Below are 1,153,433 nucleotides of genomic sequence, written 5' to 3'. Positions count from 1 at the left end.
ATCACCAAGAAGAGAAGAATGATGATATCCAGCTCAGGACCCTGGGTTTGCCAAGCCCATACTCACCAGATGTGAGCCCCCGGGGTTAAAATAAGTGCTCCCCGGCGGGGAATCGAACCCCGGTCTCCCGCGTGACAGGCGGGGATACTAACCACTATACTACCGAAGAATATATCTGGAGCAGTGAAGTAAACATGAGATGAGAGAGTGGGAGATTCGAGAAGTAGTAGTAAAACAGTCCATCACGAACACCCACAACTGGCGAACCCCAGGAATTGATAACATCCACAACTACTGGTACAAGAATTGATACTACTAGCTGGCTAATAGAGACCTGCACACACACAAGCACCTAGCAGAGCAGTTCACTCGAACGATAAGGCATCCGGAGACAATCCCGAAGTTTCTCACTGAAGGAGTGACATATCTGAAGCCTAAAGACAAGGCGTCTCTGTAGCCAGGTGGGCAGGACCAGCAGTGCGTAGAACACGCTTCTTGATTAGACCGGGGATCGAGGCCGTGGCCACCAAATACGGAGGATGCGGAAAGGTTAGGGAATGATCATCATATATCCATGGAGCAATATGGCCTTAGTTGCTAATGCTCCTGAAAACCAAATAACAAACAAACAAACCTAAAGACGAAGATACAAGAAACTCGGTGGAATATAGGCCAATCACCTGCCTCCCAACGATGTACAAGATCCTATCCAGCTGCATAACCAAGAAGATATCAGACCACTTAGAGAGTCAGAACATAATGGCCAAAGAGCAGAAAAGATGCAAGCGGAGGAGCAAAGGATGCAAGGAGCAATTAACCATAGATGCCGCAGTTATGGAGCAAGCCTACAAGAAGCACTGCAACCTATACACGGCCTATATTGATTACCGCAAGGCCTTTGACTCCATACCTCATAGCTGGCTAATAGAGACCCTGAAGATCTACAAGGTAAATCCGATAGTGACAAACTTCCGAAAATTAGTTGGCCAAAACTACCAGCTAATGACTGGTAAAGAGATTGAAGCTATGACAGAAGGAGAGACCTACAAATACGTAGGCATGATGCAGGCTCAGTAGTTAGAGCACAAGGAAATCAAGAAGTGGCTGACCGAAAAATATCAGTCTCAGAAGCCTGCTGAACGCAAAATTGAACGGAGGGAACACAATTAAAACCATAAACACCTATGCAGCTCCAGTACTAACATACGCCTTCGGAGTCGTAGATTGGACTAACACCGAGCTACAAGATATCGTGCGAAAGACAAGGACAATGATGACCAAGAGCCACCAACACCACAGAAGTCAGCAGTGGAGAGACTAACAATAGCTTGGAAAGAGGGAGGAAGGGGCCTGATAGAACAACAGAAAACAACGACAGTTAACCTGAAGGATTACTTCGAGAACAACACAGCACCACTCCACCAGGCCATAAGGAAGATAGATAAGTGGTATACCCCATTCAACCTAAGCGAGGAACCCCCCACCCACCCAGACGGCACAAGAAAAGAAGTTAGAAAGATGGGCAAAGAAGACACTCCATGGCAGCCACTACAATTACCTCCATCAAGATCATATTGATAATATTGTTTCCAATCGATGGCTCACAAGTGGGACACTTCCCCGAGACTGAAGGATTCATGCTGGCCATCCAATACCAGGTAATCAACACCAGAAACTATAGAAAATACATCGCAAAGGAGCCCGGAATGTCAGATTACACATGTCGACGATGCCATCTGGTTTCAGAAACGATCCAACACATCACTGCAGGTTGCAAGGTGATCACCCAGACTGAGTACACTCATAGACACAACCAGGTAGCCAGGATAATACATCAGAAGCTAGGGAGGAAATACCAGTTGACCAAAGAAAGTGTACCATACTACAAGTACGAAATCCCAGGCACTACTAGAGACCTGAACCCACAAACTGTACTGGGACCGTGCCATAAAAATAGATAAGACTACCTATCTCATTGACATAGCGGTGCCCAACACTAGCATTGTCCAGAAAACCCATTAGAAAAAAATATGGAAGTACATGACCCTGAGACATGAAGTCAAGGAGATGTGGCTTATGCAAGAAGTATTGACCATCCAGATCATTGTGTCAACCAACGGTATGGTGCCAAAGACACTACATAACAGCCTAGCAGCAATAGGTCCCCCAGCGAACACGTACAAGGAACTCCAGAAAGTCGCAATCCTGAACACCTGTACGATAGTCAGAGATTTCCTTGACCAACAGTAACACAAGACATTACAACCACCCTGTGTACTTGGTAGCAGTACGTGTCACAGAGTGGAATCCGCCCAATCAGGGAGAAATAATATAAAAGCAACAACAATAATAATAATAATATTCTTACCATGTGTATGCCATATCCAAAAATTTCATTACTGCATACAGCATGTCCCCCCCCCCAAACCTTTTCTTACTATTGAATACACCATGTATTGTCAAACTAATAGAGTAAGCTTATCTGCGAAAAGATCTAAACCTCCCAAACACGTCCTAGTTCATTTCAAAAATATACGTGGTCTCAATTCTAATCTCAACGATGTCCATTTCCACTTGCAGTCTGCCAAACCGCATGGCTTCCAGCTGGCTTCTGTTTTTTAGTCACCCCGACCCAGCTGTTCGAGATACTTAGGCTTTTGCAATTACTAATGACCTTGCACAGATTGTTCATTTACCTACAAGAATACCGGACAATCCTAACCATACAGCCAACTCGCTTCATCTTTTTCTCACAAATAACTCTTCTAAGTACACGGTTGAAGTGATTGTCCTTTAGGCACCTCAGATCACAACTTGGTGATAGTCTCTTCTCCAATGGAGCCTTTATCTCATGACTATTCCCAACCTCATATTGTTTGGCATTACAAGAATGCAAAATGGTATGACATGCGAGATTTCTTTCTTCTTTTCCTTGGTTGGATTACTGTTTCAAAATTTCTGATGTCAACGTTTGCTCAGATCGTGTCAGTGAAATTATTCTTGTAGGAATGAAATTCTTTATTCCACGCTCCAATTTAAAATCTCGTCCTTTATCTAAACCTTGGTTTTCATATCGTAATTGGCTTGTTTCCAATTCTTCAGTTTCGTTATCTGCCTACACCAAAGCTCGCAACAATTGTAAAGTTATTAATCAGTCCAAACTAGATTTTGAACAGGCTAAGAGTAGAAAACTTGCTTCTTGCCCTAATGGTAGCCGAGCATTCTGGTCTCTTGCCAATGCTATTGGCCACAACTTTTGCCCATCTCTGCTCCCACCTCTGTCAAAACCAGATTATCACTTCAGCCAAAGATAAAGCTGACTTGCTAGAATCCCATTTTTCTTCCAACTCACGTATTAATGATTTTTGCAAAACACCGCCCACCATTCCCAACATGCTCCATTCAATGCCTGCTGTGGTCTTCCGTCAAAAGGATATCAGAAGGATTTTGATGAATCTTGATGCTAAGCCAGGTCCTGATGATATTTCTCCACTTGTTCTCAAAACCTGCACACCTGAACTTACTCCTGTTCTTTGCCTCCATTTCCACTTTTTTATTCCAAAGACAGTTTTCCTTATGGTTGGAAATTTTCTCATATCCAGCCAGTTGCTAAAAAGGGTGACAAATCCCTCCCATCCAATTACTATCCCATTGTAATTAATTCTTCTCTTTCTAAAGTAATTAAGAGTAATTAAGTAACCGTCAACTCTTAAACTGTCTAGAAACCTCCTGTCTGAGCAACGATCACCAGTATGGATTCTGTTAGTGTCCATTCACTGGTGATATTTTGGCTTATGTTACCCATTTATGGACAAATTCAATGTAAAAGTTCAGTTCAATGTAAAAGCAGTGGTTCTTGACATCTCAAAGGCTTTCGATTGTGTTTGGCATAACGGTCTTCTAAAAGACCTTTATGCCTTTGACTAGTTTCCATCTTATAGTTTGCCAACTGTTTTTTGTAATTGGTTATCCAGTTTTCTCTCTGAAAGCTCACTAAGGGTGATTTGCTCATCCAGCCAGTTCCTAAAAAGGGTAACAAATCCCTCTCATCCAATTATCGTACCATTGCAATTACTTCTACTCTTTCTAAAGTAATGGAGAAATCAATTAACCGCCAACTCTTAAACTACCTAGAAACCTTCCGTCTGATCAATGATTGCCAATATGGATTCCGCCAGTGTTCATCCACTGGTGATATTCTGGCTTATGTTACCCATTTATGGACTAATTCAATGGAAAGGTTCGGTGAAACACAAGTAGTTGCTCTTGACATCTCAAAGGCTTTCAATTGTGTTTGGCATAAAGGTCTTCTAAACAAGCTACCATCTTGGTTTGCCAACTGTTTTTTGTAATTAGTTATCAGTTTTCTCTGTGATCACTCACTGAGGGTGATGATAGATGGCTCTCTGTCTTCTAACTTCTCCACTAATGCTGGTGTCCTCCAAGGTTCAGTTCTTTCCCCCACTTTTTTACTCTTGTATATTAATGACCTTCTTTCATTGACCGCAGCTCTTATCCATAGTTTTGCTGAAATTGCATTCCACTTTCTAGTTTAAGAAACCTTGCCCTGCTCAATCAGCTTTAAATACTTTCATAACCACTACCAATCTTTAAATGCCGATTTCCAGGTAATTCTCCAGTGGGGCAAAGACAACTTAGTTGAGTTCAATCGTTCCAAAACTGAGTCCTGTCTTATATCTCGAAAAAAGGATTCTTCTGCTTCTATGCTTATCTTTCGATTTCTCGGCAAGATGATATATCCTTTGGGGATTACCCTGACTTCTAATCTCTCTCTTGGCACAAGCACATTATAAATATTGCTTTCTCTGCATCTGAAAAACTTGGTTTTCTCTTTCGCTGTCGACATTACTTTTCTTCCAAACATCTGTTAACTTTGTACATATTGCAAATCTGCCCTGCCATGGAATATTGTTCTCACATCTGGCGTGGTGCTTCCAAATCCTCTCTCAGGCTTCTAGATTCCATTCAGAAGAAGGCAGTTAGGTTAATTAATGACTCCTCTCTAACAGAGTCTCTCCACTCTGTCACATTCATAGACATACTGTTTCTGCTGCATGCGTTTTCTGCAGATACTTCCATGGGTATGTTAGAGAGATAAATGGCTTAGTTATACAGTAATACCCCGACTTACGCGAACTCGGAGTTACGCGGTTCTTGATTTTTTCGTTTGGCAACGCTGCCGCCCACTATCTTCAAGGTCGTTTTTCATATGTCATCGATATACGGTGCGACGGCGGAGATTGAGAGCGAAAGATGAACAAAATTCAACTTTGCTGCTTTTATGTTTTTTATATCAGTGAAGGGGAAACACATTTCACCATAATAACGTAAAAACCAACACAATTCCAGCTATCGGTATAATCGCAAATGCAATTAGATCGAGTTTACTACCAGTTTATAACAGATTTCACTAGCAGAAACGCAACTGGATTTTTATTGTTTTATGGTAGTAACCCCTAGAAATGTGAGGTGTTAATAGTGTATCTCTGCCTTTATGGTGTTGTTTATTCAGTTGCTACATGCGCGCAGCTTTGTTTATGCGTATCAAGCGTGCCTCCTCGTTTTTTGTGCTTTATTCCCTAAAAATGAGTAAAATACTTAATTAAAAGGTGTGAAAAGGAAGCGTCCTGGTGAAGACACTGCAGATTCAGAGAGAAAAAGAAAAGCAATTATCGATAAACAGAGGCGGACTGGATCAAAAATTCTTACCTGGGAAAATTTATAGTGGCCTCACACTATGGTTTATGGCCAAAATCACACTGGCCCACCGGGGTTTCCCCGGTAAGGCTTATGTCCAGTCCGCCTCTGTTGATAGAGAAAAAATATGAAATTGTGAAACGCTTTGAGCGAAATGAAAGACCATGTGATATTGCACGTGCTACAGGCCTAAATGAAGCAACGGCGAAAAGCACATGACAATTGCAAACTTGACAGGTTGTAAATTGTAAAGGGCTCAATTGTAAAGGGCTTAAAAATTTTAGAAAACATAGACTCCAACGAAGAACGCGTTATAGCTACAAAGCAAGGAATAAAAAAATTATTAGCTTGCTACTAAGAAATTCTGCGTGAAAAAAAGAACGCGCTGTGTCATCAGACGAATTTGTTAGATTTTATGAAGCCATCGACATCGAAATAACTTTTTAACGTAAGTTATTTGTTTTTTTAATACATATTTTGTATTAATATGTATAAAGAACTGCAATTTTATTAATATTTTTCTTCTAAACTAGTGTTTTTGTTAGTCCTTGGTCCCAATTAAGCAAAATTTATATGTATTTATATGCAAAGTTGTACCCCGACTTACGCGATTTTCGTCGGACCCACCTATCGCGTAACTTCGGGGTATTACTGTATACCGAAAACTTCTGCTTTCAAGGTCTTGGAACAAATTACCAAAAAAACACAATGTGTTATTGTGTTCACATTACGATATTTTCAATGATATTCATTTTCATTTATTCCTACGGGATGCAAAATATGTTTACAAACTTAATTTTCACCAGCCCCAAAAACTTGCGTAAAGTCGAATTTCTGTAAGTAATGTTATGTAAGACAGTGAGTGGCTGTACTCTTGATCTGGTTATCAGCAGTGCTTATTTGTACCTTAGGAATTTGCAGACAGAGGAACTACTAGGTCTCAGACAGTTTTTAAATTCTATACAATGGGACCAACTAGGGATGTTACCAAGAGTAAATTCTAAATGTGAAGCATTCAAGGAATTAATCTTGAAAGATAATAGGCTTTTCATACCCATTAAGAAATGTTGTTCAAGGTTTTTGCTCAAATGGATGTCAGATGAACTAATGAGACTTGTGGCAGAGAAGAAAAATGCGTGGGATGCATATAAATTATCAGGCGACACAGAAGCTTATCGTACATATAAGCTAGTCTGTAATCAAGTCAAAAAGGTTAGCCAAGCGAAGGCAGATTACGAGAAGTCTTTGGCAAAGGATGCTAAGAAAAAGAGCAAGGATTACTATATTGATATAAACTCTAGAAGGAAGGGGTGAATCAGAGTGGTCCACTTGATATCGATGGTTTGACTGTTGATGATCCTTCTCAGATAGCTGACAAACTGAATGATTATTTTGCATCTACATTCACACAGTGAGGAATTCTGTAGGGAAAGGGAGGACAGAGCTTATTAAACTCTATAACAGGGAGCCTAATGATTTTGTAATAACTGAAAGCAAAGTAGAGGAGAAATTGTTGAAGTCAAACATAAGAAAGGCACCTGGGATGGATGGGATTTATCCAATAATATTAAAGGAGGCGGCAAAGGAAGTAAGCAAACCCTTAGCCATAATTATGATAGCATCCTTGGACTCAGAGGACATCCATATGAAATGGAGTTGTGCAAATGTATCCTCAATTCACGAAGGGGAGATGAAAGGATGACAAGAGTAATTACATACCAGCTAGTTTAACTTCTGTTCCAGGAAAAATAATGGAGTCACTGATTAAAAAAAAAAAGCACTGTAGGCTCATTTAGACAAAACTGCAGTAATAATTGCATTGGTTTATTACTGGAAAGTCTTGTCTGACAAATCTGATTGGATACTGGGATGTGGTTACAAAGGAACTGGATGCAAAAAATAATTTTGATATATACTTGGATTTTAGGAAATCTTTTGACACTGTCACGCATAGAAGACTACTGTAAAAACTGGGGCAGTGTGGTGCTCACATCTGGTGAGTATGGGCTTGGCACACCCAGGGTCCTGAGCTAGATATCACTCTTTCTTGGTGATTCCCATTTACTTCTGACACACACACACACACACACACACACACACACACACACACACACACACACACACACACTCTCCCTCCCTCCCCCCCTGGTACAGCATAAGCCTCAGGTTTCCTTGTACTATATGGCTGGCTAATAATAATAATTAAGGGCAAATTGCTACAATGGATAAAAGGGTGTTTGAGTGGGAGAAGACAATGGAGTCGGAGTGGTAATCAATGGATACTTCTCTTCATAGACTAATGTTATTATTAGAGTTCCCCAGGGTTTAGTGTTGGGCCCACTGTTGTTTTGTATATTTAGCAATGATATTGATGAAGGTATATCAGATTTAATGTTCAAGTTTCCAGATGATACAAAGGTTGGCAGGATTGTTTGACAGTAATGGCAGTGTGCTATTTCAACAGTATCTAGAAAAGTTGGGCAGAAGTGCTGAAAAGTGGCAACTGAAGTTTAACATTGGCAAATGCAAATTACTGCATATAGGTAGAAGTAATCCCAGAGAAACTCATCAACTGTGTGGTACTACTTGGTTGTGGAGAATGAATAGGACCTGGGGGTAATTGTGCAATCAGATATGAAGTTTTCTGAGCAGTTGAATGGGTTGTACAGGTATCAATTCTGATGGGATTCTTTCCCTAGCTCAGATTACGGACCTGAGGAGACATAAATTCAAATTGAGGAAAGACAATTGTAGAATAGATGTGCAGAAATTTGCCTTTAGCCAGGTAGTTGATTGCTTCAGCAGGTAGTTGATTGCTGGAACAAACTTCCATCTGTTGTTGTGGAAGTTGATTGCTTAAATAAATTCAATGAGGAACTGGAGAAACTTTTAGAGGGAATGTATGTGTGAAATTTTTTATTATTTTTTTTTTTATGATGCTACATAAGCTTGCTTTCTTGCATCACATCTACTACTACATCTGTAATATTTATTACTTTTAAGTCTTCTCTCTCTCCCTCTATATATATATATCTTTGCACAAGAAAGACCATGTTCACAAGTCTTATATAACAATACTTGTGAAACATGTATGTTATGTATGCAAGACTCATAAATGTGGATACTGTCTAAAGCTAAAAATACTGCATTAAAACTACATTTAATTTATGAATTTTTTTTCTATGCAAATTTGTATGGAAAAAAGAAATAATTGCCACATTTCTATTTGTCCGATTTTAATGAAATTTGGGATGGCCTGACAAATTTTTCTATATGAACCAAATATAAAATTCCATGGAATTCTCTCCACTAGGAGTGAAGTTGTTACATTCAGACAGATGGATGGATGGATGGACTGACAGATGAACACAGTGAAGACAGCAGGAGCTTATGCATATATGCTAGCATGCCTAAAAATGAAGTAGTGAAGTTCTTATATATTTTTTAAAATTTATTTAAGATTTTTTTAAAGATTTCATAATTTTATTTCTTTAAAAGCAGTGCTCCTCAAGTTGACTCATTATTAAGGAAGTTCATTTCATCTTGAGTATTAAATTGGCAGCATTTACTTGTAGCATTAGAAATCTGGCTGGACACCCAAATACATTGACAAGTTAGCCCTTGATTTACTGATTGATGAACTGATTTTACTCATTTCATTTTATAATTTGTTGACAAATTATAAATAATAATCTATTTTCTTCATTAATTTTATCCTAATTTTCATCAAACAAGTTATAACTGGTCTATCCTAGTCATTGTTATGATTATAAATTACGTGAACTGATTGTTATTTGAGTCATTTGACTATTTAAAGTTGTAATTTCTTCAAATTTTAATAGTATTTTCTCATAAATAGGTATTTTATTGCCTTACAAAATAGAATATTTTTTTCTCCCATAAAATAGTTTTCTTTCTGTAACAGAAATTATACAAACCCAAGTGAAGTTAATAATTCGTGTAATTTTTTTTAATGAATATTTTTAGCATTTATGTCCTGGGACAAGTGCTGCAATGGGTAAAGGAAAATGGTGGTGTAGAAGGTATGGATAAAAGGAGTGATGTTAAAGCAAAATTAGTTTATGATATGTTGGAATCAAGCAATGGTTTTTTCAAGTAAGTGAAAAATAAAAATTTTTTCTCACTTAATGAAACAGTAATAAATCAGTGCTTTTCAATCTTTCTTTGGCAAAGTAACACCTTTGCAAATCTAAATCTTTCACAAAACGCTAATATCTTCACAAACTGTAATCATAAACTAAAATGAGAAGTACATGTGTACAAATAAAATTTTTAAAAAATGCCACAAAAAAATCCAAAGATCCAAATTCCAAAAAATAAAAATAAATAAATAACAAAAAATGAATGGAACATTTGCAGAAATCTACATCTCTTTCCAGACATCCATAGCTCAATTAAACATGCACGAAAATTCTAGATGTAGTGCTCTAAACACTTCTTATCCTTTAGAGCAGTGATTCGCAATTTCATAATTCATATTAAAATATTGTTAATGTATCGTGTGGCTTTCCAACCCTCACCCAAACCATGCTGCTGCTGCTAGAATGTAGGTTTCGACTACATTAGAAAAGACAAAAATGAAATTACATTCAGCATAAAGCAAGATATGTTTAAAAAAAATTATTTTTGGAGTAAAGTTGTTACAATGTGGACACATAGTGATTTTCTCTTTATTTACTTTTTTATTGACTATTTAATTAGAGACTAGCTTATATCTGCCTGCGGTAGATATAAGCTAGTCTATAATTAAATCACAAAGGAGGTTAGGCAATTGAAGGCAGATTACAAGAAATCTTTGGCAGAGGAAGCAAAGAAAAACAATGAAGGCTTCTTTATTTATATAAACTCTAGAAGGAAGGGGATGAATCAGTTTGGTCTACTTTATATCGATGGTTCGACTGTTGATGATCCTGCTTAGACAGCTGACAAACTAAACGAGTATTTTGCATCTATATTCATACTTGAGGAATTCTGTAGGGAAGTGGAGGACAGAAGCTTATTAAACTCTGGCAGTGAGCTAGATGATTTTGTAATAACTGAGAGTAAAGTGGAGGAGAAATTGTTGCAGTTAAACATAAGAAAGGCAACTGGGGGGAGGGTGGATGGGATCTATCCAGTTAGATTAAACGGGGTGGCAAAGTAAGCAAGCAAACCCTCAGCCATAATTATGAGAGCATAATTCCTCCTATCTTCCGCTCTAACACTCTCTCATACAGCTAACTCACATGTGATGCCTTTATAATTGGAACACTTTTTCCTATTCCCCTTCTCGAACAATGGGATGATCAAACCTTCTTTCCAGTCCTTCAACACCTGGCTCTCATTCCAGATCTTATGTAACAGTCTGTATGTCCACACTATCCCTGCCTCACCTGTAGTCTTCAGCATCTCTCCATTTATTTCATCCATACCAGCAGACTTACCTGTCTTGATGTATTTCCATGCCTGCACTACATCATTCCACGTCAAGTCTGTCTGCGCTCTCTCTCTCTCTCTCTCTCTCTCTCTCTCTCTCTCTCTCTCTCTCTCTCTCTCTCTCTCTCTCTCCGTATCTTCTCTTCCATCCCCTCTTCTGTGATCAACCTCCCTTTTACTGGCTGTCCTGCACATTCAACAGATTTTCAAAATACTTCCATGTTTCTCTTATCTCTTCATTCTTGGTTATTAAGTTCTCATTCTCGTCCATCAAGTATTTGCTCAGTTCACCATCTCCTCACCATACATACAGTCTTTTTATTACCATCGATATCTTGTCGTAGAGTTTCACTCTGTTCTTTCAACCACAGTCTTCTCCCCTTGTTAACTATCCTCTTAACTTCTCTCTTCACGGTATCAAATCTCTCTCTTTATTCTCATTTCTATTCTGAAAGTAGGTCCTGAATGCATTATTCTTGATTTTCACAGCCTCTCTCATCCTATCATTCCACCATGCGGTTTCTTTCCATCCCCTTCTATTGCTTGTCCTTCCACAAACCTGCTCTGTCAGTCCTACTATACAGTCTTTGAATGCTTTCCATTCTGATTCCACGCTGTTCACCACTGTCTTGGGTACAACCTTCCTGAACACTTCTCTGAATATCGCCACCATTCCTCTTCTTTCAACAAAAATTAAACTCTTAGCCCTGTCCATCAAAAAAACACAGAAACAGCAGTCTTTAGTTTATTATCATCAGCAACGCAATTCCCAGTACTTTTTTTTTTTTTTTTTGAGGTGTCAAAACAGGAAATAGTCATTGGGGGTGGGGGGACCAAATCTGGACTAATTCATTGAAGAGGCCTTTGGAGTCAGGAACTCTATAATTCATCTATGATGCTACTAAAAGCACAGACTCAACTTTATAAGATGCCTTTATTATAATAATATAAAATAACATAAAATTATAATAAAATATATGCATACTGATCATATAAACTGTATTTTAAAATATTAAAATAATAATAAAATAAAATAAAATGATGCATAACAAGAATAAAATGCAATAAAATAAAGTTAAAACCGCTAAAATAGAAGCTTTCGGCAGCAGCAGCCGCCTTCATCAGCAATAATGGTTACAGGTTATCCGACAACTTATATATAAATATAACTGAGATATTCAACAGGTCTGAGACATGAACTATGGCATCTGAGCACTGTCCACTTTGCGTGCATTGGAACCGGAAATTGGATGGTCCACTCTAAACAGTTAGTCTCTCCTTTGGATAAGGGCTTCAAAGTGTGGATGAATGTGACAGCCCTTATCCCTATTAAGACTGTAGTATTCGGACGAACATATCCTTAAACTCTCTAGCCATTTCCGGTTCCAAAAGCCATGTGCTCTATCCACAATCACGACTTCTTTAGTTGTAATACCATGCCCAGTTTTACAGGCATGTTAGGCTATGGCTGAACCTCCGTAATTGGCAGTCTTGAGGGCTCTGTTGTGTTCCCCCCCAGGCAATATCACAGTCTGCGTTTCGTTTTCCCCACATAACACTCCCCATAATCAGGACACTCAATTTCATATATGACCCCACTAGTGTCATTACCCGCAATAGGATCTTTGGTTACGGATCATACTGTGTGCAGTCTCTGACCTGGCAGCTGCACACAGTGTATCTTAGACAAACGTAAGATTCGGAAATGGGTTCCGAAATGCCCAGACACATATCTCTTCCATACCCGTAATGAGGAGGACTAGAGCTCTACAACATCCTGTCTTCGAACTCTTCCATGGCTAAGTTGGCTATAATTGCACTAATAGGTGAAGCCATGGCCACTCAGCAGACCTGCTGGCACATTACCTTTTTGAATTAACATGGTAGTATTAGATAAACATAAGCCAATACCTTCACAAATATCCTGGTCACTTAGGGCTGTTCTACACACAGAAACAACATCGAAAGATGCCATAATCTCACCTATTCTACCTCCTGAGTATGGACTATTAGTGCAATTATAGCCAACTTAGCCATGGAAGAGTTTGAAGGCAGGCTGTTGGAGAGCTCTAGTCCGGACATGGAAGAAATATGGCTATGACACGTTCATGGTAATATGAAGAGGATACAAAACAGAAATACTCAATTGGTTAAATAACTGTTCGCCCTATATTCAGTTTACCTCAGAGGTTGAGCGGGGGGGGGAACATTTCCGTTCCTAGATGTGTGTGTATACAGAGAAGGCCGACACTTGAAAACTATGGTTTACAGAAAACCTATCTGTCGTGGCCAATACACACTTTAAAACTGCTCAGGCTGGCTGCCACAAAAATAGTGTTGCTAAGGCCTTAATGGAAAGGGTGGGGTTCCACTGCTTCTCATCTGAAGAAAGAGGCAACGAGATTAAACGGGTTACGGCTGACCTAGTAATGTGCGTTTACCCCCAGAGCATTTTTGAGAGGTGTTTAAGAAGTATGAGTAACAATCCCAGGGATGCTTTTACACCTGTTGCCACCACATACATTCCCTACTATACAGGCATTTCGGAACACATTTCCCGTATCTTACATGTAAAATTCGCTGTGTGCAGCTATCAGGTCAGAGACTGCACACAATAGTGTCCGCAACCAAAGATCCTATTGTGGGTAATGACACTAGTGGGGTCATATATGAAATTGTGTCCTGATTGTCAGGAGTGTTATGTGGGGGAAACAAAACGCAGACTGCAAGATCGCCTGGGGAGACATGACAGAGCCCTTAAGACTGCCAATTACGGAGGTTCAGCCATAGCCGAACATGCCTGGGAAACTGGTCATGGTATTACAACTAAAGAAGCCATGATCTTTGATAGAGCACATGGCTTTTGGAACCAGAAATGGCTAGAGAGTTTAAGGATATGTTCATCCGAACGTTACAGACTTAATAAGTATAAGGGCTGTTGCATTCATCTGCTCTTTGAAGCCCTTATCCTAAGGAGAGACGAACAGTTTAGAGTGGCCTGTCCAATTTCCAGCTTCAATGCACGAGAAGTGGACAGTACGCAGATACCATAGTTCGGGGGGGGGGACCCTTCCGTTCCTAGATGTGTGTATACACAGAGAAGGCAGATACTTGAAAACTAAGGTTTACAGAAAACCTATCTGTTGTGGCCAATACACACACACTTTAAAACTGCTCAGGCCAGCCACCACAAAAATAGTATGATAAGGCCGTAATGGAAAGGGTGGGTCCCACTGCTCCTCATCTGAAGAAAGAGGCAATGAGATTAAACGGATTCCAGCTAACCTAGTAATGTGCGGCTGCACCCAGAGCATTATTGAGAAGTGTTTAAGAAGTATGAGTAACAGTCGCAGTGATGCTTTTACACCTGTTGCCACCACATACATTCCCCACTATCTGGGCATTTCGGAACCCATTTCCCATATCTTACATTCATGTAAGATACACTGTGTGCAGCTGCTGGGTCGGAGACTGCACACAGTAGTGTCCACAACCAAAGATCCTATTGCGGGTAATGACAGTAGTGGGGTCATATATGAAATTGAGTGTCCTGATTGTGAGGGGGAGGGTTATCTGGGGGAAATGAAACACAGACTGTGAAATTGCCTGGGGGGAACACAACAGAACCCTCAAGACTGCCAATTATGGAGGTTCAGCAGTAGCCGAACATGCCTGGGAAACTGGGCATGGTATTACAACTAAAGAAGCCGTGATCGTGGATAGAGCACTGGGGTTATACATTCGTCCGAACCTATAGTCTTAATAGGGATAAGGGCTGTCGCATTCATCCACTCTTTGAAGCCCTTATCCTAAGGAGAGACAAACGGTTTAGAGTGGCCTGTCCAATTTCCGGCTCTAAAGCACGAGAAGTGGACAGTGCACAGATGCCATAGTCGTGTCGCAGACCTGCTGAGATGTATGTATATATATGTAGATTGTCGGATAACCTGTAACCATTATTGCTAATGAAGGCAGCTGCTGCTGCCAAAAGCTTCTATTTTACTGGTTTTTAGTGATTTTAAACATCTTTTCAGCACTTAACTTTATATTTTATTCTTGTTATACTTCATTTTATTTTATTTTAATATTTTAAAATACGATCATTTTTCCTTTATGACATCCCTTAGGTTACAGTAGGGATGCATATGACTACCCAGTGACTGTCTTCTTGTGTTATTATTATTAGCCAAGTGGTGCAAGGAAGCCTGAGGCTTATGCCGCACCAGCCAAAAGAAAATTCCTGAGTTACCCTGAGAGAGAGAGAGAGAGAGAGAGAAAGAAGAATGATGATATCCAGCTCAGGACCCTGGGTTTTTTTTGTGTGGGGAAAACCCTTGTGCTTCCATTGCGTTGATTCTGGATAATGCATTGATTCCATTGCATCATCCATAAAAATTCTGGAGATGAAAAGTTTCGGGTTCCCTTCCATAAAGCTCTAAATTCTCCTCACAACACCGTACTCTGAATTGCTTCTGCACAGGTGTCAGAAATCTGGGGACCCACCTTGCACTAACCTTGGGGCTACACAAAACTAGATGGCCTAATTCAGGCACATGTGTTTCCAAAGACACAACCTTGGATTACCCTGTAAATGACAACATAGACCAGCATGGATTGGGGATCCTAGTCACCAAGGATGTCTCCAAATGCGCCCTCAACTTTGTGCCATATTCTGAGCTCTGTTACTCTAGCTGAAGGGACAACCTTTAAATGTTAACAAAATTCAAGTATATGCTCTGTTGGCTGATAAGGGAGATTTGGAAATTTAACGTTTTCATACTATGCTGAAAGAAGTAGTCAAACTAACAAAGATATGACCTAAATATTGTTATGGAAATTTGAATTCTGAGGTTAGAAAAGGCAGATCTGACCAAACTGTAGAATTTGTTCTTGGAGCAAGGAATGAAAGAGGGGATCGGTTGTTGTTGTTATTTGGTTTTTAGGAGCATTAGCAACTAAGGCCATATTGCTCCGGGAATATGCGGTGGTCATTCCATGACCTTTCCGCATCCTCCGTATTTGGTGGTCACGGGCTCGAACCCCGGTCTAATCAAGAAGCGTGTGCTACGCACTGCTGCTCCTTCCCACCTGGCTACGGAGGCGCCTGAGGGGATCGGCTGATACAATTTTGCCAAGAGGAGAACTTGATTGCAAACTAACACCTGATTTCAACTTCTCAAGAAAAGGCTCTATACATAGAAGTCACCCCCTAGACAGCAAACTAAATTGACTATATTATGATTAATCAGCATTTCCGAAGCAGTATTAAAAGCACCAAGATATACCTCAGTGCAGATATTGATTTCAACCACAATCCATCATAACTGAGATCAAGATGATAGTGAATGCTATTAGGAGAAAGCAACCGATGAAGAAAATTGACTTAGAGAAGTTAAAAAATCAAGAAACATGAGTTAATGAAGACATGCTTAATGAAAGAATGCAACACATTCAAAGGAGAGGGAAGTGGATGATCTTTGGAAGAGTTTTAAATCTGTTCTGACTGAAACGAGCTCGGAAGTTCTAGATTATGTCTGAAGAAACTGGATGAAATTTTGACACTCATGGAAGTGAAATAGAAGCACTTCAAGAAAAGCATGATAATTTTAATCTTCACAAAAAGATTAAAGAGATTTCGGGAATTAATAGAAGGAAACAACCAACTTCAATCCAAAATGATAAAGGTGAGATTATCATGGAAGAATCAGAAAAACTGGACATGTGGACTAAATACACGAAAGACCTCTTCGCCAACAGCGAATGTGAGTTAAATGATAACAATGATGCAATGGTAGGACCATCCATCCTAAGATCTGAGGTGGAGAGGGCGATTAAATCAGTGAAGAAGAGAAAAACCAAGGGACCTGATGAAACATTTGAATTATTTAACAGAATTTATGACATGTGCAACATCCCTTGGGACTCACTGACATCAACATTCATCACTCTTCCCAAAAAACTAAACACCAGAACTTGTGGAGACTTCAGACTAATCATCTTGATGAGCCAAGTCCTCACAATGTTCCTAAAAATAATTCAAAATCAGATTTTCAGGAACTGTGAGGAGTCGATGAATGCACAGTTTGAATTTAGGGTAGGACTGGGTAGTACAAGAAAAGCACTATTTTCATGACTCAGTTCATGATATGGAACTGCAGAGAAGAACAGATCAATGCCCATTTTTGTTTTATTGACTTTGAGAAGGTCTTTGATAGACTGCCTTGATGAAAAGGACATGAATAATCGGAAGACTTTCTTCTCTCCTCAATGATTAGCCATGGAATTACATATTTGTTGTTTCCATCAAGTGCCTGAGATATAAAATTATTATTTTTTTCCCTTTACATTCTCAGCAATTCATGAGAGGACCTGCATATCATGGCTAGATAATATCAAGAATTGGACAGAACTGAATGCTGAGCGACTGTTCAGAGCTGCCAGAGACCAAGACATTTGCTGTGGTGGTTGCTGCCCTCTGTTAGGAGATGGCATGCAGATAAGAAGACATGCACCTTCTAGTCAAAAAAAAAAGGATGTAATATATATTGTTTACAAAACTTTACTTTGTAACTAATATAATGTACTTAGCATTAGTAGAGTCATTTGATGCAAGAAAGCAAGCTTATACAGCATCAGCCAAAAGAAACCAAAACACACACTTCCCATTTCACCCATCCATTTGCTCCAAAAGTTTGTCCAGTACTTGCTTGAATTTATTTAAGCTATCAACTTCCACAACAGCAGATGGAAGTTTGTTCCAGCAATCAACTACCCACTGGTTAAAAGCAAACTTCAGCCTATCTATTCTACAACTGTCTCTCCTCAATTCGAATTTGTCCCCTCAGGTTCGTAATGTGAGCAAGAGGAAGAATCCTATCAGCATTGAGCCTGATAGGATTCTTCCATTCAAGAGCTTATATGCCTCAATCAGATCACTTCGCAGGTTCTGATTGAGATGGCTCCAGATGCTGCAATTTGCAGAACTTAAGCCTGTCTCAGTAAGAGCATCCCTTTGTTCCCCTCACCAATCTTGTTGCCCTTCTCTGTACTCATTCAGACATTTACATGAGATGGAAATGTCTCATTCTACATGCTTCCTAAAATGAGGCCTCCAAACCTGTACACAGTACTCAAGGTCTGGCCCAACCATTGCCTTATGCAAAGGAAAAATCATCGCCTTATCCCTGCTAGCCAAATTCCTGTATACCATTGACAAGACCCAATGATCGGCTCTGGTTGCCTGTCTGCACTGCTCAGAAAACTTCATATCTGACTGAACAATTACTCCACAGGTCTTTTTCGTTCTCAACTACTCTTCCGTTTTCATTCTCCACAATGTGCCAACTGTGTAGCACCACACAGTTACGTTTCTCTGGAGTTACTGCTACCCATACGCAGTACAGTCAGTCCTCGTATAGCACGATAGTTATGTTCCTAGAAACCCTCGTGCAATGCAAAATTGTGCAATATAAACAACAGGCCCTATTGGAAAAATAGGGTTAGGTGCCGACCACCCAAGATTGAACACACATTTGTAAACAAAACATTACCAAACACAATAAATATTCGTAATAAAATACTTAAGTATTTTATTACGATTTTATTACGTAATAAAATATTGCTAATGCTTTTGCTTCTATAGTAAGCAAACTTGTTTTTTGTTTGATTTTTCTATCCAAACAGACAGCCGTTCCATCTCTTCCAATTCTTTGTCTTAATCTAATGGATTTTAATTACACTTTGAGTTGTTCCTGCTATGAAAGTTGTTTTTATTTTTTCTGCATTCTTTGTAATTCTCGGCATTGCCTCATTTAGGTCTGTAGCACGTGCAATACCACATGGTCTTTCATTTCGCTCAAAGCGTTTGACAATTTCATATTTTTTCTCTATCGACAGAGGTGGACTGGCCATAAGCCTTACCGGGAAAACCCCAGCTGGCCAGAAGCCGGTGTGATTTTGGCCATAAACCATAGTATGAGCCCACTATAAATTTTCTCCGGTAAGAATTTTTGATCCAGTCCGCCTCTGTTTATCAACATTTCTTTTCTTTTTCTCTCTGAATCTGTAGTGTCTTCACCAGGATGCTTCCTTTTCACACCTTTAAGTATTTTACTCATTTTTAGGGAACAAAGCACAATTACAAAACGAGGAGGCACGCTTGATACACATAAACAAAGCTGGACGCGTGTAGCAACTGAATAAACAACACCATAAAGGCAGAAATACACTATTAACACTTCACATTTTACTAAAGCACATTTCTGGGGGTTACTACCATAAAACAATAAAAACAATTTCCAGTTGCATTTCTGCTAGTGGAATCTGTTATAAACTGGTAGTAAACTCGATCTAATTGCATTTGCAATTATGCCGATAGCTGGAATTGTGTTGCTTTTTACGTTATTATGGTGAAATGTGTTTCCCCTTCACTGATATAAAACACATAAATACATTTTCAGGATCTTCTCTTCATTCCTATCGTGTTGCGTTCGGTTGGGGTGATTCCGCGTTCAACTGCCATTTCTTGTAAACACAAAGGCGAATCGTGCATAAGCGAATTCGGTTTGTGTTATATATAAGATGTCTTTCCCCTATTTATAAATCGTGTATGATCGAATTCGTGTAGTGTAAACACGTGTTATACGAGGACTGACTGTACTTTGCATTTGTCATTGTTAAACTTCAGTTGCCACTTCTCAGCCCATCTGTCCAACTTTTCTAGATCCTGTTGCAGTAGCATATTGTCACTACTGCCATTAAAAACCTTGCTAACTTTTTTAACATCTGCAAACTTCAATATGATTAATAAATATACAAAACAATGGGCCCAACACCGAACCATGGGGAACTCCACTAATAACATTAGTCCACGAAGAGCCTTGTATATTGATTACCACTCTGTCTTCTCCCACTCAACCATTCTTTTATCCATTGTAGCAACTTACCCTTAATGCCATACTGCTCCAATTTGTATAGTAGTCTTTCATGTGCAAAGGTATGAAAAGCTTTCCTGATATGCAAGTATATGATATCAAAATTATTTTTTTGCATCCAGTTCCTTTGTGACCACTTCATCTTATCCAATTAAATTGGTCAGACAAAACTTCTCTTTAACAAACCCATGCTCTATCTGAATTATTACTGCAGTCTTGTCTAGATGGTCCTTCAATGGTCCTTTAACCAGTTTCTCCATTACTTTCCCTGGAACAGAAGTTAAACTAACAGATCTGTAATTACTTGTGTCACCTTGTGATCCCCGCCTTTGTGAACTGGGAATATATTTGCATATCTCCAATCCTTGCGGACCTCCCTTGAGTCCAAGGGTCCAAACTTTTAGCCATAATTGTAGCTAAAAGTTTGCCTTTAGCCACAATTATGGCTAAAAACAAACTTTTAGCCAAAGGAAGTTTGTTTGTTTGTTTGTTATTTGGTTTTTAGGAGCATTAACAACTAAGGCCATATTGCTCCCCAAAGGAAGTGCCACCTTTCAGTATAACTGGATAGTTCCCATCCATCCCAGGTGCCTTTTTTATATTTAACTTCAACAATTTCTTCTCCACTTTGCTCTCAGTTATTAAAATTCATTTTGATCTCTGTTAGAGTTTAATAAGCTTCTGTCCTCCACTTTTTTTTTTTTTTTATGTAAACCCCAAACACAAGAGGTATTAGAACCTATAGTACTTAGTACCATGCTTAGGTTGCAGGTTCAGAAGACGAAAGAAGATATTTGTTGACATTGGACTTGAAATTCTGTAGAGTAATTTTTAGGAAATACGTATGAAGGAAGGTTGTTCCAGAAATCAGCAGTTGAATGAGTAAACAAGAAAGATGAAAAGTTGGTTCTGTGAGTTTGAAGTTGGACAGTAAATGGATGTTGGCTGGTGGTGGCACGTGTTCGGACTGTTTTGAAAGAGAGAGCGGAAATTATAGAAGTCAATTCAGAAGAACAGTGCCCATAGAAGTATCTGTAGAAGAGGCATGCAGCAGAAACAGTACGTCTATGAGACAGCGAGTGGAGAGACTCTGTTAGAGATGAATCATTAATTAACTTAACTGCCCTCTTCTGAATGGAATCAAGAAGCCTTAGAGAGGTTTTGGGGGCACTGCCCAGATGTGGGAACAATATTCCATGGTAGGGTGGATTTGTGATTTGTACAGAGTGAACAGCTGTTTGGAAGAAAAGTAACGCAGAGAGCAAAAGAGAAAACAGAGTTTTTTAGATGCAGAGGAAGCAATATTTGTAATGTGCTTGTGCCAAGAGAGAGATTAGAAGCCAGGGTAATCCCCAAAAGAGATATATCATCTTACCTAGAAATGCAAGATATAAGACAGGACTGAGTTTTAGAAGGATTGAAATCAAAAGTTGTCTTTGCCCCACTGGAGGTTGGCTTTTAAGGAATCGGTCGCAGATATTCAAGAAGTAGAAGCTGATTGAACAGGGCAAGTTTCTGAAACTGGAAAGTGGAATGCAATGTGCTATCATCGGCAAAACTATGGATAGGATTTCCAGTCAATGGAAAGGAGGTCATTAATATACAAGAGGAAAAGAGTGGGGGAAAGAACTGAACCTTAGGGGACTCAGCATTAGTGGAGAAGCATTAATGCATTTGTCATTTTTGATTTTGAAATTCTTGCTTTTTTAATCTGGGGCATTGTTTTGTCTTCCATTGCATTGACTTTCCTTTAGTTTCTGGGTTGTACAGATAATTTTCTTCATAAGTTTGTGAAATGTTTTGAAATCTTTGATCATCATTCAAAATTTTTGGCACACCATCTTGGCACACACTTTTCTCTTTGCCTAAATTTTCAATTAAATTTGTCTGTTTCTTTGTCTCCATCTGTTTCTGATTCAATCAATGTCCTTCCCTGTTCCACATTGTCATAAGTTTTCATGGATAATGGACGGCCTGATCATTCATCATCTTCTACATTCTCTCTTCTTTCTAAATTCTTTTATACCATTCAAACACAAGTTCTTGAAATAGTATCTTGCCAAACTTGATGTAACAACTCAACTTTCACTTGTTTTCTTTAGTTTTGTTACAAATTTGAATTTGTTTGTTGTTCCATTGAACTGCAAAAATACAAGGTAACGAAAACCTGTCTCACTGCAAAGCAAATGAGCGTGTTGGAATGTGACTTGCCAGACAGCTAGTTAAAGGTTAACTGCTGCCTTTGTTTCACAGGTGGTGTTTTGTGTGTATGTGGTGGCTGCATGTGCAGTCTCATTATTTAATAGCCACTCCTTGTATGACTCTGGAGGGAATCAATGAAATGAATGAGGAAAGTATATCTTCATTAGTAGAAGACTAGGCACCTCCATAGCCAGGTGGGCAGGAGCACATGCTTCTTGATTAGACCGGGGTTTGAGCCCATGACCACCAAATAGGGAGGATGCGGAAAGGTCAGGGAATGACCACCACATATCCCCGGAGCAATATGGCCTTAGTTGCTAATGCTCTTAAAAACCAAATAACAAACAAACAGTAGAAGAAAATATATCTCCTTCATTCATTTCACTGATTCCCTGCATGGTCATTTATATAACTCTATCAGCCCCCACCCCACACCAATGTGGTTGCTTTTCTATGAACCCTCTCTAGAAAGACTATATCTGTCTTCAAGTGTGGCCTGCAGACCTGAACCCAATATTCTAAATGTGGTCTTGTCATAATCTTATAAAAAAAAAAAGGACAATGATATTCTTTCCCCTACTTTTGAAGAAACTATCACAGACAAGAGACCATCATATGCCTTCCTATCCACTTGTTTATACTATACTGGAAAATTTCATGTCTCACTGAATTATAACTCTTAAGTCTTTTTCATCCTGAACCACTTTTAACTCTACTCCTTTCTCCTTAATGTATAAGCAATTCATGGATTTCTGTTCCTTAGGTGCAAGACTTGATATTTAGGATCATTAAAGTTGAGTTGCCATTTTTAAGACCATTTGTGCAACTGACCTAAATAATTTTAAAGCAAAATTACTTTCCTTTAATAAACCTTCCTACCTTGAAATTATTAGTAAATCTTTGACAACTTCCCCTGTACTCCCACATCAATATCATTTAGGAAGATAAGAAACAGAAGTGGCCTCGATACGGATCCTTGAGGACTCCACTTGTTATGCTGGTCTACTTGGAGGAATGTCCATTTATGACTACTTCCCTTCCTGTCTTTTAGTGGGTCCCTCAATCAGTGAAGGATATTACAATTTATCTCAGTTTCTTCCAGTTCATTAACAAAATGTCATGGGACACCACATAAAAAGCATTATTGAAGTCAAAAAAAATACATCAAAGCTGTTTCTTGCATCCATTGTGTGTTAGTATTAGTATATATATATATATTTAGAAAAGATATATGAAATGCACAGCTGCCAAATTTTTACATTAAAAAAGTTAGGGATCAGGCTTTTTTAAAGTCCACACTTTACTAGAAATTGAATTTCATTAGCAAAATATACATTTTATATTAAAATATAGCCACAGTATTATTTGAGTAGAGTATGAATTAAGCATTAACTTGCCTAATATTTTTCCGCCTGTGAATTTCTTTTTGGATATCTATAAGACATCAACTGTGATTTTGATTGCTTCAAAAAAAATGTTGAAAAGGGAAAAAGTCTGCTGTGTCAGACTTTTTCCCTTTTCAGAAACGTTGAGCCGAAGTTTTTTTCATAACAATGGCATTGCTATCAAGACTTTGCTGTAGGGAGCATTTCCAAAGCTTCACAAGGAAGAAAAGATATGAACCCAGTTTTTGGTTTTCTAACCTAGCTGAATATTCTCTCACACTCAACACCATTATGAGGGAATGCTCAAATGCCAAGCATGACTTGAGATAATTTGTTATATTTAAAGCTTCCTTGTACACTTGCCAGTTCCCCAACCAAGGGCCACTGTACTTTTCTTTTCTTTTTTTTTTTTTTTTCTTTTTCATAATAGCATCTCTACTGAAACAGACAGAACTGATGCTGCAAAATATCTATTGCTTCATCTGTTTCTTTATCTTTAAAAACATCAAGGAGTATTGGAAACTTAGTATATTTAGCACAAAAAATATTTAGTATATTTATATTTAATATATTAGCACAAAAATATTTCAAATTTGAAAATGATGCATTGCCAATTGATGAAATTTGTGCTACCTCAGCATTTATAAGAATGTAATTTTTAAGTGTGAGTTTGTACAACATGGTTACATTCAGCCTTAAAATACTTCCTCACTGATCAGAACAGAATCTTCTACTCTTGTTTTAGACAATCCATGACTTTAGTTTTGAAGGAATCCAATATTTTCAGGTTGTTCACAAAGCATCCAGTGTTGTACCCACTATATCACTTTCCCATGTTGGCAATTCAAATCAAAAGAGAAAGATGCTTTCACTGACTTGAAATCACTGACTGAATCAGAATCATCCTCCTGGTTTAGTCTGCTGTGGTAATCAAGTGCCAAAGTGGAAGATTTGAAATGAAGAATATACATAACATTCTTCAAGATATCTAGGAGTAATGACCTTAGTATACGGATGTGAAGTACATAGAATAGAAGAGCTATGTTTGGCATAACATTTAAAAGAAACAAGAATTGCTTTATTCAAGCCAGAAGAGAGATACATGAACAGACGTTCTGCATTAGTGAAGATATGCTAGGAATTATCTGCTTGCTTGGACTGTTTAGGATTGCATTCAGCAGAAGTTCAGAGATCCTTTTTCTTGAGTTCATCAATTTGTCTTCTTTCAAAATTTTTGAATAATGAACTAGATTTGAAAAGGAGTTAATACCACACGCTAGTGATAATTTGTTGTACTTTTCGTTTTGGTAACTCTGAAAAGTGCTCGTATTTCTTTTCTCAGCATTTCCAACTTCTTCTTTACTTTACATTCACTGTTTTACCAGTGTCGTTACATATTTAACCAAAGACAGCCAACATGTACATGTCTGCTTATCTTTACTTCAGTGGCACACATCAGTTAAAATTGTTTAAATTTATCGTATCTTTTATCACTTCTTTCTAGGTTGTAATAGATTTCTTCAAAGTATTCATCCACCTTCACAAGAAGGCATGCAGTGCTCTTTTCACACACACAAATTAACATAAGGGTGACAAGGACAGCCTACCACCAAATGCTCAATCCCTCTTTTTAATACCCTTGCTGCTTCAGATTTTAAGCCTACCATAACAGGTAACTTATCAACATTAAGTGCCAGACAGTTTTTTTTGAAGGAATCCCATATTTTCAGGATGTTCAGAAGGTGTCCATTGTTGTCCCCCCCCTCCCCGTATCACTTTCCCATACTGGTATTGAGAGCAAGCTGCTTTTGATTTGGTGATCTTTTTTATTATTACAAAAGAATACCACAATAGGATATAACTTGAAATCACTTTGCTTACTGCAATCTGTACATCTGTACCAATCAAAAATAGCCCAATTTCAGGACCATCACTAACTCTTCATTGTCAATTTCATTGACAATGCCTGTTTTTGTTCTTCCACTTTTTTTTTTTTTTTTGCTCTTTCACTATCAAGAAGCATATTTTTGAACAACATCAGGGAAAGATTATTTTCTATGATAAAAGATGCAACTGTGTTCTCCCCAGAAAATTTTGCCAGCCATGTGGCATTATGAAGTAGCCGGGTGGGGAAGTGTAATATTTCACAATATTATAAAATTTTCTGTTATTTATAAATGTGACTTAAGCGATCCAGAGCAAAAATTAATTTCTCTGGATCGCTATTAACATTATATGCTCTTGTCGCATTGATCTCGATCACATAGAATGTTTGAATTAATATTGATTGAGATTAGTGAGCAGTACCATATGGTACTGTGAGAATCGCTTGACTTTTAGCGGGTGGTCAATTAAATTCACCAGGCGGTGTGCCCATTCGATAGGTGACTTAAGTGATCCAGAGCAAAAAATTAATTGCATAATTTAACATTAATGCTCCTGTCGCTTTGAATGACAGAATGAGGTAGAGAGATTTTAAGCCAGAGAAGATCAAAAATAGGAGATTCCATATTACCAAGTCTCTGACGGGGAATATTGAAACAGACATATGCACAAGTACCACCTTTGAGGAGAAAGGAATCGTACAGCAAATAATTTGGACATCTGAGATGAGCAGTAGTTGAATCAACTGATAACTGAGATTTTGTCAGTACATGGGGTTTGGTAGACTGTAAGAAGAAATGGACATCGTTGAGATTAGAACTGAGACCACATATATTTGTGAAACGAACTAGGAAGTGTTTGGGAGGTTTAGATATTTTTGCAGATAAGCTTGCTCTGTTAGTTTGACAATTTGTGGTGTATTCAATAGGGAGGAAAAATAGGGGGGAAGGAAACATGCTGTATGAAGTAATGAAATTTTTGGATATGATGCACACATGGTAAGAATATACCCAGATCCTTGACATAACATGACCTCAACAATGCCCCCCCCCCACACATACACACTACTTGGACTCCTCCAATCACTATCTGGCAGAGTAGAGGTAGCAAGATTATACACTAGCTGCACTAGCTGATCTGGAAGCTTCCTAAAGAGTTACCAATAGGTTCAGTCCGGTGTACTAACTAGCGGCCAGCCTGCAAACACAGTTTTAGAGCTGTACCCTCGAAATGTAAGGAAGTCTGGATATAGCTATGATGTCCATCATAACCTCAAAAGTCATCAGTCATACTGCATAATTCAAGAGATGGAGGGGGAGAGGGTTGACTGGAATTTAGCTCTGGAGACTAAACAAGGGTTCCTCCACTTCAAGCCTCCAATAAGCAAAGTGGTTGTATTGCACTGGTTGATGAGAGTCATCTACCACCTAGTATTTCCTGGTAGCACAGAGGGGAGGCATTCCTCCATGTGATGGAATGCCTCCTCAACCCCTGCTTACGTTGGTTAACACCTGGGTGGTCACCCACAGTGTGCTTGCACATGGGGGTTATACCCAAGATTACTAACAGTCCCACCATCATGAAAGTGCAAGCAGAGGATTTTGCTGTCACTGCTGAAATTGGGTCCACTTGACTTGAGTGCTACCTGAATATCAGTTCTATCAGCGTTTTAGACTCCTAGGTAGCAAGCACAGCTTGTCTGACATATGTGAGAGAATGTCTGCGACAACCTCAAGGACTGACTGTGTTTCATTGTAATATAATACTGTGTCAGGCTTCTTCTTTGTACCATTACTTATTTCAGGACGACATATTTGAAGCTGTGCCAGCCAGCTGCCAACCATAACTTTATACCAAATTTGTAGCAAGTATATAGCAAGCATTACCGTTGGAAATAAATTTCCCCATATTTCTGAAGCTAAATCAAATTTATCATTTCCTAGATGCTCCTTCCTTGAAGAACTTCTGTTGAATTTTATGAACTGCTTAATTTCACAAAAGTTGTTACATGACATTGTATTGTGAAAAAGTTGAGGCCCACCATACCACAAACTATCCAGTTCTAAATTTCTAGCGCCATATGCTCCATGAGCTAAAGTACAGCAATAAAAGCATCAAGTCCTTGAATGGTTGTAGACCAATTGTCTTCCTTCAACTGTCTCCACGTTTTGATTTCAGTGCAGTTCTGTATGTGTTTTATCACTGAAGTGTCTACAAACAGACGAAACACACTTGCCACAGAATCTATATACACCTTTCATCTTTTCATAAGGAGTTGGCCCAGGGTTATCGTGAATTAAGTTCCTTTGTAGTGCACATCCAGCTGAAGGACCACCAGATTTTATAACTTCCCATATGTGCCCAGACTTTAAAGTATGTTTGCTGCCCACTGATAGACACACAATTTTTATGATTATGATGCAGTGTATTATCATCCACACTTTATGTAAAAGGACCAGAAGTATTATTTTCACTCCTACTAGATTTCTTGCCTCTCTCGTTAGGAATTCATTCATCACTTTATCATTCTTCTCTAAATTCATCTCCACTCTCCTCTCCAGACTCATTTTCAAATAGCTTTTCTAATTCCTAATTTTTGATTCTGCTTGGTGGTAAGACCACAAGATTACCAGTAAGCAATCGAACTAGAGCTGTAAAAATTACTGAAATACCTTTCCACACATAAAGTTTCACCCAGAACTAAAATAAATATGGCACAACATGGCAATATATAGTAATGACTCCTACACATGCTCAGGCCTGAAGTCACATACGCAGACATGTACAGACATATACACCTGTGCATGTACTTGCCCAAACCATAGGGTGATTCAAATTGCAAATGTTTGTCACAAGGTAAATAAATGCAAAAGCTCGATTAACTATATAAAAAATTAGCTAATTTTATTGAAATTTTACAAACAGTCAAATTGATTTCTTTGGCAGTTTTAGGTATAGAGCTAAAATTTAAAAGAAAAATGTATGCAAAATTATTTGCAATTGTGCATGCTGTAAGTTAGTGAAATTTAGGAAATATCATGGGTTCAAACTTCTGTAGTTAAAAGGTTGCAAATTTGCAACAATTTGAAGTAGGCAAACAATTCAAAGTGATTAAACCGTCATGGCAGTTCTAGTGTTAAACCTACTGTTAATAACTGCATTAGTTCGATAATAGGATATCATTGCTGTGATTCTTTTTTAATAATAGCTGTAAATACTAATGGACTTTTGTTTATTTGCAATTTGGCTGAGGCCAGAAAAGTTTACATATTCATCGTGACAGTTCACATATGGAATTAAGAGAAATCATGATTTTCTGATGTTGCAGTTTTCGTGGCAGCATATAGGTTTGAACCACAACCTTGTGGTTGTGCATGTTGTCCACTTTGTCATGGCTGTACATCTATGGTAGCAGTGGTTTCAGTTTGTTTTAGCTCTCATTTTGGCCAAATGACAATCCAAAGCAGAGTCCAAATCCAGTTGGATCTGTATTATAGTAACTGGACTGTTTTGGTAGGCGCCTCCGTAGCCAGGTGGGAAGGAGCAGCAGTGCGTAGCACACACTTCTTGATTAGACCGTTCGAGCCCGTCACCATCAAATACGGAGGATGTGGAAAGGTCAGGGAATGACCACCGCATATACCGGAGCAATATGGCCTTAGTTGCTAATGCTCCTAAAAACAACTGTTTTGGTATTTGAAATGCAATGTTCACTAAGTATGATAAAAGCATTTTTATATTCAGATTCCATATAATTTGAAACTGTGCTCTTATTATTTACTTATCTTGATAATCTTCAGTAATATTTTACAGTTCATTAATAGAAAAAAGCAGCCATAGTCGTATGAATATACCATTCCGAATAGAAGGACCAAATGGACCATCTTCTGCTCTTGAAAAGAAGTTTATAAATGAGGCTGAACAGAAAGGAATGATATCACTAAAAGGTCACAGGTGAGATGAACATTAAAGAAATTTGACATCCATTCTACAAATAAAAATAAGTTCAATCAGGCCTTACAAACACATTTCTGAATAAATTTCTTTATTGTACGTGAAACAACATATGACATATTGAGGAATGCAATGTTAATTAAACAATTTTTATAATTTTCTGTACATCAAAAATTTTTATAAACTTAGGGTATATACTGCAATTTTTTAAAACCATAGGTTTATACACTGGATTACCAGAAACATATTGAACTTTAGTGGTGATTCATACGGCATGGATTTGACTATTGTAAAGAGAAAAATAATCAGTAGCATGAGGTCACTCACTAGGCTTCCCTTTCCTTACCACTCTGTGGTATGAGTATGGAGTGGGTAAGCCTAGTGAATCACTTTGAACTGCCTATTATTTTTCTCCTTACTTTTGAGGGGATCGCCACAAATCTCCCTTGTGATGTAATTCCATTCTTGTTTAGGAATGTCCTTATCTATTCAATGGATCATTTTACATACATCATTTTATAGGATCAAACAGATTCTGTAACAGCATTCACATCTAGTAATTGTTTTACAGATGCTATGTGTCAGTGGAGTTCTCATGAAGCATATCAATCCTGTATCAACTGCAATTTTTGCTGTCTGCCTGCCACAGGAAGGGCAGGCAGACAACAATAGTTGAGAACATTAACTGCTATCCCCATACAAACCTGAGTTTGGAGTAAGGCAGCCAGAAACAAAGGGAAGGGGATAATGCCAGAAGGGATGGATGGTTAATAGCACTGAAGAGGAGGAAACATGTGAGTGAAATTCCCCTGATATATACCACTCCTCACATCAGGGGTTGAAATGGCTGAGATGGAAAAGGCAAAGATAGTGATAGAGATCAGGGGGGGAGTAGGAATCTCCCCCTTTCCCATGAAGTTCAGGGGCCACACATTTGTATAGAATGATCCCAATCTGGGCAGATGCCTCATGTCAACAAATCCCCGACCAAAGGTTAGCTATATCTCACCCCAGAAGAACCTCAGGGTCAGCAAGTTACATGTTCTCCATAGGGGAGGCGTCCATAAAGTGCATATCCTAGTATTTAGAGAAGCAGTTCTCAAACATTTTTTGTCAGCAGACCAATATTTATGAAAATATAACGATAGAAATTGTGGGTAGGGTGGGCTGTATGTCTGGTTAATGCTGTGATATCACTGATATATATATATATACACACACACACACACAATGCACAACATGCATATTAGAAAACAACACTTCTCAATAAATATAATTATAATTGGCAAAAAAAATGTACATAAAATTAGTAAATTTTCACATGAAACATGAAATGATATTTTTAAAATTAAGTAACATAAAATTTTATGTAAATTGTAAAGCAAAATGAAAAGCAATTAAATGTAATGTTGATCATAAATTTAAATTATTGAAAAAAGTATAAAATTTTAAGTTTAATGTTTTGTATCATGTGATTTATGGAATTGATTTTGGTTTGAGATTATTTCCATAAACCTGGATTCTAAAGATGTGTGGGTATGTAAAGCACACATGAGACTACTATCTGTTAATTTGGATCTTAATTTAGACATGTTTATGTTCATAGTAGAGAATGCTCTTCCACAGATATAAGTACTTCCGAATTACAAAGCCATTCGATGTCAATGCTTTCGGATTTCTGGATATTCTTCTGGGTAAGAGTTCTTTATAAAAATTCATCAAACTGTTATCATGCTAAGATACCTTTGCTTCGGCACTTTCTTGTAGATTAATTAATGAATTCCAATTGAATATTTACAGGGGCATTCTCAGAGCATATGAAAATGGATTTTGAAAAATAATTAGATCTTTTTCTTGATTTTGAAAATCTAAGAAGTGCCTGTCAAATTCTTCTAATACCTCAGCTGATTCATCCAAAAGAATCTCACATGCTGCAAAATGGAATAAATTGCTATCTACTGGTTGTTTTTTGAAGTAACCATATTTTTCAGTTTGAAGTCTTCACATAATCAAAAATGATTAGAAACAACCTTATTATTTCCCTGAAGTTTCACATTTAACTCATTGAGAACCTCCAGTGATGTCAACCAAGAATGCTAGATTGCAAAACCAGTTAATGTCACATAACTCAACAATAGTTTTTGTCCTTTTGATTTAGAAATTCGGTTATTTCTTTCACTAAGTTGAAAAATCGTTTTAATGTTGCTACCTTTACTTAGCCACCTAACAGTTGAAAAATATATCGCATCTCCAAATTCAGCTTCAGAATCTTCCAAGAAAGTCTTAAATTCACAATGATTTGCAAAGCTGTTACTTCTGATAAAATTTACAAACATCAGAACTACATTCACAATATGGTTCAACTTCAGTACATGACCAATAACAGCTTCTTGGTGAATTATACAGTGGCAATGAATTAAATTTGTCCCAGTGTGACCCACAACTTTTTGATTTAAAAGGCTTGCCAATCCAAATTTTTCTCCTAGCATGCTTGGAGCTCTAGCAATTGTGATCCCAACAAAATTATTCCAGTAACACCATGAAGAAATATAAGAATTTGAGCTGTGTCACTGATATCCATACTCAATGTTGAGTGCAAGTGAAATGCAACAAAATTTGTTAGAAATTGACATAGTTTCTTCTGAATATACACATTTTGGGACATTTCTTGTTACTTTTTTTTTTTTTTATGTGAACCCCAAACACGAGAGGTATTAGAACCTATAGTACTTGGTACCATGCTTGGGTTGGAGGTTGAGAAGACGAAAGAAGATATTTGTTTACATTGGATTTGAACTTCTGTAGATTGTAATTTTCAGGAAATACGTATGAAGGAAGGTTGTTCCAGAAAACGGCAGTTGAATGAATAAATGAGAAAGACGAAAAGTTGGTTCTGTGGGTTTGAAGTTGGACAAATGGATGTTGGCTGGTGGCGGCACGTGTTCGGACTGTTTTGAAGGAGAGAGCGGGAATTATAGAAGCCAATTCAGAAGAACAGTGCCCATCGAAATATCTGTAGAAGAGGCATGCAGCAGAAACAGTACGTCTATGAGACAGCAAGTGGAAAGACTCTGTTAGAAATTAATCATTAATTAACCTAACTGCCCTCTTCTGAATGGAATCAAGAAGCCTGAGAGAGGTTTGGGGGGTACCACCCCAGATGTGGGAACAATATTCCACGGTAGGGCAGATTTGCAATTTGTACAAAGTAAACAGCTGTTTGGAAGAAAAGTAACGCTGAGAGCGAAAGAGAAAACCAAGTTTTTTTTAGATGCAGAGGAAGCAATATTTGTAATGTGCTTGTGCCAAGAGAGATTAGAAGTCAGGTAATCCCCAAAAGAGATATATCATTTTGCCTAGAAATCTGAGTGTCACCAAAGATAAGCATAGGAGCAGAAGAATCCTTTTTGTGAGATATAAGACAAGACTGAGTTTTAGAAGGGTTGAAATCAACTAAGTTGTCTTTGCCCCACTGGAGAATTACCTGAAGATCGGCATTTAAGGAATTGGTAGCAGATTTTCGAGAAGTTGAAGCTGATTGAGCAGGACAAGGTTTCTCAAAATGGAAAGTGGAATGCAATGTGCTATCATCGGCAAAACTATGGATAGGATTTCCAGTCAATGGAAGAAGGTCATTAATATACAAGAGGAAAAGAATGGGGGAAAGAACTGAACCTTGGGGGACACCGACATTAGTGGAGAAGTTAGAAGACAGAGAGCCATCTACCATCACCCTCAGTGAGCGATCAGAGAGAAAAATGGATAACCGATTACTAAAAACAGTTGGCAAACCATAAGATGGAAGCTTGTTTAGAAGACCTTTATGCCAAACACGATCAAAAGCCTTTGAGATGTCAGGAGCAACTACTCGTGTTTCACCGAACCTTTCCATTGAATTAGTCCATAAAAGGGTAACATAAGCCAGAATATCACCAGTGGAGCGACACTGACGGAATCCATACTGGCAATTGTTGATCAGATGGAAGGTTTCTAGGTAGTTTAAGAGTTTCCGGTTAATTGATTTCTCCATTACTTTAGAAAGAGTAGAAGTAATTGCAATGGGACGATAATTGGATGGGAGGGATTTGTCACCCTTTTTAGGAACTGGCTGGATATGAGCAAATTTCCAAGCAGAAGGAAAAACGCCTCTGGAATAAGAAAGTGAAAAAAGGCGGCAAAGAATAGGAGTAAGTCCAGGAGCACAAGTTTTGAGAACAAGTGGAGAAATACCATTAGGACCTGGAGCTTTCTTAGCATCAAGATTCATCAAAATCCTTCTGATATCCTTTTGACGGAAGACCACAGGAGGCATTGAATGGAGCGTGTTGGGAACGGTGGGAGGTGTTTTACCAAGATCATTAATACACGAGCTGGAAGAAAAATGGGATGCTTGCAGGTCAGCTTTATCCTTGGCTGAAGTGATAACAGAGCCATCTGGTTTGGACAGAGGTGGGAGCAGAGATGGGCAAAAGTTGCGGCCAATAGCTTTGGCAAGAGACCAGAATGCTCGGCTACCATTAGGGCAAGAAGCAAGTTTTCTACTCTTAGCCTGTTCAAACTCTAGTTTGGACTGATTGCTTCCTTGGACTCAGGGGAGCTTCCTTGGACTCAGGGGAGGTACCCATAGACTGGAAATGTGCAAATGTGACCCCAATTCACAAAGGAGGATCAAAGGCTGACACAAGTAATTATAGACTTGTGAGCTTAACTTCTGTTCCAGGAAAATTAATGGAGGCACTGGTTAAAGAAGCACTGCAGGATCATTTAGACAAGACTTCAGTTATAGCTCAGACACAGCATGGTTTTGTTAAGGGGAAGTCTTGCCTGACCAACTTGATTGGATACTATGATGCAGTCACAAAAGAACTGGATGCAGGGAATAACTTTGATATTATATACTTGGATCTTAGAAAGGCTTTTGATACTGTTGCACATGGAAGACTGCTACACAAATTGGAGCAGTGTGACATTGGAGGCAAATTGCTGCTATGGATAAAGGGGTGGTTGAAGGGGAGAAGACAGAGAGTGGTAATCAATGGACACTGCTCATCGTGGACTGATGTTATTAGTGGAGTCCCTCAGGGCTCAGTGTTGGGTCCATTATTGTTTTCTGTATTTATAAATGATATTGATGATGGTATATCGGGCTTAATGTCCAAGTTTGCAGACGATACAAAGGTTGGCAGGGTTGTCAAGGACACTACTGACACTATGCTGCTGCAACAGGATCTGGAAAGGTTGAGCAGATGGGCTGAGAGGTGGCAAATGAAGTTTAACATTGACAAATGTAAAGTACTACACATGGGAAACAGCAACCCCAGAGCAACGTATCAACTCTGTGGTACAACACTGACAGTGGTAGAGAATGAAAGGGACTTGGGGGTGATTGTGCAGGCAGATATGAAGTTCTCTGAGCAGTGCAGACGGGCTGCAAGAGTAGCTCATGGAGTATTGTCAATGATATACAGGAATTTTTCCAGCAGGGATAAGGAGGTGATTATTCCATTGTATAAGGCGATGGTCAGGCCACACCTAGAGTACTGTATACAGGTCTGGAGGCCTCATTTCAAGAAGGATGTAGAGCTGCTGGAACGAGTACAGAAAAGGGCAACAAGATTAGTGAATGGAACAAAGGGGTGCTCTTACGAAGAAAGGCTTAAGTTTTGCAAATTACAGTGTCTGGAGACTAGGCACCAGCGAGGTGATCTGATAGAGGTGTATAAAGCCTTGAATGGTTTAAGCATGCTCAATGCTGATGGGATTCTTCCTCTAGCTCAGAAAAATCACCTGAGAGGGCATAAATTCAAATTGAGGAAAGACAGATGTAGGATAGACGTGCGGAAATTTGCCTTTAGCCAGCGGGTGGTTGGTTGGTGGAACAGACTTCCATCCCTTGTGGTGGAGGTTGATAGCCTAAATAAGTTTAAGGCTCAGCTGGACAGGTATTTTGAAAGAACAGGGGGGTGAAGTGGAAGTGGTTTTTTTTTTTTTTTTTTTTTTTTTTTTGGGCTGATGCTACATAAGCTTGCTTTCTTGCATCAAATGCCTCTACTAATGCTAATGCTAATGATTAATAACTGCTTTACAATTGTTGCGAGCTTTGGTGTAGGCAGAAAATGAAACTGAAGAATTAGAAACAAGCCAATTACGATATGCAACATTCTTCTCTTGAACAGCCTTAGCACATTTATTGGAAAACCAAGGTTTAGATAAAGGACGAGATTTTAAAGTTGAGTGTGGGATAAAGGATTCCATTCATGCAAGAATAATTTCACTGACACGATCTGAGCAAAGGTTGACAGCAGAAGTTTTGAAACAGTAATCCGACCAAGGAAAAGAAGAAAAGAAGTCTCGCAGGTAAGCCCATTTTGCATTCTTGTAATGCCAAACAACACGAGGTTGGGGAGGTTTCATGTATGTAACCCAACAAGAGGTTGGGTTACATACATGAAAGTAAGTTTACTGCTTAGATTTTGGGGTGCTGAACATGGAAATAGTGCTTAAAGTGGCAGATTGGCTCTTGTTGTCGAGAAAAAGTAGTTTTTTATATTTTTTTACAAGGTATTTTTTTTATTTATATGGCAGTAAGATGTAGCTACAAACATACCTGTAACATGGGACTTTTCACCTTGTATTTGTATTCATCACTTTTTGCCCTCCAACAATAATCGGCTAACGTAGTGGCACTCCATTTGCTTTTGTATCTTTGTTCCATCACTGCGATGTCTTGATGGAAGCGCTTACCATGTTTGTCGCTGACAGCACCACAGTTTGGTGGGAAAAATCCAGGTGTGAGTGCAAGAAATGTATCTTCAGTGACATGTTGCACCCCAGTTTTTTGTAAGTAATGAGATATTCCACAAGCTGCCTGTAGTTGCTGCTTCAACATTTCCTAGAAAAACAGTTGAAACATTTTGAAAGGCTTTCCACGCTGATTTCTCACTGTCGCTAAGGGCATATTTGAACTGTTCGTCTTTGAAAAGTTCCCTTATTTGTGGACCAATGAAAACATCTGCCTTAATCTTCTCTGTACTAAGTTTTGGGAATTTCTCTTTCAAGTATGTGAAAACCAGGACTGTTCACTCCCAAAGCCTTCATGAAATTTTTCATGAGCCCTGGTTTGATGTGGAGTGGTGGAAGCAAAACTTTATTTGGATCTACCAGGTTCAAGTGCTATGTTCTTCATTCCGGGTGTTAATGATTTTCATTGAGACCAACTCCTCTTCTCATAGTATATCCTTGGCATGACTATATTTGGGCGCCTCCATAACCAGGTGGGAAGGAGCAGCAGTGCGTTGCACACGCTTCTTGATTAGACCGGGGTTCGAGCCCGTCACCACCAAATATGGAGGATGCGGAAAGGTCAGGGAATGACCACCACATATCCCGGAGCAATATGGCCTTAGTTGCTAATGCTCCTAAAAACCAAATAACAAATAACATGACTATCCCATTTGCAGAAAAGCAACAGTACTTAGTGTAACTTTTTTGTAGTCCTAATAAAATGGCAATTACCTTTAAATCACCACATATCTGCCACTCATATTTCTGATAGCATACACCTAAGAGGATGTTCTCTATATTTGCATGTGTTTCTTTTTTGTAGACAGCATACTCAAGAAGTACTGAAGGCGGCATATTTTCATTGTGTAATAACACAGCCTTAAGGTTAACCTTAGAAGCATCTATAAATAGTTGCCATTCTTTTGGAGCATACCTCCTCATGTTCATTGCCGCCATTAGACCATCAACATCCTTACAAACAGTGAGTTCACCATCTGTTTGATAGGATTTATCACAGTCTTTATTTTGAGTACGAAATGTTGTCACTTTTGCAGAATGATCTAGAAGATTCCACTGTTGTAGCCTCAAAGCCAAAAGCTCTGCCTTATTCTTCGGCAGTTCAAGATCTCTGATGAGGTCATTAAGCTCACTTTCTGTGATCTTATGTGGTTCAGAACGATAAAATTTTGGACAAAATGATGGATCCCTTAACATAGATGGCTGCTGTACTTCTATGTGTATATCAAGTTGATGTTCATCAGTGTCTTCTTCTTCTTCTCCATTAGAGTGTACCAAAAAATGATCGGGCAGTTCAGGAATAGGTAGTACTTCAGCGTGAGGCATGGTACGAATTTCAGATGATATATTTGTGTACTTCGCTGTCCACGTTTTCTTCATTGTCATCCCTTTCTAATAGGAATCACCATACAGAAGTAACAGTCTGATGTGATTCATTGGCTCCCTTGATATCATGGACACTGTGAAAGGCATAAAACATCCCTTTCGATTCACTCACATTGAGTTTTGATGAACAGGTAGTGCAGCATGTGTGTGTGGAGACCAGTTCTTGTCCTAGTTGTCTATTTTACACCCAAAATACAAGAAGTAAGCATTTTTTATGGCTGAAGTTAAGGGATGCTTTCTAGAAGCTAGCGTGACTTCTCCACATACATAAAAGAAGTCTTCTAGACTGTTCACACAATTACAAGACATTAATCTTAAACACACAAATACTGTGCAAAAAGTAGGAATCTCATAGAGAACAACTGTTAACTGAGAACAATCACCCAGTACCTAGCCACATTCGAGGATTACTGCATTTGAGGCAAGAACTTATCACGCGATGCAGAGCGAGGCAACAGTTGCCGATCATGTGATAAGAGGGTGGTACTGAAACTGCGGTATTGCCATGCATTTTGCCGAGAGCCGTAATTGAGTTACTAACTAATGTGAGACCCCAACTGTAATTTCAAAACAAGAGCTAATCAACAAATTGTAATGTGATTTTCATGTTCTGAGCATAAAATTAGTCAAGGTCAAGTATTTTCGTTTTTGTAACATTTTTACGTGTTGACCAGTGATATCTTCACTGTTATCCTCAATCCTATGTCTCATGGTCATATTTCAAAAGCTGATATCGTTGAAAGCAGACTTTATCTGGGCAAAATTATTCACAGCTTTCATCAAACACTCTTCAAAAAAATTCACTCTCTGTGAAAGGTTTACTCTTCTTAACAACGTTATGGGCGACTACATAGCTAGCTAGGACTGAGTCTTCATTTTGTTGAAAAATTTTTTCAAACAGTGATTTTTGTGCACTGAAATGTTTCTATAGCAAATCAGATTTTTCCTTCTATTATCACCAACTGTATCATTGTATTCAGTGTGATATGTATAATAATGTTGTATTTTTGTTGTATTCCTTCATGACTGCTATATATTGTTCATAGAGGAGACACAAAATTTTATTTTGTTCAGTCTCAAAATAATGTTTTCCATTTTTCTGTGAATTTCCTTTTTTCCTCTTCAATTTGACTTTATTTTCCATAATTTTAAAATAAGGGTATATTTTGTAAATAATATCAATTTTAAACTGTTACAAATAAATTGATCTTGCAATCATAGTGAAAATGCAATCTTGCATTTTTAAAACACATAATGTATAACTCTCCTCACAGTCAGTCACTGGCTATGTGATTTTTAGACTAAACTACATACCATGCAGCTTAGTCTGTAAATCACAGACTTCATGCTTCTAGCTACATGTTTGTATGAACGTTTACAGAAAGATACAGAGATGTCCAATCTTAGCATCACCGTGTGCACTTCTGATATCATGGCAGCTCACATGCATCATGGAAAGGATTTCCTTTATTCCAGAAATCTAGGTTGCAATAAACAAATTCCCAGAATTACTATCTTTGCTGTCTATCCTGGAGTTTATTGCCGGGAGTCATTGCGGTACAAGTAAACACATGGGTTGTGTTAGGATAGCTAAGAATAGAAATAGGTGCATGGATACTTGCGTGTACACCAATGCTAGGAGTTTAGTAAATAAATTTGATGAATTTGAGGTATTGCTCAAAACATCAAAGGCAGATATTGTTGGGATATCAAAGACGTGGTGTCACACAGATATAAGGAATGCAGAACTGGAATTTGGGGAGTACAATGTCTACATAAGGGATAGACAGGATAGGAAGGGAGGAGGGGTTATGCTATTAGTTAAGAAATACATAAAATCCAAGGAAGTGAAGCCAGTGGACATCGCTGGACAGTGCAGTGTCGAGTCAGTTTGGTGTGACATAAGCATTGGGAGATCAAAATTGAGAGTAGGAGTGTGCTATAGGCCTAATGACTCTGATGAGTATAATAAGATACTGTACAGGGAAATAGTGGGCCAGTAAATCAGAGAGTCTTATAATAGGACATTTTCATTTCCCAGATATTGACTGGAATTCGGGGGCTGGTCACTCACACACTAGCAAGGCTTTTGTGGATTTATTGGATGATTGTTTTCTACATCAGCATGTTCAGGAGGCAACTAGAGGGAAGAATACTTTTGATATGATTATCACCAGTGATTCTTCATGCATTAAGAATCTGCAGATAAATGAACCACTAGGTGGCAGTGATCACAGTGTGCTGAAGTGGGATTTACTCAAAGAGGTAATTACGATTAGGGGTAAAGGGAAGGGTTATTGCTTTCGTAAAGGTGACTACGATGGACTGAGACAGTATTTAAATTCTATACAGTGGGACCAACTGATGATGTTACCAACAGCAAATGCAAAATGGGAAGCATTCAAAGAACTTATCTTGGAAGCTACTAGGCTTTACATACCAACTAAGAAATATTGTTCAGGGTTTAGGCCTAAATGGATGTCAGATGAACTGATGAGGCATATGGCAGAGAAGAAACATGCATGGGATACATACAAATTAACACATGACACAGAAGCCTATGATAGATACAAGTTGATATGCAACCAAGTTACAAAGGAGGTTAGGCAGGCGAAGGCAGATTACGAGAAATCTTTGGCAAGGGATGCAAAGAAAAACAGCATAGAGTTCTTTACTTATGAAAACTCTAGAAGGAAGGGGATCAATCAGATTGGTCCACTTGATATCGATGGGTCAACTGTTGATGATCCTGCTCAGGTAGCTAACAAACTAAATGAATATTTTGCATCAACATTCACACACAAAGAGTTATTTAGCGAGGGGAAAGCCAGAGGTGTATTCAACTCTAGCAGTAAGCTAGAGAATCTTGTAATAACTGAGAGTAAAGTGGAGGAGAAATTGATGAAGATAAATACAAGAAAGGCACCCAGAGTGAATGGGATCTATCCAGTTATATTAGAGGCAGCAAAGGAAGTAAGCAAACCCTTAGCCATAATTATGAGAGCTTCCTTGGACTCAGGGGAGGTACCCACAGACTGGAGATGTGCAAATGTCACCCCAATTCACAAAGGAGGATCAAAGGCTGACACAAGTAATTATAGACCTGTGAGTTTAACTTCTGTTCCAGGAAAATTAATGGAGGCACTAGTTAAAGAAGCACTGCAGGATCATTTAGACAAGACTTCAGTTATAGCTCGGACACAGCATGGTTTTGTTAAGGGGAAGTCTTGCCTGACCAATTTGATTGGATACTATGATGCAGTCACAAAGGAACTGGATGCAGGGAATAACTTTGATATTATATACTTGGATCTTAGAAAGGCTTTTGATACTGTTGCACATGGAAGACTTCTGCACAAATTGGAGTAGTGTGGCATTGGAGGCAAATTGCTGCTGTGGATAAAGGGGTGGCTGAGGGGGAGAAGACAGAGAATGGTAATCAATGGACACTGCTCGTCGTGGACTAATGTTATTAGTGGAGTCCCTCAGGGCTCAGTGTTGGGTCCATTATTGTTTTCTGTATTCATAAATGATATTGATGAGGGTATATCAAGCTTAATGTCGAAGTTTGCAGATGATACAAAGGTAGGCAGGGTTGTCAAGGACACTACTGACACTATGCTGCTGCAACAGGATCTGGAAAGGTTGAGCAGATGGGCTGAGAGGTGGCAAATGAAGTTTAACATTGACAAATGTAAAGTACTACACCTGGGAAACAGCAATCCCAGAGCAACGTATCAACTCTGTGGTACTACACTGACAGTGGTATAGAATGAAAGGGACCTGGGGGTGGTTGTGGCAGGCAGATATGAAGTTCTCTGAGCAGTGCAGACGGGCTGCAAGAGTAGCTCATGGTGTATTGTCAATGATATATAGGAATTTTTCTAGCAGGGACAAGGAGGTGATTATTCCGTTGTATAAGGCAATGGTTCAGGCCACACCTCGAGTACTGTATACAGGTCTGGAGGCCTCATTTCAATAAGGATGTAGAGCTGCTGGAACGATTACAGAGAAGGGCAACAAGATTAGTGAATGGAACAAAGGGGTGCTCATACAAAGAAAGGCTTAAGTTTTGCAAATTACAGTGTCTAGAGACTAGGCACCAGCGAGGTGATCTGATAGAGGTGTATAAAGCCTTGAATGGTTTGAGCATGCTCAATGCTGACGGGATTCTTCCTCTTGCTCAGAATAATCACCTGAGAGGGCATAAATTCAAATTGAGGAAAGACAGATGTAGGATAGACGTGCGGAAATTTGCCTTTAGCCAGCGGGTGGTTGGTTGGTGGAACAGACTTCCATCCCTTGTGGTGGAGGTTGATAGCCTAAATAAGTTTAAGGCTCAGCTGGACAGGTATTTTGAACGAACAGAGGGGTGAAGTGGTTTTTTTTTTTTTTTTTGGCTGATGCTGCATAAGCTTGCTTTCTTGCATCAGATGCCTCTACTAATGCTATCCCAGAATTTTTAACTAAGAAGGGAGGCATCTTCATTGCAATATACAAATTTGTGGAACTACCATCCGTGGACTAATGTTATTAGTGGAGTCCCCCAGGGTTCGGAGTTGGGCCCATTGTCGGTATTTATCAATGATATTAATGAAGGTATATCAGGGTTAATGTCTAAGTTTGCAGATGATATGACGGTTGGCTGGGTTGTTAATGACTGTAATGATAGTAACCTGCTACAATAGGATCTAATAGTAATAGAGCACATAAACGCATACACTTGCAAGAAAGCAAGTGTATGAGTTTATGTATGAGTTTGGGGTCCTTGAGGTTGTCACAGACATTCTCTCAGATATGCCAGACAAGCTGTACTTGCTACCTGGGAGTCTGAAACGCTGATGGAACTGATATTCGGGTGACACTCAAGTGAAGTGGACCCAATTTCGGCGAAGTCCGGACAGTCTGTGACAGCCAGATCCTCTGCTTGCACCTTCACGACGGTGGGACTGTTAGTAATCCTGGGTATAACCCCCATGCACAAGTACATGGTGGGAGACCACCCAGGTGTGAACCAACGTAAGCAGGGGTCGAGGTGTGGCGCCCACACCACATGGAGGAACGCCGCCCCTCTATGTTACCAGGCAGTACTAGGTGGAAGACGACTCTCATCAACCGGTGAAATACCACCACTTTGCTTATTGGAGGCTTGAAGTGGTGGAACCCATGTTTCATCTCTAGAGCTAAGTTCCGGTCAACCCTTCCCCATCTCTTCCATCATGCAGTATGATTGATGACTTTTGATGTTATGATGAACGTCGTGGCGAGATCCAATATTCCTTACCTTTCGAGGGTACAGCTCTAAAATGGTTTTCGCAGGCCGGCCACTAGTTAGTACACCGGACCGGACCTATTGGTAACTCTCTAGGAGGCTTCCGTAAATAAATAAATTTTCTGTTTATACTCCGGCACGACAACCAAGTCAGTAGAGTTTACAATAAATCGTCAATACAAATATTTATCGTATTTAGTAGTCACGGGCTTGAACCCCGGTCCAGCTAGTGTATAATCTTGCTACCTCTACTCTGCCAGATAGTGACTGGAGGGAGTCCGAGTAGTGTGTATGCGGGGAGCATTGTCGAGGCCACATTATGTCAAGGATCTGGGTATATTCTTACCACATGTACGCCATATCCAAAAATTTCATTACTTCATACAGCATGTCCCACCCACTTTTTCTTACTATTGAATACACCATGAATTGTCAAACTAATAGAGCAAGCTTATTGCGAAAAGATCTAAACCTCCCAAGGACTTCCTAATTCATTTCACAAAATATGTGGTCTCAATTCTAATCTCAGCGATGTCCATTTCCACTTGCAGTCTGCCAAACCTCACGTACTTTTTCTGACAGAATCTCAGTTATCGGGTGATTCAACTACTACTCATCTCAGATGAGTAGTAGTTGAATTATTCGCTGTATGAGACTTGTCCCTATTCCCTGTCAGAGACTTGGCAATTTGGAATCTCCTCTCTTTGATCTTCTCTGGCTTAAAATCTCTCTACCTCATTATGTCAAATTCATCTGTTGTCTCTACCGTTCTCCCAACTCGACTAATCATTTGGAGCTCTTTGACTTCCTCTCGTTGCAACGTGACTTTCTCCAGTCCAACTCTCCTAACAGTGAAGTAATTTTCCTTGGTGATTTTAATGTTCACAACCCCAGCTGGCTTCCGTTTTCTAGTCACATCGACCCAGCAAGTCGAGATGCTGAGGCTTTTGCAATTACTAATGACCTAGCACAGATTGTTCATTTATACAAGAATACCAGACAATCCTAATCATACAGCCAATACGTTTGATCTTTTTCTCACAAACAACCCTTCTAAGTACTCGGTCGAAGTAAGAGCTCCTTTAGGCACTTCAGATCACAACTTGGTGATTGTCTCTTCTCCAATGGAAACTTTATCTCATGGCTATTCCCAACCTCGTGTTGTTTGGCATTACAAGAATGCAAAATGGGATGACCTGCTGCGAGACTTCTTTTCTTCTTTTCCTTGGTCAGAGTACTGTTTCAAAAGTTCTGATGTCAACGTTTGCTCAGATCGTGTCAGTGAAATTATTCTTGCAGGAATGGAATCCTTTATCCCACACTCCACTTTAAAATCTCGTCCTTTATCTAAACCTTGGTTTTCCAATAAATGTGCTAAGGCTGTCCAAGAGAAGAATGTTGCATATCGTAATTAGCTTCTTTCTAATTCTTCATTTTCTGCCTACACCAAAGCTCGCAACAATTGTAAAGCAGTTATTAATCAGTCCAAACTAGAGTTTGAACAGGCTAAGAGTAGAAAACTTGCTTCTTGCCCTAATGGTAGCCGAGCATTCTGGTCTCTTCCCAAAGCTATTGGCCACAACTTTTGCCCATCTCTGCTCCCACCTCTGTCCAAACCAGATGGTTCTGTTGTCACTTCAGCCAAGAATAAAGCTGACCTGCTAGCATCCCATTTTTCTTCCAGCTCATGTATTAATGATCTTGGTAAAACACCTCCCACCATTCCCAACACACTCCATTTAATGCGTCCTGTGGTCTTCCGTCAAAAGGATATCAGAAGGATTTTGATGAATCTCGATGCTAAGAAAGCTCCAGGTCCTGATGGTATTTCTCCACTTGTTCTCAAAACCTTGCTCCTGAACTTACTCCTATTCTTTTCCGCCTTTTTTCACTTTCTTATTCTAAAGGTGTTTTTCCTTCTGCTTGGAAATTTGCTCATATCCAGCCAGTTCCTAAAAAGGGTGACAAATCCCTCCCATCAAATTATCGTCCCATTGCAATTACTTCTACTCTTTCTAAAGTAATGGAGAAATCAATTAACCGCCAACTCTTAAACTACCTATAAACCTTCCGTCTGATCAACGATCACCAGTATGGATTCCGTCAGTGTCGCTCCATGGGTGATATTCTGGCTTATGTTACCCATTTATGGACTAATTCAATGGAAAGGTTCGGTGAAACACAAGTAGTTGCTCGACATCTCAAAGGCTTTTGATTGTGTTTGGCATAAAGGTCTTTTAAACAAGCTTCCATCTTGTGGTTTGCCAACTGTATTTAGTAATTGGTTATCCAGTTTTCTCTCTGATCGCTCACTGAGGGTGATGATTGATGGCTCTCTGTCTTCTAACTTCTCCACTAATGCCAGTGTCCCCCAAGGTTCAGTTCTTTCCCCCACTCTTTTCCTCTTGTATATCAATGACCTTCTTCCATTGACTGGAAATCCTATCCATAGTTTTGCCGATGATAGCACATTGCATTCAACTTTCCATTTTGAGAAACCTTGTCCTGCTCAATCAGCTTCAACTTCTCGAAAATCTGCTACCAATTCCTTAAATGCCGATCTTCAGGTAATTCTCCAGTGGGGCAAAGACAACTTAGTTGATTTCAACCCTTCTAAAACTCTGTCTTGTCTTATATCTCGCAAAAAGGATTCTTCTGCTCCTATGCTTATCTTTAGTGACACTCCGATTTCTAGGCAAAATGATATATCTCTTTTGGGGATTACCCTGACTTCTAATCTCTCTTGGCACAAGCACATTACAAATATTGCTTCCTCTGCATCTAAAAAACTTGGTTTTCTCTTTCGCTGTCGGCGTCTTCCAAACAGCTGCTCACTCTGTATAAATCGCAAATCCGCCCTGCCATGGAATATTGTTCCCACATCTGGGGTGGTGCCCCCAAAACCTCTCTCAGGCTTCTTGATTCCATTCAGAAGAGGGCAGTTAGGTTAATTAATGATTCATCTCTAACAGAGTCTCTCCACTCGCTGTCTCATAGACGCACTGTTTCTGCTGCATGCCTCTTCTACAGATACTTCCATGGGCACTGTTCTTCTGAATTAGCTTCTATAATTCCCGCTCTCTCTTTCAAAACAGTCCGAACACGTGCCGCCAACAGCCAACATCCATTTACTGTCCAACTTCAAACCCACAGAACCAACTTTTCATCTTCCTCATTTATTCATTCAACTGCCGTTTTCTGGAACAACCTTCCTGCATACGTATTTCCTGAAAATTAAAGTCTACAGAAGTTAGTCCATTGTCAACAAATATCTTCTTTCGTCTTCTCAATCTCCAACCGAAGCACGATACTAGTACTATAGGTTCTAATACCTCTCGTGTTTGGGGTTCACATAAAAAAAAAAAAAAAGCATCAGCCCAAAAAAAAAAAAAAAAAAATCTGGAAAATTTGAGCAGATGGGCTGAGAGGTGGCAACTGAAATTAACATTGACAAATGTAAAGTACTGCATGTGGGTAGCAGTAATGCTGATTCTATATAAGCTTGCTTTCTTGCATCATATGCCTCTTTTTTTTTTTGCTGATTCTAGCCTCTACTAATGGTAATGCTAATCAGTTATCAACAATTTTACCACGAATTTTGGTTAACGATAAGCATTTGTAAAATTTCTGCCCATTTTCTATTAACCAGTTTCCACTGTAGTTAGTACACAAATCTTATGATTCTATAAAATGTGAACAATATTTTTGTTTACATTTATACACAATCATTTCTTTGATGAGAAATGGAGTAAACAGTTCTTGAAATGGAGTCAACACTCTGTCACACTTTCCTGTGTTACAGAGGAATTAGACATGTTGACAGTCATCAATTTATTTTCAAAAACATGAATCTTGCAAGTACCTTTTGTAGGAATCTTTCAGTATTAGCATTAGTAGAGGCATATGATGCAAGAAAGCAAGCTTATTCAACATCAGCCAAAAAAAAAAAAAAAAACCTCCCATTTCACACCCCTCCATTCTTTCCAAATGCCTGTTCAGCTCAGCCTTAAATTTATTTAAGCTATCAACTTCCACAACAAAAGATGAAAGTCTTTTCCACCAATCAACTACGCTGGCTAAAGGCAAATTTCCGCACATCTGTTCTACAATTGTCTTTCCTCAATTTGAATCTATGCCCCCTCAAGTTCTTAATCTGAGCAAGAATCCCATCAGCATACAGTTTGCTCATCCCATTCAAGGCATTATACACCTCGATCAGATCACCTCGCAGGTGCTTACTCTCCAGGCACTGCAATTTGCAGAACTTAAGTGGTAAGAGAGCACCCCTTTGTTCCCCCTCACCAAGTTGATGCAACCACACAGTTGATGCCTTTCTCTGGGATTACTTCTACCCATATACAGTACTTTGCATTTGCCAATGTTAAACTTCAGTTGCCACTTCTCAGTCCATCTACCCAACTTTTCTAGATCCTGTTGAAATAGCACACCGCCATTATTGTCATTAACAATCCTGCCAACCTTTGTACCATCTGCAAACTTGGACATTAAACCTGATATACCTTCATCAATATCATTGATAAATATACAAAACAACAATGGGCCTAACACCGAACCCTGGGGAACTCCACTAATAACATTTGACCATGAAGAGCAGTGTCCATTGTAACAACTTACCCTTAATGCCGTATCTTTCCAATTTGTACAGCAGTCTCCCATGTGCAACAGTATCAAAAGCTTTCTTGAAATCCAAGTATATGATATCAAAATTAATAACCTATCCTTTGGAAATATCCTATCTATTTTGCTAAATTTTTATTATTTCCTTGCACAATATAGCCTTTTCGTTTTTGCAATTAATGTCAGCAACGATTTCAATACCTAGGAATGTGGTAGGCTGATTCTTTTGAATGAGTTAGGATAGACTGCTGTAAATAAACTAAACCACAAGGAAACGTGCATGTGACATGTGTCAACTGTGCATGAGATGTGCTGCTGAAGGATAGAGGCAGATAGTGCTTCAAAAAAAGTGGTCTGTAAAAGCAGACACCACTGTGTTTGCTCCAATTGAAGTCTTGTCAACCTGGCAAAACCAAACATTTTTCCCATAGGTATACAGTGAAACTTCTCCTAACGGACACCTCTCGTTAACGGATTTCTCTCTACAATGGACATTTTCAAATTCCCCAACTCACCTCCATTGGTTTTAACATGTTTGCAGCTTCTGTCTAGCGGACATTCTCTGTAACAGACGTGGACAGGCAATCTGCACTGTTTCGTTTAGATTAGCACTTAATTTGATCTCCCCATAACGGACAGCGGGCGAGCTTACGGCCCTTTTTCTAGGAACTTTTCTTCCACGTATTGCCTCGATCATGTTTATTTTCTATTTCCGATTCTCTGAATTTTATCAAGGTTTACGTCGCGGTTCTAAACCCTTTTTCAAGAATTTTAAGGCACGTGTAAAACTTCTGATGAATTCGGTGTGTGCAGGGGGGGGATATGATCAGCCTTTCGTCTTTTCAGTTTCAGTTTTCAGTTTTGTTCAGTGTCGTGTGAAGTGCACAATGTCTTCTCGTAAACATTTAACTTTAAAAGATAAAGTCAAACTCATTAATGCGTATAATCGGGAAAAAAATAATGTTCGCACTCTCGCTGCCAAATTCAAAATCGGGAAGACGCAGGTAAGCGACATCCTAAAGGAAAAAAAATGGACTGCTCAAACAATTTTGGTAACACGGAAATGATCAGGTTCAAAAATCATTCCCGAAAACTGTTGGACTTCAAATTGACAATGTTACGTATGAGTGGTTTTGTTGCGTACGTGCTAAAAAAATTCCCATTAATGGGCCTATTATTAGGGAAAAGGCTTTGTAGGTTGCGAAATCTATGGGAGTGAATGAGTTCAAAGCTTCTGTGGGATGGCTAGACAAGTTCAAAACTCGGCATAAAATTTCTTGGAAAACCGTAAGTGGTGAAGGATCTGTTGATACTGGGGTTGTAACAGAGTGGACTGTCAAATTGGAAGATTTATGTCGTGATTTTGAAGCTAAGGATACTTACAACTGTGACGAAACAGGGTTGTTTTTTAAAGCTCTTCCTGAAAAAACAATGAGTCTAAAAAACGAAAAGTGCCAGGGCGGAAAAATTTCTAAGGAATGCTTGACTGTACTATTGTGTACAAATATGCTGGGAGACTTTGAACAACCTCTTGTTATAGGAAACCCCCAAAATCCTCGTTGTTTCAAGGGTTGAATCTTTTGAGTGTTGATTGGAAGTCTAATAAAAAAGCGTGGATGACATGAGATATCATGAGCGAATGGATAAGTCACTTTAACCAAAACATGATTCGTCAAAACAGAAAAATTATTCTTTTCATGGATAATGCTGCATCTCACCAGCACATTGAATTGTCCAACATTCAAATCATTTTTCTGCCACCAAACACATCTGCAGAGTGTTTGGTGGCAGAAAAATTTTTTTATTAGCCCTTGGATCAAGGGATAATAAAAAATTTTAAACTTCACTACAGAAAACGTGTTTTAAGACATCTCATTGCAAACATGTGCGAGTGACATTGCAAAGAAAATCAGCATCCTAGATGCGATTCAATGGATTTCCTCTTCAGTAAACGCAATTAGAAAACAAACTGTCGTGAACTGTTTTGTAAAGTCTGGCTTCTCAAATGCAAAAATTGAAGTTGTGAACAGCAATGTGGAGCACCAAGAAGAACAAGAACTTCAACATCTATTGATAATGTACGATACTTCAGCTACAAGTGACCCTGGCTACAAAGATATAGACTCGAACCTCACTACAGAAGATGGTGCTATAGATATCAATGACATTATCATCGATATTTCAAGAAGTTCCTCATGAGGATGAAGAAATGGAAGGAGGTCATTCTGTCGAAGAACATATTAACGACGAACCACCGATGAAAATAGAAGCGCTCATACAAATCAATCGTTTAAAAATGTTTTTCGCCGCTGAAGAAGATACTGAAGGACTTTCGATGGTTTCTTCACTCCAAACAAATTTTGGAAACAAAATTATCAGCCGGAAGAAGGTGCAGAAGAAAATAAGTGATTACTGTATGTATTTTTCATAAGATAAAGTCATAATATGCATAGCACAATTGTATGTATATTATTTACAAAAATATTGTGCAAAATCTGTATATAATTTAATGTTAGATTAAACGTTTAACGATTTTTCTTTATCTCTTGTGTATGTAATTGTATATTATTTACAAAAATATTGTTCAAAATCTGTATATATTTTAATTTAATTTTACATTAAACATTTAACGATTTTTCTTTTTTTTTTTCTCCCTCAGACTTCTTGTTAGCGGACACTTCTCTCTAACGGACACATTTTTGTTCCTTATGGCTGTTTTTTTTTTTTTTTTTTTGGTAGTTGTTGGCGCATCGGCTTCTGTGGCCATAATGCACCTCACAAGGTTTTTACAGTACTTTGATCCAAGCCCGAGGCGGGAATCGAACCTGCGGCCTTTGGGTTGCCAGGTAGGCACTTTACCCACCCGGCTAGCCCGGTCGGCTCCTTATGGCTGTCCGTTAAAGGGAAGTTTCACTGTATATGGGAAAAGATAGCTTTGTAGATCAAGGCTGTTTTTTCCCACCTCCTTGTGACCCTTGTAAGCATAGCTGTAAATTTTTTGCCCTTTTCCTTGATGTATTTTACATGTTTAGTAAAGATCATTTTCTCGTCCAGAAAAAGACCCTTAGTTTCAGTAACAAAAGGAAGGGACTGAGTTTTCCATTCCTGACAGTAATTGTTCAGGAATGACAAAGCCTGCCTTTGGGCATCATCTTGCAACTTTTTATGCCTGAAGCTTTTAATTTGTGTAGTACTATCCAACTAAAGAGATCTTGTAGCACATGTCTGCACCTCATTCCATTTGAAGCCTGGAAGAACCTTCAGTAAGTATAAGTAAGTCATCTATGCTTATTCAATTTTGTGTATCCTCCTAGAGTGAGCTGAACCACTCATCAAAGATGTTTCTTTGTCTGACCTTGTCTTGTCTTGCCTTTTTGTTTCTTGTCTGACTAATCTTGCTGCTCTTCTCTGCATTCAATCCAACTGTTATGAATGAATCATAATCTAATAAAATTGTATTAGATTAGACATGTTTCTATATCCTTCTTAAAATGAGGCTTTCCTGGACTATATGCAATACTCAAGCTCTGACCTAACGATTGCCTTATACAATATCATAATCATCTCCTTGTCCCTGCTGGAAAAATTTCTCTTTATCACTGGCAAAATCTCTGTGAGCTATGCTAGCAGATTGTCTGCACTGCTCAGAGAACTTCATGCCAAACTGTATAATTATCCCTAGATCTTTTTTATTCTCCACTACTTTGATTGCACCGCCACCCAGTTGGTATGTTATTTTTATATTACTGCTACCCAAATACTGTATAGTATCCTGCACTTATCAAAGAACTTCAACTTCTACTTTTCAGCCCATCTAGTTAATTTAATTAAGTCTTATTTGTACTGCCAATTTCACTGAAACCTAGTCATTTTTGGCAATAAATGAGGGATTTAAACTGCATAATAGTGCTTTTCAAACTTTTTTGACACTAACACACTACACATATACCAAAATTATTCAACAACCAACTTAGAATTTTGTAATTATTTTACAGCTCATCCTTTTTGTTTCTTATTTTTACATTTATAGTAAATGCAACAGCATGTAACTTCCTTTGTTTTGGCTAAAAACATGTAAACAAGAATAAGAGAGAAAGGGAAGATAGCTGGCATAAGACTATTTAAAATTGACCAGGCCAGCTATTAGCTTTCAAAGGGAAAGATTGTGCCCAGGGCTCACTGACCTCTGAGAAATTCATGAGTATTTCATAGAGTTCAGTGAAAAAAAGTCTTAAATTTTTGATGTATTAATCAATAACTCTATTTTAATCAATCAATTCTATTAATATATGCAGAAATCATCTGAAAACTGCTGACATGGTGGCAGAATTTGGTTAATGAAGTTAGTAATTCAGATCCTTGGGCGCTTGTGTATAAAATCTCTCGAAATAAGTTGCTTTGTGGAGATATATACAACACTGTATTGAACAATAATGAAGGTTTTCTAATGTGGAAATGATTGTTAGGAGGTTACTTCCTCAGGATATACTTTGGTAGAGTTGAGTGCAGCTTTCACTACTTTGGTAGAGTTGGGTGCAGCTTTAGCTAAATTGAACATTAAAAAATGTCTGGGTTTGGACCTAATTGAAAATTAAGTAATCATTAAGTTTTATGATTATTTTCCTCAAATTTTGTTAAATTTATTTAATAAATGTTTCATTGAGGTTTTTTTTCCAAGACCATGGAATCTAAAGATATTGCTAAAGATATTGCCTTGCTTAAAGATAAGGCACTGCTAAAGATATTGCATAAGCCTGGTAAATCTAAGACTGATTTGAGAGCATACAGACCAATGGCAAACATGGGTAAGGTTTATGAATGGTTACTTGCTCTCAGAATTCTAGGGATGTTGGAGGATAAACATCTGTGTTCTGCCGATCAGCATGGTTTTAAGAAGGGGCATCTACAGAGGATGCCATAACATATCTTTTAAACTACATCAAGGATTCTTCTAATAAATATGTTCTTATGGTTTTTATTGACTTTGAAGGAGCATTTAATTCAGTATGGTGAGAAAGTGCCCTTAGATCTCTTGTGCTTGCACAGTGTAATAATTATATATTTAATATTATGAGGTCTTATTTTCAGGACAGATTTATTGAGGTGCGTGCACATCTGTCATATAGTGCCAGTGTCTTGAGGGGTTCGGTTCTGGGACCACTATTTTGGAATGCAGTCTAGGATCAGTGGCTTGTTAAGAAGGGTACAGAGTTTGTTAAGATAGTCTATGCTGATGACCTTGTGATTGGTGTTTCTGGGCACACCAGACTTATATTGGAGGTAAAAATACAATTCATTTTAGATGATTTAATGCAGTGGGCCAAGTTGAACAAATCGAAGATCTCTGCAATTAAGAATGGTTTTCAAGAAACAATTTGATTATGGCAGACCTCCAAGAATTCTTTTAGATGGAGTTCAGATTCCTTTTTGGCACATGTTTCACATCTGAATGAAAAAGTAAAAAATTTACTGCCTCCATTGCTCGTATTTCTCGTAAAGAGTGGGGATTGCATAAGAACGTGTTGTCATTGTATTATAAGACTATTTTTCTCCCAATAGTGGCATATGTGGCTGTTTCATGATTTACTCTGGTAACTAAAACCAGGATTCAATTGAAACTTTTATCACTCCAGCGCTCTGTTATTAACTTTACTATCAGTACCTAGAACTGCTTCTACAGATGCCCTACCATTTGCTGGACCCATGCCATTGGATTTGTTTGTTGTGTACAGAGGTTTTTTTGTACAAATTGGAAAAGGGTATGTCCAGTGGTGAGCTATAGTGGGCTTGCAAGAGCCCACTGTTATTTTTTTTTTGAAAATTTGCGAGCCCATTGTTGAGACGATCATTTATTTTGCAAATGAAATCCTGAATGCAATTATTGAGTATCTAGAGCAGAAACTACGGTAGGGTGAGTGGGATCCCCCCCCCCATCTCCAGCATTTTAATGGCACAATCGATCAGTTATGTATTTTAAAATTGCTTAATTTTTGATTTAATTACAGTTGGACCTCTGTTTAACCAACTTCTTTATACCGATTTTTTTTTTTTTTTTTTTAAATTCCCCTTTTTAATTACATATAAAATAGTTTCCGTTGAATAAAGAAAATTTCTGTATAATGACGGATACAAAAGACAACTTTGTATGCATTGTTCTCACCTCTTGCCTTTAGGCAATTTAGGTAATTAGAAAGTGTGAATTAAAGGTGAAAGGGATTACTGTTTCACAATGTTAGTGGTGTCAATAAAACCTATACAGTCACATACCGAGAAGTCGCACTAGTCAATATGCTTTCCATGGCCAGTCAGAGGATTAAGAAGGTTCCCGACATGGATAATAGCCTCTAGTCAACCTGTGTTGTGGTTCCCCTTTACTCTGACAAACAGGCTTATGTTTTTCGGAGAAATGAGTGATCCACGTCAATCTCCAAAAAACCAGCATGAATTAAGGATGATTGCTAAAGAACTTGATGTGGAAACTATAAAGATCGGTAGTGTGTTCGGGCCATGATGAGTAGCTTGTAGCTTGCGGACGGCAATTGTGGGTTGGAAGAATTATCCCACTTTGTGCAAACATTTTGAATCAGAAGTTAAATATTCCGGATTTTTAAATCGACTTTTAAATCTGGAATTTTTTAACCATTTAGCACTAATGATCGACAATCTACAGGAGCTCTCTTACCTTTCAAATTCACTATGGTAAAAGTAGATAAATTAATTATTTGAACTATCACTGCTATTGCTAATTTGAAAAATTTCGAAGGCAATTATGAAGCTAAAATTGAGCGCATGTTGAAGTGGAAAGAATTTGAAGGAATCAAAATCGAAAGTAAGAACCCATTGAAAAAAATTACCTCATGACAAGTCATTAAATGCATTGTTTTATCCTTAAAGGATAAGTTATTAACGCAACAGAGTGATTTTAAATTAAATAAAGAAAATAATGATACCATTGATGACGAGGAATTGAAAGAAATTTTAAACTTAGTTGAAGCGACATACACAGCTGTTATGGGAAACTAACAATGTAATGTAACAAAAATGCGAGACGGAAAAAAAAGAAATTGTTGCCAAATAATTGTATCATTGCAGTCATATGATAAACACTTGTATTGTTGCAATCGTACTTACTGCAATAGTAACTTCAGGAAGTATGATTGTGACGTCATACTGTTCAAAAATTCTAAAGGGTTAGAATTCCAGACACTCCAGGTATCATCATATATTTAAGGTTTTTTTTTTTTTTTTAGATAGACCTAGGAACATTATACATACACTTATATGCATGATTAAAAGGGCAATAGGCCCCATCTGTCCACCCCCTGAATCCGCCCCTGACTCGAGGTATCATACCGGTCACAAAAAAATACATCATGCACTCTAATCGCATTAATAGTAGTGCGAGCATGGAAAGCACCTCTGGAAAGCTGCAGATGATCTTAGTTCGGTGACTGATCAAATTTACTTGGCAAAAAGTCAAAAAAACTGCAAGCCCATTGTTAAAATATTCACAGCTCACCACTGGGTAGGTCATTAACATTTTTGAACATCACAATTGATCTGGAGAATAATACTAAAGCAGAAAAAAGAATGAATATGGAATATATTAATGGAACTCTGGGAGACCAGATGGGAAAGTAGGGACGTTGGAGTTGTCACGAGGAATATTCCCCAGGTGAACTATGCATTGTCAGAATCTGTGGTATCTTGGTTAGTGCCTTCTATGTATACTACCTTTCCGATAACAGGACATGGTTCGCTTAGGGTCAAATTATATGAAAGAGGATTGGAGGTTGATCCTTTTTGTACATGTGTCGAACAAGGAGACTTGGATGCATGTAATTTTCTTAATTCGGTAGTATGAGGACCAGAGGTAGACATTGATAGAACATATTCCTGGCTAAACGTGTGATACAGTATTTACTTATTGCAAATCAGGATTGATTTAATATCTTTCAGGATTTTTCAGCTGCTGTTTTTGCCAGAAGAACTGTTCTTGGAGCCTTTCTTGGAGAAGCTTTGTGGAGTATCTTGTTGGAACCAATTCCTTGTGTTGGATCTGACATTTTGGAGAACATTGCCTTCACCTATTGGATTCTAACTCTGGCTGGCAACTGGAGTGCTGGACCTGATTCGTGGTGTTGGATCTAGTGCTCTGGCTAATTGTCTTTTGTGCTGCAATCAGGAATACTTCTAGATTTTGGGGTGCTGGACCTGATTTGTTGTGCTTTAGTAGTCTGTTTTACATGGTGAATAGTTGGACAACTGCTGGATGGTATCTTTATTGGACTTTGATGTTCCAGTGATTGTGGGACAGCAAATGAAGATATTCAGTTGAACTGTGACTTTTGGAGTTTTGTTCTAGGCTCTGGGGGATTCAACTTGAAGTTTATGGTTGTGCTCTCCAGAGAATAGACTAATAGGTTGGTTTTTTTTTTTTTTGTGCTGCCTCCCTGGTATGGGAAACCAGGTAGCAGGAGGCACCCGCCAGTATAGCGTTGAAATCCCGCACCCACTACTTCTGGTGGGTGCGGGATTTCATGCACAAATTGCACTACAGTGATAGTAGACCCGGGCAACACAATATACTTTTTAGGCCCACTCTGTAGAGATTCTGTACTATCACAGGTATCCAAGCTGGAGTTGGACTTATGCCTGTTTTGGGAGCCACCCAAATTCAAGAAGAACACATTTATACACACACACACACACACACACACACACACACACACACACACACACACACACACACACACACGTTAAAAGGTATGTACAGATCACATTTAAATATATCTTGTATATAATTTATAATTTGATGTACATAGGTCTCGAGGCTGTATTTTGTGCGTGTAAATAAAGGAAAATTGAAAATGAATGCGCTCAAGCTTTGTTAAAATATTGGAGATTAGTAGATATTTCACTCTGATAGGGTCATTATGGCAGTTTTTGAATTTTGATCAGCATGATATGAGAATGAATTAGTAGCGCCCCCCCCCCCCCGGGACTACCAAATACGGAGGATGCGGAAAGGTCAGGGAATAACCACCGCATATCCTCGGAGCAATATGGCCTTAGTTGCTAATGCTCCTAAAAACCAAATAAACAAACAAACTGCTACAAGTAGTAGCCCCCCTCCACACACACACACTTTGTTGGGTAAAAATTAGAAAGATGTTTTAACATATATTTTGAATATTCATATACAGAAATTAATTTTTACTTCTAAGTGAACAGAACATTCTTATATTTTTACAAATACTGTAAATTTTAACTTGAAACATATTCATATTGTATACAAGGAAATGCGCATATTACATGTGTAAACTGTGTATAAGATGTGCTGCTGCTGCTGAATGATCAGTGGAACCATACCCATTACCAACAATATACAACATTATATATACAGTCGATTCCGGTTATTTGGGAAACATTGGGACTAGTGCATTTTGGCCCGATTAAGTGGCTGCCCCAGTTATCCGAAGTTTCATGTAAATAGTTCAAAATACAATGGACCCCGCTTTACAATTGATTCACTGTACAATCAAATCATGGTGAATAGTTGGAATATTCCCCATTACTTTACTATGATGGACTCACCATAGTAAAGTACCGTTCACTATACGATATGTAGTAAGCGCTGGTCATTGTGATCACGTTTGTGAATTGAATTTTAATTCTATTAAACAGCAATTCTAATTAGCAAGAAATAGGAGGAATATTATTCACAGGCTATAAAAGTAAAGATATATTAAGCACAAATTTACCCTTTATTACCTTAACAATTGAAAAATTAAATGGTACGTGAAAATTGGAGAATATACATGATAATCTGAATAATTAATATGTACTGTAATATGTACATACTAACTAGTTGTTATTTCTGTTCACTGACATTTGTGGATGGGGGTTAAAATTTAAAACAGTAAAAAGATAAGCAATCAATAACAAAGAACACGGCACACACAAATTGCAAATAACATGATACGCGCAAGTGAGAACAGAGTAACAAGTTATGAAGCTTTAAAAATAGGAATGAAGAGAAGATTCTGAAAATTAATTTTTTTATATGATCGAAGATTCCATGAAAGTATAAACACATTTCACCATAATAACCCACAGAATTCCAGCTGTCGGTATTGTCGCAAATTCAGTAAGATCGAGTTTACTATCTGTTTATGATAGATTGCACTAACAGAAAAGCCCAATAAATGGGTGACTGCTAATTGTATTTATTGTTTTATGGTTGTGACCTCCAGAAATACAACTGAACCATGTGGTACTGTCACAGACAATTGTAGGGTAATCTTCAGTGCTGCAGTCTCCTGCCCTGATTAAACGGCATGTTGTCCCAATTAAGCGAAGTCAACCCTGGCTATTTTCTCAATTGGGTTCTGTTTTTTAAGATTTGCCCCAAATAAACAGCTGCCCCAATTAACCGGTGGCCCAAATAACCGGAATCCCCTGTATTTAAAATCAGAGTAGCAGGAAAATTTTCACATTAAATGTTATAAACTTGGTGTTCAACACCACAGTAGTGTTCTAATTGGTAATGTGACTTCAAAGCTAAATTTTGAAGTTTATAATTAAGTTCTTGTAATTTTTTTTTTCCACCATTAGTGATTTAGTTAAGTGATAACATTTAATTCATTTACTGTAAGCTCTTATATAAACTAAGTACATGAAGATAAAAATACAGAGCACTAAATTTATTCAATTTACACTGCACTGAACTAAAAAATTATTTTTTAGAAGTACTATGAAAGTATATCAAAGCTTGCTGAGACAATCTTGTTCCCTCTGTACCTATTCTTTCAAAGAGAACTGTTATTTTTAAATAAAATGCAAAGGTCTCCAATTCCAAGGGGATTCTGCATTTTTAAAATTATTCTCAGTGATTTATACAGTATTTTCTTTTCTTTGATATCCACTTACATTCACTTGAGCTGCACTTGACTTTTAAAACAATATAAGCAGGGGAAATCGCCTACTTTTTTATTTCCATATTCTTGTTGCTGTTAACCCCAATAACTTTAATCACTACTGGTCATCAAGGGGTGGTTAAAGTCTTCTTACCCTACCACTGGTAGGGTAAGAAACCTGGGTGATTAAAACCAGCCCCAAGCTCAAAAGGAACAAACCATGGGTTAAAACTTACCCTCCTCTTGAATTGTGGGTGGGGGTTAAACCATCAGTGATTATTCCCCACTGATTGTTAAAGCTGGCTTCCTCAATTGTTATTTGACTATATCAAATTCAATTGTGTGCTATAAATGCTAAAAATTTGATCTTGCACAAACATCATACAAAGGAATTTCATCCTATGTGTAAATCTAATGAATACAAACTGAATCTAACACACAGACATCCATATATCCAAACTGCAGAAGGATCATCCTGCATATTCTAAGACCTATGAAATCAGGAAAATGTGTATTACCATATTTCTTCAAATCTAAGATGCACTTTTTTCCCCCTCTATAAATGTCTAAAAACAGGGTGCATCTTAGAATTGGTGTCTTACAATCACAGTTTTTTTTTTTTTTTCGGATTTTCCCGCACTTTGCACACAGCACCACGCGTTTTGTTTTTATGCGGAAACCCCACCTCCAAGTGTGACCGTTATCGCATTCTCCAATTTCATGGAGAATAAGGTGGCGTGGGTGATTTCATGTGCTTTCGAAATGTGAAGCCACCGTTATTTCATTATAGTGGAGCTCACTCACCGCAAAGTAGGAAGTTTTGTTTGCATCTTCGAAAGTATGTAAGAAGTGAAGTTACTGTATTTCGTTCGTTTTGATCCCTTATTGCACATTAAAATGTTGTTAAAAAGATTGCCCTACGAAGCCGCATTGAAACAAAAAAGTTATTGTGTATGCAAAAGAATATGGAAATAGAGCTGCAGGTCGACATTTTGGCATTAGTGAAGTAAATGTTCGTTGTTGGAAAAATGATTGCAGTTCCATATTTTCGTGCAAATCAATAACCAAGTGATTTACAGGGCCTAAGAAAGGAAGATTTCTACAAGTCAATGAAGCTGTGATACATTTTGTAATGGAGACATGTGCATACACATCACTCAACAAGCCATGCAATTGAAAGCCCGAGAAATTGCCAAGTCCCTAGGAATAGAGAAAATAATTTTTAAAGGCAGTCGTAGCTGGTGCGACAGGTTCGTGTGTCATAGTGAGTTAAGGCACCGAACATCTGTCAAAAAATTCCTGCAGACTTTCAACAGAAGCTGATTAACTTTCAGCGACAGCTGTTGAAATTAAGGAAAAAAAAGAAACTACGAATTTAGTCAAATTGGAAATGCTGATGAAACCCTGGTCTTTTTCGATATATGCCTTGAAATTACACCGTCAATGCTAAAGAAATCAAGATTATAAACACAGGCTACGAAAAGCAGCGTAGCAAATATGGTGGCAACTTTCAACCATCAGCACTGATGCTATGCATCAGTGCTGATGGTCGAAATTTCCCACCATATTTAATTTTAAATTGAAAAACCATACTGAAGAATGAAATTTTCCCCAAAGATGTTATTGTGTGTGTGCGCAAAAAAATGGATGGATGGATGTCGGCAGAGCTTACAGAAGACTGGCTAAGTGTTGTGGGAATAGGCATCCTGGAAGTCTTCGTAACCCAACTAGCATGCTAGTACTTGATGCATTTCGTGGACATTTGTTCGAACGGATCAAAAATAAAATTGTGCAAAAACGTGTTGACTTGGTTGTGATTCCTGGTGGCATGACTAGACAACTGCAACCACTTGACATTTCAGTCAACAAATCATGTAACGATTACTTGAGAAAGAAATATGAATCCTGCCTGTTGACTGACAACCTTCCACTGAAACCTTCCGGAAAAATTAAGGAAGCACCGGCATCAAAATTGGCTGAATGGGTATCAACAGCTTGGAAGCTAATCCCAGAAAGAATTGTGCAGCACTCATTTAAAAAATGTTGCGTCATCAACGCTCTCGATGGCTCAGAAGATGATATATTATGGGGTAATGAAGATATAACGATGGCTCAGAAGAATTGGACTCTGATATTGATTCAGATGCAGATATCGACGGCTCAGAAAATTCAGAAGAAAGTGATGAATAACATACCTACTGATAAATACTATTGTTGTTAGTAAATTGAATTCTATTATAATAAAAAATATTTGTTAGATATATTTTAGCATTTAATTTTATTTATTTATTTTTTCTTAGAATCAAAGTTTTTTCTGTTGGTGGTACTGAAGTTAAGTTGCGTCTTAGAATCGAAGAAATACAGTATATCAAATGGAACCCAAACTGAGATATCATTCCCTACAAACATATTGATATCCCATTTTGATATGGGATATCAATATGTTTGTGCCTGCAGATCCAAAACCCTCCGATAAGTAGTCTAATTACCCAATATTCCTATAAAATAAACTTTTATTCCTTAAGAATTGGGCAAGCTGCCCAATTCTAAAGGAATAAAACTGAAAGACCTAACTCTAGAACCAGGATTAGAAATACACCCTGAATTGAATATGATATAATGCGCAGCCAAACTTAAAAAAAAAAAAAAAAAAGGTCAAATCTAAACTTGATTTGACTTAATTCATTATACATAGAGGTGTCCCTCAGGAATCTTTTGTACTATATTATATAATGATGCTATAGCATGTTTTTGCTTGTAAAAGCTACCAGCTTGGAATGTATGGGTCCCCCTTCCAGATAAGTTTTCTGGGTGTGCCACTGACAGTATATAATACAATGAAATTATAGAGCAGTGTGGGTGTGGTAATATTATTACCACACACACTGCTCAAGGTATCAAGGTTACCACACTGTGGTAACCTTGATAATATGAAGTTCTCTGAGCAGTGCAGACGGGCTGCAAGAGTAGCTCATGGTGTATTGTCAATGATATATATAGGAATTTTTCTAGCAGGGATAAGGAGGTGATTATTCCCTTGTATAAGGCAATGGTCAGGCCACACCTAGAGTACTGTATACAGGCCTGGAGGCCTCATTTCAAGAAGGATGTAGAGCTGCTGGAACGAGTACAGAGAAGAGCAACAAGATTAGTGAATGGAACAAAGGGGTGCTCTTACGAAGAAAGGCTTAAGATTTGCAAATTACAGTGTCTGGAGACTAGGCACCAGCGAGGTGATCTGATAGAGGTGTATAAAGCATTGAATGGTTTGAGCATGCTCAATGCTGATGGGATTCTTCCTCTAGCTCAGAATGAGAGGGCATAAATTCAAATTGAGGAAAGACAGATGTAGGATAGACGTGTGGAAATTTGCCTTTAGCCAGCGAGTGGTTGGTTGGTGGAACAGACTTCCATCCCTTGTCGTGGAAGTTGATAGCCTAAATAAGTTTAAGGCTCAGCTGGACAGGTATTTTGAACGAACAGAGGGGTGAAGTGGGAGTGGTTTTTTTTTTTTTTTTTTTGGCTGATGCTGCATAAGCTTGCTTTCTTGCATCAAATGCCTCTGCTAATGCTAATATTATTAAGCTAATAAAGCAGTATAGTTCTATAGGTTTTTGCTTATAAGAAACTTATTTGCCCCCACCACCAATAGTTTTCTCCTATGACTAAAAATTATATGATATGGAGAAAAGATATAAATGATGCAGTTGCTGCACAAAAAGGCAGAACTGTTCTGCTTGACAATAGTTTTAGCACTGTCAGCATAGTGCAAAGAAGCACAGCTTACACAGCATCAGCTGTGTAAGCTATTATTTTTCCATTCCTTTTAATAATTTACCCGAATCTTCTTTAGATTTATTCAGCTACCCACTTCCACAACACTAGATTGTAGTTTATCCCAACAATCACTCTCTGACTGAATGCAGTTCCACACATCTATTCTGTGACCATCTTTTTTCAATTTAAATTTGTCCCACTTTGATCTGAGAAAGTGTAAAGATGCCATTAGCAATTATTTTACTTAACCCTTTTAAAAAACCCAGGGGCTCACGTCTGGTAAGTATGGGCTTGGCACACCCTGGGTCCTGAGCTGTAATCATCATTTTTCTCTTTCTTGGTGATTCCCTTCTGCTTCTGACACTCTCTCTCTTGAGTAAATTGGTTTTTTTTTGGCTGGTGCAGGTGCAGCATAAGCCTCGAGCTTCCTTGCACTGTATGTCTAGTAATAATAATAAAAAGTCTTGTGTGCTTCAATTAGTTCACCACATTGATGCCTAGCTTCCAAAGAATGCAATTTATAGAAAGACTGAGGGTCTTTCTTAGAAAGAGTATATGGCTCTTCTTTGTACCCTTTCCAAAAGATCTGTATCTTTCCTAAAATTAGGTTCTTAACCATTACCTTATACACCCTAATTTTTTATTCTTCATACAAATTTATTCATCTGAAGAATGTAAAATATTGTTTAAAAACAGAATTAACATTTGTACAATATATAGTAATATAGTAATGACCATATTGTGCAAGGGAGCCACAGGCTTTTGCTGCACTAGCTGAAAAAAAAAAAACAAGTAGATAAGAAAATACAAATTATTTGCTCCCCTCCTCACATAGGGAACTATCCAGTTGACCTTTGAATTTATTCAAACTGCCAGCCTCAACTACCTGCGAAGGCAACCTATTCCAGCAATCAACGACTTACTGGCTAAAAGAAAACTTCCTACAATCTAGTCTGTAAACCTCTTCCCCTGTAATTTGAATTTATGCCCCTGATTTCTGGAATTCTGCCTTCATTCATTTTACTAACCCCTCTCAGAGCCTTATAAACCTCAATCAGGTCACGTCTTAGATGCCTGGTCGCCAAGCTCTGTAACTCACATAATTGGAATTTTTCCTCATATGGTTGCCCTTTTGCTCATCTCACCATGTGAGTTGCTCATCTTTGGAACCTTTCAAGAAGCTTTTTTTTTTTTCAGAAGATGTCTCCATACTTCAACCATGTGGTCGTATATATTTTATAAGTCATATATATTTTATATTTAGCAGTACTGTGATATTCATGCTATGACAGTTAATTTGTCCTCCAGTTTATCAGTAACATGTCACAGTCAGAGTGTGAAGTTGCAAAGAACATAGCGCGCCTCCGTAGCCAGGTGGGAAGGAGCAGCAGTGCGTAGCACATGCTTCTTGATTAGACCGGGGTTCGAGCCCGTCACCACCAAATACGGAGTATGCGGAAAGGTCAAGGAATGACCACCGCATATCCCGGAGCAATATGGCCTTAGTTGCTAATGCTCCTAAAAACCAAATAACAAACAAACAGCAAAGAACATACTCCAATGTTTCCACCAACACAAAAAAATTTCATGTTCAGTTACTTTCTTCAACATTTTGTGGATTCTTCTGAAACACTGTGTGTTTGAAATAATCCCAGAGATAAAAATAACATAGGTTTAAATCAGATGACACTGAAGACCACACTAGTCCTTTGCCATACATTTCAGAGTAGCAATTAGAAACTGCTGATATATGGGACCTTGCCAATCTCCAAACTTTTCTCTCCAGAGTAATGATGTTGTTGCTATCAAAAATTTGCAGCTTGCAAAACTGCAAAGAAAATAAATAGTATGATGAATAAAAAATCACCCTGTACAATGGATAATCACCTCTTTGACTCTGCTGGAATAGTTCCTGTCTATATCACTGACAAAACCCCATGAGATGTTCTAGCAGCCTGTTTGCACTGTTCAGAGAACTTGTCAGACTAAAATTATCTCTGTCCTTTGGTTAGCAATGAGCACAATTCAATGATTAATAAACAACTTTTCAATAAACAGTTATCAAAAACAATATGTTAAAAAAATGACAGTGGAGGGATTCAAACTGTTGTTATCAGAACCAAGTCTTAAATCTGATTCAATGCTGACAAATCAGACCAATTTTCGATCATAATCAAAATCGGTATTTTGATTATGATCTCTAGATTATGACCATCACTACTCTTTCCTTATCAACTACCTTAAATTTGGTAATACTCAAATGATATGTTATTCAACTTGAACTTATTTTAATAAGTTCAAGTTGAAGAAAATAAAACTCAAATAAACTTGAGGTAGTAAACTCAGTCTTATTGCATTTGCGATAATATTGTGTGGGTTTTTACATTCCCCTTCACTGAAATCTTCAATCATATAAAAAACAAATTTTAAGAAACTTCTCTCCGTTCTTCATTCCTATTTACATATTACAATGACGAAGGGAAAGCGACCAATGAAAAATGCAAGTGGTGGTAGTGCCTGGAAATGAAACAAAATTGATTTAGAAATGAAGATGGAAATGATTAAGAGGTACGAAGCAGGAAAAAGTTTGTCATCTATTGCAAGAGAATTGGGTCTCGCTGCTTCAACAATGAATACTATTTTAAAGGACAGCGCGTGTATAAAAGAACATGTCAAATGATCAATGCACTTAAGATCAACAGTGATCACAAAACAGTGTTTAGGTGCTATATTGAAGATGGAAAAGCTATCAATAATATGGATGGAAAATTAAATTCAGAAGCAAGTGGCCCTGTGTCAAATGGCCATTCAAGCAAAAGCAGAAATTATTTATCAAGATATTAAGGATAAGTACGGCGAATCCCAACCGAAGTTCGTGGCAAGCAACTGTGAGAATCGCCTGAGATGGCATAAATTCAAATTGAGGAAACACAGTTGTAGGATAGATGTGTGGAAGTTTGCCTTTAGTCAGTGTATGGTTGATTGCTGGAACAAACTTCCATCTGTCATTGTAGAAGTTGATAGTTTAAATAGATTCAAGGCAGAACTAGACAAACATTGGAGCAAGTGGATGGGTGAAATTAGGTTTTTATTTTATTTTATTTTTTTTTTTTTGGCTGATGCTATATAGCTAGCTAGCTTTCTTGCATCATGTGCCAATACTAATGCCAGTGCTAACTGGTGGTTTAATAGGTTCAAGCATCATGCCGGTTTCCACAATGTTAAAGTATGCGGTGAAGTTGGCAGTGCAGATTCTGTCTGCAGAGAAATTTTGTGGTATGTTGGAAAAAATTATTGATGAAAGCGGCTATTCAACGTAGTAAATTTTTAATGTTGACGAGACTACTCTTTATTGGGAAAAAATGCCGGATGGAACATACATTGCTAAAGAGGAAAATACAATGCCAAGTTTCAAGGCATCAAAAGATAGGGCCATGCTCTTGCTTGGGGCTAATGCAGTGGGAGATTGCAGAATAAAACCACTCCTTGTATACCATTCTGGAAATCCTCGTGCATTTAAGGCATCAATAAAGCCAACCCTATCCATGCATTTCCGATCGAACCAGAGAGCATAGATAACAATATCTCTCTCTCTTTGAGGATTGGTTTAAATGCTGCTTCATTCCTGAGGTTGAAAAATATTGTAAAGACAATGACGTTCCTTTCAAGATTTTGCTTCTATTATATAATGCTCCTGACATCCTATGCATCTAGATGATTTCAATTCGAACATGAGAGTCATATTTCTACCGCCAAATACTACTTCACTCTTCCAACCTATGGATCAGGGTGTTATTTCAAATTTAAAAGCATACTATTTATGCACAACATTTGCTCAGGCATTGTCTGCAGTAGACAATGAGAAAAATTTTACATTAAGAGACTTTTGGAAATCCTACAATATTTACCACGCCATCTTAAACATTAATAAGGCCTGGGTGGAAAGTTACTAAAAGTTGTTTAAATGGCGCATGGAAGCAACTATACTCACAGCATGTAAAAAGTTTCGAAGGATTGAAAAAGACGAATCGTATGAAGAGGTTACAGATAAGATGGTAAAGGTTGCAGAGCTACTTCAGTTGGAGGTTGATGCCAAAGACGTAGAGGAGTTAATAGAGGAAGAAGAGAAGGAATTATCTAACAAAGAACTTATTGACTTGCAAGCAGTTGATAGTGAAAGAAGAAAATGCTGACGAAGCTCGTGATGAACCAAATGAGCAGCCGAGATGCTTCATCACCAGAGAGATGACAATGGCATTTCGGGAAATTGCATTGGCAATGGCGAGGTTTGAGAAGGTGGATCCTGACAGCGAACAATTCTTAAAAGTTAAGAGGGATGAATGATATGGTTGCTTGCTACAAAGAAATCTACGATGAAAAAAAAGAAGCCACTGTCCAGTCATCCATTAATATGTTCTTTCATAAGGTTGAGCAGCCGATCCCTTCTAAATCTCCACAGCCCTCAACTTCCGCAGCGGCATACTTACAGCTGAAGACTTCAATTCTGGCAATGTGCTCGAGGGGTAAAAGTTACTGGCGTTATACCTGTCTCCTCTCTTTTTTTTTTTTTTTTTTTTTTGTAATTTTATAATTTTGAAATTTGTTAATTTGCACACTTTGTAATTTTTCCTGAGCATGAGATAAAAAATTGAATAAATACGATAAATAATTCTATTTGCATGTTCGTTGAACATTTCTTTTTTGATTCAATCAATTCAGCAAGCACAGTTGTGAGCGCTGCACAAGCATGGGGGTAATTCCAACTTACATAGCATTCCATGGAACGCAACCCTTAAGTAATTCGGGAAGTTCCTGTTATTTTGCGGTTTTTTTTTTTTTTTTTCTGGAGCATTAGCAACTAAGGCCATATTGCTCTGAGGATATGCGGTGGTCATTCCCGGACCTTTTCGCATACTCCATATTTGGTGGTCACAGGCTCGAACCGTGGTCTAATCAAGAAGCGTGTGCTTTGCACTGCTGCTCCTGCCCACCTGGCTACAAAGACACCGGAGTTCCTGTATATATAAATAAATTTTACTAGGGGACTTTGCACTTCGCCCACCCACCCCTTTTCTTTTCTACGTGAAATGTAGAGGCATATGGAGTAAGTCAAATTTTTTCTACATAAAAGACCACCTGTCGAAACGGTCAATATCTAATCAGGAAATGACCTATGTAATTATTTACCTGTGCATTTGTAGTGTGCGGTATTCTCAAGGTCGAATAAATATCATGGTAGAACTCCAGAACAGTGTACACCCTCCAACATGGTGGCAAGCAAAACAATGGGAAAGCAGTGACTGACAAGTTGACTCCCATGTTTTGACAAATGGACAGGAACAAAGCAGTGATTGGCAGATGCCACTGCTTTCCCCACATTTGCCGCTGTTTTTAAATTGGGAACTCGTTTACCCATTTTAAAACAGCGGAATAGAGGGGATAAACACCCTACCTAAGCCTCCCCCCCCTCAATGACACAAAACAATCAAAAAAGGGAGTTGCCTTCACCTCTCAATTATCACTATCTTCCATGCTTTCATCAAAGTACCTGCCGGTATATAATATACTGGACTTCAGCCAATATCACGATGTAATTATTTACCTGCGTTTACATAGGTCACTTAGGAAAAGGCCTTTTGTTTCAGGTTCCATAATGCAGAGCAATATTGTTACATCCGAAAGAGCAGGACTGAAATATTTACTAACTACAAATATTTAAAATATTTACAAAATACTAAACTACGGTATTTACAAATACAGTGAAACTTCTCCTAACAGACACCTCTCGTTAACGGACATCTCTCTACAACGGACATTTTCAAATTCCCCAACTCACCTCCAGTGGTTTTAACGTGTTTTCAGCTTCTGTCTAGCGGACATTCTCTGTAACGGACGCGGACAGGCAATCTGCACTGTTTCGTTTAGATTAGCACTTAATTTGATCTCCCCATAACGGACAGCGGGCGAGCTTACGGCCCATTTTTCTAGGAACGTTTCTTCCACGTATTGCCTCAATCGTGTGTTTATTTTCTATTTCCGATTCTCTGAATTTTATCAAGGTTTACGTCGCGGTTCTAAACCCTTTTTCAAGAATTTTAAGGCACGTGTAAAACACGAGTGATGAATGAATGTGCGTGCATGGGGGGGGATTTTGTCGGCCTTTCGTCTTTTGAGTTTGTTTTCAGTTTTGTTCAGTGTCGTGTGAAGTGCACAATGTCTTCTCGTAAACATTTAACTTTAAAAGATAAAGTCGAACTCATTAATGCGTATGATCGGCAAAAAAATAGTGTTCGCAATCTCGCTGCAAAACTCAAAATCGGGAAGACGCAGGTAAGCGACATCCTAAAGGAAAAAAAATGGACTGCTCAAACAATTTTGGTAACACGGAAATGATCAGGTTCAAAAATCATTCCCGAAAACTGTTGGACTTCAAATTGACAATGTTACGTATGAGTGGTTTTGTCGCGAATGTGCTAAAAATTGCCTAATAATAGGCCCATTAATGGGAATTAATGGGCCTACTATTAGGGAAAAGGCTTTGGAGGTTGCGAAATCTATGGGAGTAAATGAGTTCAAAGCTTCTGATGGCTAGACAAGTCCAAAACTCGGCATAAAATTTCTTGGGAAACCGTAAGTGGTGAAGGTGGATCTGTTGATACTGGGGTTGTAACAGAGTGGACCGTCAAATTGGAAGATTTATGTCGTGATTTTGAAGCTAAGGATATTTACAACTGTGACGAAACAGGGTTGTTTTTTAAAGCTCTTCCTGAAAAAACAATGAGTCTAAAAAATGAAAAGTGCCAGGGCGGAAACATTTCTAAGGAATGCTTGACTATACTATTGTGTACAAATATGCTGGGGGACTTTGAACAACCTCTTGTTATAGGAAAACCACAAAATCTTCGTTGTTTCAAGGGCATAAAGTTGAATCTTTTGAATGTTGACTGGAAGTCGAATAAAACAGCGTGGATGACACGAGATATCATGAGCGAATGGATAAGTCACTTTAAACAAAACATGATTCGTCAAAACAGAAAAATTATTCTTTTCATGGATAATGCTGCATCTCACCCGCACATTGAATTGTCCAACATTCAAATCATTTTTCTGCCACCAAACACATCTGCAGAGTGTCAGCCCTTGGATCAAGGGATAATAAAAAAATTTTAACTTCACTACAGAAAACGTGTTTTAAGACATCTCATTGCAAACATGAACAATGTAACATGTGCCGAGTGACCTTGCAAAGAAAATCAGCATCCTAGATGCGATTCAATGGATTTCCTCTTCAGTAAATGCAATTAGAAAACAAACTGTCGTGAACTGTTTTGTAAAGTCTGGCTTCTCAAATGCAAAAATTGAAGTTGTGAACAGCAATGTGGAGCACCAAGAAGAACAAGAACTTCAGCATCTATTGATAATGTACGATACTTCATCTACAAGTGACCCTGTCAAAAAGATATAGACTCGAACCTCACTACAGAAGATGGTGCTCTAGATATCAAAGACATTATCATCGATATTTTTCAAGAAGTTCCTCATGAGGATGAAGAAATGGAAGGAGGTCGTTCTGCCGAAGAACATATTAACGACGAACCACCGATGAAAATAGAAGAAGCGCCCATACAAATCAATTTTAAAAATGTTTTTTGCCGCTGAAGAAGATACTGAAGGACTTTCGATGGTTTCTTCAATCCAAACAAATGTTGAAAACAAAATTATCAGCCTGAAGAAGGTGCAGAAGAAAATAAGTGATTACTGTATGTATTTTTCTTAAGATAAAGTCATAATATGCATACCACAATTGTATGTATATTATTTACAAAAATATTGTTCAAAATCTGTATATATTTTAATTTAATTTTACATTAAACGTTTAACGATTTTTCTATCTTTTTTTCTTTTCTCCCTCAGACTTCTTGTTAGCGGACACTTCTCTCTAACGGACACATTTTCGTTCCCCATGGCTGTCCGTTAAAGGGAAGTTTCACTGTATACAATATTCATTAATATACAAAAAACTGTTACAATGGAACCTGAACCAGTGAATCACATGCACAAGATTGGTGAACGTTACGGAGGCAGTTGTCAATAATTAATTGCATTTGTAGTGACATAATTGCCTTGCTCTCTTCTCCCATTGGCTGGAATAAATATCACTAGGAGGAAATTTTTTTAATGTATAGATAGGTATATTAACTATATTACAATTTATAACATTGTAAAATAAAATAGGAGTTAAGCAGAATGGAAAAGCAAATGGACTCAATAGTATTCTGTCTTTCTTTTTATATATTCATCATTCTTCACTTATCTGTGTTTTTTTATTTTAGGTTGGACTATTGTAATTTTTCATGATATTTCACTTTTTTTTTTTTTTTTTTTTTGCCTCAGGTTGGCGCTGGTCTACATTTGTTATATATTTTCTCGTAATCTTGAATACATTTGCCTTTTATTTAAATGTTCTAAATTTTCAATACATTTTCTTTCCACAGTACTTTTTTTCTGTTTTTTTTTTTTTTTTTTTCCCTTTGGTTTAAATACTTTCTTTGTCTATCTCCATTCTCTTGTTATACCTCCTATTTTACTTTACATAAATTATGATACAGGCTACATGTGCTTGATTTTGTTTATGCAGCCTCTGATGCTTGCCAATATTTCATTATTTCTTCAACCCTTATTTTAAGGTTTATTATAATTTATACATACAGTAGAACATCGGTTATCCAGAAATCAGGAACGATAGTATCCGGAACAATTTGAAAGGCTGATTTTTCTTCTTTTTTTTTTTTATCACTGGTAGTATTTGAGATAAATGTTATTATGCTACAAGAGTATTTCTGTCTGTTTTTTTTTTACATTGTATATCTGGTGAAATGTTAGAATAGGACTAATGGGTTTTCTTCGAAACCATGAGTGATAGAGTTAAGTTATTCCCTTCCATGAATCCAATTTTCCATGACATTTTGTTCTCTTCATTTTATATTATGTTTACTTTAGGTCCAGATTCAGTAAGAATACAGTAATATCGGCCCGAAACTGTGCGATTTATTATTGTTCTCAGTCTTTTACAGTAAAACGTCAGCAAAAAGAAACAGCACTGAAATGAGCAGAAAATTAGGAAGAATGTGATATAATTAAATTGATCATCATCAGCCATTTTCAATCCACTGCAGGATGAAGGCCTCTCCAGCAACTTTCTAGTTCCTTCTGTTTTGAGCACTGGCCATCCATTTACTACTCAAAAACTCATGAATTTCATCTATCCATCTCCGCCTTTGTCTTCCAGGTTTTCTTCTAGCTCCTCTTGGGTACCATTCTGTTATTTTCTTAGTCCATCTGTCATCATGTCTTCGAGCTATGTGTCCTGCCCAAGACCATTTTAGTTCTTTAATTTTGATAAGAATGTCCTTTACTTGAGTTTGCTGCCTAATCCATGTGTTTCTCTTCTTATCTAACATTCTAATTCCCAATATAATTCGTTCCATTCTTCGCTGTGTAGTTCTTAGCTTCTCTTCCATTCTTTTGGTGAGTGCCCAAGTTTCACTTCCATAAGTCATGGTGGGGAGTATACATTGATTCATTATTTTACGTTTCAGACAAACTGGGATATTGCTCTTCAGTATGTGACTATATTTCCTGAATGCTATCCATCCAAAATTTATTCTTCTCTTGACTTCCAGCCATTTATCATTATTACAGCTAATAACTTGTCCCAGATAAGTATATGACTCCACTTTTTCAATTACTGCTCCTTCAATCATTATTTCGCTTTCCGTGGCATACTTGTTCATCATTACTTTTGTTTTAACCATATTCATCTTTAGTCCAAAATCCTTACTAACTGTGCATAACTGATTAAGATTTTCCTCTAATTCTTTGGGATCGTGGCTTATGACCACAATGTCATCTGCAAATCGTAAATGGTTTAGGTACTCTCCGTTCACATTGACTCCTTTCTGCGACCAGTCTAATCTTCTGAAAGCTTCCTCAAGGGCAGCAGTAAACAGCTTCGGAGATATTGTGTCTCCTTGTCGAACTCCTTTCTCGATTTTAAATTTGCTACTGTCTTTGTCTAGTCTAATAAAGGATGTAGCACTCTCATATATTTTCTTCAAAATCATAATATAAGGAGTATCTATGCCTTGTCTTTCCAGTGCCCGAAACATTGCCTTATGCTGTATGGAGTCAAATGCCTTTTCATAATCCACAAATGCCAGTCATAATGGTGTTTTATATTCATTTGCTTTCTCCATTAGCTGTGATATTACGTGAAGGCGATCCATAGTTGAGAATCCTGTCCTAAAGCCAGCTTGCTCTTTCGGTTGATTCTCATCAAGTATTCTTTCTAATCTGTTAGTAATGACCCTTGTGAACAACTTATAGATATGGGATAACAAGCTAATTGGTCTATAATTTCCAATTTCTGATTTATCTCCTTTCTTATGCAGCAAAACTATGATTGCATTATTCCACTGCTTAGGCATCACACCTTTTCTAATGCACTTTGTGAACAGCCTTGCCAGTTTTTGTGTTATGTCTCTTCCTCCCAATTTTAACAACTCTACAGTAACTTCATCTTCCCCCGGGGCTTTCCGATTCTTCATTTTCTTCAATGCATGTTCTACCTCATCAGGAAGAATATCGGGTATGTCGTATGTGTTGCTACTCTGCAATCCATCTTCCCCGCTGCTGGTATCATTCCCTCGCTCCTTGTATAATTCTCTATAGTAGTCTTCTGCTATTTGAATTACGCCTTCTCTGCTGTTTATAAGTACACCATTGCTATTCTTCAGTTTCAGTATCATTTGTCTTTCTGTATTACTGCTCATGGCTGCTGATTTAAATCCTTTGTTTTCCCTTAATGCTTGTTCTACTTTTCTTGTGTTAAATCTTCTTATGTCCTCTCTGAGTCTCTTTCTAATGGCTTTGCATAACTCAGTATACTCAATTTTCTCCCTGGCAGTGTTTTTCTTGCTCTTCATTTGTCGTCTTTGGTTCATCATGACAAGTGTTTCTTGACTAATTTTTTCTTCTTTGGATTTCTGTTTCCCTATAGGTTTCTTGGGCTTTATCACTTTCAGAAAGTTGTAATATTCCTCGTCAATATCTTGGTCCTGAGCAGTCTGCAGAAGCTCAAACTTGTTCTTAAGTTCCAGTACATACTGCTTTTTCTCCTCCTCTGTTATTTCAAAGACCTTTGTATTATTTACTCAAGTCAGTTTTTTCCTTTCCTTTCCTATGTCTATATCAAGTGTACATCTTACCATTCTGTGATCACTTCCAACATTTACCTTATTCAGGACGGTAACATCATTCACAATATATCTTCTGTTAGTGAGGATGAAGTCGATTTCATTAGTTGTTAATCCATTTGGACTCTTCCATGTCCACTTTCTGTTCACCCTTTTCTTGAAAAAAGTGTTCATTACTGACATTCCTTGAGATTCTGCAAATTCCACAAGTCTTTCACCTCTTATTTCTTTCACCAATTCCAAAATTTCCTATAGTTCCTCTTTCTGCACTGTTTTGCCTTTTTCCAACCTTAGCATTGAAGTCCCCCATAATAATAGTGTAGTGGGTTTTCTGCTCATCTAGAAGACTCTCAATTTCAGTGTACATGTCTTCAACCTCTTCATCATCATGGCTCGATGTTGGTGCATAAATCATTACAATCTTTAGCTTGTACCTCTTAGAAATCTTGAGTATTAGTCTTGACACCCTTGGTGATGTACTTTTGAATTCCAAAATGTTGTTTTTAAAATCTTTATGGACCAGAAACCCAACGCCACCTTCACTCTTTTCACTGTTTCCATTGGTGTACAGCAGATTTCCACTTGATAAACTTATAAGTGATTCATTTCTTCATCTTGTTTCAGCCAAACCGATGATATTCCAATTCACATTTTCTAATTCCTTTTCCAGCTCTAATATCCTGTCTTCACCGATGAGTGATCGTACGTTATAACAGACCAAGTTCAATTTCCGTGCATGGCAGCCTGGTCGTACCCAGAGATTCTTAGCACCCTCTGCTTCCACTCTGATCCTCTCGCTGCCGTAAGAGGGAGAGTGAAAGCTGCTGGGGACTGAGGGCCATTGGTATTGTTGTGCTCTCATTGCTGGAGGGATTGGTCTTTTCCTCTTCACGCTGACCAGGCGTCTTGAAGAGAACCACTCTGCATGTTCGTTGCCACCTAAGTGACGTAACAGGGCTCACCATCGAGAAGGTGTGCATGAGTGGATTTTAGGGAGGCAGGCCAACCGGACTTCTCCTAAATCTTCTGTAATAGAGAGATATTGGATCCATCAGTGTTTTAGGCTGAGTGTCTGATAACACACAGGATACCTGTTCCCCTCTAAGCCCCCATTATTAACCATCTTGAGAGGTTTAGCAGGAAAAAAAAGTCACAAATGAAACAAAAAATGATCGAACATTATTTTAAAAAATTACTTTAAATTTTTTTCCACATAAAATATTGCAGTAAAAAAAAATAAGTTATTATTATTTTTATTTTTTTTTACGTTAATACATTATAACAGATCATTCACCAAAAAGCCCCGGGGGCTCACATCTGGTGAGTATGGCTTGGCACACCCAGGGTCCTGAGCTGGATATCATCATTCTTCTCTTTCTTGGTGATTCCCTTCTATTTTTGACTTTCTTTCTCTCACAGGGTTACTTGGGAACTTTTTTTTTTCCTGGTGCAGCATAAGCCTCAGGCTTCCTTGCATCATATGGATATTAATAATAATAATAATAATAATTTTACCTTACATTTGATTATCCGGAAAATTTTGCTATCTGGAAGAGCAAATTTTCTGACATTAATTATTCCAGATAACTGATGCTCTATTGTATATATAAATTACATATAAATATATAAAAAATAAAATAAACTACCTATATGTTTCCCTCATCATTCAAGTAACCATCCAGCTCCAGTGGAGCAAATATAATCCAATAATTAACAATTTGCTGACTAATTCAATGTAGTGGGACCAACTGATGAAGTTACCAACAGCAAATTATAAATGGAAAGCATTCAGGGATGTTATTGTAGAAGAAGCTAATAGCTTTTAGCATTAGTAGTGGCTTATGATGCAAGAAGGAAGAGCTATCTGGAAGAGCAAATTTTCTGACATTAATTATTCCAGATAACTGATGCTCTATTGTATATATAAATTACATATAAATATATAAAAAATAAAATAAACTACCTATATGTTTCCCTCATCATTCAAGTAACCATCCAGCTCCAGTGGAGCAAATGTAATCCAATAATTAACAATTTGCTGACTAATTCAATGTAGTGGGACCAACTGATAAGTTACCAACAGCAAATTATAAATGGAAAGCATTCAGGGATGTTATTGTAGAAGAAGCTAATAGCTTTTAGCATTAGTAGTGGCTTATGATGCAAGAAAGCAAGCTTATACACCATCAGCCACAAAAAAAAAAAAAAAAAAACATTCCCATTTCACCTTTCCATTCCCTCCAATAGTTTGTCTACTTACTTGAATTTATTTAAGCTATCAACTTGCACAACAACAGATAGAAGTTTAATGCAGCAGTCAACCACTTACTGATAAAGTCAAACTTCTGCACATCTATTCTGCAACCATCCTTCCTCAATTCAAATTTATGCTCCTCGTGTGCATAATCTGAGCAAGAGGAAGAATCCCTCAGCATTGAGCTTCCTTGAATCATTCAAAGACTTAAACACTCAATCGGATCACCTTGCAGGTGCCTAGTCCCAGACACTGCAATCTGCAGAACCAAAGCCTTTCTTGGTAAGAGTACCCCTTTGTTACCCTCACCAATCTTTTTACCATTCTCTGTACTCATTCCAGGAGCTTTACATTCTTCCTAAATTGAGACCTCCAGATCGGAATGCAGTACTCGAGATGTGGCCTGAGCATTGCCTTATAATATGGGATAATCACCTTTCAGTGGCGGCCCGTGACTCTGATATATGGGGGTGCTGCTTCTTAAAGTTACATTAAATTGCCTTGGTTATAAGACATGTAGACATAGCGGGTAATAATAACAAGCAAGTTAAAAATACTAGAAAACATTAACTGGGTAATTACCAGACTTGGGTAATCTCGAAATTTTATTTAAAAATAAAATCTATTCTTCAGTTTTTATTTGTTGAAAATAGGTTAATAACTTTTTCATTCAAGTTTGGTTCACTGTTCAAATCAGCACTGCTGACTCTGCAGTTCCTTTGACTCGTTTTATCACCTAAAACATACGAATTGGCAACCTGCGAACTAGGCATTGACTCACCCATTGGGGCCAAAATGTGGAACTGTGTAGCGCACAGTTCCACCTACGGTTAAACTTCAAAATTGAAAACGATCTTGTGTTTTTATTTGTTTATTATTGAAATGATTATTGGAAATAGAGGATGAGTATACTATATGCGGGACCTGTTAATAAAAATATTCATTGCGTTGCATTGTTCTTCACAAAATTTCATATAACTTCGTTGACTGTATATTTAGATTTAAAAAGCTGGGGGAGCTGCAGTTCCACAGTGCCTACCAACTGGCCACTCCTGCTCCTTATCCTTGCAAGTAAAATTCCTGTATATCATTGACAAAACCCCATGAGCTATCCTGGCAGCCTGTCTGCACTGTGCAGAGAACTTCATATCTGACTGCACAATTGATGAAGGCGTATCGGGCTTAATGTCCAAGTTCATAGGTTGGCAAGGTGTTTTATAGAGTCTGATGGTATACTACTATATTAGAATCTATAAAAGTTAGGCAGATGGGCTGAGAAATGGCAACTGAAATTTAAAATTAACAAATGTAAAGCACTGCATATGGTTGGCAGTAACCCATATACAGTACTTTGTACTGTTTGATAGATGATCCCACATTACTATTTTCCCTGAAACTAACAGGTCTGTGATTACGCATGTCACCGTTTGATCCCCTTTTTGAACTTGAGGATACATGTCCAGTCCATGGGGACCTCATCTGAATCTAAGGATGCTCTCATAATTATGGCTTACTTCCTTTGCTGCCTCCCTTAATATAATTGGATAGATTCCATCCATCCCAGATGCCTTTCTTATGTTTAACTTCAACAATTTTTCTTCGGCTTTCCATTTGCTTATTGCAATTGAACTATTGATATCAAGTGGACCAATCTGAATCATCCCCTTCCTCCTAGAGTTTACATAATGACAGAAATCTTTGCTGTTTTCCTTTACATTCTTTGCCAAATATTTCTCATAATCTGCCTTCACTTACCTATTTTTATGACTTAATTGCAGACTAGCTTATTACTACCATAGGCTTCTGTGTTGCCTGATAATTTATATGTATCCAATGTATATTTCTTCTCTGCCACATTCATTTCACATCGGGCGCCTCCGTAGCCAGGTGGGAAGGAGCAGCAGTGCGTAGCACACACACTTCTTGATTAGACCCGGGGTTCGAGCCCGTTACCACCAAATATGGAGGATGCAGAAAGGTCAGGGAATGACCACCGCATATCCCGGAGCAATATAGCTTTAGTTGCTAATGCTCCTAAAAACCAAAAAAAAAAAACACAAAAACCATCATTTCACATCCATTTAGGCCTAAACCTTGAACAGTGTTTCTTCGTTGAATGACTAGTAGCTTCCATGAATGCTTCCCATTTAGAATTGGCTGATGGTAACCTCATCAGTTGGTTCCACTGTGCAGAATTTTAAAACTGTGTGAGACCACTGCAGTTGTCTTTATGAAAGCAAAAACCATTCCCTCTACTCTTGATGGCAGTTACATCTTTAAGTAAATCTTACATCAATACACTGTGGTCATTGCCACCTAGTGGTTCATTTATCTGCAGAATCTTAATGCATGAATAATCACTGCTGATAATGAGATAAAGAGCTCCTCTTGTTGCTTCTCTAACATGGTACTCTGGAAAACAGTCCTCCAATAAATCCACAAAAGTCTTGCTAGTATGCAAGTCTCTGGCAAAGAATGCAAAGAAAAGTAGTAAAGACTTCTTTTCTTTTGTAAACAGTAGAAGAAAGAGGTTGAATCATGTTGGTCCACTAGATATGAATGAATTAATCATTGATGATTCTGCTAAAGTTGCAGATAAACTGAATGGATATTTTGCATCTACATTCATGCATGAGTAATCTTTAGGGGGTGAGGATGGTAAAATTCTGGCAGAGAGCTGAATGATCTTGTGATAACTGACGAGAAAGTAAAGAAGTTTTTAAAGCTTAACATAAAAAAAAAAAAAAAAAAAAAAAGCACCTGGAATGGATGGGATCTATCTAGTTATAATAAAGGAGGCAGCAAAAGAGGTAAACAAAAGAAACATTTAGCCATGATTATGAGAGCATCCTTAGATTCAAAGAAGGGCCCCTATAGATGAGATGTGCAAATGTATCCCCAATTCATGAAAGTGGATCACAACTAAATGAGTATTTTGCATCTACATTCACACATGAGGAGTTATTCAGGGACGGGAATGCCAGAGGCAAATTAAACTCTGGCAGTGAGCTAGATGATTTTGTAATAGCTGAGAGCAAATTGGAGGAGATATTTTTGAAGATAAGCATAAGAAAGGCGCCTGGGATGGAAGGAATCTATCCAGTTATATTAAAGGAGGCGGCAAAACACGATTAGCCATAATTATGAGAGCTTCCTTGGACTCAGGGTAGAGGTACCCATGGACCGGAGATGCGCAAATATGACCCCAATTCACAAAAGAGGATCAGAGGGTGACGCAAGTAATTACAGACCTGTTAGTTTAACTTCTGTTTCAGGGAAATTAATGGAGGCACTGGTTAAAGAAGCACTGCAGGATCATCTAGACAAGACTTCAGTTATAGCTCGAACACAGCATGGGTTTGTTAAGGGGAAGTCTTGTCTGACCAATTTGATTGGATACTATGATGAAATCACAAAAGAAATGGATGCAAAGAATAATTTTTATATCATATATTTGGACCTTAGAAAGGCTTTTGATACTGTTGCACATGGAAGACTGCTGCACAAATTGGAGCAGTGTCGCTTTGGAGGCAAATTGCAGCTATGGATAAAGGGATGATTGAGGGGGGAGAAGACAAAGTGGTAATCAGTGGACACTGCTGTTCATCGACTAATGTTATTAGTGGAGTTCCAGGATTCAGTGTTGGGTCCATTGTTGTTTTCTGTATTTATTAATGATACTGATGATAGTATATCAGGCTTAATGTCCAAGTTTACAGATGATACGAAGGTCAGCAGGGTTGTTAATGACAGTATGCTGCTGCTGCAACAGGATCTAGAAAAGTTGAGCAGATGGGCTGAGAGGTGGCAACTGAAGTTTAACATTGACAAATGTAAAGAACTCTGCATATGGGAAGCAGTAATCCCAGAGTAATGTATCAACTGTGTGGCACTACACTGACAGTGGTAGAGAATGAAAAGGACCTGGGGGTAATTGTGCAGGCAGATATGAAGTTTTCTGTGCAGTGCAGAGAGTCTGCAAGAGTAGCTCATGGTGTCTTGTCAATGATATACAGGAATTTTTCTAGTAGGGACAATGAGGTGATTATCCCCTTGTATAAGGCAATGGTCAGACCACACCTTGAGTACTCTATACAATACTCAAGGTGTGGTCTGGAGGCCTCATTTTAAAAAGGATGTAGAGCTGTTGGAATGAGTACAGAGAAGGGCAACAAGATTAGTGAATGGAACAAAGGGTTGCTCTTACGAAGAAAGGCTTAAGTTTTGCAAATTACAGTGTCTGGAGATTAGGCACCTGCGAGGTGATCTGATTGAGGTGTATAAAGCCTTGAATGGTTTGAACATGCTCAATGCTGATGGGATTCTTCCTCTTGCTCAGAATAATCGCCTGAGAGGGCATAAATTCAAATTGAGGAAAGACAGTTGGACAGATGTGCAGAAGTTTGCCTGTAGCCAGTGAGTGGTTGATTGCTGGAACAAATTTCCATCTGTCATTGTAGAAGTTGATAGCTTAAATAGATTCAAGGCAGAACCAGACAAACATTTGGAGCAAGTGGATGGGTGAAATGAAAACGTTTTTTTTTTTTTTTTTTTTTTTTGGCTGATGCTAATGCTAAAAGGCAAAACGGGTAATTATACACTTGTCAGCATGATTCTGTTTCCTGGAAAATAATGGATTAATAGTTAAAGAAGTAATGCAGAAACATTTAAAAATTCGCATATTTTCACACACATGGAGAAATTTCTGCAAATTTCTTATTCCTAACTGGATCATATTTATTAAGTGTGTGCTGAAAGTATGAAGGAGCATGCATGGGATGTTGATTCTCAGTGTTCATTTAGAAAACATTGTCCCAAAAACTGTTTGAAACATTAGAAGCCATAAATAATCACTTTGTTTTCATCTCACCATTAGTTACCTTTGCTTTTTAAACAGCATGAACAACTGTTAGGTATAGCTGTGAAATTTTGCAATGTAAAACTCATATCCCAAATTTTTTGGAATTCTTTTTCTTACTGAACTGTGGGATATTTTTTCCTCACTTGAAATACTTCTCGTGGATTCTTGAGAAGTTTAAAGTTTAATCCAAAGCCTTCCTAACATTTGCTGCATTACCCTCTTCTTGAACTAAAGAGATCTTTCTCTTCTGAGAGAATTAGCCATTAGTACTTTCCACTACCTCAAAATTCTTAATGGATAATGTGTATCTGTCAGCTAATAACCTTGCACACTGCTAGTTGAAATTGAATAATTGAAAAAATGAGTGGCTACCCAAGAGACAAATAAAACTAGGGACTTCTTACAGATTAAAATATTTAATGACCTGCCAGATGATGCAAAACTTCACACTCAATTTTGGTCCCAGAACAGAGTAGTTCAATTGCATATCACTCTGGCTCTTTGGAAGGTTTAATTTTATTGAAGGATTATTGTCAAAAGAAGGAACATTTTTTAATAGGTTTCGGTGGACTAGAATCATGGGTGTGGGGCTGGGGATTTGCTGGGAAATAACAATCGAAGATGTTATCAACAGTTGTCAGATTTTTTAAGGGGTGAAGAGAGTATGTAGGGACTAGGGCTTATCATATCCCGGTAATTTTTTTCTGGTATTCAAATCCCGGTATTGATACAAAAATACCGGTTTTTCGGTATTAATTTAAAAAATAATTGTTTACGATTTATTCACATAAAGGTTATAAAATCGACAACAATAAATCATTAATACTACTGAATTTGCAAATGAGGGATTGTTATACACAGTACAAATGCAGTGGAAACCTGAAAACGCCATGAAACTGTAAGACATAAAATCTCACAAATATATTTCGCTTAGTAAGTATAAGATACTTAAGTGGGTGGAAGTAAAGCACTTAAGGAATTACAAAAACATCATTATGGAAATATTTCCATTAGTGGCAGTAGGCCTTGTAGTGCAATTAAGGAATATGGTGAACAATTGTAAGGCAGGTGCGGAAGGGTTAAAATTAAAAGCTTCTGAACAATAGTTTAATCCCTCTATTACACCGCTACTCGAGGATGCAACACTTTGCATTTCGGGGAAATGGTGTCGGTATAGAGCAGTTCAAAGGTATTGTGAACAGGTGATCTAGAGTTAAAAAATAAGTGCACTTCGTTGTGTGGGAAACATATTCTGTTTTTCCCACCAAAGGAAGAAGAGCAAGTTTAAAGAATAACACCGTGATTGTGTCAGGTTTAAATTAGATAGGTGGAGATACGTAAATGCGTGCAAACCCCAAAGGGGTTTGCATGCATTTATGCACAATCTTACATTTGCACGCAATCTTATGTGCTGGGGTTTGCACATAATCTTGCATATAAAAAAGTAGTACAAAGGACGATTGTAACTTGCAATCAATTCAATAAATAAATAAATAAAGGAGAAGGAAATAAATAAGGTGCTCACACCAAAAGAGAGGTTTGTGGTTGTTGTTCGGACCCAGAACTTCCTGTGGTATTTCTGGGTCCAGTTCTGGGAGTGTCCAGCTATATAGTGATCCACTGGGCATGTTCCTGTGCTATAAGTTAATCCAGAAGTTGAATAACAAGCAGTCAGATAGTGCCCTGGCTTCTACTGCTGCTGTGGTAATTTCCTTCAGTATTGACAGAACTCTTCTCGAAATCCTGAAATAAGACTGTACTGGAAGAGCTATACAGGCAGTGATGAAGAGTTCAACTAAGAAGAGAGAGAGAGAGACATCACCGCACTCCATGGGCACAATTTTAACGATCAGACACCTTTTAATTGACTGTCCAGATTTTAGCAGCACCCGTTTTACTGCTTTTAATCATCTGACTGAGCCTTATACACTCAGTCAGATTTTATCCGACAATGACAATGTGTCTGCTGTTTTTAGCTATTTTAAATCACTAGAGGTTTTTAATTGTATTTAAAATTTATGTTATTGGTATCTCTGATTTATTTTTTAGATATTTGTTATTATATATCTGGACATGGTGGCCCAATTAATTTGGTCACCGAGAGCTTAAATTTTTTGATATTATCTGGCCTTGGCGCATTGTAGCCTTAGTTGCTAATGCGCCAAAAAATCCAAACAAACAAACAAACCGCACTCCGTGGAAGGAACCCACACAAAGGAATCCTACCGTGAAAGAGAAGAAACGTAAGTCCTCTGAACTGTGTTGTTTTGGAAATGGTACTTAGATAAAATGGGAGATTATTTTAGAGTAAGGTTGAAGTTGAAGAAACATGAGAAATAAGGAAATTGAGTTGGTTTATTGGTTGAAGTTGTAAAGAAAATTGATATTGCTAAATTAAGAGAGATTACATGGAATTTTTAGCATTAAGTTAGCAACTTATGGATTGCTGTTGTGAAGGGAAATATGAGGAAGTGATTAAGATTGAATTAGTTTAGTGTTTGAAGCTGTTGAGATTGTTAATGGAGATTTTATGGAAATGATAGCATGTATTAACAGATTAAATGAGAAAAATGAATAGATTTGATGTAAATGAACACCAGTTATGCATTGTAAGTAGATTTGTGTGATAAATGATTTTGTTTTATATTTGTGTCATTGCTCGTAAGAAACTGACAGCTCACATATAAATATATGTGCGATATATAATATATATGTAATTACCTTATATATAATATATAAAGTACAGGGAAATAAAAATGTATAAATAAATAAAAAAAAACCCAGATTTAGTTTCCTCACCAAGCTTAACTGTCGGTGCCTTTCTTTTGTTAATACGGATATAGTGCCGTAAAAAAGGAAATATTTTTTATTTTTGATAAAATGGAAATAAGATTTTTTGAAGATGAGGGCATACAGAGGGGGAAGGGTTAAACTGCAACTCATCTAAGACTATCTCGTACAAAGCATCAACCAGCGCAGAATCCAAAAGGACGTTTTCTGCCGCTAATTAAATATGTACCAAAATTAGATCCAATTTAAACGATAACACTATTGAGTTTCTTAAGAGCTCACTTTATTCAGACAGGTAGTGTGGATGCTTATTTTTTTGCTTTTAGAATAACTGTGTTTCATAATTTTTGCTAGATTATTTATTATTGTAATGAAAGTTTGATTTAAAAAGTGAATTCAAGTAATTACTTGTTTTTTCCTTACTTTATTACACCTAATTGTCATCAATATTTATTGCAAAATATGGTTTTTTTTTTGGAATACCAGTATCCCGGTTTGATAAATTAAACTCTCGATTTACCAGGATCGAATTAATGGGACACTTCAAGACTCCAAAAAAAAAAAAAAAAAAATCAACCACAAATCATAAAATTCAAGTAATAACTAGAATAGGTATAAACAGATATTTTGCAAGTCGTAAATAAGTGACATTATAAGTCGTCATTGAGAGATTAACGTGCCTATTATCTTGTACCCCCAGGGGGCTCACATCTGGTGAGTATGGGCTTGGCACACCTAGGGTCCTGAGCTGGATATCATCATTCTTCTCTTTCCTGGTGATTCCCCTTCTACTTTTGTCTCTCTCTCTCTCTCTCAGGGTAACTAGAGAATTTTTTTTTTTTTTTGGCTGGTACAGCATAAGCCTCGGGCTTCCTTGCACCATATAGCTAATAATAATAATAATACCCCCACGGTCTTTCACACCTACCACTCAAAAGAAATGGGGAAAAAAAAAGAGAGACCAAATGTTTAGTTTGATTTAGTGCATCGTGATTGTTGTGTTCCATCGCACTGCAAAAAGACAAATTTTGTTGCATTATTTATATCAGGGAGGTCAGTTTTTTTTTATAGTAAATATATATATTTTTTTGTTGTTTATAAATCGCGAAAATGATGGTTAAACGCAAAAGAGTTACACTTTCAGTTAAACAGACTTGAAATTATTAAAAAGCTGGAAAACTGTGCATCCGTTAAATCTCTAAAGAACCATTATAATGTTAGTGATCAAACCATATGCGACATTGTAAAAAAATAAAAGGAAGCTATTCAATTTAAAATCAACCACAAAAAATAAAGGGAAGCATCATTATTGGACACGCAAGTAGTAGTATGTGGTAAGGTTTTTTTTTCGTTTTTTATCTATCGCCATATTTTTTAGGTTGCTGAACGTTTTTCGATACAATAAGTCCCTGACTTACGCAACTGCGGATTTACGTAAATTTGTTTTCACTCAGTTTTTTATTTATTTTTTTTATTTCTAGGATTAAAATTTAAAACAACAAAAAAAAAAATAAAATAATAAGCAATCAATAACGACGATCACGGCACGCACAAATGAGATCAGAGGAACAAGCAAAAAAGAGAAGATTCTTGCGATTATTTAAGGGTTTTTTTACATGACTGAAGATTTCAGTGAAGGGGGGACACATGCACTTCACCATAACGTAAAAACCCACAGAATTCCAACTCGGTATTATCGCAAATGGAATAAGATCGAGTTTACTACCCATTTATAATAGATTATGCTAACAGAAACGCCCAATAAAACGGAAAGTGCAAATTGTTTTTATTGATTTTTGTTGACCTCCAGAAATGTGGTGTTGATAATAGTGAGTTTTCGCCTTAACCCTGTGAAGTTCTTTACAGAAAATTTCATTTTGACCGTTATCATGGTGCCGATTAAGAGAATAAGTGGCAGTACTAATAAATCTATCAAAAAAAAAAGGAAAGTGATCGATTCGGATCAGAAAATTAAATTAATAATAATGTATGAAAATTGTCAAATATTAACAAGTATCGCCGCTGAATACAGATTTGTCAATAAAGTAGCAATATGTTACTAGTCATTCCCGAGTTACAAACTTGACGAAGTAAGAAGTCCTGGAATAATAATAATAATAATGTATCTCTTGCATATGTCGGGGACTTCTGTATTTTTGGATTAACCGGGAAATCGATTATCCAGGATTTGTTTTTTTTACCAAGACGTTACTGTACCAGTATTAAGATTTTGACCGATTGTTGAGCCCTAGTAGGGTCTAATAATATTAAACACACAAAATGGCAATTAGATATATATATATATATATATATATATATATATAACTAATAAATTTCCATATATATATATATATATAACTAATAAATTTCCACCCCAAAAGCCTTGTAGTGTCCCCTTAAGTATTTCCTATTAACCATTAGAAAGATGCAATATGTCTTGAGCTAATCTACAAGGCTTCCAGAATATAATCCCTCCCATCATGTCTGAGCAGAATTGCAAATGTATTCTGACCTAACTCATGCCATTTTTTTCAGCATGTTTCTACACACACACACACACACACACACACATATATATATATATTTATAATTATTGATAAAAAAGTAAAGGAAGAAAGTTAAAACAACAATAACTGTAACTAATATGTAACTAATATTTATGGGTCAATGCAGTTGCAAGCAATCATGCAATACACCCATAATGTCTATAGAATATTAAGGATAATATAAAGAATTATTAGAAAAGGTGTAAATCAATCCAATAATAATACAATCAGGATCAAAGAAAACGCAAAAAGAAAAAAAAATTATCGTTTTTTACTGACAATCTTGATGACTTCAACTGGGGCCAACCACCCAGAATGAAGGCAAAAAACGACAAGATGTTCTCTGTTTCTGTGATGATCAATATATGCAATTTAAATCTAAACCAAATATAAACCAGTATAGGCCAAATATAAATCAAATATAAATATAAATAAATTGAATGATGATAAAAGTTAAGAAAATTTAGAAATATTAGATTTAGAATTATGTTTTTTTTCTCTTTATTTTTGGATAATGCTATATAAGCTTGCTTTCTTGCATCATGTGCCTTTACTAATGCTAATGCAAAACATTTGGAGTGACCAGATAGAAGTGAAGGTTTTTTTTTTTTTTTTGGTTGAATCTAGATAAGCTTGCTTTCCTTGTATCATATGCCTTAACGAATGTTAATGATTACCCTTTGTGAATTGGGGTCACATTTGCATAACTCCAGTCCATGGGTACTGTCCCCAAATCCAAGGATGCTCCCATAATTATGGCTAAGGGTTTGCATACTTCCTTTGCCACCTCCTTTAATATAACTAGATAGATCCTATCTCCACCCCAGTTGCCTTTCTTATGATTAACTTCAACAATTTAGTCTTCAACAATTAGTCTTATAATGGGAGATTTTAATTTCCCAGATATTGACTGGAATTTGGGGGCTGGTTACTCACACACTAGCAGGGCTTTTGTGGATTTATTGGATGATTGTTTTCTACATCAGCATGTTCGGGAGGCAACTAGAGGGAGTAATACTCTTGATTTGATTATCAGCAGTGATTCTTCATGCATTAAGAATCTGCAGATAAATGAACCACTAGGTGGCAGTGATCACAGTGTGCTGAAGTGGGATTTACTGAAAGAGGTAACTACTATTAGGGGTAAAGGGAAGGGTTATTGCTTCCGTAAAGGCGACTACAATGGACTGAGACAGTATTTAAATTCTATACAGTGGGACCAACTGATGATGTTACCAACAGCAAACTTAAAATGGGAGGCATTCAAGGAACTAATCTTGGAGGCTACCAGGCTTTACATACCAACTAAGAAATATTGTTCAAGGTTTAGGCCTAAATGGTTGTCAGATGAACTAATGAGACATGTGGCAGAGAAGAAAAATGCATGGGATACTTACAAATTAACACATGACACAGAAGCCTATGATAGATACAAGTTGATATGCAACCAAGTTACAAAGGAGGTTAGGCAGGCGAAGGCAGATTACGAGAAATCCTTGGCAAGGGATGCAAAGAAAAACAGCAAAGAGTTCTTTACTTATGTAAACTCTAGAAGGAAGGGGATGAATCAGATTGGTCCACTTGATATTGATGGGTCAACTGTTGATGATCCTGCTCAGGTAGCTAACAAACTAAATGAATATTTTGCATCGACATTCACACATGAGGAGTTATTCAGCAAGGGGAATGCCAAAGGTGTATTCAACTCTAGCAGTAAGCTACAGAATCTTGAAATAACTGGGAGTAAAGTGGAGGAGAAACTGTTGAAGATAAACACAAGAAAGGCACCCGGGGTGGATGGGATCTATCCAGTTATATTAAAGGAGGCAGCAAAGGAAGTAAGCAAACCCTTAGCCATAATTATGAGAGCTTCCTTGGACTCAGGGGAGGTACCCATAGACTGGAAATGTGCAAATGTGACCCTAATTCACAAAGGAGGATCAAAGGCTGGCTAGGGCGCCTCCGTAGCCAGGTGGGAAGGAGCAGCAGTGCGTAGCACACGCTTCTTGATTAGACCGGGGTTTGAGCCCATCACCACCAAATACGGAGGATGCGGAAAGGTCAGGGAATGACCACCGCATATCCCGGAGCAATATGGCCTTAGTTGCTAATGCTCCTAAAATCCAAAATAACAATAACAACAACGATCAAAGGCTGACACAAGTAATTATAGACCTGTGAGCTTAACTTCTGTTCCAGGAAAATTAATGGAGGCACTGGTTAAAGAAGCACTGCAGGATCATTTAGACAAGACTTCAGTTATAGCTCAGACACAGCATGGTTTTGTTAAGGGGAAGTCTTGCCTGACCAACTTGATTGGATACTATGATGCAGTCACAAAAGAACTGGATGCAGGGAATAACTTTGATATTATATACTTGGATCTTAGAAAGGCTTTTGATACTGTTGCACATGGAAGACTGCTACACAAATTGGAGCAGTGTGACACTGGAGGCAAATTGCTGCTATGGATAAAGGGGTGGTTGAGGGGGAGAAGACAGAGAGTGGTAATCAATGGACACTGCTCATCGTGGACTAGTGTTATTAGTGGAGTCCCTCAGGGCTCAGTGTTGGGTCCATTATTGTTTTCTGTATTTATAAATGATATTGATGATGGTATATCAAGCTTAATGTCCAAGTTTGCAGATGATACAAAGGTTGGCAGGGTTGTCAAGGACACTACTGACACTATGCTGCTGCAACAGGATCTGGAAAGGTTGAGCAGATGGGCTGAGAGGTGGCAAATGAAGTTTAACATTGACAAATGTAAAGTACTACACATGGGAAAAAGCAACCCCAGAGCAACGTATCAACTCTGTGGTACTACACTGACAGTGGTAGAGAATGAAAGGGACTTGGGGGTGATTGTGCAGGCAGATATGAAGTTCTCTGAGCAGTGCAGACGGGCTGCAAGAGTAGCTCATGGAGTATTGTCAATGATATACAGGAATTTTTCCAGCAGGGATAAGGAGGTGATTATTCCATTGTATAAGGCAATGGTCAGGCCACACCTACAGTACTGTATACAGGTCTGGAGGCCTCATTTCAAGAAGGATGTAGAGCTGCTGGAACGAGTACAGAGAAGGGCAACAAGATTAGTGAATGGAACAAAGGGGTGCTCTTACGAAGAAAGGCTTAAGTTTTGCAAATTACAGTGTCTGGAGACTAGGCACCAGCGAGGTGATCTGATAGAGGTGTATAAAGCCTTGAATGGTTTAAGCATGCTCAATGCTGATGGGATTCTTCCTCTAGCTCAGAAAATCACCTGAGAGGGCATAAATTCAAATTGAGGAAAGACAGATGTAGGATAGACGTGCGGAAATTTGCCTTTAGCCAGCGGGTGGTTGGTTGGTGGAACAGACTGCCATCCCTTGTGGTGGAGGTTGATAGCCTAAATAAGTTTAAGGCTCAGCTGGACAGGTATTTTGAACGAACAGAGGGGTGAAGTGGAAGTGGGTTTTTTTTTTTTTTTTTTTTGTCTGATGCTGCATAAGCTTGCTTTCTTTGCATCAAATGCCTCTACTAATGCTAATGCCTGTTCCACTTTCTGCATTATTACAAAATAAGATAAACATTGACTCTCTTAGACTTTGCTAAACACCCAGCCCTCTCCTCCTTGAATAACTTCTCATGTGTGAATGTAAATACAAAATACTCATTTAGTTTGGCAGATATCTGAAAATGATCATCTGCTGTCAAACCATTGATATCAAGTGGGCCAATCTGGGTTTATATAAATGAAGAAGTCATTCTATTTTTCCTTTGCATCCTTTACCAAAGGGTGCCTCCATAGCCAGGTGGGCAGGAGCAGCAGCGCGTAGCACACGCCTGTTGATAGACCGGGGTTTGAGCCCGTGACCACCACATATCCCTGGAGCAATATGGCCTTAGTTGCTAATGCTCCTAAAAAAAAAAAAAAAAAAAACCCAAACCTTTACCAAAGATTTTTCATTATCTGCCTTTGCTTGCCTAACCTCCTTTGTAACTTGATTTCAGACTAGCTTGTATCTACCATAGTTGTCTTTTTCGTGTGACAGTTTGTGCATCCCATGCATTTTTCTTTTCTGCCACGAGTCTAAGTTCATCTCACATCCATTTAGGCCTAAACCTATAGCAGTATTTCTTAGTTGGAACAAAAAACCTTCTAGTTTCAAAAATTACTTCCTTGAATGCTTCCCATTTAGAATTTGCTATTGGTAACATCATCAGTTGGTCCCACTGTATAGAACTTAAAAAAATCTCTGAGACCACTGTATCACCTTTACTAAGGCAAAAAACCTTCCACCTTTTATCCCTGGTGGTAGTTACATCTTTAAGTAAATCCTACATCAGTACACTGTGATCACTGTCACATAGTGGTTCCTTTATCTGCAAATTCTTAATGCATGAATAATCACTGCTGATAATCAGATCAAGAGTGTTACTCGATCTTGTTGCCTCTCTAACATGCTGCTGTAGAAAACAGTCATTCAGTAAATCCACAAAAGCCTTGCTAGTGTGCGAATGACCAATCCACAAATTCCAGTCTATATCTGGGAAGTTAAAATCCCGCATAAACACTCTGATTTACTGGTCCGTTCTATTTCTCTGTATAATTCTTCATTGTACTCAACAGAGCCATTAGGCCTGTAACAAACTCCTACCCTTATTTTTGCTTTGCCAGTGCTTATATCACACCAAACTGACTCAAGATTGCACTGTCCATCTATATCAACTGGATGCACTTCCTTAGATTTTGTAATTTTTAACTACCGGCATAACCACTCCTCCCTTCCTATCCTGTCTGTCTTTTCTGTACACGTTGTACTCCCCAAATTTCAATTGTGCTTCCCTTATATTTGAATGATGCCACTTTGGGATATCTGAGTGACTCTGATATCACAACAATATCCGCCGTGGAGGTTTCAACCCGCACTTTAAATTCATCAAATTTATTTACTATATTCCTAGCATTGGTGTACATGTAAGTATATGTGCACATGTTCTTACTCTTAGTTTCTCTAACACAGCCCATGTATTTACTTGTCTCATGACTCCCAGCAGTTCCTGAAATCCCCAGCAACTTGCTTTCCGGGCTGCTGCTCATTCCAATAGAAACAGTGCAAGAATCATTTCCCCCTCCACCTGCGGCTACTGTTAATCTATTAGTCTGTGAATTCCCCCAAGCTAGCAGTTTTCTGACCCACCTAACATTGATACCATCAGAAAATATTCTTGCACCCTTTCTATTTAAATGTATCCCATCCCTGTAGTAGCCATCTCTCCTATTAACAAGAACAGACCACACTGAGAAAAATTCTACCCCATGAGTCCTGCACAATGTCTCCAGGGCCGAATTTATTGACAAGGCTCTCATCATATATTCCCTCCTATTGTGTGTCTGCAGACACTTTCAAGTTTAACCCTAACTTGTGACTTTTTTTCAACATTGACCTCCACTTGTTAAGTAAATCTACAGATCTCCTACACTTAATGTCATTAGTGCCAACATGTAAAATGATATCCCCTTTTTTGCCCTTTAAAGATGACATCTGCTCTACATTGTCATCAACTTTTGCCCCTGGCAGCCATACCGTGATCCTATTCCACCTATCCTTTTTGCACAATATATTTCCTGTTTCCCTGACAATTGAGTCACCAACAATAACTAGCTGCTGTGTTGCCTGGTGCATATGAGTGAGCTCTGGCATTGTGTTGGGCAGCCAAGAGCTTGATGGGCCCCCCATTTTAATTCCTTCTAGGGTATCTATCCGACTCTTCAAGCACTCATAGAAGCCCATCAGAACTCTGGGTTGGTGCCCAATTCCTTCACATTCTTTGCATCTAGTACACACAAAGACATCCTCCATGGCTAAATCATGTCCTGTTCGAGATAGATCTGCAAACATGTTACATTTTGCACCTGTTTTTTAGACTGATGTATTGGAGAATCGCCCTCTTTGGTTCTTCCCCGAACCACAACACTTTCACTACTCTGCGCACGTTGCTTTGCTGCTCTAGTCTGTGGCATGATTTCTGTTTAAATACAATTTAATTAACAATAAAAATTGAAAGGATTTATAAATTTAATTCATTAATTGCCAGTACTATACTTAGTTAACAGATTCCTACTACAGTGCTAAGTATTACACTATCTAGTTTTACATTATACCTTAAGCCATCAAGTTCGAGATACAGTAAACCCCCGCTATTCGCGGGGGTTACGTTCCTGAGAAATTCCGCGAATACTGAAAACGCGAATACTGAGTTATGGCGCCCATGGTAATAAAAGGGTTCCGTTCCAAAGTATGAAATATATAACAAAAATTAGTCTAAAATTTTGTCTGTACGTATTATGTGTATTTACCTACATAATATGACTATGTACATAGACAAACGTAGAGAGTAAGTACATAAAAAAAAAAAAGCATAAGGCATCGAAATGAAAATAAGAAACAATTTATTAAATGTAATACTGTACATATTTATTAGACATTTTAAAGAAACCTTTCAAAAACATATCAAGAACATGGGTTGCTGGGCGAAAAATAACCATATCGATATTTAAATCTTTCAAACCAGCCTTTGCTGGCTAAAAAACTTATCCCGCCAGTGCTATCACCAGTTTCACTAAAGTGTTGATAAAGGAGTTTTGCCTTTTCACGAATGATAAGTGAACTTAACACCTCACTAGCTCACATTTTACATTTCTGGGGGTTACTACCATAAAACAATAAAAACAATTTCCAGTTGCGTTCCTGCTAGTGGAATCTGTTATAAACTGGTTGTAAACTCTATCTAATTGCATTTGCGATAATACCGATAGCTGGAATTGTGTTGGTTTTTAAGTTATTATGGTGAAATGTGTTTTCCCTTCACTGTTATAAAAAAATAAATACATTTTCAGAATCTTCTTCATTCCTATCGTGTTGCGTTCAGTTGGGGTGATTCCGCGTTCAACTGCCATTTCTTGTAAACACAAAGGCGAATCGTGCATATGCGAATTCAGTTCGTGTTATATAAGATATCGTTCCCCTATTTATAAATCGTGTAAGATCGAATTAGTGTAGTGTAAACACGTGTTATACGACGACTGATTGTACTACTCTGTGGACTGGGCAAAATGATTTTAGCCACACCCATGTTTTTTTTCATGGCGGAAAATGTTCACGGCGCTTTAAAATTCACATTTTTTTAGGTTTAAATCAGCGACCGCGAATACGCGAAACCGCGAATACAGATACCGCGAATAGCGGGGGTTTACTGTATATGTTAATGCTATTCCATATCAATACTACACAATGACCGTAAGTTTCGAATGGTACAAGTTATACCGATACCAAGTAATAACCCACAAAATCTCTATCTAAGTCCAAAATAAACTAAGTATCATAACGAGGAATATAAAGCTACTTCTAGAAAATAAATTAATATTCCAATTAAGTCAATAAAATGGTAAAAATTTAAGAAAAACTTCTCTATTAGCTGGAGCTGTAAAAACTTCACCCACACCGAGCTAATCTCGTTCCTCAATTCGACAGCTATCTGAGAGATAGTTTTCAAAACTGCCTGATGAGGCAGTTTTCAAGATCACTGAATGTGCTTACCAACATAGTTGTGTTTATTGAGCCGTTGAGAACTCTAATATCAAAAATCCAAAAGAAATTACCTCTCCAGGTATTGTCATTTCGGCCAGAGTTTGCTCTAAGATGATTGTTGGATTTTTTTTTTTTAAATGCTAATTCAGAGAGCTATTTATTAGCATTTTATGATTTTGCTTATCTTAAAATTTAAGGAAAAGACCTCTTTTTCCATGCATAATAGTGCTTTTCTGTACACCGTTCCCTCTAAGTTAGGAAATTCCTAAATGAAAAGATTACAAAACAAATATCAGATATTGTGGCCCCTCCATCAAGTTGCATAGTTAATTTCTGTGGGGTTATGTAAAAGACCATCTAAGAACCCTTGTACTGCTAAGAACCAAAAAACAGTGATAAATGAAAAATTTGCCAAAATCTATCATGTATTATGTTAGTTTTAGTTTACAAAAATATACCAGAAAGGCTGTTTTCATGGACTGAGGTCAAAGGACAATGTTTTGAAGTCTACTATACCTTTCTGTGTATGGCCATAAAAAAATTTTTGGATATGTTAAATAAAAAAGTTTGGTTTATATTATAAATTTTTCAGTAGCTTTAAAATAAAAGTGTACTGTGACTTTAGGCAAACCCTCTACTTTCAGCATTTGTACAATGTGTCTTTCACATTGTTCAGAAAACATTTTGCAATCAGTTTTGAAATGTTCTGTTTACCAATGTGCTGCATAAGATGATCATCTTATGCAGCACATTGGTAAACTTAGTGTTAGGGATAAATTTTCATCCCTAATTGTAAATTATAATTTAAACTTCACATTACTATCTTCATTTTACTTGTTTAATTATTTTTCAGTCAAACTGCTTAATACTTCCATAAGTCCTGATAATACTGAACTTTTTTTTTTTTTTTTTTCTGTAATTATCACAAATTTTTTTTGAAAAATGTCATTTGTGTACTTGTCTTCTCTCCTGAAACACAGGTTTTAAGATTGGGTTCCTTGGTAGCTTATTGGGTTTCCATAGGAGTTTTGATGAGAGAAAGAGAGGAGAGGAGGGTGATTTTAAAATCATAAATCATGAAATCATAAAAAAAATCATAAAACATGTTATGTTTTATTATTTTTTAAAATTTTATTTATAATTTATTTTTTTCAAAATGCATTCTGCATAATTCTGGTCTCAAATGTTCCATTAAATTTTTTATCATTGACTTTTTTTTTAATTTGTGCACATGTATCACTGTGTTCAGTTTATTGTTAATTATTACTATTTTGAAAGATATTAGGGTTCCACAAAAGACTTAGATCTACTAAGGGTTCTCTGGGGAAAAAAAGTTTAAAAATCTTGCTCTAAACAATATCAATAGACTACATTTATGTCCAACCTTTGGTCCTCCAGACATGTTTAATATAAGTGATTAAACAAGTAACCAAGTTAGAATAGCATAATTACATTAAAATTGCAAATATGACACAAAAAGATTTCAAGGAACTTGCAACAGTATTCTGCATAAGCCTCAATATGATAATATTGTAATATTGAGGCTCACATAATCTATTGCTATTACTTAGAAATGCATAGCGACTACTTTTAAGTGTATACATTTTTCAAAGACCCAAAGAAAAACATTCTGTGGTTTAGAGAAGAAACCTTCATTTAATAATTCCTTTTTAAAAATGAAATATGCATTAAATATTATTATTATTAATGAACTTATTTTTATAATTTCAGATCTGTGGGAGGAATCAGGATTTCTTTATTTAATGCAATTTCAGTAGATGAAACCAGGCAACTAGTAAATTTCATGAAAGAATTTTATTCTAAATACTCTCAGTGAAGAAAACTGAATTGTATATTGCACTCTATCAATGTGGACACACAAAGAAGCATGCTTTGTTCTACCCATTAAAAAATACTAAAAATATTTACCTCTCCTTCTTTAACTGATTATACCTACATGAAGGATAATGTATTGCATTGTCCAATTCTTTAAAGATTCACTGAAGCTGTATTGTGGATCCTGTTATTTTATTTCTTTTTATTTTTATTTTAAAAAAAAATTTTTTTTACCTTTTAAAAGTTATATGCAAAGGTATTAAGTACACAAAAGTTAGTATAATAAGGACAATTTAAATGCTAAGAAACAGAATTAATTTATACTTAATTGGAATAACTCTGTGCCTTTTCATACATTTTGCTATCTATGCATCAGCTTTTAAATTTAAAACCTAGCAGACTCCCAAAGACCTTAACTTAGAACACTATCTTATATGTAAAATTTCCTTAAAACATAAAGACCTATATAGTAAAATAGTTAATGTGAAATAAAAAAACCAAATGCATAGTCTGTATGCTTGAAAAACTTTTCACTTTTCAATAAACTTGTACAAATCTTTGGTGAGGTTGTGTTTTATTTAATATCTAACTCATTTAGAAGAACCATTATCATAAATATGCAACACATTGTTGATATACACTCAATGGATACTTTATCAAAAGACCATTCCTCTACAAGAAAACTTAATATACAATTTCATGCAGGTGCTGGAGTTGTCCAGATGGCTTGTGATATACACACACACACACACACACACGGTGTCTCAAAAATATTGGTACAAATGTTTAGGGGAGGTAGGTAACATCTAAAGGAATATGAATCGCATCGGAACCCATAACCGGAAATGTCACCATAAGTTGGTAGATGGCACTGTTCATCAGTTCGCGAGAGGGAAAATTTCTGGTTTACTCATTCAAGCAGTACTCGCTACACGAAGAGCATGAATCGATATACGAACTGTGAGCTGGCAGACATGCACCTATTGTAGGGATTAGCAGAGGGCAATGGATGAGCCGCTCAACGAATTTATGGAGAACTCTTCCCAGACAGACAGACATGTACCGGACCACCATTTGTTTGCGTGTCTGCATCAAAATTTGTGCAGTTATGGGTCACTTAGACGTAACAGGAGTAGTGCGGGCAGACCACATTCAAAGCGAACGCCCGCCATTGAAGAAAGTGTGTTGAATGCCGTCCAGAATAATCCTACTACCAGCACACTTGCCGTTGCCTCTGCCTTAGGAGTGTCTCGTTGTGTACAGCGTGTCTGGCATGAAGATTCCTTACACCCCTTTCATCTCCAAAGGGTTCAGTTACTGCTCCCCCAAGATCATCCTGGCTTTTGCGCAGTGGTTTCTCCAAGAAAGTGTTCAAGACTTGAATTTTCTCGTCTATGTTTTGTTCACGGATGAGGCTTATTTCTCTCGGGAAGGCTTATTCAATCAGCACAATGCTCATGTGTGGGCTCACGACAACCCACACGGTGTGCGCCCCCATGCGGCACAACATCGCTTCGCAATAAATGTGTGGGCAGGTATGGTCGGTGACTGCTTAGTCGGCCCATACGTGTTACCATCCTGCATGAACTCCGCTAAATATGAGATCTTTCTTGAACAAGTTCTACCAGGATTACTTGAGGATGTTCCAGCAAATGTGAGACGCAACATTTGGTTTCAACATGACAGGGCGCCTTGCCCATTATGGAAGGTGTGTTCGTGACCATTTGAACAGGTGTTTTGGGCATCGATGGATTGGCCATGGTGGACCCGTTGCCTGGCCCCATGCTCACCTGATTTATCGAGCCTTGATTTCTTTCAAGGCTCGATAAATCAGGTGATTTATCGAGCCTTGATTTGAGGCCACCCCTTGTGGGGGGCCCTCAAATCTATCATGTATGAATCACCTGTGGAGACGGAAATGGATCTCGTGGCGAGACTGCGCTGCTGCTACTGTCAAAGAAACTCCAGGTGTGTTTGACCGTGTCCGCCAATCCATGCTGCATTGGTGTCACGCATGCATCACGTCTCATGGTGGAGCCTTCGAGCATCTGTTGTAACATCATGAAATGCATCCATCTCATACTCCATTGTTAATATTATGTGAAATAAATGTTTGCCACTAATTTGCCATTCCTTTAGATGTTACCTACCTCCCCTAAACTTTTGTACCAATATTTTTGAGACACCCTGTATATATATATATATATTTTTTTTATTTATTTATTTTATTTTTTTTGCCATTTCTTATTCTGTTTTCTATTTGTTTCAGCCTTCAATAATCCTTGTTTACTGAGTGATTAATTTCAGTATAATTTCATATATTATTAATGAAAAGCTTGTAGTGAGTTTATGGATTTATGAAAGATTAGAAACTAGAAAAATCTCTAAAAGATGTCCAAGAGAATTTTTGTGGAAGATTCATGAAGCAAGCACCACCAAAATGGACAGCACTATAATGGGAACGTAAGCTGATTTCCTCTGTATTAATTTCAAACAAAGTGGGGGACCTTCTAAGCAAGCAAAAAGAGTTGATCGGTTGCCAAATGAGTTCTCAACTCACTTAGAAAGTCACTAAGCAAAGCAATCATCTGAACATAGTATCACCAAAACCTGCACTGGTAAGAAACATTAAAGATGATTTTAACTTTTCAGTCTTATGTTTGCCAAGAAGCTAACTGACAATGGATTACAAAAAAGAGGTACAGCTTGTGCCTAGTTTCATTTTGTTTTCATATGCAATTTATCAGTGCATATATAACAGAAATATTTTTTTACAGTAATTCTAATCCATTTTATTATGAAGTGTTCAAAAAGATAATCCACCATGTGTATGCAATGGATTATATTATATGGTCAGCAATATTATAGGGCCTCACACCTGGTGAGTATGGGCTTGGCACACCCAGTGTCCTGAGCTGGATATCATCATTCTTCTCTTTCTTGGTGATTCCCTTCTACTTCTCTCTCTCTCTCTCTCTCTCTGGGTAATTTTTTTTTTTTTTTGGCTGGTGCAGCATAAGCCTCAGCTTCATACAGCTAACAATAATAATGTACAGTTGCATCTCTCTCTTTCCATATAGTGAAAATCTTCTATTTAGCGACCTTTTTTGATTTCCCATTGGTTATTACATTGAAAATAGTTTCTGTATAATGAAGAAAATTTTCATATAACGAACTGATTTCGAGAGACCCGACTATGCATTGTTTGCACCTCTAGCCTTTAGGCAATAGAACTGATGCTGTAGAAAGCACAAATTTAAAGCTAAAAGGATTAAAGAATTAAACCCTTCAGCTTTTAAGAGCTAATGGATTAATTCTGAAGACCGCAAATTAAGATTAAAAACATTCCACAACTTAGTGGTGCCATAAAACCTATTCAACCACCTCTACTGTACAAAGAAGTCAGGCTGGTCAACTACTATCTGTGTCCAGAGCCAGCAAAGATTAAGGTATATTCCCCATGTGGACAAAGGCTCTGGTCTGTTTTATACTCTAAGCACCCTATTAGAGAATCTGGACAGAGAGAGATTTTCCTTTATCCATCTGTTGTTTTGTAGAAATGAGTCATCCACACTTTCACTAAATTTCACCTGTCTGTTTATATGGTAGGTACAAGTGGTGCCTAAATCAGTTTTGTTTTAAATTTGAGTGACCTTACAATGTCTAAGAGGAAATCTTTGAGTGAAGTGGAAAAAGTGGAAGTGCTTAATAGTGTAGATTGGGGAGTTAAAAAAAAAAAAAAATTGCTTTAAAATTTATCTCAGCCAGTAGTGTGCCAACTATTCTGAAAAACCTTTGATTTTCACTGTTTGAGGAAACAGAACCCAGTTGGAAGCATGCAAAATTATGCCTGTATGAAGCCATTTTTAACTGGGTGAAGTTGATTCAAGACCAAATCATACTGATATCAAGGCCATTAATAAAAGAAAAGGCTAAGGAGTATGCATCTTTTCTGGGATATAAAGCCAGTTCTGATAGGTTGGACAAATTTAAAAAGTGCCATGGCTTATTTGAAAAAGCTATTTCTGGTAAAAGTGGTGGTGTAATGGAAGAAGACTGTATCCATTAGAAAGAAACAGTTTTGAAGAAAAAAAAAATTGACTACGAACCCAAAGGCATATTCAACGTTGATGAAACAGGTCTATTTTTTAAATGTTTGCTGAACAAGACATGTTTAATGTTTAGGTGGTAGAAATAGTAGAGAGAATTAGTCTTGGTTGGTGTACCAAGAATTAGTATGGCTGGTAAATGAAAAACTGCAGCTTGTGGTAATAGGCAAAAGTAAGCAACCTCGATGGAAACTTTCAAGTGTAAAGCTTGTTTTCTCCTCTCCGAATACCTCGTCTAAACTGCAGCCAATGGACCAAGGCATTATCAACAATTTGAAAATGCACTACCGAAGGCGCATAACAAAAAAAATTATGCTGAGAATAGAAACCAACCAACCTATAGATTCTCTTATAGACTTGCGGATGTGCATATCAGAGTTGGCAAAAGTGTGGAGTTAAGATGTGATGGAAACAATGATTAAGAATTGTTTTGCTGAAATGCCAATTAACAGCAATGAGAGGGATGAACTCAAGGTATTGAGCAATCTTGGGAAGAAATCCAAGCTAGAGTGGAAAAATTGTTCTTGACAAATTTTTAGAAGTTGATAACAATGACATAGTAGCTGAATATCCGAGTGACTCCAACATTTTGGAGAGTATTCAAAGAACTGGTAACAATATCAACGATGAGTTAGATGAAAATGAGGGCAATATTAAACCTTCCAAACATGAAATGTTGGCGGCAGTTGGAACTTTGCATCGAGACCTTCAGTGTGAAGAAAATGTGGCAGAAAATATATTTGAGTGTTTAAACAAATATGAACATTTTTATGAAAGATGTACAGTAAAAATCAAGTTTACAACAAAAAATAACCAAATATTTTACAAAATAATTCTTAAAAGTGTACTAATATATCGTCTGCATTCATGTAAGTAGTAATTTCTTAATACATATAAATTAATTGTTTTAAAATGTTAAAAAATTTATTCGTTCCCTCTTATTTCTGATTTATTTCCCACCTTTTACTATATTTCTGAATGTTGAATTAAGGTATTTTTCATTGTTGGAAAGGTCATATTTCTTTATGTCGAAATTTCTGTTTAACAAATTTTTTCAAGCAAACGATCAATTTTGTTATATAGAAGTCAGACTGTATTTAAAAAGGATAGGCAAGATAGAAGAGGTTGAGGGAGCCATGTTTCTTATCTATAAGCCTACGTGTGGCAGCAGCTTTCACAGATTCAGATCCTATGCATGCCAACATAAGGTAATTGGGTGCAATAATAAAAGGGTAGGGGTAAGCCCCACACAAGAAGCTTGTGAAGTATACAATGTGATACATGGATATTGAATAAGTGATCAAGTGCGAACGCCTTATGGTTGATTTTAATTTGTCCCTAATTAAATCAACTGAATGATTCTTATTTGTCAGCATGTTAGGAAAAATACTCGCATTAGGGAAGATACAAGAATATTCTAGAACCGATCATGAACTAGATGTCATCATACAGCTTGAGAGTACATGAACCTTAAGCATGGGATACTGATTCATAACACAGCAGTTAAAATATGAAGAAAGAGGTTCCAATTTTTAAAGGTAAAGGGATATTAAATCCAGGAGAGGGGGCTATGCCAGTTTCAGATGCTTCATGGCCTCTACCAATTGAGCAGTTATCACACATGGAGGATGAATACATTAGAATATGGAATATCTTGAAAGTGATAGTCACAGAACCAATGAATGAAGTATAACACTATGAAAATATAACACAAGGAAGATGAATGAATACAGAGCTGGCCAGTGTAATAGAGCAGAAAAGGATGGCATCGGAAAATTACCAAGCTATGAAAAATACTGTAGTGTATACCAGCAATAAGTGTATTTGAAATAGTTCTACAGACAACCTGACTTGGCACATTATAATCTCTCAGTTGCCAATGTGCCATTAAACATCAACTCAAATCTACGGAAAAGGTTTGGCTTGGATAGGTAGATTATGAGAAAAGTCTGGCTAAGAGAGCAAAGAATAAGAATGAGGAATTAATCACTTATCTGCATATAAAGATGAAAAGAACAAATCAGATTTGACCCTTTCATAATGAGTGCATTAACACCTTAGATTAGCCAACTGAAGTTGCTGATGAACTGAACTGGTACTTTGCATCGAACGTTACAGATGAAAACTCCTTCATAGGATAGGCTATGTGAGTGAGGCTGAACAGTGTGAAGATAACAATACTGCACTTTACAGATTATTTATCAGAAAATGTTTTGAGACTAAAGCTCTAGATGACACATACCCAGTAATTTTGAGGGAGGCGGAAAGAGAGTGCTGTGAACCATTAAGATTAAGTATGAGGGCATCACTAAACTAGAAGACATTCCTTTGGATTGAAAGAGTGGCAATACATTGCCAAATTATAAAGGTGGGTCTGGGAGCAAAGTGGGTAACTACAGACCAGTCAGTTTGCCTGCACTGGTAAGGAACATTATGGAGTCAAGAGAGCAACAGAAGTACATTTAGATGGAAATGCTATTCTGATGAAAACACAGCACGTTTTTTAAGAGAAAAAAAAATCATGTTTGGTTAACCTGGTTAATTATTTTGTCACTCACGAGTTGGATGTAGGACATAATTTTTACATTGTTTAATTGGATTTCAGAAAAGCATTAGCATGATATATAGGAATCCTCTATTTGAAATTATACCTCCTCAAGTTCGTAATCTAAGCAAGAGGAAGAATCCCATCAGCATTCAGCTCGCTCATCCCACTCGAGGCATACGATGCAAGAAAGCAAGTTTATGCAGCATCAGCCAAAAAAAACACTCCCATTTCACCCCTCCATTTGTTCCAAATGCCTCTCCAGCTCAGCCTTAAATTTATATAGGCTATCAACTTCCACAACAAAAAATGGGAAGTCTGTTCCACCGGTCAACTACCTGCTGGCTAAAGGGAAATATCCACACATCTATTCTATAACTGTCTTTCCTCTATTTGAAACTATGCCTCCTCAAGTTCTTAATCTGAGCATGAGGAAGAATCCCATCAGCATTCGGCTTTCTCATCCCATTTGAGGCTTTATACACCTCAATCAGATGAACTCACAGGTGCCTACTCTCCAGGCACTGCAATTTGCAGAACTTAGGCCTTTCTTGGTAAGAGCGCCCCATTGATCCCCTCACCAATCTTGTTGGCCTTCTTTGTACTCGTTCTAGCAACTCTACATCCTTCCTAAAATGAGGCCTCCAGACCTGTACATTGCCGTGTATAATGGGATAATCACCTCCTTGTCCCTGCTAGCAAAATTCCTATGTATCATTGACAAAACTCCATGACCTGCGGGTCATAACCTGTCAGCCCGTCTGCACTGCTCAGCAAACTTCATATTTGACTGCGCAATTACCCCAAGTCTTTTTCACTTTCCACTTTCCTGAGTGCAGTACCACACAGTTGGTACATTTCTTTTGGGTTATTCCTACCCATATGCAGTACTTTGCATTTGTCAATGTTAAACTTCAGTTGCCACTTCTCAGCCCATAAGCCCAACTTATCTAGATCCAGTTGGAGTAGCATACTGGCTTTACTGTCGTTAACAACCCTGCCAACCTTTGTAGCATCTGCAAACTTGGACATTAAACCTGATATACCTTCATCAATATCATTGATAAATATACAAACCAACAATGGGCCCAATACCGAACCCTGGGGAACTCCATTAACATTTGACTACGAAGAGCAGTGTCCATTGATTACCACTCTCTGTCATCTCTCATTCAACCATCCCTTTATCCATTACAGAAACTTATCCTTAATGCCATACCTCTCCAATTTGTACAGCAGTCTTCTATGTGCAAGATTATCAAAAGCTTTCCTGAAATCCAAGTATATGATATCAAAATTATTTTTGGCATTCAGTTCCTTGGTGACCACATCATAGTATCCAATCAAATTGGTCAGACAAGATCTCCCTTTGGAAAACCCATGCTGTGTCTTAACTATTACTGCAGTCTTGTCTAGATGATTCTGCAATGCTTCTTTAACCAGTGATTCCATTATTTTCCCCGGAACACAAGTTAAACTAACAGGTCTATAGTTGAACCTTTTGAATCCCCTTTGTGAATTGGTGATACATTTGCACACCTCCAGTCCATGGGGACCTCCCTGAGTTCAAGGAAGCTCTCATAATTATGGCTAAGGGTTTGCTTACTTCCTTTGCTCTACCTCCTTTAACATAACTGGATAGATTCCATCCACTCAGGTGCCTTTTTTATGTATAACTTTAACAGTTTCTCCTCCACTTTGCTCTCAGTTATTACTTAGCTCCCTGTTAGAGTTTGATAAACTCCTGCCACTTCCTTCATTGAATAACTGCTCATGTGAATGTAGATGCAAAATACTCATTCAGTTTATCAGCAACCTGAGCATGATCATCAATATTCAACCCATCTATGTTAAGTGGTCCAATCTGATACATCCCTTTCCTTCTAGAGTTTACATAAGTAAAACTCATTGCTGTTTTTCTTTGGCATTCACTTTTTCTGATTTTCTTAAATGACTTTGAAGGGATACAGGATAAGATATAAAAATTTGCAGATGGCCAGCACCAAGCAGCACTCCTTTGTGACAACTCAGAAATTGTCAAAAAAGCACAGATGTGTTTTCATGCTGCAAAATGCAATGTTTTACATATATGGAATAGCAACCCAAAACGTACACACTTTGAATTAAAAAGCACCAGAAGAAATTAATTTAGGGAGTGCGGGGTATTACGATATAAGTATCCATAAAGTTCTCCGTGCAGTGTAAACAAGCAGCAAACAAGGACTCAGGGTGTCTTATCAACAATTTACCAAATATTTTCTTGTGCAGTTAAGAACATAATCCCACTGTGTAAGACAATTATAAGACTGCACTTGAAATAATGTCCACGTATGGAGATCGTGCCTAAAAAAACAAAAACCGACATCAAGCTTCTTGAAAACAGTCAAAGAAGTGCAAAGAATCTGCAAAGGATGCCCACATGAAAAATAACTTTGAATACGTGGGCTGTAGAACTTGGCAACTAGGTACCTTGGTGGGGGGAGGGATCTGATTGAGGTTTATAATGAATGATTGATACATGAATTCAAAGGAAAGAGTTTAGATTTAATTGTAATCAGTTAATTACTGGAATAAAATACAGTCTGTCCTCGTATAGCACGATAGTTGTGTTCCTAGAAAACCTCGTGCAATATAAACAACAGGCCCTATGGGAAAAGTGGGGTTATGTGCTGACCACCCAAGATTGAACACACATTTGGAACCAAAACATTACCAAACACAATAAATAATCGGGTAATTTCAATCGTTATAAAATACTTACGTATTTTATAACGTGCAATGCAAAATCGTGCAATATAAACAACAGGCCCTATGGGAAAAGTGGGGTTAGGTGCCGACAACCCACGATTGAACACACATTTGGGGAACGGGGAACATGCTTTGTAAAAAGGATAGGTGGAATAGGGCCAGGGTATGTCTGCCAGAGGCAAAGGTTGATGACGTTGTAGAGCGGATATCATCTTTTAAGGGCACAAAAGGTGATATAGTTGTACACGTTGGCACTAATGATATTAAGAATAGGAGACCGGCGGAATTACTTAGCAAGTACAAGTCACTGTTGAAAAAAAGCCGTGAATTAGGGTTGAATTTGAAAGTGTCTGCAATTCTGCCCAGACACGATAGGAGGGAGTATATGATGAGAGCCTTGTCGATCAATTCGGCCCTGGAGGGATTGTGCAAGGCTCAAGGGGTAGAATTTTTTTCAGCCTGGACTGTACTTGTTAACAGGAGAAATTGCTTCTACAGGGATGGGATACACTTAAATAGAAAGGGTGCAAGAATTTTTGCTGATGCTGTCGAGGCAATGTTAGGTGGGTCGGGAAACTGCTAGTTGGGGGGGGATACAAGGACTAATAGATTAACAGTAGCCACTGGCAGAGGTGGAAGTGATTCTTGCACTGCTATTGAAATGAGCAGAAGCCTGAAAAACAAGATGCAGGATATTTCAGAGACTGCTGGGAGTCATTGCGGTACAAGTAAACACATGGGTTGTGTTAGGGTAGCTAAGAATAGAAACAGGTGCATGTATATACTGCGTGTACACCAATGCTAGGAGTTTGGTAAAAAATTTGATGAATTTGAGGTATTGCTCAAAACATCAAAGGCAGATATTGTTGGGATATCAGAGACGTGGTCTCACACAGATATAAGTAATGCGGAACTGGAATTTGGGGAGTACAATGTGTACAGGAAGGATAGACAAGATAGGAAGGGAGGAGGGGTTATACTATTAGTTAAGAAACACAAAGTCCAAGGAAGTGAAGCCAGTTGACATCGATGGACAGGGCAGTGTCGAGTCAGTTTGGTGTGACATAAGCATAGGGAAATCAAAATTAAGAGTAGGAGTGTGCTATAGGCCTAATGACTCTGATGAGTATAATAAGATATTGTACAAGGAAATAGAGTGGGCCAGTAAATCAGAGAGTCTTATAATGGGGGATTTTAATTTCCCAGATATTGACTGGAATTTGTGATTTGGTCACTCGCACACTAGCAAGGCTTTTGTGGATTTATTGGATGATTGTTTTCTACATCAGCATGTTCGTGAGGCAACAAGAGGGAGCAATACTCTTGATCTGATTATCAGTAGTGATTCTTCATGCATTAAGAATCTGCAGATAAATGAACCACTAGGTGGCAGTGATCACAGTGTGTTGAAGTGGGATTTACTCAAGGAGTTAACTACAATCAGAGGTAAAGGGAAGGGTTTTTGTTTTCGTAAAGGCGACTATGATGGTCTGAGACAGTATTTAAATTCTATACAGTGGGACCAACTGATGATGTTACCAACAGCAAACTCAAAATGGGAAGCATTCAAGGCACTAATCTTGGAGGCTACCAGACTTTACATACCAACTAAGAAATATTGTTCAAGGTTCAGGCCTAAATGGTTGTCAGATGAACTAATGAGACATGTGGCAGAGAAGAAAAATGCATGGGATACATACAAATTAATGGGTGACATGGAAGCCTATGATAGATATAAGTTGGTCTGTAACCAAGTCACAAAGGAGATTAGGCAGGCAAAGGCAGACTACGAAAAATCCTTGGCAAAGGATGCAAAGAAAAACAGAAAAGAGTTCTTTATATATTTAAACTCAAGAAGGAAAGGGATGAATCAGATCGGTCCACTGGATATTGATGGTTCAACAGTTGAGAATCCTGCTCAGGTGGCTAACAATCTAAACGAGTATTTTGCATCTACATTCACGCATATGGAGTTATTCAGGAAGGAGAATGATGTAGGTAAAGTAAACATTGGCAGTGAGCTGGATGATTTTGTAATAACTGAGAGGAAAGTGGAGGAGAGATTTTTGAGGATAAACATAAAAAAGGCACCTGGGGTGGATGGGATCTATCCAGTTATATTAAAGGAGGCAGCAAAGGAAGTAAGCAAACCCCTAGCCATAATTATGAGAGCTTCTTTGGACTCAGGGGAGGTACCCATAGACTGGAGATGTGCAAATGTAACCCCAATCCACAAAGGAGGATCAAAGGCTGACACAAGTAATTATAGACCTGTTAGTTTAACTTCTGTTCCAGGTAAATTAATGGAAGCACTGGTTAAAGAAGCACTGCAGGATCATCTAGACAAGAATTCAGTTATAGCTCAGACGCAGCATGGTTTTGTTAAGGGCAGGTCTTGCCTGACCAATTTGATTGGATACTATGATGTAGTCACAAAAGAACTGGATGCAGGGAATAACTTTGATATTATATATTTGGATCTTAGAAAGGCTTTTGATACGGTTGCACATGGAAGACTGCTGCACAAATTGGAGCAGTGTGGCATTGGAGGCAAATTGCTGCTATGGATAAGGGGATGATTGAGTGGCAGAAGACAGAGAGTGGTAATCAATGGACACTGCTCAACGTGGACTAATGTTATTAGTGGAGTTCCTCAGGGATCAGTGTTGGGTCCGTTGTTGTTTTCGGTGTTTATGAATGATATTGATGATGGGATATCAAGTTTAATGTCCAAGTTTGCAGATGATACAAAGGTTGGCAGGGTTGTTAAGGACACTACTGACGCTATGCTGCTGCAACAGATGGGCTGAGAGGTGGCAAATGAAGTTTAACATTGACAAATGTAAAGTACTACATATGGGAAACAGTAACCCCAGAGCAACGTATCAACTCTGTGGTACTACACTGACAGTGGTGGAGAATGAAAAGGACCTGGGGGTAATTGTGCAGGCAGATATGAAGTTCTCTGAGCAGTGCAGACGAGCTGCAAGAGTAGCTCATGGTGTCTTGTCAATGATATACAGGAATTTTTCTAGCAGGGATAAGGAGGTGATTATTCCCTTGTATAAGGCAATGGTTAGGCCACATCTTGAGTACTGTATACAGGTCTGGAGGCCTCATTTCAAGAAGGATGTAGAGCTGCTGGAACGGGTACAGAGAAGGGCAACAAGATTAGTGAATGGAACAAAGGGTTGCTCTTACGAAGAAAGGCTTAAGTTTTGCAAATTACAGAGTCTGGAGACTAGGCACCAGCGAGGTGATCTGATAGAGGTGTATAAGGCTTTGAATGGTTTGAGCATGCTCAACGCCAATGGGATTCTTCAACTTGCTCAGAATAATCACCTCAGAGGGCATAAATTCAAATTGAGGAAGGATGTCGGATAGATGTGTGGAAATTTGCCTTTGGCCAGCTGGTGGTTGGTTGGTGGAACCGACTTCCATCACTTGTTGTTGAAGTTGATAGCCTAAACAAATTTAAAGCTCAACTGGACAGGTATTTCGAACGAACGGAGGGGTAAAATGGGAGTGGTGTTTGTTTTTTTTTTTTTTTTTTTTGGCTGATGCTGAATAAGCTTGCTTTTTTGCATCATATGCCTCTACTAATGCTAATGTAATAATCGGGTAATTTTAATCGTTATAAAATACTTACGTATTTTATAACGTGCAATGCAAAATCGTGCAATATAAACAACAGGCCGTATGGGAAAAGTGGGGTTAGGTGCCGACCACCCAAGATTGAACACAGATTTGGAACCAAAACATTACCAAACACAATAAATAATCGGGTAATTTTAATCGTTATAAAATACTTACGTATTTTATTACGCATTTTAATCGTTATAAAATACTTACGTATTTTATAACGATTAAAATGCGTAATAAAAAATATAATACATATTTTTATTATAATATAATAAATATTTTTTATTATTTATTATATTATAATAAAGTATTTTTAGTATTTTTTAATACTAAAAAAGTATTTTTTACGAATAAAATACGTATGTTATTCGTTAAAAAAATTATATTAAATAAAATACTTACGTATTTTATAAACGTAATGACTATTACGTAATAAAATATTGCTAATGCTTTTGCTTCTATCGTAAGCAAACTTGTTTTTTGTTTGATTTTCTATCCAAACAGATAACAGCCGTTCCATCCGTCCTATTCTTGTGTCTTAATCTAATATATTTTATTACACTTTGAGTTGTTCCTGCTACGAAAGTTTTTATTTCTCCGCGTCTTTGTAATTCTCGGCGTTGCCTCATTTAGGTATGTAGCACATGCAATATCACATGGTCTTTCATTTCGCTCAAAGCGTTTCACAATTTCATATTTTTATGGCGGACTGGCCATAAGCCTTACCCGGAAAATCCCGGTGGGCCGGAGGCCGGTGTGATTTTGGCCATAAACCGTAGTATGAGGCCACTATAAATTTTCCCGGTTAAGAATTTTTGACCCAGTCCGCTCTGTTTATCGATATTGCTTTTTTTTTTCTCTCTCTCTGAATCTGCAGTGTCTTCGCCAGGACGCTTCCTTTTCACACCTTTTAAATATTTTACTAATTTTTAGGGAATAAAGCGCAATTACAAAACGAGGAGGCACGCTTGATACACATAAACAAAGCTGCTCGCGTATAGCAACTGAATAAACAACACCGTAAAGGCCGAGATACACTATTAACAACCCACATTTTACTAAAGCACATTTCTGGGGGTTACTACCATAAAACAATAAAAACAATTTCCAGTTTCGTTTCTGCTAGTGGAATCTGTTATAAACTGGTTTTAAACTCCGTCTAATTGCATTTGCGATTATATCGATAGCTGGAATTGTGTTGGTTTTTACGTTATTATGGTGAAATATGTTTCCCCTTCACTGATATAAAACACATAAATACATTTTCAGAATCTTCTTCATTCCTATCGTGTTGCGTTCGGTTGGGGTGATTCCGCGTTCGACTGCCATTTCTTGTAAACACAAAGGTGAATCGTGCATAAGCGAATTCGGTTCGTGTTATATAAGATATCGTTCCCCTATTTATAAATCGTGTATGATCGAATTCGTGTAACGTAAACACGTGTTATACGAGGACCGACTGTATTGATGCGAGTATTTCAGGCTGACAGTTGGGGAAATTCATAGGTCAGCTGGATAGTTGATCTGTGCGAGGAAAGTACATTTGTATTCAATTTATTTATTTTATTATTTTTTTTTTTTTTAGCTGATGCAGCAATAGCCTGAGACTCTTGCTCCATACAGTTTCTACTAATATTAAGCAAAAATTTGTTTGAGTTTGAATTTTTTGATAGCTCTGCTAAACAATATTTTTATCTAACCATGTTGAGGGATTGGTTCAACAGGGCAGGATACCTCCCCACTGTGCCATGTCTGTTCAAGAATTCTTAAAGCAAAGATTTCTGGACTAAGTGGATAGTAAAAGTAATAGCATTCACCAGATAGTGCAAGGAAGCCACAGGCTTTTGCCGCTTTAATAGGAGAAATTGCCCCCCCCCCCCTACCAAAGAACATTTATTTATAATAGAAAAAAAATAATTATAAAGCGTTCAGATTTTTCATATTTGACTAAACCAGATTGACTAGGGCCCCAGGATTACCCTATCCCTAGTGGGAGACCTGTGCCCCCACACCAAATATGAAAACATGTATGGGAGGGAGATGTACAGGCAGCCATGGAAGCAGCTTAGCTGAAAAATATTAGTAAGCTTGTAGCTAGGAGATACAATGTAGAATGAAAGAGTATGAAAGACTGAGGAATGGACTGGGCACTGAATGATAGAAAGAGAATGAATGAGTGTTATGGTAAATGGAAGTTTTGTGAAAGAATCTATGTAATTGACTGCAAGAACACATAGTTAACAACAATATATTTATTAGAAATACTAACACAATCCTAACTATATACTAACAACAATACACACACACATTGCATGCCCCCCCCCCCCCCCCCCAGATTGTAAGATCTGCAGTTTAACTGAAAAGTATCAATAAGTTGAAGTGCATATGGGGAGGAGTGCAGTAAGAAAGAACTTAGTAAATGAGACAAATGCCAGCAGAATAAAGGAGAGTGTGGAGGAGTGCAAACCACTTACTGATTAATTTAAATCTTTACAGAAAATGTAAGAAAAAATATAGAATGGAAGTTGAGTGTGAATGTAGATTATGAGTGAAGTAAATTGTCTCTCTCTCTCCCATTCCCCCACCCCCAGATAGGATGATGGATAGATGGCTCATTATCGTCTCTTGCCCAACCAAGCAGACACCATGCCGTGGCTACTCAGCTGGCATGGTGTGGGATGCTGACACTGATTAGGGCTTAACCCTGACCAGGTGTGGGACAGAGCATGACATAGGTGCTCCAACATAGGGACGCTATCCCTATGAGCCTTCATTCCTACCACCTGGGTTGGTTGCTCTCTCTCACTACCCCTATCCCCCTCCCCACAACCTGGGTGGCACCCTCCCCCTTTGCCTGGTGGGTAACCCCACTGCCACCTATCAACTCCCACCCACAGGGCAGGATGGTCATTCTGTCCTGAGAGTCCCTCTTCTGCCTCCCTTTCAACCAGGCAGGCACCTTTACTACTGGCCGGGCAAACCCTGTGGTTTGCCCCGCCAGTGCTTTCAAACTCCCTACTGCCAGCCCACCTCCTCATGATGCTGGACGGTAAATTAGAGATTTTTGTGTAAAAACACAGGCCCATAGGCTAAGAGGCCGGATGAACAACATAACTAACACTGCATGAACACTCACTAACCTACATAAATCTGGCCTTTACAGAGTTTGTATTCATTCATTACAGTTAACACTATACACTATGTTCTTTGCTGTATGTTTGAATCCAGTGTGAGTTATTAAGTTTAGTCCCAACTGATTCCCTGTTGAGTGTGCATTCCATTGGCGAGTTTGCTTTAAACTTTGAAGGAACTCAGCATTACTTATCTGGCGCCTATGACAATGGGTCAAGTCGCCATGCTTCCATTGACTGGCCACTAGAGAGAGTGAACCTTAGATTATTATTTGTCACATTCCTATTCTTCTTTTGACTGGAGAAGTGCCCACTTGTGTAATATCAGGTAGAGATCCTGCTCCAACCATCTATAGTGCTATTGATTTTTTTCCCTCTGGAAGATTACTGTATAAGGAAGTATTCATCGGACAAAAAAAGCAGACCATGCTCCGGACCCACAAAAAAAACCCCATTGAATTGGGGTTTCCAGGGCCATTTTACCATTGGGTGACTTCTAACAAGTCCAAACATTTGGGCTGTTAAGACTTGTCCCTTTTGGCATCAAATTATTTGATCTGCAAGTGTTATATCTCGTTTTAACCTCAATAAACCAAAGTTCCAATTTTTCTACTTCAGCGAACTCTTTAAAAACTGAACAAGTTCAACATGTTGGGTAGTGAATGAGAAGGCTGGCTCCAGTTTGCCAGAAATGCAGCAGGAAAGTCATAACTAAAATGGACAGGGATCCTATTCCACCTCTAAAGAACAGCGACTTCCAGCATGTGCCAACTATACAGTACAGTGAGCAAGGTAATAAAAACAAAGACACCACAAATCTGCACATAGGAACTGTCAGTTACCAAGGTCCTTGGCCTCAGACTTCATTTGGAACCCTCATGGCCCAGTCTAGCAATCAAATCATGTCTGCAATTTGGGACAAAATTATACAGAACCAGAGCCATGTGAAACATCCTTGACTTACATGTCAATAACAGGAGGATTAAAGTTAAACTGGAAGCCTATCACGAACAGCAGAGAATTGAAACGCTACACCCCCAGCTCTTATGCTGAAGCGTGGAGGAATCCTTCAAAGGAGACTACGGTACCAATCAAGCTTAACCAAAAAAAAAAAAAACTGCTTGGTAAGCCTCACCTTCTCCTGGAGCTGATGGAAGACAACCCCATGGATCCAGTGAGGTTGTCAAGACCATTGTGGAACAAAAGTTGGCTAATGAATACATGTAGTAAATCTATAAGGAAAATTAGAAAGGTAGGTGTCATTATTGATATAACCACTCAGAGTGAAGCTCAAACCATTTTGAATAACCCCACTGTTCCTGCCATCGAGCTCTCAGCTGAGACTGCTAAAAAGAAAGGCCAGCAATATTCATCTTTGATGTCAACAAAGACTTCACAACAGACCAATTTGCTGAAGAAATTTACAGCTACAACCTCTAAAATGAAAGCGACATCACTGATGCCATAGAGGTAGTATGACAGAAGTACCAAACAAAAACAAAATCCCGGTACAAACTGGATTGCTGAGCTATCCCTGCAAGCATGGCAGATAACAAAACAGCAAGATAGGGGTTTTCTTGGATGGACTAGCTACAGGTTTAAGGAGCACATAGCAATTCCTTAAAGTGATTCTGTTGCTGTAGGTTTGGCCAAACCATGTACACATGTATGCAGGTCAAGTTCACGTGCAAGCTTTGTGCCTTTCTGCTGCAATTTGAATTTATCCCATCCCTCAGGTTTGTAATCTGACCATGGTAAGCCTCGCCTTGTCCTCCTGGAGCTGATGGAAGACAACCCCATGGATCCAGTGAGGTTGTCAAGACCGTCAGAATTGAGCCTGCTCAACCCATTCAAGGCCTTATACACTTCAATCAGATCACCTCACAGGTGCCTAGTCTTTAGATGCTGCAATTTGTAGACCTTAAGCCTTTCTTGGTAAGAGGATCCCTTCATTCCCCTCACCAATCTTGTTGCCCTTCTCTGTACTTGCTCAAGCAATTCTTCCTAAAACGTGGCCTCCAGTCCTGTGCTGTTGCCCTATGTTGCCTATCGCAGTCTCAGAAATGATTATAATCATAGGAGCCCTGGTTACCAGGGTGTAGCTCGAAGGTGTAGCTTAGCCACTCACCTAACACGTTCCACATAGCCAGGCCGAAAATGGAGCCCTGAGAGCAATCTCTATTGGTATCCCTTGTAATCCAATGGAATGGGGCCTTGATTGTGATTTTCTTGTTTGTGAAATAGCTGTTGAAGCATTTGTAGAGCTCAGGAGAACATTTGGTGGCTCTAACCTGTCTCATGACACTAGGCCACCAGACTATAAAGGTCTCTTTGAAGTCTATAAAGATAGCTGTCATATATTTAGAATCCGATTGCTCTTTTGCATTGCAAATGCTCTGGATTGTGTCGATAGTGGTGCAACTTGATTTAAATCCATATTGGTAGGAATTGAATCATAGGTAGGTAATAGCCTGGCTAGCAACAAGCGCTCTAGGACCTTGCCCAGAACAGGTAGGAGGGCAATCGGTCGGTAGAAATTTGGGGCTCCAGTGGAAGAAGAGGAATATTTAGGTATTAAGCGAAGGTTTGCATGCTCTCAACGGGCAGGGAAGGTACCTTTGCGAAGGCAGGTATTAAACAGATCTTGGAAATAAGTTTGGAGCAAGCGACCAACGCCGTGGAATTGTTTCACCTTCGATCTGATCAAGTCCAGGATCCTTGCCACACTTGATTTTTTGGATGGCATAGGATTATGCCTATAACTGTGTTCATGAATGGGTATACGAGTATATCGATGTGTAGATGAAGGTTCGTGTCTGTGTGAGAATGAATATACGCATGAGAGTACGTATATGAAAGTTTGAGTATGTATACGAGTGGTTATGTGTCGAGGTATGTGAATTCATAAGCAGTGAGCCAATTAAATAATGAGACTGCGTGCGCTCTGTATTTAGTATTAACGTAAGAGGCCAAAATAGTATATGATTAGATCCGCTAGAATGCGTTCTTTCCAACGAGTATAAGTTGAAACTTGCCTGGTCACCAGTTCGTGATTTATGACGGAAAGAGTAATAGTGGTTTTGTGCATGTCTTCAGAAAATTGAAAATGGGGCAAAGAGCAGTTATCAAATTGTATTGTAAGTTGGGAAAAAGTGCTGCGGAAATTTTTGACAATTTAAAAAAGGTTTATGCTGATGAATATTTGCTTAAACCAAGAGTATCTGAATGGCTTTCTCGTTTTCGTAAAGGAAGTGAGCCGTTAGAGGATTATCCCTGATCTGGCCATGACAATGCACCTGCACGTTCTGCTGTAAACATTAAGCAATTTTTGGCAAAAAGTTCGATTCCAGTCATCGAAAAACCCCCATATAATCTACGGATTTGGCTCCCGCAGATTACTTTTCGTTCCCCAAAATGAAAACAGCCATGAAAGGAACGTGATATGGGATGAAAGAGGACATCCAGGCTGCAGTGACTGACCAACTGAAATCGGTTTCTGAAGTGTTTTCTAAACTTATATAAAAGATGTAAACAGTGTGTACACATCGGAGGTGATTACTTTGAAAATATATAGCCTTACTTTACCATTAGTGTTATTATTTTTATTTTTTTTTTTGTCGAAGCGTCAGTTTCGTTATTTAGTTGGCACACTGTGTATGTGTGAATGTGTATGAATGCTTGCTCGTAAACATGTGAATGAATGTTAAGGTCACCTGTGAAAATAATGCGCTGACTAAGAGGATGTTTCTGATTAGTATATACAGTATATAAAAAAGTGTGACTGTCTAAGTGGTTAAATACTTAGGTGGCACTTGCGTTCGGTTTCTGAATGATCATGAATGTAAGATGGATAATATGTGAGTGAGAGCTGTGCTATGGGTTTTTGCCAGTCTGTTCCTAAATATGTCAAAAAAGGTGTCCCTTGTGTAAGTGTAACCATGACAGGTGTGCAGTTGGATTGAGTGCATGACGAACATGCATTGTTCTAGCAGGTCTTCCCCACCCAAATTAGACTGCAGTGGGGGAACTTAGCTGAGTAACCCTGCCTTGCTGACGTCATTGCTCTCCCATTGTGGTATGATGTGGAATTAGCTGACACAGAGTGGGCTGACCGGTGTGGGATCATAAAACATAGAAGCACTCTCCACAGTGTGATTCCCCCCCACACATAGGACGCACTATCCCTAGGACTCTTCTTCCCGACAATCTCTACTTCCTTTTCGCCTGTTGGACCCTACCACCACAAGCCTCGTAATGCTTTTGACGGTGTTTCCCTGTGGAGGGAGCCTCCATAGGGGAGAGAGCCCACAGGTTCTATCCCTTTAACTTAGAATTTCCAGGCAGATAGTCTGCCTATCATCCATCTATTTTCTCCAACACTTGAACTATGAGTATCATCTCCTGCACTCCTTTTCCAATAAATATTTTCTGATTTTTTTATATAGGGCCCTCCCTGTCGAGCTCAGGAGCAGTCCACGGTTTACCCCTGCTAGAGACTATACCTGTTCCCTACAATACCCAGCTGCCTCCTCGTTGCAGTGGATGGGCAACGTGGGGTCCCATTATGGGCCATAATCGCACAAATCGGTAGACGGTGCGATAGTCGCCGCAAGAAGAGCATGCATCGATATACGAACTGTGAGCTGGCAGACATGCACCTAGTGTATGGATTAGCAGAGGGCAATGGACGAGTCGCTCAACGAATTTATGGAGACTGTTTCCCAAACAGACATGTACTGGACAACCGTTTGTTTGTGCCTGTGCCTCAAAATTTGTGCGATTATGTGCCATTTAGAGGTAACAGGAGTACTGTAGGCAGACCACGTTCGACGCGACCTCCCGCCATGGAAGAAAGTGTGTTGAATGCCGTCCAGAATAATCCTACTACCAGCACACGTGCCGTTGCCTCTGCCTTAGGAGTGTCTCGTTGCACTGTACAGCGTGTCTGGCACGACGATTCCTTACACCCCTTTTATCCCCAAAGGGTTCAGTTACTGCTCCCCCAAGATCATCCTGCACGTGTGGCTTTTGCTCAGTGGTTTCTCCAAGAAAGTGTTCAAGATTTGAATTTTCCAGCCTATGTTTTGGTCACGGATGAGGCTTATTTCACTCGGAAAGGCTTATTCAATCAGCACAATGCTCAAGTGTGGGCTCACGACAACCCACGCGGTGTGCGCACCCATGCGGCACAACATCGCTTCGCAATAAATGTGTGGGCAGGTATGGTCGGTGACTGCTTAGTCAGCCCATACCTGTTAGCATCCCGCATGAACTCCGCTAAATATCGGATCTTTCTTGAACAAGTTCTACCAGGGTTACTTGACAATGTTCTAGAAAATGTGAGATGCAACATTTGGTTTCAACATGACGGGGTGCCTGCCCATTATGGAAGGTGTGTTCGTGACCATTTGAACAGGAGTTTTGGGCATCGATGGATTGGCAGTGGTCGACCCATTGTCTGGCGCCCACGCTCACCTGATTTATCGAGCCTTGATTTCTTTCTGTGGGGGACCCTCAAATCTATCGTGTATGAATCGCCTATGGAGACGGAATGGATCTCGTGGCGAGACTAGTCTGCGCTGCTGCTACTGTCAAAGAAACTCCAAGTATGTTCGACCGTGTCCGCCAATCCATGCTGCGTCGGTGTCACGCATGCATCGTGTCTCATGGTGGAACCTTCGAGCATCTGTTGTAACATCATGAAATGCATCCATCTTGTACTCCATTGTTAATATTATGTCAAATAAATGTTTGCCACCAATGAAGCATTTCTGCTTCTTGTGCCTCTGCTACTATTTACCCGTGACGTTTCCGGTTATCGGTTCCTATGCGATTCACATTCCTTTATATGTTACCTACCTCACTTAAACGTTTGTACCAATATTTTTGAGACACCCTGTATAACTGAAGCCTTGTCTAGATGATCCTGTAGTGTTTCTTTAACAAGTGCCTCTATTCATTTTCCCAAACGGAAGTTAAACTAACAGGTCTGTAACTACTTATGTCCCTTTGATCCTCCTTTATGTATTGTGGTCATTTGTACATCTCCAGTACATAGGTACTCTCCCGAGTCCACGGAATCTGTCATAATTATGGCTACGGTTTAATTTAGGTTATACAATAAAGGTTTAATTCCAGGAGCTCACATCTGGTGAGTATGGGCTAGACACACCCAGGGTCCTGATCTGGATATCATCATTCTTCTCTTTCTTGGTGATTCCCATTCTCTCTCTCTCTCTCGTGGGAGGAAGTCCCATAATTTATAGTTTCGGCATTGACAGTAGGACAAACATTAGTTTGGTGGCTAAACTATTATTTGGGTACCAATTGTCTCCGCGCACCGGACGTGGTCGTAGAGCGGTGTGATTGTACAGTTGAGTTCTGTGATTGGGCGATTATTGTGAAGGCGTTTTCTTTCTGATTGTTTTTGTGTCGTCGAGGAGGAGAGATGCTTAGCGTAGAGAGCGTGCTTATCCCCTCCATCTTGCTGTTTTAAAATTGGAAAACGAGTTCCCGATTTAAAAACAGCGGCAAGTGGGTGGAAACACCCTAGCCATAGCATATCAACCTAGGAGGGCAGTGTGCAGGGAAAGCACTGTGTGACACTTGCCAATAACTGCTCTTTTCCTGTCCGTGTGTCGAAATATGGACTACGTAGTACCCAAGATCTGCAGTTTTACCAGTTTGATTTATAAACTTCAGGCATAATAAAAGTGTTACGTGTTACCAATCAATTCATAAAAGTACCAAAATATCAGAAAGTTTTCAACCACTTCTTATATAGGCTATACTCCAGTTTAGGGTAACCAGTCCAACATAGTGAGGAAAGCAGTGATTCACAGGTGAAGGTACCTCCCACTCAGTGCTGTGATTGTATGGTAGAGTTTTGTGATTGGGCGATTATTGTGAAGACGTTTTCTTTCTGATTGTTTTTCGTCGACAAGCTGGGTGCTTAGCTTAGATAGGGCTTTTATCCCCTTAATAATCCCCAATTCGGTTGTTTTTGAATCGGAAAATGAGATCGCGATCTAAAAACAGCGGCAAGTTGGGGAAAAACACCATAGGAATATCAAACTAGGAGGACAGTGGGCGGAGTCACAACATGTCAATCACTGCCTTCCTACTGTTTTGCTAGCCACCATGTTGGACGGATTACCCTAATTTGGGCTTTTGCCCTTGAATATTTCTTCGTAAACATCTATAAAAATAAACATAAATCGAAATTCCAAAACGAAATATTAGAATAGGTTAGATTGATCGTTGCGAGTAGCAGTGAAGGACGTGCTTTGCCCGCTATGGTTAGTCTCTGTCCTAGATAACAGAGGCAAGGTTACCTTGCCGATGTTATCTAGGACAGTTTTTAGAATAGCAAATGAGTTCCCGATTTAAAAACAGCGCCAAGTTGGGATAAACACCTTAAGGCCGATCATTGCGGGCTAGGCATGCTAACCACTGGCATGCTAATCACAATCAATCGGAAGGGATCACATCTGGTATGGGCTTCGCACACCCAGATCCTAGGCTGGATATCATCATTCTGTCCTTCTTGGTAATTCCTCTCTCTCTCTCTCTCTCTCTCTCTCTCTCTCTCTCTCAAGGTAACTCGAAAAATTTTTTTTTAGCTGGTGCAGCATAACCCTCAGGCTTCTTTGAACTATATGGCAAGTAATAATTGAAAAAAAAACCTATTATATTAGCATTAGCATTAGTAGAGGCACATGATGCAAGAAAGCAAGCTTATGCAGCATCAGCCGAAAAAAAAAAAAAAAAAAAAAAACCAGCTCCCATTTTATCCCTCCGTTTGTTCTAAATACCTGTCCAGCTCAGCCTTAAATGTGTTTGGGTTATCAACTTCCACAACAAAGGATGGAAGTCTTTTCCACCAACCAACTACCCGCTGGCTAAGAGCAAATTTCCGCACATTTATCCTATATCTGTCTTTTCTCAATTCGAATTTATGCCCTCTCAGGTGATTATTCTGAACAAGAGGAAGAATCCCATCAGCATTGAGCATGTTCAAACCATTCAAAGCTTTATACACCTCAATACACCTCGCCTTGCGAAGCCTTTCTTCGTAAGAGCAACCCTTCGTCCCATTCAATAATCTTGTTGCCCTTCTCGTTACTCGTTCTATCAGCTCTACATCCTTCTTAAAACGAGGCTTCCAGACTTCTATACAGTACTCAAGGAGTGGCCTGACCATTGCCTTATACAAGGGGATAATCACCTCCTTATCCCTGCTAGAAAAATTCTTGTATATCATTGACAAGACACTATGAACTACTGTTGCAACCCGTCTGCACTGCTCAGAAAACTTCATATCTGCCTGCACAATTACCCCCAGGTCCTTTTCATTCTCTACCTCTGTCAGTGTGGTACCAAAGAGTTGATACGTTACTCTAGGGCTACTGCTTCCCATATGTAGTACTTTACATTTGTCAAACTTCATTTGCCACCTCTCAGCCCATCTGCTCAACTTTTCTAGATCCTGTTGCAGCAACGTACTATCATTGGTATCCTTAACAACTCTGCCAACCTTCGTATCGTCTGCAAAGTTGGACTTTAAGCTTGATATACCACCATCAATATCATTTATAAATACAAAAAGCAACAATGAACCCAACACTTAACCCTGAGGGACTCCACTAATAACATTAGTCCACAATGAGCAGTGTCCATTGATTACCTCTCTGTCTTCTCCCACTCAACCATCCCTTTATCCATAGCAGCAATTTGTCTCCAATGCCACACTGCTCCAATTTGTTCAGTAGTGTTCAATGTGCAACAGTAGGAAAAGCCTTTCTAAGATTCAAATATATGATATCAAAGTTATTCCCTGCATCCAGTTCTTTTGTGACTACATCATAGTATCCAATCAAATTGGTCAGACAAGACCTGCCCTTAACAAAACCATGCTGTGTCCCATCTATAACTGAAATCTTGTTTAGATGATCCAGCAGTGATTATTTAATCAGTGCCTCCATTCATTTTCCTGGTACAGAAATTAAACTAACAGGTCTATAATAACTTTTATCGTCCTTTGATCCTCCTTTGTGAATTGCGGCCACATTTTCACATCTCCAGTCATCTCCATATTTAGGCCACCCGAATAATTAAATTCATCTGCCGTGCTGTGCCTTATGTCTGTTAATTGTATGTGTTCTATGGTCGATTTCTCTGTACGCTGGACGAAAAACCCAAGTTTTCTGGGGAATAAACCTTGCTATCTAAGCCTGAGACTGATTAACTCAGCCACGAAGTGAAAAAAGCCCATTAAAGTTCCTCATGTCATCGACGGGCTTCGAACCCGAGCCTTTTCCACCCGGTGTGGGGAGGACGGTGACGATACCACTGTGCTACCCGTGCAGACCGAGTAATAATAATAATTATAATAATAATAAGACTGGAGGATTCAATCTCGCCATGCAAGACTAATCTTGGATAGCGGGTCAAGAACTATAGAAAATAGATCGCCAAGGAGCCCGGAGTGTTCGAAGACACATGTCGACGATGCCACCTGGCCTCAGAAACGATTCAACACATCACCGCGGGATGCAAGGTGATCACCTATACTGAGTACACTTATAGACATGACCAGGTATCCAGGAGAACACATCAGAAGCTAGCAATGAAATACCAGTTGATCGAAGAATCAACTGGTATTTCCAAGAATCAACTTGGTTCGTAATTGTACCGTACTACAATTACGAACCAAGGCAGTACTACACACTCCGAATCACAAGCTGTACTGGGAGCACGCCATAATAACGTAGAGGACAATCCCGCACAACAGAGGGGGCATAATGCTGGTGGACAAGAAGGAAAAGGCTACCTATATGATTGATATTGCGGCACCCAACACTGGTAATCTGAAGAAAACCCATGGGGGAAAAAAATCAGAAAGTACACGAAACTAAGACAGGAGATAGTAGTGGTAGTGACATGTGATGCAAGAAAGCAAGTGTATGAGCTTATGCAGCATCAGCCAAAAAAAAAAAAAAAAAAATCACACCATTCCCTCCAAATGCCTCTCCAATATCTCCTTAAATTTATTTAACCTATCAACTTCCACAACGACAGATGGAAATTTGTTCTAGCAATTAACCATCCGCTGGCTAAAGGAAAATTTCCGCACATCTATTCTACATCTGTCTTTTCTTAATTTGAATTTATGCCCCCTTAGGTTCGTAATCTGAACAAGTGGAAGGATCCCATCAGAATTCAGCGTGCTCAATCCATTCAAGGCCTTATACACCTCAATCAGATCACCGCGCAGGTGCCTAGTCTCCAAGCATTGCAATTTGCAGAACTTAAGCCTCTCATGGTAAGAGGATCCCTTCATTCCCATCACCAATCTTGTTGCCCTTCTCTGTACACGCTCAAGGAAATCTACATCCTTCCTAAAATGAGGCCTCCAAACCTGTACGCAGTACTCAAGGCATGGCATGACCATTGACTTATACAGAGGGACAATCACCTCCTTTTCCCTGATAGCAAAATTCCTATATATCATTGACAAAACCCCATAACCGGCCGTGGCCGCCTGTCTGCATTGCTCAGAAAACTTCATATCTGAGTGCACAATTACTCTCAGGTCTTTTTCATTTTCTACCACCTTAAGTGTAGTACCACACAGTTGGTACGTTTCTCGGGGGTTACTTCTACCCATATGCAGTACTTTGCATTTCTCAAAGTTAAACTTCATTTGCTACTTCTTAGCCCATCTGCCCACATTATCTAGATCCTGTTGCAGTAGCACACTGCCATTACTATCATTAACAACCCTGCCAACCTATGTGTCATCTTCAAACTTCGACACTGATCCTGATATACTTTCATCAATATCATTAATAAATATACAAAACAGCAGAGAACCCAACACCGAACCCTGTGGGACTCCACTAATAACAATAGTCCACGAAGAGCAGCACCCATTAAATACCACCCTCTGTCTTCTCCCACCCAACCATCCTTTTATCTGTTGTAGCAACTTACCCTTAATACCATTCTGCTTAAATTTGTACAATAGTCTTCCATGCGCTACAGTGTCAAAAGCTTTCCTGAAATCCAAATATATGATATAAAAATTATTTTTTGCATCCAGTTCCTTTGTAACCACATCATAATATCCTATCAAATTTGTCAGACAAAACTTTCCCTTAACAAACCCATGCTGTGTCTGAATTATTGCTGCAGTCTTGTCTAGATGATCCTGCAATGCACCTTTAACCAGTGACTCCATTATTTTACCCGGAACAGAAGTTAAACTAACTGGTCTGTAATTACTCGTGTCACCCTTCGATCCCCCTTTGTGAATTGGGGATAGATACATTTGCACATCTCCAGTCCGTGGGGACCTCCCCCGAGTCCAAGGATGCTCTCATAATTATGGCTAAGGGTTTGCTTATGTGCTTTGCCGCCTTCTTTAATATAACTGGATAGATCCCATCCACCCCGGGTGCCTTTCTTATGTTTAACTTCAACAATTTCTCCTCCACTTTGCTCTGTTATTACAAAATCATTAAGTACCCTGCTACAATTTGATAACCTTCTCCATTTTCAAACCTTAATAATTCCTGACACGTGAATGTAGATGCAAAATACTCATTCAGTTTATGTTAACTGAGCAGGATTATCAATAGTCAAACCATCGATGTCAAGTGGACGAATCAGATTCATCCCCTTTCTTTTAGAGTTTATATAAGTAAAGAAATCATTGGTGTTTTTCTTAGCATCTTTTGCCATAGATTTCCCGTAATCTGCCCTCACCTGCCTAACCTCCTTTGTGACCTGATTACAGACTAGCTTATATCTACCATAGGCTTCTCAGTCGCTGGATAGTTTATATGCATCCCATGAATTTTTCTTCTCAGTTACAAGTCTCATTAGTTCATTTGATAACCATTTAGGCCTAAACCTTGAACAAAATTTTTAATAGGTATGAAACTTTTAGTAGCATCTACGATTAATTCCTTAAATGCTTCCCACTTAGAATTTACTGTTGGTAACATCGTCAGTTGATCCCACTGTACAGAATTTAAAAACTGTCTGAGACCACTGTATTCACCTTTATGGAAGCAAAAACCCTTTCCTTTACCCCTGATGGTAATTATATCTTTAAGTAAATCCCACATCAGTACACTGTGATCACTGCCACCTAGTGGTTCCTTTATTTGCAAATTCTTAATACACGAATGATCACTGCTGATAACCAGATCACGAGTATTACCCTCTCTGGTTGCCTCTCGAACATATGCTGCTGCAGAAAACAATCATCCAATAAATCCAAAAAAGGCAGAGATTCAGAAACGGGTACCCCTTTCAAAATGGCGGCGAGACGGCCGTGATTGACGCGTGTTGACTCCGCCCATTGTCACATGATCTCCTTAACACACGGAAACAGCCGGCATGGGTGGCACGCACTGCGTGCCAGCCGTGTCATCCCCGTGCCATGTACCTAACGGCATTGGAAACATGAGGCACGCTAAGGTAAACCAAATAAATTTAAAAGTTCAAGTTACAAAAATGTCACGTGACATTTGAATAAGTCGGATATAGCTGAAAAGGGGAGAAGGTCATTTAAAAGGAAATTTCGCGAAAGAAAAGGAACGGCAAATCAACAAAATTTAAAAATAAAACATTATTTCGCGAGCATTAAAAACGAACTGAGACGAAGAAAAACCACTCACCTCATCGGTCGGGTGAAATTTCAACGACTTTGAACGGTCCGATGCTTGACAATTTAATTTTAAGTTACTTAATTCTTTACTTTCATTTTATTTTGTTTCTTCTTTCGTTTTAATCTTTAAAAACATAGTGGACGTGGAAATGCCGACCATTAACAATTCCACTGCCAACTGAAAGTCACTCCTGTAGAAGGAGTGACTTTTCTTTTTTTTTTTCCTAACCTCCGTTCTGCACTGTTTCCGGGTCCTACCGTAGAACTAGGAGCAGCTTTGGCTCCCCTTTTCTTCTTTCTCACTCTGTGCAAGATAGATAACCACTCTCCCATTTTTTTTTTTTTTTTTTTTTTCATTCTCTCTCTGCTGGCACCCGACTTACATCTTCCTCTTCAATGTAGCCAGGGTGTGGCATTAAAATTATTTATTTATTCTTTAATTATTTTTATTTATTATTTATTTTTTTTCGATTTACTTAAGCTTAATATATATATTTTTTTTTCTCTAACCTGCGTTTTGCACTGTTTCCGGATCCTGCCCTGGAACTAGGAGCAGCCTTGGCTCACCTTTTCTACTTTCTCACTCTGTGCAGGATAGATAACCACTCTCCCATTTTTTTTTTTTTTTTTTTTTCTTATTCTCTCTCTGCTGGCACCCCGACTTACATCTTCCTCTTCACTGTGGGATTAAAATTATTTATTTATTCTGCGATTAGTACTATTTATTTATTATTTATTTTTTTTTCATTTACTTAGCTTCTTGTTTTTTTTTTTTTTTGGTAGAGATTCCGAAACGGGTACCCCTTTCAAAATGGCGGCGAGGAGAGGGGGGGGAAAGCAATGATTGACAGTTTATGTTATACGTTATGCTATACTGCTAAATTTGTAGCATTTTAAATTAGTTATAGCCTTACTAAAAGTAAAATTTCTTAGTTAAAAATAAAAAATATATGCCAACCTATGTGATTAGAACCTTCTAGTTACTTATCTATCAAAATTAAAACCCTATAATCTAACTACCATGCACTACATTAGTTATGTGCTACAATATTCGCACCAAATCACTGATAGATTAAGTTGAAAATTTCTAGCTAAATTTAAAAATAAGCTAACACATGTGAGTAAGACTATTAAACTATTTATTGAACAATTTAATATGTTACTTAAGTCCAAAAAAAAAAAAAAAAAAAAAAAAGATGATAAAATTTTCCAGAAAAACTTATCCATTCCGAGGAGCTTAAAATCCTTACTTTGCACAGTTCCTACCCTCAAACCAATTCCAGTTGTTTATTCTAAGTATTGATTACACTTTAGCTGAATGCAAATTTCAGCATATGTAATCTACAACCATCCTTTTCCAATTTAAATGTTTGTTCCCTTTTGTGTGTCATCTGAGAAAGTGAAAAGATGATGTTAACATTTATTTTAGTTAACTGCTTAGTGTTCAACTAGGTCACCACACAGATGACTAGTTTTCAGACTTCAATTTAAGGAAACCCAGTCTCTCTCGATAGGTGTACCTTTTTTACTTTTCTTTCGTTTCCATGCACAACAAACCTTGTTGTGCTTCTCTGCACCCTTTCTGGATCTACATCCTTCCTAAAATGAGGTTTTCAAACCTGTATGTAGTAACCTTCAATACTGTTTCTTACATTTTTATTTTGAATTTTCTTACCTTCTTACTTTGAAATTATTAGTTATCTAAGGATACTGAAGATGTTTTTACCTCATTTTGCATGTACTTGTTTACCACTTTTTCACAATTTTCTTTATTAATTATAATAATTTTCTTTTCTTTACAAATTGAAGTTGGGCATTTACACTTTTACAGCTTGCCTGAATAATTCATCTTGTTAGTATTTATTTTTATGCAGGAAACTGCATATCTTAATTTTTGTGCTTGAGTATTTCATGGTTATACACAGTATGGCAAAAATAGTAATGATTGAATTCAAATAATGCAAAATTTGAATAAGGAAATATTTTCTTACTCATCTTCCTCCCCAGGGAACTAAATACATTTGTTACAGTGGTTTAAATCATTTGTTAGCATTACTTGCTTGTTCAATGTTACTCAGCAGTCACTCGCTAATAAATTGTACACATTCCACCAATTTGGGACTCTAGGTTGTTTTTGGTCATCCATTTCAAGAGTCGTCTGCTGTATCCTCTCTGCCCTCTTTAAAATGCTTAAACCATCAAAACGTTTTTTCTCAGGATAGAGCTTCATCACCATAAGCTGTTTGTAATGTTTCATGTGTTTCAGTGGGACTCTTCTCCAGCTTTACAAAAAACTTGATGTTGATTCTTTGGTTTCTGATGATGTTAGACACAATGCACAGAGGACGTTCATACAAAAAAACAACGTAAGGCTAACTGGTCTGGATTGTGGGATTGACAAGGTCACACTTCTGTGCTTTTCCAGCACCCTCTCTGGAGCAATACGTACTCACATTAGGTATTTTTTAAAATTCAGCTTCATTACTTTTTTGCTGCTGTCCTTTTTATTCTCCAACCTTATAACATGGCATTATATATACAACCAATGTTTATTATTATTTTTTTATTTCATAACATTGTGACTACTTTCAAAACATTTGAAAATATCTGTTGAACATTAAAATGCTATATTCCAAATGAAAAGCATAACTGCAGTTCCTGCAAAGATTATATATTTTAACTTATTTTGAGACACTGGTACTAATGTTTTTGACCTGCCCAAGTTTGACTCAGATATTTGCTTGCTACAAGATTTTTTCCATCCTTATCTTTACACATTAATACTGGTATAGTGGATCTGTTTCATATTACTTTTTACACTGTATGTTTGTATTGCTTTATGCTGTTTGCTTTTATTAATTTATAATATTTTATTTCAGTTGCACTTGGTAACTGATATGAAGACACATTATACTTTTTTTCAGACTATCTTCTTTTCACTAATTTAGTTATTTATATACTATTAACAGCTGCTTTGCACTTGAAGGTCTAGTAATATATCCTTTTACAATTTTCTATCTCATACAGTTAGTGGTTTGTTACAATGATCTGAAAACACTGATTTCAGGCATTTTGATCATATTACACGGTAATCATCTTTAATGAAAAGGGGCAGTTAGGAGAGTTGGAAAATCTAATTTGGGTACTTTATACCACAAATGTATGCATTAACGTATGGTTTTAAATTCATAATGTACACTGGTAATGCACACAGTGTATGCATATTAGTGGTATTAAACACCTTGTAAACTTCCATAATGCAGAATGAGGATTTTCACTTAATCAAGACATATCTTCCTTTAATGAAAAGGGGCAGTTAGGAGAGTTGGAAAATCTAATTTGGGTACTTTATACCACTAATGCATACATTAGTGGTTTTAAATTCCTAATGTACACTGGTAATGCACACAGTGTATGCATATTAGTGGTATTAAACACCTTGTAAACTTCCATAATGCAGAATGAGGATTTTCATTTAATCAAGACATATCTTCCTTGCATAATGTTGTACCAATAGTTCAAAGTAAATGCTTCTGAGTTTATCAAGTCTTCACTTTGGCCCTGTGGAAACATGGATTTGAATACATTACATTATAAACTGTGGGAAGAGTTAGAATACATGTTCTGCTAGCTAACAGAACAGCTGCTACCACTGATGACTAGCCTGCTCATTGGGGTAGGAGGATTATGTAAGCAAAAGAACAAACCCAGGGTCCTGAGCTGGATATCATCATTCTTCCCTTTCTTGGTGATTCCCTTTTACTTTTTTCTCTCTCTCTCTCTCTCTCTCTCTCTTAGGGTAACTGGGGAATTTTTTTTTTTTTTTGGCTGGTGCAGCATAAGCCTCAGGCTTCCTTGCACCATATAGCTAATAATAATAATAATAATAATAATCTCACTTGAAAATTGCCCCCCCCCCACCACTGAGAGAAACTAATAATTTCTACTCAATTTACAAAATTGAAACTCTCAATATACATAAACAGAAGTATATTATTTAATTTCCTGCTTTTAGCGTTCAGCAAAAACTATTAATTCACTCGAAAACAGCAAAAATGTACGATCATAATATCAATTTAGGAATTATTACTTCGGCAAAACGGCGCTCGAAGCCATATTAGTAATAATAATTAGCCAATCACAATGTGATTGGCTGATTACTATTGCGCCATTTCCAGGCTCCGGCGATCATTTTTAGACAGTATTTCATTTGTGCGGGTGTCCTGTTGTTGCTGTGTAATCTCCTTTTTCACAGGTTTTTTTTTTTTTTTTGTTGTTGTTTTCTTTGTTTCTCTCCGTTCAACCTCTCATTTTCCTTTCACACCGAAAACATTTGTACTCACACGCAGTCAAAATAAATTTGATTGCGTGTGAGTACAAATGTTTTCGGTGTGAAAGGAAAATGAAATTGGTGTTTCTTGATGTAGAGCGCGCGAATTTCTTTTTACAGAGAGCTAATTTTGAACTAATGCCCTAGCGCGTTTCATCTTCAAAGTTTCGAGCGCCGTTTTACCGAAGTAATAATTCCTAAATTGATATTATGATCGTACATTTTTGCTGTTTTCGAGTGAATTAATAGTTTTTGCCGAACGCTAAAAGTAGGAAATGAAATAATATACTTATAGATATATATAATATAGATTTTCAGTTTTCAAGTGGTATTTCTTCGTCTCAGTTCGTTGTTAATGCTCGCGAAATAGTCTAGTTATGTATGGGCGAGAAGAATCAAGTGATTGCATTTCGCGTAACTTTTTGTTTTATTTTTAAATTTTGTTGATTTGCCGTTCCTTTTCTTTCGCGAAATTTCCTTTTAAATTTCCTTCTCCCCTTTTCAGCTATATGCGACTTATTTAAATATCACGTGACATTTTATTATCGCGAAAAAACGTGCATTTTGGTAACTTGAACTTTTAAATTTATTGGATTTATCATTTGTTTTCAGCCGCCATATTTGTTGCTGTGCCAAGTGCCGTCCGCGTGTCAGTTGAAATCCATCGGGCGAGGAGAGGAGGGGGAACGCAGTGAGTGGGCGGAGTCACAATCCGTCAATCATTGCTTCCCTCCCCCCTCTCCTCGCCGCCATTTTGAAAGGGGTACCCGTTTCTGAATCTCTACCCCAAAAAAGTCTTACTAGTGTTTGAGTGACCAACCCACAAGTTCCAGTCAGTATCTGGAAAGTGAAAAGCCCCCATTATAAGACATTCTGGTTTACTAGCCCACTCTATTTCGCTGTACAATTGTTCATTCTACTCATTCCAGTCATTAGGCCTATGAGAATGATCAAAGAGATGTGGCATACGCAACAAGTAACGATCATCGTGTAATCACAGGTATGGTGCCAAACAGCCTAGCAGCAATAGGTTTCCCAGCGAACACCTACAAGGAACTCCAGAAAGTCGCAAACCTGAACACCTGTAATATAGTCAGAGAGTTCTTCGACCAACAGTAACACCAGACATAACAACAACCACCCTGTGTACTTGGTAGCAATACCCGTCACGAAGTGGAACCCCCCATCAGGGAGAAATATAATAATAATAATAATAATAAGGGATACCAGTAACCTTTAAATCTATCTGCCTTCACTATTTACCTACCTACCTTAGCTTGAATTTCTAGAAACTTGATAACTTCATCTGAGAAGATAAACATGACTGATATAAAAAAAAATAATAGTAATAAATTTCATTTATACATCAGAATAACTATAAACACGATATGGCTTGCATAAAATATTCCATTGCCCTGTTTAACATCGCCAGACATTTACAAAAATCAAGAAATAACCGATTTTAATCGAATAGGTGCCTCAAGTGAACTCATGTGGCAAAAAAGTGCATTAATTTAAAACAGCAAAGGTAGAAATAAACATTAAAATTAAACTTTTTGAAATTTTATTAATAAATACATCAATATTGTCAACTTAGGATTAAATTTGACAGTGTCAGCAGTTCTGCCCAGAAATTCTAGGAGAGAGTACATGATAAGAACTTAGTCAATTTTGCCGTGCATTGATGGTGCAGAGCTCAAGGGAGAAGAATTTTTCCCAGTGTGGTTTGTGCTTGTTAAGAGTAGATACTGTTTTTACAAGAATGGGATACACTTACATAGAAGAAGCCCAAGAATATTTGCTGACGGTATTGATGCAGCGTTATAAGGGTCGGAAAACTGCTGCCTTGGGGAGGATAAACAACCTAATAGATTTACTGCAGCTACAAACATAGATGAAAATCAATCTTGCACCGCTGCTATTCGAACGTGTAGTAGTCTGGAAAGCAAGGTGTTGGCTTCCTGTTATCACTTGTAGTGCTGGGGTGGAGACTGTATCGCAAGCTTTTGTCATGGTGAGTAGCGCCGGTCTTTGAATGGTGAGAAGCTTTCTAGAATTTACCACAGTCGTGGCTTTGTTGAATCAGACACCACAGGCATAAGTTACCATAGGGATGAATACAGCTTTGTATAAGAGGGCAAGGGTGCGCCTCTTAAGCCCCCACTCTATTTATCATCGCTGCGTATGTTTTCATTTTCTTCTGTAAATTTTTTAGGGGTGGTAGGAATGTGAGGCTTCTCTCCAGGATGATGCCCAGGTATTTTAGCTCGGTCGTTAGCTTAATGGTTTTGTCCTGTTTGATTAGCAGCGGTCTCGCTGGGGTAGCTGCCCTTTTAGCAAGATGGATTGAGTTTTAGTCGGTGATATTTGTGGACGATATAACTTAATCCAGTGTTGCAGAACAGACAGGGCGTTATTGGCAGCAGTTTCAATCTGCGCCCTAGAGTTTCCAGCTATGAGCAAGGTGAGATCGCCTGCGCTCGGGTATCCCCCAGATCCATGGCCAGAAATTCATCCAGCACACAATTCCAGTGGAGAGGTCCAAGCACAGTGCCCTGTGGGCAACCCTATGTATTTGTCGTTCAAGTTTGGCAAAGGGTGTCTTAACGACAACTCTTCTATATGAGAGGTAGCTTTTGATGCAAGAATATAGGTTTTGGGGCAGGTCCGCCCTCCTCAGCCGTGCGAGGACGCTCGACCACCAATGGGTGTCGAATGGCCCAGCGAAATCAACTGACATAAGCAGCAAATATTTGCTCTGACAGTTTTGAAGTGCCAGAGCAATGTTTTCTAGTGCGTCGGTTGTGCTTCTTTGTGCCCTGAAACCATATTGGTTTGGTTTGGTGCTAGAAGTTGTACCAAGTTGTAATACTTTTCTATTCTTTTTCGGAGGAGTTGCTCAAAAACCTTGCTCAACACTGAGAGCAAGGCAATGGGTCGATATGATTCTGGTAGGTGCGGTGGCTGGTTTGCTGGGCTTTTTGATTAGAAGCTTTATAACGGCTTTCTTCCAATCTGTTAAGATTTGTCCCAAACTGTAATTATAGAGGTTTACAAAAAGGTCCGGAGCAAACTAGACTAACTTTTTTGCAATCTCAAGTTCAATCATGTCTTCTCCAGGCATTTTCCTACATCTCAGTTGGCTGATGGTTAAGTGCAAGTTGGGCATTGTGATAAGGGCCACGTGGCCGGTAATGCTATACTCATCTTTGTCGCTGCAGAGTTCCCCCTGTTCAGGGGTATTTTGGGCTTTTGGGGTAGTGAATATGGCGTCCAAAATGGTGCCAACCATATCTCTCCAGTTGGCGGTCATATGTTCTTGGGGTGTCCTCATTGAGAAAAGATGCTCCTAGGACAGATTATTCCGCTGCCAGTTCACTGCAATGTGTACATAACGGAAAGACATGACATGTTGGAGGGTTTAAGTGCTTGGTGGAAAAACACAATAAAAACTAAGTTTCACCTAGTTGAAAAGGGTGGTCTGTGTAATCTTGAACCAGTTTGGTGTAAATAATCATTGGGAATACAAAAATGACAGTAGGAGGTTGTAGGCTAAATGACCGTAATGACTACCATTAACAAATATACAGCAAATATAATTGGCAAGTAAATCAAAATGTCTTATAAATGATGATTTTAACTTTCGATATATTGACTGGAACTTATTGATTGGTCATTCTGACTCACTCACAGAGAAGCAGATCTTCTCAGGATTTATTCAATGACTACTTTCTACAATAGCCAATAAAAGAAGCAACTACGGAAACCAATATCCTTGATTTCCAACATAATCCAACAATTTGTAACAAAAGAAAGGCACTGGGTTGGATGGGATCTATCCAATTATGTTAAAGGAATCCGCAAAGCAACTAAGCAAATCCTTAGCCTTAATTATGAGAGCATCCTTGGACTCTGGGGAGGTCCTCACGGACTGAGGATGTGCAAATCTATCCCCAATTCACAAAGGGGGATCGAAGGGTGACACGAATAATTACAGACCAGTTGGTTTAACTTCTGTTCCGGGTAAAATAATGGAGTCACTCGTTAAAGGTGCATTGCAGGATCATCTAGACAAGCTTGCAACAATTATTCAGACACAGCATGGGTTTGTTAAGGAAAAGCCTTGTCTGACAAATTTGATAGGATATAATGATGTGGTTACAAAGGAACTGGATGCAAAAAATAATTTTGATATCATATATTTGGATTTCAGGAAAGCTTTTGACACTGTTGCGCATGGAAGGCTATTGTACGAATTTGAGCAGAATGGTATTAAGGGTATGTTGCTACAACAGATAAAAGGATGGTTGAGTGGGAGAAGACAGAGGGTGGTAATTAATGGGTGCTGCTCTTCGTGGACTAATGTTACTAGTGGAGTCCCACAGGGTTCGGTGTTGGGTCCTCTGTTTTTTTGTATATTTATCTATGATATTGATGAAGGTACATCAGGCTTAGTGTCGAAGTTTGCAGATGATACAAAGGTTGGCAGGGTTGTTAATAACAGTAATGGCAGTGTGCTACTGCAACAGGATCTAGATAATTTGGGCAGATGGGCTAAGAAGTGGCAACTGAAATTTAACCTTGACAAATGCAACATACTGCATATGGGTAGAAGTAACCCCAGAGAAACATACCAACTATATGGTTCTACACTTAAGGTAGTAGAAAATGAAAAAGATCTGGGGGTAATTGTGCAGTCAGATATGAAATGTTCTGAGCAATGCAGACAGGCTGCCAGGGCAGGTCATGGGGTTTTGTCAATGATTTATAGGAATTTTGCTAGCACGGAAAAGGAGGTGATTGTCCCTCTGTATAAGTCAATGGTCAGGCCATGAATTGAGTACTGCGTACAGGTTTGGAGGCCTCATTTTAGGAAGGATGTAGATTTGCTTGAGCGTGTAAAGAGAAGGGCAACAAGATTGGTGATGGGAATGAAGGGATCCTCTTACCACGAGAGGCTTAAATTCTGCAAATTGCAGTGGCTGGAGACTAGGCACCTGCGCGATGATCTGATTGAGGTGTATAAGGCCTTGAATGGATTGAGCATGCTTGAATTCTGATGGGATCCTTCCACTTGTTCAGATTACGAACCTAAGAGGGCATAAATTCAAATTAAGAAAAGACATATGTAGAATAGATGGGCGGAAAAATTGCTTTTAGCCAGCGAATTTTTTTTTTTTTTTTTTTTTTTTTTGTGAAAACCCCAAAGAGGACAGGTATCAAAACCTGTAGTACTTAGTACCGTGCATGGGTTGAAAGAGAAGTATTGGGGGAGGGGGATGCCGGAAACTTTGCTCCAGAGACTAAACATGGGTTTCACTCCTTCAAGCCTCCAATAAGCAAAGTCGTGGTATTTCACCGGTTGATGAAAGTCATCTACCACTTACTTGGAACAAACTTCCATCTGGTGTTGTGGAAGTTGATAGGTTAAATAAATTTAAGGAGGAAATGAACAGGCATATGGAGGGAATGGTGTGATTTTTTTTTTTTTTTTTTGGCCGATGCTGCATAAGCTCATACACTTTCTTTCTTGCATCACATGCCACTACTACTATTACTACTACTATTTCATTATCAGCAGTGACTCTTCAAGCATTGAGTGGGAGTGATATAATTATCGGTGCCCTGATGGGACGATAAAAGAACTCACAAATGTACTGGGAAGGGATTTTGCTTTTGTAAAGGTGACTACAACGATCTAGACAGTTTTGTATTGGGAGTTCAGGCCTCAGGAGCGTCAATGCAGTAGGAAATGCTCTTTGGAGTTATTATGTGTCAAGCCCGCATGACTGCTGAGTAGGGTTAACAATTGCATTCCTAATTTATTATAAACTCCTCTGTCCTACTGGTCGTTTCGCGTATAAAAAGAATTTTTTTAAAAATTCTTTTCAGGGTTCCGATTGATAATATTATTAACTGAAAATTCGAAATAGGAAGCATTCAAGAAAGGGAAGTAAGCGTAGAAACTACAGTATTATGCTTTTTATACCAACGGTGTTGGGTTGACAAGTGGACTCCTCAGAAAAACCGGACGGCTATCGGTTTCATATCTGGGGTACTCCAGCACGATATACTCTCCTGAGAAGACTGGGCCACCATAAGGTCTAAAAGGCACTAGCAAAATTGAGTGAAATACCCAGCATGTAATTTTCTTGAACGGTTTGCGCTGCTGTCATTAATTCATTCATTGCATTCTCAGTCGAACATTCAGGTTTGAATCGAAACTGTTTGTCTGACTGGAGCGTTACATTTAGGTTGTGTGTTTCTAAGCATTTTCTATCGATCTCTTAGTGGTCTGCGCGTGGTATCGTCACCGTCCTCCCCACACCGGGTGGAAAAGGCCCTGCGTCGAATCCCGTCGATGATGCGAGGAACTTTAGTGGATTTTTTTTTTTTTTTTCATTCCGTGGTTGAGTTAGTCGGCCTCATGCGCAGATAGAAAGGTTTTATCACTCCAGAAACTGGGTTTTTTTCGTCCAGCAAAACAAGTAAATCGACCAGATAACACAAGCAATTTACAGACACAAATATGGGTTTATGTATTAATTTACGGGTAACCTAATATAATAATTTCAATTGAATTTGATCTCTTAGTTTCGTGCGTTGTTTGTAAAACAAATTTAGACTGAAATTGTGCCTGAGAATAGAGCATCGAAGCGATCAGCTAAACGTAGCGGATAGGCTGTGGTTGGACGGAGAACTTCCGAAGGGAGCTGTCCCAAATCAGGACTGTTTTGTGTGTTATTTGTGCTCTTTATATAAAGCTAACCATATCAGCACGTGATACAGCCATTGGGGATGCCTTTTTTTGTTTCGTTGCGTAAGGTGGATAAGGGCAAACTCGGCCCACTGATGGGTTTATATGAAGAACTGAAGGATAGGATTTTTGCCCTTGAACGATTAAACGAGAGGGACCAATTAATTATCCCCCCCCGCCCAATACTTGAGTGCATGCTCCAGCATCAGACAGTACAAAGACATCGGCCAGAGCAGAGATGTTGGTGTTCCACAGGAAGTAGCTGTAGGTGATGAACGACTGTCAGAAAAATGGAAAATATATCTATTTTTCTGATAGTGAATAGGTCAAAGCTATGTCTGCCAGAGGCTAAAATAGATGATTTCGTTGAATAGATATTGTCTTTTAATGGCACAAAAGTTAATATTGTTGTACACATTGATACAACATAGAGGTGGGTTGTCTTTGAATTTAATGAATGAAGCAAACTGAATGCCGAAAGCATTCTTCTTCTTCTTGCTCAGGCTTCACATATGTGTAGTTATAAATTCAAATGGAAGAAGAATTATTGCAGGCTATATTGTGTGAAAATTTGCCCTGAGCTAGAGGGCGGTTAATTTTTGGAACAAACTTGAATAAATTCAATGTAGAATTAGATAAACTGTTAGAATGGAAAGAAAGGTGAAATGGGAAGTGGTTTTTTTTTTTTTTTTTTTTGGTTAAAGCTATAAAAACTTGCTTTCTTGCATTATTTCCCACTACTACTTCTAACAATACTAATAATAGTACTAATAGAGAAGATCACTGTACAGCATTAATTCATAAGAGAATTGCTCTCGATAGTTGTCTTTGGAGCCAAAGCATTTCCAGAACTTTTAGCTTATTGCTTTTCTGCTCGGTTTGAGTCGAATTTATTTTTAAATTGGTATTTTTACCAATCACTAAGAGATAATAAGTATATTATCTAATGCTGCACTCTTCCAGCGGTGGCAGTAGGTACCACACAGCTATTAACATGGCCGTCATTCAGTGTAGCCACGTGTTCTGGAGCTCCTGAATGTTGAGTTATTTTAATGTGTTTAAAATATTTTCCGACTCCAAATTACAACGTCTCGACTCAGGTCCACACCAAGATAATAACGAGCCCAAAATTACTCAACATTACTAAATGTCTAGAAGCAGCCACTGCAATTCCTTGGAATGCACTTGAGCAATGTGATAATCAACTTGCCTTAGACCTTTTAACTCGCTGGCTCATCACAATTTCTAATTATGCAGCCTCAAAGAAAATAAGGATCTCTGAACGTACGAGAGGATGGTGGACTCCTGAGCTGAGTAACAGTTTTAAGCTTAAACAGGAATTGTACAAACAGTGGAAAATGACAGGACTAGCTCCGGACCGAATTGCGTACTCCAAAGGACGAGCAAGCTTCAACCGCCTCAAGTCTCAAGCCATAAAACATCACATTGAAACCACACTTCATAGGGCTGTCCATCATACCGACAGAAATACTGTGAACTCCCTCCACAGTTTGATCCTGAAATGTGGATGGACTTTATTGCACGAGTTCAGCAAAACCAACTTGAGCCCAGTGATATTCCCATGTCTGATGATGATGTGCCCAGAGATGCACTTGAAACCATTCAATTAACAAGACAAGACCTTTTATCTGCGATTAATAAGTTGCCTGCAACTGGTACAGCGGGAATCGACAAAGTACCACAATTTATCATTAAATGTTTAAGCCCATTTCTAAGTGATCCCCTCCTAATAATTTTCAACAGCATATTAAAAGGAGAATTTTTCCCTCCAATATGGAATTTATATTCTGTTAGGCCACTCCCAAAAGTTTCCCAGCCAACTGAAGCCAGGCACTTTAGACCCATCTCTCGTTCCTCGTGTCTATTGAAATTACTTGAAAAAACAGTACTGAAAACACTTACCACGCACATTCTCCCGCACAGGCCCCAGCAAATTCATTATTCGTTGCAAAACAGATCAACAGTTAGTAACCTGATTATGACTACTAATGCAATCCTTGGATCATTTGAGGAGAAAGAAGAAATGGCAATCACCTATCTTGATTTACAAGCTGCGTTCGATAGTGTTCATATCCCAGCCTTGCTCAAACTCCTTCGAAATTATTATCACATCACAGGCCCAGTATTGAAGTTTCTGACATCCTTTCTTCAGAATAGAATCATCCAAATGTACATAGGAAAACAAAGGTATACTAGACAAATACAAGCAGGCGTTCCACAAGGAGGAGTCCTGTCCGGAATTCTTTTCACTGCTATCATCTACCCACTAATACACAATAGAACAGATATGATATCATATGCAGATGATTTAAAGATCTTCACAAAAATAAATTTGACCAATGAAGCCAAAAACGCTACAGTAACCATCAACAAAACCTTATCAGAAGTACAGCAGTACCTCAAGAATTTTGACCTGCAAGTGAACCCTGAGAAATCTGCCATCATGGTATTCTCTCTTAAACCCATACCAACCATAATTCAGCCTGCGATTGACGGAGTCCCGATCCCCTGCGTTGAAAAGCAAAGAGATCTGGGTGTAATCTTCGACAGAAAATTACGATTCCATCACCATATAGAAGAACTCTGTGCTAAATTCAACAAGAAACGGTGGGTTGCCAAGCAGCACTTGCTACACATTCACAACAGAAACCTGATAAAAATGTATATCAGGATGATGATTTTTGGAAGTGTACTGTATGGAGTAGAGTTGTGGGGCTCAGCTGCAGACACCACAATTAAACCATTAAAAGCCGCTGAATACTGGCTCCTGAAGTGGGCAACCTGGAAGTGTCATCTCCCACCACAGCAGCGCGCAACACCGATGGCCAACGCGTTGAATTTAACCAGGTTTTCAGCATTAATGCACGAGAGAAGACTCATCTTCACCGTAAAAATGATTGCCGGGAGAGTCTCAGCACCCAACGTTTGGGACACCGTGTGCTGGCGGATTCCCCAACCAGGTCTCCGCTCCACTCCCAAGCTTCTTGCTCTTCCTTCAAGACTACATTTGAAAGATCGGTTCCTCCCTTATCAGAAGCTCCACCTGGTTCAATCCCAGGATGCTGACTTATTTAAAATCATAGATGATAAAAAGTATAGACGGATCATCCTAGATCTGCACGTGGTCTCCAGAACTACCAACTGATCTCAGATCGTTATGGCGGGGCAAGAGACTCTCAGAAAACTGGACTTGAGGAAAAGCTTTTGTTATCACAATTTGTTATTTTTGTTATTTTGTATTAGTTTTCCTTTCAAGTCAATGTTATCTGCTATGAGTACTTTTTTTTTTTTTTTTTTATTTTTTTTTTTTTATTATATAATTTGCTTAATCTTTACAATTCCTTTATTATCTCTGCTGTTTGTTAACCCCTGGCATGGTGCCGTGAAGGGTATTGTATGGTCGTGGTACCTGCGTGTACCGGTGAACTGTACAATAAAGATCTTATTTATTTATTTATTTATTTAATACGTTTCTGTACTGTACAACGCTATTGTATTTCCGATTTCTTAGCTAAATACAAAGAAAATCTAACCTACGCGATTAGGTGTTCCACAGGTGTTTCCGTTATAGTGTGCTTGCTGGACATCGTCCTTTACATGATGATTAAGGCAATCAACTCTTACTATTATTCAACATTCAATATGTACAATAAGGTTTCTGGGAAAGTTCAATCACTGATATTGGTGTTCCAGAAAACTTCTGTGTTTTATATGATCGACTAGTGGTTTAATTTTAGTCCAACAATCTCGTGTTCTCAAGACCTATTTTGAATCGTGACAATAAGCTCGAAACAACAAGATGGCGCTGTATTATTCATTATGACCTGCTTCCAGTAGTTAGACCTCAGAGTGCCGTAAAATTATGGCTGTTTTACTATAACTTGTGCTGTGGATAGTGTGTAGCAAGACAATGGCTAAGACGCAAAGATGAATAAAAAAAACACGATTTATTGAACATATCGTACAAATGGATAAAAGTGACAAATTATTGCAACTTAATATAAAGAAAAAGTAAAACTTAATTACAACATAACTATAGGCTAAAATATTGATGGTACATGTATACCAATTGGTTTACGTTCTTCGTGTGGCCTTTGGTAGATAGCTATTGCTCGTACTCCCAGGAACCGACAGACATCTCGCTATCCAAGTATTTAGGCACCAGTGTAAAGCTGACATGTAAGTTTGACAATAACTGATAGTAATACATTTAATAGTGGGTCGTGTCGATAATTCATCGGAGGGTCTAAGGGCGATAAAATATACATTTGTCATAGTGTGTAACTAGGAGGAGGGATGTCTATTAATGACATCAGTAAATAAAGGGTAGGTCTTATTATTGGACCGTTTCATTCGGTTAACTATCAGAAAACTGGGGTGGACTTACCAGAAAACTCCTGGTTATGTTCCGGGATTGATAGTTCTAGATAGGGGCAACACATGAACTCTCAAGACGTCCTCTATTCGTCAGATGATCTCACCAGCAAAAAAAAGCAACTCTTCCGCATTCCACTCTGTCGGTTTCTTGGTCTCTCTCTCTCAGCACACCAACAACAACAACCCCAAACCCTTTTCGTCTCCCCTTTCATATTAGCATTAGCATTACCATTAGTAGAGGCATATGATGCAAGAAAGCAAGCTTATTCAGCATCAGCCAAAAAACAAACAAAAAAAAAAACACAACCACTACTCCCATTTCACCACTCCATTCGTTCGAAATACCTGTCCAGCTGAGCCTTAAATTTGTTTAGGCTATCAACTTCAACAACGAGTCATGGAAGTCTATTCCACAAACCAACTGCACGCTGGCTAAAGGCAAATTTCCGCATATCAATCCGACATCCGTCCTTCCTCAATTTGAATTTATGCCCTCTCAGGTGATTATTCTGAGCAAGAGGAAGAATCCCATCGGCATTGAGCATACTCAAGCCATTCAAAGCCTTATACACCTCAATCAGATCACCTCGCCGAAGCCTAGTCTCCAGACTCTGCAATTTGCAAAATTTAAGCCTTTCTTCGTAAGAGCAACCCTTTGTTCCATTCACTAATCTTGTTGCCCTTCTCTGTACTCGTTCCAGCAGCTCTACATCCTTCTTGAAATGAGGCCTCCAGACCTGTATACAGTACTCAAGGTGTGGCCTGACCAATGTCTTAAACAAGGGAATAATCACATCCCTGTCCCTGCTAGAAAAATTCCTGTATATCATTGACAAGACACCATGAGCTACTCTTGCAGCTCGTCTGCACTGCTCAGAGAACTTCATATCTGCCTGCACAATTTCCCCCTAGGTCCTTTTCATTCTCTACCACTGTCAGTATAGTACCACACACTTGATACGTTGCTCTGGGGTTGCTGTTTCCCATATGTAGTATTTACATTTGTCAATGATAAACTTCATTTGCCACCTCTCAGGCCATTTGCTCAGCCTTTCCAGATACTGTTGCAGCAGCATAGCGTCAGTAGTTTCCTTACCAACCCTGCCAACCTTTGTATCGTCTGCAAACTTGGACATTAAGCTTGATATACCATCATCAATATCATTTATAAATACAGAAAACAACAATGGACCCAACACTGAACCCTGAGGAACCCCATTAATAAGATTAGTCCACGTTGAGCAGTGTCCATTGATTACTACTCTCTGTCTTCTCCCACTCAACCATCCCTTTATCCATAGCAGCAATTTGCCTCCAATGCCACACTGCTCCACTTTGTGCAGCAGCCTTCATGTGCAACAGTATCAAAAGCCTTTCTAAGATCCAAATATATAATATCAAAGTTATTCCCTGCATCCAGTTCTTTTGTGACTACATCATAGTATCCAATCAAATTGGTCAGACAAGACCTGCCCTTAACAAACCCATGCTGTGTCTGAGCTATAACTGAATTCTTGTCCAGATGATCCTGCAGTGCTTCTTTAACCAGTGCCTCCATTAATTTTCCTCCAACCGAAGTTAAACTAACAGGTCTATAATTACTTGTGTCAGCCCTTGATCCTCCTTTGTGAATTGAGGTTACATTTGCACGTCTCCAGTCTATGGGTACCTCCCCTGAGTCCAAAGAAGCTCTCATAATTATGGCTAGGGGTTTGCTTACTTCCTTTGCTGCCTCCTTTAATATAACTGGATAGATCCCATTCACCCCGGGTGCCTTTTTAAGTTTATCCTCAACAATTTCTCCTCCACTTTCCTCTCAGTTATTAGAAAATCATCCAGCTCACTGCCAATGTTTACTTCACCTACGACATTCCCCTTCCTGAATAACACCTGATGTGTGAATGTAGATGCAAAATACTCGTTTAGATTGTTAGCCACCTGAGCAGGATCCTCAATTGTTGAACCATCAACATCCAGTGGACCAATCTGATTCATCCCTTCCTTCTTGGGTTTAAATAGGTAAAGAACTCTTTTCTGTTTTTCTTTGCATCCTTTGCCAACGATTTCACATAATCTGCCTTTGCCTGCCGAATCTCCATTGTGACTTGGTTACAGACGAACTTATATCTATCACAGGCTTCCATGTCACCCATTAATTTGTATGTATCCCGTGCATTTTTCTTCTCTGCCATATGTCTAATTAGTTCATCTGACAACCATTTAGGCCTGAACCTTGAACAACATTTCTTGGTTGGTATATAAAGCCTGGTAACTTCCAAGATTAGTTCCTTGAATGCTTCCCATTTTGAATTTGCTGTTGGTAACATCATCAGCTGGTCCCACTGTATAGAATTTAAATACTGTCTCAGTCCATCGTGGTCGCCTTTACGAAAGCAATAACTCTTCCCTTTACCCCTAATGGTAGTTACCTCTTTGAGTAAATCCCACTTCAGCACACTGTGATCACTGCCACCTAGTTGTTCCTTTATCTACAGATTCTTAATGCATGAAGAATTACTACTGATAATCAGATCAAGAGTATTACTCCCTCTAGTTGCCTCCCGAACATGCTGGTGTAGAAAACAATCATCCAATAAATCCACAAAAGCCTTGCTAGTGTGTGAGTGACCAACCCACAAATTCCAGTCAATATCTGGGAAATTAAAGTCCCCCATTATAAGACTCTCTGATTTACTGGCCCATTCTATTTCCCTGTACAGTATCTTATTATATTCATCAGAGTCATTAGGCCTATAGCACACTCCTACTCTCAATTTTGATTTACCTATGCTTATGTCACACCACACTGACTCGACACTGCCCTGTCCATCGATGTCGACTGGCTTCACTTCATTTGATTTTATATGTTTTTTAACTAATAGCATAACCCCTCCTCCCTTCCTATCCTGTCTATCCTTTCTATACACATTGTATTCCCCAAATTCCAGTTCCGCATTACTTATATCTGTGTGACACCACGTCTCTGATATCCCAACAATATCTGCCTTTGATGTTTTGAGCAATACGTCAAATTCATCAAATTTATTTACCAAACTCCTAGCATTGACGTACACGCAAGTGTACATGCACCGGTTTCTATTCTTAGCTACCCTAACACAACCCATGTGTTTACTTGTACCGCAATGACTTCCAGCAGTCTCTGAAATATCCTGCATCTTGTTTTTCAGGCTTCTGCTCATTCCAATAGAAGCAGTGAAAGAATCTCTTTCACCTCTGCCAATGGCTACTGTTAATCTGGTAGTCTTTGTCTCCCCCCCAAGCTAGCAGTTTTCCGAACCACCTAACACTGCCACGATAGCATCAGCAATTATTCTTGCACCCTTTCTATTTAAGTGTATCCCATCCCTGTAGAAGCAATCTCTCCATTTAACAAGTACAGTCCAGGCTGAAAAAAATTCTACACCTTGAGCCTTGCACAATCTTTCCAGGGCCGAATTGATCGACAAGGCTGTCATGATATACTCCCTCCTATCGTGTCTGGGTAGAATTGCAGACACTTTCAAATTCAACCCTACTTCACGGCTTGTTTTCAGCAGTGACCTGTACTTGTTAAGTAATTCCGCTGGTCTCCTACTCTTAATATCATTTGTGCCAACGTGTACAACTATATCACCTCTTGTGCCCTTAAAAGACGATATCCGCTCTAAAAGGTCATCAACCTTTGCCCCTGGCAGACATACCCTGGTCCTGTTCCACCTATCCTTTTAACAAAGCATGTTCCCCGTTTCCCTGACAATAGAGTCACCAACAACTACTAGTTCCTTCGGGACCAGCGTATTCTGCCTTGGGGGTTGTCTCTGTGTCACGCGATGCCCAAGTGCAAGCTCTGGCGTTGATGTGGGCAGCTGAGAGCTTGATGGGCCCTCAATTTATTTCCTTCGAGGGCCTCCACCCTGTCCTTCAAGGTCTCATATAGCCCCATAACAACGCTGAGTTTTCGCCTAATTTCCTTGCACTCCTTGCATCGTGCACACACAAAGACATCCCCCATGCCAGTATCATGTCCCGTACCCGATTGCTCCGCAAACATCAAGCAAACAGTGCACCTTAAAAGGCTGTGATTCAGATGGAAACTGCCCCCCCCCCCCCCCTCAATTCTCCCTTGAGCCACAGCACTCCCATTAGCTTGAGCCTTTTGCTTTGCTGCTCTGGTCTGAGTCATGATTTCGATTGAATGTCAATAAAATTACAATTTCAGAACAAAACTAAAACCTTAAACTTGTATCCTAACACAGTTATAACGCTATATTTATTTTTCAGTATCGAGTGTTATCTACGAGTTCCCTTTATGTAACTTCAGTATCAAGTTATGTATTAATTATTTGTTACGTTTGTATTCTAAGTCGTTATATATATATAGTTAAAAGTACAATTTAATTGACAATGAAGTTTAACAAGATTAATAGATTTACTGATTAATTGAGAATATGATATTATGCACTATACTATACCAAGCTAATGCTATCGAATTCCGGATATGCTGTATCGTGTTACAATGGCGGTAATTACGAACGGTACTTCTACGGACTCTTAAGTATTGATTAATTTCCAAATCTCGCTGTCTCAATTTAGAATAAACTAAGGATCCTGACTAGGTCTATAGCTACTTATAGATAATAATTTGATATAACAATTGGTTAATAAATCGGCTAATACGGTTAAAAACCTCTCGTTCAACGGAGCTGCAATTTGTAACACGTGGATTTGATACCGTAACCGATACTAAGTAATACCCACAAAAACTCTATCAAGTTAAACTTTAAACTAATTATCGTAACTAGGAATATAAAACTACTCTAGAAAATAAGTAAATATGCCAATTTAAGCTAATAAAACAGAAAATAAATCAGAAAAAACTTCTCTTCTCCAGGAGCTGCAAAATTGCTGCGGCCGCACAGGCTACACTCGAACCCAAACCTCAAAACAAAGGGGACCATATATATATATGTCCCCTTTATTTTGAGTTCCCCGAACTTGTATTGGTTCACAGGTCAGCTTTGCAGGAAGAAGAAAAGCCATGGACTGTCATCTAGGAGACCTGATACAGCCAAAAATGGGATTTATGAGGAGTAGGGGGAACTTCGTATCAGCACTTCGTATCTCCGAACTGCCCAGCGGAGGTTACCAGACATAAAGTTTGCCCACTCCTACACAAAGGATCTCCAAACAACAAGCACCCCGTAGTTACCTGGTTCAGATTACACATGTTCCTCACTAACGTTACTCTCTTTTCCACGACGAAAGGGCGCCTCCGTAGCCAGGTGGGAAGGAGCAGCAGTGCGTAACCCACGCTTCTTGATTAGACAGGGGTTCGAGCCCGTCACCACCAAATACGGATGATGCGGAAAGGCAGGGAATGACCACCGCATATCCTGGAGCAATATGGCCTAAGCTGCTAATGCTCCTAAAAACCAAACAACAACAACCACGACGAAAGTCACATACTTTCTCACCGTTTTTATAAATATTACGTGCACGACGTTCGTCCGATCCGATCGAGTGACGATCTCTTTCTGTGATCTAGCCAGACTCATTACGGTGGAATTCAACTGCTGCTTACCCTAGCGCGGCGTCAATGAGCGCGTGCTAGATCGAAAGAAAAACAGCCTTCACAGGAAGTGGATGTTGTTCTACAAATATAGTAGTGGCAAAAGTATAGGGTGACTTGGAGTGGTGACTGCTCTCAAAGGCGAATAAAAAGTTAAAATGAAGACATTTTTACACTTCTCTCCTTCATCATTAATTTTGGGAAAGGAAAAAGAAGAATTCTCATGACCAAAATTAAAGATATTGCACATGCATGGATTTTTTTTTTTCTCTTATGGTGGTGGAGAAAAAAAAAACATACCTCCTCTTACAATCTTGTATGACCCACAATTAACAATATTGCATCTAAAAGACATGTAGCAAAAAAATTACACTCGATTACACAAAATTAACCAGGCCAATATTTTTCAAGAGAAAAAAAAAGGAAATTACAAGGTGTACCCCTGTATACAAACCAAAGGTGGGTATAGATACTTTTTGGCTATAAGGTTCATACAACAAAAAGGTTTATCTGTTCAATGTTATAGGTGAAAATGTTCATAGTATGTTATGGTTTTACGTCGTCGTTACCACAAATCTCTGCTCCGATACGAATGAAAGATGCTGCTGATAGTACATCGCTGGCATCCTTGGGGCACAAGACTTCCTTTACATTGCACTGTAGGGGTAGATAGTCTCTCACTGAACTGGAATGGTGTATAGAGTTCATCTTCATCAATTCTGGCTTCCTTTCCACTCAGTTTATGGACATTACATGGAAGCATATACAAACACTGGGTTAATATCTGTTCTTCATTGGAATATCTATATACATTATACCATCTACACTAATATTAACATAACATTGGATACATAGACGTAATTTGATACACTTATCCATTTTTAGCAACATTTGTCTAAGATAACATTCACCAATGACATACAATGATATAATAATAACAAAGGTATATTAGGATAACGGCAGTGGTTTACAACTCTGTCTGCTTCATATATAAACAGTATTATTTCTAATAGTGGTTAAATACACGGCATTTACTTGATATTCATTGGTTATACATGCCAGATAAAAAAACATAACATTGTATATATATATAATTTGATACAATAATAATAATAAGTGCATGGACTGGTTACAGATTGTGAATATTATAACATATATGTTATATACCAGTTTAACATGGACATTTGCCAGTTATATTCAGGCGCTAATTTGGTATGGACAGTCATCTCTCTCCTTTTTTTTTCTCCCCCTTTTTTTTTTTTTTTTTTTTTTTTTGTTTATTTCTACTGGTCTGCAATTCTTACTCATCCCACCATTCTGACTGGGCAGGACTACTTCTCATCTTCACTAATCCCTTATGCTCAAGACATTGGGTGTAGAGATTAGCCGGGCTATTTTCACTCCCCGGGCGAGTTAGTCTTTTTTAGGGGTAGATACCGACGTTTTTTTTACAGATACTGCGGTTTTTTCGTTCAGAAACACAAGCAATTCGACCGGAGAATACACGCAATTTAGAGAACAAATATTGGTTTACGTAATGAATTGCCAGTGACTCTAATATAATAATGCAAAATGTTAGTTTAACTTCTGGTTCGGGGAAAATAATGGAGGCTGTGGTTAAAGAAGCGCTGATAGATCATCTAGACAAGACTGCAGTTATAGTTCAGACACAGCATGAGTTTTTTAATGGGAAGTCTCTTATCACAAAATTTGATTGTACACTGTGACGTGGACAGAAGGAAATGCATGCAAAAATAATTTTGATATCATATACTTGGATTTTAGAAAAGCTTTTAATACTAAGGCACATGGAAGACTACTGTACATACCGGAGCAATATGGCTTTTAGGGCAAGTTGCTACAATCGATAAAAGGATGGTTGTGTGAGAGGGGACAGATAGTGGTAAACAATGATATTAAGATATGATATGATATGATTAAGTGATAATGATATGATGTTACTAATGATATTAAGAGTAGGAGACCGGCGGAATTACTTAACAAGTACAGGTCACTGTTGAAAAAAAGCCGTGAAGTAGGGTTGAATTTGAAAGTGTCTGCAATTCTGCCCAGACACGATAGGAGGGAGTATATGATGAGAGCCCTGTCGATTAATTCGGCCCTGGAAAGATTGTGCAAGGCTCAAGGGGTAGAATTTTTTTCAGCCTGGTCTGTACTTGTTAACAGGATAGAATGCTTCCACAAGGATGGGATACACTTAAATAGAAAGGGTGCAAGAATGTTTGCTGATGCTATCGAGGCGGTGTTAGGTGGGTCGGAAAACTCCTAGCTTGGGGGGGGGGAGACAAAGACTAACAGATTAACAGTAGCCACTGGCAGAGGTGAAAGTGATTCTTGCACTGCTTCTATTGGAATGAGCAGCAGCCCGGAAAATAAGATGCAGGATAATTCAGAGACTGCTGGGAATCATTGGGGTACAAGTAAACACATGGGTTGTGTTAGGGTAGCTAAGAAAAAGAACAGGTGCATGTATACTTGCGGGGACACCAATGCTAAGAGTTTAGTAAATAAATTTGATGAATTTGAGTTATTGCTCAAAACATCAAGGGCAGATATTGTTGGGATTTCAGAGACGTGGTGTCACACAGAAATAAGGAATGCAGAACTGGAATTTGGGGACTACAATGTCTACAGAAAAGATAGACAGGATAGGAAGGGAGGAGGGGTTATGCTATTAGTTTATAAACTAATAGCATAACTAATTAGTTTATAAACTAATTAGTTTATAAGCTAACAAGAAATATATAAAATCCAAGGAAGTGAAGCCAGTCGACATCGCTGAACAGTGCAATGTCGAGTCAGTTTGGTGTGACATAAGCATTGGGAGATCAAAATTGAGAGTAGGAGTGTGTTATAGGCCTAATGACTCTGATGAGTATAATAAGAAACTGTACAGGGAAATAGAGTGGGCCAGTAAATCAGAGAGTCTTATAATGGGGGATTTTAATTTCCCAGATATTGACTGGAATTTGGGGGCTGGTCACTCACACACTAGCCAGGCTTTTGTGGATTTATTGGATGATTGTTTTCTACATCAGCATGTTCACGAGGTAACTAGAGAGAGTAATACTCTTGATTTGATTATCAGTAGTGGTTCTTCATGCATTAAGAATCTGCAGATAAATGAACCATTAGGTGGCAGTGATCACAGTGTGCTGAAGTGGTAACTCAAAGAGGTAACTACCATTAGGGGTAAAGGGAGGGATTATTGTTTTCGTAAAGACGACTACGATGGACTGTGAGTATTTAAATTCTATACAGTGGGACCAACTGATGATGTTACCAATAGCAAATTCCAAATGAAAAGCATTCAAAGAACTTATCTTGGAAGCTACTAGGCTTTACATACTAACTAAGAAATATTGTTCAAGGTTTAGGCCAAAATGGAAGTCAGATGAGCTAATGAGACATATGGCAGAGAAGAAACATGCATGGGATACATACAAATTAACACGTGAGACAAAAGCCTATGATAGATACAAGTTGATCTGTAACCAAGTTACAAAGGAGATGAGGCAGGCGAAGGCAGATTACGAGATATCTTTGGCAAGCTACGCAAGGAAAAACAGCAAAGAGTTCTTTACTTATGTAAACTCTAGAAGGAAGTTGATGAATCAGATTGGTCCCCTTGATATCGATGGGTCAACTGTTGATGATATTGCTCAGGTAGCTAACAAACTAAATGAATATTTTGCATCGAAATACATAAATGAGAAATTATTCAGCGAGGTGAATACCAGAGTTGTATTCAACTCTGGCAGTAAGCTAGAGAATCTTGTAATCTCTGAGAGTAAAGTGGAGGAGAAATCGTTGAAGGTAAACACAAGAAAGGCACCTGGGGTGGATGGGATCTATCCTGTTATATTAAAGGAGGCAGCAAAGGAAGTAAGCAAATCCTTAGCCATAATTATGAGAGATTCCTTGGACTCAGGAAAGGTACCCAGGGACTGGAGCTGTACAAATGTGACCCCAATTCACAAAGGAGGATCAAAGGCTGACAAAAGTAATTACAGACCTGTGAGTTTAACTTCTTCTGCTTTTGGAAAATTAATGGAGGCATTGGTTAAAGAAGCATTGCAGGATCATCTAGACAAGACTTGAGTTATAGCTCGGACACAGCATGGTTTTGTTAAGGAGAAGTCTTGCCTGACCAATTTGATTGGATACTATAATGCAGTCACAAAAGAACTGGATGCAGGGAATAACTTTGATATTATATACTTGGATCTTAGAAAGGCTTTTGATACTGTTGCACATGGAAGACTGCTGCACAAACTGGAGCAGTGTGGCATTGGAGGCAAATTGCTGCTATGGATAAAGGAGTGGTTGAGAGGGAGAAGACAGAGAGTAGTAATCAATTCTCATCGTGGAATAATGTTATTAGTGGACTGCCCTAGTGTTCAGTATTTGGTCCATTATTGTTTTCTGTATACAGGGTGTTTCAGTTAAACGTTTCAGAACTTCTAAGAGGGGTAGGGTACATCCTGACAACTCGAAATCATATAGCAATGTGGGGTCGGAAATGCTTTCCTGAAGCGGTGTTGTACACAGAAGCACCATAAAAAGAAAAGAGACCGTAAGTGAGAAATCGTTTTAATAATACATGAAAAGAATCAAAAGGTACATGGATTAAAGTAAGTGTTCGAAGTTTCTTCAACCTCGTTTTGCTTTCGCACAGTGGTACCTTGGAAAATGTGCTACAAATCCCCTTTTTCCTGCTGAAGTGTTGTTTTCCGATGAGGCATCCTTCACAAGGGAAGGAATTTTCAACATGCATAATGGCCATATCTGTGCGGTCGAGAACCCGCATGCAATACGACGTCGTGCAGCACAGATTCGATTTTCGGTCAATGTATGGGCAAGTATTATGGGAGATCACCTCATCGGACCTTACCCGTTACCGTGTCGTCTAACCGGACCTATCTACTTGATCGTTCTGCAGCAAATATTACCACAACTTTTGAGAGATGAACAGATTTCTGCATCGACGCAACAGACAATGTGGTTCCAACACGATGGAGCCCCTGCCCATTATAGCGGAGATGTTCGTAACTACCATTTGGTCACATTTGGTCAACAGTGGATCGGACGTGGTGGTCCCGTGCGTTGGCCTGCTCGGTCACCCGACCTATCATGTCTTGATTTTTATTTCTGGGGTCATATGAAATCGCTAGTTTATGACACCCCTGTTGACAATGCTGAGGAGCTGGTTGCAAGAATCGCAGTAGCTGCCGAAGAAATTCGAAATTCGCCTGGAGTATTCCAGAATGTTCGGATGTCCATGCGTCGGAGATGTGAGGCGTGCATTGTAGCCCGTGGAAGAAACTTCGAACACTTTCTTTAATCCATGTACCTTTTGCTTCTTTTCATGTATTATTAAAACGATTTCTCACTTACGGTCTCTTTTCTTTCTTTGGTGCTTCTGTGTACAACACCACTTCAGGAAAGCATTTCCGACCCCACATTGCTATATGATTTCGAGTTGTCAGGATGTACCCTACCCCTCTTAGAAGTTCTGAAACGTTTAACTGAAACACCCTGTATATAAATGATAATGATGATGGTATATCAAGCTTAATGTCCAAGTTTGCAGACGATACAAAGGTTGGCAGAGCTGTCAAGGACACTACTGATACTATGTTTCTGCAACAGGATCTGGAAAGGTTGTGCAGATAGGCTGAGAGGTGGCAAATGAAGTTTAACACTGACAAATGTAAAATACTACATATGAGAAACAGCAATCCCAGAGCACTGACTGTGGTAGAGAATGAAAAGGACCTGGGGGGGGGGGTTGTGCAGGCAGATATGAAGTTTTCTGAGCAGTGCAGACGGGCTGCAAGGGTAGTCCATGGTGTATTGTCAATGATATATAGGAATTTTTCTAGCAGGGATAAGGAGGTGATTATTCCCTTGTATAAAGCAATGGTCTGACCACACCTAGAGTACTGTATACAGGACTGGAAGCCTCATTTCAAGAAGGATGTAGAGCTGCTGGATCGAGTACAGAGAAGGGCAACAAGAGTAGCGAATGGAACAAAGGGGTGCTCTTACGAAGAAAGGCTTAAGTTTTGCAAATTACAGTGTCTGGAGACTAAGCACCAAGGAGGTGATCTGATTCAGGTGCATAAAGCCTTGAATGGTTTGAGCATGCTCAAAGCTGATGGGATTCTTCCTCTTGCTCAGAATAATCACATGAGAGGGCATAAATTCAAATTGAGGAAAGACAGATGTAGGATAGATGTGAGGAAATTTGCCTTTAGCCAGCGGGTGGTTGGTTGGTGGAACAGACTTCCATCCCTTGTCGTGGAAGTTGATAGCCTAAATAAGTTTAAGGCTCAGCTGGACAGGTATTTCGGACGAAGAGAGGGGTGAAGTGGAAGTGGTTATTTTTTATTTATTTATTATTATTTATTTATTTTTTTTTGGATAATGCTGCATAAATTAATTACTGTATTAGGGTTACCCGTAAATGAAATTACATTAACCCGTATTCGTGTCTGTAAATTGCGTGTGTTCTCTGGTCGATTTGCCTGTTTTGCTGGACGAAAAAACCTCAGTTTCTGAGGGAAAAAACCTTGCTATCTACGCCTGAGACCGACTAACTCAGCCACGGAGTGAAAAAAGCCCACTAAAGTTCCTCCCGTCATCGACGGGATTCGATCCCGGGCCTTTTCCACCCGGTGTGGGGAGGACGGTCTCGGTACCACTGTGCTACCCACGCAGACGCTAATGCTGCATAAGCTTGCTTTCTTGCATCAAATGCCTCTACTAATGCTAATGCTAATGAGTACTGCTCTTTGTGGACTAATGTTATTAGTGGTGTCCGCCATCGTTTGGTGTTCGCCTCAATCTTGTTTTCTGCATTTTTCAATGATGAAGGTATATTTGGATCTTTGTTTGTAGCCGATGCGAAGGTTGGCAGGATTGTGAATGACAGTAATGATAGTACACTAGGAACAGTATATATAAAAGTTTACAGATGTTCTGAGAGGTTTCAACGAAGTTTAACCTTATCAAGTGCAAATTACTGCACATGGGTAGCAGTAACCCCAGAATAACGTATCAACTGTGTGGTATTTCACTCACGGTAATGGATAATGAAAAGGTTCATTCAGAAATGAAGTTTTCTGAGCAGTGCAACAGGCTGCAAGAGTAGCTCCCGCTGTCTTGTCAATGATATTCAGTGATTTTTCTAGCAGGGATAAGGGGTGATTGTCCTATTGTATAAGGCAATGATCAGGCTACACTTTGGCCACAATCCTTTCTAAAATGGAGGCCTCATTTTAGGAAGGATTTTGATCTGCTGGAAAGAGTACAAGGAAGGGTAATGAGATTGGTGAGTGGAAGAAAGGGTTGCTGTTACCACGAAAGGCCTAAATCCTGCAAATTGCAGCTTCTAGAGACAAGGAACTTGTGAGGTCATTCAATTGAGGTGTATATGGCCTTGAATTGTTTGAGCAAACTCAATTCTGATGAAATTCTTCCTCTTGCTCAGATTACTCACCTAAAGCTATATTAATTCGAATTGATGAAAGATGATTGTAGAATTTAACGTGCGAAAATTTGCCTTTACCCAGCGGGTGGTTGATAGTTGGAACGAACTTCCATATTTTGTAGTGGAGGTCAAAATCTTAATAAGAAATATGCATGTTTGTTTGTTATTTGGTTTTTAGGAGCATTAGCAACTAAGGCTATATTGCTCCGGAGATATGCCATGGTCATTCCCTAACCTTTCCGCATCGTCCGTATTTGGTGATCATAGGTTCGAACCCCGGTCTGTTCAAGAGGCGTTTGCTATGCACTGCTGCTCCTGCTAACCTGGCTACGGAGGCGCCCTATGATGCAGTCACAAAAGAACTGGATGCAGGGAATAACTTTGATATTATATACTTGGATCTTAGAAAGGCTTTTGATACTGTTGCACATGGAAGACTGCTACACAAATTGGAGCAGTGTGACATTGGAGGCAAATTGCTGCTATGGATAAAGGGGTGGTTGAGGGGGAGAAGACAGAGAGTGGTAATCAATGGACACTGCTCATCGTGGACTAATGTTATTAGTGGAGTCCCTCAGGGTTCAGTATTGGGGCCTTTATTGTTTTCTGTATTTATAAATGATATTGATGATGGTATATCAGGCTTAATGTCCAAGTTTGCAGATGATACAAAGGTTGGCAGGGTTGTCAAGGACACTACTGACACTATGCTGCTGCAACAGGATTTGGAAAGGTTGAGCAGATGGGCTGAGAGGTGGCAAATGAAGTTTAACATTGACAAATGTAAAGTACTACACATGGGAAACAGCAACCCCAGAGCAACGTATCAACTCTGTGGTACTACACTTGGGGGTGATTGTGCAGGCAGATATGAAGTTCTCTGAGCAGTGCAGACGGGCTGCAAGAGTAGCTCATGGAGTATTGTCAATGATATACAGGAATTTTTCCAGCAGGGATAAGGAGATGATTATTCCATTGCATAAGGCAATGGTCAGGCCACACCTAGAGTACTGTATACAGGTCTGGAGACCTCATTTCAAGAAGGATGTAGAGCTGCTGGAACGAGTACAGAGAAGGGCTACAAGATTAGTGAATGGAACAAAGGGGTGCTCTTACGAAGAAAGGCTTAAGTTTTGCAAATTACAGTGTTTGGAGACTAGGCACCAGCGAGGTGATCTGATAGAGGTGTATAAAGCCTTGAGTGGTTTAAGCATGCTCAATGCTGATGGGATTCTTCCTCTAGCTCAGAAAAACCACCTGAGAGGGCATAAATTCAAATTGAGGAAAGACAGATGTAGGATAGACGTGCGGAAATTTGCCTTTAGCCAGCGGGTGGTTGGTTGGTGGAACAGACTGCCATCCCATGTGGTGGAGGTTGATAGTCTAAATAAGTTTAAGGCTCAGCTGGACAGGTATTTTGAACGAACAGAGGGGTGAAGTGGAAGTGGGTTTTTTTTTTTTTTTTTTGGCTGATGCTGCATAAGCTTGCTTTCTTGCATCAAATGCCTCTACTAATGCTAATGCTAATGCTAATATGCATGTAGTAATGCTAATGGTAATATTGATTTCTCTAACACAGCCCATACACTTTCTTGTTTCATGATCCCCAGCAACTTGATTTCCAGGCTGCTCCTCATTAGAACAGAAGCACTGCAAGAATCACTTCTTGCTCTGTCTGCGACTACTCTAAATGTTTCAGTCTGTGAATTCCCCAAAGCTAGCAGTTTTCTGACCCACGTAACATTACCTGCATAGAGTCAGCAAATATTCTTGTCTCCTTTGTATTTAGCTGTATCCCATCCCAGTAGAAGCAATCCGTCTAATTAACAAAGCACAGGCCATTTTGGGAAAAATTCTATCCTATGTGCCTTGCACAATCTCTACAGGGTAGAATTTAACTTTGTTTGTATATTCACTTTTAGGTGTTGAGTAAGTCCGCAGATCTGCTACCCTTAATGTAATTTGTTCCAACGTGTACTTTGCACATCACGCTTTCTGCCCTTAAAAGATGATATTTATTCTACAATTCCAACCACGTATGTCGAAGGCAGACATACCCTGGCTCAATGCGGCCTATCCTCTTTGCACAATCTATATCCCGTTTCCATGACAATTTTAGTCTATTGTAATGACCTACAATAACTAGCTCTTGTGGGACCAGCGCATTCTGCCTTGAAGATTTCCGCTGTGTGCCTTTTGCCCAAGAGTTAGCCCTGTCGTGGTGTTGGCTAGCTTTTTGCTTGGTGGGTCCCTCAATTTTACTTCTCTGGAGGGCATCTACCAGACTCTTGGAACTCTCATAGACTCCCATCAGACGTCTTAGTTGGCTCCTAATTTCTTCACAGTCTCTTTACCTACCACACACTGAGACATCCTCCTTGGTTTGATCATATCCTGTTAAAGAAAGATCAGAAACCAAAAGAACAAAGAAGTAGTAGTAATAGTACTAGTGGCATGTGATGTAAGAAAGCTTATGCAGCATCTGCCAAAAAAAAAAAAAAATTCACCCCATTCCCCCCAAATGTCTGTCCAGTTCCTCCTTAAATTTATTTAACCTATCAACTTGCACAACGACAGACGGAAATTTGTTCTAGCAATCAACCACCCGCTGGCTAAAGGAAAATTTCTGCACATCTATTCTAAATCTGTCTTTTCTTAATTTGAATTTATGCCCCCTTAGGTTCGTAATCTGAACAAGTGGAAGGATTCCATCAGAATTCAGCGTGCTCAATCCATTCAAGGCTTTATACACCTCAGTCAGATCACCGCGCAAGTGCCTAGTCTCCAGGCACTGCAATTTTCGGAACTTAAGCCTCTCTTGGTAAGAGAATCCCTTCATTCCCATCACCAGTCTTGTTGCCCTTCTCTGTACACGCTCAAGGAAATTTACATCCTTCCTAAAATTATGCCTCCAGACCTATACGCAGTTCTCAAGGCATGGCCTGACCATTACCTTATAGAGAGGGACAGTCACCTCCTTTTCCCTCCTAGCAAAATTCCTATATTTCATTGACAAAATCTCAAATGCAAACAGCCAAGCTGCCTGCCCAGGCAGCCTGGCTGTTTGCATTGCTCAGAAAACTTCATATCTGAGTGCACAATTACTCCCAGGTCTTTTTCATTTTCTACCACCTTAAGTGTAGTAACACACAGTCGGTACGTTTCACTGGGGGTTACTACTACCCATATGCAGTACTTTGCATTTGTCAAGGTTCAGTTGCATTTGTCAAGGTTCAGTTCAGTAAACTTCAGTTGACACTTCTTAGCCCATCTGCCCAAATTATCTAGATCCTGTTGCAGTAGCACACTGCCATTACTGTCATTAATAACCCTGCCAGCCTTTGTATCATCTGCAAACTTTGACACTAAGCCTGATTTAACTTCATCAATATCATTGATAAATATACAAAACAACAGAGGACCCAACACCGAACCCTGTGGGACTCCACTAATAACATTAGTCCTCATAGAGCAGCACCCATTAATTACCACCCTCTGTCTTCTCCCACTCATCCATCCTTTTATCTATTGTAGCAACTTACCCTTAATACCCTTCCGCTCCAATTTGTACAATAGTATTCCATGCGCAACAGTGTGAAAAGCTTTCCTGAAATCCAAATATATGATATCAAAATTATTTTTTGCATCCAGTTCCTTTGTAACCACATCATAATATCCTATCAAATTTGTTAGACAAAATTTTCCCCTTAACAAACCCATGCTGTGTCTGAATAATTGTTGCAGTCTTGTCTAGATGATCCTGCAATGCATCTTTAACGTGTGACTCCATTATTTTACCCGTCAGTAATTACCTGGTCTGTAATTACTCGTGTCACCTTTCGATCCCCCATTGTGAATTGGGGATACATTTGCACATCTCCAGTCTGTGGAGATCTCCCCCGAGTCCGAGGATGCTCTCATAATTGTGGCTAATGGTTTGTTTATTTGCTTTGCCGCCTCCTTTAATATAACTGGATAGATCCCATTCACCTCATGTGCCTTTCTTATGTTTATCTTCAACAATTTCTCCTCCACTTTGCTCACATTTATTAAAAATCATTAAGCACCCTGCTAGAATTTGTTAACCTTCTGCCATTTTCAAACCTTAATAACTCCTCATGTGTGAATGTAGATGCAAAACACTCATTCAGTTTGCTTGCTCTCTGAGCAGGATCATCATTAGTGGAACCATCGATATCAAGTGGACCATCAGATTCATCCCCTTCCTTTTAGAGTTTATAAAATTAAAGAAATCCTTGCTGCTTTTCTTAGCATCTTTTGCCAAAGATTTCTCTTAATCTGCCTTCGTCTGCCTAACCTCTTTTTGTGACCTGATTACAGACTAGATTATATCTGCCATAAGCTTCTAAGTTGCAAGTCGCTTGATAATTTATATGCATCCCATGCATTCGTCTTCTCTGTCACAAGTCTCATTAATTCATTTGAGAACCATTTAGGCCTAAACCTTGAACAATATTTCTTAATAGGTATGAAACTTTTTGTAGCATCCACGATTAATTCCTTGAATGCTTCCCACTTACTATTTAATGTTGGTAACATCGTCAGTTGATTCCACTGTACAGAATTTAAAAACTGTCTGAGACCACTGTACTCACCTTTACGGAAACAAAAACTCTTTCCTTTACCCCTTATGGTAATTATATCTTTAAGTAAATCCCACGTGAGTACACTGTGATCAGTGCCCCATAGTGGTTCCTTTATTTGAAAATTTTTAATACACTAATGATCACTGCTAATAACCAGATCAAGAGTATTGCCCTCTCTGGTTGCCACTCGTACATGCTGCTGCACTAAACAATCATCCAAGAAATCCAAAAATTCTTACTAGTGTCTGAGTGACCAACCCACAAGTTCCAGTCAATATCTGGGAAGTTAAAATCCCCCATTATAAGACATTTTGATTTATTAGCACACTCTATTTCTCTGTACAATTGTTCATTGTACTCAATCGAGTCATTAGGCCTTTAACACACTCCTATTCTTATTTTTGCTTTCGCAGTGATCAAGATATTGTTGGGATATCAGAGACGTGGTGTCACACAGATATAAGGGATGCAGAACTGCAATTTGGGGAGTACAACGTCTACAGAAAGGATAGACAGGATAGGAAGGGGGGAGGGGTATGCTATTAGTTAAGAAACACATAAAAACCAAGGAAGTGAAGCCAGTCGACATCGCTGGACAGTGCAGTGTGGAGTCAGTTTGGTGTGACATAAACACTGGGAGATCAAAATTGAGAGTAGGAGTGTGCTATAGGCCTAATGACTCTGATGAGTATAATAAGGAACTGTACAGGGAAATAGAGTGGGCCAGTAAATCCGAGTTTCTTATAATGGGAGATTTTAATTTCCCAGATATTGACAGGAATTTGGGGGCTGGTTACTAACACACTAGCAGGGCTTTTGTGGATTTTTTGGATGATTGTTTTCTACATCAGCATGTTCGGGAGGCAACTAGAGGGAGTAATACTCTTGATTTGATTATCAGCAGTGATTCTTCATGCATTAAGAATCTGCAGATAAATGAACCACTAGGTGGCAGTGATCACAGTGTGCTGAAGTGGGATTTACTCAAAGAGGTACCATTAGGGTTAAAGGGAAGGGTTATTGCTTCCGTAAAGGCGACTGACTACGATGGACTGAGACAGTATTTAAATTCTATACAGTGGGACCAACTGATGATGTTACCAACAGCAAATTCAAAATGGGAAGCATTCAAAGAACTTATCTTGGAAGCTAGTAGGCTTTAAGTACCAACTAAGAAATATTGTTCAAGGTTTAGGCCAAAATGGATGTCAGATGAACTAATGAGGCATATGGCAGAGATGAAAAATGCATGTGATACATACAAATTAACACATGACACAGAAGCCTATGATAGATACAAGTTGATATGCAACCAAGTTACAAAGGAGGTTAGACAGGCGAAGGCAGATTGCGAGAAATCCTTGGCAAGGGATGCAAAGAAAAACAGCAAAGAGTTCTTTACTTATGTAAACTCTAGAAGGAAGGGGATGAATCAGATTGGTCCACTTGATATTGATGGGTCAAGCGTTGATGATCCTGCTCAGGTAGCTAACAAACTAAATGAATATTTTGCATCGACATTCACACATGAGGAGTTATTCAGCGAGGGGAATGCCAGAGGTGTATTCAACTCAAGCAGTAAGCTACAGAATCTTGAAATAACTGGGAGTAAAGTTTAGGAGAAACTGTTGAAGATAAACACAAGAAAGGCACCCGGGGTGGATTGGATCTATCCAGTTATATTAAAGGAGGCAGCAAAGGAAGTAAGCAAACCCTTAGCCATAATTATGAGAGCTTCCTTGTACTCAGGGGAGGTACCCATAGACTGGAAATGTGCAAATGTGACCCCAATTCACAAAGGAGGATCAAAGGCTGACACAAGTAATTATAGACCTGTGAGCTTAACTTCTGTTCCAGGAAAATTAATGGAGGCACTGGTTAAAGAAGCACTGCAGGATCATTTAGACAAGACTTCAGTTATAGCTCAGACACAGCATGGTTTTGTTAAGGGGAAGTCTTGCCTGACCAACTTGATTGGATACTATGATGCAGTCACAAAGGAACTGGATGCAGGGAATAACTTTGATATTATATACTTGGATCTTAGAAAGGCTTTTGATACTGTTGCACATGGAAGACTGCTACACAAATTGGAGCAGTGTGACATTGGAGGCAAATTGCTGCTATGGATAAAGGGGTGGTTGATGGGGAGAAGACAGAGAGTGGTAATCAATGGACACTGCTCATCGTGGACTGATGTTATTAGTGGAGTCCCTCAGGGCTCAGTGTTGGGTCCATTATTGTTTTCTGTATTTATAAATGATATTGATGATGGTATATCGGGCTTAATGTTCAAGTTTGCAGACGATACAAAGGTTGGCAGGGTTGTCAAGGACACTACTGACACTATGCTCTTGCAACAGGATCTGGAAAGGTTGAGCAGATGGGCTGAGAGGTGGCAAATGAAGTTTAACATTGACAAATGTAAAGTACTACACATGGGAAACAGCAACCCCAGAGCAACGTATCAACTCTGTGGTACTACACTGACAGTGGTAGAGAATGAAAGGGACTTGGGGGTGGTTGTGCAGGCAGATATGAAGTTCTCTGAGCAGTGCAGACGGGCTGCAAGAGTAGCTCATTAGCATTAGCATTAGCATTAGTAGAGGCATTTGATGGAAGAAAGCAAGCTTATGCAGCATCAGCCAAAAAAAAAAAAAAAAAAGTAACATAAATAAATAAAAATAACCACTTCCACTTCACCCCTCTGTTCGTTCGAAATACCTGTCCAGCTGAGCCTTAAACTTATTTAGGCTATCAACTTCCACGACAAGGGATGGAAGTCTGTTCCACCCACCAACCACCCGCTGGCTAAAGGCAAATTTCCGCACATCTATCCTACATCTGTCTTTCCTCAATTTGAATTTATGCCCTCTCAGGTGATTTTTCTGAGCTAGAGGAAGAATCCCATCAGCATTGAGCATGCTCAAACCATTCAAGGCCTTGTACACCTCTATCAGATCACCCCGCTGGTGCCTAGTTTCCAGACACTGTAATTTGCAAAACTTAAGCCTTTCTTCGTAAGAGAACCCCTTTGTCCCATTCACCAATCTAGTTGCCCTTCTCTGTACTCGTTCCAGCAGCTCTACATCCTTCCTGAAATGAGGCCTCCAGGCCTGTATACCGTACTCTAGGTGTGGCCTGACCATTGCCTTATACAAGGGAATAATCACCTCCTTATCCCTGCTAGAAAAATTCCTATATATCATTGACAATACACCATGAGCTACTCTTGCAGCTCGTCTGCACTGCTCAGAGAACTTCATATCTGCCTGCACCACCACCCCCAGGTCCCTTTCATTCTCTACCACTGTCAGTGTAGTACCACAGAGTTGATACGTTGCTCTGGGGTTGCTGTTTCCCATATGTAGTACTTTACATTTGTCAATGTTAAACTTCATTTGCCACCTCGAAGCCCATCTGCTCAACCTTTCCAAATCCTGTTGCAGCAGCATAGTGTCAGTAGTGTCCTTGACAACCCTGCCAACCTTCGTATCGTCTGCAAACTTGGACATTAAGCCTGATATACCATCATCAATATCATTTATAAATACAGAAAACAATAAAGGCCCCAATACTGAACCCTGAGGGACTCCACTAATAACATTAGTCCATGATGAGCAGTGTCCATTGATTACCACTCTCTGTCTTCTCCCCCTCAACCACCCCTTTATCCATAGCAGTAACTTGCCTCCAATGCCACACTGCTCCAATTTGTGCAGCAGTCTTCATGTGCAACAGTATCAAAAGCCTTTCTAAGATCCAAGTATATAATATCAAAGTTATTCCCTGCATCCAGTTCTTTTGTGACTGCATCATAGTATCCAATCAAATTGGTCAGGCAAGACTTCCCTTTAACAAAACCATGCTGTGTCCTAGCTATAACTGAAGTCTTGCCTAGATGATCCTGCAGTGCTTCTTTCACCAGTGCCTCCATTAATTTTCCGGGAACAGAAGTTAAACTCACAGGTCTATAATTACTTGTGTCAGCCTTTGATCCCCCTTTGTGAATTGGGGTCACATTTGCACATCTCCAGTCAATGGGTACCTCCCCTGAGTCCAAGGAAGCTCTCATAATTATGGCTAAGGGTTTGCTTACCTCCTTTGCTGCCTCCTTTAATATAACTGGATAGATCCCATCCACCCCAGGTGCCTTTCTTGTGTTTATCTTCAACAATTTCTCCTCCACTTTGCTCTCAGTTATTACAAGATTCTCTAGCTTACTGCTAGAGTTGAATACACCTCTGGCATTCCCCTCGCTGAATAACTCCTCATGTGTGAATGTCGATGCAAAATATTCATTTAGTTTGTTAGCTACCCGAGCAGGGTCATCAACAGTTGACCCATCGATCTCAAGTGGACCAATCTGATTCATCCCCTTCCTTCTAGAGTTTACATAAGTAAAGAACTCTTTGCTGTTTTTCTTCGCATCCCTTGCCAAGGATCTCTCGTAATCTGCCTTCGCCTGCCTAACCTCCTTTGTAACTTGGTTACAGATCAACTTGTATCTATCATAGGCGTCCGTGTCACGTGTTAATTTGTATGTATCCCATGCATTTTTGTTCTCTGCCATATGCCTCATTAGTTCATCTGACAACCATTTAGGCCTAAACCTTGAACAATATTTCTTAGTTGGTATGTAGAGCCTAGTAGCTTCCACGATAAGTTCTTTGAATGCTTCCCATTTTGAATTTGCTGTTGGCAATATCATCAGTTGATCCCACTGTATAGAATTTAAATACTGTCTCAGTCCATTGTAGTCGCCTTTACGAAAGCAATACCCCTTCCCTTTACCCCTAATGGTAGTTACCTCTTTGAGTAACTCCCACTTCAGCACACTGTGATCACTGCCACCAAGTGGTTCATTTATCTGCAGATTCTTAATGCATGAAGAATCACTACTGATAATCAAATCAAGAGTATTACTCCCTCTAGTTGCCTCCCGAACATGCTGATGTAGAAAACAATCATCCAATAAATCCACAAAAGCCTTGCTACTGTGTGAGTGACCAGCCCCCAAATTCCAGTCAATATCTGGGAAATTAAAATGCCCCATTATAAGACTCTCTGATTTACTGGCCCACTCTATTTCTCCGAACAGTTTCTTATTATACTCATCAGAGTCATTAGGCCTCTCAATTTTGATCTCCCAATGCTTATGTCACACCAAACTGACTCGACACTGCACTGTCCAGCGATGTCGACTGGCTTCACTTCCTTGGATTTTATGTGTTTTTTAACTAATAGCATAACCCCTCCTCCCTTCCTATCCTGTCTATCCTTTCTGTAGACATTGTACTCCCCAAATTCCAGTTCTGCATTTCTTATATCTGTGTGACACCACGTGTCTGAAATCCCCACAATATCTGCCTTTGATGTTTTGAGCAATACCTCAAATTCATCAAATTTATTTACTAAACTCCTAGCATTGGTGTACACACAAGTATACATGCACCTGTTCTTTTTCTTAGCTACCCTAACACAACCCGTGTGTTTACTTGTACCCCAATGATTCCCAGCAGTCTCTGAAATATCCTGCATCTTATTTTCCAGGCTGCGGCTCATTCCAATAGAAGCAGTGCAAGAATCACTTTCACCTCTGCCAGTGGCTACTTTTAATCTATTAGTCCTTGTATCCCCCCAATCTAGCAGTTTTCCGACCCACCTAACATTGCCTCGATAGCATCAGCAAACATTCTTGCACCCTTTCTATTTAAGTGTATCCCATCCCTGTAGAAGCAGTCTCTCCTGTTAACAAGTACAGACCAGGCTGAAAAAAATTCTACCCCTTGAGCCCTGCACAATCTTTCCAGGGCCGAATTGATTGACAGGGCTCTCATCATATACTCCCTCCTATCGTGTCTGGGCAGAATTGCAGACACTTTCAATTTCAACCCTAATTCACGGCTTTTTTTCATCAGTGACCTGTACTTGTCAAGTAATTCCGCCGGTCTCCTACTCTTAATGTCATTAGTGCCAACGTGTACAACTATATCACCTTTTGTGCCCTTAAAAGATGATATCCGCTCTACAACGTCATCAACTTTTGCCCCTGGCAGACATACCCTGGTCCTATTCCACCTATCATGGAGTATTGTCAATGATATACAGGAATTTTTCCAGCAGGGATAAGGAGGTGATTATTCCATTGTATAAGTCGATGGTCAGGCCACACCTAGAGTACTGTATACAGGTCTGGAGGCCTCATTTCAAGAAGGATGTAGAGCTGCTGGAACGAGTACAGAGAAGGCAACAAGATTAGTGAATGGGACAAAGGGTTGCTCTTACGAAGAAAGGCTTAAGTTTTGCAAATTACAGTGTCTGGGGACTAGGCACCAGCGAGGTGAACTCATAGAGGTGTATAAAGCCTTGAATGGTTTAAGCATGCTCAATGCTGATGGGATTCTTCCTCTAACTCAGAAAAATCACCTGAGAGGGCATAAATTCAAATTGAGGAAAGACAGATGTAGGATAGACGTGCGGAAATTTGCCTTTAGCCAGCGGGTGGTTGGTTGGTGGAACAGACTTCCATCCCTTGTGGTGGAGGTTGATAGCCTAAATAAGTTTAAGTCTCAGCTGCACAGGTATTTTGAACGAACAGAGGGGTGAAGTGGAAGTGGGTGTTTTTTTTTTTTTTGGCTGATGCTGCATAAGGTTGCTTTCTTGCATCAAATGCCTCTACTAATGCTAATGCTAATGCTAAAGTCCCTCCAAACTGACTCAACAGTGCACTTTTCGTATATATCAACTGGATGCCCTTCTTTTAATTTTATGTTTTTAACTAGAAACGTTTAATTCCTTTGAGAACTAGAAAAATGGTTTTGATTGTTTGCGATATTTACAGTTCAGTTTATTGTGTTAGAGGCTTTAATTTACGAGGCACCGTGTAGATGAAAACCATGCACGATATGAACAAACACAAGGATGTGCGCAAAAAATTTTTCTCTATGAACCTCTTTCGAATCTAATTCTCTTCCACATGGTGCGGAAGAATACACTTGTCCTCGTTCGAACAGCCATTGATTAAGAATGTGCTCCACAGGATACCAATTTTGAATGTACATTGTACAGGGTGTTTCAAAAATAGAAGGCATAACTTCAAGAATGAGTTCCTCATATGTGGACAATAAAAATATTTTATATCAACATAGTTCCGGAAATGCTTGGTTCCCGAGTTATTAACCGGTCTTATTTTCCGCAGGTGATTTGCTTCATCACAAGGTACTGACAGAATTGGTGGTTTTTCATTCCGACCATGTACTCAAATCAGGAGCAAGTGGATATGCACTTTATGTACGGTTTGGTGGACGGCAATGATCTGTAGGCTCGTTGTTTGTTCCACAAAGTTTCCCAGAACGAAGATGTCCTGACAGGAAAACGTTTGAAGGTATCCATCGCCGACCTTTTGAACATGGGACGTTTACACCTAGTTCTGCCGACAAAGGACGAAAAGATCTACGACTCCTGTAGTAGAGGAGAAGATTTTGGATATTGTTCATGCCTTTCCTTTGATCCGCACACGCTGAATAGCAATGCAACTGGTTTTCAACGTTGCACTATTTGGAGAGTGGTGCGAGAACACTAACTGTATCCTTACCATTCTGCAAAAGGTACAGGCCTTGTTCACCAGCAGACTACCATACGTGAGTAATGTTCTGCCAGTGGTTCTTACAGCAGTATGGTACAACTCCTCACTTTCCTCCCTTAGTGATATTCACAGATGAAGCACAGTTCACACGAGACGGAATCCAAAACTTTCACAATCAGCATGTATGGGCTGAGGAAAATCCACATGCAATTTTTCCATCACATCACCAACTGCTGTTCAGCCTTAACATCTGGGCTGGCGTTTTTCGTGGTAATTTATTTGGGCCCCATATACTGCCCTATAACTCGCAGGGCAGGCGTACTGAAATTTTCTGGAAAACAACATGCCTCATTTCTTGGTCGACACGCCACTGATCATTCGTGAATAAGCACACTTCATGCACGATGGCGCTCCTGCACTTTTCAGCCACCTAGCCCACAATTACCTGAATCGAAGGTATCTTGGTCGGTGGATAGGTAGTGGTGGACCAACTGCCTGGTCTCCACGCTCACTCATTTAAACCCACTAGATTTCTTCTTGTGAGGAATTTAAAGTCATTGATGTATTCGACTCCGGTAGCTGATATGGAAACTCTCTGCAATTGAACTGTGGCAGGTTATGAGACAATTCGAAACATGCCAGGAATTTGCATCGTCTTCGCGAGTCAATGAGACGTCCATGTGAGACCTGTATTCAGACAGAAGGTGGGCATTTTGAACAATTAATATAAGGTGATGTGAACAGTTAAGTGTCATAGACAGATCTTCAAAACTCGGAAACCAAGAATTTCCGGAACTATGTTGATATAAAATATTTTTATTATCTGCATATGGGGAACTCATTGCTGAAGTTATGCCGTGTATTTTTGAGTCACCCTGTATATAATCATATCTGCAGCTGTTATTTAAATTTAGGGTAGGTGTCGTTGCTGTTTAGTACGCGGAATATTTGAGCGCGGTTTGTTTAGTGTGATCTGAAAAATGTTATTTTATATTTGATTCTTTTTGTAATTTTACTTTTTGTTCATTTAATATATTAATTGGTTTTCTTTATTGATTAAAAATCACTAGGTAAGAATTATATTGACTATAGTTGCCTGTTTGTGGCTGCGTCGTTAAACTGAACTTTGAACAAGTGATTTCCATATCTTTAAATTTTACTTAAAAAAATCGGTAATGGAAAAATTGAATAAAAGTATAAATGTATAAGGCATGATCAGATATGAGCGTGAATTAACTGTAAAATATCAGTGTAGATTCACCATAGTTTGCTCATAAAACTACATTCTTACTTTAAAGGCAGCGATTTAACGTAATCCTGCACGTTAGTATCGTGAGTCACGGTCTGCCCGTAAGTCACCACCAGCCCGAACCTGTCGTGAATCGTATTCTGACGAGAAGTTCCGACTTTCTGAACTTGCACGACACTCCGCATCCGCTGGTCTGTGTTGGGAATTGCCACGGAGCATGCGCGACACTGTATCTGCCGATCTGTGTACTGGCAATTTAATTCGTCAGTAATGTTACTAAATATCGCTGATTCGAATCTGTAAAACATAAAATAAAACACATAAATGAACTACTGGTAATTTACTACGTACTCGTATTTTTTTTTTTCGTTTTCAGAAAGAAAAACAATTTTCATAAGAATTTGATAATAATAAAAGTAGATAGTTATAAATAATGGAAATTGGTAATTATTATTTTCAGGTAATATATTTTGTATTGCTTGAAAATAATAGTATTTTGTTATTATTTGTAATAATTTGTGAATTATTACACTTGTGAAAAGGTGAATTAAATAAAAATACATATAGATAGTACTTAATGCTATAGATACAATATACACACACACATGTATGTCTGTATATATATGTGTGTATATATATATATATATATACATACACAGGGTGTCTCAAAAATACATGGCATAACTTCAGGAATGAGTTCCTCATATGTAGACAATAAAAATATTTTATATCAACGTAGTTCCGGAAATGCTTGGTTTCTGAGTTTTTAAGTTTTGTCTATGACACTTAACTGTTCACATCACCTTATAGTAATTGTTCAAAATGGCCACCTTCTGCTTGAATACAGGCCCCACTTCGACATCTCGCAGACTCGCGAAGACATGCAAATTCCTGGCATGTTTCGTATTGTCCACAACCTGTCACAATTCAATTGCAGAGAGTTTTCACATCAGCTACCTGAGTCGAATACACCAATGACTTTAAATGGCACCACAAGAAGAAATCTAGTGGGTTTAAATGAGTTCAGCGTGGAGACCAGGTAGTTGGTCCACCTCTACCTATTCACCGAACAGGATACCTTCGATTCAAGTAATTGTGGGCTAGGTGGCTGAAATGTGTGGGAGCGCCATCGTGCATGAAGTGTGCTTGTTGACGAATGATCAGTGGGGTTTCGTCCAAGAAATGAGGCATGTTGTTTTCCAGAAAGTTTCTGTACGCCTGCCCTGTGAGTTGTTTTGGAAGTATATGGGGGCCCAAATAACTTATCACGAAAAACACCCGCCCAGACGTTGAGGCTGAGCAGCTGTTGGTGATGTAATGGAAGAATTGCATGTGGGTTTTCCTCAGCCCATACATGCTGATTGTGAAAGTTTTGGATTCCGTCTCGTGTGAACTGTGCTTCATCTGTGAATATCACTAAGGGAGGAAAGTGAGGAGTTGTACCACACTGCTGCAAGAACCACTGGCAGAACATTACTCATGTGGATAATCTGCTGGTGACAAGGCCTGTACCCGTTGCAGATGGTAAGGATACAGTTGGTGTTCTTGCAACACTCTCCAAATAGTCGAATGTTGAACAGCCAGTTGCATTACTATTCTGTGTGTGCTGATTCCAGGAGTGGCATGCACAACTTCCAAAATCTCCTCCACCACTTCTGGAGTTTTGGTCATCCTCTTTCGGCAGCACGAGGTGTAAAGGTCCCATGTTCACAAAGGTGGTGATGGATACCTTCAAACATTTTCCTGTCTGGACATCTTTGTTCTGGGAACCTTTCGTGCTACAAACGACGAGCCTCCAGAGCATTGCCATCCGCCAAACCGTACATAAAATGCATATCCGCTTGCTTCTGATTTGAGTACATGGTCGGAATGGAAAACCACCAGTTGCTGTCTGTACATCCTGTGGTTTTTCCATTCCATTTATTTTCACTCTACTGGTTTGCCATGCTACTGGCAAGTATCCTATTTTAATTTAGCTTATATATATATATATATATACATATATATTAAACTTTTCAAAAAGTATGGTAGTACATTTGTTAAAAACCATTTCAAGTGAAAATAAACTGAACATGTGCAATGGAGATGTATTTTTTAATTGAATTTTTCTCCCTTTTGCCAATGCAAAATCATCGATAATTTTATCCTAATTTATGTTTCGTGCAATGAGTTTCAATGGATAAAATTTATATATTGGTTAGTTGTTCTTGTTCATTTGTTGATCTAAGATGATTTTTAATCAATTTGAGTTTACTCGAAGACCTTTCACAAGAAGCTACTATTACGCGCAGGGTAAGAAAATTTCATAACGCCATTTGTGTTTAGATAAGTTTTGATAACATAAAATCATTGGATCTATCTATAGCATTAAGTACTATATGTATTTTTATTTAATTCACCTTTTCACAAATGTAATAATTCACAAATTATTACAAATATATATTCAAATAATCACAAAATATTTGTATACTCATATTATTTTCAGCCAATACAAAATATAGTATCTGAAAATAAGAATTACCTATTTTCATTATCGTTTTTATAACTATCTACTTTTATTTTTATAATCAAAGTCTTATGTAGTCAGGAAATTGTTTTTTATTTTTTCTAAAAATGAAAAATAAAATTACTGCATGTACGTACAATAGTACATAGTCAGTGTCGCACATGGCTGTCAAATCTGAACCGTCTGTCAGAATACGATTCGTGCCAGGTTAGGGCTGACCGTGACTCACAATACTAAAGTGCAGGATTATCCGATTTAATTGTATCTCATATTGTGACGCGTAACCATGTATTGCACTACCTCGAATGGCGCCTCCGTAGCCAGGTGGGAAGGAGCAGCAGTGAGTAGCACACGCTTCTTGATTAGACCGGGGTTCGAGCCCGTCACCACCAAATACGGAGGATGCGGAAAGGTCAGGAATGACCACCGCACGTTCACGGAGCAATATGGCCTTAGTTGCTAATGCTCCTAAAAACCAAATAACAACAACAACAACAACAACTACCTCGAATAAGTAATGCTTCACTATTAGTGAAGCTTTACTTATTCGAGGTCATCATCAGCCATTTTGATGATGAAGGCCTCTCCAGCAACTTTCCAGTTCCTTCTGTTTTGTGCAATGACCATCCATTTACTACTCACAAATTCATGAATTTCATCTGTCCATTTCTGCCGTTGTCTTCCAGGTTTTCTATTAGCCCCTCTTGGGTAACATTCTGTTATTTTCTTAGTCCATCTGTCATCATGTCTTCGAGCTATGTATCCTGTAGAAGTCCATTTCAGTTCTTTAGTTTTGATAAGAATGTCCTTTACTTGAGTTTGCTGCCTAATCCATGTGTTTCTTTTCTTATCTAACAGTCTGATTCCCAATATAATTTGTTCCATTCTTTGCTGTGTAGTTCTCAGCTTCTCTTCCATTCTTTTGGTGAGTGCCCAAGTTTCACTTCCATAAGTCATGGTGGGGAGTATATACTGGTTCATTATTTTACGTTTCAGACAAACTGGGATATTGCTCTTCAGTATGTGACTATATTTCCTGAATGCTATCCATCCAAAATTTATTCTTCTCTTGACTTCCAGCCATTTATCATTATTACAGCTAATGACTTGTCCCAGATAAGTATATGACTCCACCTTTTCAATTACTGCTCCTTCAATCATCATGTCCCTTTCTATGGCATACTTGTTCACGTTTACTTTTGTTTTAGCCCTATTTATCTGTAGTCCAAAATCCTTACTAACTCTGCATAACTGATTAAGATTTTCCTCTAATTCTTTGGTATCGTGGCTTATGCCCACAATGTCATCTGCAAATCGTAAATGGATTAGGTAGTCTCCATTCCCATTGACTCCTTTCTGCAACCAGTCTAAGAAAATATATGAGAACGCTACTGTCTTTGTCTAGTCTAATAAAGGAGGTAGCGTTCTCATATATTTTCTTCAAAATCATAATATATGGGTTATCAATGCCTTGTCTTTCCAGTGCCCGAAACATTGCCTTATGCTGTATGGAGTCAAATGCCTTTTCATAATCCACAATGGAGAAAGCAAATGAATCATATTCATTTGCTTTCTCCATTAGCTGTGATATTATATGAAGGTGATCCATAGTTGAGAATCCTGTCCTAAAGCCAACTTGCTCTTTCAGTTGATTCTCATCAAGTATTCTTTCTAATCTGTTAGTAATGACCCTTGTGAACAACTTGTAGATGTGGGATAACAAGCTAATTGGTCTATAATTTTCAGTTTCTGATTTATCTCCTTTCTTATGCAGCAAAACTATGATTGCATTATTCCACTGCTTAGGCATCACACCTTTTCTAATGCACTTTGTGAAGAGTCTTGCCAGTTTTTGTATTATGTCTCTTCCTCCCAGTTTTAACAACTCTTCAGTAACTTTATTTTCCCCCGGGGCTTTCTGATTCTTCATTTTCGTCAATGCATGTTCTACCTCATCAGGAAGAATATCGGGTATTTCTTATGTGTTGCTAATTTGCGCTCCATCTACCCCACTGCTGGCATCATTCCCTCGCTCCTTGTATAATTCTCTATAGTAGTCTTCTGCTATTTGAATTGTGCCTTCTCTTCTATTTTTAAGTACACCATCGCTATTCTTCAGTTTCAGTATCATTTGTCTTTCTGTATTACTGCTCATGGCTTTCTGTATTAGGGGAAAACAAAGGACTTAAAACTTGTTCTACTTTTCTTGTGTTAAATCTTATGTCCTCTCTGAGTCTCTTTCTAATGGCTTTGCATAACTCAGTATACTCAATTTTCTCCTTGTCAGTGTTTATCTTGCTCTTCATTTGTTGCCTTCGATTCATCATAACAAGTGTTTCTTGATTAATTTTTTCTTCTTTGGATTTTTTTTTTCCTATAGGTTTCTTGGGCTTTATCGCTTTCAGAAAGTTGTAATATTCTTCGTCGATATCTTGGTCCTGAGCAGTCTGCCGAAGCTCAAACTTGTTCTTAAGGTCCAGTACATACTGCTTTTTCTCCTCTTCTGTTATCTCAAAGACCTTTGTATTATTTACTCGAGTCAGTTTTTTCCTTTCCTTTATCTATATCAAGTTTACATTCGAGGTAGTGCACTGAATTAATATACATTAATTCAGTGGTCAAGCGTTCATAACCCCAGGTCCGTCATGGCTGGAGGTAGTCTCGAAGATTCAGCGATGTGACAGTTCATAGTGTAAATGATGGTGTGGGTAGGGTTGCCATCTGTTTAAAAGCTCTTACTTGGAGTTTTATTGTGGAGGACAGGTAGAGTGTGTTTAGTGTCAAATGGCACCAGGGTTGCCTTGTCTCTGCATAGTATATATTGTGAGTATCAAACAGAACACTGTCAATGCCAGAGATTTAAAGGTGTACGGATTTTGTATGTGTGTATGTTGGTGTTACCACCACTTTCCGTCCCGAATTACTACCTTAACATAACCCAGTCCACAAACAAAAATCATCTCAGCTACCTGAAATCACCCTGAAGAAGTTAAACCCATTTTTCCATCTTTTACATGGTCTTATACAGGTCCAAACAACAAGGCTGCCACCAAGAAAATGATAATTTCGCTTTTACTGCTACAATCATGTACTCTCACGTGAAATCCACCTGTCAACCACAGTAGTCAAAAGTGTAAAGTGTTTAGGGTCTAAAGGTACCAGAGGTCCCCCATCTCCACGTGTACTCTGTTTTTGTGTCACAGAACTCTGTAAAGGCCAGAGATTTTTCAAAAAGTATGGGGGGTATTGTTCGGTTGTGTAATATTGTGGTATGCTGTTTCTCTGACCTTTTAGCCATTGGGCCCCTCAGAGCTGTGCCGAGGGTGAGGCGACGAGGCTCTTGCTTTAAATTAAATGTTGAAAGGGGCACCAAAAGAAAGATTAAATAATTGCCAATGTTGCCATCATTAACAATAGGGCGCAATTTTTCATTTTTGTCTCAGGTACTAAAATGGCTCTGCACAGCCCTGGGGCCCCTGTTGGAATCCCCCATTGCCCACACTTTGCCATGAGGAGCCAGGTCAGGCACCCATTAGAAGTTTATATTATTAGTACTCTGGCAGGCCCTGTTACCTAGTTTCCAAAGATTTTGGTTGCTAGGGCCTATAAAAAAAAAAGGCTAATCTTCAGATCTTACTGGCTCCTCTGTAGCCCGGTGGGCAGGAGCAGCAGTGTGTAGCACATGCTTCTTGATTAGACTGGGGTTCGAGTCCGTGCCCACCAAATACGGAGGATGCGGAAAGGTCAGGGAATAACCACAACACATCCCCGGAGCAATATGGCCTTAGTTGCTAATGCTCCTAAAAAAACAAATAACAAACAACAACACAAACCAGATCTTACTGTACAAGTTGTCTCTGTGCAGTAAGCATGGTCTTAAACAGAGATATTGTACAGTCTAGTTCTATGATTGGGTGATTATTGTGAATACCTTTGCTATTTTTAGTCTTAGCTAGGGTGTTTATCCCCCACATTACTGCTGTTTTTATAGCGGGAAAATAAATTCTCTATTTGAAAACAGTGGTAAGGGATATTTTAACCAAAGATTATGCCGAACCCTCGCTATCGTTAGTCTTAGGCTGTTTATCCCTGCCTTACCACTGTTTTAAGCGATATCTTAACAAAGATTAAGTTTTATGCGACTTAAGGAGGGATCTAAGCAAAAAACATAGTTATTTTTGAAAATTTATAATTATTTTCATATATTTTATCTGCATTGCCATTTAGACCAGTGTTATTTAACCGGGAGTACGTGAGAGATTAACAAGAAACAAAAATATTTTGGAACAATTGAAACATATTTTTTTTTTTTTTTATGTAACCATTTTCTGTAGTAATTACACTATTGCCATTATTAAGCTAAGTGATGATTCATCAGAATTGATGATTTATCCGATTTTTTTACTTAAGTGTGTTTTGTATTTTTGTATATACACTATTGCAATTTAAGTGATGATTCATCCAAAGTGCCGAGTGGGTAAAGTACCTGCCCGGCAACCCAAAGGTCGCGGGTTCGATTCCCGCCTCGGGCTTGGATCAAAGTACTGCAAAAACCTTGGGAGGTGCAATATGGCCACAGAAGCCGATGCGCCAAGAACTACCAAATCAATCATCCAAAGTGCTGCGTTGAAGTGTCAAATGTGGAAAAATCCGATTATACGCACATTTCGTTTTTGGATTAATTAAATTTGATTAAAAATTTTGACATTCTGATTGAGATGATATATATTTTCAAAAAATTTATAAAAAAATGATTTTTTAAGGCTTTACGAAGATAAATAATTAACGAAATACATGATTATCTAATAAAAAAACTAATTTATCTCTATATTTATTTATTGCTGTTAAGAAATGAGATTTTTAAGTATATATTGATGCTTTAAAATAAAATTTTCTTTTTAATTATTGTTAATTTAGAGGTTAAAAAAAATTACTGCCCCATAATTTGACTGGTATTAATACCCATAATCCAATTTTGTTCTTATTAAAATTTTTTAATCAAATTTAATTAATCCAAAAACGGAATGTGCGTATAATCGGATTATTTACGAAATCACTTGAACTGTGTTCGATGGTTGTTGGATTACCAGCCATTCACCATCCATTTTGTTTTAGTTCTTCTCTGTAAGCTCGTGGGGATGGTTCTGTGTGCATGGTTGCAGTTGTGTGGTGATTTTTCCTGTTAATTCTTCTGTGTTTTTAATATTCCGATTATTTTAATACCCCATTATGGATAAGTTTATTTTAAAGCAAAAATATGACGGTGAGAATGCAGTGTATGTAGTGAAAATAACGAATTGCAAAGATCTAATGAAGTTGCACTTGTTACTCCATCTGGACCGAGTGGTGTTGAGAATGTCGTTGGAAAATCTACTAAAACTAAACATAGTACTGCAAAATCTTTGAAAATGGAGACTAAACCCAGATATCATTATTATGATGAAAGTTATGTTAATTATGGTTTCATTTCAAACAATTGTGATCCACCTCTTCCAGTCTGTGTAATATGCAATCAAACTTTGTCTAATAATAGCATGAAGCCCTCTCTATTAGAATGACATCTTGTAACAAATCATGTCGAATTGAAAGATAAAGCTATTGATTTTTTTTTTTAAGTGCAAAGCTAACTCTATAATAAAAAATCAAAAAGTTATTCAAAGTTTTACCCAAACTTCGAATTCTAAAGATGCTTTAGAAACATCTTACGAATTAGCTTTATTAGTTGCTAAAAATAAAAAGGCATAAAAATACACAGCGGCTGAAACACTCATTGTTCCTGGTGCTTTAATTATCTCTGATAAAATGCTAGACAAAAAACATTCAAACTTAATGAAAAGCATAACAACTTCTGATACTACTGTAGGTTGCCGAATTTGTGAAATGGCACAAGATGTAATTCTTCAAACTGTTAAAAAGATCAAACTGCATAAAATATTTTCAATGCAAATTGATGAGTCTACAGACATTTCAAACAATGCCCAGCTTATTGTGTTTGTCTGCTATTTTGATGTTGAAATTGGTGCTATTAAGGACGACATATTGGGTTGTAAATGGATGCCAAAGTTTGAAAAGATATTTTTCAAACTTTGGACAATTTTGTGAGACTTGAATTAGGACTTCAGTGAGAATGGTGTATCAGTATATCCACAGATGGAGCGACCTCAGTGACTGGACAAAAAAGCGGTCTTATTGCAAGTATACGTGAAATCAATCCTGACATTGGCTGGCAGGATTGTATTATTCATAGACAAAGTTTGGCTGCAAAAAATATGACTCCAGAGTTGCATGAAGTAATGAGTGTTGCTATTAAGGTAGCCAATTTGATTAAGTCTTGAGCACTAAATTCATGGCTTTTTAAAGCAGTGTGAGAATAGATGGGTTCAGCACACACTCACGTATTGTTTCGTACTGAGGTGAGGTGACTCTTCTGGGGACGTGTTTTAACTCGCCTGTTTGAACTGAGGGAGGAAGTGAAGTGGTTCCTAGAAAAAATAAAATCTGATATATATCCAACTTCGAAAGCATTGAGTGGCTTTCACAACTCGGTTACCTTGCAGATATTCAGCAAGATAAACAAATTTAATCTCCAACTTCAAGGATTCAACAGTAATATTTTCAAGATGCATAGTAAAATAAAAGATTTCTATAATAAATTTTTGTTGTGGGCAAAATGTATCAAGGATGGAAACATTGCAGCTTTTCCGAATCTTAACGAAGTCACTGTTCAGAATGGAGTTCCCGTAAGTGTCAGTGTGACTAAAATAATTAAATGTCATTTTATGCTTCTCAGTGAAGCCTTCACACAATATTTTTTACATATCAAGAACGAAGAAAAAATAAACGATTGGGTATTAAATCCTTTCGTCACAGTCAATGCCATAACTGCTGACATGCCAGTCAATTTAGAAGCGAGTTTATTAGAAATTGCAGCGTATAACTCATTGAAAACAATTTTTGAAAGCCTGACAATATGTGATTTTTGGTCCAGAACTCGAAAACAGTTCAAAGAAATTAGCGATGAAGCTCTTTCAAAGCTTCTCGTATTTAGCCAGCTGGCAGTTGGTTGGTGGAACAGACTTTCATCCTTTGTTGTGGAAGTTGATAGCCTAAATAAATTTAAGGCTGAGCTGGACAAGTATTTGGAACGAATGGAGGGGTGAAATGGGAGCGTTTTTTTTTTTTTGGTTGATGCTGCATAAGCTTGCTTTCTTGCATCATATTCTTCTACTAATACTAATGATGTTACCCTCCTGAACAAGGTAAATGTTGGAAGTGATCACAGAATGGTATGATGCACACTTGATATAGATGCAAGCAAAGAAAGGTAAAAAACTGACTCGAGTAAGTAATACAAAGGTCTTTGAGATAACATAAGAGGAGAAAATGCAGTATGTACCGGAACTTAAGAACAAGTTTGAGCTTCTGCAGACCTTTCAGGACCAAGATATTGATGAGGAATACAACCACTTTCTGAAAGTGATAAAGCCCTAGAAAATTATAGGTAAAAAGAAATCCAAAGAAGAAAAAATTAGTCAAGAAACACTTGTCATGATGAACCGAAGATGACAAACGAAGAGCAAGATAAACACTGACAAGGAAAAAATTGAGTATACTGAGTTATGCAAAGCCATTAGAAAGAGACCCACAGAGGACATGAGCATTTAACACAAGAAAAGTAGAACAAGCATTCAGGGAAAACAAAGGACTTAAATCAGCAGCATGAGCAGTAATACAATAAGACAAATGATACTGAAACTGAAGAATAGCGATGGTGTGCTTATAAATAGCAGAAAAGGCATAATTCAAATGGCAGAAGACATCTAGATGGCGCCTCCGTAGCCAGGTGGGAAGGAGCAGCAGTGCGTAGCACACCCTTCTTGATTAGACCGGGGTTCGAGCCCGTCACCACCAAATACGGAGGATGCGGAAAGGTCAAGGAATGACCACCGCATATCCTGGAGCAATATGGCCTTAGTTGCTAATGCTCCTAAAAACCAAAAAACAACAACAACAAGTCATCTAGAGAATTATATAAGGAGTGAGGGAATAATGCCAGCCATCGAGAAGATGGATCACAAATTACCAACACATACAATATACCCAATATAATTCCTGATGAGATAGAACATCTCTTGAAGAAAATGGAGAATCAGAAAGCCCAGGGTGAAGCTGAAGTTACTGTAGAGTTGTTAAAATTGGGAAGAAGAGGCATGACACAGAAACTAGGGAGACTTCACAAACTACATTACAAAAGGCATGATGCCTAAAGAGTGGAATAATGCAGTTATAATTTTGCTGCATAAGAAAGAAGATAAATCAGAAATTGGAAATTATAGACCAATTAGCTTGTTGTCCCACATCTACAAGTTGTTCACAAGGGTCCTTACTAACAGATTAGAAAGAATACTTGATGAGAATCAACCAAAAGAGCAAGTTGGCTTTAGGACAGGATTCTCAACTATGGATGACTTTCATATAATATCACAGCTAATGGAGAAAACAAATGAATATAAAACACCATTATGCCTGGCATTTGTGGATTATAAAAAGGTATTTGACTCCATACAGCATAAGGCAACGTTTTGGGCACTGGAAATGATTTTGAAGAAAATATATGAGGGCACTACCTCCTTTATTAGACTAGACAAAAGACAGTAGCAAAATTTAAAATTCAGAAAGGAGTTCGACAAGGAGACACAATATCTCCGAAGCTGTTTACTGTTGCCCTTGAGGAAGCTTTCACAAGATTAGACTGGTTGCAGAAAGGAGTCAATGTGAATGTAGAGTATCTAAACCGTTTACAATTTGCAGATGACATTGTGATCATAAGCCACGATCTCAAAGAATTATCTTTAAATTATATTCAGTCTGCTGACGAGGCTACTAGAGACGGTCGTGTTCAAAGCCGCTAAGTGGATTTTTCTTATTTATTGATTTGAAATTATTGTTTTTCTAAAACTTTTGATTTAAATTTAGTAGTATAACATTATTTTGTGATTTTCTGATTAATTTGGTGTATTTATTCTTTACTCAGCCTTGTAATTGCATAAAAGTATCGGTAAAGGTTTCCACGTGTTTCAACTCCGCTACCGTTCGTAATTTTCCCGCCTTTGTGATACGATAGTTATATACCGTACTAGATAGCATTAGCTGAACTTCGTTAGCAGATAAATTGTACGTTTAAATAAATACATATAACGACTTAGATTACAAACGTAATATAATTAATTGTATTTAACATAATTAATAACATAACATAATTAATTATAATTAATTAATAAATTAATAGAATCATGACTCAGACCAGAGCAGCAAAGCAAAAGGCTCAAGCTAATGGAAGTGCTGTGCCTCAGAGCAGAACTGAGGGGGGCAGTTGTCCTCTGACTCACAGCCTTATAAAATGCACTGTTTGCTTGATGTTTGCAGAGCAATCGGGTACGGGACATGATACTGCCAAGGGGGATGTCTTTGTGTGTGCACGATGCAAGGAGTGTATCGATATCAGGCAACAACTCGGCGTTCTTGTGGGCCTATATGAGAGTTTGAAGGACAGGGTGGATGCCCTCGAAAGATCTAAATTGAGGGGCCCATCAGGCTCTCAGCTGCCCACATCAACGCCAGAGCTTTCACTTGGGCATCGCGTGACACAGAGACAACCCCCAAGGCAGAATGCGCTGGTCCCGAAGGAACTAGTAGTTGTTGGTGACTCTATTGTCAGGGAAACGGGGAACATGCTGTGTAAAAAAGATAGGTGGAACAGGACCAGAGTATGTCTGTCAGGGGCAAAGGTTGATGACGTTGTAGAGCGAATATCATCTTTTAAGGGCACAAAAGGTGATATAGTTGTACACTTTGGCACTAATAATATTAAGAGTAGGAGACCGGCAGAATTACTTAACAAGAAGTACAGGTCACTGTTGAACAAAAGCCGAGAATTAGGGTTGAATTTGAAAGTGTCTGCAATTCTGCCCAGGCACGATAGGAGGGAGTATATGATGAGAGCCTTCTCGATCAATTCGGCCCTGGAAAGATTGTGCAAGGCTCAAGGGGTAGAATTTTTTTCAGCCTGGACTGTACTTGTTAACAGGAGAGATTGCTTCTACAGGGATGGGATACACTTAAATAGAAAGGGTGCAAGAATATTTGCTGATGCTATCGAGGCAATGTTAGGTGGGTCGGAAAACTGCTAGCTTGGGGGGAGACAAAGACCAATAGATTGACAGTAGCCACTGGCAGAGGTGAAAGAGATTCTTGCACTGCTTCTATTAGAATGAGCAGAAGCCTGAAAAACAAGATGCAGGATATTTCAGAGACTGCTGGGAGCCATTGCGGTACAAGTAAACACATGGGTTGTGTTAGGGTAGCTAAGAATAGAAACTGGTGCAGGTATACTTGCGTGTACACCAATGCTAGGAGTTTAGTAAATAAATTTGATGAATTTGAGGTATTGCTCAAAACATCAAAGGCAGATATTGTTGGGATATCAGAGACGTGGTGTCACACAGATATAAGGGATGCAGAACTGCAATTTGGAGAGTACAATGTCTACAGAAAGGATAGACAGGATTGGAAGGGGGGAGGGGTTATGCTATTAGTTAAGAAACACATAAAAACCAAGGAAGTGAAGCCAGTCGACAGCGCCGGACAGTGCAGTGTTGAGTCAGTTTGGTGTGACATAAGCATTGGGAGATCAAAATTGAGAGTAGGAGTGTGCTATAGGCCTAATGACTCTGATGAGTATAATAAGGAACTGTACAGGGAAAAAGAGTGGGCCTGTAAATCAGAGAGTCTTATAATGGGAGATTTTAATTTCCCAGATATTGACTGAAATTTGGAGGCTGGTTACTCACACACTAGCAGGGCTTTTGTGGATTTATTGGATGATTGTTTTCTACATCAGCATGTTCGGGAGGCAACTAGAGGGAGTAATACTGTTGATTTGATTATCAGCAGTGATTCTTCATGCATTAAGAATCTGCAGATAAATGAACCACTAGGTGGAAGTGATCACAGTGTGCTGAAGTGGGATTTACTCAAAGAGGTAACTACCATTACGGGTAAAGGGAAGGGTTATTGCTTCCGTAAAGGCGACTGACTACGATGGACTGAGACAGTATTTAAATTCTATACAGTGGGACCAACTGATGATGTTACCAACAGAAAATTCAAAATGGGAAGCATTCAAAGAACTTATCTTGGAAGCTACTAGGCTTTACATACCAACTAAGAAATATTGTTCAAGGTTTAGGCCAAAATGGATGTCAGATGAACTAATGAGGCATATGGCAGAGAAGAAAAATGCATGGGATACTTACAAATTAACACATGACACAGAAGCCTATGATAGATACAAGTTGATATGCAACCAAGTTACAAAGGAGGTTAGGCAGGCGAAGGCAGATTACGAGAAATCCTTGGCAAGGGATGCAAAGAAAAACAGCAAAGAGTTCTTTACTTATGTAAACTCTAGAAGGAAGGGGATGAATCAGATTGGTCCGCTTGATATTGATGGGTCAACTGTTGATGATCCTGCTCAGGTAGCTAACAAACTAAATGAATATTTTGCATCGACATTCACACATGAGGAGTTATTCAGCAAGGGGAATGCCAGAGGTGTATTCAACTCTAGCAGTAAGCTACAGAACCTTGAAATAACTGGGAGTAAAGTGGAGGAGAAACTGTTGAAGATAAACACAAGAAAAGCACCCGGGGTGGATGGGATCTATCCAGTTATATTAAAGGAGGCAGCAAAGGAAGTATGCAAACCCTTAGCCATAATTATGAGAGCTTCCTTTGACTCAGGGGAGGTACCCAGGGACTGGAGCTGTACAAATGTGACCCCAATTCACAAAGGAGGATCAAAGGCTGACACAAGTAATTATAGACCTGTGAGCTTAACTTCTGTTCCAGGAAAATTAATGGAGGCACTGGTTAAAGAAGCACTGCAGGATCATTTAGACAAGACTTCAGTTATAGCTCAGACACAGCATGGTTTTGTTAAGGGGAATTCTTGCCTGACCAACTTGATTGGATACTATGATGCAGTCACAAAAGAACTGGATGCAGGGAATAACTTTGATATTATATACTTGGATCTTAGAAAGGCTTTTGATACTGTTGCACATGGAAGACTGCTGCACAAATTGGAGCAGTGTGACATTGGAGGCAAATTGCTGCTATGGATAAAGGGGTGGTTGAGGGGGAGAAAACTGGATGCAGGGAATAACTTTGATATTATATACTTGGATCTTAGAAAGGCTTTTGATACTGTTGCACATGGAAGACTGCTGCACAAATTGGAGCAGTGTGGCATTGGAGGCAAGTTGCTGCTATGGATAAAGGGGTGGTTGAGGGGGAGAAGACAGAGAGTGGTAATCAATGGACACTGCTCATCGTGGACTAATGTTATTAGTGGAGTCCCTCAGGGTTCAGTATTGGGGCCTTTATTGTTTTCTGTATTTATAAATGATATTGATGATGGTATATCAGGCTTAATGTCCAAGTTTGCAGACGATACGAAGGTTGGCAGGGTTGTCAAGGACACTACTGACACTATGCTGCTGCAACAGGATTTGGAAAGGTTGAGCAGATGGGCTTCGAGGTGGCAAATGAAGTTTAACATTGACAAATGTAAAGTACTACATATGGGAAACAGCAACCCCAGAGCAACGTATCAACTCTGTGGTACTACACTGACAGTGGTAGAGAATGAAAGGGACCTGGGGGTGGTGGTGCAGGCAGATATGAAGTTCTCTGAGCAGTGCAGACGAGCTGCAAGAGTAGCTCATGGTGTATTGTCAATGATATATAGGAATTTTTCTAGCAGGGATAAGGAGGTGATTATTCCCTTGTATAAGGCAATGGTCAGGCCACACCTAGAGTACTGTATACAGGCCTGGAGGCCTCATTTCAGGAAGGATGTAGAGCTGCTGGAACGAGTACAGAGAAGGGCATCTAGATTGGTGAATGGGACAAAGGGGTTCTCTTACGAAGAAAGGCTTAAGTTTTGCAAATTACAGTGTCTGGAAACTAGGCACCAGCGGGGTGATCTGATAGAGGTGTACAAAGCCTTGAATGGTTTGAGCATGCTCAATGCTGATGGGATTCTTCCTCTAGCTCAGAAAAATCACCTGAGAGGGCATAAATTCAAATTGAGGAAAGACAGATGTAGGATAGATGTGCGGAAATTTGCCTTTAGCCAGCGGGTGGTTGGTGGGTGGAACAGACTTCCATCCCTTGTCGTGGAAGTTGATAGCCTAAATAAGTTTAAGGCTCAGCTGGACAGGTATTTCGAACGAACAGAGGGGTGAAGTGGAAGTGGTTATTTTTATTTATTTATGTTTACTTTTTTTTTTTTTTTTTTTGGCTGATGCTGCATAAGCTTGCTTTCTTGCATCAAATGCCTCTACTAATGCTAATGCTAAAAAAGACAGAGAGTGGTAATCAATGGACACTGCTCATCGTGGACTAATGTTATTAGTGGAGTCCCTCAGGGCTCAGTGTTGGGTCCATTATTGTTTTCTGTATTTATAAATGATATCGATGATGGTATATCAAGCTTAATGTCCAAGTTTGCAGACGATACAAAGGTTGGCAGGGTTGTCAAGGACACTACTGACACTATGCTGCTGCAACAGGATCTTGAAAGGTTGAGCAGATGGGCTGAGAGGTGGCAAATGAAGTTTAACATTGACAAATGTAAAGTACTACACATGGGAAACAGCAACCCCAGAGCAACGTATCAACTCTGTGGTACTACATTGACAGTGGTAGAGAATGAAAGGGACTTGGGGGTGGTTGTGCAGGCAGATATGAAGTTCTCTGAGCAGTGCAGACGGGCTGCAAGAGTAGCTCATGGAGTATTGTCAATGATATACAGGAATTTTTCCAGCAGGGATAAGGAGGTGATTATTCCATTGTATAAGGCAATGGTCAGGCCACACCTAGAGTACTGTATACAGGTCTGGAGGCCTCATTTCAAGAAGGATGTAGAGCTGCTGGAACGAGTACAGAGAAGGGCAACAAGATTAGTGAATGGAACAAAGGGGTGCTCTTACGAAGAAAGGCTTAATGTTATTAATGTTTATTAATGTTATAATAAATTAAGTTTTGCAAATTACACTGTCTGGAGACTAGGCACCAGCGAGGTGATCTGATAGAGGTGTATAAACCCTTGAATGGTTTGAGCATGCTCAATGCTGATGGGATTCTTCCTCTAGCTCCGAATAATCACCTGAGAGGGCATGAATTCAAATTGAGGAAAGCCAGATGTAGGATAGACGTGCGGAAATTTGCCTTTAGCCAGCGGGTGGTTGGTTGGATGGAACAGACTTCCATCTCTTGTAGTGGAGGTTGATAGCCTAAATAAGTTTAAGGCTCAGCTGGACAGGTATTTTGAACGAACAGAGGGTTGAAGTAGAAGTGGGTTTTTTTTTTTTTTTTTTTGGCTGATGCTGCATAAGCTTGCTTTCTTGCATCAAATGCCTCTACTAATGCTAATGGCATGCTATTCTAAAACAGTCTGGGTGTTAGCCTTGACAAGCAAGACAAGGTCCAGTAAAGGTGATTCTGTCAGTTTGGTCAATATCCATCCCCAAGAATTCATTCAGTTCCAGGTTCTAGAAACAGGTACCTTGCACTGAACACTGGGGGCATCCTTTGTGACTTGTCTGGTGATGCACTGATATCTCGTTTTGAATGAGACTTGTCTATCCTTGAGACAGTCTTGTATAAGCTGGTATAGATTTTGTGGTATTTCAGTACATTGCAATCTGTGAAGTAAGCTGGTCCACCCAGTGCATTGAAAGCTCCTGCAAAATTGTTGGGATATGATCAGTACATATTTTTCTTCTGATGTATGTGCTGATTTGACTAAATAGTCCATGGCATCCTCTGTGGACCATCCTTGTTTAAATCCAAACTGTTTGTGTGATTGTAAATTGGCATTGGTATTAAATCTAATATGAATCAGCCTCTCCATTACCTTGCCCGAAACTGGCAACAAGGTAATAGGCCTGCATGTTTTTGGATCTGTTGGTGGTTTTACTTGATTCTTCAGTATTAATCTTGTGTTAGCCTGTTTCCAAGACTTGAGAAAGATGCTGCTTTGTAAACGGTTATTGTACAGTTGCAATAGGTGGTGCAGATAGCTTTAGGCCAGTTGTTTTACTAATTCTATTTCAACTGGATAATTACATTACCTGGATGTTTGTTGCTTTTGGTTTTCCCGAGTGCTATGTTAGTTTTTCCATGGAAAAAAAAAAAGAGACCTAAGTTTCCAGACAGTCAGCAGTATTCTTTATTCACTGTTTCCAGTAAATGATCATCCCTTTACATAAGACCAGTCCACTATATTCACTGAAAACAACAGTGCATGAAGAATATTTCTGACTGTTTCCTCCCAGGGGTTGATGGTCTGGCTAGCTTCAGTGTTCGTGGTGTTTACCACTTTACCTTTTGGCAGCTTGTTGGTAATAATGCGGTAAACCACACACACCATGAGTCAGCATTACCAGTGGTACCAACAAGTGTTTGCCAGAATTCCTAATTTTTCTGCTTTATGAGGCTTGTATACTGATTCCTTAAATTCCAGTAAGTTTCCCTTCTGGCATTTACCTCTGCTGGTGGTCAAGTTGTTCTGGACCTCTGGAAATATTTTCTAGCCTGGTTAACCCTTTGCTGGAGAATTTTCAGCTCAGAGTACCACCAGGGAACTGTATATGATTTTGACTATTTCTTTCTCATACAGGTATCTGCAGCTCTGATAATCGTTACTGTCTGTTTATTGACCTGTTGATTTCGATGCATTTCATTATTCCCTTCTGGGGTATCCCTGAAAAGAGGAATCCAATGGTTTCTTGGTATCTCTGCAAATTCATTTTTTTGATGTTATATCTGATAATATCTGATGTTGGAACAGGACCAGGGTATATCTGCCAGAGGTAAAAGTTGATGACGTAGAGTAGATATCTTTTAAAAGCACAAAAGGTGATATTGTTGTACACATTGGCACTAATGACCTTAAGAGTCAGAGATCTGCAGATTTTAATTAGCAAGTACAGGTCAATGTTAAAAAAAAAAGTTGCGAGCTAAGGTTGAATATGAAAGTGTCTGCAATTCTGCCCAGACATGATAGGAGGGAGTATATGATGAGAGCCTTGTCAATCACTTCGGCCCTGAAGAGATTGTGCAAAGATTATCATGGGGTAGAATTTTTTTAGTATGGTCTGTGCTTGTTAACCAGAGAGACTGCTTCTCCAGGGATGGGGTACATTTAAATAGAAAGGGTGCAAGAATATTTGCTAATGCTATTGAGGCAGTGCTAGGTGGGTCAGAAAACTACTAGCTTGTGCTGGTCAAGACATCAAAGGCAGATATTGTTGGGATATCAGAAATGTGATGTCACACAGATATAAGCAGTGCAGAATTGGAATTTGCAGAGTACAATGTGTGTAGAGAAAGTATACACAGGACAGGAAGGGAGGAGGGGTTATGCTGTTAGTTAAGAAAAACACAAAATCTAAGGAAGTGCATCCAATTGATATGGGTGGACAATGCAATGTTGAGTCAGTGTGGTGTGATATATGTACTGAGAAAGGGAAAATGAGAGTAGGTGTGTATTTTAGGCCTAATGAATCAGATGAGTACAATGAGCAATTGTGCAGAGAAATAATGGGCCAATAAATCAGATTTCTTTAATCGGAGATTTTAACTTAACAGATATTGACTGGAACTTGTGGTTTGGTCAATCGCACACTAGCATGACTTTTTTGTGGATTTATTGGATGACTGTTTTCTACAGCAACATGTTTGAGAGGCAACCAGAGGGAGTAATACCCTTCATCTGATTATCAGCAGTGATTATTCATGCATTAAGAATTTGCAGATAAAGGAACCACTGGGTGGCAGTGATCATAGTGTACTGATGTTGGATTTACCTAAAGATGTACCATTAAGGGTAAAGGGAAGAGCTTTTGTTTTCGAAAAGGTGCCTACACTGATCTCAGACAGTTTTAAATTCTGTAGAGTAGGATCAACTCATGATGTTACCAACGGTGAATTCTAAATGGGAAGCCTTCAGGGATTTAATTTTGGAGGCTACTAGGCTTTTCATACCAACTAAGAAATACTATTCAAGATTTTTTGCCTAAATTGATGTCAGATGAATTAACCCCAGGGGCTCACATCTGGTGAGTATGGGCTTGGCACACCCAGGGTCCTGAGCTGGATATCACCATTCTTCTCTTTCTTGGTAACTCCTTTATTTCTTTCTGACACTCTCTCTCTCTCTCTCTCTCTCTCTCTCTCTCTCTCTCTCTCTCTCTCTCTCTCTCTCTCTCTTTCTTTCTTTCTTTCTTTCTTTCTGTCTCTCTCTCTTTCTTTCTTTCTTTCTTTCTTTCTGTCTCTCTCTCTCTCTCTCTCTCTCTCTCTCTCTCTCTCTCTCTCTTTCTTTCTTTCTTTCTGTCTCTCTCTCTCTCTCTCTCTCTCAGGGTACTTGGGAATTTTTTTTGGCTGGTGCAGCATAAGCCTTGGGCTTCCTTGCACCGTATAGCTGATAATAATAATAATAATTGAGGTTCATGGCAGAGAAGAAAAATGCATGGGATGCATATAAATTACCAGGCAACACAGAAGCTTATGGCAGTTATAAGCTAGTCTGTAATCAACTCACGAAGGAGGGTTAGGCAGGCAAAGGCAGATTACGGGAAATCATTGGCAAAGGATGCAAAGAAAAACAGCAAAGAGTTCTTTACTTATGTAAAGTCTTGAAGGAAAGGGATGAATCAGAATGATGCCCTTAACAGATATAATATATAATATTTTGCATCTACATTCACACATGAGGAATTATTCAAGGAGGGAAATGCAGAAGCTTATCAAACTCTAATAGGGAACTAAGTAATTTTGTAATAACTGAGAGCAAAGAGCAAAGTGGAGGAGAAATTGAAGTTAAATATAAGGAAGGCACCTGGGGTGGATGGGATCTACCAGTACTATATTATATTAAAGGAGGCAGCAAAGGAAGTAAGCAAACCCTTAGCCATAATTACGAGAGCTTCCTTATACTCAAGGGAGTCCCCATGGACTGGAGGTGTGCAAATGTATCCCTAATTCAAAAAAGGGGTTCAAAGGTGACACAGGTTACTATAGAAGTGCTAGTTTAACTTGTGTTCTGCGGTAAATAATGGAGTCACTGGTTTAAGAAGCCTTGCAGTATCATCTAGACAAGTCTGCAGTAGTAGTTAAGACACAGAATGGGTTTGTTAAAGGGAGGTCTTTTCTGATCAGTTTGATTGGATACTATGATGGTCATAAAGGAACTGGATGCAAAAAATAATTTGATATTATTTACTACGGCCTCTGTAGCCGAGTGGGCAGGAGCGGGAGTGCAGTAGCACACGCTCTTTGAGTAGACCGGGGTTCAAGCCCCTGCCTGCTGAATACGGTCGATCTGCCAACCCGCACTGGACCAGCGTGGCAGATTATGGTCCATTTCCCTCAGCATGAATTGTTGAGGAGGCTTCCACCCTGCAGTGGGTTGATAATGGCTGCACTTTACTTTTTACTTTATTATTTACTTGTATTTCAGGAAAGCTTTTGATACATGGGGGACTTTAATTTCCTAGATATTGACCGGAATTTGTGGGTTGGTCACTCACAAACTAGCAAGGTTTTTGTGGATTTATTGGATGATTGTTTTCTACATCAGCATGTTTGGGAGGCAACTAGAGGGTGTAATACTCTTGATCTGATTATCAGTAGTGATTCGTCATGCATTAAGAATCTGCACTATGTGACAGTGATCACAGTGTGCTGAAGTGGGATTTACTCAAAGAGGTAACTACCATCAGGGGTAATGGGAAGGTTTTTTGCTTTCTTAAAGGTGACTATGGTGGTCTGAGACAGCATTCAAAGAATTTATCTTGGAAGCTATTAGGCTTCACATACCAACTAAGAAATATTGTTCAAAGTTTAGGCCTAAATGGATGTCAGATGAACTAAAAAGACATATTGCAGAGAAGAAAAATGCATGGGATACATATAAATTAATGGGCGACATGGACGCCTATGATAGATATAAGCAGTCTGTAATCAAGTCACAAAGGAAATTAGGCAGGCAAAGGTAGATTACCAGAAATCTTTGGCAAAGAATGCAAAGAAAAACTACAAAGAATTCTTTATCTGTGTAAAATCTAGAAGGAAAGGGATGAATCAGATTGGTCCACTGGATATTGTTGGTTCAACTGTTGATGATCCTGCTCAGGTGGCTAACAAACTAAATGAGTTTTTTGGCTCTACATTCATCCATGAGGAGTTATTCAGGGAGAGGAATGCCAGAGGTGAGTTAAACTCTGGCAGTGAGCTAGATAATTTTCTAATAACTGAGAGGAAAGTGGAGGAGAAATTGTTGAAGATAAACGTAAAAAAGGCACTCGGAGTGGATGAGATCTATCCAGTTATATTAAAGGAGGCAGCAAAGGAGTAAGCAAACCCTTAGCCATAATTATGAGAGCTTCTTTGGACTCAGGGGAGGTACCCATGGACTGGTGATGTACAAATGTGTCCCAATTCACAAAGGGCGACACAAGTAATTATAGACCTGTTAGTTTAACTTCTGTTCCAGGAAAATTAATGGAGGCACTGGTTAAAGAAGCATTGCAGGATCATCTGGACAAGACTTCAGTTATAGCTCGGACACAGCATGGTTTTGTTAAGGGAAAGTCTTGCCTGACCAATTTGATTGGATACTTTGATGTGGTCACAAAGGAACTGGATAGAGGGAATAACTTTGATATCATATATTTGGATCTTAGAAAGGCTTTTGATACTGTTGCACATTAGCATTAGCAGAGGCATATAATGCAAGAAAGCAAGCTTATTCAGCATCAACCAAAACAAAAAAAAAAAAAAAACAACCACTACTCCCATTTCACCCCTCCGTTCGTTCGAAATACCTGTTCAGCTGAGCCTTAAATTTCTTTAGGCTATCAACTTCAACAACAAGCGATGGGAGTCTATTCCACAAACCAACTGCCCTCTGGCTAAAGGCAAATTTCCGCACATCTATCCAACATCCGTCCTTCCTCAATTTGAATTTATGCCCTCTCAGGTGATTATTCTGAGCAAGAGGAAGAATCCATCGGCATTGAGCATGCTCAAGCCATTCAAAGCCTTATACACCTCTGTCAGATCACCTCGCCGATGCCTAGTCTCCAGGCTCTGTAATTTGCAAAACTTAAGCCTTTCTTCGTAAGAGCAACTCTTTGTTCCATTCACTAATCTTGTTGCCCTTCTCTGTACTCGTTCCAGCAGCTCTACATCCTTCTTGAAATGAGGCCTCCAGACCTGTATACAGTACTCAAGGTGTGGCCTGACCAATGCCTTATACAAGGGAATAATCACCTCCTTATCCCTGCTGGAAAAATTCCTGTATATCATTGACAATACTCCATGAGCTACTCTTGCAGCCCGTCTGCACTGCTCAGAGAACTTCATATCTGCCTGCACAATTACCCCCAGGTCCTTTTCATTCTCTACCACTGTCAGCGTAGTACCACAGAGTTGATACGTTGATCTAGGGTTACTGTTTCCCATATGTAGTACTTTACATTTGTCAATGTTAAACTTCATTTGCCACCTCTCAGCCTATCTGCTCAACCTTTCCAGATCCTGTTGCAGCAGCATAGTATCAGTAGTGTCCTTAACAACCCTGCCAACCTTGGTATCGTCTGCAAAATTGGACATTAAGCCTGATACACCATCATCAATATCATTTATAAATACAGAAAACAACAATGGACCCAACACTGAACCCTGAGGAACTCCACTAATAACATTAGTCCACGTTGAGCAGTGTCCATTGATTACCACTCTCTGTCTTCTGCCACTCAACCATCCCTTTATCCATAGCAGCAATTTGCCTCCAATGCCACACTTCTCCAATTTGTGCAGCAGTCTTCCATGCGCAACAGTATCAAAAGCCTTTCTAAGATCCAAATATATAATATCAAAGTTATTCCATGCATTCAGTTCTTTTGTGACTACATCATAGTATCCAATCAAATTGGTAAGACAAGACCTGCCCTTAACAAAACCATGCTGTGTCTGAGCTATAACTGAAGTCTTGTCTAAATGATCCTGCAGTGCTTCTTTAACTAGTGCCTCCATTAATTTTCCTGGAACAGAAGTTAAACTAACAGGTCTATAATTACTTGTGTCAGCATTTGATCCTCCTTTGTGAATTGGGGTTACATTTCCACATCTCCAGTCCATGGGTACCTCCCCTGAGTCCAAAGAAGCTCTCATAATTATGGCTAGGGGTTTGCTTACTTCCTTTGCTGCCTCCTTTAATATAACTGGATAGATCCCATCCACCCCAGGTGCCTTTTTTATGTTTATCCTCAAAAATCTCTCCTCCACTTTCCTCTCAGTTATTAGAAAATCATCTAGCTCACTGCCAATGTTTACTTCACCTACGACATTCCCCTTCCTGAATAACTCCTCATATGTGAATGTAGATGCAAAATACTCGTTTAGATTGTTAGCCACCTGAGCTGGATCCTCAACTGTGGAACCATCAACATTCAGTGGACCAATCTGATTCATCCCTTTCCTTCTTGAGTTTACATAGGTAAAGAACTCTTTTCTGTTTTTCTTTGCATCCTTTGCCAAGGATTTCTCATAATCTGCCTTTGCCTGCCGAATCTCCTTTGTGACTTGGTTACAGACAAACTTATATCTATCATAGGCTTCCATGTCACCCATTAATTTGTATGTATCCCATGCATTTTTCTTCTCTGCCATATGTCTCATTAGTTCATCTGACAACCATTTAGGCCTGAACCTTGAACAATATTTCTTGGTTGGTATGTAAAGCCTGGTAGCTTCCAAGATTAGTTCCTTGAATGCTTCCCATTTTGAATTTGCTGTTGGTAACATCATCAGTTGGTCCCACTGTATAGAATTTAAATACTGTCTCAGACCATCATAGTCGCCTTTACGAAAGCAAAAACCCTTCCCTTTACCTCTGATGGTAGTTACCTCCTTGAGTAAATCCCACTTCAGCACACTGTGATCACTGCCACCCAGTGGTTCCTTTATCTGCAGATTCCTAATGCATGAAGAATCACTACTGATAATCAGATCAAGAGTATTACTCCCTCTAGTTGCCTCCCAAACATGCTGGTGTAGAAAACAATCATGCAATAAATCCACAAAAGCCTTGCTAGTGTGTGAGTGACCAACCCACAAATTCCAGTCAATATCTGTGAAATTAAAATCCCCCATTATAAGACTCTCTGATTTACTGGCCCATTCTATTTCCCTGTACAGTATCTTATTATACTCATCAGAGTCATTAGGCCTCTAGCACACTCCTACTCTCAATTTTGATTTACCTATGCTTATGTCACACCAAACTGACTCGACACTGCACTGTCCATCAATGTCGACTGGCTTCACTTCCTTGGATTTTATGTGTTTTTTAACTAATAGCATAACCCCTCCTCCCCTCCTGTCCCGTCTATCCTTTCTATACACATTGTACTCCCCAAATTCCAGTTCTGCATTCCTTATATCTGTGTGACACCACATCTCTGATATTCCAACAATATCTGCCTTTGATGTTTTGAGCAATACCTCAAATTCATCAAATTTATTTACTAAACTCCTAGTATTGGTGTACACGCAAGTATACATGCACCTGTTTCTATTCTTAGCTACCCTAACACAACCCATGTGTTTACTTGTACCGCAATGACTTCCAGTAGTCTCTGAAATATCCTGCATCTTGTTTTTCAGGCTTCTGCTCATTCCAATAGAAGCAGTGCAAGAATCTCTTTCACCTCTGCCAGTGGCTACTGTTAATCCATTAGTCTTTGTCTCCCCTCAAGCTAGCAGTTTTCCGACTCACCTAACACTGCCTCGATAGCATCAGCAAATATTCTTGCACCCTTTCTATTTAAGTGTATCCCATCCCTGTAGAAGCAATCTCTCCTGTTAACAAGTACATTCCATGCTGAAAAAAATTCTACCCCTTGAGCCTTGCACAATCTTTCCAGGGCCGAATTGATCGACAAGGCTCTCATTATCAGAATTGCAGACACTTTCAAATTCAACCCTACTTCACGGCTTTTTTTCAACAGTGACCTGTACTTGTGAAGTAATTCCGCTGGTCTCCTACACTTAATATCATTAGTGCCAACGTGTACAACTATATCACCTTTTGTGCCCTTAAAAGATGATATCTGCTCTACGTCATCAACCTTTGCCCCTGGCAGACATACCCTGGTCCTGTTCCACCTATCCTTTTTACAAAGCATGTTCCCCGTTTCCCTGACAATAGAGTCACCAACAACTACTAGTTCCTGTGGGACCAGCGTATTCTGCCTTGGGGGCTGCCTCTGTGTTGCAAGATGACCAAGTGCAAGCTCTGGCGTTGATGTGGGCAGCTGAGAGCTTGATGGGCCCCTCAATTTATTTCCTTCGAGGGCATCCACCCTGTCCTTCAAGGTCTCATATAGGCCCATAACAACGCCGAGTTGTCGCCTAATTTCCTTGCACTCCTTGCATCGTGCACACACAAAGACATCCCCCATGGCAGTATCCTGTCCCGTACCCGATTGCTCCGCAAACATCAAGCAAACAGTGCATCTTAAAAGGCTGTGATTCAGAGGGCAACTGCCCCCCTCAGTTCTCCCCTGAGTCACAGCACTCCCAATAGCTTGAGCCTTTTGCTTTGCTGCTCTGGTCAGAGTCATGATTTCGATTTAAATGTTAATAAAATTACAATTTCAGAACAAAATTAAAACCTTAAACTTGTATCTTAACACAGTTGTAACGCTATATTTATTTTTCAGTATCGAGTGTTATCCACGAGTTCCCTTTATATAACTTCCGTATCAAGTATGTATTAATTATTTGTTACGTTTGTACTCTAAGTAGTTATATATATATATATAGTTAAAAGTACAATTTAATTGACAATGAAGTTTAACAAGATTAATAGATCTACTGATTAATTGACAATATTATATTATGCACTATACTATTCAAAGCTAATGCTATCGAATTCCGGATATGCTGTATCGCGTTTCAGTAACGAGTGTTATCTACGAAATTCCTTTATATAACTTCCGTATCAAGTTATGTATTAATTATTTATTTTTACTAATTATTTATGTTCCGTAACCTAAGTGGTTATATGTATAGTTAAAAGTACAATTTAATTGCCAATGAAGTTCGACAAGATTAATAGATTTTACTGATTAATTTTCACGTAACAATGGCGGCTGTTTATGAACGGTAAACACGTGGATTTGATACCCTTTCCGATACTAAGTAATACCTACAAATCTCTATCTAAGTTACTTTAACTTTAAGTACCGTAAATAGGAATATAAAGCTACTCTAGAAATAAGTTAATATGTCAATTTAAACTAATAAAGCAGAAAATAAATCAGAAAAACTTCTCTGTTCCAAGAGCGGCAGAAAGGCACGTCCGCCCATGGAAGACTGCTGAACAAATTGGAGCAGTGTGGCATTGGAGGCAAATTGCTTCTATGGATAAAGGGATGGTTGAGTGGGAGAAGACAGAGAGTAGTAATCAATGGACACTGCTCATCGTGGACTAATGTTATTAGTGGAGTCCCTCAGGGTTCATTGTTGGGTCCATTGTTGTTTTCTGTATTTATAAATAATATTGATGATGGTATATCAAGCTTATTGTCCAAGTTTGCAGACGATACAAAGGTTGGCAGGGTTGTTAAGGATGCTACGCTGCTGCAACAGGATCTAGAAAAGTTGAGCAGATTGGCTGAGAGGTGGCAAATGAAGTTTAACATTGACAAATGTAAAGTACTACATATGGGAAGCAGTAACCCCAGAGTGACATATCAACTCTGTGCTACTATACTGACAGTGGTAGAGAATGAAAAGGACCTGGGGGTAATTGTGCAGGCAGATATGAAGTTTTCTGAGCAGTGCAGACTGTCTGCAAGAGTAGCTCATAGTGTCTTGTCAATGATATACAGGAATTTTTCTAGCAGGGATAAGGAGGTGATTATCCACTTGTATAAGGTAACGGTTAGGCCATACCTTGAGTACTGCATACAGGTTTGGAAGCCTCATTTAAGAAGGATGTAGAGCTGTTGGAACGAGTACAGAGAAGGGCAACAAGATTAGTGAATGGAACAAAGGGTTGCTTTTACGAAGAAAGACTTGAGTTTTGCAAATTACAGTCTGGAGACTAGGCACCTGCGAGGTGATCTGATTGAGGTGTATAAAGCCTTGAATGGTTTGAGCATGCTCATTGCTGATGGGATTCTTCCTCTTGCTCAGAATAATCACCTGAGAGGACATAAATTCAAATTGAGGAAAGACAGATGTAGGATAGATGTGCAGATGTTCGCCTTTAGCCAGCGGGTAGTTGGTTGCTGGAGCAGACTTCCATTCTTTGTTGTGGAAGTTGACATCCTAAATAAATTTAAGGCTGAGCTGGACAGGTATTTGGAACGAATGGAGGGGTGAAATGGGAGTGGTTTTATTTTTTTCGCTGATGCTGCATAAGATTGCTTTCTTGCATCATATGCCTCTACTAATGCTAATAGTATTACACATGGAAGACTGCTATACAAATTGGTGCGGTGCAGCATTAAAGGCAAGTTGCTACAATGGATAAAGGGATGGTGGATTGGAAGATTACAGAGTGGTAATCAATGGACTAATGTTATTAGTGGACTTCATGGACTAATGTTATTAGTGGAGTTCCTCAGGATTTGGTGCTGTGCCCATTGTTGTTTTGTGTATTCATCAATGATATTGATGAGGGTATGTCAGGCTTACTGTCCAAGTTTGGAGTTGATACGAAGGTTGGCAATATTGTTAATGGCAGTAAACACAGTGATCATCATCAGCCGTTTTCAATCCACTGCAGGATGAAGGCCTGTCCAACAACTTTCTGTGTGTATGCACAATCCATCATTCTGTATGTGTATGCACAATCCATCATTCTGTATGTGCATGCACATTCCATCAGAATATCAATTTACTGCTAGCAGCAAGTCCTGTTGAATGTGATTACAAGGTTCTCATTGGTAAAACATACTGTGATTTGGAGTCAAAAGATTGCATGCTTTATTGGTGTGAAAAATGTCCAGGAATAGATGAATTAAAAAAGTTTCTAGAGAATATTTTTGAAAACAATGAACCAGAAGATATTGAATTCAAGCAATGGATACACACTGATAGAGATACACTGGACACAAAGCAGTTAACTACAGTTGATTTTATTGAATAGTTGAGTACAAAGATATTTAACCTTTCCTGTCATCATTACATTGCTAAACATAAAAGCTACCATTTGAAGTCAACAAAGGAAAGCCTAATGCAGGAGAATTTGGTCATCTTGATGAATTTCACAGAAAATTATTCATTTGTTGTGCAAGTTGCTATTCAAGGGTTCCACTGGGAGAATAGCCAGGTTACATTGCATCATTTGTCATTTATTACAAGGATGTTGAACTTTAGAATATGTTTTTGCATAATCAGTGACTGCCTCTGACATGACACAATTGCAGTGCAGTGCATGTGTTTCTAACCAACTTAATTGAATATTTGAAGAGTTTCATGACAGAAATCAGGCACATTTACTACTTCACTGATGGTTCTGCAGCACAATACAAGAATTTCAAGAATATTATTAACTTGTGACATCATCAGAAGGATTTTGGGTGAAGGTAAAGAGAGCCCACATGAGAAGCATGCAAAAGTTCGATAAATTTTACCAGTAAAATTTACCAATAAAAAAATTTACCATAGCGGCATTTGTATTGTTGCTCCCTCAGTAAACATACAGTGGGTGTTATCAGTCAGGAATAGAAATTGAATCCCATGGGAGATTGAAACCCTCCCGAAGTGGAGAGGTAACCTGACCTTTTTTCTTTAGAATCACTGGTGGACTAGTGGATAAATTGTTTATTAAGAAAAAAAAAGGCAAAGGTAAAGGAAGCCAACACAAGAAGCACGGCAAACTTCGAAAAAGTTTACCGGTGAAACTATGTTACGAACATTTTTTACGATGCCAGAACTTTCAATATGGCTCTGTTCGTGATTCAGTTAGTTAACTGAATTCTTCTTCTTCTTCTTTGGTCCTTAGCTGGCAGCTGGGGGAGGCGGTTGGCCACGCAACCAGTATGCTGCTGTAGGTGCCGCAGGGTTTCGGACTTGCTCTGTGATGTTCTTCCATACCTTACGATCCATGGCTTCAGTCCTGGCCTGGTTAAGGTCGAGACGTCGGCTCTTCAAGTCATCTTCCACTTGCTTGGCCCACGTTTTCCTAGGCGCGGTCCGTTGGATGCTCCATTGGGTGGGTCGTTGTCTCCAAAGGAGTGTGGATGGTATTCTGTTCGTGCCCATTCTACATACGTGGCCAAACCATCTGAGCCTTCGCTTCTGGATTTGGTCGGCAGTGGTTGGTTGCTGTTGGCATCTGGCGCGGATGGTATCATTAGTGATGCGGTCGCGAAGAGAGATGCCCAAGATCTGCTGCAGGCATCGCATTTGGAATACCTCAAGTTTGTTCAAATCTAACTTGAGACAAATCCATGTTTCCGATCCGTAAAGACTGAATTAGTGATTCTAAAGAAAAAAGGTCAGGTTACCCCCCTCCACTTCGGGAGGGTTTTAAGCTCCCGTAGGATTCAACTTCTACACCAGACCAATAACACCCACCATCTGTTTACCGAGCGAGCAACAATACAAATGCCATTACGGCAAAATACTTTTACTAGTAAATTTCATCAAACTTTTGCATGCTTCTCGTGTGGGCTTTCTTTACCTTAGCCGGATTTTGATATCAGTGCTGATTGGAATTTCTTGGCACTAGCCATGGCAAGTCACCATGTGATGGAATTGGTGGAACAATAAAACGTGGATTGGCAGCACGTGGAAGTCACCAATGCCCAATTGAAAACCAAATCCCGACACCAAGAAACATGTTTGCATTTTGTGACAAGCATGTGACTGGATTGTTTCTAAAGAGGAAATTGAGCAAGTAAGGCCATTTCAAGAGAAAAGATATTTCATAGATGGTCATACTGTTGCTGGAACAAGAGAAAATCATCACTTCATTCCTATTGATGGAAGACAGATTCGTGTTTGCACAGTATCAAATGACACACCGTCATCATTTGTAGCTTATGTAGATCAGACTAGTGAAACCAATATTCAGTATGTGCCAATTGTAATTTACAACCTGGCCAATACATTGCCTGTATTTATGACAATAATTGGTGGATTGGAAATATTTGTGAAATTTCATTTGAAGAACATGATGTATTCGTAAATTTCATGTATCCTCATGGAGCAGCCCGCTGATTTCACTGGCCTGCTAGATGAGATGTCTGCTGGATTCCTGAACAACATATTATTGCCAATTTTCCAGCTCCAAAAACAACAACAATGGGGCGATTTTTTTTTTTTTTTTTTTTTTTTTTGATTTGGTAGTTGTTGGCGCATCGGCTTCTGTGGCCATATTGCACCTCCCAAGGTTTTTGCAGTACTTTGATCCAAGCCCGAGGCGGGAATCGAACCCGCGACCTTTGGGTTGCCGGGCAGGTACTTTACCCACTCGGCTAGCCCGGTCGGCACAATGGGGCGACAATATAGCTTGCCTGAAATAGTAATATCAACCATTAATGAAAAATTCCCATCCATTACGAAGCAGTGATTCAATATCTTCACACTCACTTCTTATTTGAAATTGTATTGTGTTTTAAATAAATTTTGTTGCGTTATAAATTCTTTCAATTTTAGAAACCAATAGAACATCATCTTTATGCTTGGAATCCTGAATAAAGACCACTTTTCAGGCTTGGGAACTTGCACTAAAGAAACCCATACAATTATAATGGGGGGGTACCCCGCCTTTGCACCCTCATTGTAAAAAATACACAACTTTTTTTTTGTGCATTGACAATATATCCTTTCTCCTTAAACCAAAGTGCAGAGTAATTGCAGAAAATTTCATTCTTGTAAATGCAATAGTTCTGTCCTTATTGAGATGTGAAACTTCACCAAATAAGTATGCAAATGTTATGTGGAAAATATAAAATATTTATGGCCATTTTTTAGGCCTTAAAAACACAAAGCTGAAAAACCAGCTTTGATTCTTGTTGCTTAAAACCTGCTCTTTCCAATGGTGGAAAAAACAAGAGAATTGAAGGTGTTATAAGATATTCTTATTGTGATATTTTATAAGGTGTTATAAAATATCACAATATGATATTTGCCCTTAAAGATAGGTCAAATTTTGAGTCTGTGTTTGAAGGAAAATATCTCAGCCAGCAAACAAGTATAAGAGCTCATATTTAGTTAGGCCGAATTCATGCAGATGTTAAATGCAGTGCCCAAAGAAGAAAGTACCAAAGGTTTTTATTTCAAACTTATGACTTTCAAAAGTCTTGCTTAAGTTTGTTGCGACAAATTTTTGCTGCTAGTTTTAGACCGCATTGTAAAAAAATGTGAAGGATTTTGAGCCAGGACACCAAATGTTTTGGCATTCCCTGCCAAAAGCTAACTAGGTATACCAAGTTTCAGAGCACTACCTCTCAATGTTGTGCAACAGTAACACTTAAACCTTTGAAAATTTTTTGTTATTTGCTCCGCATAACACAAGTGACCTTCACAAAAAAGGTGCTGGTGCCTCAAGCATACTATTTTTTGAACTGAAATTTTGCACAGCTTTATTTGAAACCTGTTTAAATATCTACACCAAGTTTCAACAAAATTGAAGATGGTTGAGCAGGGACCATCTTCATAATTAGGCCACTTGGCAAGGAATCACCCTTTAGGTACTCTCCTTTCACATTGACTCCTCTCTGTGACCAGTTTAATCTTCTGAAAGCTTCCTCAAGGGCAACAGTAAACAACTTTGGAGATATTGTGTCTCCTTGTCGAACTCCTTTCTCAATTTTAAATTTTCTACTGTCTTTGTCTAGTCTAATAAAGGAGGTAGCATTCACATATATTTTCTTCAAAATCATAATTTATGGGGTATTTATGCCTTGTCTTTCCAGTGCCAAAAACATTGCCTTATGCAGTATGGAGGCAATGTTCATATGCCTTTTCATAATCCAACAATGCCAGGTGTAATGGTGTTTTTTATTCATATGCTTTCTCCATTAGCTGTGATGTTATGTGAAGGTGATCCATAGTTGAGAATCCTGTCCTAAAGCAAGCTTGCTCTTTCAGTTGATTTGCATCAGGTATTCTTTCTAATCTGTTAGTAATGACCCTTGTGAACAACTTGTAGATGTGGGATAACAAGCTAATTGGTCTATAATTTCCAATTTCTGATTTATCTCCTTTCTTATTCCATGCATTTTGTGAAGAGTCTTGCCAGTTTTTGGGTCATGTCTCTTCCTCCCAATTTTAACAACTTTACAGTAACTTCATCTTTCCCTCAAGCTTTCTGATTCTTCATTTTCTTCAACACATGTTCTACCTCATCAGGAAGGATATTGGGTATGTGGTATGTGTTACTAATTTGCAATCCATTTTCCCCACTGCTGGCATCATTCTCTCGCTCCTTTGTATAATTCTCTATAGTAGTCTTCTGCTATTTGAATTATGCCTTCTCTGCCATTTATAAGTACACCATCTCTATTCTTCAGTTTCCATATCATTTGTCTTTCTGTATTACTGCTCATGGCTGCTGATTTAAGTCCTTTGTTTTCCCTTAATGCTTGTTCTTTTCTTGTGTTAAATCTTCTTATGTCCCCTCTGAGTCTCTCTCTAATGGTATAACTCAGTATACTCAATTTTCTCTTTGTCAGTGTTTATCTTGCTTTTCATTTGTCGTCTCCGTTTCATCATGACAAGTGTTTCTTGACTAATATTTTCTTCTTTGGATTTCTTTTTACCTATATTTATCGATCGATATCTACCAGTCGATTGCAGCTTTAATTTCGGTCAATCAGGACGAATTTTAAATATACAGTCATCCCTCGATTTGCACGGTCAGGTATACTACCAAAATTTTATCTTGTGCAGCAGGTTTCGCTACCTGCGTGTTATTTTTTATTTATTTATTATTATTTTTTTTTTACGAGGCTTCAAAAATAGGAATGAAGAGCAGGTTTTGAAAATTTATTTTTGTTTTTTTTGCATGATTGAAGATTTCATTGAAGGAGAAACACATTTCACCATAATAACATAAAATCCAACAGAATTCCAGCTGTCGGTATTATTGAAAATGCAATAAGATTGAGTTTACTACCTGTTTATAATTAGATTGCACTTACAGGAAAGCCCAATAAACTGGAAAGTGCAAATTGTTTTTATTGTTTTATGGTTGTGACCTCCAGAAATAGCTTTAGAGAAATAGCACAAAGGCGTTCAAAACTGATTCTTATAAGGTTGTTGTTGTTGTTATTTGGTTTTTAGGTGCATTGAAGTGGTGAAACCCATGTTTAGTCTCTAGAGCAAAGTTTCCAGCATCCCCCCCACCATACTTCTCCTTCAACCCATGCACGGTACTAAGTACTATAGGTTTTGATACCTTTCGTGTTTGTGGTTTTCATTAAAAAAAAAAAAAAAATTAGCAGCTAAGGCTATATTGCTCCGGGGATATGCAGTGGTCATTCTCAGACCTTTCCGCATCTTCCATATTTCGTGGTCACGGGCTCGAGCCCTGGTCTAATCAAGAAGCATGTGCTACGCACTGCTGCTCCTGCCTACCTGGCTACGGAGGAGTCGATTCTTATAAGGATATAACCAAACAGAGCAATAAACGGTGGTGTGTTTGTCTGGTTATTTTGGAAACAACTTCCTCATTCGGGAATCCTCTTCATCAATTATCCTACATTAGCTGTTCAGACAAAATATTTTTCCGGTTCGCGCAACTTAGTGTTTTAATTGGTAAGCATTGCTTTTGCTGTTTTAATAACTGTATAGTACTTATATGTTAATTTAATACCTTTTGATTTAAAATGAATACTAGAAAAAATAGTAAAACATATCATTTTCATCAAGAGTGGGAACTAGAATACTTTTTTTGTAATGGTGAAAGAAAAATGTTGATGTTTGATTTGAAATGCTTCCGTGGCTATACCCAAAAAAGGAAATTTAGAAAGGCACTTCAACGCATTCCATGGTAAATACCAATTGCATTTTCCGCCTAATAGTGACCTTAAAAAAATAAATTAGAAGAACTTAAATCCAGATTATTCGCACACCTAAATTACAATCTAAAGCAGTAACTGTAGTATAATTTAAAGTGAGTCATTTACTTGCAAAAAAAAGAAACCATTTTCTGATGGTCAGTTCATCAAAGACGTATTTTTAGATATAACATTCTCTTTTTGAAAATTTTAAGAACAAAAAAAAAGAAATTAAAGTGCCCTTCAAGATCTGCAATTATCTCGAAATACTGTGATGCGACACATCGAAAAAATCAGTGAAAATGTGAGCGAACAATTGCGTGCTGATATTGCTAATTTTGTGTCCTTTTCTTTACAACTGGATAAATCTACAGATGTCAGTGATACAGCTCAGTTGCTCGTTGTTATTCGTATGGTTTTCGATGATTCTGCCACTAGAGGTGAACTGCTGGGTATGGTTTTGTTAAAATAAAGAACTAGAGTTCTTGATATCTTTAACTCATTCAAACATTTTATCGAAACAATTAAATTACCACTATATAAGCTCGTATCAGTAACAACAGATGGAGCTTAAGCAATCACGGGGAATCTTAGTGGATTCATCGCATTGTGCCAAAAGGATGATGAATTCCCAGATTTTTTGAGTTACCACTGTATCATCCACCAACAAGTGTTAGCCAGCAAAAGATTAAATAGTAAGTGTTTTGGACATCGCCTTCAAAATCGTGAATTCCATCAGAGGAAAATCTCTTCAAAGGAGACTTTTCAAAATGCAACTCGATGAAAAAAGAACCAGGTCTGATATTACACAGAGAAGTGAGGTGGCTGAGTCGGAGTAAGTTTCTACAGAGATTTCGAAATTTGCTGAATGAAATTAAAAAAATTGTTGATCAAAGGGGAGATGATTATCAGCAGCTACAAGATATGGAGTGGTTGTGTGATCTGGCATTTTTGGCAGATTTTACCAGTAAATTAAGTGATCTGAATTTGGAATTACAAGGAAAAAATAAAAATGTGGGTGACATTGATTAGTAGTATTTCTGCATATAAATTTCAATTTTTGGCAATGGGTAAGGATCACCAACAACTACTAGTTCCCAAAGGAACTAGTAGTTGTTGGTGACTCTATTGTCAGGGAAACGGAGAACATGCTTTGTAAAAAGGATAGGTGGAATAGGACCAGGGGCGCCTCCGTAGCCAGGTGGGAAGGAGCAGCAGTGCGTAGCACACGCTTCTTGATTAGACCGGGGTTTGAGCCCGTCACCACCAAATACAGAGGATGCGGAAAGGTTAAGGAATGACCACCGCATATCCTGGAGCAATATGGCCTTAGTTGCTAATGCTCCTAAAAACCAAACAACAACAACAACAATAGGACCAGGGTATGTCTGCCAGGGGCAAAGGTTGATGACGTTGTAGAGCGGATATCATCTTTTAAGGGCACAAAAGGTGATATAGTTGTGCACGTTGGCACTAATGATATTAAGAGTAGGAGACCGGCGGAATTACTTAGCAAGTACAGGTCACTGTTGAAAAAAAGCCGTGAATTAGGGTTGAATTTGAAAGTGTCTGCAATTCTGCCCAGACACGATAGGAGGGAGTATATGATGAGAGCCTTGTCGATCAATTCGGCCCTGGAGGGATTGTGCAAGGCTCAAGGGGTAGAATTTTTTTCAGCCTGGACTGTACTTGTTAACAGGAGAGATTGCTTCTACAGGGATGGGATACACTTAAATAGAAAGGGTGCAAGAATTTTTGCTGATGCTGTCGAGGCAGTGTTAGGTGGGTTGGAAAACTGCTAGTTGGGGGGGGATACAAGGACTAATAGATTAACAGTAGCCACTGGCAGAGGTGGAAGTGATTCTTGCACTGCTTCTATTGAAATGAGCAGAAGCCTGAAACACAAGATGCAGGATATTTCAGAGACTGCTGGGAGTCATTGCGGTACAAGTCAACACATGGGTTGTGTTAGGGTAGCTAAGAATAGAAACAGGTGCATGTATACCTGCGTGTACACCAATGCTAGGAGTTTGGTAAATAAATTTGATGAATTTGAGGTATTGCTCAAAACATCAAAGGCAGATATTGTTGGGATATCAGAGACGTGGTGTCACACAGATATAAGTAATGCGGAACTGGAATTTGGGGAATACAATGTGTATAGAAAGGATAGACAGGACAGGAGGGGAGGAGGGGGTTATGCTATTAATTAAGAAACACATCAAGTCCAAGGAAATGAAGCCAGTTGACATCGATGGACAGGGCAGTGTCGAGTCAGTTTGGTGTGACATAAGCATAGGGAAATCAAAATTGAGAGTAGTGTGCTATAGGCCTAATGACTCTGATGAGTATAATAAGATATTGTACAAGGAAATAGAGTGGGCCAGTAAATCAGAGAGTCTTATAATGGGGGATTTTAATTTCCCAGATATTGACTGGAATTTGTGGGTTGGTCACTCACACACTAGCAAGGCTTTTGTGGATTTATTGGATGATTGTTTTCTACATCAGCATGTTCGTGAGGCAACAAGAGGGAGCAATACTCTTGATCTGATTATCAGTAGTGATTCTTCATGCATTAAGAATCTGCAGGTAAATGAACCACTAGGTGGCAGTGATCACAGTGTGTTGAAGTGGTATTTACTCAAGGAGGTAACTACCATCAGAGGTAAAGGGAAGGGTTTTTGTTTTCGTAAAGGCGACTATATGGTCTGAGACAGTATTTAAATTCTATACAGTGGGACCAACTGATGATGTTACCAACAGCAAACTTAAAATGGGAGGCATTCAAGGAACTAATCTTGGAGGCTACCAGGCTTTACATACCAACTAAGAAATATTGTTCAAGGTTTAGGCCTAAATGGTTGTCAGATGAACTAATGAGACATGTGGCAGAGAAGAAAAATGCATGGGATACATACAAATTAATGGGTGACATGGAAGCCTATGATAGATATAAGTTGGTCTGTAACCAAGTCACAAAGGAGATTAGGCAGGCAAAGGCAGACTACGAAAAATCCTTGGCAAAGGATGCAAAGAAACACAGAAAAGAGTTCTTTACATATTTAAACTCAAGAAGGAAAGGGATGAATCAGATTGGTCCACTGGATATTGATGGTTCAACAGTTGAGGATCCTGCTCAGGTGGCTAACAATTTAAACGAGTATTTTGCATCTACATTCACGCATGAGGAGTTATTCAGGAAGGAGAATGATGTAGGTAAAGTAAACATTGGCAGTGAGCTGGATGATTTTGTAATAACTGAGAGGAAAGTGGAGGAGAGATTGTTGAGGATAAACATAAAAAAGGCACCTGGGGTGCATGGGATCTATCCAGTTATATTAAAGGAGGCAGCAAAGGAGGTAAGCAAGCCCCTAGCCATAATTATGAGAGCTTCTTTGGACTCAGGGGAGGTACCCATAGACTGGAGATGTGCAAATGTAACCCCAATTCACAAAGGAGGATCAAAGGCTGACACAAGTAATTATAGACCTGTTAGTTTAACTTCTGTTCCAGGTAAATTAATGGAGGCACTGGTTAAAGAAGCACTGCAGGATCATCTAGACAAGAATTCAGTTATAGCTCAGACGCAGCATGGTTTTGTTAAGGGCAGGTCTTGCCTGACCAATTTGATTGGAAACAATGACGTAGTCACAAAAGAACTGGATGCAGGGAATAACTTTGATATTATATATTTGGATCTTAGAAAGGCTTTTGATACTGTTGCACATGGAAGACTGCTGCACAAATTGGAGCAGTGTGGCATTGGAGGCAAATTGCTGCTATGGATAAGGGGATGGTTGAGTGGCAGAAGACAGAGAGTGGTAATCAATGGACACTGCTCAACGTGGACTAATGTTATTAGTGGAGTTCCTCAGGGTTCAGTGTTGGGTCCGTTGTTGTTTTCGGTGTTTATGAATGATATTGATGATGGGATATCAAGTTTAATGTCCAAGTTTGCAGATGATACAAAGGTTGGCAGGGTTGTTAAGGACACTACTGACGCTATGCTGCTGCAACAGGATCTGGAAAGGTTGAACAGATGCGCTGAGAGGTGGCAAATGAAGTTTAACATTGACAAATGTAAAGTACTACATATGGGAAACAGTAACCCCAGAGCAACGTATGAACTCTGCAGTACTACACTGACAGTGGTGGAGAATGAAAAGGACCTGGGGATAATTGTGCAGGCAGATATGAAGTTCTCTGAGCAGTGCAGACGAGCTGCAAGAGTAGCTCATGGTGTCTTGTCAATGATAAAGAGGAATTTTTCTAGCAGGGATAAGGAGGTGATTATTCCCTTGTATAAGGCAATGGTTAGGCCACATCTTGAGTACTGTATACAGGTCTGGAGGCCTCATTTCAGGAAGGATGTGGAGCTGCTGGAACGGGTACAGAGAAGGGCAACAAGATTAGTGAATGGAACAAAGGGTTGCTCTTACGAAGAAAGGCTTAAGTTTTGCAAATTACAGAGTCTGGAGACTAGGCACCGGAGAGGTGATCTGATAGAGGTGTATAAGGCTTTGAATGGTTTGAGCATGCTCAATGCCAATGGGATTCTTCATCTTGCTCAGAATAATCAGCTCAGAGGGCATAAATTCAAATTGAGGAAGGACGGATGTCGGATAGATGTGCGGAAATTTGCCTTTGGCCAGCGGGTGGTTGGTTGGTGGAACCGACTTCCATCACTTGTTGTTGAAGTTGATAGCCTAAACAAATTTAAAGCTCAACTGGACAGGTATTTCGAACGAACGGAGGTGTGAAATGGGAGTGGTGTGTGTTTTTTTTTTTTTTTTTGGCTGATGCTGAATAAGCTTGCTTTCTTGCATCATATGCCTCTGCTAATGCTATCTCAAAGAAAAAAAATTCAACCATTTTGCAAATATGCAAGATCATTTGCAAAAATATCCTATTTTTGAATTTAATAGCGAATTAAATTTAATTTGGAAAATTAAATGCAGGGCATAATCCTTATGGGTTTTGATAATTAACTATATAGTATCGGTGTAAATACACCATAGTTATCCCATATATTTGAACTACGTATGTAGCGTGGAGGGCTTTGTTTTAATTATATCTCATAATGTGGTTGCCTTCACAACGAGATAGCTGCTATTGCATTACTTCAAATAAATAACGCTTCTCTAGTAGAGAAGACTACTGTTATTTATTTTCAGCGGTACCACCACCCAGACGATCGTTTTGAAGCTGTGCGGCTTCATCATCAGTGGGTGGGCAGGTACCCAGGTAATACAACAAGCCAATCACAGTTGGATCAGAGCACAGATTCAAAATGATCGTCTGTGTGGTGGTACCGCTGAAAATAAATAACAGTAGTCTTCTCTACTAGAGAAGTGTTATTTATTTGAAGTAATGCAGTAGCAGCTAACTCATTGTGAAGGCAACCACATTATCAGATACAATTAAAACGATGCCCTCTACGCTACATACTTAGTTCAAATATATGGGTTAACTATGGTGTATTTACACCGATACTATATAGTTAATTAAATTTAATAAAATTTAATAGAAATATGTTTCTGAAATTGAGAATGTTGTGGATGATTTTGAAACCAGATTCAGTGATTTTAAAACAATTGAAGACATTGTTCAGTATATTTCTTATCCATATAATGTTGACTTAGATACGAAACAAATTGCAGAAAAAATCGCTGCGATTTTTCACATGGAGAAAATATTACTTGAAAATGAAATTATATTACATTGCGAAACGATATCTTCCTAAAAGCCAGATCATCAGAAAAAGAGTTTTAGAAAAATGTTTGCCGAGAAAAGTACCCAAATATAAAAAAATGCAATGAACTTTTAAATTCCTGTTTTGGTTCTGCATATCTATGTGAATCGGCCTTTTCGCATTTGAAACAAACAAAAATGAAGAATCGCTGTGCTCTTACGGACTTGCATACAGAAGATTCTTTACGGTTGGACTTATCACAGTATATCCCTTATTTTGAAAGCTTAGCAGATGACATGAAGACAAAAATTTCGCATAAATTAAAATATTAAATGCGTATGAATTTAAAATAAGAATTCTGAATTGTATTGAATTTTAAAATTTATAAACAACATTTTTCAATATGTGTCGATTAACTTTTTTAACCTTGTGCAATGAAATTTTTGATATGGTAGATAGCGGCACATTTTGAAGGAAAAAAGTAGATCGCATCACAAATTAAGTTGGCCATCCCTGACCTATAGGTTTCTTGGGCTTCATCACTTTCAGAAAGTTGTAATATTCCTCGTCGATATCTTGGTCTTGCTGAGCAGTCTGCAGAAGTCAAAACTTTTTCTTAAGTTCCAGTACATACTGCTTTTTCTCTTCTACTGTGATCGCTAAGACCTTCATATTATTTACTCGAGTCAGTTTTTTCCTTTCTTTTCTTACATCTATATCAAGTGTGCATCTTACCATTCTGTGATCACTTCCAACCTTGTTCAGGATGGTAACATCACGATATATCTTCTGTTAGTGAGGAAGAAGTCGATTTCATTAGTTGTTAATCCATTTTCCGTGTCCACTTTCTGTTCACCCTTTTCTTGAAAAAAATGTTCATTACTGACATTCCTTGAGATTTTGCAAATTCCACCAGTCTTTCATTTCACCTCTTTTATTCCTTTCACCAATTCCAAAATTTCCTACACTTCCCCTTTCTGCACTGTTTTGTCTCTGTCCAACCTTAGCATTGAAGTCCCCCATAATGATAGTGTAGTGAGTTTTCTGTTCATCTAGAAGGCTCTCAATTTCGGTGTACATTTCTTCAACCTCTTCATCATCATGGCTCGATGTTGGTGCATAAATCATTATAACCTTTAGCTTATACCTCTTAGAAATCCTGAGTAGTAGTTTTGACACCCTTGGTGATGTACTTTTGAATTCCAAAATGTAATTTTTTTCATCTTTATGGACCAAGAAACCAACTCCACCCTCACTCCCTTTCCTGTTTCCATTGGTGCACAATAGATTTCCACTTGATCAACTTATAAGTGATTAATTTTTTCTTATTGTTTTAGCCCAACTGATGATATTCCAATTCGCATTTTCTAATTCCTTTTCCAGCTCTAATATCCCGTCTTAACTAATGAACGATCTTATGTTGTAACAGGCCAAGTTCAGTTTCCATGCATGGCAACCTGGTTGTACCCAGAGATTCTTATCATCCTCTGCTTCCACTCTGATCCTCTTGTTGCTGTAAGAGGTGAAAGCCGCTGGGGACTGAGGGCTATTTGTTTCATTGTGCTGTCATGTGCTGGAGAGGGTTTGGTTTGGTCTTTTCCTTTTCACGCTGACCAGCCGTCTTGAAGAGTAACACTTTACATGTTCGTTGCCACCTAAGTGACGTAACATGCCTTACCATCGGGGTGTGCATGAGTTGATTTTAGGGAGGCAGGCCAATTTGACTTCTAAATCATCTGAAATAGAAAGATATTGGATACATTAGTGTTTTAGACTGAGTGTCTGATAACACACAAAATGGCTGTTCCCCTCTAAGTCCCATAAAGACAGTATGTTACTGCAGCTGGATATAGACAAGTTGGGCAAATGAGCTGAGAAGTGGTCTTAACATGTGAACAAATGAAAAGTACTGCATATGGGTAGCAGTAACCCAAGATAAATGTACCAACTGTGTGGTACACTCAGGGAAGTGGAGAATGAAAAAGATCTGGTGATAATTGCGCAGTCAGATATGAAGTTCGCTGAGCAGAGCAAGTCATGGAGTCTTGTCAATGATATATTGGAATTTTGCTAGCAGGGACAACGAGGTGATTATCCCATTGTACAAGGCCACACCTTGAATACTGTGTACAGGTCGGGTGGCCTCATTTTAGGAAGGATGTAGAGTTGCTAGAACAAGTACAAAGAAAGGGTGCTCTTACCAAGATAGGCTTAAGTTCTGCAAATTGCAGTGCCTTTAGACTAGGCACATGCAAGGTGATCTGATTTAGGTGTATAAGGCCTTGAACGAGTTGAGCGAGATCAATGCAGATGGATTCTTCCCCATGCTCAGAATCTGATGGGGCATACATTCAAACTGAGGAATGACAGTTGTAGAGTAGATGTGCAGAAATTTCCCTTTAGCCAGCAGGTAGTTGATTGCTGGAACAGACTTCCATCTCTTGTTGTGGAAGTTGATAGCTTAAATGAATTTAAGCTGGATAAGCATTTGGGGTGAATAGATGAGTGAAATGGGAGATTTTTTTTTTTTGGCTGATGCTGCATAAGCTTGCTTTCTTGCATTGTATGATTCTGCTAATGCTAATATCATATATTGTGGGAGGGGTCTAACTAGTTGGCACATAATCAAAGCTAATAGCACAATGGTCAGACATAATTTATGAATTTGTGTGCTAATAGCATTAGTAGAGGCATATGATGCAAGAAAAAAAAAAACCTTTGTCATGTTCGTCTTGTTCTGCCTTGAACTTATTTATGTTGTTTACTTCCACTACAACAGATGGAGGTTTGTTCCAACTATCAACCACCTACTGGCTAAAGGCAAACTTCTGCATATCTATTTTACAATTATTTTTCCTCAATTCAGGCAATACTCCGGGCAAGAGGGAGGAATCCCATCATCATTGAGCTTGCTCAAACTATTTAAGGCCTTATACACCACAATCAGATCACCTCGAAGGTGCCTTGGCTCTAGACACTGCAATTTACATAACTTAAGCCTTTCTTCATAAGAACAACCCTTTGTTCCATCAAACAATTACGTTTCCTTTCTCTGTACTCGTTCCAGCAGTTCTACATCCTTCCTAAAATGTGGCCTCCAGACCTGTATACAGTACTCAAGGTGTGGCCTGACCAATTGCCTTATACAAGGGGATATCACCTCCTTTTCCCTGCAAGAAAAAATTCCTGTATATCATTGGCAAGACACAATGAGCTACTCTTGCAGACTGTCTGCACTGCTCAGAAAACTTCATATCTGACTGCACAGTTACCCCCAGGTCTTTTTCATTCCCTACCACCCTGAGTGTAGTACCACTCAGTTTATACGTTATTCTGGGGTTACTGCTACCAATAGGCAGTACTTTACATTTGTGAATGTTAAACTTCATTTGCCACCTCTCAGTCCATCTGCTCAGCTTTTCTAGATCCTGTTGCAGTAGTGTACTCTCATTAATGTCATTAACAACTCTTCCAACCTTCGTATTATCTGCACACTTGGACCTTAAGCCTGATATACCTTTATCAATATCATTAATAAATACAGAAAACAGCAATTGATCCGACACCAAACCCTGGGGGACTCCACTAATAACATTAGTCCACAAAGAGCAGTGTCCATTGATTACCATTCTTTGTCTTCTCCCCCTCAACCATCCCTTTATCCATAGCAGCAATTTCCTTAATGCCATACTGTTCCAATTTGTACAGTAGTCTTCTATGTGCAACCCTCTCAAAAGCCTTCCTAAAATCCAAGTATATGATATCAAAATTATTTTTTGCATCCAGTTCCTTTGTGTGCACATCATAGTATCCAATCAAATAAAACCATCACTGCTCCAAAAGTTAACAGATATGCAATTTTCAGAAAAAACAAGGTTCTGCATAGCCCCATATGGAGGGGTGGCAGTTCTCACCAACTCACATTCCCACAAAACAATTACCACTTGACACTTATTTTTTAACAATATCCATAAGACTCACTGTATGCATGTAAAAAATGAATTAAGGAAAAGATCAAAAGTTTTTGATCTTTTGCTTAATTCATTTTTCCTTTTTCTGAAACCATTTAAGTTATTTTGAAGGCATTATCTTTCATTAGTATTGCACATTTATGAAAATTCCCAAAGTAACAACAATAAATTTCTCTTCCAGTTAATGAAAAGTAATATGCAAATGTAGAGTATATCAGTATGTGCATTTTGTAATGTTTCTAATTATTGTTTTCATAATCAAATTTTTTATCTAGTTAGTATTTTTAACTTTGTATATTTTACCTGCTTTTAAAAAAAATTACAGAAAATTTACAGAAATAGCTTTCTCAACAGTGATGGATGCATTTGAGCCAAAACCTTTGAAGGCACCAGAAGTAACAGGTAAAATATAAATTTTACATTTTAGCTATTTAAGTTAAATATCTCCTATGAATTTATTTTATGAATCACTTTAAACCATCATTCCTTTTTTTTTTGTGAGCTCAATATAAACTATTAATAGCCTTAGAAAAGTTCATTTTCTGATCCAGAAAGTTTTAATTTTGTAGACTTGTTTAAATTTGCAAATGCAATTGATCTGAATGGTTTGATTAGTTTCAGCTAAAACACTAATTACAGTAATGAAATGATTTTATTCTGAAGTTTGAAAAAATTCTGACATATTAAGTTCCTGAATCTTGTCATTTCATTACAGTTTATATTTTTAAAATGATGTTGCAATAGTGAAAACGTAGTGTCCTGTGGTTTTGCTGATTTAAAGTTACACCACATTTTCTACGCGTTCTGTTAATTTTGTCGAGCAGCGTAGTTGCAAAAACCATGGATGGGCATATGACAGGTTCTTGAATCTGGTTTCTATACAAAAATTAAGAAACCACATCAGAAACTATTACAGTAAATGTTTAACTATATTTTTTTAGGAATTTTATTCAGTTGAGTAGCGGTTACTGCAGTTAGTGATATTATTTTTTAAGGGGCACCTCTGGATGTGCTTTGACAGCACTGCCAAGTTAATTTTTCATTAATTTTAGCAGTAAATCAGCAGTTTCTGGATTCAGCTATATTCTTCTTTCTTGGATTAAAAATTGAACTGCTGTACACTCTTTCACTGGCTACCATGTTTGCAGAAATGGCAAGAATTAAATCCCTCCCATTTCCCAACAGAGGACAGAAATGTACTTGTCAAAGGCCAGATGAAACTGTTTACCTAAATTGTCATCTTGACCCTGACAAAAATGTATAAGATAGTTAATACAAATTGCTTAATTGGGTGAAATACAATCATCATTCACAACAGCTTTGAAACTATGGCAGAGGCATCTCTACCCCTTCCCCTAGTCCAAATTCTAGCTTTGATTTAACACTGTAAATAATGTTGTTTTTCTTAATTATTACTTTTTAAAAATAACGTTACCTAGGTTAATTTTGTAATGAAACACTTTTATATCACATGAATAATTCAAAGTTAGTTTATTAAGCACTTAATAAATTAACTTTGAATTATACATTTGAATTATACAAAGTATTATACAGATGAAATAATCTTTATAATACTTTGTATTATACAGCTTATTTCATCACATAATTAATCTATTGATAATCACCATATATTCATTCCCAATTATAGTTAAAACAAAAAATTCACTAATAAAAATGGTTTCTTTATGAGATATAGGCAACCCCCATATGACACGGTACTTCTACAACATGGCTTCGCTCTAACACAGTTTGAGAATTGTGGCAATCCTCGCATGACACGGTACTTACATAATATGGTTTTGCTCTAACACGGTTTGAGAATTGCGGGAAATCTTGCAAAACACGGTATTTTTGAGCTTTTGTGATGGGAAAACCCTATTATGGTAGATGTAATTTTCAATGTTTCCAGTCCTTTTTGTGAATCCCTGCTGTTGACTTGCTAGTTGTTATCACCTTCATGATATTTTTCTAAAGTACATTTCTGGAGATCACTACCATAAAACAATAAAAACAGTTTGCAGTTTCCGGTTTATTGGTCTTTTCTGTTAGTCTAATCAATTATAAATGGGTAGTAAACTTGATCTTCTTGCATTTGCTATAGAACTGACAGCAGGAATTCTGTAGGTTTTCACGTTGTTATGGTGAAATATTTCCCCTTCCACGAAATATTCAATTATATAAAAAACAAAGAAATTTTCAGAAACTTGTTACTCAGTATCTCACTTGTGCATATCATGTTTGTTGCAACTTGCATGTGCTGTGTTCATCGTTATTAAAATGAGTAAAAATGATAAGTGGGAAATGTTTCACTGTTTTAAATTTTACAACAACAAAAAAAAAAAAAAAGTCAGTGAACAGAAATATCAATTAGTTAGCATGTACATATTACAGTATGTATCAGTTAAGCTATGTATGTAAGCGCAAATTTATTTTTATTTTGCTAACTGGAAAATATTCTTCCGATTTTCATGTATCATTTAACTTTGTTAATTGGTAAGGTAATAAAGTTAAATTTGTGCATTATATTTAAGCAGGGGTCCACTGTATTTTGTTGGGAGATCCCTGGGTTAGGTTCTGTGCTATTGAACTTGTGCTTGTTTGAGACCATAAAAAATTGTGACTTTGAAGCATCCAGAAGGTACACAAAATCTAGATGCTGCAGAAGAGATTGTGCTTAGATGAAGAGGAAGATAATTAAATGAACACACATTACCTGACATATAAGTATCACAGTTTGTAAAGTAAGATGTTTGTTAATTTATTACTATTTAATTTACTACTATTATAAAAATAAAGTTAAAATATTAAGTTATTACTACTATAAATATCATACAATCTAAGAAATGAAGCCAACCTGAAGATTCCGCTTTTCAGAAAAGCCATAGGTCAGAAAAGTATAAAATACAAAGATGCTAAAACCTGGAACAAATTTACTGCAAAAATCAAAAATGTCACGTCACTAAATCAATTCAAGACACTACTAATCTTTTTATCTGTTGAACATTACCTGTACAATATTAGAACTGTATATTTTTCAATTGTATATTTGTATATTCATCGTTTTTTTAAGGGAACACCCCTTAAAAAGCCATTGGCTTATGTGTTCTCCCTCCCTTTTTGCTGTTATCTCCTAAAGAAGTGTAACATAAAATAGGGATAAATAAATTGTTTTTATTATTATTATTATAAAAATTTAGTTTCCCATAGTTACAAAACAAAAAAAAAATAGTGTATTTTTGTTAGCTTTTTGAATGTAACCCCCCCCCCCCTTTTGTACTGGTTCTTAGTCCCTTATAACACGGTTTCACATTGCATAAGATTTTATAGGAACCAAACTACTGTGTTATATGAGGGTTACCTGTATATCAATTTTTGCTATTATTGTATTAAATTATTTACTTTCATAAACTGAAACCCAACCTTTGAACTGCAAAATTAACTGAAGATCCGTCCTGCAACCTGACCTGCATTGCAGGTAATCCACAGATTCCTAACCTGTTGCAGGATTCTACTCTGAAGTTACTACAACATTCTATCCATAGTTTCTTCCAGACTCCATTTGTATAGTTTGAGGAAACTTCATCGCTGGTTTTGTGAATGATATTTATTGTTTTAATAATACTGAGTTCCTTCCAAAATTGTTTTATTTATTATACTGAGTTCCTTCCAAAATTGTTTTATTTATAATACTGAGTTCCTTCCAAAATTGTTTTATTTATAATACTGAGTTCCTTCCAAAATTGTTTTAGAGTCACAGCACCCTTCATCTTCAGTTTACTCTAGAAAATGTTTGCCTGTGGTAATAGTGCTCGAAATTTGCAATGGCACACTGATTTATAGGTTGTAAACACTTGTATTTGGTGATGTGAAAATTGATCTTCTTGCATTTGCTATAGAACTGACAGCTGGAATTCTGTGAGTTTTCACGATGTCATGTGAAATATTTCATGGAAGGGGAAATATTTTCCTTTTAGACCAATCTAAATTTTGTGGATGCTCTGGAGCATTTTCCAGAGCTAGCAAGGTTATTTTTGATGCATTGTTTATTAAAAGGTGGGCAAAAATGATTCACAAACCATTCTTGAAAAATGTCTGTGTAACCTAGGCCTTGTTATTTGCTTTCCTGAGAACAGGTAATTTTTACCTCATGCAGTTCTTTATTGCCCTGGGTTCTGGTAGTGGTAAACTATCATTGGCCAAAATTTAAGTTCATGATCTCCTCCAGCTCAGTGTTAAGATCTTTGGCATTCCCTTCAAGCAAAAGATTTCAGTGAGCTTTATGTTTCTGAAATCCTTAATGTCTTTGCAAATGAATGATCTATTGGGCATTTTTTTCCACAATGAACTGATTTCATCTACACTAAAAACTTGTTTTACTCTCTAAGCCATTTTCAAAATTTGCTTAAAAATTTGAAGATGGTCTGATGGTGCATATGCATCGGCACTGACAGGCTGATGCATATGCACCATCAAGCCATCTGGCTTAGCATTCAACATTGAATCTTGATGCTAAGAAAGCTCCAGGTCCCGATGGTATTTCTCCACTTGTTCTCAAAACCTGTACTCCTGAACTTACTCCTGTTCTTTGCTGCCTTTTTTCACTTTTTTATTCCAAAGGTGTTTTTCCTTCTGCTTGGAAATTTGCTCATATCCAGCCAGTTCCTAAAAAGGATGACAAATCCCTCCAATCCAATTATCGTTCTATTGCAATTACTTCTACTCTTTCAAAAGTAATGGAGAAATCAATTAACTGCCAAATTTTAAACTACCTAGAAACCTTCCGTCTGATCAACGATCGCCAGTATGGATTCCGTCAGTGTCGATCCACTGGTGATATTCTGGCTTATGTTACCCATTTATGGACTAATTCAATGGAAAGGTTTGGTGAAACGCAAGTAGTTGCTCTTGACATCTCAAAGGCTTTCGATCGTGTTTGGCATAAAGGTCTTCTAAACAAGCTTCCATCTTATGGTTTTCCAACTGTTTTCTCCAGTTTTCTGGAGAAAACAGTTGGAAAAACTAGATAACCAACTGTGGTTATCCAGTTTTCTCTCTGATCGCTCACTGAGGGTGATAGTAGATGGCTCTCTCTGTCTTCTAACTTCTCCACTAATGCCGGTGTCCCCCACTCTTTTCCTCTTGTATATTAATGACCTTCTTCCATTGACTGGAAATCCTATCCATAGTTTTGCTGATGATAGCACATTACATTCCACTTTCAATTTTGAGAAACCTTGTCCTGCTGAATTAGCTTCAACTTCTCGAAAATCTGCTACCAATTCCTTAAATGCCGATCTTCAGGTAATTCTCCAGTGGGGCAAAGACAACTTAGTTGATTTCAACCCTTCTAAAACTCAGTCTTGGCAAAAAAGGATTCTTCTGCTCCTATGCTTATCTTTAGTGACACTCTGATTTCTAGGCAAAATGATATATCTCTTTTGGGGATTACCCTGACTTCTAATCTCTCTTGGCACAAGCACATTACAAATATTGCTTCTTCTGCATCTAAAAAACTTGGTTTTCTCTTTCGCTCTCGGCATTGTGTTTCTTCCAAACAGCTGCTCACTCTGTACAAATCGCAAATCCGCCCTTCCATGGAATATTGTTCCCACAACTGGGGTGGTTCCCCCAAAACCTCTCTCAGGCTTCTTGATTCCATTCAGAAGAGGGCAGTTAGGTTAATTAATGACTCATCTCTAACAGAGTCTCTGCACTCACTGTCTCATAGATGTACTGTTTCTGCTGCATGCCTCGTCTACAGATACTTCCATGGGCACTGTTCTTCTGAATTAGCTTCTATAATTCCTGCTCTCTCTTTCAAAACAGTCTGAACACGTGCCGCCACCAGCCAACATCCATTTACTGTCCAACTTGAAACTCACAGAACCAACTTTTCATCTTCCTCGTTTATTCATTCAAGTGCTGTTTTCTGGAACAACCTTCCTTCATACGTATTTCCTGAAAATTACAGTCTACAGAAGTTCAAGTCCAATGTCAACAAATATCGTCTTTCGTCTTCTCAACCTCCAACCCAAGCATGGTACTAAGTTCTGTAGGTTCTAACACCTCTCGTGTTTGGGGTTTACATAAAAAAAAAAAAAAAACACTATGAATTCCACTTCTTTATTTAAAAAAATGTAGAATTAAATGATTTTTCTGAAACTCTCTCACCGAAATCGCTTTTTAAATTCTCAAGCAGTCATATTGTCTTTCTTGAATAGGTTTAGTACTCAGGCTTGTTACATTGTGTCTGATCTTTAATCAGAACATTCAATAGTCTTTTTACCTTTACCATCACATCATCTACTTTTTATGGCTCTCCTTTTTTGGCTCCAGAAAATTTCGTAGCTCTTGAAGTGTTAGGAGGCAACTCTCTAGCAATATCATCAACTTGTTTACCTTTTCCATATTGTTTCAGTATATCTGACTGTGTTTCTAAGGTATAATGCTTTCTCTCAGTTTATTTTTCAGAGTTTCAGAAAAATCATTTTTTTCTTGAAGCCATTATTATTGTTGTTGTTGTTGCTCTTATATTATTTCTCCCTGATTGGGGAGTTCCACTCCGTGACGGGTACTGCTACCAAGTACACAGGGTGGTTGTAATGTCTGGTGTTACTGTTGGTCGAGGAAATCTCTGACTATCCTATGGGTGTTCAGGATTGCCACTTTCTGGAGTTCCTTGTTGCAATAGGTCTCCGAGAAGTGTTCTCTGTTAGATCTATTGCTGCTAGGCTGCTTTAGTCTTTATTATTAGGTACCATACCAGTGGTTGACATGATGATTGGGATGGTTGATACTTCTTGCATATGCCACATCTCCTTGATCTCGTGTCTCACGTTCGTGTACTTCCTGATTTTTTCGTCATGGGTTTTCTGGACATTGTTAGTGTTCGGCACCGCTATGTCAATCAGGTAGGTAGCCTTTTCTATCTTGTCCACAAGGGTTATGTCCGGTCTGTTGTGTGGCTTGGTCTTATCCATTATTATGGCGCAATCCCAGTAAAGCTTGTGGGTTCAGGTCTCTAGTACTGCCTAGGGTTCGTACTTGTAGTAGTATGGTACACTTTCTTTTGTCAACTGTATTTCCTCGCTAGCTTTTGATGTATTATCCTGGCTACCTGGTCGTGTCTATGAGAGTACTCAGTCTGGGTGATCACCTGCACCCCATGGTTATGTGTTGTATCATTTATTATTATTATTATTATGCTAGTATTTCTCCCTGATGGTGGGGGAGGGGTCCACCCCATGATGGTACCAAATGTACAGGGCGTTGTTATATCTGGCTATTTTTGTTGGTCGAGGAATTATGACTATCCTACAGATGTTCAGAATTGTGACTTTCTGGAGTTCCTTGTGGGAGTTCTTTGTGAAGCCTATTGCTTCTTGGCTCTTGTGTAGAGTATTTAGCACCATGACTATGCCTTGGTGACATGTCATCTTTCACTCTGGAATCCTTGGCGATGTATTTTCTTTAGTTCCTGGTGTTGATTATCTGGTCTTGGATGGCGACTTCTTTAGTCTTGGGGAAGAGCATCCTGCTCGTGACCTTTGCAATGGAAGCCACTTTATCTATGTGGCCTTGATGGAGATCAATGTAATATCTGCCATGGAGTATCTTCTTTGCCCATCTTTTCTATCCTTGTTTCTTCCATCGGGGGCGGGTGTGGCCTCCTCACTTAGGTTGAGTGGGGAATGCTGCTTGCCTATCTTCCTTATGGCCTTGTAGAGTGGCACTGTGTTTTTCTGGAAGTAATACTTCAGATTCTGAAGTGCTTCTGTTGCTTGATGAGGTCTTTCAAGCCCTTCCTCCTTTCTGAGCTATGGTCAGTCTCTCCATGGACGACTTCAGGTGTGGTGTTGGCAGCTCTTGGTCATCATGTCCTTTCTTTCTCACGATCTCCTCCAGCTCAGTGTTGACCATTCTACAATCATGAAGGAGTACGTTAGCACTAGGACTGCATAGGTGTTTATGGCTTTCACTGTGTTCCTTCAATTCAACTTTGCCTTGAACAGGCTTCTAAAGCCTCTTCAATCTTATTACCAGTCTGCAGCTGGTAGTTTTGGCTGACTAATTTGTCCTGATGCAATCCATGGGTCCCACATTTGTGTTGTCCCAGTTTCATCCTGATGTCGACATATTGCTGAATCCTTCGGTGATCCTTAGTAGCTTTTGGACTTGTTTCTTCATTGGCCCATAGAGCTGGATGTTATCCATTTACATCAGATGGGTGAGGGTGTACAGGTTTTTTTCCTTCTTTGAGGGTATATTCATACTGTATTGTTGAGTGTGGCAGGTTGTGGCTGGATAGCAGGTTGAGTTCTAGACTGAACCACGATGAGCTCAGGGCATTTCCCTGAGCTCATCGTGGGGATTAGCTTTGTTGTGATGTTTTCTACCTTGATGGTGGTACTCCATTTCACCATAGTTGTTTCTAGGAAGTTTATCACTGTGGGGGTTGACTGTATTTTCAGTGCCTCTTTTAGCCAGCTATGGGGCACATAGTCTAAGGCCTTATGGTAGTCGACGTAGGCCATGTACAGATTGCAGTGCTTCTTGTAGACTTGCTATATAACTGTGGCATCAATGTTTATTTGCTCCTTGCATCCTTTGCTTGTCCGCTTGTATCCCTTCTGCTGTTCCACTATGATGTTTTGGCTCTCTGAGTGGTTTGATATATTCTTGGCTATGCATGTTGTCAGGGTCTTGTACATTGTTGGGAGACAGGTATCAGCCTGTGTTTTTCCAGATTCCTTGAGGATGGTAAAACTCCTTGGACAACTGGGTAAGAAACTTTTAGTCAAGGCATTGCCTAACCTGAAGCTAGGCGATTCCTTGACCAAGCATTTCTTACCAAATTGTCTCAAGGTTTCCCCTTACCAAAGAGTTTCTTACCCAATTTCTTCCTTTAGGTAGGTTGAGTGCTTGCCTATTTTCCTTATGGCCTTGTAGAGTGGCACTTTGTTTTTCTGGAAGTAATCCTTCAGGTTCTCAAGTGTTGCTTCAGGTTCTGTGTTGCTTGATGAGGTCTGTCAAGCTCTTCCTCCTTTCTGAGCTATGGTCAGTATCTCCATGGACGACTTCAGGTGTGGTGTTGGCAGATCTTGGTCATCATGTCCTTGTCTTTCTCATGATCTCCTCCAGCTCAGTGTTAGACCATTCTACAATCATGAAGGAGTACGTTAGCACTGGGACTGCATACCATTGACCACATTTTGTACTTCTCCCTCATGAATCTCCCGTTCTGTCAACTCTAGTATGTCCATGGTTTCTTCCATTCTAGTTCTATCTGTGGTGCTTGGCTGTTGTCTTACTTCACTGCTCCATTTATTGTCCCAGAACTCCTTGATTGGCTTCTGCTCAGGTGGTCTGCTACCTTCTTTCCCCTTTTGTCTGATACTTCTGTAGAAGGCTCTTTGGTTTTCATCAAAGATACAGTTGTTTGTTCTCCTCTGGGTGCTCTCTTTGTATTGCCATATTCTCTTGCTGAGTGTGAAAATGTGTTGCACTCAGAGTGCGAGAATGTGTGTTTCAGTGTGTCTAAGTATTCTCCTGTTCTCAGGTTTTTGGTGTGGATGTTGTTTTTTTTGAGGATACTTTTCACTTTTCCAATCAGCTTTTCACTGCTGTTACCTTGTTGGTACTGCATCAATTGGCTTATCTTGATTCTTAGTTTGTTTATCTTCTTCTGAAGCTTCCTTTCCCTTGCTGGTGGTTCCTTGTTTTTCCACAGAGGTTTCTTCTGTTGCTGTCTCTCGTTTCTCTTCACTTGATCCTGGTGGCTGCTATGGCAGCACAGTACATTGCTATGTGGATGGACTCCAGTGTTGCTTTGTTGTTTTTGTGATAATTTGGTATTATTTGATGATTGAGGTTGTCTGTGACTTGATGACAGGAATCTGCTGGGTCTCTGCATTGGTTTGCTGTCATTCATTGCGAGGTTGATTCCCTTGAATTCTGTTATTATTAGTAGTGAAAAATGATGCCAGCACAGCCAAAAAAAAAAAAAAAAAGTAAAGAAAAAAACACAATTCTCATTTCACCAATCCATTCCCTCCAGTACTTTGTCTAGTTATTCCTTGAATTTGTTTAACATATCAACTTCCATAACCACAAATGGAAGTTTGTTCCAGCAATCCACTGGCTAAAGGCAAACTTCAGTGCAAACCGTCCTTCCTCAGTTTAAATTTGTGCTCCCTCGTGTGCATAGTCTGAACAAGAGGAAGAATCTCATCAGCATTGAGCTTGCTCAATCTTCAGAGCCTTGAACAGTTAAATCACCTCGCAGATGCCTAGTCACCAGATGCCACAATTTGCAGAACTGAAGCCTTTCTTGGTAAGAGTACCCTTTTGTTCCACTCACCAATCTCATTGCCCTTATCTATACACATTCCAGTAGCTCTACATCCTAAAATGAGGCCTCCAGATCTGTATTCAGTACTCAAGATGTAGACTGACCATTACCTTAAACAATGAGATAAGCAGCTCCTTGTCCCTGCTAGCACAATTCCTGTATATCATTGACAAGACGCCATGAGCTGTGTGGACAGCCTGTCACATTGCACAGAGAACTTCATATCTGAATGCACAGTTATCCCCCAGGTCTTTAACATTTGCTCTTACCCTGAAGCAACCCAGAGTAACTACAATCTGGGTTACTACATTCCATATGCAGTAGTTTGCATTTATCAATGTTAAACTTCAATTGCCATTTCTGAGAAAGCTGCTTTGCTTTTCTAGATCCAGTAAAAAAAAAATATTTTCTCTGCAAACTTGGATATTGCACTTTATACAACTTTATCAGTATGATTAATAAATATATAAAACAACAATGGGCCCAGCACCGAACTCTGGAGGACTTCACTAATAATATTAATCCACAAAGAGGCAGTGTCCATTGATTACCATTGTCTGTCTTCTCCCACTCAACCATCCCTTTATCCATAGCAGCATCTTGCCCTTATTGCCAAACTGCTCCAATTTTTATAGCAGTCTTTTATGTGCAGTAGTATCAAAAGCTTTCCTGAAATCCAAGTCTATGAAATCAAAATTATTTTTTGCATCCAGTTCCTTTGTGACCATGTCGTAGTAGCCAAACAAATTGGAGACAAGACTTCCCCTTAACAAACCCATGCTGTGTCTGAACTATGACCATAGACTTGTCTAGATGATCCTGCAATGCTTTTTTAACCAGTGACTCCATTATTTTGCCCAGAACAGAAGTTAAGCTAACAGGTCTGTAATTACTTGTGTCACCCTTTGTTCCCCTTTTTTGAATCGAGGATATATTTGCATGTCTCCAGTTTGTGGGGACCTCTTTCTGGTCCAAGGATGCTCCATAATTATTGCTACGTGTTTGCTTAATTCCTTCACTGCCTCCCTTAATATAATTTATTAATGTAGACAAGACCCTTGAGCTTCTTAGAAACCACATCCCCACCTTTTCTCTCAGCATTCTAGTCATATTCTAGTTTATCTCATTCTAGTCATATTTCAGCAATCCAGTTGTACAGTTAATTTTAACATTCTTGAGCCTTTAATTTTAGTTGTACATGTCTCTATCATGTGACAATATTCTTTCAGTTGATCAGAAATCTCAACTCATTAATAAACATGAAAAAGGCATTAAAATGTCAAGAACATATCCCTCTTGCTGACAAGAAGGCAGACCAAGGGAAGAAATGAATTCATTTTTTTTAAAAAAAATATACATTTTCATATTAAATTTTATATCAAATCTTCTCATGTTGTTAGTATACTTTTATAAATATGGGCTACATCCCCTTGTGTAGGAAAGGACTGGTCTGCAATGCTGGTGAAGGCTCAAAGTCAGGAACAGCTGATTTCAGATTGTGGTTCACACGTGGTGATTTAGTTTATGGCCTTCTGCCAGGATGAATGGGTTGGCGTTAAGATATTCCTGATTTCGAGCGTGGAGGTAAGAAGTGCAGGTGCCGGTATTCTGACAACAGCCAGCCTGGTTAAGTGTTCCATTATGTAGTGTCGCGAGCATACAGTGACTGGCTCAACAGTTGTTGAAAAACCAGCCAAAGGTTATGCCACATTTGGGACTGCCACATGTTGTTGGCACCCTTGGTGAGCGTTGTGTGTCTCTTCTAGTAACAGAGCAGTGACATGGCACAGTGGTCCCGCTAACCATTCAATACAGTGTAGGAATTGCAAGACCAATATCCATATGGAGTATGCATTGGACATTTGCATGTATATATAGGCTATGGTAGTTGATAGCATTCTTGGGTACTCATGTTCACTGCGAGACAAGAAACTGCACCTTGGATGAGCACGTCAGCACTGACACTGGGCCATTGGTCCAGTGTCAGTGCTATGATCACTCGCCTAGTGGCCCCAAGTGCCAAGCGAGTGATCATAGCGATTTACAAAGTGATTTGAAAGCATCTTTTCTCCAAGCGACTGATTAGAGTGATTGTTAAAACCTTTTCTTTTATAAAGTTGTTTATATTTGGCTTCTTTCTAAATAAAGAAGTAAGCTTCCTGCCAAGAAAGGAAAGACACCTTTCTTATATATATATAATTAACTTCTCTAACACACACTAACCACTAATCTTTTATCACTTGGTCACTGGTGGCACCGCTCCTGCCTCCACGTGGTGGGGGCTGGTAGTCTGAGTATAAATCCAATACTCAGGGCAAAAAGGAGCAAGTATGGATCTCTTAACACCAACTGTAGGGCCTACATGCTCATGTGAACTGTCTCAAGCAAAAAAGAATCAAAAAAGATGATTCTTCACGTGAACTACCTGCTTTCTTAATTCTACATTCTTTGTTAACTAAAGCTCTTAGCAGCTCATCTCCATTTCTTGTGCAAGAATAGCATTGAGGCCGTAGCAGGTACTCCTAAAATTGTCAAACAACTTTGCTCAAAAGGTCTCCTTATAGAAACATCTAATCCTAGTCATTCTATAGGTAGGTCCTGAAGCAAACGACCTTTGGAGGCCTTCTCATTTCTGTAACCCCACACAGAACTTTAAACACCTCAAAGGGGGTCATTTTGGAATTGGACCTCCTTAATGTTCTTGAGAAAGAAATTGCTAAAAGAAATATGACCAAATAAGATGGTGTCCTTACACCTACAAGAAATGTTATCCTTATCTTCATCACTCCGAATCTTCGCATCAGTTAAAGCAGGCTACCTTTCCTGTAAGGTCCGATCATATATTCCAAATCCACTTAGACGCTTTAAATGGCAGAAGTATGGTCATTCCCAAACAGCATGTCAAGGTCATTTGTTCCCTGAGTGGCTCACCAGACCACTCCCAAACTGAATGTATAGCAGCAAGGCCAAAGTGTCCCAATTACGAGGGTGCTCACCCTACATAATCTAGAATTTACAAATCATGGAAAATGGGAAAGAAAATAATGAAGTACACGGTAGAGAAAAATGTAACATACCAAGAAGCACCTAAACAGATACTAAACATGATGCCTTCCAAATCATATTCCAATGCAGCTAAAAACACTAAAGAGTTTTCAACATAGATTTATATTAGTATTCCTCCTAAATTATCTCTTGCTTAATGGGCCAGACCCATCCTCACGGATGGTGAGACACTGACAGCATCTGATGGCTTTGTATTATTAAAATTTGATGGACCAAGGGTCCATCAAATTTTAATAATACAAAGCCATCCAAGCCACAACAAGACATCCCCAAGTCAGGAACATTAACAAAGGAGGAAGATGCTCATCGTACACAGACTAAACCAACTGATCAAACTACGGAAACTGATGAGAAGTCAGATAATGAAGATGCAGTTCTCCTGCTAAATGCTGATGATGAGATGGATATTACTTGCCCAGGCTTTCCAAAACGAGAGAAATATAAACAGGATCGAGGGAAAATAAAATGATCAGACCACTCCACCTAACTTAAATCCAAATAATGCAGAAATTCATTCAATGGAATTGAAGAGGCCTAAGAAGCAATCTTGATGAATTAAAATAATTAATGCACCAGCATGATCCTGCATGCATTTATCTACAGGAAACATATTTATCATCAAATTATACACCATACTTCTCACGATATACACTGTATAGACGTGAGAGATGTTCTGAATCTCCGGCAAGAGGAGGAGTAGCAATTTTAGTTCGTAGTAATGTACCATCCAAGCCTATCCAGCTTCACACCACTTTAGAAGCAGTTTCCATTTGTATTGTTCTTAGCATTAATCTCACTCTTGTCTCCATTTGTATTCCACCAAACGTTTCATGTTACTGTTTTTTTTTTTTTTTTTTATGTAAACCCCAAACACGAGAGGTATTAGAACCTATAATACTTAGTACTGTGCTTGGTTTGGAGGTTGAGAAGACGAAAGAAGATATTTGTTGACATTGGACTTGAACTTCTGTAGACTGTAATTTTCAGGAAATACGTATGAAGGAAGGTTGTTCCAGGAAACGGCTGTTGAATGAATAAAGGAGGAAGATGAAAAGTTCGTTCTGTGAGTTGGAAGTCGGTCGGTAAATGGATGTTGGCTGGGGGCTGCACGTGTTCGGACTGTTTTGACAGAGAGAGCTGGAATTATAGAAGCCAATTCAGAAGAACAGTGCCCATGGAAGTATCTGTAGAAGAGGCATGCAGCAGAAACAGTACGTCTATGAGACAGCGAGTGGAGAGACTCTGTTAGAGATGAATCATTAATTAACCTAACTGCCCTCTTCTGAATGGAATCAAGAAGCCTGAGAGAGGTTTTAGGGGCACCACCCCAGATGTGGGAACAATATTCCATGGTAGGGCGGATTTGTGATTTATACAGAGTGAGAATCTGTTTGGAAGAAAAGTAATGCTGAGAGCAAAAGAGAAAACCAAGTTTTTTAGATGCAGAGGAAGCAATATTTGTAATGTGCTAGTGCCAAGAGAGATTAGAAGTCAGGGTAATCCCCAAAAGAGATATATCATTTTGCCTAGAATATCAGAGTGTCACCAAAGATAGGCATAGAAGCAGAAGAATCCTTTTTGTGAGATATAAGAAAGACTGAGATTTAGAAGGGTTGAAATCAACTAAGTTGTCTTTGCCCCACTGGAGAATTACCTGAAGATCGGCATTTAAGGAATTGGTAGCAGATTTTCGAGAAGTTGAAGCTGATTCAGCAGGACAAGGTTTCTCAAAATGGAAAGTGGAATGCAATGTGCTATCATCAGCAAAACTATGGATAGGATTTCCAGTCAATGGAAGAAGGTCATTAATATACAAGAGGAAAAGAGTGGGGGAAAGAACTGAACCTTGGGGGACACCGGCATTAGTGAAGAAGTTAGAAGAGAGATCCATCTACCATCACCCTCAGTGAGCGATCAGAGAGAAAACTGGATAACCAATTACTAAAAACAGTTGGAAAACCATAAGATGGAAGCTTGTTTAGAAGACCTTTATGCCAAACCTGATCGGAAGCCTTCGAGATGTCAAGAGCAACTACTTGTGTTTCACCGAACCTTTCCATTGAATTAGTCCATAAATGGGTAACATAAGCCAGAATATCACCAGTGGATCGACACTGACGGAATCCATACTGGCGATCGTTGATCAGACGGAAGGTTTCTAGGTAGTTTAAAATTTGGCAGTTAATTGATTTCTCCATTACTTTTGAAAGAGTAGAAGTAATTGCAATGGGACGATAATTGGTTGGGAGGGATTTGTCACCCTTTTTAGTAATTGGCTAGATATGAGCAAATTTCCAAGCAGAAGGAAAAACACCTTTGGAATAAGAAAGTGAAAAAAGGGCGGCAAAGAATAGGAGTAAGTTCAGGAGCACAGGTTTTAAGAACACGTGGAGAAATACGATCGGGACCTGGAGCTTTCTTAGCATCAAGATTCATCAAAATTCTCCTGACATCCTTTTGACAGAAGACCACAGGAGGCATTGAATGGAGTGTGTTGGGAATGGTGGGAGGTGTTTTACCAAGATCATTAATACATGAGTTGGAAGAAAAATGGGATGCTAGCAGGTCAGCTTTATCCTTGGCTGAAGTGACAACAGAACCATCTGGTTTGGACAGAGGTGGGAGCAGAGCTGGGCAAAGGTTGTGGCCAATAGCTTTGGCAAGAGACCAGAATGCTCGGCTACCATTAGGGCAAGAAGCAAGTTTTCTACTCTTAGTCTGATAAAACTCTAGTTTACACTGATTGATAACTGCTTTACAATTGTTGCGAGCTTTGGTGTAGGCAGAAAATGAAATTGAAGAATCAGAAACAAGCCAATCACGATTTGCAACGTTCTTCTCTTGAACAGCCTTAGCACATTTATTGGAAAACCAAGGCTTAGATAAAGGACTAGATTTTAAAGTGGAGTGTGGGATAAAGGATTCCATTCCTGCAAGAATAATTTCACTGATATGATCTGAGCAAATGTTGACATCAGAAGTTTTGAAACAGTAATCAGACCAAGGAAAAGAAGAAAAGAAATCTCGTAGATCAACCCATTTTGCATTCTTGTAATGCAAAATGGGATGACCTACCTGTCCGGTATTCTTGTAGATAAATGAACAATCTGTGCAAGGTTATTAGTAATTGCAAAAGCCTCAGCATTTCAACCAGCTGGGTTGGTGTGACTAGAAAAGGGAAGCCAGCTGGAGTTGTGAACATTAAAATTACCAAGGAAAATTACCTCATTGTTAGGAAAGTTGGACTGTAGAAAGTCAAGTTGCAAAGAGAGGAAGTCAAAGAGCTCCAAGTGATTAGTGGAGTTGGGAGAACAGTAGAGACAACAGATGAATTTGACACAATGAGGTAGAGAGATTTTAAGCCAGAGAAGATCGAAAAGAGGAGATTCCAAATTGCCAAGTCTCTGACAGGGAATATATCAGAATGGACATATTCACAAGTACCACCTTTGAGGCGAAAGGAATCATACAACGAATAATTTGGGCATCTGAGATGAGCAGTAGTTGAATCAACCGATAACTGAGATTCTTTCAGAAAAAGTACATGGGGTTTGGCAAACTGCAAGTGGAAATGGACATTGTTGAGATTAGAATTGAGACCATGTATATTTGTGAAATGAATGAGGAAGTTTTTGGGAGGTTTAGATCTTTTTGTAGTTAAGCTTGCTCTATTAGTTTGACAATTCATGGTGTATTCAATAGTAAGAAAAAGTGGGTGGGACATGTTGTATGAAGTAATGAAATTTTTGGATATGGCATACACATGGTAAGAATATACCCAGATCCTTGATATAATGTGGCCTCGACAATGCCCCCCGCATTCCAACTACTCGGACTCCCTCCAGTCGCTATCTGGCAGAATAGAGGTAGCAAGATTATACACTAGCTGATCCGGAAGCCTCCTAGAGAGTTACCAATAGGTTCGGTCCGGTGTACTATCTAGCGGCCAGCCTGCAAACACTGTTTTCGAGCTGTACCCTTGAAATGTAAGGAATATTGGATCTCGCCACGATGTTTGTAATAACCTCAAAAGTCATCAATCATACTGCATGATGGAAGAGATGGGGAAGGGTTGACTGGAACTTAGCTGCAATAAGCAAAGTGGTGGTATTTCACCGGTTGACGAGAATCATCTACTACCTAGTACTGCCTGGTAACATAGAGGGCGGCATTCTTCCATGTAGTGTGGGCGCCACACCTCGACCCCTGCTTAAGTTGGTTCACACCTGGGTGGTCATCCATCATGTACTTGTGCATGGAGGATTTAATCCTGGGTGGTCACCCAGGATTAATTGACAATTTACTAAATCAACTGCCCCACCCTGTATGCTTTCTAAGTGATCTAAATGCTCGTCACCCTTTGTGGGGTTCCCCGAACATATCATTAATACCAGCATGTACATCAATATCACCCTTTGTGTCCTTAAAAGATGATATTTGCTCTACATCATCATCAACATTTGCTCCTGGCCGACATACCCAGGTCCTGTCGCACCTATCATTACTCACCTGAAGCGGCATAAAGTTAAACTGAGGAAAGACATTTGTAGAACTGATGTGTGGAAATTTGCCTATATCCAGCAGGTGGTTGATTGCTGGAACAAACTTCCATCTGCCATTGTGGAAATTGCTAGTTTCAATGCATTCAAGGAAGAACTGGAGAAATGTTTGGAGTGAATGGATAGGTGAAATGGGAGTTTTATGGCTGATGCTATATAAGCTTGCTTTCTGCATCATATGCCTCTACACATGATAATGATAATGAGCCTTGCATAGTCTCTCCAGGACTGAATTGATTGACAAGTTTCTTAACATGTACCCCCATCCTATCATGTCTGGGCAGAATTGCAGACACTTTCAAATTTAATCTAAACTTGTGAATTTTCCCAACATTTCTCTGTATTTATTAAATAAGTTCTCTGCTCTTCGACTCTTAATATCATTAGTGTGAATGTGAACAACAACATCAGTTTTTGTGCATTTAAAAAGGTGATATCTGCCCTAGAATTTCATCTACTTTTGATACCTGCTATGTTGTACAATGTCATCTACTTTTGCACCTTTCTGACATATCCTCGTGCTATTCCATCTGCCTTTTTTGCGCAATATATTTTCCATTTCCCTGACAATAACTACATCCTGTTTAGAGTGATATTTCATACAATTCAATAGTGGGTGCTATTTCGCTATAATTTCTAAATATAGTCAAATAGCCTATAATTTAGAAATTATAGCTTATTACAAATTGGCCATAATCTCTAAATTAATTTAGGATTTTTTTTCTCCACACCCGAATTTTTGGGACATCTCATATGTAATGATCTGTCTCTCCTGTGAGATAGTTACCCTCCTCCCCCACCTCCTGGTTCCAGTGGTTCCCTCCTTTCCCATGTTTTGTAGAATTACAAGTTTATGAATGTTTACATTTAGCCTGTAGTAGATATTACCAATATTGCTTTGTTTCTCTTTTACTATGTTGGAATATCCATTTACCCTGGTTGTTGAGAGTGGTCATATAGTGTAGAGTAGTTATACCTCAGTATCATATTAATTTACAGTTATTGATATCACCTTACAGTTATATTTTACTATAAGATACAGATATTTGTGATACTCTGTAATTTGTTTTTATGTTCGACATAAAATGTTTATCTATAAACACTGATTTAATTGTATATCCAAACTGAATTCTAAAATTGCTCAACTCATACTGAATTTAATTTTTCAAGAAACTGCATCATTGCTTTTTGCTCGTCTGCAAGAAATAAAAAAATGGCAGCAGGAAAATATTGAAAGCTTATGTTCCATTCAACAACAAGAAACAGAAGATTTGGAAAAAGAACATAAATTTTGGAGGTTGCTTGCCTGTCAGAATAGTAAGCATTGAAAGATTTACTAACTCTTTTATTTAAAAAATAGTTGTATTTTTTAAATGTTGCTTAGTGCTTGATTTAAATATAAATAATGCTTTATCTAAAATATTTCACTAACTTTAGTAGGAGGATGTACTAAAGAATGATCATAATTTAGCTGAGCTGTGGAATTTAAGACTAAACTAAGCTGCATCACATGGCAACTGCGCAGTTGACTAGTGTCCATGGTGTGACCTTGGCAGTCAGTCAAGTTGTTTTTATGGGTAACAGAAAAAAGTTCAACTATAAACTTTGATTTCACTATGCATCCAAACCATGATTCTCAAATTATCCAACTCATAATGAATTTAATTTTTCAAGAAACTGCATCATTGGTATTTGCTCGTCTGCAAGAAATAAAAAAAATGGCATCAGGAAAAGATTGATCACCTAACAGCAAGAAACAGAAGATTTTGTTTCAATGTCATCTACATAACGATGGATGTGACATGCAAGGAACAGTATTCTGCTCTCAAATTTTGTTTCAGTCTCAAAAAAACATCAGTGAAGCATATGAAATGTTAAAAGAGGCTTATGGTGAATCTATCTACACTTCCAAATAGCATAGCTCACTGTGGTTTAGAATGTTTAAGGATGCACGTGATTCAATCCCAAAAATCACGTGGTCCTGGAGCTCCAACCACTTCTGTTACCAAGGAAACCATAAACACTGCTTTTATAATCATAAGGAAAGATTGTTATTTAACAGTAAGACAACTGACAGAGGTGTTGAGAATATCATTGGGAAGCATGCTGGGTTCCAAGACTACTCACACCTGACTAACAGAAAGTTCACATGGAAGTTTGGCAGGAGCTGAACTGGATGCTTACTGAAGATGGTGATGTTCTACACAAGATGATAATGGTAGATGATATATAGCTTTATCATTTCAACTTGGAGAGTAAGTAACAAAGCTCTGTTTGGAAGTCTACATCATTGCCAACATTAAAAAGAGAAAAAAATGTGGTTAAAAGTTATGGTCATCTCTTTTTTTGTCATTTAAGGAATGGTTTACCAGCATGTTGTGCCACGTCATACGACTCTTATGTCACCTGACTACAGAACTGTACTGCACACTTTGCTGGATCACATTCATCACAAATGACCACAACTGCATGCATGTGGGTGTATGCTGCATCACAACAATGCAAGACCTCCCATTGCTCGTGCTGTCATTAGCATTAGTAGAGGCATATGATGCAAGAAGGCAAGCTTATATAGCATCAGCCATAAAAGGGGTGAAAAACTTTCTCATTTCACCCATCCATTCACTCCAAATGCTTGCCTTGAATTTATTTAAGTTTTTGACCTCAACTACAATAGATGGAAGTTTGTTCCAACTGTCAACCACCCACTGGCTGAAGGCAAATTTCTGAACATCTATTCTACAATTTTCTTTCTGCAATTTTGAATTTATGCCTCCTCAGGTGAGTAATCTGAGCAAGAGGAAGAATCCCATCAGCATTGAGTTTTCTCAAACCATTTAAGACCTTATACAGCTCAATTAGATCACCTCACAGGTGTCTAGTCTCCAGAAACTGCAATTTGCAGAACTTAAGTATTTCTTGGTAAGAGCAACCCTTCCACTCACCAATCTCATTGCCCTTCTCTGTACTCGTTCCAGCAGCTCTACATCCTTCCTAAAATGAGTCCTCCAGACCTGTATGCAGTATTCAAGGTATGGCCTGACTATTGCCTTATACAAGGGGATAATCATCTCCTTGTCCCTGCTAGCAAAATTTCTGCATATCAGTGACAAGACACCATCAGCTACTCTTGCAGCCTGTCTGCGCTGCTCAAAAAACTTTATATCTGACTACACAATTACCCCCAGGTAATTTTTCATTCTCTACTACCCTGAGTGTAGTACCACACAGTTGGGGTTACTCTGGGGTTACTGCTACCCATTTGCAATACTTTACATTTGTCAATGTTCCACTTCAGTTGCCACCTCTTAGTCCATATGCTCAACTTTTCTAGATCCGGGTTCAGTAGTATACTATTATGACTGTCATTAACAACCCTGCCAACTTTCATATCGTCTGCAAACTTAGACATTAACCCTTCATCAGTATTATTGATAAATACAGAAAACAACACAGAACCCTGGGGGATTTCACTAATAACATTCATCCATGAAGAGCAGTGTCCATTAATTACCACTCTCTGTCTTCTCCTACTTCCTTTTAACCATTGCAGCAACTTGCCCTTAATGCCATACTGCTCCAATTTGTACAGTAGTCTTCCATGTGCAACAGTATCAAAAGCTTTCCTAAAATCCAAGTATATAATATCAAAATTTTTTTGCATCCAGTTCCTTTGTGACCACATCATAGTTCCAATCAAATTTGTCAGCGAAGACTTACCCTTAACAAATCCATGCTGTGTCTGAATTATAACTATAGTCTTATCTAGATGATTTTGCAGTGCCTCTTTAACCAATGACTCCATTATTTTCCGTGGAACAGAAGTTTAACAACAGGTCTGTAATTACTCGTGTCACCCTTTGATTCCCCTTTGTGATTCGGCGAAATATTTGCACATCTTCAATCCATGGGACCTCCCACTTATTCCAAGGAAGGTTTCATAATTATGGTTAAGGCTTTGCTTATTTCCTTTGCTACTTCCTCTGATATAACTGGATAGATCCCATCCACCCCAGGTGCCTTTTTTATGTTCAATTACTACAATTTCTCCTCCACATTGCTCTCACTTATTATAAAATCATTTTGCTCCCTATTAGAGTTTGATAAGCTTTTGGCCTCTACTTCCCTACAGACTTGCTCATGTGGGAATGTAGATGCAAAATACTCATTCAGTTTGCGAGCTACCTCAGCTGGTTCATCAACAGTTGAACCATCGATATCATGTGGACCAATCTGAAAATTTCCCTTTCCTTCATTAGTGTAAATAAGTAAAGAAGTCCTTGCTGTTTTTCTTTGCATCCTTTGCCAAACATATCTCATAATCTGCCTTCGCTTGCCTAACCTCCTTTGTGACTTGATTGCAGACTAGCTTATATCTGCCATAGGCTTCTGTGTCACCTGATAATTTATTTGCATCTCTCACATTTTTCTTATCTGCCAAGCGCCTCATTAGTTCATCTCTCATACATTTAGGTCTAAATCTTGAACAGTATTTACTAGTTTGTATGAAAAGTCTAGTAGCTTCCAAGGATACTTCCTTCAGTGTTTGCCATTTAGAATTTGCTGTTGTCATCATCAGTTGGCTCCACTGTATAGAATTTAAATACTGTCTGAGACCACTGTAGTCACCTTTACGGAAGCAAAAACCCTTCCCATTACCCTTGATGGTAGTTACATCTTTAGGTAAATTCCACATCAGTACATTGTGGTCACTGCCACCTGGTGGTTCCTTTATCTGCAGATTCTTAATGCATGAAGAATCACTGCTGATAATCAGCAGTGATTCTTGAACATGCTTCTGTTGATAATCAGCATGCCTCTTGAACATGCTTCTGTAGAAAACAATTATCCAATAAATCCACAAAAGCCTTGCTAGTGGGCGAATGACCAATCCACTAGTTCCAGTCAATATCTAGGAAGTTAAAATCCCCCATTATAAGACAATCTGATTTTCTGGCCCACTTTATTTCTCTGTATAGTTGTTCATTGTACTCATCAGAGTCATTAGGCCTATAACACACTACTACTCTCAATTTTGCTTTCCCAATGTTTATGTCACACCAAACTGACTCAACATTGCACTGTCCAGCTATGTCAGCTGGATGCACTTGCTTAGATGTGTTTCTTAACTAACAACATTACTCCTCCTCCTCCCTTTCTATCCTGTCTATCCTTTCTTGAATAGACAGGATAGAAATTGGAATTTGTGGAGTACACATTGTACTCCCCAAATTCAAATTCTGCATTCTTTATCTTTTTGTGACACCAATTCTCTGATATCCCAACAATATCCACCTTCGATGTCTTCACTAGCACTTCAAATTCATCAAATTTATTTATCCTTGCATTGGTGTATAAGCAAGTATTCATGCATCTATTCTTACTCTTAGTTATCCCAACACAGCCCATGTATTTACTTGTTCCATGATAACTCTCAGCAGTCCTGAAAATCCCCAGCACCTTGTTTTCCAGGCTGCTGCTGCTCATTCCAATAGAAGCAATGCAAGAATCGCTTTCATTGATACCTGCGGCTACTGTTAGACTATTAGTCTGTGAATCCCCCCAAAGCTAACAATTTTACGACCCACCTAACACTGCCTCGATAGCATCAGCAAATATTTTTGCACCCTTTCTATTGAAGTGTATCCCATCCCTGTAGAAATCGTCTCTCCTGTTAACAAGCACAGACCAGGCTAAGAAAATTTCTACCTCATGAGCCTTGCACAGTTTCTCTAGGGCTGAATTGATTGACTAAGCTCTCATCATATACTCCCTCCTATCAAGTTTGGACAGAATTGCTGACTTTCAAATTTAACCCTAATTTGCATCTTCTATTAAATATTGACCTGTACTTGGTAAATAAGTTTGCAGCTCCCCTATTCTTAATGTCATTAGTGTCAGCGTTTACAACAATACACCCTTTGTCATTGAGTTCTTAGCCACCGTTAATGTCAAATGTGTTCCTCCTCTGCCCTCTAGCTCTGACCTTGCAATCTGCTTTTGTTTTCCTTTCCAAAGTTAAGGAAGCTGCTGCAAGGAAAACATTTCCAGTTGTTAGAAGTTGTAAAGACATTGGAGATGATTCGCACCATGTTTTTGAAGAATGGCAAAAAATTTGGAGTAAGTGCATATCATCAAATAGGGACTTCTTTGAAAAGCACCATCACAATATAGTTGATTAATTCAGGTATGTTGTGAAAAAAAAAAAAAAAATTATGATGGTTCTTTATTGAACAGCCCTTGTATATTTATATGATTAGAATTTTTTTTCCTATTTGGTAGCACATGATGCAAGAAAAATGAATGTTTTTTGAGTATATTTTAATACAGGTGTGTAAATTCTATTCCGTCCCCATACTTTCATCACTTCTTTCAATGGTTTGGTCTCTTGTGCCATAAAAGAATTAGAAGCTAATAGTTCAACTGCTAGTTATTTTCTATTGTATCCTTTCAGTTAAGGTGAATGTTCAGTCTGAAGGCATGTTCTTAACTTCGATAGTTTTATATATGCTAATGTGATGGTTTCTTGGTACCTTCCCTTCTGTGTCTAGGTCAGTAGCTTGGTACCTTCCCTTCTTTGTTTGAAGTTAGGATTAGTGTCTGATGGGAATATAAAAACCTGTGGGTGATTCCTACATTCTGTTTAAGTCTTTCTAACTCAAACTTGAGTTACAGATATTAGTAATAGTAGTGGCACATGATGCAAGAAAGCAAGCTTACAAAGCATTACCCCCTCAAAGAAAACAGCCTTTTGATATCATCTGTCCATACCCTCCAATAATTTATTTCTTCTTTGAATTTATTCCAACTACCCACTTCCACAACAACAGATAGAAGATTGTTCCAGTGATCAACCACCCGCTGGCTGAAGGCAAACATCCACACATCTATCCTGCAACCATTCTCCTCCCTCGATTTGAATTTATGTCCACACTTGCATAGTCCGATTAAGAAGAAGAATGCCACCAGCATTGAGCTTGCTCAATCCATTCAAAGCCTTACCACCTCAATCAGATCGCCTTGCAGGTGCCTAGTCTCTAGATCAGGGGTGGTGAACCTTTTAGTACCGGGGGCAAATTGCATGTGCATAAGAACCTGTGGGATGCATCTTTGCTGAGAAAAATAATGAATCTTAAATTTTACAAATTCATAGGTATGCATGTGATCACACTAAGTAATATTAATTAAAATGTTATAATGCATTAATTAACCACATAGTTATAATGCTTTAAATACTGAAACACCAGAGACGTCACAGTTATAATGTTTTATTGAAACTTCTTTCACCTTTAATGAGAAGGTTGGCCCTGCTTTGCTTTGGAAAGCTCAGAGATGTTAGATGGCACTGATAATGCAGCAATATTTAGTTGGTTTGCAAGATTATCATCTTGCAATCTAGCACGCAAGTGTTTCTTTGCTAAATTTAATGTAGAAAAACTGTTCACATCGGTAAGTGGTAGAAAACAGTGATGCAATTTTCAGTGCAAGATTCCTCAAAAGTGGATATTTTTCAGTATCTACATGTAGGATTTATAAAATTCCAAAATAGATGCACTATTAAATTTGAATTTCAATGTATTAGCCGATTGTAATTAACTAGTTGCAAGGAATCAGGAGCTTCTGGCATCACATCAAAAGGGGTTTTGCACATTCTTAGTCTGAGTTCATGATTTTGTAAATCTTAAAACTTCTTTTGAAATTGATTCAAAACATTGCAACATGCAGCATACTCCACTGTCGATTCTGGTTTCAGTTCTTTCAGTGTTGGAAAATGTACCATGCAGTTTTTTTTAGTTGAATTACGAACAGTTGCATCATACCTCACAATGGTACAATAAATCACCATATTCTGCTTCAAGGTCCTTTAACATTTCTTTAAATTCTTTGTTGTTCAGTCCCTTATTTTTTATGAAATTAATACATTTGTTACCACTTTCATCACAATGATCATTCTTAAAGAATGTGCACCTAAATTTTGTTGGTGAATAAAACAGTGGCAAACTATTAATACAGATTCCAGTTGAAGGCTCTCCAATTCTTTCTTAATTAAAGCAACAAGTCCTTTTTGAAATCCTACCATAGATGGTGCACGGTCTGTAACTACATTGCTTAGTTTTTCATTGGGTAAATTGAAATCACTTATTGCTGATTTGGCTTCAGAAAAGAGAACTACACCTGTGGTAGTCCCATGCATCAATTTTAAAGCAAACAAATCTTCTAGTATCGTAAAGTTCCCATCTACAAATATAGCCACTCCCCGATTAACATAAGAGTTGCGTTCAATGGAACTCTACATAAGTCTTGTGTAGCACTCGCAACTGTGCTCACTGAATTGATTGAATCAAAAAGAAATGTTCGACAAACGTGAATAGAATTATATATTGTATTTATTCAATTTTTTATCTCATGCGCAGGAAAAATGACAAAAACGTGCAATTTAAAAAATTAAAAAAAAAAAAAAAAAAGAGAGGAGACAGGCATAATGTCAGTAAGTTTTACCTCTTGAGCATCATTTCTAGATTCTACGTCTTCAGCTAATAAGCACACCACTTCGGAGGTTGAGGGCTGTGGAGATTTAGAAGGGGTGTTGGCCGCTCAACCTTACGAAAGAACATATTAATGGATGACTGGACAGTGGCTTTTTTTCTTTTTATCATAGATTTCTTTGTAGCAAGCAAGCATATCATTCACCCCTCTGTTAACTTTTAAGAATTGTTCGCTGTCAGGATCCATGTTCTCAAACATGCCATTGTCGATGCAATTTCATGAAATGCCATTTCCATCTCTCTCTAGTGATAAAGCGTCTCGGCTCCTCATTTGGTTCATCTTGGGCTTCGTCAGCATTTTATTCTTTCACCATCGCTGCCTGCAAGTCAATAAGTTCTTCGTTAGATAATTCCTTCTTTTCTTCCTCTATTAACTCCTCCATATCTTTGGCAACAACCTCCGACTGAAGTAGCTCTGCATCCTTTACAATCTTATCTGTAACCTCTTCGTATGATTCATCTTTTTCAAACCCTTCAACGCCTTTTACGGGCCATGGGCATATTTTCTTCCATGCACCATTTAAACAACTTTTAGTAATTTCTGCCCAGGCCTTATAATGTTTAAGGTAGCGTGGTAAATATTGTAAGATTTCCAAAAGTCTCTTAACGTGAAATTTTTCCTACCATCTGCTGCAGACAATGCCTGAGCAAACGTTGTGCGTAAATACAATGCTTTTAAATTCAAAATAACCCCCTAATCCATAGGTTGGATGAGTGAAGTCGTGTTTGACGGTAGATATATGACTCTCAGGTTCGAATCGAAATCATCTAGATGCGTAAGATGTCCAGGAGCATTATCTAATAGAAGCAAAATCTTGAAAGGAATATCGTTGTCTTTATAATATTTTTCAACCTTGGGAATGAAGCAGCATTTAAACCAATCCTCAAAGAGAGATATTGTTATCTCTCTTTGAGGTATTGTTATTGATATTGTTGTTGATATTGATATGTAGAGATATTGTTATCTCTCTCTGGTTCAATCGGAAATGCACGGGTAGGGTAGCTTTATTGATGCCCTTAAATGCACAGAGATTTCCAGAATGATACACAAGCATTGGTATTAATCTGTAATCTCCCGCTGCATTAGCCACAAGCAAGGGCTTGGCCTTATCTTTTGAAGCCTTGAAACCTGGCATTGTCTTTTCCTCTTTGGCAATGTATGTTTGATCCGGCATTTTTTTTCCAATACAGAGCAGTCTCATCAATGTTAAAAATTTGCCTCATTGAATAGCTGCCTTCATCAATTATTTTTTCCAACCCATCACAAAATTTCTCTGCGGCTGCAAAATCGGCACTAGCTACTTCACTTTATACTTTAATGTTTTGGAAACCAGCGTGATGCTTGAACCTATTAAACAACCCATTTCTTGCCACAAACTTGGCTTGGAGTTTGCTGTACTTATCAATAATATCTTCATAAAGACTTCTTGCTTTTGCTTGAATGGCCATTGGACTCAGGGGGCACCTGCTTCTGAATATGATTTTCCATCCATATTGTTAATAACTGTTCCATCTTTGACATAGCACCTGAACACTGTTTTGTGAAGACTGTTGATCTTAAGTGCATTGATCCTTTGACATGTTCTTTTATACGTGCACTGTTCTTTAAAATAGTATTCACTGTTGAAGCAGCGAGACCTAATTCCCTTGAAATAGATGATAAACTTTGTCCTGCTTCATACTTCTTCGTACATTTTCATCTTCATTTTTAAATCAATTTTGTTTCGTTTCCAGGCACTACTACCACTTGCACTTTTCTTTGGTCACTTTCCCTTCATCATTGTAATACGTAAATAGGAATGAAGAGAAGTTTCTGAAAATTTGTTTTTTTATATGATTGAAGATTTCAGTGAAGGGGAACACATTTCACCATAATAACATAAAAACCCACACAATTGTAGTTATCAGTATTATCACAAATTCAATAAGATCGAGTTCACTACCCATTTATAATTAGATGCACTAACAGAAAAGCCCAATAAGCTGGAAAATGCAAATTGTTTTTATTGTTTTATGGTCCGGACCTCCAAAAACGTGCTTTAGAAAAATATCACAAAGGTGTTCAAAATTGATTCTTTTTACAGAACATATGATAACGATGAAAAGGTACTGCATTTTCCTTTATAAATTGCTGTACCCTTTAGAGAGATAAATAGCTTAGTAATATAGTGAAATTTTCCACTTCCTAGGACTTGGAACAAATTCCAAAAAAAAAACAAAAAAAAAAAACAATTTGTTATTGGATTCATATTACAATATTTTCATAATACCTCTGTTTGTCCCTACAGATGCAAAATACATTTCCATATTTTTTTCAGTTTGCACCGGCTGGCAAAAACTTGTGTGTCAAATTTGCGTAAGTTGAGTATGACATAAGTCGGCGAGTTCCTGTATAGCCAAATGTGCCGTATTTGCTGTCTTTTGTCTCATCTACAGCTATGGAAAAAAACACAAATTCTGATGCTGCTTGTTTCAAGGATACTTGGATATTGTTAGCCCCGTCTTTTTTATGGTCAGAAACTGTCCTCTGTGATGAACTGATATTCTCAAACAATCTGACTTTTTCTGGAGTTAAAATTCTTGCAACAGCGACCATACACTCTTTAACAAACTTGCCTTCAATGTGTGGTTTCAGTTTCTTTGCAATTAGCTCACACACTTCATAACTTGTTTGCATTACTGATGTATTTTCATGAATAATATGGCTTTTGAAAATAGATTGCTGTTTGCATAAAGATTCTTTTTGAAAATGTTACCTTGTCTAACCCCAGGGGCTCACATCTGGTGAGTATGGGCTTGGCACACCCAGGGTCCTGAGCTGAGCTGGATATCATAAATCTTCTCTTTCTTGGTGATTTCCTTCTCCCCCCTCCCCCCTCTCTCTCTCTCTCTCTCTCTCTCTCTCTCTCTCAGGGTAACTCAGAAATGTTTTTTTTTTTTTTTGGCTGGTGCAGCATAAGCCTCAGGCTTCCTTGCACCATATGGCTAATAATAATAATAATAATAATAATAATAATAAAGAGACTCTCCATTTAGAAACTGCAAATGATTCTTTACAAATGAGACACACACACACACTTTCCATTTACTTCCATGAAAAAATAACACTAGTTTACACTGGGGTTTGAATTTCAATAGGTTGTACTGCTGAAATATGTTGCTGTGATTTTAAATATGACTTAGATTTTTTTTCTATCAAATCCAGATACATCACAATTTAAGAAATAAAAAAGTATTGTTTTTTACGAAAGTATATAACTTTATTGTATTTAGTAATGACAAATTGATAGGATTGCATTAGCATTAGTAGAGGCATATGATGCAAGAAAGTAAGCTTATGCAGCATCAGCCAAAAAAAAAAAAAAAAAAACCACTCCCATTTCACCCCTCCGTTCGTTCAAAATACCTGTCCAGCTGAGCCTTAAATTTATTTAGGCTATCAACTTCCACAACAAGAGATAGAAGTTTGTTCCACCAACCAACTACCCGCTGGCTAAAGGCAAAATTTTCATATATCCAAAAATACGTAAATACTAACAAGTGTTAATCAAATTCTGAAACTTTCATTAATCAGACCTTTGTTTCTTTGTTTGAAAAGAACATTTAATCATTTTTCTTTTATGTACAGTGCCAGATTTCTCTCTTTTTAACCACCAACAGTAGTCGGCCATCATGCTTGTATTCCCCCTTCCCTGGTACCTCTGCTCCATTTCCTTTATGTCCTGATGGAATTTCTCCCCTTGTTATTTGCTCATCTGTACAAGATTTTCGGGGAAAAAATCAAGATGGGCATGCAAAAAGTGAATTTTGATGCTCATATTGCAACCTAAATTGCGAAGCTTTTTCGAGCATATTTTGAACAATTTTCTCATAATCCTGTGATATATGATTTTCTAGAAAGTTTTCCATTACACTTTTAAAAACAATTCAGGCTTCCCTTTCAACGTCAGTCATAGTAGTTTCAAACTGACCATCTAAAACCAATTTTCTAATTTGGGGACCAATGAAGATACCCTCCTTAAGTTTTGCATCAGATAAACTGGGAAATTTACTGCAAAGGTACTTAAAGCAGTTGCCCTCCTTATTCAGTGCTTTAACAAATTGCTTCATTATGCCAAACTTGATATGCAGTGGAGGTAAAAGTATTTTATCTGGCTTCACCAAACTTTCGTGCACAATATTTTTTGACCCCGGTGTAAGATTATGCCTCCGAGGCCATTGCTTCTTTGTCCAATGCAGCACTTTAGCTCTGCTATCCTATCACAAATAAAGCATGTGTACCAACCCTGTTGCCCCAACAACATACATAATACTTTTAAGTCTCCACATAGTTGCCATTCGTGATCTTGATATTTAATTTTCTCCAGAAGCAACTTTAGATTGTCATAAGTTTCTTTTAAATAGACTGAATAAGCAACTGGCACAGATGTGTACTTATCTCCATTATACAAGAGAAACTAGTCTTAGAAGAGTCTATAAATAGTCTCTATTCACTAGGAACATATGATGGAGCTACTAAGGCACTTATTAAACCAGCGATATCACTGCAATACACGAGAGGACCTTCTTGTGAAAAATACTGTAGAAACCCCCTTTCACGATTTCTGTACCAGGAAAATGATCTACCTGGAGCAAGTAAGTTCTTCGCTTGAAGTCTGGATCCCAGAATTTCAGCAGCATACTTTGGAAGACCTAAGTCCCTTACTAAATCGTTCAGTTCGGCCTGCGTGAATTGCTATGGCATTAAAATATTTTCTGGTTGATAGCATTCGTCTTCACTAACCTCTTTAGCTTCTGCTTCAGTGGAAGAAGATGTGGACTCCAAAGTTTCTGGTGGAGGTTTTACAGGCAGATCAGGTCCATGCTGACGGTAGTTCTGGATATTTGATGTCCTTTTTATTTCTTGAATTGTAACCTTTAACGTCACGTACACAAAAGTAACATTCGACATGGCTTACTGGCTCGCGCCACACCATAGGAATAGCAAATGCCAAGCGCACACATTTTTTCCTTGACTCCGTTTTCTAAGATGTTCGACACGTGTGGCGTTCTTTATGCAGTGCCCACGATTTATCGCCTAGTTTTATATCGCCTAGTTTTATGCGGTGCCCACGGTCGCCTAGTTTTATGTCAAGGTGTGGATAATATGATTTTTTTACAAAATTGGTAATATTTCGCCTCTGCTTTACAGGAACAAAACAACTACATATGTAATAAAATATGGCGGGACTGTTTATACACTTTCTAGTTGCCATACTAAAAGAAAACTAACACACAATGAGAGCTCACGACGGTTTTTACAGGAGTACTGTGACCGCATAAGGGATGTGCCACTTATATAAGCTCTGTGGTTGAGTGGACTGTACAAACAAGTGAGAGCATGCTCGGACAAGTTTAACCCATAACTACACACAGGAGTCTCCCAGACTCTACTTGGAAAATAAAATTCTGGAAATCACAGATGGGCCGGAAGAGTGCAATATGACCTTGCAGTCTGTGTAGTTACGGGTTAAACATGCACAATCTGTTGTATTTGAGGCAAATATTTGATACTGATTATGAATATAGGGGTATAAAACTTGTAAACCATTGTAAAAACTATAGATATGTACACATTTGCCTACCTAGGTAATATTTTGTTAATGAATTGTGAAAAATCTTTACGTGATAGAAACAAACTGACTTCGGTTTAGTAATCTACTGATTACTAAACCGAACATGCATAAATAACATGCATAAATAACTGCCACATACCTTTACTCAAACCCCAGATACACTGTAAACCAGTGTAATCATTTGTCCATTTTTCATCAAACAAAGACCTTTCACCTGCAGCTCTTCTTCTTTTATTATTACTAGTCGTTACAGAAAGGGGTTACCTTTATGCTCTTTACAATATTGACTTAAATAGAAATAAGCAAATGAACCATAAACATTGCCTGCTTTCAAAATTATTGCACTTAATTTTCAATGATGTGTAATGATGCAATCGACAACTAACCAAGGCAAAACTTAAATCAGTACCGACTGTTCACCACCAATAACAAGACCTAATAAGACAGCCAATTCACACAAGCGTGGTTTTGGGGGAGAAAAAAATGCTAACTGGCTGTAATAATGGTGTGACTATTACATCATCAGTTCACTCGTATTCTGACTCATGATTAATGTCACAAGGCAGGCATTACAACTAACAGAAATTTGTTTATGGAGTGCTTAAAACAACTTATATTAAATGACTGTTTTGCCCTTAAGGCTATGGCGTTTTTTCCTATGGTATTTTAGAGGACTTCGTCAGTGGCCAGTTTCAGATTTTACTGTGGCAAGAGGTTCCCCACCCCTGCTCTAGATGATGCTATTTGTAGAATTGAAGACTTTCTCAGTGAACTAACCTTTGTTGCTTCCTTATCCATACTAGCAAAGTTCTTATATATCATTGACAAAACTCTGTGAGCTGTCCTGGAGGCCTGTCTGCACTGCTCAAAGAATTTCATATCTGACTACAAAATTATCCTCAAGTCTTAGATTTTCCACTACATTCGGTGAAGTACCATAAAAAGGCAAAGATAAACTGCAGCCATTATTAATCCACTTGCAGGATGAAAGCCACCTCAACAATTCATGCTAAGGAAATGGACCATAATCTGCAGGGCCATATTTACACTTCTCAGGGCCCGAGGCACTAAGCTCTTGCGGGGGCCCCCCTTTAAAGATAGTAGAGGCAAAAAAAAAACCCCTTTCATATACAAATATGACCAGAAAAAAAAATTATTTTTATTGATCTGTTTAAACACAAACATTGTAATACTGCAAAATATAAAGAGAAGTACTGAATTAAACTTGGTGTCTCAACAGCCCTTGAGGGTATAATGACCAGCCACACAGCTCGGCCAGGTCTTCACGTGGTCAGTGAATCGACTTCCATCGCCGTGTTTCGTGAGTCCACTTCCCTTTCACAAGTAGCTCCTCATTTCACATCACGATGCTGGGTGAACACCATAACTTCCAGCCTTCACCGGAATCGAACCCGGGCTGCCTGCACTGTTAGAACCGAGCTATGCAGGAGCCCAACAACAATAAAATATATTACAAATCAGTACGACAAATTAGGGTAATTACTAATTTTATTACAAAAATATTATAAAAACATTGACATCTTGTTTGCCAGCAGTAAATAATAGCAGGTACATTATAAAATAGCAATGCGATAGCTAAATTATGAGTTCATACAATTTATTTGCATAAATATTTTTTCCTTGGCTTTACCTCGGCAACAATATCATTAAATCATCGTAATTAATGCTGTTTACTAGTTCAGATTAAATAAATAACAATGACAAATTGCTCATTTTATCTTGAATTAAACTATTCCTCAAATAGTGTTTAACTCGTTTGAGAACAGAAAGTGACTGTTCCCCATTTACTAATCGGCATTGCTAAAACTATTCTTAATATTGTTTCAACACTGGGAAATGTAGGTCTTCATCCATTATTAATGATATTATACATTTCATTCATATTACTTTCTCCTTTAATAAACAGTAAAAATTGGATAACTTCATCGTTAAACTTTTCCTGAGTCAATGTCATTTAATAAGTATATATATATTATAAGTATATATATATATATATATATATATATATATATATATATATACTTATTAATTTATCAGTATTAGTGTTGAATTCAGGTTTCATCTAAATCAAGATTTATAAATATTTTAAAAGTATCTAAAATATTGGGGTTTACTTCTGTTCGTCTATTTATTTCAGCAATTAATCTATCACAAACAATGGTGAATATATTGATAATAAAGATTTCTTTCCCTTCTAAAATTACTTCATAACAACTTATATTAAATGACTGTTTAATATACATAAATATACATAATCTCTCGTTTCGTCATACAGTTTTTCTTTTTTTATCTTTATTGCCATTTGTCAGTTAATAATTTATCTTCTCTTTCAATAATATAAAAATCATTTCTAATATGCAAACTATATCCATGTAATTCTGCATGATTTACTGCATGATTCTTATTTCAAAATATCAGAATTATGCAGTAAATTTATTGCAGGATATTGTAATGATTTACTTGTTTTATTTAAGCTATTTAATATTTTATCCCAGAGGACAGTAAATAATGCAGTTTTATATTGAACTTTTGTTTTATAATTTAGTACATTCTAGATGTGCTACTGATCTTTCATGTTCACTTGATAAATTGATAAAGGCTTATTTTGTTAATTTATAACCATTTCGAAGAGCTGAGACAGTATCAGCCCTATCAGACCATCTTGCATCGCTTAAATTTTTCGGTGTTAGTGAATTTCTTCCCAAATATTGATTTTAGACATTCCATCTTCTTTGGGGCAGTAGAAAAAAAATTATATAAATTTTGTATAAAGTAGAAAAAATGCTCTGCAGTAGGAACAAGATTCAGCTGCATTAATACCAATTAAATTTAGAGAGTGACTAGTACATACATAAAATGCAATAGAGCTATGTTGCTTCAATCTGGCTCGGACTCCTGAATACTTTCCTGCCATATTTGAAGCATTACTGTAATTTTGTCCTCTGCAGTTTGTATTAGCAATTGATAAATCTCCTAATATTTTTAAAATAGTTTTTTCTATATATTCGGCATTGTGATGTTCTATATGAAGGAAACCTAAAAATTGGTCTTTCATTATATGATTTTGTGACATGTATCTTATAAGAAACACTAATTGATCGATATGGCTAATTTCAGGGGTTGAATCAACCCCTAATTTCAATTATTGAATCAACAATAATTGAAAAATATTTTGCTTCTTGAATTTCAGAAACCATCACCTTTTCAAGTTTTGCCATCAATTCTATAAATTCATCACAGGTTTTATGTGAAAGATAATTGGTTTGCCTGGTCCACAATTAGTGTACATCTCTATGTGATTTCTTAAAAAATTATCAAATTTACTCAAATATTTTAGGCAACTTAGGTAATTACACTACATTCCGTATAAATTTTGTCATTACTGCCTCTAAATCCTAAACCAAGTTTACTTAAAAGCTGAACAGTAGCAATAATTCTTTTCAAAATATCTCGCCAATAATTTTATTCAGATTGAATTTGTTTCATTAGTTCCATGTCAGTACAACCCAAAATTGAATGTCTCTTAAAATAAACGCACATAGCATTAATGTGATCTGATGAAAAAGGCCGTTCACCACTTGTGTTTGTCACAGGCATTGTGAGAAATATTTTCAGAATTGTTTAAACATTTGGAAATGTCGATCTAAGTCCATCACTAATAATATTGTACGTATATTTAAATATTTTTCCCTTGGCATAGTTGCTGCTATTAAAATTAATGCCTTTTTAAATATTAATATATCATTGTTTTAATTACTGCTTCATTTAATTTGTTGTTTATTGAAAATTTCAGATTTTTAATTCAAATGAGATTATAGTAACATAGCTTAAGAGTAATATAACTGATAATGATATTGATTCAATATATAAAATTAACACTTGAATCAATTCATATTTTAAAAGCGAGAAAACAAAATGGTTTCAATAAAGGAAACATATGCCACAGTCACAGTCGATAACGAAACATTACATAGATATGATATTTAAATTTTCTGTTACAACAGAATCAAAATTTATTAAACTACAACACTACTTTCAGAGAGCTAGATTTATTTAAGTGTGTGCACTTCTACATAATCACACTTGACAACAATTAAACTAAATGTCACAATTTTCAGTTGTCAGCTTGTATAGATTCTCAAATCCATGGGTGGTGGTCCAATTAAAATAGTTTCTGTAGAACAAATAAAATTTCTATATAACAAACTGATTTCGAGAGACCTGGGTACGCTTTGTTCATACCTCTGGCCTTTAGGCAATAGCGCTTCTGCTGCAGAAAACACTAATTAAGAGCTAGATGGATTAACATTCAACAATTCAGTGGTGTTCATAACACATTTACAACTGCCTCTCCCACAAACTGTACCGAGAAGTCGCGCTGGTCAACTACTTTCTTGTATTCATAGCTAGAGGAAACAATTAAGGAATATTCCCGAAGCGGATAATATGCTGTGGTCAACCTGTTCTACTGTTACACCCTATTAGAGAATTATGAGAGAGTGATTTTCCTTTACTCAGGAAATTAATCTGTTCTTTCGGAGAAATGAGTAATCTATACTTTCAGTAAATTTCACCCGTCTCTGTTTACATGGTAGGCACAACTGGGCCCTAGTTTAGATCAGGGCATTAAAAAAGAAACTGCTTTAAAAATTTGAGATTACAGAGGCCGCATGAGGCCCAAAGCTAGCGCCTCATGCACCTATTTATAAGTATGGCACCGATAATTTGCAATGCTGGTCCAGTGCGGGTTGGCGCCTCCATAGCCAGGTGGGAAGGAGCAGCAGTGCGTAGCACATGCTTCTTGATTAGACCGGGGTTCGAGCCCATCACCACCAAATACGGAGGATGCGGAAAGGTCAGGGAATGACCACCGCATATTTCGGAGCAATATGGCCTTAGTTGCTAATGCTCCTAAAAACTAAAATAACAACATAACCAGTGCGGGTTGGCAGATTGACTGTATTTAGCAGTCAGGGGATCGAACCCTGATCTACTCAGAGATCATGTGCTACTGCACTCCTGCTCTAGACCACTCGGCTACAGAGGCCACATATTGGTATGTTAATCTGGGATTACTACTCCCCATATGCGTGCTGCCAGGATAACTCATGAGGTTTTCTTAATGGTCTACAGAAACTTTACTAGCAAGGATAAAGAGGTGATTATCCCTTTGTACAAGGCCATGGTTAGGCCAGATCTCGAGTATTGTACACAGGCCTCAAGGCCTCACTTTTAGAAGAAGGATGTAGATCTGCTGGAACGGGTGCAGGGAAGGGCAATCAGAGTGGCAAAGGTAACAAAAGGGTGCAAGTCACCTAGAAAGGCTTCAGTCGGCAAATTGCAGCTTCTGTTGACTAGGCAGCACCTGCGAGATGATCTGATTTAGCTGTTTAAAGCTTTGAATGGAACGAGTAATCTGAATTTGAATTGCATCCTTTCTCTTGTTAAGACTACACAAGTGAGGGGGGCCTAAGTGCAAGTTAAGGAAGAATGGTTGCAGGATAGATGTGTGGAAGTTTGCTTTCAGCCAGCAGGAGGTTAATAGTTAGAACAGGCTTCCATCTGTTTTTGTCGAAGTGGATGGTTTGAATAAATTCAAGAGAGAACTAGACAAATTATACAATGATATCTGCTCTACAACAATGAACACCTGTACAGAGAAATAGAATGGGCCACTAAATCAGATTGTCTTATAATGGGGGATTTTAACTTCCCAGATATATAGACTGGAACTTGTGGGATGGTCACTCACACACTAACAAGACTTTTGTGGATTTATTGGTTGTTGATTGATTGTTTTCTACAGCAAACAATTGATTGTTTTCTACAGCAAACAATTGATTGTTTTCTACAGCAGCATGTTCGAGAGGCAACTAGAGGGAGTAATACTCTTGATTTGATTATCAGAAGTGATTCTTCATGCATTAAGAATCTACAGATAAAGGAACAACTAGGGTGGCATTGATCACAATGTAATATACCGATGTGGGATTAATTTAATGATGTAACTACCCGGTTGTTGAGAGTCATCTAGGTGGTAGATGACTCTCATCAACTGGTGCAGTACCACCACTTTGCTTATTGGAGGCTTGAAGTGGTGGAACCCATGTTTAGTCTCCAGGTATAAGTTCCGGTCAACCTTTCGCCATCTCTTCCATCATGCAGTATGACTGATGACTTTTGAGGTTATGATGAACATCATGGCGAGATCCAATCTTCCTTACATTTCGAGAGTACAGGTCTAAAACGGTGTTCGTAGGCTGGCTGTTAGTTAGTACACCAGACCGAACCTATTGGTAACTCTTTAGGAGGCTTCCGGATCAGCTAGTGTATAATCTTGCTACCTCTACTCTGCCAGATAGTGACTGGAGGGAGTCCGAGTAGTGGGTATTGGGGAGAGGGGCATTGTCGAGGCCATATTATGTCAATGATCTGGGTATATTTTTACCATGTCTATATAATATCGGTGTAGATACACCATAGATAACTCTTAAGAAACTCTGATGGTAGCGTAGGTGACATCTTTTGCTCTGTATCTCATATTGTGCTCTTCCTTCACAACGAATTGCCATGGTATTGAACTACCTCGCATAAGTAACACTTCACTAATAGAGAAGACTATTGTTACTTATTCTCAGCGAGTACCACCACCCAGACGGCACTGTTTCAAAGCTATTGGCCTATCATCGGTGGGCCTTTTGGCATCTCTCATATTGTGTGATTATCTTCACAACTGGCTTGTCATGTCTGCAGTACCAGGGTACCTGCCCACCCACTAATGATAGACCAATAGCTTTGAAATGGTGCCGTCTGGGTGGTGGTACTCACTGAGAATAAGTAACAATAGTCTTCTCTATTAGTAAAGCATTACTTATTTGAGGTAGTGCAATACCATGGCAACTTGTTTTGAAGGTAGAGCACAATATGAGATACAGAGCAAATGATGCCGCCCACACTACCATTGTAGTTTCTTAAGAGTTATCTATGGTGTATCTCATCATCAGCCATTTTAAATCCACTGCAGGATAAAGGCCTCTCCAGCAGCTTTACAGTTCCCTCTGTTTTGTGCAATGGCCATCCATTTACCACCTACAAACTCATGAATTTCATCTGTCCATCTCTGCCTTTGTCTTCCATGTTTTCTTCTAGCTCCTCTTGGGTACCATTCTGTTATTTTCTTAGTCCATCTGTCATAATGTCTTCAAGCAATGTGTTCTGCCCAAGACCATTTTAGTTCTTTAGTTTTGATAAGAATGTCCTTTACTTGAGTTTGCTGCCTAATCCATGTGTTTCTCTTCTTATCTAATAGTCTGATTCCCAACACAATTCGTTCCATTCTTCGCTGTGTAGTTCTCAGCTTCTCTTCCATTCTTTTGGCGAGTGCCCAAGTTTCACTTCCGTAAGTCATGGTGGGGAGTATACATTGGTTCATTATTTTACATTTTAGACAACTTTGGATATTGCTCCTCAGTATGTTACTCTATTTCCTGAATGCATCCAAAATTTATTCTTCTCTTGACTTCCAACCATTTATCATTATTACAGCTAATGATTTGTCCCAGATAAGTATATAACTCCACCTTTTCAAGTACTGCTCCTTCAATCATTATATCCCTTTCTGTGGCATACTTGTTCATCATTACTTTTGTTTTAGCCATATTCATCTTTAGTCCAAAATCTTTACTAACTCTGCATAACTGATTAAGGTTTTCCTCTAATTCTTTGGGATCGTGGCTTATGACCACAATGTCATCTGCAAATCGTAAATGGTTTAGGTACTCTCCGTTCACATTGACTCCTTTCTGCGACCAGTCTGATCTTCTGAAAGCTTCCTTAAGGGCAGCAGTAAACAACTTTGGAGATATTGTGTCTCCTTGTCGAACTCCTTTCTCAATTTTAAATTTAGTACTATCTTTGTCTAGCCTAATAAAGGAGGTAGCATTCTCATATATGTTCTTCAAAATCATAATGTATTTGGTATCTATGCCTTTTCTTTCCAGTGCCCGAAACATTGCCTTATGCTGTATGGAGTCAAATGACTTTTCATAATCCACAAATGCCAGGCATAATGGTGTTTTATATTCATTTGCTTTCTCCATTAGCTGTGATATTATGTGAAGATGATCCATAGTTGAGAATCCTGTCCTAAAGCCAGCTTGCTGTTTCGGTTGATTCTCATCAAGTATTCTTTCTAACCTGTTAGTAATGACCCTTGCAAACAATTTGTAGATGTGGGACAACAAGCTAATTTGTCTATAATTTCCAATTTTTTTCCTTTCTTATGCAGCAAAATTATGATTTCATTATTCCCATCTTTAGGCGTCATGCCTTTCCTAATGTATTTTGTGAAGAGTGTTGCCAGTTTCTGTGTCATGTCTCTTCCTCCCAATTTTAACAACTCTACAGTAACTTCATTCCCATGGAGCTTTGTGATTCTTCATTTTCTTCAATGCCTGTTCTTCCTCATCAGGAAGGATATCGGGTATGTCATATGTGTTACTAATTTGTGATCCATCATCCCCTCTGCTGGCATTATTACCTTGCTCCTTATATAATTCTCTATAGTATATATAATTCTCTTATATAATTCTCCTTATATAATTCTGCCATTTGAATTATGCCTTCTCTGCTATTTATAAGTACACCATCGCTATTCTTCAGTTTCAGTATCATTTGTCTTTCTGTGTTACTGTCCATGACTGCTGATTTAAGTCATTTGTTTTCCCTACAGAAGTTCTTCTTTTCTTGTGGGAAATCTTATTTGCTCTCTGAGTCTCTCTCTAATGGCTTTGCATAACTCAGCATACTCAATTTTGTCCCTTGTCAGTGTTTATCTTGCTCTTCATTTCATCATGACAAGTGTTTCTTGACTAATTATTTCTTCTTTGGATTTCTTTTTACCTATAGGTTTATTTGGCTTCATCACTTTCAGAAAATTGTAATATTTCTCATCGATGTTTTGGTACTGAGCAGTCTGCAGAAGCCAAAACTTTTTCTTAAGTTCCAGTACATATTGCTTTTTCTCCTCTTCTGTTATCTCAAAGACCTTTGTATTATTTACTCCAATCAGTTTTTTCATTTCTTTTCTTACATCTATATCAAGTGTGCATCTTTCCATTTAGTGATCCAACATTTATCTTGTTTAGGACAGTAACATTATTCACAATATATCTTCTATTAGTGAGGATGACGTTGATTTCATTAGTTGTGAATCCATTTAGGCTCTTCCATGTCTACTTTCTGTTCGCCCTTTTCTTGAAAAGAGTTCATTACTGACATTCCTTGAGGTTCCGCAAATTCCACAAGGCTGGATATCATCATTCTTTTCTTTCTTCGTGATTCCCTACTTCTGACTCTCTCTCTCTCTCTCTCTCTCTCTCTCTCTCTCTCTCTCTCTCTCTCTCTCTCTCTCTCTCTCTCTCTCTCTCTCTCCTGCAGCATAAGCCTTAGGCTTCCTTGCACCATGTAGCTAATAGTAATAATAATAATAAAATCTTTATGGACCAGAAAGCCAACTTCGCTCTTTTTACTGTTTTCATTGGTGTTCAGCAGATTTCCACTCGATAAACTTATGAGTTATTAATTTCTTCTTGTTTCAGCCAAATTGATGACATTCCAATTCACATTTTTAAATTCCTTTTCCAGCTCTAATATCCTGTCTTCACCGATGAGCGAACTTACGTTGTTAACAGATCAAGTTCAGTTTCCATGCATGGCAGCCTGGTCGTACCCAGAGATTCTTAGCACCCTCTGCTTCCACTCTCATCCTCTTGCTGCTATAAGAGGTGGGGACTGAGGGCCATTTGTTTTCTTGTGTCGTCTTTTACTCTTCATGCTGACCAGGCGTCTTGAAGAGAACCATTCTACACATTTGTTGCCACCAAAGTTACTTAACAGGGCTTACCATAGAGCAGGTGTGCATGAGTGGATTTTAGGGAGGCAGGCCATCTGGACTTCTTAATCTTTTAAATTAGAAAAATATTGGATCCCTCAGTGTTTTAGACTGTGTCTGATAAACACAGAATGCCTATTCTCCTCTAAGCCCCTGGTAGGATATAGTTTCATTAGGATATAGATAGGAAATATAGGATATAGTTTCATAATTCAAATACTAGTAAATACTAGAGGATCAAATAAAACTAATTTCCAATGGTATTATCATAATAGGTGATCGATGTAATCACTGGTTAATCCTTCAGCAAGCAGAGATTATGATATGATCATTAGAGGACATATTTTTGATGTACGTGGAGAATTACTTGAAAGAATGATGTTTCACTGTGTGGTTGGATGAATGCAAGATGTAAGTTAAAATTTACATTAATTTGATTGGAAAACCACACATTTTAAACTCTATTACAAGGCATTCTGCTATGGCAATAGTAGGATAAACTTACAAAATAAATATACACTCACATGGCAGGTATTGAACTGTCTTTACGTAGCACTCTACGTAAATCATACGATAAAACCAAAGACATAACCCTTGATATTTGGATTCAGTTGTAGCAGCATGAAATAATTTTTTGCATTGCAGCTGTCACCATTAGTGTGCTTCTTTTTCCTACCTTCTGGTGAAACTCTGATGTTCTGTGATTGGTAGGAACTTGTCTGTTTTTTGAATTGCTAACAGCTAATTGGAAGGAAGGCAGATATATTCCCCATCCCCAAATTGAATAAATAAAATCTGTCAAATTGAAGCCCGTCTGTTGAAGAAAACTTTATCTTTGTTAGTCATATTAGGCATTTGATACCTAGTGCAACGTGGAAACACTATGTGTAGTTTTCCTTGCTGTGTACAAAATGGACATGTCAAACTATGTGAAGTGTGTGGTTAATTGCACAGCAGAAGGCAAACCAGTGAATGTTTATTAATATATGAAAATCATGTTTCGAATTTGGGTATTTTTTACTACACCAAATAGATTATACTAATTTTACAATATGCGGGAATGAGTGGACTCTTTGCGTGAGGAACAGTGCACTCTACAATGGATTTGTGTACAGATCTTAGTGTGCTTTCTAGCACTGAATCTGAGTGCTCTCAACAAAAAGTTTTGGGTATTTTTTACTACACCAGACAGATTATACTAATCTTGGTATTTTTTACTACACCAGACAGATTATACTAATCTTACAATATGCAGGAATGAGTTGACTCCTTGAGTGAGGAACAGTGAATTCTACAAATGGATTTGTGTACAGATCTTAGTATGCTTTCTAGCACACATCCCTTGATATCCAGCTGCAGCAACTTGCCTGCAACACCATCCAGTGTAATAGATAAGTAGTCCTGATCTATTGCACTGCAACTGCCAGCCATAGCATTATCAGTGTTCTGAATAAGGTACTAAAAGTCATTGCTTTTGCGTGGACAGTGAAATGTAAAATGCCATCATACATTAGTTTTTACCAATAGCCACTTTGAATTCTGTGCTTTGGATGTGTCTTGCCTGATGGCACAGTGGGACTGATCAATATTAGTGATGGTGTTTATTCATAACCACATACATATCTGAACTGTTTTCTCTAAAAGTCTATGTTATCATTTGAATGCTGCTTATATGATTTGGGTTTGCTTGCTCTTGGAATGGCTGTGACTTAGTGCTGCAATACCTAACTTAAAGCCTTTAGCTGTTGCTCTGCACATCACAATGTCCGTGTTGTGATATTCAGAGCAATAGCTGAGAAATACATGTTGGAAATCTGCCTGTTGCTACTTTTGTATAGTAGTGCATTGTTAATAGTGACCTGCCATTCCTGGAAATTGTAACTGTATTGCTATACATATAGTCTTTTCTGTTCCTATATGGCAGGGGTCGGCAACCTGTGGTTCACGAGCCGCATGCGGCCCTTTGAGCATGTAACTGGGGCTCTTTAACTTTTAGCCCACATGAAGCACAATTTGAAATGGAAAAAATTAAGGACATGTGGAGTGCAAGACTAAAATGCCTTAAAACTGAAATTGAGGATTTGGAGAGGTAAAAGGCTGCCCTTGCAATTCTACACAAATGGATGGCGATTGATGAATTCAAAAAGCAAGACCAGTTGTGTTTGATGTGTGGAGTAGTTTACGGGACACATATATAATTTTGAAAATATTTGCATTTCGACTTCTCTCAGTTTTTGGTTCCACAAATTTCTGTGGACAAATATTTTCAAACATGAACTGTATTTAAAATAAATCAAGAAACCATCTGAACAATCCGATCTCTCAGCATGTTTAAAGATGAAAATTACAGCATACTCGCCTGATGTTGAGCGACTCGCTCAAGAAGTTCAGCAGCAAAAGTAACATTAATTCTTACATAATTTGATGTTTGTTAGGTTTTTTCAGGATTAATAAATAATATTTCAAAAAAAAAATATTTTTTTAATGAAACACCTTCCCACTCTATTCCATTTCTTAAAAAACACCCGCACCCCTCCCACTCCTTCCAGCTTGAACTGAGATGCGGCTCTTCGGATTCTCTTTTTTTTAAATTTTGAAAAAATGATGAAAAGTCAAAAATAGCTTTTCACTCAAAAAAGATTGCCGACCCCTGCTGTATGGTGTGTAGACTTTGGAGTACAAGCAGAAAAATTAAAATTTTATAATCCCAAACCCTGTTGCTGTAATGGATTTTTTAATCTGCTATGTAGCATTCCAGTGGCAAAGATCATTTTATAGTATTATTTTAGAATGCTCACTAATAATTTCTTAAAAAGAGTAATCATGGAAGTAGGTTATATAAATACGTTTATCTAGATTAAAGCATGTTTTTTTACTATTCATGTAGGTGATAGAAATGGCAATTGTTATGAAACAAATCATGGCATTCAAAGGGTGAGTTTCAAAAAAAAAAAAAAAAAAAAAAAATTGAATTTGCAATGTGTTAAAATCAGATCCAAGTGGATTATGTAATAATTGGTATTTGAAATTACAATTGAAACTAAAAATATTATATTACTATTCATAAATAATTTTTTTATTAATTAACTTTTTCATATTAATTTTTTGCTTAGTTTAGGTACTTCACTGTCTGCTAATTGTGATTGTTATTAGTAGAATAAAGTAGACATCCAAGCTTTATATATTATAGCAAAAGCCTTTTAAGATGGTGGATTTGGGGAGTACAATGTGTACAGAAAGGTTAGACAGGGTAAAAGGGGAAGAGGGATTATGCTGTTAGTTAAGAAGCACATAAAATCTCAGTAAGTGCATCCAGTTGATATTGGTGGACAGTGCATTGTTGAGTTAGTTTAGTGTGACATAAGCACTGGGAAAGAGAAAATGAGAGAAGGAGTGTGTTTTAGGCCTAATGACTCTGATGAGTATGACGGACAATTGTGCAGAGAAATAGTGAGCCAGTAAATCAGAATGTCTTGTAATCAGGGATTTACCTTTCCAGATGTGGGTTGGCCACTCACATCTAGTAAGACTTTTGTGGATTTGTTGGATGATTGTTTTCTACAGCAGCAGGTTAGAGAGGTAACAAGAGGGAGTAACACTCTTGATCTGATTATCAGCAGTGATTATTCATGCATTAAGAATTTGCAGATAAAGGAACCATTAAGAGGCAGTGATCACAGTGTACTGATGTGGTATTTACTTAACAATGTAACTAACATCAAGGGTAAAGGGAAGAGTTTTTGTTTTCATAAATGTAACTACAGCAGTCTGAGACAGTTTTTAAATTCTATACAGTGGGATCAACTGATGATGTTTAAAACAGCAAATTCTAAATGAGAAGCCTTCAAGGAATTAATCTTGGAAGCTACTAGACTTTTCATACAAACTAGTAAATACTGTTCAAGATTTAGACCTAAATGGATGTCAGATTAACTAATGAGGTTCGTGGCAGAAAAGAAAAATGTGTGGGATGCATATAAATTATCAGTTGACACAGAAGACTATGACAGATATAAGATAGTCTGTAATCAAGTCAGAAAATATGTTAGGCAAGCAAAGGCTGATTATGAGAAATCCTTGGCAAAGGATGCAAAGGAAAACAACAAAGATGTCTTTACTTATGTAAACTCTAGGAGGAAAGGGATGAATCATATTGGGCCACTTGATGTTGGTGGTTCAACTGGTGATGATCCCGCTCAGATATCTGACAAACTGAATGAGTATTTTGCATCTACATTCACACATGAGGAAGAGGAGTACAGAAGTTTACTAAGAGGGTGCTAAATGATTTTGTAATAATGGAGCGCAAAGTGGAGGAGAAATTTTTGAAGTTCAAATAAAAAAGGCACCTGGAGTTGATGGAATCTATCCTGTTATATTGAAAGATGCAGCGAGGGAAGTTAGCAAACCCTTAGCCATAATTATGAGGGCATCCTTAGATTCAGGGGAAGTCTCTATGGACTGGAGATGTTCAAAAGTATCCCCAATTCACAAAGAGGGTTCAAAGGGTAATACAAATAATTATAGACCTGTTAGTTTAAATTCTGTTCCTAACCAGTGACTCCAAAATAATGGAGTCACTGGTTAAAGAAGTGATGCAGGATCACCTAGACAAGACTGCAGTAATAGTTCAGACGCATCATGGGTTTGTTAAGGGGAAGTCTTGTCTGACCAATTTGATTGGATACTACGATGTGGTCGGCACCTCCATAGCCAGGTGGGCAAGAGCAGCAGCAGTGCATAGCACATGCTTTTTGATTAGACCGTGGTTCAAGCCCGTGCCCACAAAATACAGAGGATGCGGAAAGGTCAGGGAATGACCACTGCATATCCCCGGAGCAATATGGCCTTAGTTGCTAATGCTCCTAAAAACCAAATAACAACAACTAATGGTCACAAAGGAACTGGATGAAAAAAATATTTTTGATATTATATACTTGGATTTCAGGAAAGCTTTTGATACTGTTGCACATGAAAGACTGCTTTACAAATTGGAGCAATATGGCATTAAGGGGAAGTTGCTGCAATGGATAAAGGGATGGTTGAGTGGGAGATGGCAGAGAGTGGTAATAAATGGACACTGCTACTTGGACTATTGTTATCAGTGGAGTTTACCAGGGTTCGGTGCTGGCCCATTGTTGTTTTGTGTATTTATCAATGATATCAAAATATCAATGAAGGTATATCATGCTTAATGTCCAAGTTTGCAGATGATACATAGGTTGGCAGGATTGTTAATTACAGTAAAGACAGTACAGTCAGTCCTCGTATAACATGTGTTTACACTACACAAATTCCATCATACACAATTTATAAATAGGGGAATGATATCTTATATAACACGAACCGAATTCGCTTATGCATGATTCGCCTTTGTGTTTACAAGAAATGGCAGTCGAACACAGAATTCACCCCAACCGAATGCAACACGATAGGAATGAAGAGAAGATTCTGAAAATGAATTTATGTTTTTTATATCAGTGAAGGGGAAACACATTTCACCATAATAATGTAAAAACCAACACAATTCCAGCTATCGGTATAATCGCAAATGCAATTAGATCGAGTTTATAACAGATTCCACTAGCAGAAACGTAACTGGAAATTGTTTTTATTGTTTTATGGTAGTAACCCATAGAAATGTGCTTTAGTAAAATGTGAGGTGTTAATAGTGTATCTCGGCCTTTACTGTGTTGTTTATTCAATTGCTACACACGCGCAGCTTTGTTTATGTGTATCAAGCGTACCTCCTCGTTTTGTAATTTTGCTTTATTCCCTAAAAATTAGTAAAATATTTAAAAGGTGTGAAAAGGAAGCGTCCTGGTGAAGATACTGCAGATTCAGAGAGAAAAAGAAAAGCAATATCGATAAACAGAGGCGGACTGGGTCAAAAATTCTTACCCAGGGAAATTTATAGTGGCCTCATACTATGGTTTATGGCCAAAATCACACCGGCCTCTGGCCCACCGCGGTTTTCCCGGTAAGGCTTATGGCCAGTCTGCCTCTGTCAATAGAGAAAAAATATGAAATTGTGAAACGCTTTGAGCGAAATGAAAGACCATGTGATATTGCACATGCTACAGACCTAAATGAGGCAACACCGAGAATTAGAAAGAATGCAGAGAAAACAAAATCAACTTTCATAGCAGGAACAACTCAAAGTGTAATTAAAATCCATTAGATTAAGACAAAGAATTGGAAGAGATGGAACGCCTGTCATCTCTTTGGATAGAAAATCAAACAAAAAACAAGTTTGCTTACAATAGAAGTAAAAGAATTAGCAATATTTTATTACGTAATAGTCGTAATAAAATGCGTAAGTATTTTATTACGATTATTTATTGTGTTTGGTAATGTTTTGGTTACAAATGTGTGTTCAATCTTGGGTGGTCGGCACCTAACCCAATTTTTCCCACAGGGCCTGTTGTTTATATTGCACAATTTTGCATTGCACGAGGGTTTCTAGGAATGCAACTATCGTGCTATATGAAGACTGACTGTATGCTACTGCAACAGGATCTAGAAATAGCCTTTCTAGATCCTGTTGCTAGATCGAAACAACATCATCATCATCATCAGCCATTTTCAATCCACTGCAGGATGAAGGCCTCTCCAGCAACTTTCCAGTTCCTTCTGTTTTGAGCACTGGCCATCCATTTACTACTCAAAAACTCATGAATTTCATCTATCCATCTCCGCCTTTGTCTTCCAGGTTTTCTTCTAGCTCCTCTTGGGTACAATTCTGTTATTTTCTTAGTCCATCTGTCATCATGTCTTCTAGCTGTGTGTCCTGCCCAAGACCATTTTAGTTCTTTAGTTTTGATAAGAATGTCCTTTACTTGAGTTTGCTGCCTAATCCATGTGTTTCTCTTCTTATCTAACAGTCTGATTCCCAATATAATTCGTTCCATTCTTCGCTGTGTAGTTCTTAGCTTCTCTTCCATTCTTTTAGTGAGTGCCCAAGTTTCACTTCCATAAGTCATGGTGGGGAGTATACATTGATTCATTATTTTACGTTTCAGACAAACTGGGATATTGCTCTTCAGTATGTGACTATATTTCCTGAATGCTATCCATCCAAAATTTATTCTTCTCTTGACTTCCAGCCATTTATCATTATTACAGCTAATAACTTGTCCCAGATAAGTATATGACTCCACCTTTTCAGTTACTGCTCCTTCAATCATTATTTCCCTTTCCGTGGCATACTTGTTCATCATTACTTTTGTTTTAGCCATATTCATCTTTAGTCCAAAATCCTTACTAACTGTGCATAACTGATTAAGATTTTCCTCTAATTCTTTGGGATCGTGGCTTATGACCACAATGTCATCTGCAAATCGTAAATGGTTTAGGTACTCTCCGTTCACATTGACTCCTTTCTGCGACCAGTCTAATCTTCTGAAAGCTTCCTCAAGGGCAGCAGTAAACAGCTTCGGAGATATTGTGTCTCCTTGTCGGACTCCTTTCTCGATTTTAATTTTGCTACTGTCTTTGTCTAGTCTAATAAAGAATGTAGCACTCTCATATATTTTCTTCAAAATCATAATATATGGAGTATCCATGCCTTGTCTTTCCAGTGCCCCAAACATTGCCTTATGCTGTATGGAGTCAAATGCCTTTTCATAATCCACAAATGCCAGGCATAATGGTGTTTTATATTCATTTGCTTTCTCCATTAGCTGTGATATTACGTGAAGGTGATCCATAGTTGACAATCCTGTCCTAAAGCCAGTTTGCTCTTTCGGTTGATTCTCATCAAGTATTCTTTCTAATCTGTTAGTAATGACCCTTGTGAACAACTTGTAGATATGGGATAACAAGCTAATTGGTCTATAATTTCCAATTTCTGATTTATCGCCTTTCTTATGCAGCAAAACTATGATTGCATTATTCCACTGCTTAGGCATCACACCTTTTCTAATGCACTTTGTGAAGAGCCTTGCCAGTTTTTGTGTTATGTCTCTTCCTCCCAATTTTAACAACTGTACAGTAACTTCATGTTCCCCCGGGGCTTTCCGATTCTTCATTTTCTTCAATGCATGTTCTACCTCATCAGGAAGAATATCGGGTATGTCGTATGTGTTGCTACTTTGCAATCCATCTTCCACACTGCTGGTATCATTCCCTCGCTCCTTGTATAATTCTCTATAGTAGTCTTCTGCTATTTGAATTATGCCTTCTCTGCTGTTTATAAGTGCACCATCGCTATTCTTCAGTTTCAGTATCATTTGTCTTTCTGTATTACTGCTCATGGCTGCTGATTTAAATCCTTTGTTTTCCCTTAATGCTTGTTCTACTTTTCTTGTGTTAAATCTTCTTATGTCCTCTCTGAGTCTCTTTCTAATGGCTTTGCATAACTCAGTATACTCAATTTTCTCCCTGTCAGTGTTTTTCTTGCTCTTCATTTGTCATCTTTGGTTCATCATGACAAGTGTTTCTTGACTAATTTTTTCTTCTTTGGATTTCTGTTTCCCTATAGGTTTCTTGGGCTTTATCACTTTCAGAAAGTTGTAATATTCCTCGTCGATATCTTGGTCCTGAGCAGTCTGCAGAAGCTCAAACTTGTTCTTCAGTTCCAGTACATACTGCTTTTTATCCTCCTCTGTTATTTCAAAGACCTTTGTATTATTTACTCGAGTCAGTTTTTTCCTTTCCTTTCCTACATCTATATCAAGTGTACATCTTACCATTCTGTGATCACTTCCAACATTTACCTTATTCAGGACGGTAACATCATTCACAATATATATTCTGTTAGTGAGGATGAAGTCGATTTCATTAGTTGTTAATCCATTTGGACTCTTCCATGTCCACTTTCTGTTCACCTTTTTCGTGAAAAAAGTGTTCATTACTGACATTCCTTGAGATTCTGCAAATTCCACAAGTCTTTCACCTCTTTTATTTCTTTCACCAATTCGAAATTTCCTATAGTTCCTCTTTCTGCGCTGTTTTGCCTTTTTCCAACCTTAGCATTGAAGTCCCCCATAATAATAGTGTAGTGGGTTTTCTGCTCATCTAGAAGACTCTCAATTTCAGTGTACATTTCTTCAACCTCTTCATCATCATGGCTCGATGTTGGTGCATAAATCATTATAATCTTTAGCTTGTACCTCTTAGAAATCTTGAGTATTAGTCTTGTCGAAATCTGTAAAGTTACTTAAATTGAAAACACTTCGAGGAACTCCCATAGAAGTGTCACGTCATGCCACCTTAATCTACTCTAAAGGATTTATAACAGAATGGGATCTTCTACATGCATCTGAGGAAGAAATTAAACAAGAGCTCTCAGATGAAAACGTTATTCAGGTCCAGAGAATTCTAATTAAAAGGGAGGGCTCTTTGCTTCCAACCAGAACCATCATACTAACTTTCAACTCACCAAATCCACAAAATTCTGTAAAAGCTGAATATTTGAACTGTTATGTCCAACCGTATATACCCTGTCAGATGCTTCAAATGTCAGAAATTTGGGCATTCACAGGAAAAGATCTCTGTGATCCGGTAAATTATCATCCAATTTCCTTAACTAGTTGTTTAGGGAAGACACTGGAGAAATTTGTCCTCAAGCACCTCACCTGGTTTTTGGAGTCATGTAACCTCTTGCATAAAAATCAGTGCGGCTTTTGTAAAAATAGATCTGCATTGGATATGATGGCTAAAGCAGAATTGAACATCAGAATGTTTTTGTCAAAAATTGCCAGCTAATATGGTAAGTTTGGATTTAGAAAAGGCATTTGATACAATGTGCTGTTTCGGTATTTTACGGGATCTTCACATCTTTGAACTACGAGGAAGGCTTCTCTTGTTTATTCAAAACTTTATCCATTCGGAACGTTTCAGGTTAGTAATCTAAATATTCTTTCTAGAATCCATATGCAGGAGGAGGGGGGGGGTCCTTCAGTGATCTATTTTGAGTCCTACTCTATTTTTAATAAGAAAAAACAGTCTCATCCATGATATTCCAAGTACAGTAGAATTATATCATTGTGCAGATGACCTCATGCCAAGGAAAAAATATGAATTCCATTGAGAGGCAACTGCAGATCTCAATTAACAAAATAGAGCTATGGATGTCTCACAATGGCTACCGCTTATCAGCTTATAAATCGAACTGTATTCATTTCTGTAACAAACAAAAAATCCACCCTGAGCCTGAATTACAACTTAAAAATTTCACCATACCTCTTTCCAGTAGTATCAGATTTCTTGGCCTGGACAATAAATTAAACTTCATTCAACACATCACATCTGAGAACTAGTTGCTTGAAAAAATTAAATATTGTCAGGTACTATCTTCATCAACGTGGCAACTCTGCTTTAACTATAGAGGTATTAATAAGATCTTACTTGGATTACTGATCACCAATCTATGATTTGGCTTGGAAAAGTGCACTAATTTCATTAGACACTATCCACAGTACCCTAAGGAATGCCTCAGGAACATTTAGAACATCCCCTGTACACAGTCTGTATAAAGAGGCAAACGAACCTCCATTCCATCTTTGGAGGAAAATGTTACCACTCAACTATGCAGCAAAAATACAGAGCCTTCCATTTCATCCTATTTGGCTATACTTATTTGAGCCTGAGTGGACCACCTTTAACATTAGAGGCACATGATGCAAGAAAGCAAGCTTATACAGCATCAGCCAAAAAAAAAAAAAAAAACCCATCCCTTCCATTTCACTGATCCATTCATTCCAAATGTTTGTCAGGTTCTGCATTGAATTTATTTAAGCTATCATCTTTCACAACAACAGATGGAGTTTGTTCCAGCAATGAACTGGAACAAACTCCTGACTAAAGACAACTTCCGCACATCTATTCTACAACTGTCTTTCCTCAGTTTGAATCGATGCTCCCTCAGGTTCTTATTCTGAGCAAGCGGTAGTATCCCATCAGCATTGAGCCTGCTCAAACCATTCAAGGCCTTATACCTCAAACAGATCACCTTGCAGGTGCCTAGTTTCCAGGAACTGCAGTTTGCAGAACTTAAGCCTTTCCTCATAAGAGCACCCCTTTGTTCCCTTCACCAATTTTGTTGCCCTTCTCTGTACTTGTTCTTGCAACTCTACATCTTTCCTAAAATGAAGCTTCCAGACCTGTATGCAGTACTAAAGGTGTGGCCTGACCATTGCCTTATACAAGAGGATAATCACCTCCTTATCCCTGCCTGCAAAATTCATATATATCACTGACAAGACCCCATGACCTATGCTGGCAGGCTGTCTGCATTGCTCAGAAAACTTCATATCTAACTGCACAATTACTCCAGGTCTCTTTCATTCTCCACTACCCTGAGTATAACACCACCCAGTTGGTACATTTCTCTGGGGTTACTGCTACCCATTTGCAGTACTTTGCATTTGTCAATGTTAAACTTCAGTTGCCACTTCTCAGTCCATCTACCCAACTTTTCCAGATCCTGATGCAGCAGCATACTTTCATTACTGTTATTAACAATTCTGCCAACCTTTGTATCATCTGCATTCCTTGACATTAAGCTTGATATACCTTCATCAATATCAGTGATAAATATACAAAACAACAATGTGCCCAACACTGAACCCTGAGTGACACCATTAATAACATTAGTCCACATAGAACAGTATCCATTGATTACCACTCTTTGTCTTCTCCCACTCAACCATCCTTTTATCCATTGTAGCAACTTGCCCTTAATGCCATACTGCTCCAATTTGTACAGCAGTTTTTCATGTGCAACAGTATCAAAAGCTTTCCTGAAATCCAAGTATATGATATTAAAATTATTTTTTTAATCCAGTTCCTTTGTGAGCACATCATAGTATTCAATAAGATTGGTCAGACAAGACTTCCCATTGACGAACCCATACTGTCTCTGAATTATTACTATTGTCTTATCTAGATGATTCTGCAATGCTTTTTTAATCGGTGACTCCATTATTTTCCCTCTAACAGAAGTCAAACTAACAGGTCTGCAATTACTCTTGTCACCCTTTAATCCTCCTTTATGAATTGGAGATAGATATCCACATCTCCAGTCCGTGGAGACTTCCCCTGAGTCCAAGGATGCTCTCATAATTATGGCTAAGAGTTTGCTTACTTCCTTTGCCACCTCCTTTAATATAACTGGATAGATCTCATCTTAATGATTTTGTAATAACTGAGAGCAAAGTGGAAGAGAAATTGTTGAAGTTAAACGTAAGAAAAGCACCTGGGGTGGATGGGATCTATCCACTTATATTAAAGGAGGCGGCAAAGCAACTAAGCAAACCCTTAGCCATAATTATGAGAGCATCCTTGGACCCAGGGGAGGTTCCCACGGACTGGAGATGTACAAATGTATTCCCAATTCACAAAGGGGGATCGAAGGGTGACACGAGTAATTACAGACCAGTTAGTTTAACTTCTGTTCCGGGTAAAATAATGGAGTCACTGGTTAAAGATGCATTGCAGGATCATCTAGACAGGACTGCAGCAATAATTCAGACACAGCATGGGTTTGTTAAGGGAAAGTCTTGTCTGACAAATTTGATTGGTTATTATGATGTGGTTACAAAGGAACCGGATGCAAAAAATAATTTTGATATCATATATTTGGATTTCAGGAAAGCTTTTGACACTGTTGCGCATGGAAGACTATTGTACAAATTGGAGCAGAATGGTATTAAGGGTAAGTTGCTACAACAGATAAAAGGATGGTTAAGTGCGAGAAGACAGAGGGTGGTAATTAATGGGTGCTGCTCTTCTTGGACTAATGTTATTAGTGGAGTCCCACAGGGTTCGGTGTTAGGTCCACTGTTTTGTATATTTATCAATGATATTGATGAAGGTATATCAGGCTTAATGTCGAAGTTTGCAGATGATACAAAGGTTGGCAGGGTTGTTAATGATAGTGATGGCAGTGTGCTACTGCAACAGGATCTAGATAATTTGGGCAGATGGGCTAAGAAGGGGCAACTGAAGTTTAACCTTGACAAATGCAAAGTACTGCATATGGGTAGAAGTAACCCCAGAGAAACGTACCAACTGTGTGGTACTACACTTAAGGTGGTAGAAAATGAAAAAGACCTGGGAGTAATTGTGCAGGCAGATATGAAGTTTTCTGAGCAATGCAGGCAGGCTGCCAGGGCAGGTCATGGGGTTTTGTCAATGATATATAGGAATTTTGCTAGCAGGGAAAAGGAGGTGATTATCCTTCTGTATAAGGCAATGGTCAGGCCATGCCTTGAGTACTGCGTACAGGTCTGGAGGCCTCATTTTAGGAAGGATATAGATTTACTTGAGCGTGTACAGAGAAGGGCAACAAGATTGGTGAGGGGAATGAAGAGATCCTCTTATCAAGAGAGGCTTAAGTTCTGCAAATTGCAGTGGTTGGAGACTAGGCACCTGCGCGGTGATCTGATTGAGGTGTATAAGGCCTTGAATGGGTTCAGCATGCTGAATTCTGATGGGATCCTTCCACTTGTTCAGATTACGAACCTAAGGGGGCATAAATTCAAATTACGAAAGGACAGATGTAGAATAGATGTGCGGAAATTTGCCTTTAGCCAGCGGGTGGTTAATTGCTGGAACAAACTTCCATCTGTCGTTGTGGAAGTTAATAGGTTGAATAAATTTAAGGAGGAACTGGACAGGCATTTGGAGGGAATGGTGTGATTTTTTTTTTTTTTTTTTTTTTGGCTGATGCTGCATAAGCTCATACATTTGCTTTCTTGCATCACATGCCACTACTACTACTACTACCCCAGGTGCCTTTCTTATGTTTAACTTCAGCAGTTTCTCCTCCACTTTGCTCTCAATTATTACAAAATCATTTAACTCCTTGTTAGAATTTGATTAACATCTGGCCCTCTCCTCCTTGAATAACTCCTCATGTGTGAATGTAGATGCAAAATGCTCATTTAGTTTGGTAGCTGTCTGAGAATGATCATATACAGTCAAACCATTGATATCAAGTGGACCAATCTGATTCATCCCCTTCCTTTTAGAGTTTATACGAATAAAGAACTCTTTGCTGTTTTTCTTTGCATCCTTTGCTAAAGATTTTTCATAATCTGCATTCGCTTGTGACGTGATTACAGACTAGCTTACTAGCTTGTATACTCCATACGCTTCTGTGTCGCCTGACAATTTATGTGCATCCCATTTATTTGTCTTACCTACCACGAGTCTCATTAGTCATCTGACATCCATTTGGGCCTAATCCTAGAGCTTTCTTAGTGTTGGAACAAAAAGCCTAGTAGCTTCCAAAATTACTAACTTGAATGCTTCCCACTTAGAATTTGCTGTTGGTAACATTATCATTAGAATTTGCTGTTGGTAACATTATCATTAGAATTTGCTGTTGGTAACATCTCTACAGTGGGACCAACTGATGATGTTGGTCCCACTGTATAGAACCTAAAAAATCTCTGAGACCACTATAGTCGCCTTTACGAAAGCAAAAACCTTTCCCTTTACCCCTGATAGTAGTTACATCTTTAAGTAAATCTCACATCAGTACACACTATGATCAATGCCTCCTAGTAGTGCCTTTATCTGTAAATTCTTAATGCATGAATAATCACTGCTTATAATCAGATCAAGAGTGTTACTCCCTCTTGTTGCCTCTCTAACATACTGCTGTAGAAAACAATCATCCAATAAATCCACAAAAGCCTTGCTAGTGTGTGGGTGACCAACCCTCAAGTTCCAGTCTATATCTGGGAAGTTAAAATCACCCATTATAAGACACTCTGATTGTTCATTGTACTCATCATAGTTATTAGGTCTATAAGAAACTCCTACCCTCATTTTTGCTTTCCAAATGTTTATGTCGCACCAAACTGACTCAACATTGCACTGTCCATCTATGTTAACTGGATGCACTTCCTTAGATTTTGTGTGTTTCTTAACTAACAGCATAACCCTTCCTCCCTTCCTATCCTGTCTATCCTTTCTGTACACATTGTAGTCCCCAAATTCCAATTCTGCATCCCTGATATCTGAGTGGCACCATGTCTCTGATATCCCAAAAATATCTTGAATGTCTTAACCAGCACTTCAAATTCATCAAATTTATTTACTAATGACAAAAAACCTTTGAGAAAACAAATATACGTACAATTATAACCCAGTTTAATGTAAAATATACTAATAGTAACAGGCAGTAGCTTTCGAGACTAATGAGTCTCTTTATCAACTGAAATTCAAAATACAAATACAACGGATAAGTGAAATGAGCTGATTGAGGCACGTCATTCATGTGCTATTTTTGCACGGACGTGCGCTGTTTTTACTCCACTTATCATCTAGCATTAAAACGGTTGTGCAAAAAAAGGTATGCCTTTGTGGCGGTTTATTGCCTTTGGATTGTTTAATATGTTAAGTGACTCTAGCCATGGCGGTGGCGAAAGTGTCGTGAGTGGTCTACTATTTCAAAGTCATGTTTGGGATCAAGATCGTGGTTGGTGGCCTAAAAATGTTCTGCGACTGCGGACTGGTCAGTTTCGGCAAGCCGGATTGCTCTGCAATGTTCCGTAAGGCGATCTTGGAGACGCCTTGATGTTTCTCCTATGTAGCAGCTGTCACAGTCTCTACAGGTGATGCGATATACTACATTGCTGCATAAGAGAGGTGTGACAGGGGTCTTCACACCGGAGACAAGTGAACGTAGGTTCCTGCAGGGTAACTGCACGCATTTGATGTTGTCATTTCTAAGAATCTTCGAGAACCGTCCTGACACGCCTGGATAATAGGGAATGTAGGCGGACGGTATACTGTCTTGGTTCGGTGGTCTTGGGTGGGATGTGAGTTCTTGTTCCCGTAATAGGCACCTGCTTAGCACATGGGATAGATAACCACATTTGGTTAGGTCCGTCTTCACACGGGAGATCTCATTATGCCTAATTGCATCAGTGCTAAAATGGCTCCAAGCCCTGGAGAATAGGGTGCGGGCAGTGCTATTCAGATGACTTGGTGCTTGGCTAGATCTGTAATTAGTGAATTGTCCACACCACATAGGTTTGCGGTATACTGAAGTCTCTAGATGTGGGCCTACGCGATGCACTAAGACATCCAGGAATGGGAATGCATCAATGACCTCTAACTCTATAGTAAACTTGATGAAATTAGATAGGGAGTTGAGGTATTCCATTAGTGCTGTTTCAGAGCCACGTGGTATTACAATAAAAATATCGTCAACATCTCTACACCATGTTGTTAATAGGTGTAGGTGGGTTCAGATGTATCTGCTCCTCCAGATCTTCAATGGCCATGTTGGCTACTACGGAACTAACAGGGGCACCCATAGCAGTGCCATGTACCTGCTGGTAGACTGAATCCTCAAAAGTGAAGATGCTGCTTGATAAGCATAGGTTGAGGGCGGTACAGATGTCATCAGTGGATAGTGGTGTCCTGGATTGGAGGCTTAAGTCGTTCTCGAGGAGCCTTCTGGCGCAGTGCACGGCCTGTTGGACGGGAATTGAAAGAAATCACATCAAATGATGCCATGACGGTGTTGTCAGGGATTGAAAGGTCCTTAATGAGGTGGATGAATTCACTGCTATTATTAACGGTGTGTGAGGTATTTCCTACAAGAGGTGAAAGGAGTCGCGCGATATGCTCGGACAGTTCATATGTTGGGGCACTGCAGCACAACACTATTGGTCTGAGGGGAATACCCTGTTTGTGGATCTTTGGCAATCCATAGAATTGTGGTAGTTGGAAGCCAGTAGCACGTAGAAGATGTTGAGTTGTAGTTGAGATCTTCTTATCTTTAAACCATGTGTGGACGAGTTTATTGACATGTATCTCTAGACGCTTCAAGACCTTAATGGGTGGATCAGATAGAGGTTCATATACGTTTGGGTCTAGTAGTAGGACCCTTTATCAGCAGGAAGTACGACGATGAAGTTGTCTTTTCTTATAGATGATAGGGGGGCATGTTGACGATGGTTAAGGTTTGAGTAAGTTTGCCGAGTGCTGCGGAGGATTGCGGCAGTCCTGAAACACATCTCGTTGGCAGTTTCTTCGAGAAGGTTGGTAATACTGGCTTTTATGAACCTTATACATACCATCTGCCATCGGGCTAATCAGATCTCTGATACTTACCGTTTATGCCAACAGTGCGAATTCATAAACTTAGCATAGAAGCTAACTCCTTAAAGGCGAGCACACGTTCAAGTGATGCAACTTCCTTTGTCTTGAACCTAAGCAGCAAACAACTATCCATTGAACAGCTGAATGTCTTATCCAACGGCATGAAATTCACCGTCATACCATCTAATCTTCCATTCACACAGCTCGCTATGGGTATAGAAGCCAGTATTACCAACCTTCCCGAAGAAACTGCAACGAGATCCGTTTTAGGACTGCCGCAATCCACGCAGCACTCCGCAAACTTACTCAAACCTTAACCAACGTCAACATGCCGCCCTATCATCTATAAGAAAAGACAACTCCATCGTCGTACTTCCTGCTGATAAAGGGTGCCGGACCGTTGTATTAGACCGATCAGCCTACCGAGAGAAAGCCCTGGCCCTACTACTAGACCCAAACGTATATGAACCTCTATCTGATCCCCCATTAAGGTCTTGAAACGTCTAGAGACACATGTCAATAAACTCGTCCACACATGGTTTAAAGATAAGAAGATCTCGACTACAACTCAGCATCTTCTACGTGCTACTGGCTTCCAACTACCACAATTCTATGGATTGCCAAAGATCCACAAACAGGGTATTCCCCTCAGACCAATAGTGTTGTGCTGCAGTGCCCCCAACATATGAACTGTCCGAGCATATCGCGCGACTCCTTTCACCTCTTGTAGGAAATACCTCACACACTGTTAATAATGCAGTGAATTCATCCACCTCATTAAGGACCTTTCAATCCCTGACAACACCGTCATGGCATCATTTGATGTGATTTCTTTCAATTCCCGTCCAACAGGCCGTGCACTGCGCCAGAAGGCTCCTCGAGAACGACTTAAGCCTCCAATCCAGGACACCACTATCCACTGATGACATCTGTACCGCCCTCAACCTATGCTTATCAAGCAGCATCTTCACTTTTGAGGATTCAGTCTACCAGCAGGTACATGGCACTGCTATGGGTGCCCCTGTTAGTTCCGTAGTAGCCAACATGGCCATGGAAGATCTGGAGGAGCAGATACATCTGAACCCACCTACACCTATTACAACATGGTGTAGATATATTGACGATATTTTTACTGTAATACCACGTGGCTCTGAAACAGCACTACTGGAATACCTCAACTCCCTATCTAATTTCAACAAGTTTACTATAGAGTTAGAGGTCAACGATGCACTCTCGTTCCTGGATGTCTTAGTGCATCGCGTAGGTCCACATCTAGAGACTTCAGTATACCGCAAACCTATGTGGTGCGGACAATTCACTAATTACAGATCTGGCCATGCACCAAGTCATCTGAATAGCACTGCTCGCACCCTATTCTCCAGGGCTTGGAGCCATTCCAGCATTGATGCAATTAGGCATAACGAGATCTCCCGTGTGAAGATGGACCTAACCAAATGTGGTTATCCATCCCATGTGCTAAGCAGGTGCCTATTACAGGAACAAGAACTCACATCCCACCCAAGACCACCGAACCAAGACAGTATACCGTCCGTCTGCATTCCCTATTATCCAGGCGTGTCGGGATGGATCTCGAAGATTCTTAGAAATGACAACATCAAATGCATGCAGTTACCCTGCAGGAACCTACGTTCACTTGTCTCCAGTGTGAAGACCCCTGTCACACCTCTCTTATGCAGCAATGTAGTATATCGCATCACCTGTAGAGACTGTGACAGCTGCTACATAGGAGAAACATCAAGGAGTCTCCAAGATCGCCTTACGGAACATGACAGAGCAATTCAGCTTGCTGAAACTGACCAGTCTGTAGTCGCAGAACATTTTTGGGCCACCAACCACGATCTTAATCCCAAACATGACTTTGAAATAGTGGACCACTCACGACACTTTCGCCACCGCCTATGGCTAGAGTCACTTAACATATTAAACAATCCAAAGGCATATGTCTACGCCCCATCCTAGAGACAACCGTTTTAATGCTAGATGATCAGTGGAGTAAAAACAGCGCACGTCCGTGCAAAAATAGCAAATGAATGACGTGCCTCAATCAGCTCATTTCACTTATCCGTTGTATTTGTATTTTGAATTTCAGTTTATAAAGAGACTCATTAGTCTCGAAAGCTACTGCCTGTTACTATTAGTATATTTTACATTAAACTGGGTTATAATTGTACGTATATTTGTTTTCTCAACCATGGACCCCAGTACAGCAGGCCCATTCGTTATTAACAAACCTTTTATGACAACAAACCTAATGAAAGCAAGCCACTTGGAATTAGGCTACTACAGTTAATAGAATACTTGAATTTACTTATGGATAATATCTTTCAGGACACAAGTGCTTATGACCCTCTATAGTCTAGTTATACACTGGTGTGTGATCTCTCTTTCCAAGAATGGGGGAAAAAACAAGCAGCAGATCTCACCCTCAGGAAACTCCATGCTGCACATATAGCTAAAAATTCTCAGTGTTTTCATATATATATACCGTTGTTTTATATATGATATATATATATATATATATATATATATATTGATGGCTCAAAAACAAGCACAATAGTAGGTGCAGAGGCAGTTTCTACTATCTTTTCTAGTTCTGTGTTTCTTCCAAAGGGATGCAGGTTCTATAATGCTGAATGGTTTGTGATTAAGATAACTATTGATCACGTGATTGAACTGTCCTATAAGCAAACAGTGATCTATTCTGACTCTTTGAGTGCAATAACAATATTAAAAAATTCATCCAAGCCAATCTACCCCATCTTGAATTAAATCAGATCGCATATAAATGTATTATCTTCTGCTAACCAATCAGTCACTTTCCGTTGGATACCAGGTCATGTAGGCATCAAAGGAAAGGGATATGCAGATCAAGCCACCAAACATCAAAATCAGTACAAACTCTCCTAATTACCAAGTGCCATATACAGACTACAAACCAGTCATAAAAAATGTGTGTGAAGAGCAATGGTTGCAAATCTGGCAGGCTCAGGGATGCAGTAAGTTACTTCAATTTAAACAGAAACCTAAGTTGTGGTGATCAAATAGGCAAGAGGAGATGATCCTGGCTAGGACGCATATTTGGCCCACGCATCTAGCCCATATTTATCTACTCATGGGGAAAGGCCCGCCTATTTGTACATTTTGTCAGTCTACACTTACGGTGAAGCATATTCTAATAAATTGAAACCATTATAGTTATTATTGAAACACAGTTTTCACATCTGAAAAAACTTTTAACATTACCTCATCTGATTGGAGATGATGGAAATCTAGCCGAGTTTTTTGTTTCCTTGAAACAAACAGGATTATTTAACAGATTTTAAATGGTAATTGCCTACGGAACAGAATCAGGCACAATATGGCCTTAGCAGTCCTTGTGCCATTAAATAACATATCAACCATCCATAAACAATGAATGGACACAATTTGGACTCAGTAGCCCTTGTGTCGTTAAGTCCTTTACCAACAACAACCCCTAGGGTTGTTCACTGTTGGGCCCACTGTTGTTTTGTGTATTTATCAGTGATATTGGTGAAGGCATATAAGGCTTAATGTCCAAGTTTGCAGATGATACAAAGTTGGCAGGGTTGTTAATGACAGTAATGACAGTGTGCTGCTGCGACAGAATCTAGAAAATTTGGGCAGATGGGCTGAGAAGTGGCAACTGAAGTTGAACATTGACAAATGCAAAGAACTGCATATGGGTATAAGTAACCCCAGAGAAATACCAACTCTGTATGGTACTACACTTATAGTGGGTAAAAATGGGAAAGATCTAGGAGTAATTGTGCAGTCAGAGATGAAGTTTTCTGAGCAGTGCAGACAGGCAGCCAGAGCAGGTCATGGAGTATTGTCAATGATATACAGGAATTTTTCTAGTAGGGAAAAGGAGGTGATTAAAAGGAGGTCAGACCACACCTTCAGTATTGCATGCAGGTCTGTAGGCCTCATTTTAGGAAGGATGTATGTAGAGAGAAGGGTAAAAAGATTGGTGAGGGGAACAAAGGCTTAAGTTCTGCAAATTGCAGCCCTAGAAAGAAAGGCTTAAGTTCTGCAAATTGCAGCAGCTGGAGCCTAGGCACCTGTGAGATGATCTGATTGAGGTGTATAAGGCCTTGAATGGATTGAGCACGCTGAATTCTGATAGGATTCTTCTGCTTGCTCAGATTACGAATCTGAGGGGGCATAAATTCAAATTGAGGAAAGACAGTTGTAGAATAGATATGTGGAAATTTGCCTTTAGCCAGCGGATGGTTAATTTCTGGAACAAACTTCCATCTGTCGTCATGGAAGTTGGTAGCTTAAATAAATTCAAGGAGGAACTGGACAAACGTTTAGTGGATGTGTGAATTTTTTTTTTTTTTTTTTTTTTTGCTCATGCTGCATAAGCTCATATGCAGCATTTTTTATTGCACAACAGGCACAATACACATTAGAATTTTTTTCCACCTTCCTGTCCATATCTAAAGGTGATGTGATTCCCATTAACAATATCTTTCTCTTTGATTCTGGGACAGAGTACAGCATTTTTAAATGGTAACAGCATACTAAGGTTCATCATCAACTAGAGTCCTGCACCGGCCTACTGTATTACGCCAAACCCAACTTGCACCTGCAGTAACTGGAACTGTATCCAAACCTGACCTGCATGATGTACTCACAACGTGACATGTAAAAAAATAATAATAATAAAAAAAAAATGAAACTAAAATAAAAATAAAAATAATGACATATATGAAACTTTCTATTAAATTTTTTGCACAACAGTAATAAAATAGTTCAATCAATCAATCAATCAATTAATGTTAATATTTTATTGTATTGTATATAATACATAAATAATATATAAATTAAAAAAGAATAATGAAATATTCAAAATTAATTTTATTAATTTTGAGAAATTTGCTGTGCAGAAACATAATCTTGACAGTTTCTGGCTTCCGCTTTATTCTTCGTCCTTAGATTAAAAATTCAAATGCAGAAATCTCTTTCATTTGCTGTGCTGTTGGTAAGGATGGCAAGAACTAAATCCATCCCATTTTCCAAAAGAGGAGAGGAAAGTATCTGACAGATTGGACAAAACCATATAACAGTTCAGTACATTGTCTTGGGAATCTCATCTGAATGTGTGTACCACATAATAATAGAGGTTCTCATTAAGAAAAAGGTGTTAGCACAATGGGTTCCAAAGTAATACACCCCAAAATGTTACCTGTTATATCAACCCAGATGATACTGAAATTTATGTAGATCTTGTAATCGACCAGGAAAAAAGTACAACGACTGTTCACGATTTAGGGATGTGTGCACCCATATTTCCCTCAACTTCCAGCTCTTGTATTCTATTATTTTATATCTTCATATATCTCGGATCTTCTTTAATAATAGTAATAAATAATATCCATGGACTTGATGCATCATGTCTAAGCTACTCATGTGCCATAAAAATTGAAATCAAATATGCACTTTGTAAAAACAGTAATAAATGAAAAATGCAGACGATTTTATATGCATTATACAGTACAAGCTGGCCTCGATTAACACGATTAATTCTTCCTGCAAGTGCATCATGCAAAATGAAACGCGTTAATCAAATATAATAATCAATAGGAAAAATTATAATTATAAACCTTCATGAATGTCCATAAAAAATTTTAAAAATACCTTTTAAATAATTTTTTAACTATATACCATGCAAAAGATAATGAAAATAATTATAGAATTAAATGTTTATTGCATAAGCAATTTAATGCAATAAACATTTAATGCAGTATTTTAAATTTTCGAGAGAAACAGTGATACTTGACATCTGTCTGACACCGCGCGAACTACTTCACGGTTTCTTCATTACTTATTAAGTTGTTTTGACCTGACCGTTAGGTATTTATTTTGGCCAAGGGGTGCTGTGAAAAAATTACTGAGACACTAAGGGTGCCGTGAACCAAGAAAGTTTGGGAACATCTGGCATAAAATACACAATGAAGAAACTTTTTGTTACTTTCTTTTTTTCATCAATCAATATCCGATAGCCAGCAACAATCTTCTCTAGGCCCTGTATCGCAGAGAACCTCAAACCTTTTGTTTGAGGTTCTCTGCGATATGAAAGATTTCATCTCTTTCTTTTACCACTATCTCCTTTGTGGTAACATATTCATGTGGCTCATTTAAAAATTTTAATTTTTAAATGCAAGTCTGCAAGTGACTTTATTAGTGGGAGACAAATAAGTAACACGTCTTCTTCCGATGGTTGATGGATGGAACACACTGAAGTGGGCAACTGGCAAGCAAATGCTTGTTTATTGCCTGTCCGACGTGCAATAAGCTTAGCGCTCGATTCAAATCTTTTTGAACTATCATATGGAAAAAGATTGTGTTAACTGGAAATTTGCATCGTGTAAAGTGTAAAGTAGTATAATTTTTTCAAATAACAGTAACTGAAAAACACGTTAATCGAACTCGCGATATACGAGGCCTGGATGTAATTTTGAATATACCATGATGAATGTAAATTGTTCAATCAGATATGAAGTTCTGTGAGCAATGCAGGCATACTACCAGGATAGCTCATGGGTTTTTTTTAATCAGTGATATGAAGGAACTTTGCTAGTTGCGATAAGGAGGTGATTATCCTATGTACAAGGCAATAGTTAGGCCACATCTACATCTTTCATACAGCTCTACATCTCTCCCAAAATACTTCCTCATTTTGGGAGAGATGTAGAACTGCTGGAGTGGGTACAGAGAAGGGCAGCGAGGTTCATTTGGGGAGAGGGGGAACAAATGAAATGCACTGCTTGTTTGATGTTTGTGTCAGGAACGGGACATGATATTGCCAAGGGGAATGTCTTTGTGTAAGTGCGATGTAAGGAGTGTGAGGAAATCTGGTGTAAACTCAACGTTGTTATGGGCCTATATGAGAGCTTGTAGAACAGGGGTGGATGCCCTTGAAGGATTTAAATTGAGGGGCCCATCAAGCTCTCAGCTGCCCACATCAATGCTTGCACTTGAACATCATGCAACACAGCGGCAACTCCCAAAAGGCAGAATGTGCTGGCCCCAAAGGAACTGGTTGTTCTCGGTGACTCTATTGTCAAGGAAATTTTCAAGGAAAACGATGGCTCAGTGTCTCTGTTGTCAAGGAAAACGATATCGCCTTATAAATATTCTGTTTATTCAGAAATGGCTGTGTATTAATGATGCTATTGCACTTAATATATACATAGGAAATGGGGGACATATTGTGCAAAGAGGATAAGTGGCACAGGACCAGGGAATATCTTCCAGGGGCAAAGGTTGATGACGTAAAGAAGGTATCATCTTTTAAGGGCACAAAGGGTAATATTGTTGTACACGTTGGCACTAATGATATTAAGAGTAGGAGACCAGTGGAATTACTTAACAAGTCGATGTTGAAAAAAAGCCGTGAGTTAGGTTTGAATTGAAAGTGTTTGCAATTCTGCCCAGACATGATAGGAGGGAGTATACGATGAGAGCCTTGTCGATCAATTCGGCACTGGAGAGAGTGTGCAAGGCTCAAGGGGTAGAATTTTTCTCAGCTTGGTCTGTGCTTGTTAACAGGAGAGACTGCTTCTACAGGGATGGGATACACTTAAACACAAAGGGTGCAAGAATATTTGCTGATGCTATCGAGGCAGAGTTAGGTGGGATGGAAAACTGCTAGCTTGGGCAGATACATGGACTAATAGATTAACACTAGCCACTGGCACAGGTTAAAGTGATTCCTATAGTACTTAGTACCGTGCTTAGGTTGCAGGTTGAGAAGACGAAAGAAGATATTTGTTGACATTGGACTTGAACTTCTGAAGACTAATTTTCAGGAAATACGTATGAAGGAAGGTTGTTCCACAAAACGGCAGATGAATGAATAAACGAGAAAGATGAAAAATTAGTTCTGTGAGTTTGAAGTTGGACAGTAAATGGATGTTGGCTGCACTTGTTCGGACTGTTTTGAAAGAAAGAGCGGGAATTATAGAAGCCAATTCAGAAGAACAGTGCCCATGGAAGTATCTGTAGAAGAGGCATGCAGCAGAAACAGTACATCTATGAGACAGCGAGTGGAGAGACTCTGTTACAGATGGATCATGAATTAACTTAACTGCCCTCTTCTGAATGGAATCAAGAAACCTGAGCGAGGTTTGTGGGCACCACCCCAGATATGGGAACAATATTCCATTGTAGGGCAGATTTGCGATTTGTACAGAGTGAGCAGCTGTTTGGAAGAAAAGTAATGCCGAGAGAGAAAGAGAAAACCAAGTTTTTTAGATGCAGAGGAAGCAATATTTGTAATGTGCTTGTGCCAAGAGAGATTAGAAGCCAGGGTAATCCCCAAAAGAGATATATCATTTTGCCTAGAAATCGGAGTGTCACCAACGATAAGCATAGGAGCTGAAGAATCCTTTTTGCGAGATATAAGAGAAGGCTGAGTTTTACAAGGGTTGAAATAAACTAAGTTGTCTTTGCCCCACTGGAGAATTACCTGAAGATCGGCATTTAAGGAATTGGTATCAGATTTTCGAGAAGTTGAAGCTCGTTGAGCAGGACAAGGTTTCTTAAAATGGAAAGTGGAATGCAAATGCTATCATCCGCAAAAATATGGATAGGATTTCCAGACAGTGGAAGAAGGTCATTAATATACAAGTGGACAAGAGTGGAGGTAAGAACTGAACCTTGGGGGATACTGGCATTAGTGGAGAAGTTAAAACACAGAGAGCTATTTACCATCACTCTCATTGAGCGATCAGAGAGAAAACTGGATAACCAATTACAAAAAATAGTTGGCAAACCATAAGATGGAAGCTTGTTTAGAAGACCTTTATGCCAGACACAATGGAAAGCCTTTGAGATGTCAAGAGCAAATAATTGTGTTTCACTGAACCTTTCCAATGAATTAGTCCATAAATGGGTAACATAAGCCAATATATCACCAGTGGTTCGACACTGACAGAATCCATACTGGCCATCGTTGATCAGACGGAAGGTTTCTCGGTAGTTTAAGAGTTGGCGGTTAATTGATTTCGCCATTACTTTAGAAAGAATAGAAGTAATTGCAATGGGACGATAGTTGGATGGGAGAGATTTGTCACCCTTTTAGGAACTGGCTGGATATGAGTAAATTTCCAAGAAGAAGGAAAAACACCTTTGGAATAACAAAGTGAAGAAAGGTGGCAAAGAATAGGAGTAAGTTCAGGAGCACAGGTTTTGAGAACAAGTGAAGAAATACCATCGGGACCTGGAACTTTCTTAGCATCAAGATTCGTCAAAATCCTTCTGACATTCTTTTGACAGAAGACCACAGGAGGCATTGAATGGAGCGTGTTGGGAATGGTGGGAGGTGTTTTACCAAGATCATTAATACATGAGTTGGAAGAAAAATGGGATGCTAGCAGGTCATCTTTATTCTTGGCTGAAGTGACACCAGAACCATCTGGCTTGGACAGAGGTGGGAGCAGAGATGGGCAAAAGTTGTGGCCAATAGCTTTGGCAAGAGACCAGAATTCTCAGCGATCATTAGGGCAAGAAGCAAGTTTTCTATTCTTAGCCTTTTCAGACTCTAGTTTGGACTGATTAATAACTGCTTTACAGTTGTTGTGAGCTTTGGTGTAGGCAGAAAATGAAACTGAAGAATTAGAAACAAGCCAATTACGATATACAATGTTCTTCTCTTGAACAGCCTTAGCACATTTATTCGAAAACTGAGGTTTAGATAAAGGATGAGATTTTAAAGTGGAGTGTGGGATAAAGGATTCCATTCCTGGAAGAATAATCTCACTGACACGATCTAAGCAAATATTGACATCAGAAGTTTTGAAACAGTAATCCGACCAAGGAAAAGAAGAAAAGAAGTCTCGCAGGTCATCCCATTTTGCATTCTTGTAATGCCAAACAACACGAGGTTGGGAGGAGCCATGAGATAAAGGCTCCATTGGAGAAGAGACAATCACCAAGTTGTGATCTGAAGTGCCTAAAGGACCTCTCACTTCGACCGTGTACTTAAAAGGGTTGTTTGTGAGAAAAAGATCCAGCATGTTGGCTGTATGATTAGGATTGTCCTGTATTCTTGTAGCTAAATGAACAATCTGTGCAAGGTCGTTAGTAATTACAAAGGCCTCAGCATCTCGACCAGCTTGGTCGGTGTGACTAGAAAACAGAAGCCAGCTGGAGTTGTGAACATTAAAATCACCATGGAAAATTACCTCACAGGAAAATTACCTACAGGAAAGTTGGACTGGAGGAAGTCAAGTTGCAAAGAGAGGAAGTCAAAGAGCTCCAAGTGATTAGTGGAGTTGGGAGAACGGTAGAGATGGATTTGACACATCAGGTGGATTTGACACAATGAGGTAGAGAGAGTTTAAGCCAGAGAAGATCAAAGAGAGGCGATTCCAAATTGCCAAGTCTCTGACAGGGAATATCAGAACGGACATATGCACAAGTACCACTTTGAGGCAAAGGAATCATACAGCGAATAATTTGGGCATCTGAGATGAGAAGTAGTTGAAGCATTAGCATTAGTAGAGGCATTTGATGCAAGAAAGCAAGCTTATGCAGCATCAGCCAAAAAAAAAAATAAAATAAATAAAATAAAAATAAATAAATAAATAAATAAAAAATAGCCACTTCCACTTCACCCCTCTGTTCATTCGAAATACCTGTCCAGCTGAACCTTAAACTTATTTAGGCTATCAACTTCCAAGACAAGGGATGGAAGTCTGTTTCACCAACCAACCACCCGCTGGCTAAAGGCAAATTTCCTCACGTCTATCCTACATCTGTTTTTTCTCAATTTGAATTTATGCCCTCTCATGTGATTTTTCTGAGCTAGAGGAAGAATCCCATCAGCATTGAGCATGCTCAAACCATTCAAGGCTTTATACACCTCTATCAGATCACCTCGCTGGTGCCTAGTCCCCAGACACTGCAATTTGCAAACCTTAAGCTTTTCTTCGTAAGAGCACCCCTTTGTTCCATTCACTAATCTTGTTGCCCTTCTCTGTACTCGTTCCAGCATCTCTCCATCCTTCTTGAAATGAGGCCTCCAGACCTGTATACAGTACTCTAGGTGTGGCCTGACCATTGCCTTATACAAGGGAATAATCACCTCGTTATCCCTGCTAGAAAAATTCCTATATATCATCGACAATACACCATGAGCTACTCTTGCAACCCGTCTGCACTGCTCAGAAAACTTCATATCTGCCTGCACAACCACCCCCAGGTCCCTTTCATTCTCTACCACTGTCAGTGTAGTACCACAGAGTTGATACGTTGCTCTGGGGTTGCTGTTTCCCATATGTAGTACTTTATATTTGTCAATGTTAAATTCATTTGCCACCTCTCAGCCCATCTGCTCAACCTTTCCAGATCCTTTTGCAGTAGCATAGTGTCAGTAGTGTCCTTGACAACCCTGCCAACCTTCGTATCGTCTGCAAACTTGGACATTAAGCTTGATATACCATCATCAATATCATTTATAAATACAGAAAACAATAATGGACCCAATATCGAACCTGAGGGACTCCACTAATAACATTAGTCCATGATGAGCAGTGTCCATTGATTACCACTGTCTTCTCCCCCTGAACCACCCCTTTATCCATAGCAGCAATTTGCCTCCAATGCCACACTGCTCCAATTTGTGCAGCAGTCTTCCATGTGCAACAGTATCAAAAGCCTTTCTAAGATCCAAATATATAATATCAAAGTTATTCCCTGCATCCAGTTCTTTTTTTAATTCCATCATAGTATCCAATCAAATTGGTCAGGCAAGACCTCCCCTGAACAAAACCATGCTGTGTCTGAGCTATAACTGAAGTCTTGTCTAGATGATCCTGCAGTGCTTCTTTAACCAGGGCCTCCATTAATTTTCCAGGAACAGAAGTTAAACTAACAGGTCTATAATTACTTGTGTCAGGTTTTGATCCTCCTTTGTGAATTGGAGTCACATTTGCACATCTCCGGTCCACGGGTACTTCCCTGAGTCCAAGGAAGCTGTCAATATTATGGCTAAGGGTTTGCTTACTTCCTTTGCTGCCTCCTTTAATATAACTGGATAGATCCCATCCACACCAGGTGCCTTTCTTGTATTTATCTTCAACAATTTCTCCTCCACTTTACTCTCAGTTATTACAAGATTCTCTAGCTTACTGCCAGAGTTGAATACACCTCTGGCATTACCCTCGCTGAATAACTCCTCATGTGTGAATGTCGATGCAAAATATTTATTCAGTTTGTTAGCTACCTGAGCAGGATCATCAACAGTTGACCCATTGATATCAAGTGGACCAATCTGATTCATCCCCTTCCTTCTAGAGGTTACATAAGTAAAGAACTCTTTGCTGTTTTTCTTTGCATCCCTTGCCAAAGATTTCTCGTTATCTGCCTTCGCCTGCCTAACCTGCTTTGTAACTTGGTTACAGATCAACTTGTATCTATCATAGGCTTCTGTGTCACGTGTTAATTTGTATGTATCCCATGCATTTTTCTTCTCTGCCATATGTCTTAGTTGGTATATTTCTTAGTTGTCCAATATTTCTTAGTTGGTATGTAAAGCCTAGTAGCTTCCAAGATAAGTTCTTTGAATGCTTCCCATTTTGAATTTGCTGTTGGTAACATCATCAGTTGGTCTCACTGTATAGAATTTAAGTACTGTCTCAGTCTATCATAGTCGCCTTTACGAAAGCAATAACCCTTCCCGTTACCCCTCATTAATGGTAGTTACCTCTTTGAGTAAATCCCACTTCAGCACACTGTGATCACTGCCACCTAGTGGTTCATTTAACTGCAGATTCTTAATGCATGAAGAATCAGTACTGATAATCAAATCAAGAGTATTACTCCCTCTAGTTGTCTCCTGAACATGCTGATGTAGAAAACAATCATTCAATAAATCCACAAAAGCCTTGCTAGTGTGTGAGTGACCAGCCCCCAAATTCCCGTCAATATCTGGGAAATTAAAATCCCCCATTATAAGACTCTCAGATTTACTGGCCCACTCTATTTCCCTGTACAGTTTCTTATTTTACTCATCAGAATCATTAGGCCTATGGAACACTCCTACTCTCAATTTTGATCTCCCAATGCTTATGTCACACCAAACTGACTCGACACTGCACTGTCCAGCAATGTCGACTGGCTTCACTTCCTTGGATTTTATGTATTTCCTAACTAATAGCATAACCCCTCCTCCCTTCCTATCCTGTCTATCCTTTCTCTAGACATTGTACTCCCAAATTCCAGTTCTGCATTCCTTATATCTGTGTGACACGACGTCTCTGAAATCCCCAAAATATTTGCCTTTGATGTTTTGAGCAATACCTCAAATTCATGAAATTTATTTACTAAACTCCTAACATTGGTGTACATTGCAAGTATACATGCACCTGTTCTTTTTCTTAGCTGCCCTAACACAACCCATGTGTCTACTTGCACCCCAATGATTCCCAGCAGTCTCTGAAATATCCTGCATCTTACTTTCCAGGTTGCTGCTCATTCCAATAGGGGCTGAAAAAAATTCTACCCCTTGAGCTTTGCACAATCTTTCCAGGGCCGAATTGATCGACAGGGCTCTCGTCATATATTCTCCCTCGTATCGTGTCTGGGCAGAATTGCAGACACTTTCAAATTCAACCCTAATTCACGGCTTTTTTTCAACAGTGACCTGTACTTGTTAAGTAATTCTGTCTGTCTCCTACTCTTAATATCAGTAGTGCCAACGTGTACAACTATATCACCTTTTGTGCCCTTAAAAGATGATATCCACTCTACAACGTCATCAACCTTTGCCCTGGCAGATATACCCTGGTCCTGTTCCACCTATCCTTTTTACAAAGCATGTTTCCCGTTTCCCTGACAGTAGAGTCACCAACAACTACTAGTTTCTTTGGGACCAGCACATTCTGCCTTGGGGTCTGCACTGTGTTGTGTGATGACCAAGTGCAAGCTCTGGCATTGGTGTGGGCAGCTGAGAGCTTGATGAGTCCTCACTTTTAATCATTCGAGGGCATCTGTTATTATTGTTATTGTTATTTGGTTTTTAGGGGCATTAGCAACTAAGGCCATATTGCTCCATGAATATGCAGTGGTCATTTCCTGATCTTTCCGCATCCTCCGTATTTGGTGGTGACGGGCTCGAACCCCGGTCTAATCAAGAAGCGTGTGCTGCGCACTGCTGCTCCTTCCCACCTGGCTACGGAGGCGCCGAGGGCATCTGCCCTGTCCTTCAAGCTCTCATATAGGCCCATAACAATGCTGAGTTGTCGCCTGATTTCCTTACACCCCTTGCATCGCGCACACACAAAGACATCCCCCATGGCAGTATTATGTCCCGTATCCGACTGCTCCACAAACATCAAGCAAGTAGTGCATTTTAATAGGCTGTGATTCAAAGGGCAACTGACCCCCCCCCCTCAGTTCTCCGCTGAGCCACATTACTCCATTAGCTTGAGCCTTTTGCTTTGCTGCTCTGGTCTGAGTCATGGTTTCGATTTAATTTCAATAAAATTTCAATTTCGGTAGAAAATTAAAACCCTAAACTTGTATCCCAACACAGTTATAATGCTATATTTATGTTTCAGTATCGAGTGTTATCTACGAAATCCCTTTATATAACTTCCGTATCAAGTTAAGTATTAATTATTTATTTTTTACTAATTATTTATGTTACGTAACCTAAGTCGTTATATGTATAGTTAAATGTACAATTTAATTGACAATGAAGTTCAACAAGATTAATTATCTGATTAATTTACAATATTATGTACTATACTATATTAAGCTTATGCTATCTAGTTCGAGATATTTTGTATCGCGTAACAATGGCGGCTGTTTACGAACGTTAAACACGTGGATTTGATACCTACAAAATCTCTATCCAAGTTACTTTAAACTAAATAGGTAATAGGAATATATCGTAAATAGGAATATAAAGCTACTCTAGAAAATAAGTTAATATGCCAATTTAAGCTAATAAAACAGAAAATAAATCAGAAAAAACTTCTCTGTTCCAGGAACGGCAAAAAAAAGCTATGTCCACAGAGTAGTACGCTTGTGTACACAAGACACTTGGCACAAGACACTTGACAATGCTATTTGAATGGTAATAATCTTCTTGATCCAGCACATCATGGTTTCAGAGAAAAAGGTGCAAGAGCAGCTTGCACCAATAGCTCTCAAACAACAACAATAGCTTATTTGTGAATATCTGATTTCTCATGTCGTTTTAGTTTGTCATTTTTCTAAAGTTGTAAATCTACCGTTATTTTTTTCTGACCACGTTTTATTGTAGTGTTTATTATTTTTATTGGCATATAACTACAACAAAAGCAATAGCATCATTTTGCTCTTGGCAAATAAATTAGCCAAGGTCGCATTTTTATCGTAATGTCATTATTTTTTCATAATGTCATCATTGTAAAAGTAATGTCTCCTTGAGAAGTTATTATCAAATTTAAAATATTGATCATTGATTCCTGGCTGGCAGAGTCCATAATGCAAAATGTTCTTTATTAAATTTGGCTCCAAATTACTATCTTTGAAAAGATATGGATCAGTAGGCCACACCAAATCTTCTCTGAATGTAGTATCAGCAAAATCTAATATGCATTTGTTAGTATCTATATGAATTCTTGCTGTTTCAGTACCATCACTGTGTTATTCTGGCTTGAATTCATTTTTTGATCGTCTTCTACTGATATTTCTATTTCATTGATGGTATGGGGCTTTTTAGACCTTTGGTTGTCTTTATTGTCATTGTCTTCTTTTTCCTCTGTTTCACGTTCATTCTGTTTCTGTTTCCCTGGATTGTTTTCTTCTTGTGTTCTTATTTCACATTTGATATGGCTTTCACAGTACTTCGGTAATCTCGATGTTAGCATTAGTAGAGGCATATGGTGCCAGAAAGCACGCTTATGCAGCATCAGCCAAAAAAAAAAAAAAAAAAAAAAAATCCTTTCACTTCACCCCTCCGTTCCTTCGAAATACCTGCCCAGCTGAGCCTTAAATTTATTTAGGCTATCAATTTCCACAACAAGGGATAGAAGTCTGTTACACCAACCAACTACCCGCTGGCTAAAGGCAAATTTTCGCACATCTATCCTACATCTATCTTTCCTCAATTTGAATTTATGCCCTCTCAGGTGATTATTCTGAGCAAGAGGCAGTATCCCATTAGCATTGAGCATGCTCAAACCATTCAAGGCTTTGTACACCTCTATCAGATCACCTCGCTGGTGTCTAGTCCCCAAACACTGTAATTTTCAAAAGCCTTTCTTCGTAAGAGCAACCCTTCGTTCTGTTCACTAACCTTGTTGCCCTTCTCTGTATTCGTTCCAGCAGCTCTATATCCTTCTTGAAATGAGGCCTCCAGACCTGTATACAGTACTCAAGGTGTGGCCTGACCATTGCCTTATACAAGGGAATAATCACCTCCTTATCCCTGCTAGAAATATTCCTGTACAGTAATACCCCGAAGTTACGCGATAGGTGGGTCCGACGAAAATCGCGTAAGTCGAATTCGCGTAAGTCGGGGTACAACTTTGCATATAAATACATATAAATTTTGTTTAATTGGGACCAAGGACTAACAAAAACACTAGTTTAGAAGAAAAATATTTAATAAAATTGCAGTTCTTTATACATATTAATACAAAATATGTATTAAAAAAACAAATGACTTACGTTAAAAAGTTATTTCGATGTCGATGGCTTCATAAAATCTAACAAATTCGTCTGACGACACAGCGCGTTCTTTTTTTCACGCAGAATTTCTTAGTAGCAAGCTAATAATTTTTTTATTCCTTGCTTTGTAGCTATAACGCGTTCTTCTTTGGAGTCTATGTTTTCTAAAATTTTTAAGCCCTTTACAATTGAGCCCTTTTCAATTTTCAACCTGTCAAGTTTGCAATTGTCATGTGCTTTTCGCCGTTGCTTCATTTAGGCCTGTAGCACGTGCAATATCACATGGTCTTTCATTTCGCTCAAAGCGTTTCACAATTTCATATTTTTTCTCTATCAACAGAGGCGGACTGGCCATAAGCTTTACCGGGGAAACCCCGGTGGGCCAGTGTGATTTTGGCCATAAACCATAGTATGAGGCCACTATAAATTTTCCCGGGTAAGAATTTTTGATCCAGTCCGCCTCTGTTTATCGATAATTGCTTTTCTTTTTCTCTCTGAATCTGCAGTGTCTTCACCAGGACGCTTCCTTTTCACACCTTTTAATTAAGTATTTTACTCATTTTTAGGGAATAAAGCACAATTACAAAACGAGGAGGCACGCTTGATACGCATAAACAAAGCTGCGCGCATGTAGCAACTGAATAAACAACACCATAAAGGCAGAGATACACTATTAACACCTCACATTTCTAGGGGTTACTACCATAAAACAATAAAAATCCAGTTGCGTTTCTGCTAGTGAAATCTATTATATTAAACTGGTAGTAAACTCGATCTAATTGCATTTGCGATTATACCGATAGCTGGAATTGTGTTGGTTTTTACGTTATTATGGTGAAATGTGTTTCCCCTTCACTGATATAAAAAACATAAAAGCAGCAAAGTTGAATTTTGTCCATCTTTCGCTCTCAATCTCCGCCGTCGCACCGTATATCGATAACATATGAAAAACGACCTTGAAGATAGTGGGCGGCAGCGTTGCCAAACGAAAAAATCAAGAACCGCGTAACTCCGAGTTCGCGTAAGTCGGGGTAGCGTAAGTCGGGGTATTACTGTATATCATTGACAAGACACCATGAGCTACTTTTGCAGCCCGTCTCCACTGCTCAGAGCACTTCATATCTGCCTGCACAATTACCCCCAGGTCCTTTTCATTCTCTACCACTGTCAGTATAGTACCACAGAGTTGATACGTTGCTCTGGGGTTGCTGTTTCCCATATGTAGTACTTTATATTTGTCAATGTTAAACTTCATTTGCCACCTCTCAGCCCATCTGCTCAACCTTTCCAGATCCTGTTGCAGCAGTATAGCGTCTGTAGCGTCCTTAACAACCCTGCCAACCTTTGTATCGTCTGCAAACTTGGACATTAAGCTTGATATACCATCATCAATATCATTTATAAATACAGAAAACAACAATGGACCCAACACTAAACCCTGAGGGACTCCACTAATAACATTAGTCCACAATGAGCAGTGGCCATTAATTACCACTCTCTGTCTTCTGCCACTCAACCATCCCTTTATCCCTAGCAACAATTTGCCACCAGTGCCACACTGCTCCAATTTGTGCAGCAGTCTTCCATGTGCAACAGTATCAAAAACCTTTCTAAGATCCAAATATATAATATCAAAATTATTCCCTGCATCCAATTCTTTTGTGACTACATAGTATCCAACCAAATTGGTCAGGCAAAACCTTCCTTAACAAAACTATGCTGTGTCTGAGCTATAACTGAATTCTTGTCAAGATGATCCTGCAGTGCTTCCATTAATTTTCCTGGAACAGAAGTTAAACTCACAGGTTTATAATTACTTGTGTCAGCCTTTGATCCTCCTTTGTGAATTGGGGTTACATTTGCACATCTCCAGTCTGTGGGTACCTCCCCTGGGTCCAGTGAAGCTCTCATAATTATGGCTGACAGATTGCTTACTTCCTTTGCTGCCTCCTTTAATATAACTGGATAGATTCCATCGACCCCAGGTGCTTTCTTGTATTTATCTTCAACAATTTCTCCTCCACTTTACTCTCAATTATTATAAGATGGCATCCCCCTTCCTGAATAACTCCTCATGTGTGAATGTAGATGCAAAATATTGATTTGGTTTGTTAGTTACCTGAGTAGGATCATGAACAGTTGAACCATCGATATCAAGTGGACCAATCTGATTCATCCCCTTCCTTCCAGAGTTTACATAAGTAAAGAACCCCTTGCTGTTTTTCTTTGCATCCCTTGCCAAAGATTTCTCGTAATCTACGTTCGTCTGCCTAACCTCCTTTGTAACTTGGTTACAGATCAACTTATATCTATCATAGGCTTCTGTCATGTTCTTCGAATATTTTTCCTCTTCTTCATTTATGATATTAGATTTTTATGTAGATAAATTGAACATGTCCTTTATATTGTTACAGTTTTACCGTTTTGACTAGCTTTATCAAGAACAATTTTCTTTTTTCTCTTATTCTCTGACAGTTTCTTCTTTTTAGCCAAGTTGATTTTCACTATACTATTATCTAAATTTCAAAAATATAGAGGGGAAAAAAATTCCATTTTATGTATTTTTTTTATTGTTTTCACAATAAATTAATTTTTCTTAATTTAAAGAACATAAAAACAAAAAAATTTCAGGTATTTTGCTAATTGATTTTTCATTATGATATTAATTGATTATGCGACGCAGAGCAGAACGGAAAATAAAAATAACAAGTTGAAGTAAAAACAGGTTTAATGTTAAAATACGTACATAATTTTAATGTTAAAATATGCACAGTTTTATGCCATTAGACTGTGCTTGACTGGTGGGGCCATCGTGTTTGGTGACTCCATTTACAACAGATACACGGTACGGCCATGGGTTCCCCATTTAGTCCAGTCATGACAAACATCACAATGAAAAAATTGGAGGGTCACGCATTTACAGGTCTACCAGATCCCATTACCTTTGATGTCGCTATGTGGATGATGTGTTTGTGGTTATTCCGTAGGATTTGGGCCACCGATCCTTGGACCACCTTACTCTCTGTCACCTTTCATAAAATTCACTATCGAACTGGAGTCAGACAGTACTCTTTCGTACTTGGACACCCTTGTCTGATGTGAGGGCATGCAGTTGAGGACAGCAGTCTATCCGTCAGCACACACGTGCAGCCATCTTCTCGGCACTGTGCGAGCCCTGTTAACCCGTGCTGGACCCACTCTAGTTCTGCAGATGAGAGGAGAAATGAGATTGCTAGGTCAAGAGAGAGATCTTGTGAGGTGTGGCTACCTCACCAATACCCTAGATAGGTGCGATCTACAGGCCTGTGACCACGTAGCGACCCACAGGACCTTTCACGGTAATGACTCTGCCGTGACAGCCTTTATCCCATACTACCTGAACCTATCAGAGCGAGTTTTAGGGTCTTAAAATTTCATGGGATAAAGGGCTTGCAACTCCCAGGCAGGAAGTTGCGACCCCTTGTCTCCAAAGTAAAAACACCAGTTCCCACCTTGCTGCAGAGTCTACTAGTCTACCACATTTCTTGCCGTGACTGCACTAGTTGCTACATCGGGGAAACTGGCAGGAGACTCAGCAAACGTGTTTCTGAACATGAAAGAGCCATTCGTTTAGCGGATGCACAACACTTGGCCATTGTTGAGCACTTCTGGTCGACACAGCATGACATTGACCTACGCTACGATGTCATGGTTATCAGTCCCGCCATTTCTTGTGCTGTGCTTGGTTGGAGTCAGTGCACATCTCGTGCGCTAATACTTCCTTTAACAGAAACAGAGGATGTCGTGTCTATCCTATTACTGAAGCAACCATCCTTATGGCTGACAAACGTTGACATTCACAAAGTTCCCATATGTCACAGCCACAAGCTTTGCCTTCTAGCAGCTAATTGTTGCATTATGTTGTTCACTATACATGACTGCCATCACATGCACATAGGTTCTGTATTCCTAGACTTTTAGATTAACGGTTAAAAACTGATGAAGGGCGACATACTGTCCGAAAGCTCTTTTTGTATTACTGTTTACTGGACATATTTTAACAAACCTGTTTTTACTGCAACTTGTTATTTTTATTTTCCTCTTCACTCTGTGGTGTCGCATAATAAGAAAATATAATAATATTATGATCTTTTTTTTTTTGTTGTAAAATTTTGGCCCAGGACCCTTGAATAATCTTGGGAAGCCCCCGGTTCAAAAATTTAATCCGGCTCTGAGTCTTCCACTTAAAGTAATTATTAAATTATATACATACCTCGGTAGCATATCCTTTTTAATATTGTGACACTATACAAGACATTAAAACACGAAACAAAACACACTACTGAGAACTTTTGATTGTCAGCCGGCTGCTTGTACTGGCCGCATTTGCTGGATGCCTTACTGGTTGCTGAATATCATTGTATGGTGGCAGATAAAAACACTGGATGACTTGTGAATTTTGAAAATAATGTGTTTTACACTGCATTGTGGGTTGTAGAAATGTTCAAAATGCATTTGTTAGATGGGATATATACAGGGTGTCCCAAAAAGGTGTAAGTAATTTTAATGATAGAAACACAAAACCTGCACTAAATGTGAGAATAACAGTTGAAGTTTTTACTGACATTCAACATGTGCACCACTTGTTACACGAACAATATCTAATTGTAATAAAGTTCTTCCGATGTTTTTTCAATTTTCTTTGCAACACTCTATGCACTGAAGTTTTGGGGATGGCCAGTTGCTGTTCTAATGGATTTTCGAGGACTACGAACGAATGCATTTCTCACAACTTTCACTCTTTCCTGCAACAATGCTGGTTGACTATATGGCTTTTCTTAGGATGGACGCTACCTGTTTCCTTGAATAGCCGATACCACTTTCTGATGCTATTACGGGTTGATGGCTTTATCTCATATTTACTCCTGAAATTACGCTGAACCTGCGTTTCAGACTGGGTTTCAATAAACCACTCCAGTACCTGTGCTTTGGTCATGGGATCCATTTGTTACCTCTACTTAAACTTCAGGATGGCTGTCACAATCTGCAAAAGAAAAGAATGGATTATTAGTTTCCCATTGTTTGTATTGCTCATTTAAAATTGGTTACACCTTTTTGTTTGTTTGACAAGTGGTGCACATGTTGAATGTCAGTAAAAACTTGAACTGTTTTTCTCATATTTAGCGCAGGTTTTGTGTTTCTATCATTAAAATTACATTTGTTACAAACATTTAAAATTGGTTACACCTTTTTTGGGACACCCTGTATCTCTGTGACTGAAATCCAATAAAAAGACTTTACCTGATATACCTAATTTCCATAAATACCTTCCCAAAGGATAAAATGTGTAATTAATGGAAATATGAGAAATCATGCAAATGGCAATCATGACAACCAGACATACATTTTATTGCATTTACATGTACAAACTGAAACAACAAGTTAACTTAATAGTATTATGTACTGTAAATCAGCAAAATAAGTTCTCAATATTTTGTTGTTCCTTCTCGAGCTGCGATTACAGTCTTGCAACGATCTGGCATAGAGTTAATCAACTTCTGATACGGTTGCCCGATTTTTTTTCATGGTACCATACCCTTACAGTGCTCTCCTGCAGTTGAATCTTACTTGTTGGCTTCTGCTGAGCAATTTTAGATGACATTATGTACCAGCAATTTTCAATAGGGTTCAAATCTGTACTGTTGCTGGGCCAGTCCAACACTGTAATGCCAGCATTTCTGAGGTATGACTGCACCTTAAGGGAGAAAAACAAGGGAAAACATTGGTATAAGTATGTTTTAAGCCTTGTGAGACAACAACACAAACAAACTCATCATTAAATCTAAATAGCATAAATTTTGCTTACCAATTTTGCTGTGTGACAAGGTGCTGAGTCCTGTTGAAAAATCCAGGTTTTGGACGTCTATGTTGTGATCCCTAATAACAGGCACTCCTCCAAGATAGCAGTGTAGGTTTCTGCATTCACAGTTCCGTTAATAAACTTAATTCGCCCCTACCCCTTTGCTTGTTGTGCATCCCCAGACCATCTGACCGGTGGGGAACTTTACAGTCGGTGTATGCAGTCAGAATGGTATGCCTCAGATTTTCGTCTTCTGACATGTCTTCTCATCCCAGGTTGAATTTCGATTCGTCAGAAAAGATGACGGTGTCCCATTGGTCTTTTGTCCATGAAACATGCATTTTAGCCCGAGCAAGTCGCGTCTTCCTCATTTGTTGGGTCAACAAAGGCTTCTTTTTGGGCTGACAGGCATGCAGACCACAATCTGAAAGCCATCTTTGGATAGTTCTTGCACTTGTGTCAACACCAGAGGCCATCTCAAAGTCCAGTTTTAGTTCAGGAGTACTAGTATGGCGATTACGAAGGCATAGCCATTTCAAATATCGATCTTGGGAAGGCTTAGTCACTCTCTTATGGCCCGGTCCAGGTCCTCTTTACATCATCGGTTTCATGCTTTAATTTCAGCACCCGGGATACTGTTGAATGGTGGCAGCCTATTTTATCAGCGATAGCACGCGTAGAAAGCCCTTCCTGGGACAGAGCAACAGCTGCACTTTTTTTTTCTTGGTGTCAATTGAACATTTCACTGAAAATGTTACTTTTTTTAAGGTGATACAGTTTTTTTGTCCACTATGGTACATACATTGTATCAAACAACCACTGGCATAACTACAGCAAATTAGCCCCAATACAAACAAAAATCATGGGACCATTCTCTGTTAACCCAACCCCAAAAAGTGAAGAAGAAAAAAAAAAAAAAACCACCACCTAAAATATTTTCGTTTTTACTTTTTCCAAACAAAGAAGTAAAATACTGGAAGGATGGCAGTTCTACCAACTGCCTACTTACTTTTTACTTTATGATTATGATTTTTATTAATGGTTAATAATGAAGCGAGAATGAAATATTGATAATAGTAATATATTTAATAATGATCACAACATTAATATAATACACTAAACACAAAAGCAAATTATGTAAAAAAAAAAAAAAAAAAATCTGTCCATGATCCATCAACATATTTTCAATAAAAAAATTTATGGACACCTGAATAATAAAATTACATATAGTTCTATTAAATTGTAACAAAATGCAAAGAATAGTAAAAAAATAAAATAAGCCAAACAGTCAGGAGTAATAAAATCTTACCATGAGTAATAAAATGATCCATTTTGTTAGTATGTCTTATGCTTATGTCTTATGCTTCACCAGCCAGGAAAAAAAATAAAAATTAATAAATAAAAATAATAATAAGAAAATTAAAATAAATTAATAAAAGAAAAGGAAATAGGTAACCTATGCATTTTCCTCCTCCCGTAGGATATACCAACAAAGAAATAATTGGTGTTGGACAAGATTTTGCAGCTTCGGCGAACGCCAAGTTTTTAATGATATTTGACTGTTTTATTGACTTAAGTGTTATATTAACATAGGTAAAAAGGCCTATGCACACTCTGGATTCATTATTCTCTATTATGTGGCACAGAGCTCTGTGCTACATAATAGAGAACATAGAATTGTTATATTAAACTATTTTCTATAAGTAACTTATAGACCTAGTCAAGTCTTAATTTATTTGGAATTTAGATAGCAATTTTGAAAGTTAATACTTAGTGTCCGTGGATTTTATCATGCGTAATTTTCTGCCATTGTTATAGAATACAGAATAGCATAACATATATCCCGAACTAGATAGCTTAAGGTTTAACTTAAAACTAGATAGTGAAACATGTAGCACTGTATTAGAAATATGGTAGCTTATTATAGTATAGTATTATCAATTAATCAGTAAAATTTATTAACCTTGTACATTAAATTGTACTTAAATGGAATCATAACCCAGACTAGAGCAGTAAAGCAATGATCATAGAATAGCCAGAGTGCTATGGCTTGGAGGAGAACTGAATGTGGAGATTCTCCAATGCATCACAGTCTAAAATAATGTGCTGTTTATCCAGCTGACCTTTGAATTTCCCCAAACTATCAGTCTCTACAACCCATGTAGGTCCAGTAATTTCTAACTCACTGGCTAAAATAGGTGCCTCCGTAGCCAGGTGGGAAGGAGCAGCAGTGCATAGCACATGCTTCTTGATTAGACTGGGGTTCGAGCCCGTCACCACCAAATACGGAGAATGCGGAAAGGTCAGAGAATGATCACCGCATATCCCGGAGCAATATGGCCTTAGTTGCTAATGCTCCTAAAAACCAAATAACAAACAAACAAGCTGACTAAAATAAAATTTCCTGCAATCTAGTCTAAACATCTCCCGCTGTAACTTGAAATTATGGTGCCTAGTTCTAGAATAATTTATAACCGTGAAAATTTCACTCTCATTTTGCTTTTGCCTCTCAGAGCCTTAAATGCCTCAATCAAGTCTCCTCTAAGGTGCTTAGTCTTCAAGTTCTGCAAGCCACATATTCGAAATCTTTCCTCATATGGGTGCCCTTTTGCCGATCTCACCAGGTGGGTTACCCATCTTTGGACCCTTTCAAGAAGCTCAATGTCTTTCTTTAGGTGCATTCTCCATACTTGAACACAGTATTCCAAGTGTGGTCAAACAATAGCCTTATATAATGGGATTATGATGTCCTTATCTCCATTAGCAAATGTTCGATGAATCATCGATGGGACACCATGGGCCTTCCTTGCAACTAGGGCTTCTTTCCCGGAATCCTACTGTTTTTATTGCGTTTTTTTAATTTCCAGAAATTTCATGGAATATTAAATTGTTTTAAATTTATTTTCTTATATAATGATATGCAATAATGAGTTATGAGGTATTAATTATGGATTATAAAAGAGTTATTGCAATTCCAGGCATCTCATCTATCCTCAAGTAACACTTGGCAACCAACACCATGGTTGCCAAGTCTCGTGTTTGGTGTATTACCAAATTCTCAATTTTATTCTGGATTTTATTACCAAGGACCAATTTTTCGTAATATGTATCATCTACTTGTACATAGTAAAAAAATGGATTGAAGGAACTGAAAAATGAGACAATTATTTCATTAGACATTTTTTTATTGGAACTGAAAAATGAAACAATTATTTTATTAAACATTTTTTATTGGGACTGAAAAATTTAAGCAATTATTTTATTAGAAATTTTTTATTATAACGTGTTGAACATTGTAAAGTTAATTAAAGTTTATTGAAGTTATACTATTTTTCAGTTTTATTAATAAAGAATGAATCCAGAGTTTGTTTTATTTGCTGTATTTTTTCAGATAAAATTATGTTGTAGCATTTAGTTACGTCTTTAACTTTGCACTTTACTTTTGCTGCATGATCATGAAGAGGGTCATTCTCACAAAAATATTCAAGTGCTTGGTCAATTTTCTGAATGGCTTCCTTAAATTCTTTAATTTTCAAATCTTTACTCTTTGATGATTCAATCACGTCATCATTTTCGGCTTCCTCTTATTCTGTGGGTAGTTGGTCTAGTTCTGCTAGCTCCTTATTTTTAAGTGGTTTTGCACTTGACTCAAGCAACTGTGCAATATCTCCATCATCAACTTTGTGGAATCTCGCTTCTTTTACAAGACTTGCAATTTCATTTTGTAACGCAGTCACATTGCATTCTTCATATTCACAAACAGCGTCTGGGTATAACTTTTTTCATTAGCTGTTCATTAATCTACATGAAATTTCTTTCCAAGATTCTCCAATCATTTTCATACTGTGTAGATTATTAAAACATTTCCAAAAATCATCTACGTTATTTTCATTACTTGTATCGGTTTCAGAAATTAGTTTTCTAAATGTAAGTCGAAGGTAATAAGCCTTCAAAACAGCAGTAACTTCTTGGTCCATGGGTTGCATTACTGATGTCATTTGTGGCAGTAAAAATATAATTTAACGTTAGGGCAAAAGTTATTGTCAGCTTCAATGTTATGAGCTGTGGCATTGTCTACTCGACAGTAAGAAGAACCTTGAACTCTATATTTGAATCCCCATAATATTTTTTTACTTCAGGCACGAAGAAATGAATAAACCAATCATAGAATATTTTTTTTGTAATCCATGCTTTTCATTGGGACTTCCATATCACTGGTAGCAAACTTTTTGGTATGTTTTCTAAAGCTCTTGGATTTTCACTTCTGTAGACAAGTAAAGGCTTAATTTTTTTGTCGCCATTTGCATTTCTGCCAACAAGTAAAGTTATGCAATCTCTTGACACCTTGAAACCAGGTGCTGACTTTTCTTTGATTGGTGTATACATCCTTGGCAGCATTCGCTTCTAATTTAATCCAGTTTGATCAACATTAAAAATTTGTTCAGGACTGTATTGTCCCTCCTCAATAAATCTTTTAAAGGTACTTGAGGTTGTGCCAGAACTTGCTACCTGGGAGTCTAAAACGCTGATGGAACTGATATTCAGGTGACACTCAAGTCAAGTGAGCCCAATCTCAGCGAAGTCTGGACGGTCTGTGGCAGCCAAATCCTCTGCTTGCACCTTCACGATTGTGGGACTGTTACTAATCCTGGGTATAACCTCTATGCACAAGCACATGGTGGGTGACCACCCAGGTGTGATATGTACTATGTTGAAGTAAACTTCTCTTATTATTTTACAAATATTGATATCAACTTAGAACGTATTGAGCATTACAGCTCTGGTTCATACCATCTAACGAAATTATCTGTAATTAGATTTTAATGTATATGTGCCTCAGTTCCAACTCAGTGATGTCCATTTCTGTCTGAAATCTGACCACTTCCTTTTTCTGACATTGTGGTGATTTTAGTGCTCATAACTCCTGTTTTGGCTACAGTTTTCTTGTTACATAGATGAAGCTGGTCAATGCCAAGGCTTTTGCATGACTGATCTCACATAACTTGGTTATTTACTACTAGAATACCATGAAATCCCAACCACAAACCCAACACCCTTGATAACCACCCTTCGTTTCATCAACCCAAGTATATAGTAAGTTAGGAGATCACAGAAGTCTCTTCTCCAGTGGAGCCTCTTCCTCATGCCATTCTTAGCCTCCTTACAGGAATGCAGAATGGGATGATCTCTTTTCTTTGGTTGGATTACTGTTTTAAATTTTTTGATTTGCTTAGATTGTGATTGTGTTAGTGAAATAATTTCTTTAGGGTTCCTTTATTCCACGGGCTTAAAATCATCTCATTCTTTATCAATACCTTAGTATAGACTACAATAAATAAGCTAAGGCTGTTAAAGATAAAAATATAGCATATCGCAATTGCCTTGTATCCAAATCTTTAGCCTCGTTTTCTCCCTGCAGTAAAGTTTGCAACTATTGTAAAGCATTTATTAATCAGTCCAAACTGGATTTAGAATGACTAAAAGTAGAAAGTTTGCTTCTTGTCCAAATAGTATTCTGGTCTCTTGCTAAAGCTGTTGGCTGCAACTTTTCTCCATCACTTGTAACTTCTGCCTATTCTCTAACCTCTGTTAAAACCTAATGTTCATAAAGCCATCTGTTAAAAAGTGACATTAGGAGACAATAGAATTATCCTCAGCTAAAGACAGAGATGCTTACTAGTATTCTATTTTCCTTCTAATGCTTGTATTGATGATCAAGCCACCTCATGGTTTGATTTAATAAACTTCCATCCATTGTGGAGGCCGGTAGTTTGAATAAATTCAAGGAAGAACTACACAAACTATTGGAGTGATGGACAAGTGATGTGGGAAGTTTTTTTTTTTTTTTTTTGTCTGATTCTTGCCTTCTTGCATCATTTGCCACTACTAATATATTACACTCGATGAATCACATCTGACAACAATGTTAGAAGAATTTTGAACAATCTTTGTGCCATTGAAGCTCTTGAACTTGATTTCACTAGTTCTGCACTTGTTCTCAAAACCTGTGCTCCCAAGTTTGCTTCTTTTCTCTGCTGGCTTTTTACACTTTCTTATTCCACTGGTGTTTTTTCATCTGTTTGAAATTTGCTCAGACAGTTTCTAATAAAGGGTGACTTCTTTTATTCCAGTTATTATTATTAGCCATATGGTGCAAGGAAACCTGAGGCTCATGCTGCACCAGCCAGAAAAAAAAATTCTGAAGAATTACCCAGAGAGAGAGAGAGAGAAGTAGAAATAGAAAGGAATCGCCAAGAAAGGGAAGAATGATGATATCCAGCTCAGGACCCTGGGTGTGCCAAGCCCATATTCACCAGATGTGAGCTGCAGTTATCACCCCATTGCACCTAACTCTACTCTTTCAAAGTAATGGAGAAATCCACTACCACCAATTATGGATTTTTGCAGTATTGCTCCAGTAGTGGTTTATTGGCATATATTATCCAAATTCAAATGAAAAGTTTGGTGAAACGCAGGCAGTTGTTTGATCTTGATATTTCTAAGGCTTTGAACGTGTTTGGTATCAAGTTTTTGTAAACAAGTTCCCATTGTATAGACTGCTGTATGTTTGTTTGTTTTTTTCAGTTGTATGCTGTTGTCTTTCTGAACACTAATAATGGTTGTGGCAATCTGTCTTCTGACATCTCAACTAATGCTTCTGTTCTCTGAAGTTCAGTTCTGCTTGTATATTAATGACTTCTTCCTCTGACTAGAAATCCTATTCATAGTTTTTCTGTGAAAGCATACAACATTCCACCTTCCTGTGTGAGAAATAGTTCCCTGCAGAAACAACCACTTCTCGAATAGCTGTCACCAATTCCTTAAATGCTGATCTCCATTTAATTCTCTAGTTGGGAGAAGAATAACTTTAATTTTTCTCTTCTTTTGTAAAAAAAAAACACTTCCCACATCACTTGCCCACCCTGTCTATAGTTGCTCTAGTTTTTAAATTTATTCAAACTATCACTTCCATAACACAAGGTGGAAGTTTGTTCCAACAATCAACGACTTGCTTGCCTGAAAGTAAATTTACACTTTTTTTTTATCCTGGAAACCATCATTCCTCAGTTTAAATTTATATTCCCTCATGTGTTGTTTGAGCAAGAATAAGAATTCCATCAGTATACCTTACTCAAACTAATCATAGCTTAGCAATCTAATCTTACTCAATCTAATCCTGGAACATAAGTCTAGTTTACAAGCTGTAATTATTCACTTCACTTTTTGATCCACCTTTGTAAATTGGGTGTAGATTTTAACATCTCTAATTTGTAGGTTGAATTCAATGTTGCTCCCGTCATTATGGCTAAAGGTTTGCTTCCCTTTTTTTCTTGCCTCTTTTAATATAATTGGAGATCCCATATGTCTCAGTGCTGTATTCATTTTTAGCCTAAGCAAACTCTTACATTTTCCTCTCAATTATCACAAAATCATTTAACTCCCTATTTGAATTTGATATCTTCTGCCATCCCCATCCCTAAAAAGAAAATATTGTGTGAATGTAGATGCAGAATATCTTTATTTGTCAGCAACTTGAGCATGATCCTCAACAGTAATACAAGGAGTAGCAGTTAAATAATTAGACTGTTGCAGTAAAGTAAATATAATGAAATATTTTGTATCTTGAAGTTATACCCTTCCAAACTTGGGTTTGCACACACTGTTCTACCTGTTTATTCCAAGCTCAGAAGTATTTCTGGAAGTCATCTTCTGTAAGCCCTTTCAATATTTCGGTCATCTCCCCCCCACCCCCCCTTGTTTCTGAATGCCTTCAATGGACTGAAAATGGGTTTCCTTAAGTTCAGTTTTCAGTTTAGGGAAGAGAAAAAAAGTCAAGGGTCTAGCAAATTTTTTGTCAAATGGGGGGAATGTTCACACACAAAAACAAATACAGGGTATTGGTTTTTTTGGCCAGAAACAGGCAAAAAGAGAGTGCATTGTGTGCTAAACATTGTCTTGATGGAGCATCAAACGATTCTTCCTACAGTTCAGGTCTTTTCTTTCAAATTTTTTCATGCAGCCTTGTCATACTTTAATATAGTATGTTTGACAGTCTTATTCAGCCATAATAATTCTTTTAATGTCGAAGACAATGAGACAAGATGCATGGTTTTCATTTTTGCATTCTTGTTTTTTTTTTTTTTGGTCTGGGGGATTGTTTATCTTCCATTACATTGACTGTCTTTTGGTTTCTGGGGTCGTACCGAAACAGACAACTTTTATTGCAAGTAATTATGATAGTTTGGATCTTCTTCAGTTTTTTTCAAAACATCTTCACAACTTGGAGTTTTCTCATTCTTTGATGTTCATTAAAAATTTTTGGCACAAGCTTGGCACACTTTTTTCTCATGCCTAAATTTTCAGTTAAAATTTATTTAACTGTTTCTTTGTATGAATTGAGTTTTGATGCAACCATTCTAATATTTAAATAATGATAATTTCTATTCAATGTCCTTATCTGGTTCACATTTTCACCAGTTTTCATGGATATTGGATGGCCTAGTTGTCTTCCCCATTCTCTCTCTCTCTCTCGATTCTTTTATGCTATTCAAACTAGTGAGCTCTTGATGTAGTATCTTTCCCATAAACTTGACATAATAACTCATAACTTTCAGTTGGTATTTCTATAGTTTTGTTCAAAAATTGAGTCTGATTGGTTGTTTGATTCTTCTGTATATTGTTTTTTGGGAGAACTGCACAAAAACAAGGTAATGAAAACCTGTCTCACTTAAAAGTGAATGAGCATGTTGGAACATGACTTAGCAGACAAATAGGGAAAGGTTCAGTGTCAGCTGCTGTGCTTTTGTTTCAGAGATGGCACTTGGTGTGTAATGGCTGCACATGCAGTCTCTTTATTTAATAGCCACACCTCATACCATTATATCTAGCAGATCAATGTGATTTATTCTTTTCCTTCTAGTGTTTACATAAGTAAAAAATTTGCTACTTTTCTTTGCATTTTCTTCCAGAGACTTCTCATAATTTGCCATAGCTTGCTTTAACCCCCTTTGTGACTTGATGGCAGACTAGTTTATACCTACTGTTTTTGCATCTCCTGAAAATTCATCCCATGTATTTTACTTTGCTGCTTACTAGTCTCATCAGTTCGTCTGATATCTATTTATGTCTAATCCTTGACCAGTACCTCTTAGTTGGTATAAAAAGACTAGTAATTTCTCCCATTACTTTCCTGAACAAATCCCATTTAGATATGCCATTGGTTCTGTTGAAAGCAGATTAAAAAACTGTCTAAGAATGTAACCTTTACAAGAACAAAATTTCTTACCTTTGCCCTTGACAGTAGTTACATCTCTAATTAAATCCCACACCAATATACAGTGATAACTGCCACTTATTGGTTCTTTTATTTGCACATTCTTAATGCATGAAGAGAAACTTTTGATAATCAGATGAAGCATATTGCTTTCACTTGTTTTTTTTTTTTTTTTTTTTGATTTGGTAGTTGTTGGCGCATCGGCTTCTGTGGCCATATTGCACCTCCCAAGGTTTTTGCAGTACTTTGATCCAAGCCCGAGGCGGGAATCGAACCCGCGACCTTTGGGTTGCCGGGCAGGTACTTTACCCACTCGGCTAGCCCGGTCGGCCTTTCACTTGTTGTCTCTCTAATATGCTGGTGTAGTTGCCTAACCTAGTTTGTGTGCCTGTTTAACATGGTGGTGTAGAAAACCCACATCTGATAAATCCATAAAAGTCTTGCTACTCTGTGAGTGAACTAACCCAGAAGTTCCAGTCGGTAAGTATTTGAAAAGTTAAAATCCCCCATTATAAGATATTCTGATTTATTGGCCCACTCTGGTGATTAGTGAATGGAACAAAGGGGTGCTCTTACGAAGAAAGGCTTAAGTTTTGCAAATTACAGTGTCTGGAGACTAGGCACCAGCGAGGTGATCTGATAGAGGTGTATAAAGCCTTGAATGGTTTGAGCATGCTCAATGCTGATGGGATTCTTCCTCTCGCTCAGAATAATCACCTGAGAGGGCATAAATTCAAATTGAGGAAAGACAGATGTAGGATAGATGTGCGGAAATTTGCCTTTAGCCAGCGGGTGGTTGGTTGGTGGAACAGACTTCCATCCCTTGTGGTGGAGGTTGATAGCCTAAATAAGTTTAAGGCTCAGCTGGACAGGTATTTTGAACGAACAGAAGGGTGAAGTGGAAGTGGGTTTTTTTTTTTTTTTTTTTGGCTGATGCTGCATAAGCTTGCTTTCTTGCATCAAATGCCTCTACTAATGCTAATGCTCTGTATATATGTTCAGTTGTTTATTATACTCATCACAGTCTGTAACACACTCCTGCTGTCACCTTTCTTTACCCCAGTGCTTTTGTCACACAAACCTGATTCAGCATTGGTGACTCACAGTGACTGTTTGTACTGCCTTAGGCTCTGCTTCTTTATAAGAGCACAACTTCCTCCCTCCTGTCCTTTCTGTCATTTTTGTACACATTGTATTCCTCCATTCACGTATCTCTTTTGTGAATGGCACTGTGTCTCAGATATCCTTACAATGTCTGCAAGTGGTGAAAATATTCATCCCAGTACCTAATTACAGTCAATGCAGACATTATAGGAATAGCAGAAACATGGTGTCACTCAGATATAATTGATGTTGAATTTGAATACTGGGAGTAAAATGTATACAGGAAGGACAGACAGGACAGGAGAGATGGAGGGGTATGCTCTTAGTTAAGAAGAATATTAAATCTAAGGCAGTTGACATGGGTGATGAGTGCAATGTTGAGTAAGTTTGGTGTGATATAACCAATGGGAAAACAAAATTGAGAGTAGGAGTATGTTATAGGTCTTTAATGAGTACAGTAATATCCCAAAGTTACACGATAGGTGGGTCCGACGAAAATCGCTTAAGTCGAATTTGTGTAAGTCGGGGTACAACTTTGCATATAAATACATATAAATTTTGTTTAATTGGGACCAAGGACTAACAAAAACACTAGTTTAGAAGATATGTATTAAAATATGTATTAAAAAAATAAATGACTTACGTAAAAAAGTTATTTCGATGTCGATGGCTTCATAAAATCTAACAAATTCGTCTGACGACACAGCGCCTTCTTTTTTTCACGCAGAATTTCTTCGTAGCAAGCTAATAATTTTTTTATTCCTTGCTTTGTAGCTATATCGCGTTCTTCGTTGGAGTCTGTTCTCTAAAATTTTTAAGCCCTTTTCAATTTTCAACCTGTCAAGTTGACAATTGTCATGTGCTTTTCGCCGTTGCCTCATTTAGGCCTGTAGCACATGCAATATCACATGGTCTTTCATTTCGCTCAAAGCGTTTCATAATTTCATATTTTTTCTCTATCGACAGAGGCAGACTGGCCATAAGCCTTACCGGGGAAACCCCGGTGGGCCGGTGTGATTTTGGCCATAAACCATAGTATGAGGCCACTATAAATTTTCTCGGGTAAGAATTTTTAACCCAGTCCACCTCTGTTTTTTGATAATTGCTTTTCTTTTTCTCTCTGAATCTGCAGTGTCTTCACCAGGATGCTTCCTTTTCACACCTTTTAAGTATTTTACTCATTTTTAGGGAATAAAGCACAATTACAAAACGAGGAGGCACGCTTGATACGTATAAACAAAGCTGCGCGCATGTAGCAACTGAATAAACAACACCATAAAGGCAGAGATACACTATTAACACCTCACATCTCTAGGGGTTACTACCATAAAACAATAAAAATCCAGTTGCGTTTCTGCTAGTGGAATCTGTTATAAACTGGTAGTAAACTTGATCTAATTGCATACCGATAGCTGGAATTGTGTTGGTTTTTACGTTATTATGGTGAAATGTGTTTCCCCTTCACTGATATAAAAAACATAAATACATTTTCAGAATCTTCTCTTCATTCCTATCGTGTTGCGTTCGGTTGGGATGATTCTGCGTTCGACTGCCATTTCTTGTAAACACAAAAGGCGAATCGTGCATAAGCCAATTTGGTTTGTGTTATATTATAAGATATCGTTACCGTATTTATAAATAGTGTATGATCGAATTCGTGTAGTGTAAACACGTGTTATACGAGGACTGACTGTATACGGCTCGACCGACGCGATCCATTTCTCTCGTGAAAACGATGTAATTTCCGACAAAAGTTGAGCACGAATTCGAACGCACACATATAAATACGACTGCACACATATACAAATTCTTGTATATGTGTGCAGCTCATGCGCAGCAAACTTGAATTTTGTTCATCTTTCGTTCTCATTCTCCGCCGTCGCACCGTATATCGATAACATATGAAAAACGACCTTGAAGATAGTGGGCGGCAGTGTTGCCAAATGAAAAATCAAGAACCGTCCGAGTTCGCGTAAGTCGGGGTATTACTACCAAACAGCTATACCGAGAAATAGAGTGGGCCAGAAAATCAGAATGGGGTATTTTCGCATTCCAGATGTTGACTGAAATTTGTGGATTTCTTGGATAACTATTTTCTATAGAAGCATGTTAGTGAGGCAACAAGAGGAAGCAATACCTTTGATCTGGTTATCAGCAGGGATTCGTCATGCATTAAGAATCTGAAAGTAAAAGACCCCCACTGGGTGGCAGCGATCACAGTTTTAAGAATGATAAATTTGAATTTAATCAAAGACATAACTACTGTCAAGGGTAAATTGAAAGGCTTTTTCTTTCGTAAGGATGACTGTAGTGGTCTCAGACAGTTTTTAAATTCTGTGCAGTGGAACCAACTGATGATGTTAGAAACAGCAAATTCTAAATTCATTCGGCGGGGAAGCATTCGGCGAAATAATCAAAGAAGCTTCTAGGCTTTTCATACCAACAAAGAAACACTGTTTGAGGTTAGACTTTAGCAGAGGCATATGATGCAAGATTAGCAGAGGCATATGATGCAAGAAAGCAAGCTTATACAGCATCAGCGTAAAAAAAAAACAAAAACAACACCTCTTCACGTTTCAACCATCCACTCACTCCAAAAGTTTGTCTAATTCAGCATTGAATTTATTTAAGCTGTCAACTTCCACAATGCCAGGCGGAAGTTTGTTCCAGCAATTAACTACCCACTGGCTAAAGGCAAATTTCCACACATCTATTCTACAACTGTTTTTCATCAATTTGAGTTTATGCCCCCTCAGGTTTGTAATCTGAGCAAGAGGAAAATCTTATCAGCATTGAGTCTGCTCAAACCATTCAGGGCCTTATATACCCCAATCAGATCACCTTGCAGGTGCCTATTGTCTAGATACTGCAATTCTAAGAACTTAAGCCTTTCTTATAATGGGTCTTGTCTTGTAATGGGGAGATTTTAATTTCCAAGATATTGACTGGAACATGTGGGTTTGTCACCCACACACTAGCAAGGATTTTGTAGATTTATTGATGATTGTTTTCTACAGCAGCATGATTGGGAGGCAACTAGAGGGAGTACTGTTCTTGATCTGGTTATCGGTAGTGATTCTTCATGCATTAAGAATATGCAGATAAAGGAACTACTAGGTGGCTGTGATCACGCTGTGCTGATATGGGATTTTCTCAAAAGGGTAACACGATCAGGGATAAAGGGAAGGGGGTTTCCTTTCGTAAAGTGGACTACGGTGGTCTGAGACAGATTTTAAATTCTATACAGTGGGACCAACTGATGATGTTACCAACAGCAAATTCTAGCATTAGCATTAGCATTAGCAGAGGCATATGATGCAAGAAAGCAAGCTTATTCAGCATCAGCCAAAAAAAAAAAAAAAAAAAAAAAAAACACACCACTCCCATTTCACCCCTCCGTTCGTTCGAAATACCTGTCCAGTTGAGCTTTAAATTTGTTTAGGCTATCAACTTCAACAACAAGTGATGGAAGTCGGTTCCACCAACCAACCACCCGCTGGCCAAAGGCAAATTTCCGCACATCTATCCGACATCCGTCCTTCCTCAATTTGAATTTATGCCCTCTGAGGTGATTATTCTGAGAAAGATGAAGAATCCCATTGGCATTGAGCATGCTCAAACCATTCAAAGCCTTATACACCTCTATCAGATCACCTCGCCGGTGCCTAGTCTCCAGACTCTGTAATTTGCAAAACTTAAGCCTTTCTTCGTAAGAGCAACCCTTTGTTCCATTTACTAATCTTGTTGCCCTTCTCTGTACCCGTTCCAGCAGCTCTACATCCTTCTTGAAATGAGGCCTCCAGACCTGTATACAGTACTCAAGATGTGGCCTTACCATTGCCTTATACAAGGGAATAATCACCTCCTTATCCCTGCTAGAAAAATTCCTGTATATCATTGACAAGACACCATGCGCTACTCTTGCAGCTCGTCTGCACTGCTCAGAGAACTTCATATCTGCCTGCACAATTACCCCCAGGTCCTTTTCATTCTCCACCACTGTCAGTGTAGTACCGCAGAGTTGATACGTTGCTCTGGGGTTACTGTTTCCCATATGCAGCACTTTACATTTGTCGATGTTAAACCTCATTTGCCACCTCTCAGCCCATCTGTTCAACCTTTCCAGATCCTGTTGCAGCAGCATAGCGTCAGTATTGTCCTTAACGACCCTGCCAACCTTTGTATCATCTGCAAACTTGGACATTAAACTTGATATCCCATCATCAATATCATTCATAAACACCGAAAACAACAACGGACCCAACACTGAACCTTGAGGAACTCCACTAATAACATTAGTCCACGTTGAGCAGTGTCCATTGATTACCACTCTCTGTCTTCTGCCACTCAACCATCCCCTTATCCATAGCAGCAATTTGCCTCCAATGCCACACTGCTCCAATTTGTGCAGCAGTCTTCCATGTGCAACAGTATCAAAAGCCTTTCTAAGATCCAAATATATAATATCAAAGTTATTCCCTGCATCCAGTTCTTTTGTGACTACATCATAGTATCCAATCAAATTGGTCAGGCAAGACCTGCCCTTAACAAAACCATGCTGCGTCTGAGCTATAACTGAATTCTTGTCTAGATGATCCTGCAGTGCTTCTTTAACCAGTGCCTCCATTAATTTACCTGGAACAGAAGTTAAACTAACAGGTCTATAATTACTTGTGTCAGCCTTTGATCCTCCTTTGTGAATTGGGGTTACATTTGCACATCTCCAGTCTATGGGCACCTCCCCTGAGTCCAAAGAAGCTCTCATAATTATGGCTAGGGGTTTGCATACTTCCTTTGCTGCCTCCTTTAATATAACTGGATAGATCCCATCCACCCCAGGTGCCTTTTTTATGTTTATCCTCAACAATCTCTCCTCCACTTTCCTCTCAGTTATTACAAAATCATCCAGCTCACTGCCAATGTTTACTTTACCTACATCATTCTCCTTCCTGAATAACTCCTCATGCGTGAATGTAGATGCAAAATACTCGTTTAGATTGTTAGCCACCTGAGCAGGATCCTCAACTGTTGAACCATCAATATCCAGTGGACCAATCTGATTCATCCCTTTCCTTTTCGAGTTCAAGTATGTAAAGAACTCTTTTCTGTTTTTCTTTGCATCCTTTGCCAAGGATTTTTCATAGTCTGCCTTTGCCTGCCTAATCTCCTTTGTGACTTGGTTACAGACCAACTTATATCTATCATAGGCTTCCATGTCACCCATTAATTTGTATGTATCCCATGCATTTTTCTTCTCTGCCACATGTCTCATTAGTTCATCTGACAACCATTTAGGCCTAAACCTTGAACAATATTTCTTAGTTGGTATGTAAAGCCTGGTAGCCTCGAAGATTAGTTCCTTGAATGCTTCCCATTTTGAGTTTGCTGTTGGTAACATCGTCAGTTGGTCCCACTGTATAGAATTTAAATACTGTCTCAGACCATCATAGTCGCCTTTACGAAAACAAAAACCCTTCCCTTTACCTCTGATGGTAGTTACCTCCTTGAGTAAATCCCACTTCAACACACTGTGATCACTGCCACCTAGTGGTTCATTTATCTGCAGGTTCTTAATGCATGAAGAATCACTACTGATAATCAGATCAAGAGTATTGCTCCCTCTTGTTGCCTCACGAACATGCTGATGTAGAAAACAATCATCCAATAAATCCACAAAAGCCTTGCTAGTGTGCGAGTGACCAACCCACAAATTCCAGTCAATATCTGGGAAATTAAAGTCCCCCATTATAAGACTCTCAGATTTACTGGCCCACTCTATTTCCCTGTACAATATCTTATTATACTCATCAGAGTCATTAGGCCTATAGCACACTCCTACTCTCAATTTTGATTTCCCTATGCTTATGTCGCACCAAACTGACTCGACACTGCCCTGTCCATCGATGTCGACTGGCTTCACTTCCTTGGACTTTATGTGTTTCTTAATTAATAGCATAACCCCTCCTCCCCTCCTGTCCTGTCTATCCTTTCTATACACATTGTATTCCCCAAATTCCAGTTCCGCATTACTTATATCTGTGTGACACCACGTCTCTGATATCCCAACAATATCTGCCTTTGATGTTTTGAGCAATACCTCAAATTCATCAAATTTATTTACCAAACTCCTAGCATTGGTGTACACGCAGGTATACATGCACCTGTTTCTATTCTTAGCTACCCTAACACAACCCATGTGTTTACTTGTACCGCAATGACTACCAGCAGTCTCTGAAATATCCTGCATCTTGTTTTTCAGACTTCTGCTCATTTCAATAGAAGCAGTGCAAGAATCACTTCCACCTCTGCCAGTGGCTACTGTTAATCTATTAGTCCTTGTATCCCCCCCAACTAGCAGTTTTCCGACCCACCTAACACTGCCTCGACAGCATCAGCAAAAATTCTTGCACCCTTTCTATTTAAGTGTATCCCATCCCTGTAGAAGCAATCTCTCCTGTTAACAAGTACAGTCCAGGCTGAAAAAAATTCTACCCCTTGAGCCTTGCACAATCCCTCCAGGGCCGAATTGATCTAAATAGGAAGCATTCAAAGAATTAATCTTGGAAGCTACTAGGCTTTTAGGATTAGCATTAGTAGAGGCATACAATGCAAGAAAGCAAGCTTATGCAGCATCACCCAAAAACCCTCCCATTTCCACAACAAAAGATGGAAGTCTGTTCCACCAAGCAACTACCTGCTGGCTAATGGAAAATTTTTGCACATCAGTTCTACAACTATCTTTCCTCGATTTGAAACTGTGCCCCCCCCTCCCTCAGGTTCTTAGTCTGAGCAAGACGAAGAATCCCATCAGCATTCAGCTTGCTCAACTCATTCAAGGCCTTATACATCTCAATCAGATTACCCCACAGGTGCCTACTCTCTAGGTGCTGCAATTTGCAGAACTTAAGCCTTTCTTGGTAAGAGCACCCCTTTGTTCTCCTCACCAATCTTGTTGCCCTTCTTTGTGCTCGTTCTAGCAACTCTGCATCCTTCTTAAAATGAGGCCTCCAGACCTGTACACAGTACTCTAGGTGTGGCCTGACCATTGCCTTATATAACGGGATTATCACCTCCCTGTCCCTGCTTGCAAAATTCCTATATATCATTGACAAGACTCCATGACCTGCCCTGGCAGCCTGTCTGCACTGCTCAACAAACTTCATATTTGGCTGCACAATTACCCCCCCATCCCCAGGTCTTTTTCACTTTCCACTTCCCTGAGTGTAGTACCACCCAGTTGGTACGTTTCTCTTCGGTTATTGCAAATACTGCATATTGCTAACCATATGCAGTATTTGCATTTGTCAATGTTAAACTGAAGTTGCCACTTCTCAGGTCATTTTCCCAACTTATCTAAATCCAGTTGGAGTGGCATACTGTCATTACTGTCGTTAACCACCCTGCCAACGTTTGTATCATCTGCAAATTTGGACATTAAACCTGATATACGTTCATAAATATCAGTGATAAATATACAAAACAACAATGGGCCCAACACCGAACCCTGGGGAACTCCACTAATAACATTTGTCCACGAAGAGCAGTGTCCATTGAATACCATTCTCTGTTGTCTCCCACTCACCCATCCCTTTATCCATTGTAGCAGCTTACCCTTGATGCCATACCCCTCCAATTTGTACAGCAGTCTTCCATGAGCAACAGTATCAAAAGCTTTCCTGAAATCGAAGTATATGATATCAAAATTATTTTTGGCATTCAGTTCCTTTGTGACCACATCATAGTAAGCAATCCGATTGGTTAGAAAAGACCTCCCATTGACAAACCCATGCTGTGTCTTAGCTATTACTGCAGTCTTGTCTAGATGATCCTGCAATGCTTCTTTAACCAGTGATTCCATTATTTTCCCCGGAACACAACTTAAACTAACAGGTCTGTAGTTACTTGTGTCACCTTTTGAACCTCCTTTGTGAATTGGTGTTACACCTCCAGTCCAGACCATGACCTCCCCTGAGTCCGAGGAAGCTCTCATAATTATGGCTAAGGGTTTGCTTACTTCTTTTGCTGCCTCCTTTAATATAACTGGATAGATCCTGTCCACCACAGGTGCCTTCCTTATGTTTAACTTCAACAATTTCTCCTCCACTTTGCTCTCCGTTATTAGAAAATCATTTAGCTCCATGTTAGCGTTTGATAAACTTCTGGCACTCCCCTCATTGAGTAACTCCTCGTGTGTGAATAAATACTCATTCAGTTTATCAGCTATCCTGATCATCAATAGTCAACCCATCTATGTTAAGTGGTCCAATCTGATTCATCCCTTTCCTTCTAGAGTTTACATAAGTAAAGAAATCCTTGCTGTTTTTCTCTGCATCCTTTGCTTAAGATTTCTCATAATCTGCCTTCGCCTGCCAAACCTCCTTTGTGACTTGATTACAGACTAGTTAAGGGCACAAAAGGTGATATAGTTGTACACGTTGGCACTAATGATATTAAGAGTAGGAGACCGGCGGAATTACTTAGCAAGTACAGGTCACTGTTGAAAAAAAGCCATGAATTAGGGTTGAACTTGAAAGTGTCTGCAATTCTGCCCAGACACGATAGGAGGGAGTATATGATGAGAGCCTTGTCGATCAATTCGGCCCTGGAGGGATTGTGCAAGGCTCAAGGGGTAGAATTTTTTTCAGCCTGGACTGTACTTGTTAACAGGAGAGATTGCTTCTACAGGGATGGGATACACTTAAATAGAAAGGGTGCAAGAATTTTTGCTGATGCTGTCGAGGCAGTGTTAGGTGGGTCGGAAAACTGCTAGTTGGGGGGCATACAAGGTCTAATAGATTAACAGTAGCCAGTGGCAGAGGTGGAAGTGATTCTTGCACTGCTTCTATTGAAATGAGCAGAAGTCTGAAAAACAAGATGCAGGATATTTCAGAGACTGCTGGTAGTCATTGCGGTACAAGTAAACACATGGGTTGTGTTAGGGTAGCTAAGAATAGAAACAGGTGCATGTATACCTGCGTGTACACCAATGCTAGGAGTTTGGTAAATAAATTTGATGAATTTGAGGTATTGCTCAAAACATCAAAGGCAGATATTGTTGGGATATCAGAGACGTGGTGTCACACAGATATAAGTAATGCGGAACTGGAATTTGGGGAATACAATGTGTATAGAAAGGATAGACAGAACAGGAGGGGAGGAGGGGTTATGCTATTAATTAAGAAACACATAAAGTCCAAGGAAGTGAAGCCAGTCGACATCGATGGACAGGGCAGTGTCGAGTCAGTTTGGTGTGACATAAGCATAGGGAAATCAAAATTGAGAGTAGGAGTGTGCTATAGGCCTAATGACTCTGATGAGTATAATAAGATATTGTACAGGGAAATAGAGTGGGCCAGTAAATCAGAGAGTCTTATAATGGGGGACTTTAATTTCCCAGATATTGACTGGAATTTGTGGGTTGGTCACTCGCACACTAGCAAGGCTTTTGTGGATTTATTGGATGATTGTTTTCTACATCAGCATGTTCGTGAGGCAACAAGAGGGAGCAATACTCTTGATCTGATTATCAGTAGTGATTCTTCATGCATTAAGAACCTGCAGATAAATGAACCACTAGGTGGCAGTGATCACAGTGTGTTGAAGTGGGATTTACTCAAGGAGGTAACTACCATCAGAGGTAAAGGGAAGGGTTTTTGTTTTCGTAAAGGCGACTATGATGGTCTGAGACAGTATTTAAATTCTATACAGTGGGACCAACTGACGATGTTACCAACAGCAAACTCAAAATGGGAAGCATTCAAGGAACTAATCTTCGAGGCTACCAGGCTTTACATACCAACTAAGAAATATTGTTCAAGGTTTAGGCCTAAATGGTTGTCAGATGAACTAATGAGACATGTGGCAGAGAAGAAAAATGCATGGGATACATACAAATTAATGGGTGACATGGAAGCCTATGATAGATATAAGTTGGTCTGTAACCAAGTCACAAAGGAGATTAGGCAGGCAAAGGCAGACTATGAAAAATCCTTGGCAAAGGATGCAAAGAAAAACAGAAAAGAGTTCTTTACATACTTGAACTCGAAAAGGAAAGGGATGAATCAGATTGGTCCACTGGATATTGATGGTTCAACAGTTGAGGATCCTGCTCAGGTGGCTAACAATCTAAACGAGTATTTTGCATCTACATTCACGCATGAGGAGTTATTCAGGAAGGAGAATGATGTAGGTAAAGTAAACATTGGCAGTGAGCTGGATGATTTTGTAATAACTGAGAGGAAAGTGGAGGAGAGATTGTTGAGGATAAACATAAAAAAGGCACCTGGGGTGGATGGGATCTATCCAGTTATATTAAAGGAGGCAGCAAAGGAAGTATGCAAACCCCTAGCCATAATTATGAGAGCTTCTTTGGACTCAGGGGAGGTGCCCATAGACTGGAGATGTGCAAATGTAACCCCAATTCACAAAGGAGGATCAAAGGCTGACACAAGTAATTATAGACCTGTTAGTTTAACTTCTGTTCCAGGTAAATTAATGGAGGCACTGGTTAAAGAAGCACTGCAGGATCATCTAGACAAGAATTCAGTTATAGCTCAGACGCAGCATGGTTTTGTTAAGGGCAGGTCTTGCCTGACCAATTTGATTGGATACTATGATGTAGTCACAAAAGAACTGGATGCAGGGAATAACTTTGATATTATATATTTGGATCTTAGAAAGGCTTTTGATACTGTTGCACATGGAAGACTGCTGCACAAATTGGAGCAGTGTGGCATTGGAGGCAAATTGCTGCTATGGATAAGGGGATGGTTGAGTGGCAGAAGACAGAGAGTGGTAATCAATGGACACTGCTCAACGTGGACTAATGTTATTAGTGGAGTTCCTCAAGGTTCAGTGTTGGGTCCGTTGTTGTTTTCGGTGTTTATGAATGATATTGATGATGGGATATCAAGTTTAATGTCCAAGTTTGCAGATGATACAAAGGTTGGCAGGGTCGTTAAGGACAATACTGACGCTATGCTGCTGCAACAGGATCTGGAAAGGTTGAACAGATGGGCTGAGAGGTGGCAAATGAGGTTTAACATCGACAAATGTAAAGTGCTGCATATGGGAAACAGTAACCCCAGAGCAACGTATCAACTCTGCGGTACTACACTGACAGTGGTGGAGAATGAAAAGGACCTGGGGGTAATTGTGCAGGCAGATATGAAGTTCTCTGAGCAGTGCAGACGAGCTGCAAGAGTAGCTCATGGTGTCTTGTCAATGATATACAGGAATTTTTCTAGCAGGGATAAGGAGGTGATTATTCCCTTGTATAAGGCAATGGTAAGGCCACATCTTGAGTACTGTATACAGGTCTGGAGGCCTCATTTCAAGAAGGATGTAGAGCTGCTGGAACGGGTACAGAGAAGGGCAACAAGATTAGTAAATGGAACAAAGGGTTGCTCTTACGAAGAAAGGCTTAAGTTTTGCAAATTACAGAGTTTGGAGACTAGGCACCGGCGAGGTGATCTGATAGAGGTGTATAAGGCTTTGAATGGTTTGAGCATGCTCAATGCCAGTGGGATTCTTCATCTTTCTCAGAATAATCACCTCAGAGGGCATAAATTCAAATTGAGGAAGGACGGATGTCGGATAGATGTGCGGAAATTTGCCTTTGGCCAGCGGGTGGTTGGTTGGTGGAACCGACTTCCATCACTTGTTGTTGAAGTTGATTGCCTAAACAAATTTAAATCTCAACTGGACAGGTATTTCGAACGAACGGAGGGGTGAAATGGGAGTGGTTTTTTTTTTTTTTTTTTGGCTGATGCTGAATAAGCTTGCTTTCTTGCATCATATGCCTCTGCTAATGCTAATGCTAGTTTATACCTGCGATAGGCTTCTGTGTCACCTGATACTTTATATGCATCCCATACATTCTTCTTCTCTGCCACTAGCCTCATTAATTCATCTGACATCCATTTAGGCCTAAACCTTGAACAGTATTTCTTAGTTGGAATGAAAAGCCTAGTAGCTTCCAAGATTAATTCTTTGAATGCTTCCCATTTTGAAATTGCTGTTGGTAACATCATCAGTTGGTCCCACCATATAGAATTTAAATACTGTCTCAGACCACCGTAGCCAACTTTACGAAAGCAAAAACCCTTCCCTTTACCCCTGATGGTAGTTACCTCCGAGTAAATCCCACTTCAGCACACTGTGATCACTGCTACCTAGTGGTTCCTTTATCTGCAGATTCTTAATGCATGAAGAATCACTACTGATAATCAGATCAAGAGTATTACTCCCTCTGTTTGCCTTTCGAATATGTTGCTGTAGAAAACAGTCATCCAATAAATCCACAAAAGTCTTGCTAGTGTGCGAGTGACCAACCCACAAGTTCCAGTCAATATCTGAGAAGTTAAAATCTCCCATTATAAGGCATTCTGATTTACTGGCCCACTCTATTTCTCTGCACAATTGGTCATTATACTCATCAGATTCATTAGGCCTATAACACACACCTACCCTCATTTTTCCTTTCTCAGTGCTTATTTCACACCAAACAGACTCAACACTGCATTGTCCACCAACATGAATTGGATGCACTTCCTTAGATTTTATGTGTTTCTAACAGCATAACCCCTCCTCCCTTTCTATCCTGTCTATCCTTCCTATACACATTGTACTCCCCAAATTCCAACTCTGCACTGCCTATATCTGTGTGACACCACATCTCTGATATCTCAAGAATATCTGCCTTTGATGTCTTGACTAACACTTCAAGCTCATCAAATTTATTAACTATACTCCTAGAATCGGTGTACATGCAAGTATACATGCACCTGTTCCTGCTCCTAGCCACCCTGACACATCCCATGTATTTACTTTTTCACTTTCCACTATGTTCCACTATGACTCTCAGCAGTCCTGGAAATCTCCATTACCTTGCTTTCAAGTCTGCTGCCCATTCTCATAGAAGCAGTGCAAGAATCACTTTTGCTTTCGCCTGCGGCCACTGTTAACCTTTTAGTATGGGTATCCCCCCAACACTAGCAGTTTTCTGACCCACCTAACTCTGCCCCAATAGCATCAGCAAATATTCAGAAAGAAGCAAATATTCAGCAAATATTCAAATATTCAGAAATAGCATCAGAAAGGCTTTTGATACTGTTGCACATGGAAGACTGCTACACAAATTGGAGCAGTGTGTGTGATATTGGAGGCAAATTGCTGCTATGGATAAAGGGGTGGTTGAGGGGTAGAAGACAGAGAGTGGTAATCAATGGACACTGCTCATCGTGGACTAATGTTATTAGTGGAGTCCCTCAGGGCTGAGTGTTGGGTCCATTATTGTTTTCTGTATTTATAAATGATATTGATGATGGTATATCAAGCTTAATGTCCAAGTTTGCAGATGATACAAAGGTTGGCAGGGTTGTCAAGGACACTACTGACACTATGCTGCTGCTGCAACAGGATCTGGAAAGGTTGAGCAGATGGGCTGAGAGGTGGCAAATGAAGTTTAACATTGACAAATGTAAAGTACTACACATGGGAAAAAGCAACCCCAGAGCAACGTATCAACTCTGTGGTACTACACTGACAGTGGTAGAGAATGAAAGGGACTTGGGGGTGATTGTGCAGGCAGATATGAAGTTCTCTGAGCAGTGCAGATGGGCTGCAAGAGTAGCTCATGGAGTATTGTCAATGATATACAGGAATTTTTCCAGCATGTATAAGGAGGTGATTATTCCATTGTATAAGGCAATGGTCAGGCCACACCTAGAGTACTGTATACAGGTCTGGAGGCCTCATTTCAAGAAGGATGTAGAGCTGCTGGAACGAGTACAGAGAAGGGCAACAAGATTAGTGAATGGAACAAAGGGGTGCTCTTACGAAGAAAGGCTTAAGTTTTGCAAATTGCAGTGTCTGGAGACTAGGCACCAGCGAGGTGATCTGATAGAGATGTATAAAGCCTTGAATTGTTTAAGCATGCTTAATGCTGATGGGATTCTTCCTCCAGCTCAGAAAAATCACCTGAGAGGGCATAAATTCAAATTGAGGAAAGACAGATGTAGGATAGACGTGCGGAAATTTGCCTTTAGCCAGCGGGTGGTTGGTTGGTTGGTGGAACAGACTGCCATCCCTTGTGGTGGAGTTTGATAGCCTAAATAAGTTTAAGGCTCAGCTGGACAGGTATTTTGAACGAACAGAGGGGTGAAGTGGAAGTGGGTTTTTTTTTTTTTTTTTTTGGCTGATGCTGCATAAGCTTGCTTTCTTGCATCAAATGCCTCTACTAATGCTAATGCTATTCTTGCACCCTTTCAGTTTAAGTGTATCCCATCCCTGTAGAAGCAGTCTCTCCTGTCAACAAGCACAGACCAGGCTGAAATAAATTGTACCCATTGAGCCTTGCACAATCTCTCCTGGGTCGACTTGATTAACAAGGCTCTCATCATGTACTCCCTCCTATTGTGTCTTGGCAGAATTGCAGTCATTTCACATTCAACCTGAACTCGCGACTTTTTTTCAACATTGTCCTGTACTTGTTGAGTAAATCTGTAGATCTCTTACACTTAATGTCATTAGTTCAAACGTTTAAAACAATATCACTTTTTGTGCCATGCAAAAATGATATCTTCTCTACAACATCGTCAACTTTTTTGCCCCTGGCAGACATACCCTGGTCCTGTTCCACCTGTCCTTTTTAGAAAGTATATTCCCCATCTCCCTGACAATAGAGCCACCAACAATAAGTAGTTCCTTTGGGACCAGCGCATTCTTCCTTGGAGATTGCCTCTGTGTTGCCTAATGCACAGGAGTGAGTTCCGTCGTTGAGCTGGGCAGCTGAGAGCCTGATGGGTCCCTCATATTAATTTCTTCAAGGGCATTTACCCTACACCTCAAGCTCTCAGATGCCCATCAGAATTCTGAGCTGGCACCTAATTTCTTGACACTCCAGACACCTAGAACACACAAAGGCATCCTCCTTGGCTAGATCATGTCCTGTTTTAGAAAGGACTGCAAACATTTCACATTTCGCACATTTTTTGAGACTGTGATGCGTTGGAGAATCATCCCCCTTCGTTTCTCCCCAAAGCCACAGCACTCTCGTTAGTCTGCGATCTTTGCTTTGGCTTCTGTTTAAATACAATTTAATAAGATTAATAATATTTTTGATTAATTGATAATGCTATAATAAGCTAACAGATTCCTAAAACAGTGCTTTGTATTACGCTATCTAGTTTTACTTTATACCTTACGCTTCAGTTCAATATATATATATTAAGCTATTTCTTATCGACTGCAATATGGTGGCTAGTTCAAGAATATTGGTGCCAACACTGGGAGTCATAACTTCCAAAAATCACAGGTTAAATTCAAAATAAGAAGCTAATGAATGCTATTAAACGTATTTAATTTCTTTGTAAAACACAATGTACAGTCGATTCCAGTTATTTTAGACACATCGGAACTAGTGCGTTTTGGCCCGATTATGGGGCTTCCCCAGTTATCCGAAGTTTCACGTAAATAGTTAAAAATAGAATGAACCCCCGCTTTACAATTGGTTCACTGTACGTACAATCAAATCACGTTACAATGGACTCATCATAGTAAAGTACCATTCACTATATGATGTGTAGTAAGCGCGGGTCATTGTGATCGCGTTTGTGAATTGAATTTTATTTCTATTAAACAGCGATTCTAATTAGCAAAAATAGGAGGAATATTATCCACAGGCTATAAAAGTAAAGATGTATTAAGCACAAATTTACCCTTTATTACCTTATCAATTAAAAAATTAAATGATACATGATAATCGGAATAATTAATACGTACTGTAATATGTACATACTAACTAGTTGACATTTCTGTTCACTGACATTTGTGGGTAGGGGTTAAATGTAAAACAGTAAAAAGATAAGCAATCAATAACGAAGAACACAGTGCACACACATTGCAAGTAACACGATATGTGCAAATGAGAATAGAGTAACAAGTTACGAAGCTTTAAAGATAGGAATGAAGATAAGATTCTGAAAATTAATTTTTTATATGATTGAAGATTCCATGGAAGTGTAAACACATTTCACCAAAATAACTCACAGAATTCCAGCTGTCGGTATTATCGCTAATTCAATAAGATCGAGTTTAATATCCGCTTATGATAGATTGCTCTAACAGAAAAGCCCAATAAACAGGTGACTGCTAATTGTTTTTATTGTTTTATGGTTGTTACCTCCAGAAATCCGACCAAACCACGTGATACAGTCAGAGACAATCGTAGGGTAATCTCCAGTGCTGCGGTCTCCTGCCCCGATTAAATGGCACGTCCCAATTAAGCGAAGTAAACCCTGGCTATTTTCTCAATTGGGTTCTGTTTTTTAAGATTTTCCCCAAATAAACAGCTGCCCCGATTAACCGGTGGCCCACATAACCGGAATCCACTGTACTATGTTAAATAACGAAGAATACGTTAAAAATTAAAAAAATACTTATCCCTTTACACAGCCAAAAATACACTGTCCGTACCGTTCTGCGATCCTAGTGCATTTCATACCAACTAAAAAATGTTAGCATTAGCGGGGCACATGAAGCAAAAAAAGCAAGCTTATGTAGCATCAGCCAAAAAAAAACAAAACCACAAAACCCCTTCCTGTTTCACATATCCATTCACTTCAAATGTTGTCTAGTTCTGCCTTGAACTTATTTAAGTTCATGTTGGCACCAGTGATATTAAGAGTAAGAAAATGGCAGAATTACTTAACATGTACAGGTCAATGTTCAAAAAAAAGCTACAAGTTAGGGTTGCATTTGAAGGTGTCTGAAATTCTGCCCAGTCATAATAGGAGGGAGTATATGATGAAAGCCTTGTCAATCAATTCGTGGAGAGATTGTGGAGCCGTGGAGAGATTGTTCAAGGTTCATGGGGTAGAATTTTTTTCAACCTGGTCTGTGCTTGTTAACAGACTGCTTCTGTAAGGATGGGATACATTTAAATAGCAATTGTGCAAAAAAATATATTTGCTGATGCTATCGAGGCAGTGTTAGGTGGGCCAGAAAACTGCTAGCTTGGGGGGGGGATGATACACAGACTAATAGATTAACAGTAGCTGCTGGCAGAGGTGAAAGTGATTCTCGCACCGCTTCTATTTAAATGAGCAGTAGCCTGGAAAACAAGGTGCAGGGGATTCCAGAGACTGCTGAGAGTCATTGCGGAACAAGAAAATACATGGGCTGTGTTGGGGTAGCTAAGGATAGGAACAGGTGCATGTATACTTGCCCACACACTAATGATAGGGGTTTGAAAAATAAATTTAACGAATTTGAGGTGTTGGTCAAAATTTCACAGGCAGGTATCATTAGCATAACAGAGATTAGCATTAGCAGAGGCATATGATGCAAGAAAGCAAGCTTATGCAGCATCAGCCTTCCACTTCACCCCTCCGTTCCTTCGAAATACCTGTCAAACTGAGCCTTAAATTTATTTAGGCTATCAACTTCCACAACAAGGGATGGAAGTCTGTTCCACCAACCAATTACCCGCTGGCTAAAGGCAAATTTCTGCACAGCAATCCTACATCTGTCTTTCCTCAATTTGAATTTATGCCCTCTCAGGTGATTATTCTGAGCAAGAGGAAAAATCCCATCAGCATTGAGCATGCCAAACCATTCAAGACTTTATACACCTCTATCAGATCACCTCGCCGGTGCCTAGTCTCCAGACACTATAATTTGCAAAACTTAAGCCTTTCTTCGTAAGAACAACCCTTTGTTCCATTCACTAATCTTGTTGCCCGTCTCTGTACTTGTTTCAGCAGCTCGACATCCTTCTTGAAATGAGGCCTCCAGACCTGTATACGGTACTCAAGGTGTGGCCTGATCATTGCCTTATACAAGGGAATAATCACATCCTTATCCCTGCTAAAAATTCCTGTATATCCTTGACAAGACACCATGAGCTACTCTTGCAGCCCTTCTGCACTGCTCAGAAAACTTCATATCTGCCTGCACAATTACCCCCAGGTCCTTTTCATTCTCTACCACTGTCAGTATAGTACCACAGAGTTGATACGTTGCTCTGGGGTTGCTGTTTCCCATATGTAGTACTTTACATTTGTCAATGTTAAACTTCATTTGCCACCTCTCAGGCCATTTGTTCAGCCTTTCCAGATCCTGTTGCAGCAGCAGCATAGCATCAGTAGTGACCTTAACAACTCTGCCAACTTTTGTATCGTCTGCAAACTTTGACATTAAGCTTGATATACCATCATCAGTATTATTTATAAATACAGAAAGCAATAATGGATCCAACACTGAACCCTGAGGGACTCCACTGATAACATTAGTCTATGATGAGCAGTGTCCATTGATTACCACTCTCTGTCTTGTCCCCCTGAACCACCCCTTTATTCATAGCAGCAATTTGCTTCCAATGCCACACTGCTCCAATTTGTGCAGCAGTCTTCCATGTGCAACAGTATCAAAAGCCTTTCTAAGATCCAAGTATATAATATCAAAGTTATTCCCTGTACTCAGTTCTTTTCTGACTGCATCATAGTATCCAATCAAATTGGTCAGGCAAGACTTCCCCTTAACAAAAGCATGTTGTGTCCGAGCTATAACTGAAGTCTTCTCTAGATGATCCTGCAGTGCTTCTTTAACCAGTGTCTCCATTAATTTTTCTGGAACAGAAGTTAAACTCATAGGTCTATAATTACTTGTGTCAGCCTTTGATCCTCCTTTGTGAATTGGGGTCACATTTGCACATCTCCAGTCTATGGGTACCTCCCCTGAGTCCAACGAAGCTCTCATAATTATGGCTAAGGATTTGCTTACTTCCTTTGCTGCCTCCTTTAATATAACTTGATAGATCCCATCCACCCCAGGTGCCTTTCTTGTGTTTATCTTCAACAATTTCTCCTTCACTTTACTCTCAGTTATTACAAGATTATCTAGCTTACTGCCAGAGTTGAATACACCTCCAGCATTCCCATCGTTGAATAACTCCTCATGTGTGAATGTCGATGCAAAATATTCATTTAATTTGTTAGCTACCTGAGCAGGAACATCAACAGTTGAACTGTCGATATCAAGTGGAACAATCTGATTCTTCCCCTTCCTTCTAGAGTTTACATAAGTAAAGAACTCTTTGCTTTTTTTCTTTGCATCCTTTGCCAAAGATTTCTCATAATCTGCCTTTGCCTGCCTAACCTCCTTTGTGACTTGGTTACAGACTAGCTTATATCTATCATAGGCTTTTGTGTCATGGGTTAATTTATATGTATCCGATGCATTTTTCTTCTCTGCCATATGTCTCATTAGTTCATCTGACATCCATTTAGGCCTAAATTTTGACCAATATTTCTTAGTTGGTATGTAAAGCATAGTAGCTTCCTAGATAAGTTCTTTGAATGCTTGTAAGCTACTAGGCTTTACATACCAACTAAGAAATATTGTTCAAGGTTGTCAAGGTTGTTGACAAGTTTGGTGTCAATATTGTTTGAGATGTGGTGTTACATAGATAGAAGGAATGCAGAATTGGAATTTGTGGAGTAAAGTGGGTACAGGAAGGATAGGAAGGGAGGAGGGGGTTATGCTATTAGTTAAGAAACACATAAAATATAAGGAAGTGCATCCAATTGATGTTGGTGGACAATGCAGTGTTGAGTCTGTTTGGTGTGAAATAAGCACTGGGAAAGGAAAAATGAGAGTAAGTGTGTATTATAATGAATCCGATGAGTATAATGAGGAATTGTCCAGAGAAATAGAGTGGGCAAGTAAATCAGATTCTCTTATAATGGGGGATTTTAATTTCACAGATATTGACTGAACTTGTGGAGTGGTCATTCGCATACCAGTAAGACTTTTGTGGATTTATTGGAAGATTGTTTTCTATAGCAGCATGTTCGAGAGGCAACCAGAGGGAATAATACTCTTGATTGGATTATCAGTAGTTATTCTTCATGCATTAAGAATATACAGGTAAAGCATATCTTAGGATATGCTAAGGAAGTGCATCCAGTTGACATGGGTGGACAGTGCAGTATTGAGTCAGTTTGGTGTGACATAAGCACTGGGAAAGCAAAATTGAGAGTAGGAGTGTCCTATAGGCCTAATGACTCTGACGAGTATAATGAACAGCTGTACAGAGAACTGCACATTAAGAATATGCACATTAAGCTGTACCTTAAGAATATGCAGATAAAAGGAGTCACTAGGTGGCAGTGATCACTGTGTGCTGCTGTGGGATTTACTCAAAGAGGTAACTAGCATCAGGGGTAAAGGCAAGGTTTTTTGCTTTCTTAAAGGTGACTGCAGAGGTCTGAGACAAGTTTTAAAGTCTATACTGTGAAACCAGCTGATGATATTAGCAACAGCAAATTCTAAATGGGAAGCATTCAAAGAATTAGCATTAGCATTAGTAGAGGCATATGATGCAAGAAAGCAAGCTTATTCAGCATCAGCCAAAAAAAAAAAAAAAAAAAAGAAAAACACACACCACTTCCATTTCACCCCTCCGTTCGTTCGAAATACCTGTCCAGTTGAGGTTTAAATTTGTTCAGGCTATCAACTTCAACAACAAGTGATGGAAGTCGGTTCCACCAACCCAACCACCCGCTGGCGAAAGGCAAATTTCCGCACATCTGTCCGACATCCGTCCTTCCTCAATTTGAATTTATGCCCTCTGAGGTGATTATTCTGAGCAAGATGAAGAATCCCATTGGCATTGAGCATGCTCAAACCATTCAAAGCCTTATACACCTCTATCAGATCACCTCGCCGGTGAACTTGGAATCTACTAGTCTTTTCGTACCAACAAGAAATATTTTTCAAGGTTGATGCTAAACGGTTATTACTAATTATTATTAGTATTATTATTAGTCATATAGTGCAAGGAAGCCTGAGGCTTATGCTGCACCAGTTAAAAAAAATTCCACGTTACCCTGAGAGAGAGAGATACAATGGAATCACTAAGAAAGAGAAGAATGATGATATCCAGCTGAGGACCCTGTTTGTGCCAAGCCCATACTCACTGGATGTGAGCCCTTGGTAGGCATGTGTCAGAGAAGAAAAATGTAGGGATACATATACATTAACAGGTGACACGGAAGCTAGTGTGTAATCAAGTCACAAATGAGGTTAGGCAGGCAAAGGCAGATTATGAGAAACCTTTGGCAAAGGCTACAAAGAAAAACATCAAAGAGTTCTTTACTTATGTAAACTCCAGAAGGATGGGAATGAATCAGATTGGTCCACTTGATTTTGATGGTCAACTGTTGATGATCCTGCTCAGGTAGTTAACAAACTGAATGAGTATTTTGATTCTGCATTTACACACGAGAAGTTATTCATGGAGTTAAATACCAAAATATTAAACTATGGTAGTGAGTTAAATGATTTTTTAATAACTGAGAGCAAAGTGGAGGAGAAATTGTTGAAGATATACATAAAAAAGGCTCTCGAGGCAGATGAGTTCTGTATTAAATGAGGGGCAAAGGAAGTAACAAACCCTTGGACTTACTGGAGGTATCCATGGACTGGAGATGTGAAAATGTGACCCTAATTCACAGGCGATAAAAAGGGTGACACAAGGAATTACATACCTTTTAATTTAACTTCTGTTCCTGGGAAATTAATGGAGGCACTTGTTAAAGAAGTACTGCAGGTTCATCTAGAAAACACTTCGGTTATAGTATGGACACAGCTTGGGTTTGTTAATGTCTTTGTAACATTATGCAATGAAAAAACAGGTGGTGTAAGTCTTGTCTGATCAATTGGATTGGATACTATGATGTGATCACAAAGGAACTGGATGCAAAAAAGAATTTTGAGAATTTGTGGATCGTAGGAAATCTTTTGATACTGTTGCACATGGAAAATTACTGTAAAAATTGGAACAGTATGGCATTAACGGAAAAATGGTGCCAAGGATAAAAGGATGGTTGAGTAGGAGAGGACAGAGAGTGGTAATCAGGGGACACTGCTCTTCGTGGACTAATAATGTTATTAGTGGAGTCCGACAGGGTTCAGTGTTGGGTCCATTGCTGTTTTCTGTATTTAGTAATGATATTGATGAATGTATATGAGGTTTAAAGTCTAAGCTTGCAGACAATATGAAGGTTGGCAGGGTTGTTAATGACACTAATGATAGTATGCTATATCAAGAGGATCTAGAAATGTTGAGCGGATGGGCTGAGAGGTGTCAACTGAAGTTTATCATTGACAAATGTATGGTACTGCATATGGGTAGCAGTAACTCCAGAGTAACATATCATCTACGTGGTACTACACTCAAGGTGATAGAGAATGTAAAGGACATGGAGGTAATTGTGTAGTAAGAAAAAAATCAATTTCTGAGCAGTGCACAGTCTAACAAGACTAGCTCATGGTGTCTTGTCAATGATATACAGGAATTTTTCTAGCAGGGATAAGGAGGTGATTATCCCCTTGTATAAGGCAATGGTCAGGCCGCACCTTGAGTACTGTATACAGGTCTGGAGGCCTCATTTTAGGCCTGTACGAGTACAGAGAAGGAGAACAAGATTAGTGTTTGAAACAAAGGGTTGCTCTTACGAAGAATGGCTTAAGTTTTCCAAATTACAGTGCCTTGTGACTAGGCACTTTTGAGGTGATCTGATTGAGGTGTATAATGCAATGAGTGGTTTTAGCAAGCTCAATGCTAATGGGATTCTTCCTCTTGCCCTGTTTAATCGCCTGAGGGGACATAAATCCAAATTGAGGAAAGACAGTTGTAGAATAGATGTGTGGTAGTTTGCCTATAGCCAGCATGTCTTTAATGCTGGAACAATCTTACATCCGTTGTTGTTGAATTTGATAGTTCTGCCTTAAATAAATTTAAGGCAGAACTAGAGAAACATTTGTAGTGAAGGGATGGGTAAAATGGAATTTTTTTTTTTGCTCATGCTGTATAAGCTTGCTCCTTGCATCATATGCTCCTACTAATGCTAAATTCATTGACCTCCACTACAACACTACTACAAATTTCTGCACATCTATTCTGCAATTGTTCTTCCTCAGTTTAGATTTATGTGCACTCAGGAGTAATCCAAGCAAGAGGATGAATCCCATTAGCATCGAGCTTGCTCAATCGATTCAAGGCCTTATACACCTCAATTTGATCACTTTGCAAATGTCTAGTCTCCAGAATCTGCAATTTTCAGAATTTAAGACTTTCTTGGAACACCAACCCTTTGTTCCCCTCACAAATCCTGTTATCTGTATTCGTTCCAGCAGCTCTGCATCATTTCCTAAAATGAGGCCTCTAGACCTGTACAGCACTTACAGTGTGGCCTGACCATTGCTCTATACAAGGGGACAATCTCCCCCTTATCCCTAACAAAACCTTATACCTAACAAAATAATTGTATATCATTGACAAGACACCATGAGCTACGCTTGCAGCCTTTTTGCACTGCTCAGAAAAATTCATATCTTACTGCAGAATTATCCCCAGGTCCTTTTCATTCTCCACTCCCCTGAGTATAGTACATCCCCGTTGATACATTACTCTGGGATTGTTGCTACCCAAAAGCAGTACTTTACATTTGTCAAAGTTAAACTTCATATACTCTCAGCCCATCTACTCAACTTTTCCAGTTCCTTTTGCTGTAGTGCACTATGATTACTGACATTAACAACTCTAACAAGGTTTAAGCCTAAATCGATGTCAGATGAACTAATGAGACAAGACATGTGATAGAGAAGAAAAATGCATGGGATCCATATAAATTAACTGATGAAAGTGAAGCCTATATTAGATATAAGCTGGTTTGTAATCAAATGACAAAGGAGGTTAGTCAGGCAAAGGCAGATTACGAGAAATCTTTGGCAAAGGATACAAAGAAAAGCAACAAAAAGTTCTTTACTTATGTAAACTCTAGAAAGAACGTGATAAATCAGATTGCTTCACTTGATATCGATGGTTGAACTGTTTATGAACCTGCTCAAATGAAACCTCCTCAGAAAAAAACTGAATGATTGCATCTGTATTTACCTGAGGAGTTATTTATCTAGGTGTATGCCAGAGGAGGTGCCTCCGTAGCCAGGTAGGCAGGAGCAGCAGTGCGTAGCACACGCTCCTTGATCACACCGGGATTCGAGCCCGTGACCCCCAAATACGGAGGATGCGGAAAGGTCAGTAAATGACCACCGCATATTCCCGGAGCAATATGGCCTTAGTTGCTAATGCTCCTAAAAACTAAATAACAACAACAACAACGTGCCAGAGGTGTATTAAACTGGCAGTGAGCTAAATGATGTTGTAATAACTGAGAGCAAAGTGGAGCAGAAATTGTTTGAGATATAAAATAAAAAAGACACCTGTGGTGGACAGGATCTATCCAGTTATATTAAAGAGGGCGGCAAAGGAGGTAAGCAATCCCTTAGCCATAATTATGAGAGCTTCCTTGGACTCAGGGGAGGTACCTATGGACTAGAGATGAGCAAATGTGACCCCGATTCAGAAAGAATGATCAAGCTCATCTCTAGTCCATAGGTACCTCCCCTGAGTCCAAGGAAGCTCTTATAATTATGGCTAGTAACTACAGACCTGTTAGTTTAACTTTTGTTCCTGAGAAAGTAATGGCAGCACTGGTTAGAGAAGCACTGCAGGATCATATAGAAACGACTTCAATTATAAGTCACACACAACATTGGTTTGTTAAGGGGAAGTCTTGTCTGACCAATTTGATTGGATAATATGATGTGGTCACAAAGGAACTGGATGCAAAGAATAATTTCGATATTATATACTTGGATCTTAGTGAGGCTGTTGATACTATTGCACATGAAAGACTGCTGCACATGCTTGGAGCAGTGTGGCATTGGAGGCAAATTGCTGCTATGGATAAAGGGATCGTTGAGTGGGAGAAGACAGAGAGTAGTAATCAATGGACAATGCTCTTCGTAGACTTATATTATTAGTGGAATCCCTGAGGGTTCAGTCCATTGTTATTTTCTTTATTTATCAATGATATTGATGAAGGTATAACAGTCTTAATGTCCAAGTTGGCAGATGATACGAAGGTTGGAACGGTGCTTGATGGCTTTATTCTTAATTGACCAATAAATATGAACTGCTTGATGTAGGCACACTGATTGAATTCTGAACTGTTTTTAGTAGTGCTTGGTTTTCAAGCAGTCATTAATTTCATGTTGCTTTGTTAGGTAGACAGTTTTATCTGTTGTTTACTATTATTGTGGTTAATTTGTGTACAGTCAGTTCTGCTATAAAACAGTACATGTTATAGCAGAACTATAACATATACTATATTTCTCCATGTACTGAAAATCTCTGCATCATGGTATTTCAAGAATTAAAAAACAACAGGGCTTACGGCAAAAATAGGGCTACGGGCAGAGCACTCAAAAAAATTAAACATGTTCACTCTGGTAATTAATATACTAAAAAGAAACTTAGACCCAATAAAATTGCTAACACAGGTTTAAACTTCCAAAATTTCTAATAAATAAATAAATATATTTTTTTTCTAAAAACCCCAAACAGGAGAGGTAATAGAACCTATACCAATTAGTACTGTACTCGGGTTGGAGGTTGAGAAGACGAAATAAGATATTTGTTGATTGTAGACTGTAATTTTCAGTAAATACGTATGAAGGAAGGTTGTTCCAGAACACGGCAGTTGAATGAATAAACGAGGAAGATGAAAAGTTCGATCTGTGAGTGTGAAGTGTTATGACTGTTTTGAAAGAGAGAGGGGGAATTATAGAAGTCAATTCAGAAGAACAGTGCCCATAGAAGTATCTGTAGAAAACGCATGCAGAACAAACATACGTCTATGAGACAGCGAGTGGAGAGACTTGGTTAGAGAAGAGTCATTAATTAACCTAACTGCCCTCTTCTGAATGAAATTTAGAAGCCTGAGAGAGGTTTCAGGGGCACTGCCCCAGATGTGGGAACAATATTGCATGGTAGGATGGATTTGCGATTTATACAGAGTGAATAGCTGTTTGGAAGAAAAGTAATGCTGAGAGCAAAAGAGAAAACCAAGTTTTTTAGATGCAGAGGAAACAATATTTGTAATGTGCTTGTGCCAAGAGAGATTAGAAGTCATGGCAATCCTCAAAAGTGATATATCATTTTCCCTTGAAATCGGAGTGTCACCAAACATAAGCATAGGAGCAGAAGAATTCTTTTTGTGAGACATAAGACAAGACTCAGTTTTAGAAGGATTGAAATCAACTAAGTTGTATTTGCCCCACTGGAGAATTACCTCGAGATCGGCATTTAATGAATTGGTAGGGAATATTTGAGAAGTTGAAGCTGATTGAGCAGGACAAGGTTTCTCAAAATGGAAAGTGGAATGCAATGTGCTATCATCGGCAAAACTATGGATAGGATTTCAACTTAATGAAAGAAAGTCATTAAAATACAAGAGGAAAAGAGTGGGGGAAAGAACTGAACCTTGGGGGACACCAGTATTAGTGGAGCAGTTAGAAGGCAGAGAGCCATCTACCATCGCTCTCGGTGAGCAATCAGAGAGAAAACTGGATAACTAATTACAAAAAACGTTGGCAGACAATAAGATGAAAGCTTGTTTAGAAGACCTTTAGGCCAAACATGATCAAAAGCCTTTGAGATGTCAAGAGCAACTGCTTGTGTTTCACCGAACTTTTCCATCGAATTTGCCTATAAATAGGTAATATAAGCCAGAATATCAACAGTGGATCGACATTGATGAATCCGTACTGGCAACAATTGATCAGACGGAAGGTTTCTAGGTAGTTTAAGAGTTGGGGATTAATTGATTTCTCCATTACTTTAGAAAGAGTAGAAGTAATTGCAATGGGATGATAATTGGATGGGAATGATTTGTATCATATCCAATGAGCAAATTTCCAAGCAGACGGAAAAACAACTTTGGAATAAGAAAGTGAAAAAAGGCGGCAAAGAATAGGAGTAAATTCAGGAGCACAGGTTTTGAGAACAAGTGGAGGAATACTATCACGACCTGGAGCTTTCTTACATAAAGATTCACGAAATTCCTTCTGACATCCTTTTGGGAATGGTGGGAGGTGTTTTACCAAGATCATTAATACGCGAGTTGGAAGAAAAATGGGATGCTAGCAGGACAGCTTTATCTTTGGCTCAAGTGACAACAGAACCATCTGGTTTGGACAGAGGTGGGAGCAGAGATGGGCAAAAGTTGCGGCCAATAACTTTATCAAGAGACCAAAATGCTCGGCTACCATTAGGCAAGAAGCAAGTTTTCTACATTTAGCCTGTTCAAAATCTAGTTTGGACTGATTTATATCTGCTTTACAATTGTTGCAAGCCTTAGTGTAAGCAGAAAATGAAACTGAGGAATTGGAAACAAGTCATTTGCGATATGCAGCATTCTTCTCTTGAACAGCTTTAGGACATTTATTGGAAAACGAAGGTTTAGATAAAGGACAAGATTTTAAAGTGGAGTGTGGAATAAAGGATTCCATTCCTACCAGAATAATTTCAGTGACACGATCTGAGCAAATGTTCACATCAGAAGTTTTGAAACAGTAATCCGACCACGGAAAAGAAGAAAAGAAATCTCCAGGTCATCCAATTTTGCACTCTTGCTAATGCTAAACAATACGAGGTTGGGAATAGCCATGAAATAATGGCTCCATTGGAGAAAACACAATCACCAAGTTGTGATCTGAGGTGCCGAAAGTACCACTGACTTTGACCGTGTACTTAGAAGGATTATTTGTGAGAAAAAGATCAAGCATGTCGGCTGTTAGATTAGGATTGTCTGGTATTCTTGTAGGTAAATGAACAATCTGTGCAAGATCATTAGGAATTGCAAGTCTCAGTATCTTGAGCAGCTGGTTCTGTGTGAATAGAAAACGGAAGCCAGCTGGAGTTGTGAACATTAAAATCACAAAGGGAAATTACCTCACTCTTAGAAAAATTGGACTGGGGAAAGTCAATTTGCAAAGAGAGGAAGTTAAAAAGTTCCAAGTGATTAATGGAGTTGGAAGAACGGCAGAGACAACAGATGAATTTGACACAATGAGGTAGAGAGATTTTAAGCCAGAGAAGATCGAAAAGAGGAGATTCCAAATTACCAAGTCTCTGACAGGGAATATCGGAATGGACATATGCACAAGTACCACATTTTGGGTGAGAGGAATCATACAGCGAATAATTTTTGGCAGCTGAAATGAGCAGTTTACCTCTATTAGTTTGACAATTCATGGTGTATTCAATACTAAGAAAAAATTGGGGTGGGGGGGAACATGCTGTATGAAGGAATGAAATTTTTGGTTATGGCGTACACATGGTAAGAATATACCCAGATTCTTGACATAAGGAGGCCTAGACAATGCCTCCCCCCATACACACTATTTGGACTCCCTGCAGTTGCTATCTGGCAGAGTAGAAGCAAGATTAGACATTAGCTGATCCGGAAGCCTCCTAAAGAGTTATCATGTATGTTCGGTCTGGTGTACTAACTAGCGGCTGGCCTGCGAACAGCATTTTAGAGCTGTATCCTTGAAATATTAGGAAGATTGGATTGCACCCTGATGTTCATCATAACCTCAAGAGTCATCAGTCGTATTGCATGATGGAAGAGATGGGGAAGGGTTGACCGGAACTTAGCTGAGACTAAACGTGTGTTCCACCACTCCAAGCCTCCAATAAGGAAAGTTGTGGTATTACCCCAGTCAATGAGAGTCATCTACTACCTAGTATTGCCTGATAACACATAGGGGCGGCATTTCTCCATGTGGTGTGTGCGCCACACGTCGACCCCTGCTGACGTTGGCACACTGTGGATGACCTGGGTGGTCATCCACAGTGTGCTTGTGGATGGAGGTTATACCGAGGATTACTAACAGTCCCACCCTCGTGAAGGTGCAAGCAGAGGATTTGGCTGTCACAGAATGTCCAGACTTCGCCGAAATTGGGTCCACTTGACTTGAGTCACCCGAATACCAGTTCCATCAGCTTTTAGACTCCCAGGTAGCAAGTACCGTGTCTCTGGCATATCTGAGAGAATGTCTGTGACAACCTCAAGAACCATTACAGTAAATATAGCACTTTATCTTAACAAGATGCCTTGTGCTGGTCGAAGACTATTATGCTTACGTCCATAGCCTAATTAAGACTGTAATATATGTATACTAATTGTTATTTCTGTTCACTGAGGGGTTTTTTTTTTTTTTTTTTTTGGATTGTAAAATTTAAAACAGTAAAAAAGAAAAAGTAACGAATAACGACGAACGTGGCCTTTACAGATTGCATAAGTGAGATGTGGAGTAACAAGTTTACAAAGCTAAAAAAATAGGAATGAAGAGAAGATTTTAAAATTTTTTATGTTTTTTATATGATCGAAGATTTTAAAATTTTTTATGTTTTTTATATGATCGAAGATTTCGAAGATCGAAGAAACACACAGAATTCCAGCTATTGGTATTATCACAAATGCAATAGGATTGAGTTTGCTACCCATTTATATTTATATTACCCTAACAGGAAAGCCCAGTAAACCGGGAACTGCAAATTGTTTTTATTGTTTTATGGTAGTGATCTCCATAAATATGCTCCTCTGCTCATTTTATCATGCCTCACAAAGTTTCTTTTCGAACCGAAATATGTGAGCTCCTGAAAACATGAGTCGGCTCTCAATATACCTGTGATACACCAAACAACAACAGTAAGTGGGAAATATAGCTGTCACACATTTGACGTTTTGCAATTTTTAGAGCTTCTTAAACTTGTATGTATTGCTGTGTAGGTCGCTATGTTCTGCTTGTTGCTGAGTTTTGCATTCACCTGGTGTTACTCGCAGACGAAATTGCACATGAGCCAGTGTGAAAATCACCTTATACTCTCATTGTTCCCTAATATATCAGTTGTGTTGGAGCAAATTCGCATTTGGTGAGTATGGGCTTGACACACCCAGGGTCCTGAGCTGGATATCATCATTCTTCTCTTTCTTGGTGATTCCCTTCTTCTAGTGACTCTCTCTCTCTCTCTCTCTCTCTCTCTCTCTCTCTCTCTCTCAGGGTAACTCAGAAATTATTTTTTATTTTTTATTTTTTTGGCTGGTGCAGCAAAAGCCTTATGCTTCCTTGCACCATATAACTAATAATAATATTCAAGTTTTGTTTTGTTACACACTTCAGTACTTTGAAGGGACGCAGACACACACACACACACACACACACACACACACACACACACACACACACACACACACACACACACACACACACACACACACACACACACGTCTCTCTCTCTCTCAGATATAGCTGCCAGTAAATATGTTAATTGTTGCATTTTAGTGTTTTCTCAATTTTTGTTAAATAGGTTCAAGAGCTGAAGTTACGTAGTCCTGAAATTTTAGCAAAAAAGGAGAAGGCAAAAAAAGAAAACCTGGATAGATTTTGTCCATTATCAGACTCAGATGATGAATTTGTGACTATAAATGACAATAAAAATATCAAGGCTGTAAGTTCGCTACTGAATTTTAAACAGTTTCTTCCTCTTCAGATATATTGTGTATTATTATTATCAATGATTGCATTCTCATAATTTTTGTATACCATTATTATGATTTCTTTAGTATTTAATATGTAATTATATCATTCCATGAGTGATTATTATCAAAGTGTGTGTGTGTGTGTGTGTGTGTGTGTGTGTGTGTGTGTGTGTGTGTGTGTGTGTGTGTGTGTGTGTGTGTGTGTGTGTGTGTGTGTGATTTTTATAATTTAATATCCAAAATGTTAAAGACCGCCATGATACGGAAATCAGAAGGAAAATTACTTAGATTTATTTTAAACATGGAAAATTTTTCTAAATTGCCACTTTGAACAGGCTAAGAGTAGAAAACTTGCTTCTTGCCCTAATGGTAGCCGAGCATTCTGGTCTCTTGCCAAAGCTATTGGCCGCAACTTTTGCCCATCTCTGCTCCCACCTCTGTCCAAACCAGATGGTTCTGTTGTCACTTCAGCCAAGGATAAAGCTGACCTGCTAGCATCCCATTTTTCTTCCAACTCATGTATTAACAATCTTGGTAAAACACCTCCCACCATTCCCAATATGCTCCATTCAATGCCTCCTGTGGTCTTCCGTCAAAAGGATGTTAGAAGGATTTTGACGAATCTTGATGCTAAGAAAGCTCCAGGTCCCGATGGTATTTCTCCACTTGTTCTCAAAACCTGTGCTCCTGAACTTACTCCTATTCTTTGCCACCTTTTTTCACTTTCTTATTCCAAAGGTGTTTTTCCTTTTGCTTGGAAATTTGCTCATATCCAGCCAGTTCCTAAAAAGTGTGACAAATCCCTCCCATCCAATTATCGTCCCATTGCAATTACTTCTAATCTTTCTAAAGTAATGGAGAAATCAATTAACCGCCAACTCTTAAACTACCTAGAAACCTTCCATCTGATCAACGATCGCCAGTATGGATTCCATCATTGTCGATCCACTAGTGATATTCTGGCTTATGTTACCCATTTATGGACTAATTCAATGTAAAGGTTCGGTGAAACACAAGTAGTTGCTCTTGACATCTCAAAGGCTTTCGATCGTGTTTGGCATAAAGGTCTTCTAAACAAGCTTCCATCTTATGGTTTGCCAACTGTTTTTAGTAATTGGTTAATCAGTTTTCTCTCTGATCGCTCACTGAGGGTGATGATAGATGGCTCTCTGTCTTCTAACTTTTCCACTAATGCTGGTGTCCCCCAAGGTTCAGTTCTTTCCCCCACTCTTTTCCTGTTGTATATTAATGACCTTCATCCATTGACTGGAAATCCTATCCATAGTTTTGCCAATGATAGCACATTGCATTCCACTTTCCATTTTGAGAAACCTTGTCCTGCTGAATCAGCTTCAACTTCTCGAAAATCTGCTACCAATTCCTTAAATGCCAATCTTCAGGTAATTCTCCAGTGGGGCAAAGACAACTTAGTTGATTTCAACCTTTCTAAATCTCAGTCTTTCTTATATCTCACAAAAAGGATTCTTCTGCTTCTATGCCTATCTTTGGTGACACTCCGATTTCTAGGCAAAATGATATATCTCTTTTGGGGATTACCCTGACTTCTAATCTCTCTTGGCACTAGCACATTACAAATATTGCTTCCTCTGCATCTAAAAAACTTGGTTTTCTCTTTTGCTCTCAGCATTACTTTTCTCCCAAAAAGATTCTCACTCTGTATAAATCACAAATCCGCCCTACCATGGAATATTGTTCCCACATCTGGGGTGGTGCCCCTAAAACCTCTCTCAGGCTTCTAAATTTCATTCAGAAGAGGGCAGTTAGGTTAATTAATGATTCATCTCTAACAGCGTTTCTCCACTCGCTGTCTCATGGACGTACTGTTTCTTCTGCATGTCTCTTCTACAGATACTTCCATGGGCACTGTTCTTCTGAATTGGCTTCTATAATTCCTGCTCTCTCTTTCAAAACAGTCCAAATACGTGCCGCCACCAGCCAACATCCATTTACTGGCCAACTTCAAACTCACAGAACCAACTTTTCATCTTCCTCATTTATTCATTCAACTGCCGTTTTCTGGAACAACCTTTCTTCATACGTATTTCCTGAAAATTACAGTCTACTGAAGTTCAAGTCCAATGTCAACAAATACCTTCTTTCGTCTTCTCAACCTCCAACCCAAGCATGGTACTAAGTACTATAGGTTCTAATATCTCTCGTGTTTGGGGTTTACATAAAAAAAAAAAAACCTTATTGAATATACACATAATAGGAAGTTGCACACACACAAAAAATTGGGGAAGGGAAGAATGGGTAAAGAAATATCACATTTCTTTACCCATTCTTCCCTCTCCCCCTTTTTTGGGTAAAGAAATATGGGTAAAGAAACATGGGTAAAGAAATATCACATTTTTTTACCCATGAGAATAATATTTCAGTTTTGTGAAGATGTGGATTTATGCAGCATTACTTTTTTTTTTTGTTAACAGCAAAATTGAGACCTTATTTTTTGTTTGCTAGATGTGATTTTTTTGTACTTATTCAGAAAAAAGATGAATAAAGTTTACAGATAAGTTTGGTCTAAATTGTGAAATGCGATTTTGTTTAGTAATTTGGATGTTGCAGATAAAGAAGATACTATTTTATAGAGAAATAGAAAGTTTCAGCTTTAGATATTATCAGCTAGGTTGAAAATATGTTGGTTATACATTGGTTTCAAAGAAAGTGCATCACCTATTAATTTCATATTTCTAATCCTTTTTCGTGATGGTATATTACATTAATGAATAGCATCACAAATAGAAATATAAACAAAAGATATTTATTAATAGTTATGGTAAAGCTAAGTAATATATGACAGATTCTCTCAAAATATTCCAAATTGAGCATTTGCAACCTTTATACAACAGTTTTGGTAAACACGACAATTATGGCTGAAATGTTATCAGAAGCCCTAAATTTGCTTCGGTTTATCATTTTAAATAGAAAACAAAATGAAAAGTTCACCATTTGAAAACTAATATTTAGTTGAACTGCCTCTGGCCCTGATGACAGCAGCACATCGTCGAGGCATCGACAAGATCAATTTCTGAAGATAATAAACTGTAGTTCGTGGTTCCAAACACGAATTATGGCTTCCTGAAGTTCATGAAGGGTCTTGGTGTCTTTCTGGCAACTTCAGATTCCATACGATGCCAACAGTTCTCTATAGGATTCAGGTTAGGGCTGTTTCCTGGCCAGCTAAGAGTTGTACTGGACCATTTTTCCAACAATTTTATCACCTGTAACAAATGTAAACGCATTACTGTCAAACCTTTAATGCAGAAATGAAGCTAAAGTAACTACAGAAGTGCCTACATTTTCGCTTGATGACAAGGAGCAGAGTCATCCTGAAAGATGCAGTTACTTGGCAGGTTGAAATGGTCTCTAATCATAGGCAGCAATTTGCCTTCCAATATAGCCAGGTATCCATTGGCATTTACGAAACCTTTTATAAACTGCAGTTGACCTACTCTGCGATATGAAATGCACCCCCTAAATCATTTGGCTGGTAGGGAATTTCACTGAAGACACCATATAGTCTGGATGGTATTGTTCACTACGTATACGGCCAATTGTTTGTTTTCCATTAGAGCCATGCAGGTTGAATTTCTTCTCGTCCAAGAAAATAACTGACTTCCACTGCTTGGGAGTCCATTTGACATGCTCCTTACACCAAATTAATCAGGCTTTTTCATTTTTTGTGCGAGGAGGGTCTTCTTAGGATGACGGACTACAAGACCATTTTTGAAGAGGCATCTTGTGACTGTTACTGCACTTGCTACCACTCCTCTATGTTCTTTCCATTCTCCTTTCAGCTCATACGAAGAAGTTTTATGGTTTTTAAGGCATAAGCGCTTCAAAACACGGTCCTGTTTCGCCGTAGAGATTCTTTTGCATCCGGTTCCTTTTTTATTATCAGAGCCAGTATTATCGAGTTTGGAAAGAAATTACTCGCTGTCGCTGATTACAAGACACATTATAAGCAATATGATGGGAAGAATATCTTTCCTCACGTAAAGTGACAATAGCACTCTTTCTTCGTGGTGTTAACTGCACTTGTAACTTGTCATCCTGATATAAGCAAGGAATGACTGCAACTCTTGCAGAGGGTGCTTATATAGCTGAAAGTAGATAGTATGAATCAGAGATGTAATATTCAATATGTTCTACGTTGATAATAATATTAGTAAATTAATAAGAGGAGTTTACCTCAATATCGTACGTGGAACACTTCCGTATGATACCCTCCAGAAATTAAAACGGAAAAAACGAAAAAAATCGCAACTTACCGGTACATAAAAGTAAAATATAAATAATTAAAGAAAAATATAAATAATCAATTTAACACAATACAAAAACAATTAAAATTCAAATTAACGCAATTAAAAGAATCTAACGAAAATAATCAAAACGATTTTCCTTCCTGAAGCTGACAATGCTTTTCGACCGACTGTCGTGATCACAGGAACGAAAATTACCGAATCGGGCTAAACCTGCAACTTAAATAGTGATTATATGTCTTCGCGCATGCACGTAAAGGTCCACGCATCGGAGATCAAATATGGCCGCCGAACATTAACAGAATTCTCGTGTAATTTAATTTCAACGGTTTCTGCAATTAATAGTCGCGTATAATTACGTTGAACATTAAGTATTTTGGCCTCGTTAAATTTAACAATTTAACGAGGCCACAATTTAACGAGGCCAAAATACTTAATGTTCAACATAATTATACGCGACTATTAATTGCAGAAACCGTTGAAATTAAATTACACGAGAATTCTGTTAATGTTCGGCGGCCATATTTGATCTCCGATGCGTGGACCTGCATGCGCGAAGACATATAATCACTATTTAAGTTGCAGGTTTAGCCTGATTCGGTAATTTTCGTTCCTGTGATCACGACAGTCGGTCGAAAAGCATTGTCAGCTTCAGGAAGGAAAATCGTTTTGATTATTTTCGTTAGATTCTTTTAATTGCGTTAATTTGAATTTTAATTGTTTTTGTATTGTGTTAAATTGATTATTTATATTTTTCTTTAATTATTTATATTTTACTTTTATGTACCGGTAAGTTGCGATTTTTTTCGTTTTTTCCGTTTTAATTTCTGGAGGGTATCATACGGAAGTGTTCCACGTACGATATTGAGGTAAACTCCTCTTATTAATTTACTAATAGCTGAAAGTAATAGCTGATGCAATATTACGTCATCTGTAAGAAATACTGCGATATACTTATGTTATTCGGATGACAATTACAATTTTAAGGGGTAATGCACTTTCTTTGAAGAAACACCAGTGTATAGTATCAGTGTTTGGCATATGGTGCATGGAATCCCTGTGCTTTGGTTGCTCTAGCAAAATGCATAAATAAATAATAAAATAACAATAAAAAAAAAAGACCCTGAGGTGTGAATATTCTCAAGCTATGAGGCTTAGATATCCATGAAGATAACCTATTCTACTAATTGTCAGCTAATAGAAAACCTTTTACTATCCATTCTATATATTTTCCCCTACATATATGTCTCCTATATAATTTGTAACTGTGAAAATTTTGCCTTCATTCATTTTATTATTCCCTGTCAGAGCCTTATAAAATTTCTGTTCACAATATTAAATTAATACACCAACCATTTAAATTAACATAGTTTAATATTTACAAAAATAATGGATATTATAAAATAATCTATTTACAACGACTGACTTACTATACATTATAATAAAATACAATAAAATAAAAAAGTTAAAATACAATAAAATATGAATACTTAAAAGCGTTAAAACTGTGCAATTGTAGCTTTCAGGGGCACCTGCCTCCTTTCTCAACAACACAGCACATTAAGCAACACATCCTTAAGTATCAGGTTCACGGCACACGCGGTTGACCAGGCACATGAGCAGTATATTCTTCGTATTTACCAGACCTGGAAGGGGCTCAGGGGCGTGGAAGGCAGAAATGCTCATCTTTTGCGAGGATTACAGAAATGCTCATCTTTTGCAGAAATGCTCATCATCAAAACAGCACAGAAAGGGGAACTATATTTCAAAAAGGGGATGAAACCGAATATCCCTATCTTTATTCATAGTATTATTTTCAGATGAACCAATCCACAAGCTCTCGAGCCACTTGCAGTCCCAGAATTTATGCGCCCGGTCAAAGATGACAGCATTCTCTGGGGAGACCTGATGTTGTTTTTTCCAAAAATGCCCGGCAATAGCGGATTTGCTAAACTCTGCGGTCTGTATAGCCCTTGGGTGTTCCCCCAGACGATCTTTGAGCCGCCGTCCTGTTTCCCCCACATAACTCTCTGCACAATCCGGGCATTTGATCTTGTATATGACCCCACTGCTGGAATCCCTTGCAATGGGGGTCCTTAACCTGTGACACTACAGTGTGCAACCTCCTACCTGGAAGCTGCATACAGCGTGATTGGTAAGTACGGAATATCCTTGTGATACGTTCTGAAAGGCCCGGATAGTAGGGAATGTAGGCTGTGGTGACTGGAACGGATGGCACTCTATGACTAGGCTCCACACCCCTACTATATTTATCCAAGATCCTTTCGGGGGGTAACTGCATTTCATAAGGTCCACCGAGATTTGTCCGATTTCTTTTTCTCTCTCCTCAGGGGTACTGCAATACGTCCCAACCCTATACAGAAGTGCCTTAGCGACGCTGTTCTTATGTTGTAAAGTCTGCGCCTACTTGTAATGGGTGTACTGGCTCCTACACATTGGTTTCCTGTAGACTGTGGTCTTAAGCCTACAGCCTTCTCTGTACACCATTACATCCAAGAATGGGAAGGCACCATCTACTTCTACCTCTGAGGTAAACTTTATGAACAGAGAGAAACCATTGAGAACTCAAGATTTCTAAGAGGTACAAGCTAAAGATTATAATGATTTATGCACCAACATCGAGCCATGATGATGAAGAGGTTGAAGAAATGTACACCGAAATTGAGAGTCTTCTAGATGAGCAGAAAATCCACTACACTATTATTATGGGGGACTGCAATGCTAAGGTTGGAAAAAGACAAAACAGCACAGAAAGGGGAACTATAGGAAATTTTGGAATTGGTGAAAGAAATGAAAGAGGTGAAAGACTTGTGGAATTTGCAGAATCTCTCTCAAGGACTGTCAGTAATGAACACTTTTTTCAAGAAAAGGGTGAACAGAAAGTGGACATGGAAGAGTCCAAATGGATTAACTATTAATGAAATCGACTTCATCCTCACTCACAGAAGATATATTGTGAATGATGCTACCGTCCTGAATAAGGTAAATGTTGGAAGTGATCATAGAATGGTAAGATGTACACTTGATATAAATGTAGGAAAGGAAAGGAAAGGAAAAAACTGACTCGAGTAAATAATACAAAGGTCTTTGAGATAACAGAAGAGGAGAAAAAGCAGTATGTACTGGAACTTATGAACAAGTTTGAGCTTCTGCAGACTGCTCAGGACCAAGATATCGACGAGGAATATTACAACTTTCTGAAAGTGATAAAGTCCAATAAACCTATAGGGAAAAAGAAATCCAAAGAAGAAAACATTAGTCAAGAAACACTTCTCATGATGAACCGAAGATGACAAATGAAGAGCAAGAAAAACACTGACAGGGAGAAAATTGAGTATACTGAGTTATGCAAAGCCATTAGAAAGAGACTCAGAGAGGACATAAGAAGATTTAACACAAGAAAAGTAGAACAAGCATTAAGGGGGGGGGGGGGGCGCTGCATGTCTCTGTGGAAGGAAGCACAATGTTTTTGGTGCCATCAAAATAGTGATTTATTTATAATTAATTGTGCTTAATCGTCTTATACAAGCCATCTGCCTTCGCAGGAAGTGAAAGTATATCCACGGGCACTCTCCTCAAACAGGTATTCGCTTTTCTTTCTTACAAATTAAGGTGGTTTCTGTTTCGACGTTATGTGCTTGACAGAATGATGGCTGCTTAATGCGATAGACGTCATTAGCATTAGTAGAGGCATTTGATGCAAGAAAGCAAGCTTATGCAGCATCAGCCAAAAAAAAAAAAATAATAATAAATAAATAAATAAAAAAAAAAAATAAATAAAAAATAACCACTTCCACTTCACCCCTCTGTTCGTACGAAATACCTGTCCAGCTGAGCCTTAAACTCATTTAGGCTATCAACTTCCACGACAAGGGATGGAAGTTTATTCCACCAACCAACCACCCGCTGGCTAAAGGCAAATTTCCTCACGTCTGTTCTACATCTGTCTTTTCTCAATTTGAATTTATGCCCTCTCAGGTGATTATTCTGAGCAAGAGGAAGAATCCCATCAGCATTGAGCATGCTCAAACCCTTCAAGGCTTTATACACCTCTATCAGATCACCTCGCCGGTGCCTAGTCTCCAGACACCGTAATTTGCAAAACTTAAGCCTTTCTTCGTAAGAGCACCCCTTTGTTCCATTCACTAATCTTGTTGCCCTTCTCTATACTCGTTCCAGCGTCTCTACTTCCTTCTTCAAATGAGGCCCCCAGACCTGTATACAGTACTCTAGGTGTGGTCTGACCATTGCCTTATACAAGGGAATAATCACCTCCTTATCCCTGCTAGAAAAATTCCTATATATCATCGACAATACACCATGAGCTACTCTTGCAGCCTGTCTGCACTGCTCAGAAAACTTCATATCTGCCTGCACATCAACGTCATCAACGCGGAAGCGCACATACAGGAAACGTGACGAGAAAGTAGTACCCCTCGTATCAGCGGAGCCTGAGAATATGTACTGATCTTTTGATATTTAATGATGGTTATTAGTCTTATGTAAGCAATCTGCCTTCGCTGGAAGAGAAATACTATCCACTGGCATTCTCCTCAAACAGGTATTCTTTTTACGTCTTACATACTAAGATGGTTTTTCTAACTACGGTATGTGCTTGAATAATGGCGGCTGCCTAAAGTGGAAAACGTCAACAATGCGGAAGAGTACATCCAGGAAACGTGCATGAGAAAATAGTACCTCTCATATCAGTGTTTTTCCGATAAACTCTACTGTAGAATTTAAGTGAAAACTTTAATCCAAAATAAGTGCATATCAGTTACTCGGAAAGTAGAATAACACTCTAACAGCTTTCACTTTAATTTTTTTTTTTTTACACGTGTTTGGCTCCATTGCAACGTTACGAAGCCAACGAAGATGGCGGCTACTAACTGTGAAACTAGATGTCAGGGCGGAAGCACATGCCCTGGTGCAACGGCGGCCGATTGCAATGACGTTAACGGATCTTTGGATGGAGGGTTTAATCTCGCAGCCAAAGGCAGCCCACAGTATATTACTTTATGTAATTACTGCCTGGATCCAAAATCTAATTTAACGTCCTGCTTCATCTGCAGTAAACTTTACTGCAGCAGATGCGTGCCAACGTTAAATCATCTGTGCAAAACCTGCGACGGCGCCAACATTATGAATTCACCGACTGACACTCCAGCGGAGATAAACCTAAGTCCAAAACAAGTGATAAAGGAAATTCAAACCACTTATATACCCCCTTTTCCCGACCTGGACTTTGACGACATAGGCTCAGGTGTGGAGGAAGCGCTAAACAATAATTTGAGAATCCAGCAGATATGGAAGACACTCAAAAACATGCTGCAGGCCCAAACCAGACATTTTAACAGTGAAATTTCTAAATTAAAACAGTCGTTGGAAAAGGGATTTCACCAATTGGAAAATGGGAATGAGTTCCTAACCGAACACCTTACAACCCTAATAAAATTGATGAAATCCTATGATCAGGGTTCTTTTAGGGCGGTCCCTTCCCACAAGGATCTGGCACAGCGGCTCTGAAGCTCCAACTCTCACAGATGAAAATTCACACAATTCGGAATCCCTCCCAAGCTTGGCAATTAATGAGCTCAAAACAAGCCTTGCCAACCAAAACAATAATATCAATAAAGAGCTCAGCAACCTTAACAAGAGCATAATAGACCTTTCATGCTCGGTCAGCGCATTGCAGGATACACGCTCCAACTCCTACCAAGCAAAAAATGACAGTGAAAGGAAAACAAACAAGGAGCCAATGTTAGCCAAACAATCCAGCAACTCAACCCTGGGCAACCCTCAATTTAAATCAAGTATGAACTCACAAGCACAGATGAAGGTGTACTCACATAAAGAAACCAACACTGAGTACAACCACAGCAGCAATAAAAAATCTGTTGCAACCCAAACTCACAATGAGGCCTCATCACGGACAGTGAACAAGCAAACCCAGACGGCATATGATATAACTCTAGGGGCCATCCCCAAGAGCAAGAATAAATCAGAACTGGCAAACAAAGCTATCAAATCCAACCCCAAGCACTCCTCTCAGAATGATGGTTCTTCTTCTCTTCCTTTGAGGAATCTAAAACAGACTTCGCAAATCGAGAATTATGTTAAAGCTAGCACTAAAGTGCACACTCATCCCAGTCAATCAACAGCCCCAACCTCAAAGGAGCCTGAAAACCAACCCAGACACAATAACAAGACTGAACATTCGCAACATTGTTGCGAATGTTCATAAGGATGAACATTCGCAACCTATTCACACCAGGGACACTCCTGATGGTGGATTTCTTAATATTTATAATAAAAACAAAGACAAACTCACTGAAAAGGGAAACGAGAAAGTAACAGGCAATGATGGAATGAAAACACACCTGGTCAAGGCTACTACTGAAATTATCTCTCTCAATAACACCAATGATAACAAAATAAGATTCATTTGTAAAGGGGATAGAGGAAACCTAGTAGTGGTTCCTAAAAAGATCTCGTGGCATGTCTCCAGGCTGGCACCCTCCATGGAGGAGGCTGACCTAGAGTGCTACTTTAAGAGAAAAATTAACATTAACATATCAGCTAAGAAAATGAAGTCACTTCATCCTGAAATATATTCCTCCTTTAAGATCAGCTTTGATCAAAAGGATATGGAACTAATGACATCCAAACATAACTTCCCTGATGGGGTCACAGTTCAGGCATTTAGGTTCAGAAAACATAAGATCTACAGGCCTATCACAGACAACACCATCTATAAAAATAATGGTCCTGGAAAGGCTTAAAGCAACCACACTAGATAGCAGTCAATGAACAATAATGCTCATGGCAGAGACAAAGACAACAGTATCTTCATAAATATATACTATCAAAATTGCAGAAGCATCATTGAGAAGCTTAACAAATTTAAAATAGAGGTTAGCCAAGCTGAGTCTGATATCTGGGTTCTCACAGAAACCTGGCTAACCCCTGACATCTTAGACTCAGAAATTTGTCCCTCAAACCTTCAAATTATCAGAAGAGATAGGGAAAACAAGAAAGGGGGAGGAGTAATGATTTTGCTGCACCATAAAATTGTCATCTCTGACATCATCTCCCTAGAAGATATTGAGGGCATTTACATCAAAGCCAAAGTTGGCAACATAACAGTGCAGTTGGTAGGAATCTACCTACCACCACCTGTTAAAATGAACACCTTAAAAAAACTTGAGAAGGTACTTGAACCCATTCTTATCTCCTCCATGAGTGATGTCAGAACAATAGTGCTAGGTGACTTCAACACTCACTTTGAGCATGGACTGGACTGGACAAGGAAGACCATTACAATAAAAATAGCCACCTATTGCAGTTTCTGAAAGATATGTTTTTCAGACTCAACCTGAAGCAAAAATGCAAACTCCCCACCAGAAAAAAGAAACTCCTTGACCTGGTCTTCACAAATTTTGACATAAATATTAATTATACTCCCAATTATTTCCACTCGGATCATCTAGCCTTATTGCTTGACTTTGATATCAAGACCAAATATATCAGCAATGAAGTCAGGGAATGCTCCTTCAATTTTAGGAGAGCCCCCCCTGGGACAAAATAAGAAATGAAATCTTAAATGTCAACTGGCAACCATTATTTAGGAGTCAAGACCCAGATATAATTCTGGATATGCTGTACAACAACTTAGACCTAATTATCAAAAACTATACACCCAAGAGCCATGCAAAGGCAAACACTAATAAATTTCCTATGTGATTCACAAAATAAATCATTCAATTACTCAAGAAAAAACAACAAATGTTCATCAATTTCAAAAACACACTGAGACATGACATTTACATTCAGTTCTCCAATCTAAGAAGGCAAATAAAAAACAGTATCAATTTGGCCTACCAAAATCACTTAGCTAACCTACAGAATGCAATGCTAAACAGGCATGATATGGGTCCATTCTGGAAGCATTGGAAAATGGGTTATAAAAAACACAAAAACATGAACAAAATGGAGACCATTCAATCAGATCAATTTACAAATTTCTACAGTGAACTATATACTGAAAAAGCTGATCACAGCAGTAAGCTTGATAACACCTCTCCCTCCTCATATTTCAGTGATACCCTGACACAATTTGAAGTCAATGCAGAGACTATTGAATACCCTCAACAAATTTAAATTAAGTTATGACACAAACACTGGCAGTTTCCCCATGGCACTCTGGAAACACTGCTTTGTTGTATTGCAACAACAACTTATACATCTGATCAAAGCCATTTTCAATAAGGGATTACTCCCCAGAATATTAAAGGAAACCACTATCACCCCTCTTTTTAAAAAGGGGGCTAAAGACACTCCTTCCTCATTTCGACCCATACACAAATCTAATCCCCTAAGCAAGATCATTGAGAACCTACTTTACTCTCAACTCTGCTCCTTCATGAAAAATAAATTCAGCCACATTCATCATGGCTTCCTAATGGGCAGATCAACTGTGACTAACCTACTCTCCATTGAACATGACATAAAACTTAGCCTTGACAATAACAATCAGATAGACATTATATACCTTGACCTACAGAAAGCCTTTGACTCAGTACCACACAAGTTGCTTTGCCTCAAATTAAAGAACATAGGTTTATCAAGTAATGCCTGATCACTTATGTCTAACTTTGTTGAAAACAGGAAAAGCAGAGTTCATTTTGAAGGAAGATACTCCTCCACTTTCCATATACAAAGGGGAGTCCCACAGGGTTCTCCTCTGGGGCCACTACTCTTTGCTGTATACATTAACGACATACAAGATTGTATGCAACATGTTGACATCAAAGTGCTCTCATATGCAGATGACTTGAAAATATACAAAACCATCAAAACAACAAAAGACTGTGAATCACTGAAAAATGGACTAGACACCATCACCCAATGGATCACAAACAATGTTCTAACACTAAACTTAAACAAATGCTGCACCATGTCTGTCACAGACTATCACAAAAAACACAAGATTAATTATCCCTATAAAGCTAATAATCATGAGCTATTGAGAATACATGAGGTTTCAGATTTGGGAGTATGGTTTTCTGAGAAGGGAAACTTCAACATACATGTAAATAAAACTACAGCTAAGGCCTCCAAATCCCTTGGACTGGTTAAAATAATCTGCTTCGATTTCACCAACGTACAGCTCATAAAAACAGCTTGCATAATGATCATCAACCCAATTCTAGAATATGCCTCACAAATCTGGAATCCTCACACCAAAATTCTTATAAAACAACTGGAATGTATTCAGAAATCCATAGTCAGATTCCTGGTGTACAAATCTAGGTTGGAATTGAACACAAAATCCTACAATGAATGGTGCATTCACTTTGGGATTGTACCACTCTACCAAAGAAGAGCTGCGGCAAACTGCAAATTCCTGATGCATTTCGTGGCTGGAAAGTTGATGCCCCCGAGCTGCTCTACCTCATCAACTTCAGCTGTCCTCCAAGAGTCTTGAGAAGACAAAATATGCTGGCACAAGAGCCATTCAGAACTGATCAACTCAGATTCCATTACTTCAACAGAACTGCAAAATTGCTGAATGAATCCAACATTGATATCCTAAACGAAAACGTTAATATCAAAAAAGAGCTACAAAGGTTTTACAATCAAACTAATAGAGAATGAAAATAAATGACTAATTTAATAATAACAGCAATAATAATACTATAAAGATAGGTATACTTAGCTTTAACAAAAAAAAAAAAAAAAAAAAAAAAAAAAATTTTTTTCTTCAATGAACTAAGATAAGAAATAACAATTAGAAAAAAAAAAAAAAATAGGGATAACAATAAGAATAATAACACAAATCAGTCAATGCAACTACTTAATGTGAACTATCAAGAAAAGAAAACAACAAAATGCTTAGAAATACAAATTTCTCTGTTACCACAGCTTTGCTAAAATGCAAATCGCTTGTAATGTATGATATGCATTGTATATGTCAGGGGTGGGCACGCATGAGGTCAATGAGAGCCGCATTCCGGTTTTTCATATATTATAAAGAGCCACACCATAGTTACATAGTATTAAATACACAAATTCAAATTTAATTTAATTTAATTAATATGATTACATATTCTACACAAGCTATGTAAAGTATACATATATAAGAAAATATAATTAAGAGAAAGAAAATACAAAATAATTATTTCAAAATTTTAATAATAAAAATGCATTAATAAAAAGTATAACATTTAACGAAGACCTTTGGTCAAATCTTTGAAATTTGGTGTAAAATTTGTTAAAGCCGTTCGCAGCAATTCAGCGAGATGATGATTGGTCAACTGTGAACGATATTTCGACTTCACGAACTTCATTGTGGAGTACAAAGATTCACAGCAATATGTTGTACCAAAAATTGAAATTAGACGGCAAGCAGCTTTCTTTAAATGTGGATATTTTGATTCTGGCACGAGTTTCCAAAATTCAATTACATTAGTAGATTTGTGCTGCATTTGCAATGCCTGATCCTCTTTCATCTCTAATAACTCCAATTGCCCAGCCGCTTTTTCAACAAATATTATTTCAGAAATTGGAAATCCATCTTCAATAATATCACAAATAAATGGGTTCACAAAATATGCAAATGTAGATTTCAAACTTTTCACATCTTCAAACGTATGTTCGAAATCTGCTTGCAATTCTTCCAATTTTTCTTTGTATTCGTCTAACTTTTCTTCTTTGATATTAATTATATTTGCTTTTACTCGTGGAAAATGATTAAATATTTTGTTCTTAAGATCGTACACAAAAAGTCGAAGTTTAGCTTCAAAACTAAATACAGTTTGTGACAAATCAATAATATTTTTTTCCTTTCCTTGTAAAGCCAAATTAAGTGTTTGCAAATGTTCTGTAATGTCTGTAAGAAACATTAAGTCAGAAAGCCAAGTTTCATTTTCTAATTCTGGGTATTTTTTACCTTTTTCTTTTGTAAATGTTATGATAGGAATTAGGAGTTCCACAAAACGGCCCAAAACATTGTAAGTTGACAGCCATCTTACAACACACCATAGGGATAAATCACTGGGCAATTCATCTGTTTCGTCATTCCCTCGCAACTCTTCTGAAAAGTTCTTAAATTGACGATGTGTTTTGGCATTTGTTCTAATTAAATTCAAAATCTGCAAAACAATCTTCCACACATTTTCGTATTTGAAGTACTTCGCTATGAAATGCTCGCGGTGAATTATGCAGTGAAGAGGTAAGAAATGTGGAATTTTAGGATCGCTGTTTAAAAGACCAATGAGACCTTGGTTTTTCCCTACCATTGCAGGCGCTCCGTCAGTCGCAACACTTACAAGTTTATCACGAGGCAATCCAAACCTATTCATTACTTTATCAAGCGCATTTCTAACATCGATACCGCGAGTTGTTTCGATAAGAGCTACTAGGTCTAACATTTCTTCCTTCACGTTTACGTCTGCAGATACATAGCGGACAAAAACGGCCAATTGTGGAACATCCTGAATGTCTGTAGACTCGTCGAGAGCTAAACTAAATGCTGTACAATTTTTCAAATCACACATCAAACTATTTTCAATATTTTTACTAATTGCACCAATACGACGCTCAGTTGTACGGCGTGACATAGGAACCTGTGCGATCAATTTATGCAGTTTTGTATTATCTGGATCCAAAACTTTAACCACTTCTTCCAAGTTTCTTTTAATAAATTCTCCTTCTCCATATGGACGTTTGGCACGAGCAATATTCCAAGCTATCAAAAAACTAGCTTCGTTTGCTCTGTCATCTTCGCGACTAAAAGAAGACAAGAGTCCTTGTTGCTTATGAAGACCAGATTGCAAGGACTTAAGTTTCTCTGTTCGCAATTTTGAATTTAATGGATATTGAGTTGAAAAGTGGGGATGACTTACTTCATAATGTCGACATAAATTGCTTACTTTGTAGTTTGCAATTGTAACTTTACAAATAAGACACAACGACTTTCCATTATTGTCAATAAAAGCAAAATTTTCTACCCCCTCTTCTTGAAAGTTTCTATTTTCTTGTTCGTATTTTCGTTTTTTGATATTTTCTGAGGTCATGTTATCAAAAAATTTAAATAACTTTAATTCCAAAGTCTGAAATTGAAACAAAATAATTAAATTAATTTAAGGCGCAGAAAAATTACACTCGTAACTTTTTACGCACAAGTCCACTGATGGCGCCAGCAGTGTAAATGCGCACGGATTTATTTGTAATCAAAATAAAAATAGCAAGATATCTAGACAAAAAAAAACATAAACACAACATAAAATCCGTATAACAAAATATTAGTTACTTAGTTATATTTTTATAATTTAACAAGATTCACTGAAAAAATTTCTGAAATAATAAAAAAAAACGGATTTAAATTTTCAATGGGAGCCGCACTTAACTCAACGAAGAGCCGCATGCGGCTCTGAGAGCCACATTTGCCCACCGTTGGTATATGTTGTAAATTGACCTTGTATATTTGAAATTGTATATTGATACCTGACATTGTGTACAGATTGTAAATAGAAGGATTACTATATTGCTACTGTCAAATTCCTCCTCTGTAAGGCTTCGGCTGTTTTGGAGTAATAAAAAAAAAAAAAAAAAAAAAAAAAAAAAAAAGGGAAAACAAAGAATTTAAATCAGCAGCCATGAGCAGTAATACAAAAAGACAAATGATACTGAAACTGAAGAATAGCGATGTGTACTTATAAACAGCAGAGAAGGCATAATTCAAATAGCAGAAGACTACTATAGAGAATTATACAAGGAGCAGGGGAATGATGCCAGCAGTGGGGAAGATGGATTGCAAAGTAGCAACACATACGACATACCCGATATTCTTCCTGATGAGGTAGAACATGCATTGAAGAAAATGAAAAATCAGAAAGCCCCGGGGGAAGATGAAGTTACTGTAGAGTTGTTAAAATTGGGAGGAAGAGACATAACACAAAAACTGGCAAGGCTCTTCACAAAGTGCATTAGAAAAGGTGTGACGCCTAAGCAGTGGAATAATGCAATCATAGTTTTGCTGCATAAGAAAGGAGATAAATCAGAAATTGGAAATTATACACCAATTAGCTTATTATCCGACATCTACAAGTTGTTCACAAGGGTCATTACTAACAGATTAGAAAGAATACTTGATGAGAATCAACCGAAAGAGCAAGCTGGCTTTAGGACAGGATTCTCAACTATGGATCACCTTCACGTAATATCACAGCTAATGAAGAAAGGAAATGAATATAAAACACCGTTATGCCTGGCATTTGTGGATTATGAAAAGGCATTTGACTCCATACAGCATAAGGCAATGTTTCGGGCACTGGAAAGACAAGGCATAGATACCCCATATATTATGATTTTGAAGAAAATATATGAGAACGAATGCTACCTCCTTTATTATACTGGACAAAGACAGTAGGAAATTTAAAATCGAGAAAGGAGTTCGACAACAAGGAGACACAATATCACCGAAGCTGTTTACTGCTGCCCTTGAGGAAGCTTTCAGAAGATTAGACTGGTCGCAGAAAGGAGTCAATGTGAACGGAGAGTACCTAAACCATTTACGATTTGCAGATGACATTGTGGTCATAAGCCACGATCCCAAAGAATTAGAGGAAAATCTTAATCAGTTATGCACAGTTAGTAAGGATTTTGGACTAAAGATGAATATGACTAAAACAAAAGTAATGATGAACAAGTATGCCACAGAAAGAGAAATAATGATTGAAGGAGCAGTAATTGAAAAGGTGGAGTCATATACTTATCTGGGACAAGTTATTAGCTGTAATAATGATAAATGGCTGGAAGTCAAGAGAAGAATAAATTTTGGATGGATAGCATTCAGGAAATATAGTCACATACTGAAGAGCAATATCCCAGTTTTCTGAAACGTAGAATAATGAACCGATGTATACTCCCCACCATTACTTATGGAAGTGAAACTTGGGCACTCACCAAAAGAATGGAAGAGAAGCTGAGAACTACACAGCGAAGAATGGAACAAATTATATTGGGAATCAGACTGTTAGGTAAGAAGAGAAACACATGGATTAGGCAGCAAACTCAGGACATTCGTATCAAAACTAAAGAACTAAAATGGTCTTGGGTAGGACACATAGCTCGAAGACATGATGACAGATGGACTAAGAAAATAAGAGAATGGTACCCAAGAGGAGCTAGAAGAAAACCTGGAAGACAAAGGCGAAGATGGATAGATGAAATTCATGAGTTTGTGGGTAGAAAATGGATGGCCAGTGCTCAAAACAGATGGAACTGAAAAGTTGCTGGAGAGGCCTTCATCCTGCAGTGGATTGAAAATGGTTGATGATGATGATGATCCTCTTCTCTCCCCTTTTGAACAGGTGAATGTGTCATCCACGTATCTCTTCCACTTCCGCATAGGGAACTCCAATTTTTCAAAGATTCTATTTTCTAATTCTTCCATAGCTAAGTTCACAACAATGGCGCTAATGGAAGAACCCATAGCTGTGCCGTGAACCTGCTTGTACATCACCCCTTGAAATACCATAGTGGTACTTGAGAGGCACAATTCTATACCACAGCAGATATCCTCCATATATAAATGAGACCTAGCACTTAAAGTGTCATCTTTCTGTAGGGCCATTTTAACACATTGGACTCCATGATTTATAGGGATACATGTAAATAATGACATTACATCTAAAGAAATCATAGTCTCATCCCCCCTATAGTTTGGCTTTTCACAAAATTAACAAATTCCCCACTATAGGGGAAATCAGCTTAGCCAGAAATTTAGACATTGCAAGGTAGGGCTACCAATAAAAGAAACAATGGGTCTTAGTGGGACCCCCACTTTGTGCGTTTGCGGTAGCCCATAAAACCTGGGAAGTTGACATCCCGTAGCATGCATGGACCAAAACATGTCTTTAGAAATTTTCCCCATTTTCAACCAATGCTGCAAAATCTTGTTGACATGTCATTCCAGGTTGGCTAATGGATTTCTTTGGATGACCTTATATGTAGCACTATCTTGTAACAAGTCTAGGGCTTTGTTATGGTAATCCTCTTTATTTAATACTAGTGTTAATCTACCCTTATCAGCCGGTAGAACTATGATTTCATCATCCTGTTTAAGCTCGTTCCACGCCTTCTTCTGGCTATGAGTAAGGTTACTTACAACTGTTTTTGCCTGGCACAGAATGGCTGACATCTTTGCACGGATTTGATTAGCAACAGGTTCCGGCAACTTGCCGATTGCCCTTTCAATGCCCATAGCTATCTAAGCAACCAGTGATTTAGAGGGCAAAAGGGCAAACTTGGGTCCTAAGTCCAGTACTCCCTCTTGTTCCTTAGTTAGTAATTTATCACTTATCAATTATCCTTATTTATAATTACCTTCTCCTCTAGTAACGCATTGAACTTGTTGATATGTCTCTGCCTATACGTATCCGTGATCCTATTAGCTTTATCCAAGATAGCCTCCTAATGAGTGATAAATGCATAGGTGATAATCTACTATTAATATTGTCTAACGACAAACCAGTTAATCTCCTGTTACGTCTCAGGTCATCATGTAACTTCTCTATCCAAAGATTCTTAATCTTCTTCTGGTACCACGCCCTAATCCTCGTCATCTGAATGTCCTTGAACGGTGCTTTAACTCTAAACCTGCATTGCACTAGTCACGCGGGTTTAGAGTTTAGAGTTAAAGCACTGTTCAAGGACGTTCATATAAGGTCATCCAAAGAAATCCATTAGCCAACCTGGAACGACATGTCAACAAGATTTTGCAGCATTGGTTAAAACAGGGAAGATTTCTAAAGAGATGTTTTGGTCCATGCATGCTATGGGATGTCAACTTCCCAGGTTTTATGGGCTACCGAAAACGCACAAAGTGGGGGTCCCACTAAGACCCATTGTTTCTTTTATTGGTAGCCCTACCTATGCTATGTCTAAATTTCTGGCTAAGCTGATTTCCCCTATAGTGGGACGGTCTATGTGTGTGGTTAAAGATAGTAAAGAATTTGTTAATTTTGTGAAAAGCCAAACTATAGTGGGGATGAGACTATGATTTCGTTAGATATAGTGTCATTATTTACATGTATCCCTATAAATCATGGAGTCCAATGTGTTAAAATGGCCCTGCAGAAAGATGACACTTTAAGTGCTAGGTCTCATGTAAATATGGAGGATATCTGCTGTGGTGTAGAATTGTGCCTCTCAAGTACCACTATGGTATTTCAAGGGGTGATGTACAAGCAGGTTCACAGCACAGCTATGGGTTCTCCCATTAGCGTCATTGTTGCAAACTTAGCTATGGAAGAATTAGAAAATAGATCTTTGAAAGATTGGAGTTACCTATGCAGAAGTCGAAGAGATACGTGGATGACACGTTCACTTTTGTTCAGAAGGGGAGAGAAGAGAATGTGCTTTGTTTTCTCAATGGTTTCTTTCCGTTCATAAAGTTTACCTCAGAGGTAGAAGTAGATGGTGCCCTCCCATTCCTGGATGTAATGGTGTACAGAGAAGGCTGTAGGCTTAAGATCACAGTCTACAGGAAACCAATGTGTAGGAGCCAGTACACCCATTACAAGTCGGCACAGACTTTACAACATAAGAACAGCGTCGCTAAGGCACTTCTGTATAGGGTTGGGACGTATTGCAGTACCCCTGAGGAGAGAGAAAAAGAAATCGGACAAATCTCGGTGGACCTTATGAAATGCAGTTACCCCCCGAAAGGATCTTGGATAAATATAGTAGGGGTGTGGAGCCTAGTCATAGAGTGCCATCCGTTCCAGTCACCACAGCCTACATTCCCTACTATCCGGGCCTTTCAGAACGTATCACAAGGATATTCCGTACTTACCAGGCACGCTGTGTGCAGCTTCCGGGTTGGAGGTTGCACACAGTAGTGTTGCAGGTTAAGGACCCCATTGCAAGGGATTCCAGCAGTGGGATCATATACAAGATCAAATGCCCAGATTGTGGGGAGAGTTATGTGGGGGAAACAGGACGGCAGCTCGAAGATCGTCTGGGGGAACACATGAGGGCTATACAGACCGCAGAGTCTAGCAAGTCCGCTATTGCCGAGCATTTTTGGGAAAAACAACACCAGGTCTCCCCAGAGAATGCTGTCATCCTTGACTGGGTGCATAAATTCTGGGACCACGAGTGGCTCGAGAGCTTGTGGATTGGTTCATCTGAAAATAATACTATGCATAGGGATAGGGTGTTCGGATTCACCCCCTTTTCGAGGCTGTAATCCTCGCAAAAGATGAGCGTTTCTGCCTTCCACGCCCCCGAGCCGCTTCCAGTTCTGGTACACACGAAGAATATACTGCTCATGCGCCTGGTCAACACCGTGAACCTGATACTTAAGGATGTGTTGCTTAATGTGCTGTGTTGTTGAGAAAGGAGGCAGGTGCCTCCGAAAGCTACAATTGCACAGTTTTAACGCTTTAATTATTTTTTTTTTAAGTAATTTTTTTATAAGTATTTTTTTTTTTGTATTTTAACTTTTTTATTTTATTGTATTTTATTATAATGTATAGTAAGTCAGTCGTTGTAAATAGATTATTTTATAATATCCATTATTTTTGTAAATATTAAACTATGTTAATTTAAACGGTTGGTGTATTAATTTAATATTGTGAACATTAACTTTCTCAGCCTTAGAGGCCTTTTTGAAAAAAAACTTATAGAATTTAATTGTCTCCTTTTAAGATGCCTGTTTACCAAAAAATGACTTTGAATATGTAGTTGTCATATTCAGTCTTTCCTCATATGGGTGCCTTTCTGTAGATTCATCAAACAGATCACTCATCTCCAAACCTTTTCAAGAAGCTTGATGTTTTTTTGTGGTCTCCACACTTGGATACAATTCTCGAAGTGTTGTGGTTTCACTATTGCCTTATAAAATGGGATTATGACTGTGATTATGACTTTTTGTGGTCTCCATACTTGGATACAATTCTTATATGTTGTGGTTTCACTATTTCTTTATAAAATGGGATTATGACTGCCCTGTTTCTACAAGCAAATGTAGAGATTGGGAGATCATAATTAAGTCGATATGTCACCATTGGCCTTCCTTGCCGACATGTCTAAACTGCATGGACCATGCTTGCATTTAATGTCTAATGTATAAAAACCTTGCATTTTGTAGCAGAAAAACACGGCTGCCAATTTTCTGGCACTATTCCTGAAACATATTGAAGTAATTTTGGAGTGCTGTTTGGAGTGCAGAAACAGCAGCAACATTCCCAACATTAAAACTTGAAGGGGCTCTACCATCACTAGTTCATTCTGAAGAGTTACAATTAATCACATTCCTATGCTTTTCTACCCATCCTGATTTATTTCTGATATTTGTTCTTGTGGCTGTGTTGTTGTGCTACTGCATTTTTCATTATAACTTCAGATAAATGAAAATGTTGGACCTCCAGTTGTGGTTATCTGAAAGAGCTTCATTTGATGAATGTCTGTAAATTGTTGTTTTATGCAGGAGCAGTGAAGTTCTCAATGAGATTAAATTGATGCTTTTCTGTGAGTCTGCCATAAGAAATTACAACAGAGCATTGGGGTGGCTGCCACTTTTTTTGTCTGCCCCATTGTGGAGACCAATTTTTGAGAAATAATTACAGAAATAGTTGTACGGATAATTGTAGGGATGGGAATCACTAGCTTTTCAGTGATACCATATTTTTTCATCATTATTTAACCAGTCCCTGTAATATTATTTTCTTTGTTTTCCAGCATGTTGAATTTTCCATTCGTAAAGGTACTGCCCTGCCCAACATTTGAAGGCAGCCATGGAGAAGCTTTAAACTGATATCATTCAACTGTGGGATTCCTTAAATCCTCAGACAAGTGGCTTGGTATCAAGGGTACTGTATGTGGCTGATGAAAATTCTCGCTTCTGAAAACTGATGAATTTTTGGAAATTTCTGACATTTTTTTTTAAAAATTAATTATCATATTAAATTCTGTTTAAATGCATAGTTTTAAATATTTGAATAGTCCAAATTTAAATATTTGAATAGTCCAAATTATGTACATTGGCATATTTTTAAATTTAGCTAAGGATTTTATAAGTTATAACAATATAAAACTTTTGTTCTCTGTAATTTTTGTGCAAAGATTGTATCTCATGACTATCCTATTGTTGTGTTGCACATTGTAGTAATTAATTGCACTTTTTTAATTTTAGCAAATAAATAGTTCAAAAGTTCTAATCATGTAAGTTAGCTTATTCTTAAATGGAAGTTAAACTAACAGCTGTGTAATTACTTGTCACACCTTTGAGTGACAAGTAATTACACAGCTAATTACATACAGTAATTACATACTGGAGATATGCAAATATATCCCCCCTTTGGGGATATATTTGCATATTTCCAGTCCGCAGGGACCTCCCCTGAATCCAAGGATGCTTTCATAATTATGGCTAAGGGTTTGATAATTTCCTTCACGGCCTTCCTTATTATAACTGGACAGATCCCATCCACCCTAGGTGCTTTTTTATGTTTAACTTTAATAATTTCATTTCCACTTAATTATTACAAAACCATTTAGCTCCCAGTTAGAGTTTGAGAAACTTCTGGCCTCCACTTACCTTAAAGAATTCATGTGTGAATGTCGATGCAAAATACTCATTCACTTTGTTAGTGACCTGAGCAGGATCATCAACAGTCGAATCATCGATATCAAGTAGATCAATTTGATTCATCCCCCTTCTTTCTAGTGTTTTCATACATAAAGAATTCTTTTCATCCTTTTCCAAAGATTTCTTGTAATCTGTCTTCGCTTGCCTAACCTCCCTCGTGACTTGATTACAGACCAGCTTATAATTACCATAGCCTTTTGTGTCACCTGATAATTTATATGCATCCCATGCATTTTTCTTCTCTGCCACCATATATTAGTTCATCTGACATCCATTTAGGTCTATACCTTGAAAAGTATCTCTTAGATGGTGTGAAAAGTGTAGTAACTTCTATGATTAATTTCTTGAATGCTTACCATTTAGAATTTGCTGTTGGTAAGATCATTGGTTGATCCCACTGTATAGAATTTAAAAACTGTCTGAGACCACTGTAGTCACCTTTATGAAAGCAAAAATCCTTCCCTTTACTCTTGACGGTAGTTACATCTTTAAGTAAATCTTACAACAATATGCCGTGATCACTGCCTTAAAGATTCATGAATAATCACTGCTGATAATTGGATCAAGCATACTAACCCCCTCTTGTTGTCTCTCTAACATGCTTCTGTAGATAAGTCATCCATTAAATCCACAGTAGTCTTACTAGTGTGTGGACAGATCATCACCTGATCTGTCCACAGGGCTCATCTTGGGCCTGTTCTTTTAGAATGTTGTCTTGGATGAACTTTTGTCCTTGAGTTGGACCCTGTTAAAATTCTGGCATTTGTGGATGATGTCACCATCTCTGGCCCTACGGATTCCAGAGCATTTCTTGAAGACAAAGTCAGTTATTCCCTGCGGTTCCTGTAGGACACAGGTGGATCTACTCTAACTCTGTATTTCCTCACACAAAACCAATCCATCCTCCTTAAAGGATTCCTACAGAGATGCCCACAGAAGCCCATGGCACTCACCATCCAGTTTATTTCTGAGCTAAAACTTCTTGGATTAATTCTGGATAACAGCTTTCTTTCTTCTTCCACCAAATATCCATAACAAGGTGAGGCTGTTAGCTGGAAGGATTGGGGCTGGATTGATTAGCTGGACGGATTGGGGCTTAAATCATTACACACTAAAACTCATGTATAATGCCATATTCCTACCTGTAATCACTTATGGTTCTGGTGTCTGATTCCACTGGGCTGTAATGCACCATAAATACAGTCACCATAAATGCAGTACACGTGTTACTAAAAATCTTTGCGTTATGGTATTTTACACATTAAAAAGAACAGGGCTTATGGGAAAAATAGGGATAGGGGCAGAGCCCTCAAAAAAATGTCCAAAAAAAAAAAACCACTAAAAAAGTTAGAAACCTAATAAAATTGCTAACACAGGTTTAAACATTTTAAATTTATAATAAATATTACAGTAAATATAGCCCTGTAATATATACTTACTAATTGATATTTCTGTTCATTGACATTATTTTTTATTGGATTGTAAAATTTAAAACAGTAAAAAAAAGATAAGCAATCAATAACGATGAACACGGCACGAACAAATTGCACAAGTGACATACAGAATGACACGTTTATGAAGCTTAAAAAACAGGAATGAAGAGAAGATTGTGAAAATTTATTCATGTTTTTTTTATATGATTGAAGATAAGATTGTAAAAATTTATTTATGTATTTTATATGATTGAAGATTTCATGGAAGGGGAAACACATTTCACCATAATAACTTAAAAACCCACAGAATTCCATCTATCGGTATTATCGCAAATGCAGTAATATTGAGTTTAATACCTGTTTATTTCCCAATAAACTGAGAACTGCAAATTATTTTTTTATTGTTTTATTGTAGTGACCTCCAGAAATGTGCTACTCTGCTAACGCTATCCTGCCTCACGAAATTTCTTTTCGAACAGAAACAGGTGAACTCCTGAAAACATGAGTCGGCCTACAATATCACCTGTTATTTTGTGAATACACGGAATGACAACAGTGTCTTCTATCAATACAACTACAGTAAATGGGAAATATAACTCTCACACATTTGACATTTTATAAGCTTAAGTTGTATGTATTGCTGCGCTGGTTGCTACGTTCAGCTTGGTGTCAGGTTTTCTGTTCACCTGGTGTTACTCACAGACCAAATTGCACATGAGCCAATGCGGAAATCATGCATTGTCGGAGCAAATATCAGTAGTGTTGGAGTACATTCGCATTGCTAAAATAAAATTCATGTTATAGTAGAACTGACTGTACCACAAAGTAGAATCTGTACAAGGATGCATCCTGCTCATAATCACCCATGCATGCCGTACATTTAATTCACCGACCCTCCAGGTTCTAGTGGACGTGGCAGTCATTTGATGCGGATTGCACTACCATCTATCTCGAGGCCTTCAAGCAACTATCCTGGGTCATACCATTAATCCTCTGAATCATAGGATGGAGAAGAAGCTCTTGGCCAACAAGTTTGTTGAGATTTGGCAGGCCAAATAACCCAAAAATTTCTCCCTGATGTGGGAATAGTTTCTCCAAAAGCACCAACTTGGTTTTCACTGGGTCTTTACCCTACATTTCTGTTGACTGGACATGGGGCCATCATCTTTGTCATCATCCATGTCCAGTCAACATTTGCCATCATCCATGTCCAGTCAACATTTGCCATCATCCATGTCCAGTCAACATTTCTGTTGACTGGCCATGGGGCCATCATCTTTGTGCTCACCTCTCTGGGCATTTAATACTCCCTCTAATACTTCGCTCACTGGAATCTCTCTCCACTGAAGTGAAGTCTGTGGACTCTCCACATGTGATCTCTCAAACCAGCAGAACCTTGACGTCTTCTGTAGCAGAGCACCTCTATTGCCCTTCCTGTATGTTATGATCACGACCTCTCACCCGATTATCTGTTAACCCTGGACTATTATCTCCAGGTAGGATGTGATGTTAACCCAGACTCTGTTTTCTTTGATGTGTTTTTGCCACACAACAATCCACCTCACTGACAGATGGATCCAGAAATCATCTGCCAGGGATCCCCATGCTTGCACTACTCTGTAGTGTGGGATAATGCCAACCCTTGGGAATAGGATCAATGCTGACACAGTTAGTCTCACTGCTGTGTGGGACCACTCGCCACATGGGCATTAGGTGCTGCCATGGTAGCACCTGCCTCCCATGACTTTCCTTCCCTCTTCCCTGAAGATTCCCCCCTCCTTAATTTTTGTTTGGATGTATTGAACTTATGCACCTCATGTTCCACTACCAGTTTTGGGGGATACCTTCCTCTGCATTCCCCCTTGTTTCTCTCTTCCCCCACTCTGCCTTTTTTTTTTAAGCCCCCATCAGGAAGCTCAGGCAGCCCTGTGTTTGGCCTTGCCAACGTGCTTAACTCCTTCCTAACTACATCGGAGCTAAGGTTGGTAATGAAGGTCCCACTAGGGATGCCTTGGCCAAGAGTCAGTTCACATGTTTGTGGTCGGTACGCATGAATTTACAACACTATGCTATATAAACCAAGCGTATACTCTTTGCTGGCTTTTGCAGTGATCTGTTTACATCATAGTGACATAAACCCGGAGATTGGGGAAAGCATGATGCCAGTTGACTGTCTACGCAAAATACAATATCCTCTCTATACACATTATGCTTCCTATATTCAAACTTTGCATCCCTTATATCTGAATGACATTACTTCTCTGATATCCCAACACTGGCTACAATCGATGTCTTGACCAGCACTTCAAATTCACCAAATTTATTTACTATGCTCCTAAGAATTACTCTTAGTTATCGTAACACAGCCCATGTATTTACTTGATCCATGATGGCTCACAGCAGGCCTTGAAATTCCAAGTACCTTGCTTTCCAGGCTGCTGCACATTCCAATAGAAGCAGTGCAAGAATCATTTTCACCTCTGCCTGTGAACCCCCCTCCCCGAAAGCTCGCAGTTTTCCTAACCCACCTAACAGTGACTTGATAGCACATCTGCAAATATTCTTGCACCCTTTGTATTTATGTGTATGATCTTCTTGAAGAAGAGGCCTCTCCTGAAACAAGCACAGACTACACCGAGAAATATTTTACACTATTAGTCTTGCACAGTCTCAGCAGGTTCAAAATGATTGACAAGGGTCTCATCATACACTCCCTCCTATCATGCCTAAGCAGAATTGCAGGCACTTTCAAATTGAATCCTAACTTGCAACTTTTTTTTTCAACATTGCCTTGTACTTGTTAAGTAAGTCTGCAAAGCTACTCTTAATATCATTAGTGCCAATCTGCTCCACAGCATTATCAAATTTCGCCCTGGCAGACATATCCTTGTTCCATTCCAGCTAACCTTTTTGTGCAATATATTTCCCGTTTTCCTGACAATAGAGTCACTGATGACAACTAGCTCCTGTGGGACTAGCACTTTCTTGCTGGATTCCATTCCTGTAAGAATAATTTCGCTGACACAATCTGAGCAAACGTCGACATCAGAAGTTTTCAAACAGTAATCCGACCAAGGAAAAGAAGAAATGAAATCTCACAGATCATCGATTTTGCATTCTTGTAATGCCAAACAACACGAGGTTGGGAATAGTCATGAGATAAAGGCTCCATTGGGGAACAGACAATCACCAAGTTGTGATCTGAAGTGCCTAAAGGACCTCTCACTTCAACCGTGTACTTAGAAGGGTTGTTTGTGAGAAAAAGATCAAGCGTGTGTTGGCTGTATGATTAGGATTGTCCGGTATTCTTGTAGGTAAATGAACAATATATGCAAGGTCATTAGTAATTGCAAAAGCCTCAGCATCTCGACCAGCTGGGTCGGTGTGACTAGAAAACGGAAGCCAGCTGGAGTTGTGAACATTAAAATCAAGGAAAATTACCTCACTGTTAGGAAAGTTGGACTGGAGAAAGTCAAGTTGGAAAGAGAGGAAGTCAAAGAGCTCCAAGTGATTAGTGGAGTTGGCAGAACGGTAGAGACAACAGATGAATTTGACACAGTGAGGTAGAGAGATTTTAAGCCAGAAAAGATCAAAGAGAGGAGATTCCAAATGGCCAAGTCTCTGACAGGGAATATCAGAACGGACATATGCACAAGTACCACCTTTGAGGCGAAAGGAATCATACAGTGAATAATTTGGGCATCTGAGATGAGCAGTAATTGAATCAACCGATAACTGAGATTCTGTCAGAAAAAGTACATGGGGTTTGGCAGACTGCAAGTGGAAATGGACATCGTTGAGATTAGAATTGAGACCACATATATTTGTGAAATGAATTAGGAAGTATTTGGGAGGTTTAGATCTTTTCGCAGATAAGCTTGTTCTATTAGTTTGACAATTCATGGTATATTCAATAGTAACAAAAAGTGGGTGGGACATGCTGTATGAAGTAATGAAATTTTTTGGATATGGCGTACACATGGTAAGAATACACCCAGATCCTTGACATAACGTGGCTTCGACAATTCTCCCCGCATACACACTACTCAAACTCCCTCCAGTCACTATCTTGCAGTGTAGAGGTAGCAAGATTATACACTAGCTGATCCGGAAGCCTCCTAGAGAGTTACCAATAGGTTCGGTCCTTTGTACTAACTAGCGGCCAGCCTGCGAACACCATTTTAGAGCTGTACCCTCGAAATGTAAGGAATATTGGATCTTGCCACGATGTTCATCATAACCTCAAAAGTCATCAATCATACTGCATGATGGAAGAGATGGGGAAGGGTTGACCGGAATTTAGCTCTAGAGACTAAATGTGGGTTCCAACACTTCAGGCCTCCAATAAACAAAGTGGTGGTATTGCACCGGTTGATGAGAGTCATCTACCACCTAGAATATTGCTCCGGGGATATGCAGTGGTCTTTCCCTGACCTTAGAAAAGGGCTGCCCAACGAAGTAAAGCCAAAGAAATTAGAGAAAGGAGAAGTAGTAGGAATGGTAAATAACTACGGAATACGTGTTATGAAATATAAAGACAAGAAAGATATATATATATGATTTCAACTTACTACGGTACAAATAAGAAAGCCGTTGAAAAAAGAAGAAATGCAGGAGAGGCCGTTGAAAAGAAAAACCGAAAAGGAGGAAACTATTTCAAAACCTGCAGTTAAAAAAGAATATAACAGAATAAAAGGAGGAATTAATCTTTCAGATCAAATGATCTCATATTATAGTCCGGCAAGAAAGAGGATAAAATTGTATCGAAAAGTCTTGTTTGAATGCTTAGAGATTGCTGTAGTGAATAGTTGGGTTATCTATAACAAGTTTTATTCAAATAAAACAGTACAGCTAGCAGCACTTTCAAAAACTGTTACAATGTCTCTGCTGGGTATGGCCGAAAAAAGTTCTATAAATAAACCAATTAAAAAGGCAAACACACGTTACGAAATATACCAAGAAGTGAAGACGGAAAACTTGTTCAGAGAAGGTGTCATTGTTGTTACACAAAAATCATATCGAAGGAAAATTGCAAAGAAGCAATGAAAAAATCTAAACAAGTCTCAACAGAATGTGTTGATGTAGTTAGTAGTAGTGGCATGTGATGCAAGAAAGCAAGTGTATGAGCTTATGCAGCATCAGCCAAAAAAAAAAAAAAACACACCATTCCCTCCAAATGCCTGTCCAGTTCCTCCTTAAATTTATTCAACCTATCAACTTCCACAACGACAGATGGAAGTTTGTTCCAGCAATTAACCACCCGCTGGCTAAAGGCAAATTTCCGCACATCTATTGTGACAAACCATCAATGTGACAAACCATTTTGCCTACCTTGTTTCAATGAATACCATAAATAATATTATGTAGTGTATTGAATGAGAAATAAAAGCTACTTTATTTATATTTGTGGGTTTTTTATATATTTAGTAACTCCACCATATTATTTTAGATAATTCACATTCTTGCGCTTTGTGAATGATATGTGATGCACACTTAGTTGGAAGACTAAACTATAACACGTTTAGATCGAAAAACTGAGTAAGTTTCAGATGTTGATTAAAAATTTATCATATTTAAAACTCCAGTAATGTGTATCGCATGCGATGCACAAGCGTATAGAAAATACGTCGTGTGTATCACATGTGATGCACGGAACAGGCAAAGGTTTAAAAAGGCACAAGGAACAGGGTTCATTCTCTGAAAGGAAGAAAATAGAGGAGAAATCCCACCAAGCACTTAGCATAATGCTGGACACTGCACATACACATCACATAACAAAATGAATCCCTGAATGCAGAATGTGCTGGTCCTAGAGGAAGTAGCAATTGTTGGTAAGTTTGTTGTCAGTAAAATGGGATATGTATTTTGTAGAAGGGATAGCTAGAATAGGACCAGACTACTTATTCCAGGGGAAGAAGTTAATAATGTTTTAGAGCAGCTATCATCTTTTAAGGCCATAGACGGTGATATTGTTGTTCTTACTGATGATAATAATGATAGGAGATTGGTACTAGTATTAGCCACATAGTATAAGGAAACTACAGATTTTCGCAGCACTGCCCGAAAAAACAAAAAGAAAAAAAAAAGTAGATAAGAATATAAAAAAAGAGTAAAAAAGTAGGTAAGAAAATACAAATATTGTACTTCTCTTCTCATGTAGGTAACTATTCAATTGACCTTTGAATTTCTTTAAACTGTCAGCCTTAACTATCTGTGAAGCAATCTTGTTCCAGTAGTCAACAACTTGCTGGCTAAAAGGAAACTTCTTATAATATAGTCCAAACCCTTCTTTCACTGTAATTTTAATTTATGCCCCTAGTTGAAGAATACTTTATAACAGTGAAAATACCACTTTCATTCATTTTACAAATCCCCTTTCAGAGCCTTATAAACCTGAATCAGGTATTCTGTAAGGTGGTTGGTTTCCAATCTTTTGTAACCCACATAATCCGAGTCTTTCTTCATACAGTTGTCCTTTTGTCAGTCTCACCATTTGAGTTGCTTACCACCTTTGGACCCTTTCAAGAAGCTCAATATCTTTTTTCAGATGATGTCTTCATACTTGGACACAGTGTTTCAATGTTGTCTTACAATTGTTTTATACAGTGAGATTATGACTTCCCTATCTCTACAGGATATTGTTTGTTAAATCATCAATAGGTCACCATAGGCTTTCCTGGCTCTATTTTACACTGCATAAAGAACTTCATATGCAGTGGCAGCTCCTGACTCTGACTCTGATGTTTGGGGGGTGCTTCGTCTTAAAGTTACATTAAATTGCCTTGTTTATAAGACATGTAGACAGTAATAATAATAAGCAAGTTAAAAATACTACAAAACATTATCTAGACATTTACCATTAACAGACTTGAACTTTTATTTAAAAACAAAATTCATTCTTCGCTTTTTATTTGTTGAAAATAGATTAATAACTTTTTCATTCAAGTTTGGTGCACTGTTGACCAAGCTTTTCTTTATTGAGAGCATTGCTTGAGTGTTTAGCCTTTCCTGATTCATAGTGCTCCTTAAAAATGTTTTTATTTTTTTTTAATGTTGAATGGCAGCGTTCGGCTCTGAAGTAGTCATCGGAATGGTCAAAAGAACTTTTATGAGTTTTGTAAGCTCACCAAGAACTTCAGCTAGATTATTTTCTGAGATAAATTTCAGCAAGTTAGTTAATTTGCAATAATTGTGTAGATCATGTCTGCTGTAGAAAACTTGTAATTCTGTAAGACGTTTTTCTCTTTCAATCATAGGATATGCCTCAGTGGTCTCCTGTACCTCTTCCATGGGCATTTTAGCAGTGAATAAAATGTGCATTTTTGTACACTTCTTTTATTTTATCCTGAACTCCCTCTTTCTTGCCTTTCATCACACTTGCACCATCTAATGTCTGAGCAGCCAGTTTTTGAGGATTATGTGTAACTGATCTAGAATGCACTTCGATATTCCGTCTGCTGTTTAGTTTTCCGGGATGAAAAAAACCCTAAAAGTGCTCAAAAATGTCTCCATTCAGTTCGTATCTCAGAACAATTACCATTTGTATACGTTCTGAAACATCTGTTGTGTCATCAGCCATTACAGCTACGAATGATGCTTCTTTACCACAAATTTAAACATATACACCAACTGTTTATAACTGATTTAATAATAAAATAAAATAAAATAAAATGATACAAAAGACTGTAAAATAATATTTACAAAAAATTTGATTATTTACAAAAAACTAATTTACAACAGAAATAAAATAAAATAAAAATAAGTAAATAAGTTAAAATGCATTAAAATATAAATTTAAAATTGATAAAAACACTATTAAAGCTTTTGGAGGTGTCTACCTCCTTCCTCAGCAATAATGAATATTTAAGCGACACATCCTTAAGTACCAGATTTATTTAATTTCTCTTTTTATTTCATCCCGGCATATTTGCAGCAAACAGTCAAGAATATCATTCTGAATAGTTTTTGAAATGCCTTTAAATGCTGCATTACTTTCTATTGGAATAATTGGAATCTAACGTACAGGCGAAATTTATTAATCCTCTGAATATGCCTGGATTTTTAGAATCGTCTTTTTCATCATGTCCACATAAAGGAATTTCAAACTGTCCACAAAATTTAATGTAGTCTATTATTTTCTATAATAGAGGTAATAGACCTCTATTATTGAGGTCCATTACTTCTATTACCTCACGATTCTTGGTAACTTTTCTGTTAGTCTGTAGGCCTCATTAAGCTGTTCTTTAATATTTACGCTTTCTAAAAGTGATAGTGAAATCACATTATCAATATATTTCTTCAAACTGTCATATTTTAGAGGTTTTTTTCTTTCATTCTGTTTATGCTTGTAAAGCCACTTTTTGTCCATGTCAAGTCACATCCAAACAATAAACACGGAGAACAAAACAGTGCATTTTTAACTTCACAACCACGAAACCAACTTTGCCTTTGGTACCATTCAGTTTTAAAACTGCGAATATATTTCTTATTATAACTTATTCCCCAATGAGAAATTTGAATCTTTGGTGTGGGGTGGTCTTCTTTTTTAATCGCATTTTTTTCTTGGAGAGATAATTGTGAAAAACTAAGTTGCTGATGTTTATTCACTGTCACATGATTTACTTCATGGGGAAGCATGGAGGCCATGATCAAATCAAATTTCACAAAATCGTGTGTCGTAGAAATAATGTTTTACTTTCACATCACCTCATAAGATAACCTCAGCTTACCAAGTTCAAGCTCAATTCGCAATTAAGCTGTAATCACATAATTACACTGTTGAATGTTGAGTATTGACTTAACACTGATATTATATAGTTACTTAATTGGAATGTGGGTGAATAACAAAACAACACCGACATTGTGGCTACACATCCGTCATGGTCAACGATGAAATCTGCACTGCACGCTTTACAGTGACTTTGATTCATTTCACCTAGAAAAATTTATATTGGCAAGTTGCCAATATGCTGGTTGCCAATACCAGGAATTTTCTGGAATGCGAAATGTGTCACTGCTTGGTGCACAGTGAGGCCTACAGTTAATTAAACTTCAATGTTGGAAACGATTTTGTGTTTTTATTCGTTGATTATTGAAATGATTACTGGAAATAGAGGATGCGCATACTATATGCTGGTCCTGTTAATAAAAATATTCATTGCATTGCATTGTTCTTAACAAAATTTCATATTACTCAGTTCACTGTATATCTAGATTTAAATATCTGGGTGTGCCGCAGTGCCTATGGATGAGCCACCCATGTTCATATCTGTTCTGATCGCTGTCATCCTCTACTGTTTTTAATTCAACCCCACCAAATGTATACGTTAATTTAGGATTGCTATTTCCCAAGTGTAAGATCATGCATTTTTTACTGCATTAAAACATAGTTACCTCTTTCTGACCATTTTTGAATCCTGTTCAAGTCATCATGAAGGAGTGCCCCTTGGCATTGATCATTAACAACCCCTCCCAGTCTTTACATCGTCTAAAAATTTTGACATCACAAACCCTGTCTATCCCTTTGTTGATGTTGTTTATGAAATCACAAACAACAGTAGTCCAAGAACCACTCTTTGGGGGCCTCCACTTCTGACATTACACCAATCAGAAGAATATCTATTAATCGAAACCTTTTGCGTTATGCCTTGCAGCCACCCTGTGGTCCATCGTAGAATCTCTCCAGAAAAATGCCCTGCTAAAATCCAAATAAACTATATTGAAATTGTTCTCTACATCCAACTCGTAAGTAATTGTGTCAAAATAGTTTAACAGATTAGTTAAAGGTTAAAGATAATTTTCCCTTAAAATTCGTGTTTCATGCCCTTCATAATGACCCTGGGTTGTACTCTTAATCATTACCTTCAAGATTTTGCCTACCACCGAAGTCAGACTAACTGGATGTTATGGAATTCACTCCTAGAATTACTTTTATGTATTGACAATACATTGACTTCTCTAATCAAAAAGAATCTCTCCTGAGTTCAATAATTCCCTCTTAATTAACCTCAATGGTTCAATACATTCTCTGACTTGCCTCCCTCAAAATTACTAGATATATGCATGTGCCATCAACCTCAGGAGCTTTACTTGCCTTTAGGTTTGGAAGATTTTCTAATAAACAGCCATCTGCAATCTGAGGACTTACTTAACAAGTAACAGAGTAATTTGAGAAAAAGTTGCAAGTTAATTAAATTTGAAAGTATCTGCAATTCTGCCTATTCACAATAGAAGGGTGTGCATGAGAGCCTTGTCAGTCAGTTCACCCCTGGTGTGAAGATGCTCTCTTAGGCAAATGACATGCATTTTGGATGTGGTTAGGGATCTTAGGTGATCTTCTTGCAAATAGTCTTATGTTACAATTTAGGCATTATCTTCGCTCCCCCACCCCCAATCCTCAACTAATCAACAACAGTTTGTCTATGTTATTAGGCTGATGAGGGTTGAAATTTTCTTAGCATGGTCTGTGCTTGTTTATAGGGGAAACTGCTTTTACAAGGATAGGATGAACTTAAATAGAATGGGTGCAAATATTTTGCTGATGTTGTGAAGCCAGTGTTAGAGTAGATCAGGAAAACTGCTATTCCTGACATCTTCACAGATATGTTCATAGACAAATAATTTAAAAACAGTCAACTGCAGGCAAAGGTGAAAAAGATTCTTGTTTTTCTTCTGTTGGGACATGCATCAGTTTTGAAAGGATGGTATTGGGGATTACAAGGCCTGTTGTGGTAGGGGTTCGTGCTCATAAGACAAACACATATATGCAATGTGCAAGGGTTACTAAGAGCAGAAACAGATGCATGTGTATTTGCATGTACACTAATGCTAGGAGTTTGGCAAACAAATTTGATGAATTTGAAGTACTGATTAAGTCAACAAATGCAGACATAATAGGAATATCAGAGACATTGTACCACTCATAGAAAAGGGATGCGAAATACAAGTATGGTGAGTACGCTATGCACCAAAAGAACAGATGTGATAGGAGATGAGGAGGAGTTATGCTGTGGGTTAAGAAGAATATCTTAACCCACGACTGCCATGTCAACTGACAACACAGTCAATGTTGTCAGTTGACATGGCAGCCAGTGTAATGCTGATTTGGTTTGGTGTGATACAGGCACTGTGAAGACAAAAATGTGAGTAGGAGTGTGTTATTGGCCAGATGACTGTGATGAGCATAATGAAAAACCATATAGATAAATTAAGTGGGCCAGTAAATCAGAATGTTTTATAATGAGATTTTAATTTTCCAGATATTAACTTGAACTTGTGGGTCAGTCATGCACACAGTGGCAAGATTTTTGTGGGTTTATTGGATAACTGTGGTGTACATTAACACTTTAGAGAGGCAAGAGAAAGCAATACCTTGATTTCATTATCAGCAGCGATTCTTCATGTATCGGTGGTAATCATTATATTGAACATATAACCATTTATAAAGCAATGCAAAATTGCACTCATTTTGACTGCAATTTTGATTTATTGACATAGGATTGATTTAATAAATTTTGCTTTATTAAATGTTTGCAAACATATAATAGGTTCAGTGGTTGGAGTGTCTTCCAAAGTAATAAGGTAATAGGTTCAAGCCCATGTGTTGCCACAAAAAATGCACAGCCCATAGAGAACTATGGTACTGAATATTTGGCTGCCCTTAATAAGCAATTCAATATGTATGCAGTTATAATGTAAACTCATCTGGCTTTGGCTGTTTAGAGAATAAATGAAAATTTATATATTATGTGTATATTTATATTTATATAATATATATTTATATATTATATTTATATATATTATATATTATGTGCTTTCCCCCCATAATAGAAAACAGATAGTTCTTTTGTGGCCCATGATAACAAGAGGATTCATCCACAGATATCAGGTAAAAAGCTAATGTAACTATAAAAATTAATGTGCAGATCATTATTTAAATTTTGTCATGTCAACTCGTTTGGTAGATTGACTGTTATGAACTTGATAAGTTTTCATGCAGTTTCTATCTTGAGAATGAAAAATAACATAATTTTCACTGGTAGTAGCAAGTTATAGGTACAGTGGTGAGTTAAAGATGCTCTCTTAGGCAAATGACATGCATTTTGGATGTGGTTAGGGATCTTAGGTGATCTTCTTGCAAATAGCCTTATGTTACAATTTAGGCATTATCTTTGCTCCCCCACCCCCAATCCTCAACTAATCAACAACAGTTTGTCTATGTTATCCAGGGATGTGTTGAGTTTCTGAGTGCAGAGTTATCAGTGATGGCCAGAGCATATTCTGGATTAGCATTCAGCTTAAAATAAGAAGAACCGCAGCTGTGCAGCACACTGTCAATCATACAACAAACTGACTTTTCATTATAACCATGTATAAAGAAATGCCATGCATTGCGTATTTCAGAATATGACAGAAAAGCTCTTCTGAAAGTTATACCACAAATTAGTTTGAGATTCTTGCTGGTGGTTTATATTCATCAATATGTCAGATGGGATCCATCTCATCTTTATCAGAATCACAGGATATATTAGTTGCATGCCTAACACTTCCACTTTCATATTTGTTATCAGTTTGAATCTGGTTACACAGCAGACTTTCAGAATAATGGCACCTTTGGGGATTCAAGGTGCCATTATTTCGATTTTTCTATTATATAGAAAGTTTTATTTTTATTATATTTAATGCAGAAATAATGAAGCCAAATAAGAAATAGAGAGATTAAGAATGCAATTTTATTAACAGTCACCGGCCTCCCCACACTGGACGGAAAAGGCCCAGGTTCGAATCCTGTCGATGACGCGAGGAACTTATACGGGCTTTGTTCACTCCGTGGCTGAGTTAGTTGGTCTCAGGTGTAGATAGCAAGGTCCCTCCCCCAGAAACTGGGGTTTTCCATACAACAAAAAACAGGCAAATTGACCAGAGAACACAAGCATTTTACAGGCACAATCACGTTTTACACGTTCATCCTTCTGATGAACGTGTAAAACTTCTGATTTAACTTTTCGGGTGACCCTAATGTAATAGTATGGATTATATCAAGTTTGTCACTAAGCTTTAATGTTGTTGTTCTTCTTTCTATGAGGTTTATTAACTTTAGGAGCCATAGTAAGGGGTTTTTAATTTAAAATTAATGTAAATGTAAAAAATAAATTTAATTTAAAATAAATGTATCATCTGTGATATCAGTATAGAATTCACTTTCAAAATGGTGAATGTAAACAAATACAGTAATCATATGACTTGCCGTTTTCTTTTTTTTTGGCACTGTATTTAAACATCCGATCTCAATGTGCCACTAGCTCAAATATTCCATTCTTTTTGGTGCCGTTATTTTGACAGTCTATGATTGGGTAGCACATCAGTGGTCCAGAGTCTGTATCATTTCTTGACTTTGATTTCATTGAGTATGTTTCTTATTTTCTGATGGGGGTGAGGGTTTTAGGTTGAAAAGATGTTTTATTTAAAGTGACTGTTCACAATAAATACATAAAATAAGTATCCATTTGATTTTTGTGTCAGAGAATTAATCATTAACTGGTGAAACATGCTTATTATGATTAAGCCCAGAAGAGATTACATCTTCTCTTCTGGGCTTAATCATAATAAGCAGGTAATACATAAATAATAATAAATGTCATATTGGCATCAAGATTTAGGTATTAACAAACAAGCAAACAAACAAAAACACTACAGGTTAGAATTTAGGCTAGCATCATCATCAGCTTCTTTGAGATATTGATGTCTTCTGAGAATAAGATGCTGAATCAGTTTGAGTGAAGAATAAGGAAAGAACCTATTATGAGAAAAGATTTCATTACAGAGGGGCAGAGGATTAATAAAGGTTTTGTCTAGTACAGTGTTCTGCAATCAGTGTGCTGCCACAAAATGACAGGTGTGCTGTGAATTTTGCTGAAACTGTATGCTTATAAATAATTCTATACATATTATGATTAGAAATTGACAACTGAGAACCTATTGTAAGAAATTAACCTACTAAAAAATTAACTGTACATTATTTACTTCCAGTTATAGTTTTTATATATGTTTGTAATGCTACTCATTGTTATATTTCACAATACGCCATTTTACCGAAACACAATGTTGTATGTGTGGGAAAGTAAATTATTTTTCACTTGAGTAGGCAACACTTGCTTTCTAAAGTTATTTGTATGTTTGGCCTTACAATATTTCTTGTTTTGTCGCTGCACTGATTGAAATAAGGTGCCGCTTGTTAGAGTTAGATACATACATGCTGTTCTTTAAAAGTGTAAGGATTAGCGAAACATCCCGCATCTTTTATTATTTTATGGGCTTGTTTTGATATTTGTCCTTGTTTGTCCATGCTGCTTCAACTTTATTACTTTGTTCCTGTACCGAAGCACCCACCCTGTGTTATAAGACTATTTTAAAGTGATAGATGTGCTCCCTCCTCTGTTCGAGGAGTATTGGTCCCATGTTTATTACTTTCAGTTTCCTCACAGCTGTACTGTGATCGTTAGCCATAACACCATTGATTTTCTTTTTTTAACAATGGACAAGTTCCTCATAAGGAATATTCCATCCATGAGTGCAAGTACTGAAAGTGATGAGCCCGAAAAAAAAAAAAAAAAAAAAAAAATTAGTGTGCAGGCAGTATAGTGATAATTACAGTGAAACTTCTCCTAACGGACATCTCTCTACAACGGACATTTTCAAATTCCCCAACTCACCTCTATTGGTTTTAACGTGTTTGCAGCTTCTGTCTAGCGGACATTCTCTGTAACGGACGCGGACAGGCAATCTGCACTGTTTCGTTTAGATTAGCACTTAATTTGATCTCCCCACTACGGACAGCGAGCGAGCTCACGGCCCTTTTTCTAGGAACTTTTCTTCCACGTATTGCCTCAATCGTGTGTTTATTTTCTATTTCCGATTCTCTGAATTTTATCAAGGTTTACGTCGCGGTTCTAAACCCTTTTTCAAGAATTTTAAGGAACGTGTAAAACTTCTGATGAATTCGGTGAGTGCGGGGGGGGGGGTGAATATGGTTGGCCTTTCGTCTTTTCTGTTTCAGTTTTCAGTTTCGTTCAGTGTCGTGTGAAGTGCACAATGTCTTCTCGTAAACATTTAACTTTAAAAGATAAAGTCGAATTCATTAATGCGTATGATCGGCAGAAAAATAGTGTTCGTAATATTGCTGCAAAATTCAAAATCGGGAAGACGCAGGTAAGCAACATCCTAAAGAAAAAAAATTAACTGCTCAAACAATTTTGGCAACACAGAAATGATCAGGTTCAAAAATCATTCCCGAAAACTGTTGGACTTCAAATTGACAATGTTATGTATGAGTGGTTTTGTCGCGAAAGTGCTAAAAAAATTCCCATTAATGGGCCTATTATTAGGGAAAAGGCTTTGGAGGTTGCGAAATCTATGGGAGTAAATGAGTTCAAAGCTTCCGTGGGATGGCTAGACAAGTTCAAAACTCGGCATAAAATTTCTTGGAAAACCATAAGGGTGAAGGTGGATCTGTTGATATTGGGGTTGTAACAGAGTGGACCGTCAAATTGGAAGATTTATGTTGTGATTTTGAAGCTAAGGATATTTACAACTGTGACGAAACAGGGTTGTTTTTTTAAAGCTCTTCCTGAAAAAACAATGAGTCTAAAAAACGAAAAGTGCCAGGGCGGAAAAATTTCTAAGGAATGCTTGACTGTACTATTGTGTACAAATATGCTGGGAGACTTTGAACAACCTCTTGTTATAGGAAAACCACAAAATCCTCGTTGTTTCAAGGGCATAAAGTTGAATCTTTTGAATGTTGACTGGAAGTCTAATAAAAAAGCGTGGATGACACGAGATATCATGAGCAAATGGATAAGTCACTTTAACCAAAACATGATTCGGCAAAACAGAAAAATTATTCTTTTCGTGGATAATGCTGCATCTCACCCGCACATTGAATTGTCCAACATTCAAATCGTTTTTCTGCCACCAAACACATCTGCAGAGTGTCAGCCCTTGGATCAAGGGATAATAAAAAAATTTAAACTTCACTACACAAAACGTGTTTTAAGACATCTCATTGCAAACATGAACGATGTAACATGTGCGAGTGACATTGCAAAGAAAATCAGCATTCTAGATGCGATTCAATGGATTTCCTCTTCAGTAAACGCAATTAGAAAACAAACTGTCGTGAACTGTTTTGTAAAGTCTGGCTTCTCAAATGCAAAAATTGAAGTTGTGAACAGCAATGTGGAGCACCAAGAAGAACAAGAACTTCAGCATCTATTGATAATGTACGATACTTCATCTACAAGTGACCCTGTCAAAAAGATATAGACTCGACCCTCACTAGAGAAGATGGTGCTCTAGATATCAAAGACATTATCATCGATATTTTTCAAGAAGTTCCTCATGAGGATGAAGAAATGGAAGGAGGTCGTTCTGCCGAAGAACATATTAACGACGAACCACCGATGAAAATAGAAGAAGCGCCCATACAAATCAATTTTAAAAATGTTTTTTGCCGCTGAAGAAGATACTGAAGGACTTTCGATGGTTTCTTCAATCCAAACAAATGTTGAAAACAAAATTATCAGCCTGAAGAAGGTGCAGAAGAAAATAAGTGATTACTGTATGTATTTTTCTTAAGATAAAGTCATAATATGCATAGCACAATTGTATGTATATTATTTACAAAAATATTGTTCAAAATCTGTATATATTTTAATTTAATTTTACATTAAACGTTTAACGATTTTTCTATCTTTTTTTTCTTTTCTCCCTCAGACTTCTTGTTAGCGGACACTTCTCTCTAACGGACACATTTTCGTTCCCCATGGCTGTCCGTTAAAGGGAAGTTTCACTGTATTTGTCTTTTGGTTTTTTCTGATTTTTTTTTTTTTTTTTTTTTTTATGAGAACTCCAAACACAAGAGGTATTAGAACCTATAGTACTTATTACCAAGCTTGGGTTGAAGGTTCAGAAGATGAAAGAAGATATTTGTTGACATTGGACTTGAACTGCTGTAATTTTCAGGAAATACGTATGAAGGAAGGTTGGTCCAGAAAAAAGGAGTTGAATGAATAAACAAGGAAGATGAAAAGTTGGTTTAGTGAGTTTGAAGTAGGACAGTAAATGGATGTTGGCTGGTAGTGGCGTGTGTTAGGACTATTTTGAGTGGGAATTATAGAAGTCAATTCAGAAGAACAGTGCCCATGGAAGTATCTGTAGAAAAGACATGCAGCAGAAACAGTACGTCTATGAGACAGTGAGTGGAGAGATTTTTTTAAAGATTAGTCATTAATTAATCTAACTGCTCTCTTTTGAATGGAATCTAGAAGCCTGAGAGATGTTTCGGGGGCACCACCCCAGATGTGGGAACAATATTGCAGAGTAGGGTGGATTTGCAATTTATACAGAGTGAGAAGCTGTTTAGAAGAAAAGTAACACCGAGAGCAAAAGAGATAACCAAGTTTTTTAGTTTTTTAGATGCAGAGGAAGCAATATTTGTAATTTGCTTGTGCCAAGAGAGAGAGAGAGAGAGAGAGAGAGAGAGAGAGAGAGAGAGAGAGATTAGAAGTCAAGGTAATCCCCAAAAGAGATATATCATCTTGCCTAGAAATCGGAGTGTCACCAAAGACAAGCATAGGAGCAGAAGAATCCTTTTTGCGAGATATAAGACAAGACTGAGTTTTAGAAGGATTGAAATCAACTTAGTTGTCTTTGCTCCACTGGAGAATTACCTGGAGGTCGATTTTAAGGAATTGGTAGCGGATATTCGAGAAGTTGAAGCTGTTTGAGCAGGGCAAGGTTTCTCGAACACAAAGTGGAATCCACTGTGCTATCATCGACAAAACTATGGATAGGATTTCCTTTCAATGGAAGAAGGTCATTAATATACAAGAGGAAAAGAGAGGGGGAGAGAACTGAACCTTGTAAAGGTTCAGTTCTCTCCACTTATGCTGGGGGACACCAGCATAAGTGGAGAAGTTAGAAGATAGAGAGCCATCTACCCTCACCCTCAGTGAGCGATCAGAGAGAAAACTGGATAACCAATTACAAAAAACAGATGGCAAACTATAAGATGAAAGTTTGTTTAGAAGACCTTTAGGCCAAACACGATCGAAAGCCTTTGAGATATCAAGAGCAACTACTTGTGTTTCACTGAGCCTTTCCATTGAATTAGTCCATAAATGGGTAACATAAGCTAGAATATCACCAGTGGATCGATACTGATGGAATCCATACTGGCGATCGTTGATCAGAAGGAAGTTTTCTAGGTAGTTTAAGAGTTGGCAGTTAATGGATTTCTCCATTACTTTAGAAAGAGTAGAAGTAATTGCAATGGGACGATAATTGGATGGGAGGGATTTGTCACCCTTTTTAGGAACTGGCTGGATATGAGCAAATTTCCAAGAAGAAGGAAAAATACCTTTGGAATAAGAAAGTGAAAAAAGGTGGCAAAGAATAGGAGTAAGTTCAGGAGCACAGATTTTGAGAACAAGTGGAGAAATACCATCGGGACCTGGAGTTTTCTTACCATCAAGATTCGTCAAAATTTTTCTGACATTCTTTTGACAGAAGACCACAGAAGGCATTGAATGGAGCATGTTTTGAATGGTGGGAAGTGTTTTACCAAGATCATTAATACACGATCGAGTTTGAAGTTTGAGCACGAGTTCGAAGAAAAATGGGATGCTAGCAAGTCAGTTTATCCTTGGCTGAAGTGACAACAGAACTAACTGGTTTTGACAGATGTAGGAGCAGAGATGGGCATAAGTTTCTGCCAAATAGTTTTGCCAAGAGACCAGAATGATCGGCTACCATTAGGCAGAAAGCAAATTTTCTACTCTTAGCCTGTTCAAAATCTAGTTTGGACTGATTAATAACTGCTTTACAATTGTTGCAGAAAATGAAACTGAAGAATTAGAAACAAGCCAATTACGATATGCAGCATTCTTCTCTTGAACAGCTTTAGCACATTTATTGGAAAACCATGGTTTAGATGAAGGACAAGATTGTAAAGTGGAGTATGGAATAAACTATTCCATTCCTACAAGAATAATTTCGCTGGTACAATCTGAGTAAACGTTGACATCAGAAGTTTTGAAACAGTAATTCAACCAAGCAAAAGAAGAAAAGAAATCTTGCAGGTCATCCTATTTTGCATTCTTGTAATGCCAAACGACACAAGTTTGGGAATAGCCATGAGATAAAGGCTCCATTGGAGAAGAGATAATCACAAAGTTGTGATCTGCGGTGCCTAAAGGACCACTGACTTCAACTGTGTACTTAGAAGAGTTGCTTGTGAGAAAAAGATCAAGCATGTTGGCTGTATGGTTAAGATTGTCTGTTATTCTGTTAGGTAAATGAACGATCTGTGCGAGGTCGTTAGTAATTGCAAATGCCTCAGCATTTCGAACAGCTGGGTTGTTCAGACTAGAAAACGGAAGCCACCTGGAGCTGTGAACATTAAAATCACCAAGGAAAATTACCTCACTGTTAGGAAAGTTAGATTGGAGAAAGTCAAGTTGCTACGAGAGCAAGTCAAAGAGTTTCAAGTGATTAGTGAAGTTGGCAGAACGGTAGAGACAACAGATGAATTTGACACAATGAGGTAGAGAGATTTTAAGCCAGAGAAGATTGAAAAGAAGAGATTCGAAATTGCTAATCTCTGACAGGGAATATCAAAATGGACATATGCACAACTACCATCTTTGAGGTTAAAGGAATCATACAGCAAATAATTTGGGCAACTGAGATGAGCAATATTTCTATTGGAATGAGCAGAAGCCTGAAAAACAAGATTCAGGATATTTCAGAGACTGCTGAGAGTCATTGCGGTACAAGTAAACACATGGGTTGTGTTAGGGTAGCTAAGAATAGAAATAGGTGCATGTATACTTGCTTGTACACCAATGCTAGGAGTTTAGTAAATAAATTTGATGAATTTGAGGTATTGCTCAAAACATCAAAGGCAGATATTGTTGGGATATCAGAGACTTGGTGTCACACAGATATAAGGAATGCAGAACTGGAATTTGGGGAGTACAACGTCTACAGAAAAGATAGACTGGATAGGAAGGGAGGAGGGGTTATGCTATTAGTTAAGAAATACATAAAATCCAAGGAAGTGAAGCCAGTGGACATCGCTGGACAGTGCAGTGTTGAGTCAGTTTGGTGTGACATAAGCATTGGGAGATCAAAATTGAGAGTAGGAGTGTGCTATAGGCCTAATGACTCTGATGAGTATAATAAGAAACTGTACAGGGAAATAGAGTGGGCCAGTAAATCAGAGAGTCTTATAATGGGAGATTTTAATTTCCCAGATATTGACTGGAATTTGTGGGCTGGTCACTCACACACTAGCAAGGCTTTTGTGGATTTATTGGATGATTGTTTTCTACATCAGCATGTTCGGGAGGCAACTAGAGGGAGGAATACTCTTGATTTGATTATCAGCAGTGATTCTTCATGCATTAAGAATCTGCAGATAAATGAACCACTAGGTGGCAGTGATCACAGTGTGCTGAAGTGGGATTTACTCAAAGAGGTAACTACCATTAGGGGTAAAGGGAAGGGTTATTGCTTTCGTAAAGGCGACTACGATGGACTGAGACAGTATTTAAATTCTATACAGTGGGACCAACTGATGATGTTACCAACAGTAAATGCAAAATGGGAAGCATTCAAAGAACTTATCTTGGAAGCTACTAGACTTTACATACCAACTAAGAAATATTGTTCAAGGTTTAGGCCTAAATGGATGTCAGATGAACTGATGAGGCATATGGCAGAGAAGAAACATGCATGGGATACATACAAATTAACACATGACACAGAAGCCTATGATAGATACAAGTTGATCTGTAACCAAGTTACAAAGGAAGTTAGACAGGCGAAGCCAGATTACGAGAAATCTTTGGCAAGGGATGCAAAGAAAAACAGCAAAGAGTTCTTTACTTATGTAAACTCTAGAAGGAAGGAGATGAATCAGATTGGTCCACTTGATATCGATGGGTCAACTGTTGATGATCCTGCTCAGGTAGCTAACAAACTAAATGAATATTTTGCATCGACATTCACACATGAGGAGTTATTTATCGAGGGAAATGCCAGAGGTGTATTCAACTCTAGCAGTAAGCTAGAGAATCTTGTAATAACTGAGAGTAAAGTGGAGGAGAAATTGTTGAAGATAAACACAAGAAAGGCACCTGGGGTGGATGGGATCTATCCAGTTATATTAAAGGAGGCAGCAAAGGAAGTAAGCAAACCCTTAGCCATAATTATGAGAGCTTCCTTGGACTCAGGGGAGGTACCCATAGACTGGAGATGTGCAAATGTGACCCCAATTCACAAAGGAGGATCAAAAGCTGACACAAGCAATTATAGACCTGCGAGTTTAACTTCTGTTCCAGGAAAATTAATGGAGGCACTAGTTAAAGAAGCACTGCAGGATCATTTAGACAAGACTTCAGTTATAGCTTGGACACAGCATGGTTTTGTTAAGGGGAAGTCTTGCCTGACCAATTTGATTGGATACTATGATGCAGTCACAAAGGAACTGGATGCAGGGAATAACTTTGATATTATATACTTGGATCTTAGAAAGGCTTTTGATACTGTTGCACATGGAAGACTGCTGCACAAATTGGAGCAGTGTAACATTGGAGGCAAATTGCTGCTGTGGGTAAAGGGGTGGCTGAGGGGGAGAAGACAGAGAGTGGTAATCAATGGACACTGCTCGTCGTGGACTAATGTTATTAGTGGAGTCCCTCAGGGCTCAGTGTTGGGTCCATTATTGTTTTCTGTATTCATAAATGATATTGATGATGGTATATCAAGCTTAATGTCAAAGTTTGCAGACGATACAAAGGTAGGCAGGGTTGTCAAGGACACTACTGACACTATGCTGCTGCAACAGGATCTGGAAAGGTTGAGCAGATGGGCTGAGAGGTGGCAAATGAAGTTTAACATTGACAAATGAAAGTACTACACATGGGAAACAGCAACCCCAGAGCAACGTATCAACTCTGTGGTATTACACTGACAGTGGTAGAGAATGAAAGGGACCTGGGGGTGGTTGTGCAGGCAGATATGAAGTTCTCTGAGCAGTGCAGACGGGCTGCAAGAGAAGCTCATGGTATATAGGAATTTTTCTAGCAGGGATAAGGAGGTGATTATTCCCTTGTATAAGGCAATGGTCAGGCCACACCTAGAGTACTGTATACAGGCCTGGAGGCCTCATTTCAAGAAGGATGTAGAGCTGCTGGAACGAATACAGAGAAGGGCAACAAGATTAGTGAATGGAACAAAGGGGTGCTCTTACGAAGAAAGGCTTAAGATTTGCAAATTACAGTGTCTGGAGACCAGGCACCAGCGAGGTGATCTGATAGAGGTGTATAAAGCATTGAATGGTTTGAGCATGCTAAATGCTGATGGGATTCTTCCTCTCGCTAAGAATAATCACCTGAGAGGGCATAAATTCAAATTGAGGAAAGACAGATGTAGGATAGACGTGCGGAAATTTGCCTTTATCCAGCGAGTGGTTGGTTGGTGGAACAGACTTCCATCCCTTGTCGTGGAAGTTGATAGCCTAAATAAGTTTAAGGCTCAGCTGGACAGGTATTTTGAACGAACAGAGGGGTGAAGTGGGAGTGGTTTTTTTTTTTTTTTTTTGGCTGATGCTGCATAAGCTTGCTTTCTTGCATCATATGCCTCTACTAATGCTAATGCTAAAAATGCTATTTGAATCAACCACTAAGATTCTCTCAGAAAAAATACATGCGGTTTGGCAGACTGCAAGTGGACATGGACATCATTGAGATTAGAACTGAGACCACGTATATTTGTAAAATGAACTAGGAAGTGTTTGGGAGGTTTAGATCTTTTCGCAGATAAGCTTACTTATTAGTTTGACAATTCATGATATATTCAGTAGTGAGAAAAAGTGGGGGACATGCTATATGAAATAATGAAATTTCTGGATATGGCATACACATGGTAAGAATATACCCAGATCCTTGACACAACGTGATCTCGACAATGTGCCTCCCCGCATACACACTACTTGGACTCACTCCAGTCACTGTATGGCAGAGTAGAAGTACCAAGATTATACACTAACTGATCCGGAAGTCTCCTCCTAGAGAGTTACCAATAGGTTCGGTCTGGTATACTAAATAGCTACCGGCCTGTGAACACCGTTTTAAAACTTTACCCTCCAAATGTATGGAAGATTGAATCTCGCTATGATGTTCATCATAACCTCAAAAGTCATCAGTCACCCTGCATGATGGAAAAAATGAGGAAGGGTTGACCAGAACTCAGTTCTGGAGACTAAACATGGGTTCCACCACTTCAAGCCTCCAATAAGTAAAGTGGTGGTATTGCACAGGATGATGTGAGTCGTCTACCACCTAGTATGGCTGTTAACACAGAGGAGTGGCATATCTTGACACGGTGTGTGTTGGTGCCACTCCTCAACCCCTGCTTACTTTGGTTTACACCTGGGTATAACCCTCATGTGCAAACACAATGTGGGTATAACCCACATTGTGTTTGCACATGAGGGTTATACCCAGGATTACTAACTGTCCCACCATTTTGAAGGTGCAAGCAGAGGATTTAGCTGTCACAGTCTGTCTGGAATTCACGGAAATTGGTTCCACTTGACTTGAGTGTCACCCAAATATCAGTTTCATGAGCGTTTTAAACTCTCAGGTAGGAAGTTTGGCATATAGCTTGTTTGGCATATCTGAGAGAATGCCTGTGACAACCTCAAGGACCCATATGACGATAAATTATGTGATGATAAAACATGCCCGATCCCTGAGTGTCTCTTGTGCAGAGAAAATCTCAGCAATGCTGCTATGGTTTCTGGTAAACTGAAACGGCATTTCTCAACAAAACATTCTTTGCTGGCATGCAAAGATATCAATTAATTTTGCTTGTAGTTGCAACAAAAACAAAAAGCAGGCAATGAAAATACGTACTGACTTCGTCAGTACGTATTTTCGAAAAAGCAGTGGATCTAGCCATAAAGTATTCAAACATATCGTAAAAATCCAAAAAGCCACACAGAATAGCTGAAACTTTGTTAATGCCAGCTTGTAAAGAGATGGTGAAAATAGTCCTGAGCCCAGAAGCTGCTAATTAAATTTCAGAAATTCCACTTTCAGCTGATACAGTCAGTCAGCGAGTCAATGATATGTTCTGTGACATTTAAGACATTATGAAGGAGAAAATCAACCATTCAAGACCTTAGACACCTCAATTCGATCACATTGCAGGTTGCTAGTCCCCAGATGCTGCAGTTTACAGAACTCAAGTCATTCTTGGTAAGAGCAACCCTTTGTTCCACCCACCAATCTCGTTGCCCTTTTCTGTACTTGTTCCAACAGCTCTACATCATTCCTAATATGAGGCCTCCAGATCTGTATGCAGTACTCAAAATGTGGCCTGATCATTGCCTTATACAAGGGGACAATCACCTCCTTATCCCTTCTAGAAAAATTTCTTTTTTCATTGACACGATCCATGAGCTACTCATGCAACCTAGTTGCACTGCTCAAAAAACTTCATATTTGACTGCAAAATTGCCCTCAGGTCCTTTTCATTCTCTACTAGCCTGAGTGTAGTACCACAAAGTTGGTACGTTACTCTAGGGTTACTGGTACACATACACAGTACTTTACATTTGTCAGTGATAAAAAATTTAAAGTTTTTGTCATTATGGGGGGGGGGGTAATAGAAGTTATGCAGTCTAGTATGAAATGTTCAACCCAGTTTGTAGGTTTGACCTTATTAGTAATTTATATTCTACTGAGAGGAGATTCTTAATGTGAGAGGGTGTTGAAGCTGACCAGGCTTTTCATCTGGATATAACATTAGCATCAGATGTGGCATATTATGCAAGAAAGCAAGCTTATACAGCATCAGCCAAAAAAAAAAAAAAAACCCTTCCCATTTCAGCCATCTGCTCACTCAAAATGTTTGTTTAGTTCAGCTTTAAATTTATTTAAGCTGTCAACTGCCACAAGAACAGATGGAAGTCTCTTCCAGCAATCAACTACCCTCTGGCTAAAGGCAAACTTCCGCATATCTATTCTACAGCTGTCTTTTCCTCAATTTGAATCTATGCTCCCTCAGGTTCTTAATTTGAACAAGAATAGATGGAAGATGGAAGTATCCTGTCAGCATTGAGCCTGCTCAAATTATTCAAGGCGTTATACTCCTCAAGCGGATCACCTCGCAGGTGCCTAGTCTCCAGATGGTGCAACTTGCAGAACTTAAGCCTTTCTTTGTAAGAGCTCCCCGTTGTTCCTCTCACCAGTCTTCTTGCCCTTCTCTGTACTTGTTCTAGCAACTCTACATCCTTCCTAAAATGAGGCCTTCAGACCTGTATGTTTCTCTTGGGTTACTGCTACCCATATGCAGTACTTCACATTTGTGAATGTTAAACTTTAGTTGCCACTTCTCAGCCCATCTGTCTTGCTTTTCTAGATTCTTTTGCAGGAGCATACTGTCTTTACTGTCATTAACAATCCTACCAACCTATGTTGGTAGGATTGTTAATGATTTCGTGATTTTTTGTTAGAGATTGAAGCCGAATATCCTGATTTGCCCTACCATACAGCAGTTCGATGGCTCAGCAATGGAAAAGTTTTATTGAGATTTTTTGAACTCAGGGAAGCAATAGAAATTTTTCTAAATGAGAAAAACTGCCCACAACCACTATTATCTAACAATGAATGGCTATGGAAATTAGCATTTGCTACAGACATCGTGGGATATCTTAACGAATTTAACTTAAAATTACAGGGAAAAACAATGCTCATATGTGAAACGTAAAATCATATCGTGAAAAATTTGCATTGTTTGAAACACAAATCACATTAACCAAGTTTGACCATTTTTCATGCTGTAAAAAATTTCAAATATTTGCAAAATCCCCATTCCCAAAAAAAATTCGCGGCAGATATATTTTCTGAACTTAAACTACAGTTACAACAGCGTTTTTCGGATCTTGATGCAAGTGCAAAAGACATTTCCATATTTTAAAATCCATTTGGCTGTACCATTGAGGAGCTTCCATCAGACCTTCAATTGGAAGTGATTGATCTGCAAAATGATGATATGCTAAAGGTGTTAAAGCTTTTAAAGAAATGGGTCTAACCCAATTCTATAAATATCTTTCGGAAGATAAATACGGTCAATTAAAATCATATGCACAGGGATTTATATTTGTATTTGGGAGTACTTACCAATGTGAAAAGACATTTTCGAAAATGAAATATGTAAAATCGCAATACAGATCATTATTAATGGATGAATATTTGCAAACAACTTTAATGATAGGAAGTACTAACTTCGAACTCCAGTATGATGAAATATTATCTCAGAAAAAAGAATTACATTCATCGCATTAGTACAAAATGTAACTAGTTCTAAAATACGTTTATTAATAAATGGAAATATTTTATTCATTTTTTGGTAAGTCAGCATGTGTATAAATATTATGTAAAATATCACTTCCTAATAAAAAGATTTTGAACCTTTTTTTTTTTTTTTTTTTGTTGCTCTATGAGTAGAATTACCCATGTAAATATCTTCGAGCTTGCTACCGCCGAGCCTACAAATTTTATGATCTGGACCTTTCCAAAATAGTTTGCCGACCCCTGCCTTATACTAAGGATAATCACCTCCTTTTCCCTACTAGCAAAATTCCTGTATATCATTGACAATACCCCATGACCTTCTCTGGCTTGCCTGTCTGCACCATGTAGTACTCGAGTCATGGTCTGACAATTGCCTGACAATATAAAAAGGGATAATCACCTCCTTTTCCCTACTATAAAAATTCCTGTATATCATTTACAATACACAATGACTTGCTCTGGCTGTCTGTCTGTCTGAACTGCTCAGAAAATTTCATTTCTGAATGCACAATTACTCCCAGGTGTTTTTAATTTTTTACCACCCTAAGTGTAGTACCACACAATTGGTACGTTTTTCTGGGGTTATTTCTGCCCATGTGCAGTACTTTGCATTTGTCAAGTTAAACTTCAATTGCCACTCTCAGCCAATCTGCCGAACTTTTTAGATCCTGTTGCAGTAGCACACTGCCATTACTGTCATTAACAACCCTGCAAACTTGAACATTAAGAATGATATACCTTCATCAATATCATTGATAAATATACAAAACAAGAGTGGGCCCAACATTGAACCTTGGGGGACTTTACTAATAACATTAGTCCACAAAGAGCAACATCCATCGATTACCAGTCTCTGTCTTCATCCACTCAACCACCCTTTTATCCATTGTAGCAATTTACCTTTAATACCATACTGTTCCAACTTGTACAGTAGTTTTTCAAGTGCAACAGTGTTTAAAACTTTCCTGAAATTCAAGTATATGATATCAAAATTATTTTTTGCATCCAGTTCCTTTGTAATCACCTCATAATATCTAATAAAATTTATCAGACAAGACTTTCCCTTAACAAATGCATGCTGTGTTGGAATTATTAGTCCAGTCTTGTCTAGATGATCCTGGAGTGTATCTTTAAACAGTCACTCCATAATTTTGTGTGGAATAAATGTAAAACTAACTGGTTTGTAATTACTATTGTCACCCTTAGTTCCCCATTTGTGAATTGTGGATAAATTTGCACATTGAGTCCATTGGTACTTTCCCTGAGTGCAAGGATGCTCACACAATTATGGCTAAGGGTTTGCTTACTTTCTTTGCTGCCTCCTTTAATATAACTGGATAAATCCCATCCAACCTTTATGGGCCTTTATGAGAGCTTGAAGGACAGGGAGGATGCCCTCGAAGGAAATAAATTGAGGGGCCCATCAAGCTCTCAGCTGCCCACATCAACGCCAGAGCTTGCACTTGGTCATCAGGCAGCACAGAGGCAGCCCCCTAGGCAGAAGGCACTGGTCCCACAGGAACTAGTAGTTGGTGGTGACTCTATTGTCAGGGAAACGGGGAACATGCTTTGTAAAAAGGATAGGTGGAATAGGACCAGGGTATGTCTGCCAGGGGCAAAGGTTGATGATGTTGTAGAGCGGATATCATCTTTTAAGGGCACAAAAGGTGATATAGTTGTACACGTTAGCACTAATGATATTAAGAGTAGGAGACCGGCGGAATTACTTAGCAAGTACAGGTCACTGTTGAAAAAAAGCCATGAATTAGGGTTGAATTTGAAAGTGTCTGCAATTCTGCCCAGACACGATAGGAGGGAGTATATGATGAGAGCCTTGTCGTTCAATTCGGCCTTGGAGGGATTGTGCAAGGCTCAAGGGGTAGAATTTTTTTCAGATTGGACTGTACTTGTTAACAGGAGAGATTGCTTCTACAGGGATGGGATACACTTAAATAGAAAGGGTGCAAGAATTTTTGCTGATGCTGTCGAGGCAGTGTTAGGTGGGTCGGAAAACTGCTAGTTGGGGGGGATACAAGGACTAATAGATTAACAGTAGCCACTGGCAGAGGTGGAAGTGATTCTTGCACTGCTTCTATTGAAATGAGCAGAAGCCTGAAAAACAAGATGCAGGATATTTCAGAGACTGCTTGGAGTCATTGCGGTACAAGTAAACACATGGGTTGTGTTAGGGTAGCCAAGAATAGAAACAGGTGCATGTATACCTGCGTGTACACCAATGCTAGGAGTTTGGTAAATAAATTTGATGAATTTGAGGTATTGCTCAAAACATCAAAGGCAGATATTGTTGGGATATCAGAGACGTGGTGTCACACAGATATAAGTAATGCGGAACTGGAATTTGGGGAATACAATGTGTATAGAAAGGATAGACAGGACAGGAGGGGAGGAGGGGTTATGCTATTAATTAAGAAACACATAAAGTCCAAGGAAGTGAAGCCAGTCGACATCGATGGACAGGGCAGTGTCAAGTCAGTTTGGTGTGACATAAGCATAGGGAAATCAAAATTGAGAGTAGGAGTGTGCTATAGGCCTAATGACTCTGATGAGTATAATAAGATATTGTACAGGGAAATAGAGTGGGCCAGTAAATCAGAGAGTCTTATAATGGGGGATTTTAATTTCCCAGATATTGACTGGAATTTGTGGGTTGGTCACTCGCACACTAGCAAGGCTTTTGTGGATTTATTGGATGATTGTTTTCTACATCAGCATGTTCGTGAGGCAACAAGAGGGAGCAATACTCTTGATCTGATTATCAGTAGTGATTCTTCATGCATTAAGAATCTGCAGATAAATGAACCACTAGGTGGCAGTGATCACAGTGTGTTGAAGTGGGATTTACTTAAGGAGGTAACTACCATCAGAGGTAAAGGGAAGGGTTTTTGTTTTCATAAAGGCGACTATGATGGTCTGAGACAGTATTTAAATTCTATACAGTGGGACCAACTGATGATGTTACCAACAGCAAACTCAAAATGGGAAGCATTCAAGGAACTAATCTTGGAGGCTACCAGGCTTTACATACCAACTAAGAAATATTGTTCAAGGTTTAGGCCTAAATGGTTGTCAGATGAACTAATGAGACATGTGGCAGAGAAGAAAAATGCATGGGATACATACAAATTAATGGGTGACATGGGAGCCTATGATAGATATAAGTTGGTCTGTAACCAAGTCACAAAGGAGATTAGGCAGGCAAAGGCAGACTACGAAAAATCCTTGGCAAAGGATGCAAAGAAAAACAGAAAAGAGTTCTTTACATATTTAAACTCAAGAAGGAAAGGGATGAATTAGATTGGTCCACTGGATATTGATGGTTCAACAGTTGAGGATCCTGCTCAGGTGGCTAACAATCTAAACGAGTATTTTGCATCTACATTCACGCATGAGGAGTTATTCAGGAAGGAGAATGATGTAGGTAAAGTAAACATTGGCAGTGAGCTGGATGATTTTGTAATAACTGAGAGGAAAGTGGAGGAGAGATTGTTGAGGATAAACATAAAAAAGGCACCTGGGGTGGATGGGATCTATCCAGTTATATTAAAGGAGGCAGCAAAGGAAGTAAGCAAACCCCTAGCCATAATTATGAGAGCTTCTTTGGACTCAGGGGAGGTACCCATAGACTGGAGATGTGCAAATGTAACCCCAATCCACAAAGGAGGATCAAAGGCTGACACAAGTAATTATAGACCTGTTAGTTTAACTTCTGTTCCAGGTAAATTAATGGAGGTGCTGGTTAAAGAAGCACTGCAGGATCATCTAGACAAGAATTCAGTTATAGCTCAGACGCAGCATGGTTTTGTTAAGGGCAGGTCTTGCCTGACCAATTTGATTGGATACTATGATGTAGTCACAAAAGAACTGGATGCAGGGAATAACTTTGATATTATATATTTGGATCTTAGATAGGCTTTTGATATTGTTGCACATGGAAGACTGCTGCACAAATTGGAGCAGTGTGGCATTGGAGGCAAATTGCTGCTATGGATAAGGGGGATGGTTGAGTGGCAGAAGACAGAGAGTGGTAATCAATGGACACTGCTCAACGTGGACTAATGTTATTAGTGGAGTTCCTCAGGGATCAGTGTTGGGTCCGTTGTTGTTTTCGGTGTTTATGAATGATATTGATGATGGGATATCAAGTTTAATGTCCAAGTTTGCAGATGATACAAAGGTTGGTAGGGTTGTTAAGGACACTACTGACGCTATGCTGCTGCAACAGGATCTGGAAAGTTTGAGCAGATGGGCTGAGAGGTGGCAAATGAAGTTTAACATTGACAAACTTAAAGTACTACATATGGGAAACAGTAACCCCAGAGCAACGTATCAACTCTGCGGTACTACACTGACAGTGGTGGAGAATGAAAAGGGCCTGGGGGTAATTGTGCAGGCAGATATGAAGTTGTCTGAGCAGTGCAGACGAGCTGCAAGAGTAGCACATGGTGTCTTGTCAATGATATACAGGAATTTTTCTAGCAGGGATAAGGAGGTGATTATTCCCTTGTATAAGGCAATGGTTAGGCCACATCTTGAGTACTGTATACAGGTCTGCAGGCCTCATTTCAAGAAGGATGTAGAGCTGCTGGAACGCGTGCAGAGAAGGGCAACAAGATTAGTGAATGGAACAAAGGGTTGCTCTTACGAAGAAAGGCTTAAGTTTTGCAAATTACAGAGTCTGGAGACTATTCACCGGCGAGGTGATCTGATAGAGGTGTATAAGGCTTTGAATGGTTTGAGCATGCTCAATGCCAATGGGATTCTTCATCTTGCTCAGAATAATCACCTCAGAGGACATAAATTCAAATTGAGGAAGGACGGATGTCGGATAGACGTGCGGAAATTTGCCTTTGGCCAGCGGGTGGTTGGTTGGTGGAACCGACTTCCATCACTTGTTGTTGAAGTTGATAGCCTAAACAAATTTAAAGCTCAACTGGACAGGTATTTCGAACGAACGGAGGGGTAAAATGGGAATGGTGTGTGTTTTTTTTTTTTTTTTTTTGGCTGATGCTGAATAAGCTTGCTTTCTTGCATCATATGCCTCTACTAATGCTAATGCTAACCCATGGATGGGATTTATCGATCATCTAGAGAAGACTTCAGTTATATTCGATGGGATCATCTAGAGAAGACTTCAGTTATAGCTCGGACACAGCATGGTTTTGTTAAGGGGAAGTCTTGCCTGACCAATCTGATTGGATAGTATGATGCAGTCACAAAAGAGCTGGATGCAGGGAATAACTTTGATATTATATACTTGGATCTTAGAAAGGCTTTTGATACTGCTGCACATGAAACACTGCTGCACAAATTGGAGCAGTGTGGCATTGGAGGCAAATTGCTGCTATGGATAAAGGCGTGGTTGAGGGGGGAGAAGACAGAGAGTGGTAATCAATGGACACTGCTCATCGTGGACTAATGTTAGTAGTGGAGTCCCTCGGGGTTCAGTGTTGGGTCCATTATTGTTTTCTGTATTTATAAATAATATTGATGATAGTATATCAAGCTTAATGTCCAAGTTTGCAGACGATACAAAGGTTGGCAGGGTTGTTAAGGACACTACTGACACTATGCTGCTGCTTCAACAGGATCTGGAAAGGTTAAACAGTGTTTAAAGCATATGAAGTTTAACATTGACAAATGTAAGTACTACTTATGGCAAACAGCAACGCCAGAGCAACGTTTCAACTCTGTGGTACTACACTGACAGTGGTAGAGAATGAAAAGGACCTGGGGGTAATTGTGCAGGCAGATATGAAGTTCTCTGAGCAGTGCAGATGGGCTGCAAGAGTAGCTCATGGTGTCTTGTTAATGATATACAGGAATTTTTCTAGCAGGGATAAGGAGGTGATTATTCCCTTGTATAAGGCAATGGTCAGGCCACACCTTGAGTACTGTATATAGGTCTGGAGGCCTCATTTCAAGAAGGATGTAGAGCTGTTGGAACGAATACAGAGAAGGACAACAAGATTAGTGAATGGAACAAAGGGTTGCACTTACGAAGAAAGGCACAAGTTTTGCAAATTACAGTCTCTGGAGACTAGGCACCGGCGAGGTGATCTGATAGAGGTGTATAAAGCCTTGAATGGTTTGAGCATGCTCAATGTTGATGGGATACTTCCTCTTGCTCAGAATAATCACCTGTGGAAATTTGCCTTTAGCCAGCGGGTAGTTGGTTGGTGGAACAGACTTTCCATCCTTTGTTGGATAGCTTAAATAAATTTAAGGCTGAGCTGGACAGGTATTTTGAAAGAAAGGAGAAGTGGAATTTTTTTTTTTTTTTTGGCTGATGCTGCATAAGCTCGTTTTCTTGCATCATATGCCTCTACTAATGCTAATTCTAACCCAGGTGCCTTTCTTATGCTTAACTTCAACAATTTCTCCTCCCCCTTGCTCTCGGTTATTACAAAATTATTAAGCACCCTGTTACAATTCAATAAACGTCCGGCATTTTCCTCCCTTAATAGCTGCTTGTGTAAATGTAGATGCAAAATACGCATTCAGATTATCAGCCATTTGAGCAGGATCATCAACAGTCAAACCAACCACATGAAGTGGACAATCTGATTCATCCCCAACAATTTCTTGTCATGTGCCCTCGCTTGCCTAACTTCCTTTGTGACTTGATTACTGACTAGCTTATATTCATCATAGGCTTTTCTTTTTCGCCTAATATTTTATATTAGGCGAAATGTCCTATATCCATACTTTTCATAGAGAGAGAGAGAGAGAAGTTTAACCTTCTTTCAGGCCGAGTGGGTCAAACAGACCGAGAAGAAATATCAGCAGTTTCATGCTCTTCATCTGCTCTACTGATGAACCTTCCAGTAGCTATCCACAAAAGTGTTTTCTGAAATGCTAATCATCATTTTTAATTAAAACTGAGAGAAAAACTTGGTCCTTGAGGTTGTCACTGACATTCTCTCAGATATGCCAGACAACTGTACTTCCTAGCTGGGAGTCTAAAACGCTGATGGAACTGATATTCGTGTGACACTCAAGTCAAGTGGACCCAATTTCGGCGAAGTCCGGATGGTCTGTGACAGCCAAATCCTCTGCTTACACCTTCATGATGGTGGAACTGTTAGTAATCCTGGGTATAACCTCCATGCACAAGTACATGGTGGGTGACCACCCAGGTGTGAACCAACGTTAGCAGGGGTCGAGGTGTGGCACCCACACCACATGGAGGAAAGCCGCCCCTCTATGTTACCAGGCAGTACTAGGTGGTAGATGACTCTTATTAACCGGTGAAATACCACCACTTTGCTTATTGGAGGCTTGAAGTGGTGGAACCCATGTTTAGTCTCTAGAGCTAAGTTCCGGTCAACCCTTCCCTATCTCTTCCATCATGCAGTGTGATTGATGACTTTTGAGGTTATGATGAACGTCGTGGCGAGATCCAATATTCCTTACATTTTGAGAGTACAGCTCTAAAACGGTATTCGCAGGCCGGCCCCTAGTTAGTACACTGGACCGAACCTATTGGTACCTCTCTAGGAGGCTTCCGGATCAGCTAGTGTATAATCTTGCTACCTCTACTCTACCAGATAGTGACTGGAGGGAGTCTGAGTAGTATGCGGGGAGCATTGTCGAGGCTACATTATGTCAAGGATCCGGGTATATTCTTACCGCATGTAAGCCATATCCAAAAATTTCATTACTTCATACAGCTTTTCCCACCAACTTTTTCTTACTATTGAATACACCATGAATTGTCAGACTAATAGAGCAAGTTTATCTGCGAAAAGATCTAAACCTCCGAAGGACTTCCTAATTAATTTCACAAATATACTTGGTCTCAATTATAATCTCAACGATGTCCATTACCACTTGTAGTCTGCCAAACCCCATGTACTTTTTCTGACTGAATCTCAGTTATCGGTTGATTCAACTACTGCTCATCTCAGATGCCCAAATTATTTGCTGTATGATTCTTTTCGCCTCAAAGGTGGTACTTGTGCATATATCCGTTCTGATATTCCCTGTCAGAGACTTGGCAATTTGGAATCTGCTCTCTTTGATCTTCTCTGGCTTAAAATCTCTCTGCCTCATTTGTGTCAAATTCATCTCTTGTCTCTAACATTCTCCCAACTCCACTAATCACTTGGAGCTCTTTGACTTTCTCCAGTCCAACTTTCCTAACAGTGAGGTAATTTTCCTTGGTGATTTTAATGTTCACAACTCCAGCTGGCTTCCGTTTTCTAGTTACACCAACCCAGCTGGTCGAGATGCTGAGGCTTTTGCAATTACTAATGACCTTGCACAGATTGTTCATTTACCTACAAGAATACCAGATAATCCTAATCATATAGCCAATACGCCTGATCTTTTATTCACAAACAACCCTTCTAAGTACACGGTCGAAGTGAGAGGTCCTTAAGGCACTTCAGATTACAACTTGGTGATTGTTTCTTCTTCAATGGAACCATTATCTCCTGGATACTCCGAACCTCGTGTTGTTTGGCATTACAAGAATGCAAAATGGGATGACCTGTGAGTCTTCTTTTCCTTGGTCGGATTACTGTTTCAAAACTTCTGATGTCAACGTTTGCTCCGATCGTGTCAGTGAAATTATTATTCATGCAGGAATGGAATCCTTTATCCCACACTCCACTTTAAAATCTCGTCCTTAATCTAAACCTTGGTTTTCCAATAAATGTGATAAGGCTTTTCAAGAGAAGAATGTAGCATATCGTAATTGGCTTGTTTCTAATTCTTCAGTTTCATTTTCTGCCTAAACCAAAGCTCACAACAGTTGTAAAGCAGTTATTAATGAGTCCAAACTAGAGTTTGAACAGGCTAAGAGTAGAAAACTTGCTTCTTCCCTAATTGTAGCTGAGCATTCTGGTCTCTTGCCAAAGCTATTGGCCGCAACTTTTGCCCATCTCTGCTCCCACCTCTGTCCAAACCAGATGGTTCTGTTGTCACTTCAGCCAAGGATAAAGCTGACCTGCCAGCATCCCATTTTTCTTCCAGCTCATGTATTAATGATCTTGGTAAAACACTTCCCACCATTCCCAACACGCTCCATTCAATGCCTCCTGTGGTCTTCCGTAAAAAGGATGTCGGAAGGGTTTTGACGAATCTTGATGCTAAGAAAGCTCCAGGTCCCGATGGTATTTCTCCACTTGTTCTCGAAACCTGTGCTCCTGAACTTACTCCTATTTTATGCCACCTTTTTTCACTTTCTTGTAACAAAGGTGTTTTTCCTTCTACTTGGAAATTTGCTCATATCTAGCCAGTTCCTAAAAAAGGGTGACAAATCCCTCCCATCCAATTATTGTCCCATTGCAATTACTTCTACTCTTTCTCTAAAGTAATGGAGAAATCAATTAACCGCCAACTCTTAAACTACCAATAAACCTTCCGTCTGATCAAAGATCACCAGTATGGATTCCGCCAATGTCAATCCACTGGTGATATTCTGGCTTATGTTGCCCATTTATGGACTAATTCAATGGAAAGGTTCGGTGAAACACAATTAGTTGCTCTTGACATCTCAAAGGCTTTCGATCGTGTTTGGCATAAAAGTCTTCTAAACAAGCTTCCATCTTATGGTTTTCCAACTGTTTTTAGTAATTTAATTGGTTATCCAATTTTCTCTCTGATCGCTCACTGAGGGTGATGGTAGATGGCTCTCTCTCTTCTAACTTCTCCACTAATGCTGGTGTCCTCCAAGGTTCATTTCTTTCCCCCACTATTTTCTTCTTGTATATTAATGATCTGCTTCCATTGACTGGAAATCCTATCCATGGTTTTCCCGATGATAGCACATTGCATTCCACCTGTCATTTTGAGAAACCTTGTCCTGCTCAATCACCTTCAACTTCTCGAAAATCTGTTACCTTAAATGTTCCTTAAATGCCGATCTTCAGGTAATTCTTCAGTGAGGCAAAGACAATTTAGTTGATTTCAACCCTTCTAAAACTGTCTTGTCTTATATCTCTCAAAAAGGATTCTTCTGCTCCTATGCTTATCTTTATTGTCACTGCGATTTCTAGGCAAAATGGTATATCTCTTTTGGGGATTACCATGACTTCTAATCTCTCTTGGCACAAACACATTACAAATATTGCTTCCTCTGCATCTAAAAAACTTGGTTTTCTCTTTCGCTCTCGGCGTTACTTTTCTTCCAAACAGTGGGAAGGAGCAGCAGTGAGTAGCACACGTTTCTTGATTAGACCAGGGTTCGAGCCCATCACCACCAAATACGGAGGATGTGGAAAGGTCAGGGAATGACCACCGCATATCCCGGAGCAATATGGCCTTAGTTGCTAATGTTCCTAAAAAAACCAAAATAACAAAATAACATCTTCCAAACAGCTGCTCACTCTGTATAAATTGGAAATCCGTCCTGCCATGAAATATTGTTTCCACATCTGGGGTGGTGCTCCCCAAAACCTCTTTCAGGCTTCTTGATTCCATTCAGACTTCTTGATTCCATTCAGAAGAGGGCAGTTAGGTTAATTAATGATTCATCTCTAACAGAGTCTCTCCATTCGCTGTCTCATAGACGTACTGTTGGTGCTGCATGCCTCTTCTACAGATACTTCCATGGGCACTGTTCTTCTGAATTGGCTTCTATAATTCCCGCTCTCTCTCTTTCAAAACAGTCCTAACATGTGGTGCCATCAGCCAACGTCCATTTACTCGCCAACTTCAAACTCACAGAACCAAATTTTCATCTTCCTCGTTTATTCATTCAACTGCTCTTTTGTGGAACAACCTTCCTTCATACGTATCTTCTGAAAATTGCGGTCTACAGAAGTTCAAGTCCAATGTCAACAAATATCTTCTTTTGTCTTCTAAACCTCCAAATCAAGCACGGTACTAAGTACTATAGGTTCTAATACCTCTCGTGTTTGAGGTTACGTAAAAAAAAAAAAAAAAAAAAAAAAGAGCAAGAATCCCATCAGCATTCAACTTGCACAACCCATTCAAAGCCATATACACCTCAATCAGATAACCTCACAGGTGCCTACTCTCCAGGTGCTGCAATTTGCAGAACTTAAGCCTTTCTTGGTAAGAGCACCCCTCTGTTCCCCTCCACCATCTTGTTGCCTTTCTTTGTGCTCGTTCTAGCAACTCTACATCCTTCCTAAAATGAGGCCTCCAGACCTGTACACAGTACTCTAGGTGTGGCCTGAACATTGCCTTGTATAACGGGATAATCACCTCCCTGTCCCTGCTAGCAAAATACCTAGATATCATTGACAAGTCTCCATGACCTTCCCTGGCATCCCATCTCCATTGTCAGCAAACCTCATATTTGACTGCACAGTTACTCCCAGGTCTTTTTTACTTTCCACTTCTCTGAGAGTAGTACCAGATAGTTGGTATGTTTCTCTTTGGTTATTGCTACCCATTTTCCCAACTTATCTAGATCCAGTTGGAGTAGCATACAGACCTTACTGTCATTAACAACGCTGCCAACCTTTGTATCATCTGCAAACTTGGACATTAAACCTGATATACCTTCATCAATATCATTGATAAATATACAAAACGACAATGGGCCCAACACTGAACCCTGGGTAACTCCACTAATAACATTTGTCCACGAAGAGCAGTTTCCATTGATTACCCCTCTCTGTCATCTCCTACTCAACTATCCCTTTATCCATTGTAGCAACTTATCTTAATGTCATACCTCTCCAATTTGTACAGCTCTCTTCCATCTGCAATAGTATCAAAAGCTTTCCTGTAATCCAAGTACAGTCGAATCTCCCTATAACAAATTCGATAAATCCATCGAAAAAATTGGTTAGAGAGAAATTTTGTTATACAGAGAATATCTTTTTTATTAGAAATTATCTAATTAGAAAATGAAAACGAATCTACGTTTATTTTTAATGAATTTTATTTCAAAAACATACTTATTTAAATTATGTTTACACAATTTTCGCCGGTAAGTATCACAAATTAAAAAAATCTGTAATTTTCGTTTGCACAGTACAATTAAAAAATTGTCTGATTCTAAAAGAAAACCTCACATTTCTTCAGAGCATTAAAAGCATTATCAGCAACATTTTTAACAAAACTGTAGACCCATACGAACCGTTTTAAAAGCGTTAATCATTTCGCGAGTTGGCTTTACTATGATGCGTCTGATGCGTCTTCAGCGTCATCGTTAATTTCTTCCTGATCATGGTCGCGTCTAACACTGTTCAGCAGTATTTCATCTTCATTTGGATGTTCTGCTGTGATCTACATAAGCATAACTATCCAGTGTTCTTTCCTTTTCAATGTTTCCAGACGATTCTAATAATGTCCAAAAGTGTTTCAGTTGTGAAAGGGGCAGTTCATCTTGTTCGTCCAGTCGTTGTTCGACTTCTGTATTCAATGCAAATCCCACTTTCGAAAAACAATTTTGAATAGTGTATTCAGTGACATCGTTTGTCCAAACTTTTGCCAGTTCAGAGATGCAATCTCTAAGGTTAATTGTAACCTCCGCATTTCTATTTTCTGATAATGCTTTGACAATCTTCATTATTATTCTCTTTCGATAATGAAATTTAAAATTTTTAATAATGCCTTGGTCCATTGGCTGGAGTTTTGACGTCTCATTTGGTGGTAAAAACAATAAATTGGTTTGGCAGAAATACTGGCAGGATGTGCTGGACAGTTGTAAGTTACCAACACGATTTTCCTTTTTTCTTTTGTTATATGCTTGTCTAGTTTTAATATCCAGTCTTCAAAGATATCACTGGTCATCCATGCTTTTTTATTAAAGGTGTAGTGAACTTCCAAAGATTTTGTGCCTCTAAAACATCTTGGATTTTCCAATGACTAAAAGTCTTAATTTTTCACTTCCTGTCATATTTGCTCCAACTAGCACAGTGATTCTTTCTTTGCTTTGTTTTCCGCCAAAACATTTATCATCCTTAAAAGCAATTGTTCTATTCGGTAAACATTTAAAGAATAAACCCATTTCGTCAGCATTAAAAACATCCTTAGGTTCATATTCTTCCAAAATCTTCTTTAAGGTATTGTTCCTCCAACTGTTGCAATCTTCTTCACTTACATTAACACTTTCTCCACAATTCTGTTGCGCTTCTTAAATTTATCTAGCCACCCAGTGCTCGCATTAAATTCTGTATGTCCCAGGGACTGTGCAAATTTCAGTGTTTGTTGCTTAATGATTGGACCCGATATTGGTATATTCTTTTCACGTATCATTTATACCCGTTTTAGAACAGCTTTATGAACATCTTTGTATATACACAACTTAATTCGCTTCTTGCCTTCAATTGCATTTAAAATTGATTCTCAATTTTTTAAAATTGTAGATAAGCTGCCTGCAGGTATGCCATATTTCTCCGCAATATCTTTTTTCTTAAAACCCTGGTCAATATCATGAAGAATCTTTACTTTATCATTAATACTTAAACACTTTCTCTTTGACATTGTTTCCGCAAATGTAAAAATTACTGGACTGCAGCTCTTGCTCCTACGTACACCGCAAACTTCGCTGCGCTGGCCATATAGTGAATTGTTAGTACCGCCTACCCGATGACGTTCGCTTGCCAATCCAACAGTATCACGTGACTTTTCCTATCACTCACTTTGAAGAAATATGCGACTGAATTTCTTTTATTCTGATTTCATTCATGTATACACGGAAGAAAATTTATGGTTAATGTATGCTGTATGTTACTTTTCAGGGAAAAAAAAAAAAAAAATACAAGAGCATATAGCCTATGTGATTGATGACAATTTGTTCTAAAAGAATGAAATAAAAAAAAAAAAAAAAAAAATCATGAAAACCATCTACTGGGAGTCCAGTTAGATGAGAACAGATATATAATGATTGACAGGAAGGTCACATGGTATGGTGAGGTGAGAAGCGAATGTCACTCAGTAGGCTTTACTAAAAACTGACTATGGTCAGTTTTTTACTAAAAACATTCTATGTATTGCCGCCACAGCAGGCTAAAGCCTTACCGCAGCGAATTTCATTTTCCCTTGAGCGAACATCAATTTACAAATCTATCCTATTTATTGTAAAGTTTATGACCACTTTTAAGAAAACCCATTTGGTTTTATAACTGTAACAAAAATGAAACAAAGACCCTCCTACGGGCGTCAATTGCCACAAGTATTCACTAAAAGGATGATTAATTCCAGATGCTAATGCGTAATTTCCGAGGGAAGAAGGTCGTATATTTGAGCGAAGTGTTAGTCTCTCAATAACGAATTTTTAAAAAATTAGTAAAAGCATTTTTGAAGATTTTCAAGCATTTACGGCTGTTTAGCAGTAAATGCTTGAAAATCTTCAAAAATGCTTTTACTAATTTTTTAAAAATTCGTTATAGAGAGACTAACACTTTGCTATATGGGGTTAATTTTACATGTAATTTCGTTTCAAGGTGCAATGTTAGCATTAGCATTAGTAGAGGCATTTGATGCAAGAAAGCAAGCTTATGCAGCATCAGCCAAAAAAAAAAAAAAACCCACTTCCACTTCACCCCTCTGTTCGTTCAAAATACCTGTCCAGCTGAGCCTTAAACTTATTTAGGCTATCAACCTCCACCACAAGGGATGGAAGTCTGTTCCACCAACCAACCACCCGCTGGCTAAAGGCAAATTTCCGCATGTCTATCCTACATCTGTCTTTCCTCAATTTGAATTTATGCCCTCTCAGGTGATTTTTCTGAGCTAGAGGAAGAATCCCATCAGCATTGAGCATGCTTAAACCATTCAAGGCTTTATACACCTCTATCAGATCACCTCGCTGGTGCCTAGTCTCCAGACACTGTAATTTGCAAAACTTAAGCCTTTCTTCGTAAGAGCACCCCTTTGTTCCATTCACTAATCTTGTTGCCCTTCTCTGTACTCGTTCCAGCAGCTCTACATCTTTCTTGAAATGAGGCCTTCAGACCTGTATACAGTACTCAAGGTGTGGCCTGACCATTGCCTTATACAATGGAATAATCACCTCCTTATCCCTGCTGGAAAAATTCCTGTATATCATTGACAATACTCCATGAGCTACTCTTGCAGCCCGTCTGCACTGCTCAGAGAACTTCATATCTGCCTGCACAACCACCCCCAAGTCCCTTTCATTCTCTACCACTGTCAGTGTAGTACCACAGAGTTGATACGTTGCTCTGGGGTTGCTGTTTCCCATGTGTAGTACTTTACATTTGTCAATGTTAAACTTCATTTGCCACCTCTCAGCCCATCTGCTCAACCTTTCCAGATCCTGTTGCAGCAGCATAGTGTCAGTAGTGTCCTTGACAACCCTGCCAACCTTTGTATCGTCTGCAAACTTGGACATTAAGCTTGATATACCATCATCAATATCATTTATAAATACAGAAAACAATAATGGACCCAACACTGAGCCCTGAGGGACTCCACTAGTAACATTAGTCCACGATGAGCAGTGTCCATTGATTACCACTCTCTGTCTTCTCCCCCTCAACCACCCCTTTATCCATAGCAGCAATTTGCCTCCAATGTCACACTGCTCCAATTTGTGTAGCAGTCTTCCATGTGCAACAGTATCAAAAGCCTTTCTAAGATCCAAGTATATAATATCAAAGTTATTCCCTGCATCCAGTTCTTTTGTGACTGCATCATAGTATCCAATCAAGTTGGTCAGGCAAGACTTCCCTTTAAGAAAACCATGCTGTGTCTGAGCTATAACTGAAGTCTTGTCTAAATGATCCTGCAGTGCTTCTTTAACCAGTGCCTCCATTAATTTTCCTGGAACAGAAGTTAAGCTCACAGGTCTATAATTACTTGTGTCAGCCTTTGATCCTCCTTTGTGAATTGGGGTCACATTTGCACATTTCCAGTCTATGGGTACCTCCCCTGAGTCCAAGGAAGCTCTCATAATTATGGCTAAGGTATTGCTTACTTCCTTTGCTGCCTCCTTTAATATAACTGGATAGATCCCATCCACCCCGGATGCCTTTCTTGTGTTTATCTTCAACAGCTTCTCCTCCACTTTACTCCCAGTTATTTCAAGATTCTGTAGCTTACTGCTAGAGTTGAATACACCTCTGGCATTCCCCTCGCTGAATAACTCCTCATGTGTGAATGTTGATGCAAAATATTCATTTAGTTTGTTAGCTACCTGAGCAGGATCATCAACAGTTGACCCATCAGTATCAAGTGGACCAATCTGATTCATCCCCTTCCTTCTAGAGTTTACATAAGTAAAGAACTCTGCTGTTTTTCTTTGCATCCCTTGCCAAGGATTTCTCTTAATCTGCCTTCGCCTGCCTAACCTCCTTTGTAACTTGGTTGCATATCAACTTGTATCTATCATAGGCTTCTGTGTCATGTGTTAATTTGTAAGTATCCCATGCATTTTTCTTCTCTGCCATATGCCTCATTAGTTCATCTGACATCCATTTTGGCCTAAACCTAAATGTTTTGCGAAAAAATTCGTTATATAGAGAAATTCGTTAAACAGAAGTTCGTAATAGAGAAGTTCCACTGTATATGATGTCAAAATTATTTTTGGCATTCAGTTCCTTTGTGACCACATCATAAAATCCAATCAGATTGGTCAGACAAGACCTCCCTTTAAAAAATCATGATGTATCTTAACCATTACTGCAGTCTTCTCTAGATGATCCTGTAATGCTTCTTTAATCAGTGACTCCATTATTTTCCCCGGAACAAGTTAAACTAACAGGTCTATTATCATGATTATTATTAGCTGTATGGTGCAAGGAAGCCTGAGACTTTTGCTGCACCAGCCAAAAAAAAAAATTTCTGAGTTATCCTGAGAGAGAGAGAGAGAGAGAGAGAGAGAGAGAGAGAAGGGAATCACCAAGGAATAGAAGAATGATGATATCCATCTCAGGACTTTTCCTACTAACCAGATGTAAGCCGCTGGGGTTAGTTGTGTCACCTTTTTAACTTCCTTTGTGAATTGGTGATAAATTGCACACCTTCTGTCCAAGGGGACCTCCCCTAAGTCCAAGGAAGCTCTCATAATTATGGCAAAGGGTTTGCTTACTTCCTTTGCTGTTTCCTATAATATGACTGAATAGATCCCATCCACCCCAGGTGCTTTCCTTATGTTTAACTTCAACAATTTCTCCTCCACTTTGCTCTGAGTTATTACGAAATCACTTAGCTCCCTGTTACCTTTGATAAATTTCTGGCACTCCCCTCATTGAATAACTCCTCACGTGTAAATGTAGATGCAAAATACTCATTCAGTTTATCAGCTACTTAAGCATGATCATCAATAGTCAGCCCATCTATGTTAAGTGGTCCAATCTGATTCATCCCTTTCCAACTAGAGTTTACATCAGTTAAGAACTCTTCGCTGTTTTTCTTTGCATCCTTTGCCAAAGATTTCTTGTAATTTGCCTTCGCCTACTTTTCCTCCTTTGTGACTTGATTACAGACTAGTTTATACCTGCCATAGTCTTCTGTGTCACCTGATACTTTATATGCATCCCACTCTTCTCTGCCACAAGCCTTATTAATTCATCTGACATCCATTTAGGGCTCATGGCGCCTCCGTAGCCAGGTGGGCAGGAGTGGCAGTGCGTAGCACACGCTTCTTGATTAGACCTGGGTTCGAGCCCGTGAGCACCAAATATGGAGGATGCGGAAAGGTCAGGGAATGACCACCGCATATCCCCGGAACAATATGGCCTTAGTTGCTAATGCTCCTAAAAACCAAATAACAAACAACAATTTAGGGCAACAACCTTTAATAACAAACAACAATTTAGGGCAACAACCTTTAACAACAACCTTCAACCTTCAACCTTTCCAGTGCCCGAAACATTGCCTTTAAGGCAATGTTTCGGGCACTGGAAAGGCAAGTCATAAATACCCCATATATTATGATTTTGAAGAAAATATATGAGAATGCTACCTCCTTTATTAGACTAAACAAAGACAGTAGTAAATTTAAAATTGAGAAAGGAGTTTGACAAGGAGACACAATATCTTCAAAGTTGTTTACTGCTGCCCTTGAGGAAGCTTTCAGAAGATTAGACTGGTCGCAGAAAGGAGTCAATGTGAATGGAGAGTACCTAAACCATTTATGATTTGCAGATGGCATTGTAGTCATAAGCCACGATCCCAAAGAATTAGGGGAAAATCTGAATCAGTTATGCAGAGTTAGTAAGGATTTTGGACTAAAGATGAATATGGCTAAAACAAAAGTAATGATGAACAAGTATACCATAGAAAGGGATATAATGATTGAAGGAGCAGGAATTGAAAAGGTGGAGTCATGTACTTCTCTGGGACAAGTCATCAGCTGTAATAATGATAAATGGCTGGAAGTCAAGAGAAGAATAAATTTTGGATGGATAGCATTCAGGAAATATAGTCACATACTGAAGAGCAATATCCCAGTTTGTCTGAAACGTAAAATAATGAATCAATGTATACTCCCCACCATGACTTATGGAAGTGAAACTTGGGCACTCACCAAAAGAATGGAAGAGAAGCTGAGAACTACACAGCGAAGAATGGAACGAATCATATTGGGAATCAGACTGTTACGTAAGAAGAGAAACACATGGATTAGGCAGCAAACTGAAGTAAAGGACATTCTTATCAAAACTAAAGAACTAAAATGGTCTTGGGCAGGACACATAGCTCGAAGGCATAATGACAGATGGACTAAGAAAATAACAGAATGGTATCCAAGAGAAAACCTGGAAGACAACAACTGAGATGTACAGATGAAATTCATGAGTTTGTGGGTAGTAAATGGATGGCCATTGCACAAAGACCTCTCCAGCAACTTTCCAGAAGGAACTGGAAAGTTGCTGGAGAGGCCTTCATCCTGCAGTGGATTGAAAATGGCTGATGATGATGATGATGATTGTCCAGCTTAATTTTTTAATGCATGTTCTGCTTTTGTTTTGGGGAGCTTGTTAAAAAAGTGCCACAGATAGGTTAAAGATTGTACAAATAATGAGAGATCCTTATTTGTACTTTAGTGTCATTTCTGTAGGTTACATTTTTTACGAAATTCACATTGGGTGTTCCAGGCACCAAAAGTAAAAATAGGAATGTACTCACTTTCCAACGTGACTATGAGAAGGATCAGCATGAATCCTTTTTGTACAAAATAAATGGATAAAAAAATATTTTATTTTCTTTTTTCTTAATTTCTGCATTCCTCCTTTTAGAAAGGAGGAATCCAGAAATTTAGTTACTTAGATTTGCCAAAATTTCTGTTGTTTTCTAAACTTCTGACTTTGTTGATTTTGTTAATTTCTGATCTCTTTATGATACACTGAATTGTCATGCATACACCAAATTGTTGTACTTACTAAATTTTGATACCCAGCAATTGTCTTTCATCAAATTGCCACATATAGTGAACTGTTATTTCTGTCATTTACTACATTTTTTCATACACTGAATTGTCACATGAACCTAACTTTCATACACCAGTTTGTTGTACAAAGATTTGTTTTACAACAAATTGACGTATACCTGGAAGTTTTCTACAGTGTCTTCCTTGAAGCAATCAAAATCAATTGATGTCTAATAGAATATCCAGACAGAAAAATGTCAGGTAAGCTAATGTTTAAAAAGCTTGCTGTATTGGGTAAGTTATCCCATGGCTGTATTTTAATATAAAATGTGTATTTTTCTAGTGAAATTTTATTTCCAATGCAGCATGGATGTTAAAAATCTTCTTTTTTCAGAAAAATTGCGAAATTTCTGTTTTTTATGAAGATTGGGGGAGAAAAAAAAAAACACTAATATTTTGGCTCTAAAACCTCTTATTTCCCTCCTGCACACAAATGACTGATTTCCAGCTTTTTGAAACATTGGGTAGCTATGCTGATAAGTCTCCAGTTCCTATTTATCCTGAAGATGGTGTGCGGTTGTTTTTGATGCATAATTGGTTGTCACAAGGTGTTTTGAACCTGAATGTGTGATTTCTGTATGGGTAGTATGTAGAAAATTTCAGATTAACATTGATTTTCTGTACTCATTCTAGCTTCTGGTAGGAGATGAAAATCCAATAGGGGTATGCACCAGTGGAGGGAGAAGCAGACTGAAGGGTTTGCCCTTAGATCAGTAAGAACCCTCCAGATACAGAGATCCCCTAATGAGGTGACTATGATGAGGACAATCAATGTCCCATCTATAAGCGAGGCATGCAGTGTGCTAGGCCCATTGCTGTAGCATATAGCTCTGATTGGATCCTATGTTTGTAGATTGCTGATGTGAAAATATGATAAATTTTCTTTTTTACTACTTCAGGACTCATAAGACCAAGGAGCTCACAGAATAAAAAAAATACTAAACATCACCATATTAGCTGCTTCAGGCTAATAGAAAGTTTAGTCAACTTGGCATCATCCCCAGTAATCTATTTTAATCCTAAAGATACCTGTAGGTTAGGTACAGTTTAGAAAGACATGCTTCTGGAACCCTTGGAAATCAGTACAGTCAATAAGGATTTGCTTTGCAATAAGTAAGGAGTGGCATTTTTCTTTTGATAGTAGAAAGATGTGTTAAATGAGTTTGGCGTGTGCCAAGCTTTCCGTAGCCAAGCGATTTCTAATGCATTTCTAAATGCAATTTCTGAAAAGAGCATTTGAGCAAACAGATTCTATTTTTTGTTTCAAAAACCGTTTTATTGATTTTATTTGTATATCAGAGTAGCACTTTTGCTCTACAAGAAGTAGGCAGAGGCCCAGAAAGGGAACCCACCTTTCTGTTTATTTTTATATAAATACTAATTTACTAGCTCAGCCACTTGGTCACCTCATGGTACTGCTTCTGCCTCCCCGTGGCAGGGTCGGTAACCTGGGTGGTAAAGATAAACCCCCAGGGCCAAAAGGAGCCATAATGGATTCTACAAATTTTCCACCTTTAGAGCCTTCAAGCTCAAGGCAAGAATCCTCTCATGAAGACAATGACAGTAGTCAACCTAAAATGCTTCGAACAGAAGCACACTGTTCAGACATTCCTAATTTTTTGGCGATTCACCCTCTGTCTACCCAGCCTGCGGGTATGTTATCTCCATTCATGATTTAAAGACATCTAGAATTCTATTGCAGGATCACCAAAAATGGTAAAGCGACTACAATCCGGAGATCTCCTGATTGAAACAGCCACCATGAAACATTCGGAGTGGCTATTAAAGACAACAACATTTGTGGGTTGCCAGTATCTGTTACTCCCCACAATACCTTAAATTCATCAAAAGGCGTCATCACAGAATGGGACTTAATTACAGTGTCTGAGGAGGAGTTAGTTCAAGAACTTAGCAATCAAAAGGTAATCAGTGCTAAAAGAATAATGACAAAAAAAGATGGAAATCTCATTCCAACTTGTTCCATCATTTTAACTTTTAGTACTCCTGATTTGCCATCCTCAGTAAAAGCTGGATATTTAAACTGCTGAATTCGCCCATACATCCCGAATCCTCTTCGCTGGTTTAAATGCCAGAAATATGACCATTCATGCAGAGGTGATGCCATCTGTCCTATTTCTGGATCAACAGATCATACACAAGCAGATTGTCCAGCCGCAGTTCCCATTTGTCCCAACTGCAAAGGCAGTCCCCCTGCCTTTCCTAAATCATGTGAAATGCAGGAAACAGGTAGGAAAATCCAAAAATACAAAGCAGAACATAAAGTCGCATATCCTGAGGTGTGAAGACAAATAATGTTGACCATGCCTAGTCCATCTTATGCCTCTCGAACCCGAAGTTTTCAGTTGATACTGCCCAACATCTCACTAGCTAATTGGGTTAAAGCAACCTTATCAACCACTGGAAAAGATAACTGTAAAACTAAAACCAGCAATGCCACCAACATCCAAATTGTATCTCAAACTGATACTCTGACAGTCTCAAATGACAGAAAAATTGAAACCTAATAAAGACTGTAAGGAAACTGATCCACCTGCCAACACTATGGAAGTGGATATACACTCAAATTATGAAGAACCTATCCTAAAACTCCATGCCAATGACATTATGGATACCGGATGCCCCTTATTCTAAAAAAAAGACCGGAAAAATGCCCTGCATACAAAAAACAGTCAGATGAATCATCCTCGGCCAAACCAAAATAATGCCTAACATCATACAGTGGAACTGTAGAGGACTAAGCAGCTATTCTGATGACATAAGGGATTTAATCTCTCAGTTTAATCCCATAGGTATATGCCTACAGGAAACAAGGGAAGTTGATTGAGGAATTTATAAATAATAATGATCTGAATTTATTGAACTCTGGATCTCCTACCTACAGGATCTACTTCTCAAATTGACTTGTCAATTTGTTCACCTTCCATCTTTCCAACCATGACATGGTCTGTATTAACTGATCCTTATAACAGTGATCACTTTCCGATCATTTGCTCCTTACAAACAGGGGTAACACCAAATCCTGATCAACGATCCACTTGGAAGTTTAAAAAGGCAAACTGGGATGGCTGTTCTGCTCAAATACTTCTAGACAGACTTTACGTTTAAAAATAACCTATTGATGATGTAAATACTTACATCACCAATCAGATTCTGACTGCCACTAATACCTACATTCCAAAATCCAAGAAATACCGCAATCACCGAAATTGCTGGTGGAATGCAGATTGCTTCACTTCCAAACAAGAAAAAAACCGAGCTTTGAATAATTTCCGTAAGAATCACACCACTAATAACCTCATTGTTTATAAAAGGCTTAAAGCAAATGCAAGACAAATTAGATGGAAAGCGAAACGAGATTCGTGGATCACTTTTGCCTCAACAATCACGAAAGACACTGACACACGCCTCATCTGGAAAAGAATACAGGCACTAAATGGGAAATTCACTCCTCTACCCTCTCCAATACTTCATTGGAAAGGGAAAGCCCTATCTACAGCTGAAGAAGTTGCTAATGCATTTGCAGAATCATTTGCTACAATCTCTTCTTCTGCTTCTATGTGTCCACTTTTCAGAACATCGTAGCTAGTGCAGAACGATATAAAATCAACTTTTTGACGTGCCGGTCTTTCCCGTATAACGAACCCTTTACATTCATAGAACTTCAAGAATTGTTAAACAGATCTTCAAATAGTGCCACAGGACCAGATGGAGTTCATTACGTTATGCTGAAGCATTTACTTGAAGAAGATTTGAGTACCATGTTAGACCGGGGGTTCGAGCCTGTCACCACCAAATATGGAGGATGCAGAAAGGTCAGGGAATGACCACAGCATATCCCGGAGCAATATGGCCTTAGTTGCTAATGCTCCTAAAAACCAAATAACAAACAAACAAACCTTCTTCCTGGTGTCATTCTTTCATTATTGCCTTACCAAAACCAGGAAAAGATAATTCCTGTGTTGAAAATTATAGGCCAATATCTCTTATGAGCTGCATGGGTAAAATTTTTGAAAGAATAGTTCATACTGGGCTTACTTACATCCTGGAGTCACAGAATCTCCTTCCAGATCATCAGTATGGCTTTTGGAAGGATAGATCAACACTGGATTTGCTTATAAAAGCCGAATCTCATATCCGCAATGCCTTTGTCATGAAACAACATCTAGTCATGGTCAACCTAGATCTTGAAAAGGCATTTGACACTACATGGCGTCATGGGATTATTATGGACCTTTACCATTTGGGGCTTAGGGGCCATTTGCCAAAAATAATTAAAAATTTTCTGCGATTGCGTTCTTTTCAGGTCCGATATAAAAATGTACTCTCTGCATCTCACATTCAGAAAGAAGGAGTCCCGCAGGGGTCGATACTTAGTCCAATGCTGTTTTCAATCCGATTTAGCAGCATAACACGAGATATCCCAAAAACCACTGAAACTTACATGTACGCAGATGACCTTAGAATTTCCTGTCAGTCTCAAAGTATGAACACCATTGAACGGCAGCACCAACTTGCCATTACCAAAATACAATCCTGGACTTCACGGAATGGCTACAGACTATCAGAAAAGAAATGCACTCTTACTCACTTTTGCAAGAAATGAGCCTCCCATCCCGATCCAGAACTACAAATAAACAATATTCCAATTCCGCTTGTTAATACCGTTAAATTTCTTGGATTGATTTTAGACAGCAAATTAAACTTCCAAGCTCACATCTCTCATTTAAGAAATACATGTCTAAAACATCTGAATATACTGCGATCAGTCTCGGCTATGTCATGGGGCACTGATCGGTATATACTACTGCATCTTTATAGAACTTTAATCCGTTCATGGCTAGATTATCGTTGTATGGTCTATGACTCTGCCTGGAGCACTACTTTACAACGTCTAAATGTTATCCAGGCATAGTGCTCTCAGGAATGCTTTGGGCGATTTTAAGACTTCTCCAGTCCAGAGTCTTTATATCGTAGCACATGATCCTCCATTATACCTTCGTAGGAAATCGTTACTGCTCCACTACGCTGCTAAGATCCAGAGTCTTCCATCTCACCCCAGTTGGGAGTATCTTTATCGGTGGGATTTGTTCTATGAGAGCAAGCCAAATGAAAACAGACCTGCTTCACTCAGGATTAAAGAGCTTTCTCAGAGTTGGAATAGCAATTTAACCGATATTTTTCAGGACACAACTGCACCTGTTCCCCCTTGGACATATGTTTCTGCCTCCCATGATGCACATTTTCTGGAGTAGGGAAAGAATACTGTACCTTCCTTTAATATCAGGCAGTTGCACTTAGCTTCCACTACTCTGAACTCCCGTGCCTTTAAAATCTATACTGACGGATCCAAAACAGCCAGTATGGCTGGTGCTGCAGCAGTTTTTCCTTCTCTAATGGTTACAGCCTCACTACCATTAGCCTGCAGCATCTTCACAGCTGAATTATATGCCATCAAATTAGCACTTTGTAAAATTATTGATAAAAGTAATAATTTATACTGATTCCCTCAGTGCTGTTTCTGCCATAAGGAAGAATTTCTCATCTGCTCATCCTATCTTGAAACATTCATTCTCAGCTATTTTCCTGCAGCGTGTCCACTCAGCTTTTGCTGGATCCCTGGCCATTCTTGCATTCTGGGAAATGAAAATGCGGACCTCGCAGATAAACATCTTCAACCAGCTATTCCAGAACATCCTCAGGTTCCTTACACTGATTATAAGCCTGCCATTCGCAAAGCAAGTTACGACAACTGGTCACAGATCTGAAAAGTAACATCAACAATAAACTTTACCAGATAAAGCAAGAACAAATCTGTGGCTCTCGGGCTTTCGACAAAACAGATGAGAGGAAGTGGTACTGGCAAGACTCAGAATTGGACACACTCATCATACTCATCTGTTCATCTGTGACAGTCAACTTACTGTTAGGCATTTTCTGTTTGATTGTCCCTTATATTCGACCGTACGGTCAAACACTTTTCAGTCGGTCTCTAGGCTGAACCTCTCACATGATTTAACTCATCCTGTGAAATGATGCAAAGATAGAAGAATTTGTAATCTATTTAAAATGTATTGGCCTATACAGGAGTATTTAATTTAACATCTACAGTGGTATATTTCGACTAAATAAACTATGAGCAGATACAATTTGTCCTCAGTAGCCCTTGTGTCATTAAGCCAAATACCAACAACGAGTTTGGCCAGTGCATCATCTTTTTGGTAAGAACCTTATCGTGTCACTCCTCATGTATTTATATTAGTGAAATACATTTATATTGTCATATATAAAAATTACTTATATATTTTATACTTTATACTTAAGACTACTTATAAATTGCTTCTTCCATAGCAGTATAGTGGTTTCTCTACTTTTCACTTGTTTGGGAGGTATGGGTTTGAATTCTGTCAGAGACTGGGGAATTCTGATAGATTTCTTTGATATTCCTCCAACTACAGCCACACAATTGTGGCTGTAGTTGGCTGATCTTGGGCGGAGGAAGTGCGATGGTTCCCTATGAGTTATTCTGGAATTTGTAGTCTGCACAACATGCAAATCAGCTCATGAAAATATGTACTGAAACAGACATAACACAACCTGAATAAGGCTTTAGATGCGAATGCAAAGTTATCAGATTATGAGGGATGGAAGCACTATACTATTCCAGGCTAATAAAATTTTATTTAGAATTTGGAAAAGATCATAATTAAATGTGCAGCCACATGTCACAGGACTTACCCCAGTTCCTTAATAGCTGCTTAGAGATAATATAAATGATTAAATTAAGGGTTCTGTTTAAGGGATATTAAAGGATTCCAATATAATTAATAATTAGGAAAGGTTTGTCACATCTTTAAAAAATCATATGGTGGTTAGCTTAGGATTGTTACATCAGTTTACGGAAAAGTGGCCCCCCTCATTTCGCCTCCGGCACATTTCGCCCCCGCATTTCGCCTCGTACATTTTGCCCCCAGTAGATAATGAGTAGGCTACAGAAATATAAATACTGTACAGTCAACTCTCGATAACTCGAATTTTTATTTAAGTCCTAGCCTCTTTAGTGGAGATTCCACGTTAAACTCTCTCGATTACTCCAACTGAACTTCCGATAACTCTAACTTTTCCGAACAAATTTTCAAAATTACATTCGTGTACAAATTGTCACATAGCTTTTAAACTAATTTCTCCCCTTTTGTATGTCTTCAGGGTTCTCTTTCCATTGTGAAAGGATTAACTGGAACTGTTAATCCTTTCACAATGGAAAGAATACATACTCGACCATGAGGGTGATAGTCACGTGGTTAGTGATGGACATGGGGGAGGGAACAGTGACTAATCTTATAGGAGTCTTTTCAGTAACAAGTGAATCTTGTTCTGATTTGTCTAAATTCCAACATTAAAAGTTCCTGCATCTGGCTCTCCTCATATTTCGTGGCGCAGTCAACAGCGTGCGTTTGCTGTTTTCACCGCCTCCACAGAGAAGTAAGATACAGAGTGGACTCTTGCTCAATTCAAAAACGTTCCACCTGCAAAGGGCGTGTTTGGATAGAGGGTTTGGAAGGCCCAGTTGTGAAAGTTGTAACTAAACATAACCATGCAGCTCAAGCTGTAAGGTCGGAAGCATTGCAATTAATTGATCAAATATGGCAACATGCAACAACCACGAACGAACGAACGGCCAGAGCAAATTGTTGCATCAGTTATTGCAGAGGCTCATACCAATGTCCTGGCATTACTTCCTAAAAAGGATTCACTTAAACAAACCATTCGTCATGTTCGATGCAACAATAGTACTCCTGCTTTACCGAGCAATCTCCAGGACACACAAATTCCACAAAATTATCAAGAAATTATTATCATGGCAATGTACAACTGTTTTTAATTATATTATAAATCAACAGGGATTACCTTTATTTTAGATATAGGAAACTTCTTTTCCAACTCTCCCAGTCCAACTTGCTAATAATTCTTGAGGATGGTGATATCAATGATTAATTGTGAGTTTCTCTATTCCTGTAAACATGACGCCCGAAAAGTTCTAATCCGACTCAAGGAATGTAGAGAATAATCCCCCCCATATCCAATTTTATTAGACCCCTAAATTTAACTCTAAAGTCCAGCTACAGGACCAAAAAAGAAATAATCGGTCCATATTTATTAAACAGTTTAGACCTTCAAAAATCTAATTTTATGCTAATCTACGTAATGGTTTCCTTGCTGCCAGAGGTATAGTGTTTGAAGACAGAAGTCTTGAGTGCTCATTGTTGAGACCGCACGGTCTGAACACTACGGTTCTGACAATGGGGAAATTGATATCACCATCCTCAAGAATTATTAGCGAGTTGGACTAGGAGAGTTGGAAAAGAAGCTTCCTGTATCTAAAATAAAGGTAATTCCTGTTGATTTATAATATAATAGAATATAGAAATTATCGAGCACTTAATAGCTCTCAATTATCAAATCTATTAAACAGTTTTTAATGTATGATTCTCAGGATGAACTGCTCCCGGGTCGCATGCTTATTTTTTCCACTAGTAACAATCTTCAGTTATTGGCACGTAGCCAGGAGTGGTTTTCTGATGGAACAAGAAGTATGCTGTAATTTCTGCTAGAATCAAAAGAATAGTCCAAGATTTTCAAAATCGTAATGTGATTGATTACCTTAGAGGCAATGCATACAACTTAGAGTTTTAAACAGTAATAATGTGCATTTATTCTATGATTGATTACCTTTGATTTGATTACCTTTACCTTTGATTGATTGATTACCTTTGATTGATTCATTCTATTAAAACAAAATAAATTAGAATTAATAAAAAATTAGGTGTATTACTTATATTTCTATAGCCTATTCATTATCTACTGGGGGCGAAATGTGTTGGGGGCAAAATGTGGGAGATGAAATGCGGGGGGGGGGGGGGGGGGGGGGCGAAATGTGCCGGGCGCGAAATGCGAGGGGAAACTTTTCCAGATCCCTGTTACATCATGCAGGTAATGCAGATGGTTGATTGCTGGAACAAACTTTCATCTGTCGTTTTGGAAGTAGACAGCTTGATTAAATTCAAGGCAGAACTTAACAAACTTTTGGATCGAATGGATGGGTGAAATGGGAATTTTTTTTTTTTTTTTTTTTTTGATTGATGCTGTATAAGCTTGAGATTGCTTTCTTGCATCACATACCTCTATTAATGCTAACTGTTCCTGGTTCACAGAACACAAAGGAATGATGGGTATACATAGAGTCAACTGTAGCCACTAAATTTATGGTCTATGCAGCAAAGTCTTTCACTTGTTCTCTTCTTGTCTTCTGAATGGCTAACAGAAAAATATAGTTATGATGTGCTGGAAGCATTCTCTGGATTATGGAATGATCTTTCATCCTGGGATTGTTTTTGCTAAGAGTAATGTCATCACCAGAGGTAAAAGATAGCTCTTATATCTACCGCATTGTTATTGGTTGGTTCTTGCATACATTCCAAACAGAATGCTCTTCCATTACTCTGTTAGGAAGGTCTTATGTGAAGGGGACCCCGTGGTATGCTGCTGGATGATTGCTCTTTGGTTCCTAGCTGCTTTTCTGGTAGATCCCCTCAAGCCCATATTGGAGCACCAAATTTGCATTTTGTTTCAAAATATGGCGAAGTGATCTTATAAGAAAACAGACTACACAAAATAAGCCACAGTACACAAATGGCAGTGAGTTACTTTTGCACCTACTAGGGTATGATCAGACAAGTGTCCATATGTATTGCTGCACTGAATGAAACTTTTCTGTTCAACTGGTACCTAGTGAATGCCAAAGAGCACAATTTGAAATAACTTCTTTGGGGGGGGGGGAAAGAGGGTCCATCTGGATATCTCTTTCCTGGAGTAGTTCATTCATTATTTTATTTATTTTTTTAAATTTTAATAAATAGCCCAGAAGTCATGGTGTTCTTTGAAATATCAGCTTTATCTGGATCTTAATTTGTTATACGTTATTTTAAATGGTGTACAAAATTTCTGTAATAAACATTCTAATGCCATTATAAGCATTAGAATGTTTATTACAGAAATTTTTATTGTTACGTAAATTGTATTTCAGTGCCTATGTTGAAAGTACAACCACCACCACTAGATTTACTAGCACCCTTCATCTCCTGTCACATTGAAGGCTGCTTCTATTCCTTCAGCTTCATAATCATTCTTTCAGGCTCTATAATCTTCCCAGAGAAGGGAGATTACATTGTAAAAACAAGAATAAAAAAAGAATAAGAAGAAAGTATTTATATTTCTTATTCACTTTATTTTTATAGCTAACTTAAAGCTTGTCATTCACCCCTTGTAGTTTAGGAAAAGGGTTTGGGTGTGAATCCACTCAAGCAGCATTGATCATCTACTACTTATGATTTTATTTATTATATTTTTTAATAGACTAGCATGATTAAAATGTTTCTGTTTTGATGTAGGCTTATATTTTTTATGTATTTTTCAATGTCTCTTGTATAGAAGATATGAAATCCTTTGAGGAGTACTTAGAACAACAGCTAGAACAAGAAAGAAAGGTAAGAATTAAATCACCATCATTGTCATTTTATTTTATTTTATTTTCTTAATTGGTTGCACTTTAATATTAATATGTTCCAATTCTTATTTTCAGACTCAGTTTAAAAAGAATATTAAATCCAAACGACCATTTCTAAAGAAAAGATCAGGATTGGCAAGATTTCAGCCAAAGACTCGGGTGTGTGATATTTCAGTTGAACATATGGCTACCGATGTTGCAATACAGGAAAAAGCACAGCAGGTAATCTATAAATTAAATATATTGACATAGAAACACATTAACTACACTCCCCACCCCCTTTAGTAGGATGATGTAATAGTGCATTGGGTAGCAGTTTGCCTCCATTACTTCTCTATACGTATTGCTATAGAGTTTACAAGTTCTTAAATGTAGCAAATGTAATATTATACCATTATTCAACAAAAGGTCTTGCAATGTTGTGAAGATGTGTGTGTAATTATATCCAAAGATGTTGTTTGTTTCAGTTCATGCCAGAGATTCTCAATTGCACGAAGTTCTAGGAATAGGATAGAAGTTCGTAAACAAGGGATAATTAACATGTTGTCTCATGTATTTAATTTATTATTTCTAATATTTGCTATGCAATCTGATTTACAACTTTATTCTTCTAGATAGAGGTTCATATTTATTATGTGTGGGATGGTCTTAACTTTACTTATAAAGATTAGTTGCCAATTTTTTTTCTTGTTATGATGATATTTAAGTTGGTGTTATATGTTATTTAGTTTGGGATTGGATTTCACAAGGTAATTTGAATAGTATAAATAATCTGGTTTCTGTTATGAGATTCAGTTAATGTGCAGGTCTTGTATATATATCAAGCTTTAGCTCAAATGTTTTAGTGTAAACTTCCTTCTTCTTCAAACCATTGCTTTGTATACGAGGCCCAAAATTCCCCAAAATGTATTTGTAAAAAAAATTATACTCACCCTGGGTCTTATTTTCCACCGTCACCTTTGAAGTAGTCCCCATGAGGGTGTAAACACTGATCCCAACACTACTCCCATGATTTGAATGCATCCTGAAAGTCCTTTTTTGTCATAGTGTTCAGCACTGCCTGTGATTGGATATCCTCTATGCTGTCAAATCTGCAATCCTTCAGCTTGATTTTCATTCTTGGGAAGAGGAAGAATTTGCAGGGGCTGTCTGGAAAATAAGGGGGTGGGGATGATTGTCATGTTGTATCCCAAAACTGTGCCACTTCTCTGGATGTTTCCTCCTGACGGCTTCCCTTAACCACCACAGGATGTTGCAGTAGAACTTTGTTTACTGGCCAGGAGGAATGAATTCCTTATGGATAATCCCATCAATGTCCAAAAAACAGATCAGCATGGACTTCACATTGCTCCTCACTTGTCAGGCTTTCTTCAGTCAGGGCAAAGATGGGCTCTTGTTACTGCGATGATTGTTTCTTGGTTTCCATATACCCAATTGTCATCACCAGTGACAACCGAAGAAAGGAAGTTTTGATCACTCCTGGCCTGTTTTTGAAGATCTCTTCTAACCTCCATGTGATGCTGCTTTTGGTCTTCACTCAGTAACTGTGGCACAACCTTGGCCACAGTCTTTCTCATGTTCAATTTGTCTAAATCAAATTATTATTTTTAGGCCACCCGAATAATTAAATTCATATATCGTGCTGTATGTCTTATGTCTGTTAATTGCATGTGTTCTATGATATATTTGTCTGTTTAACTGGATGATAAACCCAAGTGTCGGGGGGGGGGGAGGACCTTGCTATCTACGGCTGAGACTGACTAACTCAGCCATGGAGTAAAAAACTCCATTAAAGTTCCTTGCGTTATCGACGGGATTTGAATCTGGGCCTTTTCCACCTGGTGTGGGAAGGACTGTTATGATACCACTTTGCTACCCGCGCAGACCGTTCAACTTGTCTGACAAAATCCATTGTCACATGCCATACGATAGTCCCACAATGCCACAAATATCATGACTGGTCTGCCTGTGGTCTTTACTGATCAACTCCTGAACCTTTGTGACATTTTCCGGGATGGTGTCGATGATGGATGCCCAGAGCGATTGTTATCATCAGCCGACATTCGACCATTTTTGAAATGGTTAAACCAGTAGTAGGTCTGTGTCTGGCCTAAAGCATTGTCACCAAAAGCTTGTTTCAGTTTCTTATGGGTTTCTGCTGCTGCTATATCATTGTTTTGTTTCCTTAAGAAGGAAACAAAACTTGAAAGCATGTTGCTCTCTCTCTCTCACATCTGCCATCGCAACAATGGCAAACTACATGAAACACACTGTAAAAGAGCTGCGCATAAATATTCAGTGACTATCGATCCTGACACCACATGGCACACTGATTCACAAAGGATGCATGCAGTGTTACCTAGCAACACAGGTCCGTACTAGACATAGTTCCTGCGCAACATTCAAATTTCGGGACTTTTGGGTAGCACTTCGTATTTTATGTTGTGACTAGTTATTTTGTTCTAAAATTACCTATCACTGTCAGGGTGAATGTGTATAATTTGTGAGATTTTTTTTTTTTTTATCAGAATCGCAAGCATAAGAGGTACACCGATGAGCCAAAACATTATGACCAGTGAGTCATTATGCAAATTGAAGCAACTGCAGGTGAACTAGGCACATTCGCGGGTTAGGACACAGTATAAAAAGCACCTGATACTGAGCTCCGTCAATCAGTGTTAATCTTGTTCTTCAGATTGGAAAGGCAGTGGACTTAAGCGAGTTTAACCTAGGCCAAATTGTAATGGCAAGACGACTGGGTCAGAGAATATCCGAAATGGCACGGCTGGTGGGGTGCTCACAGTCAGCCGTGGTTAGTACGTACCAAAAGTGGTCCGAGGAGGGAAAACCCAGGAACTGTTGGCGAGGTGTTTGATGACCACGGCTCATCAATGATTGAGGTGAGCAAAGGCTCTCCTGGATGGTACGTGGCAACAGAAGGGTGAGTGTGGTGCAACTAGCCAGTAATTGGAATGCTGGTGATGGGAGTAATGTGTCACAACACACAGTACATCGAACCTGCTGAAAATGGGGCTGCGTAGCTGCAGGCTGCTCCAAGTGACCAATGCTAACCCAGAGCGGCCTGCGACAGTGCCTACAATGGGCACACGAGCATCGAAACTGGACTTTGAGTGATTGGAAGAAGGTTGTCTGGTCCGATGAATTACATTTCCTGTTGCACCATGTGGATGGCAGGGTACGTGTGCATCGTTTACCTGGGGAAGTGATGGCGCCTGGATGCACCGTGGGACAAAAACAAGCCGGTGGTGGCAGTGTTGTGCTTTGGGGCAATGTTCTCCTGGGATACCCTGGGTCCAGTCATCCATGTGCTAGGCACTCTGATGTCTACCACCTACATACCTACTGACAGGACATGGAGCTCTGAATGCAAAGCTACTCGGAATACAGGTAGATCCCACCTGCACTTGAGAGGGGCTGGAGAGCTGACGGCACCTCATGCATGATTGCCAGCTCTATGCCGACCTCTGCAGTACATTCATCACCAAAATACAGTATCTACCATACGGCCAGGAGCACCACATCTTGGACACCAGGGAAGAATATCAGGCTTTTTTCAGTTATGCATTGGCCCTGTTCACAAGACGGAGAGCTCTTATCACAGCGAACCGCAACCAACCACTGACACAATAAGGAAATGAACAAACCTTGAAGGCAATTGTCCCACCAGTCCCCCCCCCATAATCAAGGCACTAAACTCTGAAGTGGACCTAAAGTCGAATCAATGAGAAATGACTCTATAAACAACATTGACGCAAACACCACATGGATGGGAAATGAAACAAGAAAGACCCCACAAATGCCGACAAGCAAACCCGGATCTTTTGTCTGTAAAGACTGCAAAATGGACGGGAACCACCCCATGAATGATCACGCTTCAGTCTTATCTCTCCTGGGAACGGACTAGGACCAGTGGCAGGACCACCAGCAGCTCTGCTGCCAAATGCTATATGGTGAGCTGAATAGGGTACCCTAACCCTATTCATCTTAAATTCCCTATCCAAGGCAGGAGGGAGACGAGACATGCTCTGTTTCCTTCTTCTCCTGCCGACCCATCTCTTCGCCTGGTGAGGCATGGGCCTGCCTCACTGACCACCTGGGGTCGCCTTCTCTATCGTTCCTTGACTTGGCGCATTATGGCCTTAGCTGCCAATGCGCCATTAAAAACCAAACCAAACCAAATCTCTATCGTTCCCATGCTTCTGCCTTTCACTCCCCCCCCCCAGTCTTCAGCCTTTCCCCCACTCTACCTGTATATCTTATCCATGGCAGGGTGGGGAGATAACTCTTCTTCGTCTCCCCCGCCTGCCATCCAAACTTAATGGATGGCAGGTGAGGGATTATCGTCAAATGCGTATATATATATATATATATATTTTTTTTTTTTTTTAGGTCCTAGCCACTGAAATCCCAGGAAAGTAGGTGGCAGGACCTGCCAGAGCAACTTGTCATGATTCTGGACACACCCAGCTAGCCTCCATGTGGCGAGGTATGGGCAACATCAGGCCCCACTAGGGGCCTGGCGGCCAATAAGCCGGACAAACAATGGGCACAACACATCACACTGCACAGACATGGCCCACACACTTTCAAGTCTCTGACTTGACAGTGTACTGTCCTCGATACAGCGAACATATGCGGAGATGGGAGAAATCCCAGGTGCCGTCTGACACAAACATACCTTATATACCTGAACATCATTGCTGACCAGGTACACTCTTTCATGGCAATGGTCTTCCCCTCTGGTGGTGCTGTCTTTCAGTAGGATAATGTGCCATGCCACACTTCCTGGATCGTCCGAGAGTGGTTTGCGGAATAAGAAGAAGACTTCCAGGTATTGCTCTGGCCTCCAAATTCCCCAGAGATCAATCCCATCGAGCATCTGTGGTTTGTGTTGGAACAGGAACTCCGATCTTCGGCGTCTCAACCACGGACCTTACAGGTAATGATCTGCTGGTTATGTGTTGCTACTAGTACCACAAGACACATTTAGAAATCTTGTAGCATCCATGTCTCACCAGGTATGAGCTGTTTTGGCTGCATGTAGAGTACCAACATCATATTAGGTAGGTGGTCATAATATTTTGGCTCATCGGTGTATTAAAATCGTATATGGGGTGAAGGGTGAGAAGGTGATAGAAGATACTTGTTGACATTAGTCTTGAATTTCTGAAGGTTGTAATTATCAGGATATACATTTGAAGTGAGAGATTGTTCCAAAAAACAGAAGTTGAATGAATAAATGTGGAAGATGAAAACTTGGTTCGGTGAGTTTGAAGTTTGACTGTAAAGGATGTTGACTGGTTGCGGCCAATTCAGAAGAACAGTGCCCATAGAAGTATCTATAGAAAAACATGCAAGAGAAACAGAATGTCTATGGGACAGAGTGGAGAGACTTTGTTAGAGATGAATCAATGGGCACTGTTCTTCTGAATTGGCTGCAACCAGTCAACATCCTTTTACATTTCAACTTCAAACTCATAGAACCAACTTTTCTTCTTCCTCATTTATTCATTCAATTTCTGTTTTTGGGAGAGGTTTTGAGGGGACACTGCCTCCAGATATGTGATCAATATTCCAAGGCAGGGTGGATTTTCGATTTATACAGAGTGACAGCTGTTTGGAAGAAAGGCAATGCCGAGCCGAAAAGTAATGCAGATGGAGCAATATTTGAATTTGTGATTATGGCAGAGAGAGAGAGAGAGAGAGTGAGAGAGAGAGAGAGAGAGAGAGAGAGAGAGAGAGAGAGAGATTAGAAGTCAGGGTAATCTCGAATTGAGGTATATGATCTTGCCTAAAAATCAGAGTGTCATTGAAGATAAACATAGGAGCAGAAGAATCTTTTTTGTGAATATAAATTTTAGAAGGATTGAAGTCAACTAAGTTATCTTTTCTCACTGGAGAAAATTGGTAGTGGATGTTTGAGAAGTTAAATCTGTTTGTGTAGGGGAAGGATTCTCAAACTGGAAGGTAAAATGCAATGTCCTATCATCAGCAAAACTGTGGATAGAATTTCTGGTCAGTGGAAGAAGGTCATTAATATACAAGAGGAAAAGAATGAGAGAAAGACCAGGACCCTGGGGAACACCACCATTAGCAGAGAACTTACAAGATAGAGAGCCATCTACCATTACCTGCAGTGAGCAGTTACAAAGAAAACTGGATATCCAATTACAAAAACAGTTGGCAAACCATGAGATGGAAGCTTATTTAGAAGACCTTTAAGCTAAACTTAATCAAATGCCTTTGAAATGTCAAAAGCAGCTGCTTGAGTTCCCCCCTACTTCCACATTGAATTTGTTCATAGATGGGTAACATAAGCCAGAATATCACCAGTGGATGAATAGTGATGGAATCCATACTGGCGATCATTGATCAGATGGAATGTTTCTAAATAGTTTAAAGAGTTGGCAATGGGATCATAAATGGATGGGAGGGATTTTTCAACCTTTTTAGGAACTGGCTGGATATGAGCCAATTTCCAAGCAGAAGGGAAAACAGTTTTGGAATAAGAAAGTGAAAATAGGTGGCACAGAACAAGTGTAAGCTCATGAGCAGAGGTTTTGAGAACAAGTGGAGAAATACCATCAGAACCTGGAGGTTTCTTGGCATCAAGGTTATTCAAAATCCTTCTGACATCCTTTTGACAGAAGACCACAGGAGGCATTGATGGAGTATACTGGGGATGGTATGTGGTGTGTTTACCAAGATCATCAATACGTGAGTTAGAAGAAAAGTAGGATGCTAGCATGGTAGCTTTATCTTTGATTTGTGCGTGTGTGTGTGGCAATAGAACCATATGGTTTTGATAGAGGTGGGAATATAGATTGGGCAAAAGTTGTGGCCAATAGCTTTGGCAAGAGACCACAATGCTCAACTATAATTTGGACAAGAGGCAAATTCTCTATTCTTAGCCAATTTGAAATTTAGTTTCGACTGATTAATAAGTGCTTATGACTGTTGTGAGCTTAGGTGTAGACAGAAAATGAAGCTGGAGGTTTGGATACAAACCACTCATGATATGTAATGTTGTTATCATGAACAGCTTTAGCACATTTATTGGAAACCCAAGATTTAGATAAAGGACAAGATTTTAAGTTGGAGTGTGGAGTAAAGCATTTCATCCCTACAAGAATAATTTCAATGATAAGAATTGAGCACACATTGTCATCAGAATATTTAAAACAGAAATCCAACCAAGGAAAAGAAGAGATGAAATATAACAGATCATTCTATTTTCAATTCTTTTAATTCCAGACAACACGCGGTTGAGAATGGCCACAAGATAAAGTTTCCATTGCAAAAGAGACTGTCTCTTCTTGTGAGCTGAGGTGCTTAGAAGGATTGTTTATGAGAAAATATCAATCATGATGGCTACATGGTTAGGATTGTCTGGTATTCTGGAAGATAAATGAACAATCTCTGCGAGTTCATTAGTAATTGCAACAGCCTCAGCTTCTTGACCAGCTGGGTCTGTGTGACTAGATAATTGAATCCAGTTGGAGTTGTGAACATTAAAATCACAAGGAATATTAGTTCACTGCTTGGAAAGTGACTGGAGAGAGTTAAATTTCAAAGATAGGAAGTCAAAGAGTTACTAGTGATTAGTGGAGATGGAAGAACGTGGAGATGGAAGCCAAAGAAGATCAAAAAGTAGGAGATTTTGAATTACTAGGTCACTGACAGGTAATATCAGAGTGGAGATATGCACAAGTACCACCTTTCAAGCAAAAGGAATCATACAACAAATAATTTGGGCAATTGAGACAGGCAGTGGTTGAATCAACTGATGATTGGGATTCTGTCTGAAAGAGTACATGGGGTTTTGCAGACTGTAAGTCGAAATGAACATAATTGAGATTTGACTGAGACCACGTATATTTGTGAAACGAACAAGGAAGTGTTTGGGGGGTTTTAGATCTTTTTGCCGAGATGAACTTGGCTTGCATTGATGGCAAGATTGAGGGAGGGGGAGACAAGAGTTGCCATGAAAACCTTTGTTACAACATTATTCCTTTACTTTATTATTATTCATGTATGGAGGAAACTTCATATATGAATAATAATATATAATAATACACCTAATTCTGTTTTTACACGATAGATACGTTCCTGAAAAATATGGAGGTTTTATGTGTAAAAAAAGACATTGTATTTATGGAAGAAAAGAAGATTGGTTCTGGATCTAAAAAATCAGTAAAAATAATAAAAAAAAAACACATAAAAATATTTGTTTTAAGCTTATTGTTTTATTTCAACAAAATACACATGTAATAATATGTAATGAAAATGTATTAAAGCAAATTTGTATGCATATGAAATGAAAAAAATTCTTCATGAACAAAAAAAATCTGTTTTACCCATAACAAGATTTTATTCATTTTCACTTTCTGATAATAAACGGCGCATACGTTTGCATACGACTGGAATATCACTGCTATCACTAAAAATGTTGTGGACATCGTCTTCTTCCTCTATTAATCAAATTCTTTCTGTGATCTCTTGAGCAAAATCAGCATTAGTCTTTTCTGGTGGTGATGTTTCACCGGTTTTATGAACGAACTCAGTTATTAATCGTTGTGTTTGTGTTTTGGTTAGGCCGTTATATAACAGCTACCATCTCCTTTCTGCTTACTTGGGGATTTAATGCTCATCATCCAATGTTGGGATCTTCAACAATTGACAAGAGAGGCAAGTTTAATGGAATCCTTTCTTGATTCTTATCAGCTTACCCTTTTGAACACTGGTGAACCTACCTAAATTCATTTTTTGACAGGATTCATGAGTGCAATAGACCTGTGAATCTGTTCTTCCTCCATATATAGTGTTATGGAGTGGTCTTTTCTTGAAAATCCACTAAACAGTGATCACCTGCTGATTCTCAGCAAGCTGTAAACACAGGCAAACTTTCCTTCACTGTTTTGCTCCACTTGGAAACGTTGTAGGGTACACTGAAATGAATATGCAAAATAATCCAGTTAGATGATAAAATAATCCAATCCAAACCCGTAGACAATGTCACAGAACATGTAACTAACCACTTGGAAACGTTGTAGGGTACACTGAAATGAATATGCAAAATAATCCAGTTAGATGATAAAATAATCCAATCCAAACCCATAGACAATGTCACAGAACATGTAACTAATCAACTGTTACAAGCTGTTACCTCTGCAATACCAAAATCTTTACTGGGAAACGGAAACACAGTAATTACTGGTGCAATCAAGATTGTACACACGACAAACAGGACAAAAATAGAGCTCGGAATTTATTTCGTAAATTCCTCACAACTAGTAACCTAATTAACTTCAAAAGACTGAAAGCCATGCTCTGCCAAATAAGAAGTAAAGCAAAAAAAGATGCCTGGATTAGCTTTTCCTCAAGTATAAACAAGGACATGGACTGCAGAATTATCTGGAGGAAAATACAAATGCTTAATGGAAAACATGTTCAGTCCCCAGCTACAATAGTATATTGGGAAGGGAAGGAGTTGTTATCACCGGGAGAAATAGCAAATGCTTTAGTGGAATCATTTGACAGTATATCAGCATTAGCCATCTACAACCCAACCTTTAAATGAATTAAAGAAACTGCAGAGCAGCATAAGATTAATTTTTCCACGATAGTTTCACACCCATACTACCAGCCATTCACATTAACAGAACATTTAGGGGCGCTCAATAAAACATCCAATAGTGCTGCCGGTCCAGATGGGATCTACTGTATACATCCACTCCCCAACTTACGTAAGAGTTGCATTCCTCGGAACACTATGAAAGTCGAATTTTACATAAGTCAGAATTTCCCTAAATGCTTATGCAGCACTCACAACTATGCTCACTGAATTTGATTGAAGCAAAAAAGAAATGTTTGACGAACGTATAAATAGAATTATTTATTCAATTCTTTTTATCTCATGTGCAAGAAAAATTACAAAAGTGTACAAAATTACAAAAATTTCAAAATTATAAAATTACGAAAAGAGAGAGGAGACAGGCATAATTGTCAGCAAGTTTTACCTTTCGACCATCATTGCCAGAATTAACTCTCCAGCTGATAAGCATGCCACTACGAAAGTTAAGGGATGTGGAGATTTAGGTGTGGTTTTTTTCCAACGCATCACAAAATTTCTCTGTAACTGCAGAATCTGCATTAGCGACTTCATTGCATACTTAATATTTTGGAAACCAGCGAAATGCTTGAACCTATTAAACCACATGTTGCTTGCTATGGTGAATCCCAAGCCACACTTGGCTTAGGCTTCACCATACTTATCCTTAATATCTTCATAAATACTTCTTGCTTTAGCTTGAATGGCCATTGGACTCATCTGATTTTCCATCCATATTATTAATAGACTTTCCATCGTCGATATAGTACCTGAACACTGTTTTGTGATCACTGTTGATCATAAATGCGTTGATCCTTTAACATGTTCTTTTTATATGCACACTGTTTTTTATTTGCACACAAAAATTTGAAAATTTTATAATTTTGAAATTTTTGTTATTTTGTACATTTTTGTAATTTTTTTTGCGCATGAGATAAAAAGAATTGAATAAATAATTCTATTTATATGTTCGTCAAACATTTCTTTTTTGCTTCAATCAAATTCAGTGAGCATAGTTGTGAAATAGTATTCACTGTTGAAGCAGCTAGACCTAATTCCGTGCAATACATGACAAACTTTGTCCTTCTCCATATTTCTTAATTAATCATTTTCATTTCTAAATAAATTTTGTTTCGTTTCCTAGCACTGCCAGCACTTGCACTTTTTGTTGGTCCCTTTCCCTTCACCATTGTAACAAGTAAATAGGAATGGAAGAGAAGATTCTGAAAATTTATTTATGTTTTTTATATGACTGAAGATTTCAGTGAAGGGGAACTCATTTCGCCATAATACCATGACACAAAAACCCACAAAATTCCAGTTATATGTATTATTAGAAATACAATAAGATCGAGTTTACTACCCATTTGTAATAGATTGCACTAACCGGAAGGTGCAAATTGTTTTTATTGTTTTATGGTAGTGACCTCCAGAAATGTGTTTTAGAAAAATAGTACAAGGGTGTTCAAAAATGACAGCTCCAAATTAGATAATGGCTGTTGGTGCAGCAGCAGTTTCTTCCACTTTCTTAATAGCTGCATCTCTTTCTACTGAATGTAGTATCTATACCGCAGAATTACTTGCAATAAAACTGGCTCTAGATAGCAACCATATCAAACAATCTCTGATATATACAGATCCGTTAAGTGCAATCACCGCCATTCAATCTACCTTTTCTCTCTCTCATCCCATTCTTAAAGAGATCCGGTCTAAATTATTTTACCATCAAACAGTCAACGACAAAGTTACCTTCTGCTGGATTCTTGGTCATGTCGGTGTTCCAGGTAATGAACATGCAGATGACGCTGCTAAACATCCCGACTTTGGATCTTACAGTCATCTGAAAGTTCTTTACAGTGTGACTACAAATCCATTATTAAAAAAACATGTAGAAAACAATGGTCTCACCTCTGGCAAACTCAAATCACTAATAAACTGTTGCAGATAAAAAAGAGCTACAACTGTGGACATCTAGTTTTAGAAGAAGTAGGCAGCAAGAAGCTATTCTGGCAAGGCTCTGTATTGGTCATTCACATCCAACTCACCTGTATTTGCTTTTGGGAGAGACTCCTCAGTGTTTCTTTTGCCAGTCGCACTTAACAATAATACATATTCTCACTGAATGTCCTCAACTTTCATCTGTCCAAAAATCCAGCTTTAGTCCCCCCTCCAACTTGCAGAGTTTGAGGAACTGTTTAAGTATCTAAAATTTGTATAATAATATCTAATCATAATACAGTAAACCCCCGCTATTCGCGGGGGTTACGTTCCTGAGAAATGCCGCGAATACCGAAAACGCGAATACTGAGTTATGGCTCCCATAGTAATAAAGGGGTTCCGTTCCAAAGTATGAAATGTATAAGAAAAACTAGTCTAAAATTTTGTCTATGTATGTATTATACGTACCTTCATAATATGAATATGTACATAGACAGTACATAGTGAAATGCAAGCATATGGCATCGAAATGAAAATAAGAAACAATTTAATATTAAATGTAATATTTATTAGAAATTTCAAACAAATCTTTCAAACCAGCGTCCTTGCTAGCTAAAAAACCTATCCCGCCAGTGCTATCACCAGTTTCGCTAAAGTGTTGATAAGGAGTTTTGCGTTTTCATGAATGATGAGTGAATTTAACGGAATTTTATTTTGAGTTCGGTCTTCTATCCACAGATTTAAAGCTTTTTCCATTTTTTCTAATTTAACATCACGAGTTACAGAGCAAATTTTTGAAGCGATTAGCGCGTTTTCACGGACACTACGGCGGATTTTTTCTTCCGCTTGATTGATCGTACCGTTGACTCATTGATTTTATAACGTTTTGCCACTGAGGAAACACTTTCACCATTAGAAATTTTATCTAATAACTCAATTTTATTTGCTAATGTCATCACCTTCTTTGATATTTTCACATTTCTCTTGTTATTCGTAGTCATATTTTTGTAGGGGTTAGAAAGAACTTGTCCACAATAAAGTCACTTTCTTCCGTTAACACACTCGAAAAAGTCTGTTTTACACTGCAAAACGGTAGATTTATCACTTTTGTAAGCATATCAATTTATAAATTGATAAATTTATTCAATTTATAAGCATATAAATTAAAAGCAAACGACGAAACCTTCCATAACAAGCGCATAACACATATTGAACAAGGATTAGCGAGAAACATTCACGCTCGCGATTTTGTCACCCCTTTCCCCCACCCACTGAGCCCTGTTTTGACCGGGAAAGATAATTTTAGCCACGCCCATGTTTTTTTATGGTGGAAAATATTCACGGCGCTTTAAAATTCACATTTTTTAGGTTTCATTTTATATTAAATCGGCGATCGCGAATATGCGAAACCGCGAATACAGATACCGCGTATAGCGGGGGTTTACTGTAATGTGAAATCAGAAACCTCAAATACAACAACAGCTCCTAAATGTTTTCTCCATCTTTTTTATGAAAAAAGATGTACAAAATGTAGGTGAAAAATCAAAGGCAGAAAAATCCATGGTGTTTTAAAGTTTGAAAGCACACTATATGAATAAACAATCCAGTGTCTGTATCTTAATACAAGACACATTTTCAGTGAAATTTAATTTCAGTTCCATAGCCTGAATTTAACAAAATCTGTTGCTTTCCTCATGCTTCTACTCCTTTTTACGATAAGTTTCTCTTTTCTGAAAAGAAATGCTTAGCAGTTTTGACATTTCATTATGCTAATCGATTTTTTGTGTAAAGCATATAATTCATATTTTTTGACAGTTTATCTTGTAATAGTAACTTTAAATCCTCTTTCCTCTTCCAATATGATAGGCAGCAGAATTAAAGAAAGAAACATATAAACAAATTGTAAATTCAAAGCCAGCAACTTGGCCAAAGAAAGTGCATTATTCCGATTTAAAAGAAATGAAATCGTCTCCAGTTTGTTGTGTAGATGAAATAACTGTGAAGCTTAAAGAAAACAGAAAGAGTGAAAATATTGGTAATTTATTGAGTGATGTCCTTGGTGATGCCTCCTTTTTTAAAAAATTGGAAGGTTCTAAGCAAAACAGAAAGGTTAGTAATTATTTTTGTTAAAATGAATCTATTGAGATGAGTAATATTTTTAATGGCCTTTTTTAAAAACCATTATTTTGTTGAAATTAAATTAATTGCAGCAAGTAATTCTCTTACACTTGTGTTGTGAAACCATTACAAACTCTGAGTTAAAGAGTAAGCATTAGTTTACTCTTTACCAGTGATGGCTCATGGGGGCGAAAAATAATAGCTATTATTACCTGATTTCAGCAATTTTTTTTCATCAACTCCATCCATGCAATTAAAACTCTCAGTATATTTTAACAGAGTTGTTTACTCTGCTTTCGTTGATTTAAAATTTCAGAAATTTCTCTTAGTTACTGAGAAAACATCAAAAATAATGGATTAAATAAGAAATGCTACTAAGCTTTTTGAGAAAACATGAACCCTGTTGGAGAGAGAGAGAGAGAGAGAGAGAGAGAGAGAGAGAGAGACCCACCCAGACTAAGCTGGCTTTGGAAAGAGCTATCTCATTTTAGCATTAGAATTAGCAGTACCAAACAACACAAGAAAGCATGCTTATATAGCTTCATCAAAAAAAAAAAAAAAAAAAAAAAACCAACAACAACGACACCTCCTATTTTACCTATTCATTTCCCCCATTAGTTATTAGTTTGTCTGGTTCTTCCGTGAATTTCTTTATGCCATCAATTTCCACAACAGATGAAATTTTGTTCCAGCAATCAATCATCCATGTTTAAAGGGAAACCTGCATATCTATTCCAGTGACGGCTTGTGACTTTGATGTTTGGAGGTGCTACATCTTAAAGTTACATTAAATTGCCTTGGTTATAAGACTTGTAGACATACACAGTAATAATAATGAGCAAGTTCAAAATTCTACAAAACATTAACTAGACATTTACCATTAACTGACTTGAACTTTTATTTAAAAACAAAATCCATTTTTCAGTTTTTATTTGTTGAAAATAGATTAATAACTTTTTCATTCAAGTTTGGTGCACTGTTGACCAAGCTTTTCTCTATTGAAAGCATTGCTTGAGTGTTTAGCCTTTCCTGATTCATAGTGTTCCTTAAAAATGTTTTTACCCTTTTTAATGTCGAATGGCAGCATTCAGGCTCTGAAGCAGTCATTGGAATGGTCAAAAGAACTTTTATGAGTTTTGTAAGTTCACCAAGAACTTCAGCTAGATTATTTTCTGAGATAAATTTTAGCATCAGTTAATTTGCAATAATTGTGTAGATCATGTCTACTGTAGAAAACTTGTAATTCCGTAAGAAATTTTTCTCTTTCAATCATGGGATATGCCTCAATAGTCTCCTACACCTCTTCCTTTGGCATTTTTGTCCGAAAAATAACAAAGTTCTCCTTATTAAACAATTTAGCAGCAATTAATTGCTTTGTAAATTAATTTGATTATAAATAACATCTACGTGGTGAGGGCATTTGCTTATAAATAACTTCCACGTGAGGCATTATCTGATCGAAACATTCTAACCAGAACTTGAATTTTTCATTACTCAAGATGGACAAAATTCCAGTTGCTTCTGATATTGTCTTATCTGTGTTTGCTGTCGCTTGTAGTTCCTCCATGCACTTTTTTAAGGATTCAAAATTTTTATTCTATTTTAGCCTGAACTCCCTTTTTCTTGCCTTTCATCACACTTGCACCATCAAATGTCTGAGCAACCAATTTTTGAGTATTTCCTTCAAGGATTATGTCTAACTGATGTAGAATGCACTTCGATATTCCATCTGCCTTTTTGCTTTTCCGGAGTGAAAAAACCCCAAAAGTGCTTAAAAATGTCTCCACCATTCAGTTCATATCTCAGAACAATTACCATTTTTATATGTTCTGAAACATCTGTTTTGTCATCAGCCCTGACAGCAACGAATGATGCTTCTTTAATTTCTCTTTTTATTTCATCCCGGCATATTTTCAGCAAACAGTGAAAGATATCATTCTGAATGGTTTTTGAAATGCTGCATTACTTTCTAAGTGGTTCTTTAAATTGGATCTTGTACAGGTGAATGTACAGGTGAAATTTATTAATCCTCTGAATACTTCTGAATTTTTAGAATCATCTTTTTCATCATGTCCATGTAAAGGAGTTTCAAACTGTCCACAAAATTTAATGCAGTCTATTATTATTAATACCTCATGATTCTTGGTAACTTTTCTGTTTTTTTTGCAGATTGAAAGTTGGTATGCCTCACTAAGCTGTTCTTTAATATTTACGCTAATATTTCAATATCGCTTTTAGCCATATTGAAATCACATTATCGATATGTTTCTTCGAACTCTCATGTTTTAGAGTTTTTTTCTTTTATTCTGTTTATGTTTGTAAAGCCACTTGTTGTACACGTTAAGTTACCTCCAAACAGTAGCGCGCCTCCGTAGCCAGGTGGGAAGGAGCAGCAGTGCGTAGCACATGCTTCTTGATTAGACCGGGGTTCGAGCCCGTCACCACCAAATACGGAGTATGCGGAAAGGTCAAGGAATGACCACCGCATATCCCGGAGCAATATGGCCTTAGTTGCTAATGCTCCAAATAACAACAACAACAACCTCCAAACAGTAAATATGGAAAACAAAACAATGCATCTTTAACTTCATAACCACAAAGCCAACTTTTCCGTTGATACCATTCAGTTTTAAAACTGCGAATATATTTCTGATTATTACTTATTGCCCGCTGAGAAATTTGAATCTTTGGTGTGGGGCGGGCTTAATTTTTAATTGCATTTTTTTTTGGAAAGATAATTGTGAAAAACTAAGTTGCTGATGTTTATTCACTGTCACGTGATTTACTTCGGGGGGATGCATGGAGGCCACGATCGAATCAAATTTCACAAAATTGCGTGTTGTAGAAATAATGTTTTACTTGCACATCACCTCATAATATAACTTCAATTTACTAAGTTGTTAAGTTCAAGCTCAATTCGCAATTAAGCTGTAATCACATAATTACACTGTTGAATGTTGAGTATTGACTTAACACTGATATTATTTAGTTACTTAATGGGAATTTTGGAAAATAACAAAAAGACACCGACATTGTGGCTACACACCCATCATGGTCAACAATGAAATCTGCTCTGCATGCTTTACAGTGACTTTGATTCGTTTCACCTATAAAAAATGTATATTGGCAAGTTGCCAATATGCTGGTTGCCAATGGCAACCAACTACCAGATATTCACCGGAATGCAAAATGTGCCACTGCCTAGCGCACAGTGAGAGGCCTATGGTTAATTAACCTTCAAAGTTGGAAACAATTTCGTGTTTTTATTTGTTTATTTTTGGAATGATTACTGGAAATAGAGGATGTGCATACTATATGCGGGTCCTGTTAATAAAAATATTCTTTGCCTTTCATTGTTCTTCACAAAATTTCATATAACTCTGTTCACTGTATATCTAGATTTAAATAGCTGGGATGCCACAGTGCCTATGGACGAGCTGCCCCTGATCTATTCTACAACTGCCCTTCCTCAACTTGAATTAATATACAGGGTGTCTCAAAAATACACAGCGTAACTTCAGGAATGAGTTCCTCATATGTAGACAATAAAATTTATATCAACATAGTTCCGAAAATACTTGGTTCCGAGTTTTGAAGGTCTGTCTATGACACTTAACTGTTCACATCACCTTATAGTAAATGTTCCAAATGTCCACCTTCTGCCTGAATACAGGCCTCACATTGACGTCTCATGGACTTGCAAAGACAATGCCAAATTCCTGGCATGTTTCGTATTGTCTCACAACCTGCCACAATTCGATTGCGGAGAGTTTCCATGTCAGCTACCAAAGTCGAATACACCAATGACTTTAAATGGCCCCACAAGAAGAAATCTAGTGAGTTTAAATCAGTGAGCGTGGAAGCCAGGCAGTTGGTCCATCCTCTACTTCAGAAGTTGTAGATCTTAGTCGTCCTCTGTTGGCAGCATGAGGTGTAAAGGTCCCATGTTCACGAAGGCTGTGATGGATAGCTTCAAACGTTTTCTTGTCTGGACATCTTTGTTCTGGGAACCTTTTGTGGTACAAACGACGAGCTTCCAGAGCATTGCCATCCACCAAACCGTATACATAAAGTGCATATCCGCTTGCTCCTGATTTGAGTACATGTTCGGAATGGAAAACTACCAGATTAGTACCTTGTGATGAAGGAAATCACCTGTGGGAGATAAGACATTCTGGTTAATAACTCGGGAACCAAGCATGTCTGGAAAACTATGTTGATATAAAATATTTTTATTGTCTACAAAAGAGGAACTCATTCCTGAAGTTTTGTCGTGTATTTTTGAGACACCCTGTATAGACTAATACATAGAGTAATAGAAATAGCCTTTATTACTAACGTTCCACTAAACTCGAACACTATTAAATTAATAGCAGCTGCAGGCACAGATGCAAGTGAATCTGCAGAGCTTTTGTTTCGAAGAGCAGCAACCTGTAAAGCAAGGTGTTATGGATTACAGGGGAGCCAACCCTGTAATCTCCAACAACTAGAAAACAAGCTCGTAGTAGTGACAAATGATGCAAAAGGGCAATCTTATATAGCATCAGCCAAAAAAAGAAGAAAAAAAAAAAAAAAAAACCCTACACAGTTCACCTATCTGTACCCTCCAAGACTTTGTCTAGGTCTTCCTTGAATTTATTCAATCCATCCACTTCCACAACAAGACGGAAGCCTGTTCCAAAAATCTAGCTGGCCAAATGCAAACTTCCACACATCTATCCTGCAACCATCCTTCCTCAACTTGAATTTAAGCCCCCTCGTGTGTAGTTTCAGCAAGTAGAAGAATGCCATTAACATTCGAAGCTTTAAACTGAAGCCTTTCTGGATAAGAGCACCCTTTTGTTTCCTTCACCAATCTGGTTGCTCTTCTCTGCACCTATTCCAGCAGATCTACATCCTTCCTGAAATGAGGCCTCGAGAACTGTATACACTATTCAAGATGTGGTCTAACCATGGCCGTATGCAAAGGGATAATCGCCTCCTTATCCCATCTAGCAAAGTTTTTGAATCTCATAATAAAATAAAAAAAAAATAAATAAATAAATTTTCTGTTTATACTCCGGGACGACCAAACGGTCAGAGGAGTTCACAAGATAGACAGATTACAAGAAACAGCACCGTATTCAGCAGCCACGGGCTTGAACCCCGGTCACTCAAAGCACGTGTACTTATGCACCCGGCGTGCCTGACCACTAGGCTACGGCGGCCCTAATTCCCATGATCTGTCCTGACAGCATAATTATCTACAGATATTTTTCATTCTCTTCTACCCAAGTGTAGTAGCACACACAGGGTAGTGGAGAATGAATATGGGGTTCATCATCATCAGCCATTTTCAATCCACTGCAGGATGAAGGCCTCTCCAGCAACTTTCAAGTTCCATCTGTTTTGAGCACTGGCCATCCATTTACTACTCAAAAACTCATGAATTTCATCTATCCATCTCCGCCTTTGTCTTCCAGGTTTTCTTCTAGCTCCTCTTGGATACCATTCTGTTATTTTCTTAGTCCATCTGTCATCATGTCTTCTAGCTATGTGTCCTGCCCAAGACCATTTTAGTTCTTTAGTTTTGATAAGAATGTCCTTTACTTGAGTTTGCTGCCTAATCCATGTGTTTCTCTTCTTATCTAACAGTCTGATTCCCAATATAATTTGTTCCATTCTTCGCTATGTAGTTCTTAGCTTCTCTTCCATTCTTTTGGTGAGTGCCCAAGTTTCACTTCCATAAGTCATGGTGGGGAGTATACATTGATTCATTATTTTACGTTTCAGACAAACTGGGATATTGCTCTTCAGTATGTGACTATATTTCCTGAATGCTATCCATCCAAAATTTATTCTTCTCTTGACTTCCAGCCATTTATCATTATTACAGCTAATAACTTGTCCCAGATAAGTATATGACTCCACCTTTTCAATTACTGCTCCTTCAATCATTATTTCCCTTTCCGTGGCATACTTGTTCATCATTACTTTTGTTTTAGCCATATTCATCTTTAGTCCAAAATCCTTACTAACTGTGCATAACTGATTAAGATTTTCCTCTAATTCTTTGGGATCGTGGCTTATGACCACAATGTCATCTGCAAATCGTAAATGGTTTAGGTACTCTCCGTTCACATTGACTCCTTTCTGCGACCAGTCTAATCTTCTGAAAGCTTCCTCAAGGGCAGCAGTAAACAGCTTCGTGGATATTGTGTCTCCTTGTCGAACTCCTTTCTCGATTTTAAATTTCCTACTGTCTTTGTCTAGTCTAATAAAGGAGGTAGCACTCTCATATATTTTCTTCAAAATCATAATATATGGGGTATCTATGCCTTGTCTTTCCAGTGCCCGAAACATTGCCTTATGCTGTATGGAGTCAAATGCCTTTTCATAATCCACAAATGCCAGGCATAATGGTGTTTTATATTCATTTGCTTTCTCCATTAGCTGTGATATTACGTGAAGGTGATCCATAGTTGAGAATCCTGTCCTAAAGCCCGCTTTCTCTTTCGGTTGATTCTCATCAAGTATTCTTTCTAATCTGTTAGTAATGACCCTTGTGAACAACTTGTAGATATGGGATAACAAGCTAATTGGTCTATAATTTCAAATTTCTGATTTATCTCCTTTCTTATGCAGCAAAACTGTGATTGCATTATTCCACTGCTTAGGCATCACACCTTTTCTAATGCACTTTGTGAAGAGCCTTGCCAGTTTTTGTGTTATGTCTCTTCCTCCCAAGTTTAACAACTCTACAGTAACTTCATCTTCCCCCGGGGCTTTCCGATTCTTCATTTTCTTCAATGCATGTTCTACCTCATCAGGAAGAATATCGGGTATGTCGTATGTGTTGCTACTTTGCAATCCATCTTCCCCACTGCTGGTATCATTCCTTCGCTCCTTGTATAATTCTCTATAGTAGTCTTCTGCTATTTGAATTATGCCTTCTCTGCTGTTTATAAGTACACCATTGCTATTCTTCAGTTTCAGTATCATTTGTCTTTCTGTATTACTGCTCATGGCTGCTGATTTAAATCCTTTGTTTTCCCTTAATGCTTGTTCTACTTTTCTTGTGTTAAATCTTCTTATGTCCTCTCTGAGTCTCTTTCTAATGGCTTTGCATAACTCAGTATACTCAATTTTCTCCCTGTCAGTGTTTTTCTTGCTATTCATTTGTCGTCTTTGGTTCATCATGACAAGTGTTTCTTGACTAATTTTTTCTTCTTTGGATTTCTGTTTCCCTATAGGTTTCTTGGGCTTTATCACTTTCAGAAAGTTGTAATATTCCTCGTCGATATCTTGGTCCTGAGCAGTCTGCAGAAGCTCAAACTTGTTCTTAAGTTCCAGTACATGCTGCTTTTTCTCCTCCTCTGTTATTTCAAAGACCTTTGTATTATTTACTCGAGTCAGTTTTTTCCTTTCCTACATCTATATCAAGTGTACATCTTACCATTCTGTGATCACTTCCAACATTTACCTTATTCAGGACGGTAACATCATTCACAATATATCTTCTGTTAGTGAGGATGAAGTCGATTTCATTAGTTGTTAATCCATTTGGACTCTTCCATGTCCACTTTCTGTTCACCCTTTTCTTGAAAAAAGTGTTCATTACTGACATTCCTTCAGATTCTGCAAATTCCACAAGTCTTTCACCTCTTTTATTTCTTTCACCAATTCCAAAATTTCCTATAGTTCCTCTTTCTGCACTGTTTTGTCCTTTTCCAACCTTAGCATTGAAGTCCCCCATAATAATAGTGTAGTGGGTTTTCTGCTCATCTAGAAGACTCCCAATTTCAGTGTACATTTCTTCAACCTCTTCATCATCATGGCTCGATGTTGGTGCATAAATCATTATAATCTTTAGCTTGTACCTCTTAGAAATCTTGAGTATTAGTCTTGACACCCTTGGTGATGTACTTTTGAATTCCAAAATGTTGTTTTTAAAATCTTTATGGACCAGAAACCCAACTCCACCTTCACTCCTTTCACTGTGTCCATTGGTGTACAGCAGATTTCCACTTGATAAACTTATGATTCATTTCTTCTTCTTGTTTCAGCCAAACCGATGATATTCCAATTCACATTTTCTAATTCCTTTTCCAGCTCTAATATCCTGTCTTCACCGATGAGTGATCGTACGTTATAACAGGCCAAGTTCAATTTCCGTGCATGGCAGCCTGGTCGTACCCAGAGATTCTTAGCACCCTCTGCTTCCACTCTGATCCTCTCGCCGCCGTAAGAGGGAGAGTGAAAGCTGCTGGGGACTGAGTGCCATTTTGAGGGCCAATATGGGGTTACTGCTACCCATATGCAGTATTTGCAGTTGTCAATGTTAAACTTCAATTGCCATTTCTCAGCCTATCTGCCTAATGTTTTTAGATTCTGTTTCAGTAGCATACTGTCATTAACCACACTGTTAACCTTTGTACCATCTGCAAACTTGGACATTAAGCCTTATATGCTGTCATCAATATCATAGATGAATATAGAAAAATAGCAATGGGCACATCATTGAATCCTGGGGAACTCCATTTAAAATATTAGTCCACAAAGAGCAGTGTCTATTGATTAGCACTCTGTCTTTTCCCACTCAACCATTCCTTTATCCATAGCAGCAACTTGCCCTTGATGTCACACTGCTCCAATTTGTACAGCAGTCTGTTGTATGCAACAGTATCAAAAGCTCTCCTGAAATCCAAGTATATAATATCAAAATTATTTTTTGCCTCCATTTTCTTTGTAATCATTGTAGTATCTATCAAATTGGTCATATAAGATTTCCTCTTAACAAACCGATGCTGTGTCTGAAGTATAACTGCAGTCTTGTTTAGATGATTCAGTATTACTTCTTTTACCAGTGACTCCATTATTTACTCAGGAACAGAAGTTACCCTAACAGGTCTATAGCTAATCATGTCACCCTTTGATCCCTCTGTTGTGAATTAGGGAAACATTCGCACATCTCCAGTCCACAGGGACATCCCCGAGTCCAGATATGGACATAATTATGGCAAAGGTTTTCTTACTTCCTCCACTGTCTCCCTTAATATAATTGGATAGATCCCTTCCACCCACAGCTGCTTTTCTTATGTTTAACTTCAGTTTCTCTTCTTCCACTTTCCTCTTGAGTATTGCAAAATCATTTAGCTTCCTGTTAGAGTTTGATCAACTTCCAGCATTCCATTCCTTAAAGAAGTGCTCATGTGTGAATGTAGATTAAAAATAGTCATTGAGTTTGTCAGCAACCTGAGCAGGATCATCAACAGTTGAACCGTCAATATCGAGTGGAACAATTTCATTTATCCCCTTCCTTCTAGTGTGTTTTAGTGAAGAAGTCTTTACTGTTTTTCTTTTTATCCTTTGCCAAAGAATTCTCATAATCTGCTTTTGCTTGTCTAATCTCCTTTGCGACTTGATTACAGACACTAGTTTGCATCTACCATAGGTTTCTGTGTTGCCCAATAATTTATATGCATCCCATGCATTTTTCTTCTCTGCCAGGATTCTCATCAGTTCATCTGACATCCACTTAGGCCTAAGGCGCCTCCGTAGCCAGGTGGGAAGGAGCAGCAGTGCGTAGCACACGCTTCTTGATTAGACCGGGGTTCGAGCCCATGACCACCGCATATCCCGGAGCAATATAGCCTTAGTTGCTAATGCTCCTAAAAACCAAATAACAAAAACATAACGACTTAGGCCTATACCTTGAAGAGTATACTTCTTATTTGGTATGAAAAGCTTATTAGCTTCAATGATTAATTCCTTGAACACTTCCCATTTAGAATTTGCTGATGGTAACATCAATGAAAGCAAAATCCCTTCCCTTCACCCTTGATGGTAGTTACGTCTTTAAGTAAATTAAATCTCAAATCTATACATTGTGATCACTGCTTCTTTTATCTGCAGATTTTTAATGTATGAATAATCACCACTGATAACCAGATCAAGAATATTATTCCTGCTTGTTGCCTCTCTAAAATGCTGCTGTAAAAAAACAGTCATCCAATAAATCCACAAAAACCATTCTATCAAATAAGAAATGCCACTAATTTGTTTGAGAAAACATAAAAACTGTTGAAGTGTTGAAATTCCACTAAGCCTTTTTAGTTTATTTCTTGCGTGTGAGTGAGTGAGAGAGAGAGAGAGAGAGAGAGAGAGAGAAATTGAAAGAAAAACAAAAGAAAAAAGTTTGCCCTTCTCGTAATGAATTGTTTTTCAAAAAAAATAAAATAAATAAATAATAATAATAAATTTTCGTTCTTTAGTGTGTATTGCCTCTTCTAGCAAAATTTCAACGATATTTATCTGCAGGCACCTCATTATAAATTGTGAAACTAGTTTCTATTTGAAAACACCACACCGGCCACAGAATAATACAAAAATAATACATGAATAATTCATGTTACTTGCATAGATTTGTTTTTGTTTTTTGAAAATGATATTGTTATAGAACCTTTCTGGAATGTCTATTTGAAAATGTAACAGAATTTCAACAAAAAGTCTATTGGTTAGCATGATGTTGAAAAGTGGTGTCTCATGAATCCTTCATCTCTATTGTTACTTTGCATGCAAAATAAAAAAAAATTGGGAAAAAAAAAAAAAAAAAAAAACATGCAATACTTAATTTTATTATTTTATTATTATAATTAGCCATATGGTGCAAGGAAGCCTGAGGCTTTTGCGGCACCAGCCAAAAAAAAAAAAAAAAAATCCCGAATACCCCAAGAAAAAGAGACAGAAGTAGAAGGGAATCACCAAGAAAGAGAAGAATGATGATAACCAGCACAGAATTTTTGACCGACCGGGCTAGCCAGGTGGGTAAAGTGCCTGCCTGGCAACCCAAAGGTCGCGGGTTCGAATCCCACCTCGTGCTTGGATCACAGTAAAATGCAAAAACCTCGGGAGGTGTATTATGGCCACAGAAGCCGATGCGTCAACAACTAACAAAAAAAAAAACAAAAAAAAACAGGACTTTTGTTTGAAAATTGTATTGTTTCAAAATATTTCGGCGAAGGTAAAGAAAGCCAACATAAGAACGATGAGAAACATCAGATAACTTACGCAGAAAATTAGTTTCCCAATACGGCACCCTAGCGCTGCTCGCTCGATAAATAGACGGTAGGTGTTATTGGTCAGGAGCAAAGTCGAGAACAATATATTGATTGACAGGTAACCGTGGCAAACGATGTGCTGATTAGCGCATGAACACAACACACGATAACATTGGGTTAGTATCATTTTAGTAGCACTAATGGTAACTTTACCCCATCAGGGGTAAAGGAAAGGGTTTTTGCTTCCATAAAGGTGAGTACAGTGCTCTCCCACAGTTTTTAAATTCTGTACAGTGGGATCAACTGACGATGTTACCAACAGTAAATTTTAAGTGGGAAGCGTTCAAGGAATTAATCGGGGAAGCTACTAAAAGTTTCATACCTATTAAGAAATATTGTTCAAGGTTTAGGCCTAAATGGTTATCTAATGAACTAATGAGACTCGTAATAGAGAAGAAAAATGCATGGGATGCATATGAATTTTCAATCGACTCAGAAGCCTATGGCAGATATAAGCTAGTCTGTAATCAGGTGACAAAGGAGGTTAGGTAGGCGAAGGCAGATTACCAGAAATCCTCGGCAAAAGATGCTAAGAAAAACAGCAAGGATTTCTTTACTTATATAAACTCTAAAAGGAAGGGGATGAATCTGATTGGTCCACTTGACATCGATGGTTCGACTGTTGATGATCCTGCTCAGATAGCAAACAAACTGAATGAGTATTTTGCATCTACATTCACACATGAGCAATTATTAAGGTTTGAAAATGGCAGAAGGTTATCAAATTGTAGCAGGATACTTAATGATTTTGGAATAACTGAAAGCAAAGTGGAGGAGAAATTGTTGAAGTTAAACATAAGAAAAGCACCTGGGCTGGATGGGATCTATCCAGTTATATTAAAGGAGGCGGCAAAGCAACTAAGCAAACCCTTAGCCATAATTATAAGAGCGTCCTTGGACTCAGGGGAGGTTCCCACGGACTGGAGATATGCAAATGTATCCCCAATTCACAAAGGGGGATCGAAGGGTGACACGAGTAATTACAGACCAGTTAGTTTAACTTCTGTACCGGGTAAAATTATGGAGTCACTGGTTAAAGATGCATTGCAGGATCATCTAGACAAGACTGCAGCAATAATTCAGACACAGCATGGGTTTGTTAAGGGAAAGTCTTGTCTGACAAATTTGATAGGATATTATGATGTGGTTACAAAGGAACTGGATGCAAAAAATAATTTTGATATCATATATTTGGATTTCAGGAAAGCTTTTGACACTGTTGCGCATGGAAGACTATTGTACAAATTGGAGCAAGGCAGAAGGTTATCAAATTGTAGCAGGATACTTAATGATTTTGGAATAACTGAAAGCAAAGTGGAGGAGAAATTTTTGAAGTTAAACATAAGAAAAGCACCTGGGGTGGATGGGATCTTTGGCAAAAGATGCCAAATTTCCCCAATTCACAAAGGGGGATCGAAGGGTGACACGAGTAATTACAGACCAGTTAGTTTAACTTCTGTACCGGGTAAAATTATGGAGTCACTGGTTAAAGATGCATTGCAGGATCATCTAGACAAGACTGAAGCAATAATTCAGACACAGCATGGGTTTGTTAAGGGAAAGTCTTGTCTGACAAATTTGATAGGATATTATGATGTGGTTACAAAGGAACTGGATGCAAAAAATAATTTTGATATCATATATTTGGATTTCAGGAAAGCTTTTGACACTGTTGCGCATGGAAGACTATTGTACAAATTGCAGCAGAATGGTATTAAGGGTAAGTTGCTACAATGGATAAAAGGATGGTTAATTGGGAGAAGACAGAGGGTGGTAATCAATGGGTGCTCCTCTTCGTGGACTAATGTTATTAGTGGAGTCCCACAGGGTTCGGTGTTAGGTCAATGATATTTATCAATGATATTGATGAAGGTATATCAGGCTTAATGTCGAAGTGTGCAGATGATACAAAGGTTGGCAGGGTTGTTAATGACAGTAATGGCAGTGTGCTACTGCAACAGGATCTAGATAATTTGGGCAGATGGGCTAAGAAGTGGCAACTGAAGTTTAACCTTGACAAATACACAGTACTGCATATGAGTAGAAGTAACCTCAGAGAAACGTACCAACCGTGTGGTATTATACTTAAGGTGGTAGAAAATGAAAAAGACCTGGGAGTAATTGTGCAGTCAGATATGAAGTTTTCTGAGCAATGCAGACAGGCTGCCAGGGCAGGTCATGGGGTTTTGTCAATGATATATAGAAATTTTGCTAGCAGGGAAAAGGAGGTGATTATCCCTCTGTATAAGGCAATGGTCAGGCCACGTCTTGAGTACTGCGTACAGGTCTGGAGGCCTCATTTTAGGAAGGATGTAGATTTACTTGAGCGTGTACAGAGAAGGGCAACAAGATTGGTGAGGGGAATGATCCTCTTACCAAGAGAGACTTAAGTTCTGCAAATTGCAGTGGCTGGAGACGAGGCACCTGCGCAGTGATCTGATTGAGGTGTATAAGGCCTTGAATGGGGTTGAGCACGCTGAATTCTGATGGGATCCTTCCACTTGTTCAGATTACGAACCTAAGGGGACATAAATTCAAATTAAGAAACGACAGATGTAGAATAGATGTGCGGAAATTTGCCTTTAGCCAGCGGGTGGTTAATTGCTGGAACAAACTTCCATCTGTCGTTGTGGAAGTTGATAGGTTGAATAAATTTAAGGAGGAACTGGACAGGCATTTGAAGGTAATGGTGTGATTTTTTTTTTTTTTTTTTTGCCTGATGCTGCATAAGCTCATGCACTTGCTTTCTTGCATCACATGCTACTACTACTACTACTTTCCTTAATGAACACTTTCCATAATGGTCAAAAAAGGTCAGGTTACCTCCACTTGGATCCCATGGGAGCTCGAACCCCTCCCGGAATGGATGGGGAAACCTAACCTTTTTTTCTTTAGAATCATGTGGACTAGCACATAAATTGTTTATTAACAAAATATTATTTTTTTATTATTGTACTTTTATTTTTAAAGACACTCGTGTGGATACACACATATCATAACGTCAATCAACACCTCAACAACTATTCACTATATATATATATATATATATATATACAGAATCTTTCTTTCTTTTCTTATGTTATTTCCTAACCTACCATTTAAGGTCAGGTTATGAATTATAACGAAAAATAAAGAAACCTTTTCCTTTTTTTTTCGTAACCAAAGCTAAATCAACAGTATAGTAAAAACACTCGTGAACTACAAAAATCTGCTTTTAATAGTGAGAAAAAAACTTAATGAAAAAACATAAAAATGAACAGAATGAAACTTTTATTAATTTAGTTTTCATCAAAAAATCAACTAACATTTTATTTTATCAAACAATTTCTTCCATCTTTAAAGGATTCATCATTACTGTTACCTTTTTTTACTATTCATTACAAAACTATTATGCACTGTTCTTTACTTCTAAATACACATTATAATACTAAACAATGACTACACAGTAGCTTGTCCTCTGTTGCAACCCCACCAAGGTTTTCTTCCTTGCGGCAAAGAATTTTTTTTGTCACACGCACGCACGCACGCAAAGACCACTACAATAGGACTTTTGAAACTTTTTTCATTTGATCAGGCTGCATTTTCATACCGAAGAACAAACCTCAGAAAATTTTAACTCCCCTAACCATACAAAAATTACGAGTGGAAAACACTTCATTCTTCTGACTTAACATCACATGAAGACATTGCTGGTATCCTGGTTACTGGATCCTTGACCTTTTCACCCATATATTGAAAAGTGGGTCAGGTAATGCTGACACCTTGAAGGGCACTCTAGCACTACAAGCTTTCTACTTTTCCTGCATTTGGGTGGGCTTCCCAGCAGAGGGTGATCCAACTCTTCGGTCCCCTCCATCTCTCTCTGCTGGTGGATGCCTTCTCACCTCGTCTTCCTACTTCTTACCCACTTTAATTTCCACTCTTTTACTATCAACCATCACTCACTTTTTATTTTTTTTGAATGGAGACCAATTTAATTGGTCTCCATTCAAAAAAAGAGACCAATGTTTGATAACTTGACCTCAATAAGATCTCGACCTGATGCTTTGCTGTGTTTAGTTTATTCCAACACTGCTTCGAGTTCAATATTTGTGAAAGGTTCTTCAGTAGTGGAGTTCCAATTTCTTGAGTGATGAAGGTGACTGTCATAATTGTGAAAATGGATTGGAAATATGTTGGCCATTGACTCATCCTATGAATTAGTTAGAGAGCTATTTGAGGCTACACCAGACAAAGAAATCTTTCCCCATGCATTTGAGCAAAAAGCAAACATGTTGCTGCAATTGAACGATGAAAATAGTTTATAGTGAATATCAACCAAATTATAATTATAAAAAAAAAATTTTTTTTTTTTTTTAGGTAAATGATATAATGCTGGTATTGAGTATTTGTTTCCATCTGAAACAAAATCGAATCATTGAATGGTGCATCATACCATATGTTGGCAATTCAGATAAGTGATTCAAGAAACCTCTGAGGTTGGGAATTTGATGCATGTAAGTTCTTGTCGACACTGATCAATTGAAAAGAAAGTTTATTATAAAATGAAAGGTTACAAAAATAAATAGAATACATTGATAAATGTATTCTATTTATTTTTGTAACCTTTCATTATAGACAACTTTTATCAAGACAACTTTTATCAAGTAAAGTATCAATGGCTAGCAGTGGTTTAAATAGAGGTATGAACATGAGGTATAATTCATGTCAGTAAGCTTGAGCTATGCAGAAAACGGAAGGGAAGGAAAAAGTGACATGCCTGACTAGAATGAAAATCTAGGTGGGGAGAGAAGGAAAAGTAGGGGGTGGAATGATGGGGGCATCTGCTTTTCCTTGCTGTGGAGAATGAGAAATTTGTGTTATTGTTATTCTCTTTCTCTTTCTTTTCATAAAAGGTTTTCACTCCATTCTGCGATGGCTACTAATACCAGGTTCATGGGGTGGTTATGTCTGGTTAATATTATTGGTCAAGGCACTCTGAGACTGTTCTACAGGTGTTCAGGATCATTGCTTTCTGGAGTTCCATATAAGTGTTGTCTGGGAAGCCTACTGCTGCTAGGCTCTTATGGAGGCTCTTTGGAATCATGCCGCTGGTTGATATGGTGACTAGGATGGGTCATTACTTGCTCCATATGCCACATTTCTTTGACTTCCTGTCTGGCTCTGTGTACTTCCTGATCTTTTCCGCATAGGTTTTCTGGAAGTTGCTGGTTTTGAGCACTGCTGTGATGATCAGGTAGATAGTCATTTCCTTCTTGTCGATGAGGATTGTCTTGTCTGTTATTATGGCTTGGTCCCAGTATAGTTTGTGAGAGGGATCTCTGGTCTGGCCTGGGATTCATGCTCGTAATATGGTACACTTTCTTTGATAAACTGGTATTTTTGCGCTAGCTTTTGAGCCCCTCCCTCCCCAATACACATTCTTTCCTTTTTGGTTAGGTTGGTTATTTAGATTTTCTTCAGGGCGTGAAGAAGGTAATGCTTTCATTGGATTTGAACGGTTGATTTGCTTGTTCTGTATTGTGAAAAATCAATGCTTTTCGCTGAAAAACTTTCTGATTTCCAATTTGGACTAACTGAACAGTTTGACACGCAGAGAGACTGCAAAATAATGCAGCCAAATGGTCAAAATAAGGAGATAATCACACCTTCTGTTCAAATCACGTGATACAACAAAAAATAAGGCTGTATTCTGTATCTTGTAAATTCTAACTGTGTTGCCATCCCAGAGTATAAAGAGAAAATTTATTGGGGGAGCATCTGCTTTGCCTTGCTGTGGAGAATGAGCAATTTGTGATATTGTTATTCTCTTTCTTTTCCTAAAAGGTTTTCACTCCATCCTGCGATGGCTACTGGTACTAGCTGCATGGGTTGGTTATGTCTGGTTAATATTATTGGTCAAGGAGGTTATAGTGTCTGCCTACCACGACGTGCTTTCTTTTCCCATTTTTCTGTCTTTGTTTCTTCTGTCTGTGTACATGGAGTCCCCTTGTTGAGGTTAAGCGCCGCACTCCGTCTGGGTGATAACCTGTATCCTGGTACTGGATTGTTTCTGGGGCCAGGTGGCATCATCAACATGTGTCATTTGTTACTCTGGGGTCCTTGGTAAAGTATTTTTTGTATTTCCTTGTGTTTCCTTCAGTCTCAAAGAAGAGCCTCTAGTTCATGAGCTATATGTTCAAAACCATCTTATCTATGTAGTTTTGATGGTGTCTACCTTCTTTGGGCAAAGCAGGTATAAAAATGGGCAAAGAAGGCACTTCTACGAAGTGCCTTCTTTGCCCATTTTTATATCTTTGTTTCTTCTGTGTGAGTGGAGTCCCCCTTGTTGAGGTTGAGCACTGTGTGCTGTTTAGGTTGGTAGATTGGTACTGTGTTTTCCTGGAAGTAATCCTGCAAGGTTTCTAATTACCTTTCTAATTCGTGATCCACACTTGATGTTATTGAGCATAGTGGACAGGGGGTTGAGTGCTAGACAGAACCATAGTGGGCTCAGTCCATCTCCCTGGGAGATTCCTTTTCTGATGGGTATCAGTCTGGTCACATTCACTCTCTCTTTCTGGTCACGGCCACTGTAGCTGAGTGGTCAGGGGCGGGAGGGCAATAGCACACGCTCTTTGAGTAGACCGGGGTTCAAGCCCCTGACTGCTGAATATGGTCAATTTGCCAACCCGCACTGGACCATTTTGGCAAATTATGGTCCATTTCTCAGCATGAATTGTTGAGGAGGCTTCCATCCTGCAGTGGCTTGATAATGGCTGCTCTTTACTTTTTATCAGTTTGGTCAGGGAGTGTAGGTGCATGTTCTTGACCTTGATGGTCGTCCTCCATTTTGCTATCGTTGCTTCTAGGGGTGTGTCATTATCAGGTTGACCTTATAGCTCTTCAGTGTCTCTATCAGCTTGCGTTCCTTAATTCTGGAATTGAACAAATTCTAAAGCTCTCCTACCTATGTGCCTCCACACTCAAGTCTGTTTGACAAATAGGGCCTCTGGGATTGTTGGACTATTGGATTGATGTTTTAGAATCTGTTTTTACAGTAGAGATTGAGACATTCAGCAAGCAGGGGACCAACAACAGGTAAGACTACAATTCTCTTTAACCTTATAGGTTATAAGGTTAAAGGTTAAATTAATTCTCTTAGACCTTAATTATATGTTTAATTGTTTCTTTAACCTGGTACTTTTTATATAGATAATTCATACCTGAATTATAAATTAATAATAATGTATAATATAAAGTATAATAAGTAACAATTATATTTTAAGTTTTGTAATTTAGTCCACAAATATGTAATATCAGTTTTGTTTTTTTCTTCTTCTTCTTCTTGTTCTTTAACAGGCAATATATGGTCTGATGATAGGTACCATCAAGGTCCCCAAATATTACTTTAATGTATAGGAATTTAGTTATTAACTGAATAAACTGCCTTAATATTCACTGGTATAATGTATAGTGTTAATTGTATACAGCTCTGGGGGTTCCTCCTAAGTCCACGTCAAGGCTAGATTTATGTATATTAGTGAGTGTTCATGTAGTACTGCCAGGATAGCAGTACTACCCGAATTAGTGTGGAGTTATGTTGTTCATCCAGAGGCTGGATGAACAACACATTTATAAAGGGTATAAAGTCTTAAAAACTTTAAGAAGCCTTTAAGCCTTTAAGAATAAAGCCTTTAAAGAATGACACATATATAAAGGCTATAAAGGCCTGTGTTTTCACACAAAAACCTCTAATTTTCCATCCAGTGCCACGAGGAGGCTGGCCGGGCAGTAGGGAGTGTAAAGCACTGCAGGGCAACCCCTCCCCCCCATGGCTGTGAAGGTTGCAAACAGGGAGAGAGCCCAATTAAAAAAAAAAACAGATGAAAATTATAAGGGGTAGTGGAGAGATAGGAAGTGGGAGGGGGGAAGCAGTAGAAGGATAGAGGGGGAATACTAGTGAAGGGGGGACAGAAGAGGATCCCAGGTCAAGATGCCCATCCTGCTCTGGGGGTGGGATATGATAGCTTGCAGAGGTGGAACCCACAAGCAAGGTGGGAGGATTACACATGGGTTGGGGGCAACTCAGGTGGTAGGAATGAAAGAACATAGGGAAAGAGTCCCTATGTAGGTGCACCTGTGTTGGTGCTTTATCTCATACTGGCCAGAACTGCAAGCCATGGTGGCCAGTGTCAGCATCTCACACCACGCCAGCTAAATAGCCATAGCAGGGGGTATAGGCCATCCGTCCCCCTGCTATCAGGGTTGAGGGAAAGACACATTTACTTTATTCATAATCTGCATTCTATTTTTATGCTTTTTTTCTTACATTTAATTATACTTAGCCGCTTTATTGACTTAATTGATAGAATAAATTATTTTCTATAAGTAGCTTATAGACCTAGTCAAGCTCTATGGTTTATTTTGAATTTAGATAGTGTGATTTGGAAAGTAAATAATACCTTGTGTTTGTAGATTAACCGTTCGTAACTTGCCGCCGTTGTTATAATATACAACATGTGCTAGCGTAAGGTTTAACGGAAAAACCTTACGCTAGCACACTAATCATAATAAAATACTTATAATCGTAATAAAATACGTAAGTATTTTATTACGACTATTACGTAATAAAATATTGCTAATGCTTTTACTTCTGTCGTAAGCAAACTTGTTTTTTGTTTGATTTTCTATCCAAACAGATGACAGCCATTCCATCTCTTCCAACTCTTTGCTTAATCTAATGGATTTTAATTACACTTTGAGTTGTTCCTGCTATGAAAGTTGTTTTTATTTTCTCTGCATTCTTTGTAATCCTCGGCGTTGCCTCATTTAGGTCTGTAGCACGTGCAATATCACATGGTCTTTCATTTCGCTCAAAGCGTTTCACAATTTCATATTTTTTCTCTATCCGCAGAGGCGGACTGGCCATAAGTCTTACCGGGGAAACCCCAGTGGGCCGGAGGCTGGTGTGATTTTGGCCATAAACCATAGTATGAGGCCACTATAATTTTCCTGGGTAAGAATTTTTGACCCAGTCCGCCTCTTTTTATCGACATTGCTTTTCTTTTTCTCTCTGAATCTGCAGTATCTTCACCAGGACACTTCCTTTTCACACCTTTTAAATATTTTACTCATTTTTAGGAAATAAAGCACAATTACAAAATGAGGAGGCACACCTGATACACATAAACAAAGCTGCTCGCATATAGCAACTGAATAAACAACACCGTAAAGGCAGAGATACACTATTAACACCTCACATTTCTAGGGGGTTACTACCATAAAACAGTAAAAATCCAGTTGCGTTTCTGCTAGTGGAATCTGTTATAAACTAGTAGTAAACTCGATCTAATTGCATTTGCGATTATACCGATAGCTGGAATTGTGTTGGTTTTTACGTTATTATGGTGAAATGTGTTTCCCCTTCACTGATATAAAAAACATAAATACACTTTCAGAATCTTCTCTTCATTCCTATCGTGTTGCGTTCGGTTGGGGCGATTGTGCGATCGACTGCCATTTCTTGTAAACACAAAGGCGAATCATGCATAAGCGAATTCGGTTCGTGTTATATAAGATATCGTTTCCCTATTTATAAATCGTGTATGATCGAATTTGTGTAGTGTAAACACGTGTTATACGAGGACTGACTGTATAGTAGTATCAATTAAGCAGTAAAATATTAATCATATTAAATTTCATTGTCAATTGAATTGTACTTTTTTGACTAAATAAATATAGCAACCTAGTTATTACACACACAACATCAAAAATTAATACATATAAGTTGACAGGGACAAGAAATTCATATAATGTAACTCGGAGATAATATTCAATACCGAAATACATATATATAGTGTTATAACTGCATTTGAATATAGGTTTAGGGTTATATTTTGTATTGGAATTTTATCGAACTTGAATAGAAATCATGACTCAGACCAGAGCAGCAAAGCAAAAGGCTAAAACTAGTGGAAGTGCTGTGCCTCAGGGGAGAATTGAGGGGGGGGCAGTTCTCCTCTAAATCACAGTCTATTGAAATGCACTGCTTGTTTGATTGTAGAGCAATCAGGAACGGACATTACATTGCCAAGAGGAAAGTCTTTGTGTGTGCGCGCGATGTAAGGAATGTGAGGAAATCAGGTGCCAACTCGGCATTGTTATGGGCTTATATGATAGATTGAAGGACAGGGTGGATGCCCTCGAAAGATTTGAATTGAGGGGCCCATCAAGCTCTCAGCTGCCCACATCAATGCCAGAGCTTGCACTTGAACATCACGCAACACAATGGCAACACCCAAGGCAGAATGCACTGGTCGCAAAGGAACTAGTTGTTGTAGGTAACTCTATTGTCAGAGAAATAGGGAACATATTGAGCAAAAAGGATAGATGGAACAGGACCAGGGTATGTCTGCCAGGGGCAAAGGTTGATGGCGTTGTAAGTCAGATATCATCCTTTAAGGGCACAAAGGGTGATATTGTTGTACACATTGGCACAAATGATATTAAGAGAGGAGACCGGTACAATTACTTAACAAGTAAAGACAATGCTGAAAAAAATCCACGATTTAGGGTTGAATTTGAGTGTCTGCAATTCTGCCCAGACACGATAGGTTGTAGTATATGATGAGAGCCTACAAGGCTCTCATCGATGGAGTATATGATGAGAGCCTACAAGGCTCTCATCATATACTCCATCGATTCGGCCCCTGGAGAGATTGCAAGGCTCAAGTGGTAGAATTTTTCTCAGCCTGGTCTGTGCTTGTTAACAGGAGAGACTTCTTCTATAGGGATGGGATACACTCAAATAGAAAGGATGCAAGAATATTTGCTGATGCTAACGAGGCAGAGTTAGATGGGTCGGAAAACTGCTAGCTTGGAGGGATACACGGACTAATAGATTAACAGTAGCCGCTGTCAGAGGTAAAAGTGATTCTTGCACTACTTCTGTTGAAATGCAATTGAGCAGCAGCCCGGAAAGCAAGGTAATGGGATTTTCCAGGACTGCCGGAAGTCATAGTGGAACAAGTAAATACATGGGCTGTGTTAGGGTAACTAAGAGTAGAAACAGGTGCATGTATACTTCCATGTACACCAATGCTAGGAGTATAGTTAATAAATCGACGAGCTTGAAGTGCTAGTCAAGACATCAAAGGTAAATATTGTTGGGATATAAGAGACATGGTGTCACACAGACATAAGCAGTGCAGAACTGGAATTTGGGGAGTACAATGAGTAGAGAAAGGATAGACAGGGCAGGAAGGGACAAGGGGTTATGCTGTAAGTTAAGAAACACACAAAATCTAAGGAAGTGCATCCAATTGATGTGAGTGGACAATGCAATGTTGAGTCTGTTTGGTGTGACATAAGCACTGGGAAAGGAAAAGTGAGAGTATGTGTGTGTGTTATAAGCCTAATGAATCTGATGAGTATAATGAGCAATTGTGCAGAGAAATAGAGTGGGCCAGTAAATTAGAGTGTCTTATAATGGGAGATTTTAATTTTCCGGATATTGACTGGAATTTGTGGGTTAGTCCATCACACACTAGCAAGACTTTTGTGGATTTATTGGATGATTAGGCACCTCCATAGCCAGGTGGGAAGAAGCAGCAGTGCGTAGCACATGCTTCTTAATTAGACCGGGGTTCAAGCCCGTCACCACCAAATACAGAGGATGCGGAAAGGTCAGGGAATGACCACCACATATCTTGGAGAAATATGGCCTTAGTTGCTTATGCTCCTAAAAACCAAAAACAACAACAGCAACATTGGATGATTGTTTTCTACAGCAGTATGTTCGGGAGGCAACTAGAGGGAGCAATATTCTTGATCTGATTATTAGTAGTGATTTTTCATGCATCAAGAATTTGCAGATAAAGGAACCACTAGGTGGCAGTGATCACAGTGTGCTGAAGTGGGATTTACTCAAAGAGGTAACTCCATCAAGGGTAAAATGAAGGGTTTTTGCTTTCATAAAGGTGACTACGATGGTCGGAGACCGTATTTAAATTCTATACGGTGGACCCAACTGATGATGTTACCAACAGAAAATTCAAAATGGGAAGCATTCAAAGAATTAATCTTGAAAGCTACTAGGCTTTTCCTACCAACAAAGAAATATTGTTCAAGATTTAGGCCTAAATGGATGTCAGATGAACTAATTGGACATGTGACAGAGAAGAAAAATGCATGGGATACATATAAATTATCATGTGACACAGAAGCCTATGATAGATACAAGTTGATATGCAACCAAGTTACAAAGGAGGTTAGGCAGGCGAAGGCAGATTACGAGAAATCTTTGGCAAAGGATGCAAAGAAAAACAGCAAAGAGTTATTTACTTATGTAAACTCTGGAAGGAAGGGAATGAATCAAATTGGTCCACTTTATCGATGGTTCAACTGTTGATGATCCTGCTCAGGTTGCTAATAAACTAAATGAATATTTTGCATCGACCATGAGGAGTTATTCCGAAAGGGGAATGCCTGAAGTGTATTCAACTCTGGGAGTAAGCTAGATAATCTTGTAATAACTGAGAGTAAAGTGGAGGAGAAATTGTTGAAAATAAACACACGAAAGGCACCTGGGGTCAATAGAATCTATCCAGTTATATTAAAGGGGGCGGCAAAGGAAATAAGCAAACCCTTAGCCATAATTATGAGAGCTTCCGTGGACTCAAAGGAGGTCCCAAGGACTGGAGATGTGCAAATGTGACCCCAATCCACAAAGGAGGATCAAAGGGAGACACAGGTAATTGCAGACCTGTTAGTTTAACTTCTGTTCCAGGGAAATTAATGGAGGCACTGGTTAAAGAATCATTGCAGGATCATCTAGACAAGACTTCAGTTATAGCTCGGACACAGCATGGGTTGTTAAGGGGAAGTCTTGTCTGACTAATTAGATTGGATATTATGATGTAGTAACAAAGGAACTGGATGTAAAGAATAACTTTGATAAATTTGGATCTTAGTAAATCCTTTGGTACTGTTGCACATGGAAGACTGCTGCACAAATTGGAGCATTGTGGCATTGGAGGTTAATTGCCTGGTATGGATAAAGGGATGGTTGAGTGGGAGAAAACAGAGAGTGGTAATTAATGGACATTGCTCTTCGTGGACTAATGTTATTAGTGAAGTCGCTCAGGTTTCAGTGCTAGGACCATTGTTGTTTTCTGTATTTATAAATGATATTGATGATGGTATATCAGGTAATTCGAAAATTGTAGATCCTTTAAAGTACCATTTATAACTGACACAATATAATAGCGTAGCTTAATTTAATTTATTATGATATTCACCTTTTTATAATCTGCATTGATGTTGGAATAAATTGGATGAAAATTTTAAATTTAAGTCAGCATGAACAAGTTAGGATTTAAAAACAGAATTAAAATGTGTGCAAGGAAGTAGAAGTGCACGTCTTCGTCCTTGGTTGTCAATGTTGAAATTTGAAACGATTTTAGTTATACAGTTGGAACCAGAAGGCCAATAGCCATAACAAGTGGCTTTCGTTTTACACGTCTTCATTTGGCAATGGTAGAATGAGAGTAAACGCGTGTATTTAAGAAGACTAGGTTCCCGTGATGCTTCTGGATGCACGTGGGAATCTCAGGTGCATGAGATTCCAGACTGGTGCTATGTTATAGGGTAGTTTGGAATTTAATACTTGAAGAGTGGAATGGCGGCGAAACCATTCTATAACTAGGGCTTCATATTGGAAAATTTTAAAACTGGATTTTAATTTGATAATAGGAATGGCTGAATCTACTAAGGGGGTGTGGTTGTGGGATTGAACATGTGTTGCTAATTCGGTATTGGACTCTCTGTCCTGTCCTAAAGCTATTGTAGTGGTAGTAAGCACGTGTGTTTGATGTTTTGGTAGAACCGTATTTTGTGGTGGTGCTACCAATGTAGCAAGCGTTAAGTTATCTTGACATTTTATTAAGTAGATGATATTATTTATGTCACTAATGTGGTAATTTTGTGTATCTTTATATGAGTTGAATAATGAACCTAGTTTATTGTAAGATGAGAATGTAAGGGTGATATCAGTACTTTTGAATAAACGGCGGAATTGGTTGGCAAAATTACTATGGTAAGTTAGGATAATACGTATATTATTATTGGACATGCGTTTGGGTGGGTGGGTTGTTGATATTATTTTGGACTGTGATAATAGTTTGTTTGATTAATTGAATAGGATATTTCCTAGATATGAATTTACTTGTAAGATATTGTAGTTCATTATTAAGGTCATAATTTGTGGAACTGTATTTTATAGCATTGTAAATTTGATTATAAAGGACTGCTTTTTTTGTGTTGGGGGGGGGGGTGATGTGATTCAAAGTGTAAGAATTTGCCCGTGTGAGTATTTTTTCTGAAAATTCTTGTTCCTAGTTTTGAATCGCTTCTGTATATAGTGAGGTTTAGGAAATTAATTTGTCCCTTTTCTTCCAATTCCAGGGTATATTTTAATCTATTATGCATGGAATTGAATTTAATGAAAAGATCATTTATTGTGGATTTGTGCCCTATTAAGAGGATATCGTTAGCGTATCGTATAAATAATTTAATATCTTGGGGGTACGGTTGTAATATATGATTTTCTGTGGAGGCTAGGTAAATTTCAGATGGGGTGGCTGAGATCCCTAATCCCATAGGTAGGCCGTAGGTTTGTTGGTAAATCTGATTAAGAAATAGGAAGTATCTGGCATCTAATAGAAGGGTTGTGAGCTCTAGTATGCTATTAATTGAAAGGAAAGTGCGATTGGATAAGGTTTTGTCGTCTGTTAAGAAATTACGTAAGTTTTGTAATGTTGATGGCAAATGTACATTAGTGTACAATGAGACTACATCAAAAAGATGCTAGGATATCATCATTGGTTATTGTGATAGAATTTATTTTTTCAAAGGTTTCGGAGGTATTGTTTACTTTAAATTTCGAAAATCTAGTGAGGGGGGAGATAATTTTGATCAGGAAGGAAGATAAATTAGTGAAAGCTGATTTGCTGAAGGATATTATGGGTCTTAGGGGGTAATTGGGTTTATGGAGTTTGGTAATACCAAACATATGCAGTAGAATATTGTTACGGATACCAATCTGTTGAAGGGTGTTTAAATTAAATTCATTGTTGGTTCTTAGTTTCCTGAAAATAATGTCAAGCTTATTTTTATGTTTGGAAATAGTATATGTGTTATCCAGTTTGTATGTATCTGAATCAGAGAGTATAGATTCCATTTTTTCTATATATTGCTTTTGTTTATAATTACTATGGAATCACCTTTTTCGGCTTTCTGGGCTGTAATATTTGGATTGTTACGTATTTTTTGTAATTTCATTAACTGTTGTTTGTTTATATTGTGTTGGGTTTGAATCTGGAGTTAAGAATTGAATTACTTTGGTCTATAATTTGCCATTTATCTGGATGGTTATCTAATTTGGTTTGTAGTTCTATAATACATTCTTTGTAGGGATATTTATTATCTTTAATAGCAAAGTTAAAACCGTAATCGAGGCTAGCGAGTTCAGTGGAAGAAAAATGGTACGAAGAAATGTTTATAGATCTCATCCCCTTATCTGAAATTTACCTAGCCTCCGTAGAAAATCATATATTGCAACCATACCCCCCAGATATTAAATTATTTATACGATACGCTGACGATATCCTCATAATAGGGCACAAATCCACAGTAAATGATCTTTTCATTAAATTTAATTCCATGCATAATAGATTAAAATATACCCTGGAATTGGAAGAAAAGGGACAAATTAATTTCCTAAACCTCACTATATACAGAAGCGATACAAAACTAGGAACAAGAATTTTCAGAAAAAATACTCACACGGGCAAATACTTACATTCTGAATCACATCATCCCCTCAACACAAAAAAAGCAGTCCTTTATAATCAAATTTACAATGCTATAAAATACAGTTCCACACATTATGACCTTAATAATGAACTACAATATCTTACAAGTAAATTCATATCTAGGAAATATCCTATTCAATTAATCAAACAAACTATTATCACAGTCCAAAATAATATCAACAACCCGCCCACTCAAACGCATGTCCAATAATAATCCACGTATTATCCTCCCTTACCATAGTAATTTTGCCAACCAATTCCGCCGTTTATTCAAAAGTACTGATATCACCCTTACATTCTCATCTTACAATAAACTAGGTTCATTATTCAACTCATATAAAGATACACAAAATTACCACATTAGTGACATAAATAATATCATCTACTTAATAAAATGTCAAGATAACTTAACGCTTGCTACATTGGTAGCACCACCACAAAGTACGGTTCTACCAAAACATCAAACACACGTGCTTACTACCACTACAATAGCTTTAGGACAGGACAGAGAGTCCAATACCGAATTAGCAACACACGTTCAATCCCACAACCACACCCCCTTAGTAGATTCAGCCATTCCTATTATCAAATTAAAATCCAGTTTTAAAATTTTCCAATATGAAGCCCTAGTTATAGAATGGTTTTGCTGCCATTCCACTCTTCAAGTATTAAATTCCAAACTACCCTATAACATAGCACCGGTCTTGAATCTCATGCACCTGAGATTCCCACGTGTATCCAGGAGCATCACGGGAACCTAGTCTTCTTAAATACATGCGTTTACTCTCATTCTACCATTGCCAACTGAAGACGTGTAAAACGAAAGCCACTTGTTATGGCTATTGGCCTTCTGTTTCCAACTGTATAACTAAAATCGTTTCAAATTTCAACATTGACAACCAAGGACGAAGACGTGTGCTTCTACTTCCTTGCGCACATTTTAATTCTGTTTTTAAATCCTAACTTATTTATGCTGACTTAAATTTAAAATTTTCATCCAGTTTATTCCAACATCAATGCAGATTATAAAAAGGTGAGTATCATAATAAATTAAATTAAGCTACGCTATTATATTGTGGTATATCAGGCTTAATATCCAAGTTTGCAGATGATACGAAGGTTAGCAGGGTTGTTAATGACACTAATAACAGTACACTGCTGCAACAGGATCTAGAAAAGTTAAGCAGATGGTGACAAATGGGCCTGGAGTACTGGGGTCCATAGTTTAACAGATATTTATTTAAAGTATACCCAGTAAAATAAAATAAAATAAAATATTTCCAGAAGCTTTCGGAACTCGTGTCCCTTTCTCAACTGACAGAATTTTTAAATACATTACAAGCAAACTGTGGCACGTTACTCATTCGTCATTGTTGTAGCACGGACGTGTGCTGCCTTGCGCCAGTGATCATCCATCAATAAAACGGTTGTCTCCAGGATTGGATGTATACGCATGCCTTTCTGGCGATTTAATGCCTTAGGGTTGTTCATTATGTTTAGTGACTCTAGCCATAGGCGGTGGCGAAAGTGTCGCGCGTGGTCCACTATCTCAAAGTCGCGCTTGGGGTCAAGATCGTGGTTGGTAGCCCAAAAATGTTCTGCAAGCGCGGACTGGTCAGTTTCGGCAAGCCGGATTGCTCTGTCGTGTTCCGTGAGGCGATCCTGGAGACGTCTCGATGTCTCACCTACGTAGCAACTGTTACAGGCCCTACAGGTGATACGGTACACTACATTGCTGCGTAAGACAGGTGTGACAGGGGTCTTCACACTGGAGACAAGTGAACGTAGGTTCCTACCTGGTAATTGTACACATTTTATGTTGTAACTTCTCAGGATCTTCGAGATACGTCCTGACACTCCTGGATAGTACGGAATGTAGGCGGATGATATGCCGACTTGCTTCGGAGGTCTTGGGTTGGAAGTAAGCTCTTGTGCCTGTAACAAGCATCTGTTTAGTACATGGGATGGATAACCGCATCTGGTTAAGTCCGCCTTCACACGGGAGATCTCGTTACGTCTAATTGTGTCGGTGCTGGAATGGCTCCAGGCCCTGGAGAACAGGGTGCGGGCAGTGCTATTGAGATGGCTTGGAGCGTGGCCGGACCCGTAGTTGGTGAATTGACCGCACCACATGGGTTTGCGGTATACTGAGGTCTCTAGATGTGGGCCTACGCGATGCACTAGCACGTCCAGAAACGGGAGCGAACCGTCCACCTCTGATTCTACGGTAAACTTGATGAAATTGGATAGAGAGTTGAGGTATTCTAGTAGTACCGTTTCAGAACCACGTGGTATTATGGTAAAAATATCGTCGACATATCTACACCACGTTGTAATAGGTGTAGGTGGGTTCTGGTGTATCTGCTTCTCCAGATCTTCCATGGCGATGTTAGCTACTACGGAACTGACAGGGGCACCCATAGCAGTGCCATGTACTTGTTTGTAGAGTGAGTCTTCAAAGGTGAAGATGCTGCTAGAGAGGCATAGGTTGAGGGCGGTACAGATGTCATCAGTGGATAGTGACGTCCTGGATTGGAGGCTTAAGTCGCTCTCAAGGAGCCTTCTGGCGCAGTGCACGGCCTGTTGGACGGGAATCGAGGTGAATAAAGAAACCACGTCAAATGATGCCATGACAGAGTTATCAGGGATTGAAATGTCCTTAATGGTGTTAATGAATTCACTGCTGTTTTTAACGGTGTGAGATGTATTACCTATAAGAGGCGAGAGGAGGCTCGCGATGTGTTTGGACAGTTCATACGTTGGGGCACTGCAGCAAGACACTATAGGTCTGAGAGGAATACCCGGTTTATGGATCTTTGGTAATCCGTAGAATTGTGGTAGTTGACAGCCAGTACCACGCAGAAGATGGTGAGTCGCGGTCGGGATCTTCTTATCTTTAAGCCATGCGTGGACAAGTTTATTAACATTTGCTTCCAGACGTTTCAAGACTTTAACGGGAGGATCAGGTAGAGGTTCATATACGTTAGGATCGAGTAATAGGGCCAAGGCTTTCTCTCGGTAGGCTGATCGGTCCAGCACAACAGTCCGGCGCCCTTTATCCGCAGGAAGTACAACGATGGAGTTGTCTTTTCTTATAGATGACAGGGCGGCACGTTGGCGGTGGTTGAGGTTTGAGCACGTTTTTCGAGTGTTGCGGAGGACTGCGGCAGTCTTGAATCGGATCTCGTTGGCAGTTTCTTCGGGAAGGTTGGTAATACTGGCTTCTATGCCCATAGCGAGCTGTGTGATGGGAGGTTTCGATGGTATAACGGCGAATTTCATACCGTTTGATAAAACACTCAGCTGCTCGTTGGACAGTTGTTTGTTACTTAGATTCAAGACGAAAGAAGTCGTGTCGTCTGAACGAGTGTTCGTCTTTAAGGAGTTAGTTTCTATGCTCAAGTTTATGAACTTGCGCTGTTGGCGTAAACGGTAGGTATCCGAGGTCTGACTAGCCCGATGGCAGATGGTATGTATAAGGTTTGTAAATACAATAGGCGAGACCTTACCTTGTATATGTTGTAACAGTCTGGACTTGTTGTAGTCAGCGTTCCTGATTTCATGGTGGAGATGGGATATCCATAAATTTAACGTGCGCAGGCTGAAGTTAAAGCAGGCACGATCCATATGAGAGTTGTGGAACGGGGCTTTGTATCGGAACCCTTTAGGTATAATTCGATTGCTTTTGCATCTGTGGGCGAAGCGTAAATGTTGCCTGTAGCGAGCTATTGAGAGGAAGCATTTTTGCAACTGTGCACAATCGTTGTAGGTATTATGGCCATAAAGTGATCGAATAGTGACAAATGGGCCTGGAGTACTGGGGTCCATAGTTTAACAGATATTTATTTAAAGTATACCCAGTAAAATAAAATAAAATAAAATATTTCCAGAAGCTTTCGGAACTCGTGTCCCTTTCTCAACTGACAGAATTTTTAAATACATTACAAGCAAACTGTGGCACGTTACTCATTCGTCATTGTTGTAGCACGGACGTGTGCTGCCTTGCGCCAGTGATCATCCATCAATAAAACGGTTGTCTCCAGGATTGGATGTATACGCATGCCTTTCTGGCGATTTAATGCCTTAGGGTTGTTCATTATGTTTAGTGACTCTAGCCATAGGCGGTGGCGAAAGTGTCGCGCGTGGTCCACTATCTCAAAGTCGCGCTTGGGGTCAAGATCGTGGTTGGTAGCCCAAAAATGTTCTGCAAGCGCGGACTGGTCAGTTTCGGCAAGCCGGATTGCTCTGTCGTGTTCCGTGAGGCGATCCTGGAGACGTCTCGATGTCTCACCTACGTAGCAACTGTTACAGGCCCTACAGGTGATACGGTACACTACATTGCTGCGTAAGACAGGTGTGACAGGGGTCTTCACACTGGAGACAAGTGAACGTAGGTTCCTACCTGGTAATTGTACACATTTTATGTTGTAACTTCTCAGGATCTTCGAGATACGTCCTGACACTCCTGGATAGTACGGAATGTAGGCGGATGATATGCCGACTTGCTTCGGAGGTCTTGGGTTGGAAGTAAGCTCTTGTGCCTGTAACAAGCATCTGTTTAGTACATGGGATGGATAACCGCATCTGGTTAAGTCCGCCTTCACACGGGAGATCTCGTTACGTCTAATTGTGTCGGTGCTGGAATGGCTCCAGGCCCTGGAGAACAGGGTGCGGGCAGTGCTATTGAGATGGCTTGGAGCGTGGCCGGACCCGTAGTTGGTGAATTGACCGCACCACATGGGTTTGCGGTATACTGAGGTCTCTAGATGTGGGCCTACGCGATGCACTAGCACGTCCAGAAACGGGAGCGAACCGTCCACCTCTGATTCTACGGTAAACTTGATGAAATTGGATAGAGAGTTGAGGTATTCTAGTAGTACCGTTTCAGAACCACGTGGTATTATGGTAAAAATATCGTCGACATATCTACACCACGTTGTAATAGGTGTAGGTGGGTTCTGGTGTATCTGCTTCTCCAGATCTTCCATGGCGATGTTAGCTACTACGGAACTGACAGGGGCACCCATAGCAGTGCCATGTACTTGTTTGTAGAGTGAGTCTTCAAAGGTGAAGATGCTGCTAGAGAGGCATAGGTTGAGGGCGGTACAGATGTCATCAGTGGATAGTGACGTCCTGGATTGGAGGCTTAAGTCGCTCTCAAGGAGCCTTCTGGCGCAGTGCACGGCCTGTTGGACGGGAATCGAGGTGAATAAAGAAACCACGTCAAATGATGCCATGACAGAGTTATCAGGGATTGAAATGTCCTTAATGGTGTTAATGAATTCACTGCTGTTTTTAACGGTGTGAGATGTATTACCTATAAGAGGCGAGAGGAGGCTCGCGATGTGTTTGGACAGTTCATACGTTGGGGCACTGCAGCAAGACACTATAGGTCTGAGAGGAATACCCGGTTTATGGATCTTTGGTAATCCGTAGAATTGTGGTAGTTGACAGCCAGTACCACGCAGAAGATGGTGAGTCGCGGTCGGGATCTTCTTATCTTTAAGCCATGCGTGGACAAGTTTATTAACATTTGCTTCCAGACGTTTCAAGACTTTAACGGGAGGATCAGGTAGAGGTTCATATACGTTAGGATCGAGTAATAGGGCCAAGGCTTTCTCTCGGTAGGCTGATCGGTCCAGCACAACAGTCCGGCGCCCTTTATCCGCAGGAAGTACAACGATGGAGTTGTCTTTTCTTATAGATGACAGGGCGGCACGTTGGCGGTGGTTGAGGTTTGAGCACGTTTTTCGAGTGTTGCGGAGGACTGCGGCAGTCTTGAATCGGATCTCGTTGGCAGTTTCTTCGGGAAGGTTGGTAATACTGGCTTCTATGCCCATAGCGAGCTGTGTGATGGGAGGTTTCGATGGTATAACGGCGAATTTCATACCGTTTGATAAAACACTCAGCTGCTCGTTGGACAGTTGTTTGTTACTTAGATTCAAGACGAAAGAAGTCGTGTCGTCTGAACGAGTGTTCGTCTTTAAGGAGTTAGTTTCTATGCTCAAGTTTATGAACTTGCGCTGTTGGCGTAAACGGTAGGTATCCGAGGTCTGACTAGCCCGATGGCAGATGGTATGTATAAGGTTTGTAAATACAATAGGCGAGACCTTACCTTGTATATGTTGTAACAGTCTGGACTTGTTGTAGTCAGCGTTCCTGATTTCATGGTGGAGATGGGATATCCATAAATTTAACGTGCGCAGGCTGAAGTTAAAGCAGGCACGATCCATATGAGAGTTGTGGAACGGGGCTTTGTATCGGAACCCTTTAGGTATAATTCGATTGCTTTTGCATCTGTGGGCGAAGCGTAAATGTTGCCTGTAGCGAGCTATTGAGAGGAAGCATTTTTGCAACTGTGCACAATCGTTGTAGGTATTATGGCCATAAAGTGATCGAATAGTGACAAATGGGCCTGGAGTACTGGGGTCCATAGTTTAACAGATATTTATTTAAAGTATACCCAGTAAAATAAAATAAAATAAAATAAAATAAAATATTTCCAGAAGCTTTCGGAACTCGTGTCCCTTTCTCAACTGACAGAATTTTTAAATACATTACAAGCAAACTGTGGCACGTTACTCATTCGTCATTGTTGTAGCACGGACGTGTGCTGCCTTGCGCCAGTGATCATCCATCAATAAAACGGTTGTCTCCAGGATTGGATGTATACGCATGCCTTTCTGGCGATTTAATGCCTTAGGGTTGTTCATTATGTTTAGTGACTCTAGCCATAGGCGGTGGCGAAAGTGTCGCGCGTGGTCCACTATCTCAAAGTCGCGCTTGGGGTCAAGATCGTGGTTGGTAGCCCAAAAATGTTCTGCAAGCGCGGACTGGTCAGTTTCGGCAAGCCGGATTGCTCTGTCGTGTTCCGTGAGGCGATCCTGGAGACGTCTCGATGTCTCACCTACGTAGCAACTGTTACAGGCCCTACAGGTGATACGGTACACTACATTGCTGCGTAAGACAGGTGTGACAGGGGTCTTCACACTGGAGACAAGTGTGAAGACCCCCTCGTCTTTAACCCCTGTTTAAGGAGTTAAAGACGAGTGTTCGTCTTTAACTCCTTAAAGACGAACACTCGTTCAGACGACACGACTTCTTTCGTCTTGAATCTAAGTAACAAACAACTGTCCAACGAGCAGCTGAGTGTTTTATCAAACGGTATGAAATTCGCCGTTATACCATCGAAACCTCCCATCACACAGCTCGCTATGGGCATAGAAGCCAGTATTACCAACCTTCCCGAAGAAACTGCCAACGAGATCCGATTCAAGACTGCCGCAGTCCTCCGCAACACTCGAAAAACGTGCTCAAACCTCAACCACCGCCAACGTGCCGCCCTGTCATCTATAAGAAAAGACAACTCCATCGTTGTACTTCCTGCGGATAAAGGGCGCCGGACTGTTGTGCTGGACCGATCAGCCTACCGAGAGAAAGCCTTGGCCCTATTACTCGATCCTAACGTATATGAACCTCTACCTGATCCTCCCGTTAAAGTCTTGAAACGTCTGGAAGCAAATGTTAATAAACTTGTCCACGCATGGCTTAAAGATAAGAAGATCCCGACCGCGACTCACCATCTTCTGCGTGGTACTGGCTGTCAACTACCACAATTCTACGGATTACCAAAGATCCATAAACCGGGTATTCCTCTCAGACCTATAGTGTCTTGCTGCAGTGCCCCAACGTATGAACTGTCCAAACACATCGCGAGCCTCCTCTCGCCTCTTATAGGTAATACATCTCACACCGTTAAAAACAGCAGTGAATTCATTAACACCATTAAGGACATTTCAATCCCTGATAACTCTGTCATGGCATCATTTGACGTGGTTTCTTTATTCACCTCGATTCCCGTCCAACAGGCCGTGCACTGCGCCAGAAGGCTCCTTGAGAGCGACTTAAGCCTCCAATCCAGGACGTCACTATCCACTGATGACATCTGTACCGCCCTCAACCTATGCCTCTCTAGCAGCATCTTCACCTTTGAAGACTCACTCTACAAACAAGTACATGGCACTGCTATGGGTGCCCCTGTCAGTTCCGTAGTAGCTAACATCGCCATGGAAGATCTGGAGAAGCAGATACACCAGAACCCACCTACACCTATTACAACGTGGTGTAGATATGTCGACGATATTTTTACCATAATACCACGTGGTTCTGAAACGGTACTACTAGAATACCTCAACTCTCTATCCAATTTCATCAAGTTTACCGTAGAATCAGAGGTGGACGGTTCGCTCCCGTTTCTGGACGTGCTAGTGCATCGCGTAGGCCCACATCTAGAGACCTCAGTATACCGCAAACCCATGTGGTGCGGTCAATTCACCAACTACGGGTCCGGCCACGCTCCAAGCCATCTCAATAGCACTGCCCGCACCCTGTTCTCCAGGGCCTGGAGCCATTCCAGCACCGACACAATTAGACGTAACGAGATCTCCCGTGTGAAGGCGGACTTAACCAGATGCGGTTATCCATCCCATGTACTAAACAGATGCTTGTTACAGGCACAAGAGCTTACTTCCAACCCAAGACCTCCGAAGCAAGTCGGCATATCATCCGCCTACATTCCGTACTATCCAGGAGTGTCAGGACGTATCTCGAAGATCCTGAGAAGTTACAACATAAAATGTGTACAATTACCAGGTAGGAACCTACGTTCACTTGTCTCCAGTGTGAAGACCCCTGTCACACCTGTCTTACGCAGCAATGTAGTGTACCGTATCACCTGTAGGGCCTGTAACAGTTGCTACGTAGGTGAGACATCGAGACGTCTCCAGGATCGCCTCACGGAACACGACAGAGCAATCCGGCTTGCCGAAACTGACCAGTCCGCGCTTGCAGAACATTTTTGGGCTACCAACCACGATCTTGACCCCAAGCGCGACTTTGAGATAGTGGACCACGCGCGACACTTTCGCCACCGCCTATGGCTAGAGTCACTAAACATAATGAACAACCCTAAGGCATTAAATCGCCAGAAAGGCATGCGTATACATCCAATCCTGGAGACAACCGTTTTATTGATGGATGATCACTGGCGCAAGGCAGCACACGTCCGTGCTACAACAATGACGAATGAGTAACGTGCCACAGTTTGCTTGTAATGTATTTAAAAATTCTGTCAGTTGAGAAAGGGACACGAGTTCCGAAAGCTTCTGGAAATATTTTATTTTATTTTATTTTACTGGGTATACTTTAAATAAATATCTGTTAAACTATGGACCCCAGTACTCCAGGCCCATTTGTCACTATTCGATCACTTTATGGCCATAATACCTACAACGATTGTGCACAGTTGCAAAAATGCTTCCTCTCAATAGCTCGCTACAGGCAACATTTACGCTTCGCCCACAGATGCAAAAGCAATCGAATTATACCTAAAGGGTTCCGATACAAAGCCCCGTTCCACAACTCTCATATGGATCGTGCCTGCTTTAACTTCAGCCTGCGCACGTTAAATTTATGGATATCCCATCTCCACCATGAAATCAGGAACGCTGACTACAACAAGTCCAGACTGTTACAACATATACAAGGTAAGGTCTCGCCTATTGTATTTACAAACCTTATACATACCATCTGCCATCGGGCTAGTCAGACCTCGGATACCTACCGTTTACGCCAACAGCGCAAGTTCATAAACTTGAGCATAGAAACTAACTCCTTAAAGACGAACACTCGTTCAGACGACACGACTTCTTTCGTCTTGAATCTAAGTAACAAACAACTGTCCAACGAGCAGCTGAGTGTTTTATCAAACGGTATGAAATTCGCCGTTATACCATCGAAACCTCCCATCACACAGCTCGCTATGGGCATAGAAGCCAGTATTACCAACCTTCCCGAAGAAACTGCCAACGAGATCCGATTCAAGACTGCCGCAGTCCTCCGCAACACTCGAAAAACGTGCTCAAACCTCAACCACCGCCAACGTGCCGCCCTGTCATCTATAAGAAAAGACAACTCCATCGTTGTACTTCCTGCGGATAAAGGGCGCCGGACTGTTGTGCTGGACCGATCAGCCTACCGAGAGAAAGCCTTGGCCCTATTACTCGATCCTAACGTATATGAACCTCTACCTGATCCTCCCGTTAAAGTCTTGAAACGTCTGGAAGCAAATGTTAATAAACTTGTCCACGCATGGCTTAAAGATAAGAAGATCCCGACCGCGACTCACCATCTTCTGCGTGGTACTGGCTGTCAACTACCACAATTCTACGGATTACCAAAGATCCATAAACCGGGTATTCCTCTCAGACCTATAGTGTCTTGCTGCAGTGCCCCAACGTATGAACTGTCCAAACACATCGCGAGCCTCCTCTCGCCTCTTATAGGTAATACATCTCACACCGTTAAAAACAGCAGTGAATTCATTAACACCATTAAGGACATTTCAATCCCTGATAACTCTGTCATGGCATCATTTGACGTGGTTTCTTTATTCACCTCGATTCCCGTCCAACAGGCCGTGCACTGCGCCAGAAGGCTCCTTGAGAGCGACTTAAGCCTCCAATCCAGGACGTCACTATCCACTGATGACATCTGTACCGCCCTCAACCTATGCCTCTCTAGCAGCATCTTCACCTTTGAAGACTCACTCTACAAACAAGTACATGGCACTGCTATGGGTGCCCCTGTCAGTTCCGTAGTAGCTAACATCGCCATGGAAGATCTGGAGAAGCAGATACACCAGAACCCACCTACACCTATTACAACGTGGTGTAGATATGTCGACGATATTTTTACCATAATACCACGTGGTTCTGAAACGGTACTACTAGAATACCTCAACTCTCTATCCAATTTCATCAAGTTTACCGTAGAATCAGAGGTGGACGGTTCGCTCCCGTTTCTGGACGTGCTAGTGCATCGCGTAGGCCCACATCTAGAGACCTCAGTATACCGCAAACCCATGTGGTGCGGTCAATTCACCAACTACGGGTCCGGCCACGCTCCAAGCCATCTCAATAGCACTGCCCGCACCCTGTTCTCCAGGGCCTGGAGCCATTCCAGCACCGACACAATTAGACGTAACGAGATCTCCCGTGTGAAGGCGGACTTAACCAGATGCGGTTATCCATCCCATGTACTAAACAGATGCTTGTTACAGGCACAAGAGCTTACTTCCAACCCAAGACCTCCGAAGCAAGTCGGCATATCATCCGCCTACATTCCGTACTATCCAGGAGTGTCAGGACGTATCTCGAAGATCCTGAGAAGTTACAACATAAAATGTGTACAATTACCAGGTAGGAACCTACGTTCACTTGTCTCCAGTGTGAAGACCCCTGTCACACCTGTCTTACGCAGCAATGTAGTGTACCGTATCACCTGTAGGGCCTGTAACAGTTGCTACGTAGGTGAGACATCGAGACGTCTCCAGGATCGCCTCACGGAACACGACAGAGCAATCCGGCTTGCCGAAACTGACCAGTCCGCGCTTGCAGAACATTTTTGGGCTACCAACCACGATCTTGACCCCAAGCGCGACTTTGAGATAGTGGACCACGCGCGACACTTTCGCCACCGCCTATGGCTAGAGTCACTAAACATAATGAACAACCCTAAGGCATTAAATCGCCAGAAAGGCATGCGTATACATCCAATCCTGGAGACAACCGTTTTATTGATGGATGATCACTGGCGCAAGGCAGCACACGTCCGTGCTACAACAATGACGAATGAGTAACGTGCCACAGTTTGCTTGTAATGTATTTAAAAATTCTGTCAGTTGAGAAAGGGACACGAGTTCCGAAAGCTTCTGGAAATATTTTATTTTATTTTATTTTACTGGGTATACTTTAAATAAATATCTGTTAAACTATGGACCCCAGTACTCCAGGCCCATTTGTCACTATTCGATCACTTTATGGCCATAATACCTACAACGATTGTGCACAGTTGCAAAAATGCTTCCTCTCAATAGCTCGCTACAGGCAACATTTACGCTTCGCCCACAGATGCAAAAGCAATCGAATTATACCTAAAGGGTTCCGATACAAAGCCCCGTTCCACAACTCTCATATGGATCGTGCCTGCTTTAACTTCAGCCTGCGCACGTTAAATTTATGGATATCCCATCTCCACCATGAAATCAGGAACGCTGACTACAACAAGTCCAGACTGTTACAACATATACAAGGTAAGGTCTCGCCTATTGTATTTACAAACCTTATACATACCATCTGCCATCGGGCTAGTCAGACCTCGGATACCTACCGTTTACGCCAACAGCGCAAGTTCATAAACTTGAGCATAGAAACTAACTCCTTAAAGACGAACACTCGTTCAGACGACACGACTTCTTTCGTCTTGAATCTAAGTAACAAACAACTGTCCAACGAGCAGCTGAGTGTTTTATCAAACGGTATGAAATTCGCCGTTATACCATCGAAACCTCCCATCACACAGCTCGCTATGGGCATAGAAGCCAGTATTACCAACCTTCCCGAAGAAACTGCCAACGAGATCCGATTCAAGACTGCCGCAGTCCTCCGCAACACTCGAAAAACGTGCTCAAACCTCAACCACCGCCAACGTGCCGCCCTGTCATCTATAAGAAAAGACAACTCCATCGTTGTACTTCCTGCGGATAAAGGGCGCCGGACTGTTGTGCTGGACCGATCAGCCTACCGAGAGAAAGCCTTGGCCCTATTACTCGATCCTAACGTATATGAACCTCTACCTGATCCTCCCGTTAAAGTCTTGAAACGTCTGGAAGCAAATGTTAATAAACTTGTCCACGCATGGCTTAAAGATAAGAAGATCCCGACCGCGACTCACCATCTTCTGCGTGGTACTGGCTGTCAACTACCACAATTCTACGGATTACCAAAGATCCATAAACCGGGTATTCCTCTCAGACCTATAGTGTCTTGCTGCAGTGCCCCAACGTATGAACTGTCCAAACACATCGCGAGCCTCCTCTCGCCTCTTATAGGTAATACATCTCACACCGTTAAAAACAGCAGTGAATTCATTAACACCATTAAGGACATTTCAATCCCTGATAACTCTGTCATGGCATCATTTGACGTGGTTTCTTTATTCACCTCGATTCCCGTCCAACAGGCCGTGCACTGCGCCAGAAGGCTCCTTGAGAGCGACTTAAGCCTCCAATCCAGGACGTCACTATCCACTGATGACATCTGTACCGCCCTCAACCTATGCCTCTCTAGCAGCATCTTCACCTTTGAAGACTCACTCTACAAACAAGTACATGGCACTGCTATGGGTGCCCCTGTCAGTTCCGTAGTAGCTAACATCGCCATGGAAGATCTGGAGAAGCAGATACACCAGAACCCACCTACACCTATTACAACGTGGTGTAGATATGTCGACGATATTTTTACCATAATACCACGTGGTTCTGAAACGGTACTACTAGAATACCTCAACTCTCTATCCAATTTCATCAAGTTTACCGTAGAATCAGAGGTGGACGGTTCGCTCCCGTTTCTGGACGTGCTAGTGCATCGCGTAGGCCCACATCTAGAGACCTCAGTATACCGCAAACCCATGTGGTGCGGTCAATTCACCAACTACGGGTCCGGCCACGCTCCAAGCCATCTCAATAGCACTGCCCGCACCCTGTTCTCCAGGGCCTGGAGCCATTCCAGCACCGACACAATTAGACGTAACGAGATCTCCCGTGTGAAGGCGGACTTAACCAGATGCGGTTATCCATCCCATGTACTAAACAGATGCTTGTTACAGGCACAAGAGCTTACTTCCAACCCAAGACCTCCGAAGCAAGTCGGCATATCATCCGCCTACATTCCGTACTATCCAGGAGTGTCAGGACGTATCTCGAAGATCCTGAGAAGTTACAACATAAAATGTGTACAATTACCAGGTAGGAACCTACGTTCACTTGTCTCCAGTGTGAAGACCCCTGTCACACCTGTCTTACGCAGCAATGTAGTGTACCGTATCACCTGTAGGGCCTGTAACAGTTGCTACGTAGGTGAGACATCGAGACGTCTCCAGGATCGCCTCACGGAACACGACAGAGCAATCCGGCTTGCCGAAACTGACCAGTCCGCGCTTGCAGAACATTTTTGGGCTACCAACCACGATCTTGACCCCAAGCGCGACTTTGAGATAGTGGACCACGCGCGACACTTTCGCCACCGCCTATGGCTAGAGTCACTAAACATAATGAACAACCCTAAGGCATTAAATCGCCAGAAAGGCATGCGTATACATCCAATCCTGGAGACAACCGTTTTATTGATGGATGATCACTGGCGCAAGGCAGCACACGTCCGTGCTACAACAATGACGAATGAGTAACGTGCCACAGTTTGCTTGTAATGTATTTAAAAAATTCTGTCAGTTGAGAAAGGGACACGAGTTCCGAAAGCTTCTGGAAATATTTTATTTTATTTTATTTTACTGGGTATACTTTAAATAAATATCTGTTAAGCAGATGGGCTGAGAGGTGGTAAATGAAGTTTAACATTGACAAATGTAAAGTACTACATATGGGAAACAGTAATCCCAGACTAACGTATCAACTCTGTGGTACCACAATGACAAGGTATAAGGTATGTTCGTGTCAAACGGCACCTGGGATTTCTCCCAACTCCGCGTATGTTTCGCTGTATCGAGTACAGTACACTATCAAGCCAGAGACTTAAAAGTGTTTGGGCCATGTCTGTGCAGTGGGATGTGTTGTGCCCATTGTTTGACTGGCTTATTGGCCGCCAGGCCCCAAGTGGGGCCTGACGTTGCCCATACCCTGCCATGTGGATGCTAGCCGGGTCTAGTATCCAGTATCACAACAAATTGCTCTGGCAGGTCCTGCCAACTAGTTTTCTGGGATTTCAGTGGCTAGGACCTAAAAAAAAAAAACAAAAAACGCATTTGACATTAGTGCTTAATGGGATTGCTGTTGAAGACTGGGGGGAAAACAGATAGAAGAATAGGGATGATAGAGTAGGCATCCCCAAAGCGGTCAGTGGAGACGAGCTCCACCAGGCGAAGTATGGGGTAGTAGGCAGGGAGGAGAGGAGACAGAGATCCGTCTTCCCCCACTGCCTGGGGATTGGGTTTTAAAGGGAACCAGATTAGAGTACGCAGTTTAGATCGTCAATGGCGTGTTGGCAGCAAAGCCGCAGAATGTCTTTGTCAGTGCCATGTCCAAACAGTGTTAAATCCGGTATGAAGGTCAAGCCGCCCATCCCGCTCTGGGGGGGTGGGATATGTTAGCTGGCAGTGGGGAACCCACCAGGCGAGGGGCTGATGAGACATACATTTATTTCATTCATAATCTGCATTCTCACTCTACTTCCTTTTTTTTAATTTTTTTATTATATATATACAAGAGGGCCTCGATTAACGCGATTAATCGAGTTCACTCAGTGCCCAGCCTATTCATTCTATCTTTCGTTGTCATTCATTCATTCTACATTGGATCCCCTTGCCACTAGCTTACTGATATTTTTCAGTTAATCCGCTTCCCTGGCTGCCTGTACATCTCCCTCCCCTGCATGGTTACTTATTTGGTGTGGGGCCCCAGGTTCCTACACATGTCAGAGTAGTCTTGGGGAGTTTTGTTATATCAGGTTTCTGTCAGGGTGTAGAATACTGCTGTCCTAACAGTTTTTAAATCATTGGCTGAGTGTGGTGGGAAAGTTGGGCAATTTTACTATTGATTATTGTCTGATTGCTGGGTGGCTGAATTGCCATTCTTTGGATTGCTCTGCGCATTTCGAATACTTTCTGTGTGAAAGATGTAAAAGCTTTATAATTTTGCTCTTCTATGATGAACAGATGTTCTTCTCCCCTGGGAAGGGGAGCAATCTGTGCTATTAGCTCTGTTCTGGGGCTGTCATATATTATACATTCATATAGAATGTGTACCCAGTCTTCACTTTCACCACAGGTGCAGTTTGGGTCATCAGTCAGGCCTAAGGGGGTTAGTTTTGCCTTTAGAGAGCCGTGACCTGTCAATATAAATGTTGTAAAAGTCCAGGGGCATACCACTTAGGTGGCTCTGGGCTAAACATTGACACTCGTGGCAGAAACCATTTGGTAACCAGACCTCTGGATTCCTGCTCCCACTTTGTTTACCATAGCTCATGGAGCTTTGTGGCTATTCTTTTTCTTTCATCATTGAAGGTGTTGGTTGTGTCAAGGGCTATCCCCAGAAATTCTGTGGGTATGCCCTTTTTAAATCTATAATATAAGCCTCTTTTGGTTACTTCCAGGTAAAGTGGGAGAGTTCCGGCCAGCAACTGTAGTGCAGGTGCGCTTACTGTGCAACATGGTCTAGTAATAGGGAGTAGTATTGTCCTTTGTATTGATTCTAATTTATTCCTATTTCTTACTATGGCCGAGCGGATGAACCACGCACTGGCTCCATAGGTGATAACAGGTAGGAACATCGCATGGTATATGACCATCAGGGTCTTTCTTTTGAACCCCCAGTCTGCTCGACTGATCCTGGCAATCATATCTGCATAATTTCTCACTTTCTTCACCAAGTAGATCAAATGGGGGTAAAAAGTTAGTTTTGAATCAAAGACCACTCCAAGATATTTTAGTTCTGTTACCATTTTTATAGTGGTTGTGTTAATTTTGATTTGTGGACATCTGCTTATGTCCAAATTGCCTTTTAGAAGTATTTGTTTGGTTTTTTTCAGGCGATATTTTGAGCATGTGCATTTATGCCCACTCCTGCAGCTGCAAGAGGGCGGCGCTTGCTCTGTGCTCTACAACCACTCGTGAGTTACCTTTTACAAGGAAAATCATGTCATCTGCAAAGGCCAGGCTTTTTACGGGGCCAGATCCAAGGCCGGAAATTCGTCCAGAACAATGTTCCAAAAGAAAGGGCCAAGGATTGAACCCTGCGGGCAGCCTTTATTCACAGGGCTTGGCAATTCCTGGAACCTTGTGCGTATTGATTCACTTCTGTCTGTAAGGTAGCTGTTTATTACCTTATAGAGGTTTTGGGGGCATTTGCCTGGCAAAGTCCCCTAAGGACACTAGGCCACCAGAGTGAGTCAAATGCCCCAGCAAAGTCAATGGAGATTGCCAGCATATATTTCTCCTCTGTGTTTTTAACTGTTGTCAGTAGGTGGTGCATGGCATCCTCCGTGGAATTGCCCTGCTTAAAACCATACTGATTGTTGGAATGCAAACCTGCTTCTGTGTAATTTTGAGCTAATCTGCTATATATTAGTCTTTCATATATTTTTCCTAGTACAGGGAGTAGGGCTATTGGTCTATATGATTTGGGATCAGTAGGGAGTTTTTCAGGATTTTTGAGAATTAATCTTAACACAGCTTGTTTCCATATTTTTGGGAATATACCTTCTGTCATACAGTTATTATATAGTGCTATTAATTTATCTGGTGCTATTTCTGCTAATTTTTTGATAATCTCAACCTCTAAGAGTTCAAAACCTAAACATTTATTGTTTTTGGTTTTAGATAGTGCTATTTCCAAGTCTTGTATGGTGAACAGAGGTTCAATATTGGCATTGTCATTTTCAGTATTTTATTTTATAATGGTTAGGCGTGTGAGGGAAAATGCATGGGATACATACAAATTAACACGTGACACAGAAGCCTATGATAGATACAAGTTGATCTGTAACCAAGTTACAAAGGAGGTTAGGCAGGCGAAGGCAGATTTGGCAAGGGATGTTAAGAAAAACAGCAAAGAGTTCTTTATTTATGTAAACTCTAGAAGGAAGGGGATGAATCAGATTGGTCCACTTGATATCGATGGGTCAACTGTTGATGATCCTGCTCAGGTAGCTAACAAACTGAATGAATATTTTGCATCGACATTCACACATGAGGAGTTATTCAGCGAGGGGAATGCCAGAGGTGTATTCAACTCTGGCAGTAAGCTAGAGAATCTTGTAATAACTGAGAGGAAAGTGGAGGAGAAATTGTTGAAGATAAATACAAGAAAGGCACCTGGGGTGGATGGGATCTATCCAGTTATATTGAAGGAAGCAGCAAAGGAAGTAATCAAACCCTTAGCCATAATTATGAGAGCTTCTTTGGACTCAGGGGAAGTACCCATGGACTGGAGATGTGCAAATGTAACCCCAATTCACAAAGGAGAATCAAAGGGCGACACAAATAATTATAGACCTGTTAGTTTAACTTCTGTTTCAGGAAAATTAATGGAGGCACTGGTTAAAGAAGCACTGCAGGATCATCTAGACAAGGCTTCAGTTATAGCTCGGACACAGCATGGTTTTGTTAAGGGGAAGTCTTGCCTCACCAATTTGATTGGATACTATGATGCAGTCACAAAAGAACTTGGATATCCCTGGATCTTAGAGAGGCTTTTGATAGTTGCACATGGAAAACTGCTGCACAAATTGGAGCAGTGAGGCATTGGAGGCAAATTTCTGCTATGGATAAAGGAGTGGTTGAGGGGGAGAAGACAGAGTGGTAATCAATGGACACTGCTCATCATGGACTAATGTTATTAGTTGAGTCCCTCAGGGTTCAGTGTTGGGTCCATTATTGTTTTTTGTATTTATAAATAATATTGATGATGGTATATCAAGCTTAACGTCCAAGTTTGCAAACGATACAAAAGTTGGCAGGGTTGTTAAGGACACTACCGACGCTATGCTGCTGCAACATGATCTGGAAAGGCTGAGCAGATGGGCTGAGAGGTGGCAAATGAAGTTTAACATTGACAAATGTAAAGTACTACATATGGGAAACAGCAACCCCAGAGCAACGTATCAACTCTGTGGTACTACACCGAGAGTGGTAGAGAATGAAGAGAACCTGGGGGTAATTGTGCAGGCAGATATGAAGTTCTCTGTGCAGTGCAGACGGGCTGCAAGGGTAGCTCATGGTGTCTTATCAATGATATACAGGAATTTTTCTAGCAGGGATAAAACGGTGGTTATTCCCTTGTATAAGGCAATGGTCAGGCCACAGCTTGAGTACTGTATACAGGTCTGGAGGCCTCATTTCAAGAAGTATGTAGAGCTGCTGGAACAAGTACAGATAAGGGCAACAAGATTAGTGAATTGAACAAAGGGTTGCTCTTACGAAAAAAGGCTTAAGTTTTGCAAATTACAGTGTCTGGAGACTAGGCACCGGCGAGGTGATATGATGGAGGTGTATAAAGCCTTGAATGGTTTGAACATGCTCAATGCTGATGGGATCCTGCCTCTTGCTCAGAATAATCACCTGAGAGGGCATACATTCAAATTGAGGAAAGACAGATGTAGGATAGATGTGCGGAAATTTGCCTTTAGCCAGCGGGTAGTTGGTTGGTGGAACAGACTTCCATTCCTTGTTGTGGAAGTTGATAGCCTAAATAAATTTAAGGCTCAGCTGGACAGGTATTTCGAATGAACGGAGGGGTGAAGTGGAAGGTTTTTTTTGGCTGATGTTGCATATGCCTGCTTTCTTGCATCATATGCCTCTACTAATGCTAATTTAATAATTTGAATTAATGAATATCATGGTACTAGTAATTTAATTAGCTCTGCACCACCCAAGCCTTTTCATATTCTTTGGCATCTTTCGTTAAGGTTCCAAAAATACTAAACTGTCAGATACATTTCAGAACACATACACTGGTGTTCAAAGAAAGTGCATCACCTCTTAAAATTGTAATCGTCATCTGAATAACGTAAATATATGGGAATATTTCTTACTGATTGCATCAGATAAGATTGACATGTGTAGGTGATGATGTAACATTGCATCAGCTGTTACTTTCAACTACATAAGCACAATCTGCAAGAGTTGCAGTCATTCCTTGCTGTGTCAAGGTGGCGAGTTACGTGCAGTCGACGTCACGAAGAAAGCTTTGCACCACCCAAGCCTTTTCATATTTCTTTGGTATCTTTCGTTAAGGTTGCAAAAAATACTATATAAAATTTCAGAACACATACACTGGTGTTCAAAGAAAGTGCATCACCCCTTAAAATTGTAATTGTCATCTGAATAACGTAAGTATATGGCAATATTTCCTACAGATTGCATCAGATAAGATTGACATGTGTAGGTTATGACGTAACATTGCATCAGCTGTTACTTTCAGCTAGATAAGCACACTCTGCAAGAGTTGCAGTCATTCCTTGCTTGTGTCCGGATGGCCAGTTACGTGCCGTTGAAGCCACAAAGAAAGAGTGCTATTGTTGCTTTACGCGAGGAAGGATGTTCTTCCCATCATATTGCTTATAGAGTGTCTTTTAATCAGTCACCAGTGAGTAGATTGCTTTCCAAACTGAAGAATACTGGTTCTGCTGATAGGAAAAAAGGTTATGGATGCAAACGAGTCTCTACGCCAAAACAGGACCGCATTTTGAAGCGATTATACCTTTAAAAACCGTAAAGCTTCTTCGTCTGAGCTGAAAAGAGAATTGGAAGAATATACAGGAGTGGTAGCAAGTGTAATAACAGCAGAAGACACCTTTTCAAAAATGGGCTTCTAGCCCATCGCCCTAAGAAGCAGCCCCTCCTCACATAAAAAAAATGAAAAAGGCCCGATTAATTTGGTGTAAAGAGCATTTCAAATGGACCCCCGAGCAGTGGAAGTCAGTTATTTTCTCGGATGAGAAGAAATTCAATCAGCATGGCTCTGATGGGAGACAAGTGAGATGGGATATATTCAGAGTGTATTGTGTCTACAGTGAAATTTCCTACCAGCCAAATGATATGGAGGTGCATTTCATATCGTGGAGTAGGTTATCTGAGGTTTATAAAAGGTTACGTAAATGCCAATGGATACCTGGATATATTGAAGGCAAATTGCTGCCAACCATTAGAGACCATTTCAACCTGCCAAGTAACTGCCTCTTTCAGGATGGCTCTGCTCCTTGTCATCGGGTGAAAAGTGTAAGTAGGCACTTCTGTAGTTACTTTAGCTTTATTTCTGCATTACAGGTTTGAAAATAATGTGTTTACATTTGTTACAGGTGAAAAATTGGTTGTTAAAAACGATCCATTACAACTCTTTGCTAGCCAGGAAACAGCCCGGACCTGAATCCGATAGAGGAGTGTTGGCATCGTATGGAATCTGCAGTTGTCAGAAAGAAACCAAAGACCCTTTGTGAACTTCAGTAAGCCATAATTCGTGTTTGGAACCATGAACTATCAGTTGATTATCTTTAGGAATCGATCTTGTCAATGCTTCGACGGTGTGCTGCTGCTATCAGGGCCAGAGGCAGTTCAACTAAATATTAGTTTGCACCTGGTAAACTTTTCATTTTGTTTTTCATTTAAAATGATAAACTGAAGCAAATTGAGGGCTTATGATAACATATCAGCTCTAATTGTCGTGTTTACCAAAACTGTTGTATAAAGGTTGCAAATTTTGGAATATTTTGAGAGCACCTGTCAAATAATACTTAGCTTTACCTTAACTATTAATAAATATCTTTTGTTTATATTTCTATTTTTGATGCTAGTCATTAATGTAATATACCATTGCTAAAAAAAGGGGTAGAAATGTGAAATTCCTAGATGATGCACTTTCTTCAAACACCAGTGTATATGCAAGATTTTCTATGTGTTATAAAATCTGAAAAATGTGCTGATCAAGCAAATGCATTGTTCCTGATAGTGAAATTGTTCAGAAAAGAAGGGTGATGTAATGGTTTTGAGAAATGGGAAAGTTTCAATTCTGCTGATGGCAGTAATAAAGTGATTCCAAAAGTTAGCCCAGTATGGTGAATTTAACAATTTCAACAGATGTATATGACACTCAACTACAAAAAAAGACTAAGCATCTGTGTCACTTTGGCCTCTCTGGTTAACTGTATAGATTGATAGAATTTAAATTTGTAACCACATGTATGTTTCATCTCAGAATGGTAAAGATACCACAGGATGTAGTTTACTTAATTCTTTTGAAGCTTGATACACTTCAATCAGGATGCCGTGCAGATGTGTAAAGTGTAATCTTGTGTCTTGAGATGGCGATTTACAGAACTTGAGTCTTTCTTGGTAAGAATATCCTTTTTCACCCCTGACTAAACTCGTTTTTCTCTGCACCCTTTTGAAAAAATGTACATCCTTTCTAAAATAAGGTTTTCAAACCTATATGCTCTGTGGTGCATTTTTTTTTTTTTTTTTTTGTTAATGAAAGTCTTTCTGGAAACATTTTGAAAACAAATTATGTTATTTTTTTACTGTTTTTTTTTTGTCTATTCTAGACACTCTTCAGTTTTTTCAGACAAACAGCATAAACAAATTTGAAATGGCTATACTTACTGCATATATTTCAAGATTCAAATAAAGTATATGAACCATAAATAGATAGAATCTTAACTAAATAGTATGAATCAGAGCTGTAATACTCAATACGTTCTATGTTGATATTAATATTTGTAAAATAATAAGAGGAGTTTACCTCAATATATTACCTCAATAAGTGTTCTACATACTACATTGAGATTAACTCCTCTTATTATTTTACAAATAGCATCTTAACATAATCTGATTTTTCTGATTTTAATGTATATTTTGAAAGTTTTCATTACATTTTATATCTAGTTTTCTGTTTACTTTGCTTGTTAAATATAAAAAAAATTTTTTTTGTAAAAGTGGTGTCTCTTTTATATTAAAAAAAGGGGGGGAGATTAATTGATATGCTTTTATTATTATTATTAATAGCCATATGGTGCAAGGAAGCCTAAGGCTTATGCTGCACCAGGAAAAAAAAAAGTTCCCTAGTTATCCTGAGAGCGAGAGAGAGAGAGAGAGAGTGAGTGAGTCAAAAGTAGAAGGGAATCACCAAGGAAGAGAAGAACGATGATATCCAGCTCAGGACCCTGGGTGTGCCAAGCCCATATTCAACAGATGTGAGCCCCCAGGTTTTTTACCTTAATGCTGAACTGTTACTGTAAATGTTTTTTACTTATTCTTTTTTAATTTATATTCTCAATCTTCTTTATAGTTACATTTATTTTATATCAGTGCATTAACTCTAAGCATTTTCTTTGTGGAGTTTTGACTGCAACAGATAGCAGTGATTTGTTTTGCTCTGAACAATTCCTACTTAACTGCCCACCTACTTAATGTCACTTGGTATGAAGGATACTGCACACGATGCTGAAACTGAAGGAGTACTTGATTTCATGACAGTGTAAGTGTACCTAATAAAATGACCACTCTGTATGTACACATATACATACACACACACACAGAGGCCTCTGAGGTCGGGAAAACTCATGTCTAAGAATATATAAATTCATACACCGACCATTGAATAAAATTTAAAATTTAATATGACTACAATCTTTAAATTTCATTAATATGAAATTTAAAATTTCATATTAAATTTTAAATTTTATTCAATGGTCGGTGTATGAATTTATATATTCTTAGACATTATAGTATATATAATAGATACACACATATATCCAAAAAATATGTTTTTTTTTGTTTAATTTTTATTATAAAAAGAAACTTTTGTTTTACATTTTTGTGCAGGTTATTATTATAGATCACTTATTTTCTGGAAAAGTTTCTTAGTCGATTTGCTCTGTATTTAAGTTTATGATGCATTTAAATTTATTTCAGAAGGAACAAGAAGAACTAGAAGAATTTGAAATGTTAGAAAATGCAGCCGAAAATACATCATTTGCAAGTGACTCTTCTTTGGTTTTAAGAGCATTTAAAAAGGCTTACCAGGTTTGAGAGAATCTCATGTTATAAAAGTTTTTGAAATTTTTTGAAATAATATTAAAATTACTTTGTATATTACAATACAAAGGCAGCATGTTATAAAAGTTTTGAAATTTTTTGATATAATATTAAAATTACTTTGTATTTACCTTGTGTGGATGGGATCTATCCAGTTATATTAAAGGAGGCAGCAAAGGAAGTAAGCAAACACTTAGCTATAATTATGAACGCCTCTTTGGACTCAGGGGGAGGTCCCCACGGACTGGAGATGTGCAAATGTGTCCCCAATTCACAAAGGGGAGATCAAAGCATGACACAGGTATTCAATTTTCCAAAATGGAAACACAATAATAGTGTTATTCTCAGTGTCCAAAGGTAATTAACAATATCTTTCACTAAGTTAACAATTTTTTTGGTATTCGTTATTTATTTATTTTTATTTTTTTGGCATCTTTCAGTAGGTTGCCAAAGAAACAAAAATAAATACAGTAAACCCCCGCTATTCGCAGTATCTGTATTCGCGATCGCCGATTTAATATAAAATGAAACCTAAAAAAATGTGAATTTAAAGCGCTGTGAATATTTTCCACCATAAAAAAACATGGACGTGGCTAAAATTATCTTTCCCTGTCAAAATAGGGCTCAGTGGGGGGGGGGGGGTAGAGGGGTGACAAAATCGCAAGCGTGGATGTTTCTCGCATAATCCTTGTTCAGTGTGTTATGCGCTTGTCATGGAAGGTTTCGTCGTTTGCTTTTAATTTATATGCTTATAAATTGAATAAATTTATCACTTTATAAATTGATATGCTTACAAAAATGATAAATCTACCATTTTGCAGTGTAAAACAGACTTTTCCGAGTGTATTAACGGAAGAAAGTGACTTTATTGTGGACAATTTCTTTCTAACCTGTACAAAAATATGGCTACGAATAACAAGGGAAATGTGAAAATATCAAAAAAGGTAATGACATTAGCGAATAAAATTGAGTTATTAGATAAAATTTCTAATGGTGAAAGTGTCTCCTCAGTGGCAAAACATAAAATCAATGAGTCAATGGTACAATCAATCAAAAAATCGGAAGAAAACATCCGCCGTAGTGTCCGTGAAAACGCTCTAATTACTTCAAAAATTTGCTTTGTAACTCGTGATGTTAAATTAGAAAAAATGGAAAAAGCTTTAAATCTGTGGATAGAAGACCGAACTCAAAATAAAATTCCGTTACGTTCACTCATCATTCGTGAAAAGGCAAAACTCCTTTATCAACACTTTAGCGAAACTGGTGATAGCAGTGGCGGGATAAGTTTTTTAGCTAGCAAAGGCGCTGGTTTGAAAGATTTGTTTGAAATTTCTAATAAATATTACATTTAATATTAAATTGTTTGTTTCTTATTTTCATTTCGATGCCATATGCTTGCATTTCACTGTGTACTGTCTATGTACATAGTCATATTATGAAAGTACATATAATACATACATAGACAATTTTAGACTAGTTTTTCTTATATATTTCATACTTTGGAACGGAACCCCTTTATTATAATGGGGGATTTTAACTTCCCAGATATTGACTGGAACTTGTGGGTTGGTCATTCACACACTAGTCAAACTTTTGTGGATTTATTGGATGACTGTTTTCTGCAGCAGCATGTTCGAGAGGCAACCAGAGAAAATAACACTCTTGATCTGGTTATCAGCAGTGATCATTCGTGTATTAAGAATTTGCAGATAAAGGAACCACTAGGTGGCAGTGATCACAGTGTGCTGAAGTGGGATTTACTCAAAGAGGTAACTACCGTCAGGGGTAAAGGAAAGGGTTTTTGCTTCCGTAAAGGGGAGTACAGTGGTCTCAGACAGTTTTTAAATTCTGTACAGTGGGACCAACTGACGATGTTACAAACAGTAAATTCTAAGTGGGAAGCATTCAAAGAATTAATCGTGGAAGCTACTAGACTTTATATACCGATTAAGAAATACCGTTCAAGGTTTAGGCCTAAATGGTTATCAAATGAACTAATGAGACTCGTGACAGAGAAGAAAAATGCATGGGATGCATATAAATTATCAGGTGACGCAGAAGCCTGTGGCAGATATAAGCTAGTCTGTAATCAGGTCACAAAGGAGGGTCGGCAGGCGAAGGCGGATTACGAGAAATCTTTGGCAAAAGATGCTAAGAAAAACAGCAAGGATTTCTTTACTTATATAAACTCTAAAAGGAAGGGGATGAATATGATTGGTCCACTTGACATCGATGGTTCGACTGTTGATGATCCTGCTCAGATAGCAAACAAACTGAATGAGTATTTTGCATCTACATTCACACGTGAGGAATTATTACAATTTGAAAATGGAAGAAGGTTATCAAATTGTAGCAGGGTGCTTAATGATTTTGTAATAACTGAGAGCAAAGTGGAGGAGAAATTGTTGAAGTTAAACATAAGAAAGGCACCTGGGGTGGATGGGATCTATCCAGTTATTTTAAAGGAGGCGGCAAAGCAACTAAGCAAACCCTTAGCCATAATTATGAGAGCATCCTTGGACTCAGGGGAGGTTCCCACGGACTGGAGATGTGCAAATGTGTCCCCAATTCACAAAGGTGGATCGAAGGGTGACACGAGTAATTACAGACCAGTTAGTTTAACTTCTGTTCCGGGTAAAATAATGTAGTCGCTGGTTAAAGATGCATTGCAGGATCATCTAGACAAGACTGCAGCAATAATTCAAACACAGCATGGGTTTGTTAAGGGAAAGTCTTGTCTGACAAATTTGATTGGTTATTATGATGTGGTCACAAAGGAACTGGATGCAAAAAATAATTTTGATATCATATACAGTCTGTCCTCGTATAGCACGATAGTTGTGTTCCTAGAAAACCTCGTGCAATGCAAAATCGTGCAATATAAACAACAGGCCCTATGGGAAAAGTGGGGTTAGGTGCCGACCACCCAAGATTGAACACACATTTGGAACCAAAACATTACCAAACATAATAAATAATCGGGTAATTTTAATCGTTATAAAATTCTTACGTATTTTATAACGATTAAAATACGTAATAAAAAATGTAATATATTATAATAAAGTATTTTTAGTATTTTTTAATACTAAAAAAGTATTTTTTACGAATAAAATACGTATTTTATTCGTAAAAAATTTATTATATTAAATAAAATAGTCGTAATAAAATACTTACGTATTTTATAATACGTAAGTATAAATTATAATACGTAAGTCGTAATAAAATACTTACGTATTTTATAATACGTAAGTATAAATTATAATACGTAAGTCGTAATAAAATGCTTACGTATTTTATTATGACTATTACGTAATAAAATATTGCTAATGCTTTTGCTTCTATCGTAAGCAAACTTGTTTTTTGTTTGATTTTTTATCCAAACAGATGACAGCCGTTGCATCTCTTCCAATTCTCTGTGTCTTAATCTAATGGATTTTAATTACACTTTGAGTTCCTGCTGTGAAAGTTGTTTTTATTTTCTCTGTTCTTTGTAATTCTCGGCGTTGCCTCATTTAGGTCTGTAGCACGTGCAATACCACATGGTCTTTCATTTCGCTCAAAGTGTTTCACAATTTCATATTTTTTTCTCTATCGACAGAGGCGGACTGGCCATAAGCCTTACCGGGGAAACCCCGGTGGGTCGGAGTGATTTTGGCCATAAACCATAGTATGAGGCCACTATAAATATTCCTGGGTAAGAATTTTTGACTCAGTCCGCCTCTGTTTATCGATAATTGCTTTTCTTTTTCTCTCTGAATCTGCGGTGTCTTCACCAGGACGCTTCCTTTTCACACCTTTTAAGTATTTTACTCATTTTTAAGGAATAAAGCGCAATTACAAATCGAGGAGGCACGCTTGATACACATAAAGAAAGCTGCGCGCGTATAGCAACTGAATAAACAACACCGCAAAGGCCGAGATACACTATTAACACCCCACATTTTACTGAAGCACATTTCTGGGGGTTACTACCATAAAACGATAAAAACAATTTCCAGTTTCGTTTCTGCTAGTGGAATCTGTTATAAACTGGTAGTAAACTCCATCTAATTGCATTTGCGATTATATCGATAGCTGGAATTGTGTGGGTTTTTACGTTATTATGGTGAAATGTGTTTCCCCTTCACTAATATAAAACACATAAATACATTTTCAGAATCTTCTTCATTCCTATCGTGTTGCGTTCCGTTGGGGTGATTCCTCGTTCGACTGCCATTTCTTGTAAACACAAAGGCGAATCGTGCAAAATCGAATTCGGTTCGTGTTATATAAGATAACGTTCCCCTATTTATAAATCGTGTATGATCGAATTCGTGTAATGTAAACACGTGTTATACGAGGACCGACTGTACTTGGATTTCAGGAAAGCTTTTGACACTGTTGCGCATGGAAGACTACTGTACAAATTGGAGCAGAATGGTATTAAGGGTAAGTTGCTACAATGGATAAAAGGATGGTTAAGTGGGAGAAGACAAAGGGTGGTAATCAATGGGTGCTGCTCTTCGTGGACTAATGTTATTAGTGGAGTCCCACAGGGTTCGGTGTTGGGTCCACTGTTGTTTTGTGTATTTATCAATGATATTGATGAAGGTATATCAGGCTTAATGTCGAAGTTTGCAGATGACACAAAGGTTGGCAGGGTTGTTAATGACAGTAATGGCAGTGTGCTACTGCAACAGGATCTAGATAATTTGGGCAGATGGGCTAAGAAGTGGCAACTGAAGTTCAACCTTGACAAATGCAAAGTACTGCATATGGGTAGAAGTAACCCCAGAGAAACGTACCAACTGTGTGGTACTACACTTAAGGTGGTAGAAAATGAAAAAGACCTGGGAGGAATTGTGCAGTCAGATATGAAGTTTTCTGAGCAGTGCAGACAGGCTGCTAGGGCGGGTCATGGGGTTTTGTCAATGATATATAGGAATTTTGCTAGCAGGGAAAAGGAGGTGATTGTCCCTCTGTATAAGGCAATGGTCAGGCCACGCCTTGAGTACTGCGTACAAAGTCTGGAGGCCTCATTTTAGGAAGGATGTAGATTTGCTTGAGCGTGTACAGAGAAGAGCAACACGATTGGTGAGGGGAATGAAGGGATTCTCTTACCAAGAGAGGCTTAAGTTCTGCAAATTGCAGTGGCTGGAGACTAGGCACCTGCGCGGTGATCTGATTGAGGTCTATAAGGCCTTGAATGGGTTGAGCACGCTGAATTCTGATGGGATCCTTCCACTTGTTCAGATTACCAACCTACGGGGACATAAGTTCAAATTAAGAAAGGACAGATGTAGAATAGATGTGCGGAAATTTGCCTTTAGCCAGCGGGTGGTTAATTGCTGGAACAAACTTCCATCTGTCGTTGTGGAAGTTGATAGGTTAAATAAATTTAAGGAGGAACTGGACAGGCATTTGGAGGGAATGGTGTGATTTTTTTTTTTTTTTTTTTTTTTGGCTGATGCTGCATAAGCTCCTACACTTGCTTTCTTGCATCATGTGCCACTACTACTACTACTACTATTACTATGGGAGCCATAACTCAGTATTCGCGTTTTCGGTATTCACAACATTTCTTAGGAACGTAACCCCCGCGAATAGCCGGGGGTTTACTGTACTTCTTTCATAGAAGTATAGTCTTCCTCTGATTGCTGATCATGCAGGTTTGTCGTCCAGAAGTATAATAGTAAAATTGCAAAAAATATAAATATAATTGGGAAGAGCAAAAACTACAAGCAATATAAATGCATGTGGGATTCCTTCAGAAAAGCTGTCTGATACTTAGTGGTTCATAAAGAGCTTTTTTTTTTTTTTTTTATTTTATTTTTTTTTTTTTTACGAAAACCCCAAACACGAGAGGTCTTAAAAGTACTTAGTACGGTGCTTGGGTTGGAGGTTGAGAAGACGAAAGAAGATATTTCTTAACATTAGACTTGAACTTCTGTAGACTGTAATTTTCAGAAAATACGTATGAGGGATGGTTCTTCCAGAAAACGGCAGTTGAATGAATAAAGGAGGAAGATGAAAGGTTAGTTCTGTGGGTTTGAAGTTGGACAGTAAATGGATGTTGACTGGAGGTGACATGTGTTCGGAGCAGGAATTATAGGAGCAAATTCAGAAGAACAGTGCCCATGGAAGTATCTGTAGAAAAGGCATGCAGCAGAAACAGTACATCTATGAGACAGAGAGTCGAGAGACCCTGTTAGGGATGACTCATTAATTAACCTAACTGCCCTCTTTTGAATGGAAACTAGAAGCCTGAGAGAGGTTTTGGGGGCACTGCACCAGATGTGGGAACAATATTCCATGGTAGGGCAGATTTTCGATTTGTACAGAGTGAACAGCTGTTTGGAAGAAAAGTTACAAAAGCATAAGAGAAAACCAAGTTTTTTTTGATGCAGAGGAAGCAATATTTGTAATGTGCTTGTGCTAAGAGAGATTAGAAGTCAGGGTAATCCCCAAAAGAGATATAATTTTGCCTAGAAATTGGAGTGTCAACAAAGATAAGCATAGGATCCTTTTTGCGAGATATAAGACAAGACTGAGTTTTAGAAGGGTTGAAATCAATTAAGTTGTCTTTGCCCTACTGGAGAATTTCCAAAGAAACAAAAATAAATACAGTAAACCCCCGCTATTCGCAGTATCTGTATTCGCGGAAATTTTTTCCGCGAATACAGATACTGCGCGGAAATTCGCGGAGATCAGTATTTAAGGAATTGGTAGCAGATATTTGAGAAGTTGAAGCTAATTGAAATGGAATGTGGAATGCAATGTGCTATCATCGGCAAAACTATGGATAGGATTTTCGGTCAGTGGAAGAAGATCATTAATATACAAGAGTGAAAGAGTGGGGGAAAGAACTAAAACTTCAGAGACACCAGCATTAATAGAGAAGTTAGAAGACAGAGTGCCATCTACTGTCACCCTCAGTGAGGTGTCAGAGAGAAAACTAGATAACCAATTACAAAAAACAGTAGGCAAACCATAAGATGGAAGCTTGGTTAGAAGATCGTTATGCCAAAGACGATCGAAAGCATTTAAGATGTCAAGAGCAACTGCTTGTGTTTCACCGAACATTTCAATTGAATTTGTCCATAAATGGATAACTAAGCCAGAATATCACCAGTGGATTGACACTGACGGAATCCATACTGGTGATCGATGGTCAGATGGAAGGTTTCTAGATAGTTTAAGAGTTGGTGGTTAATTGATTTCTCCATTACTTTAGAAAGAGTAGAAGTAATTGTAATGGGATAATAATTGGATGGGAGGGATTTGTCACCCTTTTTAGAAACTGTCTGGATATGAGCAAATTTCCAAGTACAGGGAAAAACACCGATGGAATAAGAAATCGAAAAAGGTGGCAAAGAACAGGAGTAAGTTCAGAAGCACAGGTTTTGAGAACAAATTGAGAAATACCATCAGGACCTGGAGCTTTCTTAGCATCAGAATTTGTCAAAATCCTTCTCACATCCTTTTGACGGAAGGCTACAGGAGGCATTGAATGGGTGTGCTGGAATTGGTGGGAGGCGTTTTACTAAGATCATTGATGTATGAGTTGGAATAAAAATGGGATGCTAGCAGGTTAGCTTTATCCTTAGCTGAAGTGACAATATAACCATCTGGTTTTGTCAGAGGTGGGAGCAGAGATGGGCAAAGGTTGCAGCCAATAGCTTTGGCAAGAGACCAGAATGCTCGGCTACCCTTATGAGAAGAAGCAAGTTATCTAAGCCTGTTCAAAATCTAGTTTGGATTGATTAATAACTGCTTTACAATTGTTGTGAGCTCTGGTATAGTCAGAAAATGAAACTGAAGAAATGGAAACAAGTCATTATGATACGCAGTGTAATCTTCTCTTGAAAAGCCTTAGCACATTTATTGGAAAACCAACGTTTAGATAAAGGATGAGATTTTATGGTGGAATGGGGAATGAAGGATTCCATTCCTACCAAAATAATCTTCTCTTGAAAAGCCTTAGCACATTTATTGGAAAACCAACGTTTAGATTAAGGATGAGATTTTAAGGTGGAATGGGGAATGAAGGATTCCATTCCTACAAAAATAATTTCACTGACACGGTCTGAGCAAACATTGACATCAGAAGTTTTGAAACAGTAATCTGACCAAGGAAAAGAAGAAAAGAAATCATGCAGGTCACCCCCTTTTGCGTTCTTGTAATGCGAAACAAACGATATTGGGAATAGCCATGAGATAAAGGCTCCATTGGAGAAGAGACAATCACCATATTTTATCTGATGTGCCTAAAGGACCACTCACTTCCATCGTGGGCACCTCCGTAGCCAGGTGGGAAGGAGCAGTAGTGCGTAGCACACGCTTCTTGATTAGACATTAGGTTCGAGCCTGTCACCACCAAATACGGAGGATGCGGAAAGTTCAGGGAATGACCACCGCACATCCAGCAGAAATATGGCCTTAGTTGCTAATGCTCCTAAAAACCAAATAACAAATAACAAAATAACTTCCATCGTGTACCTGGAAGTGTTGTTTTTGAGAAAAAGATCAAGTGAGTTGGCTGTATGGTTAGGATTGTCTGGTATTCTAATAGGTAAATGAACAGGCTGTGAGGTCATTAGTATTTGCAAAAGCCTCAGCATCTCGACCAGCGGGGTCGGTGTGACTAGAAAACGGAAGCCAGACGGAGTTGTGAACATTAAATTGACCAAGAAAAATTACCTCACTGTTAGGAAAGTTGGACTATAGAAAATCAAGTTGCATAGAGAGGACGTCAAAGAGTTCCAAGTGATTAACGGAATTGGTAGAACTGTAGAGAAAATTCATCTGTTGTAGATGAATTTGAGAAAGTGAGGTAGAGAGATTTTAAGCCAGAGAAGATCGAAATGAGGAGATTCCAAATTACCAAGTCTCTGACAGGGAATATCGGAACGAACATATTCACAAAGTACCACCTTTAGGGTGAAAAGAATCATACAGTGAATAATTTGAGCAACTGAGATTAGCAGTGGTTGAATCAACTGATAACTGAGATTCTGTCAGAAAAGTATATGGGGGTTTGGCAGACTGTTAGTAGAAATGGAAATTTGTCAAATTAATTTAATGAAAAAAAAAAATTGCAAAACGATTTTTCTTCCTTTTGTTTTGCAATTTTTTTATTTTGTTAAATTAATTTTTGACTTAATTTTTAATTGTGTTCATTTGATTTTTAATTGTTGTTATTTATTTCTTACTGTAATGTAAGTTTTTCGATTTTTTAACTGTTTTCATTTTAATTTCTGGAGAGTATCATATGGAAGTGTTCTATGTATACTGTTTAGGTAAACTTCTCTTATTCTTTTACAAATATTGATATCAACATAGCTCTGGCATTAAAGCTCTGGTTCATACTATCAAATAATGAGGTTTATAGTAACAAAGTTCCGCCTAAAGTGTCAAAATTTTACCTTTATTATTATTATTATTTTTTTTTTTTGGCACATGCTGTATATTTAAGATTAATAATTAATAATCATAAAATAAAAAATAAATCGTTTCTAATGATACAGTAGAATCAATATACTTTTTAAATATTTTATTTTATTTGTAAGATAAACTAAGCAAAAAGCAATTAACAGAAATGAAAATATTGTATAGTGTATATATTTTGATATGTACAACATGGTAGTTGGCGCCTCCATAGGCAGGTGGGCAGGAGCAGCAGTGCGTAGCACATTCTTCTTGATTAGACTGGGGTTCAAGCCTGTGCCCACCAAATACGGAGGCTGCGGAAAGGTCAGAGATTGACCACCGCATATATCCCTAAAAACAAATAACATGGTAGTTTGTTCCTACAAAATCTTGTGTAATGCGAAACCATGTTATACGGGACTAAGAACCAGTACAAAAAGGAGGGGGGGTTACCTTCCAAAAGCTAACAAAGTGCACCTTTTTTTTTTATAATTCTCAGAAACTTAATTTTTATAGTAGTAATAACTTAATATTTTAACTTTATTTTTATAATAAAGTTAAAATAAAATATTAAGCAGTAACTGAAATAGTAATAACTGAACGAATGTCTTACCTTACAAACTGTGTTATTTATATGCCAGATAATGTATGTTCATTTAATTCATCTTTCTCTTCATCACTGCTAAACACAATCTCTTCTGCAGAATCTGTATATCGTGTACCTGCCTTCTCTCTTTAAAAGTCACGAACTGCACGCTTCGAAGTCACAATTTTTTATGGTCTCAAATAAGCACAAGTTCAATAGCACAAAAACTAACCCAGGGATCTCCCAACAAAATACTGTGGACCCCCCACTTTAAAGATAATAAGTACAAATTAAACTTTATTACCTTACCGATTAACAAATTTAAATGATACAGGAACATCGAAAAAATATTTTCCAATTAGCAAAATAAAAATAAATTGACACTCGCGTACATAGCTTAATTAATATGTACTGTAATATGTACATACTAACTAACTGATATTTCTGTTCACTGACATTTTTTTTTTTTGGTTGTAAAATTAAAAACAATAAAATGACAAGCAATTAATAACAAAGAACACAGCACGCACAAGTTGCAATGAACATGATACACACAAGTGAGATACAGAGTAATGAGTTTCTGAAAATTTGTTTGTTTTTTCTATGATTAAATATTTCATAGTAGGGGAAACACATTTTGCCTTAATAACATGAAAAGCCACAGAATTCCAGCTATCGTAGTATAGGAAATGCAAGAAGATTGATATTACTACCCGATTATAATTGAGTATATGATGAGAGCCCTGTCGATCAATTCGGCCCTGGAAAGATTGTGCAGGGCTCAAGGGGTAGATTTTTTTCAGCCTGGTCTGTACTTGTTAACAGGAGAGACTGCTTCTACAGGGATGGGATACACTTAAATAGAAAGGGTGCAAGAATATTTGCTGATGCTATCGAGGCAGTGTTAGGTGGGTCGGAAAACTGCTAGATTGGGGGGATAGAAGGACTAATAGATTAACAGTACTGGCAGAGGAGAAAGTGATTCTTGCACTGCTTCTTTTGGAATGAGCAGCAGCCTGGAAAATAAGATGCAGGATATTTCAGAGACTGCTGGGAATCATGGGGGTACAAGTAAACACATGGTTTGTGTTAGGGTGGCTAAGAGGAAGAGCAGGTGCATGTATACTTGCGTGTACACTAATGCTAGGAGTTGAGTAAATAAATTTGATTAATTTGAGTTATTGCTCAAAACATTAAAGGAAGATATTGTTGGGATTTCAGAGACGTGGTGTCACACAGATATAAGGAATGAAGAACTGGAATTTGAGGAGTACAATGTCTACAGAAAGGAGAGACAGGATAGGAAGGGAGGAGGGGTTATGCTATTAGTTAAGAAACACATAAAATCCAAGGAAGTGAAGCCAGTCGACAACGCTAGACAGTGCAGTGTGGAGTCAGTTTGGCGTGACATAAGCATTGGGAGATCAAAAATTGAGAGTAGGAGTGTGCTATAGGCCTAATGACTCTGATGAGTATAATAAGAAACTGTACAGAGAAATAGTGGGCCAGTAAATCAGAGAGTCTTATAATGGGGGATTTTAATTTCCCAGATATTGACTGGAATTTGGGGGCTGGTCACTCACACACTAGCAAGGCTTTTGTGGATTTATTGGATGATTGTTTTCTACATCAGCATGTTTGGGAGGCAAATTGATTTGATTATCAGTAGTGATTCTTCATGCATTAAGAATCTGCAGATAAATGAACCACTAGGTGGCAGTGATCACAGTGTTCTGAAGTGGGATTTACTCAAAGAGGTAACTACCATTAGGGGTAAAGGGAAGGGGTATTGTTTTCGTAAAGGTGACTACGATGGACTGAGACAGTATTTAAATTCTATACAGTGGGATCAACTGATGATGTTACCAACAGCAAATTCAAAATGGGAAGCATTCAAAGAACTTATCTTGCAAGCTACTAGGCTTTACATACCAACTAAGAAATATTGTTCAAGGTTTAGGCCTAAATGGATGTCAGATGAACTAATGAGGCATATGGCAGAGAAGAAAAATGCATGGGATACATACAAATTAACACGTGACACAGAAGCCTATGATAGATACAAGTTGATCTGTAACCAAGTTACAAAGGAGGTTAGGCAGGCGAAGGCAGATTACTTGAGATCCTTTGCAAGGGATGCAAAGAAAAACAGCAGAGTTCTTTACTTATGTAAACTCTAGAAGGAAGGGGATGAATCAGATTGGTCCACTTGATATTGATGGGTCAACTGTTGATGACCCTGCTCAGGTAGCTAACAAACTAAATGAATATTTTGCATCGACATTCACACATGAGGAGTTATTCAGCGAGGGGAATGCCAGAGGTGTATTCAACTCTAGCAGTAAGCTAGAGAATCTTGTAATGACTGAAAGTAAAGTGGAAGAGAAATTGTTGAAGATAAACACAAGAAAGGCACCGCGGGTGGATGGGATCTATCCAGTTATATTAAAGGAGGCAGCAAAGGAAGTTAGCAAACCCTTAGCCATAATTATGAGAGCTTCCTTCGACTCAAAGAAGGTACCCATGGACTGGAGATGTGCAAATGTGACCCCAATTCACAAGGTGAGGATCAAAGGCTGACACACGTAATTATAGACCTGTGAGTTTAACTTCTGTTCCCGGAAAGTTAATGGAGCACTGGTTAAAGAAGCACTGCAGGATCATCTAGACAAGACTTCAGTTATAGCTTGGACACAGCATGGTTTTGTTAAGGGGAAGTCTTGCCTGACCAATTTGATTGGATACTATGATGCAGTCACAAAAGAACTGGATGCAGGGAATAACTTTGATATTATATACTTGGATCATAGAAAGGCTTTTGATACTGTTGCACATGGAAGACTGCTGCACAAATTGGAGCAGTGTGGCTTTTTTGAGGCAAATTGCTGCTATGGATAAAGGGGTGGTTGAGGGGGAGAAGACAGAGAGTGGTAATCAATGGACACTGCTCATCGTGGACTAATGTTATTAGTGGAGTCCCTCAGGGTTCAGTATTGGGTCCTTTATTGTTCTCTGTATTTATAAATGATATTGATGATGGTATATCAAGCTTAATGTCCAAGTTTGCAGACGATACGAAGGTTGGCAGGGTTGTCAAGGACAGTACTGACACTATGCTGCTGCAACCGGATCTGGAAAGGTTGAGCAGATGGGCTGAGAGGTGGCAAATGAAGTTTAACATTGACAAATGTAAAGTACTACATATGGGAAACAGCAACCTCAGAGCAACATATCAACTCTGTGGTACTACACTGACAGTGGTAGAGAATGAAAGGGACCTGGGTGGGGGTGGTTGTGCAGGCAGATATGAAGTTCTCTGAGTAGTGCAGACGGGCTGCAAGAGTAGCTCATGGTGTATTGTCAATGATATATAGGAATTTTTCTAGCAGGGATAAGGAGGTGATTATTCCCTTGTATAAGACAATGGTCAAGCCACACCTAGAGTACTGTATACAGGCCTGAAGGCCTCATTTCAAGAAGGATGTAGAGCTGCTGGAACGAGTACAGAGAAGGGCAACAAGATTAGTGAATGGAACCAATGGGTGCTCTTATGAAGAAAGGCTTAAGTTTTGCGAATTACAGTGTCTGGAGACTAGACACCAGCGAGGTGATCTGATAGAGGTTTTTTTTTTTTTTTATGAGAACCCCAAACACGAGAGGTATTATAACCTATAGTACTTAGTACCGTGCTTGTGTTGGAGGTTGAGAAGACGAAAGAAGATATTTGTTGAGATTGGACTTGAACTTCTGTAGATTGTAATTTTCAGGAAATACATATGAAGGAAGGTTGTTCCAGAAAATGGCAATTGAATGAATAAATGAGGAAGATGAAAAGTTGGTTCTGTGGGTTTGAAGTTGGACAGTAAATGGATGTTGGCTGGTGGCGGCACGTGTTCGGACTGTTTTGAAAGAGAGAGCGTGTATTATAGAAGCCAATTCAGAAGAACAGTGCCCATGGAAGTATCTGTAGAAGAGGCATGCAGCAGAAACAGTGCGTCTATGAGAAAGCGAGTGGAGAGACTCTGTTAGAGATGAATCATTAATTAACCTAACTGCCCTCTTCTGAATGGAATCAAGAAGCCTGAGAGAGGTTTTGGGGGCACCACCCCAGATGTGGGAACAATATTCCATGGCAGGGCGGATTTGCGATTTATACAGAGTGAGCAGCTGTTTGGGAGAAAAGTAACGCCGAGAGGCGAAAGAGAAAACCAAGTTTTTTAGATGCAGAGGAAGCAATATTTGTAATGTGCTTGTGCCAAGAGAGATTAGAAGTCAGGGTAATCCCCAAAAGAGATATATCATTTTGCCTAGAAATCGGAGTGTCACTAAAGATAAGCATAGGAGCAGAAGAATCCTTTTTGCGAGATATAAGACAAGATTGAGTTTTAGAACGGTTGAAATCAACTAAGTTGTCTTTGCCCCACTGGAGAATTACCTGAAGATCGGCATTTAAGGAATTGGCAGCAGAGTTTCGAGAAGTTGAAGCTGATTGAGCTGGACAAGGTTTCTCAAAATGGAAAGTTGAATGCAATGTGCTATCATCGGCAAAACTATGGATAGGATTTCCAATCAATGGAAGAAGGTCATTGATATACAAGAGGAAAAGAGTGGGGGAAAGAACTGAACCTTGGGGGACACCGGGATTAGTGGAGAAGTTAGAAGACAGAGAGCCATCTACCATCACCCTCAGTGAGCGATCAGAGAGAAAACTGGATAACCAATTACTAAAAACAGTTGGCAAACCATAAGATTGAAGCTTGTTTAGAAGACCTTTATGCCAAACACGATCAAAAGCCTTTGAGATGTCAAGAGCAACTACTTGTGTTTCACCGAACCTTTCCATTGAATTAGTCCATAAATGGGTAACATAAGCCAGAATATCACCAGTGGATCGACACTGACGGAATCCATACTGGTGATCGTTGATCAGACGGAAGGTTTCTAGGTAGTTTAAGAGTTGGCGGTTAATTGATTTCTCCATTACTTTAGAAAGAGTAGAAGTAATTGCAATGGGAAGATAATTGGATGGGAGGGATTTGTCACCCTTTTTAGGAACTGGCTGGATATGAGCAAATTTCCAAGCAGAAGGAAAAACACCTTTGGAATAAGAAAGTGAAAAAAGGCGGCAAAGAATAGGAGTAAGTTCAGGAGCACTGGTTTTGAGAACAAGTGGAGAAATACCATCAGGACCTGGAGCTTTCTTAGTATCAAGATTCATCAAAATCCTTCTGATATCCTTTTGACGGAAGACCACAGGAGGCATTGAATGGAGCGTGTTAGGAATGGTGGGAGGTGTTTTACCAAGATCATTAATACATGAGCTCGAAGAAAAATGGGATGCTAGCAGGTCAGCTTTATCCTTGGCTGAAGTGACAACAGAACCATCTGGTTTGGACAGAGGTGGGAGCAGAGATGGGCAAAAGTTGCGGCCAATAGCTTTGGCAAGAGACCAGAATGCTCGGCTACCATTAGGGCAAGAAGCAAGTTTTCTACTCTTAGCCTGTTCAAACTCTAGTTTGGACTGATTAATAACTGCTTTACAATTGTTGCGAGCTTTGGTTTAGGCAGAAAATGAAACTGAAGAATTAGAAACAAAGAATTAGAAACAAATTACGATATGCAACGTTCTTCTCTTGGACAGCCTTAGCACATTTATTGGAAAACCAAGGTTTAGATAAAGGACGAGATTTTAAAGTGGAGTGTGGGATAAAGGATTCCATTCCTGCAAGAATAATTTCACTGATACGATCTGAGCAAACATTGACATCAGAAGTTTTGAAACAGTAATCAGACCAAGGAAAAGAAGAAAAGAAGTCAAAGAAGAAAAGAACTCTAGTTTGGACTGATTAATAACTGCTTTACAATTGTTGCGAGCTTTGGTTTAGGCAGAAAATGAAACTGAAGAATTAGAAACAAAGAATTAGAAACAAATTACGATATGCAACGTTCTTCTCTTGGACAGCCTTAGCACATTTATTGGAAAACCAAGGTTTAGATAAAGGACGAGATTTTAAAGTGGAGTGTGGGATAAAGGATTCCATTCCTGCAAGAATAATTTCACTGATACGATCTGAGCAAACATTGACATCAGAAGTTTTGAAACAGTAATCAGACCAAGGAAAAGAAGAAAAGAAGTCTCGCAGGTCATCCCATTTTGCATTCTTGTAATGCCAAACAATACGAGGTTCGGAATAGCCATGAGATAAAGGTTCCATTGGAGAAGAGACAATCACCAAGTTGTGATCTGAAGTGCCTAAAGGACCTCTCACTTCAACCTTGTACTTAGAAGGGTTGTTTGTGAGAAAAAGATCAAGCGTATTGGCTGTATGATTAGGATTGTCCGGTATTCTTGTAGGTAAATGAACAATCTGTGCTAGGGCATTAGTAATTGCAAAAGCCTCAGCATCTCGACCTGCTGGGTCGGTGTGACTAGAAAATGGAAGCCAGCTGGAGTTGTGAACGTTAAAATCACCAAGGAAAATTACTTCACTGTTAGGAAAGTTGGACTGGAGAAAGTCAAGTTGCAAAGAGAGGAAGTCAAAGAGCTCCAAGTTTTTAGTGGAGTTTGGAGAACGGTAGAGACAACAGATGAATTTTACACAATGAGGTAGAGAGATTTTAAGCCAGAGAAGATCAAAGAGAGGAGATTCCAAATTGCCAAGTCTTTGACAGGGAATATCAGAACGGACATATACACAAGTACCACCTTTGAGGCGAGAGGAATCATACAGCAAATAATTTGGACATCTGAGATGAGCAGTAGTTGAATCAACTGATAACTGAGAGTCAGTCAGAAAAAGTACATGGGGTTTGGAAGACTGCAAGTGGAAATGGACATCGTTGAGATTAGAATTGAGACCAAGTATATTTGTGAAATGAATTAGGAAGTCCTTGGGAGGTTTAGATCTTTTCGCAGATAAGCTTGCTCTATTAGTTTGACAATTCATGGTGTATTCAATAGTAAGAAAAAGCGGGTGGGACATGCTGTATGAAGTAATGAAATTTTTGGATATGGCATACATGTGGTAAGAATATACCCAGATCCTTGACATAACGTGGCCTCGACAATGCTCCCCACATACATACTACTCGGACTCCCTCCAGTCACTATCTGGCAGAGTAGAGGCCTCAAGATTATACACTAGCTGATCCGGAAGCTTCCTAGAGAGTTACCAATAGGATCAGTCCGGTGTACTAACTAGCCGCCGGCCTGCGAACACCGTTTTAGAGATGTACCCTCGAAATGTAAGGAATATTGGATCTCGCCACGACATTCATCATAACCTCAAAAATCATCAATCATACTGCATGATGGAAGAGATAGGGAAGGGTTGGCCGGAACTTAGCTCTAGACACTAAACATGGGTTCCACCACTTCAAGCCTCCAATAAGCAAAGTGGTGGTATTTCACCGGTTGATGAGAGTCATCTACCACCTAGTACTGCCTGGTAACATAGAGGGGCGGCGTTCCTCCATGTGGTGTGGGCGCCACACCTCGACCCCTGCTTACGTTGGTTCACACCTGGGTGGTCACCCACCATGTACTTGTGCATGAAGGTTATACCCCAGGATTACTAACAGTCCCACCATTGTGAAGGTGCAAGCAGAGGATTTGGCTGTCATAGACCGTCCGGACTTCGCCCAAATTGGGTCCACTTTGACTTGAGTGTCACCCGAATATCAGTTCCATCAGCGTTTTAGACTCCCAGGTAGCAAGAACGGCTTGTCTGGCATATCTGAGAGAATGTCTGTGACCAACCTCAAGGACCAAAGGTGTACAAAGTCTTGAATGGTTTGATCATGCTCAATGCTGATGGAATTCTTCCTCTTGCTCAGAATAATCACCTGAGAGGGCATAAGTTCAAATTGAGGAAAGACAGATGTAGGATAGATGTGCGGAAATTTGCCTTTAGCCAGCGGGTGGTTTGTAGGTGGAACAGACTTCCATCCCTTGTCGTGGAAGTTGATAGCCTAAATAAGTTTAAGGCTCAGCTGGACTGGTATCTCGAACGAACAGAGGGGTGAAGTGGAAGTGGTTATTTTTTATTTATTTATTTTACTTTATTTTTTTTTTTTTGGCTGATGCTGCATGAGCTTGCTTTCTTGCATCAAATGCCTCTACTAATGCTAATGTGAGGGAGATGGAAATCACATTTCTATTTACTTGTTAGAACTATCTTTTTGCATGTAACAAGTTTCCAATGCTAATGCTAATGATTACACTAACAGAGTGCTGATCGGGCTACGCAGATGAGTAAAGTGCCTGCATGGCAACCCAAAGGTCGCAGGTTCGAATCCCGCCTCGGGCTTGGATCAGAGTAAAATGCAAAAACCTTGGGAGGTGCATTATGGCCACAGAAACCGATGCGCCAATAACTAACAAATAAAAAAAAAAAAAAAAAATTAACAGAAAGGACTAATAAACCGGAAACTGCAAATTGCTTTTATTGTTTTATGGTAGTGACCTCCAGAAATGTGCTTTAGAAAAATGTCATGAAGGTGGTAACGACTGGGGAGTCAACAGCAGGGACTCACAAAAAGGAATGGAAATGTTCAAAATTACATCTAACATACTAACAGGGTTTCTCAGCACAAAAGCTCAAAAATATCGTGTTATGCGAGATTTCTGGCAATTTTCAAACACGTTGGAGCGAAACCTTGTTGTAGAAGTACCGTGTTGTGTGAGGATTTCTGCAATTTATCAATTGTGTTAGAGCGAAACGGTGTTGTAGAAGTACCGTGTTATACGGGGGTTGCCTGTATTGTATTGTATTGTATTGTATACAGGCAAACCCCCATATAACACAGTACTTCTATAACATGTTTCGCTCTAACACAATTGATAAATTTGTGACAATCCTCACACAACATGTTACTTATATAACACAGTTTTATTCTGTCATTCTCCTCCCTGAATAACTCCTCATGCGTGAATGTAGATTAAAATATTCATTTAGTTTGTTAGCCACCTGAGCAGGATTATCAACAGTTGAACCACCAATATCCACTGGAACAATCTGATTCATCCCTTTCCTTTGAGAGTTTACATAGGTAAAGAACTCTTTGCTGTTTTTCTCTGCATTGTTTGCCCAAGATTTCTCATAATCTGCCTTTTCCTACCTAATCTCCATTGTGATTTGGTTAAAGACCAGCATATATCTCTCCTTGGCTTCATGTTACCCATTAATTTATGTGTATCCCATGCATTTTTATTCTCTGCCACATGTCTTATTTGTTCATCTGACATCCATTATGCCTAAACCTTGAACAATATTTCTTTGTTGATATGTAAAGCCTAGTAGCTTCTAAGATTAATTCTTTGAATGCTTCCCATTTTGAATTTGCTGTTGGTATCATCATCATCATCAGTTGGCCCCACCGCATAGAATTTAAATGCTGTCTGAGACCTCCGTAGTTGCCTTTATGAAAGCAAAAACCTTTCCCTTTCCCCCTGATGGTAGTTACCTTTTTGAGTAAATTATACTTGCGCACACTGTTATCTGCAGAATTTTAATGCACGAAGAGTCACTACTGATAATCAGATCAAGAGTATTACTTCCTCTAGTTGCCTCCTGAACATGCTAATGTAGAAAATAATCATCCAAGAAATTCACAAAAGCCTTGCTAGTGACCAACTCACAAATTCCAGTCAATATCTGGGAAATTAAAATCCCCCATTATAAGACTCTATGATTTACTGGCCCACTCTATTTCCCTGTACAGTAGTTTATTATACTCATCAAAGTCATTAGGCCTATAACACACTCCTACTCTTAATTCACCCAGTGGTTATGTCACACCAAAGTGATTCGACACTATACTGTCCAGCAATGTCTGCTGGCTGCACTTCCTTGGATTTTATGTGTTTCTTAATGAATAGCATAACCCCTCCTCCCTTCGTATTCTGTCTATCCTTTCTGTACGCATTGTACTCCTCAAATTCCAGTTCTGCATTCCTTATATCTGTGCGACACCACATTTCTGATATCCCAACAATATCTGCCTTTGATATTTTGATTAACACCTCAAATTCATCAAATGTATGTACCAAACTCCTAGCATTGGTGTACACGCAAGTGTACATGCACCAGTTCCTATTCTTAGCTACTCTAACACAGCCCATGTGTTTACTTGTACTGCAATGACTCCCAGCAGTCTCTGAAATACCCTGGATCTTGTTTTCCAGGCTGCTGCTCATTCCGATAGAAAGAGTGCAAGAATCTCTTTCACCTCTGCCAGTGGCTACTGTTAATCTATTAGTCTGTGATCTCCCTCCCCCCAAGCTAGCAGTTTTCCGACTCACCTAACACTGACTCGATAGCATCAGCAAATATTCTTGCACCCTTTCTATTTAAGTGTATCCCATCCCTGTAGAAGCAGTGTCTCCTTTTAACAAGTACAGACCAGCCTTTGAAAAGTCTCTACCCCTTGAGCCTTGCACAATCTCTCCCGGGCCAAATTGATCAACAAGGCTCTCATCATATACTCCCTCATATCGTGTCTGGGCAGAATTGCTGACACTTTCAAATTCAACCCTAATTCACAGCTTTTTTTCAACAGTGACTTGTACTTGTTATGTAATCTCGCCGGTCTCCTACTCTTAATATCATTAGTGCCAATGTGTTCAACAATATTACCTTTTGTGCCCTTAAAAGATGATATCTACTCTACGTCATCAACCTTTGCACCTGGCAGACATACCCTGGTCCTGTTCCACCTATCCTTTTTACACAATATGTTCCCCGTTTCTCTGACAATAGGGTCACCGACAACTAGTTCCTGTGGTGCTAGTGCATTCTACCTTGGGGGTTGCCACTGTGTTGCGTGTTGATCAAGTGCAAGCTCTTGTGTTTATTTGGGCAGTTGAGAGCTTGATGGGCCCCCCAATTTATATTCTTCGAAGGTATCCACCCTGTCCTTCAAGCTCTCATATAGGCCCATAATTTCGCTGAGTTTGTCGCCTGATTTCCTCACACTGCTTACATCGTGCATACCCAAAGACATTCCCATACCTGATTGCTCCAGAAACATCAAACGAGCAGTGCATTTTGAAAGGCTGTGATTCAGAGGGCAACTGTTCCTCCTCAGTTCTCCCCGAGCCACAGCACTCCCATTAGCTTGAACCTTTTGCTTTGCTGCTCTTGTCATGATTTCAATTCAATTTCAGGACAAAATTATAACCCTAATCTTATATCCCAATTCAGTTATAACAAAATATATATATATATATATATTTTTTTTTTTTTTTTTTTCAGTATCAAGTATTATCTCAGAGTTTCATTATAAAACTTCAGTATCAAGTTATATATTAATTTTTCGATGATATTCTCTCCAAATCCACTCTTTCTGAAGCAGTTGAGTATTATCCTTGATGCAATACTGTCCCAAGCAATAGCAAGATTATGAATAGCATCCAAGCCATTCTAATTTAGCTGCAAATTGTTTACTCCCTGCCTCCTGTGTTGAGGATTAAGTTCCTTATCAGGCAGGCTCTATATGCACTCTTGTAGTAATGCTCTCATAAATAATGCATTAATCCACTGGCTGCATAAAGCTGGTGGTAAAAAATAAAAATTATGGTAAACTGCAGCCATTATAGAATAGAATCTTTAATTGCAGCATGATAGACATACAATTAGTCCCGTCACAGCATGGTGGTGCCAGGGGTTTCACCCACTGTGGGAGGGAAGCCCCCTTGTCAATTCCTGTTGAAGAAAATGGACCATAATCTTCCATGCTGGTCCAGTGTGGGTTAGCAGATCAACTGTATTTAGCAGTCAGGGGCTTTATCCCTGTCTACTTAAAGAGCGTGTGCTATTGCACTCCTCCGCCACTTGGCTACATATGGTAATAGGAGGTTAAAAACAACAGTGATATATTTGTCAACCTAAGTGTCTCAGCAGAATGTGCTGTACAACAATCTAGAATCATCGAAATGTTCCTTTTCTTCTTTTTTTTCTAAAGCCATTCTTCTGTCTACTTTCGATAACCAAGACTGAAAAATTTTGACCGTAAGCAAAGCACTTCTATTTGCCACATAATTAAAGGGAAGTTGGTTAACTTCTTTAAAACATCTTGGCTTTGAAAACTTCCCAATAACCAGTGGGCATAGTTTTGTATTTCCATTTGAATTGCAGCATAACAGAATAGGTGAGTCTTTGTTTACTTAATTTTCAACGATGACAAGACTCTCCTCGAACAGGAAATGTTTTGTTTGGCAGCAAGTTATAAAATAAGCCTGTCTCATCAAAATTAAAAATATCCTTTTATTTTTAAAAGGATATTTTTAATCATATTAAAAATATCCTTTTAAAATATATTGCCTCATATTTTTCAAGAATGGACCATTCAGAACACAACCAGTCTGTAGCCTTTTCCTCGTTGACTAATCTAGACTTGCCGCAAACATTTCGCAAGACCAAGTTATTCCTGTCTTTAAAACTTTGGAGCCAGCCACTGCTGCATTTGAAGTTGCTAATTCCATGTTGCTGAGCCAGATAATTTGCCTTTTCTTGCAAAATATGACCTAATATTGGAAAATTTGTTGCACACATTTGTTGATTCCACTCTAAACATTTTGTTTCAAGCTCCTTGTGTTTTGAACCAGGAATTTGTTTACTGTTTTTTTATTGCTGCTTCAGTGTCACACCATTCTTCAAGTTTTTTTTTTGGTTTTTCAGTATTGTAGATGAAGTGGGTAAAGTGGTGTTGTGTTCCTATCAGCCTCTTGTATAATTTCCAGGCTCAATTCCGTCAGTTTACGTTTTGTAACCATAACACTACTAGATGAGATTTAATATAAATAAACTTTAAATTAATTTAAAGACACAAGTTCCGAAAAAGACATAAGCTCACATAAAATGGCACAAAAATAGATTACTGTATACTGTAGCAAAAGATTCTTTGTACTGGGGTAACAATTGAAACTGATCTTAATCCCATGGAGAGCAACTTAGAAAAACTGTTTTTTTATTCTTTTGTTTATTTAACCTGATGTTTTTCAGACTGCACTTATGTTGTAACTACTATAAACTGCCTTTGTTTACACAAAAATAATTTCTTAACAAGTCAGTGCCAAACAAATGCAAACTTGGACATTAAGCTTGATATACCATCATCAATATCATTTATAAATACAGAAAACAACAATGGACCCAACACTGAACCCTGAGGAAATCCACTAATAACATTAGTCCACGTTGAGCAGTGTCCATTGATTACCACTCTCTGTCTTCTGCCAGAGAGAGTGGTAATCAATGGACACTGCTCAACGTGGACTAATGTTATTAGTGGATTTCCTCAGGGTTCAGTGTTGGGTCCATTGTTGTTTTCTGTATTTATAAATGATATTGATGATGGTATATCAAGCTTAATGTCCAAGTTTGCAGATGATACAAAGGTTGGCAGGGTTGTTAAGGACACTACTGATGCTATGCTGCTTCAACAGGATCTGGAAAGGTTGAGCAGATCGGCTGAGAGGTGGCAAATGAAGTTTAACATTGACAAATGTAAAGTACAGTCAGTCCTTGTATAGCACGATAGTTGTGTTCCTAGAAACCCTCGTGCAATGCGAAATCGTGCAATATAAACAACAGGCCCTATGGGAAAAATAGGGTTAGGTGCCGACCACCCAAGGTGGAACACACATTTGTAACCAAAACATTACCAAACACAATAAATAATCGTAATAAAATACGTTAATAAAATACTAACGTTAACGTTAACTAAAATACGTTAATAAAATAATAGTTGTTAAAAAAATACGTTAGTATTTTATTACAACTATTACATAATAAAATATTGCTAATTCTTTTGCTTCTATCATAAGCAAACTTGTTTTTTGTTTGATTTTCTATCCAAACAGATGACAGCCGTTCCATCTCTTCCAATTGTTTGTGCCTTGATCAAATGGATTTTAATTACACTTTGAGTTGTTCTTGCTATGAAAGGTTTTTATTTTCTCTGCATTCTTTGTAATTCTCGGCGTTGCCTCATTTAGGCCTGTAGAACGTGCAATATCATATGGTCTTTAATTTCGCTCAAAGTGTTTCACAATTTCATATTTTTTCTCTATCCACAGAGGCGGACTGGCCATAAGTCTTACCGGGGAAACCCCGGTGGGCCGGAGACCAGTGTGATTTTGGCCATAAACCATAGTATGGGGCGACTATAAATTTTCCCGGGTAAGAATTTTTGACCCAGTCCGCCTCTGTTTATCGATATTGCTTTTTTTCTATCTGAATCTGCAGTGTGCCCCAGGACGCTTCCTTCTCACACCTTTTAAGTATTTTACTCATTTTTTGGGAATAAAGCACAATTACAAAACGAGGAGGCACGCTTGATACACATAAACAAAGCTGCGCGCGTGTGGCAACTGAATAAATAACACCGTAAAGGCAGAGATACACTATTAACACCTCACATTTTACTAAAGCACATTTCTGTGAGTTACTACCATAAAACAATAAAAACAATTTCCAGTTGCGTTTCTGCTAGTGAATTCTGTTATAAACTGGTAGTAAATTCAATCTAATTGCATTTGCGATTATACCGATAATTGTGTTGGTTTTTACGTTATTATGGTGAAATGCGTTTCCCCTTCACTGATATAAAAAACAAATACCTTTTCAGAATCTTCTCTTCATTCCTATCGTGTTGCGTTCGGTTGGGGTGATTCCACGTTCGACAGCCGTTTCTTGCAAACACAAAGGCGATTCGTGCATAAGCGAATTCGTTCGTGTTATATAAGATATCATTCCCCTATTTATAAATCGTGTATGATCGAATTTGTGTAGTGTAAACACGTGTTATACGAGGACTGACTGTACTGCATATGGGAAACAGTAACCCCAGATCAACATATCAACTCTGTGGTACTACGCTGACAGTGGTAGAGAATGAAAAGGACCTGGGGGTAATTGTGCAGGCAGATATGGAGTTCTCTGAGCAGTGCAGATGAGCTGCAAGAGTAGCTCATGGTGTCTTGTCAATGATATACAGAAATTTTTCTAGCAGGGATACTGATGTGATTATTCCCTTGTATAAGGCATTGGTCAGGCCACACCTTGAGTACTGTATACAGCTCTGGAGGCCTCATTTCAAGAAAGATGTAGAGCTGCTGGAACGAGTACAGAGAAGGGCAACAAGATTAGTGAATGGAACAAAGGGTTGCTCTTACGAAGAAAGAATTAAGTTTTGCAAATTACAGAGTCTGGAGACTAGGCATCGGCGAGGTGATCTGATAGAGGTGTATAAGGCTTTGAATGGCTTGAGCATGCTCAATGCTGATGGGATTCTTCCTCTTGCTCAGAATAATCACCTGAGAGGGCATAAATTCAAATTGAGGAAGGATGGATGTCGGATAGATGTGCGGAAATTTGCCTTTAGCCAGCGGGCAGTTGGTTTGTGGAATAGACTTCCATCACTTGTTGTTGAAGTTGATAGCCTAATGAAATTTAAGGCTCAGCTGTACAGGTATTTTGAACCAACGGAGGGGTGAAATGGGAGTAGTGGTTGTGTTTTTTTTTTTTTTTTGGCTGATGCTGAATAAGCTTGCTTTCTTGCATCATATGCCTCTACTAATGCTAAATCTTCGGGTAACACACAACCAGGTGGCCAGAGGCAATAATAGAAGTAATAATCGGACAGCTGTTTGTATTAAACTTACAAAATAACAATATTTATATATTGTTATTTTGTAATGACTTCGTAGTACATATTAACCAAATTTTTAATAAACGAATATATTTACATAGAAAAGCCTATACTTTTGCAGGAGAATGGCAAAAAATGTGCGATCATGCTTAGAAATCTGAGTGTCAGATAAGATGAGCAAAGGAGCAGTGGACATTTTTATTGCAAGAAATAAGACAGGATTCAGTTTTAGAGGGATTAAAGTTAACTAAGTTTTATTTGCCTCACTGAAGAATTATGTGGAGATCAGCATTTAAGGTCTTGGTGGTAATGGCAAACTAAATTTCAAATGGGAAGGTGAATTTACTGTGGTATCATCAGCAAAACTGTGAATAGAATTTGTATTCAGTGGGTGAAGGGCTGAACCTTGAGGAGCACCAGCATTAGTTAGAAAAGTTGAAAGGCAGAGAACCATCTAGCAGCACTAACAGTGATGGGGCAGAGAGAAAACTGTTTACCCAATTGAAAAATATAGTGAGCAGTCCATAAAATGGAAATTTGTTTATAAGACCTTTTTGTAAATGGTGCCATAGTATTTGGGGTAAGGAGCCACCGGTGGTTTCCACATCTGCACCGACCATTTTTGTAAATATGGTCCCAAGCTTTAGAAATGTTAATAGCAACTTCTTGCATCTCATTAAACTTTTCCATTATATTTGCCCAATGGATAACATAAGCCAGCATATAACCCATTGATTGACACTGATGGAATCCATGTTGACAATCACTGATCAAATGAAAAGTTTCAAGATAGTTAAAGAGTTGGTAGTTGATGGATTTCTCTATTACATTAGAAAGAGGTAAATGTAATAGAGAAAAATGGGATGGGAGAGATTTATCACTCTTTTATTACCTAACTGGCTGGCTGGAATTGAGCAAATTTGCAGGCAGAAAGAAAAACATCAGTGGAATAAGAAGGCATAAAAAGCAACACAGAACAGGACTTAGCTGAAGAATGCAGACTTTGAGAACAAGGAGAAATATCATGTGGACCTAGGACTATCTTTGCAACAGATTGTTCAGAATTCTAATGTCATTCTGTCATATGACCACAGGCATTGAATGGAGTGTAGTGAGTATAGTGGGTGGAGGTTTACGAAGATTATGAGTACAAGAGTTAGAATAAAAGTGTGGGATACTAGTAAGCTAGAAGAGAAGAGAAAAATATAAATGCTATAATGGAACAATAGATATCTCTCCGTTCGTTCCAGTTTGAATTTGTGTAATGCAGTTAACAAACATTGATCCACTAACGTTGATCATGTACTTTACAGGATTGTTTGGGAGAAAAAGATCAAGATTTGTGGTTAGGACTCTGGTATTCTGGTAGGTAAAGGAGCAGTCTGAGTGATGTCATTAATAATTGCAAAAGCCTCGGACATCCTGACCAGCCGGAACATTAAATTTACATTGGAAAATTACCTTACTGTTATGAAAGTTGGACTGGGGAAAGGAAGTCAGAGTTCAGAATGATTAGTGCAGTTGACAGAATCACAAAGGCAACAGATGAAGTTTACAGACTGGGGTAGAGAGAATTGAGAGAGAGAGAGAGGAGATAAAAAAAGAGGAGATTCCTAATTAGAAAGTCTTTGACAAGGAATGTCAGAGCAGATATATGTAAAAGGTACTGCCTTTGAAGAGAAAGTAAGTTTAATGAAAATAATTAGGCAACTATAATTAAGAGGCTGCCAAAAAAAGTAAAATGGGGCTTGAAAGACTGTCAGAGGAAATGGACATTATTGAGACAAGAAACTGACTACGTAAATTTCAATAATAAATGAATGAGGAAGTTTTTGGAGGTTTGAATATTTTTACAGATAAGTTTGTTCTATTAGTTTTTTCTTTCTTCTTTTTCTCTCTTTTTTTTTTTTAATAAGAATCCCAAGCACAAGAGGTATCAGAACCTATAGTACTTAGTACCATGCATGGGTTGAAAGTTTGAAAGGTGAAAGAAGATACTATCTGATATTAGGCTTGAATTTCTGTAGATTTTAATTTTCAGGAAATACATATGAAGGAGGGTTATTCCAGAAAACAGAAGTTGAATGAATAAATGAGGAATAAGAAAAGTTGATTCCCTAATATATCAATCACGTTGGGGCAATTCACATTGCAAAAATGTGCATTATAGCAGAACTGACTGTACATGTTATCAAATTTATTTTTTGCATCCAGTTAATTTGTGACCACTTCCAATCAAATTGGTCAGACAAGACTTCCCTTAACAAACCCATGCTGTGTCTGATTTATTACTGCAGTTTTGTCTAGAGGAGCCTGCAATGCTTCTTTAACCAGTGACTCCATTATTTTCCCTGGAACAGAAGTTAAACTAATAGGTCTGTAATTACTCATGTCACGCTTTGTGAATTGGAGAAACATTTGTACAGCTCCAATCCATGGGGATGTCTTGTGAATCCAATGATGCTCTCATAATTATGGCTAATGTTTGCTTCCTTCCTTTTGCTGCTCCCTTTTCTATAGCTGGATAGATCCCATCCACCCTAGGTGCCTTTCTTATGTTTAACTTCAACCATTTCTCCTCCACTTTGCTTTCAGTTATTACAAAATCATTTAGCTCCCTGTTAGAGTTTAATAAGCTTCTGTTCTCCACTTTCCTATAGAATTCCTCACGTGTGAATAGAGATGCAAAATACCCATTCAGTTTGGGAGCTATCTGAGCAGGATCATCTTCAGTCAAACTATCGATTACAATCGGACCAATCTGATTCATCCCCTTCCTTTTAGAGTTTATATAAGTAAAGTCTTTGCTGTTTTCTTTGCATCCTTTGCCAAAGATTTCTTATAATCTGCCTTCACTTTGCTAACCTTCTTTGTGACTTGATTACAGACTGGCTTATATCTACCATAGGCTTCTGTGTTGCCCGATAATTTATATGCATCCCATGCATATTTCTTCTCTTCCACGAGTCTCATTAGTTCACCTGATAATCATTTTGGCCTGAACCTTGAACAGTATTTCTTTGTTGGTATGAAAAGCCTAGTAGCTTTCAAGATTAATTCCTTGAATGCTTCCCACTTATAATTTGCTGTTGGTGACATCATCAGTTTTTCCCACTGTATAGAACTTAAAAAAGCTCTGAAACCACTGTAGTCACCTTTATGGAATAAAAAACCCTTCCCTTTGCCCCTGATGGTAATTATATTTTTAAGTAAATCCCACAATGAAACAGTATTTCTTTGTTGGTATGAAAAGCCTAGTAGCTCTCAAGATTAATTCCTTGAATGCTTCCCACTTATAATTTGCTGTTGGTGACATCATCAGTTTTTCCCACTGTATAGAACTTAAAAAATCTCTGAAACCACTGTAGTCACCTTTATGGAATAAAAAACCCTTCCCTTTGCCCCTGATGGTAATTATATTTTTAAGTAAATCCCACAACAGTACACTGTGTGATCACTGCCACCTAGTGGTTCCTTTATCTGTAAATTCTGAATGCATGAATAATCACTTCTGATAATCAGATCGAGAGCATTACTTCCCCTGGTTGCCTCTCGAACGTGTTGTTGTAGAAAACGATCATCTAATAAATCCAAAAAAGCCTTGCTAATGTGCGAGTGACCAACCCACAGGTTCCAGTCAATATCTGGAAAGTTAAAATCCCCCATTATACGAGATTATAATTTTCTTGCCCATTCTCTTTCTCCGTACATTTGTTTATTATATTCATTAGAGGTATTAGGCCTATAATAAACTCCTACCCTCATTTTTGCTATCCCAGTTCTTTGGTCACACCAAACCAACTCAATACTGCACTGTCCATCTGTGTCAACGTATTGCACTTCCTTAGATTTCATGTGTTTCTTAGCTAACAGCATAGCCCCTCTTCCCTTCTTATCTTGTCTATCTTTTCTGTACACATTGTACTCCCCAAATTCCAATTCTGCATTCCTAATGTCTGTGGGACACCACGTCTCTGATATCCGAACAATATCTGCCTTTGATGTCTTGACCTGCACTTCAAATTCATAAAATTTATTTACTATACTCCTAGCACTGGTGTACACGCACCTGTTCTTATTCTTAGTTACCCTAACAGCCGATGTTTCACGATGACACCTAGCAGTTCCTGAAATCCCAAGCAACTTGCATTCCAGGCTGCTGCTGAAATTAATAGAAGCAGTGCAAAAATTACTTCCACCTCTACCTGTGGCTACTGTTAATCTATAAGTCTGTGAATCGTCCCAAGCTAGCAGTTTTCTGACCCACCGAACATTGCCTTGATAGAATCAACAAATATTCTAGCAAATGGGTAACATAAGCTGGAATATCACCAGCGGATCGACACTGACAGAAACTATATTGGCATTCATTGATTGTTTAAGATGTAGTGTGTAATAAAGAATTTCATCCCTGCAAGGATAATTTCCCTGGTAAATATAGCAAATGTTGCAACATTTACCAGCGAAATCCGACCAAAGAAAAGTAGAAATCTCGCAGATCATTCCATGTTGTATTCTATTAATGCCACGCAACACGATGTTGATATTTGGTCCACTTGACTTGAGTGTCACCTGAATATCAGTTCCATCAGCATTTGAGACTTACAGATATCAATCACAGCTTGACATATCTGTGAGAATGTTTCTGACAGCCTCAAGGACCCTCAACATCAATTATGGTATTGTCTATGTATGTATATAGTAGTAGCATTTGCATTAGCAAATGCACATGATGCAAGAAAGCAAGTTTATATAGCTTCAGCCAAAAAAAGAAAACCCCTTATTTCACCCATCCACTCGCTCCAAATGTTTGTCAATTTCTGCCTTGAATCTATTTAAGCTATCAACTTCTACAACGACAGGTGGAAGTTTGTTCCAGCAATCGACCACCTGCTGGCTAAAGGCAAACTTCCTCACATCTATCCTATAACCATATTTCCTCAATTTGAATTTATGCCCTCTCAGGCGATTATTTTGAGCAAGAGGAAGAATCCCATCAGCATTGAGCATGCTCAAACCATTCAAGGCTTTATACACCTCAATCAGATCACCTCGCAGGTGCCTAGTCTCCAGACACTGTAATTTACAAAACTTAAGCAACCCTTTGTTCCATTCACTAATTTTGTTGCCTTTCTCTGTACTCGTTCCAACAGCTCTATATCCTTCTTAAAATGAGGCCTCCAGACCTGTATACAGTACTCAAGGTATGGTCTGACCATTGCTTATACAAGGGGATAATCACCTCCTTATCCCTGCTAGAAACATTCCTGTATATCATTGACAAGACACCATGAGTTACTCTTGCAGACCGTCTGCGCTGCTCATAAAACTTCATATCTGCCTGCACAATTACCCCCTGGTCCTTTTCATTCCTGGGGCAATTGTGCGTATTGTATATATTATCATCAAGCCAGCTTACATACACCTGAACTCAGCCAATACATCCAGTTCATTCGTCACCAACCAAATATTTATTCGGCAATAACATTATTTCACCAAATTACTTTCCACTTACAAATTCATCAATATATGTATTTAGTATATGTGCTTTACAATTTAATATTGTTGTTTATTTATCATGGAATCTGAATGATGTAGAATTTCCAACATGCATGGTCAAATTGCTTCATGATCTAGAATCACATATATAGAAACTCTTTCCTTCCTTACCATTATGAACCAATTCATGATGAATTGAAAGTTCCCTGTTCAGAATCAATGTTGAAGTAAGAGTTCAACAATGATTTTATATAGTGATTCCCATATGACAAGCATAGAGTAAGGTGCACTTTCCTCTGTGTAATGTAATTTTAACCTGTTTTTCATCCACACCTTTTTAGTTAATCTCATTCATTAACACACATAATCAGTTGGGAAGTAAGTTCTGGTATTTTAGGTTTCCCATCTTTTTAATATCATTTTCACCTCTGAACCAAAGATTATCCATATCATTAATATAGTTTATTAGGGGCGGTGTTACGTTCCACAGGGGTTCACCTGGACATCATTCGTAAAATGGACATTTCACTCTTAATATTATTCATAATGCAATGTGTACATTAAGGTTTCCGGGCAAGTTTATTCATTAATATTGATGTTCCAGAAAACGCCTGTGTGTTTTATATGATCGACTAGTGGTTTATATAGCATTAGCATTAGTAGGCGCATTTGATGCAAGAAAGCAAGCTTATGCAGAATCAGCCAAAAAAATAAAAAAAAATAAAAATAAAAATAAATAAATAAAAAATAACCACTTCCACTTCACCCCTCTGTTCGTTCAAAATACCTGTCCAGCTGAGCCTTAAACTTATTTAGGCTATCAACTTCCACGACAAGGGATGGAAGTCTATTCCACCAGCCAACCACCCTCTGGCTAAAGGCAAATTTCCTCACGTCTATCCTACATCTGTCCTTTCTCAATTTGATTTTATGCCCTCTCAGGTGATTATTCTGAGCAAGAGGAAGAATCCCATCAGCATTGAGCATGCTCAAACCATTCAAGGCTTTATACACCTCTATCAGATCACCTCGCCAGTGCCTAGTTTCCAGACACTGTAATTTGCAAAACTTAAGCCTTTCTTCGTAAGAGCACCCTTTTGTTCCATTCACTAATCTTGTTGCCCTTCTCTGTACTCGTTCCAGCATCTCTACATCCTTCTTGAAATGAGGCCTCCAGACCTGTATACAGTACTCTAGGTGTGGTCTGACCATTGCTTTATACAAGGGAATAATCACCTCCTTATCCCTGCTAGAAAAATTCCTATATATCATCGTCAATACACCATGAGCTACTCTTACAGCCCGTCTGCACTGCTCAGAAAACTTCATATCTGCCTGCACAACCACCCCCAGGTCCCTTTCATTCTCTACCACTGTCAGTGTGGTACCACAGAGTTGATACGTTGCTCTGGGGTTGCTGATTCTCATATGTAGTACTTTATATTTGTCAATGTTAAACTTCATTTGCCACCTCTCAGCCCATCTGCTCAACTTTTCCAGATCCTGTTGCAGTAGCATAGTGTCAGTAGTGTCCCTGACAACCCTGCCAACCTTCGTATCGTCTGCAAACTTGGACATTAAGCTTGATATACCATCATCAATATCATTTATAAATACAGAAAACAATGATGGACCCAATACTGAACCCTGAGGGACTCTACTAATAACATTAGTCCACAATGAGCAGTGTCCATTGATTACCACTCTCTGTCTTCTCCCCCTCAACCACCCCTTTATCCATAGCAGCAATTTGCCTCCAATGCCACACTGCTCCAATTTGTGCAGCAGTCTTCCATGTGCAACAGTATCAAGAGCCTTTCTAAGATCCAAGTATATAATATCAAAGTTATTCCCTGCATCCAGTTCTTTTGTGACTGCATATATTAGGACAACAATCTCATGTTCTCAAGATCTATTCTGAAATGTGGAGAATAGATATGCAACATCAAAATCGGCATTGTGTTTATTCAGTCTGAAATCCTCCTATAAGTTAGACCTCAGAATGCTGCAGAACTATGCAACCTCTTTTACTATAAAACTCGTGCTGTGGGTAACGTGTAGTAAGAGAATGGCTAAGAGGCAAGGATGGTTAAACAAAACATGGTTTATTAACTCTAGATACAAACAGGTGTAAAATGATATGGTTATATACTTTTATATAAGAGCTCTATCTCTTATCAAAAGGATAAAACGATAATGATATATGTGTACAAACTTGTCTGTATTCTTCATGTGATCTTCAGTTGGCACTGCTGCCCATACTCTCTGAAACCAACAATCATCCTGCAGATTGTTGGATTTCAATTAAATTTCAATTTCAAAATTATATTTTAAAATTTAATATTGAAACCAACAATCATCCTCCAGTTCGAGTATCTGGGTGTAGTTGTAAGTGTTCTATACAGGTTTAACAGTCATAACTTATGGTATTCCATTAATACAAATGGATCTTGCTAATCTTAAACTCTAATTTCTAAGTGTTGTAAGGTGACACTACCTTAGTGAATGTTCCTGTGAGGAGGGTTGTTTCTCAGTGGACTCTACTAAATAAAGAGTTATGTATTAATGTCTGACACTTTCATTCTATTAACTATCATGTGTAAATATAGGGTGAAATTTACCTGAATAAACTTTGCAATATTCAGGGATAGACGTCTAGGAACAGGAGCTAGCAGCAAAAGATTCTCAAGACGTTTTTACGAGATAGCCTCAAAAAAAGAAGTGCTTCGCTCGGGACAAGACTCTCTTCGTTTCTTTGTCTCCTTCTGGGTTTCTCTGTGTATCTTTCTCCGTTTTCCCTCTCTCTCTGTCCTTCTCTGTGTGTGCGTGTGCGTGTGCGTGCATGCGTGTGTGTGTGTGTGTGTGTGTGTGTGTGTGTGTGTGTGTGTGTGTGTGTGTGTCCGTCCGTCCGTCCGTCCGTCCTCACCGTCCCTGTGTCCCTCCTCTCTTTGTCTCCGATCTGCATATATATATATATATATATATATATGTCCCCCCTTTTAGAGTTTCCAATGCTTTTATTTGTCAAAAGGCTAATTTCGTGTGGAAATGAAAATCCCAGGGACTGTTATTTTGGAGACCTGACACAGGGAAAAATGGAATTTATGAGGAGAAAGAGGAACTTCACATCTGCATGGGGTGGAATTTCCAGACTGCCCAGTGGTAGTCACTAGATCTAAAGTCCGTTCGTTCCTACACAAGGAATTTCCAGACAACAATCACCCCGTAGTTATAAGGTTCAGATTTCACCCTGAAGTATGCTTCTTAATTGTCATTACTCTCTTTTCTCCGAAAGTCATATACTTTCTCACCGTTTTATAAATATTATATCCACGATGTTTGTCTGATCCGATCGAGTAACGATCTCTTGATGTGAATCAGCCGGACTCATAAAGATGGAATAGTGTTTCAACTGCTGTTTTCCCTAGCGCTATGCCAATGGGCGTATGCTAAAAAAAGAAACAGCCTTCTACACGGAGTGAATATTACACTACAAGTACAGTAGTGACAAAAAGTATAAGGTGACTTGGCGAAGTAACAGCCCTCGAAGGCAAACGAAAAGTAAAAATGAAGACATTTTAACAGCTACTTTAATATATTATAGTTTATTAAATAACCTATATAGTATATGAGGAATATATAAATAATCTACATAATATATATTATCGAAAGAAAATACTAAATTTTAACTATAAACTGTCTGTGTAATTAGAAATTAAAAATGATGATTTCACTTTTTTTAATTATTATCTGATTTCATTCCAGGGCTTCTGAAGCATCTCTTAAGAAATGAAAGTCACTGCCTGTTTAATCTGATCTTTAACTCTGTGGCATTTTTAACTTTTTTGCATGCTCCTTTTCCTTTACATTGCCTCATACAAAGAAATCTATAGGTGTGATAACTGAGGGGAGAAAGAAGAGGCCATGGAATAGGACCATCCCAGCCAATCCATCAGTTAGTAAATTTTTTATTGAGGAAATCATGCACTTGCATGCTCCAGTGGTGCCCCATCTTGCATATAGAACACACGTGGCTGCATATCTTCCAGTCAAAGTGCAGCATACAATTTGAGCATACATGGGTAACTTGTATAGCTCATGGTGTTTTCATGTTAGAAAAATGGCCCAATCACATGGCTGAAGGACTGTGCACACCATTTACCCTTTGACTCTCATGCTCGTGTTCATGAACTTAGTGGGGGGATTATCAGGTCCCCATGTGTGACAATTGTGTCTGTTACCTTTACTAGATATGTGTTAGATAGGTGGAATATCATTTCATCACTGAAGACAACAATTTCCAGAAAGTACTCTTCTTCATCTATATGGTTGAGAATGTGAACAACAAATTCCTCTTGATATCACACTTATGGATTTCTTTGTATTGGTCTAAGTAAAGGACAAGTTGTGTGCAAAAAGAGGTAAAACATGACAGAGTTAATAGACCAGATTGAACAGGCAGTGAGTTCCATTTCTTAAGAGATGCTTCAAAACACTTGGAATGAAATCAGCTACTGTCTTGACATTCTGTGTGCTACCAAAGATGCCCTTGTGGAGGTTTGCTGAAGTGTGGTTGTGTGATAAGAAATTCTCTGAGGTGCTTTATTAAGTGCAGTAAACTGTTTTAATACTTATAAAAATAAAATTTTAATTGAGCTTCATAATCAGGTGAATAATTTATGGACACCCTGTATATAGATAAATTTATAAAATATATGAAATTTTTAAAGAATTAAACTATAATTAGTAACTATTGAGTGAGGTATCAGAACAAATCACTGCAGTTGAGAATTAATTGAATATTGTATCTGTTATTAAGTTTGTATTTCTTTCAGAGTTCACCTGTATCAAAGAAAGTCCACACAGATGAAAGCCATTTACAGTTACCAGTAAATCAAGAGTAAGTTCTATCTAATGCAGTAATTTCAATAATATTGTAAATGTATCAAATCCATTGGATACAAGGGTGAAAATTGTCCATTAAAGTGGAACTGTGGGTTTGGTTGATAACGGTATTCATGACACTAGGCAGTTGTCACCAAGAAAAAAAGGTATTCACGACACTAGGCAGTTGTCACCAAGGAATAAATTTCAGGGAAAATTTTAATACCTTTGAAATTATGGAATTTTTGGACTCTGCTTTCAAAAGAAACTTTGAAAGCTTTATGTGTGCCTTTGAAATTATCATATGTGTTAGAATCTCTCTCTCTCTCTCTCTCTCTCTCTCTCTCTCTCTCTCTATATATATATATATATATATATCCCTAGTTATTCATACCTCATGAACTATTAGAGTATTCGAGGGGGATTGAGGTACTATATCTATCCTTCTATCTTTTTCCGTTCGCCTTTGTTAGCGCTAGCTAGCTTCCACTGTTACTTTTGCTTAGACTACCGTGACTGCATTTACTATCAACTACGCACATATGCCTAATAATAATTATAGCTCACTCTCTAATTTAAATTTAAATTTTGGCTATCCGTCGAGCTAACAGTCATCTTGCCAGCTTACTGCTAAATTTGGGATTAATCAACATAATTTTATTCTCGTCACTACTTTTTGGCTCTATTTTACTATTTTACATATATTTGGACATAGTTATGCTGGACGATGACTACAGAAACTCGTTAATTATGGTTAATACATTGAAAGGGTTAGCCCTCGAAAAAATTCCCTTTCAATGTATCTTATTGCCATAATTAGCATTTTAATGGTATTTTTTATATATTTTTATAATTTATTGCTTATGTCATGGCATATTTATATATTTTTTCCAGGTCACGTTGGGTACCCGATATGGTTTTTCGTTTACCTGATAAGCTAGTATATCATATTTTACCTTTAAAAACTCTTACCCCTATTAACTTAACTCATATTCATATATATATATATATTCCTTTACAACTGAGGGTGAACTCATTCATTTACAACTAATGTTTCATCATTAGAAATTAAAGCACTGTATATTATCATTGTCTTATATTTCTGTCAATTATTTGTTAAAACTGTTATATATCAGGCAGTGATAAATCTGAAATAAAGCCCTTCCTTCTGTAGATTTCATAAGTTCTACAAAGCTGTTACACCTTTGGTTGTTCAGTCTCTTAACAGGTCGGCAGATTGCATTAAAATTCCGAAAGAATTCTAAGAACAGGACTTAATCTCTGTCATTAAGAAAAAAAAAAAATAAATAATAATAATAATAAATATAAATTCGTCCTCTATAACATATTATTTACAAAGTCATAAAAGTTCTCATTCATTTCTGCCTTCAATATCGTTGACCTTGTCCACCTTTGGAAGTACCATATTTTCTGGATGATAAAATGCACTGGGCTATAAGGTCCCAGTGTTCTCCCCAGGACCTGTTGAATGGGTGCACCTCCTGGTGAATTTAACTGACCGCTCAGCTAAAATTTAAACGATTCTTGCGGTACCATATGGTACTGCTCACTGATCTCAATCAATATGAATTCAAACATACTATGCGATCGAGGTCAATGCGACAGGAACATATAATGTTAAATTATGCAATTAATTTTTGTTCTGAATCGCTTAAGTCACATTTATAAATAACAGAAAATTTTATAATATTGTGAATTAATTAGATAGTATGAATCAGAGCTGTAATACTCAATATGTTCTACGTTGATAATAATATTAGTAAATTAATAAGAGGAGTTAACCTCAATATAGTACGTGGAACACTTCCGTATGATACCCTCCAGAAATTAAAACGGAAAAAACGAAAAAATCGACAACTTACCGGTCCATTAAAGTAAAATATAAATAATTAAAGTAAAATATAAATAATTAAATAATCAATTTAACACAATTCAAAATCAATTCAAAACAATTAAAATTAAAATTAACGCAATTAAAAGAATAACGAAAATATTCAAAACGATCTTCCTTCCTGAAGCTGACAATGCTTTTCGACCGACTGTCGTGATCACAGGAATGAAAATCACCGAATCAGGCTAAACCTGCAACTTAAATAGTGATTATGTGTCTTCGCGCATGCGCGTAAAGGTCCACGCGTCGGAGATCAAATATGGCCGCCGAACATTAACAGAATTCTCGTGTAATTTAATTTCAATGGTTTCTGCAATTAATAGTCGCGTATGATTACGTTGAACGTTAAGTATTTTGGCCTCGTTAAATAAAAAAGTATGTTTTTCGTTAATGGCATGAAAGGCTAATTCTGACGCTGCTGAACGAGAAGCACGAACTGAGGCTTCGTGTTGATTTACACGAATATTAAGAGAAAACCGCGTCGAACCCTGATAAGACGAGTCGCAATCACCGCAAGAAATGTTGTATACTAGATCATTAATTTGTGTTGCGAACGCGGAAAGAACCGAGCGATTGTTCAGTATAGTGTGTAACTTCCGTATAGGCCTAGCTATAATTTTAAATTCGGTATCTTTAAAGAATCTGTTAAGCTGTTTGTGCCACTGTTCAACGTATGGGACAGAAATAAAGTATTTTTTGATATTACTATTGTTGATTGGTGCAGTATTTTGTATCCTATCCTTAGCTTGTACCCTAATTCGATTTATTGTGTTAATGGGATAACCCCTGTTCAAGAATCTGCTAGTTAATATTTGTATTTCTGAGTCCAAAGCAGAATCCGTCGTTGAATATTTATAGGCATTTAGAAATTGATTAAAGATAATCGATCTTTTGTAGGTGAACGGGTGGTAGCTATTATAATGTAGAAGCATACCGGTGTTTGTGGGTTTTCGATAGATGCTAAATTGTATTTTGTTCGAGTCCCGGGTAAGCGTGAAATTTAGAAAGTTTAATGATTTTGTATCCGTATCTTCCCTTTCCAATGTAAATTTGAGTCTAGAATGAATATTATTAAACGAATGTAAAATGTCTTGGATAGTACTACTATCGGTAATAACTAGAACATCGTCTAAATACCTCCCATAGTATGTGATACGGGGACGAAAAGGTGTCAAATGTATCTGCTCAATCGTTGAGAGATAGATCTCTGACATTAAGCCACTCAGGCTCAAACCCATTGGTAATCCAAAAATTTGTTTGTACACCTTGTCTCGAAAGGTGATGTAGTTAGCCTCAACTAATAGTTTAATTAAGTGAAAAATTTCCTTAATAGGCAGCTTCGTATAATTAATCGGTGTCGAGTTTTTATTTAACATATCCCAAATAATATCTAATGTGTATTCAACGTTTACATTCGTATATAATGAGGTAACATCTAATGAGAATAAATTGTCATTGTCGCCGAGTCTACAGTCTTTAAGATTATTAAATAATGTATCGTAATTCTTAATCCCAAATTGTATAACCTGTCTAAAAGGTTTTATAATGTTATATACATATGTGGCTAAGGCTGAAAATGCCGAGTTCCTGTAGGAAACAATAGGTCGAATCGGAAATCCAGGCTTGTGTAATTTTACCTGACCAAAAGGTGCAGGAATATTGTATGTTCTGGACTTCAATTCCTTCAACTGAACCATAGTAATGTAGTCGTTTTTACGATATGTGGTTAACGTTTTATTGTATTGATTTACCAAATTGGTAAACAGTGTCGGGTCCACTTCACGATAAGTGGAGGTATCAGACACAACTGAATCTAACTTATTAATATAATCATGTTTATCTAGTATTACCACTGTGTCTCCTTTATCTGCCCTCTGTATAATAATGTCCTTATTTTCTCGAAGTTCTCGTAAAGCTGAACTGTCATGTGTATTCAATTTAGGAAGTCGCGTTTCTTTTATGTTATTCACTATTTGGTTAACTTGTTGAATAAATACATCTTTTTGTGGAACACTACGAAGTCCAAATTCAATATCAATTACGCATTGTTTTTTTGGCAGCTTTCGAGGTGGTAAATTATAATTTAATCCTTTGGATAAAAGTGAAATCTGGTCCTGCGATAGTGTACACGAGGAAAGATTTGTAACCTGTTGATATGTCGGTTCGTTGGATACTGGGTGAGGGGGTGTTCGTGAACTAGCCGACATATTCTGTGGTAGTGCGTTATGTGTCTGTGGGGGGGATGTCACCCAACTCGTGTGAACTTGGTCGCAAGCTCGCGACAATGTGTTAGAATTCGCATGAACGTGTCTTGAACTATTCGATAATGTTTGCAACTTATTAACGTGTCTGTTTTTTATCTCTGAGGTTTGTGCTTCCCGTCGCAAATCTATGGAGGTCTTCAATACAGACCAATCGTTCGGATGTAGATAATTTTTTAATTTATCGCGAAGCTTCCTAACCTGGGAAAGGTATTTTTGTTTATCCGAATATCGAGATTTTAAGGCAAGCTTAACAATATTACGTGATGTCGCCAGTGATAGTTGTTTTATGCCTGAAATTTTTTGATTTAAATTCACCCTGGCAAACTTCGGAACGATGTTGTTTTGAAGGCAATATTTTAGGAAAGAAATATGGTAACTTTGGGCCGAGTACCTTAGTGTAGATTTAATGTAATTTTGTACCAAGCCATTCAAAAAATCTCCCATAATTGTGTGTATCGATTGTATACTACTGGAGAGACAGGAAGTGAATGAAATAGTCAATAAGATTGGTGATTACTATTGTTGATTGGTGCAATACTGCACCAATCAACAATAGTAATATCAAAAAATACTTTATTTCTGTCCCATATGTTGAACAGTGGCACAAACAGCTTAACAGATTCTTTAAAGATACCGAATTTAAAATTATAGCTAGGCCTATACGGAAGTTACACACTATACTGAACAATCGCTCGGTTCTTTCCGCGTTCGCAACACAAATTAATGATCTAGTATACAACATTTCTTGCGGTGATTGCGACTCGTCTTATCAGGGTTCGACGCGGTTTTCTCTTAATATTCGTGTAAATCAACACGAAGCCTCAGTTCGTGCTTCTCGTTCAGCAGCGTCAGAATTAGCCTTTCATGCCATTAACGAAAAACATACTTTTTTATTTAACGAGGCCAAAATACTTAACGTTCAACGTAATTATACGCGACTATTAATTGCAGAAACCATGGAAATTAAATTACACGAGAATTCTGTTAATGTTCGGCGGCCATATTTGATCTCCGATGCGTGGACCTTTACGCGCATGCGCGAAGACACATAATCACTATTTAAGTTGCAGGTTTAGCCTGATTCGGTGATTTTCATTCCTGTGATCACGACAGTCGGTCGAAAAGCATTGTCAGCTTCAGGAAGGAAGATCGTTTTGAATATTTTCGTTATTCTTTTAATTGCGTTAATTTTAATTTTAATTGTTTTGAATTGATTTTGAATTGTGTTAAATTGATTATTTAATTATTTATATTTTACTTTAATTATTTATATTTTACTTTAATGGACCGGTAAGTTGTCGATTTTTTCGTTTTTTCCGTTTTAATTTCTGGAGGGTATCATACGGAAGTGTTCCACGTACTATATTGAGGTTAACTCCTCTTATTAATTTACTAATAATATTGTGAAGTATTACACTTCCCTGCCCGGCTACTTCATAATGCCACCCGGCTGACAAAATTTTGTGGGGAGAACACTGAGGTCCCTCACATTTTAAAAGGCAGATTTGAGATAAAAATATTTTATTGTGTATATTTGAAACAAAAATTCATAAGCGCTTGTTAAAAAAAAAAAAAAAGTGTATAATGCTTCAAGCACTTATAAATTTTTGTTTCAAACATGTGCAATAAAATATGAAAAATTTTTTTTTCCGTTTTTTAAAAAATGGGAGTGTGTTTCACTAATTTAAAATTTTTCATCCATTAGCTCACCCATGGAATTGTTGATCATTTCAAGCAACCTAGTATCAAATTGTGATTTTATTCTATCCATTTGGTCAACTCTTCATGCCTGAGTGCTTTAAACAGTTTGTTAGTTGAACATTAGCGGCAAAGGCCTCTTGAACAGTTGTAGTTTCAGATTAGGTTAAAGGGGCTACAGTTCCCCAGCCCATGATAAAAAATAACGTTAGTTTTCTTACAGCTACATGATAATTAAAGCACAGTTATTCCTCATAACACTGCTTATCCCAACCTTCCTCAGAATATCCTGGAACTATCATTACTGTGGCACAGGCTTTCATTACAGGAACTATCATTACAGCACAGGCTCTCCAGTTTTCCAACTCACCTAACACTAGGTGGGTCAGAAAACTGATAGTGCAAGCAGAGGTGAAAATGATTCTTGTGGTGATTCCATTGGAGCATGCAACAGCAGCATCTTGGGAAGCATGGTGTCGGTGATTTCAAGCCTGCTGTGGGTTAACATGAAAGAAGTAAATGCATGAGCTGTGTTAGAGTAACTAAGAATAAGAATAGATACATATACACTTGCATATACACTAATACTAGGAACATAGAAAATAAATTTGATGAATTTGGTGAATAAGTCATCAAATGAAGACATTTTGGGGATATCGGAGACATGATGTCACTCAGACATCAGGAAAGGAGATTTGAATATTGGGATACATGTATAGAAAGGACAGATAAGATGGGGAGTATGCTCTTAGATAAGAAGCATGTTAAATCGAAGGCAGTGCAGCCAGTTGACATAGGTTGAAAGTGCAATGGTGAGTCAGTTTGGTGTGACATAAGTACTGGGAAAACAAAAACTAGAGTCAGAGTGTGTTATAGGCCAAATGACTGTGAAACATCTATACAGAGTATTAGAGTAGGCCAGGAAATAAGAATGTCTTACAAGGGGAATTTTAACTTTCCAGATATTGACAAGAACTTATGGGTTGGTTCATCATTCATTCCACTCAAGAACAACCGATTGGAAAACTGGCTCCATTCCTAGCGCAGAAATGACTAGAAAGCACAATAGGTACTCCCAAGACAGTTCATTGTTTAAGATCAGGAGACCTACTGGTTGAAGTTTCCACTGCTCGACAGTCTGAGAACCCACAAAAAACTAAAAACTTTTGGTGGAAAGTCTGTCACCATTTTACCATGCGTTTCCCTGAACACGTCAAGAGGTGTCATCACAAATGGGATGTCATTAACGTGTCAGACGAAGAGCTAAAAGAAGAATTACAAGACCAAAGAGTCATTAATGTCAGAAGAATTATGATAAAGAAAAACGGCATAGTTCCTACACGGAACATAATACTCACTTTTGACAACCCCAACTACCAACAGTGATAAAAGCAGGCTATCTTAACTGCCAAGTTAAATCTTACATCCCTAACCCATTATGCTGCTACAAGTACCAGACAGTCTGCAGAGGAGCAGCTGCCTGTGCCACATGTAGATCCACTGCACAGTGGCAACACCAATCTGTCTTAACTGTAAAGAGGCACAACCAGCATATTCCAAGGAGTGTCCCCTTTGGAAATGTGAAAAAAAAAAAAAAAAAACAGCTGCACAAAACAGAACATAAGGTAACCTATCAAGAGGCTGAAAAATTCCTACCGGTTCTGAATACTAACAAGCCAACTTATGCACAAAACATACATCAATTTCTACCCAAACAGAGGTAACTATACCACCAAGTAAATCACTAACTGAATGGGCAAGGTCACTGTTGTCCCCAGTACCAACACACCAAACGAAAAAGAAACTAAGCAAAGTCATAAATTTGCCAATCACAGTACAACCAGATGCCATTCAACAGCAGAATACATGGACTCAGAAGACAATTTAAATCAAGATGATGAACAGGTTTTAGAACTGTTTACCAATGAGGATATGGATACAGGGAAACCTTATTTCCCAAAGAAGGGGAAAGGTAAACTTGAGCGATGTAAAAACCTTCCATCCTTCGAAAAGAAGTCGAGAGTTCCACTAAACCCAAACAATGCTTACCTTCTACCAATATTATCTACCTATTACACACAGTAATTTTTCCGACTTCCGAGATCTCCTTTCACAATATGACCCTATTGCCTTCTGTCTACAGGAAGCCAATCTTGCACCAAACATAATTGTTTCCCTTCAGAAATACATAATTCATTGTCAAGATCGTGTTCCACACAATCCAAACAATTTTGCACTTGGAGGTGTAGCTCTGATAATCAACTCTCAGATACCCTCAAAACCAATCCCACTAAAAATAAAGCTTGAGGCAGTTGTTGCACGGGTCAACATTAACTTTGATTTAACCATAGTCTCATTATACTTGCCACCTAACCAAAATATAAACTATGCTGACTTAGGAGAAGTAGTGAGACAACTTCCTAAACCTTTTTGCATTGTAGGAGACCTTAACAGTCACCATCCTTTATGGGGAAGCCACAAACTATCGAAAAATTACTCGATCAACACAATCTGATAACTTGTGTCATACCTGGGAGTAATTGTGCAGTCAGATATGAAGTTTTCTGAGCAATGCAGACAGGCTGCCAGGGCAGGTCATGGGGTTTTATCAATGATATATAGGAATTTTGCTAGCAGGGAAAAGGAGGTGATTATCCCTCTGTATAAGGCAATGGTCAGGCCACGCCTTGAGTACTGCATACAGGTCTGGAGGCCTCATTTTAGGAAGGATGTAGATTTACTTGAGCGTGTACAGAGAGGTGCAACAAGATTGGTGAGGGGAATGAAGGGATCCTCTTACCAAGAGAGGCTTAAGTTCTGCAAATTGCAGTGGTTGGAGACTAGGCACCTGCGCGGTGATCTGATTGAGGTGTATAAGGCCTTGAATGGGTTGAGCACGCTGAATTCTGATGGGATTACGAACCTAAGGGGCCATAAATTCAAATTAAGAAAAGACAGATGTAGATTAGATGTGCGGAAATTTGCCTTTAGCCAGCGGGTGGATAATTGCTGGAACAAACTTCCATCTGTCGTTGTGGAAGTTGATAGGTTGAATAAATTTAAGGAGGAACTGGACAGGCATTTGGAGGGAATGGTGTGATTTTTTTTTTTTGGCTGATGCTGCATAAGCTCATACACTTGCTTTCTTGCATCAAATGCCACTGCTGCTGCTACTACTACTACTACTTTAAACAACGGAGCACACACTTATATGCATCTTCCTACAGGAAGATGCATATAAGTGTGTGCTCCGTTCAGCTATTGATAATGTCTCTCTGTGCTCAGCAGCCATATATCCTCTATTTGGATGGACCATTCACAGCAATTCACTGGGCATGCCTCCGTGCCAGGTGGGAAGGAGCAGCAGTACATAGCACACGCTTCTTGATTAGACCGGGGTTTGAGCCGGCCACCACCAAATACGGAAGATGCGGAAAGGTCAGGGAATGACCACCGCATATTCCCGGAGCAATATGGCCTTAGTTGCTAATGCCCCTAAAACCAAATAACAAACAAACAAACAAACAAACAATTCACTGGGCAGTGATCATTACCCGTGTGATATGTCGCATCGATACAAGTGTTCCCCCATCTTTCCTACCAAATTGCCAAATTGAACTTTTGAAAAGCTGAGCAGGATATGTTTTTTTTTTTTTTTTTTTTTATGTGAACCCCAAACATGAGAGGTATTAGAACCTATAGTACTTAGTACCGTGCTTGGGTTGGAGGTTGAGAAGACGAAAGAAGATATTTGTTGACATTGGACTTGAACTTAAGCTCATGTATGAAATACGTATGAAGGAAGGTTGTTCCAGAAAACGGCAGTTGAATGAATAAATGAGGAAGATGAAAAGTTGGTTCTGTGGGTTAGAAGTTGGACAGTAAATGGATGTTGACTGGTGGCGGCACGTGTTCGGACTATTTTGAAAGAGAGAGCGGGAATTATAGAAGCCAATTCAGATGAACAGTGCCCATGGAAGTATCTGTAGAAGAGGCATGCAGCAGAAACAGTGTGTCTATGAGAAAGCGAGTGGAGAGACTCTGTTAAAGATGAATCATTAATTAACCTAACTGCCCTCTTCTGAATGGAATCAAGAAGCCTGAGAGAGGTTTTGGGGGCACCACCCCAGATGTGGGAACAATATTCCATGGCAGGGCGGATTTGCGATTTATACAGAGTGAGCAGCTGTTTGGAAGAAAGGTAATGCCGAGAGCGTAAGAGAAAACCAAGTTTTTTAGATGCAGAGGAAGCAATATTTGTAATGTGCTTGTGCCAAGAGAGATTAGAAGTCAGGGTAATCCCCAAAAGAGATATATCATTTTGCCTAGAAATCGGAGTGTCACTAAAGATAAGCATAGGAGCAGAAGAATCCTTTTTTGCCAAGACTGAGTTTTAGAAGGGTTGAAATCAACTAAGTTGTCTTTGCCCCACTGGAGAATTACCTGAAGATCGGCATTTAAGGAATTGGTAGCAGATTTTCGAGAAGTTGAAGCTAATTCAGCAGGACAAGGTTTCTCAAAATTGAAAGTGGAATGTAATGTGCTATCATCAGCAAAACTATGGATAGGATTTCCAGTCAATGGAAGAAGGTCATTGATATACAAGAGGAAAAGAGTGGGGGAAAGAACTGAACCTTGGGGGACACCGAAATTAGTGGAGAAGTTAGAAGACAGAGAGCCATCTACCATCACCCTCAGTGAGCGATCAGAGAGAAAAATGGATAACCAATTACTAAAAACAGTTGGCAAACCATAAGATGGAAGCTTGTTTAGAAGAACTTTATGCCAAACACGATCAAAAGCCTTTGAGATGTCAAGAGCAACTACTTGTGTTTCACCGAACCTTTCCATTGAATTAGTCCATAAATGGGTAACATAAGCCAGAATATCACCAGTCGATCGACACTGATGGAATCCATACTGGCGATCGTTGATCAGATGGAAGGTTTCTAAATAGTTTAAGAGTTGGTGGTTAATTGATTTCTCCATTACTTTAGAAAGAGTAGAAGTAATTGCAATGGGACGATAATTGGATGGGAGGGATTTGTCACCCTTTTTAGGAACTGGCTGGATATGAGCAAATTTCCAAGCAGAAGGAAAAACATCTTTGGAATAAGAAAGTGAAAAAAGGCGGCAAAGAATAGGAGTAAGTTCAGGAGCACAGGTTTTGAGAACAAGTGGAGAATTACCATCAGGACCTGGTGCTTTCTTAGCATCAAGATTCATCAAAATCCTTCTGAAATCATTTTGACGGAAGACCACAGGAGGCATTGAATGGAGCATGTTAGGAATGGTGGGAGGTGTTTTACCAAGATCATTAATACATGAGCTGGAAGAAAAATGGGATGCTAGCAGGTCAGCTTTATCCTTGGCTGAAGTGACAACAGAACCATCTGGTTTGGACAGAGGTGGGGGCAGAGATGGGCAAACGTTGCGGCCAATAGCTTTGGCAAGAGACCAGAATGCTCGGCTGCCATCAGGGAAAGAAGCAAGTTTTCTACTCTTAGCCTGTTCAAACTCTATTTGGACTGATTAATGATTGCTTTACAATTGTTGCGAGCTTTGGTGTAGGCAGAAAATGAAACTGAAGAATTAGAAACAAGCCATTTATGACATGCAACGTTCTTCTCTTGGACAGCCTTAGCACATTTATTGGAAAACCAAGGTTTAGATAAAGGACAAGATTTTAAAGTGGGGTGTGGGATAAACGATTCCATTCCTGCAAGAATAATTTCACTGACACGATCTGAGCAAACGTTAACATCAGAAGTTTTGAAACAGTAATCAGACCAAGGAAAAGAAGAAAAGAAGTCTCGCAGGTCATCCCATTTTGCATTCTTGTAATGCCAAACAATACGAGGTTGGGAATAGCCATGTGATAAAGGTTCCATTGGAGAAGAGACAATCACCAAGTTTTGATCTGAAGTGCCTAAAGGACCTCTCACTTCGACCTTGTACTTAGAAGGGTTGTTTGTGAGAAAAAGATCAAGCATATTGGCTGTATGATTAGGATTGTCCAGTATTCTTGTAGGTAAATGAACAATCTGTGCTAGGTCATTAGTAATTGCAAAAGCCTCAGCATCTCAACCTGCTGAGTCGGTGTGACTAGAAAACGGAAGCCAGCTGGAGTTGTGAACGTTAAAATCACCAAGGAAAATTACTTCACTGTTAGGAAAGTTGGACTGGAGAAAGTCAAGTTGCAAAGAGAGGAAGTCAAAGAGCTCCAAGTAATTAGTGGAGTTGGGAGAACGGTAGAGACAACAGATGAATTTGACACAATGAGGTAGAGAGATTTTAAGCCAGAAAAGATCAAAGAGAGGAGATTCCAAATTGCCAAGTCTCTGACAGGGAATATCAGAACAGACATATGCACAATTGCAAAACAATAAAAATTGTTTAAATTTAAAAATGATTTGAGACCAAATAAATACATAGTGAATTGATTTAACGATATACCGAAAAAACAATTACATTACGATGGTCCAGTTAAAACAATTAAAAGCTAGGACGTACAATATACCCACACTTTTTTGGCCAAGTCAACCTACATCAGAGAGGTTTCCCCATTTATCCCATCGTTTCGTACAAACACTCTGCATTCTCAGCGTTAGCTTCCCACATATATAATATTGACAAACCATAAATTTTGGAATAAAAAAAAAATACCACCTTTGAGGCGAAAGGAATCATACAGCAAATAATTTGGACATCTGAGATGAGCAGTAGTTGAATCAACTGATAAGTGAGATTCTGTCAGAAAAAGTAAATGGGGTTTGGAAGACTGCAAGTGGAAATGGACATTGTTGAGATTGGAATTGAAACCACGTATATTTGTGAAATGAATTAGGAAGTCCTTGGGAGGTTTAGATCTTTTCGCAGATAAGCTTGCTCTATTATTTTGACAATTCATGGTGTATTCAATAGTAAGAAAAAGTGGGTGGGACATGCTGTATGAAGTAATGAAATTTTTGGATATGGCGTACACGTGGTAAGAATATACCTAGATCCTTGACATAACGTGGCCTCGACAATGCTCCCCGCATACACACTACTCGGACTCCCTCCAGTCACTATCTGGCAGAGTAGAGGTAGCAAGATTATACACTAGCTGATCCGGAAGCCTCCAGAGAGTTACCAATAGGTTTGGTCCGGTGTACTATCTAGCGGCCGGCCTGCAAACACCGTTTTAGTGCTGTACCCTCGAAATGTAAGGAATATTGGATCTCGCCACGACATTCATCATAACCTCAAAAATCATCAATCATACTGCATGATGGAAGAGATAGGGAAGGGTTGACCGGAACTTAGCTCTGGAGACTAAACATGGGTTCCACCACTTCAAGCCTCCAATAAGCAGCTAGCAACACTAGAAGAAAAGCAAGTCCAAGAAACACCCATAAACCTGGCAGTAGAATATATATCTAACCAAATACTGCAGGCAGTGGACATAGCGATTCCAAAACAGTCCACGAAAATATCACCCCACTCAAAAGTATGGTGAAACGATGAATGTAGCACAGCCAAAAAACAGAAAAATTGAGTATGAAACATCTTCAAGAAATTCCCTACAACAGCAAACCTCACCCTCTTTAAAAGGGCAAGGGCAAAATGCATTAGGCAGATCAGCAAAATGGAAGCATGGAGGCGCTTTGCTTCCACAATTACAAGGACGACAAACACCCAAACAATATGGGCAAAAATACAGCGAATTTACACAAAACACCCATGTGTCAACTGTCTCATGCTCAATGTAAATGGCTCTGATATTACTAAACCAGAGGAAATTACAAACACTCTTGGAAATTTGAGATTTCCTTCTTGAAAATCTCAGCTTCGTCATCATACTATGCACATTTTCAGACACACAAACCGCAAGCTGAAAAACACTCAATCAATTTCGAATCAACATCTAGTGTTGCATACAATATCCCCTTGTGAGAGTTGCACAATGCTTTAGCCTCCACTAAACTCAGTGCAGCAGGGCTCGATGGAATACACTACATCACAATAATAAATCTCATTGAACAGGCCTTCAAGACACTGTTACTCCTATACAAGAGGTTATTCAAAGAAAACACTTTCCCTGACAAATGCCGCCATGATTATGCTTTGGCCTTTCCAAAGCCAGGAAAAGACCCTACAAATCTGCAATATTATCTACCTATTGCCCTCACCAGCTGTATGAACAAGGTCATGGAAAAAATGATAAATGCAAGGCTTTTCTGGTTTCTTGCTCAAAATGACCTCGTAAGTTGTGCAATGTGGCTTCCATGAAGGTAGATCCACTCTTGACCTTTGAATACCTTGACTGCCAAATACAAGTTAAACTCGTATTTGGCGATCTGGCCCAGAATACTGCCTGCGAGTTAACTCAGACTGGTATGACTTGCCTTTCAGGTGCTGCTACGAGTATATTTGTAGCAAATGCATGCACCTGATGGATAGTGGGCTTCTGGGATAAGAATGAAAAATCAATCACGGTGTCAGAAAATAGAAAATTTATTCACAAAAAAAAAAAAAAAAAAAAAAATATTCATAAGTACATAAAGAAAAGTGTATTACTAGGATTCACAAAAATAATATTGTTTATTTGTGATATTTATTGAACAATAAAACACTGGACAATAATAGCATGTTTCGCAGCATTTTTATTCCTTGTACATGCTCAACACTGCTTAGTCGGGCATGTTTTTTTTTTTTTTTTTTCAACTGGTGGTATAGCCTCTAAATAATGAATTTCACATTCAGACCTAATCTTCTTTGGAACATTTAGAACTTTTTCTCCATTCAAGGATTCAATGAATGTTTCTCTGAATTTTAGCAATTTTATGGTGGAACCTGTAATTTAATTTGGTGGAAAAGGATGTATGCGTTATGTATATCCCATAACCACTAGCGCCTAACCACTAGGCCGCCATAGCCTAGTGATTAGGCGCGCGCGTGCATAAGTACACGAGCCTTGAGTGACCGGGGTTCAATCCCGTGACTGCTGAATACGGTGCTGTTTCTTGTATTCTATCTATCTTGTGAACTCCTCTGACCATTTGGTCGTCCCGGAGTATAAACAGAAAATTTATTTATTTATTTATATCTTGTGAGTATGGGATTTGCACACCCAGGGTGCTCAGTTGGATATCATCATTCTTCTTTTATTTATTTTTTTTTTTGGTGATTCCCTTCTACTCTCTCTCTCTCTCTCTCTCTCTCTCTCTCTCTCTCTCTCTCTCTCTCTCTCTCGCTCTCAGGGTACTCAAATTTTTTTTATAAGCCTCAGGCTTCCTTGCACCATATGGTTAATAATAATAATAATAGTTTAAAAATGAAAAGTTTACCTGTATGATGTCTTATAGAACACTTCAGTGCTGATACTCTCCATAGTTGAATAATTATACAAATAGATTACGTGTATTCCGCTCCTTTGTGGACAAGTTCAGTGATCCAGTGCCCCCCAGAATTGGAGACCCGTGGACCCCAAGCCCGACCCTAAAATACATCAAATCACTGCCCCAATCTTTGAGCGAGAGAATACAATATGTCTGTATTTTAAAAACAATTTAAAAATTGTTTAAATTTAAAAATGATTTGAGACCAAATAAATACATAGTGAATTGATTTAACGATATACCGAAAAAACAATTACATTACGATGGTCCAGTTAAAACAATTAAAAGCTAGGACGTACAATATACCCACACTTTTTTGGCCAGGTCAACCTACATCAGAGAGGTTTCCCCATTTATCCCATCGTTTCGTACAAACACTCTGCATTCTCAGCGTTAGCTTCCCACATATATAATATTGACAAACCATAAAATTTGGAATAAAAAAATATGATTCGCTATTTAACATCCTAAAACATAAAACACTTAATGATAAAGACAACCTATTTTCTCTAGATATCGCCTCTTTATATACCAATGTGAACGTTGCATGCACCCTGGACATTGTCTGAGACATGCTAAACAAAGACCCTCTACAGATTAACCATACAAAACTCCCCCCCGATAACTGCTATATTTGACCTAATAAAACTTTTAACTGAAGCTAATTATATCACCTTCCTAGGTAAAGTCTTCAAACAGTTTTATAGCCTACCCATGGGATTAAATCTAAGTGGCTTACTTGCAGAAATATACCATATCAATATCGAAACAATACATTTAACTATCTTTCTTCTGCGGATCACCTACTATGGTAGATATTTGGACGATATACTCTGCATCACAGATGCGGAGAACATACAGAACATCCTACGAAACTTAAATAATATCCATGCAAGATTGAGCTTCACATTAGAATCCGAAAATACCGAAACCAAATAACTTAGTCTACATTTTCAAAATTTCACCCTCACATGGGTTATGAACAATTTTCAATTCAGCATATACAGAAAGGCCACCAACTCTGGAATGCTTCTTCATTGCAACAGCTACTACTCCCCCTTCACCTATAAAAGATCCATCATCCTTAATCAATTTCTTAATGCCTACAAATACGCAACATCTGAATCAGCCTCAAACACAGAAATACAAATGCTAAAAAACAGATTTCAAAATAGTGGTTACCCCCTACCTATTATAAACAAAATAAGGATACAAGCAAAAAACATATTATGAAATACCCCTCTCCTGTTATTAACAATAATAATGTAAAAATATATATATATATATATATATATATATATTTTATTGCTTTACCATATATTGAATAAACAACTAAATAGTATTTTCAAAGACACACAATTTAAAATCATAGCCAAACCCACAACGAAACTACATGCTGCCTAAAAAAACCACGAAATCCAATCCTCTTCCACATTCCAAATAAATGACTTAGTCTACAACGTATCTTGCAAGGATTGCAACTCCTCATACCAGGGATCCACTTGTTGTACACTCAATACGAGAATAAGACAACATTCAACAGCTGTCCTCTCATCCTGTTTCTTGGCTTCGGAACTCACATTCCATGCAATCAGTGAAGGCCACACCTTTCTATTCAGTGAAGCAAAAATTCTCAGCATCCATCATGATTACACCAAACTATTAATTTCGAGACACTTGAAATTAAATTACATCAAAATTCAGTCAATGTACGTCACCCATACCCCATTTCAGATTCATTGCCCTTCACGTGCATGTGATCCTGACGCATGCACGTGAAAATTATTATTATTAGATATATGGTGCAAGGAAGCCTGAGGCTTATGCTGTACCAGCCAAAAAAAAAAAAAAAATTCCCAAGTACCCTGAGAGAGAGAAGTAGAAGGAAATCACCAAGAATGAGAAGTATGATGATATCCAGCTCAGAACCCTGGGTGTGCCAATGTGCTAAGCCCATACTTGCCAGATGTGAGCCTTTGGGGTCCCCCCCCCTCCCCCGAAATACCCATGGTTTCACTTTCCTGTGATCATGATCCTAGTCGAAAAGCCCTGTCCACTTCAGGGAGGTACAAAATTCTTCAGTCGCTTAATGTTTTATAGGATTCTTAATTTTTTTATGTTTTAATACTAGTTTTTAAAGTATATAGAGTATGGATCCATTATGTATTTATTTGGTTTCAAATCATTTAAATTGTTTTTAAAATACGGACATATTGTATTCTCTTGCTCAAAGATTGGGGCGGTGATTTTATATATTTTGGCGTCGGGCTTGGGGTCTGCAGGTCTTCGATTCCGGGTTGCATTGGATCGCTGATCTTGTCCATGAGGAGTGGAATACATGTAATCTATTTGTATAATAATTCAACTACGGAGAGTATCAGCACTGAAGTGATCTACAAGACATCATATAGGTAAATCTTCCATTTCTAAACTAATTTACTTATAACATAGAACATATTGAGCCATTGCTGCTCTGTTAACTATTAATTAAATATATTTCTAAAATATGTAATGCAATTTTTTTCACCCATCTGATGATTTTTCTTAGCACTGAATAATATGAGAGCATTTGATCTGATCGAATTGCATTACATATTTTAGAAATATATTTTTAAAATAAGTAATGCAATTTTTTTCGGCCATCTGATGATTTTTCTTAGCACTGAATAATATGAGAGTATCTGATCCGATCGATCTATACCTGACATTCCAATATTGTAATCTTGAATTCTGTTTGATTTTATTTTTCCATTCCGGTTATGTACCTCCCTCGAACATTTCAACAATGTGTTTGTTAGAAATAGTGAGAACTTCTCTTTTATCCCTCCGCTCACATACTACAACAGGGCCATTTCATTGCCATGCAACTGAGCTGGATATCATCATTCTTCTCTTTCTTGGTGATTCCTTTCTACTTTTCGCTCTCTCTCTCTCTCTCTCTCTCTCTCTCTCTCTCAGGGTAACTCGGGATTTTTTTTTTTTTTGGCTGGTGCAGCATAAGCCTCAGTCTTCCTTGCACTGTATGGCTAATAATAATATTAATAATAATAACTTCCCCTTTCTTCAATTTTCGCATTACCAGATCTTTTGGATTTTATTTTCTGTTGGTGCGTAATATTCCATATACATAAGTTTTTCGAGCAGACAACAATTTCGTCAGAGCAACAGAACTATAAAAATTGTCCATATATAATACATATCCCTTGTCTAAGAAGTCCTCAAGCAGGTATAGCACAACTTCAGCTGTATGATCTATATTTTGTTCAGCTTCTGATTTACCGAGTCAATTTTTATTTTCATAACAAGGCCATTGGACTCGCACAGCTCGTAAAGTTTGATTCCACATTTGTGCTTTTTATTTTTTATGAACTGGTGGACTCGCACAGCTCGTAAAGTTTGATTCCATATTTGTGTTTTTTATTTTTTATGTACTGGCGGAAATTCAATCTCTCACGCCACAACATCAACAACTCATCAATACAGATGTTTTTATTCGGTATGTAATTATTGTGCATAACATTATTGAAATGATTCATAATCAGTCTTACCTTGTATAGCCTTCAGCAGATTGTAATGAATTGTCTGCTAACTTAAAATATCGTATCAACTGGAATCTATTTCAGCTCATAAATTATCGCCAAAACATTGTAGAATGCACTTTTACTCCAGTAATGCTCTATTGAAGGAAAAGAACAAGGACCCATTTGTAACAAAAGTTCAAGAAACACTTTAATTTCTGAGATGTTAGTGTCCTTCAATCTTGACGACCTGGCAGATTTTCGCAATTGTTCACATTTTTCAATATCTTGCAAAGCGTATAAATTAGTTTGTTCGACTAATAATGTCAGAAATTCTTCCGAAAAATATAGATCTACCAATTTTTGTACACTAAGCTCTGTTGTGTCCATTTTCAAACCAGTGTTCTCTTCAAAAATAAATTGTGGAGAATCCTGTGCTATTTCATTCCAAAAATTATTGTCGTTATTTGACGTACTTGCCTGCGGAGAATGAGGATTATCTTCAGGCTGGGAGCTGGCTTTATCCCCGCTTGAATCATTAGAAGGTTTATAATTGTCACTGTCGGAACCAGAACCATATGGGTCGTCAAAAATCTCTTCAAATTCCAAGTCACTCATTTAGTATAGAGCTCAAGCTCTATACTAAATGAGTCAGTGGTCTCTTATTATCCACGTTTTAGGTTTTTTTTTTTTTGTAAAAAAAAAAAAACACGTTTGCTTAAATACGAATATTACTAAATACAACGTACATGGCACAGTCTGTGTCACTATTACAGATTTACACATGGTGCTGGCTCATATACAATGAATTCTGTAGGTAACAATACGTCTGCGGTAACTGAGTTAACTCGTAGTTGGCTGCTGCGAGAAATTTTCTATTACACATGCCATCTGTGAGATGATATGAGAAGCTTTTTTTTACAATAAGCTTTTTTTATCAATTTTGGTGATGAATATATATTATAATTTGGGTTTTGAGTAATATAACATGCCTAACTCAGATTGGTGTCAGAGAGACCTGTTTACCCAAATAAGCCGTAGCATTCAACGGTTAATTAAGTCAGATATTAACATCCTTGACACCTTCATATGGAAAGGACACCTGGTCATGGTCCTCTTTGACATTGAAAAAGCTTTTGACACTGCCTGGAGATACGGTATAATGCAAAACCTGTACGATCTGGGATTACACAGACACCTACCACAGTTCATGGTCCTCTTTGACATTGAAAAAGCTTTTGACATTGCCTGGAGATATGGTATAATGCAAAACCTATACGATCTGGGATTACACGGACACCTACCACATTCATCAGAAATTTCCTACACAACCTCTCATTTCAAGTCAGAGTTCACAACCAATTATCTTCAAAATTTATCCAAGAAGAAGGGGTACCACAACAATCAGTGCTAAGTGCCACTCTTTTTAATATAATAGTCTACTACTACATCTACTACATCTCTACCATGCCCTGTACTTCAGTATTGAATGCCCTTCACCCAATATGTGAATGATAAAACGACAGTTGCCATGTGACATCAACAAAATAGATAAATGGTCCCAAAACAATGAATTTCATCTCTCACACCAAAAGACTGTCAGGATACACTTCTTTAGGAAGCTTAACCTACATCCAGACCCGGAACTTCGATTAGAAAATCAAGTCATACAGTGGTCCCTAGTGTCCGCTTTCTTTGTGTGATATTTGACCAAAAGCTCACCTTCCTTGAACACATAAAAACCCTCTGGATTACCTGTCCTAAAAAGCTTAACATCTTAAGAGTTCTATCATGCTCAACATGGGGAGACGACCATTACACACTACTACATCTCTACCATGCATTAATACAGTCACATCTGGACTATGGTTCTGCAGTGTATAGCTCTGCTTTACCAAGTGCTTTACATTGGCTTGATCCCGTACAGCACAGTGCTCTTCGTCTTGCTCTGTGGGCATACCGTACATCACCAGTGCATAGCTTATATGCTGAAGCACATGAAACACCCTTGCAGCTATGCAGACAAATGCTTTTATTAAATTATGCAGCAAAGCTCAAAGGGCATCCTAAACACCCCACTTGGAATGGACTTTTCTTTCCTAAATGGGAAAACCTTTATAGAGCTTACCCATCTATAAACCCACCAACCAGAATACGTCTTTGCTCACTCCAAGCTGACTGGTAAATTGACCTGCATAAGATAAAGCCTACTGCCTCCCATACAATCCCACCCTGGACGTATCATATACCGCAGTGTGAATTTTCATTCACAGCCTGGGGAAAACATACCACGTCTCAGCAGAACTTGCTACAAATACATGCTACATTGAAAACCCAACATGGCCAGTACACACCGATCTACACAGGATCTAAAACTGACAAGCATATTGGTGCAACCGCAGTATTTCCTAATATACGGTATAATGCAAAACCTCTACGATCTGGGATTACACGGACACCTACCACAGTTCATGGTCCTCTTTGACATTGAAAAAGCTTTTGACACTGCCTGGAGATACGGTATAATGCAAAACCTATATGATCTGGAATTACACGGATACCTACCACGTCTAACATCCAAAAAGCTCCCCACTGAATGTAGCAGCTATACTGCAGAACTGTGTGCTATCCACATAGCCTTAAACTACACATTATCAAGAACCATATTGCACAGTGTTATATATACAGACTCCATTAGTGCTATGCAAGCTATACAACATAATACAATTGATAATCACTTACTTAAACAGATTTGGAATACCCTGTCTAAATTAAACCAGAAGAAACAATAAGTTCTCTTTTTTGTTAGATCACTGGTCACACCGGAATTTCTGGAAGCAAACAGCCCGACCTAGCTGCCAAAATTGCTACCGATCCTTCACTACATCTGCATCTGACTATAAAGAAATAATACCCTGAACAATGGCAACACATCTGGGAACAATGGCAAAGCATCTGGCAGAATCAAGGCAATAATAAGCTACTTGGTATAAAAAAAGATCTAAAACCATGGAGATCTAATCTAGTATATGTGTGAGAACCGACATGAAGAAGTCATATTAGTCCGATTATGGATAGGCCCCTCGCACCTGACACATCTTTATTTGCTTGCGGTCACTGACACACCACAGTGCGCAAACTGAAACACTCATCTTATGGTCCAGTATATACTCATTGATTGCCCCATTTACAACAGTGAATGACAAACTCTCTTTGCCTTATTTTCAGCAATGAACACTCTGAGTATAGCTATATTTTATCCACCTGTGGTGGACAAAATATTTCCTTTCCTTAAACAGATAGAAATCTATAGTGCACTCTAAACTTTAACCACAATCCATATTGAGAAAAAAAAAAAAAAGTACTGAACTCTACCATAGTTAGGTGCATTATGGCCATGTTGCCCTTGCACTGTAAAGCAAACAAACAACAACAACAACAGCTATTATGACCATGTAAACATAAGAGTAATTTACTGAAAAGTGTGGATCACTCATTTCTCCAAAAAACAAATGTCTGCTTGCCAGAGTAGAGTGGAACCACAACACAGGTTGACCAGAGGCTATTATCCATGTCGGGAATACGTCTTAACCTTTTGACTGGCTATGGAAAGCATATTGACTATCACAACTTTTCGGTATTTGGGATAGTCGGTGCATAGGTTTTATGGACTTCACTAACTGTAATCCCTTTAACCCTTAATTTCCACTTTCTAATTGCCAAAAGGCCACAGGTGGGAACAATGCGTACAAAGTTAGTCTCTCGTAATCTGTTCATTATATGGAAATATTCTTCATTCTACAGAAACTATTTTAAATATAAATTACCAGGCGGAATTAAAAAAAATTCGCTATAAAGAAGTTCGTTAAATGGCGGTCTGACTGTAATTAAATCACAAGTAAAACAAATTTTAAAATATATAACTGGTTGAGTGCACCCTTGAAATGCTGCACCTGGGCTTGGGGGCCCTGCTTGCCCCACCATAGTTCTGGTTATGGATATTCAATAATAGAATTCAGGATATAATTTGTAAAACAAATGACCATGTTCAAAAAAAAAAACTCGCAAGCCCACTATAGTTCACCGCTGCTGTCCACCCATGTCAACTGGATGCACTTCCTTAAAGTTTGTGTTTCTTAGCTAACAGCATGACCCCTCCTCCCTTTCTGTAAACATTGTACTCTCCAAATTCTAATTCTGCATTCCTTATCTCTGTTTGACACCACATCTGATATCCCAATAATATCTGCATTTGATGTCTTCACAGCACCTCAAATTCATCAAATTTATTTACTATACTCCTTTCATTGGTGTACATGCACCTATTCTTACTCTTAGTTATGCATCTTAGTTACCCTAACACAACCCATGTACAGTAAGCTTTTACTGTAACCGAGTTTTGAATAAGTTTTGAAGTTACAGTAAGCTTTTACTGTAATTGACTTTTGAATGAGTACTTAGCTGTTACAAGTACTTTGCTGATAATGTGTTTGTTCATCCTCTTTCTTTCTTTCTTTGCAGAGGTGACCAGTTTAATCATATTATTTCTGAACAACATATAGATAATAATGTTACCACCTCTTCCTCACCAAGTGATCATCAGCCGAAGAACTTTTTAGAGATTTTAAGAGCCAAGCAGAAATGTCTTGATGACAGAGTTCTGCATTTGCATGATACTACAGTTACTAATGAAAGTGAATTGGAAATACTTGATATAACAAAAGATGCTTGCATTGACATTAGTGGTGTAAATGAAACAGATGAAAAAATAAAAATTGATAATGAATTAAATAAAAATGTACTTGTTACTATAAATGAAGAGTCTGAACATGAGACAGATGAGGGTGTCAAGAATTTGAATTTTGATGATGATTCCAGTTGGAAAGAAAGTGTGGGCTCAGAAGAGATTTGTAAAACTAATTTGGATGAAAAAGATGCCCATTCTGGGTACCTAGGTAAGTTTTTCAAACTATAGGAAGAGGAATTACACTGTTACTAAGTGGCAAAATCTAGAATTTTTTAATGAGATTATTTGACTATCTTGGTTAAATTTGAGCTAATTTATGTATGTTATCCTCCTGCACAGAATGAAAATACACTGTGCTTGTTTGTATAAATTAATATCTACCCCATGGGCTCACATCTGGCGCGTATCAGCTTGGCACACCCAGGTTCCTGAGCTGGGTATCATCATTCTTCTCTTCTCTTCCTTGGTGATTCCCTTCCTCAGGCTTCCTTGCACCATATGGCTAATGATAATAATAATATTCAGTTTATTGACAGTAACAAGTATTTGTTAGAACATTGCTTTTTTTACAGTATATCAATGCCACTCTTCCTGAGTACCTCTTCCTCAACTTAGTGGTGGCTGCTAGGTAATTGAACTGATAGTGCTGAAAAACCTGCTGAAAGTAAAATTGAATGGAGGGAACACAGTTAAAGTCATAAACACCTATGAAGCTCCAGTACTAACATACTCCTTTGGGGTCATAGATTGGACTACACTGAGCTAGAGAATATCATGCGAAAGACAATGGTTGGCAGCTCTTGATGACCAAGAGCTGCCAACACGACCAGCAGTGGAGAGACTAACAATAGCTCAGAAAGAGGGAGGAAGGGGCCTGAGAGAGCAACAGAAAACAGCTATAGTTAACCTGAAGGATTACCTCCAGAACAACACAGTACCACTCAACCAGGCCATAATGAAGATAGATAAATAGCATATCTCACTCAACTTAAGCGAGGCGCCCCCTCCCACCCAGATGGCACAAGAAACAAAGTTAGAAAGATGGGCAAAGAAGACACTCCATTGCAGACACTACAATGGTCTCCATCAAGATCACATTGATAACACTGCTTCCAATGCATGGCCCACAAGCGGGATGCTCTTCCCCGAGACTGAAGGATTCATGCGGTCATCCAAGACCAGGTAATTAACACCAGAAACTATAGAAAATACATCACAAAGGAGCTCGGAATGTCATATGATACATGTTGACGATGCCACCTGGCCTCAGAAATGATCCAACACATCACCGTGGGGTGCAAGGTGATCACCCAGACTGAGTACACTCATAGACACGACCAGGTAGCAGGATAATACATTAGAAGCTAACGAGGAAATACCAGTTGACCAAAGAAAGTGTACCATACTACAAGTACAAACCCCAGGCAGTACTGGAGACCCCAACCCACAATCTGCACTGGGATTGCGCCATAATAATGGATAAAACCATCCCGCACAACAGACCGGACATAACCCTTGTGGACAAGATGGAAAAAACTACCTACCTGATTGACATAGCGGTGCCCAACACTAGCATTGTCCAGAAAACCCGTGAAGAAAAAATTAGGAATTACACGAACCTGCAACATGAGGTCAAGGAGATTTGGCATATGCAAGAAGTAACGACCATCCCAATCATCGTGTCAATCACTGGTATGGTGCCAAAGACCCTACATATCAGCCTAGCAGCAGCAATAGATCTCCCAGAGAATACTTACAAAGAACTCCAGAAAGTCGCAATCCTGAACATCTCTAGGATAGTCAGAGAGTTCCTCGACCAACAGCAACACCAGACATTACAATCACCCTTTGTACTTGGTAGCAGTACCCATCACGGAGTGGAATCCCCAATCAGGGAGAAATAATATAAGAGCAACAATAATAGTATTCAGTTTTTTGACAGTAAAGGTGCTAGGTGTGGATATATGCTAGATACAAGTATTTGTTAGAACATTGCTTTTTTTACAGTATATCAGTGCAGCTTTTCCTGGGTACCTGTTCTTCAACTTAGTGGTGGCTGCTAGGTATTTGAACTGATAGTGCCAAAAAAACAAAAAAAAAAAAAATTGTTTGTGTAATAATTACTGTCTAACCTAGAATTAATTCCAGAAACTGTTTTGATCATTTTTAATTACGTTATTGATAATATTGACTATATAACTGATAAAATGCTAATGCCATTGCTTTAGCAATTGTATATTACCTACTCATTATTAGGTGCTTTGTTTATTCTAAAGCTGTGCATAGCTAAACACAGTGTCTACTCAGGTCAACAGCCAATTAAGGTTAGTATACAACAGTGGGCTTTATTTGATTTGATATTGATCGGGCTACATTAGAATTAGTTTATATAATAAGCTCATTTTACAATGATATATATATATATATATATATATATATCTAATTAAGTAAATAAAAGTAATAGAGATAGAAGTAAAAAAAGGGGAAAGAAGAAAAGAGAAAAGAAGGGTAGGAAAAAAAAACATAATACGTAGGTAAAGAAATAACTCAATATTATTATACACGATATATATGTGATTATATTGTCTTATATCGCACAATTCTGGTGTTTTTTTTTCAAGTGACAACCACCAGAATTGTCTGACAAGATGACAATATAGTTTCTTCTGTTTCTAACATAAAATGGCACATTACATGGGAACATAATATAACATGGCAAATTAGAATTACATCAAAATATAGTATTGGGAAGGAAAAAAAATAAAATAAAATAAAAATTAGAAATGATGAAAAATCAAAGCTATAAGGGAGAGTACAATATATAGACTGCCGACATGTAATTTAAGGCTGACACAACACGGGATCTGAAAATAGTTACAAACATAAATGAACAATGAAACTAAAACAAAAATCTTGTTGAGAGAAGACAAAGGCTAATGGCAGAAATGTGTATAATTGTATATAAAACCTATTTATATTGTAGTGTTTATAAGCAACAGTATAGCAGTTATAAGCAACAGTATAGCAGTTTAGCAAACTGGAGGTGAAATTAAGTAGTTAAATAGGATACAAATAGACACTTCTGCCCTCATATTACACTAATAGACCATAGTGTGGAAAAATGATAGTACAGTGGACTCTCCGTTAACTGGAATTCAAGCAACTGGCAAAAAATTTTGGGAATAGTAGGTAGTCGAAAAATTAAAATGATAACATATTAATTCCTAGATAAAATGAATCAAACTTGGTGCGCCGCTTTGTGTTGTGAGTACACGCACGTGCGTCCCTCATCAAGTGTTTGTCTCTCACTCCTGACAATTCACTGTGTAAATATACCAGTTGATTTATTGTTATTCAAATTCTGTGTTCTCTTTTAACCCCTAGTATGCCGAAACAGATAGCAAGTAAGCGTAAACATGTAGTGCTTATCCTCAAGCAGAAGATGGAAATATGCAAGAGGCTTGAGAAAGGTGAAAGTTGTGCAGTGCTCATGGAAGAATTTAATGTTGGCTCGTCAACGATCTATGACATTAAGGCTCAGTCTCAGAAAATAAAGGAGTTTTATGCCAAGTCGGAGAGTGACAAGAGTGTAGAGAAGCGTCATCTGCATACACCGAGAATGGAAGTGCTTGACCAGGCCCTGTATGAGTTTTTTCGCTAAAAACGATTTGACGGGGGGTTTGCATTTCTGGACCCATGTTGCAAGTAAAAGCGAAAGAATTTCACGAGAAAATGAAAATTGAAGGTAAGTGTTCATTTTGAAGTGACTGACTAACTCGATTCAAAGTTCGTCATGTCATCTGTAAGCTGGATTTGTCACGGGAGCAGAAATCGGCTGATTTTCAGGCTGCAGCTTCATTTCGTGAGGTGTTTAATGAAATAGTGGAAAAAAATGACTTGACCCCAGAACAGATTTATAATGCAGATGATACAGGACTAATCTGGAAGTGTCTGTCTAATTCTACTTTGTCTAGTGGTAATGAGAAGGTAGCTCATGGGTTTAAGCAAAATAAAGAGCGTGTAACTGTGCTCGTTTGTGCAAATGCATCAGGAAATCATAAGGTAAAGCTATGTGTGTGCGGTCGGCAAATTTGCTAAACCAAGGTGCTTTAAAGGCTTAAGTAACCTTCCTGTACATTATCATGCACAGAGTAATAGTTGGATGGATGGATGCAGGAATCTTTACCAAGTGGTTTCATTATTCATTTGTCCCTAGTGTTAAAGAAAATTTACAAAAAGAAAGGATTACCAGAGAAGAGTAAAGTTCTGTTGCCCTTGGATAACTGTTGCACACATCCTCCTGCTCAAGAGCTAGTTAATGGCAACATTTTCGTGTGTTATCTTCCAGCTAACGTCACAAGACTGATCCAACCAATGGATCAGGGGGTGAAGCAAAACATAAAAATGTTTTATGTTTTGCTTCATGCGGAAAATGAATAATTTTGACGAGACAATTCTGGATTTTCAGAAGAAATATAACCTCAAAGATGCTATCTACACTATCTGGGCGCATTATAGCCTTAGGTGCTAAAGCACCAATAAAATCCAAACAAATACAAACCAAACACTATCTGTGAGACTGTGAGAAATTAAACATTGCGGAAACGGAGAAAGTTGTAGCCAGCTTTGAGAAATCCTGCTCCATCGAATTTGTAGAGTTTCCAGGCAATAGTGCAGCTGTCAATAGTACTGTTTATGATGAAATCTGAGTTAGCATTAGTAGAGGCATATGATGCAAGAAAGCAAACTTATGCAGCATCAGCCAAAAAAAACAAAACAAAAAGAAACACTTCCATTTCACCCCTCCGTTCGTTCGAAATACCTGTCCAGCTGAGCCTTAAATTTATTTAGACTATAAACTTCCACAACAAGGTATGGAAGTCTGTTCCACTAACCAACTACCCGCTGGCCAAAGGCAAACTTCCGCACATATATCCTACATCTGTCTTTCCTCAATTTGAACTTATGCCCTCTCAGGTGATTATTTTGAGCAAGAGGAAGAATCCCATCGGCATTGAGCATGCTCAAACCATTCAAGGCTTTATACACCTCTATCAGATCACCTCGCCGGTGCCTAGTCTCCAGACACTGCAATTTGCAAAACTTAAGCCTTTCTTCGTAAGAGCAACCCTTTGTTCCATTCACTAATCTTGTTGCCTTCTCTGTACTCGTTCCAGCAGCTCTACATCCTCCTTGAAATGAGGCCTCCATACCTGTATACAGTACTAGAGGTGTGGTCTGACCATTGCCTTATACAAGGGAATAATCACCTCCTTATCCCTGCTAGAAAAATTCCTGTATATCATTGATAAAACACCATGAGCTACTCTTGCAGCCCGTCTGCACTGCTCAGAGAACTTCATATCTGCCTGCACAATTACCCCCAGATCCTTTTCATTCTCTACCACTGTCAGTGTAGTACCACAGAGTTGATACATTGCTCTGGGGTTGCTGTTTCCCATATGTAGTACTTTACATTTGTCAATGTTAAACTTCATTTGCCACCTCTCAGCCCATCTGCTCAACCTTTCCAGATCCTGTTGCAGCAGCATAGCATCAGTAGCATCCAAACAACCCTGCCAACTTTTGTATCGTCTGCAAACTTGGACATTAAGCTTGATATACCATCATCAATATTATTTATAAATACAGAAAACAATAATGGACCCAACACTGAACCCTGAGGGACTCCACTTATAACATTAGTCCACGATGAGCAGTGTCCATTGATTACCACTCTCTGTCTTCTCCCCCTCAATCACCCCTTTATGTATAGCAGGAATTTGCCTCCAATGCCACACTGCTCCAATTTGTGCAGCAGTCTTCCATGGGCAACAGTATCAAAAGCCTTTCTAACATCCAAATATATAACATCAAAGTTATTCCCTGCATCCAGATCTTTTGTGATTGCATCATAGTATCCAATCAAATTGGTCAGGCAAGTCTTCCCCTTAACAAACCCATGCTGTGTCTGAGCTATAATTGAAGTCTTGTCTAGATGATCCTGCAGTGCTTCCATTAATTTTCGTGGAACAGAAGTTAAACTCACAGGTCTATAATTACTTGTGTCAGCCTTTGATCCTCCTTTGTGAATTGGTGTTACATTTGCATATCTGCAGTTTGTGGGTACCTCCCCGAGTCCAAGGAAGATCTCATAATTATGGCTAACGGATTGCTTACTTCCTTTGCTGCCTCCTTTAATATAACTGGATAGATCCCATCCACCCCAGGTGCCTTTCTTGTATTTATCTTCAACAATTTCTCCTCCACTTTACTCTCAATTATTACAAGATTATCTAGCTCACTTCCAGTGTTTACTTCATCTATGGCATTCCCCTTCCTGAATAACTCCTCATGTGTGAATGTAGTTGCAAAATATTGATTTAGTTTGTTAGCTACCTGAGCAGGATCATGAACAGTTGAACCATCGATACCAATGGTCCTGAGGTCGAGGATTTCCTGTGCGGACGTGCCTTTCTGCCGCTCTTGGAATAGAGAAGTTTTTTCTGATTTATTTTCTGCCTTATTAGTTTAAATTGACATATTAACTTATTTCTAGAGTAGCTTTATATTCCTATTTACGGTACTTAAAGTTAAAATAACTTAGATAGAGATTTTGTAGGTATTACTTAGTATCGGAAAGGGTATCAAATCCACGTGTTTACCGTTCATAAACGGCCGCCATTGCTACGTGAAAATTAATCAGTAAAATCTATTAATCTTGTCGAACTTCATTGGCAATTAAATTGTAATTTTAACTATACATATAACCACTTAGGTTACGGAACATAAATAATTAGTAAAAATAAATAATTAATACATAACTTGATACAGAAGTTATATAAAGGGATTTCGTAGATAACACTCATTACTGAAGCGCGATACAGCATATCCGGAATTCGATAGCATTAGCTTTGTATAGTATAGTGCATAATATAATATTGTCAATTAATCAGTACATCTATTAATCTTGTTAAACTTCATTGTCAATTAAATTGTACTTTTAACTATATATATATAACGACTTAGAGTACAAACGTAGCAAATAATTAATACATACTTGATACGGAAGTTATATAAAGGGAACTCGTAGATAACACTCGATACCGAAAAATAAATATAGCGTTATAACTGTGTTAAGATACAAGTTTAAGGTTTTAATTTTGTTCTGAAATTGTAATTTTATTGACATTTAAATCGAAATCATGACTCTGACCAGAGCAGCAAAGCAAAAGGCTCAAGCTAATGGGAGTGCTGTGACTCAGGGGAGAACTGAGGGGGGCGGTTGCCCCCTGAATCACGGCCTTTTAAGATGCACTGTTTGCTTGATGTTTGCGGAGCAATCGGGTACGGGACATGATACTGCCATGGGGGATGTCTTTGTGTGTGCACGATGCAAGGAGTGCAAGGAAATTAGGCGACAACTCGGCGTTGTTATGGGCCTATATGAGACCTTGAAGGACAGGGTGGATGCCCTCGAAGGAAATAAATTGAGGGGCCCATCAAGCTCTCAGCTGCCCACATCAACACCAGAGCTTGGACTTGGTCATCTTGCAACACAGAGGCAGCCCCCAAGGCAGAATGCGCTGGTCCAACAGGAACTAGTAGTTGTTGGTGACTCAATTGTCAGGGAAACGGGGAACATGCTTTGTAAAAAGGATAGGTGGAACAGGACCAGGGTATGTCTGCCAGGGGCAAAGGTTGATGACGTTGTAGAGCAGATATCATCTTTTAAGGGCACAAAAGGTGATATAGTTGTACACGTTGGCACTAATGATATTAAGAGTAGGAGACCAGCGGAATTACTTAACAAGTACAGGTCACTGTTGAAAAAAAGCCGTGATGTAGGGTTGAATTTGAAAGTGTCTGCAATTCTGCCCAGACACGATAGGAGGGAGTATATGATGAGAGCCTTGTCGATCAATTCGGCCCTGGAAAGATTGTGCAAGGCTGAAGGGGTAGAATTTTTTTCAGCCTGGACTGTACTTGTTAACAGGAGAGATTGCTTCTACAGGGATGGGATACACTTAAATAGAAAGGGTGCAAGAATATTTGCTGATGCTATCGAGGCAGTGTTAGGTGGGTCGGAAAACTGCTAGCTTGGGGGGAGACAAAGACTAATGGATTAACAGTAGCCACGGGCAGAGGTGAAAGAGATTCTTGCACTGCTTCTATTGGAATGAGCAGAAGCCTGAAAAACAAGATGCAGGATATTTCAGAGACTGCTGGAAGTCATTGCGGTACAAGTAAACACATGGGTTGTGTTAGGGTAGCTAAGAATAGAAACAGGTGCATGTATACTTGCGTGTACACTAATGCTAGGAGTTTAGTAAATAAATTTGATGAATTTGAGGTATTACTCAAAACATCAAAGGCAGATATTGTTGGGATATCAGAGACGTGGTGTCACACAGATATAAGGAATGCAGAACTGGAATTTGGGGAGTACAACGTCTACAGAAAGGATAGACAGGATAGGAAGGGAGGAGGGGTTATGCTATTAGTTAAAAAACACATAAAATCCAAGGAAGTGAAGCCAGTTGACATCGCTGGACAGTGCAGTGTTGAGTCAGTTTGGTGTGACATAAGCATAGGTAAATCAAAATTGAGAGTAGGAGTGTGCTATAGGCCTAATGACTCTGATGAGTATAATAAGATACTGTACAGGGAAATAGAGAGGGCCAGTAAATCAGAGAGTCTTATAATGGGGGATTTTAATTTCCCAGATATTGACTGGAATTTGTGGGTTGGTCACTCACACACTAGCAAGGCTTTTGTGGATTTATTGGATGATTGTTTTCTACACCAGCATGTTCGGGAGGCAACTAGAGGGAGTAATACTCTTGATCTGATTATCAGTAGTGATTCTTCATGCATTAGGAATCTGCAGATAAATGAACCACTGGGTGGCAGTGATCACAGTGTGCTGAAGTGGGATTTACTCAAGGAGGTAACTACCATCAGAGGTAAAGGGAAGGGTTTTTGCTTTCGTAAAGGAGACTATGCTGGTCTGAGACAGTATTTAAATTCTATACAGTGGGACCAACTGATGATGTTACCAACAGCAAATTCAAAATGGGAAGCATTCAAGGAACTAATCTTGGAAGCTACCAGGCTTTACATACCAACCAAGAAATATTGTTCAAGGTTCAGGCCTAAATGGTTGTCAGATGAACTAATGAGACATATGGCAGAGAAGAAAAATGCATGGGATACATACAAATTAATGGGTGACGTGGAAGCCTATGATAGATATAAGTTGGTCTGTAACCAAGTCACAAAGGAGATTAGGCAGGCAAAGGCAGATTATGAGAAATCCTTGGCAAAGGATGCAAAGAAAAACAGAAAAGAGTTCTTTACCTATTTAAACTCAAGAAGGAAAGGGATGAATCAGATTGGTCCACTGGATGTTGATGGTTCAACAGTTGAGGATCCAGCTCAGGTGGCTAACAATCTAAACGAGTATTTTGCATCTACATTGACACATGAGGAGTTATTCAGGAAGGGGAATGTTGTAGGTGAAGTAAACATTGGCAGTGAGTTAGATGATTTTCTAATAACTGAGAGGAAAGTGGAGGAGAAATTGTTGAGGATAAACATAAAAAAGGCACCCGGGGTGGATGGGATCTATCCAGTTATATTAAAGGAGGCAGCAAAGGAAGTAAGCAAACCCCTAGCCATAATTATAAGAGCTTCTTTGGACTCAGGGGAGGTACCCATGGACTGGAGATGTGCAAATGTAACCCCAATTCACAAAGGAGGATCAAAGGCTGACACAAGTAATTATAGACCTGTTAGTTTAACTTCGGTTCCAGGAAAATTAATGGAGGCACTGGTTAAAGAAGCACTGCAGGATCATCTGGACAAGAATTCAGTTATAGCTCAGACACAGCATGGGTTTGTTAAGGGCAGGTCTTGTCTGACCAATTTGATTGGATACTATGATGTAGTCACAAAAGAACTGGATGCAGGGAATAACTTTGATATTATATATTTGGATCTTAGAAAGGCTTTTGATACTGTTGCGCATGGAAGACTGCTGCACAAATTGGAGAAGTGTGGCATTCGAGGCAAATTGCTGCTATGGATAAAGGGATGGTTGAGTGGCAGAAGACAGAGAGTGGTAATCAATGGACACTGCTCAACGTGGACTAATGTTATTAGTGGAGTTCCTCAGGGTTCAGTATTGGGTCCATTGTTGTTTTCTGTATTTATAAATGATATTGATGATGGTGTATCAGGCTTAATGTCCAAGTTTGCAGACGATACAAAGGTTGGCAGGGTTGTTAAGGACACTACTGATACTATGCTGCTCCAACAGGATCTGGAAAGGTTGAGCAGATGGGCTGAGAGGTGGCAAATGAAGTTTAACATTGACAAATGTAAAGTACTACATATGGGAAACAGTAACCCCAGATCAACGTATCAACTCTGTGGTACTACGCTGACAGTGGTAGAGAATGAAAAGGACCTGGTGGTAATTGTGCAGGCAGATATGAAGTTCTCTGAGCAGTGCAGACGAGCTGCAAGAGTAGCTCATGGTGTCTTGTCAATGATATACAGGAATTTTTCTAGCAGGGACAGGGATGTGATTATTCCCTTGTATAAGGCATTGGTCAGGCCACACCTTGAGTACTGTATACAGGTCTGGAGGCCTCATTTCAAGAAGGATGTAGAGCTGCTGGAACGAGTACAGAGAAGGGCAACAAGATTAGTGAATGGAACAAAGGGTTGCTCTTACGAAGAAAGGCTTAAGTTTTGCAAATTACAGAGCCTGGAGACTAGGCATCGCCGAGGTGATCTGATAGAGGTGTACAAGGCTTTGAATCCTTGAGCATGCTCAATGCCGATGGAATTCTTCCTCTTGCTCAGAATAATCACCTGAGAGGGCATAAATTCAAATTGAGGAAGGACGGATGTCGGATAGATGTGCGGAAATTCGCCTTTAGCCAACGGGCAGTTGGTTTGTGGAATAGACTTCCATCGCTTGTTGTTGAAGTTGATAGCCTAAACAAATTCAAGGCTCAGCTGGACAGGTATTTCGAACGAATTGAGGGGTGAAATGGGAGTAGTGGTTGTTTTTTTTTTTTTTTTTTTTTTCTTTTTTTTTTTGGCTGATGCTGAATAAGCTTGCTTTCTTGCATCATATGCCTCTACTAATGCTAATGCTAAGTAGACCAATCTGATTCATCCCCTTCCTTCTAGAGTTTACATACGTAAAGAACTCCTTGCTGTTTTTCTTTGCATCCCTTGCCAAAGATTTCTCGTAATCTGCCTTCGCCTGCCTAACCTCCTTTGTAACTTGGTTACAGATCAACTTATATCTATCATAGGCTTCTGTGTCACATGTTAATTTATATGTATCCCATGCATTTTTATTCTCTGCCATATGTCTTATTAGTTCATCTGACATTCATTTAGGCCTGAACCTTGAACAATATTTCTTAGTTGGTATGTAAAGCCTAGTAGCTTCCAAGATAAGTTCTTTGAATGCTTCCCATTTTGAGTTTGCTGTTGGTAACATCGTCAGTTGGTCCCACTGTATAGAATTTAAATACTGTCTCAGACCATCGTAGTCGCCTTTACAAAAGCAATAACCCTTCCCTTTACCCCTGATGTTAGTTACACCTTTGAGTAAATCCCAATTCAGCACACTGTGGTCACTGCCACCTAGTGGTTCCTCTATCTGCAGATTCTTAATGCATGAAGAATCACTACTGATAATCAAATCAAGAGCATTGCTCCCTCTAGTTGCCTCCCGAACATGCTGATTTAGAAAACAATCATCCAATTAATCCACAAAAGCCTTGCTAGTGTGTGAGTGACCAACCCACAAATTCCAGTCAATATTTGGGAAATTAAAATCCCCCATTATGAGACTCTCTGATTTACTGGCCCACTCTATTTCCCTGTACAGTTTCTTATTACCATCATCAGAGTCATTAGGCCCTATAGCACACTCCTACTCCCAATGCTTATGTCACACCAAACTGACTCGACCCTGCACTGTCCAGCGATGTTGACTGGCTTCACTTCTTTGGATTTTATGAGTTTCTTAACTAATAGCATAACCCATCCTCCCTTCCTATCCTGTCTATCCTTTCTGTAGATGTTGTATTCCCCAAATTCCAGTTCTGCATTACTTATATCTGTGTGACAGCACGTCTCTGATATCCCAACAATATCCGCCTTTGATGCTTTGAGCAATACCTCAAATTCATCAAATTTATTTACCAAACTCCTAGCATTGGTGTACACGCAAGTACAGTAATACCCTCAAGTTACGCGATAGGTGGGTCCGACGAAAATCGCTTAAGTTGAATTCGCGTCAGTCGGGATACAACTTTGCATATAAATACATATAAATTTTGTTGAATTGGGACCAAGGACTAACAAAAACACTAGTTTAAAAGAAAAATATTTAATAAAATTGCAGTTATTTTTACATATTAATACAAAATATATTTATTAAAAAAATAAATCAGTTATGTAAAAATGTTATTTTGTTGTCGATGGCTTTATAAAATCTAACAAATTCGTCTGACGACACAGCACCTTCTTTTTTTCACACAGAATTTCTTCGTCTCAAGTTAATTTTTTTTATTCCTTGCTTTGTAGCTATAACACATTCTTCGTTGGAGTCTGTCTGTTCTAAAATTTTTAAGCTCTTTTCAATTGAGCTGAGACCTTCTGTCAAACTTGTAATTGTCATGTGCTTTTCTGGTGGAACTGGGTCTGAAGTGTCGGATACTTCAGTGATATTTTGCTCAAGCATCTCTATGAGCTCATTCATTGTCAGCTCCTGACTATGTGAATCCAACAGGTTGTTGACATCATCACCACCATTGAGTTCCAAATCTAATTGCCTGGCAAGATTAACAACTTCTTCTATCACATGCACTAATAATATTAAGAGTAGGAGACCGGCAGAATTACTTAACAAGTACAGGTCACTGTTGAACAAAAGCCGAGAATTAGGGTTGAATTTGAAAGTGTCTGCAATTCTGCCCAGACACGATAGGAGGGAGTATATGATGAGATCAATTCGGCCCTGGAAAGATTGTGCAAGGCTCAAGGGGTAGAATTTTTTTCAGCCTGGACTGTACTTGTTAAGAGGAGAGATTGCTTCTACAGGGATGGGATACACTTAAATAGAAAGGGTGCAAGAATATTTGCTGATGCTATCGAGGCAGTGTTAGGTAGGTCGGAAAACTGCTAGCTTGGGGGGAGACAAAGACCAATAGATTGACAGTAGCCACTGGCAGAGGTGAAAGAGATTTTTGCACTGCTTCTATTAGAATGAGCAGAAGCCTGAAAAACAAGATGCATGGTATTTCAGAGACTGCTGGGAGCCATTGCAGTACAAGTAAACACATGGATTGTGTTAGGGTAGCTAAGAATAGAAACAGGTGCAGGTATACTTGCGTGTACACCAATGCTAGGAGTTTAGTAAATAAATTTGATGAATTTGAGGTATTGCTCAAAACATCAAAGGCAGATATTGTTGGGATATCAGAGACGTGGTGTCACACAGATATAAGGGATGCAGAACTGCAATTTGGGGAGTACAACGTCTACAGAAAGGATAGACAGGATAGGAAGGGGGAAGGGGTTATGCTTTTAGTTAAGAAACACATAAAAACCAAGGAAGTGAAGCCAGTCGACATCGCTGGACAGTGCAGTGTTGAGTCAGTTTGGTGTGACATAAGCATTGGGAGATCAAAATTGAGAGTAGGAGTGTGCTATAGGCCTAATGACTCTGATGATTATAATAAGGAACTGTACAGGGAAATAGAGTGGGCCAGTAAATCAGAGAGTCTTATAATGGGAGATTTTCATTTCCCAGATATTGACTGGAATTTGGGGGCTGGTTACTCACACACTAGCAGGGCCTATGATAGATACAAGTTGATATGCAACCAAGTTACAAAGGAGGTTAGGCAGGCGAAGGCAGATTACGAGAAATCTTTGGCAAGGGATGCAAAGAAAAACAGCAAAGAGTTCTTTACTTATGTAAACTCTAGAAGGAAGGGGATGAATCAGATTGGTCCACTTGATATTGATGGGTCAACTGTTGATGATCCTGCTCAGGTAGCTAACAAACTAAATGAATATTTTGCATCGACATTCACACATGAGGAGTTATTCAGCAAGGGGAATGCCTGAGGTGTATTCAACTCTAGCAGTAAGCTAAAGAATCTTGAAATAACTGGGAGTAAAGTGGAGGAGAAACTGTTGAATATAAACACAAGAAAGGCACCCGGGGTGGATGGGATCTATCCAGTTATATTAAAGGAGGCAGCAAAGGAAGTAAGCAAACCCCTAGCCATAATTATGAGAGCTTCCTTGGACTCAGGGGAGGTACCCATAGACTGGAAATGTGCAAATGTGACCCCAATTCACAAAGGAGTATCAAAGGCTGACACAAGTAATTATAGACCTGTGAGCTTAACTTCTGTTCCAGGAAAATTAATGGAGGCACTGGTTAAAGAAGCACTGCAGGATCATTTAGAGAAGAGTTCAGTTATAGCTCAGACACAGCATGGTTTTGTTAAGGGAAAGTCTTGCCTGACCAACTTGATTGGATACTATGATGCAGTCACAAAAGAACCTGATGCAGGGAATAACTTTGATATTATATACTTGGATCTTAGAAAGGCTTTTGATACTGTTGCACATGGAAGACTGCTACACAAATTGGAGCAGTGTGACATTGGAGGCAAATTGCTGCTATGGACAAAGGGGTGGTTGAGGGGGAGAAGACAGAGAGTGGTAATCAATGGACACTGCTCATCGTGGACTAATGTTATTAGTGGAGTCCCTCAGGGCTCAGTGTTGGGTCCATTATTGTTTTCTGTATTTATAAATGATATTGATGATGGTATATCAAGCTTAATGTCCAAGTTTGCAGATGATACAAAGGTTGGCAGGGTTGTCAAGGACACTACTGACACTATGCTGCTGCAACAGGATCTGGAAAGGTTGAGCAGATGGGCTGAGAGGTGGCAAATGAAGTTTAACATCGACAAATGTAAAGTACTACACATGGGAAACAGCAACCCCAGAGCAACGTATCAACTCTGTGGTACTACACTGACAGTGGTAGAGAATGAAAGGGACTTGGGGGTGGTTGTGCAGGCTGATATGAAGTTCTCTGAGCAGTGCAGACGGGCTGCAAGGGTAGCTCATTGAGTATTGTCAATGATATACAGGAATTTTTCCAGCAGGGATAAGGAGGTGATTATTCCATTGTATAAGGCAATGGTCAGGCCACATCTTGAGTACTGTATACAGGTCTGGAGGCCTCATTTCAAGAAGGATGTAGAGCTGCTGGAACGAGTACAGAGAAGGGCAACAAGATTAGTGAATGGAACAAAGGGGTGCTCTTACGAAGAAAGGCTTAAGTTTTGCAAATTACAGTGTCTGGAGACTAGGCACCAGCGAGGTAATCTGATAGAGGTGTATAAAGCCTTGAATGGTTTGAGCATGCTCAATGCTGATGGGATTCGTCCTCTCGTTCAGAATAATCACCTGAGAGGGCATAAATTCAAATTGAGGAAAGACAGATGTAGGATAGACGTGCAGAAATTTGCCTTTAGCCAGCGGGTGGTTGGTTGGTGGAACAGACTTCCATCCCTTGTTGTGGAAGTTGATAGCCTAAACAAGTTTAAGGCTCAGCTGGACAGGTATTTCGAACGAACAGAGGGGTGAAGTGGAAGTGGTTTTTTTTTTTTTTTTTTTTTTTTTTGGCTGATGCTGAATAAGCTTGCTTTCTTGCATCATATGCCTCTGCTAATGCTAATGCTAATGCTAATGCTAACTCAGAGTTCGCGTAAGTCGGGGTATTACTGTATGCATGCACCTTTCTTTTTCTTAGCTACGCTAACACAACCCATGTGTTTACTTGTACCCCAATGACTCCCAGCAGTCTCTGAAATATCCTGCATCTTATTTTCCAAGCTGCTGCTCATTCCAATAGAAGAAGTGCAAGAATCACTCTCACCTCTGCCAGTGTCTACTGTTAATCTATTAGTCCTTGTATCCCTCCCAATCTAGCAGTTTTCCGACCCACCTAACACTGCCTCGATAGCATCAGCAAACATTCTTGCACCCTTTCTATTTAAGTGTATCCCATCCCTGTAGAAGCAGTCTCTCCTGTTAACAAGTAGAAACCAGGCTGAAAAAAATTCTACCCCTTGAGCCTTGCACAATCTTTCCAGGGCCGAATTGATCTACAGGGCTCTCATCATCTACCCCCTCCTATCGTGTCTGGGCAGAATTGCAGACACTTTCAAATTCATCCCTAATTCACAGCTTTTTTTCAACAGTGACCTGTACTTGTTAAGTAATTCCATCGGCGTCCTACTCTTAATATCATTAGTGCTAATGTGTACAACTATATCACCTTTTGTGCCCGTAAAAGATGATATCCACCCTACAACGTCATCAACCTTTGCCCCTGGCAGACATATCCTGGTCGTGTTCCACCTATCCTTTTTACAAAGCATGTTTCCCATTTCCCTGACAATAGAGTCACCAACAACTACTAGTTCCTTTGGGACCAGCGCATTCTGCCTTGGGGGTTGCGGCTGTGTTGCGTGATGCCCAAGTGCAAGCTCTGGTGTTGGTGTGGGCAGCTTAGTGCTTGATGGGCCCCTCACTTTTAATCCTTCGAGGGCATCCACCCTGTCCTTCAAGCTGTCATATAGGCCGATAGCAACGCCGAGTTGTCTCCCGATTTCCTTACACTCCTTGCATTGCACACATACAAAGACATCCCCCATGGCAGTATCATGTCCCGTACCTGACTGGTCCACAAACATCAAGCAAATAGTGCATTTTAAAAGGCTGTGATTCAGAGGGCAACTGGCCCCCCTCAGTTCTCCCCTGAGCCACAGCACTCCCATTAGCTTGAGCCTTTTGCTTTGCTGCTCTGGTCTGAGTCATGATTTCCATTTAATTTCAATAAAATTTCAATTTCAGTACAAAATTAAAACCCTTAACTTGTATCCCAACACAGTTATAACGCTATATTTATGTTTCAGTATCGAGTGTTATCTACGAAATCCCTTTATATAACTTCCGTATCAAGTTAAGTATTAATTATTTATTTTTGCTAATTATTTATGTTACGTAATCTAAGTTGTTATATGTATATAGTTAAAAGTATGATTTAATTGACAATGAAGTTCAACAAGATTAATAGATTTACTGATTAATTGACAATATTATATTATGTACTATAATACTATACTAGGCTTATGCTGTCTAGTTTGAGATATTTTGTATTGCGTAACAGTGGCGGCAACTTACGAAAGGTAAATCTACGGACACTTAAGTATCGATTAACTTCCAAATCTCGCTGTCTCAATTCAGAATAAACTAAGGATCCTGACTAGCTACTTACAGAAAATAATTTGATACAACAATTGGTTAATAAATCAGCTAAATATGGTTAAAAAAAAAAAAAACCTCTCGTTCAACGGAGCTGCAGCTTGTAACACGTGGATTTGATACCCTTAACTATACTAAGTAATACTTACAAAATCTCTATCTAAGTTAAATTTAAACTATTGTAACTAGGAATATAAAGCTACTCTAGAAAATAAGTTAATATGCCAATTTAAGCTAATAAACAGAAAATAAATCATAAAAAAACTTCTCTGTTCCAGGAGCGGCAATAAGCTACGTTCGCACAGGCTACCCTCGTTCTCAAACTCCATCTACTGATGAAGATCCAATACTATCTACAGACCCTCCTGTAGAGGCTTCTGTGTCAGTAGTGAATTTATATGTATCCCATGCATTTTTCTTCGCCATATGTCTAATTGGTTCATCTGACATCCATTTAGGTCTAAATCTTGAACAATATTTCTTAGTTGGTATGAAAAGCCTAGTAGCTTACAAGATTAATTCTTTGAATTAATCTTGTAAGATACTAGATTTTGAATTTGCTACCATTTTGAATTTGCTGTTGGTGTCATCATCAATTGGTCCATGTATAGAATTTAAATACTGTTTCAGACCATTCATAGTCACCTTTACGAAAGCAAAAACCCTTTCCTTTACCCCTGATGGTAGTTACCTCTTTGAGTAAATCCTACCAGCACGCTGTGATCACTGCTACCTAGTGAACCACTGCTACCAGTGGCAGTATCTGATTATCAGTAGAATCACTACTGATAATCAGATCAAGAGTATTACTCCCCTCTAGTCACCTCCCGAACATGCTGCTATAGAAAACAATCATCCGATATATCCACAAAAGCCTTACTAATGTATGAGTAACAAACCCACAAATTCCAGTAAATCTCTGGGAAATGAAAATCCCCCTTTATAAGACACTCTGATTTACTGGCCCACTCTATTTCTCTGTGCAATTGCTCATTATACTCATCAGATTCATTAGGCCTATAACACACACCTACTCTCATTTTTCCTTTCCCTGTGCTTATGTCACATCAAACAGACTCAACACTCTATTGTCCACCAACATCAATTGGATATACTTCCTTAGATTTTGTGTTTCTTAACTAACAGCATAACCCCTCGTCCTTTCCTGTCCTGTCTATCCTTTCTTTACACATTGTACTCAAATTCCAATTCTGCACTGCTTATGTCTGTGAGACACCACACATCTGACAACAATATCTGCCTTTGATGTCTTGACTTTTTATCATTTCAAGCTCATCGAATTTATTAACTATACTCCTAGCATTGGTGTACATTCAAGTATACATGCACCTGTTTCTACTCTTAATTACCCTAACCCAGCCCATGTATTTACTTGTTCCACTATGACTCCCAGCAGTCCTGGAAATCCCCATTGCCCTTGCTTTCCAGTCTGCTACTCAGTTGCATTTTTCAATAGAAGCAGTGAGCTGGCAGAGAGCTACTGTAGCATTTGAAACTTTAATAGCTTTTGCAGAACAGTGATTCTTGAAATTGCATTTCAAGAATGACTGTCACCTCTGCCAGCGGCTATGGTTAATCTGTTATTCCATGCATGCACCCCCCCCCCAAGCTAGCAAGTTTCTGACCCAACTAATGCTGCTTCAATAGCAACAACAAATATTCTTGCATGCTTTCTAAAAGTGTATTGAATCCCTGTAGAAGCAGTCTCTCCTGTTAACAAGCATAGACCAGGCTGAGAAAAATTCTGCCTCTTGAGCCTTGCACAATCTCTCCAGGTCTTTAAATCTTTGGAGCCAGGAACTGTTCCATTGAAGTTGCTAATTCCATGTTGCTGAGCTAGATAATTTGCCATTTCTTTTAAAATCAGACCTGATATTGGCAAATTACATGCACAGATTTGTCGGTACCACTCAAAGTTTTGTTTCATGCTCCTCTTGTTTTGAACCAGGAATTTGTTTCCTGTTTTTTTATCCTTACTCTAGTGTCATGCACTTCAATTTTTTTCGGTTTTTCAGTATTGTAGATAAAGCAGGTAAAGGGATGATGTACTCCTTTTTAATGTCTATTTTCTTCTAATTCATCCTGTCAGCCTCTTGTATAATTTTCAGTTTAATTTCCAGGCTTAATTCCTTCCGTTTGTGTTTTTTCACCATATCACTGCTAGATACGATCTAACTTAAACAAATTTGAAATTAATTTAAAGACACATTAGGTTCATTACGTTCCAAAAAAAGACATAAGCTTAGATAATATGGCAAAAAAATTGGTTATACTGTACTGTAGCAAAAGATTCTTTGAACTGGCATAACAATTACAACTAACCTTAATCCTGTGGAGATCAAGGGAGTGTATGTAAACAACTTTTAAAAAACTGTTTTTATTCTTTTGTTAATTTAAAACTATCCATGAGAAAGATGTTTTTCAGAGTGCACTTATAGATACCATAAACTGCTTTTGTTTACACCAAATTAATTTATAATAAGTCTGCTGCACAAATTGGAGCAGTGTGGTATTGTAGGCAAATTGCTGCTATGGATAAATAAATGGTTGAGTTGAAGAAGACAGATAGTGGTAATCAATGGACACTGCTCTTTGCTGACTAATGTTATTAGTGAAGTCCCCAAGGGTTCAGTGTTGGGTCCATTGTTATTTTCTGTATTCATTATTGATATTGATGATGGTATATCAGGCTTAATGTGCAAGTCTGCAGATGAAGCGAAGATCTGCAATGACACTAATAACAGTATGCTGCTGGAACGGATCTAGAAAAGTTGAGCAGATAGGCTGAGAGGTGGAAATTGAAGTTTCACATTGACAAATGTAAAGTACTGCATAAGGGAAGCAGTAATCCCAGAGTAACGTAGCAACTGTGTGGTACTACACTGACATTGGTAGAGAGTGGAAAGGACCTCGGGGTAATTGTTCAGGCAGATATCAAGTTTTCTGAGCACTGCAGACGATCTGTAAGAGCAGCTCATGGTGTCTTGTCAATGATATACAGCAATTTTTCTAGTAAGGATAAGGAGGTGATTATCCCATTGTATAAGGCAATGGTTAGGCCACACCTTGGGTACTGTATACAGGTCTGGAGGCCTCATTTTAAGGAGGATGTAGAGCTCCTGGAATGGGTACAGAGAAGGACAACAAGATTAGTGAATGGAACAAAGGGTTGCTCTTATGAAAAAAGGCATAAGTTTTGCAAAATTACAGTGTCTGGAGACTAGGCACCTGCGGGATGATCTGATTGAGGAGTATAAAGCCTTGAATGGTTTGAGCATGCTCAATGCTGATGGGATTCTTGCTCTTGCTCAGAATAATTGCCTGAGGGAGCATAGGTTCAAACTGAGGAAAGACAGTTGTAGAATTGATGTGTTTGCCTTTAGCCAGCGGGTGGTTCCATCTGTCGTAGAAGTTGATTCAATGCAGAACTAGACAAATATTTGGAGCAAGTGGATGGGTGAAATGAGAAGGGTGTGTGTGTGTGTGTTTTTTTTTTTGGTTGATGCTATATAAGCTTGCTTTCTTGCATCATGTGCCCTTGCTACTAGTAATGCTAAGTCAGTGATTAGTGGAGTTCAGAGAACATTAGAGACAACAGATGAATTTGACACAATGAGGGAGAGAGATTTTAAGCCAGAGAAGATTCCAAATTACCAAGTCTCTGACAGGGAATATCGGAAAGGACATATTCACAAGTACCACCTTTGAGGCGAAAGGAATCATATAGCCAATAATTTGGGCAATTGAGATGAGCAGTAGTTGAATCATCTGATAACTGAGATTCTGTCAAAAAAAATACATGGGGTTTGGCAGATTGCAAGTGGAAATGGACATCGTTGAGATTAGAATTGAGACCACGTATATTTGTGAAATGAATTAGAAAATGTTTGAGAGGTTTAGATCTCTTCGTAGATAAGCTTACTCTATTGGTTTGACAATTCATGGTGTATTCAATAGTAAGAAAAAGTGGGTGGGACATGCTGTATGAAGTACTGAAATTTTTGGATATGGCATACACATGGTAGGAATATACCCAGATCCTTGCCATTACGTGGCCTCGAGAACTCCCCCCCCCCACACACACACTACTCGGACTCCCTCCAGTCACTATCTGTTAGAGTAGAGGTAGAAAGATTATACACTAGCTGATCCGGAAGCCTCCTAGGGAGTTATCAATAGGTTCAGTCTGGTGCACTAGTGGCTGGCCTGCGAATGCCGTTTTAAAGCTGTACCCTCGAAATGTAAGGAAGATTGGATCTCACCACGATGTTCATCATAACCTCAAAAGTCATCAGTCATATTGCATGATGGAAGAGATGGGAACGCTTGACTGGAACTTAGCTCTGGAGACTAAACATGAATTCCACCACTCCAAGCCTCCAGTAAGCAAATTGGTGGTATTGCACCAGTTGATGAGAGTCATCTACCACCTAGTACTGCCTGGTAACAGCATTCCTCCATGTGGTGTGGGTACCACACCTCAACTCCTGCTTATATTGGTTCACAACTGGGTGGGCACCCACCTTATGCTTGTGCGTGGAGGTTATACCCAAGAATACTAACAGTCCCACCATCGTGAAGGTGCAAGTAGAGGATTTGGCTGTCACAGACCGTCCGGACTTCACAGAAATTCGGTACAGCTGACTTGAGTTTCACCCGAATATCAGTTCCATCAGCGTTTTAGACTCTGAGGTAGCAAGTATAGCTTGTCTGGCCTATCTGAGAGAATGTCTGTGACAACCTCAAGGACCATAGTTATTTTCTTTGCAACATTCTTCAAACCTCTCATATATATCATCACAATGTCTGCGCAGATCTTCGAGCGAATTTATTGTTTCCCTGTAATACTTTCAATACAGTATGGAATATCTGTAATTTTAGTTTGTAAGGTATTGAAGAGTGTGTCAGTTTTAATGAAAATTTTATCATAAATCATAAGAAGAAAGTATCTTGAATCTTGTGTTAATCAGTTATAAAATTCATTGATACTCATTAACGTATCTGAATCCAACAAAAAAGTATTGCTGTTAATGCTGTTGAAAATTTAAAGGTCACTATGGTAGTGTAAAATAGTTTGTACTTGTTTTGAGTTAGAGCTTCATCTTTTTGAAGCCTTTGGAATATGTTTCTGTGCTGTGTTTATCAAGAAATTGCATTCCATTTGTACAGTGACTGAAAAATGAGGCTGGACTGTCAATGGTCTTGACAAATATTGTGCATTTAGATATAAATTTCACTGACTGAGACAGAACAACATTCAACTTGTGAGCATAGCAATGGGTAAATAATGCAGATGGTGCTTTTTCTGCTACTTGAACGCCATTTAAACGTGATGCCATTACTGATGCTCTGTCATATTAGCATTAGCATTAGTTGAGACATATGATGCAAGAAAGCAAACTTATACAGCATCAGGCAAAAAAAAAAAAAAAACCTTTCATCTTCCCATTTCACCCATTCAGTCACTCCAAATGCTTGTCTAGTACAGCCTTAAATTTATTTAAGCTATCAACTTCCATAACAACACATGGAATCCTGTCCTGGCCATCAACTACCCATTAGCTAAAGGCAAACTTCCGCACGTCTATTCTATCACTGTCTTTCCTCAATTTGAATCTATGCCTCCTCAGATTTTTAGTCTGAGCAAGAGGAAGTATCCCATCAGCATTGAGCCTGCTCAAACCATTCAAGGCCTTATACACCTCAATCAGATCACCTCGCAGGTGCCTAGTCTCCAGCTGCTGGAACTTGCAATACTTAAACCTTTCTTCATAAGTCCACCATTTTGTTCCTCTCACCAGTCTTGTTGCCCTTGCCTGTGCTCGTTCTAGATCATACAACTCTACATCCTTCCTAAAATGAGGTCTTCAGACCTGTATACAGTACTCATGGTGTGGTCTGACCATTGCCTTTTTTATACAAAGGGATCATCGAAAAAACTCCATGACGTGCTCTGGCAGCCCATCTGCACTGCTCAGAGAACTTCATATCTGACTGAACAATTATCCCGAGGTCTTTTTCATTCTCCACCTCCTTGAGTGTAGTACCACAGAGGTTGTATGTTTCTCTTGGTTTGCTGCTACCCATATGCAGTAGTTTGCATTTGTCAATATTAAACTTCCGTTGCCACTTCTCAGCCCTTCTGCCCAACTTTGCTAGATCCCATTGCAGTAGCATACTGTCTTTAGTGTCATTATGAACCCTGCTAACCTTTGTAACTTCTGCACACTTGAACATTAAGCCTGATATACCTTCATCAATATCATTGATAAATACAAAAAGTAGCAATGAATCTAGCACCGAACCCTGGAGGACTCCAGTAATAATATTAAACCACGTAGAGCAGTGTTCATTTATTACCACCCTCTGTCTTCTCCCACTCAGCCCTCCTTTTATCAGTTGTAGCAACTTACCCTTAATGGTATACCTCTCCAATTTGTACAGCAGTCTTTCATGTACAACAGTATCAAAAGCTTTCGTGATATCCAAGTATATGATATCAAAATTATTTTTAGTGTTCAGTTGCTTTGTTACAACATCGTAGTATTTAAAAATACTACGATACTATTTAAAAATACGTATTTAAAAACTTTCTGAGACCTCTGTAGTCACCAGTACGAAAATAGAAACTTCCCTTTACTCTTGATTGTAGTTACACCTTAAAGTAAATCCCACATCAGTACATTGTGATCACTGTCACCTAGTGGTTCCTTTATCTGCAAATTCCTAATGCATGCATCATCACTGCTAATATTGAGATCAAGGGTATTACTCCCTCTGGTTGCTCCTCGAACATGTTGCTGAAGAAAACAATCCTACAATAAATCCACAAAACTCTTGCTAGCATGCGAGTGCCCACCCCACAAGTTCCAGTTAATATCTGGAAAGTTAAAATCTCCCATTACAAGGCGTTCTGATTTACTGGCTGATTCTATTTCTCTGCACAGGTGCCTCCATAGCCAGGTGGGCAGGAGCAGCAGTGCGTAGCACATGCTTCTTGATTAGACCGGGTTTCAAGCCCGTGACAACCAAATATGGAGTATGTGGTCAGTGAATGACCACCGCATATCCCCGGAGCAATATGGCCTTAGTTGCTAATGTTCCTAAAAAAACCAAATAACAATAACAATTTCTCTGCACAACTGTTCATTGTGCTCATCAGTGTCATTAGGCCTGTAACATACTCCTACTCTTATTTTCCCTTTCACCGTGTTTATGTCACATCAAACAGACTCAGCTTTGCACTGTCCACCCGTGTCAACTGGATGCACCTCCTTAGATTTTGTGTGTTTCTTAACTAACAGCATAACACCTCTTCCCTTCCTACCCTGTCTGTCATTTCCATACACATTCTACTTCCCAAATTCCAATTCTGCACTGCTTATAGCTGTGTGACACCATGCCTCTGATAACAATATCTGTCTTTGTTGTCTTGATCAACACTTCAAATCCATCAATTTTATTTACTGTACTTCTAGTATTAGTATACATGCAATTATACATGCACTTGTTCTTACTCTTTGTTACCTTAGCCCATGTGTTTACTTGTTTGCATGATGACTCCCAGCAGCTCTTGAAAGCCCCAGCAACTTGCTCTCTAGGCTGCTGCTCATTACAGTGGAAGCAGTACAAGAATCACTTTCATTTCTGCCTGCGGCAATTGTTAATCTTCCAAAACCAGCAGTTTTCCAACCCACCTAACACTGCCTCGATAGCATCAGCAGATATTCTTGCACCCTTTCTATTGAAGTGTATCCCAGCCCTGTAGAAACACTGTCCTGTTAGCAAGCAAAGACCATGCTGAAAAAAATTCTATCACACGAGCCTTGCACAGTCTGTCCAGGGCTGAATTGATTAACAAGGCTCTCGTCATATTCTCCCCCCTATTGTTTCTGGGCAGAATTGGAGACACTTTCAAATTTAACTCTAACTCGTGACTTTTTTTTATCATTCACCTGCACTTGTTAAGTAAATCTGCAGATCTCTTACTCTTAAGGTCAATAGTGCCAACAACAATATCACCCTTTATGCCCTGAAATGACGATATCTGCTCAACAACATCATCAACTTTTGCTCCTGGCAGACATTTAACCTCAGGGCCTCACATCTGATGACTGTGGGCTTGGCACACCCAGCGTCCTGAGCTGAATATCATCATTCTTCTCTTTCTTGGTGATTCCCTTTTACTTCTCTCTCTCTCTCTCTCTCTCTCTCTCTCTCTCTCTCTCTCTCTCTCTCTCTCAGGGTAACTCGGGGAATTTTTTTTGGTTGGTGCGGCATAAGCCTCAGGCTTCCTTGCATCATATAGCATTAGCATTAGTAGAGGCATTTGATGCAAGAAAGCAAGCTTATGCAGCATCAGCCAAAAAAAAAAAAAAAAAAAAAACCCACTTCCACTTCACCCCTCTGTTCGTTCAAAATACCTGTCCAGCTGAGCCTTAAACTTATTTAGGCTATCAACCTCCACCACAAGGGATGGAAGTCTGTTCCACCAACCAACCACCCTCTGGCTAAAGGGAAATTTCCGCACGTCTATCCTACATCTGTCTTTCCTCAATTTGAATTTATGCCCTCTCAGGTGATTTTTCTGAGCTAGAGGAAGAATCCCATCATCATTGAGCATGCTTAAACCATTCAAGGCTTTATACACCTCTATCAGATCACCTCGCTGGTGCCTAGTCTCCAGACACTGTAATTTGCAAAACTTAAGCCTTTCTTCGTAAGAGCACACCTTTGTTCCATTCACTAATCTTGTTGCCCTTCTCTGTACTCGTTCCAGCAGCTCTACATCCTTCTTGAAATGAGGCCTCCAGACCTGTATACAGTACTCTAGGTGTGGCCTGACCATTGCCTTATGCAATGGAATAATCACCTCCTTATCCCTGCTGGAAAAATTCCTGTATATCATTGACAATACTCCATGAGCTACTCTTGCAGCCCGTCTGCACTGCTCAGAGAACTTCATATCTGCCTGCACAACCACCCCCAAATCCCTTTCATTCTCTACCACTGTCAGTGTAGTACCACAGAGTTGATACGTTGCTCTGGGGTTGCTGTTTCCCATGTGCAGTACTTTACATTTGTCAATGTTAAACTTCATTTGCCACCTCTTAGCCCATCTGCTCAACCTTTCCAGATCCTGTTGCAGCAGCATAGTGTCAGTAGTGTCCTTGACAACCCTGCCAACCTTTGTATCGTCTGCAAACTTGGACATTAAGCTTGACATACCATCATCAATATCATTTATAAATACAGAAAACAATAATGGACCCAACACTGAGCCCTGAGGGACTCCACTAATAACATTAGTCCACGATGAGCAGTGTCCATTGATTACCACTCTCTGTCTTCTCCCCCTCAACCACCCCTTTATCCATAGCAGCAATTTGCCTCCAATGTCACACTGCTCCAATTTGTGTAGCAGTCTTCCATGTGCAACAGTATCAAAAGCCTTTCTAAGATCCAAGTATATAATATCAAAGTTATTCCCTGCATCCAGTTCTTTTGTGACTGCATCATAGTATCCAATCAAGTTGGTCAGGCAAGACTTCCCCTTAACAAAACCATGCTGTGTCTGAGCTATAACTGAAGTCTTGTCTAAATGATCCTGCAGTGCTTCTTTAACCATTGCCTCCATTAATTTTCCTGGAACAGAAGTTAAGCTCACAGGTCTATAATTACTTGTGTCAGCCTTTGAGCCTCCTTTGTGAATTGGGGTCACATTTGCACATTTCCAGTCTATGGGTACCTCCCCTGAGTCCAAGGAAGCTCTCATAATTATGGCTAAGGGTTTGCTTACTTCCTTTGCTGCCTCCTTTAATATAACTGGATAGATCCCATCCACCACAGGTGCCTTTCTTGTGTTTATCTTCAACAGTTTCTCCTCCACTTTACTCCCAGTTATTTCAAGATTCTGTAGCTTACTGCTAGAGTTGAATACACCTCTGGCATTCCCCTTGCTGAATAACTCCTCATGTGTGAATGTCGATGCAAAATATTCATTTAGTTTGTTAGCTACCTGAGCAGGATCATCAACAGTTGACCCATCAATATCAAGTGGACCAATCTGATATATATTGACCAATCTGACCAATATATTGACAATCTGACCAATCTAATAGTTAATAATAATAATAATACCCTGGTTCTGTTCCACCTATCCTTTTTGCATACTATATTCCCTGCCTCCCTGACAATAGAGTCACCAAGAATAACTAATTCCTGTGGGGCCAGTGCATTCTTCCTTGGAGATTGACGCTGGGTTGCATGATGCAGAGGAGTGAGCTCTGGCATTGGGTTGGGCAGCTGAGAGCTTGATGGGCCATCATATTAATTTCTTCGAGGCCATTTACCCTACACTTCAAACTCTCATAGACACCATCAGATCGCTGAGTTGGTGCCTAATTTCTTCACGGTCTCTGCACCTAGCACACACACAAAGACATCCTCCTTTGCTAGATCATGTCCTGTTCTAGATGGGTCTGCAATCATTTCACATTGCATGCATTGTTTTACACTGTGGTGTGTTTTTAGAATCTCCCCCAAGCCACAGCACTCTGGCTATTCTGTGAACGTTGCATTGCTGATCAAGTCTGTCTCACGATTCCATTTAAGTAAAATTTAATTAATAATGAAATTTAATAAGATTAATAAATTTTATTGATAATACTGTACTAATCTTTAAACCTTACGGTATTTTGTATCATATAACAATGGTGGGAATTTACGAACAGTAAAATATACGGACAATAAGTATTAAATTTCAAAATCGCTATCTAAATTCAAAATAAACCACGGAGCTTGGCTAGAAAGCCACTTATAGATAATAATTTAGTATAACAATTTTCAATATAATGGCTAAATATAAATGAAAACTTAGCATTCACTGGAGCTGCAAAAATCTTGACCAATGTGGGAGTAAATTCGTAACAAAAAAAAAAAAAAAAAAAAAATGTATGTGCTATAAGTTTATCAGCACAGTTTTTCTAAATTTTTAAATATGCATTCTGTCACACCAGTAGCAGTTCTGTCTTTAAGTTCATCAAATCTTATGAAGGCTTGTTTAATTTCTGAATCCAGTACATAACTTAAAACTATACATGTCCAATACATATCTTTAAACTGTGGAACACTGAGTTGTATTTGAAATCTCAGTCATTTCATCCACTTCTATAGCAGTGAATGGGGATCTTGTGATCTCTTCTTGAATATGATTTGCTACAGTTATTCCTACTGCTTTAATCAAGTCAGTTTGGATCTTGTTAGAAATACCAGAAAAAAACGGGTAATATCTGTAAAATGTTGTTCCAATTTTTCATCAAATTTTGCAGTGTAGTTCAGTAACTCAATATAGTTTCCACAATTTAAAGAGGATTTGCCTTCATTGCCACAAAAAGCGTTCTTGTTTAATCAGAAAGCAAGTATCAGATATTAATTTTTGCAGTATGTCTCTGTTCTCTTTTCCCTTTTTATTTTGAATTTCAGTTCTAAGTTTTTTCAGCTTATATATGCTAAAGTTGATTCGTGTAAATGCAGATGTTTTCAGTGATATTTGGCTTTCATAATGCGCAGCAGATCTTTTGTGTTTATTTAAAGCACAGTATCTGGTTCTTACCCACACTGGATATAGAAAATAACAAGCATGGGAAACAAAAGGGTCTATTTGTTGTGATACAGCCACACAACCAATCTTTCTTGCTGTACCATGCGGTTTGAAATCTTCTTATTATTTTTGTCCCTTTACGCTGTAGAAGTTGTTTCAGTTCTGGTTTTGGTCTTCCACTTTTAATCATATTAGACTTTTCTTCATAAGACAGATTAGAAAAAAATTTAAGAGACTCACTGTCCATATTTGAAAAGTGATACATTTTGAAATAAAGTATTTGGAAAGTAATAAAGTGTCAGCTCTATCACTAGAGGCAAACCATGCAACAACACATGTGTACACTCCTCGTTCTGCAAAGACCGATGGCACAATGAAGTGAAGGCAGGAATTATTCTGCCTTTATAACATGGTATTTCACACATCTGGAGCTGCTTAACACAACACGTGGTTTAACAAAGTAGTGTATTTATATATATATATATTGAGGTTGAATGGCACGGGGAAATTGTGCTGTCTAACCTCAAAATATACCCATTTAATTTCATGCATTTAATTAATATTTTTATAATGAATTGGAAATCATTTACTTTTTATATTTAATAATTAATATTTATAATTTCAATCTGGCTAAACACTGCCTACCTTGCCTATCCAGTGGGCACGTCCCTGCTTATATCTGATTGGCACCACATTTCTGATATCCCAACAATATCTGCTTTGGATGTTTTAACCAGCACTTCAGATTCATCAAATCTATTTACTACTAGCAATACCCATTGTAAAAATTTTGAAATTGATAGCAGAGTGTTTCTCTAACTGTCCTGAAGGGATGTGCTTTGTCATTTTTATTGCCTGATATTTTCCAAAAACTTTTGTACAATTCATTATCATCTGTATAAAATACTACTGAAAGGGGCAAAATATAAAAATGTACACCAAAAACCTAATTCTCTATGCAAATAGCTGTATTCTAGTTGTGCCCTTTGCGTAAATTTCATAATTGGTAGCACAGTTTTTATTGTCTGATATTTTCCCGAAAGTTTTTGACAATTCATTGTCATCTCTATAAAATACTACTGTAAAGGGCAAAATATTAAAAAGTACACTATAAACTCACCTTTCGCTTTAAAAACTTGGTCAAACTTTCATTCTTAGTGTTTCGTTTCGTTTTCTTGCAGATGCTTCAACTGTACAGTTGAATATCATCCCAGTCAAATATCATCCTAGATGTTGACATTTCAACTCCCGTTATCTCATCTCCATACGTTTAATGTCCTGTTTAAATCTCTCATTCCTGTTCTTCATTTACACTTCCAAATGTGGAAGTGTAAAATTATACCATGACAATCATGTTGCGACCCAACTTTTTAAAGTTTGCCAACATATTTTCAACTGTATTCTGGTAGTCCAGATCTTTATTCTTCTCTAAAAAATTCTCAACCACAGACGTGAAACTAATGCCTACCTGAATTTCTCTTTTAAATTTCGTTCCCTCATTAGTATGCGAATTTAAAGTTTTCTGTTGCCAGTATGTTTTGAATCCTTATGTCATAAGCAGGGAAGCCAGCTTACAATATAACAACTAATGTACACGGCGAATCCTTTATCATTTCTTGTATCTGAGGAAACTTATAAATTTTCTTTGATTTCACCCTTTGAGATCGATCTTGAATACATTTGCTGAAACACAAAAAGGCATGTTACTTTTTTGCCGCGAGGTACGTTCAACACGACCAGTCAGAGTGGCATTTTGGGTTGGACAAGTTTTCTGTGTTCTGACTGTGACGTACTTCTAAAATCTTAAATTACTTACTTTAAATAACCTCAAAACAAAAAAGAAATAAATTCGAAGTTGATAATGAAAAAATGATGAGTTCTGAATGTATTAAACGTAATGAATGGCTCACGTGCATAACGTGGGGACATGGACACCTGTTTGTCTAACAATTAACATTTTCCTGTGGCTCCATCTATGAAATGAATGTTGAATTGTTCTCATTTGTACTACAAAACTGGCTTGTTCCGTAAAATAAAACTATTCAGAATTTTTAAATTTTAACAATTTTGTGCACACTTAGTAAGAAATATTTTCAGTTTGAGACCACTTCCAGCCTGATCAGTTAAGTTTATCGTTCACACTGACGGAGTAAACAAAACAGCTTCCGTATTAAATATATAGACTATTAAATATATGTACCCTTTGCGAAAATTTCGCAATTGGTAGCATAGTTTTTCTCTAGTGCAATTCCATGTTTGGTTGTGAGCAGGTAAGCCAGTATGCATCGAACCCTTTTTCATTTATGATTTCTGTAAAATAAAACTATTCTTTCTTTTAAGGTGGGCAGCACTATTAGAGAAAATTGGCCAGTTCTGTAAAATAAAACTATTTGCATTTTTAATTTTTAATGACTACAGCTCGCTATACCTGTTGTGAAAATTTCAGTTGTTAGCAGAGTTTTAATATTATTATGTATTTTTATTTTATTTATTTATTTATTTTTTTTTTTTTTTCGGAACAAAGGACAAGATAGTGCAAATGTTAAAAAAAATGCGTAATGAACTTAGACAACTGTTTGTTTAACAGTTATCTTCCTGTGGCTCAATCTGTGAAGTGAATGTTGAACTATTCTCATTTGTACTACAAAACTAGCCCGTTCTATAAAATAAAACTATTCGGAATTTAAACAACTTTGTACATATCTAGGAAGAAATATCTTCAATTTGAGACCATTTCCAGCCAAATCGGTTAAGCCTATCATTCACACTAACTGTTGAAAGAAAATACCTTTCGTATTAAATATAGAGATTATTATTATTTTTAGCATTAGCATTAGTAGAGGCATATGATGCAAGAAAGCAAGCTTATTCAGCATCAGCCAAAAAAAACAACACAACCACTACTCCCATTTCACCCCTCCGTTCGTTCGAAATACCTGTCCGGCTGAGCCATAAATTTGTTTAGGCTATCAACTTCAACAACAAGTGATGGAAGTCTATTCCACAAACCAACTGCCCTCTGGCTAAAGGCAAATTTCCGCACATCTACTCGACATCCGTCCTTCCTCAATTTGAATTTATGCTCTCTCAGGCGATTATTCTGAGCAAGAAGAAGAATCTCATCGGCATTCAGCATGCTCAAGCCATTCAAAGCCTTATACACCTCTATCAGATCACCTCGCTGATGCCTAGTCTCCAGACTCTGTAATTTGCAAAACAGAAGCCTTTCTTCATAAGAGCAACCCTTTGTTCCATTCACTAATCTTGTTGCCCTTCTCTGTACTCGTTCCAGCAGCTCTACATCATTCTTGAAATGAAGCCTCCAGACCTGTATACAGTACTCAAGGTGTGGCCTGACCAATGCCTTATACAAGGGAATAATTACATCCCTATCCCTGCTAGAAAAATTCCTGTATATCATTGACAAGACACCATGAGCTACTCTTGCAGCTCGTCTGCACTGCTCAGAGAACTTCATATCAGCCTGCACAATTTCCCCCAGGTCCTTTTCATTCTCTACCACTGTCAGCGTAGTACCACAGAGTTGATACGTTGATCTAGGGTTACTGTTTCCCATATGTAGTACTTTACATTTGTCAATGTTAAACTTCATTTGCCACCTCTCAGCCCATCTGCTCAACCTTTCCAGATCCTGTTGCAGCAGCATAGCATCAGTAGTGTCCTTAACAACCCTGCCAACCTTTGTATCATCTGCAAACTTGGACATTAAGCTTGATATACCATCATCAATATCATTTATAAATAAAGAAAACAACAATGGACCCAACACTGAACCCTGAGGAACTCCACTAATAACATTAGTCCACGTTGAGCGGTGTCCATTGATTACCACTCTCTGTCTTCTGCCACTCAACCATCCCTTTATCCATAGCAGCAGTTTGCCTCCAATGCCACACTGCTCCAATTTGTGCAGCAGTCTTCCATGCGCAACAGTATCAAAAGCCTTTCTAAGATCCAAATATATAATATCAAAGTTATTCCCTGCATCCAGTTCTTTTGTGACTACATCATAGTATCCAATCAAATTGATCAGACAAGACCTGCCCTTAACAAAACCATGCTGTGTCTGAGCTATAACTGAATTCTTGTCTAGATGATCCTGAAATGCTTCTTTAACCAGTGTCTCCATTAATTTTCCTGGAACCGAAGTTAACTAACAGGTCTATAATTACTTGTGTCAGCCTTTGATCCTCCTTTGTGAATTGGGGTTACATTTGTGCGAATGTGCAAATTGTTAATCATTTAAATTGTTAAAATGCAAATTGTTAATCAGAATAAAATGCCTTATCAACTTAGACAACTGTTTAACAGTTGACATCTTCCTGTGGTTCCATCTGTGAAGTGAATGTTGAAGTATTCTCATTGTAGTACAAAACTGGCCCATTCTGTAAAATCCAACAATTCGGAATTTTAAAATTTAACAAGCACACCTGTGATGAAATAGCTTCAATTTGAGACCACTACCAGCTCAGTCGGTTAAACCTATCATTCACACTGACTGTCAAAAAAAATGCCTTCCCTGTTAAATATGTAGATAATTTTCTATTTAATGTCATTATTTTGAATATCGAAAATTTGTATAAAATTGTATGCTGTATATAAAAAAATATTTGTACACCCTCCTAACCCACTGGCTGTTCAGGGAAGTGTGACCTAAGGTGAATAATTTGCTTTATGGCAAAGCCCCCCTAGTTATGATTAACTTGGGGGGGGGAGCAAAGCCTTCATCCCCTGCTTGCTGCGCTCGCTTCTTTTGATAAAGTAAAATAAAATACTTACAGAAGCTTTCACACTGTGTATGTCTCTTCCTCTGCTATGAATATATGAATACGTTACATATGGAAATCAAGCATGGTACTGCGTGATGTTAGATAAACATAACCACGCCTGTTTTACCACAGTAAAACAAGCTTTTGTTATGTATTTTAGTATTTGTTACATATTACTATGTAACCCGCATCTCTCTCTCTCTCTCTCTCCTCCCATTAGCTGAATAAATATCACTCGGAGGAAAATTATTTTAGTCTATAGAAAGATAATAATAATGATAATTATATGGGGTTCAGCATTTATGGAATTCTTGTGGATAATCGAGAAGTTGAAGCTGTTTGTGCCGGGAAAGGCAGCGGCACGTTATCCTATATGCAAAAAAGACATTTGCCTTAGGCGCCTCCGTAGCCAGGTGGGAAGGAGCAGCAGTGCGTAGCACACGCTTCTTGATTAGACCCGGGTTCGAGCCCGTCACCACCAAATACGAAGGAAGCGGAAAGGTCACGAAATGACCACCGCATATCCTGGAGCAATATGGCCTTAGTTGCTAATGCTCCTAAAAATCAAATAACAAACAACAAACAAACATTTGCCTAAGGCCCCGATCAGAGTGGGCCCCAAATCACTGTTTCAAAAATTCATTGCTGTTTTTCACTAATATTTTTTAATTGATTTTTATCGAAAACTGAACTTTCTACCTTTCCCAGGTCAATAAACTTTATTAAGATTAATTTGAAAATTGTTTTTTTTTTTTTTCAAAAATGGTTTTGCCAATTTTGATGAAATTTTATATTTAGTTCTTATGTCATATAATTAGTTTCGTTGTCACAATAATATGAAATTGAAAAAAAAAATATTCTTTATTAGTTTTTTCTTTAGATGGGGCCCCCCAAATTCCATTTTGCCTTGGGCACCATGAAGGCATAAAGTGCCACTGGGGTAAGGTTTCTCGAACTGGAAGGTGGAATGCAATATGCTATCTTCAGCAAAACTAAGAATAGGATTTCCGGTCAATGAAGAATATCATTAATATACAAGAGGAAAAGAGTGGGAGAAAGAACTGAAAACCTTGGGGAACACTAGCATTAGTGGAGAAGTTAGAAGACTCATCCATCTATTATCACCTGCAGCAAGCGGTCAGAGAGGTAAATGGACCATAATCTGCCACATGGTCCAGTATAGGTTGGGAGATTGACCGTAATTAGCAGTCAGCTGCTTGAACTCCGGTCTACTCAAAGAGTGTGTGTGCTGATGCACTCCCACTCTTCTATTGAGGCCTAAACTAGTGGTATTGGGTGGCAAAAACAACAGCTATATATTAGTCAACATAAGTGCCTCAGTAGAATGTACTGTGTACAGATCTAAAATCATTAAAAGTTCTTTTTATTTTCAGAAGCTTTTCTTACGTCGATTCTCAAAATCCAAGATGGAAAAATTTTAACCTTAAACCCAGCACATCACTTTTCCTTATAATTGCATGGTAATTGTTAACTCCTTTTAAAACATTCTGGCTTGAAAAATTTTCGAACAACAAGTAGGTATAGTTTTTTCCTGTCATCTGCATTTCAGTATAACAGAATAGTGAGTCTTTGTTTAGTTAATTTTTCACCATTACAAGCAAGTGTTTTGTTTGGCAGTAAATCAGTAAATTATAAGATATATTCATCTCATCAAAGTTAAAAATATCCTTTGCCTCATATTTTTCATGTGGTCTGTGGCTTTTAAGTAGTGTTTAAATGGTGCTGTTTTAATGCGATGTTGCATTCCAAAATGCCTATATTAAAGTATGAAAAGCAAATGTTTATGGTTGTATGCCTCTTTCTGTTCACACATGGCATGCTACTCAATTGGTTTAGTCTAGATTACAGCAGTTCCAAACTACTGAGATTTACGGACACCTTCAAAAATCAAAACACGTTTGTGGACTCCATTAAAATTCAATATGTATATATATAAAACATCATTATTATTTATTATTATTATGCCCTTATATTATTTCTCCCTGATTGGGGGTTCCACCTCGTGATGGGTATTACTACCAAGTACACAGGGTGGTTGTTGTTATGTCTGGTGTTACTGTTGGTCGAGGAACTCTCTGACTATCCTACAGGTGTTCACGATTGTGACTTTCTAGAGTTCCTTTCTATGTGTTTGCTAGGAGACCTACATAACAGCCTATTGCTGCTAGGCTGTTATATAGAGTCTTTGGCACCATACCTGTGGTTGACACGATGATCCGGATGGTTGTTACTTGTTGCATATGCCACATCTCTTTGATCTCCTGTCTTAGGTTTGTGTATTTAGTCCACGAAGAGCAGCACCCATTGATTACCACCCTCTGTCTTCTACCATTCAACCATCTGTAATCAGGTGACAAAGGAGGTTAGGCAGGTGAAGGCAGATTACGAGAAATCTTTGGCAAAGGATGCTAAGAAAAACAGCAAAGAGTTATTTACCTATTTAAACTCTAGAAGGAAAGGGATGAATCTGATTGGTCCACTTGATATTGACAGTTTGACTGTTGATGATCCTGCTCAGATAGCAAACAAACAATGAGTATTTTGCATCTACATTCACACATGAGGAGTTATTAAGGTGTGAAAATGCCAGAAGGTTATCAAATTGCAGCAGGGTGCTTAATGATTTTTGCAATAACTGAGAGCAAAGTGAAGGAGAAATTGTTGAAGTTAAACATAAGAAATGCACCTGGGGTGGATGGGATCTATCCAGTTATATTAAAGGAGGCGGCAAAGCAACTAAGCAAACCCTTAGCCATAATTATGAGAGCATCCTTGGACTCAGGGGAGGTTCCCACGGACTGGAGATGTGCAAATGTATCCCCAATTTACAAAGGGGGATCGAAGGGTGACATGAGTAATTACAGACCAGTTAGTTAAACTTCTGTTCCAGGTAAAATAATGGAGTCACTGGTTTAAGATGCATTGCAGGATCATCTAGACAAAATGAATCAAATTGTGTAGTGGGTGTACTACTTGAACTATAGCTGCATTCAGTAAAATGCGAAGGTGAGGGTACAGTATCTCTATAAGGAAGAATGATAATTGAGTATTTGTTTGTGTACTGATTGATGTCTGTGGATATGATGTGTACTGATTGATATCATGGGAGAAGACAGAGAGTGGTAATCAATGGTCACTGCTCATTGTGGAATAATGTTATTAATGGAGTTCCTCAGGGTTCAGTGTTGGGTCCATTGTTGTTTTCAGTATTTATAAATGATATCGATGATGGTATATCAAGCTTAATGTCCAAGTTTTCAGACGATACAAAGGTTGGCAGGGTTGTTAAGGATACTAATGACAGTAGGCTGCTGCAACAGGATCTAGAAAAGTTTAGCAGATGGGCTGAGAGTTGGCAAATGAAATGTAACATTGACAAATGTAAAGTACTACATATGGGAAGCAGTAACCCCACAGTAACGTATCAATTCTGTGGTACTACACTGACAGTGGTAGAGAACGAAAAGGACGTGGGGGTAATCGTGCAGGCAGATGTGAAGTTTTCTGAACAGTGCAGATGGTCTGCAAGAGTAGCTCATAGTGTCTTGTGAATGATATACAGGAATTTTTCTAACAAGGATAAGGAGGTGATTATCCCCTTGTATAAGGGGATAATAACCACACCTGGAGTACTGTATACAGGTCTGGAGGCCTCATTTTAAGAAGGATGTAGAGCTGTTGGAACGAGTACAGAGGAGGGCAATAAGATTAATGAATGGAACAAAGGATTGCTCTTACGAAGAAAGGCTTAAATTTTGCAAATTACAGTGTCTGGAGGCTAGGCACCTGCAAGGTGATCTGATTGAGGTGTATAAAGCCTTGAATAGTTTGAGCATGATTAATGCTGATGAGATTCTTCCTCTTTCTCAGAATAATCACCTGAGAGGGCATAAATTGAAATTGAGGAAAGACAGATGTAGGATAGATATACGGAAGTTTGCCTTTAGCCAGCAGGCAGTTGATTGGTGGAACTGACTTCCATCCTTTGTTGTGGAAGTTGATAGCCTAAATAAACTTAAGGATGGGCTGGACAGGTATTTGGAATGAATGGAAAGGTGAAATGGGAGAGTTGTTTTTTTTTTTTTTTTTTTTTTTGCTGATGTGGCCTAAGTTTGCTTTCTTGCATCATGTGCCTCTACTAATGCTTGTATAACCGCATTTCTAATTCTAAAAGAATGTTATTTATGCATTTTGGGTTAATGGGCACTGCAAACATACATTGTTAAAATTTTGGATTCTGCTTCGAACATATTCACCAAAAATTGAGAAATCATAAATTTGTCCATCTTAATTTTAACTGTTCTTAATAAATCTGATTTGGTCTTTTCTGTGGTGCACAAGCTGTGGCTTCACATCGTGAGCGTGTGTTCAATATCCAGTTAGTACTCAGTGTCCTCTTCAGTCAACTGACAAGCAACAAATGATAACCACCATTATAAGAGGTTTCGTTATGGAAGTTTTGTGCATAATAAACACTAATATTTTATTTTATTTTATTTATTTATTTTTTTTTTTTCAGCTTTTAACATGAGAGAAAATGTGACTATAAATTGCCAAACCTTTCAGTGACTGGGATCTCCCTCATTGTTTTAGGATGCTTGATGGGGAACATGCCATAATAGGGTGTCTAGAAAATAGTGGAAGCTCCTTTTGTAATTTTAAGGGGACATGTGGTGTTATATTGCCTTTTCTTGAATATTGGACTTCATACTGCAAATTAGATATATACATTTTGCTTCAAGCTTCTAAAATTTTGCTTCATTTTCTGCATTTTATAGTTGTCATTTACTTCAAGGTTTTATTTTATTTTTCACTATTGTAGACACAGGGATATTGTATTTTTTTGTAATGTTCATTTCATTTCGTTCTGTGTAATCATCCTCATATAATTTTCAGTTGAATTTCTAGGCTTAATTCTCTCTGCCTTCACTTTGTCATCATGGCTGCTAGATGGACTTTAATATAAACAGACTTTGAATGAAATTAACAAATCAATCTCCAAAAAAAGATATCAACTCATATTCCTAAAAAAATGACACCAAAAAATTATTATAACAAGATTCTTTGAACATGGCTATTTCAACTGAGCTTCATTTGATGTTTCTAAGTATGTGTTGGTTGCAGCTACTATAAACCGGCTTTGTTTACAGAAAATTAAATTAGCAAGTCAATGCTCTACCTTCCTCAACTCCCAATGTGTGCTATTCACCTAGTTGCATCTATTCTGTTGGACTTTATTCTGATTTAGTGATCATATATACTTGATGGACTGCTGATGATGGGAGGACTTAAAGAAGTATTTTGAGTGTTTTCCTCTACTCATGAAAACTTCTGGAACACCAGAAATTATCTGTAAGAACTTCTGGTTCTCATTCCGAGTGATAACTGGAAGCTAAATGATTTTGTAATAACTAAGAATAGAGTGGAAGAGAAATTGTTGAAGCTAAATGTAAATTGTCTGTCAGGGGCAATAATTGATGACGTTGTAGAGCAGATATCATCTTTTAAGGGCACAAAAGATGATATTGTACACATTGGAACTAATGACATTAAGAGTAAGAGACCTGCAGATTTACTCAACAAGTACAGATCAATGTTGAAAAGAAGGTGTGTGTGTTAGGGTTGAATGTGAAAGTGTCTGCAATTCTGCCCAGACACGATAGGAGGGAGTATTTGATGAGAGCCTTGTTGATCAATTCGGCCCTGGAGAGATTGGGTGAGGCTCAAGGGGTAGAATTTTTCAGCCTAGTCTGTGCTTGTTGACAGAAGAGACTGCTTCTACAGGGATCGGGTACACTTAAATAGAAAGTTTGCAAGAATATTTGCTGATGCTATTGAGGCAGTGTTAGGTGGGTCAGAAAACTTCTAGCTTGGGGGGTATACAACTAAAAGGTTAACAGTGGCCGCAGGCAGAGGCAAAAGTGATTCTTGCACTGGTTCTATTAGAATGAACAGCAGCCTAGAAACAAGGTAATGGAGATTTCCTGGACTGCTGGGAGTCATAGTGGAACAAGTGAATACATGGGCTGTGTTAGGGTAACTAACAGTAGGAACAGGTGCTTGTATACTTGCATGTACACCAATGCTAGGAGTATTGTTAATAAATTTGATGAGCTTGAAGTGCTAGCAAGACATCAAAGGCAGATATTGTTGGGATATCAGTGCAGAATTGGAAATTGGGAAGTACAATGTGTACAGAAAGGATAGACAGGACAGGAAGGGCTCTTATTTAAGAAACATAAAATCAAGGATGTGCATCCAATTGGTGTTGGTGGACAATGCAGTGTTGAGTCTATTTGGTGTGAAATAAGCACTGAGAAAGGAAAAATTAGAGTAGGTGTGTGTTATAGGTCTAATGAATCTCATGAGTATAATAAGCAATTCTGCAGAGAAATAGATTGGGTCTTATAATGGCAGATTTTAACTTTCCAGATTTTGACTGGAATTTGTGGGTTGGTCAGTCACACACTAGCAAGGCTTTTGTGAATTTATTGGATGACTGTTTTCTACAGCAACATGTTCAAGAGGCAACCAGAGGGAGTAATACTCTTGATCTGATTATCAGCAGTGATTATTCATGCATTAAGAATTTGCAGATAAAGGAACCACTGGGTGATAGTGATTACAATGTACTGATGTGGGTATTAATTACTTAAAGTTGTAACTACCATCAAGACTAAAGGGAAGGGCTTTTGCTTTCATAAAGGTGACTACAGAGGTCTCATACAGTTTTTAAATTCTGTACAGTGGGATCAACTGATGATGTTACCAACGTTGAATTCTAAACGGGAAGCCTTCAGGGACTTAATTTTGGAGGTTACTAGGCATTTCATTCCAACTAAGAAATACTGTTCAAGGTCTAGGCCGAAATGAATGTTAGATGAATTAATGAGGCTCGTGGCAGAGAAGAAGAATGAATGGGATGCATATAAAGTATCAGGTGACATGGTATAAACTAGTAATCACACAGGTATAAAGCAAGTATAAACTAGTCTCTAATCAATTCACAAAGGAGGTTAGGCAGGCGAAGGCAGATTACAACAAATCTTTGGCAAAGGATGCAAAGAAAAACAGCAGAGAGTTCTTTACTTATGTAAACTCTAGAAGAAAATGGATGAATAAGATTGGACCACTTAACATAGATGGGTTGGGTATTGATGATGATGATCATGATCAGGTATCTGATAAACTGAATGAGTATTTTGCATCTACATTCACACTGAGGAGTCATTCAATGAGGGGAGTTTCAAATGCTAACAGGGAGCCAAGTGATTTTATAATAACTGAGTACAAAGTGGAGGAGAAATTGTGGAGAAATTGTTGAAGTTAAACATAAGGAAGGCACCTGGTGTGGACGGGATCTAATCAGTTATATTAAAAGAGGCAGCAAAGCAAGTAAGCAAACCCTTAGCCATAATTATGAGGGCTTCCTTGGACTGGAGGTGTGCAAATGTATCACCAATTCACAAAGGGGGTTCAAAAGGTGACACAAGTAACTGCAAACCTGTTAGTTTAAATTGTGTTCCATGCAAAATAATGGAATCACTGGTTAAAGAAGGCATTGCAGGATCACCTAGACAAGACTTCAGTAATAGTTAAGACACAGCACGGGTTTGTTAAAGGGGAGGTCTTGTCTGACCAATTTGATTGGATACTATGATGTGGTCACAAAGGAACTGAATGCCAGAAATAATTTTGATATCATATACTTGGATTTCAGGAAGGCTTTTGATACTGTTGCACATGGACGACTGCTGTACAAATTGGAGAGGTATGACATTAAGGGTAAGTTGCTACAATGGATAAAGGGATAGTTGAGTGGGAGATGACAGAGAGTGGTAATCAATGGACACTGCTTTTCGTGGACTAATGTTGTTATTGGAGTTCCCCAGGGTTCGGTGTTGGGCCCACTGTTGTTTTGTATATTTATCAATGAGATTGATGAAGGTATATCAGGTTTAATGTCCAAGTTTGCAGATGATACAAAGGTTGGCAGGGTTGTTAACGACAGTAAAGACAGTATTCTACTCCAACTGGATCTAGATAAGTTGGGAAAATAGACTGAGAAGTGGCAACTGAAGTTTAACATTGTCTAGCTAAATTTCAGTTGCCACTTCTCAGTGGCAACTGAAGTTTAGCTAGGAGTTTGGTAAATAAATTTGATGAATTAGAGGTATTGCTCAAAGCATCCAAGTCGAATATTGTTGGGATATCTGAGACGTGGTGTCACACAGATATAAGGAATGCAGAACTGGAATTTGGGGAGTACAACGTCTACAGAAAGGATAGACAGGATAGGAAGGGAGGAGGGGTTATGCTATTAGTTAGGAAACACATAAAATCCAAGGAAGTGAAGCCAGTCGACATCGCTGGACAGTGCAGTGTCGAGTCGGTTTGGTGTGACATAAGCACTGGGAGATCAAAATTGAGAGTAGGAGTGTGCCAGAGGCATAATGACTCTGATGAGTATAATAAGAAACTGTACAAGGAAATAGAGTGCACCAGTAAATCAGAGTTTTATAATGGGGGATTTTAATTTCCCAAATATTGACTGGAATTTGTGAGTTGGTCACTGACACACTAGCAAGGCTTTTGTGGATTTATTGGATGATTGTTTTCTACATCAGCATGTTCGGGAGGCAACTAGTGGCAACTCTTGATTTGATTATCAGTAGTGATTCTTCATGCATTAAGAACCTGCACATAAACGAACCACTAGGTGGCAATGATCACAGTGTGCTGAAGTGGGATTTACTCAAAGAGGTAACTACCATCACGGGTAAAGGGAAGGGTTATTGCTTTCGTACAGGCGACTACGATGGTCTGAGACAGTATTTAAATTCTATATAGTGGGACCAACTGATGATGTTACTAACAGCAAATTCAAAATGGGAAGCATTCAAAGAACTTATCTTGGAAGCTACTAGGCTTTACATTCCAACTAAGAAATATTGTTCAAGGTTTAGGCCTAAATGGATGTCAGATGAACTAATGAGACATATGGCAGAGAAGAAAAATGCTTGGGATATATATATAAATTAACACGTGACACAGAAGCCTATGATAGATATAAGTTGGTAACCAAGTTACAAAGGAGGTTTGGCCAGCAAAGGCAGATTACGAGAAATCTTTGGCAAAGGATGCAAAGAAAAACAGCAAAGAGTTCTTTTCTTATGTAAACTGTAGAAGGAAGGGGATGAATCAGATTGGTCCACTTGATATCGATGGTTCAACTGTTGATGATCCTGCTCAGGTAACTAACAAACTAAATAAATATTTTGCATCGACATTCACACATGAGGAGTTATTCAGCTAGGGGAATGCCAGAGGTGTATTCAACTCTGGTAGTAAGCTAGATAATCTTTTAATAACTGAGAGTAAAGTGGAGGAGAAACTGTTGAGGATAAACATAAGAAAGGCACCTGGGGGTGGATGGAATCTATCCAGTTATATTAGAGGCAGCAAAGGAAGTAAGCAAACCCTTAGACATAATTATGAGAGCTTCCTTGGACTCAGGGGAGGTACCCATAGACCGTACAAGTGCAAATGTGACCCCAATACAGAAAAGAGGATCAAAGGCTGACACAAGTAATTATAGACCTGTGAGTTTAACTTCTGTTCCTGGAAAATTAATGGAGGCACTGGTTAAAGAAGCACTGCAGGATCATCTAGACAAGACTTCAGTTATAGCTCAGACACAGCATGGTTTTGTTAAGAGGAAGTCTTTCCTGCCTAACCTCCTTTGTGACCTGATTACAGATTAACTTATATCTGCCATAGGCTTCTGAGTCGCTTGATAATTTATATGCATCCCATGCATTTTTCTTCTCTGTTACTAGTCTCATTAGTTCATTTGACAACCATTTAGGCCTAATCCTTGAACAATATTTCTTAATAGGTATGAAACTTTTAGTAGCTTCCACGATTAATTCCTTGAATGCTTCCCACTTAGAATTTACTGTTGGTAACATCGTCAGTTGATCCCACTGTATAGAATTTAGAAACTGTCGGAGACCACTCTTCTCGCCTTTACGGAAGCAAAAACACTTTCCTTTACCCCTGATGGTAATTAAATCTTTGAGTAGATCCCATGTCAGTACTCTGTGATCACTGCCACCTAGTGGTTCTTTTATCTGCAGATTCCTAATACATGAATGATCACTGCTGATAACCAGATCAAGAGTATTACTTTCTCTGGTTGCCTGTTGAACATGCTGCTGCAGAAAACAATCATCCAATAAATCCACAAAAGTCTGACTAGTGTGTGAGTGCCCAACCCACAAGTTCCAGTCAATATCTGGGAAGTTAAAATCCCCCATTATAAGACATTCCGATTTACTAGCCCACTCTATTTCTCTGTACAATTGTTCATTGTACTCATTCGAGTCATTAGGCCTATAACACACTCCTACTCTTATTTTTGCTTTCGCAGTGCTTATGTCACATCAAACTGACTCAACAGTACTCTGTTCATATATATCAACTGGATGCACTTCTTTTGATTTTATGTTTTTCTTAATTAACAGCATAATACCTCCTCCCTTCCTATCCTGTCTATCCTTTCTGTACACATTGTACTCCCCAAATTCAAGTTCGCCATTCCTTATATCTGTGTGACACCACGTCTCTAATATCCCAACAATATCCGCCTTTGATGTCTTGACCAACACTTCAAATTCATCAAATTTATTTACTATACTTCTAGCATTGGTATACATGCAAGTATACATGCACCTATTCTTATTCTTAGTTACTCTAACACATCCCATATTCCCATCTGTTTCACGATTACTGCCACCCGTCCCTGAAACCCCTAACACCCCTCGCTCCAGGTCGCTACTTATTCTAATAGAGTACTTTGTACAGGCCTGGAAACCTCATTTTAGAAGGATGTAGAATTGCTAGAATATATACAAAGAAGGGCAACAAAATTGGTGAGGGCAACAAAGGGATGCTCTTACCAAGAAAGGCTTAAGTTCTGCAAATTGCAGTGCCTGGAGAGTTGGCACTTGCAAGGTGATCTGATTGAGGTGTAAAAGGCTTGAATGGGTTCAGCAAGCTGAATGCTGATTGGGTTCTTCCTTTTGCTTAGACTAAAAATCTGAGGGGACACAGTTTCAAATTAAGGAAAGATAGTTGTACAATAGATGTGTGAAAATTTGCCTTTAGCCAGTGGGTAGTTGATTGGTGGAACAGGCTTTCATCTTTTGTTGTGGAAGCTAATAACCTAAATAAATTTAAGGTTGAGCTGGACAGGCATTTGCAATGAATGGAGGGGTGAAATTGGGAATTTTTTTTTTTTTTTTTTGGCTGATGCTGCATAAACTTGCTTTCTTGCATCGTATGCTTCTGCTAATGCTAAATAATGCACCTGGAGCTGATGGGATCCATCCAGCTATAATAAAAGGAATAGCAACATGAGATAAGCACACCCTTGGCTGGCCATAATTATGCATACATCCTTAGATTCAATGGAAATTCCTATAGAATGGACATGTCAAATTGTGTCTCCTATTTGCAAAGGGAGATCAAAGAGTAGTATGAGCAATTATAGACCTAATTTTGAGTTTTGTTCTATGTTAAATAATGAGTTTAGATGTTAAAGAAGCATTGGAGGATCATCTTAACATGAATGGAATCATGGAATTCAGAAAAACTTGTACAATGCAGTGATAAAAGAAATGGTTGCAAATAATGATTTTGACGTCACATTTTTACATTTCTATAAAGCATTGGACAATGTTCCAAATGAAAGATTCAGGGCAAATTGGAGCAGCAGTGTGGCATTTTCAGGTGGTAGATGACTTTCATCAACCGGTGAAATACCACCACTTTGCTTATTGGAGGCTTGAAGTGGTGAAACCCATGTTTAGTCTCTAGAGCAAAGTTTCCGGCATCCCCTCCCCTCTCCCCAGACTTCTCCTTCAACCCATGCACGGTACTAAGTATAGGTTTTGATACCTTTCGTGTTTGGGGTTCTCATAAAAAAAAAAAAAAAAAAATAGTGGCAAGTTACTGCTAAGAATAAAAGGGGTGTTTGAGTGGCAAAAGACTGAGGGTGGTTATAAATGGGCAGGGTTCTTCTGGACTAATGTTATTTGCAGAAGTGTTATTCCCATAGGGCTTAGTTCTAGGCACCTTACTGTTTGCAGTATTTATTAACAAGACTTGATGAAGACACATCAAACTTATTTTCTCAGTTTTCAGATGTTGCAATGAATGGCAGAGTGGTTAATGATAGTAATAGAGGTAAGCTACGTAACATCTAGAAAAATTAGGCCAATGGGGTGAGAAATGGTAGTTGAAATTTAACCTTGATAAATGCTGTATGGTTAGCAGTAATCCCAAATTAATATACCATCTGTGTGGTAGTACACTCAGTGTGGTGAGAAATGGAAGGGGTAATTGTGCAGTTAGACATAAAATTCTCTGAGCACTGCAGACATGCTGCCAGGACTTCCAATAGGGTTTTGTCAATGATATACAGAAACTTTGTTAACAGGGATAGGGAAGTGATTATGCCTTTGTAAAATATGGTTAGGCCACATCTTGAGTACTCTTTGGAGGCTTAATTTTAGGAAGGTTGTAGATATGCTGGAGTGGGTGCAGGGAAGGGCAACAAGATTGGTTAAGCAAGAAGATACTCTTCTTGCCAAGAAAAGCTTCAGTTCTGCAAATTGCAACATCTGGAGACTAGGCACTTGCAAGGTGAATAGATTGAGATGTTTAAGTCCTTGAATGGATTATGCAGGTACAGTGTTGAATTCTTTCTCTTGCTGAAACCACACACAAGAATGAGGCTTACATTCAGGAATGTTGAATGTGTGTAAGTTTGCCTTCAGCCAGAGGTTGGTTTATTGTTGGAACAGACTTCCATCTGTTGTTGTGGAAGTGGGTAGTTTGAACAAATTCAAGGAAGAACTAGACAAATTCTTGGAGGAGATAGACAGATATGTGGGTAGTTCTTTTCTTTTTTTTTTTTTTTTATGTGATGCACTATAAGATTGCTTGCTTGCATTATTTGCCACTGTTAATACTAATTCTAATGAAACATGAATTTCAGCTATGTAAGTGAAATTTTTTTGTTAATAGACATGAAGATGTTATTGTTATGAGAATGCATATCGAACATATCTCCATAATAAATCTGTATCTTCTCAAAAAGACTGAGAGTTACAAAAAGAATAATCATCAGATTAACTATTTTTAACTCTCAGATTACTGTAAAACTCTTTCTTTTAGATTTCCTTATATACCAGATGATATTGTGAGCAGGTTTTCAGGGGCCTGGCACAGCTGCAGGAATCTGACTTTATACATTGTAGGAGAAAATTCAGACATTCTTTATCTTTCTCAAACTTGTGTTCTCTGTAATCACATATAATGAACCCAAAACTGAAATATGAACCTTGACATCTTGAAAATCATATGTTAAGTGCACTGAGGCCGCAGTAAATTTATCAGAAAATTTACCTGTTCTGATAAATTTTCTCACAAACAGGAACAAATTTTGATGTGTATCCTGTCAGTGATATACTGGAATTTTGCTAGTAGAGACAAGAAGGCAATTTTCCTGTTCTGTAAGGGAATGGTTAGGCCACACATTGAAGTCTGGAATTCTCATTTTAGCAAGGGGTTTGGTGTCTGTTGAAATCTGTGGCGAGAAGAGTAGAGAAACAAAATTAGTCAAGGGTATTCTTTCAGTGAAAGAGGATTTATTTCTGCAAATTCCAATGCTTGGAGACAAGGCACCTGTGAGATGTGATTAATGTGTTTAAGGATTTAAATGGGTTGGATAAATTAAATGCAAATGGTTTCAGTTCTTGCTCAGACACATGAGAGACATCAATTGATCAAAAGTATGGTTGTGGGTTAGATGAGTTAAAATTTTATTTCAGACAGAGAAGTGATTAATGCTGGAACAGACTTACATTTGACATTATGGAATTGGGTTGTTTGATTAAACTTAGTGGGTAGTTAATGAATTAGACAAATTATTGGAGGAGGTGGAATGATGATGTGTGGGGTAGGTTTTTTCTTGAATGGTTCAATATTTATTTGCTTGCTTCCTTCCTTCATTTACCATTACTAATACTAATATATTGAAATATAAAATAAAGTTTTTGTGTACATACACTGTAAGTTTTTTTTTCTGATATGCATGGGTATTCTGTTTTTCCAGATATCTAAATTTTTGCAATTTTCTGGGTGGTGTACCCTTCATTTAAGAAACACAATGATTAATGTTATTGTAGTAAAACAAAAATTTTGGTTATTTACCATTGCAATTCTCATTGTAACCAACAGAAATTGCATATATGAGTTGAATTTCATGACAGAAAATGCAAATAACTGTAGTACTCATCTCTAAAAATGTTACTGGATGATAAAATCACAATAAGAAAATTTATATTTGCCACCAAGTGGTAAGTAATTAAGTTTCTTTATTTTTGTTTCTTTAATTTGAATTGATATTTAAAAAAAATTAATCATTTATTATACTCACTGCACCTTTCTTTGCATTCTGTAATAATTAAGTGTTCTGTAATAAAATGAATTGAAATTTGTTATTATATTTACCTCATATTTTATTAATTCTACAATGAAACCAGATCCACATCACAAAGAAAATTACTGTAATTGGTGAACTCTGTTCTAGAATATAAATATATTTGTTACTAGAGTCTTCCTCTTATCTGAATGTAGTGTAAAATTTATAGAAATTGTCAAATAGGTTTACTGCCTTTGCATGTTTTTTTTTTTTTTTTTTTAGTGATAAATTAAATGTTTCTATATTATTCTTTCAATAAATGTAATGTGATGATATATGTTTTTTTGACAGCTCAGATATTGCCTTCTGAAAAAAAATTTTCCTTGTCATCTTCTGAAAGTAGAATTAGAGAATTGGAAGAATTGGATGATCCTGTGGTAATGACAATGTTAATTTTTTTCTTACTTCTTTAGTGATTTATAACTGACTAAATGCATAGTTGCTTCACTTAGCAGCTAAATTTCCTTATGTCTTTTTGGGACATACCCAGGCTTGGCACACCCAGGGTCTTGAGCTGGATATCATCATTCTTCCCTTTCTTGGTGATTTCTCTCTCTCTCTCTCTCTGTGTAACTCAGAATTTTTTATTTTTGCCTGGTGCAGCAAAAGCCTCAGGCTTCCTTGCACTATATGGCTAATGATAATGATATTTCACTGGTTTGTAAGCGGCACTGAATTTTAAAATCAGTGTTAATTCTTTTATGAGTGATTTTTTTGAAGCTTTAGTTGACTGGCCTTTCAAGACAGTTTGTCAAAATATGTTTTCTCTGGGTGGTGAGCTTTCCCAATGTAGCTGGCCCACTGGTGTTTAAATTAAATTTTGTATATAAATGCTTTTAAATGTTAATTTGTTTAAAAAAAAAAAAAAAAAAAAAAAAATTCCTACAACAGTTTGTTGTACTATTTTCTAATTTAAGAAAAGTAGCACAACAAATATCAGTGGCTGCAGTGCATTTTCAACTGTATGTTGCTTATAATAATTTAAATAAAAGTAAATGAAACAGGTGCTAATGGCATGTCAAACCAGTAAAGCAAAAAATGAAAACAAGTAAATTAAAAAAAAAAAAATTTTAAAGTCAATTCCTACTTAGGTCAACAACAAACTTTCAACTTTCGACTTCAAAAATTTATCAAAAAATTATTGATTTTCGCAAGAATTGAACTCGCATTCTTCACCTTCACATGAAAAATACTGAAATCCTTGCATTTTACCGATTGAGCTACTGCCTCTTGATTTCAGTTTTATTCCTAAATTTATATCCTGCTAAATATCTTATATAAGAGAAATTTTTTTCTCTCATATAAAAACTAAAATTAATTAATTAAATTTAATTAATGAATTAATATTTGAAAAAACTGTATTAACATCAAGTGTCATCCACTACAAGTTTAAAAAAATGTATTTGAACTTGAGTGGATGAATAAAAAGTATTTTATTAACGATGGAAAATTTGAACAAGATATATAAATATATATAGGGAGAGTGTGAACTAATAGTAGGAATTGAATAAACCAATACATAAAAAAGTAAAAGGGCAGTGGGAGGGAGAAGAGTCAAGAGAAAGGTATTGCTGAAGGAATTCTCCTGAAATAATTTAGAAAATGCCAATTAATAAAATATCAAATAACATAAATATACAGAATATTTAAAATGGTAGTTGAAGTATGTTATAATGTACAGCAAGTCCCTGACATATGTAAGAGATACGTTCCAGGAGTTCTTCTGTAAGTTGAGTTTTACGTAACTCAGGAATGACTAATAAAATGTTGCTACTATATTCCTCATATGCCAAAATTACAAAAACCACGTAATATCCTCAGAAGAATGAAGAAAAATAGTTATATGTTTTTAATTAGTTCAATTAAAAACTTTATCTGGGGACAGTGGTGAAGTAGTCGGAGTGGCATATAAGAAAAGAAAACATAAAAGAAAGAAAAAAGCGCATGCTATTATTGTACTGTAAAAACTGATATGTATTTCGTATCCTTGGTTATTATAGTTGACTTCATTGGTTATTTTGTTATTGTTATTTGGTTTTTTAGGAGCATTAGCAACTAAGGCCATATTGCTCCGGGATATGGTGGTCATTCTCTGACCTTTCCGCATCCTCCGTATTTGGTGGTGATGGGCTCGAACCCCGGTCTAATCAAGAAGCGTGTGCTACGCACTGCTACTCCTTCCCACCTGGCTACGGAGGCGCCTGACTTCATTGGTGCCAATCCCTTCACCTCTTCTCGTATTCTGTCTTTGCCCTTAATTATTGTGTTCGCTGTTAACACTGACGAACCTGAATTCCGCACGATACTTGGTTTGATCATTTTCATACATCCTCATTATTTTAATTTTCTGATCCAAATCAATTGCTTTCCTTTTCTTGATAGATTTACTATTACCGTTGTAACTTATTCTCTTGGTTGACACCATGATAACGGTCAAAATTTTCTGTAAAGAACTTCACAGGTTTAAGGCGGAAACACACTTATCACATCACGTGAGCTCACATGCTCACATTTTACTAAAGTTTGTTTCAGGAGGTCACTACCATAAACAATTTGCAGTTTTCAGTTTATTGGGTTTTTTGTTACTGCAATCTATTATAAACGGGTAGTAAATTCAATCGTAGTATGATCAATATAATACCACTGGCTGGAATTCTCTCTGTTTTCCCAGATGTGTGTCTCCTTCACTGAAATCTTCAGTCATATAAAAAAAAATATATAAATAAATTTTCAGAAGCTTCTCTTCATTCCTATTTTTTAAGATTTGTAAACTTGTTACTCCTTATCTCACTTGTTCAATTTGGGCATGCCATGTTCGTTGTTATTGATTGCTTATTTTATTTTTACTGTTTTAAATTTTATAATCCTTAAAAAAAAAATAATAATAATAAAATAAAAAAAAAACGTAAGTCCGAAGTTACATAACTCGGACTTACGTAAGTTGGGGATTCACTGTATCTTCAAATATATTATGCAAGTTTATGCAGCATCAGTAAAAAAAAAAAAAACCCGCTCCCATTTCATCCCTCCGTTTGTTGCAAATACCTGGCTTTTAGCTTAGCCTTAAGTTTATTTTTGGCTGTCAACTTCCACAGCAAAGGATGGAAGTCTGTTCCACCAACCAACCAACTACCCGCTGGCTAAAGGCAAACTTCCGCACATCTATCCTACATTTGTCTTTCCTCAATTTGAATTTATGCCCTCTCAGGTGATTATTCTGAGCAAAAGGAAGAATCCCATCAGCATTGAGCATGCTCAAACCATTCAAGGCTTTATGCACCTCAATCAGATCACCTCGCAGGTGCCTAGTCTCCAGAAACTGTAATTTGCAAAACTTAAAGCTTTCTTCGTAAGAGAAACCCTTCGTTCCATTCGCTAATCTTCTTGCCCTTCTCTGTACTCGTTCCAACAGCTCTAATATTTCTTAAAATTAGAATCTTTATTTCTTAAAATGAAGCCTCCAGACCTGTATACAGTACTCAAGGTGTAGCCTGACCATTGCCTTATACAAGGGGATAATCACCTCCTTATCCCTGCTAGAAACATTCCTGTATATCATTGACAAGACACCTTGAGCTACTCTTGCAGACCGTTTGCACTCTCAGAAAATTTCATATCTGCCTGCACAATTACCCCCAGGTCCTTTTTGTTCTCTACCACTGTCAGTGTAGTACCACAGAGTTGATACGTTGCTCTGGGGTTCCTGTTTCCCATGTGTAGTACTTTACATTTGTCAATGTTAAACTTCATTTGCCACCTCTCAGCCCATCTGCTCAACCTTTCCAGATCCTGCTGCAGCAGCATAGTGTCAGTAGTGTCCTTGACAACCCTGCCAACCTTTGTATCGTCTGCAAACTTGGACATTAAGCTTGATATACCATCATCAATATCATTTATAAATACAGAAAACAATAATGGACCCAACACTGAGCCCTGAGGGACTCCACTAATAACATTAGTCCACGATGAGCAGTGTCCATTGATTACCACTCTCTGTCTTCTGCCACTCAACCATCCCTTTATCCATAGCAGCAATTTGCCTCTAATGCCACACTGCTCCTATTTGTGCAGCAGTCTTCCATCTGCAACATGGAAGACTGCTGAACAAATTTTTTTTTTAGCTCCTCTTGGGTCATCATCATCAGCCATTTTCAATCCACTGCAGGATGAAGGCCTCTCCAGCAACTTTCCAGTTCCTTCTGTTTTGAGCACTGGCCATCCATTTACTACCCAAAAACTCACGAATTTCATCTATCCATCTCCGCCTTTGTCTTCCAGGTTTTCTTCTAGCTCCTCTTGGGTACCATTCTGTTATTTTCTTAGTCCATCTGTCATCATGTCTTCGAGCTATGTGTCCTGCCCAAGACCATTTTAGTTCTTTAGTTTTGATAAGAATGTCCTTTACTTGAGTTTGCTGCCTAATCCATGTGTTTCTCTTCTTATCTAACAGTCCGATTCCCAGTATAATTCGTTCCATTCTTCGCTGTGTAGTTCTCAGCTTCTCTTCCATTCTTTTGGTGAGTGCCCAAGTTTCACTTCCATAAGTCATGGTGGGGAGTATACATTGATTCATTATTTTACGTTTCAGACAAACTGGGATATTGCTCTTCAGTATGTGACTATATTTCCTGAATGCTATCCATCCAAAATTTATTCTTCTCTTGACTTCCAGCCATTTATCATTATTACAGCTAATAACTTGTCCCAGATAAGTATATGACTCCCCGTTTTCAATTACTGCTCCTTCAATCATTATTTCCCTTTCCGTGGCATACTTGTTCATCATTATTTTTGTTTTAGCCATATTCATCTTTAGTCCAAAATCCTTACTAACTGTTCATAACTGATTAAGATTTACCTCTAATTCTTTGGGATCGTGGCTTATGACCACAGTGTCATCTGCAAATCGTAAATGGTTTAGGTACTCTCCGTTCACATTGACTCCTTTCTGCGACCAGTCTAATCTTCTGAAAGCTTCCTCAAGGGCAGCAGTAAACAGCTTTGGAGATATTGTGTCTCCTTGTCGAACTCCTTTCTCGATTTTAAATTTCCTACTGTCTTTGTCTAGTCTAATAAAGGAGGTAGCATTCTCATATATTTTCTTCAAAATCATAATATATGGGGTATCTATGCCTTGTCTTTCCAGTGTCCGAAACATTACCTTATGCTGTATGGAGTGAAATGCCTTTTCATAATCTACAAATGCCAGGCATAATGGTGTTTTATATTCATTTGCTTTCTCTATTAGCTGTGATATTACATGAAGGTGATCCATAGTTGAGAATCCTGTCCTAAAGCCAGCTTGTTCTTTTGGTTGATTCTCATCAAGTATTCTTTATAATCTGTTAGTAATGACCCTTGTGAACAACTTGTAGATGTGGGATAACAAGCTAATTGGTCTATAATTTCCAATTTCTGATTTATCTCCTTTCTTATGCAGCAAAACTATGATTGCATTATTCCACTGCTTAGGCGTCACACCTTTTCTAATGCACTTTGTGAAGAGCCTTGCCAGTTTTTGTGTTATGTCTCTTCCTCCCAATTTTAACAACTCTACAGTAACTTCATCTTCCCCCGGGGCTTTCCGATTCTTCATTTTCTTCAATGCATGTTCTACCTCATCAGGAAGAATATCGGGTATGTCGTATGTTTTGCTACTTTGCAATCCATCTTCCCCACTGCTGGTATCATTCCCTCGCTCCTTGTAGAATTCTCTATAGTAGTCTTCTGCTATTTGAGTTATGCCTTCTCTGGTGTTTATAAGTACACCATTGCTATTCTTCAGTTTCAGTATCATTTGTCTTTCTGTATTACTGCTCAAGGCTGCTGATTTAAATCCTTTGTTTTCCCTTAATGCTTGTTCTACATTTCTTGTGTTAAATCTTCTTATGTCCTCTCTGAGTCTCTTTCTAATGGCTTTGCATAACTCAGTATACTCAATTTTCTCCCTGTCAGTGTTTTTCTTGCTTTTCATTTGTCGTCTTCGGTTCATCGTGACAAGTGTTTCTTGACTAATTTTTTCTTCTTTGGATTTCTTTTTCCCTATAGGTTTCTTAGGCTTTATCACTTTCAGAAAGTTGTAATATTCCTCGTCAATATCTTGGTCCTGAGCAGTCTGCAGAAGCTCAAACTTGTTCTTAAGTTCCAGTACATACTGCTTTTTCTCCTCCTCTGTTATCTCAAAGACCTTTGTATTATTTACTCGAGTCAGTTTTTTCCTTTCCTTTCCTACATCTATATCAAGTGTACATCTTACCATTCTGTGATCACTTCCAACATTTACCTTATTCAGGACGGTAACATCATTCACAATATAGCTTCTGTTAGTGAGGATGAAGTCAATTTCTTTAGTTGTTAATCCATTTGGACTCTTCCATGTCCACTTTCTGTTCACCCTTTTCTTGAAAAAGTGTTCATTACTGACAGTCCTTGAGATTCTACAAATTCCACAAGTCTTTCACCTCTTTTATTTCTTTCACCAATTCCAAAATTTCCTATAGTTCCTCTTTCTGTGCTGTTTTGCCTTTTTCCAACCTTAGCATTGAAGTCCCCCATAATAATAGTGTAGTGGGTTTTCTGCTCATCTAGAAGACTCTAATTTCAGTGTACATTTCTTCAACCTCTTCATCATCATGGCTCGATGTTGGTGCATAAATCATTATAATCTTTAGCTTGTACCTCTTAGAAATCTTGAGTATTAGTCTTGACACCGTTGGTGATGTACTTTTGAATTCCAAAATGCTGTTTTTAAAATGTTTATGGACCAGAAGCCCAACTCCACCTTCACTCCTTTCACTGTTTCCATTGGTGTACAGCAGGTTTCCGCTTGATAAACTTATAAGTGATTCATTTCTTCTTCTTGTTTCAGCCAAACCGTGGGTACCATTCCTCTTGGATACCATTCTGTTATTTTCTTTGTCCATCTGTCATCATGTCATCATGTCTTCGAGCTATGTGTCCTGCCCAAGACCATTTTAGTTCTTTAGTTTTGATAAGAATGTGCTTGAATTGGAATATCATCGGTTTGGCTGAAACAAGAAGAAGAAGTGAATCATTTATAAGTTTAACAAGTGGAAATCTGCTGTACACCAATGGAAACAGTGAAAGGAGTGAAAGTGGAGTTGGGTTTCTGGTCCATAAATATTTTAAAAACAACATTTTGGAATTCAAAAGTACATCACCACGAGTGTCAAGACTAATACTCATGATTTCTAAGAGGTACAAGCTAAAGATTATAATGATTTATGCACCAACATCGAGCCATGATGATGAAGAGGTTGAAGAAATATACACTGAAATTGAGAGTCTTCTAGATGAGCCGAAAACCCACTACACTATTATTATGGGAGACTTCAATGCTAAGGTTGGAAAAAGACAAAACAGCGCAGAAAGGGTAACTATAGGAAATTTTGGAATTGGTGAAAGAAATGAAAGAGATGAAAGACTTGTGGAATTTGCAGAATCTCAAGGACTGTCAGTAATGAACACTTTTTTTCAAGAAAAGGGTGAACAGAAAGTGGACATGGAAGAGTCCAAATGGATTAACTACTAATGAAATCGACTTCATCCTCATTAACAGAAGATATATTGTGAATGATGTTACCATCCTGAATAAGGTAAATGTTGGAAGTGATCACAGAATGGTAAGATGTACACTTGATATAGATGTAGGAAATGAAAGGAAAAAACTGACTCGAGTAAATAATACAAAGGTCTTTGAGATAACAGAAGAGAAGAAAAAGCAGTATGTACTGGAACTTATGAACAAGTTTGGGCTTCTGCAGACTGCTGAGGACCAAGATATCGACGAGGAATATTACAACTTTTTGAAAGTGATAAAGCCCAAGAAACCTATAGGGAAAAAGAAATCCAAAGAAGAAAAAATTAGTCAAGAAACACTTGTCATAATGAACCGAAGACGACAAATGAAAAGCAAGAAAAACACTGACAAATGATACTGAAACTTAAGAATAGTGATGGTGTACTTATAAACAGCAGAGAAGGCATAATTAAAATAGCAGAAGACTACTATAGAGAATTATACAAGGAGCAGGAGAATGATTCCAGCAGTGGGGAAGATGGATTGCAAAGTAGCAACACATACGACATACCCAATATTCTTCCTGATGAGGTAGAACATGCATTGAAGAAAATGAAGAATCAGAAAGCCCCGGGGGAAGATGAAGTTACTGTAGAGTTGTTAAAATTGGGAGGAAGAGACATAACACAAAAACTGGCAAGGCTCTTCACAAAGTGCATTAGAAACGGTGTGATGCCTAAGCAGTGGAATAATGCAATCATAGTTTTGCTGCATAAGAACGGAGATAAATCAGAAATTGGAAATTATAGACCAATTAGCTTGTTATCCCACATCTAGAAGTTGTTCACAAGGGTCATTACTAACAGATTAGAAAGAATACTTGATGAGAATCAACTGAAAGAGCAAGCTGGCTTTAGGACAGAATTCTCAACTATGGATCACCTTCATGTAATATCACAGCTAATGGAGAAAGCAAATGAATATAAAAGACCATTATGCCTGGTATTTGTGGATTATGAAAAGGCATTTGACTCCATACAGCATAAGGCAATGTTTCGGGCACTGGAAAGACAAGGCATTGATACCCCATATATTATGATTTTGAAGAAAATATATGAGAGTGCTACCTCCTTTATTAGACTAGACAAAGACAGTAGGAAATTTAAAATTGAAAAAGGAGTTCGACAAGGAGACACAATATCTCCGAAGCTGTTTACTGCTGCCCTTGAGGAAGCTTTCCGAAGATTAGACTGGTCCCAGAAAGGAGTCAATGTGAACGGAGAGTACCTAAACCATTTACTATTTGCAGATGACATTGTGGTCATAAGTCATGATCACAAAGAATTAGAGGAAAATCTTAAATCAGTTATGCACAGCTAGTAAGGATTTTGGACTAAAGATGAATATGGCTAAAACAAAAGTAATGATGAACAAGTATGCCACAGAAAGGGAAATAATGATTGAAGGAGCAGTAATTGAAAAGGTGGAGTCATATACTTATCTGGGACAAGTTATTAGCTGTAATAATGATAAATGGCTGGAAGTCAAGAGAAGAATAAAGTTTGGATGGATCGCATTCAGGAAATATAGTCCCATACTGAAGAGCAATGTCCCAGTTTGTCTGAAACTTAAAATAATGAACCAATGTATACTCCCCACCATGACTTATGGAAGTGAAACTTGAGCACTCACCAAAAGAATGGAAGAGAAGCTGAGAACTACACAGCGAAGAATGGAACGAATCATATTGGGAATCAGACTGTTAGATAAGAAGAGAAACACATAGATTAGGCAACAAACTCAAGTAAAGGACATTCTTATCAAAACTAAAGAACTAAAATGGTCTTGGGCAGGACACATATCTCGAAGACATGATGACAGGTGGACTAAGAAAATAACAGAATGTTATCCAAGAGGAACTAGAAGAAAACCTGGAAGACAAAGGCAGAGATGGATAGATGAAATTCATGAGTTTGTGGGTAGTAAATGGATGGCCAGTGCTGAAAACAGAAGGAACTGGAAAGTTGCTGGAAAGGCCTTCATCCTGCAGTGGATTGAAAATGGCTGATGATGATGATGATGATGAAGAATGTCCTTTACTTGAGTTTGCTATCTAATCCATGTGTTTCTCTTCTTATCTAACAGTCTGATTCCCAATATAATTTGTTCCATTCTTCTCTGTGTAGTTCTCAGCTTCTCTTCCATTCTTTTGGTGAGTGCCCAAGTTTCCCTTCCATAAGTCATGGTGGGGAGTATACATTGGTTCATTATTTTATGTTTCAGACAAACTGGGATATTGCTCTTCAGTATGTGACTATATTTCCTGAATGCTATCCATCCCAAATTTATTCTTATCTTGACTTCCAGCCATTTATCATTGTTACAGCTAATAACTTGTCCCAGATAAGTATATGACCAAACTTTTCAATTACTGCTTCAATCATAATTTGCCCTTCTGTAGCATACTTGTTCATCATTACTTTTGTTTTAGCTGTATTCATCTTTAGTCCAAAATCCTTACTAACTGTGCATAACTGATTATGATTTACGACCACAATGTCATGTATAAATCGTAAATGGTTTAGGTATTATCCGTTCAACATTGACTCCTTTCTGCAACCAGTCTTATCTTCTGAAAGCTTCCTCAAGGGCAGCAGTAAACAGCTTCGGAGATATTGTGTCTCCTCGTCGAACTCCTTTCTCGATTTTAAATTTGCTACTGTGTTTGGCTAGTCTAATAAAGGAGGTAGCACTCTCATATATTTTCTTCAAAATCATAATATGTGGGGTACTATGCCTTGTCTTTCCAGTGTCCGAAACATTGCCTTATGCTGTACGGAGTCAAATGTCTTTTCATAATCCACAAATGCCAGGCATAATTTTTTTTTATATTCATTAGCATTAGCATTAGTAGAGGAATTTGATGCAAGAAAGCAAGCTTATGCAGCATCAGCCAAAAAAAAAAAAAATAAATAAATAAATAAAATAAATAAATAAATAAATAAATAAATAAATAAAAAATAACCACTTCGACTTCACCCCTCTGTTCGTTCGAAATACCTGTCCAGCTTTGCCTTAAACTTATTTAGGCTATCAACTTCCACGGCAAGGGATTGGAAGTCTATTCCACCAACCAACCACCCTCTGGCTAAAGGCAAATTTCCTCACATCTATCCTACATCTGTCCTTCCTCAATTTGAATTTATGCCCTCTCAGGTGATTATTCTGAGCACGAGGAAGAATCCCATCAGCATTGAGCATGCTCAAACCATTCAAGGCTTTATACACCTCTATCAGATCACCTGGCTGGTGCCTAGTCTCCAGACACTGTAATTTGCAAAACTTAAGCCTTTCTTCGTAAGAGCACCCCTTTGTTCCATTCACTAATCTTGTTGCCCTTCTCTGTACTCGTTCCAGCATCTCTACATCCTTCTTGAAATGAGGCCTCCAGACCTGTATGCAGTACTCTAGGTGTGGCCTGACCATTGCCTAATACAAGGGAATAATCACCTCCTTATCCCTGCTAGAAAAATTCCTATATATCATCGACAATACACCATGAGCTACTCTTGCAGTCCGTCTGCACTGCTCAGAAAACTTCATATCTGCCTGCACAACCACTGTCAGTGTAGTACCACAGAGTTGATACGTTGATCTGGGGTTGCTGTTTCCCATATGTAGTACTTTACATTTGTCAATGTTAAACTTCATTTGCCACCTCTCAGCCCATCTGCTCAACCTTTCCAGATCCTGTTGCAGTAGCATAGTGTCAGTAGTGTCCTTGACAACCCTGCCAACCTTCGTATCGTCTGCAAACTTGGACATTAAGCTTGATATACCATCATCAGTATCATTTATAAATACAGAAAACAATAATGGACCTAATACTGAACCCTGAGGGACTCCACTAATAACATTAGTCCACGATGAGCAGTGTCCATTGATTACCACTCTCTGTCTTCTTTCCCTCAACCACCCCTTTATCTATAGCAGCAATTTGCCTCCAATGCCACACTGCTTCAATTTGTGCAGCAGTCTTCCATGTGCAACAGTATCAAAAGCCTTCCTAAGATCCAAGTATATAATATCAAAGTTATTCCCTGCATCCAGTTCTTTTGTGGCTGCATCATAATATCCAATCAAATTGGTCAGGCAAGACTTCCCTTAACAAAACCATGCTGTGTCTGAGCTATAACTGAAGTCTTGTCTAGATGATCCTGCAGTGCTTCTTTAACCAGTGCCTCCATTAATTTTCCAGGAACAGAAGTTAAACTAACAGGTCTATAATTACTTGTGTCGCCCTTTGATCCTCCTTTGTGAATTGGGATCACATTTGCACATCTCCAGTCCATGGGTACTTCCCCTGAGTCCAAGGAACCTTTCATAATTATAGCTAAGGGTTTGCTTACTTCCTTTGCTGCCTCCTTTAATATAACTGGATAGATCCCATCCACCCGAGGTGCCTTTCTTGTATTTATCTTCAACAATTTCTCCTCCACTTTACTCTCAGTTATTACAAGATTCTCTAGCTTACTGCCAGAGTTGAATACACCTCTGGCATTCCCCTCGCTGAATAACTCCTCATGTTTGAATGTCGATGCAAAATATTCATTTAGTTTGTTCTCTACCTGAGCAGGATCATCAACAGTTGACCCATCGATATTAAGTGGACCCATCTGATTCATCCCCTTCCTTATAGAGTTTACATAAGTAAAGAACTCTTTGCTGTTTTTCTTTGCATCCCTTGCCAAAGATTTCTCGTAATCTGCCTTCGCCTGCCTAACCTCCTTTGTAACTTGGTTACAGATCAACTTGTATCTATCATAGGCTTCTGTGTCACGTGTTAATTTGTATGTATCCTATGCATTTTTCTTCTCATTCTCATTAGTTCATCTGACATCCACTTAGGCCTATTTTAAAAGGCTTACCAGGTATGTCTAGTTCCTTCAATAGTGCCTCAATTTGCTCAACTTTTGTAAACGGATCCAGCCTGCTAATGAAAATATTCGAGTGAGTATTGCTGGACACTTGGCTTTTTGACACTTGGCGGTTTTGTATTCTGAGGCTCGTGTTAACCATTCTCATGCCAATCAAGGTGGTCTTGCTGTTTCTCTAATGCAGTTGGCGTGAGGATGCTTGCATCGGAGCAGGTCCCGGAGTCTGTCCTGGCTGGGCATCATTAGTGTCAGCAGTCTTTGATTCCCGCTTCGCTGATTTCAGCCTGGCTTTATAGGTGTTGTCTAAAGAGGATGCCACTGGTTGCACTTCTGGGAGTAGGGATGGCGCAGGTGTGTGTGGGGGGGTGAACATTCTTGTGAGACATGACCGGGGGGCTGATGTTCAAGAGCAAGTGACCTTGTAGTAGGCTCCAGGATTGTCGTTGGTAGTCTTCAAGTTGTCTCAGATGTTCCCTTAGAGAGCTATTTTCCGAGTACAGCTTTCTTAGAATGATTTCTATGGTGTCCAGTTTCGCAGAGTTACAACCGCAAAAAGAGCAGATGACTATGAATGAGTATTTTGCATCTACATTCACACGTGAGGAATTATTACAATTTGGAAATGGAAGAAGGTTATCAAATTGTAGCAGTGTGCTTAATGATTTTGTAATAACTGAGAGCAAAGTGGAGGAGAAATTGTTGAAGTTAAACACAAGAAAGGCACCTGGGGTGGATGGGATCTATCCAGTTATTTTAAAGGAGGCGGCAAAGCAACTAAGCAAACCCTTAGCCATAATTATGAGAGCATCCTTGGACTCAGGGGAGGTTCCCACGGACTGGAGATGTGCAAATGTGTCCCCAATTCACAAAGGTGGATCGAAGGGTGACACGAGTAATTACAGACCAGTTAGTTTAACTTCTGTTCCGGGTAAAATAATGGAGTCGCTGGTTAAAGATGCATTGCAGGATCATCTAGACAAGACTGCAGCAATAATTCAAACACAGCATGGGTTTGTTAAGGGAAAGTCTTGTCTGACAAATTTGATTGGTTATTATGATGTGGTCACAAAGGAACTGGATGCAAAAAATAATTTTGATATCATATACTTGGATTTCAGGAAAGCTTTTGACACTGTTGCGCATGAAAGACTACTGTACAAATTGGAGCAGAATGGTATTAAGGGTAAGTTGCTACAATGGATAAAAGGATGGTTAAGTGGGAGAAGACAGAGGGTGGTAATCAATGGGTGCTGCTCTTCGTGGACTAATGTTATTAGTGGAGTCCCACAGGGTTCGGTGTTGGGTCCACTGTTGTTTTGTGTATTTATCAATGATATTGATGAAGGTATATCAGGCTTAATGTCGAAGTTTATAGATGACACAAAGGTTGGCAGGGTTGTTAATGACAGTAATGGCAGTGTGCTACTGCAACAGGATCTAGATAATTTGGGCAGATGGGCTTAGAAGTGGCAGCTGAAGTTCAACCTTGACAAATGCAAAGTACTGCATATGGGTAGAAGTAGCCCCAGAGAAACGTACCAACTGTGTGGTACTACACTTAAGGTGGTAGAAAATGAAAAAGACCTGGGAGTAATTATGCAGTCAGATATGAAGTTTTCTGAGCAGTGCAGACAGGCTGCTAGGGCGAGTCATGGGGTTTTGTCAATGATATATAGGAATTTTGCTAGCAGGGAAAAGGAGGTGATTGTCCCTCTGTATAAGGCAATGGTCAGGCCACGCCTTGAGTACTGCGTACAGGTCTGGAGGCCTCATTTTAGGAAGGATGTAGATTTGCTTGAGCGTGTACAGAGAAGAGCAACACGATTGGTGAGGGGAATGAAGGGATTCTCTTACCAAGAGAGGCTTAAGTTCTGCAAATTGCAGTGGCTGGAGACTAGGCACCTGCGCGGGGATCTGATTGAGGTCTATAAGGCCATGAATGGGTTGAGCACGCTGAATTCTGATGGGATCCTTCCACTTGTTCAGATTACCAACCTACGGGGACATAAGTTCAAATTAAGAAAGGACAGATGTAGAATAGATGTGCGGAAATTTGCCTTTAGCCAGCGGGTGGTTAATTGCTGGAACAAACTTCCATCTGTCGTTGTGGAAGTTGATAGGTTAAATAAATTTAAGGAGGAACTGGACAGGCATTTGGAGGGTATGGTGTGATTTTTTTTTTTTTTTTTGGCTGATGCTGCGTAAGCTCCTACACTTGCTTTCTTGCATCATGTGCCACTACTACTACTACTACTACTACTAGAACTGATGATTTCATTTGAACCCACTTGCTGTTCGTAGCCAGTTTACTAAGAGTGGAATCGTTATGTGTGTTGATGTCATTAACCTCTTTCAGCATTCCAGAGGGAGCGGTTGTGGGGGAGGAAGGGAAATTAGACAATATATCTGATGAATCCTTTTTTGCTTGCGGCAAAGTGTGCATTTCCATTTTGATTTCCTAATTTGTGCAGCCGGTTTTAAATCTCTTATGCCACTACAAAAATTTCAAAAAAGAAGCTGGAATGATGTTGTACATCTAATCAGGCAGTCGGAAAGTTTTTCACAGCTCGAGCAGGATTGCATATTTTTCGACGGCATTGTAACAGTGATGAACTACGATGTCCAGTTTACGAATAGCAATACTGCCAGGAACTTCCAAAATTACTGAACGAATTAGTTGCGAGAACCACTTAAATTAACCTGCATCACTAACGATGTATATTAATCTAAGTTACTTGATGAGAATTGAGATGGTTAAACTGGTTTAATAACCTAAAACAATTGAAATTAGCGGAGCGTGTAAATCACCCGACCGAAACAATCGCGCACATGCGCACCCAGGTGCCGCAGTTATGGAACAAGCCTACAAGAAGTACTGCAACATCCTACATCGATTACCGCAAGGCCTTCGACTCCGTGCCTTATAGCTGGCTAATAGAGGCCCTGAACATCTACAAAGTCAATCTGATAGTGACAAACCTCCTAGTAGAAATGATGGCGAAATGGAGTTCTAAAATTAAGAGTGAAAACATCACAACCAGGCCAATCCCAATCAGGAGTGGAATCTTTCAGGGAGATGCCCTGTGCCCATTGTGGTTCTGTCTTGCACGATTAACATCCAACAACTACATTATGCTCATACACAAAAGTAGCCCCAATCCACCAAGATCTATTCTGATGGTTCAATGTCTGACAATCAAGTGGGTACAGCTGCTGTCTTCCCTAATTCAGCTGTCTCGTTTTCACTTCCAGTTGAATGTAGCAGTTATACTGCTGAGCTTTATGCCATTAAGCTTGCCCTGAAAAATATCTCACTGCTGTCAATAAATAAAAGTATAATCTATATCGATTCACAAAGTGCTATTTTAGTTTTGAAAGGCACTTCCTCACCTAACAGTCCTTTATTAAAACCAGTGCTTTTTTGTAAAAAAAATAGGTGCCGGTACTCATTCTTTGCTATTAGGAAAATTTGAAAATTAAAAGTATAAGAAAAGTATTCTAAAATTTTTTTTTTTCTGATATTGTTACTTTAGTAATAATGTTTTTAGAATAAGAACAACAAATTAAGTATATTAACACAGTTTATTAAGCATAAATTTGTTATTCAAGTATATAAAAAAAAAAGAAAGTAAAATGTGAGTAAAATAAGTAAAAAATAATAACATAAATAAAAATAATTTCATAAATTCACCTGGGTGGTCATCCACCATGTGCGTGCAGGTTATACCCAGGATTACTAACAGTCTCACCATCATGTAGAATATTCCAAATTTTTATTAAGTTCTCACCCGACACCCTATGCCAGGGGTCGGCAACCTTTTTTGAGTGAAGAGCCATTTTTGATCTAATTAATTTAAAAAAAGAGAGAATCTCAGCTCAAGCTGGGAGGAGGGGGGGTGGGTGAGAGTTTCTTAAGAAATGGAATAGAGTTGGAAGGTGTTTATTAAAAAATATATTTTTTTCTTGAAATGTATTTATTAATACTGAAAAAATGTAACAAACATCCAATTAGGTACAAATTAATGTGGCTTTTACTGATGAACTTCTTGAGTGTGTCTCTCAACATCATGCGAGTATGTGGTAAGTAAACATGCTGAGCTTTAAACATGCTCGCATTGTTCAGACGATGGTTTCTTGTTTTATTTTTAACATAGTTCATGATCAAAAATATTAGCTTGTAGAAATACGTTGAACCAAAAACTGAGAATTCCAAATGCAAATATTTTCAAATTTATATATGGGTCCAGTAAGCTACTCCACACATTGAACACAATTTGGTCTGTATTTTAAATTCATCTATCGCCATCCATTTGTGTAGAATTGCAAGGGCAGCCTTTTGCCTCTCCAAATCTTCAATTTCAGTTTTAAGGCATTTTAGTCTGGCACTCCACAGTTCCTTGGTTTTTAAGTCCTCTTAACTCCATTTCGAATTGTGCTTCACGTGAGCTGTAAAGTTAAAGAACCGCAGTTACGTGTTAAAAGAGCTGCATGCGGCCCACGAGCTGCAGGTTGCCAACTTCTTTTCTTCCTCTTTGTGTGTCGGTTGCTAAATGGCGTTTCTGAAGCAGCCATGAATCGACATATTTTGCTGGATCGAAGCGGATCAGCAGCGGGCCTACAATTTTAAGAAACTGGTTTTGTCATTGACGAAGCGCTGGTTGGGCTGGCGATCAGATTCATTTGTGAAAATCCTCATTCACATTCACTCAATGAAATTGGTATCGTTCTCCAGAGTGTTCATCAAATTCTTCAATTCTTCCGAAGTATTTTTATCAATTAGGTATCCACGAATTGCATCTTTTTCACTTAACTGTAACCTAATTGACAATTTTCTAACTTCGCTTTCACGAAATGCCAACAATTCATGTTTAGAAGGATTAATGCCTGTGTTGTCCTTGTTTTCTGTCTCTCATCATCAGCATTGTCACTAGTTCTTAATTTGAATTTTTTCTTTTCTTTTCTTTTCTTTTTTTTGAAAATGTTCAAAATGTCAGGGTCATTCTGATATTCAGGTACTGTGACCATGTAAACAGAGATAGGGAAAATTTACGGGAAAATGTGGATTACGCACTTCCGCGAAATAACAAATGATTATATGTTCGTGTGAAAGAAAATCACATTTCTAATTCTCGAACGTAGTGCTAACAGTTGATTCACAGAGGTGTCCAACCTACAGCCCGTGAGGAAAGTGAACTAAAACAGTATTTTAAATTTTGTTAATTAACCAAAAAATTCTCATTAAATGTTTTGTTCAGTAAATGTAATTGTGTATTGTACTTAATAAAAATTTCGAATATTTTCAATTTTACATGCAACAACATATGGAAAATGTAACACAAAGAAATCTAACTTTGAATTTTTTTGAATATGGCCACTGTATGGAAAAAGGTTGGACACCATTGCAGTAGAAGGTGGGCCAGAGCCTATTGGGAATACACTTTGATCTGCTCACTCTTGACTAGTGCGACTCCTCTCTATGTGGGACAGGTGGTTGGATAGGTTTAACCAGGTAACACTAAGATGTAGAATGCTTTAGCTCTCTTAATTTGCGTGGGAAGACTAATTACCTAAATAGCCTGAAGGCTAGAAATGTGACCATTAGCATTAGCAGAGACATATGATGCAAGAAAGAAAGCTTATGCAGCATCAGCCAAAAAAAAAAAAAAAAAAAAAAAAAAAACGCTCCCATTTCACCCCTCCATTCGTTCCAAATACCTGTCCAGCTCAGCCTTAAATTTATTTAGGCTATCAACTTTCACAACAAAAGATGGAAGTCTGTTACACCAATCAACTACCCGCAGGCTAAAGGCAAACTTCCGCAGATCTATCCTACAACTGTCTTTCCACAATTTGAATTTTTGCCCTCTCAGGTGATTATTCTGAGCAAGAGGAAGAATCCCATCAGCATTGAGCATGCTCAAACCATTCAAGGCTTTATACACCTCAATCAGATCACCTCGCAGGTGCAGAGTCTCCAGACACCGCAATCTGAAAAACTTAAGCCTTTCTTCGTAAGAGCAACCCTTCATTCAGAGTTTGAGGACGAGAGTTTCCTGTGCGGACGTGCCTTTCTGCCGCTCTTGGAACAGAGAAGTTTTTTCTGATTTATTTTCTGCTTTATTAGTTTAAATTGACATATTAACTTATTTCTAGAGTAGCTTTATATTCCTATTTACGGTACTTAAAGTTAAAGTAACTTAGATAGAGATTTGTAGGTATTACTTAGTATCGGAAAGGGTATCAAATCCACATGTTTACCGTTCATAAACAGCTGCCATTGTCACGTGAAAATTAATCAGTAAAATCTATTAATCTTGTCGAACTTCATTGGCAATTAAATTGTACTTTTAACTATACATATAACCACTTAGGTTACGGAACATAAATAATTAGTAAAAATAAATAATTAATACATAACTTGATACTGAAGTTATATAAAGGGATTTCGTAGATAACACTCGTTATTGAAACGCGATACAGCATATCCGGAATTCGATAGCATTAGCTTTGTATAGTATAGTGCATAATATAATATTGTCAATTAATCAGTAGATCTATTAATCTTGTTAAACTTCATTGTCAATTAAATTGTACTTTTAACTATATATATATAACGACTTAGAGTACAAACGTAACAAATAATTAATACATACTTGATACGGAAGTTATATAAAGGGAACTCGTAGATAACACTCGATACTGAAAAATAAATATAGTGTTACAACTGTGTTAAGATACAAGTTTAAGGTTTTAATTTTGTTCTGAAATTGTAATTTTATTTAATTTTATTAAAAGGAGATTAGGCAGGCAAAGGCAGATTATGAGAAATCCTTGGCAAAGGATGCAAAGAAAAACAGAAAAGAGTTCTTTACCTATTTAAACTCAAGAAGGAAACGGATGAATCAGATTGGTCCACTGGATGTTGATGGTTCAACAGTTGAGGATCCAGCTCAGGTGGCTAACAATCTAAACGAGTATTTTGCATCTACATTCACACATGAGGAGTTATTCAGGAAGGGGAATGTCGTAGGTGAAGTAAACATTGGCAGTGAGCTAGATTATTTTCTAATAACTGAGAAGAAAGTGGAGGAGAAATTGTTGAGGATAAACATAAAAAAGGCACCCGGGGTGGATTGGATCTATCCAGTTATATTAAAGGAGGCAGCAAAGGAAGTAAGCAAACCCCTAGCCATAATTATGAGAGCTTCTTTGGACTCAGGGGAGGTACCCATGGACTGGAGATGTGCAAATGTAACCCCAATTCACAAAGGAGGATCAAAGGCTGACACAAGTAATTATAGATCTGTTAGTTTAACTTCGGTTCCAGGAAAATTAATGGAGGCACTGGTTAAAGAAGCACTGCAGGATCATCTGGACAAGAATTCAGTTATAGCTCAGACACAGCATGGTTTGTTAAGGGCAGGTCTTGTCTGACCAATTTGATTGGATACTATGATGTAGTCACAAAAGAACTGGATGCAGGGAATAACTTTGATATTATATATTTGGATCTTAGAAAGGCTTTTGATACTGTTGCGCATGGAAGACTGCTGCACAAATTGGAGAAGTGTGGCATTGGAGGCAAATTGCTGGTATAGATAAAGGGATGGTTGAGTGGCAGAAGACAGAGAGTGGTAATCAATGGACACTGCTCAACGTGGACTAATGTTATTAGTGGAGTTCCTCAGGGTTCAGTGTTGGGTCCATTGTTGTTTTCTGTATTTATAAATGATATTGATGATGGTGTATCAGGCTTAATGTCCAAGTTTGCAGACGATACCAAGGTTGGCAGGGTTGTTAAGGACACTTCTGATACTATGCTGCTGCAACAGGATCTGGATAGGTTGAGCAGATGGGCTGAGAGGTGGCAAATGAAGTTTAACATTGACAAATGTAAAGTACTACATATGGGAAACAGTAACCCCAGATCAACGTATCAACTCTGTGGTACTACGCTGACAGTGGTAGAGAATGAAAAGAACCTGGGGATAATTGTGCAGGTAGATATGAAGTTCTCTGAGCAGTGCAGACGAGCTGCAAGAGTAGCTCATGGTGTCTTGTCAATGATATACAGGAATTTTTCTAGCAGGGACAGGGATGTGATTATTCCCTTGTATAAGGCATTGGTCAAGCCACACCTTGCGTACTGTATACAGGTCTGGAGGCCTCATTTCAAGAAGGATGTAGAGCTGCTGGAAAGAGTACAGAGAAGGGCAACAAGATTAGTGAATGGAACAAAGGGTTGCTCTTACGAAGAAAGGCTTAAGTTTTGCAAATTACAGAGCCTGGAGCTAGGCATCGGCGAGGTGATCTGATAGAGGTGTATAAGGCTTTGAATGGCTTGAGCATGCTGAATGCCGATGGGATTCTTCCTCTTGCTCAGAATAATCACCTGAGAGGGCATAAATTCAAATTGAGGAAGGACGGATGTCGGATAGATGTGCGGAAATTTGCCTTTAGCCAGCGGGCAGTTGGTTTGTGAAATAGACTTCCATCGCTTGTTGTTGAAGTTGATAGCCTAAACAAATTTAAGGCTCAGCTGGACAGGTATTTCGAACGAACGGAGGGGTGAAATGGGAGTAGTGGTTGTTTTTTTTTTTTTTTTGGCTGATGCTGAATAAGCTTGCTTTCTTGCATCATATGCCTCTGCTAATGCTAATTCCCTTCACTAATCTTGTTGCCCTTCTCTGTACTCGTTCCAACAGCTCTACATCCTTCTTAAAATGAGGCCTACAGACCTGTGTACAGTACTCAAGGTGTGGCCTGACCATTGCCTTATATAAGGGGATAATCACCTCATCGGTCTGCGAAGAGCAATGTCCATTGATTACCACTCTCTGTCTTCTTCCACCCAACCATCCCTTTATCCATAGCAGCAATTTGCCTCCAATGCCACACTGCCCCAGTTTTGCAGCAGTTTTCCATGTGCAACAGTATCAAAAGCCTTTCTAAGATCCAAATATATGATATCAAAGTTATTCCCTGCATCCAGTTCTTCTTTGTGACCACATCATAGTATCCAATCAAACTGGTCAGACAAGACTTCCCCTTAACAAAATCAATTATAGCTGTGTCCGAGCTATAATTGAAATCTTTTTTAGATGATCCTGCAGTGCTTCTGGTACAGAAGTTAAACTAACAGGTCTATAATTACTTGTGTCGCCCGTGATCCTCCTTTGTGAATTGGGGTCACATTTGCGCATCTCCAGTCCATGGGTACCTCCCCTGAGTCGAAGGAAGCTCTCATAACTATGGTTAAGGGTTTGCTTACTTCCTTTGCTGCCTCCCTTAATATAACTGGATAGAACCCATTCAGCCTGGCTGCCTTTTTTTATGTTTATCTTCAACAATTTTTCTTCCACTTTCCTCTCAGTTATTACAAAATCATCTAGCTCACTGCCAAAGTTTAATTCACCTCTGGCATTCCAGTGCCCTCCCCGAATAACTCCTCATGTGTGAATGTAGATGCAAAATTCTCATTTATTTTGTTAGTCACCTGAGCAGGGTCATCAACAGTTGAACCATAAATATCCAATGGACCAATCTGATTCATCCCTTTCCTTCCAGAGTTTACATAGGTAAAGAACTCTTTACTGTGTTTCTTTGCATCCTTTGCTAAAGATTTCTCATAATCTGCATAATCTCCTGTGTGAGTTGGTTACAGACCAGTTTATATATATATCATAGGCTTCCATGTCACCCTTTAATTTATATGAATCCCATTCATTTTTCTTCTCTGCCACATGTCTCATTAGTTCATCTGACATCCATTTAGGCCTAAACCTTGAACACTATTGCTTAGTTAGTATGTAAAGCCTAGTAGCTTCCAAGATTAATTCTTTGAATGTCTCCCATTTTAAATGTGCTGTTGGCAACATCATCAGTTAGTCCCACCGTATAGAATTTAAATACTGTCTCAGACCACTGTAGTCGCCTTTACGGAAGCAAAAACCCTTCCTTTTACCCCTGATGGTAGTTACCTCTTTGAGAAAATCCCACTTCAGCACATTGTAATCACTGCCACCTAGTGGTTCCTTTATCTGCAGGTTCTTAATGCATGAAGAATCACTACTGATAATCAGATCAAGAATATTACTCCCTCTAGTTGCCTCCCTAACATGCCGATGTAGAAAACAATCATCCAATAAATCCACAAAAGCCAAGCTGAGTGACCAACCCACAAATTCTAGTCAATATCTGGGAAATTAAAATCTCCCATTATAACTCTCTGAGTTACTGGCCCACTCTGTTTCCCTGTACAATTTTTTATTATACTCATCAGAGTCATTAGGCCTATAGCACACTCCTACTCTCAATTTTGATCTCCCAGTGCTTATGTTATTATAGATACAATATACAGAGAACAGGCATGAAACAATGGACACTTCTGTTGAAAATGCAAACAAATAGCAAGCTATTTGAAATTAAACCTGAACCACAATTAAGGACTTCTAGCCTCCATAAAAATAGAAAAGAAGAAGTAATCTTAGGCAGAATCCAAATAGGTCATACTCACCTCACACATCTATATCTGCTTACAGGGAATGATCTTCCTCAGTGTGTTTGCAGTGCTAAACAACCACTTACAATAAAACATATACTCCTTGAATGTGGCTTATTTAACAACACCCGCCGAATGGCTTTTAGTTTCAATTCAGAACTGCAACAATCTCTGTCTCTCAATAGCATCATAGGTAAAGAAGTAAATCTCTCTGAATTTTTTTTCTATTTAAAACAAATTCAAATAAGTGATCATTTCTGACTACTGTACAAACAGTTCTTATATGTAAATTCAATTGATTTGGGATGCACAATATGGCCTAAGTTGCCCTTGCACCAGAAAACACAACAGCAACAACAACTCTCTAGCACTTATCCCGCTATCCACCATGCTCAACAGTAGTAAGTACGGATATAACCTCAAAGAAGGAAGGAAGAAAGAACCTGTATACCGTCACCCACGTGATGTACATGGATGACATCAAGCTCTACATGGGAACTGAGAAGCACCTCCAGCAACTACTCCAGATCACCGAAGGATTCAGCAATGATATTAGGATGGAATTTGGTCTAGACAAATGCAAGACTCACGGATTGCACCAAGGAAAATTAATCAACCAAAACTACCAGCTGTAGACTGGTAAAGAGATGGAAGCCATGGCAGAGTGAGAGGCCTACAGATACTTGGGGATGATGCAGACTCAGCAGTTACAGTACAAGGAAATTAAGGCCTGCCTGACCAAAAAATATCATCAGAGACTCAGAAGCCTGCTGAAAGCAAAGCTGAATGGAAGGAACACAGTTAAAGCCATAAACACCTATGCAGTCCCAGTGCTAACATACTCCTTCAGGGTCATAGATTGGACTAACACCGAGCTGGAGGATATCATGAGAAAGACAAGGACAATGATAACCAAGAGCCACCAACACCATCCGAGATCTGCTTTGGAGAGGTTGACAATTGCCTGGAAAGGAGCTTGATTGACCTCATTGAGCAACAGAAGACAGCGATAGTTAGCCTTAAGGATTACTTCCAGAACCACACAGCAGCACTCCAGCAGGCTAAAAGGAAGATAGACAAGTGATATACCCCTCAACCTAAGCGAGGAGCCCCCCCAGCCATGTGGCACAAATGAAGCTAGAAAGATGGGCAGAGGAGACACTCCACGACAGACACTACAGTGATCTCCATCAAGATCACATAGATAAAATTTCTTCCAATGTAGGGCTCACGGGCGGGATGCTCTTCCCCGATACCGAAGGATTCATTCTCGCCATCCAAAACCAGGTAATCAACACCAGGAACTATAGAAAATATATCGTCAAGGAGCCCAGAGTGTTCGATGACACATGTCAACGATGCCACCTGGCCTCAGAAACAATCCAACATATCACCGCGGGATGCAAGGTGATCACCCAGACTGAATACACTCATAGACACGACCAGGTAGCCAGGATGATAGACCAGAAGCTAGCAAGGAAATACCAGTTGATCGAAGAAAGTGTACCGTTCCACAAGTACGGGCCCCAGGCAGTACTAGAGACCCCAACCCACAAATTGTACTGGGACTGCGCCATAATAACAGATAGGACAATCCCACACAACAGACCGGACATAACCCTTCTGGACAAGAAGGAAAAGACTACCTATCTGATTGACATAGCAGTGCCCAACACTGGCAACCTACAGAAAACCTATGGGGAAAAAATCAGGAAGTACACGAACCTAAGGCAGGAGATCAAAGAGATGTGGCATATGCAACAAGTAACGATCATCTGGATCATCGTGTCAACTACAGGTATGGTGCCAAAGACCCTACATAACAGCCTATTGCTGCTAGGCTGTAATGTAGGTCTCCCAGCAACACCTAGAAAGGAACTCCAGAAAGTCGCAATCTTGAACACCTGTAGGATAGTCAGAGAATTCCTCGACCAACAGTTAACACCAGACATAACAACAACCACTCCGTGTACTTGGTAACAATACCTGTCACGAGTTGGAACCCCCTATCAGGGAAAAATAATATAAGAGCAATAATAATAATAATACTGTTTTTTTTTTTTTTTTTTTTTTTGTAGTTGTTGGCGCATCGGCTTCTGTGGCCATAATGCACCTCCCAAGGTTTTTGTAGTACTTTGATCCAAGCCCAAGGCGGGATTCGAACCCGCGACCTTTGGGTTGCTAGGCAGGCACTTTACCCACCCGGCTAGCCCGGTCGGCAATAATACTGTTGTGGAAGAACAAAAACCGTTAGTACTTGTTAGTGAAATAAGAGCTTTTGATGGCTTTGAAAAATGTGCATTTTTCAATTGCTACAGATGGGATTAATCTAATTGGTTTCATGCTATCTTCCATTGTGGAGGCCTTCCGTAATTTAAAAAATATATATATTAAATTAATAAAACACCACTACATATGTCATATCCAAAGCAGCTTGCTCACATTGCTCCCCAGCATTGGATTAAGATTCTGCAGGGAAAAACATTGGGCATCTTCTTTTGAACAATCTGTGAGGGTATGGGACACCTTTCAAAAATCTATCACTTAGTTTTCATAATTTTCCTCTTATGATAAGTAAAAAACATAAGTAGCGCAAAGGTATTACGAGACGAATATGAGCACTTGGTGAGTAATAGGCTGTCCTTGTTATCTTTTTCTGTCTTAAAAAGGGAATTGTTTGCCATTTTGTAAAAAAATATATGGATAATTTTGGGAATTGACTACTGTCCAGAGACAGTTGCTAAACGGAAAGATAGATTTCAAGTTTCATCTGTTGCATGCCACCTAAGTGAAAAAAGATTTTGAAGCATGTGTAGGATGCATTTGCTGTGTTTTGACAAATGCTGTATTTGGAAAAATTGTACTAGCCTAGTTATACTAATTTGTCTAAAGTAACAGTATGCTACTGCTACAGGATCTAGAAAACTTGAGTAGATGGGCTGAGAGGTAGCAACTGAAGTTTAACATTGACAAATGCAAAGTACTGCATATGGGTAACCCCAGAGAAATGTACAAAGTTTGTGGTACTACACTCATGGTGGTAGAGAAAGAAAAAGACCTGGGGGTAATTGTGCAGTCAGATTTGAAGTTTTCTGAGCAGTGCAGACCGTCTGTCAGAGCAGGTCATGGGGTCTTGTCAATGATATACAGGAATGTTGCTAGCAGAGATAAGGAGGTGATTATCCCCTTGTATAAGGCAGTTGTCAGGCCACACCTTGAGTACTGGATACAGGTCTGGAGACTTCATTTTAGTAAGGATGTAAAATTAAAATTAAATTTTCTGTTTATACTCTGGGACGACCAAACAGTCAGAGGAGTTCACAAGATAGACAGAATACAAGAAACAGCACCTTATTCAGAAGTCACGGGCTTGAACCCAGGTCACTCAAGGCACGTGTACTTATGCACCCGCATGCCTGACGACTAAGCTACTGCGGCCCTCATGTAGAGCTACTGGAACGAGTACAGAGAAGGGCAATTTCAAATTAAGTTAAGACAGTTGTAGAATAAATGTGTGGAAATTTGCTTTTAGCCAACGAGTGGTTCATTGCTGGAACAAACTTCCATCTGTCATCGGGAAGTTGATAGCTTAAATAAATTCAAGGAGGAACTAAACAAAGTTTTGGAGGGAGTGGATTGGTGAAGTGGGAAGGATTTTTTTTTTTTTTTTTTTGGCTGATGCTGCATAAGCTTGCTTTCTTGCATCATATGCCTTTACTAATGATGATGCTAAGGTGGTGTAACAATCTAATTACACAACTTTTGATACATCTGTTTAAATTAGAGATTATGAGGAATGAGAAAAGCAATATGAGCACTTTTCAGTGGCCAAATTGGTAAGTACACCCTTAGCAATCACTTATAAGTTCCACTGTTCCTATACAAAGTATGTCCACAATTCAAAAAATTGAAGGAATACAAAGCAAGAAAGAGAACTCTGAAGACATAAAGAATCTAATAATTTTAGGCATGTTTTTCTCACTTGTGAAAAAAGTCTTCATGATATCTGGGGCGCCTCCATAGCCAGGTGGGAAGGAGCAGCAGTGCGTAGCACACACTTCTTGATTAGACCGGGGTTCGAGCTTGTCACCACCAAATACGGAGGATGCGGAAAGGTCATGGAATGACCACCGCATATTCCCGGAGCAATATGGCCTTAGTTGCTAATGCTCCTAAAAACCAAACAACAACAACAACAACGTATGATATCTGGCTTGAATGAATGCAGTTTGCTTATTTCTTTTTAATGTTATGCTAATATTGAAAAATCTGAATATAATCCCGTAATCAATTACCTTGCATCCATGTACTGAGGGCATTACCCCCAGATATGGTGAAGAATGTTATGAGTAGATTTATTTTTCAATAACAGTTTTTAAATCTTGCACATTGTTTTTGGAAATTGATTACCAAAAACAGATTACAGATTCTGACTTCATCATAGGTATTTCTCTTGCCAAGTTTGTTTAGAATCTAGAACAAAAGATCTTTTGTTTGGTGAGAAAGTACTTTATTACTCCGTTTGACTATATGTTACCCAAATTTCACCATTAGCAGTGCTTCATTTTCAAATTTGAAATGTTTTTTGGACAAATTTCCAGTACTTCTTGGTATTATTAGTTGCAAAGAAATATATAAAACAAGAGCTGTTTGCCATCTGTTGTGTTAATTTAACCTGACCTAACCTAACGTTATGAAATAAGATAGAACTGATGTACGGTAGTCCTTAGTCCAAGTAGAGCACAAGTAGGCATGATGAGCAGAAAACCCACTACACTATCATTATGGGGGGGCTTCAATGCTAAGGTTGTACTGACAAAACAGTGCAGAAAGGGGAACTATAGGAAATTTTGGAATTAGTGAAAGAAATGGAAGAGACTTGTGGAATTTGCAGAATTTCAAGGACAGTAATGAACACTTTTTTCAAGAAAAGGGTGAAGAGCCAAATGGATTAACAACTAATGAAATTGAGATCATCCTCACTAACAGAAGATATGAGGGTTGTTCAATAAAGAATCGCCCTGTCCTAGCCTGTTAATCCTTGGCACAGGTTTAAGCCCTTCTCTACATAGCTACCATGCAGATTTACACATTTTTCCCATCGATGGATGAGGTACAGATATCGTTTTTGTAGAAGTGGTGAGGTTGGTCTTTAAACCTTGACTCTGTTGCTGAAATGAGTGTCTCGTCATCAGGGAAGTGGGTCCCCTGACGAAATGATTTGAGGGAAGGAAACAAGAAGTCCGATGGTGCAAGATCAGGTGAGTAGGCTGAATGGGGCAGTATTTCATATCCATAATTGCCCTTGTGTTGTTGCAATTTCAGAAATGTGAACTGGGGCATTGTCTTGAAGCATTCTCACCCCGTTGGACAGCATGCCCTCCTACGTGTTTTGATTTTCTCCTTGTCATGGTGAACTGAGGATGACAAGTGAAGAGCAAGATAAACACTGACAAGGATAAAATTGAGTATACTAAGTTATGCAAAGCCATTATAAAGAGACTCAGAGAAGACATAAGAAGATTTAACACAAGGAAAGTAGAACAAGCTGTTTGTTTATTTGGTTTTTAGGAGCATTAGCAACTAAGGCCATATTTCTTGGGGGATATGTGGTGGTCATTCCCTGACCTTTCTGCATTCTCCATATTTGGTGGTCACGGACTCGAACTGTGGTCTAATCAAGAAGCATGTTCTACGCACTGCTGCTCCTGCCCACCTGGCTATGGAGGCAGCCATAGAACAAGCATTGAGGGAAAAAAAAGGACTTAAATCAGCAGCCATGAGCAGGAATCCAGAAAGACAAATGATATTGAAACTGAAGAGTAGTGATGGTGTACTTATAAAAAGCAGAAAAGGCATTAAAATAACAGAAGACTTCTATACAGAATTATACAAGAAGCGAGGTAATGATGCCAGCAGTGGGGAGGATGGATCACAAATTAGTAACACATACGACATATCCAGTATCCTTCCTGATGAGATAGAACATGCATTGAAGAAAATGAAGAATCAGAAAACCCCGAGTGAAAATGAAGTTACTGTAGAGTTATTAAATTGGGAGGAAGAGACATTACACAGAAACTGGCAAGTCTCTTTACGAAATGCATTAGAAAAGGCATGATGCCTAAGGAGTGGTATTATGCAGTCATGGTTTTGCTGCATAAGAAAGGAGATAAATCAGAAATTGAAAATTATAGACCAATTAGCTTGTTATCCCACATCTACAATTTGTTCACAAGGGTTATTACTAACAGATTAGAAAGAATACTTGACGAGAATCAACCGAAAGAGCAAGCTTGCTTCAGGATATTATCCTCAACTATGGATCACCTTCACATAATATCACAGCTAATGGAGAAAGCAAATGAATATAAAACACCATTATGTCTGGCATTTGTGAATTATGAAAAGGCATTTGACTCCATACAGCATAAGGCAATGTTTCGCGCTTAAAAGAAAAGGCATAGATACCCCATATATTACGATTTTGAATAAAATGTATGAGAACTTTACCTGCTTTATTAGACTAGACAAAGACAGTAGCAAATTTAAAATTGAGAAAGGATTCAACAAGGAGACACAATATCTATGAAGTTGTTTACTGCTGCTCTTGAGGAAGCTTTCAGAAGATTAGACTGGTCGCAGAAAGGAGTCAATATGAATAGTGAGTACCTGGACCATTTACAATTTGCAGATGACATTGTGGTCATAAGCCACGATCCCAAAGAATTAGAGGAAAACCTTAATCAGTTATGCAGAGTTAGTAAGGATCTCGGACTAAAGGTGAATATGGCTAAAACAAAAGTAATGATGAACAAGTATGACACAGAAAGGGTTATAATGATTGAAGGAACAGTAATTGAAAAGGTGAATTCATATACTTATCTGGGACAATCATTACTGTAGTAATGATAAATGGCTGGAAATAAGAGAATAATAAATTTTGGATGGATAACATTCAGGAAATATAGTCACATACTGTGGAGTAATATCCCAATGTAAAATAATGAACCAACGTATACTCCCCACCATGACTTATGGAAGTGAAACTTGAACACTCACCAGAAGAATGGAAGAGAAGCTGAGAACTGCACAGCAAAGAATGGAACAAATTATATTAGGAATCAAACTGTTGGATAAGAAGAGAGAGACACATGTATTGTGCAGCAAACTCAAGTAAAGGACATTCTTATCAAAACTAAAGAACTAAAATGCTCTTGGGCAGGACATATAGCTCGAAGGCATGATGACAGATGGACTAAGAAAATAACAGAATAGTACCCAAAAGAAGCTAGAAGATAACGACGGAAATGGATAGATGAAATTCACAATTTTGTGGATAGTAATTGGATGGCCATTGCACAAAACAGAAGGAACTGGAAAGTTGCTGGAGAGGCCTTCATCCTGCAGTGTATTGAAAATGGCTGATGATGATAAACCTAACCTTATGAAAGAAGAAAGAACTGATGTACAGTAGTCAGTAGGAGAAATGGGCAGAAGGAGGCATGAAAGATAACATATTATCCCAAATCATTTTAATAATTCCTCAGTGCCATTCTCAGGGGTGATTGAGATTTTGTCTTTTTGATGAAGCATTGGAAATGCTCTTGACAGCCTAGTCTGAGCAGTAATGCTATTTTTATGAACAAAATGTCAACTGAATATTTCTGAAGAGGGCAAAGTCGGCAACAGTTGTTTTTTTTTTTTTTTTTTGAAGCAATCATGATTAGGTTGTCTATCATTCCAAACAAAAATCTTAGATTCAATAATGGCGAAAGCAAAATATGCTACTTAGTAAGTAGGCTTTACTTTGGCTCTATTTTAATGTGAATGTGCATCATGTTGGTTTAATTTATAGTGCAGCATTGACTGCTCTAGAAATAGAAATAGCCTGCTGCATTTTCCAAAAAAAAAAAAAAAAAAAAATCCTGTTTTTCTGCTATTTTTTTTTTTTTTTTTTCAATGAAATTCTGGTTTTTGAAAAACTTCCTGATACTCTGTTTTAGCAAAAACATTCTAAGAGGAAAACAAAAGGTTTTCTCCGTATTGCTTAGAATTGCCTGATCTCTGTCTGTTTTTAAAATCAAAAATAAAATGCCAAAACTTAATAACATTTTTTCAACTAACAGGCTATATTTCAGATTCCACTTTGGAACTCTGTGAAGCCAAAATACAATAACCTCCTGATAGTTGGTTTACTAAATCATACTACATCTTGGTATGTACAGGTGACCCTCGCTTAATGCTGATAATTGGTTCCGGAAAAACAGAGCGCTAAGTGAATCTGCACAAAGCAAGCGCCACATTCCCATAAGGTAACATATGTATTTGTGAGTTGTGATCGGTGCCATAGATATTTCCTAATCAATAATAAACGGTAGTGAAAAGATGCACAGATGTCGGTCAAAATATTTAATATTGAAATATTTGTACATATAAAATATTCTGCATTACATACATATATAATTATGCGATAACTACTTACATATCAAAATTAAACTTAAAATTCCAATTAAAATCATGAATTTAATTGATCAAACTTGATTTTAATTGATTTAATTTAATTGATGAATTTAATCATGAAAAATGTGTTGATTTTGGGCTGTACTTTGGCCCTCTTCCTGGTAAACTTTTAAATGCCCCGCTGCACTATGAACCAACAGAAAAGACAACCGATCCTTTGCTGCTTTGGAACAGGTCTTATTTTTTCTTATTGAAGTTTCATATTGAAGAGCAGCACCCATTGATTACCACCCTCTTGCTTCTTTTAGGTATTCGTTTCGAAAAAAGTCCTGCTTCATCTATGTTAAGAACTTGTTGAGAAGTATAACACATAATACCGCTCCTCAATAATTTTAACAAGTTCTTTTTTTGAAAGTTTCAGCTTCTTGATCTGCACTTGCGGCTCCCCCTGGGGTTATTCAACCAGCCCTTATTAGTTTTAAATGGTTCCACATTTTATTTTAGGTGAGATTTCTTCAGATCATCGTATGGGCTAATCTCTCTCTCTCTCTCTCTCTTTTTTTTTTTTTTTTTTTATAATATTTAAATTAACTGAATTCTGCATTGGATATTATCTTCAATAAAATTAGTTAAAGTCTCTCCATTTCAATCCTAATAGCCGGCCTAGGCCTAGTTGCTTGTATTGGAACGGCTGTCTTTCCTGCCGCTAAAATAAATTCTTTATAATTTATATATTTTATTAATATACTTTACAATATATATTTTAAATTATATTTTAAAAATATACTTTATATATTTTTATAATTTTTCTTACAGTTAAACCAGCCAGTCCTCAATTATAGCACACATCTCTTGTGGTTGACCGGAATCAATTGGCTTCAAAACGTGTAATTTAATTTTCAAATTCAGTCTTTTTCTTACATTTATAGTCTTCGTACTGCGTCCAGACATTGTTGCTTTTTCATTCTTATCCGCCAATATTTACTCTTCGAAAGTGTAACTGTGTTGGTTGCAATAATTTATGATACAGTGTTTCAGTAAACTGTCTGCTATGCACGATGTCTAATACTGTACTGAGTGATGACTAGACTTCGGATAAATGCATATAACGCAAATATTACAAGCAGTATACTTGATAATTTTTTAAAATGTTGATCTCGGAACTACGTAACAAGTCACTGTACTGCAATTGAATTAGCGTGCAAGAAAATTTCACTGAGCATGGGAAATTCCCAAGTCAGCATGGGAAACATTTTAATGCTGTTTTACTATTCATTTTCAAGCTATTGACTCCATCAAATGAAACGATTTCATGAAATTTGCCAAAAATGCAATCTGCAAAAGAGCATTATAGTGATTTGTGACAGCGTTATAGTCAGATACAGGTTATAATATAAGAACAGCATTATAACGAATCAGTGTAAAGCAAACTGCGTTATAACGAGGGCCTGCTGTATATTGATTCTGAATTTTGGTCAATTAGTTTAGAGTAAACTAATTACAAAAACAAATATGATGTAATTAAGTTTACTGTGGTATTATTATTATATAAGTTAATTAGTGTCAACAGTCAATGTTACTAGTCAGCTACCTAATAATTTAATCATCTTTTAAAAATAAATAATAAATTCAGCTATTGAGGTTTGTGTTGTTTTTTTTTTTTTTTTACCTTAAGGATTGTCACATGACCAAAAGACCACATTTACTGTACCTTGTTTAGGCAGTTGCATTTAAATTTGCTTATTGGTCTTGAAATAATTTTCAAAAAGATTTCAAGCATGCAAATTCAAACTGTCCTTCGAACAGTTTTCATGGAGTAATAAATTGTTTTTTTTAATCTGTTTTAGCAAAAAACATTCTAAGAGGAAAAATAAATGGTTTTCTTCTTGATTAGAATTGCCTAATCTCTGTCTTTTTTGAAAATCAAATGTTGGTAGCTATGCTAAAACTTAACAAAATTTTTTCAACTAACAGGCTACATTTTAGACTCCACTTTGGAACTCTATGAAGCCAAAATACAATAACCTCCTGATAGTCTGTTTACTAAATCATTACTACCTGTTGCTATTTATATTGATTCGGAATTTTGGTCAATTAGTTGACAGTAAACTAATTACAAAAACAAATGTGGTATTATTATTATGTAAGTTAATTAGTGTCAACAGCCAACACGTTAGTCATCTTTTAAAAGTAAAAATAAATTCAGCTATTCAGGTTTTTTTTTTTTTTTAACCTTAAGGTTTGATCATCACATATAACCAAAAGATCACATTTACCCTGTTTAGGCAGTTGCATTTAAATTTTCCTATTAGTTGCTATTACCTTGGTCTTGATATAATTTTCAAATTAGTCTTCAAAAAGATTTCAAGCATGCGATTTCAAAATGTCCTTCGAACATTTTCCTTGGAGTAATAAATTGTACAAGTGACTGTGGAATAATTTATATTTTTGTAGCAAATTATTTTTATTTTATGGTTCACTGATAGCTTTATTAAAATGGATTTAATACACTTGGCAAAAATGGTTTATTTTTTAGGAACTTGTTCTTTATAAAGAAAATAATTCTGGAATCATAAATAGTTTCGAACTGCAGAGTAGGCTTAAAGAGCTGGAAGCAGAGTTAGAAACATTCAAGAAGGAAAATGTAGCCTTAAAAATTCTACGCAAGCAACGTGAAGAGGTAATGAAACTTAATGAATAGTTAATTAACCAAACTAGCATTTATTTTCTGCCATTATGCAAGTCAGAAATAATTTAAAATTTTTATTATTTAAAATAATTTAAAATTTTTACAGAAGCTGTAAAATATGCATTGGGAATAGCAGTATTGATTGTCAAATGAAGTACATGCAGCATAGACTTTCCTCCTCGAGCTTTTTAATCACAGGTATCAATTATTTTTGACAGTCAAGTTGTGCATGTTTCTGGCAATGTTATTTGCAGTGAGAAATAGAATTAAATAGCAGTGAACAAGTTTAATGCAGCTTATGGTTCAGTAAATCAAACATTCTGGTCTGAGCATACAATCATTTCCATACAATAGGTGGCTTTGAGAATCCCTCCCCCAATCTGCTGACCTCAGCATTTTCTCTGGACTAGCTGCATAGTTTTTTTGTAAACTTGGCAAGGCAGAACTTCTGTTTTGTGAGGCCATCATAGGATGTGCCCATAGAATGCAAAAAAAAAAAAAAAAAAAAAGCATTTGTATCGTCTTTGTATATCAACGAACCCGCTGTTGACAGTGAAGAACGAATTTGTGGGATTCCATTCATTCATTATCTTGAAAGTGTAAAACCCAGACTTTTAGAGAGACAATTCAGTGACAATTCAGACAATTCTTTGGTATAGACAGACATGTCTATACCAAAGATGTTTTCAATGCAAGCCCTACAAATTGTAATAACTCCAGGTATTGCAGTTTCCAGTGATGAACTAATTGTAATGCAGAGTTAAAGTGCATTCAGAAAGTTGAAAGACCCTTCCATATACTTATTGTCTCAAGTTAAGCTGTTCTGAACTGTCAGTATTAGTACTGGCCATAAGGTGGACAGGAACTTTTCCTTTACCAAAAAAAAAAAAAAAAAAAACAAAAAAACCTACACATTTCTCAGAGTGTTCTCCTTTTCCATAGGTACTAATCCAACTAATCTTTGGAGAGTCCAAAGCCAATATCCTTAGCTACTGATCTATATTCAAGTTGGTTTTATTTAATCTGAACATCTGGTGTCAGTTTTATTTGATGTTCAAAAAGGATATGATAAACCTAATAATTTGGCATATTATAAGACCTCCATAACTTTTGTATTGGGTGATTGTCTTCCTGTTATTAAAAAGTTCCTACTTATTTGAAGTTTGTGTAGGATCCAGGCTTTTTCAAGTGTTTTTGCCAACAAGGAGTTCCACAAGGATCCATTCTTTTTTGAGGTCAAAATAAACTCTATCACAGAACAACTTCCAATAACAAACAATGCCCTCTATATTGAGGATTTTACTGTATTTTGTCATTACAACATGAGGTTTGTTGAAAAGCAACTGCAAAAAGCCATTGTACATCTTCCATCCTGGAATTGGCTAATGGGTTCAGTTCTCATCACAGAAAACATTTGTGTACTCCTCGGTTGCAAGCAAAATCTTCATCCTGACTGAGAATTAAGGCTTTGGCAAAATCCATCCTGGTAGTACTAGAAGCTAAATTCCTAGGACTTATTGTTGACAAGAAGCTTGCTTTTCTATAACTTATTCTTCTGCTAAGGACAAAGTGGTCTAAGGGGCTTAATTCTAATTACTCTATCTATTACTCTGTTCTAATTACTCTTCTTCTTTGCCAAGCTTTTGTCCATTCAAAACTTGATTATAGATTATGCTTCTGCTAGTGATACTACTTCAGTGGTTATATCCAGTCTGCTATAGGCCATTTAGACTGCCACTGAAGCAATTTGCACATCTTCTCTCCCAAGCATTTACATTGAAGTGTCTCTATGTCTTTGACATAAGCAGTTGTCCTTACAGTTTGCATTTAAATTGAAATGCCTACCTGACAATCCCACGTGGACATGTGTATATGTAAAGGGCGGCTTCTAGAACATCAGTTCAACTCCGCCTCGTATCTCTGTGAAGAATAGTACCACTATAGAAGAGCCAGAAATTTGATTGGTGTAGGTTTGTGTGTATTGTGTGTGTGTGTGTTCTTTTCTGGCTGCTTGGCTACTCAGAAACATCATTCACCTGGTTTCAAGAGCGGCCCTACAGTTACCACTGACCAAGATGGTGAGATCATCTGTGTATGCTATTATTTTGACGTTATCGGAAGATTCACAACTGCAGCACCATGTTCTATGTAAAAGGACCCAATATAGAGCCCTCTAGATACTGATCTTGATACTTGGCTGTGTTTAATGTTGACTATTATGGTTGTATTGGCAAATTATGGATTAAAAGGTAAAGGTGGTTGGAGCACCTAGCCGAACACATACTTTGAGGATGCGCTCCCACCAAAGGGAGTTGAAGGTGCCCTCGAAGTCAATGAAAACAGCCATGGTATATTTATGTAGAGACAAAGTCCACAAGAACATCCTCGCAGGAACGTCCTGGACAGAACTCATATTGACTCCTTGAAAGTAGATTTTGTTCTACCAGGAGGTTATTCAATCTAATGGCCATTAGTTATTCTAGTAATTTACCCAAATTAGCCATCAGAGCGATCGGCCTGTACAATCTAGCCGCTCCAGAAAAGTTTCTTCCTCAAGGCATCTGTTGAATAAGTTTAAAAGAACATAAGGTTTTAATTTCACCACTCTCATAATAAAAATGTTTTCTACAAGATATTCCTGGGTGCTTTTGTACATTACCTTTATGCGAGACAGCCTGCAGTTCATCCAACGTAAAAGATTCGGTAGTTGTTGAGGGCATATAAGATTCAATGTCTGATCGGATTTTAAAACGAACAGCAGAATCTGAGATAAGATCATCCAATGGAAAAAGAGCATCTAAGATTGCATTGTTGACTCATGCCAGTTCACTGTTTCCATGGAGCCTGCCGTGGAAACAGTTGAGCCAAATATGTTAGAATCAAGGGTCTTTCCTCTAACAATTTTGTATAGAAGACCCCAAGGGTTAGCATTTCCAGAGGTGTGCACGAAATCCATCCACTTTTGAGAGGCAATGGCCTTCACATAGCTTTTCCTCAATGAAGAATACTGCTGATTAAAACAATTAACATCTGCTTGGGCCAGACTCAATGCCTTTGGAATTTGCACATCTGCAGGCTCGATAAACTTGTCTTCTTAACTGGGATAACTCCTGCATCCACTGTGAACACGTCTTCTGATTAACCCTCTTTTTTTAGAAGAATTATATGACACTTTTATTATAGCGTTTTGAATATAGTTCACTTGATGAGAAATAGGTGAGGTTTAAAAAGAAGCAAGTTTCTGTTCGTCAACGTCCAGAAAAATAGAAGAGCCAAAAGCATTCCAGTCAATACTTCTGATGGAAAATCTTATTAATTCTGGCTGTGAGAAAATGTATGAAGATGGAACGGCAGAATCAGGGGAAAGCAAATAATAGATGACTCTATGATCACTGGTACACCAGTCCGTATAGACAGTCCAGTCAGTAAGCTACAAATCTAAGTGAGAGTTTGTCATCGTTATATCTATATTAGATTCTCCTGCATAATTTGAAAAGGTATGAGGGTGATTAGGGTTGTTGTGAATTGAAAAACAATGATAATTTATGAACTCCTCCAAGAGAAGGCCACATGCATCTGTAGAAGAGATGTGCCAATGTTTAATTTTGTGTTGATGTCCGATGAGATCAATATACAGCCACTCCCCAGCTTACGTAATACTCGACTTAGGGAAATTCGACTTTATGTAAGTTTTTCCCGGCCGGTGCAAACTTAAAAAAATCGTGGAAACATATTTTGCATCCCGTAGGAATAAATGGAGGTATCGTGAAAATATCATAATGTGTATCCAATAACACGTTGTGTTTTTTTTTTTTGTTTTTTTTTTTCCGGTAATTTTTGGTAATTGGTAATTGTGGTAATTTTTGCTATATAACTAAGCTATTTGTATCTCTAAAAGGTCATTTTAGTTGTAAGAATCAATTTTGAACGCCTTTGTGATATTTTTCTAAAACACATTTCTGGAGGTCACCACCATAAAAGCAATTTGCACTTTCCAGTTTATTGGGCTTTTCTGTTGGCGCAATCTATTATAAACATCTTATTGCATTTGCGATAATACCGATAACTGGTATTCTGTGGGTTTTTATGTTACAGTATTATAGTGAAATGAGTTCCCCTTCACTGAAATCTTCAATCACAAAAAAACCAAATACATTTTCAGAATCTTCTCTTCATTCCTATTTACTTATTACAATGGTGAAGGGAAAGGGACCAATGGAAAGTGCAAGTGCTGGCAGTGCTAGGAAATGAAACAAAATTGATTTAGAAATGATAATTAATTAAGAATTGCAAAGTAGGACAAAGTTTGTCATCTATTTCACGGAATTAGGTCTCGCTGCTTCAACTGTGAATACTATTTTAAGAGACTGCACGTATAAAAGAACACGTTAAACTAAAGGATCAACACATTTCAGATCTATATCGAAGATGGAAAAGCTATTAATAATATGGATGGAAAATTAGATTCAGAAGCGAGTGCCCCTAAGTCCAATGGCCATTCAAGCAAAAGCAAGAAGCATTTATGAAGATATTAAGGATAAGTACAGCAAATCCTAAGCCAAGCTTGTGGCAAGCAATGGATGGTTTAATAGGTTCAAGCATCGCGCTGGTTTCAAAAACATTAAAGTTTTATGATCAAATGATCACAAAACAGCATTCAGGTACTATATCGAACATGGAAAAGCTATTAATAATATGGATGGAAAATCAGATGAGTCCAATGGCCATTCAAGCAACAGCAAGAAGTATTTATGAAGATATTAAGGATAAGTATGGTGAACCCCAAGCCAAGTTCTTGGTAAGCAATGGGTGGTTTAATAGGTTCAAGCATTGTTTGTTTGTTATTTGGTTTTTAGGAGCATTAGCAACTAAGGACATATTGCTCCGGGATATGCGGTGGTCATTCACTGACCTTTCCACATCCTCCATATTTGGTGGTGACGGGCTCGAATCCCGGTCTAATCAAGAAGCGTGTGCTATGCACTGTTGCTCCTTCCCACCTGGCTCTGGAGGTGCCTTTCAAGCATTGTGCTGGTTTCCAAAACATTAAGTATGAAATGAAGTTGCTAATGCAGATTCTGAAGTTGCAAAGAAATTTTGTGATGTGTTGGAAAAAATCCCCTTCTAAATCTCCACAGCCCGCAACTTCTGCAGCAGCGTGCTTATCAGCTGGAGAGTTAATTCTGCCAATGATGGTCGAAAGGTAAAACTTGCTGACATTATGCCTGTCTCCTCTCTATTTTTGTAATTTTATAATAAATTATAGCATTGAAATTTGAAATTTTTGTAATTTTGTACACTTTTGTAATTTTTCCTGCTCATGAGATAAAAAAAAAAAAAATTGAATAAATAATTCTATTTTTACTTGTTCGTTGAACATTTGTTTTTTGTTTCAATCAAATTTACGAGTGCTGCATAAGCATTTAGGGAACTTCCGAATTGCATAGCATTCCACAGAATGCAACCCTTACATAAGTCGGGGAGTGGCTGTATCATTGTTCATTCCCAAAGAATTTATCACAGTCTCAAGGTAAGCAAGAGAGTGGCTATAAAAGTCCTCCGATTGAGGGCAGTAGAGAGAAATTAAGTAAAAATTCATTAAGGAGTGGGTGACAAGAATGCAAGAGAACTGAGTACAAAATCCATGAAGAACGATGACATCTAAAGGGTCATTAAAATGAATGTACAAAATTTAGGATTCTGGTTAACAGGTTGTATTATTCTCGTTTTTAATGAGTAAACCAGGATTTTAGATTGTGGTCCAGACTCGACGATGCAAAATAAGGCTCCAATATAACAGCATTGTCAATAAAATTTGTCTCGGCAGAAAGCTTAATCTAGTCAGCTACTGCTCCCCCCCCCCGAGATCGCTGCCCATTTATCTGCATAATCCTTAGACAGCCTGTCTCCCTCACAGATGAAACTAGCGTAGAACCATTACTCATAAGTGGTCCTTATTCTTGTGGCTCCTAATGCTCTTTTATATTCGGGACATTCACTGTCTTGTCATTTTCAGTGTCCTTTTCAGAATGGCTGTATTCCTGTTTATGTCGCTTGCAGTTTATGCAGCATGCCGCCTCTTCCTTATGAGGGCACTCAGAGAAAACGTGACCACTGCAGGCACAGTGACCGCATGAAGGGGATTCATGGGAACAAAACTGTGTAGTGTGCCCGTATCCTAGCCAGATGGGGAAATCTGTATAACACTCAGGGAACTGCCAACCAATCCTTCAGTATCTGATGTATCCCAGGGCTGCTGAATGAAATAAACATTATGGTAGACAACATTGCCCAGTCACCAAAACAACTTCCTCTCTCAGTTTCCATCTTGTGACTTCTGTCTCCAGGTCTGGAGAAGAATGCCATGTCACCATCAGTCTACCAGCAAGAATCACTTTCCAGTATATCACACAAAATATTCTGACTTTCTGCCAGTCTATGCAGATGGTTCGAAGTCAGATTCATGTGGGATCATCTGCTGGCCTTCCACAACCAGATTCTCCAAGGAAACTAGCATATTATACAGCAGAGTTAGTAGCAATCAAGAAGTAGCTCTTGATTGCTTTTTAAAGATAGTCATTACCAAAGGTGTATGATATGTACTGATTCATCAAGCATGTTACAGGCTATATTAACCGTGAGGTTTAAACCTCATCCAGTCTTGTTCTCTAGTTGAATCAGAATTTGATACCTCCTTTTCTGATCACAAGCCACTCTGGGAGCAAGGGAAATGAATTAGCTGTTACTTCTGCAAAATCAGCCATTTCCACGGATAACCATTGTCTGTCAGTGTCCTATATGGACTATTGCGAGCAATATGCACCAAATTAAATTATCCCCAATAATCGCAATCTTGTCCTGGACCAGGCACAAATAATTTGCCATCTGTCAGTGATCTTACTTGGTAAAGGGTACTGATATAATTGAAACAGTTTAACTTATCAGTGGATGAAAAAATGACAAGATAGTCTTAATAAAGAGAAATGAGTGATTACAAAAAAAATTGGATCAGATTGTCCAAGATACGAACAATTACAGTGTAGATAATTCATTTAGTATAACAGTGTGCAAAAATAAAATTGCTCTCTCTCTCTCTCTCTCTCTCTCACACACACCCACCCACACACACACACACACACACACACACACACACACACACACACACACACACACACACACACACACACACAATAACATGTTTCATATATTTTAACCTGATATTGAAGTTATCATGGCACTAACACCTTTGTTTGTATAATTCATTTTATTTCAGTTTATTCATTTGCTAACATTCTTATTATATGCTCTTTAATCTATATTATTTTTTAGTTTTACCCTTTATTGCCTCCTTTTGGTTTATTACTAAAAACAAGCAGTAAAAGATTACTTTGATAGCTTCTTGCGTTCATAGCATTTTAATAATTAAAGCCCTGGGGAGCTCACATCTAGTGAGTATGGGCTTGGCACATCCAGGGTCCTGAGCTGGATATCATCATCATTCTCTTTCTTGGTGATTCCTTTCCCCTCTCTCTCTCTCTCTCTCTCTCTCCCTCGGTATTAAAGAATTTTTTTTTCTTTTTTTTTGGCTGGTGCAGCATAAGCCTCAGGCTTCCTTGCACCATATAGCTAATAATAGTAATAATAATAATATTTAATGTGTTTAGACTTGTGTGACTTTAGTTCCAGTGAAGTCTTCATTGTGGTTCCCTCCCAGTTAACAAATACAAGTTAAATTAACAAAAACATGGATTTGGAAGCATTGAAGATTAGTTCTTATCTAAATGTACATTTTGTGAGATTACCATTCAAGTTTGGTAGAGAGTACAAAATATGGAGTGGAATGGTTATAGAATTCTAAATGGCAAAGAATAGATGAAATGGACTCAGGATAAGGATAGCAGGAATGTATTGCTCACCTTCAGATTCCTCTAAAACAGTGTTCTCCAACCTTTTCCCTTACAGGTGCCATATTCAGAGATAGGTTTGTTTTGCAGGCTGCACTGAGTGATTCAATAAAAAATAATGTTACATTTTCCAAAACTTTTTACATGTAAAAGGAAGTTTCTGTTTTCATGTTACCATTTTTTTATTTTCGGGCTGTATATAAAAAATGCAAATTCCCAACACTTATGTGCAACAAATCTATATCAGTGATTTATGTTTTTGATTTTCTAAAAATCATAAAAATATGACTTACTTTTGGTTTTTTAAAAAATATTTTACTTTTGCTTTTAAATGCTCATTTTACAAAATTTACAAGCTGTCAGTATATTAAGGTGAATATATACATATAATGATACACCTAAAATTGAAAATATTTGAAAATTTTATTAAGTATAAAACACAATAACATTTACTGAACAAAACTTAACATTTAATGAGATGTGGATATTTTTAGGTAATTGTTCAAAATTTGTGACACCAATTCTTAATATGGAATGAAGATGCTTGTCTGCTATTCTGTTTCTTTTTAAATATTTATTTGATTTCATGCCTGAAAAACTTTGCTCGCAAACACACGTCGATCCGAACAAAGTAGCCATTTTTGTGGAATTTTCTTTTATTAGCAGAAAATCTTCAGATGACATGGCCTTGCAGAATTCAAGTAGCTTATTTTCCCAATCCATATTCTTATTTTTGAACCATGTTTTGGCTTGAAGATCAATAATATCAAGTTGCAAGCTGGGATTGTAGTTTTCAGCCATAGAATAAATGGATTTTGAAACAAGCTTATGTCTTTTTCATGGACATATATAGCAGCAAGTCAACTTTCCAAGTCGTCAGAAAGTAATTGCAATTACGAGAGGCAATGATTCTTTGAAAATGTGTGTTTCTCTTTTAGCTCGATACAACACATAAAGTGAACTAAATTGTTTTGCTCAATTTGGATTTAAATAATAACAACTTATTCTGGAATGATTTTATGTCACCATTCACATCGGAGACCAATTTACCTTTTCTTGTAGTTTTAAATTAAGAGAATTTAAATGACTAGAACTGTCTGTAAGATAGTTCTAGTCATTTAAATTCTGTAAGAATTGCAAGGTCAGCCACTCCACATTTGGTAGTTGTTTTATTGGTTTCCCTTTTTCTGTCTTAAGTATATCAATTTCATGATACAGTTTAAAGAAAAAACAATATAACACTTTACCGCAATTAAACCTTCTCACTGCACTATATAAAATTACATCTTCATATTCAGCTTCAATTTCTGAATATCAACTGTTGAAACATACGATGATTAAGGCCATGTGATCATATCAAATTTCGTTGAAATAACCACATTCATAACTTGTTGGAGATCCAATACTTTCTCACAGAGAACTTCTTGATGCAGAACACAGTAAATTCCAATCAGAAGTTCAGCTCCAATATATCATTTTCTTGATTATTCTACCCATAAGCCCAATATTTTTACCAATTATATTTTTTTCACTGTAAGTTGCGACTCCTACCAGGTTTTTAATATTTAATCCTAACTTTTTAATAGATTTGCAAAAATTTTCAAAAAAGATTTTTACATATAACTCTGTGCATACTCTGTAGATCAGATAAATCTTCAATTAAAATACTTCATTTGTTTTATGTTTCCAAAAGTTGGTTGAAAAAATTCTTTCCAATAGCTTATACTCTTGGCATAATTGTTTATTGAGACAAACTAATGTCTTGTATCATTTTTCGTTTCTCCAGATGAATTTCTTCTACAACTTTTAACAAATTCACTATCACCAAACGGTTTATTTTGAAAAGTAATCCGTTGCAACTTGATAACTGGCACTTACAGCAGATAAATTTCTTGACTGATGTTTTTTCAGTGTGTTTTCTTGTTTTCTTAATTTATTTTTAACTTTGAACACTTTTCTTTTCGCAACACTCCTTTATATTGTTCATAAGATTTATGCTTGGAATCATAGTGCCATTTTAAATTATATTCTTTAAAAACTGACAGTCTCCTTACACTAAACACACTGCATTTTCATCTTACTCAATGAAGAAATAGTCTTCAGTGCACATTTAATTAAAAACATGGTACTCCAAATTGACTTTCCTTTTTCGAAACATTTTTAAGGACGATTTTTTAATTATCAGTGATAATTGATATATGTAATAATTCAATACAAGGAACAAGTTATATCAAAATAGTAGAATTACACAATATTAAAAGATTGATATGTACATAACTATAGTTAGCATACATATGATTGCACTGGACTACATGTACATGCTGGATACAGTTGAGCTTAACACTTGCATGCCTGTACATGCAGTGGTGCGACTATAAAATGCTGATTTAGTTCCCTTTCAGTGCGTAAATCTAAAATGCTGATGTACTTCCCTATCGGTGCGTGGGCCTTATAAAAATTATTCACGGGCATACGGCCTGGGGCTGTAGAGTGGACACCTCTGCTCTGAAAGGTTAGAAGATAAAAGAAACAAAATTAATTTAAAAATATCCCAGGGGCTCACATCTGGTGAGTATGGGCTTGGCACACCCAGGGTTCTCAGCTGGATATTATCATTCTTTTCTTTCTTGGTGATTCCTTTCTACTTCTGATTTTCTCTCTCTCTCTCTCTCTCTCTCTCTCTCTCTCTCTCTCTCTCTCTCTCTCTCTCTCTCTCTTTCTCTCTCTCTCTCTCAGGGTAACTAGGGAATTTTTTTTGGCTGGTGAAGCATAAGCCTCAGGCTATCTTGCACAATATGGCTAATAATAATAATAAAAAATACAGTGGCATGACAACTTGTCAGCATTTTAAATTACTTTTATTTCTCTAATTGTACTTCATTTCTGTGCCCAATACTCCAGAGTGTTTTTTTTTTTTTTTTTTTAACTTTTTCCTATGAGAACTTAGATAACTTCATATCTAAGTTAAAGTAAATTTTGGAAAAGAACTTTCTAAAAATTTCTCTTATTAATACTTGGATAATTGGAAGCCTTCAGAGCTGTAAATTTCCATAATATAAGGGACACTTGTTTCTTTAATTAGTTTAATGCACTCCTCTTTCTACCCAGACTAGCTTCTTTTAAAGAATGGAACGATCACCTGAATGAGTAGAGGACACTATAGCATGACTACAAATTATTAAAAGTTTTAGCAATTTTTTGCTCAAAAATTGCATATTAGTTTCTTAAAGAGACATTGTATGAATGGAATTATTTCAGAGTTAGTGCACATTTGTATGCATTGTAATTATAGGAGGTAGGCAAATAGTACTGAAAAAGTACTTATTATTTATAATTCTGAATAAATATGCATTGCAGCAGTTTTTATTGCATGAGCAGTGGCTCTTGCACTGAGTGCCAAGCGATCTTTCTAGTGTGATTTTCCTGCATTTTTCCTAGGGTTAGTAGTAGTAGTGCTTTAATACAACCTCCACCGCTCACAATGTTACTGCTTCCCTTGCTGTGCAACATCACTGGTTTGCCTCTAGCAACGTTACTGCTAACTCCGCTGGCATTGTTACTGCTATCGCTAGCAACATACTGCTCTCGTCTTGTGCTGTTGTTGTTGTTGTTGTTTGGTTTTTAGGAGCATTAGCAACTAAGTCCATATTGCTCCGAGAATATGCGGTGGTTATTCCCTGACCTTTCCACATCCTCCGTATTTGGTGGTGACGGGCTCGAACCCCGGTCTAATCAAGAAACCTGTGCTACACACTGCTGCTCCTTCCCACCTGGCTACGGAGTTGCCCCCTCTTGTGCTGATCGCTTAGTCACTGGTTGACACCGCTCCTGCCTCCACATGACCGGGCCGGTAACCTGGGAGAAGGAATTCCGTCTTCCAGGGCTAAAAGGAGCAACAATGGATTGCAATGAATATCCATCACTAGAGCCCACATGCGGCAAAGTTGTTAACTATGTCTCAGAACATGAGTCGAATTGTCTGAAGAGACTTCTGATGTAAAAATATATTTCAGATATGCCAGCATTTCATATAATGCATTCACTGTCCACAAAACCTGTTGGCAAGCTATCACATTTTATGCATGTTTAGAAATGTTTAGAATCAGTTGTTGGATCCCCTAAAATGGTGAAGTGTCTCTAATCTTGGAGACCTAGTTGAAACTTAAAAAACATCTCATTCAGAAAAATTGTTAAAATTAACAACATTCAACAATATTCCAGTGTCAGCTACGTCCCATAACACTCTAAACATGTCTAAAGGCGTTATTAGTGAATGGGACTTACTGTCTTTGGAGAAGAAATAGTACAACAGCTTAGCGAACAAAACATGGCAATCTACTACTAACCAGATCCATGTTTTCGATGTTCAGCACTCCGACTCTTTTGTTAAAGCAGGTTACTTAAACTGCAAGATTTGACCTTACATCCCGAATACCATACACTGCTTTAAGTGCCAAGAGTATGGCCATGACAGACTGCATATTGAGGCGGTGCTGTGTGTCCTATTTGTGGTTCCAAGGACAGTGTACAACTTCCTCTCCTACTTGCCCAAGCTGTAAAGGAAACCATTCTGCATTTTCTAAAGCATGTGACCTTTGGAAAACAGGAAAACAATCCAGAAATATAAAGTGAAGCATAAAGTCACATATCCTGAAGCAAGAAAGCAAAATGCTGTTAACCATGCCTAGCCGATCATATGCATCGGTCACCAGAAGTAGCCGCTCAGTTGCAACACAAACAGATTCCTCCATAGAACCAAGCAGTTCTTTTTTTTCCACCTGGCGCTAACATCCAAAAAGAAACAAAAAAAAAATGCCTAGTCAATCATATGCATAGGTCACCAGAAGTAGCCGCTCAGTTGCAACACAAACAGATGCCTCCATAGAACCAAGCAGTTCTTTTTTTTCCACCTGGCGCTAACATCCAAAAAAGAAACTTACAGTCAATGAGACCAGCAATATGCAGATCAGTATCCCAACTGATGCTATCCCAGCATTGCCCAAAACAGCAAAATCAGCAATTGTTGAAGGCCAGGAAAAAGTGAAACCATGCAATAGCAAAATAGAAATTAATGTTCAACGAAAAGGTGGGGAATCAGTATTAGAATTACATGCTGATGATACCATAGAAACAGGATGCCCAATATTTTCCAGGAATCAAAAATTAAAACAAAGCAGACTGAAGCCTTCCCAGAAAAAACAGTTGGATCAGTAATTTTGATGACCTGAGTGATTTACTTATTCAAACAAATGCAGAAGGTGTAATCTTGCAGGAAACATTTCTATCACCAAAAGTCTCTCTCAGATTCTAAAGTTACACCATGTTTAGGCAAGATAGTGATTCTGATGGTCCTGCTCATAAAGGGGTAGCTTTTCTTGTAAAATCCACTTACTGTCAAGACATCTCCAACTACAAACCTCCTTAGAAGTTGTAGCAGTTCGGATGGCAATGGGAATATCATTAACCCTTGCAACCATTTATACCTCACTGAATTATCCTTGCTCCCAGACTGAACTTGACCATCTAATTGCACAACTACTACCTATTGTCTGTTTATTTGGTGGGGATCTTCCACCATGGATAGGAGAGGCCAATTAATTGAAACATTTTTGGATAACCATAATCTGTCTCTGCTAAATTCTGCATCTCCAAACAACTCATGTTCAATTTCCTACAGGTACTACCTCAGCCATAGACTTAACCATATGTTCAGCATCTCTTTTTGAAAGCATGGAATGGTTAGCGCTAAATGGTCCATTCCACAGTGACAATTTTCCTGTTACCAGTTCAATTAAAACACGGGTTGTGTCATGTCCTAAAGGCCGTACTTCTTGGAACTTTCATAAAGCAGACTGGGAAAACTATTCCACTTGTGTCCTACTTGATGCTCAGTATGTTCAACGATATATTGATGACATAACTAATCACATTACTAGCCATATATTATCTGCAGCAGAAATTTCCATCCCAAATTGTGTACAGTTCAAGCGTGTACACAAAAATCAGTGGTGAAATGCAGATTGCTCCAAAGCAAAAGTAGAAAAAACCGTACTTGGAACCAGTTCCGCAAATGCCCAACTACCGCCAATCTAATTTTTTACAAAAAAACTCAGAGCCAAAGCAAGGCAAATTAGGAAGAAAGCAAAATGTGACTCCTGGGTTAACTTCACATCAACTATTACAAAAATACTGACACTTGAATTATATGGAAAAAAATACAAGCTCTCAATGGGAAATTTCTACTGCTGCAATCTCCGATAATACAATGGGCCGGACCTATCCTCCACAACTGATATTGCAAATGCTTTAGCAGAATCTTTTTATAACATTTACACCTCCTCTTCTTATGTGACCTCTTTTCAATGCATTAAAACTTATGAAAAATGTCATAAATTTAATTTTTCAACTAGACTCATTTCCATATAACCAGGCCTTTACTATAGCTGAGCTCAAAGACTCCTTGAGCAAATCTCCAAATAGTGCAGCATGACCAGATGGCATTCACTACAGTATGCTGAAGCATCGATGTGAAGCCGATCTCTACATATTATTACTCTTTTATAACCTGATCTTCTCAGAAAATACATATCCTCTCTCATGGTGTCATTCCTATATTTGTGCTATTCCAAAACCAGGTAATAAAGATCCTTCTCTAGTTGAGAATTACAGACCAATATTGTTGACAAGCTTGTTTGGGCAAAATCTTTGAAAGGATGGTGCATAAGAAGCTCACCCAAGTTCTACACTTCCAAAACCTTCTTTCTGATCACCAATATGGCTTCCATAAAACCAGATCTACCCTAGATTTACTACTCAAAATTTAATTCAACATACGTAATGCTTTTGTCATGAGGCAACATCTAGTGATGGTGAACCCTAGATATTCAGTATTCAGAAAGCATTTGATACCAGTTGGTATCATGGTATTATTAAAGATAAACATCAGTTGGTGCTGAGAGGCTAACTTCCTCAATTCATCCAGAACTTTTTAAGGTTATGCACCTTTCAAGTCCAATATCAAATCGCACTGTCAGCATCCCACATTCAAGAAGAGGGTGTTCCACAGGGTTCCATACTGAGTACTACCCTATTTGCAATTCGGGTCATCAACAACATATTGGAAGAACTTCCAAAAACTGTACAAATATACATGCATGCAGATGACCTCACCATATTCTGTCAATCACAAAGTATGAATACTGTTGAAAGACATTTACAAATTTCTCTTGCCAGAATAGAATCCTGGACCTTACGTAATGGACACTGTCTTGCTGAGCAGAAATCCATCACTACTCACTTTTGAAAATTATGGTAACTTCATCTCGATCCTGAGCTAAAGATCAATAACATTTCAATTCCTTTTGTTTGCGCTGTCCATGTTCTTGGCCTGGTAATGGAAAGAAAACTGAACTTTCAAGCTCATATGGCTTATCTTCGAACTGTCTGTTTGAAAAAGTTGAATATCCTCTGGTGTGTTTGTCATCCATGGCATATAGAGTACTGATCGACATACCTTGATCCATCTTTATAGAGCTCTCATCAGGTCTTTCTTGCTTTCCAGTGTAAGACTCTGTGATTAAATATGATCCAGCACAGTCTGCTGAGAGTTTCTCGGGGGCTTTCAGAACCTCTGCAGCTCAGTGTCTTTACATTGAAGCCCCATGAACCTCCCTTATATCTCTGGAGTTAAATTACTTTTGATGTCTTCCACAAATATCTGCATTGTTCCCTGTCACCCTAGTTGGAAATGTCTGTACAATAATGAATGGGAGTCATTTTACAATAGTAAACCAAATGAAAACCAACCTGCTGCACTTAGAATTAAAGAAGATATGGAACATAGAAATTGGCAATATATATCACTACATGACACTGCCTGATCCACTTTGGACAAATATCCCTGCAGTTTATGATGACTATTTCCAACAGTGGGGAAAGAACACCTTGCCTCTCTCCAGTATTGCACAGGAGATTACATGTAACTCACTCTGCTTCTAACTCACAAGCAGTCTATACACAGAGATCAAAAACTGAGACCCAAGTAGGTGCTGCAGTAATCGTCCCGTCATTTACCTCTTCTGTCTCATTAAGTGTAGAAAGCACTATCTTAACTGCTGAGCTTTATGCTATAGACTTAGCTCTGGATCACACTTTAATATGTATATACTCTGTTATAATTAGTAATACCATCTCCTTTCACCCTCTACTAAAACATATCCATTCTAAATTACGTGATTGCAATGAGTTGAATCAATCTGTGACATTCTGCTGGATTCGGGAATTCTGGGATAGCAGCAAATGGAAGAGCAGATCTTGTAGTCAAACAACCAGATACTACTATTTTTCAGACTTTTCATATACCGTTATAAACTTATTATTTGTGAAGAATGTTAGAATAGTTGGTCACTAATCTGAAGAGGTTATCCAGGAAATAAACTATACCAAATAAAACCAGAACCAAAGCTGTGGCTCTCCAGCTTCTAGGAATGTAGACGAGAAGAAACAATTTTAGGAAGACTAAGAATTGGGCATACTTGCATCACTCACCTGTATCTATTAATGGATGAAATTACTCCCCAATGCACATCATGTGATTATTCATCATTTATTAGTGGAATATCTCCACTTTCAACATATCTGCTCAAACACCTTTACATCATTTACTAATGCACAGTCATCACTAACGTTAATGCAGAGGCACCTCCATAGCCAGGTGGGCAGGAGCAGCAGTGCGTAGCACATGCTTCTTGATTAGACCAGGGTTCGAGCCCGTGACCACCAAATACTGAGGATGCAGAAAGGTCAGGGAATGACCACCGCATATCCCCGGAGCAATATGGCCTTAGTTGCTAATGCTCCTAAAAACCAAATAACAAACAAACAAACAAACGTTAATACAGATTCTTGGAGATGACTCTAATAAGAAAGAACTGTTTACCTTCCTAAATCGTATAGGAATATACCATAAAATATAGTTAGTATTTCATATCCACCATTAGAAAGACACATTGCTACCATTGGTATTGTTGTTGTTGTTGTGGGGGTTTTCTGGCGCATAAGCTGCTTTGGCTATAATGCACCTATTCCTTTATTATAATAATATATGAATTGGTATTGTATTATGGCCATAGCAGCCGATGTGTCATTAAACTCAACAACAACAACAGCAGTGGCTCTTTTGCTGTTTTAATCAGTGTAAATTTTAAGCTGTGATTAATTTATTTAAAAGAAAACAAACATGAGAAAAAATAGTCAAGCTTAGCTAAATGTCAGTTTAAAACCTTACCTGTGACTAATATTATTAATTTGTCTGTGCAGAAGTTTTTTTTTGATTAGAAGAATAAGCCCCTATGGTTTGCCATCCATTAGTGATCTTACCCAATAAAGGATGCTATAGTTGAAACAGTTTAAATTAAACAATGGTTGAAAAGATGACAAGATAGTCTTAATAGAGAGAGAAATAATAGAGACAACAAAAAAAAAAGGCGTTTGGGAACAAGGTTAACCATGTGTAGGAAGAATCTTCATTTCCACAAAACGGATAAGTTTTTACTGTTTTATTGACCTAATTGTCATATTAAATTATATTCTATAAGTAGTTTTATAGCTTAGAAATGCCCATTAGTTTATTTTGAATTATGTAGAGATTTTGCAGGTTACTACTTAATATATGTAGAACTGTTATCCTTTTGAAACTTGCTACCATTGGTATTGTACAGTATAGCATAACAGAGGCCTCCGTAGCCGAATGGTCAGGAGCGGGAGTGCAGTAGCACACGCTCTTTGAGTAGACCGGGGTTCAAGCCCCTGACTGCTGAATACGGTCGATCTGCCAACCCGCACTGGACCAGCGTGGCAGATTATGGTCCATTTCCCTCAGCATGAATTGTTGAGGATTCTTCCATCCTGCAGTGGGTTGATAATGGCTGCACTTTACTTTTTTATAGCATAACATATATCTCGAACTTGATAGCGTAAGGTTAACATAAAACTTGACAGTGTAATGTGTATCACTGCATTTAGGAATCTGTTAGCTTAGTGTAGTGTTGTCAATTTATCAGTTAAATTATTAATCCTATTAATTTTCATTGTTAATCAATTAAATTGTATTTAATCAGAAATCATACCTAGAACAGAGGATCAAATCAACTGGCACAAACTAGCAGGAGTGCTGTGGTTTAGGAGGACCGAAGCGGGCAATTCTCCAATGCATCATAGTCTTAAAAAAAATGTACAAAATGTTTGTGGACCTTTCTGGAACAGGACATGATCTAGCCAAGGAGGATACCTGAGTGTGTTAGGTGCAGAGAGTGTGAAGAAATTAAGTGCCAACTCGTTGTTCTGATGGGTGGCTACGAGAGTTTGCGGAGTAGGGTGGGTGACCTCAAAGAAATTAAAAATGGGGATCCATCAAGCTCTCAGCTGCCCAAATGAATGCCAGAGTTCACTGTTGTGCATCAGGCAACATAGTGGCAATCTTCAAAGCAGAATAAGCTGGTCCCACAGGAGTTAGTTATTGAAGAAATCAAAGCTGATGCTCCTAAAAACCAAATGCTGTCCAGTGTCCACATTAACTGTCCAGTGCATCCATATTTCTCAAATTCTCTAAGGTGCTTTAAGTGCCAGAAATGTGGACATTCACAAATGGCCTGCCGTGGAGCCCTGCATGCACACAAATTGCTGCAAAGGACCGTGAAATTTCATTATATTCAGCTACAAAACCCACCTGCATTAACTTCCAAGGAGAACACCTTTATTACTTACAAGCATGCCAGAGATGGCAGGAGGAAAAAGAAATTCAAAGGCAAGAAAAGTAGTGAAACCTATGATTATAAACAAACCTACCTATGCTCAGAAAGTAGCAAGGAAATGTGCCATTGGAACTCAGATTGAAATGACCATCCCACCAAAAGAGTCATTCACTCTCTTTGCATGCTACCTGTTAAGTTCAATAAAATCTGCACAGAAGGTCCAATCAGCTGGCACTGCTATATCTGGACTTCCTAATGCTTCCTAAAACATGAACAAAAGAAACTGGTGGAGAAAAGAATAAGAAGCCTGAAACAGCCCCTAGTACTCAAGAAAAAAATTGATGTAGAGAGGAAGGAGGTACCAGACAAAACATCCTTGGAACTCTTTGCGGAGGAAGAAATTGACACAGGACAGTGTTTATATTTCCCCGAAAAAAGGTAAATCAAAGACTGACAAAAATAAGCCCTCTGCATCTCGGAAGCCGCCTGAGAGACCCTACCAAGCCAAAATAATGGCTAAATTGTACAGTGGAATTGCCGTGGATTCCGGCAAAATACTAATGACATCAAGGCCCTGCTGCAAAAGCATTAGCCAGTTTGCTCTTGCATGCAGGAAACATTTGAAGGCAAATTAAAACCCATCATTTCAGAATATTATGATATTATATGTAAAGACAGAACAGGGGATGGACCTGCCCATGGAAGAATTGTCATCCTTGTGGGGAATCTGTACTGCTTTTAGAAGACTTAGAAGTGGTAGCAGTTTGCCTTACGGTTGGGTTTTTATTAACCATTTTTTTCAATTTATTTGCCACCTGTAGCTGACATCTCCCATAGAAACCTTGATTATCTCATTGTGCAGCCGCTGCCTTCTGTCCCAATTCTCGGGGATTTCGATGAACATAACACCCTGTGGTGTAGTGCTGACATTAATGGAAGGGAATGTGTTATAGAGCATTTGCTCATTGACAGTAACCTCTCCTTTATAAATGTGGGAACTAACACCTTCCATGTGCCTACCTGTATGTTTTCTGCCATTGATCTTTCTATCTGCTCCCCTTCTCTCCTCCCTTCACTTAATTGGGAGGTGGAGGAGAATCTGTATTGAAGTGATCACTTCCATGATAACCACTTCCATGATAACCATGATAACCACTCTAATTTATGAGAGACTGTGTTTTCCCGTTACGTTACGTTACTGCGGTGGAAGATTGATCGGGCTAACTGGAATGCTTTTCAAAATCTGGAATTTTTTGATATTACTACAGTCAGTCAGGAGCCTATTAATGATGCAGTTATGTACATCAAAAAAAGTATCATCTATGCAGCTGCAGTTGCAATTCCAAAAACATCCACCCGGTTTCCACCTTTTCTCAAACCATGGTGGAATGTAGATTGCACAGCAGCAAAAAATTCTGATGATATCCTACCACGTCCAACCTTATTGCCTAAATGTGCACATTCTAAAGAACACTACATTTGTCATCGTTGTCAAAAGGAATCATGGATCCATTTCACATCAACTATTACCCAGACGACCAGTGCTAAAGTGGTCTGGAAAAAAATCCGTGAAATGAAGGAAAAATATACAGTACACTCCTCATCAGTTCTGGAATATAATAGATATGCTATTGCAAACTCAACTGCAGTAGCCAGTTCTCTTCGGGAGACATTTTCTAATATCTCGGCACCATCATCTTATTTCCCAGAGATACATCATCTTATTTCCCAGAGGTCTTTAAAAACAAAACTGAAAAAGGCCTTAAAGTTCAAGTCCAAGAGTATTAATATCTGGAAAATTAACCCATATGATAGGCCATTTACCATCCTCGAGCTGAAAACAGCTCTCACCCTTACTAATGGTAGTGCCATTGCACCAGGCGACATCCATTATGAAATGGATGGATATTGTCCGGTGCAATGACAACATCCATTATGAAATGATTAAACACCTTTCACCAAATCCTTGGACCAACTATTATTCCTACCCAACAGAATCTTCCTTGAAAAGCAGTTTCCAGAAACCTGCCTTAAGGCAACTATTATTGCCTTTTCTAAGTCAGAAAGGATTCTATATTTCCAAAAAAATTATCATCCTATTGCCCCGACTAGCTGTTTGTGCAAAATATTGGAGAGAATGGCTAACGCTTGTCTTTTGTGGTACTTAGAATCGAATGACACTCTCTCACACTTTCAGTGCAGCTTCCAAAGAAACAGGTCCACTTTGGACCACTTACTTTGACTGGAAAAATCTATTTTAGATGCTTTCCTAAAAAGAGAGCACCTGCTGACTGGAAAAATCTATTTGAGATGCTTTCCTAAAAAGAGAGCACGTGGTGTCCATCTTTGACATGAAAATAGCATATGGCACAACTTTGAGATTTGGGATATTAAAAGATCTTTATAACCTCAGTCTAAGAAGTCACATTCCTGTTTTTATAAAAAACTGTTATTCCTTCGGTTCTTTCCAAGTTTGAGTAGGTTCCATCCTCTCTCGGCTCTTTGGCCAGGAGGAGGGAGTACTGAAGGATCTATCTTAAGTGTTACGTTTTTTTGCCATTAAAGTAAATTGTTACCAAACAACTTCCTCCAACTGTAATAAAAAATGGACTTTATGTTGATGGCTTCAATCATACAACATGAGGGTTATTGAGAAACAACTGCAGCAACCCAGTGACCGTCTTAACCCCTGGGTTGCTACTAATGGCTTCAGGTTCTCATGAGGGAAGACTGCTTGCATCCATTTTTGTCGCAAGTGTAACCTCCAACCCAAACCTGAATTACGACTTGGACAAAGCACCATTCCAGTAGTAGCAGATATGAAATTTTTGGGACTCATATTTGACAAAAAGTTGACATACCTCCAATATATTCCTCAGCTACGCACACAGGGCATGATAGGGCTGAACATTCTCCATGCTTTCTGTTCTACTTCTTGGGGTGCAGACGGGTACACCTTACTCCATCTATATCGTGCACTTGCACAGTGTAAATTAGATTATGGGTCTCGGGTATATTCATCTGCCAGAAATAGCACACTTCCTTGGCTTGACCCCATTCACCATTATGACATTCATATTGCTACTGGTGCATTCAGAACATCGCCGACCGGGCTAGCCGAGTGGGTAAAGTACCTGCCCGGCAACCCAAAGGTCGCGGGTTCGATTCCCGCCTCGGGCTTGGATCAAAGTACTGCAAAAACCTTGGGAGGTGCAATATGGCCACAGAAGCCGATGCGCCAACAATTACCAAATCAAAAAAAAAAAAAAAAAAAAATTTCAGAACATCACCTGTCTAAAGTCTATATATTGAAGCAAATGAACCATCCTTTTCACTTAGACGAAAACAGTTCTCTCTACAATGTGCCTTTAAGCTGAAGTCGTTGCAATATCACCCCACGTGGACATCCACGTGGGGTGACTTCTTAGCCCATCTGCCGAAATTATCTAGATCCTGTTGCAGTAGCACACTGCCATTACTGTCATTAACAATCCTGCCAACCTTTGTATCATCTGCAAACTTCGACACTAAGCCTGATATACCTTCATCAATATCATTGATAAATATACAAAACAACAGAGAACCCAACACCGAACCCTGTGGGACTCCACGAAGAGCAGCACCCATTAATTACCACCCTCTGTCTTCTCCCACTCAACCATCCTTTTATCCATTGTAGCAACTTACCCTTAATACCATTCTGCTCCAATTTGTACAATAGGCTTCCCTGCTCAACAGTGTCAAAAGCTTTCCTGAAATCCAAATATATGATATCAAAATTATTTTTTGCATCCAGTTCCTTTGTAACCACATCATAATATCCTATCAAATTTGTCAGACAAGACTTTCCCTTAACAAACCCATGCTGTGTCTGAATTATTGCTGCAGTCTTGTCTAGATGATCCTGCAATGCATCTTTAACCATCCACGTGGCTCCATTATTTTACCCGGAACAGAAGTTAAACTAAGTGGTCTGTAATTACTTGTGTCACCCTTTGATCCCCCCTTTGTGAATTGGGGATACATTTGCACATCTCCAGTCTGTGGGGACCTCCCCTGAGTCCAAGGATGCTCTCATAATTAAGGCTAAGGGTTTGCTTAGCCATAATTATGACCATATTTGCGGATAATTCAGTGTTGTCTGCCTCAACTGCATATCAACCATCTTTTCAAAAAAATTAAAGCTGAAGCTGAGAAAAGGAAACTGAACTTAAAAGCTACATGTCCTTTACCCTATAACCAACCACTCACAATATCTGAACTGGAAGAATCTATATATACCTCAAGAAATAACTCTCCTGGTTCTGATGGAATCTACAATATAATGATTCAACACATCAATCAGAAATCACTATCTTCATTGCTAAACTTTTACAATAGGATATTCTCAGAATATATATTCCCTACTTCCTGGCGACATTCTTATGTAATAGCCATACCTAAACCCGGAAAAGATCATTCGATTCCTAACAACTATAGACCAATTTTTCTAACCAGCTGCCTGAGTAAGACTTTGAAAAAAATGGTTTACCATCGACTCACCTGGTACCTTGAATTCCAAAATATAATCAGTAATAATCAGATTGGCTTTCGGAAGAATAGATCTTCCCTAGACCACATGACTAAAGCCGAATCCAACATAAGAAATGCATTCATCAGATATCAATATTTTGTCATGATATGCCTTGATATAGAGAAGGCCTTTGATACCACATGGCACTATAGTATCCTAAAAGACGGCGCCTCCGTAGCCAGGTGGGCAGGAGTAGCAGTGTGTAGCAAAAGATCTCCATTCTATTCATATGAGAGGCCATTTACCCTATTTTACTCACAGCTTCCTTCGGCACAGATCTTTCCAAGTTAGGTACTGGCAGGTTTTATCTCAAACATACATAGAAGAAGAAGGAGTCCCACAAAGCTCTGTTCTTAGTGCCACTCTGTTTGCAATATGAATAAACAACATCACAAAGAGCATTCCAAACACTGTTGATTTGTATCTCTATATAGATGATCTTACCATATCCTGCCATTCCCAGAATATGAACTATATTGAGAGGCATCTACAAATATCCATTAATAACATTGAATTATGGATGGCACAAAATGGATACAATCTGTCAAGCCACAAATCTACAGCCATACATTTCTGCACCAAGCGCAGAATGCATCCTGAACCTGAGTTGCACTTGGCCAATCATCATCTTCCAACTGTGAACAGTATTCGCCTCCTAGGGGTAATTTTTGATAAGAAGTTAAACTTCCAGGAGCACATTAAGTATCTAAGAACCACTTGCACAAAGAAAATGAATATACTCCGGGTAATCTCCAGTACATCTTGGGGTGCCGATCGTTATACCCTGCTCCACTTATATAAATCTCTGATTAGATCTCAGCTAGACTACGGAGCACCTGTTTATGACTCAACAAGGGAGAGCACCTTGGCCCATCTTGCGCCCATCCAACACTCTTCTCTTAGGATAGCCCTAGGTGCATTTAGAACATCACCAGTTCAAAGTCTTTATGTTGAGGCTCACGAGCTTCCACTTAGCATCAGAAGAAAGATGTTGCTGATGAACTACTCAGCTAAAATTAAAAGCTTGCCTCCTTACCCATGCTGTTTGGCTAATGTTGCATGATCCTCAGTGGAAAACCTGTTACGCAAATAAACGTAGAACAATTTGGCCTACTGGTATCGGACTGCAGAACCTAACAGAAAGCTGTAACATTCACCTTGATAATATCCTCAGAGAATCAAAAGATTCAGATCCCCCGTGGACTAACTTCACACTTTTTCTGATAAATACTTTGAGCAATGGGGTAAAGGTTCTATAGCAAACATTAACATCCAAAAACTACATTTTGTTCACTCACAAAAGTACCCCCACTTTACCAAGATCTATACTGATGGTTCAAAGTCTGACAGTCGAATGGGTGCAGCTGCTGTCTTCCCTAATACAACTGTTTCAATTTCACTTCCAACCGAATGCGGCAGCTACACTGTTGAGCTCTGTGTTTTTCAGAGCAAGCTCTGAAAAACATCTCACTGTTGTCAATAAATAAAAGTATAATATATACTGATTCACACATCTCTATCTGCTTACATGAACCTATCCTCCGCAGTGTGCACACTGCTCACAATCACTTACAGTAAAATATATACTCCTTGAATATAACTTGTTCAGCCGACCGGGCTAGCCGAGTGGGTAAAGTACCTGCCCGGCAACCCAAAGGTCGCGGGTTCGATTCCCGCCTCGGGCTTGGATCAAAGTACTGCAAAAACCTTGGGAGGTGCAATATGGCCACAGAAGCCGATGCGCCAACAACTACCAAATCAATGTGAATATAACTTGTTCAACAATGCCTGACAAACTTCTTTTAGTTTCATTTCAGATCTACAACCACCTCTCTCTCTGAATAGCATAATAGGTAAAGAAGCAAATATCTCTGAATTTTTTTTCTACTTAAAACAAATAAAGATGTATGACTGTTTCTGACTGCTGCTCAAGCAGTTTTTTTATATAGAAAATCAATTTTTTGGGAGGTGCAGTATGGCCTAAATAGCCTTTGCACCAGAAAACACCACCACAACAACAACTCTGTCTCTTAGACGTTCTGTTTCTGCTGCATGCCTATTCTATAGATACTTCCATGGGTTCTGTTCTTCTGAATTGTTCTTCGGAAATTCACCTTTCTTTTTTATTACATATGTTTCTTTATTTACTAACAAACTAACTTTCCTAATTGCTTGCCCTCCTTGCGGTACTGCTCCTGTCTTTACGTGGCGGGGCCAGTAACTTGGGTGGAAAAGCTAATGCCCCGGCGCGAAAAGGAGCTGACATAGATAAAGAAAATTATTCAGCATTAGAGCCCCCGAGCTCAAATACCACAGGTTAGTATAACTCGGATCAAGGCAATGTGCAAAATAAGGGCTTAAAAAAAGATACTAACCAATCAGAGTATCCAACTTTCCTCATTATCCATTCTATAAGTAGTCAACCAGTGAGTAAACTCTCTCCATTTATCTTACAGAGATTTCTAGAAAATGCTGCTGGATCACATAAAATGGTCAAAAGATTAGTCACGGTATTTACTTGTTGAGATAACACAGTCCAAACATTCAGAACTGTTGTTAGAGCTGACAATATTTGGAGGAATTTCTGTTCTCTCCCCACACCACCCTAAATAGTTTCAAAGGTGTTATCTCTGAGTGGAAACTGAAAGATCAAAAGATCATACAAGCTAAGAGAATTTTGACTCGTGGGGATGGCAATCTTATTCCAACCCGTAGTGTAATACTCATGTTCAATACTCCAAACTTACCAAATACTGTTAAAGCTAGTTATCTAAATTGCCATATTCACCCCTATAAACCAAATCCAATACGGTGTTATAAGTGTCAGAAGTTCAGACACTCTCAGACAACATGTTGAGGAATCACAATATTCCCAAAATGTGGTCTGTTTGAGTGGGATCCCAGGATCACACTCAAACAGACCGTACTGCAACATCTCCAGTTTGCTCTAATTGCAAGGAAGATCATCCTGCATATTCTAAAAATTGCAAGTTATGGAAACTTGGAAAAAAAAAAAAAAAAAGAAACAGAAATTTAAAGTTGAACACAAAGTGACCTAACAGGAAGCAAGAAGACAAATAGTGAAAGATACTCCTGCATACGCATATGCAAATGTTACAAAGAAATATCGTTCTGTTGCTACACAAACCAATGACCGAAGGTCCACCTAACATATCGCTTCTTGAATGGGCTAGGGCTCAGCTTTTATTTCCTCAGCCATCTTTGAAGCAAACCAACAAAGAACAGACTTGTAATACCCCAATTTCCATCCCCTCAATTAGCAGCATAATGTCCCAAAGTGAGACTGGGGTGGCAAACCTTGAATCTTCTACTAAGAGCTAAATTAATACTTCAGAAATGGATATAGATGACAAAACTCAAGAAGAACCTTTATTAGAAATTTATGCTGAAGAAGATATGGACACGGGATAGCCTACCTTTCCTAAAAAAGATAAAATTAAAATAGATTGCAGTAAGCCTACTGCCTCTAAAAAGAAACCAGATCATACTACCACTAAAACTAAATAGTGCAGTGCATTTTATAATGGAATTGTCTAGGACTAAATACTAATACAGATGAGCTCTATGACATAATTCGAGATTTCAATTCAGCAGGCATTTGTTTACAGAAAACATATTTAACTCCACAAGTGATGCCCTCAATAAAGAAATATACTTTGTACAGGCGAGACAAAAATGCAGCAACTGCAGCCCATTGAGATGTGCCAGTTTTAATATCCGTTACAAATCCATCTAGGCAAATCCCCATAAAAACTAATTTAGAAGTTGTTGCAGTAAGAATAGAACTTGTAATAATTTTTTCTCTTGTATCTGTTTATCTTCCACCGAACCAAATGTATGTAATCGGAGGCTTTGATGAGCTCCTTGCCAGATGCCACCTCCTATTTGTTTGAGGGGTGATTTTAATGGACACCATCCATTATGTGAAAGTCTATGTATGGATAAAATAAGGCAACTAATAGAAATATTAGCATTAGCAAGGGCAGATGATGATGCCAGAAAGCAAACTTATATACATTCAGCCAAAAAAAAAAAAAAAAAAAAAGAAAAAGAAAAACCCCCTTATTTCACCCATCCCCTCGCTCCAAACGTTTACCAAGTCCTGATTTGAATTTATTTAAGCTATCAACTACAGCGACAGATGGAAGTTTGTTCCAGCAATCAACTACCTGCTGGCAAAAGGCAAACTTCCACACATCTATCCTACAACTGTCTTTCCTCAATTTGAATTTATACCCTCTCAGGCGATTATTCTGGGCAAGAGGAAGAATCCCATCAGCATTGAGCATGCTCAAACCATTCAAGGCTTTATACACCTCAATCATATCACCTCGCAGGTGCCTAGTTTCCAGACACTGTAATTTGCAAGACTTAAGCCTTTCTTCGTAAGAGCAACTCTTTGTTCTGTTCACTAGTCTTGTTCCCTTCTCTGTACTCGTTCCAACAGCTCTACATCCTTCTTAAAATGAGGAGACCAGACCTGTATACAGTACTCAAGGTGTGGCCTGACCATTGCCTTATACAAGGGGATAATCACCTCCTTATCACTGCTAGGAAAATTCCAGTATATATCATTAACAAGACACCACGAGCTACTCTTGCAGACCGTCTGCACTGCTAAGAAAACTTCATATCTGCCTGCAGATATGAAGGGATTACACTGGGATTACTGCTTCCCATACGTAGTACTTTACATTCGTCAATGTTAAACTTCATTTGCCACCTCTCAGCCCATCTGCTCAACTTTTCTAGATCCTGTTGCAGCAGTGTACTGTCATTAGTGTTATTAACAACCCTTCCAACCTTCGTATCATCCAAACTTGGACATTAAGCCTGATATACCATCATCAGTATCATTTATAAATACAGAAAACAACAGTGGACCCAACACTGAACCCTGAGGGACTCCACTAATAACATTAGTCCACGAAGAGCAGTGTCCATTGATTACCACTCTGTCTTCTCCCACTCAACCATAACTTTATCCATAGCAGCAATTTGCCTCCAGTGCCACAATGCTCCAATTTGTGCAGCAGTCTTCTATGTGCAACAGTATCAAAGGCCTTTCTAAGATCCAAATATATGATATCAAAGTTATTCTTTGCATCCAGTTCCTTTGTCACTATATCATAGTATCCAATCAAATTAGTCAGACAAGACTTCCCCTTAACAAACCCATGCTGTGTCCGAGCTATAACTGAAGTCTTGTCTAGATGATCCTGCAATGCTTCTTTAACCAGTGCCTCCATTAATTTCCCTGGAACAGGGAAACATGAGGGAAACAGATAGACACATGAGCACTGTACCCAAGTATGCATTGGGCAGTATTGGATAATCCACAGCAATCACCTTGCGGAAGGCAACTAGAGGGAGTAATACTCTTGATTTGATTATCAGTAGTGATTCTTCATGCATTAAGAATCTGCAAATAAAGGAGCCACCAGGTGGCAATGATCACAGTGGGATTTACTCAAAGAGGTAACTATCATCAGCGCTAAAGGGAAGGGTTTTTGCTTTCGTAAAGGTGACTACGAGAGTCTGAGACAGTATTTAAATTCTATACAATGGGACCAACTGATGATGTTACCAACAGCAAATTCAAAATGGGAAGCATTCAAAGAACTTATCTTGGAAGCTACTACATACCTACTGAGAAATATTGTTCAAGGTTTAGGCCTAAATGGATGTCAGATGAACTAATGAGACATATGTCAGAGAAGAAAAGTGCATGGGATACATATAAATTAACATGTGACACAGAAGCCTATGATAGATATAAGTTGATCTGTAACCAAGTTACAAAGGAGGTTAGGCAGGCGAAGGCAGATTATGAGAAATCTTTGGCAAAGGATGCAAAGAAAAACAGCAAAGAGTTCTTTACTTATATAATCTCTAGAAGGAACGGGATGAATCAGATTGGTCCACTTGATATCGATGGTTCAACTGTTGACGATCCTGCTCAGGTAGCTAATAAACTAAATGAATATTTTGCATCGACATTCACACATGAGGAGTTATTCAGAGAGGGCAATTCCAGAAGAGTATTCAACTCTGGCAGTAAGTTAGATAATCTTGTAATAACTGAGAGTAAAGTGGAGGAGAAATTGTTGAGGATAAACACAAGAAAGGCACCTGGGGTAAATGGAATCTATCCAGTTATATTAAAGGAGGCGGCAAAGGAAGTAAGCAAACCCTTAGCCATAATTATGAGAGCTTCCCTGGACTCAGGGGAGGCACCCATGGACTGGAGATGTGCAAATGTAACCCTAATCCACAAAGGAGGATCAAAGGGAGACACTGGTAATTACAGACCTGCTAGTTAACTTCTGTTCCAGGGAAATTAATGGCGGACTGGTTAAAGAAGCATTGCAGGATCATCTAGACAAGACTTCAGTTATAGCCCACACACAGCATTTGTTGCTAAGGCGAAGTCTTGTCTGACTAATTTGATTGGATATTATGATGTAGTCACAAAGAAACTGGATTCAAAGAATAACTTTGATATATATTTGGATCTTAGAAAAGCCTTTGGTATTGTTGCACATGGAAGACAGCTTCAGAAATTGGAGCAATGTCGCATTGGAGACAAATTGCTGGTATGCATAAAGGGATGGTTGAGTGGGAGACGACAGAGAGTGGTAATCAATGGACACTGCTCAACGTGGACTAATGTTATTAGTGGAGTCCCTCGGGGTTCAGTGTTGGGACCATTGTTGTTTTCTGTATTTATAAATGATATTGATGATGGTATATCAGGGTTAATGTCGAAGTTTGCAAACGATACAAAGGTTGCCAGGGTTGTTAAGGACACTACTGACACTATGCTGCTGCAACAGGATCTGGATAGGTTGAGCAGATATGCTGAGAGGTGACAAATGAAGTATAACATTGACAAATGTAAAGTACTACATATGGGAAACTACAATCCCTGAGCAATGTATCAACTCTGTGGTACTACACTGACAGTGGTAGAGAATGAAAAGGACCTGTGGGTAATTGTGCATGCAGATTCTCTGAGCAATGCAGATGGGCTGCAGGAGTAGCTCATGGTGTCTTGTCAATGATATAGAGGAATTTTTCTAGTAGGGATAAGGAGGTGATTATTCCCTTGTATAAGGCAATGGTCAGACCCCACCTTGAACACTGTATACAGATCTGGAGGCCTCATTTCAAGAAGGATGTAGAGCTGCTGGAATGAGTACAGAGAAGGGCAACAAGATTAGTGAAAGGAACAAAGACTTTCTCTTACGAAGAAAGGCTTAAATTTTGCAAATTACAATGTCTGGAGACTAGGCACCTGCAAGGTGATCTGATTTTTTTTTTTTTTTATGTAAACCCCAAACACAAAATGTATTAGAACCTATAGTACTTAGTACCTTGCTTGGGTTGGAGGTTGAGAAGATGAGAGAAGATATTTGTTAATATTGGACTTGAACTTCTGTAGACTGTAATTTTCAGGAAATACGTATGAAGGAAGGTTGTTCCAGAAAACAGTAGTTGAATGAATAAATGAGGAAGATGAAAAGTTGGTTCTGTGGGTTTGAAGTTGGACAGTAAATGCATGTTGGCTGGTGGCGGAACGTGTTCGGACTGTTTTGAAAGAGAGAGAGCGAGAATTATAGAAGCCAATTCAGAAGAACAGTGCCCATGGAAGTATGTGCAGAAGAGGCATGCAGCAGAAACAGTACGTCAATGAGAAAGCGAGTGGGTAGACTCTGTTAGAGTTGAATCATTAATTAACCTAACTGCCCTCTTCTGAATGGAATCAAGAAGCCTGAGAGAGAGGTTTTGGGGGCACCACCCCAGATGTGGGAACAATATTCCATGGCAGGGCGGATTTGCGATTTATACAGAGTTAGCAGCTGTTTGGAAGAGAAGTAACGCCAAGAGCGAAAGAGAAAACCAAGTTTTTTAGATGCAGAGGAAGCAATATTTGTAATGTGCTTGTGCAAAGAGAGATTAGAAGTCAGGGTAATTCCCAAAAGAGATATATCATTTTGCCTAGAAATTGGAGTGTCACTTAAGATAAGCATAGGACCAGAAGAATCCTTTTTGTGAGATATAAGACAAGGCTGAGTTTTAGAAGGGTTGAAATCAACTAAGTTGTCTTTGCCCCACTGGAGAATTACCTGAAGATCGGCATTTAAGGAATTTGTAGCAGATTTTCAAGAAGCTGATTGAGCAGGACAAGGTTTCTCAAAATTTAAAGTTGAATGCAATGTGCTATCATCGGCAAAACTATGGATAGGATTCCAAGTCAATGGAAGAAGGTCATTAATATACAAGAGGAAAAGAGTGTGGGAAAGAACTGAACCTTGGGCGACACCGGCATTAGTGGAGACGTTAGAAGACAGAGAGCCATCTACCGTCACCCTCAGTGAGCGATCAGAGAGAAAACGGATAAAAAAACGGATAATTGGATAACCAATTACTAACAACAGTTGGCAAACCATAAGATGGAAGCTTGTTTAGAAGACCTTTATGCCAAACACGATCGAAAGCCTTTGAGATATCAAGAGCAACTACTTGTGTTTCACCGAGCCTTTCCATTGAATTAGTCCATAAATCAGTAACATAAGCCAGAATATCACCAGTGGATCGACACTAACGGAATCCATACTGGCTATCGTTGATCAGATGGAAGGTTTCTAGATAGTTTAAGAGTTGGCGGTTAATTGATTTCTCCATTACTTTAGAAAGAGTAGAAGTAATTGCAATGGTACGATAATTGGATGAGAGAGATTTGTTACCCTTTTTAGGAACTGGCTGGATATGAGCAAATTTCCAAGCAGAAGGAAAAACACCTTTGGAATAAGGAAGTGAAAAAAGACGGAAAGAATAGGAGTAAGTTCAGGAGCACAGGTTTTGAGAACAAGTGGAGAAATACCGTCAGGATCTGGCGCTTTCTTAGCATCGAGATTCATGAAAATCTTTCTGATATCCTTTTGACGGAAGACCACAGGAGGCATTGAATGGAGCGTGTTGGGAATGGTGGGAGGCTCATGTATTAATGATTTTTACCAAAATCATTAATACATGAGCTGGAAGAAAAATGGCATGCTAGCAGGTCAGCTTTATCCTTGGCTGAAGTGACAGCAGAACCATCTGGGTTGGACAGAGGTGGGAGCAGAGATGGGCAAAAGCTGCGGCCAATAGCTTTGGCAAGAGACCAGAATGCTTGGCTACCATTAGGGCAAGAAGCAAGTTTTCTACTCTTAGCCTGTTCAAACTCTAGTTTGGACTGATTAATAACTGCTTTACAATTGTTGCGAGCTTTGTGTAGGCAGAAAATTAAACTGAAGAATTAGAAACAAGCCATTCATGATATGCAACGTTCTTCTCTTGGACAGTCTTAGCACATTTATTGGAAAACCAAGGTTTAGATAAAGGACAAGATTTTAAAGTGAAGTGTGGGATAAACGATTCCATTCCTGCAAGAATAATTTCACTGACACGATCTGAGCAAACGTTGACATCAGAAGTTTTGAAACAGTAATCCGACTAAGGAAAAGAAGAAAAGAAGTCTCGCAGGTCATCCCATTTTGCATTCTTGTAATGCCAAACAACACAATGTTGGGAATAGCAATGAGATAAAGGTTCCACTGGAGAAGAGACAATCACCAAGTTGTGATCTGAAGTGCCTAAAGGACCTCTCACTTCGTCCGTGTACTTAGAAGGGTTGTTTGTGAGAAAAGATCAAGCGTATTGGCTGTATGATTAGGATTGTCAGGTATTCTTGTAGGTAAATGAACAATCTGTGCTGGGTCATTAGTAATTGCAAAAACCTCAGCATCTCGACCTGCTGGGTCGGTGTGACTAGAAAACAGAAGCCAGGTGGAGTTGTGAACATTAAAATCACCAAGGAAAATTACCTCACTGTTAGGGAAGTTGGACTGGAGAAAGTCCAGTTGCAAAGAGAGGAAGTCAAAGAGCTCCAAGTGATTAATGGAGTTGGGAGAACGGTAGAGACAACAGATGAATATGACAGAATGAGATATAGAGATTTTAAGCCAGAGAAGATCAACGAGAAGAGATTCCAAATTGCCAAGTCTCTGACAGGGAATATCAGAACGGACATATGCACAAGTAGCACCTTTGAGGCGAAAGGAATCATACAGCGAATAATTTTGGCATCTGAGATGAGCAGTAGTTGAATCAACCGATAACTGAGATTCTGTCAGAAAAAGTTCATGGGGTTTGGCAACTACAAGTGGAATGGACATCGGTGAGATTAGAATTGAGACCACGTATATTTGTGAAATGAATTAGGAAGTGCTTTCGAGGTTTAGATCTTTTCGCAGATAAGCTTGCTGTATCAGTTTGACAATTCATGGTGTATTCAATAGTAAGAAAAAGTGGGTGGGACAACATGCTGTATGAAGTAATGAAATTTTTGGATACGGCGTACAAGTGGTAAGAATATACCCAGATCCTTGACAAAACGTGGCCTCGACAATGCTCCCCGCATACAAACTACTCAGACTCCCTCCAGTCACTATCTGGCAGAGTAGAGATAGCAAGATTATACACTAGCTGATCCGGAAGCCTCCTAGAGAGTTACTAATAGGTTCGGTCCGGTGTACTAACTAGTGGCTGGCCTGCGAACACCGTTTTAGAGCTGTACCATCGAAATGTAAGGAATATTGGATCTTACCACGATGTTCATCATAACCTCAAAAGTCATCAATCATACTGCATGATGGAAGAGATAAGGAAGGGTTGACCAGAACTTAACTCTAGAGACTAAACATGGGTTCCACCACTTCAAGCCTCCAATAAGCAAAGTGGTGGTATTTCACCGGTTGATGAGAATCATCTACCACCTAGTACTGCCTTGTAACATAGAGGGACGGCTTTCCTCCATGTGGTGTGGGTGCCACACCTCGATCCCTGCTTATGTTGGTTCACACCTGGGTGGTCACCCACCATGTACTTGTGCATGGAGGTTATACCCAGGATTACTAACAGTCCCACCATCGTGAAGGTGCAAGCAGAGGATTTGGCTGTCACAGACCGTCCGGACTTCTCCGAAATTGTGTCCACTTGACTAGAGTGTCACCCGAATATCAGTTCCATCACCATTTTAGACTGCCAGGTAGCAAGTACAGCTTGTCCGGCATATCTGAGAGAATGTCTGTGACAACCTCAAGGACTATGATTGAGGTGTATGAAGCCTTGAATGGCTTGAGCATGCTAAATGCTGATGGAATTCTTACTCTTGCTAAGAATAATCATTTAAGAGGGCATAAATTCAGATTGAGGAAAGACGGATGTGCGATAAATGTGCAGAAATTTGCCAGTGGGTAATTGTGGGAAATTTGCCAGCGTGTAATTGGTTGGTGGAACAGACTTCCATCCCTTGTTGTGGAAGTTGATAGCCTAAATAAATTTAAAGCTCAGCTGGACAGGTATTTCGAATGAATGGCAGGGGTGAAGTGGAAGTTTTTTTTTTTTTTTTTTTTTGGCTGATGCTGCATAAGCTTGCTTTCTTGCATCATATGCCTCCACTAATGCTATTATTTGTAGATTCTAAACTATCTTCACCTATCAGGAAATTCACAGAAGATGCAAATTTTCAAAGGCCAACTGGAAAAGGTTTTCCTTAGTACATCTTAAGATCTTCTTTAATGCTGCCGAATGGCGTTTGCGACTTCGTTTTGATATTGTTCTCTGTCTAGCGCTGCGTATAGAATTTGTGCTGTTGTCATGTGAAGCCAGGTGTTGATGTTATCTAGCCATGCCGTTTTCGGTTTGCTTGGGCGTTTCTTGCCTTCGATCTTTCCCTCCAGGATGAGTGGTAGTAGGTGATATTTTTGTTGGTTCCTAGCAATGTGACCTAGGTATTTGCATTTCCTGCTGATGATGGTTTTTGAGCAGGTCTCGTTCCCTGTGCATGTCCTGCAGGACCTTTACATTGGTTATCTTGGCTGTCCATGGGATTTTCAGCAATCTTCGGTACAGCCACATTTTGAAGGCCTGAAGCTTTTTTTGTAGTGGCTGATGTTAGAGTCCAGGTTTCTACACCGTAGAGCAGTATTGGCCAGATGGAGCATTTCAATGTGCGTAATTTGAGCATGATGTTCAAGCTTCTGTCAGTGAGGAGGGTTTTCAACTTGGTGAATGCCTGCCTGGCTTGTTCAGTTCTGCTTTTGATTTCGGCCTCATGGTTCAGCTGGTCATCAATGAGTACTCAGAGATACTTGAAGCAGTGTATTTGCTCTAATTTTTCATTGTTTAGTTTGATCGTGATTTTGCTTGCAGTCCTGCTGACCTTCATCACCTTTGTTTTCTCTTTGTTGATTCGTAACCCCCATGCTTGGCTTTCTATGTCCACTTCGTTCAAGATGGTCTGTAAATCTTGTTCTGAATCCTCTATTAGTGCTGTGTCATCGGCATATCTTAAGTTATTGATGTAGTGTCCGTTAACTTTTTTCCCGATGTTCTTGTCAGCCAGTGTTTGGTCGAAGATCATTTCCAAATAGATGTTAAAAAGAATGGGAGATAATGGACAGCCTTGCCGGACACCTTTTTTTATTGGAATTGGGTCTGTCAGGTCGTTGTCATAGCGAAGCCGGGCTGTTTGATTCCAGTAGAGAGTTGTAATAAAGTTGATATCGTTGTTTTCAAGCCCAAGTTTTCTCAGTCAGTCAATTAGACGGTCGTGGTCTACTGAATCGAAGGCTTTCTCGTAATCAATAAAACATATATACACATCTTTTTAATGTTCATAGCACCTTTGTAGCAATATTTGTAAACAGAAAATTGCTTCTCTGGTGCCTAGTCCTCTGCAGAATCCGAACTGTGTGTTTCCTAGTGCACTTTCGCACTTACATCTTATCCTTTGCTGAATCACCTTGAGGAAGACTTTTAGCACCTGGCTCATTAGACTGATCAGCCTGAAGTCTTCGCATTTCCGGCTGGTAGCCTTTTTTGGTAGGGCCACGGAGATGGATTGGAGCCATTCGGATGGAATGTCGTTGTTGTTGTAGATTTGATTGAACCATTTCGTTAGTTGTTGGATGTTGCTGTAGTCTAGTTGTTTCAGCAGTTCCACATGAATCTGATCAGGTCCACAGGCCTTGCCTGGCTTTGTTATTCGGATGGCATGTTCCACTTCAGATGTTAATATGTGGAGATTGTCTTCCTGTGTTTTCTGTTGGTGCCGAACAGATTGTATATATAGCTCTTCCAGGTGTCGAGTTTGGCTTTTTTTGCTTAGATAGGTTGATTGTTGTCCGTATATAAGCTTGGGATAGGAGCCGGTTTGTAGATGTTTCCAGCTTCTTTAAGCTTCTTGTGCAGGTTATAGTTGTCATTTTTCTTGATTAGGTCTTCGATTTCTGCACACTGATCTTCCATTCATTTTTCCTTCACCTTCCGGATTTCCTGTTTGATCTTTTGTTGTATTTCTTTGTATTTTTCCTGGTTGTTGTTGCTTTTGAATGTTCTCCGTTCATCCATTAGGTCTAGTATGTTCTGGGTCATCCACCGTTGTTTCTTTTTCGACGCCTGATGTCCTAGCAGGGTTTCTGCTGTTTCATTGATGCGCTGTTTGAGTGAACGCCCAAACGCTTGCACATCTGTTGTTACTGCTTCGATCGATCTGATTGTAGTGTTGAGATGAAGCTGTACTTGTCACCTGTTGGCGTTGTTCTTCAGTTTCTCCAGGTCGATTCTTTTTGTTGTGCTTGTGCGTTTGACTGCTCGTAGTTTGAGACGTAGCGTTGCTATTACTGGGTTATGGTCTGATGATATGTCAGCTCCAGGGTAAGTTTTTGCCTTGAGGACACTTGATTTATATCTGATGTTAATTAAGATGTAGTCAATTTGATTCCTGACGATATTGTTGTCAGAGTCTTGTGGTGAGGTCCAGGTGTATAGTCGTCGAGGTGGTAGTTTAAACCAAGTGTTGGCAATGCTAAATTTTTCTTCGTGGCAGAACTGGACGAGTCTGTTGCCTCGTTCATTCCGTGTCCCCAAGCCATGTTCTCCGACAATGTTTTGTAGCTTTCCTTGACCGATTTTGGCATTAAAGTCACCGAGGATGACCGTAATGTCGTGCTTCTTCAGCAACTTTAAAGTGTTGCTTAGCTTGTCGTAGAATAATTCAATTTCTTGATCGTCTTTGTCCGCTGTTGGTGCGTAGACCTGGAGCACATTCAGGTTGATCTTGTTGCCTGCTAACTGTAGTAGTGCAATTCGTTCCGATATTGGGGTGAAACTGGTGACTTTGTTGGCCAGTTGTTTGTGGACAACGAAAGCGACGCCGTAAGTCTGCTTGGTGTTCTCTTCTCCTCCGGAACAGAAGACGTGGTGGTCGTTTGATATAAACTTCTTTGTTCCAGGCCATTTGGTTTCACTTAGCCCAAGTATGTTGATGTTAATGCGTTCCATTTCTTGTAAAGCATTGGCTAGTTTTCCTGGTTGTAGTAGGCTTGTAACGTTCCATGTAGCTAGTTTCAGAAAATTCTTCGACGCAAGCTCGGAGATTCTTAGCACCCCTGTCCCATTCAAGGGACGCCGAAACTCGGGGCCGTGGTTTATTTTGCTTGCTATCATTGAAGTTTTCAAGGGAAGGATAATCCAAGTAGTTTCCCGTTTCTTTCTTGGATCACAATTTAGTTGAAAAGGTCGTGTGTGGACCTTTTGAAACGGGTTTCGTCTGACGTCTCCACTGAAACCTTTCCGCCATGGGAGGCCCTTCTGGGAGCATATAGCTCCCGATGGTATAGCTTTCAGTTTCTTCAACGTACGCAAACTCTCTCGCCACGTTAAGGCACCGTTTCTCGAGAGAACATCTTAAGATAAACATGTGATTCAGAATCTGTCAATAGATGAAGCCACTTTATGCCCTCAGTCGTCGACTCGTCCATGCAGTCACAAAAACTACTGGTGGAATGATGAATGTAATAGAGCAAAAAAAGAAAAGAATAAAGCTTGGAATATTTTCCGCAACCATCCCACTACTATTAACCTTATAAGAAACTTAATACTAAATCGTGACAAATAAGAAGGAAACCAAAAAAGATTCCTGGATACAGTTTGTTTCCACTATCACAAAAAACAACACCGATACTAAATTAATATGGAACAAAATCAAACATCTGAACGGCAAATATCCATTGTCATCCCCTATATTGATATGTAATGGACAGGAATTGTCTTCCCCAAAGGCATAGCAAATGTTTTCGCTGAAGCTTTTGCCAAAATTTCAGCAGCAAATTCATATGATGCTCCATTCCAACAAAAAAGAGGCAGCAGAAAGGCAGAAGTTAAATTTCAACACCGGTCGCTCTCGTCTATATAACCATCCTTTTACAATATCCAAATTAAAGGAATCTCTTAACAGAGCACCAGAGGCGGATTAAGGTCGGTTGAGATCCCGGGCGCAGAAGAAAATATTGGGCCCCTTAAAAAAAAGAGAGAGAGAGAGAGACAAGGAAAATAAAAATACACGTTAACCAATTTTTTAAATAAATAAAAAATATTATGTATTATTAATGTTTTATATTTCCAATAAAATTTGAATATAATATATGTATAATATAATTAATAATAGCATAATAATAATCACAAAGTTTTGAACTAATAGTTGAACATATGTAAAAGTATAATTAATGATAGTATACGTATAATAAGAGTAACAATCAGAAATTTGAACAAAAAAATCATAGAATTTTACTTGAAATTAAAATTACAAATGTGAAAATATTTAAATAAATTTTTTTCTTGTTTTTCGTTTTGCAAACATGTAACTATCTCATCACAATCAATAATTTTAAGTAAATCGCTCTCTATATATAAAATAGCCATATTATTTAGTCTTTCCTCTGAAATTGAATTTCTTAGATAATTTTTTACTCTTTTTAGACAAGAAAATGAGTGTTTCCCGATGCATTGGCATGGTTAACAAAATTTTCGAAATAATTTCCATATTTGGAAAAGTTGCTTTCATATCTAATGCTTTTTTGTATATATTATTAATTGATCACTTGTCTTCTTCAATCTAAAAAGATTAAAAACTGTTCCAACTCATCTTTAAAATTACTTGAATCAAGGTCATCTTTATACATTTCTTTTAAATTATTAACACATTTTTTCTTTTGTTCTACACACAATGTAAACAGGAAAAAAACTCTAAAATTACTTATAACATTTTCATAGATTTTTCCGCGTCTGTTCAGTTCTGCTATTAAATGATCACATATTACGTAGAGTACATTATGTAAAAAAAAATTCCTTTCGATTTTCTGTACGTGTTCACTTGCAATCATCTTCAAATGTTTTATCTGTTAGTTCTTTAACTTCTGATTCGATTTCATTGAAATTATGTCTTATGTTTTCATTAATAAAAATTTCTAGACTTTTTAATAATGACGCACCTATAACAATTGTGCAGTCAGATTGTAAAGATTTAGTTGTTGCATTGATTCTTTGCAAAATTTTATTCCATAGGACTGTCGTTGCAGCAGTTTCATAATCATTCATTTCTTTAAGTAATGATTTTGCTTCAATAACAACAATTTTTTTTTCTTTTGTGGAATTGCATATTTCATCTAATGCCTCTTTTATATTTTTGCAGCCACATTTTAACACTAAAACTGCATCAACCCTGGCAGACCACCTTGTATCTGACAATTTCTTTAATGTATAAGAACCTTTATCCAATTTATTGCGTAACATGTTCCATTGAAACTTTGATGCAGAGAAAAAAACAAACTAATTTTGCAGGAATAAAAGGAAGCATTACTAAAACTCTCTGCAGCAACATAACCAACTAAATTGTGAATGACTGGAGCACAGAATAAACGTTGCTAATGGAGCATGTTGTCTTATTCTTGTTTGCAGACCATTGTACTTGCCTGACATATTTGCTGTATTGTCGTACGATTGTCCACAGCAATATTTTATATCTACTGGCAAATTTTGCAAGCTAGATAAAACAGTCTCTTCTAGATACTCCGCATCATGTCTTTCTATAGGGAAGAACTTTAAAAATCTTTCTTTAACATCCCCATTTGCTGATAAATAGCGCACTACAAAAGTAAGTTGATCCACATGCACAACATCGGGTGTAGAATCTAAAATAATACTATATTTTGCACATTTTATTTCCTCCACAATGTGTGCCATAAGATAATCAGCAATTATTTGCAAAAGTTCATCACACGTCTGAAGCGATAAGCAATTTACATGTCCACTACCTTGATTTCCATAGTTTTGTAAGTGCAACTTTAAAAAATTGTCATATTCGCTCAAATACTCGAAACTAGTCAAATAATTGCCTTTTCTCGAAGATGTTGCACTCTCATTATGGCCTCCAAAAGCAATGCCCAAACTTGCGAGGAATTTTATTGTGGATACAATTCTTCGCAGAATCTCTCTCCAGTAATTTTCTTTTTGCAATGTAATTTGCAGATTTTGAACATCAATGCGATTTAACGTAGAGGAGCGCTTGTACAATGTACACATTGAAGCAACGTGCTCTTTTGACATTTTATGCTGGGACAAAGTTATTCCAATATTTTTCCAATTTTGGAACCCTGTAGTCAACTTAGACTTTGAGCCCGAAATCATTTTGCATGGGTAACAATAAATTGATTTAGATGTTTCGGAAAAAAATTAGCCACATCCTTTCTTCTTTTTCACTATTCAAAATTTTTCTGTAAAAATGGTCTTTACACAAGCCTCTGTAGTAAATGCGATCACTGTGTTTATAGACCGATATAAGTGCAGTTATATCGTCTGTATTTTTGGTTTATTTGAAATTAGAAATCAACCATTTTATTAACGTATCAACTCTGTGGTACTACACTGAAAGTGGTAGAGAATGAAAAGGACCTGGGGGTAATTGTGCAGGCAGATATGAAGTTCTCTGAGCATTGCAGACTGGCTGCAAGAGTAGCTCATGGTTTCTTATCAATGATATACAGGAATTTTTCTAGCAGCGATAAGGAGGTGATTATTCCCTTCTATAAGGCAATAGTCAGGCCACACCTTGAGTATTGTATACAGGTCTGGAGGCCTCATTTCAAGAAGGATGTAGAGCTGCTGGAACGAGTACAGAGAAGGGCAACAAGATTAGTGAATGAAACAAAGGGTTGCTGTTACGAAGAAAGGCTGAAGTTTTGCAAATTACAGTGTCTGGAGACTAGGCACCGGTGAGGTGATCTGATAAAGCCTTGAATGGTTTGAGCATGCTCAATGCTGATAGGATTCTGCCTCTTGCTCAGAATAATCACCTGAGAGGTCATAAATTCAAATTGAGGAAAGACAGATTTAGGATAGATGTGCGGAAATTTGCTTTTAGCCAGCAGGTAGTTAGTTGGTGGAACAGACTTCCATCCCTTGTTGTGGAAGTTGATAGCCTAAATAAATTTAAGGCTCAGCTGGACATGTATTTTGAACGAACGGAGGGGTGAAGCGGAAGTTTTTTTTTTTTTTTTTTGGCTAATGTTGCATCAACTTGTTTTCTTGCATTATATACCTCTGCTAATGCTAATATCCAATCACTGCAACCTAGCTACCAAGTGCTAGACTACAAATCAGTCATAAAAAATGTGTGTGAAGAGCAAGTTGTGGTCTTCAAGCATGCGATCAAATAGGCAAGAGGAGGTGATCTTGACTAGGACGCGTATTGGGCACACACATCTAATCTATATTTATCTACTCATGGGGGAAGATCTGCCTGTTTGTGCATATTGTTAGTGACTGACAATATGTACACAATTTTCACATCACTTTCACATCTTCAAGAACCTTTAACATTACCTCATTTAATTGGAGACGATGCAAATCTATCCGATTTCTTTGTTTTCTTGAAGCAGACACGATTATTTAATAGAATTTAACTGATAATTGTATTACAGAATAGAATCAGGCACATATGGTCTTAGTAGCCCTTGTGCCATTAAACAACGTACCAACCAACTAATATTTGAATCGGTTTGCGATTGTGCGATAATAGACTCCAAATTACATGCAGGAGTAGAATATTTTGCTTGTCATTGGCCATTCTCATTAAGTGTAGAAGTCCTTCTTGGTCCTCAAGTTTTCGTGTTTCTTTGCAATTACGCCGAGTTGGTTGAGCATGGCGAGCTTTAGATCTTCGTTCATCTCGTTTGGATGATTGTAAAAGTTTCGAAAGGGGATTCCTTCTTTCAGCTATGCAGTTCAATACTGCATGCTTTATCAGGGTTACCATCGTTGTTGTCTTGACATATTTAATCCCAGGGGCTCACATCTGGTGAGTATGGGGGCTTAGCACACCCAGGTTCCTGAGCTGGATATCATCATTCTTCTCTTTCTTGGCAATTCTCCTCTGCTTCTGACTCCCTCCCTCCCTCTCTCTCTCTCTCTCTCTCTCTCTCTCTCTCACCTCTCACAGGGTGACTCACAAATTTTTTTATTTCACTGATGCAGCAAAAGCCTCAGGCTTCCTTGCACCATATGGCTAATGATAATAATAATAATAACATCATCTTACCTATTTTAATTGTTTCGCGAATGTCCAAGTCCAATTCATACAATTTATGCTATTATAGTATGAACTCTTCATTGTCGTAGATCTTTACATATTTCATCTCTGACAGTATCTCTGTTTTCTCATTGCAAAATGGAATGTGCAGTGTTACCTTCTCACGTTTGTACTCTTTGAGATCCTGAGCCATGTCATAGTTTCAATAGTGCATTATGCATGGATACTGTTTCTTTCTTCAGATATTGTTAGTGCTGCAAACAGTAACATGATCCAAGTGGTGTGGTCCCTTCTCATATTTGTCAACTCTCTATCCATATGTCACACCAGTACTTTGGACGGTTCTCTTCATTCATCTCTTCGTTGGACTTCCTCACTCTCTGTTGCTCAATCGGCCAAACAATGGGAATATAAACTACCACTGCAGAGCTCTCTGACATGGACTGACGTAGCAAGTACCAGGTGGCTTCTTGACTCATGATCTCGACACTGATGAGCATGTCGATTAGGCTATTGGCCTAACCTCTTGCAAACATTTATTTGGTATAGTGAACGGGGTAATACTGTAACATTGTGCGACGGAGTGACAGGAATGGTATTTGGTGTTTGGTCCGGCACATGTGGGTTTTCGATAGACTGAAGTTGTGACCTGTGAACCCTCTCTATCTTTAACCGCACTTTTAAAGATGGAAGGGCCTGGTCCCTTTTGGTTTCAACACTGATTAAATTACTCCATAGAAATATTATTCAGGAACTATTAGTAAAAGTCTGACTATATTTGTGAAACTAGAAATGATGTCAGATTTTTACTCAAGAATTAAAGTACTGTTGGAGCATTATTTTTTTTTTTAAAGCTACCTGTCGTGTGCTGCACCACCTCTGCTGGGTTAATTGAATTGATTGAAAGTGTTGATTCTTTCAGATTTCGAATTTTTTTATTTAAAAAATAAAAATGTCATATAATAATTTAATGAATCTATTTCAAACTTTAAACAGAACTTCCAAAATTTAAAAACTTTTATCAGAAATAAAAAAAAGTTAGTTGTGCACATCACAAATGTAGAGTGATCATTTTTGTTACAGTAGAAGTCCGATTCCGGTTAGGTCAGCTTTAAAAATGAATAGAACTTTTAAAGAGGGATCTGTATAATTAACATTGCAGATGAAACTAGATACAAATATAAAATTTTGGGGAAGCAACAGATAGATCTCTTTCAACAAAAGTTGCCCTCCAAGGTAGCCAAGATAAAGGTAGAGAGTCTGATAAAGTTCAAGGTGGGATTGGATGGTTACTTTCCAGCTATATGTATATTGTGATCAATTCAGTGTAATGATGCAGTGTTATTTCTTCTTTGTGACTACATTTAGCTAGCATTCTGTATTGATCCTTCCTGATGTAGTGAGGAATGAAATCATATTTCCTCCTTTCTGGTGCCAATCATTCCTATTGGCACCAGAAAGGAGGAAATATGCTTCCTATTTGGATATAAGGCACAGTGATCCTAGCATCTTTGCTTTCTTGTCAACTTATTTGTTTGCTTTCATTTTCATATTTTATGCTTTTTGTTATTGATTTTTAATTTTGTCTTATACTGCTTACATTTTGTTTATAAATTCAATTACATGTGATCCCCGCTTAGGGTGACCATACATCCGGGTTTCTGAGGACATGTCCTCTTTTTTAAGGTGTCGTCAGACATCCTCGCGGGTTTTTAAAATTTGTCCTCGTTTGTCCCTTGTTAGTTGTTGGCGCATCAGCTTCTATGGCCATAATGCACCTCCCAAAGTTTTTGCATTTTACTGTGATCCAAGCCCGAGGCAGGAATCGAACCCGCAACCTTTGGATTGCCAGGCAGGCACTTTACCTACCTGGCTAGCCTGGTCGGCTCCTCGTTTGTCCTAGTTTTTCTATTTACAACTCGACATTCACATTTACATTCACTTTAAATTTTTTACACCCTCTGTATTCATTTAAGCATCACTTATAAGAATGTGAGTGATACCCAAACAAATTATGGTACATACAGTACAGGTAATTTTCTGTTATATCCATCGTGACTGCTGCGCTATTGTCAGGTTTTCATTAAATATCACAGACCGCATGTGCTGTCATATCTACGTCGATGGAGAGCATTATAGCTTACGCGGCCGGCAATAGATAGCGCAGAAGTTACGGTGGCTATAATAGAAAAGTGCCACAGTACGCACTATCGCAGCAAAAACATCGATAATATCAAAGTATCGTTTTATGTTTTTGTCGCTGGCAAGTAGTTGCTACTGTTTTTCAAAAGAAAGCAATGTATGGTATGCCGTATTGCTGCAAAAATATGGGAAAAAGGAAGTACATAGTAACTATGTACTTCCTTTGCTTCAAGAACTATGTACTTCCTTTGCTTCAATGAAATGCTTCAAGAACATCCTTCATTCAAGAAATGTAAAACTAAACATGATGTAATCTGTATCATTTGCAATAGTGTTATTTCTGTTTTAAATAAAGGAAAACTTGATTTGAAAGAACATCTGAACATTGAAAAACATAAGCGTGACACCAGATGTACATCAGCTTCAACAAATGTTTTGGAAAAATTTATTGTACCTAACAAGGATGTTAAACTCATCAGAGCTTCTGAAAACATGGCAGCATATCATACAGTAATGCATCATCAATCATACTGCTCGCTGGATTGTTGGATTCCTCTAATGAAAAGAATGTTTTCTGATTCACATATTTGTCAAAAAATGTTGTATGGCAGGACTAAGGCTGAGGCAATCATAAATAATATTTCTGGACTACATACAGTTCATCTTGTAATGAATGATTTAAACAACATACCATATATAAGCATTTCAACAGATGCTAGCAATCATGGTTCACTGAAAATATTCCCAATTTTAATTCAGTACTTTGACTATCAAAATGGTGGAACTAAATGTAAATTATTAGATATAATTAATCAACCCAATGAGCAATCACACACAATTGCAAATATGATATGTGATGTTTTAACCAAAAAGAACATTATAGCTAAATGTATCCCTTTTTCTGGTGATAACTGTAATACTAACTTCAGTGGTGTCAAAAGAGCTGGAAGAAATAATGTGTATTTTAAACTAAAAGAAAAACTTAATGATAAATTAATTGGAATTGGTTGCAAGCACATGTTTTAAATAATACTGTGCATTATAGTTTTGATGGGTTACCAATCAATATAGAAATGCTGGTTAGGGTAATCTACAATCATTTCTCTATTTATACTGAGAGAGCTGAATCACTAAAGGACTTTTGAAATTTTGTAGAGACAGAGTATAAGCAACCTTTATACTATACCAAAATGTGAGGTTATCTCTCTTTCCAGCCATAAATTGCATTTTAGAACTTTATGAAGGGTTTAAATCCTATTTTTTGTCGCTGGAAGATTCACCAGCAATATTGCAAAGATTTTTTGAAGATGATATGAATGAGGCATACCTTTCATTTGCTCATTCATTCATGTCAGTCTTTCAAGAAAATATAAAACGTATTGAAAGAGACTGTATTTCAATAATTGAAGTGTGGAAAATCCTTAAGACTGTTTTACATTAGCTCAAGGAGAGGAAAACCAATAAATTTCTTCCGTTAAAAGTGTGCTGAATACTAAAAATTGCAACAGAAAAGGGTAAGGAAAATGAGGTCACACAGTTTAGAGTTCAAATTGAGAATTTGTATGGCTGTATTTTAAAATATATTGAATCATGGTTGAAACCATTAGATGAGTTTCAAATCTTAGAATGAATCGATTTGGCAGAAATTCCTTCTTGGGACAAAGTTTATTCCTGCTTAGAATATCTTTGTGAGAAGGGTGTCACAGTCGATGATGTAAAACTGTTTGATGAGTGGCATAATTTAAGGTTATTCTTGGAAACACAACAAGAAAATGAGAAATGGAATGCATTAACTGCAAATGAGAAATGCGTGATGTTTTTTAAACAATGTAAAACTTCTGAATTAACTTCAGAGTTACTAAAAATTGTACAATTCATCTTTTGTGTATTTGGCCACAATGCAAATGTTGAACCTGTATTTTCATTGACAAATAGTCAGTGGACAAAGGAAAGAAACCAATTAAAAATTGAAGCTGTTAAAGGAATATTATTTACTATATATAATATGCAAATGACATGTGAAGAATTTTACAACCACATAATTAATGAACCAAAAGTTTGAGCAGAAATTTTATCTTCAAGTAAATATTAATTTCAATGAATTATTAAATAGTTTTTTTTAAAAACTATTTAATTTTTATGTCAACAAGATGTATTTTATTTTGCCACTATTTTCTGTTTTTTATATTTTGCAATAAAAAAAATTTATAGTCCTATTTTTGTATTCTTCCCAAAATTAATTTCTTCCTCTGCTATCCTAGTTTTCATAAAAAATATATAGTCACCCTATCCATTCTTCAAGGCTGTTTTATGAAATTAACTGTTCAGTTAATAAAAAATGCTTCAGTTTCATAAAAAATGGAAAAAATAAGAAATTGATGGACAACTGCATAAGGAATGTGTTTTTTTGTCAAACTTTTGAATTAAGTTCTGAATTATTAAAAATTATAGTATTTATTCCTTCTATATTCGGTCTTCATTGATGAACATTCAATGATTAAAAGGGAAGAAACCTGTTACAGTTTGAAGTAAATAAAGACTTATTGTTTACTGCACATAATATGAAAAAGAAATGCCAAGAATTTTAAGATCAAATAACTAAACAGCCGAAAATCTTAGAAAATATTAATTTTTTAAAAGTATTAAGTATATTTTTAAAATGTCTGTTTTATTTTATCGGAAGAAATTTCTATTTTATCAATAAATCATATAGCATTCATAACTTTTTGTTAATAAAAAAGTTTAAAATGTCCTAGTTTTGTCCTCGTTTCTCTAAAAAAAATATGGTCACCCTACCCGCGCTTAACACTGATAATTTGTTCTGGAAAAACAGAGCACTAAGTGAATCCGCGCTAAGCGAACGCCGCATTCCCATAAGATAACATATGTATTTGTAAGTTGCGGTTGGTGCCATAGATATTTCCTAATCAATAATAAACGGTAGTGAAAACATGCACAGATGTCAGTCAAAATATTTAATATTGAAATATTTGTACATATAAAATATTCTGCATTACCTATGTATATAATTATGTGGTAACTACTTATGTATCAAAATTAAATAAAATTTAAGGCTCAGCTGGACAGGTATTTCGAATGAACGGAGGGGTGAAGTGGAAGGTTTTTTTTTTTTTTTTTTTGTCTGATACTGCATAAGCTTGCTTTCTTGCATCATATGCCTCTACTAATGCTAAACTTAAAATTCATTCCAATTAATCATGAATTTAATATCTAAATTGATTTAATTTATCTGATGAATTTAATCATGAAAAATGTGTCATTTGGGGTTGTATTTTGACCCTCTTCCTAAAACCCCTAAACTAAAAGGGGTTTTAATTTAAAACCCCTTGTAGTTTAGCACCCAGCATTACCACCCAACAATAAAGTCAGCCGATTCTTTGCTGCTTTGAAACCTGGCATGTTTTTTTCTTCTTTGAATATGAAACTTCTTTTATGCATTCATTTTCAAAAAAAGTCCTGCTTCATCTATGTTAAAAACTTGTTGAGAATTATAACACATAATACCCATCTTTAATAATTTTAACAAGTTCTTTTTTGATCGTTTTGGCTCCTTGATCTGCACTTGTTCTCCCTGGATTTTAAATCTATTCAACCAGCCCTTACTAGTTTTAAATGGTTCCATATTTCTTTTTTTTTTTTTTTTTTTTTTTTAGGTGAGTTTTATTCAGATTATCATATAGGCTAATCATTTTCTCTCTTTTTATAATATTTAACTTAACTGAATTCTGCATTGGATATTATCTTCAATAAAATTAAAGTGTCTCCATTTCTATCCTAATAGCCGGCCTATCCTAGTTGCTTGCAGTGGAACAGCTGTCTTTCCCGCTACTAAAATTAATTCTTTATTTTTTCATAATTGGAATTATAGTTAAACTTGCCAGTCCTAAATTATGTGGCACATTCGCTTGTCGTTGACAGGGAATCGATTCACTTCAAAACGTCTAATTTAATTTTCAAATTCAGTCTTTTTCTTACATTTATAGTCTTCGTACTGTGTCCAGACATTGTTGCTTTTTCATTCTTATCCGCCAATAATAATTCGAAAGTGTAACTGCATTGGTTGCATTAATTATGATACAATGTTTGAGTAAACTGTCTGTTACGCGCGGTGACTAGACTTCGGATAAATCCCTATAACACAAATATTACAAGCAATATGCTTGATAATTTTTTTTAAAATGTTGATCTCAGAACTACATAACAAGCCACCCTACTGCAATTAAATTAGCGTGTGAGAAAATTTTACTGAGCGTGGGAAAATTTCTGAAGTCGGCGTGGGAAATGTTTTAATGCTGTTTTGCTATTCATTTTCAAGCTATTGACTCCACCAAATGAAACGATTTCATTAAATATGGCAAAAATGCAATCTGTAAAAGAGCGTTCACTGAGCATGGGAAAATTTCTCAAGTTAGCGTTGGAAACGTTTTAATGCTGTTTTGCTATTCATTTTCAAGCTATTGACTCCATCAAATGAAACGATTTTGTTAAATATGCCAAAAATGCAATCTGTAAAAGAGCATTATAGTGATTTGTGACAATATTATAGTCAGATATGGGTTATAATATAAGAACAGCATTATAGCGAATCAGCGTAAAGTGAACCGCATTATAACGTGGGCCTGCTGTACTCATCTTCATAGTATTATTTTAAAGATTGCACTTTAATTTTAAATTCACTCACTGCTTTCAGTCCACAGTAATCTGTCTCATTTATATTCGTCATATTTATCCTTATTTGTTTACTGGACTTTCATAGGCACTTGAACAGCTACATAAAGAAAAACAGGAATTTCAAAAATTTCAAGCAGATGAAGCAAAGAGAATTGAAAACGAATTGTCTGAAGGAAGGAAACAACTAAGGTAAGCTTTCTTTGAATGACCTTTCACTTGATAGTACAATAATACAATTCCCTATTCAAATTTTAAATTTGGAACATCCATATAATGCAGAGTCGTACCAAAAGTGCTGAAAGTTCATTATATAATTATTATTACAGTCCATTCCGGTTATTTGGGACACATCGGGACTAGTTTATTTTGGCCCGATTAAGCGGCTGACCCAGTTATCCGAAATTTCACGTAAATAGTTAAAAATACAATGTACCCCTCCTTCCTTTACAATTGGTTCATTGAACAATCAAATCACGTTACGACGAACTGAACATAGTAAAGTACCGTTCACTATACGATGTGCAATAAGCGCCGGTCCTTGTGATCACGTTTGTGAATTGAATTTTAATTCTAATTAGCAAAAATAGGAGGAATATTATCCACAGGCTATAAAAGCAAAGATATATTAAGCCCAAATTTATCCTTTATTATCTTACCAATTGAAAAATCAAATGATACGTGAAAATCGGAAGAATATACGTGATAATCGGAATAATTAATACATACTGTAATATGTGCATATGAACTAGTTGACATTTCTGTTCACTGACATTTGTAGGAGGGGGTTAAAATTTAAAACAATAAAAAGATAAGTAATCAATAACAAAGAACACGGCACACACAAATTGCAAGTAACACAATACCTGCAAGTGACAATGGAGTAACGAGTTACAAAACTTTAAAAATAGGAATGAAGAGAAGATCTGAAAATTAATTTTTTTATATGATTGAAGATTTCATGGAAGTGTAAACACATTTCACCCTAATGAACCACAGGATTCCAGCTGTTGGTATTATCGCAAATTCAGTAAGATCGAGTTTACTGTCCGTTTATGATATTTTTCACCAACAGAAAAGCCCAATAAACAGGTGACTGCTAATTGTTTTATGGCTGTGACCTCCAGAATTTCGACCAAATCACGTGGTACCGTCGGAGACAATCATAAGGTAATCTCCAGTGCTGCGGTCTCCTGCCCCGATTAAACGGCATGCCGTCCCAATTAAGCTAAGTAAACCCTGGCTATTTTCTCAATTGGTTTCTGTTTTTTATGATTTGCTCCAAATAAACGCCTGCCCCAATAAACCGGTGCCCCCAATAACCAGAATCCACTGTATTATGATACAGGAGAAAATTTCATGAAATGTATAATTATGTAATATAGAGAATCATTAGTCAGGATTAGCAGATTAGGAAAAAATATGTTGTGACAAGCTAGTCCAGATGAGGGCCCTGGCTTAACTTCAGTATAACACAACTTATTTCTTGAAACTCCATATAACATATTATAGTATCCCTACATGCTATAGGCGCCTCCATAGCCAGGTGGGAAGGAGCAGCAGTGCGTAGCACACGCTTCTTGATTAGACCGGGGTTCGAGCCCGTCACCACCAAATACGAAGGATGCGGAAAGGTCAGGGAATGACCACCGCATATACCGGAGCAATATGGCCTTAGTTGCTAATGCTCCTAAAAACCAAAACAACAACAACTACATGCTATAACCTGTATTTACAACATGGAGATTCAGGTGATCAAGAACTTATATAGCATCATCTGCCACTGAATACTAATTTCGGATCACTTGTCCATCCCTTCCAATAGTTTTGGCACCGAACCACGTGGTACCGTCAGAGACAATCGTAGGGTAATCTCCAGTGCTGCGGTCTCCTGTAATATCCATCCTATCCATCCCTTCCAATAGTTTTGGAAGGGATTGATAGGACTACCCACTTCCACAACAACAACAACAGATGGAAGTTTGTGCCAATAATCACCTGCTAGTTGAAGGGAAACCAGCATGTCTATTCTGCATCCATCCTTCCTTAATTTCAATTTATGACCCCCCCCCCCCCGTGTAGTTTGAACAAGAGGAAGGCCTCACTCAGACCATATCCCAAGTGCCTAGTTCCCAGATATTGGAATCTTCAGAATTGAGGCTTTTCTTGATAAGAGCATCCTTTTGTTTCCCCCTCACCAATTTTGTCACCCTTCTCTACAACTATTCCAGCAAATCTACATTCTTCCTAAAATGAGGCCCAGACTTAGCATTAGTAGAGGAAAATGATGATAGCAACCAAGCTTATACACCATCTGTGGGAAAAAAAGGGAAAAAAAAAAATAAATAAATAAAACCTTCCCAATTCAGCCATCCTTTTGCTCCAAACGTTTTTCCACTTCTTCCTTGAATTTATTTAAGCTATCAACTTTCACAACTACAGATGGAAGTTTGTTCCGGCAATCAACTACCCGCTGGCTAAAGTCAAATTTCCGCACATCTATTCGACATCTGTATTTTCTCAATTTCAGTTTATACCCCCCCCCCTCAGGTTTATAATCTGAGCAAGAGGAAGAATCTCATCAGTAATTACAAACTTGTTAGTTTGACTTCTGTTCAAGGGAAAATAATGGAGTCACTGTTTAAAGAAACATTACAGGATCATCTAGACAAGACTGCAAGACTGCAGTAATAATTCATCCACAGCATGGATTTGTTAAGGGGAATTCTTGTCTGACCAATTGAGCCTGTTCAATCCATTCAAGGCCTTATACATCTCAATCAGATCACCACACAGGTGCCTCCTTTGTGAATTGGTAGTACATTTGCACACCTCCAGTCCATGGGGGACCTCCCCTGAGTCCAAGCAAGCTCTCATAATTATGGCTAAGGGTTTGCTTACTTCCTTTACTGCCTCCTTTAATATAACTGGATAGATCCCATCCACCCCACATGCCTTTCCTATGTCTAACTTCAATTTCTCCTCCACTTCGTTCTCAGTTATTACAAAATCGTTTTACTCCCTGTTAGAGTTTGATAAACATCAGGCCTTCTCCTCCTTGAATAATTCCTCATGTGTGAATGTAGTAGTGGTAGTGGTGGCATGTGATGCAAGAAAGCAAATGTATGAGCTTATGCAGCATCAGCCAAAAAAAAAAAAAAAAAAAAATCACACCATTCCCTCCAAATGCCTGTCCAGTTCCTCCTTAAATTTATTCAACCTATCAACTTCCACAACGACAGATGGAAATTTGTTCCAGCAATTAACCACCCGCTGGCTAAAGGCAAATTTCAGCACATCTAATCTACATCTGTCTTTTCTTAATTTGAATTTATGCCCCCTTAGGTTCGTAATCTGAACAAGTGGAAGGATCCCATCAGAATTCAGCGTGCTGAACCCATTCAAGGCCTTATACACCTCAATCAGATCACCGCACAGGTGCCTAGTCTCCAGCCACTGCAATTTGCAGAACTTAAGCATCTCTTGATAAGAGGATCCCTTCATTCCCCTCACCAATCTTGTTGCCCTTCTCTGTACACGCTCAAGTAAATCTACATCCTTCCTAAAATGAGGCCTCCAGACCTGTACGCAGTACTCAAGGCATGGCCTGACCATTGCCTTATACAGAGGGATAATCACCTCCTTTTCCCTGCTAGCAAAATTCCTATATATCATTGACAAAACCCCATGACCTGCCCTGGCAACCTGTCTGCATTGCTCAGAAAACTTCATATCTGCCTGCACAATTACTCCCAGGTCTTTTTCATTTTCTACCACCTTAAGTGTAGTACCACACAGTTGGTACGTTTCTCTGGGGTTACTTCTACCCATATGCAGTACTTTGCATTTGTCAAGGTTAAACTTCAGTTGCCACTTCTTGGCCCATCTGCCCAAATTATCTAGATCCTGTTGCAGTAGCACACTGCCATTACTGTCATTAACAACCCTGCCAACCTTTGTATCATCTGCAAACTTCGAAATACTCATTTAGTTTGGATCTGAGAATGATCATCTACAGTGAAACCATTAATATCAAATACGCCAATCTGAATCATCCCCTTCCTTTTAGAGTTTATATAAGTAAAGAAGTCTTTTTTTTTTTTTTTTTTTTTTTATGAGAACCCCAAACACGAGAGGTATTAGAACCTATAATACTTAGTACCGTGCTTGGGTCGGAGGTTGAGAAGACGAAAGAAGATATTTGTTGATATTGGACTTGAACTTCTGTAGATTATAATTTTCAGGAAATACGTATGAAGGAAGGTTGTTCCAGAAAACGGCAGTTGAATGAATAAATGAGGAAGATGAAAAGTTGGTTCTGTGGGTTTGAAGTTGGACAGTAAATGGATGTTGGCTGGTGGCGGCACGTGTTCGGACTGTTTTGAAAGAGAGTGCGGGAATTATAGAAGCCAATTCAGAAGAACAGTGCCCATGGAAGTGTCTGTAAAAGAGGCATGCAGCAGAAACAGTGCATCTATGAGAAAGCGAGTGGAGAGACTCTGTTAGAGATGAATCATTAATTAACCTAACTGCCCTCTTTGAATGGAATCAAGAAGCCTGAGAGAGGTTTTGGGGGCACCACCCCAGATGTGGGAACAATATTCCATGGCAGGGTGGATTTGCGATTTATACAGAGTGAGCAGCTGTTTGGAAGAAAAGTAACGCTGAAAGAGAAAGAGAAAACCAAGTTTCTTAGATGCAGAGGAAACAATATTTGTAATGTGCTTGTGCAAAGAGAGATTAGAAGTCAGGGTAATCCCCAAAAGAGATATATCATTTTGCCTAGAAACTGGAGTGTCACTAAAGATAAGCATAGGAGCAGAAGAATCCTGTTTGCGAGATATAAGACAAGACCGAGTTTTAGAAGGGTTGAAATCAACTAAGTTGTCTTTGCCCCACTGGAGAATTATCTGAAGATCGGCATTTAAGGAATTGGCAGCAGATATTCGAGAACTTGAAGCTGATTGAGCAGGACAAGGTTTCTCAAAATGGAAAGTTGAATGCAATGTGCTATCATCGACAAAACTATGGATAGGATTTCCGGTCAATGGAAGAAGGTCATTGATATACAAGAGGAAAAGAGTGGGGGAAAGAACTGAACCTTGGGGGACACCGGCATTAGTGGAGAAGTTAGAAGACAGAGAGCCATCTACCATCACCCTCAGTGAGCGATCAGAGAGAAAACTGAATAACCAATTACTAAAAACAGTTGGCAAACTATAAGATGGAAGCTTGTTTAGAAGACCTTTATGCCAAACACGATCAAAAGCCTTGGAGATGTCAAGAGCAACTACTTGTGTTTCACCGAACCTTTCCATTGAATTAGTCCATAAATGGGTAACATAAGCCAGAATATCACCAGTGGATCGACACTGACGGAATCCATACTGGCGATCGTTGATCAGACGGAAGGTTTCTAGGTAGTTTAAGAGTTGGCGGTTAATTGATTTCTCCATTACTTTAGAAAGAGTAGAAGTAATTGCAATGGGACGATAATTGGATGGGAGGGATTTGTCACCCTTTTTAGGAACTGGCTGGATATGCGCAGATTTCCAAGCAGAAGGAAAAACACCTTTGGAATAAGAAAGTGAAAAAAGGCGGCAAAGAATAGGAGTAAGTTCAGGAGCACAGGTTTTGAGAACAAGTGGAGAAATACCATCGGGACCTGGAGTTTTCTTAGCATCAAGATTCATCAAAATCCTTCTGATATCCTTTTGACGGAAGACCACAGGAGCCATTGAATATAGCGTGTTAGGAATGGTGGGAGGTGTTTTACCAAGATCATTAATGCATGTGCTGGAAGAAAAATGGGATGCTAGCAGGTCAGCTTTATCCTTGGCTGAAGTGACAACAGAACCATCTGGTTTGGACAGAGGTGGGAGCAGAGATGGGCAAAAGTTGCGACCAATAGCTTTGGCAAGAGACCAGAATGCTCGCTGCCATTAGGGCAAGAAGCAAGTTTTCTACTCTTAGCCTGTTCAAACTCTAGTTTGGACTGATTAATAACTGCTTTACAATTGTTGCGAGCTTTGGTGTAGGCAGAAAATGAAACTGAAGTATTAGAAACAAGCCAATTACGATATGCAACATTCTTCTCTTGGACAGCCTTAGCACATTTATTGGAAAACCAAGGTTTAGATAAAGGACGAGATTTTAAAGTGGCGTGTGGGATAAAGGATTCCATTCCTGCAAGAATAATTTCACTGACACGATCTGAGCAAACGTTGACATCAGAAGTTTTGAAACAGTAATCCGACCAAGGAAAAGAAGAAAAGAAGTCTCGCAGGTCATCCCATTTTGCATTCTTGTAATGCCAAACAATACAAGGTTGGGAATAGCCATGAGATAAAGGTTCCATTGGAGAAGAAACAATCACCAAGTTGTGATCTGAAGTGCCTAAAGGACCTCTCACTTCGACCTTGTACTTAGAAGGGTTATTTGTGAGAAAAAGATCAAGCGTATTGGCTGTATGATTAGGATTGTCCGGTATTCTTGTAGGTAAATGAACAATCTGTGCTAGGTCATTAGTAATTGCAAAAGATTCAGCTTCTCGACCTGCTGGGTCGGTGTGACTAGAAAACGGAAGCCAGCTGGAGTTGTGAACGTTAAAGTCACCAAGGAAAATTTCCTCACTGTTAGGAAAGTTGGACTGGAGAAAGTCAAGTTGCAAAGAGAGGAAGTCAAAGAGCTCCAAGTGATTAATGGAGTTGGGAGAACGGTAGAGACAACAGATGAATTTGACACAATGAGGTAGAGAGATTTTAAGCCAGAGAAGATCAAAGAGAGGAGATTCCAAATTGCCAAGTCTCTGGCAGGGAATATCAGAACGGACATATGCACAAGTACCACCTTTGAGGCGAAAGGAATCATACAGCAAATAATTTGGACATCTGAGATGAGCAGTAGTTTAATCAACTGATAACTGAGATTCAGTCAGAAATAGTACATGGGGTTTGGAAGACTGCAAGTGGAAATGGACATCGTTGAGATTGGAATTGAGACCACGTATATTTGTGAAATGAATAAGGAAGTCCTTGGGAGGTTTAGATCTTTTCGCAGATAAGCTTGCTCTATTATTTCTTCCCTGTTTTTTCTTTGTATCCTTTGCCAAAGATTTTTTGTAAATGCCTTCACTTGCCTAACCTCTTTTGTGACTTGATTACAGACTAGCTTATATCTACCTTAGGCTTCTGAGTCGCCTGATAATTTATATGCATGCCATGCATTTTTCTTCTCAGCCACAAGTCTCATTAGTTCATCTGATCCATTTGGGCCTAAACCTAGAACAGTATTTCTTAATTGGAATAAAAAGGCTAGTAGCTTCCATGATTACTTTCATGAATGCTTCCCATTTAGAATTTGCTGTTGGAAACATGGTCAGTTGGTCCCACTGTATAGAATTTAAAAATCTGTGGGACCATTGTAATTCACCTTCGCAAAAGCAAAAACCCTTTTTTCTTTTCTTTTCATCCCTGATGTTAGTTATATCTTTAAGTAAATCCCACATCAGTACAATGTGATCACTGCCACCTAGTGGTTCATTTATCTGCAGATTCTTAATGCACGAAGAATCACTGCTGATAATCAAATCAAGAGTATTCCTCCCTCTAGTTGCCTTCGAAACATGCTGATGTAGAAAACGATCATCCAATAAATCCACAAAAGCCATGCTAGTGTTCGAGTGACCAAACCACAAGTTCCAGTCAGTAACTGGGGAGTTAAAATCTCCCATTATAAGACACTTTGATTCACTGGCTCACTCTATTTCTCTGTATAATTGTTCATTGTACTCATCAAAGTCATTAGGCGTATAAAAAACTCCTACCCTCATTTTTCTTTTCCAGTGCTGCTTATATCACACCAAACTGACTCAACATTGCACTGTCCATCTAGGTCAATTGGATGCACCTCCTTTGATTTTATGTGTTTCTTAACTAACAGCATAACCACTCCTCCCTTCCTATCCTGGCTATCCTTTCTATACACATTGTACTCCTCAAATTCCAATTCTGCACTGCTTATGTCTGTGTGACATCATGTCTCTGATATCCCAACAGTATCAACCTGTGATGCCTGGAGCAGCACTTCAAATTCATCAAATTTATTTACTATACTCCTAGCATTGGTGTACATGCAAGTATACATGTACCTGTTCCTACTCTTAGTTACCCTAACACAGGGCATGTATTTACTTGTTCCACTATGACTCTCAGCAGGCCTGGAAATCTCCATTCCATACATGTTCGTGTTATATGCGACATTATTCCCCTATTTATAAATCGTGTATGATTTGTGTAGTGTAAACACGTGATATACAAGGACTGACTGTACTCATCTGTACTGACTCTGTAAAACAATAGTGTTGCTCACACCGATTGATTCAGCATCTTAGATTGAACTCAAAGATTTTCGAATAGAACAAATTCAAAGTTGCTCTCTATTCAATTCCCGCCCATGTTGGAATCTCAGGAAACGTCATGCAGATTTAACTGCAAAAAATCTGGATCATGATACATACAACAATCAGTTTTTAACTTTTTCAGATTATGGAGATGTGTTTCATGACAAAAATACTTCCATTTCCTCATTACTTTAGAAGATGAACCATGCAATAAACTTTTCAGAATAGAAAAATATCTTTGTTTATGGCAACTTATTTCACGAACAAATAGGCAGGATGGCTCTGACAGAGTCATTGTCAAATTCATCAGCATCACTGTATCACTAACATTTTGCCCTTGTGTTTTATAAAAAGAGGAACATCATCCATTGGTAGAAAATAAATCTGTTTTGTATACACAGGCATTTAATACTAAAAAAATATTGTTCTTCAGATACAGAACTAATGCAGCAATTACAATATTTAAGTACTACCTTTCATGACAGAGCTCCTTCCAGCAAATGACATGTTGTTAATTCAACTATCTCACATTTCAAGGACAATCCATTTGAAATGATGGCAAAATGTCTCTACTATACCACTTGCAAAAGAAACAGATGTGTTGAGAAAATGAACATAAAACTTGTTTCTCTTCATATTCAGAATTGGGACATGGAGGTGATTATCCCGTTGTACAAGACAGTGGTCAGGCCACACCTAGAGTACTGTGTACAGGTCTAGAGGCCTCACTTTAGGAAGCATGTAGAGTTGCTAGAATGAGTACAAAAAAGGGCAACAAGATTGGTGAGGGGAACAAAGGGGTGCTCTTACCAAGAAAGGCTTAAATTCTGCAAATTGCATTGCCTGGAGAGTAGACCCCCGTGACGTTGAACCTACTGAACGGCATGCTTCCTCTTGCTCAGATTAAGAACCTGAGCGGGCATAGATTCAAATTGAGGAAAGACATTTGTGGAATAGATGTGTGGAAATTTGCCTTTAGCCAGCAGGTGGTTGATTCGGGGAACAGACTTCCATCTTTTGTTGTAGACGTTGTTAGCCTAAATAGCCTAAGTAATGGAGAAATCAATTCCAACCGCCAACTCTTAACTACCTAGAAACCTTCCATCTCATCAACAATCGCAAGTATAGATTCCGTCAGTGTCGATCCACTGGTGATGTTCTGGCTTATGTTACCCATTTATGGACTAATTCAATGGAAAGTTCAGTGAAACGCAAGTAGTTGCTCTTGACATCTCGAAGGCTTTCGATCACGTTTGGCATAAAGGTCTTCTAAACAAGCTTCCATCTTATGGTTTCCCAACTGTTTTTAGTAATTGGTTATCCATTTTTCTCTCTGATCGCTCACTGAGGGTGATGGTAGCTGGCTCTCTGTCTTCTAACTTATGCACTAATGCCGGTGTCCCCCAAGGTTCAGTTCTTTCCCCCACTCTTTTCCTCTTGTATATTAATGACTTTCTTCCATTGACTGAAAATCCTATCCATAGTTTTGCCAATGATAGCACATTGCATTCCACTTTCCATTTTGAAAACCTTGTCCTGTTTAATCAGCTTCAACTTCTCGAAAATCTGCTACCAATTCCTTAAATGCCAATCTTCAGGTAATTCTCCAGTAGGGCAAAGACAACTTAGTTGATTTCAACCCTTCTAAAACTCAGTCTTGTCTTATATCTCGCAAAAAGGATTCTTCTGCTCCTATGCTTATCTTAAGTGACACTCCGATTTCTAGGCAAAATGATATATCTCTTTTGGGGATTACCCTGACTTCTAATCTCTCTTGGTACAAGCACATTACAAATATTGCTTCCTCTGCATCTAAAAAACTTGGTTTTCTCTTTCGCTCTCGGCGTTACTTTTCTTCCTAACAGCTGCTCACTCTGTATAAATCGCAAATTCGCCCTGCCATGGAATAGTGTTCCCACATCTGGGGTGGTGCCCCCAAAGCCTCTCTCAGGCTTCTTTATTCCATTCAGAAGTGGGCGCAGTTAGGTTAATTTATGATTTATCTCTAACAGAGTCTCTCCACTCGCTGTCCCGTAGATGTACTGTTTCTGCTGCATGCCTCTTCTACAGATACTTCCATGGGCACTGTTCTGAATTGGGTTGCATAATTCATGCTCTCTCTTTTAAAACAGTCCATACACGTGCCACTGCCAGCCAACATCCATTTACTGTCCAACTTCAAAACTCACAGAACCAACTTTTCATCTTCCTCGTTTATTCAGCTGCTGTTTTCTGGAACAACCTTCCTTCATACGTATTTCCTGAAAATTACAGTCTACAGAAGTTCAAGTCCAATATCAACAAATATCTTCTCTCATCTTCTCAACCTCCAACCCAAGCAAGGTACTAAGTACTATAGGTTCTAATACCTTTTGTGTTTGGGGTTTACATAAAAAAAAAAAAAAAAACACATTTGGAACGAATGGAGGTGTGAAATGGGAGGTTTTTTTTTTTTTTTTTTTTTTTGCTGATGCTGCATAAGCTTGCTTTCTTGCATTGTATGCCTCTGCTAATGCTAATTGAGACCAGTGTTTCACAATCCCTTGAAAATCTACCTGTTGAAAAAAGCTTAAATAATATAATGTATCGTATCAGTTGATAAGTGATCTGGCTAAATATATGGGTTCAACTTCTTGCATTTCTAATATGCTGTATTCGTTCATTTGAATATGGCCTCTGTAATGCATCACGATAAATGGGTTTTTATATTATAAGTAGTAGTAGTGGTAAATGATGTAAAAAATGAGGTGATTCATCATCATAACAAAAAAATGAGGCCCCCCATCCCTGCTAGCAAAATTCCTGTACAACGTTGACCCCATGAGCTTCTCTGGTTCTGTCTGCACTAGTTGGAAAACTTCAAATTTTACTACAAAATTACCTCCGGTCTTTTTCATTCTCCACTACCATGAGTGCAATATCACACATTTGGTATGGCACTCTGTAGTTACTGCCACCCATATCCAGTACTTTGATTTTTATTGATGTTAAACTTCAGTTGCCACTACTCAACCCATCGGCCCAACTTTTCTAGATCCTGTTGCAGTAGTGTACTGTCATTAACAAACCTTCCAACCTTCTTATCATCTGCAAACTTAGACATTAACACTGATATCCTTTCATCAGTATTATTGATAAATATAGAAAACGACAATTGGTGCAATGCTGTACACTGGGAGACTCCACTAATAATATTAATCCAAAAAGGCAATGTCCATTTATTTCCACTCTGTCTTCTCTCACTAAATGGTCCTTGAGGTTTTCACAGACATTCTCTCAGATATGCCAGACAAGCTGTACTTGCTACCTGGCAGTCTAAAACGCTGATGGAACTGATATTCGGGTGAGACTCAAGTCAAGTGGACCCAATTTTGGCGAAGTCCGGACAGTCTGTGACAGCCAAATCCTCTGATTGCACCTTCACGATGGTGGGACTGTTAGTAATCCTGGGTATAACCTCCATGCACTAGTACATGGTGGGTGACCACCTAGGTGTGAACCAACGTAAGCAGGGATCGAGGTGTGGCCCCCACACCACATGGAGGAACGCCGCCCCTCTATGTTACCAGGCAGTACTAGGTGGTAGACGACTCTCATCAACCGGTGAAATACCACCACTTTGCTTATTGGAGGCTTGAAGTGGCGGAAACCATGTTTAGTCTCTAGAGCTAAGTTCCGGTCAACCCTTCCCTATCTCTTCCATCATGCAGTATGATTGATGACTTTTGAGGTTATGATGAACGTCGTGCCGAGATCCAATATTCCTTACATTTCGATGGTACAGCTCTAAAATGGTGTTGACAGGCCAGCCGCTAGTTAGTACACCAGACTGAACCTATTGGTAACTCTCTAGGAAGCTTCCGGATAAGCTAGTGTATAATCTTGCTACCTCTACTCTGCCAGATAGTGACTGGAGGGAGTCCGAGTAGTGTGTGTATGCGGGGAGCATTGTCGAGGCCACGTTATGTCAAGGATCTGGGTATATTCTTACCACGTGTACGCCATATCCAAAAATTTCATTACTTCATACAGCATGTCCCACCTACTTTTTCTTAATATTGAATACACCATGAATTGTCAAACTAATAGAGCAAGCTTATCTGCGAAAAGGTGTAAATCTCCGAAGGACTTCCTAATTCATTTCACAAATATACTTGGTCTCAATTCTAATCTCAACGATGTCCATTTCCACTTGCAGTCTGCCAAACCTCATGTACTTTTTCTGACAGATTCTCAGTTATCGGTTGATCCATCTACTGCTCATCTCAGATGCCCAAATTATTCGCTGTATGATTCCTTTCGCCTCAAAGGTGGTACTTGTGCATATGTCCGTTCTGATATTCCCTGTCAGAGACTTGGCAATTTGGAATCTCCTCTCTTTGATCTTCTCTGGCTTAAAATCTCTCTACCTCATTGTGTCAAATTCATCTGTTGTCTCTACTGTTCTCCCAACTCCACTAATCACGTGGAGCTCTTTGACTTCCTCTCTTTGCAACTTGACTTTCTCCAGTCCAACTTTCCTAACAGTGAAGCAATTTTCCTTGGTGATTTTAATGTTCACAACTCCAGCTGGCTTCCGTATTTTAGTCACACTGACCCAGCAGGTCGAGATGCTGAGGCTTTTGCAATTACTAATGACCTAACACAGATTGTTCATTTACCTACAAGAATACTGGACAATCCTAATCATACAGCCAATTTCTCTTGATCTTTTTCTAACAAACAACCCTTCTAAGTACACGGTCAAAGTGAGAGGTCCTTTAGGCACTTCAGATCACAACTTGGTGATTGTCTCTTCTCCAATGGAACCTTTATCTCATGGCTATTCCCAACCATGTGTTGTTTGGCATTACAAGAATGCAAAATGGGATGACGTGCGAGACTTCTTTTCCTTGGTCGGATTACTGTTTCAAAACTTCTGATGTCAATGTTTGCTCAGATCGTGTCAGTGAAATTATTCTTGCAGGAATGGAATCCTTTATCCCACACTCCACTTTAAAATCTCGTCCTTTATCTAAACCTTGGTTTTTCAATAAATGTGCTAAGGCTGTCCAAGAGAAGAACGTTGCATATCATAAATGGCTTGTTTCTAATTCTTCAGTTTCATTTTCTGCCTACACCAAAGCTCGCAACAATTGTGAAGCAGTTATTAATCAGTCCAAACTAGAGTTTGAACAGGCTAAGAGTAGAAAACTTGCTTCTTGCCCTAATGGTAGCCGAGCATTCTGGTCTCTTGCCAAAGCTATTGGCCATCTTTGCCCAATAGCTATTTTTTCCCCATCTTTGCTCCCACCTCTGTCCAAACCAGATGGTTCTGTTGCCACTTCAGCCAAGGATAAAGCTGACCTGCTAGCATCCCATTTTTCTTCCAGCTCATGTATTAATGATCTTGGTAAAACACCTCCCACCATTCCCAACACGCTCCATTCAGTGCCTCCTGTGGTCTTCCGTCAAAAGGATATCAGAAGGATTTTGATGAATCTTGATGCTAAGAAAGCTCGAGGTCCTGATGGTATTTCTCCACCTGTGCTCCTAAACTTACTCCTATTCTTTGCCGCCTTTTTTCAATTTCTTATTCCAAAGGTGTTTTTCCTTCTGCTTGGAAATTTGCTGATATCCAGCCAGTTCCAAAAAGGGTGACAAATCCCTCCCATCCAATTATCGTCCCATTGCAATTACTTCTACTCTTTCTAAAGTAATGGAGAAATCAATTAACCGCCAACTCTTAAACTACCTAGAAACCTTCCGTATGATCAACGATCACCAGTATGGATTCCGTCAGTGTCAATCCACTGGAGATATTCTGGCTTATGTTACCCATTTATGGACTAATTCAATGGAAAGGTTCGGTGAAACACAAGTAGTTGCTCATGACATCTCAAAGGCTTTTGATCATGTTTGGCATAAAGGTCTTCTGAACAAGCTTCCATCTTATGGTTTGCCAACTGTTTTTAGTAATTGGTTATCCAGTTTTCTCTCTGATCGCTCACTGAGGGTGATGGTAGATGGCCCTCTGTCTTCTAACTTCTCCACTAATGCCGGTGTCCCCCAAGGTTCAGTTCTTTCCCCCACTCTTTTCCTCTTGTATATCAGTGACCTTCCATTGACTTTAAATCCTATCCATAGTTTTGCCGATGATAGCACATTGCATTCCACTTTCCATTTTGAAAACCTTGTCCTGTTTAATCAGCTTCAACTTCTCGAAAATCTCCTACCAATTCCTTAAATGCCGATCTTCAGGTAATTCTCCAGTAGGGCAAAGACAGCTTAGTTGATTTCAACCCTTCTAAAACTCAGTCTTGTCTTATATCTCGCAAAAAGGATTCTTCTGCTCCTATGCTTATCTTAAGTGACAGTCCGATTTCTAGGCAAAATGATATATCTCTTTTGGGGATTACCCTGACTTCTAATCTCTCTTGGCACAAGCACATTACAAATATTGCTTCCTCTGCATCTAAAAAACTTGGTTTTCTCTTTCGCTGTCAGCGTCTTCCAAACAGCTGCTCACTCTGTATAAATCGCAAATCCGCCCTGCCATGGAATATTGTTCCCACATCTGGGGTGGTGCCCCCAAAACCTCTCTCAGGCTTCTTGATTCCATTCAGAAGAGGGCAGTTAGGTTAATTAATGATTCATCTCTAACAGAGTCTCTCCACTCGCTGTCTCATAGACGCACTGTTTCTGCTGCATGCCTCTTCTACAGATACTTCTATGGGCGCTGTTCTTCTGAATTAGCTTCTATAATTACCGCTCTCTCTTTCAAAACAGTCTGAACACGTGCCGCCAACATCCATTTACTGTCCAACTTCAAACCCACAGAACCAACTTTTCATCTTCCTCATTTATTCATTCAACTGCCGTTTTCTGGAACAACCTTCCTTCATACGTATTTCCTGAAAATTACAATCTACAGAAGTTCAGTCCAATGTCAGCAAATATCTTCTTTTGTCTTCTTAACCTCAAACCCAAGCACGGTACTAAGTACTATAGGCTCTAATACCTCTCGTGTTTGGGGTTCACATTAAAAAAAAAAAAAAAAAAACACGGTACCTTTATCCACAGCAGTAACTTGCCCTTATGTCATGCCAAACTGGCTCAACATTGCACTGTCCGCCCATGGTAACTGAATGCACTGCCTTTGTTTTAATGCGTTTCTTAACTAACATCATAACCCCTCCTCACTTCTCTATCCTTTCTGTACCCCTTGTATGCCCCAAATTCCAGTTCTTACTTCCTTTATCTCTGTGACACCATGTCTCTGATATCCCAACAATATCTGCCTTTGATGCCTTAATAAGCTCTCTAAATTTATCAGATTTATTTATTATACTCCTATATTGAATTTCATGCAAGTATACATGTGGCTATTCTTACTCTTATTACCATGATGACTCCCAACAGTTCTTGAAATCCTCAGACCTTGTTTTCAAGGCTGCTGCTGGTTCCAATAGAAGCAGTGCAAGAATCACTTTCACTTCTGCCTACGGCTACTGTTAATCTATACTTCTGTGAATCTCTTGAAGCTTACAGTTTTCCAACCCACCTAACACTGCCTCGATAGCATCAGCAAATATTCTTGTGCCCTTTCGATTTAAGTATGTCCCAAAACCTGTTAAAATGCACACACCGCACTTAGATAAATTCTGCCACTTGAGCCTTGAATCATCTCTCCAGGGCCAAATTGATCGAGGATGGTCTCATTATATACTCCCTTCTCTCGTGTCTGGACAAAATTGCAGACACTTTCAGATTTAACTGAAACTCAAGACTTTTTTTTTCAACATTGACCTGTATTTGTTAAGTATGTCCTCAGATCTCCTACTCTCAGTGTCATTAGGCAAATGTGTACAACAAATTATGATTTGTGCTATTACCAGCTAGTTTAAAAAAAAATTTACCTTCGGTCCAAAAAATATTAAGTAAATAATTTGATTAGTAATTCTAAAATAAATATTGTAATGTCATTGTTATGTCGTTTTTTCACTTAAAATGTCAAAAAAGAATATTTTTTTGTTGTGTCACCTATATGTGGCCTAAGTGGCCCAATAGCTTATTTTATTTCTTGAGAAGCCATGTCGACCACATACGTGTGATGCTACTGTGGCACATATGAAGGACGTTTGTGATTAATTTATTGCATGCTCGTAAAAAAAAAAAAAAAATGGAATTATTGTTCTAAAGTTGTGAGATGCTCGAGATGTGAGACTAGGGATAACAAAGCATGCTCCCAGAAATGGTTGATTAGACCCTCCACCAGTAAAGGAAGATGAAAAGAAGCCAAACAAAAACCGCTTCCTATTCTAGCATATAATAAAGGAAAAGCAGGCATTGATCTGTCGAACCAAATGGGCCCATATGCCACAACACTAAGAAAGGGGATAAAGTGGTGTAGCAAATTAGAAATAGAGTATATACAGCCACTCTCCAACTTCCATAACCGTTGCATTCCACGGAACTCTACGTAAGTCAGAATTTTCCTAAATGCTTATGCAGAATTCGTAAATTTGATCGAAGTAAAAAAAGAAATGTTCTACTCACATGTAAATAGAATTGTTTATTAAATTTTTTTCTGTGATGCACAGGAAAAATTACAAAGTGTGCAAAATTACAAAAATTTCAAATTTATAAAATTACAAAATGGGAGAGGAAACAGGCATAATGTAAGAAAGGCTTACCTTTCGAGCATCATTGCCAGAATTAACCCTCCTGCTGATAAGCACACCATTCCGGAAGTTGAGGGCTGTGGAGATTTAGAAGGGGTTTTTTTTCAAACACATCACAAAATTTCTCTGCAACTGCAGAATCAGCAAAGGAGACTTCACTACATACTTTAATTGTTTGTTATTTGGTTTTTAGGACCATTAGCAACTAAGACCATATTGCTCCAGAGATATGCGGTGGTCATTCCCTGACCTATCCGCATCTTCCATATTTGGTGGTCATGGGCTCGAACCCTGGTCTAATCAAGAAGTGTGTGCTAAGCACTGCTGCTCCTGCCCACCTGGCTATGGAGGCGCTACATACTTTAATGGGCGCCTCCGTAGCCAGGTGGGAAGGAGCAGCAGTGCGTAGCACACGCTTCTTGATTAGACCGGGGTTCGAGCCCGTCACCACCAAATACGGAGGATGCGGAAAGGTTAAGGAATGACCACCGCATATCCTGGAGCAATATGGCCTTAGTTGCTAATGCTCCTAAAAACTAAAAAACAACAACAACATACTTTAATGTTTTGGAAACTAGCACGATGCTTGAACCTATTAAACCACCCATTGCTTGCCATGAACTTGGCTTGGGGTTCGCCGTACTTATCCTTAATATCTTTATAAATAGTTCTTCCTTTTGCTGCCCACAGAAATTTGACTACAGATGAATTTCTGTAGGCAAATATTTTAAAACTTGAACTACATTAAAAATAAATCAATAAATCGTCTGAACAATGTGTGTCTCAGCATATTTAAAGATGAAGATTACAGCATACTTACCTGATGTTGAGAGGCTCCTCAAGAAGTTCGGCAGCAAAAGTCACATTTATTCATACCTAATTGGGTGTTTGTTTTTTTAGTATTAATAAATAATATTTCAAAAAATATATTTTTTGATAAAACACCTTCCCTCTCAATTCCATTCCTGAAAAAACTCCCCTACCTCCCAGCTTGAGCTGAGGAGCGACTCTTCGGATTCTCCTGTTTTTTAATAACAGCAAAAATTGCTCTTCACTCAAAAAGGTTGCCGACCCCAGTGTTATTGGATTCACATTACAATATTTTCATGATACCTCCATTTATTCCTAGAGGATGCAAAATACGTTTCCAAGATTTTTATAAGTTTGCACTGGCCGGCAAAACTTGCGTAAAATTCGAATTTCCATAAGTTGAGTATTATGTAAGCCGGGGAGTGGATGTATATGTATATATATATATCCAACCCGTGTGTGTGTGTGTGTGTGTGTGTGTGTGTGTGTGTGTGTGTGTGTGTGTGTGTGTGTGTGTGTGTGTGTGTGTGTGTGTGTGTGTGTGTGTGTGTGTGTGTGTGTTAAATAATGGCTTAGCAGAAAAAGGAAAATAACAAAGTTATAGTATGTCAAATGCTCCATCTTTTTTCCCCCTTCCCCTCCCTTAGAATTTACCATTTCCTTGTCTATACTTTTTCATGCACTTCACATACATTTGTATTAGATTTCACATTACACTTTTTTAAATTTGTATATACAGTGGAACTTCTCTATTACGAACTTCTATTTAACGAAGTTCTCTATATTACAAATTTTTTCGCAAAAAATTGCACCTTGAAACGAAATTACATGTAAAATTAACCCCATATAACGAAGTGTTAGTCTCTCTATAACGAATTTTTAAAAAAATTAGTAAAAGCATTTTTGAAGATTTTTAAGCATTTACTGCTAAACAGCCACCCAAATATACTGCCTCCTTCCTTCCGAAATTGTGCATTAGCATCTGGAATTAAAGAATAATCCTTTTAGTAAACATTTATGGCCATTGACGCTCGTAGGAGGGTCTTTGTTTCATTTTTGTTACAGTTATTAAACCAAATGGGTTTTCTTAAAAGTGATCGTAAACTTTACAGTAAATAGGGTAGATTTGTAAATTGATGTTGTCTCAAGGGAAAACGAAATTCGCTGCGGTAAACCTTTAGAATGCTGCTGCGGCGGCAATACATAGAATGCTACCATAGTCGGTTGTTAGTAACGCCTACTGAGTGACATTCGCTTCTCACCTCAACTGTACCATGTGACCTTCATGTCAATCATTATATGATATGTCCGTTCTCGTCTAACTGGACTCCCAGTAGATGGTATTCACGATTTTTTTTTTTTTTTTTTTTTTGTTTTACTTCGTTCATCATCAATCACATAGGCTATATGCTCTTGTATTTTTTATTATTTTTTCTGAAAAGTAACATACAGCATACATTAATCATAAATTTTCTTTCGTGTATATATGAATGAAAGCAGAATAAAAGAAATTCACAAAGTCGTATATTTCTTCAAAGTGAGAGAGATACTGTTGAATTGGCAAGGGAACGTCATTGAGTAGACGGTACCTATACTAGCAATTTACTATATGGCCAGCACAGTGAAGTTTGCGGTGTACGTATCGGCAAGATCTGCAGCCAGTAATTTTTACAATTGCGGAAACAATGTCGAAGAGAAAGTGTTTAAGTATTAACGATAAAGCAAAGATTATGATATTGACCAGGGTTTTAAGAAAAAAGATGTTGCGGAGAAATATGGCATATCTGCAACCAGTTTATCTACGATTTTTAAAAAAATCAAGAATCAGTTTTAAATGCAATTGAAGGAGATGCAGACAAGAAGCGAATTAAGTTGTGCATATATGAAGATGTTGATAAAGCTGTTCTGAAATGGGTGCAAATGATACGTGAAAAGAATATCTCAATATCGGGCCTAATAATTAAGCAACAAACTCTGAAATTTGCACAGTCCCTTGGACATACAGAATTTAATGCGAGCACTGGGTGGCTAGATAAATTTAAGAAGCGCCACAGAATTGTGGAACAGGTTATTTGTGGAGAAAGTGTTAATGTAAGCGAAGAAGATTGCAACAGTTGGAGGAACAATACCTTAAAGAAGATTTTGGAAGAAAATGAGCGTAAGGATGTTTTTAATGCTGACAAAATGGGTTTATTCTTTAAATGTTTACCAAATAGAACACTTGCTTTTAAGGATGATAAATGTTTTGGTGGAAAACAAAGCAATGAAAGAATCACTCTGCTAGTTGGAGCAAATATGACAGGAAGTGAAAAATTAAGACTTTTAGTCATCGGAATATCAAAAAACCCAAGATGTTTTAGAGGCACAAAATCTTTGGAAGTTAATTACATTAATAAAATTAATAAAAAAGCATGGATGACAAGTGATATTTTTGAAGAATGGATATTAAAACTAGACAAGCGTATAACAAAAGAAAAAAGGAAAATTGTGTTGGCAACTAACAACTGTCTGGCACATCCTGCCAATATTTCTGCCAAACTTAAAAGTGCGAAGTTGTTTTTACCACCAAACGTAACGTCAAAACTCCAGCCAATGGACCAAGGCCTTATTAAAAATTTTAAATTTCATTATCGAAAGAGAATAATAATGAAGATTGTCAATGCGTTATCAGAAAATAGAAACTTGGAGGTTACAGTTAACCTTAGAGATTGCATCTCTGATCTGGCAAAAGTTTGGACAAACGATGTCACTGAATACACTATTCAAAATTGTTTTTCGAAAGTGGGATTTGCATTGAATACAGAAGTCGAACAACGACTGGACGAACAAGATGAACTGCCCCTTTCACAACTGAAAAACTTTTGGACATTATTAGAATCGTCTGTAAACATCGAAAATGAAATAACACTGGATAGTTATGCTTATGTAGATCACAGCAGAACATTCAAATGAAGATGAAATACTGCTGAACAGTGTTAGACGCGACCATGATCACGAAGAAATTAACGATGACGCTGAAGACGCATCAGAAGAACCCATAGAAAAGCCAACTCGCGAAGGAATGATTAACGCTTTTAAAACGGTTCGTATGGGTCTACAGTTTTGTTAAAAATGTTCCTGATAATGTTTTTAATGCTCTGAAGAAATGTGAGGTTTTTCTTTGAGAATCAGACAATTTTTTAATTGTACTGTGCAAACGAAAATAACAGATTTTTTTAATTTGTGATACTTACCGGTGAAAATTGTGTAAACATAATTTAAATAAGTATGTTTTTGAAATAAAATACATTAAAAATAAACATAGATTCATTTTTATTTTCTAATTAGATAACAATTTCTAATAAAAAAGATATTCTCCCTATAACGAAATTTCTCTCTAACGAATTTTTTCACTGGATTTATCTGATTCATTATAGCAAAGTTCGATTGTATTTGTATTTATTTTAATTTACATGTTTTATGCTGCGTAGGGACTACCTTGTCTAGTAGTATTACAATAAAAGGCTGTATATTTGCACCCCTTTTTCTAATACTACAATCAAGTTTCGAAACGCAGTGGTTGATACATGGTCAGGAGTAGTACCCTGATGAATTTCCTGGCTTATGCATCATATTTTCATCTACTATATTCAGATTATACATATTTCCCATCCCCTGATTTGACCACTTGCTAAAATTGCCCTCCCATATCTGAATATAATGTTATTTATTTATTTACTTGTATATTCCTTTTTTTTTTTTTTTTACTATCCCTAAACTTCTCTTAGTTCTGGCATCTTGTGGACTTTTCATTTCCATTTTCACAGACACTATTTATTCTACAAACCACAAATTATTTATACAGGGTGTCTCTGTCTCAAAAATATTGGTACAAACGTTTAGGGGAGGTAGGTAACATCTAAAGGAATGAGAATCGCATAGGAACCCATAACCGGAAACGTCACAGTAAAGTAGTAGCAGAAGCACAAGAAGCAGAAATGACACAAGACAGTAATTAGTGGCAAACATTTATTTGACATAATATTAACAATGGAGTACGAGATGGATGCATTTCATTATGTCACAACAGATGCTCGAAGGTTCCACCATGAGACGTGATGCATGCGTGACATCGACGCGGCATGGATTGATTGGCGGACACGGTCGAACACACCTAGAGTTTCTTTAACAGTAGCATCAGCGCAGTCGAGTCTCGCCACAAGATCCATTTCCGTCTCCACAAGCGATTCATACACGATAGATTTGAGGGGCCCCCACAGAAAGAAATCAAGGCTTGATAAATCGGTTGAGCGTGGGGCCAGGCAACGGGTCCACCATGGCCAATCCATCGATGCCCAAAACGCCTGTTCAAATGGTCACGAACACACCTTCCATAATGAGCAAGTGCCCTTTCATGTTGAAACCAAATGTTGCGTCTCACATTTGCTGGAACATCGTCAAGTAACCCTGGTAGAACTTGTTCAAGAAAGATCCGATATTTAGCGGAGTTCATGCGAGATGGTAACAGTTATGGGCCGACTAAGCAGTCACCGACCATACCTACCCACAAATTTATTGCGAAGCGATGTTGTGCTGCATGGGGGGGGCGCACACCGTGTGGGCCCTCTGCTAATCCATACACTAGGTTCAAGTCTGCCAGCTCACAGTTTGTGTATCGATGCATGCTCTTCGTGTGGCGACTACTGCTTGAATGAGTAAACCACAAATTTTCCCTCTCGCGAACTGATGAACAGCGCCATGTACCGACTAACTGTGACGTTTCCGGTTATGGGTTCCTATGCGATTCACATTCCTTTAGATGTTACCTACCTCCCCTAAACGTTTGTACCAATATTTTCGAGACACCCTGTATATATATATGTATATACACACAGCCACTCCCCGATTAGCGTAAGGGTTGTGTTCTGTGGAATGTTATGTAAGTTGAATTTCCCTAAATAAGCATTTAGGGAAATTCTGCGCTTGTAACTATGCGCACTGAATTTGATAGAAGTAAACTGAAGTTTAACATTGACAAACATAAAGTACTGCATATGGGAAGCAGTAACCCCAGAGTAACGTATCAATTGTGTGGTACTACACTGACAGTGGTAGAGAATGAAAAGGACCTGGGGGTAATTGTGTAGGCAGATATGAAGTTTTCTGAGCAGGGCAGACAATCTGCAAGAGTAGCTCATGGTGTCTTGTCAATGATAGACAGGAAGTTTTCTAGTAGGGTTAAGGAGGTAATTATCCCCTTCTATAAGGCAATTTGGTCAGGCGACACCTTTAGTACTGTATACAGGTCTGGAGGCCTCATTTTAAGAAGGATGTAGAGCTGTTGGAACGAGTACAGAGAAGGGCAACAAGATTAGTGAATGGAACAAAGGGGTGCTCTTATGAAGAAAGGCTTATGTTTTGTAAATTACAGTGTCTGGAAACTGTAAGGTGATCAGTCACATCATCTGCAAGGTGATCTGATTGAAGTGTATAAAGCCTTGAATGGTCCTTCCTCTTGCTCAGAATAATCGCCTGAGTGGGCATAAATTCAAATTGATTTCTGGAACAAACTTGCATCTGTCATTGTAAAAGTTGATGGCTTAAACAGATTCAAGGTAGAACTGGACAAACATTTGGAGTGAGTGAATGGGTGAAATGAGAAGGGTGCGTGTTTTTTTTTTTTTTTTTTTTTGGCTGATACTATATAAGCTTACTTTCTTGCATCATGTGCCCTTGCTAATGCTAAGTATTAGAAAGAAAGAATATGATAGGAAGAACATCCTTCCTCACATAAAGCAACAATAGCACTCTTCCTTTTTGGCGTCAACTGCATGTAACTCTTCATCCTGACACAATGAAGGAATGACTGCAACTCTTGCAGAGCATGCTGATATAGCTGAAAGTGACAGCTGATGCAATATTACATCATCACCTACGCGTGTCAATCTTATCTGATGCCATCTGCAAAAATTTTGCCATATACTTATGTTATTCGGATGACAATTACAGTTTTAAGGTGTGATGCACTTTCTTTGAATGCCATTATATACAAAACAATAGTGGGACCACAACAATGGTCAGGCCACACCTTAAGTACAGCTAACCCGGATATAACACTGTAGTTTGGTTCCTACAAAATCTCGTGTAATACAGGACTAAGAACCAGTACAAAAAGTGGGGTTACGTTCCAAAAGCTAGCAAAAATACTCCATTTTTTTTTTTGTAACTATCGAAAACTTAATTTTTATAGTAGTAATAACTTAATATTTTAACTTTATTTTTACAGTAGTAGTAACTTAAATAGTATTAACTGAAGAAACGTCTTACCTTACAAACTGTGATACTTATATGTCAGATAATGTATGTTCATTTTATTTTCTTCCTCTTCATCGCTGCTAAGCACAATCTCTTCTGCAGAATCTAGATTTTGTGTACCTTCTGCTATGTTTAAAAGTCATGAACTGCACTCTTCCAAGTCACAATTAATTTTTTATAATCTCAAACAAGCTCTGGTTCAGTAGCACAGAACCTATCCCAAGGATCTCCCAACAAAATACAGTGAACCCGCGGGGAGTTCACTGTATTTTCACGTATCATTTAAAGCGGGTTTAAATGATACGTGAAAATCAGAAGAATATTTTCCAGTTAGCAAAATAAAAATAAATTTACGCTTACATATATAGCTTAATTAATATGTACTGTAATATGTACATACTAATTAATATTTTTGTTCACTGACTTTTTTTTTTTTTTTTTTTTTTGGTTGTAAAATTTAAAATAGTAAAAATAATAAGCAATTAATAACAAGGAATATGGCATGCACAAGTTGCAACAAACACAATACGGAGTAATGAGTTTCTGAAAATTTATTTATGTTTTTTTATAAGATTGAAGATTTCATGGAATGGGAAACACATTTCACCAAAATAACGTGAAAACCCACAGAATTCCAGCTGTCGGTAATATAGCAAATGCAAGAAGATTGAGTTTACTACCTGCTAATTACACTCACTGAAAAGACCAATATATACCGGAAACTGCAAATTGTTTTTATTGTTTTATGGTAGTAACCTCCAGAAATGTGCTTTAGAAAAATGCCACGAAGGCGATAATGACTAGCGTGTCAACAGCAGGGTTCACAAAAAGGAATGGAAACGTTGAAAATCATATCTTACATAATAGTGGAGGTTTTCCCACCACAAAAGCTCAAAAATGCCGTGCGAGATTTCTAGCAATTCTCAAACTGTGTTACAGTGAAACATTATCATATAAGTATCATGTTGTGCGAGGATTGACACAATTCTCAAACTGTGTTAGAGAAAAACCCTTTTGTAGAAGTAGCGTGTTATGCGGGGGTTGCCTATACTGCATACAGGTCTGGAGACCTCGTTTTAGGAATGATGTTGATTTGGTTGAGCATGTACAGAGAACGGCAACAAGATTGGTGAGAGGAACGAAGGGGTTCTATTACCAAGAGAGGCTTCAGTTCTCCCAAATGCGATGGCTTGAAACTAGGCACCTACGAGGTCATCCGATTGAGGTGTATAAGGCCTTGAATGGGTTTAGAATGCTGATTCTGATTTGATTCTTCCGCTTACTCAGGTTGCAAAAGATTCTAGTAATTTAATTATGTTTTTTATGTGGTTGAAGATTTCAGTGAAGGGGGAACACATTTCACCTTAATGATGTAAAACCCCACACAATTCCGGTTATCGGGATTATCGCAAATGCAGTAAGAATGAGTTTACTGATCATTAATTAGATTCACTATCAGAAAAACCGAATAAACTGCAAAGTGCAAATTGTTTTTGTTTTATTGTAGTGATCTCCAGAAATGTTTTAGAAAAATATCACAGAAACGTTCAAAATTGATTCTTATAATGAAACATATGATAACGATGGAAGTGTAGTGCAATTTCCATTATAAAAATGACCTTTTAGGGAGAGAAACAGCTTAGTTATATAGCGAAAATTTCATCTTCTGAGATCTTGGAATGAATTCTGAAAAAAAACAATGTGTTATTGGGTTCACATTACAATGTTTTCCCGATGCCTTCCTACGGGATTCAAAACCGATGTCTAAGACAAATACAAAACTGGTAATCCATTGATTACCACTCTCTGTCTTCTCCCACTCAACCATCCTTTTGTCCAGTGTGGCATTGGAGGCAAATTGCTGCTATGGATAAAGGGATGGTTGAGTGGGAGAAGACAGAGAGTGGTAATCAATGGACACTGTTCATTGTGGACTAATGTTATTAGTGCAGCCCTCAGGGTTCATTGTTGGGTCCATTGTTGTTTTCTGTATTTATAAATGATAGTGGTACAGTTGGTACTTTTCTCTGGGATTACTTCTACCCATATGCAGTACTTTGCATTTGTCAAGGTTAAACTTCAGGTGCCACTTCTTAGCCCATCTGCCCAAATTATCTAGATCCTGTTGCAGTAGCATACTGCCATTACTATCATTAACAACCCTGCCAACCTTTGTGTCATTTGCAAACTTCGACATTAAGCCTGATATACCTTCATCAATATCATTGATAAATATACAAAACAACATTGGACCCAACACCGAACCCTGTGGGACTCCACTAATAACATTATTCCACGAAGAGCAGCACCCATTGATTACCATCCTCTGTCTTCTCCCACTTAACCATCCTTTTATCCATTGTAGCAACTTACCCTTAATACCATTCTCCTCCAATTTGTACAATAGTCTTTAATGCGCCACAGTGTCAAAAGCTTTCCTGAAATCCAAATATATGATATCAAAATTATTTTTTGCATCCAGTTCCTTTGTAACCACATCATAATATCCTATCAAATTTGTCAGACAAGACTTTCCCTTAACAAACCCATGCTGTGTCTGAATTATTGCTGCAGTCTTGTCTAGATGATCCTGTAATGCATCTTTAACCAGTGACTCCATTATTTTACCCGGAACAGAAGTTAAAACTAACTGGTCTGTAATTACTCGTGTCACCCTTCGATCCCCCTTTGTGAACTGGGGATACATTTGCACATCTCCAGTCCGTGGGAACCTCTCCTGAGTCCAAGGATGCTCTCATAATTATGGCCAAGGGTTATTATTAGAGTCCCTCGGCGTTCAGTGTTGGTTCCATTGTTGTTTTCTGCATTTATAAATGATACTGATGATGGTATATCAGGCTTAATGTCCAAGTGTGCAGACGATACGAAGGTTGGCAGGGTTGTTAATGACACTAATGACAGTACACTGCTGGAACACGATCGAGAAAAGTTGACCAGATGGGCTGAGAGCCAGCTGATGAAGTTTAACATTGACAAATGTAAAGTACTACATATGGGAAGCAGTAATCCCATTGTAACGTATCAACTGTGTTGTACCATACTGACAGTGGTAGAGAATGAAAAGGACCTGGGGGTAATTGTGCAGGCAGATATGAAGTTTTCTGAGCAGTGCAGACGGTCTGCAAGAGTAGCTCATGGTGTCTTGTCAATGATATACAGGAATTTTTATAGCAGGGATAAGGAGGCAATGGTCAGGCCATACCTTAAGTACTGTGTACAGGTCTGTGGCCTCATTTTAAGAAGGATGTAGAGCTGTTGGATTGAGTACAGAGAAGGGCAACAAGATTAGTGTATGGAACAAAGGGTTGCCCTTACGAAGAAAGGCTGAAGTTTTGCAAATTACAGTGTCTGCAGACTAGGCACCTGCGAGTTGATCTGATTGAGGTGTATAAAGCCTTGAATTGTTTGAGCATGCTCAATGCTGATGGGATTCTTCCTCTTGCTCAGAATAATCACCTGAGAGGGTATAAAGTCAAATTGAGGAAAGACGGTTGTAGGATAGATGTGTGGAAGTTTGCCCTTAGCCAGTGGGTGGTTGATTGCAGGAACAAACTTCCATCTGTTGTAGAAGTTGATAGCTTAAATTGATTCAAGGCAGAACTTGACAATCATTTGGAGTGAGTGGATGGGTGAAATAAGGGTTTTTTTTTTTTTTTTTTTTGGCTGATGCTATTTAAGCTTGCTTTCTTGTATCATGTGCCTTTGCTAATGGTAATGCTTATGCTAAGCTTGCCCTCTTGCATCGTGTGCCCTTTCTAATGCTAATAGCAGCCCCTCTCATCCTGTAGTAAAGCAAATTTATTCTAAGTTGATTGCTTCTATTGAGAGAAACCGAACTGTGACATTTTGCTGGATCCTAGGGCATTCTGGAATAGCAGGAAATGAAAAAATGGAATTTGCAGCCAAACAGCCAGATACTTCTATTTTACAGACTTGTCAAGTTCCATATAGCGATTTCAAACCCATCATCCGTAAAGCATGTTACAACAGCTGGTCACTAATCTGTAGTGGTTATCCATGAAACAAACTTTACTAAATAAAACCTGATCCAAAGCTGTGGGCCTCCAGCTTCTATTAAAGCAGGTGAGAAAAAATAATTCTGGCAACGCTTGAATATACTCTGGTATACTCAAGGTATACTCTGGCAAGGTGAGTATACCCAAGGATTGAGTATATTCACATTGCTCATCTATATCTATTAATGAATAACAGTGCTCTCCAATGCACACCATGTCATGTATAACTGACTGTTCGTCATTTGTTAGTGGACTGCCTCCAGTTTCTAAATATTCATTCAAACACTTTTAAGTCAGCTGCTAATGCCCAGTCATCACTAATATTATTGATTCTTGGAGATGATCCTAATAAAACAGAACTGTTTACCTTTCTAAACTGCTTAGGAATGTATCCTAAAATATAACAGCTATTTTAAATAAAGTCAGTATTTCATTATTAATCATTAGAAAGACACAATATGGCCCTGGCAGCCTATGCATTGTTAATCTGCATCACAACAAGAACAACAACAGGTATAGTTTTCTTGTTTGGGGGGTTTTCATAAAAAAAAAAAAAAAAAAAAAAAACGTTTCTGCAGGACCAAATTGATTGGCAGTGGAGAGACATGCACTGACACTGTTCCAGACATTGGTAATTTTTATGGGCAGAATTGCTGACTTTCAAATTTAATTCTATCTCGTGACTGTTTCTAATCTTTACAATATACTTGCTAAGTATAACCTCAGCTTTCCAATGCTTAATATTATTACCAACATATACAACAGTAATCACATTTTTTGCCTTTAATAGCCGTCTGTTTCCTTGAGAATAGCATCAGAGTCACCGAGAATCGCTACTTCCTGTGAGATGTGAGATCTGTGCCATTCAAGATGGCATTATTTGATATCTGATGCTCGATTGTTGACTGTGGCATTGAGGTGGAGCAGCTGAGTGTGTAATGGGTCCTTAATATCAGTTTCTTATTGAGCATCACGTCTGTTCTTTAGGCCCTCATATAAGTCCATCAGATTGCTGAATTGGTGTTTAATTTTCTCACTTGAGCATTAAGTACAATGAACATACATAGTGCCATCTACTTTGACTCCATTGTGTCTAACTTCGATTGACAGCAATTAAACATGCACACCTTGACCTTGTTGACAAGATTAAGGTGTGTATGTTTAATTGTGGTCTCCAGGTTTTATCCTGTATACTGCTGTAGCACCGTAAAAGGAAAAATGCCAAGGCCAGCAAGTGTATGTATGTAGGTGTGTAATTATGTGTATTGTTGTGTTGAGTGTTGAGTGCCAGCACCTGGCAACTTCACAGCCAGGGTTCACCAGATCCCCTACTCTGTGACTCCGAACCATGGTCACGAGGAGGTGCACCAGGGTCCACTATCAATCTGAGACACTTACTGGGTCTATCAAGCAATCCTGGTAGCACCAAATTTTCAAAGAAATGAAAATAGAAGGAATAGTATGGAGAATGGTAAGGAAAGTGGATAGAAAGCAAGGGGGATTGAAGGAAGAGGCATCACCAAAAAGACGAAAATTGAAGTAAAGAAATAGATATAGGGATAGCATTAGTGGACAATACAAAATCAATAATTAATTATATACATTACTAATACAAATACTATATGCAATTATGTACAATTCTTTGGGTGTTGCTAAGTTAGCAACACCCAAAGACAAAACTAACTAAATTATACCAAACTAATTAAATTATAGTCCAAGGTCAAATCACAAATATAATTACAGTCCAAAATCTAAAACTATCTGAAGATACACCTAAAGTGCAAGTCAAAATATGTGTCCTGCCACACTAAAACTGGGACCACAGTGAGAAACAAATCCAACCTTTGATCTTATAATCAACCTCACCTTTATTCAACAACACACCAGCAATTCAGCATCCATTACACACAATATACACTGTGGGATATAACTAAAAATACCATATACACCAAAATATCAATTTATGTATATTATATACACAGTGGGATAATAACAAGATTGTTAATATAAACTGTCCCAAAATGAAAAGTTTAAACTGCAAAATAGCACCAATCACCTTCAATTTTAAAGGAAACTTAAGATATAACCACAGGGGCTCACATCTGGTGAGTATGGCCTTAGCATACCCAGGGTCCTGAGGTGGATATCATCATTCTTCTTTTTCTTGGTGATTCCCTTCTACTCTCTCTCTCTCTCTCTCTCTCTCTCTCTCTCTCTCTCTCTCTCTCTTGCGGGGTAATTCAAAAATTTTTTTTTTTTTTGGCTGGTGCAGCATAAGCCTCAGGCTTCCTTGTACCATATGGCTAATAATAATAAAATAATAATATTGTGTCAGCAATCCTCTTCCTCTGTCATAAAACCCTGTGACGATCCTGGACTCTTTAATTTGAACTTTACCTATTCTCTTCTTCCTACCCACAGTCTTTCTCCAGGACTCCCACAACTGCATCTAGCACTCTTCCTGCTCCGTTTCGCCTGGAAGGATGCCTACGCTCTGTCATCCTCGCTATCTTGTCTGTCTTCCACTTTCCTGTCTCTTCTCTGCTCTTTCCTTGGCCTTCCCCACTCTCGCTCCTGCAAGAGTGTGGACGGCCCGTCAGATGTCTTTTACTCCCTGGTCCGGCTCCTCGTGCCAGTGGACGGATGCTGGGAGGCTCCTTCCTGGTGATCGCGCCTCCCAGTAATGAAGAGGCCAGTCAAACAACAAAAACAACACACTACTCACACATAACCCACACTGACTGGCTTTGCTATGTTAACAGAGTATTTAACGCGGATTTGTGGGAAACCACGGGAACCGCATAACAAAAAACACTATGTCCACTATGTCATAAAACCCTGTCAGCAAAACTTACCAAAGTAAGGTAGCTCTCCTGATTTTCAAAGAATTTTGGTAGATCACATTCATCATGTATGCTAGTCAACAGTTGAAGCTCAGATTTTAAATCCACATAATAATTACATTGAAAAATTAGATGTTGGACAGTCTCAGGAAAGCCACATTTGCATATCAGAGAGACAGCCAAACCCTAAGAAAATAACTTGGAGTTTAAACTGACATGTGTGGACAACAAAAAGGTCAAGTTTAAACCACAATTTAACCGTGACAATTGGTGTTTATTAAATTCAGTTACATTTGGCATAAACAAAAATGTAACTCTTTCTTTAATGGCATTTGACCATTCGTTTTGCCATTCTTCCCTAAATTGATTCTTTATTCTAGATATGTCATCCTTTGTAGAGGGGTCTAAATTGAGGGAATACTAATAAAGTACCACAGGCAGCCCTGTCCTTCTGTGATACCGTAAGTAGTCGATGATAACCTCATACTTAATTGGTAATTTATCAGACAACTTGAATTGCCGAAATGGATATTGTCCAGCTAGATCTAGACGTAGCAATAAGAAAGATCCTTTGTGCCTGTGTTAAGTACCCATTTACCATAAATCTTCTTATGCTGGGCCACATGCACCCACAGCATAACATACTATAGGAATAAAAATACTCTTATAATATTGTTTATGTGTGGAAGATTTTATACCCCATGGGTATAATATCTTCCACACTTAAACATATTGATCAACGTGCCAGTCAGAGTTTTAACCTTATGTAACTTTGCGTGGGAAATAAACTGGAATTTATTGTCCAACATGACACACCTAAATATTTGTAAGTATCTACTGATTTTATGGGCTGATCAGGTAATCTCACATTTGGAAGTCTATTTTGATCCCGTTTACCCTTAATTAACATTTGTTTCGTTTTTGTAATTGAAATTTGAAGCTTGTGTGTCTGACACCAATGATTTAAATCCCTTAGCAAATCATTTGCACGAGTTTAAAGTTCAAGTCTAGAATCTCCAAGAACAAGAGCAACAAGGTCATCAGGATATACCACCTTTATAATTTTATCTTGTTCTTTAGAACCCGTCAAGGACCATATTTCAATAGACAGGCCGGAGAATGGATCCCTGGGGCAGCTGCGGGTCACCGGTCTCCTAACAGAACTAAATCCATGTGAGACAAGGGAAGACCTATTTTGGAAGCAATCAGTTATAAGACAATATAAGGGCACAGAGATCCCAGCCTCTCTGAACCTTGCTGGGACACTCTGCCACCAAATGGTGTCAACGGCCCCTTTGAAGTCCATGAAGAGGTGAGGACATATTTATTAGTAGAAGTTGCAGCCGAATCCATAACATACTTTAGGTGTCCACAGTGGGTTTACCCTTTGTGAAGCCAAATTGATTCTGTACCTGTAAGTTTTTATTACCTCATACGAAATTTTTCCTTTGCTTTCCAAAGGACTGGAAGCAAAGCAGTGGGAGAATACGAGGAAGCCTGATTAGCTGGTTTATCGGGACTTTTCAAAAGAATTTTGAGATTTGCTTTCTTCCAAGAAATAGAGAAATGACCCTTCACTAAGACAAGTGTTAACTAACTTTAGGAATAATTGGGGACACTTGGTCACTCGTTTCAAAATAGTTACTTCCATTAGATCAAGACCAGGACAATTACCGTCTCTCGTTGAACACACACTGTAGAGACAACTTCATCCAGCAAAAAATAAGCAGGTCCTTCATACATTAAGTGGTTCATTCTGTGACAGGTTTGCTCAGAACTCTCAGATACAGTAACATCTTGTTTAATCAAACCATCCGTAATGGTATTCATGGAATTCTCCCACTTTTTCAGCAGCAAGCTTATAAGCTAATCCCCAAGGTTCTTCATCTAAAGTCTGTTTGACAGGCGATCCCAAGCCAACGTGTTTTCTCTATATATAGAATTAAAGTATGTCTTTCTAGTTAATTTATAAAGTTCAATTAAACGTTCTGTATATCATCTGATGGTCTGTTACTTCTTCTCGCTCATTGTAAATCTCATCTAGCATAACTCAGTTTTTTCCTAAGGTCTGTGAAGGACTGAGTCCACCAAGGGACTGAATTTTTCCTTTGTTTCTTTTTGAGTGTAATATCACAAACATTGGTGATAAGTATCATAATTTCATTCAGTTGTGGAGTCAGAGCCAAATTTCCAATACAGTGGATATTTTTTGTTGTAAAGGTATCAACAATTTTCCTGTCAAAGGATTCCCATTTAACCTGCTGCATTTTATAACACAGAAAATCATAAATAAATCCAAGACCTCCAGCGACCAAGACAGCCGCAATGTCAAAATAAATTGCGTTATAATCGCTACCAGACCATGAAGAGAGTACATACCAGTTAATAATACAGCGAACAAAGATGCTGTTTGAAAGTATGATGTCAATGAAGGACTGTCCAGTAGTAGAAACACAAGTTGGAATATGTCCGGGAGAATTCCAAAGAGTCAAGTTCTTGGACCAAATGAACTGTTCAAGGAGTTCACCTTTAGAATTAGATATAGGACTGTTCCACAGTGTTGAAGAAGCATTTGTAACAGTCAAAATCAATACCTTTTTACGAGAAAATTTAATCAAAACAGATTTCAAATAATTTAAAACGGGTTCAATATCCTGGTTCACCTGAGAGCACTGCGTATACAATGAAATAAAGAAAATCTGACCAAAGTGTCCTCCTAAACATGCACAAACTACATGCTCAGTGCATAAACCATTCAATCTGGTAATTATGATCATAGGGTCTGTTATAACCAGAGCCGCCCACACTCTGGCCACAGCATTGCCTCCCGCACAGGAGATTTGACTATTCGACTGGACTACTTTGCATCCAAAAGGCAAACTCTTTACCTTACCCTTATATGAATACAATTTTCAAAGCCCCAGAACCTCAACCGTATGGTCTACAATTATTTTAGACATCATTTAACAGTGATGCTGACCGTTCACAATTTAGTTGCATAACTTTTATTTTCCTACAGTATTCATTAGTGTTTAATGCATTAAATATAATCCCTTCTGGATTTAGTGATTTCCTGAGCACGAATGTACTCAGGATCACATTGAGAGTGGTCGGACGTCTTTTTCCTTAGTCTTAAATTTGGGCAAACTTCGGGTGAATCTGGAGTATGATATGCGTCAACCTGATGGCCTTGCTGACCACAATGTCCACAAGCATGTTATGATTGTTTACAGTTTTTAGCGGAGTGCCCGTACCCTAAGCAGTTAAATCATTGGGATGCTATTATAAAATCCTGGGTATTATGGACTGACCAACCTAAATACACTCAAGAATCTAAATTTAACAATATACGTCTAATATGTGCTGGTAGCTCAAAAAAAAAGTGTTTGTTATTTTTATAACAAACATTTTTTTTCTTGGTCCTTGAGATTGTCACAGACATTCTCTCAGTTATGCCAGACAAGCTGTACTTGCTACCTGGGAGTCTAAAACGCTAATCAAACTGATATTCGGGTGACACTCAAGTCAAGTGGACCCAATTTTGGCAAAGTCCGGAAGGTCTGTGACAGCCAGATCCTCTGCTTGCACCTTCACAATGGGGGACTGTTAGTAATCCTGGGTATAACCTCCATGCACAAGCACACGGTGGGTGACCACCCAGGTGTGAACCAACGTAAGCAGGGGTCGAGGTGTGCTTCCCACACCTCCACATGGATGAATGCCGCCTCTCTGTGTTACCAGGCAGTACTACGTGGTAGATGACTCTCTCATCAACCGGTGAAATACCACCACTTTTGGTTATTGGAGGCTTGAAGTGGTGGAACCCATGTTTAGTCTCAAGAGCCAAGTTCCGGTCAGCCCTAACCCATCTCTTCCATCATGCAGTATGGCTGATGACTTTTGAGGTTATGATGAACATCATGGTGAGATCCAATCTTCCTTACATTTCGAGGGTACAGCTCTAAAACGGTATATGCAGCCCGGCCGCTACTTAATACACCAGACCGAACCTTTTGGTAACTCTTTAGGAGGCTTCTGGATCAGCTAGTGTATAATCTTGCTACCTCTACTCTAGCAGATAGTGACTGGAGGGAGTCCGAGTAGTGTGTATGCAGGGAGCATTGTCAAGGCCACGTTATGTCAAGGATCTGGGTATATTCTTACCATGTGTATGCCATATCCAAAAATTTCATTACTTCATACAGCATATCCCACCCACTTTTTCTTACTCTTCAATACACCACGAATTTTCAAACTAATAGAGTAAGCTTATCTGCGAAAAGATATAAACCTCCCAAACACTTCCTAGTTCATTTCACAAATATACGTGGTCTCTATTCAAATCTCAACGATGTATATTTCCACTTGCAGTCTTCCAAACCCCATGAACTTTTTCTGACAGAATCTCAGTTATCGGTTGATTCAACTACTGCTCATCTCAGTTGCCCAAACTATTCGTCGTATGATTCCTTTCACCTCACAGTGGTACTTGTGCATATGTCTGTTCCGATATTCCCTGTCAGAGACTTAGTAATTTGGAATATCCTGTTTTCTATCTTCTCTGGCTTAAAATCTCTCTACCTCATTCTCTCAAATTCATCTATTGTCTCTACCGTTCTCCCAACTCCACTAATCATTCGGAGCTCTTTGCAACTTGACTATCTCCAGTCCAACTTTCCTAACAGTGAGGTAATTTTCCTTGGTGATTTTAATGTTCACAACTCGAGCTGGCTTCCGTTTTCTAGTCGCACTGACCCAGCTGGTCGAGATACTGAGGCTTTTGTAATTACTAATGACCTTGCACAGATTGCTCATTTAACTACAAGAATACCAGATAATCCTAACCATACAGCCAAAATGCTTGACCTTTTTCTCACAAACAACCCATCTAAGTACATGGTCAAAGTGAATGGTCCTTTAGGCACCTCAGATCACAACTTGGTGATTGTCTCTTCTCCAATGGAGCCTTTATCTCATGGCTATTCCCCTCCTCGTGTTGTTTGGCATTGCAAGAATGCAAAATGGGATGACAGGCGAGATTTCTTTTCCTTGGTCGGATTACTGTGTAAAAACTTCTGATGTCAACGATTGTTCAGATCGTGTCAATGAAATTATTCTTGTAGCAATGGAATCCTTTATCCCACACTCCACTATAAATCTCGTCCTTTATCTAAACCTTGGTTTTCCAATAAATGTGCTAAGGGTGTTCAAGAGAAGAACGTTGCATATCGTAATTGGCTCATTTCTAATTCTTCAGTTTCATTTTCTGCCTACACCAAAGCTCCCAACAATTTTAAAGCAGTTATTAATCGGTCCAAACTAGATTTTGAACAGGCTAAGAGTAGAAAACTTGCTTCTTGCCCTAATGGCAGCTGAGCATTCTGGTTTCTTGTCAAATCTATTGGTGGCAACTTTTGCCCATCTCTGGTCCCACCTCTGTCAAAACCAGATAGTTCTGTTATCACTTTGGCCAAGGACCTTCTAACATCCCATTTTTCTTCCAACTCATGTATTAATGATCTTGGTAAACCACCTCCCACCATTCTAAACATGCTCCATTCAATGCCTCCTGTGGTCTTCCATCAAAAGGATGTCAGAAGGATTTTGACGAATCTTGATGTCAAGAAAGCAGGTCCTGATGGTATTTCTCCACTTGTTCTCCAAACCTGTTCTGGGGAACTTACTCCTGTTCTTTGCCACCTTTTTTACTCTTTCTAATTGCAAAGGTGTTTTTTCTTCTGCTTGGAAATTTGCTCATATCCAGCAAGTTGTTAAACAAATGTTGAGAAATTCCTCCCATCCAATTATCGTCTCATTGCAATTACTTCTAGTCTTTCTGAAGTAATTGAAAAATCAATTAACCGCCAACTCTTAAACTACCTAGAATCCTTCCATCTGATCAACGATTGCCAGTATGGATTCCATCAGGTTCGATCCACTGGTATTATTCTGGCTTATGTTACCCATTTATTGACAAATTCAATGGAAAAGTTCGGTGAGTCACAAGCGGTTGCTCTTGACATCTGAAAGGTTTTCGTTCATGTTTGGCATAATGGTCTTCTAAAGAAGCTTCCATCTTATGGTTTGCCAACTGTTTTTTGTAATTCGTTATGGCTCTCTGTCTTCTAAGTTCTCCACTAATGCCGGTGTCCCCCCCAAGGTTCAGTTCTTGGGGGACACCGGCATGGGATGAAAAATGCATGGCATGCATATAAATTATCAAGTGACTCAGATGCCTAGGGCAGATATAAGCTAGTCCATAATCAGGTCACAAAGGAGGTTATGCAGGCGAAGGCAGATTACAAGAAATCTTTGGCCAAAGATGCTAAGAAAAACAGCAAGGATTTCTTTACTTATATAAACTCTAAAAGGAAGGGGATGAATCTGATTGGCCCACTTGATATTGATGGTTTGACTGTTGATGATCCTGCTCAAATAGCAAACAAACTGAATGAGTATTTTGCATCTACATTCACACATGAGGAGTTATTAAGGTTTGAAAATGGCAGAAGGTTATCAAATTGTAGCAGGGTGCTTAATGATTTTGTAATAACTGAGAGCAAAGTGGAGGAGAAATTGTTGAAGTTAAACAGAAGAAAGGCACCTGGTGTGGATGGGATCTATCCAGTTATATTTAAGGAGGCAGCAAAGCAACTAAGCAAACCTTAGCCATAATTATGAGAGCATCCTTGGACTCAGGGGAGGTCCGCACGGACTGGAGATGTGTAAATATATCCCCAGTTCACAAAGGGGGATCGAAGGGTGACACGAGTAATTACAGACCAGTTAGTTTAACTTCTGTTCCGAGTAAAATAATGGAGTCCTTGGTTAAAGATGCATTGCAAGATCATCTAGACAAGACTGCAGCAATAATTCAGACACAGCATGGGTTTGTTAAGGGAAAGTCTTGTCTGACAAATTTGATAGGATATTATTATGTGGTTACAAAGGAACTGGATGCAAAAAATAATTTTGATATCATATATTTGGATTTCAGGAAAGCTTTTGATACTGTTGCGCATGGAAGACTATTGTACAAATTGGAGAACAATGGTATTAAGGGTAAGTTGCTACAATGGATAAAAGGATGGTTGAGTGAGAGAGGACAGAGGGTGGTAATTAATGGGCACTGCTCTTTGTGGATTAATGTTATTAGTTGAGTCCCACAGGGTTCGGTGTTGTGTCCACTGTTGTTTTGTATATTTATAAATGATATTGATGAATGTATATCAGGCTTAGTGTCGAAGTTTGCAGATGATACAAAAGTTGGTGGAGTTGTTAATGACAGTAATGGCAGTGTGCTATTACACTATCTAGATAATTTGGGCAGATGGGTTAAGAAGTGGCAACTAAAGTTTAACCTTGACAAATGCAAAGTACTGCATATGGGTAGAAGTAACCCCAGAGAAACGTACCAACTGTGTGGTACTACACTTAAGATGGTAGAAAATGAAAAAGACGTGTGAGTAATTGTGCAGTGAGATATGAAGTTTTCTGTGCAATGCAGACAGGCTGCCAGGGCAGGTCATGGGGTTTTGTAAGTGATATATAGGAATTTTGCTAGCAGGGAAAAGGAGGTGATTGTCCCTCTGTATAAGACAACTCAGGCCACACCTTGAGTACTGCATACAGGTCTGAAGGCCTCATTTTAGGAAGGATGTAGATTTGCTTGAGCGTGTACAGAGAAGTGCAACAAGATTTTTGAGGGGAATGAAGTGATCCTCTTACCAAGAGAGGCTTAAGTTCTGCAAATTGCAGTGGCTGGAGACTAGGCATCTGCGCGGTGATCTGATTGAGGTGTATAAGGCCTTGAATGGATTGAGCAAGCTGAATTCTGATTGGATCCTTACACTTGTTCAGATTACGAACCTAAGGGGGCATAAATTCAAATTAAGAAAAGACAGATGTAGAATAGGTGTGCAGAAATTTGCCTTTAGCCAGCAGGTGATTAATTGCTGGAACAAACTTCCATCCGTCATTGTGGAAGTTGATAGGTTAAATAAATTTAAGGAGAAACTGAACAGGCATTTGGAGGTAATGGTGTGATTTTTTTTTTTTTTTTTTTTTTTTTGGCTGATGCTGCATAAGTTCATACACTTTGCTTTCTTGCACCACATGCCACTACTACTACTACTTTCCCCCACTCTTTTCCTCTTGTATATTAATGATCTTCTTCCATTGACTGGAAATCCTATCCAAAGCTTTGCCAATGATAGCACATTGCATTCTACTTTCCATTTTGAGAAACCTTGTCCTGCTCAATCAGCTTCAACTTCTCAAAAATCTGCTACCAATTCCTTAAATGCCGATGTCCAGGTAATTCTCCAGTGGGACAACGACAACTTAGTTGATTTCAATCCTATTAAAACTGTCTTGTCTTATATCTCGCAAAAAAGGATTCTTATGCTCCTATGCTTATCTTTGGTGACATTCCGATTTCTGTGCAAAATGATATATCTCTTTTGGGGAATACCCTGACTTCTGATCTCTCCTGGCACAAGCACATTACAAATATTGCTTCCTCTGCATCTAAAAAACTTGGTTTTCTCTTTCGCTCTCGTCGTTACTTTTTTTGCAAACAGCTGTTCACTCTGTACAAATCGAAATTCGCCCTACCATGGAATATTTTCCCCACAAGTGAGGCGGTGACCCCAAATCCTCTCTCTTGCTTCTAGATTCCATTCAGAAGAGGGCAGTTATTTTAATTAATGATTCATCTGTAACAGAGTCTCTCCACTCGCTGTCTCTTAGATGTACTGTTTCTGCTGCATGCCTCTTCTACAGATACTTCCATGGGTACTGTTCTTCTGAATTGGCTACTATAGTTCCTGCTCTCTCTTTCAAAACAGTCCGAACACGTGCCGCCACCAGCCGATATCCATTTATTGTCGAACTTCAAACCCACAGAACCAGCTTTTCATCTTCCTCGTTTATTCATTCAACTGCCATTTTCTGGGACAACCTTCTTTCATACGTATTTCCTGAAAATTTACAGTGTACAGAAGTTCAAGTCTAATGTCAACAAATATCTTCTTTCGTCTTCTCAACCTTCAACCCAAGCACGATACTAAGTACTATAGGTTCTAATACCTCTCGTATTTGCGGTTTTCATAAAAAAAAAAAAAAAAATACTCTTTGCTAATGTCATGTTCACTTAAATTTTTAACAAACAATCTGCCATAAACTCATGGTCTGTAGCCTCCTTATGAATATCATAAGCTATGAGGGTCAGATTAAGTTTGCATGGTAAATCAACAATCAAGTTATGATCTTTAAATTTAGAACTTTTCAATTTATTCAAGTCAGTTCTGGTTGCAGTTTCTGAGACTATATCTCTGATCTCTAATTTTATCTCTAATTTTATGAATGGATTTAATTTTCACCTGTTTTAATTCAGATCTGTAATTCTTAGAAATGACCTGCTTAATTTCTTAGGCTCCTCCGTAGCCAGGTGGGAAGGAGCAGCAGTGCGTAGCACACGCTTCTTGATTAGACCGGGGTTCGAGCCCGTCACCACTAAATACGAAGGATGTGGAAAGGTCAGGGAATGACCACCGCATATCCCCGAGCAATATGGCCTTAGTTGCTAATGCTCTTAAAAATCAAATAACTAACTAAGCTTAATTTCTTCACTTGTTTTTGGTTCACGCCCATCATTTTTACGAACAAGAACCACGTGCTTAACTTGAGTCCCCGAAGGAACTAATTCTTCAGTTTTTTTTGCTTGCGCCAGATGTGGCCACTCTAGCATATATAACCAAAGGAGTAGATATAGGCATTACCAGGTGCTGCCGTAGCTAGGTGGGAAGGAACAGCAGTGCGTAGGACACGCTTCTTGATTAGTATTGGGTTCGAGCCTGTCACCACCAAATACGGAGGATGCGGAAAGGTCAGGGAATGACCGCCACCGCATATTCTGGAGCAATATGACCTTAGTTGCTAATGCTCCTAAAAACCAAATAATAACAATATAGTGTCTAGTATCTAGCTGTCTAGTATCTAGTCAACCTTTCATTCTCTATTGTAAGATCTATTACCAGATGCTCCATGCTATTCCATATTTTACTAACCTCCACCATCATAAGGGGAGTAACCACATTGCCAGTCTTAAAAATATCTAACAAGTTATTTTTGAGGGCATACAACAAATTAAATTTAGGGTACAACTTCAACGCTCCAATTTACAATCATTATTTACACTTTGGGCATCAGCCTCACCTTCGGATGATCCGAAGGGAGGAAACTCCTTCCCCAAAATATCTACCAGTTCAATCCATCGGTTCCTTTAAACTGGTGTCTAAAAATTCAGTCATTGCTGTAAGGTCACCTTGCATATCTACTGGAGAAGAACTATCATTAGACATTTTATACATTTGAAGTATACTACACTATATAAAAACCTTCACCCAATGTTCGGATGAAAATCTTGCAGTGATTCAGTTCCAATTCACCACAACTAGAGCCAGAAGAAAAACATCAATTTAACTGAAGACCAGAAGTCCATGGCATGACTCTCAAGAACAGTTCCAATTATTTTATATCAGCTCTCAAACAAAGGATTTTAGTATTTAGTATTAGTAACGGCCGCATGGTGCAAGAAAGCCTATGGCTTATGCTGCACCAGCCAAAAAAAATAAAATAAAATAAAAAATAATCCGAACAAAACAATGATAAAAACAAAAAAAAATAAAATAAAATAAAAAACTAAATAATAATAATTAATTTAAAAAAAAAAAAAGAAAAGGAAATTAAACCTATCGTCCTATGCGCTTCCCTTACCCGAAAGTACTATCCAGATGACCTTTGAATTTCCCCAAACTGTTGGCCTCTATCACCCATGAAGGCAACTTATTCCAGTAATTTATAACTCGCTGGCTAAAGTAAAACTTCCTGCAGTCCAATCTAAACATTTCCCCCCCATAACTTGAATTTATGTCCCCTAGTTCTAGCATCATTTATAATCTTGAAAATTTTGTCCTCATTCATTTTACTGATGCCTCTCAGAGCCTTAAACACCTCAATCAAATCTCCAAATTACACCCTATAGCCATAATAACATAGCAACAGATTATACTTAAATTGAAAATTAACTTAAAGTTTAAGAATTTATTTCTCAATGTGTAATCTACAGTGGGCACCACAAAAACTCTGTTAATCATGTCATTTAATTGGCTCTCTACAGTAATTTTTATAATTTTTTGAGCCTATAGAAATCCCAGAGATTACACTTTTATCAATGGTGTACAACAGTCCAACGAAGCCCAAATGACTAATTAAATGGCACTTGTGGGCAAAAACATTAGATAGCTTACTAAAATACTAAAATAAACCACACTAATGGGGCCCAGGGGCCTCAATTAATACAAATATTTCACATTCCAAAATATTAGGAGCACTCAAAACAAATTATATACAAAAACCAATATTTTTCACCACCAGTACACAGAAACTCACTAGAATACAAAATCCAAGATGGCAACGGCTAAAAACCATTTTCCCACTCTTTCTCTAATCAGCCTTCATGTCAGTTCACTAAATACTTTTTTCTAAATATACCTCAGTAAACCAGTTATGTCACCCACTATTTTATCACAAGATATGTATTTCAAGTAGTGATGCTATTAACATTAGCATTATTCCTACTTGCTTGTACAGCATCAGCAAGAAAAAGAAAAAAGAAAAAACCCTTCCCATTTCACCCATCCATTCGTTCCATATGTTTGTCATTTTGCCTTGAATTTATTTAAGTTATCAACTTGTGCAATGACAGATGGAAATTTGTTCCAGAAATCAACAATCCACTGGCTAAAGGCAAATTTCCACACATCTATTTGGTACCTGTGTTTCCTCAATTTCAGTTTAGCCGTCCCCTCAAGTTTGTAATCTGAAGATCAAGAAGAATCCCATTGGCATTAAGCCTGCTCAATCCATTCAAGCTCTCTTATACACTTCAATCAGATCACCTTGCAGGTGCCTACGCTATGGACACTTCAATTTGCAGAACTTAACCCTTTCTTCATAAGAGCACCGCTTTGTTCTCCCTAACCAATCTTGTTGCCCTCTTTGTACTCGTTCTAGCAACTCTACATCCTTTCTAAAATGAGGCCTCCAGACCTGTACACAGTACTCATTGCCTTATACAAGGGGATAATCACCTCTTTGTCTCTGCTTGGAAAATTCCTGTCTATCTTTGGCAAAACCCCATTAACCTCTCTGGCAGCCTATCTGCATTGCTCAGAAAACTTCATATCTGACTGCACAACTACCCCCACGTCTCTTTCGTTCTCCCCATCCCTGAGTGTAACACCACCACAAGTGTATTGCTAAAAAAAATAGTACCAGAATGCTCATTCTCCAGAAGACTATATGATAACACTACATCGACTGTAAAGTAACTGAGTCAGACTTCAGACTCACAGTTTATAGAACAACCAGTCCTAGCATCAGTTCAAAGGAACTGAATGCCAAAAATAATTTTGATTTCATATACTTGCATTTTAGGAAAGCTTTTGATGCATATGGAGGACTGCTGTACAAATTGGAGAGGTATGGCCAGAGGCATATTGCTAAAAAAAATAGTACCGGAACGCTCATTCTCCAGAAGGCTATATGATAAAGCCACATCGATTGTACGGTAACTGAATCAGACTTCAGACTCACAGTTCATAGAACAACCACTTCTAGTGTTCAGCTCATGGCGAATCAAAATGCAGTATTCGCATGCATCACAGTATATCTCATTTGTTGGATCTCTTTATCTAACACATTGTACTTTAGTAAGAAACGTTCAAGTTTCATTGTGAAATTTATATTTTTGTTTTTAAATAATTTTTTAAAGAAATCTACTAAATTTAAAGATTACTATTAATATATATTTTTAGTAGCAATTGGTAAAATAGATATTTCTCCCTCCCCTTTGATTATGCCATTGTTTCATAATATTAGGTTTATAAATTTAATGATTTTCTATTATGACATTTTAAAAAAAGTACCGGAATGTCATTCCGGCCCGAATACACCACTGAACACCACATCGTTGGTACATTTCTCTGGGGTTACTGCTACCCATAATTCAGTACTTTGCATTTGTTAATGTTAAACTTTAGTTTCCACTTGTCAGCCCATCTGCCTAACTTTTCTCGATCCTGTTGCAGTAGAATACTGCCATTACTGTTATTAACCACCCTGCCAACCTTTGTATCATCTGCAAACTTTTGACATTAAGCTTGCTATACTTTCATCAATATCATTGATAAATATACAAAACAGCAATGGGCCGAACACTGAACACTGAGGGACTCCACTAATAACATTAGTCCATGTAGAGCAGTATCCATTGATAACCATTCTCTGTCTTCTCCCACTCAACCATCCTTTTATCCATTGTAGCAACTTGCCCTCAATGCCATACTGCTCCAATTTATACAGTAGTCTTCCATGTGCAACCAGATCAAAACCTTTTCTGAAATGCAAGTATGGGCAGTTCTCGATTTACAAGTTCCCAGGTTTACGAGTTTTTTCCCCCAAGTATCAATAAAATCGAATATATGAACATTAATTGAAAAAAATGAATGTTAAACAATCATAATACCGCATTTCAGACCATGCGTGTAGCAGTACAATACAGTGTATCCAGCTTTACAATATATCAGAACACTCGTTCTCTAGAAGACTATATGATAAAGCAAATCCATTCCGGAGACACCATCGTATCGTGAAATTATAATGTAATCCCAATAACACATTTTTTTTTGGTAATTCATTCCACAACATTGGAAGTTGAAATTTTTGCTATATATCTCTCTAAAAGGTAATTTTTATAGTGCAAATTGTATTTGTTACCAATTAAAATCACTAAAATGCACTACACTTTCATCGTTTTCATGTGTTCCATTACAAGAACCAATTTTGAACCCCTTTGTGACATTTTTCTAAAGCACATTTTTGGAGGTCATGACCATAAAACAATAAAAACAATTTGCACTTTCCAGTTTATTGGGCTTTTCTGTTACTGCAAGCAATTATAAATGCGTAGGAAACTCGAGTTATTGCATTTGCGAAAATACCGATAACTGGAATTTGTGTGATTTTTTGTGTTATTATGGTGAAATGTGTTTCTCCTTTACTGAAATCTTGATTCGTATAAAAAACAAATAAAATTTCAGACTCCTCTCTTCATTCTTTTTTTAAGCTTCGTATGCTTGTTAATCCGTGCAAATCATGTTATTGCAATTTGTGCAATCCGTTAGAAAAATGCTTTTGCATCTATTGAAATTTATAAAGAAAATAGAAGATTATCTTGGAAACAAACTCCTCTTGAAGCATTTCTGAAGAAGACAACTCCTTGTGCAACAAACCAACAAGTTTAAACTCATTTGTTTGTTGCACAGGTTTGTTGAACAAACCAAGCCAATAATAAGTGATCAACGAGTGTGCATTTAGTTGATGATGAATAATAAACATTCTTTAAAATTTGTAAGTCATAAAGAATTTCTTTATTATTATAATTTGCTTGATTTTACAGGCTACGTTTTAATTTCTTTGGATAAATCAACCATTGTTTAAACATAAACTAATTAGCTAAATAATTTAATAGTTGAGAATGTAACCCCTATTTTTAACATTGTCTATGGGATTTAATTCCTGCTTTATGAGTGCACGCTAGGAACAAATTAACTCGTAAAGTCGAGAACTACCTGTATAGGATATCAGAATTATTTTTTGCATCCAGTTCCTCTGTGTTCACATCATATTAATCAATCAAATTGGTCAGACAACACTTCCCCTTAACAAACCCATGCTGTGTCTGAATTATTACTGCAGTCTTGTCTAGATGATCCGGCAATGCTTCTTTAACTGGTGACACCATTATTTTCCCTGGAACAGAAATCAATCTGTTCCAGGGAAAGGGAATAAACCAAGATGGCCAACACCATATACAGTTTCCCTCCAAAATGTCACGTAGGAGTCGCATGGAAGAGATCAAAATACAAGATCACATGTAGAGCAAAAGCCAAGTTATATAAAACAAGTCTGGTTATCAATTTGGTAGCGATATTTACACCGAAAAAATGTATTTAGGTACCAGAAGTCCAAAATATGTGACAATTTATTTGTCCTACCTGGGAAATGGGGAGGACTAAAGTTTCAAAATCAAACTGCTAAGCTTGTCAATAAGAAGTAACGTTTTCTGAGGCAGCCATTATGCCATTTTTATATAGTTACAGAAAAACCAAGCAACTTTTTGGAAAAATCAATTATATCAAAGCAATCCCTCCACTGACAGATTCAAAATTATATCAGTGAGTTCAACCAACATTCACAGTCCTAATACAATAATTGTTGTCCAAGAAACACAAAAATACAGATAAATCCCGGGAGCTAACTTCAAAACGCTGATCACCTCAGTAACATCCCGTACAGTCCAACTTTGTTGACAGGCAACAAATATTAATTATACCTTAACCCCTGGCTTGTAGCCATGAAGGGAGTTGTATACAGCAATGTGCTTTCTGTATATAATAAAGAGTTCTTCTTCTATTGTATGGTCCTGATTTGTAAAATAACTGCTGTTGGCTGTTCCCTCCCCCCCCCATTCCCAAGCTGAAGCTTTCCTGCTGCTTTCAGCCTCTTTCTTTGCTGCTCTAGTCTTTCTAGTTTTTGGTATGATTTTAATCTAAATTTAAAATATTACGCAGAACTAAGAAATAGGTTTGGTACCCTATTCCCTAGTTATGTGACAGCAGCACATAATTTGCTATTTAAATTTATTTTACGTAAAGCAGTAGGTACTTTATGAAATTGCGTTTGTGTTATTTTTTGGAAATTCTTGGATTTATCAGTTCACTTTTGTAATAGCCCTGAATGTTCAGTTTATTTTGGATTGTTTCTTATTCTAATACAGTAATACCCCGAAGTTACGCGATAGGTGGGTCCGACGAAAATCGCGTAAGTCGAATTCGCGTAAGTCGGGGTACAACTTTGCATATAAATACATATAAATTTTGCTTAATTGGGACCAAGGACTAACAAAAACACTAGTTTAGAAGAAAAATATTAATAAAATTGCAGTTCTTTATACATATTAATACAAAATATGTATTAAAAAAACAAATGACTTGCGTTAAAAAGTTATTTCGATGTCGATGGCTTCATAAAATCTAACAAATTCGTCTGAAGACACAGCGCGTTCCTTTTTTTCACGCAGAATTTCTTCGTAGCAAGCTAATAATTTTTTTATTCCTTGCTTTGTAGCTATAACGCGTTCTTCGTTGGAGTCTATGTTTTCTATAATTTTTAAGCCCTTTACAATTGAGATCTTTTCAATTTTCAACCTGTCAAGTTTGCAATTGTCATGTGCTTTTCGCCGTTGCTTCATTTAGGCCTGTAGCACGTGCAATATCACATGGTCTTTCATTTCGCTCAAAGCGTTTCACAATTTCATATTTTTTCTCTATCGACAGAGGCGAACTGGCCATAAGCCTTACCGGGGAAACCCCGGTGGGCCAGTGTGATTTTGGCCATAAACCATAGTGCGAGGCCACTATAAATTTTCCCGGGTAAGAATTTTTGATCCAGTCCGCCTCTGTTTATCGATAATTGCTTTTCTTTTTCTCTCTGAATCTGCAGTGTCTTCACCAGGACGCTTCCTTTTCACACCTTTTAATTCTTTTTCTCATTTTTAGGGAATAAAGCACAATTACAAAACGAGGAGCACGCTTGATACGCATAAACAAAGCTGCGCGCATGTAGCAACTGAATAAACAACACCATAAAGGCAGAGATACACTATTAACACCTCATATTTCTAGGGGTTACTACCATAAAACAATAAAAATCCAGTTGCGTTTCTGCTAGTGAAATCTGTTATAAACTGGTAGTAAACTCGATCTAATTGCATTTGCGATTATACCGATAGCTGGAAATGTGTGGGTTTTTACGTTATTATGGTGAAATATGTTTCCCCTTCACTGATATAGAAAACATAAAAGCAGCAAAGTTTAATTTTGTTCATCTTTCGCTCTCAATCTCTGCTGTCGCACCGGATATCGATAACATATGAAAAACGACCTTGAAGATAGTGGGCGGCAGCGTTGCCAAACGAAAAAATCAAGAACCGCGTAACTCCGAGTTCGCGTAAGTCGGGGTAGCGTAAGTCGGGGTATTACTGTATGCAAAATATTAAGATTTTCTGGTTCGTGTTGTAAGAGTGCAAAATGTCAACAGATATCAACAGATTTTGCCTTAATTCAGATTAGTTGATTCACTTTAATTCTTTGATACAGTAAATCCTAGTAACTGGTCATCAGTTAAATGACTAATATACAGGACTTCAGGCAGATAATGGTAAAGAATTTGCAGTTGTCATTATCAAATGAATTGTTCCCGATATAATGAATATTTTTCCCAGGCAACTTTGCAAGAATTTTCAGTTGTATCTCCATATTCTAATTCAGTTGTTCCCAAACTACTGAGATCTGTGGACTCCTTCAAAAATCAAAAAAAGTTTTCTGACCCGTTTATATATATATATATAATGGTATCGATTTAATTGTATCTCATATTGTGACTACTCCTTTACAGTGAGTTACCATGTATTGCACTACCTTGAATAAGTAACACTTCACCAGTAGATAAGACTGTTGTTACTTATTCTCTGGGGTTACTTATACACCTGGATACCTACCTGCCCCATGATGCTAGACCAACAAGCTGTCTGAGTGGTGGTATCCCTGAGAATAAGTAATATAGTCTTCTCTGTTTGTTAAGTTACAATATGAGATAAAATTAAATCAATGCCATTTATACTACTTTTGTAATTTTTTTCTGTTACCGATAAATATATGGTGATATTTCACTGCTATCTTTATAGGATATTACCAATCTGTAATTTATTACGCCTTGTTGCATTTATTTTATTAGCTGTGTTTTATGTGCAACAGTATCAAAAGCTTTCCTGAAATCCTAGTATATGCTAACAAAATTATTTTTTGTGTCCAGTTCTTTTGTGACACCATCATATTATCCAATGAAATTGGTCAAACAAGATTTCCCCTTAACAAACCCATTTGACTTATGTATAGTTGCACTCCTGTCTGGATGGTTCTGCATTACTTCTTTAACCAATGACACTCTTATTTTCCCCTAGAACAGAATTTAAGCTTATGTATCTGTGACTACTCATCATCATTTGAACCCAGTTTGTGAATTGAGGATACATTCGCACACCTCCAGTCCACAGGGACCTCCCATGAAACCAAAGATGCTCTCATAATTATGGCTAAGGATTTGCTTACCTCCTTTGCTGCCTCCATTAATTGGATAGATTGGCTAGATCACATTCTCCCCAGATACCATTCTATGTTTAACTTCAACAATTTTCCTTCAACATTCCCCTCAGCTATCATAAAATCGTTTAGCTGCCTGTTAGACTTTGAAAAACTTTTGCATCTCTAAAAACTTCCTCAGGTGTGGGTGTAGATGCAAAATACTTATTGGACATGTCAGCAACCTAAGCAGGACATCAACGATTCAATCATCAATATAAACTGGACTGTAATTCAGCCCCTTCCTTCTATTGTTAATATAAGTAAAGGAGTCTTTCCTGTTTTTCTTTGCCAGAGAATTCTCGCAATCTACCTTGGCTTTCCTCACCTTCTTTGTGACTTGATTGCAGACTAATTTATATCTACCATAGGCTTCTGTATTACCTGATAATTTATATGCATCCCATGCATTTTATTTCTCTGTAACATGTCTCAATAATACTTCTGATATTCGTTTAGGTCTAATCATTGAACTGTACAGAACCCCTCTACGATGTTTGCTAATTGAATTTTAATTCTATTTGCAGATGTGGTTCTAATAAGGGAAAATACGAAGAATGTTATCCACAGGCTATAAAAGTAAAGATATAAAGCAGAAATTTACACTTTATTACCTTATCAATTAACAAAATTAAATGAAATGTGAAAATAGGAAGTATATTTTCCACAGGTTAGCAAAATAAAAAATAAATTTACACATAAGTACATAGCTTAATTAATATTGTAATATGTACATATTAACTAATTGACATTTCTGTTCACCTGTTTTTTTTTTTTTTTTTTTTTTTTTGTTGTAAAATTTAAAACAATAAAAAAAACAAACATCTCACACACAAATTACAAATAACACGATAGTGCAAATGAGTTACAGCGTAACAAGTTTACAAAGCTTCAAAAATAGGAATGAAAATTCTGAAAATTTGTTTTTTATATGATCGAAGATTTCAGTGAACGAGAAACACATTTCACTATAATAACGTATAAACCTATAGAATTTAAGCTCTCAGTGTTATTGCAAGTGCAGTAAGATCGAGTAGGAAATTCGATTTACAATAGATTGCACTAACAGAAAAGCCCAATAAACTGGAAAGTGCAAATTGCTTTTATTGTTTAGTAGTAGTCACCTCCAGAAATGTGCTTCAGAAAAATATGACTAAGGCGTTCAAAATTGAATCTTATTACTGAACATCCGAGTGGGCAGGAGCGGGAGTGCAGTAGCACACGCTCTTTGAGTAGACCGGGGTTCAAGCCCCTGACTGCTGAATACGGTCGATCTGCCAACCCGCACTGGACCAGCGTGGCAGATTATGGTCCATTTCCCTCAGCATGAATTGTTGAGGAGGCTTCCACCCTGCAGTGGGTTGATAATGGCTGCACTTTACTTTTTTACTTACTGAACATATGATAACAATGAAAGTGTAGTGCATTTTTTAATGATTTGAATTGGTTTTTTTGAAATTAAACTGACTGATTCCACTAACCAGTGATTATGTTAACCGGTGCCTACTTACTTCATTTTACATTCGGCATACGATTGGCTCCAAGCAAACCATGTGGTCTTACAACATTTGTAAACATTTTGGCCATGTGTTTTAATCAATGTGTTTAATTTCCATTATAAAAATGACCTTTCAGAGAGATAAATAGCATTGCTATGTAACGACAATTTCAACTTCTGAGGTCTTGGAACAAATTACCAAAAAACAATGTGTTATTGGGTTCACATTATGATATTTTCATGATACAAGTGGAACAGATTATTATCTCTGGAACTGATTAATATTGTAAGGCAAGGGTCCACTGTATCTCTTAGTTGGTATGAAAATTTTAGTGGCTTCTATGATGATTATATATGAACATCAGTAGTTGGTGCACTGTATACAGGGTGATTCATTACCAGTGCGACAAACTTGCAGGAGGTGTAGGGGGCACAAAGTCGAATCGGAATCACATAGCATTGCAGGGTCCGAAATGCCTTTGTCGTGCCGTAGAGGACGTTGAATGGGAGGTCGCGTGAACAGCAATCCCCCTGGTAGTCAGCATTTGCGAACCGTTTCTTTTGAAGAAACCAAGTAGCAAAAGTCCTCCGGAGTGGATAATCCGCAGGCTCCAATGATTGGACGCTTTGCAGATGGTATGAAATCATATGGTTTGTTGACAGTATCCTCCATACAGTGGATTGGGAAATACTCAATCGTTAGCCTATCGCTCGAGTACTCGTACTCATATTGCCTTCTGCAAGATGTAGGACATTCTCCTCATTGTCTGGCATCCTCGTCGTTCGCTCTCGATTCATGGTACCTCTCGTGAAACAACCAGTCTCACGTAACCTTCTCATCGTACGATTAAAATGATTAAAATTGTATGATGAGGAGCACGCCTGTGCGGGAAGCGTTCCTGGTACAAGCGCAGAGTGACGCGCCCGTTACAGTCCACAGCTCCATACGCGAGGTGCCCTTTGTTCTTCTTGAAAGGGTCCAAAGATGGGTAATTCGTCTGTTGAGATTGGCAAAAGGGCGTCCATATGAGGAAAGATTTCGAATATGTGGGTTGCGGAGCTTAAACTAGGTACCTTAGAGGAGACTTGATTGAAGTGTTTAAGGCTCTGAGAGGCATAAGCAAAATGAATAACGACAAAATTTTCATGGTTATAAATGATTCTAGAACTAGGGGCCATAATTTCAAGTTACAGGGGGAGTTGTTTAGACTTGATTACAGGAAGTTTTATTTTAGCCAGCGAGTTATAAATTACTGGAATAAGTAATTTATTCCAGTAATTCCACTGTTGCTGAAAACATTATTACTAATGGCCACATGGTGCAAGGAAGCCTATGGCTTATTCTGCACCAGCCAAAAAAATAATAATAATAAATTAATAAATAAAAATAAATAATTATTTTTATTATTATTTATTTGTTTTTTGTTGTTTTATTTTATTATTATTTATTTTTATTTATTAATTTATTATTATTATTTTTTGGCTGGCGCAGAATAAGCCATAGGCTTCCTTGCACCATGTGGCCATTAGTAATACTAATAAATTCATAAGCTGGCTGTCACCTCTACCAAAATTAATATGTTCTTAATTAAGAGTACTCTAGACATCAGAAGACCTCCTGTAATCCACATCCAGGGAAAGTACTTGAAATTCAGCACCACCATGAAATATCTAGGAATTCTATTTGACCACAAATGGACCTTCATGCCACACCTGGACCATATCAAAGGCAAAGTCAAAAAATGCATAGCTATGCTTGCATGGGTGACCTGTGCAAGAAGAAAACCCTCGGATAGACCAGGGGTTCAATGGCCAGATCCTCAACCTCATGTATGCAGCTGTATTTCTTCCAATAACTTCTTACGGTGCTCCTGTATGGTTCCGCAGGGTTGAAAATATAATTTTTGCAAATAAACTCAGCCAAATTAAGCGACTTGTCATACTTGATATGACCAGAGCTTGCAGAACCACCTCCACTCCAGCTCTCCATGTGATCTCTGGTAACCTCCCTTTGGATCTTTGCATTGCCTTTTGTGGCTTCTTCTAAGAGCTAGGACCAATGTACCAACAAACTTCCTGGGAATTTCCACTCTTGCTGAAAACAATCATACTATGGATAAGAACAGCTTGTGGTTCTAAATTACGTACCTATGGCAGTCTCACTGGTCTCTGGAAGCAAAGGTGAAGCCACCCGAAAATTCATACCTGACATCAGTTTCTTAACCAAACACATTATGGCCTGGTTTACACAAAACCTGGAAAATGCATGCTTGCTGACCAGCTACAGCTCCATCAAGACCTGCTTAAAACAGTTTGTTAAAACCTGTATCTGCAACGAGAAGGAAGAATGGTCTCATCTCCTGCCCAACTGCATAGCCTACCTTGACCTCAGGCAACAACTCCTCCTTCAGACGAAACTTCCAGACTTTCATTCACTCCATTCCCTGATTGTAAACAAGGTAGCCTTCATCGCCTTTCAACAATTTTGCACAGCTCTCTTGAAGCGAAATAGACACCTGTGGCCCCTTTGTGAATTGGAGATAAATTTGCACATCTCCAGTCTGTGGGAACCTCCCTTGAGTCTAACAATGCTCTCATAATTATGGCTAAGGGTTTGCCTCATTCCTTTGCCATCTCCTTTAACATGTTGACTGTGAAGCTAGTTTAGAAAAAAATTTCCTCATGGCCAAAAAATATTTAGTAAATAATTTGATTGGTAATTCTAAAATAAATATTTTAATGTCAGTGTTATGTCCTTTCTTTCACTTAAAATTTAAAAAATGGAATCTTTTTTTTTCTTTTTTTTTTTTTTTTTTTTTTTTTTGTGTCGCATATATGTGGCTGATGTAGCCCAGTAGGTTACTTTATTTCTTCAGAAGCCGTGTTGGCTATATTTGTGTAACGCTATTACGGCACACATATGAAGGTCATTTGTGGTTCGTTTATTGCACGCTTATGTGCTGCAATCAAATAAGCTTCCAAAAGTCACAATAAATTTGTTAGTATTGTTAAAGATTTTGTCAAAACAACTTCGTCAGCACACTGAATTATCCATTATATTGCGTTGTGTTGTGTGTTTCTCCACAAAAATTAAGTGTGTTGTAAAAAAAAAATCTCTAAAAAGCAATGACTAAAAGAAAATTAATAAAAGAAGAGGAACTGAGAGAAATTGCTGAAAATCTTAGTTGTAGTTCTGAAGGTGAAAAAGAAGATTTCGACTCTGATGATTTAGTAAAAGATCCTGACTAGGATATTTCTTCAAATGGAGGAGGAGATACTGAAATATCGGAAAATATTGAAGAAGTGCTTCAAGACTGGATGGCAGAAGAAAACACTGATGAGCAATCTGAAAAGACTGAAAAACTGGAGATTGAAGCAACTGAAACAAATGAAGTTATTGAATGGACTGACTACGAAAGACGTCAAAAAGGATTTTATTTTACAGGCAAATTGGGACTGCAAATAGATGTATCAGAAATATAACTTAGTTACAAAAATTATGTCTCGCAACAGATTTGAATTTTGTTACGCCTCGTTCACTTTTCAGACAATGAAACTGTCATTCCAGGGGATAGACTCAGTAAGATAAAACACCAGATAGATGTTTTGCAGCTCAAATATCAGAAAATATTTTTCCCTGGCCAAGATTACATCATTGATAAAACTCTTATTCCTTGGAGGGGGTGGGCTGATATTCCAAAAATATATATCCAATAAAGCTCATAGATATGGAATCAAGCTTTTCAAATTATGTTTCCCTGAAGGATATACCTAGTCAAGTAAGATTTATTCAGGTAAATCTGAAACTTTTTTAAAATCCGTAGGTTTAGCTGCAAATGTATGTGAAGAATTATCACAAGGACTTCTAAATGAAAGTCACACCTTGTATGTAGACTATTTTTATATGAGCTACAATCTGCCTTTATCGTTTCTTCATCAAATAACCTCACGTTTTTGGTACATTATGAGCAAGTAAAAAATTCATGCCTAAAGAAAGCATGTACTCAAAGCTCAATAAAGGGGGAGATGATCGCCAAGGAAAAAAAAAATGGAATTATTGTTCTAAAGTGGCGAGATGCTCAAGGTGTGAGACTACTGACAACAAAGCATTTCTAGGGTATGCTTTGTTGTTGTTGTTGTTGTGAGACTACTGACAACAAAGCATGCCCCAGAAATGGTTGATGGACCCTCCACTAGTAAAGGAAGATGAAAAGAAGCCAAAGAAAACCACTTCCTATTCTAGCATATAATAAAGGAAAAGCAGGCATTGATTTGTCTGACCAAATGGGTTCATATGCCACAACGCTGAGATAGGAGATAAAGTGGTACCGCAAATTAGCGGTAAAATATATACTTGGTATATTGCTTCTCAATGCCTACGTGGGATACAAGAGTGCCATAAAAAAATATAAAGATAAGAAGCTTTCGGGAAATGATAGTTACAGATTTATTAATATAGAGTGGAAAGAGAAACAAGAAAAGCCAAAATTTGGTAATACTCATATACTAACTACAAATTTCAATGCAAACAACAAGAAAGTAAGAAGAATGTGCATTTCTTTTTTTTTTTTTTTTTTATGCAAAATTGAAAGAGTTTGAAGGAAGATCAGTTGCTTGCAGAAATGGGAAAAGAGTTTCTATTTATTATCCAGACTGTATCAGCCTTTCATGTGTTTAGAGTGTTTTGAAGAATATCATAAATCTACATAATTTTGTAATTGTAAAATTCATAAAATAAAGAATTTTTAAATGATGAGCAGGACTCGCTTATTTTGTCTCGGCACCATGCAAATTTCATTACATCCATCACTACAGGCCACTCTTTTCAAAGAAAATCTAAATTTCCAACAATCATCAGTGCTATACAGCTGATGCAACTCCCACTGAAACAGAGGGTGTCAGCAATATATGTCCGACGTGCCACTGAAAAACCTAATAGTGTTGGACCTATACGACCGAAACAGCAGTCAACGTGTTAATATAACTGGATAGATGCCATCCACCCCGAGGTTCCTTTGTTACGTTTCACTTCAACAATTTCTCCTCCACTTTGCTCAGTAATTATAAAATCATTTAGCTCCCTGTTAGAGTTTAATAAGCTTCTGTTCTCCCATTCCCTGCAAAATTCCTCATATGTAATGTAGATGCAAACTACTCATTCTGTTCATCAGCTATCTGGGCAGGATCATCAACAGTCGAACCATTAATATCAAGTGGACCGATCTGATTCATCCCATTCCTTCCTTCCTTCTAGAGTTGATATAATTAAAGAGGTCTTTGCTGTTTTTCTTTGCATCCTTTGCTAAATATTTCTCATAATCTGTCTTTGCTTGCCTGCCATCCTTTGTGACTTGATTATAGACTATATTATATCTACCATAGGTATCTGTGTCTCCTAATAATTTATATGCGTCTCATGCATTTTTCTTCTCAGCCACACAAGTCTCATTAGTTCATCTGATATCCGTTTAGGTCTAAACCTTGAACAGTATTTCTTAGTTGGTATGAAAAGACTAGCTTCCAAGATTAATTTTTTGAATGTTTACCATTTAGAATTTGCTGTTGGTAAGATCATCAGTTGATCCTACTGTATAGAATTTAAAAACTGTCTAAAATCTCTGTAAGCATCTTTACGAAAGCAAAAATCATTAGCATTAGTAGAGGCATACGATGCAAGAAAGCAAGCTTATGCAGCATCGGCCAAAAAATCCCGCTCCCATTTCACCCCTTCATTCGTTCCAAACATCTGTCCAGCTCAGCTTTAAATTTGTTTAGGCTATCAACTACCACAAGAAAGGATGGAAGTCTGTTCTACCAACCAACTACCCGCTGGCTAAAGGCAAACTTCTGCACATCTATCTTTCTTTCTTTCTTTCTACATCTGTCTTTCCTCAATTTGAATTTATGCCCTCTCAGGTGATTATTCTGAGCAAGAGGAAGAATCCCATCAGCATTGAGCATGCTCAAACCATTCAAGGTTCAATCAGATCACCTCGCAGGTGCCTAGTCTCCAGACACTGCATTTAGCAAAATTTAAACCTTTCTTCGTAAGAGCAACCCTTTGTTCCATTCACTAATCTTGTTGCCCTTCTCTGTACTCGTTCCAGCAGCTCTACATCCTTCTTAACATGAGGCCTCCATACCTGTATACAGTACTCAAGGTGTGGCCTGCCCATTGCCTTATACAAGGGGATAATCACCTCGTTATCCCTGCTAGAAAAATTTCTGTATATCGTTGACAAGACACCATGAGCTACTCTTGCAGACCATCTGCACTGCTCAGAACACTTCATATCTGCCTGCACAATTACCCCCATGTCCTTTTCGTTCTCTACCACTGTCAGTGTAGTACCACAAAGTTGATACATCATTCTGGGGTTCCAGCTTCCCATATGTAGTATTTTACATTTGTCAATGTTAAATTTCATTTGCCACCTCTCAGCCCATCTGCTCAACTTTTCTAGATCCTGTTGCAGCAGCGTACTGTCATTAGTGACCTAACAACCCTGCCAACCTTCGTATCGTCTGCAAACTTGGACATTGCTTCCTTTTTACCCTCAAAGGTAGTTACATCTTTAAGTAAATCCCACATCAGTACACTGTCATCACTGCCACCTAGTGTTCCTTTATCTGCAAATTCTTAATGCATGAATAATCACTGCTGATGATCAGATCAAGGGTATTGCTCCCTCTGGTTGCTTCTTGAACATGCTGCTGTAGAAAACAATTATCCAGTAAATCCCCAATAGTCTTGCTAATGTGTGAGTGACCAATTCACAATTTCCAGTCAATATGTGGGAAGTTAAAATCCTCCATTATAAGACATTCTGATTTACTGGCCCACTCTATTTCTTGCATGATTCATCCATTAATATGCCTAGATGTGTCACTGAATATTTGCATGGTGCAACTTGATTGATTGCTGAAATTTCAAGACAGAAAGTTAATCCTCAAGCTTTTTCATCACACTTTATATTTGTTGTTGTTGTTATTTGGTTTTTAGGAGCATTAGCAACTAGCCGACCGGGCTAGCCGAGTGGGTAAAGTACCTGCCCGGCAACCCAAAGGTCGCGGGTTCGATTCCCGCCTCGGGCTTGGATCAAAGTACTGCAAAAACCTTGGGAGGTGCAATATGGCCACAGAAGCCGATGCGCCAACAACTACCAAATCAAAAAAAAAAAAAAAAAAAATAGCAACTAAGGCCATATTGCTCCGGAAATATGCGGTGGTCATTCCCTTGACATTTCCGCATCCTCCATATTTGGTGGTGATGGGCTCGAACCCCGGTCTAATCAAGAAGCGTGTGCTACGCACTGCTGCTCCTTCCCACCTGGCTACAGAAACGCCTTCTTTATATTTGTATGAAAATAAGTAATACATTGATTATCTGAAAGAAATAAGCATAAATTTTTTGGAAATACTCAACAGAACTACTCTTGTGCACACGTTGAAAGTAAATGAAGTATAATATAATATCTGTATAATATGAAAACTGTATGAAAAAATACATATTGTTGTATATTACCAATCCTTGCTTTCTGTAGTAATCAGAATGCAGTACGAGTACAGGAAAATTAAATGAGGTTAGGGATTATTTTAAATCATCAAATTGAACAGATGAAGTTCAGTTTTGAATTAGTATTAAATTTTAGTTCAAATACACATTGAGTATTGTTGATCCAACAGAGAACCGATGAATTGTGCAACAAGATAGGTGAAGGGAACAAAAGGATGGTCTTGCTACGAAAAGCTTTAGCTCCAAATTTCAGCATCTCGAGATTAGGAAACTGTAAGGTGATCTGATTGACGTGTCTAAGGCATTAAATTTTATTATTTTTCCTTTTTTTGTGAGGTTTTATAAGCTTGCTTTCTTGCATCTATCCTACTGCTGCTGCTACTACTACTACAAATAATAATAATAATAATAATTGTTATTATTATTATTATTATTGGGTGTGATGACCCAGTGGTTACGACACTGGACTACCAGCCTGATGGACCCGTGTTCGAGTCCCACTTTGGCAGACGCGAATGCGTTTCCATCATGCTGCGATACCGGTATAATAATAGTAATAATAAATAAGTAAAGAAACATTGTGAAAGTTGTTAGGGCAGACCTACTTTCCCCAAGGTCAGAGTGGTGCCTAAGGCAGATATTGGTGCTGTCTGGTGTCACCTCAAGAACTAACACTAGCACTGGACATAAGCCAAAGATAAACAGGTCCACCTCCATAGATGGATGATGTCACAGAGAAATAATAATCATACTGCATCAAGTGTGGCGCAGGATAAAGTCACTTGCATTCAGGCCCTAGGCAGAGGGGTCAGCTCTGCCTAGACTTGTGGAGCAACACTTGCTCCACAGTCTCCTGAGGAAGACAGTGGAGCAAGTGTTGCTGTCTCCCGTATGGCTACCACAAGAGAAGGGCAAAATCACCGAGGAAAGAAAAAAAGGCCAACTCGTAAAGTTGAGCATTGAAATGAATACGTTGATCATGCGAGCATACTATGAAATAACATAGCTAGAATCTGATATGACAATGTACAGGTTGAGACGACATACCAAATGGTTATAACGATTCCCGGATATTCAGGTCACCAAACAGCAAATAGCAGCCCAAAAGATCATCGTCACGAAGAACCTGATAGCTCCTGCAGTCTTAGAAATAATCAAGCAGGACATGAACGATCAACTACAAAGAACAAAGAATATGGTCAATACGGAACCAGAGGAGTTCCGTATTGACTGCCGAACCCGAAGAGGAAGAAGAAATACAACCACAGCAGCTGAAGTGGAAAGAGACGAGGTCATGATATCCAGAATAGAAGATGAGTGGAAGAAGGCCCTAACAAAATTCAAAGGAATGGAACCCACAAAGACCCATGTGATACCTAAGCAGAGGCCCAATAGAACACAGTGGAGAGTCACAGGCGACCACAATCGGCAAATAATACTGCATTACCTCAACAACAAGGGTGCAACACTGCAGATTATCCACACAGCTATATACTGTGCTGCCCTAGCAGCCACTAGCATTAATGGAAGAGAAACAAGAGACCAGCAGCAGCAGAAGAACTGATAACAAAAGGAACTGCCAACGTGGGAAAGAAGACTTCGGCAAAAGATAGAAGAATTAAGAGTCGAGATAGGCCAATTGACACAGTACCAATGGTGTAATAGGAGTAAGAAATTGATTGGAGAAGTTAAGAGCATCCTCAAGAGAGACAGCGTCCACAGCAAATACGAGACCAGAGAATAGGAGAATACTTGGACACACGGAAGTAGAACCTCCTTGCACTCACAAACAGATTATGCTGATACAAAATTAGCTCCCAGAGGAAAATAAACAATCTAATATTCGATGAGGGCCAAAGAGCCTTCTACAGGAGCCTCAAAGAAGACAGGAAAGAATTGAACAGACTACCCGAGCAGGAGACAATTGAGGAGTCCTGGGGCTACATACGGAGCAAGGAAGTAAGATATAACAGCTGAGCCCCCTGGATAGAACTAGAACGAAAGAAAATCAAGGACGTACAAGACACAAGAGAGTGGGATATTTGATAGGAAGAAGTAAAAAAGTTGATCATAACTCCTACAACTGGCAAATCCAAGGAATGGATAACATCCATAACTACTGGTACAAGAAGCTCACTTACACACAAGCACCTGGCATAGCAGCTCACCCGTATGATGAGACACCCGGAGACAATCCCAAAGTTTCTCGCTCAAGGAATCGCAAAACTCAAGATACAAGAGATCCGGCGAAATACAGGCCAATTACCTGTCTCCCAATGATGTACAAGTTCATGACCAGCAACATAACTAAGAAGACATCAGACAACTTGGAGACCCAGAACACAATGGTCGAACAGCAGATAGGATGCAAGCAGATGAAGGATGCAAGCAGATGAGCAATGCAAGGAGCAATTAACCATAGATTCCACGGTTATAGAGCAAGCCTACAAGAAGCGCCGCAACCTGTACACAGCCTACATCTATTACTGCAAGGCCTTTGACTCCATGCCTCATACCTCGCTAATAGAGATGCTAAACATCTACAAACTCAATCCCGTAGTCAGAAACGTCTTAGGAGCAATGATGGCGAAATGGAGCACCACCATTAAGTCGAGAACATCACAAAAAGACCAATCCCCATCGGGAGAGTAAACTTTCTAGGAAATGCCCTGAGCCCATTGTGGTTCTCTCTAGCGCTTAACACGCTATCCACCATGCTCAACAGCAGCAAGTACAGTAATCTTAAAAAAGGAATGAAGACCCGCTACACTCTCCTGATGTATATGGATGATATCAAGCCCTACGCAGCAACCGAGAAGCAACTCCAGCAACTACTCCGGATCACCAAAGAATTTAGCAATGATGCCAGGATGGAATTTGATCTGAACAAATGCAAAACCATGGATTGCACCAGGGAAAATTAGTCGGTTGAAACTACCAGCTGCAGACTTGTAAAGGTATTGATGCCATGACAGAGGGAGAGACCGACAAATACCTAGAGATGATGCAGGCTCAGCAGTTAGAGCACAAGGAAATCAAGGCCTGCCTGACTGAAAAATACCATCCGAGACTCAGAAGCGTGCTGAAAGCAAAGAGGAATGAAGGGAACATGTTTAAAACCATAACCACCTATCCAGTCCCGGTGCTAACATACTCCTTCGACGTCATAGATTGGACTAATGCCGAGGTGGAGGATATCATTTGAAAGACAAGGACAATGATGACCGAGAGCCATCAACACCACCGAAAGTCAATGTGGAGAGACTGACAATAGCTCGGAAAGGAGGAGGAAGGCGCCTAATAGACCTCATCGAGCAACAGAAAACAGTGATTGATAACCTGAAGGACTATTTCCAGAAATACGCTGCACTCTGACAGGCTATAACGGATACAGACAAAAGGTATACCCCACTTAACCGAAGTGGTAAGTTCCCTCCAACCCAGACGACACAAATGAAGCTAGAAAGACGGGCAAAAAAAAATTCCAGGGCACACACTACAGTGCCCTCCATCAAGATCATCATCATCATCAGCCATTTTCAATCCACTGCAGGATGAAGGCCTCTCTCCAACAACTTTCCAGTTCCTTCTGTTTTGAGCACTGGCCATCCATTTACTACCCACAAACTCATGAATTTAATATATATCCATCTCTGCCTTTGTCTTCCAGGTTTTCTTCTAGCTCCTCATGGGTACCATTCTATTATTTTCTTAGTCCATCTGTCATCATGTCTTTGAGTTATGTATCCTGCCCAAGACCATTTTAGTTCTTTAGTTTTGATAAGAATGTCCTTTACTTGAGTTTGCTGCCTAATCCATGTGTTTTTCTTCTTATCTAACAGTCTGATTCCCAATATAATTCGTTCCATTCTTCGCTGTGCAGTTATCAGCTTCTCTTCCATTCTTTTGGTGAGTGCCCAAGTTTCACTTCCATAAGTCATGGTGGGGAGTATACATTGGTTCATTATTTTACATTTCAGACAAACTGGGATATTTCTCTTCAGTATGTGACTATATTTCCTGAATGCTATCCATCCAAAATTTATTCTTCTCTTGACTTCCAGCCATTTATCATTATTACAGCTAATAACTTGTCCCAGATAAGTATATGATTCCACCTTTTCAATTACTGACAGGCTGTCAGTAATTACTGTGGCATACTTGTTCATTATTACTTTTGTTTTAGCCATATTCATCTTTAGTCCAAAATCCTTACTAACTGTGCATAACTGATTAAGATTTTCCTCTAATTCTTTGGGATCGTGGCTTATGACCACAATGCCATCTGCAAACCGTAAATGGTTTAGGTACTCTCCGTTCACATTCACTCCTTTCCGCGACCAGTCTAATCTTCTGAAGGCTTCCTCATGGGCAGCAGTAAACAGCTTCGGAGATATTGTGTCTCCTTGTAGAACTCCTTTCTCGATTTTAAATTTCCTACTGTCTTTGTCTAGTATAATAAAGGAGGTAGCGTCCATTCTCATATATTTTCTTCAAAATCATAATATATGGGGTATCTATGCCTTGTCTTTCCAGTGCCCGAAACATTGCCTTATGCTGTATGGAGTCAAATGCCTTTTCATAATCCACAAATGCCAGGCATAATGGTGTTTTATATTCATTTGTTTTCTCCATTAGCTGTGATATTACGTGAAGGTGATCCATAGTTGATAATCCTGTCCTAAAGCCAGCTTGCTCTTTCGGTTGATTCTCATCAAGTATTCTTTCTAATCTGTTAGGAATGACCCTTCTGAACAACTTGTAGCTTTGGGATAACAAGCTAATTGGTTTATAATTTCCAATTTCTGATTAATCTCATGCAGCAAAACTATGATTGCATTATTTCACTGCTTAAGCGTCACACCTTTTCTAATGCACTTTGTGAAGAGCCTTGCCAGTTTTTGTGTTATGTCTCTTCCTCCGAATTTTAACAACTCTACAGTAACTTTATCCTCCTCCGGGGCTTTCTGATTCTTCATTTTCTTCAATGCATGTTCTACCTCATCAGGAAGAATATCGGGTATGTCGTATGTGTTTCTAATTTGCAATCCATCTTCCCCACTGCTGGCATCATTCACTCGCTCCTTGTATAATTCTCTATAGTAGTCTTCTGCTATTTGAATTATGCCTTCTTTGCTGATTATAAGTACACCATCGATATTCTTCAGTTTCAGTATCATTTGTGTTTCTGAATTACTGCTCATGGCTGCTGATTTAAATCTTTTGTTTTGCCTTAATGCTTGTTCTACTTTTCTTGTGTTCAATCTTCTTATGTCCTCTCTGAATCTCTTACTAATGGCTTTGCATAACTCAATATACTCAATTTTCTCCTTGTCAGTGTTTATCTTGCTCTTCATTTTTCGCCTTCGGGTCATCATAACAAGTGTTTCTTGACCAGTTTTTTCTTCTTTGGATTTCTGTTTCCCTATAGGTTTCTTGGGCTTTATCACTTTCAGAAAGTTGTAATATTCCTCGTCGATATCTTGGTCCTGAGCAGTCTGCAGAAGTTGAAACTTGTTCTTAAGTTCCAGTGCATACTGCTTTTTCTCCTCTTCTGTTATCTCAAAGACCTTTGTATTATTTACTTGAGTCAGTTTTTTCCTTTCCTTTCCTACATCTATATCGAGTATACATCTTACCATTCTGCGATCACTTCCAACATTTACCTTATTCAGGACGGTAACATCATTCACAATATATCTTCTGTTAGTGAGGATGAAGTCGATTTCATTAGTTGTTAATCCATTTGGACTCTTCCATGTCCACTTTCTGTTCACCCTTTTCTTGAAAAAAGTGTTCATTACTGACAATCCTTGAGATTCTGCAAATTCCACAAGGTCTTTCGCCTCTGTCATTTCTTTCACCAATTCCAAAATTTCCTATAGTTCCCCTTTCTGCACTGTTCTGTCTTTTTCCAACCTTAGCATTGAAGTCCCCCATAATAATAGTGTAGTGGGTTTTCTGCTCATCTAGAAGACTCAATTTCGGTGTACATTTCTTCAACCTCTTCATCATCATGGCTAGATGTTGGTGCATAAATCATTATAACCTTTTGCTTGTACCTCTTAGAAATCTTGAGTATTAGTCTTGACACCCTTGGTGATGACACCAAGGGTGTCATGACACCTTTTGAATTCCAAAATGTTGTTTTTTAAATCTTTATGGACCAGAAACCCAACTCCACCTTCACTCCTTTCACTGTTTCCATTGGTGTACAGCAGATTTCCACTTGATAAACTTATAAGTGATTCATTTCTTCTTCTTGTTTCAGCCAAACCAATGATATTCCAATTCACATTTTCTAATTCCTTTTCGAGCTCTAATATCCTGTCTTCACCGATGAGTGATCTTACATTGTAACAGGCCAAGTTCAGTTTCCGTGCATGGTAGCCTGGTTGTACCCAGAGATTCTTAGCACTCTCTGCTTCCACTCTGATCCTCTTGCTGCCATAAGAGGGGGATTGAGAGCCGCTGGGGACTGAGGGCCATTTGTTTTGTCATGGTTTGATCTTTTCCTCTTCATGCTGACCAGGCGTCTTGAAGAGACCCACTCTATATGTTCGTTGCCACCTAAGTGACGGATCTCCCTAGCCACGTGGGAAGGAGCAGTAGTGCGTAGCACACGCTTCTTGATTAGACCGGGGTTCGAGCCCGTCACCACCAAATACGGAGGATGCGGAAAGGTCAGGGAATGACCACCGCATATCCCAAAGCAATATGGCCTTAGTTGCTAATGCTCCTAAAAACCAAATAACAAACATAACAAACCTTAGTGACGTAACATGGCTTACCATCGAGAAGGTGTGCATGAATGGATTTTAGGGAGACAGACCAACTGCACTTCTCCTAAATCTTCTGTAATAGAAAGATATTGGATCCATCAGTGTTTTAGACTGAGTGTCTGATAACACACGATATCTATTCCCTTCTAAGCCCCATCAAGATAACATAGGTAAATTTGCTTCCAATGCATGGCTCATGAGTGGGATGCTCTTCTCCGAGACTTAAGGATTCTTGCTCGCAATCCAAGACCAGGTAATCAACACAAGATACTATAAAAAATACATTGCCAAGGAGCCCATAGTGTCAGATGACACGTGTTGACGATGCCACCTGGCCTCAGAAATGATCCAACAGATCTCTGTGGGATGCAAGGTGATCTCCCAGACTGAGTACACTCATAGACTCGACTAGATAGCCAGGATAATACATCAGAAGATAGCAGGGATATATACCAGTTGATCAGAGAGAGTTTACCGTACTATAATTACGAACCGCAGGCAGTACTAGAGACCCCAACCTACAAGCTGTACTGGGACAGTACCATAATAATAGATAAGACAATCCTGCACAACAGACCGTAGAAAACTCTTGTGGACAAGAAGGAAAAAGCTAGCTATCTGTGGTACCCAACACTGGCAATCTCCAGAAAACCCATAAGGAAAAAATCAGGAAGTACACAAACGTAAAACAGGAGATCAAAGCGATGTGGCCAACAAGTATCAACCATCCTGATCATTGTGTCAACCACCAATATGGTGCCTAAGACCCTACATAACAGTCTAGCAGTAATAGTTTGTTGCTTGTTTGTTATTTGGTTTTTAGGAACATTAGCAACTAAGGCCATATTGCTCCGGAGATATGCAGTGGTCATTCCCTGACCTTTCCACATCCTCCCTATTTGGTGGTCACGGGCTCGAACCCCGGTCTAATTAAGAAGCGTGTGACTATGCACTGCTGCTTTGGCCCACCTGGCTACGGAGGCACCAGCAGTAATAGGTCTCCCAGCGAACACCTACAAGGAACTCCAGAAAGTTGTAATCCTGAACACCTGTCAGAGAGCTCCTCGACCAACAGTAACACCAGGCATAACAACAACCACCCTGTGTACTTTTTTAGCAATACCTGTCACGAGGTGGAACCCCGATTCAGGGAGAAATAATATTCATATCCTGGAACAGCTTACGAAACAATGAATTCATAGCCCGATTTTGTTTACTTTGTGTTAAACATTTTAAAATACATAATAATATCTATGAAAATTGCACACTCATCGTAGATTCTGTGTGTGTGTGTGAGGGATAGGTCTCTGTCTCCCAGCCTCAGACATTGTGAAAGATGTCCAGGAGTTCAGATTCCCTATAGGGAATGGTGAACCGACCAATTGCCCCCAGGCTTATGCTGGCTGTCAGTAAAATTGACCTCTGAGTAAAATTGTTTAAATATTTAGGAATAAGTGTTTATAAATTGCATAATTTCCATTCACTTTTGCTATCACCATTTAATGATTTCTACAATACTAGATGGGGACAGTTTATCGATTCAGTAAATAAGGGCTAGGTTAAAGCAACAGTAATAACATTTTCCTTGCTTATTTCCAAAACTTTATATTAGAAATATTGTGACTATAAAGACTTTAAAGTAAATAGTTTCAACGGTGCAATCCTTGTTTTTCCTTTGGCTATTGTTGCTTGTCAAGTGAATATTTTTGTTTAAAATCAGAAAATTGTTGCAGCTATTAGTATCAGTCTTTTATTTTGCAATATCCAAAACTATTTGATTATTGTATGTATGATACTTCATACAAATGAAATGCTGATTTAAAACTTACCGCTATATGATTCCTCCTGAAGTAATAGAAAGAAACAGAATTTTACTTAAACTTGCAATCTCATTATCTGGCTGTGTATTACTGTTACCCATGACCTCACAGCAATGTATTGATATTAGTCATCTTGTCCCATTTCCAATTTAATATAAATTTTATTCTTTTTAACAGACGTGAGAAACAAACATTTGAAAGATTTCAGCGACTAAAAAGTGATGCTCCAGAAAAAAAAGAAAGAGAAGAATTGACAGTTCTCAGACAGCAGGTAGCACAGTTTTTACATATTTTGAAATTACACTATAAAAAATAAATATATTATATGTATTAGAAGTGTAAATGATGCAACGAAGCAAGCTTATATAGCAAAGGGGAGAAAAAAAACTACCCACCTCATCTGTCCATCCCTTCTAATTTATCTAATTGACCCTTAAACTTATTCACTCTATCCACTGTCACAACAGAAGATGGAAGGAAAGTTTGTTCCAACAATCAGTCATTCTCTCACTTGAAGGCACATCTGTCTTACAACAAATTCCATAAAATCTGACATATTTTAAGTTAAAAAAATCAATATTTTTCATTCTGAAAATATTAAGAAAAATAATCAGGATCTCATATCAACAATTGCTTTTTTTTTTTTTTTTTTTAAGATCCCATGCAGAAAAGAATGATATTTCTCTCTCTTTAAACTTTTTTTTGTAGCCAGAAGGATTTAAGCTGCTTAGTTAATGAAATGGTAGATAAATTTTCCTTTGCATCATTTTGTCTTGATATTGCACTACTTTTAAAGAGATAGCCTCTCCAAAGAGGGGAATACTATCATAGCTTGTTTCACACTAATTGTTCCCTCGTCACATCGAAGGTGTTCTCTAGTAACAATATAGGCAAAACAGTTATAAATAAGTTGATCGATGAGAGCATGTGGCATGGTATAAGAAATCAGTTTTCAAAGTTGTAATATATGTCTAAATCTGTCTCAAAATGGTGCTGGCTTACAAATACAACAGGTGCCTCCGTAGCCAGGTGGGCAGGATCAGCAGTGTGTAGCGCACGCTTCTTGATTAGACTAGGGTTCGAGCCCGGTCAAATACGGAGGATGCGAAAAGGTCAGGAAATGACCACCACATATCCTCGGAGCAATATGGCCTTAGTTGCTAATGCTAAGCCCATATAACAATAATAAAACATATAACCAAAACCAAATAACAATAACGAATACAACACATCAATAGAATCACACCAAATTTGGAGGCTATTACGTAGCCCAGTGGTCAGGAGCGAGAGTGCATAGCACGCGTTCCTTGAGTGGACTGGGGTTCAAGCCCGTGACTACTAAATACGATAAATATTTGTATTGACGATTTATTGTAAACTCTACTGACTTGGTTGTCGTCCCGGAGTATAAACAAAAAAATTAATTAAAATTACACCAAATTTGGATAAATACTGTGTAAACTTAAAATAAATAATTATACATTTCCTACATATACTTTATACCTAAATTTCATAAAAACCCTATAGTCTTTAGATTTATTACTTCCTGAGAAAACAGTTATGCTCACAAGCCCGGAAAAGCCCTGGAACAATTACCAAAACCTTTAATAAAAATTTTACCTGACAGTAGAATAATTTACCTGTAACACTAGCCAACACAATTTTTACCTCCAAAGACTGAAATGCTCTAAAAATATTTCTTGACTAAAGAGTATGAAAGAGTTAATTTTTGCTTGGTTACTGCAAGTACATTATTTTTACTACCCAAGTAGTATGAATGCATCATTTATTTATATCTCATAGTGTGAGTACCTTCACATCAGGTTGCCGAGATATTGCACTGCTTTGAATAAGTAATGCTTCACCAGTGGAGAAAATTAATGTTACTTATTCTCGGCAGATACTACCACCCAGACGGCACCGTTTTGAAGCTTGAAGTTGTCACTATTGCAACAACAACAGGTACTCTGTTGTTACAATAGTGACAACCCAGTTATGAATATATGCAGGATCAGTTTGGATGGTGGTCTTAATCAGGATGATATGGAGAAAAATCTTGAGTGGGGGACTCACATCTGGTGAGTATGGGCTTGGCACACCCAGAGTCCTGAGCTGGATATCATCATTCTTCTCTTTCTTGGTAATTCCTTTCTACTTCTCTCTCTCTCTCTCTCTCTCTCTCTCTCTCTCTCTCTCTCTCTACGAACAGGTAGGCAGCATAAGCCTCAGGCTTCCTTGCACCATCAAGCATCTCTCATATTGTGGACTTATACTTCATAACTATGTACTTCATACCTGCCCACGCACCAATGAGTAAGCCAACAAGCTTTGAAATGGTGCCTTCTGGGTGGTTGTATCCACTGAGAATAAATAACATTAATCTTCTCCACTGGTGAAGCGTTATTTATTCAAAGCATTGCAATACCTCGGGAACTCTTTGTGAAAGTACTCACAATATGAGATATAATTAAATGATGCATTGATACTATCTGGGTAGTATGAATGCATCGTGCATAAACCAACTCCTGCAACTGAAATGCTGTTTTTAACCAATTTTTATGCGTAGATTTCGAAAATCACCAGGATAGTTTCACATCACGTCGCAATTATTAAATGTAGAGGGAGTTATACCAAAATATGCCAGTTTTGCATAATCTAGCCAGTGATATATGACATACTGATTTATATTAATAGGGGCTCACATCTGGTGAATATGGGCTTGGCACACCCAAGGTCCTAAGCTGGATATCATCATTCTCTTTCTTGGTGATTCCCTTCTACTTTCTCTCTCTCTCGCTCACACACAGGGTAACTCAGAATTTTTTTTTTGACTGATGCAGCAAAAGCCTCAGACTTCCTTGCACCATATGGCTAATTGTAATAATAATAATATAAGCTAATTCTCTTAATTTTAGCAATCGATTATGTAGTTCCTATGGTTTGGCGAGAACCGTCTAATCACATTAATGATTCTTACTTCTATATGACAAATACCGGTAGGAGGGCAAGAAGAAGACCACAGAAAAGATGGACGGATGATATAGAAGAGGACTTAAACATCATCAGAATAAGAAGTTGGAGGAGTTTGACTTCTGGGAGGGCTTACTGGTGGAACATCATTGAGAAGGCCTACCCTGGGTTATAACACCAAAAGAAGAAGAAGAAAAAGATATGACAAATGTATCTGGTATGTCTGAAAAGGCAAACACTCTATAATAGATCCAAATTTCTGGATTTCGGCCTGTTCCACACAATTTGCCAGTACCCCCCAAAACTTGGGATTACAGTTGTGGGGAAGATAATAGTGAATAAGTTCAAGTTAAGTTTCCCTGGAAGCTTCCACTTCACAAGATGTCAACTTTCAGCCAGTAAGTTCAGGCAGTGAGGTACATTTAATCCAACAAGATGAGTTGAATGATTTGGTTCGAGACTTAAATCTGCCGAAAGAACAAGCTGAACTGTTAGGTTCTAGGTTACAGAAGTAGAATTTATTCGCAGCAGGAACAAAGATTTCAGTGTTTCGAAAAAGACATGAAAAGATTTCAAAATATTTTGCTACGGAGGACAGTATGTTTTTGCAAAGACATTATTGGACTTCTGAAAGAACTAGGTGTCATCATAAGTCTGATGAATACCGTTTATTCATAGATGACTCAAAATTAAGTTTAAGTCCAACTGAATGATGAATTTCCAGTGTTTCATTCAGTTGGACTTAAAGAAAGTCATGAAAGCATGTCTAAGTTCCTATATGCTATAAAATACTAGGATTATGGTTGGAACATATGCAGTGATCTTAAGGTTTACTTGTTTGTTTGCAAGGGAGTTTCACAAAATGTTGATTTTTTGTGTTTGTGGGACAGCCGTGTGACAGAATAATATTATGTTGTGCAACATTGGGACAAGTGGGATGAATAATGTAAGGTAAAACATATTCCTTTAGTGCAATCAAACAACGTTCTTCTTCCACTCCTGCACATCAGACTTGTATTGATGAAACGTTGGTGTCTAATTTACACAATACTCAAAGTGCTACAAATACATGGGCTCTCGAATGTCATTGAAAGTTCATTTTCTTCATTCCCATTTTGAATTTACCCCCGAAAATCTGGGAGATGTGAGTAATGAACAAGGGGAGTGGTTTCATCCCGATATTTCCATGATGGAAAAGTGGTACTAAGGTCGCTGGGATCCTGTAAAAATGGGGAATTACTTCTGGTTCCTTGTGAAAATCCCTTGGTAGCAAAAATTTTTATGGACAATTACAGGTATGCTGATTATACAGGGTGTTTCAAAAGTGACGATCCTTAAGTGAATCGTTTTCAAGATATTGCACATTTCTAGTTGGAATCCCCCACTGACTTGTTTGTTTAGGTTAGGTTATGCTCATTCTCTCCCTTTCCCCTCTTTCAATGCTCTGAGATGTAGCAAGCATACTAGTACTTGTCAAAGGATAGTCAACATGGAAAGAGGTTACAGCAATGAAGAGTATGCGGACATGCACTTTGTGTATGGTAAAGCCAATGGCAGTGCACTTGAGGCTGCATGTTTGTACCAAGAAGCATTTCTCCTCTGATGGCAGCCCAACAGGTGCACATTCATCAGGATACATCAACGCCTTAGAGAACATGGGAACTTCACACATGGAGTATGAACAGGTAGGCCCAGAAGCATAACACTTGATGTTGAGGAAAAGATGTTAGAAAGAATAGAGCGAAATCCAGGAATTTTGACTAAGGACAGTTGCTCTGCAAGAGCATGTACTGAATCATAGCAGTGTGCAGCAAATTTTACATTGCCAATTACTGTAATTAGCATGTACATGCTGGGTATAGTAATTGCTGATGTATATATCTGTACATATCTAGCATGTACATGGTCTCAGCAATACCGACTACCCTCCCAGAGTGAACTTCTGCTAGTGGATGCAACAACATTTTGTTCTGAACCCCTAATTTTTAAACAACATTTTGGTCACTGACAAAGCTGGGTTTACTCGTGATGGTATTTTCTAATTTTCATAACAATCACATTTGGTCTGACGAAAATCTTAATGCAATTCATGAGTCAAGACATCAGCAATGTTTATCGTTGAATATCTGGGCAGGACTACTAGGAGACCATCTATTTGAACCACATTTTAGTTTATGCATGATGGTGCACCAGCACATTTTGCTCGAGTTGTGACTCAGTATCTAACTAGACGGTATGGTCAACAGTGGAGAGGTAGAGATGGGCCTATAATGTGGCCTCTTAGATCACCAGACTTAAATCTTATTGAATTTTGTATCTGGGGTCATGTAAAAAGCTTGGTATACACTTCTGACCAGGGCTCCCACTCCTGGGTTTTTCCACCCAGATCTGGGTTTTTTGATTGTCATCTGGGTTGATAGGTTTTTTTCACAAAAATATCTCATTATCTGGGTTTTTTCAGTAATTTTTAATTTTAAGTCAAAATTTATTTTTATTTCTTGTAAATACAATAAAATTTAATACATTTAATAACAGTTTACAATTTTCTTAATTTTATATTCTAACAATACTGATCATAATTTGTAATATCTCAAGTGCTTGTACAAAATACTACAAATGTAAAAGGATTTCAAAGTTTTCTACACTATGAAATTACGCTTACGTGTTCATACATACATGTTCGTGTTACTAACATGTATGCGCAGCCTATTGAGCAGGCGGTCTTTACTGCACAGTCTTTCGTGATCGTTCGTGGTATTATTGCATTGTTTGGTGTGATTTTTACATTTATTCATGTACTACATACAGTGATTATTATTTATTGTTTGTTAGGAGCATTAGCAACTAAGGCCATATTGCTCCGGGATATGCGGTGGTCATTCCCTGACCTTTCCGCATCCTCTGTATTTGGTGGTGACGGGCTCGAACCCCGGTATAATCAAGAAGCGTGTGCTGCGCACTGCTGCTCCTTCCCACCTGGCTACGGAGGCGCCTACATACAGTGATATAATAAATTTAAATTGTAGTGACTATTTCTATTTTATGTTAATGGATTAGTGATTTATTTTTTATTTTATAGAACATTTTAAATAAGATAACTACTAATTAGCCATACCCACAAATTGCCCACAATATTTGAAACTTGTTCCCCACAGAGAAAGATGAGTAAACGGTGGTATACTCAAAATTTTAGAAATGAATGGCTAGAAGATCCGGAATTAGAGGATTGGTTGAAAGAAAATAGTAATGAAAAAGGTGAGTCTTACTGTATTTGTTGTGAAATGAAATTAAAGAATGCCAATAAATCGATGTTACTAGCGCAAAAAAATACAGTTAAACATAAAAAAAGTGCAAATATTGCTAAGACAAGTTCAACGTTAGACACGTTCTTCACAAAATGTAAACCTACGGAGAATGAAGAAGTAGCAAAGGCAGAGTTAACAATTGCTGCACTCATTTCTGAGCATAATATTCCATTTGCGCAATGTGATCACCTTATAGAAGCATATAAGAAAGCATTTCATGATAGCAATATTGCAAAACAAGTTCAGATGAAGGCGACTAAAGTCTCTTATCTTATACAAGATGGGATAGCCTATCATGAAAAAATATACATTTCTAACATATGCAGAAACAACAACCTTTCAATGATAATAGATGAAAGTACAGATTTATCTTTATCGCAAATTCTAGCTGTTGTTGTTAGATATTTTGATATTAAAAAACTTGATGTTGTAGATGTATTACTTGACACTGTTTGTGTCGAAAATGGTACTTCAGAAGGGCTTTATCAAGCTGTAAAAGATCTTTTCATAGAAAAAAACATTCAAATAAGTAATCTCGTTGGCTTTGGAAGTGATAATTATGCCACTATGATGGGAACTAAGAGTGGGTTCCAGTCATTGCTAAAAAAGGATGTACCATCAGTATTTATAATGGGATGTGTTTGCCATTCTTTTGCATTATGTGCTAGTCATTCAGTCAAGGTACTACCATCATATCTAGAAATATTTATAAAAGATATCTCTTGTTATTTTTCCAGTAGTAGTAAAAGATTAAACGAGTTCAAAATGATTCAAGATGTTGTAGATACTGCTAAGCATAAAATCCCCAAATTAGCACAAACACGTTGGTTATCCCGTGGCAATGTAATAAAAATTATTATTGAGCAGTGGCATACGTTAGTTCTTTATTTTCAGTCTCAATCAAAAATTGACAAAATCGATGGTGCAGAGAATATTTACAATACTATGATCACCAAGGAACTAAGCATATGTTGTTGTTTTCAGGATATGTACTGGAGAAAATAAACTGCCTGAATATTGAATTTCAATGTGAGCATTTCAGATTGCACTTACTTCATTCAATGGTTTCAATTGAGTATAAAAATATTCTTAGTTTTTTCATAAAAGAAATCATTACTTCGTGCAAGCTGGTTGAAATTGATCCAAACAATGCAATAAATCATAAGCCTCTAATAAAATATATTTGGGAGGCCATTGTATGGCCTTATTAAATTCAACACCACTTGGTGACAGTGAAAGCAGGTTTAAAAATGATTGTTTAAAATTTCTTGTTGAACTTTGTATGGAAATCAGAAAAAGATTTCCTCTAAATCATGATAGAATTATAGCCAGTCTCAATGTTCTTGACCCAGCAGTGATACATGATCGTGCCAATTCGCCATTCTCAATTTTCCATTTAGCAATGCAGTTCCCTCACCTCGTTTCTGAAGACAAACTAGATCTTCTAGATGATGAATGGAGATCATTTCGTTTAAATCAAGATTTAGATTTCTCTTACAAAACCATCCCTGAGTTTGGTATCTGTTATGTAATGTAAAAGATGGCTTTAATAATTCTATATATGAGATTTTATCTAACTTTATGACCAGTCTAACTATTTTACCTCACTCTTTGGCAAGCGTAGAAAGAATCTTCTCCCAAGTAAACCATATAAAAACAAAAGCCACAAACTCCCTTAAACCAGAAACTGTGAAAAATCGACTAATGGCAAAACAGGCGATAAATAGATCTAATCAAAATTGCTATTCATGGAAACCTAAACCAGAATTGGCAAAAGAAGTCATACAAGGAACTTGTCATAAAAGATACGAAGAACGTTTGAAAAAAATGAAAGAACTTCAAAAAATAAATGTGGAGGGAACTGAATGGGATGAAAATTCTGATTACAATTAAATAAAAGATATTTTTGCATGATAAGTTTTATCTTATTTGTGTTACTATACTATATGATGAAAACTAGGTTTTTTTTGGGTTTATTTAAGTTGCAATCTAAGTTTTTTTAAAATTTGTGAGTGGGAGCCCTGCTTCTGACATTACCTCATTTGAGGAATTAGAGCGTTGGGTTGAAGGAACCTTTCAGCAAATCAGAAATGCCCAGGAATTCCTGAGAGGATTCAAAACTCAATACAGAGAACTGCAAAGCTGCATATGGATGCAAGGACAGCATTTTGAACACTTTTTGTAACATCCTGTAACATGTAACATCTGTAAAATCCTGTGGGGTTGAAAACAAAAATTAAAAATGTATTATTTATTTTTAATAAAACCACCCTTAGCAAAGGATTCACAGCTTTTAGCTAAACTTTTAGCTCCCATAGGCAGTGGCGGATCTTAATAGAAAATGTGCATTATCTCAAAAACATTAGCATTAGCAAAGGCACATTATGCAAGAAAGCAAGCTTATATAGCATCAGCCAAAAAAAAAAAAAAAAAAAAAACCCTCCTTATTTCACCCATCCGCTCACTCCAAGTGTTTGTCAAGTTCTGCCTTGAATCTATTTACGCTATCAACTTCTGCAACGACAGATGGAAGTTTGTTCCACCAATCAACCACCTGCTGGCTAAAGGCAAACTTCTGCACATCTATCCTACAACCATCTTTCCTCAATTTGAATTTTTGTTTGAGATTAGCATTAGCATTAGTAGAGGCATATGATGCAAGAAAGCAAGCTTATTCAGCATCAGCCAAAAAAAAAAAAAAAAACACACACCACTCCCATTTCACCCCTCCGTTCGTTCGAAATACCTGTCCAGTTGAGCTTTAAATTTGTTTAAGCTATCAACTTCAACAACAAGTGATGGAAGTCGGTTCCACCAACCAACCACCCACTGGCCAAAGGCAAATTTCCGCACATCTATCCGACATCCGTCCTTCCTCAATTTGAATTTATGCCCTCTGAGGTGATTATTCTGAGCAAGATGAAGAATCCCATTGGCATTGAGCATGCTCAAACCATTCAAAGCCTTATACACCTCTATCAGATCACCTCGCCGGTGCCTAGTCTCCAGACTCTGTAATTTGCAAAACTTAAGCCTTTCTTCGTAAGAGCAACCCTTTGTTCCATTCACTAATCTTGTTGCCCTTCTCTGTACCCGTTCCAGCAGCTCTACATCCTTCTTGAAATGAGGCCTCCAGACCTGTACAGTACTCAAGATGTGGCCTAACCATTGCCTTATACAAGGGAATAATCACCTCCTTATCCTTGCTAGAAAAATTCCTGTATATCATTGACAATACACCATGAGCTACTCTTGCAGCTCGTCTGCACTGCTCAGAGAACTTTATATCTGCCTGCACAATTACCCCCAGGTCCTTTTCATTCTCCACCACTGTCAGTGTAGTACCGCAGAGTTGATACGTTGCTCTGGGGTTACTGTTTCCCATATGCAGCACTTTACATTTGTCGATGTTAAACCTCATTTGCCACCTCTCAGCCCATCTGTTCAACCTTTCCAGATCCTGTTGCAGCAGCATAGCGTCAGTATTGTCCTTAACGACCCTGCCAACCTTTGTATCATCTGCAAACTTGGACATTAAACTTGATATCCCATCATCAATATCATTCATAAACACCGAAAACAACAACGGACCCAACACTGAACCCTGAAGAACTCCACTAATAACATTAGTCCACGTTGAGCAGTGTCCATTGATTACCACTCTCTGTCTTCTGCCACACAACCATCCCCTTATCCATAGCAGCAATTTGCCTCCAATGCCACACTGCTCCAATTTGTGCAGCAGTCTTCCATGTGCAACAGTATCAAAAGCCTTTCTAAGATCCAAATATATAATATCAAAGTTATTCCCTGCATCCAGTTCTTTTGTGACTACATCATAGTATCCAATCAAATTTGTCAGGCAAGACCTGCCCTTAACAAAACCATGCTGCGTCTGAGCTATAACTGAATTCTTGTCTAGATGATCCTGCAGTGCTTCTTTAACCAGTGCCTCCATTAATTTACCTGGAACAGAAGTTAAACTAACAGGTCTATAATTACTTGTGTCAGCCTTTGATCCTCCTTTGTGAATTGGGGTTACATTTGCACATCTCCAGTCTATGGGTACCTCCCCTGAGTCCAAAGAAGCTCTCATAATTATGGCTAGGGGTTTGCTTACTTCCTTTGCTGCCTCCTTTAATATAACTGGATAGATCCCATCCACCCCAGGTGCCTTTTTTATGTTTATCCTCAACAATCTCTCCTCCACTTTCCTCTCAGTTATTACAAAATCATCCAACTCACTGCCAATGTTTACTTTACCTACATCATTTTCCTTCCTGAATAACTCCTCATGCGTGAATGTAGATGCACAATACTCGTTTAGATTGTTAGCCACCTGAGCAGGATCCTCAACTGTTGAACCATCAATATCCAGTGGACCAATCTGATTCATCCCTTTCCTTCTTGAGTTTAAATATGTAAAGAACTCTTTTCTGTTTTTCTTTGCATCCTTTGCCAAGGATTTTTCGTAGTCTGCCTTTGCCTGCCTAATCTCCTTTGTGACTTGGTTACAGACCAACTTATATCTATCATAGGCTTCCATGTCACCCATTAATTTGTATGTATCCCATGCATTTTTCTTCTCTGCCACATGTCTCATTAGTTCATCTGACAACCATTTAGGCCTAAACCTTGAACAATATTTCTTAGTTGGTATGTAAAGCCTGGTAGCCTCCAAGATGTTCCTTGAATGCTTCCCATTTTGAGTTTGCTGTTGCTAACATCATCAGTTGGTCCCACTGTATAGAATTTAAATACTGTCTCAGACCATCATAGTCGCCTTTACGAAAACAAAAACCCTTCCCTTTACCTCTGATGGTAGTTACCTCCTTGAGTAAATCCCACTTCAACACACTGTGATCACTGCCACCTAGTGGTTCATTTATCTGCAGATTCTTAATGCATGAAGAATCACTACTGATAATCAGATCAAGAGTATTGCTCCCTCTTGTTGCCTCACGAACATGCTGATGTAGAAAACAATCATCCAATAAATCCACAAAAGCCTTGCTAGTGTGCGAGTGACCAACCCACAAATTCCAGTCAATATCTGGGAAATTAAAATCCCCCATTATAAGACTCTCTGATTTACTGGCCCACTCTATTTCCCTGTACAATATCTTATTATACTCATCAGAGTCATTAGGCCTATAGCACACTCCTACTCTCAATTTTGATTTCCCTATGCTTATGTTACACCAAACTGACTTGACACTGCCCTGTCCATCGATGTCGACTGGCTTCACTTCCTTGGACTTTATGTGTTTCTTAATTAATAGCATAACCCCTCCTCCCCTCCTGTCCTGTCTATCCTTTCTATACACATTGTATTCCCCAAATTCCAGTTCCACATTACTTATATCTATGTGACACCACGTCTCTGATATCCCAACAATATCTGCCTTTGATATTTTGAGCAATACCTCAAATTCATCAAATTTATTTACCAGCTACCCTAACACAACCCATGTGTTTACTTGTACCGCAATGACTCCCAGCAGTCTCTGAAATATCCTGCATCTTGTTTTTCAGGCTTCTGCTTATTTCAATAGAAGAAGTGCAAGAATCACTTCCACCTCTGCTAGTGGCTACTGTTAATCTATTAGTCCTTGTATCCCCCCCCCCAACTAGAGATAATACCACTGGCTGGAATTCTGTGGGTTTTCAAGTTATTATGGTGAAATGTTTGCCCCCTTCACTGAAATCTTCAGTCATATAAAAAAAAAAAAAAAAAACAAATAAATTTTCAGAAACTTCTCTTCATTCCTATTTTTTAAGCTTTGTAAACTTGTTACTCCGTATCTCACTTGTTCAATTTGGGCATGCCATGTTCATTGTTATTGATTGATTATTTTATTTTTACTGTTTTAAATTTTACAATCCTTAAAAAAAAAAAAAAAAAAAAAGTAAGTCCGAAGTTACATAACTCTGGCTTACGTAAGTTAGGGATTCACTGTATATTCTAATATATTATGCAAGCTTATGCAGCATCAGCAAAAAAAAAAAAAAAAACACTCCCATTCCATCTGTCCGTTCGTTCCAAATACCTGTCCAGCTTAGCCTTAAATTTATTTTTCGCTGTCAACTTCCACAACGAAGGATGGAAGTCTGTTCTGCCAACCAACCACCCGCTGGCTAAAGGCAAACTTCCGCACATCTATCCTACATCTGTCTTTCCTCAATTTGAATTTATGCCCTCTCAGGTGATTATTCTGAGCAAGTGGAAGAATCCCATCAGCATTGAGCATGCTCAAACCATTCAAGGCTTTATACACCTCAATCAGATCACCTCGCAGGTGCCTAGTCTCTAGACACTGTAATTTACAAAACTTAAGCCTTTCTTCATAAGAGAAACCTTTTATTCCATTCACTAATCTTGTTGCCCTTCTCTGTACTCGTTTCAACAGCTCTACATCCTTCTTAAAATGAGAACGGTTCATTTGTGACCCAATGTTCACTGGGACTTTTTTGCTTATTTTAGTTTGTTCTTTTCACCTTTAAATTATTGACCATCATTTTTGAAACACCCTGTATATCAGGAGTGGCCAACTTAAATTGTGATGCTATCTACTTTTTTCCTTCAAAATGTGCTGCGATCTACCATCTCAAAAATTTCATTGCACAAGGTGCACAAATCGAGGGATGACTGTATATTTAAAATTCGTCGTGATCGACCGAAATTAAATCCGCCAACCCCTGCTGTATATTATTGAAATATAAGTATTTTGCAATAATTTATGATATTTTTTCCGAAGTTAAATGAGTTATAGAGAACATAATATTTTTTTACACTTTTTTACAAACGTGAATTATTCGTGTATATATCCTTTTATTTTACCATTAAACATTGGTATATCTCTTGATGTATACGTGATGGAGACTTTTTATGGTGATTTTCAGAATAAGCATGTTTATTTCCTCCAGAATCCACATATTTTATTGTGGAGGTATGACAAAAAATATTTTTTTGTTGGCTAGTGTAATAGAAGCCTTACATAGAAGCAATATCATGCACATACAAACTTTCAACTTCCATCCTTTCATTGTTATCAATCAAGCTAATCCAAAATCCATCTTAAGTAATTTGTACAGCAAATATAAATATGGCATACGTTGTTGTTGGTGGTATAGGGCTTAACGACACAAGGGCTACCGAGGCCAATTGTGTCTGTTCATTATTTATTTACAGGCAACATATAGCTGTAGATGTTAAATAATTATATGCTCCTGTACAAGTCAGTATATTTTAAGTACATCAAAAGTTCTCCTATGTTTGCTTCATTTCCTATGAAGTGAAATAAGTCATGAGTTCAATGTGGAGAGAGAGATTGAAAAGTGTTAGAGCGGATGGTTGAATGTAAGGGACAATCAACCAGAAAATGACGGACCATAAGTTGTGTCAGACAGCTGCGGTGGATTTTCTCCCAACAGTAGGAATAGATGTGTATGATGAGTGTGTCCAATTCCGAGTCTTACCAATACCACTTCCTCTCTTCTGTTTCATCAGAAGTTAGAGAGCCACAGCGTTGGATCTTGTTTTATCTGGTCCAGTTTATTGTTCCTGTTACTTTTCCAGATCTGTGACCAGTTGTCGTAGCATGCTTTTTCAAATGATAGGCTTATAGTCCTGTAAGGAACTTGAGGATGTTGTGAGAGAGCGGGTTGAGGACGTTTAGTGGCAATGTCAGCACTTTCATTTCCTGGAATGCCAGTATGACCAGATATCCAGCAAAAGCTAATTGACTGATTGGACATGCTGCAGGAGATTAACTAGGAATGAATGTATTTCAAGATGGAATGGTAAGATGAGAAATTCTTCCTTATGGCAGACACAGCACTGAGGGAGTCGGTGTAAATTATGGCAGGTGAGATGGATAGCTCAATAATTTTACCTAACTTGATAGCATATAATTCAGCAGTGAAGTGACACTCTAGTAGTAAATGAAGGAAAAACTGCAGCAGCAGCACCTACCATACTCGCAGTTTTTGATCCATTAGTATAGATTTTACAGGCAAGGGAGTTCAGAGTAGCGTGAGCTGAGTGCAACTGCCTGGTATTGCAAGGTGGTATGACATTTTTCCCCTCTGAAGAAAATGTACATTGTAAGAGGCAGAAACGTATGTCCAAGGTGGAACAGGAGCAGTTGTGTCCTGAAAAATATCACTTAAATCAGTTTTCCAATTCTGAACAAGCTCTTTAATCCTGAGTGAAGCAGGTCAGTTTTCATTTGGTTTGCTCTCATAGAACAAATCCCATTAAGCATTATAAAGATACTTCCAACTTGGGTGCGATGGAAGATTTTAGCAGAGTATTGGAGCAGTAAAGTATTCCTATGAAATGGAGGATCATGCACTTCTATGTAAAGACTCTGGATTGGAGAAGGCCTGAAAGTGCCCAACGCAGTCCTCAGAGCACTGAGCTGGATGATATTTAGATGTTGTAAAGTAGTGCTTCTGGTAGAGTTATATACTAGACAATCATAATCTAAGTGTGAAAGGATTAAAGTTCTGTAAAGGTGAAGTAAAGTATATCGATCAGCTCCCCAAGACATGGACAAGATTGATCGAAGTATGTTCATATGCTTTAGGCAAACATTTCTTAATTGAGTGATGTGTGCTTGGAAATTAAGCTTGCTGTCTAAGTCTAATATTAGACCAAGAAACCTAACGTTAGTAGCAAGTGGGATTGCAGTATTGTTGATTTGTAATTTGGGATCAGAATGGAGAGCACAATACTTGCAAAAGTGGGTGGCAATGCATTTCTTTTCTGATAGTTGATAACCATTCCTTAAAATTCACAATTCAATTTTGGTTGTGGCAAGTTGGAGTTGGCATTCAATGGTATTGATACTTTGAGACTCACATGAAATGGTAAGATCGTCTGCATACATATTAATTTCGACAGTTTTTTGGATATCATGTGTTATGCTGCTAACTCTAACTGCAAAAAAGGGTTGAACTAAGTATTGATCCCTACAGGACTTCTTCTTCCTGAATGTGAGATTGAGAGAGTATGCTTTTATACTGGAAGTGTGTGAAATCAGGAAATCAGGAAATTTTTAATTATTTCAGGCAAATGGCCCCTAAATCCCAGATGATAAAGATCCATAAGAATACCATGACACCAGGTAGTGTTAAATGCCTTTTCAAGATCTAAGTCGACCATGACTAGACGTTGTTTGCTGACAAAGGCATTAAGGATATTAGATTCGGCTTTGATGAGCATGTCTAGCGTTGATCTATTTTTTCGAAAGCTATACTGATGATTTGGCAGGAGATTCTGTGACTCAAGGGTGTAAGTGAGCCTAGTATGAACCATCCTTTCGAAAATTTTACCTAAGCAGTTCGTGAGTGTTATGGGCCTATAATTTTGTACCAGAGTAAGATCTTTTCCTGGTTTTGGTATGGCAGTAATAACAGAATGGCACCAGGAAGAAGAATAAGCATTTTCATAGAAGATCAATAGAGTAAGCAATTCCTTTTCGGGTAAATGCTTCTGCATAATATAATGAATACCATCTGGGCCTGGGACTATTTGGACGATCTATTTATTGATTCTTTGAGTTCTGTTAATATAAAGGGTTGGCTCTATGGGAAGGAGCGGCGTGTGAAGAAGTTGATTTTATGCCATTCTGTAGCTGCTTTAATGTTTTGGAAGGCGGATGCATAGGAAGCAGAAGCAGAGATTGTTGCAAATGATTCTGCTAATGCATTAGCAACTTCTTCAGGAGTAGACACGTCTTTCCCATTCCAGTGAAGTATTGGAGAGGGCAGCCGAGCAAATTTGCCATTTAGGGCCTGTATCCTTCTCCAGATAAGCCGGGTTTTGGTGTCTTTGGTGATGGTTGAGGCAAAGGCAATCCACAAATCATGTTTCACTTTCCGTCTAATTGCCTTGCTTTATTTTTAAGTCTCTTATAAGCGATTAAGTTAGTTGTGGTAGGATACTTTCGGAAATTATTCCACACACACACACACACACACAGCTTTTCTCCTGTTAATCTGAATTCCATCAATGATTCTGGTGAATGCGATATACCTGGGATTTTGGAATTGATGCATTGGAGGCTGTCAGAATCTGATTGGTTATGTATGCAGTTACAACATTAATGGGTTGTTTTTGAACATAAAGTCTGTCTAGACATACTTGGGCAGAATAGCCATCCCAGTTTGCCTTTCTTAACTTCCAAGTGGATCATTGGTCGGGATTTACAGTTACTCCTGTTTGTAATGAGCAAATGAGCGGAAAATGATTGCTATTAAAGGGATCGGTTAACATCGATCATATCATGATTGGAAAAATGGGAAGTGAGCAAATTTACAAGTCAATTACAGAAGTGGATCCTGTAGTTCCACTTCTGTGGATCTCCAAGTGGATGTATGTGGGAGATCCAGAGTTCAGTAAATTTAGATCGTTATTCAAAAACCCTTCAAACAATTTGCCTCTTGCATCCATTGTAGTGGATCCCCCACAATGAATGGTGGTCGTTAAAATCACCGAAAAGGCAAATTGGTGTTGGGAGTTGTGTAAGGAGATTGTCATTCTGAATGAGGAAACCGCAGAGATGGTGGAATGTAAATAGAAACAAGGGTAACTGAATCACCAACTTCAATACGAGCTGCCACAGCTTCTAGGGAGGATCGTAACTGGATGAGCCTCGAAGGAATATTTGAATTAATAAGAATAGCTACTGCTCCTCCTGCATGTGGAGCAGTAGCTATTAATAAGAATAGCTACTGCTCCACATGCAGGAGATTCTGATCTTCTATCTCATCTGTACATGCTATAATTTGAAAATTTTGGCAAGATCTGCAGTGACAGGAATGTTTCCTGTAGGCATACACCTATGGGATTAAATTGGGTGAGTAAATCCTTCAGGTCACCTGAATGGCTTCTTAGTCCTCTACAGTTCCATTGTATGATGTTTTGCATTATTTTGGTTTAGTTGAGGAAGATTCGTCTGACTGTTTTTTTGTGTATGGAACATTTCTTCCAGTCTTTTTTTGGGAACATGAGGCTCCCAGTATCCATTGTGTCATTAGCATGAAGTTCCAAGATGGGTTCCTCATAACCTTGGTGTGCAACCACATTCATATTGTTAGCGGATGCTTCGGTTTTCTTAGAGTCTTTAGCAGTTTTGAATTTTTCTATTCTATTCGAGACCATTGGAGTATCAGTTGGAATACTGATTGCCGTGTTAGTGGCTTCACTGGTTTTAGTTTTAGGAGTGTCTTTTCCAGATGTTTAAGGTTGCTTTAACCCAGTTAGCAAGAGAAGTGCTGGGTGGGATTGACACATGTTTGAACTGCAGTTGACGAATAGTGGGTGTGAGATGCATATGATCGACCAGGCATGGTCAACATAATCTGTCTGCATGCCTCATGATATGTGACTTTATGTTCAGTTTTTATTTGTGGATTTTTTTTTCTCCAGTTTTCCACATTTCACATGACTTGGAAAAAACAGGATGGCTTCCTTTACAGTTGAGGCTGAACAATCTGTTTGTGTATGGTCATTTGATCCACAAATTGGACAGATGGCATCCCCTCTGCATGCCTGTGAGAGTGCCCATATTTCTGGCATTTAAAGCAACGAATCGGGTTTGGGATGTAAGGGTGAATCCAGCAATTTAAATAGCCAGGTTTTACTCTGGATGGCAGTTCTGGAGTGCTAAATGTTAAGATGATGTATCTAGTAGGAATAAGATTTCCATCTTTTTTTTGTCATTTGTTTGGCACTGATCACTTTTTGATTGCTAAGTTCTTAAACTAATTCTTCCTCAGAGACTGTAAGTAGATCTCACTCTGTGATAACACCTTTAGATTAATTTAAAGTGTTGTGTGGAGTGACAGATACTGGCAGTATGCCAAACTCCTTTGTTTTTAGCAACCATTCAGAACATTAGAGGAAGCTGTTTCGAATCAGGGGGGGGGTCTCCCGATTGCAGTCGTTTCACCATTTTGGTAATCTGTCAGTGGATTCCAAATATCTTTGAATTAGAAATGGTGATAACTTGCCTACAAGCTGGGTGAATAGGGAGTGTATTACCAAAATGTTTGGCGAGCCTTGTCGATCAATTCGGCCCTGGAAAGATTGTGCAAGGCTCAAGGGGTAGAATTTTTTTCAGCCTGGACTGTACTTGTTAACAGAGAGATTGCTTCTACAGGGATGGGATACACTTAAATAGAAAGGGTGCAAGAATATTTGCTGATGCTATCGAGGCAGTGTTAGGTGGGTCGGAAAACTGCTAGGTTGGGGGGAGACAAAGACTAATAGATTAACAGTAGCCACTGGCAGAGGTGAAAGAGATTCTTGCACTGCTTCTATTGGAATGAGCAGAAGCCTGAAAAACAATATGCAGGATATTTCAGAGACTGCTGGAAGTCATTGTGGTACAAGTAAACACATGGGTTGTGTTAGGATAGCTAAGAACAGAAACAGGTGCATGTACACTTGCGTGTACACCAATGCTAGGAGTTTAGTAAATAAATTTGATGAATTTGAGGTATTGCTCAAAACATCAAAGGCAGATATTGTTGGGATACCAGAGACATGGTGTCACACAGATATAAGGAATGCAGAACTGGAATTTGGGAAGTACAACGTCTACAGAAAGGATAGACAGGATAGGAAGGGAGGAGGGGTTATGCTATTAGTTAAAAAACACATAAAATCCAAGGAAGTGAAGTCAGTCGACATCGATGGACAGGGCAGTGTCGAGTCAGTTTGGTGTGACATAAGCATGGGTAAATCAAAATTGAGAGTAGGAGTGTGCTATAGGCCTAATGACTCTGATGAGTATAATAAGATACTGTACAGGGAAATAGAATGGGCCAGTAAATCAAAGAGTTTTATAATGGGGGATTTTGATTTCCCAGATATTGACTGGAATTTGGGGGCTGGTCACTCACACACTAGCAAGGCTTTTGTGAATTTATTGGATGATTGTTTTCTACACCAGCATGTTCGGGAGGCAACTAGAGGGAGTAATACTCTTGATCTGATTATCCGTAGTGATTCTTCATGCATCAAGAATCTGCAGATAAAGGAACCACTAGGTGGCAGTGATCACAGTGTGTTGAAGTGGGATTTACTCAAGGAGGTAACTACCATCAGAGGTAAAGGGAAGGGTCTTTGCTTTCGTAAAGGCGACTATGATGGGATGAGACAGTATTTAAATTTTATACAGTGGGACCAACTGATGATGTTACCAACAGAAAATTCAAAATGGAAAGCATTCAAGGAACTAATCTTGGAAGCTACCAGGCTTTACAAACCAACCAAGAAATATTGTTCAAGGTTCAGGCCTAAATGGTTGTCAGATGAACTAATGAGTCATATGGCAGAGAAGAAAAATGCATTGGATACATTAATAGGTGACATGGAAGCCTATGATAGATATAAGTTGGTCTGTAACCAAGTCACAAAGGAGATTAGGCAGGCAAAGGCAGATTATGAGAAATCCTTGGCAAAGGATGCAAAGAAAAACAGAAAAGATTTCTTTACTTTTGTAAACTCAAGAAGGAAAGGGATGAATCAGATTGGTCCACTGGATGTTGATGGTTCAACAGTTGAGGATCCTGCTCAGGTGGCTAACAATCTAAACGAGTATTTTGCATCTACATTCACACATGAGGAGTTATTCAGGAAGGGGAATGTCGTAGGTGAAGTAAACATTGGCAGTGAGCTAGATGATTTTCTAATAACTGAGAGGAAAGTGGAGGAGAAATTGTTGAGGATAAACATAAAAAAGGCACCCGGGATGGATGAGATCTATCCAGTTATATTAAAGAAGGCAGCAACGGAAGTAAGTAAACCCCTAGCCATAATTATGAGAGCTTCTTTGGACTCAGGGGAGGTACCCATAGACTGGAGATGTGCAAATGTAACCCCAATTCACAAAGGAGGATCAAAGGCTGACACAAGTAATTATAGACCTGTTAGTTTAACTTCGGTTCCAGGAAAATTAATGGAAGCACTGGTTAAAGAAGCACTGCAGGATCATCTGGACAAGAATTCAGTTATAGCTCAGACACAGCATGGTTTTGTTAAGGGCAGGTCTTGTCTGACCAGTTTGATTGGATACTATGATGTAGTCACAAAAGAACTGGATGCAGGGAATAACTTTGATATTATATATTTGGATCTTTAAAAGGCTCTTGATACTGTTGCGCATGGAAGACTGCTGCACAAATTGGAGCAGTGTGGCATTGGAGGCAAATTGCTGCTATGGATAAAGGGATGGTTGAGTGGCAGAAGACAGAGAGTGGTAATCAATGGACACTGCTCAACGTGGTCTGATGTTATTAGTGGAGTTCCTCAGGGTTCAGTGTTGGGTCCATTGTTGTTTTCTGTATTTATAAATGATATAGATGATGGTATATCAAGCTTAATGTCCAAGTTTGCAGACGATACAAAGGTTGGCAGGGTTGTTAAGGACACTACTGATGCTCTGCTGCTGCAACAGGATCTGGAAAGGTTGAGCAGATGGGCTGAGAGGTGGCAAATGAAGTTTAACATTGACAAATGTAAAGTACTACATATGGGAAGCAGTAACCCCAGTGTAATGTATCAACTGTGTGGTACTACGTTGACAGTGGTAGAGAATGAAAAGGACCTGGGGGTAATTGTGCAGGCAGATATGAAGTTCTCTGAGCAGTGCAGACGAGCTGCAAGAGTAGCTCATGGTGTCTTGTTAATGATATACAGGAATTTTTCTAGCATTGATAGGGATGTGATTATTCCCTTGTATAAGGCATTGGTCAGGCCACACCTTGAGTACTGTATACAGTTCTGGAGGCCTCATTTCAAGAAGGATGTAGAGCTGCTGGAACGAGTACAGAGAAGGGCAATAAGATTAGTGAATGGAACAAAGGGTTGCTCTTATGAAGAAAGGCTTAAGTTTTGCAAATTACAGAGTCTGGAGACTAGGCATCGGCGAGGTGATCTGATAGAGGTGGATAAGGCTTTGAATGGCTTGAGCATGCTCAATGCCGATGGGATTCTTCCTCTTGCTCAGAATAATCACCTGAGAGGGCATAAATTCAAATTGAGGAAGGACGGATGTCGGATAGTTGTGCGGAAATTTGCCTTTAGCCCGCGGGCAGTTGGTTTGTGGAATAGACTTCCATCACCTGTTGTTGAAGTTGATAGCCTAAACAAATTTAAGGCTCAGCTGAACAGGTATTTCGAACGAACGGAGGGGTGAAATGGGAGTAGTGGTTGTGCTTTTTTTTTTTTTTTTTTGTTGATGCTGAATAAGCTTGCTTTCTTGCATCATATGCCTCTACTAATGCTAATGCTAAGTCGTGACTGTTCTTCCCTCTGAAGTCTTTTCGGTTGGTTCAAGTCATTATCGGTTGATGTGTCTGGCCTTGAGTTTAAAGGCTCTAGAGGTGGGTACTCATTTATATCCACGGTTGCTCCTTTTTACTCTGGAGGATAACTTTTCCCCCAGGTTTCCAGCCCTGCCAGGAGGCAGAAGCGGTGCTCCTAGTGACCAAATGACTAGAGAAGTTAGTTGGTTAGTGAGAAAGCTAATAAATATACAAAGAAAAGAAAGATGGATTTCCTGTCTGGGTTTTCACTCAAAATCTGTTAAGTACAGAACCACTTACAGTGAGCTGATAATAATAAAGGTTGTAGAAATTAAACAGAATGAAATCACTGGGAAAATCACTATAAATCGTTTCATAAAAATCGCTTGGACACTGTCGCTTGGCACTTTGGGCTGCCATACATTATAACCTAGTACAGTGGTACCTTGGATTGCGAGTGTTTTGCAAGACGAGCAAAAATTTTTAATAAATTTTAACTTGATAAACAAGCGAGGTCTTGCAATACGAGTACAGTCAGTCCTCGTATAACATGTGTTTACACTACACGAATTCGATCATACATGATTTAGAAATAGGGGAACGATATCTTATATAACACGAACCGAATTCGCTTATGCATGATTCACCTTTGTTTTTACAAGAAATAGCAGTCGAAAGCAGAATCACCCCAACTGAAAGCAACACGATAGGAATGAAGAGAAGATTCTGAAAATGTATTTATGTTTTTTATATCAGTGAAAGGGAAACACATTTCACCATGTTAACGTATAAACCAGCACAGTTCCAGCTATCAATATAATCGCAAATGCAATTAGATCGAGTTTACTACCAGTTTATAACAGATTCCACTAGCAGAAACGCAACTGGAAATTGTTTTTATTGTTTTATGGTAGTAACCCCTAGAAATTTGCTTTAGGAAAATGTGAGGTGTTAATAGTGTATCTCTGCCTTTATGGTGTTGTTTATTCAGTTGCTACAAGCGCGCAGATTTGTTTGTGTATCAAGGGTGCCTCCTCATTTTGTAATTGTGCTTTATTTCCTAAAAATTGTCTGCCGAGCGTCATGTGATCACATGCTGCTCGGGATTGTGGTTAATCGTCTCGCATGCTCGGTCTCAGTCGGCGTACCTCATTCGTATACAGTCAACATTGTAGTGAACATTCATGCTAGCGTTGTGACCATGTGTATGTGCGAAAAACTTTTTTTTTTTTTTTTTGTTGTGTTCAAATTTAGTGACTGTTATTTATTAACTGTGCACTACGAAAATGGCCCTAATGAAGAAAAGGGTAGAAAAGGAAGGCGGTAAGAAGAAGGAGATGATTACGGTAGAAGTTAAGAAGGAAATCATCAAGAAGCACGAACAAGGTATGAAAGTGGCTGCCATTGCAAGATTTTATAAGAAGTCTACGTCAACAATTTGCACAATATTAAAGAAGAAAGAAGAACTAAGGGGACTAGATATGGCAAAAGGAGTCACGAGAATATCAAAGCAACGGCCACGTATTCTAGAAGATGTAGAAAAGTTGCTTTTGGTGTGGATAAATGAGAAGCAACTAGCAGGTGATACTGTGAGCGAGAACTTGATCTGTGAGAAGGGAAAGGCCTTGTACGCCGACCTCATAAGTAAACAGCCAGGTACGTCTACAGAAAATGAAGAAGGCTTCAAGGTGAGCAGGGGATGGTTTGATAACTTTAAGAGGAGAAGTGGCATCCATAGTGTTGTGAGGCACGGAGAGGCTGCGAGTTCGGACGCTAAGGCAGCTGAGGCATTCTTTGCCGAGTTCCAGAAGCTCATGGTTTCCGAGTGTTACCTGCCGCAGCAAGTTTTTAATTGCGATGAGATGGGGCTTTTTTGGAAAAAGATGCCAAAGAGGACCTACATTACAGCAGAAGAGAATGCAATGCTCGGTCACAAGCCCATGAAAGACCATCTCACCCGCTTGCTGTGTGCTAATGCAAGCGGTGATTTCAAAGTCAAGCCCCTGCTCGTGTATCATTCTGAGAATCCACGAGCCTTCAAGAAATGCAAGGTGCAGAAGAGCCAGTTAACTGTTATGTTGGAGGTCCAACAGCAAGGCTTGGGTCACTCGTATCTTGTTCGTTGAGTGGATCAACGAGGTCTTCGGTCCTGCAGTGAAGAAATACCTTTTAGAAAAAAAACTGCCACTCAAAGTCTTGCTGGTTATGGATAATGCTCCTGCTCATCCTCCAGACCTTGAGAACAACTTACTGGAAGAATTCGAATTCATTAAGGTCCAGTTCCTTCCTCCCAACACTACTCCATTACTCCAGCCCATGGATCAGCAGGTCATTTTTCATCTTTAAAAAGCTTTATATCAAGGCACTATTTCAGCGATGCTTCGAGGTGACCGAAGGAATTAACCTTACCCTCCGAGAGTTTTGGAAAATTTCCACATTATAAACTGCCTCAAAATCATCGATAAAGCCTGGGATGGGGTCACCAAGAGAACCCTCAATTCTGCTTGGAGAAAACTGTGGTCTGATTGCGTTGAGGGGTTTGCTCATGAACAGGAGCTGCCAGTTGTCGATGAAATTGTGTCCTTGTGGACGACCATGGGACTGGAGGTGAATAAGGACGACATTCAAGAGCTGGTGGAGGAACATGGTCAGGAGTTTTACCACCCACGAACCGATGGATCTGCATCGCGAGCAACAGCAAGAGGTTATGGAGGAGATCTCGTCTGAGGAGGAGGAGAAAAAATGGAGACATCCCTCTCTTCAAATGAGATTAGGGAGGTGTTTAAAATGTGGGAAACAGTGCAAAATGTTGTAGAAAAGCACCACCCGAGTAAGGCTGTGGCAGTGCGAGCGATGAATCTGTTTAACGACAATGCAATGTCATATTTCCGTGAAATCCTCAAAAGGAGGCAAAAGCAAGTGTCATTGGAGAGGTTCCTTGTTAAAGTCGCACAAAAAGAAAAAGTCAACAGATAGTAGTGATTCCGTTAGTGACAGTAAAAGTTGTCCTACCCAATAATTAATAAATTCAATTACTTTTAAAAATATAAAAAGGTATGTATGTATTTTGTATTAATCATTTTTACAGTATATGAATATTTTTGAGTTTTGGAACAAATCATCTGGGTTTCCATTATTTCTTATGGGGAAATTCACTTTGATATACGAGTGCTTTGGATTACGAGCACATTTCCGGAATGAATTATGCTCGCAAACCAAGGTACCACTGTATATTGGAACAACTTGATCAACCTATGTATATTCAACAACTTTATTTTTGATGGCAATATAGTTTATCAACAAATCATATGAACTCCTATTGGAAGTCCTGCCAGTTGTTATTGCCAGCCTCTACCTATACTGGACAGAGACTTCACTACCCATCCCCCTAGAACTCTGTATTTTGAGATACATTAGATGATTTATTCATAGGGGATTGTCCCAACTTTCTACAACTTTTTTGCACATGTATATCCTCTTGAACTTGCTTTAGAAAAAACCAACAGAAAACACCAAGTTGCTAATTATGAAGTTCTGGATATTAACATTATTAACTCAAAAGCAAACATCAATATATACAATACACTTAAAAGATACATAATTTCAATGTGGGGAATAGAGAAAGGACAGCTAGGATAGGAGGTGGAGGTTTTTCATCTGTAATGCTACTAAATAACACTGACTCGAATCTGTAAAACGTCTTTATTATGATAAAATAAAATTAATATTTTATTTTATCATAATAAAGATGTTTTACAGATTTGAGTCAGTGTTATTTAGTAGCATTACAGATGAATTACAGAGTTCCTGACTCCAGAGGCCTTTTCAGTGAATTATTGGTGGAGGTTTTGTTTTTAGTTAAGAAGCACTTAAAATCTAATGTAATGCCATGGATAGCGAGTGCAATGTTGAGTCATTTTGGTGTAATATAAGCACTGGGAAAACAAAAATATGAGTAGGAGTGTGTTATAGACATAATGTTTGTCATGAATGTAACAAACATCTGAACAGACAAATAGAGTGCACCACTAAATCTGAACAGACAAATAGATGGCACCACTAAATATCTTATACTCATAAATTTTAACTTGCCAGATATTTAGTGGAATTTGTGGGTTCATCATTCACACAGTAGCAATATGTTTGTAGATTTATTTGGTGACTGTTTTATACTTCAGCATGTTAGAGAGGCAACAAGAGAAAGCAGTACTCTTGATCTGATTATCAGCAGCAACTATTCATTAAGAATCTGAAGATAAAGGATCCACTAGGTAGTAGTGATCATATTGTTGATGTGAGATTTAGCATTAGCATTAGCAGAGGCATATGATGCAAGAAAGCAAGCTTATTCAGCATCAGCCAAAAAAAAAAAAAAAAAACCCACTCCCATTTCACCCCTCCGTTCGTTCGAAATACCTGTCCAGTTGAGCTTTAAATTTGTTTAGGCTATCAACTTCAACAACAAGTGATGGAAGTCGGTTCCACCAACCAACCACCTGCTGGCCAAAGGCAAATTTCCGCACATCTATCCGACATCCGTCCTTCCTCAATTTGAATTTATGCCCTCTGAGGTGATTATTCTGAGAAAGATGAAGAATCCCATTGGCATTGAGCATGCTCAAACCATTCAAAGCCTTATACACCTCTATCAGATCACCTCGCCGGTGCCTAGTCTCCAGACTCTGTAATTTGCAAAACTTAAGCCTTTCTTCGTAAGAGCAACCCTTTGTTCCATTTACTAATCTTGTTGCCCTTCTCTGTACCCGTTCCAGCAGCTCTACATCCTTCTTGAAATGAGGCCTCCAGATCTGTATACAGTACTCAAGATGTGGCCTTACCATTGCCTTATACAAGGGAATAATCACCTCCTTATCCCTGCTAGAAAAATTCCTGTATTGGAATTTTTCTAGCTGTATTCCTGTATATTTACTTAAAGGTGTAACAACTAAAAGGCTTTTGCTATCAAAAATGTAATTAGTGTGCTCTTAAACTGTTTTTAAATTCTGTACACATGGATGAATTGATGATGTTACCAACAGCAAATTCTAAATGGGAAGCATTCATTGAAGTAATGGGGTGCCTCTGTAGCCAGGTGGGCAGGAGCAGCAGTGCGTAGCACATGCTTCTTGATTAGACCGGGGTTCGAGCCCATGCCCACCAAATATGGAGGATGTGGAAAGGTCAGGGAATGACCACCGCATAACCCCGGAGCAATATGGCCTTAGTTGCCAATCTCTTAAAAAACAAAATAACACACAAACAACAACATTGAAGTAGGAGATATTGTTCAAGGCCTAGACTTAAATTGGTGGCAAATTAACTAATGAGAGTTGTGAAAGAAAAACAAAAATGCATGGTATGTATTTAAAGTATCATGTGATATAGAAGCCTACATAGGTATAAAATAGTAAGTCATAAATTAGGTTAGGTGTGGAAGATTATGTAAAGTTTTTTTTTTTTTTTTTGGCAAAGAAGCTGAAGAAAAGCATGAAAGACCTCTTTACTTACGTTAACAATAAAAGAGAGGGAATTAGCATTAGTAGAGGCATATGATGCAAGAAAGCAAGCATATGCAGCATCAGCCAAAAAAAAAAAAAAAAAAACCCCTTCCACTTCACCCCTCCGTTCGTTCGAAATACCTGTCCAGCTGAGCCTTAAATTCATTTAGGCTATCAACTTCCACAACAAGGGATGGAAGTCTGTTCCACCATCCAACTACCCGCTGGCTAAAGGCAAATTTACGCACATCTATCCTACATCTGTCTTTCCTCAATTTGAATTTATGCCCTCTGAGGTGATTATTCTGAGCAAGAGGCAGTATCCCATCAGCATTGAGCATGCTCAAACCATTTAAGGCTTTGTACACCTCTATCAGATCACCTCGCTGGTGCCTAGTCTCCAGACACTAATTTGCAAAACTTAAGCCTTTCTTCGTAAGAGCAACCTTCATTCCGTTCACTAACCTTGTTGCCCTACTCGTTCCAGCAGCTCTACATCCTTCTTGAAATGAGGCCTCCAGACCTGTATACAGTACTCAAGGTGTGGCCTTACCATTGCCTTATACAAGGGAATAATCACCTCCCTATCCCTGCTATAAAAATTCCTGTATATCATTGATAAGACACCATGAGCTACTCTTGCAGCCGGTCTGCACTGCTCAGAGAACTTCATATCTCTGAATCAATCACTTTCACCCTCTAGATATGAATGGTTTAACTGTTGATGAACTGGCTAAGGTTGCTGCCAAACTAAAATTGAGAGAAAATTGGAAGGGAAATTGTTAAACTTAATTGTAAAAAGGCACCTGGAGTAGATTGGTTCTATCCAATCCACCTCAGGTGCCTTTTTAAAATTTAGTCATATTTATGTTAAAGATGGAGGCAAACCTTTAGCCATAATGATGACAACATCCTTGGACTGGAAATGTGTGAATGTATCACCAATTCATAAAGGTTGTCAACATCCACTACAATAATGAATGGAAGTTTGTTCAGCTATCAACTACCTGCTGGCTAAAGGCAAATTTCTGCACATCTAGTTTTACAATTAGCTTTTCTCTAAATTAATTTATGTTCCCTCAGTTGAGTATTCTGCAAGAGTACTCAATCTCAAGAGTACTGAATTTCAAACTTGATTGAGTGCTCTCAGCAAGAGTACTCAATCCCATCAGATTTGAGCTTCCTCAAACCATTCAAGGCCTTATTACACCTCAATCAGACAACTGAGCAGGTTAACTAGTCTCCAGATGCTGCAGTTTGCAGAACTTTAGAATTTCTTTGTAATAGCACCCTTCTGTTCCCCCTCACTACTCTTGTTACCCCTCTCTGTACTCATTCTAGAAACTCTACATACTTCCTAAAATGAGGCCTCCAGACCTGTATCAATACTCATGGTGTGGCCTGACCATTTCCTCATACATGGGGATAATCACCTCTGCATAAATTTTGTTGACATCCACTATTATCCCTGCTAGCAAAATTCCTGTATATCATTGACAAGACACTACCCGATACTCTTGCAGCCTGTCTGCACTGCTCAGAAAATTTCATATCTGACTGCAAAATTACTTCCAGTTCTTTTTCATTCTACACTGTCCTGAGTGTAGTACCACACTGTTGGTATGTTAGTCTGGGGTTAGTGCTACCCAGATGCAGTATTTTACATTTATCAATGTTAAACTTGAGTTGCCACCTTTCATTCATCTGCCCAACTTTTATAGATCCTGTAGTAGTAATGAACTGTCATTACTGTCAGTAACAACACTGCCAACCTTTGTCTCATCTGCAAACTTGGATATTAACCCTGATATACCTTCGTCAGTATCATTGATAAATATAAAAAGCAACAATGGGCCCAAAACCGAACTCTTGTGGACTCCACCAATAACAATAAACCATGGAGAGCAGTATCCATTGATTACCACTCTCTGTCTTCTCCCACTCAACCATCCCTTTATCCATAGCAGAACTTGCCTTTAATGCCATACTTTTCCAATTTGATCAGTAGTCTTCCATATGCAACACTATCAAAGCCTTTCCTGAAATCTAAATATATGATATCAAAATTATTTTTTGCATCCTGTTCCTCTGTGACCACATTGTAGTATGTAATCAAATTGGTCAGACAAAATTTTCCCTTAACAAACCTATGCTGTGTCAGAACTATAACAACAGTCTTGTCTAGATGATCCTGTATTGCTTGCGTCTTTAACCAGTGACTCCATCATTTTCCCCAGAACAGAAGTTAAACTAACAGGTCTGTAATTACTCGAATATACCTTTGATCCCCCTTTGTGAATTGGAAATGCATATGCTTAGAGGAGAACAGGCATTCTGTGTGTTATCAGACACTCAATCTAAAACACTTGATGGATCCAATATATTTCTATTTCAGAAGATTTGGGAGAAGTCCGGTTGGCTTCACTCCCTAAAATCCACTCATGCACATCTCAATGGTAAGCCCCACTACGTCACTTAGGTGGCAACGAACGTGTAGGTGGTTCTCTTCAAGACACCTGGTCAGCGTGAAGAGAAAAGACCAAACCCTCCAGCCAGATGATACAAATGGCCTTCAGTCCCCAGTGGCTTTCACTCCCCCTCTTTCGGCAGCGAGAGAATCAGAGTGGAAGCAGAGGGTGCTAAGAATATCTGGATACGACTAGGTTGCCATGCACAGAAACTGAACTTGGCCTGTTACAACATAAGATCGCTCATCAGTGAAGACAGGATATTAGAGCTGGAAAAGGAATTAGAAAATGGGAATTGGAATATCATTGGTTTGGCTGACTCGAGAAGAAGAAGAAGAAATTAATCACTTATAAGCTTATCAAGTGGAAATCTGCTGTACACCAATGGAAACAGTGAAAGGAGCGAAGGTGGAGTTGTATTTCTGGTCCATAAAGATATAAAAAACAATATTTTGGAATTCAAAAGTAATCACCATGTGTATCAAGACTACTACTCAGGAATTCTGAGAGGTACAAGCTAAAGGTTATAATAATTTATGTACCAACATCGAGCCATGATGATGAAGAGGTTGAAGAAATGTATACAGAAATTGAGTCTTCTAGCTGAGCAGAAAACCCACTACACTATCATTATGGGGGAACTTCAATGCTAATGTTGGAAAGAGACCAAATAGCACAGAAAGGGGCACTATAGAAAATTTTGAAATTGGTGAAAGACTTGTGGAATTTGCAGAATCTCAAGGATTGTCAGTAATGAACACTTTTTTTCAAGTAAAGGGCAATTTCGTTAGTAACAACTAACAAAATCGACTTCATCCTCGCTAACAGAAGATATATCGTGAATGATGTTACCATCCTGAACAAGTAAACGTTGGAAGTAATCACAGAATGGTAAGATGTACACTTGATATAGAGGTAAGAAAATAAAGGAAAAAACTGACTTGAGTAAGTAATACGAAAGTCTTTGAGATAATAGAAGAGGAGAAAAAGCAGTATGTACTGGAACTTAAGGACAAGTTTGAGCTTTTGCAGACTGTTCAAGACCAAGATATCAACAAGGAATATTACAACTTTCCGAAAGTGATAAAGCCCAAGAAACCTATAGGGAAAAAGAAATCCAAAGAAGAAAACATTAGTCAAGAAACACTCGTCATGATGAACCGAAGACGACAGATGAAAAGCAAGAAAAACACTGAGAGGGAGAAAATTGAGTATACTGAGTTATGCAAAGCCATTAGAAAGAGACTCAGAGAGGATATAAGAAGATTTAACACAAGAAAAGTAGAAAAGGCATTAAGGGAAAACAAAGGACTTAAATCAGCAGCCATGAGCAGTAATACAGAAAGAAGAATGATACTGAAACTGAAGAATAGCAATAGTGTGCTTATAAATAGCAGAGAAGGCATGATTCAAATAGCAGAATTCTACTATAGAAAATTATACAAGGAGCGAGGGAATGACGCCAGCAGTGGGGAAGATGGATCGCAAATTAGTAACACATACGACATACCTGATATCCTTCCTGATGAGGTAGAACATGCATTGAAGAAAATGAAGAATCGGAAAGCCCCGGGGGAAGATGAAGTTACTGTAGAGTTGTTAAAATTGGGAGGAAGAGACATAACACAAAAACTGGCAAGGCTCTTCACAAAGTGCATTAGAAAAGGTGTGACGCCTAAGCAGTGGAATAATGCAATCATAGTTTTGCTGCATAAGAAAGGAGATAAATCATAAATTGGAAATTATAGACCAATTAGCTTGTTATCCCAAATCTACTAGTTGTTCACAAGGGTCATTACTAACAGGTTAGAAAGAATACTTGATGAGAATAAACCAAAAGAGCAAGCTTATTTTAGGACAGGATTCTCAACTGTGGATCATTTTCACGTAATATCACAGCTAATGGAGAAAGCAAATGAATATAAAACACCATTTTGCCTGGCATTTGAGGATTATGAAAAGGCATTTGACTCCATACTGCATAAGGCAATGTTTCGGCGCTTGAAATAAAAGGCGTACATACCCCATATATTGTGATTTTGAAGAAAATGTATGAGAACGCTACCTCCTTTATTAGACTAGACAAAGACAGTAGCAAATTTAAAATTTAGAAAGGATTCGACAAGGAGACACAATATCTTCGAAGTTGTTTACAGCTGACCTTGAGGTAGCTTTCAGAAGATTAGACTGGTTGCAGAATGGAGTCAATGTGAATGGAGAGTACCTAAACCATTTACAATTTGCAGATGACATTGGGCGCCTCTGTAGCCAGGTGCGAAGGAGCAGCAGTGCATAACACACGCTTCTTGATTAGACTGGGCTTCAAGCCCGTCACCACCAAATACGGAGGATGCGGAAAGGTCAGGGAATGACCATCGCATATTCTCGGAGCAATATGGCCTTAGTTGCTAATGCTCCTAAAAACCAAATAACAAACAAACCGTTAATAAACTTAATTCGACCAAACCCCTCTGCTTGTTATGCATTCTCAGACCATCTGATTGGTGGGGAACTTTACAATCAGTGTTATGCAGTCAGGATGATATCCTCTGATTTTCATCTTCTGACATATCTCTTCCCATCCGAGCTATGCAGGTTGAATTTCGATTTGTCAGAAAAGATGATGGTATCTCATTGCTGCTTTGTCCATAAAACATGTGTTTTAGCCCTAGCAAGTCACTTCTTCCTTATTTGTTGGCTCAAAGTCTTCTTCTTAGGCCGATAGACATGCAGACCAAATTCCGAAAGCACTCTGGATAGTTCGTGTGCGTGTCAACACCAGAGGCCATCTCAAAATCCAGTTTTAGATCAGTAGCACTAGCATGGGGATTACGAAGGCATAGCTGTTTCAAATATCAATCTTGGGAAGGTATAGTCACTCTCTTATGGCGCCTGATCCAGGTCCTCTTCACATCACTGGTTTCATGCTTTAATTTCAGTACCTGGGATACTGTTGAATGGTGGCAGCCTATTTTATCAGCGATAGCACTCGTAGAAAGCCCTTCCTGGGACAGAGCAACAGCTACACTTCTTTTTTCTTGGTGTCACTGAACATATGGAGCCAAGCTTACACCTCCGCAAAACAGGATACTAATGAGCACCTATGCCATATTTATAGAAATATTGCTACCTATGCCATATTTATAGAAATATTGCTACCTATGCCTTTTTCAATTGATGTTTTCAATACTTTTGGTATATTCCAAGTGCAAATCAGGCATAATTGCACCTGGTGTGAAGGGTTTCCAAACTACAGATTAACAAGTCAGTAACTACACTGTCATAGTACTTCTCAAGCAAAGTAAATTCACATGTTTCTTATTTTGATATGTCAGTTAGTGGCTGAGAAAGGGCCAGGCAATGTTTTGGACCGTTTAAGTGGGGGAAGGAAGCAAAAATTGCCCAATCTTATAAAATGGCCCTAGTTGATGGGGTTGTTTATTTTTCAGTACAGAGCAAAATTCTGGGTTATTCAGTCTCTGGGAAACCATGATATCAGAAGTGGGGAAAATTCAGTTAGGGCTTAGGCAGTGTACCTTGTGTGCGGTTATATTTAGGTCAAGAAAGAACAGTTTTATAGTTTTCTCCTGGACCAACAAGGTCAGTTATTGATTTTGCCATGTCTCCCAAAGGTTGGAAATCAGACAAAAGGCTAAAGGTAGCAGGGAGGAAATCACATTATAGTTGGAGGAGAACAGTGGTTCAGGAATCAAGTAGACCAATAGTTGGCTATCGCCGTATCTTTGCCTGGGTAGCAATGGCATGCAGTACTTGAAGTGACTCAATTAGTATAGATTATGAATGCAGCTGTAAAGACAAAATGTAAAATTAAAAATACTTTTATCTCTGGGCCTTCTATCCAATAATGTCTTACTAGCTTCTCCAGATTCTGAACAACTGCTGTACTATATTGACAGTTTTGTCAGGTTCTGGTAAGCCATTGTTTTATACCCAAAATGACTGAGCACAAAAATCACTCAACTAACTAGACTGGCCCTCTCGTAGAAAGTGTACAGTGGTACAATCCTATCTACCATCACGCTATCCATATTTCTACTGGAACATTTTGAATATCTCATGTTCAGGATTTCCATGTGAAAGCGAAAGATGGCTTTACAATATGCTTTTGAATGGAAATCCCTGCCAGACTGCTCTATTTTTGTAACATTCATCAGACTGGCAACCGTCATTTTGGTATTCATATCCAAGAGTTGCACAGAGTACATATCACAGCAGACGAGGTTGTCCCATCACCAAGGCAACCTTCTCCACCTCTGGCATGCTCATGTTTCAGCCTGCAACTTATTTAAGATCTGGGTGATGGCCAACGCTTCATATTCAGTCTAACTGCAACTGTACTCAGCACACCAAGCTGAACAGTCTCACTTTGTGCCAGTGTGTACCAATAGTTTGAAGTCAGAACTCTCTCTCTGCAATCTGCCGCTGTCTTTCCAGACCGTGATTTCTAAGCAGATTGCCTCAAAGTGCAACATATTTATTGCAAAGTTGCACACCGTAGAGCTAGCCTTGGCTCACATAGAAACTTGCCACCGCTAAAAATGTAATAATATATACAGAGCTGCCAACTGTCAACAGTAACAATGGAAAATCTGTCTTTTACTTAATTTGACCCTGCTCTCTTTTACCACTGTAGAACATAGTTGGTGACTTAGATTTTTGTATTTTTGTAGAAACTCAAGTTTTCTATGCCTTTTCATTTTCAGAGAAATTAAATAAATAAAGAATAAAACTAAATTAAAATTGGATTTTTTTTTTTAATTTTGTGAATTTGTACGTATTTTTGTTAAATAAAAATGTCAGGCATGCTGTAGCAGTCTACATTGAAAAATAGAAACACACCATAATATGATATTTCAGTAGAATTTATGGTTTGAAGCTAATTAATAATTTCATTCAGTAAAATGCCCAAGAAATAAGATAAGTTACTATTTTGGATAAGTTTCTATTTATTTTGCTCAACTTTTTTTTTATTTTTTTATTTTTTTATTTTTTAGTGTTTTGAAGCATTAGTTCTGATAATTACACAAGATCATCCATGTTTTGTGAAATCTGAAAAGGGTAACACATTTGCAGTGCATTGTTTTCAAATTCGAAATTTTTTATGGATAAGTTTCTATTTTGCTCAACTTTTTTTTTTTTTTTTTGATGTTTTGCAGCATTAGTTCTGATAATTTCAGGGTGAAAACCTACCAGATGCTATAATGAAAGAAGAAATAATTGATGTACAGTGGGTCTTGGTTGAAGAACTAAGAAGTGCACAAGGAAGCTTGAAATATAACAGATTTTCCCAAGTCGTGCCTTGCATTTTTACAATTCCTCATATCAGTGCTGAATGCAAAAGAATATTCAGTCATATTAAAAAAAACAAAAACTGAGGTCGGATCTTTTATTTCTAGTGAAGCTTGGAATGCTTCTGACAGCCAAGTCTGGACAGCAGGGCCATTATTATGAACAAAACTTTGATTCAACATTTGTGAATAGGACAAAGGCTGAAATATTGTTTCTTAAAACAATCAAAATCAATCTAATAGAATATTCAAACAGAAATCCACAGACCAAAAAATGTTAGATGAGCTTTATTTTAATATAAAATGTGTATTTCGCCAGACTGAAGAATTGTAATTTAATTTCTAGTGCAGTGAGGAGCCACTTGTTTTCTCCCTGCTTATAGATGTCTCTCTCTAGCTTTGTGAATGTCAAATGTTGGCATCTATGTATATACTGGTTCTATTTGCACATTGCAGACCTTATCATGTCTCATACATCATCTTGTGGAATCAGAATTCTGTGTTCACTTTTTCTGAATCCTCAGCCACACTAGAATCATATTCCCCTATTGTGACACCATTGTAGCCATTTTTATCAAATGTCAAGGTGTTTTCGTAATGAATACCAGTTAGGTTTTAGTACTTTTATCCTTCTAACAACCTTATACGCTATCAACTTTTATCTGAAAAAGATGTCTAAAATTTTGCAATTTTTAAAAAATTTTAAATTTTTCTTAATTATCATATACACTCTTGCATCTTTTTTATCATGATTTACCTATTTTTTAGTTTTATATATTTGATGTGATGGGATACACTTTAGCTTTAGCATTAGCATTAGTAGAGGCATTTGATGCAAGAAAGCAAGCTTATGCAGCATCAGCCAAAAAAAAAAAAAATAAAGTAAAATAAATAAATAAAAAATAACCACTTCCACTTCACCCCTCTGTTCGTTCGAAATACCTGTTCAGCTGAGCCTTAAACTTATTTAGGCTATCAACTTCCACGACAAGGGATGGAAGTTGGTTCCACCTACCAACCACCCGCTGGCTAAAGGCAAATTTCCGCACATCTATCCTACATCTGTCTTTCCTCAATTTGAATTTATGCCCTCTCAGGTGATTATTCTGAGCAAGAGGAAGAATCCCATCAGCATTGAGCATGCTCAAACCATTCAAGGCTTTGTACACCTCTATCAGATCACCTCACTGGTGCCTAGTCTCCAGACACTGTAATTCGCAAAACTTAAGCCTTTCTTCGTAAGAGCACCCCTTTGTTCCATTCACTAATCTTGTTGCCCTTCTCTGTACTCGTTCGAGCAGCTCTACATCCTTCTTGAAATGAGGCCTCCAGGCCTGTATACAGTACTCTAGGTGTGCCTGACCATTGCCTTATACAACGGAATAATCACCTCCTTATCCCTGCTAGAAAAATTCCTATATATCATTGACAATACACCATGAGCTACTCTTGCAGCACGTCTGCACTGCTCAGAGAACTTCATATCTGCCTGCACAACCATCCCCAGGTTCCTTTCATTCTCTACCACTGTCAGTGTAGTACCACAGAGTTGATATGTTGCTCTGGGGTTGCCGTTTCTCATATGTAGTACTTTACATTTGTCAATTTTAAACTTCATTTGCCACCTCTCAGCCCATCTGCTCAACCTTTCCAGATCCTGTTGCAGCAGCATAGTGTCAGTAGTGTCCTTAACAACCCTGCCAACCTTCGTGTCATTGCAAACTTGGACATTAAGCTTGATATACCATCATCAATATCATTTATAAATACAGAAAACAATAAAGGACCCAATACTGAACCCTGAGGGACTCCACTAATAAGATTAGTCCATGATGAGCCGTATCCATTAATTACCACTCTCTGTCTTCTCCCCCTCAACCTCCCCTTTATCCATAGCAGAAATTTGCCTCCAATGCCACACTGCTCCAATTTGTGCAGCAGTCTTCAATGTGCAACAGTATCAAAAGCCTTTCTAAGATCCAAGTATATAATATCAAAGTTATTCCCTGCATCCAGGTCTTTTGTGACTGCATCATAGTATCCAATCAAATTGGTCAGGCAAGACTTCCCCTTAACAAAACCATGCTGTGTCCGAGCTATAACTGAAGTCTTGTCTAGATGATCCTGCAGTGCTTCTTTAACCAGTGCCTCCATTAATTTTCAAGGAACAGAACTTTAAACTCACAGGTCTATAATTACTTGTGTCAGCCTTTGATCCTCCCTTGTGAATTGGGATCACATTTGCACATCTCCAGTCCATGGGTACCTCCCCTGAGTCCAAGGAAGCTCTCATAATTATGGCTAAGGGTTTGCTTACTTCCTTTGCTGCCTTCTTTAATATAACTGGATAGATCCAATCCACCCCAGATGCCTTTCTTGTGTTTATCTTCAACAATTTCTCTTCCACTGTACTCTCAGTTATTACAAGATTCTTTACCTTACTGCTAGAGTTGAATAGAGTTGGCATTCCCCTCGCTGAATAACTCCTCATGTGTGAATGTCGATGCAAAATATTCATTTAGTTTGTTAGCTACCTGAGCAGGGTCATGAACAGTTGACCCATCGATATCAAGTGGACCAATGTGATTCATCACCTTCCTTCTAGAGTTTACATAAGTAAAGAACTCTTTGCTGTTTTTCTTCGCATCCCTTGCCAAGGAACTCTCGTAGTCTGCCTTCGCCTGCCTAACCTCCTTTGTAACTTGGTTACAGATCAACTTGTATCTATCATAGGCTTCTGTGTCACGTGTTAATTTGTATGTATCCCATGCATTTTTCTTCTCTGCCATATGCCTCATTAGTTCATCTGACATCCATTTAGGCCTAAACCTTGAACAATATTTCTTAGTTGGTATGTAAAACCTAGTAGCTTGCAAGATAAGTTCTTTGAATGCTTCCCATTTTGAATTTGCTGTTGGTAACATCATCAGTTGATCCTACTGTATAGAATTTAAATACTGTCTCAGTCCATCGTAGTCGCCTTTATTAAAGCAATACCCCTTCCCTTTACCCCTAATGGTAGTTACCTCTTTTAGTAACTCCCACTTCAGAACACTGTGATCACTGCCACCTAGTGGTTCATTTATCTTCAGATTCTTAATGCATGAAGAATCACTACTGATAATTAAATCAAGAGTATTACTCCCTCCAGTTGCCTCCCGAACATGCTGATGTAGAAAACAATCATCCAATAAATCCACAAAAGCCTTGCTAGTGTGTGAATCACCAACCCCCAAATTCCAGTCAGTATCTGGGAAAGTAAAATCCCCCATTATAAGACTCTCTGATTTACTGGCCCACTCTATTTCTCTGTACAGTTTCTTATTCACAGTGTGCTGAAGTGGGATTTACTCAAAGAGGTAACTACCATTAGGGGTAAAGGGAAGGGTTATTGCTTCCGTAAAGGCGACTACGATGGACTGAGACAGTATTTAAATTCTATACAGTGGGACCAACTGATGATGTTACCAACAGCAAATTCAAAATGTTAAGCATTCAAAGAACTTATCTTGGAAGCTACTAGCCTTTACATACCAACTAAGAAATATTGTTCAAGGTTTAGGCCTAAGTGGATGTCAGATGAACTAATGAGACATATGGCAGAGAAGAAAAATGAAATAACTGGGAGTAAAGTGGAGGAGAAACCGGGGTGGATGGGATCTATCCAGTTATATTAAAGGAGGCAGCAAAGGAAGTAAGCAAACCCTTATCCATAATTATGAGAGCTTCCTTGGACTCAGGGGAGGTACCCATAGACTGGAAATGTGCAAATGTGACCCCAATTCACAAAGGAGGATCAAAGGCTGACACAAGTAATTATAGAACTGTAAGCTTAACTTCTGTTCCAGGAAAATTAATGGAGGCACTGGTTAAAGAAGCACTGCAGGATCATTTAGACAAGACTTCAGTTATAGCTTAGACACAGCATGGTTTTGTTAAGGGGAAGTCTTGCCTGACCAACATGATTGGATACTATGATGCAGTCACAAAAGAACTGGATGCAGGGAATAACTTTGATATTATATACTTGGATCTTAGAAAGGCTTTTGATACTGTTGCACATGGAAGACTGCTACAAAAATTGGAGCAGTGTGACATTGGAGGCAAATTGCTGCTATGGATAAAGGGGTGGTTGAGTGGTAATCAATGGATAAAGGGGTGGTTGAGTGGTAATCAATGGACACTGCTCATCGTGGACTAATGTTATTAGTGGAGTCCCTCAGGGCTCAGTGTTGGGTCCATTATTGTTTTCTGTATTTATAAATGATATTGATGATGGTATATCAAGCGTAATGTCCAAGTTCGCAGACGATACGAAGGTTGGCAGGATTGTCAAGAACACTACTCACACTATGCTACTGCAACAGGATCTGGAAAGGTTGAGCAGATGGGCTGAGAGGTGGCAAATGAAGTTTAATATTGACAAATGTAAAGTACTACATATGGGAAACGGCAACCCCAGAGCAACATATCAACTCTGTGGTACTACACTGACAGTGGTAGAGAATGAAAGGGACCTGGGGGTGGTTGTGCAGTCAGATATGAAGTTTTCTGAGCAGTGCAGACGGGCTGGAAGAGTAGCTCATGGTGTATTGTCGATGATATATAGGAATTTTTCTAGCAGGGATGAGGAGGTGATTATTCCCTTGTATAAGGCAATGGTCAGGCCACACCTAGAGTACTGTATACAGGTCTGGAGGCCTCACTTCAAGAAGGATGTAGAGCTGCTGGAACGAGTACAGAGAAGGGCAACAAGATTAGTGAATGGAACAAAGGGGTGCTCTTACGAAGAAAGACTTAAGTTTTGCAAATTAGTTTCTGGAGACTAGGCACCAGCGAGATGATCTGATATATGTGTATAAATCCTTGAATGGTTTGAGCATGCTCAATGCTGATGGGATTCTTCCTCTTGCTTAGAATAATCACCTGAGAGGGCATAAATTCAAATTGAGAAAAGACAGATGTAGGGTAGACGTGAGGAAATTTGCCTTTAGCCAGCGGGTGGTTGGTTGGTGGAATAGACTTTCATCCCTTGTCATGGAAGTTGATAGCCTAAATAAGTTTAAGGCTCAGCTGGACAGTTATTTCGAATGAACATAGGGGTGAAGTGGAAGTGGTTATTTTTTTATTTATTTATTTATTTATTTTTATTTTATTTTTTTTTGGCTGATGCTGCATAAGCTTGCTTTCTTGCATCAAATGCCTCTAGTAATGCTAATGCTAATATGCATAACCATCGATTTTTAAAGTGTATAATTACTGAGCTTGGTGCATCATTTCGTTAGTTGTCTGTGCACCGCAAAAATCAATCAATTCACTCATTTCATCCTTCTCCTTACCTCACACTTAAAAATTGCTTAATGTTATTAGATTGCCCAGATGCAGGAAGATATGAAAAAGCAAGAGAAGAAATGGTCATATGAAATCAGAAGATTGAGAAACAGTTTTATAAACCTAGAAAAAGAACGTGATAGATTGAAAGAGGATGTCCATCAGCTTGAAATGCAGCGTTTAGAACTACTGTCTTGTGTTAAAGTAGGTTTTATTTATTTTCTTCTTCTTCTTCTTCTTGTATTTTTTATTTTATTTATTTATTTTTTATTTCTCCTTTAAGATACAGAAAAACTCATTATTTAATTTAGAGACTCAGTCAATCTGGGGCATAGGCCTTATACTGCTAGAGTGAGGACTCTTTAATAATTATGCATGTGCTCTAAATTCATTGAAATTTTAAAAAGCCATGCTGAGCCCCTATAATTTTTGGACTCTGTTAATTAGATATTTTTATTCCTTTAATTTTTCAGATTTTGATAGGCTTTTTTTTCAGATTTAATGCAATGCAAATTGTAATTTTTTAACGAAACACATTACACAATTTTATAGCATAATTTTGCTGTAGTATCCAAGAAAATGCATGTGTTTGCATTTTCTGATTAAATAGGCAATTTTTTTTTCTTACTGGCAACTAAAAGCAATTCAAAGTAGGACAAAATTTTACCATCATTGCTTTTATTATATCATTATAAACATCATGTAATAATAGTAATATTCATTGCATCACTTCTCTGGGATTGAAAAAAAGAATATTAGTCCTTTTTTTAATTATACTAGAGACTAATAATTTATATTAATTTCTAGTATAAGTAATATATAAGTGAGTTTTTTTTTTTTTTTTTTTTATGAAAAACCCCAAACACGAAAGGTATCAAAACCTATAGTACTTAGTACCGTGCATGGGTTGAAGGAGAAGTAAGGGAGGAGGGGGATGCCGGAAACTTTGCTCTAGAGACTAAACATGGGTTTCACCACTTCAAGCCTCCAATAAGCAAAGTGGTGGTTTTTCACCGGTTGATGAAAGTCATCTACCACCTATAATTTATAATAGACTAAGTTGTGTATATTTTTTAATGCTATACAAATTGTAATTTTATAGCATTATCTGGTGCAATATCTGGTTATTTTTAAAATTAAATTTAATATAATCATGCCTGAGACTAGAACAGCAAAGAGTAGTGAGAATGCTTTGCTTGGGGACATTTCTCCTGAAATTCAGGGTCTTGTGGTTTGTCGACTCTGTGCCTCATGAGAGGTTACTGTATGGGCTTCAACAGGTTTGGATTATTGGTAAGATTCTAAGATGGAATTGCTGGGTGGTTGCAGGGCAGGAGGTACAGGATTTTGATTAATGGATATTCTTCAGATTGGTGTAACGTCAGGAGTGGAGTCCCTCAAGAATTGGTTTTTGGACCACTGTTGTTTCTCATTTTCATAAATGACATTGACGAAGGGATAGAAGGCATGACGCCAAAATTTGTCGATAACGTAAAGATTGGCAAAGTTGTTAATGATCAGTGCCAAGCATTGCTCCTTCAAGATGACTCAAAGAGATTTCACAGATGGGCAGAGAAGTGGCAGCTATGTTTTAATGCTGTTAAATTTAAGGTCATTGGGGAATACACTTGTGGAATAGCAACCCACAAATAAATTATACACTTGGTGGGACTGAATTAAAAATAGTGGAGGAGGAAAGGGATCTGGGAGTTACAATACAGGCAGATACGAAGCTTTCTGAACAATATAAACAAACACCCAGGAATGTACATGGTGACCTATCGATGATTTATCGAACACTATATAGAGATAAGGAGGTCATAATCCCACTGTACAAAGCACTTGAAAGGGTCCAAAGATGGGCAACTTGATTGATGAGATCGGCAGAAAGGCAACTGTATGAGGAAAGACTGATTATGTGGACTACAGAGCATGGCAGCCAGGGATCTCAGAGGTGACCTGATTGAGGTTTATGAGGCTCTGAGAGAGAGAGAGAGAGAGAGAGAGAGAGAGAGAGAAAGATTAGTAAAATGAATGATGGTGGACTTCTCACTGTTCTAAACAATTACTGAAATAGCACCAGATAAACTTATAGCCTTATACAATCACTGCATAACAGAGGAAATATTCCCTAAAATCTGGAAAAAGTAGTACTAAGATTAATCCTGAAGAACCCAGAGAAACCCCCCACTGATCTAAAATCATACAGACCAATAGTTCTGCTCCCAGGTACTAGGAAAAATATATAAAAAAAGACTAATTAGATAGTATGAATCAGAGCTGTAATACTCAATATGTTCTATGTTGATAATAATATTAGTAAATTTATCAGATACTAATAAAAAAAGACTAATTTATAATAGGATATCTGTGTATTATACAGAAGCAGGCTTTCACTCAAATAATCAGTGTGGTTTTAAAAAGGGCAACTGTACGGAGATGCCATTCACCACCTACTGACGACAGTAAAAAATTCAAAGGAAAAGTACATGTTGGCAATTTCTGTAGACTTTCTGGGGCATGTGATATTCCCTCTGGTGGCATAGTGTTCTTAGGAGACTCTGTCAGACAAATGTCCCACAAAACCTCTATAAAGTAATAAACAGCTACCTTAAAGACAGAAGTATCTCAGTTCGCACAAAGTTACAGGAATTGACATGCTCTGTGAACAAAGATTGCCCGCACTGCTCAATCCATATCCCCTTCTTCTGAACAATTGTTCTGGATGAATTTCTGGCTTTGGATCTGGGCCCAGTTTAAAGCCTAGCCTTTGCGGATGATTTGATTCTCCTTGTAAAAGGAAACACAAGAGAGAGTGATTGGAGAGTAAAGATCAAATGCCACCCTCATGCAACTGCAGGAGTGGGCACAAATTCACATGCTCAGAATATCACCTGAAAAAAAAAAAAATTAAATCCATTCTTTTGAAAGGAAACCTATGGAGACCCCCGCCAATTAAAATTAATGGAAAAACCGTAAAAATTGTATCAGAATTAAAATACTTAGGGGTTCTTTTTGACTCAAAATATGCATATTTGGCAAGAAAAGTGAGAAACTAGGCAAGCATGATTGCCAGGATCTATTGGGCTGACTGGCGGCTCAAAAGAACGACCCTGACAATCATATACCGAACAGTGTTCTTGCCTGTCATGAACTATGGAGCCATTGCGTGGTTTATCTGCACAGCCATAGTCAGAAAACAATACTTCTCGCTATATCAACAGAGAATGTTGCACTGTGAGAACACCGGCACTTCAGGTGCCGGCTGGTGCTCTCCCACTTTACTTGGGAAAAGCCAATGAGGCTTGTACTACAGAGTTAAGAAGGGCATACCCACAGAATTTCTGGGGATAGCCCATAACACCAAGGCTGAAAGTAAAAGAATAGCCACAAAGCTCCATGAGCTAGGGCAAACAAATTGGGAGCAGAAAACCAGAGGACTGGTTATCAAAAGGTTTCTGCCACAGGTGGCAATGGTTAGCACAAAGCCATCAAAGTGGTACACTCCTGGACTTTTCACATTTAGATTTACAAGTCATGACTCTCTAAAGGCCAAATTAACTTCCTTAGGGCTGACTGATGACCTAAACTGTATTTGTGGCGAAAGTGAAGACTGGGAACACATTCTCTATGAATGTATAATTTATGATGTACCAAGAACCCAATTAATAGCTAAAATTGGCCCCCCTAACCAGGGGACAAGAACATTTATTTTTAAAAAAAGAAAATAACTGATAAAGCTTTCACCAGCTTCACACAAAAAGTATTTGAAATGCATAGAAACATCCAGAAATGGGCCTTACGGTCTTCACAGTAAAACAACAATCCATAGCCAATGTGCCCATTTCTCTCACCACACACAGATGATGACAATTTAAACTGATAGGATAGCTGTATCCAGCTCTCTGACAGATACTCAAATTTGACTAAACCAGATTGACTAGGGTCACCCCCAGAATAACCATGTCTCTAGTGGGGGACCTGGGGGCCCACACCCAAATAAGGAAGCATTGGGGGGGGACAGATGTACAGGCAGCCAGGCAAACAGCTTAGCTGAAAAATATTAGTAAGCTGGCAGCTAGGGGATGCAATGTAAAATAAAAGAAGAATGAATGAAAGGAAAGAATAAAAGATTGAGAGAATTGGCTGGATACTGAATGACAGAGTGAAATAGAATTCGTGATAAAATGGAATGAATGTCAGTTTTGGTGAAAGACAGAGACCAAGAAAGGGAGCAAGATAGAGAGAATGAATGTAATGGTAAATAGAAGTGAGTGAAGGAATGAATGTAATTGGCTGCACGAACACATAGTTAACCAACAATATATTTATATGAAACACTAACACAATCCCAACTATATACCAACAACAACAACACACACGCACACTACACCCCCTGGCTTGCAAGATCTGCAGCTGCGCTGCAATTTAACTGAAAAGTATATGTAAGTTGAAGTGTCCGTGGAGAGCCTTGCAGTATGAAAGAACTGCCTGGGCCATTTTAACACATGGGCACACTCGGTGGAAGCCAAGAGCTTCAGCCTATTGGGGGCCTCACTTAGGGTTAGGAATGCAACTAAGAGAGACCCAAAAAAAATTAAAACAAAATTTAAACTGAATGGGGGCCACATTTGGAAATTTGCTGGGGGTAAGCGAGTTCTTAAAACAGCCCTGAGTAAATGAGACAAATGCCAAAAGAATAAATGAGAGTATGTCTGTGACTAAAAGAGCACAAACTACATACTGATTATTCCCCCCACCTGATGGGCAGAATTACTCATTATGGCCCCCTGCCCATTCAAGCAGACACCATGCCATTGCTACTCATCTGGCATGGTGTGGGATGCTGACACTGGTCAGAAGGACTTAACCCTGACCTTTGTGGTACAGAACATCCCACAAGCTTTCCAGTATAGAGACCTTTTCCCCTATGATCTTTCATTACTACAACTTGGGTTGGTTCTCTCACCACCCCAGATACTAAGGGCAAGTTGCTACAATGGATAAAAGGCTGTTTGAGTGGAAGACAACAGAGTGGTAATCAATGGACACTGGTCTTTGTGGACTAATGTTATTAGTGGAGTTCCCCCAGGGTTTGGTGTTTGGCCCACTGCTGTTTTGTATATTTATCAATGATATTGATGAAGATATATCAGGCTTAATGTATAAGTTTGCAAATGATACAAAGGTTGACAGGGTGACAGAAAAGATAGTGAGCTACTGCAATATCAAAGTTCGGAAGATGGGCAGAAAAGTGTCAACTGAAGTGTAACACTGACAAATGCAAAATACTGCATATGGGTAGAAGTAACTTAAAGGAAACGTACTGACTCTATGGTGCTACACGTAGGGTGGTAGAAAATGAAAAAGAGACCTGAGGGTAATTGTGCAGTCCTGAAATTTTCTGAGCAGTGTGGATAAGCAGCCAGAGCTGGTCATGTCGATGATATACAGGATGATATACACGATGATATTCAGGCCACGACTTGAGTACTGCTTGCAGGTCTCATTTTAGGAAGGATGTAGAGTTGCTTGAGCGAGTACAGAGAAGGGCAACAAGATTACTGAGAGTAATGAAGGGGTCCACTTACCAAGAAAGGCTTAAGTTCTGTAAATTTCAGTGGCTGGAGACTAGGCACCTGCGAGGCGATCTGATTGAGGTGTATAAGGCCTTGAATGAGTTGAGCAGGCTCAATTCTGATGGGATTCTTCCGCTTGCTCAGATTATGAACCTGAGGGGGCATAAATTCAAATTGAGGAAAGACAGTTGTAGAATAAATGTGGAGAAATTTGCCTTTAACCAGTGGGTAGTTTATTGTTGCAACAAACTTCTATCTGTCGTTGTGGAAGTTGATAGCTTAAATAAATTCAGGGAGGAACTGGACAAACTTTTAGAGGGAACGGGTGTGTGAAATTTTTATTTATTTTTTTTATTTATTTATTTTTTGGCTGATACTATAATCTCATATGTTTGCTTGCTTTCTTGTATCAAATGCTTCTACTACTACTACCACCCCTATCCCCAAACCTCGGTGGCACCCCTTTGCCTGGTGGGTTACCCTATTGTCAACCCCTAGGGTAGGACGGGCATTCTATTCTGGGGTCCTTCTTCTGTCACTTCCGGCCTTCCCAATATCATAGACCCCGGGTGCCAAGCGAATTTGAGGTCAAGCATTCCTATTGCAAGATCAACTGTGATAAGTTCTTTTTAAGTTATATTATTTACTATCAGCAGTTCATTTATAAATCAGTTCTACGCTTGAAAAGCCTCAAGTAAGAACAAAGAGGGGAACTCGCCTTTCTTTTTTATTACATATATTTCTTTATTTGCTAATAGATGAACTTTTCTGTGTGCTTGTGGCACTGCTCCTTCCTCCCCATGGCAGGGCCGGAAATGTGTGGAGGGAAAGTTAACCCCCCCAGGGCAAAAAGGAGCTAATCATGGATTGTGACGATTATCCTGCACTTGAGCAGCCTAGGTGCTCATCCAGCTTCCATGTAAACAGAAGGGAGAAAGTAATCTTAACCAGAGTGCGAATTGGCCACAGTCAACGTACCCACCTTTATCTCCTCACAGGTAATGATCCTCCGCAATGCACACTGTGCAACTCTCTTCTTACAACGAAACATATTCTTGGTGTACATACACTTTGTACACCACTGCCCGCCAAGTCTTATTTAGCTTTCTTCCAAATATATAGTACTATCAGCGATGCTGATCATGAATCTACCTATGATGCAACAAAATCAAAAAGAATTCGTAAGAATCCAAAACAACCGAACAACTCAGAACAACAGCCCATTATTCCTTATTTTATGCTCTATGTCAGATAAATCTATGAGCACTTTATCACCATTTCTCATACAGAAATGCTTAGAAAATGTGGCAGGCTCTACCAAAATGGTGAGAAAACTGAGATCTGGAGACCTATTGGTTGAAACAGCGAGTCGTAAACAACTGCATTTTACAAAAATATATATGGATGGGTCAAAATCTGAGAGTAGAGCGGGTGCTACAACCGTCTTCCCTCATGAAACCTCTATATCGCTTCCCAATGAATGCAGCAGCTATACAACTGAATTATATGCCATGAAACTTTCAATAGAAAATGTTCTCTATCTGTTCATCCCTAAAAGCATGATATATATGGACTCCCAGAGTGCGTTTATAGCTTTACAGAACATTTCTTTTCAAACACATCCTTTAATAAAATTCATAAAATCCAAACTAATGCATATCCAAGAACTGCAGCGAGTGGTCATTTTCTGCTGAATCCCAGGCCATGCTGGGATACCAGGAAACAAATGTGCAGACTATGCTGCTAAACATCCATCCAAAAGAGAATCGTCACAGTATTATGTTCCAAACACGCTACAAAAGTAATATATGAAGAATATGTAGGGAACAATGGACAATTCAGTGGCAAGCCAAAACGCATAATGAACTCCTCCAAATAACACCTGAACTGCAGTTATGGTCCTCCAGCTTCCATGTAAACAGAAGGGAGAAAGTAATCTTAACGAGAGTGTGAATTGGCCACAGTCAACGTACCCACCTTTATCTCCTCACAGGTAATGATCCTCCGCAATGCACACTGTGCAACTCTCTTCTTACGACAAAACATATTCTTGGTGTACATACTCTTTGTACACCACTGCCCGCCAAGTCTTATCTAGCTTTCTTCCAAATCTTAAAGAACTGCTGACACTACCACATCATAGGTATCAATGCTAATTTGCTTGGTGCCTCTGTGGTCAGGTGGGCAGGAGCAGCAGTGTGTAGCACACGCTTCTTGATTAGACTGGGGTTCGAGCCCGTGACCACCAAATACGGAGGATGCGAAAAGGTCAGGTAATGACCACCGCATATCCCCGGAACAATATGGCCTTAGATGCTAATGCTCCTAAAAACCAAATAACAACAGCTAATCTGCTTGAATCTTTCCACTTTATTAAACAGATAAAATTATATCACTGTTTTTGACTGATGTCATAACAGTCACTATGCATGTGTCATATTCATAATGTTGATTAGTGCAATATGGCCTAAATCACCCTTGCACCAAAAAACAACCACCACCAATACCATATTTCACTTTTTTTTTTTTTTTTTTTTTCTTTCTTTTTTTTTTTCTGGCCTCTTCCTGTCTGGAGCATTGTCTACCACAAGGTTTTCCCCCCACCAGTGCTTATTATTATTAGCTATGTGGCACATGAAAGCCTGAGGCTTATGCTGCACCAGCCAAAAAAAAAATTGAATACTCTGAGAGAGAGAGAGAGAGAGAGAGTGAGTCACCAGAAGAAAAGAAGAGTGGTGATATCCAGCTCACGACCCTGAGTGTGCCAAGATCATACCCACCGTATGTGAGCCCCTGAGGTAATGACCCCCACACACACACACACATAAAACATATATAAATATATGTATATAATATTGGTGCAAGCACGCCACCAACAACTCAAACAAAAAACTACTAACTCAGTTTTTTGTTTGGCCATCCACGGTGTGTATACACCAATATTATAAAACATTAGCATTAGTAGAGACATACGGTGCAAGAAAGCAAGCTTATGCAGCATCAGCCAAAAAAAAAAACACGCTCTGATTTCATCCCTTCGTTTGTTCCAAATACCTGTCCAGCTTTGTCTTAAATTTATTTAGGCTAAGATGAAAGTCTATTCCACCAATCAACTACCCGCTGGTTAAAGGCAAACTTCAGCACATCTGTCCTACAACTGTCTTTCCTCAGTTTGAATTTATGCCCTCTCGGGTGATTATTCTGAGGAAGAGGAAGAATTCTCATAAGTATTGAGTATGCTTAAATCATGCAAGGCTTTATACACCTCAATTAGATCACCTCACAGATGCCTAGTCTCTAAACAGTGTAATTTGTAAACCTTAAGCCTTTCCTCATAAAAGCTACCCTTTGTTCCATTCACTAATCTTGTTGCCTTTCTCTGTATTCATTCCAACTGCTCTACAACCTTCTTAAAATGAGAGCTGCAGATCTGTATACAGTATTATGTGGCCTGACTATTGCCTTATACAAGGGGATAATCACCTCCTTATCCCTGCTAGAAAAATTCCTGTATATCATTGACAAGACACCATGAGCTACTCTTGCAGACCATCTACACTGCTCAGAGAACTTAATATCTGCCTGCGCAATTACACCCCAGTCCTTTTCACTCTCTACCACTGTCAGTGTAGTACACCATACCTGATACATTAGCATTAGCATTAGTAGAGGCATATGATGCAAGAAAGCAAGCTTATTCAGCATCAGCCAAAAAAAAAAAAAAAAAAACACCACAATAATAATAATAATAATAATAATAGAATCTTTAATTGCAGCAATGATAGACATACAATTAGTCCCGACAACCACTACTCCCCTTTCACCCCTCCGTTCGTTCAAAATACCTGTCCAGCTGAGCCTTAAATTTGTTTAGGCTATCAACTTCAACAACAAGTGATGGAAGTCTATTCCACAAACCAACTGCCTGCTGCCTAAAGGCAAATTTCCACACATCTATCCGACATCTATCCTTCCTCAATTTGAATTTATGCCCTCTCAGGTGATTATTCTGAGCAAGAGAAAGACTCCCATCGGCATTGAGCATGCTCAAGCCATTCAAAGCCTTATACTCCTCTATCAGATCACCTTGCTGGTGCCTAGTCTCCAGACACTGTAATTTGCAAAACTTAAGCCTTTCTTCATAAATGCACTCCTTTGTTCCATTCACTAATCTTGTTGCCCTTCTCTGTACCCGTTCCAGCAGCTCTACATCCTTCTTGAAATGATGCCTCCAGACCTGTATACAGTACCCTAGGTGTGGCCTGACCATTGCCTTATACAAGGGAATAATAACCTCCTTATCCCTGCTAGAAAAATTCCTATATATCATTGACAATACACCATGAGCAACTCTTGCAGTTCGTCTGCACTGCTCAGAGAACTTCATATCTGCCTGTATAACCACCCCCAGGTCCCTTTCATTCTCTACCACTGTCAGTGTAGTACCACAGAGTTGATACTTTGCTCTGGGGTTGCTCTTTCCCAGCAACCCCAGATATGTAAAGTACTACATATGTAGTACTTTACATTTGTCAATGTTAACCTTTATTTGCCGCCTCTCAGCCCATCTACTCAACCTTTCCAGATCATGTTGTAGCAGCAGAATAGTGTCAGTAGTGTCCTTGACAACCCTGCCAACCTTCGTATCATCTGCAAACTTGGACATTAAGCTTGATATACCAGCATCGATGTCATTTATAAATACAGTAAACAATAATGGACCCAACACTGAACCCTGAGCGACTCCACTGATAACCTTAGTCCACGATGAGCAGTGTCCATTGATTATCACTCTCTGTCTTCTCCCCATCAACCACCCCTTTATCCATAGCAACAATTTGCCTCCAGTGCCACACTGCTCCAATTTGTGCAGCAGTCTTCCATGTGCAGCAGTATCAAAAGCCTTTCTAAGATCCAAGTATATAATATCAAAGTTATTCCCTGCATCCAGTTCTTTTGTGACTGCATCATAGTATCCAATCAAATTGGTCAGGCAAGAATTCCACCTTAACAAAACCATGTTGTGTCCGAGCTATAACTGAAGTCTTGTCTAGATGATCCTGCAATGCTTCTTGAACCAGTGCCTCCATTAATTTCCCTGGAACAGAAGTTACACTCACTGGACTATAATTACTTGTGTCAGCTTTTGATCCTCCTTTCTGAATTAGGGTCACATTTGCATATCTCCGGTATGTGAGTACCTCCCCTGAGTCCAAGGAAGCTCTCATAATTATGGCTAAGGGTTTGCTTTCTTCCTTTGCTGCCTCCTTTAATATAACTGGATAGATCCCATCCACCCCAGGTGCCTTTCTTGTCTTTATCTTCAACAATTTCTCCTCCACTTTACTCTCAGTTATTACAAAATTCTCTAGCTTACTGCCAAAGTTGAATACACCTCTGGCATTCCCCTCGCTGAATAACTCCTCATGTGTGAATGTCAATGCAAAATATTCATTTAGTTTGTTAGCTACCTGAGCATGATCATGAACAGTTGACCTATCGATATCAAGTAGACCAGTCTGATTCATCCCCTTCCTTCTAGAGATTACATAAGTAAAGAACTTTTTGTTGTTTTTCTTTGCATCCCTTGCCAAAGATTTCTCGTAATCTGCCTTCGCCTGCCTAACCTCCTTTGCAACTTGGTTACAGATCAACTTGTATCTATCATAGGCTTCTGTGTCACGTGTTAATTTGTATGTATCTTATGCATTTTTCTTCTCTGCCATATGTCTCATTAGTACATATGACATCCATTTAGGCCTAAACCTTGAACAATATTTCTTAGTTGGTATGTAAAGCCTAGTAGCTTCCAAGATAAGTTCTTTGAATGCTTCCTATTTTGAATTTGATGTTGGTAACATCATCAGTTGGTCCCACTGTATAGAATTTAAATACTGTCTCAGTCCATTGTAGTCGCCTTTACGAAAGCAATAACCCTTCCCTTTACCCCTAATGGTAGTTACCTCTTTGAGTAAATCCCACTTCAGCACACTGTGATCAGTTCCACCTAGTGGTTCATTTATCTGCAGATTCTTAATGCATGAAGAATCACTTCTGATAATCAAATCAAGAGTATTACTCCCTGTAGTTGCCTTCCGAACATGCTGATGTAGAAAATAATCATCCAATAAATCCACAAAAGCCTTGCTAGTGTGTGAGTGACCAGCCCTCAAATTCAAGTCAATATCTGGGAAATTAAAATCCCCCATTATAAGACTCTCTGATTTACTGGCCCACTCTATTTTCCTGTATAGTTTCTTATTATACTCATAAGAGTCATTAGGTCTATAGCACACTCCTACTCTCAATTTTGATCTCCCAGTGCTTATGTCACACCAAACTGATTCGACACGGCACTGTCCAGCGATGTCGACTGGCTTCATTTCCTTGGATTTTAAGTGTTTCTTAACTAATAGCATAACCGCTCCTCCCTTCCTCTCCTGTCTATCCTTTCTGTAGACGTTCTACTCCCCAAATTCCAGTTCTGCATTCCTTATATCTGTGTGACACCACGTCTCTGATATCCCAACAATATCTGCCTTTGATATTTTGAGCAATACCTCAAATTCATCAAATTTATTTACTAAACTCCTAGCATTGGTGTACACGCAAGTATACATGCGCCTGTTTCTATTCTTAGCTACCCTAACACAACCCATGTGTTTACTTGTACTGCAATGACTCCCAGCGGTCTCTGAAATATCCTGCATTTTGTTTTTCAGGCTTCTGTTCATTCCAATAGAAGCAGTGCAAGAATCTCTTTCACCTCTGCCAGTGGCTATTGTTAATCTATTAGTCTTTGTCTCCCCCCAACCTAGCAGTTTTACGACCCACCTAATAGTGCCTCGATAGCATCAGCAAATATTCTTGCACCCTTTCTATTTAAGTGTATCCCATCCCTGTAGGAAGCAGTCTCTCCTGTTAACAAGTACAGTCCAGCCTGAAAAAAATTCTACCCCTTGAGCCTTGCACAATCTTTCCAGGGCCAAATTCATCAACAAGGCTCTCATCATATACTCCCTCCTATCGTGTCTGGGCAGAATTGCAGACACTTTCAACACAGTGGAATTACTTGTTAAGTAATTCCACTGGTCTTCTTCTCTTAATATCATTAGTGCCAACATGTACAACAATATTACCTTTTGTGCCCTTAAAAGATGATATATGCTCTGCAATGTCATCAACCTTTGCCCCTGGCAGAGATTCCCTGGTCCTGTTCCACCTATCCTTTTTACTTAGTTTTTTCCCCACTTTCCTGACAATAGAGTCACTGACAACTACTAGTTCCTGTGGGACCAGCACATTCTTCCTTGGGGTTTGCCGCTGAGTTGCGTGATGTTCAAGTGCAAGCTCTGGTGTTGATGTGGGCAGTTAAGAGCTTGATGGGGCCCCCTCAATTTAAATCCTTCTAGGGCATCCACCGTGTCCTTCAAGCTCTCATATAGGCCCATAACAATGCTGAGTTGTCTGCTGATTTCCTCACACTTCTTACATCGCGTGCATACACACACACACACACACACACACACACACACACACACACACACACACACACACACACACACACACACACACACACACACACACACAAAGACATTCCCTTAGGCAATATCATGTCCCATATCTGATTGGTCCACAAACATCAAAGAAGCAGTGCATTTTAAAATGCTGTGATTCAGAGGGCAACTGCTCCCCTCAGTTCTCCCCTGAGCCACAGCACTCCCATTAGTTTGAGTCTTTTGCTTTGCTGCTCTGGTCTGAGTCATGATTTTGATTCAATTTCAATAAAATTCAATTTCAGTACAAAATTATAACCCTAAACTTATAGCCCAATGCAGTTATAACCCTATATATATATATATATATATGTTCTTTTTTTTTTTTTTTCAGTACAGTCGGTCCTCGTATAACATGTGTTTGCATTACACGAATTCGATCATACACAATTTATAAATAGGGGAACGTTATCTTATATAACACGAAACGAATTCGCCTTTGTGTTTACAAGAAATGGCAGTCAAATGCGGAATCACCCCAACTGAACGCAACACGATAGGAACGAAGAAGATTCTGAAAATGTATTTATGTGTTTTATATCAGTGAAGGAGAAACACATTTCACCATAATAACGTAAAAACAAACACAATTCCAGCTATCGATATAATCGCAAATGCAATTAGATGGAGTTTACTACCAGTTTATAACAGATAGCAGAAACGCAACTGGAAATTGTTTTTATTGTTTTATGGTAGTAATCCCCAGAAATGTGCTTTAGTAAAATGCGAGGTGTTAATTAATAGTGTATCTCGGCCTTTACGGTGTTGTTTATTCAGTTGCTACACGCACGCAGCTTTGTTTCTGTGTATCAAGCGTGCCACCTCGTTTGTAATTGTGCTTTATTCCCTAAAAATTAGTAAAATACTTAAAAGGTGTGAAAAGGAAGCGTCCTGGCTAAGACACTGCAGATTCAGAGAGAAAAAAAAAAAAGAAGCAATATCGATAAACAGAGGCGGACTGGGTCAAAAATTCTTACCCGGGAAAATTTATAGTGGCCTCATACTACGGTTTATGGCCAAAATCACACCGGCCTCCGGCCCACCGTGGTTTCCCCCGTAAGGCTTATGGCCAGTCCGCTTCTGTCGATAGAGAAAAAATATGAAATTGTGAAACGCTTTGAGCGAAATGAAAGACCATGTGATATTGCATGTGCTACAGTCCTAAATGAGGCAACGTGGAGAATTACAAAGAATGCGGAGAAAATAAAAACAACTTTCATAGCGGGAACAACTCAAAGTGTAATTAAAATCCATTAGATTAAGACACAAGAATTGGAAGAGATGGAACGGCTGTCATCTGTTTGGATAGAAAATCAAACAAAAAGCAAGTTTGCTTACGATAGAAGCAAAAGCATTAGCAATATTTTATTACGACTTACGTATTATAATTTATACTTACGTATTATAAAATACGTAAGTATTTTATTACGACTATTTTATTTAATATAATAATTTTTTTACGAATAAAATACGTAAGTATTTTATAACGATTAAAATTACCCGATTATTTATTGTGTTTGGTAATGTTTTGGTTCCAAATGTGTGTTCAATCTTGGGTGGTCGGCACCTAACCGTACTTTTCCCATAGGGCCTGTTGTTTATATTGCACGATTTTGCATTGCACGAGGGTTTCTAGGAACGCAACTATCGTGCTATACGAGGACAGACTGTATCGAGTATTATGTCCGAGTTTCATTACAAAAATGCCGTATCAAGTTATGTGTTAATTAATAATGTTACGTTTGTAAAATCTAAGTCATTATGTGTATTTAGTTAAAAAAGTCCAATTTAATTGATAATATAGTTTAACAAGATTAATAAATTTTACTAATTAATCGATAATACTATATACTAGACTAAACTAACGCTATCTAGTACAGGATATAATGTTGTATTATATAACAATGGCCGGAAACTTAGGAACGATAATCTATGGACACTAATTGTTACTTAAATTCCAATATCTCACTATCTAAATTCAGAATAAACCAAGGATCTTGACTAGGTCTATAAGCTACTTATAGAAAATAATTTAATATAACAAATAAGTCAATAAAGCGGCTAAATATAACTAAAAACTTCGCATTCGCCAGAGCTGCAAAAACTTGTATAACACATGGATTGTATACCTTTATTATACTGCACTCTCTACATGCTCTCTACTGCCCAGCTCACCTCCTCATAGCATTGGATGGTAAACTAGAGGTTTTTGTGTGAATACACAGCTCTAGGAGTTTGGTAAAACTCCCAGAGTTTTACCACATTACAATTAGTACTATACAGCAGGCCCTCGTTTTAACATAGTTTGCTTTTCTCTGATAACCCACATCTCAATTTTGCAGAGAGAGTTTGTTTCTGAAAGTTATCAGAGAGAAGTTTGCTTCTCTCTGATAACCCACATGTGACAATGTTATAGTGAGATGTGGGTTATAACCCACATCTCACTATAACATTGTCACAAATCACTATAACACTCTTTTACCAGCATACAGATCGCATTTTTGGCAAAAATGTTTTATTTGATGTAGTTGATAGCTTGAAAATGAATAGCAAGACAGCATTAAAACATTTCCCACGCTGACTGAAGAAATTTTGCCACCCTCCATAAAATTTTCTTCCATGCCAATTTAATTGCAGTGGCTTGTTACGTAGTTTCAACATTTTAAAAAATGATCAAGTATATTGCTTGTTATATATGCATTTATCCGAAGTCTAGTCATCATTGAGTACAGTATTAGACATCTTCCGTAATGGACAGTTTACACAAACATTGTATCATAATTAATGCAACCAATGCAGTTACATTTGCAAAGAGTTAATAATGGTGGATAAGAATGAAAAAGTCTGGATGCAGTACAAAGACTACAAAGGTAATAAAAAGACTGAAGACTGTATTTAAAAATTATGTGAGTCGTTTTTGAAGCGAATCGATTCTAGTCAACGACAAGTGGATTTGTGCAATAATTTAGGACTTTCAGGTTTAACTATTTGAACAATCATAAAAATAAAGAATTAATTTTATGGGAAAGACAGCTATTCCACTGCAAGCAACTAGGGCTAAGCTAGCAATTAGGATTGAATTGGAGAGACTTCTAAATAATTTTTTTGAAGATAATATCCAACGCAGAATTCAGTGAAGTTAAATATTATTTCAAAAAATAAAAACTGTTAGCTTATATAATGATCTGAAGAAAGCTCACCTCAAAAAAAAAAAAAAAAAAAAAATGTGGAATCGACTTTTAAAAAAGAACTTGTTAAAATTATTGAAGAGGGCATTACATGTATACTTCTCAACAAGGTGTTAACATAGATGAAGCAGGACTTTTTTTGGAAATAAATGTCTAAGAGAAGTTTCATATCGAAAGAAAAAAAAAACATGCCATTTTTCAAAGTGGTGAAGAATTGGTTGACTTTATTGTTGGCTGGTAATGCCGCGGGGATTTTAAATTAAAACCCCTCTTGGTTTACCAGGAAGAGGGCCAAAGTACAACCCAAAATCGACACATTTTTCATCATTAAATTTATTAATTAAATTCATGATTTTAATTGTAATTTTATGTTTAATTTTGATATGTAATGTAGTTACTTACCACATAATTATATATGTATGCAATTCAGAATATTTAATATATACAAATATTTTGACCAACATTTGCGTCTTTTCACTACTTTTTATTATTGATTAGGAAATATCCTATGGCACCGACCGCAAGACACAAATAAATATGTTACCTTATGGGAATGCTGCGCTCGCTTAGTGCTGATTCACTTAGCACTCTGTTTTTCCGGAATGAATTATCAGCGTTAAATGGGGGTAACCTGTATATTATGTTCTAAACAATTCCAGAAATAGGGGGTCATAAATTCAAACTACAGGGCTTGAGGTTTAGATTAAATTGTAGGAAGTTTTCTTTTAGCCAGAGAGTTGTTGATAGCTGGAACAAGTTGCCCTTGCTGGTAGTTGAGGCTGATAGTTTTAATAAATTCAGAGGTTAACTGTATACTTACCTGTGTGAGAAGGGAAGCTTCCTTGGCTTCCTTGCAGTGTATGGTGAATACTTCTACTATAGTTCTAATAGCACATTTTCAGTGCTCACTTTAGCTGCACATAGAGAAACTTGAAATGCCTTTGTGTGCTTTAGAATTTAGGTTCTTGAATAAATGTTGATACACTTGAAGGAATTAAAACAGGGGACTATCAAGTTCTGAGCTGTTTCTTCTTCTTCTTCCAGTCACATAGCTCCCTGAGGAGCTGTTGTGGCCACCAACAAATTCCCCCAACTGTATTGATTGTGTGCGATACAAGCAGCATCGCAAAGTGTCATGCCCAGAAGTTCACTGATCCCATCCTTCCACCTAATTGCAGGTCTTCGTCTGCACCTCTTCCCCTTGGTTTTTCGTTCCATTATATTCTTCAACAGAAAGTTTTCCCTTCTTACTATATGGCCAAAAAACTTGAGCTTTCTTTTGTTGATGTTATGAAGAAGAATTTTAGGCCTGCCAATTTTATTCAATACCCACTCATTTGTTTTTCGATCCAAGTAAAAAATACACAGTATTCTCCTGTAACATCACATTTCAAATGCCTCAATTTTCTTCCTGTCAACTCTTTTCAGATTCCATCCTTCACATCCATAAGTGGCAACTGGAAAAATTAATGAATCAATGATTCTCAGTTTCATCTTTAGGAGCAGGTCATGATCTCTCCATAATTTTATCAGATCAGCGACCAACATTTTAGCAATTGCTTATCATCTCTTTACATAGTTTTAGCAGTCACTATTTTTATTTATTCTTGACCCTAAGTAATCAAATTCATCAACTTCTTCGCGATATCTTGCTCATTAACCTTCACTTTACTGGAACCGAGATTATCATCAGTCACCATAATTTTAGTTTTACACACATTCAGAAACAATCCTTTTTTTTTTCACTTGCTTCACATGCTCTCCTCAGAGTTTCTTTAAGACGATCCTTAAATTACAAATTAGCACAGTATCATCTGCATCACAAAGGTTGTTTATCTTCAATGCTCCAATTTTAATGCCAGTTCTGAGCTACACAACTCAAAACTAGAACCTACACTCCTGCATCAGGCAGCACAGTGCAATCTGCAGATGCTGATCCCACAGGAAGTAGAGTAGCTGTTGTTCCTATTTCCCTGTTGTCGAGGAAATAGGAACTATACAGTTCAAAAAGGATAATTTGAGTAGGATCAGGGCATACCGTCTAGACGAAAAAGTTAATGATGTTGTAGAACAGTTATCTTTTAAGGGCACAGAAAGTGATATTGTTGTACATATTGGTACTAATGATATCAAGCATAAGCAATAAGAGGATTTAGTGTGAAGATATGATAGTATTCAGAAAGGCTGCGATTTTCAGATAAATTATGAGAGGCTATCTAAAAGGTGCCGAGAGATTTTTTGATTGGTTGTCTTTTCCAGTAAATTCCAGACATTTTCAAATTTATCCCAAAATTGCAGCCTTTTCTGAATACTCTGTCTCATAACTGCAAACTAAATCCTCTGATTGCCTTTGCTAAATGATGTCAGGCATAGGAAATTGGAAGATTTAGTTTGGAGGTATGAGATAGTATTCAGAAAAAGCTGCAATTTGGAGATATATTTGGAAATGTCTGGAATTTTGCCGAAGAATGAAGGAGGGGATACATGAGATGGCAAGGGGATACATGGCAAAATTGTGCATGGCTCATTGGTTAAAAATTTTTCTCAGCATAGCTGGTAATTCTTAACAGGAGGCTTTTTACATGGGTGAGATACAGTTAAATAGAAGAGGTACAAGAATATTTGTTGTTGCTATCAAGGCAGTATTGAGTGGGTCAGAAAATTTTACATTCGGGTGGGGAGTGCCAAGACATACATTAATGGCAGCTAAAAGTAGGGAAAAATTGATTTCTGCAGTTCTTTTATTGTAGAATGCAGCAACCTAAAAAAGTGGGGTGGGGGAGACAAGTCTGCTGAGGGTTGTCGTGGGGGCAAGCTAATATGCAGGCTGTGTTATGGTTACAAAGAACAAAATATAGGCATACAGATACATGCTTACAGAGGAGCATAGTATAGAAATTTAAAAATTTGAAGTACTGATAATCCCCTCGACGTGGACACCTGTACATGGTGAGGGGACCTCCCAGTGATGCTGCTGGTTTTCCAGATTAGCATCACTGGGATCTAACGCCCATGCTTGGTTCCAGGGTTACATCGTTGGAATCCGGCATGTGCAGCTGTGCGCCACAACCCATGGAATTCGGAAAGGAGGATCCTGGTGGTTGAGGGGCCCAGCCTTAATACACCACTTTGGCCCCTGCTTCGACAAGGCGGGTGGTCCCGGACCGGCCCGACTGGGATCAATCGGCAGGTGGTTCTTACTGCTAGGGTCAACTGCATTCCAATAAGTCTCCCTCCCTTTGGTCCTGGGATGGGATCAAGGCTTATTGGAAATGTGGGTATGGTGCCTCTAAGCTAACTTGGCATCCCATTCGTATATGTAGTACCTGCTAGTTCATGAGTGGGCGTCCCCTTGTAGGGCTCCGTGGTGGGTGAGGTACTTAGGGCATCTGAAATTTTTATCTTACTCCTATGAGTAATTTAAATCCTTCTTCTGCATTCTACTGCTTAGTCTACCTAACCGAGACGATGACATCGAAAACACCTCTGCAAAAAGAGCCAGGACTGAGGATACACCACCACCATCAGTGACACTGCTTTTCCTCATTCTCCATTCCACCGGAGAGCGGTCATTTGGAAAGATGTCACCCTTCTTTATCCAGAAAGGATTAGAAGGGTTGGCAGGTTCACCAAAATCCGTTAAATTTCTTGCGTTGTGGCAACCTTTTGGTTGAAGCTTGCAGCACAAAACAAGCTGAAAAAATCTTGAACCCTACATCCATAGGGAGAATACCTATCACCGTAACACCCCACAAAACTCTGAATTCTTCGCGAGGTGTTATATCAGAGTGAGACCTTCTTCCCATTTCTGAAGAAGAGATCTGCTCTGAATTAAAAGACCAAGGAGTGACAGCTGTCAAGAGAATATCAATACTGAAGGATGGGAATCTCGTCCCTACCCAAGTTCTTATCCTCACGTTTAACACCCCATGGCCTCCAAGGTCCATCAAGCCAGGCTATCTAAACTGCCCAGTGAGGATTTTATATCCCAAACCCACTGCGGTGTTTTATATGCCAAAAATACCGCCACTCACAAACATCTTGTCGTGGTAACCCTGCCTGTGCTCGATGTCGTGTTAAAGACCACGAGAGCAAGGAATGTTCAGCTCCAAAACCGACCTGTGTCAACTACCAAGGAGAGCACCCCGCCTACTCTAGAGCATGCCAGTGGTGGAAGGATGAAAAAGAAATCCAAAAACTGAAAACAGAGCTGATTATCTCCTACCCAGAGGCCAGAAAACATATCCAAACAATAAATAGCGGGAAACCTTCATATGACCAGAAGGTTTCTTCTAAGTGCACTATCGGGACAAAAACTGAGATGACTATACCACAAAGAGTCATTCACTCCGATTGCACGCTATTTATTGAGTTCACAAAAGCCCACCAAAAAAACACAATCGTCTGCCATTCCTAGTGCTCCACCACTTCCAAAGCAAGTGGTAAAGAAAAGCTAAAAAGTTCGGAAGAGCCACCCGCAACACCAGAAACAATGGATGTAGAGAATAAGGAGGTACCGGATGAATCAGTCTTGGAACTCTTTGCGGAGGAAGAAATGGGCACGGGACAGCATCCATTCTTCCCGAAAAAAGATAAATCCAAGACTGACAAAAGTAAGCCCTCAGCACTTCGAAAGCCGCCTGATGGATCCACCAAGCCAAAATAATGGCTAAATTCCTACAATGGAATTGTCGTGGATTCCGTCGAAATACTGATGACATCAAGGCCCTCCTGCAAAAGCACGAGCCAGTTTGCTTTTGCTTGCAGGAGACTTATTTAAAGGCAAATGATGATCCCACCATGCATAACACCACCATTTTTCGTAAGGATAGAATTGCGGATGGTCCTGCTCATGGAGGAGTAGCTATTCTTGTGGGCAACAAGACCCCAGTTCAGCCCTTGCTAGTTACAACCAGCTTGGAGGCTGTTGCAAATTGCCTTACAGTGGGATTTTTATTAACCGTGTGCTCTATTTATTTGCCACCTGGGACTGACATCTGCCAGGAAGACCTTGATGATCTTGTAACGCAGTTGCCTCTCCCTTTCTTACTTCTCGGGGATTTTAATGGACATAACACCCTGTGGGGTAGTGCTAACATTAATGGAAGGGGACGAGTCATAGAGCGTATGCTCAATGACAATGACCTTTCCCTTCTAAATACTGGAACAAACACCTTCTTCCACATGCCTACCCATACTTTTTCTGCCATTGATCTCTCTATCTGCTCCTCTTCTCTACTCCCTTCACTCACCTGGGAAGTGGAGGAGAACCCATACGGAAGTGATCACTTCCCTGTGTTAATCTCGTTACACAGTGGGAGACAGTGTCTGCCTTTCAGGTTTCCACAGTGGAAGACTGATCAGGCTGACTGGACTGCCTTCCAACAGCAGGCAAATTTTGACCTCAGCACCATCAGTCAGAAGCCTATCAATGATGCAGTAACGTACATCACAGAAATTATCATCCAAGCAGCTGCGAATGCTGTTCCAAAAACATCTGCCCGGTTTCCACCATTTCCCAAACCTTTGTGGAATTCACAATGCACAGCAGCAAAAAAGGCTCAAAACAAAGTGTGGGGGATAGCCTTTAAACGTTTTACTTCTTCAATTACTCAGTCCACTAGTACTAAGTTGGTCTGGGATAAAATCCGGAAAATGAAGGGAAAATATACATCCCACCCTTCTTCAATCCTAGATTATAATGGATGCACTATTGCAGATCCAACTGCAATAGCCAGTTCTCTTGGGGAAACATTCTCTAACATCTCTGAAACATCTTCGTATTCCCCAGAGTTCTTGGTCCTGAAATATAAAATCAAAAAACAGGCACTTAATTTTAAGTCTAAGAGTCTTTATCCCTACAATGGGGCATTTACTATACAGGAACTGAAAAGAGCTGAAAAGCACTCTTTCTAAAGCAAGTGCTGTTGGACCAGATGGCATCTTATGAAATGATTAAGCATCTTTCACCAGATCTATGGATTATCTGCTCCTTCTATATAACAGAATCTTTATTCAAGGGCAGTTTCCGGACTCCTGGCTCAAGGCAACCGTTCTTACCTTTGCTAAGCCAGGAAAGGATCCAAAAGTCACTAGAAATTATCATCCTATTGCTCTGACTAGCTGTCTGTGCAAAATCCTGGAGAGAATGGTTACTTTTCATTTAATCTGGTATTTAGAATCAAATGACCTTCTCTCGAACATCCAGTGCGGCTTCCGAAGAAACCGGTCCAATTTGGACCATCTTATTAGACTGGAAACATCCATTCGGGATGCTTTCCTAAAAAGTGAACATTTGGTGTCTGTATTCTTTGATATGGAGAAAGCGTATGACACAACTTGGAGATTTGGCATCTTAAAACATTTGCATAGCCTTGGTTTTAGAGGGCAGCTCCCCATTTTTATTAAAAACTTTTTAGCCAATCGATCTTTCCAAGTTCGTGGGGGATTCTCACTCTCTCGTTCCTTCAGTCAAGAGGAGGGAGTACCACAAGGATCAGTATTGAGTGTCATGCTTTTTGCCATCAAAATTAATTCCATCACAGAACAACTTCCTCCAACTGTAAACAGTGCCCTCTATGTTGATGATTTTAGCATATTTTGTCAGTCATGCAACATGAGGGTTATTGAAAGACAACTGCAAAAATGCATTGATCACCTTAATTCCTGGGCACTTGCTAATGGCTTCAGATTCTCGCCGGAGAAATTACCGTTTGCGTACACTTTTGTCGCAAGCATAATCTTCATCCTGAACCCGAATTAAGGCTTGAACAAAATGCTATTCCAGTAGCAGAGGACACAAAATTCTTGGGACTCGTATTTGATAAAAAGCTGACCTTTCTGGATCACATCCGTCAACTCCGCACAAAGTGCACAAGAGGTCTGAATATTCTGCGCTCTCTTTCCTCTACATCTTGGGGTGCAGATCGATGCACCCTACTACGCATCTACCGTGCACTTGTACGATCCAGACTAGATTATGGGTCCCTGGTATACAATTCGGCCAGAGACAGTGTACTTCGATGGCTGGATCCTGTCCATCATCAGGCTCTCCGTATCGCTACTGGAGCATTTCAAACATCTCCTGTCCAGAACTTATACGTCAAAGCAAACGAACCACTGTTATCACTTCGACATAAGCAGTTGTCTCTAAAGTATGCTTTAAAACTGAAATCCCTGCCAGACCATCCCACGTGGCCATTTGTTTTTGAGCCACGATGGGAAAATTTGTACAACACCCATAAGACGGCCAATCATCCTTTTGGTATTCGTCTCCAAGAGCTACTCAAAGAACTTAATATCAAGGTAGACAAGGTTGCCCAAACACCAAAGCAACCCCTTCCATCCTGGCATGCTCATGTTCCAACATGTGACTTCTCCCTTAGAAATTGGGGAAAGTCGGACACTCCATCATCTGTCTACCTGCAGCTTCATTCAGCACACCGAACTGAACATTCTGACTTCGCGCCAGTTTACACAGACGATTTGAAGTCGGAATCATATGTGGGGTCTGCTGCTGTCTTTACAGACAGCACTACATCGGAGCAGATTCCCTCTGAATGCAGGCGCCTCCGTAGCCAGGTGGGAAGGAGCAGCAGTGCGTAGCACACGCTTCTTGATTAGACTGGGGTTCGAGCCCGTCACCACCAAATACGGAGGATGCAGAAAGGTCAGGAAATGACCACCGCATATTCCCGGAGCAATATGGCCTTAGTTGCTAATGCTCCTAAAAACCAAATAACAACAACAACAACCCTCTGAATGCAGCATATTTACTGCAGAGCTGCACGCTATAGAGTTAGCCTTGGGTCACATTAGTAAATGCCAATACCAATGGTTCATTTTATATTCCGACTCTCTCAGCGTGTTACAGGCTTTAATAACTGTGAGATATAATTCTCATCCAGTTCTGTCTAGCATCCAGCAGAAGATTCTTCCTCCATGGACGTGAATATGACATCTGCTTCTGCTGGATTCCCAGTCACATTGGGATTAGGGGAAATGATTTGGCTGACACCACAGCCAAATCAGCAATTCCCAATAATAATCGCTGCCTGTCAGTCCCCTATACAGACTACAGGCAAAGAATACACCACAAGATACACTCCCAATGGCAGGATTCATGGAATAGACAGCCTACGAATAAATTATATCGAATAAAGTCTGTAAATGAACCGTGGCAGTCTAGTCTGCACAGGAATCGTAAGGAGGAAGTTTTTCTTGCCCGGACCCGCATAGGACATAGTCATTTGACTCATTCGTTTTTGCTGAGGGCTGTTGACCCTCCTATGTGTGAGTCCTGTGGCACAATTTTAACTATCGGACACATTTTAATTGACTGTCCAGATTTTAGCCATATCCGTTTTACCGCTTTTAATCATCTGACTGAGCCGTATACACTCAATCAGATTTTATCCAACAATGCCCATGTGTCTGCTATTTTTAGCTATTTTAAATCAATAAAGGTTTTTACTTGTATTTAAAATTTATATGTTATTGTTCTTTCTTTATTGATTTATCCTTTCTACATTTTATGCCATTGTTATTTTACACGTTGACATGGTGACCTGAGTAATTAGGTCAGGGAAAGTTAAAATTTTTTTTTTTTTTATATATATATCACCTGGTTGTGGCGCATTTATAGCCTTAGTTGCTAATGCGCCAATAAAATCCAAAAACAAACAAGTACTGATAATCATAAAATGCAGATGTCATACAATTTCAGAAATGGGGTTCCAGTGTGACATTGGGGATGCATAATTTGAACAGTAATAATAGTGACTCAGCAAAAAAAAAAAAAAAAAAAAACTGCCCACCTCATCTGTCCAATTTGTCACTTTCTTAACTTTAACACGTCCTTAAATTTATTCAAACCTATCCACTTGTACAACACCAGATGGAAGTTTATTTCAACAGTCAGTTACTCTTTGGATAACAGTAAATTTTTGTGCCTCTATCCTACAACTGAAATAAAATTAAAACATCTATAAATATAGATGATATAAACTTTTTCTTGGATCCCAACCAACCCCTACGAGATGACATGGATAAAGTAAACTCAGCAAAGAGACCCCGAATGCAAGATATCAGCTTCGACACTGTGATACCTTATCTTATGTTCAATAAGTAAAATATCGATAGCAAAAATGTTATCTTTCTTTATACAGAATGGTTTGGAAGGCTGACAGGCTCTTCAGACAGACAACTTCATTCTAGCAACATCCTTGTTGAGAACACAGCTCCTCCACAGCACAGAGGAGCTGTGTTCACAAGAAGGATGTTGTGATTACCTATTTTAGTAACACACCACAAGATGCTCAACTCATCCCAAGGAGGGAATCTGTTCAGAATTAAAAAAGCCAAGCCAAGAAGTGACAGCTGCAAAATAAATATTTGTACGTAGGGATGCAAATCTAGTACCCACTAGAAACTTCATCCTTACCTATAATTCATTGTGTCCTAATTCAAACAAAGCTGGCTGCATGAACTGCACAGTATGTCCATATATTACAAATCCTTTATGGTGCTTTAAGTGCCATAAATATGGACACATTGTCATGGTGTCCTTGCATATACTTGATCTGGTGCACAGGATCATGAAATTGCATCATCTTCTGCTACAAAATCCACCTGCATTAACTGCCAAGAAGAACTCCTTGTATTCTTGAGAGCATACTAGAGATAGAAGGAAGAAAAATGAAATACAAAGAATTAAGGCAGAGCTGAATATACTGGGAGGCAAGAAAAGTGATGAAAAGAATCATCTACTCCAATCACATGCTACTTACTGGCTCCAGGTGCCAATAGATTTTCTAATCAGTTGTCTTTGCCACGACAGGCGCTTCCGTAGCCAGGTGGGAAGGAGCACACGCTTCTTGATTAGACCGGGGTTCGAGCCCGTCACCACCAAATACGGAGGATGCGGAAAGCTGACAGGCAAGGGAATGACTACTGCATATTCCTGGAGCAATATGGCCTTAATTGCTAATGCTCCTAAAAACCAAAATAACAAACAAACATAACAACAATCTTTGCCATAAATTTGTACTTTTTCTTGAATAAATTAAATCCTTTGCTCTTTTACAATGTTATACTAAAGATTATCAGTTAGATAATCTTTAGTTAAGAAATCAGTTTACTAGATCAGGAGAAAAAGTAACCCTTTTGTCTTTCCTCTCTTTGTTTCATTCTTATTACTAACCCACTACTGCTTGGTCACCAAATGTCACTGCTCCTGCCTCCACCTGGTGGGGTTGGTAACCTAAAGGAGGAGAAAAGCTCTCCCTTACAGGGTGAAATGGAGCAAACAGTTTCTAAATCCGAGAAATTTACTATGTATAGATCACACAATAAATGACAGGTGGAAACAAAAAGTACCTGGTTCTGTCACAGCAAAATGTCAAAGGATTGATGTAAACAGAATCCAAACTCCAACATTCCTCATTATGCACTCAACTCAAAAACGACCAGTTGGAATTCTCTCACCATTTCTATTACAAAAATGCCTAGAAAATACAATAGGTGCTCCAAAGATAGTTTGTTAGGCCCTGGGTGCCAAGTGTACCTTTTGAGATTAAAGAGCGTTTTTTAATCTTTTAGTCTGTGAATCCCCCCGCCCCAAACTAGTAGTTTTCCTACCCAGCTAACACTGCCTCGATAGCATCAGCAAATATTCTTGCAGCCTTTCTATTGAAGTGTATCCGATCTCTCCAGAAGCAGTCTCTCTCTCTCTCTCTCTCTCTCTCTCTCTCTCTGTTGTCAAGCACAGACCACGCTGAAAAAAATGTGCCCCGTGAGTCTTGCACAATCTCTCCAGGGCCGAATTAATTGACAAGGCTCTCATCCTATACCCCCCTCCTATGGTGTCTGGTCAGAATTGCAGACACTTTTAAATTTAACCCTAGCTCTCAACTTTTTTTCAGCATTGACCTGTACTTGATAAGTAAATCTGCAGATCTCTTACCCTTAAGTGCCAATGTGTACAACACTATCACCTTTTTTGTCCCTTAAAAGATGATATCTGCTCTAGAATGTCATCAACTTTTGTCCCTGGCAGACATACCCTGGTTCTGTTCCACCTATCCTTTTTGCATATTATATTCCCCTTTTCACTGACAATAGAGTCACTGACAATAACTAGTTCCTGTGGGACCAGCGGATAAGGAGATTATACTCTTTATATGAGGAGATTATCACATTTGAGAAAGATCTTTGTTTCAGAATCAAGTTTTAAAAGAAATTTGCTTCATTTTCCTACTATTAAAAATGTCTGGAGGATACTGCTGGGAAGTGCCCATCGTTTGTAATGAATGTAATCAAAGACCACTATTTAATTAACAATTCCGAGAAAGATTTGAATATTTGGAAGAGCACCTCCCAAAATTTGAATTAACAATAAATTACAGAAATTTTAATATCAGTTAACTTGGAACAAATTTTCAATCAAAATTAAGTAGCAGCTGTTGAGTTGGAACTTGTTGATAATGCAGCTGTCGTTAGCTTTTAAAATATCTTTTCCAACACAAAACTATTTTAAAATTCTGAGGTTCTTCTGACTGCAAAAAATTTCCTTTATTACAAAGAGAAGCATTCAGAGTACTTTCTATGTTTGGATCAACATACATGTATGAAAGTGCTTTTTCATTAATGAACAATATCAAAAAATATATATAAAAAGACAAGATTGTTTCATCGCATTTGGAAGAAAATTGGTGATTATCTCTTCATAATGGAGAAATTAATTTCAAAGGTTTGGCATCATCTCTTTAAAATCAAGATTCACACTGATAAGATAATAAATATTAGTGCCCAAATATTTTAATTGAGAAATATAATTCTTGTATGTGTAATACAGCTAAAAAATTAATTAAAACAATGCATTTTTAATCTCTAAGCAAAAAAAATTATTTTTTAATATATGGTGCTCGCATGTATTGTATTCTACAAAATCTTGCTCACTTAAAGCAAAAGGTTAAGAATCCCATGTTTTAGATAATGAGGAGCCAGTTTTCGAAATCCATGTTAATGATACCATGGATTCTGGATGCTGTTTTTTCCCAAAAATAGAAAAAACAAAACAGGCAGACAGAAACATGCTACATACAAAAAACAGTCAGATCAGTCTGCCCCAAATAAATCTAAATAATGTCCAGTATCATACAGTGGATCTGCAGAAGTCGAAGCAGCAATTCTGATTACCTAAGAGATTTAATTGTTCAATCCAATAGGAGTATGTCTTCAGGAGACATTCTTATCATCACAAGCTTCACTAAAATTTACAAATTGCACAATGCATAGAAAACACAGGAGCTCAGAGACTCCTACCCATGGTGGAGTAGCTGTTCTTGTATAACTCAAATATACCTTCCAAGCACATTCAGTTACAAACTGCTCTAGAAGTTGTGGCATCTTGTATTTCAATTGGCATATCAATTACCCTAGTTTCCATATATACAGGATATTTCAAAAGTGATGGTCAATAATTTGAAGGTGTACTGTACAGACTACGATATACAAAAAACCCTAGTAAACATGGGTCCTTAAGTGAATCGTTTTCAAGATATTGCACATTTTTAATTGGGATCCACCACTGACAAGGTGAACTGTACAGAGTTGGGATCCACCACTGACTTGTTTGTTTAGGTTAGGTTAGGTTAGGTTATGCTCATCCTCTCCGTTTCCCCTCTCTCAGTGCTCTGAGACGTAGCAGGCATACTGCTACGTCTCAGAGCATTGAGACATAGCAGCGTTTTAATGCTGTTACAGCAGTGAAGTACTTAAATCCTGTGGATATTTGTATCTGGGGTCATGTAGAAAGCTTGGTGTACATTCATGACATTAACACAGTTGTGGAATTGCAGCGTTGGGTTGAAGGAGCCTTTCAGCAAATCAGAAATGCCCAGGAATGCCTGAGAGGATTCACAACACCATGCAGAGAAGACTACAAAGCTGTGTACGGATGCAAGGACAGCATTTTGAACACCTTTTGTAACATCCTGTAACATCTCTAAAATCTTGTGGTGTTGAAACCAAAAATTAAAATTAAAAATGTATTATCTTATGTTTAATAAAACCACCCGCAAAGGATTCACATTTTTTTGCTAAACTAGGGCTTCCATAGTCAGTGGAAGCCCTAGTTAATCTTAACATTTTAACAGAAAATGTGTATTATCTCGAAAACAGTTTATTTGCAGCCCAATGTTCACTGGGACTTTTTTGCTTATTTTAGTTTCTACTTTTCACCTTTAAATTATTGACCATCATTTTTGAAACACCTTGTATATTCCACCTTCTCAACCATTCCCAAATGTAGAACTTTATAATCTTATTATGCAACTCCCATCCCCAATCAAAACTTTTTGGTGACTTCAATGGCCACCATCCATTATGGGGGTCGCCTGCAGTAGACAAAAGAGGCAAATTGGTTGAAACATTCTTTGAATAATAACAACCTTTTGTGTTGTGTTACATTGTGTTAGCCTGTGGAATCCCACTGCTGGGCAAAGGCCTCCCCTGCCTTTCTCCATTCATCTCAGTCAGTCTTGTCCATGTGGGACCCATAAGGGATGTTAAATCATCTCTCTACCTGGTTTTCTGTCTTCCTCCATTTCTTTTTCCTTCTCTTGGTAATCAAACAGTTGTGAGCTTGTCCTATGAGGCCTCTTGTTTTTCTGCCGAGATGTCCTGCCAACTTCCATTTGAAGGACTTGGATGTCTCGATGGCACCATTGATTTTAGTTTTTTGTCTGATGAAAGTAGATTTTATTCTGTCTTTTTTGGTTATACACAGCATACTTCTCTCCATTGTTCATTGTGTTGGCATGTTCTAAGTTTATTTACTTGTTTTGATGTCAATTCTTTACTTGAATTATTCTTATTTAATCTTTACTTGAATAACAACCTAACTGTACTAAACCCTGTATCTCCCACATATATTCACCTACCTACAGGATCTACCTCTGCAATAGATTTATCAATCTGCTCACCATCAACCTTTCCAAGTATGACATGATCAGTGATAAACCAAATAATTTGCTCATTACAAACATGACCACCTCCATCTCCAGAGCAGTGATCTACTCCGAAGTTTAAGAAGGCAAACTAGCATAGCTACTCCATCTGAGTGCATTTAGACAGAAGTTACGTCGAAACAACTGGTGGAATGCAAAAGAAATTCAGTGAAATATAGATTCCACCAAAACAACTGGTGGAATACAGATTGCTCTGATGCCAAACATGAGAAAAACCAGGCTGGAACAACTTTCGCAAGTTTCCCTCCACCAATAACCTTATCGAGTATAAAAGACTTAAAGCCAGAGCTAAACAAATTAGGCAGAAAACTAAATGAGACTCCTGATCACATTTGCCTCAACCCTTAATAAAAACACTGACTTATGGCTTATCTGGAGAAGAATACAAGCTCGAAATGGGAAAGATCTTGCTGATCCTAAATAAATCACCAGTGCATTAGCAGATTCAGTAGTAGACTCAACAGTATCTGCTTCTGCCTCTTACCCTGTCTCCTTTCAGTGCATCAAAGAAAATGTAGAACGCCACAAAATTAACTTCTCCACACATCTTTTCTTCCATACAATTTACCATTTACTTTAACAGAACTCAAGGAATCTTTAAATAAATGTTTAAATAGTGCTGCCATCCCAGATGCCATTCATTACATTATGTTTGAAGAGGACTTACGTGCTCTGCTCATTTTCTACAATTGGATCCTCTCAGAAAATATTTATCCTCTTTCCTGGTGCCATTTCTTCATACTTGCCATATTAAAACCAGGCAAAGACCCTTCCTTGGTTCAGAATTATAGACCAATTTCTCTTTAAAGCTGCATGGGAAAAATTTTTGAGAGAATGGTACATAAGAGGTATACATGGATCTTAGAATCAGAGAATCTTTTATCAGACCATCACTATGGCTTTTGTAAGAACAGATCCACTTTTGATGTACTTATCAAAGCTGAATCCAATATTCGCAATGCGTTTGTCACGAAACAACATCTAGTGATAGTTAACTTGGATATCAAAAAGGCATTTGACACTACCTGGCGTATTGTTACGGACCTTTTCAATTTTGGGTAAGGGGTCATCTCCCTGAGATAATCCAGAATTTTCTTCATCTGCACTCTTTTCAAGGCCACTATCAAAACATCTCATATTCAGGAAGAAGGAATTCCACAGGGCTCCACACTCAGTGCAACTCTGTTAACAATTCGAGTTAACAATATAACAAGGGGCATCCTCAAAACTGTTGAGACTTACATGTATGTGAATGACCTCCTGTCAGTCGCACAAGATGAACATTATAGAACATCAACTCTAGCTTGCCATTAAGAAAATTGAATTGTGGACCTCACGTAATGGTTATTGACTAGAAGAGCTGAAATCTACCACCACTCACTTTTGTAAGCGACGTGCTCTCTGCACCCTGATCCTGAACTACAGCTAAACACCAGTCCGATACAACTGGTTAATAGCATCAGATTCTTGGGCCTGATATTAGATAGCAAGCTAAATTTTCAAGCACATATTACTCATCTATGAACTGATTTTCTCAAACAGTTCACTATACTTCGGTCAGTCTTGTCGATGTGGGGAGTTGATGGGTGCACATTCGAACGGCTAAATGTCATTCACTACCAGTTACTCTTCAGCAGCAAGTCCAGTCAGTTGGTAACATTTTAACATAGACTCAGAAGCCTATGGCAGATATAAGCTAGCCTGTAGTCAGGTCACAAAGGAGGTGAGGCAGGCGAAGGCAGATTACGAGAAATCCTTGGCAAAAGATGCTAAGAAAAACAACAAGGATTTCTTTACTTATATAAACTCTAAAAGGAAGGGAATGAATCTGATTGGTCCACTTAACATCGATGGTTCGAATGTTGATGATCCTGCTCAGACAGCAAACAAACTGAATGAGTATTTTGCATCTACATTCACACATGAGGAAATTATTAAGGTTTGAAAATGGCAGGTTATCAAATTGTAGCAGGATACTTAATGATTTTATAATAACTGAAAGCAAAGTGGTGGTAGATTGAAGAGAAATTGTTGAAGTTAAACATAAGAAAAGCACCTGGGGTGGATGGGATCTGTCCAGTTATATTAAAGGAGGCGGCAAAGCAACTAAGCAAACCCTTAGCCATAATTATGAGAGCATCCTTGGATTCAGGGGAGGTCCCCATGGACTGGAGATGTGCAAATGTATCCCCAATTCACAAAGGGGGATCGAAGGGTGACACGAGTAATTACAGACCAGTTAGTTTAACTTCTCTTCTGGGTAAAATAATGGAGTCACTGGTTAAAGATGCATTGCAGGATCATCTAGACAAGACTGCAGCAATAATTCAGACACAGCATGGGTTTGTTAAGGGAAAGTCTTGTCTGACAAATCTGATAGGATATTATGATGTGGTTACAAAGGAACTGGATGCAAAAAATAATTTTGATATCATATATTTGGATTTCAGGAAAGCTTTTGACACTGTTGCACATGGAAGACTATTGTACAAATTGGAGCAGAATGGTATTAAGGGTAAGTTGCTACAATGGATAAAAGGATGGTTAAGTGGGAGAAGACAGAGGGTGGTAATCAATGGGTGCTGCTCTTCGTGGACTAATGTTATTAGTGGAGTCCCACAGGGTTCGGTGTTAGGTCCACTGTTGTTTTGTATATTTATCAATGATATTGATGAAGGTATATCAGGCTTAATATCGAAGTTTGCAGATGATACAAAGGTTGGCAGGGTTGTTAATGACAGTAATGGCAGTGTGCTACTGCAACAGGATCTAGATAATTTGGGCAGATGGGCTACGAAGTGGCAACTGAAGTTTAACTTTGACAAATGCAAAGTACTGCATATGGGTAGAAGTAACCCCAGAGAAACGTACCAACTGTGTGGTACTACACTTAAGGTGGTAGAAAATGAAAAAGACCTGGGAGTAATTGTGCAGTCAGATATGAAGTTTTCTGAGCAATGCAGGCAGGCTGCCAGGGCAGGTCATGGGGTTTTGTCAATGATATATAGGAATTTTGCTAGCAGGGAGAAGGAGGTGATTGTCCCTCTGTATAAGGCAATGGTCAGGCCATGCCTTGAGTACTGCGTACAGGTCTGGAGGCCTCATTTTAGGAAGGATGTAGATTACTTGAGCTTGTACAGAGAAGGGCAACAAGATTGGTGAGGGGAATGAAGGGATCCTCTTACCAAGAGAGGCTTAAGTTCTTCAAATTGCAGTGGTTGGAGACTAGGCACCTGCGCAGTGATCTGATTGAGGTATATAAGGCCTTGAGTAGGTTGAGCACGCTGAATTCTGATGGGATCCTTCCACTTGTTCAGATTACGAACCTAAGGGGGCATAAATTCAAATTAAGAAAAGACAGATGTAGAATAGATGTGCGGAAATTTGCCTTTAGCCAGCAGGTGGTTAATTGCTGGAACAAACTTCCATCTGTCATTGTGGAAGTTGACAGGTTAAATAAATTTAAGGAGGAACTGGACAGGCATTTGGAGGGAATGGTGTGATTTTTTTTTTTTTTTTTTTGCCTGATGCTGCATAAGCTCATACACTTGCTTTCTTGCATCACATGCCACTACTACATTCTCACAACAACAACATCAAGTTTTTTATATGGATTATAAGCCTATAAGTCACAGGGCATGTTACGACAATCGGTCACAGATCTGGCAAAGTAATACTAACAACAAACTTTACCAAATAAAACAAGATCCAAAATTGTGGCTCTCCGGGTTCAGAAAAAACAGATGAGAAGATGTGGTATTGGCAAGACTAAGAAGTGGGCACACTCATCTTACACATCTATTTTTATGATTGGGAGGAAATGATCTTGTTTATTGTTTATGCTCCAGCGCAACCACTAGGTCAGTGGAGTTTATGACAATAAATCATCAATACAAACATTAAGCGTATTTGAAAAATTTGACAAGCAGTCTTGGGTTTGAACTCCAGTCCGCTCAAAGAGCACATGCTAATGCACTCATGCTCCTGGCCACTTGGCTACGTTAGGCCTACCCCAGTGCACATCCTGCCTTACTCAACTCATGGTCCGTCATTTTCTTGTGGACTGTCCTCTTTACTCGTCCATCCACTCCAGCTCCTTCCAAACATTCCACAGATTGAACAAAGCTCAGACTTTGTCCCATTTCCTTGGAAATCATGCCAACATAGAAGATCTTAATTTTCTTGAAGCTTAATGGCATATATGAATCAGTATCATTCATTAGGTCTGATATATTAAATACACTATGAACAGACACGATTTTGCCGCAGTGGCCCTTGTGTCACTAAATATCATTCCAACAACAACAGTTTGTTGTTTAAGATCAGGATACTTACTGGTTGAAATTGCCTACTACTCAACAGTCTGAGCAACTACAAAATGTGAAAATTGTTTGTGGAACTTCTTTTACCCATTTGTGACACATTTCCCTAAACATGGCAAGACTTGTTATCACTGAATGTGTCCTCGTTAATCTGCCAGATGAAGAACTAAAACGAGGACTGCAAGATTAAGGAGTAATCAGTATTTATCAGTATTAGACGAATTATGACAAAGCAGGATGGTATACTAGTTCCCACTCAGAACATGATTCTTACTTTTGGCAATCTGAAATTTGATTGCAAATAGTGATCAAAGCAGGTTACCTTAACTGCAGTGTTAAAGCTTACATTTCAAATCCCTTGACTGCTACAAGTGCCAGAAGTTTGGGCACTCACAGGCAGTCTTCAGTTGAGCAGTTACTGGGCCGCATGTAGATGCACTGTGCACACTAATGCTGACTGCACAGCCACAATGCCCAACTGTCCTACTGCATATTCCAAGGAGTGTGCCCTGTGGAAAGTGAAAAAAAAGATACAGTGATACAAATTGAACACAAAATAACCTATAAAGAGGCCAAAAAATACCAGCCCAAACTACTAATAAGCCAAAGTAATCAAGACAAATATTGATCATTATCTAGAGGAAAGTAACCATACCAGCAAGCGAATCACTAGTCAAGCAGTTACGATCAGTATTGGCTGCTCCACCAGTAAACTAAATGACAAGCAAACAAAGTAAAGCTGTAAACATTTACTTTACAACCAAGTAAAGCTATAACATTTACTTTACAACCAAGTATCTGGTACTGTTCCATTTCTTATTAGAAATGGAACAGTACAAGATTCTGGAATTATTCACTTTGGGGGAGATGAATACAGGAAACCATACTTTCCAAAGAAGGGAGGAAAAGGAAAGTTGAGCAACACAACCATTTAGTCACTTGAAAGCAAATTCAGGGTTCTACTAAATCCAAATAATGCTTATCTTCTTGCAATGGAAATGTAGAGACTATATAGTAATTTGACTGACATCTGAGATCTCCTCTCACAGTATGACCCTATTGTCTTCTGCCTATAGGAAACCGATCTAACCCCCACATATAACTGTTTTATTCCGGAACTACATAATACACAGAAAGACTGTCTTGCACACAATTAAAACAGTCTGATACATGGAATGGTAGCATTGATAATCAACTCTCAGATACCTTTGAAAAACAATCCCACTTAAAATAAACCTTGAAGAAGTTGCAGCATGGATCAGTGTTAACTTTTATTTAACTATATTCGCTTTATATTTACCCTAATCAAAATATCTATGCTGACTTAGAAGGATTAGTGGTACAACTTCCTGAACTCTGCTGCATCCTAAGGGACCTTAGTAGTCAATCTTCCATAGGGAAATTAAAACCTGGACAAATGTGGATGAACTATCAAAAAATTGCTTGACCAACACAACCTTGATAACTCTCATTAATGGAGTGCACACTTATATGCTCAACAGCCATACATCCTTTATTTTGATGAACTAATCATAGTAATCCACTGGGTAGCAACCATTACTCTGTTATCGCAGAGTGATGGTCAGTATGAATGCAGCATAACAGAGTTATGCCACATTGATACCAGCATTCCCCACCATTCTAACTGAAGTTTCAAATGGAACCAAAACCTGAATGGGATGTATACAAGCAGCTATGTGTATGGGAAGAAAAGCAGATCCAAGAAATATCCATAAACTTGGCACTAGAATATACATCTAACCAAATACTAATGGCAGTAGACCGGGTGACATATCATTCCAAAACAATCCACAAAATAGCAACACAATCAAAGATATGGTGGAATAATGAATGCAGTACTACTAAAAAAAAGTGACGAATGGAACATGAATACTTTCATGAAGTTCCCAACAATAGTGAATCTCATACTTTAAACAAGCCTGGGCAAAAGAAAAATGCCTCACAGACTGTCAAAAGGGAAGTGGAGGTGTTTTGCTTCCACAGTTACAAAAATGCAAATGATATGGGCCTAAATACAAAAAGTACTCAAGCCACCCACAGATTGACCTTCAGATGCTCACTGTCAGTGGTCGTGATGTTACAAAAACGGAGGTGATTGCAAATACAGGAAACCCTTGATTAGTGCACAAAATTTTTTTGATACTATCCCCTTAATATATGCGTTATCAAATTTGATTAGTGCGCTGTTTTTTTCTTGCGGTGCTTGGCAACTCACAACGGCGCATGAAGCGGCAAATACGTGTTACGCACTCCAGAGTCTTCCAACTTAAATGCATGGTAATTGACTCCGAAACACTCGACAGCAGCAGCCCATACCACTCTGAAATTGAAATTTGCTCTGGTAACTGATATTCTTCTATAATTTTAGTGTTAATGCAGATATTACATTATCATGCTAAATGTACAATTAATGTAGTTTAAGTAGTACGTGATGTAGGTTTGATTCTGTATTATTTTTGCTCTGATTTTTCACAATTTGTTCAATTTTAGCGATTCCTGTGTAGCGTTTAGCAAGGATCTGGCCATCCTTTTATCTTGTATGAAAGCTGTGTGAAAATGCTCTGTAAAGTACTCTCTCACTAATCACTGGGCAGTTCCTCAGCAATCCTCGACGAGTGTGGAAGTGTGGCAGGCTTATCGCTCATCCTAACAAAACAATTTTTTTTTTTTAAATTACCTTTCATAGCTATGGACAGGAAAAGGGAAATAAACAAAAAGTCATCACTTTGAATACTAAACTTGACATCATTAAAAGATTTGATAATGGCGAAAGCAAAGCAAACATAAGTAGGGCACTAGGCTTTGGTGAGTCAACCATACGCGCCATTTTGAACAAAGCAGGTGAGTACCGGGAAAAAGGCAAAATGGCATCTGCATCTTTAAGTATGCAATGCACTAGGAATAGAAGTCCATTAACGTGATTGAAATGGAAAATTTGCTTTTTATTTTGTTAGAAGATTGTAATCAGAAACACATTCGTATTGATGGAAATAACATCAATGTTAAAGCTTTGAGCCTTTTTTCTTCATTAAAAGAAAACAAATATCAAGGGGATACTTCAACATTCTCGGCTAGTAAAGGCTGGCTAGAAAATTTCAAAGCTCGATCTGGCATAAAAAATATTAAATTAACAGGTGAAGCAGCCAGTGCCGATAAAGATGCAGCAGCCAAATATCCCATTGAACTGAAGAAAATAATTGAAGAAAATGGGTATGATTATTGTCAGATTTTCAATGTCGACGAAACTGGTCTTTTATGGAAAAAAATGCCAACAAAAACATTTTTGGCAAGAAAAGAAGCAACCGCACCAGATCATAAAGCATCCAAAGATAGATTAACACTTCTACTTGGAGGTAACGCTGAAGGAGATTGCAAATTGAAACCGATGCTAATTTATTGTACAATGAACCCAAGAGCATTAAAAGGCTGTAACAAGCAATCCCTTCCATTAATTTGGAAATCAAATAAAAGGGCTTGGGTGACAAAGCAGTTGTTTGAAGAATGGTTCACTATGCATTTTTGTCCCGCAGTTGAAAAATACTGCAAGGCAAATAATTTAGATTTCAAAGTTCTTTTAATTTTAGATAATGCCCCTGGGCATCCTACCTCACTCAGTGATTTAAATAACAATGTGAAGGTTATATTTCTACCACCAAATACGACTTCTTTACTACAGCCAATGGACCAAGGAGTTATTTCTACATTCAAAGCATATTATTTGAGACGAACTTTTGCTCAGGCAATTCAAGCTACAACTGGAGATGACGCAATCACTCTCAATGAATTTTGGAAAAAACACGATATTAAAGAAGCAGTTGAGAACATACACAAATCGTGGGAAGAAATGACGAACAGCTGCATGAGAGCAGTCTGGCAGAATCTTTTGCCTGAATGCGCAAATGATTTTTGCGGTTTCATTAATCCTCTCAACAAAGTTATTGATGAAATTACTACAATTGGAAAAGACCTCAGCTTTGAGAAAGTAGATTCGGAAAACGTTAGAGAATTATTGGAATCACATTCAAAAGACTTAAGTAACGACGATCTTCTTGAAATTGACCATCAACATGCATATGAGGAAGAAGACGAAAATTAAGCAGAAGAAAAGCAAATTGCTCCCAAAGAAATTTCATTCAAAAAACTTTAACTATTTAATACACTTGAAAAAGCAAAAAAAACTCGTACTAGAGATTGATCCAGATGCAGAGAGAAGCATGAACATTCGTCGAGGGTTAGATAAGCAAATTGATTGTTATCGCAAAATCATGGAGGAAAGGAAGAAAGCTACCATATTTCAATTGAAGTTAGTTAAGTTTTTTTGCAAAAAATAAAATTTAAATCATACTATCTTTTTTTTAAATTTATTCCTTAATAATTTAAGACCTATGCAGTGCATTATAGGTACGTATTGAGTAAGAAAAAATGTTTTTATAATTTTATAATTTTCAAGGATTCATTATAATTATTCCCATTGTTTCTTAAATTTGATTAGTGCGGTTTTAGTATGTGCAATATATTTCAAGGATTCATTAACCACACTAATAAAGGGTTTCCTGTACTTCAGGCAAATCATTCAAGGAAATTTCAGCTATAACATCAAATGAAAAACATTTGAACTTGGAATCAGTATTTAGTGCCCCATATAATCTCCTCTTCACAATGACAGAATTGTACCATGCTCTAGCCTCCACCGAACTATTAGTGCAAAAGGATCAGATGGAATACATTATATCACGATAACACTTACTGAACTGGCCTTTAAGATACTATTACTTCTGTACAATAGAATATTCAAAGAAAATGCCTTCCTGGACAAATGGCAGCCAAGCACATTTTTGGATTTCAGAAACCAGGAAAAAATCTTACAAATCCATGATATTACCAACCTACTCATGTGCAAGGTAATGAAAAAAATTATCAGTACCCAGCTAAGCTGGTTTCTAGTTCAAAATGACCTCCTCAATCCAGTGCAATGCTGCTTCTGCGAAGACATATCTACTCTTGACCTATTGGTTAGGACAGAAATAAACATCCATAACATCTTTCTATGAAAAGAACACCTTGCCATCATCCTGTTTGGCATGGCTTGGAGATATGGTATAATGCAAAAGCTATATGAACTGAATTATGTGAACATCTGCAACAGTTTATCCTACATCACCACTCATTTCAATTAGTGTTCGTAATCACTCACCTTCTAATTTTATCTAGGAAAAAGGCGTCCCACATTTTTCAGTGCTGTGCCACTCTGTTCAACATAATAATGAATTCAATTCAGGACATACCACAAACAGTATCCACTACCCTGTATGCCATTGACTTCAGTATCTTCTGCATATACCCAAAGGGGCTCACATCTGGTGAATATGGGCTTAGCATATCCAGGGTCCTGAGCTGAATATCATCATTTTTCTCTTTCTTGGTGATTCCCTTCTATTTCTGACTCTCTCTCTCTCTCTCTCTCTCTCTCTCTCAGGGGTAACTCAGATTTTTTTTTTTTTTTTGGCTGGTGCAGCAAAAACCTCAGGCTTCCTTCCAATATATGGCTAATAATAATAATAATATTTCCCTAATATGCAAATGGTGGAAAGATATTTGCAAAAAGCCATCAACAAAATTGTTAAATAGTCCCAAAACAGTGGTTATTGCCAAACAGTGGTCTCTCACCCCTAAAGACCATTGGGATAACTTAGGGAGCATATTTAGAATAAGAAACTGGATACCAGAACTTCAACTAGAAAATCAAATCACCCCAACTGTTCATAGTATCTGCTTTTTAGATATACAGTAAACCCCCGCTATTCGCGGTATCTGTATTCGCGGTTTTGCGTATTCGTGGTCGCTGATTTAATATAAAATGAAACCTAAAAAAATGTGAATTTTTAAAGCGCCGTGAACATTTTCCGCCATAAAAAAACATGGGCGTGGATAAAATTATCTTTCCTGGTCAAAAGAGCGCTCAGTGGGTGGGGCTCTCCCCCACCCACTGAGCACTGTTTTGACACAGAGGGGTGACAAAATCGCAAGCGTGGATGTTTCTCGCTAATCCTTGTTCAGTATGTGTTATGCGCTTGTTATGGAAGGTTTCGTCGTTTGCTTTTAATTTATATGCTTATAAATTGAATAAATTTATCAATTTATAAATTGATATGCTTACAAAAGTGATAAATCTACCATTTTGCAGTGTAAAACAGACTTTTTTGAGTGTGTTAATGGAAGAAAGTGACTTTATTGTGGACAAGTTCTTTCTAACCCATACAAAAATATGGCTACGAATAATGTGAAAAGATCAAAGGTGATAACATTAGCGAATAAAATTGAGTTATTAGATAAAATTTCTAATGGTGAAAGTGTCTCCTCAGTGGCAAAACATAAAATCAATGAATCAACGGTACGATCAATCAAGAAATCGGAAGAAAAAATCCGCTGTAGTGTCCATGAAAACGCGCTAATTGCTTCAAATATTTGCTCTGTAACTCGTGATGTTAAATTAGAAAAAATGGAAAAAGCTCTAAATCTGTGGATAGAAGACTGAACTCAAAATAAAATTCCGTTAAGTTCACTCATCATTCTTGAAAAGGCAAAACTCCTTTATCAACACTTTGGCGAAACTGGTGATAGCACTGGCGGGATAAGTTTTTTAGCTAGCAAAGACGCTGGTTTGAAAGATTTGTTTGAAATTTCTAATAAATATTACGTTTAATATTAAATTGTTTCTTATTTTCATTTCGATGCCATATGCTTGCATTTCACTATGTGCTGCCTATGTACATAGTCATATTATGAAGGTACATATAATACAAACATAGACAAAATTTTAGACTAGTTTTTCTTATATATTTCATACTTTGGAACGGAACCCCTTTATTACTATGGGAGCCATAACTTAGTATTCGCGTTTTCGGTATTCGCGGCATTTCTCAGGAACGTAACCCCCGCGAATAGCGGGGGTTTGCTGTAGTATTTGACCAAATCCTTACTTTTCTTGAACACATAAAAGCACTCTCTGGATTACGTGTTTTAAGGATCTAAACGTTTTAAGAGTGCCATCTGGTTCAATTGTGGAGCTAACTGCATCATACTACTGCATTAGTACCAGCTGCTTATATCTTATGTTATTAGCCTGTACTGAGCCTTACTTTGTTCCTGTACACCGTGGTGCTCTTCATCTTGCTCTAGAGGCATACCATACATCGCCACTTCAGAGCTTATATGCGAAGCATATGAAACCACCTTGCTTCTGTGCAGACAAATGCATTTGTTGAACTGCTTAACAAATCTCAAAGGGCAACCGAACCATCCAACTTGGAATGGAATATTTCTCCCTCAAATGAAATAACCTTTACAGAGCTTACCCATAAATGGGGCTACTCCTTTGATCGTTGCTCACTGATTGGCAACTTAACTTTAGCATTAGTAGAGGCACACAATGCAAGAAAGCAAGTTTATACAGCATCAGCCAAAAAAAAAAAAAAAATCCCATTTCACTGATCCATTCGTTCCAAATGTTTGTCTAGTTCTGCCTTAAATTTATTTAAGCTATCAACTTCCACAACAACAGATGGAAGTTTGTTCCAGCAGTCAACTACCTGCTGGCTATATGCAAACTTCTGCACATCTATTCTACAACTATCTTTCCGCACTTTGAATCTATGCCCCCTCAGGTTTCTAATCTGAGCAAGAAGAAGAATCCCATCGTCATTAAGCTAGCTCAATCCATTCAATGCCTTATACACCTCAATCAGATTGCCTCGCAGATGCCTAGTCTCCAGAAGCTGCAATTTGCAGAACTTTCTTCATAATAGCATCCCTTTGTTCCTTTCACCAGTCTTGTTGCCCTTCTCTGTACTCGTTCTAGCAACTCTACATCCTTCCTAAAATGAGACTTCCAGACCTGTATGCAGTGTTCAAGGTGTGGCCTGACCATTGCCTTATACAAGAGGATAATCACTTCCTTATCCCTACTCGCAAAATTCCTGTATATCATTGAGAAGCCCCCGTGACCTACTCTGGCAGTCTGTCTGCACTGCTCAGGAAACTTCATATCAGACTGCACGATTACCCCAAGCTCTCTTTGATTCTCCACTACCCTGATTTTAACACCACATAGTTGGTACATTTTACTGGGGTTACTGCTACCCATACGCAATACTTTGCATTTGTCAGTGTTAAACTTCAGTTGCCACTTCAAAGCCCATCTACCCAACTTTTACAGATCCTGTTGCAGTAGCATACTGTCATTATTGTTATTAACAACCCTGCCAACCTTTGCATCGTCTGCAAACTTTGACATTAAGTTTGGTATACCTTCATCAGTATCATTGATAAATATACAAAACAATGGGCCCAACACCGAACCCTGAGGGAGGGATACCACTAATAACATTAGTCCACGTAGAGCAGTACCCCATTGACCACCACTCTCTGTCTTCTCCCACTTAAACATCCTTTTATACATTGTAGCAACTTGCCCTTAATGCCATACTGCTCCAATTTGTACAGTAGTCTTCCATGTGCAACAGTATCAAAAGCTTTCCTGAAATCCAAGTATACGATATCAAAATTATTTTTTTGCATTCAGTTCCTTTGTGACCACATAATAATATCCCATCAAATTGGTTAGACAAGACTTTCCTTGACAAACCCATGCTGTGTCTGAATTATTGCCATAGTCGTATCTAAATTATCATGCAGTGCTTCTTTAACCAGGGATTCCATTGTTTTCCCTGGAACAGAAGTCAAACTAACAGGTCTGTAATTACTTGTGTCACCCTTTGATCCTCCTTGTGAATTGGTGATACATTTGCACACCTCCAGTTCGTGGGGACCTCCCCTGCATCCAAGGAAGCCCTCATAATTATGGCTAAGGATTTGCTTACTTCCTTTGCTGCCTCCTTTAATATAACTGGCTAGATCCCATCTAGCCAGTTATAAAGCCAGGTGCCTTTCTTATGTTAACTTCAACAATTTCTCCTCCACTTTGCTCTCAGTTATTACAAAATCATTTAAATCCCTCAGAGTCTGATAAACATCTGGCCCTCTCCTCCTTGAATAACTCGTCATGTGTGAATGTAGATGCAAAATACTCATTTAGTTTGGCAGCTATCTGAGAATTATTATCTACAGTCAAACCACTGATATCAAGTGGACCAATCTGATTCATCCCCTTCCTTTTAGAGTTTATATAAATAAAGAAGTCTTCACTGTTTTTCTTTGCATCCTTTGCCAAAGATTTTTCATAATCTGCCTTCGCTTGCCTAGCCTCCTTTTTTGACTTGAATATAGAATAGCTTGTATCTACCATAGGCTTCTGTGTCGCCTGACAATTTATGTGCATCCTGTGCATTTTTCTTCTCTTTCACGAGTCTCATTAGTTCATCTAACTTCCATTTGGGCCTGAACCTAGAGCAGTATTTTTCACTTGGAACAAAAGGCCTAGTAGCTTCCAAGATTACTTCCTTGAATGCTTCATATTTAGAATTTGCTGTTGGTAACATCATCAGTTGGTCCCACTGTATTGAACCTAAAAAATCTCTGAGACCACTGTAGTTATCTTAACGAAAGCAAAAACCCTTCCCTTTACCTCTGATGGTAGTTACATCTTTAAATCCCACATCAGTACACTATGATCACTGCTACCTAGTGGTTCCTTTATATGTAAATTCTTAATGCATGAATAATCACTAATGATAGTCAGATCAAGAGTGTTACTCCATCTTGTTGCCTCTCTAACATGCTACTGCAGAAATCAATCGTCCAATAAATCCACAAAAGCCTTGCTAGTATGCGAGTGACCAACCCACAAGTACCAGTCAATATCTGAGAAGTAAAAATCCCCCATTATAAGATACTCTGATTTAATGACCCACTATTTCTCTGTATAATTGTTCATTGTATTCATTAGAGTCATTAGGCCTATAACAAACTCCTACCCTCATTTTTACTTTCCATTACTTATGTCACACCAAACTGACTCTACATTGCACTGTCCTTCTATGTCAACTGAATGCACTTAGATTTTGTTTCTTAACTAACAGCCTAACCCTTCCTCCCTTCCTATCCTGTCTATCCTTTCTGTACACATTGTACTCCCCAAATTCCAATTCTGGATCCGTTATATCTGAGTGGCACCAAGTCTCTGATATCCCAACAATATCCACCTTGGATGTCTTAACCAACACTTCAAATTCATCAAATTTATTTATTATACTCCCAGTATTGGTGTACATGCAACTATACATGCACCTGTTCTTACTCTTAGTTACTCTAACACAGCCCATGTATTTACTTATTTCATGACCTCCAGTAGTTCCTGAAATCCCTAGCAACTGGCATTCTGGGCTGCTACTCATTCCAATAGAAGCAGTCATTTCCACCTCTGCCTGCTGCTACTGTTAACCTATTAGTCTGTGAATCCCTCTAAGCTAGCTGTTTTCTGACCCACCTAACATTGCTTCGATAGTATCAGGAAATATTCTTGTACCATTTCTATTTAAGTGTATCCCATCCCTGTAGAAGCAATCTCTCCTGTTAACAAGCATGACCATGCTGAGGTTTGTGAAGATTTGAGAGTGTGCTCTGTCGTTCAGTTGGGTAGCTGAGAACTTGATGCCCCCCCCCCACCATTTTAATTCCTTAGGGCATCCACCCGACTTCAAGCTCTCATAGATGCCCATCAGAACACTGAGTTGGTGCCTAATTTCTTCGGTAAAATACAACTTTCTGCTTCTTGTACAATCCCTCCTTGGGAATATCATATACTGCATTGTGAAGTTTCATTCTCATCATGGAGAAAACACACCCTATCCCAACATATGGTCTCAGGTGCCAAGCATTTTTCAAAGCAAAGTAATATTACTGTGACTTATAGAGTGCTCTTGATAAGTGAATAATGTTATTTTTTTTAAGTTCCCATCCTTTTCTCAACAGTTTTATTTAAAAACAGTTCTTACTTGAAACCTACAAGTCAGAACACATAAAGGAAATTCACCTTTCTTTTCCTTTTTCATATATTTCTAGTTAAACTAACTGACTAGCAGTTAGTTGAACTAGAAATATATGAAAAACTGCTTCAGTCGCTTGGCCTTGTAGTGGCACTGCTCTTGCCTCCCCATGGCTGGGCCAGAAACCTTGGCAGAAAGGTCCTCTTGCCAAAGGCTAAAAGGAGCAAATATGGAGAGCACAGACCATGTTTCTGCTATGCAAACTAGCAGAAAACTAGACAAAATGGGTTCAGTTACAGCTAAGCAACAAAAGACAGAGATGCTACCTCTAGTCACACCTTTATTCTTAATTATTTATTCCAAGAATGAACAACCCATTGGAAGTTTGTCACCGTTTCAAATACAGAAAACTCTCAAAAGCATAGCTAGTTCCCCTAAAACAATCAGAAGACTAAAATTGGGGATATACTAGTAGAGATGACAAACCAAAAACAAGCAGAGCGTTTAATGAAAACAAAAACGTTTGGAGATATTCCAATAACAGTTACACCTCATTTCACCCTGAATGCCTTGAAAGGAGTAATTACAGAATGAGGCCTCCTCAGTGTTCCTGAAGAAATCCAAGAAGTGCTGAAAGATCAAGGGGTTATTCAAGTCAAAAAAAATAAATATTAAAAGAGATGGAGAAATTATCCCAATGAGGAATATAATTCTGACCTTCAACCCGCCCACTGAGCCCACGTATTCCGAACTCTGTCCTATGTTTTAAGTGTCAGAAGTACAGACACTCTCAATCAGTATGCAGAGGTTTGCTATCTGTGCAAAATGCAAGTCACGAGAACATGCACAACAAGACAAAATTCAAGATGTCCCAACTGCAGAGGAGAACATAATGCCTACTCGAAAGAATGTGAAGAGTGGAAGAGAGAAAAGAGAATACAGAAATTTAAAGTAGAAAACAATGTAATACAGTAAACCCCCGCTATTCATGGTATCCGTATTCGCGGTTTTGCGTATTCCCGGTTGCTGATTTAATATAAAATGAAACCTAAAAAAATGTGAATTTTAAAGTGCCGTGAACATTTTCGGCCATAAAAAAACATGGGCGTGGCTAAAATTATCTTTCCCGGTCAAAACAGCGCTGATCAGTGGGTTGTGGGGAGAGGGGTTACAAAATCACGAGCGTGGATGTTTCTCGCTAATCCTTGTTCAGTATGTGTTATGCGCTTGTCATGGAAGGTTTCGTCGTTTGCTTTTAATTTATATGCTTATAAATTGAATGAATTTATCAATTTATAAATTGATATGCTTACAAAAGTGATAAATCTACCGTTTTGCATGTAAAACAGACTTTTTTCGAGTGTGTTAACGGAAGAAACTGACTTTATTGTAGACAAGTTCTTTCTAACCTGTACAAAAATATGGCTACAAAATGTGAAAAGATCAAAGAAAGTGATGACATTAGCGAATAAAATTGAGTTATTAGACAAAATTTCTAATGGTGAAAGTGTCTCCTCAGTGGCAAAACATTATAAAATCAATGAGTCAATGGTACGATCAATCAAAAAATCGGCCGTAGTATCTGTGAAAACGCGCTAATTGCTTCAAAAATTTGCTCTGTAACTCATGATGTTAAATTAGAAAAAAATGGAAAAGCTTTAAATCTGTGGATAGAAGACCGAACTCAAAATAAAATTCCGTTAAGTTCACTCATCATTCGTGAAAAGGCAAAACTCCTTTATCAACACTTTAGCGAAACAGGTGATAGCACTGGCGGGATAAGTTTTTTAGCTAGCAAAGGCGCTGGTTTGAAAGATTTGTTTGAAATTTCTAATAAATATTACATTTAATATTAGATTGTTTCTTATTTTCATTTCGATGCCATATGCTTGCATTTCACTATGTACATAGTCATATTATGAAGGTACATAAATACATACATAGACACAATTTTAGACTAGTTTTTCTTATATACTGTATTTCATACTTTGGAACGGAACCCCTTTATTACTATGGGAGCCATAACTCAGTATTCGCATTTTCGGTATTCGCGGCATTTCTCAGGAACGTAACCCCACCGAATAGCGGGAGTTTACTGTATATCAAGAAACTAAAAGAACAATACAACCACAATGAATAAATAGACCATTGTATGCACAAGTAACACAAACTTATAAAACAATAGAAATGCAGACAGACATAACGATCCCACCAAAAAAAATCTATTATAGATTGGGCATGTTCACTGCTCATTGACCCAAAAAAATAGGGAAACCACCAAATCCAAAGAACAAGATTGCTGCAATTCATTGTTCAAGAGCTGCAATTCATTGAAGTAAATGGGAATAAAACGGACAACATGGAAGTAGAAGAAAAGAATTAGACAGATGAAACAATACTAGAAATTTTTGCAGAAGAAGAAGAGATGGATTCCAGAAAGCCATACTTCCCTAATAGAAGAAGACAAAATACAGAGAACCCTAAGGCAGTAACCTCAAGAAAACAAGCTGAAAGTACTAACAGAACCAAAAAATGAATACATTTTTACATTGGAACTGTAGAGGATTCCGCAGCAACTTTGAAGATATCCACGATCTCCTGTCACAGTACAATCTGATTAATCTGTTTGCCAGAAACATATCTTAAATCTCAGAATAAAATAACACTAAAACATTTCAATGTATGCAGAAAGGACAGGATTACCAACAGTACAGCTACAGGTGGTGTAGCAATCTTAGTAAACTCCAGTATAACTACCCAACAGGTACCCTTGCAGACTAATCTAGAGGTCTTAGAAGTATGCATAGCAGTAAACTTTCATGTAACAATCGTCTCCATGTACCTGTCACCAAACCAACATATAAGTTATACACAACTAGAAGACTTGGTAGTCCAACTACCACCTCCTTTATGTATCATGAGAGATATGAATGGCCATCATCCTCTATGGGGAAATGAAAACATAGATAAAAGAGATCTACTAGAGTGGGCAGTTCACAACAACCCACTAGGCAATGATCGTTTTCCAGTAAAGATTACTTTAAACAAACCAACCCCCTTTCAACTGGAAAGAACTCCACAAAGTGGATAGATAAGGCAAAGTGGACAAGATATAAGCAGCTGGCCATATTAAAAGAGCAACAAATACAACAGGTTTCAATTAACTCTGCAGTGAAATATGTAACTGAAAACTTCTCGATGCAGCCAAACTAACAATACCAAAAACTTCTTCAAAGTTTCCCATACATCCAAAGCCATGGTGGAATGATGAATATATTCTAGCAAAACAAGAAAAAATCAAGGCATGGAATAATTACCACAACTAACCTGCTACAATTCAAAAAGGCAAGGGTAAGCATCAGAAGCATTACTAAGATCAGTAAAAAAGAATCTTCGATTCTTTTTGCATCTACAGTTACTAGAAAAACAGACAGCCAGAAGGTTTGGGACAAGATAAATAAAATAAACAACAAATAGCAAAGAATTTCTCCTTCTTTTATAAAATGGAATGGAAAAGATATAGCAAAGCCTGAATATATAGCAATTGCCCTTGGTAGAACATTTCAAAAATAGGAGCAGTAGCTCCTATGAACCAGTTTTCCAAAAACGTAAAGCAAATACAGAAACATATAAATTGAATTTCTCCAGTAAAAGTAACGAATCCTATAACCGGTTCCCTGACAAAAGCCCACACGAAAATTCCACACAAAAAAACTCCACTCTCATAAATGGTCGCATGAAAAATACCCACATGGAAAATTGCTCACATGGAAGAATGCTCACATTATTGTTACTTTTTGTTTTTACAAAAAACAAAACGCAACATATTTCAAAATGCAACAAAATGTTCAATTTATATTTTTTATTTCTACTTCTATATGATGTATTTTAATATAACTTTTGATATAAAAACTTTTGATTTTAATATAAAATAGAATATTTGGTTATAAATGTTTGTAATGGAAATTACATGAAATAAAATTCTCTGGTTTTATTGCAATTAAAGCCTTTTATTATTTATAAAAATAAATAATTTTTTCTGTCTTACAAAGCGAACAGTCAAAAAACCAAAAGTCAGCACTTTTGGTTTTTTTATCAATAAACCAAATAATTCAGACATATTTTAGTGATTTATTTATTTGTCAAGGATTTGAATAGAATTTTCATTACTGTAAGTTAGCCAATCTCTCCAAGTATTTCAGTTTGTCTTCTACCTCCTCATATTCCTGCCACAAAAGTGGCAACCAAGACATGCAATGCATCATATCTTCTCTTTTTCATCTCTAGATGGACCAGCCTGTGCATTAGCCAGTGTCAATCTGTGGCAAGCCAGGGCCCTCTTCAATCCATCAAACAAAAAATACATGCTGGGATGACTGCAGTGAAATGGGAAATTAATTGCATTGTGAAATCCCTCACAGCAGTTTGTAGTTTTAAGCGACCGTTCAAGAGCTGCAACATGATGATTCCATATTCTTATTGGAAACTGAGGATCTCTACCTGCTGCACCCTCAGTTGTCATTCAGTTATGAAGACAAAAGATGTCACCATAATAAAACAATCAACCGAACATTGTCATGATTCCTGACTTCAAAAAGCAGAAACCAATGTTTCCAGAAGCAAAATGAGGCAATACATGAGAGTAGTTAATTCTGCTATTTGCAATGTGATGGGGAATGTGCTGCCAGAATTGAGAAATGATGTACTGGCCCATATGCCCAAACAATCATTCCTTGCGAGAAATCTTCTCAATCACAGAAAAGACGGTCATTTGCCTGATCCAAAAACAATAAATTTTGACATTCCTGAGAAGTACCGTCAACTGTTACTTCATGATTCAGGTGTGGATGATCCAGACATAATTCTGGTTTTAGGTGATAAAGAATTCTTGGTTGAATTGAACAAAGATATAATTTCTGGAGATGGCACCTTTGATAAAGTTCCAAACATGTTTTTCCAATTGTATATGTGGCATGCCAATGTGGGTAACTCATATTCGCCATGTATTTACATTTGGTTACAGAAAAAGAACTTGGATACTTATAATAGAATGTTTGAAATCATGAAGCTGTTGGTTCCAAATCTTGTGCCTCAAAAGGTTTTAGTGGATTTTGAGAAGGCTTGCATGAATGCAGTGAGGATTGCCTTTCCACATGCTGAAGTCAAAGGGTGCTATTTCTATCTGTGTCAGAGTCTCATCAGGAAACTGAGCAATGTTGGCTTGAAGGCTGAATTTGAAACTGATATAAATATAAAACTCAAGGTGACATCTCTTGCTGCATTAAACTTTGTTTCAGTCCATGATGTGAGGAGTGACTTTGATGAGTTTGCCGCCACATTTTCAGATGAAGATAGCTATGAGGTGCTCACCTACTTCCTTTTCCACATACACTGAGGGTGCAGCAGGTAGACATCCCCAGTTTCCAATAAGAATATGGAATCATCATGATGCAGCTCTTGAACAGTCGCCTAAAATTATAAACTGCTGTGAGGGATTTCACAATGCACTTAATTCCCTATTCCACTGAGTCATCCCAGCATGTGGTTTTTGTTTGATGGACTGAAGAGGGACCTGGCTTAGCATTAGCATTAGTAGAGGCATATGATGCAAGAAAGCAAGCGTGTGCAGCATCAGCCAAAAAAAAGCAGCAGCAATTTGCCTCCAATGCCACACTGCTCCAATTTGTTCAGCAGTCTTCTAGGTGCAACAGTATCAAAAGCCTTTCTAAGATCCAAATATATGATATCAAAGTTATTCCCTGCATCCAGTTCCTTTGTGACCACATCATAGTATCCGATCAAATTGTTCAGGCAAGATTTTCCCTTAGCAAAACCATGCTGTATCCGAGCTATAACTGATGTCTTGTCAAGATGATCCTGCATGCTTCTTTAACCAGTGCCTCCATTAATTTTCCTGGAACAGAAGTTAAACTAACAGGTCTATAATTACTTGTATCGCCCTTTGATCCTCCTTTGTGAATTGGGGTCACATTTGCACATCTCCAGTCCATGGGTACCTCCCATGAATCTAAAGAAGCTCTCATAATTATGGCTAAGGGTTTGCTTACTTCCTTTGCTGCCTCCTCTAATATAACTGGATAGATCCCATCCACCCCGGGTGCCTTTTTTATGTTTATCGTCAACAATTTCTCCTCCACTTTCTTCTCAGTTATTATAAAATCATCTAGTTCACTGCCAGAGTTTAATTCACCTCTGGCATTCCACTCCCTGAATAACTCCTCATGGGTGAATGTAGATGCAAAATTCTCATTTAGCCACCTGAGCAGGATCATCAACAGTTGAACCATCAATATCCAGTGGACCAATCTGATTCATCCCTATCCTTCTAGAGTTTACAAAAGTAAAGAAATCTTTGCAGTTTTTATTTGCATCCTTTGCCAAAGATTTCTCATAATCTGCCTTTGCCTGCCTAATTTCCTTTGTGACTTGGTTGCAGACCAGCTTATATTTATCATAGGCTTCCATGTCACCCATTAATTATATGTATCCCGTGCATTTTTCTTCTCTGCCATATGTCTCATTAGTTCATCTGACATCCATTTAGGCCTAAACCTTGAACAATATTTTTTAGTTGGTATGCAAAGCCTAATAGCTTCCAAGATAAATTCTTTGGATGCTTGCTGTTGGTAACATCATCAGTTGGTCCCACCATATAGAATTTAAATACTGTCTCAGACCACTGTAGTCACCTTTATGAAAGCAAAAACCCTTCCCTTTACCCCTGATGGTAGTTAACTCTGTGAGATGCCTCCGTAGCCAGGTGGGCAGGAGCAGCAGTTCGTAGCACACTCTTCTTGATTAAATCGGGCTTCGAACCCGTGACCACCAAATAGGGAGGATGCAGAAAGGCCAGGGAATGACCCCCGCATATCCCCGGAGCAATATGGCCTTAGTTGCTAATGCTTCTAAAAACCAAATAACTAACAAACTTCTTTGAGTAAATTCCACTTCAGCACACTGTGATCACTGCCACATAGTGGTTCCTTTATCTGCAGATTCTTAATGCATGAAGAATCTACTGATAATCAGATCAAGAGTATTACTCTCTCTAGTTGCCTCAAGAACATGCTGATGTAGAAAAAAATCATCCAATAAATATACAAACACCTTGCTAGTGTGTGAGTGACTATCTGGGTTTTTTTCTGGGTTTTTACTGGGTTTTTTTCCCAGTCAATATCTGGGAAATTAAAATCCCTCATTATATAAGAGCCACAGCTTGCCACAGATTGACACTGGCTAATGCACAGGCAGGTTGTCTAGAGGTGAAAAAGAGAAATAATGTACTGCTCATAACTTCTCTTTTTGCCACTTTTGTGCAGGAATATGAGCAAGTAAAACACAAACTGAAATACTTGCAGAGATTGGCTCACTTATAGTAATGAAAATTCTATTCAAATCCTTGACAAATAAATAAATTGTTGAGTTGAAATAGATCTGAATTAGTTTTGTTGAGAAAAAAAAATCAAAAGTGTTCGCTTTCTAAGGCAGATAAAAAATAATGTATTTTATAAAATAAAATAAAATAAAATTTGCAATAAAACCAGAGCATTTTATTTCCTGTAATTTTCCTTACAAAAATTTACATCTAAATAATCTATTTTATATTAAAATCAAAAGTTATATTAAAATACATCGTATAGTAGTAGAAATAAAATATATAAATTAAACATTTTGTTGCATTTTGAAATGTGAAATAATTTGTTTTTTGTAAACTAAAAATAATGTGAGAATTTATCCATATGAGCAATTTTCCATGTGGGCTTTTTTCATTACAGACGATACAAAGGTTGGCAGGGTTGTTAATGACACTAATGACAGTACACTGTTGCAACAGGATCTAGAAAATTTGAGCAGATGGGCTGAGAGGTGGCAAATGAAGTTTAACATTGAATCGGTTATCCCAGAGTAACGTATCAACTCTGTGGTACCTGATAGTGGTAGAGAATGAAAAGGACCTGGGGTAAGTGTGCAGGTAGATATGAAGTTTTCTGAGCAGTGCAGACGGTCTGGAAGAGTATCTCATGGTGTCTTGTCAATGATATACAGGAATTTTTCTAACAGGGATAAGGAGGTGATTATCCCCTTGTATAAAGCAATGTATACAGTACTCAAGGCCACACCTTGAGTACTGTATACAGGTCTGGTGGCCTCATTTTAAGAAGGATGTAGAGCTGTTGGAATGAGTACAGAGAAGGGCAACAAGATTAGTGAATGGAATAAAGGGTTGCTCTTATGAATAAAGGCTTAAATTTTGCAAATTACAGTGTCTGGAGACTAGGCACCTGCGAGGTGATCTGATTGAGGTGTATAAAGCCTTGAATGGTTTGAGCATGCTCAAAAATAATTGCCTGAGAGGGCATAAATTCAAATTGAGGAAAGACGGTTGTAGGATAGATGTGCGAAGTTTGCCTTTAGCCAGCGGGTGGTTGATTGCTGGAACAAACTTCCATCTGTCATTTTAAAAGTTGATAGCTTAAATAGATTCAGGGCAGAGCTTGACAAACATTTGGAGCGAATGGATTGGTGATAAGGGGTTGTTATTTTTTGTTTTTTTTTTTTTTTTCTGTGATGCTATATAAGCTTGCTTTCTTGCATCATATGCCTTTGCTAATGCTACACACAATCTGCAGTTTGATATTTTTTAAATGTGCTAAATGCTGGCAGAAAAATGCTTAAATGTTTTAATCTTGTATTTAAAAATTCATATGGTAATATGGGAAATATATACAGATCATATTAGAAGTATACATTTAATGTTAGATACTATATTTATGAACTTTGACTGCAGTTGTCCTCTGCCTATTATGAAATGTTTGTTTTTGAAACTTAATTCCCAAACCTGAACGCTTCTAGAGCTGGTTTGTGAGTAGCTGATGGTATGTTAAGTAATTTGATCACGAAAATCATAATAGCAGAAATTTTCCAAGAGCCACCTTGGAAAATTGAGAAGCCAGTTAAGTCTGCATGCACAGACTAAATTGGGTCTCTTAATTTTAAGAGTATAATTTCAGAATTAAAAGGCAAACTTGCACCATTCAATAGCATCATGTTAAAAGCTTAGTCTGAATAGTCCTGATTAATAGTTCAATATTTGTGCAAAACTGGTACTGCGAAAAGACAAATGCCTTTTTAAAGTTGCTCAATTTTATATTCATGTAATTTATGTAGTTTATAACTATAATTCCTATTTATAGTCTATAACTATAAATAGGAACTGCAATTCTTGAACTGATGTTATTAGTGGAGTTCCTCAGCGTTTAGTGCTGGGCCACTCACTGGTTTCTGTATTTATTAATTGTATTCATGAAAGCATATTAGGCTTATGTCTAATTTTGCATACAATACAAAGGTTGGCAGGTTAGTTACTAACAGGAATTAAGCTGTATTACTGTAACAAGACTGAAAAATTTGGCAAATGGACTAAAAATTGGCAATTGTGGTGGTCTGACATTGATAAATGCAAGAAAGTCAATGGTTAGGCCAAATCTTCAGTATTGCATACAGGTCTAAAGCCTTATTTTAAGAAGGAAATATATACCTTAGGATGGAATCAGAAGACTGACCAGATTAGTCAGTGACACAAGGTACTCTTACCCGAAGTTCTCTAAGCAGTGAATGGCAGATAACTATAAGGCTGTTAGGACAGCTCAAGGGGCTCTATAAATTATATACAAACATTTTGCCAGCAGGTACTCTTGACATAAAACTGCAGTTCTTAAAATTGCAGTGCTTGGAAACTAGGCACCTTAGAAAAGACATGCATTGAAGTATGTATGTAATGCTTTAAATGGATTGAATAAACTAAATACTAATGGCATCCTTACTCCTCGAAAAAACACGTAAGAGGACATACTTTAAATTGAAAAGGATGGGTACAGAATAAATGTGCAGAAATTTGCTTTCAGCTGGAGAGTAGTTTATTGTTGTAACAAACTTCTATCCGCTCTAGTGGAAATAGTTAGTTTGAATAAATTTATGGAAGCATTAGACAAATTATTTCAGAAAGCCAAATTAGTTGGATCTGAGGTTGTATAAGATTGCTTCCTTCATCATTTTCAGAACTGAATTAACTACTAATACTATTCCATTAAGTTTCATTCAAATGGCAAAATAGTTGAGTTAGGCTATTATGAAAATTTAATGCAGAGAAGCTTCCTTGAAATGGCTTGCCATTTCACCTTATCAGTTGATCCCATGTTGAAATATTTGTTTCTTCTTTAGAAATACAGTAACATGGGTGTTACTTATAGTGATTCTCAACTTGCATCTTCTAAATGTTGATAGAACATTAGCCTGTGGCATACTACCAATCAGTTAAGTTTTTCCTGCTAAGAACAACTGCTCATCACACATTGTGACAGCTAGGCTAGATTTATTGAAGTGCAGTCATTCCAGAGTTGCATGGGTCCCTCAGAAAAATTGCTGTTGGTACTGGCCCCCTACAACCCTATTTTAAGGCCTCTAAAATATATGCAGCAGAACCTACACGCTTCCTAAATCTAGTATTGATGACAGCATATGCTTTGCAATGGCATTATGCTGTTTTAGCATCTTCTCTGAGATCAATGTCTGTGTAACTATAACATGCATGCATATTAATAAATAAAGACATTAAAGGCATCTCGTGATATAGCATTTTTGGCTCCAATTCAAAACTGTTGGTTAAAATTAGTATCTGAATTCTTTGCTTTGCAGTAATGTATACCTTCTGGTGATACTGCATCCAGAATCATGTTTATCCACACAAATTTAGTTAATTTTTTTATGCTTAAAAAAAAAAAAAAAAAACTGATAGTAAACCATACTATTCAAAGAATCTTTATTCTATTTGGTAAGAATGAAATAAGATGTTCTACCTTGGCAGACTTCTGTGTTTCCACTTGGTATCATAAACATTAGCTATTTATGTTGAATTCCAGGTCAGCAATTTTGTTAAAACAACCTTCATTATGGAACTCCTTTTTAGACATCAGAATTTCAAGAATGATAAAATATATGAAGTAGATGGGGAAAGGGGAAGAGTCAGAAAGACTTTGGGGATTGATGGATAAATTATGTGGTGTAGCAGATTGGAAAATTTTCAAGAGTTAAACATGAAAGCATCCTGTTACAGAGCTCTTTACTTTACAAAGGTTAACAAGTCAAACTCTCCTATAAGTAAAACAAGACATTAACTTGTGGTCATATTATCAAGATTGATCGGTCTTTTTGCACTTTTTTTTAAAAATTGTTTGTATTTAGACTCAAAAATGTAACCATGCTGGGTGTTTTTTGTATTTAATCTGTTACTGTGATTTTAGGATAGTCTTTTTGTTTTGATATGTATTTATTTATTTATTTTATTATTTTATTTATTTTTTTTGAAACAAATTAATTGAATTGCCTACTAAACTGTAACTTGTAGTTAACTGGATCCTTCCTTTGTGTGAATTTACTCTGTTAGCAAGTAACTAGGTAATTTAATCTAACTTCTAGGTAAACCCCGGGGGCTCACATCTGATGAGTATGGGCTTGGCACACACAGGGTCCCGAGCTGGATATCATCATTCTTCTCTTTCTTTACGATTCCGTTCTACTTTTGACCCCCCCACCCCACCCCTCTCTCTCTCTCTCTCTCTCTCTCTCTCTCTCTCTCTCTCTCTCTCTCAGGGTAACTCAGAAACTTTTTTTTTTCCTGGAGCAGCATAAGCCTCAGGCTTCCTTGCACCATATGACTATTAATAATAATATTAATTTCACCTAACATAATTTAAGTGACTTAAGTTTAATTATTTTTAAGTTTCAAGCAAAAAAAAGTATCCCTCCAACCCTCTGACAAGCATGCATGCAAAATTCAAATCCATTAACAGGTGTTGGCATATTTTATACCCAAATCAATTCGGGGGAGGGCAGCAAGAAGTGGTTTTAAATGGGGGAAACTGAATTTTATTCTTAAATCTAGCAGTAAATTAAAAGATGAGATCAGAGAAAAATATTAGGAAAAAAAGTCTCTTTATTCAAAAAGACCAAAAATCAAGGATCAGAGTGGCAAAAAGAAAAAAAAAAAAAAAAACTGTTACCATAGCAACAGTGCTTCCCTGCTTTCTCTCTCTACATAGTCTCATAAATAATTTTAATGATAACTTTTTCAATTAAAAAAAAAGAGAATATACTGTAAGTATATTCGCTTTTAGCCAAGAAAACAACATGCAGGGTTTCAGAGACTGCTGGGAGTCATTGCGGTACAAGTAAACACATGGGTTGTGTTAGGGTTGCTAAGAATAGGAACAGGTGCATGTATACTTGCATGTACACCAATGCTAGGAGTTTGATAAATAAATTTGATGAATTTTAGGTATTGCTCAAAACATTAAAGGCAGATATTTTTGGGATTCAGAGACGTGGTGTCACACAGATATAAGGAATGCAGAACTGGAATTTGGGGAGTACAATGTGTACAGGAAGGATAGACAGGATAAGAAGGGAGGAGAGGTTATGCTATTAGTTAAGCAACACATAAAATCCAAGGAAGTCAAGCCAGTCGACATCGCTGGACAGTGCAGTGTCGAGTCAGTTTGGTGTGACAAGCATTGGGAAATCAAAATTGAGAGTAGGAGTGTGTTATAGGCATAATGACTCTGATGAGTATAATAAGAAACTATACAGGGAAATAGTGGGTCAGTAAATCAGAGAGTCTTATAATGGGGAATTTTAATTTCCCAGATATTGACTGGAATTTGTGGGTTGATCACTCACACACTAGCAAGGCTTTTGTGGATTTATTGGATGATTATTTTCTACATCAGCATGTTCGGGAGGCAACTACAGGGAGTAATACTCTTGATTTGATTATCAGAAGTGATTCTTCATGCATTAAGAATCTGCAGATAGAGGAACCACTAGGTGGCAGTGACCACAGTGTGCTGAAGTGGGATTTACTCAGAGGTAACTACCATCAAGGGTAAAGAGAATAGTTTTTGCTTTTGTAAAGGTGACTACAGTGGTCTTAGACAGTATTTAAATTCTATATGGTGGGAACAACTGATGATGTTACCAACAGCAAATTCAAAATGGGAAGCATTCAAAGAATTAATCTTGGAAGCTACTAGGCTTTACATACCAACTAAGGAATATTGTTCAAGGTTTAAGGTAAATTAGCATTAGTAGAGGCATTTGATGCAAGAAAGCAAGCTTATGCAGCATCAGCCAAAAAAATTAAAGTAAAATAAATAAATAAAAAATAACCACTTCCACTTTACCCCTCTGTTCGTTCGAAATACCTGTCCAGCCGAGCCTTAAACTTATTTAGGCTATCAACTTCCACGACAAGGGATGGAAGTCTGTTTCACCTACCAACCACCCGCTGGCTAAAGGCAAATTTCCGCACATCTATCCTACATCTGTCTTTCCTCAATTTGAATTTATGCCCTCTCAGGTGATTATTCTGAGCAAGAGGAAGAATCCCATCAGCATTGAGCATGCTCAAACCATTCAAGGCTTTGTACACCTCTATCAGATCACCTCGCTGCTGCCTAGTCTCCAAACACTGTAATTCGCAAAACTTAAGCCTTTCTTCGTAAGAGCACCCCTTTGTTCCATTCACTAATCTTGTTGCCCTTCTCTGTACTCGTTCTAGCAGCTCTACATCCTTCTTGAAATTAGGTCTCCAGGCCTGTATACAGTACTCTAGGTGTGGCCTGACCATTGCCTTATACAAGGGAATAATCTAAATGAATGAAACTCTAAATGAATGTCAGATGAACTAATGAGACATATGGCAGAGAAGAAAAATGCATGGGACCCATATAAATTAATGGGTGACATGGGAAGCTTCTGATAGATATAAGCTGGTCTGTAACCAAGTCACAAAGGAGATTAGGCAGGCAAAGATAAATTATGAGAAATCATTGGCGAAGGATGCAAAGAAAAACAACAAAGAATTCTTTACCTATGTAAACTCTAGAAGGAAAGGGATAAATTAGTTTGGTCCACTGGATATTCATGGTTCAACTGTTGATGATCTTGCTCAGGTTGCTAACAAACTAAATGAGTATTTTACATCAACATTCACCCATGAGGAGTTATTGAGGAAGGAGAATGCCAGAGGTGAGTGTAACTCTGGCAGTGAGCTAGATGATTTTGTAATAACTGAGAGGAAAGTGGAGGAGAAATTGTTAAAGATAAACATAAAAAAGGTAGCAAAGAAAGTAAGCAAACCCCTTAGCCATAATTATGACAGCTTCTTTGGACTCAGGGGAGTTACCCATGGGCTGCAGATGTGCAAATGTGACCCCAATTCACAAAGGAGGATCAAAGAGCGACACAAGTAATTATAGACCTGTTAGTTTAACTTCTGTTCCAGGGAAATTAATGGCGGCGCTGGTTAAAGAAGCGCTGCAGGATCATCTAGACAAGACTTCAGTTATAGCTCGGACACAGCATGGTTTTGTTAAGGGAAAGTTTTGCCTGACAAATTTGATTGGATACTATGATGTGTTCACAAAGAAACTGGATGCAGGGAATAACTTTGATATCATATATTTGGATCTTAGAAAGGCTTTTGATACTGTTGCATATGGAAGACTGCTGAACAGATTGGAGCAATGTGGCATTGGAGACAAATTTCTGCTATGGATAAAGGGATGGTTGAGTGGGAGAAGACAGAGTAGTAATCAATGGACACTGGTCATCATGGACTAACGTTATTAGTGGAGTCCCTCAGGGTTCACTGTTGGGTCCATTGTTGTTTTCTGTATTTATAAATGATATTGATGATGGTATATCAAGCTTAATGTCCAAGTTTGCAGACGATACAAAGGTTGGCAGGGTTGTTAAGGACACTAATGACAGTACGCTGCTGCTGCGACAGGATCTAGAAAAGTTGGGCAGATGGGCTGAGAGGTGGCAAATGAATTTTAACATTGACAAATGTAAAGTACTACATATGGGAAGCAGTAACCGCAGAGTGACGTATCAACTCTTTGGTACTACACTGACAGTGGTAGAGAATGAAAAGGACCTTGGGGTAATTGTACAGGCAGATACGAAATTTTCTGAGCAGTGCAGGCAGTCTGCAAGAGTAGCTCATAGTATCGTGTCAGTGATATACAGGAATTTTTCTAGCAGGGATAAGGAGGTGATTATCCCCTTGTATAAGCCAGTGGTGAGGCCACACCTTGAGTACTGTATACAGGTCTGGAGGCCTCATTTTAAGAAGGATGTAGAGCTGTTGGAACGAGTACAGAGAAGGGTAACAAGATTAGTGAATGGAACAAAGGTATGTTCTTATGAAGAAAGGCCTAAGTTTTGTAAATTACAGTGTCTGGAGACTAAGCACATGTGAGGTAATCTGGTTGAGGTGTATAAAGCCTTGAATAGTTTGAGCATGCTCAGTGCTGATGGGATTCTTCCTCTTGCTCAGAATAATTGCCTGAGAGAGCATAGATTCAAATTGAGGAAAGAAGGTTGTAGGATAGATGTGTTGAAGTTTGCCTTTAGCCAGTGGGTGGTTGATTGGTGGAACAGACTTGCATTTTTTGTTGTGGAAGTTGGTAGCCTAAATAGATTTAAGGCTGAGCTGGACAGGTATTTGGAACGAACAGAGGGGAGAAATGGGAGCAGTTTTTTTTTTTTTTTTTTCTGGCTGATGATGCATAAGCTTGCTTTCTTGCATCATATACCTCTACTAATTCTAATCCTAATTAAATTCTACTGTTTTAACTAAATAAATATATAATGACTAAGATTTTACAAATGTAACATTATTAATCAATGCATATAATTTGACAATGCAAAATTTTTAGAAATCTTCATATAATTTTCATATAATTTTTATTATTAAATTTTCATATAATAGAAATCTGCATATAATTTATAAATCACAAATCTGCCTTGCCATGGAATATTGTTCCCACATCTGGGGTTGTGCCCCCAAAACCTCACTCAGGCTTCTTGATTCCATTTAGAAGAGGGCAGTTAGGTTAATTAATGATTCATCTCTAACAGAGTCTCTCCACTCGCTGTCTCATAGACGTACTGTTTCTGCTGCATGCCTCTTCTACAGATACTTCCATGGGCACTATTCTTCTGAATTGGCTTTTATAATTCCCGCTCTCTCTTTCAAAACAGTCCGAACACATGCCACCACCAGCCAGCATTCATTTACTGTCCAACTTCAAACTCACAGAACCAACTTTTCATCTTCCTCATTTATTCAGCCGTTTTCTGGAACAACCTTCCTTCATACGTATTTCCTGAAAATTACAGTGTACAGAAGTCCAATGTCAACAAATATCTTCTTTCGTCTTCTCAACCTCCAACCCAAGCATGGTACTTAGTACTATAGGTTCTAATACCTCTTGTGTTTGGGGTTTACATAAAAAAAATATATATATATATATATGTATATAACTTGATAGGAGATACAAAAGTTATGTAACTAATCTTGGAAATAATACTCGATACTGAAAAAAAAAATATATATATATATATATATAAACCAAAAAGTAGACTGACCATTATGCCCCATCTCAACAGAGGACCACAAGGCCAATAATGGTCAGGGAATCTCTGCATTTCAATCGGAAGATCGGATATCTATATAAAACCATACAAATAAATTATAAATAGAGTAAAAAATTAATAAATGAAAAATAAAATAATTCCAGCAGTATGGCAAGACAAGAGCGAAAAGGTCGAAATTAAACTTAAGAATCAAACGAAACAGGGAGGGTTGTTTGGTTTTTAGGAGCATTAGCAACTAAGGCCATATTGCTCCGGGAATATGCGGTGGTCAATCCCTTGACTTTTCCTCATCCTCCGTATTTAGTGGTGACGGGCTCAAACCCCGGTCTAATCAAGAAGCGTGTGCTACGCACTGCTGCTCCTTTGAGAACACGGAGGGAAGAGAAGGGTAACAAGAGTAAAAATATTGCAGCAGAAAATCTCTAAGATAATTTAGAACATCTAATTATAAGAATAATAAATATATATATATATATATATATATTTCATTTAATTTTGAAAGCCAAATTAAAATTGAAATTTAACGGCGCCCCCTCTGACGGGCACCAGGTCCAAATTTATGTGAAATATCACCAACAGAGATCTAGACCATTACAGTAAAATAAACCAAAAAATAGACTGACCATTATGCCCCATCTCAACAGAGGACCACAAGGCCAATAATGATCAGGGAATCGCTGCATTTCTATCGCTAGACAAATTGCCGCAAAGGCGAGTCAATCGAAAGATCAGTCCACCACCCGATCCATAGATCGAACCGCCAATACAGAGGATTTGAATAGCGTGGTCCTGATGCAGCGAAAACTAAAAATAGAACAGATATGAGCGCTCCAGTGCAAAGCCACACTAACAGAATTAATTTTAACCAGTTTATATAGACGAAAATTGAACTGGGGATGACAGCACAGGTGCAGCGTTAGCAATTCACTTATTTTTACCCTTGTTACCCCTCTCTTCCCTCCTAGTTTCGTTTGATTCTTAAGTTTAATTTAGACTTTTTCGCTCTTCTCTTGCCATACTGCTGGCATTATTTAATTTTTTATTTATTATTTGTTTACTCTAATTCTAATTTATTTGTATGGTTATATTTCAAGCATCATGTAGAGGAATATGCTTTTTGCTGCCTCTGATGTTTGCTATACCTTTTTATTTTATTTTTATCATGAAAGATTCAGTTTCCAACTATTTTAAACGTTATTTAAATATATATATATATTTATATATATATTGGTCGATAATTCAATAAAGTGTTATTTTTATACGTATATGATTAAATATTGGTCGATTAATTCAATTAAATAGTATTTTACTATAGGTATTAGTGTGTATATGGATCAGGTAATCAAGCTAGCATATATAGGCTATCTTAAGTCTGTTTTTCCTATAAACGTTAAGTTAATGCAAACATATTAAAATTACTATGAAGCAATCAAATACAAAATGATAATAATAATGAAATCATTACTAACTGTAAATGAAAATATCAATACTAAGTGATTATGACAATATCAATACTAAATGATAATGTGCAATGCAATTTTTGAAAATATCAATTACAGCAGCCCCCCGTTATAAAGCAGTTCGCTTTATGCTGATTCGCTAATAAAGCTGTTCTTATAGCATAACTCGTATCTGACTATAATGCTGTCACAGATCACTATAACGCTCTTTTACAGATTGCATTTTTGGCATATTTAATGAAATCGTTTCATTTGGTGGAGTCGATAACTTGAAAATGAATAGCAAAACAGCATTAAAACGTTTCCCACACTCCGTGAAATTTTCTCGCTCGCTAATTTAATGCAGTACAGTGACTTGTTACGTAGTTCCGAGATCAACATTTTAAAAAATTATCAAGTATATTGCTTGTAATATTTGCGTTATGTGCATTTATCCAAAGACTAATCATCACTCAGCACAGTATTAGACATTGTACGTAACGGACAGTTTACTCGAATATTGTATCATAATTAATGCGACCAATGCAGTTACATTTTCAAAGAGTTAATAATGGCCGACAAGAATGAAAAAGCAACAACGTCTGGATGCAGTATGAAGACTATAAACATAAGAAAAAGACTGAATTTGAAAATTAAATTAGACGTTTTGAAGCGAATCGATTCCGGTCAACGACAAGCGGATCTGTGCCATAATTTAGGACTTGCAAGTTTAACTGTAAGAACAAGTATAATGCAGAATTCAGTTAAATTAAATATTAGAAAAGAGAATTAGATTAGCCAATCTGATGAAAACTCACCTAAAAAAAAAAAAAAAAAAAAAAAAATGTGAACCCATTTAAAACTGGTAAGGGCTGGTTGAATAGATTTAAAATCTAGGGAGAAGCCACAAGTGCAGATCAAGGAACCGAAACTTTCAAAAAAAGAACTTGTTAAAATTATTGAAGATGGGTATTGTGTGTTATACTTCTCAAGAACTTTATAACATAGATGAAGCAGGACCTTTGTGGAAACGAATGTCTAAAAGAAGTTTCATATTGAAAGAAGAAAGTGGGGCAAAGACAACTTAGATGATTTCAACCCTTCTAAAACTCAGTCATGTCTTATATCTCGCAAAAAGGATTCTTCTGCTCCTATGCTTATCTTTAGTGACACTCCATTTTCTAGGCAAAATGATATATCTATTTTGGGGATTACCCTGACTTTTGATCTCTCTCTTAGCACACACATTACAAATATTGCTTTCTCTGCATCTAAAAAACTTGGTTTTCTCTTTCGTTCTCGGCGTTGCTTTTCTTCCAAACAGCTGCTCACTCTGTATAAATCGAAAATTTGCCCTGCCATGGAATATTGTTCCCCCAACTGGGGTGGTGCCCCCCATAACCTCTCTAAGGCTTCTTGATTCCATTCAGAAGAGGGCAGTTAGGTTAATTAATGATTCATCTCTAACAGAGTCTCTCCACTTGCTGTCTCATAGACGTACTGTTTCTGCTGCATGCCTCTTCTACAGATACTTCCATGGGCACTGTTCTTCTGAATTGGCTTGTATAATTCCCACTCTCTCTCTTTCAAAACAGTCCAAACATGTGCCGCCACCAGCGAACATCCATTTACTGTCCAACTTCAAACTAACAGAACCAACTTTTCATCTTCCTCGTTTATTCATTGAACTGCTGTTTTCAGGAACATCCTTCCTTCGTACATATTTCCTGAAAATTACAGTCTACAGAAGTTCAAGTCCAATATCAACAAATATCTTCTTTCATCTTCTCAACCTCCAACCCAAGCATGGTACTAAGTACTATAGGTTCTAATACCTCTCGTGTTTGGGATTTACATTAAAAAAAAAAAAAAAAAAACACATGCCAGGTTTCAAAGCAGCGAAGGATCGGATAACTTTATTGTTGGGTGGTAACGCTGCTGCGGGGGGTTTAAAATTAATACTCCTTTCAGTTTATTTGGAAGAGGGCCAAAGTTCAATCCAAAATCGACACATTTTTCATGATTAAATTCATCATTTAAATTAAATCAATTAAAATCAATTTAGCTCGATTAAATTCATGATTTTAATAGGAATTTTAAGTTTAATTTTGATACGTAAGTAGTTACCGCATAATTATATACGTATGTAATGCAGAATATTTTATATGTGCAAATATTTGAAAATTAAATATTTTAACCGACATTTGTGCATCTTTTCACTACCGTTCATTATTGATTAGGAAATATCCTATGGCACCGACCGTAACTCACAAATACATATGTTACCTTATGGGAATGCAGCACTCGCTTAGCGCGGGTTCAATTAGCGCTCTGTTTTTCCGGAACGAATTATCTGCGTTAAGCGGGGGTCACCTGTATATATATATATATATATAAGCATTATTTTTAGATTAAGTCGGTTTTTTATTTAGTTTTAGATACGTATTATAGTTTTTGGTTTGAACTTAAATTTTAAATTTGTAAGCAACCGTAGCAGCAAACTGGGATAGGTGACACAAAGCCCAACGGGTACGTATCTGAATAAATGAGAAGGTTCTTACTGCAACTTGTCCTGTGGTGGTCGTCTTTCATAAAGGGGAAAGGGGTAAGTTCCCGCCTTCTTATTGTTTTATATGTAGTAAAGTTATTACTGCGCAGTCACGCTAATTGTATATAGTGGTGTGATGTTGAATTAACTTCAGGGCCCGATATCCTATGTCAGTGCGTGTAGGGGGGAGGTGGTTGGAGTTGGGAGAAACCTTCCGAAAAGAAACGATGGTAGAAATGATGCTTAATGTACATGAAATATGTTTATGAAAATGGAAGAAAATTACTATTACAAATGTAATTTTGTAAATACAAAAAACATTTTGTATTTACAGCAGAGTAAAAGGCTCAAGCTTAATGGGAGTGCTGTGCCTCAGTGGAGAACTGAGGGGGGCAGTTGTCCTCTGAATCACAGCCTTTTAAAATGTACTACTTCTTTGATGTTTGTAAAGCAATCAGGGATGGGACGTGATATACCCAAGGGGAATGTCTTTGTGTGTGTACAATGTAAGGAGCATGAGGAAATCAGGCAAAAACTCAGCATTGTTATGGGCCTATATGAGAGCTCGAAGGATCTAAATTGAGGGGACCATCAAGCTCTCATCTGCTCACATCAGTGCCAGAGCTTGCACTTGAACATCACACAACGCAACGGCCAAGGCAGAATACACTGGTCCCCCACAGGAACTAGTAGTTGTTGGTGATTCTATTATCAGGGAAACGGGGAACATATTGTGCAAAAAGGATAGGTGGAACAGGACCAGAGTATTTCTGCCAGGGGAAAAGGTTGATGACGTTTTAGAGGAGATATCATCTTTTAAGGGCACAAATGGTGATATTGTTGTACACGTTGGCACTAATGATATTAAGAGTAGGAGACCAGATTACTTAACAAGTACAGGTCACTGTTGAAAAAAATCTGTGAATTAGGGTTGAATTTGAAAGTGTCTGCAATTCTGCCCTGACAGAATAGGAGGGAGTATATGATTAGAGTCTTTGTCGATCAATTCGACCCTGGAGAGATTGTGCAAGGCTCAAGGGGTAGAATTTTTTTCAGCCTGTTCTCTGCATGTTAACAGGGGAGACTGCTTCCACAGGGATGGGATACACTTAAATAGAAAGGGTGCAAGAATATTTGCTGATGCTATCGAGTCAATTTTAGGTGAAAACTGCTAGCTTGGGTGGATACATGGACTAACAGATTAACAGTAGCTGCTGGCAGAGGTGAAAGTGATTCTTGCACTGCTTCTATTGGAATGAGGGGCAAAGAAAAAAAGATGCAGGGGATTTTAGAGACTGCTGGGGGTCATTGCGATACAAATAAACACATGGGCTGTGTTATAGTAACTAAGAATAGGAACAGGTGCATGTATACTTGTGGGTACACAAATGCTAGGAGTTTGGTAAATAAATTTGATGAATTTGAGGTGTTGGTCAAAACATCAAAGGCAGATATTCTTGGGATATCAGAGACGTGGTGTCATACAGATATAAGGAATGCAGAAATGTAATTTGGGGAGTACAATGTGTACAGTAAGGATAGGAGCAGGGGTTATGCTATTAGAAACACAAAATCCAAGGAAGTACAGCCAAGTCGACATGGCTGGACACTGCAGTGTCTTGCCAGTTTGGTGCAACATAAGCACTGGGAAATAAAAATTGAGGTAAGAGTGTGTTATAGGCCTAATGAGAGGCTGATGAGTATAATAAAAAAACTGTACAGGGAAATTATTATTATTATTCGCTGTATGGTGCAAGGAAGCCTGATCCTTAAGCTGTACCAGCCAAAAAAAAATGACTTACCCTGAGAGAGAGAGAGAGAGAAGGGAATCACCAAGAAAGAGAAGAATGATGATATCCAGCTGAGGACCCTGGGTGTGCCAAGCCCATACTCACCAGATGTTAGCCAGAGCGGGCCAGTAAATCAGAGAGTCTTATAATAGGAGATTTTAATTTCCCAGATATTGACAACAATTTACTGATTCACTCGAACACTAGCAAGGCTTTTGTGGATTTAATGGAATGATTGTTTTCTACAGCAGCAGGTTCAGGAGCAACTAGAGGGAATTATACTCTTGATCTGATTATCAGTAGTGATCCTTCATGCATTAAGAATCTGCAGATAAAGGAACCACAAGGTGGCAGTGATCACTGCCACCTTGTGGTTCCTTTAGTGATCAAGCCACTGTGATCACTGAAGTGAGATTTACCCAAAGAGGTAACTACTACCGTCGGGGGTAAAGGGTAGATTTTTGCTTTCGTAAAGGTGAATACGTAGGTCTGAGACAGTATTTAAATTCTATACAGTGGGACCAACTGATGATGTTACCAACAGCAAATTCAAAATGGGAAGCATTCAAAGAATTAATATTGGAAGCTACTAAGCTTCCAATATTAACGAAACTAAGAAATATTGTTCAAGGTTCAGGCTTAAATGGATGTCGATTGAACTAATGAGACATGTGGCAGAGAAGAAAAATGCATGGGATACTTATAAAAAGCTGGTCTGTCACCCAGTAACAAAGGAGGTTAGCCAGGCAAAGGCAGATTACAAGAAATCTTTGGCAAAGGATGTAATGAAAAACAGCAAAGAGTTCTTTTCTTATGTAAACTCTAGAAAGAAGGGGGTGAATCAGATTGCTCCACTTGATATCGATGGTTCAACTGTTGATGATCCTGCACAGCTATCCAATAAACTAAATTAATGTTTTGCATCTACATTCACAAATGAGGAGGTATTCAGGGAGGGGAATGACAGTAGTGTATTAAACTCAGGCAGTATGCTAGATAGTCTTGTAATAACTGAGAGTAAAGTGGAGGATGGATTAATTGTTGAAGATAAACATAAGAAAGGCACCTGGGGTGGTTGGAATCTATCCAGTTATATTAAAAAAGGCAGGAAAGGAAGTAAGCAAGCCCTTATCCATAATTATGAGGGCTTCCTTGGACTCAGGGGAGGTACCCATGGACTCAAGATGTACAAATGTGACCCCAGCCCACAAAGGAGAATCAAAGGGCAACACAAGTAACTATACACCTGTTAGATTAATTTCTGTTCCAGGGAAATTAATGGAAGCACTGGTTAAAGAAGCATTGCAGGATCATCTAGAAAAGACTTCCGTTATAGCTCAGACACAGCATTTGTTTGTTAAGGTGAAGTCTTGTCTGACCAATTTGATTGGATACTATGATATGGTCGCAAAGGAACTGGTTGCAAAGAATAATTTTGATATCATATTTTGGGATCTTAGAAAGGCTTTTGATACTGTTGCAATTTGTGCAGCACAATGCCACAGTGCTGCACAAATTGCAGCACTGTGGCATTGGAGCCAAATTGCTGCTATGGATAAAGGGATGGTTGAGTGGGAGAAGACAAAGAGTGGTAATCAATGTACACGGCTCTTCATGGACTAATGTTATTAGTGGGTTCACCATTGTTCAGTTTTGGGTCCATTGTTGTTTTCTGTATTTATTAATGATATTGATGATGGTTTAATGTCCAAATTTGCAGACATAAAGAAGGTTGGCAGGATTGTTAATGACAATAATGATAGTACTCTGCTGCAACAGGATCTAGAAAAGTTGAGCATGTGGGTTAGAGGTGGTAACTGAAGTTTAACATTGACAAATGTAAACTACTGCATACGGGAAGCAGTAACCCTAGAATAACGTATCAAATGTGTGGTACTGCAGTGGTAGTGAGTGAAAAGGATATGGCGTAATTGTGCCGGCAGATATAAAGTTTTCTGAAGACTGCAGACCGTCTGCAACATTATTCCACTGTGTCTTATCAATAATATACAGGAATTTTTCTAGCAGGGATAAGGAGGTGATTATTCCCGTGTGTAAGGCAATTGTCAGGCCACACCTTGAGTACTGTATACAGGTCTGGAAACCTCATTTTAAGAAGGATGTAGAGCTGTTGGAACGAGTACAGAGAAACGCAACAAGATTAGTAAATGAAACAAGGGGTTGCTCTTACAAAGAAAGGCTTAAGTTTTGCAAATTGCAGTGTCTGCAGATTAGGCACCTGCGAGGTGATCTGATTGAGGTGTATAAATCCTTAAATGGTTTGAGCATGCTCAATGCTGATGGGATTCTTGCTCAGAATAATCACCTGAGAGGGCATTAATTCGAATTGAAGAAAGACAGTTATAGGATAGATGTGCGGAAGTTTGCCTTTAGCTGGAACAAACTTCAATCTGTCGTAGAAGTTGGTAGCTTAAATAGATTCAAGGCACAACTAGACAGACATTTAGAGCGAGTGGATGGGTGAAATGAGAAGGGTATTTTTATTTTATTTTATTTTTATTTTATGGCTGATGCGATATAAGCTTGCTTTCTTGCATCATGTGCCTTTACTAATGCTGATGCAAATTTTTGCAAGTTGCAGCATCTGGAGACTAGGCACCTGCGAGGTGATCTGATTGAGGTGTAGAAGGCCTTGAATGGTTTGAGCAGTCTCAATGGTGATGGGATACTTCCACTTGCAGAGATTAAGAACCTGAGGGGGCATAGATTCAAATTGAGGAATTAGAGTTGTGCAGAAGTTTGCCTTTAGCCAGCCAGTAGTTGATTGCTGGAACAGGCTTCCATCTGTTGTTGTGGAAGTTGATAGCTTAAATAAATTTAAGACTGAAGCAGACAAACATTTGGATCGACCGCATAGGTGAAATTTTTTGTTTTCTTTTCGGCTTATGCCCTAAGCTTGCTTTCTTGCATCATGTGCCTCAACTAATTCTAATGGTAATCTGTTGGATAAATATTGGACTATGTGGAAAAAATGCCACGATTGAAGTCAGACTGCCTGGACGTTTGCAATTCTGCCCAGACCTATATGTTAGGAAGGATTATATGCTGAACAGCTTGTGGATTAACTGAAACGTGATGGGATCTGAAAGGATGGGAAGGTATTTTTATGTGCATGCTCTGCATTGGTAGGTAGAAGGAATCAGTTTTGTAGAGATGGATTCAATTGAAGGTGCTGAAAATAGTTTTGTCCAGTATCATTAAAGGGTCAAGAAAAACTGCTAGTTAGGGGAGAGAAGAGTAATTTAGAGCTGAATTTATCTGATGATATGTATCAATGTAATGCTTGCCCTTACCTCATTAATTCTTGTTTGTAGCCACTGCAGCCAATGTCTATATGCTGTTCTGCGGCCAGCAATGTTTCAAATGATCGGGAAGATGAGTTTGGGATACAAACCAAAACAACTTCAGGGGGTGTGTCAGGGCAGTGAACTATAGAAGATTTCTTAGTGTCATCTGTGTCTACAGTACCAGATGTCAATACAGTAACTGAATTTCAACTCCTGGTTGGGACAACTAATGCTGATATAATAGGGCTATAAGAAACATGCACCCTGAAATTGGCACCTCCTTAGCCAGGTGGGCAGGAGCAGCAGTGCGTAGCACACACTTCTTGATTAGACCGGGGTTTGAGCCCGTGATCACCAAATACGGAGGATGCAGAAAGGTCAGGGAATGACCACTACATATCCCCGGAGCAAAATGGCCTTAGTTGCTAATGCTCGTAAAAACCAAATAACAACAACAATAGCACCCGGAAATTTGTGATGAAGAGTTCTACAGTATGTAGTATCCACTGCGGGATGGAAATCTCCTTAATGATTCATGCTGAGAGACATGGGCCATAGTCTGCCACGCTGGTCCAGTGCACGAGTTGGCAGATCGACCATATTTAGCCGTCAGAGGCTTGAACCTCAGTCTACTCAAAGAGTGTGTACTACTGCACTTCTGCTCTTGACCACTTGGCTATGGAAGCCATTAAGCTTAAACTTGGCTACTGATAGCCTCAGCCAAAAAAAAGAACAAACTCACCCATCCATATCCTCTAGGATATGAACACGAAAAGAACTTTTTCTGAGTCTGAAGTTACGTCTGCCAGCATAGAATCTGTGTGGTGTGAGTCAGTCAGAAGCAAAGGAACAATGAGAGTGGCAGTAATCTGCAGACCAGAAGATTACGAACAATTCGATGAGTGTTTGTACAAGCAGATGGAATGGGGAAGAAAGTTAATCTGCCCAGATTGATTGGAATAAGTGGGAGGGAACCTCATCATGAGGAAAATCTTTTTTAAATAAACTAGATTATTATTATTGGCTAAGGTAAAGAAAGCCTGCATGAGAACAACGAGAAATGTTGGATAATTTACGCGGAAAATTAGTTTCCCGACACCGGACTCTAGCGCTGCTCGCTCGGTAAACAAACGGTAGGTGTTATCGGTCTGGAGCAGAAATCGAGAAGGATATATTGATTGACAGGTAGATGTGGCAAACGATGAAATGATTAGTGGTGGGTGCGACAGAGGACAAGTTGCTATTTAGTCATTGGTTGGCATTATGATGTGTATTTACCAGTAAAGAACGGTGCATAATAGTTTTGTAATGAATGGTGAACAGGTAATAGTAGCGATGAATCTTTTAAGGTGCTGATTGACGTTATGATACGTGTGTATGCACACAAGTGTCTTTAAAAATAAAAGTACTGTAATAAAAAATTTATATTTTGTTAATAAACAATTTATGTGGTAGTCCACCCATGATTCCAAAGAAAAAAGGTTAGGTTACCCCCTTTGAATGGCTACCTCCACTTGAATCTCATGGGATTCAAGTGGAGGTAACCTGACTTTTTTCACCATTACGAAATACTGTAATGGTGACAAATGGTTAGGGCATGTGCGATTAGGACAAGTTACCATTAGTGCTGCTAAAATGATACTAAACCAGTGTTATCGTGTGTGGTGTTCGGTCACCAATCAGCACATTGTTTGCCACGCCCACCTGTCAATCAATATATCGTTCTCGACTTTGCTCCAAACCAATAACACCTACCGTCTGTTTACCGAGTGAGCAGCGCTAGAGTGCCATATCGGGAAACCAATTTTCCGCATAAGTTATCCAACGTTTCTCTTCGTTCTCGTGCAGGCTTTTTTTTACCATCGCCTTATTATTTGTACCAGCATGTTAGAGAAAGTACAAGGGGTGAGAATATTCTTGACCTCATCATTACTAATGAATCGGATGATATCACAAACCTTAAAGTACAGGTACCATTGTCAGGAAGGGATCATGCAATCGTCATCTAGAAGATGAAGAAAGATGTTAGCATTATCAAAGGCACATGATGCAAGAAAAAGCAAGTTTATATAGCATCAGCCAAAAAAACCCTTATTTCACCCATCCACTCGCTTTAAATGTTTCTCAAGTTCTACCTTGAATCTATGGAAGTTTATTCCAGCAATCAACCACCCACTGGCTAAACGCAAACTTCCACACATCTATCCTACAACCGTCTTTCCTCTATTTGAATTTATGCCCTCTCAGGCGATTATTCTGAGCAAGAGGAAGAATCCCATCAGCATTGAGCATGCTCAAACTATTCAAGGCTTTATACATCTCAGTCAGATCACCTTGCAGGTGTCTAGTCTCCAGACACTGTAATTTGCAAAACTTAAGCCTTTGTTCCATTCACTAATCTTTTTTGGCCTTCTCTGTACTCGTTCCAACTGCTCTACATCCTTCTTAAAATGAGGCTTCCAGACCGTATACAGTACTCAAGATGTGGTCTGACCATTGCCTTATACAAGGGGATAATCACCTCCTTATCCCTGCTAGAAAAATTCCTGTATATCATTGACAAGACACCATGAGCTACTCTTGCAGACCGTCTGCACTGCTCAGAAAACTTCATATCTGCCTGCACAATTGTACTCTCATTAGCGTCATTAACAACCCTGCCAACCTCCGTATCGTCTGCAAACTTGGACATTAAGCCTGATATGTACCATTATCAATATCATTTATAAATACAGAAAACAATAATGAACCCAACACTGAACCCTGAGGGACTCCACTAATAACATTAGTCCACGAAGAGCAGTGTCCATTGATTAACACTCTCTGCCTTCTCCCACTGAACCATCAGTTTATCCATAGCAGCAATTTGCCCCCAATGCCACACTGCTCCAATTTGTGCAGCAGTCTTCCATGTGCAACAGTATCAAAGGCTTTTCTAAGATCCAAATATATGCTATCAAAGTTATTCTTTGCATCCAGTTCCTTTGTGACTACATTATAATATCCAATGAAATTACGCAGACAAGACTTCCCCTTAACAAACCCATGCCGTGTCTGAGCTGTAACTGAAGTCTTGTCTAGATGATCCTGCAATGCTTCTTTAACCAGTACCTCCATTAATTTCCCTGGAACAGAAGTTAAACTAACAGGTGTATAGTTACTTGTGTTGCCCTTTGATTCTCCTTTGTGGACTGGGGTCACATTTGTACATCTCCAGTCCATGAGTAACTCCCCTCAATCCAAGGAAGCCCTCATAATTTATGGCCCATGGTTTGCTTACTTCCTTTGCTGCCTCCTTTAATATAACTGGATAGATTCCATCCACCCCAGGTGTCTTTCTTATGTTTATCTTCAACAATTTCTCCTCCCCTTTACTCTCAGTTATTACAAGATTATCTGGCTTACTGCCAGAGTTGAATAAACCTCTAGCATTCCCCTCCCTGAGTAACTAACTCCTCATGTGTGAAATGTCGATGCAAAATATTCATTTAGTTTGTTAGCTACCTGAGCAGGATCATCAATTGTTGAACCATCGATATCAAGTGGACCAATCTGATTCATCCCCTTCTAGAGTTTACATAAGTAAAGAACTCTTTGCTGTTTTTCTTTGCATCCTTTGCCAAAGATTTCTTGTAACCTGCCTTCGCCTGCCTAACCTCCTTTGTAACTTGGTTACAGACCAGTTTATATCTGTCATAGGCTTCTGTGTCAGATTTTAATTTATATGTATCCCATGCATTTTTCTTCTCTGTCACATATCTAATTAGTTCATCTGACATCCATTTAGGTCTAAATCGTGAACAATATTTCTTTGTTGGTATGAAAATCCTAGTAGCTTTCGATATTAATTCTTTGAATGTTTGTCATACTTAGGCTCCTTTTGATAAGAAGCATGGCACCTCTTCTGTCTTTTCTATTCTTACTAAATACTATAGTGAACCTCATCATCCCCTGAGTGGTATGATCTTTCAGTTAGCCCTGTAATGTCAGCATTAGTTAGCCAGGAATTCAGTTCAGCACACAAAAACTCTTGAAATGTGTACAGGCATTAGGTTGACCCATATCATCAGATGTACCTATATTATCCCTGCCCCCCCCCCCCAACCAGCAGTTTCCATTAAACCCTTAAGGTAACCTCAGATTTCATTTCCACTTACTTCATTTACTCTGTTGTATCCAAAATTTCTCTTTCCCAAAATCCAGAGCTTCTATAGTCCATTCAAAAGTGGGCATCCAAATTAATTAATGACCCATCTTTTAAAAAATCTCTCCACTCTGTCTCATGGATGCTCAATTTCTGCTGCATGCCTTTTCTGCAATTGCCTTCATAGGCACTGTTCTTCTAGTTTTAGCAATTGCAGTACTATTCTTGTTAGTGGTTTTCATTTAAAAAAGAAAAAAAAGAACATTCCTGGATCATTTAATTCATATCTGCAGTCTATATACCTAGAAACGTTACTATAATTCATTCTGTTATTATTATTGTTACTGTTGTTGTTGTTATTTGGTTTTTAGGAGCATTAGCAACTAAGGCCATATTGCTCCGGGGATATGTGGTGGTCATTCCCTGACCTTTCCGCATCCTCCGTATTTGATGGTCACGGGCTCGAACCCTGGTCTAATCAAGAAGCATGTGCTACGCACTGCTGCTCCTGCCTATGGAGGCGCCTATATATTGTTACTGTAATGTTCATTTAGTCTCTCTTCTTTTTTTTTTTTTTTTGCCTCATTCACAATTTTGTTTGTTTTTAAAAATGAAATACCTTATGTGTATGAATTTCATAATTTGCATACATATAATGAAGAACATTTCCCTTTTTTCTTTAAGAGTCTTCAAGAGAAACTGACAAAAGCTATTGCCATCACTAAAACTGCAAAATCAAAAAAGCTTATCCTTACTAAATGTAAGCACTGTTCAAATTCCCCAAAAACTCCTAAGGAGAAGAAATATATTGCAAAAACAGAAAAACAGATAGTTTCAAAATCATTTTCTGCATATCACATAAAAAAATCTAATCAGTCTACTTCCCAAGAAGGTAAAAAGGCTGCTGAGGACAAAGTTGTCTTCCTCACTGATAGTTTAGACACAGAAGAGAGGTATGTATTTAAAGTTTTATTGTTGAAAATAAAAATTAATGTGTAAAAGAAAAAAAAAGTAATTATTTGCTTGCTAACACAATATAGAGAAATTATATAATTAATAATAGCAGAATGATTTTTTTTTTTGCTTTGATGCTACTATTAGTTGTATGTACTACACAAGAAAGGCACTTAACTAGTTTATTTTTTAAGTAATGTTGTTTTTGTTCGTTATATATGATTAAAAACTTCATCATTAAGTTTTCTGAGCAGTGTAAACAGGCTGGGGAACAATGAGGTGATTATCCCATTGTGTAAGGCAATGGATATTCTGGAAATGAATACTGCATACAGGGCTGGAAATTTCATTTAATGATGGATGTCGATCTCTTGAATTGGGTACAAAGAATAGCAACCAGATTAATCAAGGATATAGAAGGTTACTCCTACTATGAAAGAGTGCAAGATTCTGCAAATTAGAATTAGTATCATCTGTACGATGCAAGAAAGCAAGTTTATACAGCATCAGCCCAAAAAAAAAAAAAAACACCTTCCCATTTCACCCATATGTTCACTCCAAATGTTTGTCTAGTTCAGCCTTAAATTTAAGCTATCAACTTCCACAACAACGGATGGAAGTCTGTTCCAGCAATCAACTACCGACTAGCTAAAGGCAAACTTCCACACAATCTATTCTACAACTGTCTTTCCTCACTTTGGATCTATATCCCCCCCCCTCAGGTTCGTAATCTGAGCAAGCAGAAGTATCCAATCATCATTAAGCCTGCTAAAACCATTCAAGGCCTTCTACATCTCAGTCAGATCACCTTGCAGGTGCCTAGTCTCCAGATGCTGCAACTTGCAAAACTTTAGCCTTTCTTTGTAAGTGCAGCCCTTTGTTCCTTTCACCGACAAATTTTGTTGCCCATCTCTGTACTTGTTCTAGCAACTCTACATCCTTCCTAAAATGAGGCCTCCAGACTTGTATGCAGTACTCGAGGTGTCACCTGACTATTGCCGTATTCAAAGGGATAATCACCTCCTTGTCTCTGCTAGTAAAATCCCTATATATCATCAACAAAATTCCATGACTTGCTCTGGGAGCCCATCTGCACTGCTCAGAGAACTTCATATGTGGATGCACAAATACCCCCAGGTCTTTTTTATTTTCCACCTCCCTGAGTAGTACCACACAGTTGGTACATTTCTCTTGGGTTACTGCAACCCATGTGGAGTACTTTGCATTTGTCAATATTAAACTTCAGTTGCCACTTGTCAGCCTATCTGCTTGGCTTTTCTAGATCCTGTTGAAGTAGAATACTGCCTTTACTGTCATTAACAACCCTGCCAACCTTTGTATCATCTGCAAACTTGGACATTAAGCCTGATATACCTTCATTGATATCATTGATAAATACACAAAACAACGAGCCCAGCACCCAGCAATGGGGGACTCCACTAATATCATTAGTCCATGTAGAGCAGTGTCCATTAATTACCACTCTGCCGTCTCCCACTCAACCATCCCTTTTTCTATTGCTGCAACTTGCCTTTAATGTCATACTGCTCCAATTTGTACTGCAGTCTTCCATGTGCAACAGTATCAAAAGCTTTCCTGGAATCCTAGTATATGATGTCAAAATTATTTTTTGCATCCAGTTTCTTTGTGACAAGATCATTGTATCAAATTTGTCAGACAAGACTTCCCATTAACAAACCAATTCTCTGTTTGAAGTATTGCTGCAGTCTTGTCCCGGTGATCCTGTATCAGCTTTTTAACCAGTGACTTCGTTATTTTCCCCAGAACAGAAGTTAAACTAACAGGTCTATAATTATTTGTGTCACCCTTTGTACCCTCCTTGTGAATTTGGGATACATTTGCACATCTCCAGTCCATGGAGACCTCTCCTGACTCTAAGGATCCTCCCATAATTATTGCTATGGGTTTGCTTACTGCCTTCCCTTGCTGCTTCCCTCAATATAACTGGATAGATTCCATCTGCCCCAGGTGCCTTTTTTATGTATAACTTCAACAATTTCTCCTCCATTTTGCTCTTAGTGGCGTCTCCTTAGCCAGGTGGGCAGGAGCGGCAGTGCGTAGCACACGCTTCTTGATTAAACCGGGATTCGAACCCGTGACCACCAAATATGGAGGATGTGGAAAGGTCAGGGAATGACCACCGCATATCCCCAAAGCAATATGGCCTTAGTTGCTAATGCTCCTAAATAACAACATAACATTGCTCTCAGTTATTACAAAATCACTTAGTGCTCTGTTAGAGTTTGATAAACTTCTGACATTCCCCTCCTTGAATAACTCTTTGAATAACTGCTGTGCTTGGAAACCAGGCACCTGCAACGAGACCTGATTGAAGTGCTCAAGGCTTTGAATGGATTCAGTAAACTGAGTGATGATGACATTTGTTCATTCTACTTATGGCATTCATGGCGAGCAGACGTGCCTATTACAGCTCTTCATAGCGACATTAAAGAAGCATAGATAAGAAGGGATTAAAAGCAGGATTTCAAAGGATTTTTAGTATATTGTAAAGTTTATTTTAATAAGTTTTTTTCCCCATAATAGTTTGATTTATTTTTTTATATTATAAATATAATTTTTTTCAAAGTTTCTTTTATTAATAATTAGTAAATTTCATAATGGTTATACAAGATCTGCCTTGAACACTTTGTCAGAGGGGTACCATGACCATCTCATACGGAAATAGCCGATTGCAATTTCCGGTGAGTCATGGCTTTATCCTTTGCATGTATTCCAAGACTCTGCAGCACCTGTGGCATGTATTCCAAGGGCGGCCTAGTGGATAATCCTAGCTCACTTGGAAATTCTTTTCTTTGTCACCATTACAAGGAGTGCACCGATCTTAAGTTACAATTGGGTGTATTGCTAGAACAATTTGAGTCACTGAAAAAATAGGCTTGCCCTCAAGAATAATGTAACTGGGAGCTCATCAGGGACTGAAGACTCTAGCAACCTACCAAGTGATGCATTCCTGATTCGGACCCCAGAACAGAATAACCAAGTGCAAACTACTCTGGTTCAAAAGAACTTAGTTCTATTAGGTGACTCCATTGTCAGGGAAACGGGAAATATTTTTTGTAATAAGGATAGGTGGACCAGGGTATGTCTGCCGGGAGCAACTATTGATGATGTCACCAACAGACTGTCATATTTTAGGGGGGGGGGGGAAAGAGAATATTATTATTCATGTGGGGACTAATGACATTAAGCATGCACAATCTGACTATTTGTTAGACAAATATTGGACCATGCTGAAGAAATGTCGCGAGTTAGGTCACAATCTCTATGTGTCTGCAATTCTGCCCAGGCATTATAGGTGGGATTATATGCTGAAAGCCTTGTGAATTAACTCAAGACTTGAAGGACTCTGCAAGGCTTTTGGGGGGAAATTTTCATCTTGGCCTGCACTGGTAGGTAGAAGGAATCTGTTTTGTAGAGATGAGATACATTTAAACAAAGGTGGTGCAAAAGTTTTTGCCAGTGTTATTGAGGATGCCTTAAAGGTTTAGGGAAACTGATAGTTTGGGAGGACAAGGGTAATATGCATTTATCTGATGGTATTGGTCAAATTAATTCTTGCACATACCTCAAGAGTATTTGTTTGTTACCACAAGAGAACATAGTAGCAAGGTGTTCTGAGGGCAAAAACGTTTCAAATGAATGGGTAGCAAATGCCAGGGAAGCAAGCTTAAATAACATTAAGGGGTGTATCAGGGTAGTTAATTATGCAAAAACACTAAGTTTTAATTGTTTATACAGTAATGTCAGAAGTGTCCTCAATAAAATGAGTGAATTCGAACTGCTGGTTAGGACAAGTAACTCTGACATAATAGGGCTTACAGAAACGTGGTGCCACATGGAGATAAGGGATGATGAGTTTCAGTACGGTATGTATAATGTATTTAGGAAAGACAGGGAAGGTAGAAGGTGTGGTGGGGTCATGCTTCTTTTCAAAAGTAGCCTGAGTGCGATGAAAGCTTTCAGACATTTTGCATGCTAGTGTAGAATGTGTATGGTGTGAAATAGTTGGAAGCAAAGGTATAATGAGAATGGAAGTAATCTACAGGCCAGGTGATTGGGAAGATTATGATGAGAGCCTCTACATGCAAATGGAATGGGCAAGTATTATGGGTGATTTCAATTTGCCTCTAATTGATTGGAGCAAATGGGAAGGAAACTCCACATGGAACAAAATTTTTAAATCAACTAGATGATTGTTATTTCTATCAACGTGTCAGGGAAAGTACTAAGGAAAAGAATACTCTAGACCTCATCATTACCCATGAACCAGATGACATAATAGGACTGACAGTACAGGAATGATCCAATAGCAAGTATGATCACGAAGTTCTACAGTAGATGATGAAGACAGAGGTGGCAGTAGTTAAAGGTAAAGTAGTGGGTTATAATTTTAGAAATGGAAATTACAATGCTTTAAGGTGCTACATGACCTCTATTAACTGGGTAGATATCGCACAGAGAGCAAATACAACTGAATTATGGTATACCTTTAAAACATTAATCACAGAAGACTTGAATGCTTATATACCATTAAAAAGATAATCTACATGGAGGATTTCAAGTTGGATGAATAATGAAGTTGCCAAATTACTTGAGCAGAAAAAGGCAGCATGGAAAAGTTGCAGAGCAATAAAAAAGTATAGTAGCCTATAACAGCTACAAATTGATCTGTAATAATGCCACTGAAAGGGTTAGGCTGGCAAAGAGGGGGGGGGGGGGGATAAGGAATTCTTCACATATATAAATGCAAAGAAGAGGACAAACCAGATCGGACCCTTATATAACGGACGTGGGATAGTATTAGATACCCCAGCGGAAGTTGCATATGAACTCAACAGTTACTTTGCATCGGTATTTACAGAAGAAAAACCCTTTATGACAATAAGAAATTATGGGAGTAAAGTTGAAAAATATATAATTAATGATGCTGAAATTTCACACGTTTATTTAATGAAAAAACTTTGAGCCTACAGGCCAGTAAGGCTCCTGGGGTTGATGGCATTTACCTGATAATCTTAAGGGAGGTATCAAGTGAGTGCATTGAACCAGTGAGGCTAATTATGAGAGAATCACTGGACTCAGGAGTGATTCTGTTGGATTCAAAAAGTGCCAATGTATCTCCAGTACATAAGGACAAAGAGGGAAATTACTAAGAGTGAAGTGGGAAATTACTGGCTGATTATTCTAACTTCAGTAGTAGGGAAAATCATGAAGACTATGATCAAGGGTGGAATTCAGGATCACTTAGATAGAAATGTAATTCTGAAGGATATTCAGCATGGTTTTGTAAAGTGAAAATCTGGTTAGCTATTTTGACAGGGTCACTCAAGAGCTCGACTCAGGGAATAATGTCGACGTTGTTTATTTGGATTTCACTCAGTCCCACATGAGCGGTTACTTTATAAGCTGGAATAGGTTGGAATCACAGGGAAAATAAGAAGTGGGGTTCCCCAAGCATCAGTATTAGGACCACTGTTGTTTTTGATTTTCAAAAATAACATCGACGAAGGGATAGAGGGCGTGATGTCTAAATTTGCAGATGATGTAAAGATTGGTAGAATAGTTAATGATTGCTGCCAAGTAGAGCAGAATGACCTAGATAGACTTCAGAATGACCTAGATAGACTTCAGAAATGTTCACAAAAATGGCAGCTATGCTTTAATCCAGCAAAGTGTAAAATATTGCACTCAGGGAACGGTAACCCTAAAATAGCTGTACTAAAGCAGGTAATGGAGGAAATTGAGTTGGGTATTACGATACGGTTAGATATGAAGTTCTCTGAGCATTGTAGTCTGGTTGCAAAGAGGTCTCATGATGTCCTATCGAAGATTGATCGAAAAATCGCTAGTAGAGATAAGGAAGTCATAATCATATTATATAAGGCTATTGTTAAACCACACTTGGAATACTGTGTTCAAGTATGGAGACTGCACCTGAAAAATGACATTGTTCTTCTTGAAAGGGTCTAAAAATGGGTAACTTGCCTGGTGATATCAGCAAAAGCATTAGCATTGGTAAGCTTATGCAGCATCAGCCAAAAAAAAAGAAAAAAAAAAAAAAAACACCATTTCACCCCTCCATTTGTTCCAAATGCCTGTCCAGCCCAGCCTTAAATTTATATAGGCTATTAGCTTCCACAACAAAAGATGGAAGCCTGTTCCACCAATCAACTACCCGCTGGGTAAAGGCAAATTTCTGCACATCTCTATTCTACAACTATCTTTCCTCAATTTGAAACTGTGCCCCCTCAGGTTCTTAGTCTGAGCAAGAGGAAGAATCCCATCAGCATTCAGCTTGCTCAACCCATTCAAGGACTTATACACCTCAATCAGATCACCTCGCAGTTGATCTGATTGAGGTGCAGAACTTCAGTCTTTCTTGGTAAGAGCACCCCTTTGTTCCCCTTACCAATCTTTTGCCCTTCTTTGTACTCGTTCTAGCAACTCAATATCCTTCCTAAATGAGGCCTCCAGACCTTTACACAGTACTCTAGGTGTGGCCTGACCATTGCCTTGTATAACGGGATAATCACTTCCCTGTTCCTACTAGCAAAATTCCTATATATCATTGACAAGACTCCATGACCTACCCTGGCAGCCCATCTGCACAGCTCAACAAACTTCATATTTGACTGCACAATTACTGCCAGGTCTTTTCCACTTCCCTGAGTGTAGTACCACACAGTTGGTACATTTCTCTTTGGTTATTGCTACCCATATGCAGTACTTTGCATTTGTCAATGTTAAACTTCAGTTGCCACTTCTCAGCCCATTTTCCCAACTTATCTAAATCCAGTTGGAGTAGCATACTGTCATTACTGTCGTGAACAACCCTACCAACCTTTGTATCATCTGCAAACTTAGACATTAAACCTGATATACCTTCATCAATATCATTGAAAATATGCAAAACAATAATGGACCCAACACCGAACCCTGGGGAACTCAACTAATAACATTTGTCCATGAAGAGCAGCGTCCATTGATTACCACTCTTTGTTGTCTCCCACTCAACCATCCCTTTATCCATTGTAGCAGCTTACCCTTGATGCCATACCTCTCCAATTTGTACAGCAGTCTTCCATGTGCAATAGTATCAAAAGCTTTCCTGAAATCCAAGTATATGATATCAAAATTATTTTTGGCATTCAGTTCCTTTGTGACCACATCATAGTAACCAATCAAATTGGTCAGACAAGACCTCCTTTTAACAAACCCATGCTCTGTCTTAACTATTACTGCAGTCTTCTCTAGATGATCCTGCAATGCTTCTTTAACCAGTGATTCCATTATTTTCCCCGGAACACAAGTTTGAATGGTATAATCAGTTCAAAGATGTTCACAATGACCCAAGAAGTGGGCATCTGTCAACCTCTCTAAAGGAGGATAGATTTTGAAAGATTTGGAAATCGTGGCATGAAATCATTGTTTGACCCTCAGAATGATGGCTAATTCATTGGATATGAATAAGGAGAAGATTCATCAAATTTTATGCTGCACAAATTTTATGCTGCACAGTCTCATGGATGAGAAGAAGCAACGAAGTGTGTAATCATGCAAAGACTTGATTCAGACTTGTTAAGATAATCCTAATTTCCTTAACTATATTGTCACTAGAGATGAATGTTGGATGTGTGTCAGTATCATCCAGAGGCAAAGTGTCAGAGCATGCATTGGACTTCAAAATCATCACCAAGTCACAAAAAAGTTTTGTTTACAGAAGTACAGGAACAAGGTGATGTTGATCATGTTTTTCAACAAACAGGGCATGATTCACAAGGAATTTCATCGAAGGGGGGAGAGAGAGTCAATGCTGCATTCTGTGTACAGGTGTTTCAAAGACTTCTGAATTGCATATCCTGGGAAGGCCACAATTTCAGCAGAAAGGCGGCTGGTTCTTGTTGCATGGCAATGCCACATCTTGTGAAGACATTTCTGAAGAAATGCAGCATTGTACAGATCAACCATCCACCCTACTATCTTGATCTAGCACCAGTGGATTTCTTCATCCCCCCCCCCCCCCAGGGTGAAAACTGTCCTTCAAATGAAAGTGATTTCAGGATGTTGAGGGTATAATGAAAAATGTAACTGCTGAATTGAAGGTCATCCCCTCATTGACTCTTTTAAGAAACTTTTAGAATGGTGCAGTGTGTGCATTTAGTCAGGTGGTGATTACTTTGAATAAAAATAAAACCATTTTTGAGTTGTTTCTCTTTGTGTCCTTTTTTTACTATACCAGTCCGTGAATTTCATTGCTACACGTAGTACATTAAATTTAAAAAGTGCAGCTATGGGATGATGTGCGAAAATTTGCTTCCAGCCAGAGAGTAACTGCTTGTAAGAACAAACTGTCATCTGGTGCTGTGGAAATGGATAGATTTAATAAATTTAAGGAAGAGTTATGCAGATTATTAGGCAGAATGAACATATTATGGTTTGTAGTTTTTTGCTGTATTGCATCATATATCACTATTAATACTGAAACTAATACTAATTACCTATTTCTGTGGTATGATTGTTAATTTATATGCAAAGGTATATTTCTGTCTTAATGCATACTTGGCAAAATAGTCTTAACCATAAATCTGCAGGCTGATTGGTGCTAACCCAACCATCACAGGTATGATGACTTTGGTTGTGATCATTGTCCTTCTGTGAAAACTATGTAATCCTTTTGATCCAAAGAAAGAACTTTGAAATACCACTAAGAAACATTAGTATCTTTGTTATGTATGCTTATACTACTGCAGAATATATTCAGTTTTTCTTCGTACTTTTGAGTTTGCATTAAAGAAAATAAAAACAGCTTGCTTTTTATTGAACTTTGGTTATTAAACCTGGTTGTAGTTATCACTAGATGCAGACTCTGTGGCCTGAGTTTACAGAATTTTGAAGTTTTGTGAAATGAACACTGTTCATCGTTGTCATCATCGGCGTTCAGTCAAAGGCAAGTCCAAACACGCAGCTCAACAACCATTAATCCATATTCCCATCTGCTCAGCCTTCCTCTTCATCTCCCATATTTGGCACCCACTCTCAGTTCATCAATCGTACTTTTACTCAATCTCCCTCTGAGCCACTTCCCTTCACTTAGCAACACATATCCAGCCCAATTTCTCTTCTTCTTTCTGGTTATTTTAGTCAAACATCTCTTCTCACCCACCCTTCTCAAAATCTAGTCATTTTTCACTTGGTCAATCCACCTTATCTTTTTTCATCCTCTTTCTCCATACCTACATCTCACAACTTTTTCTATTCTCAGTGTTGACATCTCTGCTCCATAAATCCCGAATATATTCAGTAATTTAACTAGTCTGTTCAATCAAATGCCTTCTCCAAATCTATAAAATTTCTTCATTCACTTCTAGATGTCTTTCTTTTATTTCTCATCACGGCTATTCCATCATCCACCCGCCAAAAAAAATCATCCTTCTCACGTTTTCCTCCATCCTTCTATTTAATTTTCTTCATATTGTCTTTGATGTGCAACGTCAAAGTTTTAGTTCTTAAATCTTAACTAACAGGAGAGATTGCTTCTACAGGGATGGGATACACTTAAATAGAAAGGGTGCAAGAATATTTGCTGATGCTATCGAGGCAGTGTTAGGTGGGTTGGAAAACTGCTAGCTTGGGGGGAGACAAAGACGAATAGATTAACAGTAGCCACTGGTAGAGGTGAAAGACATTCTTGCACTGCTTCTATTGGAATGAGCAGAAGCCTGAAAAACAAGATGCAGGATATTTCAGAGACTGCTGGGAGTCATTGCGGTACAAGTAAACACATGGGTTGTGTTAGGGTAGCGAAGAATAGAAATAGGTGCATGTATACTTGCGTGTACACCAATGCTAGGAGTTTAGTAAATAAATTTGATGAATTTGAGGTATTGCTCAAAACATCAAAGGCAGATATTGTTGGGATATCAGAGACGTGGTGTCACACAGATATAAGGAATGCAGAACTGGAATTTGGGGAGTACAACGTCTACAGAAAGGATAGACTGGATAGGAAGGGAGGAGGGGTTATGCTATTAGTTAAGAAATACATAAAATCCAAGGAAGTGAAGCCAGTGGACATCGCTGGACAGTGCAGTGTCGAGTCAGTTTGGTGTGACATAAGCATTGGGAGATCAAAGTTGAGAGTAGGAGTGTGCTATAGGCCTGATGACTCTGATGAGTATAATAGGAAACTGTACAGGGAAATAGAGTGGGCCAGTAAATCAGAGAGTCTTATAATGGGAGATTTTAATTTCCCAGATATTGACTGGAATTTGGGGGCTGGTCACTCACACACTAGCAAGGCTTTTGTGGATTTATTGGATGATTGTTTTCTACATCAGCATGTTCGGGAGGCAATTAGAGGGAGGAATACTCTTGATTTGATTATCAGCAGTGATTCTTCATGCATTAAGAATCTGCAGATAAATGAACCACTAGGTGGCAGTATCACAGTGTGCTGAAGTGGGATTTACTCAAAGAGGTAACTACCATTAGGGGTAAAGGGAAGGGTTATTGCTTCCGTAAAGGCGACTGACTACGATGGACTGAGACAGTATATAAATTCTATACAGTGGGACCAACTGATGATGTTACCAACAGCAAATGCAAAATGGGAAGCATTCAAAGAACTTATCTTGGAAGCTACTAGGCTTTACATACCAACCAAGAAATATTGTTCAAGGTTTAGGCCTAAATGGATGTCAGATGAACTGATGAGGCATATGGCAGAGAAGGAACATGCATGGGATACATACAAATTAACACATGACACAGAAGCCTGTGATAGATACAAGTTGATCTGTAACCAAGTTACAAAGGAGGTTAGGCAGGCGAAGGCAGATTACGAGAAATCTTTGGCAAGGGATGCAAAGAAAAACAGCAAAGAGTTCTTTACTTATGTAAACTCTGGAAGGAAGGGGATGAATCAGATTGGACCACTTGATATTGATGGGTCAACTGTTGATGATCCTGCTCAGGTAGCTAACAAACTAAATGAATATTTTGCATCTACATTCACACATGAGGAGTTATTTAGCGAGGGGAAAGCCAGAGGTGTATTCAACTCTAGCAGTAAGCTAGAGAATCTTGTAATAACTGAGAATAAAGTGGAGGAGAAATTGTTGAAGATAAACACAATAAAGGCACCCGGGGTGGATGGGATCTATCCAGTTATATTAAAGGAGGCAGCAGAGGAAGTAAGCAAACCCTTAGCCATAATTATGAGAGCTTCCTTGGACTCCGGGGAGGTACCCACAGACTGGAGATGTGCAAATGTGACCCCAATTCACAAAGGAGGATCAAAGGCTGACACAAGTAATTATAGACCTGTGAGTTTAACTTCTGTTCCAGGAAAATTAATGGAGGCATTAGTTAAAGAAGCACTGCAGGATCATTTAGACAAGACTTCAGTTATAGCTCGGACACAGCATGGTTTTGTTAAGGGGAAGTCTTGCCTGACCAATTTGATTGGATACTATGATGCAGTCACAAAGGAACTGGATGCAGGGAATAACTTTGATATTATATACTTGGATCTTAGAAAGGCTTTTGATACTGTTGCACATGGAAGACTGCTGCACAAATTGGAGCAGTGTGACATTGGAAGCAAATTGCTGCTGTGGATAAAGGGGTGGCTGAGGGGGAGAAGACAGAGAGTGGTAATCAATGGACACTGCTCGTCGTGGACTAATGTTAGGGGCTTAGTGTTTGGTCCATTATTGTTTTCTGTATTCATAAATGATGTTGATGATGGTATATCATGCTTAATGTCGAAGTTTGCAGACGATACAAAGGTAGGCAGGGTTGTCAAGGACACTACTGATACTATGCTGCTGCAACAGGATCTGGAAAGGTTGAGCAGATGGGCTGAGAGGTGGCAAATGAAGTTTAACATTGACAAATGTAAAGTACTACACATGGGAAACAGCAACCCCAGTGCAACGTGTCAACTCTGTGGTACTACACTGACAGTGGTAGAGAATGAAAGGGACCTGGGGGTGGTTGTACAGGCAGATATGAAGTTCTCTGAATAGTGCAGACGGGCTGCAAGAGTAGCTCATGGTGTATTGTCAATGATATATAGGAATTTTTCTAGCAGGGATAAGGAGGTGATTATTCCCTTGTATAAGGCAATGGTCAGGCCACACCTAGAGTACTGTATACAGGTCTGGAGGCCTCATTTCAAGAAGGATGTAGAGCTGCTGGAACGAGTACAGAGAAGGGCAACAAGATTAGTGAATAGAACAAAGGGGTGCTCTTACGAAGAAAGGCTTAAGTTTTGCAAATTACAGTGTCTGGAGACTAGGGACCAGCGAGGTGATCTGATAGAGGTGTATAATGCCTTGAATGGTTTGAGCATGCTCCATGCTGATGTGATTCTTCCTCTCGCTCAGAATAATCACCTGAGAGGGAATAAATTCAAATTGAGGAATGACAGATGTAGGATAGACATGCGGCAATTTGCCTTTAGCCAGCGGGTGGTTGGTTGGTGGAACAGAATTCCATCTCTTGTTGTGGAAGTTGATAGCCTAAATAAGTTTAAGGCTCAGCTGGACAGGTATTTTGAACGAACAGAGGGGTGAAGTGGAAGTGGTTTTTTTTTTTTTTTTTATTTGGCTGATGCTGCATAATCTTGCTTTCTTGCATCAAATGCCTCTACTAATGCTAATGCTAATCTTTACTTTCTCTGAAAATGTCTCCCTAGGTATCATTACTGTTTACTACCTGTTTATAATTATATTGCACTAACAGAAAAGCCCCAATAAATTGGAACTGCAAATTGTTATTGTTTTGTAGTGTTGTGATCAGAATGGTGCAACCTCCAGAGATGTGCTCCTCTGTTCACGCCTCATGAAATTTCTGTTCAAACAGAAAAATTTGAGCTCCTAAAAACATGAATCGGCCTACAATTTTGCTGTATTCACAATATAACGCGTGATATTGTAGCTGATTCATGTTTTCAGGACACACACAGTGTGTCTCCGACCAATATAACTACAGTAAATGGGAAATATAGCTCTTACACATTTGACATTTGACTTTTTTAAGCTTCGTAAACTTGTATGTATTGCTGCGCAGGTCACTACAGTCAGCTAGATGCTGAGTTTTGCGTTCACCTGGTGTTACTTGCAGAAGAAATCGCTTACCAGCCAACTCGAAAATTGTGTTATACTCGCATTGTTCCCTAATATATTAATTACGATGGAGCAAATTCGCATTGCAAAAATGCATTGTATAGTCAAGTTTAAATCTAATTCCATGCTTGAACTTCTGTAGACTGTAATTTTCAGGAAATATGTACGAAGGAAAGTTTTTCCAGAAAACGGCAGTTGAATGAATAAACAAGGAAGATGAAAAGTTGGTTTTGCGAGTTTGAAGTTGGACAGTAAATGGATGTTGGCTGGTGGTGGCACGTGTTTGGAGTTTTGAAAGAGAGTGGGAGTTATAGAAGCCGATTCAGAAAAACAATGCCCATGGAAGTATCTGTAGAAAATGCATGCAGCGGAAACAGTTCATCTATGAGACAGCAAGTGGAGAGACTCTGTTAGAAGAGGAGTCATTAATTAACCTAACTGCCCTCTTCTGAATAGAATCTAGAAGCCTGAGAGAGGTTTTGGAGACATGGCCCCAGATTTGGGAACAATATTCCATGGTAGGACGGATTTGCGATTTGTACAGAGTGAATAGCTGTTTGGAAGAAGAGTAATGCCGAGAGTGATTTTGCATTCTTGTAATGCCAAACAATATGAGGTTGGCAATAGCCATAAGATAGAGGCTCCATTGGAAAAGGGATAATCTCCTGACAGTTTGGACAGTATTCAAAGAACTAGTGACAGTAGTGACATCGAAGGGAGGGGAGTAGGTGAATGAGAGCAAGTAAGATACTAAATAAATTTCCAGAAATGAAATGTTGACAGAATTTGAAACTGTGTCGAGGCCTTCACTGTGAAGAAAACATTCCCAAATATAATGGCATGAAAAACAAATAAGTAATTAAAGTTTTCTAATAAAATATGAAATAAAAATTAATGATTTTAGAGGTTTTGTCAGACAGTTTATCTTTAAAATCAAGTGAAATTCCCTTTTCATTTAAAAAAAACCAGAAATATCCTTGAAACCATTGCGATTGGCAGTGCTGAAGCTGAACGAGCTTTCAGTGTAATGAATAATATTGTAACAATGAATAGTAATATTGTATTGAAAATTAAGCTAAGCTATACATACGATCTAGTTATTACATTACAACACATAAGGACTCCTTAAAAAATCAAGAGTAATATTGTAACAATAAAAATAATATCTCTGACAATTAAACACGTTGCAGATATGATGACCATATATCTGAATGGAAAACCATAGCTTCAATTTGATCCAGATCATTACGGTAATTCTTTCCTCCATAATCATTTCTCAGCTAATCAGCAAAGCAGAAGATTGACAACAAACATTAATAAAGAAGTAAATTCTATATGGCAACTTTTAAAATAAATTTTTCTCGAATATTTGTGTACCTTTTCTAAAATATTTTATTTTTGGTGTAATATTTGTTTTTATATTGTAGAACATTTTGTGATAGTTTTTATGTTATTTGTGATTTGGGAATTATTTCATGTTATTTTTTATTTGTAGTATTAAAATTTTATCATGAAAAAAATGTATACATTATATTTCCCTAGTTGTAAAAAAAAAAAAAAAAAAAAACATCCTTTGCATTTCTTTTAGGTATTCTGATTTGTATATATTGATTATGAAATAAAAGAGCTTTTGTATTGTAAATTGATACTTATTGATCAGTCACAAATTTCCATAATTTCTGGAAGGCAAGATAGAATGGATTTATGATAACTAAAGTAAGATACATATCCTTGTGAATGCAACATATCAAAATGTCTCCGGAAAACAGCGTTGATTGAGGTACCCAATCTTTACTTAACAATGGAACGTAACAAAAATGCAAGACAAAAAAAGAAATTGACAAATATTTGTCAATTTCTTTTTTCGTCTCACAAATATTTGTATTGTTGCAATCACACTTACTGCAGTAGTAACTGCAGGAAGTATTATTGTGATGTCATACTATTCAAAAATTCTAAAATGTTAGAATTCGAGGTATCGTACCGGTCATGAAAAATGTGTCTCGTGCTCTAATCACACTACTAGTGATTGCTCACCACAGACTAGTGGTTTGCGCATGGGAAGTGCCTCTGTGGATGCCGTGGATAATTTGACTTCCGTTACTGATCAGATTTACTTGGGTCCCCGAGTACCAATCAATAGTGACCTAGCAATTTTTGTCCCATATATAGAGAGCTCTTTCTCAGTGAATAAGTTATATTTATTTTCGAGTGTCTTTTCTTTCTGTTTTACTCAAGTGATTCTTTACTTAAAACTTTCAAGTAGGAATCCAGAAAAGAAATTCACCTTTCGGGATAACCAAAAATGGTGAAGAGACTACAATCAGGAGACCTACTGGTTGAAACAGCCACCACCAAACATTCTGAGTGGCTATTAAAGACAAAAACATTTGGTGGGTTGCCAGTATCTGTTACTCCCCACAATACTTTAAATTCATTGAAAGGCATCATCATCACAGAGTGGGACCTACTTTCAGTGACTGAGGAAGAATTAGACCAAGAACTTAGTAATCAGAAGGTAATCAGTGTGAAGCGCATAATGATTAAAAAAGATGGAAATCTCGTACCAACCTGATCCATCATTTTAACATTCGTCAACAAGCACACTTCATGCACGATGGCGCTCCCACACATTTCAGCCACCTAGCCCACAATTACCTGAATCGAAGGTTTCCTGGTCGGTGGATAAGTAGAGGTGGACCAATTCCGGAAAATGTGTCTGTTGGGTTGGAGGTTGAGAAGACGAAAGAAGATATTTGTTGATATTGGACTTGAACTTCTGTAGATTGTAATTTTCAGGAAATACGTATGAAGGAAGGTTGTTCCAGAAAACGGCAGTTGAATGAATAAATGAGGAAGGTGAAAAGTTGGTTCTGTGGGTTTGAAGTTGGACAGCAAATGGATGTTGGCTGGTGGCGGCACGTGTTTGGACTGTTTTGAAAGAAAGAGCGGGAATTATAGAAGCCAATTCAGAAGAACAGTGCCCATGGCACTGTTCTTCTGAATTGGCTTCTATAATTGGCTTCTGAAATTGGCTTCTGAAGTATCTATAGAAGAGTCATGCAGCAGAAACAGTGCGTCTATGAGACAGCGAGTGGAGAGACTCTGTTAGAGATGAATCATTAATTAACCGAACTGCCCTCTTCTGAATGGAATCAAGAAGCCTGAGAGAGTTTTTGGGGGCACCACCCCAGATGTGGGAACAATATTCCATGGCAGGGCGGATTTGCGATTTATACAGAGTGAGCAGCTGTTTGGGAGAAAAGTAACGCCGAGAGCGAAAGAGAAAACCAAGTTTTTTAGATGCAGAGGAAGCAATATTTGTAATGTGCTTGTGCCAAGAGAGATTAGAAGTCAGGGTAATCCCCAAAAGAGATATATCATTTTGCCTAGAAATCGGAGTGTCACTAAAGATAAGCATAGGAGCAGAAGAATCCTTTTTGCGAGATATAAGACAAGATTGAGTTTTAGAAGGGTTGAAATCAACTAAGTTGTCTTTGCCCCACTGGAGAATTACCCGAAGATTGGCATTTAAGGAATTGGCAGCAGATTTTCGAGAACTTAAAGCTGATTGAGCTGGACAAGGTTTCTCAAAATGGAAAGTTGAATGCATGTGCTATCATCGGCAAAACTATGGATAGGATTTCCAGTCAATGGAAGAAGGTCATTGATATACAAGAGGAAAAGAGTGGGGGAAAGAACTGAACCTTGGGGGACACCGGCATTAGTGGAGAAGTTAGAAGACAGAGAGCCATCTACCATCACCCTCAGTGAGCGATCAGAGAGAAAACTGGATAACCAATTACTAAAAACAGTTGGCAAACCATAAGATGGAAGCTTGTTTAGAAGACCTTTATGCCAAACACGATCAAAAGCCTTTGAGATGTCAAGAGCAACTACTTGTGTTTCACCGAACCTTTCCATTGAATTAGTCCATAAATGGGTAACATAAGCCAGAATATCACCAGTGGATCGACACTGACGGAATCCATACTGGCGATCGTTGATCAGACGGAAAGTTTCTAGGTAGTTTAAGAGTTGGCGGTTAATTGATTTCTCCATTACTTTAGAAAGAGTAGAAGTAATTGCAATGGGACGATAATTGGATGGGAGGGATTTGTCACCCTTTTTAGGAACTGGCTGGATATGAGCAAATTTCCAAGCAGAAGGAAAAACACCTTTGGAATAAGAAAGTGAAAAAAGGCGGCAAAGAATAGGAGTAAGTTCAGGAGCACAGGTTTTGAGAACAAGTGGAGAAATACCATCAGGACCTGGAGCTTTCTTAGCATCAAGATTCATCAAAATCCTTCTGATATCCTTTTGACGGAAGACCACAGGAGGCATTGAATGGAGTGTGTTAGGAATGGTGGGAGGTGTTTTACCAAGATCATTAATACATGAGCTCAAAGAAAAATGGGATGCTAGCAGGTCAGCTTTATCCTTGGCTGAAGTGACAACAGAACCATCTAGTTTGGACAGAGGTGGGAGCAGAGATGGGCAAAAGTTGCGGCCAATAGCTTTGGCAAGAGACCAGAATGCTCGGCTACCATTAGGGCAAGAAGCAAGTTTTCTACTCTTAGCCTGTTCAAACTCTAGTTTGGACTGATTAATAACTGCTTTACAATTGTTGCGAGCTTTGGTGTTGGCAGAAAATGAAACTGAAGAATTAGAAACAAGCCAATTACGATATGCAACGTTCTTCTCTTGGACAGCCTTAGCACATTTATTGGAAAACCAAGGTTTAGATAAAGGACGAGATTTTAAAGTGGAGTGTGGGATAAAGGATTCCATTCCTGCAAGAATAATTTCACTGACACGATCTGAGCAAACGTTGACATCAGAAGTTTTGAAACAGTAATCAGACCAAGGAAAAGAAGAAAAGAAGTCTCGCAGGTCATCCCATTTTGCATTCTTGTAATGCCAAACAATACGAGGTTGGGAATAGCCATGAGATAAAGGTTCCAATGGAGAAGAGGCAATCACCAAGTTGTGATCTGAAGTGCCTAAACGACCTCTCACTTCAACCTTGTACTTAGAAGGGTTGTTTGTGAGAAAAAGATCAAGCATATTGGCTGTATGATTAGGATTGTCCGGTATTCTTGTAGGTAAATGAACAATCTGTGCTAGGTCATTAGTAATTGCAAAAGCCTCAGCATCTCGACCTGCTGGGTCGGTGTGACTAGAAAACGGAAGCCAGCTGGAGTTGTGAACGTTAAAATCACCAAGGAAAATTACCTCACTGTTAGGAAAGTTGGACTGGAGAAAGTCAAGTTGCAAAGAGAGGAAGTCAAAGAGCTCCAAGTGATTAGTGGAGTTGGGAGAACGGTAGAGACAACAGATGAATTTTACACAATGAGGTAGAGAGATTTTAAGCCAGAGAAGATCAAAGAGAGGAGATTCCAAATTGCCAAGTCACTGACAGGGAATATCAGAACGGACATATGCACAAGTACCACCTTTGAGGCGAAAGGAATCATACAGCAAATAATGTGGACATCTGAGATGAGCAGTAGTTGAATCAACTGATAACTGAGATTCAGTCAGAAAAAGTACATGGGGTTTGGAAGACTGCAAGTGGAAATGGACATCGTTGAGATTAGAATTGAGACCACGTATATTTGTGAAATTAATTAGGAAGTCCTTGGGAGGTTTAGATCTTTTCGCAGATAAGCTTGCTCTATTATTTTCACAATTCATGGTGTATTCAATAATAAGAAAAAGTGGGTGGGACATGCTGTATGAAGTAATGAAATTTTTGGATATGGCGTACATGTGGTAAGAATATACCCAGATCCTTGACATAACGTGGCCTCGACAATGCTCCCCGCATACACACTACTCGGACTCCCTCCAGTCACTATCTGGCAGAGTAGAGGCCTCAAGATTATACACTAGCTGATTCGGAAGCTTCCTAGAGAGTTACCAATAGGATCAGTCCGGTGTACTAACTAGCGGCCGGCCTGCGAACACCGTTTTAGAGCTGTACCCTCAAAATGTAAGGAATATTGGATCTCGCCACGACATTCATCATAACCTCAAAAATCATCAATCATACTGCATGATGGAAGAGATAGGGAAGGGTTGGCCGGAACTTAGCTCTAGAGACTAAACATGGGTTCCACCACTTCAAGCCTCCAATAAACAAAGTGGTGGTATTTCACCGGTTGATGAGTCATCTACCACCTAGATCTTACTGCTCAAAAACCGCTTACCACATTCTCACAGTGCTTTCAGGTTCCATATAGGGATTACAAGCATGTTATGAAAACTGGTCATAAATCTTGGAAAGTAATACCAACAACAAACTTTACCAGATCATACAAAAACTAGAGTTGTGGCTGTCTGGATTCAGATGAAACAGGCGAGAAGGAGTGGTATTAACAAGACTCAGAATTGGGCATACTCATATTTTACACCTGTTTTTATTATTGGGAAAAGATCCACCCCCAGTGCACATCCTGTCAAACACAACTTACAGTTCACCACTTTCTTGTAGACTCTTTACTTATCAATTTGTTCTAGCACCTTTCGGTCATTCAGCAAATTAAATGAATCCCAGATTTTATCTCATTATCTTGGAAATCATGCAGTCATAGAAGAGCTGTTAACATACTTAAATCGTACTGGCCTATACACAAGTATATAATTAAATTGTTAAACGTTATGTGGATATAAGAAATAAACTGTGAACTGACACAATTTGACCTTAGTAGCCTTGTATCATTAAACTTAACAACATCAACAACAACAAGATTTACACTGTAGGTATCACCAAGGATGTTTCACATTCTGGCCTTTAATCAGTCATTCCAGTCACTTCATGATCGTTGTGTGCAGTTGGACATGGGAGAAAGTTACTTTGAATAAACCCAGATTAGTTTGCTCATAAATGGGATCATTATATTTTTCTAGCATCAGTCTCACGTTCCAGTTGCCACATTGTTCAGTTTCCTCTTTTCCTTCTTCAACCACTGAATCCCAGTTGTCCATAATCATGAACTAAATCAAGCAGAATCTGTCTGCTTGATCTAGCCCAGTGGTTTTCAACCTTTTTGATATGAAAATGTCTATGGCGGCACTAGAGTAAAATTGATTGGTAACGAAATTTCCTTGTAACGGTAATGATGCAAATTTATCAGTAATGAACAAAGCTGACCCTTTAGATTTTAAATGATGCAAGTTACGTAACTTTCTAAATGGTGCTTAAGATGCTAACTCAATCACTAACGTTGATTTGGTAGAGTAAGCAGCAGGTAGTAATATTATACAAGAATATTATTCAAGAAGCTGAATATTATGTGGAAGGCTTCTTATGTCTTAAGAAGCCTCTCATGTCGAAAAGGAATGAGTTCAAAAACATGGAGAATGAAAAAAAAATTCAGACTTTAATCAAATCTGCAGATTTTATTAAAGAATATTCTTCCAAGAATAGTCTTTAACACAAAACCATTTCATTGCTTAAAATTAGGGTTGAATTTGAAAGTGTCTACAGTTCTGCCCAGACACAATAAGAGGGAGTATATGGTGAGAGCCTTGTCGATTAATTAATGATGGTTGACTTTGATTCGAATTTGAGTCGATTAATTAGGGTTGAATTTGAAAGTGTCTGCAATTCTGACCAGATACGATAGAAGGGAGTATATGAGAGCCTTGTCGATCAATTCGGTCCTGGAGAGATTGTGCAAGGCTCAAGGGGTAGAATTTTTCTCAGCCTGGTCTGTGCTTGTATCCCATCCCTGTAGAAGCAGTCTCTCCTTGACAGGAGAGACTGCTTCTATAGGGATGGGATACACTTAAATAGAAAGGGTGCAAGAATATTTGCTGATGCTATCAAGGCAGAGTCAGGTGGGTCGGAAAACTGCTAGCTTGGGGGGGATACACTGACTAATAGATTAACAGTAGCCAAGTCCAAGGAAGCTCTCATAATTATGGCTAAGGGTTTGCTTACTTCCATTGCTGCCTCCTTTAATATAACTGGATAGATTCCAGGTGACTTTCTTTTGTTTATCTTCAACAATCTCTCCTCAACTTTACTCTCAGTTATTACAAGATTATCTAGCTTACTGCCAGAGTTTAATACACCTCTGGCATTCTCCTCCCTGAATAACTCCTCATATGTAAATGTAGAGACAAAATATTCATTTAGTTTGTTAGCTACTTGAGCAGGATTATCAATAATTGAACCATCGATATCAAGTAGACCAATCAGATTCATCTCCTTTCTTCTAGAGTTTACATAAGTAAAGAACTCTTTGATGTTTTTCTTTGCATCTTTGCCAACGGTTTCTCGTAATCTGCCTTTGTCTGCCTAACCTCCTAAGTGACTTGTTTACAGACCAGTTTATATCTATCATAGGCTTCTGTGTCACCTGTTAATTTATATGTATCCAATGCATTTTTCTTCTCTGCCACATGTCTAATTAGTTCATCTGACATCCATTTAGGCTTGATCTAAATGGATGTCAGATGAACTAAATCTTGAACAATATTTCTCTCCTGTCAAGGAGAGACTGCTTCTACAGGGATGGGATACACTTAAATAGAAAGGGTGCAAGAATATTTGCTGATGCTATCAAGGCAGAGTCAGGTGGGTCGGAAAACTGCTAGCTTGGGGGGGATACACTGACTAATAGATTAACAGTAGCCGCTGGCAGAGGTGAAAGTGATTAGTGATTCTTGCACTGCTTCTATTGAAATGCAATTGAGCAGCAGCCTGGAAAGCAAGGTAATGGGGATTTCCCTCACTGCTGGAAATCATAGTGGAACAAGTAAATACATGGGCTGAGTTAGGGTAACTAAGAGTAGAAAACTCTTAGTTACCCTAACTCAGCCCATGTACTTGCGTGTACACCAATTCTAGGAGTATAGTTAATAAATTTGATGACCTTGAAGTGCTAGTCAAGACATCAAAGGCAGATATTGTTGGGATATCAGAGACGTGATGTCACACAGACATAAGCAATGCAGAATTGGAATTTGGGGAGTACAATGTGTACAGAAAGGATAGACAGGACAGGAAGGGAGGAGGGGTTATGCTGATACTTAAGAAACACATAAAATCTAAGGAAGTGCATCCAATTGATGTTAGTGCACAATGCAATGTGGAGCTGTTGGGTGTGACACAAGCACTGGGAAAGGAAAAATTAGGGAAGGTGTGTGTGTGTTTTAGGCCTAAGGAATCTGATGAGTATAATGAGCAATTGTGCAGAGAAATAGTGGACAAGTAAATCATAGTGGGGGATTTTATATCCCAATCTTATACTGGGGGATTTTAATTTCCCAGAGATTGACTGGAATTTGTGGGTTAATCACTCATACATTAGCAAAGCTTTAGTAGATTTATTGTTTTCTACAGCAGCATGTTCAGGAGGTAACTAGAGGGAGTAATACTCTCGATCTGGTTATCACTAGTGATTCTTCATGCATGAAGAATCTGCATATAAAGGAACCACTAGGTGGCAGTGACCACAGTGTGCTGAAGTGGGATTTACTCAAAGAGGTAACTACCATCAGAGGTAAAGGGAAGGTTTTTGCTTTCGTAAAGGTGACTACAGTGGTCTGACACAGTGTTTAAATTCTATATGGTGGAACCAACTAATGATGTTACCAACAGCAAATTCAAAATCGAAAGCATTCAAAGAATTAATCTTGGAAGCTACTAGGCTTTTCATGCCAACTAAGAAATATTGTTCAAGATTTAGTTCATCTGACATCCATTTAGATCAAGCCTAAATGGATGTCAGATGAACTAATTAGACATGTGGCAGAGAAGAAAAATGCATTGGATACATATAAATTAACAGGTGACACAGAAGCCTATGATAGATATAAACTGGTCTGTAAACAAGTCACTTAGGAGGTTAGGCAGACAAAGGCAGATTACGAGAAACCGTTGGCAAAGATGCAAAGAAAAACATCAAAGAGTTCTTTACTTATGTAAACTCTAGAAGAAAGGAGATGAATCTGATTGGTCTACTTGATATCGATGGTTCAATTATTGATAATCCTGCTCAAGTAGCTAACAAACTAAATGAATATTTTGTCTCTACATTTACATATGAGGAGTTATTCAGGGAGGAGAATGCCAGAGGTGTATTAAACTCTGGCAGTAAGCTAGATAATCTTGTAATAACTGAGAGTAAAGTTGAGGAGAGATTGTTGAAGATAAACAAAAGAAAGTCACCTGGAATCTATCCAGTTATATTAAAGGAGGCAGCAATGGAAGTAAGCAAACCCTTAGCCATAATTATGAGAGCTTCCTTGGACTGGAGATGTGCAAATGTGATCACATTATGATCACCAGAGCACTATGGGGTATGCACCAACCAATTAGTGATACATCTCCCAAAAGTTGAATTTGAAAAAGCGATATCAGTAAAAGATATCACCTTTTATTTTGTTGAGACAAAAGTGGATTACCTGCAGTGTTCCACAAAATAAGGTTCTTTGACCAAATAAAATCTTAAAGTATTCCTTTTTGGAATAGTCCTGTTCTGGACCCTTGGTGTCCAGAACAGGACAATTCCAAAAAGGAGACTTAGCATTTGCATCCATCATAAAAACAATTGTATAACCAGCCAATCTAAACAGCACATTTTCTATGTAATTGAGAAATACTTTGACTTGACTGTCTGCATTGAGCATAAATTGAGATGAAATAAAGTTTTCCAAAAGCACATTTTCAACAGGCACAGGCAGCATAAACTCACGTTTTGTCCCATGGTGGACGCAAAACTTCACGAGGCTGAGAGACAACCTTAAAAACATAAACCAACAATTCTTGTAACCGTAATTTGAGGATCGGCTACCACCAAGGCGGCTCACATCCTAGTAATGGCTTTACCTCCAACACCTACAGTCTTAGGAAGAGAAGAAACAACTCTACATCTAAACTGAAGCCCCTTCACAACACCCCTAAAGGAGTATAATTCTTTTAAACCCAAAACTTTTATGTTGTGTTGTGCAATCATTTTAGAAAAATCCCCCATAACTGAAATAGCATGTTGGCAATTTAGCTGCAGGGTTTTAATTCTTGCTCATAACATAATTATGAGTAGTCAGTCCTAACCTTTGTAGCATATTAGGCTCTCACAAATTCAGGACATTTAACATCCCTATAGGAATGATCTGATTTTTTCTTTCTAGACCTGCAATTTGGACATACAACAATGGAATCCCTTTTAGGGCTATCTTAAAACTGGTGGCACAGATCACAACAGTGTCTAGAAGTGTTCTCTGACTGATGACAGTTTTTCGATGAGCGTCCATAAATCAAATACTTAAATCAGTGAGACGCAATTAAGAAATCCACTGTGGATGGACCAACCAACATAAACCTTACTGCTGAGCCCGATAAAAATCTTCCTGATTTGGTTTGGTTTCTCCAAAATCCAATGCATGTTATTTTTATTTTGTGATTTAATCGAATTTTGACCAAACTCTTGAATTCTTCCTCCGAAATACCATGCTCTGCCAAATTTTTATCATATATATTCTCTAAGAATTCTATATATTTCGTGATTTATATTAAACAGCAGATAATATTCTTCCACACCCAACACCTGGATAACAAGCCAATCATTTACTTCTTTATGAATATTATAAACTATTAATGTAGGATTACATTTCTTAGGCAAACCCACCGATAAATTAATTTCTTTGAATTTACTACAAGATTTAAATTTTTGAACCCAGGTATCAAGCGAATCTTGAGGCCAAGCGATCTTCTGTGCAATTTGTACTGTGATTCCTAGAGCGACTCAATTTTTCCTTGTTTTATTTCATTTCATAAGTCTTTCTGTTAATTAGCTCTACTTTTTAAAAGTATAAAAAGGGAGCCAGGAAAAGGAAAGTACCTTTTTCTTTACTCTTATTAGTTTACTAACCGTACTAACTTCTATGCTTGGCCACAAGCAGCACTGCTCCTGCCTCCTCATGGCGGGGCCCTTTTCCACTGGGTGGAAAAGCTAATCCCCCCCAGGGCGAAAAGGAGCCAATATGGATAAAGAAAATTATCCAGCAAAATTATTAGCAATGTAATGCGCATCATAAGACTTAAAAACAGACAGTCAAAAACCGGATTATCCCACTTTCTTAATCATTCATCCTTAAGTAGTCAACCAGTGAGCAAACTCTCCCCATTTATGATACAGAAATTTCTAGAAAATGCCTCTGGATCTTCTAAAATGGTCCAAAGATTACAATCAGGATATTTACTTGTCAAAACGACACAGTCCAAACACTCATAATTGTTGTTAAAGGTTACAACATTTGGGGGAATTCCCATTAAAATCTCTCCCCACACAACCCTAAATAGTTCCAAAGGTGTTATTTCTGAGTGGGATCCGTTGAGTGTAACAGAAGAGGAGCTTGTGAAAGAACTGCAAGATCAAAAGGTCATTCAAACTAAGAGAATTTTGACTCGTAAGGATGGCAATCTCATTCCAACACGCAGCATAATACTTACTTTTAATACTCCAAACTTGTCAAATACTGTTAAAGCTGGTTATTGAAATTGTCATATCCGACCCTATATTCCAAATCCAGTATACTGTTATAAGTGCCAGAAATTTGGACACTCTCAGACATGTCAAGGAAACAATATATGCCCAAAATGTGGTTCCCAAGAACACATTCAAACAGATTGTACTGCAGCATCTCCAGTTTGCCCAAATTGCAAGGGGGATCGCCCTGTATATTTGTAAAACTGCAATTTATGGAAACTTGGGGGGAAAATAATCCAGCATGTACATTTGCTAATGTGATAAAAAAATATCGCTCGGTTGCCTACTCAAACCAATGACTCAATTCCACCTGACAAATCACTTGCTGAATGGGCTAGAGCTCTTCAGTTCCTCAGTCGTGTGCGAAGCAAATAATAAAGATCAGACATGTAATACTCCCATTTCCATCCCTCTCTATTAGTGGCATCAAGTCCCAAAGTGAGACCAAGGTGGCAAAAGCTGAATCCTCTGCTAAGAACGAAACTAATGCTGCAGTAATGGACATAGATGAAATAACACAAGAAGAACCCATATTAGAAATTTATGCTGAAGAAGAGATGAACACTGGATGTCCTAACTTTCCAAAAAAAGATTGGCATAAGACTACTGCCTCTAAAAAGCAACCAGATCATCCTAGCACTAAGACTAAATAATGCAGTGCATTTTACAGTGGAATTATTGAGGACTACGTGCAAATACAGATGTGTTCTCTGACCTAATACAGGATCTTAATCCTGCAGGCATTTGCTTACAGGAAACCTTTTTACCTCCACAAGTGACACCATTTATAAAAAAATATACTTTGTACAGACGGGACAGGAATGCAGCAACTGCAGTGCATGGAGGTGTAGCGGTTTTAGTATCCATCTAGGCAAATCCCCTTGCAAACTAATTTAGAAGTTGTTACTGTACGCATAGAATTTGGAATTATTTTATCACTTGTTTCTATTTATCTTCCACCGAATCAAACATTTATACTCAGAGACTTTGATGTACTCATTGCCCAGATACCACCTCCTATTTGTTTGGTGGGAACATTAGAAACATTACTGGACACACGCAGTCTAACTCTGCTGAACACAGGTGCTCATACTCATGTGCATTTTCCCACAGGAAATATTTCTGCCATAGATCTATCTATCTGCTCCCCCACTCTGTACCCAAGTATACATTGGGCAGTTTGGAAAATTCACATAATAGTAATCATCTCCCAGTCACTTGCAAATTTCAAACTATCTCAAACTATCTGGAAATTCGTAGAAGATGGAAATTCTCAAAGGCAAACTGGATAACATTTTCCTTAAGCACCATTTTAGATAAACACTTCATTCAGAATCAATCAATAGATGAAGCTACTGACCATATCACAAAACAGATACTAGCAGCAGCTGATAAAGCTATTCCTCAGTTGCCCAGGCAGCCCAAAAACTGCTGGTGGAATGAAGAATGTAATAAAGCAAAAAAGGAAAAGAATAAAGCTTGGAATATTTTCTGCAAGCATTCCACTACTATTAATCTTATAAACTATAAGAAACTCAGTGCTAAAGCAAGACAAATAAGAAGAAATGCCAAACAAGATTCATGGATACAGTTTGCTTCCACTATCACAAAAAACATGATACTAGATTAATCTGGGGGAAAATCCAACTTCTGAATGGTAAATATCCATTGTCATCATCTCCCATATTGGTATGTAATGGACAGGAACTATCTTCCCCAAAGACAGCAAATTTTCGCTGGAGCATTTCTAAAATTTCAGCAGCAAATTCATGATGTTTCCATTCCAGAAAATTAAAGAGGCTGCAGAAAGGCGCAAGTTAAATTTCAACACCGGTCTCTCTCTTCCATATAATCAGCCTTTTACAATAATTGAGTTAAAGGAATCTCTTAGTAGAGCACCCAATAGTGTGACTGGCCCTGATAGTATTTTTTATATTATGCTGAAACACTTGAATGACACAGCTTTACAAACTCTACTAATATTCTTTAACAGAATTTTTCAGGAAAACGTTTGTCATCGTTCTTGGAGACATTCACTTGTATTAGCCATTCCTAAACCAGGAAAAGATCTCTCTAATCCAGTTAACTATTGTCCAATTTCCTTAACTAGTTGTTTAGGGAAAACACTGGAAAAATTGGTTCTCAGATAGCTCACCTGGTTTTTAGAATCACATAATATCCTGCTTAAAAATCAGTGTAGCTTTCGGCAAAACAGATCTGGTTTTGATATGATGACTAAAGCAGAATCAAAAATGACCACCTAGTTATGGTAAGTCTGGATTTAGAAAAGGCCTTTGATACTACGTGGCATTTTGGTATTCTACAGGATCTTCACACCTTTGGACTACGAGGCAGGCCTCTGGGGATATGCGGTGGTCATTCCCTGACCTTGCTGCATCCTCCGTATTTTGTGGTCATGGGCTTGAACCCCGCTCTAATCAAGAAGCGTGTGCTACGCACTGCTGCTCCTGGCTATGGAGGTGCCCTGATATTCCAAGCACAGCTGAATTATATCACTATGCAGACGACCTTTGATTTTGTGCAAAGGTAAAAATATGAATTCTATTGAGAGACAGCTTCAATTAACAAATAGAGCTGTGGATGTCTCGCAATGGCTGCCATTTATCAGCACAAAAATCAAACTGTATTAATTTCTGTAAAAAGCGTATGATCTATCCCGAGCCTGAATTACAACTTAAAAATCTCACCATACCTCCTTCCAATAGGATCAGATTTCTTGGTCTAATCCTGGATAATAAATTAAACTTAATACAGCACTTCACATATCTGAAAACCATTTGCTTAAAAAAATTAAATATCCTCAGAGTACTATCTTCGTCAACGTGGGGTGCTGACCGATACACACTGCTTCGATTATATGGGGTTAATTAGATCTCGCTTGAATTATGGAGCTCCAATGTATGACTCGGCCAGGAAAAGTGCACTACTTTGGATAGACACTATCCATCACGGTGCTCTGAGGATTGCTATAGTAGCATTCAGAACATTCCCTGCACATAGTCAGTATATAAAGGCACACGAACCTCCACTCCATCTTCGGAGGAAAATGTTGCTACTCAACTATGCAGCAAAAATTCGGAGTCTTCCCTTTCATCTTACCTGGCCATACTTATTCGAGCCCCAGTGGACTACCTTTTATGACAACAAATCTAACAAAAACAATTGGAATAAGGTTACTACAGCTAATAAATTTCTGGAACTTACATATAGATAATACCTTTCAGGAAACAAACACCTCTCCATGGTCTAGTTATATTCCGGTCTGTGATCTCTCTTTCCAGCAATGGGGAAGAAACAAGCAGCAGATCTCACCATCAGGAAATTCCATGCTGCACATGTTGCTAAAAATTCTCAGTGTTTTCTTATATATACTAATGGCTCAAAAACTAGTACAACAGTAGGTGCAGCAACAGTTTCTACTAACTTTTCTAGTTCTGTATCCCTTCTTGAAGGAATGCAGTGTCTATACTGCCGAACTTTTGCAATAAAGATAGCTCTAGATCACATAACTGATCTGTTCTGTAAGCAAACAATGATCTATTCTGACTCTTTGAGTGCAATAACAGCATTAAAAAATTCATCCAAGCCAATCCACCCTATCTTAAAGCAAATCAGATCACAGATAATATTGTTACGTGCTGCTAACCAATCAGTCACTTTCTGTCGGATGCCAGGTCATGCAGGCATCAAAGGAAATGAACATGCAGATCAAGCCACTAAACCTCTGACCACTGCATGCTCTTCTAGCTACCAAGTGCCGTATACAGACTAAAAACCAGTCATAAAAAATGTGTGTGAAGAACAATGGTTGCAGATTTGGCAGGCTCAGGGTCGAAATAAGCTGCTGCAATTCAAACGGGAATCTCAGTTGTTGGTATCAAGCATGAGATCAAATAGGCAAGAGGAGGTGATCCTTGCTAGGACTCATATTGGGCACACGCATCTAACCAATATTTATCTACTCATGGGGGAAGATCCACCTATTTGTACATATTTCGAAACACAATTTTCACGTCTTGAAGAGCCTTTAACATTATCTCATATGATTGGAGTTCTCATCTGAATGCAAATCTAGCTGAGTTTTTTGCATTCTTGAAGCAGACACTATTATTTAACAGATTTTAACATTTCAACTGCAGTACTAAATAGAATAAGGTGCTAAGGCCATATTGTATACTGCAGTACACAATATGGCCAACATTTCAGTTTTTCTAGGTCATTCTATGTAGCTGTTTCAATCAAAATACTTTTATCATGTATTTTTCTTATTAACTTAATTTTGAGTTTATTGAGCTCTGGTTTAAAACTCTTTGACACCTCTGCCTTAACCTCTTCTTGACTTACATGAACTATTTTCATCAGCTTTAACAATAATAATATGTTTAGCATTCGCTATCCTTTACTAATACTTTAGGCAAAATTACCTTTAATACCTAAGTTACTCTTTGCTTGTATGCTTACGTTTAAGGCAATTGTACTTGCATAAGTAAGTGCTTGAGACCTTGTGTGCACCTTGCTATTCGGCGCCTCCGTAGCCAGGTGGGCAGGAGCGGCAGTGCATAGCACACGCTTCTTGATTAGACCGGGGTTCGAGCCTGTGACCACCGAATACAGAGGATGCGGAAAGGTCAGGGAATGACCACCGCATATCCCCAGAGTAATATGGCCTTAGTTGCTAATGCTCCTAAAAACCAAATAACAGTAACACCTTGCTATTCTGAATCCTCATTTTTTTCTACGACATATAACTTAGTTCTAAGTTTTTCATTATCTATAGTGAAATCAATAACTAACTGGTCCATGCTGTTCCGAGATTCTTACATATCGACAACCATCAGAGGATTTACCCTAAGGGTATCTAACATATTTAACTTAATTGCATACGTGTAATCTAGAACCACAGCACTAGCAGACTGCTCTGATTCGTGATAACTATTTACAAATAGTAGCCCATCGTGACCCTGATCCAAAAGAGGAAGTTGTTCCTCCAACATCTCCTTCAGCACCACCAGAGATTCCTTTACACAAGTATCTACAATTTCTGGTGCCTGAGTGAAGTCACCAGGCATAACAGCAGAACTTTCATCTGACATGTTATTACAATTTAAATCAAAACTAAAGTATAGACAATAATAACTATTGCCTCTACAACTTGGATGAAAAGCAGTAGCTTCTACCAGGACCAACACCTCAAAAACAGCAGATACACCTAGCGCCTGGTTAACAAGCTAATCTCACAGTTCACCTCGTTAATTGCAAAGTAACAATTCAAAACACCCAGCAACTTGGTGATAACCAATTCCACAGTTCGAATCACTAATCACCACAAGCAACAGTTTCCCTCACCCAGTTCCAGGACCTTAAAGCAGTAGAATGCCAATAGTTTTGGCAAAACAGTTCTGCTCCAAAGAATAGGTTCCAATAAGAGTGGGAACAGGTGCACATAACTGTTCCACAAGCTATATCTAAGCAGTTACACCCAGTGACCAAGAAAACATATACAGGGTGTCTCAAAAATATTGGTACAAACGTTTAGGGGAGGTAGGTAACATCTAAAGGAATGTGAATCGCATAGGAACCCATAACCGGAAACATCACCGTAAGTCGGTAGACGGCACTGTTCATCAGTTCGTGAGAGGGAAAATTTCTGGTTTACTCATTCAAGCAGTGGTCGCTGCACAAAGAGCATGCATCAATATACGAACTGTGAGCTGGAAGACATGCACCTAGTGTATGGATTAGCAGAGGGCAATGGACGAGCCGCTCAACGAATTTATGGAGAATGCTTCCCAGACAGACATATACCAGACCACTGTTTGTTTGCGCGTGTGCATCAAAATTTCTGCGATTATGGGTCATTTAGAGGTAACAGGAGTAGTGCGGGCCCACGTTCGACGCGAACTCCCGCCATGGAAGAAAGTGTGTTGAATGCCTGCCCAGAAAAATCATAATCCTACTACCAGCACACGTGCTGTTGCTTCTGCCTTACGAGTGTCTAGTTGCAGTGTACAGCGTGTCTGGCACGACGATTCCTTACACCCCTTTCATCACCAAAGGGTTCAGTTACTGCTCCCCCAAGATCATCCTGCACGTGTGGCTTTGCGCAGTGGTTTCTCCAAGAAAGTTTTCAAGATTTGAATTTTCCAGCCTATGTTTTGTTCACTGATGAGGCTTATTTCACTCGGGAAGGCTTATTCAATCAGCACAATGCTCATGTGTGGGCTCACAACAACCCACATGGTGTGCGCCCCCATGCGGCACAACATCTCTTCGCAATAAATGTGTGGGCAGGTATGGTCGGTGACTGCTTAGTCGGCCCATACCTGTTACCATCCCACATGAACTCCGCTAAATATCAGATCTTTCTTGAACAAGTTCTACCAGGGTTACTTGACTGTGTTCCAGCAAATGTGAGATGCAACATTTGGTTTCAACATGACGGGGCGCCTGCCCATTATGGAAGTTGTGTTCGTGACCATTTGAACAAGCATTTTAGGCGTCGATGAATTGGCCAGGGTGGACCCGTTGCCTGGCCCCCACGCTCACCTGATTTATCAAGCCTTGATTTCTTTCTGTGGGAGGCCCTCAAATCTATCGTGTATGAATCGCCTGTGGAGACGGAAATGGATCTCATGGCGAGACTCATCTGCGCTGCTGCTACTGTCAAAGAAACTCCAGGTGTGTTCGACCGCATCCGCCAATCCATGCTGCGTCAGTGTCGCGCATGCATTGCGTCTCATGGTGGAACCTTCCCGCATCTATTGTAACATCATGAAATGCATCCATCTCGTACTCCATTGTTAATATTATGTCAAATAAATGTTTGCCACTAATTACTGTCTTGTGTCATTTCTGCTTCTTGTGCCTCTGCTACTACTTTCCCGTGACGTTTCAGGTTATCGGTTCCAATGCGATTCACATTCCTTTAGATGTTACCTACCTCTCCTAAATATTTGTACCAATATTTTTGAGACACCCTGTATAAAACTAATTAAAGTTTGAGATACTGTATCTCCGTTAAGTGACACCAGGGGATGCTGGAAAATTCTCAAAATTAAGTAATTGCCAGATGTTGATGTCCACCAAGTGATATCTATTGGACCAATAAAAACAGAGTTATGGGCATTTAGCACAATCTAAAAGTTAGTCCAAAGAAGCCCAAGATGTTTTGAAAGGGAATTGAATGCAACAACGTATATTTTTGATTTTATTTCTGTAAATCAAAGAATATATTAATGCAAATGAGTCCTAGGACCCTTACTAATCCCTATAGAGCTATCTCTACACATATATAACATTTTAACATCAATAGTTAGGATTTTTACACAAATCTAATACAAATTTTTTTTTGTTATTTTGCACCAAAATCCATTACAACAACAACAAACAAGATGGCAACTTCCAGCAGCAAGTTCCCGCCTAAAAAAAGAAGACTTCACATATATATATATATACAACATAATAAACACAAACTGTGTCATCAATCATTTAAACTACACTATATTTTCCATCTTCAACCAGTACCATGCAGGAGGCTTGACTTCGTTACAACTAAGATGACGGCTCCCTATAAACATTTTCCCTCTAAACTTTCCCGCTTTAACACCATATTGGAAAATGTTAATCAAGAAGACAAGATAGCAGACATTCATTTTGCTTAAGCAGTTAGCTGTGCTAGAGCCAAAAGGTTAAAAATAAATTCCCGGTCATCAATTGGTGGAACCACATAGAAGAAAAGTCCTTATCGAACAGAAGCCTCCCAACAGTCAAAAATTCACAATAAAATAATTGTCCAACTCAAAACTTGAGCAGGACAAATGTTTACAGAAAATAAGAATCAACTGACTGTTAAAGCAAGAGTTAATCAATGTTAGCCATTATGGCATTTTCCACTGTAACAATGCTATAAACAGATTTAGAAATAATCAGTTATAATTCCACAACCCCCTCAACTGTCAGCTACAAAAAATGTGTCAATCAACTCACCTAATGTTCATGGTGGCGACACACATAATTATAACTTGGGGGAAGGCTTGGAATCACAAAATTAAAATGCAAATCCAAGAGCTAACTCTACCCAATCTAACACATAGCCTGTGATGTCGCCAGTACAAGGTATGCAAGAGAAAATACAGATACAAATGACAGACAGTACAGGAGGGATAGAGGGGTTATGCTTATAGTTATGAAACATGTTAAATCTAAGGCATTGCATCGAGTCAACATGGATGATCAGTGCAACGTTGAGTCGGTTTCGTGTGATATAAGCATAGGAAAAACAAATTTGAAAGTAGGAGTTTGTTCTAGGACTAATCACTGATGAATATACTGAACATGATGAATATACAGGAAACCCTTGATTAATGCGGTTTTGAACAATGCGGTTTTAATTAGTGCGAAAAATTTTTTTGATACTATCCCCTTAATATATGCGTTATCAAATTTGATTAGTGCGCTGTTTTTTTCTTGCGGTGCTTGGCAACTCACAACGGCGCCTAAAGCGGCAAATACGTGACACGCACTCACCAGGGTCTTCTAACTTAAATGAATGGGAATCGACTCCAAAATGCTCGACAGCAGCACCCCATACCACTCTGAAATTGAAATTTGCTCTGGTAACTCATATTCTTTTATTATTTTATTATTAATATTAAACTTCTTTAATATTATGATATTAAAGAAGCAGTTGAGAACATACACAAATTGTGGGAAGAAATGACGAACAGCTGCATGAGAGCTGTCTGGCAGAATCTTTTGCCTGAATGCGCAAATGATTTTTGCGGTTTCATTAATCCTGTCAACAAAGTTATTGATGAAATTACTACAAATGGAAAAGACCTCGGCTTTGAGGAAGTAGATTCAGAAAACGTTAGAGAATTATTGGAATCGCATTCAAAAGACTTAAGTAACGACGATCTTGAAATTGAGCATCAACATGCATACGAGGAAGAAGACGAAAATGAAGCAAAAGAAAAGCAATTTGCTCCCAAAGAAATTTCATTCAAAAAACTTGAACTATTTAATACACTTTAAAAAGCAAAAGAACTCATACTAGAGATTGATCCAGATGCAGAGAGAAGCATGAACGTTCGTTGAGGGTTAGATAAGCAAATTGATTGTTATCGCAAAATCATGGAGGAAAGGAAGAAAGCCACCACTTTTCAATTGAAGTTAGATAAGTTTTTTTTGCAAAAAATAAAATTTAAATCATACTATCTTTTTTTAAATTTATTCCTTAATAATTTAAGAACTATGCAGTGCATTATAGGTACGTATTGAGTAAGAAAAAATATATTTTTACAATTTCATAATTTTCAAGGATTCATTATAATTATTCCCATTGTTTCTTAAGTTTGATTAGTGCGGTTTTAATATGTGCGGTATATTTCAAGGATTCATTAACCGCACTAATCAAGGGTTTCCTGTACTTAACTCTATAGCAGTAACTATATAGAGAAATACTGGACCAAAAAAAAATTTTTAAGTTATCAACTTCCACAACAACAACAGATGGAAGTTTATTCCAGCAATTAACCACCCGCTGGCTAAAGGCAAATTTCCGCACATCTTTCTACATCTGTCTTTCCTTAATTTGAATTTATGCCCACTTAGGTTCGTAATCTGAACAAGTGGAAGGATCCCATCAGAATTCAACATGCTCAACCCATTTAAGGCCTTATACACCTCAATCAAATCACTGTGCAGGTACCTAGTCTCCACCCACTGCAATTTGCAGAACTTAAGCCTCTCTTGGTAAGAGGATCCCTTCAATCCCCTCACCGATCTTGTTGCCCTTCTCTGTACAGGCTCAAGCAAATCTACATCTTTACTAAAATGAGGCCTCCAGACTTGTATGCAGTACTCAAGGCGTGGCCTCACCATTGGTTTATACAGAGGGACAATCACCTCCTTTTCCCTGCTAGCAAAATTCCTATATATCATTGACAAAACCCTATGACCTGCCTTGGCAGCCTGTCTGCATTGCTCAGAAAACTTCATATCTGACTGCACAATTACTCCCAGGTCTTTTTCATTTTCTACCACCTTAAGTATAGTACCACACAGTTGGTACATTTCTCTGGGGGTTACTTCTACCCATATGCAGTACTTTGCATTTGTCAAGGTTAAATTTCAGTTGCCACTTCTTAGCCCATCTGCCCAAATTATCTAGATCCTGTTGCAGTACACATTGTACTAGATAATTTGGGCAGATGATTAAGATTAGGAGATCCGCAGAGTAACTTAACAACTACAGGTCAATGTTCAAAAAAGTCGTGAGTTAGAGTTAAATTTGAAATTGTCTGCAATTCTGCCCAGACTCGATAGGAGGGAGTATATGGTGAGAGCCTTGTCAATCAATTCAGCCATGGAGAGATTGTGCAAGGCTTGTGGGATAGAATTTTTCTCAGCATGGTCTGTGCTTGTTAACAGGAAGATACACTTAAATAGAAAGGGTGCAAGAATATTTCCTCATGCTATCGAGGCAGTGTTAAGGCAGCCAAAAAAACTGCTAGCTTGGGAGATGCACAGAGTAATACATTAACAACAGCCACAGGCAGTGGCGAAACTGTACCTTGCACTGCTTCTATTGGAACAAGTAAATACATGGATTGTGTTAGGGTAACTAAAAGTAATAACAGGTGCATGTATTCCTGCATGTGCACCAATGCTAGGAATGTAGTAAATAAATTTGATGAATTTGAAATCCTGGGCAAGAGATCAAAGGGGCATTTTGGGACATGAAAGACGTGGTGTCACGCAGATATAAAGAATGTAGAATTGGAATTTTGTGAATACAATCAGAAGGAAGGTGAAGGTTATGCTGTTAGTTAAGAAACACATAAAATCCAGTTGACATTGGTAGCCAGTGTAAAGTTTAGTGTGACATAAGCAATGGGAAATAAAAATGAGAGTAGGAGTGTGTTATAGGCTTAATGACTGATGAGTTCAGCAAACAACTGTACAGAGAAATATAACGGGCCAATAAATCAGAATATCTTACAATAGGGGATTTTTAACTTTCTTGATATTGACTGGAAATTTAGGGTTGGTCACTTGCACACTAGCAAGGCTTTTTTGCTTTATTGGATGACTGTTTGCTGCTGCTGCAGCATGTTTGAGAGACAATCAGTGGGAGTAATACTCTTGATCTGATTATCAGCAGTAATTATTATTCATGCATTAAGAATCTGCAGAAAAAGGAACTTTAGATGGCAGTGATCACAGTGTACTGAGGTATATTAAATATGTAACTACCATCAGATATAAAGGGAAGGGTTTTTGCTTTCATAAGGTGACTATGGTGCTTTCCAACAGTTCTGAAATTCTCTACAGTAGGACTAACTGATGTTGTTACCAATGGCAAAATTTAAATGGGAAGCATGCAAGAAATTAATCTTGACAGCCACTAGAATTTTCATACCAACCATGAAATACTGTTCAGGGTTTAGGCTTAAATGGATATCAGGTGAACTAATAAGATTCATTACAGAGAAGAAAAATGCATGGGATGCATTTAACAGGCGACACGGAAGTCTAGGGTAGAAATAAGCTAGTCTGTAATCAAATTGCAAAGGAGGTTAGGCAAGTGAAAGTAGATTACAAGAAATCTCTGGCAAAAGATGCAAAGAAGAACAGCAGACATCTTTACTTATGTAAATTCTAAATAGAAGGGGATGAATCGGATTGGTCCACTTGATACCAGTGATTTGACTGTTGATGATCCTGCTCAGGTAGTTGACAAACTGAATGAGTATTTTGCATCTGCATTCATGCTTGAGGAATTCTGTTGGGAAATGGAGGCCAGAGGTTTAACAAGCTATAACAGGGAGCTAAATGATTTTATAATAACTGTGAGGTGAGCAGAGTGGATGAGAAGTTGTTGAAGTTAACCATGAGAAAGGCACCTGTGGGGGTTGGAATCTGTCCAGTTATATTAAGGGAGGCAGCAAAAGGAAGTAAGCAAACCCTTGGCCATAATTATGAGAGAATCCTTGGATTTAGGAGGGGTCCCCATTAATTAGAGATGTGCATACATCTGCCTTTGTTGTCTTGCTCAGCACTTCATCAAATTTATTTACTATATTTCAATTATTGGTTTCCATGCAAGTATACATCCCCAGTTCACAAAGGGGGATCAAAAGGCTACACGAGTAATTACAGACTTGTTAATTTAACTTCTGTTCTGAGGAAAAAAATGGAGTCACTTGACTCCATTTTTTTCCTCAGATTAACTTCTGTTCTGTGGAAAATAATGCAGTCACTTCGTAAAGAAACAATCCAGGACTATCTAGACAAGACTACAGTTATAGTTCATACACAGCATGAGTTTGTTAAGGAGAAATATTGTCTGACCAATTGCGTTGGAGTCTATGATGTGATCACAAAAGAACTGGATGCAAAAAATAATTTTAATATCATATATTTTGATTGCAGGAAAGCTTACTTGACAGCATACTGCTGTACAAATTACAGCAGTATGGTATTAAAGGCAAGTTGCCTACGGATAAAGGGATGGTTGAGTGGGAGAAGACAGAGTGGTAATCAGTGGACTCTGCTCTTAGTGGAGTAATTTCGGGAGTACACTCTAAAACGGTGTTCGCAGGCCGGCCGCTAGTTAGTACACCAGACCGAACCTAATGGTAACTCTCTAGGAGGCTTCCGGATCAGCTAGTGTATAATCTTGCTACCTCTACTCTGCCAGATAGGGACTGGAGGGAGTCCGAGTAGTGTGTATACAGGAGAGGGGAGCATTGTCGAGGCCACGTTATGTCAAGGATCTGGGTATATTCCTACTACGAGTACGCCATATCCAAAAATTTCATTACTTCATACAGCATGTCCCACCCACTTTTTCTTACTATTGGATACAACATGAATTGTCAAACTAATAGAGCAAGCTTATCTACAAAAAGATCTAAATGTCCCAAGCACTTCCTAATTCATTTCACAAATATACGTGGTCTCAATTCTAATCGTAACGATGTCCATTTCCACTTGCAGTCTGCCAAACCCCTTGTACTTTTTCTGACAGAATCTCAGTTATCGGATGATTCAACTACTGCTCATCTCAGATGCCCAAATTATTTTCTGTATGATTCCTTTTGCCTCAAAGGTGGTACTTGTGCATATGTCCGTTCTGATATTCCCTGTCAGAGACTTGGCAATTTCAAATCTACTCTCTTTGATCTTTTCTGGATTAAAATCTCTCTACCTCATTGTGTAAAATTCATCTGTTGTCTCTACCATTCTCTCAACTCCACTAATCACTTGGAGCTTTTTGGCTTCCTCTCTCTTTGCAACTTGTCTTTCTCCAGTCCAACTTTCCTAACAGTGAGGTAATTTTCCTTGGTGATTTTAATGTTCACAACTCCAGCTGGCTTCCATTTTCTAGTCACACTGACCCAGCTGGTCGAAATGCTGAGGCTTTTGCAATTACTAATGACCTTCCACAGATTGTTCATTTATCTACAAGAATACTGGACAGTCCTAATCATACAACCAACACGCTTGATCTTTTTCTCACAAACAACCCTTCTAAGTACATGGTCGAAGTGAGAGGTTCTTTAGGCACTTCAAATCACAACTTGGTGATTGTCTCTTCTCCAATGGATGAAGACTATCTCATGGCTATTCCCAACCTCGTGTTGTTTGGTATTACAAGAATGCAAAATGGGATGACCTGCGAGATTTGTTTTCTTCTTTTCCCTGGTCGGATTACTGTTTCAAAACTTCTGATGTCAACGTTTGCTCAGATCGTGTCAGTGAAATTATTATTGCAGGAATGGAATCCTTTATCCCACACTCCACTTTAAAATCTCGTCCTTTATCTAAACCATGGTTTTCCAATAAATGTGCTAAGGCTGTTCAAGAGAAGAATGTTGCATATTGTAATTGCCTTGATTCTAATTCTTCAGTTTCATTTTCTACCTATACCACGGCGCATTATAGCCTTAGTTGCTAATGCGCCAATAAAACCCAACCATCCAGCCAACACCAAATTTCGCAACAATTGTAAAGCAGTTATTAATCAGTCCAAACTAAGTTTGAACAGGCCCAGAGTAGAAAACTTGCTTCTTGCCCTAATGGTAGCCGAGCATTCTGGTCCCTTGCCAAAGCTATTGGCCGCAACTTTTGCCCATCTCTGCTCCCACCTTTGTCTAAACCAGATGGTTCTGTTGTCACTTGAGCCAAGAATAAAGCTGACCTGCTAGCATCCCATTTTTCTACCAACTCATGTATTAATGATCTTGGTAAAACACCTCCCACCATACCAAACATGCTCCATTCAGTGCCTCCAGTGGACTTCCGTCAAAAGGATGTCAGAAGGATTTTGACGAATCTTGATGCTAAGAAAGCTCCAGGCCCCGATGTTATTTCTCCACTTGTTCTCAAAACCTGTGCTCCTGAACTTACTCCTATTTCTTGCCGAATTTTTTCACTTTCTTATTCCAAAGGTGTTTTTCCTTCTGGTTGGAAATTTGCTCATATCCAGCCAGTTCCTAAAAAGGGTGACAAATCCCTCCTATCCAATTATCGTCCCATTGCAATTACTTCTACTCTTTCTAAAGTAATGGAGAAACCTATTAACCACCAACTCTTAAACTACCTAGAAACCTTCTGTCTGATCAACGATCGCCTGTATGGATTCCGTCAGTGTTGATCCACTAGAGATGTTCTGGCTTATGTTACCCATTTATGGACCAATTCAATGGAAAGGTTCGGGGTAATACAAGTAGTTGCTCTTGACATCTCAAAGGCTTTCGTTCTTGTTTGGCATAAAGGTCTTCTAAACAAGCTTCCATCTTATGGTTTGCCAACTGTTTTTAGTAATTGGTTATCCAGTTTTCTCTTTGATTGCTCACCGAGGGTGATGGTAGATGGCGCTCTGTCTTCTAACTTCTCCACTAATGCCGGTGTCCCCCAAGGTTCAGTTCTTTCCCCCACTCTTTTCCTCTTGTATATTAATGACCTTCTTCTATTGACTGGAAATCCTATCCATAGTTTTGCTGATGATAGCGCATTGCATTCCACTTCCCATTTTGAGAAACCTTGCCCTGTTCAATCAGCTTCAACTTCTTGAAAATCTGCTACCAATTCCTTAAATGCCGATCTTCAGGTAATTCTCCAGTGTGGCAAAGAGAACTTAGTTGATTTCAACCCTTCTAAAACGCAGTCTTGTCTTATATCTCGCAAAAAGAATTCTTCTTCTCCTATGCTTATCTTTAGTGACGCACCGATTTCTAGGCAAAATGATATACAGTCGAACTTCCCTATAACGAATTCTATAAATCCAGCGAAAAAATTCGTTATAGAGAAATTTCGTTATACAGAGAATATCTTTTTTATTAGAAATTATTATTTAATTAGAAAATGAAAATGAATCTACTTTTATTTTTAATGTATTTTATTTCAAAAACACTTATTTAAATTACGCTTACACAATTTTCGCCAGTAAGTATCACAAATTAAAAAAAATCCGTAATTTTCGTTTGCACAGTACAATTAAAAAATTGTCTGATTCTCAAAGAAAACCTCACATTTGTTCAGAGCATTAAAAACATTATCAGGAACATTTTCACAAAACTGTAGACCCATACGAACCGTTTTAAAAGCGTTAATCATTTCTTCACGAGTTGGCTTTTCTGCGGGTTGTTCTGATGTGTCTTCAGCGTCATCGTTAATTTCTTCGTGATCATGGTCGTGTCTAACACTGTTCAGCAGTATTTCATCTTCATTTGGATGTTCTGTTGTAGTCAGGTCTTGATCTACATAAACATAACTATCTAGTGTTATTTCATTTTCGATGTTTCCGGACGATTCTAATATTTTCCAAAAGTTTTTCAGTTGTGAAATGGGCAGTTCATCTTGTTCATCCAGTTGATGTTCGACTTCTGCATTCAATGCAAATCCCGCTTTCGAAAAACAATTTTGAATAGTGTATTCAGTGACATCGTTTGTCCAAACTTTTGCCAGTTCAGAGATGCAATCTCTAAGGTTAATTGTAACTTCCAAGTTTCTATTTTCTGATAACGCATTGACAATCTTCATTATTATTCTCTTTCGATAATGAAATTTAAAATTTTTAATTATGCCTTGGTCCATTGGCTGGAGTTTTGACGTCACGTTTGGTGGTAAAAACAATAACTTCACACTTTTAAGTTTGGCAGAAATACTGGCAGGATGTGCTGGACAGTTGTCAGTTACCAACACGATTTTCCTTTTTTCTTTTGTTATACGCTTGTCTAGTTTTAATATCCAGTCTTCAAAGATACCACTGGTCATCCATGCTTTTTTATTAAAGGTGTAGTCAACTTCCAAAGATTTTGTGCCTCTAAAACATCTTGGGTTTTTTGATTTTCCGATTACTAAAAGTCTTAATTTTTCACTTCCTGTCATATTTGCTCCAACTAGCACAGTGATTCTTTCTTTGCTTTGTTTTCCGCCAAAACATTTATCATCTTTAAAAGCAAGAGTTCTATTCGGTAAACATTTAAAGAATAAACCCATTTCGTCAGCATTAAAAACATCCTTAGGTTCATATTCTTCCAAAATCTTCTTTAAGGTATCGTTCCTCCAACTGTTGCAATCTTCTTCACTTACATTAACACTTTCTCCACAAATAACTTTTTCCATAATTCTGTGGCGCTTCTTAAATTTATCTAGCCACCCAGTGCTCGCATTAAATTCTGTATGTCCCAGGGACTGTGCAAATTTCAGAGCTTGTTGCTTAATTATTGGACCCGATATTGGTATATTCTTTTCACGTATCATTTGCACCCATTTTAGAACAGCTTTATCAACATCTTCGTATATACACTTCTTGTCGTATATACAATTCGCTTCTTGTCTGCTGCTCCTTCAATTGCATTTAAAATTGATTCTCGATTTTTTAAAATCGTAGATAAGCTGCTTGCAGGTATGCCATATTTCTCCGCAATATCTTTTTTCTTAAAACCCTGGTCAATATCATGAAGAATCTTTACTTTATCATTAATACTTAAACATTTTCTCTTCGACATTTTTTCCCCAAATGTAAAAATCACTGGACTGTAGCTCTTGCCGATACATACACCGCAAACTTCGCTGCGCTGGCCATAGAGTGAATTGTTAGTACAGGTACCGCGTACTCAATGACGTTTGCTTGCCAATTCAACAGTATCACGTGACTTTTCCTATCAATCACTTTGAAGAAATATACGACTTTCATTCATATATAAAATTTACGGTTAATGTATGCTGTATGTTACTTTTCAAAAAAAAAAAAAAAAAAAAAAATACAAGAGCATATAGCCTATGTGATTGATGACAAATTGTTCTAAAAGAACTAAATAAAAAAAAAATTTTTTTCATGAAAACCATCTACTAGGAGTCCAGTTAGATGAGAACGGACATATCATATAATGATTGACAGGACGGTCACGTGGTACGGTTGAGGTGAGAAGCGAATGTCACTCAGTAGGCGTTCGTTACTAAAAATCGACTATGGCATCATTCTATGTATTGCCGCCGCAGCACGCTAAAGGCTTACCGCAGCGAATTTCGTTTTCCCCTGAGCCAACACCAATTTACAAATCTATCCTATTTATTGTAAAGTTTATGACCACTTTTAAGAAAACTCATTTGGTTTTATAACTGTAACAAAAATGAAACAAAGACCTTCCTACGGGCGTCAATGACCACAAGTATTCACTAAAAGAATGATTAATTCCAGATGCTAATGCGTAATTTCGGAGGGAAGGAGGTCGTATATTTTTAAAAATTCGTTATAGAGAGACTAACACTTCGCTATATGGGGTTAATTTTACATGTAATTTCGTTTCAAGGTGCAATGTTTTGCGAAAAAATTCGTAATATAGAGAAATTCGTAATAGAGAAGTTCCACTGTATCTCTTTTGGGGATTACCCTGACTTCTAATCTCTCCTGGCACAAGCACATTACAAATATTGTTTCCTCTGCATCTAAAAAACTTGGTTTTCTCTTTCGTTCTCGGCGTTGCTTTTCTTCCAAACAGCTGCTCACTCTGTACAAATCGCAAATCTGCCCTGCCATGGAATATTGTTCCCACATCTGGGGTGGTCCCCCCAAAACCTCTCTCAGGCTTCTTGATTCCATTCAGAAGAGAGCAGTTAGGTTAATTAATGATTCATCTTTAACAAAGTCTCTCCAATCGCTGTCTCATAGACATACTGTTTCTGCTGCATGCCTCTTCTACAGGTACTTCTAGGCAAATGGGCACTGTTCTTCTGAATTAGCTTCTATAATTCCCGCTCTCTCTTTGAAAACAGTCCGAACACGTGCCGCCAGCAGCCAACATCCGTTTACTGTCCAACTTCAAACCCACAGAACCAACTTTTCAGCTTCCTCATTTATTCATTCAACTGATGTTTTCTGAATCAACCTTCCTTCATACGTATTTCCTGAAAATTACAATCTACAGAATTTCAAGTCCAATGTCAACAAATATCTTCTTTCGTCTTCTCAACCTCCAACCCAAGCACAGTACTAAGTACTATAGGTTCTAATACCTCTCGTGTTTGGGATTTTCATAAAAAAAAAAAAAAAGTAATTTTATTTGTGGAGTCCCCTGGCATTTGGTGTTTGGCCCATTTTTGTGTTCAATATTTATCAATAATATTGATGAAGAAGGTATAACAGGCTTAATGTTCAAGTTTGCAATTGATACAAGGTTGGCGGGGTTACATTTGTTAATTTTAACTTTCAATGGCAACTGAAAGTCAACATTGACATATGTAAAGTACCGTATGCATAGCAGTATCCCCAGTTTAATGTATCAACTGTACTATATGACACTTAGGATAGTGGAGAATTAAAAACACCTAAATGTAATTTTGCCATCAGAAAAAGTTTTTATAGCAGTGCTGACAGAGTGGATCATGGGATCTTATCACTGATATATACAAGAACTTTGGTAGCAGGGATCAGAAAGTGATTATTCTTTTTCTAAGGCATTGGTCAGGCCACACCTGGAGTACTCCATACAATTCAGGAAGTCTCATTTTAGGAAGGATATAGAGCTGCTGGGACGAGTACAGAGAAGTGCAACAAGGTTGTTGAGGTGAACAAAGAATTGCTTAACAAGTACAGGTCACTGTTGAAAAAAAGCCGTGAAATAGGGTTGAATTTGAAAGTGTCTGCAGTTCTGCCCAGACACGATAGGAGGGAGTATATGATGAGAGGCTTGTTGATCATTTCAGCCCTGGAAGGATTGTGCAAGGCTCAAGGGGTAGAATTTTTTTCAGCCTGGACTGTACTTGTTAACAGGAGAGATTGCTTCTACAGGGATGGGATACACTTAAATAGAAAGGGTGCAAGAATATTTGCTGATACTATCGAGGCAGTGTTAGGTGGGTCGGAAAACTGCTAGCTTGGGGGGAGACAAAGACGAATAGATTAACAGTAGCCACTGGCAGAGGTGAAAGAGATTCTTGCACTGCTTCTATTAGAATGAGCAGAAGCCTGAAAAACAAGATGCATGGTATTTCAGAGACTGCTGGGAGCCATTGCGGTACAAATAAACACATGGGTTGTGTTAGGGTATCTAAGAATAGAAATAGGTGCATGTATACTTGTGTGTACACCAATGCTAGGAGTTTAGTAAATAAATTTGATGAATTTGAGGTGTTGCTCAAAACATCAAAGGCAGATATTGTTGGGATATCAGAGACGTGGTGTCACACAGATATAAGGAATGCAGAACTGGAATTTGGGGAGTACAACATCTGCAGAAAGGATAGACTGGATAGGAAGGGAGGAGGGGTTATGCTATTAGTTAAGAAATACATAAAATCCAAGCAAGTGAAGCCAGTGGACATCTCTGGACAGTGCAGTGTCGAGTCAGTTTGGTGTGACATAAGCATTGGGAGATCAAAATGGAGAGTAGGAGTGTGCTATAGGCCTAATGACTCTGATGAGTATAATAAGAAACTGTACAGGGAAATAGAGCGGGCCAGTAAATCAGAGAGTCTTATAATGGGAGATTTTAATTTCCCAGATATTGATTGGAATTTGGGGGCTGGTCACTCACACACTAGCAAGGCTTTTGTGGATTTATTGGATGATTGTTTTCTACATCAGCATGTTCGGGAGGCAACTAGAGGGAGTAATACCCTTGATTTGATTATCAGTAGCGATTCTTCATGCATTAAGAATCTGCAGATAGAGGAACAACTAGTTGGCAGTGATCACAGTATGCTGAAGTGGGATTTACTCAAAGAGGTAACTACCATCAGAGATAAAGGAAAGGGTTATTGCTTTCGTAAAGGCAACTACGATGGACTGAGACAGTATTTAAATTCTATTCAGTGGGACCAACTAATTATGTTACCAACAGCAAACTCAAAATGGGAAGCATTCAAAGAACTTATCTTGGAAGCTACTAGGCTTTACATTCCAACTAAGAAATATTGTTCAAGGTTTAGGCCTAAATGGATGTCAGATGAACTAATGAGACATATGGCAGAGAAGAAGAATGCACTGGATACATATAAATTAACACGTGACACAGAAGCCTATGATAGATATATATGTTGATCTGTAACCAAGTTGCAAAGGAGGTTAGGCAGGGGAAGACAGATTACGAGAAATCTTTGACAAAGGATACAAAGAAAAACAGCAAAGAGTTTTTACTTATGTAAACTCTAGAAGGAAGGGGATGAATCAGATTGGTCCACTTGATATCGATGGTTCACCTGTTGATGATCCTGGTCAGGCACCTAACGAAACTAAATGAATATTTTGCATCGATATTCTTCACACATGAGAAGATATTGAGCGAGGGGAATGCCAGAGGTGTTTTCAACTCTGGAAGTAAGCTAGATTTGATTATCAGTAGTGATCCTTCATGCTTTAAGAATCTGCAGATAGAGGAACAACTAGATAATCTTGTAATAACTGACTGTAAAGTGGAGGAGAAACTATTGAAGATAAACACAAGAAAGGCACCTAGGGTGGATGGGATCTATCCAGTTATATAAAAGGAGGAAGCAGATGAAGTAAGCAAACCCCGAGCTATAATTATGAGAGCTTCTTTGGACTCAGAGGAGGTACCCATAGACTGGAGATGTGCAAATGTGACCCCAATTCACAAGGGAGGGTCAAAGGCTGACACAAGGACTAACTATAGACCTGTGAGTTTAACTTCTGTTCCCGGAAAATTAATGGAAGCACTGGTTAAAGAAGCACTGCAGGATCATCTAGACAAGACTTCAATTATAGCTCAAACACAGCATGGGTTTGTTAAGGGAAAGTCTTGTCTGACCAATTTGATTGGATACTATGATGCAGTCACAAAAGAACTGAATGCAGGGAATAACTTTGATATTATATATTTGGATCTTAGAAAGGGTTTTGATACTGTTGCACGTAGAAGACTGCTGCACAAATTGGAGCAGTGTGGGATTGGAGGCAAATTGCTGCTATGGATAAAGGGGTGTTTGAGGGGGGAGAAGACAGAGAGTAGTAATCAATGGACACTGCTCATTGTGGACTAATGTTATTAGTGGAGGCCCTGAGGGTTCAGTGTTGGTTCCATTATTGTTTTCTGTGTTTATAAATGATATTGATGATGGTATATCAAGTTTAATGTCCAAGTTTGCAGACAATACAAAGGTTGGCAGGGTTGTCAAGGACACTACTGATGCTGTGCTGCTGCAACAGGATCTGGAAAGGTTGAGCAGATAGGCTGAGAGGTGGCAAATGAAGTTTAACATTGACAAATGTAAAAGTACTACATATGGGAAACAGCAACCCCAGAGCAAAGCATCACATCTGTGGTACTACACTGACAGTGGTAGAGAATAAAAAGGACGTGGGGAATAAATGTGCAGGCAGATATGAAGTTCTCTGAGCAGTGCAGATGGGCTGCAAGAGTAGCTCATGGTGTCTTGTCAATGATATACAGGAATTTTTCTAGCAGGGATACGGAGGTGATTATTCCCTTGTATGAGGCAGTGGTCAGGCCACACCTTGGGTACTGTATACAGGTCTTGAGGCCTCATTTCAAGAAGGATGTAGAGCTGCTGGAACGAGTACAGAGAAGGGCAACAAGATTAGTGAATGAAACAAAGGGTTGCTGTTACGAAGAAAGGCTGAAATTTTGCAAATTACAGTGTCTGGAGACTAGGCACCAGCGATGTAATCTGATAGAGGTGTATAAAGCCTCGAATGGTTTGAGCATGCTCAGTGCTGATGGGATTCTTCCTCTTGCTCAGAATAATCACCTAAGTGGGCATAAATTCAAATTGAGGAAAGACAGATGTAGGATAGATGTGCGGAAGTTTACCTTTAGCCAGCGGGTAGTTGGTTGGTGGAACAGACTTCCATCCCTTAATGTGGAAGTTGATAGCCTAAATAAATTTAACTCTCAGCTGGACAGGTATTTTGAACAAATGAAGGTGTGAAATGGAAGTGGGTTTTTTTTTTATTTTTTATTGGCTGATGCTCCATAAGCTTGCTTTCTTGCGTTATATGCCTCTACTAATGCTAATGCTAAATCTAAATAGGTGATACAGGATCGCCTAGACAATGCTGCAGTAATAGATCAGACACAGTGTGGGTTTGTTAAGGTGAAATCTTGTATGACCAATTTGAATGGATACTACAATGTGATGGATACTGCATCTAGATGTTCTGGGGACAAAGACGTTTCACGTGAGCAGGTAGCTAATATCAGGGAAGAGAGCCTAAAAAACTTCAAGGGTTGTGTTAGGGTTGTTAAATATACAAGAACAGTAAATCTTAATTGTTTATACAGTAACGTTAGAAGTGTCGTCAATAAAATGAGCGAATTCGAACTGCTGGTTAAAACAAGTAACGCGGACATAATAGGGCTTACGGAGACGTGGTGCCACCCGGAAATTGGGGATGATGAGTTTCAGTACGGCTTGTATAATGTATTTAGGAAGGATAGAGTAGATAGAAGGGGTGGTGGGGTAATGCTTCTTATCAGAAGCAGCCTGAGTGCGACGATAGCTTTCCCAGATTCAGACATTTCACATGCTAGTATAGAGTCTGTATGGTGTGAGATAGTTGGAAACAAAGGTACAATGCGAGTAGGCGTAATCTACAGACCAGGTGATTGTGAAGACTATGACAAAAGCCTCTACATGCAAATGGAATGGGCAAGTAAGCTTCAATGCCTTATTATGGGTGATTTCAATTTGCCTCTAATTGATTGGAGTAAATGGGAAGGAAACTCGACATGGGGAACAAAATTTTTAAATCTACTAGATGACTGTTATTTGTATCAACATGTCAGGGAAAGTACTAGAGAAAAAAATATCCTAGACCTCATCATCACACATGAATCAGATGACATAACAGGGCTGACAGTAGAGGAACCAGTAGCAGGAAGTGATCACGGAGTTCTACGGTGGATGATGACGAGAGAGGTAGCAGAAGTAAAAGGCAAAGGAATGGGTTTTAATTTCAGAAAAGGAAATTACGATGCCTTAAGGTACTACATGGCCTCTATTAACTGGGTAGATATCGCGCAGAGAATGAATACATTTGAACTGTGGTACGCTTTTAAAACATTAATCACCGATGCCTTGAATGCGTATATACCATTAAAAAAATACTCCACGAGAAGGGTTCCAAGTTGGATGAATAGTGAAGTTGCCACATTACTTGAGCAGAAAAAGGTGGCATGGAAACGTTACAGAGCAATAAAAAGTACTGAAGCCTATAACAGCTACAAGGTGATGTGTAATAGAGTCACAGAAAAGGTTCGACAGGCAAAGGCAGTTTATGAGAAATCACTAGCAAACAGAGCAAAGAGGGGGGATAAAGAATTCTTCACATATATAAATGCCAAGAAGAGCAGGACAAACCAGATCGGACCTTTACGTAAGGGAAAGGGGATAGTAATAAATACACCAGCTGCCGTTGCAGATGAACTCAACAGTTATTTTGCATCGATATTTACAAATGAAAAGCCTTTTGTGGCAATGGGAAATTGTGGGAGCGAAGTTAAAAAATATGTAATTAATGATATTGAAATTTCGCAAGATTATTTAATGAAAAAACTTTCAAGCCTACAGACTAGTAAGGCTCCTGGAGTTGATGGAATATACCCTATAATCTTGAGAGAGGCGGCAAGCGAGTGCATTGAACCACTGAGGCTGGTTATGCGAGCATCACTAGACTCTGGGGAGATTCCCTTGGATTGGAAAAGTGCAAATGTATCTCCCATACATAAGGGTGGCTCTAAAAGTGAAGTGGGAAATTATCGACCTGTCAGTCTGACTTCAGTAGTAGGGAAAATCATGGAGGCATTGATCAAGGGTGGAATTCAGGATCATTTGGATCGAATTGAAATTCTCAAGGATACTCAGCATGGTTTTGTAAAGGGAAAATCATGTTTAACAAATCTGGTTCGCTATTTCGAAAGGGTCACTCACGAGCTGGATTTAGGGAATAATTTCGACATTGTTTATTTAGATTTCAGCAAAGCTTTTGACTCAGTCCCACATGAGCGGTTGCTTTATAAGCTGGAACAGGTTGGAATCACTGGGAAAATCCTTAGATGGATAGAAGGATGGCTTCAGGGCAGGAGGCAGAGGGTTGTGATAAATGGCTATTCCTCAGATTGGGTTGATGTAAGAAGTGGGGTTCCCCAAGGATCAGTATTAGGACCACTGTTGTTTTTAATTTTCATAAACGACATTGATGAAGGGATAGAGGGCGTGATGTCTAAATTTGCAGATGATGTTAAAATTGGTAGAGTAGTTAATGATCACTGTCAAGCTGAGCTTCTTCAGCGAGACCTAGATAGACTTCAAGAATGGTCAGAAAAATGGCAGCTGTGCTTTAATCCAACAAAGTGTAAGGTATTACACCTGGGAAACAGTAATCCCAAAATAACTTATTCACTTGGTGGAGTTCAACTAAACCCAGTACTGGAGGAAAGGGACTTGGGTGTTACGATACGGTCAGACATGAAATTCTCTGAGCATTGTAAACAGGTTGCAAGGAAGGCCCATGGTGTCCTATCGATGATCTATCGAACTTTTGCAAGTAGAGATAGGGACGTGATAATCCCATTATATAAGGCCTATGTTAGACCACACTTGGAATACTGTGTTCAAGTATGGAGACCGCACCTAAAGAAAGACATCGAGCTTCTTGAAAGGGTGCAAAGAAGGGTAACTCGCCTGGTGAGATCGGCAAAAGGGCGTCCGTATGAAGAAAGACTTCGAATATGTGGGTTGCAGAGATTGGAAACTAGACACCTTAGAGGAGATTTGATTGAGGTGTTTAAGGCTCTGAGAGGCATCAGTAAAATGAATGAGGACAAAATTTTCAAGATTATAAATGATGCTAGAACTAGGGGACATAAATTCAAGTTACGCGGGGAAATGTTTAGATTGGACTGCAGGAAGTTTTATTTTAGCCAGCGAGTTATAAATTACTGGAATAAGTTGCCTTCATGGGTGGTAGAGGCCGACAGTTTGGGGAAATTCAAAGGTCATCTGGATAGTACTTTCGGGTAAGGGAAGCGCATAGGATGATAGGATTAATTTCCTTTTTATTTAATTTTTAATTTCATTTTATTATTTTTATTTATTTATTAATTATTATTATTTATTTAATTTTTGTTTTTATCATTGTTTTGTTCGGATTTTTTTTTTTTTTTTTTGGCTGGTGCAGCATAAGCCATAGGCTTTCTTGCACCATACGGCCGTTACTAATACTAATACTAATACTAATGTGGTCACAAAGGAGTTGGATGCAAAAAAATTTTTGACATCATATACTTGGATTTCAGGAAAGTTTTTGATACTGTTGCACATGGTTCAGTGAAACACAAGTAGTTGCTCTTGATATCTCAAAGGCTTTCGATCGTGTTTGGCATAAAAGTCTTCTAAATAAGCTTCCATGTTATGGTTTACCAACTGTTTTTAGTAATTGGTTATCCAGTTTTCTCTCTGATCGCTCACCGAGGGTGATGGTAGATGGCTCTCTGTCTTCTAACTTCTCCACTAATGCCGGTGGCCCCCAAGGTTCAGTTCTTTCCCCCACTCTTTTCCTCTTGTATATCAGTGACCTTCTTCCATTGACTGGAAATCCTATCCATAGGTTTGCCGATGATAGCACATTGCATTCCACTTTCCATTTTGAGAAACCTTGTCCTGCTCAATCAGCTTCAATTTCTCGAAAATCTGCTACCAATACCTTACATGACAATCTTCAGGTAATTCTCCAGTGGGGCAAAGACAACTTAGTTGATTTCAACCCTTCTAAAACTCAGTCTTGTCTTATATCTCGCAAAAAGGATTCTTCTCCTATGCTTATCTTTAGTGACGCACCGATTTCTAGGCAAAATGATATATCTCTTTTGGGGATTACCCTGACTTCTAATCTCTCTTGGCACAAGCACATTACAAATATTGCTTCCTCTGCATCTAAAAAACTTGGTTTTCTCTTTCGTTCTCGGCGTTGCTTTTCTTCTAAACAGCTGCTCACTCTGTATAAATCGAAAATTTGCCCTGCCATGGAATATTGTTCCCACATCTGGCGTGGTGCCCCCAAAATCTCTCTCAGGCTTCTTGATTCCATTCAGAAGAGAGCAGTTAGGTTAATTAATGATTCATCTTGAACAAAGTCTCTCCACTCACTGTCTCATAGACATACTGTTTCTGCTGCATGCCTCTTCTACAGATACTTCTAGGCAAATGGGCACTGTTCTTCTGAATTGGCTTCTATAATTCCCGCTCTCTCTTTGAAAACAATCCGAACACGTGCCACCAGCAGCCAACATCCGTTTACTGTCCAACTTCAAACTCACAGAACCAACTTTTCATATTCCTTGTTTATTCATTCAACTGCCGTTTTCTGGAACAACCTTCCTTTATGCGTATTTCCTGAAAATTGCAGTCTGCAGAAGTTGAAGTTCAATGTCAACAAATATCTTCTTTCGTCTTCTCAGCCTCTAACCAAGCACGGTACTAAGTACTATAGGTTCTAATACCTCTCATGTTTGGGGTTTACATAAAAAAAAAAAAAAAAAAAAGTGTTAGAAAGGTTAATTATGAAGATAATTAATAAAGTTTATGAAGAGAAAAATATGTGCAGCTCCAGGCAATATGGGTTTAGGAGTGGTAGATCCTCTGAAGATTCTGTGGATGATTTTGTGCACCGAAAGTTCAGGGGATTATAGAGAATTATATCCTATGTATCTTTATTGACTTTAAGGGGTCGTTTTGATCGATTATGGTTGCAACGTTTTTTTGCTCGCTTAAGAGAGATAAGATGTACCATTCAGATGTATGGAATCTTGAAGAGTTATTTTAGGTAGAGATATGTAAGTATAGTAACAGAGTTTACTAAGATTAAGAAAAGAGTGATGGGAGGACGTTTCCAGGGATCAATCATTGGGTTGAGAAACAAAAAATGGAAATCTCACATAGCAAGACCAATATGGTTAATGTTAAGAGGTAAGCTGAACAAAAGTATACAACCGACAGTGAGGCTGTTTAATAGCCCCATATCATATCCCCCCTTGGTCAGATACCTGGGGGTTATTGTAGATGAAAAATTGACATTCTTGCGTCACGCCCAGTATATATAAGATAAAATGAGATTGGTTTTTACAAAGTTGTAGAAAGTTTGTAGAAGCGAGTTGATTGGGGCATAAAGGATAAATCCCTTGATCATCTTTATAAATGTGTTTGTATTCCGGGTTATAGAGTGAACAATAGCCAATTGTCCTTACAAATTAACACATGACACAGAAGCCTATGATAGATACAAGTTGATATGCAACCAAGTTACAAAGGAGGTTAGGCAGGCGAAGGCAGATTACGAGAAATCCTTGGCAAGGGATGCAAAGAAAAACAGCAAAGAGTTCTTTACTTTTGTAAACTCTAGAAGGAAGGGGATGAATCAGATTGGTCCACTTGATATTGATGGGTCAACTGTTGATAATCCTGCTCAGGTAGCTAACAAACTAAATGAATATTTTGCATCGACATTCACACAAGAGGAGTTATTCAGCAAGGGGAATGCCAGATGTGTATTCAACTCTAGCAGTAAGCTAGAGAATCTTGAAATAACTGGGAGTAAAGTGGAGGAGAAACTGTTGAAGATAAACACAAGAAAGGCACCCGGAGTGGATGGGATCTATCCAATTATATTAAAGGAGGCAGCAAAGGAAGTAAGCAAACCCTTAGCCATAATTATGAGAGCTCCTTGGACTCAGGGGAGGTACCCATAGGCTGGAAATGTGCAAATGTGACCCCAATTCACAAAGGAGGATCAAAGGCTGACACAAGTAATTATAGACCTGTGAGCTTAACTTCTGTTCCAGGAAAATTAATGGAGGCACTGGTTAAAGAAGCACTGCAGGATCATTTAGACAAGACTTCAGTTATAGCTCAGACACAGCATGGTTTTGTTAAGGGGAAGTCTTGCCTGACCAACTTGATCGGATACTATGATGCAGTCACAAAAGAACTGGATGCAGAGAATAACATTGATATTGTATATTTGGATCTTAGAAAGGCTTTTGATACTGTTGCACATGGAAGACTGCTGCACAAATTGGAGCAGTGTGGCATTGGAGGCAAATTGCTGCTATGGATAAGGGGATGGTTGAGTGGCAGAAGACAGAGAGTGGTAATCAATGGACGCTGCTCAACGTGGACTAATGTTATTAGTGGAGTTCCTCAGGGTTCAGTGTTGGGTCCGTTGTTGTTTTCGGTGTTTATGAATGATATTGATGATGGTATATCAAGTTTAATGTCCAAGTTTGCAGATGATACAAAGGTTGGCAGGGTTGTCAAGGACACTACTGACACTATGCTGCTGCAACAGGATCTGGAAAGGTTGAGCAGATGGGCTGAGAGGTGGCAAATGAAGTTTAACATTGACAAATGTAAAGTACTACGCATGGGAAACAGCAACCCCAGAGCAACGTATCAACTCTGTGGTACTACACTGACAGTGGTAGAGAATGAAAACGACTTGGGGGTGGTTGTGCAGGCAGATATGAAGTTCTCTGAGCAGTGCAGACGGGCTGCAAGAGTAGCCCATGGAGTATTGTCAATGATATACAGGAACTTTTCCAGCAGGGATAAGGAGGTGATTATTCCATTGTATAAGGCAATGGTCAGGCCACACCTAGAGTACTGTATACAGGTCTGGAGGCCTCATTTCAAGAAGGATGTAGAGCTGCTGGAACGAGTACAAAGAAGTGCAACAAGATTAGTGAATGGAACAAAGGGGTGCTCTTACGAAGAAAGGCTTAAGTTTTGCAAGTTACAGTGTCTGGAGACTAGGCACCAGCGAGGTGATCTGATAGAGGTGTATAAAGCCTTGAATGGTTTAAGCATGCTCAATGCTGATGGGATTCTTCCTCTAGCTCAGAAAAATCACCTGAGAGGGCATAAATTCAAATTGAGGAAAGAAAGATGTAGGATAGATGTGCGGAAATTTGCCTTTAGCCAGTGGGTGGTTGGTTGGTGGAACTGACTTCCATCCCTTGTGTTGGAGGTTGATAGCCTAAATAAGTTTAAGCCTCAGCTGGACAGGTATTTTGAACGAACAGAGGGATGAAGTGGAAGTGGGTTTTTTTTTGGCTGATGCTGCATAAGCTTGCTTTCTTGCATCAAATGCCTCTGCTAATGCTAATGCTTGAAGGAGTCTGCTTTCTGCACAGAGATTTGTCCTGCTCAGAGTGATGTGGGCCTGTAGAACCATCTGAAACAATGCTGTGCAAGTTGTTGCAGTCAAAGAACATATTGATTTAGTAATTGCCAAGAAATCTTTAGAGTATACTACTAAGAAAAACTTATATATTGAAATTATGGGTATGAAGTCTTGTATAGATATGAGAAGGCAGTATGCTAGGTTAGATTTAAAGGAGAAAAAGAGGTTACAAGTTGAATTATGTGGCATATGGCAACAAAGGTGGGATAGTTCTGAGTTGGGCCATGTCACTCACAAGTTTATTCTTGGAGTTGACGCAGTTAATAAAATGAAGTTAAAACATTGGCCTAGTCTTGGCATTTTTGTGACCATGCTGGTGACTGCATGAGTTCATGAGTTTCTCATGAGTTTTTAAACTTTACAGTTTTATGATATACAAAAATATATATAAAAAGTATAAAATTTTAAATATGCAAAAATATTGGGAGTTTTATAGAGTTGAAAGTTTTATTATTTATTTTTTTAGAATCAAAAATAGAAATGATTTTTGGAAATTGTAGTGGCACTGCGTATTATGATTGAATTTTGATTAATAAGCATAAATGAATAAAATGAGTGCTAACAAAGATAATTTGTCAAGGGAGGATAATAAAACAAATAGGAAATCCACTGTTAAAATTCAAGAGCCCCCCAAGATTGAGCCTTTTGTAAGTAATGTAAGTTAAATAACTCAGTGAATGGGTTTTTTAACGAACCTGTGGAAGACAGTGACAGGTTTTCCAGTTCTTATAGTAAGAGTTCCCATAAGATATTTAAAAAAGCAAGGTAATAAGCTAAAGACTGAAGGGGCCAAATTTGACAGTATTAAGCATCATGACCCTCCTTCTTTTGAACAATGCAGTGTTCAGTATATTGGCTGAGGAGTGGCAACAGTTGCTCACATTTTGTGAGTATGAGCTTGGCACACCCAGGGTCCTGAGCTGGATATCATCATTCTTCTCTTTCTTGATGATTTCTGGACGTTCTTCTGCTGAGTAACATTAGAACAATTTGGAAATTTGATATGGCCGACACTGGACTAAATATCAAGAAATAGCTCACTTAGATTCCTCCTTCATTGCAGCTGACAAGATTGGTTCTGCAGTCAACTATATTACACAACAAATAATGACATCAGCTGAATCTGCCATCCTGAAATCATCATCTGAAATCCAGCTCCATCCTAAAATGTGGTGGGATGAAGCATGTAGCATTGCTAAAAGAGAATGTAATAAATTCTGGAATCTGTTTCAAAAAAATCCAACCACAGCCAAACTCCTACAGTTTAAGGCTTGTCTTGTAAGACGAATGAGAAAAAAGAACTGTGGGTGCATTATGCTGCCACCATAAACATATCCACAGATACTACAGTCTGGAAAAGAATTAAACGAATTAATGGAAATATTTGCATGCAACTTCTCCAATTCTATTTCTGAAAGGGAAGGAAATTGCTAATTAATGCATTTGGCTCATCTTTTAAAACACACTCAGCTGTTTCCACATATGAACCAGTCTTTTAGTTGCCAAAATCCAGTACAGAAAAGTAAAAAACTGAATTTCAATACTGCTCTCCAACATTCATACAATCTACCGTTAACCATGACTGAATTGCACAGTGTGCTCACACAGGTGAAGAACAGTGCTCCAGGCTCTGATTGAATTTATTACACAACAATTTCACATTTGAGTGAAAGATTGTTAAGTGCTCTCATACGTCTCTATAATACAATTTTCTTAGCATTAGCATTAGTAGATGCATACATGCAAGAAAGCAAGCTTATTCAGCATCAGCCAAAAAAAAAAAAAAAAAAAACCTCCCATTTCACCCCAAGGAATATTATCCCTAATATCCCTTAGAGGAATATTACCCCACTAGGTGGTGCCATTCTTATGTGTTAGCCTTCCCAAAACCAGACAAAGATCACACAGATCCAACAAACTATCGGCCTATCTATGTCCTTAACCATTTGCTTAGGAAAAACATTGGCGAAAATAGTTACTGCCCAACTGTGGTTCCTGGAGACTCAAAACATTCTGAGTCCGAGCCAGTATGGTTTTTGGAGAAGTAGATCGACACTTTACCTCATTATCAAAGGGAAGGAAATATTCAGAATGCTTTTCTAAGAAATGAGCACTTTGTCACGATTGCGTTGATATTGAAAAAAGCCTTTGATACGACTTGGTGATATGGGATTCTTCACGATTTACATAAATCTGGTCTTTGGGACCATCTCCCGAAATTTATTCAGAACTTTCTAGCTAACAGATCCTTCCAAGTCTGATTCCATTCTTCACTTTCTGGAACATATGTACAAGAAGAGGGAGTTCCCAAGGGCTCAGTGCTGAGCGCCACACTTTTTTACCATCAAGATCGATTCTATAACCAAGAATATACCTAACACAGTTGATGCATACCTGTATGCTGATGATCTTGCCATCTCATGTCATTCACAAAATATGCTATTTATTGAAAGACAACTACAAGGCACCATTAATAGAATAGCATCTTTGGCCGAAAAAGCCATGGTTACAGAATTTCTAAATCAAAAACAACTGCAGTACACTTCTGTCATAAATGTACATTACATCCTGATCCTGACCTTCATTTAGACTCTCGTCGTATTATATTTCAACTCAGTACTCAATTTCTTATTATAATATTATAAAAAATTAAAATTCCTAGAACATATAAAATATATTTGTACCAGCTCTCTTAAGAAATTAAATATTCTCATGTCTTTATGTCTGGAGTGCAGATCGTCAGGTTGCTACATTTATACCGCTCATTAATTTGATCCCGGTTAGACTGTGTCTCCTGCATACACCTCAGCTAGGCCAACTGTCTGAAATGGCTCTATCCCATACATCATAGTGCACTACAATTACGAGTTGAACTGGGGGCCTTTCGCACATCTCCAATTTTAAGTTTATATATGGAACCAATACTACACCTCCGACAACAAATTCTTCTAAATTATGCCACTAAAATCAGCAGCCTTGCACATCACCCCCATATGGCAATATCTCTTCAGACCAAAATGGGAAAACCTCTATCAAACTAAACCATGACTCAACAAACCATCTGGCATTAGGCTTCAAGCTTTAAACACAAGCTGGGTCCTCAACACGAATAACATACTGCAAGATATTATTCACCATGGACTTCACCATGGACACCCAGCTATGGCAAATACCCTCAACACATATTGACAGATATTTTCAGAAATGGGGAAAGAATAATCTTCCAGATATTAACATTAGACAATTACATCTGGCCCAATCCACTCAGTTTAGAAGTTACGTTCAGCTATATACAGCTGTACCAACGTTACTGGCAGTCGTGGATCCACGACTGCCAGTAATGTTGGTACAGCTGTAGTCCTGCCAGATGCTATCATTCCCAATCAGCTCCCCTCAAAATGTAGTACTTATACCGCAGAGTTGTATGGTATCCTATTAACCTTGAAGAACATAAAAGAAGCCTCATATACTTAGTTGATCATATATACCGATTCATTAAGTGCTGTGAATTGTATGCAATGTTCCAACAGTCATCCTCTGGTACAGAAAATCTGGGCTCAGTTAATAGAAATTCCTACACATGGTCACTGCATAATTGTTTGTTGGATTCCTGAACACTCTAGAATCCCTGGAAATGAACAGTCAGGTTTAGCTGCCAAAATTGCCTCAAAGCAGATCTCACACAATTTCAGGACGCTTCGTGTTGACTATATACATCATGTTGACGACATTATACAAAAGACCTCTAAAGAACAGTGGAAACATATATGGGGAAAAAGAAATAAATAATTAACTTTTTGAAATAGAGACTGGACTGCCACTCTTTGAAACAAAGAGTGGCAGTCCAGTCTGAGAGGAAAATAGAAAAGAAGAAACTGTACTAGTGCGACTGTGCATTGGTCACACATACCTTTTTTTTTTTTTTTTATGTGAACCCCAAACACGAGAGGTATTAGAACCTATAGTACTTGGTACCGTGCTTGGGTTTGAGGTTACAAAGACGAAAGAAGATATTTGTTGACATTGGACTTGAACTTCTGTAGATTTTAATTTTCAGGAAATACGTATGAAGGAAGGTTGTTCCAGAAAACGGCAGTTGAATGAATAAATGAGGAAGATGAAAAGTTGGTTCTGTGGGTTTGAAGTTGGACAGTAAATGGATGTTGGCTAGTGGCGGCACGTGTTCGGACTGTTTTGAAAGAGAGAGCAGGAATTATAGAAGCCAATTCAGAAGAACAGTGCCCATGGAAGTATCTGTAGAAGAGGCATGCAGCAGAAACAGTGTGTCTATGAGAACGCGAGTGGAGAGACTCTGTTAGAGATGAATCATTAATTAACCTAACTGCCCTCTTCTGAATGGAATCAAGAAGCCTGAGAGAGGTTTTGGGGGCACCACCCCAGATGTGGGAACAATATTCCATGGCAGGGCGGATTTGCGATTTATACAGAGTGAGCAGCTGTTTGGAAGAAAAGTAACGCCGAGAGCGAAAGAGAAAACCAAGTTTTTTAGATGCAGAGGAAGCAATATTTGTAATGTGCTTGTGCCAAGAGAGATTAAAAGTCAGGGTAATCCCCAAAAGAGATATATCATTTTGCCTAGAAATCGGAGTGTCACTAAATATAAGCATAGGAGCAGAAGAATCCTTTTTGCGAGATATAAGACAAGACTGAGTTTTAGAAGGGTTGAAATCAACCAAGTTGTCTTTGCCCCCCTGGAGAATTACCTGAAGATTGGCATTTAAGGAATTTGTAGCAGATTTTCGAGAAGTTGAAGCTGATTGAGCAGGACAAGGTTTCTCAAAATGGAAAATAGAATGCAATGTGCTATCATCGGCAAAACTATGAATAGGATTTCCAGTCAATGGAAGAAGGTTTTTTTTTTTTTTTTTTTTTTTTGATTTGGTAGTTATTGGCGCATCGGCTTCTGTGGCCATATTGCACCTTCCAAGGTTTTTGCAGTACTTTGATCCAAGCCCGAGGCGGGAATCGAACCCGCGACCTTTGGGTTGCCGGGCAGGTACTTTACCCACTCGGCTAGCCCGGTCGGCTTGGAAGAAGGTCATTGATATACAAGAGGAAAAGAGTGGGGGAAAGAACTGAACCTTGGGGGACACCGGCATTAGTGGAGAAGTTAGAAGACAGAGAGCCATCTACCATCACCCTCGGTGAGCGATCAGAGAGAAAACTGGATAACCAATTACTAAAAACAGTTGGCAACCCATAAGATGGAAGCTTGTTTAGAAGACCTTTATGCAAACATGATCAAAAGCCTTTGAGATGTCAAGAGCAACTACTTGTGTTTCACTGAACCTTTCCATTGAATTAGTCCATAAATGGGTAACATAAGCCACAATATCTCCAGTGGATCGACACTGACGGAATCCATACTGGTGATCGTTGATCAGACGGAAGGTTTCTAGGTAGTTTAAGAGTTGGCGGTTAATTGATTTCTCCATTACTTTAGAAAGAGTAGAAGTAATTGCAATGGGACGATAATCGGATGGGAGGGAATTGTCACCCTTTTTAGGAACTGGCTGGCTGGATATGAGCAAATTGGCAAGCAGAAGGAAAAACACCTTTGGAATAAGAAAGTGAAAAAAGGCAGCAAAGAATAGGAGTAAGTTCAGGAGCACAGGTTTTGAGAACAAGTGGAGACATACCATCAGGACCTGGAGCTTTCTTAGCATCAAGATTCATCAAAATCCTTCTGATATCCTTTTGACGGAAGACCACAGGAGGCATTGAATGGAGCATGTTGGGAATGGTGGGAGGTGTTTTACCAAGATCACTAATACATGAGCTGGAAGAAAAATGGGATGCTAGCAGATCAGCTTTATCCTTGGCTGAAGTGGCAACAGAACCATCTGGTTTGGACAGAGGTGGGAGCAAAGATGGGTAAAAGTTGCGGCCAATAGCTTTGGCAAGAGACCAGAATCTCAGCTACCATTAGAGCAAGAAGCAAGTTTTCTACTCTTAGCCTGTTCAAACTCTAGTTGATTAATAACTGCTTTACAACTGTTGCGAGCTTTGGTGTAGGCAGAAAATGAAACTGAAGAATTAGAAACAAGCCAATTACGATATGTAACATTCTTCTCTTGAACAGCCTTAGCACATTTATTGGAAAACCAAGGTTTAGATAAAGGACAAGATTTTAAAGTGGAGTGTGGGATAAAGGATTCTCTGCCTGCAAGAACAATTTCACTGACACGATCTGAGCAAACGTTGACATCAGAAGTTTTGAAACAGTAATCCGACCAAGGAAAAGAAGAAAAGAAGTCTCACAGGTCATCCCATTTTGCATTCTTGTAATGCCAAACAACACGTGGTTGGGAATAGCCATGAGATAGTCTTCATCCATTGGAGAAGAGACAATCACCAAGTTGTGATCTGAAGTGCCTAAAGGACCTCTCACTTCAACCTTGTACTTAGAAGGGTTGTTTGTGAGAAAAAGATCAAGCGTATTGGCTGTATGATTAGGATTGTCCGGTATTCTTGTAGGTAAATAAACAATCTGTGCTAGGTCATTAGTAATTGCAAAAGCCTCAGCATCTCAACCTGCTGGGTCGGTGTGACTAGAAAACGGAAGCCAGCTGGAGTTGTGAACATTAAAATCACCAAGGAAAATTACTTCACTGTTAGGAAAGTTGGACTGGAGAAAGTCAAGTTGCAAAGAGAGGAAGTCAAAGAGCTCCAAGTGATTAGTGGAGTTGGGAGAACGGTAGAGACAACAGATGAATTTGACACAATGAGGTAGAGAGATTTTAAGCCAGAGAAGATCAAAGAGAGGAGATTCCAAATTGCCAAGTCTCTGACAGGGAATATCAGAACGGACATATGCACAAGTACCACCTTTGAGCCGAAATGAATCATACAGCGAATAATTTGAGCATCTGAGATGAGCAGTAGATGAATCAACTGATAACTGAGATTCTGTCAGAAAAAGTACATGGGGTTTGGCAGACTGCAAGTGGAAATGGACATCATTGAAATTAGAATTGAGACCACGTATATTTGTGAAATGAATTAGGAAGTCCTTGGGAGGTTTAGATCTTTTCGCAGATAAGCTTGCTCTATTAGTTTGACAATTCATAGTGCATTCAATAGTAAGAAAAAGTAGGTGGGACATGCTGTATTAAGTAATGAAATTTATGGATATGGCGTACATGTGGTAAGAATATACCCAGATCCTTGACATAACGTGGCCTCGACAATGTTCCCCTCCCCTGTATACACACTACTCGGACTCCCTCCAGTCACTATCTGGCAGAGTAGAGGTAGCAAGATTATACACTAGCCGATCCGGAAGCTTCCTAGAGAGTTACTAATAGGTTCACTCCGGTGTACTAACTAGCGGCCAGCCTGCGAACACCGTTTTAGAACTGTACCCTCGAAATGTAAGGAATATTGGATCTCGCCACGACGGTCATCATAACCTGAAAAGTCATCAATCATAATGCATGATGGAAGAGATAGGTAAGGGTTGACCGGAACTTTGCTCTAGAGACTACACATGGGTTCCACCACTTCAAGCCTCCAATAAGCAAAGTGGTGGTATTTCACCGGTTGATGAGAGTCATCTACCACCTAGTACTGCCTGGTAACATAGAGGGGCGGCGTTCCTCCATGTAGTGTGGGCGCCACACCTCGACCCCTGCTTATGTTGGTTCACACCTGGGTGGTCACCCACCATGTACTTGTGCATGGAGGTTATACCCAGGATTACTAACAGTCCCACCATCGTGAAGGTGCAAGCAGAGGATTTGGCTGTCACGGACCGTCCGGACTTTGCCGAAATTGGGTCCACTTGACTTGAGTGTCACCCGAATATCAGTTCCATCAGCGTTTTAGACTCCCAGGTAGCAAGTACAGCTTGTCTGGCATATCTGAGAGAATGTCTGTGACAAGGCCCCGAGTGCCAAGCGAGTGACTATAGCGATTCCTAAGCGATTTTGAAAGCGATTTACTTAAAAGAGCGGTTGATTATAGAATAGTGTTATTTTTCTGAGCTTATTTAATTTTGCGCTTCTGAAGTAAAGAAGTTAGCGCACTTCACAGAAAGGCAAGACACCTTTCTTTTTGTATATAGGAATAACTTATTAACACACTAACAACTAATCTCTTTATCGCTTGGTCACTGGTGGCACTGCTCCTGCCTCCACGTGGCGGGGCTGGAAGTCTGGGAGAAGAAAACCACTCTCCCAGGGCTAAAAGGAGCAGTAATGGAAAACACAAAACAGTCTAGCCATGGATCTACTGATCCAGATGTAGATAGGCATGACCTAGATCATGACTTAAACCCATCCCATGCCAAGAGGCAAAAAAAAGAAGGGACAGATTATTCTGCTCCTCTCTTTTTAATATTGCATTCCTCCACAGACCAACCACTGAGTAAGTTATCTCCATTTTTGATTCAGAAATGTCTCGAAAATGTGGCTGGCCCTCCAAAAATGGTTCGTCGATTAAGATCTGGAGATTTATTAGTGGAGATGAACGAACATAGACATGCAGAGAGACTCCTGAAAATTTCTACCTTTGGTGGAATTCCCACAAAGGTTACCCCACATGCCACCTTGAACTCCTCTAAAGGGGTAATATCAGAATGGGATCTCCTAAATGTATCGGAAGATGAACTTGTCCAGGAATTAAACAACCAAAATGTAATCCACGCCAAAAGAATTTTGATCAAAAGAGATGGAGAGCTTGTCCCTACTCGGACAGTTATACTGACTTTTAAAACACCAATTCTCCCCACAACTATAAAGGCTGGATACCTCAGATGTCATGTTAGACCATACATTCCCAATCCGGTACGGTGCTTCAAGTGCCAAAAATTTGGTCATTCACAAACGGTATGCAGAGGTGTAGTCACTTGTGCTGCTTGCGGTTCTAAAGAACACACACATACCGATTGTAACAAGGAAACTCAAAACTGTCCTAATTGCCATGGAAATCATTCTGCCTTCTCTAAGGACTGCGATCAATGGAAACGAGAGAAGAATATTCAGAAATATAAAATAGAGCATAAGGTGTCATATCAAGAGGCAAAAAAACAATTTACAACTCCTGTCAAATCATCTACGTATGCATCAATTACTCAACGACTACGCTCAATATCAACTCAAACTGACTGCTCAGTCCCTCCAAATATCTCTATATCTGGTTGGGCTAAATCAGTACTTTCTTCATCAAAGGAACACTCTCCCTCCAGATATGTAACAAAAGAAGTAAATACACCAGTAACAGTTCCTCCAGATAAGAATCCCAAACAGCAACAGAAAGAACAAATCAAGAGCTCTGAAAGAAGTGATAAATACAAACTCAGATCTGATACCATGGACATCGATGAAAAAGCAGGCGATGACGATACAATTCTTGAAATTCATCCAGAAGATGACATCGACACAGGCAGACCAGTATTCTCAAAGAAGGAAAAGGGGAAACTAGACAGGCGTAAGCAGACTACTTCACGGATGTTAGCAGACACCAGTTAAAACCAAACAATGAGTACAGTTATTCAGTGGAATTGCCGTGGGCTCCGTGGTAACGTAGATGACTTTTACGATCTATTAAGTAAATATAAGCCTGTTGCAGTGTGCCTTCAAGAAACCAATCTCACAAATACAGTGTCTATGACAATTAAACATTATACTATATATAGAAAAGATAGAAGTTCCTCTAACTCAGCTCATGGAGGAGTAGCAGTCATAGTGAACTCTGTAGTTCCCTGTAGACCTATCCCCATGCAAACATCTTTAGAGGCAGTTGCAGTTCGTGTCACCATTGGTATAACAGTAACATTAGTTTCGTTGTATCTATCGCCAAACCATTCATACAGCCTTGATGATTTAGATGATATAGTTAAGCAAATACCTGTTCCCTTTTGTATTATGGGTGACTGGAATGGCCATCACCCCCTATGGGGTTCCCAACATCTTGACTCTAGAGGACAGATAATAGAAAAATTTTTAGATAAACATAATCTAACTATTCTAAACACTGGTGATCACACATACATACACTCTCCATCTGGTTCAAGTTCAGCTATTGATCTTTCAATATGCTCCCCAACAATATTTCCTATCATAGACTGGACTGTTACTGACAACCCTTGTGGTAGCGATCACTTTCCTATCATCTGTACTTTTAGCTCAAGTTCTCCTCCCCAGAGAGAAATTAGGACAAGCTGGAAATTTGAAAAGGCTAACTGGACTAAATACCAGGAAATAGCTCGAATAGATACTGCCGTCATAACAACCCTCACAATTGATTCTGCAGTCAGGTATACTACACGAAAAATAATGAAAGCATCGGAGGCTGCTATTCCAAAATCTTCATCCAAAATCAGGCTTCATCCAAAAATGTGGTGGAATGAAGCATGTAACAATGCTAAAAAAGAAAGAAATAAGTACTGGAATCTGTTTCGAAAATATCCAACTACAGCCAACCTCCTACAGTTTAAGAGAGCCAGAGCTAAAGCTCGTCATATAAGACGAGAGAGTAAAAAAGAAGCATGGGCACGTTTCGTTTCCACCATAAACAGATCCACAGATACTTCTAAAATATGGAAAAAGATCAAACGAATTAATGGCAAATACACACAAACAATTTCTCCTATTCTACTCGTAAGAGGGAAGGAAATTTCTGAACCTCTGGAGATTGCCAATATCTTAGGTAATTCATTTGAAACACTTTCAGCTGTTGCCACATATGAACCAGCATTTCAATTGTTAAAATCCCGGACAGAAAAATACAAACTAAAATTTAATACTGCCGTCCCATATTCGTATAACCTACCTCTGACCATGATTGAATTGCGCAGTGCACTTTCCCAATTAAAGAATAGTGCTCCAGGCCCCGATGGAATTTTTTACACCATGATCTTTCATTTAAGTGAGGATTCATTAACTGCCCTATTACAACTGTATAACAGAATTTTTCTAGAGGAGTATTACCCTGCTAGCTGGTGCCATTCTTATGTGCTAGCTTTCCCGAAACCAGGAAAAGACCACACAGATCCCAGAAACTACCGCCCTATTTCTCTAACCAGTTGTCTGGGAAAAACATTAGAAAAAATAGTTAATGCTAGATTGACATGGTTTCTAGAAACGGAAAACATTCTAAGTCCAAACCAACATGGCTTCCGGAGAAGAAGATCTACACTTGATCTCATTATCAAAGCAGAAACAAATATCCGGAACGCTTTCCTCAGAAACGAGCACCTAGTCATGATATGCGTTGACATAGAGAAAGCCTTCGATACAACTTGGCGATATGGGATTCTTCAGGACTTACATAAATGTGGACTTCGGGGTCATCTGCCGATATTCATTAAAAACTTTCTAGGCAATAGATCATTTCAAGTCCGATTCCATTCATCATTGTCTCGAGCATATGTACAAGAAGAGGGAGTTCCCCAAGGTTCAGTGTTAAGCGCTACACTCTTTGCCATTAGGATTGATGCCATAACCAAGTGTATACCTAATACAGTTGATGCATACCTATATGCTGACGATCTTGCCATCTCATGTCACTCTCAAAATATGCGACTAATTGAAAGACAACTACAAGGTACTATTAACAAAATAGTCTCTTGGGCCAAAAACAACGGATATCGACTTTCTAAACCAAAAACAACAGCAGTACACTTCTGTCGCAAACGTTCTTTACATCCTGATCCAGACCTACAGTTAGATTCTCATCGTATTACTTTCCAGCCTAGTATTAGATTCCTTGGTGTAATTTATGATAAAAAATTAAACTTCCTGGAGCATATAAAACATATCCGTACAAGTTGTCTTAGAAAACTAAATCTTCTGAGAGTAGTTTCCTCCATGTCATGGGGCGCAGATCGCTACATGTTGCTACAGCTATATCGATCGCTGATTAGATCCAGGTTAGACTACGGGTCTCCTGCATATGACTCGGCCAGACCGAGTGCACTTAAATGGCTCGATCCTGTACATCATAGTGCCCTACGAATTGCACTGGGGGCTTTTCGTACTTCACCAATCTTAAGTCTATATACCGAAGCCTATGAGCCACCGCTACATCTTCGACGACAAGTTCTGTTACTAAATTACGCAGCCAAAATCAGCAGTCTTCCACATCATCCCATATGGCAATATCTCTTTATACCCAAATGGAGTAAACTTTATGAAAGTAAACCACGGCTCAATAAACCATCTGGCATTAGGCTTCAAGCTCTTATCACAAGCTGGGGCCTGAATTTTACTAACATTCTTCAGGACACTAGCATGGAAACCCAGCCATGGCAAATGCCCCCGATACATATTGATAGACACTTTCAGCAATGGGGAAAGAATAACCTTCCAGATTCCAACATTAGACAAATTCATAAGACCCACTCCTCTGAGTTTAGCACTTTCATTCAAATATATACAGATGGATCCAAAATTGGTAGTAAAGTTGGTACCGCTGTAGTATTACCAAATATCACCATCTCCAGACAGCTTCCGTCTGAATGCAGTACTTATACCTCAGAACTATACGGCATTGTTCTAGCTCTAGAGAATATCAAAGAAGAGTCGTGTACCAAATCCATCATATATACGGACTCATTGAGTGCTGTTAATTCTCTACAGCGTCAATTCTTCCCTAGTCATCCGCTGGTACAAAAAATTTGGGCACAGCTACTAGAACTTCACGGACATGGACAGCTAGTAATATTTTGTTGGATCCCTGGACACGCTGGAATACTAGGAAACGAGCAGGCAGATCTAGCTGCTAAATGTGCTACAAATGTGATACCATCTAATTTCAGGACTCCTTATATTGACCATAAATCCATTATCAAACAGATGTATAAACAACAGTGGACACGCATGTGGCAAGGTCAAGCAAATAATAAACTTCTTGAAATCAAGAGAGAACCCAAGCAATGGCAATCCAGTCTGAGACGAAACAGAAAAGAAGAAACCATCCTAGCCAGATTACGCATTGGTCATACATTCCTCACACATAGCTACCTACTAACAAACGATGATCCTCCACAATGCAGCAACTGCTTATGTTCACTAACAGTAAAACATATCATCCTGGAATGCCCGCTATATCTGCAAGAACGGAAATCTGCTTTCTTCTCTCACTTTCATAACTCCAGCCGGTTATCATTACAGAATGTTCTAGGAGATCGTGAGGACATGAATGACATTTTTCTCTTTCTAAAATTGATAAATAAATATCACAATATATGAACCATATCATGTGTAAGACAAACTAAGAAGATATTAGACAGTAACCAGTGCATTATAGCCTAAGTTGCTGATGCACCAACAAATTTAACAACAACAACAACAACAACAACAGTCTGTGACAACCTCAAGGACATACCTTACTCACAGTTACCTATTAAGGAAGAAGGCATGCAGTAACTGTTCATGCCCACTCAATGTAAACCATATTAAGAGTAGGAGACCGGCAGAATTACTTAACAAGTACAGGTCACTGTTGAACAAAAGCCGAGAATTATGGTTGAATTTGAAAGTGTCTGCAATTCTGCCCAGACACGATAGGAGGGAGTATATGATGAGAGCCTTGTCGATCAATTCGGCCCTGGAAAGATTGTGCAAGGCTCAAGGGGTAGAATTTTTTTCAGCCTGGACTGTACTTGTTAACAGGAGAGATTGCTTCTACAGGGATGGGATACACTTAAATAGAAAGGGTGCAAGAATATTTGCTGATGCTATCGAGGCAGTGTTAGGTGGGTCGGAAAACTGCTAGCTTGGGGGGAGACAAAGACCAATAGATTGACAGTAGCCACTGGCAGAGGTGAAAGAGATTCTTGCACTGCTTCTATTAGAATGAGCAGAAGCCTGAAAAACAAGATGCATGGTATTTCAGAGGCTGCTGGGAGCCATTGCGGCACAAGTAAACACATGGGTTGTATTAGGGTAGCTAAGAATAGAAACAGGTGCAGGTATACTTGCGTGTACACCAATGCTAGGAGTTTAGTAAATAAATTTGATGAATTTGAGGTATTGGTCAAAACATCGAAGGCAGATATTGTTGGGATATCAGAGACGTGGTGTCACACAGATATAAGGGATGCGGAACTGCAATTTGGGGAGTACAACGTCTACAGAAAGGATAGACAGGATAGGAAGGGGGGAGGTGTTATGCTATTAGTTAAGAAACACATAAAAACCAAGGAAGTGAAGCCAGTCGACATCGCTGGACAGTGCAGTGTGGAGTCAGTTTGGTGTGACATAAACATTGGGAGATCAAAATTGAGAGTAGGAGTGTGCTATAGGCCTAATGACTCTGATGAGTATAATAAGGAACTGTACAGGGAAATAGAGTGGGCCAGTAAATCAGAGTGTCTTATAATGGGAGATTTTAATTTCCCAGATATTGACTGGATTTTGGGGGCTGGTTACTCACACACTAGCAGGGCTTTTGTGGATTTATTGGATGATTGTTTTCTACATCAGCATGTTCGGGAGGCAACTAGAGGGAGTAATACTCTTGATTTGATTATCAGCAGTGATTCTTCATGCATTAAGAATCTGCAGATAAATGAACCACTAGGTGGCAGTGATCACAGTGTGCTGAAGTGGGATTTACTCAAAGAGGAAACTACCATTAGGGGTAAAGGGAAGGGTTATTGCTTCCGTAAAGGCGACTACGATGGACTGAGACAGTATTTAAATTCTATACAGTGGGACCAACTGATGATGTTACCAACAGCAAATTCAAAATGGGAAGCATTCAAAGAACTTATCTTGGAAGCTACTAGGCTTTACATACCAACTAAGAAATATTGTTCAAGGTTTAGGCCAAAATGGATGTCAGATGAACTAATGAGGCATATGGCAGAGAAGAAAAATGCATGGGATACATACAAATTAACACATGACACAGAAGCCTATGATAGATACAAGTTGATATGCTACCAAGTTACAAAGGAGGTTAGGCAGGCGAAGGCAGATTACGAGAAATCCTTGGCAAGGGATGCAAAGAAAAACAGCAAAGGGTTCTTTACTTATGTAAACTCTAGAAGGAAGGGGATGAATCAGATTGGTCCACTTGATATTGATGGGTCAAGTGTTGATGATCCTGCTCAGGTAGCTAACAAACTAAATGAATATTTTGCATCGACATTCACACATGAGGAGTTATTCAGCGAGGGGAATGCCAGAGGTGTATTCAACTCTAGCAGTAAGCTACAGAATCTTGAAATAACTGGGAGTAAAATGGAGGAGAAACTGTTGAAGATAAACACAAGAAAGGCACCCGGGGTGGATGGGATCTATCCAGTTATATTAAAGGAGGCAGCAAAGGAAGTAAGCAAACCCTTAGCCATAATTATGAGAGCTTCCTTGGACTCAGGGGAGGTACCCATAGACTGGAAATGTGCAAATGTGACCCCAATTCACAAAGGAGGATCAAAGGCTGACACAAGTAATTATAGACCTGTGAGCTTAACTTCTGTTCCAGGAAAATTAATGGAGGCACTGGTTAAAGAAGCACTGCAGGATCATTTAGACAAGACTTCAGTTATAGCTCAGGCACAGCATGGTTTTTTTAAGGGGAAGTCTTGCCTGACCAACTTGATTGGATACTATGATGCAGTCACAAAAGAACTGGATGCAGGGAATAACTTTGATATTATATACTTGGATCTTAGAAAGGCTTTTGATACTGTTGCACATGGAAGACTGCTACACAAATTGGAGCAGTGTGACATTGGAGGCAAATTGCTGCTATGGATAAAGGGGTGGTTGAGGGGGAGAAGACAGAAAGTGGTAATCAATGGACACTGCTCATCGTGGACTGATGTTATTAGTGGAGTCCCTCAGGGCTCAGTGTTGGGTCCATTATTGTTTTCTGTATTTATAAATGATATTGATGATGGTATATCGGGCTTAATGTCCAAGTTTGCAGACGATACAAAGGTTGGCAGGGTTGTCAAGGACACTACTGACACTATGCTGCTGCAACAGGATCTGGAAAGGTTGAGCAGATGGGCTGAGAGGTGGCAAATGAAGTTTAACATTGACAAATGTAAAGTACTACACATGGGAAACAGCAACCCCAGAGCAACGTATCAACTCTGTGGTACAACACTGACAGTGGTAGAGAATGAAAGGGACTTGGGGGTGGTTGTGCAGGCAGATATGAAGTTCTCTGAGCAGTGCAGACGGGCTGCAAGAGTAGCTCATGGAGTATTGTCAATGATATACAGGAATTTTTCCAGCAGGGATAAGGAGGTGATTATTCCATTGTATAAGGCGATGGTCAGGCCACACCTAGAGTACTGTATACAGGTCTGGAGGCCTCATTTCAAGAAGGATGTAGAGCTGCTGGAACGAGTACAGAGAAGGGCAACAAGATTAGTGAATGGAACAAAGGGGTGCTCTTACGAAGAAAGGCTTAAGTTTTGCAAATTACAGTGTCTGGAGACTAGGCACCAGCGAGGTGATCTGATAGAGGTGTATAAAGCCTTGAATGGTTTAAGCATGCTCAATGCTGATGGGATTCTTCCTCTAGCTCAGAAAAATCACCTGAGAGGGCATAAATTCAAATTGAGGAAAGACAGATGTAGGATAGAGTGCGGAAATTTGCCTTTAGCCAGCGCGTGGTTGGTTGGTTGAACAGGCTTCCATCCCTTGTGGTGGAGGTTGATAGCCTAAATAAGTTTAAGGCTCAGCTGGACAGGTATTTTGAACGAACAGAGGGGTGAAGTGGAAGTGGTTTTTTTTTTTTTTTTTTTGGCTGATGCTGCATAAGCTTGCTTTCTTGCATCAAATGCCTCTACTAATGCTAATGCTAATATCATCATAGAATGCCCACTCTATCTAAGAGGACAAAAAACTGCATTGGCCTAACATTTCAAAAATCGCAATCAATTAACCCTACAGAATATTCTAGGAGGGCATCAGGATATGGATGACGTTTTTGTTTTCCTGAAATTGATTGATAAATATCACCTTGTCTGAACTTTTATCTGAATCAAAACAAACAAGAGAGATATATTAGTCAGAAATCAATGCATTATAGCCACAATTGCTGATGCACTAACAAACCCAACAACAACATAACAACCAATTTCCATGTGGCACCACATTCTGTTAGCCCTGTTACATCAGCATCAATTAATTGATTGCAATAGAAAAGTAATCTTCTATTGCAATCAATTGGGGTTCAGTTTTGGGTCCATTATTGTTTTATGTATTTATAAATGATATTGATGATGGTATATCAAGCTTAATGTCCAAGTTTGCAGGCGATACAAAGGTTGTCAGGGTTGTTAAGGACACTACTGACGCTATGCTGCTGCAACAGGATCTGGAAAGGTTGAGCAGATGGGCTGATAGGTGGCAAATGAAGTTTAACATTGACAAATGTAAAGTACTACATATGGGAAACAGTAACCCCAGAGCAACTCTGTGGTACTACACTGACAGTGGTAGAGAACAAAAAGGACCTGTGGGTAATTGTGCAGGCAGATATGAAGTTCTCTGAGCAGTGCAGATGGGCTGCAAGAGTAGCTCATGGTGTATTGTCGATGATATATAGGAATTTTTCTAGCAGGGATAAGGAGGTGATTATTCCCTTGTATAAGGCAATGGTCAGGCCCCACCTAGAGTACTGTATACAGGTCTGGAGGCCTCATTTCAAGAAGGATGTAGAGCTGCTGGAATGAGTACAGAGAAGGGCAACAAGATTAGTGAATGGAACAAAGTGTTCTTACAAAGAAAAGCTTAAGTTTTGAAAATTACAGTATCTGGAGACTAGGCACCAGCAAGGTGATCTGATGAGGTGTATAAAGCCTTGAATGGTTTTCACATGCTCTGACTCATATCGTCAGATAAAAGCAAGTCTAAATTACCCTTCTCCTCGCTAACTAGCAGCTGCTCTGAACTCTTAGAGTATCCTCAGTGATACTGGCAAAAATCGTTGCACCACCTGTGTTTAAATGAATACCGTCTACAAAATAGATTCCTACTACCTACAGTTGCTGCCATGCTGATAAAAAATTTCCCCTAGATCTTTGCAGACTCTCTCAATTTAATCAACAAGACTTTCAGCATATAGTTCCTCCTATTGTGTCTGATCAGAATTGCAGACATACACACTGAGACCAAATTCGTGATATTTCCTCAGCATAGCCCTATATTTTTGCAACAGATGGTCAGGTCATGTATGCTTAATATTGTTAGTCCCCACATGAATAATATTTCTCTCTTTACCTCCATTAAATCCTGATGATCTGTTGGTAACACCATCAATTGTAGCTCCTGGAAAACACACTCTGATTCTGGACCACCTATCTTTATTTCAAAAAATGTAACCCATTTCCTTGACAATACAGTCACTCAATAAAACTGGATCATCTTCAACCAGAGCCGTCTGCGCTTGACTATTCTCTTCTGGGTCCCGAATTGGGGTGCATCATTTGACAGGTCAGTAAATACTTGAATCCCTGATGAGCTTCCATTTACATTTGTTTCTAGGGCAAGCACTCATTTTTTTCAGTGATTCAAATTCTTCTTGTAACACAGCAATTTGTAATTTTATCTTGGTACATTCCTTACATTGTTTTCAAAGAAACGATTCTCCAGATTAGCTGTGTCTGTCTGGACCAGCCTTGCGACTGCATAGTTTGTACAGCCACATGCTGTACAAACAATGCAGCCGCAACTCTCACTGGAAATGCCTGCAGCAAGCATGTCTGTTTGAGTCCTGATGTCCCTGGACTTTGCATTTAAGTGGATCTTGTAGCAACCATAATTTAAGTAAAATTTGCATTTTAAAATGCTTACGAAATTAAAATTTACAATATATTACAGAATTTATGTTAACAAAATATCACAGAAATTAAACGCTTGAAAGAAATTTAATTACTAGACAAGTGAAATTTAAGCTATCAAAAACAATGACTATCTGAATATTAAGCTTTATCTTTCCAAATACTTTACAAATTTAGACTTACAATACAGATGCAACTTACAATACAATTCTTTAACCACTAGTGAAATTAAATTTAAACTACCCAACAAAGGTGATGAAGTTCCTGCCAAAATACTGATTGCGATGACTATCTGAATATTAAATTGTAGCTTTCCAAACACTTAACTAAATGCAAAAATAAACTAACCATGACTCTAGGAATTCAAACTATATATTAACTTTAGTTTAGTCTATTAAAATAAAAATAAACCTCAAAATTATTTCAAAAACTTACCTGCAATTAAGAGCTTCAGAAATATACCAAAAATGCCATCAGAAATACAATTGAAGTTTAACATTGACAAATGCAAAGGTAGCAGTCATCCCAGAGTAACATTCCAACTGTGATAATACACTCAGAGCAGTGGAAAATGAAAACGATCTGGGGATAATTACCCAGTTATCCCCAGATCGTTTTCATACCCAGTTAGGTATGGAGTTCTTTGAGCATGGGGTATTTTCAGTGATATATATATATATAGGAATTTTCCTAGCAGTGATAAGGAGGTGATTATTCTATTATATAAGGCAGTGGACAGGCCACATCTTGAGCACCGCATACAGGTCTGGAGGCCTCGTTTTAGGATGAATGTAGAACTGATGCCACGAGTGCAGAGAATGACAAGACTGGTGAGGGGAAGAAAGGTGTATTCTTACCAAGAAAGGCTTCAGTTCTGCAAATTGCAGTGTGTGTAGATTAAGCTCTGAAGTGATCTGATTGAACTGTTTAAGGATTTAATTGGATTGAGCAAGCTCGGTGCCGATGGGATTCTTCCTGTTACTTTGACTACACACATGAGAGGTATAAATTCAAGTTTAGGAAATATGGTTGCAGAATAGATGTGTGGAGGTGTGTCTTTAGACAATGTGTGGTAGATTGCGAGAACAAGTTACCATCCAGTGTTGTGAAGTGGATAATTTGAATAAAATAGACAAACTATTGGAGGGGATTAATAGATAGGTGAGAAATGAGATTTTTTTTTGCTGATGTTGTATAAGCTTGCTTCTTTCTTCATCATTTGCCACTAGTACTACTAATTCCGAGTTGTTGGTTATGGGAATTAGTTCCTTCCATGGTTGAGGCTGATTTGGCAGGATTCAAAGGTCAGTTGGATTGCTACCCTCATGAAGAGGAATTGAAAAACGTGATTTGTTTTATTTTATTTTATTTTGTTATTGATCTAGCAAAAGCCTTGGCTTTGCTTAAGAATATTATATATACAGAACTGTTTCTGCTCATTAGCATTAGTTGAAGCATATGATGCAAGAGAGCAAACTTATACAGCATCAGCCAAAAAAAAAAACCTTCCCATTTCACCCATCCGGTCACTCCAAATGGTTGACTAGTTCAACCTTAAATTTATTTAAGCTATCAACTTCCACAACAACAGATGGAAGTCTGTTTCAGCAATCGACTACCCGTTGGCTAAAGGCAAACTTCCACACATCTATTCTACAACTGTCTTTCCTCAGTTTGAATCTGTGCCCCCTCAGGTTCTTAGTCTGAGCAAGCAAAAGTATCCCGTCAGCATTGAGCCTGCTGAAACCATTCAAGGCCTTGTACACTTCAATCAGATCGCCCCGCAGGTGCCTAGACCTCAGATGCTGCAACTTGCAGAACTTAAGCCTTTTTTCGTAAGCGCAACTTAAGCCTTTCTTCACCAATCTTATTGCCCTTCTCTGTACTCGTTCTAGCAACTCTACAACTTTCCTAAAATGAGGTCTCCAGACCTGACATCCCGTCTTAAACAAAATAATATCCATAGTAATTCTTCTGAAATAAATACAGTAAACAATCTTTTTTATTGTATTCCTTTTCCCACCTCTTTTTTTTTTATGTTAATGTTTTAGCATGCATGGTTTCTTGCACCACGTGCCTCTACTAATGCTAAAGAATACTAGGAAATGGGCACGTGAATCAGACTGCAACAATTCCAATTGATAAAGGTACCTCTCAAACCAAAGTTTCAACTTTTGATTATGGACTTATTATACAAAGAGCATGTCCACATCAATGGAGGCAGCTATGACAGATTCAAACAAATAATAAATGCAAATGAAACAAACTTTGTCTGTATATCTAATATCCAACCTGATATAAAGGAAGAAGCTATTCTTGACAGGGAACATATTGGCCAATCTTACCCCCCCCCCTGTATCTCATCATATTTTCATAGACTACTAATCTTCAAAGTGATAACTGTACAACCTTTAATTCATATATTCACTGCTTGAACCTTTAGTACTGCAGCATATAATAGGAGAATATTCAGATCAGATCTTCACTGAATTCTTTAATTTTCTAAATAAATTCCCTCTGCCTTCAAACTTAGACAACAGTACTGCATAAGGAACATTGAAAGGTACAATATGGCCACTAAACCTTAAATGCCCTACCACGACAATAATAACAACATCCATCCATCCTCTGTACATATTTGCAAAATATTACAGCCTACTTGAAACTGAAATCAAATGTCAGGCCAGTATCTTCTGGCTTTCCAACTCTTGGTTTGGAAGTCACTATTTAAAAAAAATTGCTCGCTTTCACTGATGTTGTTATTACCTTGGTGTTTCAATCAAAATAAATGCAATTTTTCTGAAAGCATAGGACCAGGACTAAAAAAATCAAACTAAGTTATTTTGTGTATTTAATAAATTAATAAGAGGAGAATTAATTTACTAATATTATTATCAACGTAGAACATATTGAGTATTACAGCTCTGATTCATACTATCTAATTTGTGTATTTAATGTATATTTCAAGATTTTTGAATTTCAGAATATATTCAAACTATATTTATTTATATTTTGAATATATTCAATATTCGGAATGTAAATTTTGTTATTGTGAAATATAACAGTTGTAATATATTAAAATAAGTTTAAATTTCTTAATTCTTTATCTGAGTTTTAGATTAAATATAATAAATAATTAAAAGTATCTATATCAAAAATAATTGTTTCTTTTGCAGTATTTGTAGCCCTCCTGCTAATACCGATGTTAAAAGCAATGTGGAAAAAGATCTCTCAAAACAGAAACCCAGAGTTCATTTTAATCTCTCTTCTGAATATGAAGAAAAAGCAGGAGAATCCCCTCCAGCAGTGATAAAAGAATTTGAAGAAATTAAGCATAATGATAAAGTTAGTTTTTAACGAATTCAGGAGGTTTACTTGTTATTTAAAATTAGTTTTATTATTCAGCACTAAGCAGAGCAATATACAATGAGCTGGCTTTGCATTAGCAGCAACCGAGTACATCAACTATATTACAGGCAAAAGGGCCACCTTTTGCCTGTAATATAGTCCTTACGTGTCTTAGCATGGACTCCACAAGGGTTGCAGAATGTTCTGTGGTAGTGTTATGCATGCATTGCACAATTTGCCCAGTAAATGCCCACACATTATCAGGTGGGTGGTGTAGCATTGAATGTCATTTTCCACTAAGACCCAAACGTGTTCAGCTGGATTAAGAGCGGGTGAGTTGGGCAGCCATAGTGGAACATGGAATTCATTGTCACATTCCTGAAACTATGTAGCAACCTTGGCCTTATAGCACATTGCAGTGTCTTGTTGATAGATGCTGGAGTTGTCTAGATACACTGTCATCACGAGGAGTGTACTCGGCCAGTGACAATAGAAAAGTAGGCATTCCCTTTGAGCTGTTTATTGGTGGGCTCACAACCTGCCATGAAAATAGTTTCAGAACCATAACACCACCTCCAGCCTGCCAAACACCAACAGTGCATCCTGGTGCTTTGGCCTCGTGTTGCTTTCTCCAAATGTGAATATGCCCATCACCATGATAGTGGGAACAGAATTCATCAGGCCGGGTGACAGATTTCTTCTGTTGATGCCCCAGTGTTAATGCTGATGTACCATTGCAAGGTGCAGTTTCTTGTGTCTTTGAGTGAGCATGGATACTCCTGATGGCTGTTGACTGCCATATCATGTGTAAGCTAATGTCCAGCACATAGTCCATGCAGAAATTGGTCTTGCTATTCCTCTCTTGTACTGGGTAGAAACACGATATAATCAGACATTTGCAAATACGAACATAATGACAGTGTGCAGAAAGAAATACAAAAATAGACGTTGCACTTCATGGTGAAAATGCCATCCATGTTGAATGTGTTTCATAGAACATAAAATCTTCCTCTAAGTACTGATTATACTGGTGTATTTTTTTTAAAATATTTTTCCCAGTAACAAAATAGCAAAAAAAAAAAAAAAAAAAAGGTTGTGGAAACACAAAACAATAGGCACTATTAGTGAAACTGCATTTATAGTAATTTCTCTTGAAAAGTGGGTCATTTTTATTGTTACCAATGGCAGTAATCAAAGTGATTCCAAGTATAACTCATTGTGACCTTTTATAATTAACAAAATTGTCAAATCCATAGCTGCCAGATCTTATGTTATTTTTGGAAGATGATTCCACCAGGACATCAACTTCTGAACAACCTGCAAGCATTCCTTCAAAAAACTGTCTGGCATTTAGTGTTGATAAAAATGCTGTGATACGCCCAAAAACTTGTGTTGCAAGGGGTATTAAAAGACAAGATTGAGTTAGTAGTAATAGGATGTCTTTGTCATTTAATTAATTTATGTGCTGAAAAGGGGACTGCATGTATTCCTGTGACTTCGTCAAAATATACTACTGTCTAAACCAGTACTGGTATGATAACTAGTCTAAGCTTAAAGGTACATGTATCTTAGACAGAGTGAGTTCCTTTTGTTATTTGTGAATCATTCATATATGAGTGTTACAAGACTCTCTTGTCAGGCAACTGAACTTTGTACTCAGTTTTATGGCTTGTATGGACACAGGAAATTGGATAATATGTTAGGGATTGAAATGTGGACTTCATTTTAGTGTTGTGTATTCAGTTCTCTTCTTTATGGAAAATCAGGTCTTCTGAACTGACATAATACAATAAGCACTCGTAATACGTCATTGTTCAATGATATTGAACACTGACATCATTGAACGTCAGTGTTCAGTACATTCACTATTGAACGTCTACAGATTAAGACTGAACTTGGCTTTACTACTGTTGGTTTTTTCTCCCTGGCTGAGAGAGTGACTGAGAAGTCTTAGAACTGATATTCTGGAGCTCACAGTAATGATTTTTATTTTTGCACTCAGAATAGCATCACTGAATGTGGATGGCTCGGTACATTATTGCTTGCTCTTCAATTTTGAATCTGCTGGATGGACTATGGACATTGTTTCCTATTTTTGAATGGATGTCCCTCATTCTCTATATAATATTGGTAAATCAGTATCTATAATATTGTATTTGATGTTGTAAATATATAGTGGGGTTGCAAGAATTGGACAGGGACCGCCTAGTACCATAATAAATAAATAAAACATTACCATCGGGAAATAAGTGCTAAAACAAAAGATAGATTTAAAAAATTTCAACATACATGCCACTGAAGTGAAGATTTTGAACTATATATGAACATTGGCTATCTTTGATTAAATGTTTGATTCAAATGGTAGAACAGTGGCAACCTTTGACAACTCTGTTTAATGAAGGCATTAGAAGTACTGAGAAAGGCCATGTTAGTACCTTTCTGAGTTAATATTGGTATTAGACATATAGTGCAAGGTTTTGCTGCATTTAACAAAAAAAGAGCAGATAAGAAAGTAAAAATCATGCGCTTCCCTCCCCACGTAGGCAACTATCCAGTTGATCTTCGAATTCCTTCAAACTCTTAGCCTTAACTTCCTGTGGAGAAAACTTGCTGGCTTAAAGAAAACTTCCTGCAATATAGTCCAAACCTCTTTCCCTGTAATTTGAATTTATGACCCCTACTTCTGGAATTCTTTATAAGAGTGAAAATTCCACCGTCATTAATTTTAATAACCCCCTCTTAGAGCCTTATAAACCTCAACCAGGTCCCCTTTAAGGTGCTTGGTTGCCATGCTCTGTAGCTCACATAACTGAAGGTCTTTCCTTGTGTGGTTGACTTTTTGCCAATCTCACCTGCGAGTTGTCCATTTTTGGACCCTCTCAAGAAGCCCAATGTCTTTTTTCAGGTAAGATCTCCATACTTCGACACAGTTTTAGACTTGGTACAAGTTAGTGCAAACGTATCATATTAGTACTCAGCTAAACTCTGAATTAGCGAATTTTGCAAGGCATCATTTAAGTTATATCTCATATTGTGAATACCTTCACAACGAGTTGCCATGATATTGCACTACTTCGAATAAGGAACGCTTTACCAAAGGAGACTCGTTACTTATTCTCAGTAGATACCACCACACAGATGGCACCATTTCAGGGCTATTTGGGCCCTTCTTTGGTGGGTGGGTGGGTGGGTACCCTAGTGATGTAATGATGGCAAAACAGTTATGAAGTATAACTCCACAATGTGAGATGCCTGATGGTGTATAAGATGAATTAAGAATAAGATGCATTAAGGGCTTATGCCTCAGGCTGTAAGAGAATTTGTTACTTATTCCGCTTAAAGATTACCATCTACAGGAATGTTTTTCGCCTTTCATGCTCGAATACTACCTGGTGCAGCAGATTTTTCTAAACTTTTGATCTTTTTCCGATCTTTCAGATCAGATTACTCTTAGAAATTCCAAACTGTTTGGCGATGTCAGTCTTGAAATGCATACCATTATCTATAGCTTGTAAAATCCTAATTTTATCTGCTATTGGCGATGCTATCCACTTTTCTGGAGCCATACCAATAAACATACACTCTAACTAAAGAAATAAACTTCTAGCCGGTGTTCATTTCATTACCACACTGCGAGAAAAGAGTGGGCAATCTTAAATTATTTCTCATAGTCAGGCTGCAAGCTTGTCAATTACTTCAGCAGTTTGAGGTGTTATGTTAATTTTAAATGCAAAATTGTAATAAAAAAGTAAAAATTCATATTAAGAGGTAGAAACTTGTAATTGTTAGAGAGTGCCATTTCCCAAATTGGAGTCTGCGGACCCCTGGCAGTCCGTAGATTAGTTCCAGGTGGGGTCCATGAAATGTCCCCTCTGGAACTGGTCAAATTATTCGTTCTATGTATAGCAAATTGAGGATAAATAAAGCTATTATTATATATTTATGAAAAAATAAGAATAACATTGAACTGTTTTAAACATAAAGTTTTGAATTTTCTTTTCAGAAAACCCAGTGGTCATATCTACGGGTGTGTGTTATTTGTGAGGTTTTAATATAAGTAATTTGTATGAATAATTTGTATAAAACTACTCACCTACCTTGCGACTGACTGCATAGATAGAGCTAGTTAGTATATATTTATTTTATGTAAATGTTAAGTATTATAGTTAAAAGTTTAATTTTGTTATGTATTGATTATGTTAAAAGTTATGTATTATAGTTAAAACTTTTAAATATAATACATAACATTTACATAAAATAAATATACAGGAACTCCCCAACTTACGTAAGGGTTGCATTCTGCGGAGCGCTACGTAAGTCAGAATTTTCCTCGTGCTTGTGCAGCACTCGTAACTGTGCTTGCTGAATTGATTGAATCAAAAATGAAATGTTTGATGAACATATAAATGGAATTATTTATTGTATTTATTAAGTTTTTTATCTCATGCGCAGGAAAAATTACAAAAGCGTACACTTTAAAAAAATTTCAAAATTATAAAATTACAAAAAAAAGAGAGGAGACAGACATAACATCAGTAAGTTTTACCTCTCGAGCATTGTTGCCAGAATCGACATCTTCAGCTGATAAGTACGCCGCTGCAGAGGTTGAGGACTGTGGAGATTTAAAAAGGGTTGGCCGCTCAACCTTACGAAAGAACATATTAAAGGATGACTGGATGATGACTTTTTTCTTTTCATCATAGATTTCTTTGTAGCAAGCAAGCATATCATTCACCCATCTGTTAACTTTTAAGAATCTTTCATTGTCAGGATCCATCTTTTCAAACCTCGCTATTGCCGATTCAATTTCACGAGCCATTGCCATCTCTCTCTCTCTCTCTCTCTCTCTCTCTCTCTCTCTCTCTCTCTCTCTCTCTCTCTCTCTCTCTCTCTCTCTCTCTCTGGCGATGAAGCATCTTGGCTCCTCATTTGGTTCACCTTGAGTTTCATCAGCATTTTCTTCTTTCAATATCGTTGCCTGCAAGTCAATAAGTTCTTCGTTAGATAATTCCTCCTCTATTAACTCCTCCACAACTTTGGCATCAACCTCTAACTGAAGTACCTCTGCAGCCTTTACAATCTTATCTGTAACCTCTTCATACAATTCGTCTTTTTCAAATCCTTCAAAGCCGTTTACGTGCCATGGGCATATTTTCTTCCATGCGTCATTTAAACAACTTTTAATAATTTCCGCCCAGGCCCTATTAAGATGGCGTGGTAAATATTGTAAGATTTCCAAAAGTCTCTTAACATAAAAATTTTCTCATTGTCTACTGCAGACAATGCCTGAGCAAATGTTGTGCGTAAATAGTATGCTTTTAAATTCGAAATAACATTTTGATCCATAGGTTGGATGAGTGAAGCATGTTTGGCAGTAGAAATATGACTATCACATTCGAATTGAAATCAGCTAGATGCATAGGATGTCCAGGATCTAATAGAAGCAAAAATCTTGAAAGGAACATTGTTGTCTTTACAATATTTTTCAACCTCAGGAATGAAACAGCATTTAAACCAATCCTCGAAGAGAGATATTGTTATCCATGCTCTCTGGTTCGAACAGAAATGCATGGGTTGGGTGGCTTTATTGATTCCTTAAATGCACAAGGATTTCCAGAATGGTATACAAGCAGTGGTTTTAATCTGTAATCTCCTGCTGCATTAGCCCTGAGCAAGGGTGTGGCCCTATCTTTTGATGCCTTGAAACCTGGCATTGCATTTTCCTTATTGGCAGTGTATGTTCAATCTGGTATTTTTTTCCAATACAGAGCAGTCTTGTCAATGTTAAAAATTTTCTGCATTAAATAGCCACCTACATCAATAATTTTTTTTCTAACACATCACAAAATTTCTGTGCAGCTGCAGAATCAGCACTGGCGACTTCACTGCATACTTTAACATTGTGGAAACCAGCACGATGCTTGAACATATTAAACCACCCATTGCTTGCCATGAACTTGGGTTGGGATTCGCTGTACTTATCCTTAATATCTTTATGAATACTTGTTACTTTTGTTTGAATGGTCATTACACTCAGGGGCACTCACTTCTCAATCTGATTTTCCATCCATATTATTAACACTGTTCCATCTTCAATATAGCACCTGAACGCTGTTTTGTGATCACTGCTGATCTTAAGTACATTGTTCCTTTGACATGTTCTTTTATATGCGCACTATCCTTTAAAATAGTATTCACTGTTGAAGCAGCGAGACCTAATTCCCTTGAAATAGATGACAAAATTTGGCGTGCTTTGTACTTCTTAATCATATTCATCTTCATTTCTAAATCAATTTTGTTTCATTTCCTGGCACTACCACGACTTGCACTTTTTGTTGTTCGATGCTTTCCCTTCATCATTGTAATACGTAAATAGGAATGAAGAGAAGTTTCTGAAAATTTGTTTTTTATATGGTTGAAGATTTCAGTGAAAGGGAACACATTTGACCATAACAGCATAAAAATCCATACAATTGCAGTTGTCGCTTTTATCCAAAAGCAATAAGATCGAGTTTACTACTTGTATATAATTAGATGCACTAACATAAAAGCCTGATAAACCGGAAAGTGCAAATTGTTTTTATTGTTATATGGTCGTGACCTCCATAAACGTGCTTTAAAAAATATCACAGAGGCCGTTCAAAATTGATTCTTATAACGGGGGGGGAACATGTAATAACAATGAAATTCCCCAACTTACAATTTCCATTATGAATATGGCCTTTTAGAGAGATAAATAGCTTAGTAATATAACAAGATTTTCAATTTCCAAAGACTTGGAACGAATTACAAAAAAAAAAAAAAAAAAACTAGGCTTTACATACCAACTAAGAAATATTGTTCAAGGTTCAGGCCTAAATGGATGTCTGATGAACTAATGGGACATATGGCAGAGAAGAAAAATGCATGGGATACATATAAATTAACATGTGACACAGAAGCCTATGATAGATATCAGTTGATCTGTAACCAACTTACAAAGGAGGTTAGGCAGGCGAAGGCAGATTACGAGAAATCTTTGGCAAGGGATGCAAAGAAAAACAGCAAGCAGTTCTTTACTTATGTAAGCTCTAGAAGGAAGGGGATGAATCAGATTGGTCCACTTGATATCGATGGTTCAACTGTTCATGATCCTGCTCAGGTAGCTAACAAACTAAATCAATATTTTGCATCTACATTCACACATGAGGAGTTATTCAGGAAGGGGAATGCCATAGATGAAGTAAACACTGGCAGTGAGCTAGATGATCTTGTAATAATTGAGAGTAAAGTGGAGGAGAAATTGTTGAAGATAAATACAAGAAAGGCACCTGGGGTGGATGGGATCTATCCAGTTATATTAAAGGAGGCAGCAAAGGAAGTAAGCAATCCGTTAGCCATAATTATGAGAGCTTCCTTGGACTCAGGGGAGATACCCACAGACTAGAGATGTGCAAATGTAACCCCAGTTCACAAAGGAGGAACAAAGGCTGACACAAGTAATTATAGGCATGTGAGTTTAACCTCTGTTCCAGGTAAATTAATGGAAGCATTGGTTAAAGAAGCACTGCAGGAATATCTTGACAAGAATTCAGTTATAGCTCAGACACAGCATGGTTTTGTTAAGGGAAGGTCTTGCCTGACCAATTTGATTGGATACTATGATGTAATCACAAAAGAATTGGATGCGGGGAATAACTTTGATATTATATATTTGGGTCTTAGAAAGGGTTTTGATACTGTTGCACATGGAAGACTGCTGAAAAAATGGTAGTAGTGTGGCATTGATGGCAAATTGTTGCTATGGGTAAAGGGATGGTTGAGTGGCAGAAGACAGAGAGTGGTAATTAATGGACACTGCTCATCGTGGACTAATGTTATTAGTGGAGTCCCTCAGGGGTCAGTGTTGGGTCCATTGTTGTTTTCTGTATTTATAAATAATATTGATGATGGTATATCAAGAGCTTAATGTCCAAGTTTGCAGACGATACAAAGGTTGGCAGGGTTGTTAAGGTTGCTACTGACGCTATGCTGCTGCAACAGGATCTGGAAAGGTTGAGCAGATGGGCTGAAAGGTGGCAAATGAAGTTTAACATTGACAAATGTAAAGTACTACATATGGGAAACAGCAACCCCAGAGCAACGTATCAACTCTGTGGTACTACACTGACAGTGGTAGAGAATAAAAAGGACGTGGGGGGTAATTGTGTAGGCAGATATGAAGTTCTCTGAGCAATGCAGACGGGCTGCAAGAGTAGCTCATGGTGTCTTATCAATGATATACAAGAATTTTTGTAGCAGGGATAGGGAGATGATTATTCCCTTGTATAAGGCAATGGTCAGGCCGCACCTTGAGTACTGTATACAGGTCTGGAGGCCTCATTTCAAGAAGGATGTAGAGCTGCTGGAACGAGTACAGAGAAGGGCAACAATGTTAGTGAACGGAACGAAGGGTTGCTCTTACGAAGAAAGGCTTAAGTTTTGCAAATTACAATGTCTGGAGACTAGGCACCGGCGAGGTGATCTGATAGAGGTGTACAAAGCCTTCAATGGTTTGAGCATGCTCAATGCTGATGGGATACTGCCTCTTGCTCAGAATAATCACCTGTGAGGGCATAAATTCAAATTGAGTAAAGACAGATGTAGGATAGATGTGCGGAAATTCGCCTTTAGCCAGCGGGTAGTTGGTTGGTGGAACAGACTACCATCCCTTGTTGTGGAAGTTGATAGCCTAAATAAATTAAGGGTTTTTTTTGGCTGATGCTGCATAAGCTTGCTTTCTTGCATCATGTGCCTCTACTAATGCTAATAATAAGTTGTAATGAAAAATCACAACAGCTAAAAAATAACTACTAAAAATAATATATTGTGCTGGTTTATGGATACTGACACTGCTAGTAATAGCAGAAATGTCCAGCAACCATAATGAAATATAGATAAATAGATTAGATAAGTGTATGCGTAGGTGTAGTTACCATGGAAGGCCCTGTCTGGTGTAGTTACCATGGAAAAAAATAAAAAATTGTATTAATGTGCCCACCAATTGGCTTGCTATGGGGGGTATTATTTTATTTAGTTGTTTTTTTTTTTTGTCTTTATTTTCATTTCTGACATTGTTTAGTCTTATTTTTGCAAAAACAATACCATTAGTGACTTAAACACGAGGCATATGTCCCCGGGGCCTATTACTGGTATGGGTTATGCAACCCTGGACTGCCCGAGCCCTATTATATTCCTCTTCTTCCAATTACTTTTTTCTGTTCTTAGACACTACAATTTATATGTTGTGTGCAATTAGGTTGGGCCCCGGGTGCCAAGTGTTACAGTGATCAAGCGATTCTCTGACTGATTTCTAGAGCGTTTTTCTCAAAGCTACAGTTTTATTCATTTGTAAAAGTTTTCTTACATTCCCATTAATTAATTGTTAACTTAGTATAAACAATTTTAACTAAGTTACAGAAAGGAAAACCACCTTTCTTTTTTCAATTAGCAGCACTGCTCCTGACTCCCCATGGCAGGGCTGGTAACCTGGGAGAAAAAATCCACTCTCAGGGCTGAAAAGAACAAAGATGGAAAACAGTCCCACCTTTAGAGCCATCGAGCTCAAGACAAACAAATGACACTGAAAATAACTATTCTTACCCCAAGAGGTTGAAAACAACAACTCAAGAGGAAATACCAGCATTTCTCATATGCACTCTCAATCAATTTTTGCTCAGGAAATGGGAATAGTTTACTCAGAACTACTTCTGAGTAAACTATCCCCATTTCCTGAGCAAAAATGTATTGACTCTGCTGCAGGTTCACTAAAAACAGTAAAGCGACTCCAAACACTTCCTAGTTCATTTCACAAATATACTAGGTCTCAGTTCTAATTCAACAATGTCCACTTCCAGTATGTATTCCGTCTGCCAAACCCCATGTACTTTTTCTGACAGAATCATAGTTATCGGTTGATTTGACTACTGTTCATCTCAGTTGCACAAATTATTAGCTATATAATACCTTTTCCCTCAAAGGTGGTACTTGTGCATATGTCCGTTCCCATATTCCCTGTCAGAGACTTGATAATTTGGAATCTTCTCTTTTCAACCTTCTCTGGCTTAAAATCTCTCCACCTCATTCTGTCAAATTCATCTGTTGTCTCTACCGTTCTCCCAACTCCACTAATCACTCGGAACTCTTTGACTTCCTCTCTTTGCAACTTTTGCGCCTCCGTAGCCAGGTGGGAAGGAAAAGCAGTGCGTAGCACACGCTTCTTGATTAGACCGGGGTTCGAGCCCATCACCACCAAATACGGAAGATGCGGAAAGGTCAGGGAATGACCACCGCATTTCCCAGAGCAATATGGCCTTAGTTGCTAATGCTCCTAAAAACCAAACAAAACAAAACAAACAAATTTTGCAACTTGACTTTCTCGAGTCCAGCTTTCCTAACAGTGAGGTAATTTTCCTTGGTGATTTTAATCTTCACAACTCCAGCTAGCTTCCATTCGCTAGTTACACAGACCCAGCTGGTCGAGATGCTGAGTCTTTTGCAATTACTAATGACCACACACAGATTTTTCATTTACCTACCAGAATACCAGACAATCCAAACCATACAGCCAACACATTTTATCTTTTTCTCACAAACAACTCTTCTAAGTACACGGTCGAAGCGAGTGGTCCTTTAGGCATGTTAGATCACAACTTGGTAATTGTCTCTCCTCCAATGGAGCATTTATCTCATGGCTATTCCCAACCTCGTGTTGTTTTGCATTACAAGAATGCAAAATGGCATGACCTGCGAGATTTCTTTTCTTTTTTTTTCCTTTGTCAGATTACTGTTTCAAAACATCTGATGTCAACATTTGCTCAGATCGTGTTAGTGAAATTATTCTTGTAGGAATCGAGTTCTTTATTCCACGCTCCAGTTAAAAATCCCGTCCTTTATCTAAACCTTGGTTTTCCAATAAATGTGCTAAGGCTGTTCAAGAGAAGAATGTTGCATAACGTAATTGGCTTGTTTCCAATTCTTCAGTTTCACTTTCTGCCTACCACAAAGCTTTCAACAATTGTAAAGCAGTTATTAATCCATCCAGACTAGATTTTGAACACGCTAAGAGTAGAAAACTTGCTTCTTGCCCTAATGGTTGCCAAGCATTCTGGTCTCTTGCCAAAGCTGTTGGCTACATCTTTTGCCTATCTGTGCTCCCACATCTATCAAAACCAGATGGTTGTGTTGTCACTTCAGCCAAGGATAAAGCTGACCTGCTAGCATCCCATTTTTCTTCCAACTCATGTATTGATGATCTTGATAAAACACCTCCTACCATTCCCAACATGCTCTATTCAATGCCTTGTGTGGTCTTCCGTCAAAAGGATGTGAGAAGGATTTTTACGAATCTTGATGCTAAAAAAGCTCCAGGTTCTGATGGTATTTCTCCACTTGTTCTCAAAGCCTGTGCTCCTGAACTTACTCCTGTTCTTTGCTACCTTTTTTCAGTTTCTTATTCCAAAGGTGTTTTTCCTTCTGCTTGGAAATTTGCTCATATCCAGCCAGTTCCTAAAAATGGTGACGAATCCATCCCATTGCAAGTTTACTTCTACTCTTTCTAAAGTAATGGAGAAATCAATTAACTGCCAACTCTTAAACTACCTAGAAACCTTCTTTTCTGATCAACGATCGCCAGTATGGAGTCCGTCAGTGTCGATCCACTGGTGATATTCTGGCTTATGTTACCCATTTATGGACAAATTCAATGGAAAAGTTTGGTGAAACACAAGCAGTTGCTCTTGACATCTCAAAGGCTTTCAATCATGTTTGGCATAAAGGTCTTTTAAACAAGCTTCCATCTTATGGTTTGGCAAATGTTTTTTGTAATTGGTTATCCAGATTGCTCTCTGATCGCTCACTGAGGGTGGTGGTAGATGGGCTCTCTGTCTTCTAACGTCTCCACTAATGCTGGTTGCTACCCCCTCAACTTTAAGTTCTTTTCTTAAGTATATTAATGACCTTCTTCCATTGACTGGAAATCCACATAGTTTTGCCAATGGTAGCACATTGCATTCCACTTTCCAGTTTGAGAAACCTTGCCCTGCTCATTCAGCTTCAACTTCTCAAATATCCGCTATCAATTCCTTAAATGCCGATCTCCAGGTTTTTAAAAGACTGAGTTTTAGAAGGACATATGCAATGTCCTTCTAAAACTCAGTCTTCTCTTATATCTTGCAAAAAGGATTCTTTTGCTCCTCTGCTTATCTTTGGTGACACTCCGATTTCTAGTCACCAATGCTTTCTAGTCACCAATCTCTTTTTGTCAAGAGAGAGAGATCAGAAGTCAGGATTACCCTGACGTCTGATCTCTCTCTCTTGGCAAAATCACATTACAAATATTACAAATATTGCAAATCACAAATCTGCCCTACCATGGAATATTGTTCCCACATCTGGGGTTGTGCCCCCAAAACCTCACTCAGGCTTCTAGATTCCATTCAGAAGAGGGCAGTTAGGTTAATTAATGGCTCATCTCTAACAGAGTCTCTTTGCTCGCTGTCTCGTAGACATACTGTTTCTGCTACATGCCTTTTCTACAGATACTTCCATGAGAACTGTTCTTCTGAATTGGCTTCTGCACTGGTGTGCAAAATTTAAGGACCAGTCAGGTTTTCAACTGTAGCTTCTCATATGACGCCTGGAAATGGGAAAAGCATACCAAAGGAACCTCGTGAGGTACTGAAATGATGAAGGAAACAACACTAACACAACAATGGAAACAAAATGGTACAGACGGACTTTATTCAAAAATGGCAATATAGCACTGGCTGCCATGATACAGATGCATCATTGTATCACGGCAGGATCACAGTTGGTCCTTAGTAAGAGATATGGCTGCCTCTAATGTCGATGCAGGCTTTGCACCACCTGTCTATACTTAGAACAGTATTGTTGATAAGTTCTTGCAGTAACATCGTCCATTCCTCTGTCAGCACCATCTTCAGCTGGTGAACATTTTCTGGTGGGTGTGGACATGCCGCTAGCCTTCTCCCCAGAGCATCCCATATGTGTTCTATGGGATTTAGATTTGGGGAATGGGCAGACCAATCCATATGAACAATGTCCTCACTTTCCAATCATAGCTGCAGTTCGATGGGGTGTGGTGTTAACATCCATAGACACAAACAAGGGCCAATGGCACTTCGGAACAGATGCACATGAGGAAGGATTACCTCAGTTCAGTAGCGTGCACTGGTTACAGTACCGCCTTCCGGTATCTGTAGTTGTGTACATCCATCCAAGATAATGCCTCCCCAGATGAGAACATATTGATCCCTTTCAGTGATGTTTGTGGGGTGATGCCATGTGCCAACCTCTCTCCTGATTAGCTGACGTCCAGAATCACTGCTGAGGCTGAATCTACTCTCGTCAGTAAAGAGTACCTTAAGTAAAGATTTTGTGGTTGTGTCACCTTTAGAAATAGTGTTGGTCCTTAAGTTTTGCACACCAGTATATAATTCCCACTCTCTCTTTCAAAACAGACGGAACACGTGCCTCCACCAGCCAATATCCAATTACTGTCCAACTTCAAACTCACAGAACCAACTTTTCATCTGCCATTTTCTGGAATAATCTTCCTTCATATGTATTTCCTGAAAATTACATTCTACAGAAGTTCAACTGTAATGTGAACAAATATCTTATTTCGTCTTCTCAACCTTCAACCCAAGCATTGTACTAAGTAGTATAGGTTCTAATACCTGTCGTGTTTGATGTTTCTTAAAAAGAAAAGAAAGAAATAAATAAATAAAAGTCTGGGGATATTCCGGTAGAGACCATGAATTCCCAGCATTCTGAAAAATTATTAAACATGACCACTTTTGGTGGACAACCAATAAAAGCTACTCTCCGTGCCACCATAAACTCCTCGAAGGGAGTAATCGCAGAATGGTACTTATTAACTGTATCAGAGGAGAAGATAGTTCAAGAGCTACTTGAACAAAAAGTCATCCAAACAAGGAGAATTATGACTTGGAAAGATGGTGTTCTTGTTCCCACTAGGAGCATAATTCTCACTTTCAGCTTTCCCACCCTACTATCATCTATTAAAGCAGGCTATCTCCATTGCCATGTCCGTCCTTACATCCCAAACCCATTCAGGTGCTACACGTGCCAAAAATACGGATGCTCCTAAACTGCATGTCTAGGTGAGGCAATATGTCCTAATTGTGGATCGAAGGAGCCCAATCAAACTGAATGCACTGCTACAACTTATCTTTGCCCAAACTGTAAGGATAATCAAACAGCTTTCTCCTAAACAAGCGAACTATGGAAGCAAGAGAAAAAAATCCAGAAATATAAAGTTGAGAATAAAGTGACATATTCAGAGGCGAGAAGACAAATGCTGAAAACATATGCAACGGCTGCTAAACAATTCCAGTCAATAGGTATAGAAACAGATGTTACTGTTTGTATCTTCTTTCTTCTTCTCAACCTCCAACCCAAATATGACTATCACTAATTGGCCTTGCTCCCCGCACTAAATAAAACATGCAGTATTGCTACTGACCCAGATGGGATCTACTACATTTTTTTTTTTTTTTTTTTATGAAAACCCCAAACACGAAAGGTATCAAAACCTATAGTACTTAGTACCGTGCGCGTTGAAGGAGAAGTATGTGGGGAGGGGGATGCCGAAAACTTTTCTCTAGAGACTAAACATGGGTTTCACCACTTCAAGCCTCCATAAGCAAGGTGGTGGTATTTCACCGGTTGATGAAAGTCATCTACCACCTGAAAAAATAAGTGCAGCCATTATCAACCTACTGCAGGATGGAAGCCTGTTCAACAATTCATGCTGAGGGAAATGGACCATAATCTGCCACGCTGGTCCAGTGTGGGTTGGCAGATCGATCGTATTCAGCAGTCAGGGGCTTGAACCCCGGTCTACTCAAAGAGCGTGTGCTAATGCACTCCCGCTCCTGACCACTCGGCTACGGAGGCCTACATAATGTTAAAACAGCTTAACAGCAGTGCAAAAGAATGTTGTTAAACTACTACAAGCGAATATTCTTATAAAATTCTTACTTAACCTCCTGGTGTCACTCAATAGCTCTAGCCTTCTCAAAGCCTTGGAAGGATTTTACCTTTCCACATAACTACAGGCTGATTTCACTGACCGGTTGTTTAGGCAAAGTCCTCGAAAAAATGGTTCTCAGGCAGCTAACGTGGGTCCTAGAAACTAACAACTTGCTAAATAGTAATCAGTACAGGTTTCGAAAGAACCTTTCCATGTTAGATGTAATGATAAAAGCAGAAACAAATATCCGTAATGCGTAATAAGGGACAACATCTGAACATGATTAATCTATATATTATGAAAGCCTTTGATACCACCTGGCGATATGGTGTACTTCAAGATCTTCACTCATTTGGCTTGAGAGCTAATCTACACAATTTATACAAAACTTCCTATGCCACAGAACGTTTCAGGTCAGAGACATGAATAATTTATCCAAATAATTGAACAGGAGGATGGTGTACCGCAGTGTTCCATTCTCAGTGCAACATTATTTGCAATTAGAATTACAAACATGACACGGGATGTACCTAATACAGTGGAACCATACATGTTTGCTGATGACCTCATTATCTCTTGTCAATTCCAAACTATGAACATCATTGAAAGGCAGCTTCAGATCTCCATTGCTAAAATAGAAACATGAGCATTATGGAATGTTTACTCCCTAGTAGAAAAGAAATCCACTGAATTTCATTTTTGTAAAAAACGAAAACTACACCTGGATACAGAGATATTTTTAAAAAACAGTATGATACCTATCACCAATGATTTTCGTCTGTTGGGGTTATATTTAGATAACAAACTAAATTTTGCTTCTCATATAGCTTACCTTCAAACTACTTGTCTTAAAAAACTGAACATTCTTAGAGCTGTTTCTGCCATATAATGGGGTGCTCACAGAAGCTCCCTCTTACAACTCTACAGATCCTTAATCCAGACACGCTTGGATTATGGTGCACCTCTCTATGGCTCCACAAGGAAAGGCTTCCTATTACGTCTGAACACCATCCAGAATAGTGCCCTCAGGATAGCTTTGGGAGCCTTCAGAACATCTCTGGTCCACAGCCTGTATATTGAGGCAAATGAACTTCCTCTGCAACTCAGGAGGAAAACTGTATTGTGCAATTATGCAGCATAAAAATTAAAAGCATACCATTCCTCCGCAGCTGGCAATACGAGTTTGATCCTTGGTATACCTAATGAAAACTGCCCCACAGGGCAGTTTTCATTAGGTATACCAAGGATCAAATACAGGGGCGTTTTTATTTGTGTTTATTGTGATATAACATAGCCTTTTGGGATATTAAATTTCAGAACATATTCCTAGACCTTGATACTTCTGAACCTCCTTGGACTGAATGCTCACCTCTCTGCGACAATTTCTTTTTAAGATGGGAAAAATCCTCTCTGGCAAACATCAACTTTCAACAGCTCCATAAAACTCATTCGTTGGAAAACTCAGATAAAATACCTATCTATACTGATGGCTCCAAAACAGATGCAGCCATAGGTGATGCAGCAGTTTCTTCCACCTTCTCAGTTGCTGTGTCTCTTCCTACGGAACGCAGTATCTATACTGCAGAATTATTTGCAGTAAATCTAGCTCTAGATAAAATATACAACAGCCATATCAAGTAATCTCTGATATACACAGACTCCTTAAGTGCAATCATTTCCATTCAATCTACCTTTTTGCCCTTTCATCCCATTCTTAAAGAGATACGATCTAAGTTATTTTACTATCAAACATTCAATCCGAAGGTTACCTTCTGCTGGATACCTGGTCATGTTGGCATCCCAAGTAATGAACAGGCAGACGATGATGCTAAACACCCCGACTCAGGCTTTTCAGTCAGCTAAATGTGACCTACATCGAAAGTTCAAATAAATAATAAATTGCTACAGATAAAAAAAAGAGCCAAAACTGTGGACATCTAGTATCATAGCCGAGGCTATTTGCATTTAGACCTGGGAAAAATCGCTTCAGAAGCTTTATAAACAGTTTCCAGCTCAGGAATCGTTGCTGAATAACATATCCAAAATCTGACAAAATCGGACCCTGGGAACACTCCCAAAAAATGGATTTCAAAATGGTGGAGACTGGCTGTATCCTAATAAATGAAAAAAGAAACTAATTTACACTTTGTAGAGAGAGATAATGCTTTTATTTATAGTTGAAAATGTTTCAAATAAAAATAACTTTCAAAAATATACCACACAACCATTTTTTGTTATAAAATTTTGATATTAAAAATATTTTACAAATTTTAAAATCAAGAAAACGATTATTTCAAAATCTGTTTCATGTTCTGTTCATTACAGAAGTCAGTCAAAGACAAACTTAAAAAACGTCTTCATCACTGTCATCATATTCATTATTGGCAGTGGGGTGGTTGTTATCGCAACCACTGATTTGGCACTCGCCACAAGCAGTTGAACAGGACAATCCGTGACGTTTGCATCCACATCGTGAAGTATCACATTTCATCTTGCAGCAACAGCGGATCATGTTAAGTAGATAATCTGGAGCTGGGGGCATGTCGCAGAGTATAGGGTTGTAGGAATTATTCTTTAAATACCAACCTCACTCTTCTGCATTGATCCTCTCTTCTGTAGACTTCCAGAGTCTTATTTGAAAGTATGTGCAAAAGCTGTGGTACTTTATGGATGAATCGGTGGGTGGCAAATGCTCGGGTGTAACAAATGATGTAGCTCAACTATCTTTTCAACTAACATTCAATGACGCAGTGCGTTTGTGGATTCCAATGTTTTGCAACCATTCAACAGAAGCATTGCCTTTCTTCCAGCAGCTTCAATATCTGAGTGTGGCAACAATCAGAACAAAATGTATTTGCAGCTGAACGGAGTTCAGCCGCCTTCATCAGTTTGTCGAATGCTAGGTCTTCCCAATGGAAAAAATTCTGGATGTGGTATCACAGCCCGTGAAAACATGCACAAACAGGAGCAACTTGCAGTGGTCACTACCTAACCCCATCAATGATTGAATGCTAAGAAATTAATGGAGGCACTGGTTAAGGAAGCAATGAAGGATCATCTAGGCAAGACTGCAGTTAGAGTTCAGCATGAATTTGTTAAGGGCAATTCTTGTCCGACTAATTTGATTGGATACTATGATGTGGTCACAAAGGAACCAGATGCAAAAAATAATTTTGATATCATATCCTTGGATTTTAGGAAAGCTTTTGATACTGTCGCACATGGAAGACTGCTGTACAAATTGGAGAGTATGGCTGTAAGGGCAAGTTGCTACAATGGATGAAAGGATGGTTGAATTGGAGAAGACAGAGAGTGGTAATCAATGGAAACTGCTCTTCATGGACTAGTGTTATTAGTGGCATTTCCCAGGGTTCGGTGTTGAGCCATTGTTGTTTTCTGTATTTATCAATGATATTGATGAAGGTATATCAGACTTAATGTTCAAGTTTGTAGATGATACAAAGGTTTTCAGGATTGTTAATGCAGTAATGATAGTATGCTTCTTCAACAGGATCTGGAAAAGTTGAGCAGATGGGCTTGAGAGGTGGCAACTGAAGTTTAACATTGACAAATGTAAAATACTGCATGTGGGTAGCAGTAACTACAGAATATATACCAGGTGTGTGGTAATGGTAGTTACCACACACCTGGTACTTCCCTTTACCACGCACCTGGTGGTAAAGGGAAGGGTTATTGCTTTCGTAAAGGCGACTACGATGGACTGAGATAGTATTTAAATTCTATACAGTGGGACCAACTGATGATGTTACCAACAGCAAATTCAAAATGGGAAGCATTCAAAGAACTTATCTTGGAAGCTACTAGGCTTTACATACCAACTAAGAAGGCGCCTCCGTAGCCAGGTGGGAAGGAGTGGCAGTGCGTAGCACACGCTTCTTGATTAGACCGGGGTTCGAGCCCGTCACCACCAAATACAGAGGATGCGGAAAGGTCAGGGAATGACCACCGCATATCCCGGAGCAATATGGCCTTAGTTGCTAATGCCCCTAAAAACCAAATAAGTAACTAACCAACTAAGAAATATTGTTCAAAGTTTAGGCCTATGTGGATGTCAGATGAACTAATTAGACATATGGCAGAGAAGAAAAATGCATGTGATACATACAAATTAACACGTGACACAGAAGCCTATGATAGATACAAGTTGATCTGTAACCAAGTTACAAAGGAGGTTAGGCAGGCGGAGGCAGATTACGAGAAATCTTTGGCAAGGGATGTAAAGAAAAACAGCAAAGAGTTCTTTACTTATGTAAACTCTAGAAGTAAGGGGATGAATCAGATTGGTCCACTTGATATCGATGGGTCAACTGTTGATGATTCTGCTCAGGTAGCTAACAAACTGAATGAATATTTTGCATCGACATTCACACATGAGGAGTTATTCAGCGGGGGGAATGCCAGAGGTGTATTCAACTCTGCCAGTAAGCTAGAGAATCTTGTAATAACTGAGAGTAAAGTGGAGGAGAAATTGTTGAAGATAAATACAAGAAAGGCACCTGGGGTCGATGGGATCTATCCAGTTATATTAAAGGAGGCAGCTAAGGAAGTAAGCAAACCCTTAGCCATAATTATGAGAGATTCCTTGGACTCAGGGAAGTACTCATGGACTGGAGATGTGCAAATGTGACCCCAATTCACAAAGGAGGATCAAAGGGTGACACAAGTAATTATAGACCTGTTAGTTTAACTTAGAAAGGCTTTTGATACTGTTGCACATGGAAGACTACTGCACAAATTGGAGCAGTGTGGCATTGGAGGCAAATTGCTGCTATGGATAAAGGGGTGGTTGAGGGGGAGAAGACAGAGAGTGGTAATCAATGGACACTGCTCATTGTGGACTAATGTTATTAGTGGAGTTCCTCAGGGCTCAGTGTTGGGTCCATTATTGTTTTCTGTATTCATAAATGATATTGATGATGGTATATCAAGCTTAATTTCCAAGTTTGCAGACGATACGAAGGTTGGCAGGGTTGTCAAGGACACTAGTGACACTATGCTACTGCAATAGGATCTGGAAAGGTTGAGCAGATGGGCTGAGAGGTGGCAAATGAAGTTTAACATTGACAAATGTAAAGTACTACATATGGGAAACAGCAACCCCAGAGCAACGTATCAACTCTGTGGTACTACACTGACAGTGGTAGAGAATGAAAGGGACCTAGGGGTGGTTGTGCAGGCAGATATGAAGTTTTCTTAGCAGTGCAGACGGGCTGCAAGAGTAGCTCATGGTGTATTGTCGATGATATATAGGAATTTTTCTAGCAGGGATAAGGAGGTGATTATTCCCTTTATAAGGCAATGGTCAGACCACACCCAGAGTACTGTATTCAGGTCTGGAGTCCTCATTTCAAGAAGGATGTAGAGATGCTGGAACGAGTACAGAGAAGGGCAACAAGATTAGTGAATGGAACAAAGGGGTGCTCTTACGAAGAAAGGCTTAAGTTTTTCAAATTACAGTGTCTGGAGACTAGGCACTAGCGAGGTGATCTGATAGAGGTGTATAAAGCCTTGAATGGTTTGAGCATGCTCAATGGTGATGGGATTCTTCCTCTTGCTCAGAATAACCACCTGAGAGGGCATAAATTCAAATTGAGAAAAGACAGATGTAGGATAGACATGAGGAAATTTGCCTTTAGCCAGCGGGTGGTTGGTTGGTGGAATAGACTTCCATCCCGTGTCGTGGAAGTTGATAGCCTAAATAAGTTTAAGGCTCAGCTGGACAGGTATTTCGAACGAACAGAGGGGTGAAGTGGAAGTGGTTATTTATTTATTAATTTTTTTATTTGGTTTTTTTTTTTTTTTTTTTGGCTGATGCTGCATAAACTTGCTTTCTTGCATCAAATGCCTCTACTAATGCTAATGCATCTTGAAAAATGCATGCATTTCTGAAAGGATGTGAATCTTTGGAACAGATGAAGAAAAGAGCAACAAGGTTAGTAAAAGTTACTAAAAGGGTACTATTACCTGAAAAACTTCAGTTTTGCAAAAGCAGCACTTGTAAACTACAAACCTGCAAGGAGACCTGATTGAAGTATTTAGGGCTTTAAATGAATTGAATGAACTGAATAATGATGGCACCTTTCTCTTTCTTAGAAAATACACCCGAGAGTGACATAACCTTATATTGAAGTGGAAAACAATGTGCAAATATTTGCATTTAGGTAAAGAGTGACTGGTTGTTGGGAACTTCTCAATCTGCAATTTTGGAAGTGAGTGGTTGAAATAAAATTTAGGAAGAATTAGATTGTCAGAGGTGATGGAAATATGGGGTGGCTTTTTTTTTTTTTTTTTTTTTTTTTTTTTTGTCGATGGCACCTAACTTTGCTTTCCTGCATCATTTATTAATACTGGCAGTTCTCGCTTTACAAGTTCTCGGGTCTACGATTTTTTTTTTCCCAAGTATCAAGAAATCGAAAATATGAACATTAATTGCAAAAAATGAATGTTAAACATTCATCAATACCGCATTCCAAACCATGTGCGTAGCTACACAATACAGTATACCCTGGTTACGATATTAATCAGTTCCAGAGACACCATCGTATTGTTAAAATACCGTAATGTGAACCCAATAACACATTGTTTTTTGGTAATTCGTTTCAAGATCTCGGAAGTTGAAATTTTTGCTGTATAACTAAGCTATTTATCTCTCTAAAATGTAATTTTTAAGGTCATGAGCGTGACCTTAAGGCCATATAAAAGGTTGTGAGTGTGGTTTCTAAATTGTATTAGTTATCAATTACCAATTCAAATGCACTACACTTTCATCGTTATCATATGTTCCATTATAAGAATCAATTTTGAATGCTTTTGTGATATTTTTCTAAAGCATATTTCTGCAGGTCACTACCATAAAACAATAAAAACAATTTGCACTTTCCGGTTTATTGGGCCTTTCTGTTTCTGTAAGCAATTATATACGGGAAGTAAACATGACCTTCTTGCATTTGTGAAAATACCGATAGCTGGAATTGTGTGGTTTTTTACGTTATTATGATGAAATGTGTTTCCCCTTTACTGAAATATTCAATCGTATAAAAAACATAAATAAATTTTCAGAATCTTCTCTTCATTTCTTATTTTTTAAGCTTCATAAACTTGTTACTCCACGTGAATTGTGTTAGCTGCAATTTGTGTGTGCCATTAAAAAATGCTTATGCATGCAATCTTGAAGTTTATAATTAAAAGAGAAGGTTATCTTGGAAACAAATGCCTCTTGATATATTTTTGAAGAAGACGACTCCTTGTGCAACAAACGAACGAGTGCCGATCCAATAATGAGTGATCAGCGAGTGTGCATTTAGTCAATGATAATGATGAAGAATAAACGTTCTTTAACATTTGTAAGTTGTAAATAATTTCTCTATTATTATAATTTGCTTGATTTAACAGGCTACTTTTTCATTTCTTTTGATAAATCAATCATTGTTTAAACATAAACTAATCAGCTAACTAATTTCATTGTTGAGAACGTAATCCCTATTTTTAACCTTATGTCTATGGAAAATAAATTCTCCCTTTACGAGTGCATGCTACGAACGAATTAACTCATAAAGTCAAGGACTACCTGTACTACATTCCTGGATCAAATTCATCATTAGTATTCTGCCAAGCACACAACTCAACAACCCCTTGAGACCCGTAACAGAGAAGAAAAATGCATAGGATGCATATAAATTATCAAGCGACTCAGAAGCCTATGGCGGATATAAGCTAGTCTGTAATAAGGTCACAAAGGAGGTTAGGCAGGCGAAGGTAGATTACGAGAAATCCTTGGCAAAAGATGCTAAGAAAAACAGCAAGGATTTCTTTGCTTATATAAACTCTAAAAGGAAGAGGATGAATCTGATTGGTCCACTTGACATCAGTGGTTCGATTGTTGATGATCCTGCTCAGATAGCAAACAAGCTGAATGAGTATTTTGCATCTACATTCACACATAAGGAATTATTAAGGTTTGAAAATGGCAGAAGGTTATCAAATTGTAGCAGGATACTTAATAATTTTGTAATAACTGAGAGAAAAGTGGAGCAGAAATTGTTGAAGATAAATACAAGAAAGGCACCTGGGGTGGATGGGATCTATCCAGTTATATTAAAGGAGGCAGCAAAGGAAGTAAGCAATCCGTTAGCCATAATTATGAGAGCATCCTTGGACTCAGGGGAGGTTCCCACGGACAGGAGATGTGCAAATGTATCCCCAATTCACAAAGGGGGGATCGAAGGGTGACACGAGTAATTACAGACCAGTTAGTTTAACTTCTGTTCCGGGTAAAATAATGGAGTCACTGGTTAAAGATGCATTGCAGGATCATCTAGACAAGACTGCAGCAATAATTCAGACACAGCATGGGTTTGTTAAGGGAAAATCTTGTCTGACAAATTTGACAAGGGGGACCGCACTAATAATATTAGTCAATGAGGAGCAATGTCTATTGATTACCACTGTCTGTCTTCTCCTGCTCAACCATCCCTTTACCAATAGCAACAACTCGCCTTTAATGCCTTACTGCTCCAATTTGTTCAGCAGCCTTCTATTTGCTCTTAACAAATCCATTCTGTGCTTAAACTATAACTGCAGTCTTGTGTGAATGATCCTGCAATTCTTCTTTAACTATTGACTCCATTATTTTCCCCAGAACATAAGTTAAACTAACAGGTCTATAATTACTCGTGTCACCCTTTGATTCCCCTTTGTGAATTGGGGTTACATTTACAAATTTCCAGTCTATGTGTACTTCCCCGAATCCAAGGATTCTCTCTTAATTATGGCTAAGTGTTTGCTTACTTCCCTTGATGGGAAGTAAGCAAACACTCCTTAATATAACTTCATAGATCCCATCCACCCCATTGTGCCTCTCATATATTTTATTTCAACAATTTCTCGTCCACTTTCCTCACTTCTCCGTTATTACAAAATCAGTTTCTATCAGAGTTTGATTAACCTTTGGCCTCCACTTCCCTAAAGAATTCCGTGCGCACGTGTGCGTGTGTGTAGAAGCAAAATAATCATTTAGTTTGTCAGCTACATCAGCAGGATCATCAATTTGCACCATTGATATCAAGTGGACCATGATTCACCTCTTCCATCTAGAATTTACATAAGTAAAGATGTCTTTGCTGTTTTTCTTTACATCTTTTGCCAAAGAATTCTCATAATCTGCTTTTGCTTGCTTAACCTCCTTTGTAAATTGATTACAGACTAGCTTATATCTACCATAGGTTTCAATTCACATCCGGTACTTCTATTTGATTAGTCCTACAGCGTTTTGCCTGTCTTCTCATTTCGGGGCTCACATCTGGTGGTATGGTCTTGGGACACCCAAGGTCCTGAAATGGATATCATCATTCTTCTCTTTCTTCATGATTCATTTCTACTTCTCTCTCTCTCTCTCTCTCTCTCTGTCTCAGGGTAACTCGGAAATGTTTTTTTGGCCAGTGCAGCATAAGCCTCAGGCTTCCTTGCACCATATGGCATATGGTTTTGCCCGTCTTCTCATTTCGGGGCTCACATCTGGTGAGTATGGGCTTGGGACACCCAAGATCCTGAAATGGATATCATCATTCTTCTCTTTCTTCATGATTCATTTCTACTTTTCTCTCTCTCTCTCTCAGGGTAACTCGGAAATGTTTTTTTGGCCAGTGCAGCATAAGCCTCAGGCTTCCTTGTACCATATGGCTAATAATAATAATAATAATGTCCCTTGAGAATTTATATGCATCCTATGCATTTTTCTTATCTGCCATGAGTCTCATAAGTTCACCCAACAAGGCCCCGAGTGCCAAGCGAGTGATCTAGCGATTTTCAAAGCGAATTTTCTATAAAGAAGTAGTTAAAATTTCTAAAGTGTTTTACTTTCAAAGTTATTTATTTTCTGGCTCTTTATAAATAAAGAAGGAAGCCTCCTACAAGAAAGGAAAATCACCTTTCTTTTGTATATATTTAACTAACTCTTGTAACACACTAACCACTAACTTTTTATCGCTTGGTCACTGGTGGCACCGCTCCTGCCTCCACGTGGCGGGGCCGGTAACCTGGGAGAAGGAGGCTCCTCTCCCGGGGCGAAAAGTAGCAACAATGGATTGCGACGAATTTCCACCAATAGAGCCAACAGGCTCTCAACAAATTGACACCCGTAGAAGGGAACATGATCCTAGTCTCTCGAAAAGAATGAGAACAGATTCTAGCAAACCAGAACCACCAGCTTTTTTGATAATGCATTCATTATCGAATCAACCAGTAAGCAATTTGTCTCCCTTTGTCATTCAAAGGTGTCTTGAAAATTCAGCAGGAACACCAAAAATGGTAAAACGACTTCAGTCAGGAGATCTATTAATTGAAACCACGCAGCCAAGACACTCTGAACTGTTATTGAAACTGTCAACTATAAGCGGAATCCCAATTAAAGTCACGCCGCATAATACACTGAACTCCTCTAAAGGAGTAATAAGTGAGTGGGATCTACTAAACGTCACCGAAGAGGAAATAGTTACGGAATTACAAGAACAAAAAGTAACACAAGCAAGGCGAATCATGATCCGGAAAGACGATAAACTAGTTCCAACACGAAATATCATATTGACCTTCAGTACACCAAATTTACCAAACTCAGTGAAAGCAGGCTACCTCCACTGCCGAGTCCGGGCATACATTCCAAATCCCTTAAGGTGTTTCAAATGCCAAAAATTCGGTCATTCTCAAACAACATGCAGAGGAGAAAATACATGTCCTAATTGTGGTTCGAAAAATCATTCTCAAACAGATTGTACTGCAAAATCCCCAGAGTGCCCAAATTGTAAGAATGATCACCCAGCTTATTCAAAATCATGTGATCTGTGGAAAATGGAAAAAAATATACAGAAGTTTAAGATTGAACACAAAGTATCATATCAAGAAGCAAGAAGACAAGTCAAGGTAACTATGCCAAAACGCAGCTATGCCACTGCTACCCAAAACTGTCAAGCTGTTGCTACCCAAACAGAAGTGTCAATCCCACCTAACACATCCATTGCAGAATGGGCACGATCTGTACTTTTGACAGATCAGCCCGCTAACAAACCTGTTTCAATAGACGAAGTAAACAATACCCCACTCTCAGTTCCATCTAAAATTACATCAATCGATAAATCACAAAGGAAACCACAAAGGCAACGTGCCTCTGAATTGAAACAACCAAATTCAAGCAGTATGGACAGCGAAGCTGTAAATGCACAAGAAGAAACAGTCCTTGATCTTCATGCAGAAGATGACATGGAGACTGGATGTTCATCTACTGGTATCGATGATGTAGAAGGGAGTACAGAATATGGACGCCCTTATTTTCCAAGAAAGGATAAGATAAAACATGATCGTCAAAAGCAAACTGCACCCTCTTACAAGAAACAGACAGAATCATCTTCCCTCTCTAAAACCAAATAATGATGCACATCGTACAATGGAATTGCAGAGGTTTACGCAGTAATACCGATGATATATACGATTTGATCTCACAATATAATCCGGTAGCTTTTTGCTTGCAAGAGACTTACTTAAATCCACAGGTAACTTATTCGATTAAACATTTTACAGTCTATAGAAAAGATAGAATTAGTTCAAGCCATGCACATGGTGGAGTTGCAATTCTAGTGAATTGTAAATTTCCAGCAAGAAACATTCCTCTTCAGACCCACTTAGAAGCCGTTGCAGTTCGTGTAGCAATGGGAAAAACAATAACTCTCGTCTCATTGTATCTTCCACCTAACAATATCTACACGTTGAAAGAATTAGAAGATCTTATAAAACAGATACCATCTCCTTTTTGTCTTCTTGGTGACCTAAATGCACATCATCCGCTATGGGGATCTGCTTACATGGATAATAGAGGGCACTTGCTAGAAAAACTCATAGACCAATTGAACCTAACTGTGCTGAACACTGGTCATAACACCTACACTCATCTCTCCACGGGATGTATGTCGGCAATTGACTTATCTATATGCTCCCCTGAGTTACTTCCTACTATAGATTGGACGGTTTTAAATGATCTGCACAACAGTGATCATTTCCCAATAATATGCAGAATTCAAACAATGCAGACACCTTGCCCCGATCATCGGGTATTATGGAAATTTTCTAAAGCAGATTGGGAAAAGTTTTCTGTCTCCATCTCCTTTGACAGCCAATTGATACAACTAGGGTCCATTGATGATGCTACCGAGCACATTACCAAACAAATACTAGCAGCAGCTTCCAAAGCAATACCAAAATTTTCTACTTTCAAACACAGAAACCTTAAACACTGGTGGAATGACGCTTGTACCATAGCGAAAAAAGAAAAAAATAAAGCCTGGAATCAGTTCCATAAGTTTCCGACCACCGACAACCTAATCCAGTTTAAAAGGCTTAAGGCAAAAGCACGACAAATTAGAAGACAAGCCAAAAAAGAATCATGGATACAGTTTGCCTCTTCTATCACAAAAGACACTAGCAGTAAAACTATTTGGAAAAAAATTCGACAACTAAATGGCAAATTTTTCCCTGTTTCTGCTCCAATTTTAATCAAGAACGGACAAGAAGTATCCTCACCACAAGAAATAGCTAATGCGCTTGCAGAGACTTTCTCCGAAACTTCTGCCACTACAGCTTATGATACTTCCTTTCTACAAACTAAAGCCATAGCTGAAAAATATAAGATAAATTTCCAAACTACTCAGTCTTTAGCCTACAATCAACCTTTTCGTCTTTTTGAACTCCAAACAGCAATAAACAGATCACCAAATAGCACTGCTGGAGCTGATGGAATCTATTATGTAATGCTAAAACATCTAAACAATATAGATTTGAATTTGCTAATAACTTTCTTTAATCGGATCTTCCTTGAAGGTACATATCCCTCTACCTGGCATCACTCCGTTATTCTAGCCTTTCCCAAACCAGGAAAGGATCAATCACTCACACAAAATTATCGACCAATCTCCCTCACCAGTTGTCTTGGCAAAACTCTAGAAAAGATGGTACACAGGCGACTTACCTGGATTCTTGAAACTCAAAAGTTGCTAAACAACAGTCAATTTGGATTCCGACAAAACAGATCCACTTTAGATCTCATGGTGAAAGCAGAAACTAACATCCGTAATGCTTATGTAAAAAACGAACACCTTGTAATGGTAAGTTTGGACATTGAAAAGGCTTTTGACACAACCTGGAGGTATGGCATATTGCGAGAACTTTATTCCCTAGGACTGCGGGGACATTTACCGAAATTTATTAAAAACTTTCTCCAAAAGAGAACTTTTCAGGTTCGCTACCAATCAGTACTTTCTCGTATCTATACCCAAGAAGAAGGTGTCCCACAAGGGTCAATACTTAGCGCTACTCTTTTTTCACTTAGGCTAAACACTATAACCCACAATATTCCCAGTACTGTCGAATTATACATGTATGCTGATGATCTCACTCTATCTTGCAGTTCAAAAAATATTCCTACTATTGAAAGACAGCTGCAACTCTCCATAAATAAGCTGGAAATATGGACACAGCAGAATGGATATCGTATGTCAGAACAAAAAACAGTTGCAATCCACTTCTGCAAAAAACGCAAGCTGCATCCGGAACCGGAACTTCGGCTAAAGAACCACCTGATACCACTCACCAGTAATTTTCGTTTCCTAGGTTTAATGTTGGACACCAAACTTAACTTTGTTTCTCACATAACATATCTCCGAACAGTATGCTTAAAGAAACTAAATATTCTTCGGTCCATTTCTGCCATGAAATGGGGTGCCGATAGATACTCTCTCCTACATCTGTATCGTGCACTTATCAGGTCTCGATTAGATTATGGAGCTGTTGTCTATGACTCTGCTAGGAAAAGTGCACTAACCAGACTGAACACCATCCAACATAGTGCCCTTCGCACTTCTCTAGGAGCCTTTAGAACATCCCCTGTCCAGAGTCTGTATGTAGAGGCGCATGAACCTCCACTTCACCTTAGAAGGAAAATGCTGCTCCTTAATTATGCAGCCAAAATTCAAAGCCTTCCAGCCCATCCTGTTCGACCATTGCTTCTAAACCCTGATTGGATCACGTTTTACAACAGCAAAGTTACAGAAAATAGACCCACTGGTATTCGATTAAAAGAATTGATACATGCCTGGGACATAAACTTTGACAATATGCTTCAAGAGAATGATGTACCTGATCCACCCTGGTCTGTAACTCTCCCTCACTGTGATACCTATTTCCAGCAATGGAGAAAGAAATCCTTGCCAGATGAAATTATTAAACAGCTACATAAAGGCCATTCCCTCAACAATGCTCAACGCTGTGTAATATATACAGATGGTTCAAAAACAGACTCTTCTGTTGGTGCTGCAGCTGTCTTTCCCTCTTTTACACTTTCTATATCACTACCAATTGAGTGTAGCAGTTACTCTGCAGAATTGTACGCAATAAAATTAGCCCTAGAAAATATAAACACTTCCCACAACACCAGCAGTATAATATACACAGATTCCATGAGTGCAGTGTCTGCATTAGACAATAAACTTTCAATATCGCATCCCATCATAAAACAAATTTTTTCTTGCTTAAACCACCTACGAAGTAAGAAACATGCAGTGTTATTTTGCTGGATACCAGGGCACTCTGGTATCACAGGTAATGAGAGAGCAGATCAGGCAGCCAAACAACCAATCAGTACAATACCATCACATTACCAAGTACCATACATAGATTACTTGAAGCGCATTAAAAAAATCTGTACAATTCAGTGGTCTGAAATCTGGAAGTCACAAACGAACAACAAATTACTCGAAATCAAAGAGGAACCAGCACTATGGAAATCTAGCTACAGGCAAAACAGGCAAGAAGAGGTTGTGCTAGCAAGAGTACGCATAGGGCATACACATCCAACCCATATATATCTACTCAAGCAGGAGGTTCCACCTCAATGCGCGATTTGCACTTTACCACTTACCGTCAAGCATATACTACTAGATTGTAAGCAGTATTCCTATTTCCGAAAAAATAGTTTCCTTTCACTATCACGACTGAAAGAGCCCCTATCACTTGCCCACATTATTGGAAACAATGCAAATTTAAATGAACTATTTACCTTTCTTAAGCAGATACAAATATATGATTTTCTATGATGACAAACTGACCGAAATCTTATATTAAAACATATCATAAGAACAGGCACATTTTGGCATTAGTTGCCCTTGTGCCCAAAAAACACCAATACCAATACCAATCACCCAACATACATTTAGGCCTGAAGCTCAAACACTATTTCTTAGTTGGTATGAAAAACCTAATGACTGAATTCCTGGAATGCTTACCATTTAGAATTTACTGTTTGTAATGTCACAGTTGGTGTCACTATATAGAATATCAAAAAACTGTCTGAGTCCACCATAGCCACCTTTACGAAAGCAGAAACCCTTCCCTTTATCCCTGATTGTAGTTATATCTTTTAAGTAAATCCCACATCAGTACATTGTAATCACTGCAACCCGGTGGTGTCTTTATCTGCAATTTCTTAATGCATGAATAATCATTGCTGATAATCAGATCAAAGTATTTCTCTGATTGCCTCTTGAACATTCTGCTGTAGAATATAGTTATGCAATAAATCCATAAAAGTCTTGTTAGTGTGCAAGTGACCAATCGACAAGTTTCAGTTGATATCTGTAAAGTTAAAATTCCCCATTATAAGACATTTTGATATTCTGGTTCACTACTTCTGTTTCTCTATTTACTTGGTCCATGATGCATCCCAACAGTTCTTAAAATCCCCAGCACCTTGCTTTCCAGGCTGCTGATCATTCCAATAGAAGTAATGCAAGAATCACTTTCACCTTTGCCTGTGGCTACTCTTAATCTTTTAGTCTGTGAATCCTTCCCAAGTAGCAGTTTTCTGACTGACCTAATGCTGCCTCGATTGCCCCAGCAAAGTGTATCCCATCCCTGTAGAAGCAGTTTCTCCTGTTAACAAGCACAGGCCACTCTGAAAAAAAAAATGCTACCCCATGAGCATTGCACAATCTCTCTCCAGGGCGGAATTGGTTGACAAGCCCTCATCATATATTCCCTCCTATCGTGTCTTGCCAGAATTGCAGACACTTTCAAATTTAACCCTAACTCGCTACTTTTCAATATTGGGCTGTACTTGTTAAGTAAGCCTGCAGATCTCCTACTCTTAATGTCATTAGTGCCACTATGTACAACAATATCACCTATTGTGCCTCTAAAAGTTGATATCTGCTCTATAATATCATCAACTTTTACCCTTGGAAGACATACCTTTGTCATCTTTCACCTGTTCTTTTTGCACAATATACAGTAAACCTCCGCTATTCGCAGTATCTGTATTCGTGGTTTCGCGGTCGCTGATTTAATATAAAAGGAAACCTAAAAAATGTGAATTTTAAAGCGCCGTGAACATTTTCCGCCATAAAAAAAACATGGGCGTGGCTAAAATTATCTTTCACGGTCAAAACAGTGCTCAGTGGGTGGGGAGAGAGGGGTGAAAAAATCACGAGCATGGATGTTTCTCGCTAATCCTTGTTCAGTATGTGTTATGCACTTTCATGGATGGTTTTGTCGTTTGCTTTTAATTTATATGCTTATAAATTGAATAAATTTATCAATTTAATTTATAAATTGATATGCTTACAAAAGTGAAAAATCTACCGTTTTGCAGTGTGTTAGTGAAAACAGACTTTTTCGAGTGTTTTAACGGAAGAAAGTGACTTTATTATGGACAAGTTCTTTCTAACCCGTACAAAAATATGGCTACGAATAACAAGGGAAATGTGAAAATATCAAAGAAAGTGATGACATTAGCAAATAAAATTGAGTTATTAGACAAAATTTCTAATGGTGAAAGTGTCTCCTCAGTAGCAAAACATTATAAAATCAATGAGTCAACGGTACAATCAATCAAGAAATCGGAAGAAAAAATCCGCCGTAGTGTCCGTGAAAACGTGCTAATTGCTTCAAAAATTTGCTCTGTAACTCATGAAGTTAAATTAGAAAAAATGGAAAAAGCTTTAAATCTGTGGATAGAAGACCGAACTCAAAATAAAATTCCGTTAAGTTCACTCATCATTCGTCAAAAGGCAAAACTCCTTTATCAACACTTTAGCGAAACTGGTGACAGCACTGGCGGGATAAGTTTTTTAGCTAGCAAAGACGCTGGTTTGAAAAATTTGTTGAAATTTCTAATAAATATTACATTTATTAGAAATTAAATTGTTTCTTAATAATATTAAATTGTTTTTTATTTTCATTTCAATGCCATATGCTTGCATTTCACTATGTACTGTCTATGTACCTAGTCATATTATGAAGGTACATATAATACATACATAGACAAAATTTTAGACTAGTTTTTCTTATATATTTCATACTTTGGAACAGAACCCTTTATTACCATGGGAGCCATAACTCAGTATTCGCGTTTTCGGTATTCGCGGCATTTCTCAAGAACGTAACCCCCGCGAATAGCGGGGGTTTACTGTATTTCCTGTTTTTCTTGCAGTAGAGTCAATGACAATAACTAGCTCCTGTGGGACCAGTGCATTCTGCCTTGGGGATTGCTACTGGTGATCAAGTGCAAGCTCTGGCGTTGATGTAGGCAGCTGAGAGCTTGATGGGGCAATAATTTGAATCATTCAATTGAATCCATCTTGTTCTTCAATCTCTTATAATGGCCCATAACAATGTTTCAGGATGTTAGGTTAGCACCTAACATCCTCAAACTCTTTAGATTGAGCAACACAAACACATCCCTCTTGGTAATAACAAACATCAAACAAGCAGTACATTTCATAAGGCTGTGATTCAGATGGCAATCCCTCTCATCAGTTCTCCCCCAAGATGGAACACTCCTACTACCTTAAGCCTTGTGCTTTGCTGCTCTGGTCTGAGGCACAATTTCAGTTCAAATTCAATATAATTAAAAATACTACACTGAACTTATAATCTAATGCAGTAATAACACCATGCCCCAGTTTTATTAAGAAGATTAAATTAATGAATATATATACAGGGTGTTTCAAAAATGATGGTCAATAATTTAAAGGTGAAAAGTACAAACTAAAATAAGCAAAAATGTCCCAGTGAACACCGGGCTGCAAATGTACCATTTTCGAGATAATGCACATTTTCTGTTAAGATCCCCCACTGACTATGGGAGCACTAGTTTAGCAAAAAGCTGTGAATCCTTTGCTAAGGGTGGTTTTATTAAACATAAGATAATACATTTTTAATTTTTGGTTTCAACACCATAGGATTTTACAGATGTTACATGTTACGGGATGCTACAAAAGATGTAAAATGCTGTCCTTGCATCCGTACGCAGCTTTGTAGTCTTATCTGCATTGAGCCGCGAATCCTCTCAGGCATTCCTCGGTCATTTTTGATTTGCTGTAAGGCTCCTTCAACCTGACGCTGCAATTCCTCAACTGTGTTAATGTTAGAAGTGTACACCAAGCTTTTTACATAACCCCAGATACAAAAATCCATAAGATTTAATTCTGGTGATCTGGGAGGCCACATTACAGGCCCATCCCTACCTATCCACCGTTGACCATACCTTCTAATTATATACTGAGTCACAACTCAAGCAAAATGTGCCGGTACACCATCATGCATAAACCACATGTTCTGGCGTTGCTGAAGTGGAACATTATCAACATCAAGGAGGTGTGGAAGAACATTCTGCAGGAACTGAAGGTACAGCTCTCCTGTTAGCCTGTTTGGCAGAAAATGTGGTCCAGTTAGACAGTCTCCTAGTAGTCCTGTCCAAACAATCCATGAGAAACGTTACTGATGTCGTTGCTCGTGAATTGTATTAGGACCAAACGTGACAGTTATGAAAATTAAAAATACCATCACGAGTAAACCCAGCTTTGTCAGTGAACAAAATATTTAAAAATTGGGAATTCAGGACACACTGTTGTTTCATCCACTGGCAGAAGCTCACTTGGGTGGGGGGAGGGGTAGTATGACTCAGTACACACACTTGCAGAGAAACCTTCCTTGTAAAAATTCCTGGATTTTGTTCCATTCTTTTTAACACCCTTTCCTCAACATCAAGTGTTATGCTTCTGGCCTACCTGCTCATACTCAATATGCGAAGTGCCAATGTTTTCTAACATGTTGATGTAGCCTAATGATATGCACCTGTTGGGTTGCCTTCAGCGGGGAAATGCTTCTTGGTACAAACATGCAGCCTAGGCACTGCCGTGGCTTTGCCATTTATGAAGTGCATGTTCTCATACTCTTCGTTGCTGTAACCTCTTTCCGTGTTGACTATCCTTTGACAAGTACTAGAATGCCTGCTATGTCTCAGAGCATTGAGAGAGGGGAAATGGAGAGAATGAGCATAACATAACCTAACCTAAACAAACAAGTCATTTGGTGGATCCCCACTAGAAATGTGCAATATCTCGAAAACGATTAAGGACCCATGTTTACCAGGCTTTTTTGCATATTGTACTATGTTAATTGTACAACTATGTTAACTGTACAGTGTACATTTAAATTATTGACCATCACTTTTGAAACACCCTGTATATATTTCAATATCAAGCATACAGTATATGTATTTTGTATGTCCTGCCAAGTTTACATTATATGTATTTAGCTATAGCGTCTTGTAAATTCTAAGTAGTTTTGTTAGATAATAAACTTATCTATCTATCACCAGCCTACGCGATTCGAATTCACAAGCGAGCTATTTGCGATACTATATCTACACAAAATCACTGATACTAAAAGCTCTATGAATATTAATGTCATACGTTATGGACTATGTGATAAAGGGATGGTTAAGTGGAAGAAGACATTCTTGATTATCAATGGCACTGCTCTTTGAGGACAAATTTTATCAGTGGATTCCCCAGGGTTTAGTGCTGGGCCCATTGTTGTTTTCAATAATAATGATCTTGATGAAGGTGTATCAGGCTTAATGTCAAAGCTGGCAGATGATACAAAGGTTGGCAGGGTGGTTAACAACACTAATCATCGTGAGCTACTGAAACAAGATCAAGGAAAATTGGGTCAGTGCACTGAGAATGGCAGTTGAAGTTTAACATTGACTAATGCATGGTACTGCATATGGGTAGCAGTAATTCCAGGGTAACTTATCAACTGAGGGAGGAACGGGCATTCTGTGTGTTATCAGACACTCAGTATAAAAAACTAATGGATCCAATATCTTTCTATTTCAGAAGATTTAGGAGAAGTCCGGTTGTCCCGCCTCCCAAAAATCCTCTCATATACACCTCGATGGTAAATCCTGTTACGTCACTTAGGTGTCAACGAATGTGTAGCGGTGGTTCTCTTCAAGACCTGGTCAGTGTGAAGAGGAAAATACCAAACCCTTCAGCACATGACAGCAAGACGAAACAAATGGCCCTCAGTCTCCAGTGGCTTTCATTCCCCCTCTTATGGCAGCGAGAGGATCAGAGTGGAAGCAGAGGGTGCTAAGAATCTCTGAGTATGACCCGGCTGTCATGCACGGAAACTGAACTTGGCCTGTTACAATGTAAGATCGCTCATCGGCGAAGACAGGATATTAAAGCTGGAAAAGGAATTAGAAAATATGAATTGGGATATCCTCAGTTTGGCTGAAACAAGAAGAAATGAATCACTTATAAGATTATCAAGTGGAAATTTGCTGTACAATCAATGGACACAGTAGAAAAAGGAGCGAAGGTGGCGTTGGCTGTCTGGTACATGAAGATATAAAAAACAACGTTTTGGAATTCAAAAGTACATCACGAAGGGTGTCGAGACTATTACTCAGGATTTCTAAGAGGTACAAGCTAAAAGTTATAATAATTTATGCACCAACATCAAGCCATGATGATGAAGAGGTTGAAGAAATGTACATTGAAATTGAGAGTCTTCTAGATGAGCAGAAAACCCACTACACTATTATTATGGGTGACTTCAATGCTAAAGTTGGAAAGAGACAAAACAGCACAGAAAGGGGAACTATAGGAAATTTTGGAATTGGTGAAAGACATGAAACAGGTGAAAGATTTGTGGAATTTGCAGAATATAGGAATATCAGTAATGAACACTTTTTTTCAAGAAAAGGGTGAACAGAAAGTGTACATGGAAGAGCCCAATTGGATTAACAACTAATGAAATTGACTTCATCCTCACTAACAGAAGATATATCGTGAATGATGTTACCGTCCTGAACAAGATAAAGGTTGGAAGTGATCACACAGTGGTAAGATGCACACTTGATATAGATATAACATAAGAAAGGAAAACACTGACTCAAGAAAATAATACAAAGGTCTTTGAGATAACAGAAGAGGAGAAAAAGCAGTGTGTACTGGAACTTAAGAACAAGTTCGAGCTTCTGCAGACTGCTCAGGACCAAGATATCAACGAGGAATATTACAACTTTCTGAAAATGATAAAGCCCAAGAAGAAAAAATTAGTCCAGAAACACTTGTCGTGATGAACTGAAGACGACAAGTGAAGAGCAAGATAAGCACTCACAAGGAGAAAATTGAGTACTGATTTATGCAAAGCCATTAGAAAGAGACTGAGAGAGGACATAAGAACATTTAACACAAGTAAAGTAGAACAAGCATTAAGGGAAAACAAAGGATTTAAACAGCAGCCATGAGCAGTAATACAGAAAGACAAATGATACTGAAACTGAAGAATAGCGATGGTGTACTTATAAATAGCAGAGAAGGCATAATTCAAATAACAGAAGGCTACTATAGGGAATTATACAAGGAGCAAGGGAATGATGCCAGCAGTGCGGAAGATGGAGAGCAAATTAGTAACACAAACGACATAACTGATATCCTTCCTGATGAGGTAGAACATGCATTGAAGAAAATGAAGAATCAGAAAGCCCCAGGAGAAGATGAAGTTACTGTAGAGTTGTTAAAATTGAGAGGAAGAGACATGACACAAAAACTGGCAAAACTTCACAAAATGCATTAGAAAAGGTGTGATGCCTAAGCAGTGGAATAATGCTATCATAGTTTTGCTTCATAAGAAAGGAGAAAAATCAGAAATTGGAAATTATAGACCAATTAGCTTGTTATCCCACATCAACAAGTTCTTCACAAGGGTCATTACTAACAGATTATAAAGAATATTTGATGAGAATCAACCGAAAGCGCAACCTGGCTTTAGGACAGGATTCTCAACTATGGATCACCTTCACGTAATATCACAGCTAATGGAGATAGCAAATGAATATAAAACACCATTATGCCTGGTATTTGTAGATTATGAAAAGTCTTTTGACTCCATACAGCATAAAGCAATGTTTCGGGCACTGGAAAGACAAGGCATAGATATCCCATATATTATGATTTTGAAGAAAATATATGAGAACTCTACCTCCTTTATTGGACTAGCAAATTTAAAATTGAGAAAGGTGTTCAACAAGGAGGCACAATATCTCTGAAGTTGTTTACTGCTGCCCTTGTGGAAGCTTTCAGGAGATTAGACTGGTCGCAGAAAGAAGTCAATGTAAATGGATAGTACCTAAACCATTTACAATTGGCAGATGACATTGTGGTGGTCATAAGACACGATCCCAAAGAATTAAAGGAAAATCTTAATCAGTTATGCAGAGTTAGTAAGGATTTTGGACTAAAGATGAATATGGCTAAAACAAAGTAATGATGAACAAGTATGCCACAGAAAGGGATATAATGATTGAAGGAGCAGTCATTTAATAGATGGAGTCATATACTTATCTGGGACAAGTCATTAGCTGTAATAATGATAAATGGCTGGATGTCAAGAGAAGAATAAATTTTGGATGGATAGCATTCAGGAAATATAGTCACATACTGAGGAGCAATATCCCAATTTGTCTAAAACGTAAAATAATGAACCAATGTATACTCCCCACCATGACTTATGTAAGTGAAACTTGGGCACTCACAAAAGAATGGAAGAGAAGCTGATAACCACACAGCGAAGAATGGAACAAATTATATTGGGAATCAGACTGTTAGATAAGAAGAGAAACATGTAGATTAGGCAGCAAACTCAAGTAAAGGACATTCTTATCAAAACTAAAGAACTAAAATGGTCTTGGACAGGACACTTAGCTCAAAGACATGATGACAGATGGACTAAGAAAATAACAGAGTGGTACCCAAGAGGAGCTAGAGAAAACCTGGAAGACAATGACGGAGATGGACAGATGAAATTCATGAGTTTGTGTGTAGTAAATGGATGGCCATTGCACAAAACAGAAGGAACTGGAGAGTTGCTGGAGAGCTCTTCATCCTGCAGTGCATTGAAAATGGCTGATGATGATGAACTTATCAGTTGTTTGGTACTACACTCTGGATAGTGGAAAATGAGAAAAGATCTTGGGGTAATCATGCAGTCAGATATGAAATTCTCTTAGCAGTGTAGACATGCTTCCATGAGAGCTCATTTGAATTTGTCAGTGATATACAGAAACTTTGCTAGCAGGGATAAGGAGGTAATTATCCCTTTGTACAAGGCCATGGTTACACCACATCTGGAGTATTGTATACAGGTCTGGATGTAGTATTGTATACAGGTCTGACTTTACGATGGATGTAGATCTGCTGGGATGGTTGCAGAGAATGACTACCAGATTTGTGAAGATAAGCAAAGGGTGCGCTTACCTAGAAAGGCTACAGTGCATTGAAAATGCACTGTAGCCTTTGTAGGTGAGAGTCTACCCTCCAGAATCTACAATTTCTGCAAATTGTAGATTCTGGAGGGTGATATGATAGAGGTGTTTAAGGCCTTGAGTGAATTGAGTAAGCTGAATGTGAATGACATTATACCTCTTGCTAAGACTAAATACATGAGAGCTTAAATTTAATTTGAGGAACAATGGTTGTAGGATAGATGTGCTCAAGTTTGCCTTCAGCCAGTAGGTGGCTGATTGTTGGAACAGGCTTTCATCTGTTCAAACCATCCACTTCCATAGTGGATGGTTTGAATAAATTCAAGAAAAAACTAGACAAATTCTTGTAGAATATGGATGGGTGAAGTGTGTAGTGTTTATTTTATTTCATTTATTTTAATTTTTTTTTTTTTTTTTTTTGCTGATGCTATATAAGCCTGCTTTCTTGCATAATTTGTCCCTACTACTACTGCGTTGATTAGAAGTGATCATCGTTTAAATATTAGAATGGTTGCATCAGAACACAGTACAAGAAAAGAAACTGTTATACAAATTTAACTGAAAATTTATGCATGAGAAAAGTGTGTGTGTGCCAAGATGGTGCCAAAAATTTTGAATGAAGATCAAAAATTAAGTCTCCAGGTTTGTGAAGATGTTTTGAAAAAATTGAAGATCCTAACTTCTTAATACCGTAATTACTCTCAATGAAATTTGGATTTTTCAGTATGACTCAGAAACTAAAAGACAGTGAATGCAATGGAAAAAAAATACAGCTCTCAAACCATAAAAAACAAGAATATCAAAATCAAAAATGAAAATCATGTCTCTTGGATATTAAAAGAATTCTTATGATTGAATACATCATGCCAAATCAGACTCTCAGTCTAACATACTACTACACTGAAGGTCTGACAAGGCTGTATGAATGAATTCAAAGGAAGAGAACTGAATTGTGGAAGGATGGTTGGAGGATCCATTAAGACATTGTTCCAGCACACAATGCACTCTCTATTTGCATTGTGTGCTGGAACAATGTCTTAATGAAGCACACAGTGCACTCTCTATTTGCCAGTTTCTGGTCAAATAACAAATCTCTGTGTGTGAACATGCACCCTTACTTGAGATTACAAGGCCCTTGAGACTTTTTCTCTTCCTTAAACTAAAAAGTGTTCTTCATCATCATCATCATCAGCCATTTTCAATCCACTGCAGGATGAAGGCCTCTCCAGCAACTTTCCAGTTCCTTCTGGACCAATTGATTGACAGTAGCCACTGGCAGAGGTGAAAGAGATTCTTGCACTGCTTCTATTAGAATGAGCAGAAGCCTGAAAAACAAGATGCATGGTATTTCAGAGACTGCTGGGAGCCATTGCGGTACAAATAAACACATGGGTTGTGTTAGGGTAGCTAAGAATAGAAACAGGTGCAGGTATACTTGCGTGTACACCAATGCTAGGAGTTTAGTAAATAAATTTGATGAATTTGAGGTATTGCTCAAAACATCAAAGGCAGATATTGTTGGGATATCAGAGACGTGGTGTCACACAGATATAAGGGATGCAGAACTGCAATTTGGGGAGTACAACGTCCACAGAAAGGATAGACAGGATAGGAAGGGGGGAGGGGTTATGCTATTAGTTAAGAAACACATAAAACCCAAGGAAGTGAAGCCAGTCGACATCGCTGGACAGTGCAGTTTTGAGTCAGTTTGGTGTGACATAAGCATTGGGAGATCAAAATTGAGAGTAGGAGTGTGCTATAGGCCTAATGACTCTGATGAGTATAATAAGGAACTGTACAGGGAAATAGAGTGGGCTAGTAAATCAGAGAGTCTTATAATGGGAGATTTTAATTTCCCAGATATTGACTGGAATTTGGGGGCTGGTTACTCACACACTAGCAGGGCTTTTGTGGATTTATTGGATGATTGTTTTCTACATCAGCATGTTCAGGAGGCAACTAGAGGGAGTAATACTCTTGATTTGATTATCAGCAGTGATTCTTCATGCATTAAGAATCTGCAGATAAATGAACCACTAGGTGGCAGTGATCACAGTGTGCTGAAGTGGGATTTACTCAAAGAGGTAACTACCATTAGGGGTAAAGGGAAGGGTTATTGCTTCCGTAAAGGCGACTACGATGGACTGAGACAGTATTTAAATTCTGTACAGTGGGACCAACTGATGATGTTACCAACAGCAAATTCAAAATGGGAAGCATTCAAAGAACGTATCTTGGAAGCTACTAGGCTTTACATACCAACTAAGAAATATTGTTCAAGGTTTAGGCCAAAATGGATGTCAGATGAACTAATGAGGCATATGGCAGAGAAGAAAAATGCATGGGATACATACAAATTAACACATGACACAGAAGCCTATGATAGATACAAGTTTATATGCAACCAAGTTACAAAGGAGGTTAGGCAGGCGAAGGCAGATTACGAGAAATCCTTGGCAAGGGATGCAAAGAAAAACAGCAAAGAGTTCTTTACTTATGTAAACTCTAGAAGGAAGGGGATGAATCAGATTGGTCCACTTGATATTGATGGGTCAACTGTTGATGATCCTGCTCAGGTAGCTAACAAACTAAATGAATATTTTGCATCGACATTCACACATGAGGAGTTATTCAGCAAGGGGAATGCCAGAGGTGTATTCAACTCTAGCAGTAAGCTACAGAATCTTGAAATAACTGGGAGTAAAGTGGAGGAGAAACTGTTGAAGATAAACACAAGAAAGGCACCCGGGGTGGATGGGATCTATCCAGTTATATTAAAGGAGGCAGCAAAGGAAGTAAGCAAACCCTTAGCCATAATTATGAGAGCTTCCTTGGACTCAGGGGAGGTACCCATAGACTGGAAATGTGCAAATGTGACCCCAATTCACAAAGGAGGATCAAAGGCTGACACAAGTAACTATAGACCTGTGAGCTTAACTTCTGTTCCAGGAAAATTAATGGAGGCACTGGTTAAAGAAGCACTGCAGGATCATTTAGACAAGACTTCAGTTATAGCTCAGACACAGCATGGTTTTGTTAAGGGGAAGTCTTGCCTGACCAACTTGATTGGATACTATGATGCAGTCACAAAAGAACTGGATGCAGGGAATAACTTTGATATTATATACTTGGATCTTAGAAAGGCTTTTGATACTGTTGCACATGGAAGACTGCTACACAAATTGGAGCAGTGTGACATTGGAGGGAAATTGCTGCTATGGATAAAGGGGTGGTTGAGTGGGAGAAGACAGAGAGTGGTAATCAATGGACACTGCTCATCGTGGACTAATGTTATTAGTGGAGTCCCTCAGGGCTCAGTGTTGGGTCCATTATTGTTTTCTGTATTTATAAATGATATTGATGATGGTATATCAAGCTTAATGTCCAAGTTTGCAGATGATACAAAGGTTGGCAGGGTTGTCAAGGACACTACTGACACTACACTGCTGCAACAGGATCTGGAAAGGTTGAGCAGATGGGCTGAGAGGTGGCAAATGAAGTTTAACATTGACAAATGTAAAGTACTACACATGGGAAACAGCAACCCCAGAGCAACGTATCAACTCTGTGGTACTACACTGACAGTGGTAGAGAATGAAAGGGACTTGGGGGTGATTGTGCAGGCAGATATGAAGTTCTCTGAGCAGTGCAGATGGGCTGCAAGAGTAGCTCATGGAGTATTGTCAATGATATACAGGAATTTTTCCAGCAGGGATAAGGAGGTGATTATTCCATTGTACAAGGCAATGGTCAGACCACACCTAGAGTACTGTATACAGGTCTGGAGGCCTCATTTCAAGAAGGATGTAGAGCTACTGGAACGAGTACAGAGAAGGGCAACAAGATTAGTGAATGGAACAAAGGGGTGCTCTTACGAAGAAAGGCTTAAGTTTTGCAAATTACAGTGTCTGGAGACTAGGCACCAGCGAGGTGATCTGATAGAGGTGTATAAAGCCTTGAATGGTTTAAGCATGCTCAATGCTGATGGGATTCTTCCTCTAGCTCAGAAAAATCACCTGAGAGGGCATAAATTCAAATTGAGGAAAGACAGATGTAGGATAGACGTGTGGAAATTTGCCTTTAGCCAGCGGGTGGTTGGTTGGTGGAACAGACTGCCATCCCTTGTGGTGTAGGTTGATAGCCTAAATAAGTTTAAGGCTCAGCTGGACAGGTATTTCGATCGAACAGAGGGGCGAAGTGGAAGTGGTTATTTTTTATTTTTTTGGCTGATGCTGCATAAGCTTGCTTTCTTGCATCAAATGCCTCTACTAATGCTAATGCTAATTTACTACCCAAAAACTCAGGAATTTCATCTATCCATCTCCGCCTTTGTCTTCCAGGTTTTCTTCTAGCTCCTCTTGGGTACCATTCTGTTATTTTCTTAGTCCATCTGTCATCATGTCTTCGAGCTACGTGTCCTGCCCAAGACCATTTTAGTTCTTTAGTTTTGATAAGAATGTCCTTTACTTGAGTTTGCCGCCTAATCCATGTGTTTCTCTTCTTATCTAACAGTCCGATTCCCAGTATAATTCGTTCCATTCTTCGCTGTGTAGTTCTTAGCTTCTCTTCCATTCTTTTGGTGAGTGCCCAAGTTTCACTTCCATAAGTCATGGAAGTGAAACTTCATTATTTTACGTTTCAGACAAACTGGGATATTGCTCTTCAGTATGTGACTATATTTCCTGAATGCTATCCATCCAAATTTTATTCTTCTCTTGACTTCCAGCCATTTATCATTATTACAGCTAATAACTTGTCCCAGATAAGTATATGACTCCACCTTTTCAATTACTGCTCCTTCAATCATTATTTCCCTTTCCGTGGCATACTTGTTCATCATTACTTTTGTTTTAGCCATATTCATCTTTAGTCCAAAATCCTTACTAACTGTGCATAACTGATTAAGATTTTCCTCTAATTCTTTGGGATCGTGGCATATGACCACAATGTCATCTGCAAATCGTAAATGGTTTAGGTACTCTCCGTTTACATTGACTCCTTTCTGCAACCAGTCTAATCTTCTGAAAGCTTCCTCAAGGGCAGCAGTAAACAGCTTCGGAGATATTGTGTCTCCTTGTCGAACTCCTTTCTCGATTTTAAATTTGCTACTGTCTTTGTCTAGTCTAATAAAGGATGTAGCACTCTCATATATTTTCTTCAAAATCATAATATATGGAGTATCTATGCCTTGTCTTTCCAGTGCCCGAAACATTGCCTTATGCTGTATGAAGTCAAATGCCTTTTCATAATTCACAAATGCCAGGCATAATGGTGTTTTATATTCATTTGCTTTCTATATTAGCTGTGATATTACGTGAAGGTGATCCATAGTTGAGAATCCTGTCCTAAAGCCAGCTTGCTCTTTCGGTTGATTCTCATCAAGTATTCTTTCTAATCTCTTAGTAATAACCCTTGTGAACAACTTGTAGATATGGGATAACAAGCTAATTGGTCTATAATTTCCAATTCCTGATTTATCTCCTTTCTTACGCAGCAAAACTATGATTGCATTATTCCACTGCTTAGGCATCACACCTTTTCTAATGCACTTTGTGAAGAGCCTTGCCAGTATTTGTGTTATGTCTCTTCCTCCCAATTTTAACAACTCTACAGTAACTTCATCTTCCCCCGGGGCTTTCCAATTCTTCATTTTCTTCAATGCATGTTCTACCTCATCAGGAAGAATATTGGGTATGTCTTATGTGTTGCTACTTTGCAATCCATGATCCCCACTGCTGGTATCATTCCCTCGCTCCTTGTATAATTCTCTATAGTAGTCTTCTGCTATTTGAATTATGCCTTCTCTGCTGTTTATAAGTACACCATCGCTATTCTTCAGTTTCAGTATCATTTGTCTTTTTGTATTACTGCTCATGGTTGCTGATTTAAATTTTTTGTTTTCCCTTAATGCTTGTTCTACTTTTCTTGTGTTAAATCTTCTTATGTCCTCTCTGAGTCTCTTTCTAATGGCTTTGCATAACTCAGTATACTCAATTTTCTCCCTGTCAGTGTTTTTCTTGCTCTTCATTTGTCGTTTTTGGTTCATCATGACAAGTGTTTCTTGCCTAATTTTTTCTTCTTTGGATTTCTGTTTCCCTATAGGTTTCTTGGGCTTTATCACTTTCAGAAAGTTGTAATATTCCTCGTCGATATCTTGGTCCTGAGCAGTCTGCAGAAGCTCAAACTTGTTCTTAAGTTCCAGTACATACTGCTTTTTCTCCTCATCTGTTATCTCAAAGACCTTTGTATTATTTACTCGAGTCAGTTTTGTTTCCTTTCCTTTCCTACATTTATATCAAGTGTACATCTTACCATTCTGTGATCACTTCCAACATTTACCTTATTCAGGACGGTAACATCATTCACAATATATCTTCTGTTAGTGAGGATAAAGTCGATTTCATTAGTTGTTAATCTATTTGGACTCTTTCATGTCCACTTTCTGTTCACCCTTTTCTTGAAAGAAGTGTTCATTACTGACAGTCCTTGAGATTCTGCAAATTCCACAAGTCTTTCACCTCTTTTATTTCTTTTACCAATTCCAAAATTTCCTATAGTTCTTCTTTCTGCGCTGTGTTGCCTTTTTCCAACCTTAGCATTGAAGTACCCCCATAATAATAGTGTAGTGGGTTTTCTGCTCATCTAGAAGACTCTCAATTTCGGTGTACATTTCTTCAACCTCTTCATCATCATGGCTCGATGTTGGTGCATAAATCATTATAATCTTTAGCTTGTACCTCTTAGAAATCTTGAATATTAGTCTTGACACCCTTGGTGATGTTGTTTTTAAAATCTTTATTGACCAGAAACCCAACTCCACCTTCACTCCTTTCACTGTTTCCATTGGTGTACAGCAGATTTCCACTTGATAAACTTATAAGTGATTCATTTCTTCTTCTTGTTTCAGCCAAACCGATGATATTCCAATTCACATTTTCTAATTCCTTTTCCAGCTCTAATATCCTGTCTTCACCGATGAGTGATCTTACGTTATAACAGGCCAAGTTCAGTTTCCGTGCATGGCAGTCTGGTCGTACCCAGAGATTCTTAGCACCCTCTGCTTCCACTCTGATCCTCTCTCTGCCGTAAGAGGGAGAGTGAAAGCTGCTGTGGACTGAGGGCCATTTGTAATGTTGTGCTCTCATTGCTGGAGGGTTTGGTCTTTTCCTCTTCACGCTGACCAGGCGTCTTGAAGAGAACCACTCTACATGTTTGTTGCTACCTAAGTGACGTAACAGGGCTTGCCATCGAGAAGGTGTGCATGAGTGGATTTTACGGAGGCAGGCCAACCGGACTTCTCCTAAATCTTCTGTAATAGAGAGAGAGAGAGAGAGATATTGGATCCATCAGTGTTTTAGGCTGAGTGTCTGATAACACACAGGATACCTGTTCCCTCTAAGCCCCTTAAAACAGAACCCAATTTCAGTCCATTCAAGTCATTCAGGAAAAAAAAGGCCAAAATGTTAAAAAAGCTTACAGAAGATGACTATCAGAAATGTCTCTGTGCTTGAAAGAAGCATAGGGAATAGTGCGTGCAAGCCCAAAACAATTATTTTGAAAGGAATAACTTGTATTCTCTGAAATATTTCATTATATTTATTCGATTTTAACAGTCTCGTTATTTAATAGTCACATCTTGTATATCTTTTTTTTACCCACCCTTTACAAAAATTTCTCATTTCTAATTTTATCAACCCATATTTTCTTTGCTATCCACCTCCATATTCACAGCTCACCATTCTCAGTATACATTGCTCTGATCTATAAAGAACCACACTCCATACCAGGCATTGTGCCAATCTTTTTCTTAAACTAATGCCTAATGTCCCAAATAATGTTCTTTGTTTCAAATCTGAAGGCCTGTGATCACATCTGTGTTGGGAGTCCTAAAGGGTACTGTCTGTCAGCAAAAATCAACATCCCCTGAAGAACAGAAAGTTGAAATCATTGCTGCTGCATTAGCATTAGCATTTAACATTAGTAGAGGCATATGATGCTAGAAAGCAAGCTTCAACATCAGCTAAAAAAAAAAAAAACTCTTCCCAATTAACCCATCCATTCACTCCAAATATTTGTCTAGTTCTGCCTTGAACTTATTTAAGCAGTTGATCACCACTACAACAGATAGAAGTTTGTTCCAACTGTCAACCCTCTACTGGCTGAAAGCATCCGCACTTCTATACTACAATTGTCTTTCCTCAATTTGAATTTATGTCTCATACGAGTAATCTGAGCAAGAAGAAGAAGAATCCCATCAATATTGAGCATGCGCAAACCATTTAAGGCCTTAAACACCTCAATGAGATCACCTCGCAGGTGCCTAGTCTCCAGATGCTGTAATTTGCAGAACTTAAGCCTTTCTTGGTAACAACCCTTTGTTCCACTCACCAATCTCATTGTCCTTCTCTATACTTGTTCCAACAGCTCTATACCCTTCCTAAAATGAAGCCCCTTGTATAAGGCAATGGTCAGGCCACTCAAGTGTGGCCTGACCATTGCCTTATACAAGGGGACAATCACCTCCCTGTCCTTGTTAGCAAGATTCCTGTATATCATTGACAAGACACTATAAGCTACTCTTGCAGCTTGTCTGCATTGCTCAGAAAACTAAATAGCTTACTGTACAATTACCCCAGGTTCTTTTCAGTCTCCACTACCCTGAGTGTAGCACCACCCACTTGGTACGTTACTCTGGGGTTACTGCTACCCATATGTATTACTTTACATTTGTCAGTGTTAAACTTCAGTTGCCATCTCTCACCCCATCTCCTCGACTTTTCCAGATGCTGTTTCAGTAGTGGGCTATCATTACTGTCATTAACAAACCTGATATACCTTAATCAATATCATTGATAAATACAGAAAACATCAAATTCTATGGGAATCCACTTATAACATTAGTCCATAAAGCGCAATGTAGAATAACTTCCATTTATTACCACTCTGTCTTCTCCCTCTTAACCATCCTTTTAACCATTATAGCAACTTGATCTTAATGCCATTCCTCTCCAATTTGTACAGCAGTCTTCCATATGCAACAGTATCAAAAGCTTTCCTAAAATCCAACTTTGTGATATCAAAATTATTTTTTGCATTCAGTTCCTTTGTGACCACATCATAGTATCCAATCAAATTATTCAGACAGGAATAATTTGATTGGATATGCTGTGTCTGAACTATAACTGCAGTCTTGTCTAGATGATCCTGCATCATTTCCTTAACCAATGACTCCATTATTTTCTCTGGAACCGAAGTCAAACTAACAGGTCTGTAATTACTCGTGTCACCCTTTAATCCCCTTTGTGTCTCCAAACATTTGCACGTCAAATGTTTGGAGACTCATTTGCACATCTCCAGTCTATAGGGACCTCCCCTGAGTCTAATGAAGCTTTCATAATTATGGATAAGGGTTTTCCTTACTTCCTTTGTTGCTTACTTTAATATAATTGGATAGATACCATCCACCCCAGGTGCCCTTCTTATCTTCAATTTCAACAATTTCTCCTCCACTTTGCTCTCAGTTATGATAAAATCATTTAGCTCCCTGCCAGATGAGCTTCTGGCAGGGAGCTCCACTTCCTTAAAGACTTCTACATGTGGGAACAGGGCCGATTCTGGTAGGTATGCAGTGCGTGCATGCACACACAAGCAGCCAAATCCCTAGGGTGGCTGATTGTGCACTTTAAAGAATTAAATTAAAATGTAATTTAATATTATTTTAATATAGTGGTTGGCAATGAAATAGCAAACATAACATTGTTAATAAATAATATTGTATTCTCGAAAAGCCCATTCACAATGAAAATTAAACATAAAAATAATTAGATAGTATGAATAGTACGAAAAGTAAGGAAGGAAAATCGTTTTGAATATTTTCGTTAGATTCATTTAATTGTGTTAATTTGATTTTTAATTGTTTTAAATTGATTTGAATTGTGTTAAATTGGTTTTCTACTTATTTAATTATTTATATTTTACTCTAATGTACCGGTAAGTTGTCGATTTTTTTCATTTTTTCTGTTTTAATTTCTGGAGGGTATCATACGGAAGTGTTCTATGTACTATATTGAGGTAAACTCCTTATTATTTTACAAAAACATAAAAATAATGTAACAAACGTTACCGTAAAATTAAGAAGTCATACCAGCATTCACAATGGGAACATATACATGACCATAAACATATTTGGTAACCATGAAAACACAACATGCTCTTCTTTCATACTTCAAAAAATTTATGTTTGCATGATGACGGGTGATATAGCTGTGCAGTTTATGGTTATAAATAACGCTGAAGCATACATGTTAGGTGTTTTGCATCAGAAAACTTAAAAGTGCAAGCACAGGTGACTAGAGCTTTTCCTGATAAAGAATAAACATAACAGGTACATGTTTTCATTTTGTGCTTATTTATTTTAATTTAGTGTAAGTAAGCCTTCGGTACCTGCACAGAAAGGTTTAAGTCAGGTTTGGGTCATTACAAAGTTTTTATACATTTGAAAAGAGAAAAAATAGTTTGTGCTCTGTAAGCAAAGAGTTATTGTTATTATTATTGTTATTATTGCTCTTATATTATTTCTCCCTGATTGGGGGTTCCACCTTGTGACGGGTATTGCTACCAAATACACAGGATGGTGGTTGTTATGTCTGGTTACTGTTGTTTGAAGAACTCTGATTATCCTACAGGTGTTCAGGATTGCGACTTTCTGGAGTTCCTTGTAGGTGTTCGCTGGGAGACCTATTGCTGCTAGACTGTTATTTAGAGTCTTTGGCACCATACCTGTGGTTGATATGATGATCGGGATGGTCATTACTTGTTGCATATGCCACATCTCTTTGATCTCCTGTCTTAGGTTCGTGTATTTCCTATTTTTCTCCGTGTGTTTTCTGCAAGTTGCCAGTGTTGGGTACCGCTATATCAATCAGATAGGTAGCCTTTTCCTTCTTTTGCATAAGGGTTATGTCCAGTCTGTTGTTCAGGATTATCCTATCTGTTATTATGGTGCCGTTCCAGTACATCTTGTGGGTTGGGATCTCTGGTATTGCCTGGGGTTTGTTCTTGTATCCGTTATTATGGTGCCGTCCCAGTACATCTTGTGGGTTGGTATCTCTGGTACTGCCTGGGGTTTGTTCTTGTAGTATGGTACACTTTCTTCGATCAACTTGTATTTCCTTGCTAGCTTCTGATGTATTATCCTTGCTACCTGGTCGTGTCTGTGAGTGTACTCGGTCTGGATGATCACCTTGCACCCCACAGTGGTGTGTTGGATCGTTTCTGAGGCCAGGTGGATCTTCGACATGTGTCATCGGACATTCCGGGCTCCTTGGCGATGTATTTTCTATAATTTCTGGTGTTGATTACCTGGTCTTGGATGGCGAGCATTATTCCTTCAGTCTCGGGTAAGAGCATCCCACTCGTGAGCCATGCATTGGAAGAAATTTTATCTATGTGATCTTTTATTATTATTATTATTATTATTATTAGCTATATGGTGCAAGGAAGCCTGAGGCTTATGCTGCACCAGCCAAAAAAAAAAAAATTAAATTAAAAATTTCATATGCATCATTCATATGATGAACGATGCATATGAAAATGCATTATTATTAGCTACATGGTGCAAGGAAGCTTGAGGCTTATGCTGCACCAGCCAAAAAAAAATTCCCCGAGTTACCCTGAGTGAGAGAGAGTCAAAAGTAAAAGGGAATCACAAAGAAAGAGAAAAATGATGATATCCTGCTCAGAACCCTAGGTGTGTGCCAAGCCCATACTCACCAGATGTGAGCCCCTGGATCATTCTAGCATCTGCCAAGGAGTGTCTTCTCTGCCCATCTTTCTAGCTTCATTTGTAACCCCTGGTTTGGGGGACTCCTCGGTTAGGTTGAGGGGGTATACCGCTTGACTATCTTCCTTATGGCCTGCTGGAGTGCTGCTGTGTGTTTCTGGAAGTAATCCTTCGGGTTAACTATCACTGTCTTCTGTTGTTGTTATCATTATTATAGGTTCAGATATGTCAGATAGGAAAACAAAATGTCAGTCTGGTGCTTTTTATCACAAGCAGAAGAATGAAAGTGATAAGGAAAAGAAAAAATTACAAGGATCCATGCTGAAATTTGTAAAGTTGAACGAGGGTGACCCAACAGCATCAACATCAGTCCCTTCGGAATTCATTTCAGACAGTAAGGACGAAATAGAAGGTGAAAAATCAAATGACAAGTTTGAAGTTCATTTGAAATTGTGCCAAGAAATATTAGTGACTGAATCAAGCTGTAGTCAGAATAATTTAGAAAATAATAATTGTGTTGAATTGACGGCCCAATATGATATAAGGGATCCTTTTAGCTGGCCACCAATTATTAATAATTGGTTATTAGAAAGGACCTGTAACGCCTCAAAATATGAAATTTCCTAAAGATAACAATGGAAAATCATTTTCTGCGTCACAATATATGAGACTTTTACCTAACGGTGAAAAATTTCAAAGAACTTGGTTAATCTATTCTACAAAATTGAATAGTGTGTTTTGCTTTTGTTGTAAGTTGTTTGCTTTAAAGCAAAACAAAGTAACAGATAGACAGGGATTTTCAGATTGGCGACATTTAGCCACTCATTTATCATGGCTCACATCTGGTGAGTATGGGCTTGGCACACCCAGGGTCCTGAGCTGGATATCATCATTCTTCTCTTCTCTTCTTGGTGATTCCCTCCTCTCTCTCTCTCTCTCTCTCTCTCAGTGGGTAGTTGGTTGGTGGAACAGACTTCCATTCCTTGTTGTGGAGGTTTATAGCCTAAATAAATTTAAGGCTCAGCTGGACAGGTATTTCGAATGAACAGAGGGGAGAAATGGGAGCAGGTTTTTTTTTTTTTTTTTCTGGCTGATGATGCATAAGCTTGCTTTCTTGCATCATATACCTCTACTAATGCTAATACTAATGCTAATGCTCCCTCTCTCAGGATAACTCAGAAATTTTTTTTTTTTTTTTTTGCCTGGTGGAGCAAAAGCCTCAGGCTTCCTTGCACCATATGGCTGATAATGATAATAAACGAGTGTAGAACATATGTAAAATTGTTAAAAGTGGTATGAATTAAAAACACGCCTTGACAACAATTGTACAATTGACAAAGAACAACAACGGTACTTTGAATCTGAAAAAGACGATGGCGAGCCATTATTGAAAGAATCATTGCAATTGTCCAGTTTTTAGCAGGGCAGTGTTTATCTTTCAGAGGTAAAAATGATAAATTTTATGAAACAAATAATGGAAATTTTTTAAAGACTTTAGAAATGTTGGCGAAATTTGACCCCATTACCTCACAGGATGTCAATAACATAACACAATCTCAATCTGGTAAAAGTTATATACCTCATTACTTAAGCCGTGCTTTTCAAAATGAAATCATATCTGTTTTAGCAAGTGGCATAAAATCAAAAACCAAGGAATTTGTAAAGAAAGCAAAATATTTTTTGGTAATTCTTGAGTGCACGCCAGATGCCAGTCACACTGAACAGATAGCATTTGTTGTAAGAATTGTAAATATTGACACTTCTTATGTTGCAGTTCGAGAATTATTTCTTAGGTTTTATCCAGTATCAGATGAACAGAGGAAGGTTTATGTAATTATCTTTTAAGTGAACTCTTAACAGATTATGAATTAGATATTCAAGATTTGCGTGGACAAGGGTATGATAATGGGACAAATATGCGTGGTAACCATAGTGGCTTGCAGAACAAAATTAAGAATACAAATCCTAGAGCCTGTTTTGTATCTTGTCTATCTCATTCATTGAATTTAGTTGAAAATGATGCTGCCATTTTTCCAAATGATGTTGAAACAGTTAATTTTTTTAACATTGTTCAAGAATTGTATGCGTTTTTTTCCACATCCCCTTACAGATGGGATATACTAAATCGTAATATCACTAGATTAACACTGAAATCTGTAAGTGATACAAGATGAGAGAGCAGAATAAAAGCAGTGCAGCCTCTCAGATTGCAATTAAGTGAAGTCTTGAAAAGTTTAAATGACATAATAGATGATAATTCCAGAGACATGAAAACGAAACATACAGCTCAAAACAAAACATGTCTTTCAAGTTCATTTACTCAGTCTTTATATGGAATGATATTCTGTCAAAAATTGATGTTGTAAGTAAAATGTTACAGTTCCCTCAATCCAACATAAATGACTCTCTTAATGTTTTGAATGAGCTTGTTAAATTTTCTAAATGCAGCCAGATCTGATGAGGCATTTAATAAATATATTAGGGATGCAAACGTTTTAGCTGCAGAAGTATATGTAGCGGCAGAATTTCCAGTTGTAAGGAGTAGAACTAAATTTGCCATTTTGATTTTGAAAGTCCCAATAAACAAATCATAGTCTCCAAAAGAATTGTTTAGAATACCATTTTATCTAACAATCGTTGATACAGCCTTAAATTCCATTCAAGAAAGCTTTGAAAATCTAAATGAATGTAATAATGTATTTAAATTTCTTTGTGAATTTGGAGAAATGACTGAAGAGGAAATTAAAAAATCTTGTTTTGATTTCGATGTTTCCCTTCAAATGAATAAAGGAAGCACAAGTATTTAGGATATTGATGGTCTTCAGTGAGCTGATAACATATAGAATTTTGAGCAGTGGAATTGCAGACCCATTAAAAAACTTGACATATATTACAAAAAATAACTTGGTGTCATCATTTCCTAATCTGTTTATAGCTTTGAGAATTTTTCTGACATTACCAGTTAGTGTAGCATCAAGTGAAAGGAGTTTTTCGAAACTCAAACTGTGTGTGAATGTAGATCCAAAATACTCATTCAGTTTGTCAGCTACCTCAGCAGGTTCATCAACAATCGATCCGGCAGTGTCAAATGGACCAATCTGATTCATCTTCTTCCTTCTAGAGTTCATATTAGTAAAGAAGTCTGCTGTTTTTCTTTGCATCCTCTGCCAAAGATTTCTCATAATCTGCCTTTGCTTGGTTAATTTCTTTTGTGGCTTGGTTACAGACTATCTTATATCTACCATAGGCATCAGTGTTTCCTGATAAATTATAAGCATCTCATGCATTTTTCTTTTCTGCCACGAGTCTCATTAGTTCATCTGATATCCATTAAGCTTAAACCTTATACAGTATTTCTTAGTTTAAATAGTATTTCAACTAAGTATTTCTTAGTTGGTATGAAAAGCCTAGTAGCTTCCAAGATTAATTCCTTGAATGCTTCTCATTTAGAATTTGCTCTTGGTAACATCATCAGTTGGTCCCATTGTATAGAATTTAAAAAATCTCTGAGACCACTGCAGTCACCTTTGCGAAAGCAAAAACCCTTCTGTTTACTCCTGATGGTAGTTACGTCTTTAAGTAAATCCCACATCAGTATACTGTGATTACCACCACCTACTGGTTCCTTTATCTCCAGATTCTTAATGCATGAAGAATCATTGCTGATAATCAGATCGAGAGTATCCTCCAATAAATCCACAAAAGTCTTGCTAGTGTGTGAGTGATCAACCCCAGGGGCTCACATCTGGTGAGTATGGGCTTGACAAACCCAGGGTCCTGAGCTGGATATCATTATCCTTCTCTTTGTTTGTGATTCTTCTTCTCTCTCTCTCTCTCTCTCTCTCTCTCTCTCTCTCTCTCTCTCTATAGAGAGAGAGAGAAAGAAAGAACTAGATTTGTACAATACCCTACCATACTTAGACAGACACTCTTGTCCGACGTGAGGGCACACGTTTCAAGACAACTGTGTACTGCAAACCAATGTGTGCTGGCCAATTTACCAATTATCGGTCAGCACATGTGCGCAGCCATCTTCTTGGCACTGTACGGACCTTGTTAATCCATGCCTGGACCCACTCTGGTTCTCTGGATGAGAGGCGCACCGAGATCGCTAAGGTCAAGGCAGATTTTGTGAGGTGTGGCTATCCCACCAGTACCCTTGACAGGTGTGACCTGCAGGCACATGACCACGTAGCGACCAACAGGAACATTCAAGGTAATGACTCCACTGTGAGCGCCTTTATCCCATACTACCCAAACTTATCACAGCAGGTTTCTAGGGTCCTGAAATCATATGGGATAAAGTGCATACAGCTCCCGGGCAGGAAATGGCGACCCCTCATCTCTAGAGTGAAAACACCTGTTCCCACCTTACTACAAAGTGGACTAGTCTACCGCATTTCTTTCCGTGACTGCACTAGCTGCTACATCAGAGAAACTGGGAGACAGCTCGGCAAACGTCTTTAAGAACACAAAAGAGCCATCCGCTTAGCAGACGTAGAACACTCAGCCATTGCCAAGCACTTCTGGTCAACCCGACATGACGTTGACCCCGCACCGCAATGTTGTGGTGGTCGATCGGTCCCACCATTACCGGCAGTACACCTGGTTGGAGTCGTTACACATCGCGTGCTCTAATACTTCAGTCAATAGAAGCAGTAGATGTCATGTCCACCCTATTATTAAAGCAACCATTCTCATGAGTGACTAACGTCGGCAATGTTACACATCAGAGGCATTAGGCACTCCTACTCTCAACTTAGTTTTCCCTGTGCTTATGTCACACCAAACTGACTCAACACTTCACTGTCCACCCATGGCAAGTGGATGCACTTCCTTCGAAATTTTGTGTTTCTTAGCTAACAGCATCAACGACCCTTTCTATTCTGTCTGTCCTTTCTGTGCACATTGTACTCCCCCAAATTTCAATTCTGCATTCCTTATCGTTGTGTGACACCGTGTCTCTGATAGTCCAATAATATCAGGCTTTGAATATAGTGTATCATGGAAGAAATGCTGGCTACAGTTACGGTAAACTTTAATAAATATCTAAAAATGTACTGGAATGGATGGGAATCACATCTTGGATATGTTTTTATGTGAATATTAAACTTAAATACTTTCCATGTTTAATCAATGTCTAATTAAATACATCAAAATTAAGTTCCCAAACTTAAACAATGTCTAATTAAATACATCAAAAAATATATAGAATTTCAAAATTTTTCCATCTTTTCTTGATGTCCTTTTTTTAATATACAAGTTCTGTTGTTTTATAGATAGAAAAGATCTATTTAAATGGAGAGAGAGAAATCATTTTTCCAAGTGGTACACGCAAACTTACCAGTGCTGATTCTCAGACAATTACGGTGTATTTTTATAATGGTGATGTTAAAGAACTCTTACCTGATAAGAGAGTGGTAAGTTTTAACTATTTTTAATAAATTTCCCTAATAAAGGAGGATGATTTTAAATGAGAACCTATGAAATATAAATTCAAGTAAAAGTTCTTCTATGCAAATACAATATACAGAAATAAGTTTTTACACAGTATATACTGTCCATCTGCTAAAGGATAGTCCCTGGGTCCTGAGCTGGAAATTATCATTCTTCTCTTTCTTGATGATTCTTTTTTTACTTCTGACTCTCTCTCTCTCTCTCTCTCTCTCTCTCTCTCTCTCTCTCTCTCTCTCTTTCTCACACACACACACACACACACACACAGGTTAATTCAGAATTTTTTTTTTTTTTTTTTGGCTGATGCAGCATAAGCCTCATGCTTCCTTGCACCATATGGCTAATAATAATAATAATAATAATAATAATAATAATATTTTAGTATTAATAGTGACAAATGATGCAAGGATGCTTATGCAGCCTCAACAAAAAAAAAAATCCCATTTGATCTATCCAACCTCCCCCCCCCAACAGTTTGTCTAGCTTTACCTTACTTTTTTTTTCAGGCTGCTCACTTCCACACATCTATTCTGCAAGCTGCCTTCCTCAATTTGAATTTATGCAGCCTCATGTGCATAGTTTGAGCAATCCATTCAAAGCCAAGAACACCCCGCATATGACTAGTCTCTAGATTTTGCAATTTACAGAATTGAAGCCTTTCTTGTTGAGAGCACCTCTTTCTTCCCCTTACCAATCTTATTGCTCTTCTCTTTAGCCACACCAGCAGCCCTATATCCTTCCTAAAATAAGGCCTCCAGATATCTAGGCATTACTCAAGATGTAATAGTAATACTGATGGAGGTATGTGGTGCAAGAAAGCAAGCATATGAGCTTATGTAGCATCTGCCAAAAAAAAAAGCAATTTGACATATCCATTCCCTCTAAAAGTTTGTCCAGTTCCTCCTTGAATGTATTTAAGCTATCAACTTCCACAATGACTGATGGAAGTTTGTTCCAGCAATTAACCACCTGCTGGCTAAAGGCAAATTTCTGCACATCTATTCTACAACTGTCTTTCCTCAATTTGGATTTATGCCCCCTCAGGTTCGTAATCTGAGCAAGCAGAAGAATCTCATCAGAATTCAGCATGCTCAACCCATTCAAGGCCTTATACACCTCAATCAGATCACCTCGCAGGTGCCTAGTCTCCAGCCACTGCAATTTGCAGAACTTAAGCCTTTCTTGGTAAGAGAACTCCTTCGTTCCCCTCACCAATCTTGTTGCCCTTCGCTGTACACGCTCAAGCAACTCTACATCTTTCCTAAAATGAGGCCTCCACACCTGTTACGCAGTACTCAAGGTTCGAGGTGTATTGCTAAAAAAAATAGTACTGGAATGCTCGTCGATTAACTACAAATAGTTACCTATGCTTTATTTCATTTGCAAAAATAAATAAGTCAAAGATTAGAATATTTGTTTAGTATTTATTTATAACTATTAAATAAAAATGAAAAAGTAAAAAACACAGACAAAAAATTTTAAAAAATCAGTAAAGAAAAAAATGAAAACTCCAAAATAATATAAAAAATACAGAAGAATCATAGAAATTCCCATACAGGATCGATTACTTATTCTTGTGCAACTGCCCTTTTTGTTTGTTGGTCAACAGCAGAACGATGAGACCGCAACCAAGTTCGGACATAAAAATTTGGATTCCATAATTCTAATGGTGGACCATGTAGTTTAATAAACAAAAAACTTGCTACATGTTCAACAAGAATATGGGATCTTTTCTCAGTTAATATTAAATTCATACTGCTGAAGCTACGCTCACATTCAGAAGAACTGCAAGCTATAATTGTGGAATACGTTTTTAAATGTTTGAAATCTGTGGGTGCGCTATGACCACCATTAGCTAAATAATCCCTGTAAGCATTCAAACATTTTGTGAAAGATAAATTAAAACGTTTACAGAGATATTCTATTTCATTTTCTCCAAATCCAAGATCAATTTCAGATGGCCATTCGCTTGGTTCAAGAATTGGCAACTGTTTTATAATGTCTGAAATTGAAATTCATTCAGTAAATTCAGGCAGAATCTGTACTAACACTCAGTCTATGCTTTATATTATTAATAATACTGTTTAGAAATTGATTTCTATGAATTAATGGTACTTTGTTATTGTCCGTTAACGTTACTGAAAATGATTGCATTTTTTCAGTATCATCTGAGATTCTAACAACTTTTTTTTCATTTTTAAGGATCTTTTAAAAATTCCAAGTAACGAATTGTATGACAAATCAATTTTTCTGCATATATCTATTGTCATTTCTCTTTTTTGCAATGATTCTGAAAGAATCAATAGCTCAAACAATACATCAGGGCTAAATTTAGAACAAACTGCTTGTTTTATATAATTGGTTATATAAACCGTTTATATAATCCGTTGAATTGTTCAGTTTTTATTTCGGTTGCTGTCTTTACTGGCATTTTCAAAATGATGGCATAAAGATGCAAAATTTGGCCAAACTGCTGATACTGTCCTAAAGGAGCTGGCCACCCACCTTACATTAAATACCCGTCCAATCCTTTTAGTTTCTTTGCCGATACTGGTAGTGCATGCTTCAATTTCTCTCTGGTTTTATGGAGATTGACTAAATGTACAGCTTGTCCATAAATATTTGAAAATGGTTAATTCCATCAACTTCTGATATTGCAGGTCCAACTGATAACTCAAGCCGATGGTTTAAACAATGCCATATGATAAAATTTGGATATTTTTCTAATAATTTATTTCCAACTCAAGGTTTTCTGCCCAACATAACACTTGCCCCATTGCTAGTAAAAGAAATTAAATAGTGTTTTAAATGATTGTCATCAAATCCGTATTTTTCAAGACATTTTAAGAGACACTCTGGTATTGTGAAAGCTGTTTGATCTGGCAATTCGATTAAATCAAGAAACAAGTAATACGGATCTTTCATTTTATTGGTTCCACATTTTAATAAAATAATCAGAGTAGATTTCTTGCTTAGTGTGGTAAACTCATCAATGAGAATTGATAAGTTTCCACGTATGTCCACAATTTGTTGGCACAATTTTTATTTCATTTGCCTGATCTGTTATATTAGTAGCACCACTTAATCTTGAACGCAAACCGTGAGAAATAACAGCGTCATTCAATTCTTGAAGTTGTAACAACTCAAAATCGTCAGAATATGGTCAATCATGTTTCGCAATATAATATGCAGTTCTAAAAATCTTACAGATGCTAGAAATTTCGGAGTCATTCATTTGATCAATTACTGCTTCTAAATGTTGTTCATTTGCAGCTTGCAAGATTTTTTCAGCCTGTATATGTAAAGTACTTTTTGAATGTTCATAAATTTTCTTATGCAAAGATGTAAATTGTGCACTTCTATCTTTGCCATAAGATGATACCACTACCAAACTCCATTCCTTTGAAATGCTAACTCCCTGCATTTTAAACGGCCCTAATTTTTTTACAGCAGCACAAGTCAAACATTCTAATTTTCCGGCGCCGCATGTAAGCCAGGCGCCTCCGTAGCCAGGTGGGAAAGAGCAGCAGTGCGTAGCACATGCTTCTTGATTAGACCAGGGTTCAAGCCCATCACAACCAAATACGGAAGATGCGGAAAGGTCGGGGAATGACCAACGCATATTCCTGGAGCAATATGGCCTTAGTTGCTAATGCTCCTAAAAACCAAATAACAACAACAACAGCATGTAAGCCAAAGATATGCTTTTTTTTTTTTTCTCAGTCCACATGTCAGCATTCCAAACGTTGAGCCAATTAAATTTTAATTCTGTGTCTCTGTTTCTCTCATCTTTGGCATTAGCATTAGTAGAGGCGTTTGATGCAAGAAAGCAAGCTTATGCAGCATCAGCCAAAAAAATAAATAAATAAAAAATAACCACTTCCACTTCACCCCTCTGTTCGTTCGAAATACCTGTCCAGCTGACCCTTAAACTTATTTAGGCTATCAAATTCCACGACAAGGGATGGAAGTCTATTCCACCAACCAACCACCCGCTGGCTAAAGGCAAATTTCCTCACGTCTATCCTACATCTGTCTTTTCTCAATTTGAATTTATGCCCTCACAGGTGATTATTCTGAGCAAAAGGAAGAATCCCATCAGCATTGAGCATGCTCAAACCATTCAAGACTTTATACACCTCTATCAGATCACCTCGCTGGTGCCTAGTCCCCAGACACTGTAATTTGCAAAACTTAAGCCTTTCTTCGTAAGAGCACCCCTTTGTTCCATTCACTAATCTTGTTGCCCTTCTCTGTACTCGTTCCAGCATCTCTACATCCTTCTTGAAATGAGGCCTCCAGACCTGTATACAGTACTCTAGGGGTGGCCTGACCATTGCCTTATACAAGGGAATAATCACCTCCTTATCCCTGCTAGAAAAATTCCTATATATCATCGACAATACATCATGAACTACTCTTGCAGCCCGTCTGCACTGCTCAGAAAACTTCATATCTGCCTGCACAACCACCCCCAGGTCCCTTTCATTCTCTACCACTGTCAGTGTAGTACCACAGAGTTGATACGTTGCTCTGGGGTTGCTGTTTCCCATATGTAGTACTTTACATTTGTCAATGTTAAACTTCATTTGCCACCTCTCAGCCCATCTGCTCAACCTTTCCAGATCCTGTTGCCGTAGCATAGTGCCAGTAGTGTCCTTGACAACCCTGCCAACCTTCGTATCGTCTGCAAACTTGGACATTAAGCTTGATATACCCCCCTCGACGTGGGCACCTGTACGTGGTGAGGGGACCTCCCAGTGACGCTGCTGGACTTCCAGACTAGCATCACTGGGATCTAACGCCCATACCTTGGTTCCAGGGTTACATCGTTGGAATCCGGCGTGTGCAGCCGTGCGCCGCGACCCGTGGAAGCGGAAAGGGGGATCCTGGTGGTTGAGGGGCCCAGCCTTAATACACCACTTTGGCCCCTGCTTCGACAAGACGGGCGGTCCCGGACCGGCTCGACTGGGATCAATCGGCGGGTGGTTTTATACTGCTAGGGTCAACTGCGTTCCAATAAGTCTCCCTCCCTTTGGTCCTGGGACGGGATAAAGACTTATTGGTAACGTGGGTATGGTGTTCTAAGCGAACTCGGCGTCCCATTCGTGTACGCAGTACCTGCTAGTTCACGAATGGGCGCCCCCTCGTAGGGCTCCGTGGTGGGTGAGGTACTTAGGCATCAGACATTTTTTCTTTACTCTCATGAGTAATTTAAATCTTTCTTCTGGGGCCCCAACAAGGCCCCTACCTAATCGATCAGATGAGAGCGAGAGCAATTCTGCAAAAAGAGCCAGAACTGAGGATAAAACACCATCTATAACACCGCTTTTCCTCATTCTCCATTCTACCGGAGAGCAGTCAATTGGGAAGATGTCACCCTTCTTTATCCAGAAAGGATTAGAAGGGCTGGCAGGATCACCAAAATCTGTAAAACGGCTGCGTTCTGGAGATCTCTTAATTGAAGCTTCAAGTACAAAGCAAGCAGAAAGAATCCTCAATGCGACATCCATAGGGGGAATACCGATCATTGTAACACCCCACAGAACTTTGAACTCTTCACGAGGAGTCATTTCAGAGTGGGATCTTCTTCATGTCTCTGAGGAAGAGATCTGCTCTGAACTAAAAGACCAAGGAGTGACGGCTGTCAAGAGAATATCAATGCGTAAGGATGGGAATCTCGTCCCTACCCGAGTTCTCATCATAACATTTAACACCCCACGGCCTCCAAGTTCCATCAAGGCAGGCTATTTAAACTGCCCAGTGAGGCTTTACATCCCAAACCCACTGAGGTGTTTTAAATGCCAAAAATACGGCCATTCACAAACGGCTTGTCGTGGTAACCCTGCCTGTGCTCGATGTGGTTCGAAAGATCACGAGAGCAAGGAATGTTCAGCTTCCAAACCGATCTGTATAAATTGCCAAGGAGAGCACCCTGCCTACTCCAGGGCATGCCAGCGGTGGAAGGATGAAAAAGAGATCCAAAAACTAAAAACAGAGCTGAATATCTCCTACCCAGAGGCCAGAAGACGCATGCAACCAATAAATAGCGGGAAACCTTCATATGCCCAGAAGGTTTCTGCGAAGTGCACTATCGGTACACAAACAGAGATGACTGTACCACCAAAAGAGTCATTCACTCCGATTGCACGCTATTTATTGAGTTCACAAAAGCCCACCAAAAAAACGCAATCAGCTGCCACTCCTATATCCGTACCTCCGAGTGCTCCACCACTACCAAAACCAAGTGGTAAAGAGCTAACAGATAAAACAGAAACAATGGATGTCGAGCGCAAGGAGGTACCGGATGAATCAGTCTTGGAACTCTTTGCGGAGGAAGAAATGGACACGGGACAGCGTCCTTTCTTCCCCAAAAAAGATAAAACCAAGACTGATAAAACTAAGCCCTCAGCACCTCGGAAGCCGCCTGATGGACCCACCAAGCCAAAATAATGGCTAAATTCCTGCAATGGAATTGTCGTGGATTCCGGCAAAATACTGACGACATCAAGGCCCTCCTGCAAAAGCACGAGCCAGTTTGCTTTTGCTTGCAGGAGACGTATCTAAAAGCAAATGATGATCCCACCATGTATAACATCACAATCTTTCGTAAGGATAGAATTGCGGATGGTCCTGCTCATGGAGGAGTGGCTATCCTTGTGAGTAATCAGACCCCAGTTCAGCCCTTGCTAATTACAACCAGCATAGAGGCTGTTGCAATTCGCCTTACAGTGGGATTTTTATTAACGGTCTGCTCTATTTATTTGCCACCTGGGACTGACATCTCCCAGGAAGACCTTGATGATCTTGTAACGCAGTTGCCTCCCCCTTTCTTACTTCTCGGGGATTTTAATGGACATAACACCCTGTGGGGTAGTGCTAACATCAATGGAAGGGGACGGGTCATAGAGCGTTTGCTCAATGACAATGACCTCTCCATTCTAAACACTGGAACAAACACCTTCTTCCACATGCCTACCCGTACCTTTTCTGCCATTGATCTCTCTATATGCTCCCCTTCTCTACTCCCTTCACTCACTTGGGAAGTGGAGGAGAATCCATACGGAAGTGATCACTTCCCTGTGATAACCTTGTTACACTGTGGAAGACCGTGTCTTCCTTTTAGGTTACCACGGTGGAAGTTTGATCAGGCTGACTGGAATGCCTTCCAACATCAGGCAAATTTTGACCTCAGTACAGTCAGTCAGGAGCCTATCAATGACGCAGTAACGTACATCACAGATATCACTGTCCAAGCAGCTGCGAATGCTGTCCCAAAAACATCTGCCCGGTTTCCACCATTTCCCAAACCTTGGTGGAATTCACAATGCACAGCAGCCAAAAAGGCTCAAAACAAAGCGTGGGGGATATTTCGCCGATATCCTACCACGAACAACCTTATAGCCTTCAAACGTGCACGAGCCAAAGCACGCTACATCCGTCGTCAGAGTCAAAAGGAATCGTGGATCCGTTTTACATCATCTATTAACCAGTCTACCAATTCTAAGGTAGTCTGGGATAAAATCCGGAAAATGAAGGGGAAATATACATCCCACCCTTCTTCAATCCTAGATTATAATGGATGCGCTATTGCAGATCCAACTGCAATAGCCAATGCTCTTGGGGAAACATTCTCTAACATCTCTGCAACATCCTCGTATTCCCCAGAGTTCCTGGTCCTTAAACATAAACTGGAAAAGCAAGCACTAAATTTTAAGACCAAGGGCCTCTATCCCTACAACGGGGCATTCACTATAGAGGAACTGAAAAGAGCCCTTGCTCTTTCCAAAGCAAGTGCTGTTGGGCCAGATGGCATCCATTATGAAATGATTAAACATCTTTCACCAAAATCTATGGATTGTCTGCTCCTTCTGTATAACAGAATCTTTACTGAGGGGCAGTTTCCGGATTCCTGGCGAAAGGCAATCGTTCTTGCTTTTCCTAAGCCAGGAAAGGATCCAAAAGTTACCACCAATTATCGTCCTATTGCTCTGACTAGCTGTCTGTGCAAAATCCTGGAGAGAATGGTCAATTCCCGTTTAATATGGTATTTAGAATCAAATGACCTTCTCTCCAGCATCCAGTGCGGCTTCCGAAGGAACCGGTCCACTTTGGACCATCTTATTAGATTGGAAGCATCCATCCGGGATGCTTTCCTAAAACGCGAACACTTGGTGTCGGTGTTCTTTGACATGGAGAAAGCGTATGACACAACTTGGAGATTTGGCATTTTAAAAGATCTGCATAGCCTTGGCCTTAGGGGGCATCTCCCCTTTTTTATTCAAAACTTTTTAGCCAATCGATCTTTCCAAGTTCGTGTGGGATCCTCACTCTCTCGTCCCTTCAGCCAAGAGGAGGGAGTACCACAAGGATCAGTATTAAGTGTCACGCTTTTTGCCATCAAAGTCAATTCCATCACAGAACAACTTCCTCCAACTGTAAACTGTGCCCTCTATGTTGATGACTTTAGCATATTTTGTCAGTCATGCAACATGAGGGTTATTGAAAGACAACTGCAGAAAGCCATTGATCGCCTTAATTCCTGGGCACTTGGTAATGGCTTCAGGTTCTCGCCGGAGAAGACCGTTTGCGTACACTTTTGTCGCAAGCGTAATCTTCATCCTGAACCTGAATTAAGGCTCGGACAAAATGTTATTCCAGTAGTGTCAGACACAAAATTCTTGGGACTTGTGTTTGATAAAAAGTTGACTTTTCTCAAACATATTCGTCAACTTCGTACAAAATGCACGAGGGGACTCAATATCCTCCGCTCTCTCTCCTCAACGCGTTGGGGAGCAGATCGATGCACCCTACTACGGCTTTACCGTGCACTTGTACGACCCAAATTAGACTACGGGTCCCAGGTATACTCTTCAGCTAGAGATAGTGTCCTCCGATGGCTAGACCCTGTCCACCATCAGGCTATCCGTATCGCTACTGGAGCTTTTCGAACATCTCCTGTCCAGAGCTTATACGTCGAAGCAAACGAACCATCGTTATCCCTTCGACGTAAGCAGTTGTCTTTAAACTATGCTTTAAAGTTGAAATCCCTGCCAGACCATCCTACGTGGACATCGGTTTTTGAGCCACGTTGGGAAAACTTGTACAATACCCGTCAGACTGCCAACCGACCTTTTGGTATTCGTGTCCAAGAGCTAATCAGAGAGTTTAACATCATGGTAGACAAGGTGGCACAAACACCAAAAGAACCTACTCCACCCTGGCATGCTCATCCCCCACCGTGCGACTTTTCCCTTAAGAAATGGGTAAAGTCTGAGACCTCATCATCTGTCTACCAGCAGCTCTACTCTGCACACCAAGCTGAGTACTCAGACTTCCTGCCCGTTTACACAGACGGCTCGAAGTCTGAATCATGCGTAGGATCTGCTGTTGTCTTTCCGGACACCATAATATCTCAGCAGATTCCTCCCGAATCCAGCATATACACTGCAGAGCTGTATGCAATAGAGCTAGCCTTGGATCACATTCGAACTTGTCAATTCCAAAGGTCAATAATATATTCCGATTCTTTGAGTGTATTACAGGCTTTATTATCTACGAGACATAATTCTCATCCAGTTCTTTGTCGGGTTCAGCAGAAGAGACATTCTCTTCATGAATGCAAGTTTGATATCCGCTTCTGCTGGATTCCTAGCCACATTGGGATAAAGGGAAATGATTTGGCTGACGCTGCAGCCAAATCAGCAACACCCACTCATAATCGTTGCCTGTCAGTCCCCTATACAGACTACAGGCAAATAATACGCAAAAAGATACATTCCCAATGGCAAGAACTGTGGCACAGACAGAGAACAAATAAATTATATCAAATAAAGCCTGTATTACAAACTTGGCAGTCTGGTCTGCGCAGGAATCGGAGTGAGGAAGTTGTTCTTGCTCGACTCCGCATAGGTCACAGTCATCTGACACATTCTTTTCTGCTGAGGGCGGATGACCCTCCTATGTGCGAGTCTTGCGACACCGTTTTAACTGTACAGCATATTTTAATAGATTGCGTCCTTTTTACCCATGTTCGCAATATACATTTTACCGCTTTTACTCATCCGACTGAGCCTTATACACTCAGTCGGATTTTATCAGACAACGACCACGTGTCGGCAGTTTTTAAATTTTTAAAAGCGATTAATATATACCCACATATATAAATAACAATTTGACGAGGTAACCTTTTTAAAGGTTACCAGAATTTAACTTTAATGTTATTTTAATCGTTTCTTGGCGCAGTATAACCTTAGTTGTTTTTGCGCCAATAAACCCAAAATCAAATCAAATCAAAATCTTGATATACCATCATCAATATCATTTATAAATACAGAAAACAATAATGGACCCAATACTGAACCCTGAGGGACTCCACTAATAACATTAGTCCACAATGAGCAGTGTCCATTGATTACCACTCTCTGTCTTCTCCCCCTCAACCACCCCTTTATCCATAGCAGGAATTTTCCTGCAATGCCACACTGCTCCAATTTGTGCAGCAGTCTTCCATATGCAACAGTATCAAAAGCCTTTCTAAGATCCAAGTATATAATATCAAAGTTATTCCCTGCATCCAGTTCTTTTGTGACTGCATCATAATATCCAGTCAAATTGGTCAGGCAAGACTTCCCCTTAACAAAACCATGCTGTGTCTGAGCTATAACTGAAGTCTTGTCTAGATGATCCTGCAGTGCTTCTTTAACCAGTGCCTCCATTAATTTTCCAGGAACAGAAGTTAAACTAACAGGTCTATAGATCTTTAGATCTTGATGGAAAAGAAGAGGTCATGTTGTTATCATTTGTTTGTACATTTTCTTGCACTGTTTTCAGTTTTTTATCAAGAAATCTATTTTATGTTGTTTGCTTGCATTTTTCACTCATTTTGTATTTAATGAAAATTTCTTCTTTTAATTTTTAAATACTGAAATTACGTAAATTTAAATTTATATATTTAATCCCGTAAAAATTAATTTTTACCTTAGAAGAAACAGTAAAAATTAATTTTTACCTTAGAAGAAACAGTAATAAATAAATTAATTAATCTAAATAGTAGAGATCAGTCATATTATATATATATAATTCATATATGAATGACAAAAAAATAAAATAAAATCCTGTATGTCATTCTCCAGAAGACTATATGATCACGGCACATCAACTGTACAGTTACTGAATCAGACTTCAGACTCATGGTTCATAGAACAACCAGTTCTAGTGTTCAGCTCATGGAGAATAAAAATGCAGTGTTCGCACGCATCACAGTATAACTCATTCGTTGGATCTCTTTATCTAACATATTGTACTTTAGTAAGAAACATTCAAGTTTCATTGAGAAATTTATATTTTTGTTTTTAGATAAATATTTAAAGAAATCTATTAATTTTAAAGATTATTATTAATATATATTTTTAGTAGCAATGGGTAAAATAGATATTATTTCTCCCTCCCCTTTGATTATGCCATTGTTTCATAATATTAGGTGTATAAATTTAATGATTTTCTATTATGATATTTAAAAAAAAAGTACTGGAACATTGTTCCGGTGTGTTCCAGCCCAAATATACCACTGCTCAAGGCATGGCCTGATCATTGCCTTATACAAGGGGTTAATCAGATCCTTTTCCCTGCTAAAAAAATTCCTGTATATCATTGACAAGACATCATAAGCTACTCTTGCAGACTGTCTGCACTGCTCAGAAAACTTCATGTGTGACTTCACAGATACTCCCATGTCTTTTTCATTTTCTGCCACCCAATGTGTAGTACCACACAGTTGGTATGTTTCTCTGGGGTTACTTCTACCCATATGTGGTACTTTGCATTTGTCAGTGTTCAACTTCAGTTGACACTTCTCAGCCCATCTGCCCAAATTTTCTACATCTTGTTTCAACAGCACACTGCCATTACTGTCATTAACAACCCTGTCAACCTTTGTATCATCTACAAACTTGAACATTAAGCCTGATATACCTTCATCAATATCATTGATAAATACAGAAAACAACATTGGGCCCAACACTGAAGCCTGGGGAACTCCACTAATAACATTTGACCACGAAGAGCAGTGTCCATCGATTACCACTCTTTGTCGTCTCCCACTCAACCACTCTTTTATGCATTGTAGCAACTTACCCTTAATACCATTCTGCTCCAATCTGTACAGTGGTCTTCCATGCGAAACAGTATCAAAAACTTACTTGAAATCCAAGTATATGATATCAAAATTATTTTTTGCATCCTTTGTAACCATATCATAGTAATCAATCAAATTTGTCAGACAAAACTTTCTCTAAACAAACCCATGCTGTGCCTGAATTATTACAGCAGTGTTGTCTAGATGATCCTGCAATGCATCTTTAACCAGTGACTCCATTATTTTCCCAGAACAGAAGTTAAACTAACTGGTCTGTAATTACTCTTGTCACCCTTAGATCCCCCTTTGTGAATTGTGGATACATCTCCAGTCTTTGGGAACTTCTCCTGAGTCCAAGGATACTCTAATAATTTTGGTTAACAGTTTGCTTAGTTCCTTTGCCGCCTGCTTTAATATTACTGGACAAATCTCATCCACCCTAGGTGCCTTTCTTATGTTTGAGTTCATCAATTACTCCTCCACTTTGCTGTGAATTATTACAAAATCATAAGCATCCTGTTCCAGTTTGATAAACTTCCAGCATTTTCCTACCTTAATAACTTCTCATGTGTGAATGTAGATGCAAAATACTCATTCAGATTATCAGCTATCTGAGCAGGATGCTTATGACCTATTCTTATTCTTACTTACCCTAACTAATCTGATTCATCCCCTTCCTTCTAGAGAATATTTAAATAAAGAAATCCTTGCTGTTTTTCTTCGCATCCTTTGTGACTTGATTACAGACTAGCTTACATCTGCCATGGACCTCTGTGTTGCCTGATAATTTATATGTATCCCATGCATTTTTCTTCTCTGCCATGAGTCTCATTAGTTCATCTGACATCCACTTAGGCGTAAACCCTTGAACAATATTTCTTAATCGGTAAGAATAGCCTAGTAGCATCCATGGTTAGTTCCTTGAATTCTTCTCACTTAGCATTTGCAGATGGTACCACTGTACAAAATTTAAAAACTGACTGAGACCACTGTACTCACCTTTATGTAAACAAAAACTCTTCCCCTTGCCCCCAATGGTAATTATATCTTTATGTAATCCCACATCAGTACACTGATCACTAGTGGCTCCTTTATCTTGAAATTCTTAATGCAAACATAATCACTGCTGATAACCAGATGAAGAGTATTACACTCTCTGTTTGCCTCTCAATCATGCTGCTGCAGAAAACAATCAACCAAAAATCTACAAAAGCATTGCTAGTGTGTGAGTGACCAACCCACAAGTTCCAATCAATATCCAATAACTAGGAAGTTGAAATCCCCCTTTATAACACAATCTGATTTAGTGGCCCATTCTATTTTTAGCATTAGCATTAGCATTAGTAGAGGCGTTTGATGCAAGAAAGCAAGCTTATGCAGCATCAGCCAAAAAAATAAATAAATAAATAAATAAATAAAAAATAACCACTTCCACTTCACCCCTCTGTTCGTTCGAAATACCTGTCCAGCTGACCCTTAAACTTATTTAGGCTATCAAATTCCACGACAAGGGATGGAAGTCTATTCCACCAACCAACCACCCGCTGGCTAAAGGCAAATTTCCTCACGTCTATCCTACATCTGTCTTTTCTCAATTTGAATTTATGCCCTCACAGGTGATTATTCTGAGCAAAAGGAAGAATCCCATCAGCATTGAGCATGCACAAACCATTCAAGACTTTATACACCTCTATCAGATCACCTCGCTGGTGCCTAGTCTCCAGACACTGTAATTTGCAAAACTTAAGCCTTTCTTCGTAAGAGCACCCCTTTGTTCCATTCACTAATCTTGTTGCCCTTCTCTGTACTCGTTCCAGCAGCTCTACATCCTTCTTGAAATGAGGCCTCCAGACCTGTATACAGTACTCTAGGTGTGGCCTGACCATCGCCTTACACAATGGAATAATCACCTCCTTATCCCTGCTGGAAAAATTCCTGTATATCATTGACAATACTCCATGAGCTACCCTTGCAGCCTGTCTGCACTGCTCAGAGAACTTCATATCTGCCTGCACAACACCCCCAAGTCCCTTTCATTCTCTACCACTGTCAGTGTAGTACCACAGAGTTGATATGTTGCTCTGGGGTTGCTGTTTCCCATGTGTATTACTTTACATTTGTCAATGTTAAACTTCATTTGCCACCTCTCAGCCCATCTGCTCAACCTTTCCAGATCCTGTTGTAGTAGCATAGTGTCAGTAGTGTCCTTGACAACCCTGCCAACCTTTGTATCATCTGCAAACTTGGACATTAAGCCCGATATACCATCATCAATATCATTTATAAATACAGAAAACAATAATGGACCCAACACTGAGCCCTGAGGGACTCCACTAATAACATCAGTCCACGATGAGCAGTGTCCATTGATTACCACTCTCTGTCTTCTCCCCCTCAACCACCCCTTTATCCATAGCAGCAATTTGCCTCCAATGTCACACTGCTCCAATTTGTGTAGCAGTCTTCCATGTGCAACAGTATCAAAAGCCTTTCTAAGATCCAAGTATATAATATCAAAGTTATTCCCTGCATCCAGTTCTTTTGTGACTGCATCATAGTATTCAATCAAGTTGGTCAGGCAAGACCTCCCCTTAACAAAACCATGCTGTGTCTGAGCTATAACTGAAGTCTTGTCTAAATGATCCTGCAGTGCTTCTTTAACCAGTGCCTCCATTAATTTTCCTGGAACAGAAGTTAAGCTCACAGGTCTATAATTACTTGTGCAGCCTTTGATCCTCCTTTGTGAATTGGGGTCACATTTGCACATTTCCAGTCTATGGGTACCTCCCCTGAGTCCAAGGAAGCTCTCATAATTATGGCTAAGGGTTTGCTTACTTCCTTTGCTGCCTCCTTTAATATAACTGGATAGATCCCATCCACCCCGGGTGCCTTTCTTGTGTTTATCTATAACAGTTTTTCCTCCACTTTACTCCCAGTTATTTCAAGATTCTGTAGCTTACTGCTAGAGTTGAATACACCTCTGGCATTCCCCTCGCTGAATAACTCCTCATGTGTGAATGTCGATGCAAAATATTCATTTAGTTTGTTAGCTACCTGAGCAGGATCATCAACACTTGACCCATCAATATCAAGTGGACCAATCTGATTCATCCCCTTCCTTCTAGAGTTTACATAAGTAAAGAACTCTTTGCTGTTTTTCTTTGCATCCCTTGCCAAGGATTTCTCGTAATCTGCCTTCGCCTGCCTAACCTCCTTTGTAACTTGGTTGCATATCAACTTGTATCTATCATAGGCTTCTGTGTCATGTGTTAATTTGTATGTATCCCATGCATTTTTCTTCTCTGCCATATGCCTCATTAGTTCATCTGACATCCATTTTGGCCTAAACCTTGAACAATATTTCTTAGTTGGTATGTAAAGCCTAGTAGCTTCCAAGATAAGTTCTTTGAATGCTTCCCATTTTGAATTTGCTGTTGGTAACATCATCAGTTCGTCCCACTGTATAGAATTTAAATACTGTCTCAGTCCATCGTAGTCGCCTTTACGGAAGCAATAACCCTTCCCTTTACCCCTAATGGTAGTTACCTCTTTGAGTAAATCCCACTTCAGCACACTGTGATCACTGCCACCTAGTGGTTCATTTATCTGCAGATTCTTAATGCATGAAGAATCACTGCTGATAATCAAATCAAGAGTATTACTCCCTCTAGTTGCCTCCCGAACATGCTGATGTAGAAAACAATCATCCAATAAATCCACAAAAGTCCTGCTAGTGTGTGAGTAACCAGCCCACAAATTCCAGTCAATATCTGGGAAATTAAAATCTCCCATTATAAGACACTCTGATTTACTGGCCCACTCTATTTCCCTGTACAGTTCCTTATTATACTCATCAGAGTCATTAGGCCTATAGCACACTCCTACTCTCAATTTTGATCTCCCAATGTTTATGTCACACCAAACTGACTCCACACTTCACTGTCCAGCGATGTTGACTGGCTTCACTTCCTTGGTTTTTATGTGTTTCTTAACTAATAGCATAACCCCTCCTCCCTTCCTATCCTGTCTATCCTTTCTGTAGACGTTGTACTCCCCAAATTGCAGTTCTGCATCCCTTATATCTGTGTGACACCACGTCTCTGATATCCCAACAATATCTGCCTTCGATGTTTTGAGCAATACCTCAAATTCATCAAATTTATTTACTAAACTCCTAGCATTGGTGTACACGCAAGTATACCTGCACCTGTTTCTATTCTTAGCTACCCTAACACAACCCATGTGTTTACTTGTACCGCAATGGCTCCCAGCAGTCTCTGAAATACCATGCATCTTGTTTTTCAGGCTTCTGCTCATTCTAATAGAAGCAGTGCAAGAATCTCTTTCACCTCTGCCAGTGGCTACTGTCAATCTATTGGTCTTTGTCTCCCCCCAAGCTAGCAGTTTTCTGACCCACCTAACACTGCCTCGATAGCATCAGCAAATATTCTTGCACCCTTTCTATTTAAGTGTATCCCATCCCTGTAGAAGCAATCTCTCCTGTTAACAATTACAGTCCAGGCTGAAAAAAATTCTGCCCCTTGAGCCTTGCACAATCTTTCCAGGGCCGAATTGATCGACAAGGCTCTCATCATATACTCCCTCCTATCGTGTCTGGGCAGAATTGCAGACACTTGCAAATTCAACCCTAATTCTCGGCTTTTGTTCAACAGTGACCTGTACTTGTTAAGTAATTCTGCCGGTCTCCTACTCTTAATATTATTAGTGCCAACGTGTACAACTATATCACCTTTTGTGCCCTTAAAAGATGATATTCGCTCTACAACGTCATCAACCTTTGCCCCTGGCAGACATACCCTGGTCCTGTTCCACCTATCTTTTTTACAAAGCATGTTCCCCGTTTCCCTGACAATAGAGTCACCAACAACTACTAGTTCCTTCGGGACCAGCGCATTGTGCCTTAGGGGTTGTCTCTGTGTCACGCGATGCCCAAGTGCAAGCTCTGGCGTTGATGTGGGCAGCTGAGAGTTTGATGGGCCCCTCAATTTAGTTTCTTCGAGGGCATCCACCCTGTCCTTCAAGCTCTCATATAGGCCCACAAGAACGCCGAGTTGTTGCCTGATATCGATACACTCCTTGCATCATGCACACACAAAGACATCCCCCTTGGCAGTATCATGTCCCGTACCCGATTGGTCTGCAAACATCAAGTGAACAGTGCATTTTATAAGGCTGTGAGTCAGAGGACAACTGCCCCCCTCAGTTCTGCTCTGAGCCACAGCACTTCCATTAGTTTGAGCCTTTTGCTTTGCTGCTCTGGTCTGAGTCATGATTCTATTAATTTATTAATTAATTATGTTATGTTATTAATTATATTACGTTTGTAATCTAAGTCGTTATATGTATTTATTTAAACGTACAATTTAACTGCCTAACGAATTTCAACTAACGCTATCTAGTACCGTATATAACCTACGGTATATCTAGTACGGTATCACAATGGCGGGAAAGTTAGTAACGGTAACGGTAGTTACGAACACGTGGAAACCCTTACCGATACTTTTACATGGCCGAGTAAAGAATAAATACACCAAATTAATCAAAAAATCACAAAATAATGTTATACTACTAAATTTAAATCAAAAGTTTTAGAAAAACAATAATTTCAAATCAATAAATAAGAAAAATCCACTTAGCGGCTTTGAACATGACCGTCACTAGTAGCCTCGTCAGCAGACCATTCTCTCTGTACTGTAATGTATATTTCTCTGTACAATTTTTTGTTGTACTCATTAGAGCCAGTAGGCCTATAACACACATAAAATCTAAGGAAGTGCATCAAATTGATGTTGGTGGATAGTGCAATGTTGAGTCTGTTTGGTGTGACATAAGCACCTGGAAAGGAAAAATGAGAGTAGATGCTTATGTCACACCAAACAGACTCAACATTGGTGTGACATAAGCACTGGGAAAGGAAAAATAAAGAGTAGGTGTGTGTTATATAGGCCTAATATGTATAATGAGCAATTGTGTAGAGAAATAGAGTGGCCAGTAAATCAGATTGTCTTATAATGGAGGATTTTAATTTCCCAGAGATTGACTGGAATTTGTGGGTTGGTCATTCACACATTAGCAAGGCTTTTGTGGATTTATTGGATGATTCTTTTCTACAGCAGCATGTTCGGGAGGCAACTGGAGAGAGTAATACTCTTGATCTGATTATCAGTAGTGATTCTTCAGGCATTAAGAATCTGCAGATAAAGGAACCACTGGGCAACAGTGATCACCATGTATTGATGTGAGAATTATTTAAAGATGTAACTACCATCAAGGCTAAAGGGAAGGGCTTTTGCTTTCGTACAGGTGACTATGGTGGTGTGAGACAGTATTTAAATTCTATATGGTGGGACCAACTGATGATGTTACCAACAGCAAATTCAAAATGGGAAGCATTCAAAGAATTAATATTGGAAGCTACTAGGCTTTTCATACCAACTAAAAAATATTGTTCAATATTTAGGCCTATATGGATATCAGGTGAACTAATTAGACATGTGGCAGAGAAGAAAAATGCATGGGATACATATAAATTAACAGGTGACACAGAAGCCTATGATAGATATAAGCTGGTCTGTAACCCAGTCACAACGGAGGTTAGGCAGGCAAAGGATGCAAAGAAAAACAGCAAAGAGTTCTTTACTTATGTAAACTCTAGAAGGAAGGGGATGAATCAGATTGGTCCACTTGATATCGATGGTTCAACTGTTGATGATCCTTCTCAGGTAGCTAACAAACTAAATGAATATTTTGCATCGACATTCACACATGAGGAGTTATTCAGCGAGGGGAATGCCGGCGGTGTATTCAACTCTGCCAGTAATAACTGAGAGTAAAGTGGAATAGAAATTGTTGAAGATTAACCTAAGAAAGGTGCCTGGTGTGGACGGAATCTATCCAGTAATATTAAAGGAGGCGGCAAAGGAAGTAAGCAAACCCTTAGCCATAATTATGAGAGCTTCCCTGGACTCAGGGGAGTTACCCATGGACTGGAGATGTGCAAATGTGACCATAATCCACAAAGGAGGATGAAAGGGAGACACAGGTAATTACAGACCTGTTAGTTTAACTTCTGTTTCAGGATAAATTAAATAAGGGGGGGTTCCCCCGACTCTGAACAGTAAACTAGCAGTTTTTGTGTTTTCACACAAAAACCTCTATTTTTGCTGTCCAGTGCCATGAGCAGGCAGGCAGGTTGGGCTGGGCAGTAGGGAGTATGATAGCACTGGCAAGGCAAACCCTATAGTAGCCCAAGCTACAGACATTGAGAGCCCAGTAAAAAAGAAAGGTTGAAGGTGATAGTGGAAGACAGGAAATGGAAGGCATTACCCACCAGGAAAGAGGCCGTATGTTGGTGCTCTATTCCACACTGGGCAAGGAGCCAGCCCTGTTGACCATTGTAAGCATCCCACACCATACCGACTAACTAGCATAGTGGCATAGTGTTTTGTGGAAGGCGCCACCGGTGGTTTCCCACATCTACGCCATGGTACTTTGTGAAGAATTTACAGAATCTCTGTAAAAGCCAGAAAAAGTGTGGTGTCTGGTTTGTGACAGAGTTGTGCTGTGGTCTGTTGTTCTGTCTCTGGCTGCTTAGCCGCAAGGCCCCTAAGGGAACCCCACGTTGCCCGCCACCACCACTGGGAGGTGAGCCAGGCTGCCCATTATACTCTGGCTGGCCTCCGCCAGGGTTGCCTGAGCTTCCTGACGGAGCCAAAAAAAAAAAATTAATTAATTAATAAAATAAAAATAAAAAATAATAAAAAATAAAAAAAAAAATAAATAAAATAAATAAAAATAAAAAGTAATAAAAATAAATAAGTAAATAAAAAAAGAAATAAAAAATAAAAATAATAATAAAATAAAATAAAAAATTAAATAAAAAAAAAAAGGAGAGAGAGAGGAGCATAGAAAAAGAGAGGATTTGAGGGAGAATGAATTTGGGTGGGTTGACAGGGGAGAATAAATCCACCCTAATTTAGGCGAAGTATAGGAAAGAGTGTGGGTTTAAAAGTCACAGGGGACAGGTGCCCCTGTGTAATTGTCAATGGCATAGTGCCTGTAGATCCCGCACTGAGGTCAGTGCCAGCAATCCCGCACCTAGATCGGTGCCAGCAGTATATCCTACCCATTTCGGGTTTGCGATGACTTTTAAATCCCGCACTCCGAGGAGTGCCTGCAGTGGATCCTACCCTATTTGGGTTTGCATAATTATGTCTGCGTTTTTCCGGGGGAATGGAGAGTTATCCCACGCCGGTCCGGTTTAGTTCTTGGGCTCTGAGTTCTGCAATCTTAGCTCGCCTAAGAGCAAATGTTTCCTGCGCGTAGGTGGTTAATGCCTTATAGGTATGTTCCTCGAGTAGCAGAGTGGATTCTTGATTTCGAGGGTTTCTCTGTATTGTGGTGAGGAATTTAAGCCTAATGTTGTCGTAGCTGGGGCACTCATACATGAGGTGCCCCCAGGACTCCTCTTCGCCGCAGTGGCAACGTGGGTCATTCTCGATTCCCATGGCGGTCAGTTTTTGTTGGAAGGATCCATGGCCGGTGATGATAAAGGTCACATGGAGGCCAGGCGAAAACCAGGGTGGAGGTTCTGGGTGAGTTGAACTTATGGATGGAAGGAATCGTTTTGTGATGGCCCCTTTTGTTGTAATGTCCCAGTCATGTTGCCATATCTCTTGTAGATGTTTGGTTATCCGTTGTCTTTCCTGCCTGGTGCCGTTTGTGGTGTCAAGTTGAAAGTTTAGCAGTTGGGTTGGAACTCCCTTCCTTAAGTGATAAAAAAGCCCTCTTTTAACCACTTCTAAGTATAGTGGCTGACATCCAGTTAATACCTGCAGAGCAGGGGTGCTGACGGTGCGGCATGCCCTGCAAATTGAAAGGAGCATGAATCTTTGGATTGAATCCAGCTTACGTTTATTTCTTGCTAGGATGGCTTTTCGGTACCAGATGGAGGCATCATAACACACAATTGGCACGTATGCCGCTTGGTATATCAGAGTAAGAGCTTTGTGCTTCAGCCCCAGTCTGCCCTGCTGACCCGCCTTATCATAGCACTGTACCTTTGAATTTTGTTGGCTAGATACTTTAGGTGGTGGTGGAAGGTAAGCCCCGAGTCTAAGAAGATACCTAGGAACTTGACTTCAGCGTGCAGCCGTATGGGCATAAAGTTTAATTTTATTGTAGGTGGTCTTGTGATTTGTAGCCTGCCTTTAAGGAGTATGGACTTTGTTTTCTCTCCTGAAATGGTAAGGTTGTGCAGGGCTGCCCAGTTCTGAAGTTTTACCAGTGCTCCATTTGCCATTTTCTCTAAGTTCGTCCTGGTGTTAGCACATACCAAAAGGACAAGATCATCTGCGAAGGCCAAGGGCTCAACACCTCCCAGGTCCATGCCTAGGAACTCATCCAGGACAATAGACCAGAGGAAAGGGCCAAGCACAGAGCCCTGCGGACAGCCTCGATCGATGTACCTAGTCACTGTCTGGAATCTGTTGGTAACTTGGACTTTTCTACCAGTTAAATATGACCTTAAACTGTTGTATAGGTTGTTGGAAACATTTGATTGCCGAAGCCTCCGAAGAACACTGGGCCACCATAGTCGATCAAAGGCCCCAGCGAAGTCTACCATGATTGCAAGGGAGTACTTAAAGGCTGTGTGAGTTGCTTGAGTGATTAAACTGTTTATGGCATCTTCTGTGCTGCTACCTGCTTTGAATCCAAATTGCTTGTCACTTGGAAGTTTTTATTCTTCATATCTGGTGGTTAAGCGAAATAGGAGCAGGCGTTCTTGTAGCTTGGCCATTACAGAGAGCAAGGCAATCGGGCGGTAGGAGGTTGGAATTTGTGGTGGCTTGTCGGGATTTTTCAATATAAATTTCAAGGTTGCCGTTTTCCAGGATGTTGGAAATGTGCCTTCTGTCAGGCACCTATTTAGAAGGCTTAGGAGAGTAACAGGATAGCATTCTGCAAATTTTTTAACCACATCCACTTCCAGCAGATCAGCACCAGGTGTTTTTCCTACTTTCATTTTGTTTATTGCCAAGTCCATCTCAATGTTAGTGAAGGGGGATTCCACAGAGGCAGGATGATAGTTGTGATTTTCATCTACTATTTCTTGTTGTTGTTGAGTCATAGCTGCAGCTTCAATGGGATAAATGGTGTCTAGAATATTGTTAATGCTATCCTTCGAGGTGTAAGTAGAGGAGCCATCCATCTTTAGTGTCGTACGACTAACTAGCAATGGCATGGTGTTTGCTTGGATAGGCAGGGGGGCCCACTTTGGTTATCTGTCCATCATCCATCCTGGGGGAAAGGCAGGCAATTTTAGCCACTCATAATCCTCATTCACTCTGCTCTCATTGTGGTTTTACAATTTTTTCTTACATTTTATACTATTATTGTGCTTTTTTCTTACATTTTCTGTTAGGTTATAATTTTTTTTTCCCCAGACATCCATCTTCTCTCTCTCTCTCTCTCTCTCTCTCTCTCTCTCTCTCTCTCTCTCTCTCTCTCTCTCTCACACACACACCAGGGAGGGGGAATGCAATGGTGTGTGGTATACTTACTATACTAAATATCTAATAATTAAAATTAAGTGGCTAAAGACTAAGGGTTAGTAAATACTTAATCAATGAGTGGTTTGTGTCCTTTCACACTCACAGCATTTTTCATAGCATTTTTACTCAGCTCTTTCTTATTGCACTGCTCACTCTGGGCACCTCAACTTACTATTACTTTTCAATTAAAGCACAGCCCCGGCTGCAGATCTTCCAAGCCAGGTGGGTACAGTGTAAGTTGTTGATGTTAATATATAGTTGAGATTATGTTAGTATTTCTAATAAATATATTGTTGTTAAGTATGTATTCTTGCAGCCAATTTCATTCATCCCTTCACTCACACTAATTCACTCTCTTGCTCACTTGCAGGGTCCCTTTCTCTCACCAAAACTGACATTCAGTCCCTTTTACTACAATTCTATCATTCAGTGCCCAGCTCATTCATTCTTTCCTTTCATTCTACATTCTCAAGTATGGAGACTGCACCTAAAGAAAGACATTGTGCTTCTTGAAAGGGTTCAAAAATGGGTAACCCGCCTGGTGAGATCGGCAACAGGGCGTCCATACGAAGAAAGACTTTGAATATGTGGGGAATTGTTGAGGTGTTTAAGGCTCTGAGAGGAATAAGTAAAATGAATGAGGACGAAATTTTAACGGTTATAAATGATTCTAGAACTAGGGGCCGTAATTTCAAGTTACGGGTGGGGGAGATGTTTAAATTGTAGGAAGTTTTATTTTAGCTAGCAAGTTATAAATTACTGGAATAATTTACCTACATAGGTGGTAGAGGCTGACAGTTTGGGGAAATTCAAAGTTCAGCTGGATAATTACCTACGGGAGGAGGAAAACACGTAGGTTGTCTATTTCCTTTTCTCTTGTTAATTATTATTATTTATTTTTTTAATTTATTTATTATTTTTTTTTTATTTTTTGGTTGGTGCAGCATAAGCCATAGGCTTCCTTGTACCATGTGGCCATTGCTAATACTAATACATTGCATCCCTTTGCTGCCAGCTTACTAATAATTTTCAGCTAAGCTGCTTCCTTGGCTGCTATACAGCCAAGGAAACAGCTTAGCTGTCCCTTCCCTACATATTTATTTATTTGGGGGTCCTAGTCAATCCAGTTTAGTCAAGATTGGGTATTGTCAGGAAGCTGATACAGATATCCTGTCAGTTTAAAATGTCATGATCTGGGCATGTTGAGAGACATGGGCACTTTGGCTATGGATTGCTGTTTTGTGTGGGGGCTATAAGGCCTGTCTCTGGAACTTTCTTGCATTTCATGTACTTTTTGTGGGAAGATTGTGAAAGCTTTATAATTATTTTTTTCTATTAAGTGTTCATGTCTCCTGGTTAGGAGGCCAGTTTCTGCTATTAGTTAGGTTCTCGGTATATCATAAATTATACATTCATAGAGAATGTGGGCCCAGTCTTCACCTTCGCCACAGGTACAGTTTGGTTCATCAGTCAGCCCTCGGGAAGTTAATTTTGCCTTTAGGGAGCCGTAACCTGTCAGTGTAAATGTGAAAAGTTCAGGTTGAACCGCCTTGGTGGCTTTGGGCTAACCATTGCCACCTGTGGCAGAGACCTTTTGGTAACCAGACCTCTGGTTTTTTGCTCCCAATTTTTTTGCCATAGCTCATGGAGATTTGTGGCTATTCTTTTTCTTTTAGCCTTGATGGTGTTGGCTGTGTAAGGGCTCTCCCCAGAAATTCTGTGGGTATGCCCTTTTTGAGTCTATAATATAAGTGTCTTTTGACTACTTACAATTAAAGTGGAAAGCACCAGCCAGCAATTGCAGTGCTGATGGGCTCACAGTGCAACATGCTCTGGTGATAGTGAGAAATATTGTTCCCTGAATTGTCTCTAATTTGTTCCAGTTCCTGTTTCTGATTATAGCTATTCAAATAAACCACCCACTGCTCCATAGGTGATGACAGGCAAGAACACTGCTCAATATATAATTTCCAGGGTGCTTCTTTTGAGCCCCCAGTCAGCCCGACTGATCCTGGCTTGCGTAGTTTCTCATTTTTTTTTGGCAAGTAACTTTTTATTTTAACTTTTTTATATTTGAGATAACTTTTTATCCCAAATGGGGATAAAAAGTTAATTTCGAGTCAAAAACAACCCATAAGTATTTTAGCTCTGATACCATTTTTACAGTTTTTCCATTAATTTTAATTTGAGGGGTCTCCTTAGGTTTCCTTTCAAAAGTATGAATTTAGTTTTTTCAGGTGATATCCTGAACATGTGCATTTGTGCCCACTCTGCAGCTGCATGAGGACGACATTTGATCTTTGCCCTACAACCACTCTTTCTTTTACAAGGAAAATCAAATCATCCACAAAGGCTAGGCTTTCCACTGGGCCATATCCAAAGGCACAGTTTTAATCAGAAGAATTGTCCAGAAAAAAGGGCCAAGGATGGAGACCTGTGGAGAACCTTTGTTCACAGGGTGTTTCAATTCCTGGAACCTTGAGCGAACTGAGACACTTATGTCTTTAAAGGGGCTGTTTATCACCTTATAGAGTTTTCATGGGACATTTGTCTGACGGAGTCTCCTAGGGACACCATGCCACCAGAGTGAATCAAATGCTCCAGCAACAAAATCTATAGAAATTGCCAACCTGTACTTTTACTCTGTATTTTTTACTGTTGGCAATAGGTGGTGCATGACATCCTCCATATAATTGCTCTGCTTAAAACCATACTGATTATTTGAGTGAAAGCCCATTTCTGTATAATACACAGATATCCTATTGTAAATTAGTCTTTCACATATTTTTCCTAGTACCGAGAGCAGAGCTATTATTTTGGATCAGTGGGAGGTTTCTCTGGGTTCTTCAGGATTAATCTTAGTCCTGCCTTTTTCCAGGTTTTAGGGATGTTCCCTCTGTCATGCAGTTGTTGTATAAGGCTATTAGTTTATCTGGTGCTATTTCATCTAATTTTTTGATGATTTCAACCTGTCGGAGGTCAAAACTATGGCTTTTGTTGTTTTTGGTTTTGGTTAGAGCTATTTCTAATTCTTCTTTTGTAAAAGGAGCTCTACATTGGCATTTTCATATTCAGTATTTTCTTTAATAATGTCAATCTGAGTAGGGGAATAATCCACAGCCTCAGTCTCCTCTTGTCAGTTTGTTGGTCACTGTTCTGTAGACAACTCCCCAAGGGTCAGCGTTTCCAGAAGTTCCCACCAAGTGCTGCCAAAATTCTTTTTTCTTTTCTCTAATGAGGGAAGTATATTGGTTCCTGAGAGTTCTTTAGGAATCTCTCAGTGCATTAACCTCATTTTGTGGCCAAGATGTTCTGGCTCTTTGAAACTGTCTTCTCACCTGGTGTACCCTTTTCCTATAATCGGTTCAGGGCACCAACAGAGAACTATAGGTAGCCCTCGGTTATGACGGTTTGTTTTGCAACGATTCACAATAATGATGGTTTTGAAACCAGAAGGCCAAAAATATATAAAAAAATAAAAAATAAAAAATTTCAAAAATGCACAACTATAAATACCGGATATGATGTAAAGAAACAGCAAAGTCAATCAGAAATGACAGCTATTCCCATCTACCATCTAAGCCAACCAGGGTTGAAGTTGCCAGAGATGAACATTTAATTTGCTTGTTGGTGTACTATTGTTGGGCTACTATTCTATGGTGTCAGTTTGTGAGTTTTAATTAAAAATTGTTAATTAAATTAATAAAATAAGAGCCGCCATGACTAGTAAGAGAAGTGCGGTAAAGCCAATGAATGTGGCGCCTCCGTAGCCAGGTGGGAAGGAGCAGCAGTGCGTAGCACACGCTTCTTGATTAGACCGGGGTTCGAGCCCGTCACCACCAAATATGGAGAATGCGGAAAGGTCATGGAATGACCACCGTATATCCCGGAGCAATATGGCCTTAGTTGCTAATGCTCCTAAAAACCAAACAACAACAACAACAACAACAGCCAATGAATGTGAAAATTTTGCTAAAAAGTCACGTAGATCTATCACATTGGAAAAAAAATATGAAGGTAATTCATAGAATGGAAGATGTACAGACACATCCTAATGTGTGTGTGTGTGTGTGTGTAGAAGTATGAAATTGCCTCCATGGACTGAGTTCCATAATGAAAAATGCATATAAAATAAAAGTTGCATGTTGCATTCAGTCAATGCAACATGCTACAACAGTAAGTGTGACGCAAATGAATTATAGCAGAAGTAAACTTTTAGAAAAAATTTTGTCATTGTGGAAGGATGACAATCAGAAAAACATTCCGTTGACTCAAGCTGTTATTACTGATAAGGCAAAGTCAATTTTTGATGATCTTAAGAAAAAAGAGGGTGGTGACCAGACATTTTTAAGTAGCAAGGGAATGGCTTGTGCAATTTAAATCTCAAAGTGCCACTGTGTGATGGCAAGGCAGCAAGTGCAGATGCCGACGCAGTTGCAGTATTTCTTGCAGAGTTTCAAGCCATTGTAGAGGAGAGTAATTATTCTCCTGACCACATTTTTAATGTTGATGAGACCAGACTATATTTAACAAATTACAATCATGAGCCTTCATTGCCCACAAAGAGGTCTGCATCAGTTTCAAGGCTGCAAAAGACAGGTGATTGCTTCTACTGGGCAAAAATATCTCTGGCTTTTTAAAATTAAAACCAGTCTTGATGTACCATTCACAGACATCACGTGCTTTCAAAGGCCTAAACAAAGCCATATTGCCAGTCTACTGGAAATTTAACAGGAGGGCTTGGGTGCACAAGAAATCTTCTTTGATTGGTGGTACACAACTATTTTTGCCCTACTGTGCTCCGTTTTGGTCAAGAGAATGAGTTACCAGCCAAGGCTCTTCTGCTCTTGGACAATGTCCCTGTCCATCGTGCAAACCTTGATGAAGTTGGAACATCTCTGGACATCAACGTTGTTTGCACACCACCAAACACCACTTCAGTTTTGCAACCAGTTGACCTGGGGGGGGGGGGGGGGTAATAGCAACATTTAAAGCCTAGCCTCTGCCAAACCTTCATAGAAATGATGAGAATTTTGGACAGGTCAGACAAATGAATGAGCACCAATCAAGGATTGGTGCTCATTCGACATTTTTAAGGGCATTAATAACATCAATACAGCTAGAGAGGAGGTGTCAGTGAACTATTTGAATGGAATGTGGCACAAACTTCTCCCAGAATTTATGCACAGCTATACCAGTGTAGAACCTTGTTGAAGATATTAGCAGGCTGGTGCATGAGGCAGGATTGGATGAGGTTACAACTGAAGATTAACAGAGCTGTTGGACAGAAGCTATTCAAAGAAGGCTTTGAAGAATTGGATAAAGAACTAAGCTAACAGAAGTAGAAGCAGGAGGAGAAAGAAAAAGATGAAGAGCCTCATTTAAAATCTTTGAATACAAGCAATCTACAACGCATCCTTTCAGCCATTAAGACCCCCCACTGATGAGCTATGTGAGATTGACCATGGCTGGGAGCGAAGTGTAAAAGTGAAAATGAGTATAATTATATGCATGAATTGTCCATATTCTAAGATTCTCAAAGAAAGAAAGAAATAGGAAATCTCGACAGTCAATACTGCATACTTCAAAAAAAGGAAGATTTTCAACTGGAGACTTCATCAGAGAAGTAAAATCTGTGTGTTACGCCATTGTCAAAAAAGATCAATGTTTACAGTGAGTCTTACAAAAACTTTCGGTCTGGGCTTTAAACATATCAAAGTAAATGTACAAAATGTTTGGTTATTTTATGCTGTATTACATTTAATTGATTTATATTCATAAAAATCAGTTTACTGTTTTTACATTCCTAGCATTAATTTCAGAGCTTTAAATATAATAATATTATATTACTCGTGTCAGTTTTGAGAGGGACCTGGAACATAACTCATTGACTTACATTATATAATTGATACATTTAAACCTTTTTTTTTTTTTTTTTTTTTTTTGCAACAGTTCCTTCAGGAACAGAACCCCGTCGTAAACTGAGGGCTACCTGTACTTGCATCCTCGGTTTTTTCTTTTGGATAGACAGGTTTGATGTTTTTATTAAGCCATTTTTCATAATCAGTGCATGGTTGTCCAGGCTATAATTGTTTGATTTAGACCACTCATTTTCCCACTTTTACAGCTCAGCTGTTGAAAGTTCTGTTAAGATATTCCAATTTGCTTTCTTTATGCTTTTCATGGTGCACTATTGCTGTTTTTGCACCACAAAAATCAAAATCATCATCATCTTTCTTTATGTTATATCTTTTGATATCCAACTGGGATTGTTGGGCCATTTGTTACTGTTTATTTAGTTTGGAAGTAATTACTTGATGATCTTATGTGGTCCAGGCTGGCTGGACCACATAAGTTACACACCAGTTTGTAATTTTATTAGCTATTGAATTTGAGGCAAGAGTGACATCAATGTCACTCTCCCACATGGTGCTGCTAAAAGTTGGGAAGTTATTTGGCTGATTTAATACTTGAAATGTGGAGGTGACTATGTATTTGGTAGTAGGCACACTATGTAGTATGTAGTAGGCACACACACATTGTGTGTGTGCCTACTCTGTCTTCTGCATGGTTATACCATAAGGTTGACTGGCAGTTGACAATAATGTTAGCATTAGGTGGCAAGTCTCTAACTACTTGTAGATATTCAATATCATTGTTTATATCTTCACCTGGTCTCGAATACAATGAAAAAATATAAAACTCTCCTACAGCACTGGCAATACAGGCACAAACTTCCACTGGGGAGCAGATGTGACCCACCTTTGTGACTGTAAGGTCAGTATTTTTAACTATTGCTGTAGAAGGGACACATGAGTTGTGTTTCTATGATTTTGCAGCCTTGGTTATCCTTGAACCATGCCCATATGTGTGTAGGTTTCTTGGAGTTCCAAGATATATATATATATATTATTTTCTTCTAATTTGAGCATGATCTGATCTATAACAGTTCTTGCTCTTTGAGCATTCAATTGGACGAGAATTTATTCCTTGGTCACATTTATTCTTATCTTCTTAAATATAAGAATAATGAATCCAGAGCACGTAGGCCTTTTCAATTATGTTTCGTCACATTTATGTTTTCAATCTGACCCATGTTGGGCCTAGATTGTATGAGTTTAATGATATTTTTATAGGAGGGGCATTTATCATCCCTGATACTCTGGCCATAGTCAATCAGCCATGCTGCCTTGCAGGTAGCACATTTTGGCTGCTGATTTTTGCTGTGGCAGTTCTTGTAGTCATGGTCAGGAACTATGCAGTGACCACAGACAGGAGTTTTCTGACTGCAGTCTCTGACAATTAAAGCACTTTTATACAGGGAAGTGCTCCCTAAATCTATGGCTGGTCCAGCCAGCATAGATTCTTTGTGGTCCTTGCAGAGCATTCCAGATTCGTGGGGAAATTTCAGCCATCACATTTAGTTGACTGTTTTTCTTGCTCTTTGTACCTCTTTTCAAGTTCAGTTCTTCTTTCTCTTTTCAAGACAAATTCATTTGCAAATTCCTGAATTGTGAGAGTCTTTCTAAAGTTCTTATTAGATGTCACTCATTAATTCCTTTCAGGAGTTGCTCTATTATGTAAAATATTAAAATGTTGGGTCTTCTGCCCTTTGGCTTTTCAGTTTGTTGCCCTAGCTAAGTAATCTCAGGGTGATTTTGTATTTTAGTTAGATCTTCCTTTGAAGCCACTTCAATAATAACACCATTGTTCCTAATTTTTCTTAGATTGTTAACCTTAACATCCTTATTCGATAACCTTAACTTGGTTATTACTGTTTCTTTGACTGCTTCACTGGTTTTCAAAGAAGTCTTTTGGTTTTAAGATAACAATGTCGGCTTCCTTCGTAACTCCTCGTTGTTTTGTTGGTGCTTGTTTTGGTTTGTTAGTTTCATTTTTGTTTTCAGTCTTGGTTGTCTGGGCATAACTCATGGTATTCATTTGGTTATTTATTTTTTTCCTTCAGTTGTCACTTTCAGCTTGGTTTTGAGAACTTGGTTCTCAGTGTACATCACCAAGGGTGTCAAGACTACTACTCAAGATTTCTAAGAGGTACAAGCTAAAGATTATAATGATTTATGCACCAACATCGAGCCATGATGATGAAGAGGATGAAGAAATGTACACCGAAATTGAGAGTCTTCTAGATGAGCAGAAAACCCACTACACTATTATTATGGGGGACTTCAATGCTAAGGTTGGAAAAAGACAAAACAGCACAGAAAGGGGAACTATAGGAAATTTTGGAATTGGTAAAAGAAATGAAAGAGGTGAAAGACTTGTGGAATTTGCAGAATCTCAAGGACTGTCAGTAATAAACACTTTTTTCAAGAAAAGGGTCCTTTCTTGAAAAACACTTTTTTCAAGAAAACAGAAAGTGAACATGGAAGAGTCCAAATGGATTAACTACTAATGAAATCGACTTCATCCTCACTAACAAGAAGATGTATTGTGAATGATGTTACCGTCCTGAATAAGGTAAATGTTGGAAGTGATCACAGAATGGTAAGATGTACACTTGATATAGATGTAGGAAAGGAAAGGAAAAAACTGACTCGAGTAAATAATACAAAGGTCTTTGAGATAACAGAAGAGGAGAAAAAGCAGTATGTACTGGAACTAAAGAACAAGTTTGAGCTTCTGCAGACTGCTCAGGACAAAGATATCGATGAGGAATATTACAACTTTCTGAAAGTGATAAAGCCCAAGAAAACTATAGGAAAAAAGAAATCCAAAGAAGAAAGAAAAAATTAGTCAAGAAACACTTTTCATGATGAACCGAAGACGACAGATGAAAAGCAAGAAAAACACTGAGAGGGTGAAAATTGAGTATACTGAGTTATGCAAAGCCATTAGAAAGAGACTCAGAGAGGACATAAGAAGATTTAACACAAGAAAAGTAGAACAAGCATTAAGGGAAAACAAAGGATTTAAATTAGCAGCCATGAGCAGTAATACAGAAAGACAAATGATACCGAAACTGAAAAATAGCGATGGTGTACTTATAAACAGCAGAGAAGGCATAATTCAAATAGCAGAAGACTACTATAGAGAATTATACAAGGAGCAGGGGAATGATGCCAGCAGTGGGGAAGATGGATTGCAAAGTAACAACACATACGACATACCCAATATTCTTCCTGATGAGGTAGAACATGCATTGAAGAAAATGAAGAATCAGAAAGCCCCAGGGGAAGATGAAGTTACTGTAGAGTTGTTAAAATTGGGAGGAAAAGACATAACACAAAAACTGGCAAGGCTCTTCACAAAGTGCATTAGAAAAGGTGTGACGCCTAAGCAGTGGAATAATGCAATCATAGTTTTGCTGCATAAGACAGGAGATTAATCATAAATTGGAAATTATAGACCAATTAGCTTGTTGTCCCACATCTGTTAGTAATGACCCTTCTTCACAAGGGTCATTACTAACAGATTAGAAAGAATACTTGATGAGAATCAACCGAAAGAGCAAGCTGGCTTTAGGACAGGATTCTCAACTATGGATCACCTTCACGTAATATCACAGCTAATGGAGAAAGCAAATGAATATAAAACACCATTGTGCCTGGCATTTGTGGATTATGAAAAGGCATTTGACTCCATACAGCATAAGGCAATGTTTTGGACACTGCAAAGACAAAGCATAGATATCCCATATATTATGATTTTGAATAAAATATATGAGAGTGCTATCTCCTTTATTAGACTAGACAAAGACAGTAGGAAATTTAAAATTGAGAAAGGAGTTCGACAAGGAGACACAATATCTCCGAAGCTGTTTCCTGCTGCCCTTGAGGAAGCTTTCAGAAGATTAGACTGGTTGCAGAAAGGAGTCAATGTGAACGGAGAGTACCTAAACCATTTACGATTTGCAGATGACATTGTGGTCATATGCCACGATCCCAAAGAATTAGAGGAACATCTTAATCAGTTATGCACAGTTAGTAAGGATTTTGGACTAAAGATGAATATGGCTAAAACAAAAGTAATGATGAACAAGTATGCCACAGTAATTACTGACAGCCTGTCAGTAATTGAAAAGGTGGAGTCATATACTTATCTGGGACAAGTTATTAGCTGTAATAATGATAAATGGCTGAAAGTCAAGAGAAGAATAAATTTTGGATGGATAGCATTCAGGAAATATAGTCACATACTGAAGAGCAATATCCCAGTTTGTCTGAAACGTAAAATAATGAACCAATGTATACTCCCCACCATGACTTATGGAAGTGAAACTTGGGCACTCACCAAAAGAATGGAAGAGAAGCTGAGAACTACACAGCGAAGAATGGAACGAATTATATTGGGGAATCAGACTGTTAGATAAGAAGAGAAACACATGGATTAGGCAGCAAACTCAAGTAAAGGACATTCTTATCAAAACTAAAGAACTAAAATGGTCTTGGGCAGGACACATAGCTCGAAGACATGATGATAGATGGACTAAGAAAATAACAGAATGGTATCCAAGAGGAGCTAGAAGAAAACCTGGCAGACAAAGTCGGAGATGGATAGATGAAATTCATGAGTTTGTGGGTAGTAAATGGATGGCCAGTGCTCAAAACAGAAGGAACTGGAAAGTTGCTGGAGAGGCCTTCATCCTGCAGTGGATTGAAAATGGCTGATGATGATGATGATGATGTGCTGTTCAAGCAGTGACCAACAGTTCACTATCTGCAGCCTGGTTGCAGAAATCATCATGTTTGTTTGAGCATATATTCTTCCAAGTATAATCTAGTTTCTTTGACCTGTTTAACAGGATTGGTCAAATTTGTTAGGTACATATTCCAGTTTTTTCTCTTCTTTAGTTATTGATCAATTTCTGGGATATCTCTGGTCTCTCTTAGGTTTTTATACTGGGGGACCAAGGAAACATTCTAAATGTACCTTATTGTCATTATTATTAGGGATTTTCTCCCTTAACACTCTTATTTCCACCTCAGGCAATTCTTTCTGGTCTTTGTTCATTGTTAAGTTTTAGTTTACGTTTTCAGCCATTTTTTCCATGTAACATTCAGTTTCGTCATTGTATATAGCTAGTTGACACTCTAACGAGTCCAGCGATGTGTAATTTATTGAGTTTGTTAATTTGAACCCAAGTTCTTGATGATTTTTGTTTGAGGGAGGGGATTGAAAATCACACGTTTTTGTTTTAAACAAAGAAATGTGCTTCAAATTTCAAAATTAAGTCTAGTTTAAGGCTATTTCCAAATTTCCCACACAAAGTAACATATTTATGAATACTTTTACAGCTAGAACCCAATCTTTCAATCTCTGAGCAGTTAAGTGTTCAACAGTCTGCTCATTACAGCACTGACTGTAGCTATTGTACCGTGACGAAAAACACTCAGAAATCCAAAAATAGGCTAAGGCTATCACTAAAAATATTCTTACCTGATAAGACTTATCTTGTATTATCTGCAGTCTTCTTTGTGATTCCAGAAATCCATTGTGAGCAGTGATATAAATCCAAAATCCAGCAATGTCGTCCTACGGTATCTGTCTGTTGTCTACCCATTTGGGTGAGTACAGCCAAATGGGTAGTGCCCTGGCTTAAGTAATACTCGACTTATGGAAATTGGACTTTACGTAATTTTTTTCTGGCAGGTGCAAACTTAAAAAAAAAAAAAAAACGTGGATGTGTATTTTGCATCCCATAGGAATAAATAGAGGTATCGTGAAAATATCGTAATGTGAACCCAATAACACATTTGTTTTTTTTTTTTTTTTGTAATATGTTCCAAGACCTCAGAAGTTGAAATTTTCGCCATATAACTAAAAGGTAATTTTTATAATGGAAATTGCACTACACTTTCATCATTATCATATGTTCCGTTCTAGAATCAATTTTGAACGGCTTTGTGATATTTTTCTAAAACACAATAAAAACAATTTGCACTTTCTGGTTTATTGGGCTTTTCTGTTAGTGCAATCTATTATAAATGGGTAGTAAACTCAATCTTATTGCATTTGTGATAATACCAATAACTGGAATTTTGTGGGTTTTTACATTACGGTATTATGGTGAAATGAGTTCCCCTTCACTGAAATCTTCAGTCATATAAAAAACATAAATAAATTTTCAGAATCTTCTCTTCATTCCTATTTACTTATTATAATGGTGATGGGATAGGGACCAATGGAAAGTGCAAGTTGTGGCAGTGCTAGGAAACAAAATAAAATTGATGTAGAAATGAAGGTGATTAATTAAGAAGTACGAAGCAGGACAAAGTTTGTCATCTTATTGCATGGGAATTAGGTCTTGCTGCTTCAACGTGGCGCCTCCGTAGCCAGGTGGGAAGGAGCAGCAGTGCAGTGCTGCTTCAAACTTCAGTATTATTTTAAAGGACAGTGCATGTATAAAAGAACATGTTTTATACATCCACTGTCCATAAAATGGCGCATCACAAAACAGCGTTAAAGTGCTATATCGAAGATGGAAAAGCTATTAATAATATGGATGGAAAATCAGATTCAGAACCAAGTGCCCCTGAGTCCAATGGCCATTCGAGCAAAAGCAAGAAGTATTTATGAACATATTAAAGATAAGTATGACGAACCCCAAGCCAAGTTCATGGCAAGCAGTGGGTGGTTTAATAGGTTCAAGCATTGTGCTAGTTTCCAAAACATTAAAGTATGCGGTGAAGTCACCAGAGCCAATTCTGCAGCTGCAGAGGAATTTTGTATTGTGTTGAAAAAAAATCCCTTCTAAATCTCCATACACTCAACTTCTGCAGTGGTGTGCTTATCACCTGGAGAGTTAATTCTGGCAACAGTGCTCGAAAGTTAAAACTTGCTGGCATTATGCCTGTCTCCCCTCTCTTTTTCTAATTTTATGTTTTTGTAATTTTGTACACTTTTATAATTTTTCCTGTGCACAAGATAAAAATTGAATAAATAATTCTATTTACATGTTCGTTGAACATTTCTTTTTTGCTTCAATCAAATTCAATGAAATTTGCAAGTGCTGCATAAGCATTTAGGGAAATTCCAACTTACGTAGAATTCCACGGAACGCAACCCTTACATAAGTCAGGGAGTGGCTCTATAGTGCTAATTATAATGCGGCTCCAGGGATTTCCCCCAACTGCGCTTCAAGCAATGTGATGAATACAAAACTCTGTAAGGCCAGATTTATGTAGGTTAGTGTTTGTGTAGTGTTTGGGTGGGGGTTGTGTTGATTGTGGTGTTCATCTGCCCTCTCAGCCTAAAGGTTTTCACACAAAAACCTCTACTTTACCATTCAGTGCCACAAGGAGGTAGGCCAGGCAGTAGAGAGCGTAAGCCACTTGTTGGCAATCCCTATGGTAGCCAGGGCCACTTCCTGTGGCCCTGGCCCTGTTCAAAGCCACTAAGTGGATTTACCATTGAGTCGGACTGCTGATGAGGCTAGTAGGAGCCAGACATGTTCAAAGCCGCTAAGTGGATTTTTCTTATTTATTGATTTGAAATTATTGTTTTTCTAAAACTTTTGATTTAAATTTAGTAGTATAGCATTATTTTGTGATTTTCTGATTAATCTGGTGTATTTATTCTTTACTCGGCTGATGAGGCTAGCGGGAGCCAGACATGTTCAAAGCCGCTAAGTGGATTTTTCTTATTTATTGATTTGAAATTATTGTTTTTCTAAAACTTTTGATTTAAATTTAGTAGTATAGCATTATTTTGTGATTTTCTGATTAATCTGGTTTATTTATTCTTTACTCGGCTGATGAGGCTAGTAGGAGCCAGACATGTTCAAAGCCGCTAAGTGGATTTTTCTTATTTATTGATTTGAAATTATTGTTTTTCTAAAACTTTTGATTTAAATTTAGTAGTATAGCATTATTTTGTGATTTTCTGATTAATCTGGTTTATTTATTCTTTACTCGGCCTTGTAATTGCATAAAAGTATCGGTAAGGGTATCAAATCCACGTGTTACAGGTTGCAACTCTGCTGACGAGAAGTTATTTAGCCATATTTAGCTGCTTTATTGAATATTTTTTACATCAAATTATTTTCTGTAAGTAGCTTATAGACCTAGTAAGGATCGTTAGTTTATTCTGAATTCAGACAGCGAGATTTGAAAGTTAATTAATACTTAAGTGTCCGTAGATTTACCGTTCGTAACTTGCCACCTTTGTCATACGATACGTTATATACTGAACTAGATAGCGTTAGTTTAGTATAGTATAGGTTATAATATTGTCAGTTGATCAGTAGAATCTATTAAACTTGTTGAACTTCGTTGTCAAATAAATTGTACTTTTAACTAAATACATATAACGACTTAGATTACAAACGTAACATAATTAATTAATACATAACTGATATGGAAGTTATATAAAGGGAACTCGTAGATAATTAATACTTGACACTGAAATATATATATATACCGTTATAACTGTGTTGGGACACAAGTTTAGGGTTATAATTTTGAACTGAAATTGAAATTTTATTGAAATTAATAGAAATCATGACTCAGACCAGAGCAGCAATGCAAAAGGCTCAAGCTAATGGAAGTACTGTGGCTCAGAGGAGAACTGGGGGGGGGGGGGGGGGGGGGGGGGCAGTTGCCTTCTGAATCACAGCCTTTTAAAATGCACTGCTTGCATGATGTTTGTGAAGCATTCAGGTACGGGACATGATATTGCCATGGAGAATGCCTTTGTGTCTGCACGATGCAAGGAGTGTATCGAAATCAGGAAACAACTCAGCGTTGTTATGGACCTATATGAGAGCTTGAAGGACCGGATGGATGCCCTCGAAGGAACTAAATTGAGGGGCCCATCGAGCTCTCAGCTAACCACATCAATGCCAGAGCTTGCACTTGATCATCACACAATGCAGCGACAACCCCCAAGGCAGAATGCGCTGGTCCCACAGGAACTAGTAGTTGTTGGTGATTCTATTGTCAGGGAAACGGGGAACATGCTTTGTAAAAAGGATAGGTGGAACAGGACCAGGGTATGTCTGCCAGGGGCAAAGGTTGATGACGTTGTAGAGCGGATATCATCTTTTAAGGGCACAAAAGGTGATATAGTTGTACACGTTGGCACTAATGATATCAAGAGTAGGAGACCGGCAGAATTACTTAACATACAGGTCACTGTTGAAAAAAAGCCATGAATTAGAGTTGAATTTGAAAGTGTCTGCAATTCTGTCCAGACATGGTAGGAGGGAGTATATGATGAGAGCCTTGCCGTTCAATTCGGCCCTGGAAAGATTGTGCAAGGCTCAAGGGTTAGAATTTTTTTCATCCCGGACTGTACTTGTTAACAGGAGAGACTGCTTCTACAGGGATGGGATACACTTAAATAGAAAGGGTGCGAAAATATTTGCTGATGCTATCGAGGCAGTGTTAGGTGGGTCGGAAAACTGCTAGCTTGGGGGAAGACAAAGACTAATAGATTAACAGTAGCTACTGGCAGAGGTGAAAGAGATTCTTGCACTGCTTCTATTGGAATGAGCAGAAGCCTGAAAAACAAGATGCAGGATATTTCAGAGACTGCTGGGAGTCATTGCGGTACAAGTAAACACATGGGTTGTGTTAGGGTAGCTAAGAATAGAAACAGGTGCATGTATACTTGCGTGTACACCAATGCTAGTAGTTTAGTAAATAAATTTGATGAAATTGAGGTATTGCTCAAAACATCAAAGGCAGTTATTGTTGGGATATCAGAGACGTGGTGTCACACAGATATAAGGAATGCAGAACTGGAATTTGGGGAGTACAACATCTACAGAAAGGATACACAGGATAGGAAGGGGGACGGGAGGAGGGGTTATGCTATTAGTTAAGAAACACATAAAATCCAAGGACGTGAAGCCAGTCGACATCGCTGGACAATGCAGTGTCGAGTCAGTTTTGTGTGACATAAGCATTGGGAGATCAAAATTGAGAGTAGGATGTGCTATAGGCCTAATGACTCTGATGAGTATAACAAGAAACTGTACAAGGAAATAGAGTGGGCCAGTAAATCAGAGAGTCTTTTAATTTCCCAGATATTGACTGGAATTTGGGGGCTGGTCACTCACACACTAGCAAGGCTTTTGTGGATTTATTGGATGATTGTTTTCAGAGAGTGGTAATCAATGGACACTGCTCATCGTGGACTAATTTTATTAGTGGAGTCCCTCAGGGTTCAGTGTTGGGTCCATTATTGTTTTCTGTATTTATAAATGATATTGATGATGGTATATCAAGCTTAATGTCCAAGTTTGCAGAATATACGAAGGTTGGCAGGGTTGTCAAGGACATTACTGACACTATGCTGCTGCAACAGGATCTGGAAAGGTTGAGCAGATGGGCTGAGAGGTGTCAAATGAAGTTTAACATTGACAAATGTAAAGTACTACATATGGGAACAGCAACCCCAGAGCAACGTATCAACTCTGTGGTACTACACTGACAGTGGTAGAGAATGAAAGGGACCTGGGGGTGGTTGTGCAGGCAGATATGAAGTTCTCTGAGCAGTGCAGACGGGCTGCAAGAGTAGCTCATGGTGTATTGTCAATGATATATAGGAATTTTTCTAGCAGGGATAAGGAGGTGATTATTCCCTTGTATAAGGCAATGGTCAAGCCACACCTAGAGTACTGTATACAGGTCTGGAGGCCTCATTTCAAGAAGGATGTAGAGCTGCTGGAATGAGTACAGAGAAGGGCAACAAGATTAGTGATGGAACAAAGGGGTGCTCTTATGAAGAAAGGCTTAAGTTTTTCTAATTACAGTGTCTGGAGACTAGGCACCAGCGAGGTGATCTGATAGATCTGTATAAAGCCTTGAATGGTTTGAGCATGCTCAATGCTGATGGGATTCTTCCTCTTGCTCAGAATAATCATCTGAGAGGGCATAAATTCAAATTGAGGAAAGACAGATGTAGGATAGATGTGCGGAAATTTGCCTTTAGCCAACAGGTGGTTGGTTGGTGGAACAGACTCCATCCCTTGTTGTGGAAGTTGATAGCCTAAATAAGTTTAAGGCTCAGCTGGACAGGTATTTCGAATGAACAGAGGGGTGAAGTGGAAGTGGGTTTTTTTTTTTTTTTTTTTGGCTGATGCTGCATAAGCTTGCTTTCTTGCATCAAATGCCTCTACTAATGCTAATGCTAAAGTGGAGGGCAGTTAAAGTTGTAGAAAGAAAGAAAGAGGGGGCAGTAGGGAATGTACTCATCTGTTTGGAAGGGGACACAGCAGAGGACCCCCAGGACTGCACGCCTATCCTGCTCTGGTGAGTGGGAGTTGACCGGTGGTGGTGGTGGGTTCCCCACCAAGCAAAAGGGGGAAGGGGCTACCCAAATTGAGGGGGAGTGATCAACCAACCCAGGTGGTAGGAATGAAAACATAAGGTAAGGATCCCTATGTAGGAGTGCCCTCATTGGTGCTCTATCCTACACTGGCCAGGGGGAGTAAGCTGTGCTTGCCAGTGTCAGCGTACCACAGCATGGTGTCTGCTGGGATGGGCAGGGGGCACTGGCCATCTGCCCCTCACCTTATCCGGGAATGGTGGTGAGAGGCATTTTCTTTATGCACTTTCACACCCTACTTCCATTCTATTTTGTGCTGTTTTCTTACATTTTAGAATAATTTTTTAAACCTTTTTTCTTACTTTTCTATTGTAATGTAAATTAATATACTAGTACATAATAATTACGGTTAGATAAGTAAGAAGTAAGCTAGTTAGAAGTTTAAAACTAGGGTTAATATGTACTCAACTGTAATATTTTACAGTTTGTGTTCTTTCTCTCTCACATATACATACTCATTCATTCTTCTGGCTTTCATTTCATTTATTCAACTCTTTCTTTCTGCACTGCACTGCACTCTCTGGCCATTTCAACTTACTGTTATTCTTCAGATGAGGTGCAAGCCCAGCTGCAACTTTTTTGTGGGCCAGTGGAGAATGCAGTGGGTGTGTTTTTGCTGTTAGTATTAGAATATTTTTTTTTTGTTAGTATTTATATATATATATATATATGAACTAATGTAAGTTGTTTTAAATATGTTCATTCAGCCTATTACATTCACTCCTTTACTTATTTCCATTTACCATAACACTCATTCACTGTCTCTTGCGGGCGCCTCCGTAGCCAGGTGGGAAGGAGCAGCAGTGCGTAGCCCACGCTTCTTGATTAGACCGGGGTTCGAGCCCGTCACCACCAAATACGGAGGATGCGGAAAGGTCAGGTATTGACCACCGCATATCTCGGAGCAATATGGCCTTAGTTGCTAATGCTCCTGAAAACCAAATAACAACAACTGTCTCTTGCTCTTATACTCGGTTACTCTCTTTCACTAACTAACATTCAGTATCCTTCCCCTTTACTCGGCCATTCATTCATTCATTCCTTTCATTCTACATTGCAATGGTGTGTAATGCTACCAGCTTACTAATATTTTTCAGCTTAGCTGCTTTCACTTCTCTCTCCCCTACATGGTTACTTATTTAATGTGGGGCCACCAGGTCTGTACACATGGCAAGATAGTTCTGGGGAGTACCCTGGTCAATTCAGTTTAGTCTTATCAGGTAACTGTCAGGGTGCTGAATACAGCTATCCTGACAGTTTTTTAAAGTCATCATCTGGGTGTGGTGAGAGACGTGGCATTTTTGGCTATTGATTATTGTTTAACTGCTGGGGGGCTGAATTGCCCTTCTTTGGATAGATCTATACATTTCAAATATTTCTGCGTGATGGTTGTGAATGCTTTATAATTTTCTTCTTCCATTATGAATAGATGTTCTCTCCTGAGAAGGGGGCAATCTGTGCTATTAACTTGATTCTGGTGATGTCATAAATTATACAGATATATAGAATGTGTGCCCAGTCTTCACGCTCACCACAGGTACAGTTTGGGTCATGAGTCAGCCCTAAGGAGGTTAAGTTTGCCTTTAGGCAGCCATGACCTGTCAGTATAAAAGATAGTAAAGCATCCAGAGCAGTGTATAGTGTTATTTGTAATGCAACTCCGGGGGTCCTTCAACTCCGCATCAGGCAATGTGATGAATACAAAACTCTGTAAAGATCAGATTTATATAGGTTAGTGAGTGTTTGTGTAGTATTAGTGTGGGGTTGTGTTGCTCATCTGGCCTCTTAGTCTAGGGCATGTGTTTTCACACAGAAACCTCTCATTTACTATCCAGTGCTATGGGCCGGGCAGTAGGAAGTGTAAAGCACTGATGGGGTGAGACCTGTGATAACCAAGGCTTCAGACAGGGAGAGCCTAGTAAAAAAAAATTTAAAAAAAAAGTGAAAATAGTAGTGAGAAGACAGGAAGTGGGGGGTTTAAAGTGGTAGAGAAAAAGAGGGGGAAAGTAGTGATTGAAAGGAGAGACAGTATAAGGTCCCCCAGGACTGAATGTCCATCCTGTCCTGGGGGTGGGAGTTGACAAGTGGCAGTGGAGTTACCTACCAGACAAAAAGGGGGGGGGCACCCAGGTTGGGGGAAGGGGATGGATGGGTGAGAGAACAACCAACCCAGGTGGTAGGAAGGAAAGAAAGTTCATAAGGAAAGAGATCTCTGTGTTCGAGAGCCTGTTTGCTGCTCATTCTCACACTGATTAGGAATAAGTCCTGCTAAATAGCTACGGCATGGTGTCTGCTTGGGTAGGCAGGGGATCATGCTGGTCCATCTGCCCAGGGGATCATGCACCAGTCCATCCAGCGGGGAGATGACAGGCAAATTTTACCCATTCAACAGTCATTCACTCTCTGCTCTCATTCTGGGGTTTTTTTTTGTTTTTTTTTGTTTACATTTTTTTCTGATTTTGTGCTTTTTTCTTACATTTTCTCTAGAGTTATGTATTTTTTTTTTTCTCATTTATCCTTTCTCACACCAGGGGGTAATGCAATGGTGTGTTGTATCTTAATTTGCTAGATAATTAATAACAAAATTTAATTAAAAGGTGTATGGAACAAGAAGTAGACATGCATATATTTTATTCTTTCACACTCACTGGCATACCCTCATTCATTCATTCTTCTGGCATTCATCTTACTTGTCAGCTCTTTCTTACTGGTCTGCACTTCTCTGGCACTCGAAGTTACTAGTATTTTTCAGTTGCAGTGCAGCCCTGGCTCCATTTCGTGCAGGCCAGAGTGGAGTAGAGGGTTTTGGTATTGTAAGAATGTAGATCAGGGTGTGTTAGTATTATTTTATTATTTATGGGGTGTGTTATTATTATTTTATTTATTTATTTTTTTAAATAAATAAATAAAATCTTCTTCCACCAAAACTAACGTTCATTCCCTTTTACCACAACTTCTCTTCCATCAAAACTAAAGTTCATTCCCTTTTACCACAACTTCTCTTCCACCAAAACTAAAGTTCTTTCCCTTTTACCACAACTCCTTTTTCACTCAATCATTCAGTGCCCAACACATTTATTCGGTCTTTCATACTCTTTCACTCATTTAATCCATTCATACTTCTTTCATTCTACATTGCATCCCCTTGCTACCCGCCTACCAAATATTTTCAGCTAAGTTGCTTCCCTGGCTGCCTATATATCTCCCTCTCCTATATGATTACATAGTGGGTGTAGGGTCCACAGGTCTCCATCCCCTTACTACTCGCCTACCAAATATTTTCAGCTAAGTTGCTTCCCTGGCTGCCTGTACATCTCCCTCTCCTACATGATTACGTAGTGGGTGTAGGGTCCACAGGTCTCTACCCAGGGCAGGGTGTTTGTGGGGGGGATCCAGTCAATCCAGTTTTGTCAAGTATCTGTCAGGGAGCTGGAAACAGCTGCCCTGTCAGGTTAAAACATCATCATCTGGGCATGATGAGAGATATGGGAATTTTTTTGGTTATTGATTATTGTTTGGCTGCTGGGAGAGAGGGACCAAATTGCCCTTCTTTGGATATTTCCTCACATTTTGAATATTTTTTGTTTAAAATTTGCAAAAGATTTGTAATTATCTTCTTCTATTATAAACGTGTTCTTGTTCCCTGGAGAGGAGTCCAATTTCTGCTATTAATTGGGTTCTTGGTGTCATAAATTATAAATTCATAGAGAATGTGTGCCCAGTCTTCACCTTTGCCAAAGATACAGTTTGGTTCATCAATCAGCCCTAAGGGTTAATTTCACCTTTAGGGAGCTGTGACCTGTCAGTATAAATGTGAAAAGTCCAGACAAGAACACTGCTCGGTTTATGATTGTCATTGTCCTTCTTTTGAGCCTTCAGTCAGCCCAACTGATCCTGGCAATCATGCTTGTGTAGTTTCACTTTTTTTGCCAAGTATGCCAAATGGGGATCTTCTTCTTCTTCTTCTTTAATGCTGCCGAATGGCGTTTGCGACTTCGTTTTGATATTGTTCTCTGTCTAGCGCTGCGTGTAGAATTTGTGCTGTTGTCATGTGAAGCCAGGTGTTGATGTTATCTAGCCATGCCATTTTCGGTCTGCCTGGGCGTTTCTTGCCTTTGATCTTTCCCTCCAGGATGAGTGGTAGTAGGTGATATTTTTGTTGGTTCCTAGCGATGTGACCTAGGTATTTGCATTTCCTGCTGATGACGGTTTTGAGCTGGTCTCGTTCCGTGTGCATGTCCTGCAGGACCTGTGCGTTGGTTATCTTGGCTGTCCACGGAATTTTCAGCATTCTTCGGTAGAGCCACATTTCGAAGGCCTGGAGCTTTTTTGTAGTGGCTGATGTTAGAGTCCAGGTTTCTACACCGTAGAGCAGTATTGGCCAGATGTAGCATTTCAATGTGCGTAATTTGAGCATGATGTTCAAGCTTCTGTCGGTGAGGAGGGTTCTCCATTTGGTGAATGCCTGCCTGGCTTGTTCAATTCTGCTTTTGATTTCGGCCTCATGGTTCAGCTGGTCATCAATGAGTACTCCGAGATACTTGAAGCGGTGTATTTGCTCTAATTTTTCGTTGTTTAGTTTGATCGTGATTTTGCTTGCAGTCCTGCTGACCTTCATCACCTTTGTTTTCTTTTTGTTGATTCGTAGCCCCCATGCTTGGCTTTCTATGTCCACTTCGTTCAAGATGGTCTGTAAATCTTGTTCTGAATCCGCTATTAGTGCTGTGTCATCGGCATATCTTAAGTTATTGATGTAGTGTCCGTTAACTTTTATGCCGATGTTCTTGTCAGCCAGTGTTTGGTCGAAGATCATTTCCGAATAGATGTTAAAAAGAATGGGAGATAATGGACAGCCTTGCCGGACGCCTTTTTTTATTGGAATTGGGTCTGTCAGATCGTTGTCATAGCGAAGCCGGGCTGTTTGATTCCAGTAGAGAGTTGTAATAAAGTTGATATCATTGTTTTCAAGCCCAAGTTTTCTCAGTCGGTCAATTAGGCGGTCGTGGTCTACTGAATCGAAGGCTTTCTCGTAGTCAATAAAACATATATACACGTCTTTTTGATGTTCATAGCACCTTTGTAGCAATATTTGTAAACAGAAAATTGCTTCTCTGGTGCCTAGTCCCCTGCAGAATCTGAACTGTGTGTTTCCTAGTGCACTTTCGCACTTACATCTTATCCTTTGCTGAATCACCTTGAGGAAGACTTTTAGCACCTGGCTCATTAGACTGATCAGCCTGAAGTCTTCGCATTTCCGGCTGGTAGCCTTTTTTGGTAGGGCCACAAAGATGGATTGGAGCCATTTGGATGGAATGTCGTTGTTGTTGTAGATTTGATTGAACCATTTCGTTAGTTGTTGGATGTTGCTGTAGTCTAGTTGTTTCAGCAGTTCCACATGAATCTGATCAGGTCCACAGGCCTTGCCTGGCTTTGTTATTCGGATGGCATGTTCCACTTCAGATGTTAATATGTGGAGATTGTCTTCCTGTGTTTGTTGTTGCGTTTCTGCCGGTTTTCTGTTGGTGCCGAACAGATTGTATATATAGCTCTTCCAGGTGTCGAGTTTGGCTTGTTTGCTTAGTATAGGTTGATTGTTGTCCGTATATAAACTTGGGATAGGAGCCGGTTTGTAGATGTTTCCAGCTTCTTTAAGCTTCTTGTGCAGGTTATAGTTGTCATTTTTCTTGATTAGGTCTTCGATTTCTGCACACTGATCTTCCATCCATTTTTCCTTCGCCTTCCGGATTTCCTGTTTGATCTTTGGGGATAAAAAGTTAATTTCAAGTCAAAAATAACCCATAGGTATTTTAGTTTTGATACCATTTTTACAGTTTTTCCATTAATTTTAATTTGAGGGGTTTCCTTTCAAAAGTACGGATTTAGTTTTTTCCGGTGATATCCTGAGCATGTGCATTTGTGCCATTCCTGCAGTTGCATGAGGGTGGCATTTGATCTCTGATCTATAACCACTGTTGCATTTCCTTTTACAAGGAATATCAAATCATCCACAAAGGCTAGGCTTTCCACTGGACCCAGATCCAAGGCCAAAAATTCATCTAAAACAATTGGCCAGAAGAAAGGGCTGAGTCCAGAGCAGTGGAAATACAAGAAAAAAAATCCAGAAATACAAGATAGAAAAAGAAAGTCCCTTATTCAGAAGAAAGAAAACAATTAAAACACATGCTAAGACATATATATTCTCTAGCCTCCCAAAGATTTCATTCTGTATCAGTTCAGACTTATACATCAGTTCTGCCAAGCATCTCCATTTCTGAATTAGCTTGATCCTTGCTCTCTTTTAAACCTTAATCCTCAAAGCAGCACAATTGAAGATAGGACTAACAACACACCAATCTCAATACCACCTGCTGTTCTTACAACTCCTATCAGGCCTGTACAGGCGCCTCCATAGCCAGGTGGGAAGGAGCAGCAGTGCATAGCACACACTTCTTGATTAGACCGGGGTTCGAGCCCGTCACCACCAAATACGGAGGATGCGGAAAGGTCAGGGAATGACCACCGCATATCCCGGAGCAATATGGCCTTAGTTGCTAATGCTCCTAAAAACCAAAACAACAACAACAACAAACAACAACAGGCCTGTACAAACAGAAAACACAGATTATGTTAGGAAGAACACACTGAACTTTCCTGTCAAGACAAAACCATTCTGGAGATCCATCCAGAGGATGTTATAGACACACAAATATGTTTACAAAAAGAGATAAAATGAAAATTGACTGCCTCAAACAGATAGGCTCAGCCAAACAATTAACGGCTTCCAGTGGAATTGCCAAGGCTTTTGCAGTAATGTTGATCACAACCATGAGATAATAAAATCATAATTCAGTTGGCATCTGCTTAGAGATATGTTTAACACCTCAGCTATCTCCTCGATAAAAAAAAAATATACTCTCTTTTGACAAAACAGGCTTGATACAAATAATGTTCACAGAGGGATAGCCATACTCCTAGACTCATGAGTCCCTTGCTAATACATTACCTTGCAAACTTCCTTTGTAGCTGCTGCTATGTGTGTATAGTGATTGGTATTACTTTCACATTAGTTCTGATCTACCTGCTGCCCACTCATCTTTGTACCATTTGTGAGCTTGAAGATCTTATTCTACAGTTGCCAACCCCTTTCTGTTTATTGAGCAACTTCAGTGGATACCATCCATTGTGGGGTTCTTTCAATTCAAATGGACGAGGCTAACTCGCTGAAATGTTCTTTGACAGATAAAATTTAACCGTACTAAATACTGGATCACCAACTTATCAGATTCAGGAAAGCTTTTGACACTGTTGCCCATGAAAGGCTACTGTACAGATTGGAGCAGTATGGTATTAAGGGTAAGTTGCTACGATGGATAAAAGGGTGGTTGAGTGGGAGAACAAGAGCAGTGTCCATTGAGAGTGGTAATGAGTGGACACTGCTTTTCATGGACTAATTTTATTAGTGGAGTCTCACATTATTAGTTTTGTCCCACATTATTATTATTAGTGTTGGGCCCACTGTTGTTTTGTATATTTATCAATGATATTGATGAAGGTATATCTGGCTTAGGGTTGAAATTTGCAGATGATACAAAGGTTGGCAGGGTTGTTAATGACAGTACTGGCAGTGTGCTACTGCAACAGGATCTAGATAATTTGGGCAGATGAGCTGAGAATGGTAACTGAAGTTTAACCTTGACAAATGCAAAGTACTGCGTATGGGTAGAAGTAACCCCATAGGAATGTACCAATTGTGTGGTACTACACTTAGGGTGGTATAAAATGAAAAATACCTGGGAGTAATTGTGCAGTCATATATGAAATTTTCTGAGCAATGCAGACAGGTTGCCAGAGCAGGTCATGGAGTTTTATCAATAATATACAGGAATTTTGCTAGCAGGGAAAAGGATGTGATTATCCCTTTTTATAAGGCAATGGTCAGGCCACACCTTGAGTACTGCATACAGGTCTGCAGGCTTCATTTTAGGAAGGATATAGAGTTGCTTAAGCATGTACAGAGAGGGGCAACACGATAGGTGAGGGGAACGAAGGTGTCCTCTTACGAAGAGAGGCTTAAGTTCTGAAAATTGCAGTGGCTGGAAACTAGGCACGTGCGAGGTGATCTGATTGAAGTGTATAAGGCCTTGAATGGAGTGAGCACACTGAATTCTGATGGGATTCTTCCACTTTCTCAGATTATAAATCTAAGGGGGGCATAAATTTAAATTGAGGAAAGACAGTTGTAGAATAGATGTGTGGAAATTTGCCTTTAGCCAGCAGGTGGTTAATTGCTGGAACAAACTTCCATCTGTTGTTGTGGAAGTTGATAACTTAAATAAATTCTAGGAGAAACTTGACAAACTTTTAGAGTGAATGGTTGTGTGAATTTTTTTTTTTTTTTGGCTGATGCTGCATAAGCTCATATGCTTGCTTTCTTGCATCACATGCCTCTATTACTATCTCATCGATTCGTCTTTGAATTGAATCCTTGCTCAATGGCAATGCTTTTAAAATACTGGAAGGATTTTGATGCATAACTGTTGAAATTACAATCTCTAATGTGGGTCGTATAACAGTCAGCAACTGTATGAGCACTACTAGTTTTTCCCATGATTTCTGCAATTTTATAAGATGCAATCATTCCATCATCATTTGTTTGTTGTTGTTGTGAGGGTTTTGTGGTGCATAAGCTACTTTGGCTATAATGCACCTTCATATGTTTGTATGTTCTACTTAAAGAAGGAAGTAATAGTGTTACACTGCTCATAATTCTATTTTAAAATATTCGATATGTTTACCAACTCTATCAGGATGTTTCCTTTTTAAGTGATCTAAAAATCTTGATAGTTTCATAGCCTCAATTGAAAAAGAACTATTACACATAAGACACATGGGCTGTCTTGAGTCGAATGGGCTTTCCAAAAAACCATAAGCTAGATATTCATCCAGATACTGTCGACACTTTTTGATTTCAGCACTTAACATGATTAATGATGGCTCGAATAAGTACAAGGAATTAAATAACAAAATATAAAATATTTTTATTTAACTCTCATAGCCCATGTCACTCACAAAAGCACTGTGAATCAAAAATAAACAACTTCCACAAGGAAACAATAAATCAGTACTAATTGTCGCCTAGAAAGTAGAAACAGTAGACTGAAACACTTCCTCATCCCATCCATACCTTGTATATTGACCAATGAAACAAAAGAATAAATAAATAAACCATGCCTACCACGCTGCCGCCAATCACGCAGCTTTCAGAAAGGCACAAATGCTGGGGATTGCAGAGACATTACCTCTGAAAGCACTTAGGCATTTAATGCCTATGCAAAGGTGGTTGAATCAAATCACACCCTCTATCTTCCTTTTATCAAAATTTTTTGCTTACACCTAATATACAGGGTGTCTCAAAAATATTGGTACAAACGTTTAGGGGAGGTAGGTAACATCTAAAGGAATGTGAATCGCATAGGAACCCATAACCAGAAACGTCACGGGAAAGTAGTAGCAGAGGCACAAGAAGCAGAAATGACACAAGACAGTAATTAGTGGCAAACATTTATTTGACATAATATTAACAATGGAGTACAAGATGGATGCATTTCATGATGTTACAACAGATGCTCAAAGGTTCCACCATGAGACGCGATGCATGCATGACACCGACGCAGCATGGATTGGCAGACACGTTCGAACACACCTGGAGTTTCTTTGGCAGTAGCAGCAGCGCAGACAAGTCTCGCCACAAGATCCATTTCCATCTCCACAGGCGATTCATATACGATAGATTTGAGGACCCCCACAGAAAGAAATCAAGGCTCGATAAATCAGGTGAGCATAGGGGCCAGGTAATGGGTCCACCACGGCCAATCCATTGACGCCCAAAATGCCTGTTCAAATGGTCACGAACACACCTTCCATAATGGGCAGGCGCCCCGGCATGTTGAAACCAAATGTTGTGTCTCGCATTTGCTGGAACATCGTCAAGTAACCCTGGTAGAACTTGTTCAAGAAAGACCCGATATTTAGCGGAGTTCATGCAGGATGGTAACAAGTATGGGCCAACTAAGCAGTCACTGACCATACTTGTCCACACATTTATTGCAAAGCGATGTTGTTCCACATGGGGCGCACACCATGTGAGTTGTCGTGAGCCCACACATGAGCATTGTGCTGATTGAATAAGCCTTCTCGAGTGAAATAAGCCTCATCCGTGAACAAAACATAGGCTGGAAAATTCAAGTCTTGAACACTTTCTTGGAGAAACCACTACACAAAAGCCACACGTGCAGGATGATCTTGGGGGAGCAGTAACTGAACCCTTTGGAGATGAAAGACACGCTGAACACTGCAACGCGACACTCCTAAGACAGAGGCAACAGCACGTGTGCTGGGAGTAGGATTATTCTGGACGGCATTCAACACACTTTCTTCCATGGTGGGAGTTCGCGTCGAACGTGGTCTGCCCACACTACTCCTGTTACCTCTAAATGACCCATAATCGCACAAATTTTGATGCACACTCGCAAACAAACAGTGGTTCGGTACATGTCTGTCTGGGAAGCATTCTCCATAAATTCTTTGAGCGGCTCGTCCATTGCCCTCTGCTAATCCATACGCTAGGTGCATGTCTGCCAGCTCACATTTCGTATATCAGTGCATGCTCTTCATGCGGTGACTACTGCTTGAATTAGTGAACCAGAAATTTTCCCTCTCGAGAACTGATGAACAGCGCCATCTACTGACTTACGGTGATGTTTCCGGTTATGGGTTCCTATGCGATTCACATTCCTTTAGAATGTGAATGTTACCTACCTCCCCTAAATGTTTGTACCAATATTTTTGAGACACCCTGTATATGCCTATATGTTAAAAATCAGTTGTCTCAGGGGAAAAGAAAACCCAATGAGAGAAATGAAATATTAAGTAATAAGATGTTGTTGGGTAGCGTTGAACTTTGGAGGGCCACAAACTATTGTAGTACCCACGATTTTTTTGTCCCCCCCCAAAAAAAAACAATTTTCACCCCCTTGGGGGCAGTATTGCCCTGTTGAGAATCTCTGCTATAAACTGTAATAAAGATATGTGTATTTATTAGAATTGAGGCAATTTTGGTACTGGATAATGCAATTTTTAATGATACCATCTTGAAGGTTGGTAGGGGAGACTTATTAAACACTAGAATCCCTAGGACCTAGGGATTCTTGTGTTTAATAAGTCTCCCCTCCCTCCCTCCCATTGCCTTGGCAATGTAATTTTTTGTTTATTAAACAAGGCATTGCTGTTACAAGTTATTAAAAGTCTTATTTTATTAGGAAAGAAATGAAAGAATAAATAATTACCCAGCCTTTGTAAGCAATTTATACTTGTGTAGAATTAATGAAGTGAAAAGTATAAATAGCTTTGAGAGAAGGAGAAAGTAATAGAATGAATTTTCTTATCTAGGTTTATAAATATGCAGTAGAAGGTACTGTTCAAACAACTTTTCCTGATGGCCTGGAAGTGGTAGAATTCCCTAAGTATGAAAAAGTATTTTGAAAATTCCTTAATATAAAGTTTTGTTTATACTTGAGGTTTGTTTTTTCTCCAGAATTTTTTTTTTTATTTTTTTTTTTATAATTGGTGGTGTATGTGGTAATTTAATTATTAAATTGTATGGTTCTTGTTTTGTATATTATTCCTTACATTAGTAAAGCTGGTTGAGAGTTTGAACAGGCTAAGAGTAGAAAACTTGCTTATTGGCCGCAACTTTTGCCCGTCTCTGCTCCCACCTCTGTCCAAACCAGACGGTTCTGTTGTCATTTCAGCCAAGGATAAAGCAGACCTGCTAGCATCCCATTTTTCTTCCAGCTCATGTATTAATGATCTTGGTAAAACACCTCCCACCATTCCCAACACGCTCCATTCAATGCCTCCTGTGGTCTTCAGTCAAAAGGATATCAGAAGGATTTTGATGAATCTTGATGCTAAGAAAGCTCCAGGTCCTGATGGTATTTCTCCACTTGTTCTCAAAACCTGTGCTCCTGAACTTACTCCTATTCTTTGCCGCCTTTTTTCACTTTCTTATTCCATAGGTGTTTTTCCTTCTGCTTGGAAATTTGTTCATATCCAGTCAGTTCCTAAAAATGATGACAAATCCCTCCCATCCAATTATCGTCCCATTGCAATTACTTCTACTCTTTCTAAAGTAATGGCGAAATCAATTAACCGCCAACTCTTAAACTACCTAGAAACCTTCTGTCTGATCAACGATCGCCAGTATGGATTCCATCAGTGTCAATCCACTGGTGATATTCTGGCTTATGTTACCCGTTTATGGACTAATTCGATGGAAAAGTTCGGTGAAACACAAGTAGTTGCTCTTGACATCTCAAAGGCTTTTGATCGTGTTTGGCATAATGGTCTTCTAAACAAGCTTCCATCTTATGGGTTGCCAACTGTTTTTAGTAATTGGTTATCCAGTTTCCTCTCTGATCGCTCACTGAGGGTGATGGTAGATGGCTTTCTGTCTTCTAACTTCTCCACTAATGCCAGTGCACCCCAAGGTTCAGTTCTTTCCCCCACTCTTTTCCTCTTGTATATTAATGACCTTCTCCCATTGACTGGCAATCCTATCCATAGTTTTGCCGATGATAGCACATTGCATTCCACTTTCCATTTTGAGAAACCTTGTCCTGCTCAATCAGCTTCAACTTCTCGAAAATCTGCTGCCAATTCCTTAAATGCCGATCTTCAGGTAATTTTCCAGTGGGGCAAAGACAACTTAGTTGATTTCAACCCTTCTAAAACTCAGTCTTGTCTTATATCTCGCAAAAAGGATTCTTCTGCTCCTATGCTTATCTTTAGGGACACTCCGATTTCTAGGCAAAATGATATATCTCTTTTGGGGATTACCCTGACTTCTAATCTCTCTTGGCACAAGCACATTACAAATATTGCTTCCTCTGCATCTAAAAAACTTGGTTTTCTCTTTCGTTCTCGGCGTTACTTTTCTTCCAAACAGCTGCTCTGTATAAATTGCAAATCCGCCCTGCCATGGAATATTGTTCCCACATCTGGGGTGGTGCCCCCAAAACCTCTCTCAGGATTCTTAATTCCATTCAGAAGAGGGTAGTTAGGTTAATTAATGATTCATCTCTAACAGAGTCTCTCCACTCGCTTTCTCATAGACATACTGTTTCTGCTGCATGCCTCTTCTACAGATACTTCCATGGGCACTGTTCTTCTGAATTGGCTTCTATAATTCCCACTCTTTCTTTCAAAACAGTCTGAACACGTGCCGCCACCGGCCAACATCCATTTACTGTCCAACTTCAAACCCACAGAACCAACTTTTCATCTTCCTCATTTATTCATTCAATTGCCGTTTTCTGGAACAACCTTCCTTCATACGTATTTCCTGAAAATTACAATCTACAGACGTTCAAGTCCAGTGTCAACAAATATCTTCTTTCTTCTTCTCAACCTCCAATCCAAGCACGGTACTAAGTACTATAGATTCTAATACCTCTCGTGTTTGGGATTCACATAAAAAAAAAAGGAAAAAAAAAAGCCATTGTTGGGAATGGTGGGAGGTGTTTTACTAAGATCATTAATATATGAGTTGAAATAAAAATGGGATGCTAGCAGGTCAGCTTTATCCTTGGCTGAAGCGACAACGGAACCATCTGGTTTGGACAGAGGTGGGAGCAGAGATGGGCAAAAGTTGCCGCCAATAGCTGTGGCAAGGGACCAGAATGCTCGGCTACCATTAGGTTTTCTACTCTTAGCCTGTTCAAACTCTAGTTTGGACTGATTAATAACTGCAATAAAAAAATAAGTCTGGAATAAAATAAGAAAAATGACAGTTTAATATAGAAATAGGCCATCACCAATACTGGTCTGTGATGGAATTAGTTTGACTGAACCTACCGTTATTTCAAATACATTAGGTGAGAACCTTGGAAAAGTATCAACGAAAGCTTCATATCATCCGGAATTTCAGATCCAAAAAGTAAAAGCAGAAAAACATAAGATTAGATTTAATTCAAAAGTTAATGAGCTCTACAACAACCATTCACAATAAATGAACTGCACAAAGTTTTGTCCACAGCCAGGCCAAGTGCCGTAGGACCAGAACACATACATTACGACATGATCAAGCACCTTAATAAGACTGACTGAATTCGAAAATTTGTTGAAAATGTATAACAGTATATTCCAAGAAAATGTATTTCCAAACACATGGCAGCATGCAATAGTACTAGCTTTTCCTAAACCATACAAACACCTAATAAACCCATGCAAATATCAACCAATAGCCCTCACAAGTTGTTTAGAAAGATTACTAGAAAATTATTTAGAGGAAAATAACATCTTCAGAAACACGCGGTGTGGTTTTAAACATCACAGGTCTACACCAGACCACCTGGTTACGATAGAAGCCAATATCAGAAATGCATATATCAGATCACAACATATGGTTTGACATTGAAAAAGCCTACGATACCGCTTGGAGATATGGGACATACACCTAAGAGACATACACCATGCTGGACTCAGAGGCAGTCTTCCTATGTTTATCCAGCACTTCCTTATGAACAGAACCTTCCAAGTCAAAGTACAAACTTCTTTCTCCAAAATCTACCAGCAAGAAGAAGGCACCCCACAGGGCTCAGTCTTGAGTGCTACTTTGTTTGCCATAAAGATTAATTTGAATCTTTATGGCAAACAAATCAGCTTCCACCTTCATAACATGAGAACTATCGAGAGGCAGTTGCAATGTGCAATCAGCAATATTAATAAGTGGGCACTAGATAATGGATTCAGACTTTCAACACATAAAACAATATGTGTATCTTTCTGCTGCAAAAGAAATCTCCATCCTGACCGTGAATTAAAACTAAAAGGCCAGATTATGCCAATGCAACTGAAAGCAAAATTTCTTGGACTAACTTTCTTGGAACACATCAGGCAGCTACATAAAAGCTGTACAAAACATCTTACCATACTTAAAATTCTTTTATCAACAGCATGGGGAGCAGACAGATATTCCTTATTAAACCTATACAAAGGGTTTACTAATTAGATCAAAGTTGGATTATGGAGCCCAGTGTATGATTCAGCACCGAAAACAGCTCCCAAATGGCTAGACCCAGTTCATCACAATGCACTATGTATAGCCACTGGTACCTATTGTACCTCTCTCATTAATAGTCTGTATGCCAAAGCCAATGAACCACCTTTAACTCTTATTCAACAACAACTAGCATTGGATTATGCATTTAAAATAAAATCTATGTCTGGACACCCTGCTTGGGAGATGCTCTCTGATCCATGTTGCAGAAATATTTATCAGAATCATCAACAAGCAAATTGACCCCTGGGGATCAGCATGCAAGAATTTTTAGCAGTACATTACCTTAATATAGACAGTGTAGCGCACTTGCCAGTTCACCCCCACACCATACGATTTGCATATCCCAATATGACATCTCCTTTCAGAAATGGAATAAAAATGCAATACCTGCAAATTTGAAGTCTATGTGCTGCATGTAACCGTTGAAAGATTGTTGTAGGTATAATAAGGTATGTTTGTGTCAGACGGCACCTGGGATTTCTCCCATCTTCCCGTGTGTTCACTGTATCAAGGACAGTACACTATCAAGCCAGAGACTTGAAAGTATGTAGGCCATGTCTGTGCAGTGTGATGTGTTGTGCCCATTGTTTGTCCAGCTTATTGGCCACCAGGCCCCTAGTGGGGCCAGACGTTGCCCATACCTCATCACGTGAGTCTAGCCGGGTGTGTCCAGAATCACAACAAGTTGCTCTGGCAGGTCGTGCCACCTTGTTTCCTGGGATTTCAGTGGCTAGGACCTAAAAAAAAAATTCCTTGAATTTGACGTTAATTCTTTATGTGATTGCTGTTAGGAAATTTGCTGGTTGGGGTTGAACGCTAGAGAGATATGTTAAAAGGCCTAATAGGTCGGGAAAAATTTTGTTGTTATTAAATTTAGACATGTGAGCTATACACTGTATGAAAGATAATGGTGGGAGGGACTATAGACTGGAGGTAGAAGTAAGGGGTCAATGACCCCCTGCTAGGCAGTGTGGCATGCCCATGTCACACCAGAAGGGAATTGTCCCCATACTTCTGCCTTTCACCCCCCAGTCTTCAGCCTCTCCCTCACTCTACCTGTATACCCTATCCATGGCAGGGGGAGACAACTTTTCTTCATCTCCCCCACCTGCCATCCAAACTTCCCTCTGGTGTGGTATGGGCATGCCACACTGCCTAGCAGAGTCATCTCCTCTATCAACCCCTTACTTCTACTTCTAATCCCCCCAGTCTTCAGTCTCCCCTTACTTCTACTTCTGACCCCCCCCCCAGTCTTCAGCCTCCCCTCCCTCCCACTATTATCTTTCATCTAGCATATAGTCCACATGTCTAAATTTAATAGCAACAAAATTTTGCCCGACCTATTAGGCCTTTTAACACATCTCTCTAGCGTTCAACCCCAACCAGCGATTTCCTAACAGCAATCTTGTTAAGAATTAACATCAAACGCGTGAAATTTTTTTTTTCTTTTCTTTTTTTTAGGTCCTAGCCACTGAAATCCCAGGAAACTAGGTGGCAGGACCTGCCAGAGCAACTTATCGTGATTCTGGACACACCCGGCTAGCTTCCACATGGCGAGGTATGGGCACACCACATCACACTGCACAGACATGGCCTACACACTTTCAAGTCTCTGGCTTGACAGTGTACCATCCTCGATACAGCGAACACGCCTGGAGATGGGAGAAATCCCAGGTGCCGTCTGACATGAACATACCTTACACCTTATTATACCTGCAACAATCTTTCAATGGTTACATGCAGCACATAACTTCAAATTTCAGACTGTATCCCAATATGCACAGATGGGTCGAAAACAGATACTTTAGTGGAGCAGCAGCAGCAGCAGCTGTTTTTCCAGATATTACATTAACACAATAACTACTGAAAGAGTGCAGTGTATAATTGTATGCCCAAAAAATAGCCTTAACTTATATACAAGGTATGCTTTACAAAAGAAGTGTAATATGCACAGATTCCTTGAGTTCATTACAAGCCATGCAAATCAGAGGCACACCCAAACCTCTGGCACATACAACAAATACTAACTGACTGTGCTGTAAATGAACAGGAGATACATTTCTGTTGGATCCCAGGAAATTCAGGGATTGCTGGAAATGAAGCAGCGGACAGATCGGCAAAAGAAGCCAGACTAGAGAAGAGATCTCAGTCCCTTATTTTGACTACAAACCTGTGATACAACGTACATGCCAGATGCAATGGCAAGAAACTTGGAATCTGCAAACTGAAAACAAACTGTACCAAATAAAGCGGAAAATTGGAAAATAAGTTTCTGGCACATGAAAGTCAAGAAAAGAACAAACAGTACTGGCCAGACTAAGAATTGGGCATACCCATCTGACTCAAATCATTCTATTTCAAGCAGAAGAACCACCACGATGCCAGACTTGTGATAGTATCCAGACATTAAAACATATATTAATAGACTGTGTAAATATGCAAAAGAATGCAAACAAGCCTTCAAAGATGTTTATAGGACACATCACTCCATTACCCTAGCAGTCTTGAATGATAGAGATGACTTTACAGATGTTTTCACCTTCCTTAATGATATTAATTTATACTACCTCCTGTAAGGAAGTAAACACAAGCAACAGACTAATCCAATGAAGTATGAATCAGGCTAAAAGGATCAACTCACATAGAAAGTAAACACCTGTGAAACACATCATACCATATGAACTGGTAACCAACCCTCTATTCCCAACTCAATCAGATGCTTCAAGTGTCAAAAATTTGGACACTCACAAAGAGTATGTCAAGGGGAACACAGTCTGCCACCCAAACTGCAGCTCCAAAGCCCATACACAAAAGGAGTGCACCATATAAATACCAAAATGTCCAAATTATAAAGGCCAGCATCCAATCTACTCAAAAGCTTGCAAACTCTGGAAGGTAGGAAAAAAGAGCAAGGCTCCGCATCGGTCATTCGCATCCAACTCATATGTATTTGCTTATGGGAAAGGACCCTCCTCAGTGTTTCTTTTGCCAGTGACAGCTAACAATAAAATATATTCTCATTGAATGTCCCCAACATTCAACTACCATAAAATCAAGCTTTATCTCCCTATCATACTTGCAGGAACCATTAACCTTATTACTTATTCTTAGCAATTAAACAAATTTTGAGGAACTGTTTACTTATTTGAAACATATAAATCTTTATAATAGTCTGTGATCACAATAACATGTGAAATTTGTGATAAGCAAATATTGAAGAGGCACAATATGGCCCAAGAGGCCCTTGTGCCAAAAAACCCAAATACAGCAACAACATCCACTGTCTCTCTTCTATTTCCGCTGGCAAGCAGTGATTTTACAGTTGAATTCTGTGATGGAAATGGCTTTGACACATCTCAATAACCTTTTAAGATCACAGGTCATAATATACACAGACTTTTTAAGTGCAGTAATTGCTATACAAAAGAACAATCAAGCTCTTTATTGGATACCTGAGCACACCATTTCCTGTAATACCAGGTAATGGTATTACACTCAACTGCCCTTGATTTCCATCCAAGTTCCGTATACTGATTACAAGACAATCATACAACATACATGTACTGACTTGTGGCATAAGACATGGACTGACAAGTGTGGCATAACTAGACAGATAATAAGCTTCTTGAAATAAAAAGGAATCCACAGTTGTGGAGATCCAGTTTTCTTTTAAACAGACATGAAGAGGCCATGCTTGCAAGAGTGTGAATTTTTCATATGCATTTAACATGTTGTTGTTAAATTAAATGCATTTAATTGTTGTTGTTATTTGGTTTTTAGGAGCATTAGCAACTAAGGCCATATTGCTCCGGGGATATGGCCTTAGTTGTTAGGTTATCCTGACCTTTCCGCATCCTCCATATTTGGTGGCTCACAGGCTCAAACCCCGGTCTAATCAAGAAGCATGTGCTATGCACTGCTGCTCCTGCCCACCTGGCTATGGATGCGCCCACTATTTATTGCTAGGGGAGGTTGCCCTTATTGTTTACACTGCAGTTTCCTTCTTACCATTCAGCATATTCTCATTGGGTGTGCACATTGCCTTTCACCACAATCGCATCTTTCAGATCACTGCTCAACTTATATGAACCACTCCAACTGACTCATTATTAGCATTAATAGAGGCATTTGATGCAAGAAAGCAAGCTTATGCAGCATCAGCCAAAAAAATAAAAAATAAATAAAAAATAACCACTTCCACTTCGCCCCTCTGTTCGATCGAAATACCTGTCCAGCTGAGCCTTAAACTTATTTAGGCTATCAACTTCCACGACAAGGGATGGAAGTCTATTCCACCAACCAACCACCCGCTGGCAAAAAGCAAATTTCCTCACGTCTATCCTACATCTGTCCTTTCTCAATTTGAATTTATGCCCTCTCAGGTGATTATTCTGAGCAAGAGGAAGAATCCCATCAGCATTGAGCATGCTCAAACCATTCAAGGCTTTATACACCTCTATCAGATCACCTCGCTGGTGCCTAGTCTCCAGACACTGTAATTTGCAAAACTTAAGCCTTTCTTCGTAAGAGCATCCCTTTGTTCCATTCACTAATCTTGTTGCCCTTCTCTGTACTCGTTCCAGCATCTCTACATCCTTCTTGAAATGAGGACTCCAGACCTGTATACAGTACTCTAGGTGTGGTCTGACCATTGCCTTATACAAGGGAATAATCACCTCTTTATGCCTGCTAGAAAAATTCTTATATATCATCAACAATACACCATGAGCTACTCTTGCAGCCTGTCTGCACTGCTCAGAAAACTTCATATCTGCCTGCACAACCACCACCAGGTCCCTTTCATTCTCTACCACTTTCAGTGTGGTACCACAGAGTTGATACGTTGTTCTGGGGTTGCTGTTTCCCATATGTAGTACTTTACATTTGTCAATGTTAAACTTCATTTGTCACCTCTCAGCCCATCGGCTCAACCTTTCCAGATCCTGTTGCAGTAGCATAGTGTCAGTAGTGTCCTTGACAACCCTGCCAACCTTTGTATCGTCTGCAAACTTGGACATTAAGCTTGATATACCATCATCAATATCATTTATAAATACAGAAAACAATAATGGACCCAATACTGAACCCTGAGGGAGTCCACTAATAACATTAGTCCACGATGAGCAGTGTCCATTGATTCTCACTCTCTGTCTTCTCCCCCTCAACCACCCCTATATCCATAGCAGCGATTTGCCTCCAATGCCACACTGCTCCAATTTGTGCAGCAGTCTTCCATGTGCAACAGTATCAAAAGCCTTTCTAAGATCCAAGTATATAATATCAAAGTTATTCCCTGCATCCAGTTCTTTTGTGACTGCATCATAGTATCCAATCAAATTGGTCAGGCAAGACCTGAACAAAACCATGCTGTGTCTGAGCTATAACTGAAGTCTTGTCTAGATGATCCTGCAGCGCTTCTTTAACCAGTGCCTCCATTAATTTTCCAGGAATAGAAGTTAAACTAACAGGTCTATAATTACTTGTGTCGCCCTTTGATCCTCCTTTGTGAATTGGGGTCACATTTGCACATCTCCAGTCCATGGGTACTTCCCCTGAGTCCAAGGAAGCTCTCATAATTATGGCTAAGGGTTTGCTTACTTCCTCTGCTACCTCCTTTAATATAACTGGATAGATCCCATCCACCCCAGGTGCCTTTCTTGTATTTATCTTCAACAATTTCTCCTCCACTTTACTCTCAGTTATTACAAGATTCTGTAGCTTACTGCCAGAGTTGAATACACCTCTGGCATTCCCCCTCGCTGAATAACTCCTCATGTGTGAATGTCAATGCAAAATATTCATTCAGTTTGTTAGCTACCTGAGCAGGATCTTCAACAGCTGACCCATCGATATCAAGTGGACCAATCTGATTCATCCCCTTCCTTCTGGAGTTTACATAAGTAAAGAACTCTTTGCTGTTTTTCTTTGCATCCCTTGCCAAAGATTTCTCGTAATCTGTCTTCGCCTGCCTAACCTCCTTTGTAACTTGGTTACAGATCAACTTGTATCTATCATAGGCTTCTGTGTCATGTGTTAATTTGTATGTATCCCATGCATTTTTCTTCTCTGCCATATGTCTCATTGGTTCATCTGACATCCACTTAGGCCTAAACCTTGAACAATATTTCTTAGTTGGTATGTAAAGCCTAGCAGCTTCCAAGATAAGTTCTTTGAATGCTTCCCATTTTGAATTTGCTGTTGGCGTAGTCGCCTTTACGAAAGCAATATCCCTTCCCTTTACCCCTAATGGTAGTTACCTCTTTGAGTAAATTCCACTTCAGCACACTGTGATCACTGCCACCTAGTGGTTCATTTACCTGCAAATTCTTAATGCATGAAGAATCACTACTGATAATCAAATCAAGAGTATTACTCCTTCTAGTTGCCTCCCGAACATGCTGATGTAGAAAACAATCATCCAATAAATCCACAAAAGCCTTGCTAGTGTGTGAGTGACCAGCCCCCAATTTCCAGTCAATATCTGGGAAATTAAAATCCCCCATTATAAGACTCTCTGATTTACTGGCCCACTCTATTTCCCCTTACCGTTTCTTATTATACTCATCAGAGTCATTAGGCCTATAGCAAACATCCTACTCTCAATTTTGATCCCCCAATGCTTATGTCACACCAAACTGACTCGACACTGCACTGTCCAGCGATGTCGACTGGCTTCACTTCCTTGGATTTTATGTATTTCTTAACTAATAGCATAACCCCTCCTCCCTTCTTACCCTGTCTATCCTTTCTGTAGACATTGTACTCCCGAAATTCCAGTTCTGCATTCCTTATATCTGTGTGACACCACGTCTCTGAAATCCCCACAATATCTGCCTTTGATGTTTTGAGCAATACCTCAAATTCATGAATTGGAAATGAGGAACAAATTATTGGAAATGAGGCCAATTTATCAGAATTTTTCATATATCTAAAAATGATTGACTTATGTAATCACCTCTAGATCTGTCTCATCCAATATGTTGATCAACACTCCAATGTAACAGCTGCAATTTGGCCATATTAACCCTTCTGCCATTAAACGTCCACTCCAACAACAACCACCATACATATGTAACACACATTTTTCATATCATGAAAGCTGATTCTCCCCAGTGTCGTAGATTCCATTCTTAACTGACAGTAAAGCTTATTTTCATAGAATGTCCACTTTATCATAATGCTCAACAAACATTTTTTCAGCTTCATGCACTCACACAAGATTGCTAACTCTGCTGACGATTTTAGGTGACAAGCACATTAATGACAGTTTTACTTTCCTTTAAGTAGTAAGCCTCATGAATCACATTTAATATAAATTTAAAACATGCTGGCAGAAAAATTACAGGCATATTATAGCCAAAGTAGCTTTGGAATGAAAATATCCAGACACTCATATGTTCATGGCCTGCAGTTTATCAAAAGTAGTGTTTATCTGAAGAAAAAACTGACAGCGGTGAAAACTCATGCAGTGATGGTGATTGATGACTTGTGCAGTGATGATGATCACTTCCTTGTTTGTGGAGAGGTTTGTGTCTGGGTAGCAGACTAGGCATCCTAGAATTAAAATTGTAATATTAACACTCAACCTACAAAAGGAAGCAATATGCTTTATCTTATGTTTGCCTCGATGATGTGAAGTAAATAACCACTCTCTGTGAGCTTTATTTAGTGTGATCATAATCTCTTCTTGATGTTCCAACTACCATCAACAGAAGAAAGTCAGTATGCAACACAATCACTCAGTCCAAATGTCTAGATTCTACACAGAATGCTTCTTTATTTAATTCCATTCTCTGTCAGGTGATGCAACAATAAAGGTGTGTATCACAGAAACTTCACAAAAAGATGAAAGGAATATGGATTGTTCTCTCAATCAAATTTTCTTCTCCTGTGCCAAATATTCTTCATCAGGAATGAGGTATTCAATAAACTACATGAGAAGAACACCCCCAATATTAGAAACCCTTTTGCACACTCACTTGACCCAAGCATCTGGCTCAGTCATAAAATGATTCTTGACTCAACTAGGAGCTTCTCTATCAATGGAATTCCTAGATAATCCAGTCTCAATTGATTCTGTACCATCAGTCATCCGTAACAGGCTGAATCAGTTGAATGGTTTTTTCCCCTGCAAATTCTGATGTACATTAAGTTGCTATTGGAGACCTTGATAACTTGGCCAAATTATAAGAGATCAACTGATTCATGCAATTAACATCCTACACACCATGATCAGACAGGATTTCACAGTTTATGCTGAAATGCCAGAGATCTTTATTATGGTTTCACTCTTATCATTGTTCAATACAAATCTTACCACACATTTTCTCCCAAAAGTTAAACCATCGCTAAGTACTGGTTCTCTTCACAGCCACAAAAGTCCCTGAAATTCATTACACCATTCCACACAGTTCAGCCGTTATGAATCCAGTAGCTACTGCTGCCAAAATTCTCTAGGTCTGAGAAGGGAATAGCAATCAATCACAGTTATATACACGGATATTCATGCTACATTTGATACTAACTTCATCACTGTTCTCATTGGCCTGCTACATGTTTCAAGACTTCTGATGTCAACATTTGCTCATATCGTGTCAGTGAAATTATTCTTGCAGGAATGGAATCCTTTATCCCACACTCCACTTTAAAATCTCATCCTCTATCTAAACCTTGGTTTTCCAATAAATGTGCTAAGGCTGTTCAAGAGAAGAATGTTGCATGTCGTAATTGGCTCGTTTATAATTCTTCAGTTTCATTTTCTGCGTACACCAAAGCTTGCAACAGTTGTAAAGCAGTTATTAATCAGTCCAAACTAGAGTTTGAACAGGCTAAGAGTAGAAAACTTGCTTCTTGCCCTAATGATAGCCGAGCATTCTGGTCTCTTGCCAAAGCTATTAGCCGCAACTTTTGCCCATCTCTGCTCCCACCTCTGTCCAAACCAGATGGTTCTGTTGTCATTTCAGCCAAGGATAAAGCTGACCTGCTAGCATCCCATTTTTCTTCCAACTCGTGTATTAATGAACTTGGTAAAACATCTCCCACCATTCCCAACACGCTCCATTCAATGCCTCCTGTGGTCTTCCGTCAAAAGGATGTCAGAAGGATTTTGAAGAATCTTGATGCTAAGAAAGCTCCAGGTTCCGATGGTATTTCTCCACTTGTTCTCAAAACCTGTGCTCCTGAACTTACTCCTGTTCTTTTTCGCCTTTTTTCACTTTCTTATTCCAAAGGTGTTTTCCTTCTGCTTGGAAATTTGCTCATATCCAGCCAGTTCCTAAAAAGGGTGACAAATCCCTCCCATCCAATTATCGTCCCATTGCAATTACTTCTACTTTTTCTAAAGTAATGGAGAAATCAATTAACCGCCAACTCTTAAACTACCTAGAAACCTTCCGTCTGATCAACGATCGCCAGTATGGATTCCGTCAGTGTCGATCCACTGGTGATATTCTGGCTTATGTTACCCATTTATGGACTAATTCAATGGAAAGGTTCGGTGAAACACAAATAATTGCTCTTGATATCTCAAAGGCTTTCGATCGTGTTTGGCATAAAGGTCTTCTAAACAAGCTTCCATCTTATGGTTTGCCAACTCTTTAGTAATTGGTTATCCAGTTTTCTCTCTGATTGTTCACTGAGGGTGATCGTAACTCTCTCTGATTGTTCACTGAGGGTGATCTCTGTCTTCTAACTTCTCCACTAATGCCAGTGTCCCCGAAGGTTCAGTTCTTTCCCCCACTCTTTTCCTCTTGTATATTAATAACCTTCTTCCATTGACTGGAAATCCTATAAATAGTTTTGCCGATGATAGCACATTGCATTCCACTTTCCATTTTGAGAAACCTTGTCCTGCTGAATCAGCTTCAACTTCTTGAAAATCTGCTACCAGTTCCTTAAATGCCAATCTTCAGGTAATTCTCCAGTGGAGTATAGACAACTTAGTTGATTTCAACCCTTCTAAAACTCAGTCTTGTCTTATATCTCGCAAAAAGGATTCTTCTGCTCCTGTGCTTATCTTTAGTGACACTCTCATTTCTAGGCAAAATGATATATCTCTTTTGGGGATTACCCTAACTTCTAATCTCTCTCTTGGCACAAGCATATTAAAAATATTGCTTCCTCTGCATCTAAAAAACTTGGTTTTCTCTTTCTCTGTCAGCGTTACTTTTCTTCCAAACAGCTGCTCACTCTATATAAATCGCAAATCTGCCCTGCCATGAAATATTGTTCCCACATCTGGGGCGGTGCCCCCAAAACCTCTCTCAGGCTTCTTGATTCCATTCAGAAGAGGGCAGTTAGGTTAACTAATGATTCATATCTAACAGAGACTCTCCACTCGCTGTCTCATAGACGTACTGTTTCTGCTGCATGCCTCTTCTACAGATACTTCCATGGGCACTGTTCTTCTGAATTGGCTTCTATAATTCCCACTCTCTCTTTCAAAACTGTCCGAACACGTGCCACCACCAGCGAACATCCATTTACTCCAACTCCAAAATCATAGAACCAACTTCTCATCTTCCTCGTTTATTCATTCAACTGCCGTTTTCTGGAACAACCTTCCTTCATACGTATTTCCTGAAAATTACAGTCTACAGAAATTCAAGTCCAATGTCAACAAATATCTTCTTTCGTCTTCTCAACCTCCAACCCAAGCACGGTACTAAGTACTATGGGTTCTAATACCGCTCGTGTTTGTGGTTTACATATAAAAAAAAAAAAAAAAAAAAATGAATATTATCATATTAAAAGAGATGTGGTTCATTCAAATTAAACACAACATAGCTATACAACATGTAACATCTTCACTGGAATAATTACTACAGTTGTACCACAGGATAGGTTCCTGTCAGGATTCTTTTCTCTGCTGGTCTTGTCCCTTTCGTAATGGGTCACAGCAATGTCATAGTATATGCTGATGACATTAAGGTTTTCACCAGCATTAGGTCTGAAGGCTGCTGATACTAGAATTCATTAAGATACAAGACACAGAAGTGTATCGTTCCATATTCAAACTCTGGATCAACCCAGCAAAGTCTAAACAGTCAGTATTTTCCCTAAAGCTCACTTTTGTGCAGTCGATATTACAAGTCAGCTAACTGTACCATCCAATGTCATTCTAATTTAGGAATATTTTTTTACCATAATTTTCCATTTGTTCTGCATGTAGATTTCCTCCAAAACAAATTTTGTTGTCTACAATGGAACAGAAGCAGAAACTCTTATATGCAACTCATGTGCTGATCACTCCACTGGTTGCATATACCCCAGCAAATACTGGCAATTTAAATTGACAATGCAAAAAATTTTGGTTTCTGCTCACACTCAGAAAAATCCAAATGGCAGAGGTCCTTAATGTGATCCCTTCCTGCAGCCATTCATGAGAGTAGTGATAATTTTTTTTTTTTTTTTTTTGTGAAGATGATGATCGATATTACTCCAAGTCCAACAACCTCCTATACTTCCATAACTTCCAACAACCATAACTTCCTATCTCTATTCAACCCAGTTAGTACCATTACTCATCTCTAACAGGCTGAACCTCTTATATTGATTTCTGCCCTTGCAAATATTGGTGTACTTTAAGTTGCTAGTAGAGACCCTTGATAAGTTTGCTGTGGACAAAAGAGTGTGGTGGAAAACTTTCTCTTGAGGTTCCCACCGTTGACTTCTCATAAATGTCACAGTGTTCGCATTATGCCACTGCATAATGTAAACATAGTCTTACTGCAATGGCAGCCTGGGTATCTCTATTCTTGACTGCCTGTGTACCACCCATCTATGGCTAAGTTGCCTGTGATAAAGTGCATAATTTTATGCTGTATGTGTCAGGCCCCCAATAAGAGTTATGAAGATAATGGATCACTGGAAAATGGACTTTGCCTTGTGCTCAGTACACATACTATGTTGTCTGATTGTGATCCTGCAAAAGAATGCTTTATTGTGGACTATTTGCATCAAGACTCTGAATCTGTACTCATATTCTTTTTCCTAGCATGATTACGAGGAGCATCCAAAAAGTAAGTAACACATTTTTTTCTTAATAATGGTGAAAAAGAATGAGATGAAATGTGGTAGACAGACAGACCCGTTAATAACATTCAAAAAGACCACCAGTGCAGTGTTGCGGTACTGTCACCTCACAGCAGATTCCAGTTGCAAAATGGCGACTACCGTGCGAGTGTGGTCCAAAACAGGTGTTTGTGAAGTTATTCGCTTTTTTCAAGCAAAAGGGTCTTCACCAAGTGACATTCACCATGAACTAGTTGCTGTGTATGGCGAAAAGGTGATGACAAAGAAGCAGGTGTGTTTTTGGTGCAGTGAATTTAAAGCAGGCCGTGTTGACATTAAAGATCGACATCGGGTGGGCAGGCCTTCATTGAGCAAGACAGAAGACACATTTCACGCATTAAGGGCATCGTTCTTGAAAACAGCAAGTGAAATTGCGCAAATAGTGAATGTGAGTAAGTCGACTATTCACAGAATTGTTCACGATGTCCTTGGCTTTCGAAAAGTGTGCTGCGGCTGGGTGCCCCGACAATTGTTAGAGAATGACAAAGCAAAATGCATGGGGATGTGTCTGGAGAACCTGTTACGATACAGCGACAAAGGAGAATATTTTCTCACTTGCATAATCACAGCAGACGAAACATGGGTTCATCACTTTACCCCGGAGAGCAAACAAGACTCCATCATCTTGAAACATCTGCAATCTCCTGTGCACAAAAAATTCAAAACTGTTCCCAGAGTCCGAAAAGTCATGACCACAGTGTTCTGGGATTGCCAAGGCATTCTGTTGGTGGATTTCTTGCTGAAGGGAAGAACAATCAGTGCACAGCTTTACTGTGAAACATTGGAAAAACTGAAAGCCAACATTCAACTCAAATGACCAAGACATGCGATGTGATTTTGTTGCACGACAACGCAACTCCATGCACTGCCCACACCACTCGTGAGTGGTTGCACCATAATCATTGGGAAACTCTGTCGCATAGCACCTTCAGACTTGCATTTGTTCGGCCCTCTGAAAAAACACCTTTCAGGAAAGCATTTCGCCACGGTGAGGAAGTTCATCAGGGGGTGCGATGTTGGTTATTGTGTGTGGGCACGGACTTCTTCAGTACTGGTATTGATAAACTGAACCATCGTTGAGACAAGTGCATCAATAAAACTGGAGACTTTGTGGAGAAGTAGTGCATGTTCACTTTTTCTTGGTGTGTAATTTCAATTTCGTATTATTAAACACCATCGAGAGAAAAAATGTCACCTTACTTTTCGGAAACCCCTTATATCTTGAGTTAATTCATTTAGTTAATCTTGTTTATCCTAACCAGTATAATAAACTAATTGTCTGTGTAAACCCCTGGATTATAGCCATGAAGAGATTTGTCTATTGACATTAATAAAATTTCATAGATACAATAAAGAGTTTTAAATTATCATTGGATTGTTTGATCACTGCTCTGATGGACGAAGGTGGTGGCATACATTTCTAATAAATAGTAAAATTCTTTTTGGAGATATTCTGTTTATTTGTAATTTGCAATGTAACATTATTCAATTCATAACGGTAGCCTTATTCATACAGATGCATCTAGGAGGAATTTCTAAAAATCTTTACAATTCACTGTAAGAAAACATTGTTAGAGAAAAAGTTTTTTTTTTATCTTTTCTAGTACAAACAGAAAGTGTAATAATTAATAGCTTTTGATTTAGTTGTGAAATAGTTAAAGAAATATGGCTTTTAGGTTAGAAGGTAGTAATGTGTATTTTCTTTTTTCCCTTTGTTTCTTTTTTTTATTCTCATGATGCAAAAAAATAATATATTATTGTTTAATAATCTTAGTGGCCAAGTGGAAAGGAGTCATCCAAATGGTACTAAGCACATATCTTTTGCTGATGGCTCACATCGTATTATATATTTTGATGGGTCAGAAGACACTCAGACTTCAGATGGAATTATCTTAAAGGTCAAAGTAGATGGAACAGAAACTGTTGAATTTCCTAATGGGGAAACGGAAATACGCACCAAAGAGTATAAGGTATAAAACTTCTAAAATATTGTGCATGGAGTGTACATCTTCTATATACAAGATTGCTTTAGTAAATACAAAGAGCCGTTATGCTACACTGCATTTTGAAAAAAATTAACTGGTTTTCTCATTTCTGAATAATTTTCTAATGCTGATTTCAGAAATCACTTTGTTTGTTTGTTTCCATTACATCAGGTTTCTTCAAAAATCACAAAAGAAAATTTGATTTTTCAAAAATTTTTATTAATTTTAGCAGAATTTATGCCCCGAAATTATAACAAAATGCTGCTTTTACCACATTTTTATATTTAAGTACACGTTGAAAACTATTAAAAAGGACAATATAATAAAAAATCCACTAAACACCTCTCATATTAAAATCTGATCTACAATGGGTAAAATTTTTGTTTCTTTGATTTTCTTTTGGATCCTTCTTTACAGTCCTTCTTTAGCATCCAGCAATAGTCAGCCATTATATTGACATTCCACTTCCTCTGACACCTCATCTCCATGTCTCTAATGTCCTGCTGGTGAAACCTCTCACCTTATAGGTAAATGGGCCTGTAGTACTGGATTCCATGACAATAAATAAGTACGTACTATTTGATCCAGAAAGTTTAATAAACAATAAGTGACATGTAGCTTTCAGGATTAAATGGACCCCCTCATCGGCAATTCTAACAGGATAAAGATGTTAGAGACAAAATTTTTAACAAATACAGAGTTGTGTGTGTGAAACAACATTACTGGAGTGCCTCAATTCGTTGTCAGTGTTCATCCAGTTCACTTTAGAATTGGAAGTTGACAGGTCCCTTACATTCTTAGATGCCCTGATGAAACGTGTGGGGCCCACACCTGGAAACCTCAGTATACCGTAAGCCAATGTGTGCAGGCAGTTTACCAACTACAGATTGGGCCACACCCCTAGCCATCTCAACGTAATCACCCACACCCTATTCTCCCATGCTTGGAGCCATTCCAGCTCGAATGAAGCTGGGCGTACCGAGTTTTCCAGAGTGAGAACGGACCTGGTCAATTGCGGTTATCCAACCCACATTTTAGACAAGTGCTTATTGCAAGCGCAGGAGCTCACGATCCACCTGAGACCATTGTCAATGCATGACAATATGCCTACCGCCTACATTCCCTACTATCCGGACATGTCGGGCCAGATTTCAAAAATCCTCTGGGAATACCGCATAAAATGCCTGCAGCTACCTGGTAGAAGCATGCGTTCTCTGGTTTCTAATGTGAAGACTCCGGTCGCCCCTCTTTTGCGCAGTGGGGTGGCATACAGCATAACTTGTAAAGATTGTAGCAGCTGCTACATAGGAGAGAGCTCAAGACGCCTTCAAGACCACCTTGCAGAACACAACAGGTCAATCCACCTTGGTGAGACTGACCAGTTCGCAATCGCTGAACACTTCTGGTCAACCCATCCCATCATGACCTTAACCCCAAGCACGATTATGAAGTGATTGACAAATCCCGACACTTTCACCACCGCCTCTGGCTAGAGTCACTTAACATCTTGTGCAATTCAAGATGTTAAGTGACTTTGGGTGCAACAATGAGCAGCAACCTAGTAGTTGAATGTTTAATCTCATGCTGCATCACTGCATGTACAGAGTTGTGCATGCAATGATGCATGCTGCATCACTGCATGCACAACTCTGTATTCATTAAAAATTTTGTCTCTGTCTTTATCGTGTTAGAATTGCCGATGAAGGGGTCCATTTAACCCCAAAAGCTACATGTCATTTATCATTTATTAAACTTTCTGGATCAAACAGTACAGTACTTATTTTTCTCACCTTGTTCTTCACAAACACTTCCTGAAGTTTCTGGGAAATGGTCGATGTGGGAGTGTAAACAATTTATCTTGACACTCATGTTGCAGCCCAGCTCTTTGAAGTTTGCTAACATATTTTCAACTATATCCTTGCAGTCTGGATCTTAGTTGTTCCCTAAGAAGTTCTCAACGACAGACCTGAGCTAATCCAGGTCAGTTTTTTCTTTTATTCATAATTCATTCCCTCGTCAGTTTGCAGATTTGAGATCCAACAAAAATACCGTCTTTTAGCTTCTCCTGGGTGATTGATGGGAATTTAGTACAAAGGCAGTGGACTCTGATGAGTACATCGAACAGTTGTGCAGAGAAATAGAGTGGGCCAGTAAAATAAGAATGTCTTGTAATGGTGGATTTTAACTTTCCAGATATTAACTTGAACTTGTGGGTTGGTCACTGGCACGCTAGCAAGACTTTTGTCAATTTATTGGAGGATTGTTTTCTACGGCAACACATTAGAGGGGCAACCAGAGGGAGTAATACTCTTGATCTGATTATCAGCAGTGATTATTCATGCATTAAGAATTTGCAGATAAAGGAACAGCTAGGTGACAGTGATCACAGTGTACTGATATAGTATTTACTTAAAGCTTTAACTACCATCAAAGGTGAAGGGAAGGGTTTTTGTTTTTGTAAAGGTTACTACAGTGGTCTCAGACGGTTTTTAAATTCTATACAGTGGGATCAACTGATGATGTTACCAATGGTAAATTCTAAAAAAAGGGACTTAATCTTGGAGGCTATTAGGCTTTTTATACCAACTAAGAAATACTGTTCAAGGTTCAGGCCTATATGTATGGAAGATGAATTAATGAGGCTCGTGTCAGAGAATAAAATTGCATATAAAATTTTCAGGCAACACAAAGGCCTATGGCAGATATAAGCTAGTCTGTAATCAAGTCACAAAGGAGGTTAGGCAGGCAAAGGCAGATTACGAAAAATCTTTGCCAAAGGATGCAAAGAAAAACAGCAAAGAATTCTTTACTTATATAAACTCTAGAAGGAAGGGAATGAATGAGATTGGTCCACTTAACATAGATGGTTCGACTATTGATGATCCTGCTCAAATAGCTGATAAACTGAATGACTATTTTGCATCTACATTCACACGTGAGGAGTTATTCAAGGAGGGAATGCCAGAAGATTATCAAACTTTCACAGAGTGCTAAGTGATTTTGTAATAACTGAGAGCAAAGTGGAGGAGAAATTGTTGAAGTTAAACATAAAAAAGCCACCTTGGGCAGACGGAATATATCCAGTTATATTGAAAGAGGCAGCAAGGGAAGTAAACAAACCCTTAGCCATAATTATGGGAGCATCCTTAGATCCAGGGGAGTCCCCATGGACTGGAGAAGTGCAAATGTATCCCCAATTCACAAAGGGGATGCAAAGGGCGACCCAAATAATTATAGACCTGTTAGTTTAACTTCGGTTCCGGGTAAAATAATGGAGTCACTGGTTAAAGAGATGATACAGGATCACCTACACAAGCCTTCAGTAATAGTTCAGACACAGCATGGGTTTGTTAAGGGGAAGTCTTGTCTGACCAATTTTATTGGATACTTCAATGTGGTCACAAAGGAACTGGATGCAAAAAATAATTTTGATATCATATCTTTGGGTTTCAAGAAAGCTTATGATACTGTTAGACATGGAAGATTGCTGTACAAATTGGAGCGGTATGGCCTCAAGGGCAAGTTGCTGCAATGGATAAAGGGATGGTTGAGTGGGAACAACAGAGAGTGATAATAAATGGATACTGCTCTACATGGACTAATATTATTAGTGGAGTCCCCCCAGGGTTCTGTGCTGTTGTTTTGTGTATTTATCAATGATATTGATGAAGATCACCAATATCATTGATAAATACACAAAATACAACAGGCTTAATGTCTAATACATTAATGTAAGTGGTAGATGACTTCCATCAACTGGTGAAATACCACCACTTTGCTTATTGGAGGCTTGAAGTGGTGAAACCCAAGTTTAGTCTCTAGAGCGGTGTTTCCCAACGTGGGTCCCACGCCCCACATGGGGGAAATTTGATTGTTCAGGGGGGCAATTCAAAAATTGCTCGTCTAGAGTTTAAAACAACCGCCTACTATGACTTAACTTGTACAAAAGAAGAATTGTTGGTAAAGTCTCTGTTTATTGCTCATACTGCAACTCTCAATCGTACTCTTGAGGCTAGTTATGAAATTTCTTTACTCATTGCTAAATCTGGGAAAAATCATACTACAGGAGAAAATTTAATCAAACCATCAATATCAGCATTTCTTAAAACAGTTCTGGAAAAAGATGACAAAGACGTGAAAGCTAAGCCACTCAATAACAATACTGTTAGCGGAAGAATAGATGAAATGAGTGAAGATATTGAAATACAACTTGTTGGAAAGCTGAAAACAAGAAAATTCTCAGTGCAAATGGATGACTCAACTTTGAGAGACAGTGAAGCCGTACTGATAACTTATGTAAGATATATTGATAAAGGTAATTTTGCTGAAGAAATGTTATTCTCTAAATCGTTAGAGAGCACCATTACCTCCAAAGATATATATAATAAGCTAAAAAATTACTTAGATGACAATAATATATCAATGAAAAATATAACATCTTGCGCTGCAGATGGTGCTCCTAATAATTTAAATTCTATACAGTGGGACCAACTGATGATGTTACCAACAGCAAATTCAAAATGGGAAGCATTCAAAGAACTTATCTTGGAAGCTACTAGGCTTTACATACCAACTACGAAATATTGTTCAAGGTTTAGGCCAAAATGGATGTCAGATGAACTAATGAGACATATGGCAGAGAAGAAAAATGCATGGGATACTTACAAATTAACACATGACACAGAAGCCTATGATAGATACAAGTTGATATGCAACCAAGTTACAAAGGAGGTTAGGCAGGCGAAGGCAGATTACGAGAAATCCTTGGCAAGGGATGCAAAGAAAAACAGCAAAGAGTTCTTTACTTATGTAAACTCTAGAAGGAAGGGGATGAATCAGATTGGTCCACTTGATATCGATGAGTCAACTGTTGATGATCCTGCTCAGGCAGCTAACAAACTAAATGAATATTTTGCATCGACATTCACACATGAGGAGTTATTCAGCGAGGGGAATGCCAGGGGTGTATTCAACTCTAGCAGTAAGCTACAGAATCTTGAAATAACTGGGAGTAAAGTGGAGGAGAAACTGTTGAAGATAAACACAAGAAAGGCACCCGGGGTGGATGGGATCTATCCAGTTATATTAAAGGAGGCAGCAAAGGAAGTAAGCAAACCCTTAGCCATGATTATGAGAGCTTCCTTGGACTCAGGGGAGGTACCCATAGACTGGAAATGTGCAAATGTGACCCCAATTCACAAAGGAGGATCAAAGGCTGACACAAGTAATTATAGACCTGTGAGCTTAACTTCTGTTCCAGGAAAATTAATGGAGGCACTGGTTAAAGAAGCACTGCAGGATCATTTAGACAAGACTTCAGTTATAGCTCGGACACAGCATGGTTTTGTTAAGGGGAAGTCTTGCCTGACCAATTTGATTGGATACTATGATGCAGTCACAAAATAACTGGATGCAGGGAATAGCTTTGATATTATATACTTGGATCTTAGAAAGGCTTTTGATACTGTTGCACATGGAAGACTGCTACACAAATTGGAGCAGTGTGACATTGGAGGCAAATTGCTGCTATGGATAAAGGGATGGTTGAGTGGCAGAAGACAGAGAGTGGTGATCAATGGACACTGCTCATCGTGGACTAATGTTATTAGTGGAGTCCCTCAGGGCTCAGTGTTGGGTCCATTATTGTTTTTTGTATTTATAAATGATATTGATGATGGTATATCAAGCTTAATGTCCAAGTTTGCAGACGATACAAAGGTTGGCAGGGTTGTCAAGGACACTACTGACACTATGCTGCTGCAACAGGATCTGGAAAGGTTGAGCAGATGGGCTGAGAGGTGGCAAATGAAGTTTAACATTGACAAATGTAAAGTACTACACATGGGAAACAGGAACCCCAGAGCAACGTATCAACTCTGTGGTACTACACTGACAGTGGTAGAGAATGAAAGGGACTTGGGGGTGGTTGTGCAGGCAGATATGAAGTTCTCTGAGCAGTGCAGATGGGCTGCAAGAGTAGCTCATGGAGTATTGTCAATGATATACAGGAATTTTTCCAGCAGGGATAAGGAGGTGATTATTCCCTTGTATAAGGCAATGGTCAGGCCACACCTCGAGTACTATATACAGGTCTGGAGGCCTCATTTCAAGAAGCCTGTAGAGCTGCTGGAATGAGTACAGTGAAGGGCAACAAGGTTAGTGAATGGCACAAAGGGTTGCTTTTACGAAGAAAGCTTAAGTTTTGCAAATTACAGTGTCTGGAGACTAGGCACCAGCGAGGTGATCTGATAGAGGTGTATAAAGCCTTGAATGGTTTGAGCATGCTCAACGCTGATGGGATTCTTCCTCTAGCTCAGAATAATCACCTGAGAGGGCATAAATTCAAATTGAGGAAAGACAGATGTAGGATAGACGTGGGGAAATTTGCCTTTAGCCAGCGGGTGGTTGGTTGGTGGAACAGACTTCCAACCCTTGTCGTGGAGGTTGATAGCCTAAATAAGTTTAAGGCTCAGCTGGGCAGGTATTTTGAATGGAAGTGGAAGTGGTTTTTTTTTTTTTTTTTTTTTGGCTGATGCTGCATAAGCATGCTTTCTTGCATCAAATGCCTCTACTAATGCTAATATGATGGGCAAGAAAAATGGCTGCTTAAAATTGATGAAAGATGAGAATCCAGAAATGCTTCTTGTGCATTGTGTTATTCATAGGGAAAACTTGTGTCTCTTCAAGCTTTTTTGTGAAGAACAAAATGAAGACTATGTGAGACTTTTACTTCACACTGAAGTAAGGTGGCTCTCGAAAGGGAACTGCTTGAAAAGATTTATGGAACTATTAGTGACTTTTTAAGTGATAAACCTAAAATGAAGCATCTGTTAACGGTCGATGGTAAAGCATTTGTGAGTTATTTAGCCGATATCTTTGAAAAACTAAATATATTAAATAAACAACTTCAAGGAACAAATGAAACTCTCGTCGAAATGAAACCAAACGAAGACATTTGGTTTCATTACATTTATTAAATTATGTCAAAAATATATTTTTAAAAGAATTTTGAACAGTTTCGTTGTCTGCAAAAATGTGAAGTGACTGATACCGCTGTATTTGTTATTGTTGATCATCTGAAAATTCTGTCCGATGATTTAAAAGAAAGGTTTTTTGATTTAAAACAAATTCATTTTCCAACCTGGATGATGCAACCAATGTTAGTGGATTTGTCTGATGTATCAATGCAGTACCAAGAAGAATTCTCAGAAATGCAAAATGATGAGTCAGTTAAAACTTTATTCAATATAAAAGAAGCGATGGCATGGCTTTGTGATGAAACAGAAATTAAATACCCAAATTCAACCAACTTTGCAAGAGAGCTATTGTTACCGTTTCCATCTTCATATTTAGCTGAATGTGGATTTAGTGCCATAAATGATTTGTTACTAAAGAAAAGAAATCGACTGGATATCACAATGTCTATTATATGTTTTGAAAATTTACTTACTATTTTTTTATTAATAATTTCCTAATGATTTCTTCCTAAAATCTAAGTCTCGTGTCCTGAACAAGTTGTAATTAGGCTTCATTTAGGGAATAATTCAATTTTTGAATATAAAAAATATGTATATCGGTGTTTCCCAACGTTACATAGGGGGCATCAGAATTTTAGAAAGACTTAGGCGGGGCATGGTAAAGAAAAGGTTGGGAAACACCGCTCTAGAGCAAAGTTTCCGGCATCCCCTCCCCCCATACTTCTCCTTCAACCCATGCACGGTACTAAGTACTATAGGTTTTGAAACCTTTCGTGTTTGGGGTTTTCATAAAAAAAAGTAAATACATCAGGCTTAATGTCCAAGTTTGCAGAGGATACAAAGATTGGCAGGGTTGTTAATGACAGTAAAGACAGTATGCTATGCAACAGGATCTAGAAAAATTAGGCAGATGGGCTGACAAGTGGCAACCGAAGTTTAACATTGACAAATGCAAAGTACTGCATATGGGTAGCAATAACTGAAGAGAAATGTACGAACTGTGTGGTACTACATTCAGAGAGTGGAGAATGAAAAAGACCTGGCGATAATTGTGCAGTCAGATATGAAGTTCTCTGAGCAGTGCATACAGGCTGCCAGAGCAGATCATGGAGTTTTGTCAATGATATATAGGAATGTTTCTAGTAGAAACAAGGAGGTGATTATCCCTTTGTATAAGCAATGGTCAGGCCACACCTAGAGTACTGTGTCAGGTCTGGAGGCCTCATTTTAAGAAGGACATAGAGTTGCTAGAACGAGTACAGAAAACGGCAACAAGATTGGTGAGAGGAATAAAGGGGTGTGCTTACGAAGAAAGGCGTAAGTTCTACAAGTTTCAGCATCTCAACACTAGGCACCTGCGAGGTGATCTGATTGAGGTGTATAAGGCCTTGAATGTTTTGAGCAGGCTCAGTGCTGATGGGATACTTCCGCTTGCTCATATTAAGAACCTGAGTGGGCATAGATTCAAATTGTGGAAAGACAGTTGTAGAATAGATGTGCAGAAGTTTGCCTTTAGTCAGCTGGTAGTTGATTGCTGGAACAGACTTCCATTTGTTGTAATGGAAGTTGATAGCTTAAATAAATTTCAGGCTGAACTAGACAAACATTTGGAATGACCGGATGGGTGAAATGGGAAGAATTTTTTTTTTTTTTTTTTGGCTGATGCTGTATAAGCTTGCTTTCTTGCATCATATGCCTCAACTAATGCTAATAAACTGTTTCATGAAACCCAGTTTGATGAGATGAAAGGAGGACAGTTTTTGGAGTCTACCAGTGGTTTATGAACTATGTCCTTTGATCCATGCAACAAACTGCCCCTCTTTTTGCCATACCTTGACATCCCAGTTTCTTATTCCTTGCCCAACTGTTCCACTCACACAAAAAGAAAGCTATTTTTATGTAACAAGATTGCTGTCCTAGTAGCATGCCTATCACTTTAAAGTCAGCACTGACAAACCATGTTTTTCATACTTAATATTTGTCAACAAATTCTTCAAGTTCTCATGTGTTCCTTTCAAATGCACAGAGTGAGCTACTGGAATTGACCAATAGTTATTTCCATTGTGGAGCAACACACCTTTGTGGCTCCTCTTTGATGAGTCAATAAAGTGTCCACTCTGTAGGATTGGACACTTTATTGACTCATCAAAATAGTTTGTTAAGTTATTTATATTACTGCAGAAAACCATAGAATCATCCTAAGAAAAGTAGGGGACTAGTTCTCATTCTCTGTGTCTGTGAAAATAATGTCCCATATACTAGAAGATTTTTTTTACTTAAGTCTAGAACCAAGGAGTTGTGCAGATCAGATTTTTTCCTTTAAGTTTACACTTATTCCTTTATGTCCAGTCCTCAACTGTTTTCATGCTGTGAAAACAGTTGTGGGCTGGACTCAGAGTCTCTTGGCTTCAGGCTTCAGTTTCATCTTCAGAAGTTTCACTTTCAGCACTCTCTGCTGCTACATTCTCCAATGTAGCCACAGAATGTGGTTTTAAGCTCCTAAATCATGGGAACTACACAGCGAAGAATGGAACGAATCATATTGGGAATCAGACTGTTAGATAAGAAGAGAAACACATGGATTAGGCAACAAACTGAAGTAAAGGACATTCTTATCAAAACTAAAGAACTAAAATGGTCTTGGGCAGGACACAGCTCGAAGACATGATGACAGATGGACTAAGAAAATAACAGAATGGTATCCAAGAGGAGCTAGAAGAAAACCTGGAAGACAAAGGCGGAGATGGATAGATGAAATTCATGAGTTTGTGGGTAGTAAGTGGATGTCCAGTGCTCAAAACAGAAGGAACTGGAAAATTGCTGGAGAGGCCTTCATCCTGCAGTGGATTGAAAATGGCTGATGATGATGATGATGAAATCATGGGAAATGCAAATGGCATAACCTTTTTACCCTTTTTCCACAATCTCAATTCTTCAACAGGTTCAGCAAATTTTATGTGGAGCCCATTGTTTATTTTGGTCACCAAGTTTCACTTCCAAATAAGCACAATACACATTTTTTACAAATTCTGTAATATCTTGTCTTTGCTTGAGGATACATAACTTCCACAAAAATAATAAAATAAGTTCAGATTGTTCAAACACTTGTGTGAAGACAGTTTACTCACTTTTCAGCAAAAGTTTGACATGATAATAACCTCAAAAATAAACTGAGCTCACACTGATAAACACTGCTCATGGAGCTGGGTCAAGAAACAAATGACTGAAGGCAATGTTGCCAACTTATGAAGGTTCTCAACAAATTCTCAGCATTTATTCCTAACTTAATACATTCAATAATACAACTCATGACATCAACATAAGTGATTTGTGAAAAACATTATGTGATAGAAAAAAGTGAATAACATTTCTAAAATCAGCAATAGAAAACTGGGTTAAAAACAGCTTTTAGTTTACAAATGCAGTGTGGTGTTATCACTTTGTTTATTATTGAATAGCTTTTATTCATAAAATTGATGAAATTACATGTGAGATAAAATGTGTAGGTACTAAATAACAACATAGTCACTAAACTGATTCATTTGCCCGACTGTGTGATGAGGTATCCCACACCCATGCTTAAAAATAATTATGTTTTACCCATCAAGTTTTTATGGACTGCTTCATATCATATTAATTTGCAAACTGATAGATTGAGAGGTGTTTCTTTATGGGGCCAGAGAGGTGATACTCTGTTCTTCCTGACAGTACAGTGGCTTTGTTTCTTGTTTTGAGGGGTCTGGATTTGAGTCATGTCTTAGACAGGAGGAATTCCTGAAGGCCTCTTTAGTCAGGACTGTAGTTAGCCAAACTTAGAGAGAGGGGGGGGGGGGGTTTCGTTTTGAGTTATTCTGGATTTTTCAGCCGAAGCATGTCACTTGGCAATTTGCATGTTGTGTTGATTAAGTTGCTGATTTGTTTAAAACCCAGCAGCAAGTGATTGCCATCCATAACTCTGCAACTACAGATGAGTATGACCAGTTGTGTTAGACTGCATATAATCACAACTTTAAGATAGAGTCTAGGCTATCCTTAAAATGTTTAATGTTACTGAATTTTATACCACATCATTTCGTCATAAATTATAATAGACAAAAGGATACACAAGTGTAGATTTGCATCAATCATCACCCTTAGGTAAAAAAAAAAAAAAAAAAAAAAAATGTGCGCACTCCTCAAAACTGAAAGAGAAGGTAATGCAACTTACAAATTAAGCAAAATTAGTTTAAAAATGTCACTATCAAAAAACTAATTTCACTGCATAAAAAGTTAACTTCCTTTCTTCTATATCCTTTCCCCATTAATACCAAATTTCTTTACATTTTTACATCAGTACTGATATGTGCAGCTATGATTGATCTATCTTATGGTATTTTCCTTGTTATATCTAGTGTTTTTTTTTTTTTTTTTCCTCTCACCTTCTTTAAGTCACCTTTATATCTTATTTTTTTAACTTTCCTTCATTACCTCACTTCTAATGGGATGGCATCCTGCATAATGAGAACCTCAACCTACCACTTCAGTGCTTGCTTTAATGACTTTGTCACTTATTTGGAGAGGTGTTAGAAGGTGTATTTTCTTGTCTCATTTTAATCACTTGTATCCTCAGAGTTGATATCATTAATATTTCTGTTTACTATCATATTAATTCAAATCATATCAAAACAGTCCAAACACGTGCTGCCAACATCCATTTACTGTCCAGCTTCAAACTCAGAGAACCAACTTTCCATCTTCCTCGTTTATTCATTCAACTGCCGTTTTCTGAAACAAACTTCCTTCATATGTATTTCCTGAAAATTAGAGTCTACAGAAGTTCAAGTCTAACGTCAACAAATATCTTCTTTCGTCTTCTCAACCTCCAACCCAAGCATGGTACTAAGTACTATAGGTTCTAATACCTCTCATGTTTGGGGTTTTCATAAAAAAAAAAAAATATATATATATATATATATATTAATTATATTTTACCTTATATATTGGTTTCAGTTGCTTTGTGCTTTATGCATAATTATAACATTTCCATCTTTTCCATTTCCCTCTGGTTGTTTTGCTGCTTGTATAGGTTGTCATATTCAATTTGTATATTACATTATGTATATCATCACACAATGTGGTAATTCAGCACTCTATCATCTCTGGTTGTTTTTGTAACCAGTTGTTTTGGATTTAGAAACTGTAACCATGAAAAACAATGGTTACAGAATTTCTAAATCCAAAACAACTGCAGTACACTTCTCTCGTAAACTTACATTGCATCCTGATCCAGACCTTCAGTTAGACTCTCATTGTATTACATTTCAGCCAAGTACTCATTTTCTTGGAATAATACTAGATAAAAAACTAAACTTCCTTGATCGTATAAAATATATTCGTACCAGCTGTCTTAAGAAACTAAATATCTCAGAGTAATCTCCTCTGTGTCATGGGGTGCAGATCATTACATGTTGCTACATTTATACCGCTCATTAATTAGATCCCGCTTAGACTATGCATCTCCTGCATATGCCTCAGCCAGGCCAAGTGTACTGAAATGGCTTGATCCCATTTATCATAGTGCACTTCGAGTTACACTGGGGACCTTTCGTACATCTCCAATTTTAAGTCTGTATACGGAAGCCCATGAACTGCCACAAGAACTTCAATGACAAATTCTTCTCCTAAATTATGCCACTAAAATCAGCAGCCTTCCACATCACCCAATATGGCAATATCTCTTCAGACCAAAATGGGAAAACCTCTATCGAACTAAATCATATTTCAACAAACCATCTGGCATTAGGCTTCAAGCTCTAAACACTAGCTGGGGACTCAACATGAATAACACACTGCAGGATACTAGCATGGAAATCCAACCAGGGCAAATACCCACAATACACTTTGACAGATATTTTCAGAAATGGGAAAAGAATAATCTTCCAGATATTAACATTAGACAATTACATCTGGCCCACCCGGGCCTCCACTCAGATTAGAATTTACATACAGCTGTATACAGATGGATCCAAGACTGCCAATAAAGTTGGCACAACCGTAGTCTTGCCGGATGCTATTATATCTAATCAGCTCCTCTCAGAATGTAGTACTTATACTGCAGAGTTATATGGTATCCTATTAGCCCTTCAAAACATAAAAGTAGTCTCATATACTCAATCCATCATATATACCAATTCATTAAGTGCTGTGAAATGTAAACTCTCCTGCAATCATCCTCTGATACAGAAAATCTGGTCTCAGTTAATGGAAATTCATACCCGTGGCCAATGAATTTCCCACGCATAATTTTTTGTTCGATTCCTGGACACTCTAGAATCCCAGGGAATGAACAGGCAAATTTAGCTGCTAAAAGTGTTTAAAATCCAATCTCACCCAATTTCAGGAAACCATATGTTGACTTTTTTTTTTTTTTTTTTTTTATGTGAATCCCAAACATGAGAGGTATTAGAACCTATAGTACTTAGTACCATGCTTGGGTTGGAGGTTGAGAAGACGAAAGAAGATATTTGTTGACATTGGACTTGAACTTCTGTAGATTTTAATTTTCAGGAAATACGTATGAAGGAAGGTTATTCCAGAAAATGGCAGTTGAATGAATAAATGAGGAAGAGGAAAAGTTGGTTCTGTGGGTTTGAAGTTGGACAGTAAATGGATGTTGGCCGGTGGCGGCACGTGTTCGGACTGTTTTGAAAGAGAGAGCGGGAATTATAGAAGCCAATTCAGAAGAACAGTGCCCATGGAAGTATCTGTAGAAGAGGCATGCAGCAGAAACAGTACGTCTATGAGAAAGCGAGTGGAGAGACTTTATTAGAGATGAATCATTAATTAACCTAACTGCCCTCTTCTGAATGGAATCAAGAAGCCTGAGAGAGGTTTTGGGGGCACCACCCCAGATGTGACAACAATATTCCATGGCAGGGTGGATTTGCGATTTATACAGAGTGAGCAGCTGTTTGGAAGAAAAGTAACGCTGAGAGTGAAAGAAAAAACCAAGTTTTTTAGATGCAGAGGAAGCAATATTTGTAATGTGCTTGTGCCAAGAGAGATTAGAAGTCAGGGTAATCCCCAAAAGAGATATATCATTTTGCCTAGAAATCGGAGTGTCCCTAAAGATAAGCATAGGAGCAGAAGAATCCTTTTTGCGAGATATAAGACAAGACTGAGTTTTAGAAGGGTTGAAATCAACTAAGTTGTCTTTGCCCCACTGGAGAATTACCTAAAGATCGGCATTTAAGGAGTTGCTAGCATATTTTCGAAAAATTGAAGCTGATTGAGCAGGACAAGGTTTCTCAAAATGGAAAGTGGAATGCAATGTGCTATCATCGGCAAAACTATGGATAGGATTTCCAGTCAATGGAAGAAGGTCATTAATATACAAGAGGAAAAGAGTGGGGGAAAGAACTGAACCTTGGGGTGCACCGGCATTAGTGGAGAAGTTAGAAGACAGAGAGCCATCTACCATCACCCTCAGTGAGCGATCAGAGAGAAAACTGGATAACCAATTACTAAAAACAGTTGGCAAACCATAAGATGGAAGCTTGTTTAGAAGACCATTATGCCAAACACGATCAAAAGCCTTTGAGATGTCAAGAGCAATTACTTGTGTTTCACCGAACTTTTCCATTGAATTAGTCCATAAATGGGTAACATAAGCCAGAATATCACCAGTGGATAGACACTGACGGAATACATACTGGTGATCGTTGATCAGACGGAAGGTTTCAAGTTGGTTTAAGAGTTGGCGGTTAATTGATTTCTCTATTACTTTAGAAAGAGTAGAAATAATTTCAATGGGACGATAATTGGATGGGAGGGATTTGTCACCCTTTTTAGGAACTGGCTGGATATGAGCAAATTTCCCAGCAGAAGGAAAAACACCTTTGGAATAAGAAAGTGAAAAAAGGTGGCAAAGAATAGGAGTAAGTTCAGGAGCACAGGTTTTGAGAACAAGTGGAGAAATACCATCAGGACCTGGAGATTTCTTAGCATCAAGATTCATCAAAATCCTTCTGATATCCTTTTGACGGAAGACCACAGGAGGCATTGAATGGAGCGTGTTGGGAATGGTGGGAGATCTTTTACCAAGATCATTAATACATGAGCTGGAAGAAAAATGGGATGCTAACAGGTCAGCTTTATCCTTGGCTGAAGTGACAACAGAACCATCTGGTTTGGACAGAGGTGGGAACAGAGATGGGCAAAAGTTGCGGCCAATAGCTTTGGCAAGAAACCAGAATGCTCGGCTACCATTAGGGCAGGAAGCAAGTTTTCTACTCTTAGCCTGTTCAAACTCTAGTTTGGACTGATTAATAACTGCTTTACAATTGTTGGAGCTTTGGTGTAGGCAGGAAATGAAACTGAAGAATTATAAACGAGCCAATTACGATATGCAACATTCTTCTCTTGAACAACCTTAGCACATTTATTGGAAAACCAAGGTTTAGATTAAGGGCGAGATTTTAAAGTGGAGTTTGGAATAAAGGATTCCATTCCTGCAAGAATAATTTCACTCACACGATCTGAGCAAACGCTGACATCAGAACTTTTGAAACAGTAATCCGACCAAGGAAATGAAGAAAAGAAGTCTTGCAGGTCATCCTATTTTGCATTCTTGTAATTCCAAACAACACGAGGTTGGGAATAGCCATGAGATAAAGGTTCCATTGGAGAAGAGACAATCACCAAGTTGTGATCTGAAGTGCCTAAAGGACCTCTCACTTAGAAGTACACGACCGTGTACTTAGAAGGGTTGTTTGTGAGAAAAAGATCAAGCGTATTGGCTGTATGATTAGGATTGTCCAGTATTCTTGTAGATAAATGAACAATCTGTGCTAGGTCATTAGTAATTGCAAAAGCCTCAGCATCACAACCTGCTGGGTCAGTGTGACTAGAAAACGGAAACCAACTGGAGTTGTGAACATTAAAATCACCAAGGAAAATTACCTCACTGTTAGGAAAAGTTGGACTGGAGAAAGTCAAGTTGCAAAGAGAGGAAGTCAAAGAGCTCCAAGTGATTAGTGGAGTTGGGAGAACGGTAGAAACAACAGATGAATTTGATACAATGAGGTAGAGAGATTTTAAGCCAGAGGAGATTCCAAATTGCTAAGTCTCTGACTGGGAATATCAGAATGGACATATGCACAAGTACCACCTTTGAGGTGAAAAGAATCATACAGCGAATAATTTGGGCATCTGAGATGAGCAGTAGTTGAATCAACCGATAACTGAGATTCTGTCAGAAAAAGTTCATGGGGTTTGGCAGACTGCAAATGGAAATGGACATCGTTGAAATTAGAATTGAGACCACGTATATTTGTGAAATGAATTAGGAAGTCCTTAGGAGGTTTAGATCTTTTCCCAGATAAGCTTGCTCTATTAGTTTGACAATTCATGGTGTATTCAATAGTAAGAAAAAGTGGGTGGGACAGGCTGTATGAAGTAATGAAATTTTTGGATATGGCGTATACGTGGTAAGAATATACCCAGATCCTTGACATAACGTGGCCTCCACAATGCTCCCCGCATACACACTACTCGGACTCCCTCTAGTCACTATCACCCAAGCAGAACTCCAAATTGCTATTAACAAGATAAGAAACAGGAAAACCCCAGGATTAGATATGCTCGAGCCGGAAATAGTAAGGAAAGTGGCTGAGTACACCCCGAATCTGCTCCTGGACCTTTACAACCACTGTCTCCACACAGGCTGGTTCCCTACGGACTGGAGGGTGGCAAACATTAAATTGATCCTTAAAAACCCTTCAAAACCACAGCACAAGCCGGACTCCTATCGGCCAATAGCACTCCTGATTGTGCTCAGCAAAGTGTTGGAGCAGCTGCTCAGACATAGGATTGAATCACACTACCTCACAGCTAGCTTAACAGCAAACAAACAGTTTGGCTTTAAACCTGGAAACTCAACCCTCAACGCACTGGAATGTATCCTTAACATGGCGGAGAGCTGCCGACAAAAATACTTTCTCCTCATCTCTATAGACTTTGCAGGGGCGTTCGACGCCCTCTGGTGGCCGAGCGTCCTCGCAAGACTCAGGGCAGCCCAACTGCCATCAAATCTTTTCAGCTGCATAAGAAGCTACCTAACAAACAGACGGATCCTGGTACAGGCTCCTTACTGCAAGGTAGATCGACAGATACACCGAGGATGCCCCCCAGGGCTCAGTATTAGGCCCCCTCCTGTGGAACTGTGTACTGGACGAGTTCCTCTCCCTCGACTTAGGTGGTGTACAGGCATTGGCCTATGCAGACGACCTATCCCTAGCCCTTACTGCAGATTCAAGAGCCCAACTAGAAACTCTCGCGAATGCAGCAGTAACCACACTGCAAGAATGGACGGAAAGGCATCGGCTCACCATTTCGGCCACCAAGACTAAATCCATCTTACTTAAGGGCTACCTAACCCCAACTAGACCGCCGCAAATAAGAATCAACAATAGGACAATTAAGCTAGTCACAGAACTAAAGTACCTGGGAGTTATCCTGGACCGTAATTGGTCTTTCACCCCACACCTAAAATATATACAGGCTAAGATGAAAAAATACGCTGGCATGCTTGCCAGAGTCACACGTTGCGAATGGGGCCTGAAAAGGCGCACACTTGCGATCCTTTATAAAGCAGCCATTATCCCGGCAATCGCATACGCCTCCGGTGTCTGGTTCCACAAAGCCTCAACAGCGGTAAACCGCAGACGACTGGATATCATACATAGACCCATCCTATTGACCCTCACCCGAGCATGCAAGACAGTCTCTACTCATGCACTACAAGTGATCACGGGCGCTCTCCCTCTTGATCTTGAGGTGATTCGCAATGGCATGCTTCAGCAACTCAGACGTGGCAAAGTCACAACCTTCCAGGACCACACTACGGACCCGGCTAATAACTGTAAAGTTGAGAAATACAGGCTGCAAACGTACTTGACATCGATATGGCAACAACGCTGGACGATTTCTGACAAAGGAGACATCACGCGAAGGTTCTTTCCGAACTTGCAAAAGGTGTACCCAAAATATCCGACATGGCTCTGCCCTGGTCTCCACGTCACCTACCTTCTCACAGGACATGGAGCTATCCGCCACAAGCTAAACCTCTTTGGACTGACAGATAACCCAGCCTGCGCATGTGGTTCCCTCGAGACCTGGGACCACCTGCTACACGAGTGTGAACTGTACGAAGATCTGCGTGGACACCTCATCACACGAGTCCAGTTCAACCCCAAAAATCAGGAGCACCACCTACTGGAGGACGAGGGAACCTACAATGCCCTAACCAACTTTGCTCAGTGCCTCTTTGTAAGACACCAGACTCTTCCTTTGCCGGAAAATCTAGGACAACTAGGATAAATACAACAACAATCACAACAAATGATGAACCAAGATAAAACTGGACTGTGCCTGAACTGCACTCTCCCAAATACTGACCGATGGAGGACACCGATTCCATTTGAGACCTGTTAACCAAACGCATTGACTACAATCGGACCTTCGGGAGTCCACCCTGACTGTGACTGAAGCCTATCCTGCTGAATATCCACCAGTGGATGGACCTGGATCCCACGAGTAACTACTTAATAAAAGACCAAGCATGATCTGCACAAATGTCATACACACCTGGACTGAAAACCTGGACAGAGATATCTTCACTCCACTCCTGGGAATACCAATTGGGGCAGCCCTGACGCCTTGGCGCCCGACTGAAGCCACCCCACATGTATGCCCTGTTGGCGAATAGGCCAGCTCCCTTGCCTGGCCTACTTTCTACCCTTCCCTGGCGGGGGATGAGGGGACAGCCCTGCTGTCAACTCCCCTTCTCGCCACCCCTTCTTTTCCTTCTGGTGGGGCATGGGCATGCCCCACTGTAAACTGGAGTTGTCTTCCCTATCAGCTCCATACTTCTATCTATCTCCCCCCAGTCTTCAGTCTCCCTCCCCACTCTACCTGCACGCTAGTGAACGCCCCACACAATCTAAATTCCACAAGTGAAAATCAATTTCGCCCACCATTTCTTTTGACCTCCTAGCACTTCCTCCTCAACGTGATCACATTTTTATTTATTTATTTTTTATTTATTTTTATTTTATTTTTTTTTATTATTATTATTATTTTTTTATTTATTTATTATTTTATTTTTTATTTATTTTATTATTTTATTTTTTTTTAGGTCCTAGCCACTGAAATCTCAGGAAATTAGGTGGCAGGACCTGCCAGAGTGAACTATATTCAAGTGGATACCTGGTCTGCCTCCACGGGGCGAAAGTGGGGCAACGTCGGGCCTCAGTAGAGGTCTGGCGGCTAAATGACCAGACGAACAACGGTACAAGGCATCACACATATACAAAGTCCACACACTTTTAAATCTCTGGCTTTTCCAGTAAACTGGTTCACATACAATGTAACCTACGCGGAGATGGGGGAAACCCCTGGTGCCGCTTGACCCTAAACACACTTTACACTTTACTTTACACTTTAGTCACTATCTGGCAGAGTAGAGGTAGCAAGATTATACACTAGCTGATCCGGAAGCCTCCTGGAGAGTTACCAATAGGTTTGGTCCGGTGTACTAACTAGCGGCCGGCCTGCGAACACCGTTTTATATCTGTACCTTCGAAATGTAAGGAATATTGGATCTCGCCACGACGTTCATCATAACCTCAAAAGTCATCAATCATACTGCATGATGGAAGAGATAGGGAAGGGTTGATCGGAACTTTGCTCTAGAGACTAAACATGGGTTCCACCACTTCAAGCCTCCAATAAGCAAAGTGGTGGTATTTCACCGGTTGATGAGAGTCATTTACCACCTAGTAATGCCTGGTAACATAGAGGGGTGGCGTTCCTCCATGTGGTGTGGGCACCACACCTCGACCCCTGCTTACGTTGGTTCACATCTGGGTGGTCACCCACCATGTACTTGTGCATGGAGGTTATACCCAGGTTTACTAGCAGTCCCACCATCATGAAGGTGCAAGCAGAGGATTTGGCTGTCACAGACCGTCCAGACTTCGCCGAAATTGGGTCCACTTGACTTGAGTGGCACCCGAATATCAGTTCCATCAGCATTTTAGACTCCCAGGTAGAAAGTACAGCTTGACTGGCATATCTGAGAGAATGTCTGTGACAACCTCAAGGACCTATAAATGCATTATACAGCAGACTTCTAAAGAACAGTAGAAACCTATATGGGAAAATGAAACAAATAATAAACTTTTTGAAATAAAGAGAGAATCTAAACAGTGGCAGTCCAGTATAAGAAGAAACAGAAAAGAAGAGACTGTACTAGCACGACTGTGCATTGGTCATACATACCTCACTCACAGTTACCTATTAAGAAAGGAAGATAACCCACAATTCAGTAGCTGTTCATGCCCACTCACTGTAAAGCATATTGTCATAGAATGTCCACTATATCTAAGTGAACAAAAAACTGCTTTCTCTTTGCATTTCAAAAATTGCAATCTATTAACACAACAGAATTTTCTAGGAGATCATCAGGATATGGATGACGTTTTTGTTTTTCTAAAATCAATTGATAAATATCACCTTGTCTGAACTTTTATATCAGAATCAAATCAAACAAGAAAAATATACTAGCCAGAAATATGTGCATTATAGCCATTGTTACTGATGCACCAACAAACCCAAAAACAACAGAATCTTCCTTGAAGAATAAGTTTTAGAATCTGATACAATGGTGCTTGCCTTTGTTACACCAAAAAAGGATCCCAGAATTCTACCTCACTAACATCCTATCACCCTGATTAGTTGTCTGTACAAAAATCTTGAGAGTATTAGCATTATTATGGAGGCATATGATACAAGAAAGCAAGCTTATACAGCATTGACAAAAAAAACTCCTTCCCATTTCACCCATCCATTCATTCCAAATGTTCTGCCTTATACACCTCAATCAGATCTCCTTGCATGTGCCTAGTCTCCAGACACTGCAAATTGCAGAACTTAAGCCTTTCTTCATAAGAGCAACCCTTTGTTCATTTCACCAATCTCATTGCCCTTCTTTGTACTCGTTCCAGCAGTTCTAAACCCCCCTTCTAAAATGAGACCCATAGACCTGTATACACTACTGAAGGTGTGGTCCAACCATTGCCTTATACAAGGGGATAATCACCCTTATCTCTGCTAGAAAAATTCGTGTATATCATTGAGAAGACATCATGAGCTACTCTTGCAGGCTGTCTGCACTGCTCAGAAAACTTCATATCTGCCTGCACAATTATGCTCAGGTCTTTTTCATTCTCTACTAACCTGAGTGTAGTACCACACAGTTGATATGCTAATATGCAGTTACTGCTACCCATGTGCAGTACTTTACATTTGTCAATCTTAAACTTCAGTTGCCACCTCTCAGTCCATCTGCTCAACTTTTCTAGATCCTGTTGCAGTAGCATACTGTCATTAGTGTCAGTAACAATCCTGCCAACCTTCGTATCATCTGCAAACTTAGACATTACGCTTGATATACCATCATCAATATCATTAATAAATACAGAAAACAGCAATGGACCCAACACTGAACCCTGGGGTGTCCACTAATAACATTAGTCCACAAATAGCAGTGTCCATTGATTACCACTCTCTGTCTTCTCCCGCTCAACCATCCCTTTATGTATAGCAGCAATTTGCCCTCAATGCCATACTGCTCCAATTTGTATAGTGGTCTTCCGTGTGCAACAATATCAAAAGCTTTGCTAAAATCCAAGTATATGATATCAAAATTATTTTTTTCATCCAGTTTCTTTCTGACCACATCATATTATCCAATCAGATTGGTCAGACAACACTTTCCCTTAACAAACCCATGCTATGTCTGAACTATAACTGCAGTCTTGTCTAGATGGTCCTGCATTACTTCTTTAATCAGCAACACCATTAATTTCCCCGTAACAGAAGTTAAACTAACAGGTCTGTAATTACTCGTGTGACCCTTTTATCCTCCTTTGTGAATTTGGGACACATTTGCATAATTCCAGTCCATGAGAACCTCTCCTGCGTCCGAGGAAGCTCTCATATGGCTAAGGGTTTTGCTTAAGGGTTTCCTTTTCCGTCTCCTTTAATATAACTCAATAGGTATACTACTACATCTCATCCACCCAGGTGCTTTTCTTATGTGTAACTTCAACAATTTCTCCTCCACTTTGCGCTAAGTTATTACAAAATCATTTACCTCCTTGCCAGAATTTGATAAACTTCTGGCATTCCCCTCCCTGAATATCTCCTTATGTGTGAATGTAGATGTGAAATACTCATTCAGTTTGTCAGCTACCTGAGCAGGATCATCAACAGTCGAACCATCAATACCAAGTGGACCAATCTGATACTACCCCTTTCTTCTAGAGTTTACATAAGGAAAGAACTCTCTGCCTCTTTTTCTTTGCATCTTTTGCCAAGGATTTCTTGTAATCTACCTTCGCCAGTCTAACCTCCTTTGTTACTTGATTACTGACTAACTCATATCTACCATACTCTTCTGTGTAACCTGGTAGTTTACATGCATCCCATGCATTTTTTTTTTTTCTGACATCTCATTAGTTTATCTGTCATCCATTTGGGTCTAAACCTTGAACAGTATTTCTTAGTTCGAACAAAAAGTATAGTAGCTTCTAAGATTAGCTGCTTGAATGTTTCCCATTTAAAATTTCTGTTGATAACATCATCATCATCATCAGTTGATCCCACTATATAGAATTTAAAAACTGTCTGAGACCACTGTAGTCACCTTTCCAAATCAAAAACCCTTCCCTTTACCCCGATGGTAGTTACATCTTTGAGTAAATTCCACATCAGCACACTGTAATCACTGCCACCTAGTGGTTTCTTTATTTGCAGATTCTTAATGCATGAAGAATCACTGCTGATAATCAGATAAAGAATATTAATCTCTGAGGTTGTCTCTTGAACATGCTTCTGTAGAAAACAATCATCCAATAAATCCACAAAAGCCTTGCTAGTGTGCGAGTGACCATTCCACAAGTTCCAGTCAATAGCTGGGAAGTTAAAATCCCCCATTATAAGACAATCTGATTAACTTGCCCACTTTATATCTTTGTTTAGTTGTCCATTGTACTCATCAGCGTCATTAGGCCTATAACATACTCCTACTCTCATTTTCCCTTTCCCAATGTTTGTGTCACATAAAACAGACTCCACATTGCACTGTCCACCCATGTCAACTGGATGCACTTCCTTAGATTTTGTGTTTCTGAACTAACAGCATAACCCCTCCTCCCTTCCTACCCTGTCTATCCTTTCTGTACATTGTAATCCCCAAATTTCAATCTTGCATTCCTTATATTTGTGTAACACCATGTCTCTGATATCCCAACATAGTCTGCCTTTGATATTTTTATCAGCATGTCAAATTCATCATCAAATTTATTTACTAAACTCCTAGAATTTGTATACACACAAGTATACATGCACCTGTTCTTACTCTTAGTTACCCTAACACTGCTCATGTATTTACTTGTTCCACGATGACTCCCAGCAGTCCTTGAAATCCCCAGCACCTTGTTTTCCAGGCTGCTGCTTGTTCCAATAGAAGCAGTGAAAGAATCACTTTCACCTCTGCCAGCAGCTACAGTTAATCTATTAGTCATTTCGAGAATGATCAATGCCCACCTTATATGGTATTTAGGAGCATATGATCTCCTCTCCAGTACTCAGTGCAGCTTTCAAAGGAACAGGTCCACTTTGGACCATTTAATTAGAGTAGAAACATAACTATCCAAGATGATTTCCTAAAATGAGAACATCTGATATGACACATATCGGATGTTTTCATTAAAAAGCATATGGCACAACTTGGAGATTTGACATTTTAAAACACCTTTATAATCTCAGTCTTAAAGGTTATCTCACCTCTCTGGGACATTTTCCCAAGAGGAGGGAGTACCTCAAGGATCAGTTTTCAGAGTGTTATGCTTTTTTGCCATTCGTCATTGAACAGCTTTCTCAAACTGTAAACGGTACCCTCTATATCAATGACTGCAGCATTTTTTTCCAGTCATGTAGTACCATTGATTGCCTCAGCTCTTGGCAGTGGCGCTATCGGCTTCAGGTACTTGCTACAGTAGTCTATGTACAATTTTGTTGCAAGTATAATCTTCCTGAATCTGATTTGTGGCTTAGTGAAAATGCTATTTCACTAGTACCTGAGATGAAATTTCTCAGACTGATATTTGACAAATAGTTGGCGTTTCTTCAACTAATGCATTAATACTAATGCATTAGTATTAGCAGAGGCATATGATGCAAGAAAGCAAGCTTATACAGTATCAGCCAAAAAAAAAAAAAACTTCCCATTTCGCCCATCCATTTGCTCTAAAAGTTTGTCCACTTCTTCCTTGTATTTATTTAAGCTATCAATTTCCATGACAAAAAGAAGTTTTTCAAGCAATCAATCATCCACTGGCTAAAGGCAAATTTCCACACAAATATTCTACAACTGTCTCTTCTCAATTTGGGTGTATGTTCCATCAGCATTGAGCCTGCTCAAACCATTCAAGGCCTTTTACACCTCAATCAGATCACCTTGCAGGTGCCTAGTCTCCAGATGCTGCAATTTGCAAAACTTAAGCCTTTCTTGTTGCCCTTCTCTGTACTTGTCCAGCAACTCTACATCCTTCCTAACATATTTGTCAACCTCAAACAAAAGTGCATGAGAGGGCTGACCATGCTCCATATCATATCTTCTATTTCTTGGTGTGCAGATTGATACACTCTGTCTCTCAGTGTGAGAGCCTGTACTCTCTTTCACATGCACTTGTGCAATCAAAATTAGCTTATGTTCCAAGTATGCCTGCCGGGAACAGCGTACTTTGATGGTTATTTTCTATTCACCTCATGCTATTCATATTGTCACTGGAGCATTTAGAACATATCTTGTACACATCCTATACATCAAAGCAAATGAACTCTCCCTGTTGCTTTGATGAAAGCCATTGTCGCTACAGTGTGCTTTTAAACTGAAATCCCTGTGAGACCATCCTACATGGCCATTTGTTTTAGAACCGCTATGGGAAAATCTCTATAATAGCCATCAGACTACCAACCATTCATTTATTATTCCTATCCAAGAGCTATTCAAAGATTTTCTTATCACAGTAGACATGTTGCTCCTTCACCAAGGCATTCGTCATTGAACAGCTTTCTGCCATTTTTTGCCATTCGTCATTGAACAGCTTTCTCAAACTGTAAACGGTACCCTCTATATCAAACGGTACCCTCTATATCCTTTCACTTTAGCATGCTCATGTTCTAGTATGCAACTTTTCCCTTAACTGGGAGAAAGCCCACACTCCATCTGTCTACCTGTAACTCCACTCAGATTTGAGCATTCTTACTTCTTGCCAGTCTGTACAGATGGTTTGAACCCAGAACATCCATGGGATCTGCTACTGACTTCCCAGACACTGGGATATCTCAGCATATTTCCCTCCTGAATGCAGCATTACATACTGAAGACTTGCATGCTCTAGAGCAGGGGTCCCCAACCTTTTTTCATTGGAGTGCCACATAGAAAATTCATAACAAATGGCGGTCCGGAGTTGGTGAAATTTTGACGACTAAAAACACTGTAAACCAAAAAACACAATTTTAGCAACTTCACCAGGTCAAACAGGGTGTACAAGATAGAAAAACTATAAAAAATTATAAACAAGGGATATTTATTATAAATAAAGACATAGTCATATTAAAAATCACAATTTTTATTATTATAATCACATTTGATATTACAGAAATAGCAAATCAATGAGATGTTTGTAGTTGTTTTGATTTAGCAATAATTGAAATGTTAGGTTTAATAGTAGAAGTTCCCAATCTTAAAAAGTCTTGCAAGTGTTCATCTGTCATTCTTGATCGATGTTTGGATTTTATATATTTCATTTTTGAATATGTTTGTTCACATAGGTAAGTGCTACCAAAAATAGAAATTATTCTTCGTGCTAATTTTTTTAATTCTGGAAATTCATTTTCTGTCAAAGTTTTATAAAAGTTAATTAATGTTTCATTTTTCAATAATGTTTTCAGGTTATTGTTACTTTGAAGATCTATGATTTCTAATTGTAGATCTTTATCTATTTGTGAAACATTTACATCAAATGGATTCTGAAATAAAGTAAATAATTTTCTATTGTTTTCGAAATCAACAAATCGATCAACAAATGCTTCCATCAATAATTCAAGATTTCGGACAAAATTGTCGGTAGAAAAATCACAATTGGGCATATTATTATATAAACTTTCACAACATAAAAAATGGGAAAAATTATTTTGTTCAATTTGATTTTTAAATAATTCTAATTTTGTCTGAAATGCTTTAATATTGTAGAATCATTTACAAGTAGATCGCGACTTTGAAGTTTTTTATTCAATGTATTCAAATGTTCACAAATATCTGTTAAAAATGCAAGTTCCCATAACCATTTAGAGTCTGTTAATTCTGGGACTGGTGTTTTAATTTTCCGTTCATGAATATGTCTATTTTGGTTCTGAGTTGAAAAAATCTTTTTAACACATTACCGTGACTCAACCATCGCACCTCCGTATGATACAACAAATCACCATATTCGCTTTCGATTTCCTCCAAGAAAATTTTAAACTGACGATGGTTCAGGTCATTTTTCCGTATAAAATTCACAATGATAATTATAGTCGACATGATTAAGTTCGAAGACAAAAATTTACCGCACAACAATTGCTGGTGAATAACACAATGAAATTGCATAGGTTTTTCGATGTTTTTGGAATCAAAATATTTATTAACATGGCCAATGAAACCAATATTTTTTCTAACCATATTCTTTGCACCATCGGTCATAATTGCTGTCAACAATTCCCAATCAAGCTGCAGGTCTTCAAACACTTTTGTTATGCTATAAAATATGTTTTCACCAGAGGTTCTGTTATTCAAGCTTTCAAGTGCAGCCAGTTCTTCTGTGACTTGAAAATTTTGATTTATACCGCATATGTAAATGAGTAACTGTGCTGTGTTGGTAATATCTTCACTTTCATCAATTGCAATCGAAAAATTTATAAAATCTGTAATTTTTCGTTTCAGCTGATCTTTAACATTAGCAGACAAGTCTTCGATTCTTCTTGCTAAAGTTGACGCTGATAAACTTAAAGCAGCGAAGTGCTATATCAGTGCATATTTCTTCTGCAATTGATAGTACACCCTTTTCACAAACTCGCCATCAGTAAAAGCCCTCCCTTCTTCAGCAATGATTTGAGATGCTCGCAAATTAGCTCTAATTAAATTTAAATTCTGATTAGTGAAACATGTCATCTGTTGTTGTTGCCTCTTGAAATCAAAGCTCGGCTCTTGTAATTTCTTGTTTCGCATCTCTCCTTGAAGTTTATCGTAAGTTGAGGCATGTTTTGTCGTATAATGCCATTTCAAATTATTCTTTCAACACAGAAACTGCTTTCTTACATATAAGGCAGGTACATCGGTTATTGTCTCTTATAAAAAAATAATTAATCGACCAAAGTTCATTGAAGACACGACATTCAGAATCAATTTTTCTTTTCCTTGGCATCTTGATTCGCTAAAATTAAAATTAAAAATTCAAAGTTAAATAAAATTAAAAATAATATGCATTTATACAAATAGCACTAATAAATTGTTGTGCATGATAATCGGTGCAGCAGCCCGACGACTACGGTCTGAATGAGAATAGCTGACCAGGAGAAAGATTAATACGCATACTCGTCTTTACATTGCATACAATTCTTTCACTAATACTTACTCAATTAATATTTAGATTAGTGTTTAGCAATTGTTTTAACAGTCGCTTATTTTAATTATGCTATTTCACTTTTTGACAACTCGTGTTTGCCAGAAATACTCAAGGCTATAAACTTATAGCCTTGGGCACTCGCACTGTTGGGATTTCCGACATCGCAAGAAAGACTGATGCCAAGTGGAAGCGCACAGAGTTGCAACAATGTTACAAAATTATATTTGAATGCATTTACATTACATTTTGATTAAAAATATCCTTATATACGATATGTAGCAACCAAAAAAGATTTCTATGAAATAACTTTCACAAGGCGGATGAAATAGTCTTTCGGGCCGGATCCGACCCGTGGGCCGTAGGTTGGGAACCCCTGCTCTAGAGCTAGCTTGGATCACTTTGAAACTTGCTGCTGCTAAAAATTATTATTATTAATAGCTATACAGTGCAAGGAAGCCTGAGGCTTATGCTGCACTAGCCAAAAAAAAATTCCCGAGTTACCCTGAGAGAGAGAGAGAGAGAGAGAGAGAGAGACAAAAGTAGAAGGAAATCACCAAGAAAGAGAAGAATGATGATATCCAACTCAGGACCCTGGGAATATAGTATATATAACAGTTATATCTGTTCATTGCAGTCTTTGTCAATGATGAGGTTAGTCTTCATCCATTCCTGTCCAGCAGAAACTGCATTACCTTTTAGATTCAGATTTCTGTATTTGTTTCTGCTAGATCACCAGCCACACTGGGATCAAAGGTAATGACTTGGCTGATATTGCAGTCAAATCAGCAGTGGCCCCAAATTACACTCGCCTGCTAGAGACTAGCAGGCGAGTGTTATTTGGTGTTTTGGCAAGTAATAAGAAAGCATCTGTTTTGTAGCCTACATGGAATATGAAAGGATCAGTCATTCTTGCTCAATTCTGCATAGTTGGAATTGTTCTTGCTCAGCTCTGCATCTCTACACAATCATCTGATATTCTTTCTTGCTGAGAGCTGATGATCCTCCTGTGTGCAGGCATTGGGATGCAGTTTTATCAAACTCTTTTATTGAATGTGTGAATTTTATTAGTGAATGTTATGTTATGTTTATAACTCTTAACCAGCTGACTAAGCCTTATACTCTTAGTAGTCAGACTTTACATGACAGAGAACAGAGACAACTTTCTGAAGTTTTATAGTTTTTACACATTATTTACTTATACAAATATATTTACCATATGCATCATTATTTTTACATGTTTTTATGGATAATTAATAACATTTTTTATACATATTGACGTAACCTATTTTTAGGTTGCTGTAATTTGATTTCTGATTTGGTGCATTATGGCCTAAATTGCCGCTGCACCATGAAACATCAAATCAAATCGACCCATCCCCCTCATTATACCTTTGCATGTTTCTATTAGCCCTATTATGTATTCATTACTATTAAACCTATTGTGTATTCAGCATTAGTTGTCCAAACCAGGAGCTCAAACATTTGATCGACAAATGTTTGAGCTCCTGACAAACCGGCATTACTATGGACACAATTAAGACTAAGTATTCTTCTGTAATTTAGAACAGGGGTAGGCAACCTTTATAAATGACAAGCCAAATAAAAAATGTCTGTGAGATACATGCGGGCCAAATTGTTGTTCAACTTTCCGCAATTTTTAGGATTATAAAGTAGTGTATAATGAAAAAATTGACATGAAAAGTTTTGTTATTTATTGTAATATTTATGCATACACGGACATACACTTAATTTTATTAATAAGAAAAACAAAATACAAATTCAAGATAAAGTTACAAAAATACAATTCCAGTAACAAAAATTGCAATATTTTATTTTTATAATATTTAATGAGAGATTTGACACTATTTTTTATCAGTGAATCGATTCTGGATCTATATTTGTCATAGCAATGCATAGAGTATTTTCTAAATTTACATCAGAAATTATATTAATTCAAATATATAAATAATAAATGGGTGGGCTGCTTATTATATATAACAAAGACATATGGCATATATATGGCAAAGACAACTTAGTTGGTTTCAATCCTTTTAAAACTCAGTCTTGTCTTATATCTTGCAAAAAGGATTCTTCTGCTCCTATGCTTATCTTTGGTAACACTCCGATTTCTAGGCACAATGATATATCTCTTTTGGGGATTACCCTGACTTCTAATCTCTCTTGGCACAAGCACATTACTAATATTGCTTCCTCTGCATCTAAAAAACTTGGTTTTCTCTTTCACTCTCGGCGTTACTTTTCTTCCAAACAGCTGTTCACTCTGTACAAATTGCAAATCCGCCCTACCATGGAATACTGTTCCCACATCTGGGGCAGTACCCCCAAAACCTCTCTCAGGCTTCTAGATTCCATTCAGAAGAGGGCAGTTAGGTTAATTAATGATTCGTCTCTAAGAGAGTCTCTTCACTTGCTCTCTCATAGACGTACTGTTTTTACTGCATGCCTTTTCTACAGATACTTCCATGGGCACTGTTCTTCTGAATTGGCTTCTATAATTCCCGCTCTCTCTTTCAAAACAGTCCGAACACATGCCACCACCAGCCAACATCCATTTACTGTCGAACTTCAAACTCACAGAACCAACTTTTCATCTTCCTCGTTTATTCATTCAACTGCCATTTTCTGGAACAACCTTCCTTCATACATTTTTCCTGAAAATTACAGCCTACAGAAGTTCAAGTCTCATGTCCACAAATACAGTGGTGCCTCACAATTTGACTGTAATCCGTCGCCAAATTAGAGTCGAATTGCCGGTCAATATTTTTCATATAAGTTTATGGCAAATTGATTAATTCATTGTCGGAGAGTAATACACAATATTATTGACTTTACTATATTCTACCATATAACAAACGAAATTACAAAATACATAATGAGTACATACATTTCATTGAGCCTTAGATGTTGGAAGGATGTTTTATTTATCTTGTTCTACCCCTTCTCTTCTCCCCTTGGCTTGAATGGGGATGAAGAATTGATCAAGGGTGGACTGTCTCTCCCTCTTTTTCAAGATAGCCTTGAAGTGATGCATAGTAGTGTTGTTAAACAAGTCTGTCATTCTAGTTACAACAGCAGCGTTGGGGTGCCATTTTAAACAAGCAGACTGTACCTTCTCCCAATGGAATAAAATTTCTTTGATGGCAGCTGTTGGCATCAGCCCTTTTTCCCTATCTTCTTCTTCTTCACATGAAATTTCCTTTTCTTTCTCTTTTGCTTCCTGTTCGCTCAGTGTTTTGAGTTCTTCCACGGTTGGTTCATCATCGTGATCCTCCACAAGTTCTTCCACATCAGCCTCATCAACTTCTCCTATGTCGAGGTTTTCCGCCGTCGAAATGATTTCTCGCATGGCCGCAGTTGCTTCTGCTTCTTCAACGGCTTGGACTGCACTGTTGTCATCCCGTAAAAAGAAAGGAATGAGTTTCTTCCATGATGCACGAAGGGTCCTCTGTGTCACTCCCTCCCAGGCAGTTTTAATAAAGGAAATGGCGTGAAGAATATTGAACTCAGTCTTCCAGAACTCCTTCAGTGTCTTATCAGAAGAATGAGTCACGTTGAAAAGCTGTGAAAACAAAGCCTTGGTGTAAAGTTTTTTAAAACAGGCATTACTTCTTGATCCATGGGTTGGATCAGTGATGTGGTGTTTGGAGGCAAAAACTGGACTTTGATGAAATCAAAGTCAATTTCAAGAATGTTCGCCAAGTCTTGGGGGTGGGCACTAGCATTGTCAAGAATCAGCAGTGCTTTCAAAGGTAAATTGTTGTAATGAGGAATTTTTTTACACTCGGGGCAAACTCCTAAAAAATTCAATCTTTGTAGACTTTCTGGTCTACCCAGGCTTTTGCATTGGATCTCCACATCACTGGCAGTTTGGACTTGATGATTTTCTTCCCAAAGCACCGAGGATTTTTAGAGTGGTAAACGAGAAGTGGCTTTACTTTAAAGTCTCGCTTGCATTTCCTTTCAATAACAAGGTAAGCTTATCTTTCATAGGCTTATGTCCTAGGAGCTTCACTTCTTTTTGCATGATGTACGTTTGATTTGGTAAGCGCTTCCAAAATAACCCAGTTTCATCCCCGTTAAAAATTTCCTGCGGTAAGTAGCCTTCCTTCGTGATTAAATCTTCAAATTTTTTCACAAACTCTTCTGCAGCCTTTTTATCTGCACTAGCTGCTTCCCCATGTCTGAGAACACTATGGATACCTGTTCTACCTTTGAATCTGTGAACCCACTCACGACTTGCCTTGAATTCATCAGTTTGATCTAAGATATGTCCTAAAATTTTCTTCTGCAGTTCTTCAAAAATTAACCTAGCCTTCTCACAGATCATTGCCTGAGTTACTGGATCTCCTTTCATCTGTCTTTCTCTAATCCAGATAAGAAGCAGCTTTTCCATTTCTTCATTGATTAAAGATCTGTTTCTGTCAGAAATTTTCATTGCTCCAGCAAACACCCTAGCACCTATAATCTTGTCTCTTTGTTTCCACGGTTGACCTAGGGACGCCATACTCTTCAGCTACATCTGTAATTGTTCTACCTTTCTGCACTTTATCTATAATTTCTTTCTTCTTTTCTATGCTCAACCAAGTGTGTTTCTTTCCTGAATTATTCCGCTGTTCACTTCTCTTTGGACCCATTATCAAATTTCACTCAAAAAATAAATAACTGCCAAAGCACAAAATTTTTTACTTTATGAGAAATGCAGAATTATAAATTAGCACAAACAACTTGAGCAAACATGAACTCAGACTACGATTATTAACGAGATAATGTCTCATAACTGAGGAAGAACTGACGACATACCTGTAGCTATCTTTGAGGGCGGCTAACATAGCTGAACGATTGTAGGATCTATTCTCGCTTTATCTATCATTGGTTAAATGTTACTCCCGCTCTTTAATACCATTGGTTAAAATGTATGAAGCAACCACCGTCACTATTTAGTAACGTTAAATGCAGCTATGTGGTCCAGCAAAGAATTCTATCGTGCAATATCATGTAGCGTTTGTGAGGCACCACTGTATCTACTTTCATCTTCTCAACCTCCAACTCAAACACGGTACTAAGTACTATAGGTTCTAATACCTCTCGTGTTTGGGGTTTCCATAAAAATAAAAAAATATATATATATATTTTGAAAACAATTGCAAGCTGGATTATGCATGTTAGCAGACTGGAGGTTGCCATTCCTGATTTAGAAGAATACTGACATAGCCTTTCCCTTTAAAGTTATTTAAGCTTCTTTCTCTAGCATGAGCTTCCTGTTCATTTCAAAGATCACTCCCATTGGGTCCTTTCGCTAATATTGGCTCTTGCAGCAATAAACAAAGATTAATTTGACCCAAATCCATCAGATCAATGCACATCTAGATTCACCCCCCCTTTCTGCCCAACTAGCAGTTTTCCTGACTCCTAAGTTATCCTTAATTGATATCTTTCAAATTTGTTAAAAAGTGATCACATCTCTACAAAATAAATTCCTTCTACCTACAAGTTACTACTTAAAAATTCCCCAGCAGAGTCCTTGCATTGTCCCTCTAGTCTGGTCCCGAGTGTCAAGCAATTTTTCTTAAACGAAATATAAAATAATCCAAGTGATCTTGTTCTGTTTCATTTCTAGTCGCTTTCTTATACTCAGTTCATTGTAATGGTTCTGTACTTAGCAGATTTTAAATTAGAACCTGGGAAGGAAAATTACCTTTCTTTTATTAGGATATTTATTCATTTTCTCTAACAAACAATCTAATTTCTTTTCTTTAACTAACAAACTAATTCTCTAGCTACTTGGTCACTAGGTAGCATGGCGCCTCCGTAGCCAGGTGGGAAGGAGCAGCAGTGCGTAGCACACGCTTCTTGATTAGACCGGGGTTCGAGCCCGTCAACACCAAATACGGAGGATGCGGAAAGGTCAGGGAATGACCACCGCATATCCCGGAGCAATATGGCCTTAGTTGCTAATGCTCCTAAAAACCAAAACAACAACTAGGTAGCACCGCTCTTGCCTCCCTGTGGCGGGGCCAGAAACCTGAAAGAAAAAATAATACTTTCAGGGCTAAAAGGAGCAACAATGGACTCGACAAACCAGGTTTTACCTAGATCTATGGATCAAATGATCATAATTGGCAGCAAGGTGATCCGAATAATAATATCTTTATTGCAGGCAGTGAATAGTTACATGGATGCCTGATGCAATAATACCCATAACAGTGACAAGGCTAGGAGTTTAACATAAAATTAACTAATACAGGAAAAATTACATAAAACATATATTAAAACATTAAATGTATAATTACATATATTATATATAAAAATTATATATTAACATGGGAAATGAAAGAACTTTTTTTTTTTTTATTCATGCTACACGCTGTGCAATGAAAAAACGATGGCAGTCACTCGGCTGAAGACAAAAGCTGTTCCCTGATGATGCATCTTCTGTACGGTTTGTCCTCTATGAACTTTTTGTAGTCCACATCCATCTTCTGGATGTTGCAGAGCATGTCCATGGGAAGGAATCTATCACCTATAATCAGCCTCCACGCCACCCCTGCTGATCACCTATGATCAGCCTCCCTCCAATTGCACATCAGTCAAAAACTTGGTGTATTGATTTCACCTGCTATCATTTTAATTGACATGAGCAAGCGGAGGGTGAATATTCATTTGGAGACTTTTCTGTATTTTGGAAGTTGGTTAATATCTGAAGTACATGTGAGGGGTGTCAGTTTATGCTTGAAGAGGACCCACCGAAGAAGCCAGTACTCATCAGATGCAATGGTTTTTAGCATGATTTTCGTTGCTGACGCCCAGATTTTCGAACCATAGGTAATGATTGGCTGCAGAAACTGGTATATGTATTGGAGGATGTACTCAGGCTTGTGACATGAAGTAACCCATCTTTATCTGCAGACCTTGTTGTGAATGTCTGTAACATGGTGTTTGAAACTGAGTTTAGGGTCGAAGATAACGGCGAGATCGCTGTGCGTGGTTACTGAAGTGATGGATTTCCAGGTTTAGTTGCGTTGGGCTTGATTTGAGTGAGAACACCATTTGTGCTGATTTGTTTGGATTTATCTTAAGAGAAAATTGTGCCAAGTGTGTAATCAGATTCTTAACGCTGTTAACGATGGTTTCGGAAGCAGAATCAGGTCGGGCGGCCCCATAGATCCGATAGAGGGGCTTCACGTCATCTGCATAACTGATAAATTCTGTTTGCTGGCACAGGAATGGGTGGATGGCAACCGTAAAGAGGAGCCCTGAAAGAACTCTGCACTGGAGAACACCTACACAAACTTTCTTTGTGAATGATTGTTTATTCACAGTCAGATGAAGGACCTTGGTCATAAGTAGCAACTTCAAGAATTCCAGTATATTGCCTTTTATCTGGTATCTCTCCTCACAAAGTTGCGGGAGGGGCTGGATGTCTATGCTGTCGAATGCAGACTGGATATCCAGATAAACAATTGCCATCTTGGCCCTATCTTGTAGAGCCCCCAAGTTGGTAATGGTGGACCTGTTAATCCATCTACTGCCAAAGACAAAAGAAAGATGTGACCCAAACAATCTCTCCACTCTGTCTAATTTTTCACTCCCTAGCAGACCAGCCTGTTATTAAACTTTCTCCCTTTGTAATACAAAGGTGCTTAGAACATATAGACGGTCCACTGAAAATGGTTTGCCACTTGAAATCTGTTGTTAAAATCTATTGATAGAAATGACAAATCACCGAAATTCAGAGCTTTTTCTTAAAACCACAGCTTTTGGCTGGGTTCCCATCAAAGTCACATCACATGCCAATTTAAATACATCAAAAGGGATTGTCATGGAATGGGACCTCCTAAACAACTCTGAAGAAGAAATTGTACAAGAGTTACAAAACCAGGATGGAAAACCTGATACCCACCTGCACTATCATACTTACTTTCAATAGTCCTACTCTATCAACATCAATCAAAGATACCTGAATTTCCAGGTAAAGCCATACATCCCCAATCCCATAAGATGCTTCATGTGTCAAAAGTATGGCCATTCCCAAACAGTATGTAGAGGACAAGCTATTTGTGCCACTTGTGGCTCAAAAGACAAAATGATAAAGAATGCCATATGCAGCCTCGCTGTCCAAACTGCAAAGGAGACCACCCTGCCTATTCCAGAGACTGCCAGTATATGGAAGTATAATATATTCCGGTTATTTGGGCCACCAGTTAATCGGGGCAGCCGTTTATTTGGGACAAATCTTAAAAAAACAGAACCCAATCGAGAAAATAGCCAGGATTTACTTCGCTTAATTGGGACAACATGCCGTTTAATCGAGGCAGGAGACTGCAACACTTGAGATTACCCTACGATTGTCTCCAACCATATCACATGGTTCGGATTTCTGGAGGTCACAACCATAAAACAGTGAAAACAATTAGCAGTCACCTGTTTATTGGGCTTTTCTGGTAGTGCAACCTATTATAAACGGATAGTAAACTTGAGCTTATTGAATTTGCAATAATACCGACAGCTGGAATTCTGTGGTATTATGGTGAAATGTGTTTACACTTCCATGGAATCTTCAATCATATAAAAAAATTAATTTTCAGAATCTTCTTTTCATTCCTATTTTGAAAGCTTCGTAACTTGTTACTCCATTCTCACTTGCGCGTATCGTGTTACTTGCAATTTGTGTGTGCCGTGTTCTTTGTTATTGAGTGCTTATCTTTTTACTGTTTTAAATTTTAACCCCCAATCACAAATGTCGGTGAACAGAAATGTCAACTAGTTAGTATGTTCGTATTACAGTACGTATTAATTATTCCAATTATCGCGTATATTCTTCCGATTTTCACGTATCATTTAATTTTTCAATTAGTAAGGTAATAAAGAGTAAATTTGTGCTTAATAACAAAGAACACGGCACACACAAACGTGATCATCACCAGCGCTTGCTACACATCGTATAGTGAACGGTACTTTACTATGGTGACTCCATCGTAACGTGATTTGATTGTACAGTGAACTAATTGTAAAGCGAGGGTCCATTGTATTTTTAATTCACACATGAGGAGTTATTCAGCAAGGGGAATGCCAGAGGTGTATTCAACTCTAGCAGTAAGCTACAGAATCTTGAAATAACTGGGAGTAAAGTGGAGGAGAAACTGTTGAAGATAAACACAAGAAAGGCACCCGGGGTGGATGGGATCTATCCAGTTATATTAAAGGAGGCAGCAAAGGAAGTAAGCAAACCCTTAGCCATAATTATGAGAGCTTCCTTGGACTCAGGGGAGGTACCCATAGACTGGAAATGTGCAAATGTGACCCCAATTCACAAAGGAGGATCAAAGGCTGACACAAGTAACTATAGACCTGTGAGCTTAACTTCTGTTCCAGGAAAATTAATGGAGGCACTGGTTAAAGAAGCACTGCAGGATCATTTAGACAAGACTTCAGTTATAGCTCAGACACAGCATGGTTTTGTTAAGGGGAAATCTTGCCTGACCAACTTGATTGGATACTATGATGCAGTCACAAAAGAACTGGATGCAGGGAATAACTTTGATATTATATACTTGGATCTTAGAAAGGCTTTTGATACTGTTGCACATGGAAGACTGCTACACAAATTGGAGCAGTGTGACATTGGAGGCAAATTGCTGCTATGGATAAAGGGGTGGTTGAGTGGGAGAAGACAGAGAGTGGTAATCAATGGACACTGCTCATCGTGGACTAATGTTATTAGTGGAGTCCCTCGGGGCTCAGTGTTGGGTCCATTATTGTTTTCTGTATTTATAAATGATATTGATGATGGTATATCAAGCTTAATGTCCAAGTTTGCAGATGATACAAAGGTTGGCAGGGTTGTCAAGGACACTACTGACACTATGCTGCTGCAACAGGATCTGGAAAGGTTGAGCAGATGGGCTGAGAGGTGGCAAATGAAGTTTAACATTGACAAATGTAAAGTACTACACATGGGAAACAGCAACCCCAGAGCAACGTATCAACTCTGTGGTACTACACTGACAGTGGTAGAGAATGAAAGGGACTTGGGGGTGATTGTGCAGGCAGATATGAAGTTCTCTGAGCAGTGCAGACGGGCTGCAAGAGTAGCTCATGGAGTATTGTCAATGATATACAGGAATTTTTCCAGCAGGGATAAGGAGGTGATTATTCCATTGTACAAGGCAATGGTCAGGCCACACCTGGAGTACTGTATACAGGTCTGGAGGCCTCATTTCAAGAAGGATGTAGAGCTGCTGGAACGAGTACAGAGAAGGGCAACAAGATTAGTGAATGGAACAAAGGGGTGCTCTTACGAAGAAAGGCTTAAGTTTTGCAAATTACAGTGTCTGGAGACTAGGCACCAGCGAGGTGATCTGATAGAGGTGTATAAAGCCTTGAATGGTTTAAGCATGCTCAATGCTGATGGGATTCTTCCTCTAGCTCAGAAAAATCACCTGAGAGGGCATAAATTCAAATTGAGGAAAGACAGATGTAGGATAGACGTGCGGAAATTTGCCTTTAGCCAGCGGGTGGTTGGTTGGTGGAACAGACTGCCATCCCTTGTGGTGGAGGTTGATAGCCTAAATAAGTTTAAGGCTCAGCTGGACAGGTATTTTGAACGAACAGAGGGGTGAAGTGGAAGTGGGTTTTTTTTTTTTTTGGCTGATGCTGCATAAGCTTGCTTTCTTGCATCAAATGCCTCTACTAATGCTAATGCTAATGCTAACTTGTTACTCCATTCTCACTTGCGCGTATCGTGTTACTTGCAATTTGTGTGTGCCGTGTTCTTTGTTATTGAGTGCTTATCTTTTTACTGTTTTAAATTTAAACCCCCAATCACAAATGTCGGTGAACAGAAATGTCAACTAGTTAGTATGTTCGTATTACAGTACGTATTAATTATTCCAATTATCACGTATATTCTTCCGATTTTCACGTATCATTTAATTTTTTAATTAGTAAGGTAATAAAGAGTAAATTTGTGCTTAATAACAAAGAACACGGCACACACAAACGTGATCATCACCAGCGCTTGCTACACATCGTATAGTGAACGGTACTTTACTATGGTGACTCCATCGTAACGTGATTTGATTGTACAGTGAACTAATTGTAAAGCGAGGGTCCATTGTATTTTTAACTTTTTTTACGTGAAACTTTGGATAATTGGGCCAGCCACTTAATTGGGCCAAAATGCACTAGTCCCAATGTGTCCCAAATAACCGGAATCGACTGTATGTGGAAAAGAGAGAAACAAGTTCAGAAACATAAAACTGAATACAAGGTCACATACCAAGAAGCAAAAAAGCAGATACCATTACTTCCAGCAGTAAGCACATATGCAGCAGCTGCAATGGCAGTACAGAAAACAAAAATAACTGCATCACAAACTGACATCTCAGTCCACCCCCCCAACATCTCAATTGCGGATTGGTCATGTATTCTGCTCTTACAAACGAAACCAAAAACTGACCAAGCAATAAATACGCCCATTATAATCCCACCAGATGCTGAAGACCCAACACTAACAAGCAGTGCAAATCCTACCAAACGAGTAGACAGAAAACAGAAAAATATTGACACTATGAAATCAATGAAAAGGAGCAAGAAGATGAACCAGTCTTGGAAATTTATACAACTGATGACATGGACAGTGGTGGTCGGCCAAGTTTCCCTATAAAAGAAAAAATCAAACCAGATCGGTTCAAACAGGCAGCCCATCATAAGCCATTTGAATCAGTTACAAAATCCAAATAATGCATACACTTCAGGCACCTCCGTAGCCAGGTGGGAAGGAGCAGCAGTGTTTAGCACATGCTTTTTGATTAGACCGGGGTTCGAGCCCGTCACCACCAAATACAGAGGATGCGGAAAGGTCAGGGAATGACCACCGCATATTCCCGGAGCAATATGGCCTTAGTTGCTAATGCTCCTAAAAACCAAATAACAACAACAACAACAACAACATACACTTCTTCAGTGGAATTATCGTGGCATTCGAAGTAACCTTAATGATATCAAAGATCTGATTTCCGTCTACGCTCCTGCAAGTATCTGTTTACAAGAAACAAACCTAACTCTGCTCATAAGTATTTCAATCAAGCACTACAATATATATATATAGGCAAGACCATAAAACGACAACTACTCATGGAGGAGTCGTCATTTTGGTCGACTCAAATATTCCATCCAGGCATATCCAGCCGAAAACAACCCTTGAAGCAACTGCAGTATGCATCATGACTGAAATTACCTTGACCATGGTTTCACTCTACCTTCCACCTAACCATACAAAAATGCTGCAAGACTTCGAGGACTTAATTGACCAATTACCATCTCCATTCTGGCGCCTCTGTAGCCAGGTGGGAAGGAGCAGCAGTGCGTAGCATACGCTTCTTGATTAGACCTGGGTTCGAACCCGCCACCACCAAATACGGAGGATGCGGAAAGGTCGGGGAATGACCACCGCATATCCCGGAGCAATATGGCCTTAGTTGCTAATGCTCCCAAAAAAAAAAAAAAAAAAAAAAAAAAATCTCCATTCTGTTTGATGGGAGTCCTTAATGAGCATCATATCATTTGGGGTTCACTTCATCCAGACAAAAGAGGACAGATGAATGAAAAACTTCTAGATAGCAGGAACTTAACACTCTTAAACACGATTACTCATAACCATGTTCATTTACCAACAGGGACTACCACTGCCACTGATCTCACTATCTGTTCCCTGGCCCTCTTACCTATTCTTGATGGTCGGTTTTAAATGATCCCTATAACAATGATCATTACGCAGCTGTTTGTCACCTATTAACAAATGACATGCCACAAGCTGTAAAGAGGAAAAATTGGAAATTTTTCAAAGCAAACTCGGAAAAATACCAATGTGCTGCTTCTTTAGACGAAAAAATCATAAGACATTCTGATATCAATAGTGCTGTTACATATGTCACAAATCAAATGATCTCTGCAGCAAATATTGCAATATGAAAGATGACTAATCAGTACTATAAACATTACAAACAGTGGTGGAATGAAGAATGCTTGGAAGCAAAGAAAGAAAAAAATAAGGCTTGGAATCAATTCAGAAAGTTCCCCACCACCACTAATCTCATAAAATATAAGAAAGCCAGAGCAAAAGCACATTGTATTCATTGGAAATCTCAGAAAGAGTCCTGGATATCTTTTGATAGCAAAATTTATAGAAATACGATACTAGAATTATCTGGAATAAAATTAGACAAATCTCAGGCAAATATTCAACAGTCCCTAAACGGATCATAAGCTGGAAAGGTCATGACATAACTGAAGCAGAAAAGATTGCAAACCTACTGACAATTGCAAAATGAACTGTTGCTGACAATTCCTCAAAGGAGAAACCTTTGAGGAATTGTCAGCAACATCATCATACAGAGTCTTTCAAACATATAAAGCTCGAATTGAAAAATACAAAATTAAATTCCATGCAACTCAAGATATTTCGTACAATCAACCGTTTACCATAAATGAATTGCATAAAGCCTTAGCCAAATCAAAACAAAGTGCAGTAGGTCCAGATGGAATCCACTATCAAATGATTAAACATCTCACCGAAAATTCCTTATGCTTGCTTTTGCTACTTTATAATAGGATATACCTTGAGGACACATATCCAGACTCTTGGTGGCATTCATTTGTGCTGGCCTTTCCAAAACCAGGGAAGGACCGCTCAAATCCATATAATTATCGCCCCATTGCCCTCACTAGCTGACTTGGAAAAACTTTAGAAAAAATGGTGAATTATTGGTTAACGTGGTTTCTTGACTCACACAATCGCCTTAGTCCAAGCCAATTTGGTTTTCGGAAAAACAGATCAACAATAGATATAACGACAAAAGCCAAAGCAAATATACACAGTGCCTTTCTTCAAAATGAACACCTTGTTATGATATTCCTCGATATTGAAAAGGTTTTGATGCTTTCTTGTAGGATACCATACCTGGAGATATGGTATCCTACAAGAATTGCATAAATTAGGACTGCGAGGCCATATGCCAAAGTTCCTTCAGAACTTCATGTCTAAAAGAACTTTCCAAGTCCTCTACCATCATATTCTGTCTCAAACATACAATCAAGAACATTGGGTACCCCAAGGCTCAGTCCTCAGTGCAACCCTTTTCGCTATCAAAATCAAACCTATCACAGAAGTTATTCCAGAAACGTATCTATGTGTCAATGACCTCGCTATTTCATGTCACTCACAGAATATGCGGACAATCGAGAGACAGTTTCAATGTGCTGTAAACAAAATAGAGTCCTGGTCCATCCATAATGGATATCGAATCTCAGTACAAAAGACAGTGGTAATACACCTCTGCAAAAAACGAAAAATGCATCCAGACCCAAAACTAAGAATAAGCAATCAACAAATCCCGATCAAACATAGTATCAGACTTCTAGGACTAATCATGGATCACAAATAAAATTTCCTAGAACACACAAAATATCTATGCACACTGTGCTTAAACAGATTAAACATTCTCCGAGCAATATCTGCCATGACCTGTGTACAGTTTATACACAGAGATCCACGAACTCCCACTGAGTCTTCATAGAGTTCTTCTTCTGAACTATGCAGCGAAAATTCAAAGCCTTCCTGGACATCCAACATGGCAGTATCTCTAAAATCCAAAATGGTAAACCTTATATGCGAAGAAACCTAACACATGCAAACCTGCAGGTATCCGACTAAAAGAATTACTTTCACAATGAAACTTAAGCATGGATAATACTACCAAAATACCTCCACACCCCTTCCGCCATGGGAAAATGACAGTAATGACTGTATGCTACTGCAACAAGATCTATAAAAATTAGGTCATTGAGTTGAGAAATGGCAGTTGAGGTTTAACAATGACCAATGCAAGGTACTGCAAGTGGTAGCAGTAATCCCAGAATAACTTAACTGTGTGGTACTACACTGAGAGTAGTGGAAAATGAAAGCCCTGTGATTAGTCGACTATGACATAGACCTCACAAAATGAAAATAGAACAATATCCCAAATCAACATATAAAACAGCTGCATTCGTCTTATTTAATGCAATTCCCAGACTATTCTCATCTGTATACTGACAGTTCCAAGGCAGATACCATGTTGATGCTGTAGTCATCTTGCCAAACAGCATAATCTCCCAGTCTCTTCCACTAGAGTGCAGTATTTATAGTGCAGAATTGTTTGCAATAAGGCTCGTACTAGATCACATTGCCAAAACTTCCCCCATAAAAAGTATCATTTTTACAGATTCATTAAGTGCAATATATGCTTCACAGACAAGATCATCCATCTCATCTGTATATAAGAAAAATTCTTTCCTGCTTATCACATCTTAGGACAATAAAACAGAGTCAGATTCACTTGGATTCCTGGACATTCTGGAATACTGGGTAACAAACGTGTGGATCAAGCTGCAAAACATCTGTCAAATGAAAATTTTCACCTACATAAAATTCCACACAATGACTTTAAAAACGTCATTCGAAAGGCCTCTAAAAATATATGGACACAGACTTGTAAATCTCAAACTAACAACAAATTATACCAAATCAAACAGCAGCCAAAATCTTGGAAATCAAGCTTTCGGTCAAACCGACACGAAGAGGTGATCCTCGTCCGGCTTCACATCAGCCACACACATTTAACTATCCTCCAGAATGCCCACTTTGTCTGAACATACTAACAGTGAAGCATGTCATCATAGAATGTCCACATTACCAATTTGCCCATCAAATAGGTTTCAAATCGCATGCAAATAAACCATTAAGCCTTGAACGTGCGGAAATTTGCCTTTAGCCAGCATGTGGTTGGTTGGTTGGTGGAACAGACTTCCATCCCTTGTCGTGGAAGTTGATAGCCTAAATAAGTTTAAGACTCAGCTGGACAGGTATTTCGAACGAACAGAGGGGTGAAGTGGAAGTAGTTTTTTTTTTTTTTTTTTTTTTTTTGGCTGATGCTGCATAAGCTTGCTTTCTTGCATCAAATGCCTCTACTAATGCTAACTCCTTATGGTAGAAAAATCAAATGTAAATGAACTCTTTACATACCTCAGATTAATAAACATTATCAACTGTATCTAATATGCCAACATCAGTAACAACATAACTGAAAATAACAAAACTTCAACAGGCGCAATATAGCCGAAGCAGCTCTTGAGCCATAAAACCACAAACAGCAACAACAACCCTCTAGTCTAGACTTAACAACAAAGCTTTCAACATATAACACCACATCTCATCCTGTCTGGGCAGAATTTTACCTAAATGCATTCTAACCTAACTTGCAGCGTTTCTTCAGTATGGTCCTATATTTATCCAGCAAATCATCAGCTTGTGTTCATTTAAATATTATTAGTCTCCACATGAATAAGAATGCTCTCTATAACCCACCCCAACCACAAAATCTGACAGTCTATTAATAATATCATCATTTATTGCTCCTGACAATAGTCTTCCATTAAAATAAAATGTTTTCAAGTGTTGATATGAGTATTTACTTAAAAATTACAGGGTAATGTTGGAAAAGTTGTGAGTTAGGATTAAAACTGAAAGTATCTGCAATTCTGTACATACACAATAGTTGGGACTATATGATGAGAGCCTGTCAATCAATTTGGACCTGGAGTGATTGTGCCAGGCTCGTGAGGTGAAATTTTTCTTAGCATGTCCTGTGCTTGTTAAAGGAAGAAACTACTACAAAGATGGGATACACTTAAATAGAAAGGATGCAACAATAATATTTGCTGATGCCATCGGGGCAGTGTTACCTGGTTTGGAAACTGCTAGCTTGTGAGAATACACAGACTAATAGATTAACAATAGCTGCAGGCAGAGGTTTGGTCCTTGAGGTTGTCACAGACATTCTCTTAGATATGCCAGACAAGCTGTACTTGCTACCTGAGAGTCTAAAACACTGATGGAACTGATATTCGGGTGACACTCGAGTCAAGTGGACCCAATTTCGGCGAAGTCTGGACGGTCTGTGACAGCCAAATCCTCTGCTTGCACCTTCATGATGGTGGGACTGTTAGTAAACCTGGGTATAACCTCCATGCACAAGTACATGGTGGGTGACCACCCAGATGTGAACCAACGTAAGCAGGGGTCGAGGTGTGGTGCCCACACCACATGGAGGAACGCCGCCCCTCTATGTTACCAGGCAGTACTAGGTGGTAGATGACTCTCATCAACCGGTGAAATACCACCACTTTGCTTATTGGAGGCTTGAAGTGGTGGAACCCATGTTTAGTCTCTAGAGCTAAGTTCCGGTCAACCCTTCCTTATCTCTTCCATCATGCAGTATGATTGATGACTTTTGAGGTTATGATGAACGTCGTGGCGAGATACAATATTCCTTACATTTCGAGGGTACAGCTCTAAAACGGTGTTCGCAGGCTGGCCACTAGTTAGTACACTGGACCGAACCTATTGGTAACTCTGTAGGAGGCTTCCGGATCAGCTAGTGTATAATCTTGCTACCTCTACTCTGCCAGATAGTGACTGGAGGGAGTCCAAGTAGTGTGTATGCGGGGAGCATTGTCGAGGACACGTTACGTCAAGGATCTGGGTATATTCTTACCACGTGTTACGCCATATCCAAAAATTTCATTACTTCATACAGCATGTCCCACCCACTTTTTCTTACTATTGAATACACCATAAATTGTCAAACTAATAGAGCAAGCTTATCTGCAAAAAGATCTAAACCTCCCAAGCACTTCCTAATTCATTTCACAAATATACATGGTCTCAATTCTAATCTCAATGATGTCCATTTCCACTTGCAGTCTGCCAAACCCCATGTACTTTTTCTGATGGATTCTCAGTTATCAGTTGATTCAACTACTGCTCATCTCAGATGCCCAAATTATTCGCTGTATGATTCTTTTCACCTCAAAGGTGGTACTTGTGCATATGTCCGTTCTGATATTCCCTGTCAGAGACTTGGCAATTTGGAATCTCCTCTGTTTGATCTTCTCTGACTTAAAATCTCTCTACCTCATTGTGTCAAATTCATCTGTTGTCTCTACCGTTCTCCCAACTCCACTAATCACTTGGAGCTCTTTGACTTCCTCTCTTTACAACTTGACTTTCTCCAGTCCAAATTTCCTTCTAAGTATATGGTCGAAGTGAGAGGTCCTTTTGGCACTTCAGACCACAACCTGGTGATTGTCTCTTCTCCAATGGAATCTTTATCTCATGGCTATTCCCAACCTCGTGTTGTTTGGCATTACAAGAATGCAAAATGGAATGACCTGCGAGACATCTTTTCTTCTTTTCCTTGGTTGGATTACTCTTTCAAAAGTTCTGATGTCAACGTTTGCTCAGATCGTGTCAGTGAAATTATTTTTGCAGGAATGGAATCCTTTACCCCACACTCCACTTTAAAATCTCGTCCTCTATCTAAACCTTGGTTTTCCAATAATTGTGCTAAGGCTGTTCAAGAGAAGAATGTTGCATATCTTAATTGGCTTGTTTCTAATTCTTCAGTTTCATTTTCTGCCTACACTAAAGCGCGCAACAATTGTAAAGCAGTTATTAACCAGTCCAAACTAGAGTTTGAAAAGTCTAAGAGTAGAAAACTTGCTTCTTGCCCTAGTGGTAGCCGAGCATTCTGTTCTCTTGCCAAAGCAATTGGCCGCAACTTTTGCCCATCTCTGCTCCCACCTCTGTCCAAACTAGATGGTTCTGTTGTCACTTCAGCCAAGGATAAAGCTGACCTGCTAGCATCCCATTTTTCTTTCAACTCATGTATTAATGATCTTAGTTTTACCAAGATCATTAATAAAATACCTCCCACCATTCCCAACACGCTCCATTCAATGCCTCCTGTGGTCTTCCGTCAAAAGGATATCAGAAGGATTTTGATGAATCTTGATGCTAAGAAAGCTCCAGGTCCTGATGGTATTTCTCCACTTGTTCTCAAAACCTGTGCTCCTGAACTTACTCCTATTCTTTGCCACCTTTTTTCACTTTCTTATTCCAAAGGTGTTTTTCTTTCTGCTTGGAAATTTGATCATATCCAGCTAGTTCCTAAAAAGGGTGACAAATCCCTACCATCCAATTATCGTCCCATTGCAATTACTTCTACTCTTTCTAAAGTAATGGAGAAATCAATTAACTGCCAACTCTTAAACTACCTAGAAACTTTCCGTCTGATCAACAATCGCCAGTATGGATTCCGTCAGTGTCGATCCACTGGTGATATTCTGCTTATGTTACCCAATTGTGGACTAATTCAATGGAAAGATTTGGTGAAACACAAGTAGTTGCTCTTGACATCTCAAAGGCTTTTGATCGTGTTTGGCATAAAGGTCTTCTAAACAAGCTTCCATCTTATGGTTTGCCAACTCTTTTTAGTAATTGGTTATCCAGTTTTCTCTCTGATCGCTCACTGAGAGTGATGGTAGATGGCTCTCTGTCTTCTAACTTCTCCACTAATGCCGGTGTCCCCCAGGTTCAGTTCTTTCCCCCACTCTTTTCCTCTTGTATATTAATGACTTCTTCCATTGACTGGAAATCCCATCCATATTTTTGCCGATGATAGCCATTGCATTCCACTTTCCATTTTGAGAAACCTTGTCCTGCTCAATCAGCTTCAACTTCTCGAAAATCTGCTACCAATTCCTTAAATGCCGATCTTCAGGTAATTCTCCAGTGGGGCAAAGACAACTTAGTTGATTTCAACCCTTGTAAAGCTCAGTCTTGTCTTATATCTCGCAAAAAGGATTCTTCTGCTCCTATTCTTATCTTTAGTGACACTCCGATTTCTAGGCAAAATGATATATCTCTTTTGGGGATTACCCTGACTTCTAATCTCTCTCTCTTGGCACAAGCAAATTACAAATATTGCTTCCTCTGCACCTAAAAAACTTGGTTTTCTGTTTCGCTCTCGGCGTTACTTTTCTTCCAAACAGCTGCTCACTCTGTATAAATCGCAAATCCACCCTGCCATGGAATATTGTTCCCACATCTGGGGTGGTGCCCCCAAAAGCTCACTCGGGCTTCTTGATTCCATTCAGAAGAGGGTAGTTAGGTTAATTAATGATGATTCATCTCTAACAGAGTCTCTCCACTCGCTTTCTCATAGACGTACTGTTTCTGCTGCATGCCTCTTCTACAGATACTTCCATGGGCACTGTTCTTCTGAATTGGCTTCTATAATTCCCACTCTCTCTTTCAAAACAGTCCGAACACGTGCCGCCACCAGCCAACATCCATTTACTGTCCAACTTCAAACCCACTGAACCAACTTTTCATCTTCCTCATTTATTCATTGAACTGCCATTTTCTGGAACAACCTTCCTTCATACGTATTTCCTGAAAAATACAGTCTACAGAAGTTCAAGTCCAATGTCAACAAATATCTTCTTTCATGTTCTCAACCTCCAACCCAAGCACGGTACTAAGTACTATAGGTTCTAACACCTCTCGTGTTTGGGGTTTACAGAAAAAAAAAAAAAAAAAAGTGGTTCTTGCATTGCTTCTATTGGAATGTCTGGCAGTAAGGTTCCATAAAGCCTGCTGTGAGTCATCATGAAACAAGCACATAAATACAGGGGCTGTATTAGGATAACTAAAAATAAGAACTTGTACATTTACAATTGCATTTATGCCATTGCTAGGAACATAGTAAATAAATTTGATAGGTTTTAGGTGCTGGTAAAAGCATATTAAATAAAAGAATCATCAAGTCAACATGGGTGGCCAGTGCAATGTTGAGTTAGTTTGGTGTGACATGAACACCGGGAAAAAGAAAATTCTAGACGAAGCGTGTTATAAGCCTAATGACTGTGATGAGTATACCAAACAACTGTAGAAAGCTATACCGAGTGGACCGGTAAATCAGAATGTTGGGGGATTTTAACTTTCCAGATGTTGATAGGAATTTGTGGGTTGATCTCTCACACACCAGCAAAACTTTTGGGGATTTATTAGATGACTGTTTTCTACAACAGAGAGGCTAAAAGAGGAAGCAGTACTCTTGAACTGGTTGTCAGCAGTGATTCTTGGTTTTAAGAATCTGCAGGTAAAAGACTCACTGGATGGCAGTGATCACACTGTACTGATGTGGAATTTACTTAAACACAGAACTACTGTAATGGATGGTAGTAGTAATCAAGCCATGTGATGCAAGAAATCAAGCTTATGTAGCATCAGTGAAAAAAAAAAAAAAAAAATTTCACACATTCATTAGACCTAAACATTTGTCCAGTTCCTCCTTGAATTTATTTAAGCTATCAACTTCCATAACTACAGATGGAAGTTTGTTCCAGCAATCAACCACCTGCTGGCTAAAGGCAAATTTCCGCATAATCTATTCTATATCTGTCTTTCCTCGATTTGAATTTATGCCCTCCCAGGTTCGTAATCTGAGCAAGAGGAAGAATCCTATCAGAATTGAGCCTGCTCAGCCCATTCAAGGCCTTATACACCTCAATCAGATCACCTTGCAGGTGATGTGATTGAGGTGTATAAGGTTGATTGCGGTCTCAGATGCTGCAATTTGCAGAATTTAAACCTTTCTTGGGAAGAGGATCCCATTCGTTCCCCTCAGTAATCTTGCTACCCTTCTCTGTACTCGCTCAAGCAACTATACATCCTTTCTAAAATAAGACTTCCAGACCTGTACACAGTAAGAGGCCTGACGTAGTCGAGTGGTCAGGAGCGAGAGTGCATAGCACGCGTTCCTTGAGTGACCGGGGTTCAAGCCCGTGACTACTAAATATGATAAATATTTGTATTGACAATTTATTGTAAACTCTACTGACTTGGTTGTCGTGCCGGAGTATAAACAGAAAAATTATTATTATTATTATTATTCAAGGCATGGCCTGACCATTGCCTTATACAAAGGGATGATCACCTCTTTTTCCCTACTATCAAAATTCCTGTATATCATTAACAATACCCTGTTCCACAGGGGTTCTTCTGCTGGACATCATTCATCAAATGGGAATTAAGGCAATCAACTCTTACAATTATTCAGTATTCAATGTGTACAATATGGTTTCCGGGCAAGTTCATTCGGGTATTGATGTTCCAGAAAACGCCTGTGTTTTATATGATCGACTAGTGGTTTATAGATAAGGACAACAATCTCGTGTTCTCGATATCTATTCTGAATCGCGGAGAATAGACTCGGAACATCAAAATCGGCGTTGTGTTTATTCATTCTGAAACCTTCCTATTAGTTAGACCTCAAAATGCCGCAAAACGTGATTTTTTTATTATAAAACTCGTGCTGTGGATAACGTGTAGCAAGAGAATGGCTAAGGGGCAAGATTAAACAAAGCATGGTTTATTAATTAAAGCATACAAACAGATGTAAAAATAAGTAGTTGTATTAGTAGTAGTAGCATGTGATGCAAGAAAGCAAATGTATTAGCTTATGCAGCATCAGCCAAAAAAAAATCACACCATTCCCTCCAAATGCCTGTCCACTTCCTCCTGAAATTTATTCAACCTATCAAATTCCACAACCAGAGATGGAAGTTTGTTCCAGCAATTAACCACCCGCTGGCTAAAGGCAAATTTCCGCACATCTATTCTACATCTGTATTTTCTTAATTTGAATTTATGCCCCCTTAGGTTCGTAATCTGAACAAATGGAAGGATCCCATCAGAATTCAGTTTGCTCAACCCATTCAAGGCCTTATACACCTCAATCAGATCACCGCGCAGGTGCCTAGTCTCCAGCCACTACAATTTGCAGAATTTAAGCCTCTTTTGTTAAGAGGATCCCTTCATTCCCCTCACCAATCTTGTTGCCCTTCTCTGTACACGTTCAAGCAAATCTACATCCTTCCTAAAATGAGGCCTCCAGACCTGTACGCAGTACTCAAGGCGTGGCCTGACCATTGCCTTATACAGAGGGATAATCACCTTCTTTTCCCTGCTAGCAAAATTCCTATATATCATTGACAAAACCCCATGACCTGCCCTGGCAGCCTGTCTGCATTGCTCAGAAAACTTCATATCTGATTGCACAATTACTCCCAGGTCTTTTTCATTTTCGACTACCTTAAGTGTAGTACCACACAGTTGGTACGTTTCTCTGGGGTTACTCCTACCCATATGCAGTACTTTGCATTTGTCAAGGTTAAACTTCAGTTGCCACTTCTTAGCCCATCTGCCCAAATTATCTAGATCCTGTTGCAGTAGCACACTGCCATTACTGTCATTAACAACCCTGCCAACCTTTGTATCATCTTCAAACTTCGACATTAAGCCTGATATACCTTCATCAACATCATTGATAAATATACAAAACAACAGTGGATCCAACACCAAACCCTGTGGGACTCCACTAATAACATTAGTCCACGAAGAGGAGCACCCATTGATTACCACCCTCTGTCTTCTCCCACTTAACCATCCTTTTATCCATTGTAGCAACTTACCCTTAATACCATTCTGCTCCAATTTGTACAATAGTCTTCCATGCGCAACAGTGTCAAAAGCTTTCTTGAAATCCAAATATATGATATCAAAATTATTTTTTGCATCCAGTTCCTTTGTAACCACATCATAATATCCTATCAAATTTGTCAGACAAGACTTTCCCTTAACAAACCCACGCTGTGTCTGAATTATTGCTGCAGTCTTGTCTAGATGATCCTGCAATGCATCTTTAACCAGTGACTCCACTATTTTATCCGGAATAGAAGTTAAACTAACTGGTCTGTATTTACTCGTGGCACCCTTTGATCCCCCTTTGTGATTTGGGGATAGATTTGCACATCTCCAGTCCGTGGGAATCTCCCCTGAGTCCAAGGATTCCCTCATAATTATGGCTAAGGGTTTGCTTAGTTGCTTTGCCGCCTCCTTTAATATAACTGGATTGATCCCATCCACCCCAGGTGCCTTTCTTATGTTTAACTTCAACAATTTCTCCTCCACTTTGCTCTCAGTTATTACAAAATCATTAAGTATCCTGCTACAATTTGATAACCTTCTGCCATTTTCAAACCTTAATAATTCCTCATGTGTGAATGTAGATGTAAAATACTCATTCAGTTTGTTTGCTATCTGAGCAGGATCGTTAACAGTCGAACCATCGATGTCAAGTGGACCAATCAGATTCACCCCTTCCTTTTATAGTTTATATAAGTGAAGAAATCCTTGCTGTTTGTCTTAGCATCTTTTGCCAAGGATTTCTCGTAATCTGCCTTCGCCTGCCTAACCTCCTTTGTGACCTGATTACAGACTAGCTTATATCTGCCATAGGCTTCTGAGTCGCTTGATAATTTATATGCATCCCATGCATTTTTCTTCTCTGTTACGAGTCTCATTAGTTCACTAGATAACCATTTAGGCCTAAACCTTGAACAATATGTCTTAATAGGTATGAAACGTTTAGTAGCATCCACGATTAATTCCTTGAATGCTTCCCACTTAGAATTTACTATTGGTAACATCGTCAGTTGATCCCACTGTACAGATTTTAAAAACTCTCTGAGATCACTGTACTCACCTTTACGGAAGCAAAAACCCTTTCCTTTACCCCTGATGATAATTAAATCTTGTTCTTAAATGTCATTCGAACCCGGGCCTTTTCCACCTGTGTGGAGAGGAAGGTGACGATATCACTGTGCTACCGCGCAGACAGGGGCAGGGAGGAGAAGGGACAGAAAACTGACCCCTCGACCCTGCCCAAGGGATGGGGATTAAAAGTGAACTGGGCTAGAACGCTCCGTTCAGATGTCCAATATCAACAGTCACTGTCAGGTAATGGATCCATTATCGGACTGTTGGACGACTTGAAGACAGGCAGTCGCAGGTGGCACGTTGACTTAATTTAGTAGCAGTAGTAGTAGTAGTAGTAATAATAGTAATGGCAAATGGTGCAAGAAAAGCAAGCTTAAATAGCATCAGCCAAAAATAAACCTACGCAGTTTGTATCCTTCCACTGCACCCTCTAAGAATTTATCTAGTTCTTCCTTGAATTTATTCAACCCATCCACTTCCACAACAGACAGAAACCTATTCCAATAATCAACCACTCACTGGCTTCTTGGCAATTCTGCATATCTGTCCCACAACCATCTTTCCTCAACTTCAATTTATGCCGCCTCATATGTGTAGTCTCAGAAAGTGGAAGAATGCCATTAACATTCAGCTTACTCAATCCATTCATGGCTTTAAACACCTCAATCGGATTTCTCCGCAGGTGCCTAGTCTCCAGTCACTGCAATTTGAAGAACTGAAGCTTTTCTAGGTAAGAGGACCCTTTTGTTCCCTTCACCAAGGTATCCTTCTCCTTGTCCCTGCTAGCAAAGGTCTCTGTATATCATTGACAAAACGCCATGAGCTGTCCTAGCAGCATATCTGCACTCCTTTCATGACTGATTGCACAATTATCCCAAGTTTTTTTCATTCTCCACTACCCTGAGTGTAGAACCACACAGTTAGCATTAGCATTAGCATTAGTAGAGGCATTTGATGCAAGAAAGCAAGTATTCTTAGTATAATTATATAAGAACTCTTATCTCTTATCAGTGGACAAACAATATATTACAGGGATAATGATACATGTGTATACCAACTTGTCTGTGTTCTTCATGTGACCCTCAGTTGGCACTGCTACTCGCACCCTATTAAGCCAACAATCATCCTCCAATTGGAGGATGATTGTTGGCTAGTATCTAGGTATATATGTAAATGTACTGTACAGGTTTAACAGTATGGCAATCCATTAATACAAATGGATCTTACTAATCTTAAACTCTAACTTCTAAGTGTTGTAAGATAGACACTACCTTAGTGAGTGTTCCTATGAGGAGGGTTGTTTCTCTGTGGACTCTATTAAATAAAGAGTTATGTATTAATGTCTGACACTTTCATTCATTAACTATTATGTTGCAAATATAGAGTGAAACTTACCAGAATAGACTTTGCAATGTTCAGCGATTGACGACTAAGAGCAGGAACCAGCGGCACAAGAGAAGTGCTTCCTCAGGATACAGCTCTCTTCGTCTCTTTTTCTCTCTCTGGGTTTCTCCCTGTATCTCTTTCCGTTCTCTCTTTTTCCTCCTCCTTTCTCTTCTTTGTCTGTCCTGTGTCCTCCATTCGTTCTGTGCCTGTGTGTCCCGTCCGCTTTGTCTGAGCTCTTTTTGTCTGCATCTCCCCTTCTTTGTCTCCAATCTGCATATATACAGGGTGTATCGTAAATAGTGGTCAAGAGTAAAGGAGTCGGTACACTGTGTTCTTAGGTATCACGTACAGGAATTTCAGTTACTTTTAGTCAAGATTCGCAAAGATTAAATTTTTTGCGAAACGACCTCCCTGAGTTATTGAGAGATGTCGACCAAGAAATACGAGACACAATGTGGCTGCAGAATGATGGCTGTCCCGCTCACTTCGCTGTTATTGTACGAGAACATTTAAATCAAACTTTTCCACAAAGATGGATTGGGCGGTTAGGCCCAATTTTATGGCCACCACGTTCATCGGATCTCAACCCCCTAGATTTTTTCTACTGGGGGTGTCTGAAAGAAAAGGTCTACAAAGAGGAAATCACTTCTGTCGAACAATTGCGTCAAAGGATTCAAACAGCGGCTGAAGAAATTAATGCAAACGGATTTGCTCGCAGATTCAAACGATCTTTTATTCGGCGATGCAGAGCATGCATCACCGCTAATGGTAGCCATTTTGAGCATTTCGTTTAGTTGAAATAAATAGTTAATTTGAAAAGAATGTTTTATTTCAAAAAACCCAATCAAAGAACTTAAAATAAAAAAGCTTTGAATCCAAAATATCTTAGGCAATTAAGCTGATTTTTGTTTTAAATGCCAATAACTTTTTTTTCTGAACTGTTAGCAATTATTGTTGTACCATTTTAGAATCTTGATTTAATAATGATTTTTTTAAATTAATGGGCACTGACAGTGTAGTACATTTTTTTTAGACAATATGCACCTAAAGTCACATGACTTTTTGGAGATGAGTATCAAAATAGGAAAAAAATGAATTTCTTTAAAAACCTTTGACTTTAAATTAGTCGAATGTATTTGTTTACGATAGTGCACCTATTCAGGAGTAATAATAAAAAAACAGAATTAAAAAATATTGATATTTGTTGAAAGTATAGGCAAATTAGTGATGCAAGACACAGAAATTTAAAAAAAAAATGAAATTTATTTTTTTCCGAGAATCTTGACTAAAAGTAACTGAAATTCCTGTACGTGATACCTAAGAACACAGTGTACCGACTCCTTTACTCTGGACCACTATTTACGATACATCCTGTATATGTCCCCCCTTTTAGAGTTTCCAATGCTTGTATTGGTCAAAAGGCTAATTTCGTGGGGAAATGAAAATCCCAGCAACTGTTATTTTTTTGGAGACCTGACACAGTAAAAAATGGAATTTATGAGAAAGAGGAATTTCACATCTGCATGGGGTGGAATTTCCAGACTGTCCAGCGGTAGTCACTAGCTCTAAAGTTCATTCGTTCCTACATTTCCAGACAACAATCACCACGTAGTTACAAGGTTCAGATTTCACCCTGAAGTATGTTCCTTAATTGATATTACTCTCTTTTCTCTGACGAAAGTCATATACTTTCTCACCGTTTTATAAATATTACATCCACAATGTTCGTCCAATCCGATTGAGTAACGATCTCTTGCTGTGAATCAGCCGGACTCATAAAGATGGAATAGTGTTTCAATTGCTGTTTTCCCTAGCGCGGCATCAACGAGTGTACGCTAAAAAAAAAGAGACAGCCTTCTACACGGAGTGAATATCACCCTAGTGGCAAAAAGTATAGGGTGACTTGGTGACGTGACAGCCCTCAAAGGCAAATGAAAAGTAAAAATGAAGACATTTTTACAACCCCATGACCTGCTCTAGCAACCTGTCTGCACTGCTCAAAAAATTTCATATCTGACTGCACAATTATTCCCAGATCTTTTACATTTTTTACCACCCTAAGTGTAGTACCACACAATTGGTATGTTTCTTTGGGTTTACTTCTACCCATATGCAGTACTTTGTATTTGTCAATGTTAAACTTCAGTTGCCACTTCTCAGCCCATCTGCTCAAATTTTCTAGATCCTGTTGCAGTAGTGCACTGCCATTACTGTCATTAACAACCCTGTCAACCTTTGTATCATCTTCAAACTTCGACACTAAGCCTGCTATACCTTCATCAATATCATTGATAAATACAGTCTGTCCTCGTATAGCACGATAGTTGTGTTCCTAGAAAACCTCGTGCAATGCAAAATCGTGCAATATAAACAACAGGCCCTATGGGAAAAGTGGGGTTAAGTGCCGACCACCCAAGATTGAACACACATTTGGAACCAAAACATTACCAAACACAATAAATAATCGGGTAATTTTAATCGTTATAAAATACTTACGTATTTTATAACGATTAAAATACGTAATAAAAAATATAATATATTATAATAAAGTATTTTTAGTATTTTTTAATACTAAAAAATTTATTATATTAAATAAAATAGTCGTAATAAAAAAAAAATGCATATTTTATGATACGTAAGTATAAATTATAATACGTAAGTCGTAATAAAATGCTTACGTATTTTATTACGACTATTACGTAATAAAATATTGCTAATGCTTTTGCTTCTATCGTAAGCAAACTTGTTTTTTGTTTGATTTTCTATCCAAACAGATGACAGTCGTTCCATCTCTTACAATTCTCTGTGTCAATCTAATGGATTTTAATTAGACTTTGAGTTGTTCCTGCTATGAAAGTTGTTTTTATTTTCTCCGCATTGTTTGTAATTCTCGGCGTTGCCTCATTTAGGTCTGTAGCATGTGCAATATCACATGGTCTTTCATTTCGCTCAAAGCGTTTCACAATTTCATATTTTTTTCTCTATCGACAGAGGCGGACTGGCCATAAGCCTTACCGGGGAAACACCGGTGGGTCGGAGTGATTTTGGCCATAAACCATAGTATGAGGCCACTATAAATATTCCCGGGTAAGAATTTTTGACTCAGTCCGCCTCTGTTTATCGAGAATTGCTTTTCTTTTTCTCTCTGAATCTGCAGTGTCTTCACCAGGACGCTTCCTTTTCACACCTTTTAAGTATTTTACTCATTTTTAAGGAATAAAGCGCAATTACAAAACGACGAGGCATGCTTGATACACATAAACAAAGCTGCGCGCGTATAGCAACTGAATAAACAACACCGTAAAGGCCGAGATACACTATTAACACCCCACATTTTATTAAAGCACATTTCTGGGGGTTACTACCATAAAACAATAAAAACAATTTACAGTTTCGTTTCTGCTAGTGGAATCTGTTATAAACTGGTAGTAAACTCCATCTAATTGCATTTGCGATTATATCGATAGCTGGAATTGTGTTGGTTTTTACGTTATTATGGTGAAATGTGTTTCCCCTTCACTGATATAAAACACATAAATACATTTTCAGAATCTTCTTCATTCCTATCGTGTTGCGTTCGGTTGGGGTGATTCCTCGTTCGACTGCCATTTCTTGTAAAGACAAAGGCGAATCGTGCATAAGCGAATTCGGTTCGTGTTATATAAGATATCGTTCCCCTATTTATAAATCGTGTATGATCGAATTCGTGTAATGTAAACACGTGTTATACGAGGACCGACTGTATACAAAACAACAGTGGACCCAACATCGAACCCTGTGGAACTCCACTAATAACATTAGTCCACGAAGAGCAGCACCCATTGATTACCACCCTCTGTCTTCTCCCACCCAACCATCCTTTTATCCATTGTAGCAACTTACCCTTAATACCATTCTGCTCCAATTTGTACAGTAGTCTTCCATGCGCAACAGTGTCAAAAGCTTTCCTGAAATCCAAGTATATGATATCAAAATTATTTTTGCATCCAGTTCCTTTGTAACCACATCATAATATCCTATCAAATTTGTCAGACAAGACTTTCCCTTAAAAAACCCATGCTGTGTCTAAAATATTGCTGCAGTCTTGTCTAGATGATCCTGCAATGCATCTTTAACCAGTGACTCTATTATTTTCCCCGGAACAGAAGTTAAACTAACTGGTCTGTAATTACTTGTGTCACCTTTAGATCCCCCCTTTGTGAATTGGGGATACATTTGTACATCTCCAGTCCATGGCGACTTCCCCTGAGTCCAAGGGAAAGGGTAAAGGGAAAGGCTTTTGCTTTTGTAAGGGTGACTACAGTAATCTCAGACAGCTTTTAAATTCTACACAGTTGGACCAACTGATGCTGTTACCAACAGCAAATTCCAAATGGGAAGCTTTCAGGGAAGTAATCATAGTTGGTACTATGCTTTTCATAGTACCAACAATAATACCATTCCAAGCTTAGACTTAAATGGATATCAGATAACCTGATGAGACTACTTATGGCACAGAAAAAAAAATGAATAGGATGCATATAAATTATCAGGTGATACAGAAGCCTATGGTAGATGTAAACTGGTCTGTAATCAAGTCACAATGGAATTGAGGCATGCTAAGGCAGATTACTTATGTGGATTATTGGCCCTGTTTATTATATTAACAGTAGAGTGAAGGGATTGAATCACATTGGCCCACTTGATATCAATGGTTTAACTATTGACTCTGCTCAGGTTGCTGACAAACTAAATAGATGTTTTGCATCTATGTTCACACATGAGGAATTTTTCTTTAGGGATGGGGATACCAGAAGTTTATCGAACTCTTAACAGGGAGTTAATGATTTTGTGCTAACTGAAAGGAAAGTGGAAGAGAAATTGTTGAAGCTGAACATAAAAAAGTTGCCTAGGATGGATGGTATCTATCCAATTTTAATAAGAGGAGGCAGCAAAGGAAATTTGAATATACCATGAATTGTCAAACTAATAGAGTAAGCTTATCTGCAAAAAGATCTAAACCTCCTAAACACTTCCTAATTCATTTCACAAATATACGTGGTCTCAATTCTAATCTCAACGATGTCCATTTCCACTAGCAGTCTGCTAAACCCCATGTACTTTTTCTGACAGAATCTCAGTTATCGGTTGATTCAACTACTGCTCATCTCAGTTGCCTAAATTATTCGCTGTATGATTCCTTTTGCCTGAAAGGTGGTATTTGTGTATATGTCTGTTCCAATATTCCCTGTCAGAGACTTGGTAATTTGGAATCTCCTCTTTTCGATCTTCTCTGGCTTAAAATCTCCCTACCTCGTTGTGTAAAATTCATCTGTTGTCTCTACCATTCTCCAAACTCCACTAATAACTTGGAACTCTTTGACTTCCTCTCTTTGCAACTTGACTTTCTCCAGTCCAACTTTCCTAACAGTGAAGTAAGTTTCCTTGGTGATTTTAATATTGACAACTCCAGCTGGCTTCCGTTTTCTAGTCACACCGACCCAGCTGGTCGAGATGCTGAGGCTTTTATAATTACTAATGACCTTGCACAGATTGTTCATTTACCTACCAGAATACCAGACAATCCTAACCGTACAGCGAACATGCATGATCTTTTTTTCACAAACAACCCTTCTAAGTACACGGTCAAAGTGAGAGGTCCTTTAGGCTCCTCAGATCACAACTTGGTGATTGTCTCTTCTCCAATGAAGCCTTTATCTCCTGACTATTGCCAACCTTGTATTGTTTGGCATTACAAGAATGCAAAATGGGATGACCTGCGAGATTTCTTTTCCTTGGTCAGATTACTGTTTAAAAACTTCTGATGTCAACATTTGCTCAGATCGTGTCAGTGAAATTATTCTTGTAGCAATGGAATCCTTTATCCCACACTCCAATTTAAAATCTCTTCCTTTATATAAACCTTGGTTTTCCAATAATTGTGCTAAGGCTGTTCAAGAGAAGAACGTCGCATATCGTAATTGGCTTGTTTCTAATTCTTCAGTTTCATCTTCTGCCTACACCAAAGCTCGCAACAATTGTAAAGCAGTTATTAATCAGGCCACACTAGAGTTTAAACAAGCTAAGAGTAGAAAACTTGCTTCTTGCCCTAATGGTAGCCGAGCATTCTGGTCTCTTGCCAAAGCTATTAGCCGCAACTTTTGCCCATCTGTGCTCCCACCTCTGTCCAAACCAGATGGTTCTGTTGTCACTTCAGCCAAGGATAAAGCTGACCTGCTAGCATCCCATTTTTCTTCCAACTCGTGTATTAATGATCTTGGAAAAACACCTCCTGCCATCCCCAACACGCTCCATTCAATGCCTCCTGTGGTCCGTCAAAAGGATATCAGAAGGATTTTGACGAATCTTGATGCTAAGAAAGCTCCAGGTCCCAGTGGTATTTCTCCACTTGTTCTCAAAACCTGTACTCCTGAACTCACTCCTGTTCTTTGCCACCTTTTTTCACTTTCTTACAAAGATGTTTTTCCTTCTGCTTGGAAATTTGCTCATATCCAGCCAGTGCCTAAAAAGGATGACAAATCTCCCCCATCCAATTATCGTCCCATTCCAATTACTTCTACTTTTTCTAAAGTAATGGAGAAATCAATTAACCACCAACCATTAAACTACCTAGAAACTTTCCTTCTGATCAACGATCGCCATATGGATTCCGTCAGTGTCGATCCACTGGTGATATTCTAGCTTAGGTTACCCATTTATGGACTAATTCAATGGAAAGATTTGGTGAAACACAAGTAGTTGCTCTTGACATCTCAAAGGCTTTTGATCGTGTTTGGCATAAAGGTCTTCTAAACAAGCTTCCATCTTATGGTTTGCGAACTGTTTTTTGTAATTGGTTATCTAGTTTTCTCTTTGATTGCTCACTGAGGATGATGGTAAATGGCTCTCTGTCTTCTAACTTCTCCACTAATGCCAGTGTCCCCCAAGGTTCAGTTCTTTCCCCCACTCTTTTCCTCTTTTATATTAATGACTTTCTTCCATTGACTGGAAATCCTATCCATAGTTTTGCCGATGATAGCACATTGCATTCCACATCAACTTCAACTTCTCGAATATCCGCTCCCAGTTCCTTAAATGCCAATCTCCAGGTAATTCCCCAGTGAGGCAAAGACAGCTTAGTTGATTTCAATCCTTCTAAAACTCAGTCTTGTCTTATATCTCGCAACAGGATTCTTCTGCTCCTATGCTTATCTTTGGTGATAATTCGATTTCTAGGCAAAAGGATATATATCTTTTGGGGATTACCCTGACTTCTAATCTCTCTTGGCAGAAGTACATTACAAATATTGCTTCCTCTGCATCTAACTTCCTTCATATGTATTTCCTGAAAATTACAGTCTACAGAAGTTCAAGTCCAATGTCAACAAATATCTTCTTTCATCTTCTCAACCTCCAACCCAAGCACGGTACTAAGTACTATAGGTTCTAATACCTCTCGTGTTTGTGGTTTACATAAAAAATTTTAAAAAATAAGCAAATTCTTAGCCATAATTATTAAAGCATCCTTTGATTCAATGGACGCTCCTATTGACTGGAGATGTGAGAGTGTATCCTCAATTCACAAAGGGGATCAAAAACCCCAGGGGCTCACATCTAGTGAGTATTGGCTTGGCAGTATCCTGGGTGTGCCAAGGATGTGATATCCTGAGCTGGATATCATCACCATTCTTCTCTTTCTTAGTGATTCCCTTCTACTTCTCTCTCTCTCTCTCTCTCAGGGTAATTTAGAAATTTTTTTTTTGGCTGGTGCAGAAAAAACTTCAGGTTTCCTTCCAGTGGCTAATAATAATAATTATAATAAGAATAGTTTACATGAGTAACTACTGAGTGGTTCACTTAACATCTCTTCCAGAGAAAATAATGGAGTCACTGGTTAAGGAAGTAATGCAGGACCATCTAGACAGGAATTTAATTATACTGCAGTCACACATTGATTTCTTGGGGAGGCAGTCTTGTCTGTCCAATCTGATTGGATACTATGATGCAGTGACAAAGTAACTAAATGCAAAAATAATTTTGATACCTTACTTCGATTTCAGGAAGGCTTTTGATACTGTTGCACATAAAATAATGCTGTATAAACTGGAGCAATGTGTCAAGTTAAAAGTTACTGCTATTGGTAAAGCGATGGTAAGTGGAAGAAGATAGAGAGTGGTTATCAATGAGCGCTGCTCATCATGGACTAATATTATTACTGGAGTCCCCCAGGGTTCGCTGCTGGCCCTTTGATGTTTTTAATATTTATGAATATTGATGAAGGCATATCAGGCTTAAAGTATAATTTAGCAAATGATAGAAAATTTGGCAGGGTGGTTAATGACAGTAATGACTGTATGCTACTACAACAAGATCTAGAAAAATTAGGTCATTGAGCTGAGAAATGGTAGTTGGAGTTTAACAATGACCAATGCAAGGTACTGCAGAAGGGTAGCAGTAATCCCAAAATAACTTATCAACTGTGTGGTACTACACTGAGGATAGTTGAAAATGAAAGCCCTGTGATTAATTGTCCAGTTAAATATGAAGTTCTCTGAAAGGCTGAGAGGTTTTAGAAATCACCTTCTCTCCCAGGGTTAAAAGCAGCAAGGATGGACAACCTAAAAATAAAGTCATAGGGCAGCATACCTCAACCAGTCTGATAAACCAGGTGATGACTATACTCAATCCTCTGCCAAGAGTAAAAAAAAAATGCAATTGAAAACTGTGCCCCCTCTCTTTCTCTCTGAGTAATTAGCCATTGAGCAAAGTCTGTCATTTTCTTATGCAAAAATGTATAGAAAGTGCCGTCCGCTTTCCCAATATGGCGAGTTGACTTACATGAGACCTGGAAGTGATAAATCACCATTATGCTAAAATGATACTCAAAAGTCACTACTCTTGAAGGAGTGCCCATAAGGGTCTCTCCTCATTCCACACTTAACACCTAGCCGAGTGGGTAAAGTACCTGCCCGGCAACCCAAAGGTCGCGGGTTCGATTCCCGCCTCGGGCTTGGATCAAAGTACTGCAAAAACCTTGGGAAGTGCAATATGGCCACAGAAGCCGATGCGCCAACAACTACCAAATCAAATCAAACTTAACACCTCAAAAGACATAATCATGGAGTGGGACCTGCTCAGACTTCATGACAGAGGTTATAGAAGCAAGAAATATTGTCACCAAATGAAGTGGAACAATTTCGACTGCCCTGAACCTTATACCTTAATTCATCCAGTCTTCCAACAACAGTAAAAGCTGTCTACCTAAACAGCAAGGCCTCTGTAGCCAAGTGTTCAGGAGCGGGAGTGCAGTAGCACACTCTCTTTGAGTAGACCAGTGTTCAAGCCCCTGACTGCTAAATATGGTCGATCTGCCAACCTGCCTGGACCAGCGTAGCAGATTGTGGTCCATTTCCCTCAGCATGAATTGTTGAGGAGGCTTCCATCCTGCAGTCAGTTCATAATGGCTGCAGTTTACCTTTTTTTTTTTACCTAAACAGTAATGTCAGACCATTCATTCCAAACCCAATAAGTTGTTCTAAATTTCAAAAATATGCATTTGCAGATCTTCTGAGAAATAGCCATGTGTACACTATGTGGTTTTTCCAAAGAACATACAAATCCTGACTGCTCCACTCAAACATCAAAATGTCCAAACTGCCAAGGTAATCATTCTGCTTTAATATTGTATTTTCTGCTGTGCCCAGCAGAAAATACAATATTAAATCACACACAAGGTTATCTATCAAGAAGCAAAAAAAATTTATACTGCCACACTGCACCCGAACTACAAAAATTCTCTAAATTATAGCCAAATGAGTCCATTCCATCATCTCTATAGGAAAACATCATATGCATAAAAAGTAAATAAACAGTAAATAAACTCACCAATATCAGTTTTGCCAGATGCAGGACATATCTTGCTTGTTAAAACAAAATCTAAAGGAACATGACTCAATACTGCTTGTGTCATGTTCCTTTAGATTTTGTTTTAACAGCATTTTTTTTTTTTTTTTAACAGCATTTGTTTGATACCAATAATGACCAGATCTGGGGGAATTCCATCTTTAGAAGTATATGCAGTGGAAGAAATGGTCACTGGAAAACAAGCATTTCTTAAAAGAAATAAAATAAAATAAACTAAGTACTCAATATCTTGAAAGGCAAAGAAAGGCATGCTCCAAATGAAAATAACGAGTATGGGAATCTTTTCCCCAACTGCAAATTTGAGTTAATGCAGTTTTATATTTGGATGCTAAAAGTTTTGTTCAGTCCATTCTCCTCAGAGAATGGACTGAGCAAAAGAACACAATAATTATTGTTTGGGGTTTTCATAAAAAGCTGACCAGAGAATACCTACAATTATAGACACAATATACTGATGCCTCGTAGCCTTAGATATTTTGACACCTTATCAGCCATTGGACCTGCCCATGTGATTTATGGGCAGGTCCAATGGCAAGACTATGCAAGCACCCTATTTCCATAAGGTCATCAATATATTGATGCCTCGTAGCCTTAGATGTTTTGACACCTTATCGGCTATTGGACCTGTCCATGTGATCTACGGGCAGGTCCAATAGCCAATAAGGTGTCAAAACATCTAAGGCTACGAGGCATCAATATATTGAATACCATTAGTCTTGCCATTGGACCCGCCCATAAATCACATGGGCAGGTCCAATGGCTGATAAGGTGTCAAAACATCTAAGGCTACGAGACATCAGTATATTATGTCTATAATTGTAGGTATTCTTTGGTCCGTTTTTTAAGAAAACCCCAAACACAAAGGTTTTTTTTTTTTTTTTATTTGGTAGTTGTTGGCGCATCGGCTTCTGTGGCCATATTGCACCTCCCAAGGTTTTTGCAGTACTTTGATCCAAGCCCGAGGCGGGAATCGAACCCGCGACCTTTAGCATTAGCATTAGCATTAGCAGAGGCATATGATGCAAGAAAGCAAGCTTATTCAGCATCAGCCAAAAAAAAAAAAAAAAAAAAAAAAACCCACTCCCATTTCACCCCTCCGTTCGTTCGAAATACCTGTCCAGTTGAGCTTTAAATTTGTTTAGGCTATCAACTTCAACAACAAGTGATGGAAGTCGGTTCCACCAACCAACCACCCGCTGGCCAAAGGCAAATTTCCGCACATCTATCCGACATCCGTCCTTCCTCAATTTGAATTTATGCCCTCTGAGGTGATTATTCTGAGAAAGATGAAGAATCCCATTGGCATTGAGCATGCTCAAACCATTCAAAGCCTTATACACCTCTATCAGATCACCTCGCCGGTGCCTAGTCTCCAAACTCTGTAATTTGCAAAACTTAAGCCTTTCTTCGTAAGAGCAACCCTTTGTTCCATTTACTAATCTTGTTGCCCTTCTCTGTACCCGTTCCAGCAGCTCTACATCCTTCTTGAAATGAGGCCTCCAGACCTGTATACAGTACTCAAGATGTGGCCTTACCATTGCCTTATACAAGGGAATAATCACCTCCTTATCCCTGCTAGAAAAATTCCTGTATATCATTGACAAGACACCATGAGCTACTCTTGCAGCTCGTCTGCACTGCTCAGAGAACTTAATATCTGCCTGCACAATTACCCCCAGGTCCTTTTCATTCTCCACCACTGTCAGTGTAGTACCGCAGAGTTGACACGTTGCTCTGGGGTAGACTCCCCTCCCCATTGCTATGTATCAGCTCCACTTAGGGTCAAACATTTTTTTTTAATCACTTAATTTATGGCAGTCAAAACAAAAAAAAAAGATCCAAACAGAATTTGCTTCCCTCTATAATAAATACAATACTTTGACTCATTATAAAATTTTATCATTCTAAAATTTAAATATAAATATTGTGAAAGAACGTTTGAATATCCACTACAGACTTAGGCATAACAATCTCACCTTGACACTTCTTCATTAATACTACTATTAGAATAAATCTCCGTTCACTAAAACCTCTGAACCAGACTTCACTGCACATGTTGGAACTGCTCCCATCCAACAGACCCGGACGCTAATCAGAAAACAAAACAAAGGAACTGGATGGAATGTCAATGCCAAACTTTCTGTGATATGTAACCTGTCTCCTGCCACTGCTGGCCATTGGTATCCCCCTAGGATGGGATCCTTGCACACACCAGGTCTTTCCTGGATAGGGAAACTTTCAGCCCTGACTATATCATGGGCAGAACACTCTTGACACGGTATGCTGGCATGAGACCTCTGTCTGTCTGTCTGTCTGTCTGTCTGTCTGTCTGTCTGTCTGTGTGTGTGTGTGTGTGTGTGTGTGTGTGTGTGTGTGTGTGTGTGTGTGTGTGTGTGTGTGTGTGTGTGTGTGTGTGTGTGTGTGTGTGTGTGCTGAACTCTCGCTCAAGAGCTCTAAATTGCATGGAATAAAATGCTAACTCTGTGCAACTGGGGTAGGACAACTTTCTGACTCATGCTGGTCTGCCCCCAGCCTCAGTGGGGAGAGGACAGCATAATCACCTTTCTCCTATAATTAACATGTCTTCTCATTTCCTTCTATCTTGGAGATGCCCCTTCTCCCTCTTCCCCCACCCGCATTTACTATTCAGGTGCATGTATACTTGCATGTACACCAATGCTACGAGTTTGGTAAATAAATTTGATGAATTTTAGGTATTGCTCAAAACATCAAAGGCAGATATTGTTGGGATATCAGAGACGTGGCGTCACACAGATGAATGCAGGAATGCAGAACTGGAATGCAGTTCTTCACACAGAATTGGAATGCATTCCTCACACAGAGGAATGCATAACTGGAATTTGGGGGAGTACAATGTGTACAGAAAGGATAGACAGGAGAGGAAGGGGGAGGGGTTATGCTATTAGTTAAGAAACACATAAAATCCAAGGAAGTGAAGCCAGTCTACATCTCTGGACAGTGCAGTGTCGAGTCAGTTTGGTGGTGTGACATAAGCATTGGGAGATCAAAATTAAGAGTAGGAGTGTGCTATAGGCCTAATGACTCTGATGAGTATAATAAGAAACTGTACAGGGAAATGGAGTGGGCCAGTAAATCAGAGAGTCTTATAATGGGGGATTTTAATTTCCTAGATATTGATTGGAATTTGTGGGTTGGTCACTCACACACTGGCAAGGCTTTTGTGGATTTATTGGATGATTGTTTTCTACATCAGCATGTTCAGGAGGCAACTAGAGGGAGTAATACTCTTGATTTGATTATCAGTAGTGATTCTTCGTGCATTAAGAATCTGCAGATAAAGGAACCACTAGGTGGCAGTGATCATAGTGTGCTGAAGTGGGATTTACTCAAAGAGGTAGCTACCATCAGGACAAAAGGGAAGGGTTTTTGCCTTTGTAAAGGTGACTACGATGGTCTGAGACGGTATTTAAATTCTATACAGTGTGACCAACTGATGATGTTTAAAAACAGCGAATTCTAAATGGGAAGCCTTCAAGGAATTAATCTTGGAAGCTACTAGGTTTTTCATACCAACTAAGAAATACTGTTCAAAATTTAGACCTAAATGGATGTTAGATGAACTAATGAGGCTCGTGGCAGAGAAGAAAAATGTGTGGGATGCATATAAATTATCAGGTGACAAAGGCCTATGGCAGATATAAGCTGTCTGTAATCAAATCACAAAGTAGGTTAGGCAAACAAAGGCTGATTATGAGAAATCCTTGGCAAAGGATGCAAAGAAAACCAACAAAGACTTCTTTACTTATGTAAACTCTAGAAGGAAGGGGGATGAATCAGATTGGTCCACTTAACATAGGTGGTTTGACTATTGATGATCCTGCTCAAATAGCTGATAAACTGAATGCGTATTTTACATGAGGAATTCTCTAAGCAAGGGGAGGACAGAAGTTTACTAAACTCTAAAAGGGAGCTAAATGATTTTGTAATAATGGGGAGAAAAGTGGAGGAGAAATTGTTGAATTTAAACAAAAAAAGGCAACTGGGGTTGGATGGAATCTATCCATTTATATTGAAGGAAGCAGCGAGAGAAGTTAGCAAACCCTTAGCCATAATTATGAGAACATCTTTAGATTCAGGGGGAGGTCCCCATGGAATGGAGATGTGCAAATGTATCCCCAATTCACAAAGGGGTTCAAAAGGTGACACAGATAATTATAGACCTGTTAGTTTAACTTCTGTTCCAAGGAAAATAATGACGCCACTGGTTAAAGAAGTGATGCAGAATCACCTAGACAAGACAGCAATAATAGTTCAGACACAGAATGGGTTTGTTAAGGGGAAGTCTTGTCTGGCGAATTTGATTGGATACTACGATGTGATCACAAAGGAACAGGATGCAAAAAATAATTTTGATATCATATACTTGGATTTCAAGAAAGCTTTTGATACTGTTGCATATGGAAGACTGCTTTACAAATTGGAAAAATATGGCATTAAGGGAAGTCTCTGCAATAGCATTAGCATTAGTAGAGGCATTTGATGCAAGTAAGCAAGCTTATGCAGCATCAGCCAAAAAAAAAAAAAAAAAAACAATAGATAAAGGGATGGTTGAGTGGGAGATGGCAGAGAGTGGTAATAAATGGACCCTGCTCTATGTGGACTAATGTTATTAGCGGAGTGCCCCCCCCCAGGGTTTGGTGCTGGGCCCATTGTTGTTTTGTGTATTTATCAGTGATATCAATGGAGGCTTAAAGTGGTATATTAGGCTTAAAGTCCAAGTTTGCAGATGATACAAAGGTTGTCAGGGTTGTTAATGACAGTATGCTACTGCAACAGGATATAGAAAAGTTAGGCAGATGGGCTGAGAAGTGGTTACTAAAGTTTAACATTGACAAATGCAAAATACTGCATATGGGTAGCAGTAACCCAAGAGAAAAGTACCAACTGTGTGGTACTACACTTAGGGAGGTGGAGAAAGAAAGAGACCTGGGGGTAATTGTGCAGTCAGATATGAAGTTCTGTGAGCAGTGCAGATGGGCTGCCAGAGCAGGTCATGGAGTGTTGTCAATGATATATAGGAATTTTGCTAGCAGAGACAAGGAGGTGATTATATCCTTGTATAAGGCATTGGTTAGGCCACATCTTGAGTACTGCATGCAGGTCTGGAGGCTTCGTTTTAAGAAGGATGTAGAGTTGCTAGAACGGGTATGAAGGACAACAAGATTGGTGAGAGGAACAAAGGGATGCTCTTACCAAGAGAGTCTTAAGTTCTGCAAGTTGCAGCATCTGGAGACTACGCACCTGCGAGGTGATCTGATTGAGGTGTATAAAGCCTTGAATGGTTTGAGCAGGCTCAATGCTGATGGGATACTTCTGCTTGCTCGGATTAAGAACCTGAGGGGGCATAAATTCAAATGAAGGAAAGACAGTTGTAGAATAAATGTGCAGAAGTTTGTGTTTAGCCAGCAGGTAGGAACAGAATTCCATATGTTGTTGTGGAAGTTGATAGCTTAAATAAATTTAAGGCTGAAGTAGACAAACATTTGGAGTGAACAGATAGGGGAAATGGGAAGGGTGTTTTTTTTTTTTTTTTTGGCTGATGCTATATAAGCTTCCTTTCTTGCATCATATGCTAATGCTAATAGAACTCAGCTCAGCTAAGTATATACACAAACTGCACTGCACTGCACTGCACTGCACTGCACTGCACTACACACACACACACATAACTGGCTTGGCCTATGGCTGCGGCCCCGAGTGCCAAACGTAGTGATTCGAGCGACCTTTCAGCGAATTTTCTAGCATGCCAATTATTATAAAGAGCTTATTTTTTGTGTGAGTTTTTGCAATCTCCTTTAACTCCTACTGCATATATTAATAACATTTAGCACATTAAAACTTACTAATACAGAAAGGAAAGTCACCTTTCTTTATATTAATCACTTACTAACCCTTTTTTTTTTTTTCCCGCTTGGTCACTAGGCCTCTATTCCCAAAGCCTTGGTGGAATGAGGAATGTACCCAAGCAAAACGAGATAGAAACAGAGCATGGAATATTTTTCGCAAAAGTCCTACTACAGACAATCTAATACATTTTTAAAAAATGAGAGCAAGAGCAAGATATGTCAGAAAGGCATGCAACAAAGCCTCCTGGATACATTTCGCCTCAACCATAAATAGAACTACAAATACTAAAACAGTTTGGGATAAAATAACAAAAATGAACAATAGATACCAAAATTTAGTACATCCAGTTATCAATTGGAGGACAAGACATCACTGATCCAAAAGGAATAGAAAATGCTTCAGGTGAAACATTCGCCAAAATATCTGCCGCCACATCCTATTCACAGAAATTCCAGAAATATAAAAATCATCAAGAAAAATACAACTTAAAATTCTCCACAAAATATGTAGAACAATATAACCATCCACTAACCAGAGACTGCTTCTACAGGGATGGGATACACTTAAATAGAAAGGGTGCAAGAATGTTTGCTGATGCTATCGAGGCAATGTTAGGTGGGTCGGAAAACTGCTAGATTGGGGGGATACAAGGACTAATAGATTAACAGTAGCCACTGGCAGAGGTGAAAGTGATTCTTGCACTGCTTCTATTGGAATGAGCCGCAGCCTGGAAAATAAGATGCAGGATATTTCAGAGACTGCTGGGAATCATTGGTGTACAAGTAAACACATGGGTTGTGTTAGGGTAGCTAAGAAAAAGAACAGGTGCATGTATACTTGTGTGTACACCAATGCTAGGAGTTTAGTAAATAAATTTGATGAATTTGAGGTGTTGCTCAAAACATCAAAGGCAGATATTGTCGGGATTTCAGAGACGTGGTGTCACACAGATATAAGAAATGCAGAACTGGAATTTGGGGAGTACAATGTCTACAGAAAGGATAGACAGGATAGGAAGGGAGGAGGGGTTATGCTATTAGTTAAAAAACATAAAATCCAAGGAAGTGAAGCCAGTCGACATCGCTGGACAGTGCAGTGTCGAGTCAGTTTGGTGTGACATAAGCATTGGGAGATCAAAATTGAGAGTAGGAGTGTGCTATAGGCCTAATGACTCTGATGAGTATAATAAGAAACTGTTCGGAGAAATAGAGTGGGCCAGTAAATCAGAGAGTCTTATAATGGGGGATTTTAATTTCCCAGATATTGACTGGAATTTGGGGGCTGGTCACTCACACAGTAGCAAGGCTTTTGTGGATTTATTGGATGATTGTTTTCTACATCAGCATGTTCGGGAGGCAACTAGAGGGAGTAATACTCTTGATTTGATTATCAGTAGTGATTCTTCATGCATTAAGAATCTGCAGATAAATGAACCACTTGGTGGCAGTGATCACAGTGTGCTGAAGTGGGAGTTACTCAAAGAGGTAACTACCATTAGGGGTAAAGGGAAGGGGTATTGCTTTCGTAAAGGCGACTACAATGGACTGAAACAGTATTTAAATTCTATACAGTGGGATCAACTGATGATATTGCCAACAGCAAATTCAAAATGGGAAGCATTCAAAGAACTTATCGTGGAAGCTACTAGGCTTTACATATCAACTAAGAAATATTGTTCAAGGTTTAGGCCTAAATGGTTGTCAGATGAACTAATGAGGCATATAGCAGAGAAGAAAAATGCATGGGATACATACAAATTAACACGTGACACGGACGCCTATGATAGATACAAGTTGATCTGTAACCAAGTTACAAAGGAGGTTAGGCAGGCGAAGGCAGATTACGAGAGATCCTTGGCAAGGGATGCGAAGAAAAACAGCAAAGAGTTCTTTACTTATGTAAACTCTAGAAGGAAGGGGATGAATCAGATTGGTCCACTTGAGATCGATGGGTCAACTGTTGATGACCCTGCTCGGGTAGCTAACAAACTAAATGAATATTTTGCATCGACATTCACACATGAGGAGTTATTCAGCGAGGGGAATGCCAGAGGTGTATTCAACTCTAGCAGTAAGCTAGAGAATCTTGTAATAACTGAGAGCAAAGTGGAGGAGAAATTGTTGAAGATAAACACAAGAAAGGCACCTGGGGTGGATGGGATCTATCCAGTTATATTAAAGGAGGCAGCAAAGGAGGTAAGCAAACCCTTAGCCATAATTATGAGAGCTTCCTTGGGCTCAGGGGAGGTACCCATTGACTGGAGATGTGCAAATGTGACCCCAATTCACAAAGGGGGATCAAAGGCTGACACAAGTAATTATAGACCTGTGAGTTTAACTTCTGTTCCCGGAAAATTAATGGAGGCACTGGTGAAAGAAGCACTGCAGGATCATCTAGACAAGACTTCAGTTATAGCTAGGACACAGCATGGTTTTGTTAAGGGGAAGTCTTGCCTGACCAATTTGATTGGATACTATGATGCAGTCACAAAAGAACTGGATGCAGGGAATAACTTTGATATTATATACTTGGATCTTAGAAAGGCTTTTGATACTGTTGCACATGGAAGACTGCTGCACAAATTGGAGCAGTGTGGCATTGGAGGCAAGTTGCTGCTATGGATAAAGGGGTGGTTGAGGGGGAGAAGACAGAGAGTGGTAATCAATGGACACTGCTCATCGTGGACTAATGTTATTAGTGGAGTCCCTCAGGGTTCAGTATTGGGGCCTTTATTGTTTTCTGTATTTATAAATGATATTGATGATGGTATATCAGGCTTAATATCCAAGTTTGCAGACGATACGAAGGTTGGCAGGTTGGCATTTGGAAAGGTTGAGCAGATGGGCTTCGAGGTGGCAAATGAAGTTTAACATTGACAAATGTAAAGTACTACATATGGGAAACAGCAACCCCAGAGCAACGTATCAACTCTGTGGTACTACACTGACAGTGGTAGAGAATGAAAGGGACCTGGGGGTGGTTGTGCAGGCAGATATGAAGTTCTCTGAGCAGTGCAGACGGGCTGCAAGAGTAGCTCATGGTGTATTGTCAATGATATATATAGGAATTTTTCTAGCAGGGATAAGGAGGTGATTATTCCCTTGTATAAGGCAATGGTCAGGCCACACCTAGAGTACTGTATACAGGCCTGGAGGCCTCATTTCAGGAAGGATGTAGAGCTGCTGGAACGAGTACAGAGAAGGGCAACTAGATTGGTGAATGGGACAAAGGGGTTCTCTTACGAAGAAAGGCTTAAGTTTTGCAAATTACAGTGTCTGGAAACTAGGCACCAGCTGGGTGATCTGATAGAGGTGTACAAAGCCTTGAATGGTTTGAGCATGCTCAATGCTGATGGGATTCTTCCTCTAGCTCAGAAAAATCACCTGAGAGGGCATAAATTCAAATTGAGGAAAGACAGATGTAGGATAGATGTGCGGAAATTTGCCTTTAGCCAGCGGGTGGTTGGTGGGTGGAACAGACTTCCATCCCTTGTCGTGGAAGTTGATAGCCTAAATAAGTTTAAGGCTCAGCTGGACAGGTATTTCGAACGAACAGAGGGGTGAAGTGGAAGTGGTTATTTTTATTTATTTATGTTACTTTTTTTTTTTTTTTTTTTTGGCTGATGCTGCATAAGCTTGCTTTCTTGCATCAAATGCCTCTACTGATGCTCATGCTAATGCTAACCATACCGGAACTCCATAAGGTACTGTCACAAACAAAACAAAGTGCAGAAGGTCCAGATGGCATCAATTTTATAATGATAAAGAAACTCAGTGCAGAATCATTAAAATCTATACTTCTTTTATACAACAGAATTTATATGGAACAAGAGTTTCCTAACATGTGGCATCATGCAATTGTCCTCGCTTTCCCAAAATCTGGCAAAGATCCTACTAATCTAAACAGCTACCGCCCAGTAGCACTCACCAGTGCCTAGAAAAGTTAGTGGAAAAGATTATAAATGCAAGACTCATGTGGTACCTAGAAAACCACAACCTTTTGTACTCAGTGCAGTGTGGCTTCAGGAAACGTAGATCAACCTTGGACCTCCTGATTAAAATAGAAAACAATATACGAAATGCTTTCATTAGAAAACAACATTTAGTCATGATATGTTTCGATATCGAAAAGGCATATGATACAGCCTGGCGCTATGGCATTCTCCGGGACATATATAACTTAAAGCTAAGAGGACAGCTCCCTGTTTTCATCCAGAACTTTTTACAGCATCGAACTTCCCAAGTACGAATACAAACTAGACACTCAAAGGTCTTCCTACAAGAAGAAGGAGTACCACAGGGATCAGTCCTCAGTGCTACCTTGTTTGCAATAAAAATAAACTCTAACCCAACAGATACCATCCTCCATAAATACAGCTCTTTACGATTTCAGTATCTCTTTCCAATCCCAAAACATGAGAACAATAGAACGCCAATTAAAAGGTGCAATAAACAAGGTCAGCAACTGGGTTCAGGAAAATGGTTTCACGATCTCCACACAAAAAAACTATAGGCCTGCACTTCTGTAGAAAAAGAAACCTTCATTTAGATCCGGAATTAAAACTTAATGGACAGATAATCCCAATCAAGCCAACCATAAAATTTCTTGGACTTATTCTTGAAAAAAAACTAACTTTTTTGGAACATATAAAACAACTAAGAACAAACTGCCTCAAGAAACTAAACATTTTGAGAGTCTTGTCCGCAACGACCTGGGGTGCAGATAGAGTTACTCTGTTGCGATTATACAGAGCCCTCATAAGATCTTGACTAGACTATGGAGCCCCAGTGTATAACTCAGCCAAACCGAGTGCCCTGATGTGGCTCGATCCAGTGCACCATAGTGCTTTACGAACAGCATTAGGAGCATATCGCACCTCACCAGTCCACAGCCTATATGCAGAGGCTCATGAACCACCACTACAACTCCAGAGACAAAACTTGCTGTTAATACTACGCTGCAAAGATAAAATCAATACCTGACCACCCGACATGGACAATCCTACACAAACCAAGTTTGGAAAACTTATATAGAGCACTCCAAATGCTAACAAACCAGCAGGCATATATTTAAGAGACCTAATCTAGCAACGTAATTTAAATCTCAATCAGATAGTAATTTCTCCTAAAATTCCATATCCATCTTGAGATACCATTCAAACGATATGCGATCTCCATATGCATAAATGGAACAAGGATTCCCTACCCTACACAAAATTTCAAACAATTACACGCAGCCTACAGAGACCAACATTGTAATTCTACTCTGATATACACAGATGGTTCCAAAACAGAAACTAAAGTAGGAATAGCAGCCAAATTCCCAAATGCCATCATTTCCAAACTACTTCCAACTGAGTGCATCATTTATATGGCAGAACTGGAGGCTATACAACTAGCCATGAACCATATATATGGCTAACCAAAATTGCCAACAGTATAATATTTACAGATTCATTCAATGCTCTGCAAGCCTTAAAGGATAACACCATAAATACCCATCCAACCGTATGTAAAATACATAACACGCTATCAAAACTAGCAAAGCGAAAGAAAAACATAAGTTTCTGCTGGGTTCCCGGACATGTAGGAATAGATGGCAATGAACAGGCAGACCAAGCAGCAAAACAAGTAGAAAGCCCAATCAACAATACCATAAAAATACCATACCTGGACTATAATATTACAATTCAAAATAGTGGCGAAAAACAGTGGCAATAAAAATGGCAGGAACAGGCTGGTAACAAATTATTACAGATGAAACCGTTGTTACAACAATGGAAACCAGTACAACCAGTTGTACTGGTTTATATTGTAATTCTACTGGTTACATTGTAATTCTGTTGGTTCTTGTTACAACCAGTACAAGAACCAACAGACAAGAAGAAGTTATACTTAGCAGATTAAGAATAGGACACACCAATATTACCCACTCCTATCTGCTCCGAGCCGAATCTCGCCTCAGTGCTCTGACTGCCCTAACTTTACACGAGAACGTCATATTACCTTTAAATCCTTAAAAGGAACAGACACATTTTCATTACGAACAATATTGTCAGATAAATTTAATATATCCGAAGTCTTCCAGTTTCTGAAATGCATAAACTACTATAATTTGATATAAAAATCATAACAAAAGACATAATTGAATAAGCCATAAATCATAAGTTTGCCGCATTATAGCCATAGAAGCTGATGCGCCAGTAAAATATCCAATCCAACCAAGCCTATGGCTGCATCACAGATGCTACACCAAAAATGGGGGAACACTGAGCACTGCACTCACATTAGACACATGACATGTGCTGTTAAACAGTCCTGTGGCTGTATTTTAATATAAATTGCATATGTTGTTAGTGAAATTTAATTTCAAGTCCAAAGCCTGGACTTCAAAAAACTTACTGCTTTTTCAAGAGAAGCTCCTGTTTTCCTCCTGCCTAATTGATTTTGTGCTTTTCAAAAGTCAGTTAGCAGTTATGTAAAACACTAAAAATTTAGTTTCTATTGTTCTTATATATATATTAATATGCATTTTCTGCTGTATTCTGTGCAATTTTTATATATTTGCTTATTTCCTTTTAGAAGCGCCATTATCCAGATGGAACCATAAGGACTGTATATGCTAGTGGACGTCAAGAAACAAGGTATTCTTATGGTAGAATAAAAATTAAAGACAAAGATGGTAACCTAGTAGTAGACACCAAACATCTTGTACAGGAATTTAAGGTAAATTATATTTCTCATTACTCTAATTTCCTCTCAGCTTAGTGCTTGCATACAAAACATGAGAATAAACTTTTTGTAATCATTTGTTTTTGTATTCAGTTACTCTGGCAAGAAGTGCAATATGACTAAAACTGATTGTTGTTGAAATAAAGTGCATTAAGATTTTGCTCAAACCAAGGGAAAATTGTGCCCTGTCTATGTTTATAATGAAAACTATTATTTTCTATATGAGAGTAGAATATATAAAAAGACGAATCATGAGTAATATATAAAAAAGCAAAGAGTAAACATCACATACAACTATTGCTTGTTATGTTCTTTTCTTCAAATGAAATCACATGTTCATTTCAGAAGTACACCAAAGATGTTTTTTAGACAATTTTTTTATTGAGAAAAAAAGTTCATTAGACATAATTTAAATATTTAGAAATTGGAAAATCTAAATAGTAATATTTAGTCTAATTTTACCATTGATTTCAAAAATTTTTGCCCAGACATGGCAAAAAGGTCTAGATAACAATTATCCTTATCCTAAAATGGAAGATAGACGCTTTTAATTTGAAACATCCCGTATAAAAAATTGAATAATGAGTTGGAAGTCAAGTCATTGCCTCACTTGGTTATTAGTATTAGCAAGGGGGCACACAATGCAAGAAAGCAAGCTTATATAGCATCAGCCAAGAAGGGAAAAAAAAAAAAAAAAAAACCACAGCCCTTCTCATTTCACCCATCCACTCACTCAGATGGAAGTTTATTCCAGCAATCAACCACCCACTGGCTAAAGGCAAACTTACGCACATCCATCCTACAACTGTCTTTCCTCAATTTGAATTTATGCCCTCTCAGACAATTATTCTGAGCAAGAGGAAGAATCCCATCAGCATTCAGCATGCTCAAACCATTCAAGGCTTTATACACCTCAATCAGATCACCTCGCAGGTGCCAAGTTTCCAGACACTGTAATTTGCAAAACTTAAGCCTTCCTTCGTAACAGCAACTCTTTGTTCTATTCAGTAATGTTGCCCTTCTCTGTACCTGTTCTAACAGCTCTACATCCTTCTTAAAATGAGGCCTCCAAACTTGTAATACAGTACTCAAGATGTGGCCTGACCACTGCCTTATACAACGGGATAATCACCTCCTTACCCTTGCTAGAAAAATTCCTGTATATCATTGACAAGACACCATGTGCTACTCTTGCAGACAGTCTACACTGCTCAGAAAACTTCATATCTGCCTGCACAATTACCCCCAGGTCCTTTTCACTCTCTACCACTGTCAGTGTAGTACCACACAGTTGATAAATTATTCTGGGGTTACTGCTTCCCATATGCAGTACTTTCATTTGTAAATGTTAAACTTCAGTTGCCACCTCTCAACCCATCTGCTGCTGCTCAACTTTTCAAGATTCTGTTGCAGCAGCGTACTGTCATTAACAACCCTGTCGACCTTTGTATCGTCTGCAAACTTAGACATTAAGCCTGATATACCATCATCAGTATTATTGATGAATACAGGAAACAACAATGGACCCAACACTGAATCCTGGGGAACTCCGCTAATAACATTAGTCCACGAAGAGCAGTGTCCATTGATTACTACTCTGTCTGCTCCCACTCAACCATCCTTTTATCTATAGCAGCAATTTGCCGGCAATGCCACACTGCTTCAATTTGTGCAGTAGTCTTCCATATGCAACAGTATCAAAAGCCTTTCAAAGATACAAATATAAGATATCAAAATTATTCTTTGCATCCAGTTCCTTTGTGACTACACCATAGTATCCAATATCCTTTGGTAGATAATTCGAAAATCTATTACCTCTATTACCACTCAGATTCTTAATCTGAGCAAAAGGAAGAATCCCATCAGCATTGAGCTAGCTCAAACCATTCAAGGCCTTATACAACTCAAGCAGATCACCTCACATGTGCCTAGTCTCCAGGCACTGCTATATGCAGAAGTTAAGCCTTTTCAGGTAAGAGCACCCCCTTTCTTGCTCTCACCAATCTTGTTGCCCTTCTTTGTACTTGTTCTAGTACATCCTTCCTAAAATAAGTCCTCCAGACCTGTACAAAGTATTCAAGGTGTGGCCTGACCTGACCACACCACAACTTATATAAGTTGATTATCGTTAATTCAAGAAACTACAGATTACATAAGGCAGTGGTCTCAAACTGGCAGCCCACAGGCCGCATCCGGCCTCCGAAGCAATTTTACACGGCCTGCGAATACATTTCAATTATGTATTTGTTGTAAATACGGTGCTTATATTCACTCTCATTTTATTAAAAAAAAATTCCAGCCCGTCAGCTGCTTTCAGATCGTGCATTCGGCCCGCATGCAATTTGAGTTCGAGACCACTGACATAAGGAATTGTTTGTAAAAGAAAGTATCTGTCCTGTAGTAAAAAATCATAAAACTAGATAAATTATATTAAACCAGCTGTGTTATTTGTATTTTGTACAGCAATGTCTGGCAGAATGCAACGTCTAGAGAGTCCTTTATGAATTAGCTGAAATCTGAAATGTTACTTGGTCAAATTTTCGGAATATTTCCTTATGCTACCACCATTAGGTGTGAGGTAGAACATATAGACTATTAATTAATGAAAACCATAAGCGGAGGCAAAATTGATTCTTGCAGTGCTTCTTTGGGGCATAGAGCAGCCTGGAAAGTAAGGTTGAGGGGGGGGGGGAATTACAAGGCCAGCAAGGAGCTATCATAGGAAAAATATGGACTGTAGCAGGGTCACTAAGCACACAAACAGGCACACATTTACATGCTTATAAACTAATGCTAGGATCACAGTAAATAAATATGAATTTGAAGTAGTGTTGTCATCAAATGCAAAGATTATTGGGATATCAGCAACATGATACCACTTTAACTAAGAGGATGCAGAATTTGAAAATGGTAAATACAACTTTTACATAAAGGAAGGAAAGAACAAAAGAAGGGAGAAGTAATGACCGTTGGCTAAGCACACAAATTCTAAGGCAGTATACCCTATTCTAAGGTTGTCAGTGTAACTTTGAATCATTCTGATATTACACAAGTACTGGGAAAACAGAAATGAGAGCAGGAGTATGTTATAGGACAAGTGACTGTGATGAGTATGATGAACAAATATACAGACAAAAGAATGAGCCAGTAAATCAAAATGTCATATTATGGTGGATTTAAACTTTCCAAATGTTGACTACAACTTGTGTTTGGTCACCCACTCAGTAGTAGAACATTTCCAATCAGTCGTAATTGAAAAATTTCTGTGGGCCTCTAAATTATTGTATATTACTAATGCTTTTTCATGCAGTTTTGCTGATTTCCTGTAATATTGCAATATTATTGATTTCCTTCCCTCGTAATGTACTGCATTCTTCACTTCACAATGTATTTCAATCCACTAGCAACATAATGCTTTCTTTCACTTTCAACATAATATATCTCCTTTCTCTCACTTGATCATAGGCAGCACTCCTCATGGCATTGCAGGAAACTGTAAAGAGATTTTCTTCAAGGACTAAAGGTGCAAAATTAGTAGTGCAGACATACCCCACCCCCAGATTCTCTTCAGTGGCTTTATGTAGGTCCTCTACTAAAAGACAGAGTACTGACACAAAATTCCACCAGTAAGCCCCTATTTTCCATGTTATAAATGTCAAGAAAGGGTTATTAGTAGTGGAAAATCATGCAAGGAGGCAAGCTTAAACAGCATCAGCAAAAAAAAAAAAAAAAAAATTCCCATATCATCTTGGCCATCACCTCTAATAATTTGTCTAGTTCTTCCTTAAATTTATTTGAACTTACCACTTCTAGATGGAACTTTATACCGAAAATAAACTGACTGCTGGCTGGAAGCAAATTTCTGCACACCCATCATGCAATCATCCTTTCTCAACTTAAATTTATGTCACAAGAATGTGTGACATAAATTTAAGTTGAGAAAGGATGGTTGCCTAAGCAGGAGGATGGTATAAACATCATTACTCTTGCTCAAGCAAGATCTAATGAGATCTTAAGCACCTCAGTCAGATCTCCACGTAGGTGCCTAGTTTCTAGATGCTGGAATTTGCAGAATTGAAGCCTCTCATCATAGTGCATAAGCATACCCCTTTGTTCTCCTCACTAATTGGCCCCATGTGCCAAGAAATTTGTGACAGAGATTTCTCTGAGCTTTCACTGCAATTTTCTAAAAAGCAAATTCCAGTTCTTTTACATTCCTCTCCTTAAAATATCCTTTTATTTGGTAGCAGCTCTTGTATCAAAAGTACTGGTAGAGAGCAAGAAAGGAAAGTAACCTTTCTTTATTTTTCATAGTTTTATTATTTTTATTATTATTATTAGCTATATGGTGCAAGGAAGCCTGAGGCTTATGCTGCACCAGCCAAAAAAAAAAAAAAAAAATTCCCGAGTTACCCTGAGAGACAGACAGACAGACAGTGGTAGAAAGGAATCACCAAGAAAGAGAAGAATGATGATATCTGGCTCAGGACCCTGGGTGTGCCAAGCCCATACTCACCAGTTTTATTACTAACTCCTACTTGGCCACACCAAGCACTGCTCTTGTCTCCCCATGGTGGGACCAGTAACCGTGGCAAAAAGTTAATCTGCCAAGGGCTGAAAGGATCTAACGTGGATCACGAAGAAAGTTATCCATCACTTGAACCTCATGGCTCAACTTCTTCAAGGATAGACCAAACCGAATTTGACACATTCCATCCCAAGGGACAAAAAACAGAAGGATCCAAAAAGGAATCACTACTGTTCCTAACAATACATTCCCTAATGAGTCAACCAATGGGTGCACTTTCTCCATTTCTTGTTCAGAATTGTCTCAAGATTCTGCTGCTGTTGCTTCGTGGACCTTCGAAGACCTGCTGTTGCTTCAATCACCTGAAATGGTGAAAAGACTCCACTCTGAAGATTTACTTATAGAGACTATAAATTGCAGACACTCTGAAGCTCTACTCAGAATATCAAACTTTGCAGGTCACAGTTACTCCACGTGCCACCCTAAATACCTCTAAACATGTCCTGTCTGAATGGGACAATAAATGTTTCCAAAGACGAATTAGTCCAAGAACTTACCAAGGGTAAGTTTTGACACTCTTACCAAGGGTAATATTTTTGCTTAGCTGTACTGTGTTCAGTTATTTTAGTTTAAATAGCAAACAAAAAGCAAAACATCTCTTTTCGCTCTTCATTTGATACTGCAAACTTGCAAAGCTTAATTATAGAATAAAATTTATTGACATTCAGTATTGTAATTCTTTTCAGAAAGATGAATTGTTATAAGGTTCTTTGAATAAACAAATTGTGTGACATAATAATGCTAAGTGAAGTTGGACAGTGGTGCCTTCTGAAATCAGACCAACAGTTGCAATGTAAAGTTTTAATTAGCTTTAAAATGTAACCTACAATTGCAATTTAAAGTTTCAACTTTAAATGAAAAAAGTGCATGTTCCTATTACATTACAGGGAAAAAAAAGCTTTGTTTTTGCCCAACAAGTACAGGCATACCTCGCTGATATGCCTGGTTAGGTTCCAGACCACTGCTGTAAAGCAAATTACAGCCTTTTTTTCACTTGCCAGTGCATATAAAAGCCTAAAAACATATTTACGCTACCATTTATTAAGTGCGCAATAGTGCTAGGGCTAAAAAAACAATGCAAAAGTAAAAATAATAATTTTAAAAAATGCTACATTACTGTAATTTTAACCTTAAAATATTTTCTTCCTCTGCTTATGGTGACTGATGAATGAACATTTTAGAAGTAACTATGGATGAAGGAGAAGTGGAGTTTCATTATTTGAGCCTTCAATGAATCTTATTCTCTTTGCTGGTGCAAAGTCTTGCCTTGATGTTGATGGCTGTTGAATGGTAGGGCTGCTTTCTGTTGAAGGCTGTTGAATGGTAGAGCTACTTGCTGTTGAAGGTTGGGGTGGCTGTGGCACTTTCTTAAAATAAGACAACAAATAAGTTTACTTCCTTGACTGACACTTCCTTTCACGAAGGATTTCTCTGTAGCATGCTATACTTTTTGATAATATTTTACCCACTGTAGAACGTCTTTCAAAATTGGTGTCAATCCTCTCAAAGCCTACCACTACTGTATCAAGTAAGCCAATGTAGTGTTCTAAATCCTTTGTTGTCATTTCAGCAATGCTCACTGAATCTTTGTCAGGAGTAGATTCCATCTCAAGAAGTAATCTTTGCTCATCTACCAAAAGCAAATCCTCATCCATTAAAGGCTGATCATGAGATGCCAGCAATTCAGCCACATCTTCAGGCTCCAGTTCTCTTGCCATTTCCACCACATTTGCAGTCATTTCCTCCCCTGAAGTCTTGAACCCTTCAAAGTCATCCATGTGGGTGGGAATCAACTTCGTCCAAACTCCTTTTAATGTTGATATTTTGACCTCTTCCCATGAATCACGAAAGTTCTTAATGGCATCTAGAATGGTAAATCCTTTCCAGAAGGCTTTCAATTTATTTTGCCTAGGCCCATCAGAGGTAGCTATAGCCTTAACAAATGTCTTCTTAAATAATAGGACTTGAAAGCAGCAATTACTCTTTGATCCATGGACTGCAGAATAGATGTTGTGTTAGTAGCGGGAAAATAACATTAATCTCCTCATACGGGTGAGTATGGGCTTGGTACACCCAGAGTCCTGAGCTGAATATCATCATTCTTCTCTTTCTTGGCGATTCCCTTCTACTTTTGACTCTCTCTATCTCTCTCTCTCTCTCTCTCTCTCTCTCTCTCTCTCTCTCTCTCTCTCTCAGGGTGACTCTGGAATTTGTTTTGGCTGGTGCAGCATAAGCCTCAGGCTTCCTTGCACCATGTAGCTAATAATAATAATAATAATAATAATAATAACTACAAGAACAAAAATTTGTACAGGCAAGGAGAATTAAAATTAAGGAAGACAATGAACTTGTTCCTACACGCAGTGTTATACTGAACTCTTCTACACCAACCCTTCCAGCTACAGTTAAGGCTAGATACCTGAACTGCCATATCCAACCTTTTATCCCTAATTCTCTTAGGAGCTTCAAGCGTCAATAATTTGGCCATGTTCAGTGTGTAGAGGGAATTCCAGTTGCCCCAAATGTGGATCTAAGAAACACACACACAAATGCTGTGCTGCACAAACACCAGTTAGTCCAAATTGTAAAGGTAACCATCCAGCTTACTCAAAAGTCTGTGAAACCTGGAAAACAGAAAAGAAAATACAAAAGTGCAAAATACAACACAAAGTGACTTATCAAGAAGCAAGGAAACAAGTTTTACTAACTGTACCCAAACACACGTATGCAGCTACAGCACAAAAATGTATACTGGAAGGAACTCAAAGTGAAGTATCCATACCACCAGTCATATCCATTTCTGATTGGGCTTGTGCTGTTCTGGTGAGTCTGCATCTCCTTAAAGAACACATCAAAGACCAAGCAAATAATACCACACTCACGGTACCACCAGCTACTACTCCATTCCATTCAGATACTGTGAGTCTGGAAAACTCTAACTCTCGAAAGACTAACTACAGACATGGAAATCAATAACACCATCAACAATGATGAAATCATCTTACAAATACATGCTGAGGAACATATGGATACTCCACAACCCATATTTCCAAGAAAAGATAAACTAAAATTGGAACACTATAAACAGGTTGGCTCTAAAAAGCAGTCAGAAATGCTTTTTACTTCTAAAGCTAAATAATGGATCACTTGGTTCAATGGAACTGTAGAGGTTTGTGAAGCAATGTTGACGATAATCATGATTTGATGAATCAGTATCATCCAATAGGCATCTGTCTACAAGAAACGAATCTCTTTCCACAAGTGACACTTTCTGTTAGAAACTACACACTATACGGGCATGACAGGATCACTACCCATAGTTCACAATGTGTCATAGCTATGTTGGTTGACACCGAGATCTCTTCCAGAAGCATTCCTCTACAAACCTCTTTAGAAGTAGTTGCAGTATGCCTTGCTCTTGGAATAGCACTCTTGTATCAATATACACTGAGTGATCACTGAATTATGACCACCCCCTATGAAAACTGAATGCAACCATTGACCACGTGAGGTATGAGAGTGTGCAGTTAGTCAACCTATGTGGCATAGATAAGGTGTCAGTGGTTCAGTGGGTAGTAAAATTTTGAGCGTGATGGGTAAAAGGAAGGATTTATCGGACTTTAATAAAGAAAAGATTGTGGGTTCTCGATGAACTGGTGCCTCGATTTCTGAAACGGCTGAACTGGTGGGGTGTTCAAGAGCCGCCGTTGTTAAAGTGTACCAGGACTGCCGTCAAAATGGTCAAACAACAACCTGACGGCAAAACTGCAAAGGTCAGCAAAAGGTTGGTTAGAGGTGAGTGCAGGGTCCAACGACTTGTATAGGCAAACAGGTGCAGCACTTTCGAAGAGTTGACTACCCAATACAACATGGGCCAACTCGGAACAATATCTGGCATGATCATGCATTGCACACTCGCACGTATGAGCTATACCAGCAGACGACCCCAATGGCATCCTCTCCCAACCAATGTTCATCGGCATAAAAGACTCGCCTGGTGCAAAGGGCATGCAAGTTGGACGTTAGAAGACTGGAAGGTGTGCTGGTCGGATGAGTCACGTTATTTACTCCACACTGTGGATGGTCTAGTACAGATTTGGCATCAACAACGAGGCTCTTCATCCATCATGCATGGTATCAAAAGTGCAGGCCAGTGGAGGCGGTCGTATGGTGTAGAGCATGTTTTACTGGCAGGAACTTGGACCCCTGGTGCATGTGGAACAACATATCAGTGGTCTTCGCTATCGTCGTCTGCTTGCTGACTGTGTACAGCCCGCTATGTTACACTTTTTCTCGAATGGCAATGGTGTCTTCCAAGATGACAGTGCGCTGAGCCATCGGGCACTTGATGTGCAGGAATGGTTTGAGGAACACAGTTCTGACTTCCAGCATATTGATTAGCCTCTGAACTCTCCCAATATCAATCCCATAGAGCACTTGTGGGACACTATGGAAAGGCATATCAGGCATCTATATACACCAATCACCTCCATATTTGCATTGCTAGCCGCATTACACACAGCTTGGTTGGCTATACCTCCCTAACGCTTCTGACATCTTATTGACCATGTTCAAACAGTGTGTAGAGAGAATTCCATGTGCCCCAACTGTGGATCTAAGAAACACACACACAAACACTGTGCTGCACAAACACCAGTTAGTCCAAATTGTAAAGGTAACCATCCGGCTTACTCAAAAGTGCCAGGTCGGATAGTTGCTGTACTCAGGGCAAAAGGAGGACCTACGAAGTATTAGGCAGATGGTCATAATTCAGTGATCACTCAGTGTATATCTCACCAAATCAGACATGCTCACTGACTGAACTAGATGATCTTATCCTACAACTACGATCTCCTTTCTGTGTGTTGGGTGATTTTAATGCACATAATCAGTTATGGGGATCGTTACAGACAGACAACCATGGATGTGTAATAGAGTCCTTTCTTGTAAAGCATAATCTCACACTGCTTAACACAGGATCTCATACTTATGTCCATTTTCTGACAGCTTCTGCTATAGACCTGTCGATATGTACCCTCACATTATTTACAGACTTTGACTGGATAGTTTTAGGCAATCCATTAAATAGTGACCATTTTCCTGTAATCTATAAGCTCTGCACACAGAAAAACTTACCACTAAATGGTTGATCTAAATGGAAATTCTCTAAAGCTGACTGGAATAAATATGCATCAATCTATAGATGACACCATTAAACACATTATAGAACAGATGTTGGCATATGCTGCTACTGCCATACCACAAACTTCAAATAAAATACCCCATCATATCAATTACTGATGGAATTCCACATGTAACTAAGAGAGAGAGAGAAAAGAACAAGGCATGGAATCAGTTTAGAAAGAATCAACCATGCCACTCTCACAAAATACAAGAAACTTTAAAGCACATTCCTGTTACATCAGGCAGAAAGCTAAGGAAGATTCTTGGATTCGATTTGTCTCATCTGTCACTAAAGAGATAGATGCAGGATTAATATGGCAGAAAATAAGATGCCTTACTGGAAATTTTCCATTAATTCCTTCCTCAATCATCATCTGTAATAGACAGGAAATAAACCTTCTTAAGGATACAGCAAACTTCCTACTTGAATATTTTGCTCACCATTCTAAATCAACTGCATATGATCCATCTTGCCTAAAAGACAAATCTGTAGCTGAAAAATATAAAATAAATTTTAGTACAAAGTCAGCCCTCTTATAATGAACCACTCATCATCATCATCATCATCATCAGCCATTTTCAATCCACTGCAGGATGAAGGCCTCTCCAGCAACTTACCAGTTCCTTCTGTTTTGAGCACTGGCCATCCATTTACTACTCAAAAACTCATGAATTTCATCTATCCATCTCCGCCTTTGTCTTCCAGGTTTTCTTCTAGCCCCTCTTGGGTACCATTCTGTTATTTTCTTTGTCCATCTGTCATCATGTCTTCGAGCTATGTGTCCTGCCCAAGACCATTTTAGTTCTTTAGTTTTGATAAGAATGTCCTTTACTTGAGTTTGCTGCCTAATCCATGTGTTTCTCTTCTTATCTAACAGTCTGATTCCCAATATAATTCGCTCCATTCTTCGCTGTGTAGTTCTTAGCTTCTCTTCCATTCTTTTGGTGAGTGCCCAAGTTTCACTTCCATAAGTCATGGTGGGGAGTATACATTGATTCATTATTTTACGTTTCAGACAAACTGGGATATTGCTCTTCAGTATGTGGCTATATTTCCTGAATGCTATCCATCCAAAATTTATTCTTCTCTTGACTTCCAGCCATTTATCATTATTACAGCTAATAACTTGTCCCAGATAAGTATATGACTCCACCTTTTCAATTACTGCTCCTTCAATCATTATTTCCCTTTCCGTGGCATACTTGTTCATCATTACTTTTGTTTTAGCCATATTCATCTTTAGTCCAAAATCCTTACTAACTCTGCATAACTGATTAAGATTTTCCTCTAATTCTTTGGGATCGTGGCTTATGACCACAATGTCATCTGCAAATCGTAAATGGTTTAGGTACTCTCCGTTCACATTGACTCCTTTCTGCGACCAGTCTAATCTTCTGAAAGCTTCCTCAAGGGCAGCAGTAAACAGCTTCGGAGATATTGTGTCTCCTTGTCGAACTCCTTTCTCGATTTTAAATTTGCTACTGTCTTTGTCTAGTCTAATAAAGGATGTAGCACTCTCATATATTTTCTTCAAAATCAAAATATATGGAGTATCTATGCCTTGTCTTTCCAGTGCCCGAAACATTGCCTTATGCTGTATGGAGTCAAATGCCTTTTCATAATCCACAAATGCCAGGCATAATGGTGTTTTATATTCATTTGCTCTCTCCATTAGCTGTGATATTACGTGAAGGTGATCCATAGTTGAGAATCCTGTCCTAAAGCCAGCTTGCTCTTTCGGTTGATTCTCATCAAGTATTCTTTCTAATCTGTTAGTAATGACCCTTGTGAACAACTTGTAGATATGGGATAACAAGCTAATTGGTCTATAATTTCCAATTTCTGATTTATCTCCTTTCTTATGCAGCAAAACTATGATTGCATTATTCCACTGCTTAGGCATCACACCTTTTCTAATGCACTTTGTGAAGAGCCTTGCCAGTTTTTGTGTTATGTCTCTTCCTCCCAATTTTAACAACTCTACAGAAACTTCATCTTCCCCCGGGGCTTTCCGATTCTTCATTTTCTTCAATGCATGTTCTACCTCATCAGGAAGAATATCAGGTATGTCGTATGTGTTGCTACTTTGCAATACATGTTCCCCACTGCTGGTATCATTCCCTCGCTCCTTGTATAATTCTCTATAGTAGTCTTCTGCTATTTGAATTATGCCTTCTCTGCTGTTTATAAGTACACCATTGCTATTCTTCAGTTTTAGTATCATTTGTCTTTCTGTATTACTGCTCATGGCTGCTGATTTAAATCCTTTGTTTTCCCTTAATGCTTGTTCTACTTGTCTTGTGTTAAATCTTCTTATGTCCTCTCTGAGTCTCTTTCTAATGGCTTTGCATAACTCAGTATACTCAATTTAATCCCTGTCAGTGTTTTTCTTGCTCTTCATTTGTCGTCTTTGGTTCATCATGACAAGTGTTTCTTGACTAATTTTTTCTGCTTTGGATTTCTGTTTCCCTATAGGTTTCTTGGGCTTTATCACTTTCAGAAAGTTGTAATATTCCTCGTCGATATCTTGGTCCTGAGCAGTCTGCAGAAGCTCAAACTTGTTCTTAAGTTCCAGTACATACTGCTTTTTCTCCTCCTCTGTTATTTCAAAGACCTTTGTATTATTTACTCGAGTCAGTTTTTTCATTTCCTTTCCTACATCTATAGCAAGTGTACATCTTACCATTCTGTGATCACTTCCAACATTTACCTTATTCAGGACAGTAACATCATTCACAATATATCTTCTGTTAGTGAGGATGAAGTCGATTTCATTAGTTGTTAATCCATTTGGACTCTTCCATGTCCACTTTCTGTTCACCCTTTTCTTGAAAAAAGTGTTCATTACTGACAGTCCTTGAGATTCTGCAAATTCCACAAGTCTTTCTCCTCTTTTATTTCTTTCACCAATTCCAAAATTTCCTATAGTTCCTCTTTCTGCACTGTTTTGCCTTTTTCCAACCTTAGCATTGAAGTCCCCCATAATAATAGTGTAGTGGGTTTTCTGCTCATCTAGAAGACTCTCAATTTCAGTGTACATTTCTTCAACCTCTTCATCATCATGGCTCGATGTTGGTGCATAAATCATTATAATCTTTAGCTTGTACCTCTTAGAAATCTTGAGTATTAGTCTTGACACCCTTGGTGATGTACTTTTGAATTCCAAAATGTTGTTTTTTAAATCTTTATGGACCAGAAACCCAACTCCACCTTCACTCCTTTCACTGTTTCCATTGGTGTACAGCAGATTTCCACTTGATAGACTTATAAGTGATTCATTTCTTCTTCTTGTTTCAGCCAAACCGATGATATTCCAATTCACATTTTCTAATTCCTTTTCCAGCTCTAATATCCTGTCTTCACCGATGAGTGATCGTACGTTATAACAGGCCAAGTTCAATTTCCGTGCATGGCAGCCTGGTCGTGAACCACTAACAATGTATGAATAAGAAGAATCTTTAAAGAAATCAGCCAACAGTGCACCTGGTCCAGACAGCATATATTACTTAATGTTAAAGAATCTAAATGAGAGAGCCTTTTACTCTCTCCTAAAACTTTTCCACCAAATTTTTTTCACACACTACTTTCTAATTCCTGGCATCGTTCTATAGATCTACCCATTCCAAAGCCAGAAAAACACCAATAACACCGACATAATAGGAGGGAGTATATGATGAGAGCCTTGTCGATCAATTCGGCCCTGGAGGGATTGTGCAAGGCTCAAGGGGTAGAATTTTTTTCAGCCTGGACAGTACTTGTTAAAGGAGAGATTGCTTCTACAGGGATGGGATACACTTAAATAGAAAGGGTGCAAGAATTTTTGCTGATGCTGTCGAGGCAGTGTTAGGTGGGTCGGAAAACTGCTAGTTGGGGGGGGGATACAAGGACTAATAGATTAACAGTAGCCACTGGCAGAGGTGGAAGTGATTCTTGCACTGCTTCTATTGAAATGAGCAGAAGCCTGAAAAACAAGATGCAGGATATTTCAGAGACTGCTGGGAGTCATTGCGGTACAAGTAAACACATGGGTTGTGTTAGGGTAGCTAAGAATAGAAACAGGTGCATGTAAACCTGCGTGTACACCAGTGCTAGGAGTTTGGTAAATAAATTTGATGAATTTGAGGTATTGCTCAAAACATCAAAGGCAGATATTGTTGGGATATCAGAGACGTGGTGTCACACAGATATAAGTAATGCGGAACTGGAATTTGGGGAATACAATGTGTATAGAAAGGATAGACAGGACAGGAGGGGAGGAGGGGTTATGCTATTAATTAAGAAACACATAAAGTCCAAGGAAGTGAAGCCAGTCGACATCGATGGACAGGGCAGTGTCGAGTCAGTTTGGTGTGACATAAGCATAGGGAAATCAAAATTGAGAGTAGGAGTGTGCTATAGGCCTAATGACTCTGATAAGTATAATAAGATATTGTACAGGGAAATAGAGTGGGCCAGTAAATCAGAGAGTCTTATAATGGGGGATTTTAATTTCCCAGATATTGACTGGAATTTGTGGGTTGGTCACTCGCACACTATCAAGGCTTTTGTGGATTTATTGGATGATTGTTTTCTACATCAGCATGTTCGTGAGGCAACAAGAGGGAGCAATACTCTTGATCTGATTATCAGTAGTGATTCTTCATGCATTAAGAATCTGCAGATAAATGAACCACTAGGTGGCAGTGATCACAGTGTGTTGAAGTGGGATTTACTCAAGGAGGTAACTACCATCAGAGGTAAAGGGAAGGGTTTTTGTTTTCGTAAAGGCGACTATGATGGTCTGAGACAGTATTTAAATTCTATACAGTGGGACCAACTGATGATGTTACCAACAGCAAACTCAAAATGGGAAGCATTCAAGGAACTAATCTTGGAGGCTACCAGGCTTTACATACCAACTAAGAAATATTGTTCAAGGTTTAGGCCTAAATGGTTGTCAGATGAACTAATGAGATATGTGGCAGAGAAGAAAAATGCATGGGATACATACAAATTAATGGGTGACACGGCGGAAGCCTATGATAGATATAAGTTGGTCTGTAACCAAGTCACAAAGGAGATTAGGCAGGCAAAGGCAGACTACGAAAAATCCTTGGCAAAGGATGCAAAGAAAAACAGAAAAGAGTTCTTTACATATTTAAACTCAAGAAGGAAAGGGATGAATCAGATTGGTCCACTGGATATTGATTATTCAACAGTTGAGGATCCTGCTCAGGTGGCTAACAATCTAAACGAGTATTTTGCATCTACATTCACGCATGAGGAGTTATTCAGGAAGGAGAATGATGTAGGTAAAGTAAACATTGGCAGTGAGCTGGATGATTTCGTAATAACTGAGAGGAAAGTGGAGGAGAGATTGTTGAGGATAAACATAAAAAAGGCACCTGGGGTGGATGGGATCTATCCAATTATATTAAAGGAGGCAGCAAAGGAAGTAAGCAAACCCCTAGCCATAATTATGAGAGCTTCTTTGGACTCAGGGGAGGTACCCATAGACTGGAGATGTGCAAATGTAACCCCAATCCACAAAGGAGGATCAAAGGCTGACACAAGTAATTATAGACCTGTTAGTTTAACTTCTGGTCCAGGTAAATTAATGGAAGCACTGGTTAAAGAAGCACTGCAGGATCATCTAGACAAGAATTCAGTTATAGCTCAGACGCAGCATGGTTTTGTTAAGGGCAGGTCTTGCCTGACCAATTTGATTGGATACTATGATGTAGTCACAAAAGAACTGGATGCAGGGAATAACTTTGATATTATATATTTGGATCTTAGAAAGGCTTTTGATACTGTTGCACATGGAAGACTGCTGCACAAATTGGAGCAGTGTGGCATTGGAGGCAAATTGCTGCTATGGATAAGAGGATGGTTGAGTGGCAGAAGACAGAGAGTGGTAATCAATGGACACTGCTCAACGTGGACTAATGTTATTAGTGGAGTTCCTCAGGGATCAGTGTTGGGTCCGCTGTTGTTTTCGGTGTTTATGAATGATATTGATGATGGGATATCAAGTTTAATGTCCACGTTTGCAGATGATACAAAGGTTGGCAGGGTTGTTAAGGACACTACTGACGCTATGCTGCTTCAACAGGATCTGGAAAGGTTGAACAGATGGGCTGAGAGGTGGCAAATGAAGTTTAACATTGACAAATGTAAAGTACTACATATGGGAAACAGTAACCCCAGAGCAACGTGTCAACTCTGCGGTACTACACTGACAGTGGTGGAGAATGAAAAGGACCTGGGGGTAATTGTGCAGGCAGATATGAAGTTCTCTGAGCAGTGCAGACGAGCTGCAAGAGTAGCTCATGGTGTCTTGTCAATGATATACAGGAATTTTTCTAGCAGGGATAAGGAAGTGATTATTCCCTTGTATAAGGCAATGGTTAGGCCACATCTTGAGTACTGTATACAGGTCTGGAGGCCTCATTTCAAGAAGGATGTAGAGCTGCTGGAACGGGTACAGAGAAGGGCAACAAGATTAGTGAATGGAACAAAGGGTTGCTCTTACGAAGAAAGGCTTAAGTTTTGCAAATTACAGAGTCTGGAGACTAGGCACCGGTGAGGTGATCTGATAGAGGTGTATAAGGCTTTGAATGGTTTGAGCATGCTCAATGCCAATGGGATTCTTCATCTTGCTCAGAATAATCACCTCAGAGGGCATAAATTCAAATTGAGGAAGGACGGATGTCGGATAGATGTGCGGAAATTTGCCTTTGGCCAACGGGTGGTTGGTTGGTGGAACCGACTTCCATCACTTGTTGTTGAAGTTGATAGCTTAAACAAATTTAAAGCTCAACTGGACAGCTATTTCGAACGAACGGAGGGGTGAAATGGGGGTGGTGTGTGTTTTTTTTTTTTTTTTTTTTTTTTTTTTGGCTGAATCTGAATAAGCTTGCTTTCTTGCATCATATGCCTCTACTAATGCTAATCCGTTAAGATGCCTCATCATTACTTTAACTCCTTCTGTTGTTATTGATACGAGCTTAAATAGTGGTAATTTAATTTTTTCAATAAAATTTTTGAATGCGTTAAATATATCAAGACCTCTAGTCCTTTCTTTCAACGAAACCATACCCAGCAAATCTTCTCTAGTGGCAGAATCATCGAAAACCATACAAACAAAAATGAGTAATTCAGCTGTATCACTGATGTCTGTAGATTCATCCAGGTGTAAAGAAAAGGACACAATTAGCACTATGAGCAGGGAATTGTTAGCTCACGTTTTTACTCATTTTTTCAATGTGTCGCATCACAGTATTTCGAGTTAATTGCAGATCTTGAAGAACACTTTTAATTTCATTTTTGTTCTTAAAATTTCATAAAGAGAATCTGTTATTTCTAAAAATGCATCTTTGATGAATTTATCATCAGAAAATGGTTGCATTTTTTTGCAAGAAGATGACTCACTTTAAATGATGTGCCAGGGGCAAAGGTTGACGACGTGGTAGAGCGGATATCATCTTTTAAGGGCACAAAAAGTGATATAGTTGTACACGTTGGCACTAATGATATTAAGAGTAGGAGACCGGCAGAATTACTTAACATGTACAAATCACTGTTGAAAAAATGCCGTGAATTAGGGCTGAATTTGAAAGTGTCTGCAATTCTGCCCAGACACGATAAGACAGAGTATATGATGAGAGCCTTGTAGATCATTTCGGCCCTGGAAAGATTGTGCAAGGCTCAAGGGGTAGAATTTTTCTCAGCCTGGTCTGTGCTTGTTAACAGAAGGGACTGCTTCTACAGCAATGGGATACACTTAAATAGAAAGGGTGCAAGAATATTTGCTGATGCTATTGAGGCAGTGCTAGGTGGGTCGAAAACTGCTAGCTTTGGGGGATACAAGGACTAATAGATTAACAGTAGCCACTGGTAGAGGTGAAAGTGATTCTTGCACTGCTTCTATTGGAATGAGCAGAAGCCTGGAAAACAAGATGCAGGATATTTCAGAGACTGCTGGGAGTCATTGCCGTACAAGTAAACACATGGAAGGTTGTGTTAGGGTAGCTAAGAAAAAGAACAGGTGCATGTATACTTGCGTGTACACCAATGCTAGGAGTTTGGTAAATAAATTTGATGAATTTGAGGTATTGCTCAAAGCATCAAAGACGAATATTGTTGGGATATCAGAGACATGGTATCACACAGATATAAGGAATGCAGAACTGGAATTTGGGGAGTACGTCTACAGAAAGGATAGGAAGGGAGGAGGGGTTATGCTATTAGTTAAGAAACACATAAAATCCAAGTGAGTGAAGCCAGTCAACATCGCTGGACAGTGCAGTGTTGAGTCAGTTTGGTATGACATAAGCATTGGGATATCAAAATTGAGAGTAGGAGTGTGATATAGGCAAATGAATATAAAACACATTATGCTTGGCATTTGTGGATTATGAAAATTCATTTGACTCCATACAGCATAAGGCAATGTTTCGGGCACAGGAAAGACAAGGCATTGATACCCCATATATTATGATTTTGAAGAAAATATATGAGAGTGCTATCTCCTTTATTAGACTAGACAAAGACAATAGGAAATTTAAAATTGAGAAAGGAGTTCAACAAGGAGACACAATATCTCCGAAGCTGTTTCCTGCTGCCCTTGAGGAAGCTTTCAGAAGATTAGACTGGTCGCAGAAAGGAGTCAGTGTGAACGGAGAGTACCTAAACCATTTACGATTTGCAGATGACATTGTGGTCATAAGCGACGATCCCAAAGAATTAGAGGAAAATCTTAATCAGTTATGCAGAGTTAGTAAGGATTTTGGACTAAAGATGAATATGGCTAAAACAAAAGTAATGATGAACAAGTATGCCACAGAAAGTGAAATAATGATTGAAGGAGCATTAATTGAAAAGGTGGAGTCATATACTTATCTGGAACAAGTCATTAGCTGTAATAATGATAAATGGCTGGAAGTCAAGAGAAGAATAAATTTTGGATGGATAGCATTCAGGAAATATAGTCACATACTGAAGAGCAATATCCCAGTTTGTCTGAAACGTAAAATAATGAACCAATGTATACTCCCCACCATGACTTATGGAAGTGAAACTTGGGCACTCACCAAAAGAATGGAAGAGAAGCTGAGAACTACACAGCAAAGAATGGAATGAATTATATTAGGAATCAGACTGTTAGATAAGAAGAGAAACACATGGATTAGGCAGAAAACTCAAGTAAAGGACATTCTTATCAAAGCTAAAGAACTAAAATGGTCTTGGGTAGGACACATAACTCGAAGACATGATGACAGATGGACTAAGAAAATAACAGAATAGTACCCAAGAGGAGCTAGAAGAAAACATGGAAGACAAACGCGGAGATGGATAGATGAAATTCAAGAGTTTTTGGGTAGTAAATGGATGGCCAGTGCTCAAAACAGAAGGAACTGTAAAGATGCTGGAGAGACCTTCATCCTGCAGTGGATTGAAAATTGCTGACGATGAGAGGCCTAATGACTCTGATGAGTATAATAAGAAACTGTACAGGGAAATAGAGTGGGCCAGTAAATCAGAGTGTCTTATAATGGGGAATTTTAATTTCCCAGATATTGACTGGAATTTGTGGGTTGGTCACTCACACACTAGCAAGGCTTTTGTGGATTTATTGGATGATTGTTTTCTATATCAGCATGTTCGGGAGGCAACTAGAGGGAGTAATACTCTTGATCTGATTATCAGTAGTGAAGTGATTCTTCATGTATTAAGAATCTGCAGATAAAGGAACCACTAGGTGGCAGTGATCACAGTGTGTTGAAGTGGGATTTACTCAAAGAGGTAACTACCATCAGGGGTAAAGGGAAGGGTTATTGCTTTCGTAAAGGCGACTACGATGGTCTGAGATAGTATTTAAATTCTGTACAGTGGGACCAACTGATGATATTACGAACAGCAAATTCAAAATGGGAAGCATTCAAAGAACTTATCTTGGAAGCTACTATGCTTTACCTACCAACTAAGAAATAATGTTCATGGTTTAGGCCTAAATGGATGTCAAATGAACTAATGAGACATATGCCAGAGTATAAAAATGCATGGGAATATATATAAATTAACACGTAACACAGAAGCCTATTATAGATATAAGTTGATCTGTAACCAAGTTACAAAGGAGGTTAGGCCGATTACGAGAAATCATTGGAAGGGGATGGTTCAGATTGGTCCACTTGATATCGATGGTTCTACTGTTGATGATCCTGCTCAGGCAGCTAACAAACTAAATGAATATTTTGCATCGACATTCACACATGAGGAGTTATTCAGCGAGGGGAATGTGACCCCAATTCACAAAGGAGGATCAAAGGCTGACACAAGTAATTATAGACCTGTGAGTTTAACTTCTGTTCTGGGAAAATTAATGGAGGCACTGGTTAAAGAAGCACTGCAGGATCATCTAGACAAGACTTCAGTTATAGTTCGGACACAGCATGGTTTTGTTAAGGGGAAGTCTTGCCTGAC

At 38.7% G+C, this 1,153,433-nt stretch overlaps 3 protein-coding genes, 1 long non-coding RNA gene and 1 other non-coding gene across 6 annotated transcripts in view; 4 read left to right on the top strand and 1 right to left on the bottom strand.

Annotated features, from left to right (window-relative positions):
• LOC150088269 (phosphoserine aminotransferase) overlaps nucleotides 1-95,561 on the top strand; it is a 327,264-nt gene extending 231,703 nt beyond the window's left edge. The window contains exons 8-10 of one of the 2 annotated variants that reach the window (XR_016546786.1): nucleotides 9,706-9,834; nucleotides 29,383-29,512; nucleotides 95,320-95,561. Coding sequence is in view for 1 of the 2 variants with exons in the window: in XM_090370665.1 (XP_090226791.1) it covers nucleotides 9,706-9,834; nucleotides 29,372-29,512; nucleotides 95,320-95,425 (376 nt within the window). In the remaining variant the exon portion in view is untranslated. Of the gene's footprint in view, nucleotides 1-9,705; nucleotides 9,835-29,371; nucleotides 29,513-95,319 lie in introns of both variants that reach the window. The other variant, XM_090370665.1, reaches the window with a different exon arrangement.
• TRNAD-GUC (transfer RNA aspartic acid (anticodon GUC)) lies at nucleotides 98-169 on the bottom strand. Its single transcript has one exon. It is a non-coding gene; the product is annotated as a tRNA-Asp (tRNA).
• A 115,418-nt stretch (nucleotides 95,562-210,979) lies between the features above and the next one.
• LOC150088268 (uncharacterized) lies at nucleotides 210,980-428,268 on the top strand. Its single transcript, XM_090370092.1, has 8 exons — nucleotides 210,980-211,025; nucleotides 229,770-229,916; nucleotides 255,561-255,607; nucleotides 332,957-333,097; nucleotides 370,355-370,412; nucleotides 414,800-414,852; nucleotides 414,948-415,094; nucleotides 428,257-428,268. The coding sequence occupies exons 1-8, from the start codon at nucleotides 210,980-210,982 to the stop codon at nucleotides 428,266-428,268; spliced, it is 651 nt and encodes a 216-aa protein (XP_090226218.1).
• Nucleotides 428,269-428,371: 103 nt separating this feature from the next.
• Nucleotides 428,372-880,655, top strand: LOC150088267 (centrosomal P4.1-associated protein-like). Its single transcript, XM_090370091.1, has 11 exons — nucleotides 428,372-428,550; nucleotides 479,048-479,158; nucleotides 515,153-515,217; nucleotides 538,498-538,931; nucleotides 587,394-587,479; nucleotides 621,080-621,223; nucleotides 670,878-670,981; nucleotides 737,957-738,050; nucleotides 778,021-778,185; nucleotides 854,058-854,326; nucleotides 880,424-880,655. The coding sequence occupies exons 1-11, from the start codon at nucleotides 428,401-428,403 to the stop codon at nucleotides 880,653-880,655; spliced, it is 1,854 nt and encodes a 617-aa protein (XP_090226217.1). The 5' UTR covers nucleotides 428,372-428,400.
• A 107,020-nt stretch (nucleotides 880,656-987,675) lies between these two features.
• On the top strand, nucleotides 987,676-1,133,175 carry LOC150088266 (uncharacterized). The gene is made up of 4 exons (XR_016546785.1): nucleotides 987,676-987,790; nucleotides 1,039,278-1,039,351; nucleotides 1,056,797-1,056,992; nucleotides 1,133,044-1,133,175. It is a non-coding gene; the product is annotated as an uncharacterized LOC150088266 (long non-coding RNA).
• Nucleotides 1,133,176-1,153,433: the final 20,258 nt, after the last annotated feature.

The sequence above is a fragment of the Mastigoproctus giganteus genome, chromosome 3 (genome assembly GCF_048544385.1).
Source record: "Mastigoproctus giganteus isolate SK-2022 chromosome 3, ASM4854438v1, whole genome shotgun sequence".
NCBI classification, from domain to species: domain Eukaryota; kingdom Metazoa; phylum Arthropoda; class Arachnida; order Uropygi; family Thelyphonidae; genus Mastigoproctus; species Mastigoproctus giganteus.
The sequence above is the reverse complement of the archived record's forward strand: the minus strand, read 5'-3'. Positions and strand labels throughout refer to the sequence as shown.

What these genes read in the sequence shown, in the direction of transcription:
- LOC150088268 (XM_090370092.1), top strand. Translation starts at nt 210,980, where the DNA reads ATGGATGCATTTGAGCCAAAACCTTTGAAGGCACCAGAAGTAACAG. An exon ending in CAAATCATGGCATTCAAAGG is followed by an intron (nt 255,608 to 332,956) that starts GTGAGTTTCAAA and finishes TTTGTTAAATAG; the next exon opens with GTTCAAGAGCTGAAGTTACG. An exon ending in GATTCATCCACAGATATCAG is followed by an intron (nt 370,413 to 414,799) that starts GTAAAAAGCTAA and finishes CTTGTATAGAAG; the next exon opens with ATATGAAATCCTTTGAGGAG.
- LOC150088267 (XM_090370091.1), top strand. Translation starts at nt 428,401, where the DNA reads ATGAAATCGTCTCCAGTTTGTTGTGTAGATGAAATAACTGTGAAGCTT. An exon ending in CATTTAAAAAGGCTTACCAG is followed by an intron (nt 479,159 to 515,152) that starts GTTTGAGAGAAT and finishes TATTTCTTTCAG; the next exon opens with AGTTCACCTGTATCAAAGAA. An exon ending in TACGCAAGCAACGTGAAGAG is followed by an intron (nt 621,224 to 670,877) that starts GTAATGAAACTT and finishes GGACTTTCATAG; the next exon opens with GCACTTGAACAGCTACATAA.